General features: G+C 39.9%; 4 protein-coding genes, 1 non-coding gene and 4 pseudogenes across 13 annotated transcripts; 3 read left to right on the plus strand and 6 right to left on the minus strand.

Moving 5' to 3' along the window:
• Nucleotides 1-357: 357 nt before the first annotated feature.
• On the plus strand, nt 358-33,974 carry SLC35B4 (solute carrier family 35 member B4). The gene is made up of 10 exons (XM_026010863.2): nt 358-780; nt 5,199-5,312; nt 17,396-17,498; nt 18,846-18,895; nt 21,165-21,246; nt 21,466-21,526; nt 23,247-23,356; nt 24,790-24,865; nt 27,594-27,669; nt 28,522-33,974. Exons 1-10 carry the CDS (start codon nt 704-706, stop codon nt 28,766-28,768), a joined length of 996 nt encoding a protein of 331 aa, XP_025866648.1. The 5' UTR covers nt 358-703; the 3' UTR covers nt 28,769-33,974.
• On the plus strand, nt 24,699-24,770 carry LOC112929012 (U4 spliceosomal RNA; annotated as a pseudogene).
• Nucleotides 33,975-69,835: 35,861 nt separating the features above from the next.
• LRGUK (leucine rich repeats and guanylate kinase domain containing) lies at nt 69,836-179,455 on the minus strand. 4 transcript variants are annotated; one of them, XM_026010862.2, is made up of 20 exons: nt 179,027-179,369; nt 170,976-171,083; nt 168,476-168,557; nt 164,720-164,820; nt 161,393-161,474; nt 151,751-151,875; nt 147,626-147,769; nt 142,040-142,120; nt 140,383-140,469; nt 138,702-138,808; nt 134,868-134,987; nt 128,099-128,195; nt 124,034-124,147; nt 121,451-121,652; nt 120,718-120,813; nt 101,717-101,856; nt 84,494-84,582; nt 82,219-82,341; nt 77,281-77,432; nt 69,836-72,162 (listed from the first exon to the last, which is right to left on the minus strand). In XM_026010862.2, the coding sequence occupies exons 1-20, from the start codon at nt 179,321-179,323 to the stop codon at nt 72,032-72,034; spliced, it is 2,478 nt and encodes an 825-aa protein (XP_025866647.2). In that variant the 5' UTR covers nt 179,324-179,369; the 3' UTR covers nt 69,836-72,031. The 4 variants fall into 4 exon arrangements, with proteins under 4 accessions (XP_025866647.2, XP_072620104.1, XP_072620103.1 ...); XM_072764003.1 differs by lacking the exons at nt 69,836-72,162; nt 77,281-77,432; nt 82,219-82,341; nt 84,494-84,582; nt 101,717-101,856 and adding an exon at nt 109,024-114,740 and having other exon boundaries at nt 179,027-179,455; XM_072764002.1 differs by lacking the exons at nt 69,836-72,162; nt 77,281-77,432; nt 82,219-82,341; nt 84,494-84,582; nt 101,717-101,856 and adding an exon at nt 109,024-114,737.
• Nucleotides 179,456-190,973: 11,518 nt separating this feature from the next.
• On the minus strand, nt 190,974-197,562 carry LOC112928986 (large ribosomal subunit protein eL24-like; annotated as a pseudogene).
• Nucleotides 197,563-217,005: 19,443 nt separating this feature from the next.
• On the minus strand, nt 217,006-971,780 carry EXOC4 (exocyst complex component 4). 6 transcript variants are annotated; one of them, XM_026010859.2, is made up of 19 exons: nt 971,634-971,774; nt 949,318-949,507; nt 938,202-938,396; nt 920,486-920,670; nt 910,223-910,332; nt 893,889-894,132; nt 873,842-874,016; nt 776,133-776,278; nt 771,108-771,196; nt 642,556-642,652; nt 446,856-446,951; nt 443,952-444,171; nt 374,047-374,183; nt 356,357-356,512; nt 330,865-331,043; nt 285,512-285,653; nt 275,242-275,420; nt 273,160-273,319; nt 217,006-218,566 (listed from the first exon to the last, which is right to left on the minus strand). In XM_026010859.2, the coding sequence occupies exons 1-19, from the start codon at nt 971,717-971,719 to the stop codon at nt 218,329-218,331; spliced, it is 3,024 nt and encodes a 1,007-aa protein (XP_025866644.1). In that variant the 5' UTR covers nt 971,720-971,774; the 3' UTR covers nt 217,006-218,328. The 6 variants fall into 6 exon arrangements, 4 of the variants coding, with proteins under 4 accessions (XP_025866644.1, XP_025866645.1, XP_072620107.1 ...); XM_026010860.2 differs by lacking the exon at nt 446,856-446,951 and having other exon boundaries at nt 971,634-971,780; XR_012002627.1 differs by lacking the exon at nt 217,006-218,566 and having other exon boundaries at nt 446,861-446,951; nt 971,634-971,754.
• Nucleotides 240,055-246,170, minus strand: LOC140599686 (small EDRK-rich factor 1 pseudogene; annotated as a pseudogene).
• TRNAQ-CUG (transfer RNA glutamine (anticodon CUG)) lies at nt 457,556-457,628 on the minus strand. Its single transcript has one exon. It is a non-coding gene; the product is annotated as a tRNA-Gln (tRNA).
• Nucleotides 570,133-570,542, plus strand: LOC112928947 (ATP synthase F(0) complex subunit C2, mitochondrial pseudogene; annotated as a pseudogene).
• LOC112928959 (large ribosomal subunit protein eL19-like) lies at nt 622,750-624,757 on the minus strand. The gene has a single exon (XM_072764001.1). The coding sequence runs from the start codon at nt 623,187-623,189 to the stop codon at nt 622,824-622,826; it is 366 nt and encodes a 121-aa protein (XP_072620102.1). The 5' UTR covers nt 623,190-624,757; the 3' UTR covers nt 622,750-622,823.
• Nucleotides 971,781-1,116,686: the final 144,906 nt, after the last annotated feature.

Raw genomic sequence — 1,116,686 nt, forward strand, 5'->3', positions numbered from 1 at the left:
AGCAGCAGCGTGCGCGCCACCCGGGGGCACGCACCACGGTGCTGACTGACTCACAGCCTGCAGTTAAGCCAGGCCCAGGGGTCCAGGTACGCCTCCAGCTGGGGCGAGCCTCGGCCAGGAAGTCGCCCGACGCAGCGGCGCCGTGATGCCATCTATGCCCGAGTCTCAGGCTCTTTCCAAGAAGTAGACGAGCAAGTTCGCAGGCTCCGTGTCTACGCCCGCTCTTGTCAGGAGAGCTGTTTCGGAGGACACCGTCTCCCACAGTCCATCCCAGACCCGCACTTCTGGCGCCGTCAGCGCGACCCGCACAGCACCACCGTCTCCGAGCCTCCAGCGGCCTCTCCGCACCGGAACTTCACTTCCCAGCAAGCCCAGCGGCGTCCTGCCGCGCGGGGCACGACGGGCACCTCGTCGCGCTCCCCTCTCTGGCGGAAGAACCTTGAGGCGGGACCCGACGTGGCCGGACGCAAGGGCGCGCGGCGCCCTGGGACATGTAGTCTGGCCCCGGCCGGGACGCCCCCTCGGATGAATGGGGCCCGGGCGGACTGCGAACTACAGCTCCTCGGCCGGCTGCGTCGGTGGCCGCCGCGGGGGAAAGGGAGCCGGCGGCGGCCCGGCGGGGATGTTCCGTGCGGCGGGGGACGCGGCGGCGCGGCTTCCTGGGGCGGCGGTGTAGGCGGGCGCCTGCTCCCGCGCCCCGGCCATGCGCCCGGCCTTCGCGGTGGGCCTGGTGTTCGCAGGCTGCTGCAGTAACGTCGTCTTCCTGGAGCTCCTGGCCCGGTGAGTGCCCGGCGCGGCGCGTGGCGGGGCCGCTGGGGACCCGGCATCCCCGGAGGGCGACGCGGGGCCCGCCGCCCTCACCGCCTCAGCCGCGCACGGGCGCTGAAGCCTGCGGAGGGTTCCCGGCCGGGCCCCAGGCGGCCGGCGGCTCGTGGCAGCAGCCGGCGTTCCTGCAGCTCTGGCCTGCGTCGCAGGCCGGGCGGGGTCTGGTACTGGCCGAGGAGCAGCTTCCACTCAGGTGGCCGCCGAGGCGTTTGTGCTGTTGGCCTTGGAGATGGCCTGGACCCAGGCGCCCCGCCCGCCACGGCGCGGACCGAGCCCCAGTCCGGAGTCGGGCCCCTCGGCCGCAGACAGGAATTGGGCCTTGCGACGCTGCAGCCCGCGGACCGAGGAGCGCGCGTCCACACCAGAGGGCAGATCGTGACCCTGCGCGGAGGGAAGCGCGGTTAGCTGCGAGGCGGCGCCCGGTGCCCAGTGGCTGCGGGGCTCAGTGCAGGCGCCGCGCAGCGGACAGGCGACGGGGGACCGCACGCGCTCGGCCCGGCCGGGACCGGCAGGTCCTGGTCTGGGCTGAGGACCCCAGACTAGGTGTCTGTGGGGTCATCCCGCGCCCAGGGTCATAGGTCATGTGGATGTGTTTATGGCCCAGGGTGATGTTCCGTGGCCTTCACAGGATCTCTGCCTAACTAACGTTTCGAGCTCTGTAAGAGCGTAAGATTTCAGGCTTATCAGAACAATCTCGTGTACCAAACAGGCCGGGAGTCACAGTCTCTTTACTGAAAGTGAAACAGGCCCCAAGAAGTTAGGTGAGGTGGCAGAGCCGGACCTGGAGTCCAGACACCTATGCCCTCTGCCCCGGCCGCCCACAGAACTTGGGTCAGTCCTCCCGCGCAGCCCGCTAGGACCGTGTTGCCTTCGCGTTACCATCGATTAGTCATTCTGAAGCAGTCAGTTTGCTCAGGGTGTGGGTTGATTTTTGCTCTTACAGAGCTTGAAATCTTATGCAGAAAGTGTTGATGAAGATCCGTCACTTATTTTGGGAGTAGGTGGAGAGAGGTTTAAAAATGGAAAGAAAAAAAAAAAAAGGCATCCCGTTGTCAGTCTGGTACACGTCAAAGGAAGATCACTTCGGAAATGGATTTAAAAATATTAAAAAAGTGGTACGATTGGGGCAGCCATGGAAATGGAGGTCAGAGAATAATGTTATATTATAAATATATATAAATATAATACTTGCGTTGAATATGCCATTAAATTAAATCATGCCACAGGCTGTATAACATCATCATATGCTGGCACCTGAAAGCTCTCCTTACCAAGTGGGGCTCTTGGCTAAATTAGTTGAAAGGTGCAGGTGGTGGCTCCAGCCTCACAGGGTTTTGAAGGATTCCATAAAATCCAGGCGCAAAGCACCTGAAGCACATTGACTTCCTCTTCTAACAACTTCTGTTTCAGTACGGGTGAACCTTGTATTAACGAGCTACTCCTGAAAAGTCGTGGATAAATCTAACGTTATGGAATGTTTTGGTGAAATATAGCAGCTTCTATGTAGAACAGCTGGAAGAATTTATAAATAAATCCTTTTTTTTTTTTTTTTGTAAATCTAGCTTTTTGCATACAGCAATGGGTTTTCATAAAGTGATGGAGGGATGCATTTATTAATTTAGTGACTGGTGTACACCAGACTGAATAGCAGCTTTTTCCTGATTTGCTCGGGCAACTCACAACGTACCTTGTTAAACGATCAATAAAATAAGAGCAGGTTGGACCAGATGGTCTTTAAGGTTCTTTGTAGATTTGGCCTCCTCATAAATTTTGACTTTATCATGGGACATTACAGTGGAAAGCTCGTAAATTTTTGTAGAGCAGGAACTGTGCTCTCATATGGCTTCCTTGGAACCATTATGTGCCCTAATAAGTGCCAACTAGAACACTAAATATAAATGGAAATGGTAGAGTGACTTGCAGGGAGAAGGAAACATTTTTATCCATTTCCCCCCAAATTGGAAAACAGATTTAGGTTTTTCTTTCTGATTTTTATATCTGTAATTGGGACCTATAATAAAAAGCACCACCCAGCCATACAGAACGGACATGAAGTCATGAATGGATTCCTTGATGTCCTTCCTGAAAGAGCTTGGAAACAAGATGCGCACACACCAGCTAACTAGCTAGCCAAGGTAGTGTGTGTCTTACGTCAGGAAAGCAATCTGAAACATTTTCTTTTTCCTATTTTATTTCACAATCAAGTGTATAATGTTAACTCAAGGAAGTTTCCTAAATCTGGAGAACTACAGAAGGCATAAACTTCTTCAAAGTTGCTTGTCTTTCAAGTAAAAATTTGAATTGACAAAGAGAATTCAAAGTAAAAGAAACTTTGCAGTTGATTATAATTGTTAAGAAGTTAAAGTTCAAGGAAACAAGTGATTTAGAGAAAAGGACCCACAAGCTTTTATACTGAAGTTTTAAAATGAATTACTCAAGTTAAAACAAATAGTTCCATTGGTAGCCATACAACAGCGTGTTCCCCAAAAGAGCTCTCTAAAATGACTTTTAAAAAAAATTTAATTATGTGAGTACATTAGGGATATTTTTAAATCCTATGGGAATAGACAAAGTAGAATAGGGTTGTCAAGGGATGAGGGAGGAGGCAATGGAAAGGGACCCGGATGGGTATGGGGTTTCTTTGGGGGATACCCTAAAATGGTAAGCTGCACAACTCTGAAAATACTAAAAACCACTGAATTGTAAACAGTTATATAAGGGAGCCTGCAGACATCACTTATTTGCCCTGTAGCTCTGGGAGACTTACCTGAGTCAGTGCCATGTGACCCTCAGTGTCTTTAGCAGTGCAATGGGCATAATAACTACCTCTGTAAAAATACAAATAAAGGTAAAATTAAAAATTATTATGCCTTTTAAAACATTCTGTGAGAAATACACTTGTAAAGTGAATCATTTTTAGAAATAAATGGTTTCTTTTTATCTTTCACACAATACTAATATTTGAAGTCATATTTCCTTAAAGTGAGGCACCCTTATATTCATTCAGCCGCTTGAGTGAAGGCCAGATACTGCGCCCAAAATGCGGGGCACGAAGATGAATTGGACGTGGTCAGTCCCCCGACCTTCCTTCCCTGTGTGGCCCCAGGTTCTTACTGTTTCATACCCCATGTTTGTCACCCTCATTACGTTGTCATCTCCTTAAGGGTTCAGGGATCATCAGTCACCACAGTGGGAGCTCCCTAGCACCTAACGTTACACTTGGTAGGTTCTCCATAATTGTTCTTCAGTTGAATTGCCTTGATCTATTGGTAAAGAGAAACTGGGTGGGAAGCAAGGAAGCTTGTTGAACCGCATTTGGGCTAAGCCTTGTGATTGGCACTTGACATTTTCTCATTGAATCCTCACTCCAGAATTAAAAATTTATCACCTTTTTATAGGTGAGAAAAAATGGTCAAGATAAATGTCTTTAAAAGGGTTACTATACTTTAATTGAAGACCTTCCAGTGTGCAAGATCCTGATGTTCTAAGTCTTTACCTTTTTGCCCCCCCTGTGGCACACTATCGAGTACTTTCCAGGGACTGGCTTATTTACTCTGCAAGAAACCATCGAGACAGGCACTAATACTGTTCTCATTTTAAAGATAAGTAAACAGGATATAGATAGGGTAATTAACTTCCACTCTCACACTTCCATTCTAGAAAACTGGATCCTGCCTGCCATTGTGTAATTTTAACCACCATGGTTATTATTATTGCTCCTTATCTCGACTTACCCCTGTCAAAGACCTTTGTCTCTAGACACTTTTTTCCTAATCACCCTTCCACAGATACATTTTATATTCTTTCATGTGCTTGATACTTAGAAATACAGCATGCATCTCCCCACCCCAAGAATCAGTTGTTGCCCCCATGGGACCTTATCTAAGTGATGTTCCAGTCACCAACAATGGGTCCATGTCTTCTATTGACACTAGTCTTGGTGGCTCTGGGGCAGGAGGCTTTGTGAACATTCCAGGAGACCTGAGCATATTGTTGTGCTTGGGCTTTGCTGCTGAAGCTGACTAGTAACCTGACTGAAGCCCTTTAGATGAAGTGCATATCCCAGGTACATACGATGAACTTCCCAAGTTGACTAGAAAAGTTGTATCGTAGTTCTGACAACGAGTGTTATTGGCGTGATTCTTACTCCTGGCCTGCTACACCTAGGAAAGAGTGAAATAAGCTTGGATTCTTCTCTGTGAGCTCTGTTGATAGTCTGTGTGTGATCCATGGGATATGAGATCTGAGATAAAGGTCAGTGGGTAATAGAAATCAATATTCCCTGTTACTTCAGATTCTCAGTATAACAAGTCTTGGTGCCCTTTATCTCAACTTTTTGTACCTTATTTGCCTTTTTGATATTTACTACACAGGAAGCATCCAGGATGCGGGAACATTGTGACATTTGCACAGTTTTTATTTATTGCTGTGGAAGGCTTTCTCTTTGAAGCTGATTTGGGAAGGAAGTGGCCAGCGATCCCAATAAGGTATGGCGCATTGAAGTCTCCTTTAGCCGTTTTTTGTTTTTGTTTTTTAAGAAGTTCAGGGCTTTTCTGGTACCTAGATAAAAGGAGTATGAGACATCCTTTTATACGATCTGTGTAAAAGATATTAGTAGAATAATGTAATTCAATTTCTGAATTTAATATGTTGTAAAACCCCAGGGGGCCTATTTTTAGAATAAAATTCCCACCGCAACACAATAATTATGACAGAGACAACAATGTGTATGTGTGTAATACATGGTTGGTTAAAGGCTTAGTGTGACCAGGATGCTTTTTAATAGTTATGTATGCTAGCCTCATGTTGGTAAAGTTATCAAAAGCACTAAGAGTGGTATTATTGTTCCCTTTTAAAAATGAATGGTTTTGGGGAATAAACAAGTGGTGCTTATGCAGCCTTGTGTTACACTAAATGCCACTGAATTGTTCACTTTAAAATGGTTGATTTTATGTTATGTGCATTTCCTCTCAATTAAAAGAAAGTGAATGGCAAGCTAAGGCAAAATTGTTGATTCCAGACCTCTACCCATTAGTCTAAATTTGCATAACTGTACTCAGGGGGCCAAATAGAAAACAAGACAGTTCTTCTAATAAACAGTGTATTGAAAATTCAGCATTCTTGCTGAGAAGAACTTGAAATAAAAGTGTAATGCATCCAACTGTGAGTCTGTAGTAAGATCAGGTCACTTAATCCCTTTGATATGGATATTCCTGGTGTGACCCTATCCAAAGACTGGTTAGGGCTCATAGTGGTTGGTGTTCTTTTGCAACATTCTTGAGTAGCCTGCTATAGAAAATCTGGTTGAATTTTGTTATTAATCTTGGGCTTTTAAATTTCCCAGCGTGATGCTCAGTATTCTGAGTAGGTTTTTCATTAGCTTTAATATCTACGTAAAACTTTCTGCTTCCTAGACCAGCATTTACATCATGGTAGGAGCCTCTTTTTTTTTTTTTTTAATTGCTCTATTGTTTTATTTTCAAATTTTTATTTAAATTTTAGTTAACATACAGTGCAATATTGGTTTCAGGAGTAGATTCAGTGACTCATCACTTACATGCAACACCCAGTGCTCATGACAAGTGCCCTCCTTAATGCCCATCACTCATCTAGCCCATCCTGCAATCACCTCCCTCCATCAGCCCTCGGTTTGTTCTCTATTGTTAAGAGTCTTCCTATGTTTTGCTTCCCTCTCTTCCCCCCCACCCTTTTCCATGTGTTCATCTGTTTTGTTTCTTAAATTCCACATATAAGTGAGATCATGTGGTATTTATTATTTCTCCTACCGACTTATTTTACTTAGTAAAATAAGTGTATTAACACTTAGTGTATTAACACTCTAGCTCCATCTTGCAATCTTGCAAATGGCAAGATTCCATTCTCTTGAATGGCTGAGTAATATTCCATTGCATATATTTATCACATCTTTATCCATTCATAAGTTGATGGACATTTGGGCTCTCTCCATAGTTCAGCTATTGTTGATAATGCTGCTATGAACATTGGGGTGCATGTACCTCTGAAAATCTGTATTTTTGTATCCTTTGGGTAAATACCTTGTAGTACAGTTACTGGATCATAGGGTAGCCGTGTTTTTAGTTTTTGAGGAACCTCCATACTGTTCTCCAGAGTAGTTGTACCAGTTTTCATTCCCATCAACAGTGCAAGAGGATTCCCTTTCTCCACATCCTCACTAACACCTGTTATTTCTTACATTGTTAATTTTAGCCATTCTGACAGGTGTGATGTGGTATCTCATCGTGGTTTTGGTTTGTATTTCCCTGATTAAAGATATTGAGCATCTTTTCATGTGTCTGTTAGCCACCTGGATATCTTCTTTAGAAAAGTATTTATTCGTGTCTTCTGTCCATTTCTTAACTGGATTGTTTGGGTCTTTTTGTGCATTGAGTTTGATAAGTTCTTTATAGATCTTGGATACTAACCCTTTGTCAGATATGTCACTTGCAAATATCTTCTCCCATTCTGTAGGTTGCCTTTTAGTTTTGTTGACTGTTTCCTTTGTTGTGCAGAAGCTTTTTATCTTGAGGAATTACCAATAGTTCATTTTTGCTTTTGTTTCCTTTGCCTCTGGTGACAAGTCTAGTAAGAAATTGCTGTGGTCAAGGTCAAAGAGGTTGGCTGCTGCCTATTTTCTCCTTTATATTTTGATGGTTTCCTGTTTTACATTTAGGTCTTTCATCCACTTTAAATTTATTTTTGTGTATGGTGTAAGAAAGTGGTTCAATCTCATTCTTCTTCATGCTGCTCTCCAGTTTTCTCAACACCATTTGTTGAAGAGACTCTTTTTTTTCCATTGGCTGTTCTTTCCTGCTTTTTGAGTATTAATTGACCACATAGTTGTGAGTCCATTTCTTGATTCTCTATTCTGCTCCAATGATCTATGTGTCCCTGATAGCCAAAGCAGTCCTGAAAGAGAAGAACAAAACTGAAGGCATCACGATTTCAGGTTTCAAGCTATATTACAAAGCTGTGGTCATCAAGACAGTATGGCACTGGCACAGAACAAGGACACCCCCCACACACATTTTTGATTCCTCTGAGCCTTTTCCCCCTCTTCCCACTGTCTCCATTCAGGTTGCCACTAGGACAATTCAGGAATCCATTCACTCTCAACCATTAACTTGAATAAGGTGTCCTAGCTGCCTGGCTTCTTGCCTCCCATGCCACCCCTCCATCCCTGTGTTTTGACTTCCTACTGTTCTATTGTGACATCCCCCTCTCACAAGCACTCAGGGTGTCACCAGTAGGTTCAGAGAGGAGCCCAGCTCCCTAACCTGCCCTTTGAGGCTCCCCGGGATCTTGCCCCAAAACTTCTACTTCCATGTGTGTCCCATGGTGCTGGCTATTTTATTTTCTATCTGTGAAGTTGCAGTCAAAATCTTGACATCATGGAAATGCCATTCATCCCGAGGAACAATTTCTAGGCCATTCTATGTAGGCGCAATGTGGAATAGTTGGAATTCATTATTCTATAAGGCCTTCATGAACTCTATCTCCGAATGGCATTGTTTTAAGAAAATTTGGCAAGAAACCTTGTAGTATTTTAGAAGCTGTGAAATAGCTGTTCTTGGTGTTAAAAAAATGTCAACTGAGTAAATTTGAAGATCTAAGTGGTTTTAGTAGATGATTCATGAATCAGGCAGTATCCATCTACCAAGAATAGAGGACCTCTACCTCAGCTAAAGAAGGGAAAGGATCTTCAAGGCAGAGAGCATTAAAAAAAAAGAAGAAAGGAATTTATTAGCAAGATATGCATTGTTTAGGTGAAGTCACCTCGAAAGGAGAGCAGAAGGGGGTCTATCAGAAAATTCCTCAGTGTTGACCAGGAGATTCTATGTTGGCTGGTTAAAGGTGACATTGGGTAGGGGGAGGAATAAAGTCTTGGTTTAATGAGGTGGGTTGTTAACCTAAGTAACACAATTTGGGGCCTGTGGTTTTCTTTTGAGCACTACCCCCTTTCAGTCAGACTCTCAGCTCCACTGAGAGATGTGATAAACATGTAAGGCCTTAGCACCACTCTCCAGTTACTGCCCTGAAGTTAAGTTTCTGTTGTTCCTTTGTGTGATATCCATAGATTGTAACCTTTTTCTTTAACCTCTGTAGTATTCACAGGTCACAACTTCAGTTTACCACTCCTTAAATTGGTTATTTTGTTCCTTAGATGTTCCAGTTTTAGGGAGATTGTTTGCTTGATGGTTAGCGCCTACATATATTTCAGGGTTGTGAAAGAATACAATGCACCAGAGAGATTATTATCATTACCATAAGTGGGATAAATCCCAGTATTTGGAGTGCACTTTAGAACCATTGTCCCCAAGACCCAGACCAATCAAAATCAAACGAGTCCAAGACTGTGAAGAGTCACCTTTTTAAGCCCAGTGACTTGTTCTGTGATCCTACCTGAGTTTCAGCGTCCCCATGTGTCCTGTCCAGGCACACCAGGTGGTATTGGCCACAGCACAGGCACCTCCTTTGTCAGCTAATAGATAATAGCTGTTCTGTTATCTGGGAAATAGGGACCTGTCAAAAGGAGTGAATTCTGAATCATGAATGTCTTCTGGTAGGCCCCCTCCCCTTTTCTTAAAAAAAAGATCTATTTATTTTAGAGGGGGCACACAGAGGGAGAGAATCTCAAGCAGACTCCCCACTGAATGTGGAGCCTGATGCAGGGCTCATTCTCACCATCCTGAGATCATGACCTGAGCTGAAATCAAGAGTTGGGCACCCAACTGGCTGAGCCACCAGGCACCCTGATAGGCGCTTTCTAACTCAACAATGTAAATTTAGGGAAGTCGACCAATGAAGTGTCTTATTTTATCTGTGAAAAGTAGGGGGGGGGCACAGTTAGATTTTTTTCTATTTTGAAATAAAGGGTTGTTTAAATTTCAGAGGTTGCTGTGTTATAAGGACATTGAGACAACAAAATCTGGCAGTGAGGGGCTATTTTTGCGGAAGCAGAATGGACTTTATCCACATGTGCCACAGTCTTACAAATACAATATGAAGGCTTGGTGTTATTTTTTTGACAGTGTTTTCCATGTAATTTACACATCAAATGAGCCTAATTCATTTAACAAGTCCTTTGGAATATTTGGGTCAAAAAACTTCACTTATGATTTGGTTGAGGAAGTTACTAAAAAAATTTTTTTTTAAGATTTGATGTATTTAGTTGAGAGAGACAGTGAGAGCGCAGGGGAGAGGGGCAGAGGAAGTGGGAGAAGCAGACTCCCCATTGAGCAGGAAGCCTATTGTGGGGCTGGATCCCAGGACCCTGGGATCATGACCTGAGCCGAAGGCAGACGCTTCACTGACTGAGCCACCCAGGAGTCCCAGTCAAAAATAGTTTTTAAAAAGGTTTTAAAGTTCTTACCTAAATAGGATCACAGATTACCACAAAATCTAATACTTAAAAAGTCAAAGAGATTTTTACAGTCTTAGCCAAATGAGACCAAAAGCCTAAGAAAATCTTGTCCTTTTAATAGAGATAAAACCAAATTCTACTTTTCCACTAGCTTACTTTTGATATTAAAACTCATTTTTAAAAATAAATTTATTTTAATCGTAACCAGTTTGACCACACATGAAACTTCTTGTTTAAAGATTATTTTTCCACAAACCTACTACTTTTTTCCCCCTCTGCATCCCAGTTTTGTTCTATGTTTTTTCCCTTTAAACAACCAACCTCATTTTAGAACAAAATTACTTTTTTTCCCCTTAACAAAAAGTGTATTGAAAGAGGACTTTGGCTGCCTCCATTTTGACCTCAGACATTCTAGTCGGGTTCTTCTTTCCAGCTTGTCTCTTGGCTCAGGCTGAAGACCATGAGGGCAAAGCATCCTGTGATGGGAACAGAAGCTACCCCTTCGAGTAGTAGGAACTGCCCTGGGCTAGCAAGGTCCTGTCCATGACCGACCTGAAGACAGTGGTTAATTTGACTTTCACTGTCTATGTGTACATATCGTGTACATTACATTTTGCTCCACATTTTCTTAAATATAAATCTGGAAGTATTTTTGGCACTTTAGACACATTTTCTCCACATTTTCTTAAATATAAACCTGGAAGTATTTTTGGCACTTTAGACACAGTCTCTCAGATGTTAGTCCCCTATCTTCTGGATGTTGGCCTCACTGAAATAAATTCCTTGTTTCACCACCACTCTTTTTTCTTCCTTCAGATTTTGTGAGCAGCCAATGGCCAAACCTGGTCTGTTTAGGACCCCTGGAGCCAGGTGTTCTTGGGCTTCTGTGCCTTGGCTAAACTAGCTCCATTTCTCACTGCTTTGTCTCCTAAAAACACATCCTACTTTCCTGCCATACAGGGATGTTTTCCTTATTATTTCTACTAGCTTTAATTACATATTAATTAAAATTCTTCGTTTTTAAGATTTTATGTATTTATTCATAAGAGATAGAGAGAAAGAGAGAGAGACAGAGACACAGGCAGAGGGAGAAGCAGACACTCCTTGCAGGGACCCTGATGCAGAACTCGATCCCAGGACCCTGGGATCACAACCTGAGCCGAAGGCAGATGTTCAACCACTGAGCCACCCAGACGCCCTCTATTAATTAGAATTCTTAATCCTGAGAAACCTTAATTTCTATGAAAACTAAGAAGTAAGCTATTGGGGGGCTGTCAGTGTTACCAGCATTTTTTTGAACTTGAATTTTATGAATACATTTCAAAAATTTTAAAAGCACATCCCTTTTAAAATTTCCCAGTGGAGTATTAACATATCCAAATATTTTAGTTTCTCTGTCATAAGAAACCAAAAGTAGATAAATTTAGTTTAATAATTAACGGTTTAGTATTTTGTCTTTTTTGGAAATTATCTAGATTTGTTGTCAGTCTTTGCTTTACTTCCAGTAGTTAACATACAGCATTATATTAGTTTTACATGTATGATATAGTGATTCAGCACTTGGATACATCACCCTGTGCTCATCGTGACAGGTGCACTCCTTATTCCCTGTCACCTAAGTCACTCATCCCTCCACCCCCACCCCTCTGGTAACCATTAGTTTGTTCTCTATAGTGAAGAGTCTGTTTCTTAGTTTTTCTCTTTCTCCCCTTGGTTATTTATGTTTTTTTTTTTTTAATTCCACATATGAATGAAATCATGTGGTATATCCATTCTCTGACTTACTTAGCATTATACTCTAGCTCTATCCATGTCATTGTAAATGGCAAGATGTCATTCTTTTTATGGCTGAAAAATATTCTGATATATATAGATACCACATCTTCTTTATCCATTCATCAGTTGATGGACACTTGGGCTGCTTCCATATCTTGGCTATGGTAGATAATGCTGCTATAAACATAGGGGTGCATGTATCTCTTTGAATTAGTGCTTTTGTATTCTTTGGGTAAATACCCAGTAGTGTGATTACTGGATCATAGAGTAGTTCTTTTTTTAACTTTTTGAGGAACTTCCATACTGTTTGCCACAGTGACTGCACCAGTTTGCATTCCCCAACAGTACATGAGGGTTCCTTTTTCTCTATATGCTCACCAACACTTGTTGTTTCTTGTGTTGTTGATTTTTAGGCATTCTGACAGGTGTGAGGTGATACCTCATTGCAGTTTTGATTTGCATTTCCCTGATGATCAGTGATGTTGAGCATTTTTTCATTGTCTGTTGGCCATTTTTATGTTGTCTTTGGAGAAATGTTCATGTCCTCTGCCCATTTTTAATTGGATTATTTGTTTTTTGAGTGTTGAGTTTTATAAGTTGTTTATGTGTTTGGATGCTCTTTATCAGATATGTCATTAACTAGTGTGAGAAGAATAAATGTTAACTCTCCTTTAAATGTTCCTGTGAAGCCATCTGGTTCTGGACTTTTGTTTGTTGGGAGTTTTTAAATTATTAATATTGATCTGTTTATTGATAGTATTGATAGTTTTTGTAATTTATGGGTTTCTGGGAATTTATCCATTTCTTTTACGTTGTCCAGTTTGTTGGCATACAGTTTTTCATAATATTCTTTTATAATTGTATTTCTGTAGTGTTTGTCGTTTTTCCTCTCCCATTTGTGATTTTACTTATTTGGTTCCTTTCTCTTTTCTTTTTGATAAGTCTGGCTAGAGAGTTATCAATTTTATTGTTTCAAAGAACCAGCTCCTGGTTTCGATTTGTTCTATTGTCTTTTTAATTTCTACATCATTTATTTCTGCTCTAATCTTTATTACTTCTTCTGCTCGCTTTAAGCTTCATTTGTTCTTTTTTTAGCTCCTTTAGGTGTAATATTATGTTGAGATTTTTCTTGCTTCTTGAGGTAGGCCTGTATTGCTATAAACTTCCCTCTTAGAACTGCTTTTGTTACACACCATTTTAAACCATTGTGTTTTCATTTTCATTTGTTTTTGTGTGCTTTTTAATTTCTTATTTTCTGATTGATTCCATTCGTTGTTTAGTGGCATGTTATTTAACCCCCATGTATTTGTGACATTTCCAGATTTTTCTTGTAGCTGGCTTTTAGTACCATAGCATTGGATTCTTTTCGAATAGTCTTTTAATTTGTTGAGGCTTGCGTTGTGGCCTTGATATGTGATCTTTTCTGAAGAATGTCTGTGTGTACTTGAAAAGAATATGTATTCTGTGTTTTAGGATGGAATGGTCTGGATATATCCATTAAATCCATCTGTTCCAGTGTGTCTTTGAAGGCCATTGTTTCCTTGTTGATTTTCTGTTTAAACTATTGATATAAGTAAGGTGTTAAAGTCCCCTGCTATTACTGTATTATTATGAATTAGTTCCTTTATGTTATCAACTGTTTTATGTATTTGGGTGCTCCCATGTTGGTTGCATAAGTATGTATAATTATTATTTCTTCTTGTTAGATTCTATTATTACTATTTTTAGTATTATTTACTATTATTACTATTTGTCCCTATTATTACTATTATTATTATTACTATTATTACTATTTACTGTCTTTGTCTCGTTATAGTTTTTATTTATTTTTACAGTGTTTGTTTTAGTTTGTCTGATATAAGTATTAATATTCCAGCTTTCTTTTGACATTCATTTGCATAAATGTTTCTCCATCCCTTCACTTCAATCTGTGCATATCTTTAAGTCTAAAATGAATCTCTTGTAGACAGCATATAGATGGGTCTTGTTTTTCTTATCCATATTGTCACCCTATATCTTTTGAGTGGAGTGTTTAGTCCATTTAAATTCAAAGTGATTATTTATAGATACATATTTATTGCCATTTTATTACTTGTTTTCTGATTGTTTCTGAAGACTTTCGCTGATCCTTGTCTTTCATGGTTTGCTGGTTTTCTTTAGTGATATATTTAGATTTCTTTCTCTTTATTGTTTGCATATTTATTACTGGATTTTGATTTGTGGTTACCATTAGGTTTGTATGTATATATAACATTTTCTGCATATAGCCATCCATATTAAGTTGATGGTTGTTTAAATTTAAACTTATTCTTTACCCCTCACTTCCCCACATTTTAGGTATACAGTGTCATGTATTACATCTTTTTATTTTGTGAGTACCTTGACTGATATTTTACAGAAATACTCGTTTTTACTGCTCTTGTGTTTTGTACCTTCATATTGTCATTTTTGGTCTTTCCTTTCCACTCAGAGTCCCCATTAATTAATATTTCTTGCAGGGTTGATTTAATGGTCACAGACTCCATTAGTTTTTGTTCATCTGAGAAACTCTTTCTCTCCTTCTATTCTGAGTGATAGCCTTGCTGGATAGAGTATTCTTGGCTGCAGATTTTTCCCATTCAGCACTTTGAATGTATCATGCCACTTTTTTCTGGCTTGCAAAGTTTCTGCTGAAAAATCCCTTGATAGCCTTATAGGGGTTTCCCTTATATGTAACTGTCTTCTTTCATCTTGCTGCTTTAAAATTTTTTTTATCACTGTGTTTTGCCATTTTAATACAATATATATTGGTGTGGATCTTCTTTTGTTGATTTTGTTGGGGATTTCCCATGCTTCCTGGATATGGCATGTCTGTTTTCTTCCTCTAGTTAGGGAACTTTTCAGTTATTATCTCTGCAAATAAATTTTCTTTATTTGCCCTCTTTTCTTTCTCTTTTTGTAGGACACCTGTAATGCAAATGTTACAGTGTTTTATGGAGTCACTGAGTTCCCTAAGTCTGTTCTCATTTTGGATAATTCATTTCTCTGTTTTGTTCATCTTGATTACATTCCATTACTCTATCCTCTAGGTCATTAATTCATTCCTTTGCTTCCACCCTGCTATTTATTGTATCAGGCATGTTTCTCGTTTCATTTATTGAGCCCTTTATTTCTGTTATGTTGTTATCTCTGTATTAAGGGTCTCATTCGTGTCTTCCACTCTTTTCTCAAGCCTGATGAGTATCTTTGTGATCATTACTTTAAATTCTGTATCAGGCATGTTATTTTTGTTTCACTTAGATCTCTGTCCATGGCCTTTTTCTATTCTGTCATTTGGGACAGATTCCTCTTGTCTTCCCATTTTGTGTAAGTCTCTACACCTGTTTCTCTGTGTTAGGAAAGGCAGCTACATCTCTTCTTGAGGATAATGGCTTTATGAAGAAGAGGTCCTGTAGTGCCCTGCAGTGTAGTGTCCCCTCTTTTACCCTGCCACTTCAAGGAGTGTCTCTAATGTGTACAGCATGTGGTCTGTTGTTGTGTCTTGGCCACTTTATCCTTCAGGCCAGTTGTCTACAGAGGCTTTCTTTGCCTCTTGTGGGCAGTGTTTGGTGTCTGGCCGGAATGTGCTGCATTTTAGCTAGTTGTGCACTGGTCTGCTCATGAAATGAGACCTTTCATCACTGCCACTGGAACCAAGGCCCTGCAGAACTCCCAGGTACACTTCAAGTCACTGGTGCCACACACTGTATTTCCCCAGGCTGTTTGCCCTACCTTCTCTCCAAGAGTGGCCCCAGTGCCTCAAGGCTCTATCTGAACGAAACTCACTGACCTCTAGACCTCCAGGCTTTAAGCTCTACTGACTGCAAGAACTCACGAAATTCAGCCCCTCTCACTTTCCAAGCCAATCACTGTGGGGATTTGTTTTCTCTGTTGCTCCACCTGTGTTAGTCTGTCTCTTGCTCTTCTCTGCAACAACAGCTCCAGGAGTCATTTCTCTCTCAAACTGTGTATCTGCACTTCCTACCTTCCTTGATGTGGCCTCTTCTCCACCTTTAGTTGGAGTTTGTTCTGCTAGTCTTTGGGTCAATTTCTGGGGTATTTAGGTTGATTTGATAGTTATCTGGTATGAAGTCAGCCTAGGGTCTTTCTACTTCTAGACATAATCTAGATATCTAATGAATTTAACTTAATTCATCATTTAACCTAACTCAGCAAAACTTTAAGGTTTTAGGTAACCAAAAAGAAATTGAGAAAACTATTAAGTAGACATAAATATTGTTGAAAGTTTATTTATGAACTTTTATTTATCTATTTAACTTACTTGTCTTTAATAACTATGTTTAGATGACCTATAAAAACTAAATTAAACATTAGATGAAGTCAGCCATTATCCTAAGCTATTAATTTTTGTTGACAGATCTTATAAAGGACAACAAGAACTTATTTGAAGGCTAGTAAACTGAACTAGAATAACAGTTACATATTTAGTGTTGGTAACTCTAAAGACATGTCTGTTTTAATTAAGCCATCAACCTTAAACTAGCATTTATATTGAATATTTTTTCAAACCATGTGAACTTGAAAAGTGGGTTAGTTTCTTTCTTTTTGAGAATTGCAGAATGCTTAATCCTTACAAGTGCCTGCCTTCAAACCAACTAAATAGAGCTTTTACAAATTAATTTTAGCAGAACCCCCCAGAAGTAGAAAACACCACAGAGCTACACCACGTAAATGTAGATAGACATGAACATACAGACAGAGAGCCTTTATAGCTTCAGGGTTTTTTTGTTGTTGTTGTTTTTGTTTTTTGGTTGGTTTTTTTTTTTTTTTTATAGCTTCAGGTTTTAAATTACTGCCAGGAAATAGGTTAGGTACAGGATTTACGGTAATAATGATAAAAGTTAAATATCTGTTATTTTTCTGGTAGGTGGAATAAGGCTATCAGTTTAGATGGCTAAAGCTTTGTTTAGTATTTGTGAAGACACTTAAGATTTGAATTTCTTCTTGGCAAGTCAAGTTCTAAATGACCTCTCCCCCTTGTGTTTTATCTTGATAAGAATTACCACTCTGAAATTTGTATTTTAAAGGGAGAGACTAGAAAGGATTTCCTAGAGAAGACCAGTAGAATATTGAATATACATCTGAAAGCCACAGGGAAAGAACACAAGTTTCTCCTAGAAGGACTCTTATTCCCTTAAAGTCAGAATTTTTATACTTATAAGTTTTTTGAGATAGGGGAGTTTGTTAGTCTGGCTTTGGATGTATTTTTATGTGTGCTTGATATTGACTTCACATTATAGTAGTATTAGAATCTTTTAATCTGTAGGGACTAAAACAAAAATACCTTTCTAACCAAAAATGACTATTCCTTCTAAACTTGATTTTCTTGAAATAGTAGACTTTGTGTGATATGCTGTGATCTCTGCATTTTAGGTACTATGCCGTGATGGTAACCATGTTCTTCACTGTCAGCGTGGTGAACAACTATGCCCTGAATCTCAACATTGCCATGCCCCTGCATATGATATTTAGATCTGTAAGTGCTGCTGGCTCACATGCATATGTTCCTCTAGGAAATGAAGCTAAGTGGGTAGATTGAATACTTGACAAAAGTAGAAAGAAAATAAAGTGTGAGTAAAGGTTGGCTTTCATCTGCACAGTAATGAGGAAAGTGGACAGTTGACTTTTATCCCTCTGAGGTCTTATGGGTGAGCAATAAAAGCTGAAATTTCCCTGGGAAACAGATTTTACATTTAATTTCCTTCATCTGATTGATTTTATAGTCAGGCTTGCTATGAATGTTATTTAACTTATTTCTCATTACTTTTGGTTTCTATCCTAAAATTACACTTACTTCTAGTACATAAAATAAACACTTCCCTTTTCTGATGCCTTTTTTTTTTTTTAAAGCAAGAGACTTTTGAGAGGGGAAATTCTTTTAAGGTTTATTTATTTTAGAGAGGGTTGGGTGCCTGTACTCAAGTGCTGCAAGGGGCAGAGGGAGAGACTCTCAAGGAGACTCCCCACTCAGTATAGAGCCTGATGCAGGGCTTAATCTCACCACCCTGAGATCATGACCTGAGCCAAAACCAAGAGTCGGATGCTTAACCAACTGAGTCACCCAGGTGCCCTAAATAAAGGGAAATTCTTGAACGTAAAGTTTGTCCCAGAGCAGCAGAGGTTTCTTCTTCCTCTAACGTTTGGTGGGAGATCTGCAAATGTGTATAAATAAATAAGAACAGAGCACTCTGTGAAGAGCGGGAAAAACTTCAAGGGGGAATGTAGTTAGGATTGCAGAAGAATGCAAATTGGTGACCGTTGGAATTACAATATTTCTGTGTAGTTTGAGATTTCTGTGAGACTAAAGGTGCTATCCCCAAAGGAACTTTTCAGAGCTAATTATAATTACAAAAATGACTTTCAAAGTACCAAGCACATAATAGACTTTCAATAAACTCTTGCTGATTGAGCGACACCTTTCCAGAGAAGAGAAAGATCCCTGCATGCCTTCTTTCATTAATTAAGACCAGGGATGAGGAAAAGCTTAATGAAAAAAAGCTTAGTAAAAGCTCTTGTAAATCTGATGGAAAATTAAACAAAATTAAATCTACAGTATAATTTGTTTCTGCTAGCCTTAATTTCGGCTCTGGCCAATATTTAGAGAATTGACCATTTTTATTCTCGTTATCTTCAGAAGGTTTATTTTACATAACATTTGTATGGTTTATACTTTTTGCCATCATAAGAATAAGTGAAGCTTACTAATTATTCATCCTAACCTCCTTTCTGGCTCTTTTTCTTGCTTGTGCATGTTCATATTTACCTTGAATTGTTTTCTTTCTCTGGTGCACTAAACCTCTATTACTGTTGTCTCCTTTTACAGGGTTCTCTAATTGCCAACATGATCCTAGGAATTATCATTTTGAAGAAGAGGTAAACAGTACACTTTCATATTTTATGTACAAGAAGGATATCCAGAGCCCTGTCCATTAGCTGGATTCCTTTTCTCGTAGAGGTGATAAGTTTGCTTGTGATCATCTAGCTTGTTTCTTAGTGTTCTCTGTGGCAGTGTTGTGTATCTTGAGGCAGTGGGCCAGGTAAGGAGCCCCACCTGTGGCTTTGGAGCAGCATTTTCTCTGTAGAACTAAATAGCTCTTGTCATCATGAATCTTTAATACTGTAGTAACCTATGAAGCCAGTTGATCTAGAACTTCACTCTCCCATATGGTCTCCACTAGCTACATGGGATTATTTACACTTAAATTTAAGTTATTTCAAATAAAATAGTTTCTCACATTTTAAGTGCTTAGTAGTGACATGTGGCTAATGGCGACCATGTTGGAGAACCCAGATACAGAACATTTTCAGCTTCACGGAAGTTCTTGGACAGTGCTATCCTAGAAGGAGTTTATCAGCACAATGTGATGAAATAATGATAATCATCCATATTAGGAAGAAAATTCCTAATAAAGACCCAAATGGCCAACGAGATGGAACAAGAAGTTTTCAGGACTGTTCCAGGTGGCTGTCACCAGTGGGGGTGTCTAGGATATGGTTGGGAAATACCAGAAGTATCTGGGATACTTTCTCAAAGTATGGATCTTCCACCTTCTTTCTGAGCCTTACCCCTTACTCCCAGGGAGGAGAGGAACTGGGGAGAGTCAGCACATTGTCTGGAACACTTCACAGGGAAAGTTCACCGTCAATGTTAAGATCACAGCTGCACAAGCTCACGCCAGCTTTTCTGTGTATTCAGTATCTAGCCCCAGTGTTGGAACTCTAGACCAACTTAAAAAGTGCTGTGAATTAAGAGTGTGGGAACCTAGAGTTTTTAAGTAATAAGAGCTGTGTCATCAGAAGGACAGTTGTCCCTCCTGCTTAGGCTCATGAACCCATTATCTTCCGAGGCTTATGCATTCGCCAAATGAGTACAACTGCATTCGGGTTTGTCACGTTGAAGTGACTGCTACATTTCTTGGTGGTATAGAATTCATGTTGGGACAGACCTGCTGTCCTTCCAACCTTTAATTTTGTGCATAATAGGGATACAGAAGATCATATTATGAAAAGAATGTATTCTCCTGATAGTGCTCTGAAATGTCAGGGGCCTTTGTTAAACATCCATTTCCCTGAAGAACTTGTTTTGGGTCTGACCCCTTGAGTCTACCCACATAAGCCTGTGTGACTCTCCTTAGTGCGTATCACCCAGAGAGCAGGGATTTCCCTAAGGTAACTATGTAATATCATGAATTAGTAAGTTGCTGTCTCCTTTTGCGTATTTTGAGTAGAGCCCCTTTGGTCCATAGTGGGTTCCTCATTCCAGGATATGAAGACCAACTTTTTACTTACCTTAGCCTGCCCTTCATTAATTCTTAGGCCTGAATCATTTCCTGCCTTGCCCCTCTCTCCTCTGGTGTCCTGCTCTTGGCCCCGGATCTGCCGCTAGCCAGTTCTGTTGGCCCCTTATGAGGTGATGTGACCAGAACCATACAAAGTACTTGACAGGAAATCTCGGGAGGTTCATCCTATCCATTTAATTCCTTTTCATTCTTGCCCGAGGCCTTTCACTTTTATCAGCAAGAGCACAGGAGGGATGTTAATGCGGTTGTTTTAGTTCATATGAAACGCCACTGTTCTTACCGCCAGCAGTCCTTTTAGTGTAATATTTCTCCCTTTATCCAACTTATGTGCCAGCATTTAAAAACAACATTGATGTCATTTAGAGATGTTACAAAAAAAAAAAAAAAATCCTCTCTTGAAAATGGACAGTTGAATGATTTCTTGAGCATTGAATCCTGCTCCGAGCATTGAATCCTGCTCCTTGTCCCTGATGCTCCATTCTTCCTCTTGCGTGGCGTGTCTCTCAGGTTTGCGGCCTTAAAGAGGAAGAGCAACAGGTGCCAGTGAAGACCTGTCTGGCTTTCACTGGAACTCTTGAGCAGAATGGAATGTCATGTCTGCTCTATGTCTTTTTTTATTATTTTCTGGTGAAACAGTCTGTCGGTCCACAGACTATTTAGGCAACACTGAGAAGGGGTGTTCAGTCCTCAGTCAGCATCCTGATTCTTTCACACACACATGTGATTCCATTGGCTATATTGTGGGGATTTGTACTCTTACCCAACATCCAACTGTGAATGTCATGTGGATATTCGTATCTGTGCATTTGTTTTCCTAAGGTGGTCTGTTCTTGTTTTTGCAGATACAGCATATTCAAATATACCTCTATTGCCCTCGTGTCTGTGGGGATATTTATTTGCACTTTCATGTCAGCCAAGCAGGTGGTAAGAATCACTTCACAGATCCTTTATGTTCACTGCTTGCCATGGGGGCCCCAGTACTTTTTATTGATGCGATACATGCACATGCTTATGCAATAGAAGGATTCGGGTCTCTGCAAGAGAAAAGTGGAGGTCAGTGGGGAACACAGAGGGTTCCTTTGTACCCAAGCACTTTGTGTGAAGTTTTGGCCTCTGTACCTGGTGTTTTTTCTTATTTCCTAGACTTCCGAGTCCAGCTCAAGTGAGAATGATGGATTCCAGGCATTTCTAAGGTGGCTACTAGGCAAGTACAGTAATTACACTAAAGCTAATAGCCTCTGCAGTCCTGTTTGCTGAGTTTTCTCCTGAGGGACAAGTTTCTTGGCAAGAAGCGTTGGCTCAACAGATTATGCCACCGAAGAGAGAGGCACCTGGGATCATCTAGCTTTGAACTTTGGTGTTGAACATGAAAAGAAGACAATGTCCATGTTTGGGGTAGTGTGTATGACAACACGGGGCCACGGTTTCCTTGGCTGCCACTGGTCTAGAAGGAAACGTACATGTCCGCTTGCCCGTCACTCTCCCTGGGAGTGAGTGCTTCGAGTGTCATCCATTTCTTCATGATCTGTCTGCTGAGGTGCGGCAGTAAATTTCCAGGGGACTCATTTCTAAGTCTTAGATTCATTTTCTTTATAAGCTAGCTGTTCCATAATGAGTGTTCCCAAACCCGCCTAATCATCAGGATCTCCTAGGGAATTTTTAAAAATAAGAGTATCTCTTTGTGGAATTAATTAGACAACTCCTATAGAGCTTTGACCTCATGTTGTAGGATGTGGAACTCTTTTCAAGTGCAGTTGGTGGCAGCAGTACCAGATTAAGATGAAGTGGATGAGAAATAGTACAAAAACTCCATTCTCCCTGTTGCTTGGCTTGGAAACTATCCCTTTAGGTTGCTCTTCTTCTTCTTTTTCTTCAGATTGTATTTATTTATTCATATTGGGGGGTGTGGTGCGCAGAAGGAGAAGGAGAGGGAGAAGCAGGCTCCCCACAGAGCAGGGAGCCAAACACAGGGCTTGATCCCAGGACCCAGGATCACGACCTGAGCCGAAGGCAGAAGCTTACCCGACTGAGCCACCCAGACGCTCCTAGGTTGCTCTTCTTAACGTAGATCTGTATGAGCTGTTAGAAAACACTCTATCCAATAAGAAAAATTTGCAGAGGATATGAACATACAATTCACAGGGAAAAATTAATGTCTGATCATTGTATGTTCAAACTCAGTAGTCTTAGAATCTGAGAAATGCAAATTGAAACTAAAATGCAGTACCTTTTTATTTTCGGTCCATTTTTTAAGGCAAGAGAGTAAATGATTATTTTCATTGCTGAGGGTGCAGAAAGAGAACCATTTTTGTATGAATTGTTTATGGTAGAAATTGACACAGCCTTTCTGGAAAAATTTATGTTTTGGGTTTTAAAAATGTCTGTACCTTTTGACTCGGTAATTCATTTAGCAAAGTTTATCCTAAGGAAATCATCAACATTTTGTTTAAAGATTTATGTCCAAGGATGTACATTGATTTTAATGGCGAAATAATTGGAAGTAATCTAATTCTCATGTTGTAAGACATTTAATATGGTCCCTCCACGTGATAGAGTCATGGAGCCATTAATTCATACCTTTGAAAAAATTTTGATGAATGACTTGAAGGAAAATCCAAGAAAAAGATTCTGAAGAAAGCAAGAGATACAACTGTGTATTCATTATGATCCTATTTTAGAGTAAAAAATACATACATAAATGTGTATATATATATAGAGAGAGAGAGAGAGAGCAAACTATTATGGACTGGGTAGTTAGTATACTGTGGTTGAACTTCATTTCTTTTAAAAATGTTGTGTATGTTCTATAACTATCTCGTAATATATGTAGAACAGTCAGTGTTCTTTAGGAAAACATCTGGAAATGAGCAAATCTAGTATCCTGTAGCCTAATTTCTTTTTTTTTTTTTTTTTTTTTTTTTAAGGGATTGGGGCACTGACTTTTGCACTTCTGATGTCAGCAAGGATGGGTATTTTCCAAGAGACCCTATACAAACAATTCGGGAAGCACTCCAAGGAGGCTTTGTTTTATAACGTAAGCAATTTCTTAAACCTGGGGAAGATAGAAAGTACTGAATTGTAGTGTGTTATTTCAAATGAAATATGCATTTTTCTGATGTAGTTAAAGGACCAAGTATTTTTAATAGGCTACTACTTGTATTCTGAGCCACGATTCTCTACGTGAGATGATCATGATCAGTCAGCATGAAGCTAGCATGTCTGCTAACCAGGAACAATCCCTGGGAATGAGGACCTTTACCCCCAGTGTTCCTGTAGATAAAGTCAAGTTAAAACTACCATGGGAACTTAGATTAAGAAAATAAGTTCCAAAAACGGCATGCTGAGGGGGATGCTGGCAGGCTGGCAGGCAGGCATTTGAGGGAGAGGGGAAGAGGGGTGAGAGAAGTCCCTCCGGGGAGCGCTGCATATGATGGAGAGTTTCATTAGCTAATGCTGTGCACTTCCGCCTCTTTTTTGGAAGCTGCTGAGCTAGAGCCACCTCCTCTAACTCCTCCTCCTCCAACCTCTCTCCTATGGGGAGAACGTCCAACCTAGGAGCGCTAAAGTTGCAGAAAATCAGTCTGAGATATTTAATTGGAGCTGGAGTATGTGGCTGGGCATTAAAAAAAATAAGGAACAGTCTGTGTGGTTCACATCTTTCTTTTAGGACAGTACCTGGCACAAAATGGCTGCCCCGTACTGTTAGCTATGATTCCATACCGTGGTGGTGCCGGGTTGTTGTCACACCCGTTTACCTGTGCTTCTGTGTTGTTTCCCCTTCATCCTCTTTTGATTCTTGTCTTCATTTTCCCTTGACCTCATATTGTCCTCAAATCTCATTTTTCCACAAGTTACCTGAATGCCCTGAGATCTGCCTTTGCTTTCTTCATAAATTGTATTTATTTTTAAATTTTTTCCAAGAACAGAAGTGTTTTTACTTTTTTTAAAATTTAAATTCAGTTAGCCAACATATAGTACATTGTTAGTTTCAGATGTAGATTTAAATAATTCATCAGTTGCCTATAATTTTTAAGTCCTAATATTTGCTATTTTCAAAAGGAGCAAAACGTAGGAAATCCTGTGGGCCAAATGACTAAGTTTAAATTTCCCTTTTGTTGCGGGAAGGATGCTGGTTCCTTTTATTTGTTTAGTGTGTGATGATCATCTGACTCCACTTCTGAAGGGCAAAAACTGTGGCATGTGGCCGATGGCACACTGAAAAAGCCATGTGGTCCAAAGCACCGGATACATTTAACCTAACGAGTCTAAATTGCTTTTCTTGATACTGCTTGTCAAACAACTTGTGAAACTGTAAGTCATTGTAAAGCCACTCTACATATTCTGTGAAGTAAGTGTCTGTATTTAAATTTACATGGAGCTTTGCGCAGTGGCAGTATCGTAGCCAATGAGGTTTATCCGAGCCGCAATTATTGCTAATTAAATTTACAGGAATCTTTTTTCTCATAGCATGCCCTTCCACTTCCTGGCTTCATCTTCCTGGCGTCTGATATTTATGACCATGCAGTTCTATTCAATAAGTCAGGTGAGTGTGGGGTCATCCAGTAGAATTACCTGACAGATTCTGAGGCCAACTCTCAGCCTTGCTATTGACTTAACCACCACTTTTGTCATGATCTTACCCAAATCCCTGCCCTGTTGGAAGCCATCCTCAATCCACCTCCCAGTAAGATAGTGCTGTTAGTCAGCAGTTGCAGCCACGAAAGCTCTATACAGGTGCTTTCTCAGTTATTTGCAAGTGATGTCAAAGTATCTTCAGATTTTGTCTTCTGCTTTGGAATTTGTTTTTGCATTTGCATGTGGAATGTTTGATGTTTGAGAATGAAAAAAAAAATAGCAATAACACTCTGCAGAGATGGGACCGTGAGAAACTGGGCAGCAGTCCAGCTCTTTCTGCTGCCGCTATACCTCTTGTGCTGGTAAAGACAGACCTGCTCGCACACCCAAGTCCTAGCTCCCTTGGAGTAGAGGGGAACAAAAACACGAGGGGGCTTTTTTCTGAGGTACAGGATAAGTAGGCAGCAGGAATAAGCAAAATTTGCTTAGATGTCTACAGGGTAAGTTAGCTCTTGTTATAAAGTGGCTTTTTAATAAACTAGCTATAAATTGCCAATTAACTGGAAAGGAATTACTTATGTGATTATCTACTAAAAGACATACAGTTTATACAGACAGAGGAACACACAGGAACAAATAAACATTTGTAAAAATAAGGCTTTCCATTGCTCATGCCTAAAATGGTAAGTATATTTTGTAGAATGGCAGTGTGTGCCCTATAAACAGGTTTGCCATCCGAACCTGCGTTGTGAAGTTGTGAATGCTTTCTGTTTGAGTTTGCAGTGTTGCCTGTCCCATTCGCCCACAAAAAAAGTGTATCAGAAAGTTTCTATGTCTCTGAATTAATCATTTCTGACTTGTTTTTTAAAGATAAAATTGACACATAGCCATTTTTGACACAATGATTTTTTTAAGGTCTCTTGTGAGTCTCCACATAGTGTCAGGCTACTGAAATAAACATTATCAGATCCCTTGGGATTGATTTTGATATAGTTACTAGAATGCTGCTTCTGAAAGTCACAGGTATGGGTCTTTATATAAAATATTTCTTAGATTCTTTCAATTTCGGGACACTGGGGTGGCTCAGCAGTTTAGCACCTGCCTTTGGCCCAGGACATGATCCCGGAGTTCCAAGATCGAGTCCCACATCAGGCTCCTGGCCTGGGGCCTGCTTCTCCCTCTGCCTGTGTCTCTGCCTCTCTCTCTCTCTCTCTCTCTCTCTCTCTCTCTGTCTCTCATGAATGAATAAATAAAATCATTAAAAAAAAAAAAAAAGAATCTTTCAACTTCTTCAAAATCATCCCTTAATTAAGAATATGCTTTTTCTTCTCTTCCTTGCCTTGAGGTTATCTCAGATGAACGTATTATCCTTGAATTTGTTAAGAGAATTGAATATCCATCTAAATATTCTGAGTCCTACAGCTTGGCTATTCCCCAGCCAATTAATTCAGTGGATCTCTGAAGTTACTAAACAGTAATAATACTTGTTAACTTTCTTTTCATTTCAGTATGTCCTAAGTGTTTTAAAGATAACAGAAAACCAGATTATGGGAATTTCCCACAAATCCAGACAGTTATATTACATTTATGTATATGGCTTTTTCTTTTTTTGCCAGAGAAAGTAGCTATACTGTATATAGTTCAACCCCCCAAACAACCTGGGAATTTTTAAAAAACTGATCCTTTAAGGATCACTATGTCCTTACTCTTTGATCTTGAATATTTTATTTCCTCCCAAATATTTACTGTGTAAGCATCATTATATAAAACATAAGAATATATTTAAAGGAAGAAAAGTTAGAGTTCCATTGCCTTAGATGGCTGCTAATTTCATTTTGACCAGTTTCTTCCCAGACTGTTTCATATATTCCAACATAGTTGTCATCTTCGTGCAGATAAGATTTTATACTTGATTTTTCACTTTCCTTCTTTTTTATGTGACTGCATATAATCTTGATGATTCTTTTTTATTCAAATGTGTCATGCCTCACTTAGTGAAAGTTCCTTTGCTTACAGAGCCATTGCTCTAAGATTAGCCATTGAGATTGATTCAGTTTTTCCTCATTATAAATAGTACTCCAATCAATGGAGGACTTTCTTTTGCTTCTGAATGAGGATTAATTCCTAAGAATGGTTATAAATACTTTTATTGCCCCTTAATATAAGCATTATGAAAGTGATTTAAGAAAAAATGCACACCAATTGATACTACGACCAACTGAGTGGTTGCCAATTTCACTAGCACCTTTCTAGATTAGGATTTTATAAATTTTTAATTGCTGTTTTAATAGCTGTAAAATGGTAGCGTCTTGTTTAGTTTTGCATTCTTTGATTTACTAGTAGGGTTGCATGTATTTCCAAATGGCATTTAGTTACTGGTTGTCTTTACTCTTGTGTTGATTGTGTGTTAAGACCATGTCATGCTTAACTTCTCTGTGCCTCACAGCGTTTCTTTGTAAAATGAGGTCCTATTCAGATATATGGTAGAAAGTTTATTTTACAGTGTAAAGAAATCATAATTTAAGAAACCAATGTAATAACTCTTGAGACCGATGTAGCCTGGATTCAAGACAAGTTTTACTGTGCTGTACAGTCCAGATCTGTTTGCAAAGGAAGTAATGCTGCGATCTCTATTCTGTTCAGTCTCCATTAAGCTGTCAAAAATATATGACGATCTCTCCTCTTAATCTTTGCAGAATTGTATCAAGTCCCAGTCATTGGTGTGACAGTGCCCATCATGTGGTTCTACCTCCTGATGAATGTCATCACTCAGTATCCTTTGCAGTCCTCTGCCATATGGTCTGCTCTGTGTTATTTTGACATAGGAATGTTTATTCTTCTAATGGTGCCGTGATAGGAGTTTCATTTCTGCCTTGATCTGTTCTGGACTACCGGAGACAGAGGTGCCCATCCAGTTAGTGCCTTCGTGGAGGGCCAAAGAAATGTTAGTGGTGCAGTAGGCCAGGAAGTCACTGGCCACCATAAGGAACTTGCTCTGGGTGGAGGGGTAGAAATCACTGGATAATTAAGTATTAGTAGATGAAATGAATGCTCTGTGATTTCAGCTGGGGTTTTTCAGTAGCCCAGGATACGTCATAAGCCACCACAAAATTCTGCAAGAAATTTCAAACTAATTAAAACCTAATTTTTTAAATTAAGGTTCTTTTGAACAACCTTGAGTACGTTATAAAAGTCATTAAGGCTTTGAAACAATGAAACAGGTTGAGATTGGTCTCATTCCTCTGACATCACCTAATAGATTTGCTCACAGAGCTCCTTTTTGGATGAGTAGGTGAGGCCCAGGTCCTATAAGGTGGGTTTGCTGACCTGTATTGAAAGTGTTTCCCACCGTCCTTCACTATCGGGGAGGGGACCCTCACTGTACACGGTGTGAAGAATTCAGAACAAGAACGGTGGGAGGTCTGCAGGCAGTTTCAAGTTAGGATCCACACACGAATGGTAGGACGTTCACCTGCTGGATGTTCTGCTAAGGAAGAACCTCAGAGTAGCCATAACGCACCCCCATGTTTTCTGGTTCTTATAATATGAACATTTAAACCAAGAGCGATTCCAGAATGTTCTCTCGATAGTCTACAGAAAACCACCTTAACCCCACTACCCCAGGTATGTGTGCATCCGGGGCGTCTTCATTCTCACCACAGAATGCGCCTCCCTTACTGTCACCCTTGTTGTGACTCTCCGCAAGTTTGTCAGCCTCATCTTTTCCATCTTGTACTTCCAGAACCCTTTCACTGTGTGGCACTGGCTGGGTACCTTGTTTGTCTTCATTGGGACCCTCATGTACACAGAAGTGTGGAACAACCTAGGGACCACCAAAAGCCAGCTGCAGAAGAAGGACAAGAAGAACTGAGGTCTGCCTGGAGCAGAGACCAGTATGCTAATGTGCCAGGGCTGGTGAAGGTCTGGCCACCATTTCACTTTTGTTAATGCTGAAGTATTGAACCAGCCATGTTCCAGAGAATCCTCAGAAGGAGGGACTTCTCAGATTTTTTTAAGGCTGCACAGGCCAACGTTCGCGGACTCCAAATGGAAACCCCTCAACCACGAAATAGAAACAAGAATAGTTCTCTACTGTTGAACAGCCAGTCTGTTACTTATTTTGTTTACCAAAATATTTAGTACCGTTACTTGTTTATTGAATCCTCAGTCCCCACAGCTACTAGTTTTCTATCCGTGGTCTCAGACAGGTTTTTCTCTTGTTGACATTCTGACAATTCTCTGCCATACGGTCATTCTCATCCCATACCCACCACCCTTTTTCTTGTCACTCTTCCCCTCCCCCACCACCTCTGCAGCACTGGAGCCAGTCAGATGCTCCAGGCATCATCACCAGGAAGCAACTATGAGGGGCCCTGTGACATTGGGACTGGAAAGGAAGCGGCTGTCCCTGTGAGCTGAGCCCTGGTGACACTGGAGCAAGACTGGTGGTCGTCCTTTCCCACATCTTGCTTCCCTCCCCCCACCCCATGTGCAAGCCTTTTTGCTTTCTGTGCTTAGACCATCAGCATATCTGTATGGCACAGAGTTAATAAGAAAGAAAGGCTGTGTATGAATCAGGCAGGACGTTTTTCCCCTCAGTCTTCTATACAAAGCCCTTTAGCCCACAGTTGAAATGGTGATGCCAGGATGGCTGGGAGCAGCTGGCCCTCGTCGGCACCCAGGGCACCACAGCTCCCCTCTGGGCCCAGCCAGGCCCTCACGGGGCTGGTTTCAAGTGGGTGCATTCAGTGTTTGAAAGGCTTCTTAACCAGAGAGATTGAGCACTGCCTATCAGTGTGAGAGCTTCGTGGCCAGTCAGGCTAAGGAGTAGAGACTCTCATATACGATGGATGTGGGTGTGATGTATCAATCAGGTCCAGTCACAACTAAAATGAAAAGTTGTGTGTTTTCGTTTTTTTTTTTTTTCCTATAAGGTATCTTAGTGTTCTTGATGGGTATTTACAGGTGGTTGGGAAGTCATTTGTTTTACTCTGTGAGGAAGCGTGATGCCCCTGTAGGCTGATCATTTCAGAGGTGTGGTTTTCTTCCTGGGATAATTTTGAGAAAGAGGAACAGTGTCAATATGGTGTGTGTAGGTACTGAAAACTTGCATAGTTTGTGTGTGTGCATGCACGTTTATGCGTTTGTGTAGTTTTTGCGATAATATTAGAGGAGAAAATAGCATGAGAGTCTACTCTTTTATTTCCTCATTCTTCACTCAGCCCCGAACCTTCATTAAACTTGCACAAGTCCATGGTCTTCTCTCTTTTGCACACGTGAAAAAAGCCTTCCTCCCCCCCCCCCCCTTTGGATATAGATTGTATTCTTAAATTGTGATGCGGCTCTCGAGATCACCTTGGCTCACTCTGTGGTATGGCCTGTTTCCTCTTCTGCCTGCAGCTGTTCCCTGAATGGGTCTGAGATAAGTGTCCAAGAACCATTGGGTCACTCAGGGAAAGGAACTTAAGCTGCCTCATTATTTGTTCCATAAAATGTAGATACTGTTTCTCCATCTAAGTCACAGGGTTTTCAGACAGTGTTGTTCTGGACATGGACAAATTTCTAGTGCTGATAATTGGTCTGTCCTAAAAAATGCCAAATTTGGTATGAACCCATTCATGGAATCAAAAGGTATTTTCTTTGGAATATGTAGAGTTCCTCTGACTGATGGTGCTATGATAAGCATGAATTAAATATCCTCTTAAAAACAAAATAAAACTACTTTGTAAAAATCACTTGATAGAAGAACCCGTCCCTAGGGGCTATTAGATTTCTGTGTATCTGGAGTCTTCGCAGGCTGGAGCTTTACATAACTTAGTGTCCTCCTTTTTATGTTGATGAACATTTTTAGTAACTGAGATGTGTTAATGTACACAGCATTTAACTGGGTCTATTAGGTTTTAGATTCTGGATTTAGAAAGTACCTGTTCCTCTCAGGCTGAATACTGCTGCTGGTTTTATTAATAAGAGATTACATATGGACAGATTATGGCATTTACACTAAGAAATATAAGAACAGAATGTCTGAAATGCCTTGTGAGTTGATTTTCTCTCTAGTGGCCAGATGTAAGGAAATATGTCTAATGGACACTAATACTTTCATTAGCAACTTCTTTTTTTGACAGTTTGTTTCCATAGGATAACTGATTTTTCAATCAAGGTTGAGATTAATTTCAACTTGTATTAAAGAGGCAAATAAACCATTTTGAAGAGGACCAGACCCACGCAGCTGCAGAAGAAATGTCTATTAAAATGCTTCTCCTCTTTCTCTGGGTCGACTATGTAATAACTTTGTACCCCAGAGATAGTTTGCAAAAGGGATTGATGTTTAAGACATCCAAAACTCTGCCCTTAGACTGAAGATCATAGCAGATGACACTAGCCAGAAACTGTCCTGTGTGCGTGTACATGTGTACACATATCTGTGCACCCACTTAACAGCTTGTCCAGCACCATAAAGTAACAGGAGAAGATGGTGGATATTTGAATTATATTAATGTAATACCTAGTTAGCTTTTACCACAATTCTGTCATCACATTATGTTCTCTTTTGTTTTTGTATTGCTTTATCTTTTATCCCTTTTATTTTCCTTTTCATCTAAACCAATCAGTAACGTACTTGGTAGGTGTCTGTCGAGCTTTAGACACAATCTAGTTTTTCCCCCCTTCTTCCTTTCCAGTTACCCAAAATGAAATGCTACATACAGTACCTTATTCTGAGAAGATTACCTGACATTTTTAAAGGATCCTAATAACTTGGGGTCATTTCTCGAGCAGCTTTCCTCTTTCCTGCCCTATTTTGTTTTCCTCCTGAGCCCCACCTCCATTGTCCTCACTGCAGTCTCTGTTCATCTGTGCACTTCTCCACTGAAAACTTGCATAGTTCTCTGTGCCTGTCATCTTGCGTCTGTTTATGCCTCTATTCTCTGGGGCCTCTCGGCTGTTTTTGTGGATTTTTACAAGGTATTTTGTTAGACATTGTTACAGGCACTGATACTTGGAGTGCGAGAAGATGTGGCCCATATGTGAATATATGTATAGATAAGTATAAACATGAGGGTTAATGTAAAAATGTTTATTTTGTTACCTGAAACTGGAACTGAGAATCTTAACCACCATGCCCTTCTATATTTGGAAAATAATGTTCTTGTTTGCTCTTTTCACCCCATGTTGAGCTCACTTTGTTCAACAGTGCCAAATGCCTATGGAGAAGGGAGGTGGAAAACCTCAGGAATTATTCAGAGCCAGTGAATTAGTTGTGGGCTGGGAGATGTGCTCATGGGTGGACCACTTGGCATGTTAGAGTGAAGGAGAGGAAGAAATTTTCCTCTGTTCAAGATTCTTCCAGTTGGACTACGAATTAAAATTTACATGAGACAGATTAACAGGAGAAAAAAAAAAAATCGAAGTTTGAGTTTGTGCACCCAAAACCTAAACAAAGGACTAGAGCAGGCATTTTTAAAATCTACATTTTAGACAATAAATCTGTTAGGCATTGACAGGATAAAGAAGATGGATGTTTGGGAGTTTTAGTAAGGAATTCAGGCTGTAGTAATAGATTAGTAAAAATATAGCCAGATTTGTTTCTGTAGCTTTCTTGGCTTTAAATAAAGACATCTTTTTAGTTCTTAGTGCAGGGGGAGCATACCTTTCAAATGGGAGTTTGGTTTTCTGTTCTTAGAAGGACAGAGGAGACTCTGAGTATCCTTGTATCTGCTGCTTCCCACATAGCTTCAATTCAAAATACCGAGTATGCCACTGTGGTACATTATGGGTAGTCTGCTCTTGGCTCCTGCAGTTCCCTCCTCTGCAACTTCCCTGGAAGTTTCACACATTAAAAGTTGATAGATTGTTCCATTTCAATGAACCTGCTTGGTCCTGACAATAGCTATGTCAGTTTCGTTAAACTCATTATAGGAGGTGGCTATGTGTTCTCAAAGTTAGTCCATTGATTCAAATCAGGTAATGAGTAAGAGAGAGGCGTTTCTGATGGGAGCCAGCCAAGTGGATTTCTGGATAGCAGGCAGTGGCAATCTGATGTATTTTCTTGGTTTGTAATTTTGAGTTTTTTGGTGAACTTTTTGAGTAGCCCATAGAGCAACAGGCATGGAGATTGTCTACATATGAGCTGTTCGGATTTCTCTGAAGTTGTTTATGTGTAGTTTGCAGGGCTTCAAGAAAAAGGACAGTTTTTTAAATCAAGTTATTCCAAGTAAAAAAAGATTGGGGGGGGGGGGTGTTCTTTGAGGAAGTTGTAGCCAGACACTGGAGAAAACAAGAAATCAAGATCTTGTCCAGTTCATAATGAAATGTATGAGAATATAGTATTCAAAAAGGTATGTTACTGAAATAGCTTTTCTCTTTATAATCACACTAACTTTTACCAAAGATAGCCCAATTAAGACTAATTGGTTTGCAAAATAAGTCTAGTGTTTAAAAATTTGACCTGATTATTTACACAAGTGCAGTAAGAATAGTAAGTGATCCTATAGGCCCTTTTTTAATGACTTTCTAGACTGAACTTTTAACAGCCTCTCAAGGTGAGAAGCCAAACAAAAAATACTTGCTCAGACTTCCCCTGTAACAGCTGTAGGTTTGGTTAATTCTTTCTCAAGGCCCCAAAAGTGTCCCGAAGTTCTTGGACCTGCCAGGAAATGACCCTCCCTCTTCACCTGGTAAATCTGCTGGGAACCCTGTAAGCAAGGTATCAGGCTGTTTTTCCAGGGGGCACAGGGGGCTTTATTGGCTCTGTATAGTCAACCTTATTTCCTTAAGCTGTCTGGTGGTGTCTGAGTTTGTGCAGGTCTCCCTCAAATATGACATTCTAGTCAAAGCCTTGGTAATCAGTGTTTCCAGTTGTGTCCTATTACTCTTATTGAACTTATGCAAATGAGTATATTATGGAAATATAAGAATATTGAAGGGATTAGGTAGAGAAGATAAATGTTTTGTTCACAAAGATATGTTTTATCAAATTGCTGTAAGTTATAGTTATCTTAAGAAAAAATTTCTTTAAAGCTGGAAAAAAAATCAGTGTTTAACAAAAAGTCATAAAAATTACAATCATCCTCAATTCATTAAGTTCCATGTTATTCTTACTTTGCTTAAATCTAATTCTTTCATTAGTTCTGGAAATTCTTACTGAGTTCAGTTGCGTGATCTTAATTATTATCAGAGACACGTGTACTCAGATTTCTTTCCATGAATCTCAATGCAGACAAAACATTTGCAGGAGGGTTTGTAAAAGCATCTGAGTATAACTGTCTGGAAACAACAAAAGACAAAAGTGGCCATGGTTAGAAATCTGATTAGAGTTCATGACCATGCACTTGACAAGGAAATTTGGTTATTTCTGTGACACACAGCACTTTAAGATAACATACTAGGATATACCTGATTTCTAAGAGTTTCATAGAGTTCTTAATACCACTCCTACATAAATATAATCTGAGAGGGTTTCAGTATCAGTTGACAGAGCTTCCCATGTAACTTAAGCCTAACTAGCGTAATCTTTTTATAAGGAGACCAAATATTTTGAAAATTTCTATTAGATTGTGATGAAAGGACTTTTTAGAATTTGATTTTGGAAAGTTTGTCAATAAATATCAAAAGGCTTGAACATTTTATTAAATAGGATTCCTAATCATTATGAAATATTTAACCAAAGTGACAATAAGATATTAAAGGCAAATACCAAAGGTTACATCATTGTGAGCAAAACTTGGCTCTTTTAATATTGAAGACTCAGTTTTCCTGAATGATCAAAGATCTGATGAAGACATAGAATCTTAGATTATTGGTTTGCTTTTCATAAATTATAAACAAAATTATGTAATATTAAAACTTAAATTCTGATCTTAGCCATTACTGACCATATATTAAATTTTTTTCTATGAACCTACAACTTTCTTTTTTACATTCATTCAGGTCTTGTTCTAAGTTTTCCCTCAAAATGTCTTTCTAGTCTTCATACCTTTCTTTTATTGAAAACATTTTCTTATGTACAGAGTTGTTTCCTTTATTTGGGGGTAGCTTTAACCCATTTGATTTGAATTCTTAACACTTAAAAACTTCACTTACAGGATAGTTAAGTTTTAACTTTAGTATTGGTTTATCTTAACACTGGTTGGCTCAGTGGCTGAGTATCTGCCTTTGGCTCAGATCGTGATCCCAGAGTCCTGGGTTCAAGTCCCACATCACGCTCCTGCTTCTCCCTCTACCCATGTCTCTGCCTCTCTCTCTGTGGGTCTTTTATGAGTGAATAAATAAAATCTTAAAAAAAAAAAAAACTTCACTTCACTTACTATATAGCTTTCACTAGAAATTGAAGTTTGTGAAGTAGAATCTTGATCTTCTCTCTGGACACAGTGAATCTATAGCTATATAGATATATATACTATATCTATAGTTCCTCCTTAAGAACTGAGGGCTGACTGGACAACTTCTGCACAACAGAGGATGGAGGGACCACGTACAGAATGGTGAGAGAGAGATGGTGACAACTGGAAACCCCGACACTATAAACTGCAATGGGGAGGGATAGAATTGGACTGTGAGCCGATTTATCTACCCTGGGATGCAGCTAATATCTAGTTGCTATTTTAAGCCATGGCTTTTTAAAGAAATAGCTCTCTACCAAGCAGTAGGAGTCCTGCTAGAACACTCTCTGGGGTCACAGAGGCTACAACATGCCACTGTTTACACTCTTCCTCCACCTTGATGGTAATGCAGATACAGATAGCATCCTGGCTGGCCTGCTGTATCACCAAGGTGACACAGGCAAAGCATCCTGGTATGCTCCAGATGACTTGCCTGGGCACCCCCTACACATATTGCTGTGGGACTTTCTGCACAGGCCTCTTGTGGCTTCAGCTGTCCTGCAAGAGTGCTTTCTCAGAGCCCTGGGATTCCCAGTTTACCCACCTGCTACAGCTCCAGTCAGCCCAAACAGCTAGGCACACAGTCCATACCAGATATCCTTACACAAGGATTTCTTCAAGTTTAGAAAGGAAGTCGCTGTCCCATCTACTTCATAGAAATAAACACAAACTAAATGAACGTGCTCTAAACAAAAGCACAAAACTTCAGAAAAAGAACTAAATAAAATCTACCCAATAAAGAGTTCAAAGAAATGATTAGAAAAATGCTTATTGGAATAGACACAAGAGTAGATGAACTCAGAACTTCAACAAAGAGAAAATACAAAAAAGCAGCCATCAGAGTGGAAGAATACAGTAACGTGAAAAATACACTAGAATCAACAGCAAATTAGAGGTTGCAGAAGAGTGGATCAGTGATCTGAAAGACCAGCTAATGGAAAGCACCCAACGTGAAGAGGGAAAAAAAATTAATGAGGATAGCTTAAGGGATCTTTGGGACAACATCAGGCTTACTGACATTTACATTAGAGAGTTCCCAGAAGGGGATGGGGGGGGGGGGCAGAAAACTTACCTAACCTGGGGAAGGAAACAAATATCCAAGTCCAGGAGGCCTAGAGAGCCACAAACAAGATGAACCAAAGGAGGTCCACAACAAGACACATAATTAAAATGTCAAAGATTAAAGAGAGAATCTTAAAAGGAACCAGTAAGAAGCAACTAGTTGTGTATGAAGAAACTCCCATAAGGCTGTTTTTTCAGCAGAAATTGTGCAAGCCAGAAAGGAGAGACATGACACATTCGAAGTGCTCAAAAGAAAAAAAACCTATAACTAAGAGTACTCTACCCAGCAAGACTGTCATTCAGGATTGAAGGAGAGAGAGAAGGAATTTCCCAAACCAAAGGTAAAGGAGTTTATTACCACTACACTGGCCTTATAAGAAATGTTAAAGGGAATTCTTTACGTGGAAAAGAAAAGATCATAATTAGAAGAAAATTAGGAAAAAAAATTTCACAAGTAAAAGCAAATATACAGTAAAAATAGTGTATCAATCACAAAGCTGAGATGAAGATTAAAAGACAAAAGTAGTAAAAGCAATTTTATCTGATAGTTACATTGTATTTAAGTAGGGACTCACAAAATAAAAAGATACAAAATATATATACATAAAATATGGAGGGGGTGTAAAACAAGTTCTTTTAGAATGTGGACTTTTTTTTTTTTAAGATTTCTATTTATTTATTCATGAGAGACACAGGGGGAGAGAGACAGACAGACACAGGCAGAAGGAGAAGCAGGCTCCATGCAGGGAAGCCTGATGTGGGACTCGATCCTGGGTCTCCAGGATCACGCCCTGAGCCAAAGGAGGACACTCAACCACTGAGCGACTTAAGCAACAATCAACGATACAGACTGTGTACTTAGGATGTTATATATGAGCCTCATAGTAATCACAAACCAGAAATCTATAATATGCAAAAAAATAAAAAAGGAAGCCAAGTATAACACTAAAGAAAGTCATCAATTATAAGAACTACAAAATGGCACTAAGTACATATTGTTAGCAATTACCTTAAACTCTCCAATCAAGACCTATAGGATTCTCTCAAATAAATGAATAAAATCTTTTAAAAATAAATAGATAAAAAATAGATGATAGATAGATAGATAGATAGATAGATAGATAGATAGATAGATAAAAGGGGGTACCTGAGTAGCTCAGTCTATTAAGCATCTGCCTTCAGTTCAGGTCATGGTCTTGGAGTGCTGGAATCAATCCTGCATCAGGCTCTGTGCTCAGCAGAGTCCGCTTGTCACTCTCCTTCCTCTCTGCTCCTCCCTCTACTTGTGTTCTCTCTCTCTCTCAAATGAATAAAATCTTAAAAAAAAAAAAAAAAAAACAGACATAGGGTGACAGAATGAATAAAAGGGCCAGATCCATCTGTATGCTGCTTATGAGAGACATACTTCAGACTATTTACAGAGTAAAGTGAATGGGGTAGATAGATCATCCAGACAGGAAATAAGGAAACCGTGGCCTTAAATGACCCACTAGACCAGATGGACTTTATACATACATACAGAACATTCCATCTAGAAACAACAGAATATACCTTCTTTTTAAGTACACGTAAAACATTCTCCAGAATGGATCACATGTTAGGCCACCAAACAAGTCTCAATAAATTTAAGGAGATTGAAATCCTATCAAGCATCTTTTCTGACCACAACAGTATGAAACTAGAAATTACAAGGATGGAAAAAAACAAGCACATGGAACCTAAACATGTTACTAACCAGTGGGTCAATGAATAAATAAAAAATGAAATGAAAAAATGGAGACAAATGAAAATGAAAACCTAACAGTCCAAAATCTTTGGGACACAATAAAACACTTCTAAGAGGGAAATGTATAGCATTAGAGGCCTACCTCAAGAAACAAAAATTCCAAATAATCTAACAACATATAAAGGAATTAGAAAAAGAATATTAACAAAGCCCAAAGTTAGTAGAATGAAGGAAATAATAAAAGTGGAAATAAGTGAAACAGTAAAAAAAATAAAAAAGATCAAGGAAACCAAGAGCTGGTTCTTTGAAAAGCTAAACATAATTGATAAGCAAAAAAAGGACTGAAATTAAAATCAAAAGAAGTAACAACTGACATCACAACATTACAAAGGATTATAAGAGGGTACAAAAAATATATGCCAACAAATTGGGCAATCTGTATAAATTCCTAGATGTATACAATCTTCCAAAAAATGAATCAGGAAGAAATAAAAAAATCTGAACAGGCCAGTTACTGGTAGTGAAACTGAATGAGTAATCAAAAAAATCCTCAAAAGCCTGCTTCTCCCTCTGCCTCCCTCTGTGTCTCTCATGAATAAATAAATTAAATCTTTAAAAAAAAGAAAAGTCTAGGAACTGATGTCTTCACAGATGAATTCTGTCAAACATTTAAAGAAGAGTTAAGAGACCTGGGTGGCTCAGTCGTTTAAGCTCCAGTTCTTGGTTTCCACTTAAGTCATGATCTTGGGGTCCTCGGGTCAAGCCCTGCATCAGGCTCTCTGCTCAGCAGGGAGTCTCCTCTCCCTCTCACACTGCCTCACTGCCATTTGCATACTCTATAAAATAAACAAATCCTAAAAATAAGTAAATAGGGGTTAATCTTGTTTTGTCAAACTATTCTTAAAAATAGGAAGGAAATCTCACCAATTCATTTTAAAGGCCAGCAATCACCTTCATAACAAAATCAAAGACGCTACAACTATAGGCGAATGTCTCTGATAAACACAGATTGAAAAATCCTTAATAAAATATTAAACTGAATCCAACAATACATTAAAAGAGTCATTATCATATGGGATTTACTCTAGGGATGCAAGTATGGTTCAATATTTGCAAATCAATCAATGTGTTACATCACATCAACAAAATGAAGGATGGGGCACCTCGGTAGCCCAGTTGGTTAAGTGTCTGACTCTTAATTTTGGCTCACGTCATGATCTTGGGGTCCTGGGATTGAGCACTGTGTTGAGGGTTCCATGCTTAGTGGGGAATCTGTTGGGGATTCTCTGCCTTCCTCTGCCCATCCCATTGCTTACATTCTCTCTAATCTTTTTTTTCTTTAATAAAGGATAAAAACCATATGACCATCTCAAGAGATGCAGAAAAAGCATTTGACAAGATTTAACAAAGTGGGTTTAGAGGAAATCTATCTCAGCATAACAAAGGCTATTATGACAAACATAACTGACATAGTCAATGAGGAAAAGCTTTCAGCTAACAGGTTTTCCTCTAAAACCTGAGACAAGACAAGAATGTCAGTCTGCTCTAGCCACTTTTATTCAACATAATACTGGAAGTCCTAGCCACAGCAATCAGACAAGAAAAAGGCATTAAAAGCATCCAGATTGGTAAGGAAGAAGTAAAACTTTCAGTATTTGGAGAAGACTATATATATAGAAACCCTAAAGATTCCACCAAAAAACCCATTAGAACTGATAAATGAATTCATTTATGTCTCAGGATATAAAACCAATATACAGGAATCTTTCATTTCTGTACACTAATAAATAGCAAAAAGAGAAAGAAAACAATCCTACCTATAATTGTACCAAAAGGAATAAAATACCTCGACTAGTACTCTAAAACTATAGAATATTAAAAAAAAATGAAAGATGACACAAAAAATGGAAAGATATTCCATGCTCATAAAATGGAAGAACTAATATTGTTAAAACGTCCATACTACCCAAAGCAGTATATAGATTTAATGCAATCCTCATCAAAATATCAATAACATTTTTCACAGAACTGGAACAAATAACAGTTAAATTTGTATGGAACCACACAAAACACACAAAACCCCAAATAACCACAGCAATCTTGAGAAAGAACAAACCTGGTGGTATCACAATCCCAAACTCAAGATACACTACAAAGATGGAGTAATCAAAACAATATGCTACCGACACAAAAGTAGACACAGATCATTGGAACAGAATAGAGAGCCCAGAAATAAACCCATGCATATGTGGTCAATTAAAACAGAGGAGGCAAGGATATACAATGGGGAAGTGACAGTGTCTTCAGTAACGGTGTTGGGAAGACTGGACAGGTATATACAAAAGAATGAAACTGGACAACATCCTTACACCATACACAAAAATAAACTCAAAATGGTTTGGAGCCTTAATTATGAGACCCAAAGCAGTAAAACTCCTTAAAATATTAAGACAGGGGATCCCTGGGTGGCGCAGCAGTTTGGCGCCTGCCTTTGGCCCAGGGCGCGATCCTGGAGACCCGGGATCAAGTCCCACGTCGGGCTCCCGGTGCGTGGAGCCTGCTTCTCCCTCCGCCTGTGTCTCTGCCTCTCTCTCTCTCTCTCTCTCTCTGTGTGTGTGTGTGACTATCATAAATAAATAAAAATTTAAAAAAAATTAAGACAGTAATCTCTTAGATGTTGGCCTTAACAACATTTTTCTAGATCTGACTCCCCAGGCAGGGGAAACAAAAACAAAATTAAAATTAATTTTTATTTATCAAAATAAAAAGCTTCAAAAGCTTCTGTATAGTGAAGGAAACCATCAATAAAACAAAAAGTTCAACCTACTGAATAGGAGAAGATATTTGCAAATGATATACCTGATAAGGGATGAATATCAAAAATATATAAAGAGCTCATTATACAACTCTACATACACACACACACACACACACACACACACACACACGCCAAAAAAATCCAATGTAAAAATGGGCAGAGGACTTGAACGGTTTTTTCCAAAGAAGACATTCAGGTGGCCAACAGATACGTGAAAAGATGCACAACCTCACTAATCAAAGAAAATGCAAAACTGAAATGAGATATCACCTTAGACCTGCTAGAATGCTAAAATTAAGAGACAAAAAGTGTTAGGATGTGGGGAAAAGGGAACTCTCATGCATTGTTGGTGGGAATGTAAATTGGTGCAGCCACAGCAGAAAACAGTATGGACCTTCCTCAAGGTTTGGTAATTCCTTTTTATGATGACACAAAAGACACAAAGGAGAAGAGTGACAATCTCTTGGAGGAAATAAATCCGTAAAACCAAGAGTAGCAAGCCCAAGGAACCAGTTCCACAATATTTTCTCCTAATCTAAATTTAGAGAAATTAAGGTTGTCACCACTCTCACTCCATTGGACTCTGTAGACAGAGATTCTGGGAGCTGGTGTGGTAAGAAATCTCACCTTCTACCAGCTATCTGTCCGATGTCCCAAGATCTCAAAGCTGCAGAACTTTCACGGCAAATATCCAGTGGAAGTGTAACCTGCCAACTAGGCCAATTGAAGATGAGGAAGATATTTTTCTTCTTTCCAAGGTTCTTCTGGCTGGACTACAAAATCTATAGGAGAAAATTAACAGGAGAAACTAACATCTTATTTTGTGCACACAGACCCAATAATGAAACTGAGATGTAAATAAATGAGCAAGGTGGGGAGTTTCTGTGCATTTTAGACAGAGACAGTAAATCTGTGAGAAATTGACAGCATAAAGAAAATGGATATTTGGGAGTTTTATTAGGGAATTCTAAGTGGAATTTGGGCTGAGGTAGTAGATTAGTAAAGGAAAAGTAACAAAGTTTGTTTCCATAGCTTTCTTGGCTTCAAAATCCTTTTCTCTGGTAATGAGGATATCTTTTTAGCTCTTAGTACAGAGAGAGTACCTTTCATATGGGAGATTTATTTTATGCTTCAGGAGGACAGGAGAGGGTCTGAGTGTCCTTGGACCTATGGTTCCCCAAGTAGCTTCAATTCAAAATAATGACTATGCCATTGTGCTACGTTATGGGCGGCCTGCCCTTGGCTCCTGCAGAGGAACGTGGCAAAGACCTGGGCAAATGCACAGATACACATTGAAAAGATCTCTATCATATAGGTTTGAAATCAAGATCCTACATTATTGTAGTTTGTTTCTCTTCAACCTGGAGTAAAAAGAATCATGAGTAATTCTGCCCTTTGAGGAACAAAGCATTTTGGTCTCAATAGCTTTATTCTGAAAAGTAGATCTCACCTGTGTGTTCATTCTTAGGTTGCAGCAACTGTCAATGTAGATAAAATCCATTAACACCTTATTATTGATCGATGTTTCAACATGAGTATGAACAATATTTGTAAGTAAAAAGTGGTCATAAGTGTTAGGATATGTTCATTATGTACCAAGCTAGGGTGGAGACTGTATTGTGCTCTCTTTCCAGCAGCTTCCTGCCAATAGACACTGCAGAGAAAGGAGGCACCGGGGACCAGTCTTACTCGGTGCTGTAGTGCCAGCCCCAGCCCCAGCCCCAGCCCAGTGTCTGACTTGCATTAATGGAACAAGTGAACTTTTTCCCAGATTTCTTACTCCATCAAGTTCTGAGAAACTTTTTATTGGTTCCTGATACCTGTTCCCGCTCTCCATTAGCTGTTTGGCAAGGAAACAATAAAAGGAAACATTTCTGAGACTCATTTACAAGACTTCTAACATTTCTGAGAAGGAATGGAGGACACACGCAAGAGATTGCTCTCTGGTTGCCAGTGGTGTTGCGGGGGGAAGAGCATTCTGGATTTAGCACCTTGTGTCTTTTGATGCTTGGTGCAGGAAGATGCCTCTCAGGGTAGCATTAAAGACTCTCCAGTTTTTGAAGTAGGCTGCCCAGGGTGAAGAGCTGGTTGGCTGATGCCTGGAGTTCATTGTCTGTCTATTCTCAGTACCATTTTGAGACACCTCCTCTGAGATTTACCTACTTAAAATGCTAGCCATTCTACCAAATAATCCTCAGTTTGAATCAAGGAAGGCAGGCTGCAAGTGCACCAGAGGTTGGCGGGGTTGGGGTGGGGGGAAGCTTGGTCTCCATTTAAAAGAAGACCCATACCTTTTAAGAAAAAAATGTAATAATTTGTTAGCTTCTTGAATTATTTATATCTTTTGACATGTGAGAAGATGCCCGTGAACCAAGGGGAGAAGCAGTGGTTGTTCCTCAGCACAATGAAAACGTCTATGCATCACTTGCAAGCACAGATCATTTCTGTGCTAGTTGTTCTCATCTAGAGAATGGCCTCATCCTCCAATAAAAGGGATGATTTATAAAGTGGGACTTCTGAACAAATTCTGTGGAGGAGAGGTGGGAAGGGACAGGGGGAGTTTGATTTTTCCAGCCTCTTTGCTCTTCCTTCAGTATCATACTTTAAGAACAGAGACTGGGGGAGGAGAAGGCTGCAGAGCAGTAGGGTGTGTAGTAGGCCAGCTTAAAGACATGAGTTCATATTCAGATTTCAAGCTTATAAATACCAACACTGATTTCCAGCCTTCTGAGTTATCTGAGCAGAAAGTTCAGGAGGAAAGGGAAATTTTGTAATAAACTGTTTTTGCCAAACCGAATGGGTCTTTTTACCATGATTTCTTATGAAGAGTAATTTTCTACCTTCTGAAACAACTTATCAGACACCTGGTTTTTATCTTGAATCTGTACATTGTTTCTTAATAAAAGTGATAAATTTCTTGCAGGTGTTTCCCATCACCATTACCTTTCAAGTGCTCGTGTACTGTTTCAAAAGCTCTCCAATTTTCTCCTTGGATAGTGGCGGTAGTGCCTTTCACTACAAACATCGTAAGCAACCTGTCTTCCTAATGCCTAGCAGCTGGATCAGTCGTAACCCACTTCTCAGGCTACACACAAGTCTGTTTCTACTTTAGAAGTTTAAGGAAGATCCGTCTACTTTTGGAGGTTTTAGAGGCTCAGGCAGTAAGTTGCTATAGCCAATCTCTCAAATCTTCTTTAATAAAAACATGTTGATTTTTTTGGTAATACTGCAATGGCCAGTTCTCTTTATCTCCAGTCTGTTGCTTTTACATAAATCTTAATATGAAAGCATCTTTCCAAGCAGTCGGCTACACCTAATCTATGTTTAATGTTATCCAGTAGCCCGTAGATCCAGGACACCGAAAGAAAAAAACAAATGGGAGATTTTGTATTTAAATATAGGATAAGTAAAATTCATCTCTTTAAAAAATCACAGCACAACTGTATTGGAAGGATGAGGCTTGATGTTCCCAACTGGCCCTGAGCCTATGCTGGACCAGCCTTGGCTGCTTCTGAAGCCCCTTCACACTCAAGTCATACAGGAACAGAGGACGCGGAATTCTACAATGTGAACTGCAAGCCTCCAAAACGTAGAGAACCCTCCAGGAGACTACATCATGGTTTAGTTCAATGCCTTAGCAAATTTTCTATCTCCCCCGTGGAGCAGTCTTCTCCAGGGCAGCTTGTGACTCCAGCGTATGGAAGTGTAATTGCAGATAACACAGCAGTGTCTCAGCCTGAGATTTCTCTCATTAATAAGGGCTCGAGCATATAGGTGGAAGACAGAAAAGATCCAATTTCTTTGTCCCTGGCTTCTATTCGTCATTCAAGCAACCATCAAAGATAAGCACAGATCAATGAATTAAGTGTGATTGATGTCAAAACTTCTTCAAAGAAAAAGAAAGCACATCTGGCCATGCAAGTACTTGTTGAGAGTTTTTCAGTGATGTTCTTTATCTGCAAATTAACTTAATAAAATCATCCCATCATTAAAATTAAGTTATGTTCATGTCTGATTTTTTCTTAATCAGCATGTCAAAAATTTAGCATCTGGCTTCATTATTGCACGTGACTCTGGTACACAGATGCATTCTGAAGCTAAGGGAGCTTCTGGTGAAAATTATTAGAGTTTTATTATTTCCCATAATAGCTTCAAATGAAGTTTACTGCATGAACATATTCCTTTCATGAAGGCCAAGCATCAATTTCCTGGAGTCTTTAACGTGGTTACTAGAATGGATTTCATCCCAGCAATTAAATGAGGTGACATGGTACTAATAGTAAACCTATATTTACCATGTATGAGGCACTGTGCTCCACCTAATCCTCATGAAAAGTCATTGAAGTTAGAAAATTATCTTAGTTTCACAGGCCAGGAAACTGAGGCACAGAGGAACTAATGGCCCAGTTAATCATAAGCAATGGAGCTGGTATTTGAACCCATGTAGACTGATTCCAGAATCTACAGTCTTAATCACAGTGTTGTGCCAGCACTAAAATCTCAGAGGCCGTTTGGTGTAGATCTCTATATGCTAAAAGTCAGTGATTAGTCTTGAATTGTTTTTTTTCGCCATGATGTTAACATGCATCTCTGAATTCACAACTTACTTTCTACCTTTTCTCTGAGAACTTATGATCTGTTCTGTAATGCAAGCAAGAATATAAAACCCAGGAAGTTAATAGCAAAACAGCACCCTGAAACGGGGCTGGTTCTTAAATGTTCACACATCCAAATGTACCTAGTATTCCTGGTATCTGAATCCATGGCTTAACCCATGGCTTCTGGGTTAATCAAGAAGATCAAATACGCAAGATGGAAACTTAGGTAATTAAATCACAAAGCCTTTATCAACAATTTGCTTAAGTAGCTGTAATTTACAGAATGTTTAATGTATGCATTAACCATTCTTCTAGTTTCTCCAAGGCCCATCTCAGAAAGCATTTAAATTATGTTATCTCATCTACCTGGATACATGCCATCCCTGAATTATACGTTGATCATAAACCTTCAACCATTATACAAGGATCATTACAAGAGTTTTCATTTTCAATGATTCACTATCTGGCACAAATGGAGTTTAATGCACCATCCATTATCCACTGGATTGTCCAATATCCCTCTTTCACACAAGAATCAATGTTACAGTATTGCTCAAATTTTGATTCTAGAAAATATTGGTCTCTGTAGATATGTTTGCATATGTAATTGTATCAGAAAATGAAAACCTGTCATCCCTTTTATACAAGTGTTATCAGGATTAGGCTTAACTGTGTGTAATGGAGACCCAGACCACCGTAACCTAATCTAATGGCTTATTTTTCACAGGAGGTAGGCCACTAGTGGGACTAGTTCAGCCACTCGAGGAAGTCCTCAAGGAAAGCAGCTAGAAGCCATTATACAATGACACATCTGCAAAAGCCCTCTTGTCTGCCTGCTGTTACCAGAGGATCGATTATATTCCTCTCACTTCTGCCTCCCATGTCACACCAAGTACATGTTGTTCGAGGAAACTGTCCCCCATTACTGCTGGTGAATATTCTGGGGAATGTACATTGCAAGACTCCCAAACCCCCTGCCACAGGGGAGAGATTAGAATTATAGGGGCAGGCCAGCATAGTCGGGCCCGAGGCTGGACTATTAAATAATATCTAACGTCCAAACAGTGGAGTGAAGCAGCATGCTTCTGCCTAATGTGATAGGTCACCTCATCCAAACACGCCACCCTTTTCAGTCACAATTCCCTTTGCTATCCTGTAACCTGAAACCAAAAATTAAGCCAACTGTCATATGTCTTACGGAAAATGCAAAGGGGTAGGGATCTGTCACTGCTAATAAAATTAATTTGCTAATGTCAATACACTAATCCATTCATAACAGTGCATTGTAGCAGTTGTCTGTGAGGCCATAGTTGGTGTTAACAACTTTCTTAGTTGGCCTTCCATGCCGTGTTCCCTCTGCCCTCTGTCTGCCCCTCAGCTCCTCAAGGGGCTTTGCCTCGTGGAATGACCCCAACCTTCGATCCTCAAGTGCCTGGCACCTTTCCTACCTGTACCGGTGGTGCCGCCTTCCATGAACTTGAGCCTCTGGACATGTAAGGACCAGGACGGGTTCCAAATTCCCCCTCACAGTGACCACGACCCTCTCCTTTGCCTGTGGCCCCAGGGATGGAAGGAGCCAACAAGGACCAGGCGGCGGTCTCACCTTCTTCCTCCCCCAAAAACATTTGACACATCCCTTGGTAAAAGCATTCCTTCCTTGGGATCTCAGGCTTCTAGGCCAGCAGCCCATACAGGGAACAAGAAACATTTTGCAGGTGGGTTTGGTGAAGGGTGAGGGTATGAATCCACTTCCCTGTCTATCCCAGTTCTTGGCCCTGTGTTTTCTCTCTGGGGGCGGAAAGGGACCAGGTACAGGCATCTGGTTCAAGCAGATAGGGCATCTTGCAGGACAGCAGGATTTCATTGCTCAAGCACTCCAACATCTCGAGACCAAACCAAGCAAACGCTGGTGTGTCGATTTACCTAGAACCTTCTCTTCTGGCTACCACATGGGTGGCCCGTCTCAGGTGTTGGTTACCGGTCTAGGCCAACTTGAGTGACACAGAGTTGGCCTGGCTTCATCCGTCTCTGGCATCTTCCTCCAACACTGCTTAAACACATGCAAATGAACACACACATTTGCAGCGTTTCTGGTGTGAATCCTGAAAGCAACATTTTCTCTCTTTTTCTCCTGAAGGCTCCCTGGCCCCCGGCCCCCACCCGCTTTCTTTGGCGGGCGCATCTTAAATGTGTTAAATCTAGGAAAAGATGTCATCAAAGGGAGAGAAACAGGTGGGGAAGAAAGAGATGAAAACACTCTTTGACAGTTCACTTCTGTTTTGCAGCTGTGAGGAGAGCCGCAGATTTGAATCGCATTACCTCCCTCACCAAGCTAATTAATTCTCCTTTTAAAACAAAACAAAGCAACGTCTCCTTCCTTCAATCAGTGTCAACAGCCAATTACAATCTTTCATCACCCAGTGTAATAACACAAATGTTATCAAGGAAGAAAACAGTTGGACTGACAAGATTAGCAATTCACTCCTTCTTTCTTAATCTTGTAATCACCCGGGATGCAGCAGTTTACAATAATATACACCCAAGTTTGCCAGTAAATTACCCCATAAAGGCCACGTGTAAATTCCCCATCATGTCATGTCTACTTTTGGCACAGAAGCACGTGTCTTCCTGTAGGAGACAGGGGATAAATTAAGATCAACCCCTTAGAGAGCTTTTCCCTCATCCATTAACCACTGCAGAAGGCTGTTAATTATGTAAAGAGGGGCATGGTGGGTAGAATACATAACCATGGATGGCATTTGGGGGCGACAGAAAACGCTGGCAGCTGACAGTGACAGAAGGTATTTTGCCAGTGAGACGATCAGCACTTTGCTGTCACGTGCTAGAAGACAAAAGGCTTCTTGCCTTGTTGGGATCAAATGTTGGTTGATAGGACTTGGGTTTCTTCCCTGACATCTTTTTTGGGAAGCCTGACTTGGTTATCAGGGCCTAAAAACCACACTCCTTGCAACTCTAGCAGTTGTGAGTGTAATGGTGTGAATGCTAAACTGCAACGGGATTGTGAAAGCACGGTCACGTAGAACTGCTAGCAAGAAAACGGTCGCAAAGAACTGATCCCCAGCCCCCATCTGATTGGGCTGGCGGGGGTCTCGTTCTCCATTGGGGTGCTGGCTCCCACATCTCCCTGGAGTAGAACAAAGACCCCAGGAGCTTCTATGATATCTAGAAAGAGGATGAGAGGTTCTGATATCTGTTTGCCCTTGGGTGTTGGGGTTTCCAAAGCCTGGTGACCCTGCAGCTCCAATCCTGCTCTGGAAATACTGTCTTGGTTTCCCCTTGGCTATGTTGCTCTCAGTGTTTCCGTGGCCCAAATGCCCAGCTTCCCTCAGGTGGGGGGTGCAGGGCCTGGACAGGCAACTAGAACCACATAAAAGTCTTCAAGGAAGGAGAACAATGGGAAGGCAGAGGCAAGTGTAGAGCTTGCTTTGCCTACCTTGGGTGGAGAAGGGATGGGGGCTTGGTGAGAGGCTTCTGTGTGCCTGTACTATCCTAGCTTCCCAGAGGACTCACACCTACCACCACTTGGGTCAGAACAGGGTATAGCTGGTGCCCATGCTGGCCTGGAGGCCCCTCGGCTTCGGCTGCTGCACCTATACTTGACTCTGGCCCCTGAAGGAGGATTTCTCCTTCCTGCATAGCTATGGGCACTTTAGATCTTTTCTGAGATCTATCCCACTTCTTTCGGAGCACCTTCCCCCGCCCCCCATTGAGGACACTTCCTGCTTTCCCGAAGTCCTCCTCATTGGTGCCAGGAGGACCTGTGATCTAAAACTGAAAAGCCCAGGAAGGCACTTGAAGAAGCAGACCCCACAACTAACCAGCACCGAGAGTGTCACACTTTCCACACAGGATCAGATCTTAGCGACGTGAAAGAAAATATCAACACAGAGTCGGTGCTGCTGAGAGAGTGATTCCAAATGGAGCCAGGAGGCCATCGAGGAAGCAGAGCTGATGCACATCCCCACCTGAAAGAAAAGATAAACTTGAAAATATAGGTCATTGCCAAGCATCTTGGAGCACCAGTGGCAATGCTGCCGTGTGAAGAAATGAACTTCTTTCTTCTTAGAACACAGACTTTTTGCTTAGTGGTAGCCCTTAGCAACCAACCACGTGCAGGTGAGAATAGCTTCAGCTTGTCAACACCAATCACAATTCTTGACAAACAACTTACGTGGCTTTACAGGGAGCCTCCTCTTTGCCTTTGTAAGCCCGCCTCTTTTCTCCTTGCTTTGGAATAGATTTTTCATTCCTGCTCCTCAGTCTCTCCCAAACTGCAGTTCTCAGGCCCCAAACAAAAGCCTTTCTTTGGTGGTTTGCCTTCCAGTCTTGCTGCATTTCTTGTTCAACAGCAATCAACTGGGTAATGTGATGAGATCAGAATATTTCTTAATGACAACATACAGCCCAAAACTCCAAATCATCCTTAAGTAGCCAAAATGCAATCACCATAGATAATTTATGGAAGCCATGGCAGGCTCAGCACGCTTAGTGCCTCGTGTTTGATGACCTCCCACCAGAAGTGAATGGAAATACCTGTATTTCAAATCAAAGATGCACAAACTCTGCATGTTGAGTTCCTTTCACACAACTAAGTCATAAATTCTGCAAAAACACTTTGTCGTGGCAGCCTGCAGGCATTCGAGGGCTGGTGCCTCTGAGCCTCTGCCATTTCCAGGCCCCAGAATGCCTGTGGTGGATGAGGCTGGCATGGCCCGCCAACCACCTGTCTGCAAACAGAAATATATGATGATAAAAGAAATTTTAGAATACATGACCGATGACAAGTTATTGATCATGGGCTAAAAGGATTAAGTATTTATACTGTTTCTAAGGGCATTTTCTAATGAATTGTTGAGTACCACAAGTCCCAAGTGCAGTGCTAAACTATAGCAATACCAAGCTAAAATACTTGGTACTAATTTTAAGGTGTTTGCAGTCTAATGCAGTAGCCATACGTACTGGTGATTCCCACCCCGCAAAGACAGCTACTGAAAACTACTGGTATATTTCTTTCCGGTTTTCTCTATGTCTGCATATCATATACCAAAATTAGGATCATGCTGAATAATTCGGTTCCGGGTTCTGTGTTATTTACTTAACAGTGTTTTGTATGTGTTTTTTATGTGCTTTGAAAACGTGATTTTTAATGACATCATGACATTATTATTTGTATGTCCCATAACTATTTGAACAAATTCATTATTGTTGAACATTTCATGTTTATGCTTCCAAAGTTATTTATCAGTAGTGACTGCATAAACATCCTTGTATATAAATCTGCCTGCATTGATCAGACCTCTTTCTTAGAATGCATGCCTCAAAACAGATTTATTGGTCCACAGCCTCTGAACAGTTTTAGATTCTTAAAGATATATGGCCAAATTTTTGTGGGTCTATACATCATATAATTCATTAAGCAAGTATTTTATTTTAAGCAAGTATTTTCTAAAGAAGCTACTATGTGCCAGGTATGGTGCTCCAGCACAAGGAATACATTGGGGAGCAAAATCAACAGAGTCTCTCTCCTTAGAGAATTTATAAACCACTGAAATAGAGTTAGATATAAGCTGAGAACTGAAAGCAAGAATATTTGTAGAATTAATGTTATATTTCATGCAGAATTAAGAGCTTTGGAGAAGGAAAAACAGAACAAAATGAAAATTTTGACTCTCAGAATACCATTTAGGCAAATAATTCTGATGTTATTAAAATTCGCTAAGCATTATAGCAGCTGTCAAGTTGCACATAAATTATGCAATTACCCATAAATTATGTGTTCAGTCAGCTAAGGTTATGGAGGAATATTAGAAATTGGTTTAATTCCAAATGGTACTCAGTGGGAAAAATAAAAAAATAATTACTGTATGTTCACAATTTGAAAGTGAAAATAACTCACATGTCAAATGAGTTGTCTATTTTTCCAAAAAGTTTGCTAGGAAAGACTGCTGGAGCAGCTAGGAAAGGGAAAATTTAAGAGGAAGAGTCTACTGGGAATTTCTATACAATGTGATGGGCTGAGCTGACATGGATAGATCCCCCTCTTATTTCAAACCCACAGATATTTTGGGGGAAGTAACAAGGAAGGGAGGAAGAAAAAGTAGGGTACAAACAAGGAGAACATATTTGTAACATATATAGCTGATAATTGATTAATATCAGCATTTATAAAGAAAACTCTTATTTTTTTTTAAGAATTATTTATTTATTTATGATAGACATAGAGTGAGAGAGAGAGAGAGGCAGAGTGTGTCACAGGCAGAGAGAGAAGCAGGCTCCATGCCGGGAGCCCGACATGGGACTCGATCCCGGGACTCCAGAATCGCGCCCTGGGCCAAAGGCAGGTGCTAAACTGCTGAGCCACCCCAGGGATCCCCAAAGAAAACTCTTAAAATCAGTAAGGAAAAGACAACTGTAAAGAACAGATGACATGAGCAGTAATTCATGAATAAAAAAACACCCAATGGCCGGCCCCTATATATGAAAGGATGCTCAATCTCACCCCTAATTAGGGTAATGCATCCTAAAAGCAGAGTGATAGATCATATTACATTCATCAGACTGACACTGAAAAGTCAGAAAATAGCAAGTGTGGACAAGGAGTATATCAACAGAAACTACAAATTGGTACAGCTGACTTGGAAGATAATTTGGCATGATCTTTTAAAGCTGAAAATGTGTCTATATTGGGACCAGAAATCACTCCTGGGTCTACCTATAGAGATACAGAATGCCTTTCCTTGGCTTTACTATTCCTTTTGTTTCTTTTATTTGGCTTTCTGAATCATATACTGATTGAGCTTTTAAGAACTTACCCCAATTAGAAGCACATGGAGTTTAGGTAAAATTATTGGCCCAAGCAAAATCTTTATTTAGCAGAACTCATGGTTAGATCAAGAATTTTGCCACAACTTCTAAGTACTGCAATTTCAGGAAATATTAGAGATTTTATATATGTATTTATTTGAGAGAGAGCGAGAGAAGGGAGAGAGCAAAGGGAGAGGGACAAGCGGACTCCATGCTGAGGCTGGGGCCCAATGTGGGGATTGATCCCATGACCCGGACGTCATGACCTGAGCAGGAACCAAGAGTTGGGACACTCAACTGACTGAGCCACCCAGGTGCCCCTCAGGAAATATGAGATTGGATCTCTACACCTAATCTCAAAAATACAGTAAATATAAAACTTAAATATTCCACAATGGCAATTGAAGATATTTTTGACTGCATTTGGTAGGAATTACTCTGTCTTATAGGAGGTAGGGAATTAGAGGTGTGCATTAGGATAATAGGATTTTCAAGAGAACCTTATAAACTAGGGTGAAAATTAGATTTGGGACTTTAGTGTCTAGGATTCTAATTTAACATGATGTGGAATTCACCTCATCAAATTGCTAAACTAAATCTCTCATGCGAACAACTGCTTGGGTTAATTAAAAAAATCCGGAGCTTTTCACATGTTAATAAATAAGAAAAGATGTAAAACTGCAGACCTTTCTCCTCTTAAATGCAAGCAAGTGGTACCTGACCTTAGCTGAGCCATTGTGATTTGATGGAGGCATTCTAATTAGTGGATCAAATTGCTCTCATTTTTCATAGTCCTTGTTCAACAAAACTTGCTGCATATGCTTTTTGAAAATGCAGTGATACCATAGACTCTGTCTGGTGCTGGGCTGATTGTTATACTGCAGAGGTGTTCTTTATATGTCAACTTCATCATCTTTGCAAACAACTTCATTACCAACGTAATTTGGGATTGGCGTGCTTTCATTAATCTGCAACTTTAGGTTTTGATGCATGACCACTTTTCAGAAAAGTCTGACAACAAAACCATACAATACCTATGCATTTGGAGACCAAAGCAGCGTATATCATATATTCAACTATGCAGTGTCTTACCAACGCTGTTATAAGAAATTGCTAAGGTGTAATGGGGTATGGGAGAAGAGGATGTAGACTCTTTGATTCATATCATCCAGAGAATTTTATACTGCTGACTATGCCAACTGTTGAGGAGGAATAATTTCCTCTTCCCTTCAAGGTCCTTCTAGCTGGACTAAGAATCCGATTGACATGAGATAGATTAAGAGGAGACAAATAAGATTTAATTCTTAAATCCAGGGAATCCACACAGACATGAGATTCCAGAGGCTGTCAGGCTGAATGAGGCGTATAGGTCATCCTGAACTAAGGAGAAGGGGCAGGGATCTGGGACTTTAAAGGCAGGGAATGCAATCCATACACAGGAAGATGAAAAAGAATAAATGTTTGGTAAACACACATTTGCTGGGCCGCTCAGGGACAATGGGACACAGAGGACTTTGACTACAGAGGCCCTGTCTGCCACACCTAGTTCATATCATAATGTACTTATCTATAGTGATAGCTCTCTTCCTGGAGCAGATCCTTTATCTAAATTATTTTTAGGGGATCCCTGGGTGGCGCAGCAGTTTGGCGCCTGCCTTTGGCCCAGGGCGCGATCCTGGAGACCCAGGATCGAATCCCACGTCAGGCTCCCGGTGCATGGAGCCTGCTTCTCCCTCTGCCTGTGTCTCTGCCTCTCTCTCGCTCTCTGTGTGACTATCATAAATAAAAAAAAAATAAATAAAAAATTAAAAAAAAATATTTTTAGGCAGTTGAGGGAGAGGCAAGGAGCTTTTCCTGAATCTGCTGGGCTTTAATTGCTTTTAACTCAAAAATAATCTTCGTGCCAAAGTGGCCCATCTCGGGTTGGCCTTCCCTTGGCCCCTACAGGATCCAGGTTATTCTCTGGGTGACCTCACACTACTTCTCCCCCAAACAAGGATTCTGCTTGGCCCCTGCACTGTGAGAAGGTGCCGTGACCATAGAATTGTTGTGATTCACTGGCTTCCCATCATGCCCTGGCTTTCATTTTTTTCCCATTCTCTTTTAGTTTTTGGTTTGTTTTACTAAGAAAATAAATATTATGTATATATAAATATATTATAAGTATACATAGATATGTATATTATGTACAGTGATATATACTGATTGAATGGGTTTTTCTAGATCTATTTTTTTTGCCTCATTTTCTACTTATATTCTTACCCTGTTTTACAACTTATTTAATCTTTGGATACTTTGTCTTTTAAGATTTATCATTACATGTCTTAATGTAGCACTTTAAAAGCACTCATTTTGAAATTTTATTTCAAAATTGTTATTTGGGGCACCTGGGTGGCTCATTCAGTTAAGCATCTGCCTTTGGCTCAGGTCATGATCCCAGGGTCCTGGGATCAATTCCCAAGTCAGGCTCCCTGCTCAACGGGGGGTCTACTTCTCCCTCTTCCTCTGCCCCTCCCTCTATTCATGCTCTCTCTCTCTTGCTCACTCTTCCTCAAATCAATAAAATTTAAAAAAAAAATAAAAAAAATATTCTTTTGGCATACCTTGGTGGCTCAGTTAAGCATCTCACTCTTGGTTTCAGCTCTGGTCATGAGATTGAGCCCTGCATCAGGGCTTAGGATTCTTTCCCTCTCCCTCTGCCCCTTCCACTCACACATGTGTACTCACTTTCTCTAAGATAAATAAATAAAATCTTTAAAAATTATTTTTTTAATATCTCAAATGCTTTTCATTTAACAAGTCCAATGTGGAAATTTGTCCACTATGGTATTTCTTATTTACTCTTCTTTTCTATTTGAGTTCTTATTTATTCTTGATTTCCTGGTTTTGAAATTCTGATCCTTAAATTTTTAAGTATCTCACTAATTCAATTTTATATGTCTATATTTAAATTTTTACTCATATTGTATGAATAGGAATGGAAAAACTGACCCCACATGACATGCAAGCAGAGTGATCATATAAATTAGTATCTATACTAGGATGCTTTTGAAAATGAAAGTGTGTCCCACTTATAACTTTGCTGAGACAACCAACAGGTATAAAGTGAGACAGCCCCAAGCTAACTGGGGCTGATCACTTAACCCACAAAAACCAATGTTTAGGTCTTCCCTAATCCCAGCGCTCCCAGACACCCTAAAATAGACTAGTATTTCTGGTTTTCCATAATAGATCCTTCATGTCTTCTAAAAATGTCTTGCCAAAAATACTTATAAAAGTAAAAATAGCTTATGTTTGTAGAGCATTTACCATTTGACAGACACTCTATGTGGACAATTCTGAACGGAACAGGGTGCAAACTTCCCCTGAAGGCAGATGTAGCCTCTTTCCACACTGAGATGGTATAGCCATTCAGTCTTCCCTTCCCATGCAAGTTTTTTTGTGTGCTCAAACACAGTAGTAACTGATGTCCATCCAGTTAGATTTGGGGCCAGTCTTGCCAACAATGTGCTATCACATAAGATGGAAAGGTCAGAGGAAGGGTCTACTGGCAGTGAATTCTCAATAGTCCTGGCTGACTTGGCAAAAAAAAATACATAACCACAAGGAAGTGGTATTGGAGGGGACCTGGGAAGCCTGTCCTCTTGCTTTCTACCTTCCTCTAATCACATATTCTTATGTTTATTGTGGTTAACTTAACTCTTCTCCCTTATTGAAAAAAAGGAGTTTCCAGGTACGTGCAATTCCTTCATTATGAGGAACCTGGAAAGGGTTGATAACACAAGAGTTAGCCCTAGCAGGGCTTTTTCATAAAATGAGAGAGCCCTATTTCTGCCGAACACCTTCTCCAACAGAATCCTAACTGGACAGCTGTGGCTCTCTTAGATTGTCACAAATGTGGAGGGATCCATTCTACCTCCCCAAACAAACCTTGCCTGCCTCTGAGGAAAAACTGGTTTCTTACAATAATTATCACTACCACATTTTATTGAATCCGAGATATTATAAATTGTAATATATAGCATTTTATTTTCCACCAAGAAAGAAAAATAATGCTGCTGATTCAACTATGGCATGCCATCAATTTTAAAATGTGCCTTGATTTAAAGATGTTAAAATGCAAAAAATGTGCCTCCTAGAATCAATATTTTTTTCCTTCAATTTCCCACCACCTGATTATTAATTTTCTTCTAAGACCCACCACAGAGGACTGGGGACTTGAGGCTGGAGACTGCAGGCTATTGTACAACCTAATTCATTACATCCCTTCACCTTGCCCCCATGCCACTCCCAGCTCTGTGAAGTGACATCTCCATCAGTCCCTCAGTGACTAAGCCTAGCAGTTGAAGAAACAGAGTTGAGTAAATTGCCTAAGGTCAGATGGCTTCACAGGTGAATTTAAACATTTAAAACATTTAAAGAAGGGTTAATATCTTTTCTTTTCGAATTATTCCAAACAATAGAAAAGGAAGGAAAATTTCCAAATTCATTCTATGAGGCCAGCATTACTCGGATATCAAAACCAGACAAAGATTGCACAAAGAAAGAAAACTACAGGCTGCTATCTCTGATGAATGTAGATACAAAAATCCTCAACAAAATATTAGTAAATTGACTCCAACAATACATTAAAAAAATCATTCACCATACTCAAGTGGGATTTATTCCGGGGTTGCAATGTGATTCAATATTCACAAATGAATTAGCACAATACATCACATTAACAACAACAACAAAAAAGGATAAAAAACACATACAATCATCTCAGTAGATGCAGAAAAAAAACCCGAACACTTGACAAATTATAACATCTATTCATGACAAAAACTCTCAACAAAGTAGGTTAGAGGAAACATATCTCAGATAATAAAGGCCACATATGAAAAACCCACAGCTAACATCATACGTGGTGGAAAAACTGAGAGCTTTTCCCCTAAGGTCAGGAACAAGAATGTCCACTCTCACCACTTTTATTCAGCATAGCACTGGAAGCCCTCACCACAGCAATTAGATAACAAAAAGAAATAGAAGTCCTCTAAATTGGTAAGGAAGAAGTAAACCTTTCACTTCTAGTGGATGACATGACACTATATATAAAACGCCCTAAGAACTTTACCAAAAAAACTACTAGAATAAATGAATTCAATAAAATAGTAGAATACAAAATTAATATACATAAATCTATTGCTTTTCTATACAGTAATAATGAAATAGCAGAAATTAAGAAAACAATCTCAATTACAATTGAACCAAAAATAATAAAATACTTAAGAATAAACTTAACCAAGGAAGTGAAACACTTGTACTCCAAAAACTAGAAAACACTGATGAAAGAAATGGAAGATGATACAGACAAATGGATATTCCATATTCATGAATTATAAGAATACTGTTAAAATGTCCATACTACCCAAAGCAATATACAGATTTAATGCAATCCTTACCAAAATACCAACATTTTTTTCACAGAGTTAGAACAAATAATAGTAAAAGTTCTATGGAGCCACAGAAGACACCAAATAGCCAAAGCAATCTTGAGAAAGGAGAAGAAAGGTGGAGGTATCATAACCTCAAATTTCAAGATATCCTACAAATCTGTAATAATCAAAAACAGAATGGTACACATAGATTAATGGAACAGAATAAAAAGCCTACAAATAAACCTATTCTTTTTTAGGTCAATTAATCTATGACCATTGAGGCAAGAAAATGCAATGGGGGAAAAGACAGTTTCTTCAACAAAAGGTGTTGGGAAAAGTGGACAGCTACATGCAAAAAGCATGAAACTGGACCGCTTTCCTACACCATAAACAAAAATAAACTCAAAATGGATTAAAGATCTAAGCATGAGACCCGAAACCATAAAACTTCTATAAGGAAACATAAGCAGTGATCTCTTTGGCATTAGCCAAAGAAACATATTTCCATATATGTCTCCTTAGGAAAGAGAAACCAAAAAAAAATTACATTACCAAGACTACACCAAAATAAAAAGATTTCGTACAGTGAAGGAATCTATCAACTCTATAAAAAGGCAACTTACTGAATGGAAGAAGATATTTGCAAATGATATATCTGACGAGGGAATAAATATCCAAAGTATATAAAGAATTTATAAAACTCAACACCAAAAAAACCAATCTGCTTAAAAATGAGCGGAGGACCTGCATAGACATTTTCTCAAAGAAGACATATGGATAGTCAACAGACACATGAGAGAATGCTTGACATTACTAATCATTAGGGAAATGCAAACCAAAATTGCAATGACATATCACTTTACACTTGCCAGAAAGGCTAGAATCAAGAAAAGAAGAAATAATAACCATTGGTGAGGATGTGGAGAAAACGGAACACTTGCTCACTCTTTGTGGGAATGCAAATTGGTGCAGCCTCTGTGGAAAGCAATATGCAGGTTCCCCAAAAAGTTAAAAATAGAATCACCATATGATCTAGTAATTCCACTACTGAGTATTTACTCAAAGAAAATGAAAACACTAAATCAAAAAGATAATCCAATCATGAAATGAGCAAAAGACATGAACAGAAATCTCACAGAGGAAGACATACACGTGGCCAACAAGCACATGAGAAAATGCTCCGCATCACTTGCCATCAGGGAAATACAAATCAAAACCACAATGAGATACCACCTCACACCAGTGAGAATGGGGAAAATTAACAAGGCAGGAAACCACAAATGTTGGAGAGGATGCGGAGAAAAGGGAACCCTCTTGCACTGTTGGTGGGAATGTGAACTGGTGCAGCCCCTCTGGAAAACTGTGTGGAGGTTCCTCAAAGAGTTACAAATAGACCTGCCCTACGACCCAGCAACTGCACTGCTGAGGATTTACCCCAAAGATACAAATGCAGTGAAACGCCGGGACACCTGCACCCCAATGTTTATAGCAGCAATGTCCACAGTAGCCAAACTGTGGAAGGAGCCTCGGTGTCCATCAAAAGATGATTGGATAAAGAAGATGTGGTTTATGTATACAATGGAATATTCCTCAGCCATTAGAAACGACAAATACCCACCATTTGCTTCAACATGGTTGGACCTGGAGGGTATTATGCTGAGTGAAATAAGCCAATTGGAGAAGGACAAACATTATATGGTCTCATTCATTTGGACAAACATTATATGGTCTCATTCATTTGGGGAGTATAAAAATTAGTGAAAGGGAATAAAGGGAAAGGAGAGAAAATGAGTGAAAATATCAGTGAGGGTGACAAAACATGAGAGACACCTAACTCTGGGAAATGAACAAGGGGTAGTGGAAGGGGAGGTTGGCGGGGGGTTGGGATGACTGGGTGATGGGCACTGAGTGGGGCACTTGACGGGATGAGCACTGGGTGTTATGCTACATGTTGGCAAATTGAGCTCCAATAAAAAAAATTTAAATAAAATAATATAAATCAAAAAGATACATGACCCCTAGGTTGACTGCAGCATTATTTACAACAGACAAAATATGGAGGCAGTGCAGGTGTATATCTGCAGATGAATGGATAAAGAAAATGTGATATGTATACGTAATGAAATTAAGTTTGTCATAAAAAAAATGAGATCTTGCAATTTTGCAATAACATGGATGGATCTAGAGGATATCATGCTAAGTGACGTAAGTTAGTCAGACAAACACTATATGATTTCCCTCAAATGTGGAATTTAAGAAACAAATGAACAAAGAAAAAAAGAGACAAACAATCAAAACAGACTCAAATACAAAGAACAAACTGGTGGTTGCCAGAGTGGAACTGGGTGAAGGGATGGTAAAATAGATAAAGCAGATTAAGAGTGCACTTATCATGATGAGCACTGAGAAATGTATAGAATTGTTGAATGATATTGTACACCTGAAACTGATATAACACTGTATGTTAATTATAATTTGGTAAAAATATTGCCTAAGGTCAGACTTCTAGCAAATGGCTGGTTCAGATCGAACTCAGGAATTCCAACCACAGTCTCACATCGCTATGCTATAGTGCCTTCCTACGTATTTAGACGAAGCCTCTAAAAAAATTGCTTTTGTTTGAGGAGGAGGTTGGCATGCAGGGATTGTGATTTTGTACTACGTAGTCAGTGCTGGAGGACATCACAAGGAATGGTGGGGTCAAACTCAAGACTATTTAATGCCTGTAAGGTAGAGAGGATTGTGGCCCACATTTACACAGTGCCCCCTTTGGGAGAATAGGAACAAAAGGTCTCTGAAGTCTCCACTGTACAGAAAAGCTATCCTGTTCCTGGGCGACCATTTGACTTCATCTTATGATCACTGTGAATCTTGAAACTGTGGAACTGATCACACTTCCTTCACTACTGTGACTAATGAGGAAGCTTACTTTCGTGACCCCCCCTCTACTAATTAGGGCTCACACATGATATATTAAACAGTGTTTTTTCTCTTTGCCCTAAGATCCTTACTTTTTCAGGTTCTGTCCAATTGAATTGCATGGACCATAATATCATGTCCTCAAACCTTTTTGGAAGGCAGTGGAATATAATACAGATATACATCTTCATGAGCTCTTGGAAATTTAATGCTTTCTAGAAATTGAAATGTGGGTGTCCAGGTTAACATGGTTGCACACAAGCAGCTAACTATCCTAGCTTCCCATTCAATAAATCCTGAAGGATGCCCCTCTTATAAAATCCAAACAAAACAACAATAATAAAAGTCACTGGCACTAGGAATAAAATCTAAAGGTAAGCCCATATGCCAAGTCCTGTTCTTATCAACTGAACACAGCCTCTCAGGGAGAGCAGAAAGAAAAGAACAGAAAATATATCTTGGGAATAGAATAAATGTTAGAAAAACATTAGCAAGTTGAGTCACCTATCACCTCTCATTTCTTCTGCTGGAGTCCAGAAGTCAAGAAGATTCCTCCATTACTATGCAGAACTATTTCTGAAATTGTCTCCTCCCCTCACTTTCCCTTGTGCCTGTATATTAAGAATGTGACAAAGGGGAGATCATCATATATAACAATTAGTAATAAATACTGAAACTACTGAAAAGTCCCGAGAGAAACGGAAGAACCAAAATATTTAACACAAGGCCAAAGCAGCGCTTTAAGATTTGTTTGACAAAAAGAGGGGTAAGTTTCTAAAAAATGAGTCCTAATTAAATTTATAATTATGGAGATGGGAAAGGATGGGGGGAGGAGAGTAAAAATATTTTAAACTCCATGATACTCATCAAAACAGGCAAAAATATCAAATCACTACAAATGAAAAGAGCAAAATATGTAGCAAATGACAGAAACCAATAAGTGAAACAGCCAAGAAAAATCCAAACTCGCCATAAAACATAAAACAAAGTCATATAAGTAGGACTGAACTCATCTGTATTAAAAAGAAATAATTTTGCTTCATGACCAAAGAGGCAAAGACTCTGAATGAGTTAAAGAACATCCAACTTTGTTTCTTAACAACAGTCAGACCAAAATCAAATTACACAGAAAAAATGGAAGAGAATAAAATGTACCAGGCAAACAAAAATAAGAAGTAGGACTGATATTATCAAAGGAAAGTTCAAAGCAAAAAAGATTCAGTGAAACAAAATGGGTCCTTGTATATGGAAACAAGCCAAGATCCATAATTATATAATAGTCCTGAGCATCTATGAGTTGCTTAACATAACCTCAAAATTTACGTAGCAAATAACTTTTTGGTAGATAAGAAGAGACAGAAATACAACTACAGTGACATATTAAATTACTCATATCATCTGTGACAGAGCAAGTTGATAAAGAGGATATATCGAGGTAGTTTTAATGATGTAATTAGTACCATTGAATTAATAAATGTAGCGAAACTTTATATCATATGCTTTCTTTTCAATTCCATTGATGATTTTTTTAATTGAGCACATGCCAGGGCATAAAGAACATGAATAAAGTTTATAAAATATATAAATATATATAAAAATATATAAAAAATATATATAAAAAAATATATATATATATAAAAATATATAAAATATAAAAACAACATAAAATGTATTTTCATTCCTTCTTTATTCATTTATTCAAAATGATTGTCAAGCCAATAAAACCCCAAACTGTGATGATAGACCCTTTAGAATTGCATCGTTCCATACAAGAACCACTAGATACATATGGCTATTTGCATCTAAATTAACTAAAAGTAAAATTAAAAATTCAGTTCCTTAGCCACATTTTAGTCTATGACCACATCTTAATCACATTTTAATCAATATGGAGCTTGTGGCTGCCATATTGGACAATGTAGATACTCCTATGCATTCCTGTCATCACAGAAAGCTCCACCAGACAATGCGACTTTAAGAAAACAGAGTTTATGATAACAAATGGGGACCAAATAGTTAATACCTAATAGATCTCTCACAAGTATATAAGAGAAAACACTAGCATTCCAGGATAAAAACGTAATAAAGACATGAACTAATAATTCATAAGAAGGAAATGTTAACCAAAAATACACATATAAAATAAAAATTGTTAAACATAACATCATTTTGCAACTTTCAAATTAGTAGTGATAAAAAATTATAATACACTTTACACTAATTAGGGTGTGGTGGAAGAGTCATTCATAAGTGATGAAGATAAGTAATAACTTTTGACAAATCACTCTAGAAAGCTCCCATTCATTAGTCATTTTAGAAAGCCTCATTCTAGAGAGCCCCACTCTAGAAGCAGTGGTTCTGACACCTGGCTATACACTGGAATCATCCTGGGGACTTTTAAAAAATACAAGGCCTGAGCCCTCATACCCACAGATCTTTATTTAGCTGGCTTGAGATGGAGCCCGAGCATGGGTATTTTTCAAGCTTATAGAGTCTGATGTGCAGATTGGGCTAAGAACCATTATTCCAGAGTTATAGAGGTATAACTTCAGGGCCTGGGGTACAGCAGAAACCTCATCTGAGTGTGGGGCTTTAAGAACAGGGACACTTAGGCCTACAGTTTGGCTTTCCATATAGAGCTGTACCACGTAGCCGGTCCACTGAGTTCCCAATGTACCCATGTGGTGGGAACTCACCAGGGAAAGAAGACTGGGTGGAGGTCAAGGCAGAGAGGGACTGAGACAGTCCTCTGGCCCCAGAATGACACAAGGGAGAAATTGGCTTTTTATATGCTTTCATGAAAAAAAAAAAAAGTTTTTGTGTAAAAAAAGAGGGTTGGCCTGCCTGGAGTGGCCAGAATGATGGGGATGCAGCCACAGCTATCGTCAGAGACCCTGGAGAGTAGGCAAGACCAAGGTTTTCATATTAACGCAGCACACAGATGCCTTTCCAGACCCCCTGCCTCCCACCATGTCTTGAAACTCTGCAACGCTCTGGAAGTTGGATGCAATCTCAGGTGAAAAAGCAGGAGATGGAATCAATTCAGATTGTCCTGAATTGACTAAGAATAAGAAAGTTTCTTTCACTTTGGATCTGAGCTTAAAATTAAGAGTTTATGACCTGAGTTACCATTCATTATCTAGAGTACTTATCACAAGAATCCCAAGCAGGCACTCTTATTGCAATCCTGGTTTTATAGATAGTAATGCTTTGATTCAGATAGAAAATAATTTACATTTCTAACATTTTTTGCTTTATAGACTTTAATGTTATATGACTCAATTCATAAGGGCTCATGACTGTTATGTCTTAGTAATGAGATGCACCTGGTTTAATGTAAAGGGTGTTTTATGTATCATTCAATGATGTCTGTCCTGACTTCTTACTTTGATTATAATATTATATATCCAGCTTGTGTTTTTTATTTGTGTGATGTTACTTTTGATGCTTCTATAAGCATTTCTTTTATGTACCACTAATTGTTTTATAGTCAGCAGGTAATCCAGGAAGGAGGGAGGGAAGAGGGAGAAGAAACAGAAACCCAATCACTGTGAGGGTTTTTGTTTTTGTTTTTTCTAACATCTCAATATAACTGAATAGAAAAAAAACTAAAAAGAAAATAAATGATTTGAATAATATAATTCATATGATTAATACATACCTCATTTTTTGGTACCGTACAAAGAAAACCCCTTATTTTCTATATTCATTCATGGTAAAATTCATAGTAAACCAGAAATTAAATGATACTATTTTTTTCCCCAAAGAAGTTTAGGGATGCCTGGGTGGCTCAGTGGTTGAGCATCTGCCTTCAGCTCAGGTCCTGACGCTGGGATCCTGGGATCAAGTTTCGCATTGGGCTCCCCATAGGGAGCCTGCTTCTCCTCTGTCTGTGTCTCTGCCTCTCTCTGTGTGTCTCCCATGAATAAATGAATAAAATCTTTTAAAAAAAGGAAGTTTTTCTGCCAAAAATCTTTTTTAAAATTTCTTTTTATTGGAGTTCAACTTGCTAGCATATAGCATAAAACCTAGTGCTCATCTCATCAAGTGCCCCCCTCAGTGCCCATCACCCAGTCACCCCCACCCACCGCCCATCTCCCTTTCTACCACCCCTTGTTCATTTCCCAGAGTTAGGAGTCTCTCATGTTCTGTCTCCCTTTCTGATATTTCCCACTCATTTTTTCTCCTTTCTCCTTTATTCCCTTTCACTATTTTTTATATTCCCCAAATGAATGAGACCATATAATGTTTGTTCTTCTCCGATTCACTTATTTCACTCAGCATAATACCCTCCAGGTCCATCCACGTTGAAGCAAATGGTGGGTATTTGTCGTTTCTAATGGCTGAGTAATATTCCATTGTATACATAGACCACATCTTCTTTATCCATTCATCTTTCCATGGGCACCGAGGCTCCTTCCACAGTTTGGCTATTGTGGACATTGCTGCTATAAACATTGGGGTGCAGGTGTTCCAGTGTTTCACTGCATCTGTATCTTTGGGGTAAATCCCCAGCAGTGCAATTGGCTGGGTCGTAGTCGGCCAAAAATCTATAGCAAATCTTACATATAAGAGCAAATCAGAAGTGAGATTAGAACACTTGACAATCAATTTCTTCTATTCAACACTGTTTTGGAGGTTCTCTCTAGGGCAGTTTTATTTATTTATTTATTTATTTATTTATTTATTTTACTTTTTATTATTTTTTTCCAGGACAGTTTTTTTAAAAGAAAAAAACAGGGAAAAGAAAAGAGAGAACAATAATAGGAATAGTAAGGGGGAAGATGTCATTTTGGGGGGCCCCTGGGTGGCTCAGTGGTTGAGCATCTGCCTTTGGCTCAGGGTGTGATCCCAGGGTCTTGGAATGGAGTATGCATCAGGCTCCGCAGGGAGCCTGTTTCTCCCTCTGCCTATGTCTCCACCTTTCTCTCTGTGTCTCTCATGAATAAATAAATAAAATATTTTTAAATGTCATTTTTGATGTTATTATCTGGATGGAAATCCTGAAATAATCTATACATATATTGTTAGAATAAGTACCCATGATTTCTATATACCAGTCACTGAAAATATAATCAGAGAATATTCCATTTACAATAACCAAAAAAAAAAAGGTACCTAGGAATAAATCTCAATCTCACTAATGATACATATGTTCTTTATGGAGAAAATTATATGACTTAAATTAAAGAAAAACCCACACAAATGCAACATGTTTATGCAACAGAAATATCCAATATTATAAAGGAGCAAACTTCCTTAAGAGAATTTTAAAGAATATGGAAGTACACAACTTGTCCTATCATGTTTAAGTCTTACTACAAATATATAGTAAATAAAATAGTGAGTTAGAGTAGAGGGCCCAGAAAGAAACATTTATGAAAATTTATGAAAGAAATGTATTTACAGATTAGAGAGAGAGAAAAAAAAAAAAGGATGGAACAATTGGGGGGAAAAAATTCAATCCTACCTCATGTCGTACACAAAAATCCATTCCAGGGAAAGTATAGACCTAACTGGAAAAGCAAAATTAGAACACAAAAGGAATTTAGAAGAGTATCTAGGAGATTATATTTATGACTACAAGATGGGGGAAGGAATCCACAAGACGTATAAATAAAAGTCACCAACCATAAAAAAAAAACACTGACAAATTTAGCCACATCAAAAACTTTAATTCATTCAAAGATACCATTTTTAAAAAGTGAAAAGACAAGACACAGCCTTGGAAAAGACCTGCAATACACATAGGTAACAAAGAATTAATAATCAGAATTCTGAAATAAATAAATAAATCCTAAAAATTGATAAGAAAAATACAGTCATCCAAAATAAAAGCAGGCAAAACATATGGATAGGCAATTCACAGAAGAGGAGCCATAAGTGGCCAGTAAACTTACAAAAGATGTTCAATGTTACTAATAATTGGAGAAATTCAAATTAAATACAAAAGTGAGTTTATATTAACAGCCATTGGATTAACAGTTAAAAAGATTATCAATTCCAATCCCCCAATGCAGGAAAATGGGAATGCTCTTAGATGCTGGTGAAGGCATAGTAGAGTAATTAATGTGGGAATATCTGGTAAAATTAAAAATTTGCATGCCGTAGCATAGCAATTCAACTCCTAGACAAGAATGCTTTTTGTTTTGTTTTGTTTTGTTTTAATGTTTTCAGCTGCATCCTTTGTAATAGGATAAAAAAAAAGAAGCAAATTTGGCATGCATCAACAGGGAAGTGGATAAACTATGGTATGGTACTACTGTGGGATATTATGGAACAATGAAAAAATTAAAATGAAAACAACATGATTTACATGGATGAATTCCACACACATAAGATGGAGAACAAAGTTAATCTCTGTATATATACAGTATACCCTGAAGTTTAAAATCATGGTGAACAAAAACATACATTGTTTAGGATAGATACATATACATACAAAAGTCTTTATCAAGTTGAGGAAAGCCTCTCCTGTTCCTAGATTATTATCATGGGAAGGTGTTGGATTTTGTCAAATACCTTTTCTGCATCAATCGATGTGATGATCAAGGTTTCTTGTTTGGCCTGCTGTTGGAGTGGATTACTTTGGCTGCTTTCAACCACTGAACCGAGCTTGAGTTCCTGGGATAAACCCCACTTGGTCAGGTTGTGTAATTCTTTTTATGTATTGCTGAATTTTATTTGTTAATATTTTGTCAAGGATTTTTGCATCTATTCATAAGTGATATTAGTTTGCAGTTTTCTTTCTTTTACTGGCTGTCTGACTTGGTATCAATCAGGGTAATATTAGCTTCATAAAATAAGTTGGAAGCCTTCCTTTTCTTTCTCTTTTCTGGAAGAGACTCTATAGAACTGGTATGAATTCTTCGGTAAAATCCTAGTGGGATTCTTCAGTGAAAGCATCTAGGCCTAGAGATTTCTTTTTCAAACTTCAATTATTATTTTGTTTTTTTTTCAATTATTATTTTGATTCAATTTAATTCTTCAATTTCTTTTAGATATTTATGGGGTTATTCAAATAATTTGTCCCATAGTGCATGAGCTGTGTTTTATTTTGAGGAATTGGTCCATTTCCTGTAGGTTGTCAAATTTGTGTCTGTAGAGTTGTTTGTAGTATTCTCTTACTGCCTTTTGAGGTCTGAAAAGTCTGTGGTCTCATCCCATTTCATGCCCAATATTGATAATTTATGTCTTCTCTTTTTTCTTTCTCAGTTTTTCAAGAGAGGGGTTGGCAATTTTACTGATCTTCAAAGAACCAGCTTTTGTGTTTTGTAAATTTTTCTCTATTGTTTTTGTTTTCATTTTCAATGATTTCTGCTCTTACCTTCATTATTTCCTCCTGCTTACTTTGGGTTTATTTTGCTCTTTTCCTAGATTCCTGAGGTAGGAGCTTCTTGATTTAAAAATCCTCTGCTTTTCTAATGTATGCATTTAGTGTTATACATTTTCCTTTCAGCACCAGCTTAGCTGCATCACACAAATTTTGATACGGTGTTTTCTCATTTTCATTTAGTTTGATGTATTTTTATATTTCCTTGAGAGTTTCTCATAGACCCATGGGTTATATAGGAGTGTGCCATTTGTTTCCAGATGTTTGGAATTTTTCTCTTATCTTCCTGTTATTCTAGTTTGATTCTGTTGTGGTCAGGCGCTGCATGATTTCAATTCTTTAAATTTGTTGAGGTTTCTCTCATTGTTATATAATATACCTCTGTCTTTTGTCAAAAATTTTGCACTGAAAAAAAAAATTTTGCACTGAAGCCTACTTTATCTGATACTAATATCATCACTCTTGCTTCCTTTTGATTAATCTTTGCATGATATATTCAAAAACGTTTCCATCCTTTTACTTTCAACCGCCCTATCTTGTTAAATTTCAAGTGAGTTTCTTATAGATAGTATCTAATTGGGTCATGTTTTAAAATCTACTCTGCCAACCTCTGCCTTTAATGGGTGTATTTAGACCATTTATTCCAATGTTAATTGATATATAAGGCCTTAAGGCTGCTTTTGGTTTTTTGTTTTGTTCTCTGTTCTCAATTTTCTTTTTCCTGCCTTCTCATGTGCCACTGAAATGTTTTTAAAATTCCATTTTTATTTATCTACCTATTTATTCAAGTGCTTCTTGAATGTACCTCACAAAGTAGCTTTGTTAGTGGTGTTCTAGGTATTACATTATTCATGTGACTTATCACAGTCTACCACTGTTAACATTTTAACAATTCAAGAGAAATGTAAGTTTACCTCACTCTAAGTCCCTTTACTCTTGCTTATAATATAATTTCCTTAATTATCCATACCTTCTACACATATTGAGAATATTAGATATTATCATTTTTCCCCAACTGTCAAACCAAGTTTAGAAAACTCAAGATGAGAAGGTGCTTCTAGTGTATTTACCCATGTTTTTACTTTATTGTTCCTTTTTTTCCTTCTTGTTTCCAAATTTTCTTCTTTTATCATTTTGAGTCTGTTTTAAGAATTTTCTCTAGCCATTCCTTTAGGATAATAGATCTCCTGGCAACATGGTCTCTTCGTTTTCCTTTCACTTGAGAATGTCTTGATTTCCCCTTCATTCCTGAAGGGTATTTTCATTGAATACAGAATTCTAGAATAACAGGCTTTTTTTCTTTTAGCACTAGAAAATGTTGATCTACTTCCATGGTTTCTGGTGGTACCATGATTTCTGATGAGAAATCCACTCTCATAATTATTTCCCTATAATTAAGATATATTCTCTCTCATTGCTTTAAGATATTTTTCTTTGTTTTTAGTTTTCAAAAGTTTGATTATGAAGTGTCTTGTTGCAAATTTATCTGTGTTCATCCTGTCTGGGTTTCATCATCTTCTTGAATTTGTAGATTTTTGGCTTTTGCTGAATTTTTGGCCATTATTTGTTTGAATACTTTTTCAGCCCCATACTCTTTTTTGCTCTCCTGGATTGCTAATGACATAAGCATTAGATCTTTTCATATAGTCCCACATGTTCCTGAAGCTCATTTTATCTTTCAGTCTATTTTCTTTCTCTTGTTCAGACTGGGTAATTTTAATTACTCTATCTTCAAGTTCACTGACTTTCCCCTCCTCTGTCCTATTTTACTGCTGAGTCCATCCAATGAGCTACTGTCTTGTTCAGATATAAAATTTTCATTTTTTTCTTCTTTATGTCTTCTATTTACTTGCTAAGATTTTCTTTCTTTCTTTCTTTCTTTTTTTTTTTTTTGGCTGAGATTGTCTGCCTTTTTCATTTTTTTTCCAGTCATGTTTATAATTGCTTCTTGAAGCAGTTACATGATAGCTATTTCAAAATCTGTCCAATCACTCCAATATCTGTTTCACCTTGGCATTGGCATATGTTGTCTTTCTCATTAAATTTGAAGTTTTTCTGATTCTTGATGAGTTTTGTTTTTCTTGTATTTTAACTATATCTTGGACATTTTGGATATTATGTTACGAGAATCTGGATCTTATTTAAATTTTCTGTTCCCCACATGACCTCCACTGACACTGCAAGAAGATAGGTCAGTGGTGAAAGTCCTGGATCTCCACAAGACCTTCTCCAACACTACCCTGATGGGAAGTGGAATGGAAGCAATACACATAGGTAACAATCGAGTAGGGAATGGAAGTCCAGGTCCCTATAAGCTTTCAATGATACTGTGTATGTAGGGGGCGGTTTCACTGATATTGGGTAGCGTTGCAGCTCCTGGCTCCTGGCTCTCCACAAGAACTTCTCTGACACTATCCCAGCAGGGAGAACAACAGGAACCTCCTTATAGCCAGAAAAGCCTCTGTTGACAGGGTAGGGCCACAGTTTTATCCATAGTGTTTGACTAAAGTAGGCTGTTATTGTCTAAAAGTTTTCTGTCTTACAAAGCTATCCCTTTTCGAGTCCTTTAGCCAAAGAGAGTAGCTTTTTGCTGTAGCTTTTGTGGTCTCTACCATTAATGTTTTGGGGTTGTAGTTTCTCTGGCCCCCAGTTCGGGATATTTGAGCCAAAAAAGATACCCAGGGAACTCATTGCTCTGTTGTTGCTTGGGTCCCGAGGTCCCCAGCTAGCCTGCCTTCTTCCTTCCACCTCTCAATCTTCTTATGTTTGTTTTAGATACAATTTCTAGGATTTGACTGTACTTAGTGGAAGAAATAGGGAAAAGTGCATCTCCTCCATGTTGTCTGAAGTTGGAACTATTACTTGTATATCTTCTAGTGTTTCTGAAATGTTTCATAATAACTTCTTAAAAGATTAGATGATGCTAGTGAGTGTTAAAGTATTTCACTCTCTGCCTCCTCACTGCTTTAGAGAGGACTAACTCCCTTTTCTCGCTCAGCTTTGTCCTTTCCTTCAAGTGCCCCCTTCCATGCCTCCCACCAACCCCAAGAAAAGAACTTTAAGTAGCTTCTGTTGATAATAGGGCTGGGTGGCAGACAGAAGCCAACAGCAAATCATGTTACATTCAAATTTAAGCATGGGAAAAAGGGTTATTAAAGGGGGTTTTAATATTTTTAAAAGGGAAGTCATTAGAGGGTTTTGATATTTTAAATATTTAACAATTAGTACAGTTCTATGTGAAGGCTCCTGTTCCCATGAATCATCATGCCCAGAAGATTCAGAGATGAGACCATCTACCAATCCAAAGAAATGTGTTGTTTCAATGTTTTTTTAAGAACCAGGATAGTCTTACTGGCCCATATCGGCCAAATACCAGCCTTATCTATAACTACCCAATGTTTTCTTCTGCCAAAAATAGGTAGTGAAGCTATTAAGATGAAGAAAGTTGTTTAGAAATATTTCTAATGACAAGCAGTACATAATCAGAGTCAGGAAATGGTGAACTAAAAGAAATAGCTGATAATTCTTATTCCTTCATATGGCTCAACAAGTCAAGAACAATGAAAAAATACATTAATTCCCTTTGAGAGATGCAGTCAATATTCTGTTGGTCACGAGTTAAATGGAACTCTACAATCCTTTCATTATCAGAAGACCAAATATTTCAATCCCCTAGAGTACACACTAATGTTATAAATGGACACACTGGAATTTCCAAAGCAGAATCCCAGTTGGATATATCCAAAAATCACTATGCACACAGCAATGCAGAGGTCTTGGGAGAGTTTGCCATCTGATATTTCAAGAGCAGGAAGCAGCTGGAAAAATCATTAAGAACTACAAAAAAAATTACATTTCTAAAAGCTAAGAGTAATTTACATTTTAAAAAGACACTTCGAGAATCACAAAAGAAATTGAGAGAATTAAGGCATAGAGAATGTTCTTTTGTAGGTAGTTGATTGAGTGGAAAACAAGACCTAGGGCCAGATAAGACAAAGGGATTCACATGGTCAGGACAAGTTTTGTGTGTTAAGACCAAATGTCAACTACTGGTTTACTTGTGGCCCTGAGGGATCGGAGGGAGGGTGAGTTTGGTGTTGAAACCTGGGTGGCTGATGACCGAGATGGTGTGTCTTCTGTGTTGGACAGTCCCTTTGTCACATGGATGTGACAGTTTACATAGCTCTGTAAAACATTAAGAAGAAAAAGACAGTACATAGAGTTAACATCTTGGTACACAAGAGATTTGTTTACAAAGAAAATAATTGCAATGTTGTAAGCCAGAATATTGTTTAGAATTAATTTATAACAAACTAAAGGAAACAAAAGACAACCAAACAAGAAAAATAGGGGAAGAGTTTCAGAATACATCAAGTGCAGGGTTGGATGAGCCTTAGGTTGTATAGACTTGCCCAATGATCAGAAGATTGCAAACCCAAGTAATTCCCATGCTACTTTTCTATTCTGTTTATATCTTCTGTACAATGCCTGGCACCATATTCCTTTACAACCATCCCTAACCACTAGATTTAGCACACACACACACACACACACACACACACACCCATATATATCCTAAAGTACTTCCTAGAAAAGCCTCATCCACTGTGTTCTAAGGTTGCTCTGTTTGCCAAGGATGAAGATACCAAGAATGGACCGTGGAGCTAGGCTCCATTGGGGACTGTGGGAAGCGTAATAAACTTGAAAGATAGAGACTAAAGATAAAGCACAGTGGCCACAGAGGGAGATGAATTCTCCCTGGAGAGAAGCAGTGTAGTAGGGATTGAGAAAGTGAGGCAGAGGATTCTATAGAGAGTGAGAAAAATGGAGTGACCTATACCAAAGATTAAGCAGATTCCACCCATTGGGAACACAAAAGCCATCCAAATCACTGAAGGGAAGATGGACCTTTCTAAGGTATATTCAGAACAAGAAAGGCTCACTCCCTGAAATGATATGTTAACAAAAGGAGGGAGAGAGAGGGAGGGAGGGATGGAGGAATGGAGAGAGAGAGAGAAAGAGAGAGAGAGAGAGAGAGAGAGAGAGAGAGAGAGAGAGAAGAAAAGGAAAAGTTTCTTCTTGTTTGCTGCTGCAGTTTCTTTTTTCTTCCCCTGACCATGGAGATGTTTTTTAAATTGGAAAGGGTAACAAAAACATTTTAAGACAAGTAAAGTCCTGAAGAAGAGAGAATATAGTAGAAGTAGGCTCCCCTAAATCAGTTTAAGTTTCCACGCCCAGGTTAGGTTGTATCCCAGGGTGCTGGAATCACTATAGCAGTGCTTTCACAGTTTGGTCTTGGAGAATTCATTGACAATAAGAGAAGTACTGGAGACAAATAATATTGCTATTTTTAACATGGGAACAAGGATTTACAAACCAGTACACTTGACTTAAATCTTAGCAAATTCAAGTTTGTGAAAGAAATATTTATAAAGCACCATACTGAATGATAAGTGTTAGAAGGGGTTTACAAAGAAAAAATCATCGCAAATTAACTTAATTTCCTTTTATTTGGGCAGAGGTCAACAAATTTATAGCCCATAGGCCAAATCTGGTCTGTAATATGTTTCAGTAAATAAAATGATTGGAACCCAGGCTATGAACATTAATTTACATATTGCCTGTCATACCACAATGGGAGAATTGGATCATTGCAAAAGGATCTGGCCCTTTACAGAAAACTTTCTGACCTGTGAGTTAGAAAACACCACTGATGTAGTTTTGTCTTGATTTCTGCAAAGCACGTATAAAGGTTTCTTACATGAAGACATTAGAGAGATGTGAGTAGGAATCACATGGGAAGTAGACTGTCCCTGGAAGCGAGTCTCCAAAGACTTGTCACAGGACATTACTCCTGGCCAAGTCCTGGATCCTATTGTTGACAGTGACTATGACAAAGGCAAAGCTAGCAGGCTTGCTGGTTTTTATAGAAACTTATAAAATTGTCAATCTGGAAGACAGATCAACACCCAAAATGATCTCATTGAACTAGAAAGTGGGGCTGAAACCAAAATAATAAAAAGACAAAAATAAAAGTTGCAAGAATGAAAAAGTCAAGTGCATATATGTTAGATGACAGAAACCTGGTTCAGCTGTTCATGTGAAAAAGACAGGAGTGCTAGCCTGACCCAGAGCCAGTTGTGTGATGAATTGCTAAGAAAACCACCCCTGAGAGACACAGGTAAGATGGTGGACTAGGGAGCTCCAGGCCTGTGTTCCCCTAGGAAACACTGAACAGGGAGTCCAACTGGAACAACTTCGTAGGAGTGCTGCAAGTCAGTGAAAGAGCTGTAGCAACCAAGCGAATGCCCAATCGAGAAAAAGCCCCCTTAGGGATGCCTGGATGGCTCAGTTGGTTAGGTGTCTGCCTTGGACTCAGGTCATGATCCCAGGGTCCTGGGATTGAGCCCCACTTTGGGCTCCTTGCTCCAGGGGGAGCCTGCTTCTCCCTCTCCCTTGGCCTACTGCTCCTCCTGCTTGTGTTCTCTCTGTCTGTCAAATAAATAATCTTAAAAAAATAAAAACAGTAGGAAATTTCAAGTTTTTCCCCCCCACTCACCTTTGCCAACCCAGAGACAGTCGAACAATGTTCTAACCTGCCTGGGGGCTGCCTGATTGGTCTCTGTGTCACCAAACTCAGATGGCCAGAAGTGGCACAGCTGGGATCCCACACAGGTGACACTGCAGGAAGCAGGGGGCAGGGAAAATCCAGATCCACGCTCACCCAAGGCAAGAAATTACTGACTGAAGAGTACAAAAGAATGTCTTCAAAAGACCCCAAGAGACAGGTATCTGGGGTAAGACTATTAGGGAAATGAAGATTTTATTATATTTTTTTATAAATTTTATTTATTTATTCATGAGAGACACAGAGAGAAGGCAGAGACACAGGCAGAGGGAGAAGCAAGCTCCATGCAAGGAGCCAGATGTGGGACTTGATCCGGGGACTCCAGGATCATGCCCCGGGCTAAAGGCAGATGCCCAACCCCTGAGCCACCCAGGCAACCTGGAAATGAAGATTTTAAAAAGCGGCTGTGTATTCTGGGGAACTGGAAAAAAGCAGACACACAGGTCCAGGAAAAGAACCTGCCCAGAAAAGGACCAGAAAGACCTTAGGCCTTCACACAGGACTGATCCTGGGTTCAGGACAAGCCCTGCATCCAGTACGGTGTGCACACTTGGAGAGGGGGCTGCTTTTTCAAATGCACTATTTTCAACAAAACATCACGTGACACATAAAGAAACAGGAAAACATGGCCCATTCAAGGGAACAAAATAAATCTTCAGAAACCACCCCTGCAGAAAACTACTGTCATCTTCTGCTTATGTGGGTACAAATGTGTAGCCATAATATCCAGTAGATATCTAGCGCTTGACTTCTTTCTTATACCATAGCCCATCCTGTTGGCTCTGTATTATTATACCATATTTTATGTTACAATATAAATATATATTACATATATTATACAGATATTATGTTATAATATACATATATGTTATAGTAATATATGGTGATATTGCTGTATTATGATAGGACAGATATTATTCTCAAGGCTCAGACAGTATCTGATTTGCCCAACACTATGTAGCCAGACACAGTAGAAATGGAGGTAGAACCAGGCCTTCTGATTTTTTTTTAAGATCTTATTTATTTATTTGACACAGAGAAAGAGAGAGAGAGAGCACAAGCAGTGGGAGCAGCAGGCAGAAGGAGAGGGAGAAGCAGACTCCCTACTGAGGAGGGAGCCTGATGTAGGGCTTGATCCCAGGACCCTGGGATCATGACTTGAGCCGAAGGCATACACTTAACCAACTGAGCCACCCAGGAGCCCCCAGGTCTTCTGATTTCTAATCCAGTGTTGTCTTCATGGGTAACAGACCCACTTCCCCTCTGGTCAGATTGTTTGGAACATAGTTTTTGCGTGGATCTGGATTTTCACTAGCCCTGCCCCCTGCTTCCTGCAGTGTCACCTGTGTGGGATCCCAGCTGTGCCACCTCTGGCCATCTGAGTTTGGTGACACAGAGACCAATCAGGCAGCCCCTAAGTATCTCATTTAAGGGCAGGGACAAGAGGCTAGAAAATAAGATGGGAAAGGTCTGGGAACACTGTCCTAAGGGTCAGCAGAACCACGATGGGCCTTGGTGACATATTTGGTCCAGGGCTCCTGGAGTTTTGCCCTCAGGCCCCAGAGTGGCAGGTCACAGTCTTTAAGGGGTTCCTAGAACACTTCCCACAACCTGTGAGATGACAATAAAGTGTCTCCTTCAGAAATGGGGATGACTTCCTGGGGCTATGGTCTTAGGGCTCTCATCCTTATGGTTTGTGTCTACCCTCACAAGTAAAATGCTTGAGAAGACCTTATCTCAGCCAGCTGTCCTAACCAAAGTGCAGCTGCACAGAGGGTCCTCCACCCTTGAGTTGGTTAGAAGCTGCCTGCTGTAGGAACCCTGCCTCTGGACATCCTTTTGTCCCAGGCAAACTAACAAGTCTTTATTCTCTTTCTGGCTCCTCTGGTCGCCTGAGCAAGCAGGAGCTCCTCACGTCTCTTCGGGACCCAGGCAGACCTTTACCACCTCTCCAGGCTACAAATGGCGGCCCCCTACCAGCCTCAGGTCCTACAGAATCCGCTAATTTACTCATTGCTCTCTCTGTTGCTCACAGAGCCCCACCTTCTATCCCAACACTGGTTACTTTCTCTCTCTCTCACTTCACCTCTACCCCTTCGGTCTCTTCAACATTGGTCAAGGTCTTTACTCGCTGTCATTTGTGAACACCAAATGCCCATCTTGTTGGTACTGGACACATGCATTCATTCACATGTGTGTTGAGGACCAAGAGGCGTGAAGGGGGTGACGTGGGTAGGCTAGGCCAGATCCTTTAAATATAAACCCAACGGGATTCTGACAGAATCCAAGAGCAGAGTCCCAGAGCAGGAGACAGGCCAGCAATCTGAAACCTTCCAGCTTCTCTTCACCGTCACTGAATGGAGCCTGTCATCAAAGACCTCCTGCAGCAAGCACAGGCCCATGATCCCAAGAAGACCCCTGCGGGCCGACCTGCTGGGCGGGCCGAACAGTGGCCCATTCTAAGTGGCCTAAGTAAGTGGCCCTACACACATTCCCGACCTTTCTGAACCTTGTTTCTCATCTCTAAACACTTTTGGGAGACCAAAAAAGAACCCCACCTTACCTCAGAGGAGAGATTCTGACTGAAAGCGCTCATTTAATTCAAACAATCAGTGGGAGATAGAATTATAATATTAATACTTTTATATGAGAACCGTATGTAAAATGATTCATACCTGTTAGGGTCTGCTCAGCCTCACTCTCACTCACTCCTGAGCCTGGGTGGGAATAAATACTGCCCTCCGGAGGCTGAAAAGACATTTCTTTTGACCATGGATAAGAATGAAATATTGTAGAAAAGCTCTTGACGATGCAGGAATCCTTGCCACTGAAAAATGAAAAGAGATGAAAAGCTACCAGGGGGCATCCAATCTACGCCTCGGACTTCTTCGGGTCACCTTTACGGAGCCATGTTAGTGTCTGTGTACGTCTCTGTTGAGCCAGAGTGTTCAGTGGTACCTGCACCGGGCTTATTAAAAGCCGTACATATTAGCATAAGGCTCTCCTCTAATCGACAAATCCTAACTGAACACCTCCTAAGAGCAAAGCGTCGTGATGGATGCCGGAGTGTCTACCAACGGGGCAAGGCGCAGATACTAATTCCTGGGACTTTAGAATCAAGTGCAGTTTACATATTGCAGCTCCTGCTATTTCAAAGACGGAGGTAATAAGAGTGAATTAAGGGGCCTGATCTGGGAATACCTAATGCTAGCTATGCAGACTAGTGATCTTGATCCCCTTTTTAGGGTAAGGTTGGGGTGCGATTAGGGTGCCTGACATCCCTGTGTTTGGGCCAGTCCACTTCTGGCCACAGGTGACTCTGCTCTGGGGTTCACCTGCTCCTAGGCTTCCTCCCAGGAAGGCAGCTCCACAGATGGGAGAAGGGAGGCGCATCCTGCAGAGCACTGTGAAGTAATGGAGCTTTGTGGCTTTAGTTCACAGTGAGATTAAACATTATTTCTTAATTTTTAAGTTTATCCATGTGTTAATTGGCTTTTCTCCTGTTGTTTGTAAACTGCCTTTCCTCACTTATCTTTGGAGGATGTGTCTTTCTGTTTGCTGTATCAATTTGTGTGAATTCTTTATATATTGAATGTTAAGTCTTTCGTTATTTTTTAAATCACTTGCTGTTTTTCCTTTTACATTTGTTTTGGACCTAGAGAAACTTAAAATGTTTATATATGTAGTCAAAATGTACTCACCTTCCCCTTTATGATTCTTATTTCTCCGAAAACATGTTGTTAACATTTCAAGCAACTTACTACAGCTGACCCTTGCATAATGTGAGGGTTGGGGGTGCTGACCCTCCCTGCAGTCCAAAATCCACATGTGACCTTTGACTTCACAAGAACTTAACTACTCACAGCTTATTGTTGACGGGAAACCTTACCGATACCATCAACAGTTGATTAATACATATCTTGTATGTTATATGTATTACCTACCGTATTCTTGCTCTTACAATAAAGGAACATAGGGTAAAGGTTATTAACAAAATCATAAGGAAGAGAAAATATATTTATAGTACAGTAGTACACTGTACTGCAAATAATCCATATATACATGAACCCGTGCAGTTCCAACCTGTGTCGTTCAAGGGTCAACTGTATATATGTACAATTAAAACTAAGTTATATTATATATAAGGGCTTAAAATAAAAAGCAGAAGTCCAAGCGCTACCTCGCCCAACACCACTTTTACTCTCCTGAGAGCCAATCATTTTTAACCATGTCTGTTTTCAGATATTCTGACAATAATCTTATTTTGTAAATAATACGTGACTGACTTGTATTGATTTATCAATTGTAAATTTAACTTCAGTAGATGTAGGTTTCTGCTATAATCAGAAAGGATTCAGCTCACTTAGTAACACACCCCTGATTTCCTTCTCCTCCAAGAGCTCTTTTGCTATTTTCCATTCTTCCATCTGCTAGATCTACATTTTCATGGATCGTATTTCCAACCTCCATTTCTTGATTCATCAACAACAGATGATTATATTGACCTTCTATCTCTACCTCCTCAGCTTTGTCATTTGAGCTCTACTTTTCCCTGCCAATGTTGATTATAGTACGTTTTGTCATCATAGTTTTGTCTTTTCATGATTTAGCCACAGATTAATTTTAAGTGTTGAAAATTAACAGGTGATTATTTACTGCAGAGCCTGTACTTGGCCGCAACTATGCTTTCTTTTCTATAGTTCCAATGTGATGACTACTATCTCAGCAAAGAAGGACATTCTAGGATCAAATGCCAAATTCAGGTTGACCTCCACTTGTTCACACTCCACATTTAACTTAAGTTCATATCTGACAGTAGCAAAGGCTGATGCAAATTGTGTCTATTCAGGATAAGGCTTGTCATTTAATGAGAGTGTCTCTGTCTACCAGGATGATATTATGACTGTAGCAGAGATGAAAAGGGTAGAAGTAAGTTTTAATGAGGTGTCCCCAGGAGTTCAAGGCCCTATTACCAGGAAACACAGTCCCATTAGCTATCTGGGCTTGTCCTTGACCCAGAAGGAAATGTAGTGGGTGATGTAGGCATACTGAGGGGACATGTCCAATGTGAGGACACTCCTGCGGTCTGTATTATGTTTGATTAGCAAGCAGGGGCTGCAGTGCTTGGGTAGTAGTCCATGACTGGAATCCAAAATCAGCTCTCCTGGAAAGCTCCCACACTGGGCATGGACACCTGCCTTCTGCTCAACCTATCAACTATAGCTAGGGCTAGATGGCGCCAACATTCCCAGGCAGAAATGGTCCAGGATGGAGCAATCTCTCTGCAGCTAGGGTTCTGCTCAGAAGTTTTGAGTACTTATAGGGGAGCCTGGGTGGCTCCACGGACTAAGCATCTGCCTTTGGTTCAGGTAGTGATCCTGGGGTCCAGGGAGCCCCGTGTCAGGATCCCTGCTCAGTGAGGCATCTGCTTGTCCCTCTTCATCTCCCTCTGCTCCTCCTCTTGCTTGTGCTCTCTCTCTCTCTAAATGAATAAATAAAATCTTTGAAGAAAGGAAAAGAAGGAAAAATGTCACTGAATTTTTAATACATATGATATTAGTTTATTAGGGCTGGTGTAATAAAGTACTGTGAACTCAGTGACTGAAATTTAATGTCTCACCGTCCTAGAATCTAAAAGTCTGATATCAAGGTGTCGGTAGGGTGGGTTCCTTCTGAGACTGTGATGGAGAATCTATTCTAAGCCTCTCCTCTACCTTCTGCTGGTTAGCTGACAGTTTGGTATTCCTTGGCTTCTACATCACCCCAAGCCCTCTTCTGGTGTGTGTGTGTGTCTGTGTTTAAATTTCCCCTTTTTAGCGTACACCAATCATATTGGCTTAGAGGTCTACCTTACTACCTTACTCCAATATGATCTTATATTAACTAATTACATCTGCAACAACCTTATTTCCAAATAAGGTCACACTCTGAGGGGATAGGACTCCAGCATGTGAATTTGGTGGGGCTAGGATGGGGGACACAACTCAACCCATAACACATGTTTTGGTCTCTTATTTTGGGAAAGAGTAGGTCTTCATTTAAAACGCACACCAAAAAAAAGGGAGGGGGGATCACAAAGCAAAGTCTGTCTTTCAACAACTTCTTTTCCTATCAAAGAAAGTATTAAATGAAAATGCTTTGAAAGACAGATGTAAAGAAGTAGTGGAGTTGAAAGGCATATGTATATTACACCAGTGAATGGTCAGACTTGACCGTAGGTCTGACCCACCCTTTTCACCATAAGAAGAGATGATCTATAAGCCCAGTGCAGTGTGTTAAGCATTCCTTTTCTCTCTCTGTTATAGTCTGAATGTGTCCATCCCTCTTCCTTCAATTGATATTGAAGACTGCCAAACCCACACAACCCTTTCTATTTTTTTTAAAGAAAGTGTTTTTTTTAATTTTTGAAAATTTTTTTTTAAATTTTTATTTATTTATGATAGTCACAGAGAGAGAGAGAGAGGCAGAGACACAGGCAGAGGGAGAAGCAGGCTCCATGCCGGGAGCCTGACATGGGATTCGATCCCGGGTCTCCAGGATCACGCCCTGGGCCAAAGGCAGGCGCTAAACCACTGCACCACCCAGGGATCCCTACACAACCCTTTCTAAAGAATTCTCTACTTGGTTCTCTGTCACTGGTCAGGCCACAGATAATCAGATAAATAATGGGTGCTTGATATAGGTGCAACCAATCCATAGACCAGCCTATTTCCTTATATGAGTATTCTGGCCACAAATCTCTATTCAAGAGTGCCGCCCCTACTGGATGGTGATTGACCCAACTATCCAGAGGTTTCCTTGGGAAGTTTGGATTCAAGACCTATGAAAAGATGGTCAATTGCAGAAGTAGATACAGCTAAAGCAGAAACAGAATGTAGTAGAATGCTGCAAAGGCCAAGCACTAAAATCAGTGGTGGAGTGTCAGTTGTGGTCTATATGAGGTCTTCAACTCAACACATACTCAGCTTTTGTCTTTGTTTTGTTTTGTTTCTTTCATACTCAGCTTTTGAAACACATGTTGAAATATTAAGCACAGGAAACCTGAAATGCCTTTTTTATATATTAAACAATGGCTAGTAAACATTTAAAAACACAGCACTATACTAATCAGAGATGTTGACTGCAAATTACAAATACCAACTCTGGCTAATTTTAATATTTAAAAGCAAATTATTGAAAAGCTATTGATAGACTAACAGAAAACTGAATAATCAGACCTAAAAACTGGTCAGGAATCAAGGTAAGCTAGGTGACAAGAACACAGCCAAGTCTCAATGTGGGAAGAGATTGGTAGATCATTGCTGCTTGTATTCCACAATGGATTCTTGACCTTCTACTACCAGTGTCTTGAAAGACCTCTAACTGCCCTTGTATCTTTGTGTCACTCCCTCAAGATTCAAAAATCCCAGAGAGAAGCTTTTAATTGTATGAATTCAAGACATGTGCCCATGTCCTCCCTACAGGGCCAGGACGTACTCTCCCTTCAAATTCCATGGTGGAAGGTGGGGCCCTGCTTCCCAGTTTTAGGATTTTTCTGAAGCTTAGGGAGAAGTGTTATAACCTTAACTAATTAACAGAAAATAACTGATTTTATCCAACAAAACTCAACTCACCTCTTCTCAGAATATGGTCCAATGGGAGTTTTAAAATAATCTTCACTAAGCTCAAAACTTTTCTGTAGTTCTAAAGATGTAAAATAATGTAGACCATTGATAATAGGTGCTGGCACTGGACCCCTGAAATCAGAAAAAATCCGAGGAATGTTGTAATGATACCAAGCATACACACATGTAATACCTGACCGATAAATCACATAAATGCAAAAGCTAATAAAATCTATTTGGAATAATGTAATATATCCACTCAAACATTTGCTCCAGAACTTGTCTTAAAACACTAGCATTATTACATTCTAATTTGTAGATTAAGTGAATTTGTATTGTTTCGAATCTTCCTTTTTTAAAATTTTTTTTTTATTGGAGTTCAATTTGCCAACGTATGGCATAACACCCAGTGCTCATCCCACCAAGTGCCCCCCTCAGTGCCCGTCACCCAGTTGAATCTTCCTTATCCATTAAGTCACTAATAGAGGCAAATTATCTTCTTAGCAATTGGTATGTATTCTATTATAAACCCTAGTCCATTTGTTATGTGAGGTCCAGCAATGTATCAACGGCTATAAAAACTGAAATAGATATTTTCGAAGTTTGTATCTAATCCAGTGCTTTGAAATGATACCAGAATAAAATATTTCTAAAAATTCTAGTATTATACTCTCAACTGAATTCTAGTGTAAAATATTCTTTTTTCATCTCTACTAGCCTGTTTCCCCAGAGTGGTTTGGAAGAATCATTAACTGTTTTTAGAGAAAAAATCCTGTTGCTATTCACCTCAGACTTGCTAAATAGAGTTGCTGTGTGCAAAGTAGCCCAATTGCATATAAATGCATGCAAATTCCAAGCATCTATGTGTCCTAGTATGACCCATTTGGAGCTTATATTTAAAACTGCTTCGTTTCTCTGTCCCCAGTGTTTTAATAAGCATGGCCCTGCTGCTGGTTGGAGGTCACCCAGACCCCAGCTCTGCTGCTCTGGAAAACACTGCCTATGTCCTGGTCATTACCCTCCTGGTCCTTCAAAACTCCGTGTATACCACACAACCTATCTTTTGAATCAGACTATCCAAAGATAGCCTATCAACATGGAGAGAATTCATCACACTTTTTGGATGTGTAACAAATAGACAAAACTTGGTTTCATTTATATTGGTTGAAGATTTTCAACAGACAGCTTAAAATTATAGACAATACAGAGAACTGAAATTGAAAAAAAATTTAAATGGCTTCTTTATTTTGTTCCTTGAATCACTGCATTCTAAAAAGCTTTTTTAAAATGCTATAATTAAGGTCTTGTCATGTTCTTACTAACTTTCTGAAAACAAGGCCTTCATGTTATTCTCAAATTTTCTAAAATGGGACACAGGAAAAGAATTCATAGTATCAAAGCCTGTAACATGAATGAGAAAATGCAAACATTCTATTTTGTAAATATTGAGTAAATATTAAGGCCTAAATGTACCTCTTGATATGTAATAATTAACAGTACAGTAATTATTGTAGCCACTAACATCATGAAACCTTTGCTATCTAGAAGGGACTAAGTAGAACTTTTCATATTAAGAACTGAGAATTCATAGATTAATAAAGATACAAGCATTCTCACCCTCATAGAATTTACAGTTTAATATGGAAAGGAGGTGTTAAACAAATGACTTCACAAATAATTAATTACTATTGTTTTTAGAGTCATGACAGCCAAGAGCAAGATATTCAACAGGATATAATTAACCTTCAGTCATGAACAGCCTTGGTGAAGGCTGATTTTTATATATATAAAGTATATATTCAAATTCCGCCAGAAATACTATTCTTTATAGTCTTCAAAGAATGCCAAAAAAAGCCATCAGTTTCTAATAGCTATGAACATATTACGTCTTTTTAAAATATATATAAATGAAAGGAAAATACAACTTCTAGAACTGGGTTTACTACTGAATCACTGGATCTACTTTAGTACAAAGGCCTGTTTACCTTGATGATTTAGGAATCATATGATATCTTTGGATACTAGAGAATCGATCTAAAAATGCCCAGATCTAGGGATCCCTGGGTGGCGCAGCGGTTTAGCGCCTGCCTTTGGCCCAGGGCGCGATCCTGGAGACCCAGAATCGAGTCCCACGTCGGGCTCCCGGTGCATGGAGCCTGCTTCTCCCTCTGCCTATGTCTCTGCCTCTCTCTCTCTGTGACTATCATAAATAAATAAAAATTAAAAAAATAATAATAAAAAAAATAAAAATGCCCAGATCTAAATAAATGTGATAAATTGCTACCTTTGAAATAGGAGGGTATGGTGAGGAGGTATCTTTCCCATCAGGGCCTGCCGGGCTGTCTCATATTGTCTCTCCAGAGAATCTCTTTCCTAGGCAAGAAATATGATCAGAAAATTATATTGATATCAAAAATATGTCATGCAGTGAAAGTAGCTATAATCATTAACTTCTTACTAGAGATTGCCAAATATGTGGAAAGAAAAAGGGTCTAAAAAACCACTGGTATTGGTTTAGTGGAAAGAAAAAAAACTTGATAAATGAAATATTTTTATGAAGACCACAATTTAATATATCAACTTTATTTGACATCTAAATAATAATGTGGTGATTCCTTATTAATGTTTATATATTTTTTCTTTCCAATGGGATTATCTCTCAAGGATATATATTACTATCTCTTTAGTCTTCCCAGATCTTTGCACGCAGACTACTTCGACTTCGCACGCAGTAGTCAACTGATTGACGATATCCAACAATGTTTCAGTATGACCCTGAAATATCTCCTACATTTCACCAGCACATCACCATCACTATATACTTAGTAAACATTTGATGGGGATACAAAGACATAAAAGACACAATTGCTGCCTTCAAAAGGTTTATAATCTGGTGGCAAAAGGGACTTTAAAAAGATGGAGGGAAAAAACGAGATAGCACATGCTGTTTTATAAACAGTACAATGTGTGTCTATACACAGATTATATAATGGAGTGTGATCTGTTCAGTAACTATCCAAGTGCCGGATTTCCTCATTTTAAGCAAAGCTGACATATAAAATTCTTAATTTACAGAAAAGATAAATCAGCAAGTGCTTATATGTCCTACATAATAGACTCATTTAAAACGGGATTTATAATAACAGTTATTTAAACAGCAATATTTGCTTACGGTAACTGAATCTGAACTAAACTTGCTCTGACTTTAATGTCACCACCAGGCTCCTCTATAAGTTGATATTTGTTTAAATCACATAAGAGATGACAACAAATAGGTATGCCAGTGAAAGAATCCACGCCAAAGCTATGGTTGCAAGCCCACAACTTACAGCTAACCACTTGTTTTAGCCTTGGGGCTAGCATAGTTACAAGTGGTTCCATGTTTTGGGGGAGGTTTTCAAGAATCATTTTTTAAGGGTTAAGTTAATGTGCTTCTAAAAACATTTTTGTGTTACAGAAACTAATCTGCAGGAGTGGCTCTGCTCTGTGGTGATGCCAAGGTTGATGCAGTGAGCTCCTCTGGGAAACAAGTTGCATCCCCAAGACCAGAAGTCCCTTTGGTCACTCCTATGTTCCCCTGCACACAGCACAACACACTTGAGCACACAGTGGGAGTTCAATATATATCTTTAATGTACAACAGTATAAATCTGGGGAAGTAGTATAAAGTGTGAATAATGTCTACCATTCTTTATGATCTGGAATAGAATTTGTTGCACACAGTTGCTAGCTTGAGAAATTCAGGGTCAAGCTTTTGAAATTTTTAGACACCATGACACATGAGAGCTAAGATGTAAACTCACCGAACACAGGCTCTCAGTTGTCTATTTAGTCACCAAGACCATTTAATTGTTTCCCTGACCATTAGCTCTGTGATTCTGTCTAAGCAGGATAAGGAGAATATATCTGTCAGGCTGGAGGGATGGGGTCTGTCATGGGACAAGAAAGGAAGAAAGAAATTCTACTTAAATTTCACCATTTTAAACTATCTGTTTACATAACTCCATAAATACACCTAAATTTGTTCATATTACTACAAAAGTACTATATATTGACAAATTCTGCTGTCCTATCCACTCTCAGGTTAATTTGTCATTATTCTTCCTCAAATACCCTATCACAGTACATATATTTTCTATTGTGATTTTACTTTACACCATCTTAATTTTTTTTTCCATACTGATCTTTCAATTATATCATGGCTGGGAAGATGAAAATAATAGTGGAATCATAGTCTGGATCTTTCAGAATTCCCACACAAAAATAATTAGAACAAGCAAAGAGCAAAATAAAAAAACATATCAAAACACTTACAAGAAGACTAGGTGAAGAAATATCCCCTCAAACTCCAAAATACAGGTGATAATAGTGACACCACCACATGGCACCAGTGTCTATTCAAGAGAAAGCCAAAGGGAGCAACAGAGGGCTAAAACACCTGTGAACAGGAGTACCTCAAAATGGTTAAAAAGTATTCACTGGTAAGAAAAGCAGCACAATTGGGCACCACAGCTGAAATACAGTGGGGCTTGTTTCCACCCTGACAGTGGCTTAGCATAAGGGGTCCCCGGTAAGTTCTAGAGGAACTGGGTCAACCATGACTTCTTAAAACTGACACACTGTGGCTTTCTCCTGACATGGCCTCACTCTAAAGAAAAGTTGATGGGAGTGAAATAAAAATCAACTACGACAGAGGTCAATAGAGATGAAGAGAGAGTCTAGACAAAGTGGTGGAGGGGAATCAGAGCCACGAAACCCCTAAGAGAAAATTGCTGCATATTTTTACACAATTTGAAAGAATGATGCTTCCTTATAGAAGTTTGATAAAACCAATTTCACATAAAAATGAGAAATTTCCTAGTAAAATCCCAGAGCTAATATTTTTAAAAAGAGAAAAAGGAGATTAACACCTCTACATACAATGAAAGTATGCTCATAAAACAGATACAATTTGTAATCTACAATTTCATAATTAACTAAAAGACATTAAGGAAATTGAATAAAACATTAAGGAACAAGTAAATTATTACATGTTATTTTATGGTATTAAGAGAGACAGCACATGAGCTGGGGGAGGGGCAGAGGGAGAGGGAGAGAATCTTAAGCAGGCTCCACACCCAGCACAGAGCCCTACACAGGGTTCACTCTCACGATCCTGAGATCATGACCTGAGCTGTAATCAAGAGTCAGGTATTTAACCAACTGAGCCACTCAGGTGCCCTAATAAATTGAAATTTTAAAAACTCCTAAGTGAGGTGAAGGAACTCAGGAAAGAATTAGAAATATAAGGGAAAAAATAGTCACTTCAGAAATGAAAACTGAACCAGAAGGGATAGAAGAGTTAATAAAAACAACAACAAATAATGCCCAGAGGAAGAGAAAGTGAAGGAGGAAATTTTAACTCAAAAAGAAATAAAGAAAGAAGTAACAAGATTCAAGGGAAAATGACAAATATTTAAGAAAGACAAAGAAGATCAACATGCAAATAGTAAAGAGTCCTTGATAAAGAAGCCCGAACAAACAGGACGAGTGGCAAAATCTACAATTTGAGTCTTGAGTATCCCTGACTGTCACCAGCAGGCAAAAACTCAGGAAATGCTGCCCCCAGAGCCCTTCCTGTATCTAGCAGACAATGTGCCTAGACACCAAAACTACTAGACATTGGCCGGAGGCCTAATGATGAGTATGCAGGTACTTGAGAACTAAGACAAAATGAGAGTTAAAAGAGAGCAAGCAGAAGACTATGTGCTGAGAGTGTAGCCATAACACAACCACAAATGATCGGATCTGAGGTAGGTGGAGAACATGCACAAACCAGATTTTTAACTGTCTTTGGTCTTTGTATGGGGCTCTAGTCATATTGGTATCACTATTCTGAGGCTCTTCTATATGTCTCAGAAAAGGATAAACATGTAAGAAATTTAGTGACATTATAGTTTTATCACCTCCCATGTCTCTCAGAATCATCAGGATGCTCAGTGTGAAGGAAAGATATGTAATAGAGAAAATGAGTAAAAATCCTCAAGTCTTGAATCTAAATTGGAAATATTAACTTGAACTCATGAAATATTTTATCTATCTACAGAAAAGGCCTGAACAATGACTACCCCAATAGTGATGAGCACTCCTAGCAACCACATGCCCTTGCATGCCCTTGCACTACCATCTCCCACTTAAAGAAACCAGGGCTTCTTGGAGAAAAGATGTGTTGCAGATCTGGGGCAGGTAATGCACAAAAGAGCATGGAAGATCTTGTCCTAACAGAGAGCAAGACGGGAAGAGAGCAAATAGACATGGGTCATGGTAAAGGACAGAGGAACCAACCTGAACAAGGTCTCCCTGGCCGACAGTAGGATAATTCTAGTTTCAATAAGGATACAAAGTGCAGTGGGTAGATACCATTCAATATGTACAATCAAGAACATAATGATCATAAATGATATTTAAAAATTAATTGGTCACCTTCAGAGAATAAGAGGAATCCATTATTTTGTAAAAACACTTAGCTGATCCTTTTTTTTAAAAAAGATTTTATATATTTATTCATGAGATACAGAGAGAGGGTGGGGCAGAGACACAGGCAGAGGGAGAAGCAGGTTCCATGCAGGCAGCCCAATGTGGGACTCGATCCTGGGTCTCCAGGATCAGGTCCTGGGCTGAAGGCAGAGCTAAACCACTGAGCCACCCGAGCTGCCCTAGACAGCTGATCCTATATGATCTGTGCCACTTGGTAACCAGGTGGTTCGAGGAGCATCTCTTTGTAGTATTATTCCAGCTAATAAATCTGGTGAATGCCATGCCCTGAAAAATCCATCTGAGCAGAAGCAAGCACTTTTCTTTTGGAGTCAAAATAGACACTGCTAATCAGTATGATATTGGGCAAGCTCCCTAAGCCAAGCTTCCTCACAGTATTGAAAGGAAGTGGTGCCTAGTAGATATAGGGACCCACTATTTTGTCACCACAGATCCACCTTTCCACTGGTCTTCACACATTCAGGTACTTCATGGGATTGGACTAATCTAATTTGCCACACACATAAATTTGCTAAATTGGCTTTGAATGAATCGGTCATTCAGCAATTGTTGTGGAGATTCAGCTTTCAGTAAACTGGCCTCCTCCAGGAGTGAGGGTATCCCCTAAGGAGATCAGAAGACCTGGCTGAAGAAATAGATACCAATGAAGTTCAAGTGAAGGTTCAAAATCAAGCTTCTGAGCACTGGGTGTCATTCTATATGTTGGCAAATTGAACACCAATAAAAAATAAATTTATAATAAAAACAACAACAAAAAAAATCAAGCTTCTTCTGGAAGGCAAAAATCTAGTCACAGTTCCAGAGCAGGAAATCTTCACTAAGCTGTCATAGCCTTCACGTATGCCTCCCAGAAGTGCAAATGGGGGTTGCCATCAGTAAGGGAAACTAAATGGCTGACAAAACTTGTGAACTCCAAGTTCTGTAATCAATAGTATATGTGTCGTGTAAATAAAAACTTTCACTGGATAGTGTTTGCCATATATTTTTTGCAGTGGTAAGAAAAGAGCTCTGCATTTTTTTAATCAAACCTTAAAAGAAAATTGCATTTAAGAAGTAAGGCTGATCAAAATTATATTTACAGTTCTCCAGGAATTTTTCAGAGATGCTCAAATTAATATGCTCTGGGAGTCACTCAGAAAAGTAAGTACATTTGAGAAGAAAGGAAGAGGAATGAATGAGAGGAAAGGAAGGGAAGAGAGGGAAGGATTTGGGGAAGGAAAGGGGAGGGAAGGGGAGCCTTCTGAGAGCAAAAGCTCCTCCCAGGATTGCTAAACTAGCAATGACAGAATGAACTCATCTTCCAGAAAACTGTCACACAGACTATGGACACTACTTTCACACACGGCCACACTTACCTTAGCTCATTATTTCTGTCTCCCCAGATTTACATTCAGGGAGATAGGAAGCTAAGTCTCAGCACTTCACAAGCTCTCACCCTAATGTGGTCTACTGGTATGGTCCGGATTTCTTACTCTCTTTCAATCCTTCATAATGATCAGTTGGACCTCTGTCTGGTTTTGGTTTCAGCATCACTCCTGGACTAAACCCTTATTGAATGCCCTTGATTTTTCAAGCTGCAGGAAATGCTACCAACCCCAGAGAGGCTGAGTAACTCACTGAGGTCTGTCCAGCCAATGAACAAATGGTACTTACCCCACTATACCAGGTATCCTCCTAAACCCCCAAAGGCCAACATACCTTGTGTCCTTTTCAACATTTACCACCTTCTTCCTGCTCCCGAGATAAGCACTCTCTTGACTTTTATGGTAACCACTTCTATACTTTTTCATGTAAACATGGATCCCTAGGTACTATGGTTTAGTATTGCTGATTTTTAAATTATATATTAATAGAATCATATAGTGTGCATTAAAGAGGCCACATGATGGGATGAGCACTGGGTGTTTTACACAGCTGATAAATTACTGAGAACTATATCTGAGGGCACCCAGGTGGTTCAGTGAGTTTAGCATCTGCCTTTGACTCAGGTCATGATCCAGAGGTCCTGGGATCAAGCCCCGCATCAGGCTCCCAGGTCAGTGGGGAGTCTGCTTCTCCCTGAGAGTCTGCCCCTTTCTCTGATCATGGTCTCTCTCTCAAATAAATAAAATCTTAAAAAAAAAAAAAAGAACTACATCTGAAACTAATGATGTACTATATGTAGGCTAATTGAATTTAAATTTTAAAAAATTATATAATGTGTATTCTAGTTTATGTGCTGTTGAAATGAGCACATATAATGTGTATTCTTTAGAGTCAAGAACACTTTAACAGGATGTTTGAGAGATACAACCATTGAGTGAAGTCTGTTCCTTTCCATTACTGTACTTCATTCATTCATTCACTACATGAATATTCAAATTTTACTTGGCCAATCTACTGCTAGTGGACGCTTGAGTTTCCTGTTTAGGACTAATATATACAAGGCTACTACAAACAATATTGCACATATCTTTTGGTGCAGATGGCCACATATTTCCATTGGAATCCCACTGCTGAGGCATAGGGTATATGTATGCTCGACTTTAGTGGATGATGCCCATCTATTTTCTAAAGTGTACAAACTGAATCTCCTACCAGTGGTCTTCTAAGAATTTCAAGTATTCCACATCTTAACACCTCATAATTTGAACTTCTAGTGTATAAATAGTAGTATTTCACTGTGGCTATAATTTCTATTTCCTGATAATGAGGTTGAGTATATCTCCACATGATTATTGGCCATCTAGATATTATCCTTTGTAAAGAGGTTCTTCCATAAGTTATTTTTTCTTGATATTATCCTTTGTAAAGAAGTTTTTCTGTTATTTTTCTCTTAATACTTTATAAAAGTTCTTTATATATTCTAAATAACAACATTTTGTTAGTTATATTTATTGCAGATATCACCCCCCTCTCTCTGGTTTGTCTTTTTTCCTCTTTAATACTGTTTTTTTTAATTGACATAAATTGCTAATTTTAATGTTCCTCAACGTTTGAAACTTTTCCTTTGTAATTTGTGCTTTTTGTATTGTATTTAAGGAATCTGTACCTGCCTCAAAGTCATAAAAACCTTACATTATCTTCTAGAAGTATTACTGCTTTGTCTTTCACATTTATACAGATGATCCACCTTAAATTTTGTAATTGCACCTTGACATATATGTATAGTTAGAAACTATGCACAAGGAAAGGTTGGAATGTTTGAATAGAGGGTAAGACAGAAAGACTCATGCATACATGGAGTTTGGGGTGAATTTGAGCAGAGAGGAAGAACATCATCTTCAACATCTGTGGGAAGGAGTTTCAGAGAAAAAGAACCCCAAAAAGCCTAGACAATGGGAATTTCCACCTATTACTATTAGATGGTGTTTCTAAAAGTGAGTATGAATATATTAAATCTACAGTGAAGACACCGAAAGAGCACAAAATGTTTACTTTTGGGGGGATACAATTTAATACAGGTTTTTGACAGAGGAAGTTGCAATTACTTTCTTCAGCCCACTAAAAGTTCTCAAAAATACATGGAAATTTATGTCGGGGAAAGTAAAATGAGCAAAATAACATCTCCCAAGGGTTGCAGTGAAAGGTACATGAGATAAATTTACACGAAAGCCCTTTCCAAATTACAAATGTGTGTAAAGGCTATTTATGTTCTCTAGCATTAACAAGGTAACACCTCTCTACAGCTTCTGCTGTCCTGTGGCTCATTTTGCATTGTTAACAGCTACGCAAAAGGTTAAGAACCTAAAATCTAATAACTACTTAGAATTTAAAAATAGTGTTGAGTTCATCATCTTTGAAGGAAAATGAGGCATTAAAAATAACCTTAACGCATTCACCCCATATATACGACAGCAGCAATTTAGTATTTTGCACATATTTCTGTTTAACGTGGCTGTTGTTTGTTGAGGGATGTGATCTGCTTCTCTATGAAACTATCATCCCGTTGTATCTCCACTAGCACTGATGGGCAAAGATACCAGGACGTCGAGGCTACACCGAGTTTGAGCTTTGTTACTATCGTGGATCAGGTACTGCTAACCCTCCCACTGGGGACACAGGCAATGGTCTACATCAGGCTATGGATGCCCTGGGCTGCGGGGATGAACAGTTTCTCAGGGAGGTGACCACAGATAAGCGGTGACCTGGGTCAAAGTTCACGAGACTACTTTGATCACAAATGGTAATACCTGTGCCCCTTTCCCATCTACCACCAAGTTGGCTCCTTCTACTATCACACTGCCTTATCCTTCCCTCTCTAGTTTCACCAAAGTGTTTGTTAGTTTTATACTGAAATGTTGGTCATGATTTATAGCAAGAACACATTGTACACATTGTGTGTGTATGTGGTTTTTTTTCTCCCATCTCTGTTCCTCTCATCCCCTGTTCTCTTAACTTCTACCTGAATGCCCTTAACCAGACAAAAGCTGTATTTTATTAAACCTGAAGTTTTTTTCTTTTTTTTTTTTAATATTTTATTTATTCATGGGAGACAGAGAGAGGCAGTGCCATTGGCAGAGGGAGAAGCAGGCTTCCTGCGGGGAGCCTGATGCGGGCCTTTATCTCAGGATACCGGGATCATGGCCTGAGCCAAAGGGAGAGGCTCAGCTGCCAAGCCACTCTGGTGCCCCGAGCCTGAAGTTTTTCTAATTTGAAGAAGATTTGTCATGTTTAAATAAATCACGAAACCCAACTAACTGGCAGAGCAGTGTGGCAAGTCAATGGTATGTATTTCTCATTGGTGTTTGTGAGGCTGTGTGTCAGGACAGCAGAACTGGGATGCGAGGGGTTCTGGTTGTTAGGACACAGACTTCATGGTAAAGGATAAATGTGGCTGAGGATTTGTTCTGGAGTTTACACTGTGGATATGCTATATCCTGGGGACATAAAGAAGAACCTATATTTGCAAGTCTAAGCCCCAACAAGCATAAAGCCATACTATCTAAGGACAGGATGACAAGTATAGAGAGAAAGGCGTAAATTGACCCGAAAAGATCTGGATTTTCCAGCCTAGAAAGAAAGAGGCTGAGAGGCTCCTCATGGAGAAGGAGCCCCTTCAGGGTCGGTACTAGGCAAAGGTACTGGTAGCAGAGGATATGGAGAGTGCCAGCGCCCCTGGCTCAGAATGAAACTCAAGCTCTTAGACTAGGGACATCTCCATGGTAACCATGGTGGTCTGGAGGCCACGACCTCTTCCCCAATTTTCCAGGATGGTATAAAACTTGGGTTCTTGAACTTGATCCAAAAGATGGGAGTGATCCCAATTCCTTTTTTTTTTTGAAATATATAATTTTTATTGGAGTTCGATGTGCCAACATATACCATAACACCCAGTGCTCATCCCGCCAAGTGCCCCCCTCAGTGCCCGTCACCCAGTCACCCCAGCCCCCCCGGCTCACCTCCCTTTCCACTCCGCTTGTTCGTTTCCCAGAGTTAGGAGTCTCTCATGTTCCATCACCCTCACTGATATTTCCACTCATTTTCTTTCCTTTCCCCTTTATTCCCTTTCACTATTTTTTATATTCCCCAAATGAATGAGACCATATAATGTTTGTCCTTCTCCGACTGACTTACTTCACTCAGCATAATACCCTCCAGTTCCATCCACGTTGAAGCAAATGGTGGGTATTTGTCATTTCTAATGGCTGAGGAATATTCCATTGTATACATAGACCACATCTTCTTTATCCATTCATCTTTCGATGGACGCAGAGGCTCCTTCCACAGTTTGACTATTGTGGACATTGCTGCTATAAACATCGGGGTGCAGGTGTCCCGGCATTTCACTGCATCTGAATCTTTGGGGTAAATCCCCAGCAGTGCAATTGCTGGGTCGTAGGGCAGGTCTATTTTTAATTCTTTGAGGAACCTCCATACAGTTTTCCAGAGTGGCTGCACCAGTTCACATTCCCACCAACAGTGCAAGAGGGATCCTCTCCAACATCTGTTGTTTCCTGTCTTGTTAATTTTCCCCATTCTCACTGGTGTGAGGTGGTATCTCATTGTGGTTTTGATTTGTATTGCCCTGATGGCCGGTGATGTGGAGCATTTTCTCATGTGCTTGTTGGCCATGTCTATGTCTTCCTCTGTGAGATTTCTCTTCATGTCTTTTGCCCATATCATGATTAGATTGTTTATTTGCTGTTGAGTTTAATAAATTCTTTATAGATCTTGGATACTAGCCCTTTATCTGATAGGTCATTTGCAACTATCTTCTACCATATGTAGGTTATCTTTTAGTTTTGTGGACTGTTTATTTTGCTGTGCAGAAGCTTTTAATCTTAAGTCCCAATAATTCATTTTTGCTTTTGTTTCCCTTGCCTTCATAGATGTATCATGCAACAAGTTGCTGTGGCCAACTTCAAAAAGGGTGTTGTCTGTGTTCTCCTCTAGGATTTTGATGGATTCTTGTCTCACATTTAGATCTTTCACCCATTTTGAGTTGATCTTTGTGTATGGTGAAAGAGAGTGGTCTAGTTTCATTCTTCTGCACATGGCTGTCCGATTTTCCCAGCACCATTTATTGAAGAAACTGTCCTTCATCCAATGGATAGTCTTTCCTCCTTTGTCGAAGATTAGTTGACCATAGAGTTGAGGGCCCATTTCTGGATTCTCTATTCTGTTATATTGATCTATGTGTCTGTTTTTGTGCCAGTACCACACTGTCTTGATGATCAAAGCTTTGTAGTACAGCCTGAAATCCGGCATTGTGATGCCCCCGGCTCTGGTTTTCTTTTTCAATATTCCCCTGGCTATTTGGGGTCTTTTCTGATTCCACACAAATCTTAAGCTGATTTTTTCCAACTCTCTGAAGAAAGTCCATGGTATTTTGATAGGGATTGCATTAAATGTGTAAATTGCCCTGGGTAGCATTGACATTTTCACATTAATTCTGCCAATCCATGAGCATGGAATATTTTTCCATCTCTTTGTGTCTTCCTCAATTTCTTTCAGAAATGGTTTGTAGTTTTAAGAGTATAGAACCATTACCTCTTTGGTTAGGTTTAACTTATCCTTTTGGGTGCAATTGTAAATGGGATTGACTCCTTAATTTCTCTTTCTTCACTCTCATTGTTAGTGTATAGAAATGCGACTGACTTCTGGGCATTGATTTTGTTTTTTTTTTTTTTTTTTTTTTTTTTTTTTTTTTTTTTTTTTTTTTTTTTAATTTTTTTATTTATTTATGATAGTCACAGAAAGAGAGAGAGAGAGAGGCAGAGACACAGGCAGAGGGAGAAGCAGGCTCCATGCACCGGGAGCCCGATGTGGGATTCGATCCCGGGTCTCCAGGATCGCGCCCTGGGCCAAAGGCAGGCGCCAAACCGCTGCGCCACCCAGGGATCCCCTGGGCATTGATTTTGTATCCTGCCACACTGCCAAATTGCTGTATGAGTTCTAGCAATCTTGGGGTGGAGTCTTTTGGGTTTTCTATGTAGAGTATCATGTCATCGGTGAAGAGGGAGAGTTTGATTTCTTCTTTGCCAATTTGAATGCCTTTTATTTCTTTTTGTTGCCTGATTGCTGAGGCTAGGACTTCCAGTACTATGTTGAATAGAGGTGGTAAGAGTGGACATCCCTGTCTTGTTCCTGATCTTAGGGGAAAGGCTCCCAGTGCTTCCCCATTGAGAAGGATATTTGCTGTGGGCTTTTCATAGATGGCTTTTAAGGTGCTGAAGAATATTCCCTCTATCCCCACACTCTGAAGAGTTTTGATCAGGAATGGATGCTGTATTTTGTCAAATGCTTTCTCTGCATCTATTGAGAGGATCATATGGTTCTTGTTTTTCTCTTGTTGATGACCTATCACATTGATTGTTTTACGAGTGCTGAACCAGCCTTCCATCCCAGGGATAAATCCCACTTGGTCATGATGAATAATCTTCTTAATGTATTGTTGGATCCTACTGGCTAGTATCTTGTTGAGAATTTTTGCATCCATGTTCATCAGGGATATTGGCCTATAATTCTCCTTTTTGGTGGGGTCTTTGTCTGGTTTTGGAATTAAGGTGATGCTGGCCTCATAGAACGAGTTTGGAAGTATTCCATCCCTTTTTATCTTTTGGAACAGCTTTAGTAAAATAGATATTGTTACTTCTTTAAACATTTAATAGAATTCCCCTGGGAAGCCATCTGGCCCTGGACTTTTGTGTCTTGGGAGTTTTTGATGACTGCTTCCATTTCCTCCCTGGTTATTGGCCTGTTCAGGTTTTCTATTTCTTCCTGTTCCAGTTTTGGTAGTTTATGGTTTTCCAGAAATGTGTCCATTTCTTCTAGATTGCCTAATTTATTAGTGTATAGCTGCTCATAATACGTTTTTAAAATCGTTTGTATTTCCTTGGTATTGGTGGTGATCTCTCCTTTTTCATTCATGTTTTGATTAATTAGAGTCTTGTCTCCTTTGTTTTTAAAAAGGCTTGCTAATGGTTTATCTATCTTATTCTTTCAAAGAACCAACTCCTGGTTTTGTTTATCTGTTCCACAGTTCTTCTGGTCTCTATTTCATTGAGTTCTGCTCGAATCTTTATTAACTCTCTTTTTCTGCTTGGTGTAGGTTTTATTTGCTCTTCTTTCTCCAGTTCCTTTAGGTGCAAGGATAGCTTGTGTATTTGCGATTTTCCAATTTTTTGAGGGATGCTTGTATTGTGATATATCTCCCTCTCAGGACTGCTTTTGCTGTATCCCAAAGATTTTGAATGGTTGTATCTTCATTCTCATTAGTTTCCATGAATCCTTTTAATTCTTCTCTAATTTCCTGACCCTTTCATCTTTTAGCAGGATGCTCTTGAACCTCCACGTGTTTGTGGTCCTTCCAAACTTCTTGTTGTGATTAAGTTCGAATTTCAAGGCATTATGGTCTGAGAATATGCAGGGGACTCTCCCAATCTTTTGGTATCGGTTCAGACCCGATTTGTGACCCAGTATGTGGTCTATTCTGGAGAAAGTTCCATGTGCACTTGAGAAGAATGTGTATTCAGTTGCATTTGGATGTAAAGTTCTGTAGATATCTGTGAAATCCATCTGGTCCAGTGTATCATTTAAAGCTCTTGTTTCTTTGTAGATATTGTGCTTAGAAGATGTGTCATTTGCAGAAAGTGCCATGTTGAAGTCTCCTACTATTAGTGTATTATTATCTAAGTATGTCTTTGGTTATTGATATTTTTGGCAGTTCCCACATTAAGGGCATAAGTATTCATGATTGTTAGGTCCTCTTGTTGGATAGATCCTTTAAGTATGATATAGTATCCCTCTACATCTCTTACTACAGTCTTTAATTTATCTTATAGGAGAATGGCTACCTCCGCTTTCTTTTGAGGACCATTTGAATGGTAAATGGTTCTCCAAACTTTCATTTTCAGGCTGTAGGTCTAAGATGAGTCTCTTGTAGACAGCAAATAGTTGGGTCTTGTTTTTCATCCAGTCTGAAACCCTGCGTCTTTTGATGGGATCATTAAGCCCATTCATGTTCAGAGTTACTATTGAAAGATATGAATTTAGTGTCATCATGATACCTATTCAGTCCCAGTTTTTGTGGATTATTTCTTTGGACTACCTCTTTCTTTTACAGTCCCCCTTAAAATTTCTTGCAGAGCTGGTTTGGTGGTCACATATTCTCAGTTCCTGCCTATCTTGGAAGCTCTTTATCTCTCCTTCTTTTCTGAATGATAGCCTTGCTGGATAGAGTATTCTTGGCTGCATGTTCTTCTCATTTAGGACCCTGAATATATCCTGCCAGCCCTTTCTGGCCTGCCAGGTCTCTGTGGAGAGGTCTGCTGTTAATCTAATACTTCTTCCGATAAAGGTTAGGGATGTCTTGTCTCTTGATGCTTTAAGGATTTTATCTTTGGAATTTGTAAGTTTCACTATTAGATGTTGAGGTGTTGAACGATTTTTATTAATTTTAGGGGGGGATCTATCTCCTGGATCTGAATGCCTGTTTCCCTTTCCAAATTAGGGAAATTCTCAGGTATGATTTGTTCAAATATGGTTTCTGGTCCTCTGTCCCTTTTGGCGCCCTCTGAACCACAATTAAACCTAGATTTTTCCTTCTGAGGCTGTCATTTATTTCCCTTAACCTTTCATCATGGTCTTTTTTCTCTTTTTTCGTCAGCTTCCTTCCTTGACATCAACTTGTCTTTTATGTCACTCACTCTTTCTTCCACGTCATTAACCTTCATCGTTAGGACCTCTAGTTTGGATCACATGTCATTTAATTGATTTTTATTTTCGACCTGATTAGATCTAAATTCTGCAGTCATGAAGTCTCTTGAATCCTTTATGCTTTTTTCCAGAGCCACCAGTAGCTTTATAATTGTGCTTCTGTGTTGGCTTTCTGACATCAAATTGTAATCCAAATTCTGTAACTCTGTGACAGAGAGGACTGTTTCTGATTCTTTCTTTTGTGATGAGTTCTTCTTTCTAGTCATTTTGCTCAGTGCAGAGGGGCTAGAAACGAATTGTACTGGAAAAAGGAAGAAAAGAAGAAGAAAAACAACAGCAACAACAACAACAAAAAAAAAAAAAAAAAAAAAAAACAAGGAGAGATATCCTCTGGTTCTATATACTGTAAATAAATCCCTTGACTTCCCCTGGAGCTTTCCAGTGCTGCTCAGCCAAGAACTTGCTCTTCCCCTGTCCTTTCAGCTGGTCTTCTGGGGGAGGGGCCTGCTGTGCTGATTCTCAGGTTTGAGCACCTGGGGGAGCTGCCCGTCCCCTGCCTGGTGCACCGGTCAGCCGGAGCTGTTTATCCTGTGAGGCCCCTGTTCCCTGGCAGCCCCGCCCCTCCCAGGCACAGGGTGACACCAGGAGGAAGTACAGCCCCAGTGGTGGCAGCCAGCTCTGCAGCCCTAGAGTCAGCCCCCGCAGTAACCACGGAGCTCTCTGTCTGCAGGGCCTGGAGGCTCCGGGGCGGGGCCGCTGATCTGCTCAGCTCGGGGCAGGAGCATCCTCGCTGTCCTGGGCCCTCCTGGCCTCTGCCTGTCCCGGGGGAGGCCGGATCCTGGGCCATGTCCCGGCACCCTGGGGTCCCGGCCACAGCTCCCGAAAGCAGCAGGTGCAGCCCCCTCTGCCCGGAGCAGCCGCCTGAGTTGCTCCCGAGGCCCTGCCAGGGAACTCGGCTGGCGGTGTGTGGGGCGCTCTCCCCTGGGGGCCCCTCCTCTGTTAGTGACCCTAGGAACCTGGAGACTCCACTGCCCCTCCTGCGCTTCTGCCCGGTTTCCCTGTGAGCGCCTTTCCGTCCGGGAAGAATCCGGAGCAGATTCTTAAAGTTCCTGCTTCTCCGGGGCTGGGCTTTCTTGTCCTGAGGCTCCTGCCACCCAGCTTTAGCCTGGCTCCTCACGGGGCTCCTCCTCCCTTGATTCTTTTTTATTTTTTCCACCTTTCTACTTGTTAGAAGCAAAAATCCTTCTCTCTGTAGCGTTCCAGCTGTTCTCTCTTTAAATCTCAGGTCGGATGCATAGGTTTTCAGGCTTATATGAAAGTTATCTAGGTAAGTTGGTGGGGACAGGTGACTTGGGGACCCTACTCTTCCACCATCTTGCCCCACCCCTATTCCAATTCCTAATGACTGACTTCCCATGGATCCTGGTGGATGGGAACAAGTCCAGAATTAATTTATTTTGGATGAATCAATATGATGTTACCTGCACCTAAGTATTGTGGCACAAATTCATATTATTTACATGTTTAGGGTGCACCCACCCACTGCTCCTCCTAAGAAACCCTAATCTGTACCTGTGCTCTTTGCCCTTCCACAGGTGACTGGACAAGCAGTCTCATGTGGACTCTGTAGAATGGCTTGAAAAGTACAGCTGGGACAACTGGGTTCTCTGGGCCTCCCACAATATGAATGATGGAAAGAAGTTGTCAGGAATTGTAAGCATAGAGCCAAGAGGCCATGGAGAGCTGGGGCCAGCATGAACGAGAGGGAGTTCAAGCTACAAGGGAGAGGAGCCGGCCTGAGTGGAGGAGGCTGGCCAGGAGGGAGGGTGCAACAGAACATTCTAGAAACAGGAGCAGAGATGACAGGCACTTGCTGCCTCTGGAAGGCAGAGAAACCCTAGCACCTTACTGGTTAATCCTAGAGCTGGTCCTGTGAGGTCTGTACTTCAGCCCTGTTCATGATGCACTGGGAACCCACTCGTTACATTTTTTTATTTGGAGCTACCTCTTACTCAGGCTGGCTTGAACGGGCATCTGTTCCTTGCCCCTTGAATACTGACATCCTATGACTTCCTCCAAGCAGACTGCAAAGTGAGGCCTGGATATACCACAGCCTGAGACTTTTCATCTGAAGTAACTAGTCTGATTCTTCCCACCACAGCCTATATGACGTGATGAATGATTTGCTCACAACAGCCTAGCCGTAAGGAAACACAAACTACGAGCTGATCACTGAAAGGCAAGTCCCATCGAATCTGGAGCAACTGCAGTTGCCGTTGAGTTAGGCCTCTTCACATTCCCAGATCATCCTATGAAACCATCACAAAGGGAAAATGAACACGCCCTAATCTGCATGCAGTGATCCCTCTGTAGTCAGCACTCATGCACATATGGTTTTTCTGATTTTTCTGAGCGGCCCAAGAACTGAATTGGGACAAAATTGTATGATTGCCTTAAATGCTGCAAAATCATTAAAAAGGGGCCTCTGAGTGAACTTGCTTTGAAGGCTCAGCGCAAGAACACTCAAAATTTTACCCCACAAGAAAACAAGTTTTCTGTTGGAATACATATTTTATCATGTTAATTCTATCAAAGAAGTGCTTTTCTATTCTTGCTAAATAAAAGGGCTGTCAGAGTATTGACAAAAGGTAGGGAAAGGGACCCACAAAAGCTACACTGAATACTCTTTGTAGAACCCATGTCTATCCCTACAGGTGTAGAAAGAGGCAAAAAATTTGTCTTCAGCTGATACCAGAGTTGAGTTTTGGCGAAAGTTAGTCTGAAAATACCAAATCCCCTTTTGGGCTGATCTACCCCTCCCACCCCTCCTTACCACTGGGGTTTTTTTGGCTGCAAGTTTGGCCCATAATTTCACAAAGTAGTTTCTGTCTGTAGACTCCAGCAAATCACACAAAGTCCAAGTGGTGAGCTTCCTAGAAGGCTCTTCAGATTTCAGCTGAGGTATCTTAATATCTGGTAGGGAAGAAACCAAAGTTTACAGGTAAAAGGCATGAAAAGGGGTAGGGGAAACTTTGTGAAGTGAGGGAAATGCTTTGTGTCTGGACTGTCCCAAACACAGCAAAATGAATAAAGTGTGTGCGTTTCAACTTGAGAGTAAGAGAATTAAAATATGTCTTAGGAAACAAGGTAATAATTATTATTGATTATAGGAAAGTCAGGCGATAGCACCTAGTAGAAATGTCCTGGGAGTACACTTGGTGCTCACCAGTATAGCCTTAGAAAGGGAACCGAAGTAAACCTTGGCACACACAGTACATAAATGAAAAGCCACACTGATAATTAAATTCCATTTGATAAAACTCCCCTAAAAGGCTAGAAAGAAAATAAAATATGCAATGCAGAGAATAAACTTAAAAAAAATAATGGAAAGGATGATGAGGTCACTGTTTAACAGAATTTATTCATAAATAATGCTGAAAGTTTCCTTTAAAACATTAGACTGTCCAGAGACCTGGAATATAAAGAATAAAAGTTTCTATTACTGCTCACCCATAGGGATCCCTGGTGTAAGTGCTTTTGGACATATAGGAGTGTCAACATTTTTAGGAATATTGCTCTAAAGATGCTAAATTTCAAAATTTTTTAAATGCTAAAATAAATTATTTCCACATGTCCCACCAATCAATATGGCTGACTGAGCAGACATGGGAAGCTCCCTCCACCCAAAGACAAGAAAACACTTGGTAATATAGGACAGAAATTTATTTTGCATCATACATAGCAAAGCTGAGAAACCAAGAAAGAAAAATTTCCAGGTGCTGGAAGTGAAGGTTCCAAGTCGGAAGAGTGGGAACTGATACCAAGAAGTCAGAGTGCTTTTGGGGCTGAGGCTTCTGTACAGAGAGAGGGCAGCGCCTAGGTTCTTGATGCAGAAGACCTGGGCTCCTTGATGAGGTGAGGAGCTGCAGAGGGGGGGTCTGGAAGTCTCAGCACTCAGACCCAGGACTGTGCCTGGACCACAGGTGTCACCTGGACGAGGGCAGAGACACTTGTGGGAAGGCAGGCCTCAGATGCTGTGTTGTGTGCTGGTATGGAACCTCAACTCCAACCCCGCCTGCCTGCAACACCCGACTGCATGGCAATCCTAGGCCAATAAGGTAAGGAAAGTGCTGTTGTAGACAACTGAAAGTATTTAATCATGTTGGGAAGTCTAAAGCTCCACAACCCAGCACCTGCCTTGAGAGAGACAGAGAGAGAGAGAATCAGAAGATGCAGCAAATGAGGGAATCCACATCCAAGGAATTCCAGGCAATAGTCCAAACTAAGGAACACTGAGGTAACTACGGTTATAACAACAGTCCTAGTGATAACAAGGGATGATCTTGTGTGGAGACCTTCTCTGTTAAATCTTCCTGATGGAAAAGCCATTAGATCCATATTTGTTGAGTACCTCCTGTGAGTCAGCTAGTGAGCTGGACGTTGGGGACACAGCAGCAGATTAAAAAGTCCTGAGCTGTGGGAATTACATTCTAATGTTGGGGAGAGACAACACTCAGATGATGGCAGGTGGCAGTAAGTACAACGAAGCAACGGGAAGCCAAATAAGGGGACAGAGTGAGAGAGGGTGTGATGGTCAGAGAAGTCCTCTCTAAGGGGGTGACATCTGGACAGACATCTAAAACCACAAGAGAAGCATTTAAATATCTGGGACAAAGGCATTATTGTGCAGAAAGAGGGGCTTCATATAAGGACCCAGGAACATACCTAACATAACTGAATTACATAAAGAATTGACATGGCTGATGCAAGGGGTGGAATGATATGGAGAGGATAGATCCTGTGCTCATTTAAAAGAGAGAGAGAAACAGAACACCTGTCCTCTTGATGGGACTCTAAGAACCAAGAGCATTGGGAAAAAGACCAGATGAATTTGAGAAAAGTTAAAACAGTAAAGAAATAGAAGCTATATTTATTGAGAGAATTTCCACAAAATTTCCAATATTATATATAAATACAAAAGCATACTCAAAGTACAGTATATGTGTCAGGGTTCCTTCTTCTACCTTTCTGAGATATAAGCAATCTGTCTTAGGTCTTACGTCATGGTGTGAACAATTCCAGTTCAATCTGATGATACAAGAGGACTATAATTCCAACAATTTAATGTCTTTATGGTTTCTCAAAAATATATTTTGGGTAAAGATAATGTGTTTCCATTACTATTAAATTACCTTGCAATGCCACTACTTCAATGACTTGGACTCCAATAATGAGGATTTCATACAGTTCTTAAGACAGTTTCTAATGTTTTAATATATCAATAGACAAAGTATTTTGCTTCTCAATTAAAAATATATAATTATCATTGTTATAATACCCTGCAACAAAAGTTTCTTAACATAATATTATTCAAAGTATCTAAATTAAAGTCAACCTTAAGGCAACATTAAAATATATGTATAAATCACAGTCCACAAAAACAACAAAGTTCTTCAGTATAAAGGGCTGGTTAAATTTATTTAAACACCTACCATGAAGCACAAATGAATTTAAATATGCATGACATATTTTAAAATTATTTTATAGATTAGTATCATTATTAAATGCCAGAAAATATAAATGAATTACCTGGATCAAGTGGAAGTATATCTCAAATTAATTCTAAGTAGCTCAGACCTTTTTTTATTTAGACTCCTATCCCTTTGCAGTCAAGAGAGTTAGAATAATTCACATTAAACATTTTAAAAGCAGCAGCAGATAATCCAACCTAAATAACAAATGCAGTAGGAGCCAGGTACCCAAGAATAAAACATTTTGAGTATATATTTAATATCATACCATCACACAGACTAAACGAGGCCTTTTCCTACATAAAGAGAGGAAACACAAAATGTTGATCTGACATTACTGGTACACAGCCACATGGCCATGTCAATAACTTGTAATAAAATTAGAATTTGGGAATCAGACTGAATATTTTGAGAAACAAAACCCCTACTTTAATAACCAATTTTTCTACATTAATAAGCCTATTTATATAGCAAAGCAACTAAGTCATTTTCCTATTCAAAAATATGAGACTACTTCAAAGCAAAAAACAAAACAAAACAAAACAAAAAAACAAAAATATGAGACTAAACACTTGTAAATATATACAGTTTTTGACATTTAAATAAAACCCTGGGGGAAAATGAAGAATTTGTCGCTCTTTGAAAAAAAAAGCTAGAATTTGTCTCTTTTTCAAGACAATCAAAAATGTATGACTTGGAAACAGGTTTTAATTTTCAACAGAAGTTCTCAGATAACCGATGGTTTCAGAATCATTCATTTCCCCCACCCCCACTCAAATGGGGTTTAAAAAAACAACAACACATGTTTATTCAGGTAACTGTTTTTGTTTTTTAACTGGCAAGAATAAGTTATCCCTCAATGATTAAATACATACATAATACATAGGTACTTGTAAAACCACTATAAAGGAGTCTCAATACTGAAGCTGTAACTATAAAAAAGGCCCAAACCAAATTAATGCACAACAATCTGTGATACACTGTTTATTTTTAACGAGATTTACATAATTTTAATGGAAAATTAAAGGAAAACTCAGTTAATTTGGACGTATTATCACAAAACTAAAGGTTCTGAAAAAAGCTATATTTTTCTAGGGCAGAATTAAATCTCAAAAGTCTTATCTGTGCTTCCAAGGAAGGAATAAAAGCAAAAAACACACAATCGCATAGTATCCATAATTTTCCATAGCAAAATAAGCTTTTATATGTGGAAAGCTAACAAGTCCAAGGAAATAGAGTAATAATGTCCATATATATATATATTTTTTTTTTGAATACATTGATTAAACTGTTCAAGCAGTAAAGTGCTCTATTCTTGAGTTTCCAGTCAAAGAAATAATCAGCTACTTAGAGAACAGATTCTATTATGAGGACAAAGCATGTGAATGTGTATTCTCACACAGAATGAGGTACAAAAGAGAAATATTTCTTTCCATTGAACTTCACACTGAAACCTGCTTGGTACAGCTGAACGAACGGGCTCAATACTTGGGCCCTGTATTTAGAATGTCCTAATTAGAACATATATAAGAGGGGTGCCTGGCTGGCTCAGTCAGTGGAGGAGGCGACTCTAGATCTCAGGGTTGAGAGTTCCAGCCCAATGCTGGGTATAGAGCTTACTTACAAATAAAAACATAAACTTAAAAATAAAATCAAATAAAACATATAACACTAGAACCCTGAATCTCTGGGGTTTTTTTAAGCGTATGAATTTATGACGAAGTAGTTAATTGATGCTTTGAAGGAGTTAAGATATAGGACAGGCAAATTTCAAGACTGGAAACTTGACATATAAGATCTGCATACATATAGCATTTGGGCAAGAGGAAGGAGGAGGAGGAGATCGCAAAGAAACCTTCGGGGAGCCTGCATAGACAGGAAATCCTTCTTCTTTAAATATGTTTTATAATGAGGCTGGTGATGAGACTTCCACCCAAGCCTAAACTCTCACCTCTGGCAAGCGTGAGGTGCTCCCTAAACACTTGTCCTTCAAGAACAGCCTTTTCAAAGATGTTATTTCATTGGTCAATTCCTCTAGGAAAGACTTTTTTTTTTTGGGGGGGGGGGGGTCTTTCTCACTTTACTTTCCTTTGCGAAAACCGAGGGTCTTTAGATTAGGTAAGCTTGTAATGTCAGTCTTGGTCTTATCTCACCACAAAAGGAAAACAGAATGCCCACTATCTGGTAATTGAGTTCCCAGTTAAATCACTTGATAGTATTTACTATCTAACCAATCTGAAACATAGGATAGAAATGGTTTTATCAATAAGGAACTAACAATACTAGATAGCATTTAATGAGCATGTACTATGTGCCAGGTGCCATGACAAGCCTTTTATGCGTGGATCTGCAAGTAGAATTCATTATGACCCTAGGGCTGGTGTTTCCCCAACTCACTTCTCCAAGCTGCGATGCTGCATGTGAATGCCCGCAAAACAATCTCTTGATCTCAGCAACATTTTGCTCAACTTCAATTTCTTTCCAATATTATTCTAATTCTGCCTAAGCTCCTTAATTCGACCAAGGTTGTTGAAGTTTTTAAAAGGATTGTCAGAGAAGACCATCCTGTTTGCCAAGTATTTCTAATTTGAAGTGTTAAATCCCATTAATGATAAAATGCTATTTTTAAGATTTTTTTGCTTACATGTTCAGACTAACACTCATATACACACTATGTGCTAGACATTGCCCTTCAATTTATTAACTCATTTACTTCTCACAATAATCTTGAGGTAGGAACTGTTATTGTTTCTACATGAGAACCCTGTAACTTGCCCAAGGTCACACAGCTAGACAGTACTAGTGCTGGAATTCCCTATGGTTATTTTGACCATTGGTGTTATTTTAAATAATTTCTAAGGTTACAAACTTAAAAAAAAAGGCCCCCAGCTTTTGCTAATCTTGCCGTCACTCTTGCTTGCACCTTGAAGATGAAAGATTTGGTGGTCTAACATTATTTATCGATCATCAATACAAAGAAACAGCTCAGCTCTTCTTATTCTCTTCTCTGAATGCCTGGTCAAGAAAGTGATTTCTAGAAGTAGGTCTTTCAAACTGAAGTAATTAATTAAATTCATTTATGAACATATTGTCCTAGATACTATATAAATAGTGCAATTATCTAAATAGAATTTGGAGGATCTTTTACGCCAACAAGATGATTTCAGGGTTGTCATGGAGCAAAAGGAAAGGCAGTCAGCTAAGTACTTAGTGCTGAAAACACGACTGATGAAGATATTTTTTGAAGTTTTTTTTTTTTTTTTTTTAGCTTTTCATAAGAACATATTTGTATGCATATGATTTGGACATATCTTCTCTGGAGCCCTTGAATTGACAGTGAGCGTAACTGCCAATACATTGCACCCTTGCTATTGTCCCAGAAAAGAATTCAGCATAAGTCATGTCAACCCATCCCGTCTCACGTGAAGCAACTAGAGCAGGGAAGCATCTTGTCAATAGGCCTCTAGGAACAGCACCATACCAAAGCTCCAGAGAGCTCAGGCAGAGTTTTTCTTAAAGATTTATTATTTATTTATTATTATTAATTTATGATAGACAGGGGGGGTGGAGAGAGAGAGAGAGAGAGAGAGAGAGAGAGAGAGAATGGCAGAGACAGAAGCAGGCTCCATGCAGGGAGCATGGCGTGGGACTCGATCCCGGGACTCCAGGATCACGCCCTGGGCCAAAGGCAGGCGCTAAACCGCTGAGCCACCCAGGGATCCCCTCAGGCAGGGTTTTTCAAACTGCAGGTTGCAAACTAAATTGTGGAATCCATTTAGTAGGCTATGACCAGCATTTTTTAAAATAAGGATTAAGCAGAACAGAAAACATCAGGCTGTATCATCACTGCAGTGAGTTTGTTTCATACTTGTGTCTCCTGTGGGTGTCTGTGTGTAGGTCATGATTTTGTAAAATATATTCTAGTTACAGGTTTGGGGTCTGAAAGCTTGGAAGCTACTGTTCTGAGTCCTAACTGGGTGTGATTTTCTAGTACTAAGCTCTATTTTCAATAAACTACAGTTCTGGATTCTTCATACCCAGCCAGGAGAGTCAGTTGTCACAAATGGATCATAAAAGGAACCTTAAGTTTTATCCAGTCCAACTAATCACCCACCATATGGAGGCTTCCTGTAAGATTCCCTACACAGAGCCTCTAAGTTCTCAAGAAAGCCTGTTTGTTCCTCTGTACAGGACTTCTAACTTTTAGAAAGTTCCTCATTATGCCAAATTGAAATAGAACATAAGGTTGCTCTTTCACAAGACAGATTTTCATATGTGTGAATGTGGTTCCATGTAACCTTTTCTGAATAAACACAGGTTCGCTGTAGAAAATTTGGAAAATACTAAAAAGCATAAATGAGAAAATAAAAATGATCCATAATCCAACCACCCAGAACAAACAACTGAAATAATGGGCTATATACACCTCCTAAACCTACTTCCTCCCTAATTGTAACAAATATTTTCCTCTTCTCTATATTCTTCTACAAAATGATTATAATGGCAACATCACATCCTACATATAGCTATACCATAACTTTTTTTCCATAACTTATTTTTTTTTTGTTTTTTTTCCATAACTTATTTTTATAATCCCATTGGGTGGCTGTATTATTTCCAGATTTTATTATAAAGGCATTAATAGCAACATCCTTCTAAATCGATCACTTCCTTGTGATAAGTCTTAGAGTTACTAAATTAAAGATGGGCAAAATTTAAAGGCTCTGACAGATACTGTCAAACTGTCCCCTCAAAAGTTGTGCCAACTTACTCAATGGCGACACAGAAAGTGTGCTTACCCTTAACCTCACCAAGAATAGACATTAATCTACTTTCCATCTTTGCCAATTTGGTACCCCCTAAATCTAATCTATTTTAATTTACAGAGGTAGTGAAAGGTAACTGTTTTTTAACATCTATTTTGGCCATTTTTCTCTCCTCATTTGTGAATAACCTGACCATGTCCTTTGTCCAATTCTCTTTTGAGGCTTGAAAATAACTGATGTTGTTCCTTAAATATCTGAAGAAGGTTTTTATTCCTGTTTACTTCAAGACTAGGTGCCAGACTTCCCTTAAAAAGCTAAAGGATCATATTAGCTAATGGACTAAAGTCTGAAATGTTTTTTGCTTTCCCGTAAAGATCACTTTGCTGAGGAATACAGCAAATGGAAGTCATATGAACTCTGTCAACATAGATGGAAAATGATAATTCTCATACAACTAAAAAGCACAAATTTCCATTATGCTGAGAACATAATAGCAGTAAAATCCTCCCACCACAGAATGGTCAGTGATCGTCACTACTCCCTTCTTTGGACTACAAACAAAATGCTGCCCAGCTGCACTGAACCCAGGACATTTTATGTCCTATCAAAACACAAACCTTATGACATCATGAACCCCTGGGAAGGGAGCCAGGGCTTCAGCTAAGTAAGACAAAGGGAAATTTGGCTTTTCACTTCCGTTTAGAACCCTAATAAAAAAGCAACAGTAATGGCTTAAGGAGCCTCAGGACCCATTGCTCAAGGAGGAAACCCAAGTATTTTTTTTTTTTTGAAAGTTCTCACCTGCGCTCATTGTGCCTCTGAAATGCTCCATTCACAGCTCATAAAATGAGGGGCAGTTATCCTTATTTTCTCCCTTTCCCATCTGTCCTTCCCCCCGCCCCCCCAAATCCAATCCAGATACCTCCTGAATCTGTCCATTCCTGCCACGGTGTCTCATTTCAGGCCCTTACCATCTTGTTAGGACTATTGCAACAGCTTCCCAGCCATCCTTCTGACCCCCTATATGGACTACCTTAAATTTATCCTCCATACCAACTCTAGACATTACCTCTAAGATAAAAATTTAACTCTTCAATGGCTTTCCATTGTTAGAAAATCAAGTTTCGAAATTCATTATTAGCATAGCACAAGCTGCCCTTTGGATCTAGAGATACCTACAGCTCTCCTAACATTTGGATCCTTAGGAAAAAAATCCTGTGCCTGCTCTTACTGCCATGCTTAGGCCTACACTGTTCCCTCTTCTGCGAAACCTTCACTCTCTCCTGTCATTCTAATTTTGCGACCCTGAGAACTCGGCTGAAAGAGGACCTCCTCTTGGAAGCATTGGCTGATCCAATTCTGCCATCCCAGGCTGCATTTGGTGTCCTTTCTTGGTATCCTGATGATATTCCAGAAAAGTTACTAAGTGGGTTTGCTTATTTGACATTGAACCTAGCCCTGTGTGCTATGGGGCTTCCAGCTGCCCCAATCACATGGTGGTGTAATGAAGTCTCTTGTCTATCTCTTTCAGTAAAAGAGCTCCTTGAAGCGTACTCGTCATCTTGCTATGTACATCTAACAACTAGCACAGTGTCTGGCATATAGGAGATGCTCGATCAATGCTGGTTGGATGATTGAACTCAACAGAAGTTATATGTTAAAAAAAAATCACCTTATCACTATGATCTTTGACAAACCAGATAATTCAAAGGGTAATTATTAGTATAACACAGGCTCTTCATGTTACAAAAGGACTGCATCTTGGATTTATAAAATGTCAATTTCCTGACCTTGAAATAATATTTGCCATACATTTAATTTTGTCAACACGTACCTTTTGTATATGGTAAGATCCATTTATATAGGCACTGAGTCCTCAAATTTTTGGTATTTTTTAAATACAGGATGCCAAACACAGCTTCAGATGCTGCTTTTCACACAGCAAGCAATCAATAAATACCTGGTTTTAAGAGTCAAATATTGGGTTGGCTGCTTTGCTCAGAATTAGCTGCCTTCTGGGAATGTAGCCTCCATATACTTGAGGAGGAGGCCCAGTGGTTAATGTGTATGTGACCCCATCTCTGGCCTGAGTAGATTAGTTTAAGAGTGAGCACCTGACCTAATCAATACCTTTCCCTGAAAATTTTTTTTAATTTTAGGATTAAGGAACATGTAAATTAATCCCTTTCTGGCGGTGGGAGCTGCCAGATGTAAAACCAGATATAAAACTTGAGAGATATTGGTAGCCATATTTGCTGCCATGGGTAGAAACTTGTATATAATCCACCTAAATCAAAGAGAAAGAGCCATCATGGAGAAAGAAAAACAATGAGAGTCCAGTTGATGACAGAAAATACTGGAGATGATGAGTGTCTGCATTATGTTCAGTAACTGGTCTCCAATCTGAGGCTGTGCTGCAACTGTGCCCTCCCCAGAGTTTGGTGGTGTGAGATATTCCACTCCTTTCTTGCAGATTCCCGTAAGCTGGCCCAGGTTAGACTCCTGTCACTTGCCAGCAAGAGAATTCTTATCTATAAAGGAAAAGGATCTGTAAAGGAAAACTGACTCCCCTGGACCCTTTCCCCAACAACTCTTTCAACTGATTCAACCAGGTGGTTTGGCATAACAAAGGCATGGGCATGAGGTTCCTATTCAGGGACGGAAGGAAGGTATTCATTTTGAAATACATTTCAAGCAAAAGTTGCAGGTAACATGTGCCGACGCAAATCTACAAATTGGAAGCATGCTTCAGTCACCGTGTCCTGTGTGCAAACAACTGTGTCCTCTGCCCACAAATGAACCGTGGGGTGGGAATCTTTATGGGGGTGACCAAGGCCCAGAAACCGCTAAGGCTTCCTTTCCTCAGGGTTCTCCTTCTGGCTCCCTCAATGCCAGTGGTATGCGAGAATTTTCTCATTTAGAAGTGAACCTTCCTAATGAGTTAAGCAAAAACGACGGCAACATGACAGAGCCTCAGCCAGAGTTCGAATGCATACAAGTCTAGACACAGAGGCGCCCTGCTGACACCAGGCTTTAGGACCGTCTCTGGAGATGGCCGCAGGGGCACTGCGTGCGGTGTAGCCCACTCTAGGGGCTGCTCCTCTAGGCCACAGCGCCAAGCCACGACAGAGGCGCTGAGGTGCACAGGCTGGCTGCCTTCTAAGGATCCAATGGCTGGAGAGGGCTGTTGTCCACCTGCCTAGGTTTCCTGGGGGGCAGAAGGGAGCTGCTATATAGACTCCTGGTGCCCTGGCCATAGCTTTCCTTGCCGTGACAGCGCTGCCTCCAATGGGGCACAGCCGTTAAAGACCCAGGGGCTCCAGGATGGCTTAAACCTTGGTGCTCTGACTGCCCCGAGCTCGCCGTCTTCCTTTCCAGTCGGCCTGCTCCTCAGCAGACACCTGAGTCTGGGGCGTGGCGACAGAGCTCTTGTCCTTTGCTGCTCCCCCATGTTTCCAGTCGTGTTTGTCTTTGGCAGGCTGCCTGGAAGCACTGTCCCTTCGGCCAGAGCTCTCTGTGGTCTGGCGGGTCCCTCTATGGGCTGGTGTCTGTCTGACAGGCGGCTGGGTGGAGGCCTGCTCTGGGGACCCCGAAGCAGCCTGCCTCTTCTGAAACCTTCCCCTTCTATGAGCCTCTTCTTTCCTGCTCGGATGTTCCCTGGGAGCAGAATCGTCTGGTTTTGACTCTGCAGAGGACACCTCACTCTGGAGAGGTCTCCTGGGCAGGCGCTGACCCTCCTGAGTTGGTTGGTCACCACTGAGGGTAGCTTTATTTTCCTGAGGCACTCCTCCAGAATGCTCTCTCTTCAAGGGTGGTCCTGTTCGGGTCACGGCTACCTTCTGAACCAGGTCATCTGGGGGGACGTTGGCACGGGCCTTTTTTCTGGAATAAGGTACCTTCTCCCGTTTCTCTACGTGTAATAGGGGATCCTCAGGCAATGGTTCGGCCTGGGGGAGTTCAAAGATTTCTGGCATTTGGACTTTTCTTCTCTGGCTCCCCTGAGGGCTCTGAGGCAGGCTGGGGTGAGGGTGGTCGGGTACCTTTGGGGAAGTCAGCTTCCTCTGGGATTCTGGCTGCAAGGCTGTCTGACGGCCTCTAGGCAGTGCCTTTTTCAGATGCCCTGGCCTTTCAGTGGTCTCTCTTTGAATAGGGAGTTTTTTTCCCCTAGCTCCTATCTGCTGCGCTGGCTCCCGGTTTTGGGGTAAAGACTGCACATCTGAAATCTTCTTGCTGGAGGAGTGGCCTGCTTTGGGCGCTTGCCTTTCCTTTGCGGGCCTCGAATAATGGTGAGCCCTGGGGTTCTGGGGCAGCTGCTGTTCTGAGAAGGGGGTGGGAATCTGTGGAAGCCTAACCACCTGAGCCTCCTCTTCCCAGGGCAGATCAGGGGCAGCCTGTGGCGTGTGCTCCTGGACAGGGGTGCTGATAAGAGGGAGTTTCACCTCCCTGACCTTTCCTTCCTGGACTTGTTGAGTGCTGTGGTCCAGATGGGGGCTCTGATTTTGTGGTGGTTTGGACTGGGGAGGGCTGATGGGAGGAAATTTACTGAAGTCTCCTTCCTGAGCTGGTGGAGGCCTAGGGGAGGGAGTCATGGTTTGATCTGAGGCTGTTCCTAAAGCTTCCTCCCTGCTGGGTGAGAGGAGTTTGGGTGTGGGCCTCCGACTCTGGAGTGGAGCAAGGACCTGCGGCTGAGGCAACCTGGTGGGAGCCAGCCAGCTTCTGGGAAGCAAGGTCATTGGGTTGTCCCTGTGCTGGGTCTGTTTGAGGTCTGCTGAATCCTGAGGATGTGGCAATTCTGGGTAAGGAGTGCTAACCCGGACATATTCTGCTTTTGGGGTTCCTTCCGCTAGAGGTTGTTGAGAATCTTCTGGAGATGGTCCTGCTGTTTTGGCCCCATTCGGGTGGGAAGGGTCTCTTGGAGGCTCATAACGGGTACTGTTGGGTGGCAGAGCTACTGATTCAGTTTCCTTATCCTGGGTTCTCCGGGGACTGGGGGAGGTTGGGCCAGACCCCTGTAGGGCTTCAGATGGCAGAGGGTCAGTGGAGGTTACCTTGGCCTCCCCTGATTCCTCATCTTGGTCCGGCTGAGGGCTGTGAGCTGGAGATGGGTCAGGGTGCTGAGAAGGCTCTTGGGAAGGAGTGATGTTAGGCTGCCCTATCTTACCTGCTTTCGCTTCAGATGTCATGGACTCATTTTCGGGGACATTTGTCATTATTATTTTTGAAGAAAGATCTGATTGTTGAACATCCTTTTCCTTCTGGTTTGGGGATAAGTCCTGAGCCTGCTGGGAAACACCAAGTGCTGATGAGCTGGGCTGCAGAGGAGGCTCAGCACTGACATGGCTACTGGGAGAACATTCTTCTTGATGGGTTGCTCCCTGAGTCAGCTCTTGGTTCTGGAAGGGGGCTAGGTTCTGGTTTTCAGGGACCTGTGTTTGAATCTGCATTCCAGAGAGACGTTCTGTTATCTGGCCATCTGCTTGCAGTTTTGCCAAGCGCCTTGGGGATGGGACCAGGTGTGCTGGCACCCCGGAGGTGGTCTTCTTGCTAGAAGGAGCTCCTGCTTTAATATAAAAAGAAGTTAGCTAAAAACCTCTTAACACACACTATGTAACTAAGGAACTTTAGAAATGACAAAAAAATACCTTTTCCTTTTCTGATGCACATAGGCCCTTGAAAAGAATAAAATTACACAGAGAGAAGAACTATAACCATCTCTTCCCCTTGGGGATCCTAGGTGTCTAGAATTCTCTTATTTCATAGAACTTAGAATAATTTTAGCCAACTGAAATCATGAGCTTCGGTAAATAAAAATAGATAGGCTTACTCACAGAACCAAAATTTTATGTCCAGGTCTGCAAGTGGCAAGAATTTTTAAGCAAATGAAATTTAAAATTTCCACAGCTTAGAAGTCAGTGCTGCTTTTGATGGTAGAAACTAGAGGGTATACATCTAAGCCAGGGCAAGTCCCATTTGTTTCCTTGTTTAATAGCAGTCCCCTTCAAGAAACTGGAACCAGGAAGGTACAGGAAACTCAACAGGCAGTAAGTCAGTACTGAATGGAAGGAGGCAAAGAATGGATCCCACAGAAGCATGCAGTGTCATGGCTTAGAGGAGCCGCTCCTGAGGTTCTGCCCTCCCAGCTGCTGCCCTACCTCCAGGGCCAGTCTTTTCCCTCCAAGTCTACCTGGGTTTCAGCAATGGCTCTCAGAGGCCACTAGCACATTAATGTCGTGGGGTGGGGAAGGGGACGTTTCCTTCGATCACCATGGGAGCAAGTTCTCAGTGTGATTCTGGTCTCATGAACCAACCATGGACACAATCAGCTCAGCAGGCACTTGTTTATGACAGAAGCCCATATATATATTCTGGTGGTCCATATAACATCTTAACCCAGTCTTCAGGACATGGCTCTGAAATGCTGTGGTCAGAGAGGGCACAGCAGTGTGGAACAGCCTTGAAGAAAATAGTCTCAGCTCACTTTGAGGTGACTGTAAGCTGAGTCAGACCTCTCAGATGACCCAAGGTTGGTCCAACCCCAGAAGCAAACCAGGCTCCTGACTACTGTCCCTTCTCCCTCACAAAGCAGGATGAGCGCGGACTACTCTGTGTCTTCACTGAACCTCCTGGTCTGGACCTCCAGTTGAACCAGATGTCTCTGGGGATGGTGTTGGGGAAAAGCAGAGACAAGGAAAAGCTGGCCTCTTGGTGAGGTTTCCGAGGGGATGGCTCTGCTTATCATTCCTATAGCCCTAGTTCATGACCGCTATAGATTAAATACGAATTTAGTCAAGCAACAAATTAAAATATAAGAACAGTAAAAATGAAAAATTAAAATTAAAATTTAAAAAAAGAACAGTAAAAATGTCTAGAATAGGCCAATTCATAGAGACAAAAAGTGGATGAGTAGTTACTGGGGACTAAAGAGGAGTTACTGCCTAATGGGAATCGAGTTTCAGTGAGGCAGGGCTGATAACTTTTGGAGACAGGTAGTAGTGATGGTTACACAACACTGTGAATGTAGCGAATGCCATTACATTGTACACTTAAAATAGCTAAGATGGCTAATTCTGTGTGTGGTTTTTTTTTAATCACAAAAAAGGGAATTTAAAAAACAGAAGGGCATAAGAACAGTGAGACCCAATCCTGAAGGCTCTTCCTAGTTGTTAAACCCCCTGGTTTCCTAGGATCAGATATACAAGGATGTTTTCCCCACTTTTACAATTCAACAATTCACATCATTTGGCAAATGATATACTGCCCTTTATTAGAGATAAAGGCACTGTTTGGGGACCAGTAAATTGCTCAGTTTCCCTCCCCTCCCCCTCCCCCCCTTTGACTCATCACCATCATCATTTTCCTTTCCCATCAGTCAGAATTCTAAATAATGATTCACAAATATAATTTTGTTCTATTATCTCTATAGCAGGGACTCAGGGTGGTAGTTGGATTAGCTTTTTAAAAGCTTACTGGGAGCACCAAATAAGTATTCCGGAAATAGGTTGTACACAGACACATGGAGGATAAAAACCATCCCTTACACTGAGTTGTGAATAGAGCTTTTTCTTATTTTACAAAAGCCGTATTGTTTACTCAGGGTTTTGTTTTTTGTTTTGTTTTTGTTTTTGTTTTAGTTTTCAGGCTTTAGAAATGAATATCATCTGCATTGCTATAGGGAAAAAATAATAAGATCTGTACCATGGTTGATAAACATTTTTAATTAATGGTACATCTTAGTACCTCAAGGTTTTATAATCACTCTGTAATTCAAGTTACTATTTTGTATGTGCATTTAACGTAAAGTCACTTAGTCTCTCCTCTGGTAAACGTTCCCATTTCTGGGTCTAGGCTGATGGGGTTGCTACACTTATAACCTATAGATTTCAAGGTTACTTTGTTCTACTTTCATCATTAAGAGTAGAAATTAAAATTGCATTCTTAGTTACAAATTGGCAACATAAAATTACTAAAGATAAAGCTATGTATTATCACTTCAAATATCTAGGAATACTTTTCAGTTGGCATTGATACAGGATTCCTGCTTGCATTAAAACAATGCCACTGGCCACCAGATTTCTGTTTGTACTGGAGCCTACCTTATAGGCAGTCTAATTAACTGGGGGAAAAAAACCTCAGCAAATTCTAATTCCAGAATGGTCCATAATATTATATGTAGTTGGCTTTGCTTTTTAGAAATGGAAGTTCAAAGTGGTTTCTCTAATCAAATCAATGATTATTGATAAAATTTAGGATGCAAGACTAAGGCTTCCTAATTTCGGTCCAATTTTCTAATTGCTTACACTGCCTTTCATAGAATCTTATAAATTTTTAATTTCTTACCTTTGATAGTTCAGTTATATATTAAAAATATTCCACTATGCTAAAATTATTGATCTAGGGGGTCCCATTTATGTAAGTAATGGAAGTCTTCACGTAAACAGATCTGAACTACAGTACTTAAAATCAGAGTGGAAGCAAAAATATAAGAGCCAGCCAGGCCTGGGGCGGTGACCCCACTGGGACTCTGGTCCCTTCTGGGGGAATCATGATGCTCATTTTGAGGTGACTATGGTTGGGCCCTGCTCTCCTGTGAACATCTGACCTGCCCTCCTTGGCATATACTTTACAGCCCTGAAACTCCAAGAGGCCACTGGCTCTACTCTTAAGCCACCAGAGATCCTTTAAAAGCTTTATTAGTAAGGACTATGCTCATTAGAATTTTTAAATACTCACTTGAATAATGTCTGGCCTCCACAAAGCCACTTTATGTGCAAGTTTATCCTTAAATGATCAACCAAAAACAGTAACGTCCTTCATGGATTAACTATTTAAATAAAATGAGGTGTTTGGCTTCTTAAGAAAACACATTATCTCCCAAAACACTAAACCTGCCAGGAAAATGGGGGTCTATTGAGGCCAGTGAATTGATGTATTAATTATAAGCCCTCCCATCTACTTCTTAAAGCTGAGGCTCATATTAATCAATAACTAGATGGCCCCATTTCAGTTATTAAACATATCTGAGAGGGATAACATTTTAACAAATTGTATAATTCATACTTTCCATGAAATCAGACAGGCCTAACCTAATTGGTCCAAATAAATGAAGTTTTATTACACCCTTTAAAACAGGAGTCTCTTTTCCTACGCACACATTATCTGGTCTATTAACCCGCTAAATGGCAACTACACCCAATAGTCAGCATCCTGGTGGTTGCAGGATACAGAGGGCTGGAGCCCTGCTGGCTGTACAGGCTGAGTCCTGCTCAAGTGCTGCAGCTCAGAGGTGCCCTCAGTGCTATGGACTGACAAACATGCTTCTCCCCAAGACTCAGAACTTCTCAGGCTCAGGGGACTGGCTGTGCTCATCGAAATCCACAAGGGGCTGATTTAAAAGCCAGAACATCAACTTATTAATTTACAACGGGAGATGGGCCTGGCTCAGGGAGCAAGGCAGGGTGCTCTCACGTAGGAAACAGCCCCCAACGGGACAGGTCCACCCCGGGGACCAAATTAAAGATCAGAAGTTGCTGGGTTAGCGAAGCTGGAGAGCAAAGAGAGTCAGATTTCCTCAAGAGAAACTTCCATCTAGCTACCAAAGCCTTGTAGATACATGGTGCACCCTGCCGGGCACAGCTTTCTAAAGAGCTGATGCCTGATGCGGAAGATTGGAGCAGTGCTGGATAAACACATGGGCACGCTCCTAACTGAATGTCCTCCTTCTGTAGACCAGGCACGGTCCTCCACTGCTCTACGAATGCCTATTTTGTACACAGGGCACACTTTCCTCCGGGGACTCTCCAGCCAGCAAGTCATACCCTGGCCCCCTATTGCCTAGACAACATACAGAGGACAGCCTCGCTCTGTTATCTGTTGTTACAGGTTCACACTGACCTCCTTCCAGAATTCCAAGGGTACCTGATCTGAAAAAAAAAATGTGTAAAATTGCAAAAGATTGGACTCTAGCAAAATCATGGCCTGGCCTGCTTCCGCCTGGTGGAGATACAACCTGGCCAGCAAATTCCAATTCGGCCAAGAGTCACAAAGGCTAAAGCACAGGAGCACACAGCAAGCCAGGGTCTCACGTTAACATTTTACAATGTGTGATTCGTGAATGCAGTTCAGCCCACTGGGGAGGACCTTCTCTCTCTTTATCAGGGTGGTAAAAATGCACGTAACAAAGTTGCCCATCTTAACCACTTTAAAGTGTACCGTTCAGTAGTGTTACGTATATTCACACAGTTGTGCAACCAATCCCATGAACTCTTTCCATCGTAATTGTGAACTATAGTTGTGAAGCAACAGCACTCTGTCCCTCTGCTTCCCCAGCCCCTGGCAACCATTCCATTTTTCTGTCCTTATGGATTTGACTACTTGAGGTACCTCCTAAAAGTGGCATCAGACTATATTTGTGTTTTTGTGACCAGCTTATTTCACTGTGCAGAATGTTCTCAAGGGTCATCCACACTGTAGCCTGTGTTCAGAATCCCTTTCCTTTTTAGGACTGAAAAATATTCCATTGTATTTATAAAGCACATTTAGTTTATTCATTTGTCTGTCAATGAACATTTGGTAGCCTCTCAGCTACCGTGAACAATGCTGCACTCACTGGTGTGCAAGTTTCTGTGGAAGTCCCTGCCTTCAGTTCTTGTAGGTATATACCCTGATGAGGAATTGCTAGATCACACAGTAATTCTATTTTTAATTTTGGGGGGAACCATTAGATTATTTTCCACCGGAGCTATACCATTTTGCCTTCCCAATTTCTCCACATCCTTGCCAACACTTCTTTTCTCTTGTTTTTTTTTTCATAGCAGCCATCTCCATGGGCATGCAGTGGATTAGAGAGAAACTTCAATCCATCTCAAAACACTCATGTACCAAATTTCTAAGTTAGGGTTTTAGAATTCCTAGGTTCCAAGGAGATGGCATAGACACTGCTCTATGGCCTGTGCTATTTGCTGCACATGCTCCATGAGGCATTAACTCTCCATTATTGGAGGGCATTGCCTCCACTCCATCTAGCAAGACAGTCATTTGAAGCTCAGAACAGTGAAGCAGCTTGCCCAAGGGAGCAGGAGGGCCACAGCCAGGCTCACATCCTCTGACTGCACTCTTCTACTATAACCTCTAGTAGTACAACATTTTGAGGACAGTAGCAAGGCAAAGGAGAAAAAAAGCCTATTGGGTTGAAACAACACTAATACCAACCACCCAGCAGAACACCACCTCAGCTCCCCATCAGAGCCAGACTTCCGGAAGGCTGAGTTATGAACTGGAAGGCTGACCCTTATTTACCATAAACCTTAAGGAGGTACTGGCCATGTGTCCCTGAAGGACAGTCCTCTAAGTTCCACTATGGCCACCAAAACAAGGAGAGAGACAGATCCTGAGGGCTGCTTTGCACAGCTTTTGTGGGAACAACCACACCAGGAAGTAGAGGGGTTAGTGAGTTAGAACCAGTGTGAGGCTGGGGGATGAGTAACCCAGATAGCAATTCACAGATTTGGTTTCCTGACACGAAAGGAATGGGGTAGTACCTGCAGTTGGAGCCAAATTCTTGGATGTTTCCTCAGATAATCCAAGGTATTCTCTGATAAGTTGACTCAGCTTTTGGTAGGCAACTTCCAGATCATCTACAGTAGGTGAGAGAAGGTACTTTAAGGCAACAGAATCACATCAAAATATAGTCAATTTGCAACTATTGGTGGTAACGAGTTTTTAAGCCACATCTAATTTTGTGACTATTGTGGTAGGTAGGCAGAATTCTAAGACCCTAGTGACACTTCACCCTCATATCACTGCCTCCTTTCAGTGTGGGCAGAACCTGTGAATGTGAGGGGCTACTACTCCTATGATTATGTCAGGTTAAAGGGCAAAACGGATTTTTGAAATGTAATGAAGGTTACTCATCAGTTGAGTTTGGGCCAGTCAGAAGGGGGACCACCCAGGTGGGTCAACACTTAACCACATGAGCCCTATTAAAGAGAGAGTTTTCTGGTAGCAGATGAGGAATGCAGAGACTTGGAGCACAAGGAGAATCTGATGTGCCAACGGCGGCTTGAAGACAGAGGGGCCCCAGGAACAGGACCTGGGAGCCGTCTCAAGGATGGAGGGCAACCCCTGGCAGACAGCCAACAAAAGAAGCAGGAACCCCAGTTCTACAACCATAAGAAACTGCAGTCAGCCAATAGTTAAGAATGTACGTTAGACTAGATTTTTCCCCTAGTGACCTTATTCTTCAAAAATAAAACTTTGCTGAAAGTTACTGACCTGCATTGATGATTGCATCAAAATATCCTGGAAATTTCTGATTGATTTTAATATAAAGGTCCACTCTGGAGACAGCAAATTCAATCTCTACACGACTGAATAATCCTTTCCTCCGCAAATATCCCTCATATTTTTCCTTGTCCATGGGTACCACCAGGATATATCGAGGTTCAAAATAGGAACATTTCAAACTTCTTACACCCTATTTGTTTAAAGAAAAGATAATAGATTGGAAACAGATACAATTTAGAAATCATGTTGCAGACATCTGACAACATAGGTGTAATAAGTAGTCTTGTATTAAAAGATTTATTTGTATAATAAGCTATTATTTCCCTCTAAATATCTCAAAGTTGGATCACTTCCCTTTGTCAAATATTGTTATTGGAAATAAAAGAACTACCTGGATGTCATCTAACTAATCACTCTAATAAACATGACAGTTAAAAAAGAAAATTGCTAAGGGTGCCTGGGCAGCTCAATCAGTTAGGTGTCTGACTCTTGATTTGGTTCAGGTTATGATCTCAGGGTCATGAGATTAAGCCCTATGTTGAGCTTCAAGCTGGGCTTGGGGTCTGCTTGAGATTCTCTTATCTCCCTCTGCCCCTCCCCCATTTCATGTTCTATAAAAATAAGTAAATAAATAAAATTTTACAAAATTGCTAGATACAAACAGGTACACTCATTGTAGTGTTGCATCTTTAGTACTGCAAAGTAACTTTTTTTTTTTTTCCAGACTTCATTTTTAAGTAATCTCTAAACCCAACATAGGGCTTGAATTCACAACTCCTAAGATCAGGAGTCTTACACTTTACAGACTGAGAGAGCCAGGTGCCCCAACGAAAAGTAATTTCAAGTCTGCGTTTCAAAGAGCACCCTTGGAAGCTCCAGGAGATAAAGATATTACTACAGATAAAAGGTTCTCCCTGTTGCCCCTTTGTCATCTCCCCGGGACCCTTCCTATTCCTAAACCAGCAACCTGGTTGGGCTGGTTCCTACTATATCTCCCATCTTCTACCCAGAACAAGGGACACCCAAGCTCCTGCTGCCAGGAGCTCACAGGGTTGAATGGGTGGTCTGTGGATCAGAAGGGCTGAGCCATGACCGACCTCGTTTCTCCAGCTCCTGTAGGCTAGAACAAAGCCTGCGAGCTCCCGGAGCACCAGTTTCCTCATGGGTGAAATGTAAGACCCCTTCCAAATGAACTCTAAAGTTCCTTCCACCTTGATTCCATCATCAGGAGTTTAACTCAATGGTTAAAATCCATGTTTTAAACATTCGGGGTGCAGAGGGGAGAGGCTCTTTAAAAAAAAATAATTTCTAAAAGTGCCAATGACTAGAGCCATTTGGAAAAATGCTTTCGCTTGAGAGAATCAGGGACATAAAACCAGGTTTATAGGTTGGAAACAAGTAGAAGAAAGTTCTCTGAGAGGAGAAAGGAAGCAGGAGCCAGCACTCACAGAACCAGTGGACTGGAGAAAGGTAAGCATACGGAGCTGGAGAGTTTCTTGTCTGAGGAAGATAGTTTTGGGAAAAGGCCTCGGTTATTTTTGTTTGTTTTTTGCTTATTAGCATAGAAACACAGACAATCTCTTTGAATATGTAAAAGCAATCAATTGTGGAAAGATGAGAGCTGCAGGACTTTGAAGTTAGAAAAACTAAAGAACTGGAAGAAACACGACCAGTTTCACGGAATTGAGGCAACACACCAATCCATGTGGTCAAAAAGAATCACAGTCTCCTGCTCTGCCCAGTTAGAAAAGAAACGGGTTTTAAAGAAGTTTCAGAGTCGATAGTAAAGGAATATCAGACCAGCCCCAGATTTTGGGTTCTCTAAGTCTGATCCAACGGAATCATTTTTCAAACTTCTGACTACAAAACTGTTAGACCGCGCAAAGCTACCTTAAAAAGACAATCCGTTGTCTTTAGAGATTTCATGTACTTAGTAAACCTATGAATTTTTAAAATAAATAAGTGGGATGGTCATGGTTTTACTTTGGATCTGGACTTGAGAGTAACTTCTATATATTCTGATTACTGAAGACCACTGGGGAAGATAAGATATGGGGGCAGAGAGGAAATCTCCTGAAATCAGCAAGTCTACACTGCTCAGAGCAGGAAAGGACTGCAGCCAGTGAGCCAAGTAGAGTCAATGACAGCACAGCCCCCTTGTCTCCCATGAAGAATCAGAGACCACCACCAACTGCACAGAACTACCAGGCCAGCCCTGAGGGGCCAGTGCACATGGCTCCATGGCCCTGCAGAGAAGGATCTTTACCCGTGTCACTTTATATAAACAGAGACCAGGCCCAAAAAGCAAAGCGATAATTTGGTGAGGGAATTAACTTAGAAAATAAGTCCTGAGTGGCATTTTTATTCACAGGATACACGCCATGCCTTGTGTCATGAGTCTTGTCATTTCATTGTTCATGTCTGGCCTCCCCCATAGGAAGTATAAGCTCCTGCTGTGCCTGGCAGTGTGGTACCTGCACATCGTAGCCCCCTCCTCCACCCCAAATATAGATATACAGACTCATGTTCACACACATTAAAAATAAACCAATGGAATGGAAAAACACTTACTTCTATTTCCATGTGAATACAGCTTGCTAAACCATCTCTTGCGATACCTTCAATGGTGTCCCTATTTAACCCGTAGTTGTGACGACCATAAGTGAATGTTAGAATGAACTTCCCCTGAAATTTGAGAAGTACAGAGATTTTCATATCACAGCTGCCACAGTGAAATTTAATATAAAGTTATGTGATGTCTTACTTTCACGTACGTGCCTCCATGAAACTTACATACGTGAGCAATTGCGTGGACAGTGGGGTTACGAGACTTACTATCAAAATACAGTAGAGAAATCTGATCAGAATTCTCAGGTGGCAAAAAAAAAAAAAATAGTTTTTAGAGATGCCGTAATTGGCTGACAAAACACGTGGGGAGAGAGTGAAGGTACTGAAGCTCGTGGTAGAATGGGTCATTCTGCTTACCCACCTGCTTCCTTGCCAACCCCGCACCATAAACTGCATCACTGAGAAACATAACAGATAGCTCGCCCTTTACCTCAGCCACGTGGGCTATGCTGGCATAGCAGGTACCCCAGGAAAAAGCTCCCATTCCCCAAAGCCCTGCATTCCCAGATAAGCCAGGAGGCCATGAATTACACGGACATCCTAAAACGTTTCTATCCTGAGATAAGCCATGAAAAACAGACCCAATTCTGGGGGTTTTTTTCCCTTATAAAACAGAGCTTTTTGTTGAAACTGTGCCAAATGTTTCTCAACAAAATTGGTGTGTTCCCTGTCGTCATTTGAGGTATAAATGCTGCCTTCAATCTACATTCTGGAAGCCCAGTTCCTCCCAAAGCTGTTTTCCCTTTCAAAATAGTCCAAGTAAAATTGTGCCTCTCAAACTGTCCAGGTGTTCTCTTTGGAGGTATTTGTTAAACCACTAAGTCTAGTCTAAACTGGAAAGCTGGGGATCCCTGGGTGGCTCAGCGGTTTAGCGCCTGCCTTTGGCCCACGGCGCAATCCTGGAGTCTTGGGATCGAGTTCAACGTCGGGCTCCCAGCATGGAGCCTGCCTCTCCCTCTGCCTGTGTCTCTGCCTCTCTATGTCTATCATAAATAAAATCTTTTAAAAAAAACTGGAAAGCTGATGACAAAAGAAGGAATAAAAAAATATGGAAGATCTTGGTGACTGCGGCCCCTCATGTACAGGATTTTAAAAGAAATGATGACCACTTGCAAGGCTGAATCCCATTGATTGAATCCCATCAAATGGTGCCATCATCACTAAGGATAGTAGCAGTTGGGAGCCCTTGACGCTACATGCGACTCCTGGCTCCAGATGTCCTGGAGACTTGCAGGTGGGGGACAGGCTATCTGTCAAGGTGGTGTTGCAAGCCCGAGACACAGCATCTCTTGGGGGAGGGGGGTCTCTAGTGAATGTGTCTGCTATGAACGAGGAGGAAAATCCACACACCTCATAATCCAAAGAAGTTTATATTGTGTATTCTAAAAGTTAAAAACCCAACAGTAAATATCCTTAATGTTTTATTCCCTCAATGTGATACCTTTTTTGTTCTTTGGAGCAAACACTAGGACATCTTTTCTTTTTACAGATATATTGCATCTAGATAGATACTGAAGGTATGTATTTATCTGTCAGGTATGTATTTATCTTGTTTACTGTGATTCATCCTGTTTTCGAAATTTTTTTTTTTTTTTTGAAAAGGTAGGGAGGAGCAGAGGGAGAGGGAGAGAATCTTAAGAATCAACACAGGGCTCTATCTCACAATCAATCCTGAGATCATGACTTGAGCCAAAATCAAGAGTCCGATGCTTAACTGACTGAGCCAACCCTTGCGCCCCTCATGTGCACTCCTGAATCACATTTCAGACATATGAGTTTCTTGTGTGTACAAGGGCCTCCCTCTGTGGATCCCAAAAATATTTTCTGGAAGAATGCAGAGTTGGGAGGACTCTGGCGGTGTACTTTTATATATAAAACAGGCCCTGTTAAATTTTTTTAAAGAATTGAAATTAAGTGTTCCTCCAGCTTCTGGCTGGTGATTCTCCTCTCATACCTTCCTGCTTGCAGATTTCTTAATAAACAGCAATAATCACATTTCTGAAGCCTCCAGATCTGTGATCTTATTTCAACAAGAGAGGAAGAATATCTGCAGAGAAATGACTGCATTTATGCCCTGAAAAAAGGTTCACATATCAGTAAGCATGTGGTGGGTGACAATCCACGTGTTGGTGATGAAGGGATGGAGGAGTGGCTGGGTCTGACTGTCCACCAGAGGTGTCTGGGGCTGCGCCACGCCAAGGTTGTCTGTCAAGGGGTGAGGCAGGCTATCTGGGTGGGTGTTCTGGGGAGAGAGGCTGTGTGCACAGCAGGCTGAGTGCACTGGTGTGACTGGTGAAGCTGACAAGGTGTCCTGAGTTTGTAACCTCTAGGTTTGCCTCTTCATGAATCAGTCACAAGCTCAATCTCAGAAGCAAAATTCAAGTTGAAGAAAATGACATTATATTGAAGTAATATATGTTAACAGAAGCAGTAAAAAACGAGTACTGCTCAACCACATAAGGATTTTGTAGAAATAGAAAGAGTCAAACTGTAAAACCAAATATGGTATATAACTACAGCTATCTTGTAGACTAGGAATTGAACCAACTTTGTTACGACCAGTACGATGAGGTATGGAACGTCAGGGGAGCATATGGGGTACTGAGAACAGATGAAATGAACCAAGAAAAAAAAGTCTAAGGCTCTAACAAGAGAAATAACATGAATTTCAGGAACTAGCTGTCTTTCAAACCAAAGAGTCCTGAAGGAATCCTTACTAAAATCCAGATAACGCTTTCTATCTCTATTAAGGCTTTTAAAAATATAAAATCCCAAAGTACTCTTGACACACTATAGTGAGCTACCAAAATACAGCCCTAGGAGAGATTATAAAGAATCTCCAAGATGTTCTTTTGAGAAGATTGGAGGGGAACGGCCTAGGGGTTACAGGACTTTCTCACTTGAGTTTTTCTGTGAATTCAAGAGAAAGCATGCACTATGTGTAAAGTTGGCCATTTGAAATTAAAGTCCTAGAAACTTCAGATCCCATGCTTAACTGTACCATAGTTTTGTGCATTGAAGTATAATGTGAGAGGTTAAGGCTGTCTATGTGTCCAAGACGGGCCAAGTGACTAGGACACACCACGATAAAAGGGTGCTTAGGGCCACAACAGTTAGAAAGCACCAGTGATAAGGCACCTGGGTGGCTCCACCAGTTAAGCATCCAGCTCTTGGTTTCAGCTCAGGTCATGATCTCAGGGTCCTGGGATCAAGCCCTGCTTCAGGCTTGCCTTCAGCACACAGTCTGCTTGTCCCTTGCCCTCTGCTCCTCTCCCTGCTCCTTCTCTCTCATAAATAAATAAAATCCTACAAGAAGAAGAAAGAAGAAAGAAGAAGAAGAGGAAGAAGAAGAAGGAAGAAGGAAGAAGGAAGAAGAATGAAGAAGAAGGAAGAAGAATAAAGAAGAAGGAAGAATAAAGAAGAAGAAGAAGAAGAAGAAGAAGAAGAAGAAGAAGAAAAAGAAGAAGAAAGAAGAAGAAAGAAGAAGAAGAAAGAAGAAAGAAGAAGAAAGAAGAAGAAGAAAGAAGAAGAAGAAGAAGAAGAAAGGAAGAAGGAAGAAGGAAGAAGAAAGAAGAAGAAGAAGAAGAAGAAGAAGAAGAAGAAGAAAGGAAGAAGGAAGAAGAAGAAGAAAGCATCATTAATAGCAAACAGGATAGAAAACTCCAACATTAAGGGATGCTCAATTCACAAGCTTCACACATCAGATCAAGTCTGACTAATAACAGCAGCAGGTGATAAACGCAGACCATGAGAACTCTTCATAATGTTCTTACTTCTAGTTTTTTAAAGCGTCTACTCATTCAGCTTTATTGAAAATTTACAATATTCTTTCCAAGATCGTAAAATACAGCAGCCTGTCAACAAGGATGTATATATGGTTTATGAAAGAAACCAAGAACACTTCTCTCATAACAAGCGGAAATATTTCTCTCTTTTTATCACTAGCTGCTAACATTGCTACCAGAGGACACGTATTTCTTGTGCAATACCAATAAAGAACGTTCTTACCATGTTTAGCATTTCATCAAAAACTTCCTGAGAGATAAAGTGATAATCGACTCGATCCCCTTCTCCAAAGTAAGGTGGTCTTGTGGTGTGACAGGCCCTGAAAGCAGAGTAGATAACTGGGCTACTGCCAGCAGCTTGACATTCAAAACAGAAAAGTTTTTTTTTTGGTAAAAGTAGGTTTTAAAAAGTCGAAATTGACCCACGAATCATGAATGTTGAAGTAACGTGGTTGTGAAAGCACTGTGGTTTCGAAGTGCTAGACTCCATCCAGCTGCTGTACTCTAGGGATGATACAAATGCCGGACTATCCAGTCTTGACTCATTATGGTTGATCACCTCTGAACCACATCCTCTGCTGTCATGCACCACCACTTGGGTTCCTCACTCATGCAATCCTACCCGACAGTCTTGGTGTCCTCTCTGCTCTGCGGGCACTTCTCCACGGCCTTCCTCATCCCTCACCTGGCCAGCCCACCTGTCTCCAAGGACTCGTGGTAAGTGCCCTCTCCCGCACCTGCCCCTGCCCCAAAGCCTGTCTTGACACGCTATGGCTGGTCATGTACCTCCTCTTTACATGTCCACACGTGGAGCCTGCCACCCCGATTGCATCCCAGTTCCTTGGGAGGCCTGGGAACAGAAGCCAGAAATGGAGCTCTCAGCTCAACCAGAGAGGCCCTTGCTGATCACGGTCTGTGACGCATCCCCTCCCTGTCCCCAGACCCCCCACTTCCTCTCTGTCGCCAAAACTGCCTTCCTTTATCCACATATCTGCTTTTTCCCTGTCTTTCCCCAGCAGGATGTCTGACTCATGAGGAGAGGACTTGATCTTGTTCATCTTACTTGCTACTGCTTTCCCCACACCTGGCCCATAGCAGGCAGTCGCTAGTTATCTGTAACATGAACGAGTAAATGAAACTCGGGAGGTGGGTAACAGGCATGATGAACTCCATTTGGCAGAGAACAACCAAAATGGCTAGTCTAAGGCCACAGAGCAGGCCAGTGTGGGTCTCAGAGCTAGATAATGGCGTCCCCGACTAGCCTACAACTCCTGATTTCATACCATTCTGCCTCCCTGGTGTTAAGTTCTGGGAATGCAAACTGATCTTTATATTATCCTGTGATTTTATTTTATTTTTAAAGATTTTATTTATTTGAGAGAGAGCACACGCAGAGGGAGAGGGAGAAGCAGGCTCCCCACTAAGCAGGGAGCCTGATGCAGGGCCCACCCAATCCCAGGACTCTGGGATCATAACCCAAGCCGAAGGCAGATGCTTAACCGACTGACCCACTCAGGCGTCCCAGTATCATCCTCTGGTTTTAAAGGACATAGAGAAGAGCTAGATATTTGACATGTGGTTTCATTACTGTTTCCACTTTACAGATGATGAAATTGAGGCAACAGCAATTAAGTAAGGTGACTAAGTAGCAAGGCCAGGATGACTCTGTGTCCATCCCTTTTACTATCATGCTAAAACCATAAGTCACAACCTCAAAAGCCTCTTTGTTACCAAGTCCGAGTCCAGTTCTTACAATTTATACTGCTGTTCCCCTTCCGTTATGAACAAGAATTAACTAGACTAGTAAATTTTAAGGTCTTAACATTATATTTAAATTATAGACCCAGGAAAGAGAGTATATCCTAAGAAAAGACTGTCAAAACACCGTGACATTTGTGTCATTGTGTGAATACACTGGCATTTCTTCACACACCTTGGCAGGGCCCTGGGACCCTCTGTCTACTGGTATCCCTGACAGTTGGGAGATAAATCAGTGACTTGGCACCCTGTGCTGTCCACCCTTATCATAGCCTTGAAGTGCTGTGTTGGATTTGCATTTTCCAACAAAGGAATTGAGCGGCAGGAATTTTTTCAGAATTTCTAAAAGGAAGACAAAGCAAAGAAATAATCGGAAGCTTCTGAGCAGGTAAATAAAGAGACGGCTTTACTGATGTGGAGAATGCGGATGACAGAGCCTGTTCCACTGCAGAACCTTCCATTAAGAAGGACCTACGATGACCTGTGGGTTTTTGAATCCTGTCATCCAATTTTCACATGTAGAAATGTTCCCTGTGAAGCGTGCTGCCCCAATGTGAACATCTTGAAAAGGAAATACTACCTAACGGAAGCAGTGTTTTACTCAACTTAGAGGAAAAAAATGGTGCCAAATTTTAGACAAAGACATTCGTTTGGGCCATCACCTTCAGTTTCCTTTTTCTCCCTGGTCTCAATACGATTCCATTTGTACTTCAGATTTCCATGAGTTTATTATTTACTAATGAATTTGCTAGTTAAGTCATGGTGAATTAGTTAAGTCACGGTTTGCAGTGGGAGCCACGCCAAAAGAGCTTTAATGTCAGAGCACAACGCTGGTCCTGAGGAGAGGTCTAAAAGTGAGTTCAGACATTCACAAGGCCTGCTCATGGGTCAGGGGTCATGGTTCTAAAGAACCAACCCTGTGGAGAAGAGGAGATGATCAGAGGCAAAGGAACCCACAAGGTCAGACCAAATCATGAAATGGAAAACTATCAGGGGAAACATAATAGGAAGAAAAGACGTCTGGGACGAGCTAGCCGTTGGATGAGTAGAAAGTTCTTCAGTTTGATTCAGAAGCATTCAGTTTTACAGTCTCAGCTCTGGACCAGGTTGTCTCAGGAAACAACAAACTTCTTGTTACTGCAGACATTTAGGCAGAGGTTTGGCTGCAAGCACATCTAAATTCAAGCACATGCTATCACACGGTACTATGGGTATGTGAACTCTTTCAAGTTCAAAGGCTCTCCACAGAAGCTCGGGTCTTCTAGGACATTCAATAGGAAAATTAAATTGGTCCTAACCTTCAATGCAAATTATATGCCAACTAACTGCTGGGCATTTAAAAGAGATCGTCAACACCTAAGAATTCCAGCACTGGTCTTCCAGGAGGAAGGTGCCTGTTGTTCTCTCTGCCTAGAAGGTGCTCCTGCTTGAGTTCTGCATCCCACTTGCTGTCCACTTCTTCTCTCCTGGAGGCTCTTCACTTCCCTCCTCCTGACACCCATCAAACTAGCCTATTAGCCAGCGTTTACCTGCCTGCGCCCCACCTCAGCTCTCAGGATGGGACCCACATCTGCTTGTTCTCCAGTTTACCGCTGGAACAGGACCCAGGGCCGGTGCTCCATAAACACTGATTAGGTGAATAAATGAACCATTCTGCTGGCTTGTCACATCTGTATAAACAGACGCTGGATTAGACTGTGTTAAGGTAGCTGTAGCTCATATACCTCATTTAGCTAAACAGCTGTGGTCTTTTACTTTACTACCATACCAAGAGTAAAGAGATTTGGTAGTCAACATCATGAAAAAAGTTATAAAAATAGGGACTGCTGTAAAATAGAGATCGAAGAAAGAAGAATAAAGTTTTTCTTTCATAACTATTCAGATCGCTTTCAAGGCCTCAAATCTGGACGATGAACAGGTGTTCTGGCCCTGTTGTATGTTTCTCTCAGTATTCATTACTCTTCCGGGGAGCCACTGATTTGTGTGGTCATATTAAGGTCGGAAATAGATTTTGAAGGCAGTAAATTCATATCTCCATGTATGACTAATACAGGTAAAGAAAGAACAACCAACCTATTTCTAAAACCAAGAACAAAAAATCAAAATCTAAAACAAGAACAAAAATCTCTCAGCCATTCCAAGACCTGTCACACCACTGTGTCATGCTTTTAATGGATATACAACTCAGTGTGCGGGAATTTCATTGAATGTCTCAGTCATGGGTCAATGTATTCAAAAAGGAAGACAGAGGGGCACCTGGGTGGCTCAGTCAGTTAAGTGGTTAACCTTCAGCTCAGGTCATGATCCCAGGGTCCTGGGATCAAGTCCCACATCATGGTCCTTGCTCAGTGGAGAGTCTGCTTCTTCCTCTCCCTCTGTACCTCTCCCAGCTCATTCTCTCAAATAAATAAGTAACATCTTTAAAAAAATGTTTAAAAAGACAGAATACCAGAAGATGGAAAAGATTCAAGCAAATGGCAGAGAAAGTGCCTTTGTAAATACTTGTATGTTTCATGATGAAACTGTTTTCATGCCTTTTTCCCCATTTAATTTTAAAAAATCAAAAAAATTATGTTGGATAAAGAATTTTAAAAATCTAAATGAGAGCAATGACTTGCCTCTGAGGATGTGCTTTGGTTTTATCATTTGTTTTAATTAGAAAGTTGCTGTTGACAAAGTAGTACTATCTTACTTCCTCCACGGATGGAATTACTAGCTACCTAATACCTTCTTTTTAATCCAATGCTATGACCTTTGATCCACGCCTTGATGGAATTTTTAGATGTGCCACTGAGCCAGCCCTGATCTCGGCCTTTGTGAGGATGCAGGTAATGCGGGACCAGGCTTCTGAGCCTGTGAGGGAGGCGGGTGAGTGTGTACTTGGTAGCAAGGTAGTTAGGAGAATCTTTCCACACTCGCCAGTAATTCCATCCAGAGGAGAAAGATGGCAGCAGTAGTAGTAACGTTGTAGGCATGAAGTTAGTTTTAAGATTTTGTTTTACTGTCTTGTTCATGACATTAACTGAAGGTCTGAGGTCCCCACTAGATTACAAATTTCATGAAGGTTGGGCAGTCCAGGTGGCTCAGTGGTTTACCGCTGTCTTCAGCCCAGGGCCTGATCCTGGGGACCCAGGATCGAGACCCACGTCGGGCTCCTGGCATGGAGCCTGCTTCTCCCTCTGCCTGTGTCTCTGCCTCTCTGCCTCTGCCGCTCTCTCTCTCTCATAAATATATAAAATCTTAAAATAGGGATCCCTGGGTGGTGCAGCGGTTTGGTGCCTGCCTTTGGCCCAGGGAGCGATCCTGGGGACCTGGGATCAAATCCCATGTCGGGCTCCCGGTGCATGGAGCCTGCTTCTCCCTCTGCCTATGTCTCTGCCTCTCTCTCTCACTGTGTGCCTATCATAAATTAAAAAATAAATAAATAAATAAATAAAAATTTAAAATCTTAAAATAAATAAAATAAATTTCATGAAGGCAAGGACATTATCAATCTTGTTCCCGCTATATCTTTGGGGCTTAGCACATGGGAGGAACTCAATAAATGTTTATTGAAAGAATTGGTAAATGAATGAATTCATCCATCTCTCCATATTTCCACCATGGCAGTTGGGGAAAACCACCTATGCTTCTTATCACAGTAATTTCCCAAGGAATGCTGCATATCATACCCTTTATTCATTCATCCTATTCGCTCACTCTGTCACTTGGTTAACAGGTATTTCTCATGTAGGTATAAAGTGCCTGGTCATCTACTGAACACTGAGAAGTGAACAGTGGGCAAAGCTGACATTGCTACATCCCTTCCTTGGGCTTACAGAAGAATAGGGAAAATTAGTATCAAATAAACCAAGCACAAGCATGGTAGATAAACATTCTAATAGGGGGAAGACAGGATAATAAAATTGATAATTGGAAGGCCCATCCAGGTGAGAACAGAGAGGATGATTGGATCACAATCTTGGTGATGAGTTAATAAACACCTCCAAGAGCACATCTGACCCAGCATGCCTCCATAACATGTAGCACAAACACATACGAAGGACCTGGCTCCCAACCTTTACAAATTAATTGAAAGGAATTCTGATCACAGAGAGTCTTGGTTCCCGGCATTCTGGTTTGCTGAAAGGTTCCAGGTTCACATACTGACACAGTAGCCAGGACACACCTTTCTGCCCTATGTTGACCTTCCGTTCATTGTGTTTTACTTATCTTTTAAAACAGGTTCAGAACCCCTATACAGGTATAATGGCACTCTAGACTTTTTTATTCCAATGCTAAGTTTTAATTTATTTTTGTTACTCCAGGGTGCTTAAAATATATTAGGGAATAAATCATTCTATATAGTCGAATCCTAGAGTTGTTCAAATGAGGGATGTAATTTTAGATATCTAAATAAATGGACCTGTTTAAAAATAGTATTTACATTGTTTGAACATGTATAGCTTAAGGGGAGGAAAGGCATTAGAAAATAATTTGCATTTATTTTTCTTGCTGTCCAAAATATCTTCATAGTCACCTCCTCCGGTCACCAACTAACATTAGTAATATAGAAATAATTGCTTTGCCATAGGTAAAAAACTAAGAGGAAACCAGTTTAAAAGACCACAGTGGTGACTCTAAATATGACTCCCAGAAACCTTTAAGAAGTCTGTAAATCCAGCTGAAGATTTTTTTTTTTGATTGGTCCCAATTTTTTTGATATTCTCCTCTATTTTAACTGGACCATCAGGGAATCACACAGCAAAACCTTTGCTCCAGAAAACTGGAATGTACCGAATGCTGACCCGAGGGAAAGGAAAGGAATGGAAAAACATTTGCTGTCATTTCTTTCCTTTCTCCTGAAATACGCCTCAAAAGAGGATGCCCCGCATGGATATGAGGAATCAGAGCTGCAGTCAGTGTGAGTTCCAGCAAAGGTGAGAAGAGGCGGCCACGGGGACACTGAACAGCCCACCCCACATCACAGCACATCCCATGTCCCAATGCCACCATGCTTCACAAAAAACACTTGGATTTTTCAAAACTTGGAGAGTGATTTCAGCTGTCAGTGAATTAAGGCAAACATTTGGAGGATGACAGCACAACAAAATGCAGTGTCTATCACAGTGCAATAAACAGCAGAGAAGCTGATGAGCTTTCTCTGTACATTTCTGAGCTTGCTTAAAATTAAGAGCCAAAAGGAGCAATAGTGCCAACATTTTACAGACTTACTGGCCAACACACAAACTTACCCATATCTGAAGTATGTGCTAAACTGTCTGCAGAGGCGGTGAGCAAGTTCTCGTTTGCCACAGGCTTCAGGACCAGCTAGCACCAACATGGGGTAAGGGGCATCTAGACGAGGAAGCGTGCTGGAACACAGAGCAGCCAGTGACGGGCCGGCTGTGGTCACACACACACACACACACACACACACACACACACACACACACACACGGCACCAGGTGTACATCACACATGGTCACACATAAGTCAGTGACGGAGCACCTGCTACATGCAGGTGCTGGAATCTGTGCAAGGGAAGTAATGGGGCAGCAGAAGAGCTGAGGGGTATGCACTGGAAAGCTAGTACATGAACAAAAATCTGTACATCAATATTCATAATAGCTGGATTTGTAATAGCCCCCAAATGGAACTGGCTCAGAAGTCTTTCAAGAGATGAATGGTTACACTAATGGTGGTGTATCTGTACAAGGAATACTACTCAGCAATAAAAAGGAATGTGAACTACCGATATATCCAACAACTTGGATGAATCTCCAGGGAATAAGGCTAAGTCAAAAAAAAAAAAGCCAATGATTCCATTTGTATAATATTCTTGAAATGACAACATTATAGAGACGGAGAACAGACCACTGGTTGCCAGCGTTTAGGGGAGTTGAAGAGGAAAGAGGTGGCTGTGGCTCTAAAGGGGAAGCGCAGGGATCCTTGTGACAAAACTCTTCTGTGGTGGTGCTTGTATGATCTACACATATGATAAAATTGTATAGAACTTAAGTGCACACACGAGTACATGCAAAACTGGTGAAATCTGACCAGGTAGGTGGATTGTACCAATGTCAATTTCCTGGATTTTATATTCTATTATAATTAGGCAAGATATGGACCATCTAAAATTTCTCTGTATAATCTCTTACAACTGCATGTGAATCTATGATTATCTCAAAGTAAATTTTTTTTAATGATTAAAGAAGAAAAAAAATTAAAAGTGACAAATACTGAATATAGGCAAAGGAGATCTTCCTGAAAAAGGAAACCAAAGCAAAGGAACAAATATTACACTGTAATTCAAGAATTTTCCTGAAATAAAAAAAATAGAACCATACGTTGAAAGAGTAAACAGCATACTTGAGCATATTAGCCCAGAATGGCTAATATTAAGACACAGTCTAGTAAAATGACCAGACTCTAAAGAAAAAAAAAAACTGTTTAGCTAGAAAAAGAGAACACATGACTTATAAGGGAAAGAAAATTGTCTATCAGGTTTTGAGAGATGTTTTGCACAGCCTCCCCCCCCCCACAAAAAAGAGTAGCATCTTTTATATGATCAAGGAAAAAGTGTGAGCCATGGATTTTAAATATAGTAAAAGTGGCTTTCAAGTATAAAGGACAGAGAATATTGTCAACATGCAAGAAAGAGTTCAAGGGGTATTGATCCTCTAGCCCATCCTAAGGAGTCTACTGGAGACCAAGCTTCACACCCACTTAACTCAAGAGACATTAATATAAGGGCTATTGGTGAGCCATAAATATGCAGTTATCCATAGAACTACGACCAAATGACAGCAAAGGAGGAAGTACAGTGTGTGATGGATATACGTTCTGACAATAGAAATATGGTGCGCTATTTTTAAAGTGGGTGATTGACACCTCCATAAAATACATACAATAGGCAGATTCACAGGGATAAAAAGTAGATGCGAGGTCTCTAGGGATAGGGAGTAGCAGGCAGTGGGCAGTTGCAGTTGGGGGAGGGGGGATGAAAAATTCTAGAAACAGGTGGTGGTGATGGCGGCACAACAGCGTGAATATAACTAACGCCACTCAACTGTACACTCTGAAATGGTTAAAATGGCAAATTTTATGTTATACGTACACTTAACCACAATAAAAAATGGAGGTGATGGGAAGAACATAGGCAAAATATGATTTCACTGTTTTCAGGAATCATGTTGGTAGGAGTATTAGCACTGATACCATTGTGTTACAATATGGGATTTTAAAAAAAATAATTATGGGATATTCTAAATTCATCTTCCTCTGTGTCTTCGATGTGGGAAGGAGGATACAGAAGTAATAGAAGGATTACTAAAAGCTCCACTATCATCTTTAAATTGAACGGTAAATATCAATATGAATTCAGGAGATATTTTATCATCTATCTACAAATAGATGCAGATAGATCTATCTAGATATAGGCTAGATATAAGCATATTGAATAGATGTATATAGAGACTTATAGATAGATAAATAGGATAGATGGAATAGGCCAATGGGTGGATAGAAGGGGGGTGCGTGGATGGATGGATGACAGGAAGGAAATGCATTCCTAGCTGTGTCTACTAAAAAGCCTAACAACAATGACCAACTAGGTAGCAATGATTCTCTCTAGCACATATTGTGACTGGGAGATACCTCTTCTCACTAAAACAAACCAGGGCTTCTAGGAGAAGTGGTTGATTCCAGAGTTTGGACAGGGCTTGTCCAAGATGAGCCTAGAGAACCTTGCCATACAAGAGAGCAAGAAAGCGGTCAATGACTGCGGTACAATTTTAGTACTGTAGCCTCACCCAGTTGCGCCAGAGGAAGGGACAGTGACTCCCCAATTACGCAGCATAAAAGTCTCAAGGTCAAGAGTTAGGGTTTCCTACTGGCCCAGACCAGGAAGAACAATAGCAGGCCTGCCCCTGTCTCTGTGAGTTTCTCCCAAGCACCTCTCCATTCTGAAGCATCTGGAGCTCCTTGGCCATTTTGCTTTTGTCTACTCGATAGCTACACATGATGAAGAAATACGTGTTTTTCAGACAATGCTGTAAATTTCTTTGATACATATTTTTATATAAATGTACCCTAAAGTACGAAACAACTAGCAATCTCATAAACTTGGAAAGAAATACAATGAGGACATAAATGCCCTTCTTTTAAATCAAACGTGCTTTTCCAGATGTATGCAAATAAATGATAAATGATTTCACCTCAAGGGCTTCCATAAATATATAAAACTGTCAATGTCTGTATTATTAAATTACATGTAAAAAATCATGTCCTGGATGCAAAATAAAACATATGCTCTCTATGGGAAACCAACCATGTGAAGTACAGAAGCAAATATCACATAAAGAAGAGGAGCCATTTATAACGAAGAGATTTTAAAAGTATTTTTAAAATGCCTTTGGGTATTGATAGAATTTCTGCAATATACTTATAGCATAAATGGCCATCTGCTCCAACAGATTGTTTAAAAAGAAACAGAGAAACTATGGTAAATCTGTCCTTGAACTTTGAGGTGAGAGACTCTGTTCACGTACTCAACTAAGCTGGGTGACTCATAGGCTCAGTGCAATCAGCATAAAGACTATTTCATGTCTTCCTTGGGCTAGTTGGGCTTCCTTCCGTGGACTCTCTCATGATCTGCATTCGTGGATGCTCTTTGGCAGGGCTATCTAGCACTCACTCCTAGCTAAGGAAAAATTTACAGCGGACAGAAATCATCACAGTTCTCTGCTAATGAGGCAGAGGTCTGTGGTTGTGTCTTACAGCAGGAAAGTTGACCTATTTTTAAATGTTCTGTTTCACTGTCCTATGTCACAGGCTAGCTACCATTCAAGGGGCTGGATGAAAAAGGGAAGATGAATCCACTCACCTCAATGCCTGGGAAAACACCAGTGATGAAACCCAAGCTCAAGCATGTGATGATAATCGCTAAAAGTGAGATAGCCGAATAAAAACCCTTCCCCCAGAGAAGGCAAGAGAGGGGTGAGTCACAGAGCAGAGGCTAGGGAAGATGAGGAAGTTGTCCTGGGCCTGCCCTCCTGAGTTCTACCCTGGGGATCCCTCACGAATACCTGTCAAAGATCCTCTGTGGCTGCATCACACTGTTGGCGACATGGGTCAGGTGATCCTGGGCTGCGACCACTTCTGGGGGAGGGTCGTATCTATTCACTGCTGCAACCTTTTCCAGAATTAGAAATACAAGAGGGAAAACATGGTTCATTTCTTAAGAGAAGACAAGTCTTAGGTTTTCTGTCGTGCAACTTTCTGGACGTGCAACCAGGTCTGGAAAGTAATTTCAGACCTTTTGTACTCAGTCTTTATGTCTACTCTAACTTTCCTAAAACCCAAATAATGATTATTATCTGAAAATATGAAAAAAATTATCTGAAAATGTGGAGCTGGAGTCTCTGGGTCCCCTACTTCTTTATGCTCCCTGGTTTGGGAGGAAAGAAGCAAAAACAAAACCTCTCAAGCCCAAGATTACTTATAATATAGTAAACATTCCCACTTTTGGTATGAGAGGAAGGGATAAAATACATAGTTCCAGATTCTGGGTCATTGATATGGAGGGATATGTTCCTCATCCCATCTCACCAGGAACTCTCCCAATGATATCAGATGCTATCCAAACCTCCTCATTTTTCAGCAGAGTTTCCTGTGTTTAAAGAGAGGAGTCTTTCCCCCATCATGTACACTTCTCTATCCACATGTCCTTGTCACCCCTCTACATACGTTATCTTTGTGTACCACACCTTTACTCAATGTGGGATTTTTATTTTTTTAAGATTTTATTTATTTATTCATGAGAGACACAGAGTGAGAGGCAGAGACATAGGCAGAGGGAGAAGAAGGCTCCCTACAGGGGATGCAGGACTCAATCCCAAGACCCGGGATCATGTCCTGAGCCGAAGGCAGATGCTCAACCATTGAGCCACCCAGGCATCCCTAGTGCAGGCTTTTGAATTGCATTCCCTGTGCAAAATGCTAAAGATAAAGAGAAATAGAGAAATCTAGCAAGTGTCTCTGAGTTGGAGAGTAATAACACACTAGCATCTGCAACTATTTTTAACTGCAATTTCAGACAGGCATGTGTGAAATGGAATATCTGCCCCTCTACGTGCTTATCCCTATTTTCATGCTCATCTCAAATTTGCATTTAGTGTATGAAATCCCTTGTTAGTGGAGATTCCAGCTGTCACCAGTCACTAAACGCAAGAGAAAGCATCGCCAAAGGTACAGTGGCAGAGGGGAAGATGATAGCACTTAAGGTCCAGTTACTCTGGAACGATGTGTCGGTGGGGGGGGTGGGGTGGGTCATGACTTTAAAGAGCACAATTAAGGATTTAAAATACTGAGATAATTATTTGAGTGCCTTCTGATTATATGTACAGTGACATGATAATAAATGTCATTATTAAATGAATATTTAGAGCAACACATAGAGAATCACACTCCCTCCAAAGATGACAGTCATCCAAGCTAAAAGACTGCCATCGTGCTGCTGCCTGCACACACGGAGTGCAGCTTCTGTCCCCGTGGCCGGTCTGTTCGCTGCACAAGGGCAGTGCCTTTGCTGCGTGGGTGCTGATGCTCAGCTTTTCAGGGGGTTAAACCACAGACTAAGGGAACACTCCCTAAACAAACAGTTCATTCACATATTGTCACGTGTGCCACTTATGGGGTACATTGGTCGTGCAGCAGAGCCTTTGAGCACATTAGTTCGCAAACACATGGAATACACAATTTACATACCTTTTCTTCCACTTTGATCTTCTTCTGATCTAATTCTGTTAATCGTAGGAGCATAAAAATCACGAAGAACCAATATTCAGCTTTTTCCTATTTAAAATATCAAGAGGAATATTCAATTGCCTTCCTTTCCCACAGGAACAAGCACCAGCATGCCACTCTCACGGGCAGGTGTTTCGGCTTCTACCCTGTTCACTCACGGACACACCCTCAAGGTGTCTACAGCTTCACACTTACCAGTCCCCTTATATAAACTCAAATGCAGGCTGTGCCTTGTAGCTTCCAAAGCTCTTCAAACATGGGAGCATGTTAATCTCCTTGTGACATAAGCAGAACAGGTATGATTATCTCCATTTCTAAAGAGCAACTAAGCCTCAGAGTGGTGAAGCATTTCCCCTAAGATTCCACAGCCAGGGATTCAAATCCTATTTTCTAACTCCAAAGAGTTTCATTATTGCAAATAATGAACATTATGACTACTCTGTCATTTGTTTGGTATTATTTTGTATTAGTTTGAATTAACTTGTACCGTTTTGAATATCTTACACTAATAAATAACATTCATTTATAGAACAAATTCCTCATTACTCCCAACCATCTGCTATGTTAGGATTATCTGGCTTTTATAAATATAATTAAAGTGTTGTATTAAGAAGCTACATCTTTAAGAGAAAGGTATTAGTGGATGATGCATTTCATAGATAAGAATGTACATGAAATGAACATCCAAAGGTATCTTTTTTTGTCCTTCCATGTGCGAGTTGGGGTTGTTTATAATGCGTGTGAAAGGGTTTTTGTAGTGCTTATGCACACACGCAAGCTCTCAAACTGGGGATCGATGGCCATTTTGTAAGCCCTGCTCCTTTCTTTACCAGAGATGCCTTTAAGCTGCCTGCCACTGTTTTTATACCAAGGATTGGACTTATTTTTTAATCTGATTTCTCATTTTTGCTTTTTTTTTTTTTTTTTTGGCTTGCCCAGTCCTGTTCATCAAGATACACACACAAAAAAGAGGTATTCAGGAGATATATTTAAATTCAAGGGTCTCTGGAAAGGTAAGTGAAGGGTATAGGTATAGGTAGCAAAGTGGAATGAAGGACAAATGGAAAAAGAGGCAGGGACAGAGGCCAGAAGAAAGGGTCTATCAACTGCGGGGAAAAGAGAGCCTTGAAAAATGGAGCGGATTTTTGAACACCAGAGGTGAAAACTCCTTGGGAAATACAGTATTTCTTTCTATGATCATTTTCCAACACCGCAATTTCACAACTAGATCCAGACAAATTACTTTAGGTATCTGATCTTAGACTTTCTCTCCCCTATTATGAAACAGGAACCAGAGTCTGTCTACATTGCCAGCATCGTGCATTCTAGAAGGTAAAAGGCCATTCATTGCTCCAGCGTCAGCAGCTCTGCCGTGAGGTCTTTACCACCATCCAGGATGGGGCAGAGATGAGCACACCCTCCAGGGAACCCCAGGTTCCTCTCTCACTTGTGGCTCTGCACAGCTGCTACTTTGCCTAAACCTCCTAATTGTTTCCTCAGAGATGGAGAATGAAGGTAAACACAATTTATTCACATTCCTGATGCTCCTTATCCAAAGTACTTCCTGAACAAGAATTCCAAGGATGTTCTCACCCCTCTCCCCACATAAATCTCTCACCTGAATTGGATTTCTTAGAAAATTGAGAACCCGAAGGAGAGGTAGATTTTCAATGTATTCTATTTCACCCAGCTCAGCAATCTGTTTAATCAAAGAAACAAAATATTGTCAATAAACCGTACAGCAAAAAATATAAAACACTGTAAGAGGAGTGAGGATGGATCTTCTAACTTCAACTTATTTTAGAAGTTGCTGTGTTAAATATCTAGCCTCCTAAGGAGTATTCCCAATGCAGAACAAGGGAATTGCCACATGCTCCCTCACTAAATGTGAACACACATGGCCACATTTTCTTTTTTCCTCTCTGGCTAAAGAACAGTGAGCTGTTCCTCAGCTCAGCCATCCTTATTTTAAGGCAGAAGTAACTTTGTATGCAGAATCAGAGAAACAGTACAAAAAATGCACCTGAGGACTCCCTGGTTCTCCTCCCCCCTAATCCTTCCTACCCCTGCTGCTCCCAGTCTCCCTCCCCTACCCCAACGCTGCCTCAGCTGGCCTGGCTATCTGTGGCTGGTGAAGATTTCTTACTACTAGGGTGGTGGAAGGGGAGGAGGGCGGGGGGTGGGGGGGAATGGGTGACGGACACTGAGGCGGACACTTGACGGGATGAGCACTGGGTGTTTTTCTGTATATTGGTAAATTGAACACCAATAAAAATTAATTTATAAAAAAAAAGATTTCTTACTACATGTAGCTCTACTGTTTTTTCAATAGGAGACAATTATTTTAAGGAAAGATAAAAACAAATTATACAACACATTTCTTGACACGGGTATTCGACTTAATATTTTTGTTTAGACTCCCACTTATGTCTTATACTCTTCTCTGTGTATGTTATGTTTCACAACTTTAAAAAGTGAGGGGACAAGAGGTTGCTTGGCAGCTCCTTAATTTGCCCAAGGATAGAGCTTGGGTTGCAGAATGAATTTCCCACTAAAGACAAACCGTTATACTTTAATTTCCTGTCATTAGCATAACTACAATTTTATTTCAAATGTGGATATTGGACTTTCACAAAAAAAATCAAAAATAACTTTTTCACTATATTTCTCAAGTCATTCCTGTGTGCATTGTGAAAGCACTCCAAAGGCAGTCACTGATAACTCCTGAGTTATCCAAACACAAAGTACAGCTAAATTAAACCACTCCTAGAGCTAAATCAGAAGAACATATGCACTATGTTCAAGGGATGCCATTTTCAAAGACATAATATAAAAGGTAAACTCTGAGTCACCACATCAAACCTGCATTAGTTCTATATGTTTATTAATAAGCATTAATCTACCTATAGCAATGCTGTTCTATCAGATACAGCTCTTTTAACACAATGACTAGATCCATTTGAATGGCATTTTGGTCTTCCACAAGATAAAAGGATTCTTTAAAAAAACATTACATCATCCAGGAAGATGCAAAAGTAAACTTGGTTCACACTTCTTGGTCAGAACTTTTGAACAACAGATCGATTTTCCTCTAGCACACAGCTCTTGTGCTTGGACTCGACACAAACGTGAGGAGGTGTGTTTTCCTGCAGTGAGCATGTCTTACTGAGTCCTGGAGAGATCATTGTTTCTAAATTCCTAAAACTCCCATCATTATGTGATTAGAGTCATAGTAGAGTTCCATAATAGGAACACTATGCCTTCAGGTGACATCTCTGGTAACTGACAATGGGAAGATGTTGAAATGTCGCAGACAACATGAATAGCATAATTGTGGGTGACAAAATCATGACTAAAATGTCAGCTGGGGTCATCTGGTCTTTTGAGAGTCAAATGAGAGGGATCCAACTCCCCCCCACCCTCCCAGTCCTTCCAGAGGTAGTAAGAGGTTGTTAAGGGCAGAGCAAAGCAAGTATGGGGTAGCCCCACTTCAACATCCCACGCCTGAATAATTAGCCATGTTCAGCAGATACTGGCTGTCCTGCCTGTGCCCTCCTCCTCCCCACCCCCCAAAGACCTCACTCCACAGCAGACTCACCCTCATGTCCTCTTCTCAAATGCCAAGACCCAAGGTTGTGTGCATCACAGACCATTACAGTAGTGTAGGGGTACAGCACCCCCAAATGGCTTAAAGTGAAACATGGCCAGAAAGGTTCTACTCTTTAAGATTTTATTTACTTATTCATGAAAAACAGAGAGAGAGGCAGAGACACAGGTAGAGGGAGAAACAGGCTCCTCGCAGGAAAGCCCAATGCGGGACTTGATCCTAGGACCGGATCCTGTCCTGAGCCAAAGGCAGACGCTCAACCGCTGAGCCACCCAAGAGCCCCAAAAGGTTTGATTCTTAAAAGGAACTTCAGCCGTCTGCTGTGGAGAATGTCACACTGGCACAGCTGATCCCCAGATTCCAGATGCCCCTCTTCCCAAACCTCCTCTGCCCTGTGGGTTACTCCTAACCCCTAGCAGCCTGTCTACTCCAAATCCCTGGGGAGAGCAGTTTAGCTGACTCTCATTTTGCCATTTCCTCCTAGGCTATGCTCTCCAAGCCCCAGCATCCATACCTAAAGCAGCCTGTGAAGGCTTTTTCTTTGACTAATTGATGGACTGATTGATTTGTGAAATAATGATGCTAAAAGAAGTAAAACACCCTTCTCTAAGTAACTCTCCAATGGAAGTCTTGCTTGTGAAGAAAGGACTGAGGTTATAATAGAGTTAATATTTGGAGGATAAGTTTTAAATGCTCGAAATGACATCAACTCTAACAAGGACTATAAAGAGTGCTGGGCCTCCCCCAAATCACCAGCTGATGGTCAACATTTGCAAAGGAACTTAAGAGAGATGTTGGAACAATCGTGTGAGGGTACAGACATGTGGCAGCAGCAAAAACCAAGTAAATAATACTGATGAAAGTGCTACTGATAAAATATCAAATTAATCGTAGGAGCAAACAGCTACATTATATTTCTGTTGCATAATAAATTTTCCATCCCTGACATGGTATTCTCAGGAGTACTGAAGAAATCCCTGAGGAAATCTTTGGAAGGCACAAAGAATATTTCAAAGTACTGTTGGTTACTCCCCAACCTGCCCAGTGGGAAGCCTGGGAATTATGTTATTGTTATGGACTCAGCTGTTCCCAAAGGATTCCCTACTCTGGGACACATGGCCACTTTTTCTTCAACAGAGTCTCTCTAACATTTGAAAATTATAAATCTCCTTTACTCGCTGAATGATACCCCCTACCTTCCCCCCCACCCTTAAATGTTTTCAAATGTAACTTGCAATGTCTCTTGAAATGGAAGAGAACAATATACGTATTCACAAGGTCCTTCTAGAGCAGCGCTATCCAATATGGTAGTTACTAACCGCACATGGCTACCTAACACCTGGAGTATAACTAGGAGGACCTGAAATGTACGTATATACAAGCTATACACCACAAATGTCAAAAATTTAACATGGGAAAGCGGTTATAAATCGCCTCCATCAATGATTTTAGTAGATTACATGTTGACATGATCATATTTTAGATGTATTGGGCTAAATTAATTCCGTTTCTTTTTACTTTTTTATTGTGGCTACTAGGAAATTTAAAATTGCATATGTGGCTGACATTTACAGCTTGCATTATATTTCTATCAGAAAGCACTCTTCTGGAACATTACGCTGTCTGCTTTTCTGAAGGAGGGGTCATTAGCATTTCTTTACTGTATTATCCTTCAGCGTTGAGAACACTGAGTCTAGAGGCAAACCATTCTATATTTGCATCCTGGCTGTGCTGTTTGCTAGATGCAGAACTCTGGGCATGTTACCTAACCTCTCTGTGCCCAGTTTCTTCATCTGTAAAATATGACAATAATAGGGTATACCTACATGAATATTAAATGAGATGATAGATGTGAAGTGCTTAGAACAATGCCTGTGCACAAGTACTCAACAAATATCTCTAGATGGTCTTATGACTCTAATTATTACTATTATTACCATTAAGCATTATTCCTGCCCCTGAATTCTGAGATGCATTCACTTGGGATTCAGTGTATGCATTCCATCTTTTCAACATTCCCTGGATATATATGAGAACCATTTTCAGGGAAATTTCATGAAAACAGGACAAAACAGGGATTGTACTGATGTCATAAGACATGTGGCACAGTGAACAAAAGTTAAATGAACTTTAGAAGTTGACAAAATATACAAATCCAGTAAAAATAAAGATGAATGGTTTTGTCTGTGATTAAATATCTACTTTTCCCAGACCTCAAGATGGCCTTTGATTGACGTTTAGACTAAAGGTGACACAAGTTCATTGGAGAAAGAGTCATCAGACATGACTGACAAGTAACCATCACACCTGAACAGAGACACGTCTCCACAGCATCACATCTCACTCCAGCTAAGATCATGGTCTCTTCCAGGGCCAAAGTTTGCATTTTCAAGAAGAAATAGTCAACTTCCTTATGAAGTCTCCAAAAAATGTGATAAAGTACTCAGTAAGAATAAAATTGTTTCGGGGTCCCCGGGTGGCTCAGCGGTTTAGTGCCTGCCTGCCTTTGGCCCAGGGAGTGATCCTGGAGTCCCAGGATCGAGTCCCACATCGGGCTCCCGGCACGGAGCCTGCTTCTCCCTCCTCCTGTGTCTCTGCCTCTCTCTCTCTATATATATATGTCTATCATGAATAAATAAATAAATCTTAAAAAATTTAAAAAAAGAATAAAATTGTTTCATAGACATTATTTCTTAAGTAGTCAGATATACCATGATTATGAGCACAAATGCCTCACTGAAAATAAAGTATAATTAAGAGTGAATGCCAACTTATATAATTTGTGAAACAAAGGGTATATTAATCCAGCTGTGGAAATCTGAGTCAGTCCAATTCCCAAGTCCTACAGATTAGGAACATACACTATTGTTACTGATAGAATATAGAAATTCACTCCCCATGCCTCTTCTTTTTAAATGACAGGCATGGACCAACACCAGCCTGAGGCTTTTCCCATGTCTCTAATCTCCCTGCTCTGACATTTCAAGACATTCCCAATATCACCTGTCTACAAAAAATTTTAGATGAACACATCACTTCTGAAAGTCATGTCTGCTTGGTTGCAGTTTAAACCCGTAAAAGAATTAATTAGGAATCACCAGATTTTCAAAAATTAAGAATGCTGTTTATTACAAGCAAATGAATGAAATACTCCTCCTTCAACTACTGCTTCAGGAGATCTTCTAGAATAACATTTGTAAAGTACATCAAGACTGTTATCAAAAGTTTGTCTGTGTTATTGCACCTGACTTCAGGATACAAAAAAATTTTTTTGCCCCGTAGTGCCTCTCCTCCTGGAATTGTAAGTTGAACACAATGCTAGTATCTGTTTCCACTGTGAAGTGGACATTGTTACAGAGAACACACCAGAGCCTTTCTCACTGTTAACCAAATAATGCGTGAATATATGATCTGTGTTGAAATCCCTGTAGTTTTACCTGTCGATACTGTCTGTCCTGTTGGAGAATACATTCTGGATGTTTAAAAAGAAATAGAATAACATTTCTAAGCCAGTATTACAAGTGACAGCCCTTGAGAACCAATAATGGGTCCTCTCATGTAGACACTGAAACCAGGACAGATAAAGTGAGATATTACCTTATTATCCTCCAGGTTGATCACTTCCAGGAAGTCATGGTTCTCTAAGCCCTGGAGGCTACTGATCTGATTATGGGACAGATCCACGATCTGCAGGGCTTTTAGATCCTCCAAACCTGTGATCTTCTCAATCTGGTTATTGCTCTAAAATAGGTAAAATACATCATGTCTTAAAAGCTTCTAGTAGGAAAAAGCGTAAGGCCAAGCTTTCATTCTGGATGCTGCCCAAATCTCCTAAAATCAGCAAGCCATTCTTGTGTCCCTGCTCCTACTCATTTCCACACTTAACCTCTGTAAACACTTACACATACACCACAGAAAGAAATCACAGTTTTAATGCTGGAAGATTCAGAATATTTTCATAGAAGTTAATGCAAGACAAATGTTCAAATAAGTAGGACAGACAAAAGCTAGGTAATGTAAGCTTTTAACATTGTTTACCTAAAGCCTGATGATGGCATAACTCCATGTTTATCTTTAGAAACAAAATTTAATGCAACTCTTTCATCACCATCATGTTAAACCACTGGAATAGTATGATTCCCACATACCCTTGGTTTTCAGAAATATTCTGAACATAATCACTTCGTATCCTGAGGGCTGTGGTAGTCCAATTCATGGCTTGAGCTATTCATGTTCTTGTGCAGGTCCCTCTTCTGGAACCTAGGACAGACCTACAACTTGCCTTAAACAAAAGAATATGGCAGAAACGTGCCAGTTCCAAGTCTAAGAATTTAGAAGGCCTGGCAGCTTCTCCTCTTATGTCCTGGAGCCCAGAGCTACCATGTAAGGACTCTAGCTACTCTGTTGGGAGAGGATTTGTGAGAGGTCACGTGGAGAAGAAGAGGTCACATGGAGAGGGGCCCTGACACTAGAAAGAGTGGAAAAATCCAGCCATTCAGCCTCCCCACTGAGTGCAGCCCCCAGCCAATCTGTGAACCAAATGAGGCAAGAGCAGCAGAAGAACCATCCTGCTGAACCCAGCCCAGACTGCAGAACTGCTACCTAATAAAATGGTTAGCAAGTAAACTTTCTCCACGCCTCTACGCTTTGGGTGGCTTGTCATTCGACCATAGGTAACTAAACCAGGTTCCTCAATAATTCACACATAAGCATCTTCTCAGACAAGAAGCATAAAGCAAAGATCCAGAGATCCTCTTTCCCAACCCCCATGGACTCAAAACAAGAAATTATAGTGGCAACAATGTTCTGCATTTTCTTGGGCATCTTCCAACATACAATTCCTTAGATTCCTTAGCCTTGAAGTGTAAGAACATGCCACAGTAAAATTATACCTTTAGTTTAAGTTGGGAATCATAAATACAATTTTGAGGTTTTAATTAATGACATAAAATGCCCATCTTTAAACTTTTAATACTTTTAATAAGCCCATAACTGAAAAATTAAATTACAATCTACAATATTTTTCCTGATATATGTTTCCTGGTACATTTTAATAGCAAGAGCTCATTTTCATCCTATCTTTCATAAGATTTCACTTCAATAATGAGCAAGATTTGTAGTCATTAGTTTAATTCTGTAGCACTTTAAAATATATTAATAGAATGTTGATAATCTACAAAGCTGGGTGATAATACATGGAGACTCATTAAACTATTCCCTTTTAAAAAATATATGTTTGAACAATTCCATAATCAGAAGGGAAAAATACTCATAACCCCCATTTGCCTAAGTTAAGTCAAATTTCCTACTATTCAGAGCTCAAAAAAGTTCTAGAAAGTGCAACAGAAAAGAAAAAACTACACTAAAGTTAACATAATATCCATACTAATTTAACTTATTGAAATAAGATCTCAATATCCTATTTAAAATATGCCCACATATAAAATTTATATACAATACAGTTCTTCCCAAAGGACTTTGAAGTGCTAGAACTGTGGAAGGTAGACTATAATAAATCTTTACAGTGTCTCTGATGGCTTTCAAAGTGGTAGATGCATAAGAGTAGAGTGAGGCATAGAAACATTTAATTAGCTAGCCTACGGTCATAAAGGAAAGCAGAATGGGGAAATATTCCAAATCGCAGAATTTGAGTTGAAAGTCATCTAGTCAAACCCTTTATCCAATGCTAAAAAAAGGATATATTACCCCTCAAAGTGGACATCCAGCTTCAGCATGAAGAATTCTTTTTGCTTCTTTCTCTTTTTTGTAAAATCGTGATTAGCAGGGAAAAGGGGGCCTTTAGAGAGAAGCTACTCTCTTAAACATGTGAAACGGGAAATACTCATCTCCCCAGTATGGGAAGGGAGAAATAAATGGATATTACTAAAACAAAATGAATTGTAAAGGGTGGAATGCATTGTCCTTACTTGCTCAAAGAAGTGGTTGAGAGAACAGCTCATGAATGAGCCACATCCTCCCCCTCACATTTATTGTAAAAGCTGATGGTAGAGAATTAACTGATTTGTAGAACGAATTGTTTTTTTCTCTAAAACAAAAAATGTGAAATGAACTATTTGCAGTAGCAAAGCAGTTGGTTTTCTAATTCCACAAATTCAAACATAAAAGCATTAACTCTTGAAACAAATGTGTATCTTTTTACCTTATATGTTTCATTAACATTTGAAAAAGAAACTCTTACTATTATCAAAAATTTTAAGGGAAATGAATGATGGCATGGTCTGATATTTTCTGATTCATCGTGGGTGATGGGGCAGGGACTGGGAACAATCCCCCTAATCTATTTGTAGAAAAAAAGTCTTTTATGCTTGTTATAAAAGCCGCCTGAGATGGAACTGCCTATATGGATAATTTGTTTAGTTATTGAAACAAACTCTTAGTATAAAAGTGCAATGTGTTCCTCTTAATCATGAGTTCAATTTTTCTCCCTACTAAGCACACCCCCATATCTCTTCCCACATACCATGCTCCACTTAAAGTTAATGGGAATGCCAATACAAAGAGAGATGTAAAGAGAAGGGTAAGGTCCTAACGAGGTATAAACTGAGTAGTACATACTGCCGATACTCCTTTAAATGACTGTAATTTTTAAAATATGACTTTTATACTTTTCAAATTTGCCAACCAACTTATCAAATTCATTTTCTTTTATGCCTTGTTAACCTGCCTCGGTGGGCAGAAAACATGAAACCTCAGGAAAACTATTAGACCTTTCCACACCTCCGGTCTGTCCTCAGTACTGGAAATAGTACTCTGCCCTCACCTAACTCGCTGTAAGGGCTGAAGTCTCTTGAAAAGGCACATCAAGTTCCAAGCTCAAGGAAAGAGAAATTAATACTAGCCAACCTTCAGCTATCTGCCGTTACATAAGGTGGGAAGAGTATATTGTAAATGTCCTAAATCTGCAGATAACCCAATGTGTCATTTCAAATTGCAGTTCAACACTCTCCTATGGGATAGTTCACATAAGAAATTAATAAACTACCAGCCTCATGGCTTGAAATCCTCCCTGCCCACCTTGTGACAGATATAAGAAATAGCAAAGTCATCCACGGGTAAGATGTAGGAGAGAAGAAGAAAAGAAGAAGAATCCTGAATAATCTACAAACTGTATTATCAGCTCCCAAATCAGTGAGTTATACTGTTATTTCAAAAGCACTGTATATATCTTTGGAACTATTATAATTCTGCCGATTTTTAAATAAATTACCTGCATTTTTATTCATAGTCACAGAGCACATCATACAGCTTAAGAAGAGTCCTCTCTCTATGGGAAAAATTTTAATAATTTCAAGTTTCTGATTGGAATTGTTCCTTTATTCTCAGCATCAATTCTGATTTTCTAGAATGGGAAACTAGCATATATGAATATAAAAGGGCTGTGAAAATTCAGTGCCCAGAGAACATCTTGTGGTTCGAGAATAAAGAGTTAACAGCAATAAATATTATCTTTTAAAAAATTGAATTTAGACGCCAAATTAGAAAATCATTTATTACTGCATGAAATATATTGATCCAACACACACACACACACACACACACACACACACACACACACAGCTTGAGAGCAAACAAAATGTGAGACCATAACTTTCATGAAGGAATCAGCACTCTTCATGAACTTGAAAAAAAATCCTAATTACCATTTACTTGCTAAACATTAACTAGTAGTTTCTATCAAAAATAACTTTTGGTTAGACTCACCAGACAAAGAATTTTGATGGGTAGTATGCCTAAGCCGTTAATCGTCGTGATCTTGTTCTTGGCCAGACTCAGGTGTGTCAGGCCACTACACAATTCTAGCCCACTGATCTCCTCTATTTCATTGTCTGTGCACCAGGACTATGTTTAAGGAAAATGTCATTAGAAACATTTTGAAGAAAAAAAAATCAGTATCAGACAATTAGAAAAATCAGACAACAGCATTAATAAAGCAGTAATACATGCCCAACACAGGATGAACACTAGATCTTGAAATGCAATTTTTCGTTATAGAAGTTAATACTGGCACTGCTTAATATTTTTTTTTTAAAGACACAGCTTTTGAGTATGCTCAGTGTCATTTGCATTGATATGTGACTCATTTAATCAGTGAGGAAAAACATTTCAGGGTGCCTCGAAGCTGCCTCCTTGGCAGTATTTTTCCTTGGTTCCTTAACGATCTCCATGAGAAACTCATACATTTTCCCACAAGCAGGACTTCTGAATACAGGGTCACTGTGCAGGAAATGGCACCAAATTTTATCATTGTCATAACCAGGGGGACAGCTTGGGAGATGTCATCTGTGGCGAATGGGTGGTAAAGAACCAATACCCTGATAGAGGGAGGAATGGCCTTTTCTGTCTATATTGGCTTCTCTTCTCCCTTTAAAATAAATGAGGCCTAAACTCTGTCTTCATTTTCTTGTGCTGAATTTCTAGTCATTTTAAATTTTAACTTCTGTGTTCCAACTTTATAGTCACCTAAAATTGCAGTTCCCAACTTAACCAATTCCATTCCCCTCTCTCTGGTCTCCATTTCTTTGGCAAACTTCGGGGTTTAATATCATTTGCCCACCACAGTGCAGTTTCCCCTCCCAAGTAGATGAAGACACCACAGTTCTCTCGGCCACTTGTAATCTTCAGGGCACCCAATCAATCAGCAAGGTTGACTTTTTTTTTGGGGGGGGGGGGGTTCTAAAACACTAATCATTCCCTTCCTTTCAGTTCACTCTGCTGCCAATTTAATTCAGCTTTAGTATCAATGGGTACCTCTAACATCCATTTCTTCCTGCCTCAAATCATCTAACACACTGTAGTCAGGTTAATTTTTTCAAAATATTGATGGGACATGTTTCAATCAAAAAATTCTCACAGGACGAATTCCAAATTCTTCACTGACTTGAAGCAAAGCCTGTTTCTCTAGTTTCATCTCCATTATAACCCAGTGAGAATTCCCCAATTCCTCCAGGTCAGTCTTCTCAGCAGTTCTGGAATGTACCCACAACTTGCTTACTTAGCAGTGCATCATTTTTTCCTATTGTTTTCCTACCTTTCCTAAACCCTGCTCATTCTCCAGGACTTAATTTCAAATTCCACTTCTTTAACGTACATTAAACCAACTTAAGTATTCTTTTTGAAAGATAACCTCATACTTTTATTTCTGTTGCTCTTCATCATGTAAGGATGTACAAATGATAGGCTGGGAGAACATATTTGCAACATACATGGTAGATGAAGGATTATTATCTAGAACACATAAAAAACAATTATCTAATTGAGAGAAAAGATAAAGGCAGAACTATCCAATAGAAAATGAGAAAAAAAATACATGGAGAAAATTCTCCAAAGAGCAAATCCAAGTGGTTAATGAACATACAAAAGGACTCTGCTTCACCTATAATCAGGAGAATGCAAATCAAGATGCCACTCTTCATCTAACAGTTTAACATTGTGAAGGTTCTGAAGAAGAAATTGTTTCATATTACTGAGGCTTCATTATGTTGGAGCCACTTTGGAAGCAACTTGACAGTGCTGTGATTGTGAATTTGTCACAGCAACTTCAATTTTTTTTTAAAGATTTTTTATTTATTTATTCATGAGAGACACACAAAGAGAGAGAGAGGCAAAAACACAGGCAGAGGAAGAAGCAGGCTCCATGCAGGGAGCCCCACGGTGGAACTCAATCCCAGGTCTCCAGGATCACGCCCTGGGCTGAAGGCGGCGCTAAACCGCTGAGCCACCCGGGCTGCCCAGCAACTTCAATTCTTGATTCCACTCTGGACTGACCATTTCTTCCTCGAAGCCTTTTCTGGTCAACTTCCAACCCCCTACCTATCTCCTTTCATTAATCATAGAACCAAAGAACTTTTTTAAAGGGAAAGGAAAGATCATCATGTATCACAAAAAACATGTATTATGCCTCGTAATTCTTTGTAGTTCTCCTAACTCTACTAATTACTCATTATGTGACTTCACTTCTCTCTGCTCAGATTTCTCATCAGTAAAGAAGTGAGAATAACAACAAGCTGCCATGAAAACCAAAGTTTGATTATAGAAAAAAAAATCATCAGAATGAAGTTCACAAACCATAAAGTACCTCACAATTATAAGGCAAGTATCATTATAAGCACATTATAAGCACATGAGGGCAAGGAATCACATCTTCCACTTGTTGGCCAACAGCACAAAAATGGAAGATCAAAGGCCAGCATCTATTCTGAAAAGATGTAGGCCAGAGAAAGAGGTAAATTAGGAAACTAGAAGCAATGAGGGGGAAATATTGCCGAATGAAACAGAAATTCCTAATTTTTCTTCACTGGTTCCAGATTTGATCCTCAGGCTGAAGTATAGTTTCATTTGTCATCAAATATGCACTTTCAAATCTACTTTCATAAAGCTTTCTACCAGAATAGCTCTATAAAGAAACATCTATGCTCACAGACACCATCCTCTTTCTGCTTCTGTTTCCTTTGGCCTGTTTAAATAATCATTCTAGGATGAGAATGAAGACCAGATCCTTGCAGATACGGATTGTAACAAAGGATGCGAAATGTGGGAAACAGAGATTAAACTCTCACACCACTACATATGAAATAAAACGTCCTTAGAGTAGTGATCTTTGGCAAGAAAAATTAGGCAAGGAAAACTTCAAATGGCTATCTGTCTCAATTTAGCAGAGGAAGCAATAGTCTTTAGGTCCTATGTCAGGGCACTAGTGTCTGGTAGTTCTGCTCCAAGCAAAATGAAGATACTCTACCAACTGAAATGAAGATACTCTACGGGGAAGAGTAAAATAAGTGCCTGTGAGGAGCAGAGTCAGGAAGCATTCCCATGGGAAGGAGGTAAGGGTCAGAAAATAAGATAGGAATCCTGAAACTATCAAGAAATAGAGGGAATTGAAAAGGAAAGTTTGTTTATTGTGTATACCATAATTTTTCAAGATATCAGAGGCTAACCCCAGTTCTCTTAGTACATCCAGCTTATTCATTAGCTTTGACTAATACAGCAAGTCCTGTTTTATGAAATTAGCACTGCAAGGGCCCAAAGAAGGAAGAACACAGATTCCTCACTGCAGTGGTAGTCCTGGCTTTTGCAGCTACCTCTGCTGTCACTCACAGCACTGGGGCAAAAGCCTGAGGAACTGACTGTGCACCTGTTGCGAAATAAGTTCATTTCAGAAAAATTGTCTATTTTCCAACTCTTCACTCCCCTTTAAATTTCAAGGAATTTCAACCGCTATTAATTAATCAGGTTCTTGAATGAAGAGTACTTTTCACAGTGGCCGAAATGTTTGTCCCTCTCCCCTGGCCAACCTCCATTCACCCCCAGACACATCATCTGTGACCACCAGCAGTGATGATGGTCAATATGCAAGACTGGTCCATACAGAGCCCTGAGTTCGCAGCCCACTTTCAGTTATACCTTTGACTCCCTAATCCCTCATTTTCTTATTTCAAGAACCTGCACAATATGTTACTTGTCCTTCCTCTGAACATTCTTCTTTTGTATTCTTTCATATAGGTCTGGGGACATTCCAGTAAGAACAACTAGAATCCGATAAGTCACCAAGCCATTTCAGTGAATTAGTGCATTACTGGGTTAACCCTCTTAGGTATGTTTTGATTTTCAACGGCCACTAATCAGAAGAAAGAGACTCAAAGAACTCAAAATCATCATACTGCATTCCAGTTCTAAAGTCTTTCATTTCTGTGAATAAATCTTTTAGAGTGGGATTTTAGATGCTCAGAAACTGAGTGAAGGAACCCAGAGGCACATAAGCATAACTTTACAGTGAGGGAAAAGCCCCACAACATATTTTTACATTTTGGTGATGCTGTCAGCTGTTTGCAGAGCTTGACATGAATTATTCACTAGTTCAGTATTCGCTCTTATTCATTTGTCTACAAACATAAAGTATGGTTTGGGTGTATAGAAAAACAGTTACTGAGAAATACACAGGAAATCCATCACCATTTTCTTAGTAGAGAGAACCCCAATGATAGCTTTAATCAAAACCAATCCTGAAAGATCTGTATCACCTTACCAGTGAAAAATGTTCTTCACTATAGTAGTGAATCTCCGAGAAATGAAACACACATATGCTTTAAATGGCTAGGTGATAAAAGGAGTGAATTGCAGCACGGGGAGAACAATGGAATTTAGAGGACTAATCTCAGTTCAACCACTGACCAAATTATCTTGGACAAGTCACTGAGCCTCGCTGAGTCTTACGCTCCTCCTTCCATAAAAGAATAGTTATTAGTAGTCGACAATCTCTAAAGTCCAATCTGGATTTTAAAAGCCTCTGAATCACTTTTTAAAAACCCCATGATTTTATAATCATGAAACAAGTTCCAATGAGCAATCTGTCACTATTTATAGGTAAACAATACACAGCATCCCTTCTTAAGAAATACATTTACTTATCCTTGACAAAGTTCACCAGCTTGCGATTTAGGATGATTATCAATTAATCATCAGTTATCCACATATGGAATGACAAAATAGCGTAAGATAAACCAAAAAGTTGGTTATCTTACAGTAACCAATCCACGTCAAGGCACTGATATAATCTATAATCACAATGTCAAGCATTTTCAGGTGGATTGACTTATTTTTATTTTAAATAAGTGCCTTTTGATACTAATAATTACCACTTTATTTAACTATATTTTAAATAAAAGTGCACTTGTTCCCCTCAAATAGAAAAGACATGTTACACCCACTAAAAGAGCTTGAACAAATATAAAAAGCATAAAAAAGGTAACAACCAAACTCCTAAAAAGGCCACACAAAACGACATCAGATCAGGAAAGCATGTCCTGCAAGGTACAACATGGCAGACTGGCCAGCATAAAACAGAATCTTCAGGTACACACCTCACACCAGCAATATCATCATCACCTGGGAACTTGTTAAAAATGCGAACTCTCAGGTACCTCCCCAGACTTACTCCACCAGAAGTTCTGAGGGTGGAAGCTGCCAAGAGGGGTTTTAACAAAGCCTTCCAGGGGATTCTGACACAGCTCGAGTCTGAAGCTTGGTAAAGAACTGTTTTTAAAGAAATCAATAATTTTCAGATTTAGAACGTTTTCAATGAATGCAGGGACAGCATTTGCCCATACGTGGCCTGCTTGTATTTTTTTTTTTTTTAATCTAATGAACACTCTTGAAATGACCCCCGCCTCCAGCCCAAGCAGAACATGAGCAGTAACTTACATCTACCTCTGCACGTCTCTCCTGTGCATCCCAATGCCTCTCTCTGGGAGATCACCACTATGCTGAATTGTCTTCTACTTCTACCCTTTTCCCTTTGGCTTTATAACAAAATTACATTTAATTTTATGAAGATGCATCCCTACTGCTGCATGGAGAGATCTTTCATCCATTTTCACCACTTATGCTATTATAACATAATTTGTGCTTTCTCTTATCAATGAGCACATGGACTATTTCAATATTTTTACTACAACAAGCAGTGTTCCTATGAGCATTCTTATACAAGCCTCCAGATACATGTATGCTAAACTTCCCATATGAAGGAATGAAAGTGCTAGGGCCACAGGAAATTTGGATGTTCAACCTTGCAAGAGTATAAAGTTGCTCTCCAAAGTGGTTGAATTGATTTCATGCCCAAAGGAAGAAAAAAGGAGATCCTCTTGACCTACATATTCTTCAACACTTGGCATTTTTAGATTTCTTGTATTTTATCAATCGGATAGATATAATATAGTATCTCATGTGGTCTTGGGTGTTTCTCAGAATACAAATGAGGCTGACATCTAGTCATACGTACATTAGCCTTATCAGACTCATTTTCTATAAAACTCTTTTTATACATCTTCTCCCATCTTCCTGAGAACATGGGATATACTTCTCTTTAGTGAGGTCTTTAATGCTCTTTGATAAAGTTTTATTAGATTTCTCTCATAGGCCTTATTCATGATTAATAAGATTTTTTATTGCTCTTATAAATGGGGTCTCTGTTTTAAGTGGTGCTAATTGCTTATGATGTAGAAAAACGCAATAGATTTGTTTATTGAAGTCATATCCAACTACTTTGTTAAACTCTCAAAACTATTTCTAGTAGTTTATTGCAACTTATTTTTGATATTCTCTATGGACAATCATATTGTTTGCAAAAAATGACTTTTGTCGGGGGATCTCTGGGTGGCTCAGCGGTTTGGCGCCTGCCTTCGGCCCAGGGCGTGATCTTGGAGTCCCGGGATCGAGTCCCGCTTCAGGCTCCCTGTGTGGAGCCTGCTTCTCCCTCTGCCTCTTTGCCTCTCATGAATAAATAAATAAAATATTTTTTAAATGACTTTTATCTTCTCTTTCCATCTTCATTCTTTCAATTTTTTTTCTCTTGCTTTATAGTGCTAAAACTTCCAAAACAATGATGGATACAAGAGGCAATTGTAGAGATCTCGATCATGTTCCCAATTTTAAAGAATGCTTAGAGCATGTCCCCAGTTAGGATAAAGTCTGCTTCAAATATTTTTATAGACATTATCAAGTTGCAGAAATCCCCTATTTACTAGCTTATTAACTTTATTATAAATTATATTTTATTTTTATCTATTGAGTTTCTAGACCTACAGCTCATATATTTCCCTTAATCTGTTAACATAATGACTTGGATTGGCTCCCTAATATTAAACTATCCTTACATTCATGAGGTAGGCAAACTTGGTCATGGGGTATTTTTTTTAAAACACTCTCAGATTCCATTTGCCAATATTTGTTTAGGATTTTTATACCTAGATCACGAGTGAAAGGAGTGTTATTGTCTCTTATTGTTCCTTGTCTGCTTTTCGATAGCAATGTAATCTCATTAGAATGGATAGTGAATATGCCTTCTACTCCTAATCTTTGAAAGAATTTGTTCATTACTGGAAGATCTGTTCTTAACAGCTTGGATATGGTGGGGTTTTTTTAATATGAGGATTTTAATTTAATTAACTTTAATTTATATGAACTGTTTTTATAATTACAGGACTACTCAGGGTTTCAATTTCCAAGTTAGCATTTTGGTGTATATTTATCTAGGAATTTATCCATTTCATCTAAGTTTTCAAATGTACTGGCATAAAAAAAGTTGTTTAAAAATTCTATTACAAAGCTTTGCAGTCTTTTCAAAAATCTAATCTAATAACATAACTATACACAATATGTATGACACGCTTGAACAGAACAAAAGAAGCATATTCAGTACTGTTTAAAAACCAGCCTACTATCTTCTCAAAATGGTAAGCTAAGAAGTTTATTTCATTAATAGTTTATGAAGGGTAGCTTGTTTGGGCAACTTTCATTTGCATTTTAAAAAACACGGGCGAGGAACAATGCCATGTTACATTTTAATTATGTGTCAATTTTCCCAATTTCAATTGGTTCTGATGTAATAATCATAGCTTTTTATACTTTGGAGATAATATTGAGTTGCTACACCTAAAGTCAGGTTAAAAAAAAAAAAAAAACAACTACCACCACCACCTAATTCCTTTCTTCATGATATCTGACATTTACAGAGTCATAACAGATCTTTACATGGGAAAATAAATTCACATAGAAATGAAGTCTTCCATAAAGAAATGCTCTAAACTGCACCCTCTGTTTTGAGTCCAAAATACTGTTGAGTGGTTGTCTCTGGCAGTTCCATGCCGCATATACAAGAGTAGTTTTCAGGACCCCTGGGTGGCTCAAGTGGTTCAGCATCTGCCTTCAGCTCGGGTCATGATCCCAGGGTCCTAGGATCGAATCCTGCATCAGGCTCCACACAGGGAGCCTGCTTTTCCCTCTGCTTCTGCCTCTATCTCTGCTTCTGTGTCTCTCATGAATAAATAAAATCTTAAAGAAAAAAAAAGTTTTCTGGAAGACAGAGCCTAGACTGCCACATGACTGCCTTCCTTCAGGGTACACTCTGAAGATTAGATAGAGCTCTGGACACTCTCTCCCTTCTGGCTAGTAGTTTTGGGGGCAGCTGACTTCTTGGCCAGTGCCTCTCAAGCTTTAACCTGTACTCCTCTTTCATCACCTGGGGTCTTGTTAGAAATGCAGGTTTCCATTTCAAAGGTCTGAGGTAGTGTCCCAGAGCCCGCGTTTCTAAGAAGTTCCAGGCAATGTCGATATCGATACCATTAATCTTCCTTGAGCAGGGTTCTTCCCTGTGGCCTGAGTGGATTTCTGAGCCAGGTGGCTTCTGGGCGGTCAGCCTCTACCCCCTTGCAAATTCAGTATGTAGGACTGTCAAGCATAAGTGAAAGTTCAGTGGACAAGTGCTGCTAATGAGAACTACTTTCAGTTTGCAGTCGAAACACGTTCATTTTGACCATTTTCTCATTAGCCTACATTTAGGAGAACTTGCTCGCTTCAAGGGCACCCTCTAAATGTGCACTAACTGTAAATTTTCACACACGGGTCCTAAAGAGCGTGGCACTAAGTTCTAAGTTTTCCATCATACGTGAAAAAAGTTTTTTTTCCAATAAAATAGGTCTTCAAGAAAATATACCTTCTGTTCTCCCCATATCTCAGCCTCATTACAAATGCAGTGTTCTAACTGCTGCCCCGTCCCTGGAGTGAGGCACCCAAGAGCAATCAATGCATTCCCCACTATGCCCTGAAAAAAAAAAAAAAAATCCTCAGGTGTGTAAAAAGATACTGAGAAAGAGAAGACGCTGCTCCCTCATCACCCAGAAAACATCAGTCTCTGGTGTAAAGAGAGTCAAGCTCATTAAAGTCACAGATCCCCGATTAACCCTTTCAGCTCTCGAAGCTGGAGTGTGCCTACTTCAAAGTAGAAGCTCTGTTTGCATGGGAGCCTGACTCATGCAATGGATATGTTCCTAAAGATGGTTGTTCATAAGTTGTTGGTTTTGCTTTTTTAAAAAAACAATGAAAGTATATCTTAAAGACACCAGAGAAACTTGCTCTTTAAAGCAAACTTACTGTAAGTTCTTTTGTAAAATTAAAAAAAAAATTACTTCTCTTCCTTTTGGTCATATCTGGATTTCCAGATACTGAATTTATATAAAATAGAACACAAGTTTACATAAATTTGAAGAAAACCGTCAATTAACACAGAACGTATCTGGTTCCGGAGTTAAAAATAAGCCTATATTCATCAGAAGAATGACTGTCTAATGTAGCTTTTCAGGTGTAAGATACTCTTGGCAAGCTCTGACGTACAATCTTACTCCTTGATAAATAAAATATCTTTCTTCATTTTGTGAATAGCAGTTCTTAATCATTCAAATGAGTCACATATCTCCAGTAAATTGCTTATCTGGTACCACTCCATATCATCCAAGCACACATTTATTAATGGGCCTATTATCCAAATTTCCCCTTTAATCATTCAAAGGATACTGTCCAAAATTAGTTTAGTGAGAGCCTGGTATGCCGACAAATCACGCATTTCAGAAATTTGATTGTAGGAAAAATCCACCTTCTGTTGAGAAAAAGGGAACAAGATGTCAAAGTTTATTTTTTGTTCACTTAACGACAGTAATTCATCGCACAAGGAGGTCTTTCTGGATGTGCGGTTAGAATTCATGACTGAAAATATGCCAAGGCTAACACAGCTACCATATCTGTTCGTTTTCTGCCTGGACCCTTGTGTGTTCAGTCTGAGGGGTACCAGGGAGGAGACTCCTGCCCTGCAGCTGCTGCGAACATCCCTACCACCTAGGCTTTCCGTGCTGCCCCTCTCTCCATTTCCAGCAACCACTCCAGACCTTCTTCACCTTCCTTCAGGATTTACCTCAATTCGGCTCTTACCACCACTTCTTTCATTTCCTCTCCTGCCCGGTAAGTGCATTCACCTAGTTTACGCGCCCGGTCTTTTCTCTGCCTTTTCTACTCTCTCTCAATATATTCTCCTGTGTCACCTTCCGAGTGCCAGAAAAATCTTTCTTATTCATCCCTCAGGCTACATCTCAACCACTTAACACCCTTTCTCAAGATGGGCTATATTAGGAAAGCATTTTCAGCAACATCAGTTGTTCCCATTCAAAAATAGGAGACGAAAGAAAACGTGAAATAACTTTGTTTAAATATTCACCCATGAGCAAAAGATGAACAAAAAGGATTTTTAAAAAACTTTTTTAAAAACTGCATTGATAACTCACCTAGGCACATGTAATAGTTTTTTGGAAAACTATCAAATAATTATCTAATGAGCACTAGTCTAATTTTCTTGTGCCCTTTAAAAGAGTGATTTCACTCCCAGAAATGTACTGAGAATATTTTATCAATGTATTACATACTAAAAACTCTAAATACCGAATACTAAAAAACATGTTGGAAACTCAAGTGGCAAGAGAAGAAAACGGATTAAGGCGGTCACAATACAGCAACAGGACCACAATATCAGTAAAACACATGTGTGTGAACCCCATGAAGAAATAGTCAAGTGCAAACAAAATATCACGAGTATAAAAGGACCAAACAGTTGGAATACAAAATTTGATGCAGTATATAAACTGCAGCTGTGTCAAATGCAGACCACAGCTGAAACAAGACGTCAGCTTAGCATGATGGAATAAAGTATTATATTTGCTCTTGTCTTCTACGTGATAATGATGGACTAGCAGTAAACATAATGATCTAGGTGTAACTATAATTGACACTTTTTCATCAACACTTCTCATGCTTGCACCTCTCGTGTCTGCTCCTGTCCAACTGTACCCTCCCCTGGGCACCTGTGATACCAGCTTTGTTGAGAGGCCCCAAAGTGTTCTGACCGAGCTCTGACTCCCCCCGAGGTTTCCACTGGACCTGAAGTCTTGCAGGAAGTCCCATCCATCAAATGAACCTGCTGAACCTGCTGTACCTATTAAGAGCAAGAGTATTCTGGGAAATAGAATGTGTGAGAACAAGCCCCTGTGCTTTAGGAAATGTACATCTTCTGTGGCTGGTGGTACCAAGCTCAAAGAGGAGTGACTAGGAAGCAGAGCTTTTCAAGAGGGTGGGATGCCTGGTTTACTGGGAAGAGACACAGGCTCTGGGTGGCCGACTTTGGGTTCTCAGCCCTGCTCTTAGCAAAGATGAAATACGTTATTTGCCCTTTCTGTACCCTGGAGTCGTCATGTGTGAAATGAGACCATCCCAGCTGCCTCCCAACTTTAATGGGAGGATGAAATAAGACAACACACTGAATACACAGGTAGCCTGGGTCACCACTCCCAGGCTCACGCAGAGCTCACACAAGCTTGGAACACATCAGCAGGGTGGTCTGGCACTTTGCAGGGACTTCTCTACAGTCCCCGATATATTTGCTCTTAACTTGCTGGCAGCTCAGAACCTTAAAGACAGGGCACCTGGTAAGTTTTTGTGCATTGGGGAAGTCTTCTTGGAGGAGCAGGACGGGAGGGTGAATGGAAGAAATTCCAAGGAAGTTTTTCCCAGGGAAGGGGTCACACAGTTGCCAGAACTCATTTCCCTGGGGCTCAGAACAAAGCAGAAGGGGATGGCAACTTGGGGAGAAATGAAACAGCTATGCAAATACAATTCCTGATAACCTGGAGACCAGGTGGCCCCACACACAGTACAAATAGGCACCTCATGTGGCTTATTTGGACAAAGTAATGTCACCTTGGCAATAAGTATAATTTCAAAGAGGGGAAAAGAAAGCACTACTGATAAAAATGGGGTGAACAGAAGAAAAATGAAGAGCATTTTGCTGGCAGTATGGCTGATGTCAGATTCTTCATTTCAAAGAAACTCTCATATTTGTGCAAGCCCCAGTAGAATACTTGGGATCTAAGTTAGTTTGTAAATAAAACAAAATAGATAATCAAAAGCAATAAGTGACCTCCAATCCTAAAAATATTTAATAAAATACATTAGTCCACTAAAACACTAATCCCAAGCTCATAGCAATGTCTTCCAAATTTGTCAGCACATTAGAGCCACTTGGGGGTCTTTTAAAAATTCCATGCCCAGGCCTCACCTTGGACCACTGAATCAGACACTCTCGGCAATGAGATTCAGACATGAGTAGTTTTTAAAAGTCCCCAGGTGATTGCAATGTGCAGAAGAGTCTGGGAACCACGAACCTATAACCTCTCTGCTTCAGTGTGGCCAATGGACCACCAGCAGTGGCATTACCTGGGAGGCTGTTAGAAACCAGTCTCAGGCCTGACTTCAGACCTGCTGGGTCAGAATCCCTAGTTTCACAAGAACCCCAGGTGATGTGTATCCACATTAAATAAAGCATGAGACACAATCTAGAGCCAGCTGCTCCATCAACTACTGTTCAGAGTTTAATCCTGTGTTTCAGAGAAGCAAGATCTGAAATCATTGTCGGAAAAAGAAAAGGTTGGATAAATAAAAAGGGCAAAATTTGAGTGCCCAAAGAAATCTTTACACGTTTTCCAGGTATACAATTGTTGTATTATACAAAAAATATACAAATAATGACTAGTAGTTAGCTGTGGGAGAGAGACAGAAGTTAGTTCTTTAGCCTGAACACTATGTTTAGCAAAGCCTCCTACAAAGATTATCTGCAGATGGACCATCTCCCTTTTTCATAAATAAGTGATACCCAAACCCCTTTATATTTCATTCCAGACATTTATACTATTTACGCCTGTATCTTAGGCTGCCCAAATTCTCAATCTGAGCGCTGTTCTGCTTGTTAACATACTTTGCAGGCCAGTTCACATGAGTGACAAATGTATTGATCAAGTCTACCTTGAGATTCTTGGGTGGCTTGAAATTGAAGAACGTCGTCAGCTTATTGTGCGAAGCATTAAGTTCTAGAAGGTAAGGCATATAACTCACACAAGACAAATCTGGAGGGAAGAGAAACAAATACAAAATAAGGTAAGCCAACATCATCAAAATTAGACTAGGTCATTAGAAACAGCTTACGTTACATCAGGGCATTGTCTCAGTACACCAGTTGCAAGCACTTCTGAATTATTCGAAGTGAAATGAATAAAAATGAGAATGCATGAAACACACTGAGTGTAGAAAAACTCCCCAGAAGCTCCTAATCTGACCTTCTTCCCCAGGACCTCCCCTCTTCTCCCAACTCTTCAAGTGACTGGTGTTCCCTCCACGTCCCAGCTCCCTCTCCCATGAGCTACCAGCCCGAATGCATCAGAAAGAACCAGCCTTGGAGGAAGGGACGAGAAACGAAAGCTGGCGATGATGCCCTTGATAATTAGCCCTTGAGTGACTGAAGTTTGTTATAAATTAAACGTTGCCTCAGTTGCACTTGATCCTAAATCTCATTAATTATTTGAAGTGATTTAAATTATTGCTATTATTTTCCTTTGGCTCTGGGCTGGTTCCAAAGTATGGCTAAGTTTTGCACTTTACCCCAAGCAAATATTCTGAACCTGGAATATGAAGTGAAAGGTGACAGGGCTCTAATGACAGTATGGATAAAGCAAAAAAAAAAAAAAAATGGTGTAGTACTGTGTTGCCTTTCTCTGCCCCTTTACGGCAGAGGCACAGGGGCAGCAGGATCAATTAGACTCCGGGAGAATCACCGGAAGACGATTTACGGCCCTGTTTCTAGCAGGAACTCCTGCCTCCACCTGCAAACAGTAATAATAATAATCATACTGTCTCCCTCTCTTTCCATTCCAGGTCATGGAACCAGCTATTACGCCCCCCCCCCCCCCCCAGAGGAAGGCTAGTGGGAGAAGGGAGCCACCACAGCCAAAGAACCAAGGGGACCACTTCAACCTGTCGCTAGGTAGCAGATGCACCCCAGCCTCGGAGAAGGGAGCCAGGCCAGCATCTGGGCTCCTGTCCTGGCACCATGAGCCACCTCCCTCAGCCCAGCTCCTGCCCCTACATCTTTCTTTCTCAAGATTACACCAAATTCTACATCATTTCTCTGGTCTAGATCACACCCTTCTTTAGCTTGTCTTTATAGAATTGTTCTAGGACAGACAATGCACTGGGACAGGAACGCTTTGGTGGGAATTAATGAGCAAATCAAGGAAGGCTGCCCAGAAAAGGAAACCTAAGGAGAAACTGTCATTACAGTCTTGCCTATTCATCCTTTCTGAGCTCAGCTCCATGTCTCTATCAGTCAGTCAACTCTATTAGCATCCACTGACCCCCATACCTCATTGGAGCTCACCTTTCTGTGGGCAGGTAAGTGCTGGACCATGGAGCTGTCTTAAAAGCAGAAGCAGCTGCTAGCAGGGACATAGAGCTAAGGAAATGGCAAGTACAGCCCAACTTTGTAGATGACCAATCCTTTCAACTCAGTGGGACAGCACAAAATGCATGGTCTAGGGTGCTGGGCTTCCACCTCCTGCAGGCCCTTGATCCCTACTTGGTGCAGTGACCTCCGTGTCCACCAGATGGCAGGAGCTCCTTGTGACTACAAGGGTGGTTCTCAAAGTGTGGTCCAGGATAGGGAACATCTGCTTCCCAGGGGAACTAATTAGAAATGCGAATTCTCTGGTCCCACCCCAGAGCTACAGAATCAGAACCTGAGGGTGGGGCAAGCCAGCTGTGTTTTCACAGGACCCCCAGGTGATTCTGATGCAAGTTGAAATCTGGTCAACATCAGAACATTAATAAAGTTGTTCTCATGAAAAGAAAAATAACTGTGCCTTACACCGCTAGGTTCTTACACCCAGTAGGTTCTCAAGCACTCAATGAGCTAAGAAAATGAGCCCAAAAAGATTAAAGATGACAGATCTGAGGAAGAAAGCTCCATTTGCAACTGTGGAGTTCCAGCTCAAGTTAGCAGGGCGTGAAGCCACCACCTCTCTTTGCTCTTCTCCAGTACTAAGCATTGTTGCAGCCTCCCATCTCATTGCAATTCCTTTTCCCAGGAAGGAAACCAACTTGGGAGTGGTGAGGTGCAGGGCAGCTCCTGCCAGTAACACTACAACACTCTTTCTGATGATGGGATATTTGAGATTTGCTTTAAAATAACCCTGGGGTGTGGGTGGTGGTGCTGGGGTGACTCATTTTTTTAAGTGTCTGCCTTCATCTTGAGTCATGATCCCAGGGTCCTCGGATTGAGCCCCCAGTCAGGCTCTCTGCTTAGCAAGGAGTCTACTTCTCCCTCTGCCTCTGCCACCCCCCACTCCTGCTAGTGCTCCCTCCCCCCACCTCTCTCTCTCTCACTCTCTCTCTCTCTCTCTCTCTCAAATAAATAAATCTTTAAAATAACCCTGGAGGAGACAGAACATAAAGACTCCTAACTCTGGGAAAAGACTAGGGGTGCTGGAAGGGGAGGAGGGCGGGGGGTGGGGGTGAATGGGTGACGGGCACTGAGGGGGGCACTTGACAGGATGAGCACTGGGTGTTATTCTGTATGTTGGTAAATTGAATACCAATAAAAAATAAATTTATTATTAAAAAAATAAAATAAAATAAAATAACCCTGAAGAAGGTGGCCAGGGAGTATAGGTGAAACCAGATGGGCTATGGGCTGATAAATATTGAAACTGAATCTTCATTACACTAGTTTCTCATGCATATGTTTGTTATTTTCCATTTTAAAAAGATGTATAAAACTGGAAAAAAATAACTCACAAACAGCATTAGAGGAATAAACTATGCTGGAATATTTCTTGGTCACTGAGAAACAAATCTGGTTTTTAATTATCGCTCCTAGGAGGGGAAGAAATCAGAAACAAGCCACAGAAAACCGTCTCAGCAACATTTAACCATCATAAAAAAAGAGTAAAGAACCAAGTGAATCAAACCAAGTGGATCAAACCAAGAGGATCAAATCAGCAAAGAAAGCAGGTTGGAAATAACAACTGCTGACTTACCTCCAAGTCTAAAGAAAAGAAATTGGACACCTTAACTTTAAATAAGATCAGAAAATTAGGAACAGGAACCAAGTTTCGAAGAAAATGTGACTAATTTCATTAAATATGAGCAAGATGTCACAACAGATAAGCTGCAGAGAACTACAAATGGTGGAGTTCAAAGAATCACTACATGTATAGACAGTGGAAGAGAGGAAAAAACAAATGTGTGAATCCCTGGCACTCAAGGAAGAAGCAGCCGGCCAGAATTAAAATGTAGACACAAAATAAAGAATCCATTCATTAAAGGAGAAAGGGGGGGCGGGGACAGGTCTAATTCATCTGTACTGAATAAACTAATAGCGGGAAAGACAAGGGAATCATCAAATATTCAGGAAGAATTAAAGAAGTAATGAGCCATCTCTTACAAGGAAAAAACAAAGCAAACATTTCACGGGATACTCTTCATCACTGAGTACATTTTAACCATAGTGTAATGTTGCGTGTTTGCTGACCGGTATCTCTCCCTTTACTCAACACTTGTGGTGACATTTTTTTTTTTTTGTACATGCAAAATAGAGCATCAATATGTAAATGGATCTGCAATAGCACTTATATCAAGTTTTGTAGTATTAATATATTACATACTGCAAAGCTCAAATTTCAAAAGAACTGAATGATCCATCAAACTACTAGAATGAAAATTACATACCTTCAATTTTATTGACTGAAAGATCCAACTTCTGTAGGTGAACATATTCACAGAGAATGCTAATGTCAATTAAGTCACAATTCTGAGAAAATAAAAGGTAAAAAGATTTAATGTTGCTTTAAGAGGTTAGTACTCAGCTGTCTCCGGACACCTACAAATAATAGTGGACAGAAAGAAATCCAGAATTTCTGGAGATGCAGTAAGGATAGTATAGTATACTTATAGTATACCATACTTACAATAAAAGCATAGTAGTTATAGCAAAAGTATACTTACTTACGGTAAAAATTGAATAGTTAAGTGAGAGAATTAGATCTGAAGCCTACTACTAACAGGATCTCAAAGCAGATGACAAACCCATCTTAAAAGTGCATTTGTCTGAAGAAGAAAATTAGCTTGGAAAATTAGTAATATTAGCAAGAACAAATACAACATGAAAAGGCAAATTAAACCAGTGTCTTGTAGACCTTTAGAGTGGAGTTTTATTATTAAAGAGAAAAAAGAAAAACCCCACATAATAGCAGTGAGGCCAAAGCCTTTCTCTAATAGAAAAGGCAGATGCCTAGAATTTAAATGAAACACAAAGAGATCTCACGCGTCATCAGATCATTAATGACTCTGTCACCTACACTTTCACACAGTCCTATTCAAAGCTCCTTCACAGTGATCTCATCTGATCAAATAAAACTGAGATCTGTAGGGCAGACTGTTCCCAATTTGGAGATGAGGAATATGAGGGACAGAGAAGGATGTAAATGATCTAAAATCACACAGCAAATTAGCAACAGACAAGCAGATCCAAGTCTCCTGAATCCTTCTCCAAGATTCTTTCTATGAAATCTTGCCTCTAGAGAACTTTAGGATGTGTTGGAGGGGAATTTGGTCCCTTAGGACAGATTCTTATCACTGGTTTATGTTGCAATGTCAGAATCAGAAAAAGCCAGCCAAGGAAGTACCATGATAAGTTCTCAAATATAATGATAAAAATGTTTAATGAAGGCCACAAGAATAGTGTGATAATTATGAAAGAATATCTATCACGTACAAGGCATTGTGCATGATGAGAAATACAACATAATGATGGGGGAGAGCTGTACTGTGCCCTTAAGAAACTAATGATTTTGGTAGGAAAGAGGGTATGTACTTAAGTAATAAAAGGTAAAAAAAAAAAAATAATAAATAAATAACATGTAACATAAAAGAGTGAAAAAAAAATCAGGCAACCCTAAGAAAGTCTATTCAGTAATACAGGTTATAAAGGCAAAGTAATTCAACATGTAAGAGCTCAAATGCAAGGAGGTCAGGGGCAAAGTGAGTTAAACGTCAGTACACCTAGCTGAAATAAGATTTAAAGGATTTTTTTTTTTTTGGCAGATCAATTTAAGGCATAGCACTACATACATAAGTAGAATATTGATTGAAGTGGATTTGTGTGGGGATGTACTAGATGCTGGAATTATCTACCATTCCAATGCCTAACATAGGGCAATGCACACAGGATGCTCCCAAAATGTACTGCTTAAATGGCTGAGTCACCCATAAAATGTTAAAAAGTGACAATGGGAAAAGATTACAGCCTTAATAATGCTGTCCTCAAAGGATATGCCATGAAACCAGAACAGGTGAAAAGAGCTTAACATTTCTTGGATAGTTGGCTAGTTCAAATCCAAGATGGAACAAGATTATGAGTTGTATATGCTTTGCTTCCTGTGAATTATATAAACTTTAGTCAAATTACAGTACACAAGCAAAATTTCAGTGTGTTCTTACCTATGTATCTGCATTTACTGTGTGGATCTCCAAGGAATATTTAATACTTTACAATATAAGGAAGCAAAAAAAGAGTTAAATTATTTTTCTCAGACTATAGAGAAACAAAAGGAAGAAAGAATCTGAAATACAATGAGTACTTTGCTCTTACAGCTCCTCTTAGGATAAAAGTGAAGCCAAGATTATGTGTTAGTATTGATATATTGAAAATTGATGAATAACAGCATGTTTTTTCTTTTTTCTTTAATAATGGGTATCTTTTGGAAAGTGAACAATGGCCCAAAGCTACTTATTTCTTGACATACTTGGTGGAGGGGGGCAGGGGGGAGTCAATACCAATGTACTTTTTTCCCTTGGATTTAGATATTAACTTTAGTCCTGGCACTGATCAGAGAGAAAATTCTTAAAGAATTCTTAAAGACTCTGGGTTTCACAGAGTCAAATTCAACTTCTGGAAAGAAAGCATTGATTACTATAATATAGACTACTTAAGATGAAAGAAACAGACTGAAGGGAATGAAAACAAAGGAATTCGGAGGCTGATGACTGGCCTGTCCAGGTCTCTTTGATGCCTCGCATTATGTAAATAACACTCATCACCAGTCTCCATCGAATGAAAGACTCTGAGATCTGGGGCCACCACAAAAGTAGGAATACCAGAAAAAATAGATATGGTCCAACCAGCATCAAGATGGAGCTAGTCAGCTCATGGTGATCTTGTCATACTCACTGATAAAACGAGATTGAGGTAGACCTGCTCAGTCCCAGAGCCTGAGCGCCCCAACTGATGAAGGGCATTGGCCACAACCTCCTCTCTCAGGACCCCATCAAATTCCTCCTGCAAAAAAAAAAAAAAGAAAAAACAACAGAGAGGTGGACAAAGGACTTCTATTAGAAGAAAAACAGTCCAGGGGTGCCTGGGTGGCTCAGTTGGTTAAGTGTTGACTCTTGATTTTGGCTCCGGTCATGATCTCGGGATTGTGAGCTCAAGCCCCACATCAGGATCCACACTCAGCGGGGAGGGAGTCTCCTTGAGATTCTCTCTCCCTCTTTCTGCCCCTCCCTCTACTCATGCTCACATGCACATGCTCTCTCTCAAATAAATAAATAAATCTCTTTTAAAAAATAACAGTCTACCTCACAGCACTAACTTACATACTCAGGGGCTGAGCCCTTCAGAATTTTTCAGCCCTAAGGAAAATACTGTGTTGAGGACCCAAACATAGGACATATAATGAAATATCCATCAAATCAGTGATTTTATTGCCACTGAATTTTCAGGTGGTCACTTGTATCAGCTATTCATAGTGAAGCCAACACAATGGTAAGGGACACATCACCATTAGTGGTGATAGCTACATTGACTGAGTGCGTCTCTGTCCTAAGCACTGAGAGCTCTCAATGATCAACTCACTGAATCCTCCTGACAATCCTGAGGTAGGTACTGTCCATTCCATTTTATAGATGAAGAAACTAGGCTTACAGGGGTTAACTCTCCTGAAACCACATAGCCACTATATGATAGAGCCAGAATACAAACTTCAATCTGTCTGACTCCAGGGCAATTCTAACCACTCTTAGACTACTGGCCTCCACCCCAAAGGATGGTTATATCCAAATTAAGGCAATTACTTCGCTACATGTGTTATTCTTGTGGGGGAGGATGGGAGGGGGGGCAGGTTCTCAGTTTGCTTTGTGTTGACTAATTCTACTGGATTCATACAATTTACAAGATTTATTAAAAGGGCCACAGTCACTGCCATAAGGAGGTTAGCCCTTGGTCTGTAGGGCACTCTGAGCCAGGAATGAGTCAACATGCCCTTTCCCCAGAAATAACCAACAGAAGAGACAGCAGGTAGGTCGGTGTTATGTCTGTATTGCCTTTAACTCTAGAATGACCAACACATTACCAAAAACATTGGTTGAGGACACAAAATCCAGTAGTCCCAGCAGTCCCACCAATGTAACTAACCATGACTAACATGTGGACAATGATGGCAAAATATTCTTTCCAGTTCTTTATTAATTCAGGAGCTAACAATGCTGCTCAGGCTACTGGTACTGAGGCTGTAAGTATATAGGTTTGTGCTACTAGAAAGAGTTTCTCTGTGCTATGCCTCCTGCCCCTGCCCCTCATCATTTCTACCCGCCCAGGGAAGCAAATCTCACTCATATGGAGATAGTGCACAGGCTGTGGGGCTGCACAGACCTGTTTTTTTCCACCCCCCACCCCCCACACACCTGGTTTAAACCCTAGATCTACCTTTTTGAGTTAACGACTTTGGGGAGATAAAGTTTTCTCTGAGCCTCATATTCCTCATCTGTAAATAGGAAATATTCTTATTATCTTATTAATATTATCTTCTCTTAATGATTTAGGGAGAATGAAAACAAAAGGTATATTAAAGTTCTTAGTCCTTGTCTAAAACTATAGCAAATGTAAAGCCAATAAATGACAGTTGTTTCCACTAATTGATGAAGTTGGAAATTCCACACCTTAAGGTTTCATTCTTCCATACACGACAACCTATTTACAAATGGAGGAAAGACACTCACTTTAAGTGCCAACTTCTTGTATAAGGCCTGGGAAGGATCAGAGGTGCAAATGCCTCCTTCCCTCCAAAACTTTCCATCTAAACCTCTGAAGTTTACTTCACCCACCCCCTCTATTTCCTGGATATGAGAAGATGTTGCACCCCTGACCAACAGTAGGTAAATGTCGGTGTTTCAGCACAGCCACTGATACAGAGACGGGCCACCCAGTCGGCACTTTCCCAGATCCCCAAGGTAAGACTCTCCATGATGACCCCCTCTCACCTCCGCTGAAATTCTAGCCACTTATCAGTATCATGCTTTTCTCTTCTGATCTTCGGTCATTTTCAAACCTTCACAAGCCCTACTTGATCTTGGGTGGCTTCAGAGCCTAAGGACGCCAGTCAATTCCCCTACCACTCCCAACCACATGCACATAGACATGTTTCTTTCTCAACTACAGACACTCGAAGTTGATCTCTACTCAGCTTCAGCCACTGGCTCCCATGGCCTTGCCCTGGACCGAGTCATCATGCTCAACTGTTCCACCTTAGAAACCTCAGAACCTAGTATTCTCTGTGATCCTACAACCTTTCCAACAACTATCGACCTTATTCTGTGATGACAACAAAATCCCCAGTCTATTCATCCTTCCCTTTCTCAGAGTCTGTCTCCTCCCACTTCCTTCCCTACTTGGGATCCCCTGAGCCATTTTAATGTCTACTTCATCCCCTGACTCAAACGACCAACAGACACCCAAACCTGAATCAAGTTCACCAACAACCACTGCGCTGAGGCAGGGATTGTGTCATGCTAACCAGTCATTTGGGATAAAAATCTTTATAGCATGCCAGGCACATGCCAGCCAGTATGTGAGGGCTCGGTGGACAGAATCATGAATAAGACATGGTGCCTGTCCTTAAAAGATTTACAATTCAATCTGGGAGACAGACAAGTACACAAGCAATTTCAGTAGTTTGATAAATACTGTAAAACAAGTAGCAGGGTGCTTTGACTATAAGCAGGGCATCCATTTTATGCCAGTTCTAGAGGGGATTAGGAGGTTAGCAAAGGCTTGCTGGGGGGGAAAGAAACCAAGCTGAAACCCAAGTAACTGCATTACTCTGGCAAAGGAGAAGGGCAGGAAAAGAGGACCAAGAAGCGCACTGCAGGCGAAAGGGCAACGTGTACAAAATTCCAAAGGCAAAGGTGAGCATAGCCCACCGGGGAAAGCAGACTTATAACTGCTGAAGCATGAAGTCAGAGAGGGGATCCGAAGCCTGGTGTGTGATAGGTGCTCAAACACGGCTGAAAGAATTCAAACTGCTCCTGCCCTTGAGCTACTGATGGGCTGGGGGAGGCCCCACCACCACCCACGCTAGTACCTTTCCAGAGTCAACTCTGAGCTGGGCCTGGTGGTGTTCCAGGGCCTCGTTCTGTACCACCTTTCAGTGCCCCCCTCTTGGCTACCACATCCTCATCGTCTCCTCCAGCCTCCAACTCCTTCATCCTCACTCCATCCTCCTCACTCTCAGCAGATGCTTTGCTCCTGCACTTCCAAGGCAAAGCAGAAGCCATCAGACATTCACCTCCTCAGCCTTCTGCACCTGTCTGTCCTCATTGCCCTTCAATCGGGTCTCCGAGGCAGACTGCTTCTTTTCCAGGCTCAGGGCCCCTGCTCGGGGACCATCCCTCCTGCCCTCTTCGCCTGGGATTTCAACCAGTCCCTCCCCGCCGTCATCCTGCACCCCCCCAGTGCCCCAGCTGTGCAGGGCCATGGGTCTCTTCATTTCCTCAGTCCCACGTGTTCCTTCAGCTACAGCTAGTTGCCCTGGAGAACCAAGCTACTGCAGAGTTGCTTTTCCATCCTTTAGTGCCCCCTTGCTCACCTCCCATCCACTCTTCAGCCGCTTCAATTAGGCTTCCGTTAGGCTCCTGCCTTGCCACTTCACAAAACCGCACGGGCCAAGGTCTCCAATCACCCTCACCCAGGCAAAGTGAATGAGCACTTTGTAGGCCCCTTCCCACTTAACCCACCGGCAGCACAATTCATTTCCACATGCTTTTTTTTTTTTTTTTTTGTATTTTTTTATTATTTTTTTAATAAATTTATTTTTTATTGGTTTTCAATTTACCAACATACAGAATAACACCCAGTGCTCATCCCGTCAAGTGCCCCCCTCAGTGCCCATCACCCATTCACCCCCACCCCCCACCCGCCTCCCCTTCCACCACCCCTAGTTCATTTCCCAGAGTTAGGAGTCTTTATGTTCTGTCTCCCTTTCTGATATTTCCCACACATTTATTCTCCCTTCCCTTATATTCCCTTTCACTATTATTTATATTCCCCAAATGAATGAGAACATACACTGTTTGTCCTTCTCCGATTGACTTACTTCACTCAGCATAATACCCTCCTTTGAACTCAGCCACAGTAACTTCTTGCAAGATACATCCACGAAGGCAAAAGAAACAAAAGCAAAAATGAACTATTGGGACTTCATCAAGATAAGAAGCTTTTGCACAGCAAAGGATACAGTCAACAAAACTCAAAGACAACCTACAGAATGGGAGAAGATATTTGCAAGTGACGTATCAGATAAAGGGCTAGTTTCCAAGATCTATAAAGAACTTATTAAACTCAACAGCAAAGAAACAAACAATCCAATCATGAAATGGGCAAAAGACATTTCCACATTCTTGAGACGCCTCCTTGCCTTGGCTTCCCATCACACAGCCCTCCTTTCTTCGCCCTCCTACCGTTCCTTTCCATTCTATGCTCGCTCTCTTTCCTCTTCATCTGCTGTACCCCCTGGGTTCTTACCTTGGCCCCCCCCTCTTCTCTTCCTGGATGATCCCAGGTCTCCTGCCCTGACTACCCACCCCCGCCGCCCCCACTGATTTCCAGAGTCATGTGACTCCTATATCTGACCCTTTCCTGAGCAGCCACATGTGTTTTCTATTGTGGTGAATGGCCTTAATATGCCCCTAGGCCATGCCACAGACCTAGCAGTCATCCCAGACTTCCAATGTTTAATTAGTAAGTGTCCTACCTTAAATATTTTAAATGTCTTTGTCTTTGGTTTTCTTTCCATTCCCACTTCCACTGCCTTAATCCAGACTCATCTCTCCTCCACAGACATTGCTAGATAGTCTTCTCATTGATCTGTCTCCAGCCTTACCATCCTCTAATCCAACTCCAGTTGGCCACCAAGGCAGTTTCCCACTGCTTAGAGACCCAAGTCCACAGTCTGTAAAACAGTGTAAAACCTTCCACAATCTGACCCCCACCTCAGCTGCTTTTTTTGCTCTCACCTATATGTCATCAGTAGGAACAGCTGCTGTATGCCTGCACACACACACCCCCTCTCCACTCAGACAAGGGTCTGCTTCCCTTGAAATCTTCCATGATCCCTGCAATCCAGCTGTCATCTGCACACCTGTGTGTATAATGCTTTAGATGCTGAACAGCTGTGGTTTACTCACATCCTCATCTGACCTTGAATGCAGGGAACATCTATAACCACAATGACGTTCTCATCTTCTGCCATTACTATTATGCATTGCCTCTATAACTTTTGGGAACCTACTCTGTATCAGACACAATATCAAGAACTTTAAGACTTTCTTATCCAATTTGATGTTTATAACTATCCCACGAGTAGGCATTATTACCCAGATTAAGTTACTGGCAAAGTAGTTTCCTGCACCAGACACATGTCATTGGCCCAGACGCTTCTGCTGTATGTAGTCAGTGGTTCCTACATAGCAATCAGCCAATGAATGTTTGTTCAAAGTCAGCTACATTAATCAAGTCACTTAATGAGCTAGTTAACAGATAAAAAAACATGTGTGTTATTACTGCTTGTATCAGTAAGAGTAAAAACAATATATTATGCTGTGTTTTATATATAGGTTCTCATCTAATTCTCACAACTCTCCTATGAGATAGGTATCATTAGAATTCTCAGATGAGACACAGAAGTGAAAGAACTTGTTCAAAATCTCAAAACTAAAGACAATACTAATGGAAGACCAGTTGTACTACCTTCCCTAAGTTTCTCAGGAGCTTCTGAAACTAATTACATTATAGGCACTCAATACCCACTGTTATGTTAACCATCATAGCATTAGAAGCCTTCACCAGGCTAGGAGATGGACAATAAATCTCTGGACATGAAAGTCTAAAACTTCCCTATTAGAAGTTTTCAGCTTATTCAGCATATTAAAACCATTTAGATTACCATAAAAAGCTAAAATAGGATGTAAAAACACAAAATAAATATTTAGAATGTAAGTGGAAGAAAAAATAAACTTTTCCACACATAGCCTACAACCAGTTCAAGACAACTCCCCCAATGGTTTGTTAATGGTATACTGAAGACAGACTAATACCAGCACTAATGAAGCCCATAGCCCAAGAGCATGTGTTAATTAGAATAATAAAGTAAACCGGTGCTTCATCTGTGAATTCCTTTGGGGCGGAAGCTGGTAGAAACCATACAAACATCTCAAAGTTGTAAAAACACTGCTACGGTTTTGTATTTGTTAAGGGTAGTGAAGTAAACCAACAAACCACAAACAACATAATAATTTTCTATCGTCCACTTTAAGAGAAACGAATGTGTAAGTAGCCCACATAGAAGGAAGTAGAAAATAAGTAAAGTCAAGATAGGAGCTAAGGGTGGAAAAATGGGCCAGGGATGCCTGGGTGGCTCAGTGGTTGAGCATCTGCCTTCCGCTCAGGGCTGATCCTCACATGGAGCCTCCTTCTCCCTCTGCCTATGTCTCTGCCTCTCTCTGGGTCTCTCATGAATAAATAAATAAATTTTTTTAAATGGGACAAATATTGAAATTGGACAAAAGGATGTTATGAAAGAAGAGAACCTAAGGAGAAAAAAGAGTGTAGGTGGTTAATGGGGTGAATACGAAGAAAGAGGACAAATGAGGAACAGAGTTTGTGAAAGAGAAAAGGAATAAGAAAAAAAAAAAAGTTTGGCCTCAAAGAGAAGAGTGGACTAGGAAAATGCTCCAAGATGTAGAGTGGGGAAGCCAGAATATCACAGAAAGGGGGGTGGGGGGTGTACCGGAAACATTCTATTTCTCGGTATTCTATCTACTTGAGAAAAGAGTTGGCAGCACTTTATACTATGAAGGAAGAGGAAACGGGACAGAAACCCTAAAGAAAAACTATATTGATTCGGAGTTTCCTGGCAGCCAAGTCAAAGAGGAAAACCCAACAGTTTAGTGAAAGGAAGCAAGTCAATTTATGTTTTCGAAGGAAAGCAAACAATATATTAGAAGCCAAGGGAAGCAAGTGGTGGAAAGGGACCAGGAAAAAAGCCTTCTCCAAACCAAAAAACAAACAGACCAGGCAGTGGTGTACAAAAGTAAGAGGCTCAAGATGAGTGTAGGATAGAAGCAGAAGTGGGTGATGTTTAGAAGAGGTGCTGCAGAAAAGAGAATTTATAGTTAATGTGAAGGCAAAGCCACACCTCAGGCAGTACAGGCGGGGAAGTAAGAAACCTTCACCTGCGCAAGCAGCCCCACGGTGAGGGGCTGCAGGGGTGAGGCATCGCACACCCCGCGGAAGGAGTACCTTAGACTTGTTAGTCACTTGGTCTGAGTCAGCCTTCATCGGATTACCTCCGGGGAGTCGTCACCACCCCACCCCACCCCCACCCCCAGGAAGGAGGAAGGGGCCCGACGCGGGGGGCACTTCGCAGTCGCGCAGAAGCACGGCTGTGGGAAGCCAAGGAGGACAAACGTTACTCGTCCTCATTCAGTGGGGAGTATAAAAAATAGTGCAAGGGAATAAAGGGGAAAGGAGGAACAACGAGTGGGAAATACCAGAAAGGGAGACGGAACACGGAAGACTCCTGACTCTGGGAAGGAACTCGGGGTGGTGGGAGGGGAGGAGGGCGGGGGGTGGGGGTGATGGGTGACGGGCACTGGGGGGCACTTGACGGGATGAGCACTGGGGGTTATGCTGTATGTTGGCAAATCGAACTCCGATTCAAAAAAAAAAAAAAGAATACAAACAAACAAACAAAAGCAAGCCAAGGCTCTGACTCCCGTAGGAAGCGGTGGAAACTTTCACAGGGACGCTCTGTAACTTGACCGCAAGGCGCCAGGGTGCCGGGGACCGACGAGGGGGCCACCGGCGGCCCGCCCGGCCCGGGGGCTGCGGCGGGGCGGGGCGGGGCGGGCCGCAGGGGGAGCGGCGCACCGGGCCGGGGCAAGGCACACCTCCAAATTCAGCATCTCGGACTCGGAGGACTCCTCGGACTCCGCCTCGCCCTCGCAGTCGTCCCCGTATTCCTCTCCGCCCGCGTCCGACTCCCGAGAGCGGTGAATGAGCTGCTGGAGCAGGTAGGAGGAGGCTTTGTGGAAAGTACCTTCCGGCCTCTGCCCCATGGGAAAGGAAGACCTGCAAGACCGACGCTCTTTTTCTGAGCGCAGCAGCGTGGACTGGCCTCCGGCCCGTGCGCTGCTCTGCCGAGAGGAAGGCACCGGCCGCTGGGGATCGCTCCCGGCGGCCGCCATCTTGTTTGTCGCGGTTGCCCAGGAGACGCGCCCGGGGAGGCGCCGCAGGGGCTTGTGGGCCGCAGCCCCGCCCGGCCCGCGGCCCGGTCGCTGTGGGCGGGGCCGCTGGCTCCGGACTGGGTCTCCCTCCCGACCCGCCGGCTCGGGCTGCTCCCCGCGCCCCGTTCAGTCGTTGGATCGCCGGCTTTCTGGTCACTCGTTTTTCTTTTTCATTTTCACGTCTCGCCTTCGCACCCCGTTCCTCGGCCTCCGGCGGCCTCCTCCGCCCGCGGCCACCGCGAGCCCCGACCCCTGCAGCCCGCGCGGGGGCGCCGCGGGGCGGGGCGGGGCTGGCGAGGGCTGCGCGTCTCGGGCCCCCGCGGCCCTCGGCCCTGGGCTGCTGGACGCTGTAAGCCCGGCGGCCGCGGTGTGGGGAGGCAGCGTCGTGCGCCAGCGGGATCGAAGGCGCGGCTCCCGGCCTTATTATTTCAGTGCGGATGATAAAGAGAGGCTGCCAGGCGCGGACTGAGGGCTCGTTTGCGATTATGTCACATTTCCCCCCCCTGAAATGATAAGCCAAGTCCTTGGGGAGAAAAACAGGCCGTGGTCGAGCAATCCAAGCCGAGAAAAGCCGATCGTCAGGTTGACACCGCCCCCGAAAGCCTCCGAAAAGCTATTAGCATCCCATACATCATTGTACTAGTCAAGTGACCTGCATTGGTAATTATTTTTATCTTGTTGCATAGGTTCTCTGTGCAGTTTCATAAAATACTCTTGCAAGATTGCAAAGCATGATTTTATGCTGGTGTGATTTTATGTGACCCAAATCCCATAGCCCTGAGCTCCACAAAGTAGGCTATGGGAAAAGCAGAATGAAAATTATAGTCACTATCATTGCCATAGTGACGACAATAGAGATCCTTGCAGGGAAGTCGCCCTCATCCTCCTGGCCTTACAGGGCCTTACAGGGCCTTTTCTCCATGCTTCAGTGATAGCAGTTGCAAATACGAAATGATCCTGTCAATGGCTGTCAGGGGAGAAGAAGAAAGAACCCTCATGGACACCATCCATTGACTATTATCTTTTTCAGTGCTTGAGGGACCGTTAAAACTGACATAAAGCTTTCAGCATTACCTTCCTTCATTATCTTGCTAGTCATAAATGTAAAGGCCACAATGAAAATACCTCTTTTTGCTTGGCTCATCTTGCTACTTGCTTATGTCTTTTTCCAGTGGGTAGAGACTCCTCCAAGGGGTTTTTCCTCATCGTCACCCCCAAAGGATCTGGGTCTTGCTAACGGACATAGGGAAGAAGGGGGCACAAAGTATAAAAATGGAAACCCAGTGTGGTTTTGGTTTCTTAAAATAATAAGTGTTTCTAGCAAAGCAGGGTTTGCCAATGTCAATCTATTGAAGACAGTGTCTTAAGACAAAGTTAGGACCTGTCAGTAATTTTCAAAAAGTTAAAAGCATGATTCTCATACAAAAATGGAATAAAACACTGGAATAAAACAAAAATTAATAAAACATTAATCAACTCATTAATTAATGAGAGAACCAGTAAGATGTTAATGGGGTATTTATAGTCTAAAGAAAGGCATTGGGAAATAAGTTCACTCAGTTAAAGGAAAAAAACTGGTTAAAACCCTATAGGACATTAAATAAACTATAGCCTCTAGAGTTATGTATTTCTTTTTTATTTTAAGATTTATTTATTTATTAGAAAGAGCACATGCAGCAGAGGCGGAAGGAAAGGGAGACAAGAATACTGCCTGCTGAGAGTGGAGCCAGACACAGGCTCAGTCTCACCACCCTGAGACCATGGCCTGAACCAAAATCCAGTCTGATGCTTAACCAACTGAGCCATCCAGGTGCCACTGGACCTATGTATTTCTAAATGCTTTCTTTTCACCTTCACATTTGCCCTTTGTCTAACCCCATTTGACAGATGAGGTCACTGAGGCCCAGAGAAGTTAAATAACTGGCCCAAATTCAAAGGGTGATGCTGAAATCCAAACCCAGAGTGACCAGTTCCACAGTCTGCCTTCAACTACTGTTTTTGCAGATGGAAAATGTGAGTCAAGATAAAGGTGTACACGAGGTCCCAGGAAAGAAAAACATGTATCAATTCATATTAAGTATAAATAAGGGAATTCACTCAGAGAATGACCCTTTCATATTAGAATCATAGCATGTCAGAACTAGAAAGAACTTAAAAGCCTATCTTAGCGAATTTTCCCTTTTACAGGAGAAGAAACTGATGGTCCACCAGAGACAATCACTTGCCCCAGATCACCCAACTTGTTAGCGGCTGAGCAGAGATTAAGAGTTTCAGCCTCTCCTTGCTCAGTCTTTGCTCTTTTTACCCTTACTCTTGACTTTTTGTGTGGAACAGGGGTTTCCCCCAATCTGGAGCCAGCATGCTAATGTAATTGACCATGGAAAGAAAATGGTTAAGCATCTCCCTTCAGCTCAGGTCATGATCTCCAGGTCTCTAGGATCCAGCCCTATATCTGGCTCCAGCTCAGTGGGGAGTCTGCTTCTCCCTTTGCCTCTTATCCTCTCCCTGCTTATGCTTTGCTTCCCCAACCCCAATCTCAAATGCATAAATAGAAAATCTTAAAAAAAAAAAAAAAAGAGGCAGGGACCAACCCTGTATTTCTCATAATTGGGGGGAGTACCTTCCTAGGAGTGTAGGATTCTCTGGGCAAAGCAAGGAATGTGTGCCTCCATCCCCTTCATGTACCTATATCCCAATTGTGTGCAAGGAAAAATAGTGGGACAGTGCTTCTTAGGTATGTTGAAACAGCAGCACCTTGAATTTGTGGTATTTTTTAATGGAATATTTAAATTTTTACAAAATATGAAATGGGAGAACAGATAGGCCATAGAAGGCACCATAATAACAATGAAAACATAACCACTACTAGTGTTTATGGGTACTTACTAATGTGCCAGGCACCCTTATAAGTGATTTACATATATCAATTCATTTCATCCCTCTAAGCACCCTACAAAATAGAGATTAAAATCATCCTCATATTACAGGTGAGTAATATAGGCATAGAGAGGTTATAACCCACTAAACGTACTTTGTCACATAGTGGCAAAGCTGAGACTCAAACAGAGAGAGCTTGGTTTCCCAGCCCACATCCTTGATCAAATCACTGTACTTCATGGGACGCCTGGCTGGCTCAGTGGGAAGAGCATGTGACTCTTGATCTCAGTGTTGGGAATTCAAGCCCCATGTTGGGTGTAGAGATTACTCAAGTAAATAAATTTTAAAAAGAAAAGAAAATTTCCACTCAACTACTTTAGTAAAAGTTCATGAGGAGGGATGGTACAGACTGGACTTTTTATTCCCCTCCTCCCCTCAAGTTCCTATGTTGAAATGTAATCCCCAGTGTGATGGTATAAGGAGGTGGGGCCTCTCAGAACTGATTAGGTCCTGAGGCTGGAGTTCTCAGGAATGGGATTACAAGAAGCCAGAGAGCTAGCTCCCTCTTTCTGCCGAGTGAGGATACAGGGGAAGGGGAGAGTTTGCAAGCTGGCAGGTCTTCACCAGAACCTGAACCTGGCACCATGATCTTGTACTTCCAGCCGCCTCCAGAACTAGGAGAAGTAAATTTCTCTTGTCTGTAAATCACCTAGTTTACAGTACTCTGTTATAGCAGCCCAAACTAAGACAGTGGAGACCCTTAAAGTTGAGATAATTTAATGCATTAACATTGTACCTTTTTTGTTTTGTTAGCCCTTTCTATGAAGAAGAGATGATTCTTCATAAGGAAGTTCATTATCTAATAACAGGCTAGTGGGACTATAGGCCTTAAGCAAATAATTATAAAATTAAACATTTAATTTCAATGGCCATAAAGGCTAAAGAGGGAAAATACAGGAGTCATGAGAACCTAACCTGGGGTCTTGACACAATATGGTGTGGAAGGATCCTTCACAATGTTAAGACAGACACTCTGAGCCTCACAATTAGGTTGGGGAAAAATAGTACAAAAATGAGGGACTTCATTGTTATCTTTGCAGAAATGAACTACATCCAGATTATGGTGGGAGAAATTCATTGGGCTGGTAGGACCTGATAAAATCTAGGCAGGACTTGACTGAGTCAAATAATATGTGTTCCAAGTAGATATCAAAGGGGTTTTGGGGGGTGCCTCCCAAATAGGTACTCCCTATCAAATACTGGCATGGAGATCAAAAATAAAGACTACAATCTAGGAGGAGGTGATCTCAAAAGCTCCCGGGCAGAGGCAGAAAAATCAAGCCAATGAAAAGATGTTTGAAAAGGAACTGCAAGCATCAGGTCATGAGTAAAATCTGAACAGAGGACCCAGGAAAGGATCATTTCTAGTTCTAATTCATATCTGAATTTCTAGTTCAGATAACCTTTGAAGACAGAACGGTGGATTTCATCAGGATGGTCACAATCACTTAAGATCAAAATGAGTAAAATGTTAAAATGATGACCAAAGGGACAGTATGCAATCTTTTGGAAGAAGCCATGAGGACTTGAGAATGTTATACTAGGACATTCAAAAGAAGATCAAAGAAGACCAAGAGGTTGGGACGCCTGGGTGGCTCAGCCACTTAAGCGCGGAGCGTCTGCCCTTGGCTCAAGGTGTGATCCTGGGGTTCTGGGATCGAGTCCTACATCGGACTCCCTGGGGGGAGCCTGCTTCTCCCTCTGCTTATGTCTCTGCATCTCTCTCTGGGTCTCTCATGAATAAATAATTTTTTTAAAAAAGAGTGTCCAGGAGGAATTCAGAAAGAAATCATGTCAGGGGGGAGTAGAAAGGAGAGAGGGTTTGAGGGACATCTCAATGGCAGTGAATAATCAAACAGAAGGAAGAGCAAAGAAGACAGGTAATGAACTATATGAGAAATCCCACCACAAGCCCTATACTTCGAAAATCACAATATTCTTCATGTAGTAAAGAACCAGCTTGAAAGAGTGGTGCTCTATGGAAGAGCAGGCTCTGGGGGAGAGCACAGGAAACAGCCAGGTAACCAATGCCACTGATCTCACAACCCGTGTAAGAGGGGCCTGTGTCAGGCACTAAGTACAGGAAAGGTAACTGTCAAGGGATTTGCATGATAGTTGGGCAACAGGATAGAGAGATTTTAAAAAAGGAATTAAAAGTACAGTCCCTGGAGGGTATTATGCTGAGTGAACTAAGTCAATCAGAAAAGGACAAACATTATATGGTCTCATTCATTTGAGGAATATAAAAATTAGTGAAAGGGTATAAAGGCAACAGCTCTACCTGCCCATGAGTCCTGTCCCCATGCTTTAATAAAACCACCATTTTGCACCAAAAACAAAAACAAAAACAAAAAACAAAAAACAAAAAAAAAAAGAAAGAAAGGGAATAAAGAGAAAGGAGAGAAAATGAGAAAATGAGTGAAAATATCAGTGAGGGTGACAAACATGAGAGACACACCTAACTCTGGGAAATGAACAAGGGGTAGTGAATGGGGAGGTGGGCGGGGGGTGGGGGTGACTGGATGATGGGCACTGAGGGGGACACTTGGTGGGATGAGCACTGGGTGTTATGCTATATGTTGGCAAATGGAACTCCAATAAAAAAATTTTTTTAAAAAATAAACCCATGACAGTAAACAAACAAACAAAAAAAAGTACAGTCCTCCCTGACAGATGTGGAGGTAATGTTTCGGGTCCTCAGGAAGGGACCCAGTTGGAGGCAGGTAAAGGTCACGACTTCCCTTTGCCACTGTGGGCAGAGGCTCACTCCTCCCGGCCATCAAGCAGTCCAGTCCATGGGAGGTGTAGGTTGAGATAAATTCTGTGTCCCCAGAGAGGGCTGCTCAGAAGCTTCACCGATGACTTAGGAGGTGAAATGAGGCCTTCAAGGATGAAAGAGACACGGGAAGAGGAGAGTGGGGAGTCGAGCAATGGGAAGTAGCCTCAACTGAGGCAAGGAGGCTGGCCTGGATGTATTTCAGGAAGAGGCTCTGAGAAGTAATGGATATGGAAATAAAACCTGCTCACCCAAAGTGGGGAGGAAGGGAGGGTGCCACCTTCCTTGAAGAAGAGGGTGTGCATGAAGGAGCCGGTGAAAGGCCCTCGTGTCAAAATATCTCAGAATCTAGGGGATGACAGTAAAGAAAAAGAGAGAAGAGATGGGCCTCGTAGGAGATTCTGACAGCCGGGAGGAGAAGGCAGGAGCCTAAGTCTTGGTTTCACAGCCACATTCAAAGGCCATTACCCGCAGTGCTGCTTTCCCACGAGAGTAGCCAGGGGCGCTGTTGGTCCCCGCGTTCTGTATGTTTCAGGCGCTGTACTCGATCAGCATCAGCGCCTCGGGGCCAAACTTCCTCCGTTACCCTTCTCCACAGAGGGTCTCCCACTCTCCACCTCACTTCCTTGCAAATGTGCCTTGCACATAAGCTTTATAAAAAGTGCTTTATAAACATGTATTGACTACTCAAAAGCTTAGCTTTGTGGTGATTATACCGCAGGCCGCTGCTGCTTCATTCCTCCTGGGTGGAAAGACATCTGCGCAGATGAGTGTTCAGAATTAAATTAACAGGATGCCTGTCCCAGAAAAGAGTACCTGGACTCTGAGGCTGCCAAAGAAATCAAAAGACACAAACCAGAATTCCTGGATTCAAAGGATCTAATAAGGGAGTCCTTTAGAGTTAGACCTGGGATCTAACCCAGGCCAGACCTAATGCCTACCTCCCAAGGTTACAGGGAGAATTAAATTAGGGGAACGTGAAATTGAGGGCTTCCGTGTGGTAGATGGCAAATACAGCCTTGGATCCTTCTTGTCCCTCCTCACCCCTTGCAATGGGACCTTAGCCCCTCCCCTTAAGAGGCGGAGCCTAATTCTCCACTCTGAGTCTGGGTTTGGCCAGGAGACTTGCTTTGGTCCACAGAACAGTAGCAAATGTGACAACAGCAGAGACCCAAAAGTGCTTGGGTGTTGGGCTATTTTTTCTTGCTGCTCCTAGGAATGCCGTAATCATCCTGGAAAGAAGCCAGGACCAGCCTTCGGGATGATGAGAGGTGGGTCTAGTTCCCTGGGGCTTTGGCCAGCTGCCTCCCATTCCCAGAGAGGTCAGTAAAGCCAGCCTAGCTCATCCAACACCAGTCAACCTGCCAACTGACCCAAGATTTCTGAGGAAACCCAGCAAAAACCAGATGAGCAAACACCAGACCAGAAGAACTGTTCAGTCAACCCAAAGAATCATGAGCTAAATAAATGGTTGTTTTAAGCCACTAAGATCTGGGATGGTCTGAAGGGCAGCACAAGTGAATTTCTACAAATAGTACCTGGATTGCTACAGTCCCACCGAACTGGTTAGTAACACATTGACGTTAGCATCTTTATCTTCTGACTTTCATTCAAGTGATTATTTTCATATTGGCCTTTGCCACTGTCAGTATTAGCTTCCACCATAAATCAATCTTTGCTGCTATCAAGGCCAAAAAAAAAAAAGCTCCAAACCTTTCCAATAATGCAGATATATTAGGGTTTTCCAAAGAAATAGAACCAATAGGAGATCTATGTGAAATAAGAATTGACTCACATGATTATGGAGGCTAGAAATCCCAAGATCTGAAGTTGGCAAGCTGGAGTCCTGAGGGAGCCAATGGTATAAATTTCAGGCCAAGAGGAGAGGAAGACAGATGACTCAGCTCAACAGTCAGACAAGCAGAGTTCCCGCTTTCTCGACCTTCTTTTTCTATTCTTCAATTTTGATTGTAGGAGACCCTCCCCCCCTTTATTAGGGAGGGCAGCTGGCTTTACTCGGTCTTCTATTGATTCAAATGTTAATCGTACTCAGAAACACTCTCACAAATAAATGCATCCACAGTAACGTTTGACCAAATATTTGGGCACCTCGTGGCCCATCAGGTTGGCACATAAAATTAACCATCACAGGAGGTAACACTTATGAGTGGTTTTTAAGTAAGGGACAGAAACAAAGTCCTCTGGGATCTGTGAAAGGGAAAGAACAAATCTCCCATCTTTTCCCATCATTGTACCCGTGGCCCTGTCCTGCCAAGTGAGCTTCGTGGATGCCCTGAACATGATCCTCCATTTCGTGCACCACTGCCTGGTGGAGCACGCTTGAGTTCCTTAGGTCTGTGATGATGCAAGCCACTAAGAGTATTAAGAAGTCCAGGGCGTATGTAGAAATAATAGTAAGAATAATGATGTTAAAAAATGGAAAAGCCACACTTACATGAGAAATACAAGAGGTAGCTCTAGAATTCTATTCCTTTCAAATGAAACATTACATATTCCAAAATGGAGAAAGGATGATAAAGAGAGAAATCATACCTGGAGTCAGGTCACAGGGCCTTTTCGGACTCATGTGACGCTGGCCACCTCCATATCTGGAGAACAAAAATCAATAACCATCAGAAGACTAGGACGGAATCCTGACCTTTGGCCTCTCTTCCCTTAGATACCCAGGTGAGCAAATCTGTGTTTGGATTATTTATCTGCTTTGTCAACAGTCTTGCAGATACAAAAAGCTCTGAATATGCATAAGTATTTTCATTATAAATAAATAGAGGCTTAGGGTATTTTCCAAAGTTCATTAATTATTGAGGTCCCCTCAAGCAGCTCTTGCTCTGTCATGTTATGATTTTTGTTCCTGACCAAATCAAGTTACTAAAGAGTCTGTCTTGATTGTGAATTCATTCAGGAAGTGATTTATGGCTTTTATAAAATTCTTTGATATAAAAATAATGTTGGAAAAACTTGATTTTTTAACAATTTAGGTGCTGGGTTCTCCATACTACACTTTTTATTTTTAAAAAAATGTGGCAAAGTACACATAAAATTCACCATTATAACCATTTATATGTGTATATACAGTTTAGTGACATTAGGTATATTCACAGTCACCACCATCCATCCTCAGAACTCTTTTTACTGTGCAAAACTGACTCTGTATCCATCAAACAATAACTCCCCATTTGCCCTTCACCCCAGCCCCTGGAAATTACCATTTTATCTTCTGTCTCTATGACTTTGACTGGTCCAAGTACTTCATATAAGTAGAATAATAGAATATATGACTTTTGGTGACCAGTTTATCTTAGTTAGCATAATGTCCTTGAAGTTTATCCATGTTGTAGCTTGTGTAAAATTTTTCTTAAGTCTGAATAACTTTCCATGTACATGCCACGTTGTGCTTATCCATTTATCTGTCAGTGGACTTTTGGGCTTCTTCCATCTTTTGGCTATTATGAATAATGCTGCTCTGAACATGGATGTGTGTAGACTCTGCTTTCATTTCTTTTGCATATACGCTTAGAAGTGGAATTACTGGATCAGATGATAATTTTTTTTTTAATTTTTAAGGGTTTTATTTTATAGAGAGAGTGAAAGAGAGAAGGAGCAAAGGGAGTGGCAGAGGGAGAGGGAGAAGCAGACTTCCTGCTGGGCAGGGAGCCCAACATGGGGCTCCATCCTGGGACTCCAGCATCATGACCTGAGCCAAAGGCAGGTGCTTAACCAATTGAGCCACCCAGGCACCCTTCTATTTTTAAATTTTTAATGAACTGCCATACTGTTTTCCATAGCAGCTGCATCATTTTACCTTCCTACTAACAGTGCACAAGGGCACCAATTTCTCCACATCCTTACTAACTCTTGCTACTTTTTGGCTTTTGTTTGTTTTGCTTTGGTTTTGGAGAGTAGTCATCCCAATAGGTGTGAACTTGTATCTCCTTGTGGTTTGGGTTTGCATTTCTCTAATGATTAGTGACGTTGAGCATCTTTTCATGTGTTTATTGGCCACTTGTAGATCTTCTTTGAGCAATATCTATCAGTTCTTTCCCTATTTTTAAATCGAGTTGCTTGGGTTTTGTTGTTGAGTTGTAGAAGTTCTTTATATATTCTGGATACTAATCTTTCACCAGATATATGATCTACAAATATTTTACTCATTCCATGGGTTGCATTTTCACTCTGTTGATTGTGTTCTTTGATGCACAGAAGTTTTAAATTTTTTACTTAGTCCAATTTATCTATTTGTACTTTTGTTGCCTGTGCCTTTGGTACCACATCTGAGAAATGACTGTCATAGCAAATGTCTTGAAGTTTTTCTCCTATGTTTTCTTCTGACAGTTTTATAGCTTTTCCTCTTATGTTTAGGTCTTTGATCCATTTTGAGTTAACTTCTCTATATGGTGTAAAGCAAGGTCCAACTTTATTCTTTTGCTTATGGACATCCAGTTTCCTCAACATTATTTGTTGAAAATATACTACTACTTTTTTTAACCTCTAAAATTATCAAAAGAAACAAGGATTGTCTCTTTAGGCAGAGAGTATTACCACTGTACAAGATGGGACTAATTATAGGGCAGGCATTACCAACCACATGACCAATAATACTAATTTAATAATTTATAAGGCATAGGCACTGGGTAGTCTCCATTTTTCCCCTGCCCTCTCCGTTCCCTTCAAGTCTCCATAGCCCTGGAGGGGTTGATCCCTTCAGAGGACATCATCTGGCTTCCTTGCCTTGCCTTTTGTCTTTTAATTGGTTTTGGCCAATGGGGGGACAGGTGAGAGAATAGTCAGAGTTTCCTCTATACCCCCTCATGCCTCTGAAACTATTGCTCCTTGTCTGGAGGCCCCCTTTCATAACTTCAGGTCTTTTCAGGCTCTGGAATATTGTTTGCTTCTTTTGATCCTTCAGTTCCTGCTTCAGCTAGGCCCTGGGTATCTCAACATCCTTTGGTGATTTCCTTAACTCCACTCACACCTCTGTAAAAAGTCTCTTTATTAATTCTCTTCAGAACCCTAACCAAGTGGACCTAATATTTCCTGCTGAGTTCCTCACTGATATGAATGGTAAGTGAATATGAAGACAGAATACAGCCTTTGTTTTGTTTTTTTTTTTTTACAAAAGATTTATTTATTTGAGAGAGACCATGTATGTACACAGAGGGAAGGGGGCAGAAGGAGGAGAGTCTTAAGCAGAGCCTGAGCCTGCACTAGGTGCAGAGCCTGACCAGGGCTTGATCTCAAGATCCTAAGATCATGACCTGAGATGAAACCAATAGTCAGTCACTCAAACAACTGTGCCACCCAGGCACTCCAAAGATAGCCTTTCTTAAGGAACTAGTGAAGCTACTTAGTCTAGTGAGATATTCACCATGGTATTTACATCCTGTTTAGAAGTTGAAGGTTGAGGGGTGGGTTTTTTTGAGGAATTTTTCCTTTTTTTTTTTTTTTTTGGTTGCCAAGGAATTAGGAAAGAAGGGAAGGGAGATTCTGAAGCTTTCTTTTTTGTTTTTAAAGCCAAGATTTCAGGGATCCCTGGGTGGCTCAGCGGTTTAGCACCTACTTTTGGCCCAGGGCATGATCCTGGAGTCCCAGGATCAAGTCCCATGTCGGGCTCCCTGCATGGAACCTGCTTCTCTCTCTGCCTGTGTCCCGCCACCCCCCACCCCGTGTGTCTCTCATGAATAAATCAATAAATCAATAAATCATAAATAAATAAATAAAGCCAAGATTTCAAAGGGAAAACAATTTTAAAAACTAACACCCCTGCCGAGTACTAAAGATAGCTATTATAAGCAGACTAGTAGGATTTTTATTTTATTTTATTATTTTATTTTATTTTAGTTAGAATCAGATGTTTATTTAAAAATCTGATCCACTAACTTAGCGTTTTCCACCAACTCAGGTTGTGGAAACCTTCACAGGCTTCACAATCTTTTGCTTAGGCAGCAGCCATTGCTGTCTTTTTAGACGCTTGCTTAGCCTTTTTGCTTCCTTGGCAGCCCTGATGGCCTGTTCTCACTGTGCCTTCCTAACTTCAGGTTTCTGATTCCTCTTGGCCATTATATCGGCACGAGATGGGCCAGGGGTGGCCCTCTGGACTTTGCACGGCGGGTTCTTTTCTTTTGAATTTCTTCCGACTGTCCCTTTCTGTGCTTTCTCTGTAGAGGACAGTCCAGTTTATCTGCCGAGGGTTCCTCTTGGAAAGGAAGGCCGACTCGCATTTTGTGTTAAGAAACTGGAAAACCTTCCTGTCCGTCCTGGCGTAGGGCCTGCCGTGTCCGGGGTAAATCTTGCACCCACTGAAACTGCACAGCTCGACCTTCGTGGCTGCGGAGGCCGGGAAGAAGGAAAGATGGTGAAGAGGACGGATTTTATACTACTAGCAAATTAGAGCAGCCAAAAGGGTTTCTCCAGTCTCCCCAAACCCAGTCGGAAAGTTAAGCGTTGTTTTTCTACCACTCAGCTATGAAGATGCATTTACAATTTGGGCATAAGAGGTAAACCCAGGGCTGGATTACAGTAAACAGTAATTTCTATCAGAAGTTAATGAGAGAGCTGGCTTGAATCTGGAAGTACCCAAGTATTCTATTTCTTTTCATCTTGATCCTTCAGTCACATCTTAAAGGAATTACCTCCTCCCTTGGCTCATTTCTCTTCTATGCATTTGAACCTAACTAAAGGGCAAACTCAATCCACACCCAGCCCTGCCTCGCTAATCTGTGTCTGGAAGGGACCTCTGTCATGTAGCTGGACATGAATTGAATCATTCTGTAAACTACACCCAGAATGTTGTACCCTAGGGGTGAATCCTGGGAAACCTCCTAGCTACCCCTATTGCTGATTCAATCCATAAGAAAATGCTTCTGTGCTTATAAATATCCCCAACCACCTCCTGTCAGCAAGTTTCAGAATAGCAGGCTTATATTGCAGAAGGAAATAATCTAGTACTCTACTTGTGGGATATTGTGTAAACCCAACCTCTTCTGATGATGACAGTCATCATAATTCATAAGGTTACATGGCTAATTCCTAATCCTCTGCCATCTCAAAAATTACCCTTAACATTTAAAAGAAGTAAATGAATATGGATCACAGTTGAAAATATAGAGAGATCTTCTCCATGTCCAATCGGCTCATACTTATTCCCGGACTAGGAGGTCGAGTTGTAGAAGTTCCGAAGAGAGGTTCCGAATTTGATTCACATCTCCCCATTCAACCATTTCTCAAAGAAACTGCCAAGTCTTCTTAGATAAATCCTCAACAATATTTTATATTTTCATTATGCTTGTTTTTAAAAATGAAAGTAAAAAGACAAAGTATTTTTCACCCTGGCAATAAACCTGCACAGGCAGAGAATTAGATGTCAGAATCTTTAGTAGCAGCCACATTATTTAGCTGATGAATTAATAGGAATTTGTGGAAGAGGAGGCAGGATTTAAAGTCGAAGCAGAATAACAATTAGGTCTTAGTGTCGTTAAAATTCTACTTTCAGCTGCTACTAATTTTCTTTCTGACCACAAAAGACATTAGTTTTTCTGAGTAAGGAGGAAAAAGATCTATATTGTTTTACAACACTACCCACTGAAGAGGCTGCCACTGTAGGAAGAGGTTGCCATTTAAACTGGATAGACAGAAATAGATGAACAGAAGGGGTGAAGATTGGGGGAAAAAAGAATGCACTGGGGTGCATGTGAGGATCTTGAAGGCATGAACAAATTCAGTGGTAGGAAAACAGACAAGGAAATGTAAGAAGAAATAGCAGAGGCCAGCATCTGAATATCAGCTGTCCATTATTTGAGAGGAAGATCAGGTGTTTTGAAAGGGAAAGTTGGGGGTGTCATGCAAGGCCAAAGACAAGTCAACGTAACTCCAAATGACAGTGCAGTTTTTGGTTTTAAGACTTTAGCAAATTTTCATCACTGAGATACTAGTTGGTACTTGGAACTCACTTGGGGGGCAGCACTTAGATTCACAGCACTGATTATGTTTTACCACCCTCTCCCAAACAAATGTTGGTCTACTACCAGCATCACCAGGAGTATCCACCCACTTGATTCCTGGTTAGAAATAATTAATGTGGAACCTGAATGCATATCACCATGAAGCAGGTCCATTTGTGTTTTGAGAGCTAAAGAGCACCAGCCTTTTACTTATATGGTAAACTATAGAATCTGAGCTGTGGACTGTTGAGACTATGATTCTGAGCCCAATCATTCAAAAAAGGAATCATAAAAGGTGAGGAAACATTACAGCATGAGGAATATGTAGAAATCCAAAACAAGATTGCCAAACCTCAAGACTGGAAAGCAAATCTGATAAACACATAGCCTCTGGAGAAGAGCAGCACAATAAAAATAAAAATAAAAAAATAAAAAAATAAAAGTTGGTTTCTTAAATTTTGAGCTATTCTTACGGGAACAGAGGAACAAGAATTCCATCTCAAGGAGCAGCAATTAAAAAGAGCTGCCAAGAGAGGTTGAGATAAGAAAGGAATGACACAGCAGGAAGATGGCAGCCCTTATAAACTGAAATGTGGGTCAGAGCCTCAGCCCTTCTTAGCCTTCCTAATGGCTCCTCCGAGGGCAGTTCTGTTAACTTCACAGCCATCCCTTAAAGATGAAAATGAACATCCCATGACCTCATCACAGCACTAAAAGGGGTCACATTTTAGTTAGGAAATGGCAGTCTCTCTTTACAATTTACATACTAAACAGAAGCTTCTAGATTCCCGGAATTTCCCTTAGGGAGACAAAATAAATAAGGAAAGGCGCCTGTGATAACCCAGGGTCTAGTTGGAGAAGCTGAACTAAGTACAGATGATTCATAAAGATGGGTGGCTTTTGTAATACAATGTGAGAGATGCTAATGATGGAACAAGGACCAAGTGGTAAGGGAAGGCAGGAGGCTGTGGCTAACAGAGCCCATTAGGAACCCATCCTTTCTCCCCATCGTGGACTAGGGTACAAGTGCAATATCGAGTCCTAGTGAGGAGAGAAAGGGCATGCCAATGTTTTCTCTTTTGTTTGGATCCTTTAATTTGCTAGACTGGCTCTCGGTGCCTCCCATCCTCAATATTTATGAAAAAATACCTTATTGTACTTATTTTCTCAGAAGACTCTGTGGAATTGTAAAGTATTTCATAGGTTTCCCCTGAAAACAAATCTAGGATGTCAACTCCCCAGCAACTGAATAAGCAGCTGGCCTACCCAGCATTGCTACCATTTCTAATACAGATGTAGAGATTTCATGAGAAAGGTACCTGGTAAATGGCAGGCACTATTCTAAGTTTTTTTTTTTTTTTTTAATACTTTCTTAATATTCACAACAGTAGGAACTATTATCCCATTTTGCAAACCAGAAGACAAGAGTTAGGGGGTTAGGTGACTTGACTTGCCTAAGAGTACATGAGCCAATAGGTAAGTAGCCCAGCAAAAAATATAAACCCAGGTCTTCTTGATGTGGGAAACAGGCAAAAGAATAATTAAATTTCCTTACAACTTGCAGCCCATTCACAAGCCCTTACAACAGGCAGAGTGACATCCCTCTTGGAACTCAGCTGCCTTGGTGTTAATACTTTGCTAAGGGCCAAAGGCAATTTTAGCCCAATCTGCAGGATCCTGTGAATCTACTTCAACATATAAAGATTCCTTTGGAAACTTCCTTTATCTCTACCCATCCCACCCCCTCCTAGATACAGGTTGGCAATCATCCCCCAAGCATATGTCCCACAATATACATCTGAAGGGTCTCATGACTGAGTTTTTACTTAACACTAATAAATGACCTTTTCCTAACAATAGCTAGTCCCCTGGAAACCTTGTTTCCAGAATACCTGGGAGATTTACACTATTCCTAGCTCCCTCCCAACTTGAAAGTATATAATGGGCCACTCCTCAAGACCCCAGTGCAGCTCTTTCTGCCCACACGTCCTGCCCCGTGCTTCTAAAACACCACCTTTTTGACTAAAGACGTCTCAAGAATTCCTTTTTGGCCGTTGGCTCTGAACCCTCACGACTTTCCTACATCAAGCTGATCCCAGAGCCTATTTGCTCTTTCTTTTTTTTTTTCTTTTTTTAAAAAAGATTTTATTTATTTATTCATAGACACAGAGAGAGAGAGAGAGGCAGAGACACAGGCAGAGGGAGAAGCAGGCTCCACGCAGGGAGCCCGATGTGGGACTGGATCCGGGTCTCCAGGATCACACCCCAGGCTGCAGGCGGTGCCAAACTGCTGCGCCACTGGGGCTGCCCCTATTTGCTCTTTCTACTGCATTCTGCACATCCCACAGAAACCTGAAATATAACCCAGTACGAAAGAAATCTCTTAGAAGAAAAAACTAAGGCTTCACTAGTTTAACAAGTAGAGTTAAAACACTGGGTCATGAAAATACACAAGCTGGAGCACATCACTAACATCTTTAGACCTAACATCTACTACCCCCCAACCTCCACTCCATTCCTCCATCCTCACAGCCCCTGGACCTCCTCAGGAAGTCTACCTACAAGCAGACAGGTGCTCTTCCTGAGGCCTGGCCCCATCCGGAGAAGGCCCTGCTGATTGATTGCTTTCAATCAAGCAGAGTGCCCCATTCCTTGCTGGCGATTGGCATAGTGTGTTCGCAGGAAGCTCATCTGGCCAATGGTATGTGCCACTGAAGGAGTTGCTGGGAGTGGGTTCCCACTTAGGAAAAAACCCCACAGTTTCAGAGGCAGAGATGGTCTCTTCTTGCATGGTTTGGGGACACTCCCACATAAGCCTCTTGGAACTGGGTCAGCATAAAATCGTCAGCCTTTGTACTCAGTGGGATGGGGTCAGAGGGAGCCTGGTTTCTGAAAAATAGCTGTCTTCTGCCTAGCTCAGGGGCCATCTTAGGCCTTTCATCACTTGCCTTGATCGTGGGAACCATTCTTGGATGTTTCCAATGGTTAACTGGTTATTTGAGTTAGTTTGCCTTTTTTTTGGGTAGAATCTGGAGCAGTTAATCACCTCATATTAATTGCTTTTGTAATTTAGAGAGTCTTCTCTGTGAAATGCAGAGCAATTTCACAGAAGCCATAGGAAACTTCTTTCCCCTCATTCCCTTATAAGATCAAACAGGTATCTGTCAACAAAGGGCAGTCTTCCCTGTCAGAGCTCTTTAATGTGATAATGAGATAATGCAGGTCTCTGATTTCTCCTGGGCTTCTCAAGGGTCTGCAGACTTGCACCCCCCGCCTGCACCTCTTCTCCCACTTCATCCGCCTCAGCAGCCTCCTCCCACCTCTCTCTTAAATGCAAATGAATTTCTCCACACCCTCCCTGTTCTTTACACTCTTAACCCTTTCTACCTTATAACTGTATGCTTACAGGGCACCCCGGATCTTTATCCTTACATTCAGTTCAACAAATGCTTATGGAGTGCCTCTGGGAGCGAAGCGCTGTGATAAACCAAGCGCCAGAAAGACCTGAGTGAAGTCCCTGCTCTCAGTTAGTGGGGAGGGCCAAGGCTGCGTAAAGTAAGCACAAAGTACAAAGCGGGCTCCCCTGTGTGACCGGCTGATGCAGAAAGGGCAGGTGGAACGGGGTGTAAGCAGACGGGAGGGACCGGGCAAAAGAAGGCTGGTCAGTCTCTCCAGCCCCACATCCAGTTTGCAGATCAAGCTATGGGACTGATTACAGAGGAAAGATGCTTCCAGGGCATCTTCCACTTCAGCCTTTCTGTGATCTTTCTTGCTCTGCCCATTAACCCTTTCTGTGCATCTCTACCTTTTCTCTCAAATGAGGAGCTCTCTTCAACTACTTTAAACGACATACTATTCTGATTACCATTACCTGCAGCTCCCCTTGTCTCCTAAGTTGGCTATTTCCTGGGACCTCCTAAGGCTGAGCAGTGAGGCCTAGTCAGCTCCAAGATGTCAAGAAAGGCCTCGTTGTTCAGCCCATGGGGACAAGAGTTCAGTAGGAGAGATGGCCAAGGCTTTCCAGGGTACCAGGTAGCTGGCTTAACCTCCTTCTATGGATAATATTCTCTGCCCAGCTTCACTGCTGTGCTCAGAGGGACAGGATGAAGGGAGGTTGGTAGGGTGGGTTCAATGACCCACATGCCTTGATCAGGATGGGAGAGTCTTGGCACATCACATGGGCTGCATCTGGGCAACACGTTCACTGCTAAAGCCAAGGAAATCCACTTAGTACCACTATTTATAGGGTTGGCCTCTGTTCTTGTGTTGCTCAGAACCTAAGGGACCATTAATACTGAAAATGAAGGCTTCTTACTGGTTGCACGTAACTAGCTGTTACTGGTAGCACATATGTGAGAGGGTACAGAGCTTCTTTTATCTCCAGTTTTCTCACTGAAGGCTAGGAGTAATGAACATACTGCCTGGGTTCCATGTGAGAATTTCACAGACTAATGTAGATGTAGCCCCTTACGCAGTGTGCTGCACAGAGGCAGCCCTTCGTGGAGGTAGTTCTCATCCATCCCCACCATGTCCCTTTCCTAAACGTTTCCTTGAGATTCTACTTGGGCCTTAGTACAAAATAATATTTGGAAACTGAGTCCTGTGGCCAACCTTTAAACAAGAGAAAGTGCCATATAATTTTGAAGATATTTCTAGCAAATTCATGGCCCTCAAATTTCCAAGTAAGGAAAAATCATCTCTTTTGAAAATGATGTTGGAACCCCTTAGCTGATGTGGATGACTAGCTTAGCAAGGGCGAAGTCCCCCGGGGTTCAGGTCACAGTGCGACCCTGTGGCCACATGTGGCTGCAGAACCCTTGAAACGCGCCTGGTGTAAACTGAGATGTACTGAGAGCATAAACAGACGTTGGATTTTGAATCCTTCATGCCACAAAATCCCTAAAATGCCTCAAAAAATTAGATACTAATTGTATGCTGACAAGGTAATATTTTGGACATCACGGGTTAAATATTTTATCAAAATAGATTTGATTACAATGAACTTCACCTGTTTCTTTTTAAAAGATTTTATTTATTTATTCATGAGAGAGAGAGAGAGAGAGAAGAGAGAGAGGCAGAGACACAGGCAGAGGGAGAAGCAGGCCCCATGCAGGGAGCTTAACATGGGACTCGATCCTGGGACCCCAGGATCACACCTTGGGCTGAAGGCAGGTGCCAAACCACTGAGCCAGCTGGGAATCCCTTTACTTTTTTTTTTTTTTTTAATGTAGCTGTCAGCAGTTATGTAATTGGGGCTCACATTCTGTGTTTACTGGATGGTGATGAGGTAGTAAGTAGTTTTGGCGACAAGCCACGGTGTGAGGTCTTCATCACTTTTATTTGGCTGAATAAGTCTTGGTGATGAGATTGTAGGGGATATTAGTCACTTTTACCTGGCTTAATAACTTCTCAAGCGTAGAAAGAGTTAAGCATGGTCAGTATTCTACTAGCTCTTCACTGCTGAACTTCACCACAGCTTGAAAAGGAAGTACTTTCTCTCATTCTGTTGCAAAAAGCATCCAAGGTCTTCTTTCCAGATGCTGCTGCTTTTGTCTCTCTCTCCCGATGCATCAATTAAGAATACTTTGATGACCAGAGCTTCCTCCGTCAGAGAGCTCCATGCTCACCAGCTAATTAACTCTCCAAAGAAAGCTGAGCGCTTTGCTTTCTTGCTCCCTCGGTGTCTCCACTTCCATTTCCTGCGAAGCAGGGAGACCACTCTTCTGGGGCTGCAGGGCCTCGGGCTTGCCTTTGTGCTTTTGTTTTTCCAGGTGGGAGAGACTTTCCCTGACAGTATATTTATTTCATTACCTCATCCACCCACCCGGAGACATGACTTGGCTAAAAGCATTGTTCAAGCTGTTTTGCCACTGACCGTATCTTTTCTTGGTTAATAGTACTTAAAACAACAACACTCCCCCACACACAAAAAAAACCAAACAACCACATTCGAATAGATTAGAACCATCTTTTTTTTTTTTTTTAATTTTTATTTCTTTATTTGAGGGAGTGAGAGAAAGAGAACAAGTGGGAGGAGGGAGAGAAGGCGAGGGAGAAGTGGACTCCCTGCCGACTCAATCCCAGGACCCTGGGATCATGGAGCTGAAGGCAGATGCTTACCCAACTGAACCACCCAGGTGCCCTAGAACAATCTTTAACTGTATTGCCACACTGGCTTTTTCCTTTCCCCATTTCATTTCCTGGACACCAGAACTGCTTTTACAGTTGGCTTCAAATTTTCAGTTCCCACGTCAAGGTGAATGATTTCGTATTTTCTCTCAAGTTCATTCTCTTCTAAGTTCAACTGCCTGCTGGACTTCTCTACTTAGGCACCCCACGGATGACCCTTGAAGTCGATGTGTACAAAGGAACTCCTCAACTCCCTCCACCTGGGCCTCCCCTCCTTACCACACCTGTCAGTGGCACCACGGTCTTCTCAGCCACCAGGCTCAAGACAGTGACAACATGCGTGTGTAGCTCACTTCCTCTCTCCGCCTTCAACTTCACTCACCAACATTTGCCAGGTTGGCCTACAGTTTTATCTCTTGTCTTCATCCCCTCCTTGTTCTGTTGCCACCTTCCTGGCTTCTTCCTCAGCTGCCTGCAGCAGCTCGATGGATCCAAGCACAGCTTCCCATAGACATCTGACCGAGTCACTTCCCAGAATATAACCAGGTTCCCCTGTCCTACACACCAAAGTCAGATACCTCAAAACACTTCCAGTTAGAGTGGATGTAGGTGATCACAAAACAACCAAGAAGCAACCTCCCCCAGATTAAAAAAAAAAAATTCCCGCCGTTCAGAGCTCTGTATTGTCTGTCCCCTAAATACCTTCCCATGTCTCCTCTTCAGATTCTTGGTTCCATCAAAACTGAACCACTGAATGCTCCTGAGATGTGAGCCCAGTTCTTAAGAAGCTGGCGCTCTTCCATTCGCCCAACCCTCTCTCTTCCCTTGCCTAAAAATATAGTCCTACAGATCCCTCTTAGTTTGCTAGGGCTGCCACAACAAAGCGCCACACACTGAGGGCTTTGAACAACATCAGTGTATCGCCTCACAGTCCTGGAGGCCAGTGAGAAACCAAGGTGTCAGCAGGACCGCGCTCCCCCTAAAGGCTCTAGGGAAGGATCTGCTTCAGGCCTCTCTGATAGCTACTAGTAGTTCCTTGGCTTGTGGCAGCATAATTCCAGTCTTCATATGGAATCTCCGAGTGTGTGTGTGTGTGTGTGTGTGTGTGTGTATGTATGTATGTCTAAATTTCCCTTTTTTATAAGGACATCATTCACACTGATCAGGGCTCACCCTACTCCCATCTGACTTTATCTGATCTAATCACATCTACAATGACCCTCTTTTCAAATAAGGTCACATTCTGTGGTAGGAGGGCTAGGACTTCAACAACTGAATTCTGAGGGAACACAGTTCAACCCATAGCACCATCCTTATAGCCAAGCATGAATGTTACCTCCTTCTGGAAACATCCCAGACCCAGTCTCCATCTCCCCACCCTAACCATGATAAAGCCACTACCCCTCCTTTACCACCTCTGGCCTAAGCAAATCCTTCGAGTCCTTCGATCCTTTTCTGTGTTTTATGACCCAAGCACCAGCTTTGCATCTGGTTTGGGCATTGAGTTGTCACCAGGCTGCTTTTTGAAAGGAACGTTGACCCCGCCTACAGCAACTCTAACTTGTACACCCATCCCTCATCTGGGAAGATGGGGGACGAAAAGCATAAATGCTTCAGTAGGCTCTCCTTGACCCCGGGAACCTGCTGTGTGGGATGAGGGGATGTCCCTGTGGCAATTCCGTGCCAGGACAGTTGCCCCCGGAACAGGTGCTGGAGTTCTGAAGACACCTCTGTGGACTCCTTCACCTCCATCTGCTCGAGGCTGTGCCTCCAATTGCTGCCATGGAAAGAAATGAGGGTGCCTTAAGCCATCCATACCCCTGCCAGCAGCTCTCCCTTCCAGAGCAGTTAATCTGCTATTTAAGATGCACATCTTGATTTCTTGTTGCAGCCTGCTCAGCCACATTTGGAGGTTTTGATTAGGAGATAGCACCCTGTGTGTAAGAATTGGGTCGGGTCACACCATTTAATAAAGCTATCATGACTGATGGGAGCATTACACACAAAAGGGAACAGGAGTCATTCAGCTGTACTCCTTGTGGCATGAAATCACGCAGCCTCCACTTGGGTAGGGACCTTTTTGATGTCACAGGGTGAGGGATTAAGTCATAATTATGTAGATCTAAATTACCTTCCAGCAAACCCACTGGTGGTTCTTCATTAACATCGCAGCAGGCTTTAATTCCAGCATAAGACTGATCACCCTTCAGCTGCCCGACATCCAGCCTGCAGAATATGTTTGGAATTAAGCAGGGACTTTGGTGAAAAGAACATCAGGTGCCATTTCTCTACTTTGTCTTAGACTTGATTTTGATTAATAAGTGCCTGTCCTCCTTCCATGATGTTCCTTGGATGCATACTTGCCGGTTCCACATGGGTGACTTCACTACTCAAAGCTCGTGGCACTGAAATCTGAGAGCCTCGTAGTGGTACCTTGGATATCACTGATCACCTGACTTTTCACCAGAAGGCAGCACAACTCCAAGTCAGATTTCTTCCAACATCTTTTACCACTAAGGTGTCCCATGGATACAAACAGGAACCTTTTCCAGGCCCACACTGGATTTAGAGACACGACATCTTAGTGTCTTTTCCAGAAGCATTGAGATAATGAGGAGGAGAGAGGCTTGGGAATAAAAGGAAGCTGCTAGGAACTTGGATGCTTCCAGCCACATCAGGTTGTGGAGGTAGATCCCTGGTCAACATGCAGGATGCCTTATGATTGGTGAGCTGGCTCTTGTCTTGGGTCTCCCAGAAACTTGTCTCAGTAAGGATGTGTATAAGCCACAACCATCTCCTCCATCTTCCACTGGGGCAAACCAGGGGAGCTGCCTCCTAATGTCAGGACTGCAAGACAGTTCCTGCAAGCAGCAGTGAGATCTACTTCTCTCCATTTAGGAGGGAGATAGGCTTTCTCATACTCATCTTCTGGGACTTCCCCCCCCCCCCCCATCTGTAGAAGGGAATGTTCTTCAGTTAAATCAGGAAACATTTAGCCTCTGACAAGAGCTAGAGAACATGACATAGAGAACATAGAGAACATGACAGGGTTGGGAGGGATAATCCACGCCAGTGATTCTCCAACCTAGAATTAGCTAGCAGGCTAAGAAAAAAAAAAGGAAGACGCGGCCAGATCTCACAAGAGGGGTAGGTCTCATAAGACATCAACATCTCCAGTGATGGGGAGTGGGACTTTTTTTTTTTCCTTAAACTGCCACGAAGCTTAATTTTCATTCCAGCAACTCTCCTAATTCTTCTGTGTGGTTTCTGGCCTCTGTTATTTTTATCTTAGCTTGTTTATGGATGTGTCATAATTCTAGACTATTTCAACTTCTTTTTGGAAAACAGATGGTCATGGTAGTAGTGGGTGTCAAATATAAGTAAATTTGAGAACAGAGGTCATCTGAAAATATCCTGTACCCACTAGAGAAGGAAACCACACTCATCATCTAGGATAAATGGCCAATTGATCTCTGGTTGAAAAATTTAAATGACAGCAGCGGACCACTTTAAAATGTGACTTATTCTACTCTAGGCTGCTCTCATTGTATAAAGCTCCTCCTCGCATTGAAGCAAAATTAGCTCCTGGTAACATTTTTGTATTGATCTGAATTCTTTCCTTTGATTATTTTAAAGGATTCTGCTTCCCAGCATTTATTAGTTACTATTGCCACATAACAAATTATCCCCAAACTTAACTGCTTAAGCAACAGACACAGAGGGCGGGAGACACACAGTTTCTAAGGCTCAGAAATCCAAGAGCAAATTACCTGGATGATTCAGCTCCGGGGCTGGTGGAGCTACCGTCATCTGAAGGCTTGGCTTGAGCTGGAGGACTGGCTTCCCAGGTGACCCAACCACATGGTTGTTGGTGACACGTCTCAGTTCCTTGCCATGTGGCTCTCTCCATAGGGCTGCTCAAGCATCCTCATGACAAAGCAGCTGGCTTCCCCCAGAGCACGTAATCCAAGAGAGCAAGGAGTAGCATCAATGTTTCGTACCTAATAGGGTGACCACCATCACTTCTGCCATAGGCTACTTGGTTGAATTCAGTTGCTAACTGCAGCCCAACTCAAGAGATGGAGAATTAAGCTCCACCTCTTTAAAACAAGTAATCTCTATTTGGTATTTCTCTATTTGGTGAAACAGTATTCTTATGCTTCCATTTAATTCTTTAGATAGGGCTTCCTTTAGTTCTTTAAACATATTTATAATAGCTGGTTGAAAGTCTGTATAACAGTTGGCCCAACATGGAGGCTTCCTCAGGGACAATTCGTATTGACTGTTTCCTTTGCTGGGTATGGGCCATCTTTTCCTGTTTCTTTGTGTGTCTCATAATTTTTTTTTGTTGAAAATTAGACATTAAAAAATGTTGAGATATGTTACATACCAAACATGATAATCACACTTTAAACCGTACAACACAATGGATTTTAGTATATTCACAAGGTTGTATGACCATCACCACTATCTGATCCCAGAACATTCTCATCACCCCAAAAAGGAATTCCACACTTATTGAAAACTGGCCATTTGAAATAATATAATGTTCTGTAAATCAGATACCTTTCTCCACCAGGATTATTGTTACTGTTTTTGGTTTGTTTGTTTGTTTTAGAGAGAGAAAGAGAGAACACATGTGAGCCCGGGGGTTGGGGGAGAGAGAGGGAGAGAGAGACTCTTAAGCAGGCTCTGTGCCCAGTGCAGAACCCTACTCGGGGCTCGATCTCATTACCCTGAGATCATGACCTGAGCCGAAATCAAGAGTTAGACTCAACTGACTGAGCCACCCAGGTGCCCCAATGTTGCTATTTTGTTATTGTTTGTTTAGTAATTTTCTTGGACAAATTGTGTTGATATGTGTTCCCTGTCATGTTGACCACTAAAGTCTGTATTCAGTTAACTTAATGGTTAGATAATGACTGAAGAGAAATTTCCATGAATGCCTTGAACCAATTAGTCTCCAGCCTTTCCCAAGAGACAGTGTGTGTGTGTGTGTGTGTGTGTGTGTGTGTGTGTGCGTGCGTGCGCGCGTGCAGATGAGCTGGGGCACACTTCCAGTGCTGCTGATGTATACAAGTTCCTGCTTGTTTAGGTTCTCAAAACCAGCCAGTGGTGAGAAGTTGCAACATTAGGTCCCTTTTACACCTTTCCTGAGGGTGCTCACAGTCCTGCACAGGTGTGTGGCCTTCCAGATCCTGTGATAATGTTGGAGCTTTGCAGAGCCCCCTCTGAACACCTGATTTCTGAGATTTTCCTCTTAAATTTTTGGCCAGGCTCTTGTTGGCCCTAACTGGTATCCAATCAATCGATGGTTGATTCTCACAGCTGCCATGATTCTGAAGCTGCTGGTTTTCATGACTGCTGAGCCAGCATGAGGGGATAGTGCAAGTAAAAAAATGCCACATTTGCTATTCTTATGGAGACTTAGCAGTTTTTCTAGAATAAGTGCTTCTTGGGTTGTGGGAAGCCTTTGGTTAATTTCCAGCATTTGGAAAAGTTGATTTTGACCATTTTTACAAGTAGTCTTACTGCTTTACAAAAGAACAGATTTTCAGAAATTCTTATCCCACCATTCTGGAAGACTCCCAAGTCCACCTCTTGGAGGGAAGAGTACCAGGGAATTTGTGGACATATTTTAAAACACCACACAGCATCTATAGAACTCAAATCCAGAGTCTTACCTGCCAACCTGGCACAGAGGGGCCATTAGCAGTTATGAGACGTGGCAGCAGAATTAAAGGATGGCGAAGCCTGTCTTTTCCATGAATATGTTTTTTTAAGAGCTGAACCAGGTGCTTTCCCAGGGTAGCTTATCCTCTCTTTGACCTCTCGGAAAACCTGTTCCCTCTGTACCTACCTGCCAGCCTTAAAAGGTGGGGAGTTATCTACATTCAAAGAAGTTTGCTGGAGGCTCTCCTGATATAAAGATAACCCAATGGCAGCCCAGGTATCAACCTGTGATAAGACAATCTGCCAGCCTTTTGGGACTTTCTCTTGGATCAGCTTTCCTGGTGACGTCACTCATCGTGACTTCTTGCCTGGATGGTACCCTACCAAATTGGCAGCTGAATTCTCACTTTTGGCAGTTTTTATGTAGTCCATGGTATCTTGATAAGCAATTTTACTACTGTCTTTTATGCTGTCTTTAACCCTGGTAAGAGTCAAATCTCTCTGCTATTGGACAAATAAGGATGTACCCAGGGCTTCCATCGCAGTATTTTCGAATTATAACTTAGGTCTGTGCAATTGGCTCATAAGTAACCGCCTTCTTCACAGTGGCCATGTGTATATGGTGTTCAGTGTAATAACTATTCAGCAGAAACTCCACCCCATTGGCTGAGTCATATTTCTAGAAATGAACAGCTGAGAGACTAGGCTGTTTCTCTCTCTTTCACAGTGAAGGGCCTTCCCAGGAGAGCCAGGAGAGCAGTCTGCCAGAGCCAGACACCCTTGGTTTCCATCACATCTTGGTATCAGGGTGACCTCACAGGGGTTCTCTTTTGCTTGTTATAATAAGCCTAATTTTCTGCGGAGAAAGAGGCTGAGAGATTTTCACGTTGCAATACACTTACAGGAAGCAACTGGCCCACATAGTAGAAGGACAGAAATAGAGTAACTAGAACATATGTCCTAGACCTTGCCCTCTTGGCGATCGTGAATTAAGAAGTGTGACAGATTAAAGATGGGTGAAAATTCTTTGATATTCCTCTTACTGAGAAGTGGCTTCTATTACTGGCCTATTACCTTGTGACCTTTAGAGTATGGCCAAAGTGATGCAAACCTAGTTTTAGGGCTAGCTTCTGTCTTGGTGTCTTAGCGTCCTAAGCCAGCATGAATAAGTCCAGCTACTCTGCTGGAGAGCCCATATGCTGAGGCCCTGAGAAAATACAGGGAAGGAAAAGGACCCTCAGAACCATTTGTGCCAATGTGTCAGTCATGTGAGTAAAGCCACCTCGAATGCTCCACACTAGCCTAGCTGCCAACCCAATACCACTGAGTGACCCTGGTGGATGCCACATGGAGTGGAAGAATTGCCCAGCTAATCTCTGCTCAAATTCTGGATTCAAAGACTCATGAGACATAATAAAAATGATCAGTTTAAGCGATGAGGTTGGGTTAGTGTTCGACAGCAGTATGTAACAGGAATGGGGAGTCAGTGCCCTTCCAGAATATGCCTTAGGCTGAGCGAAGGACCAGACCTAGACACTGATTTGTCTGCAGCTGCATCTAGATGGGGCTCTCCAGACCTTCTCAGGGTGTCAGGACTCAAGGGCCTGTCCTGTGCAGCACTGGATGGGGTATTCCAGAAAGTTCCTACCAATTTCTAGTTCCTTCTACAGAATGTCTGCTTCCTGCCCCCTCAGTAATGCGAGCCTTTATCAACTGTGGTAGTCATGGTAATCTCATGAATAATGCCATCTGTTTGTATGACTGCACTTTGCTCACCTGGGTGTCTGAACAAAGCAGGCACACAATAAAGGTTTTGTTGAATGAATAAAAGGCTTGGAAGGCTGCAAAGTCTATTCCTCCAACCCAAAGTCCTCTCTTGTTTACTCTTTTTTTCCCTAGATGTCCCACACTTGCTTCAAATTTATCCACTGGCTCCTTCACCTTCAACCCTGCTTCTCCTCTCCTCTCACTGACTGGCACTTCACCCCCTCAGTGAAGCTAAACAGAAACGTGGGAACCTTCCTTTGCTACTTTATCGCGCCCTCCTCCCTCTTCCCAGCCAACCAATGACTGCGTCCCGCAATTCTATTCAGTCTTCACCCCATGTCCATTCTAAAAATATTTCTTATCATCTACTATGTTCTAGGGACTAGCCTAGGTGTTGGAAATCTAGAGAAAAGATATAAATATCCCGGCCCTCCTAAAATGTATATTTTAGATGGCAAAGGAAAAAAAACAAATTAACAACTAAACTCTATGGGATGTCAGATAGTGATCAATGCTGTGGGGGAAAATTCAGCAGAGAAGGGTGGCAGGGTATGGGAGAGGGGCTGCTGGGTTTAACAGGCAGTCAATGAAGGACGCACTTAGGTGAAATCCAAGCAGAGAGCCATCTTCTTTAATGCCTTCTGAAACTATCCACTCCTGTCTACACAGCCACTGCCTTAGTTCAAGCCACCACCATCTTCCTCCTGGATTATTACTAGTCTCCCTGCCATCCACCTTCCTATTTATTGTCCATCTTCCTCCAGGGTGGTATTTCTCAAGTCAAAACCTGATCCCGCTCTTAAAATTCCTTAGTGGCTACCCTAAACCCCTTGAGGTTAAAAACCAACATTTCACACACATCTCCTACAAGCCTCCAGGACCTCCAACGCTTTGTCCTCCAAGCACCCCTTGATAGGGGGAGCTACTTTCAGTTCTTCGCTAAACGTGGCACGGAACTTTTAAAAACCTTAAGCTCTTTTCTCATCCCACAAAGAAAATACCAGGACCCTTTTTGTGGTTGTCGCGGTGGATTTGTTTTTGTTTGGATTTGAGGTGCATTTCAGAGTCTGGTTCCCTTTAACAGAGCCATTTATTCAGGAAGGGTCGGTTTTGGGGCAGGATGAAACTTTCTAATCAGTTAGGGAAGAGCTAATCATGCAAATGAGGGATGTTTGTAGCTTAACTAAGTCAGGGGCTGCAGCTTTACATTACTCCTCAGCTAAGGGCTGGTGGCATGGCCCTGGATATCCATAGCGGAAGGCAGGTGGTGTGAGAGGGGCACGAAGCTCTGTATCCTTGAAAAGGGAGCCAGTTTGCAGCAGCAACAGGGGGTAGGTTTGGAGGTTCTGTGTACCAGTTCATAGGGTCTCTGGTCCAGACTTCGTGATTGTGGGTGAGCGGAGTGGGGTGTTCAGGGGGGTCAGAGAGGCACCACGCACGTACCTGGAGCCAGACCTGGCTTTGCTTTGGGGAGTCCCTAGTCAGTGCCTTTGTGCTTGGAGGCAGGCAGGGACTAGACCCTGGGTCCTGCCTCAAATTCAAGTCGTGGGGGTGGCCCACTCACTGCAAAGCCATCATCCACACCTAGGAGGACAATTAATACATTCCTCACGTGCGGCATTAGAGGAAGGGACACTCTATCTGAAGGGTGGGATGTTAATGACAGGCGGGACAGCCCAGGCAGGAGAGGAACTGGACGTGGCTGATGCAACGTGTTCAAGACATGCACGTGGCTGCCAAGACTTTGCAGCCTTGTCCACCTTTTCATGAATGAATTTTAAAGTAAATAAACTCAGTACCTACAGCTATGTAACCGGATTCCAGGGCCCCGATCCCCCGTAATTAACACAGAACTCTGTCTACAGATCTGACTGGAAGGGGAGTCTGATCCTGTTGTTGCATTTTCCTCGGAATGAATGTTCCAATAACAGTGGTGGCCAGGGAGGAGGGACAGAGGGTGAGGTCCTCACTGAACTTCCAGAGCATGTTGAAAGATGACTGTTATCTCAGCTAATAATGTTGCTAATAAATGTTGTGTGTGGTCTGCTTCCTTTGTCATGACCTGCTAGCTAAGTTGTGGGGAAGAGGCATATTTTTCTTCCCTACTTTTTTTTTTTTTTTAAGATTTTATTCATTTATTCATGAGAGACACACAGAGTGGAAGAGACACAGAGGAAGGAGCAGGCTCCCTGCAGGGGCCCGATGCGGAACTCGATCCCAGGACCCCAGGATCAGGCCCTGAGTCACCCGGGCATCCCTGCTCCTCACTTCTGATGGTTGAGGCTACTGATGTTTGTTTACTGAAAGAACCTGGTACATATGAATGTCACATTGGCTTAGATCCGCGCGATGGTCTGAATGTTTGTGTTCCCCCAAAATTTCTTTAAAAATTTTTTTTCTTATTTTTTATTGGAGTTCGATTTGCCAACATATAGCATAGCGCCCAGTGTTCATCCCATCAAGTGCCCCCCTCAGTGCCCGTCACCCAGTCACCCCAAACCCCCGTCCACCTCCCTTTCCACTACCCCTTGTTCGTTTTCCCGAGTTAGGAGTCTCTCATGTTTTGTCACCCTCACTGATATTTTCACTCATTTTCTCTCCTTTCCCCTTTATTCCCTTTCACTATTTTTTATATTCCCCAAATGAATGACACCGTATAATGTTTGTCCTTCTCCGATTGACTTATTTCACTCAGCATAATACCCTCCAGTTCCATCCACGTTGAAGCAAATGGTGGGTATTTGTCGTTTCTAATTGCTGAGTAATATTCCATTGTATACATAGACCACATCTTCTTTATCCATCATCTTTCGATGGACACCGAGGCTCCTTCCACAGTTTGGCTATTGTGGACATTGCTGCTAGAAACATCGGGGTGCAGGTGTCCTGCTGTTTCACTGCATCTGTATCTTTGTCCTCCAAAATTTCTATGTTAAAAATCCTAATCCCCTGTGTGAGGGTATTGGGAGGTGGGGCCTTTGGGAGGCACTTAGGTCATGAAGGTGGAGCTCCCACGAATGGGGTTAGTGTCCTTAGGAAAGAGACTCTAGAGACCTCCCTGGTCCCTTCTACCCTGTGAGGACCCAGTGAGAGACACAGCGATGAACCTGAGAGAGAGTCTCTTCCTATACTCCAAACCTGCCAGTGCATGGATCCTGGACTTCTAGGAACTGTAGGAAATATATTTCCATTGCTTATAACCTACTTAGTTTTCTGGTATTTTCTTAGAGCAGCCAGAATGGACTGAGACAGCAGTCAACAGAGGGGTGGGATGCAGAGCAAATTACACCCACACTTTTACTTCCCTTCTGAGCTCTGAGTAGGGTCAGGGCAGGATGCAACCATCTCAGGGGCCAGGACCTGTGCCTGACTAACTGGATCTAGGAAACATGGAAATAAAAATTCAAATGAGCGATAATAGTTAATAAACCTGCAAAACTTAAGAATTTCTATAACCCCTGTGAACACTCTTTAATGCTATGTCGCAGGTGAGTGAATTGTAGCTCTTCCAGGACCCAAAGACCCAGAATTTTGTGCTTTATTAGTATCTTGAAATTAGCCGGGGTAACAGCATTTCAGCGTTGTGTTTCCTCCTTTTAAAATGGCAGCTTCAGATCTTCTTCAAAACCATTAACATTTACTTCCATTGGGACACCAGAGAAATGCAAGGAACCCTGAGCTACTGAAGAAGAGGTTAGAAGACAGAAAATAGATTTTTTTCTGCCAGTCTTTTTCATGTTTTTGTGAGTGGGCCTGGGTTATCAGAGGATAAAAACTCAATTCTAGGGACTGGTATTGAATGGCGCTATGATGGAAAACTTCCAAATAAAAGGGGCTGGTCCAGGGAGATGATTAGACCTCAGGGAAAAATCAGGAGCGAGATGTGTGGCCTCTTGGTCAGGCATTCTGAAGCTTTAAAACAGTTCATCATAATGCTCTGTTTTTCTCTGTAGGTAGTGGGTATATGCAGAAGCTTCCCTATGAACAGAAATCCTGAACCAAGGGCCTGTGTACGTGGCCCACTAATACTCGGGGTATCAGCAGCTCGGAGGAGGCAGAAACATTAAAAGACATAAAGTGGGGGGCTCCAGGTCACTCCTTGGGTGAACGACACATCCCTGGTGCTTCTATCTCTGGCACAAATGTGCTGATGGAGCACTCGATGCTGGCTAAGCAGCATCTCTTCTCCCTTGAGCCTCTAAATGTGGCTTCTATTCCCATCACTCCATTCAAACAGTTCTCTTTTTAAAAAGGATGAAATTTAATAAATAAGTAAATAAATAAATAAATAGGATGAAATTATTAGCATCAAAGTCCCTGGGGCACCTGGGTGGCTCAGTAGGTTGAGCATCTGCCTTAGGCTCAGGTCATGATCTCAGGGTCCTGGGAGCCAGTCCCTGCATCCAGCTCCTTGCTCAGCAGGGAGTCTCCTCTCTCTCTCTCCCTCTGAAACCTCCCCATCACTTATTCTCTCTCTCTTGCTCAAGTAAATAAAATCTTAAAAAAAAAAAAGTAAACTGAAAAAGAAAATGGCCTTTGCTCCTTCTGCTCCCCTCTTGGTCAGCCTCTTTGTAGTGCCTATTAGGCAGGCAAGGTTTGGCTACGGGAACAAACAAGCCCTGAATTTCAATGGCTTACAATAAAAATTCGTGTCGTTCTCACATCACACGTCCACATGGCACGTCAGCTGGGGCGTCTGCTCAGCAGTGTCCTCCTCCTGGGACCCAAGTACCCTGAAGGGCTGCTGTCTGAGGCTGGAATGTTGCTGGATGTTGTGGCGGGTGGGAGCTCTGGAGGGCTGCACGCGGTAATGGGATGTTTTGGGAAATGTCACACTTCTACCCACAACTCACTGGCCGCCTAATCACATCGTTCCACCCAAACACAAAGGAGGCAGGAAACATGATCCTGCTATATTCCTGGAGGAGGAGAGCATGAAGTCAGGTGTGTTGCCCTGTTCTTTCCATGTGCACACGTCACGTCTTTGCAGGTGGGCCCCAACACTCTACTTGGTGGCTTCGCAGTATGGGGCACATGGGGGCTCCCAGATGCAGGGTCCCTGGGATTGGCGGTGAAGGGCTCTGGATCCTGGTCCCGCCTCAGTCACCAAGTGTCCCCACTCTCCCATTGGAGCTTCTTGCTTGACCCTTCAGAAAAGTGAAATGGTGAGGACAAAACGCTCTCTGAAGTTTGATCCAGCTCTTAGGAATCCTCAACAGGTGTGTTACTGAGAGACTGATGCCATTGCTCCACCCCAAATTGGAATAAAAGGAGCATTCCCTCCCTCGGCCACCTTAACGGGAAGATTATCTGGGGACTGGCTCCTGAAGCCCAGGCTCCCTTTACCCCCCAGGTGTGTGGTTAATAAACATCCTGTTTCAGGGCAGAAGAGAAGAAGGGCGTGGGTGGCTCAGTGGTTGAGCATCTGCCTTTGGCTCAGGGTGTGATCCCGGGATCCTGAGATTGAGTCCAGCCCTGGACTCATTGTGGGAGCCCGCTTTTCCCTCTGCCTGTGTCTCTCTCTTGTGAATAAAATAAAATCTTTAAAAAAAGAAGAAGAAAGGGAGTGGATGGGAGAGAGCATTCGGGACACTCCCTTAAGCAGGCTACTGACTTGAAAGGTCCAGGCCCTGCCCATGGTTGGCAGGAAAACGGACTGTGGATCTGGAGCCAAGCGGGGAGAACTGTCCCACCTGCAGTGTTACCTCCAATGCTGGGAGGGGGCAGGTTGTGGATTCCGTGCAGCTCGGACCCACATGGCTCACTGTGGCCCCAGCCAGCGGGACCTCGGTGGGGGGCGGGGAATTACTGCGGGGTGTGCCTGCGGAGACTGGGCACAGGGGCTTGAAGGTGAGCACGCACACGGATGATGATCCTACCTTCACCCCCATTCTCCTGATGTGCTCCCCCCGCAGGGGCACGCTGACACAACCCAAAGGAAGGGAAGCCTCATCCCTACCCTCCCTCTGGGAAACCACAAAGTTACTGCAGTTAAGGTTTTTTTTTTTTCAGTTAAGGTTTTTGCTGAGAGTGGTTAAGTGGGAGCTCAGAGCTAGATTTTATGTATTTATTTATAAGATGTTTTATTTATTTATTCATGAGAGACACACAGAGAGAGGCAGAGACACAGGCAGAGAGAGAAGCAGGCTCCATGCAGGGAGCCCCATGCGGGACTCGATCCCAGGACCTGGGGATCATGCCCTGAGCCAAAGGCACTAAACTGTTGAGCCACTCAAGCACTAGATTTGATTTAGAGGGAAGAAAAAGACATTTTTCTCACCTCAGATTCCTAGATCAGCTTACGAACTTATTTTAGAAATGACCACCCTATCTGACATCACTCTGCAGAGGCAGGAAGGGGCACTGCACACTCAAACCCCAGGCAGAAGGCCAATGGGTCTGTGAAGGCCTGGTCCCTAAAAGGCACGGGAGCCTTCAGAGTTTGATGAGATGCGCACAATACACTGCAGGCAGTGAGTGCGAATCCGCTAACAGCTCAAAGGGAAGCCGACCCTGGAGGGCAACTGTCCTGGGCTGGGGACAGGCTCAACCAAAGGACAGGCTCCTAACCACTGCTGTCTGGTGGCTTTAGGCTTCCAAGCACAACAAAGCAGCCTCCCGGGCCCCGCCCCGCAGATCCCAGGCCTTTCTGACACTGAGTCCCCACAAAGGGGCAGCCCACTTACGCCACATCCACAGAGCAGGTTTTCTAGATCTTGGGTTAACAGCTCCTCAAAGAAACAGATAAGATATTATTATTAGAATCTGAGTATTTATGATGCTTATGTAATATTTATTATATGCCAGGCACTGAACACCTCTCTTACTTTATACAGCAACCCTTTATACAGGGTTGCTGTATAAAGGGATAGGAGTTATGGTTATCATCATTATTATCATTATTATCCCATTTCACAGATGAGGAAGCTGAAGCTTAGGGCATTTATTTTTTTTTTTTTTATTTTTTATTTTTTTTTAGCTTAGGGCATTTCATAGCTTATACAACAGCAAACCACTGATATGTAAGGCTGGGATGACGTTCTGAGCCAAGGTACATAGAGGATTCTTTTTATTTTTTTAAGATTTTATTTAAATTCAAGTTAGTTAACAGATGGTGTATTATTGGTTCTAGGGGTAGAATTTAGTGATTCATCAGTTGCATATATACCCAGTGCTCCTCACACCAAGTGCCCTCCTTAATGCCCAGCACCCAGTTACTCCATCCCCCCACTCAAGGCACAGAGGATTTAAAAACCTGAGCATTTAGTCCCCCGCCTCAGGGCTCCAGCCTTTGGTCCAGGTATGTATGGGTCATCTTCAGCCTCCAGCTGGCTGGGCCCAGCCCCTGGGCCGAGGGTTCTTGTGTCCAAGAATCTTGCAGGTATATTGGTATATTGGTCACAGGGACCTGAGGAGCAGCAGTGGACAGTGGGAAGGACAGTCTTAAATTCAGTCTGGGAATGGTTCCCTCTGGGGGCTGTAGGAGAGGATGTGGAATGTCACTTGGAGCTCTAATGAAACATGTGAGGGTCTCCCCTTTGCCCCAAGGAATGAGAAGAGGAGTGCCAAGCGCGCACTCTGGCATGGGCACTGTCCGTGCCGCGTCTCACTGTGAGCCTTGGTTCCCTCTGCAAAGTAGGGATGATAAGAGTAACAGTCTCATTGGATTTTTTTTGAGGGTTAAATGGAATGATGTGGTAAAGCATTTAGCATAGCATCTGACACATATGAGGGGTTCAGTAAGTGATATCTAAAATAACATAATAGCAATCATAAAAATAATTGCAAAAAACAAAAACAAACAAACAAAAAAACAGGTGCTGTTTTCCCGATCGCTCAACAGTAAATAACCTTGTGAAAGAAAGCTTGGCCTGATAGGTAAGTAAGTTTAGGATGGACAGATTGCCAGTTTTTCTCCACTGACACTATGTATTGCAAAGTCATCAGGCATCTGAGGCCACATTTCTAAAAGGGATTGAATATAATAGGAGCTGCGCTCACCTGACAGCTCCTAACCTCATTTTTTTTCATTTGCAAGAAAAAAAATATATATATTGCATGAAAATATATACAGAAGCTGTATATACATTTAAAAAAAACATATGCAACTTTAACAGGTCACCGCATCCCCAGGCTCCCAGGGGTTCCTGCTCCAGGTGTGCCAATGTCCCGGCAATATTTTAAATTACACACCCAAGCCTTTGGCGGGGATCTTGGAGCAACCCCTCACAATGGGCACATTTCCGCAACCTCACACCTAGCCCCATTAGCAGAGTCTTCTCAAGTGTTCACCTCTGCGTTCACTTTTAAAGCAATCTCCAGCTTGGTGGCAGTGGCTTGTGCATCTCATTACGCTCCTGATAATTAGCCGTATCTCATTACAGCCCAGCCCCCATTGGAGAAGGATCAGTTGTTTTCAGGTGGAAACCAGTGGTGGGCCTCTTACGGCACCTCTTCGAAATTCCAGGCCCGCTCTGCCTCCGCCAAATTAGGACAAGCTCTTCCAGCTGCATACACTTCATTACAGCGTCCATTTCAGAAAAAGACTCTGCTGCATTTCACATCTGGCCACATGCTTATTAATGATGTACTTCTTATAACAACTATGCCTAATTAGGACAGAGCCGAGACCTTTGCTGAGCCAAGTCTCTCTTTGTTTTCTTCTTGATACCTCATTACCCTCCTTCCAAATTACGCCCAATTTGTTTTCCATCCCTGCCCCATTAAGACAATTGCTCTCAGGTGTGTGTATTTCGGCACAAACCTCTGCTTTTTCAGGCACAATCTTGCTGATTGGGACACTCCTTGTTTTCACATGGTATCCTGCTCAGGGGACAGCTACTTTGCCGGGCTTCTCACTATGTTTGCCTCCAGTGGAGTCGAGCCCAGCTACAGCTTTGTCCAGGCCTCTACTATCCTTTTTTTTTTTTTTTTTAACTGTGGCATTTCTGTACCCCGGTGCTGGGAGGCAGCCAACAGCTATGCTCTGGGGTAAGAATCCAGAACACGATGACCTCAGGACATTCATGGAACCTGTGAGGCTGGCATCCATGTGTTCCATCAACAAATAGTAAAGGGTCAATGAACTTCCAGGCTCTGGCTAGCCAAGAGGGGCACACAGTCCCGAGCTTCCAGAGGGCAAGGCTCAGAAGAAAACAGCAGAGGGTCAGACTAAAGATGTCAGTCTTCAATCCTAGGAGATGTCTTGCTAAATGAAAGGGTGGTCTTGGTGGATTGAGTGGCAAATATAAACTCTGGGGAGGGCAAGATCAGAGTAGAAGTTGTGTCACCTGAGCTCTGTAACAGGCCATTACATCTCTTGACTGAATGAATGCAGGGACGCTAAGATTTTCATGGATAGGACTTGACTGGAAGATCATTGGGTTTGGTGGCCAATTCCACTTGGCTATATTTGAGAGTTTCACCCCAAGCTATTGGAAACATAAATTAATGATGGTCAGGCTGAGGAAATATTCAGGCAAGAATGAGGTTCTGGTCAGGGGCTGGGGTTTCTGTGAAGGAAGTTCCTCCATCTGCATCCATTCGACCATCCATTACTGAACAGGAGACTGGCTGTCCCCGACCTGTTAAAAAAATGAGTGATGTGCCATCCTACAGAGAAATCTACGCCTTGAATGTCTTGGAAAAAGAGGCACAGATCACTTTTTGTCTGTACAAAACTCACATTTTTCAATCCTCTCATTATTGTAGCCAAAGCTGGGATGCTACTTTTCTAAATGCTCCCCTGCAGCAGCCCATCTGCCACTTCTGCTGGTTCTCAGTGTTTTGGCATTCTCCTCACTCCAAACCCATGTCCCTTTCCACATCCAATAAAACCTGTCTTAAGCACTCACCAATTCCACCCCTGGTTCTTCTGGCATCCATGTGACCACCCCAGGGTTCTTTACCTGGCGTGGAAGGAAGGAGGAGGAAAGGTACAGGAGCTATGTTGAGAAGCCATGGCCACTAAGAGGAGGCCTCCAAACCAAAGGGGTCGGCTCTAAGTTCCCTCATCCCTCTTCTCCCACGCCCCACTTCTTGGGTAGACAACTTTCCCATAATGTTGTTAGTTCCATGGTTCTCTCCTACATGGATTCAACTTCTTTCTGACCGGGCCTCTGAAGCACACAGATTTACAGTATTCCTTCCAGAACTGTCTGGAAAACCATCTTCCGGCTGACTGCTGAACTCCCACTGTCAGTCCTGATTTCTAACTCAGCCGTGAGTGTACATCCGTTAGGGTTGTGGTTAGAGGCCAGTGGCCATAGTGTCTTCAAGGTAGATAAAGTGGTGCCCTCTCTCACTGTCTAGTCTCTGCCCCTAGGCTTAGCAGTATTTGGCCCACATTAGGCCCTCAGGGAATGTTTATTGAATAAAGCATACAAGAAAAACAACACACAACATTTCAGCTTCTCAAAACATTCTTTAATTTTCTGCTTTTGCCACCAAGACAAGAGCTATACCAACAGGTGCACAATTTTGGACCATCACGATGTGAGGCATGGCCGTGTATGGTCAAAGTCCTTCCTACTGTCCTCTCCATGTGTTTCCAAGGTGTGTCCCGGTCAGTGCATTGCTTTCTCCTGTGACATATCAACCATGGGTAGCAGGAGTGCTTGGAGACTTGGGGGCAGTGGCAGGGTCCAGCGTGCCAGGAGAGGTGAGCACCCAAACTACCCAGGAATACTTTAGAAACAGACTCAGCTGGTGGGTTGAGGTTGAATGTCACGCTGTCCCACCTTCCATGCACTCAGCTGAGTGGACCGGGGCTACTTTCTATGGTGAGAAAGACCTAGGGGCTGACACCCAGAGCAAGTAAGCATCTAAGAATCACTCACACCCAAACAATGTTTAACTGAGAATGAAAGCTCTCCACCTATTATTTTCTCTTGGAAAGTAGAGGCTAAAAAAAAAAAAAAAAAAAAAAATCACGAAGAGGGTGGATTGCCTTTCATTCTTCCACTTCTGTGATTCAAAGGCTCTTTGTTTTGATGCAGCGAAGTAAAGACGAAAAGGCAATACATCGACTATAACCTGTGTATAAGCTACTGCATACAAAACTCTCCCAGGGACTGAGATAAAAGCACTTTTCCCCCAAGCTCAGAAGACATCCTGTTTTGGTTAGGGAAACCTGTTGCAACCTACAGCCAGCTGAGAAGCCACTGATTTCACCTTGGCAAGAGACATAGAAAGCAATGCACATCCGCTCATCTCGCCGAATTGTAAACTGACAGGGTCAAGAGAGTAAAAATCTCCTGTTTGCATAAGAGGACCCTACGAAGTGTTCTAGGAGGGGACTACAATTTAGGGAATGGTCTGCTTTCCAACGATTGCTGGGCAGTAGTAATTTGTGCATTCATTTTTTTCAGAGTCCAATCTGATACAACCTTCCTCCCATCCCACCCAGGGAACTCAACCCTTTGGAGCCAACTGCGCTCGAGCAGACGTTAAATCAAAACATTCTGTACTGCGGACTCCCTTTAGAGATTATATGAAAAGCCCAAATGAAAGAGACCCCCCCCCCCAAAAAAAAGAAAGAAAATAAAAAAAAAAAGAGAAAATCCTCATGCTTTCTCTCCACTAAAGCATCAGGGTAGAGAAAAGCAAGTCTGCTCCAAATATACCAAATAACATGGCAGAGAAAGCAGGAGGTATGACTAAGTAACCAAACTTGGTGGCTCCCCCCCCCCCCCACCTCCCACCCCCATCTCCAGCAGTGCGCTCGATTAAACCGTGGTTATTTTCTTATCCTTGGTGGCTTGCTTGATGGCAGCCTGCTCGCAGATGATCTCCTTGAGCCGCTGCAGCCTCATGTTCTGGGTGGTCTGGTCTCCCACCCCAGTCTGACTGCGGTGCAGCAAGGTCAGGGCGTGGATGTATTCTAGCTCCGTGTACTTCACGCCCTGGTCCACCACCAGGTTCAGGAGCTCGTCGGCTGTGTTGTACAGCATCTCATAATACTGCCTGAGGAAGCAAGAGGGGACACTGTTCACCATCTCCACTGTCAGCCGTTTAGATGGTTTTAGGTAGAATGAATAACCTGGTGATAAATCCTTATTCAGTAAGCATCTATTGATCGCCAGACTTGTTCTGGGCCCTACAAATATAATGGGGAGCAAGACAAGAACCATCTCTATTTTCTTGGAGCTCACTGGAGCTTGCTTCATGAGAATAGGTCTAAATGGAGACTCAGGAGACCTCAAATCTTTTAGGATCTCAGTTTGAGATTTGCCCTAAGGTTACATTTACCTAGGAAGATCCAAAGAAAAAGAAGTAGGAACAGAGCCAAGAGGGAGGGAAATAATCATCTGGCAGGCACCGTGAAAGCTGTTTTTGTCTTATTCAGTCCCTCATTGGTTCACTTATTCATTGGAGGCTCTTTGAAATGTCTGGTTTTCTCCTCCAAAGGTGGGATAATAATAGTACCTATCTCCTAGGGTTATGGGAAGAATTAATTCATCCACATAAGCACTTGGAATAGGGCCTGACAAACACACATGCTCCATAAATATTAGCTGTTATTATCAGAAATAATAATAATAATGTATTAATAGTAAGTAATGTAATGATAGTAATGGAAGTATACAATGATGAGCAAGACATGGCCTCTCTCCTCAAATAGCTCCAAGACAAGTTGGAAAGATAATGAAAAGTAGAGAAATAATGGTTGCATTTTTATTGACAAAGTTCATTTCCATGTATTGTATCATGTAACCCTCACTATACCTAGGGAGCTATTATTCACTTTTTTCAGATAAGGAAACTGAAGCATAGCCAAGTTACAGGATTTGTCCAGTGTCCCAAAGAAATGAGGGGCTGTGGCAGGATATGCACCCAAGTTTCTGACTCTCGGTCCAATGCTCCTTCTTCATGGAAACAGACAAAAACACGCTCCAAGTGACATGAGGAAGGATAAATATTATAGATTTATAGCAGAGGAAGGAGAAATCCCACCATTCTGAGGGAAGGGTGTAGAATCAAGGAAGACTTCGTATGGGGTATGATATTGTCAGGCAGGGCTTCCAGGCAGGGAATCTAGATTAAGGGAAAAGAGAGGAGCAGAAGTGAGACTCCTTCTGGGAAGAGGAATCTGGTTAGCCTGGGCAGTGTGGCTGAACAGCAGAGTTGTGGGAAAAGGTAGCTGAAGCTAGAAGGTGGACTGTTTGACATCAGGCTAGTTAAATTAATAAAGAACTTTGACTTCATCAAGTCAGTAGAGGACCTCTCTCCTTCACCTCCCAAGGTTCTATCGAGAGCACAAACACCATGCAAGTTGTGCTTCTGGAAGATTAAGGTGACAGGTACATAGAATGGTTTGGGAGGGGATTAGCTATAATGCTAGCAAAAAGTTGTGGACTTGAGATCCATTCGGCTGCAAGGCCATTGGCCTAGGTGGAGAGAAGAGTAGTACCAGTAAAAGAAACATGCATTACACTGAGTCTTCAGTGCAGAGAGAAGATGGGGAAGGCAGGAGTCAAGAAAGGAGAATACAGCCACCTGCCCTTCTTGAAACCAACATTATGCCACCACTATCCCTTCACTGAGTCTACACTGAGGCTCAGACTTGCACATTTACTACAAATTACCCAAGAGGTAAAGTTCAGGGCAGGCTCTGGGCCCCACGATGCCATCACAGTTGGTTAGACAAAGAACAGAGAAGCCTTTCCAGACACAGTTTACTTCCTTCTCTCTTCTGGGCAGGAAAGGCAGCTTTGCCTCAGTGAAGGGAGGCAGACCAAGGCAAAAGGCCCAAAGCAACTCCAGAAATGAAGGGATCTTGCAGATCTATCAGGATCATTGGACTTGAGTCTTGAATTTGTTTCTTGTTCATCAGGAATATCTTGAAGAAAAGAATACCCTCTGGGAGAAGTAAGCTATCCTTATACTGAGGAATATATTCTGGGAGCTCATAATTTCAAGGATATTTTATATCAATTGTTGCTACAATGGGAATATGTTCAGGGAGGGTGTTGGTGTCTTTTCACATGGCTAGCTCCTTTTCCTGCTCTGCTAAACCTCCTTTTCTAATTAACATACCCTTTAAAAAAAATACACTTTCACAAATATTTCCTAAATAGAGGCAGGAATAATAAGTGCTCATCTTCTGTGGGCAAAAGTTTATGAGTGACTGCAGGCAGCAAATGGTTCAATATTCTTGTGCAGAGGGTCCTCGTGGGGTTACTTTTCTGTAAATGAGTGTTCACTTTAACCTGGAACCACATATTTAGAAATCACTGGTCAAAGGTAACCTTGAATGTAGACAGAGGTACTTCTAATAGAAGAGGCAAATCAACTCCAACTTGCAGACTTTTGGGAGGCCAGTATCAGATATGGTCAGGAACCTTGCTGAAGCTTCACATTCAGCTTAAAACCCATGAGAACTACCTATACTACACGATAAATCTGTTGTAACTTAAAAATACAATTTGCAAGAAAAACTTGATGCTGTAGGAAGATGCATCATATTTATCCTATGGCTTCGCATGTCTCTTGACATACTGTGGCTTCCTGAGAACAGCCCCTGTTTTGAGAAATGAGGCCCTGCATCATCTAATTTGCGTTCCCTCTGATGCACAGGGGAGGGAGAGGGCTGCCCATTTAGGAAATGACCTAAGAACACATTTTAAAACTTGGTCAAGAAGAACACATGTTTGGATCTAGACTTCTCAAGTGGAATGATAGAGAGGTTGGGGCTTATGATTCTTTCAGACCTAGAAGGTACATGACGGCTGTGGTTCTTGACTGGTGGTTCTCCAACTAGAAAGTGCTTGGAGGGCTTATGCAGATTCCTCAGGATTCACCTCAGCTATTGTGATTCCCAAAGGTCCAGAACCAGCTGGGACTCTGACCCAGAGTCTCTCTGGTGTGGGAAGAGTTACAGAACCATTCCCATCTCCTTGAGCCAAGGACCTAAACACATTAGGGAGGGAGACAGAAGCAGTAAGTGGGTGGTGATGCTTTTCACTGAGATTAAACCAAAAGAATTGGGTTTCTTTGTATTATGCTGTTGATATTTTCATCATTTATCTTAAGAAGTAACATTGAGCCCATTTAGCCACATGAAATTGGATTTCTTTTGAAAAATCTGATGAATTGTTTCCAGGGATACTGGCTGGTTTTCAACAGGGACCACTGTTCCATGCTGGGAGCAAACAAGAAAACAAAGATGCCTGGATTTCTAGTCCTAGATCCTCCGGTATGATAAGTGATAAAGGGCGCACCTCTTAAGTCCTTAACGTTTCAATATCCTCTGTGCAATGAAGACCCTTATAAATCCCAGAATGACACTCTGAAGTGGACTCAGAGACAGAAAGAGTCCTCAAGAGCCTCGGATGAACAGTGTCCCAGAATTGTAAAGCTGAGTTATTAAACAAAATCGACAGGTAACTGATGGTGTATTTTCTGTAGTTAGGGGAAAAAATTACCCATAACCACAATGATATATTAGGTCATAAGGAAACATAAATATTTAAAGATGGAATGAAATTCATTCATCTTGCAGAATAGTACCCAGCAGCAAAGACTACACTAAATCAGCCTAGCAACAGTTGTAACTGGAGGTAGAGAAAGGGTGCTACAAGGTGCCCCAAGGAGAAAATACAAAAATACCCCAAACTACAATTAGAATGGGCTTCTATGATAAACACAGACACGCTGAAATGAAATCATGTAACCCAATTGGAATAAATAATTTACCAGCACTTATTGAGGCTCCAGGAAAATGAAAGCTTGATCTTTATCATCAAGCATTACAATAGCAGCCATGGCTTCCAGGCATCACGTTTTGTATTAGACAGCATTTAGCTGCTGGGATGGGATCAGTGAACACACATTTGATTTAGGCCTTTTGTGGCTCATGACTTGTACAGCAAGCCCCTAACGTGTGGGGACCAACTGCCAGACGTGGACCAAATACCTATTCTGGAACCCAGAGTTCCAGAAGGTCGTCCTGATGGGTGGAGCATTCCACAAGGAGGTGGTTTCCTCCCGTGGTTTCTCTCTCTTTGCTGTGTACCTCTGGGCAGCAGTTCCCAAAGTGGCCTGCGTGGAGAGGGAGGCAGGTGGGGACAGGAGAACGGTGGGGTGATGTCACACAGATTGGTCTCCTGCACCCAGTCCAGAATATGACAGCATCCATACTCTGTTCTGGTGTGAGATGGATTATTTTCTCTTACCTTCTTCATGCTTCCCTTTTCAATGGGCTGTTCTTCCCTTGCTTTTTTCCTTCTTAGCTTTATTTTAATGGTACCAAACCACAACTCTTGGTCCCCATTGATTGTGTTGGCAAATATTTACCCAAGTGAGGTCATGTAGGGCATGTTGCTTAATTGGGCAGATCTTTGAAGGTTTTTTTTTTTTTTTCATTTAAAAATTTTAAAACGAAGTTTGTTTTATCTTTCTCTGATTGGGAAATTAATATACATGTCATATAGACTATATGGACTAAACACAAAGATTAAGCAGAAAAGAAAGATTACTCCAATAATTCCATGATAAAGACAAACTGCATTTTCACATTTCCTTCTAGTTTTTGTTTTGCATATGTAATGTTCTGCCAATTTCTCTATTACAGTTGAAATATTTAGGTTGACAGACTATTGAACATTTGTTTTCAATTTTAAACATTTTTTTTTCCTGAGGATAGATTTCTAAAGCAGATTTAGTCAAAGTATAGTGTTTAGGACTTTGGCAATGCTGCTATCTAAAAAAGCTGCATCAATTTATCTTCCTACCAACAACATATGATAGCACCTACCTCCTCATGTTTTTTTTTTTTTTTAACATACATGAAGCTTAAACATTTTTTTACCTACTTACTGGTTTTTAATGTACATAGGTCTATACATACATATAAGTAAGTTGTTGATACTTTTGTATATTTTGAGTATGAGTGCTTTTCTTATTTAAGAGCTCTTCAGAAATTTCCATAAGCAACAAACCAGGACCATCCTAGTCTCTCATCCCTGGTTCTACCTCCCACTCTGCCATACTCATCGTAAACGTTATCACTGCGTCTCTGAAAGCTATTGCAAATAGTTTCAGCTCTCTCCTCTGTAAATTGAGGAAAGAAAGCCCCAATAAAACCAGCTATTCCCACACAGCAACTGTCATTCTTGGACCCGCAGGCAGTCCAGAAAGTCTGGGGGTGGGGGTAGAAAGAAGGTGCTAACTGGGGGCTGTCCACAGTCCCTGGGGAAGGTTTTGCCATCTGCCTCCCTTTACAGAGTGGGGTCCACAGTCCTAAATCCTTGAACAAAAACTGTATTTTCCATGGCTACATAGCTATATCTCATGCTGGGTGTTAGAATCTGTCCTGATTGAGATGCTATTAATAATAATGTCTAAATTTTAGGTACCCTGGCAATTCACCCCTTTGAAGTAGTTACTGTAATCATCCACACTGCACAGATGAGCAAGCTGAACTATCTGGCTAAGGCCTCAAAATCAAGGACTTTGAACCCTGTACTCACTCCAAAGCCACATAATACAAACAGAATGGAGGCTGTAAAAAGCCAAAGTACTAATTGCAAAGAAAAATTGTGTAGCAAATTTTAGTCATGACTCAGGTAATATGGACAAAATAAAATTCACTAATTCAACTCTCTGCCTTCCATTGTAACGGCACAAGCCAGTATTTCGGCAACTCAAAATTCATTTACACACTTTGTAGTTATATTTGAACAACACTGGATTTAATCTGGGAATTCAGCACTCTAAAACAAATAATGAAGTCACGTTGTCAAGTCAGCATTCAAAAGTTACAGAAGGGAGTTTTGGCTTTGTCACCTATTTCTCACTTTTTTTCCCAAAAGTTGGCTGCCCTTCTGATGGATTATTCCTTGAGGAAGAGGGATAATTAAGTAATGTCATTGTGAAGCCTTTCTCGTCTAGTCCTTCCTGAGATAATGACAGTAATAACGTCAACAAGAGAATTAGGCTCTGAAGTGGACTTCTTAAATTTAAGTTTTGAAGGACGAAAATTTTACCTGAATATAACTTAGTATTGACAGTAGCCCCCCACATTCTTTTTAGCCAACAGTTGCAGCATTTTGAGAACTTAAAAAAAAAAAAAAAACCCAGTAGTAGATGGGTCACTAAACTGCTGGGTAAAACATTCAATTCCGGTTTTCTCTTTTCACTCAATAGCATACATGGTAATAAAAAGAGAAAAGAAAGGAACTGAATAATCTATAAACTAGATAATCATCCCATAAATAATTAAGAGGTAGTTACAGGAGAAAGACTTAGAGAAGTAAATATTCAAGAGATCAAGTAAGCTCAGATTCTGGTTAAGTCTTTCACTCTCCGCTAACCAGTTGTGTGACCTTGGGCAAAGGCTGTTGGTTCTTTGGACTTCTGCTCCCCATACAGAAAACAAAGAGGTTAGAGCAGATGCAATTTAAGCATTTCTGAATTTTAAAACCTTTAGAGCATCCTCTGCTTGCTCCTTTAAAACTATGGGTTTCCATCAGAATTAGCTGCTGGTTTCTCCCGAACCCTGGTAGGTGAGATGCAGCTGTGATTGATTTGGAAATGTTCTGAACAAGTGTAAACTTAGCTCAGATGTGTACTTTCCAGACCAATAATAAAATGGATGGCAATCCTGTGTGTCAGAAGAATAAATTAGTTTATTAAAAAATATAACATAATCGCTCTCATTTATCTTCCCCTTCAAAGAGCTTAGAGTTCATTATAGACATGATTGAAAATTCTAATTGGAAATAGTGAAAGTTATTTCCATTTCAGGAATAAGGAAACTCAGGGAGAGAAGAGCTAAATACTTTTCGGGGAGTTAGTGGCATAATCAGATTTATGTTCCACAGGGATAGTTTTTAACATTCCTTGCAACAGATTGTGTGCAGGTTTTTGTTCTGAGCAGGGCATTCCAGAAGAGAAAGTATGGTCTTTAGAAAAGACAGTGTAGAAATTCCCTCAATTGGTGGCAGTAGGAAATCATTCAAGAGGTAGTGAGAGCCTGAGATCTGCTGCGCAGGCCTGATGGGTCGTCTCCCTACATTTTCTCCATAGAGAGTGGCACACACATCACTGCCTTCTCAACAGCACTGTGCTTAAACCCCAGGTACCCGTTGGCCTCGTTCTGATAATCGGCACACTACAGTAGTACAGGGGGGTGTCTCTCCCAAGGAGATATTAAAAGCTAAAGTTGGTTGTGTTCCTCTTTCTCGGGTATGTATCCTGATATTTTTGATGGTGGCTGCCAGAGCCTTGCTTTATTTCTCTCCAGAAAACACAACCACTCCAAACAAAGGGATTCCTCGGAGATCATCACTTTTGAGAGGATGACCCTCTCCCAGGCTCACTGAAGGCCCTGAAATGGGAAGAAAATTTCTTCCTGGCCCCTTAACTAGAAATTCTGCTCCCCCACCTTCGTAACACCTTCTAAATTTGTACTATCTGTGGCTGAAATTTCCTCCGCAACAACTTAAGGATTCATATGTCACTCCCTGCTCCATCAGATAATTTTTTAAATTAAGTTTTCTGCAGCAGAACTAGAGGAAGATCTGCATTTTAAATTTAGTACAATTAAAACTGTGTCTCTTTGGTCTGGCACTGCCTTCGGTCAAACCCCATTTGTATGAATAATTATTCAGTCCATTAAGAAGTCTGTTCAACTCCTTCTCCCATTTTGAAGGTTTTAATAAATATTGATCAGGCACATTTCTGTTTGCACTTGCCAAAGCAATTCTGATGGATTCATCTTCTGATGTTATCAAATAATGAAATATGAAAGAGTGAATAGAATTACCCTCTTGTTCTGTGATTTTTTATTTAGGTCCTTCATTTTACTTTCATAATTGTGTTTGTCTCATACTCCTGTAAATGCTCTTTTGATTATCAAAAGGTGAATCCAGGTTAAGGAGAGTTAGGCTGTGCTGAATATCACTTCAGAGAGTTTTTTTTTCTTCAATGAAAAACAAAAGATTTATCGAATATCATAGGTTGAAGGAAGGAGATAGTATCATGTACTTTGGTGGTCTCAAAGCCACGTATTGTTTACCAATTAGCACAAGGCCCTCACACTGTATATTATCTATATTTCCCAGATTAGCAATCTGGGAAAGGGCTGCTGTCATATGCAGAACAAAAATGAATCAGAGGCCCTATGGCTTTTTAGTTTTATGCATTTATCACCTTTTCAATAAATAATGCAAAGGATTTCTTCAAAGGAAAAGGTAGTATCCTTATCGCTAGTACTTAGGAAGCTCTAATAACATCTTAAAAGTTAATACAGTAATGCCCCCTTATTCACAGTCTCGCTATCTGCGGTTTCAGTTACCCACGGTCAACCTTGGCCCAGCCCAGGAGCAGATAACTCTCCTCTTGACATATCATTAATAGCAGCCTCATGCTACGTCACGTGCCTACATCATTCACCCCACTTCATCTCATCACACAGGCATTTCATCATCTCACATCATCACAAGAAGGATGAGGACAAGATACCCTGAGAGAGACCACATAACTTTCATTACAGTGGCTTGTTATAATTGTTCTATTTATTGTCGGTTACTCTTGTGGATCTCTTACTGGGCCTAATTTACAAATTAGGCTTTGCCTTAGGTATTATGTATAGGGGAAGGATAGTATATATTGGGTTGAGCACTACCTGTGGTTTTAGGCATCCATGGTCAGGTTCTGGAAGTTATTCGTTGGACATAAGTGTGTGTGTGTGGGGGGGGGGGGGGGAGGTGCTGTTATATAGCAGACAAACATACAGAGGTATAGTCCTTGCCTTCAGGAAGCTTCTTTTATCTACTCTTTAAAAAATACGATCCAGAGCCAGATCAAAGGAATCTAAGACACTAGGTAAATACTCTGACATAAGACAACTCTGGGTTTGCCAGCCAGCCTGCCCATTTTGCTCCTCTCTCTCGGTACGTGGGAAAGAAGAGTTGGAGGGTACTAGACAAGGGACAGAAGCCAAGGATTCTGCTCCAGTTAGTTATGAAATGGAGAAGTGAAGGAGGAACTGGTATTGGGTTTCCATAAGGAGATCCTTCTCTAGCTGTAAGTGTTTGCGGGGAGAAAGGTCAGTGAGGACAGGCATGGACTACATGGCTTTGATGGAAGAAATTGCCATTAGAATATTAAGCCAATGAAGCCCAGCAGCTGCCAGTTCATTCTGTTCTTTAGCCATTGACTCTGCCCCTAGTCAGCTACCTCACAGGTGCAGGGTGTTTAGACAAGGTCTGGGTGAGGCTGATGGAAAGCTTGCTGCAAGCCATTATCACTGCCTGGAGTCTAGATGCAAGAACAGCTATTGAGCCAACAGTTGGCTAAATTACTCGAACCCTAATGATTTTTTGTCCTACTTAGGGATGTAGCACACTTCTCCATATTGCTTCAGGGGATTTCTCTGCTGAGACAAAACCAAAACAAAACAGCACCCAACCCCATCTTTTAGGACCAAAGGGCCAGAAAAAAAGGGGGGGTTGGCAGAGGAACAAAAAAAATCAGCAGGTTATTTGAAAAGCATGAGCATATGCAAATCAGCAGGTCCCAATGGCAAATACTCCAGGGCATATTTACTAAACCCTCAGGTTATTTACAGAAGCGAGAAATCCTAAATAAACCAAAGCTACAAAATGGGCCACCTGAGATTCAAGGACATGTGACTCAGAATGGATGTCAATTAGAAAAATGATAGACTAAATCAGAAAGAACTAATGGAAATATGTATAATATCCAGCAGGGTTTAATTAAGAACCCAAATACTCTGACAAATGTGATGGATAGCTTTGGGTAGCAATGTGAGGTTGGTGGATGAAGAGACCACTGTGGCCGATCTATATTTGGATGTCAGTGAACCATTTTATACAGTGCCTCTAAAAAAATATAACCTGCAAAATGAATTTATTTTGAATGGCTACCCCTGATAGAACACAGGCTGAAAAACAAAGGGTAATGATAAAGGCAAATCAACAAATTCCGAGAGAAAGCATCTAGTGAATGCTGAGGACACGGCTTATAACTGATCTCACTTAATACCTTAATTAATGTGCAAGCACACATAGAGTGGCGCAAAGGGCAAACGTTGTGAAGTGGGGAAGGGCCGGGAACAGCAACAAAGAAAGAGAAATAATGTAAAGGACTCCAGAGAATTCAGAGTTATGGGCAGAAAACAATGAAATGAGATACGTGTTGGAAAAACCCAAGTGGATTTCTCTGGAAGAAATTCTACCCTTCTGTATTTCAACGTAGCAAGAAACCTTAGATCGGCACTGGTGAAAATGGTCCATGAGGGTGTGTACAGTGGGGTTGGGGTAGGGCAGGGGCTAAGGGCATGGAACCAGAGAATATTCTTACTACATGTAATATATATATATATATATATATATATATATATATATATATATATATATTAGTTATAGGGCAAGGAGGTGATGGTAAGCCCTCCTTTGCTGTGCCTCATAGTTCTATATTGCTTTACACCCTAAGTCAGTTGAAAGAAAATCAGAAAAGAGCATCAAATGGGATTAAAGGGACAGAAGGCTGGAGAAAAATAGGGGATTAAGAAGAAATTCAGTCCGGTGTTGGCTCCCATGTCAGCTTACCAATGAGTGAGGTTTTCTCTGACCACCTTCTAGAAAATGGTACCTGCCCCACTCATCAAAGCTTTGTTCTTTTAACTGAGCTTCACTTCTGTTTAGCGTTGATCTTCATCTAGACATAAATATATAGTCAAACTGTTTTCTGGGGACAGTTGTATCTTCGTATTATACATATCTTAAAAATGTACACATAAAGTTAGAGACATCACATGTTATACTGGTTAAGATCATGGATTCAGGAGCCAGGGTTCGAATCCTAGTTCTGTCTCTTACTATTTGTATGCTCTTAGGTGATTTGCTAATCTCTCCATGACTTACTTTCTTCATCTGAGAAAGGAAACAGTGATATGGAGTTGTACAAGGACCAAACAACGAAGAACAGTGGCTGCGATGGACTAAGTGTTGGTTAAGAATTTACTACATAAATGTCTGCCACCCCCTCTTGGAACACAGGGGCTGTGACAGGGTTGGATCTGTCTCACTCCTTGTTAGTCCCTGGCCTGAGAACAAGACATCTAGTGGGTGCAGAACCAATGAAAAGGAAGAATGAACGACAGAGCCAACAGTCTGTAACCTCCTTAAGTGATAGAGGACAGAGGGAAAAAGCAGTCTGTGAATCCCCAACACTGAGGGGGTATAACTATGAATAAAACAGGTGCTCCAGGTAAAAGGCAGAGGGGTCTTCCCCCCAGCTCTGGGAGGAAGGAGATGTGGAGCACCTCCCTGAGGGACAATAGGTTGCAAGTAAAAAAGGGGAGGCCAGAGGGGAGAGGCCCATTTCTGGTTAATGACAGGCCATCCTCCATCTTTTCTGTCATCCTCTGGTGCAATAATTAGGCACGAGCCCCACAACTTTTATCTGCCGCATGTGCCCTTGGACATTTCTTGGTCTCCCTGAACTTCAGGTTCTGCATTTATACACGGGGCAGATAATGTAACATCACAGGTGAAGGTGAGGATTACGTCCAATGACGTGGTAGGACACCTGCTGCGTGAAAACAGTAGCAGTAATAGCTACCCTGCCTGAATACCTACTACTTGCTCTGGACTGGCCCTGTCCAGGTTATGTCTTCAGACCTTCAGGATTGTATGAGGTACCATATTCGTCTCACTGAAATGGTTTTTTGCTAATCCGCTCCTTGTGCCTCAGAAGAAGGATTTCTTTTCTTTCTTTTTCTAAGATTAACCATATGCCTTGGATCCCAACGCCATTAGGACCCTGCTAGGATTCTGTTTTATTTTGAACTCCTGTCTCTAGTATCTACCCCCTTCCTTTCTTCATGTCTGTGTTCAAGCATCCTCATGTTTCTCCTATTTTGAAAAAACAAACACAACAACAACAACAAACCAACAAATGCAAACAACAAACCGCAAGGCGTTCATGTAATCCTCTGTCCACTCTCTCATCTTGTTTTTTTTCTCCTTTTCACTGCTAAGTTTCTGGAACAAATCATTTGTATTCACTGTCTCCCTTTCTAAAAACCTCCATTTTGTCTGAAACGACATTTTAAAAAGTCACCAATGACATCTTGGTCAGTAAACACAAAGGCTTTTACTTAGTCCTGTTTCCCTTGATTGTTTTCCATTCTGAACTCAATTCTCTGTGGACCAAGTTACTAGGTCCCTTTCCAGCTCCCTCAGACTCTTCCATTTCTTTCTTGGCTCCTCTTCTGTCTGCTACAGGCATTGCTCACGGGCAGGCCTTCTCTCTGCTTCCAAAAGTCTTATCTGTGCATGAGATGTTCTTTCTCAAGATCTGGTCTCTTGACAGGTCAAAGCTTCATTTTCATGGGTTTCCAGACATTTGTACTTGATGCCCTTATCAGGTGCCTAACTTCCAAAGTTTACAAAGCCTCAAAATATCCTTGTCACTTTTTTTTTTCCTTAAAGATTTCATTTACTTATTCATGAGAGATGCAGAGAGAGAGGCAGAGACACAGGCAGAGATAGAAGCAGGCTCCTCGCAGGGAGCCTGATACAAGACTCCATCCTGGGACCCGGGATCATGCCCTGAGCCAAAGGCAGATGCTCAATCACTGGGCCACCCAGGCATCCCTGTCCTTGTCACTTTTGACTCTTGTCTGATCATCACCAGGCCTGTCAGTGTAACATCTTTTATGTTCCCTGCTTATTTCCAAGTCTCATTACTACAGATCTGAGTCTCTTCTCAATAGGTTATGACAACTAATCTCCTACTGGAATCTCTCATACCCACTCACTCCTCCCAGACTAATCTTTTCTGGTTCCAACCAGATCAGTTTACTATTCTGTATTTTAAGACAAACAAACAACCCCAAACAGAAAAACTTGCGTGTTCCCTGGTGTCAATAGGATCAAGTCTCCAAACTTGTAACACTGACATCCAAGGTGGCCCCTATTCCACCTTTTCTCCCATTTTCCCTCTGCATCAACCTTCTAGTTAAGCCAAGCTGAGCTAACCAATGTCCCTAGAAGATACTTTCTACTTTTTGGCACTGGACTTGTATCAGAACCTAAGTAACCCTCAGGATTGATGAAATCTCTATCCTCTGTGAAGCTATCCTGAACAACCTCTTCCTTCTTGGTTACTGCATGGGTCACCCACTCAATATATGACATTCAGACCAGTCTCTACTTTGGAAAGAGGTTATTAAGGTTCTTTACAAACTGGTGATACAATAATAATAATAATAAAAAAAACTAGGATCTAACAGGAGGATAGTACCTACCACATAGAGTGTTAGGAGGATTTATTGAGCTAATACCTGTGAAGGGCTTAAAACAGTGCCTGTACCTAATATACAGGCGTTTGTTAAATAAGCAAAATAAAAGGTAAAAAAAGCACATAGTGCAAAGTCTTTTTTCCACTCCTCTCCAGCCATCCACCCGTTTGCTTTCCCAGAGACAATCACTGTTACTAGTTTCCTGGGCATCCTTCCAAATACATTTTAGACATACACACGCATAGTTTTGTGTGTGCATGTTCATGAGTGTGTGTGTGCACGCACGTGCACATATATTTCAAGAGAAATGGTGTTTACATGCTCTTCTGCACTTGGCTTTTCCCACTTAACGATATATCTTGGAGATGGTTCCACTTCAGTACCTATCGACCTGCCTCATTCTTCTTAATGGCTGCAGAGGATTCAATTGTTTGGATGTACAATAATATGTATTTACTATCTTCTCCCAGGATGCAGGCTTCCTGATGACAAAGACTATGTCTTAAGATTCTCTGAAGCTTCCTCAGTGCTTATATGGTGCCTTTCAAAACCATTCTTTGTTTATTTGCTCAACAAACATTTAAGCATCAATTACGCATGAGGCAGTATATAATAGGATCTGGGCCTGCAGAAGGGAGTGAGACTGTGCTCCCTGGAGAGGACAGTAGCTGTGTGATTACAGCAGTGTGACAGTGGCTGTAGTAAAGGTACACACGAGCCTCCCTAAGGTCACAGATGGGGGGAGCTGTACACTTCTTAGAGCAGCCGATGAAGTCTGGAGGCGACATTGGCGCTGAGGCAATGGAACATGAGGGCTGGGCAGGAAAGTAGGAAGAACAGGGTACCCCACGATCATCTATTATTACCAGGATTTTAAAAATTTATTCACTTAAAAGAGTGATTTATGTGAGAGAGAGCATGTGTACACATGTGTAGGGACAGGGGCTGAAGGAGAGAGCCCTGAAGCAGGCTCCCCGCTGACTGTGGAGTCCCACGTGGGGCTCGATCCCATGACCCATGAGTTCTCTACTTGAGCTGAAACCAGGAGTCAGCTTAACCAACTGAGCCACCCAGGTGCCCCTATTAGTAGGATTTAATAAAAAATGGCATTTTAATACTCCTCAAGTAGAAAGGTTAATTATTTCAGAAAAATTACTTTCTCTTTGATGAGAGATGCACAAACTCACTACAATATCATTATTTTTCTCATTGTTCTAAAGATGAGGACAGTTTGCTTCCGTTTTCACCCTGGGGGAACCAGCGCTGGGGCTGATGAGACGGCATCTGAAGATAGAGGGTTTGAGAAACAAGTCAGAGGAGATGACAACCAGGTTTTAGAAAGACCTCTCTGGCTGCAAGGCATAGGCTGGCCACTCTGAGAAGCAAGGGAGCCTTCCAACAGTTCAAATGAACCCAGCTTTTCCCTGGTCTGCTCAATTTCTCCTGGTCAGACCGTGTCAGTCTTCTGGGTGACCTTGCCACGTCCCCAAGCGTGTAGCTGGACAACATCAACCTCAAAGAGAGAAACGGATGCCAACATCTCAGCAGAAAAACACACGCTGCTGTCAGGTCTCGTGCCTGCCCTTCAGGTCAACACTGGCATGGACCCACTATGACACACTCAGCTGGACTTGATGGAGAAGAGGCAGAGAGGGAAAGGCAGGTGGCAGCAGGAACAGGATGCCAGGAGGGACACCTTTCACCAGAAGGTACCTGCTATCCCTACTCCTCTACCAGGCTGTTGTAAGACGAGGCAGGGAGGACTAAGATGTCTATCATCATATATAAAATTAGGAGTATGGCCATCATCTTAATCTCTTGACAACCAGACACAATAGGCTTGATGACCTTAGCCTTGCAGAGAAAGACAGAATCTGAGAAAGAGGTCACAAGTCTTCAGGTACAGACACTGTATTCCAAGGTGGTTGGTGGGAGTCTCTCCTGCAGCTCTGGGGTTTCTGGGAGCACTGGTACCTGAGGGCTTCATATTGCATGGCAAGATTTTACACCAGATTCTCCATTTACAATCAGGGTGTGAGTCTGGGGAGGATGTCTGGAGGGAGAGGGGGTATAATAGTATATAATTAACCACAGGGAAATTCATTCTCAGAGTCTGTGGAGAAAATCTGGCATTGAGGGGCAGAAAGAGCAATTTTTTTAGACTGGTCCTTTCCATATAAAAAGACTAATGCGAAACTGTTCAACAATGCAGTTCCCCTAAGTCTATAAATAAAGAAAAGGGTGTTTGATGGGGAAAATATATATAGCATTTGCATTCTTTTTGCAGGAAGAAAAAAGTATCAGATTTGAAAAACCTCCCAGAAAGGGCATCTTAGGAGAGGAAGGTCTTTGAGTGTGGTTAATACCTCTATTTAAATGCTAATGCTAACCTATAGCTCCGGACCACACAAAAACTAAAGTTTTTCAAAGACCGTAAAGTGAATTTAAAATGAAAACTTAATTTCCTGAATAAAAGTTTTTTTTTTTTACTTCCGCAGAGAAGCCAATAACGTGGAATTGCACAAGAGTAAGACCCTGCTGGTCAGGATATAAACCAGGTGGCAACAGGGCGCGCCAGGGTAGGGGCAGGGACAGAGGGGCTGCCTCTGTCACAAATCGGGTTTCCACTCGCTTGAAAGACTGCCCTTAGGAGTTCAGGGTTCACCAACGATTGTCCCTGATGGAGGGCGCTGCCTTTCCCCTCTGCCCTGCACCTGCCCATGCGGAGGGAGTGCTGGTGTCTGCAAGGAGGGCTGGCGCCCCAGACAAGGAGGAAGCACAAGGTCGCGGGTGGAGGGTGGTCCACGGGGCCCAGCCAAGCCAGTGGGACACAGACTGCACAGCTCAGGGCTGCTAGGAGGTTCAGAGCTGCTTTATTTCCCATGGAACCAACAGTAAGGAAGGAACGCAGTGACCAAGGCCCAGAGGTGGCGGGCACACATCTGTTCTGCCCTCCGCCTGCAAGGCCACATGCTACGTGTGCACGCAGGGACAGCAGCCCGACTACTCAGACGAAGTACCTGGGGGTGGGGGTAATGACCAGGAAGGGGATGCACAAGGAGGCTTCTGGGCCGATTCTAACGGTCTGCATTTTTATCTGGGTGACGGTCATATGGTTGTGGCCAGGCTGTACAGTTACGGCTTGTCACTTACTGTCTTCATGTTACATCTCAATAAAAGCATAGTCCCTTCTTCCCCCAGCCAGCTAAAACACATAAAAGAGAAGGAGAGCAGGTGATAAGCCAGGTGTTGGGGGGGGGGGGGTGAGGGTACCTGGGTACGTACTTTTAACTCAGCCTTGCATCCTAACACGATGACCGGTGCTGATTTTATGAACTCTGAAAACATTACGTGAGCTAGAAGAAGCTAGGACCACATGTTATATGATTCTGTTTAAATGGTGTATCCAGATTAGGTAAATCCACCGAGACAGGAAGCAGATGAGTGGCTGCCAGGGCTGGGAGTCAGGAAACGAGGAGAGCGAGGAGTGCTGCTAATGGATACACGGCTTCCTTTTGGGGTGATGAAAATACTCTCAAATCATCTAGTGATGACGGCTGCACAACCCTAGACTCCACAGAAAAAAACCCATGAACCGCACACTTTAAAAGGGTTAATGTTTATGGCATGTAAATTACATCTCCAGCTGCTATAAAAATGCTAATTTTATGAACTGCAACCGGGGCTTCTTTAACTATACAGACAGACGATGTACACCCACAGCCAGTGGTGTTGTGTTGTGAGGATCGACCCATTAATCAAGACATTTGCTGCAGTTCAATGTTCGCCCAGGACATTTGCAGAAAAGATTCTGTCAGCTGACAGATACAGAAACATTTTCACCAGCTCCCATTTCCACCAAGCTCCCCTGAAATGTACTGAAGCCATTTTCTCAGGGCTTCGTAATTTTTGCTGTGACCCCCCCCCAAACAACATCTTCACACTGAATATCTTTGAACTCCCTCTATTCGTGCATGCCAGTCTCAAGAAAAATTTATGACAACTAATAATGAATAACGACTCCTAGAAAAATAGGTTAGAACTGGGAACAATTTTATGCACATGATTATGGACATAAGAGAACTATAACTGAGCTGAAGGTTCACAATTGATTATATTAATGCTTTATTAAGGGGAACAATTATTATTTACTTATTTAATGCTATGGGCCAGATGCTTTCTCAGTCTACTGGATTTCATCCTCACGGCCAGAGCTCACAAAGGCCTAAGGTCACCTGGCTGGTTCACAATAGCCTGACTGAATTCCGCCTGCATGATAATACACGACCTTGGCTTACCTCCCCCAGATCATTCCAGAAAACTCTGAGATGGGACATGAAGTAACAGTTTACACCCAGGAGCAAGACTGGGGAGACAGAAATGTTCATTCATAATGAAAGCCCCACTGAGGTCACATTTGTGACAGCCCTGTGTAAACTGTAAAGTGCTACATGAATACCTGTATGTGGCAAAACATATTATTTAGTATTTTTGCTTGGATATTGGATGGGGAAAAGCTTGAAGCTGAGGTGCAGACAACTCCTCACTGTGTGACTGCTGTACTGACTTATGCTTAGTTAAAGCAGAATAGGAGACTTCTTGCCATCATCTGCTCTACACGGCTGCCCTTCAGGTCTGTATTCATGGTAATGAGTGACTTTTCAAGGTTGAGTTGAGGCTGCAGGAGAGAGGAAGGTGCAGGGCAGGATGGCCTGTGATCCCAGCGGGTACAGGTTTTGCAAGAAAAAAATATGCTGATCCTCAAAAGGGGGAAGTGGCAAGTTATTCAAAAGACAGCAAAAATAGTGCGGAAACCTGAACCCAGTGTTCCACAAATACTGATGGGGGCTGCAGGAAAGAGTGAAGGGCTGTATTCTACCCCTTTCACATCTGCTACCTTCAGAATCAGTGTCTCCTAACTCCAGTGCTTTCAAAAATGGAATGAACTTCCACATGTGGCTCTGTCAGCAAGCAGGATGAGGCCAATGGGTTCTTCTCCCGTGGCCCCTGGAAAATGCTGCTCTGCGTGATACCAGGATCAGCAGAGGAAACTCAAAGAGAGAAAGATGGCCCAGGGGATCACCTGGGGTTACCCATGAGTCAGGAGAGTTCTGAGCAAGCCCACTCTGCCCAGACCTCAAGTTGCTGATCTAGTCAGTAGACCATGCTCCAGCACTATGAGGCCAGTGCTGCTCAGCAAGGTTATCCCAAATACCCTGCCTCAAATTAGCATTACTGCATCAACTGCAGACACTAAGCAGGAAAAAAGAATGGGGAAGAAACCAGTAAGCCTTGGGTCTGTCCCTTCTACAGTGAGACTGTTTGGGCCAGTTTCCTGCCTCCTCTCTCACTTCCTTCTCAACAGTCTGAATTTGGGGGCCTAAAGCACCTGGGTGGCTCAGTGGTTGAGCATCTGCCTTCATCTCAGGGCATGACCCCAGGGGTCCTGGGATCGAGTCCTGCATCAGCACCCCCCCCCACCCGTGGGGGAGCCAGCTTCTCCCTCTGCTTATGTCTCTGCCACTCTCTGTGTGTCTCTCATAAACAAATAAAATCTTTTAAAAAATAAAAAAGTAAATTTGGGGGCCCAGGGAAGAATACACCTGCGCCCCCAAACTTCCTACCTGTTATAGTTCAAAACCCAAGGATGGGACAGAATGAGGCCATGCTGGGAGATGTTACCTGCTACTTACAGGCCACAATGGAACTGCTATGCCTGGAGGACCCTGATGTACCCAACCAGGCAGGTGGTGGTGTCCCTCCCAATGCAGGCTTATACTTCTGCTTTACTGGGGAGCATTTCTAGTGTTTTTGAAGAGAAACATTTCAAGTGAGGTGGTGAAACAAACACTGGTTTGTGACCTAAATGTTTTTTGCAAATGTTTTCTCAGGCTGGGGGTGTGCATGTTTACAAACCATTTGGGCAGCACACCTGAAGTGATGTTTCAGAAATAACTTGCTTGGGGGGGAAATCGCAATGCTATCAAGTGCAGCCAGGATGTCATCAAGAAAATGCCCCGTGTCCCTTTATATTCCATGTGACAGTGTAGACATGTGGTGACATCTCACGTGCATCTATTGCAGTTCTTGCCCTGTCACTCACTAGCTAACCAGTGATCATGACCACAGCCCTTAATTCCACGGTACCTCAGTTTCCACATCTGGAAGCATACATGGGTTAGACCATCTGAACACCATCCCAGCCCACGAAGGAGACTGAAGTGATTATTTCCATTTTCCAAGAAAAGACACTGACGCTTTGGAGAGATGAGCCCCCAGGTCAAATAGCTCATCAGTGGGAGAGCTTCCCATCCACAAAGCCCTAACTTTTCTATCACACCACACAGGCTCGTGACCATTTTTCTGGCTTCCTGGGTGCCTCTGTGCCAAACCACGGTGTACCTGGTCATAGATGGCCCACATTTGTTATTTGTCCTCTCACTTTCATTTCTTCCCCACCATGTATTTGTGTCACTCAGTCTGTGCTGGAGAAAAAAATGCTTTTGACAAGAGCATTGAGCGCCCTGGGAATGCAGTCGATGCAGCTTTATTTCAGCACATATTCAGTTGAAAGTAATAGTGGCTTCATTGTAGTAAAAGAGCTTTATTGTGCTTTGTAATGAAGACACAAAGCACTTAGTTGAAATCACAGTCTTTTAAACTCATCTGCTTTATGCTCTACCATAGAGATGCAGATACAAGGGAATTCAAAGGGAATTCTACAAAACGATTCCCTCAAAGTAGCCATAGCTCTGAGTGGGAACCTCGGCTTTGCCTAGGCACTACCTCTCGGGTCAGTTTCTCATCTTTTCTCTTTTCCTCACCATGTTTACGGCAGGCATTCTCTGATCCTTCTCGATGCTTATTCTACTTGTGAGGACTGACAGACTTCCCCCCCAGAGCTCCATTACACATTACATGATCTCAATCAGGGTTTACAAATCCTGTCCTACCTACCTCTATGCACGCCACACACACACACACACACACACACACACGCGTGCACACCAGCATACAAGGCTGCTGGCTCAGTGGGAGGAAAGGGAAATGAGGATTTTCAAGCCTTTAAATAAAGATTATAACTGTTGTTGGGCTGTACAAAGATACAGAGTAATTAAAAAGCTCTTCAAAGAATGGAGTAAGTACATTAAATCCAGTTAAATAATTTTTCAGAAACACTGCAAGATACACTTCTTGCTGTTTCATTCTCTTACAATGAACTGAAGGAAGAATATCTCATTCTCCAAATGGAACTTTATGGAGTTTCAGTAAGCCCCCTCAGCACTTATCTGAATCTTTAATTAGTTCTATAATATACTGATGATATCAAGCCTAATTAAATTTATATAGATAAGGCGCAATGAAATTCTAACCAAGTGAGCTGGAAAGCATATATTAAATAGTAAATTTAATGGTTCAAGCTGATAACTACAATTTTCTATCAAAAAATTAAATTCAATTTACATGTTGTATTCAAATTGATTTTGAGTGTGCAAATTATTGGAAAAATCTCTTGACTATATCAGTAAAATTGCTAATCCAGTCTGTTTAAATATCAGTTATTAATGTCTGCATTTGCAAATAAGCCACACACATTTGCATTTTTACTGCACATAGTAAAAAATTATCTAAACCTTATGCCATTTTATTAAGAATACTAAGTGATTTTTCTTTTAGCTTCATACATAAATTAAAGAGCCAAAGAAATGACTATTGGGTCTAAAGAAGAGAGAGTCAGCAATTCAATACATAGCAAAGTAGAGATGATACATATATATTTTGCTGACTAAAGCAGTTTTTTTTTTTTTTTTTTTTTTTTTTTTTAAGAAGAAAATAAAAACAAAAGCAGAAACCCAACAAACCCTTGGATTACGGTCTAACTTAATCTGTAATGATTGTTGTGCTGTGAGCCCCTAGCAGGAAGCAGTTGACACATTCAAATGGAGTAGTCAGAAGAATTTCATGAAAGGGCCGTGAACAAAGTGGGGGAGGTTAAGGGAACCACCAAGGAAAGGTAGACGTTGAAGAATTGGTCACAAGAAAAAGCCCTGAGCCCAGTGAGCCCAGTGAGGGGTGAGGTGGGAGGCTGTTGCCAGAACCCAGCGAAATTGTGGGCAGCTTTTTTTTTTTTTTTTCACATGCAGAGTTAGTGTTTTATTATTTGAAGAATGGTTATGAAACATTACACTAAGTCAGGCTGAAAGGTAAAGTCTAAAATAGTTTTGTAAGGATATAACATATGATTGTTCGCTCCACAAAATTTTGACCTTAGAGCCTATGATACACCTAGTTGGCAGTAGCACCCAGGTTTTTCCATAGTCATCATTTTTCTCTTGTCTGCATAGACTTCTTCTCATTAGCTGCCTTCTGCTTTTGTTGCATTATCTCAGAGTCCCTCTGCTTTCTCTGAGAGGTGGTCAAGCTATCTTCTTTTCTTTTTCCCTTGCTAATTTCCTGGGATTTCTTCATGTTTTTCTGGCGGGCGAGTTCTCGCTGGTTTCCTCGGGCCATGCCGACGGCGGCCCCGCCGGGGAGAGAGCTCCGCGCGAGAGCAACCGCCTTTTTTTTTTTTTTTTTTCTTTGGGAACAGCAATTATGATGGGGAAACCCTTCCTTATTTAGAATCAACTGGAATGGAACCATACACAAGTATCTGATGCCATAATCACAGAGAGAGGTGGACATACACACATTTGGTGGTGTTTGCCATCAGTTTTGGGAGAAGGGAAACACATGGTTGTGTTTATCAGAGAGAAAGGTACACACCAGATGATCACACTTCAGCCAAGAAATATGCTTGGGAAGCAATATTAAATATTCACTTGATTAGTCAAAGACAAGGCCCAACTATCTTGCAAGACGATCAATAATAGTGCCATTCTTGGTTTTCAGGGGTGACTGGCTACCATTTAGAATCATCGGCATTAAATATGCATCTTTTTCTTTGCTGACATACAAGAATATTGAAGATGTTATGAATATTATTAATTGAGCTTCAGTGACCTCAGTATTAGCTGCATATTTGTAAAACTTTGTGCATTGATTACTTGGGAACAGCCATTATCTGCTTTCCCTAAAACATACCCTTATCACTCTTGAATTCCACTGGTTAGAAAGCCATCTTTGAAATGAACAAGTATTTTTTAAACATCTATTATATGTCATGTGCTTGCATTATGGAAGATACAAATAATATGGCAATAAGTAAGAGAACAGAAAAATGAGCGTCAAGCAGAGTAGTCGAGCATTCTAGAAAAGGGGTGGTAGGGCGATGCATTTTGGAGAGTGGGAAGTTCAAGTAAGAACAGTCAGAACAAAGGCATGGAGTCACATGTAAGAAGCACTGTGAGATCAGTGGGAATAGAAGTTTCTGGAATAAACAATGAGAAGAAGCTGGCCAGTTCAGAAAGGACAGTTAATTGGATCATTTTTATCCAAGCGTATAGAGTTTGGGCTGGATAATCTACAATAAAGTTGCTCTAAGGATTGAGCAACAAATTAATTTAAGAGAAACAGTATCACAAAGGATGGCTGATACTGGAAAGGTATAAATACCAGCTGAAGGATTGTTGCTTTATTCCAAATGTGGGAGGGCAGTGATGGTGGAAATAGTACAACATCAGAGGAACCTAGAACCTTCTGGAGGAAGGGAGAGTCAACAAGTCTTTGTGTTTAACTGGATACAAGTGGTTGACAAGACTGATGAATGAGGGTGTCAGAAACTTCTGTAACATAAAATCTACAGTTAAGAAACTAAAGTTCAGATTTGGCAGACCTTGAATCTGTTTTATGGAGAACCAAACTCAGGGTGAATGAACCTGTTAGTCTGTTACTAATATTTGAAAACTTGGAGGAAGAGTTGCTTGGACCTGATAAAGATTATAAAAGGGAGTTGGGAGCTAGTGATTATCCAGATTTCCCTCCTGAATGGAGAATGCTCTTAGGTTTAGAAGTGGGAACTTGTTTTATGAGAGAATAAGGTGGACTCTTTCCAAATGTAAACTTTTCTACAAAGTGAAAGCTTGTGTATTATGACATTGTCCTCCCCGTTCCCCCACCCCCACGGCTGTTCCTTCTGTTGGGGAAGCCCGGCCCAACCAGTCTGAAGAGCTGGGGACTGGTGGTCAGTTCTGAATGGGGAACTAGAATGGAGGGCCGCAAAGAGGGAATCACTTAGGCCTGGCAAGATTATTATCATTTCGGCATTAGTGTGATTGCCTATTCTCATCGTTAGCTTTTGTTAATGTACCAAGGGCAAGAGGGCTAATACAGAGGGTCAAAGAAAAGGGACGGGGAACCTCACAGCACCTTTTGCAAATTGAGTAAAACCATGACTGCCTTGCCAGCAAAAAATGAAATCGACATAAACACAGATTTCGCATAAACAATTTTAGGGTTTATGGATCGACCGGACCCCCTGAAGCTCCATTATGCACTCCGTGTTAGAAATACATGGTTTAGACTCTAAATATCACACACCCACACTGCCCCCCCAATATACATATAAATATCTGTGTCTTTGTATGGAGAGACTCATCTTTTCTACATGAACACATACCACACTTACAGGTGTGTGCGTGCACATCTACCTACTAATAAAGCTGCACATAGCTCTCTTTCACCCACTTGTGATTCTGATTAGTCAGGATCTCTCTTCAGATCAGACAGAAAGCAGGAGAGTGGGGCAATTTAAGGTGGGCAGGTCTTTCCACGTTGCAGGCAGGAAATGAAAGAAGTAACCTCCGTATCACCAGAAGTAGGAACTCAGGTTCTGAGATTTACTGGTACAGACACACACACATGCATATCTGTCCACAGGCCCTTTGAGCGCTTTGAGACTGCTGGGGTCAGCAGATGTTCACCTTCATTCCCAGGGCCCTCACCCAGAGCCAGTCAAATCTGAGGAGGGTGCTGGTTCACACTTATAGCCCAGGGAGCTTCCAAGAGCCCCTCATTATTTCTGAAGCTAAGGTACAGAGATTGGAAGCGTCCCATGGTGTGCCTGCCCCACGTGGTCCAGACCTCCCACTACCACCTGAAAAGATGAGGGTAGGGGGCCACGGAGGACAGCCATGGGGCATAAGGTAAGAAACAGGGAAAAAAGTCCAAGAGCGGTGTGAATATACTAAAAGGAAGAGATAGGAAGAACTAAGGAATCAGAAAGAAGTAGAAGAGGATAAAATAACATTTTGCAGGTGATTTCTCAAAAGAGATGAATTTACCCACCCAATTCAGCTCAGCCTTCTAAGACAATCTAGAAGACACATAAGACAAATGAGAGAGGCCAACAACTTCTAAACAGCTGACTACATGCAGTGGCTCTCAAAGAGCATAAATATAAGTATAGATGCCTAGAGTATCGACACAGCAGTTGGGAAAAATATTTTTATTCTGGCAACATGTTATATGCCCTGGAATTAATAAAGGCTTGAGTCTTTTTATGTGTTCCCTCGATCACCTTGGGGGAGTCTCAGGCTGCTCCATCTGGGGCTGCATGTTGAAACCCGAAATCTGATGTGCAAAAGTGCAGCAATGCCCATCCGCCTGGTGCAGGTGCCTCTCAGCTGGATGAGTTCAGACAGGGCCCGGCTGCCAGCTAAGCCCATTCTTACACAATCAACACGCGATTCTTGAGCCTCTTGCCTCCCAGACCTGCCTCAGAAAGATGTGACGTCTATCCCACTGCACGGTCCGCAGAGGGTGAAAGAGGCCGATACTGCACCAGATTTTGTTCCTGTGTTGACTTTTTTAAAAGGAAATAGTAGAAAAACAAGCTACTATATTGGTGCCCTGTGCTTCAGAGTGCTAGGCATTTGGAAAAGATCTCCCTACAGAGGGTTCAGAGTCAGGATGCTAAACAGTGAGATGCTGAGGACGATGATGCTATAACTGGAATACTGGCATGAGAAATATGTGCTTTTTCAAGAACTTCTGGGCCACAGTTGGGGGACTATAATAAGTTGGAAAAAGTCACGGGAAGTCTTTAGTTCGTCGTGTCATGGCATTCCGCTCAATGAACTGTTTGAACCTCAGAGCAACCGCTCTGAGGCCATTCAGAGAAGAAATGCAGGGAGGAAGCTGGCATGACGATGTCTCCACTCGGGACTAAGCCCATGAGGAGGAACGGGGACAACTCATTTCTGAATCGTGCCTAAAACACTCTTGGCAAAGGGTATGAAGCCATGGATGCTGCAGCCATGGGAAGACTTCTATCTCACTGGCTTGGTGAAGGATGGGAAGGGTGCAAAGCCTAACACCGGGCCCTCATCTTGATTGATGGGGGTTGGAACTAATTGAGATGATACATTTGAACTTCTCTGAGTCTGTCTTGCTAAGGAAATTCAATTATTATGACCTTATTAAGGTCATAAGTCAATTATTATTGAATTAAAATCCTATAACGTATTTTATCCATCATCTCATGCTTTTTGATTATCTGAGCCTGATTTCTTCTTATAATTCAAAGTGTTTCAGTGAAGAAATAAAGTGACCGTGGTCTCCTTCTGTGAAGGATCCATTCTACTGAAATCCCCTTCAATGGAGCTCCCTAGGATTCAGCTCAGGGCACTGTGGGGGCGGCTCTGCAGTCTTTGACTGAGAAAACTTGGTCAAAAGCATGGATATCTTCACCCTTTGGTCTTTACCCTTGCTGCTTTTCATCTCTCCTCTTGTTACTATATTCATGCTTCAAATGAGAATCAAATTCTTCTCCCTTGCCTAATTTGACTCACTTTTTCCAAAACACTAGGTGACTATCAAACACATAAAACTCGGGGAACCAAGTGCTACACATCCCTCTTGCATGTTATTATAGGAAGAGTCAGCAATTACCCATCCTCCTTGTATTTATACTATTTGAAGTTTTGGGGGGATCCCGGGGTGGCGCAGCGGTTTGGCGCCTGCCTTTGACCCAGGGCGCGATCCTGGAGACCCGGGATCAAGTCCCACGTCGGGCTCCCGGTGCATGGGGCCTGCTTCTCCCTCTGCCTGTGTCTCTGCCTCTCTCTCTCTCTCTCTCTCTGTGTGACTATCATAAATAAATTTTTTAAAAAATTAAAAAAAAACTATTTGCAGTTTTGTTTAAGCCTTAAAACCACCCTACAGTGTAAGCAAACGACTTCCATTTTCAGAGCTAACTACAGCATTGAAAGGTCTGGAAACTACTCCAGGTTATGCAGCTTCTAGTAAGTGGTAGGGCTGGGATCGAAACCTGGGCTTTGCATTTTGTTTCCACTTTGCCAAGTTGCAAAACATGGAAGTTTTGAGAAGAGGCACAAGATCCTTCTCTCTCTATAGAATCTGTATGCTGTTGTAAAACTATAGATTACCTAAAGGCATGAAGGATCTTTTAGGACCTGTAAAATTTACAAAGCTATTTAATCAAAGAAAAACTTGACTTAGCAGCTCTGAGGATCTTGATTTGATACATAAGTCAGAAAGAAGGGATCTGTATTTCTAGATCTCAGGGGAGGATTACTGAACAAGGCCACCAGACAGTCACGGTGGTCTTTCTCCCTCTGAATTATGTCTGTAATTGAACTACAGAGACAACAACTTTTCCTTGGTGGGTCTACTGCTATGAAATCTTATCAAGTAAGAGAGAGATGAGGTACCAGTTGTCACACCTAAGTCTTAGGTTAATGCTGGAATACAAGTTGCCATTTCCAGGGACCTTCCAACCAAGTGAAGTCAGCTGAAGAGCTGTTAAGGCAGCCGTCCACTTCTATTGCTAATCATTGGTTTAGAGGAGGGTATGTGATATTGTTTGGGCCAAAAAAAAAAAAAAAAAAAACCCATGAGAGGAGGTCTACAGCAATGTTTCCTTGAGACAAAACCAGGGGATCCCTGGGTGGCACAGCGGTTTGGCGCTTGCCTTTGGCCCAGGGCGCGATCCTGGAGACCCGGGATCGAATCCCACATCGGGCTCCCGGTGCATGGAGCCTGCTTCTCCCTCTGCCTGTGTCTCTGCCTCTCTCTCTGTGACTATCATAAATAAATAAAAAAATTAAAAAAAAAAAAAAGAGACAAAACCAAAGCACAAGGAGAGAAACTGTCTTTTCCCGCTGGATGTTTTTGTGATGCTTGTCAGTGTAGGAAGCAGCCTGGGACCACTGAGGGGACTGTGGGGCATGAAGCTAATAGACTTTGAGGAAGGAACAGCAGAGAGCGGGCAAAATAAAATGCATATATACAATGGAGTATTATTCAACCACAAAAAGGAATAAGGTCCCACCATTTGCAATGACATGGATGGAGCTAGAGAGGTTAATGCTAAGTGAAATATGTCAGCCAAAGATGAATACCATATGATTTCACTCACATGTGGAATTTAAGAAACAAAGCAAATGAACAAAGAGAAAAAAAAAGTTGGAGACAAACCAAGAAACAGACTCTTAGCTATAGAGAACAAACTGATGGTTCCCAGAAGGGTGGGGGATAGGGGGATGTGTGACATAGGTGATGGGGACTAAGGAGGGCATTAATCATGATGAGCACTGAGTCATGAAACGCTGCCCTCTATAATTTAAGTAATTAACTACCTAGACCACTATATTGACTTCCACTAATCTCTTGCTTGCCCTCGCTTTTTAAGAGGAAGCCATTAATGACCCCTCCTTTTTTTTTTTTAAATGACCCTTTTGTAAACTTTTCTTACTCCCTCTCTGGTCCACAAGCCACCTTCTATTGGGCCCCTTTTCCTTCCACTGGCTTCCATTTTCTCTCTCAGCTACATTTTAGTTTTGCCTGGGCTGTCCTACAAACACAACTGGGTCCCTCCTGCTTTGCTGCATGACGAATGGTGAAAACAGAGAGCATTTACACCAGTGTCCATACCATGCTGCTCCACGCCAGACCTGGTACTGTGAGGAGCACATTCCCCTCAGTCATAAGCACTGAGCCTCCTCGAGAGCAGGCTTCTGGAAGTCTGCTTTGATTTCGGACCATGAATCTCTTGTAGTTTTCCCTCCCCCTAAAAATTTCAGATTGGTTTTTCTTTTTTTCTTGCATCCTTTAGATTTATCATAGCTTAAGGTTTTATTTTTATTTATTTATTTATTTTTAATTCTTATTCATACTATCCATCTTCTTGAGGCTTTCCCTTCCCAGAGCCCTTTTCCAGAGGGTATTGTATCCTATCACCACAAACTGGACTGGTTCTTCTCCATGCCAGCTTCAGGGCTGCCCTTTCACTGAGTGGGATCAGATGTTTTTTAGACATTATGTTTTCTAATGTTTTGGTTTATTTACTTGTTTTGCTTGAATACATCCTCAGTTCCCCAGGAAGAAGAGCATGAGAAATAAACTTTCTGAATCCTTATAATTCTAAAAATGTCTTCATCTTGCCCTCAGTATGGCTGATACACCCCCTGGACATACGTTTCTAGGTTGAAATCATACTTCCTGGGAGCTGGGAAGCAGGTATCACTTCATTACTTCCTAGTACTAAGTGCTATTGATCACAAGCCTGATGCCACTGACTTGTTTCTCTACCTCTCTCACTGAAGCTAAAAGCTAAAAGAACTTTACTTTGGGCATTCTGATAATTCACAAGGCTGTCTTTAGGTCAGGCTGTTTTTTTCATGCACTGCACTGGGCCCCCAGTAGACTCTTCTACTGTGAAGACATGTGCCCTTAGTTTTAGAAAAGTGTTTCTACCAATTTGGCAGTCCTTTCCCTTGCCTTTCATTTTCTAGTCTCTTTTCCTATGACTCCAATTAGTCGGATGCTAGCCCTTTAAAGACAGGTTGGCTTGTGTTCCTAAAAAGCCTCTCCTCTTGGTGGGAGTGAGTGTGAAGTAGGTAATGCTGAAAGTGCTAACAGGTAAATTTGTTTCTCTTTAGGATTAGCAGGTGGGGTGCCAACTGTCAGGTGGGAAGCCTCTTTCTCTGATGACACTTGAAGTGGGTTTGTTCTGAAGCTGCAACAGCCATACCAGATGCCCCAGCTGTCCCTAAATATTTCTGAAGGTGGCTCTTTGAGGAAAAAAATTCCAGATGCTGGCATTTTGAAAGGCTGAATAAAACAGTGCTGTTATGACATTTTCACATTAATAAAATTGTCATTAACCCCTCTTTTCCGTTTCTCTTGGCATTCCGATTTTTGACTGTTGATTATAAACCTGCAACTTCTCCAAAGCACTCATTGCATATTCTAGCCAGAGGTTTTCCCCACCAGTTTATCCATTAACTGTATCCCATCTTCTTTCCAGCTTCCAGATGTCTGCTGGCTACTTTTGTTCCCCTCCTATTCTTTCTCAGCTATGGATTTATTTCTCTCTGGAAATACAGTTGTGAGGCCTGCCATCGCGAGTCCTATATATTATTTAAACCTCACAAGCTTTGAAAAATATTGGACATGATGCAAAATGTTTTAACGTAACTTTTAACGCATGGCACGGAAATTCGGTGTATGGTCAGGGAGAGCATAGTATTGCTGATTGTGAGCACCTAAGCAGGCACAGGGCAAGAAGCAAGTGGACCAAGCTGTCCATTGTGCTTGGAGAAGTTTCAAATTATCATCAACTCCAGAGACGAGTAAAGAAGAGAGATGCTGTGCTCTAACTTGTGGACCCTTAAAGATATAGGGCTCTTGGAGTCCCCAGGTCCAGTCTCATTGAGAGGCCCAGCTGCTTCTACAGGTAGCAAGGTGACTATCACCCTCCCTTCACCAGCAAAGCCACCCAGCTCAGGGCTGGGCTGGTCCCAGCTGGTGTCATCGCTATGAGGGTGGTAATGAGCAGTGGCAGTAAAGGGTGTCAGATGGCTCAGAGCCTGGGGTGGTGAGCAGCTTCTGCACCTTGATGTGGCATGGAGAGGTGCCAATCAGTCCCATTAGCAGCAGGAAGACAGTGGCAGAGGCAACAGCTTGTTTGTGATGGCGATGACAGCAGCAATAGTGACGACAGGCTGGCAGCTGCCACCGATACCAGAGTGGCAGCCACTGGACAATGACAGCAGCTACAACTGCAGGAGAAAATGGTGATAGGCTTAGGGCAACACGCATCTACCACGTTAATATAATATATTGAAAATCACTCAGAATACTGCTTTCTGGGTAATGTGGTTTTAAGAAAAGATGCTCCTTAAAGATGCCTATGACAAGGAGGCCTCCTCTGAGCACCAAGGTCAGAGAACCTTCTAAAGAGACTTTGTCACCATCTCTGTATCACTGATTCTGCATTTCAGCTTGCGAGGGGTTCATTTGTTTCTAAAAGAGCTAGTATTTCTAGAAGGGCTGTACTTTTTGTTGTCATCAGGTGGCAATAACGAGTCATCATTTATAATCCCAGAAGGTGTGGATTACTGGGGAGATCAGACACTTAGAATTTTAAATCATGACTTTGTAACTAAACTCACTGTCTACTTATTAAAACAACAAGCCAAACTGAGAAATTTGGGAGCAAGTGAAAACTCAGAAGAGGAAAAAAAAAATATTTCTTGCAAATACAAAAACAATAGAATTCCTTACATTTCTTTAGCTATTCTTGACTTGATATATCTATAATGGAGTCTTAGATTCTTTCTCTTTCATTAGATGCATCTACTTTAACTTTGGGATTGCTTTTTCTTGAGCAGCCTTCTGCAGCATGGCTCCTTTCCTGTAATAAGAAAGTCTTCCTCCAGCTGGGATGGAAGTGTTTGTCAGATTTCCAACTAGTAATACCCATCGCTAGCCTCCCAAGCGCAATTTTCTCTTTGTCTAGCTGGAAGTTCTGTGGTCCTAATTAGCTCCACAATCAACTCCTAATAATGATTTTTAAAAATCATCAGGAGCACTAAAAGTGTCCCCTTACTTCCAGAGGCAGTGTCTGTCCTCAACCACAGACAGTGATTCCCTTTTGGGGGCAGGAGAAGGAGAAGAGGGAAGGAGGGAGAGAGGGAGAATGAGAGAGGGGATAGAGGGCAGAGAGGGAGAGAGACAAGCTCCCTATCATTCTTTACCACTATTCTCAGTTTTAGGTCTTATTCGGTTTTTAAAAACAGCTTTATTGGGGTATAATTCACATACCATATAATTCACCTACTTCAAGTGTACAATTCAATGGCTTTTATCACCTTACAGATAATGTGCAACCATCACCATAGCCGAATTTAGAACACTTTCATCACCTCAAAAAGAAACCCTGTACCTTTTGGCTACCACGCCCCCCATACCCCCTGCTTGCCACCCAGCCCTGGGCAACTACTAATCTACTTTCTGTTTCTATGGATTTCTCTATTCTGGACTTTTATATGAATGGAATTATATAGTATATGATCTTTTGTGAATGTCTTTTTCCACTGAGCATAATGTTTGCAAGATTCACTCATGCACTGCAATCTTTTTTAGCCAAATAATAATCCACTGTGTGGATATACCACATTTGTTTATCCCTTCATCCAGTGATGGACATATGGATTGCTTCCACCTTTTGGTTATTATCCATAATAATGCTATTTATGTACAGGTTTCTGCGTGGACATGTTTTCATTTCTTTTGGGTATAGAACCAGGAGTGAATCTTATGAGGTTTTAATGTCCTTTCATATATTAATCCTCTCCGTTTTAATTGTTATCCCACTGTATTGTTCTCATTACTGAGCCCACCCTGCTACGTCATGTACAGGCACAAACTGGATCTTCATCTTTGAAGTTCCAGTAATGGTTAGCTGTCAAGTATGTTCAGTAAATGCGATGTATGAATGGATGACCCCTTGCCAGTCTGTCATAACCACTTAGAGCAACCGATTTCTTTAGGAAATGCTTTAGATATTGAAATCGTTTAAATTATATGCTTTTGTGCTTAAATGTGGCTCTACTCATTAAGGAAATCAGTGGTAAGAAGCTCCCAATGGTACATGGTTCCAAAGATGTGTAAGAGCCTAAAAAAAGGCTGTTTTAAAAGGTCCACCAAGGTGCTAATGTGAAATGTAAGCTTAATGGATACAAAGGAAATATCAAGCCACATATTTGGGGTGAGACTGTTATTCCTGACATAAGAAAATATGTTCTTACCATTGGATGATCATGCCTCGGTCTAGACAAGGAACACCCATTGGATGATCATGCCTTGGTCTAGGTAAGGAACACCCATTGGATGATCATGCCTCGGTCTAGACAAGGATCACCCATTGGATGATCATGCTTTGGTCTAGACAAGGAACACCCACTGGATGATCATGCCTTGGTCTAGACAGGTCTTCTGCTTCCTATGATCAAACTAAGAAAACCATCCAAGTAGGCGGCCTGTACTGGGGTTCGGCTTCCTCCTGTTCCCTCCTGATGGCTTAGAAAAACCACTTTGGGGTTTAGGAATCCTCTCATGTCTACTCACTATTTAGTATAGTATTTATATTTATGGCAAGGTAGCTGAGAATATTCTTTCAAGGCAGATGGCAGCTGTCTAAATCTGAATAGATTCCTTTCAGGGAGGAAGTAAGAATCTGTTTTTTTGTGAGTGACCCCAACACTAAACTTTTGCTCTCCTTCAAGCTGGTTACAGGTATACAGATTCTCCCTGTCTACCCAGCACTTTAAGGGTGTTTCTCTAAGTCATCGTCATGAACTTGGGCGCAGGAAAAGAACTCGTATGAACATTTTTCTGTGGGAAAATGTTAATCAGAAGCAGCAGATTAGTACCAGAGTTAGCACTCAACAAGGCAGTGTCAACATTCCGATTCCAATCCTGGGCAATTGCACTGTGTCTACTGGTACGGGAGTCCAGCCACCCACCACATTGGTGCTGCCCTAAGAAATCCCGGTTCTCCTACTAAGGATCTGACTTCCTGCGCCTTTGCAACAGGAGAAGTCTCCCCCTCCAGTCTCTCCCTCTCACATAATCACAGCTCTTATATTTTGTTTTGACTTAGAGTTTAGTAGAATTCAGATAGTAATTGTGTTATCATTTCTACTTTAATTTGCTTAAGAAAAAAAAGATTCAAATTGATGTGGGCAGAGCAGATATTTATAGCTAAGAGAGAACATGGCAATACCAATATCAAAAGCTAATAAAACTAATAGTCTTCCTATATTTACTTAATAAGGTTAGGAGTATGTGCAGATAGTGAACAGAAGGCATAATTATTATCACAGAGTAATTTCTGTTTATAAAGAAGTGTCTAGCAGCAATATTCTTCTAGTCTTGGAGAAAGCAAACATTATGGAGGCCGGGGTTAACAAGACACCCCTAGAGTTGTGAAAGAAACTGGGGGGAGAGGTTTAAACCAGTCAAAGAAGATGATGTTCCTTTTCCTGAGATTGCCTGCCACTGCCCTAGGACAGCACTGTGTGTCGGGGCGGGGGGTGGGGGTGGGGGTGGGGGGTGGTGGTGGTGGGGGAGATGTGAACCCTGTGAAAGACAACATCAGCCTATGGGAGGTACTGAGTCTTGGGGATGGGGAGGGGGAGTCCTGACCAAGGAGACGGAAAATCTGAGTTCTAGTCCTACCAGGATCATTCCTTGGCCAGTGACTCCAATCTCCCTGAGCCAGTTTCCAGCCTGCTGAAGGGGACAAATGACACCATCTTAAAGTCCTAGATAATGAAGACTTTCAAGGTTTCTGCAAAGACTATATGATGTAAGTAATCTGAGAGCCAATGGAAAGACTCCTCTGAATCAAATTTTTAACTCAATTCTGCCTTTTGCTTTCTTTTGCCAGTCTCAAGGAGACTATAGTAAGTTTTTGCTCTTTCTCTCCTCATACTGCCTCCCATCCCCACTCACTGGGTTTCAGGGAGGGCATGAGGAGGGAGCTGGCCTTGTTTTCTTTTCCTCCTCAGTGTGCCAGAGAGAGGTTCAACTAATTCACATTGGTGGAAACCTTCAGCTTCACAGGAGGATCATAAATACAGAAATGCAGATTACTACTATTTCTGATAACTCAGCACCTACTGTTAATCAAAGTGACAGAGGGCAAGTGAATATATATTTTTTTAAGTCTTCTTTTTTGAGATTCCTAACTCTGGGAAATGAACAAGGGGTGGTGAAAAGGGAGGTGGGCGGGGGGTGGGGGTGACTGGGTGACAGGCACTGAAGGGGGCACTGGATGGGATGAGCACTGGGGGTTATGCTATATGTTGGCAAATTGAACACCAATAAAAATTTAAAAAAATAAATAAATGTCTTCTCTTTTAACCCTTTGATAACAGTCACCTTGGAACTTTATTTTTGTAGGAGCCCCTCTAACCCTTGAGATATCCGTTCATCATACTCAGGGTTACAAAACAATTCTTCCTTGGATCCAACTAAATTGGAAACTACAAGCTACATTAGTAACCGAGCTCATGATTTCTTAAAGGTACAGTTTAAGGAGGGCAGCTGCACCCAAAAATTAGACTTTGGGAAGTTCTCTCTCTTTAATTGCTTTTGGTTCTGGACAAAGTGACCTTTTCTGTGTCTGTAATATCCTCCTCCTCCTAAATTTATCTCACCTCTTTCAAAGTACAGCTCAAAACTGCATTTTTTCTCTATTCCAATCCACTCTGAATAGTGTCCTACAGCACTTCCATCTAGCTCTTTCCATAAAATTATTTTTAAGTGTCTATCTCTTTTTGGCACATAATAAACTTGGTACTTCACTGCCTCTGCTACTGATTTATTATATTTTATTCATTCAGCACACTGTTATTGGGTGTAGGTGTTACATTGCGTTTTTGTTTTTCCAGGCTCCATCCCACTTCTTTTGGTAACAGAAGCTTTCCTTTTTTCTGGAACACTTGCTATGAGGTCAGAGTTGGACCCATCAACTCTTCACAACAGGTGAGGATACATGATGTGGACTGTTCAATCAGAACGCCCCTTCTCCCTGGCTATAGCAATTGGCTCAGAGATGGAGAGGGCCATCAGAGTCTCTCCATGAGATTTGCTGTATAAATTTTGGAAAGGAGAAGGTTTCTTTCCCTAAGATTTCCTGCTACAAGTATGATGTTAGCTTGAGGCTACTATTTTTGCCACATGGGGAGATAAGCTATATAATAATAAAGCCAAGCAAGAGCTTGAGAAGAAAGAAAAAAAAGCAAGAGCTTGATTGGAAAAAAAAAAAAGGCTGAGTCCTGTTCATATGGTTTGAATCCTTGGATAAAACTATGTCTCAAATCAGTCATCCCTTGGAATATCCCAGTGTCATGATTCAATAAATTCTCTTTTTTGGCATAAGGTCGTTTGGATTTGGTTTCTGTTCCTTGCAACTGAAATAATCTTGACAAATACCTTGGATGCCTACTGTACCAGGCGCGGAGCATCTAATCTGCAGCCTCAAGTTCAGATATAGTGGTAGCTAAATCCCAAAGATAACCCCTAATGAACCATGCTTCCATTATTCATGCCTTTATGTAGTCCTCTCCTACACTAAATGTGGGCTAGCCCAGTGACTTGCTTTAACTAACAGAATGTGGTAGAAATGATACTGTGCCAGTCCTGTGTCCAAGCCTTTAGAAAGGCCTGGCAGCTTCTACTTGCATGCATTTGGGAGCCCTAAGTCATCATGTACAATATATGACTCTCCTGATGGAGAAACCACATGCAAGAATTGTGTGGAAGGTAGAATCTCTGAGACTAAAGGAAGAGAAAAAGAGAGGAACCTAGCCATCTGAACAACCCAGCTGAGCCGAGGCTTCCAGCTGTCCCCACTGGTCACCTAAGACAAGACATCTTGGATGTTTCAGGTCCAGCTGCCATCATATTATGGCCACGTGAGACACCACCAGACAATCTAGCAGACCCGTACGGGTGAGCCCCAGTCAATCTGCTAAATCAATAGAACTAATGTCATGGTTGTTGTACTGGTACTAAAATTGGGGATGATTCATTAAACAGCAATAGATACTGGAAACATATGCACAGAACTGATAATTACATTTTCACAGCTATGGGAGCCAAGCCTCAAGGCATACAAACCAGGTGATTTTCCTTTCTCCTTAAAATATTAAAATTTCTTGATGGATATTTAGGTATACTAAAGAATTAGCCGAGATAAAGAGATACGACATAACGTTATATAAAAACTTCAATATTGATAAGTAATAATCAAATTAAAGTTGAAATGAAAACTTTAATAGTAATGAGTAATAATGTAAAACCAAGCTTTGTTGAGGACGGAAAGAATTAAAGGCTAAAACTTACTCAATTCACTAGGTTTTACCATGTAGGTATATAATAATCAAGGTTGTAAGTTGCAAAGAAGGACTTATTGAAGGGACACTGGGTAATTCATAGGGGAGCCAGGAGGACAGGAGAATCAGACTGGAGAAGTGAGCAGGAATAAACAAAGGCAGCAGTTGACATCATGGCCAGAATCACCCTAGAATCACTCTGCACAGACAGCCTCATGAAGACACCACCACTGCTGCTAAACACAGAACATGTTTTGCTCGCTGGCTATGCCATGGCCACTCTGTTGTCACTACCCCAGGTAACTGGAAGGTGCCACCGCTGCTGATGCCACCTCCTATGATTCTCCATTACCCCTGAACTCGGAGTCCCTAGCTCCTTGATTAATCTGGAGGAGGTGCATCTGATTGGCCTGCTATAGGCTGGGTCCCCATACAGGAAGTAAGCCCTGACATTGTGTTATTCATACAGGAAGTAAGCCCTGACATTGTGTTATTATGATGGTGGATGGGCTCTGTCTCCCTCCAAGGCCATGTTGTGGGGGAATTCTCTACACACCGAAGGAGATTTGGAAGCTAAGTGGTCAAACAATGACAAATGTCAATCATAAATCACTCCTTTTATTTTTTTTTTTTAATGACTAGGTTTGGGGTGCTTGAGTGTGGCTTAGTCCGTTGGGCATCTGACTCTTGATTTCGGCTTGGGTCGTGAGATTGAGCCCTGAGTTGGGCTCTGTGCCTGCTTGGAATTCTCATGTCTCTCTCTCCCTGTGCTCCTCCCCTCCCACTTTTGCTCTCTCTAGCTAAATAAATAAGTAAAATCTTTAAAATGACTGGGTTTTCTATTCATACAAAAACACCTATCTTTTGCTTTCCCCTGCTTTCTGAATATTTAAAATTCACTAAAAAACCACAGTAGCTTCTTAAACGCTCTTTAAGGACAATTTCATTTCATTAGTCATTGTATTACCACCATATGTAGGTGTTCTGATACTTGGGGAATTAGGGTTTATGCTTGGCAGTGACCGCCCTCTCCCTGTGCTGTCTGGTCCAGCCTTCCTCCCTGACCTGGACACTCTCTAAGACCTCTGTGTACCAGCTCCCAGGGGCCCTACACCCCTTCCTGCTTTGGTTGAGCCTAACAATAACTGTGATCATTCCCAGACAGGCATTAGGTGCTGTGCCAAAATCTTTTCTGATAATCTTTTTGGCCTCCTTTTGTTTATTCCTGCAGACCTACAAAACATCTTTCAATTTCTTGCAGGGAAGATAAAAAATTGTTACCCCTCCTTGAAGCCCTTTTAACAAGGAACACCCCATCATCACCATTTAATAGAGTCTATAAAAATCACTGAGGCTGTGGTATATCTTCTTGAAATACTAATGCATTACATTGTCATGAGCTGTATAGAACAATAGCTAAAATGCAGATAGATCCGGCTTTGAATCATGGTTCTGTCAGTTGCTAGTTGTGTAGAACCTGGGTTACTTAATCTTTCAGACTCAATTTTCCCGTTTGTAGAATGAAAATGCTAATACCTAAGCACACTAGGTTATTATAAGGATTAAAAATAAGATAATGTGTGTACATCACATACATAGAGTACCTTGCACAAAGTATGTGCTCAATACATAGCGGTTATTGGTAATAATGTTAAAAACAGTAGAATAAAAAAAAATTAAAGCTATTTATTGTTACTACCTTGTCTTACCTCTATGTGGAAAACTGAAACACTATGACAGAATTACAGCGGTATAAAAACTCCACTGTGCAGGATGGGAAGAAATTAAGGGGTTATAGTTGTAATCAGAGATTCTGACTTAAATTGCCATCAGTTTTTAAAATAAAGAGTAAACATAATGACATAATGCTAAAACTACACTAAATGCATTAGTGTTGTTTGATGATGGATGGGATCTTCCAGTCTCAGGGGCAAACGTCACGAACACCAATTATCACTGCAGTGAAAAAGCTCAGAAGTCCCCAGTTAGTATGATTTTCCATACAGAAGAATTATCTAATAGACAACCAATTAATAAATGAGATAAATAATAAGACACCCCACTCTTACTGCCCTTCTATTTGATTCTAAATATAAATGACAGATTGAAGAGAGAGATTAATATTGGAAAGGGAAAAACTTACTGTTCTAAGTAAGGGACAGCTTGATCCAGGAGATTAAGCAAGCCTTTGAAGTTAGGATTTATGACAGCTCACTGATCAGGAATGGACAAGACATTAGAACACAAAATCTTAATATTCATATTATAGGAGTTAAAAGGAAATATGAGCATGTATAGTTCACATTTTTAGGGGTGAGCCAGCCTTGGGGCTAACGGCAAGATACCTACCTGTGATAATATATCATGCTGGCTAGCATAGGGTCCTCACTACTCCATCTGCTTGGGTAAGGATCTCTTTTAAGATAGCTGTCAAAGGATATTTCTCTCTTATTCTGCAGGTGAGCTAACAAAGGGGTCAGTGTCATCCAAGCAGATCCATGCAGGTCCTATTGGGAAAAAAAAAAAAAAAAAAGGACCCCAGGAAAGGAGCTGCAGATTTGATTGGAAATTTTTCTTCCTTCCTTTCTTTCTTTTAATTTAAAAAAGGGAAAAGTGCTATTAGAGGCTCTTTGGCTTCGGGGCCCGTAATTTAAACATATGCTATTGGTGAGAAGAAACCTCAGAATGCCTGAGAGCACATTCTTTCCTTCTACACCACAAACAGTAAATATTTAAGGCTCATTAGAGAAACTGGCAAATAGCTAATAGCCAATAGCTACAAAACTTAACTAAGGCAATCAGCTCTCTGGCAGACATATGCTTCCCTTGTTCAAATGTTAGTTATGTGTCATTATCATTTCAATACTTTCATCCCCGGAGAACTAGGAAACCAAGAAAAGAAAAAGGCAAAATTTCTGAAAACTGAAAAATAAAAATGCTCCTATGCTATATAATTAAAGTTAACAAAAGAAACAGACCCACTGCCACGTACATGGAGCAGAGAGAAGCTGAAACTTCAGATGACTGATTTATCACAGCAAGTAATTACTTTCTGTTTTTCACAAACATTTGAAACCTATTATTACTTTCACAGCAGCACACATCAACAGAAGACTGTCACCTAAGGGAGAAATGGGGGAACTGGGCTGTAATTAATTTCTGGCCGAACCTATCCATGAAGACTTTAATGTTGTCAATAAAGTGCTCCAGCCACTAAAAGCCCCCAACTTCTCCCCTCCCTCTTTGGTGGTCCTCAGCGCCCCCAAAATGTTCATCAGAGTCTTTGTGGAAGAGAATGCTGCAAGGAGAAGGAGATGGGGTGCAACTGCCTGTGGCAGAGGGGAGGTCATGGCTCTACTCCTTCCCCTGACCCAGGTATTGAGAGAGAGAGAGAGAAAGATGGGTTGGTCACTCCTGAGCTGGCCTCTCCTACCCCCCCCCCCCCCCCCCCGCCCAATTTGTTCTTGCTCCTCATTAGGCTCCATCTGCAATTGACCAAAATAGGAGGTGGGCAGTTCTTTGGCAGAATTTAAACATGTAGATGCCAGGCAGTGGAAATCATTACGGCAGCAACTGAAGCCTAGATCTTTAAAGGTTAGAACACAAAGATTAAGAGTGCCTCCAGGAAAAAGTGAAATGGCTGATCTGAATAAAACCTTTCCATCAACCAGAAAACCACAGCGCGGCAAAGGAGATGAAGAGCTACAGCAGATGTGACATTTATATTTTTGAGCACCTACATGTTTATTTTTTGAATTACCATTCAGAGCCTTATAGGACCTTTATAGGTCAGGCAAAAGCAGTAGCCAGCTTCTGTCTGTCTTACCCTCCAGGAGGTGTGGTGTGCAAATGCCACAACAGCAAGCTTGACTGGAAGAAACCGGCCTCTGCAACTCATGCCTTCATTCATTCATATACACAAATGTGTTCATTTGTCCGTTCAGTCACCAAATATTAAAAGTGCAGGTACTGTGTATCTCAGAAATCTTTATGGTACCTTTATGGAATTAGATTGAAGTTCATTTGTTACCTTTCAAAAACCTTCCTGTAATAGTCTTATCTGAGAGCTGGTAGTCAAGGTGGCGCTCTGGACCTCTGAGCCCCATCTCTAGCTCTACCTCGTGCAAACTCTGGGTGAGTCATATCTACATTTGATCTTCTACTTGGAGCCTTAGTTTTATCTTTTATTTATTTAGTTATTTATTTTTAAGATTTATTTACTTGATGTACAGAGAGAAAAAGAGAGCGCACAAGCAAGGAGAGCTGCAGGCAGAGGGAGAGGGGGAAGGAGACTCCCCGCCGAGCAGGGAGCCCAGGATCATGACCCAAGCCAAAGGCAGATGCTCAACCGGCTGAGCCACCCAGGTGTTTCCAGAGCCTTATTTTTAGACAAGGAAACTTCAGCTAAGAGAGCTGAAGGGACTTGCCCAAGTTTATACCATAATCATGGACTGAATCTGTTTATTGGCCACTTTCTAGATCAGTCAAGTACTGGTTAGTTCATCCCAAAACTTCCAAGAACACAGCCTGACCCTGCCTCAAAACAGTCCTCATTGTTGTTGTCACAGTCCTCATCGCTGTCATCATCATCATTATGGTGACTGCCCTGAGGGGTAATGTTAATGACTCCACTTAATCCAGAACTGGGCTTTCAGGCAGGTTTTACTTTCACTGCCTAGAGTGGGAGGAAGAAGGATTATGGGGACTAAAGGAGAATAAGGGGCTAAGAGAGAAACAGCCTAATGTGAGTCTCAAAGGACATGAGGGTAGGCCAGTATTTTCTCTAAGAGCGTCCAAGAACCATCTGCATGAGGCTCGTCTGGGCACTTGTTTGTTTTTTTCATTTTTAAAAAAGATTTTATTTATTCATGAGAGACATAGACGGAGAGACAGAGACATAGGCAGAGGGAGAAGCAGGCCCCACGCAGGGAGCCCGACGTGGGATTCCATCCCAGGACCCCAGGATCAAACCCTGAGTCAAAGGCAGATGCCCAACCACTAAGCCACCCAGGTGTCTCCTGGGCACTTGTAAAGTAAGCTTAGATTTTTGCTCCCTACCTGCCCCCCACCCCACCTTCTAGATCTGAATTTTTAGGGATGGAGTCAAAGAATTCCATTTTTTAAAAAAGTCCCATATCAAATTCTTATACCATCTAGCCTTTGAGAACCACTTGGTTACTGTGCTTGGTGTTTTAAGAATACACATGTATGTACCTGGGATCAATGATAGAGTTTACCTGTGATATGATCATGTGCTAGTTCTAATTTATGGTATGGTTCTCAGAGAGTATTCTTTTTCTTTTCTTTTCTTTTCTTTTCTTTTCTTTTCTTTTCTTTTCTTTTCTTTCTTTCTTTCTTTCTTTCTTTTTTTAAGATTTACTTATTTGAGAGAGAGAGAGAGAGAGAGAGAGAGAGACATTGCAAGCACATGCGTGGGGAGAGAGGGAAAGATCTCAAGAGGACTGCCCGCTGAGCATGGAACCTGATGGGATGTGGGGCTCCATCTCACTACCCGGAGATTGTGACCTCAGCTGAAATCAAGAGTCAGATGCTTAACAACCGACTGAGCCCCCCAGGCGCCCCACGAGAGAGTGTTTTTGAATGTCAAATGTTATTGCTCCAGGACAATTGCTTGGAAGAGGTACAGAAGACCAACAATGCAGTGCACTACCGAGTACCAAGTACCGAATGGCTGGGCAAAACCAGCCCTACTTCACACATTCCAGGGCAGGAGGGGTCTGCAGAGGCCTCTACAGTGACACTGCTAATGAAAGCTAATTAAAAGTGCCAGAGATCAGAGCTTGATGGAAATCAAGTGGGAAAGACAACCAGAAAAAATAAAGGAAAAGAAAACATTTGAGAGCTAGGAGCCTAATTGAAAAAGGAAATCATATTTTAATTAAAGCAAACAGAGACCCAATATTTACCAAATGAGAACCCTGATTCCATATGGCTAAGAACATACATGGGCTTTGGTGTTGGACTGACCTAAGTTTGAATCCTAACTCTTATCATTATTATGTAAACTGAGAATTTGCTTAGCCTCTTTAAGCCTTAGTTTTTTCATCTAGAAAATGAGGTCATAATAGTTACATAGAGAGTTTCAGGGAGGATTTAGTTAACCAGCAGAGGTAAAGCACTTCTTATGGTTCATGTCATGTACTGAGTTTAATTATATAATAGTAATAATAATGGGTCTTAAAACAGCACTGCAAGAAAGTAATTTAGGCCTCTGGGTAGTTTACAGTAAAGGTGGTTGTTTTCTAGAAGCTATCCTTGTTTCAGTGAAAATGGTGTGAAGTCTAAAGTCTGTAAGGCTAGGCACATGTTTACTTCTTGGTAACTGTTCCTATATTTAGCTAAGGATGCTCTCTGATAATTATGTGTAAATTCATATGTATCAAACACTTTGAAACGCAAATCATATTCACCAACATCTTAGATTGCTGTTACAGAGCAGCAGAGGGGAAAAAAAAACCCCACCCAGAAACCAAAAACAAAACACAATTACGGTAACTAGTCATAAGAATTGTCTAATGGGAAAGGTGCGGGGGAAGAAGTCTGGCCTTGGTATGGTTTGTATGGGGTCATAGCTTGGCTTTTATAGCTATAGCAAATGTGCCTGTTTCCTACATTTAAGCACCAAAATTAAACAGTATATTTTCATTTACAAAACAAGAAAGGTCAGCTTCCATTTTCCAGTTATTCAGTAAGAATTCTAATAAAGTCAGTAAATGATCATTCTTGGGCTTGAGTCAAGAACAAGCTTCATATCTTTTCAGTACATGTCTTTATAGCACAATCATTTCCTGGCAGAAAAATGGCCTCGTTGGGTGAATTAATTTAATTTCCTAACCATGACAACTACAAAGGTAGTGCAGGGTATATAAATAGCACAACTGGATGAGAGATTTTGGGCAAGTCACTTCTGATTTCCATTCCCTGGGATCTTTATTGGAAATAATACTGTCTGTCATCTATGCTAATCTCTGAATCATTCCAATTCCAGCACATGTGCTACAAAGGGAGGACTACAACTATCTGCCAATAATCTTGAGGAACCCTAAATTATATATAGACATTATATATGTACAGGGTATGTTGACATTAATTGAGCATAATCAAAAGAACTCTCAAAGCCTCGTACATAAGATATGACCAATCAAACATCAATACGGGCAGGCATTATTTTTGAGAGCTTTATAAATACTCATTTTGGGGGGTACTCTCTGGGGGATAAAGAGTCCTCATTAAACAATTAATTAGAGATCGGTTAATTGCCAGAAGGTATGGAACCTACTATAAGTGTAATAAACACAGAAAAAGTAGATCAAGTAGAAAGAAGGATGGTCAGAAATAGTGTAGCAAAGTCAAATTAAGGTTTAATTTGGGAGATGAAATATTATTTAAATCTACTTATACCAATTTTAAAGAAAAATTTTTTAGGCAACAAGCCATACAAATTTTTGTTTTATTATTACATTTTATTAATAAGTACATTTCCTTCTCCCAGGGAGCAAAAGCTATTTATCCCATCATATTTCCCAATTTACTCTGGCCCCTAGGAAAGTCAGGGCTAGCTTTGTACCACTGTTGAATTCCAGAAATATAACAGAAATTTAGGGGGCACTACTATTAAAAGAATTTTGGTAGCAGACTGATCTCTCCTATAAAATTAGTCAAAAATCCCCATGATAAATAATCTTGAGTCAAAAATCTGGAGTTTTACAGGTAGAAGTTTGAAAAGGGATAGGTTATCCCAGAATTGGAGAAGTGGATAAGACCAAGGACAGACTAAAGGTAGGAAAAAACATAAGCAGAGAAAAGACCGTGAAAAATATATGCCTATGTATCTTTTCAGAAACAGAATTGCTCTCTGGCAATCAAATAACATTTTATCTAATAGGTAAGGGCATTTCATATTTTCAGCCAGGCCACCCCCAAAGCTTCCTTCAGAGGCAGTATCCACTGCTGATTCATGTGAGTGATGGGGATTTAGGGAACCACAGATACGCATCCGTCTGGATGTCTGTGGGTATTTCCAGTAGATGGCAGCATGTCATTGCTAATTCCTGTCAGCCTATACCCTGGTCAGTCCAAAAGGGAAAACCCACACCTTTTCTGCAGAAAACCAAAGAGCTGTTCCTTGTCCAAGAGGTTTGTGGGATGAAGTTAGCCTCAACAGCGGCCTTGGAAGGAATTCAATATTCTCGGCCATGCCAGGGATCATTCTGGGCCTTAGACACAATACAAGGTCAAGGATAAAGCACGGGGTTGAATTGATACACATTCAGTTTCTAGGCTTGGCTTTGTCATTCACTCTGTCACCTAAATAGTTTGCCTCAGAGAGGAGTTAGAGAGGTTCAAATGGGAAGATGCTTTAATTTACTGGGAAGATCAATTTATGGGGAAAGGACCATTTCTGGGCAGGCAGCACGTTCATGGCCTGTCCTTTTCTGCTCTTGTGCTGCAACACCATCCCCTTCCTGTCTTCTTCAGAGGCTCCTTTTCCTTCTCATGTCCTAACACATTGGTATTCCTCAGGGCATGGTCCTCCGTTTACAGTGCTCATTTCCTCGATGGTTTCACACCATAATCTGAGGCTGATGACTCCCCACGTCTGTTTGTTCAATACAGCTCCTTCCACCCCCAGCTTCTAGCTCAAGTGTCTAGTTGCATGTGAGACATCATCACAGGCAGCTGACATTTCTCACGTCCACTGGTGACCTCCATCAAACCTCCCTCTCCCTCCTCCTGGAGGCTTTTTTTTTTTTTTTTAATATATACCTAATTGGCTTTATTCAATGATTTCTGCATTGGGCAACTGCCCATCTAGCAGATAGAAGGGTACTCCTAGGACCCACTTAGCTACCTATGTCAGAAGGTACCTTGATTCCTTTTTCTTTATTCTCATGGTTCCATCACTGTCTAAATCCTGCCAATTTTAGCTCCCACCCACTTCTCAACTGTGTCCTCCATCTCCCTCCACACGGACCTCGTTCAGGCCCTACTCTCTCTTGTCAATCACCTTCCACTTGGTTTGCAGGGCCTGCAGTTTTATTGTCCTCCTCTCCACATCCTCCCCTAGCGGCTCAAGGGATCTACTTAGAATACAGGCCTGACCGTCTAGCTCTTCCCCTGAATCCATTTACCCTACAGGATCGAGTCTGAACACCTTAACATCCCCCCATCCCCGCCAAGAATTTATGGAATGCCTACTACAGGCCAGGTCCAGGGCTAGAGAAGTGAACAAGAGTCCTTGTCTTAGGCAGCTCACATTCTACTTTCCACAAACAGGTAAGGAGCGAATGAACAAGAATAGGTAAGATGGTGATATGCGCTAAGAAAAAAATGCATCGGGGTAAGTAAGGAAAACAAGGCGTCCAGGGGGGAGAGGGAGACATGCTTTCAAACTTTCGAGACGAGGCCTGTGAGGAGGGGGCAAGTGTGGTGAGCTCACCGGAGGCTAGCTCTGCTCTCCTCTTGCCTCATCTTCTACTACTTCCTTCCTCAAGCATCTGCTCCACTCGCCCTGAACTGCCTTTTCTGTTCAAAATGGCTCTCCCTTCCCCGCAGGATAACTCTGCTTAAGAGTTATCAAGCATATCAAGCATCACCTCCTCCAAAAACTCTGCCTTGATCTTCTACCTCCCTGATAGATTGGGGGAAACTCAAAAAGTTAGATATTTCCAACAAATCTCCCTCCTCCACCCCACCCAATCAATGTAAGCAGAAAACATGGGCTACTCATTTCCTGTGATGGGAAGCTTTAAGCTTTAAAGTTCAACCTCTTTTTTTTTTTTTTTAAGATTTTATTTATTCATGAAAGACAGAGATAGAGAGAGAGAGAGAGAGAGAGAGAGAGAGGCACGGGCAGCACAGGGAGAAGCAGGCTCCATGCAGGGAGCCCAATGCAGGACTCGATCCCGGGACTCCAGGATCACACCCTGGGCCAAAGGCAGGCACTAAACCGCTGAGCCACCCACGGATCCCTCAAACCTCTTTTTTTTTTTTTTTTAAACAGTTTTATTGAGATACAATTCACTCAAAGTGTACATTTTATACATCCTTTGTATACTCATAGGGTTCTGCAACCATGAGCACCATCTATTTTTGGACATTTTCATTACTCCAAAGGAAACCCATGTTCCCATTTTCTCCCAACCCTCCAGCTCTAAGTAGCCACCACTCGATTGTCTGTCTCTCTATAACTTTGCCGACTTTGGACATTTCATATGAATGGAATCATACTGTATGTTCTTTTGTGACCGGTTTCTTTCATTTAATGCAATGTTCTCAAGGTTCATCCATTTGTTATTATGTATCGGTACTTTTCTTGTGATACCTGGAAAATACCCATTGTGTGGGTTTATCACATTTTATCTAGTGCTTGATGGGTATCTGGGTTGCTTCCACTTTTTGGCCGTCACGACAATTTGTGCACAGATTGTTTTGTAGATGCATGTTTTCATTTCTCTTGAGTAACACCTAGAAGAGGCACTGTCGGGTCATATGGCAAGTCTATGGTAAGTTTTAAGTTTTGAGGACCTGATGAATGTCTTCCAAAGCTGCTATGCCTTTTTACATTCCTACCAGCAATGTATGAGGATCTGAGTTTCTCCACATCCACTCCAATACTTGCTGGGGTTGGATTGTCTGCCTTTTTGATTGGTGGGTGTAAAGTGATTATCTCATTGTGGCTTTGACTTGCATTTCCCTAATAACATCTTTTCATGTGTATATCAAGCATCTTTTCATATGTGTATGAGCCTTCTCTATATCTTCTTTAGAGAAATGGCTACACAAATCCTTTGCATATTTTTTAGTAGTTTTTCCCAATAGTTTTAGACTTACAGAAGAATCGAGAAGATAACACAAAGATTTCCCATATAACTTACACCCGGTCTCCCTATTATTAACATCTTATATTAGTATATTTATCACAACTAATGAGTCAATATTGATTCTTAACTGAAGTCCACAGTTGATTGACATTTTCTTAGTTTTTACATAATGTTCTTTTTCTGTTCCAGGATCCCATCCAGGACACTGCATTACATGTAGCTGTCATGCCTTCTTATTTTATTTTATTTATTTATTTATTTATTTATTTATTTATTTATTTATTATTTGTAAGAGAACATGAGCAGGGGGAGGGGCAGAGGGAGAGGAACAAGCAGACTCCCCAATGAGCAGGGAGCCTGATATTGGCCTCAATCCTAGGACCCAAAGGTCATGACCTGAGGAAGGCAGATGCTTAACCAACTGAGCCATTCAGGCATCCTGTCATGCCTTCTTAGTCTTCTTTTGGCTATAAACATTTTTCTCAGATTGCCCTTGTTTTTCATGACCTTGACAGTTTCAAGCAGTATTGGCCAGGTATTTCTATGAATTCTGGATACAAGTCCCTTATCAGATATATGATATGCAAATATTTTCTCTCATTCTTTCAGTTGTCTCTTCACTTTCTTGATTCAATCTCTTATTGAGCTAAGCAAATACGGTGTGTTGTACTTCTCCATATAAACCTGTGTCCTGAGGAGGCATTTCAGGCAAGGTTGATTTCTTCTTTGGTTCAGATTCCAAATGGTTGCTTCTTTACCAGTGATTTTTCTGTTGGCTTCTGTGATGATGTTCCTCTGTATGTGTATTATACACAGGGGATATAGGGCTTTGCTGGTTAAGTAAGTTTATATAGAACAGCTCCAAAGGTAAACGAGAGTTGTTGGAAGGGAGTCTAGGGCTGTAGAAGGGAGATGTGGGGCATGTAGGAGCAGAGACTGACCTCTATTAAAAATAAAACCACTCGGTGTCCAATACGGTGTCACAGCTCCTCTTCATTGTGGGAAACATATAATGAATATATATGCTAGGAAGAGCAGGGCTTTCTTAGTGACTAATATGTAAAGAGAAGTTTCTAATTTGGTCTTCTATACATCAACCCAGAAATACTCTAATTGCATTTTTGTTTGCCATAAATGCATCAGACCCTACCACAGAAGTGAGGAGGGAGAAGCCTGTTCCCAGAGCTTGTTTCTGCAGTAGGCGTAGAGAAGCTTGAGTGCAAACCAAAGCATTTCACTCCTCTTATCAGGGCCCAATCCTCTGTCCTGAGCTAATTTAACCTACTGGCACCACTAGACACAGAAGAAGACACTCTCCTCTTAACACATTTTCTTCTGGGACACAGACCTCTCTCCTGCTATCTTCCTGCCCCTTCTCAGGTTCCCTGGCTGGTCTGTCTTGTGCACTCCAACATCTCAATGGTGGACTGCCTACCCAAGGCTCAGTTCTTGGATGGCCTTTTTTCTCTGCTTGTGTTCTCAATACGATCTCATCTCTCATTCCATCTTACGGCTTTAAATCCTATCTATATGCTGATGATTCCCAAACCCCTATTTCCAGCCCAGACATCTTTCCTAAATTCAGATTTGTATATTCAGCTCTCCATGATTTCTATTCGGTTGTCTGATGTGCATTTTAAACTCAGTATTTCCAAAGCCAAACTCTTGATAGCCCCTTCCTAGCTGTCCTGTTCCCACCTCCCAAACTCAGCCTGTCTTTCCCGTTGTCTGGCTCATCTTTTCAAGTAAATCAAAACTCCATCCTTTGAATTGCTCAGAACAAAAACCTTGCAGCCACTGGCTGACTTCCAATCCCTCAGCAAATCTTGTCAGCTCAATTTTTAAACTATATCCTAATCTGACCACTTCTCATCTTCTGTGCTGCCACCATCTTGGTTTGATTCACCACCATCTTTCACCCAGGTTATTGCAGTAGTTTCCTGACAGCTCCTTCTGCTTTTGCCCTTGTCTGCAACCTCCCCTCCCGAAATGTCTATTTACAACACAGCAGCCAGGAGGGTTTCTTTCACAGTGTAAGTTACATTATGGCGGTCTTCTGTTCCAAACCATCTGATAGCTTCCTACCTTATTCAAAGTGAAAGCCAATGTTATTGCAACAGTCTTCAAGATCTCAGCTTCTTTTTTTTTTTTTTTTAAAGATTTTATTTATTCATGAGAGGCAGAGACACAGACAGAGGGAGAAGCAGGCTCCATGCAGGGAGCCCGATGTGGGACTCGATCCCAGGACTCCAAGATCATGTCCTAGGCCAAAGGCAGGCACCAAACCACTGAGCCACCCAGGGATCCCCAAGATCTCAGCTTCTTAGAATAAACCTGTGACGCAATCTCGGACTTTTTCCTTTGCTCATTCACTTTAGCCATACATTCTGGCCTTTCTGCTATTCTTTAAATGCCAAGCATACTTCTCCCTTTGGTTCTTTCCTCCTACATGTCTTTTCCTCATATGCTCTTCCCCGAGATAATCACATGGCTTTGCTCTCAGTTCTCCTTTAGGTCTTTCCTCAAATGTTACACATCATTAAGGGCTTCTGTGACCACTCTAAAATTGTGGGTTACCTTTATTAGACCCTGGAATATTCTCTTCCCCCTTTCCATGCCTCATTTTTCACCATAGCATATATCATCATCTGAGATACTTTACATTTTGCTTTTAGTCTTAATTGCCTGAATTACAATAATGTAAATTCAGTGCCCAGCCAGACTTCTCCCGTGACACAGTGCCTGGACTTCTGGGTTCTTTCAGAGACTCAGTTCTGGAGAAGTGCATGGCAGCTCAGGGTAAGATGATTTCTGATGAAAGGAACTAAAAAGGCACACTCATAAATCCCTTCCATTTTCTAGTTAATCTGCAGTCATTTTTCCAGGACAAAGTATTGCCTTGAGTCTGAAAACGCACACTGGGGTCAAAAGGGTCAAAACCAAAGCAGAGATCATTATCATAGGGGACAGAGTTTCTCTGTAATTCTGGTGATTATACAGGTTCTGCTGATCCTTTGCTTACCCGAGATTTATCCTCCTACTGGAGAGAGAGTAAAGGTGTGTAGAAAAAGGGATGGACAGCAGTGCTACAAGTAGAAGAATCAACAGAAATGGAATCACTCCAGATTCCTCTTTATTACATAAAGGGTGTTTGAATTTTCCACTGGCCAGGGAGGCTCTGGAGGTGAAAAACCACAAGAGCCTTGCAACTTTTTAAGTAAGTTTTAAGACACATGGCAACTAGTGATTAATTACTGTGTTAGAAGATAACATTCCTATAGAGATTTGCTGGAAATACAGATGCTGTCCATGCTTGATTAGACACTGCTTACGGAACGCTGAGGCTCGCTGCTGCAGTCTGTTATTTCTGGCTATTTTGGTATAGCTGTTATATTTATTTTACACAGCTTCAAATTCAGTGGAATTGATGGAACCCATTTCACGAAACCTGTCCCTACCAAAAACAGGAACAGAAAAAAAATAAGGCTATAAAGTGTGTCTATGTGTGTTTGTATGTAGGGGAGTAACAGCAAATGAGGGAGAAAGAGACAATGAATGGCAGGGATATATGGTTCCTTTCGTCAAGTGCTTTCTGCTCTAGAAGGATGCTGTTCTTTAGAGGCGTGTAAGAAAACTGACCCGTGTAAGCTAATTAAAGAACTTTTCAGGGCATTAAAGACAGACTAAACTTTGTCATTATCCAAGCCTTTCACCAACAGCAAAAGAAGCCTTGGTTGGATACCTATCCACTCCTCCAGTATACATGATGAGCACCTACTCTGACCCAGGCACTAAGTAAACAGACAGAAAGAGTTTTGGTCTCTTGGGACATACAAATCTAATAAGGAGAGGTCTTCTCAGGGGCATCTGGGTGGCTCAGTTGGTTAAGTACCTGACTCTTGGTTTCTGCTAAGGTCATGATCTCAGGGTTGTGAGATCGAGCCCCATGTCAGGCTGCCCACTCAGTGGGGAGTCTGCTTGGGATTCTCTCTCCCTCTGTCCTTCCGTGCCACATGCTCTCTCTCTCTCTCAAATAAATATATAAATCTCAAAAAAAAAAAAAAAAAAAAAAAAAGGAGAGGTCTTCTGAACCAAGATTGGAAGGATAGCATCATCCAATACTACATATTTAAGCTGCCTATATTTCCTTTCATAATCCATTAAGAGTAAAGACAATAGTTGTAGTACCTCTCCAAAGGGGTCACATTTCAGCCCATACCCACTTCCTTGGACATCATTCACAAATCCAACTATAAGAGGCATGGCTCAGTTGCCATTCAATTCCTGAAGAAACACTGCTGGCACACAGCCCGCTGATGCCAACCTCAAGACTGCCCAGTCAGTATTTCATTATTCAGATGCTGCTTTTTTTAGTACATGTTCAGGCCCCATACTGTCTGCCAAAAACCGTTAATTTACTTATTTCAGCTAAATAAAAAAAAATCATTTAAAAAAGGATGATTGAATTTAAGAATTATATTCCTCAGAGAATTAGTAATGCTCTTCTGTATCCCTCGGGCCTCCATGTTCTTAACTTCCCCTTGTCAATGTTATTATGAATAGACTAATTCAATAATGAGATCATTCCCCATAAGAGCAACCAAATAAATGCAGTATTCAGTCACACCTGGTTTCCTTAATCTGTGCAAAGAAGGCCTTCTACCAAATTTAGCCTAAAGTAGGGAATTTAATGAACACACCCACCCATATACCCACACAAAGGAAGAACAAGACCGGGAAGAAGGACAGAGAAGCAGAGGAACAGGGTAGCCATGGAACAAATGGAGGGCTAGATTGGAGAAGAAAAGTTAAAAAAGGAAGATCTATGGTTATCTTCTTTCAAAACAAAGACCCTAACATATAGATCTTGATAACTGTCAAAGTAATGCAATATTTCATCATTTCCTAAAATGTCTTTTTTTTTTTTAATTAATTTTTATTGGTGTTCAATTTACCAACATACAGAAAAACACCCAGTGCTCATCCCGTCAAGTGTCCACCTCAGTGCCCATCACCCATTCCCCTCCAACACCCGCCCTCCTCCCCTTCCACCACCCCTAGTTCGTTTCCCCGAGTTAGGAGTCTTTATATTCTGTTTCCCTTCCTGATATTTCCCAACATTTCTTTTCCCTTCCTTTATATTCCCTTTCACTATTATCCTAAAATGTCTTAAAATGGTTTCAAATTTTCTGGAACTTCTTGAGGAATCAAAAAATCGAATGAAATGATCTGAGAGTACAAATGTTGGGCAGGAGAATTCTAGACTATTGAAAACGAATGACTTCCTAGCCATTAAGGGGTTTACAAAATAATTCACCAAGGTACAAACAGGAATAAAGCACTAGGATACCATAATCATCATCGATCCTCTTCAAAACTGTTTTTGCTTTCCTCAAAGTACCAAAGGTCTGATGATTTAAGTAAAGTATAAATAGTGTTGAGACCACATGAAGAGAGGATAAAACAAGCTCTCAAATTGGAAAAGTGTATTATAAAGAAGCATTAAAAATTGAGATCAGCAAACCCAGGACAGGGAAAGTAAGAGTGCTGTTTGAAAGAAGAGCCTTCAAGGACATGAAGGGTGAGCATGGTTCATGATGAGTAACCACTGTCCCCACTGAAAACAAGAAGAGAAGAAGGGTTTCAAATGGGAAAGAGAAAAGAGATGAGGAAAAGACTCATATAAACATACATTTTACACATGTTATTTATGAGGGAAAAAAATCCTAATGTTTACAAGTGTGCAAATGATTAAATAATGGCTAATTTATATCGTGGAATATTTGTTCAGGTATCAAAAGTAATACAGTGGACCCTTGAACCACGTGGCAAGGTAGGGGTGCCAACCTCCATGAATCACAAATCTGTGTATAACTTTTGACTCTCCCAAAACTTAACTACTAATAGCCTACTGTTGACCAGATAGATGCCTTACCAATAACATAAACCATTGATTTCTAAAGAATTTATTTATTTATTTGAGAGAGAGAGAGAGAGAGAGAGAGAGAGAGAGAAAGAGATGATATGAGAGATGAGAAAGAGAGAGAACATGAGTAGAGGCAGAGGAAGAAGCAGGCTCCCTGCTAGGAGCCTGATGCGGGACTCGATTCCAGGACCCCGAGGCCATGACCTGAGCTGACGGCCGACAGATGCTTGACCAATTGAGCCATCCAGGTGCCCCATGAACAGTGTTAACCCATATTTTGTATGTTATATGTATTATATACTGTATTCTCACAACAAAGTAAGCTAGAGGAAAGAAAATGCTATTAAGAAGATAAGGAAGAGAAAATACATTAATAGTAATGTACAAAAAAAAAATCTGCATATAAGTGGACCTGCACAGTTCAAACCCATGTTGTTCAAGGATCAACTGTACTTTGAAGACTATTAGTGGCTTTGGGAAAAATAATGTTTTCAAAGAATATTACTGATATGGGAAAATACAATTAAACAAATATAAAATTACATTAACATAGTTCCAATTTTGTACAAAGAGAAATTATATGCATGCATAGTATGATAATTCACTTGTATCCATGGCACAGGCACAGAGCCAGGAGAAATTGTACCGACTGTCATAGTCTCTAGATGAAAGGCTTATAAGTAACATTTATTTATTTTTTTTGTATTTTATGTTACATATCTTAGGCAATGAGCAAATATTGCTTTTATAAGAAAGTACTGAAGTTTTGTAGTAAGAGGAACTTAGGTTAGAGCACAGGAAAAACTCTGCCCCAGGGAGGTTAAACATCCAATAGAATTCTACAGAGGGACGCCTGGGTGGCTCAGTGGCTGAGCATCTGCCTTTGGCTCAGGTTGTGATCCCGGGGTGCTGGGATCAGGTCCTGCATCAGGCTCCCACAGGGATCCTATTTCTCCCTCTGCCTAGGTCTCTACCTCTCTCTCTGTGTCTCTTGTGAGTAAATAAAATCTTTAAAAAAATTTAAAATTCAAAAAATAAAAATAAAAATAAATAAATAAAATAAAATAAAATAAAAATTACCTTCTTTAAGACTCAAGAACATCTCACTGGTTCATTTTTTTTTAAACTAACTTTATAAGTACTAAGAATCTATTTTTCCAAGTAATTTTTTTTTTAAAGATTTTATTTATTTATTCATAGAGACATACACACAGAGAGGGGCAGAGGCACAGGCAGAGGGAGAAGCAGGCTCCATGCAGGGAGCCCGACATGGGACTCGATCCAGGGTCCCTAGGATCAAACCCCGGGCTGCAGGCGGTGCTAAACCGCTGTGCCACTGGGGCTGCCCTTTCCAAGTAATTTTTATAGGCAATGGGATCTTGGCTTTGGTATGAGGGACTGAGCCTGATCTTTCCTCCTACCTTGCAAAGTCCAGGTCGGCCTCCCGCGACATGGTGATGTTGGTCAGATTCTGCTGAAGGACAAAGATGTTCCTACACATCTTCTTGATGCCGGACTCACTGATGCGCCTGAAGTACTGGGCACCATTAATGAGGATGCAGGAGATCAGGTGACCCAGTCCTGAAGGGCCAGCGCAGATCAGTGGGGGGAAAAGAGGAGACGGTTAGTACCACCTTGCATGAACTTATACACCGATCTGGAAGGGTTTCTCTCTTCAAATTCTCCACAAACTTAAATGACCAAAGGATGTCTATCCCTGAGGATTGTTGCACCCACTGATCTTACAATAGTTTCAGAGTATACAATGTCCTAGTAGTCACAAATGGAGAGGCTCGATTCAACATAACCACTGCTCCAGCCCTGCCATGTTATACCTCAAGCTACCAGGCCAAGGGCTTAGAAAATATGCCAGGTTGTTGTTTTTTTTTTTTTTTTCCAGGTTGTTATAAACAACCGAAGAGCATGGAAACTTTCTTTTTCTGTAAGGAGGTTCTGGAAGCAGAGAAGAACATGTGAAAATACAATGATCCATTTGGTTTTCCCTTCCTCCCACAAAATGTAAGTACATGTATATAATAAATTATAATAATAATAATTAAAAATAAAACCCAGTAGAAGTTGTCTGCTTTAAATGATCACTATGCACTAGCAACTTCAAATAATATCTGTGATAAAATACTCCTTTCTGCCATGCCAAAGAAGCCTGAGACTCTGTTACCCCCATTCCCCACTCCTTGGCAAATTCAGTATTATGCCTTTTGAATTTAGAAAGTAGTATCACAGATAAATACCTAGAGGTTTTTACACAGAAAGTCTTCAATGCATTATTTCTTCCCCTCTATTCTAAGTCAGAATGTTACACCCATATTTCAAGAAGAGAACTGCTACTCATCAGAATGAGAGGTTAAGAAATGTCTGGGCAAATGAGAAGGTAAGTCTAGGAACTGTGAATGTTGATACTACAGGGCTTGGAAGAGCCACAGTCAAGAGTAAGGAGGCAACTGTAGTGAGCGAGGAGTGACTTCTCAGGGGGGCAACGGAGCTGCCAGCTCCAGAGGACTGCTTCCAGATTCTCAGTGCCATGGGGAGAATAGTTTACCTTTTAATCACCAATTCTTTTTGGCTGAAGTCTTTTAGGGATAGTTCCTTTCAGAACGCATCTTTATGGCATCATTTAGTGGGAAAATAGGATTTCTTATTTTTTGGTCTGCATTTTGGGGGACGTAACTGATTCTTAAAGCAAGCAATTGCCAAGCATTTCTTTCTTATCCCCAGGTTCTATAATCTTTTGCACAAAGAAACTTCTTAATTGTTTTAAAATAACATTGGCTTAATTCTGAGAGACACCATAGGTACCTTTGGCACCCAGGCCTACATATAAACAAACCAGAAGAAGAAGGAAGGGAATATAGTTTGAAGTCCTAAAAGACCTTCCCATGGGAGGAATTTGGCATGAAAAATGATTTGGCTGGCATCACATATTTCAAAATGTTGAAGCTGAATGCCATTACATGGAACTTGCTTTCATACTCTTCCTTGCCTGCCTGCCCCAAGGCATTTATGGATATGGACTTCCTAAAATCTCTGCTGATCAGAGGTTTCTGTTCTTTTCAGACAATAGCCTGTTCTTTGAGAGAAAACTTTCATTTCTGCTGATAATTTTAGTCAATGAGAGCTCTTTTAGAATCTTCTCATTTTATGTGTGCTTCTTTTTCTTTTATGAGCTCCTCCTGAACTAACTCATGGTCCACTCTATGTGTTTACACAACTCTCATGAGTGGTATGTCAGGGAGGCAGCCAGGCTGCCATCTGCCTTATGTTGGATTAAATCTTCCCAACCAGGAGCAGATGGCAGCCATATTGTTGTCTACCTAGCTATACAGAGAGAGACCAGATATTGCAGCTTTAATTCAAAAAGGAAAAACCAAACCAAACCCAAACCCAAACAACTACAAGTTTTGAATTTCAATAGTATAGAAAAAACAAAAAGACCTTCACCCTTCCTTCCTCCTCAAATCCTAGGGACAGAGGCAGGGTCTGACCTTCAAATATATATTGGAACTTGTGCTGCTGAAGGCTGGCACTCATGGCCTCTTCAATGGCACTGATGTCTTTGTTGAGCTTGACCACCAGAGGGTCATAATCCATACTTTCCACATTAGCAACGATGGCATAGTTCCCCTCCTTTGCAAGGGGGATGAGATAGTGGAAACAGTGAACCCTAAAAAAGGCAAAGATGGAGAGAGCAGTTAGCAATATATTTTCCTGATGAAAACAATAATTTTTTGGGACAGAATACTCAAATATTTAAGGCAGCAGTGGCCCTGTAAATATTTATGCACTCCTCTGCTTGTTCACTAGAAAGCCATCTAACGAATAAGTGAGTGATCTGGAGCCAGTCAGTTTCTGTGATCCTCACTTGCTTATTAATCCAAACATTGGGCTGAGCAGTAAATGAGCTCTAAAACTCCTTTCAAAGACTGGGTTATATGCATAATGTGAAAAGCATTCTATCTTTTAAAAGATATTGCTGTAGCAAAACTGAGAGGCACAGGTCACAGAGCTCTAAAGAGTTGGCCTTGGAATGATACTACTTTGGTTTCAATTCCCAATTCCAACATTTACTAGCTGTGTGACTTCAGGCGCATCACTTCCTTTATGTCTTGGTTTCCTTATCTGTGCACCTGGGATGACAACAACACTTACCTCATAAGGTGCTCTGAGGAGCTACTAAGTACCAAGCATATGGCATAGGCCTGGCATAGAGCAAGTGCACTGGAAGTGTTGGCTATCATCAGTCTTATTACAATTAGCCTGTTACTTAAGCAAAACACTAAAATAAATTTACTTATTTATTTAAGAATAAAATTGTGTTCGCACTTGGGAACGTGAGACATGATTTTGTGCCCTAAAAGACTCCACAGCCTCCTGGGGCAGACCAAAACATCCCAACCAAACAGGGGCACTTGGGTGGCTCAGTAGTTGAGCATCTGCCTTTGGCTCAGGCTGTGATCCTGGGGTCCTGGGACTGAGTGCCACATCAGGCTCCCTACAGGGAGCCTGCTTCTCCCTCTGCCTATGTCTCTGCCTTTCTCTGTATCTCTCATGAATAAATTAATACAATCTTTAAAAAAGAAAACCCAACCAAACAGCAACAAAAAACAACCCAATACAAAAACCCCAAAGAAGGCCTCTTCTTTTCAGAAGTGTCTCAATCTGAAGCACATGTGTCAGTGTGCCATGGACATCTGCCCTGGGGTGTCAGGGAAGGGTTTGCAACAGGAGGTGATACCTAAATAAACAAGATGATCTGAATGAGCTTGAGGAAGGAGGGCACTCCTATGTTGGCATGGCCTGAGTCATTCTTTTTTTTTTTTTTTAAGATTTTATTTATTTATTCATGAGAGACACACAGAGAGGCAGGGCAGAGACACAGGCAGAGGGAGAAGCAGGCTCCATGCAGGGAGCCCGATGTGGGACTTGATCCCGGGTCTCCAGGATCACATGCCAGGCTGCAGGCGGCGCCAAGCCGCTGCGACACTGGGGCTGCCCAGCCTGAGTCATTCTGACCATGCACATTTCCTAGGTTCTCTTTGGTAGTTATTGGTAACTGCCAAGAAGTCTGAGATGGGTAAGGACTGGCTACTCTGTGACTTTTGTGTTAAGCAGTAACAAAAGCAAGTTTCAGTCCAAATAATTCTACCTCACAGGCTTTTTAAAAAAAAAAAAAAAAAAGAAAAGAAAACAAAATCCTCCATCCATTGGCAGGCATACTTCAAACAGACTGTACTCTAAGCCCAGTGAAGTCGGAATTATTGTTTTGGGTGCGCTGTTTGATCGTGCCATGGGAGGCTTACTAGAGGTAGACGTGAACACCCTCAGAGTGAAAACGCTGTTACCCTCATGGTCTGCATCAGGTGACAGGAAATGTTCCAGACAAATGACTGCAAAAGCTTTGGGCATTATTCCTAATGATGGAGCTTTAGGCTTGACTGTCATCTTTCCTTTTTTTAAGTAAGGTTTATTGAGAAATAATTTGTAAACAGTAAAACTCACCCTTTTCAGTGTCTAGTTCTATGAGCTTTGACAAATGCACACAGTTGTAACATCACAACTATAATCAAGTTATAGAACGATATCATCATGCCCAGAATTCCCTTGAGCCCCTCTGCCGTCAAGCCCTACCCAGACCCCAAGGATCTGGCCACCACTGATCTCTTTACGCTCCCTAGAGTTTTGTCTTGTCCGGAGTGCCATATAAATGGAATCATATAGTATGTAGCTTTGGGAGTTCTGCTTCTTTCTCTCTGCTTAAAGCATTTGTGATTTGTTCATGTTGTGTTTGTTCCTTGTTACTGATGAGCACATTCCCACTGCACGGAAATACTACAGTTTACCTAGTTACCAGGTAATATCTGGGGTGTTTCTCGTTTTGGGTGATTATAAATAAAGCTGCTTTGTGTACAGGTTTCTGTGTAAATATAAATTTTCATTTGTCATAGGTAAATGCTGGAAGTGAAACTGCTGGGTCATGTAGTAAGTATTATTTTAACTTTATAAGAAACAGCCAAATTGTTTTCCAAAGGAGCTATGCCATTTTGTTTTCCTACCAGCAATGATGCACCAGAGCTTACTGATTTTTTTTTAAAGGTTGTGTTTATTCATTTTTAGAGACAGAAAGAGCAAGGGGAGGGCAGAGGGGGAGGGAGAGGGACAAGCAGACTCCAAGCTGAGTGTGGAGCCCCGTGCAGGGCTCGAGCTCATGATCCTGAGATCACGGAACCAAAGCCAAGAGTTAGATACTTAACTGACTGAGTCACACAGGTGCCCAAAAATTGTAAGACATTTTAAGAACACATTGTGATTTGATTTGATAGACATACATCTTGTTGAAGGATTCCCCCAATCTATTCCCCCAATCTATTCCCCCAATTCATGTCTGGCACATATTTATCCTTAAAAAAAAAAGAAAGAGAACATTTAAGTTCTACACTTTTAGCATCTTAGCAAATTTCAATTATATGATATTGTGTTATCAACTAAAGTCACCATGTTTTACATTAGATTCTGAGGCCTTATTCAAATCTTATACTAAAAATTTGTACCTTTACTAACCTCTATTTCTCCAACCCCAGCCACTACTTTTCTGCTCTATGTTTCTATGATTTTGACTTCTTTTTTTGATTCTGCATATAAGTGATATCATGCAGTATTTGTTTTTCTTTGTTAGAAATTTCACTTCAGCTAAAGCCTTTGGGTGTTTGTTGGGTTAAAAAATTATTTTTACTTATTCTAACAGATATATAGTTGTATCTCACCGTGGTTTTAATTTTCATTTTCTTGATGACTACTGACGGTGGGCATATATTCATGTGCTTATCCACCATCCATATACTTTTGGGTTCATAATTCTTGCCCAATATCCTTTTTTTTAAAGATTTTATTTATTTATTCATGAGAGACATACTGAGAGAGGCAGAGACAGAGGCAGAGGGAGAAGCAGGCTCCCCTTAGGGAGCCCAATGCAGGACTCGATTCCAGGACCCCAGGATTATGCCCTGAGCTGAAGGCAGATGCTCAACCACTGAGCCACCCAGGTGCACCTTGCCCAATATTTTTATTGGTTGTTTGTTTTCTTCAGTTTTGAGAGTTCTTTATATATTCTGGATACAAGTCCCTTATTAGATATGCATTTTGGGAATATTTTCTCCTACTCCTTGGCTTGCCTTTTCATCTTAACAATGTCTTTTAAAGAACGGTTTTTAATTTTGATGAACTTCATAATTTTTTTCCTTTATGGATGGTGTTTTTGGGTCATACATAAGTCATCTTGGCCCAAATAAACTCACAAACATTTTTTGTCCTAAGTTTTCTCTTAGAAGTTTTATGGTTTTAGGTTTTATATTTAGACCAATGACCCACTTTTAAAAATCTTTTAGAGATTTATTTATTTGAGAGAGCATCCACAAGCAGGCAGTGGGGAGGGGTAAAGGGAGAGGGAGAAGCAGACTCCTCCTGAGCAGAGAGCCAACGTGAGACTCAATTCAGTACCCTGAGATCATGATCAGAGTTGAAGGCAGATGCTTAACTGACTGAGCCACCCAGGTGCCCTGATCCATTTTGAGCTGTATTGTATAGGATGTGCTATATTCTTACAACTTGCTTATGCAGGGGAATCTTAAGATCTTGACTACCAGCTCATTTTCATTATGGGTGATCATCTAACAGCTGCATCAATTAATGACTAATTTCCTTTCTCCAAAAAAAATTCATACTGGCATTCCTGTGCTAATTGGCAAGGTGTATAGTGTTAATCCAGACACCAGTAACTGCGCTGGTTGCAGCCCCCTCTGAAATGTGACCTTTCTGATATCGTGAAAGCTGACCAGTCCTGGGGTGGGATTCACGACTAGGGAGACTGATTGCTACTGCGGTTGAAATTTAAACTGAGTAGCTCTTAGCCGAAAATAAAATCAAGCCATCAGTGCTAAAGTATTTTTATAGTAAATTACAGATGACATAACTCCAGATAATGGGAAAACCATTATAAAGCATGAGGCCAAAAGCATGAGGCCTTTGAATGGCATGAAAGAAGGCCAGTTTTCGGGAATGACAAGGGGTTCCTTTTAGTACACACAGATCACATGTGAAGACGGAGGCACGAGGTGAGCTTGGGGAGATGGGTAGGAGCCAGGTGATTATCAGCTTTGGGGGCCATCTATGGACTGTGGACTTTATTTGAGAAGCATAGGGAGCCTTAGGAGGATTTTAAGAGGTGAAATGATATAATCAGATATGAGCTCTGGCAAGATCACTTGAGCACAGTGTACAGGGTAGAATGATGGTGAAGAAGGGAAGCCGCTGACAGTACAGAGACGACTTTGGACATTCTCAGGAATTAGAGGTGAGAGCTTATGAGATCCTGAAGTGAGTGGTGCCGGAGAGAAATAAGACTGCTTGGAGGTACCCTCTTCCTCTCCCAAAATGGCAAGAGATGAAAAAGAAACTAAACTAGTCACTGGCAAATGTCAAATTCAAAAAGTGTTTTCTTTACTTCGGGTTCTGACATGTTGTTGCTGACCTTAACACGACTTTGGCATTAAGGATCTCTGCAAATATTGCTGATTACACAGCAGGATGGGTGATTTTCAGAAAGTACATGCACACTTTGGATCCCAACAGTGGCAGGCGGCTGCTGTTGAGCCCACTTAGAGCCCTCCTGATGGTGAGAAAAATCAGCTGATAAAGGCGACATTCCTGGCATCTTGGGCTCAAATGGCAACTTAATTTTCCTCTCCTAAACTTCAAATAGGAAATAAAAAAAAAAAACCTCAACAATTTTTAATGGTCGCACCACGTCTTTCATCTTTTGGGGGTGTTGTTTGCCTTATGCTTCAAACTGCAGAAAGGGGTGCTTGTTGGTTAAATGTGACCTACAGTGACACAGGTAAAATGTCCAATGCTCTTTGGATTGGTCCTTCAACAGAGAACCTACTGGATTTGAGAACACTTTCTGGTTTGAACTTGAACGACGCTACAGAAAAATATGCGCTATGGATATAAAGATATTTTGGTGAATAAGACAAATTTTCGGCATCTGAAGTTGTCTGGACTTCTTGCCAGCATTTCCCACTATTTTTTTCCCCATTAATTTCTTTGTCTATTCTATCTGTTCTCTCCTATTCCAGTGGCTTCTGGGGTAAAAGTACCAGACACAGTACTAACCAGCCACTTCTTCATTGCAGCAGCTCCTGAATGACAGGGCCTAAGTCCTAATTCTCTTTTATGGCAGGATGGGAACAAAACAACCACTAGGAGATTATAGTGACAAGGAAGATGCTGGCCACGCAGCCTCCGTACTTCTGAGATACATGTAGCAGATGACTGGGTGAAATCTGAGTCTCCAAATCATTTTCTTTCTTTTTTTTTTTTTTAATTCATTTTCTTTAAAGAACAACAGGTTTTGTTTGGACAAGAAGCGCTTACTTTGGGTTTCATTTCAAACCAGCTAATTCTCAAGAAGCATTCAAGTTTTTATCGGGCACCTATTATGTAGCAGGACTGATCCAGGGTCTGGGGCCATAAGAATAAAAGTGGTACGCCTGATTCCTGCCTTCTAGGGGACAACAGTCTCTTCCACTGTAAACCACTGGGATAGCAGAGGTGCTTGGCACTCTCCTTATTTTAGCGTTACCTTAATTTAGCGTTACCTTATTTAGCGTTACACATACACCAAATGTGTATGGTACATTTACCAATGTACCATATGGTACATTGTACCATAGTACAATGTACTGACCTGCCAGTGAAATGCCTTACTCGTTTTATCGTATTAACTGTATAAACACACATGCACACAAATGCTTGTTACTGAGACAAGGAAAGAATGAAGTATGTCAATATGTATTACCTGAGCCATCCATGGGGCTCTCTGCCTAGTTTTATCTACCATACTTTATTTAAAAAATTTTTTTAAGGTTTCCCATTGCTCTGTTTTTTAAAAAATTTATTTATATTCAATTAAAAAACATATACTGTATTACTGGTTTCAGAGGTAGAGGTTAGTGATTCATCATTTTTTTAAAAAAAATTTATTTATTTATTCATGAGAGACACAGGCAGAGGGAGAAAGCAGGCTCCATACGGGGAGCCCGATGTGGGACTCGATCCCAGGACCCTGGGATCACACCCTGAACCAAAGGCAGATGCTCAACCGCTGAGCCACTCAGGCGTCCCTGATTCATCAGTCTTATATAACACCCAGTGCTCACTGTATCTCCACCATACTTTAAAAGGAACAAAGACAATGAGCAGCATATTCATAAGAAAGCAACCTGAATGTTGAAACCATGTTATATGAGAAGGTGAGGGAATTTAATTTAGAAACAATAAACATGTTTAGTGCTTTTCGTAAAAGTCAAGGGAAGAAAATTCTGTGTCAGGGACTGTAAAACTCGGTGCTTTTTGTTATTCATTCTTACAATGACCTTTATCTGTTTTTAAATGATTGCTGAAAGAGATATAGCAATGGGTGTTATCGTACTGAATGGTTTCTTGTAAAGTTAATAAATAATGACCAAAGTGTGTGCAGCATTAAGAATAGTACTGTCATGACGTACAAATATTAAAAGGGCAGAATACAGGTTAAGGATCTAAAAGACTTACTCTGACGTGTTGAAAATCTCCCACTCGGAATGAACTACACTCCGAGAGGCTAATTCTGGATGTGGAACACATTATGTTCTCAACACAATCAATAGCATGAATTCTAGGAGTTGTGATAGTAATTAATTCGATGTTCCCTTGCTTTTCTGTGCAACCCAAGTAATGGAGGCATTAGAATGTTTCTGATTTTTGTTTTTGTTTCTGCCTATTGCATGGATCTATTCATAGAAACCACCTGATTTATTTTATTGTCAGCTTGTAAATAAATATAAAACAAATCTAAAAATTATTGTAAAACAAGTCAGAAAACATAGTGGAAGAGCCTTTCTTTTTGGACAGCTGCATGTGAGAAATATCAGAAATGATGCTGTGTAATAAAACACTTCAAATCTGCAATGCTGCTTCCCTGACTCCGCTCATAAAGTGCTCACAAGCAATTAAGAAGTAACTCATTGGACAAGATAATGAAGAATGAAAAAAGCACGCGGCATACAAAAGAAACGACACCCACAAAACATGATCAATTATGCTTTGCCTGAGCACACCTGAAAGACATCCAAGTTCTAACTGGAGTCCAGACACATGAACTAAAATCCTATTTATGTTTTTAAAACCTTAATCTAGTAAAGACTCCAAATGAAAAAACAAAATGCTACATGAACTTTAATAATGTCTCATGGTAATACAGATGTATTACTATACAGTTTCCGATCTAGAATTTTCTGATCCTCCAGTTGCAAATGTCTGTATCCGCCAGCTGTCTATTTGATGTTGCTACATAGAGGTCTAGTAAGCATCTCACACTGAAATCTCCAAGATGGAAGTCTTGATGTCCACCACCATGCCCCCATTCTTCTCCTCCCTCAGACTTTCTCACCCCAGTTAACAGCCCTGGAACCCACATAGTTACCCTGGCCCCAAAGCTGGTGTGGTTTGCCTTGGGTCCTTTCTTTCACTGCCACTGGCCCCTGCACCGAATCCAACTGATTGACACATCTCATCAGCTCTACCTTCGAAATATATCTCAAATCAACCTTTCTCACACCTCTACGTCTGCCACCCTGGTGCTCGGACCTGGTCTCAACAGTCACTATGCTTCCATTCATATTTCCTCCTACAATCCCTTTTCCAAACAAAAGCTAAAGTGCCCTTTAAAAAATGAAAAGTAAATGAATGAATGAATGAATCTCTCTCCCTTGCTTAAAATCTTTCTGTCTTCTCCAGGCACTTAGAATGAAATCTCAACTTTCTTTTCTGTTCTTTTTTTAAATTATTTACTTATTTATTCATGAAAGATACAGAGAGAAAGGCAGAGACATAGGCAGAGGGAGAAGCAGGCTCCAGGCAGGGAGCCTGATATGGGACTTGATCCTGAGACCGCCGATCACGCCCTGAGCCAGGGGCAGGTGCTCAACCGCTGAGCCACCCAGGCATCCCTGAAATCTCAACTTTTACTTGGTCTGAGGGTCACTCTAATCGGCCAGGCTTCATGACCACACATGGTCAGGCCCTAGCATGCCTCTTTATGTAACCTTCTACTCCTCTTCCCGTCCTTATTCACAGGGCTAGAGTGACACTCCTCTCCATTCCTCAACCCTGCCAAGCTCGACTGTCTTGGGACCTTGGGGTGTTGCCCTCTCTGTCAGAAATTCTTTGTACAGATGGTTCCTTCCTGTTACCATGTCATATTTCCTTTGGCCATACTACTTGAAAGCCAAAAAAGCCAATACTCCTTCATAGTCGACCCCAGCTACTCTCTCCAATGTCCAGAATGATAGGACTAACCACATGTGGCTGTGAAGCACTTGAAATGTGACCAGTCTGAATTTCAATGTGCTGTAAGTGTAAAATATGCAAATTTGAAAGGCTTAGTACAGAAAAAAAATGAAGCTCATCAATAATTTTTACATGAGTTACATGCTGAAATGATAGTATTTTGGATATACTGGGTTAGAAAAAATATAATTTATTATATTATCTACTTTTTCAGATGACTATTAGAAAATTTTAATTATGTGGTTTGAACATATAGCTCACTTTTATAGTTCTATTGGATAGCACTGCTTGATTTCATTATGCTATTTTATTTTGTTAGTTGTACTTATGTGAAATTATCTTTTTTGTTCATTCATTGCCTGTTTCCCCCCCTTAGAATGTAGTTCCATAAGAGCAGGGCCCTTGAGTGATTTTTTCATTGCTGTATCCCAATTCCTAGAACACTGCCTAGCACAGAGAGGACACTCAGTAAATGTCTATTGAATGAACAAATGATTGAAAACTTCCCAGTCTTTTCTTTCTACCATTTCCATAGATGTGATAAGAGAGGCCACCAAAGCATTAGCTTGTTCCACACCGCAGGGGAAAAAACAAGAGTCCAAAAATACAGAGTCTTTGAAACTACTGTCCTGAATTATTATTTAATGTAATTTCTTTTTGGGTTGTAAGTTCTTGAAGGAAGGGGTCATAGCTCTTGCATCTGTATACTCCTTCACTAATCAGCAGAGTACATTAGTAAAAATATCAGTGACAATAAAATCACCATAATCATAAAGTTACCACATTTTGAGCATTTATTTTGTGGCAAGCATTGTACTAATTATTATTTCATTTACAAAGTCTGTAAGTTAGGAATTACTGTTTTACTTTTACAATAAGAAAACAAGGTTACTGGGGTGCCTGAGTGGCTCAGTCAGCTAAGCGTCTGCCTTTGGCTCAGGTTATGATCCCGGGTCCTGGGATCGAGTCCCATGTCGGGCTCTCTGCTTAGCGGGGAGCCTGCTCCTGCCACTCCCCTCTGCTTATGCTCTTTTTCTCTCTCTCAAATGAATAAATGAAATCTTAAAAAAAAAAAAAAAAAAAGAAAGCAGGATTGGTAAAGGTGATTAACTGACTTAAGATGGCTTAGTAGCTGGTAGAGACATTCAAATCCAGATCATTCTGATGTCACAGGCCAGGCAAACTCTGTATCACCATATTTCTGATACAGCACATGATTCCAAACTTTCACGGTGATTAACACTAAAAATCACAGTCAGTATAAAAAAAGGGCATCAATGATAAGTTATGGTGACACTTTCTAGAAAGAAGCAAGTGATATATGACCCATGATGCATTTAAACTGCAGTCTTGCGCTTGGCTGTGTCATACCTGACTTCCAGATGTAGGACCAGCAAGCAGCGGTCAGCCATATCCTGGAAGGATTTGGCAAGCTCACTCAGAGTCTGCATGATCTGCTCTGACACTGGAGGAAGATCCATGTTCATATGGCTCTCTTGAGCAGGAGACAACACTGAAAGAAGGAGAAGAAAATATCAGTCACTGCACCAGATACCTATAGATCTGCTTGAAATGACATCTTACTCTGTTGCTCATCATGTTTTTGCCAATTTGGCTAATGCTGGTGTTGGCAGCATTAGATGTCCAAGACATGATAGACTATTTCTGTACTTGATTCAACACTGATTGCCTTCAATCAATGCATAGGTTAATAGAACAGAATCTCAGAGATGGAAAGTGGCCTTAGTAGTCATCTGGCCCAACCACGTGGTCTAGGCTTGTGTCACTTGTACAACTTCAAGTGGCTGCTGTGCTTCTGGTTGCATATTCACACAAATGTTTGTGAAAGAGAACTTGATAATATTTAAGGCAATCTACTCCATCTCTGAAAGACGTGGCCATCTACATTTAGCTGTATCTGTTGCCATTAATTTCTAATCATTGGCTCTGATTCTACCAACTTCACATTCATTCTCACATGTGTTAGCACTTCAGGTATTAAAGATACCATGTCTTTTGGCTTCCTTGAAGTCTTCCTTTTCCCAGGCTAGTTATCCCCAGTTTTTCAGCTATTCTTCATATAGTCAGAGTGAATTATTTTACAATTCTCATAATTTGCCAACAAAAATATTCCAATTGTTCTAGATCTCCCTTGAAATGTAGCTCTCAGGACCAAACATAATAAATAATACAGAGTAGGTGTGTCCTGTCCGGACAGAATTATCAGCTCCCTTGTTCTAGATGCTATGCTGCTTGCACAGAAGCCTGAAATCTTGGGGTGGGGTGGAGTAGGAAGTGTGCCATATTCTACTTTAACTCATAGAGAGATTATAGTCAGCTAAAAGCCCCAAAAGGTCTTTTTGGAAAATTTGATAAAACTACTTTCTGTATCTCTATCAAGTAATTGATAAAAATATTTAAGGAACTTAGACATTTTCTTCGGGAAGATACTGAACAGCAAAAGTGTGAACTATATTTATGTCTAGGCCTCTGTTGCATATCCAGTTCCCCATAATTTCTCAAAGATCACCAACAATTAGTTTGGCAATTTCATTCAAAAGTTCTTTTGCTACTCTACAGTTTCCAAGACTGGCTTTGAATCCTGTCTCCACTACTTACTTACATGACCAAGAGTGAAATACTTAAATTATGTCTTAGTTTCTCACTGTAAAACAGAGTACTATTACCTACAACATGTGGTTTTGAGGAGCATTAAATGGGTTAATGTGGCTAAAACACACAGAAAAATAGCATATCAACCTCGTTTAATATTAATACAAATAACAAGCAATTATTATTATTCTTTGGCGTGTGATTTGTCCAGGTTATGAGTCTTAAGCTTAATTATAGTGACAAGGTACTTAAAAGATAATTCCATCTTGAAATTCCATTATCAGTATTTTTTGCTTTTCCACCTGAGAATTCTTCTGTCAGAGGATGCAGCATCTTTTGGAGGGAGGGCACTTAGGGGATATGAGATCTGGCAAAGCATCACTAACTCGGGAGGAGGTCACCATACAGGGCAGAGAGTCACGTGTGGCTGTGGCAGGTTCTATAGTCACAGGCCTTTCAGAGCTGCATCTGTTTCTGGACTTTGCTAAGCCCAGAGAACAGCCCAGAAAGACAGTCCAGCCTCATAAGGCCAAGTTCCTCCTCTGGGAAACCAGACTTTAATAAATTAAGATATTTTGGCAAAGATTAAATGAAAACCAAACAAATTCGGGCCAAGGGAACTGATCCATAAGAAAGAATAAAATGTAATGACGTAGATTTAAGATTACCACCAGCTTTGGCATTATTCAGGATGCTCAGTAACCTGCCCCCTCTCTAAGGGTAACATTGCCCAAGTTGGATGATTACAAGGCGAGATCACTGCCTTCATAATGTTTTCACTTGGCAGGCTGGATGAAAGCAACTTTTTTTTTTTTTTAAAGATTTTATTTATTTATTCATGAGAATACACAGAGAGGAGAGAGAGAGAGAGAGAGAGAGGCAGAGACACAGGCAGAGGGAGAAGCAAGCAGGCTCCACGCAGGGAGCCCGACGTGGGACCCGATCCCGGGACTCCAGGATCACGCCCTGGGCTGAAGGCAGCGCTAAACCACAGAGCCACGGGGGCTGCCCGAAAGCAACTCTTAAGTACCACCATTCTAATACTTGAAAGCATGTTAGGGCTTTTGAGTACCTGGACTCTGCTGTTGAATGACCCTAACTGGGGTTTGAGAGCTCTTTATGTGCCAATGATACCGGGCAGAAATCAGAGCCCGAAGAGATCAGGCTCATGGCTTCAGGTCAAAAGTTATACCAATCTCCTAAACTCTATCAAAGACATTCTGGACAAATTCTACCATGAAAGTTAAAAAAAAAAATCCAAGCAGTTAATTAATGGAAGACAAACAGTCAAGGTAAAACTTGGAATGAGTGAGGCAAAAGTAGCTTAGAAAAGCAACACACACACACACAAAAAAAAAAAAAAGAAAAAAAAGAAAAGCAACACATTGTATATTTTGCTAGACTGCAATCTACAACAAAAACATTTTAGTAAAGCACTATGAAAAATCATGCCCAGAGTTCTACGGAGAAGCCGGCCTGTCAATTCCTAAGGGCTTATTGAGATTTACAAAGTTTTCTTAACAAGAAGGAAAATACTGAGCAAAAAAATGGTAAGCGTGGCAAACAAATACAACACAAAACAGTGAACTCCTAAATGTCAAATGAAAATCTACAAAAAAAGAACTGCTGACAGAATTGGCTTGGGATGCAGTGGAGGTAGGAGGTTACTGGACACACCCATGCACACACATCCTGTTAGAGGCTCCGTGGTTGTATACTTTAGGGATTGCGCTTCATATCCGCAAAGCCCACATCCAATGGACTTTAAAAATAATTAGCACTTGATCATTTTATTAAGACACACACTTCGAGTTATTTTGCTAATACTAGGGGATGGGTCACATCAGATCATTCATAATATCCCGTTGCTCTTAGAACCACTGCATAGGGATCCCTGGGTGGCGCAGTGGTTTGGCGCCTGCCTTTGGCCCAGGGCGCGATCCTGGAGACCCGGGATCGAGTCCCACGTCGGGCTCCCGGTGCATGGAGCCTGCTTCTCCCTCTGCCTGTGTCTCTGCCTCTCTCTCTCTCTCTGTGTGACTATCATAAATAAATAAAAAATTAAAAAAAAAAAAGAACCACTGCATAAAAGCAGGTGTTTTTGAGACTCTAGTTGTGTCACTGTAACGGTGGCTTTCTGTACGGACTGGTCAGTGAGGATGCTGAAGCTTGCTCTCCAGGGCAGACACTGCCTGTTAGGTGAACCCACACTTACTTCCAATTCTTCCTTGCTCGCTCTGGCTCAGACTCCAGAAAGCTAAATGTTTGTATTTCCAGCCTTGCTTGTAGCTAGAGAACCCCCACGTTTCACCATCTGCCCAATGACCTTTATTTTTTTTCCCAATGACCTTTTAAGTAGATTCTTCGGCAGCAACTTGATCTAACTCTGGCTAATTTGGCAACTCATCTTTTGACAGGGAAACGAAAGTATGGATTGTTACCACTGAAATGTTCTGGATTTGAATCTCGAAAATGCCTTCAGTGCCCCTTGGCTATCCTTCACTAGTGCTTCTCTAGCTCCTTTTCCTTTTCTCAGGAACTTTCCCCAAGTCATGCAACTCTACTTCCTACTCTCTTGTCCCTCCTCTCTTAAGGACCTCAGATTCTCATTAAGGCTTCAAAGGACTTGTCACCACTTGCTTTCTCTGTGGTCTTGCCTTCTATTTACTCTCCCACACACCATAATCCTTCTGCCTTCACGTCCTGATTACATCATTATTCTGATCATCACCCATGATATACTAACCGCCAAATCCACTGGGTGCGTTACAGTACTAACCTCAGAAAGGCTCTGTGCTATGTTCAACATGACTGGCCATTTCCCTTTTAAAATTCTGTTTTCTTTCGGCTTAGATGGCAACTTACTCCTCTGGGTGTCCTTCTACCTCTCTGCCATTGTCTTCATCATTTCCTTCCCTGGATCCTCTTTCTTTAGCCCACCCCAAAGTGCCGGTGTTTACAGGATTATTTCCTCTATCGATTTCCCTTATTTGTCATTCTATATGTTCTCTCTGAGTGAGCTCATCCATTTTCATGGGTTTTGCTATTATCTGGGGACTGAGAACTCCTAAACTTCATTTGATCAACTGTGTGCAAGCTAGCCTTACCTGTACACCCCACAGGCATCTCAAATGCAGTGTGTTCACAACTAAACCCATTATCTATCTTCAGCATCTGCTCTTTATCCCGAATTCCCTGTGCATCAGTGGTGTAGCAATCTAGGAATCTCAGCTGCAGACTTGAGAGTAATTTCTGAGCCTCTCCCTCACTCTCCCCAGCAAAGACTAATTTCTGCCAATTTCATTTCCTAAATGCCTCCTAATATGTTTTATCTTTTCTGTATCCACTGCGACTTTCTAGGTTTGGCCCTACTCTCTTCCATGCAAGAATAAGCCTCCTGTCTTGCCCCTACCTTAATTCAATCCTCCATACTTAGCTCATTAAATGAGTTAGAGAAGGAGAGTAATTTTTCTAGAACACAGATGAGACTTTGTTAATTTTTTGTAATAATAACATCAGTGTTTCCTGCTGCTTATATGCTGAAGTCCAAGGTCCTTACCAAGGCCTGATTGCTCCTTCGCAAAACCATGATTTTTGGTTTCTAACACTTTGGTTTTTCTCGGTTTTTCACCATTTTCTCTTTCCTTTCTGACCTCGGCCCCTTGCCTTCCTGGCCCTTTAATCTGACACCTTTTTAAAGCAGGTTCCCTAAACATATCCTGCTCTTTCAGAATTCTTTACCTTGGATGGTTCTTAATACTCTTTCTACACTGTTTATACTTTCTGATTCAGAAACCATTGTCTGATTCTCCAGCCAGGGTCATTGACTTCTCTGGGGTTTTTTGTTTTGTTTTGTTTTTCCACATAATTCTCAGTAGTTACCATATTCCATTGACATTATCTGTTTATCAGTATGTCTTCCTACAGGGCACAGATTATCTATATATCTATCTATATCTGTTGGAGGCATTACAGGAGCTCAATCAATGCTTTTTTTTTTTTTTTTAATGAACAGAACAAATGATTTAATTGACCAATATGACAGGACAAATCATTCACATAGTAACAGATTGGTGAAAATCAGGGAAGAGAAGGCACAACTTGTCATCTAACAATTATTAACTCTTTCCTCAGTTTCTTGAGCATATTCTGGGGATAGAGTGGAGATATGGAAGTAGTTCACGGTAGCTGGTTTCTTGGGCTATTCAGGAATCCTGCAGAAGTACAGTCTAAAAGGAATTCTGGTCAATCCCTACAGCCCAAGCACTTTCCTTATAAATTGTGTTGCCTTAAGAAGTCACTTTAACTTCATGAGTCCACCTTGTGGCAGCCAAGCCTTGAGGGTCCTCTCTTTTTACTGACATAAAATCCCTCGCATATCAAATAACCAGTAACTATCAAGGAAAGCCAACATACTGTCATGGAGAAGCAATCAGCCTAGGACATTAGGGTGTCTCAAGTGGTTCCACATCCTAATATTAACCAGACTGAAATGTATTTAAGTCTTAAAATTAGTCAAAATTGGACTCATTCAGACCCAGAAGAGCATCTGTTTTCAAGGGTGCAGCTGCCACACTTTCAATGGTAACTTACTGTGACTTCTTTAATTGATTCATCTGAGGATGTCCTTGTGCATCTGCAATATTATCTAAAATTGTTACAATATCAGCTTAGACTGACTGGTATCAGCTGTCATCAACATGATACATTGAAAAGAGAAAGCTGGTTACCATGGAAGAAAAAGAAAGGTTAACTCTGTGAATTCAAATATCTTCGAAGATGGAAAGAAGACAATGAAGAAAGATCCCATGAGATTTTTCTCACTTGAAAATTTTAGATCAAATTTTGGTACAACCATTATTTCTGACTCTTCTTGCTATCTGTACAGAGAAATGACAGACACCACATGATGATGTCTGCTTGAACCTGGAATAAATTTATCTAATTTCCAATCTTCAGTTTTCCTATATAGAAAATTGTGGTAATAGCATCCTTCTAACTCTCAGAGCAGTGTGTTAGTAGGTTCTGTAAATAATTCTGAGATCCTTTGACGTTGTTACCTGGCTGACATTTTTAAAAAATAAAAATAGGAATGCTGACTAGGCCTATGACATTAATAACTCAAGGGGCTTGTAGAGTCAAAGTGGGCTGTGACAGGAGACCCTCCACCTAACCCTTCCCTCTCCTTACATGCCTGAGGGATGTGCTACTATCAAGCCCAACACTGAGGATTTAAGGGTGTCAAACACTCTAATGCTGCGGTTCCAAGTTGGAACTTCGACGCCAGCTAGCTCTGTCCTTGGTCTTCTCAATGTCTCTGTTCCGCCATCCCTACCTTTTATTAATGCCCTTGAATTTTTTGCAAACCTATACAAGCTAACCACCCCGGCCCCAGTACTTTGTACATAGTAGTCACTTTATAAGTGTCCATTAAAAAAAATCACTTATCTATTTATGAAACTGACTGGTTTCTGGAAGCAGAGGTTATCTTCATATGCTCAAGGCTCTACTGTCTTTCTAGCATCAAATTTGAATTTTTTAAGAAGAATTTAATTTATTTGACAGAGGGAGAGAGAGAGAGCATGCACGCACATGCATGCACAAGTAGGCAGAGTGGCAGGCAGAAGGAGAGGGAGAGGCAGACTCCCCTGCTGAATGGGGAGCCCAACGTGGGTCTTGATTCCAGGGCCCTAGAATCATTACCTGAGCCAAAGGCAGACGCTTAACTGACTGAGCCACCCAGGTTCCCCGAATTTGAATTTTCTTAAGACAGAGATGTCCTTTCCTTCTGATCTAAGTCAATTACTCCAAACTAATGTTTTATGGTGACTCTTTTTGATCATTCTTTCTTTTACCGGAAACATATTTTTTAACCCCTCACTATTCTCTGCCAGCAGTCTTACCTTTTGGCACCGTTAGCAAGTCATTTATTTTGTCACTCCTTCCCATCTGCCAAACAATCCTGAATCTAGTGAAGTTCTGTTGCTACATTTCTATATAAGGACTGGCCTCATACAAGAAACATGCTTGGTAGGTTCTGTTCATTTTGCTTTCTATTTCAGAAGCAGTGGTTCTTCTGTCCTTAAATGTTACCTAGTTCTTTTCAGTCCAGATTTCCCTAGAAATTTTTGGTTTGAACTAGTAAAATCAATTGGTTTTGAAAACCAGAATGCTGACTCAGATTGTTCTTTGACCTATAGAATTACAATGGCAAAGAATGCGGGGATATGGGGGACATTATTCGGATGAGACCTTGTACAGGCATAGGTATAGCCAGCTCTGGAAACAGAGCCTACTCTATGAGGTCTAACACCCAACCAATGCATCCTTTTATAGCTGTTAGCCATGTGGCAAGAATGCCAAGCCTTCTCACCACTGCTTCTGGAAGGAAGCTAGCTCTCTTTTGTCTACTTTTATAGGAAGAAGGACAAATGGAAGAGATTTTTTCTTTTTAAATGGGGTGGTTAAAAATGGAAGAAATACATTACCAGGAAGGACAAAAGAAATTAAAAATGGAATAACTGGAGTACAAAGTGAACGTGTCTTATTTATGTTTGCTTTTTTAGGGCCTAATTACTAATTGATAATATATTTATGTCAAAAAAAAATGTTCCCAGTCGGTATAGGAGGCAAAGACCTACTTTCTTTTCTGTGCTGCCATTTGTTTCTTAAATGAGCACGTGTTACACCTTTTCCCGTCAGTCATGGACTTATGGGCAACATAACTTTGCGTTCTTTGGAACATCTCCTTCTCACCTGTCTCTCTCCCCTCCTAAATGTCTTATATCACCCTAGCTGCAGGTGGTAACGCTTTGGGAAGAAAAGTATGCTTGTCCCACTCACTGTCCAGCCCAATGACACAGATGTTCAATAACATTAACAATGTGTTATTTATTATACGGCAATAAATAAATAAAGACCAAAGATTAAACTTTTATAAAGAACTCAGTTTTAAGAGTGCTTAAGAGTGATTTTCATTGCTGTGAACGCAGGCTCTTTCCTGCTGCTTCCCAGAGGAATAGAATTTATCCTCTCACTTTTTATTACCTTTAGAGCACAGTTCTTAACAACTGTCAGCCTCCTGTTCCTCACATGTCTTCTCAGAGAGTTGTTGTGAGGACCAAATGGGGAGCATAGCCTCTCTCACAGTGCCTGCCACAAAGCTAGGGCCATCCTTTGAACTCCAGTAACACTAGGCCTCCTTCTTCCTTTTCCAGTCTTAGCACAGCTCACCTCATGCTGCAGAGAATCCCTGGTAGCTTGTGAGATCCGTGAGAACAAAAGCCATAACTTACTCTTCCAGGCATCTCTCCCAGCCTAGCTCTTCCTTACACTCAGCGGTAATGCCTGTTGCATTTAATCTGCAGGTTTGGGACAAATCACAGAATTTTGTGTCTTTTTCTTTTCATTTTATCACCACAGTGCCTTTAACCTAATGTCTTCCAAATAGCTTATTAGCTTGGAACATTATTCCGTTGCAGGGTAAGAAACTGAACGCCCAGAAAGGCAATGAGTGAAACGGAAGAATTATTCCAAATATTGACCCATACAGGGAAAACAAGGGAGATCCGTGTAAGGCTCATTGTCAAGGGCAAAACAAAAATAAGAACCAAGATAAAAAAAAAAAAAAAGGACAGTTGTTCCCTTAGGCTATCACAGGATAAGAGGCCAATTCTAAGCCAACAGGATAAACTACACACTGCAGTTTTGTCGAGGGAAGATCACATCCAGTTACTCACGAAATAGTGCTTGATGGTAACAAGCCTGAGCAAGCCCCAGGACCTCCAAGGCCGTTAGCTGTAGATTTGACTTCCAGACAATGCAAACCAGCACAGACACCCTGGTTTTTACACCTTTTGAGTGACAGTCCAGACCTCAGTCCCCTTTGGTCCTGGGGGGAAGTATTAAGATTGATTTTTCCTTTATTCCAAATAATCCTCCCTGAGGCCTGGTAAAAACCTAATCATCTACTAAAAAGGCGTGTGGTGTGGCCAATTCAGCTCCTGCCAGATATGAAAGAGAAATGGAGGAAAAGCTAATGAACAGCTCCTGTCCTTGTGCTGAAAGGCACTATTGTGGGACTCTATTAGATTTCCGTAGACTTTGTAAGTCTTTTGTGTTTCTGTAAAACCCTGCATCAAAAAGCATCTTAAGGTGTTAACAAATACTTAGCCAGATATTTTATGTGAATAAGCGACACAGATTTAAGTTTCAAAAGAATTTCAGAGGCGAAAATATTATGTGGCAAAGAGATAACATTTATTCATGTGTCAACAGGATCCCTCCAGCTTCAGCATTTGTAAATCTTCCAAAGAGCCTTTGGGATGGCTCGTTCACTGTGTAAATTAGAAACATTAGGTCCATTTACAAATGGTGAATCTGAACCAAACAGAAATAAAGCACCCTTCCCAACAGGACATAGCAAACAAGTGCCCCACATGGAGGCAGAGCTGAAGGAGTTAACCTATAAGACCTCTATGGGGTCTCTCTTGCGTGTGACTTGTTTCATGACTTTCCTCTCCGGGCAGCTGCATCATTCATAAATTTGGACTTGACCTGACCTAGAGTCGGCACAACTCTCACTTTTATCTCTATATCACTTAGAAAGGGAGGATCATCATACCTACCTCACAGGAGTCTGATGATTCAGTGAGAAATAACACAAAGGCTTAGAACTTGTTTAACACACAAGTTCTTACCACAAGGCAATTACTATTAGCATTCCAACAACTACTACTACTATTATGTATTCAATAATAATGTACTGAATGAATAAATAGCAAAACCCCAGGATCCCTCTCCTCAATCTACAGCTTTAAGTAAGTTTTGGAACAATGAGACTAGCTTTAGACAGTGAACGTGTTTTGCAGAACAAAACAGGTAGAATCCTAGAAGCACTGGCTACTCTGCTCCTACCGCTCTGATGACAAGACATAGATGGTGGACTTCTCTGACCCTGCCACCAAGCACACAGACCATCACCAACACCTGCTGTGTAGCCGGTGATGGCTCCCTCTGAAGCAGGTTGGAAATAAGAGATACAGAGAGAATCAACCTGCTTACACACAGCGCAGGATTTGCAGGTGTAAATCTTGCCAGGAGAAATTTGTACCTGGTGAGGACAAGTGTGGCCACTTCTCCAGTATGCAGTAAAGAGAACAGTTAACTCAGTACCTCCCCTTTCATTTCGCTCAGGTCAGATACTGCCTCTTCAGGCTAGTGCCACACACATATGGACTAATGCCTTGTAAAGGTTAATAATATACAGCCGTACTTCTGTCTTTATACGTTAGTAACACATGAATGCTGTTCTTATACTCATTCTAGCTTTGCCATAAATCCCTAGAATAATTAACCATGCATCCAGAATCAACTGTTCTAAACATCAAAAGTTTCATAATCTGTTTTTATGTCATTTAAGGGTAAGCTAGGTAGAGTAGCAGTCATTTACCTACCAAGTGATTGTATAATTGGAGGATACATATTACCTCACTTGAAATCTAAGTAACTTTCTTTCTCTAAGTGAAAGGACATGGGTGTTCTCACAATAACTATGAATCCCATTTTTCTACTGTTATAGAACAACATTTCTCTTGGATTTAACAAGTGCAGGCTCAGAAAATGGTGGTTAAATTCTGACTTGACCACGTAATAACTGAATAACCTTGGGCAAAACTGCAAGGACCTTGAACTGGAGTGATAAGAGCTTTAGCCTCAAAGGGTCATTGTAGGCTCTGTATAGGGAATAACAAAAAAGTGTCTAGAACAACGCAAGGCACATAGTAAGTGCTCAGTAAATCTCAGTTACTATTGCTGGACCCTTGCTAGGAACCCCAGAAGACGAGAACTCCTACACTCATCTTCTTACTCATTAAAACATCTTGCAACACCAGAGAGCTGTGGGCTTAGTTGTTCAGGCGTCTAACAGATGGAAAGAAACCAATGTAGTAAGACATTTACATGTGTAAACTCCTGACGTTCTGCCCTTAAAATAAGGGATCACAGAAGGAAGAGAACATTACAGAATTCTGGCAATGTTCAAAGCAGGGGAGGGAAATGGGAAAAGGAGGGACTCTAAGTGGCAGGTTTATTTATTTATTTATTTATTTATTTATTTATTTATTTATTTTCAGTCAAACTTAGTTTTATTTACCAAGTAGACATGCTTGGCATAAGGAAGGAAATGTACATAAAAAATAATCAAGAATTGATGGTTAGCATATAAGCTCCCCCCCCCCCCCGCCCAATTTAGGATAAAGACACCACTACATTTATTGGAGAAAAGATGATCTTTTTTTTTTTTTAATAAATTAATTTTTATTGGTGTTCAATTTACCAACATACAGAGTAACACCCAGTGCTCATCCCGTCAAGTGTCCCCCTCAGTGCCCGTCACCCATTCCCCCCCACCCCCCGCCCTCCTCCCCTTCTACCACCCCTAGTTCGTTTCCCAGAGTTAGGAGTCTTTATGTTCTGTCTCCCTTCCTGATATTTCCCACACATTTCTTCTCCCTTCCCTTATATTCCCTTTCACTATTATTTATATTCCCCAAATGAATGAGAACATACACTGTTTTAAATTTCACCTTCTTGGGACAGCCTGGGTGGCTCAGCGGTTTAGCACCGCCTTCAGCCCAGGACATGATCCTGGAGCCCCGGGATTGAGTCCCACGTCCGGCTCCCTGCATGGAGCCTACTTCTTCTCTCTGCCTGTCTGTGTCTCTTATGAATAAATAAATAAAATCTTTAAAAAAAATAAATTTTACCTTCTCATCTACAAAGCTAGGAGAATGACAGTCTTCAGCTTTGTCAATTCAATAAAAGAGGTGGCATTTCCGGCAGGCACAAGGAAGTGGAGTTTGGTGGGAAAGCAAGGAATGACACTCAGAAGCAGCTCGAGAGGAGATACAGTAGTGTTCCTCACATTATTTTGAGGGAAGGATGACAGGGATCTTCCTTTTCAAGGAAAGGATCTGTAGGGCGTGGCTCTGGAGCAAAGTGAACTCAGGTATTATCTTAGGAGTTCAGAGGATGGCCAACAAAGCTTGGATATTGTGTTTTTGAAAGATCAGGTCTCCACCTTACTCACACAGGGCTTGGAAGGTCAAATCTGTATTCTGCATCAGCATTTCCATCAGGGTCACAGATGATTCCTCGACCCGGGACCAAGCCATGATAAGGAGGGGGGGAGAAGACACGCAGATGGGCGTGTATCCATGTGGTAGCAGGCAGCGATTGGGGAGCCGTACAGCCAGGTGGGCAGTGACCAGGGAGCCATACAGCCAGGCGGATAGTGATCGGGGAGCCGTACAGCCACGGGGGCAGCAATGATTGGGGATCTGTAAAGCCACATGGGCAGTGATCGGGGAGCTGTACAGCCAGGTGGGCAGTGATTGGGGAGCTGTACAGCCAGGCAGGCAGCAATGATTAGGGATCTGTAGAGCCACGTGGGCAGTGATCAGGGATCTATTTGTACAGCCACACGGCCAGTGATCCGGGAGCCATACAGCAAAGGGGGCAGCAGTGATCGGGGAGCCTAGAGCCCTAACATATGACCTGGAATGGTCAAAACTGTTATTTTCACCAAAAGAGCCAGAAGCTGTTATAAATTATTTCAATAAGAACATAAAGACCCTGACAGTTCAGCTCTCCTATCGAGGCTTAAAGCAGCTGAACCAGGCTCCTTTTGGAAAGATGTATTTTATATTTACTACCATGGGGAGAACTGTCGTTTCATTTTTCCTGGGGAATATGTTCCCCTCGATATTACCCTGGATCACATTTATTGTAGAAAGTGAGATGAGGAAACACGTGTGCTCTGGTCCATTGTCAACTCGGCCTCAGCCCCAGCCCTTTTCTGGAAGCTTAGGAACTGTATTTTCCAACTCCTTGCCAACAGGGTTTTGGGTTTAGAACCTGCCAGCAAGAGGCATTCCCAAAAGATGTGGAAGGCAGAGAGGGGGACGGCGTGATCCTCCTCGTGCAGTGGCAGAATGATGCTCAGACAGATGGCAAGTAAGAGAACTGCAGCTGCTTCCAGGGGAGCTCCCGGGACAGCTGCTTCTTACGGCAGTGGGAGAAAGTTCTGGTGCCTTCTACGTTCCCATTTCCGGCAAGCCGGCAGCAACTTTCCTTGCTCTTCCTTCCAACTGTTTCCTAAGCTTTTCAAGCCACTTTACAAACACCTATTTCCTTGTATTAAATTTCCTCTTGCTTGAAATACCTAAAATGGTTTCTGTTTTCCCGACAGAGTCCAGATGAAGAAACACAACCTTCTACTTATGAGATATTCCTGAGGGCATCTGGAGCCGGACGGAGTGCGAGGAAGAGTCCCTAAGAATCCCTCGGCTCCCTTTTCATGGAAGCTTGTACCCTCTAAGGCCGGGATGTTCAGAACTGGCTCAGTAGAGCCACGAGTCTCCCCATCTCCAGTCTCTCAGTTTCCCCCAGCTCGCTTAATCGGAAAAGCTCCACTTTTTTTGTTACCTATTAAAATTTGGCAGTAAAAATCTGCTGGAAAGGTCATTCATAAACCATTGCCCTTGAAGAGGAAGGAATCTGGTCACAAGCAAACCATTTCCCATTGTACTCCAGCTTCCAGATACTAGCCAAAGTAGGGATAAAAGCCAAATGTCTAAATTACAGCATAGCTCCTAAAGACTGAGGATGAATGGCAAGAATGTCTATATAAATCTTTACTTGGAAACAAGTGACCAGCTTTCTCTTTATTTTAGCCACATTAATTCAAGTATCTTTTTTTTTTTTAAATGTGTTTACTGAGTACTGACCAATTTGTAAATTGCTCTCATTTTGAGGAACACATGCCAAGATTCCCTAGCAAAGCAGATTCAACCTTTCCTTTGGACAATGTTTCACGGAACCAATGAACTGTCCAATTTTCCAGGAAAGCCTACTATGGGCTTCTCTACTATTTCCCAACGAGATCCCAGGTTAAAGATGTAGACTTTCACAAATCTGACTTCTTAGTGAGGTCATTCAATTTGGAACTGCTTTTAACAATTACATAAAAATACTTCAGCTTAACACTGATTTTTTTTTTTTTGAGAGAGAGAGAGAGAGAGAGAGAGAGAGAGAGAAAGAGGGTGTGCATGCACATGTGTGTGCACATAGGGGAGGGGAGGGGGCAGAGGGAGATAGGGAGAATCTTAAGCAGGCTCCACATCCAGCATGGAGCCCGACTTGGGGCTGTATCTCACCACCCTGAGATTGTGACCTGAGCCCAAATCAAGAGTCCAATGCTTAACCAATTGTGCCACCCAGGCATCCCAATACTGAATTTGTCTTCCAAATCAACTCCACATGTGTGAGCACACTAAGCATGTAACAATCTCTGGGCTCCACGATTTGGATCACTGGCCCTTTCAAGTCATGAAATTTATAGGGAACCACCTAATAATCCCTTTGTTCTTAGGCTCAGCCATCACGACATTCAGTTTTAAAAAGTGGGTGACTCATCAATTTTCACATCTTTCTCTGCTGGACTAAATAGAATTTTCTTTTTAAAGATTTTATTTATTTATTTATTTATGACAGGGCATAGAGAGACATAGAGAGAGAGAGAGAGAGAGAGGCAGAGACATAGGCAGAGGGAGAAGCAGGCTCCCCACAAGGAGCCTGATGCGTAACTCGATCCCAGGACCCTAGGATCACATTCTGTGCCCAAGGCAGGCGCACAACCACTGAGTCACCGAGGTGCCCCAAATTTTATTTTCAGGGAAACAATTAAGATGACACTGGTAAATGTTGGTTTGATAAGATACAAGAGGTAAACTGAAAATACATTCACATTCATCTGGAAATTAAACATACACATTGAGATTACAGCAAAACTTGGGTCTCTATCTACTAATTTTATAGATGTATGCATAGTGTCCCTGTTCCATCCACTATACATCCTGATCAGTGTAGTTGGGCACCAAGGATACTATTCTTTTCCTCTTATGAACCCACAGTGGCTCCTGCCTCTCCCCACATTCCTTTCTGGGTGCTAACAATCATGTTGGTGCTTGGGATCATGGCCAAACTTTCATCCAAAGTTTCTCTAGAAACTGAAGAATCTCTTCAGCTTTCACTGTCTTGAGAAAGGAATATATGCTGTGATGTGGTGTTTAGTCATCTTTCACATGTTCTACATTTTCTCAAATTCAGCATATTTCCTGAATACCCTAAGATAATCTATTTGAATTCTACTTGAAAAAAGCCACAGGCCATCTGATGCTTTCCTCGCACTTGTTTCTTACTATGACTTGTCTTCTATCCTTTCATCTGAAAAACACTCTCTTTTCCAACTAAAACAGAAACAGAAGAAGAGTAGAGTGGTCCTTCCTTCTTTATCATTCTGCCAATTGTGAGCCCATTTACTTTTCTTTCTGTGTCTAAATATGGCTAAATTGTATTGTCTTCAGTATCTCTCACAACCATTGAGATTCTGGGTGTTTGCTGCCCTGACACTTTACCTAAGGCTCACCTTACACTTTCTGTGCTGAGGATGCACTCATTCTTTCATTCGTGGGTCCTTCCACGTGTGCTCACAAGAGAGCTCTTTGGATGAGAGACCGCAGTGTGGAGATTACAAGTCCAGACTGGAAGCAAACTGGGTTAAGTTCAAATTCTGCCTCCACCACTGACTACTAAGTAGCTCTGTGTCCTTGGGTAAGTTATTTTACTTCTCTGTGCCTCAGTCTCCCAGTAAACAAAAATAGAGATAATCATGGCATCTAATTCATGGGGAGATTGCTAAGATGAAATGAGAGGGAGGGTGTGTATTTATTTAATAATATGCCTTAGCATAGAGTGTGTCTGATATTATTTCTTGTTGAAATTATTTAGCCTTTTATGGTGCATATTTTATGTTGTATCCTCTCCCCAAAATATGAACTATATTATCTTTGATAGGTTCAACCATGGGATCACAGCAATAGTTTTTCTAAATGTCTCAAAATTTAACTTTCTGAAAATGATACATCCTGCCATGCCTGGTGTTTACTTTGCTGTGCAAACTCCAATCAATATGATATGGTAACATTATCCAAAGGCCATTATGATTTTCGCTTTCCCTCTGAATTCTTCCCTTTGGTCAGAATTAAGCATAGAATATTGAGTCTCAGCATTTTTTTCCCCTCTTGGGAAGAAAAGTCATTCAAAAAACAACTCGAGAACTTAATTCTCATCCTATTTTAGCTGAATTAGACTTCTGGAAACTACCTGAAACCTCCTGTCACTGCCACCACCATGTCCGTGTAGTCATTATATCAAGAAAGCAACATTCAGGGCCTATATTTCACTGAGAGGTCGGTAGTGTGCTTTCATAATAGTATCAATTGCTTCTATTGAACTCACAATAAACATACAGGAATGGCAATAGAGTTTTAATTTCCTTCAGTGCTACAAACGTTCCATTTTGCACGCTTCCATCATTTTAGGTGAAAGCACTGTATATACAACAAAGATGTTGGTAAGTAATTGCAAAATCAGTAGTAAAGTCAATTCTCAACAAAACTTGTACAGGAAAAAAAAAACAAACTTGTACAGGATCCTGTATTTTATTTAGTTTTTCAGGGTCCCGTATTTTAATTTCAGTTATTGGCATCATACTTTTTCTACATTAAACCACTCACAAGAACTATTACTAAGTCGAGTTACTTTAGAGGCATTCAAGTGCTTACTGCCCAGGGTGGGCATTACCTCTGGATCCTTCTTGCTTATTTATCTTGTACTTATTATAACAGGTTTATACTTCCATATGCTAACCCATAAGCAGAATTCCTATTTCACTCCATCCCCCAACTTGGGACAAATGCAGAGTAGGAAATAAATGACATTCAAATGAGTCCATTTTGCAACTTCTAGACTAATATCTAAGGTTAGATTTGTATATTAGAGATCAAATACCACTAATTGCCTCTATATTGAAAGTAATTGCTATGAACCAGTCGATTGAATCTATCTCCCAAGAGGATATTTTTACAATTCCGTTGAACTACACAATTTGGAGGGTTTCCTTTATTGCCTGTATTTATGTTTGAGCTGTACTACACATCTGTGATGTGCAGGTACCGTTTCATTTTATTGAGTGTCACTTCAGCATATGGCTCTACTGGCAGAGCTAATTCTTTATCGCAGCACAGGGCTTGGCACAGTCACAGTCCACCAGGTGCCCAGACAAGGACTCTGGAAAGGCCTTGGATGTCTGTATCCTGTACTTCCTATATTGAACTAGCAATGACCATCTACTGATCACTCTACCTTAATATCCCTGAATCCACCCCCACTCTCTCCACCTTGTGCAGCCCTCTACTATTCATCACCCACGTTAGTGTAGCAGGTTTCTAACTAATCTGTTTGCCTCAAGAATTATTCCTCTCCAATTTATCCTCTTATGATCTTGCTGAAGAAATCACTCCAAAACACCATTTGATCACGTTTCTCTTATGTCTAAAAATCTTTTGATAGTTTAGCCTTACCTTTCACGGAACATCTCCACTGGTCCTTGTCCATAACTCTAGCTTCATTGCTTGCTGCTCCCCAAAGTGAACCTTAGGTTCCAGCCCACTGAACACATGAATTACCCTGAACTCCCCTTCTTTTCTTCTTCTTCATAGGCTTTTCTCCTCCTCTCTCCTTTCCTTTTTGGTTTTTCCTCCATAAAGTGCCCTTCTATCCTCTCTTTGCCTGGTGAATTACTATTCTTTCAGAGCCAGATCAGCTGCCCCCTTCTCCAGAAAGGCTTCTCTGATACTTGTATTCTCCTTAAAACATGCTTCCTGTATCCTCACTGTATGTTATGGTTCCTCCATAGTCACCCAATCACAATATGGTGTAATTACTTTCAGGCCTAGCTTTTCCATGACCTATAAACCTCCCGCAGGCAAAAGGTGGGTCTTGTTTACTCATGTTCCTAAGGCCTAGCATATAGCTGGTACTTGTGTCATCCATTAAGCCGAGTTGATCCACAAATATTTACTGAATGAGTATCTTCTCTGATGGCCCCCTGAGACAGCGCTTCACTGGTCTAGTTTAATTTCTCTTGGATAAATTCAACAGAACACATGATTTATGAATTCCTCTCTATGCCTATAACCAGGGTGGCTCTCCAGCTGATTGACCATGTGTCTTTTTGTCTCTTCAGTAGCGGATGTCTACTAGAGAAGATGGATGGAGAGAGAAGCAGCTGGCCAAGCTGGAGAATAAAACAGGACAGTCAGAGGACAAAGGCAAAGACAGAGAGGATACCCAAACTGACTTTCCTCATACCACTTTCAGCATTTCCTTACCCTCTGCAACACAAAGAATCCGTAACACAGGAAAGCACCCCCAAAATTCCTTAATATAGTGAAAATCTCTAGGTTTCTGCATTTGCAGTGTTCGTCTGAGTTGTTTTATTTAAACACAAAGACATGAAAATAATGCTCCCTCCGCACATCCTACCACAGTATGCTTTCCAAGATGCTTTGAACTTACTGAAGCAATTCTGGTATTCCAAAGTTTGTTAAAATGTCATATCTGTTTTTATTAGCTAAGGAAGTAACTTAAATGATGAGGAAGAGAAGGAAAGGACTTTCTAATCCAGGAACTAGGAAAGCATGCTCAAGAATCGCCAAAAAACAGATTTTTAGGAAGAAACAAATAAATCGCCTCACATGAACAGCTGGTAAAAACTGCCATATGAGAAAGTAGAAATCACCATAAGAGTGGACAGATGAATCATCTACAGTGAAGAGTGCTGCAAGAAAATAAAACTCAGAATATGAGAAGGAAAAAGTCAGAGAAGTCAAGGAACATTTCCTCTCAGGTTAATGAAAAGTCATGTGGCTCCCAGATCAATGTCCCGGCTCTGCCACTGGCCAAACCTAGATCATACTTCCATGCTTCAGTTTTTCCATCTGTAAAATGGGAATAAAGAAGCCAGCTTTATTATTATTATTTATTTCATAGATTATCTGTATTTATTTAGAGAAGTCTGGACCATGGCTGTGGGGATTAACACCTACAGTAGGAGTCCCAGATGTATCGTGCGAGAGGGTTTCTGCCGGGGACGCAACAGGAATTGGGAAGGGAAGTAAACACAAAATGGAAAGAATGACTTCTTGGGTAACTCTGGCATGCTCATTTTGGTCAAGAGAGGAGGGATTAAAAAAAAAAATGAGGAGGGATACCCAACGAAGCTCGGAAGGGCATGTCAACCCATCTGAGATGCACTGGGATAAGCAGGCCTGACTACATCTCCCCATCAGCTCAGTAAACACTAATGATGAAGAGACTGCAGACTGCCACTGGTGATAAAGAGCCAGATAAACACTCTATTAGTTTTTCATTTCGTGAATTAATGTCCTTCATGGAGTATGTACACTAACCAGTAATGAATTGGCTCCTTAGAATGCCTGGGGTACTCCTCTCTGCCTCTGCAAGAAGGCATAAATTTCACATGGAAATCAGCACTTTTAAGGAGGCAATAACTCCTTTAAAAGAAGTTTGTTTTCAATTAGTTTCTACACACACCCTGCTTTAAGAAAATCTGCCTCTTTTCAACCAATCTTCCATCCTTCCCCATAAAGATGAAAGAAAAAAGAGGCAAAAACAGTCTTCCATAAGATTTTATAGATAAATGGATCACTCTGATTTATCTAAGAGCCCACATAAAAGCCAGGAATATTTAAGAAAACCAACCACTCTGAAGCCCTATTAGTCTTCCATAACAATAAAGAAAAATCAATCTCCTACTAGTCAACTCTTGCACATTAAGCCTGATGATTAGGTTTCTTCCATTCACCAAAGCCCTGTGAACCTTATCTACCCCTGCAGAATTAGAAAGTCAGGCCCGGGCCTCTGAGACACATAATCGTATTTCATTTCCCTGGGTTGAAAACCACTATAGTTCACTAAGGACTAAGCAGTGAGGGCTGGAGGGTCTCTTTTCAGTCTTCGATCAGCCTCTCTGTGAGTTTGACTAGAAGGCACTTCTTTAAAAAAGACAGATCTGGGGAAGGCCCTTGGAACCCTTGGTGGCGGGTGTGTGCTCTGTGGGTGACAATCCTGATCTGGTAAAGCCAATACTCCTACAACAAATCTGAGTAAAAGTCTGAGAGAAAAGTATAGTTGTTTCTTCAACTGAGCTGGCTTTCTTTTTAATATAAAAAGTTAATTTCAGGGAGATTGCACACTGACATAAACAACTAGATGAAGAGCCAGGAGGTCTGAGTTCCATGACGGGTTCTTCAGCTGATTTTCCAAAGAGGGCTTTGCATTTATTTTCTTCTCTGAGATTTATATACTGCTTGTTTTCCTAGGAACTTCAAGTTCCTTGTCATATATTACCTTATTACTAGTCTTAGAGATTTTAATTAAAAAGATGTATTACATACATAATAAAAACCTCCTAAAATATATACTGCTAAACTCACGTTTGTAACATTCATCCCTTGAAAGTCGAACCTACCGCTTTGTGGTTTTCTCTGTAATCTTCAATATTTCCTAGATAACTGTGTTCAAGCAGAAATCCCTGCATCGATTAGACCGGGCATCTGTATTCATGTCCTATATAGATAATGGCCCCAAATAACCTTGTATCTTCTTTTTTTTTTTTTTAAGACTTTATTTATTCATTCACGAGAGACACAGAAGCAGAGTCACAGGCAGAGGGAGAAGCAGACTCCCTGAGGGGAGCCCGATGCGGGGCTCGATCCCAGGACCCCGGGATCACTCCCTGAGCCAAAGGCAGACACTCAACCACTAAGCCACCCAGGCATCCCCTACCTTCCTACCTTGTATCTTCTGTTCATCAGTGAACTGACTTGCCTAACCCATTCCTCGCAGAGGGCAGTTTGAATGAGTAAAGTGACAGAATGAATGAAGGGACACAAAACATTTCTGGCTTGGTGTCAATGTCATCCTCCTCCTTCCCTTCAGAGATGTTCTCATCTTTCTTTTTTGATGATGCTTTAGTATCATGGATTCCTCTCTAATAATTTAAGTATAAAACCAGTCTTTTCCTTAAATCCTTGACCGTAATCATCCCATAGTTTGGTGCCCATAACGTTTATTATTCATCCTTTTTTTCTTCCCTTCACCCCATGCCTTACTTATCAGACAGCCCTCCTGAGCTCTGGCATTTCTTTTGCCCCTGGACTGTCTCTAGCCTGAAAAGAAGTTCTTAAAGGCTCAAAATTCCTGTGTTCTCCTATGGAACGTATTTTGTAGTTTACTGTATTGCAACAGTGCTTAAGTGAGGCTGATAGTTTTTCTTGTGGCCCAATTAGCATTGACAAAACACTTAGACCATACTCTAAGATGTCCTCTCAAACTAAAAGGCATTCACAGAGTTGGTTTTTTTTAAAAAAATTTCTGAGCTTTTCAAAGTGCTGAGCCTTTTAAATATGGGAGTCAGTCCCTCACACACACACACAAAGGGGAGCCCTTGCCAACCTTTCTGCGATAGCTGAGGCATAGTGAGCACAACTGCAGGGGGTGGCTAGCGGGGGCCACAGGCTGCTGTGTGTCTCCCCCCGGGAGCCCTCCTTGTTTTTCTAATGCCTGCCACCCTACGCATCTCAAAACCATCCCTACATGGACAGCATGTGAAAACATATTGAAATCCTCCTCAGATCACAATACATCTGTTCTAAGAGACTGGATGAGAGATGCCAGGGGAACATTAACTCAGAATTTCCTAACTCAAGTGCAATTAAAATCTCAGCCACAGTGAAGAATTAATGTAGCCCTTTGCATTTTAAATACATATTTTAATTAAATGACACCCATCTGCAGAATATGAGACTGCATTTTTATTGAGGATTTCAAATGATATAATCTGTTCCTATGAAGCATAAATGGCTTGGTTCATGTTTCCAGAAACCTCAGAAGAATTATATAGATCTGGCATAAGCACATGTGGTGACACTCAATTTTGCTTAAATTTAAATCTGTTTAACTTGCATGATAAGTGTTGTTTGTGTGGTAAGATTCAGATTGTGTATAAAAGTGACAGAAAAATAAGCGCACAGCCTTTTAACGTCTTGGATCGTTTGTGTGGCACGTCTGTTCCAGGGACCGCCGGAGTCAGGGACAGTGCAGCCCGGACCCGGCTGGACCTTTGCAGCCACCCTGACAAGCTTTTAACTCATTTTGCCTAAAGAGAAGCTTCCTCTAAGGTGAAAGATGCTAATGGGCCTAAGGACTAGAAAACAGACAGCTACCTGGCAGCCCCGCAATTCAGGTGTGAGACAGAAATGATGCTGGGTCAGTGTCAACTTCTAGGAAGCCAAACTAGCTGTTTCATGGGTATTTCTACATTAAGTATGTTCTTTAAGAGAAAGTCCTTGAGAGGCCAGGATGGAAGCAGATTCTGGGTCTGTTGCGGCACCCCTCTGATGTGTGTTCCTGGAGTCAGGCATTTGGCTCTTAGTCTTCTGGTCTACAAACTGGTTGGTGTTGAGTCAACCAGTCAACCTGCCAGCTATTGCTGCAGGTGAGAGTCAGGGCTGGGACTCACACCATCCTAAGCTCAGGTCCTGGCTTTGCCACTGACTACTTGCAAGAGTTTACAGAAGTTGCTCGATCTTTTGAACCTGACTTTTGTCAACTAGAAATTGAGTTCATGATGCTTATGCTATTAGCTTCCTAGTGCTGCACTGACAAAGTACTACAGATGCAGTAGTTTAAAACAATGCAAATTTACTATCTTCCAGTTTTGGAGATTAGAAGCCAGGCATGGGTCTCACAGGGTTAAAACTGAGGTGTCAGAGGCTGTGGGGTGAATTCATTTCCTGGTCAGTGCTAGCTCCTAGAGGCTGTCCACCTTCTGTGGCTTGTGGCCTCTTCTTCCATCTTTATGCCAGCAATGGAGGGGTGAGTCCTCACAGGGTCTCATTCTTACTGCTCATGTCTCCTCTTCCACTTTTAAGGACCCTGTGGTGACACTGGGCCCATCTGGATTATCCGGGATAATTTCCCTACAGCAAATTGAGTTGAGAAGCAAGTTTAATTCCCTTTTTGCTGAACATACTTGTAGGTTCTAGGGATTGACACATCAGCATCTTTTGGGGGCCACATCCTGCCTACCACACTTGCCCTCACAGCATTATAAGAATTAGAGATAATGTTCTAAAACTCCTTGTATAGTGTCATGTGTATAGTAAGTTCTCAGTAAATGGCAGTGTTCATTACTGGGCTGACTAGTGACTAAGGTCCTGTCAATCTTGGAATTTCTGTTATCTTTTCAGATGGTGAAATGTTTTGCTAACAGCTTTATGCTTTGCTCATGAAGAAGTAGGTTCCACGTTCTGATCATACATCTATAAACATTTTTGTCTTTTAATGTCCAGAATATTATAACAGCATAGTATCTGACTTTCTAGTTAATCTGTTGGTAGAAATTTAAGGCAAGTTAAATCTTCTAGTGTGATTATTATACTCCTAGGGAGATTTGCCTCAAAAACTCTGTCTGATAGCTTGTGGAAATATCTTAAGACTGAATTGCTTATATTATTACTTATGGGGGTATAATGTCGTATCTTCAAATAATAAACACACTTGAATTATTTTACCAGTTTTTCTCATGTGTATGTTCATGCATGCACATATAATAAAAGGTTTACCATTTCATTATAACTAAGACTTAATAAATTATCACGATTGTACTATTTCATATGGAAGTAGCTGAGAAATAGAATCCAGTTTCATCTACTCTGTATTAGGCATCCCGTTGGTTGTCGCTGATAGTTCTTAAGAAACCAGAAAACATCTTGATTGAGACAGTGTGTCCATAAGCAAGGCAAAATATAGGGAGGCCACCTGAGATCTAATTAAATATTAGATAGCATCTCATCCAAACACAAGCAAATAAGTTATTCTGGTATGATTTGGGTTTGGTGGTCCATACTAGCAATGAGGGCAGACACCAGTTACTCTTGTCATCAGTTTCACAGGAGAAACTGTGAAAGTCCAGATTCCAACTGACGTTTGGAAAGGCCATTTTTCTCTAATTCCTGGATCTCAAGAAGACTGGAACTTTGGGGACAAAGGGCTCTTCCTGGACTGGGTCTACCTCACGTTTTCATACAGGCCTACAAATTATTCATTACAATTGATCATAAACTTAAAAGTGAAGACACAGGGAGGACTTCTACTCTTGTAATCACTTTTTAGTTCACTTTTTAAAAGATTATTTACTTACTTATTTAAGAGAGAGAGCGTGTACACAAGCTGGTGGAGGGGCAGAGGGAGGGAGAGGGAGAAGCAGACTCCCCCCCGAGAAGGGAGTCTGATGCGGGCCTCGATCCCAGGGTCCTGGTATCATGACCTGAGTTGAAGGCAGACACTTAACTGACTGAGCCACCCAGTTTGCCTCTAGTTTACTTTTTAATTGTAATCGAAGCTAGAGATGCCCATAAAGACTAATTTTTATAAGCTTTTTCATGAGGCAACCCTTTCAACTCTTTTAGTTCATTTCCTCTTCTAGAGGAGGAGTTCTTACTCCTCTAGAGTTAAGAAACCTGTTCACTTTGCTGCTCCTTGATTTTCCACTTCTTGGTGTTTGTTGCCCTCCCACTAGCAAGATGAGGGCTTTGCTCCCTCCACATATGTACACCCCTCCCACAGCTTTCTTGCTATCATTGTGTCTTAACTTTGGCAAGATCTGTATGTCATGGTTATGTTATTCTAAGTGCCACTGACATCTAAGGCTGTGAAGTGTTCCCTAGTTTTCCCTCCTTGTGCCACAGGGTTGTTTCCTCTGGTGCTAATAATGGCCTTGTTACTTACTCGTTTGCTTAGTTTTTTATGTCCTCAGGGATCATTCAACCCTGAACACTTCCTTCATCAAACAATTTCTTCCCTCCACAAATCCAAACACACTGGGCGTTCTATCAACACCATCTTCCTGATCAGACTCTCCTGAGACCCTCTGGATGTCTCCTCTCTGGGCCAGTTACTCCCTATGCCTGTGGCAAACTGCCCTCCTCGGCATTTCCTGTCATTACCATTTTGGGCTTCTTTCTCCCTGTTATAATTTCCATTTCTTCTCACCACGCCTTCCTATTTTTATGTAAACTCTTAAAGTTTGGAAGATTCTGAAGAAGGCTGAATGGAAAATATGGTTTTTTTTGAGATCTTAGATATGCCTGAAATGTTTTTGTTTTTCTCTCACAGTGAACTGACAGTTTGGTTAAGTATAGGATTCTAGGTTGGAAATGATTTTTCTTAGAGCCTAAAAGATATTTTTCTATTGTCTTCTGGCTTCCAGTGTTGCTTCTGAGGAGCTATTGCTTTTCTGCTCCTTCATTAATTTTTATAACTGTCCTCCTTCTTTTCTTTCCTGTACAGTGTAGGGTTTTCTTGTTATTCTGAAGCTTCTGAAATTTTGTGATGACTGCTTTGGTAGGAGGAATCTAGCTTTGTTTTCATCCAATTTGAAAATCAATGAAGGTTTTTGTTTGTTTTTGCTTTTATTTTGTTTTGTTTGCTTTAGGAGGTTTTCTTCATTTTTCTTTGATGTTTCTCTTTATTTCTCTCCTCTTTCTGTGGTCCTATTATTCAGTTGGACATAATGGGACGTTCCTTCTGGTTAAGGACTGTAATTTTCACTTACTTTTATTTCATGAGTTCTTTTGTGTTCTCTGAATGTCCCTTTCATATAGGATACTACTTTTGTCATGGATGCAGTATCTTCTCTTCCTTCTTCTTCCAGGATACTAACTGTAGGGGTGTTTTCAAGTGCTTTTTTCCTCCGGACAATCCTTGTTTCCTCTAAGTTATGTAATCTGGTTTCCTCAAATGTCTACTGTAACTGGCTATCTGATCATATTTAAGTGGGACTGACCAGAGTTTTGTTAACTGTAGAGATGGAACTTGTAAACTGCAGCCATCATGGTAGGTGATCTTGTTGGTCTGCTTCATTAAGGAACTACAGATGTCAGGGTCTTTGGTTTCTTTTTTTTCTTGCACTGCTCAGATTCTTCAAAGACTTTCTAATCCAGTCTCTTGTTTGAAGTTATATACCTGGCTGCCAGCCAATTGGGGAAAGAAGGTGTGTCTTAACAGTCAGTAATGTGAACTGTGAGTTAGCTGCCCTAATTTCAGATGGTAGCCTCACATTCAACTATGACTTATGTCCCGCAGTCCAAGGAATCTCTATTTTACCATTTTTGGAAAACAAACCTCAAGCACTCTGTTATGATTTGATAAGAGCAGTTGCCACACCTATGTGAAATAGGGATGGGAGTCTGAGAGTGAATAATCTCACAAACTGCTTTCAACAAGTCTTCTTGTTTTTAGCCCCATCTTCATTCCCTCTTTCAGAGGTAGTTAGCTATGCCAATTATTATTATTTTTTTAAGGTAAGTTGTATAACGTTTTGGTGTACTCACTACTTGTTCAGAAATTAGCTTTCTTGAGTTTTCCGTTCTGTTGTCTTTGTTCCTGTGGACTTAGACCTTTAAAATTCTCCTTTGCTTTGTTTCAGTGGGGTTAATGGAGGAAGTACAGATAATTGTGTATGTTCATCCATCACCTTTTTTTTAAAATTATTTAAGGTTTATACGAAGTGACAGCTATTAACTTTATCATTATATTACCATGTAGTTGGACCTGGGATGTATTTTACTCTAAATGGCTTTCTTCCTCTTCCCCCAATCTATAGATCCATCACATTTGCTGAATATCCCTCCTAAATTCTATGCCAGTGTGTTCTCCGTGGCAAACTACGTGCCTGAGTATATCAAAGCAATATTTTATGTAAGAAATAGATAAGGCTTCAGGCATTGCACTTGATTAGTTATCCTTCCTAACTCAATGTCTTCAGAAGAAATTGTTAGAACAACATAAAAGATGGAGGTGGCAGTTTTTATTGATTCTTCACAGCTTCTAATTCCATGGACATAAACAATTCAGAGCTAAGTCTATGAGTTGAGTTCAACACCAATTTCCAGTTACTGGTATCAAGTTTATAAGGTGCTCTGGTTAGAGTAGAAGGTGGAAAGCTGAGAATTCTGCTGGCTCAGGATCCCTCTAAACTGTCTGGAAACCACTGCTCTGTGGCAAAAATTGAGGAGCCTATATCAACAATTAGTCTATTGGGGTGAACCAAGAATAGTTTCTTGAGGAGGATTTTGACTTGGCCTATAGCTTTTTTTTTAGCCCAACTCCAGACAAGTTTTCTTTGCTGGCTTTTATAAATGTTTACTGGGTCTATACCACAATATTGCCCTAGTGAGAGAGCCTATTCTTGTTTATACTACAGCATTAACTAAAGGCATATCACATTATTTTAGATGTACTCTCATGGTAAGTGAACATTAGAAATAAAAACTAGGGACCTATTGGGATTGTAAGGGTAGTTGGTAGAGAGGAAAGTTCTTAGATTGCTAACACAGGGGTTTGTCTTCTTGGGAGTCTTCCAGATAGAAATACATATTTTGCACTGGAATAATAGTATTAATGGAGGTTAAGGTCAATCTGCTTGTCCATTTATGCTAACTAAAACAATCCACATTTCTTGCAGCTTCTTCTATGTACCGGTACCATATTAGTTGGTACAAACAGGAAAGAGACCAAGTCCATACTTTCAAAATGCTTATAGTCTGGCTGGCAAGGCAGAGATAGAAATAGATAAATGACACAATACAGTGTATAAAATGCTAGAGATAGTGGTATTACAGAGCTTGGACTTAATTCAGTCTGAAAGGGTCCAAAAAAGTTTTTTGGAAGTGTGATGCTTAAGCTGAATTTTAAAAGAGGCATGGGTGAAGGAGAATGGGAAAAAGGTAGGAGAGTGAGTATTAGGGTCAGAGGAGAGAGCTTGAATAAAGATAAGGGGCTAAAAAGTGGCATGACAGGAAAACTAAGAACAGTTCAGTGTCCATAAAATCAGAGCTAGAGATTTTGAAGAAACCATCTAGGTCATGTTAAGGATCTTGGACCTTGCCCACGGGATGATAAGAAGCCACTGCAGCAAGCTGTGTGGTCAGACGGGCATTTAGATAGATCACTCCTATATAGCAGTTGTATCATAGGAGGAGAAGAATGGAAGCAGGCCAACTGGTAGCAGGCTACTGAGATGATGCTGGTGAGCAACAATGAAGGTATAAAGTAGAGCAATGACAGCGTAGGGATGAAGAAGAAATGACAGATGTCGAAATATTCAGGAAGTAAAAATCAGCAGATTTTCATAGTAACTATCAAAAATAGGCAATATTATTGTATCTGATTTAGAGATGATCAAGTTGAAAACTCAAAGAAATTAAAAATCATGTTGCATATCCCATAACCAGAAATAACAATGTTTCTATGAAGGAAATTCATTCAGAGTTTTAAAAAAGAGCTCCTGGATCGCAACACATTCATCAGTTGGTGAGTGAATGTTTGTGACAAAACAGGTACTGAAGGAAAGATAAAGGAAAGGGAAGACAAGTCAAAGTAGAAGGTCAGAAGGAACATTTTCAGTAAGCAAAATCCACATATAGCAAGGGATAAAATAGGTATGTAATTAAATATATTTCTTTAAAGAAGGACATTAGAGGCTAAAAATACTGTGAAAATCCAAAGGTAATTGTACTGTTTAATCTAAGGAGAAGTTCTTTTTTTTTTTTTAAGGAGAAGTTCTTAATGGAGATAAATAGATGGCTGGAAGGGAACCTTCCTATGCTCTGTAAGATAATTGTTACTATCAGTGCTTGAAATGAGAGGAAGAAAGAATGGGATTGAAAATACCTGCAGATATAAGAAAGGGGGCTGGGTCATTTGTAGACACAGATTTACCAGCTGGTTCAGCAAACAGAGATGTAGCAGATTTCAGGCTCTCCCTGCAAGCACTTTGCTAATTTAATTTAATTTGATGAAATATTTACTGAGTACCCGCTATGCTCAAGGAGTTATGCCTGAACTGGTTCTATTATTGATACTGATAATTGTATTGGCCTTGTCAACATCTGTACCAGCATGAAGAACTCACTGGGTCCTGTGCAGCACACCCAGGTTGGCTGTGGTTTCTACCCAGTGCTTTGGTTTACAATCAGAGCCGATGTGGAGCATTGATGAGGGAAAGCAGCCTTAGTGCAGGCTGTTTTGGCAGTGGTGCTGGGTTGTTAACTAATTCACATAACTAATTCAGTGTGGAAAGTAGGAAATTAAGTGAATTGCAACATGGGTAATTGACCCCTAATGAATTCAAGCTAAATAGCTATTTTCACTATTCTTGTTTCTCTGTATATAACTAGGATGTATTTTTCAACCGTTTACATGTTTCAAATGGCTCTGCTGAAGCTAACAGAAGCTCTGTGATAATGAAGACTTTTTGTTGTTTCATGGTGTATGTGAAACCTTAAGTGATCCTTGGTAAAAGCCTGGTATACAAAGAAAATCAGAGAATAATCAATTAACCAAGTAGTGGATGCAGAAAATACCACATTAGCGTATTAGCACTTAAGAATCCTTATAAATCAAAAGACCAGAATGGCTTGAATGCCTCAGACTCTTGTAGACCAAGTAATACCTGGCTATCAGAATCTTACTGAAGACTAAAGGCTATAATTAATAAAAATTGAGTAAAGTACGAGAGATATTTCAAATTAATACATATATATTTATTTTTATTTACTTTTCTTTTTTATATTTATTTATTTTTAAAATTCCTCTCTTTATGGCATTAATGAAGTGTCAGCATCCTGTACATCTTCCTAGGGATATTCTAGCCTACTCAGATATTGAACAATTTATAGTTTTTCTTTCCTCTCCTTTTTCTTTCTTTTTTTTCTTTCTTTTTTCTTTTCTTTCTTTCTTTCTTTCTTTCTTTCTTTCTTTCTTTCTTTCTTTCTTCTTTCTTTCTTTCAAGATTTTATTTATTTATTCATGAGAGACACACAGAGAGGCAGAGACACAGGCAGAGGGAGAAGCAATCTCCATGCAGGGAGTACCTGATGTGGTACTCGATCCCGGGACACCTGAGATCACATCCTATGCCAAAGGCAGGCACTCAACCACCGAGCCACCTATGTCCCCCTAGTTTTTCTGCTTTTAAAAAAATAAAAGTTTATAAGACGTCTAACTGAAAAAAAAAATTCATATGAACAATCAACTCAATGAGGCATGTCATGAGTTAATCCCCAGTAAGAAAGAGAATGCAGGTGAACACAGATAGGTGTTGTGAAACAGCATCAACACAGATAGGTGTTGATGCCAAAAGGGCTCTGGGTTTGGATGGTCTGTCATCTTTTGTTAGTTTTTACTGAAACCACCATGCAGCAGCTTCTTCATTTCTCTGTCTCCTGACACATTCAAGTACACGTTCACAGAGAAAGTCAATAAATGAGAGCTGAGGTTTAACCTAAGTTTCGCTCACTGTGAGGCTAAATAAACACCCCCTTTTGCCCTATGCCTGACTTCCACGGCCATGTGGCTTTTGGGAGGCTGTGAAATATAAGTGCTCCAAGTCTCATTTCAAAATGCAAAAATGCAAAATGCACCAAAGATCGCTTGACAGTGAAATTAAATTCAAGCAGAACGGCCCAGCTAACAACAGGTTGGACAGGAGAAGGGGAAACCAGCTGGACACAGACCTGGGCATTTGTCCTGGAGTACCACCATGGGCAAGTGTTGGCAGCTGAATGAAAGAGTCAGAAAGAAAATATCCTCAGGATGACTAAGAAGCTCTGAAGATGAGAAGCAGCAGAAGGGGGAAAAAAACAAAAACAAAAACAAAAACAAAACCAATAAACCCACCACTGATCCAGAAAGGACTGTTTGCTAGGCACCGTGTCTGGTGCTGTGCATCCATTAATTGACCTGATCCTATGAGAAATTCATAATACAGACAATGTCATGGATGATATTAAAAGTGCCTTGTCCAAGGTTAAGCTCATGCTTGTCTGTTGAGTTATGCTGGTGCTGAGGAACAGAAATGAGTAGATGTAGGTCTTGCCTCAATATTCCATAGGTAGGGCTGGGTCAAGAGAGAGAAAATCTGGGCACAGCGTTGAAGAGCAGCACCACTCCCACTTGTCTGTGGGTGGAGTTTCCGGCCACTGGTGGTGCGTGTGGCAGCCATCTGTCCGCCAATGACCCATGCTCTGCGTCCTGGAGCGAGGCAGAGACAGCAGCATATGCAACAGTCTTTTGTGGGGGCGTTTTTCTAGCACACTTCCAAGATTTCTGTGAAAAGCCCTAAGGCTGCTGGCTTGAGAAATATGGTAATTGGATTGTGGTACCATTAAACAAATAACACGAAGGAGTTCTCCTCACACCCCCTCTTGTAGAAGCAGAAAAGACAAGTTCTGAACATCTTCTCTCTCTGGGTAAAGTTTGAGCAAATATTTTTCCCATGAAGCTGACCCCTAAAGGATGGCCTTCATAGTTCCTGTATGAAGAGAGATTCTGATGCTATTTCTGTTTTGATGCTTGCAAAAGTAATGAATATTTTGGTAAGAATTTCTCTCTGTACTTTATCAGTAGCCTAATAGCACTATTTGAAGACTGTACTGTGAAAAAAGTCTTCTTGTCACAGCTCTTGAGTGAAATTCTACACTGCCCTAAAAATTGCACAAGAGGCTCTCTTGGAAGAAATGGACGGGTCCTCACTAGACCTACAGAGTTTCCAACAAAGGACAAGAACCTGTGACCCCTTTACTCTGACTCTTTGTTCAGCCTGCTTCACCTAAATCTCCCAGGGATTCCTCACTGTGAAGAGAATACACTTAGTCTTCGTCAGAAAATAGCCCTCTTATAGGACAGTGTCCAAGAGAGACCCAGAGTAAAAGGTAGACACATCTAAGACTATGTGTTACAAATCAGTTGCAAAGCTTGGGAAAAATATATGCTTTTTAAAAAAACAATTCACTAAGAACCACAAAGAACTGAATTTTTTCAGACTTAGAATGTTCAGATTCTCAATAATGAGCCATATAGAGAAAGCGATATTGTTTGAATTTGCATTTCTCCCCCCGGTATTAGGCTAATGACTTTATCATTTTCCTTCCATGAAGTTTCTCATATAAAGACAATCTTTATATACAGAGACCCACTTACTTACTCTATCACCACCTTTACTGAGGTTCTATAATATAATAATTCTGATAATACCTCGGCTTGTCTCCTAACAACATCAAGCTTCGTAATACCTCATCTTTGCCATACGCTGTGTGTTTTAGAAGAATGAGGCTCTGAAGAGATACAGAATACACACATACTGGAAAATAAAAAGCATAAAAAAGGAGGAAACCCTCAACTGCAATTAAAATGCAGTAGTCCTCCACGACATGTCCCAATGCTAGTTAATACAGACATTTCCAATAACTTTAATCTTTAAGTGGTGATTGTCCAAAAAAAAAAAAAAAAAGAAAAGAAAAGAAAGAAAGAAATCAAGTTTGCGTTTCTTAAAAGACAAGAGGGAAGAAAATGACTTGTCATATCTGACTGGTTCAGAAATATAAAATCCAATTCTGAAGAAGTAGAGATAAGAAGAGTGCGGTGGAAGTGCCATCAGCTTAGCAAACACTAAATAATGAACAATGCGGAGACTGTCCAGCATGATAAAATACTCTATTAGAGGGACTGTTTTTAAATGAGTGATAATTGTGGCACATCCACAGTGAAAGGTTATTGAATTTTTATCTGTAGCAAGAAGCTTTTGACAGACTTGCTGAAAAGTCACCTACAAATAGTACCTTCTTTAGATGAATTTGACCAAAAGGGTTTTCCAGCATGTGACATCTTTCTGACATTTACAGGATTTTTGTTTCCTTGAAGAATCTGATCAGATATTCTTGGTTTCTAGAAAGACACTTAGGTTTTTCATCAGCCTTAGAGACAAGTCCTCATTATTCTTCCTTTCATAAAAATTGGATTAAGTTGTTAGTTAAGGACTGTAGTCAAATCCACCCAGGATTCAATGACCAGAGCTCAAAGATGTTAGTATACAGAATTAACTGCTGTTGGTAAACAACAATGTGCCTTGGAGACCTACACCTAATATGTACCTATATCTCCCATGAAGAAGGTCTTTTACATTTTTATTGTATGATTTATAATACTAGATATAAATTTATAGTACTCAACTTAGGACAATAAAGTAAAAGAGAACCTTTGCCTAAATACACGACTACAAAATTTGGTTCCAAAATAGATCCTTGTTGTAGATGGGGGCAGGGAGGGGGTATAGCTTTTAAGCTTCAGCTTCTTAAAAAGGGTGGAATGCCAAGATCACTTACCCTCATGCCGTTTGTTGTTATTATTATTTTATTTTTAAATTTAAGTAGGCTCCAGACCCAGTGTGGAGCCCAATGTGGGTCTTGAACTCATGACCTTGAAATCAAGACCAGAGCTGAGATCAAGAGTCGGATGCTCAATCCACTGAGCCACCCAGGTACCCTGACCCCTGATCACTTGATGCCATTCATACCAGGGACGCAACATCACATTCACCTTGCTGTAATTCAGCAGACAGCTGAAGATGAGCATTACCCTTGTGAGGAAACAGAGGCACACTGGTTTGGTGTTCTGAGGCGTACTGGTAACAGGTGCTTGTGTTGTTTTGCTAGATAGTGTGGTCTGCATTCTGACAAACAGATTGTAGTCTAGATTTCGTCACTCTCCCTTTTGACCTTGAGTAAATGGTCAAATTTCTGTTTCCTGATCATGCTTTGTAAAACTGAGACAATAAAGGCTGGCCTGACAACTACAGCTTGAGGCAGGGATAAGGGATTAAGAATTAATGATCACAAAGGACCTTGAAAGTATGAAATGCAATCTAAATGCTGAGTCCATTATCATCACTATGACGCCCCTTTGGGACCACTGCATGCACACATGATTCACATGTAGTGCCCCACTGCTATGCTTTACTGGGGCTGGCAGCCTGGAAAGGGTGCTTATGAACTATTGATTAATAAGTAAGCCGTCTGTGGAAGCATATCCAGTTTACATTTAGAACATTTTTCTAAATTCAATCTCCACAGATGGTGATTTCTTCCATTAAATTTGGGCTAGCCTCCATCCCCTTCATTTTTTCCCTGTCAGGATTCGTCTCTCCCACCTGCTGCGCTTTGTGGCATACCTACAGTTGGGTTCAAGGGTGAAGAAATGAAAAGACACACTCTTGCTAGTGAAGAGTTCATTAAGTCATGGTTAGTGGGCTTATCTCAAGTTTTAAAGCGCCCAACTATCTCAGGGCTTCTCTAGATAAGAGCTGAGATTTAACAGTGCAATCAGCACTGTCAGGCACAATCTCTCCCTCTCGATTCTCCTTATAAGAGGCTTTTGTATTTGGCAGCCAAATCAGTCCCCTTCGATTTTTTTGCTCAAGTCTTACTGCCCTAATAGCCATACCTCCTCACCTCAGCTTGGTGTCAACTCAGGTAATCCTGCATTGGTATTATTCTCCTCAGTCTGACTCCTCAGCATGACATGTTAGAGCCCTCTCTTGTTGTTGTCCTCATTGTTTTAAAGATTTGATTTACTTATTCATGAGAGACCGAGAGGGAGAGAGGCAGAGACACAGGCAGAGGGAGACGCAGGCTCCATGCAGGGAGCCTGATGTGGGACTTGATCCCAGGTCTCTAGGATCACACCCTGGGCTAAAGGAGGTGCTAAACCGCTGAGCCACCCGGGCTGCCCCCTCTCTTGTTTTCCAACCTCTTCCAGCCTCCCCCATTTCCCAGAGATTTTCAATTTTCTTTCTTCTTCTGGTTGCCATTTTTTGGTTTTGTTTGAAGATATAATTGTTTGGCTGGAAGCTCCCAGCCACCATCCTTAAGTATCCATGATATTACCATATTTTAATAAAATATTTCCCTTATGGATACAAATGTTGGCATTTTCAAAGGAACAGCCACATAATTCGTTATGGACAGACACTTAGAGCTCCCTAATTACACTGAAATGCCCATAGCACTAGCCTTCTGTCGCTTCACAATCGATAGTCACCTCTTTGCTGAGGGAGGTGGGGTACTGCTTTCTAATCAGTTCTCAGGACAGGACAATGAACCCTACAGATGACCAGCTGATTGACAAGAAGGGAATTGTTTTTGGTTCTGTCTTTACATAATAACTGAGCCCTCTTTTCATAGTTTTGAAGAACAAAAAGGGTATCTTTTTGAGATTCAACTTTGGCTTCTCAGATGGGCGGTTGTAGACAGAGGTGACTTTTACATGCAGGTCTATTCTCAGAGACATTCCCATGACCTCTGAAACACTGGGGAACTCTGTGGGGGGAGAGCCAGGATTTACCAGAAATGATTCAGAAGCACAGATGTTGGAGTTTTAAAGCAACCACAAGACTTGAGATCAAAGAGAAGCCTTGAAAGGGGCGGGGAGGAAGGTCAAGACTCAGCACTGAGGGAGGGGAGCAATGAGTGAGAGCTCTAGTGAAAAAGTTGAAATTAGGAACCCCGGGAACCCCATACTGAGTCCCTATACCATGTAGCACCCACTGCTAAGAACTCCCAAGTTCATCATCTCATTTAATGGTTTTAGGAACCAAATGACTTTGTATCATTGTTTCTATTTAACAGGTAAAGAAACTTATTTCACTCAGGAAGGCTAAATCATTTCCCTATAGTGATTCAGTACCTTGCCTCACATGTCCCCAAGTGCACCTGACTTTAAAGTCATGTATGTGTTACATGCTTTCTTGCCCAGGACAAGTATGGTAAAGAGTCCATGAATTAAAAGAACATCACAGATAGTCAGGAAGAGGCAAAAATGGCCCCAGTTTAGGAGGGCACTCAATGAGAGGAAAGGGAAAAAACAGAGTAGATGTGTTTAAGAAGAGGACTGATCATTGTGTACCAGTATTTAAAACACACTAGAAGTAAAGCAATATGGGTCAGCCTGAAGCTGGGATGATAATCAGCAGTAATGGTGCATAGTGCATCAATGTGGAGAAAGAGCTAGAGGGTTCCAGATGGTCTTCCTTAGGAAATGAGAGAACCACCAGCATCTCCACTGTTAGTAACAACAGAGTTTCAAAAGAGTCCTAGGAATCAGGTGAATACCCTAAGCAAAGGGACTTTCCATGCAAATTCCTTCTTAAGATGAATTTCAATCAGTTTATAAATAACACAGTACAATTAAGACTGAAAATGAACAAAATGGAATCATCATAACATTATCATTTGGTGTTTTTTACTCCTACAAAACATATGATTAGTTGTGAAATTGGGTACAACATGGATACATACTTGGACATTATTTTTAAAAGTGATAAAAGCTCATACAAATGTAAAAGTAGCGTCAATTAAAGAAGATCTAAATAAATTCAGAGTTGGACATTGGACAGGAAACTCATGAAGAAGATGTAAGACATTGTGGTAATTTAATTTTCTCAGTAAAAAGCATGATCATGAGGGGTGCTTGGTGGCTCAGTTGGTCAAGCATCCAACTCTTGATTTTGGCTCAGGTCATGATCTCACAGTTGTGGGATAGAGCCCCATATCTGGCTCCATGCTTAGTGTGGAGTCTGCTTGAGATTCTCTCTCTCCTTCTTCTGTCTCTTTCCCCACTCACCTGTATTTTCTCTCTCAAAAATCAATAAATAAAATCTTAGAAAAAGAAAAAAAAAAAAGCATGATCATGAAATTAACCAAGGCAGTGAATGTGGAAGGTATCACCAACAGAGGAAGAAGGATGGCAAAAGTAAAGACACAGAAGGAGAGTAAAGAAGATGACAACTAATAACACCAAAAACCGATGATGGCCTAGAAAGCCTAAGCTCATGAAGATGATTAGAGAAACTAAATATGTAGAGTTGGGCTAAGCAATGCCTGACGACGAACTGTCTGATAACAGTCTACAAATATTTGAAACTTGTAAATACTGTAGGCAAGAGAGGAATTACCATGCGTGGAGTTTTAATTAAAAATAATCAGATGAAATTATGACAGAGAAAACTCTGACTTAATAGTTTGACAAATGCAAAGCTGAAACAGGACAGTATCCCATGAGATCTTGGCTAGGGACATTTTTATTCACATTTGTGTCAAGGCAGAAAAACATACAGCTGTAGGTGTGTGCATGGAGGGGTCTGAATTTTATCTTTCATTTACAAGGAAGTCAGGAAAAGCCCAGGACAGTGAGCGCTAGCATGGGAGAATTCATATTCCATCTTCTAGAAAATGTTAAATTATAGTAGGCAATGCATAAAGGCTTCCTGGTATGCCACAAAACCACGTATATGAGAGATGGGAGTATACAGACAACTGGACCTTTCCCATCCTTACTTTCAGTGATACAACTGACTTGTAAACACTTTCCCATTCATTCAGTTGGTTTGGCAATTGCAGCCTTTTGAATTAAGGGAGACAAGGATTCCTCTGCCCTTCTCATTTGGCTGGCTGTAGGAGGGTAAGGGGAATGTTTTTATTTTTAACCAAATGTGAGACATGGTTTGACTAATTAAACACTGCGAAGCAGAAGTGGGTTGTTGTCCTGACTCCGGCATGGACTCAAGGTATACCATTTTGTGTCTGGTGTTCTTGTCCAGAAAATGGAAGTCATGTTAATACCAAGCTTTTGAGAAGAGAACTGGCAAAATAACTATAAAGAATTTCCCTAATATAAGAGGAAGAGAAATTAAAGAAGACACTGTGTGTGTGTGTGTGGGGGGGGGTGCCTCTGAATCAGTGGTTCTCCGTCTTGGCTATTTGTTGAATCACCTGGGGAGATGATAAAAAGCACAGTGGTCTGAGCCTCTCTCCCAGAGGGTCTGAGCAAAAGCTCCATAGGTGATTCTAATATTGGAACAATTAAATGGAAACCTCTGACAGTGGGGCCCAGCATCAGAATTATAAAAGCTGATTACAATTGACAGGTAGCCAACTTTGAGAACTGCTCCTTAACATTTCCCAGGAAGCAAGTCTCATTCATACACAGGTTTTAAGTCAACACTACACATTGGAACTTAATGAAAATGGGTGAAAATGAGACTTTTTAGTAAAGAAGATTCAGGGAACTCTTTTAATATCAGCATGGCTTTGTCTGAAATATGATTGTGCACATTTAACTAAGGAGTGTTTAGCACATATGGCAACTAAGAAGTAGCTGTAAGCACTAATCAAGTGGCTCAGCGTAGAAAAAACAGCTCCTCCAACAGAGACTTTCAGAACCATAAGATTACATAATCTATATCAACTGCATAATTGTTTAAGGTAGGTAGACAACTATTTTTTTTTAAGCAGCCATTCAACTTGTCCAAACATTGGGCTTATAACAGATGCATTCATCATGTTAAAAAATAGTCACTAGAAAGATAAACACACAAAGCAATTTGTAGTGGAAAAGTGGAAAGTTGCTCCAGAATTCAGAAAGAACTGTCTGGAGAGGACTACATGAATTGGAGGCATACAAACCAATCCCAGAACATCATCAGTGATAAGTCACATTGATAGGAGTTATTCTTGAAACGATTTGATGAGAATAGCACTTTATCTCTCTGGTTTGCCTTCCCCAAACCCATAAGCCCAGTCTAATCATGAGAAGAGATTAGGCCAACCTGTATTGAAGGACATCCTGCAAAATACCCAACCAGTTTTTCTCCAAACTGTCAAGGTCATCAAAAACGAAGAAAAGTCTAAGAAGCTGTCACAGTCTAGATGAACTTAAAGAGACAGAATGACTGAATATATTATGATATCCTAGGTGGGATCCTGGAACAGAAAAAGGACATTAGGTAAATCTAAGAAAATTCTAATAAAGACATTAGTTTATAGTAATGTATCAATAATGGCTCATTAGTTGTGATGAATGTACCATACTAATGTAAGATGTTAACAGTAGGGGGGAACTGGGTGTGATATATATGGAAAGTCTGTACCATCTTTTCAACTTTACTCTGAATCTACAACTATTTCAAAATAAAAATTCAAATAAAAGAATCAATCCCTGGACCCCTACAATAGACACATGAACATTTGAAAATGAACTGAGGTGTGGAACTCTATTAGTAACTAGAGTTTTGGGAACTGGGAGGAAGGTGCACAGTGATTGGAGAGGCATCAATATCACAGCCAAATTCAAAACAAGCAAAAAAGAAAACCATGGTCATTTTATATTGCTTGACTTGAAAATTTCTAAAAATGATTAAACAAATCAAATAATCAACAAAATTGCAACAGAAATCGTCTGATGGTGTGCAAATTTGCCAATTACATGAAATTACATTCCTGCAAGAGTAAAACATCTGTCCTGTCCTGTGCCTGACTGTGTTGGGAGAATGAAAGATTCTGAATAAATTACATAAATATAGCATAGGACAGTGTTTCCCAGAAGTAGTCCAATGGAAGCAAAGTCCTGTTAAGATGCTCTATGGAGAGAGAATTCACTGCTAAGTTTGGGAAACACTGCATTGCTGTTAATGTGGCTAGTATGACCGTAGAGCTGAATTTTTAGTCTCATTTAGTTTAAATTTAAATAGCCACACAGGGGTAGTGGCTACTGTATAGGACAGTGCAGTATCTAGAATATATTACATAACATGGGTACTACAGGCACAGTTTCTGAGTTTGCAAATACTTGTAGAACAAAAATAGTGACAAATTTGAGAAATGTTCTATTACAACTATGATGAAATTAAAAAGGGACATGTGCAATAATTCTGTAAATTTAATGAATAGAAATTCTGGTTTTACACTAGCAATGATGATCAGAAATGATCACAGGTTAAATGTTGGCATTAAAGTGCTCGCACCAAAAAAATATGATGACTCACCCTGGGTGGCTTAATAGCAATATGTCATGAATGGCCCTACTAGCACTGCCAGTACTTAATCTTGGTCCTGGGCAAGAAAGTGATGTAGTGGAGAGAAAATTAAACTGGGAATTTGAAGGCTTGCTTCCATTCCAGTTCAGGCATCGACATACAGAATGACCATTATGAAGCTTTAATTTCCTCATGTGCAAAATAAATGAGTTGGACCAAATGATTTCTAAGATCCCTAGCACTAATCCCACTTTAAGAAAGAAGTATAATTTGTGCATGGATATTCATCACAGCATTATTCATAATAGCCAAGAGGTGGAAGCCACCCAAATATCCACTGATAGATAAATCGATTAAAAAAAAAGGTGGTATATACATACAATGCAATATTATTCAGCCATAAAAAAAGCAGGAAATTCTGTCACATGGGCCACACTACAACATGGATGAACCTTGAAGACATTACACTAAGTGAAATAAGCAAGTCACTAGTAGATAAATACTGTATGATTCCACATATATAAGGGGGTATCTAAGGCCAAACTGATAGAAACAGGAAGTAGAATGTGGTTACCCAGAGCTGGGAAGGAGGGGGAAATGGAGAATGGTTCAATGGGTATAGAGTTTCATCTGTGCAAGATGAAAAAGTTCTAGAGATCTGCACAATAATATATTCAATACTGCTGCACTGTACACTTAAAAATGGTTAAGAAGGGGGCACCTGGGTGGCTCAGTTGGTTAAGTGTCTCTCGGTTTTGGCTCAAGTCACGACCTCTCTTTCTTTCTCTCTCTCTCTCACTCTCTCTCTTTCAAATACATACATACATACATACTTAAAAATGGTTACAATGGCATATTTAATATTACGTGGGTTTTTTTTTACAATAAAAAAAGTGGATAAAAAATTGTAAAACTAACACTGTGATTCCCAAACCAATTCAAGGAACCAATATTATGACATCTACTCACCCTGGAGGTTAAAGGGCTATTTTAACCCTCTGGTTTCTCAGACTGGAAAAGACTAGGGTATGACGTTTTATTGCTTATCATCTGTGCACATGGGCTCAGCAAGAACTTCAGTCATGGGAACCACAAGCAGAGGCGGATAGCCTGGGTCAAAGGAACCTATAGAAGTGCCCCACTTTCACAAACAGCCAAGCTCACCATCCAAAAGAGTGTGCGTGGACCTGCTCTGGGCTCCAAATTCTGCCACATTTGGTTGCCCTTAATTCAGAGACTGAGACTGTCAGGCCAGAAGTCTTTACTCTCTAGAGATGGGCAGGTAGGGGTTGTGGAAGTATTTTCAGATACATCCAGTATTTTATGGAGAAAATATTCAACAGTTAATTTCTGAAGAACAGGACAGAAGAAAGGGGGGTAGACTGAAGGAAGGCATTTTAGGAAAAAAAAAAAAAAAAAAAGAAAGAAAAAATGACCTCCCAGATAGTAAGGTTACTTAAAGAGCAGAATATGTAATTAAGGAAGTTTTAGAATCTCTAATCCTGGAGTCGTTTTTTGTTGTTGTTGTTGTTTGTTTGTTTTTTTACAGAATCACAGGTTAAATGACAGGTTAAATCACAGGTTTGTTTTTTTACAGAATCCAAGACAGAGAGGAGGCCCCCTGAGGAAGCAATGTAGACAAAATAAGCCCTTGAGCCCCTCAGGTTCTCTGGAGTCTATTTTTAAAAGCCACACATCTCTAAAACAAAAGAATACAATATAAAGGAAAACCATTAATGTTCAAATTGAATACACTCCAACGATTTTTATGTAGGTCACACTTGCTGACAATTTTCTTAACCATAACAGTTAATCTCAGAGTCTTTGTTTAGGATCCTTACACACAGCAGAGAGTACAAAGGACAGATGTTATCTGGAGTCTGTACTACAAGGCTGAAACTGTGATCAATGGGGGAAAAATGTGTATAAACCTAGACCCTGAATGCCCAATGCGAAATATGATCCTGTTCGACTTCTCTGTACTGAAAACATGTCCTGAACATCAAGGGATTCTAGAAGAGGGAGCAGGAGACAGAGACTGAGTTGCAGGTGGGGAGAAAAGCAGAGTCAGAGAACAAGGCTTATACAAAGAGAATCAGAGAAACCCATGAGAGACTGTTGAGCCGGGTCAATTCACGACTTTTCTGGAACTGTTTCTGGAGCTCTTGGCAAAAATGCTCTTTTTGTCTGGGATCAAATAATCCCGGGGTTGCTGGTGGCCAATGATGTTGCCATATAGAAAGTGCTTGCCTGAGATGGAAAGCAACAAAGAGAAACTACCAAGAGACAGAGGAAAGGAGAAAGAAGGGTGGGGTGGGGGGCAGAGAGAAAGAGAATGAGAGTGTGCAGGAGAGCATGCACAGGTGTGTGAGCATGTCTGGGACATGAGGCTACCTTGTCAACCTGGATCCAGCCACACCTGAAGTCTTTGATTTACTAGTTTTATGAGTCAATGCATTATTTTTCCTTCAATTAGTCTGTTTCTTTCAATGGAAAGAATCCTATGAAGAGTAAGTATAAGAAAGATAAGAGTGATGGGGGATACCAAGAGAAGGAACCAAGGAATGTTCTAGGACAAAAGTAAGAGCGGTGCCTTTGACGTAGTCAGAACCTATCTGAGGTGAGAAGACCCTTTCAAGTGTGAAGAGACAGAGTGACATTTAAGCAAACACTAAAAGAGACAGAAAAATTATCTTTGAAGAAATGTCAGCTTTCACCTCTTGGACAAATGGACAACCACGTCCTGGCACTAAAATGCAGTACTCTCTTCTGTATGATGTGAGATGTTTTGGGTGGACAACAGTCCTGTTGTAATATCTGGAGAGATACTCTACTATGAAAATAATTTTCTGAAAAATTCTTCCACTCCATCAACTTCAATATACCAAAGCCTGGTATTCACCAAATAGTTAACAGAATATGGAGCCAGAAACCAACCTGAAATCTTCTCTTCTGGATTTCTTCCTATAGGACTGAGTACCCATGACTGCTAGATAAAAGGCTGGAATTTTCTTCACGTTATCTAGCTTCTAGATTTGGAAACACTTTTGTTGAGGCAATCATTTGGTTCACTTTTCATAAAGAATAATAAAGACCTATCCCTTCTTCCCTTTCTAGAGTCACACTGAACATGGAGCAATCAAAGTAACCCATTATCAGAGAATTCTCTGCTTTGCTCAGCTCATAAACATCAATGGGCATCTCTCCTGGGAATTCAAAGAACAGATGAGTGTGGGTGAGCCAGGCTTGTTGTTAGCAGAATAAACCAGGTTCGCTAAATGCTTTGTTTTAGCAAAGACAACATAAGTAGTGATTACAGCTCACTTGGGTTTTATAATGATCATCAAAATGCTGACAGTCACTTAAATCACTCACTGGGTGGAATAATCACCCTGAAAGGAACTGAGAGAGAGTACAGCTTGTATTATAAAATGGAAGTGAACACAGGCGACAAAGTATTAATGGGTGTGGTAGACGAGGTCTTTGTCAGAATAACAGATGATTAAAGACAAGAATTAGATATCAAGTGAACTGGGTACTCTCAGTGACATGAACACAACAGGTAAATTGTGCAATTACAAAGTGGAGCATAACTTAGAGAACATCCTTCTCCTTTTGAAAACAGCCAATGCCAGGCTAGCTGTGTGAATCACTCAGGGGCTTGCTGTGAGGTTATGGACTATTTTGCCTTGCAAAAACCCTTTTAAGATGGACAGAGTAGAAATCTAGAATGCTGAGCCACTGGAAATAGGGATTGCTTATTAACACTGCTGGCCCACCAAACAAGAGGGCCTCTTCCAGACATCACTGGTAAACTGACTAAACTGCCCCCTAGCAGCCCTACAATTGTCAAGGTCAAAGGAAACCAGGAAAGAAGTATGTGTTCCCTTTTCAGAACTGTTTGTTTGGCAATTAGCAAAAGGGAAATTAGCTCTGACTTTTATTTTTGGTGGAGCGGGGTGGGGCTGGGAGATAAACTGGATGGTTGAGCTTACCGCTTGTGACGGGTTGCCTGATGCAGGATAAGAAAGTTGAGGGCCTTTCAAGAATACCTCCTTTCGCAGATCTGCTCAGACCCAACCCTGTGCCCAAACTATCCCATTCTTACAGATGCCGAGAATATATATGTGTCATTGTAGCCACAGGTAAAAAGTAATGTTAAATAATAAGCACGAAAATAAAAGTATAAATTAAAAGTAGTATTTCAAGATTTCTAGAATCAGAGCATATAATCTCGCTCATGCTTCCTCCATTCTCCCTACCCACCACTGAGCTCCAGGATAGCTAAGCTATATCACCAGCATGAGGCTCCTGAAGCAGTGGGCGTTCAAGGGACTCCGAGACTCCAGGAGCCCGTATTTCAGGGGACAATTTACCCCTGTGAGCTTCATCCACACCTCTTCCACCTTGAGGCTGGAAACCCTGCTTAACCATATCACGACTTTTCAGAAGACAATGACAATAAATAACTTACTCTGAGGTTCACGATCCAAACAATGCTGGCCTTTTCCTTCTAATTATGGCCTAACAGTTAACTCTAATATTAAGTTTAAAGCTGATTTTGGTTCTTTCATGGTACTGCTGTTATTTTACTTTTTCCTGTTGTTTATTTATGCATTTGAATCTGTCAGTGCCTTTATTCCTTCTTCCCATTGTTTTTTTTCTTTGCTTCTTTTTTTTTTTAATCTTTGCTTCTATTTTAATGACCTAACACATACTTCTGAACTAATGCTTTGAAATGTGCCCTAAAGTATGTATTTATCTTATAGCTAGTGTATAAAGTGGCCATGTCCTAAGTTTTCAAATTATTTTTCTCAGAGTCATTGGTCCTCAATTGGAAAAAAGTTCCCTGGTTTTAATTCATATCCTAGCTCTTTCTTGCCTTGAATTCTGTAAGTCATCTTCAGCCATCCCTTTTCGGGAATCACTGTTTTTCTCATGGTCTCTATTTCCTGGATCCTTCGTTACTTCTATCATTCTCTTGTTAGACACTTTTCATTAGCTTTATAGTGGTTAAAATGTAAACATCAGCTGCGTGCTCAGCTCTGAGACTCAGTTTATACCCTTGAGAAGTTGTAAGGAGGACAAAGGTATTGCTCTCTGTTCTTGAGACACAGTGGTGTGTTCTCACATGATTTACTGTTTTGAAGGTTTAACATGAAGCTGTGTGAACGTGAACCTTCTTTGGCCTTCCACACCCTACACAGGGAAGCTGAGATTACTTCTTATAGCAGAATCACAAAATATGAGAGGTGCTTCCCAAGCAGAACTCTTGCACAGATCTAACACAGGATCTTCTGACAACCTGGATGTTTCCTCATATGGGACAGGTATATGCGCCCGCCTTTCAAATGTGACTACTCAGTCTAGTTCCTCTGCTGTCCCCACAACCGCCGCCGTAACAGACACTTACTCTGAGATGTAGAAAGATTGGAGAAGGCTGACTTTGTCCGACCTGCTAGCCACTCCAGGCTTTCGTGCATGTTGGCCAATGCTTTGAGGTCACTGACATCACGGAGGATGTCTTGTGGAGGGATTAATTTGTCACCCAGGTTCCCGATAAGAACTTCTGACTCCTTGCCAAAGGCTGCCCTGAGAAACAAATCAGAAACATATTTCACATTCAGCATGGAAAAGAGAGGGGTGGGCAAAACTTTTTTTTAGGCACGTCTAGCACAGTGGTTGTTATTTGTCAGTGTTTCATAGCATGCCATCTTTCCTAGGTTTAATGTTGTGAGAAAGCTATCATTTACTTGCTTAAAATCACTTCAGTAGGAGAAAGATTGTTCTTTTTTTTTTAAGATTTTATTTATTCATGAGAGAGAGAGAGAGAGAGAGAGGCAGAGACAGAAGCAGGCTCCCTGTAGGGAGCCCGTTGTCGGACTCGATCCTGGGACTCCAGGATCATGCCCTGGGCCAAAGGCAGGCGCTCAATTGCTGAGCCACCCAGGTGTCCCAGAAAAAGATCGTTCTTAGAAGAATGGGGTTGCCCTGATGCTCATACCTTCAATAGGAACCAGCACAGGCCTCACCTAGACAGTGATGGTCCCTGGGGATGGCTTTGGTGCTTGTTCTCCTGTGGGCTTTTTCTTGCCTCTTCTGCTATGGACGTTAACCAATACAGCATAGAGCATTAAAAACATACATGATTTGAAGGTTATTATAATAAAACCACCAGGTTAATCAGCCAGAAAATGTTTTAAAATGTTCAAAAGCAAAGAAGGTCCAGCCTCTTTAAGAGAGATTAGAGTTGAGATGGATGACAGGCCTCATTTGCTCACTATTTACTGGTTGTAAAAGGGACCCAAAGCAAATAAACTCCAAGGCACCAAGGTATGTACTATTCGAAAAGAGAGACCAATTAAAAATCAGTGCTGGATCCTTTTACTGACTAGAAAAATACAGTCAGGTGGTCTTCACACAAAGCCCAGCATGTTCATAATGTTTCTGGGAGGGGGAGACTGAAAAGTTGAGTCCTGTGAGGTCACAGAAGGAGGGAGTCAGAAGGGCCCTTGGAGACAATCCAGTGCTGCTGCCACCGCCCGGATGCAGGAGTGGAGGCTCGGATGGGAATTCACTGTGTCCACGTGACATACAAGTGGCGGAGCCGGGGCTCTAATTTCCCCAGCACCCGTTCTTTCACGAAGACAGAGGGCTGAAATGACAGATGAGGGACGATGCTAGGGAGAGAAATCCTGTCTTTTATGGAAAGTTCCACGTAGGTGGGGAAGCAGAGCCGCCGCTGGTGAAGGTTGCAACAGGCACCTAGAGAGTTTTCTGTCAGTCCCAAGGCTTTCTAAAACCTCCAACACCTTAAGCAAGCCGAAGCAAAGGCTTTATTTAAGTAGAAGAAACCAAATTAAGTTTCAAGCCAGCCGGGATGAGAAACAGCTGACATGGAGCCAGAACGATGCTTAATTGACGCATCGGCAGGTAGTGCCCGGCGCTGTAGCAGCCGCTCCACGTTCAGAGAAACAACTGCTGTGAATTAAAAGCTGGTTAAAGAATGTTTATGCTACCAGTAGTGACTCACCATTAGGCTTCTTACTTCAAGAGAGGGTTATATATATATTTTTTAAAGTAAAAGTCGTAATTGATCGACTGAGTTGGATAAGCTGAGGTCACGGAGGCAATGGAAATCCAGGACGGGAACCAGGAGTGTGTACCCACTTTACTTAGGGGACTTGTAAAAGGTCTTGGGGTGGGACCCACGCGGTGTGCATCTCTAACTAGTTTCAGGCTATTGTCTGGGAAGCATGCTTTCTTTGAGTCCTAAGATTTAGAGCACAGGCTTCAAAGTCACACAAACCTGGCACCGAATCCCGACTCTGCCGTCTACTGTGTGATGTTGGGTTCACTTCTCTGAGCATCGTTAGCTAGGGGTGATGGTGCTGACCTCAGATGAAGTCATGCAGAAATAGGAGGGGGACTTTATAGACCTTTACTGGGAAAATTTCAGTAATTCCAAAAGTAGAGAGAAGGGTACAACAATCCCCCGCGGGGGAGTCTTCTTTCATCTATCCTGATCCACTTCCCAACCCCCTTGGAGGATTTTGAAACAATCATTCTGGTGATGTGAAGTGCATGACCCAGTGCATGGAACTTGGTGAAAGCTAACAGGCTGTAGCTATTACTGTTCTACGGTCTGTTGAGATGGCTGGTTTATTTGATGTCGACCCAGGGTAATGCTATGATGAATGAACTGAAATAGATGAGTCATCAGAAGTAAGTAAATTAGGGCTAGTTTTACAAATGGAACCTTGTAACATCACAGCAAATGTCACTGTGTCTGAGTCCACTCTTCCCAGAATCTTCAAGAGGTCAATCACTGTGATACAAACCACTAGTCACCTGGCCAGTATCCATTACCCCATTGCCTTCTTAGTCAGAGGATGCTGGGATTATGGGGGTCATCAGTCCTGTGTTCAACCTCAAAACAAAAGCAAACAAAAAAAACCCCACTCAGTTTCATAGCCCTTTTTGCAGATGTGGTGGTCAATGAGACATAAACTGAAATCAGCGGCTTTTTTTTTTTTTTTAAGATTTTTATTTAATTTCACAGAGAGGAGGGAGAGGAAGGGAAGAGGAGAGAGGGAGAGTGTGTGCTCACTCAAGAGCATGAGCATGAGGGGGAGGGAGGGGTAGAGGGAGGAAGGGAGCCCATCCCTGGACCCTGGGATCATGACCTGAGTGGAAGACAACGCTTCACAGACTGAGCCACCCAGTCGCCCCAGTTAGTAGGCTTCCAAGAAAACTCCTTTAAGCAGTCTTAGCTGGCAGGGACCTCTCTTGCCCTCTCCCTTTCTGGAATGCAGTCACAGAAGCTGCAGTAGTGCTTTCCAAACATCAAGTGACCTTGAGCATGAAAATAATGCTGAGAATAATGGAGCCAAAGACAGGAGGACATGGGTGCACTAGGCCACCATGGAGCTGCAGTGCAGCCCCAGACAGTGCACTTCTGGGCTTTGTGTTACAGGAGGGATGATGAAACTCTATTTGTTTCACTGCTCCCAGGCCCTAAATGCAATTCCTAACTGACACGATTATCTAATTAGCATAAATGATGTCACCCTCAGAAACTTTCTCTGCATTCAGACATCCCTAAAAATCAAGTTACTGGGAAACACAAACAATGAGTCCTCCTCCCTGATCTGAGCCCAGCAGACAGTGTCTCCTCTGTGGCTGTCACTCAGGCAAGTTGTAAATATTTAGTTTTCTTAATCTGTCCTTATCTATCAACTCTCCCAGCCCCTTAATCATCTTTGATAGATATAACACAAAAAATGCCTCTGAGCTGGGTGGTTAAAAAGCAACAGGGGAGGCTAACGGCTTTGAAAAACAAGCTCAGAGGCATTTTTATGCATGTAGGTGTAACCCTGGGTGGGATGTGACAATCAAGACAAATGTATTTATGTAGGAGTCTAATCTGTTCGTGTGGGGATCTTTGGGCCTTGGGCATGTCTGCCGTGCGCTTCCAGCACTGGATGCCTATACCATTTCCCTTTGGCTCACTCAGATTCGCTTAACCTCCTCCGACGGGAGAGCAACAGACTGAGAAAAATACAAACCACCTCATGTTGAATACATAGCAGACATCTCATTTGACAGGAATCCATAATCACCGCCTAACAACGCACAGAAACCATGACACGGGGAATCGATGACTGACAGCTATAACCATTTCACACACACACAAAATCATTCCTTCGAGGATTTGTGTGTGTCAAAGAGCGTAGTGGATGGTTTTTATGTGGTACAGTAACCTTAAGGGGATGGCTTTTGCTGCTCAACTAGAGATCTTTTTCTAAACCCTTTAATTCCTTAAATAAATTATGGTATATCCATACTATGGAAAACTATGCAGTCATTAGAAATTATAGAGTAAAAACACTGGATATCGTAGAAAAATGTTTGCTAAATGGCTTATTGGTAGCCACGATCCCCGCTGAGTAAAATAAGCTGTTCTCAAGCTGTACATACTGTGGATATTAAAAAAATTAAATTATTATATGTCTGTATGAACTAAAAAACTGGATAGCTAAGTACCAAAATGTTAACTGTGTAGCTGGGTCATACTTTGTGCTTCCCTGTGTTCTGCATGTTTTCTCTAAATAGCATGTGGACCCTCTAACTAAAAACAAAACTTGGAAACCCTACCACAAATGAGGGAACTTTTGAAGGGACACAAGAATTTTAGCAGGGATAGGCACCTGGGTGGCTCAGTGGTTGAACCTCTGGCCCAGGGAGTGATCCTGAGGTCCCGGGATCAAGTCCCGCATCAGGTTCCCTGCATGGAGCCTGCATCTCCCTCTGCCTGTGTCTCTGCCTCTCTCTCTCTCTCTCTCTCTGTCTCATTAATAAATAAATAAAATCTTTAAAAAAACAAAATAATTTTAGCAGGGAATATTAGAGGACGTGGATATTACGGTGACTTAGCCAAACTGGGAGGCAGAGAGTGGCTGGCTGGCCTGAGAGCTGGTTTGGACAGAGGATCCAGGCTTCCCCAAGAGGCGTCTGAGGGTCCACTATGGAGGGTCCTGCTGCCAGGACGACTGCTACCCAGCTTCTGGACCAATACTGTTTCCTCTTTTTAGATCTCAACTTCTAAGAACTCTTCATCTTTTGCTGAGCCCACTAATGAAGGAAGACGTGACATGCGTTTGAGGGAAACAGGCAGCAGAACAATCACTGTCTTGAGAAGGTGGAGTAACAGAAATTCAGAAGTAACAGGCACTCGTTCATGGCCCACAGGGAACAGGAATCAGAGCTCAGAGCTTGTGCATTCTGGGGACGGAGGCCCCTGTGAGGAACCAGGCTCATCAGCAGTAGGCCGACATACTCACGTAGGTGCCTATGAAGCTACAGTAGTGTCAAACCTGTGAAGCTTCATTTTAGCACACAATTATAATCTTTAAAGAGCTTGATCTGACAGGAATTCATTTAAGAGATTTTTGTCAAGAGTATAAAACCTGTTTAATTTAATTTTACCCCACAATTATAATCTTTAAGGAGGTCTATCTGACAAGAATTCATTTAAGAGAATTTTACCAAAGATGCTGAAAATTGTCTCCATTTGGTCTTTAAATAGTTCTGTTAGTGGCTGAAATTTTAGAAAGGCCCCTCCACCCCCCAAAAAGAATTCTGCATTTTCAGCAGACTGAATGCACTGATGAAAGAAACATCACAAATAGCTTCAAAATGATTGATCTGCAGATCTGGGCCTTATTTGGTCACGTGACATGGACACTCAGACTCACTGCTTGCTCTCCCTGCCAATTCCCCCACAACGCCCAGTCTTCCATCGTGGCTTCCTACTGCTGATCCCTGCTATGTGAGAATTGCCTACCAGCCCTGGGGGCAGAGCCTCTCCACTCTCTTTCATCTCTGATCCAGGTCAAGCAGGGAAGAAGAGCAAGAACTGGCTCATAGAGCTAAACAGACTCAGACATCTTATCCAGGCTGTAGCAGCCACTTGAAGGATGGAACTGCTTTCCCTGCCTGAAACATGCCTACTAGCCCCACTGTTAGACATCCTCAAGGTCTTACTCATGCTCATGATATCCTACTCCACAATGTCTTTGGCCAAGAAACTTATTTTACCGCAAAAGAAGTATAAGGCATAGCTGATGTTCCTGGAATTTCCTTCTTGTTGCATACCCAGTACCCCCCTCCACCCAAGGAGCTGGCCTGACAGAGGTCAAAGGGAAGGATTCAGCTAGGGGTCAAAAGGAACAAAAGCAGGAAAGGTCCCTCCTCTCGTGATTAGAAACACTTATGGAAGGATGCCTGGGTGGCTCAGTGGTTGAGCATCTACCTTTGGCTCAGGGCATGACCCTGGGATTCTGAGATTGAGTCCTACATCAGGGTCCCTGCAGGGAGCCTTCTTCTCCCTCTGCCTAGGTCTCTGCATCTCTCTCTGGGTCTCTCATGAATAAATAAAATCTTTAAAAAAGAAAAGAAAAGAAAGAAAAGAAAAGAAAAGAAAAGAAAAGAAAAGAAAAGAAAAGAAAAGAAAAGAAAAGAAAAGAAAACACTGAGGTTCTCCTCTTGCCCTCTCCCCCAATTTTGGGCTAGGTGGGTTTTCAGGTATTCAGGAAGGACTGTTTTCCAGAAGACAGAACCACGACTGCATTAAAACTGGTAGCAGAGACCGTCTTCTGGGCTTGTCACCACTGAACCAACAGCAGAGGGAGCTTACTGTGATGCCAGTGGGGAAGTGTGTAGCTTCTGCACCGCAATGGCAGGCAGGCCGACGTCAGATTCCCTGGGACCCATCTTTGTGTTTCCATGTCCATAGTGAAATTAAGGGAAAACCCAGGCCAACCTAATAAAGACAGGACTGCTAAGAAGTCAGCCCTTTCAGGAACAAAGGCTTATTAGTTCAAGACATACGGGGGCGGGTGAGCTCTGATGAGCTGAGGTGTGGGCAGAGGGCAAGAGCACTGTGGGATGGGTGGGTACAGGAAGGAAGGAAGAAGTAGCACCTGCTGCCTGTGAGCGTATCTACTCATATACCAATCAATGGTTTCTTTTTGTTTTCCACTTTCCCTACTACTTCTTATCTGTAATAAAATATACGTAACATAAAACTGACCGTTTTAGCCATTTTTAAATATACGGTTCCGTGACATTAAGTATATTCACGATATATGACCACCATCACTATCCCTTTCCAGAGTTTTCCATCATCCCAAACGTAACTCTATGCCCATTAAACCAACTTTCCATTCTGTCTTTCCCCCTGCAAACTATTATTCTAGTTTGTGTTTAGGAATTTGCCTATTCTAGACATTTCAGTGAAGTGGAATCATACAATATGTGTCCTGCATCAGGCTCATTAGCATGTTTTCAAGGTTCACCCATGGTGTAATATCAGAGTCTCATTCCCTTTTTAAGGTGGAATGATATTTTAGTGTTATGTACATACCACATACTGTTTATCCATTAATTGGCTGATGGGCATTTAGGCTGTTTCTACCTTTCGGCTGTTGTCAATAATACTTCCACGCAATGTAGGTAGGTGTACAAGTATCTACGTCTCTGTTTTCAATTCTTTTGGGTACAGAGAAGTGGAATTGCTGGGTAATATGGTAACTCTTGTGTTTAGCTTTCTAAGGAACTCCCAAACTGTTTTCCACTGTGACTATACCATTTTACATTCCTACCAGCAATGCACAGGCGTTCCATTTATTCTATATCCTTGCCAAAGTTTGGTATTTTCTGGTTTAAAAATTTTTAATTGATTTTTTAATAACAGCCACCTTAATGGGTTTGAGGTGATATCTACCTCATTATCTTATATGAGGAGCTCGTAGTGATCAACTTGCCAATTTTTGTTTTCTCCTTTTTTTTTTTTTTTTTAAAGGGAAGGAGAGAGAGGTGGGAGGAGAGGCTGGAGGAAAGGGATAGAGATCTTAAGCAGGCTCAATACCTAGTGCGGAGCCCAATGTGGGGCTTAATTTCACAACCCTCAGATCACGACCTGAGCCAAAATCAAGAATTGGATGCTTAAACCAACTGAGCCACCCGAACTTTCCAATTTTATTCAGAGGTCACCAGATATGAGGCGCCACATCTGATTCGACCATGGAGGGAGGACACTGGAAATTTTAGGCTTGAGATGAATACCATGAGTGATGAGCAAAACTCTCCCTTACTGGGAAGAGGGGGAGGGAATGCCTTTATATGATGAATAGCACCTGGTATTAAGCAGAAGTAGGACGTTCTAAAATATAGGCATATGGGTGAGAATGGAATCAGAGTAACAAAAAGGATAAGATGCTAAAAGTCCTAGGCCTGGCTGCCCTAAGACCTATTCCTCATTTTTCCCTTTGTCTGATCTCTACCTAGGAGGGCAGGGAGGGAAGGGGAACTGACCCCTACAGGCTGTTTTCTAGGTTCCCAGTTGGGTACTAATGAAGGCAGGCCCTGGGTGGGGGACACTGAAAGGCAACGAGAAAGGAGAAGGCAGGGCATTTACCCCCTGCCCTCTCTGCCTTCCGGGTGATGTCTCTAGCAACAGATGCATCTCCTTCTTGGCTCCAGGACCTACCATGCTGTGTTCTAATAAATTCCTCTGTCCTTTGGCAGTCCAGCTAAAGGGAGGTAATGGCTTCTTGCTGTTGCTAATCTATGGGTTATCTTAATGTTCTTGTTTGATACATCCTCATTAAAATGTATAACCAATTCCCTACATTAAATTCTCTCGGAGGTAAACAGCTGACGTCATTTCTATTTTCCACGTTAGCCTTGACTTACATGTTAGACCTAATGATGACATCTGGCCATATTCAATGCTGTTGGGGATTGAGTCAATTATTTGGCATGGGAATTAATTAGCTCTGCTGGATAGGCAGAGAAAGTGAGACATGTTAGGGTGACCTGTAGAGATCACTTAGCCAGTATCTGTCAGAGCCTAAACTGACGAAGGTTATAAAAAGGTCTGGTCACCTACCTAGATTCCTAATAATACTGACTGATTCTATCGAGATGTGACAATGACACATCCATTTATCACGTCTGCTTTTTACAACTGCTCAATCTTCAACCCTTTCAAAACTTAATTTGTCTGTGTCAAAAATAATGGGGGCAATACCATTCTGATGGGTCCTTTAATCAGGTTTTCAAAAACTGTTTTTCTAAAATGATCTTGGGTAAACCCTCATAAATAAGAATAAAATAGCCCAGCTATCTTGATTACAATATTATTTCTTTCTTCCTAGAAACTGCTAAAACTCATCACTAAGTCTATCCTTCACTGGTTTTCATGCGTGTGCATTTCATCGCACACTCTTATGTGAATAGCTATTTTTCACGTTTAATAAGCAATTGGTCCTCTATAGAAATTTATCTCCATCAATAATCACAATCAAGGATATTTCATTTGCTTTCTTTGCCCACTGTTCCTCCACCATGCAAAACCTTGCAGTGCTCTGGCTTGGCTAGATGACACTGAACAGACTGCAATTCTGTGCAGAGACAGCCTGGAATGAGTCAGGGTGTTCCCTGCGATCAAGGTGAATATATAAAATATCAGCAACCTCTCTACTTCTGGGTCCTGCTTGGGGCTTAGAACAATATTAATTTATTGTTATTTTTTTCCTAGTTGCTATGAAATTGTAGTTACTGGGTTTCAACTCACAGATGACAGCCAGAAAAATTAATCATGACCATCATGGGGGTGGCAGGTTTGACCACTGGCTCTTTCTCTTGCTATATAAAATTAGCTTGCTTACTGCGACAGGTACAAAACACTGGACTCAAGGATTTATGATATTCTGGTACCAAGAGGGATCTTGGTATTTAGTCTTCACTCTGGCTATATATTAAAAGCTGAACTAGAAAAGCATAAACAAAATTCCCCATGCCAAACTCCATCTGCAAAAATTCTGATTTAATTGGTCATGGGTGGGGCTTAGGCATGGGCATTTTTAAAAATAATGGCTTTATCGGGATCTATTTCTTATGTCATAAAATTTACCCATTGAATATGAGCAGTTCAATAGTTTTCTGTATAATCACAGTTAAGTGATCATACAATTTAGAACATTTTCATTACCTCAAAAAATAAACCCTGTACCATTAGACTTCATCCTTATCCCCCAACTCCAGCCCTCCAGCCCTAAGTAAGTGCTAATCTACTTTCTGCCTCTACAGATTTCTCTAATTTGGACATTCATCTATGATTCCTCCTCATATAAATGGAGTCACACAATATGTGATCTTTTGTGATAGGTTTCTTTCACTTAACATCCTTGCTTTCAAGGTTCATCCATGTTCAAGCCTATATTATTACCAAATACTGTTCCATACAATGGAACATAACCACATTTTGTTTACCCATTCATCAGTTGATGAACATTAGGGTTGGTTTCCATTTCTAGGCTATTGTGAGTATCCCTGCTATGAACTCTTACGTTCATAAATCTTTGTGTGGGCACGTGTTTTCATTTCTCTTGGGTATATATACCTAGTTTCAACTCAACTGGTGGGTGACAGGGTAACTATCCTTAACCTTTCAATTGCCATATTGTTTTCTAAAACTACTGGACCACTTTCCACTAGCATATATGGATTTCAATTTCTCCACATCCTTGCCAACTCGTGCTATTATCTTTTTTAAAATTACAGTCATCTTAGTAGACATGTAGAAGTATATATCGCCTTTTTTTTGAAGAGCATGTGTGCATAGGCAGTAAGGGAAGGGCAGAGGGAGAAGAGAGAAAGAATCTTAAGTAGGTTCCATGCCCAGCATGGAGCCAGATGTGGGGCTTGATCTCACGACCCATGAGATCTGAGCCAAAATCAAGAGTCAGACGCTTAACTGACTGAGCTACCCAGGTGCCCCAAAGAAATATGTATCTCCTTGTGGTTCTGATTTGCATTTCCTTAATGGCTAATGATATTGAGCACCTTTTCATGTATTTATTGACCATTTTATGTCTTCTTTAGAGAAATGTCATTTCTGATCCTTTGTTCATTTTTTAATTGGGTTATTTGTCTTTTGGTTATTGAGTCATCCATTCTTTACCAGATATATACTAGAGATGCATGCCATTACCCAGTCTGTGTCCTAGATCCACTAAAGCCACTAGAATGATTTCCTAGTCCACTAATATGCCACAACCCAGAGTTTGGAAAATATGGTGTTAAAGTCTGCCTGGCTCTGTGAATGTCTTCCTTGACTGGGCCTCCCAAAGACGGGGAACACTGATGAAGCATTTTACAGAAAAACTAAAGCACACAGAGGAAGATGTGCTCATTCTCACACTGTAGCAAAGGTGGGAACAGAGCCAGTTTCTGTTCTTAGTTTACTAATCAGGGCCGCAGCCGCCACTGTCCCTCACAAGTTACAATAGCTTTAGGGTTTCACTTTGCCTGGGGATTCTATAGCCCTCAGTCATATGCCTGAAGGCATAAGAAAACTGCTTCTTATCAAGGAATTGGGCTTTCTTGAGCAGTCCACTCAGGTAGTGCTAAACGGGGAGTGGGGGCATGGGGGGGGGCATACACACACCTGTCAAATATCAGAGTAGAGTCTCTTAATAACAACAGGCACTTTCCTGCTTTTTAAATCCAAGTCTCATCACAGAAGTCCTTAAAAGTGGAGAATGTTCCCTAGCTGTGGTCAGGGAGAGAGATGTGATAATGGGAGGTCAGAGGGATGCTATGTTGCTACCTTTGAAGATGGAGGAAGGAGACCAAGAAATGAGGACAGGCTCTAAAAGCTGGAAAAGGTGGGGCACCTGAGTGGCTCAGTGGTTCAGCATCTGCTTTTGGCTCAGGTCGTGATCCCAGAGTCCTGGGATCAAATCCTGTATTGGGCTCCTCATGGGGAGCCTGCTTCTCCATCTGCCTGTGTCTCTGCCTCTCTCTTTGTGTCTCTCATGAATAAATAAAATCTAAAAAGAAAAAAGGTTGGAAAAGGCCAGGAGGTGGATTTTCCCTTAAAACTTCCAGAAAGGAACATGGCCCTGCCGACACCTTGATTGTAGCACATTTAGACACATGTTAGGCTTCTAACCTAGAGAACTGTAAGAAAATGAGTCTGTGTTGTTTTAAGACACTAAGTCTATGGTAATCTGTTATGATTATATCTCTGTGTGTGGATAGGAGAATGCCCTTGATCTTGGGAGATACATGCTCACATGTTTAAGAGTGAAAGGTCACAATGTCAGTGCCTACTTTTGATGGTTTGGCAAGAGACAAGTACGTGCATTTATTTGGCGGGAACCCACTCAGAGTGGGTATGGCAAGATGTTAATGGCCAGGAAATCTAAGTCAAGGTAAACATGCATTCACTGGACTGTTATTTCAACTTTTCTGTGAATTTATAATTAAAAAAAAAAAGTTTAAGTTCAGGAAAAAAAGAAAAAAAAAGAAGCGGGGAATGTTGTGCTTTTCAAAATCACTGCCCAAAACCGTTCCTAGAACAGCAGTGTCCCAGGAATCACTTCCTCACTGGATCCCTTGACAGCACTTCTTAAATTTCTTCCCAGAGCACTGACTTTCTGAGAAGGAAGGTTTCGTACCAAGTAGAACATCACGTGTATGATAAGACTTTAATGCACCAAATTAAAAACTTGAACAATATTATGAAAGCAATCAGACGTCTCACAACCTGTTTTTGCTATTCTCATTTTATACTTTTTAAATCCAGAGAGAGAAAATTCAGAATGACAGCCAGTTGTGTTCTGATATGTTTAATCCACACAGGCCTCAATGCATAATTTCTTCTGCCAGTCCATCTTTCTGTCTTTATATAAGAATTCTGGAATAGTTGACATATTGTATTCTTATGGGTGAGCACAGAAAAACTCTTGTGCTCATATAATTTCCCTCTTGAAAAAGAGGGTTTAGAGCCACCAAGGTGATGGCAGGGCAAAGGCATCCTTCTGCTGAAGGCAGTTTACCTCTGTGCAGGTTCCCTAAGAGATACACAAAAGGATCACCTTTTGCATCATGAAGCCCATGGAGGCTGGGATGGTCACAAAACACAAGGGTTCAAATAGTGAGTCAACAATTAGAGGCCAAGATTCTAATCACAGGTCAATATAAGTGACTGCGTGAGAAGTCCAAGTGTATGATGGGAGATTCACTATGGAAAAACACAACACAACACGACAAACCTCTGTTTCTATTTGATTGAGAACTGCATAAATCGTATGAGAAATGATTCTTTAAATTTTTTCTGTAATTACAGTTTTGTCATTTTTCTTCTCCAGCAGCATCTTCTTTTGTCTGTATTACTAACAATATAATCTATACATTGAACAGTTAGCTTTTTGATTTCTGGCTAATTTCCAATCACTAATGTAAAATTACAGCTCAGACTGTGAGTAAACAGATAAGTATTTTCACCCTGCTATGGACTGAAATGTATTCCCCAGTCCTGAAATTCATGGGGTGAGTCCCTAAACCCCAAAGTGATGGTATTTAGAGATGGGATCTTTGGGAGGTAATTAAGTTATAGAAGTGGAGCCCTCATGATGGCTTAATACCCTTATATGATTAGACATGAGAGAGATCTCTCTTTCTCTCTCTGACATGTGAGGATATAGCAAGAAAATGGGCCTTTGTAAGCCAGGAAGAGAGCTCTTATCAGGAACCAAATTGGCTGACACCTTGATCTTGGACTTCCTACCTTCTAGGACTGTGAGAAATAAATTTCTGTTGTCTAAGGTACCCAGTCTATGGTGTTTTATTATGGCAGCCTGAGCTGACTAATACTACCCTATATTCTAAGACTCCTTCTATTCTATTCTTTCTCTTCTATCACTCCATTACTGTAAGTACTAGGTGAGTACAGATATACATTCATGCAACAAGCATTTACTGAGCAACACTTGTGTGAATCATGCTAGGTCTGGCATTCAATGCCCAAATTCTAGATCAATGATATTAGATTCAAGTACTCTGGTCATTAACCCTATGCCTTTGATATCAAGTGTCAAATCCTAATTTGACTAGGAACTGGATTTCAAAAGCCTTTCAGGCACTCTGTGCTTTTGGGGCAACGTTTTTCTGGAAAACAACAGTCATTGAAGACTAAATTTTCTTGTAAGATCAACTTAATAATTAAAGGTTGGGATTTGGGGACATAAAATAAATGATGAATGTTTGCAAAAAATATGCCATAAATGTAAAACATACTGAAACCAGAACTCTGGGGCAGCCCGGGTGGCTCAGCGGTTTAGTGCCACCTTCAGCCCAGGGCCTTATCCTGCAGACCTGGGATTGAGTCCCACATTGGGCTCCCTGCATGGAGCCTGCTTCTCCCTCTGCTTGTCTCTCTGCTTCTCTCTCCCTCTCTGTATCTCTCATGAATAAATAAATAAAATCTTTAAAAAATAATAATAATAAAACCAGAACTCTGAGTAGTAGCTAAAAATAGTACAAAATGGACAGAATACACTAGGTATATTGATTACAAAAGGTCTCCAGCTACTCTAAAATGTAAATACACAACATAAATATACAACCCTAGTGGACATGAAACATGACCTAATGTAATGTATATACACACACACTCCAGCCTATAAATTCTAGAAATAAAGATTGTCATTTACAGAGGAGGGACAGAGGTGCAGAGGAGCGAGGGAAGCTGGCTAAAGACACAGATTTAGGGGCAGGGTGAAGCAGAAGCCCAAAGTTCAGTCTCAGGGTTTTCTCTTCATTTTGTACTACCTTTTTGGAACCAAGTAGATGAGTACACTGATGTACTAGTGGGCAAGGAGAGTGAAGAATTCCATGGATATTGATACTGGGTTGGGGCCCAGGGTGGCTCAGTCTGTTAAGCATCTGACTCTTGGTTTTGGCTCAGGTTGTGATCTCAGGGTCATGGGACAGAGCTCCGTGTTGGGTTTTAAGCTCAGCAGACAGTCTGCTTGAGATTCTTTCTTTCTCTTTCTCTCTCCTTCTGACCCTCCTCTGCTCTCACACATGCCTGTGGTCTCTTTCTCTCTCTCTCTCTAATAAACAAATCTTAAAAAAAATATAAATTGATACTAGGTTAAAACAAGCAAAGAGCTAATTGTGAACAGCACATTACTTTCAGGCTGATGGCATCTGCTCAGAGTTCTGATTTCGAATCCACATAGGGCAGCCTGGGTGGCTCAGCGGTTTAGCACCTGCCTTCAGCCCAGGGTGTGGTCCTGGAGTCCTGTGATCAAGTCACATGGGGCTCCCTGCATGGAGTCTGCTCTCCCTCTGCCTGTGTCTCTGCCTCTCTCTGTGTGTCTCTCTTGAATAAATAAAATCTTAAAAGAAATATCCATATGGAATAAAATTGCACTAAAGTGCTCTGATAGTGTGGAACATGCTTACTTTAGCCAAGCGACTCAAATAAGCCTGGTTACTAAGTTTTCTTTGTAGGATGTTGTCAAGCAACACTGGATATAAACAGTAAGGGCCAAGCCTTTTCTGCATGTGCTAGAACTTCTGAGGTATGCAGGGTTCTTTTTTTTTTTTTTGCCATAAGCCACTGTGAGTTATGCATTTATACAAATAGCAATAGTTTTCTATAAAGAATATTTATTAAGCTTCAATACAGGCTATCAAATGAAGGATTAAGCAACCAATAATTTGAACATATACTTTGGTTTTTCAACTACCAAGAATGATTGTAGATTTAAAAGTCAAAATTCATGTATCATTGAGCCTCCTCACCTGAGTGTGCCAGCTCATTGATCATTCTGGTTATTTATCAAATTATCATACAATTTCCTTCTGAATAATCTAAATCTACTCAGAGCAGAGACACTAAATAACTAATCTCAAAGGGGATCCCTGGGTGGCTCAGTGGTTTAGCGCCTGCTTTCAGCCCAGGGCGTGCTCCTGGATGAGTCCCACGTCAGGCTCCCTGCAAGGAGCCTGCTTCTCCCTCTGTCAGTGTCTCTGCCTCTCTCTCTATGACTCTCATGAACAAAGAAATAAAATCTTTTAAACAAAAACCAACTAATCTCAAGCAAAGGCAATGACTCCCAAGCTAAGCAACTAAATGGCTGTCTTCAAAGTAGCTTTCTTAGAAGAGAGAAGGGGAAGGAGCTGAGGAATGGATGGGATCCAGGAGTTATAGGAGGAAGACAAAGACAGAGATGGAGACTTCCAGGGAAAAGTGAGACTATACAGAGAAGAGTAATCCTTTGTGTGAAAATGGCTTAAGATTTTTTTTGTTTTCAGGGATAAAAAAATGTTAGAAAGACAGGGTATTTGTAGAGAAGTAGTGAATTGGCAGTGAACAGTAACAGGGTTTGAGGATTTGGGGAATTTTTTTAGGCAAACAAAATTAAAACCTAAGTAAGACTTACTCATGGTTAAACAACTTCTAAGGCTAAGCAGTGATCCCCTCTCCCATCCCTACCCATCCTTAGTCTTGTACTCCTGAAAAAAGCACCTACAGCTTATAAAAACAAACTATTGTTGTTCCTAATTCTCCCAATGGTTACATCCACCTCTCTATAGAATCTGTGGAAATTGCTACTCATTGACGTTTTAATTTTAGACATTTTAATTTTAGACATTTTAATTTTAGACATTTTGATTGTGACCATCCTTGTTCTTTCCTCCCAATTATACCCAATTCCCCTTCCTAATGTAGTCATATTATTATTCTTAGTTTATCTACTGGTCTTCTATATTTTTATACATGTCTTTACCTGTAGCAGGACTCCCCACACTATACACTGCTTATTTAACTACCCTCTCTGCCCAGAGATTATGAGTTCCTAAGGCAGGAGGGCAGCAGGGAGGGGTGCAGAGCAGGAGAGTTTTGTGGGGGGAAATGCTGGAGGAGCTGATACCTGAGCTGTATGTTCCAAGCACATCAGAACAGGGGGTACAGGAGGCAGGGGTGGGATGAGAAAAGGGTATTCCAGGCAGAGGAATAGGCATGGCAAACACACAGAGAGGAAGGAAAGAATATGGCAGATGGAGAGCCTGAAAAAGTTCAACAGACACCGGTGAGAAGGTGAGCGCCTCTCCATCCCCTGGCAGGGACATCAGCCTGCAGCAGACAGCAGCCATCAGCAGAGACAGAGCTGGGAAAAGGCAACAGCAGGCACGGGCCTTTTCGGTGGTGGTTTTGGACTATCTCCTTGCTGGCTGGGTCTTAGGAACACATGTTCCCGCTCCTACCCATTCGAGGTACCAGGTATCCCTCCCACCACAATGTCATGGAACATCATTCTCAGCCTCTTTCTGAAGGGCTGGGTGGGACTAAGTTGGGGAGATTATTATCTTTTCTTTTAGTAAGATTCCAAATGAGAGAAAGAGGAATGGTGTTAAATGAAGTAAAATCTAAACTTAAAAAGTTAGATAATCCCATGATCTGAAAATCTACAAAAAACACAATGTAGAAAACACTCTATTAGGGACTTTTTAATAATACTAATAAATAATTATAATCCTCAAGTAACTGTCTAAATAGATGACCATTTATGCAATATATGGGGGAGATTTAAAGTTTTTTTCCATTTGCTGCTAATCTTATGCTAACAAGAGTGATATCATTTTAATATAATAACATAGTGCCTAATGCAATCGTCTTGAACATTAATTGATATGTTTTGTAGCTGAGTCTCCAGTTAATTACCTGTCTTTTTTGTTTAGTTTTCATTTTTTTAAACATTTTTATTTATGATAGTCACAGAGAGAGAGAGAGAGAGAGAGAGAGAGAGAGGCAGAGACACAGGCAGAGGGAGAAGCAGGCTCCATGCACCGGGAGCCCAACGTGGGATTCGATCCCGGGCAGGCGCCAAACTGCTGCGCCACCCAGGGATCCAGATTGAAGCCTGCTTCTCATCTAGTCTTGCCTGCCACTGCCCTACATCCATCTATGACCTTCATCTTGTTGCATTGATGGAAAAAACATTTTAGCAATGCATTTCTACTCTTATACTTACTTAATATATTCATATTTTCTGATTCATCTTTCCTATTATAATTATATTTTTAAAGTCATATTAAGTCTGTAGAAATAATGGGATATATGTCTCCATTCTAATGAACATTTTGTTCAAGCTAGCTGATTTTTCCTGCACTGAATCTTTTACTCATTCCTTCAAATTCATGTAAAGATTCTTCAATAGCTGTAATTATTGGGAACCTTTTTTTTTTTTTTTAAGTAGGCTCCACACCCAGTGCGGAGCCCAGTGACAGGCTTGAACTCAAGACCCTGAGATCAAGTCCTAAGCCGAGGTCAAGAGCTGGATACTTAATAACTGAGCCACCCAGGCCCCCCCATTAATAGGAAGCTTTTAACAGTTGTTGCTTATATTGTTTTGAGACTTTTTAGGTTTTTAAGTGGAATTTTTATGAAAATTATTTCTGCTGTACTTTATTCATACCATGTTTCATTTAAACATATTCCTAAGCCTACTCGATTTCTGCCTGTCTACTCTGAGCTGGTTGAAGAACCCAAATAGGTGTAAAGACCTACCAAAGGCAAAACCAAAATAAAACAGACTAATTAATTGCTGTGCTGAGGACTAGAACCTGGGCCTCTGGGCTTCCAAAAGGAAAAACTTCTACATGTGCAACTTTTAGAGAGGCCACTGAAGGCATTTTCTTCCAGTTAAGACACCGGCTCACCACTCTTTACATTTTATTCTTTTCATTTGAAGAGTGTGTGATTCTTCCTATTTTTAAATTCAGTTTCATTCATCCAACATTTACTGAGGATCTAAGATGTACTATTAGGGTTTCATAGAAGGAAGATGAATGTGCAAACCTTTCTGCTTTCATTCTCTTTTTTTCATTAACCATTTAATATAGAACTCATACCAAATAAAATCTCAGGAATGGCCTTGCTCTTTGAAAATAATATTTTTGCTGTTCTTTAATCACACTGAGTTCCTAATTTCATAAGACAACAAAATGCAGCCTTAATAAACACAGCACTCACTTGATTCTCCAGATAAAATGAAAAGTTATCTTCTAAAAAACTCAGTAACTAAAAATAGCTAAAATATCCTTACTCTCTCTTTCCTATTCATGTCTGCATTACACTCCATCTGAAACCTACACAATTTCTTTTATATCATTTTTATATTTCCATCCTCTTTGTGTCATCTTTCTTTCTTCAACAGTGATTCTTTTTCTTTGATAGCCAAACATAAAACTCAGAGAATTCGTAACAATGTAATATAATGAATACTAATACTTTCAAGCTGAATTTAGAGTAAAAGCACCTATATGATAAGTGATTAGAAAAGCAGCCAAGATTATAATGATCAATAAAAATGAAGGAATAACTCAAAAGTCCAAAACTGTAAATTTCTGATCTATTTTTAGGCTGGTGGATCCTGGTGGGGTAGTTCTTAGAGCTAGACCACCTGGGGTCAAATTTTAGCTGTCACTTAGTAACTCTGTGAATCTGGGGAAATTACTTAATTTTGTCACCCCTCTGTTTTCTCATCTGCTGAATGGGAAAAAATGCTCCTGAAAACTCATAATGTTGCCGTACAGTGCCAGACACCGTCAGCTCTGATTGTTGTAACTGTTGTAATAGATTGTATGATTTTTTTTTTATCATTCATCTTTCTGCCTGCTATACTTAGACTAATTTGAAGGCTTTATATATTTTTTGACTTCTATCACATGAAAATTCTGGTCCTGGTCTCACCAATCATATCCCTCTACTTGAGAATTTTCAAACCTGGCTCTAGAGAAAGGATTCCTATTTTTTGAAATCCTTGGTCACTGACTGAAATGGGGGTCACAGATTTTTGGGGATGCTCTTTCGAATACAGATGGCCTTGCAACTACTAGACAATCCCTCCCCACCCTGTTACTTGTCCCAACACCTTACCTCTTCTGTTAATTACATCTCCAGAAAGTGGGACTACTTTTATCAGTGGATATTCATTGATCTCAAAAGAATAAATATATACATATATATGACAGGTGCAAAGACAATGGGCCAGAGAGCCTGCTTTCAGCTTCTTGGGGAACCAAACGATATTTGCTATTTTCCCTTTTTCTATTAAAGCCCTGGCTTGACCTATTTTTTTCCCCCTCTATTCAAAGTTAAGCTTGGAAACAACACATTTTATTTTTGGGTTAAAAAACAAGAATAGAAAAGGGCCTCATTTAGTAATGAAGGGAACATAACCTTTATTCAATGCAAAGGGCACTGGATTCTATATTCATCCCTGCGCCAATAGCCCTCTGAGCTTTAAAAACTAATTATAGGAGGGGAGTGTGATTTTTCAGTCTCTTTGGCTCCTGCCATGCTCCATGGAACTCTAACGTGCTCAATAAAGGCTCTGTCAACTCTACCACCTTGGAATATCAATAAAGGGTGTTCTCTCCTACTCATCTTTGCTTTCAATGTCTAATCAGGATAGAGAATGTGAAAGATTAAGAGGAAAGAATCACAACCCAAACAAAACAGACTAAAAAAATTATTTTTCTATTCTTAAAGTAAATATAATTTGTTTTCTTTTTTGTTTTGTTTTCAATCTTTTTTTTTTTTTTTACATTTTAAATTCAATTTGCCAACAATAATTTGTTTTCAAATTGTGTCTACATGCAGAAGCATGGATGAATCCCTTGGGCATAATGCTCAGCAAAATAAACCTAATTCTATGATTAATCATATAAGATTTGGGCACATTTAAATCTGATATATGGTGATAAAAGTCAGAATAGTGGTTACCTTGAGGGCAGGTGTCCAAGTGCTGGGGGGATTCTGTATTTTGATCCGGGAGGTGATTCCATGGGCATAATCATACATAACATTTGACAGAGTTATATACCTAAGGTTACACTTGCCCTCATGTATACTATAATTCACCAAACATTTTTAAAAACATATATAAAGTTGTTTTGCCTTCAAATTTAAGATAGAAGGTGATACTACTCAGTGAGCAAAGCAGGAATAAGAAAGGGCCCTCATCCACCTTTACTGTATCAGAAGCATGAGGTGGTACATGGACATGTAGCTCTTTGGATCAACATTCTCTTTTTTGGAATAGGGCTAGAAGCCCATCCTTTTGAGCTACTGAGATACTAATAAAACTAACTGAAAATCTCTTTGCAAGCATAGAAGACAATTAAGGAGTTAGATAATAATAAGCCGAGGAAACAGGAAGATTTACATTCATTTAACATAACCTGAGAAGTTGGGAAAAGTAATTTATCCTCTAGAAATTGGTTCTAATAAAACTATTCAGGTTACAGATATGATTTAGTGGACATACTTAAAGAGAAGGTGTGGGAATATGCTTATCCAGATCTCTTAAATTCTGACAGCAGGAAAACGTGATGGTAATACTAAGAATGAATGGAGTCCATGGCCTGACTTCTGTCCTAAGGTCAGTTTGATTATTTTTACTTGAGGCTACAATTAATCAATGTCTCAATCATTCTTTATCTCCCTTGATAGATAAAAATCCTGAGGCTACTCTCTGCTATTATTGCCATGGCAATGTGATCTAAATTTAGGGGAACTGTAAAGAATAGGGATAGGAAATAAATATATAAGAGTTTATAATTTATTTCAGATGCTAGGGAAAAATATATTCGGCACAAAAAAGGTTCTTAAGAAAACTATCTCTATGATTTTGGTATAAGTAAGGATTTCTAAAATATCTATCTATCTATCTATCTCTAACAAAGAAGTTGCATCCTGATACATAAAGAATGCCTACAATTCAGTAGGGAAAAGACAGACAATGTAATTGAAAATTTGGCAACAGATATGACCAAATATAAGACAGCATATTCAAGTGGCCAGTAAATATGTAAAAGTACATTAACAGGCGCTCAACTTCATTGGTCATGAGAGAAATGCATATTAAGCCACAGTGAGAGACCTCTACAAATCTACCAGGTGGCTAAAATTTAAAAAAAAAAAAAGGGAAATATTAAGTAGAGGCGAGATATTGAGCAACTGGAACTCTCATACACTACTATGGGTGTAAAATCTTACCACCACTTTGGAAAATTGTTTGGCAGGTATGTACCCAAACTGAACATATGCATATCCTATGACTCAGCAATTCTACTCATAGAATATAACCAATTGGAATATATACATATGGCTACCAGAATACATGCAGTACAATATGCACAGCAGCACTATTTGCAATAGTTCCATCCTAGAAGCTACCCAGGTTCCTATCAGCAGAATTAATATATTTACATTCATTAATTCTACTGCTGATAGGAATACATATACATACACACACACACACATACACACACACACACAATTAAAAAAAAAGACTTGTGCATTCAAACAATGTAATACACTATATACTATAGAGTAATAAGGACCTATACCCAACAATATGGAAGAAGCTCACCAACATAAGACAAGTGAAACCAGTCATAAAAGAATACATAAGTGCATGATTCAATTTATATAAAATCAAAAAACAGATTCAATTAATCTATGTGTTTAGAAGTCAGATAAGGGTAACTTGGAGACGCAAGTAGTGACTAGCAGGAAGCATGAAAAAGGCTCCTTGTTGCTATGCTTTGTTTCTTGATCTGGGTATAGGTTATACAATAAAAAAAGCAGGGAAATTTACCAAGCTGTGCCTTTGATATGTGCTCATATATAATATAAATTCAATAAAAAATAACTATAGGTAAAGTAAACAGAGAAATGGAAACTCTAAGAAGGAATCACAAGGAAATGCTGGATATCAAACACACCACAATGGAAATGAAGAGTACCTTTGACGGGCTTATCAATACACTGAGCATAACCAAGGAAAGAATCAGTGAGCTGGAAGAAATGTCAATAGAAACTTTCAAGATTGAAATCCAAAGAGAAAAAAGAATGAAAAGACAGGACAGAATGTCTAAGAACTGTGGAACAATTAAGAAAGGTATAATATGTGGACAGAGAAAAAGGAACAGAAAAAATATTTGAAGAAATAATGACTGTGGATTTCCCCAAACCACTGGCAGACATCAAATCACAGACATAGAAAGCTCAGAGAATGCCAAGCATGAAATACACACACACACAAACACACACACACACACACACACACACACTCACCCCTAAGCATATAATATTCAAGTGGCACAAAATCAAAAACAAAGAATAAAATCTTGAAAGAAGCCCGAGGTCAAAAAAATTACCTTATCTACTGAAGAACCAAGATAAAAGCTGCATTAGACTTCTCTTCAAAAACCATGGAAGCAGGAATAATGAAGTGAAATATTTACAGTGTTAAAAGAAAAAAAAATCACCAACCTAGAATTTTGTACCCTGCAAAATTATTTTTCAAAAATGAAGGAGAAGTAAAGACTTTTTTTGTCAAACAAAAATTGAGGGAATCTGGGAGCTTCCCTCTACTTGCTAGGTGGGGTGCCACTCAAATTATGAATCACGTAATAAAACCAATTAAAAAAATTGGGGGAATTTGTCACTAGTGGACCTGGCTTACAGAAAATGTTAAAAGAAGTTCCTTAGGGCAAAAAAAAAAAAAAAAAGTTCCTTAGGGCAAAGGAGTATTATTTAGTTCAGAAACTTTGATCTACACTAGGTAAGGAAGAGTATTAGAGAAGGAATAAATGAAGGAAAATAGAACTTATTTCTCTTATTCTTACTTGGTCCATCAGATAACAATTTGTTCAAAAGAATAATAGCAACAATGTACACAATGATTATAGTCTGTGGATGAATGAAATAAAGAATGACAGCAATGTTATAAGGGATAGAAGGGAGGAATCAGGGATACTTTGTTATAAGGTACTTGAATTATCTGTTTTAGTAGTCAGGTGTTATTTGAAAGTAGACTTGAATTAATTATAAATGTATATAGCAAACTAGAGAAACCACTAAAAAAAATGGTAAAAGTGTAATTTATATGCTAAGAGAGAGAAAAAAGTGGAATCACATAAAATAATTAAAATCAGAAAGTAGATGAAGGAAAAAGTGCAGGAAGCTGGATTTCATTGAAATGTAAAACTTCTGTTTGACAGAAGAAGCTGTGAAGAGAATAACAAGATAAGGCACAGACTGGAAGAAAATCTTTGTAAAACACATATCAGATAAAGGACAGTATCCAAAACATACAAAGAACTCTTCAAACTCAACAATAAGGAAATACAACCCAATTTAAAAATGAGCCGTATCTCAACAAAAATATATATACAAATACCAAATAAGCATATGAAAAGATGTTCAAAATCATATGTCATTCGGGAAATACAAGTTAAAACAATGAATCGAAGACTCACATCTGCACAAAAATCTGTACATGAGTGATTATAGCTCCTTTGTTTATAATTGCCAAAACTTGGAAGCAGTCAAAATGTCCTTCAACTGCTAAAGGGACAAAGTATAGTACATCCATACAATGTAATATTACTCAGGGATTAAAAAAATAGGCCACAAAAAGACATGGAGGAATCTTAAATTCATATTGCTAAGCACAAGAGGCCAATCTGAAAAGACTACACTTGATTCCAACTCTATTATATTCTGGAAAAGGCAAAACTATGGAGATGGTAAAAAAAAAAAAAATCATACAAAAAAAAATCAGCAGTTGGCAGGGCTTGTGGAAAGGAAGGCAGGAATAGCATGGGGAATAGGACAGTGCAACTATGATTCTGAATGATACTAATGGTAGATACACCCATTTTATATTTGTCAAGACCCATAAATGTACAACACAAAGAGCAAACCCTAATGTAAATTACAGACTTTAGTTGATAATAATGTATCAGCATTAGCTCATGAATTGTAACACATGTACCATTTTACATTAATGTAAGATGTTAAAAACAGAGGAAATTGAAGGTGGTGGGGAAGGGTGTAGAAGGGAACACTATACCCTTTGCTCAATACTTTTTGTAAACTGAAACTGCTTCCCCCTCAAATGAAGTCTATTAATCTAAAAAGTGAACCCTCAATCTAGTTAAATTACAGGTGTGAAGTTTTGGGTCTTGTGATTTGGAGAAGGTTTTAAATGGCTCTATAACAAATTTTCATAATAAAAGGTTGATAAATGTGTGGCACTACTATTCATGTATGAATACAGTTAACTTAGCAATAAAAACCTGCTAATCTATAGTTGCAATCCACATTCTGAGAAAAAGATGAGCCCGCGGTTCTATGATGAATAAAAAGTAAAATATTAGCCATTACTTCCCTTTATTCCTTTTCTGGTCTTTGCTCTTTTAAAGTGCTTTTATTTTATTTTTACTATTTATTTATTCACTTGGATAGGCAAAAACAATAAGAATAAACCTAATTTTAATGTGACAAAGCCATACTTCAATTTTTTTTTTTTTTACTTTACACAGCTCTAAAGTGACAGAGGTGGAAATATTTCACTGTGGCAAGCCAGTCATGCGGCCACACCGTCACGGTTAATAAATAATTTAAATTGCACAAAAGTAAATGTGGAGTGATAAAGCTGAGGCCTTACTTTTCTCAAAATAAAGAGGAAATAATTAGAGATAACATAATGTATATGAATAAACAAGAAGTTCATTTATATATGCAGAAGTTCTATGAACTGAAGAGCATGCGAAGAACAATTTTAACATACTCTGTATGGGCAAGAACTTTACATCGTTAAGTCTCACATCACCAAGGTATGGCACATAAGGTCAATATAGCTTTGCTGAATAAATAAATGCACCAATGAGTAAATTACAAGCTTCCCCTTAGAGGGAAAAATGACCTACAAATTAAAAGATATTTTAACTTGATTCAACAATTCTCCAAATTTGATTCACATCAATCCCTTCTAAAATTTTGAGTACAAGGCATATTTACACGGGCAATGAGGTATGTTAGGACAGAAACAGACTTTACTAAGTTCAATTCATTGCCACTTGATATTTAGAATTGCCCCCAAACTTCAAGAAAGAATTAGCTAAACTGATGTTTTTGCTCCCAGTGCTTAATACAACATAGAAAATAAATCTTTTACCTTATGAAATCTTCTTCCTCTTCTCTCTTTGGCCTCAGCTGTTTGGGTTGAGCCATGTTAATCCAGTTTGGTAGAGATTTCAAGAGTCTGCTGATATCATCATCTTTTGCCCAAGATGCACTGATGACAAGTTTCTCCTCTGACTGCACAATGCCCCTGAACACAATCAGTGGAAAAGAGACACTTGAGTACATTGCCTGGTATGCAGTTAGTACTTTTCATCTACCTTTGCTGTAGGAAAAAAAGAAGAAGAAGAAAAAAAAGATACCACAGCCATCTCTCTTATTAACATAATCCATTATCTGAGTTGGAGTCATGACATCCATTAACAGGTCACATTACTGGGAAACCATCTCTAAATTTCATTTTTATTGTCTTCGCTGTTGAGTAATGGGGAAAGGTAAGGATAATACTGATTTACTGCCCTTATCATAGTTAGTCCCTAAGTATAAATAAAAACATATGGTAAGTTTTGGGGGAGATCTTTCAAGACGGATGCTGAACAAATAAGAAGTGGGGTAACCACATAGAATTAAAGAATGTTATTAAGTCAGGATCCCTGGGTGGCTCAGTGGATGACTGTCTGCCTTTGGCTCAGGGTGTGATCCTGGGGTCCTGGGATCCAGTCCCACATTAGGATCCCCACAGGGAGTCTGTTTCTCCCTCTGCCTATGTCTCTGCCTCTCTCTCTGGGTCTCTCATGAATAAATAAAATCTTAAAAAAAAAAGAATGTTATTAAGTAACAACATAAATGGTATGGGAAAGGTGACCAAGTGTTATAAAAGGTTGTTCTCTGACTTCTTGGTTTAAACCACCAATTAGGGGATCCCTGGGTGGCGCAGCAGTTTGACGCCTGCCTTTGGCCCAGGGCGTGATCCTGGAGACCCAGGATCGAATCCCATGTCGGGTTCCCGGTGCATGGAGCCTGCTTCTCTCTCTGCCTGTGTCTCTGCCTCTCTCCCTCTCTCTCTGTGTGACTATCATAAAAAAAGAAAATTAAAAAAAACAAACAAACCACCAATTAGTTCTACTTGAAGGTACTTTTTGAACTGTGGACACTCCTCTATTCAAAGTAAATCTACCATCATAGAGGAACCTTTTGCCCCTGATGTCAGGCAGAAAAAGTCTTTGATTATTGCTCTCTCCAGAGGGCTTTGACTATCGACCTAGAGTGACAGGCTTCAAGTCCTTTAATAGAGCCCATGGGTTAGTTATTAACACTGCACTTACCAGAAAATCCTTGTAAATTCATCTTAAATGTTCAATTTCAACTTAATTAAAAAAACTTCTTCTGTTCAACATTTGTCACTATAACTAATTTCAATGGTCTAAAAATCATCAGCAACTCGAGATAACAGGAATAACATTTATTTACAAAGGGAGTGCTAATTAGCTGGCTACCCCTCTGAAGTTCGCCCAGACTCCAGGAGATTTCCCCCTCTTGCAGGCAGAAATTTATGTTAGTGTAAGAATCATAAGTGGGGGGACATTATGCACTTCTTAATATATAATATATGTATGGTGTGCATGCATGATCAAGCCTCCTTAACTAACAGACAACTCAATGTTTGCCAACAAAAGAAGCTGGAAAGCCTAAAAACTTTGCCTCAAGGCAATCTCACTCAAGGTAATAAGATTTCATGTTGTAGGGAGCAGTATTACTCTGGTTCTCTGAAAATAAGCTAGAATAACTAAAAGAACCACAGCTGGGGGCGCCTGGGTGGCTCAGTGGTTGAGCATCTGCCTTTGGCTCAGGTCATGATCCTGGGGTCCCAGGATCGAGTCCCGCATCAGGCTCCCCGTGGGGCGCCTCCTTCTCCCTCTGCCTGTGTCTGCCTCTCTCTCTGGGTGTCTTATGAATAAATAAAATCTTAAAGAAAAAAAAAAAAAGAACCACAGCTGATTCCTAGAATTCTTCTACTCACTATAAGCAAAAGTTTTCTAACTGTAACCATGGTCAGCAATACAGAAATAGATCACAGGACCTTTCCTTTTACACGTTTGGGGGGCGGGGGTAGGGTTGCTGGGCACTGTCTCTCATTTATGATGCTGCGTGCCAGGTGGGCCCTCAATGTTTTTTGGTGTTCCTTTTACCTGTCTCTGGTCAGCTTCCCCTACCATTCCCTCAGTGCTATTTTTTTAAGCCTTTGCCCTTTATCTCCTCATTGTTTATCCCCTACATTCTTCCTGACACAGAATCTGACACAGAAAGGAGGATTCTTAATGACATACTCTCAAACATTTCACCTCTATCCGCCACAGAAATATTTTCAAATCTGTTTCTTCCTCATTTACTTCCAGTTAATCCCTTTATCTAGGCTCTTGGGGATCCTCCCTACTGTCCCCCAAATCCCCTTTTCCTTTTCCCTATCTAGGATCTCTCTCAATATATTTCCCAACCCCCTATTCTTTTTTTTTTTTTTTTAAGAATGAATGAATCAGCCTCTTCCTTCATCTAGCATTTCTCAGTGAAGCTCCTCCCTACCTGTCACAGACACTGTCACTCCAATGAGTGGCCTTCACTCACTGATTGCTCTTCCTTATCTCTCTCACTCATTGTTTTCAATTTATGAATTCTCTTTCTCCAGGATCTACTCTGGGATTTAACCCATCTAATACTTTTTGAAATGTTTTCAATTATTGTATTTTTCCTTTCCAGATTTTTCTCTTTAGTTTTTCTAAGAAATCCACTGCCCTCCCTCCTCTAAAATGATCTGCCCTTGTATTAATGGATTCTATTCTTTATTTTTTTTGAGTATTTTATTTTATTTTTTAAGATTTTATTTATTTATTCATGAAAGACACACAGAGAGAGGCAGTGACAGGCAGAGGGAGCAGGCTCCCTACGGAGAGCCCGAGGTGGGACTCAATCCCAGGATCCCGGGATCATGACCTGAGCCAAAGGTAGACTCTTAACCACTAGGCCACCCAGGTGCCCTATTTTTGAGTATTTTAAAAAGCAGCAATTTTAAAGTTCTTACACGTGGCTTTACATCTTTTGGTAGTTCTTTGGATGTCAAATGTCCTGTGAGTTGCATTTTCCTTCTTTTCTCATGTGATCAGCTATTGGCCTGCAAGCTCCACCTCAGTGGGAATCTCACATTTGCTCTGAGTTTTAGAGATGTCACTATAGGCGATTTGCATTTGCCTCTTCTGGATCCTACAGGTTTCACTAGTTCCAAGTAAGGTTTTAAGACCCCCCCCCTTTTTTTTTAACTTAAAACATTCTTTCCCAACATGGGAAGGGCAAATTGAGGTCCTTACTTGCACCTGTGTAATTCTGATTTCTTCTAGAGGTCACTTTTCTACTCTCCAAGTTGGGTGGCTCATTCTCAAGTCTAGAGTTTTCCTGGTTCCACCCACAGGAAAAATCCCTTGCATAATTTTTGCACAGATAAAACTCCCTGCCATGCAGGTGTTAAGATGCCAGCCACTACTTGGGTCTGAATTCAGCCATGATCTGAATGTCTGTGTCTGTTGAAAACTCACATGTTGGAATCCTACTACTGATGTTACAGTGTTAAGAAGTGAGGCCTTTAGGAAGAGACTAGGTCATAAGGGTAGAGCCCTCATGAGTGGGATTAGTGCCCTTATAAAGAAATCCCACAGAGCTCCCTAGCCTCTTTTACCATGTGATAAAGCAATAAGATGTCTCTGACCTAGAAGAGAGCCACACCTGACCCTTCTGGCACACTAGTCTTGAACTTCCACCCTCCCAAACTGTGAGATATAAATTACTGTTTTTCAGAAGCCATCCTATCTGTACCATTTTTGTTACAGCAGCCCAAAGACAACTGCTCTATGAAGTCCTGATACTTTTGTGGGCCACTCAACTTCAATATCTGCTTACTGCTATGGCTTTTAGATCCTCTTTTATTTGGGGCATATGGAGAACTGCTTTTCTTCCTTTCGAAATTGGCTACATACTTTTAAAATTTTCTTGAAGTTTTAGATATATTAATTTAAGACTTTATTTGAGATAGAGAGCATGAGTGTGTTGGGGGGTGCGTGGGGGGGTGGAGCAGTGGGAGAAGGAGAAGAAGACTTTCGGCCAAGCAGGGAGCTCGACGCCAGGCTGATCCCAGGACTCCAAGATCATGACCTGAGGCAAAGGCAGATGTTTAACCAACTGAGCCACCCAGGTGCCCTTAAAGTAATATATTTTTAACTGGACTTTATGTGTTAGGAGTAGGAAAAGAGTTTCCTAAATCAATCAACTCCACATTTTTTACTGAAGTCAAAATTCAGTCTTAAATAAATCGCAATCAGGGTTTTTAGAAGCACCATTCCTGCGAAACTGCTCCACTGACCCATGGGTATTTGTTATTCTTCACACTCTTTGATTATTCCAAAGCACCTGATACTTTTGGTTATTCCCTCTCTGAAATATTAGTTCTTGGGTTCCCACTTCACCATTTGTTTTTGGTTTTACTCCTGTTACCCTAACATCTTTCTTAGACAAACTGATGGCTCATTTCCTCTGTCCATTCTCTAATTATCCACCTTTCCCTCTCCCAGTAAACATCTAGCATTCCCGTTTTGGTCAACAGTCCAACCATCCATCCTGTTACTCAAGTTAAGAACACAGAGTCATCCTGTCAACATCCTGTCAATTCCTCCTCCTCCAGTATTTTACAAATCTGTCATTTTCCTATGTAGGTCTACTGCCATTAACCTTTATTTAGACCCTCACTATTTTTTAACTTGGATTTCACAGTAACTGGGCATCTTGCTTGGAACTTCTATACCATCAGTCCAATATACCACCTTAGTTGGAAGTTATTTTCCTAAAACTGTTCAAATACAGTCATGTTGTTCTCCTTAGAAATCTATTGATTCCCAATTCTAAGACCAAGTCCAAACTTAGCAAGGTATGAATGAACATCCATATTTTCAGCTTCATCTCCTGCTATTGCTTTCCTCCTCTATGTTCACTATTCCCTGCCAAATCCCCACCTGTGTTGGCTAAACAACGTATTATAATGAGTAATCTAGAGTTTTTTCAATGGTGGGGGAAAGCACTGTTTCTTTCTTCTCTGTATTATCTATGCCTGGAAAGTCTTTTCCTCATCCTCGTTTGATTCTATTGGTTAAGCTTTACTTTGATTCCTCCTTTGGGATAGCCAAGCCTTCTCTTCTATGTCTCATTACCCTTATGTCAGAGATTTCCAACCTTGATTATATGTTGGGGTCGTATGTGGAGCTTTTAAAAAAATAGATGCTGAGTCCACACCCAAGACTAAGTAAATCAATCACTGAGGGTGGAACCCAGGCATCAGAATTCTCACAAGTTTCCTATGTGATTCCACTGTGCATTCCAAGGTAAGAACCACCACCTTACATACACCTCTGTGCCCCCTGGTCCTACTGCACTTCTTTACAAGTTGGGATCCCATATTGGACAGTGAGTTCTCTGAGGTACAGTGAATTTTTCTTTGGTTTTTGTGTCCCCAGTGTCTAGTACAATACCTGGTACTTGGAAAATATAGAAGAACTAAATTGGAGCGAAAAATAAGCTCTCTTCAGTTTTAGGAGTCTAGGTAACTTATTAAACTAAAACCATCTTAGTGGTTTAAGTGGTTTTCTTTTACTTGTTTTCTATACTAAATGATTTAGGTGAGCTATCAAGTTATTTGATATTTTAATCAACTTAGAGATCACTCTGCCAGACTCTCACATACCTCTCTGAATTCAATACAAATCAGAATCATGAATACAAGTGGGTATCCCTCTAAAAAATTCAACATGAAGAGTTCTGATTCACAAAACAAATTATGGAGTGATTATTGACACAACTTCCCTCTTCTACGCCACTTGTTTCTTAGTGGCATGTTCTTACAAAGCCTCCTCAAAGTCTCAGGTTCTCTGTGAAGAATTTGTTAACTATGTCAGTCTACAATAATCTCTCCCTTTGGAGAGCAAATGAACAAAAACCCTCCTTTTGTAGTGATCACCTATACTTTGCAATTAGAATTTTGTCCTATACATACTGGGTTTGGTAAACTATCACCCCTGAGTCAAGTCTGCCCTGTCAGCTGAGTTGGTATGTCCTATATAAGCTATGAACATGGCTAACATTTTAAAATGCTTTTTTAAAAAAGTCAAAAGAAGAATATTTTGTGAGATGTGATAATTATATACAATTTAAATTTTAGTATCCGTATCTAGAAAGAACTCTGGCTGGGTGGTTCAGTTCCTTTTAGACCCATACTACAGGTGAAATTCTGCTCCATAGAGTTACAACCTGACTTAGTTTTCCAGCATCTAAATCTTTGAGCCCATGAATGCTGCTCTAGGGTTCAGGAAATAGGTTGGATGTATAGATGTGAGATGGTATGGTACATTTGGGGAATCTAAAATTTTTCATTTTAGCACTAGGTGCGATGAAACAAAATAGCTTAGGGAAATACCACTTTAAAAGGCCCCACATTGTTCACTTACATATATTTTTTAACAACTGGCTTAATTCAATAATCAATATTTGGTTACTGGCTTCACAAATATTCACAGATCCTATTTTATTAAAAAACAGTGAACTAAGATACTACCCATACCCTGCCCTCAACAAATTATTAATTCACACTGGAATGAAGATCAATCCTAAATGCCATTCCAAGTATGCTAATTTCAAATACTGGCATTGATTAGCAATGTACAATCACCCTAAAGGGAATCTTTCATTCAAATGGCAAAGTTTCCGTCCTAACCAATTGCATTTATTAGTTTATCATTTTGTGATAAGCTAGATTGTGTGGCCTATAAAATTCTAGGACATATCCAAATACCCTCCAAAAAAGAAGAGCTAAATTTCCAACAATTATTCCACAAGTGGAGTAGGGTTAATCACCACTACCAGAACCATAATCTACTAATTAATTCACAGCTCAGTGGGCCACAGACAGAGCCATCTGTGTAACTATTTGTACCTGTTCCCAAGAGGAAGAGAAAAATAGGTATACCTCTTGGAACAGGTGATAAGGATGCCATGAGAAGGGCCTACCCTCTAGACACAGTTGAGTGAATTTCATTCAGAAAACATCTGCTGGTGTTGACTGGCTCTGATGTGCATTGCTTCCTCTCTGGAGCAGTTGAGGATTGCAAGTGTGCCTCATCCCTGGACACAGCTGGGGTATGGAGTTTTTCATTAGGTAAATAACCAGGGGCAGGTGGGACTAATTGGATTCAACTGTTTGGTGACAGCCAGGGCATGATGTTTACCTTCCCAGGCTGAATCTTCCAGATACTTAAAAAACTAGGAGCCAAGCTAGACAGATGAATTCTGGACAAGGATGGTTCAAATTAAGCTGCTGTAGTGGATGTTGTACTATGAATGATTTGGACTTGCAGCAGGCCAAACTGTAGGGCAGTGTCCACTGACACGGGGATAATGACAATGGGAGAGTCGCAGAAGTAAGAGGTAATGCTACACCACTCACCGTAACAAATCAAACACAAAAACAAAACCCAAAAATCCTTTAAGATAAGACAGAGCAGTATAAGCAGGAAAAGAGCAGAGAAATACTAGGCTATTTTTGTATCACACTCAATGCTGGTCAGAGGGCCTCATGATGGTACGGATTTCTACTGAAGAATGACAACTTTAGAAACATCTGATTACTCTGGGGATGGCTCAAGGGAAACAATTTAAGAGGACCAGTGGGAAATGATTTGAAATTTGAGAGTTTATAGAAAGTAACTCTTGGACATAATTTAATAACCTTTAAATAGACAAGTTCTCATTTGAAGGGTTGTAACTGATACTTAAAACAAAAAAAAACCCAAGAAGAATTATATTGTAACGGAGGATCAGGAATTAATATGAAATTTGTCTTAGCTGTCAATGTTTAGATTTTTATCATAAGCAAATTTAAGACCTTTATGGAAAGACATCAGACCAGGTTAACTGCCTGTTTCAACCCTAACTGCATGTCTTCTTACAACATTTAGAATAAAACTCAAATTCTCTGGCCTTGAGATCCTTTGGTCAGTGGTCCTTAATTCTGGTGCACATTCAAGCATTTTAAAAATTTATCAAATTCTGGTGCACATTCTAAAGTGGGGCTCAGCATGGCTAACTTTAAGCTCTCATATGATTCTAATCTGTAGCCAGGAATAAGCCAAATGATCTGACTACTGCACCTGTCCAGCCTTGCTCAATATTCACTTCTCCCTTCTTCTTTCTCCCTCTCTTCCAGTTACACTACATAAAGCACTTAAGCTTTGAGCCCTTTTGCCATCTTCATACTTCTCCCTCCTTTGCCTGGAATGCTCTTCCACGTATCACCATGTGGTTCCTTTTCAACCTTCAGAATTCAGCTCAAACAACAGATCCTCTCTGAGTTCTTTCCTCTCTGCTTGCATCTTTCTTTCTTTTTTAAGAAAGATTATCCTTATTTCTGAGAAATTTATTATTTGTTACTTGATTATATTCTGTGTCCTTCAGTAGACTGTAAAATCCATGAAGGCAGGACCCTGCCTAGTTTATTCGCTTCTATGCTCTTAGATCTAGAATAACGCTGGCTTCAGAAGTGCTTCATAAATAACTGTGGAATAAATAAAGTAACGGGTCAATGAGCGATAGTAGTGAAGCACAAAGCACCAGGGAAATAACAGATGTTATACAGAAATGTTTCTTTTGCCATCTTATTAGTGAATGACATTATCAATAAATTAAAAATAAACAATAAGCACCAGCAGCAGTAACCATCACCTGACAGCATTTACTATGGACTAGGCCTTGTTCTCAACACTGTACACGTATTAACTCTTGCAATCCTGCTAATAATCCTGTGTGCTAGGCATGGTGATTCTTCCCATCTTATAGATGAGATACTAAGGCCTGCTTAGGATCAAGTGGCCTGAGGAGGACAGAGCCGGAAGTGAGCCTATACCAACTGCTCTGGAGTCTGTGCTCCTATTAGAACGTCTCTGAACCATTTGCAACATTTCTCAGGTTCCCTGTTTCCTCTTTAATTCCACTGCCTCTTCTCTGGGCTTTAGAGCTAGACACACCTGGCTTAGAGCGTACCTACAACCCGCCCCGTGCCCTGTGCCCTTATCCGGGTTCTGGATCTTTCTGAACCTCCATTTTCTTATTGGTGAGGTCACAGGAAGTCTTGTCTTCAGGAAGGTCGTGGCTGACAGGACGAATTAATGACTGACAGTCCTTTGCACAGTGGCTGAGTGCTTTCTAGTCCAGGCTGTTAGTACTTTGTCACAAGCTACCGCAAGAGACTCTTATCTGATCGTGGTTGGCTAAGTTGCATGGGAGAAATGAAGACTGGCTGCTTGCTATGGAATCTGAGGGACACCTGGCTGCATGGGCAGCATCTCCAAAGGCAGAGGGAAGTTACTCATTTGATCAGTAAACATGTGGCAAGGGCCTCTGTACACACATTGTGCTAAAAGTTGGATATAACTATGTGTGAGGGGATCCCTGGGTGGCGCAGCGGTTTGGCGCCTGCCTTTGGCCCAGGGCGCAATCCTGGAGACCCGGGATCGAGTCCCACGTCGGGCTCCCGGTGCATGGAGTCTGCTTCTCCCTCTGCCTGTGTCTCTGCCTCTCTCTCTCTCACTGTGTGCCTATCATAAATAAATAAAAATTTAAAAACAAAACAAAACAAAAACTATGTGTGAGAAGACCTATGAATTTCCTCCTAGATTTTCAAAGTTTAGATCAGCAACACCCACAAGAATCACTTTTGGGACATTTTAAACTACTCTTGCCCAGGACCAAACGCTCAGGGGGCCAATATGGGAAATCCAGTATGGATGCTTTGAAGTCTCCCCAAATAAGTCCAATGTGAATCCACGGTTGAAAAACAATGTCTTTAAGAGAGAAAGCCATGTAAACCACTAATTGATCAGATAGTTCGTGCATATGAAAAAAAATTTAAATTGTGATATGATGGGATGACAGAATAGAGTTATGCAAAATAAATTACGGGAGCAAATAAAAGCTCTCATTCACTAAGTGCTCTCATGAACCAGACAATGTACATATTTTATAAGTGTTCTTTCGTATCTTGTCAGTATTTAATAAAAATGAATGTATCAGTGCCATGTAAGCCAAGGGGTAACGGATAGAACATAGTTCAAGAGGCAACCAGAAGCCAAGCTGGCATGGAGCTTACAGAGTTTCTGTGGCCTTTTTCTGATGCTTTTTTTTTTTTTTTAAGATTTTATTTATTTATTTATTTATTTATTTGAGAGAGATCATGCACACATAAGTGGGGGGAGGGGCAGAGGGTGAGAGAACCTTAAGCAGACTCTGCACCGAGCACAGAGTCCAAAGGGGTGGGAGAGAGGGAGGGGGCTTGATCTCAGGACCCCGAGATCACGACCTGAGCTGAAACCAAGAGTTGGATGCTCAACCAAATGCACCATCAAGGTGTCCCTTCTTAGCTCTTCTGAGATTCAAAATTAGTTTAGGGGCACCCGGGTGGCACAGCTGGTTGACTGTCTGACTCGATTTGACTCAGGTTGTGATCTCAGGGTCCTGGGATCCAGCCCTGTGTCAGGCTCCATACTGAATGGGGAGTCTGCTTAAGATTCTCTCTCTCCTGGGGATTCCCGGAGGTTTAGCATCTGCCTTTTCGGCCCAGGGCATGATCCTGGAGACCGAGGATCGAGTCCCACATCAGGCTCCCTGCATGGAACCTGCTTCTCCGCTTGTGTCTCTGCCTCTCTCTCTCTCTGTGTCTCTCATGAATAAATAAATAAAATCTTTAAAAAAAAAAAACAAAAAAGATTCTCTCCCTCCTCCCTCTGCCTTTCCCCCCACTTGCTCTTTCTCAAATAAATAAATCTAAGAAAAAAAGGTAGTTTAGGTTTTAGGTTTTCCAACTTTCCTCTTTAATTCCATTGCCTCTTTGGGCTTTAGAGCCAGACAGACTTAGCTTCTGGCTCATGCACTCCCACTCCCAACCCCCGTGACTTTAACTGGGTTATGAACTTGGCAAGGAAAGCTTGACCAGGCTCTCATTCCTGCAGGACCCTAGCCCCTGGCTACACAGGAAACCTTTAAGTTTCAAGACCCATCACAGGCCCTGGTCCCTTGTTTCTGTTATTTAACACAATGGGGCCAGGATCATGGAGAAGGTAGGTCATCCTTCCTACCAAAACCTATGATGGTATTACTTCACTTAATATAGGAAATTTTCAGAACTCCTTTTTCTGCCCATTCCTTACCAATTTTGATTTCTCAGCCTCTCCCCGACACATCACATCCACCCATGCCTCCCACCCCATTGCTTGCTCATCCTGTTCAGTCCATTAGGAATTTCCTTATTCATTCAGCAAACATACTGAGGGCCAATGAGTTGCCCAGCCTGGGGCCAGACCTGGTTTCTACCACCAGGGATTGAAAGTGTATCCCCACATCATTCTTTCTTCCTGCTCTGGCTGGCATGAGTTCTCAGTCCTCTGTAAACCCTGAGGGTGGTTATATTTTCTCTAATAAAAACATGCTTGTGTTTTCTATCATCTGCAAAGACTAGAAGATGTTTTATTTGTATTTTCCACCAGGCCCACCCAATGCAGAAAGGCCAATGATAATAATAATAATAAACTGATGCTGAATTGGAACAGGCAGAAACTTTAAAAAAAACTGATTTCCAATCTTTTAATAACTATTTGGGGGCACCTAAGCTGCTGGTTAGTACCCCAGGACAAAGAGGGGGAGCAGGAGGCGAGAAGCACTCAGAGTGGAAGTAGCAGACTAATGGACCAAGTGTCTGATTGCTAATGCAGCGCCAGGGAGAATCCACAGCTGAGTTTTCCTCTGAGCCCCAAGGGGTGTGACTAATTAAGGAAAAGACTTCTAGTCCTCATTACCCTTTTAGGAAACCTCTCTTTATCCAAAGCATGTAACATGACATCATTGGACAGCACGGTCTTTCTCTCCAGCGTGAGGTGCTCACAGAAAGGGGAGATGTTGCTGACCTTCCCTCAGATCTCTCCACTCCCAGGGGATGCTCAGGGTCTCATGGTAAACTTAGAAAACAAGCCAGCTCTCAGCAGAGGGCATTGTGGGCTTGTGGATTCGATCACTGCTGTAAGAGATATCTGCTGAGAAATAATCTGATCGCGATGTTTCCCTGCTCCCTTCCTCCTTCCCCAGTGTTATATCATTTTGGATCATTTGAATTGTATATGGCTTTCTATTTAAGTCAGTCATTTGCTGGCAGCAGAACTAGAACATTTCCTGTTTTTTCCTCTCACTGTAATCAGGATTTGGCTGTCCAAATTAGGACTGCCCTAATTACTCCTCAGCAGGTGCCAATCCGGGGGAGGGCACTAAATGGGAAGAGAGGAAGTGAGGACGCTTTGCCATCTTCAGAGTCATACAATAAGAAAACACTTTCTCTCTGGCTGGAAAAACCGGATTAAGTAATAGGCAACAGGCACCATGGGGTTATATATGGATGGGTGTGTGTGTGTGTGTGTGTGTGTGTGTGTGTGTGTGTGTGTGCGCGCGCACACATGCGCGGGAAGGAGAGTATGTGTTGTTTTATAGCAGCCATATAAACGATTTTCTATTTTTTCCCCTTCAAAACTTCACAGAATTACTTTCCCCATCCGTGAGATAATTCATCCCTGGCCTATAATTCAGCAACTGTGGTGGATCACTACAGATATTACTTTGTGTCTCAAATGAAATGATCTGATAATGGGCACCAGTCAGTGGACACCCTTCCAGACAATTTGGCCAGGAGGGATACCACAGTGGTACAGACTCCTGGGGGACCAAAAGCAACAGCCATGTTCCAAGGGAAAGTAATATAGTGGGAATACAGTTGTACTTTCTGGACCAAATGGCAAAACACGAAAGACAAAGAAATAATTCAGTCCCTAGAAGGACAGCCCACAGCAAACAAAACTATCCAGGTTCCTGCCCAAAGCCTGTTACTCCACTTGTGGTGTTACACCCCACTCCAACTCACTGGCCAAAACCAGAATTTTAGCCATTTGCCCCTCTCCTTCCTACGTCAAGCATCTTCCCTTTCTCTTAAATGATGCTCTTCAAATACAAACATGCCATCTCTTCTTTTTAAAATGAGCTGTCAAATGACAAAACACCCTTCGTGTGACCTCAACTCTCCAGCTAGCACCACCTCATCTCTCTGTTCCCCTTGGCAGCTAAACTCACTGTAGGGGTTTCACCTATACTTACAGGTCCCCCCCCCTCAGGTTCCTTCTTAAGCCCAGGCCCATCAGGGTTTTGCTCTTACTGGGCTGCAGAAGCCACTGTCGTCACTCCGTCACTGCTTGGTCCGTGTGCGGACCCAACACTGATCGCCCCTCCACCCCCTACTTGGTTTCAGGGACCCCACGCTCTACATTTGCCTCCTCCTTCACTGACTGCTGCTTCTCAGTGGCCTTTGCTGGTTTCTTCTCTTGCAAACTTCTTCAAGTCCCCAGTCCTCTTCTCTGCCATGTTTACCCTTACCCCTGGGGTTGGGGGGGTGTCATCTTGTCCATGGTTTTAAATACCATCTATATATAGTGTTTCTATGTCTATGGCCAGACCCCTCTCCGTTGGGTGCCTGTTCCCTCTCTCCATGGGGATGCCTCAGAGACACCCCAAATTTAAATCCTTCATCTCAATTGTTGGCAGCTCCATCTCTTCATCATTCAAATAAAAAAAAAAATCCTAGGCATCATCATGGACACCTTTCTTTCTCTCCCACTCTCTAACTAATCAGGTAGGGAATTCTGCAGGCTGGCCCTTCCAAATATATCCAGAATTCACCAGTCCTCGCCATCTCTGCTGCTTACCACCCAGTATGAGCAGTGTTCATCTCCCACCCGGATTGCCACAACAGCCCTCACCTGTACTCCCTGCTTCCACCCTCATTCCCTTCCAGTTCACTCTCAATGCTGGTGTCTTATAATGCGAGTCACATCATGCTGCCCCTACGCACAATTCCTGCAGTGCCTCCCCATTTCCCTCAGAGTAGAGGTCAGTGTCCTTACAGTGGCGTACAAGGCCCCGCATGGCCTGGCCCTCTGTTCATTTTTGGGCATCTTCCCAACACCCTCTTTACTCACTTTACCCCAACCCCTGGCCCCCCTGCTGAGGCTCCTGAAAAGTGTGATGCCGAGTCCTGACTTAGGGCCTTTGCCTTTTGCCAGGGCACTCTTTCCAGATATTTTAGCTCCCAAAATTTCTTTGAGCCTCTTCTCAAACCTCAACTTGAGCGGGCCCTCTGGAGCACCCTATTTAAAATGGCAGGCTCCTTCTCCTACACTCCAGTTTCTATTTGTCCTATTCCATTCCCCCTCTGCACTCCCCCACCCAGGACTATCTTAAAATTCTTGGTATTTATGCATTCTATTTATTGTCTGTCTCCTCTCTTCCACCTCCAACAGAACATAAACCCCCATAAGAGCAGTATCTTAGGGATCCCTGGGTGGCACAGCGGTTTAGCGCCTGCCTTTGGCCCAGGGCGCGATCCTGGAGACCCGGGATCGAATCCCACGTCGGGCTCCCGGTGCATGGAGCCTGCTTCTCCCTCTGCCTATGTCTCTGCCTCTCTCTCTCTCTCTCTCTCTCTCTCTCTCTGTGACTATCATAAATAAATAAAAATTTTAAAAAAAAGAGCAGTATCTTATCTTTTGGTTCACTGCCGTATCTATAAACTCTTATGTAAATACTCAATAAATATTTGTTGAATGAATGAAATTCTAGAAAACAATATATTGTTTTAAGGATGGAATAACCAACTGTGTCAACAGTTACTGCAATTGAATAATATTCTGACAGGTTTAATACATTTAGGAAAGGACCTTGGGGCACAGAAAGAATTCAAAGCAGAGAATCACAGAACCATTCATGATAATCTTAGAGGTATCCTGGCAAACAGTGAAAAATGAGAGCAAGGATGTTCATGGAAGAAAAGAAAGTCAATGCCAAAAATGGGTGAGTTTGGAGCTCTAGGCAAAATTCTAGGACATGGTTTGTGAACAATTAGGAAGTGTTCCTCACTGAGAGCCAGAAAGACCTCACGACGCACAAGTCACATGCCTTTGTTCCTATCCTAACTTGGGAGGAGCTCAGTGACTTGATGGAAGAAATGGTAAATTTGGCTCGAGATCAAGAGTCTGGGTTTCAAAGGGTAATTGGTAAGTTGTCCGAGATAAGAGTTCTTACCAAAGGTTCGGCAGAGTCAGGAGCAGGGGTTCCTGAAAGTGGAAGGATACCTAGTATCGTGGAAATGAGAGGACATGTACCTGTACATGCTCATCCTGGGGTGGCCTGAGGGAGGGGGAGTTGGCATTATAAAGATTAGGACTAGCAGAACACCAGCAAGAAATCTAACATGTCTCCTATGGGGGCAGATGATAAAATACAGGAGGTGCTATCATCAACAGTGGTGAGGGTGATCTTTGTCATCAGAATCGCAGATAATCATTTTGGGGAGAAGCTTACTATTGTGCTAAAAACAATTCTGAAAGACTAATATTTTCAAAATAACCCTATGACAGAAGATCTATTATTATCCCTTTTTGCAGATGAGAAAATTAAGGCACGAGAAGGTTGAGTAACTGTTCAAGGTCATAAAACCAATAGGTGGCAAAGTTGGCATGCAAATGTAGGCTTCAGAGGTACTGCTCTTGGGGTACCTTCTGGATTCTCATTTAGAAAACCCCCACGAACTCCTCAAATACTCAGTAATATACACATGAGAGTCTCAAAGGAGGTCTTGAGAGGTATGGCCCCCCAAATTCTCAACATAGCCCTGTCCTGTTGAACATTTCTTTTCAAATGACATACATAAAGAAATGAAAAGATTGCTTATAAAATCAAGAATGACAAGGACTTTGGGGAAGAGCTAAGATTTTTCTGATGACAGAATGAGAATTCAAAAATATTTCAAAAGACTGAAATGATCAGCTAAAAATAACATTAATGGGTAAATGTGAGATCTGGAATTCAAGTTAAAAAAAATTCTCTACAAATAAGCATAGGAAAAGATAAGGCTAATTTCAACTGGTACTTCTTCGTATATCTCCTTACATCCCTACAGCCAACCAGTGGCCACGTCCTACATATTTGTCTCCTAGAGTCTCTGGGTCTGTCCCTTCCCCACTACCTCCCTGGCCTCTCCTTCAATTCAGGAAATTGCTGCCTCTCCCCCACTGCCCCTTTTGTCTTTCCAGTCCATCTCACACAAAGCTCAGGTGTGGGCCTGGTACTCTCCATTCATGCACCCTCAGTGGGTTCCCACTACCTAATCTGACAAGGCCAAGTATCTCGAGCCTGGCATTCAAAATCCTCCATTTTGGCTCAGCCTTCCTTTCCCAAACCCAAACATCCATCATTTATTTTCTTTTCATACCCCTCCCACCTCGACGCTGCTCTGGTTCCTTCCTTCAGCTCCTGTAGCCTGAATCTGCCTCAGTCTTCACAAGGCCTACTTCCTACCCTTCCCCGAGTCGCTCCTGTGCTTAAGTTGTTTCTCCCCCGCACAGCATGTCTACCTGTCTTATCATATTTTCTTTCACAAGTTAACACTGTGGACATACATGTCTTTGTCTCTGATTTCCCTTTCTATCCTCTACCAAGAAGGCAAACTCATTGACAGTATCCTCTGTGACTGACTGACTTCTTTATCCACACACACTCACAGTTGTCTTGGATCTGGGAAATGCTCAATAAATCCCCGACAAACGCACTCATGGAATATAACAAGCAGCACCGTGTCTAGCACTGGGTCCTACACAAGGAAGGTAATAGTTTTGCTGAACTACAAGGCCACTATGCTGGTGTTTCTACTGCGTCCCTGCAATGTCCTTCCTTCTGTCCGCCTCCCTACATCCCATCTGTTGTCATAACACCCGGCACACATCTCACCTGTGAATTCTGACTCCAGGCTCCCCTTCTGGTTTTCTCTCATCTTTCATTCCTTCTGCTCTTTTGTCCCATATCGCACAGTACATGTACTGATGATGGACTGTGCTTTCCTACCTCTCCTTAATTACATACATTGCATAAAATTTAGTATTTTATCATATATTCTTTTCTTCCCTAATTGTATCAGGTCTTGTCAACCAGACCATAATTTGTTCCTATTATTAGCTTCTTACCAGGAGTGCTACGATCTTTTCCACAGCTCAGTGAGATTTCTGAGCCCAGAGAAAAGAAATTAGAGGGAAAACTAAAGGTTTTCAAGCTCATAACAATGGTTTTTCATTTCTGCTGATGCTGGAAACACGTGTAGCTGTCCTGTCACGACAATAGGAAGGTTATGGATTAATAAGCATCAGGATAAATACATTTTAAGAACTAAAAAGAAATCCTATTCTAGATTATTAAGGGATATGAAGAGTTTGAAAGTGCCTTACTTTAAAGATCTTTTAGGATTACAAGGTGGACTAACCATGATCTGGCATTTCCTCAAAGTAAGACGAATCTCACAATTTTAGATTTTCATGAAAATCAAGGCTGACACCTTGTCTATGCCACACAATAGCAGTCCTGAGGGGCTCTGTCCCTCTGTCCCTCACATTCCCTCCATAGGTTCACACCTATTACACACGTATTCAGGAGACTAGGTGGCAGGTGCTCTCATCAGGCCCCTTGACTAAAGCAAAACTGGTTCTTTTCTAAAATGGTGGAAAAGGTAGGCTCTGAAAGCGGGATCGCCAAGCAGGGCAGCTGTCAGGTTCCCAACCCAAGCTGTACCTGCAGGCGGTGGTGCAGGTGTCCTTGTACTCCTGGAGCTTCACACACACCATGTTGAGGAACTGATCCGAGTATGCACTCAGGTCATGCATCAAGTTCATGAGGTCTTGCACTGTCTTCTCCACAATGATCGTGCTCTGCAAGAGGACACAGAAATTCATGCGTTGTGTTTTTGTTTGTTTGTTTTAATTCAAGTCATGTGTAGGACAAGGAAGGACAACTGAAAGGACGCAATCATTTAAGATGTGAGCTTTCCTGGGAGGATGCAACACTTTCAAACATTGATTAAAAACAGCCAAGTAAGTATCTTACATAATGCTGGTCTTCCAAAGACCTGAGAAAGTACTCTCTGCGGAAGGACATGGGACAGGGATTTGCAGATTGGCTCCACAGAATTATCAGCATCCACAACATCGGGCTACGGCTTTTAAGGAAGATGATGTACATTCAGTTGGAGACTGCTTTATCGTCTCTGGGGCTCTACCTTGAGGTTAGGGACCTACAAAAGGCAGCACAAAGAAAAGGTACCCTGTGATCTGTTTTGAAAGTTTCAAAACTATCAACCTATTCTGAACAACAGCTAACATTTGTATTGAGCCTTACAGCTTGTGGAATGTTTTCACATACACAGCAGATGCTATCTTATTTGAGACTCACATTAATCATGGTAATCATGAATGCTTACTGGGTTCTTGCAAGTGCCAAGTCCAGGGCTAGGCACTCTACATACTTCAGCTCATCTAATCCTCTCAGTGTGCCTACCAGGTGATTCCCCAGTCACCCCCAATTTAAAGATGAAGAAATGGGTTGAGAAGAGCAAGGGAGCCGAGTAAGGGCTGCAGGCTTCACTCTTTTAACTACAGCACTCTGCCTTGGAGCTAGCCTAGAGTTCCTCTACCTATAGGCCCCATCATTTTCTCCTTAGATCAGAGCAGTTCCTGTTGTTGCTGCTGCCGCAGAAGCTCTATCCACAGAGACTCAGACATATTTTAAAAACGGAATTAGAGAAAGATCCTGGGGAAACAATAACAAGCCCATCTTGCAGCTAGAGACTGACAGTACTGTGCAGCAGATCAGGGTTCTATCTGTGGAGAGGCATACTCAATCAACTCTAAATCTTAGATTAAGAAAAGACTGAGTTGTTTAAACCATGAGTTCCTGTCTCTTTTAAAAGGAGCAGAATTACACTGGAGTAAATATTAATCACACGCCCAGCATCTTGGGAATCCTTTGATCAATAACTGCTTTGTCGAAGATATACTTATTTACATAGAATTACATAAGCTGTGTAGGCTTGTCCATAAAATTAAAAATTAAAAATATATTTTTTTCTACTCTGACAGTGACCTGGGGTGAAAAAAAAAAAACAAAGGCCTTTTATTCTGCTTAAATGCAGACTATGGGGGTACAGGATCTTGGTTAATTGTTTTTCTTCTAAAAAGAAAAACAGGGACACCTGGGTGGCTCAGGTTGTGATCCTGGGGTTCTGGGATCGAGTCCTGAATCAGGTTCCCTGCGAGGAGCCTGCTTCTCCCTCTGCCTGTGTCTCTGTGTCTCTTATGAATAAATAAATACAACCTTAAAAAAAGAAAAAGGATAAAAGTGTACAGCTTTTCTCAACACAATGGAGGATCAGGTGAGTCAGGAGTTCATGCATGGGTGCTTATTCAAGATGATCTGGCTGTGGAGGTTTTTATCTTCCTTCCTGTTCTCCCACCACCTGCCCTGTCCCGAAGTAAAATAATCAGACGGTGAAAAGGAAGGAACAGTTATACTCCATAAGGTAAACCTCACAGGAAACCAAATTACAGTCTCTATGGAATCCCAAGTTCAACCTCCTTTTCTGTATCGATTTTATTTTATTTTATTTTTTTTTATTTTATTTTTTTTTATTTATGATAGTCACAGAGAGAGAGAGAGAGAGAGAGGCAGAGACACAGGCAGAGGGAGAAGCAGGCTCCATGCACCGGGAGCCCGACGTGGGATTCGATCCTGGGTCTCCAGGATCGCGCCCTGGGCCAAAGGCAGGCGCCAAACCGCTGCGCCACCCAGGGATCCCTCTGTATCGATTTTAAGAATAAAGCACTGCAGCTTCCCCTAATCCATAATCCCACTCCTCTGTATTTGTGTGTGAGTGACAGGAATTGATTCTGCTCAGCTCCATGTCCCCACGCTGCTCGGAAGAATCTAAAATCCTCATCCTGATTCAGAACACAGGATATCCTGTAACATGCAGACGGCAATTAATACGGGAGAGTGGAGTTCAGCCACCGTAACAAAGCCCCCCTTAAAGTCTAAGACACTGTAGGGTAGAGGAGCTCAGGGAGATTGCTTAGGTTTATGGAGAGAAAAGGGCCTGGTCCTTTCTATTGCTTAATTACCTCTAGGCAGGTTTGGGTAACCTCTTCCTTTCTTATGACTCCATGTAGTCTTCTAATAACCAAGGATAATTTGGTGGCTCCTCCACTGGCCTTCATCACTCTGGGATTCAATTGGTGTGCTGGTGCTTTGACACAGAGGAAAAGATGTCTAAAGGGTCTCGGGTGTGTTTGCTCTTCCTGGTTATATTATCAACTTCTCAAAAGCAAGACTGACATTCCTCATTTCCTTTGTCCATCCCCCAACCTTCCCCTCCCCCACTGGTTTACGACGTCTCAGGACCTTCAGGACAGTGCTCTGACTGGAAGAAACGATATTAATAATGTCAGCACACACAGATAAACCTCTCCGAATGCCACATATGTGAGGGATGCTAGACATGGGCATCTTTGCATTCTGCAATCTCGCTGGGTGGGTACAGTGTGGTCTGTATTTATTCCTGTGACAGTCGGAGAAGAAGGGGAAAATGTAAGCACATGGGAACATTCCCCAGAGATAAAGGTTTTGGGGTAAATAGGAAGTACCTACAGGGAATGATTAGAATGCCATAGGTTAATTCTAATGATCGTGCTCAACAAAAAGCCTATGTGATGCTATATGATTACATACAATTTTCCAGCTATTTGGTTGGTTTACCTTGTCATGGAAGCACTCTGGATAATCAATCACTACATTCTCTTCAAGGAAAATGACACTGTAGTTTGCCAAATGATGGGTATTTTTACAGGGGAAAAAAGTTCTCATTTTTCAAGAATTTATTACAATTTCCAATTCAGTGGCTCTGACAGATAAATGTTGAAAATATCAAACTTCTAACAAGGTCAATTCTGTTTTTATTTATTTGATCTCTTTGGCATCTCAAATGATGTATTGACTTGTTATTAACTTTGGGATTTGCCAATGTTGAATATAATGACTTTATAATAAGTAAAACCCTGATTACATTCATTATAATTTCTACTAAACATATCACAAATGATTGATATTTGTTTAGAAACAACTCAATTCTCATTTCTTGCAACTTATTACCAGGTAATAAAGTCTGGGCATGACATGAAAAATGAGAAAAGGAAAAAAAATATCCCAAGATAGCAGATGTAATAAAAAAGCCATTGCTATGAAAAATAACTAAAGTTTCTTATACACCAGAGGACTAACATAGAAAGAGGGTGAATAAGGACCAGCTCTTGGGTTCTGCACGTTAAAAGAATTTAATGAATGAATGAAGATGATTGGACCTTTAAGACCTTGTCCATTGTATGCCAAAATGGGGCTCTGTAGCATGATACTAATACGAATGTTACAGAAAATTGACTCTAAGTTCAAGTAATTTGGAAAATGTGGAGTTAAAGAAAATTGAAGTGGCTTCTTCACTGGAGGATTTTGGAAACTTTTACTATGCTAATGTTGCCGCAAATCTTAGAGAGACAAATGTGGTATTCAATCTTCCCCTAATTATTTAAGTAAAGCAAACATTTTTCATAGCACAGCACAGATCTGTTCACATTTTCTAGAATGATGTTTCGGGAACATGGTTTAGGAATGAGTCTCCCCAGTTCTCTGGTCATACTGATGACCAGTGACATGCTTGAAGACTCATACAGAGTCCAGCTGAGAACGAGGTGAGAAGCTGAGCCTCTTCCTCCTCAGTCCATGCTCCTTTCTACATGTCCAGCCTTTTAAGCTCTGGCCCCTGTCCACCTCTCTAGACTTCTCTCCAGCTCCACTGAGCATGCTATCCATATGTTCCAACCACACTAAACTATGAGTTATTCCTTGACTGCATCAAGCTACTTCCTGTCTCTGTGTCTTTGAGCTTCCTAATCTCTGCGCCTGGAATGCCCATCCTAGCACATGTCTGTCATCCTTAAAAAGTCAGCTCAAAGGCTACCTGCTCTGATTTAAATGCCCCTCCTCTGTCCTACTAGAACACCCCAGGCACAATTTAGCCCAAGCCCTAAATGGAGTGAGGCACCCACTGGTTCACTTGACTGTCCGCTAGACTATCGATTCCTTTGATCGGTGACATACCTTCATATCTCTACTAGCAAAGTATCTGGCATATTGTAGGTGTTCAACAAATGTTTATTCATGAAAATGCATAGCACATTCAGAACAGTGAAAAGATAGATTTATAGTAGAATTATGATGCAAAATAGTGATCCAAAAGCCTGACATGTGAGGAATCAGTCCACGGCCTCTTTATTACTATATAACTGTATCTTAACCCCCACAGTCCTAACAACTAAACATTAATTGTGAATAAAGATTTTTAATTTTTCTACAAAAACATTCTGAATTTCATCTGACTGTATCACCTTCTGTAATGGTAACCCATTATACACACACAACCAAATGTGCTAATTTTAAAGTTTTAAGAAATACAAATAAATTCACAGTTCAGGAAAAACAAAAACAAAAAACTTCAGTTTAGAGAATGCAGTTTCTGTTATGTGTGTTCTTTTTGTCCCTGGTGCAGGGATGGTTCAGAGATGCCACAAAGAACCTAAGGTCCTTGAGAACTACTTTAGAAAGCATTTGAGAGAAAACAGTAAATTCACACGCACCCTCACACTACCACACACACACCAGCAATTGTGGAGGGAGGGGGCTTCACAAACATGAGATAATGCTTCTGTTTCTTGGGACATAATCCACCTCTAGGTCAGTAAAGCTTGTCATACCATATTGTCCTTCCAATCATTATCAGCTCCATGTTACAGCTCCCTGTAAACAATAATAGCTATAGTAATGACAGTAATGCTAGAAGCCAAAAGGAAGTCTGCTTTTCATTTTTTAATCTATATTTTGACTTGTATGATATTTTACATATTCTGAATGGGACTCTCCTTTTTTTTTTTTTTTTTAAAGATTTTATTTATTTATTCATGAGAGACAGAGAAAGAGAGGCAGAGACACAGGCAGAAAGAGAAGCAGGGTCCATGCAGGGAGTCCATTGTGGGACTGGATCCCACGACTCCAGTATCACGTGCCAGGCCAAAGGCTGGAGCTCAATGGCTGAGCCACCCAGATGTCCCTGGGCCTATCCTTTAATAAGTTATCTGGTAAAAATCTATGCATCCAGGGAGCTGGTACCTGAGAAAATGCCATTCTACTCTCTTTGCCATCATCTGCTGCCTCAGCAGCAGCAGAAGGATCTGTTAGAAACTTGTCTTCTACAGATATGAGTGCTTTTGTCCATCAAAAGACATGAACATAAGGACTCATGGCAGTTTTATTTATAATAGCAAAAAAAGGGGGGGACATTTGTCATGTGCATCGGTTGAAAAGGCAGATATTGTGTGGTATATTCACACAATGGAATGCTACAGAGCAATCAAAAAGGATGGGCCACAATTACCAGTGACAACATGGATGGACCTCACGGGCCACGCACTAAGTAAAGCATTCAAACACAAAAGAGACAACTGCACAATTGTTATTACTGTAGTTCAAAAACAAGCAGAGATCGTCTCTGTTGGGAGAAGTCGGAATAGTGGCTGCCTTTGGAGGGGGTGGGTCCTGACTGAGAAGGTGAGAACCTTCCAGGTGTTGGAAGCATCTTGATTGGGCAGCTGTTCCATGAATAAACACATACATAAAAATTCTTCACCCTTACAATTCGAGCACTTAACATTTTATGAGTTTCATGGCAAAAAACATTTAAGGTGGTATCTGATTATGTCTCTCACCAACTTAAAGCTCTTGCATGCATGAGGCCTCACATTCTTCAGATAACCTGCAAGGCCCCTCATGACAGGGCTTTTGTCTACGCCTCAGCTTCATGGGCTACCATTTCCTCTTGTCTCTCTGAGATCCGGCTCCATGGGGCTTCTTCAGTTCTTCATTTCCATTTTAGAGACCGGCACTTGCCTGCAAAGTTCTGTCCCCTGTCTTCCTTTCTTAGAGTACTTTTCCTTCTCTTTCAGATCTCAGCTAAAACCACCTCTCTAAAAAAAAAAAAAAAACCCAGAAACCAACCAAACAAACAAAAACCCAGAACTCTTCCCAACCCCCATTAGGTCTTCCTGTTAAAAAAACCTAGAATATCTCTTCCCTGCCTCTTTAGTTCTATTTCTCTGGAGAACTGAGATGAATATACCTTTGCTAGGGTAGGAGGAGATCCTGACTGGGAGGGACATCCAGTTGGTGGTTACGTATGTGCATGTTAGATGTCAATTATAAATAATTCCGTCCAACCATTATACAAATGAATAGGTACCCCTTCAACAACCTGTCTCAGAGTACCATCTTTAAGTGCATATTCTCCTAAGTGGTTTTCATTCACAGCTTATGTTTAAAATATGAAGATGTAGCAATGTTATTGGCGATACCCCAACAGACCACCAGATGATAACTGTTGGGAAGGATCAGAAGTTGTCTGGGGATAGGGCAAGGAATTTAATTAATTAAAGAGATACATATTTGTTAGTAAATATTTTCTGTTAGCCAAATATTGGGCTAACTGCAGGAGAAAAAAGCCATATAAGACAAGGTTCCCGAACTACAGAGATCTTAAATATTAGTAGGAGGAGACCAAGGCGTTCACAAAGACAATAAAGTCTCAATATACAGATGCCCAGGTGTTATCCTGGGCATCTGTATATTGTACAGCAGAGGCAGAGAAAAGGAAAGTTAAGTGCACTGGGGTGGGGGTTGGGGAGTGGTGGGAAAGAGGAAGTTATCATTGAATTGATTACTGAAAGATCAATAGTGACTTAGAGATTGACAAAAATGGGGGGAAAGTACTTCAGGTAGAGCGGCATGAATGTGAAATAGTATGGGATTCAGGGAACTATAAGTGGTTCTTCATGGCTATGGTGAAGGGTGTGTGTGTGTGTAGATTGGGAAGGCTGTGACCGAAGTCAGAGCTAGGTCCTTGTATAACAAATATATACTTAGTACCTAAATATTTTGAATATTCCTCTTTATTCTCTCCAGCAAGAGAATACAAATCAATCCTGTCTGATATTACCAATCATTAGATGATCCACTCCAAGTGTAGGAAGATAATTTCAAAGGTTCTACTCTTGGGAAAAGATAAACTTATATAACCAACAGGGAAATACATTCTGAAGCTCCTTTTGGCAAGCTGAAGAGAATTATTGCTTATAAATAATAAATAAATAATAAAAAAATAAGCAATTTTTTCTTTGTTTAGACAAAGAAAATAGGAAGTCAAATTTTGGGCAACCAGCAATACTCTCTCTCTTTAGAATTCATGTAAGTGATTATAAAATTTATCTGCCAGTTAATAACTTAGAAAATGTATACAATGTAAACTTCTAATAATATTTTCTTAACATTTTGGCTAGAAGATCACTTATGGTTGAATAAAATCTGTGCCTAACATATCTTATAAGCACAGCTGGCTCTTTATGAAGTTTATTTAGGGGCTTGTGATTTCATATTCAAAACAAAACAATGTAGCAGGAAAGGGGAAAGAAATATACAGAGGTTGAGCTTAATTAGACTGTGAGATCCCAGGGGCTATCTTTGTTTTCTTACATGCTTCAAATCAATATGACTATGCCCAGGTTATCGATTCCCCTTGATATGTAATGGAACCCAGGGAGTGGAAATATATCAACGAAGAGGTGAACATTGGCACCTATAAGAGATATCCTCAACTCCAGCTCCCCAACACACACATGTGCACACTTCACAAGCACCTTAAGGTTGCTATTCAGCCGAATACACAGTACTACACAAGACACAGACGTAGAACAACACGAGCAGCTATAGTATTTCTTTTGTGCTGAGCCATGCTTTTGATATAAAGCATGGTTTGTTTGTTTGTTTGTTTGTTTGTTTTCCAGGGGGAGCTGGTGATCTAGTTGGGATCATTTAGAATAAGAAATAAGTGATATAGGGGCACCTGGGTGGCTCAGTGGTTGAGCATCTGCTTTCGGCTCAGGGCATGATTCTGGGATCCTGGGATCGAGTCCTGCATTGGGCTCCCTGCATGGAGCCTGCTTCTCCCTCTGCCTGTGTCTCTGCCTCTCTTTCTCTCTCTGTGTCTCTAATGAATAAATAAATAAAATCTTTTTTTTTTAAAGAAAGAAACAAGTGATATTCCAGGAGAAGATGCCAGATGCCAGTTAAGTGCACTGACACTGTAGGGGCATAACAGTGAAAAGGTGGGATATGGGGGGTGGGTGAGGTTCAGGATACAGGAGGAGGAAGAAGCAAGGCATTTCAGACCAGGGAAAAGCTGGTCTTGTGTAGCAAACAGGACACAAGTGTGCCTGGAGGGGGAGATTCCTGTTGAGGAATGTGAGGGTCAAGGGTTGACTGGCCTGGGGAGCCCACCTGTGGAAGGCCTGAATGGCAGGCTGGCGTTTCCTCTTGTGGAGACAGAAGCAGGGCAGTGCATGAGGTGGGGTGGGGGGTGGGGCTCAGAATCCCAATATTTCTAGAGCTGAAAGCAACCCTTTTGTTATCTACAGTCCAATTCTCTGGCTTTACAAAAGAAAACCAAAACAAATATTAAAGGGCCTGTCAAAGGTATACAGCTAGCTTGCTTATGACACTTCAAAATTCAGAATCCAGGTCTCTGAACATCCTCTGGCCAAAGCTGATGATCAGACCACTGAATGGAGTAAATTATTATAATTGATGATTTTTATTGAAAAACATGAAAAATCAATGTAGAGAGAAAGTCAGAAAAAAACTCGTTTGTCACCATCTGAGGTGACTGCTGAATCAAGTTCTTGTTTGAAAACTGATAAAGAGAAAGAATTATGCATTTACAGTCTTTCCAGTAGGAATGAGATCTATTTCAGGGTTACCAGACAGGAAAAAGCTCTACTTTAATGAAGAATGCCAACTGGGCAATATAGAGGAAATAACAAATAGAAAATCATTTTGTTGCCTCTAATAACACAATTGATTTGGGTAAGGATTATCAATTGGTATTAAAACAAATAGATGAAAGTTGACAGGGAAAATGATCCGTTTTGTAGTGGCAAAGATACACCACACATTACTTTCTGGTCACCCAAGGAGAACCATAACTGTGCTACAGAGGGACCAGATGGCCACAACTCTCATCTGGGGGTCAACCTTCATGTCGCTAACGTTAGGAAGCCAGCTCTCATAGGTCTGCGGATGCGATGGAATGTGATATCTAACATCATCTATCAGATCTTCTTACTAACACCTTTAACATCAATCTAATCACTCTTTTCTAACATCAAGGGAGAGGAAATAGGATGCTATCAGACAAATAAAGATGGGATATTGTAGAGCACATGTGGCTGGGTCTGTTCAACACATTGGTGTTGGACAAAAAACAATCACTGTTCTAGATTAAAAGAGACTTAAGCCGCATCACAATTACAGCCCTAGATGGAATCCTACTTTGGACAAACTAGTTGTAAAGAACATTTTGCCAAAATGTAGGAAATTTCAAATTTCTAGATATTAGAAGATATTAAGAACCTCCTGCTCGTGCTCATACCCGTGACGACGTGACTGTGATAATGAAGAAAATAAAGTATTCTGGTGCAAAACAGCTTGAAGCCTTCCTTCGAACATAAGAAAACCAGATAAAACATGTGAAGCACTAGTTCTCAGATGGTGCAGAAGGAAAGTCAATGAGGTGAGCCCTGCAAATGTTCCAGCTGGAGTTTCCATCCACAGTGCAGGAAACAGGGGACCCGCACGGAGCCTGGGAGTCGTTCTGAGTGGAGGAGACAGCATCTTGAGCTTTGGAAGGTGAAGGCAAGTAGGGCTTTGTGGGGTGAAATACTGCAGGGGAGGGAGCTGTACTGAAAGCAAGGGAGAGGGAAAGATCAAGATCTTTCTGGAGGTCTTTGTAAGAGTCCCCTCAAATCTTTGGCTGAGCACTGATCTGTGCTTGTGGGACAGACATTACTAATGCTGGTGAAAGAACCAGACCTCACACAGGGCCAGGAATGGTTCCCATTAGCCAGGGTGGAAGAGCCACTTCATAGATAGGGCATCTGGTAGAGTTCTCACAAATGTATGGCACCTCGGGTGGTGGGGTCAATTAGCCTCTGTCGAAAGATTGCCCTGGACATGTCTGACAAAGCCTAGAAGCAAACCTCGAAGCGATCAATGTAATTCTATCACTAACATGTGCCTTAAAACAAAGTTCAAAAATGTTTAAAGCACCACAACAAAATCCAGCACCCAACAATGTAAAAAAAAAAAACAAACAAAATCACCATGTCCAGCATTCAACAAAAGGTTACCTGGCATGCAAGGACATGGAAAAATACATAAGGAAAAGGAAAATCAGTTAAGAAAAAACATTCCCAGAAATGCTGCAGATAATAGAATTAATAGACAAGGAGGTTAGAACAACCATGATAAATATGCTCCTATGCTCAAAAACATAAAGCAAAACGTGAATGTGACAAGAGAAATGGAAGACATAGCAATAGAAACTATCCAAAATAAAACACAGAGAAAAAAACAACAGTGATGCAACAGAGCCCGTGAAATGTCCATGGGATGGTATCAAGCAACCTAATACACGTAACTAAAGTTGCCAAAGGAGATGGAGGACGGAAAAAATATAATGGCTAAAACCTTTCCACTTTTGATGAAAATTATTTGCCCACAGATCCAAGCAGCTCAGCAAACCTCAAACAGAAGATGACAAGGACTATAGTAAGACACATTATCACAAATTGTTGAAAACCAGTGAGATTAATAGAAAAATTGTAAAAATATCAAGAAAGAAGGAAATGAAGTCTGAAATGAAAAATGAAGAATTCAGGCCTTTTGGTTCCAATTTTAAGGTTCTCTTTAGCACCCCTCACTCAGCCTGGCCCTGGGGATGCTGGCGTGAGATGGATATGGAGTAGACTGGATGAGAGACGTAGGGTATCACAGCACGGAGGCTGCCGGCAGTAGTGGAGGGTGGCTTGGCCAGTGGTGATAGGTGGAGAAGAGGATCCAAGAAAGAAAAGAAGAAGAGGGATGAAGACAAAAAAAGTGAGGAAAACAAAGGATACCAAAAGCCAAGAAAGAAGAGTTTCAAGGAAGAGGGGTAGTGTCAGGGCATCTGATCTTTATGAACAAACTGACCACTCACAAAATCCCCCAGAGGTGACGGGAAATCCTCTAGTGTTAGACTGACTCCAGGTAACAGTGTGCCCTGGAGTTTCATTTTTCAGTTGTGTATTTCTAAATATTGTCTTTCTGCTTAAAGTTTAGGCCCATTCCATGCTCTACTGTCTAGTTATATACACACTTAAAAAAAAAAATCCTTCATTCTTTTCCTTAACCCGACAGATGCAAATTGCTTTTTTTTTTTTTTAAAAAAAAAAGGTAATTTATACAGAGAAAAAAAATGATAACAAGAGGCAGCCTAAAAGTAAAAAGGTATGAAAAAGAACAAATATAGATGAATTTACAGGACTCATCTATTCAAAGGTAACCAAATTTTAGCCCCTAGTTGACCTGATTGATGAAGGACCCTTGTTTCCTTTCTCTTATTTTGGATATGGCTGTAAATATAAATAGCATTTATATAATATAAATGTGACTGTGAGAACAAGCTACCTACCTGTCTATCCATCTGTCAATCTATCCAGTATTTACTGAACACCTACTAGATGCCAAGGCACTACCACTATGCCACATTCTAGGAATACAGCAATTAAAAAGAAATGTGCCATATACAGGTCTAAGAGCTTCATAGGTATTATCTCATTTGACTCCTTACAGATTCTATTCAACTATCTATAAGATGGGTATTATCACCCCCATTTTATAGTTGAAAAAACTGAAGTACTAAGAGATCGGAGCCATCCAAGGACATGCAACTAGAAGACTAGCTTCAGCCAGGAGGTGAACTCAGGCAGCCTGAACATTGGCTGCTCCCAGTAAAAGCAGAAACAGTGAGTGATGAATTAATTTTCTCAGTCACTCTACACCAGCCAGGTGCAGCCTGGTCCAGGGGAATAAGGACAGAATATGGAAGAACGTCACCGTGACCTTCAGATGACAGTTTCCGGGGTGCAGCTGGTGAAACCAGAACCAGATTTCCAGGAAGCTGTGAAGGCAGCGGGTGGTGAGGGGACAGAGACACTGATTTGAGACATCTGTCAGTGAAGGGAAGGTGTGAAGTAACCCAGCAAGCAGACAGGAGAGTCAGGATGGGAAATGAAGACTGAACCCTCCTGCTGGTCATGAGGCTGCTCTGTATGACCAGCCTTCTGCAGACACAGGCCACTCCAAAGCCAGCTGTACAGCAAGAGACTCTTCAGTGACAGTTCTGAGGCAGCAAGGGCTCTAGGCTCTTATCTCTTCATAACTTGCCTGATACCTGGACTATGGACCTAATATTGCCATACAAGCTCAGGCCAATCATCCAAAGTTATCTTTCTGAAATTATGTTCCTGCATGATTTTCCATGCCCTGCTGACAACATCACCATAGCAATTTCTAACACCCTTCTTCCTGAGAACTCAGAGTGCTTTGCAAATATCTCAATCAATATCCCAACAGATTGCGAGAAAGTAGAGCAGTCATTATCATCCCTATTTTTTTTTTAGTAAGTCTAACACTTAAGGCAGCTTCAAGGAACAAGTATAACACTTAGAAAGACGTTTTTAAAGAACTCCAGAACATCAAGCTGCCACCAAAGGTGGTTTTAAGTGTTTGCATTTCTTTCTAGTTCTCAAAATCTCATTCCTCTTGGACTAGTTTCTGTCGTGTCACAAAGCATCTGTACTCACAGAAACCCTTCTCTTGATGTAGTAGTCGTATTCAAGAGGTTTATGTGATTATTTGGTCCTTTTGCAGATTTAGCCACTCCATTTAGTGCAGCAAACAGGCAAACCTGGAGATTAACAGAGCAGGACCTTTGCATTTCTTCTTTTTGCTGGTAAAGGCAAGGTCTTTGTAGCAGGAGGCTCAGTGACCCCCAGTGGGGCACACGATTCATTAGGGAAGAGTTCCAAATATATAAATCAACGTGTCAGAGGAGAAAGTCTGGCCGGACCCAGTGGGAGATTATACCACACACAGTTGTCCCGCTCTGTGCTGGCTCACCTGTCTTTGGTGGCTCAATCCATATAACAATCAATTATGCTGTCAAGTTTCCCTGCACATTGTTTCAGCCTCAGTTACTCACGTACCTCAGAGGTGAGATCTGCAGCCCTCTTAGGAGAAGTATGAGCAGGGAGCTTGGCTTCCAGGAAAATAGAACATATGGAACTGTTTGGGGAAGACAGCATTCGAGCAAGCGTGCAAGCAGGCACCCACAAGGGACAATTTGTTCAAGGGTAGAGATACAACTCAGATATGCCTCACACTGGGAGAGACAATAAAATTTGTGAAGAACTATTGCATTTTTAAAAGTAGGTCTTGTTTCTGACAAAACTGGCTGTCGCAGACCCAGCATTCCCACCCATTAACTAGGAATAAAGGTAACTGCTCCATATGATCTCTGCCTGCTGCACAAAACACTAGGTGCCACGGGGCAAAAGTCAAATGACTAGTACCCAAGAAACCTGGACTCTGAATATGGTTTTAACACTAACTTTGAGATATCGAACAAGTTGTTCTCCCTTTTTTCACTTGCAAGGACTGTAATACTCTTTGTGAACCATGTGACATCTCCAGCCTGCCCATACACTTGGCCTTTACTTAATTTTCCAGAGTTTGGAGAGGAGTCATTTGCATTTATCCTTCTTAGATTTTCATTATCAAAACACATTTATTTATGAAGAGAGAGACCTACAAGAGATTAGAAATTACTACAATAGATCCTGATGAACTTAACTCAACAGCAGCCTGCCCAAGTTCGTGTGAAAGGAACCATAACAGAACCACCCACATGAGAAAGGGAACCCTCTTGCACTCTTGGTGGGAATGTGAACTGGTGCAGCCACTCTGGAAAACTGTGTGGAGGTTCCTCAAAGAGTTAAAAATAGACCTTCCCTACGACCCAGCAATTGCCCTGCTGGGGATTTACCCCAGATACAGATGCAGTGAAATGCCGGGACACCTGCACCCCAATGTTTATTGCAGCAATGTCCACAATAGCCAAACTGTGGAAGGAGCCTGGGTGTCCATCGAAAGATGAATGGATAAAGAAGATGTGGTTTATGTATACAATGGAATATTACTCAGCAATTAGAAACGACAAATACCCACCATTTGCTTCAACGTGGATGGAACTGGAGGGTATTATGCTGAGTGAAATAAGTCAATCGGAGGACAAACATTATATGGTCTCATTCATTTGGGGAATATAAAAAATAGTGAAATAGTGAAATAGTGAAATAGTGAAAGGGGAAAGGAGAAGAAATAAGTGGGAAATATCAGAAAGGGAGACAGAACATGGAAGACTCCTAACTGTAGGAAACGAACTAGGGGTGGTAGAAGGGGAGGTGGGCAAGGAGGGGAGGGTGACTGGGTGATGGGCACTGAGGTGGGCACTTGACGGGATGAGCACTGGGTATTACTCTATATGTTGACAAATCAAACACAAATAAAAAATAAACTTATAAAAAAAAAAAAAAACCACCCACATGGTGCCCAGGGAAGCAGCTTTGCTCCTGAATTCGGTTAGTGGTTAAAAATCAGAATATTGAAGCTTTGATGTGTTTCCTTCTAAGACAAATCTTTTCACGCAACAAACACCCACGCCACTGTAAAGGATACAGCCAACACATGTAGAATAATTTCCAGACTTTAGGATTTCACCAACCAGGAAAAATAAATGAACCAACACAGATCCAACTTTGTATTTTGCCAAGTGATGATGCTTAAAATAAGACAAAACAAAAACAGATCACTTACAATACCACTGTTTTTATCAAAGTATGATGAGAGCATGGATATTTTAACAAGAAAATGGAAGAAAATATCAGAAAAAAAAGTCATCCTCAAGAAAGTAAACTGGGAAAGACACACACACACACACACACACACACACACACACACACACAGTGGAGCTCCACTCCACTGACCTTAGTCTTCCCATTTTTTGTGCATCCCATGTTAGAATGGCTGGCCCAGGTTGGCCTGGACTACTGTGCTGGAGAGGGGTTAGGTGTCACTAGCAGAGTACCTGCTTTCCAGATCACTATGCCTAATGAGACACAAGTGCCAAAGGACAATGTCCAATTGTTGTGATGGTGTTCAACCTTAGGGTGGGGAGGTGGGGGTGCAGGGTTTTGATTTTAAGTGAGAAGTCCTCATTCTACCAAACCGGGGCTTCGCATTTATTCTAGAGTCTCTTACTAGACCAGGAAGGAGGACATGAGACAGGCTCACATCTTTTTAAAAGCAGGAGAAACTGAGTACACAAATATTCAGTTGTCACAATGTTATCTTTGGATTTTAAGTATAAATTTGTTTAAAACATAAAATTAATACAAAACTCTCAAGTATGAAATAGAATAATAAAATTGTTCATAGTCTCTTCCTGTGGGTAACTTAGAAGGCACTTTAAGAGCAGGCAGATACAATTTGGAAAAGAAAACTCTAATGATTCATAAAATTACCACAGTTCCCATGTAACTGAAAACAATAGAGCCTACTGCAAACTAGAGACAGAGCATTCAATTCATTTTAATGGCTTCTCATTTTTTTTCCTTTAAACTCTCTGCTCCTTTTATCACTAAGATTTTTTTTTTTAAATGAAAAGTAGAATGTCCCCACTGCCCATTTTCTTCTTGTATTGTTTCCCCTTTGTTCTAAAAATGAGGGTAAAATTAAGTGCTTAGATCACTAGAGATTTCCAGATGGTCAGACAAATGAATCCTGAGGCTCCTGGGCTTGCGTTTTTCACAGACACGGACATCCCTCACTCGGTCTCCATGGCTCTTGCTCAATACAAATCTGATTTAGCCTAAGTACCTTCAGTGTGTGACAACCAGATTTCTGCCTAGAATAAGGATCCAAATTGGCTTAATTGCTTCAAACAAAATGGAATTTTCTCTGTATTTCTAAACTATTCCTTTATTTTCTTGGCATATGTTATTTGCAATAAAATAGAAAAAGCTTATGTTACATATATTCGAATCTTTGCAGATTATTCCAGAATGTGACCATGTTTCTTATATTATTTCCCTTCCTGCACTCGGTCTTCCTCTGGTTTATTTTGTTAACCCTTTCCCTGGTTGCCTAGAGCTACTGTTGCTGTGTCACCACCCCAAGGCCAGGCCTCCTATTCCTTATTTTCCCGCATTTATTTTGCTCTTTAAGAAGGGAGAACTTCAACTCTCTACCACACAATAAGTCTGCAGGTCGGAGCTGGATAACAGCTAGAAGTGTAGATTTTATTAAGTAAGTATGCATATGTTGTCTACTGTCTGCCACACATTATTCCAGGTGCTTTCAAATTGTTAACTCATTTATTTATGAGGTAGATACAGTGATCTCTACTTGACAGATGATAAAACTGAGGCATGCAAAGCTCAATAACAAGCCTGAGGTAACACAGTATAGTGAATGGTGCAGTCTGAGGAGAAGCCAGTCGGTCTGGCTCCAGAGTCCTTGCTTTTAAGAAGAATAAGGAGAAGGAAAAAGGAGAAGGGAGAGGGGAAGGAGCAAACAGAGGGGCAAAGAGAGAACTAATAACTGATTCACTGAGGATGAGAATGATGGAGGGAAGGGCAACCTAGGAGTAGCCATGGTTCTACTGTAAACATAGGGGTCTGGCGTTCATGAGGGCTCTGGGCAAAGAAACGTAAAGCAGGCATGGCCACACTGGACGAAGAGTTTTGTCACCTTGAAGATCAATGTGGCTGAAGATCATTAGTGACTGTAATATTGGCAGCAGAAGAGGATACCATGACTGGCAATGTGTTGGGAAATGTCTCACCACTAACTCTCCAGGGAGATGAGGGAGTCCAGATTTCTAGTCTTCACTGGTTTCCATGTGTGCACGCTCCCACCATGGCCAATTTCACTCTCAATGTGATGCCACTGAACTTAGAGCTGGAAGAGATGCCCAGGAGCACCCATGATAAAAGAGTATTTCTGGCATTACCTCAACAGATGCAAAAACCCACGAGCACCGATAACAGTAAAATGTGGTAAAATAATCAAGAAGTGACGAGTTTGTGTATTTATTCCCTTTGTTTTTAGTACTTTAGAACTTACTTTTTAATAATGGCTGTGCTTAATCCTGGCTCACAAAATTCTGAAAAATTTCCCAACCAGCTCTCCGTTGCCTGTAGGAGCCACCAGCCACAAACCACTGAGTGTGACTAACTGAACACATCTACTTTCAGATAAATGGATGGACAGGGGTCTGAAGATTTGGACCTCATAGATTCACCACAATGAGGAGATAAATGCAGGAAGAGAGAGACAAACAAAAGTGACAAAGCTTATGAAAAGCCAGAATATCCACTTTAATCTGATGAATGAAGAAAAAGGTCAAGCATGAAAAAGGGAATTTGAGAAGGTCAGTTCAGAGAAGGCCTGAATCTGTGTTCTCTAAGATGCTAGAGACCATGAGTGGCGAACCAAAGAACCGTGCAGAATCCTCCCACCCACCCTCCTGCTCCCAAAGTGAGGTCTTGCATCTTTGTTTTCTGCTCTATGCAGACTCTTTATATCTGGATGTGGACAGAGTTCAAGCTGGAGCCAGAGGACATTTCGTGAATGGGTGAGCTTTAGGTGAACATTAATGATAAACTGTGCAAAAAGAACATAAGATCAGGAATTTAACAAATACTGTTTGTAGTAGACACATCTAGATATGGCACAGAGAAAAATGTGCCAGGAAAGGTGTGAAACAGAGAAGAAAAGATCAACTATCACAGGGAACTGGCAATTCCTCCAAAGATTTATTTCATTCAGCAAGGTTTCCCCTGAGTCAAGTGCAATCATATTCAGTAAATGTATTTTTCACTAAATGAATTTCCATTATATCTGTTCCATGAGGTAACTGTCTTTGAGATTCTTGTCACTTGAACATAAAGGGACACTGTGTGTCTATGACTGAGAACTATTTTTTATGGAAAACTTTCTTTTTCTTGGTTGCTCAAGATTCTAGCAATATGTGAGAATTCGTGAGCTCAATGAAGTAACGCACATACTTAATGACCTCCAGCTCTTCATATAACCTTATGAGGTACAGCGTGACACAGAATTCTTATGTGTATGGGACTTACCGAATACTTGTTGAATTCAAAGATTAGTGCAAGATTCATCTCATTACTCCAAACTGCCAAATACTGGGCTATTTTGCTAATTGACACCTGAACATATAATTATAACTGGCAACCCTACATAGCAGACTACCTTAGGTCAAAAAATCAGCTAGCTTCCAGATCCCAAGTGCCAGAGAGCAGATTGAACTGGAACTTAGTTAATGTGGTAGTAGTTCTCACTTTTATAATTTCAAAGAGGAAGCACAGCTGCAAGCCTCAGGATGGCTTTGGTAAAGCCAATACTGAGACTGAGGTCCTTTGGGTTTTATCAAATACTGTGTTTCGGCTCCCCAGGTCCCCCCTTACTTGAGCAGTAAGGATTTCCTGCCATAAAATGCTGGTTGATGTAGTACAACTTGGATAAAGAAAAGTATAATGTCTAGTGAATAAGCTTTCTCATCTTTTTTTCCAGAACATTCACTAAGTGAATATTCTTGAGTATCTGCCACAAGGCCAAGACTATGCTAAGGAGATGTGAAAATAGAAGTGGGGGGTGGGGGGGGCACCTAAGCTCCATCAAATACCTTCTGTTTGCCAGGGATTATGCTGAGCAATGCCACACTTGTCATCACATAACTCATTTTATAGAGAAGATAAGGAGCTTCAGAAAGGCTAAAGTCCCTGTCCAAGATAACACGGTAGGTTGTGGGGTCCAGAGCTTCCCTCAGACTGATCCTGCTCCAAACCCGTGCTCTTTCCACTATTCCCCTTGGCAACTTAAATCCCAAATTCTCAGGCTAGGCCTGGTGTTAGGAGCCTACAGTGTAGTTTCAGTCTTCTTGGAGAGGATATAAGAGATCTACACAAAGAAATGCAGCATGAGTTATATAGTGCTTTTCATCGTGGCCTGAGATGTTCTCAAAGGTTCTACAGACAAGCTACAATCTGAGTTGGGCCTTCAGGGAAGGTGGGTAGAAAAGATGGGCCTTAGTGGCATGAGGAGGTAAAAAAGAAAGGGGGCAAGTATTCCACACTCCTCCAGTTACCTGACAGGAGAGGCAGGGCAGGGCCTCCTGAGTAAAGACACAGGGAGCAGGGTGTGAATGATGTACCCAGGGGAGAATTCACTTCTGGGTAAGGAAAACAGATTTAGCAAACATGTCTATTCTCTCTTGCTCCTCAAATCTCTGAAGTGACAGTAAAAAGATTATTTTTGTCCAAGACATAAACCTCTAAGGAGTAAGAAGAACAGGAGGGGAGAAAATAGAAGTAATACAACTCTGGAAGCTAGAAAGCCCCTGGATTGGTAAATGCCTCTAATAGACCTAAGAAAGTGCAATCCTATGTCAGAAAGTGGAAAGATGAGAAGCAAACCAATCTCTTCTATGAATTCCCGACAGCCCTGCGTACATCTAGATGCAGGGGCAAAAGGGAAGAAGCAGTTACTATAAGGATTAGTTGAAAGTCTACTTTGGAAATTGTCAATTTCTCAGATCTTTTCCTCAGGTGGAAACCAGCGTGGTCTCTCCTCTACCCTGGTAAAAATCTGAAGGTTATTCTCTGAAAGAGTAAAAGAGGATCTCTGGACTAGGAGACAGGATAAATAATTTAAAACGAGGGGAAAAAACAACAACGGAGAATTAAATGAATTTATGCATATCGGAGGCCAAGAACCCCCCAACCCTCTCTCCCATCCTCTTCCCATTTGGTTTCCTGGAGGCTGGTGGAGAGGCCTTCAATCTCCAGAGAGCAGACCAGAAAAGACTTCTCTGTGGACTCTGGTTCAAGAATGATCTAAAGGTACTGTCACTGGAGGTTTCCCAAACAAATGGCCCAATCTAATCTTAATGGTGCTATGACCCCAGCCCAAGCCAGGAAATGGGATCAGAAAAATAAATAAAAGCTAAAGAGCTCTTGCCCTTAATATCGGAGAAAGAGGATCTCTTAGAACCAAGCTCCATCTAGAATTATTAAAAAAGACAGTGTAAAGCATTGTAATTTGCCTATAGGAGCAAATTCTTACTTTTTACCTTCTGTGTTCCTGGCAATTATTTGATTATCAAATTGATGAAATAACCTCAAATTCATGCTGGTTTAAATGAGAAGGCCATTAGCACACACGTTTTAAAGACCCCTTGGAATCATACAGTGAGATAACTCACGGAGTGCAGTGCCTGCATTATCATTGCCCTTTAATCAAGTTAATCAATACACATTTGCCCAGGGTTCTAGTGAGAGGACCTGGTCTCTTTCAATATGCATACCTACCTCTGTGGCTTCTAAAAATTAGTCTTTGGGAGGTTTAAGTAAGTGATTAGAGTTTTCCACTATTACCCTACAGGTCATATCATGTATCACATTTAAGTGGATGTGGCAGGATAATTTTCAGAGACACTAAATTGTGGTCTCCGACAGTAACTGCAGGGGGGCAGGTGGAAGAGGGGGAGATGACTCAAAGAGATTCCTCTCCTTCTCTGCTCCCAGTTGCAACAAAAGAACCAAATCTTTGGTTCCCTGGGAAAGGATTAAGAGCTTCCTTTTGCTTCAGGGAACTCCCCAAAAGAAAATCTACCAGCCAGGTCTCTGGAAAGAAGAAGCTGGACCTCCTGAGGGAGAAGGGGCAGGAGGTCTGCATGCTTCAAAAGGATTATGACAGTGATGGTGAGGATAGCAACACCAAGCCTCTCCTGAGAGCTGACTACTGTGTTAGGAAGTGTGCATAGGAAAATGCCAATTAGAAATTTACACATTGATTTACTTAATCCTTGTGACAGTAATCCTCATGACAGCCCTGTGAAGAAGGGACTATTACTGCTATTTTGTTTCAGAGATAGAGACGCAGAGAGAGAGAGAGAGAGAGAGAGAGAGAGAGAACAAGAGCAAACATGAGAGGAGGGGCAAAAAGAGAATCCTAAGCAGATCCCTCCTCCCCTGATCCCTGCCCCACTGTGAGCTTGGAGCCTGACATGGGGCTTGATCTCAGGACCCAGAGATCATGACCTGAGCCGAAATCAAGAGTCATTTAATGACTGAACCACCCAGGTGCCCCTGTTATTGCCATTTTACATGCATAACAATCCTTCAACTATGCACTTTCATTTTTCAGACCAGGATTCCTCAAATAAAATCCTAATCCTTAAAAAAATAAAAAAAAGAGGAGGAGGGGCAAGATGGAGGAAGAGTAGGGTCCCCAAGTCACCTGTCCCCACCAACTTACCTAGATAACCTTCAAATCATCCTGAAAATCTACTAATTCGGCCTGAGATTTAAAGAGAGACCAGCTGGAATGCTACAGTGAGAAGAGTTCGCGCTTCTATCAAGGTAGGAAGACTGGAAAAAAGAATTAAAGACACAAAAGGCCTCCAAGGGAGAGGGGCCCCGCGAAGAGCCGGGCTGAGGCCGGGGCGAGTGTCCCCAGGATAGGAGAGCCCCGTCCCGGAGGAGCAGGAGCTGCACCAACCTTCCTGGGCGGAAAGGGGCCCGCAGGGAGTTAGAGCAGGACCCAGGGGGGCGGGGATGCCCTCGGGCCCCCGGGGACACTAACAGGCACCTGCCCCCAGGGAGATGCGCCGAGCTCCCTAAGGGCTGCAGCGCGCACGGCGGGGCCTGGAGCAGCTCGGAGGGGCTCAGGCGGTGGCTGCACGGAGGGGGCTGCGGGCGGGAGCGCGAATCCAACAGCGCAGGCCCCGGAGCACAGGGCGCCGGGACACAGCCCAGGATCCGGCCTCCCCCGGGACAGGCAGAGGCCAGGAGGGCCCAGGACAGAGAGGATGCTCCTGCCCCAAGCTGAGCAGATCAGCGGCCCCGCCCCGGAGCCTCCAGGCCCTGCAGACCGAGAGCTCTGGAGCTACTGCAGGGGCTGACTCCAGGGCTGCAGAGCTGGCCCCGCTACTGCGGTTGTTCCTCCTGGGGCCTCACGGGGTGAACAGCCCCCACTGAGCCCTGCACCAGGCAGGGGCAGAGCAGCTCCCCCAAGTGCTAACACCTGAAAATCAGCACAGCAGGCCCCTCCCCCAGAAGACCAGCTAGACGGACCATTTCCAGGGGAAGTCAAGGGACTTAAAGTATACAGAATCAGAAGATACTCCCCCGTGGTTTTTTTTGTTTTCTTTTTGATTTCTGTTTGCTTCCCCAACGCCTTTTTTTCCTTTCTTTCTTTCTCTTTCTCTTCTCTTTATTTTCTTCCTTTTTTCGTTTTTCTTTTTCTCTTTTCCTTCCTTCTTTCTCTCCTCTCTTTTTCTCCTTTTCCCAATACAACTTGCTTTTGGCCACTCTGCACTGAGCAAAATGACTAGAAGGAAAACCTCACCTCAAAAGAAAGAATCAGAATCAGTCCTCTCTCCCACAGAGTTACAAAATCTGGATTACAATTCAGTGTCAGAAAGCCAATTCAGAAGCACTATTATACAGCTACTGGTGGCTCTAGAAAAAAGCATAAAGGACTCAAGAGACTTCATGCCTGCAGAATTTAGAACTAATCAGGCAGAAATTAAAAATCAATTGAATGAGATGCCATCCAAACTAGAAGTCCTAACGACAAGGGTTAACGAGGTGGAAGAACGAGTGAGTGACACAGAAGACAAGTTGATGTCAAAGAGGGAAACTGAGGAAAAAAGAGACAAACAATGAAAAGACCGTGAAGATAGATTAAGGGAAATAAATGACAGCCTGAGGAAGAAAAACCTACGTTTAATTGGGGTTCCCGAGGGCGCCGAAAGGGACAGAGGTCCAAAATATGCATTTGAACGGATCCTAGCTGAAAACTTTCCCAATCTGGGAAGGGAAACAGGCATTCAGATCCAGGATATAGAGAGATCCCCCCCTAAAATCAATAAAAACTGTTCAACACCTCGACATTTAATAGTGAAGCTTGCAAATTCCAAAGATAAAGAGAAGATCCTTAAAGCAGCAAGAGACAAAAAAATCCCTGACTTTTATGGGGAGGAGTATTAGGGTAACAGCGGACCTCTCCACAGAGACCTGGCAGGCCAGAAAGGGCTGGCAGGATATATTCAGGGTCCTAAATGAGAAGAACATGCAACCAAGAATACTTTATCCAGCAAGGCTCTCATTCAAAATGGAAGGAGAGATAAAGAGCTTCCAAGACAGGCAGGAACTGAAAGAATATGTAACCTCCAAACCAGCTCTGCAAGAAATTTTAAGGGGGACTCTTAAAATTCCCCTTTAAGAAGAAGTTCAGTGGAACAATCAACAAAAACAAGGACTGAATAGATATCATGATGACACTAAACTCATATCTGTCAATAGTAACTCTGAACGTAAACGGGCTTAATGACCCCATCAAAAGGCGCAGGGTTTCAGACTGGATAAAAAACCAGAACCCATCTATTTGCTGTCTACAAGAGACTCATTTTAGACAGAAGGACACCTACAACCTGAAAATAAAAGGTTGGAGAACCATTTACCATTCATATGGTCCTCAAAAGAAAGCAGGGGTTGCCATCCTTATATCAGATAAATGAAAATTTACCCCGAAGACTATAGTGAGAGATGAAGAGCCCACACTATCTCATACTCAAAGGATCTATCCAACAAGAGGACTTAACAATCCTCAATATATATGCCCCGAATGCGGGAGCTGCCAAATATATCAATCAATTAATAACCACAGGGAAGAAATACTTTGATAATAATACACTTATACTTGGTGACTTCAATCTAGCTCTTTTTATACTAGATGGGTCTTCTAAGCACAACATCTCCAAAGAAACGAGAGCTTTAAATGATACACTGGACCAGATGGATTTCACAGATATCTACAGAACTTTACATCCAAACTCAACTGAATACACATTCTTCTCAAGTGCACATGGAACTTTCTCCAGAATAGACCACATACTGGGTCACAAATCGGGTCTGAACCGATACCAAAAGGTTGGAATCATCCCCTGCATATTCTCCGACCATAATGCCTTGAAATTAGAACTAAATCACAACAAGCAGTTTGGAAGGACCTCAAACACGTGGAGGTTAAGGACCATCCTGCTAAAAGATGAAAGGGTCAACCAGGAAATTAAGGAAGAATTCAAAAGACTCATGGAAATTAATGAGAATGAAGATACAACCATTCAAAATCTTTGGGATGCAGCAAAAGCAGTCCTAAGGGGGAAAGACATCGCAATACAAGCATCCATTCAAAAACTGGAAAGAACTCAAATACAGAAGCTCACCTTACACATAAAGGAGCTGGAGAAAAAACAGCAAATAGATCGAACACCCAGCAGAAGAAGAGAGTTAATAAAGATTCGAGCAGAACTCAACGAAATCGAGACCAGAAGAACTGTGGAACAGATCAATATAACCAGGAGTTGGTTCTTTGAAAGAATTAATAAGATAGATAAACTGTTAGTCAGCCTTATTAAAAAGAAGAGAGAGAAGATTCAAATTAATAAAATCATGAATGAGAAAGGAGAGATCACTACCAACACCAAGGAAATACAAACGATTTTAAAAACATATTATGAACAGCTCTATGCCAATAAATTAGGCAATCTAGAAGAAATGGACGCATTCCTAGAAAGCCACAAACTACCAAAACTGGAGCAGGAAGAAACAGAAAACCGGAACAGGCCAATAACCAGGGGGGAAATTGAAGCAGTCATCAAAAACCTCCCAAGACACAAGAGTCCAGGGCCAGATGGCTTCCCAGGGGAATTCTATCAAACGTTTAAAGAAGAAATCATACCTATTCTACTAAAGCTGTTTGGAAAGATAGAAAGAGATGGAGTACTTCCAAATTTGTTCTATGAGGCCAGCATCACCTTAATTCCAAAACCAAAGACCCCACCAAAAAAGAGAATTACAGACCAATATCCCGATGAACATGGATGCAAAAATTCTCAACAAGAAACTAGCCAATAGGATCCAACAGTACATTAAGAAAATTATTCACCATGACCAAGTAAGATTTATCCCCGGGACACAAGGCTGGTTCAACACTCGTAAAACAATCAATGTGATTCATCACATCAGCAAGAGAAAAACCAAGAACCATATGATCCTCTCATTAGATGCAGAGAAAGCATTTGAGAAAATACAGCATCCATTCCTGATCAAACCTCTTCAGAGTGTAGGGATAGAGGGAACATTCCTCAACATTTTAAAAGCCATCTATGAAAAGCCCACAGCAAATATCATTCTCAATGGGGAAGCACTGGGAGCCTTTCCCCTAAGATCAGGAACAAGACAGGGATGTCCACTCTCACCACTGCTATTCAACATAGTACTGGAAGTCCTCACCTCAGCAATCAGACAACAAAAAGACATTAAAGGGCATTCAAATTGGCAAAGAAGAAGTCAAACTCTCCCTCTTCGCGGATGACATGATACTCTACATAGAAAACCCAAAAGCCTCCACCCCAAGATTGTTAGAACTCATACAGCAATTTTGTAGTGTGGGAGGATACAAAATCAATGCCCAGAAATCAGTGGCATTTCTATACACTAACAATGAGACTGAAGAAAGAGAAATTAAGGAGTCAATCCCATTTACAATTGCACCCAAAAGCATAAGATACCTAGGAATAAACCTAACCAAAGAGGTAAAGGATCTATACCCTAAAAACTACAGAACACTTCTGAAAGAAATTGAGGAAGACACAAAGAGATGGAAAAATATTCCATGCTCATGGATTGGCAGAATTAATATTGTGAAAATGTCAATGTTACCCAGGGCAATTTACACATTTAATGCAATCCCTATCAAAATACCATGGACTTTCTTTAGAGAGTTAGAACAAATTATTTTAAGATTTGTGTGGAATCAGAAAAGACCCCGAGTAGCCAGGGGAATTTTAAAAAAGAAAACCATATCTGGGGGCATCACAATGCCAGATTTCAGGTTGCACTACAAAGCTGTGGTCATCAAGACAGTGTGGTACTGGCACAAAAACAGACACATAGATCAATGGAACAGAATAGAGAACCCAGAAGTGGACCCTGAAATGTATGGTCAACTAATATTCGATAAAGGAGGAAAGACTATCCACTGGAAGAAAGACAGTCTCTTCAATAAATGATGCTGGGAAAATTGGACATCCACATGCAGAAGAATGAAACTAGACCACTCTCTTTCACCATACACAAAGATAAACTCAAAATGGATGAAAGATCTAAATGTGAGACAAGAGTCCATCAAAATCCTAGAGGAGAACACAGGCAACACCTTTTTTGAACTCGGCCACAGTAACTTCCACGAAGTTACATCCACGTGGAAGATACATCCACGAAGGCAAAAGAAACAAAAGCAAAAATTAACTATTGGGACTTCATCCAGATAAGAAGCTTTTGCACAGCAAAGGATACAGTCAACAAAACTCAAAGACAACCTACAGAATGGGAGAAGATATTTGCAAATGACGTATCAGATAAAGGGCTAGTATCCAAGATCTATAAAGAACTTATTAAACTCAGCAGCAAAGAAACAAACAATCCAATCATGAAATGAGCAAAAGACATGAAGAGAAATCTCACAGAGGAAGACGTAGACATGGCCAACACGCACATGAGAAAATGCTCTGCATCACTTGCCATCAGGGAAATACAAATCAAAACCACAATGAGATACCACCTCACACCAGTGAGAATGGGGAAAATTAACAAGGCAGGAAACCACAAATGTTGGAGAGGATGCGGAGAAAAGGGAACCCTCTTGCACTGTTGGTGGGAATGTGAACTGGTGCAGCCACTCTGGAAAAGTGTGTGGAGGTTCCTCAAAGAGTTAAAAATAGACCTGCCCTACGACCCAGCAATTGCACTGCTGGGGATTTACCCCAAAGATACAGATGCAATGAAACATCGGGACACCTGCACCCAGATGTTTATAGCAGCAATGTCCACAATAGCCAAAATGTGGAAGGAGCTTCGGTGTCCATCGAAAGATGATGGATAAAGAAGATGTGGTCTATGTATACAATGGAATATTCCTCAGCCATTAGAAATGACAAATACCCACCATTTGCTTCAACGTGGATGGAACTGGAGGGTATTATGCTGAGTGAAATGAGTCAATCGGAGAAGGACAAACATTATATGTTCTCATTCATTTGGGGAACATAAATAATAGTGAAAGGGAATATAAGGGAAGGGAGAAGAAATGTGTGGGAAATATCAGAAAGGGAGACAGAACATGAGAGACTCCTAATGAACTAGGGGGTGGTGGAAGGGGAGGAGGGCGGGGGTGGGGGTGAATGGGTGACGGGCACTGGGGGGGGGCACTTGACAGGATGAGCACTGGGTGTTGTTCTGTATGTTGGTAAATTGAACACCAATAAAAAAATAAATTTATTAATAAAAATAAAAATAAAAAAATAATAAAAATAAATAAAAATTAATAAAATCCCAATCCTAACAGGTAGTTGACCTATTTCAAAACAATATTTAATAAAATTCCAAATACAACCAAACATGTTATATAATTTCTTACACTCTCATCTCTGGTGAGTTTTCTAAAACATATTCAAATATGGAAAAACATAAAAGAAAGACACATTCACCTAACATAAATTCACTCAAAATAGTTCACATACTTAAATGTAAATGCAAAGCTATAAAAATCCTATTAAAAACACAGGGGAAAATCTACTTAAGTTTTGGTCTGTGATTTAGATACAACATCAAAAGCTTAAATCCTGATAGAAATAATAATGTGGAGTTCATGAGATTTTGCCACTTACAATAACACGGATGAACCTAAAGGTTATTATGCTAAATTAAGTCAGAGAAAGACAAATACCATAGGATTTCACTCATACATGGAATCTAAAAAGTAAAATACACAAAAAGCAGAAATAGACCCATAAACACAGACAACTGGTGGTTGCCACAGGGGAGGGAAGTTGGAAGATGGGCAAAATGGGTGAAGGGGAGGTAACATACAGGCTTGCAGTTATGGAATGGATAAGTCATGGGGATAAAAGGCAAAGCATAGGGAATATGGTCAAGGATACCATAATAGCACCGTATGGTGACAGATAGGAGGTACATTTGTGGGGAGCACAGCATGATGTGTAGACGTGTCAAATTACTTTGTTGTACACATGAAAGTAACGTAACCCTGTGGCAACTATGCTCCAACTAAATGTTAGTGAGTAAATAAGTAAGTGCACACTTCCCTGTCTATTGGAGTGGAATCCATACATCTTACTGTAACATCATAACAACTCATTACAAATGAATGATTCGCCATTATTAACATTAACCTTTCTGCTTAGCAACAAACCATTGCCCTTAAAGGCTATCACGGCAGGTAGAGGAGTTTGCATCCCACTTAAATGGCTCCAAACCAGCATGTCATTTATTATTTTATAGTTTTTCTTTTTTATAGATCTTTTTTATTTGAGAAAGACAGCAAAGAGAGAGAGAGAGAGAGAAAGAAAGAGAGGGAGAGATCATGAGCAAGGGAGGGGGAGAGGGAGAAGCAGACTTCCCCCTCAGCAGGGAGCCAGATGTAGGACTCGATCCCAGGACCCTGGGATCATGACCTGAGCCAAAGGCAGACGCTTAACCAACTAAGCCACCCAGGCATCCCTATACAGTTTTTCTTAGAGATTAGCAGCTATTAAACCTCAATGCTTTGAATAAAAAGTAGCAGTAGACTCTTACTGTTGTCAGTTTCTGCAGTTGCCAATTTGCTGCTTAAAATATTGTGAACAAGAAAATCAGATACACTTTTCTAGAATAGGCTTTGTTAAGGGTCTGTGCGTAAAGCAATATGGACTCTGGGACCTAGGTTTATCAGGACCACTATTTATAAAACTCAGATGGTATCAATTTTGCTTGAACTAATTAACTTTTTGCACTTATTTTCTAAATCATGTACTGAGAGGCAGTAAAATCAAAGGACATGTCTATCCTCTCCAACAACCAGGTATCCAAAAGCCAGGTTCATCTCACTATGAATATTTTGATGAAGGAGAGAGGATTTGTGATATAGATGTTTTTCAATATCCTTGTGTTAAAATTTAAATTTCTTGAAAGCAAAGCTCGGTCTTACTCATTTCTTTGTATCTCAGAGCACCTAGAATTGTGCCCTATATATAGTTAGCTATCGATGACTATTTCTTGAAATAACCATTGCCTTATGAAAGAGGTGACAGTTGGAGCTAGTAATATTTAGATATTTGAAGATGGGTGGAAAGACATCTCAGTAGAGAAAAGTAAAGGAATAAGAACATAGAAAAATGCTCTCAGCCTGTCAAGAGAACAGGGAACAGCTGAGCTTAGCTGAGGTGCCTGAATTATTCCTAGTAATACATAGAGAAAAAAACATGTGCATGAGGACACCATGTATGGCTTGCATATAATGCATTTAGGTAGATGATGAGATCATATGGATGCAGAGGCTCTTTTAAAAGTTTAAAGTGCTTGGATATTAGTACTCTTTAAGACCTAAAAAAAATTTTTTTTGAGAGAGAAAAAACGTGTGTGCAAAGAGTGGGGAGGGAAGTGGTGGGGAGGAGAGAGAGAGAATCTTAAGTAGGCTCCATGCCCAGCAAGGAACCCGATGCAGGACTTGACCTCATGACCCTGAGATCATGATTTGAGCAGAAATCAAGAGTCTGATGCTCGATGGATTAGAGCCATCCAGGTGCACCCCTCAGGACCTAAAGAATTTAAATTTCATGCCTAAAACTTGGAAATAAAGAGGAAAAAGAGAAACAACATCCATTAAGCACTTATGTGCCTTGAATGTATTCTAGATACTTTACTATTTGATCTGCAGTTCACCAACATTTGTCTGAAATATTTTCCTTAGTACGAAACCAAACTATTAGACATTAAGATATTTGCTCAAAGTCACACGGCTGCTTTATGGGGTGTGTGTGTTGGGGGTGGGGGTGGGGGTGGGGGTGGAGTTTTGCTCTTCATTTGTTTTGCATGATTTCCTCTTCCGTTTCACAAATGGCCAAGCACCTCCCCAGAGATCATGGTAAGTGGCACTTTTGAGGAATGAGGAATTGCTGGCTCCTTTCCTTTCTTCCTCAGAACATGCAGTTTGATGGTGTCTCCTGCTCTGTTAGCTCGACTGCAGTGTGCAGAAGCACTGTGGAGAATGAGGCTTGGTGAGGGGACGTGAGCTGGCCACCATGAGCCAGTCTGCGTGACCAGCTGTTCCCCGGCACGCGATGCTGAGGCCTATTTCTGACTCACACACTTTACAGCTTAGAGTTCTTAGAGTTCTTAGAGTTTACAGCTTGGGCTCCTCTCAAGGACATATGGGTACTGGCCTGAAGGCTTTGGAATTTTTCAAAGGGGAAAACGTATCCACGGAGGGGCTGGCCTTCAGAATGGTATCTAAAAAAGCCAGCAGAGTAGCTTGGCCTACATGAAACCGTCAGTCTCTGACCTCTAAAACGAGCCATTTTAGAACTTCATGGAAGCATTCAAGACCTGTTGTAAGGAATTTCTGGCCCACTTGTGGCTCTGCTTTCTAGATGATAACTACAAAATTTGTTGCAAATTTCCTGTATCTTTAAAAAGCTTTAGCATACAAGACAATGACAATGACACTCCAGAGCGCTCAGGGCAATATTCACCCTGGGCTTTATTTTATCTTCAGAATCCGATACACTGGGCACACACAAAACCCCCTTGCTTTCTCAACTCTTAAAGCTCAGAGACAAACCTCATATGTTAGGTCATTTGTTCTGTCTCTAGAAGGATTTTATGACTTTGCTTTCTCAAAAAAAGCAACCAAACTGTCCTAACTGATCAAGGATGACATGAAAGCAGCTCTCTGGTCCTTGTCTTCAATCTGATTTCCTTCCAACGCTAATGACTGTGAGCCACTACCCTGTGAAGAAACCCATTTAGGTTTCCTAATGCCAGCTGCAAGGAGGAAATTAGGGTAACGCAGTTTCAGCGTGGGCACCCGGATCCGAGAGCCACTCATCCATTAACCAAACAGCAGCACTTGCACACCCAGCGGGAACCAGGAGCTCCCTGCTGAGAAACAGAAATTAACTTTGCGAGGAGATAATTTGTCTTTAGATGGTTGTCATATTCCGAAAAGCTCTCTCAGGATGAGGTGGTGGGAAGAGAGGAAGAGAAGCTCCTGGACAATATTGCCAAATATAAAACAAAAGCTTCTTGGGGAGCCAGGTGGCCCTGAAGATTGATGTTCTGCTGCACTGCCTCTGGGACACGTGCGTGAAATGTAGCAGGAGCTGTGGGGCCACCGGCTTCCAATGGCTGCTTGGGAAAACGAAGACTGCACAAACAACAGTTGTAGACTTAGCTCAATCACAAAGGATCCATGGGACAGGTGGACTGAGGTATCTGGAAAGCCAGTTGGTGCTGATGGGTGGGGTTTGGAAGGTTTTGGGGAGAAGAGTCCAGTGGACAGAGAGGGTACCAAAGAAGGCAGGCAGCACAGGGACCTGCTGGAGTGGAAGGCTGTCACGAAACAAGCAATTAGAACTTGAAATGCACCCTGGGACTGGGCAGCAAGCTGCAACAGGATGCCATTTGCTGTTCTGGACAGATGAAGCAGAAGAGATGCCTAAGAAGGTGACACCGTTTTGATTTGTCTGAAAATAGTTTAATACTACAGGGTCTGGATTAACTGCCGTGGGGGCAGAAGCACAGGAAGACTCTGGGGTTTGTGAACCAAACAGAACACCATTTAATTTCAGAATCAACGTTTCCTGAACACCTGCAAAATGCCAAATCAAGGAGTTTCCAAGATGTTTTCTGCAAGGCACTGGGAGTGTCTTCATCAGAGCCATCTGGCAAATAAAAGATGTCCGTTTGGTCTTGGGGGATTAGAAGGCAAGCATCCAGGTAGATCAAGTGGTGGTATTCCTTTTTAAAATGTTCTACTTCTCCATTGCATTTCTGGCTTTAGATTAAGAACCTACTGAGCAAGGAAGTTGAATCAAGAGGCCTGCAATGCAGGAGGAAAGCAGCATTGTGGGTTTTGTACAAGCTACCTGAACTGCCCTCCCAGTTCCAACTGAGGATCATCTTTACAAATGAAAATGACACCTATGGGGCACTACAGTATAATAGGAATGGCAGATTAAAAAAAAAATCATGTATGTATTTATTCAACAGCCTATGTGTCAGATACTCCACTAGGAGATGGACATGCAGGGAGAATATACAGCCTTTCTATCCTCAAGTAACTCACTCACTTGTGGGTGACAGAGAAGAAAATAAGCGATCACTAAAGAGGTGGTGTCACACGTTAGTAAGTGGCAATGCCAGCAATAAGGCCTGGGCAGTGTGTCCCAGGTGCTGAACCGACCCCAGTTGCTACAGACCATACACATATTTTCCCACTTACAACAGCACAGAACCTGCATTCATAATGTATTCTTTTATGCATTACTTATATAATCCCCATACTGGAGCTCTAAGGGTCAAATTAGTATTACAGTTGATCCTTCCTTAAACAGCATGAATTTCAATGGTATGGATCCACTTATGTGAATTTTTAAGAATACAGTACAGTATACCATAAATGTATTTTTCTCTTCCATATGATTTTCTTAATATTTTCTTTTCTCTAGCTTCCATATTGTAAGAATACATTATAAGATATACAGTACACATGAAATACGTTAATCAGCTGTTTATGTTACAGGTAAGCCTTCTGGTCAACACTAGTTATGTTTTGGGAGAGTCAAAATTTTATGTGGATTTGCTGCGCATCGGGTAGGTTAGTGCCCGTAACCTCCAAGGGAAGTCGGCTTCCTGTGGAAGGCCATGCAGCTAGTGACTAGCAGGGTTTGGATCCATCCCCACATCTAATTTCAAAGGCCTTGCTTTTTGTTGCTGTTAGGATTTCATTTATTTATTTCTTTGGGAGAGAGAGGGTGGGAACACACACAGGGGGAAGAACAGAGGAACAGGTACATGCAGACTCTGTGCTGAGTGTGGAGCTCGAGGTGGGGCTCAATCTTATGACCCTGAGATCATGACCTGAGCCGAAATCAAGACTCAGATGCTTAACTGATGGAACTGAAATCAAGACTCAGATGCTTAACCCAGGGCCCCCAAAGGCCATGCTTTTTTAACTATTCAGGTTCAGCTTCTTAAAATCAATATTCACATAGGGTTTCACATAAGAGCACTTTGCTCTTATGTGTTCCAGGCCATTTAATCTTCCAGACAAGGCTGTAAGGTAAATATCTCAGGTTACAGGTAAGGAAATTGAGGCTCAGTGATGTTAAGGGATAGTATCCATCTACATGGCTGAAAAGTGGTAAAGGTAAAGGTTTACAACAAAGTGCCAGATTCTATTTTTTTAAATTAATTTTTATTGGTGTTCAATTTACCAACATACAGAAAAACACCCAGTGCTCATCCCGTCAAGTGTCCACCTCAGTGCCCGTCACCCATTCCCCTCCAACACCCGCCCTCCTCCCCTTCCACCACCCCTAGTTCGTTTCCCCGAGTTAGGAGTCTTTATGTTCTGTCTCCCTTCCTGATATTTCCCAACATTTCTTTTCCCTTCCTTTATATTCCCTTTCACTATTATTCATATTCCCCAAATGAATGAGAACATACACGGTTTGTCCTTCTCCGATTGACTCATTTCACTCAGCATAATACCCTCCAGTTCCATCCACGTTGAAGCAAATGGTGGGTATTTGTCGTTTCTAATGGCTGAGTAATATTCCATTGTATACATAAACCACATCTTCTTTATCCATTCATCTTTCGATGGACACCGAGGTTCCCTCCACAGTTTGGCTATTGTGGCCATTGCTGATAGAAACATCGGGGTGCAGGTGTCCCGATGTTTCATTGCATCTGAATCTTTTGGGTAAATCCCCAACAGTGCAATTGCTGGGTCGTAGGGCAGGTCTATTTTTAACTCTTTGAGGAACCTCCACACACTTTTCCAGAGTGGCTGCACCAGTTCACATTCCCACCAACAGTGTAAGAGGGTTCCCTTTTCTCCGCATCCTCTCCAACATTTGTGGTTTCCTGCCTTGTTAATTTTCCCCATTCTCACTGGTGTGAGGTGGTATCTCATTGTGGTTTTGATTTGTATTTCCCTGATGGCAAGTGATGCAGAGCATTTTCTCATGTGCGTGTTGGCCATGTCCATGTCTTCCTCTGTGAGATTTCTCTTCATGTCTTTTGCCCATTTCATGATTGGATTGTTTGCTTCTTTGGTGTTGAGTTTAATAAGTTCTTTATAGATCTTGGAAACTAGCCCTTTATCTGATATGTCATTTGCAAATATCTTCTCCCATTCTGTAGGTTGTCTTTTAGTTTTGTTGACTGTATCCTTTGCTGTGCAAAAGCTTCTTATCTGGATGAAGTCCCAATAGTTCATTTTTGCTTTTGTTTCTTTTGCCTTTGTGGATGTATCTTGCAAGAAGTTACTGTGGCCAAGCTCAAAAAGGGTGTTGCCTGTGTTCTCTTCTATGATTTTGATGGACTCTTGTCTCACATTTAGATCTCTCATCCATTTTGAGTTTATCTTTGTGTATGGTGAAAGAGAGTGGTCCAGTTTCATTCTTCTGCATGTGGATGTCCAATTTTCCCAGCACCATTTATTGAAGAGACTGTCTTTCTTCCAATGGATAGTCTTTTCTCCTTTATCGAATATTAGTTGACCAAAAAGTTCAGGGTCCACTTCTGGGTTCTCTAGTCTGTTCCATTGATCTATGTGTCTGTTTTTGTGCCAGTACCACACTGTCTTGATGACCACAGCTTTGTAGTGCAACCTGAAATCTGGCATTGTGATGCCCCCAGATATGGTTTTCTTTTTTAAAATTCCCCTGGCTATTCGGGGTCTTTTCTGATTCCACACAAATCTTAAAATAATTTGTTCTAACTCTCTGAAGATAGTCCATGGTATTTTGATAGGGATTGCATTAAACGTGTAAATTGCCCTGGGTAACATTGACATTTTTACAATATTAATTCTGCCAATCCATGAGCATGGAATATTTTTCCATCTCTTTGTGTCTTCCTCAACTACTTTCAGAAGTGTTCTGTAGTTTTTAGGGTATAGATCCTTTACCTCTTTGGTTAGGTTTATTCCTAGGTATCTTATGCTTTTGGGTGCAATTGTAAATGGGATTGACTCCTTAATTTCTCTTTCTCATTCAGTCTCATTTCTATACACTAGTATAGAAATGCCATTGATTTCTGGGCATTGATTTTGTATCCTGCCACGCTACCAAATTGCTGTATGAGTTCTAGCAATCTTGGGGTGGAGGCTTTTGGGTTTTCTATGTAGAGTATCATGTCATCGGCGAAGAGGGAGAGTTTGACTTCTTCTTTGCCAATTTGAATGCCTTTAATGTCTTTTTGTTGTCTGATTGCTGAGGTGAGGACTTCCAGTACTATGTTGAATAGCAGTGGTGAGAGTGGACATCCCTGTCTTGTTCCTGATCTTAGGGGAAAGGCTCCCAGTGCTTCCCCATTGAGAATGATATTTGCTGTGGGCTTTTCGTAAATGGCTTTTAAGATGTCGAGGAAAGTTCCCTCTATCCCAACACTCTGAAGGGTTTTGATCAGGAATGGATGCTGTATTTTGTCAAATGCTTTCTCTGCATCTAATGAGAGTATCATATGGTTCTTGGTTTTTCTCTTGCTGATATGATGAATCATATTGATGGTTTTACGAGTGTTGAACCAGCCTTGTGTCCCAGGGATAAATCCTACTTGCTCATGGTGAATAATTTTCTTAATGTGTTGTTGGATCCTATTGGCTAGTATCTTGTTGAGAATTTTTGCATCCATGTTCATCAGGGATATTGGTCTGTAATTCTCCTTTTTGGTGGGGTCTTTGTCTGGTTTCGGAATTAAGGTGATGCTGGCCTCATAGAACGAATTTGGAAGTACTCCATCTCTTTCTATCTTTCCAAACAGCTTTAGTAGAATAGTTATGATTTCTTCTTTAAACGTTTGATATAATTCCCCTGGGAAGCCATCTGGCCCTGGACTCTTGTGTCTTGGGAGGTTTTTGATGACTGCTTCAATTTCCTCCCTGGTTATTGGCCTGTTCAGGTTTTCTATTTCTTCCTGCTCCAGTTTTGGTAGTTTGTGGCTTTCCAGGAATGCGTCCATTTCTTCTAGATTGCCTAATTTATTGGCGTACAGCTGTTCATAATATGTTTTTAAAATCGTTTGTATTTCCTTGGTGTTGGTAGTGATCTCTCCTTTCTCATTCATGATTTTATTAATTTGAGTCTTCTCTCTCTTATTTTTAATAAGGTTGGCTAATGGTTTATCTATCTTATTAATTCTTTCAAAGAACCAACTCCTGGTTATGTTGATCTGTTCCACAGTTCTTTTGGTCTCGATATCATTTAGTTCTGCTCGAATTTTAATTAACTGTCTTCTTCTCCTGGGGGTGGGGTCTATTTGTTGCTTTTTCTCTAGTTCCTTTATGTGTAAGGTGAGCTTTTGAATTTGAGTTCTTTCCAGTTTTTGAATGGATGCTTGTATTGCGATGTATTTCCCCCTCAGGACTGCTTTTGCTGCATCCCAAAGATTTTGAACGGTTGTATCCTCATTCTCATTAGTTTCCATGAATCTTTTTAATTCTTCCTTAATTTCCTGGTTGACCTTTTCATCTTTTAGCAGGATGGTCCTTAACCTCCACGTGTTTGTGGTCCTTCCAAACTTCTTGTTGTGATTGAGTTCTAATTTCAAGGCATTATGGTCGGAGAATATACAGGAGACTATCCCGATCTTTTGGTATCGGTTCAGACCCGATTTGTGACCCAGTATGTGGTCTATTCTGGAGAAAGTTCCATGTGCACTTGAGAAGAATGTGTATTCAGTTGAGTTGGATGTAAAGTTCTGTAGATATCTGTGAAATCCATCTGGTCCAGTGTATCATTTAAAGCTCTCGTTTCTTTGGAGATGTTGTGCTTAGAAGACCCATCTAGTATAAAAAGAGCTAGATTGAAGTCACCAAGTATAAGTGTATTATTATCAAAGTATTTCTTCCCTGTGGTTATTAATTGATTGATATATTTGGCAGCTCCCGCATTCGGGGCATATATATTGAGGATTGTTAAGTCCTCTTGTTGGATAGATCCTTTGAGTATGAGATAGTGTCCCTCTTCATCTCTCACTATAGTCTTCGGGGTAAATTTTAATTTATCTGATATAAGGATGGCAACCCCTGCTTTCTTTTGAGGACCATGTGAATGGTAAATGGTTCTCCAACCTTTTATTTTCAGGTTGTAGGTGTCCTTCTGTCTAAAATGAGTCTCTTGTAGACAGCAAATAGATGGGTCCTGCTTTTTTATCCAGTCTGAAACCCTGCGCCTTTTGATGGGGTCATTAAGCCCGTTCACGTTCAGAGTTACTACTGATTGATATGAGTTTAGTGTCATCATATCTATTCAGTCCTTGTTTTTGTTGATTGTTCCACTGAACTTCTTCTTAAAGGGGAATTTTAAGAGTCCCCCTTAAAATTTCTTGCAGAGCTGGTTTGGAGGTTACATATTCTTTCAGTTCCTGCCTGTCTTGGAAGCTCTTTATCTCTCCTTCCATTTTGAATGAAAGCCTTGCTGGATAAAGTATTCTTGGTTGCATGTTTTTTTCATTTAGGAGCCTGAATATATCCTGCCAGCCCTTTCTGGCCTGCCAGGTCTCTGTGGAGAGGTCTGCTGTTACCCTAATATTCCTTCCCATAAAAGTCAGGAACTTTTTTTCTCTTGCTGCTTTAAGGATCTTCTCCTTATCTTTGGAATTTGCAAGCTTCACTATCAAATGTCGAGGTGTTGAACGGTTTTTGTTGATTTTAGGGGGAGATCTCTCTATTTCCTGGATCTGAATGCCTGTTTCCCTTCCCAGATTGGGAAAGTTTTCAGCTAGGATTTGTTCAAATACGTATTCTGGCCCTATGTCCCTTTCGGCGCCCTCGGGAACCCCAATTAAATGTAGGTTTTTCTTCCTCAGGCTGTCATTTATTTCCCTTAATCTATCCTCATGGTCTTTTAATTGCCTGTCTCTTTTTTCCTCAGTTTCCCTCTTTGCCATCAACTTGTCTTCTATGTCACTCACTCGTTCTTCCACCTCGTTAAGCCCCGTCGTTAGGACTTCTAGCTTGGATTGCATCTCATTTAATTGATTTTTAATTTCTGCCTGATTGGATCTAAATTCTGCAGTCATGAAGTCTCTTGAGTCCTTTATGGTTTTTTCTAGAGCCACCAATAGCTGTATAATAGTGCTTCTGAATTGGCTTTCTGACATTGAATTGTAATCCAGATTTTGTAACTCTGTGGGAGAGAGGGCTGTTCCTGATTCTTTTTTTTTGAGGTGAGGTTTTCCTTCTAGTCATTTTGCTCAGTGCAGAGTGGCCAAAAACAAGTTGTATTGGGAAAAGGAGAAAAAGAGAGAGAAGGAAAGAAAGGAGAAAAAGAAAAAAGAGAAATAAGAAAAAAAAGGGGGGGGGAAGAGAAGAAAAAGAGAAAGAAAAAGAAAGGAGAAAAAAGAAAAAAAAGGGGGGGTGGGGTGGGGGAAGCAATCAGAAATCAAGAAGAAAGAAAGAAAAAAAAAGCACAAAACAAAACAAAAACAAAAAAACAAACAAACAAACAAAAAAACCACGGGGGAGTATCTTCCGATTCTGTATACTTTAAGTCCCTTGTCTTCCCTTGAAACTGGTCCGTCTCCTTGGTCTTCTGGGGGAGGGGCCTGCTGTGCTGATTCTCAGGTGTGAGCACTTGGGGGAGCTGCTCTGCCCCTGCCTGGTGCAGGGCTCAGTGGGTGTTGTTTACCCCGTGAGGCCCCGGGAGGAAGCCACAGTGGCGGGGGCAGCTCTGGGACCCTGGAGTCAGCTCCCGCAGTAGCTCCGGGGCTCTCCGTCTGCAGGGCCTGGAGGCTCCGGGCGGGGCCGCTGATCTGCTCAGTTCCAGGCAGGAGCGTCCTCGCTGTCCTGGGCCCTCCCGGCCTCTGCCTGTCCCGGGGGAGGCCGGATCCTGGGCTGTGTCCTGGCGCCCTGTGCTCCGGGGCCTGCGCTGGTGGATTAGCGCTCCCGCTCCGCAGCGCCCTCCGCGGAGCCGCCGCCCGAGCCCCTCCGAGCTTCTCCGGGTCCCGCCGTGCGCGCTGCAGCCCTTAGGGAGCTCGGCGCATCTCCCGGGGCGCAGTTCCTCTGTTACTGCCCCAGGGAGCCCGAGGGCGTCCCCGCCTTTCTGGGGATCCTGCTCCAATTCCCCGGGAGGCCTTTCCACCCGGGAAGGTTGGTGCAGCTCCTGCTCCTCCGGGACGGGGCTCTCCTGTCCTGGGGACACTCGCCCCGGCCTCAGCCCGGCTCCTCGCGGGGCCCCTCCCCCTTGGAGGCCTTTTGTGTCTTTTTCCCCGTCTTCCTACCTTGATGGAAGCGCGAACTCTTCTCACTGTAGTGTTCCAGCTGGTTTCTCTTTCAAAGTGCCAGATTCTAAATCGAAGCTTGTTCCACAGGAGTGTACATGTATAATGATCGTCACCAACACTCTCGAGCATGAAGGAGAATGCAGGGTTAACTAGCTTGACTTGCAGATGAAACAGAAGCTGACTTGATGCCTACTTTCCTATCACTAGTTGTGTCTACCCTCTCCTCAAAGAAAAAGGTAGATGTTAATCATTCTATGTTGTGTACTACTATTACATCACCATTTGGGCACTTGACACAGAATTAATTTGGAGATCTGAAGGCTCAACTATGCCTCTCAAGGCCCTATATTCAAAGCCACCCATCTCCAAATGCAATTGTGCTGGTATCTTGAGAACAGAGATAAAGGAGCAATCCTGCCCGTCCAGCAAGTGGAAGACATATGGACAAGGGTGTTCTATCTTCTTTCACATCTTATTGTAAAGGAGAAATCTTTCTACTGTAGCACAGAACAATTAATAGTCACAGGTGAAACTAAGTTGGTGTTCTGCTTCAGATTACTCGATCATTCCAGGAAGGCTGGTGGTTTGAGAGGGGTTGAGAAAGGAGTAGAAGATGGCAAAATTACTCTCTACGAATAATGCCTGGGCAAAGCTGTACTCGAGAAGCAATTGTCCAGTTCTTTTGGGGGTGAAAAATAGCTGATTTGTCAGTACTCTAGAAAATGGAGGGGAGACATCCATAATACCATGGTCAGCTGGAGGGGAGCACTGTTATCTACTTCCTGCAAATATGAAAGGCATGAAGCCATTAGTGACTCACAAGAAATAGGGGTCATATACCACACATGTCTCCAGCTGATGATCTAGATCACAGGGCTCCTTCTTTCTTTAATTAATGCCAAAAGACAAGTTCTTTTTTTTTTTTTTTAATTGGTTTCTAGGGAGTAAAGGGAAGAGGTAGTGGGGAGGATTCTCCCCAAAAGAAGTGGCTGAGAGGGAGTATTTGTAGATAGAGATGGGGTGAGATTAAGAGACTCAAAAGTTTAAAGTGCTTCAGGGCCCCATACAGTCTCTCAATTTTGCTGATGGCTGCACTTGTGTTTTAAAAATAAAATATCTGCTGAGTGGATTAAAAGAGTGAATTGAATTCCCGAGGCTCCGATTACCTTTTCCTTTGCCAGTTTTTATCAGCAACGATCAGTAAGACTGTCAGACCTGATGTAAACTTCTTCCCTCTTGCCCCTTTCTAGCTTCAGAGCATATGAAGTACAGGATTAATTTTCTTTCTTTTTTGAACAGTTGAGCCCAGGAGGAGAATGTGCTGGAAAAACACCCAGGAACCAGGATACCAATAAGAGAGGGCATGCACGTCTGAGAGGATGCTGTCTTCAGAGCCTTCGGGGCACTTCCCTCCCTCTATCTCCAGGGCTGCCCACAAGCCCCATGTCTCACAGCTCCACCCCTGGCTCACCATGAGAAATAGGAAGCCAGACGGTCAGTGTCTGGAGAGGCAAATGTAAAATGACACTGGTAGTCTGTCATCATCATGAATCTTCTCCCCAGAGCCAAATGGGATGGACTGTTTCACACACTCCTCTCCCAGGAGCACTGCCTCTCTCCCATGATGCTGCTGCCTACAGCTCCGGGGGAGGGCTGTCTTCTGTAAGTGGCCCATCTTGTGGGTTCAATACTCTACCTCCAGAAGGCAAACGTAAATACACTGTACCCACCAGGGCTGTGAACTGCCAGGACCTGCTAATGAGCGCCCCTGTGCTCACAGATGGGCCAGGGAAAGCACACCCTGGAGGGGAGCTCTCTAGGGGGAGAAAGAGCAGAGCCTGGAGGAGGAAACTGTACATTCGGCTGTACAGACGCTTTTTGGCCAACATTGACCACAGGATTCTTTGGAGGTTAAACCCAACCTGAAGCAGGAAGGGTCTCTAGAACAGGATCTCTGTGCCCCCAGAGACAAATATGATCATGAGCACATGGTAAGGGCTCAATAAACACTTGGTAAACTGGAATAAATTGGTTCAAGATGTCTTGAGTGGCAGTATTTGGGAATGGTTTGCTGGGCCTCCAGGGTGTCTAAGTCTCATTTTAAGCAACTCAGATGTTAAGGCAAAGGAAGATTTTCTTTGCCCGTAAAACAACCGTGATGATTACCAAAACAACAGAGGAGACCTCGCCAATAACAAGGTTAAGAAGGAGTGGATGGCAACAGAACCTGGCCAGCTCTAGGAAGCAAGTGCTCCTGCCAGTGACAAAGTGCATAGTTAGCTTTGTGTCACGCTAAAGCATGGCACTCTTTCCAAGAAGCCTGAACCCACCTTGATTGCCTAACACACAGCCGAACTGCATTTAACCTCAGGCTAGAGTCGTTTCTTGGATTATGAACATTAGGAGCAAAAAGACAGTTAAATTGACTAAATCTAGCTTCTAGGAACTTAGCCCATTTCAGATCTCCTAGGCCTACGAGGGATACTTCAGAGCCAAGATACCTGTCTTGTATTTATTTATTGTTATGTTTTTGTGCTTTTAACAAATTATTAACCCCTAGGTCACTGTGGTAGGGCTCAATAAATATAAACACATTTTGTGTGAATTCGTGTGAAGCAAGGATGTTAAGTGATGGGAGATGTTGCTACTTCTTTCTCTTAGAGACAATGTTTTTATCAAAGATAACTCTGTGAGTTCTGCTTACTCTCTCATCTCCATCCGACTGAAGTGAGGAAAATGCTGTGATTATTTTTTAATATGGGAGATAATGCATTTGAATTAATTAAATTTCAGTCATCTTTTGGGTTATGAGCATTTAAAAAAGCAAATGTGATCTAAGAGCTACCCTGCATTCAGGTATGCTAAATTCTCTTTTCTGACAGAGGCATCTATATGCCTTCATTTATCTTGAGGGCTATCCTTACAGTGAAAATATGGGGTGGACGATAGCTCATGGACTCAGGTACTAGTAGCCAGTTGGAAGGGTTGTTTACTGGAATCTTTAAACCTGAAGGGACATTCACAACAGACTATGGTCTTCGGAAATAACCTGTAAAACAATTTCATTGACAATTCTGAATAAAGACATGTAAGTTTTAATAAATTTTAAAAACCCGGAAAACTGAGACAACTGCTATTAGTACTGATAATAAAGTCAGGGTTTCATGTTATCCTGATAAGCAGGAAACCAAAGTTATGGAATTTAAGAGTGACGAAAGTTTTCTCCTTTGATTCCAAACTACTGGCTTTGGTCAAGAGCATTAAAAAAAAAAAAAAAAAAAAAAGGCTGGGGAATTTTGATTTATCAAAAATCAAAAGGATTTAGAATTTGATCAGGTTTAGAAAAATAACAGCAATAGCCAAAAATTCTGGCCTGAGTTAACAGCAGTAGAATATCCTATCAAGTGTAGATCCCCTGTACCCTCAATGGAGATCAAATAAACTGGAATTATCCCTTAGAAGTTCTTTTCACCCTCTGCTTCTCTTGGTATGCTATGCTCCACATGCAGACCTTCTTCCCTGTGATACCACTACCCACAGAGGTTCACTCTTGGTTCCACTCTATCCTTCAAGAACAGTTCAAGCATCACCTCCTCAGAGTCCTTCTCTCATCACTAACCTAAAACAAGCCACTTGCTTTCTAAACACTTTCTGGCACAACAGGCATTCCTGCTTTGTAGCCTTCATAACATTTTTGACTACCTGAGATCATCTTCTTTATTTATTAATTTTCTGGTTTCTTTTTTTCTGCTGCTAGACCATAAGTTCCATGAAAACTCTGACCCTACTTCATGTTGTTGGCCGTATTCCCACTGTCTAGGATGGTGCCCAAAGTATATTAGGGGCTCCACAAGTATTTGTTGAATGAAAAGTTAAACATTTGTGCTTGGCAGACCACAGCTGACTGTAGTCAGTTTTAGGTATTTCATTTGGAGAAGGACAATATAAATTATCCAGAGGAGAGTAATTAGGATGAAAAACTTCCTCATATGAGGAAGAGATGAATAAACTGATAATGTTCCATTTAAAGAAGAGAAGGAATTAAAAAAAAAAAGAAAAGAAGAGAAGGTTACCAGAAAACATGATAATTACCTTGAAGACATGGAAGCAAACTTGTTTTGCTAATATTCCAGGTGGCAAAACTAGAAGTAATGGCTAAGGTACAAAGAAACAGATTTTGGGTTCAATCATAAGGAAGAACTTTGTTTAAGAAGGAAAAAAAAAAAAAAAAGAACAGGAGTCTAGCAATAGAGTGGACTGCCTTGGGAGTGCCAAGTTTCCTGCTAAGGTACGTATTCAGCAAAGGCTGGCTCACCATCTGGTGGAGGTGATGCACAATGGATTCTGACAGGTGGGGGGAGTGGGGAGGTGACCTAGGTAGCCTTTAATTCAATTCTAAACATTACATGATTCTGTATATCTGTTCATATACGAGTGTGAGAGTTCTCAAACATCAGGTCCTTGAGATACAAAATCTGGGAACAAATTCATTGGGAAGCAGTGTATACTGTGTCCACTTCTGGAATGTGCTACTGCAAAAAAAAAAACGTGTTTAATGTTCAAGTAATTTTTTCCCAGACCCATTTTTACCTTCAAACTGGCTCTTACACAGTACCATTAACCTCCTACTGAGCTGGGTCCTGTGGAACACACTTCGGGAAACATTAGCCTATACCACAGGAAGAATATTCTTTTTTCTTAAAACGTCTTAAGTGCAAAGATGCTAGAATTTCTAATTCTGGTCAGTGACAAAGCTACAGGATGAAAGTATGGGACTTATGCAGGACCCAGAAAAAAATTGAACAATTTTTGCAATTTTACAAAGACAAGTAATCTGCATATTACAGGAATTGGTAGTGTTTTGTTGGTTTAGAAGAACACAAACAGATCAAAGAAATTGACATTCTATTGAAAAATAGTTCCTAAACATATTTATATTATGAGTTGTTTCTTTGAACACTATGCCCATGAATAACTCACATATCCTTAGTTGCAAGATATTGAAAACATTAATATTTCATATGCTAAAGTGCTGAGAGATAAACATTCATAGAAAGTATATTGTCAAAGCTGACCAAAACCAAGAAAATAAAATGTAGTCTTTAGGGAAAGAAACTCTCATCTTTTGTTTCTTGGTGTATTAATTTGGAGAGAATGCAAAAGGCTGAAATGATTCAGGCAGTCACCAAATACTTGAATATCTCCTATATGCTAGGCATTAGAGATACAAGAGTGAGTAAATCAAGACATTGTGCATGCTTTCAGGAGGCTCATTATTTAGGAAAGGAGGCAAACAATTAAATTAACCATTATAATATATTGTAATAAGACTAGTGATGTGCTGGGGCTGGCCCCTATTAGCTCATAAGAGTGAACTGTTCCAAAACAACGAGACCTTCACTGAAAGGTTAAAACTACCAAACAAAATTTTTGTACCCAGGTATTCTTGGCTTTTTAAAAGGCTCTCCCATATCAAAAAAATATATTTACTTCTCCCTAAATATATTTTCATTCAAAAATATGGGCAGCCCGGGTGGTTCAGTGGTTTAGCGCCGCCTTCGGCCCAGGGCCTAATCCTGGAGTCCCGGGACCAAGTCCCACATCGGGCTCCCCGCATGGAGCCTGCTTCTCCCTGTGGAACACACACTCCGTGTCTCTGACTCTCTCTCTCTCTCTCTGTGTCTCTCATGAAAAAATAAATAACATCTTTAAAAAAAGGAAAAAAATAAAAATATGTATTAAAAAATATCATATTTAAGACATTAAGAGGTCAAGAAAATGCCATGTATGCTTTTTTTTTAAAAAAGATGTTATTTATTTATTCATGAGAGACCCAGAGAGAGAGGCAGAGACACAGGCAGAGGGAGAAGCAGGCTCCCTGCAGGATCCTGATGTGGGACTCGACTCCAGGACCCAGTGATCACAACCTAAGCCAAAGTCATATGCTCAGCCACTGAGCCACCCAGGTGCCCACCATGTATGCTTTTGAAGACAGTGATCAGACTAATTAGAAACTATGTTATACAGAATGCATCATTCTACATAAGATACAATTATCTTCAAGTGCTGTCCCTTATGAAACATGTCTACAAGCCAGCCTCACTGGTGTTAAAAAATATGGAAACCAGGAACATTTCAGCATGATGTCCCTTGAGAATATCAAACACTTCCTCTCAGGTTTAAAATTTTCACTTGAGAACATCTGGATGGAAATTAGACTCTCCATAATACTGACCCCACCAGTGACTGCCAGGCTTGCTGGAAAAGGTATCACACCACATGAGTATCATCTCCCTTCTCCTGCATCACTTTCCTGAAGCTGTGTACTCTGGCAAAAAGGGCCATTTCTGATTTCTTCTCTTTGCTATGTGATATGTTGTTAGGATTTCAAATTAGAATCATATGCGTATGAACCTTCCAGGAACAGCCTATCTCCCAGGTGTGGGGCTCTCTGAGTTCCAAGACACTCTGATATCGTTGTGGGAAATTAGAAGTGAATCCTGTTTACAGAGTACTTCATAGTGAGTAAGTCTTATTCACCTATATTCTCCTGTTTAACTTTCTATGGGAGGCATGACAAGTGCTATTGCTATAAATTTTATGAATAAATACATAAGTGATGAGACCCATTTAAGACCACATTGTGATGATATGGGTTTTAAAGTCCATGTGAAAATCCAGCGGTCTTATTACCACTATACCAGTGGTAATACCACTATACAGTAAATATATTTTTTAATATACCAGTCAGTGGTCTCAACTATGGTCTGTGGGCCAGATCTGCCTGCTACCTGTTTTTGTAAATCAAGTTTATTGGAAGAGTCGTGTGTGATTTATGTACCTTCCCATTACAAAGGAAGGTGGAGCTGAATAGTTGCAAAAGAGATCATGTGACCTTGTGACCTGCAAAGGCTAAAAATATTTACCATCTGGTCCTTTACAGGGGAAGTTTGCTGACCCCGCACCACAGTTGAGTGATCCTAAATTTCTATCACCAACAGCAGAGACTCTTTCAGTTTAATACAAGTGGAGCAATCTACAGATCCTGGGTACTGAGAAGGGGTTCGCTAGGCCCCGACTACCGGCAGGGATGTATGCTACCCACATGAAACCACACCTCAGCTCAGGGTGGGCACGAGGCTGTGCTTATAAGGTATTTGACTAACATCGGGTTGACAGCCTATGATTTCTCTTACTGCATACTGAGGTTTATGAGAAGCTGCAGGAAACAAACTAAGCAGAAAACCAGAACTGAAGACTTTAAAGATGAAATGAAAGCCTAAGGTAATGAAGCAAGCAGCTGACAAAGCTGGAAATGGATTTTCAGCTTGCTTCTCATATTGTCCTTCCTCCAATTTTCTTTCACCTTATCCCCTATTTCTTTGCTTGATTGAAGCCCAACTAAGGAGATATAAAATAAGTGTCATGTCTTACTATTTTTTGCTATAAATTCAAAATCTCCCCAGTGTGCGTGTGCGCATGTGTGTGCGCATGTGTACATGTGTGCATGCCTGCACAGCCTGCGTGTCCGTGGGAGGGAGTGAGGAGTTGAGAGGAGTCATCATAGAATTCATTGCAAAGTCTCTTGGTTTATTATGGTGAACAAACACCTGCATTTTATGTTCTTTTAAATCCTCTAAGACTGACAAGTTTAGCCAGTCAACCAGAGACACTTCATTTCCCCCTGAAAAACAAGAGTGCACCATCGGCACTCTGACACCACTGTGACAGAGACCAGATTGTTGTGACTTCTGTTGATGACATGACTCTAAAATGAAGCTTTAATCTGTTAAAGTAAGGAGAGCCTCCTTTAACTCACTGCATGGCAACAAGAAGTGGAGCGTTTTGTTTCAACCAAGCTTCCAACTGGTATTGAGACAGATGTGACTTGCTAGGCGAGAGGGAAATGGCATGGCTGGGGCATGTGGTAGGAGTTGCATGCTAGAGAGCTGCCATACATGAAGTGCTTCTGTCAGGGAGAAAGCCCACCAAGCCCCACGAAAGGGTTTTTGGACTTTTTGGGAGAACCAGATTCCAGATGGTTCCGGAGAAGTCTAACCCCCAGATATCCCAGTCCGTACAGTGGGCAGAGGCTCTGTTACTAACCCTGCTGTCTCCGCTAGTTGGCCACACTCAACACATTTCAACTGAACGGAACATTCCATTACCTCTCCTAAGATGGCCCAGGACACAAGATGTACCTGGATGCTGCAACTGCACTCCTGCACTAGGAAAAAAACATAAAGCATGTGTCTACCTAGTCAGAGTGAGCCTCCATATCATCCTTCCAGATAGATAACAGTTTATTCATATACTCAATTTCATATAAAGAGAACACATGTAGCATTAGAAACCAAAGTTCCCATGATAAAGAGGCTTCTCATACATACCAATCTTAATTTCAACACCTAAGTTTTCACTTTCAGGTTTGAGTTAAAGAAAGGCCCTTTTATATAAAAAACAAAGCCCAAAAAAATCCATACAAGAAAGATCAAAATCACAACCAAAGTAGAAAATTTAGTGTGGTTTTAATGTAAAACGCAGATATTTTCAAGAGGTAGTGTAGATCTTCTTTTTAGTCAGGGACAGCCTTATGAAGGAGATTTTAGGTTTGGTTATAAAAATGGGGTGGAATCTGAGGGAAAGGACAAAGCAATGTTGTTTCTCGTAGGGAAGCATGGCAGAGAGGAAAGGCCAAGGACAGGGAAAGAGGGGTGAGCAGGAAGGACCGCTTATGTCAAACTGGTAAGAATAAAATGTGTAGTGGAGTAGACACTCAGTGAAACTAACTTGGGTAAAAAAATAAAACAGGTAATGTATAGTTTGAGGTGACTGCTGGAATTAATGAGTGGGAAGGTGGGCAACTGAGCAATTTTCTTGATAGGATTATGGGGGAAGTGGTGGTGACTTATATTCAACTGAAGAAGTAGGTATGACTAATAACCTCTAGGTAGAGAAAGAATGAATCTGACAGGAGCAAGAGCTACAGAAGAAAAGGCCTCACCCGGTATGGATACACCATTCCTCGTCTCAACAAATGCCATCTTTCTAGTCGACAAATTAAAATTTTGGGTCCATCATAGATGCTGGCTTTTCCTACTCAACTGAAGCTGTAGTCATGGGATTCTATGGCCTGATCCCTTTCATGGCCACTCTTCCATTTCCCATCACCCATTTCAGTTTTTATCTTAAAAAAAAAAAATCTCTTTTATTGTGAAATATAACCCATGTATTTTACAGTAACATCTATATTAAAAGGTTTATGACAATGTACACTCCTGTTACATGAAGCAAACGCCCAGTGGAACCACCAACATGGTAAAGAAATACAACTCACTGGTATTCCAAGTACTCTTCGCCCTGGAGGAAGCCTTCCCTCTTCTCATCTGTGGTAACTTTTTAAAGAATCATTTTTCTGCTCTTTGTGTATCATTTTACCACTTGGATATGTGTCCCTCAACTACCCAGTATAATTTTGCTTCTTATGAATGGAATCATATTTTACATATTCTTTTGTGTCTTGTTTTTGAATGTTATTTTGTTAGATTCATCCAGACCACGTACAATGTGCGGGTCATTCATTTCCACTGCTGTATGGAATCCCATCCTATGTACGCAGATGATGTATCTATGTTCCTTAATGTGCTATGCTATTTCATGCCTCTATACTGTGTTCATGTCTTTTCTTCTGAATATGCCTCACCCTTTTGGACTCAGCTGAAGTATCCATCCTTTGTTAAATCTTTCTTGAATGACCACTCCCCGCTCCTGAACTCCCAAAGTGCCAAGTACAAATGGGGACAGATCACGGCAGGCCTAACACCGGTTTGCTAATATGTCTGCCAATCTCTTGTCAACAATAACCTTGACAGCAGGCCTCAGGTCTTTTTCATCTCTGTAGCTCCGTGTCTTACACCATGCTGTGTTTTGAGTACACACAGTGTACATGCTGGCTAAATACACGCAAGGAGACTTAGATAACTTTCAGGTTTAATGCTTAAGCCCTCAAAGAAATAAAGTACATATGACCTATATAAACAGATTTAAAAGTGGAAACTGCCATGCTGGCCTGAGGTTCGGAAGTTTGGATTTCAATTTTCCCATATAGTACTTGTCGCTGTAAGATTTGGATACTGGCACAAGTGTTCCACGGCTGATATTCTAAAGCTTAATACTCTTAAATGATGGCCCTGTTTGGTCTTTATTCTTTGTTGATTACTGACTCATATGCCCATTTCTCAGCTACCGGCAGAGGCAAATACTAAACAACCTTGCCAAGGAAAATAGGGTGAAAATGATTTTATTAAGAGTGTACATTCTTCACCGGAGCACAATCTTCAAAGCAATATGCTGCACTGTCATTATCTCATTACAGTAATTTCAACACTTGCTCCTGTTAACTTATTAAAAAACATTTAAAATCATTTTCTTCATTGCAGGCACAACAAACTCTCTCATTACCCAAATATGGATCGGTGCCAAATGATATGGCAAGGGATGTGATAAAGGAAGTGCACACACACAGGAAAAGAGTCAGGGTTCATAGAGAGACGTGCCTAGAACAATATATAACTGTAAACCACTGCTTGCCAAACAGGAAGTGGGTTTTCAAATTGTTGTCACATTATGCCACAACAGCACTAAAGCATGAAGCTTCTCACCCTCTTTCAAGGCCTATAGAAAGAAAGGATTATCTTGTTTTTTGGCCTAAGCGGTTTGTTGTTGTTTTTTTTGCATACTATCTTGGTAGAGCAATTTTAACTTCTACCCAATTCATATATGTGCCTAACACTGTAGAACAATCTCTTGTAAACATTTGGATGAAAACCCTAAACTTTTTTTTAAGTTTAAAAAAATACATGTAGCATTTCAAAGACACTGCCTAAAGCAGGTCTTGGCAAACTATGGCCTGCAAGCCACATCCAGCTGCTGCATGTTTTTTTTGGTAAGTAAAGTTTTATTGGAACACTGCCATGCTTGTTCATTGACACATTGTCCATGGTTGTTTTTATAGTACAATGGCCCAACTGTTCAAATACAGACCATATGGCTCGCATGGCCTCATGGAAATATTTGCTCTCTGGCCCTTTACAGAAAAAAGTCTGTTGGTCCATGGTGTACAGCCTTCTAGTCCAAGTATGGCTCACAGACCAGCAGCGTCAGCATTAGTTGAGGGCTGGTTTAAAAGGTAGAAACTCAAGACATCACCAGACTGACCGAATCAGAATATGCATTTTAAAAGGACCCTCTCTGGTGATTAACATGAATTTTAAAATTTTAGAAGCACTGGTCTAAGGAACACAGTATAGATAAATAAAATGAAGATAAATAAAATGGTACAAAAGAGGAGGGCCTAATACTAGACTGACAATATTTTATTACTGGACCATAGAGGAGAGGGTTGCTTGCAAAGATTTTCACAAAGATGAAGAGGGGGAAAAAAGAGGGAGACTGAAAATTAGGAGCAGCATTAAGATTGTATATGAAGGGGAGAGATTTCTAGCATCCATTTACACCTCTACAGAGGATGGGACATGCACAAACTGCTTTACCTCAGATGGCTAGAGGGTTTGTTCTGCTTTGTTAAAAGAACCATTAACTGGCGAAAGTAGGGCTAGGCTGGGTATCACTCTCCCCAGTGCAAAAACAAGTAAATAAGAAACAAATTTGCCAATTTCAACCAAGTCCATTTGGTTGTCATATTCATTTCCTTTTTAAATACTCCATTTTCCCTGTGTAACAGGAAAATTGTTTCTCCAATAAGGCAAATGGGTTATGATTTGCTCCCTGAAATAAACATGTAAAACCCACTTTAAATCTCTATTTTATTATGTGTTATTTGTGTTCCATTTGTAACAGGCTATATGCTGTCATTTTGGGTTTGCTTTATCTGACAGTGTAAGGATTGGACAGAGACGAATACCATTTCCGCTCAGAGCTACAAAGCCTGATCTATCATTACGTTTATATATCATATCTTTACATTTTCTAAGTTCCTGGGTTGGCAAGTTTCACTATCTCCAAACTAGGTACCTCCAAAAAGAAAAATAACAATATTTAAAGAAATACAAGAACCATTTTGTGACCTTCCTTCCAACCAACGGATGTCACAATTCAGCCTTGCAAAAAACACACATTAGAATCCAAATTCTCACTAGAAAAATGGCTTCATGAGATGGAAAAGGGATGTCAGGCAGTAATTGGAGAGGAAAAGTTATTGCTCCTTTGATAACAACTTGCAGTTGCTTAGAGATTGCCACCTTCTGCTCCCAAACACACCCGGCTTCAGGCAAGCTGGACTTCCCAGTAGAAATATATTCAAAAAATGTAATCCTTTGTTTAAGAACTTTCAGGCTGGACCATCTCTGATTTCAGAGGTGACAACCTGACTTCTGTCACAGGAAATTTATACTTTTGACCACTCTCCCACACTTCGAATTAGATCGGACAAACAGGGAAGGGGGCTGACACTTGATGGTCTTCTTTCAGAACATTAGGGACTATGACAACTGGAAGGACCTCCTGAAGAGAACCAGGATCCTCTGTTTGGAAATGAGAAGCGCAGGCCTGGAGAGGCAAGTGCCCTGTCCAAAGCTGTGTCACAAGTGGGTAGCAGATCACCAAGATATGTGATCCTGGAGGCCACTTTTTTTTCTTTTAAATTTTGCGCTTAATGCTCAGTCCAGCGCCTGGTACACAGGAGGCATTCAGAACTTGTTTATTCAGCTGCATAGAGATGCCTGAATTCCAGCCCAAAGTCTCTTCCATTGTACCATGCTTGTTCATGTTTAACAATGGATTAATCTCTCTTTTATCTTCCAAAAGAATCAGAAGTCATATTTCAAATTATGCTTTTACACAGGTATAATTAAATCTTTAAAAGGTGGGATGGCAAAGAAATTAGAGGTTAGAGCATAGCAGACATTTTACAACCTGCAAGATGCCAACAGCAGGCAGCCTACCCTACTCCGCCCCCCTTCCCCCACAGTATAACGGCAATTATATTCCAGGGTGAATAATATAATTATCTAAATGAAACCAGGAAGAGAGAGAGAAAAAAAAGGATGCAACATAAATGGATTAACTGCTCAAGGACTTATGGCTGGGGGAGGGAGGAGGATGGATCTAGGCTGACAATTTCATAAAGTAGCCATCAATTATTTAAATCACTGTGACTTTTCAGACAGTATTCTGGACAGCATGGGAAAAAACATTCTAAAATTTTGAAAACCATAAATTAGGAAAGAGATGCTTGTTATTTGGTTTTGGAGTGAAACGTGCTCTGCCTGTAAAGAAAGGAGCAAAATGTAAAAGCAAAGTCTCCCTCAACAGGAAGGGGGGCAAGATGTTACTTTTCTGGAAGTTCAGCAGAACAAAATAGTTTCCTTCTAGTACAAGCGGCAGTGCTGCTGAAATCCAATGTAAATAAGTCGCTCATCACAAGAGAGGAGCAGGTTTTAAACAATATGGCAGGTAGAACACAGAGAGAACCAGGTCAGCATAAGAGGGGCCCAGATTATACTACTGGAGGTGTCATTCATCAGATACATCATGTTAGACAAGACACTTAACTCGCTAAGCTTGATTTCAGTCACAGAGCTGGATTAAAATTTTAGCTCTAGAATTTCTAGAGCTCTTTGGGAGCCTAGTCTTTCTGTGATAGAAAATACCAACATTTGCTGGGGAAAATGTCTCCTATACTACACACACTCTTTTTCTAAGCAGAGTGAGGACATACACAGAATATTTGTCTCATGTATGAGAAGTCTGGTTACAACATTCCTTGTCTGGGAAGTCTTATGTCTATTATATAAGTAAAGCAGCATGTGCCTGTATGTTCAGGACCCAAAAGGAGTAAGGAAATAGACTAATATAAACCTAAAATGCGTGCCATTACTTGAAGCATTTGCATTTGCTAAGCTAGCTCTACACAACAATTGATTATTTCTAGCCAGGTACAAGGCCTGCAGTTGGGTTAGTACTCAGGAGGTCAATCTGGTCAGTAGTTTCATGAGCCAATTAGCTTGGTTTTCCCTAGATATAGTTAGTTGGGAAAAAGTAGAAATAGCTTTCGATCCACTCACTTATGATTTTCTCTGTAAAACTACTCCATAAAAAAGCAGACATTATAAATATATAACTAGTCACATAAATATTTAACTAATGCATTTTAGACAAATATATGAACTACAGCAAGATTTTTTAAAAATATAGTTACCCAGGGATTAATTAAAAATACTCACCAACTAAACTGTAACATTTTAAATTACAACTTAGCTCTGAATTCTTTTGTTTTTCACTTAAAGAAAAATCTTTAATTTTCTCTTATTTATGTTCTGTACATCAAAAAGTTTCTGATCACTGGCAGCTTACAAATTTCTTGTCATGCTGGGTGTTGGAGAAAGTCCTCTCTGCACTTAAAATTTGGTCCCTCTATCTATACTCCTTCCCCCTCTTTTAATTCCTCTGAAAACAAAGAGGACTTTGCTAACCAGATCAAGCCTCTGAGCTCATGCCATATTTTACTAATATCAGGTCATCCTGTACATTCAAGGATGTACATGGACCACCTCTTGTCCATTCCACCTCCCAGGCTGTAAAGACATTTTTCTTCTCGATCTACTTCACCACTGACTGGTGAATACAAATCAGGCTCCAACTGGCCCAAGTGATCCTGCCATCCAACATTCAAAGGGTGCAAAGCAGAAAACAAGAGGTCCCTTAACAGACCTCTGGCATCTCTTCCTGAATGTTTAACACAAAAGCTCTTCTTGAAAGATACAAGCTTAGTCCTTGATAAAGCAAGGATTCGTTCCCATGTGTCTAGTTCCTTTGGGTTTAGCTCCTTCTATAAGAAATTCCTGGAGGAAAAAAAAAAAAAAAAAAAAGAAATTCCTGGAGGAGGAACCCCAAATCCCAGAATAAATTTACTCATCGTTAGCAATGAATGACTTGGTAAAACAATTTTATTTCTTCTTTTGGCCTATGAATTCCATGTTTGTAGGGAGCGAAAAATCTCTAGTCTTTTTTTTCCCCCTTCTAATAGGCAAGAGCTGTTTTTCACCTTTACATGGATTCTCTCCTATTATTTGAGCTGGAAGATGACAAATGATAAGTTCTGAGGGTGTCTGTCACCAGTGAATTCCTAGGACTCTCTTAGCAGACAGAAAATGTTTGTACCACTGGACTCAAGGTCTTTACTGTGGCTGTAGCAGCAGGGCTTCAGAAAGCTGGTTTTACTGGGTGGGGTAGGGTGGGGGTGGGGGGTTGGAGGGTGAGTGTTTTTCTTGGAAAGGAATGTTAAGTATTCTTTAAAAAATAGAACCTAACAGTAAGTTTTAAAATAGCACTTAAGAGTAAATTTAAGTATTTCTACTTTTGCCTTTTTTTTATATTCAAGGTTACTTATCATGCTCACACTTCCCTTACAGCACTTATTACCATGATGTATTTGCTTATTTATAAGTCTGTCCTCACCACTGTCATCACCCCATTCATCCTCACAACTTCTAGAAACAACTGAAAACAATATCCAACTAATTTGAAAACTTATGCTCACACCAAAACCTACAGGTGGATGTCTACAGCAGTTTTATTCATCACCATCCTAAATGGAAGCAACCAAGATGTGAATGGATAAATAAACTAGTATATCCATTCCACATGCCACACCTATAATCCGTACCATGGAATACTGTTCAGTAATGAAAAAAAAAAAAAAAAAAAAAAGAGCTGTCAAACCATGAAAAGCCATGAATGAATTCTATGCATATTGCTGACTAAAGAATCCAGTCTGAGAAAAGCTAACTACTGCATGATTCCAATTATATGAATTCTGGAAAAAGGCAAAACTGTAGTGACCATAAAAAGATTAGTGACTGCCAGAGATGTGGGGAAAGGCGAGATGGGTTGAAAAGACGAAGTACAGGGATTTTTTGGGGAAGGGAGAGGGGTGGTAAAAGCCATTTTGTATGATGCTATAATGGCAGATATATGACATTATATAGTTGTCGAAACCCATAAAACTTTAAGGCACGGAGAATCAATCTTAACATATGCAAATTTTTAAAAAATCATTTAGAAGGTTAAGAGATCCCAGGATGGAGCACAGCATGTGATGAAACCATCTAACTGTATTACAAGTACATAAAACAATTTTGAAAGGAGTAGGAGAAAAAGGTGCTGGCCCAAGCAATTTAGAAATTAGTACACAGAATTAAAGACAAAAGAAATTGTACAGAAGAACTATGCACTAGTTGATAAAGTGGCTTCCCACATGGGCATGCGTTAATAATTCTGATACTGCTATATATACAGTTGCAGGGCTAAACAGCCAAGCAAATAGTGGATAGTGGGAGCCAGGTTTTTCACTTTTGGAGAAGGAGGTTACAGATAAATAAAGGAAGAAGAGGAAGCTAGAATGACTCATATAGTAACTCATTAGAGTTGGGAGACATTAGTATGAAATTTTTAGCTTAATATGTAAATACACATAGGGGCGCCTGGGTGCTCAGTAGGCTGAACATCCAACTCTTGGTTTTGGCTTAGGTTGTGAACTCGGAGTTGTGGGATCAAGCCCTGCTCTGCGCTCAGAGGGAAGTCAGCTTGAGATTCTTTCTCCCTCTCCCACTGCCCTTCCCCACTCCCCCTCTCTTTAAAGTAAATAAATAAATCCGTAGAAATATGGATGGGTAGGAGTACATACAAGGGTTAGTATAAATGCATATATTTCTTTTCTCTACCAGCTTAGAGGACCTAGAAGTAAGGACGCTCAAGTAGCAACAATCATACCAAGTCCCCAGATTTTGATTGCCAATACTATTCTCCACTAACAGGAACTGAAGCTCCTTGGGAAAATTGCTGCTTCTAGGACTGAGGTAGAAAATATACAGATGGACCTTGGAGTACCTTGTAGTGTCAGAAAACAAGGAATGCAAAAAAAAAAAAAAAAAAAAAAAGACAAAGACAGGGACACAGGTGCCAACTGAAAGAACTTTCAACGGCCAAAGCTGGAATAATCTGAGCAAGAAAAATAAAGTAGTATTGCATGATAAACCCGCTGTCTCCAACAAAAATCCATGAGTCCATACTGACACAAATAAGTGATCAAATAAATATAAAAATAAGAGAGAAGAGATAAATGTCTCATGCAGAAGTATTCCAAATAATTTATGCAAGTTACTCTACCCTCAAGGAAGTGGAGCATAACTCCCTCCACCCTGAGTGTGTGGGCTGCACAGTGACTTCCCTCCAGAGTAAACTATGGAAAGGAGGTAGAAAAAGTAACTTTCTAGTGGATAAACCTGACAACCACTGCCTCAGCCAGGTGCTCTGTGGTCTTCCTCCCCAAACATACCATCTCATCAAACCACAGGAAAAACCTTCAGACAACCCCGCATTGCCGGACTTTCTACAACACACTTACCCACTGTCAAGGCCATTAGAAAAAGGCTAAGTTTGGGAAATTGCTACAACCAAGAGGAACCTAAGAAGTTAAGATGGCTAAACGTAATGTGGTGTCCTGGACGGGATCCTGGAACAGAAGAAAGAATTCAGGTAAAAACCAAGGCAATCTGAGTAATTATGGACATTAATAAGAATGTATCAATATTGGTCGCTTAAATGTAACAAATGCACTTAGACTATTAGAAGATGCTAAAACAGAGGAAACAAGGTATAGAGTGTAGGACAACTCTTTGTACTAGCTCTGCAACTTTCTGTAAACCTCAAACCTTTTGAAATGAAAAGCTTATTAAAAAAAAAAAACACAAGTATTTAACACTACCTTCCTTGGCAAACAACACATGCTTGCTTCTACAGTGTGTCCCTACCAGTGTAAGCCAGAGGCCTCCTTTCAACGTTAGTTTTTGGTGATTTCCATTTTGTTCATTCACCAAATGAACACCTACTATGTGTCAGAGATTCCTTTTGGCTAGAAAGCAAAACTCTCCAGAGGATGGAAGAAAAGGATACTTCTTGATTCTGAGAGGCAAGAAATGAATGGACAGGTCAGCCCTCTCTATACAAGCAGGCTGTTCATTTGGGTAAAAGCCTTGAGAGCCATGGGCAAACACAGCATGCAAGGTCACCGGAGCACTTCTGTGAGCACCTGATAGGCAGCCTTGACCTTGGAGTGACCACGGGGAGAACAAATTAAAACATGCTTTGTAGAATAAAAAGGGAGAAGCAATTAAGCTCCTGTGGCTGAAATGGGGCAAGGAGAAGTCGGACGTGTCCAACGAAGAGAGGTACAGAAAGCCTTTCATTTAAGTGCAGTGTCTGAATTTGACTTTGTAGCGATTTGCAAGTGAATATACTCAGGGTATCCTGGGCTCCAAAGATAGGACCATCCATCATGGGAATAGCTGAAACTATGGAAGTCAGAGATGCAGATAAAAATGAGGAAGAAAAAGAAAGGGAAACCAGAAGCCTAGATGGATTTTTTTTTTCCTTCTCAAAAGACTATTTCCAATGTGCACAATCCAAAAAGGACATAATGAAACAGATAACCTGTTAATGAGCTAGCTGCATATTGCCTTTTCCCCAAAAGTAGGACTTTAACTGACAGAGCTCCTGTGTGTCTAAAAAGCTAATAAACGAAAAATATACAGCTTAATTTTTAAACACATAGGAACACGTTGCAACCAAAGGCTGCTCCTGTGGACAGAGGCAATGAAGAACCCCATCCAGTCACAGCTTATGAGGGCTCCAAGAAAATCCTGAGTACAATGCTTGTCCCAGAAAGTCAGCCCATTTGGCCAATTATGACAAGCAATCAAAAAGAATGGCTTCAAATGTTGAGCTGAACAAAATGTGGGGGCAGCCAGGAGGTCACTACCCGAAGCTTTGGTCTGGAGAGCAACACTCACAGGAAACTCTCTGTCTTCCCTTCTGAGCTGGGGGCTCCGGGATCCCCACCTCGGATGGCCTCTCTGAGCCCATCTGAGAACTGCTGAAGCCTACTCTCCCTTATAAGCTCATCCATCTGTCAGGCAAGATCCAATCTGACAAGAGCCAACGAGCCCCTTCACTAGAACCTTTCAGGACTGTACCTCTTCCTACTCTAAAAGTAAACTCTCCTGCTCAGAGTTGAAGGCCTTAAGAGTTTTGTGCCCCCTGTTGCCCTGATTTCTCACTCCCCATTCATCCCTTTGCTCAAGTGGTCTCGCTTCACCATCTCACAAATGTGCCATTATGCCTACATTCCTGGTTTGGGTTACTTTCTCCTCTGCTGCCTCCATTTCTACATGGCCTGTGGTGCCCTGTTCAGGCTCTACAGCTTGCCTACAGTCTCTCAAATTCTCTGGCTCTCAGTGTTATCAACGCCCAGACTGCAAACCCTCTGGAGCACTGCGTTCAGCACTAGTTACCAGCTCTCCTCCACTGCTGCCAGGTCGGGAGGCAGGAGCAATTTGGGTTCCCTAACTAAGCTAGAAGCTCCTGTGAAATGGGATCCCCACGCTGCCTTTTCTAGCAGTGGCATCAGGCAGATGTTTAACCAAGATTTATCACTTAATGTTATCTGGAATTTCAACAGTAGAAATTACTCAGCTGCATGTGCTCTATCACTCGTCATGGTCCATGTGTCAGATTTTTTTTTACCAGCCCATCTTACAGTGTCCAAAGGAACATATAAATACCTGCAAGTTTATGGGTAGGACAGGATCCTTGAAAAGCCAAAGCAAGAAGAACGGCTTTATTTGAACAGTTACTCTTGAAGGGCCAATTAGCCTTCAGACTAAGATAACTCTGCTTTCTTCCTCCTCATTTTCTCCCTAGAACATCTCCAAGTCGGAGCTGCAACATCAGGCAGGGCAAAAATTACTTAGGGTGAGAACCTCACCAATTCCCCAAGAGCAGCCGTTCCCCATTTACACTCGTCTGGCTCCTACCAGCAATCTGGCCAGATCAGCAATCCCGCTGCTCCCAGGAATGATAACTCTCATCTGCTTGGGCTGTTGCGCCAGCCTTTTCTCTCTTGGTATCTTTTGATGGGACGTTCTTCCTCTCCTCTAGCATTTAAGGAAAAGAAATAAATCTGAAGATGCCTTTGTTAGCAAGTAAAGTCAAACATACATTGGGCAAAGGCAGCTCTCCGCGGATCTCAGCGACAGAGTGTTAATGTAGTTTGGTCCCTGTCAGCAGACCTGTCATAAGCCATTGCCTTCCCTTGGGCTCATCCACCAGGAGGGGGCTGAGGCAGGATCAACGCAGACGGCAGCCCATGAATGTCGCAAACACCTCAAATGCACCCTGTTTCGTAGAGCAATCCAAGTGACATCTGAGAGGCCATTCCGTGGGCCTAGCCTGACTTAGAAAATACATTCAGAGTTACCGTTTAAAACCCGGGGCTTATCCCTATATTGATGTCACTCTGAAATGGCCTCGTGCTCAGAGAAGTTTCTTAGTACCAAGCAAAGCTGGTAAATAAGTGTCACTAACTATAATTACTTTCTCATTCAGCAGTCTCTTGTGACTTCTCCAACGGCACAGATAAAGCCTTCCAGCTTGGTTTTTTTTTTTTTTTCACACTGACCTCATAACCCAGATACATGATATTCTTGAAAAGTTGCATCTAAATTAAAAGCTGTTCCAAACACACTATGAGGGATGATGGATTGTTGAAGAAAAACATTTGTAACTATAACTGACTTGAAAAAACAAACTTTGAAATCATTAATAATTCTTATGCCAAGTATAGGGCTGGTTGCAAAGATTTTCTACACACATACAAAGAAAAATCTTCATTTTCAGCCCCTCTGGCCGCGACGTGTGTGTGCCTGTTCTCCCTCTCTATTTTCCCCTCTCTCCTTGCTTTGCAGAAAGCTATTTATAGAGGTCTAGTGAAGGAGGAGCTTTCTAAGATAGCCATCTCATTCACAGATAAGGCAATAAAGATATTTGTAAAAATTCAAGTTGACCATATGACATACCTGTTGTCTGCATATAAGAATCACCTCTTGTTTGCTCACTTCACTCTTTTCCATCAATAGTTATGAGGACAAATTCCCTTGTGGTAGCATATCAATAAAAGCAATACTTATAGATTAATCACAAGCATCGGCTGGTCCATTTCCTATTCCATTACACTATTTCAAGGAAGCCTTTAGGTATGGAGAACTGTTAGAATTTGAACAAAGAAATGACTTTCCCACTTAATTTACTTCTATGTTCAGATTTTTCTAAGGTATTAAAAACCTGTGAATGACACCATGGTAAAGTACTTAGGAATGACTGGGAATTCACTTCTGGGATGGGTGAAGAATTAAAATGACCAGGTTTTGTTATGCTATGAAATAAATGTGGCATAAAGTGTTAACTGTAGAATCTGGATGGTTGAGTATGTGGTTTGGTTTTTTTTCCCCCCACCTTTTTAGGAATTTAAAATATTCATGGTAAACTGTGGAAAAACTATTGCCAGGTTCTTATAATTGGTTGTCTAACCATGTATAAAACACGCTGTTGATAAAAACTCGTGAGGCTTTCCTTCTCACAGGAAACATTTTTCATTCCTATAGGTTTTTTCTTAACATCATTCCCTTTCATGCTGACAGACTTTCCTGAATGCAATGATCAGTATGTGTGTAGACCAATAATGGTTAAGTTATGAAGCAACAACTCAATATGTAAAGCAGTTCCCAGAGCCCTGCGAAATACATGAGCCCATGTGGACTTCCCACCTTAGTATTATGAGGCAGCTTGAGCATCATTCCCATTTTATAGATGAGGGAAGGGAGGGGTGCCAGGGAAGAGAAGTGGCTTGGCTTGTTCAAGGTCACTGAACTGACAAGGAGACTAGATCCACATTTTAGATGCTTTTCCCACATGCCATGATAAAATTTACATGAGTTATTTTCCCAAATGACTAAGAAGCATCACAACAAAAATTCCACAGAAATAACATATATTAAACTAGTAATAGAATTGATACTACAAAAATAACACAAAGACAATCTGAAGATACAAATGAATATTGTAAGATCACTTAAGTCCCCATTAGTAATGAAAGCTTTAATTTGCTCAGCTCTCTCTCCGAAGTGAACAGGTGAATATTGAAAGTCACAGAGACAACATAAACAACCAAAGACAAGAATAAAGGCATCTTTTACTCCATCTTCCTGCCTAAAGCCTGAAGTGGCTACTAACCAGTGCTTGGTTATTTGAGGCCTCCACTTGTCATAAAGGGACCAAATAATATTGCTAGTGAATAAACCGTTAAGAGTAAAATCTGAAGAAAATCAAAACTACAAAACTGCGGTAAATTAGTTAATTCTTTCAGTCTAGACAGACACTGACAAATCAGATCAGACCCGAAGGCAGTTTGGGTCTAAGGCTTATTTTAGCACAGTGGGACCATTAGTACCACCCCTCAGAGTGTACAGGGGGGAAAAAATCAATTGATCAGCTCTCTTTTCAACTTAATGATTTTCATGATGACTTCCAGCAGACCTTAAATGGGACTAATCTATTTACGCTAATAAAAGCTGAAGCTTTTCTGTACCAGAGAGTAGATGGCAATCGGGATGCAAATACCACTCAGAAGCAACATTCTTCATATTAACATAATTTGATATGATGAAGACACTATGCTCTTGCTTCTGGCTACACTTCCTTGGGAAACTAGCAAGAGGTTACTGGCAGTACCCTGGCTTTGGGCATCAGCAGAATTATTTCTAGCGAATCATTATACTATAGGCAGCTGTGTCTAGCATCCTTTGGTGAGACTCACTTGGAGCTCCAGCAATCACTCAGCCGACCACCAACTTTCTTTTGGAACCTTGTTGACACCAGAATCTGGACCATCCTGCTCCCTTGCCTGAATAGCAGTGCCTCTACACTGCTTCCTATCAGAAGGTTTTCAAGGAAAATGCAGCAAATTAAATACACTGCATTCTGTATAATTTGCTTCCAATGATCAGCTATAGTGGGTTGAACAGTGTCCCTCCCCCCAATTCTACACACAACCTCAGACTGTGATGTTACTTGAAAATAGGCTCTTTGCAGATGTAATTACAGTAAAGACGGAGGAGGGATCAGGCTGGATAAGGGTGGGCCGAAATCCAGTGAGACTTCTAAGATCCAGAAAAGGCCATATAGAAACACAGGGAAGAAGGTCATAGCAGGGTATAGGCAGAGATCAGAGTTATGCTGCCAGGAGCCAAGAAATGCCAGGACCACCAGAAGCTGGAAGAGGCAAGGGAGGGTCTTCCTCTAGACCCTCCAGAGGGAATGTGGCCCCTGGCTTCCAGAACTGTGACCAAATATGTTTCTGTTGTTTAAAGCCACCAAGTTTTGGTAATTTGTTATGGTTGTCGCCCTAGGAAATGGAGACCCTCACCTTAATGACACTGCACGCTACTGCTGCTGCTGACAGACCCCAGGGAAAAGAGAAAGAGGTCAAACACTATCACCACTTGTTGTCACACTAGGGTGGGGGGAGGCAGGGAAACAGAGGATACTAGGTGGGGGCTGGAGCCCGAAGGACAGGAGCAGGTCAACACAAATTAGTCACAAGAGGAAATGCACGGGTTCTGACATCGAGGCTGCTGGCAGGCGTGAAGCATCAGCAGAAGTCCAAAGTCTGTAAAGGCAAGAGTGAAGGGGCAAGCGGGTGACACGTGCCCCAGCAGTCAATGCTCAAATCCACACACGTGTGACAGGGGACGGAAGAAGATGCATTTTACGAACATTACTCCATCTAATCATTAGGAATAATTCCTGTGTTCCTGGGACACCTATTTTATTACTCCTGTTTTACAGGGGAGGAAAAATGGGTACAGAAAATTAACAGTTTGGTCTTGGCCACCAAGTTACCCACTGAAATGGCTGTGATGTTAAATCCGTTGGTATCTGATTCCAAGGCTTATGTATCAAAGTTGGTTCAAAGTATCTAAAATACCTGTGTGCCATAAGCCTGCGAATTACATAATGTCTCAACTGTACTTTTTCATACACTTCCTCTCAGGGCAATGACTGATTCGATGGAGTAGAAAGATCCAGACCAGTGGCACTAATTCTGGACACATGCTGGGATCGCCCGAGCATCTTACAAAAAACACTGATGCCCAGGTCACATTCCTGATCAACTGCATCGAACCTCTGGGATGGGATCCGGGCAGCTGCTATTTTCAGAAAGCCCCTGGGTGGTTCTGATGGGTACCGCTGCTGAGAACCACTGGCCTATGCACACAGGTCAGAGTGGGCATGCAGTAGGCTGGGGGGGACGGCTGTGTTGTTAGCTGGCAGCTCTCACTGCTTCACATCTCACAAGCATTCTGACAAATACCAGGGCAGTGATGCAAATGAAAAAGTGCTTTAAATCTTTCAAGAATGCCTCCATTGCTACTTGCACAGCTTATGCTTTTTTTCTTCAATGATGTGGGAATTCGAGCCTAAGCATGAAGAAAGCTGCCTCTTCCTCTCATCCCTGCATGAGCCAGAAAATGAGGGCTCATCCTGTGTTTGGAAAGAATTCTGTAAAATTCAGCAATGTGCTAGACTAGGAAGCAGCTTCTGCTGCCACTGCAAATATTGTTTTTACAATTTCTGGGCTCATATGAAACAAAGCTGGATAGGTTTTTTTTTGTTTTGTTTTGTTTTGTTTTGTTTTGTTTTTTTTTTTTTTGTTTTTTTTTTTGTTTTGTTTTTTTAAAGGTGACTACTCTTGTTCACTGCAATGCTAAGAGCCCATAGCGTTAGATCCCATTTACTAACCTCCAGCTGGGTATGGTGGTGGTGCGCTATATTGCAATACTCTTAAAACTTCAATCTCTATCAAAATTACTGGAGTGGGAGGTGGGCAGGAGCTGTTTAGAACAAAGGATTCTTGTAGGAACTTGCATTTCTCACCTGCTTGGGTGATGCTGACACTAACTTGCAGACCATGCTTCCGGTTGCACTGATACAAAGTAGTGCTTCACAAACTCTGAATGTGCATGGAGATCACACACTGATACAGCATAAATGCAGGTCCTGACTCAGAGGCCTGCTGTTCTCTTCCACGGGCCACTCTCTATGTACCAAGGATATAGCATAGTCCATTGGGGGTGGGGGAGAAAACTTCACTCGTCCCTCTGTTCACACGGTTGGATGCCCATTCAGCAGTTTGACAGGTAAAAGACAAAACCTTTGAGCATTAGTCTCCTAACGCCTTTTTTTGGATGGAGACACAAAAAAGAAGTGAATTAAATGACATCCTCCCAAAACCCAGTGGCTGTTTCCTCATGTCTGGGCATGAAAACTTTGTAGACTCCTATAGGTGTCTAAAGTACTGAAAGGCTATCCACGCAAACGGACTTTTTCCAAGCTCCATGCCCAGAATGCCAGATGCTCATTTCTCTCCTCCTAAGAGATTTCTTTAATTTGAATCAGCATGCTTTGCCTTGCAACAGGTGGAAGCCATTTTGAAAAAAATAAAGAAAGAAAGAAGAAAACAGGGATTGCACCAGAGGAATCAGGCAATAAGGCCATGAGGTATGTTCAATCCTGCGTTCATGTACATACAGCACCAGAGGAGTGAGAACTGTAACATTTTAATTCAAGCATTACCAGCAATCTTAAACCTACAACCATGGATCCTGGATGGGGGGGAGCATGCACACATGTATCCATGTACTAAGGAAGCCATTATTAATTCATTCACTTTCAGTCATTTAGCCATTCATCCATTTATTAAATATTAAGTATATCCTCCATAGTAGACACTGTTCTAGGAGCTGAGGATTTAGGAGAGAACCCCCTGTGAAAAATATTCAAGCTATTCCATCTATTGGAAGTGCTTTGGGCACCAAGGTGGGAGATGATTGGTTCTGTGTTCTACCTCTTTCTCTCTGAGGCAACATAAAGGAGTAAGAAATTTAGGGCAGTGTGTCCCTAACTATGGTGAGAGCCCAGCCCAGGCCTGTCCACCCCTCCTATGTGTTGTAGATTGATACTTTTATAAAATACAACAGAAATTGATTAATAAATAAATTTTTAAACCACAAAGATTTACAAAGCACAAATCCTTCTTTTTTGATTATTAGTTTCAATAGGCAATGTCAAATTCCTTTAAAAGGAGGGAGGGCATCTAAACGCTTACTCTCAAATTCTGTACATCTCACAGCAGACTGGTAACAAATAGCTTGCAGACAGGCATACTCCTCAGGCTACATTTTGAGAAGTCATTTAGACACTGGACTCCAGGGTTAGGTTGCCTGGGTTTGAATTATAGTTCCAGTACTTGCTAGCTATGTGACTGTGGGCAAGTTATTTAATTTCACTATTTCTCAGTTTCCTCCCTGTAATAGGAACGCCACCCTCATTAAGCTGTTGCCAATACATGTAAAACACAAGTCAGCACATATAAAATAATCAGAATCGTGTCTGGCTCATATTAAATGCTATTAAAAGTGTTAGCTGCTATCATTACTACTACCTACTACTATGAATACAATTGATACTGTAATTACTATCAATCCTATGCTATTGTTTTGGGCCAATACTCGCACAGTTGTTTCACCTATTAAGATGGTGTTTGTCATCTCCTCCTCCAATGTACTTCCTTCCTTCCCTTCTATGAATTCTGTGTCCAGACAGTGAAATTATGGATTCAAAAACACGTTATCACCCATGGAAATGCCCCTTATAACAGACTGTCTCTACTGCCCGATGCCATTTCAGGGAGGTAAGGACAAAGCATTCTGGGGTTCTCTGCATCTGCACATCATCAAACAAATGAAAGCAGCACTGAGACAGTTGTCCTTCTACTCCCCCCTGGAGAATTCAGTTGTGCTGATGCTGTGTGACACTGGGTGCTGCCTCAGGGCAAAGCTACAACCCTTTCTTCTCTGACCAAATAAATGACAGTCCAGCAGAGGGAATGGTTTCAAAGGACATTTTTATACTTCAAGTAACTATTTAACCCACTTGCATCTTTTACACATATATGTATTTCTCCAAACTCCCTTATTAACAGTTGTTTTGGACTCTCAGCAAAAATTTTTGAGAATTATTTATTTTCTCTTCAGATTACTCACCTACAATTAGCCTAATAAAAATGTTAAGGTGATGAAAAGAAAGTGTTAGGGTGACATTAAAGAAACCCTGAAACTTGACCATGAAAAATTATGTTTGAAAACAATTTATGATGATTATAAAGCCAGAGAATGTCTCAAAATGTGAAAGGAAAATAACCATCTCATTTATTTTTTTACATCTCATTATTCTGAGAATATTAAACAAATGTATTGATATGGTCTAAAATTTGCATTCTCAGAAAATAAAATTTTTATGAAGGAAGGGCAACAAAATAAGTAAGAAAGCAGGTGTTTTTGGTTGTGACAACAAATTTGGAGATGAAAAAGTTGAAGGACCTTAGTTTAAAGATTTAGTCACATAGAATTCTATCTTGACTCAGATAAAGACGAGGCAGGTGAACTTGGAGTTCTCATCTAGCCTCAGAATGGAGTAATCAGTTTAAAAAACAAGCTGGTGATGAGGCTGGGAGCAGTTTAATAAGACAGCAGTAGGCTGCCCCTAGATGTCATTTAGCTGGCAAGGTGTGGCCCTGACATGGCCCAGATTATAGTCAACTAGTTATGAGTTTTAATGTGTTTTTGCTTCTCAAGCTGAAAATCATAACGTAAAATACACCAGCATCTTTAGTACGCAGATATGCTCTATAGTACATCGTTGCCTTTGTTTTCTTTGGAATTCACTAAGCATATTACACATATTCACTAAGCATATTAAAGTTGCTCTGTACTGCTAGCAGGGAGCATGACACAGCAGGGACATAAATACTGGAAGGTTTTCTGAATGAGAGGAAGTTAATTATACGGTCTGACAAAAGCTAGACACAAACAAGGTTTTGTCACTTTCTATTTCTCATCGTCCCACACCGACTCTGTGGTTATTTCAGACTCTCAAAACTTACCCACTGTGTCTACCCATCCATCCATCTATCCATTTGTTCAATAAATTATTTATCAAACTACTTTTTGCTACCTGGTACTGCACTATGCTTTTGCAACTTACTATTCTTCTATTGGGAAAAGACATAAAGCTAGAGAATTGATGAACTAATAAGTATGGTGGTTGTGTTTAAGATGAAAATAGAACTAAAGAGTTAAAATAGTGACTAACTGGAGAGATTCCTTTGGGATCCTGAGAAAAAAGAGAATTCCATGCAGATGATTCAGATGAGGAAACATTAACAAAGAGGTGGAATTACAGAGGTATGGACAGTACTGAAAGAAGCAACAAGGGATGGGGAGGTGCCCAGGGACTAGTCATAACAGAAAGCTGTCATCAAAGGGCAAGGGGCAGAAATGACATTACCAGAATCCAGTAGGAGCTGGGGCTAGGGAGCAGGTGTCACCTGGCAGGACCTCTGGCTCTAGAGGGATGCACCCAGAGCCAGGCCAATAATCCAAAGTGGAGAGGAAGGAGATAAGAAACAGCCCTAATCTCTCTTCTCTCACCTCTTCTAATTTGCTTCTAAGGCTTCTCATTGGCAGAACCAGATAGTAAATCACCTGGAAAGGGAGCTTTGATGATACAGTCCAGGGACTTCAGCTTCAGTGTTGGGACTAGACTGGGGGTTGGAGGGAGGGAAGAGTGTAGAATAATAAGAGAAGGGGATGTACTTAGGTAGGACAGTCAGGAAAAGCTGCCCTGTGGAGGTGACATCTCAACAGGGACTCTGAGATAAAGTCCCAGCCATGCAAAGAGCCCGTGGAAGGGTAATTCATGGGAGGGACAAGTAAACCAATGGCTCGGCCATTCTCGCTTCCTTGCATCCCATACTCTATAGATCCTGTACAGGGAACAGATCTCACACAGGCCCAGATGATCCAAATGAATGCTTTCCCAGGTATGATGTTCTTATTATGTAAGCTCTGGGAGAAGCCTCTATTCTGGTCTCTCAATACCACAGAAGAGTTTGCTCCTAAAAAATATGCTCATGGATGCCTGGGTGGCTCAGCAGTTGAGTGTCTGCCTTTAGCTCAGAGTGTGATCCCAGGTTCCTGGGATTGAGTCCCACATCAGGCTCCCCGCAGGGAGCCTGCTCTTCCCGCTGCCTGTGTCTCTGCCTCTCTCTCTGTGTCTCTCATGAATAAATAAATCTTAAGAAAAAAAAAAATAGAATGCTCATAACTAGAACACTTGCCTAAGAAAGTAGTCTAGCATTGGTATTAACTCAAAAACCAAGGAACACACAAAAAAAGGCAGTAAGTGCAAGCCACTAAAGTAACTATAACTCCTTTCGGTTTACATAAGTTTTTTTCGAAGAGCTCAGGTCTTCCACACTTGAGATATCCTTATCTTGTGCAACTTATATAAAAATATGCTATTGTACCCACCATTTTCTCAAATGAAGAAATACTATAAAGATACAAAAACATTGTAATAATAGTTAATGTACATATGTGTAATAATAGTTAATGTACATGTATAATTTAAATTCATGCTAATGTTCCTTTGGTTTTATACTTACATCTAAGACATTGGCTAAAATGGATATAAAATAAATTTACCTCAAGCCTATAAATCCAAATAACTACTAACAAATTACTTCATTTCTGTTGCCTAGACACCATTTCCTTATATAGTCAAAGTAAAATCTTTAATATTAACAAGATCTTGAATTAAATGATCTGACTTTTAAAGGCCAGTTTGCTGGTGGGTTCAAATTTGCTGTGAGCTAGCGTACTTCTTTATGTTAAGTCTGCCGTAAAATGGCACAAGGGTTTCCTTGTTGGTAGTTGAGGTTTGGCACAGTAATTTTCTTCCCTGAAGTCCTTCCTACTCCTGGTACATACAGCAGGGGAAAAGGAACCCCTTTCAGGACAAGTTCCAGGCAAATAAGGAGGAGGTGCCTGCATGTTAATAGACTCACCATCTTCCCTATGCAAAGCCAATCACCTTTCCTTAAAGATCTGAAGGAATTTCCATTATCTCTACATTAGTTCTAAATTTCCCTAGTGCCGGTTTAATTTATTTCCTCTTGTTTTGTCTCTGGTGAATATAGAAACAGATGGTAATTTTTCTTCTCTTCTTTTTCTAATTTGTGCTTCTTGCCAAGTCCATGAAAACTGCTGATAAAAATAATACAAAGTATATTATTACCTGCAGAAGAGGCCGCTGCACCCCCATCACCTTCATGGTGTCTGCATTAGCTAGGATCTTCAAGGGGTCAGATGTTTTGGTGACTCCTTCAATCTCCTTGTTGATTTCTGCCAAGACTTGATTGAGGAAGATGTTCTTGATGTACACAGTGAGAAAGTCTCGAAGAGGGCACTGTTTGGCTGGGCCAAGTCCTAGGGCATGCTCAATCTCCTGGATAAATCTGGAGGACAGCAGAAGAAAATGGTTGTCAAATACACCAGAAAAATAGTCCTGAAAATATCACAAAACACATATGGGTATTTCTAGGCTTTGGCCTCTTGTTCTATGAAGAGGTGAGGGGAAATTCGCAGCATTCTTAACAAGAACAGGTCATCACTTTATCATTTGTCTACTATTTGCTTTTATTTTTCTAAGTTATTTCACTAAATGAATAAAAATAGGACAAAATAGAAAATACCACTTCTACACTAGGGGGGAAAAAAGGGAGACATCAAAAGATATTTGTATTAATTCAAGAAGGAAATAAGAATATAAGAAACAAAGGAAGGCATGATGAACAGAAAACAAATTATAATGCAAATTTAAAAGCACACCCACAAATACTGCATATTTCACTGAGGCCTTAATAACTGTAGTCAGAAATGTGTTTTAAAAAGGGAGATTTGCATTTCCCTGATGATTAGTGATGTCAAGTTATCTTTTCAGATGGCTGTTGGTCATCTGTATGTTTTTGTAATGTTTATTCAGGTCCTCTGCCCATTTGATACGATTGTTTTTTTGGTGCTGGGTTGTTTAAGTTCTTTATATACTTTGGATACTATCCCTCTATTGGATATGTCATTTGCAAACACCTTCTCCCATTCAGTAGGTTGTTTGTTGTTGTTTTCCTAATAGTTTCCTTTGTTCTGCAGAAGCTTCTTATTTTGATATAATCCCAATAGTTTATTTTTGCTTTTGTTCCCTTGCCGCAGGAAGCATATCTAGAAAAAAGTTGCTACAGCTGATGTCAGAGAAATTACTGCCTGTGCTTTCTTTTAGGATTTTATGGTTTCAGGTCTCCTGTTTAGGTCTTTAATTCATTTTGAGTTTATTTTTGTGTATGGTGTTAGAAAATAGGCCAGTTTCATTCTTTTACATGAAACTACAATGAGATACACCTCACACCCGTTAGAATGGCTAAAATTAAGAAAAAAAGAAACAAATGTTGTCAAGGATGTGAGGAAAAATGAACACTTGTGCACTAGTGGTGGGAATGTAAATTGTACAGCTACTCTGGACAACAGTGTGCACTTTCCTCACAAAATTCAAAATAGAAATACCATATGATCAATCACCCCCTTCCCCCCTGGTATTTACCCAAGGAAAATGAAAACACTAACTCAGAAAGATATATGCACCCCTATGTTTACTGCAGCATTCTTATAATAGTCAAGACATGGAAGCAACCTAAGTGTCCATCAATAGATGAAAGGGTAAAGAAAATGTGGCACATAGATACAATGGAATTTCTATAACAGATTTTATTTACTTCTTGAAGAGAGAGGCAGAATGAGCAGAGGGGGATAAGCAGAGGGAGAGGAAGAGGAAGGCTTTCTGCTGAGTAGGCTCGATCCCAGGACCCCAGGATCATGACCTGAGCTGAAGGCAGATGCTTAACTGACTGAACCACCCAGGTGCCCCTATATATACAATGGAGTATTACACAGCCATTATAGATGAATGAGATTGTGACATAGGAGGCAACATGCATGGACCTAGAAAGTGAAATAAGTCAGACTGAGAAAGACAAATACCATATGATCCACTCATAAATGTAATCTAAAAAATATGAATGAATAAACAGCAGAATCAGAACTATAAATACAGAGAACAGACTGATGGTTGCTGCGAGGGGGACATTTGGGGGAGTAAGTAAGTGAGGCGGGGAGGCAAATACAGGCCTCCAGTGATGGAATGAGCAAGTCACATAAGGAATACAGTCAGTGATATTGTAATAGTGATGTAATGGAAAAGGTGGCAGCTACACTTGTGGTGAGTGCCGTTATAATGTATAAACTTGTCAAATCACTAAGTTGTACACCTGAACCTAATGTAACATCATGTGTTGACTATATTCAAATTAAAAAGAAAAAGGGCAGGGGGAGAGAGAGAATAAATGATACTCTTTTAATTCATGATGACTGTACGTGGGGAGGGAAGGAATGGAAAGAGGAAGGGAGGTAGGGACAAAGGAGAACTTCAACCTTATTTGTCATGATCTGTTTCCTTTACTGCGAACACTTAAAGCATAGACAGCAGAATGTGAGTAACTTTCCACGCTCACAGGTGAGTATGAACATATTTGTTATGTTATTCTATGCACTTTTTTTATTCTGGAAGTTCCTGCTTTGCATGGTTTGGATATGCACAAATTTAAGTCCCTACCACTCAGTTAATAAAACCAGTCCCCCAAAAACAAGATTTAAGTTCCAGTTAACTTGTATACTAACTGTGACTAATGGCGTAAAATGAAAACTCTGCTGCTACCTCCTCAATCCAGAAATCCCTATGTAAATAACTGATGTTCACCATGCTCAATGGATCAATCATGTCACTTCTTTCCAAGTCTATCAGTGGTTGATAATGGCCTATTTGTTATTCAGGTCATGTTCAGGCAGCAAAGTGTGTAGTTGTGTTGTCTTCTTGTCTCCTAGTGAAAAACCCATGAGGCATTTTATAAAAATGGATAATTAAAAGAGGGAATTGACCAAAAAAGGATAGAACTATAGCAAAAACAAACAGTGACAATACTCGGGGTGAAATTGAGTAGAATGTAAGTAGATTTACAGAAGAAACAGCTAGGAATGTTGACACTGCCCCCATTTCAGGGGCAAACACAACCTGAGAGAAGGTGAACTTATTCACCTCACCAAGCAAAGTCTTTGTGATGAAAGGGATGAAGGCATCGCAGAGGAAGTGAGGTGGCCCAAACTGCACACATCTTGAAGATATTTCATGAAACTGAAAAGCAAAGAATAAAATGCTGGCAGATTCAGACTTATCCCAAGTAAGACATTCCACCAACACCTAGAAAAGATGCTCAGTGTATCATAAAGTACACAATGAAAAGAAGGCACAAGCACTGTTCAAACTACTTTAAGACTTTAACAAAACACTTCATTTCTTAATGTTTCTAATGTCAGAGAGTGCTAAACATGTATTGGTTTTCTTATTTTTTCTTTTTTGGATACATTTATAAATGACAGCAAGGGAGTTTTTCATGTTTTGGCAAAAACTTGCTCAAGTCGAGAAACAACTGTGATTTTCCCCATTAAGATTGCTTTGCATGGTGATTTTTTACAGCTCCACAATGCTATGCAAACAAGGACTGTGTTATATTTTAGATTTTCTTCGAAAAAAATGTAGAAGGGAAATCAAATCAAATCGAATCAAGTAAAGACAAAAACTGAATGATTAACTGGAAAGATATATTTGCAACTTCTATCACAGATGAGTTAGAAAAAAAACCAAACAATTTAGTAGAAAAAAATGATCAAAGGACAAGAAAAGAAAATCTATAGTAAAAGGAAAACAATGGCCATTAAGCATGAGAAAAAAATTCTTAATTTTGTTCATAATGAACACAATGAAAAGTAAACTACACTGAGATGCCATTTTTTTTTTTACATCCATGCACTGACCAAATTCCAAAAGTCTGAAAACATACTCTTTTGGCATAAGTGTGGGAAGAGGCATTCTCATGCATTTTTGATGGGAATGAAAAGCAGTACAACTCTTCTGAAGGGCAAGTTGGCATCATCATTCAAAATTACAAATGCATTTTCTTTTGACCCAGAAATCCCACTTGTGGGAAATACTTCTGACAGCTATAAGTAAATATGATTACATAGAGCAGTGTAGCATTGTTTTCACAGCAAAAGACAAAACAACTAAAAAAAATTCATCATTTACGGATGAATCAAATAAACAAATAAACATGTATCTACACATTCGAATACTGTGCATAACCTCAACCCCGCAATGTGGACGCTCTCAATACACTAACGTGTAAAGATCTCCAAGATAAATTGTTCAGTGAGAAATGCAAGCTGCAGATCAATATTTAGTAGTACTCATTACACTGACCTTTCTGTAAAAATTATATATCCTCATTTGTTTGTTTTCTTATAAAGACACCGTAGGAAGACTCACAAAATAACTAACCAAAGGAAGTACCTGTAGGAGGAAGGGATGGAGTGGGGTCTGGAAGTGAAGCGGAAATCAGACTCTTCCATTATAACTTTTAATAATCATTTGACTTTTTTAAAAGATCATATTGGCCTTTTTTAACAATTTATGAATCAGCATCCTAGCTAGCAAACAGAAAAGAGCTCTTGTAACCATTGAATTTTTAAAGACTGAATGGATCAGCTACTCAAAATTAAATTAGAAAATATTTAAAAATTACCTACACATACGAAAGAATGTGTTTCATAAAATGCTTTCTAATTGGACCACATTTAAAGTTTGGTGCATAATGTTCTTTAAGTGTAGCTGTTTGACCTAATAAAGAGTTTCCTTTACTCAATAAATAAATACATCATGGTTAATCTTGCGTATTACCAGCTTAACATTCCATTAACCTTTGGGTCTAGGGGGGTATGTGTGTATGCGTGTGCGCACGCGTGCACATGGCAGGGTAGAAGGAAGGGAGGGCTTATACATATAGGATTATCACAATGATAAAGTAAGCCAAAGAATGTAGGAAAGAAAACAGACATTGAAAAGCCATGAGAAACACTAATGAGGCTTCTTTTTTTTTTTTTTAAGATTTATTTATTTATTTATGAGAGAGAGAGAGAGAGAGAGATAGGCATAGACACAGGCAGAGGGAAAAGCAGGCTCCATGCCGGGAGCCTGATGTAGGACTCAAACCCGGGACTCCAGGATCACGCCCTGGGCGGAAGGCAGGTGCTCAACCCTGAGCCACACAGGCCTCCCGAAAACCACTGTTTTTAATTTGCTTATGAGTAACCACACCAAAGACCTTTTCATTTCATAATTTTCTAATATTATGGGACTCAATCATCAGAATCCCTCCTTATGCTTTTCAATGGGACTCAGAAAAAGAGTCTTCTGATAAATACTTCCTACATTTTCAAAACCTTTATCATTTGTTAGAAACAAATTCTTACAAGTTAACCTGCTCCTAAACAGTGGCAGAAGGTCTAAATTACCCACATTTCTTCTTTCCTAGTTCTTTATTTGCCTTTGGGGTCCTCCAAATATGAAACAGCTCTGAGCAGCACTGATGGAGGGGCAGGGCTCCCATCGCTTTCTGCCGAATGATTTCTTTCCAACATGAATCTCTAAATCCCTACAGCAGGCACATCAGTCTAGAAGGACACATCCAGGTTGATGCTGTCATCTCTTCCTCAAGGGGACCCATTCAACATGTGTCCAAATCGGCTTCCAGGGCAGTGCGGGCCCTCACCGTGCAGAAAGCATGAAACGTGTACAAGAGAATGAAAAAAGAAAAAATGCAGCTGTCTGATCAGTCCGTTTTTACTCTCATCAAACAGGGGAAGCAAATACATGAAATGAGCAAACTGCCCTTTCCTGGGCAGGAAGGACACAGGAGAGAAAGTCTCCTATGCAGCCAGAAGGGAAAGGAGACTCAGGGTCGCTGGCGAGAGGAGGGAACCAGAGGGGCCCCAACAGAACACTGAGAACAGGTTTCCCTGAGGTTGAATCCCCAACATACACTGCGGGGCACGTTATTTAGCCTCTCTGGATCAAAGAAAATTGTTCTGCTGATTCAAGGAGGAACGTGAAAGTTAAGCACCCAGTACAGAAGGTAGCACCTAGTAACTGATGGTTAACTGGTCACTACTATTTTTGTGGCTACCACAAAAATACCACTACTATTTTTGTGGCTATCAGTACATGAACCCTGATAAGATGGGCACAAGGAGGCAAGAGCAATATATTTTCTGATTTTTTTTTTAACCTTGCCCCTTCACCTTCCCATGCCTGCCCATAATTGGCAATTTGGACCACAAAATAAATACTTTGACTATTTTAGGAACAGACTGATGTGGGAATGACCAAAGCCCCATGTGGCCAGAGGTCAAGTATAAATTGTTCCTCCTGTATCCTCAGAGCCTAGTGGTACTTACTCTATGGCTAGCACATAGTAGGCTCTCAGAAGAAATTTTGTGAAGGGAGTACTGAATACAACAAGCATTTCCTTTAACTTCAACCTGGAGTTCCTGAAACGAAGGTGCAACCTCTGTGACAATGCCTTCCTCCCAAGAATCTGGACTAGAAGTCCAAATAAAATATTAAAACAAGGAAGAAAAGTCTCCACCCCCCAGGTATTAACAGTTGCCTCTTACTGAAGGAAGGTTCTCAAGTTCTTCACCACATTCCCAGCATTGTTTCTTTTACTTTCTACCAAAACAGTTACTGACACAACTTTACATTCTGCTCTTTTGCAGAGTATTATAAACTCATTCCATCACACTAATAAATACAACATTATTAAACCAAACATCTATTAGGGAATGTGAATGCTACCCTCTGGTTTTATTATAGATAATCCTACAGTGAACATCTTCATTCTGCCTTTTTTTTTTTTTTTAAAGATTTTATTTATTTTATCATGAGAGACACACACAGAGAGAGGCAGAGACACAGGCAGAGAGAGAAGCAGGCTCCTTGCAGGAAGCCCCACGTGGGACTCGATCCTTGGACTCCAGGATCATGCCCTGGGCTGAAGGCAGGCGCTAAAGCACTGAGCTACCCAGGGATCCCCATTTTGGTTTTGTTGAATTACCACCACAAGTTATTGGGAGAAGCTCCTTATCATTTTTCATGGGCAACTCGACATTTTATTTCCCCTAGATTCTCCACAATGTATTGCATGGCTCCTTTTACCTAGTAAGTACTTTAAAATTGGTCTGTTGAATGGGAGACAGAAGAGAGAGTCAAGGGTGTAGAGGCAAATCATCAAAAAGCTCAGTTTTTCCAACAATGCTCCTAATCAGCTCTATGGAAGTAAAAAAGCACTGAATTTTTAACAGCAAAAAGAATCTCATTAGGAAAGAAAACACTTCACTTCAAAGTTAAGATGGAACACAGATGGAACCCTGTCAAAAGGGTATTATCTAATCTGGTGAAGTGCCTTCACACTAGGGACTCCCATCCTGTAAATGATGAGAAGGCAAACACAAAGCCCAGGTACAGCTATGTACATGGAAAGGAGGAGAAGGAGACTAAAAAAAAAAAGTAGCTACAGAATGCCACATGCAGAGCATCTAGTAACAGGATTTTGAGGAACCTTATTCAGATCAGTCTCCTAAACCGAAGGCTGTAAAGTAGGATAAATCAAAAAACAAATGCAAGTAGGCAACAGATTCTAATGGCACTTGAATGTCTTTAAGTATGGATCTCATTTCCAAAATTCTAATATTGCCCCTTGTAAATATTTAAACAAAGGTTTTCTTTTCAAAACACTGTCAACTACGGGGCCTCCTAAAATATGGCCATAGGCAGTACCTATATTTTAAACTTGCTCTTTCTTATAGCAACTGTGTGCATACATGAGCACATACTACCTATACATGAAGTAGTATTCTCAAATTTTTTATCTTGGTTTGATTTCTGTCCAGGAAAATCATAAACTAATTAAAATCTCACTCAAGCTTCCCAAGCTCCATGGTTGATCCAGCCTCCCTGCCACAAATTGTTTCATTGCAAAGCTCCATTTCTTCCATTTTATCTCAGCCCAGAATTATGGCTGCTACCAGCTGGAAATACTGTTGAACATGGAAGGCCTATATTATATCTTAGAAGTTGCAATGGGAGTAATGATATTTATTCATTTGAATAAAAGTAGTTACTCAGAGTAAATATGTATTCCTACCATTCACGCTCTAGTGAGTTTTTTAAGTTTTACGGCCAATATTATTAGCAATGGGACAAGCTGATATGTACCTCCTAATAAGATAGAGAATGGTACAGCATCACTTCTCTGATATTGTCAAAAACGTATAACTTAAACACAGTCATGAGGAAACATCATTTTTCCATAAAACCAAAACACAAAATCAGACATACATATTTCAGAAAATTCATATTTGCCTGGCTTTTGGGGCACAAGAAATTCAGTCATGTTTATCCCATGAACAGTATGTCAGCTTATTGCTAATCACAATATAATGTATACATTTATATATAAATAAATATAATACATAATACATTTATATATAATGTATACAGTTAATGTATACATTTGTATATAATCTATATCATACAATATATTAATTCTTTTCACTTTGATATATGATCACATATGGTTTTGGTATTTTAGGCTGCATAATGCACATAAAATATTCGTCTGAAAGGCTGAAGATTTTTCTCATGATCCCATGTAATGGAACCAGCAGAAATGTGTAGAGGGATTTATCCCTCTGACCACCTCAATCTCTCCGCATTATCATAATATTCTACTAATGTACCTTCCAATATAGATGCTCTGCAGAGATGTACCATGCTTACCTTCACCAAGAATCTCTGAATCTCTTTCACTAAAAAATAGCTTTAAAGCCATTTAAAAAAAATCTGAGCCATCTTCTTCATTTTAGTCCAAAGTTTCTATGTGAAAAGTTGCATGATATTTACAGGCCTGAAGAAGGTCTGCTTAGATGCTCACGCATACTTAACCATGCTCACTGTGTGGTACTCTACTGTCACATTTAATATTTGCACATTTAATAATACCACATGACACAGATATTTATAAATGTGTACATTAAAAACTTAGCAATCAATAGTGATGCACGGTTCATGTGAGAGACATGGAATGAGATGCTTGTGCTTTTAAAAGCCAGGATTCTGAATCTGAATTTTCTGAAATCTGCACCTTTGATTTTGTGCTTTGGTTTTCCGGCACAAATGCAAACAACAGCAGTAACAACAACCCTATAGCATGGATAACACAGGCATTAGAAAGACAACATAAAATTATGGTCCCCCCCCAATCCACGAAATAGAAATAATCTTCAGACACACAGAGAACGGAACATTGAACACAAAGGCAGAACTTCCCTGCAGAAATATGGGCCCATGGAAAATGATGCCAAGGAGTAGTGATAACAGAGTCCTGTGTGCTGATGACACTTCTCCACACTGTCTTCTAAGAGAAATAGTAGATTTTTATGAGAGCACAGTATACTCAAAATCCCTGCCATGCTTGATTTGTATACAAGATAGCAATCAATAATCCATAATAAAATCCATTCCTAGGCATGAGCCTATCCTTGTACAAAGAACTGTAACCAGTTAGGGATCCCTGGATGGCTCAGCGGTTTAGTGCCTGCCTTCAGCATGGTCCTGGAGTCCTGGGATCGAGTCCCACATCAGGCTCCCTGTGTGGAGCCTGCTTCTCCCTCTGCCTGTGTCTCTGCATCTCTCTCTGTGTCTCTCATGAATAAATAAATAAAACCTTTAAAAAAAAAACTGTAACCAGTTAGATGGAGTACTAAGGTAAATGGGCCTTCAGAATCAAACCTGAGTTGAAGCCACACAAAAGGCCAGAAACTGCTCAGTAGGCACAGAGTCTGCCTGGCAAGCATGGCTCCTTTAAGACAGATTCCTCTAGGCATTCACTTATTCTCAGATGTGACATTTAAGGCATAGAGCAAACTAAAACAACTTGGGGAAAAGAAAGAGAGAGAGGGAGAAAAAAAAAGAAAGAGAGAGAGAAAGAAAAAGGAAGAAAGAATGAAAGAAAGAAAAAGGAAAGAAAGAAAGAAAAAGAGAAAGAAAGGGGAAGAAAGGGAGAAAGCAAAAAGCAAGCTCACAGGAATTGACTGGAGATATAGTCAACTTACTTGGATTATCTGACTCAAAAAAAGATCATTTAGAAATGATTTACAAGGGACTCACTCAGAAATAGCAGCAACAGGCATATTTCAGACCATAAATCAGTGGAACATGAAAACTGAAGAAAAATCCATAAAGGTTAATGCACTTTGGAGTGCATTTGCCTCTTAATTCATAGGAGTAAGTCATCGGCACATCGGGAAGAGGCTCCCCCAACACTGTGTAATGGTTCATGCTGAGTGTAACTACTATCTGTGCCTTTTGTATATAAAGATTTTCTGGGTAAAAGTGCAAAATAAGCTCATCATTGCTGAGCCCAATCATGTCCTCAGCCCATACCCCTAGGAGACAATTTGCTGAACTAATGAAATAAAAAGGGATTTGGGTGCTCTTATTTGTAATGAGTAAAATTCATGCCTAGCACTAGAGGGAAAAAAAGAGGTAAAAATCATTAAGTAAAGGGAGAAAAGAATATTATCTACAAAATTTGAACTCTGCAAGCTTGTAAACAAATATAACTTAAAAAAAAATCTTACCACGAGTACACTGCAAGTGATTTGTGCCTGCATTTAAGTGTTCCCTCCAGACTGAAAAGCACTTTAGGTAAAATGAAGTAAGCTTCTTTAAAATGACAGCTGTTTAAATTTTTTAAGCATATAATTTGAAAATTGAAGCAATCCAAACTCTAACCCTTAATATCAAGCAATCTTCTTTTTTAATGAAAAAAAAAAAAAGCATATAAATAAATAAATAAAGGCCACTGATTTAAAACTCCAAGGCAAAATGATAACCCTGCTTTTCCAATAGGCCTGGAATTCTTTTTTTTTTTTAATCCCTTCCACTTATTTATAGTTAAGAAACCTCTCTCTCTCTCTCTCTCTCTCTCTCTCTCTCTCTCTCTCTTTTTACAAAAGATAAGGCTGTTTGAAAAATTTTCAAGAAAAATAGCAACTTATTACAAAATGTCTATCATGTCATCTGGGAGCTTACATGTAATGTTTAAACATTTTATATTTTAGGGGTTCCGCGTCAGTTTGGCCTTAGATATTCTAATGTAAGACACAGGGAGCTGGCCAATCTTCCATAAAGCAGCTCTATTAAGAATTGCTTACATCTGGGCAGTCCTGGTGGCTCAGCCCAGGGTGTGATCCTGAAGACCTGGGATCGAGTCCCACATCAGTTTCCCTGCATGGAGCCTGCTTCTCCCTCTGTGTCTCTGCCTCTCTCTCTCTCTCTCTCTGTGTCTCTCATGAATAAATAAATAAAATTTTTTAAAAAATTCAGCTCTTACCGTGTCCTGATTGAAGAGCTTTATATGGATTCTTTTATGTAATTCTCACAATAACTCGATGAGGGATGAGGTCTGCACTATTGCTGTCTGCATTTTATGTACAATGAAACCGAGCAAGTGAAAAAATATTAGTTGATAGTTACATTGTGCTTATAATATGCCCAAAATGTTTGAAGCAACCACCCCATGCTTTGCTTCACTTTTTCCTTAAAACACGCCAAAGAATACTTTTATAAATGCTATTTGGAAGAAGAAATGAAGGCTTAGAAAGATTAAGTACCTTCCCAAGGTACTAACAGCTACTAAGCAATGGAGCAAAGATTTGATCTTGGGAGGTTTGGCTAGACTTCACCACCACTCTAGACAGTGGACTCTTCTAACACTGCTGCCTCCCAAATGTTCACCCTTAGGGGAAGGACTCGGAAGGGGGCTGGTAGGGGGAGGACAATCAACATTAGTCCATGTGAAAAGCCCTAGAGTTTGCTGACACAGTGGAAGCTTGCATGGAATGAGAGAACTTTCACATTGCTAAATACAAATATCTGGATATACATACCGGAGACTGCATTATTTCTCTCGGGATACAGTAAGTTTTATTTCCAGCTCTGACTTCTTCCCCTAAGACCCTGATCTGTATTGGTAATCTGTTAGCTTTTTCAACTGGATGTCCTTTGACAATTCAAATTATCTCAAAAATGGAAGTCTTCATAGCTGCCCTCCCACTATTATTATTTCATTTCTCTCCCTCTAGATTCTCTATTTTTGTACCATCCTTGTTCCAGTTACCAGGGCTCAAACACAATCATTTTCACTACTTCCTCTCTTATCTTCAGCCTTGCTGCTCATGAAAGTAGCTTCCAGACTTAGAGGCATTCTCTTTATGCATCCTCTTAGTTCATGCATTTATTCATGGGTTCGTTTCTTCATTCATTTAAGCAAGTACTTGTGGAGTGCCTACCTTATGCCATGTACTGTTCCAGGTTCTGGAGCATCCATGGTGAGAGAATCATGCCCCAGGGACTATCACTGACAGCTATGATAGGAATGGCGCCACTTCAACTCGTTTCGTGCCAGTGCCTGGACGGACATTCCCGTTTCCATTTGTTAACATCCAGCACCATAATCCAGGCTTTTATTAAATCAAATGATGTAGGGGTGCCTGAGTGGCTCAGTGGTTAGGCATCTGCCTTTGGCTCAGGGTATGATCCTGGGGTCCTGGGGTTGAGTCCTGTATTGGGCTCCCTGTGAGGAGCCTGCTTCTATCTCTGCCTATGTCTCTGCCTCTCTCTGTGTATCTCTCATGAATAAATACATAAAATCTTAAAACAAAAATCAGATGATGTAGATGGATGGACAGAACTTAATGTAAGGTGATATCTTTTCCAGGCCTTCCTAAAACAATTTCCCAGTTGCTGTTTCTCCTAATTCTTATGTTACACCCATATAGTAGGGGTTTTTACCCTTATTTTACAAATGAGGAAAGTGAAGCTCAAAATGGTCAACTAATTCAGACCCCAAGGCATTACCAAGCAAAGAATTGGCATAACAAAGTTTGGACCAGGTCTCCTGAATTCTAAAGCCTGAGCTTAAAAAAAAAATTACTGGAATTGATTTTCTTAATCTTTTGTGAGAACAACAGTAGTATATGAGCATTGCAGATAATTATGGGGAAAAAAGAGAATAAGCAAAAACAAGAAAATAAAAAGTTCGTATTTCCACCATTCAAAAAAAAAAAAAACAAAACAAAACCATATAACAACTTTAGTCTCTTCCTCCTCCAATTTCTCTAATGTACAGTTGTTATATTAGTCTCACCAAGGCACAGATTAAGTAATTGCAGCTTCCTCAGGGCATCCTATGTGCTCTTGCCTCCAGGTCTTTGCACCTGCCAGCGCACCTGCTAGGATACTCCCCTCCAGACCCTTTCCCCAGCAGTCCCTGGTCCTTCAGTCACTAGCTTACATACAACTTCTTCCAGGAGGCCTTGTCCTGTGAGTCTAGGTGGACAAAATGCTCTTTGCACTTTGCGCCCATAATACTGTGGAGTCCACAAAATATTCCTGTTGACATGTCTGTATTCCCTGCTAGTTTCTAGACATCCTGAGGATAGGGAATGTGTCTTTTTTATTGTAGTCAGCATTTGGTACCCAGCAGGTATCAAGAGATAAGTCTAGTATATCTCACTGCTACTCACCAGCAAATTTGACTTTCTGTGTACTCCTTGCATTAAAAAAAAAAAAAAAAATCCCATGCCTTTTCTCATCATGTCTATATGGTCTACTTCTAGGGTATCCATTTTCCAAACTGTGGTATATATAAGCTAGAGTAGAGGCTTGAGAAGCTCCCATTTTCACTACAGCCTTCCTTCAAGGGCCAATTCAAAGCTTGCTCACTCATAAAGTTTTCCTGAATCTCTTTATTTATTATTTTTGTAAAGTAACCTCTACGCCCAGTGTGGGGCTTGAACTCACAATCCTGAGATTCAGAGTCACATGCTCTACCAACTGAACCAACCAGGTCCTCCCCTGCCTCTGATCTCTTTCAGCTACTTTACTAATTTGAAATAGTTTACTTCATTACATACTGCTAGTGCCTTTCTCCCTATTTATTTTCTCTCTCCTTTTAGAATTAAGCTCCTTCAGAGTACAAATGTACTTTAGGACATCTTTGAATCATACGTGAACCACTTAACACTGTCAAGTACTGTGGACACAGTTAATGTTTTAAGAAATGGTAATATTATGTTTCTATTACTACTTACTTGGGCTTGTCTTGAAAGGCTAGTGCTTTCCCCCTCCCCGCTAAGATTTTATTTTGAGAGAGAGAGAGAGAGAGAGCACGCGAGAGCGCGAGCAAGTAGGGGGAGGGGCAGAGGGCAAGGAAGAGAGACATTCTCTTTTTTTTTTAAAATAAATTAATTTTTTATTGGCAATTCAATTGAACATACAGAAAAACATACAGAAAAACACCCAGTGCTCATCCCGTCAAGTGCCCCCCTCAGGGCCCGTCACCCATTCACCCCCACCTTCCACCCTCCTCCCCTTCCATCACCCCTAGTTCGTTTCCCAGAGTTAGGAGTCTTTATGTTCTGTCTCCCTTCCTGATATTTCCCACACATTTCTTCTCCCTTCCCTTATATTCCCTTTCACTATTGTTTATATTCCCCAAATGAATGAGAACATACACTGTCCTTCTCCGATTGACTTACTTCACTCAGCATAATACCCTCCAGTTCCATCCACGTCGAAGCAAATGGTGGGTATTTGTTATTTCTAATGGCTGAGTAATATTCCATTGTATACATAAACCACATCTTCATTCTCAAGCAAGACTCTATGCTGAGCCTGGAATCCAAAGCAGGGCTGGATTCGACGACTCTGACATCAAGACCTTAGCTGAAATCAAGAGTCGGATCCTTAACCAACTGAGCCACCCAGGTGTCCCTAAAGGCCAGTGCTTCTTAAAAGGATTACAGTGCATAGATTATTATAAGGTTATGTGTTGGGGAATAAATATGGCTGGCCAAAAAAAGGTGAAAAAAAAAAAACAAAAGAATAGAGACAAAGTGAAAGAAAAAAAAAAGATCGTGAAGATAAATGATGTACACATTATGTTAAACTGTCATTTTTAAAGGCATTTTAAGGCAAACCATTGGCAAATCAACACCTGCTCACATTCCTGGTAACATGGAATTTAGTGTATCTGGCCTAATTTAGTGCATACTGCTTGGACATAAATGACCGAAGTCAGAGACTGAAATTTCATGTGTCAAAAACACAAAATGTGAGCCTGCTGGGATACAATTACACTCTAAGTTTGCTAGGAGAGACAGGCTGGCCACTTGGTTCTCTCCTTCACTGTTTCTGAAAAGGATGATTTCATTACATTTAATAAATGAATGCTCTGGAAAACTCAGTTTGAATTATCTCTAATGAACCTATTTGGCAGCTAAGCTTGTTCCTGAACTTAGCTTATGATGATTTCTTATCCCACTCTTGCGTTTATTATCACTTGATTAACTGCCACCCTGAAAGCAAAGTGCTCTAAGAAAATGTACCTGGAAAATAGAGAATGATCTCGTAGTCAACGATTTGGATATCTATGAGTTATAGACACCTCTTGTTCCCTAAGCTTTTCTACTTTTATCTGCTTTGTTCATGTATTTGATTATTTCAAATATGGTCTTCTCATTGGTTCCTTTCTCTGCATCCACACTTTCCCAGACCGGCATCTATAATGATCTTGCAACAGTATGTAAATTATTATCCATAATGGCTCAAAGTCTTCCTCAAATTTACCTCCTACAAAGCTCTTTCCTATTCGGAAGACGTCTTCTGCTTTCTGGAGTCTCCTCTTGGCCATCTATTGTCCTATCACACTCATGAGGGGGTTTCAACATCACACAATGGGTTGTTAACACTGATTGCTTTTAAGCCATCTCAGCTGCCATTCTATTATGGTCCTACTTTCCTTTCTAGGGCCTCAGACACATGTCCTTCTTTATAGTTAATTTCATAAATAGGTCCACTTACAAGATAGGATTTAAAGACTATAATTCCTACCACTCTGTTTCATTCAAGTTTTTAAATCCTCTGCAAGGCTAAATCAGCATTAAAAATTCTGCTAACACGGCAGCCTGGGTGGCTCAGTGGTTTAGCGCCGCCTTCAGCCCAGGGCCTGATCCTGGAGACACAGGATCACGTCCCACGTCAGGTTCCCTGCATGGAGTCTGCTACTCCCTCTGCCTGTGTCTCTGCCTCTCTCTCTCCCTGTGTCTCTCATGAATAAATAAATAAAATCTTCAAAAAAAAATTCTGCTAACAAATCCGAGCAGCAGAAAAGTATATAGATAATTACATTTGTACATGGAATAATACAGAAAAAAAATAGTCTCCGGTCTAGCTGATTACCTGTAGGGAAATATCTATCAATCACACAGGCATTAAAATGATGAATACACAACAATTCCAAAGAAAAACTAGACCTTATTGAAGAATTTTGATTACAACATAACTGATATTCCTCTGGATTCTGTTGACGACAAATACCTAAAACACATAGAAGACCAAACAACTGTCCACCAGTCAGTGTCTGCAATCCAGTTACTCTGCTCAGTGAGTTTACACTCTTGCTGTCTGTTGCTACTAATTATAGCTGAATACGCACAAGATAGCAAAAGCCTATGGAAGTACTTCAAACATAAAAAAAGAAAAATCCAATGCAATCCTGGTTTCACCCGAGAAGTGTTTCCTATTTTCAAAACAATGGGTAAAAAAAAGGTAAGGAATATATGCTTCATCACAGCACACATCGGAAGTACATCTTAAGGGAAAAACATTATTTCAAAAAACTATTTGGTCTCGTAAAACCTACGAAAAAATGTCTAGCTCATCAGACTGATGGCTAGTTTTTTCTGACAGTTTATTTTCAATATGGTAGTATACATAAAATTGTCCATTTTTATGAGGTCAACAATGAAAGGTTATGGCCACAGGCATGAGAGCCACAGGCACAAGAGTTAGTTTTGTATTTAGCAACTATATATTCAGGTTGTTACTATGTACCTTCATACTTATTAATAATATCTTTAAATGTTTTTATATCATTTTCCCCATATGCATATTTTGTTTGATCACACCTCTTGCACAGGAGGTATTTGTTGATAAAATCCTTAAAAAAGTGTGTGTGTGTGTGGGGGTGACACTTGGGTGGCTCAGCGGTTGAGCATTTGCCTTTGGCTCAGGTTGTGATCCCGGGGTCCCAGGATTGAGTCCAACATTGGGGTCCCCCTGAGGAGCCTGCTTCTCCCTCTGCCTATGTCTCTGCCTCTTTCTGTGTCTCTCATGAATAAATAAATAAAATCTAAAAGAAAGAAAAGAAAAGAATGAAAGAAAGAAAGAAAGAAAGAAAGAAAGAAAGAAAGAAAGAAAGAAAAAGTTCAGAAGAAAGCAAAATAAATGGTCACAGATACAACGATCACAGAAAATTTCCCAATGTGCTCATTTCCAAAGATGGAAAGGCCTATTTTTCATAACTAAGTTTTAGATATTTTGGTTAAAAAACATCGGGAAAGTCCAATGCATACGACCGTGTTGAAAAAATGAGGAGGCAAAAATGCATGCATGAAAAGGAGTGACATGACATCCCCTCCTTACTGGTGCATCTGCTTCTACAAGAAGGATCACAGGGTGTGTTACGACAGGACACCAATGTCATACACAGGTCTAGGTAGCTGGGAGGGATCTGGAATTTTCTAAGACTCAAGCAGAACATTGGGCCAAGCACAAAATCCACATCTTTTGTCTCTAGTTCGACATTCTATTCTTCAATGACAAAAGTGAAAGAATAATTAGACTATGTGGGTTTCCCTTTAACCTGGTTGGCCATTTCTTCTAACAGCACAATTACCCTACTAATGAGATTACACTCGGTTTAACTAGAGGATTATTTCACAGCAAAACCCTGCTGACTCCTGTTCCCAGAGGCCCCATTTTCCTATAGATGCGCCCATCTAAATTTGTTTTTCTTCATGAAAGCCAGACGTAAAAGCTAGGCCTGCACAGTTGTGAAAACACAAGGGCTTTTGTTTATATTGAAAAAAAGCCTCATTTAGTTCATCTGAATCTCTCTAATACCCAGTGAAATATTTATTAATGAGTATCAGCACTGCAAACCAGAAAGTCTTATTTGCATTAATTTAAACCATAAATAGTTGAAAGTAGATTTCATTCCTGAAGTCATGGATTCAGGAAAAAAAAAAAAACCCTGAATTGTGGGTTGAATTAAAGGAGACCATTAGCAAAGTAAAATGTATGAGACATTGAGGGTGGCAGATATTTTTCCCATCCTTGGGCTACATGGATCATTTCTCAATATATAATTTATTACCCTGCTTCTAGTCACTTCAGTGGAGGTGACAGATGGGGCAGTGATTTTTTTTTTTCTAATTTCTGTCTGTTAGGGTTGTAGGGAATATATCTGTGCTAATCATCAGGTTGGATCAAAAATTAGTTGAGTACATCTGGGTATCCATTCATTCACTCACCCAACAAACCTTTAGTGTGCTAACTGTACATCAGGCACCACTAGATGATAAGACTAAAAAAATGGACAAAACATACTGCTTGGTCTTAAAGGGTACTTGGGCTAAAGTAATGCTGGATCCAAACCACAATCCACACTCTCTTAGTTAGTGGTCATGAAATAACATTAGAAAATTGCAATCAGCATCGAGAGACAGGGAGGTAGACAGGGACCGAATAGGATAGAACTATCAGATGTATTGCATATATTAGTGGCAAAGATTGATTTGTGTAATTGTTATATGTATGTATATATGTGTGTGTATATATATGTGTGTGTGTATATATATATATATGTATGTATGTATATATATGTCCGTGTGTATGTATGTATCTATTTGATTTTTAAAAAATATATACATGCAGAATGTGCTGGATCATGGTATCAAATATAATTTTTACTGAGAAAAGAGTATACAAGTGATGGATCCTAAAAGAAAAGAATTAAACTCTACACAGGCTGACAGCACTAATGGTATAGACTGTTTGGTAATTTGTTTACAAACTGTATCCGGCGACATGACTTCAATTCTTTGAGGGTAGGATACTGGTCAGCTGTGTCAGTGTCTCCCCGCCACCCCATTCCTAGCATGGTACACTGGTGGAAGTGCAATGTAAGTCTCCTTGCATAAAGTGGGAAATTGAGGCAGCTTTGAAATTGGTCATAATGTAAACCAGCTACCTGAGGGCTATGTTTCACTGAGCACATGTGAGAAAAATATATATCCACTTCCTGCTGGCCAGTGTTTATGGTCATTTTATACTTTCATCTTCTTTATCCATGACAATTCGAGCTAACTTCACTTGTGCAGGCTCTAAGCAACGCAAATTCCAAGTCTCTACCTTTAGGAAGTATGGAGAAATTACAATGAATATTGCTGCTAAGACAAATCGTGCCTCTTATTGGCTGGGTATACGCTGGTGTAGGGGGAGGGAAGTAGGCCTACTGATTATTCATAAAGAACGAATATAACACACTCAAGCAACAAGAGAACATCAGCATGAGGAGGCGCTAGTAAATAATGCCTAGCTCACAGCTAACAAGAAGAAAATCACTGCCAAATACAGTCCATGCTTCTCATCTCAGTGCTCCCTTTGGAAACAAGCACAGGAGTAAACAGCATGGTTAAGAAAGTGATAATGCATGAAAAGTCACCCTGGCCCCACATGCCAAGTCTTCCTCCTCTTCCCTCACTGTGTGACGGTATCTGGTGCATATCTGCCACGCAGGTCGTGGCTCTTGGCCAATTGTCAGGCAGCAATTCTTGTTTTCATCTGAAGAAAGATGGGCTTGATCAACTTTGACCACCAGGCCAAGCCATGCTATTTCCCAAGGTAATTTATGTAAGTTTCACTACTGGAAAGGAACAAAAGCCTATGATGCTCTTAGAATTTGTGTATCTTGCTCTCTGACTACTCATGCTTGCCACTTCATAGTGCTGTTATCAGAGAACAGAAGACACCTGCCTGTTAGGTCTACTCTGGGAAAGTTTAATCAGATGTCAATATTGTTCAGTTATTTGGGTCACCTTAAATCTGGAAAGCAAGGATCAGAGGATGTTGGTGAAATGTTTTCATGAACAAACTTGTTTTGAATATTGTTCCAGGTCTGTCAGAACTTTGGAAACAAAAGATAGAAACCTGTACCATCAGCGGATTGAAAAATTCAGGGCAGGAATATTGTTTCATACTATGATTACTACTTAATACTGTCTTCTGAGGAAAATAAAAGGGATGTTATTAAAACAGATCAACACAACTTTTATTCTTGGAGTGGTGACTTTTTTGTTCATGGCATCAAAAAGACAATCAAAGGGATTCTTTCAGGTCTTGTGAGGCAGCAGGAAGAGTCCCTTCCTCTTGGGTCAATTCCCTAGGAGGGGCTGTCATGAAAATGCAGAAGGAATGGTAATCACTGGAAACTGGGTCATGGAAGGATATATTTATGTTCAAATGTCCAAGTTATGTATCTAAATTCGATTTTAAGAGAACCCCAAAGGGACAAAAACAAAATAACAATGATCATAGTGTGGCAAATTTGTCTTCAGAATGAGTCCCTTTCATATCCATTACTTAATGCCCACCACCATCTTCCCAGTGCTGCACTGGGACTGTTACCTGGGGAGGTAACGTGTTTGTATATTTAGAGAGGGCGGAAAGAATATAGAATGCATGGATGGATGATAAAGCACATTGCAAAAAGCTATAGCTAGCCAATTTGCCAATCGATTTCTTGATACTTAATCCGTTCCTTTGGATGTGCATTATTCCCTTTAAATTACTTTAATGAGATCAAGAGAGGTGAAATGTCAATAATCATCTCCAAACAATCCCATCTCTATGACTGGTCTAAACCCTCTTCTAGATTAATCTGTCTCTGGACTGGTCTTTTCCATTCCCACCTGTCATTTCACCACCAGATTCATCTACACCAAACATCTCTTCTGCAGTGATAATTCCATTTCTCAAAAACCTACAATGGCTTCTAATTTCATCACATGAATCTAAAATTCCCTTTCCCATGATTTGGCCCCATTACTTTTCCATACCTCTGAAGGATGCTCATTTGGCTTCTTGTATCATAAGAATGCAAAATTATTCCTGCCCTGGACCATTCCGTTCGTTTTTTCCACTTTTTCAGAACATACCTCATTTCGGCAAAGTTTCAGAATGCCCATATTTTATATATGTATATATGAAATCAGTGATTCATGGGCTGAGAGAGAGAGGGCAACATAAATACAGCAAGGCATCCAGCCTGCCATTCTACTTGACGAGAATGTGTCCCACGGTAAGCAGGCCAGGGAGAGAGATGCAGATCCAAGTCCCTCCATCAGACTCACCTCCTGGCTACCCTTTGTGGTGTCAGCATCTGGTCACTCTGAGTGGGACTATGTAACCTGGTACTTTAAAATAACCTGGTATTTAGTGCAATATAATGCCTATTATTCACAGGGCAAATACTTCTTTTAAAATATACGTAGGGAGGAAACCTTGAGGGAAAATGTAGCTGCACTGTATTCACCACAATGAGAGAAGGTGGCTCACTTCCCACTTGCTAAGTGATTTTCACAGGTAGTCCCAATGATACTCAGTTTTCACCGTAGGTACAGGAGTAGGTTCTAACACCCATACATGATCAGAGCTCTATAATACAGCCTACTGAAATTCCACCTGTCTTTGAAAAGCTTGGCTTCCGGCCTCTTGTCCCTAGCCCACTTTAGCCTCCCTACCTTTCCTAGCTTTCATAGTCCATGGAACACAATTATGTGTTTCTACTTTCTCTTTCACTGTCCTCTGTTATTTCTCATGGTATCATCTCTTGCCAACCAAATTTTCATTTCTCTGAGTACAGAGCCTGTGCCTTTTTTTTTTTTAAGATTTTATTTACTTATTCATGAGAGACACAGAGAGATAGAGAGAGGAGACAGAGAGAGAGAGGGGCAGAGACACAGGCAGAGGGAAAAGCAGGACCCATGCAGGGAGCCCAATGTGGAACTTGATCCCAGGTCTCCAGGATCAGGCCCTGGGCTGAAGGCGGCGCTAAACCACCAAGCCACCTGGGCTGCCGGAACCTGTGCTTTTATTATGGTTTTTCTATTTCCCATGGTTCCTAGCACAATGGGCCACTCAAATTTTAAGAGCTCCTTGACGTGATCTTCTGGACAATGTGGCATATGGAAGAGGAGACACGGTCTCTCTCAGGTTAGAAAGTCCTGGGTTGGAATCTCCGGGATCTCAGATACTGAACTATAGGATTTTGCTGACCCCCAGGCCTGTAATCTCCAAAACAGGGCTAATACTTCCCTTCGAGGGTTACTATAAGGTTGGCAGTGATGTTGTTCCTACACTAATGCCTTCTATTCATCTCATGTCTATAAGCCAAGTGCAGGAATATGGCACTTATACTCACAAATACTCATTATGTGGTAGTGATACTCCTAACAAGCAATTCATTTGTTCACTTATTTGCAAATGTGCCAGCCAAATAAATGACAGAGTGTCTGTATCATAATTGTTCTGTCACAGCCAAGTCTCTTTCAGTAGGAAATCCATTGGAAATTTTCACACCCCACTTTACAACAATGGAGGTCTGCAGAGCTCATCTGGAGCTTACTAGCAATATCTTAGGTCTGCGTATCATTTGGAATTTCCAACAGCCATTCAAACGCATTGTTGGACTTTCCCAACTGGCAAATATGAAATGCTGGGGACCATTCTCAGGCAAAGGAACCTGGTGATGCTGACAGAAATACGTCAATTGTGCGCTGGGTCTCTGGGTGTGCCAGTGCCCCGGCCTGGGCTGCTCTTGCTCCAGTCATGCGACTCATCCTATCCCTTCCACCAGGTCTCTGCACACATGTATGCGATCCCATCCATCTTCCGAAGACGTTTGAGGAGGCCCTGACAATGAAAATAGCTCTCCAATCATTATCTCCTTTCATTGCTTCTTCCTCTTTGTAGAACTTATAACCTAGCGCCATATTTACTAGCTTGTTTTCCACATTTAAGCCCATGAGGGCCAGGCCATAAGCTGGCTCACAGCTGTACACCTAGAACCCACAAAAGTGCCTAACATGTGGCAGGGGCCCTAGAGATACTTGGTGAATAAACGTGAACTTGGTGGATCCCTGTCAGCTTCCCTCTGTGGACTCCAAGGATTGGAAACTCCAGGAGGTTACAATCTTCACTGAACCAATTAGTAATAAATGGAAGTAATGTCTGTCTTTACAACTTTCCCCCCATCACCTTCATCCCAGGTCACATTTAACCCATCCAATGTACCCCCTGACTTCCAGGGATGCCAAGCCGTGACACTGGAATTAGTGAAAGGAAAAAAAAAAGTGCTTATGCAACACAGCCTCAGACCTTGTCCCATTCCTTTGATGCCTCATTAAGACTATCATTTAATGATCACACCTGAAAAATAAGAAACAGGTATGAGTCTAATGATATTACTTGGGTAGAATAGCTTAAATTATTTTTTGAATTACCACCAGTAGCACATTCTTGCCTGTTCAAATCCTGCAGCTCTCAATCTGGCCCCCTGTAAAAAGTAACATATGCTCACAATAAATCTTTAAAATGGCTCTATTAATAGAGTGGCTGCAGTGACAGTTTTATAAATGGGCCCCATCTTTATGCAAACTGTGTTTTATTAGATTGCATTATAATGATTTGTAATAAGAATACAGAGATGGATTCCGAGAGAAGGAACTCCAAACGTTCCTAAGCCGGTCAGGGGTTTCAGAGCCCATGAATTCTGTGTGGCAGACTGTGCATTCCGGGAACAACAGACATCATCAGATTAGTTTTTGCTACAGTTGTACGCTTCTCCGCCTGCTTTTTCCAATCAGATAATAACAGTCTAATAACTGGCTTTGTGTCTGTCAATCCAATTACTTCCTATTTGGGATGTGCTGACACTCCATTAAATCGGCAGACAGATGGCAGAGTCTTTCATTACCCTCCGACTGAATAATTAGCTTCCTGGGCACATAACTAAAGAAGGAGCCCATCTATAAAGTCAGGTGTCTTCCAAATAGAACCAAAGACACAGATCACTAAAAATAATCTTGTTAGCCTAATGTTATGTCAATGCCATGCTTGTAATAGGCAAAGCCATCTAGTTCTCCTTCCGTCAACTCAGAAGCCTTTCCGGGCAGTCTTATTCAGGAGGAGTGGCCCTCGGGCTTCATTTGCACAGGTCCTCTCCCCCATAAATCTGATTGGTAGCTGCTCCAGGAAAAACACAATTGGGGATCCCTGGGTGGCGCAGCGGTTTGGCGCCTGCCTTTGGCCCAGGGCGCGATCCTGGAGACCCGGGATCGAATCCCACATCAGGCTCCCGGTGCATGGAGCCTGCTTCTCCCTCTGCCTGTGTCTCTGCCTATCTCTCTCTCTGTGACTATCATAAAAAAAAAAAAAAAAAACAAAAAAAAAAAACAATCTGGGAACCAAAACATGTCTCCTTGGGGAAGTGAAACTGTTCTTTCATCTGACCTGACCTCACTGAGAAATTAAAGGCACACAACACTCACAAAAATAAACTGCCTGTAGAGAAGGTTACATAGCATTTAACCAGAAACTTTTAAGACTAGAGGACTAGATGCCTACAATAAATTAAAACACAATCATAAGAATCTTAATGAAGTTATCTTACAACTGTACAATTAAGGAAAGAGAATTTAAGAGAAGGCACTATCGTGTCTTCCGTATTTCCTGCTCTATTTACCATGATGATGTGCCTTTAACAGGTGTTCCATTGACTCTCTGTGCATCAATTTGGAAATGCCTTTACAGAAGTTTTTAATATCATGATGCCAATTGTTAAAGGGAGAAACTGTGATATAGTTGGTGAAATCTGTGCCCCCAAATGTAATGAGAGTTTACTTCTAAGAAACCACATGGGTGACAAGAGATCCTTTTCTACTTCTCTGCCCCACTTTAGCAGCTTTGTCATAAATGTCTCAACTGTAGTAGGAGATTTAGCATTTCATGCTTTCAATGGGCTAGAATCTCAGATGAAAAGGTTAATTAATATGGAGACAGCATGGAGCCACGAAATGAATATGGCCTGAGAAGGCAAAGACCTAGATTCCAACCTGGCTGCCCGTGGGCCTCAGTTTACTCACTAGATGGGCTTCACAGATCGTTTGGTTACAGCCCTCACATTTCATGATTTACTATGGGGTGCTGGCTTGAAAAAACAAAACGAAACAAAACAAATGGGGCCCATTAACCATTGTTCTCTCTTTTCTTTTTTTTTCTTAATTTTTATTTATTTATGATAGTCACACAGAAAGAGAGAGAGAGAGAGAGAGAGAGAGAGAGGCAGAGACACAGGCAGAGGGAGAAGCAGGCTCCATGCACCAGGAGCCCGACATGGGATTCGATCCTGGGTCTCTAGGATCGCGCCCTGGGCCAAAGGCAGGCGCTAAACCGCTGCGCCACCCAGGGATCCCTGTTCTCTCTTTTCTAAGTGTCTTTGTTCCTTACTTATTGAGGGTACAAGTTATAATTCAACCCTAGTTATATGTGAACTTGGTTAAAACTTGATTCTTTTGACTGTACAGTCTCTTGATTCAACAATTAAAGCACTTGCAGGGAGTAGTTGCTTTGAAAACCAGAGTGATTAACTGGGAGATGCTCAGTCAATGGAGCCAGAGAATGCTGCTCCAGATGAAGAACAAGTGATCAGTGGCAGTGGTCTGGGGCACATTCAGGCTTATTACCCACCGCCTGGACAGCTTCCAAGGAAACTGATATAATAATGAAGGGAACTCTTGGGCCAAAAGAATGGAAACTTGAATGACTCTCAGGTGCTATGAGAAGAGATGGGGTAGCCCAGTAACTGAAGTTCAAAATCGGAAAAACTTGATTTAATTTTGAGATTTTACAATCACTAAAAATTAAGGAAGAATTCCAAAGCAGAAGAGGTAGGCTCTATTACCAGGCTTGCTAAGGAGACCAGGCAGTAGCTGTACCATTAGCACAGATGACAAGGTGCTAGGCTGCCAGTGGCTTTTTGACTTAAAATGGGAGGAAGACACACAGTCCATGACTTGTCTGGATGGCAAAGATGAAAATACTGCTCTAATTACTGACGTCATCTGAACGTGCATGATGTTGGATTTCTACAGACTCATTATTCCAACAAAGAGCCCACACATTAGAGGCCCTCAAGAATAAGTCAAAGTCAATTATAGACACTGGAAAACAGAAAGAAAAAAAAAAAAACACTCAGTAGCCAAGGGTGGGCCAGATAAGGAGAAGAAACTGGTTTCCCATGCTTAAGGACCTCAAATCTAATTTCTCAACCAGTCTCCTGCTAGATCAGGAGAGCCAAGAGAGGCAACTATGTATAAAATGCAAAGGGGAGATTTTCACAGTGGTTAGGAGGGCTGAGCTGTACAAATCCTTTTGCAGTTGGGTGTTTGCAACTCCCCGTTCAAGAGTTACCCAAGGTACCTGAGAAATCCGGGGATGATCACTCGAGTACTACTGCCTCTGTTAGAGTCTCTTTAAATCACTAGAATTAAAATAATCAATGAAGATGGTGAAAGGGGGGAGCAGGCTTCCCCCACAAGCTCCTCTTTAAGGATTTCCAAGCCCCACTTTCATGAAACACCTTCATTTGTCAATTGAACGTGTTGTGGTTGCTTTCCTAGTTATTGAAGTATTTTCACAGGTCAAGAAGATTAAGGGTGGGATAAGTTGGGGGGGGGGGGGAGAATGCCTTCAAAAAGGGAAATGAATGTTCACCTTCTCCTTTCTTACACTGGCGCTGCTGATGCTCCAAAGTCAACAAGAACACACAAAATCCATTCACACCACCTGAAGTTGAGTTCCTTATGGTACCTCCTCTTGAAGAACTAAATATGCATACTATTTGTAGACACTTTTTTTCAGGACATCAAAATCGTCTCAGTTTTTACAGTTCCATTTCCATTTCAGAATAAAAATGCATATTCTACAATAGCTCCATTTACGGCTTCATCATAGCACAGTAATTTAGAATTTTGTTCCTGTGAACAATTTTCTTCTACAGCATTTTTTTTATCATTTTCCATATTTTTAAAAAATGAAAATGCCTTAGTTGTAAATAATCACTTTCAATGGACAATGTGTAAAGTATCTTTTGGGGGGGTTTTAAACAACGAAATATTATGGGCTGTTTAATTCTGATCTGAGTGGAAGCAAATGTGAAAGTGCTCAAGAGAACATCCCAAACCATAAGAGAAACAAAAGGAACGGCAACGCAGTCCCTAAACCAGTGTCCTCATCCTGGGCTCCATGAATCACCCAATTCTATGCGTACACCTCCATGGGTCTGCGCATCCCAGGATTTCTCACGGTCCCCGGGTGTCATCGGATCCTCAAAGGTAGTGATACAGCCTCCACCCCCGCAAAATACCCTAAACCACACAAATTTCCCTAAATAACATCTGCACGTGAAAAAACAACGTTCACTTCAGTTTCTGTACGTCATACATAATAAAAGTAAGGAGGCAACTATAGAGGCTAAGTTTTATGTGGAGCCACAGATGTTTGATTTTTAAAGCTCAGATAACATCTTTATTTCACAAAGATTAAAAATATACAGAAACATGATCTGTTTTAGATAATAAAGTTTGTAGTGGGAACACCGAACCAATAGCTCTAGATCCTAATCCATATCCTGCCACTGCCCTGTTGCTCAGGCTGGAGCAAGCTAATTAACTTCTCTGGCCCCTAGTTCAGAACTGTTGAAAGCAGTTTACACATCTAGAACTTACTTTACTAATTTGCTCTCACTGAGATTTTGTTTTGAAATATTTTTACTAACTCGACTACATTTCTTAAAGAATCAATTTCTCCTTTTAAAAATCAGTTCAAGTTTATGTAACTGTCAAGAGAACATCTAGTCATTTCTTCTTCCTATTTGTCCAACTAGCAAACCAATAAATATTAAGTCCTTAGCCATTTGTGAGGCTATATACAGGGAACCAAAAAGCATGACTGAATTAGGCAGACCCAGCCTGACAGTGGGTTCCATATCTTGACCTGATAGAACTCCAGCCAGAATACAAATAAACCTATTTGTAATTTTGTGACCAGATCATATGTGCATCCATACTCTCCAGTCTATCAAAAACGAATTGTGAAGCTTATCACCAACTTCACAAATTCTAGGAAGTGGGAATCCTGGACTATCAGCTGCTAAATGAGATCAGCTGTCAGATTTCTTCTAGTTCGAAAACATTAGGATCTCACCTCTACAAGTGGAGAAGACGGATCCACAATTCAATACAAGTCCCTGATACCCAGCCCTAATAAAAATACTTCAATGATTACAACACTCCCACAACTCCCCAATCTACATAAATGTCTTCTTTCACTAAAACCTAATTATGTCTATAACTAAAGTAGATATTTATACTGATAATTCAATTTCTGTAATGTACCTCTTCCTCCATGCTTCAGAGAGTTGAGTTTAAATGCCTTTTTTGATTACTAATTATTTTCTAAGTGAGTTTAATGCTTGTGAAAGCTATTGGGACCATACGCCTGAGGATGAATGTTCTGACAAGCAGGTTCCACAAAGCCCTCAGTGGTGTACGACGTGAACCTCTACCCGCAAATCTCACTCTAGAAAGGCTTGTTCTGTGAAGCTGAAGAATGTTTCAGTTGTGAGATCTTCCCTTCTGTTACTGGCAAGTTGTAAATGTTAAAGAAAAGGATAACCTAGCTGCAGTAATAGCAGATGCATTATATGAAGAACGTGCCTAACCATTTATTTCAGGTGGAATGTGTGTTGCCACTTGTGAAATAAAAATTATGTGGAATAGGGCTAATATGTGAACTTGTGATGAAAGCAAATAGCTTCCGTGTATTTTCTACCAGTCATGTTTAAGTTCTTTTGCTTTGGTGCAATTTGAAGTTTTGTAGTTATCACCCCCATAGTTCCAGGAAATTGAGTCATGGTTTTGAATCATTTGCCTCAGCCCACTCAGTGCTTAGCAACATGTAAGTGCCCCCAGTGGGGTGGGCAAAGACTCATTAGCAGCTTAAAGCTTTAGGACTATTAAGCGCTCGCAGGTAAAGACATCTCTCAGATTTTTCCAGTGAAAATCAATTCATCAAATTCCTTTCCTTGTCTACATTCTATTGCATGCTCTGCTGCTCCTAAAAAAGCTGGTCTCTCTTCCAGCTGGGGTGATTGCAGTTCACTCAGCAACCACTGATTCATTGTCCATACTGCGGACTGTAAAGTAGGCTGACTGTCATTTCCACTGGGAAGATCAGGTTGTGTTGGTTATGTGCTCATTATTTACCAGGCTGGAGGCAGCTTCTGACTCCCTTAGGAGTTGCCTAACATCAGTGGCGTCAGGTTCGTTACATGAGAATCATATATTTCTTCTAATTATGTGGTCAAGGGGCTGGCGATCTTGCTCTCCAGGAAAAAAATGGCAAGTCCTTGGACATTTTACACTAGGTGATCAATACAATGGCTACACCTAAGAGGAAGAGTTAGGAACTAAATCAGTATAATATCGCTGGGATGGTTGAAACACACAACGAACACACAGAGTCATTCATTATGTTAAACAACAGTGTGTTCTTAGAGAATGAAATGTAAAGGACAAAGTCTTTTTCTGTCATCCCTCACCATCGACAACATAGTAACATTTTGCCTTTGAAATAAAGAAGACTTAGACTGATTAGCAAACCTGCAATTGTTATAATGGTACCACAGTCTTGTAAGCAGCCCAAATAACTAAGGTATGGAGTTTCACAATTTGACCAAAGCTATATATCTAGGTCAGCACTAGGCCTAGAAACTACGACTTACAAATTCCATTTTGATCTTATTTCCAGTACACTTCATTGTTTTGTTTTATCATCAAATGGTAATTTTATATCGTTAGTGTAGTAGACTATAAAATTACATTAGAAAGCTTCCTGGAAGTTACCAATTGAATAAGTTAAGTGCGGCCAAAGGAAATAAGTGCCAGTGAGTGTGTGGTGGGGGGGAAGGTGGTGGTGAAGAGGCACAGAACTGAATAAAGGGGCAGCAAAATACAAGGTAGCACAAAATGGAGAGTTCCTGTATAGCCTTGAGTCAGAGGAAAATTCTTAAGTTTTCCAGAACTTTTCGGATACAGAATTTCCTTCCTTCCTTCTTTCCTTCCTTCCTTCCTTCCTTCCTTCCTTCCTTCCTTCCTTCCTTCCTTCCTTCCTTCCTTCCTTCTTATATTCTAGCTTCATTAAGATATGATTCACATACAATTCACCCATTGAAAGTGATTTTTAATGCAGTCACTGAGTTGTGTAGCCATCACCATGATCCACTTTAGGACATTTTCATCACCCCTCAAAAGAAACTTTATACCCATTAGCAGTGACTCCATTTCCCCCACAACTCCATCCCACCTTTGGCCCTAGGGCACCAATAATCTACTTGCTACTTCTACACATTTGTCAGTTCTGATCTTTTTCATATGGATGGAATCATACAATAGGTGGCCTTCGTGACTGGCTTCTTTCACTCAGTGTAACATGTTCAGGGTTCATCATGTTATGGCATGTACGTGTGCTTTATCCCCTTTTATGGAAGAGTAACAAGTCACTGCATGGATTTACCACATTTTATTTATCCATTCATCAGCTGGCAGACGACCTTTCCTTTTGAAATGCTAAAATCCCTCAAGTCTCTTCCTTAATTTACAATCCACTGCTATTACTACTTTTATTTTTCATCCACAATCACTGATAGTGTTTTTTTTCCTCTGAGGAAACCAACATCATCCAAATATGAATGGAAAACCAGCTTAAAGATAACTGAAAGGTCATGGATTAGTAGGAATGATAATCACATTAATGTAAACCGTTAGTGAATACTAAAAGAAAGCAGCGTGGATCTTAGGAACCAGGTGATGTGTTAGGAAGACACAGGGATGTAGTTACAACAGCATCACCACAGTGTAGTGACTCAGCAGAGATGGTGGCTTTCCTTTTGCCTTCCTTGTGACTTCTCACTACTTCACTAGAATAAGGCAATGCCACTGCCAGAGTTAACCACCTGCCAGTTCCATGTCTTACACATCTCTGAACCTCCCCAAAAGCCTAGAATAGCAGGTGGCTGAACTACAGTTAACAAATACTTATTAAATAATCATATATTCCAGCTTCAGGGTTCCCTGTCCTTGCACTGGGATCTCACAGCAGACTTTGTAAGGGACCAGCAATTTGAGGTCATTGCTGAGTATGAATATATTTAATTTTTGGAATTGTACTTAAAATTAGTGAATTGGTTAATACGGAATAAACATCTGAACACAACTGCTAATCAGTTTACAGGAATTTGTTGAGGATCCACTGTGTGGAAGGCCCTGCTCTAGACACTGGTGACCTAACAGACAAAGCTGCTTAAAATGTGGCTTATGTTCTAGTTAGGGGCGACGGACATGAAACAGACATGTATCCAGCAGTGACAGATGCTATGAAGCAAAATAAGGGAGACTGGGAAATGGAAGTGCAGCATGGTTGGTCTTCAGAAGGAAAAGGAAAAGCCAGGAAAAAGCCTCTGGAGAAGGTGACATTTGACCAAAGACCAGAATAAAGTCAAGAGTGATACGGATTTTTGGAGCAACAGTGTTCCAACATGGGGGAACAGCAACTGTGAAGTTTCTGAGGAAGAATAAAATTTTAGCATTCAGAAAACATCCATGAAGCCAGTGTGGGTGAAGCAGGAGGGTGGGGAGAGACAACACCCGATAAATCACTGGGGGGCGGGGTGGGGAGCAGGTCATGAAAATTTTATATACCATGGTAAAGAATCTGAATTTACCCTGATTGTCATGATCTACTCTGTGTTTTAATGGGATCACTTGGACTGCCATGTGGACAACAGAGTAAATGACTAAAGCAGTAAGAGCTTCAGAGAATAGGCTACAGCAACAGTGCCAAAGAGAGATTATGGTGGCCTGGGCCAGGGCGGGAGCAGTGTGGATGGTGCCAAGTAGTTAGATTCTCTATACAAGTCTGAAGGAGGCACACACAAGATTTGTCAAAGACCTATCATGTGCACGGTATAAAAGAAAGAGGTGGCAAGCATGACATGGAGAGTTTTGGTCTGAGCAAACAGATGCATTGACTGAGATGAACAAGACAACAGGAAGAACAGGTTTTAAAAGAAATCAAGAGTTTTCTTTTGGACAAATTTAGAGGAAGACGTGAATTAGACAGCTAAATGGAGAGATCAACTGAGCAGTTGAATAGATGAGTCTAGAGCTGAGAGGAGAGATTGGCAGTACAGATAAAAATTTTGAAAATATTAGTGCACAGTTGGTACTTCAAAGTCATAAGATCAGGAAGTGCATCTCCTAGAAAAGAAGAGGGGTCTAAAGATTGAATCCAAAAAATAAAAAATAAAAAAAATAAAGATTGAATCCTAAATCTCTTAATTTAGAAATAGAAAAGACAAGGAGATGCCAGCAAAGGAGAAGCCACAGCAGCAGGGTGAATCAACCAAGAACTTAGTAATTCTAGTGTTCTGAATATATATGAACTTTATTCCCTTTCCTCTTGGCAATTCCCTAGAATATGTCGCGTAATGGTTAAGAAGATGAGCGTTAGGAAGGAGTATCTAGGTTATGTTCCTACTACCTGCCTGAAACAAGGTGTTAACCTCCATGAGCCTGTCGCTTTATCTATAAAACAATACCACTTTCATGTGGAGAGATTAAATGACACAACCCATAGAAAGTGCTGCTCAATGTGGTATATGACAGAAAATGCTCAATAAATGTTACTTATCATCATGGTTATTCAGGAATCCTTCCTCTTTTCTGTCTAAAGTACTTTCTGTCTATACTGGATCATTTAGGATTTATTTACAACCCTGAAGTATAATAGTAACTACGTCCGTATTTGTATCTTATGTTATCAACTCGAGTGGAATTTCTTCTCTGTCTGCCTGATGTGTAGAAGGGGAAATTTAAATTTAACTTAATAGGTTGCATACTGTATGTTCCCTGAAGATGCAGAAGCCCAAGTGTTCTGAGAGCCAGGACAATGACTTTATCACTGCTGGAGCTCAGGCAGCCTTCTGTTGGATCTTTGGGAGGCAGGGAAAGGAAGTGGCAAACTACTGAATAAAGGTCAGCAAAATATAAAATAACACAGAGTGTAGACCTTCTATGTGGTCTTAAGCCTTTTCTAGACCTAGGGTTCCAAACTTCTCAGGTACTAAATACACTTTGAAAACTTTCGCTGCATTTCTAGAATGTGTGCTCATCTAGAAAGCTTTCTGATATCTTTTTGATGAACTAAAAGGAAGCCCCTGGGACCTTACCAACATGGACACTTTTTGGATGGCCTACCCAGTCTCCTCAGAAAGAATCCATAAAGAAAGAAGGTTTTTTGGCTGCATGGCCCTGTCTTTGCACTACTTGGCCAAACTGGGAGCCCTGGTCATGTAATAGGAGCATTACAGAATATTCACAGATTCTTCCTGCTGACGTTCCCAGAGCTGCCCTGGTTTCGTTCCTTCCAAAGGTCTGGATTCTTGAGACACTCTATTATCTTTCCAAATTTTCCTTTTGTGTGTATGTGTGTACTGGTTTCTTTTACTTACAAAAAACCCCAAACAAACCAACCAAAAAAAAAAAAAAACTTCTTCACTGATTTATCTAGCATATTGGACAGAATCTGAGCTTTGAAGCAGACTTTTTTTTTTTTTTTTTAAGTGTTTCTAAAATAAAACCAAGAACACAGAACACAGGCCTGTTTTTTTCCTCTGTCTCTTCCTCGGCCTCTTGGTTTGGTGCCTGGAGAAACTGGCATTCTCAGGTGCTGGGGATGGGAGGAGCCAGCTAGTTTTAAGAAAGTAAATACACGCTTAGGGAAGAAGGAAGGAAATAAATGGGGTAGCTTTTGCTCAAGTCACCTGGGTTCCTCCCTCTGCTACCATTCTACCCTACTATTACTCAGTAAACAAGAGACCAAAGTCCTCAACCATGATACAATGTCCTAAACCAGATACATAGGCGAAGGAATAAAATCTAGTGGGAAAATATCATTTCTGTAGAAGGGCCGAAGAAAACAGTTTATGAAAAAGCTAAGACTTGATCAAGTGCTGGCATTGTTTTTTGTATCTCACAACAGATCACCAGAAAAAAAGTATGAGCTGGTTTTAAGTCACAACACTCTGACACCCAGTTCGTAAATATTTTCCACACCCACAACCAATTCTCTGAAACTCTCATCACCAACGAGATGTCTGATGACTCCATTCAGTTCTGATACTAACTACCTGGAGGGTTAGCGTGAGACACTACAAGTCAAAGACTGCGGCCCACAAGACTGCCTCCACTTCAAACACCAATCATGAGCCCTGGGCCTCTCTGACATCTGACTGACTAGCTATAAATCAGGGTTCCCACAACTTCATCCTCAGGTTTGATCATCTGCTAGGATAGCTCACAAAACTCAGGGAAAATAGTTAGCTTAAGATCACCAGCTTGTTATAAAGAAACAAAGGAACAGCCAAATGAAGGGTACATCAAGTGAGGGCCAGAAAGGTCCCAGGCACAGGAGCTTCTGTTCCAGTAGAGTCCAGGTAATCACTTTTCTGACAGGTGGATGCCTTCGCCAATCTGGAGAGGCTCTTGGATCCTGCTGTGTAGGGGGTTTTATGGAAGTCTCATTATGTAGGCATGACTGATTATATCACTGGCCATGGGTGATTGATTAAATTCATTTCCAGTGTCTCTCCCCTCCTAGGAGTCTGGGGGTTGGGGGGCCGGGGGTGAAAGTTTCAATCTACTCCTGCCTTGGTCTTTCTGGTGACCAGCCCCCACCCTGAAGCTACCCAGGGGTACCCAGTCACTAGTCATCTCATTAGTCACTCTATCACTGCACAGATTCCAAGTGTTTCAGGAGCTGTGTGGCAGGAACCAGGGACAAAGGTCCAAATAAATATTTCCTATTGTACTGCAACAAGTAATAATACTTTAATTCTAAAAATTGTGTTCTTATCCAAGGATGCACAGACATCATAGTCTTAAGGTATCATTTCCATAGTGGTGGTACTTTGGGGCTGGTCAATAAAGGTTCTTTCCATGGATCCCCTTTTGTTATACGCAGCGAGATGGCAGACGGCTAACTAGGTCTGGAAATAGGGTAACTGGTGATTTAATTTAGCGAAGTTAGTTGCTCCTTTGGGAACTAAACTCATGGCATTGGCCTCAGTGAATCTGTGCTCCAATTAACAACGATACACTATTCCAGGGTCATGGAGTAGCTGCTAGCTGCCTGGGTTAGCACAGTGGTTCAGAGGAAAAACCAGCAGCTCAGCAGTTAACCGCATTTGGGAAAGAAAAAAAGAAACATTAAAAAAAAAAATGCCTTCTTTTTTTAAAAGTTAGCCTGATTGCAGCTGTGATTCTTGAACAGCTTGTTCTGAACCACATGGCCTTACCAGCCTCCCAATCTTCCCACTATGTTCCATGCTCAACTGGCTTTCAACAGCTTTCCCGGAGCAACTCTTCAGCATACTAAACTTGGGATTCTTTAACACCAAGTAACACTTTTCTCTCTTTAATGGGATAATTTAGCCTTCTGACTTTCACAGCAGATGCATTTAAGACTTAGTGATGTCATTTAATTACAGACTCTGAAGAAATCTGAAAGCATCATTATAACTAGCCTGTGCTGTCAGCCCTCTGATGGAGCCCACCAGCAATGCCATGTACAAGAACAGATTCCAGGCAGGAAGAATGAAGAGAGAAAGGCACACAGGTCAAGGCCTGTGCTCCATCACCTGAATATTGATGTCCCACCTTCTCCATCTATCATCCACTTAAATGCAGATAAAACCCAGAAAGGTAAAGACCGAGGATCCAAATTAGCAGGCAAATGAATGATCAGGTCAATATACCTACAGAACAATCATTAAGGTGTATTTTCTCAGTTAGAGTGATCAAATTAAGATATCAAAGGTACATTTTTCTGTCCTCTTAATGGCCTCTTGAAGTCTTAACCACTGGAGTTCAATAGCTACTATGTGCCATTACAAGCACTTGCACATGACCTCTTTGCCTAGTCAGGGAAAGATGATGAAGATTAAGAGAAAAAAATATGGGCATAGGAGAGCTTACGTGTTAATCAAACAAGAAAGTGCTTTAAGGAAAAAGATTAAAAGGCATAATTTAAAATTTTATTGATTTGAATTATTAACATAATAATTATTAATATTACCATTGAAAATGGAAAGATAGATAAAATGAATGTTTTAAGCTGATGATTACTATTCTTTAAGAACCGAAGAATGGGGGTGTGAAGAATTTATCACATTTGTAAGTTGTGCCGAAAAAGCAAATCAAAACAATGAAAAAACAAATATGCATTTCATCTACTGTGTAAAAAAATTTCCCTTAGTACTCACTGCTATCAACTATGGGTCAGAACAATTAAATTGTATAGAAGAGTTTAGCAAAATGTCAAAGCATCCACAATCACAGATCTGTATTACCTCCTATTACTGAGAACATGTATTACTGGTACATCCTAAGCAAAAGAACTAAGTTATTTTTGTTTGTCAAAATCTGAACTTCCTCCCTTGCAAATAATTGACAGTTTTTAGAACTGCCTATAAGCGATGATCCCATCCACTAACTTTCCACACAGTTCAATGAATGCATACTTTATTACCCTACTTAAATGCAAGAGTTCAAGAGCACAAACATGGATGAGCAATTTGGTGTGGTGAAATGAGATGAACATTCTGGCCTTATGCCACTAGGAATCATATAAAATTCACTGTTCGTAAAAGCAGCTATGTCCCAGGGGACCTGCAAGTAGGATGGCAGCTGGGGCCACGGCTTGATATGATGTCACACATAGCAGTGCTTCACCTGCAAGCATCAAAGGCCACCTGGCTATATAATCATGATCCACTCTTCCAACAATCAACCATAGACAAGCCCTGGTCTCTAGATATTTCCAGCCAGAGCTGGTCTTGGTAGCCTATACAGCCATGGAGACCGAAGGATGCCATGAAAACATGGATTCTCTAAGTCCCCTACCGCTGGGAAGTAGTAAAGTTTTACAAGGGATACAATGGCTCATATCCATAGTAGAGGATATGAGTTACAGAAGGTTCTTTACAAAGTCATTTAATGAATACTATGAACCACATAAATTACTATGTATACTTTATTACTAACCTTCATCATCCTCCCATGAGATACATGTCCCTATTTTAAAGATGAAGCACAGATGTATAGAACTTGTCCACTGTCACGAGGGAGATAAAAATGGCATAGCTGTGCTTCTAATTCTATGTATACTGACACTTGAGTCTTTCCACTCTGTCACCGTGCCTTACAATGGCTTGAGCCATTGACCAGGGAAGATCAACTAACATGTAGCCTTAAAAGCAGAAGTCATGTCTGTGGAGACTTACCTTTCTGTAGACTTACCTCTACAAAACACTGCCATTCTTTGACATCATGCCCCTTTCCCTATCTGCACAGTATGACTATGGTTATGTACCCGGGTAGTGGCAACATTTAGTGTAAGGGTAGTCATTCCTGGTATTCATTTAACCAGATTTTATCCACAAAAGAAAGTGTTTCAAGAGACCCATTAAAAGTGTGATTTGCCCCAGACTTCACTTCTGGTATAGATGATGCCATGAAGATGGTTCCCACGTTGGGATCATTTTTCTGCCCTGATTCGAGACTTATCCTTTCACAGCTTTCGGCCTGCCTGATCTGAGTCTCATCTGTTCAAGTAGATTATTGCAAAAGAGACTCCTTGCCTAGTGAGATCAATATGCAGGGAGCATCAGATAATGTCTAATTGAATTTTGCATCACTTTGATTAATGTTAATGCCCTCAAGGCCCCAAGGATGGGTGCATTCTTGTGATTTGAAATAATCCAACAATTTTATAAAACCAAGAAGGGATATTTGCTTATTTGTAAGCCCAGAGGCCCAGGTATCTATCTAGTTTGTATCCCAGAATGATTTCATGCCCTCAGAGGTTACATTTATTTTAATAAACCTAGGTATGTATAAATATAACATTTCCTAATGCAGCATTTTGACAAATGAGTAGCAATGTCTGCACTGATGACCTTCTCTGAGCTAAGGAAGCTAACATGTTCTCAACAAAGGCTTAAAATACACTGAACATAAACAATATTGTAACCCTTGGCAGCTCCTTGATACTGACACAACTTGGTTGAATTCCTCCCCAAAGACAAATTAGTAGAAAGACTCATACACATTAGGATCACAAAGAAATGATTTTTTGAAAAAATGAGAAGCCATAAGGGAATGATTAAAATTAGAAGAAGTACATTCCGACATGACAAAAGTTTTTTTTGTGTGTTGTCACTCTTGCAGTGGCACGTCTGGAAGAATATTATTTGTGTTCTGTAGCTGGCTAAACTAAAAATAAGTTAGACAATTTCCCCCAAAGGAATAATAGCTGTGAATCAGTCAAGAACACAATTGGGAGCTGAGGGCCTGAGCCCCTACCTCTCCTCTGATCACAGTGAGTTAGTGTGGAGCCCTTATGGGAGAATGTGCAAAAGGCCCAACACAAGGCACATTCTCTGGAAACATCTCAAGCTCTCCCACACACTTCACGTACAGGGATGGCTGGGCTTCAATTACCGGGAAAACCTCATACATTGGTTTTAGGATCAGTGGATTTTAGAATTAGAAAGGGTCTCTGTAGTCACTGACATTCCACCTCCTGAATTTTGCAGATAAAGAAACAAACCCAAAAAGACTAAGTTAAGATGCTAAAGAAAACACAGTGGCAGACCCGGGCATCAAAACTCAGGTCTACCAACTCCTAACCCACTGTTCTGTTATCATCACTGCTGTGTGGACAAATCATCTTTAGGCTTCAGAACCGACAGAAAGCCAGTTTATTTTTACAGTGAATCCATGAACCCCAAAAAGTCTAGCTTAATCGAATTTGACGACCTCTGTAGGCTACCAACAAATGATCCAGATCACCTAAAACAGCCTTCTCCACAGCCTGTTTTGAATTTTACATTTAGAGAGGTTTTTTCTTTTTGTTTTTGTTTATTTTTTTCTTCTTTAGACTTTCTATTTCCCCTAGGAAGACATTCTAGCTAACAGTTGTCATTTGCTCTTGAACCAAACAAAGTGTTGGAAGGAACATAGGAAGAATATTCCATTTTCATCAGTGTTGCTAATGCACTGGCCAGCATCTCATTCTTCCAAAGACTAATAAAAAACCATGTGGAGTCACCATGAAGCAGGCCTATTATAACCAGAGCAACTTCTAGCAGATCAAGTCATCACTCTGCATTTTAGAGGGCAAATTTTAGTAATTCTTAGTTTCAAAAAACACCAACATGCTAACAGGGACTATGGCAGCCATAGAAGTTCTCCATTTAGATCTCCCTTTAAAAGCCCGTGCTGTGGGGAACTAAGGTGATTGCCAGTCTAGAGGCACCACACCTTTGAAACTCCTCAGTGGTCATTCGGGCCACACTTTGTGGGGTTGCTCCAGCCAACAACGGAACATGGCAGGCATACTTTAACTGGGCCACTGCAGTCCAGTGTGGGATTCATTATGACACTCTGATGCTCCAAAATGAAAAAAAGACACTGTTCCTTGAGAATTATTCACAACAATTCTGGTAGATTCCTGGTAAATCTGGGACACTTGCTAGGTCCAAGCAAGATGCTGTCTCTATTAACATAAAAGGGCAGTTTAAAAATATATATACACATAGGAAAAAAACCTGTTTATTTTTTTTTTTATTTATTTATTTTTTAAAAACCTGTTTAATGACAAGCTCTTAAAACCAGTTTTTGAGCTCCCAAACCCATTACATCCCTGAGGCTGCTAAATCATTAATGCTTCCCTCTCCTACATTTACACAGTATAGTTTTTTTTTTTTTTTTTTAGATTCTTAAAAAGCGGGGATCCCTGGGTGGCGCAGGGGTTTAGCGCCTGCCTTTGGCCCAGGGCGCGATCCTGGAGACCCGGGATCGAATCCCACGTCGGGCTCCCAGTGCATGGAGCCTGCTTCTCCCTCTGCCTATGTCTCTGCCTCTCTCTCTCTCTCTCTGTGTGACTATCATAAATAAAAATTAAAAAAAAAAAAAGATTCTTAAAAAGCAATTATAGGAAGGAGAAATTATTTCAAATACGAAGAAAATGAAGAATTTGGGAGGGAAGGCTGTTAACTGTGAATGTTAAGGCAGTTAATGTACTGCTTGATGACTAGAAATAAGAACATTGCTAGTTTGCTAGTACTGCTAGTAATTGCTAGTAAAAAAAAACATCAGTGACCATTAGTTCTGTGCTAATATCACTTGTCAGAAGAAAAGCTATCCCTTCGGCATCCAATGCCTGGTCTTCCAACCTGCCAGAACACATTGCTCTGTTCCCCGGTAAATCATCAGATAAATCCTCTGACCTGGACATCAAGAAATCACGAACTGAAATTTCTCCAATGATCCAAAGGCCTACTGAGTTCTGAAACATTTCAAGGAACATAGTTGCTAAGTTATTTGTTCCTTCTCTTTTACCCCTCACTCTTTGCTTTATGTAGTATCATAAATCCATGCTTCCCATCTAGCAATACAGCAAAAATAAGAGTTAGTAGTACTGAGAAAGCCATTAAAAAAAAAAAAAAACCCTCATTTTATAGACAGGGAAATAAAATGCACAGTATTTAAACCTCTTACTTATACAATGAAGATGGCAAGTAGATATAATTTTACAGTATTTAAAAGCAAACCTTGTGACCTACCCAAACAAAATTATCTTTCTAATGCAACTTTGCAATGGAAATTTCAACTCCAAAGGTAATTTTGCCTCCAAGTACTTGCTGATATATGAATTACATTTACAAAGATGAATCAATAGAATTTGTTTGATAGCTTCATCATCACCCTCCATCATATCAAATCTTCTAAGGCAGCAGGAAAGATCATAAGGATGTTTGAATTGCCTACTTGAAGATACAGAGGAGGCCAAATCCTATCATACCTATTACAGAATAGAGCCTGACCATGAAAACTTAATTAACACTGTAACAATTTACTTAAAAGTCTCTGACAGAGCCCAAGTGAGGCGAAATCAGAAGGGAAATGCTGTTAGCATTTTAGAAGAATTAAACTGAAAGAAAAAAAAAAATGACACGGCAGGGGCCACATTACAGACTAATAAGGGATTTGATAAGGCAATTATTGCTTGGGCAATGTTTCTGCTATGTGATGGAATTAAGGGGACACAGCTCTGAAACTCCAGTTAGATTATGACTTTCCAAATGAATAGTGGTGGGAAGACAGTAAGAGGTCCACAACCTTCTTACTTTCTCCAAACTCTAAAAATAGTGAAGTTGTAAATGAGATAATATCTCAGACCAAGCCCTTTTTAAAGTTAATAAGGGAATCGTGAGGAGCTTGTTTTACGTATTTTTTTCCCCTCATTAATTACCCCTCTTAAGTCAGAAACAAGAGATAGAACAGGATAAAAGGCAGCTTGGGTTAGAACTCATTCTCCACACTTACTACCCTTTGTCTTAATCACAGTAGAGTACCTACAATTCTCATCAATGCCTACAACTCTCATCAGTCAAGAATACTTTTATAAGTCTTTCAGGGATACTTCTATTTCTTTTTAAATGAAGGATAAAACAAAGGGTAATGTTAGTAGATACCTAGGCTGCAAAAGTGTGGAAGAGGTGGAGTTCCAGGGAGAAGAGAAAATCACTTGGTTAAGGTATGGCACTACGACAATTTTTATGATGAACCAAGATAACAGAAGGTGTTACATATGACATGTACTAGTCACATGCTAGAGACTAAGAACTTCATATATATTAGCATGCTTAATCCTTATAATAACCCTTTCAAGTAGGTACTGTTATTGTCATCCTCCTATACCAGATGAGGAAACTGAAGACAGGTTTAGTGACTTTCTCAAGATCATACAACTAAAAAATAACTAGACCAGGATGTGAACCTAGACAGGATGGTTTCCAAAGTGCACTCTTAACCACATGCCACCATCTCTCATCTACACTGCTCAACTGCTTCTTACTGTAATTCCAAAGCAGGCCATCCCTGATTGTGTCAACAATACCACCTTGATCTTTAGAATGACATTTACTAAGAATGTAAAAGCATTTTTCAGCTCTAGAGTAGCAACTTCTCACATGTCCCTCTACAGAAGGTATTTTTACTATATTCTGGGGTTCAAAAAGAGATCCTCAGGTTGTATGGCTCAGACCTAAATACAGAATCCAGTAGTGAGGTTCTCTGATAATACCTTCTGCAGATATATCTGTGAAAGCAAAGTCAATTGACAAAAAACAAACAAACAAACAAAAAACCCCAACTACATATGTATTCTCAACAGAACAAGCAGAGGCCTAGAAGAAAGAACAAAGTGTGTGTGGTTTTTAATCTTAGGAGAAATTTTGATAAATACTAAGTTCAAAGAATTCTCCTTGATAGGGAACAAGAATCATTTAAAATCCTAGTAAAAACATTTGAAGTCTATAATTTTAGCAGACTAAATATAAAGAAATCAATAAGAAAATATAATTATAAAATAATGTCTCAAAATTAAATTAATTATCTTGGCCCTTAAGTGGTCCTATATTGACAATAAAATTAGAGCTTGTACTCTTTTTTGTTTTCAATATAGTTCCTTTCCAGAAGGCTAAAAGGGCCGTCTTGTTTTTGTTTTTTTTTTTCTTAAAGATTTTATTTATTTATTCATGAGAGACAGAGAGAGAGAGGCAGAGACACAGGCAGAGGGAGAAGCAGGCTCCATGCAGGGAGCCCGACATGGGATTCAATCCTGGGACTCCAGGACCATGCCCTGGGCCAAACTGCTGAGCCATCCAGGGATCCCCAAGGGCCGTCTTGTTAAAGACAACTTTGTTTCATATTTTTATTTATTTTTTAAAGATTTTATTTATTTATTCATTCATGAGATACACAGAGAGAGAGAGGCAGAGACATAGGCAGAGGGAGAAGCAGGCTTCCTGTAGGGAATCTGATGTGGGACTCGATCCCAGGACCCCGGGATCATGCCCTGAGCCAAAGGCTGAAGCTCAACCATTGAGCCACCCAGGTGCCCCTGTTTTATATTTTTAGTAAGGTAGTGAACTAAACATAAGTATTCTGACATTAAAAGCAATTAAGAGGACATCAGTAAAGCAGGGAACAAGTTTGTGGCCTGCAACTTGCAATAAAGAAATAGAGAAAATCATACTTTGTTAAGAACACCCATCTGAAGACCCAAAGCAATGGGCTTCTGAACTTAATCCAAATTATCTGCCGTGTGAACAGGCTTCTTCTGGGCCAAATGTTAGTGCTTGAACATTTGATAACTCTTAAAAAATATTTCAAGAATTTAAGAAGATACAAATCAAATGTGATTTATATTTGTCATAATTTATGCATGATCTTAAAAATTAGAGACCAGGATAAATGAGTCCTGTCCACATTCACAATGGAACTCAACTCCTCACTCATATTTTCTAGGCCATTATTCGCAAAGAGGTCAATGAGCCTTCTCTGGTGGTCCCTTTTTTCCACATAAAGACATTGGGCTTGGGGTAGCACATGCCTATGTGTCTGCAACAAGAGACAAGATATTCAATGAGCTCCTGAGAGATGAGGGAATAAATTCATATAGGACTAAAACTGGTACAAATCAAGTCAGTGCAGTTAGCATTGGAAAAGAAGAGTGACCTGTAAGAAGGATACTGCACCGTTGCTTTATTGAGCAATGATGTAAAGACATCACCATTCGTATTCCTTGCACTAGAGAGTGAAATTAGAAAACATACTGTAGAATCAGTAAACGGTCAGAGAACCAAAGAAACCAAAAGCTCAATTTCTTCAAGTGACTAACCTATTCCTTAAAATCATACTTGCAGTTTGAAATATCTACTTCTTGAGCTTTATAGCCTGGCCAGAATAAATCTCTACTTTATTTTGCCTTATTTCTTTAAGAGTGCTTTAAAAAAAAAATTAAGAGAGAAAGAGAGAGTGCACGTGTGTGCACACAAGTGCAGCAGAAGGGGCAGAGGGAGAGGGAGAGAATCTTATGCTGATTCCGTGCTGAGCAAAGAGCCCCATGTGGAGCTTAATCTCACGACCCTGAGATGATGACCTGAGCTGAAATCAAGGGTTGGACACTCAATTGACTGAGCTACCTAGGCATCCCAAGAGTGCTTTTTATCCACAGAATACCCATAAATGTCTTAAAAAAAACTAAAGTCCATGGAGACTATAAGCAAGGAGAAGATGTATTTCCTTCAAGGGAACTGATGATGTGGTTTTCTTCTAGCATTAAGTCTAATTTTATACTTCCTAGGAATCTTTTCTCTGAAGTGCCAGGAATGCTAAACTTGAGTTGCTCTTTTAGCAAAGACACTTCAACATCCCAAATGGTCCACAGCAGTGACTTACCTGTATTGAGGGTCCTATACAAAAACTACCATCTCCCATGTCTACAGACTTAGGACACTCAACAGAAAAATAAATGAACAAGTTTGTGGAATGACAGGTGCCTCATAGGAGATATGGACAGGGAAAAAGATCTCATATTTTCTTGGCTGTTTTGATGCCTTAACTGTGTTATAGTCCTCCCTGCTGTATTAGATCCACAGAAAAGTACGGGGAGATAACATTAGTGTAGCTGTGCATATATTCATCCAGGTTCATCTGCTGAATGTTTCATAGAGAAAATTAGTCTTCCTGTCCAACTTTATTAAAGATGATAAACAAAGACAGGAGTGCCAGGACAGTGCTACAGTGTGTGCACAGATTAAGAAAGCCATGTGTGTGCAGATCACATTGTGGGTCTGTCTACATGACTACATCACTGAATGGCCTCACGAGTGGCTTGAGGTCATTTTGCCATGGTGTAGGCTAAGAATGATCAATGTATACTCTTCCAATTTACATGAAAGCCTCACACAAGGAGGTTGCAGAGGAAATTGATTTCTCTTCCTTTTCCCCCAAAGGTAGGCATATTGCAGATTAAAGAGACAGACTCTGGCACATGGTACTACATAGTAAAGGGTTGAGAAGAAAAATGGAATTCCTCACTTGGGACATGACAAACTAAGGGAAAGAACCATGTAAGAGATTGTCTACCTTGTTCAAAAATTGCCACAATTACGACTCTGTGAAGAGTTAAATCCTCTTAAGACCTGCAGACCTGGAACCCTGACATGAAGGCAATTGCACCACTTTATTCCATGTGTCTGAGTCACCATAGGAGGTGAAAGACTTCGGTTTGGTTAACTATATTTTCATCATTATGCATTATTTATTCAATTAATGGGGGAGGGGCCAGTTGAGTGGAGTATTAGAATCTTCAGGGAAAAATTATTACAAACTTTGAATTGACATTGTGAGGCAGCCACAAGCCTCAGTCATTCTTGAAATTGGTCCCGGGAAGAGCTTCATACAGCCCATTTAACGCACCTAAAAACATACAATTCAGTAAACCCAATGGAAATATGAACTCAGGACTAATGTCTATAAGTTAAGGACCATATACTATAATATGCACAAATAGAGCAAGAAGTTAGGCTTGAACTAAGTGGATTTATAAAATTTCTTTTTTATAAGAAATCAAGTTTAAATGCCTTCAAGTTACTAGGCTTAATATCCACGGACAATGTGCCACTGACATCAGTAATGACCTGAGTTAAACAGCAAAGATAGGGATCCCTGAGTGGCGCAGCGGTTTAGCGCCTGCCTTTGGCTCAGAGCGCGATCCTGGAACCCGGGATCGAATCCCACATCGGGCTCCAGGCAGCAGGAGCCCGCTTCTCCCTCTGCCTATGTCTCTGCCTCTCTCTCTCTCTCCTGTGTGTGTGACTATCATTAAAAAATAAATAAATAAATAAATAAATAAACAGCAAAGATAAAGAATAGTAATAAGCTCAACTGGAGCTAACATTCACCGAACGCTTACTATGTGCTGCACTCTAAGCTAACTGTATGTATGTTATTTCATTATCTTTGTCTTCTTTTTTCAATGTCTTTATTCGATGTCATTCAACTTCCTACTGGAACATCTTGAAACCTTTACAAACTTTAGGAGTCCACAGCTGGTAGGGAGGCTGTGTTCATTTAGAAAGCAAGTGAACCATTACAGTAACAATATGGAATTGACTAAGCATACGCTTTCTGCTCATGCCTGAGAATAAGTTAAGGTTATCAGTCTGGATCTTCAGGGATGCTGATGGCCTGCACTCCTGTACCCTTTCCAACTCTGCCCTGCGGCTGGTTAGCTCACTGGATAGAGAATCCTACAATGAAGTCCAGAATATGACTCAATCAGCTTTCTGATAACAGTTTATGTCGCACAAAGAATAAATCGCTCAGCATCACACATAGTAACCTTAATCCCAGCCACGTGTTTTGAAAATACATCTTTAATTGTAAGAGGGTGGGGCTTCATATAAACTCAGCCCTATTATTAGGATGATGGGTGAGGGGAGCTTAAAAATCACCACAACGGGGGAGCCCAGGTGGCTCAGCAGTTTAGCTCCACCTTCAGCCCAGGGCATGATCCTGGAGACCTGGGATTGAGTCCCACGTCAGGCTCCCTGCATGGAGCCTGCTTCTCTGTCTGCCTGTGTCTCTGCCTCTCTTTCTCTCTGTCTCTCATAAATAAATAAACAAAAATCTTAAAACAAAACAAAACACCACAACCACAACACAAAACAAATCTTAGACATGTTCCCTACTGGTAGTTCACAGCATACCTATGTTCACAGACACCGGCTATCTATTTGAGTCCATCCAGGTTGGAAGGGCTGAAGATGCTGTGGTGGTGGAGGTGGGGTGTGGGGGAGCAAATAGCAGGGGCAGTAGCTTTGTGTGTGTCTGAGTACAGAAGAGCAAGGAAAGGAAAGCCAGTACCCCCAAGAATTTATCTGATTAGCTTGCTGCTGACATTTCCACTTTCAAAATGTAAAAGTTAATTAGAACCCACAAGAAAGTATCCAGAGATTTTAGCTACTGTGGAAGGTTTGTATTTGGGGATATGATCTGCTCTGATAAGACTGCATCTCCCAGGCAGTCAGCTAGGGAACTCAAAAAGCAAAAATCAAAGAAAACCTAGCGATTGTATCAAGGCTCTGCTCCAAACCTACTTATTGCATTAGATTTCCTGGGGGGGGGGGGGGGGGTTAGGGGGAGGGACTATATGCTGACAGGAGGATAGAAGTAGGACAGGAACAGGAATCTATACTTTTAAGAAAATCTCTAGCGAGTTCCCACTTTGCTATGCTTGGAAACCATCACCCTAGAGACATTATTATGAGAACTTGGGAGCTGAGAAAGATTGGATTTCTCCACATGACTTGCCATGGTTCTAAACAGGAAACAGAAGCTGAGTGGATCACCTGTTAAAGAGTTTAGTTTTCAACCAGAAAGCTCCAGTGAGCCTTCTTATGCCCCTCAGTGGGTGTTGATGAGGGCTCGGTATGCACTGGGCAAAGATGCCATGTGATAAAAGCAAACAGAGGGCAGGGGTCCTGGGTGATGCAGTCGGTTGAGTGACCAACTCTTGGCTTCAGCTCGGGTCAAGATCTCAGGTTCATGGGACCGAGCCTCGCATTGGGCTCCAGGCTGGGCGGGGACTCAATGATTCGGATTCTTTGTTTCCCTCTCCCTCTGCCCCTCCCATGCGTGCTCTCTCCCTCCCCCTAAAATAAATAAATCTAAAAAACCAAAACAAAACAAAACCCAAGCAGAGGGCAACAGAAGACTGCCCAGGGTTCTACAGCGTTCTAAGCATGTAGACCTGGGATTGAGTCCCACTCAATCCGAAATTGTCCCAAAGAATCCGAATATTGTTACTGTAATGGTTCACTTGCTTTCTAAAGCAATGTAATGTCTATGGAATAGCTTCCCCATTTACACTCACTGCAACCCTACGAGGAAAGTATTATTTCTATGCCCATTTTACAGATGGGAAAACTCAAGGCGGGAAAAGTCTTAATGATTTGCACAAAGCCACTCAGACAATAAAGTGGGAAGCAAGGATCTAGAGGGAAAGGAGGCAAAGCCCAAAGTCAGGACAAGGGGCTCTAGCTCAGCCTTAATCTAGCACTCTGGTCCTCAAATGTCTTTGCACATATCGGGCACCTGGGTGGCTCAGTGGTTGAGCCTTTGCCTTCTGCTCAGGTCGTGATCCCAGGGTCCTGGGATCGAGTTCTGCATTGAACTCCCCACAGGGAGCCTGCTTCTCCCTCTGCCTGTGTCTCTGCTTCATTCTTTCTCATAAATAAAGAAATAAAATCTTCCAAAAAAAAAAAAAGTCTTTGCACATAAAGGGATTGAATTATACCACTCATAATTTAATAATTTTAACAATTTATGATTGTAAGCTATCACAAGGAGGGTTTCTGCTTAGTTCCCTTCATGTTACACTTTACTGCCATGTGATAATGATGTTCACCAAAAGGGGGCATTGAAATTTTAGGTTAGATGCTACTGCATGAGTTATCCAAATTTAAGGTTTGTATGTATGAGAATAAATAATTTTAATCAATGCACTGCAGTTTCTGCTTTAGGAAAAATTGTGGTGGGAGCAGAGTTGGGGGTTTGAGTTCAACAGCGTGAAGGATTGTGTTCAAATGCATAAGGTGCAACGGTAAGTGGCATCTTCCATGAGACCAGGTGTTAGAGGCTGCTGTGTAAGATGTTCCGAAATATTGCCAGGGCTGCAGTAACAACTCTGTCTGGGAAATGCATGCCCGGCATAGCTGGGATGCAGAGCACATACCAAGTAGGAAACATAAATGTGCAGAACGGCTGCATAATTGTTGAACTCGTGCCTCATATATTCATAGTTAATTTTGGCAAACGATTTCAGTTACGGGAAGGGGGAAGATGGGGAGGGGGTGACTTCTCCTGTCCTTCAACTTCCCAGAAATGTATTAGAAATGACAGCCTATGATTGCTGCAGACAGTATCTAATTAACTGTCATTATAAAACACATGTCAGAGCCTGGGGCCTATGAGGGATCTGATGTCTAATTTCTCTCCAGAATAATAAGAGTCTCCTTTGAAACAAGCTGGTGAATGAATTTTGTTGTCTTATTAATCAACTGATTTCAATCTGACCCCCTATTTCCCCTCCCATACCTTACTCTTTCCTGTCACAGCCCCCTCCCCTAACTACTTTGGGACTTGTATCTTAGACAAGTGATGGATTGAAAACAGCGTCCTGTCATCTTCTGCCGAGGCAATCTCAATAAAGAGCTACTGTAGAAATATGATATGGAAATGGGAGCTGTTTGTAAAACCTATTAACTCAATAATGAAACAATTATTCCTAAACAACCATGAAAATTACTTACAAGCCTTATTTTCTCTCATTTGCCCTACCATGGATTGCAATTCTATTTCCATTCCTATTAATTAGAACAAAGAATTTAATCCTTTTCTCCTTCTATTATGCAAAAACAAGCATGGTTATTAGGGAACTATCTAGTTTCCAATTAATTTTATTTAGGGATGAGTTGCAGAGACAGAATCATTACTGATGTCTCCTAACTAGGGAGTTAAGACAAAATGCGGCCTGAGTCAACACAGAAAGTAAGTAATTTCCCTCAGTTCCCTTTCCATTCACAGGATTACTCATCAGCTTCCCCCCAAACAGATCCATGACAGTTTGCAACTATGCAAGAAACATTTGCAAATGAGGCTGAACGAAGCAAGAAAAAGAGACTGTCAGTTGACTGAAGTTGTGTTAGGATGCTGCATATAATACATCCATGTAACTCCCACTCAGCCTCTCCAGGAGTGGTCTAATGCACATCCACATAGGGTTTTCTGGGACTGGAGGCCACATTCTGTACTCGGTTAAGTCTGTGTTACTGATAATGACTAAAGCCATGTTTTTCAACCCAAGTATCATAACCAATACAGGATGTACTGACATACAGTGGAATAGGACAGAACAGAAAATATCAGATATTACAACATATGGTATACCTGTATATAGTATACCGTATGTTGTAATATCTGCTTCTACACATCTCTACATACTTGCACACTGTGGGTCACAGCAACATTTCTGAAAATCCTTGGTCTAAGACGAAGGAATGGTCAACAAAGATTCATTAAACACACATATGACCCCAAAGCAAACAGAATTAGCATACTGCTTGTCAGCTACTTAATGTACCTCACACTCTACCCATTAGACCTGCTGCCATCTTTCCTCTGTGAGAAGTAATAAGACAGTGTGAGAATGATCCTACTGCCAAAGGTCTAAAGATAACCCTATGACTGACTGGTAAAGTCAGCTGCAACCTCTGTTGAAGAATTAGCTGAGATCTGGGATGCTGGTAAATGTTGAGAAAAGCTCCATTATGTGCATTATGGAAATGTAAAGTAAGTCATAATATTTTATCTAAGTGATCAGGGCAGATAATTACATTCAATTTTTAAAATAGTATGATCTTGACTCCACAGTCAGAAGTAGTCATTAATTATGACATATTCAAGAGCCTATAAAATCCAGTAATCTGTGCATACATGAAATGATATTTACATATGCCCATGAGAATACGGATAAACAATTACCACATTGAAAATCACATTCTGGGTTTTCCTACATTAGCTCTGCTTGGAATACCTTGTCCAGTTTTATGCGGCCCGGGCTTTAGACAGTAAAACTGGCCCACAGGTTTAAGGAAGCTGATGGACTTTGTGAACTCGGTAGCCATACACAGGGTCAGCTCAGGACAAAACTGTTCATTTGTCTATACATCTATTTATGGATCCAGCTAGTATTTACCGAATGATAACTACATATCAGGCATAGTGCTATTACTGGGGAGATGTACATAAAAGCATGTTTTTCTTCCCCAAAACCGTACCATCTAGTAAGAGGAAAACACACGAGTGCATTCAACTAGAGATTGGGTGACAAATATATTCAGCATCCAGTAGGAAGAGAAGGAAGGAGAAACCAGTTCTCAGGAAAGGCTCATCAGAGGAGAGCAGATACTGAAGCTGGACAATGGCCGGAGGAGGAGAGGACATGAAACATTCGGGGATGAGACGGGGACAGATGCAAAGCAGAGCAAAATGAAAGAAGAACCTGCAGATGCAGGGCCAGATCTTCATGAAGAGTTCAGACTACAGACCCAGGAAGGGAGGAAGGGCTGTAGGTTAAGGTTAACAACGTAATTGGCCAGGTGTTTTACAAACACCACTCTGAGGAGAAAGGCAATACTCAAGAAGTCCATTTATAAGTTACTGACTCTAAATCACTCAATTTAGGGGTTTATCTCCTCAAAATTACACAGTCTAGCTTTCTCAACACTTAATTATTTAATACCCTCATGCTGCTTCATCCTAAGCGCCTTAGCTTCCCACCTAGACTTCATTCTTTTAAAAGTGCCTTTTTAAAAGGAAAAAAAAGTGTGCCTCAAGATCTCCCCTCATTTCCTTTATGCTGGGGTAAAATATATTTGATTGGGGTAAAAATATTTATTTCCAACGCCCACTACACTTTTATATAATTGAAGCACTATATAAGATATCCATAAGTAAGATGCCTACTTTGTAGATGAAAGAAATTTAAATTTGGTGCATGGGTGGTATTTCTCATCCCTGACACCCAGCCTAAATGTCAACCACTCCAGGCAGTATACCCTCAATCTCTTGGCTTAGAAGTATTTCTATCCCTCTTTGAACTGCCACAGTACTTTATTTAAACTTCTTAATGTATGTGTTACAGCTCCTTTCAATCCCATGTCTCTTCTACAGTGTTATTAGGTCCTTAAGGAAGCACTAACAGAGAACAGGCTTTTGAGGAAGGCAAATCTTAGTAGGAACTTCAATTCAGCCCTAGGTAGCTGTGTAAACTTGGGTAAGTAACTTCTCTGAGCCTCAAATTCCTCACCTATAGAATATATTTAACTACCAACCACCTTTCAAGGTTGTTTGGAAGGTTAACTGAAGTACCTGGGACAGTGCTTGGTACACAGTTTGGGCTTAGAAATCGCTACTTTGGTCTCCTCTTCTCCTGACAAAGGATCACACATATCTTTATCTCTTAGAATTGCCTACAGAGAAGGGAAACACATTGAAGATATGCAACAGATAATTGATGGTTGAGTAGATAAAGAGTGAAAACAATAAATCCCCAGGAGCAGAGTTCAGTTCCAGTAGTAGACTCAAGGGAGAAAGACTTTTGGACATGGAAGTGTCCATGGAACCCCTCACATGAAGTCATGAAGACGACAGTCTCATGACTTTAAGGAAGCCCTCCTGTTAGGTATGCAAAGAGTCAGTCATGTAATTTTGTCAATTTCTTGGGAGCAGTAAAATATGTTGCTGATTAGATGTAGAGTCACTCTGAATTATTATGGTACAACTGCCTCCTGGAGTTGATTTATGAATTCCAGGCATTTCATTGCTCCCACCCCAACTACCACTGTGGTTCTGAAAGCTGCCAAAAGCAACTTTTATACCTTTGGCTGAGACTTGGTTCTTTAGAGTCAGGCAGTTTCCCACAGGGGCCAGGCATGATGCTTTTATACATAAAAGGTGCTAATCATTTAGGATTTTCACCAGTAATTAATCAAAATAAGACCTCTTGTTTACAAGTTGCTAGAGAAGATACATTTGGGCTGTCTTCTTTAGCAATACAGACAGGCCACAGGACAGAATTTTCTATTAGGATACAACAAAGAAAAATTTTAAAAGAACTGCTTCCCATAATACCTTCTAAATATAATGATATACTATTCCATAAAAGGCAGAGTAAAATATGTCAATGGAAAGAAGACAAGCATTATTTTTGAGATATGAAGTTATTGGGCTCCTGTGTTCTTCTACAGTTTGGAAGTTTCATTCAAGATCCTCCTCCTACCATCAAGCTTCCATGCCTCCCCTAAAAATACTAAAGTTGCAATTGATATATTTTATCACCAAATTGCTTGAATCATAGTTAAATTCTTAAAACATGTATAATTTTACAAAGAGAACTTTTAAAAATAAAAGTTCTTGGGGTGTCTGGGTGGCTCAGCTGGTTAAAGTGTCTAACTCTTGGTATCAGCTCAGGTTTTGATCTCAGGGTCATGAGTTCAAGTCCGAAACTGGGCTCCATGCTGGGCGCAGAGCCTACTTTACTTAAAAAAAAAAAAAAAAAAAAAAAGTTCTAACTGCGGCTTTACTTACAGTTTATTCTTGCTTTTAACCCTAGTCCTAGATTAGAATCCCCCTTATAACTCATCCTGAATTCATTTCTTCAAATCAAATTCATGTGGAAGCTTGTCAGTGGCAGCAAAACTTATTTCATGGCAGCTTAAATAAAAATCCATTCAATTATTCTCAAGTTGTGCTGGAAAAACATTCCATGGCTATTCTTTAATTCATGCTGTTGGAGACAATGTCCAATAGGCTTTGGCTGGTAGGGTTCTCTCCTTTGTTTACGCGGGATAGAGCAGACTTATAGGCTACAGATATGCTGAGAATAGTTTAAATTGCCTTTAACATGTTACCCCAATCAGCCATTGCCTTTACAAATTATTTTGGAAAAAAGAGCTCTCTCTCTCTCTCTTGTCCGCTCTGAGTCTTTTTTTTTAGAGGAGTCTACACTAGTGGTGGGTACTACCTCAGCTACCTGAATGGCTCTCACAGAACATGCTTGCCTGAACGTGACAGGCGACCTCTTGGTATGCTCTTCCTCTCTCGGTCTCTACATTATCTGATCCTAGCACCAGCATTCGCCCCCTCACGCGAGAGGGAAACACATGGACAAGAATGTTCCATTCCTTGTACACTTCCCTTTTTTTTTTTCTCCACTGACTGCTCCTCTTTGATCACTTCAGCTGTATTTTTTCCATCTAACCTGAAATACCAGTCACCTACTTGTATTTTTTTACTTCGTATGCCCACGTTCAAGATTACTATGGTAGTAGCTTCAAGTCATCTTATATACCAATGATTAAAGATTCATGACTAGTGTTTCAGACACAAAAATTCAACTACATGCTGTGCATCGCCACAAGCATGACATAGAAGAAGCTCTGGTTCAAAATGTACAGCTTGACCACTAGCCCCTTTCTCGATCCAAACCCTTGCTCTCCCTACTGTATTCCATATACTCTGGCTAATGGCATTCCTATTTGCCCAGTTTAAGTGTCATAGCCTCTGATATGATATTTTCTTTTCTGTGTTACTGTAACTTGCTCTTTATTATTTTTCCATAGCACGTGTTGCAATATTTTGAAATGATCCACTTACAGATCTGACTTCTTTACTGGTCCGTGGCTCCCTAAGAAGAGGGGCCTTGGGGATCCCTGGGTGGCGCAGCGGTTTGGCGCCTGCCTTTGGCCCAGGGCGCAATCCTGGAGACCCGGGATCGAATCCCATGTCAGGCTCCCGGTGCATGGAGCCTGCTTCTCCCTCTGCCTGAATCTCTGCCTCTCTCTCTCTCTCTGTGTGACTATCATAAATAAATAAAAATTAAAAAAAAAAAAAAAGAAGAGGGGCCTTGCCTTTTTCCTATTGTACAGTTCAGTGCCTGGTAAATGGCAGTCACTCAAAAAACGTTTGTTGAGGGATCCCTGGGTGGCGCAGCGGTTTGGCGCCTGCCTTTGGCCCAGGGCGCAATCCTGGAGACCCGGGATCGAATCCCATGTCAGGCTCCCGGTGCATGGAGCCTGCTTCTCCCTCTGCCTGTGTCTCTGCCTGCGTCTCTGCCTGTGTCTCTGGCTCTGTCTCTCCTTCTATCTCTCAAGAATAAATAAATTAAAAAAAAAAAAAAAAACGTTTGTTGGATTCAACTGAACATCTACCATAAGTTCTGGCATCAGATTTTAGGGAATTCATTAGTATTAACATGTAGCTAATAGACATTACCTTCCTGTGAGCCTAGTACAAATTTCCAATGGTAACAAGGAATACTTCTCAAAAAACACTGCAGTATCTCCATTTTGCCAATTACAGTTCACTAGCCAACCTTAGTAATAGTTTAACTGGATGCTTTACATATGTCATTTGATTTTTCTTTGGTAGCCCTATAGGCAGACATGTCTGATAGCCCCATTCTATAATTAAAGATCCCAATTCTCAGGTAATTGGCAATCTAACTGAAAAGGCATGTTTTAAACCCATTTCTGTCTGGAGCCAAAGCTCTTGAGAAAAGAAAATTTCTGATGTGAATTAGGGAGAGTAAACGAAGAATAAATCTCCCCCAAATTTAAGTTGATATTTTAAAGAAAGAAATTAATTTTAAACTAAATGAAGGTTAAAGAGAAGAATCACGAACAGATGCAAGGATACATGCAAATGAAAGGGGACAGTTATGTAAATAAAAGTTCCCAGCTCATCAAAGGGTTAAGTGGGAAAAATTTTTTTAAATATCTAGTGTCTGACAAAGAGTGGGAGGAAGGGGAAACCTACAGAGGAAGGGGGAAATGTTTGAAACAAAGAAGGTGAAAAGAAGGAAAGAAAAAAACCAACTCTGTTGGATCTTATTTTCACTCTAATCTGCAAGCTTGAGAAAACCTCTAAATATATTAGGTATCACGAGTGATTATAATCAAGTTACCTGGGCATCTGACATTAAACAAATGCTTCAGAGAAGATGTTAGAAGGTAAACTGCACTTTTTGGACCTTTAAGAATCATTGTGAAGTACTAATTCTCTCCCTCTCTCTTCTAGAATAGGTGATATAGAGTTTCAGAATGACAGAGAAGGTTTTCCTTAATAGGTAAAAATAATCCTTTGTGTGGATAGCATCAGTTGGTGGTTAGGTATAATGTCGACCATTAGATTCTATACTTCATGATTCCCAGTTATAGTCTGGAATGAAAATAACTTAAATTTTAGCCAGTCCAAATTTCATTGAGTTAGATAAATATTTTCCAACTACCATTCTAATAAAATGTCACTATTATTATTTTAGAAAGGATATTACATTGGAGTTTAATTTAAATAGCAAGTGAGTTGCTTTCCTTTAAAGAATTACACTGTTTCCTGTGTTAAGCAAATAATAATTAACACAAGTACATACAGTTATAATTAGCAGGGAATTTAATTAAACAAATATGCCAACATAACCAGATGCATGACAAAGTAATTGTAATATGCTTTGCCAATGTATTCTTTCCCACTTCACAGTTCTTACATAGTAATTATAAAGCTATCTCTCTTTTTTATAAGCACAGAAGTTCTAAATACGAACCTCCTAAAAGCAAGTAATAGAAAGCAAATAGAAGAAATCTTACTGAAAAGGAAGCATCGATAATGCAATTATTTCACTCACAACTCCTAGTAAAAGCCCAATTGAATTTGATTCTTTAACTCTTCCTGAAATTCATCAGATTTCATTCTACTTCAGTTTTATGGGGTTGGATCCCTAAGCTGGAGAGAAAACTTTATATGAATATATATATATATATATTCACAGTTTTCTTTTAAAGCCTGAATGCCACTTTGCATCCCAAAGGAGTCTCAAAAGAGAATTGGGAAATAAATTACAAAAGGAGGAGGAACTATAATTCACAGGTAAAGCTTAAGTATATATACTTATTTAACACTGAGGAAATAATGATAGGTTAATCCGATAGTTTCCTTTTTTTTTTTCTTTTTTTCCGATAGTTTCCTTATAGGAAAGATTATAATACAGAGGAAGGTGAATAATGCAATCAAAAGAAAAATTGTATTAGGTCATTTCTAGAAAAGCTCCAAGGACAAACTTTATTACAATGCTATACTATACAGAGCTTAAAATACATTCCTTATTTTTTATTTTTAAGTAATGTCTACACCCAACATGAGGCTCGAACTTCCAACCCTGAGATCAAGAGTTGCATGCTCCACCAACTGAGCCAGCCAGGTGCTCCAAAATACAGTCTCTTCTTCTATTTGTCCTATACTTACAAATAACATAATGCTTTTAGTGATTAAGAAACAAATGACCTATTCATGGTTTAAAAAAAAAAAAAAAAAAGCACATCTACAGACATACATACAACTTCTAATTCCCGAGTCTACCATAGCCAGAAGTACGCCATTAACCTTGGGTTTTCAAAATGAGAACCAGCCATTTTTAAATCCTATCTGCACTGCAAAACTATTCAACTTTTAACTGTTTACCTAGCACAGGTTACATGTAAATCAGTGATAAATTCAATCACTAAAAGGCAGGTGGGTTATGACTCTAGCTGCTAGAGATCATTTCCATTTAAATATTAAGACCTGAAAAAAATAAGTATTAAGACCTGAAATCAAAGGAAAAAAACAGGGATTCTGATTAGATACAACACCCAGTCAAATGAAAGTATGAACTCTCCTGAAGCAACACAGGATATGCTCATTATAGGAAACTAAAACAAAAGCTTATGTTCACAAATAATATAAGATAAAGATAGCAGACAACAGCCTAAAAGGTCCACCTACCTTTGTTAGGACTTCATAGGTTATCAATAGTTTCCACACATTTTAGCTTATCTGATGGTCACAACTATAGATCTTTAGTGATTATCTGTATTTAAGTATGCAGGAATTGAGACCTGGAGAGGATAAATGTCCTACCCAAGACCACCTACCTAATAATGGTATAACCAGGATCAAAACCAGGTCTTTGAATTATGAATTTACTCTCTTTCCTACCACCTTGTAGATGTCACACAAAGAAGAAAGGTCTATATGTATGTATAATAGATCGCAACATTCTTCAGATTAGCAAAAGCTTGATCAATATTAAGCAACTCCTTAGCTAATAGAAAGTAACCTACCAAGCTATTCAATACACTTGAAACTTCTTTCATTATTTCAAATATTCCCCAAAAGAACACTGAATGTCAACTATACATATCTGAGATACAAAGTTACTTTCCTGACTTTGTCACAGGAAATCAGTCCTCTAAGACTAGGAAGCTTTTGAACTGAGAGCCTCAAACGAAACAAATTCCCGTGGCATGTCTGCCTCGGTAAAACGCCAAACTCTTGGGCCAAATCTTCTTAGCCGAGAGCGTGTTGGAGCTCTCTGAAGAGGGGGGTCAATGGATTTGTCCCCAACTTAGAGACACCATGATGAAATAGCCAAGAATCTTCTTGCATCAGAAGAGAAAAGGGGTCTTCATATCTTCACTGCACAAATTAACTTCTTAAATCACCTCTTCTCTTTTTTAATGGCAGGAGTATTGGAGGATCAGAAGTATAATTTCTTTCTTCAATTGTGACCTTCTGGAGAAGTCTTTGAGAAAGGATGCCAATCTTAGGTAAAAAACACCCTGACATCTACTTAACGTTTGAAAACTATGTAGGAAATGTGGGATGCAGAAAGATGAGCAGAAGTGAAAGTTGGGAGGTAAAAGAAAATAAACATTTATTAAGTTGAATCATCTGTTTGTGGGATCCCTGGGTGGCGCAGCGGTTTGGCGCCTGCCTTTGGCCCAGGGCGCAATCCTGGAGACTCAGGATCGAATCCCACGTCAGGCTCCCGGTGCATGGAGCCTGCTTCTCCCTCTGCCTGTGTCTCTGCCTCTCTCTCTCTCACTGTGTGCCTATCATAAATAAATAAAATTAAAAAAAAAAAAAAAAAAGAATCATCTGTTTGTTTGGCACTCTGCTCATTCACGTAGCCACAATCCCTCATTTAATCTTCACATGTAACCTATAAGGGAACCAGTGCTTTCATCGTTATACATAAGAGATGTGGGCAAAAGTCACAAGGTTAAGAAATCCTACTGAAGGTATGGGGTGCCTGGGTGGCTCAGTCAGTGAAGCATCTGACTGAGGCTCTGGTAGTGTTCCAGAGTCCTGGGATTAAGCTCTCCCCCACCCACGTCGCATCCATCTCCCTGCTAGTGGGGAGCCTGCTTCTCCCTCTCCCTCTCGCTGCTGCTCCCCCCACCCTACTTGTGTCTGCTCTCTGTCAAGTCAATAAATAAAATCTTTTCTAAAAAAAAAAAAATCCTACTGATTCACAGTTATGTTTCTTAGTATTTTTACTTTTTTATGGCTACAAAAATCAAAAGAAAACTATGAAACTTTGAAGTCCTTCTGAGACGTCCCATAGTTGGTAAATTCTGGGACTGTGAGGGTCACTAAAAGCAGAAATGTCTGCCATCAATCTGTCAAACTGATTTCAGAGAACTCTATTTCCTCCACAGTCCTTTCCCCAAGATTTATTCCTAATAAAAGGATTCTAATTTCCCTCTCTTAAGTGTTTGGTGTTGCGATGGTGTTTTTTTTTTTCTTTATCGTTGTTATTTTGCTGAACACTCAGATAACTCTTCCTTTTTGGAAAACATTAAAATGCAAGCTGCCCTGTATAAAAGCAACAGCAGCTGCTCCCATTTATTAAGCACTATTCTAAAACTTGTATGTTGATGCATTTAATCCTTCCAACAACCCCACGACGTCATCTTACAGATGAGCAAATGGGCAGCAAGAGGTTAAGGAATATGCCTTCCGTCCCTAGTAAGTTAAGGGAGCCAGCAGTCTAATTCCCTCTCTTTTAGGATTCCAAAACTGTGCTCTCTACTCCTTAATTCATTTAATACACCAACCAACCTAACTGAACATTTTGCTTGTTGCCAGGTCCTGTGCTGGGTAAAGGGATGCAGAGATGAAAGGCAAGATATCGAGTCCTTAGGGCAGACACATAAGAAGACAATGAACAAACCATACTCCAAACTTTCACGTGCTAGAGCTGGATGACTTACAAAGAGACAACCATTTATACTTGGTGCTCAGTCCTGTTTTAAAATAAACCTAGTTACACTCGTAAGTTTCTGTGAAGTCCCCAGATTAGCAGCACCAACTCCACCTGGAAACTTGTTAGACATGGTTCTAGGTGTCCTTTGGCTTGGAAGATAACCTGACTTTATAAATTGATGTCCAGAAAGCAATTTTTAAAAATGTCCTCCCACATTATAAAAGCAATACATGTTACTCACATAACAATGAAAAATGGAAAAATGAAATGGAAATAACCATTGTCAATGTTCTGATGCATTTTCTTATTAGAGAAAAAATAGTTAACATCACATTGTATATACCATCTGGATACTACTTCATTCCCTTCTTATATCCTAGACACTTTTCCATATCATTAAAGACACTTGGTAAATATCATTTTAGTTATATAACAGAACAGCTTATGATGAAGCACAATACCATTCCCCTATTGCTAGTTTGTTTCTCATTTCCTGCTGTTAAAAACAAGCTGCCGCTAACATATTTGTGCAAAAATATTTAGTCACATATAAGTGCACTACCTGGATATAAATATCTATAAGTTAAAACACTATTTAAATATTTCCATACTTAGCAGTTGTATTGTTAAATGATTCTTCTGGTAGAATGTAAGACTATTCATTGGTTTACCATTTGACAAAGGTAAGGAAATGGCTTAAAGTTCAGGTTTTTTTTTCCCTAATAATGTTTAATATTCACCAGCCATTTATGAATTTTTTTTGCACAGATAGGCTCTCATTTGTTGATTTTAAGCCATATGAAGTTGCCCTTCTTTTTTTTTAAATTTTTATTTATTTATTATAGTCACAGAGAGAGAGAGAGAGAGAGAGAGAGAGAGAGAGGCAGAGACACAGGGAGAGGGAGAAGCAGGCTCCATGCACCAGGAGCCCGACATGGGATTCGATCCCGGGTCTCCAGGATCGCGCCCTGGGCCAAAGACAGGCGCCAAACCGCTGCACCACCCAGGGATCCCTGAAGTTGCCCTTCTACAGGTAATGTTGAGAGTCTTCAATTTCATATTGTTCAAATCCAATAGGTTAACTTTCAGGATTTGAAATTTTATCACTTAAATTGAAAATCTTATCACTGTATCTGAGGACACAGGACATATATACATGAAAACAAGAAAAAAAATTTTCTCGATGATTTTGGTATCATCTTGGGTCCCTCTCAGAGCTCTGCCTCCTTCTACAACCGAGTATCCATTGGGATTATAAAATTTATAATTTATAAAATTTATAATACCACCTTAATGTCTTCCCTTAATAGCATGCCAGTTTCTAAAGTAAAAGGAAGGGGGGAGGGAGGGCTATCAAATCACTGGAAATCTGTCTGTCCCCTTCCAATCTCAGAATCTGGTGTCGTCCAGAACAAGTCTCCCTTCATCTTAACCTATCTACCTGATGCTACCTCATACATGCGCTCTTTCTTTCCTGTTCCAAAGATGTAGACAGAGAAGTCCAAGGCATGAGAGAGATGAACTCAAGGAGACAGTGAAGAGGATTCACATCTCTTCATGTGCCTTTTGCTCATTGCTTTTTTTTCTTTTGAGAGAGATAGAGAAGGGAAGCAGGGAGGGGCAGAGGGAGAAGAGAGAGTCTTAAGCAGGCTTCAATTATCTTATGTACCAAGTGTTCCCAATATGGGGCTCAGTCTCATAACCCTGAGATCATGACCTGAGCCGAAATCAAGAGTCGAATGCTTAACGGATGGAGCCGGATCAAGAGTCAAATGCCTCAGGTGTCCCTTTTGCTCACTGCCTCTTGGTAAGCCACTTCAGTTAAGTTTCATGTGAGGAGAGAGAAGAAAAACTTAACAGGAACCTAAACTGTCCACTGGGGTCAGTCTCCTCATCAGAGGTAAAAATCACTGTGCTCAGGGAGAAGTATCTGCTTCTTGATTAGTAGTGCTAGTACATTATAAAGGGAGGTAGTTAGAAGTGAACCAAGTCCTACAGAGAATACACTTAGCAGCTATTATCTCAATCAACAAAGTTGATATCACAAGAAAAAGAAGTCAAATACCAGTCAAGCAATAGGGTAGGGTGGGAAGAGCAGTCCTCTTCATCTTTTCGGCAATCTAGGGTCTAGCCCTCACTCTTTCACTGAGACTAGGTATGGTATGGGACTTTTGCTGAGTTGAGAGCCAATATGTATGTATCAGTTCACACTTCCATTAAAAAGCAAGTAAACAAAAAGATAGTTTAGAAGTACTCTAAAGTCTCTTTCCAGTCCTCAATTACCATGAAGACATTGACAATTGGATAATACTACAGCCAGCCTCTTTTTCTCTCAACTCTGGCAATAGTACATTTTGTCAAGGGAGTTTCATAGCAAATCTTTCAAAGTAGGCCCTTAAGCACCCTTAAACTCTCACATATGCTAGAAAATACAAGAGGTTTTTTTATGAGTTTCATGAGTCTATTTCACATGCTTTAGAAGAAATAGTATTATCCAAGCTAATTAATTCATTTCATCTGTGTGGCTTTATGCACTTGTTGGGATTTTTCCAAAAATGCTCCTTGGGGTATCTTCTGCTTACATTGTTTTTTTCAAAATTTCAGAGGTAAACATCAACAGAAAATGCTAATCTTCCTTTAAGACTTCTTAATTAGGGGAGGCTGAAGCCCCAGTAGATTTATTGTTAATAAAACTAAAAGACAACCTACAGAATGGGAGACGATATTTGCAAATGACGTTATCAGATAAAGGGCTAGTATCCAAGATCTATAAAGAACTTAGGAAACTCACAGCAAAGAAACAAACAATCCAATCATGAAATGGGCAAAAAACATGAACAGAAATTTCACAGAGGAAGACATACACATGACCAACAAGCACATGAGAAAATGCTCCGCATCACTGGCCATCAAGGAAATACAAATTAAAACCACAATGAGATACCACCTCACACCACCAATGGGAAAATTAACAAGGCAGGAAACAACAAATGTTGGAGAGGATGTGGAGAAAGGGGAACCCTCCTGCACTGCTGGTGGGAATGTGAACTGGTGCAGCCACTCTGGAAAACTGTGTGGAGGTTCCTCAAAGGGTTAAATATAGATCTGCCCTACGACCCAGCAATTGCACTGCTGGGGATTTACCCCAAAAATACAGATGCCATGAAATGGCAGGACACCTGCACCCCAATGTTTATAGCAGCAATGTCCATAATAGCAAATCGTGAAGAAGTCTCGGTGTCCATCGAAAGATGAATGGATAAAGAAGATGTGGTCTATGTATACAATGGAATATTCCTCAGCCATTAGAAATGACAAATACCCACCATTTGCTTCGACGTGGATGGAACTGGAGGGTATTCTGCTGAGTGAAGTAAGTCAATCGGAGAAGGACAAACATTATATGGTCTCATTCATTTGGGGAATATAAAAAATACTGAAAGGGAATAAAGGGGAAAGGAGAAAAAATGAGTGGGAAAAATCAGAGAGGGAGACAGAACATAAGAGACACCCAACACTGGGAAACAAACAAGGGGTGGTGGAAAGGGAATGGGCGGGGGTTGGGGTGACTGGGTGACAGGCACTGAGGGGCACTTGATGGGATGAGCACTGGGTGTTATGCTATATGTTGGCAAATTGAACTCCAATAAAAAAAAGTATATATAAAAAGATTTGTTGTTAATACTAAATTCTTAATTTATTGGTTTGGTTTTGCTCTCTCTCTGATCATTGATAGGCTAACACATGCAAATTTTGGTGTGGGGTTGTGAATTGGCTGTCTTGTTTTCACCATCAAATTGTAAAGGCAAAAAAAAAAATTGTAAAGGCAGGTAATTACAGGTCAAAAAATGATAATGGAAAATCCAAGAAATGACACATACATGTTTATTCTGTTATAATTCTCCTGTATCAACTATTGCTTGCAAATAAGGAGACCATTTCCAAGGCCATGTAAATATTTTTTTGTTACAGAGAACTTTCTGATGTCTAGAAAAAAGACTTCTTTTAAATTAGCCTAATAAGACATTAGACATGCTATGTTAATTCTAACTTCTTTCTTTCAGAGAGAAGATTCTGTGGTAGAGCAGAGATGATAGAGGAATGAAAGCCAGGAGACCTAGCTAGCTACCTGGCTTTGCTACCAGTCAAGGTCTTTCCTAAATGAGGCCTAGGTTGGCACAAGGTCCAACTGTCTGGGCAGAAGTGAGGTCACTGGGACAGCAAAGACAAAGCACAGGTGTGGGTATAACATGAGGTAGAGAGGCCAGGGGAGTGGAGACTCATCCTGGAAGACACTGGATTCTGAGATTCAAGGGGACAGGTTTCCAATGATTGGATAGCCCTCCCTCCGGTCTTCACCCTCACTCTAGGAACTGACATCCTGCTACGGGAAAATATTACAACAGTGTATGCCCTTCCTTACGCTATCTCGTCACTAAAGCAGTCTTTTGAAAAAATTTCTTAAGAGTATTACACATCCTTAAACATAGTTACCATTCAAAAACACGACACCAAAATGCTACTCTCTTCACTAAAAAACACCAGCCAAGAAACAGCAAGGCTTCCTGAATGCCTCTGTTATAGCAATGTGACTCAATACCACTTGCTGTGCCCGTGGGGTCCCAAAGGGTCTCACTACATGGAACTGAACATCACAACAGGATGAGTAAAAACAGAGGTTATCTCCTGGTGATTTTTCCTCTAAGGGATTTGATTCGTCCTCCTGTTTCCATCTTTTGTCAGACTGGTGCTGACTTGGAGGCAATGATTAATTTTAACCGTACTCTGCTTCTCATTTTTTCTCTACTTCTTGTGTCTTCTTTTCTTATGGTAGAAGCTACCTCTAGACCAAATTGGAAAGCAGGTGAAGTATACCACCACCCTCGCACTTTACTTTTCTTCTACTGGACTCCTTCTTGAACTCTGGCCACATACCCAACTCCCCCCCAACCCCAACATTTAAGGACTGCCACCCTTTCTTTCTCCTCACTCTTTTCTCTCCTTGTCCATCAGGACTCTGACTCAGCAAGGTGCTTCTCTCAGCGTGCTGGCATGGAGAAGAGGGGTCGATAACAAAGTGACTATAGGCCGTACATATCTGCTAACTTTATGTGTGGTACTATACAGTGGTGGTAACAAGAGAATAAAGACAATAGTGAATCACCCTTTACATTTGAACTTATTTCCGGTTACTTCACTGATGAGTTTATTTAATGCAAAGTCAGTGTCACTATTAATTATATCAGTAATCCCTTGGACTTTGATAAATATTTTATCATGGTAATATAGCAAAGAATTAAAACAAGAAGATCTGAATTATTGTCTTGTTTTTAAAAATATAATTCCCATTGTTTTTATGTCACTTCATCTGTCTCATTTTTCTACCTGGAAATTAGCAATAATATAGAATGCCAGGTAGTATGTTTCCTTTTGGAAAGGACTCTGAAGACAAAAAAAAAAAAAAAAGAGAGAAAGCCTGATGGCCAGGATATTCTCAATATTTTAATTAACCTGTGTGTTCTTAATAACAATTAATCTGAAAATAAAAAGGGGGAAAAATGTTAAATGAGGAAGGTCACAAGACTGTTGTGTTTTACAAGGTAAAACACACAATGCCACTTTAGATCCATGCCTGGGATATAGTAAATATGCACTGAAGCTTAGATATTATTTTATTACATCATCAATTTGTTATTACTAGTCATCATCATTGATTAGCTTCTCTCAGATCCATGAGAATTTTAAAAGATGATTGCTCAGAGAAATAATATCTTAATCTAATATTCCAAGAAAAAAAAAGAATCATGTGTTCATATAAATTTGGTAAGTACTGGGATAAATAAAAGTAAATGATTTTTTTTCCTATTATGGGAGTTTTTAGAATCTTTACTATCTTAAGGAGTAATTACTAAAAAAGGGAATTAGTTGTAGTATTTTCCAATTTTATTCTTATTTACTTGTTGAAACTATTTCCCCTGGCTAGAACATTGTTTAATATTTTGCAAAATAGAATTCTACAAAACCAATTCAGGACAAAGTGGCTTAACCTAGTCGATTTTAATGGTATAGTTTCAGGCACTGTTTTAAGCTGGAGGGAGGGAATCTTTGGCATAGGGATTGATCCCTGAATCTCACAGGATTTCACCATATTGAAACCACCTTGCCTATCCAGTTGCCCCTGGCCCTTCCCCATATTCTTCTCCAGCTTCCAGAAATGCCTCAGAAATTCAACATTTCTTCCTTAAGTACTTCAAACTGCCAAAGCATGTTAATTCTTGATTTTTCCTTAAGAACAACAGGATCTTTGTACTCTCTATAACCTAAATATTGAAAAGGTCCAATGAATTGCAGAAAAAAATACTATATATTTTAGTTATGTTATTAAACTTCAAAGTAAGAATCCTTTGGATAGCCAGGCAGGAATAACTAGTGCTACTTTATACATACAGGTGTGTACCTGACACACAGACACCCACACACACTTTCAATGTAACTGTATACTGTATTTCAGTTCTACTTATTAAAAAATCTATATACATACACAAAATAGGGGTGAAAAAGAAGCATATGTGTTCTTCTCCAATTATCTCACTGCATTTGTATATATTTCACTACGAAAACTCCCTTAACCTAAGTGTACCTGCTGGTTTGCATGTCTGTCTCCCCTAGACAGTAGGATATGCCCCTTGGGGACAGAATCCTGGTCTTTTCATCTGGCATGGTGCCTGAGAAATCACAGGCACCCAATAAATGTCCATTTAATTCAATGAATAAATTATGCATCGATTTAATTATTTTATACTAGCTTCTTGACTGTCCTCCTGGGTCAGTCATATGCATTTTAAAGATGTTTCCTAAATAGTTCATCAGTTGAGAATTTCCTGACTGAACAGAGAATAAAAGCAATCATAAAAGTAATCCTTCCTTAACCTCTCCAGATAAGAAAGCAGGATCTGGATCCAGTAGACCTGAGGTCCAATCCCTGCTTCACAACTTATTTGCTGTGTCAACTCATGCAAGCTGTTTATATATATATATTTTTAAGACTCTGTCTCCTTGTCCGTTTGAAAATGGGGATGATAATAGTACTATATTAGTCAGGGTTCTCTGGAGAAACAGAACCAATAGGATATGATAACTCTGAGAAGAATCCATTATCTTGTTAGCGCAGTAAGAAGAAGTCACTCTTAGTGATGACTTCACAGTCTCTCAGGAAAAGAGCTGTCTGCCAATATTCTTCTCTCCTATCTCAGCTAGGGCATTTCCAAAGCTGAAGCATCCTCTTGATACTCCTTTACACATCTAAATCACAAAGCAAACAGCAGTTACATCTTAACAAATGAGATGCTTTGTATTTCTTTCTAAATTTTTTTCCTCCTATTTTCTTTAACTCAGCAGAAAAACCTTGAGCAATTTAACTAGAGCCATAAAATGTGACTTATGTTCAATGGCTTACATTCAACATTACATCATTTCCCCATTATAGTCACATTTTAAAGTATGAGCCACTACCTTCATATGTAGGAAGAGGGTCGTGGGAGAAAGTGTTCTCATCTGTATAAAGGCAGGATATTGGTATCTGCTTATCCACTTACAAACAGAAAACAAAATCTCAACCAACCAATTGCACAGACAGATTTAGCAATAACATACAACGAAGCTAGGGAACATATTTAGTCCCTTAATACCTATTTTAAGAAGGATTTACTTATTATATATATATTATATACGTATATGTACATATATATATAGAGACAGTGTGTGTGTGTGTGTGTGTGTGTGTGCGCGCGCACGGGCACATGCACTCACAGGCTGAGGGGGCAGGGGCAGGGGAGAAAATCCCAAGTAGATTCCTTGCTGAGCACGGAGCCTGATGCAGGACTTGATCCCATGCCCTGACCCCAAAGTCTGTGACCTGAGTTGAAACCAAGAGTCAGTACTCAACTGACTGAGCCACCAGGAGCCCCTTAAGTACATATTTTTAAAGCACAGCCAAACAATCGTGATTGTGCCCATTTCCCTCCTTTCCTCCTGGAAGCACGAGTCTAGCACTTCCATGGAGCTCCAAGAGTCATGATCTTTGACTACAGTCACAGTGACTGTTCTAAATCAAATAATCACACGCAAATACTTAAAGTTCATTAAACCTAACTTTACAGTGTGTGTGGTACATGCCTTTTTAGAATTTCTTCCCATTTTCTTCTTTCTTGGTTGCACAAATTAGAGAAAAAAGTAATATCATTTTTCCCACCTTTTCAAAAAAGAAATACTTTCTGAATCCTCTGTCATTTCCATAATCTTTCTTTCCAGTGCTTAGAGCAAAAGATTCTTGGTCCCCAGATGGTCTTGTGTGAAACATTTTTTGTGTTTGTGCATAGTGGTATTTTTAAGTGGAGAGGGTCCAAAGCTTTTGCCACATTCTCAATGGGGTGTAGGAGAAAAAAAAAAAAAAGCAAAGAACTACCAATGCCATCAAGGTTTACTACATTAAAGCAGAGTCTCAGATTGGCTACACTGTAGAAGGACTTTAGAGTCTTATAGATAAGATAATAAAGCTCAATACTTTCATTCTAGAGGTGGAACAATGGAAGTTCAGAAAGGTCCAGTGAATTTGAAAAAACTTTTTTTTTCCAAAAAGTGACATTATCAACAGGAAAACAAAGTGTCGGTGGAGGTTTCCTTAGCTATTTAAACATCCCCAGCCTTTCCCTTAATCTGTGACACAGGTACTTAAAGAACACAAACAAGAAGGGTGAGCAAGATCGTAATTTGGGGTGATTTATTGCCTGTAATGGGGTAATACTGTTTTTATAATGAAAATGATAATTATGGAAATTATATGGAAATATGAAAAAATATGATGTGTAAGAGGAAAAGCAGAATACAAATTAGTACATGTGGTATTGTATGAATATATATGCAGGAAGAAAATAACTGGAGGCTATGAACTAAAAAAAAGAGGCTGTTATGTTGTAACAGAATGATAGTTTTTTTCTTCATCCACTGATTTCACTGGCATCGACACTGTTTTCTCGATGATTTCATGGGGAAGGGAGCTGCCATGCAGACTGGAGAAATAAGCTTGGAGGACGAAGAGGCACCATAGGGAAGGGAAGGGAAGATACTTACAGCAAATGTTCCACCTTGAGTCATGACATGAAGAAATTACAGACGGGGACATCTGAGGGAGGACCCAAGTTCAGCGCTGGTGGACACTCAGTTGTGAGGGGAAGAGAGAAGGCATAGACTGCGCCTGTTGGCACAGAACCTAACCCATCTTAAGCATTCAGCAAATGGAATTTAGTGTTGTTCTTACTATACTGTAACACCTTAAAAAAAATTCTACACAGGGGCAGCCCCGGTGGCGCAGTGGTTTAGCACCGCCTACAGCCCGGAGTGTGATCCTGGAGACCTGGGATCGAGTCCCACGTCGGGCTCCCTGCATGGAGCCTGCTTCTCCCTCTGCCTGTGTCTCTGCCTCTCTCTCTCTCTCTCTCTGAATAAATAAAGAAGTAAATAAAATATTTTAAAAAATTTCTACACAAAAGGCTACTGATTGCTCCCTATGCCCCCCCAATGTTGTGAGGAACATTCTACAGCATCTAGTGGGCTGGTGGTAACAAAGCTGGAAATGGAGGATTTGTTAGCACCTGTTTTCTGGTGGTCTTTGGTCTGATTCTCAGCTGTGGAATTATATTTGAAGTAGGCTATGTTTCTTGAGGAAGGCGTATGGGAGAAATGCAGGGTTGGCCTTTCTGCCAAGATTTTCTTTTTCTATAGGAAAGTAATCATTATCAATAAACATTTACTAATCACCAACTAAAATACTCTGTTTATAAATCTCAGGGAGAATGTGAACTCCTCTGTTATTCGCAAGGACATGAGTGAAGAGAACAAGAAATCAATTTGGTTTCTCTAAGCAGCTTTAGACCTGATCTTAGAAACCACATATAGTGGTTAGTAGTCTTAGACCTTTGAGGTCTAAGAAAGAGAGGAAAGTAGTCAAATTTAATATTTATTAACTTGTAATTCATTACTAATTAGGCATAGGATGTCTTATCATATTTGTTGGCATTAAAGTAAAATCCAGTTGGATTTTAGAGTGTTACTATGTATCTTTCATAGTACATGGCCTCATGTAACCAATCAATACTGTACAGTCATGACGGTTGGACAATTTACGGCCGTGAAGAACTACAGTAGTTTGGAGTAGTATCACTCCATCCTCCTTCCTCTGACTGTTCCTTAAGTGAGAGTGTCCTCTAAGGTATCACCCTTACTGAATAAACTCCCTAGCCCATTTCAATTATCGTCATGGCTTCAACTACCACCCAAATACCATCAACCCCTTATATTTACCCCCGAACCACATGACCCACATGAGCTCCTGAGAGGTATTCCTAACCCATGCATTCCTCCTCGTCAGGACCAAATGCCCTAAGTTCAAACCTAAACTTACCATCTTTGCCCTGAAGCCTGCTCCTGCTCTCCCAGTCTCGATTTCAGAGGAAGGCCCTGTCACACACCCAGCTAACTGCCCAGGGCAGACCCAGAGGGGCTGTCCTGGCCTCCTGCCTCTCCTTCACCTCCAGCAGACTATCCAAGACCTGTCAATTCTGCTGACGAGACCCCTCCACTCCAGACTTATCAAACAATCTTAGTTCAAGACCTCATCATTTCTCAGCCCAAATGTCATAATAAACTGTTCTCACTGCCTCTGATTTTGCCCAGTTCAAATTATTCTCTACATCACTGACACACTCCTGTGGGAATTGGTGCCACGGAGATTTAGTGACTTAGTGTATGTGAAGGGCATAGACACTATCTGGCACATTGTTGTTAGGAATGCTATCATTTCCTCCTCATCCTCCACCCTCTTGTTTACATTCCAGCCATCCTTTGACTTTAATTCCTTCAGTGGTCCCCAATTCAGAAAGTCTGAACTGACCAGCCCTCCATATAACGGGACCCCAGGCTCCAGCCATAGCCGGTCTCTCCAGCCTCATGTTCATCACCCCTCCACGTACTCAGCACTCGAGGTTCAGAGTGACTCCTAGTTCTGCAAGTGTGTGAGCATCTTTCCAACATTATGATACTTGCATGTTCAGTTTCTCAGGTTAGGATGTGATTTCTTCCTGGTTCACCTGAAGAAATCTTTGCCATACTCTAAGATTTACCATGAATAATTGCTATGGTGTGAATGCTGTGTGCCCCGCCCCCGATTCGTATATTGAAATCCCAGTCCCCAAAGGTGATGGTATTAGTAGGTGGGGCCTTTGGGGGGGGGGGGGTGATCAGGTCATGAAAGTGAAGCTATCAAAAGTGGGCTTAGTGCTCTTGTGAAAAAGATCCCACAGAGTTCTTTCACCCCTCTCCCCCTTGGGGGCTGAGGATACAGCAAGAAGTCCACAACCCAGAAAAGAGCACTCACCCACACATGCTGGCACCCTGATCTAGGATCTCTGCCCTCCAGAACTGTGAGAAATCAATTTCTGCTTTTTATAAGCTGCCCAGTCTGATATTTTCTTATTGCAACTTGAATGGACTAAGAGAATGTGTGCAGTGGTCATAGAGGCTTTCTAGACCTCCCATGTAGAGGCCCTTTAATTCCTCCCAAGCATCTCTGCAGCACTAATGACATCTCACGGTACCCTTGAGACAGTAACATCTCATTTCTAGATCTTTTGGTCATTGTTTAGGTGGAATCTAAAATTATCCCTGAATGTTCATTAGTATGTTTCCTTACTTAAAAACATCAAGTATCTTCATGTATCATATTCTTGGGTGCGCCGGTGATAAAACAGTATTCTCTAGCCTGTGCTTCAATGAGATCAGTTAAGATGGGAGATTTTTAAAAATAAATACGTCATACAATGAAGACTACAGAATTGGTCTTGGGAGAGAATAGTTATTTCAGCTTCTTGGTGTCCACATTTCTAACAGATGAAAGACTGCTATATTTATAAATTTAGTCTGAAAAGATTCAGAACACACAAATAAAGCACATTCTAAAGAGATGAAGCTCTTTGATCTATGAAAGAGAGGGTCAACACAGTGGAGGAAAACATCAAGAGTATTCCACAGGATAAAAGGAATGGTGTCGGGGTAGCAGGAGAGACCACATCACAGAGAAAGGAAGCAGGCTTCTCCTAGGCATGGTAACATGAACAAAGCAGGGCCAGATGCAGGCAGTGATGTGGGAGAGTGTCTGACAGAGCCAGCAGAGTTCAAAGGTTGAGACAAATTGGAAAACTCAGACTCTGGTGAAAGACTTGCAAAATTTGCTAAGGGCGGCAAAGCATGGTCTATTGTAGCTCATCTTCCATGATGATATCCCATTGACTTAACATTTATCTGTTGAGCAAAGCTGTCCATGACTCCTCTCATCTCCTTCTCCCTGCTAGAAACCAATCAAATGAAACTTTGATGGCTACAGACGGAATGTCTCTGTCCCCCTAAAATTCATATATTAAAACCTAATTCCCAATGTGATGGTATTTGGAAGTGGGCTTTGGGGAGGTGATTAGGTCATAAGGGTACAGCCCTTATGAATGGATTAGTGCTCTCATAAAAGAGACCCCAGGAAGCTACCTTCTGTCATGTGAAGATTTAATAAGAAAGCCATCTACGAACCAGGAAGGAGGATCTCACCAGGCACTGAATCTGCTGATGCTTTGATCTTGGACTTCCCAGCCTCCAGAACTGTGAGAAATAAATGTCTGTTGTTTCAGCCATTTAATCTACAATATTTTGTTATAGCAGCCCAAGTGAACTAAAATAGCTTCTCCTTGTTTCTCCCTACTAATGCTCCTATGGCATTCTGGACTTACTCTTCTTTGCTCTTAAACAGTGATCATACTTGTTACTACTTGTCTTAATGTCCACTTTTCTCACTATACTGGAGGCATCATAAGAGCACAGACCACATGTCCATCCATCTTGAAGCCAGACTATTGGCACAGACCTGGACACAGAGTAAGAGCTCCACACATATTAAGAGCTCCACACATATTCTGAATGAAAGAATAAAAGGCATACACTAACAAATGAACAAATGAGAAAACAAACATCCCAGCAGGATGGGTGCCATTAGTCCCATTCTGTGATGAGAATATCCCCACTCTGCAAAGGTAGCTGACTGGACCAAACTCTCAGAGACAGTGAGCAGCAAAGCCAGTCATGAACCCAGAACTACTCAGACCCTACCACCCATGCTCTTTCCTCTTAATTCCATAGCTTCCCTTCGATCGTAATGCAAAAAAGAGAAAACAGTGGGAAAAATGAAATGCCTAAGTATTGTAGAGATACAAGTGAGTTCCCAGGAAAAGGAAGACTAACTAGAAAAAGAGATTTTTAGATGCTGGTCCTAAAGTAAAATAAATCAGACATCTATAATAGAGTAGCTCTTCCAAATGAAAGGAATGGTATCTAAGAGGGTAGTTTCAGGGGCTCCTGCAACAAACTAAAATAGAAAATTAGATGTATTTCACACTTATGTTTTAAGACAACATGCAAAAACCAGTATGACAAAAAGAGCTGTCCATGAAATGGTGGTTCTGAGGGAAACGAAGAACAAAGCCTAACAAGCATTCAAACCAAGATGCTGCTATATATGAAGTTTACTCACTTATGTTACCCACCTAACTTTTCCTTTCCTGCCTCAATTCAGCCCATGAAAACCAATTATACTTGAATGAAATGGAAACCAAGCAGTTTCTCAGAAGACGCAACACCCTCTTACATGCTGACAAATCAAATTTGGGGGAGGCAAGGCAGTAAGGAAATTTCAAACTATTTTAGGCAGTGTGTTTTCTTGGGTCTTTCCCTTACTAACCCTTCCCACCCCAGATATTTGACTAATTGGAACTCTAGATTTCAAGCTGAAGTCTTGAGCTATAATTTGTTACATCTGCTTTAAAATGTGACTGGAATCTCAAATGATTTAATTGTAACATTTGGGACTGGTGAACACTAGTGTAATTACAAATAACTACCAGAGAAATGCTAATAAATGTCATTTTGTTGGAAAAGGAGAAAGACAGGATCCAACTTTATGCAAGCAATTAAAGGTGCTTTTGTGACCATCAAATACCCTGGCCTTCCAAATATTTGATGTTCTTCAATGAAACAAGAAACCCAAGAGATTCAGGGATCCCTGGATGGCTCAGCGGTTTAGTGCCTGCCTTCGACCCAGGGTGTGGTCCTGGAGTCCCAGGATCGAGTCCCATGTCGGGCTCCCTGCATGGAGCCTGCTTCTCCCTCTGCCTGTGTCTCTGCCTTTCTCTCTCTCTCTCTCATCTCTCATGAATAAATAAATAAAATCTTAAAAAAAAAAAAAAAAGAAACCCAAGAGATTCAATAAATTAAACCAGTCAGGAGATAAATTCCTTTCTCTGTGATGGTCCTCCTCCATGGTAATCCACATGTGTGGGTATAAAATACAAACGGCTTCTCCAAGGAGATTGACTCTTGCATTTCAAAAATCTTCGCATTTCCCAAAAATTGGTTTTCTTAAGTTTTTCCATTGAAAAGACCCAGTCCATAATTTTCTCACACATCAGCTACTCATCTCTCATGTCCCACACTCTTACTTTAAAACTGGGTTCTCCAGGTTTTTGTTTTTGTTTTTAACAACAGAAATTTATTTTTCCTTCGTTCTGGAGACTAGAAGATCCAAGATCAAGGTCCATCAGGGTGTATTCCTAGTGAGTCCATCAGGATGTATTCTTAGTGAGAGCTCTCTTCCTGGCTTGCAGATGGCTGCCTTCTCCCTGTGTCCTCACACACAGTAGAGAGATGGGGAGGTGGAGAAGCAGAGAGGGAGAGGAAGAGAGAGTACTCTGCTCTCTCTTTCTTTTCTTTTTAAAGATTTATTTATTTATTCATGAGAGACACAGAGAGAGAGGGAGAGACACAGGCAGAGGGAGAAGCAGGCTCCATGCAGGGAGCCCAACGTGTGACTCGATCTTGGGTCTCCAGGATCACACCCTGGGCTGAAGGCAGCGCTAAACTGCTGAGCCACCTGGGCTGCCCCTGGGTTCCCCGGTTTTTTCTGCTTTCTATATATATTCATTCCCGAAGAAACCAGTGATCTACCAATGGTGCTCTGAATCTCCATCCAGGGAAGCACATATAAAGCCAAAATGGCCTAAAACTTCCTGAGAAACTGGTGCTCAATGGACACATTGAAAAAAGCATTTTAAGCCAAAGATTCTTAAGATTTTGATTGACTGAGAGAGAGAGGGAAAGAGAGCATGAGCTCTGAGAGGGGCAGCGGGAGAGGGAGAGACAGAATCCTCAAGCAGACTCCTTTATGAGCATGGAGCTCAATGTGTGGCTTGATCCCAGGATCCCAAGATCATGACTTGAGCCAAAATCAAGAGTTGGACACTTAACTGACTGAGCCACCCAGGAACCCCAAGCCAACAATTCTTAAATATATTGGCATCTAAATATACTTGAAATACAAATTTCCATTAACATTGATAATGATGGCTCACTATTAAGAGCATATAGAATCCATACTCTTGTGGACAATGGGAGGCAGATGAAGCACAGAAACACCAGCCTATGTGATTGGAGTCCCCATATAATTGTATATACCTCCTTTCTCTGCAGATGAGTAGAAAAATCCCAACTTTAGGCCTTGTAGAGCTTTCCTTCACTTCAGATATATTTTAGAGATCCCATTTTGGTCTCAGAGGCCTACCTGTTTGGTTCTGACGGCAACAAAATCCAGTGGCCGAGAAAAAGACAACTAACCTTTAGGAAGGCTAACAAAAGAGGGCAAAAGTATTCCACAAGTGGCTAGGATTCTTTGTCTTTTACTGAACCTCAAGGTGGTATAAAAAGGGGAGCAAATTAGTGAGGAAAAAGGATTACATTGATTTGATGTTAAAATACTAGTTCACCCTGGGTCCTGCTCAGTGCTTAAACTAAGGAATTTGAGACATAATACTATCCCTTTGAAGTGTGATCAGATCAGAACTACTTATGGCATAGATTGAACAAAACTCAAAACAATTAATTTACATTTTTAGAATTCTTCAATATGATTAATACATAAAGCCTTTGAATATAGGCTCCCATCCATCAGGATCCAGAGACAGGGATAAAATTATAAAGTAGGTCATCGGGGGGAAATCTCTGTCCTTTTCATCACCCCTTCAGACTTTACTGAGCTCAATGATGTAGCTTTACTAATAATTTAGTACTAATACTAATTTAGCTTTACTAAGTAAATTTAGCTAAATTTACTAATTTAGCTTTACTAAGCTTTTACTGAGCTTTACTGATAGACATCAGCTAGGGCAGGGATTCCTAAACGAAAGAAGAGCATGACACTAGACTCTTCTGATTTTAATTCCCAAGTAATGAAGATCCCTCTAATTACTACCACAATGAATCATCTTTACTGATTTATAAGGATAGAAGTATTTCATATTGATGAGAAGAGAGATCATACCTAAAGTCAGCTGTCCTGGTCAGGTTGTCCTTTAGCTTTCCAGCAAAAACTATTGGAGCTTCCTTGTGCAGAAAATGGCTAACAGAGCAAGCCCAAAGCTGCTATCTTAGGAAGGGCTTGCCAACAGAGCTGGCCATTGGTTAGCTTGTTTTAGGAAAGTGTTTTCACCTTTCTCTAAGTGATAAAGGTGGCTTACTAGGCCTGCATTGTTTGTACAGTAAACAATGTGGTTTATGCTCAACACTTGGCTTTCCTTCTTGGAGTCTGAAATTTTTGTATGTGTAAGGCAGAGGATGCCTATGTGACCAAATGCCCCATCTCTGACTTTGGGTGCTGAATCTCTCAGACATATTGCTACTTTTTTGTTATGGGGAGAAGGGTGTGCTCTGTGTGACCTTCTCCATCCCTCATAGGAGGGAGAGAGCATAGGGAATGAATTCCTAGAGACCTCACCTGTGTTTTTTTTCTCTTAAGGGCTAAATGTATACCTTAGTTACTATATCACTATAATAAATCTTAGCCATGGGTGCAACTATATGCTGAGTCCTTCTAGTGATCTCCAAACATAGGAGTGACCTGGGGGACCCCTCAATGAAACTATGAAATGACTTCCCAGACTAGGCCTTTCCATTAGGAACTTCCCAATCAAGTGATTTCTCTCATCACAGGGGCTCATTCATTGGTAGGCTTCACATTCTGTCTCTTGAAGCTTGTCCTAGTTTATAAATAAAGTATATTCATGAAGAAGAGTTACTGCAGACCTCTAGGATAGATCTGAGGTCTTCCTTCAAAACAATGTAATTTTCAAACAAGTAAACTTCTATAGAATATATCCTCAGGTTGATTGACTAATCCAAAGTATTATTTTGGGCAGTAGACATCTAAGGCCAGGTAGAAAGAGTTCAAGAACTAATTAGTAGAAAGTATTTTGTCTATTTCCTTGTTTTTAAAATATTTTGTATAAAGTAACCCCTATACCCAAGGGTGGGCCCTGAACTCAAGACCCTGAGATCAAGAGTGGCATGTTCGGGATCCCTGGGTGGCGCAGCAGTTTGGCGCCGGCCTTTGGCCCAGGGCACGATCCTGGAGACCCCAGATCGAATCCCACATCAGGTTCCCAGTGCATGGAGCCTGCCTTCTCCCTCTGCCTGTGTCTCTGCCTCTCTCTCTCTCTCTCTCTCTCTCTGTGACTATCATAAATAAATAAAAATTAAAAAAAAAAAAAAAAAGAGTGGCATGTTCTACGGACTGAGCTAGCCAGGTGCCCCCTAGTAAGAAGTATTTTGGAGTAACACAAGCTTTGTAGTGACTCAACTCATACTACACCAGCAGTGCCCAGATTTGCAAATAATGGGGTTGGTTTAGCACAAAAAGAAGGTTTAAGGGAAATACCCCTAGGAAGAGAAAAGTTACTGGTCTCCTAGCCTCTGAGTATAGATTTTCCTTTTTCTTTCTTTCTTTCTTTCTTTCTTTCTTTCTTTCTTTCTTTCTTTCTTTTTCTTTTTTTCTTTTCTTTTCTTTTCTTTTCTTTCTTTCCTTTCTTCTTTCTTTCTTTCTTTTTCTTTCTTTCTTCTTCTTTTTTTATTTTTAAAGCATTTATTTATTTATTCATGAGAGACACACAGGAAAAGGCAGAGACACAGGAAGAGGGAGAAGCAGGCTCCACACAGGGAGCCTGATGTGGGACTCAGTCCTGGGACCCCAGGATCACAACCTGAGCCGAAGGCAGACACTCAACCACTGAGCCACCCAGGCGTCCCTAGATTCTTCTTTTTCAATATGAGAACAGGAAGCAAAAAGTTAAATGAGTGATTCTAAATCTAAAACACTAAAATTTCAGGCAGCCCGGGTGGCCCAGTGCCATCTTCAGTCCAGGGCGTGATCCTGGAGTCCTGGGTTCGAGTTCCATGTCAAGCTCCCTGCATGAAGCCTGCTTCTCCCTCTGTCTGTGTCTCTGCCTCTCTCTCTGTGTGTCTCTCATGAATAAATAAATAAAATCTTTAAAAAAATTTTTTTAAATAAATAAAAGACTAAAATTTCAATCAAAATATAGATGTTACAATTATGAGGTGATGGCTGATAGGCAAGAAAATAATAAATATTCTCCCTTGTTGCTGGTTTTTCTTGCTGAGTCATACAGATTTTATTTTAGATACTGCCTCAGAAGAGGAATAGTTATGTTGCATTGTGGATGGGGAGGAGTCAGAGAGGCTAACTTAGGCTGCATGATTAGTGAGGGAACAAATAGCTCAAATCACCTTTATTTTTGAGCAGAGCAATTTATTTTATTTTTTTTTAATTTTTATTATTATTTATGATAGTCACAGAGAGAGAGAGAGAGAGAGAGGCAGAGACACAGGCAGAGGGAGAAGCAGGCTCCATGCACCGGGAGCCCGATGTGGGATTCGATCCCGGGTCTCCAGGATCGCGCCCTGGGCCAAAGGCAGGCACCAAACCGCTGCGCCACCCAGGGATCCCGAGCAGAGCAATTTAATACACAAAGATCAAAAGACATCATTACCATTTTACCAACAGACATTTTATTGTATATGAATTTTGAAACCAATTCACAAATTATTAAACATATTAAATATCTTGCCTTTCATCTTCAAACTATAGAAAATTTTATACTGACAATCAGAATAGACCAGGGGAAATTCTTTAAAGAAAAGCTGGATTAAATGATCTTTGAAAGAAATATGTAAGGAGGGCATAAGGAAAACATGAAGAATTTGCCACTGAAATTTGCAATTGAAACATGAGGCTTTTGCATTTTCCGGGGACAAACATCATCTCTTTTATATCAGTATATTATGCATGGTGGTCTTCCAGGGAAGGGAGGAAAAACTGCATCAAGATAAAGTGAAGCAAGTCAACAGAGAACTACCATTTAGAAATGAGGAGGCTCTCTCTGCAACTTTTTATATCTCAGATTATCCTCAATCAATGTCCTGGTTTAGGGTAAAAGTTAGCAGGATTGGGACACCTGGGTGGCTCAGTGGTTGAGGGTCTGCCTTTGGCTGAGGTGGTGATCCTGGGATCAAGTCCTGCATTGGGCTCACCGCAAGGAGCCTGCGTCTCTCTTTGACTATGTCTCTGCCTCTCTGAGTCTCTCAGGAATAAATAAATAAAATCTTAAAAAAAAAAAAAAAAGCAGATGTTACTTACCATTTATTCTTTCTACTTGGTATATAGTCTTTATTCTGTATAGCTGTTTTTATTGTAGACTGGGCTACTTTCTATAGTAAATGCTCTGGGTGTTCATTCCAACGCATTCCAATATTATATAAACATAAAAAATAATAGGTCTTAATATACGGCAATAACAAGATTTCAGAAAACGGAAGCACTAGCAAGTTGGAATTGGCCTGACTTAAGGACTCAATGAAAGGAAGTCTCAGACCTTCTGAGTGACAAAATGCTATAGCATGATTCACTCCACACATCTAGTTTATGTCACCGCTAGCATGGATCTAAAGCTGTAGATGCTTTTCTAAGTGCCGCTTGAAACAACATACCTTTTGCCTTGACATCCCTGAGTCCTAATTCCCCTGGTGTGGCTGTACTAGGGTAACCTTCTGAACCTCGGACTCTCTCAACTTCTCTCCTTCTCTTCAGCCCTTGGCTTTGGCGCTCTCCAAAGTGCTTCAGTGAGCTTCTCTTTAGAAAAGAGAAAGTTCTGGGCTGACTTATAAGTACCATGACAGATGTGCTGCTGTCAGTCTAGCAGCTGAATGAGGAATTGTGGGAAGGATGGGCTGCATCTCTGCAACTTTGAAATTTTTTAGCAACAGATGAAAAGGTTTCTGCATTCTGTTTGAATTCTCTCTGTATGAACCTGTGTGTACAGTTACAGTCCTCTTTTGCTGAAATTTTTTTCAAAAACGAACACTGACTTACAGCTACCAGAGAACTTTATGAATCTCAACACTGAATGTAAGGCCTACACTTTTACTGGAAAGGAAAATATCTGGCACAGAAGCAAGGACCTCCCCTCACTGCCACATGTGCAAGTAATGCAGTCTTAGGCAGAGATGCACATGGTTCAGTGGGGCAAAAATATTCTCACCAGTGATCCTGACATTGAGAAAATGAACGCTGAATATACCACTGGAGGGATCCACGTCTAAATTAGTTCTGGGTACAATATTTTGAATTTAAAAACTGGAATATTTCTTCATTTATAGTAAGTCTTTACAGTAATACTTAACTAGCAGAACAACTGAAGCTCTCTATGTAACTCGGAACTGGCAATTATCCTAACTATAAAAGAAGAGCTTTAGTATGTTTAAAACAAAACAGTGGAAAATCAACGCATGTAGGATTTTTCTAGGTGGATTAAAAGCTAAAGAAAAAAACCCCAAAATAAATAAAGACTGTGAGTTGGGGGATGCCTGGGTGGCTTGGCAGTTGAGAGTTTGCCTTTGGCCCAGGGTATGATCCCAGGGTCTCAGGATCGAGTCCCACATTGGGCTCCTCGCATGGAGTCTGCTTCTCCCTCAGCCTGTGTCTCTGCCTTTCTCTCTGTGTGTCTCTCATGAATACATAAATGAAATCTTAAAAAAAAAAAAAAAAAGACTGAGAGTTGGAACGGCCACTGCAAGAAAAACAAGGCAACATGTAATGTGAGAAACATTTTATTAGTATTTGCTACCTTACCATGGATTGTAGAGCAATGGGATACCTTTAGGAAGGCTGAGATAATGTTTTTAAAATAGCTTTTCCTAAACTATAATAACAGAAAATTCCTATTAGCATAATTGAAAAACATGGAACAGTAATAAATAAATACATTCATTCAACAAACATTTATTGAAGGGATGCCCTGTGGTAGGTACTTGACACAAGATATACAATGGTTAAAAAAAAAACCACCATGAAAAGAGAAAAAAGAAAAAAAAAAAAACACCATGTGTTCTTTCTCAGAAAACTTCCATTCTAGAGGGAGAGACAATCAAAAATCCAGTAAACAGATCAATAAAACAACTGTGTACTGTGGTAAGTACCTCAAATTTACCACCCCCAAAAAACCCCCTAAAAACCAATTACTAAGAATTAATAGGAAGCAATGGTTCTAAAACAAACCACAGTGAGTAGTTTGATCTATTTATCACAGTCCTTTTAAGAATACTTAAGTGCTTGTTTTTATAGCTGTAATCCTATGTCATCTTATACATAGTATCTTTCATTTAAAGTTCTCTCCTGAACATTTTCTTTTTTTTTTTTTTTCTCCTGAACATTTTCTATGTTGTAATACCTAACTAACGAATATTAGTGTAATAACAGTTTTCATTGTTAAATATGCTAACCCTAACACAGCACTGTGTGTAAGATACTTTCTATGTCAGCTCATTTAATCTTTGCACCAAGCCTATAAGATAGGTACTTCTATTATCCTCATTTTATAGATTATAAAAAAAAATCTATAAGTTTAAGGAAAAAGTTTAAGTAACTTATTGAAGATTAAGTAGTTAATTTAAAGCACTGCTAAGATTCAAACCAGGTGGTTGGACTTGCATTGAAGCTCTTGCCACAAAACTATCTTAATGATTGCATAATATTTCATCACTCTTACCTGGTACTTGGTACACAAACTTTTTATAGAATAAAAATGAAAACAAAGACAAAACATATGGAGTGACATGGAAGCAACAAAAACTTTTTTTCTTTTTTAAAGCAGAGAAGCAGGGAAAAAAAAGCTTCCTTTGCAATTTCTAAATAAAATGGGTTTAGGGAGAAGAGGAAAAATGAGCTTTCATAAATTATCCCCTTGGCAAATTTCTAAACATATCTAATCCAGAAGTGATTATGCATTTAGAATAACTTTTTTTAAGTAAAGGAACAAATGCTTATTATGTACTATTTTCACCATGAAAGCATCAGTTATAACCTTCCAAACATTTAGGATCATGGGCAATGAGCGGCGAAGAAATTGAACCACCAGATGTGTCCAGGCTTGGCTGTGTTTGCGATGTGCTGGCCTCAGCTGATCTAAAGGGTACATGGAATCTTCTGAGGGCCTTGACACAATCTCACAAAAAATGCCAGACTCAAATCACCAATCAGAAGTGGTTTTACTTGCTGGAAATTCTACATATAGAAGGGATTCCCATGTGCAAGCCAAACCATTGGGGGAATAATAGAAAACAGTTTGTAACATTTAACAATAAAGAACCTAACTCTCATCTAAAGCTCTAGTTCCACCTGTGCCTCTTCATCTCACTTCCCAATGCCTTTGGGTGTGTGTTTTATTCAGTACTTCCTAGCTCCACACCGTAGCATCACTATCATCAGTCAGATTTGAGTTCATGGAGTAAAGACCAGGCTACAAACATCTCCTATTCCCCTAGAAAGTCTTCTTATTAAGCTTCAAGTAAAGCTTAAAATGAAATAAAAGAGTTAAGAGCTTGTGCTTTGAAATCAGACTGTCCTGGAATCAAATCTTAATCCCATTAGTCATTTCTGTTCTACAAACTTGGAGGGTGGGGGCAGAGAGTTTACTATTTCCTGTATCTAGGTCTTCCATAATGCTTCATACATAGAAGGTGTTCAATAAACAACAGCTTCATATTATATTCCAACATATCTAAATTTTCTGTGTATATTTAACAAGATCTAATTCTTCTCTAATTTTTTTTTCCCTCTAGGAAATATGTACCTGGCAGATGTTTAACAGCTACATATCAGCAGTGAATGAAATGATGTTGGTACATAATTTGGTTGTAAAGTTTATAAAGTGCTTGGAGCTGACAGAAATAGTGCAAACGAAGACTGTAAATGGACATAAAACATGAAATATCTCTCTCACCAACCTAGCTTTTCTCCCTAGATTTATCTCTCCCAAACTAGGGAGTCCTCTGTTGGTTTTTTTCCCCCCTTCCCCTAAGAGGAAGACATACCAACCTCATTTGCAGCAAGCAGCAACAGGATGACTCTGATTTATTTAGGACTCCAGCACCAGGGCATAGAAATGTCAAAGTGCCTCAAAATCAAAGATGAGGCTAGTTCACTTATGGAGGCCCAACAGGTGGACAGTAATCCCTGTCAATTATGGCCACCAAGAACGAGGCTCAAAGTATGGTCTACACTGGCAGCCATGAGATTCTGAGTTATTTCATGGTTTATTGCAAGGATGACATCTAATTTCCAAAAAGATCCTGTGTCTGGGGAAAAATTCACCCTCTGTCTTCCTCTGGAGCTTTGGTACATGACATGTCACAGAGCTTTTGAGTGGGCTTCGGCTGGTGGTGCAAAAACAGGGCATAGACCAGGTACCAACAATGGCCCAGCTGCTAAGGGGGACACTGAAATCAATGCCTATTCTTCCCATGCCATCGTGCAAAGCCCCTTTGACTGCTCTAAAACAAACACAGCTTAATTTTATTTCCTGCCTGGCTTTGTATAATTTTGACATGTCCTCAGTCAAACACGACCCACTCCTTCAATCAGGCCCTATTTTTCTGGAGATGAGAAAACAAGAGGAAGCTAAAGTAATTATTGAAAACTCATAAGCAGCAGCTTTAGCCTAATTACCTTGACTTTCCTTTTTAATTTTTCCATCGATTGTCTCTTGTTAATATACAAGTATTGACAGAGCTGGTGGAGCCTGGTGCTCCTCTGATAAGAACAGATGCTGTTGGGAAGTGCAGTGTAATTAGGAGGCCCAATATTCTGCTCATCCTTTTCAGAAGCACACACATACGGCACAGACTTTGGTTTGAGACCCTCTTAGGAATCAACAGCAGCATCACAAGGCAAGAATCTTTGTGAAAGGCCTTTGCTGTGTGCGATGCCTTTGCCACCAGGGGGCAGCTGGATAAAGAAAAACAACCTCTTTTTCTTTGTTTCCTCTTTTGATGTTAAAATATGTTTCACCTATTTTCAGCACAGATTGTGTTAAAAGTCCCAGGTCAACCACTACCGGGGGATGAGCAACCCAGGAAATCAAGGTGACATCTTTTTGAGCCACGTATTCCCTTTTAAATGTTGTTGTATTTAAAGTTTCAATTTGAAAGTAACTAAGCAATATTGGGTGAATGGCCCTGAATACTAATTCATCATTGACAAATGCTCTTAACAGTTCCTGATTCCTTTGTCAGGTAGAAAAGTGAAGTTTGCTTGCTGTAAAATATAAAATTCGTTTAAAAAAATAATTACTTCTAGGGGACTTTCAATTTTTCAATTTCTTATATATCTACATTTTCTAACCATTAATAATAGTAATAGGTTGAGAGTCTTAAATTGCTATCAAGGTGCACCTCACTGTAAGCAGACGCAATTTAGTAGTGTTCTGTGGAAATCAGTTTTCTAGGAGCCAAGAAAACCTTGGCAAACCTGGGTGTCATGCTGCCTTCTGTTTTATGTTATCTTTTAGAGCAACTCTAAGAGAAAATCAAGCAGGAGCAGTTACCAAGGCTAAACGTAATCACAAATACCTGGAAGTAGGAGTTCTCAAAGAATAAACTCTGGTTGCAAATCCTATTACATATTCCAGAAAGAAAAAAGCATTCTTAAGGACTGGCAATAGTCATAAAAAACGAGTTGGCGGTGCAAACTCCAAGATGAACAGAGGATAGGATAGGAGAAGGAAGCCAATGGATATGAAGGGGAAAAAATGAATGCAAGAATCATTAGGCAATAGAAGAGGTTAAAGACTAGTATTTAGCAGAAATGGTACACCGAGCAATGGAAGCAAAAGTAGCAGAAATAGTTTAGAACCTATATAATGTGTTATAATGACAACAAAGGTAAATCAACTAAAAAGTCACAAGTCTGCAGACTTTGGGGAGCAGTTGGTGAAAGGGCAAATGGATTTCTGTTAAAATAACTTTATCAGTCCCTGAGGGCATCATTGTAATCAGCTAGTAACAGACATAAATATATCATCAATCCAGATCAGCAAATGGCAAGCAATTCATTGGAAGGTACAGAGAAATAGTCATACTGTAATCTATACAAAAGGACATAACTATACAAGTACATAATCTGTGTGTAAAAAGACAAAGATGGGAAGAGAGACAGAGACACCTGCTGAGAAGCAACTATAGGAGACAAAGGGAAAGGGAGTCAAAAAAGAAAAAGATAGGCTAATCTTCCAGAAATTGAACATCTTACCGACATTCTAGAGGTGACACAATGAGAAGACCTAAGAATCTGTTGTCATACAACATGGATTGAGATCCTAGCTCTGCTATTACTATGTATGTAACTGTTACAACCTGGATTATTTCAGCTATAAATAATAGAAAACTGACTAAAGGTCATAAAAGATTTCACTGTAAGAAACAGAAACCACTGGAGTTATTTTTAGCAAAAAGAGACTTAATGTTGGCATCTGATTACTAACTGCTTAGTTAATAAGTGTGTAATATGAAATAAAACCACACATTAAGTCATAAAAAAAAAAGAGACTCTCTCGATTTGGTGTTTACTGTATCATATTAAAAGCTGGTGGTGACGTAGTCTATGTATACAATGGAATATTACCCAGCCATCAGAAGAGACGAATACCCACCATTTGCTTCAGTGTGGATGGACCTGGAGGGTATTATGCTGAGTGAAATAAGTCAGTCGGAGAAGGACAATCATCTTATGACTTCACTCATATGGGGAATATAAGAAATAGTGAAAGGGACCATAAGGGAAAGGAGGGGAACTGAGTGGGAAAAATTAGACAGGGATACAAACCATGAGAGACTCCTAACTCTAGGAAACAAAGGGTTGTGGAATGGGCGGAGGGTAAGGGAATGGGGTAACTGGGTAATGGGCACTGAGGAGGGCACTTGATGGGATGAGCACTGGGTGTTATGCTATATGTTGGCGAATTGAATTTAAATTTTAAAAATGCAATAAATAAATAATTAATTTTAAAAAAGGAAAAAAGAAAAAGGAAATAAAAGGCTAATGGAGCTGTTCAGAGTTATGTTTCTAGGAATTATTCCAAAATAACACTAAAGAACTGACTTACCAGAGGAACCATGACACCTGTCGCTAACAGGAAAAGCAAGTGATTTGGCTACAATGACCTCTGGGTAGTCCTGAAACTAGTCAATGACTTTTAATATTGTTATAAAAATACCAACACTTCCATACTGGCTCCCAGAAAACAGCCTTCACCTCAGTTCCCCCTTACACATATCACACAAATGAATCTTGTAGGAAGAATCTAATTTATTACCTAAATTCTGCTGCAAGGGACACCAGGATATGTGGTCAGGGAAGGCAATGAGCTTCGAATGTTATCTGAGTGCCAAACCACCAGATTCACAAGTAGCTTAAACAACCATGATAGACAGTAGCATCCTTGACAAGAAATCCAAAGGCAAGGCAGCTTCAGAACTGGTTAATTCAGTGACACTTCCATATCATCTAGGACTCAGGGTGTCTCCATTTTTCTATTGTATTATCATCAGAAGGTTGTCCATTTTTGTTTGCAAAACGGCTGCCACGGCACCAGGTAACTCAAGGACCTTTGACACTGTTGACAGAAACAAAAAGGCCTATTTCTTTGCATTATCTTTCAGTCAGAGAAAACCTTACCCCAAAAGCAGACCTTCTCCAGACCAGAATTTTTTTATTTGTGGCCTAGATCATCCTTGGGAAAAGAAACAGCACTAGCATGACTAGTCTAGACTAATCATGCTGTGCCCTATGGGCAGGAGAAAGGATCCTTCCCAGAGCACATTGCCATGGAGAGAGTGTCACTAGAATAAAACTACTATTTGACAGCTAGGAAGATGAGGAGGTGGGTACAGGATGGTAGGAAATAAACAGACTAGTAAGCAGGTTGCTTGAAACCCACTCTCAGTTCTTACTCAATTCTAACATGAGGATGGTAACATCTCCCTACTCAGCTAACAGGGGCATCATGCATGGTAACCTATGCCTGTGATCTCACTGGACCATCATTCCTGGAAGATCGTGTGAAGTGACATATAAAGACTTGGGCAAACAATGTGAGAGATGATCATTATTACTGTAAGGAGGAATGAGGAAGGAAACTTTAGTTCTCACAAAGTACCACCCTCTCTAAATAGTGTTAATTGAAAGGGCAAATAATTGTCTTAAGAGAAAGCAATTTGCTGAGATGTGTGTTTCTGAAGCATTTTATATTGTCATTATGGACAAGAAGGCTAGAATCTATCCAAAGAAAGATGACAAATAATCCATGAAGCTTCCCAACACTTGGAATGTCTCCAGGGAACTTTTTTGTTGTTTGTAACAGACACTATCTTGAGCAGTGTCACTGTTGATGAAACAACTGCATTTATGATGCATGTTAACCACCACTCCAGCAGGGCTTACTATTAATGCACCTGCTAATACCCATGCAGGATCTTACATGTAAAATTTGCAGATAATTGCAAATTTCACAGCCCTGGGTTTTCAAAGCATCCTATGCTTACCTGTTGCTTTCATGGCATAAGCTAATGCATATCAATTCCTCCTGCCAAGTTCAAACTTTTTTTGTACACTCAGTGGGATTCCATTTCATATAGGTAATGTGAAAGCAAGGATGACTGCCTATTAATATGCCTGTAGCATCTTTCTGCTTGCCAAAGTTATTTCACTGAATCAAATTACATTATAATACGAAATGTTATTATAGAATTGATCTCATAAATTGCTATTGAAACTGTTCAAAGGAATTTTCCCTAATATTCTCATTTATTTACTCTCAATTTCACCACATTAGAATCCTATACCTTCAAATACATTGAGCCATTATATAGGACTCTCAGCTCCACAGTAACATTACTGATGCAATTATACAAAATGCCTATACTTGGAATTGTCATTCAGATATTATGAAAAGGTTGGGAAAAGCTTCAACTTGGAGAATAGTACCCTTTTAAAATGATAAAGAGTTATACAGAAGGCTAAGTTGTTATTAGGGTAGCTTTGTAATGTGTGCACTTGGCCAAGCTAAACTACATTTCCTTAACTTATCTTTCTTGGGTGTTTCCAGTTACGATGGGCTACAAAAGACTTTCTTGCTTGGAGATTTGAAGGATGGAAGTGAACAAGTAACTGCTGTGTTCTACAGATTCAAGAGGTTAGGGTCTTAATATTGTTGCTGGTTCAACTCCTTGGCCTGGGTCTGCTCTATATTCCCCTGATCCTTCTGTAGCTTCTTAGACTCCTATGCCAGGCATGTTTTAGCTCAGTGATGAGAGGGCCAACTCCTTCTGTAGGGCACTCATATCATCAGGATTGGAGACAGTGAGAAGTGATGCAAATTCCAGTCATTCTCATGGGTTCTAGCTTGTGCTTGGTCATCCTCACTTGCTATCCCTCCCTCAGGTCTATGTGAGCTGTGAGGAAGACATGTTTTTAGATTATATACGCACAAACCTTCACATGCTTCTGCTTTTCTAACTGAACACCAGATTTTTTAAGACTGACTTATTTATTTATTTATTTATTTATTTATTTATTTATTTATTTGAGAGAGAGAGCATGGTGGTGGAGGGGTGCACAGAGGGAGAGAGAGAATCCCAAGTAGACCTCCTGTTGAGCACAGAGCACAGGGCTTGATCCTACGACTCCAAGATCATGATCTGAGCTGAAACCAAGAGTTGGACACTCAACTGACTGAGCCACCCAAGGAGCCCCTGAACACTAGTTTTTAATACCATAATTAATTTGTTGGAATATTATTCCATGGCATACTGCCCATAAAAATCTTTATTTCTTTTTAAGATTTTTATTTATGAGAGACAGAGACAGAGACAGACAGAGACAGAGACAGAGACAGAGACAGAGGCAGAGAGAGCAGCAGGCTCCATGCAGGGAGCTGAATGTGGGACTCGATCCCCAGTATCCAGGATCACGCCCTGGGCTGAAGGCAGTGCTAAAACATTGACTCATCAGGCTGCCAAAAGTCTTTATTTTTAAGAGAATAGACTAAAAGGAAGTTTTTAAAGTTCCTACAGTCCAGTAATTGACAGATGTGTGAATCAAGAAATAGATAGCTTCTTTAAAGAGGCAGAAGTGTGTAGGCACACTTAAGAGAGATTTCTATTTGAAAAGGTTCAAAACTAAGTTTTAGCATTAAAAGCTAAACTTCAGGGATCCCTGGGTGACGCAGCAGTTTAGCGCCTGCCTTTGGCCCAGGGTGTGATCCTGGAGACCCGGGATCGAATCCCACGTCGGGCTCCCGGTGCATGGAGCCTGCTTCTCCCTCTGCCTGTGTCTCTGCCTCTCTTTCTCTCTGTGTATCTCTGAAGAATAAATAAATAAAATCTTAAAAAAAAAAAAAAGGCTAAACTTCAATTACTTGCTAAATTCTGCTTTCAAAACTTATTCTCCAGTCATTTTAGAAAACTTTGCCATTGCTGTAGTTGAAATTTTGACTTTTCAAAACACACGTATTAGAGAAAATTATAAAATGAAAGTAACCAAGAGAATATTAAAAATGCAGATCTCTATATACAGGGATGGTAATCACTGCATCTATCGGGGAAAAGGTTAAGAACAGGAGTCTTCTAAAAATATTAATTGTTTTTATGGTAAATACAGATGTATATAGTTCTGCAATAAAAGTACACTGAAAGCGGGGTGCCTGGGTGGTGCAGTTAGTCGAGCACCTGACTCTTGATTTCAACTCAGATCATGATTTCAGGGTGGTGAGACTGAACCCCATGATGGGCTCTACGCTCAGTCTGCTTGAGAATCTCTCCCCCTCTCTCCCTCCCTCCCTGACTCACACTCTCTTTCTCAGTTAAATAAATCTTAAAAGAAAAGAAAAGAAAAGAAAGAAAGAAAAAGTCAGTCAGTCCAGGGAAAATATGAGCTTGTTTTATGAGTTTTAGATGTAACGTTTTACCTCAGTAACATCTGAATATCTCTCTTGTACTAATGAGGAAACTAAGATGAGACAGAAATAACTTTCCTAGGATTACTAACAGGAAAGTGGTAGGACAAGCCATTGGACTCACTCTTGTATTCCTACTCTCATGCTCCAACTTTTAAAATTTATACAAGATGTTTAGAAACTGAAATACTGCTTATTATATTCAATTACCCAATATATAATGCCTCTGTCTTATCTCAGTGCCCCCACTCATATTTCCTAACCAAATAATCCAGGTATAAACCGGTTTTCTTAGATCGGAATGCAAGATACACCTGGGGTCATGTCTGTAACTTCTTCATGATGCTTCTAGATACTTCAGAATAATAGTCATGGTTTTTGTGAATCAATGGTTTATGGGATTTAAATGCCAACTGGTATAAGCCTCTTAATGCCATATACCTTATCTTTTATTCCCTAGCATTGTTTCAACTGTATACAATTCTTTACAAATGGAAGAAACTCAATAAAGTCCTATTAATTTTAATAGTCAATTGGCTTTTTAATCTGGCAACATGAAGCTGAAAACAGATACACAACCAGATTTTTTTTCACTGACAAGATCTACAAAAATGATATGTAGACTCATTCACCAAATGGCTTAACTCTACAACAAAGGGAGGGTCTATCCTGAAGCGTAAAGTCCATTTCAGAACAAATCTGAGAAAGTATTATAAACAAGGGAGCCTGAGTGGCTCAGTCAATTAATCATTCAACTCTTGGTCTCAGCTAAGGTCTTGATCTCAGGGTCATGAGCTCAAGCCCTGCACTGGGCATGAAGCCTATTAAAAAAAAAAAAGTATTTTAAACAATAGGTAGAAGATGTATAGAACTTGTTATTCAAGGAAGCAATGCAGATTAAAAATAATAAAGACTGTAAAAGAGCTCTGATAAATTAAAAGTACACATTAATTGTAAAAAAAAGATAAGGTAGGTTGATGTCATGAAGTTCAATGCTGTCCTTTCACAAAATGTCTTTTGCTGCCCTGTTAGAAGAAGAATAGTCCTACACTATGGTGGGTATTCTTAAAAGGCTGTAGAGGGAGGAATATTAGATTTCAGGCCATCACACATAATTTGCATTTATATTACACTTTATAGTTTAGATTGCACTTTCGGATCTCAGGCTTTGTTTCAGTCTCCATTTGGGCCAGCTAGCTTCATTCTCCTCCACAGCAACTTTCAAAACAAGCAATCTATTTTATTTTTAGTTTTTAAAGATTTTATTTATTTACGAGAGAGAGAGAGAGAAAGAGAGAGAGAGAGAAGACACAGGCAGAGGGAGAAGCAGGTTCCATGCAGGGAGCCCAATATGGGACTCAATTCCCGGCCTCCAGGATCACGCCCCAGACTGAAGGCAGCGCTAAACCGCTGAGCCACGCAGGCTGCCCTAAGCAATCTATTTTATTAGAAGTTCTACACATATAAAGGAAAACTAGAGCACATTCATTTTCAGTTACTGGGGAAGAATTAAGGAGTGGAAGTAACAACACAATTTGGAGTTGGAAGGGAGCTTACAGACATGCTAGTTGATATGGTAGCCCATCTGCAGCATCCTTGGACACAGCAGTAGCAATATCTTCAAATCAGAAGAAGCTAATTGTTAAGACAGTTCCTAATGATCACTATTTGCAAAAAAAGACTATGTTAACTCACTATAACATACACCTGAGACTAATAGGATATTATATGTCAATAATACTTCAAAAAAAAAAAAAAAGATAACTTCCTAATTAAAAAAAAAAAGAATTTAAGTCAGGTTCTTTGAAAATGTTCTCAAAACACCAAAAATACATTTCCAAAATTGTCTATGCAAACAGGTCATGATGACTGAAACAGCTCAGCTTTTGCAGACATGCAGAGTCTGCTAGTTAATCTCTAAAGAAGGCTTTGTGGCAGGAAGCTCAAATAGCAAGAAGTTATCAGTTTGTCATTCCATTATCCACACCTTCAAGTATAAAACTCATTCTGCTAAAAGAATTCTTGTCTTTTACAATGTTGCACTAAGCGCTATGTTGCTTCCCGGCAATGCTAACCACAAAGGTAATGATGCTGTACATTTAATTTTTCCAGCCTTCATGTGTCTGCCAGCATTATAAATGAGTCATTAACAGTCTCAAATAGATTGACATTGTTGTTTGCTACTGCTGAGAAATCTCATTTCTTTCAAGACAGCAGGAGACAATTTGGTTTTAATAATTGAGGGGCACCAGAAAGCATACAAAGTTAAAAGTTAAAAGAATCTGAAAGAATACTGGTCTAACTTTCTAGGATATTTATTTTGTCACTGAACTCAAAAGCAAAATGGTATATTTCATGAGAAGGTCCAGGCAGGGAACACAGACTAGCCCACAGGAAACATGAGAGTTGTCTAAGGAAAGAGTGAAAAACCTCATCTTTACCTAGCATACTGGAAGGAAAGCACAATTTGTCAGACAGGTCCTAATGTCCCATGCATCACAATCAGCCACAAGCCAGCCTTCTAATATACAAACACCCTTGTCTAATGATATCCAAGCAACCAGAAACCTGAAGCTACTTCGCTCCACACGGACTTTCGAAGTCCAGCTGTATGAGAAGGATCTACACAGTCTAGAACTTTTATGCCAAAAATTCCTTTCTCAGGGATTCAGAAAGAAGAAAGAAAAAAGAAGGAGGAGGAGGCGGAGGGGGACGGGTAGAGGGAGGGGGAGGAAGAGGAAGAAGAGGAGGTGGAGGAGGAGGAGGAGGAGGAAAAAGAAGCAGCAGCAGCAGCTTCATAGAATAGAACATTTATACAAGAAAAGGAATGTCAGGGAAAAAAAGTTTAGAGGCGAGGGAACAGCTAATAGCCCACTTTAGCCGAAGCATAGATTCTTATGGAAGGGTAAGGGGGATAAATTAAAAATGCTGGCAGGGACCTACTGTCAGGTGCCTAGAATTTCATGATAATTGTATTCAATTCAAGTCAATAAGGACCCACAGAAGATTTGAAAGAGCAGAGAAAATAATGGAACTGTGATGAAAAATTAATGTAACAGCACTGTATAGGACACAGTAAAGACCACCAAGTGGCTAGTGGCTACTGTCATTGTTCACATGCAGCTAGAGGAAGATTAATGACTGTGGAAAGATTAGAATAGCAAGCTAAGGAGCAATTCCTAGAATGGAATCTAAAGGATTTAAATAATAACTAGTAGTGACAAACAGGAAGATAAAACTGAAGATAAATATGATGCTTATGGCACAGGCGGCTGAAAAAACAGAAGCTAGGAAAAAAAGAAAAAAGAAAAAGAAATTCCAGCAAGATAGTAAGTTCTTCTTTGGACATAAGGATCAATGGTATATGGAGATAAAGATGTCCAGAAGGCAGTTTACTATGAGAATTCTGGATTTTGGTACAAGAGTACAGGGTGATATTACATAAATATAAGGATAAGGCAAAGACATAAGACCAGTAACCTAGATTATATCAACCAGAAAACCTACCTAAGTTAATAATTTGGGCAGAAGCAATATTTTAGAAACAGGAAGGAGGAAGTAGAGGCAAAACAGGACAGACAAAATGAGCAGTCAGAAAGGCAGGAGACAAATGGGAGTGTCACTGTTCCAACCATGAATTTATGAGCTGGAAGAAAAGGTTTTCACCTATTTTGAAAGAATCAGTAAGTCAAGGAGGATACTTACTTTGGAGAAAACCTATTGGATTTAACAATTAGAAGGTTATTACAATCATCATTTGGAACAGTGGTCCTCAACCCCGCCAGCGCATCGGAATCTTCTGGGAAGAATTTTTTAACTATCAATGGAGATACTTATCACTGACCAATTAAATTAGACTTTGTCCTAGTGGCACCCAGCCATATGTAGTTTTTGAAAGCTGCCCAAATGACAGAATGCAGGCAGAGTTGAGAACCACTGTCCTAGACAGAATGATGGAAGCAACAATGTAAACAAAGAAGAAGGAAGAAGAGGAAGAAGGAGGAGGTTAGTGTTAGTGGGTGTTAGTCTACTCCATGGATACATTTGGTATAAAAAAGAGGTCAGTGTCTTGAGTAGATCTCTGGTCAGAGGAGGTTTTCCAAAGGACAAGGAGAGAATGAGCATGTTTGTAGGTAGAAAGAAATGAGATGTGGAGAAAGTATCTTCCGGGAATGAAGAGATGACTGAGGGTCAGAAGGGAGTAATGGAACAAGATTCTGGAAAATTTGGGAGAGGATACAATCAAAGGCACCAAAGAGGAGCTGAGCTTGATATGGTTGAAGAGGATTTGCTCTTTAGGAGAAAGAACACAGGAAGAGAAACTTCTGAGGTAGAGTCTCACGGGGGTACACTAAGGGAATCCTCTTTAGATGATTTCACTAGGCAAATAAATAAATGAAGATTTGGGCTTGCAAGAAATGGAGAAGGACTTCACATCTGAAAAGGTAGACAATCTAGGATCCCATTTAACTGGGACAAGTAAATGATCTTGTGTAACTCATCAGACTTCTCAGGAGAACCGGGAAGATGACTAGAGTAGCAAAGAGGACTCAGAGAAACTTTCAAATTGTCTGGTGGAGGTTTGTTTATAAATGATACGGCTGAAGATCAGAAGTCAGGTAACACCAGAAGGATCCACACAGCCTGGAGCTTTCGTGGCATAGGCCTCCCTTCCAAGGGATTCAGAAGAAACTACCAAGACTGCCTGAACCCATTTCAACTCATATCTGCGTTATGTCTGAAGAAAGCTAAGTTCTGATAGAAGTCTTAAGTTAGGAATGGTTTTAAAACTGTACTAAAATTTACTTTAAGCTTCAAGAAGTACTGACAATGAACTGTTGAGTCATAATCTGCCAAGTCCCTACAATTTCACCAAGTTGCATGAAATCAATAGAGGAAAAATTAGGATGTCAAGAAATTCTTGGATTTATGGAAAATGTAACAGAAACTAGGAAAAAAAAAAACTCTAAATAAAACTTTTCCAGTAAATGGAATGTAACAGAAACAATCAGAAATTGCTTTAAAGTTTCAACCTCATACTCATGTTGCAAAAAAAAAAAAAAAAAAAAAAAAAGTGAATTTTCATGAGTAAGTGAACTTTGAAGATTGCATTTACATTCTGCTGGGTCCTGTTTAAAACAAAAATGGAAAACCAATTTATGACCCATCACCATCTCCCTGCTTAATGTGATAATGACTGCACAGGCTTAAGAGGTTTAATTTTAAATTCTTTCTAGTACTTGGGATGTTCTCATCAATAAGTTTTTAAGTGTCACCAACTCTTACCCTGGGCTGCTAAGAGATGCTGTCCCAGGAATACTATGAAGCTCTCCTGTGGATAACAATAAACCTACCTGTACAAATTTGATCTGCCAAAGGCGCTATTGTCTAGTGCTCAGTAAATGGTTTGTATAAAAATCCATATATTGAGTTGAGCAAAAATGAAATAAAGTCTGAGCAGTGACAGAATGTCAATTACAGAGTTGGTAAAATAGCCCCTTTAAAAAGTTGTTAACTTCGGCACGTTTGTGATTCTAAGAATTTTATTTAAATATTATATTTCTCTGTCACAAAACCACATTTTGAGAAATAGCACAAACTACTGGGTGAAGAGGAGAAAAAGTAATTCTTTTAGGTGATCATCTTCTTGGGACTTCATTAAAAATAAGATTTGCAATTTTAAATTGCATCTGCAAGACATGTTTGGAAGAGAGGTCAAACAACAATACTTCTCTTATTTATCTAAATAACAACAGCTTACGTCTCTGTTATCTGCATAGTATCCTGAAGAATTAGAAGTGAAGGGCAGTCTCAAAAGATCACTCCAACATATCTACAAAGATGTGGTGGGTTCCAAATACCGAAAAGGACTTCATCACAGACATAAAAATTAAAGTCAAGAGGCACCTGATCTGGCTCAGTGGGAGAAGCAGTAAGACTCTTGATCTCAAGGTCATGAGTTCAAGCCCCACATGGGGTGTAGAGATTACTTAAATAAAACTTTTAAAAAATTTGAAATTTAGGAATAGTAATAACTAAAGAATGACAGGTTTGTCAAACATAATGATAAAACCTCAGTGTGGGATGTTTATATTTGGCAAGGAAAGGCAGTAAGAGGAAAAACAACCCAGATGCATGGCTTAGTAACATACAAATTAACATTTCAAATGAATTCTGATTTTCAAAATACATTGGCATAAGTAACTCCTTGGTTCCTTACAACATCCCCATGAGCACTTTTAAAATACCCATTCTAGAGCTAAAGCGACTGAGGTGCAGGGAAATTAAGTAACTATCCCAGAAGCAACCATCTAGATTCAATGTTGGGGCCAGGATTCCAAGTAAGGTCTCATCATGACAAATGCCATGCTAGCCCACTGTACTGGTGAGTGAGTGAGTAAGTGACTGTTTTATTTGACTGCACAAATTACTATGTCTCTCTTCATCTTCTCTCTCTGCTGTTTTGCAAATTAAGTGGCCCCAGCAGTGAGTATGATTTTCCCCCCATCTTTTCTCAGCAGTAAGCAGAGTGTCTTCAGTTAGCACCTACTACTTTACCAAGAGTCCAAGGATAAAGGGCATTCTTTGATCCATGTTCCACATAAAAGAAGTCGAAAGCAGTAAGAAGGGCAATGGGGTGTCATTGCGTAATGGACAGGTTTTCATTTTGGGAAGAGGAACAAGTTCTGGAGACAGGTGATGGTTGCATAACACAGTGAATAGACTTAACATCCTGGAACTGTACACTTAAGAATGGTTAAAATGGCCAATCTGATGTTAGATGCATTTTATCATGATAATAGAAAGCAATACACTTTTTTTTTTTAATCACACTAAAACTTCAAAATTTTGCTGTGAGAAAGACAAATTACCACAGGGTAAAATCTACTGTTTTTGATTATCTATGTTAAATACTCTGCTGTTCTATTTAAATGTGACCCATATTTTAAGTAAAATCTAAAGTAGAAAAAAACCTAAATCCCATTTTCCATTTGAACAACTAGATTCACTTTGTAATGATTATCAAGTGAGTCTTGTAAAGTCAAATGAAATCTAAGAGAGAAGAGTAGAATATTTAATCTTACTAAAAGCTTATGTCTCTTATAGCATTAAACGTGAAATGACTGAAGCTCCCCAAAATAGCATATATCTATTAATGTGAGTTAATCCATACAAAACAGAAAAAATAAAGCTCATAATTCTAAATTGTTTAATATTCAATACTGGTATTTTTCAACACTTTCTGAAAATGCTCTGGATTGTCAGCTCCATGAGCATAAAGACTTGTCTTATTCTTTGCTGTATGTTCAGAATTTAACAAAGGACAGAAGGAGGGGAGGGAAGGCAGAGAGGGGAGAAAAGGAAGACAAATGGTTTTATAAACACATCCAAACAAGCATCCAGAAAACTTGGGATCTGCCAAACCTGAAATAGTTGGTAGTTGAACAAGCTGACTTGATTATATCAAAAAGCTATTTTCCTAGAGCCATGCTCAGTAGATATGGCAGCACCATTAATAATATTTTGCCAATCTATCATCTGTTTGAAAGGAATAATGGGAATTTAGAACATTTCAGTAAAGGTTCATCATAGGCAATTAATCCTACGACTCTATACTTGCAGATCCTGCTGACTAACCTCTAGGATTTCCCCTGTAAGGTCAGGTAGAAATTTCCCCTGTTGTCCAGGTAGAGAATATAATTTCAAATCCATTTAACAAAATTCCCATTATTGTCACTGATAATTATTGCCTTTTTTCCAATCATCTCATTTGTACTCCATAGGTCAGAAAGAAGGTCAGTGAAAATCTCAGCTGCCTTTGAGATCTATAGAGTGATTTCTTTTTTCCTTTTTTGTTTTTAAAATCTTCCTTGCTTTGTGGTTGTTGGAAATAACAGCAGTAGTAGAATAACAGAAAGTCAAAGCCATGCTCTTACATGGGCAAAATATACGTCATTTATTTCTTTCTATTCCTTTTAGCTAAATCTAAGAAAAGCAATCACAGTTGCCAATGATTATTCATCTGAATGCTACAGTATTTAATTTCTAGAGGTCAATTACTTTCTGTCTTGCTCTGGGAGGTTTCCAGATTAAGATTTAATTAGTCTTATTCCTCTAACCAAGAGACTAAGCTATTTTAGACCTAGAAAAGGAAGTTTACTTAGTGTTCTGTGGTAAGGGGAGAATCTAGCTCCTGAATTCATAGGAGTGTTTAGAAAAGGAGAATAATAAATTTGATCTTAACTATTTCAATTCTTAAAAAAAAAACCTTAAAAATATGACTATAAGCTTAGAAAAACTTATGAAATCTAATATTACATAAAAACTCTTAACTGAAAATAAGATAACATCAGGAAAGCTTGAGAAAAATCTTACATGCTCCAAGGACCCAAGAAGATCTCTTGCTGGTAAGCACTCTCTTCCAGTTATGCCAAATATTATTTTAATAGGGAGCACAGTGAGGTGAGTCCTTTCCATTACCCTAGTGAACTGATAGTACTGCCTCCCTCTACTAAGTAAGGATTTATCTGGCAGTATCTTTTATGTATTTCTCCCTTTCGCCATTCCTGCAAATTGTAGTCTGCAAGATTTGTACTGTAGGCCAACATGAGTCCAAGTCCATTGATTGGTGATGAATAAGCGAGTAGTAGTGCTATACAACTATTGTACAAACGCTAGTGCAATTACGGTCTTATCAAAAATATAAGATTTTTTTTTAATGGCGTAAGGATATTTTTACTCAACAGAGATTAACCAAGTCAACTGTTGATCATTCCCACATTTCTTTTTTTTTTTTTTTAATTTATTTATTTATGATAGTCACAGAGAGAGAGAGAGAGAGAGAGGCAGAGACACAGGCAGAGGGAGAAGCAGGCTCCGTGCACCGGGAGCCTGACGTGGGATTCGATCCCGGGTCTCCAGGATCGCGCCCTGGGCCAAAGGCAGGGGCTAAACCGCTGCGCCACCCAGGGATCCCCCATTCCCACATTTCTTCTTGCAGTGTGCCCACATTTATATTTAGCAAATAAGGGATTTTGTGGGGGTTTTTGTATTTGTTGTCTGTAACTTTTCTGGAAACTAATTCTAAAGAAAAACAAAGGGAGAAAATTCATCTATCACCATTATCTCAGAATCTACAGGGTTTATGCAACAGAACCATGTTCTTGTCATCCATAAAGTAAAAGGACTATTTTGTGAAAGAAAGATCAGACTAATTCCTTAAAAACCCAAAGGCAAGAGCTAGAGTGGACAGGTAAAAGGCTGCAAGGGACAGAGCGTTTTTGCACCAGAAGAAGGCTTTCTGATGGGCAATTTCACTGAACAATGAAATAAATTTCCTCAAAAGGTGGAGAGTTTTATAAGGTCTAAATATTGGAATGGATAAAATTCAAGATATAAATAACTATAGAAAAGACCATACGTTGGATTGGAGGATGGTTGGATTAGAAAACCCTAAATGTTCTTAGTAAAATGATCCATACATGGGAGTCATTTTTCTCTTGTTGTTTGCTAACAAATAAGTGGGTTAAGAGCCCAAGAAGACTTTACAGAATAGAAAAAAGTTTACATCATGTTATAGGGGAACATTATGTAGATTACAAATAGCTAGAAGGCAATGAGGTAGTAATTGTTACTTGTCTTAACAACAAGACAAATTACCAGCATAGATCACCATTTTCCAAAGGAAGGACAGAAAATCCAGCCTAAATCTGACAAGGGAAGGTACTCTTCGGTTGATTCAATATAGTCAAAAGGGTTTGAGACATTTTCTAACTCCCAATGTTATCTACAGTACTGAAATGAAAGGCTGTCTTCAGTAAATACTATGCGACAACATCAGTGGAAGTCTCGGTAAAAATTTCCCCAGTACACTCTGTCACAGAACCAGGGCTTTCAAGACAACTCTGTAGCAAATAGTTATTTTCAGGAAAGAACAGCTATGCTTCTTGCTGCTGAAAATCCCCAAAGCCACTAAGGAGAGGTCTGGCTCTCCATGTAACTCTCCCTTCCTCCACCTGATGCACCACCATAAATTTTTAATATGTTTTAAGGTCTAATGAAAAAGTTATAAATATTGACTTTAGCTGCAGCTCCTTCTCACCCAGAGATGCTCAGCTGATTAACAAGAAAAGTGGCATTTTGGGGCAAAGGAAGAATCAGGGAGTCATGTGCTTTTATCAAGTTAATAAACTGTCAAGTGGCAATTATTTAAAAGAACTTCAACAAAGATCGTAAAATGAAAAAAAAAAAAAGAAAGAAATTCACCTATAATTAACTTCAGGCATAAAAGTTAATGCTTAATCTTTCTAATGTAAATAATTTAAGAGGAGGTATGTGTGAGAGAAAGTGATAAACACTTTATGAGATAAAAACAACAATCTCTTTATGACTTTTCTTTGCACAAACTTGTTCAATAAATTATTTACACTGAAAAGATGCTGCTTTGATCTGACACACAGTAAATTCAAAAAATGCATACAATAAATATGACTATCTCAACTAATTGTCCCCAAACCTTTTTTTTTTGTCCCCAAACCTTATTTGTCTTAATTTACAGGTAAAGAAATGGAGCCTCCAGAGCTTTAAGTCACTTAGTGAAGTCACAAGCCAGTAATGGCAGAGCTGGCATTTAAAAACAGTAAAGACAGGTTTCTTTTATACCATCCTCCATGCTTATAATCACTCCACTCTAGGGCCATCCTCCTGCTTACAGGGAGTCCAAAATATCATGAGGGAATTAAAATGAACAACTGGAATCAGATGTAAAGCTGGGGGGGGGGTGTAGAATCATGACAAGAATTTAAGAATGGGTGACAAGGAGAGACGGTGGGAGAGGGAAGTGAGGAAGTATTAGCAGAGAAGAGAGCATCTGAATTGGCCCCTAATAGACTGTTAAGATATAAATAGGTAAGGATGGACAGAATGGCATTTCAACTATCAATGGATTTGAAGAGGATGTGTAAATAAAAACATGTCAAATTGCCGGGCTTCTTGGAGACTTGTGAAGACGTGCTGCGGTTGGGCTCATAGCCCTAAGACTATGTCAAGTCTTGGTCAAGGACCTGGACTTTATTTTGTAGGCAAAGGAGATTCATTAAAAGCTTCTGAACAGGGAATTTAGATGTTATGTCTCAACAGAAGTCCGAATAGAGTAGTGGGTGCCCAGTGATTCACTGACTCCACTATATACATACACATGCCCACTATGTTTCAGGAGCATTTGGTAAGTACTGATGAATGTCTCTGACACACTGCCATTTGGTTGCTATAACATCACTTTCCGGGTGGCTCTGGATCTTTCCTTACATTCTCCTTGGCTGTGTGGTTTCCTTACCTATTTTACCTCTACACACTAGAGGATGCCAGGGGTTAGCACTCAGACCTTTCCTCTTCCCCAGCAGACTCTCACTCTAGGAGATCTTATTCATCCTGTGGGTTTAATGCCATACATTTCAATGACTATCAACTGCATCTCTGTAACAGTCTAGACTTCTCTCAACTCTAAGCTCCCCCTGGATGCCAACTGGACAGATGAAACTTAACAAGGCCAAAATCAAACTGGGTCTCTCCTTCCAGGCTCTTATCAGGTCTTCTCCATCTTAGTAGCTGGTAACTCTATTTTACAAATGGAGAGGACAAGCCCCTTCAAGGCACTGCTTTAGTCTTCTCTTTCATATTCCATATGCAAGCTCCTGTCAACGTGACCTTTAAAGCACCTCCTGGTCCAAGTCACAGACCCCCGTCATCCACATCAGAGGTCAAATCTGACCAACCAATAAAGAATTTCTGAAACACAACCATTTTATTTTATTTTTTTTAAGATTTTATTTATTTATTCATGAGAGAGACAGACAGAGAGAGAGAGAGAGAGAGAGAGAGAGAGAGGCAGAGAGACACAGACAGAGGAGAAGCAGGCTCCATGCAGGAAGCCCGATGTGGGACTCGATCCCAGGACCCCAGGATCACGCCCTGGGCTGAAGGCAAGCGCCAAACCGCTGAGCCACCCAGGGATCCCCAACATGACCATTTTAGTTCATCTACATATTGTCTGTCCTGCTTTCATGCTACAATGGCACTCTTGAGTAGTGGTAAGGAACACCATGTGACCTGCAAAGCCTAAACTTTTACTATCTGGCACATTACAAAAAAAAAAAAAAAATGCTAACTCTCGGTTTGGATTATTACACTCAATTTCAAAGTCTTCTCCTTGCTTCTATCACTCTACCTCCCTACATAACATTCCCCACAGAACGTAACATTCCCTACTATTCTGTCCAATATGCTAGTCACTGGGCACATGCTGCTATTCAAATTATAATCCTATTAAATTAAAAAAAAATCAGTTCCTTAGGTGCATTAGCCCCAGTTCAAGTGTGCAGTAGCCACAAGTGGTCAGTGGCTACCTTACTGGACGCTGCAGGTTTTAGAACATTTCCATCATCACATAAAGTTCAGTTGCTCAGCACTGCTTTAAAATCTACGATCATCTCCCTCCACTTCTTGAAAACTTCCATTAACTTTCTTTTTTATTCAACATCAATGTCTTTGCTAAGGCCTATTATATGACTATTTCTTATCCCCAGTCCCCCATAAACTTCTCTGGCCTCATTTCCTTTCACCTCTCATTATTTGTTGTGTTCTAATCTTATGGGTCCTCCCACAGAGCCCTCAGAACAGTAAGCGAACACTCCAAATACTAAGGGTTTCAGGCACTGCATTTGCTATTCCTTCTACCTAAACATCTGTCTCTAGATATCTGTATGAATCATTTCCTTACTTCCTTTGGTCTCTGCTCAGATAACAACTTCATAGAGAACACTTTCCTCCCTGGCTCATCATTCACTTTACCTGTCTTCTTGGTACTTGTCACCAACTGAACTATAATTGCATCTATATTTTATTATTCACTAATAAAATAGATATGACATTCTTAATATTTGTGTTTTCCCACCAGAGTATAAGCTCCAAGAAGCAGGAATTTTGTCGGCTTTGTTCTCTGACATATCTCCAGAACTTTACATCAGGTACACAGTAGGACCTCAATAAATATTTGCTGAATGAATGAATAAGAATACCTTGCAGAAGAGGCTCCAGAAGGATTAAGATGGAGGAGGTTCTGTTTTAAAGTCTGCCTTGCTAACCTATCTTCCAGATGTGGGTTTAAAATTTTGTCTTTTACTCCCACCAAAGCCCAGTCTGACTGAGATCTTCCAGTTGACTTTGGAGTTACTGATACAGTAAAAGTTTCTCAACAGATCCAGTTGAGTCCTTTTGTGTCTCACCTTATTCAACAAGATAGGGTATAAGACTGGAAATCTCAGCTTGGAGAATCCAGCCCAAAACTATATTTACCAGCCCAAGGGCAAACTTGCCATTGCCAGATCTGCCGGCCTGGGGTTATTCATTAATCTTGATAATGGGATTCTGGAGTCACATAATTTAGAGTGACATGACTAGCAATCACATGTAAGATTTTTTGTTTGAGGCACCTAGATGGCTCAGTTGGCTCTGCCTTCCACTCAGGTCATGATCCCAGGGTCCTGGATCGAGTCCCAGGTCGGGCTTCCTGGTCAGCAGGGAGTCCGCTTTTCCCTCTGCCCCTCCCTGATGCTTGTGCTCTCTCTCTCTCTTTTGCTCTCTCTAAAAAATAAATAAAACATATATTTTTAAAAGATTTTTTGTTTTATATAACTCAGGGCTTCACTTTAAATTTTGAGAAGTCATTATGGAAAAAAGTTAAACTTCCTTAGTAACTCAGGATATTACTCATGATCAGGTCAAGAGGTATTGTCATACTGCTGCCCCAAGAGAGACAATATTTATCTCTTAAACAGTGCTCGGTTTCTCCACACCAAAGACTCCACTGAGGATTTAATGAAGGAAAAACAATGGAGGTAGAAGGGTTAACACAACAGCTCAAGGTTGGAGGAGGCTCCAGGAAGTCAGCTGGTGCCAGCTGCAGCCAGACAGACTTTCATACAGATCACCTGACCTCTCCTCTGCCCTTCTAAACACTTTTTATTTTTCCAAACCAGCTCCTAATGGGCAACAGAGGAATAGCACAAATATATGCACCCATCTGACAACTTTCATTTGGCAAATTTGTAATGTATGAATTCCAAAGCAGGTAAATAATTACTAATGTAAGTGGAAAAGTAACATTTAACTTATAAACAATACCCATAAAGAAAGGAATTTTTGTCCTCTGAGGTATACAAATAAGAGCAAATCCATGAGATGATCACTGACCTAGGAAAAGGTTAAGAGCAGCTTAAATAATAAATGCAGAAGTAGAATTCAGACTGACATAAATTTATTTTTCTTGCTATTGCAACCATATGGCAATAATCCAATCTGAGAAGCTAAATTTATGTGGTAAGGACATAACTCAAAGCCGGCTTGTTTAAAAATTCAACAATTTAGGGCAGTTTGGAGTAGTGATATTATACACCACTTTGCATTTTGAATGGCAGGGAAATTTTACATTGATTTTCATGGAGGATGCTTAAATGAACACTAGTAAAAATTAATGGATTATTCTCTCTTTCCCGATGACCTTTAAAATGCCCAGAATTCAAGCTGAAGTACCTAACAGTTATCACTCCTGCTTTACTGCACCACTTACATTATACCAAAGGCCTAAAGTTTCTATAATCTTTCCAAATTGGCTACTGATAGAGCCACGTAATTGCCCAAAGCAGAGTTTAACAATAGCCAGTTTGCCTTTCCTTGTGAAAAGGATACATTTCTTCTTTAACATTTCTCAAAATGTTCTCAAAAATCAGATTTTTTTTTCTACAGAAGAAAAAAATCTTTAAAGAAATCTTTAACTTTCAAAATCAAAGTGCCTTATCAATAGATTTCCAATGTTTCACTGCAATGAAACAATAGTTTTAAGACACATCCCAAATGTGTGGTATAGGTAAGGTCTGTTTAGCAAGAATTTTTTTTTTTCCTGAGAGAGAGAGAGAGAGAGAGGGAGAGAGAGAGAGAGAGACTGTGGGCTAGCATGAGTCAGGGGTCACGGTAGAGGGAGAGGGAGAGAGAGATTCTCAAGCAAGGCCTCAACTCACAACCCTGAGATCACGGCATGAGCCGAGATCACGAGTTGGATGCTTAACTGATGCAACCACCTAGGCAGCCTTGTTTAGCAAGAAATTTTAAAGTTACATTTTCTATCTTGAGGTCTGACCCCTTCTTGCTATCAGAAGGCAGGCATGCCAGTCCTTACATGCCGTTGCCAAGAGCCTCAGATGTCTAACTTTATCTTTGTACCCTCCTTCAAAATCAGGAAGTTCAAAGTCAACTCTGTCAAGAGTTGTGATGAGTTTTGCCCTACTTGTAAGCTAACAAGTTAGTCTGCCACAGTTTTAAGAATGCTGGCAGGGAAAACAAAAAAACAAAACAAAAAACCCAAACCAAAAAACAACCAGCCCTCTGGATCAGAGACAAACGACATTTTACCACGTGTAGCAACAGCAGCAGCCAGAGCACCATCATTTCCTTGCTCTGGTTCCTTGTGCCTACTTCCCACAGAGCCCCATGATGAGGGTCAGGTAATGAATGACAGAGTGGGTCCAGGACAAGAGGGGACTCCTGGGGTCAGGAAACCTAATCCTTTATTATGAGCGGTAAGCAAACCTGCCCAGTCTTTGCTATCACAAGACATCATTTTTATGATACTGAATGGCAAATAAACTTGTCCTTGGTTCTAGAGAGACTTTTTCTTGGTTCAGCTGTTCGCTGAACAACCACCATTGAGAAGACTATCCACAACAAAAGTCCACCGTGTCCTGCTTTTCTGTTCACAAGACACAGAGAACCCCAAGAAAGCCATGGAAAATTGTCTCCCAACAAACATCTTCTGACCATGTATGTAACTGCCCAGGGGTTACATGTGAAACAGATACTTGACTCACTAGTAGGTCACGAAAAGACCTGGTGTTTCTGGTTGACTGCAAAGTCTAAAACTGTATCTTATACTCAGCATTGTGTTACATCTGCATTTTTATTTCCCTGAATCTTATAGTGACCTATGTCTACTGTGATAAAATACAGTCTGTGACATGGTAACAATATTAGGAATAGGAACGATACCTCTTGACTGACAAACATATATATATATATATATATATATATATATATATATATATATATTTTTTTTTTTTTTGCCACATCACACTGCCTCCATATGAAATGAGATTCTCTATATTATTAATGGTTCCAATTATCAGTTTTGACTCCTGGTTCTTTCCCTAAGGGTACTCTATGAACCCCAAATAGGTAACACTCAGAATGTATGCTTGATGATGTTTCAAAGTAATTTTCTTTATAATAAGCTCCTAAGAGTATGGAAGATACTAAACTGCAAGGTGATGGCACACTGATAAATGGACAAAATGTGTTTTCCTTAATCTTAATGAAAAAAAAAAGGAAATGAAAAGCCACATTTTCTCATCTTCACCCAAAACCAAGGACAGTCCATTAATTTAGTAACAAAAAGAAGGAGGTCTTGAATTTCAAGTTCTCCATTTCTCCCTTAATTGGATGTAGATAATAAATGTAATGACAAGTCTACCAGAGGCAAAAGGAATAGAGCAAAATGACATTGTAAAATGAAACTTGGTTCCATATTTACTATAGAAAAACTGAAGGGTCCTATTTAATACTAAGAAGTTCTATTTTAGCTCCAAGTTATTTCTCCCTGAAATTATCAGATAAATTTAAACCCTGAGTAACACTCCTCTATTTTGGAGGTGGCTCATTTCAAATGGCAGTCAAGTTTCAATCTCAAGTTATCTATCACCTTGCTGGAATGTTAACTTTTCCACATCTCCAAGTGGTCTATGTTCTGCTTATCTACCATGGAAACATTACTGTTTGCTAAACACCACAGCTGGGCTGCCATAAGTATCAGCAAGTTAAAACAAAATATTGTGCTGTCCCTCTTAAAAGTTATGGGTCTTTTCTTCTCTACTTTAACTGAGGAACTGAGGAAGGACAAATTGTCAGAAATTTCTAGAAATTGTACAGCCTGAGGTATCCAAGTAACTATTTCTTTTTGTTTTACATGAATAAGAAAATACCTTCAAAATCAGATTCTAAGGTTGACTGGTTTGCTTGTGAAAGTTGTGAAAATGAAACCTCACTTGAAATGAAGCTTTGAGGGGCACTCTCACACGCTAACACTTGATTTCACTGTAGGCCTCAATAGGCATACACTTCCCTTGCATTCTCCAATGAGAGAAACCTTACATTACTACCCCAGCAAAAGAAAGAAACATTTCCTCCAATCCAGCCAATGAGAAGCCATCCATTCCTGGCCTCCTCCAGTGGACTCTTTGTCAGGGCAACCCGTTCCCAACTGTCCCCTTTCCTTTATGTAAGCTCCTCTCCTTTGTTCTCCAGACTTGTCTATGGCTGTCACAGTTTGCTTATCTCTAATTGTAATTCCTCTCCTATTCCTGAATAAAACAAGTTTGCTGGTAAATTAACTGACTTTAATTTTCAAGGTTCCCAAAAATGGTGTTTCCTTATTGGTGGTTGTGCCTTGAATTTTCACAGGCAACACTCATGAAATAAAAACCCTCAGATTTAATTATAATTCAGAAATATTTTTAATTATGTTTTAACTATTATTTAGTAGAAAATAGTGCTATACACATTTTTACAGATAAGGAAACTAAAGCTAAGAGATCTTAGCCTCTCCCAAGGCTGAGAACACAGTCCTTTACCAGTAATGTACTCACTTAAAATCCCTTGTTTAACCTTATTTCAGGGACAGATTCACCTAGTCAAGAAATACTGAAAGACTACTCTAGGCATAAGCAAGGAACTAAGGATACACTGCGTAAAGAGGCACAATCTTTGCCCTGAGAGGCCACAGTCCAGTGGGGGTAATGGTGGGAGATACATCAGACAACCACACATAATCAAGTATAATCCAGTGGGGGAAAGGCCATTCATTTTGGATTGCTTCGGAACCCATCAACTCATTCATCCATCTATCATTTCTTGATTAGTCTCTATCATGCTAGGCAGGGTTGAAAAACAAAATGCTAAACAAGATATTTTAAACTTTTTAAAAACTCTGACTTCATTCATTCATTCATTCATTCATTCGAGATAGTACATGCACAAGCAGGGGGTAGAGGGACAGACAGAGAGGGAGAGGGAGAGAGAGAAAGGGAGGAGCTCCCTGAAGTAGGCTCCATCTCATGACCCTGAGATCATGAACTGAGCCGAAATCAAGAGTCAGATGAATGCTTAGCCAATGGAGCCACTCAGGCTCATATTTTATTAAATATAAAAATGTTTATTTCTTGAAAAGGGATAGCACTATTTCTAAGTTTCTGTCAATTCAATTTAATGAGAAATCACCAAAATCCACTTTAGAGAAATGCCATATACATACATATATGTAATATACATATAATATATATAATACATATATTATATATATAGTTTTACAGTATTTTTGTTAGCCTACCTTATTAAAAATAATTTTTAACTGTTTTTACAATGCAGCCTCAAGCTGTGCATACAACGAAGAGTAACAGCAGATGGACAAAGGTCTGAAAGCATACTGCAGCTAAGATTATAACTAACTAGATGAGGGTTAATGGTAAACTGAATGGAAGTCAAAGTTCAAGCAACTCAAATCCACAGCTTCCTGGAAAATAAATTATTTTTAGCCTACAAGGTCTTCCTGCTTTCAGTTTCTTTACCTTTTAATATACCTGGAATGCCTACTACCACATTATTTTTCAGAAAAATTCCTCTACCTGTCATATTTTGACAAGAAAATCTTCAATGGTTCCAAACTGACTGAAGGATGACTCTTTAGTCTTACATTAAGCGCCCACCACAAATCCAGTCCTATTTTCCCCAAAATGAGTCCTTACCCTGAACAAACTGGTCCACTCACTGTCCCTAGAACACACCTGCTCTCACACAAACATTCTCACTATTCCCTTTCCTGAAGAATCATTATCATTCCTTTATGGCTAATGTTCACTGAATATTTACTAGGTGCCGCCGTCTGTTTTATTTAAATCCTCACTACTGGGCAGCCCAGGTGGCTCAGCGGTTTAGCACCGACTTTGGCCCAGGGCATGATCCTGGAGACCTGGAATCAAGTCCCACGTCAGGCTCCCTGCATGGAGCCTGTTTCTCCCTCTGCCTGTGTCTCTGCCTCTCTCTCTCTGTGTGTCTCTCATGAATAAATTTTTAAAAATCTAAAAATAAATAAATAAATAAATAAATAAATAAATAAATGAAATCCTCACTACAATCCTATGAAGAATCAGTTATTATTATTCTAATTTCACATTTCAGAATACTGAGGCTTAGAGAGGTGTAAAGTCTACAGTCACAGAGCCAGTAAGTGGGCAAGCAAGAATTTGAATTAAGGTCTCTAATTCCAGGGCCCAAACTCTTGAACACTAGTGCAATAAGCAGGATTATCTGTTTATTGTCGTGAAGCCAGTCTTTGAGATCTGGATGGAATCGAATGGACAAAACCATCATCTATGGTGTCTTTTGGCATACACCTTATCCACTCTTTCAAGGTTGAGCTAAAAATCCCATTTTTTTCTATGAAAAAGTTTCTGATTCTCCTTATTGAAGTGGGATCCTTGAGCCTCTAAACCATAGCATCTGAACAAAGCACATCTTTGATATATATCACCATTAGTTAAGGCATCTTATCTACCAATATGCATGTAGATTCCATTGAAATTTTAATTTTCCCAAACGTGGGGGAGAAACCCTATATATTTAGCACCTTTAACAGACTGAGGGGCAACCCTGAACACACAGCATTTGATATATATATATTTTTTGGCTGTATGTGTATAAGAATGTATGCATATTTTGTTCCTCAGAGGGCCACATTTCATCCACCATTCCATACATATCAGCACCTAGTATATGCTAAGCCCTGTGTTGGGCCCTGGGTTTACAATAACACTGTTCTGACACAAGGAGCTCCTAACATAACAAAAAGATGGATTTATAAGTGGTATATTATAATAAAATCATACAGAACTACAGAAGGGAATGGGGAGAAGACCATGGAGAGCTTCCCCATGGTGTGGGGAGAAAGGGGGGTTCCCATGGACAGAACACTCACAGTCTTCTTAGGCCTTGATGAATGAACCAGACTAAAAGGGAGAGAACTTCTACAACTGAATGAGAGAAATACAACAACTCTATAGTTATTAAATGAATAGTGCTAATTTAAAAGGAGATGATTCCTATCACTTGTAAAATTATAAAGCTCACTTAATTTTCAGTTCTTTTACCAGTATCGACCTTGAGTTACACAGAAAGGGGCAATTTTACTGATTTCATTCTTTGGCATTAGCCGCCTGAAAGGGTAAGAAAGAGTAGTGAACCTTTCAGAAATTCTAACAATTCATCTCATCTGAGCCTCTTTCTCTTGTGTTTTTTTTCCCCCCCTTTTTCTTTTTTTCTTTTCTTTCTTCCTTTCTTTCTTTTTTTTAACAGCCAAATCTAAATCTCTGGAAAGTATCAAATAGAATTATTTGCTATCAAACCTAAAACAAGTCACCCAACTTAAAATGAACTAAAAAATAATTTATTGTTTCTTTATTTATATCTGAGTCTAAGGAACACAGAGGTTGTGTGATATATTGCCAAATGAAGAAATCTACTTTTAAATAACATTTTCTAGAACTAATATTTTTTCAAAAACTAATTACACAGAAATATTCTAGGAGAAAGCTTCAATCAGGGGATATTTTAATATTCTGCAGCGGGAGATCAGATCTATATTAAAAATCATTTTAAGTCTTCCAGTCTAACAGGCAAGGCCAGATGTGCAAAACTGTATACTTCTACAGTGATCAGGGAGGATTTCTCTCACAGATCCTTCCAAAGATGTGCTCTCTTCTCTCAAAATTCTCTAAGACCACGTTTATAAATAGGTTGTGTTCACACAAAAGCTGCTCCCATACACAGGTGTTCCAATTCTCTAACAAGCCCTTGCAACCACTTGTTCAATTCCTTCTTTCTGCCATATTGAGAGTAGAGTGCAGTGCCAAGTTTTTCATGGCTCTGTCCCCAGCACTTAGTAGTGCTCTGCCAACAGGAAGATTTCAATAACTATTTGCTGAATGAATGAATGAATGAATGGAATGCTTGTAGAAAGGTATATTTAATAACTATCAATGTTAGGACACACCTCTCAAGGTAGTATTCTAACACATAGTCTTTGAGAACTTATCATGTTTTTAAGAAAAAAAATCTTGATTGGGATTTGATATGCTTTCTATGTAACTCAAGGCAAAACTAAATGCTTTAATGACTGTGCATCACCTAGAAATGGTGCTTCCAATTTCAACAGAAATAATATGGCTATTTGACATTAACTGTCCTATGAAGAAATATGCTTTCTAGACTAAGAGTTGCTATGAGAAGTTACCTGCATAGTTTCATGTGTTTGTACCACAAATACCCAATCTGCCCCAAATAAAATAATTAAAGGCTCTGGCACCCTAAGACCCTCCCTTTTGCATTCTGCCCCAATGACCCTAATAATGAAAAGAAGACAGGCAAGCAAGCAATGTCTGGTAAAACAACACACAAGATGCAAAAAGTAAGAAGAATCTTTGAATTCATCGCAGTTAATTAGGTCAGACAGTCCCTAAGAAGCAACATAGGAATTAAAAGAAAAATATAGAAGAGCAGGAATAGGTCAAAGAAAAGATTAAGTCCCCAAATGCACCTAAACTATGGGGGCCTTTATGTTTAAGTCTAACTTTTCCTTTTAATCCTTAACCTGGGATCTCTCTCATTTGTTGAATCTCAATCTTACCACCCCACTTACCCCACTCCCCCTCAATCACTGGAAAACATTAAAGATTTTCATGGCTACTTTAGGGTCAGCAGGGAAAGGAGTCACAGACCAGATCCATTTTTGTAATCTACACTCAGGTGAAGAAAGACCATTTCCAGTTGGGTGCATTCAGGGGTGGCAACAAGAAACAGGAGGACAATTTAGACCCCTGAAGTCCCCAAATACCTGGCTTGGCATTCCAAAGCCAAGAACGCTCAGTGTGAAGTTATCCATAATTGCTATCCTCTGCCTTCTAGCTTTCCTCTATTTACACAACCTGGCAAGAAACTGTCGCTCTTTTGTGAAGATTATGATGATTTTGAGAGAAGACAACACAAACATGGAGAAAACACATTAATGCAATCAGATTTATACCAAAAAAATTGGAGATCCACAGACACAATCTACTCCATGACAAGGAAGAGAAAACCGAGGCCCAGACACAGGATGTCTTTCTCTATAACTCCTACAGTGACAGAGTAGAAGTTAACATCCAGTACTATTCTTTGTAGTCCAGTAGTATTTTTACATTCTGACAGCAAATATGATATGAATGGTAAAGAGAGTGAGAGTTGCATTCCAAAGATGAGGAACTCTAATCCTGGTTGAGCCTTAGACAAGTCACTTCACCACTAACTAGATCCTTCATTTCCACTCTGTTGAGATGGCAATGATGTTTGCTAACTTACAGGATGGTTTTCTAAAGTGATACCATATACATGAATGTACAATAGACTATGGAATACCACCATCCGAGGTGATCTATCCACCAGTATGCTTTCAGCAGCACCAGTAAGACAGTCTATTTTCTCATACAGTAAGTCCCAAAGGTGGTGAGGGCTGCAGGCACAGTAAAATCAAGGCTCTTGTTCCAGTTGTCTTTGATTCTCTTGGCTCTTCACTCCTCCATAGTCAGCTTGGTTATCTTCCTTTAAACCTGCCAAGCACAGAAAACCTTTCCTCCAATTCTGGAATAAAAATCCTTTCAGTTTGATTGGGCCGGAAAATAATTTGGACTTCCACCTTCTTCTTTAGTAGCTGAGTTTCCTAAGAACACCTAAAGGAGCACAGCATTAGAAGTATTCAAGGGCTAGTATAACGGCCCTGATTATAGGCAGGCAGAGCCCAAGCCAGCAGAGTCTGTGTTCCTCAAATTGCAGGGGGTCTTATCAATATCTAGTTGAGTCTATTTTCCCTATAAACACCCTTGAATCACTGAATACCATGTGCTTCTTTGAGCCACTCAAAAGTGATCACATGTATCTTATCTGTAGATTTCAGTTTGTGCCTCCTTCTTCAAAAATCCATGAAACTCTCTACTTTGAGTTTCACTAAATCCATTTCTCTCTCATTTCAGCCTGAACATTGCAATCCAGCTCTACAGGTAGCAAATTGAAATGTTTAGTGGCCCATTGCAGACAGATTGAATCTGAAAAGAATACGGCAATAAGAAAGAAGCAAGGCATCAATATCATATAGTAAAGCTCTTGCCAACGACAGTGATGATGTAGGTGAACGACTGAGCATTTGTTAAATTTCTCCCATTGTGAAAGTAACCTATTATTTTCCTGGTTGTGCAATGAAATGCCTCAATCACCAAAAGAACAAGTCAGTAAAAAATGACACAGCTTATTTTCTACCACTGTTGTTCTCTGGGGATGGCATGGCACCCACTGGATTCCACTTTACGAATAGTGTGCTTATTTATTTATCCCTGTCTGCTGTTCATTCTGTAAAATGTTTGATATGCTGGTGGTGACGCCTTTTCCTTTTTTTCTTTCTTCTTCTTCTTTGCTTTTTGTTGTTGAGAAAATTAAGCCTGACATTGTTTAATTTTAAGGCTAACATGACACAGTTACCTGATTTAGGACTACTTATACAAAAGAAAATAAAAGGCATTTGGCAATAGCGTCAAAGCAAAACCAAGAAGAAGAAAAAAAGAAATGAATAGCAGTTGCCTTCTTTGTCTGCACAGTAAAAATAGTTGAAGGTAAACAACAGGTCTGAGAGTAGCATTTCATATCTGCAAATACCGATTTATGTCCCAACTGGTTTCCATGTCCCCTTCGTCTCAGCACTGAGAAATCCCTCATATACAACATGAGCCACAGCAACTACACTGACTCAAGGTTGTGAACAAGAGGAAAGACACAGGTAGGCGCCTGCAAGATCAGATGCAGAGGTGATGAGCCTATTCCCAAGGTCTATACCTACCTGAGATATGAGCCACCTGTGTGTTTTCTGCTGCTCTTCTTCCCAAGCGCCAGGGACTGAATGCTATGTCCCCCTAAAACTCATGGTGACAACCCAATGTGATGGTGTTTAGAGGCTGGGACCTCAGGAAGTTACTAGGTCTTGATGGCAGAGCCCTAGTCAATGAGTGCCATCATGAGTCATGAGAGAGATGATCTCTTTTGGCAATGTGAAGATACAGCAAGAGAGAGGGCACCTGCAAACAGGAAACAGGTCCTCACCAGCCACAGATCCGCTGGTGCCTTGATCTCAGACTTCTAGTCTCCAGAACTGTGAGAAGTAAATTGCTGTTATCTGCTACCCAGTCTATGGTATTTTCGTTACTGCATCCTCAACTGACTAAAATACCACACACTGTATCCTCTGTGCCTCACTACTCCTCCATGCATTGTTTTATTAAATTCACAAGGTCTTCCATGGCTGATATAAATGTGTCAACATTCATAGGCAAAGTACTAGGAATCTAAAAGTAAATGTTCCTATTCACCTGCCATATGGTGCTAAGAAAACAATGGTGACCAATTTAAGTACAGCATGATAAGATGTTTGTATCAGTAAAAACAACAATCCTAGTAACAGTCCTTAATACATGTAGCATTTACCATGGGCTAGGTACTGGCCTAAGTGCTTCACTCACAGATTCTATCAAGTGAGTTCTATTGCTATCCCCATTTTACAGATGAGAAAATAGACATAAATCCCGTGCCCAAGGTTTCACAGCTAGGTAGACAGTGGCACCAAGGCCATCAGGCTATAAGAGCCGCAGATTCTCCACCATGACACTAGGATTTCACATCTCTCTGCAAAGGGAACAGAAAATGAATGATGGTAGTGATGACTCCACCGCAGGAAATCTTAAAAACAATGCTAAGTTCACCTAGGCAATGAAGAGATGTCATCTCCCAGCAACTAGTCTGGGATTTGGCCAAACACATACTAAACATGATTATGGCCCCTTCCCTGGGGCCGGATGAAGTCAAAACCTTAGTGTGATAAGAAACAAGAGGATGATACCACTTGGCAGGTGCCAACTCTAACCTGCTAGGACAGAGCCCAGCGACAAGCTGCTGCTGATCATCAGTTTGCAAAATGTTTCACTGTAGCTGATCAGGATGTGGGAAATTGTCTTGCCTCCCTTTTATCTATTTTTTTCTCCCTTGATGTCACCTTCCGAATTCTGTCCCTTCACAAAATCTATGTGTTTCTCTGGCACCCCCGCCAAAAGTCAACCTTGGCAGACAGTGCCTGATTATAATTGGTTGTCCTTTGCTATTACACAGACTACACTATTAAAGAGGCAATTGCTTATCAGAATCACATTCTGAAGATAAGCGCCCATTAAGAGTCTTCCTGTTGTTATTGAGGGGAAGTAGTCATTTGTGCTACCAATTCAGACTAAACATATCACATGTAATTTCCTTTGAAGACATAGCTAAGCCCCGTACTACAAAATGACTGCTTGGAAAAAAAGCAAGTGAGTGATGAGCAAACCTAAGGGCTCTATTATTACTAATGCTGACATTTGGCAAAGTATGCTCATAAAAAGGGTGAACTGGGAGATGGTATAGTAGTGGAAATATGGGGTAAACGGGTCAGACAGAACAAGGTTTAGTTACCATCCCTGGTGCTTACTGGCTGTGTAATATTAGGCAACCTCCTGAGACTCAATTTCTTCATCTTTAAATTGGAAATATGATAATGGCAGAGGCTGTCGTCGGACTTTGAAAGAGTATCAAACCCAGCATGATGCCTGCAATGAAATAGAAACTTCTCTCCCACCAGAATTTAAGCTTCTTTCTTGTCTTTGTTCTCTAGAAGTTAATAAATGCTCAATAAATATTCAATCAGTAAAAGAATAAAAACACTGGTTGCCTTTTTCCATGAAACAGTGTCAATTAAAGTCAGGTCCTCTTTTTTTGTTATCTTTTATTAGGGCTCAAGTAAGCTACCTAATCCTTTCAGTCAATATGTCCCTACCTAGCCAACCAGAATATTTGTTCTTTGTCAAACTCAGTATCAACAACTCAATTATTTATTTATTTTTTAAATGATTTTATTTATTTATTCATGAGAGACACACAGAGAGGGAGAGGCAGAGAAACAGGCAGAGGGAGAAGCAGGCTCCACACAGGGAGCCCGACGTGGGACTCGATCCCGTGTCTCCAGGATCATGCCCTGGGCTGAAGGTGGCACTAAACCGTTGAGCCACCCAGGGATTCCCTCAACAACTCAATTAGAGCTTGTGATGATACAAACCTCAAAATCATCATTTGTCTTAGTTTCCAAGTCACTTACGAAGAACTCCTTTTCCTGTACTGACCATATATTCTACTTTTTTGTGTTCTTTTTCATGTGATTCTTATAAATCAGGAGATTCTGCTGCATTCTGATAGAAGAACTAAGGGGTCTCTAAGTCAGAAGCAGGATTTACCATGCCGACAGCTGGGTGGCCTTATCCCCAAACTTCTCTGAGTCTGAGGGTTTTCATTAGGTTCTATCTTGAGTATTTCAAAAAGGCACTTTATAAATAATATGAACTATAAAGCACCATGCAAATTTCAAGTATCATTTATATTATTCCATTATCTAAGTAATTGTCCACTGTCCCTTAAGATAGCCAGAATTTCAGAATTTCAAAATGTCAAGTCCTTATACCTGCCAGAAATAAAAATGGTAACATAGCTTTCAGGAATAAGCATTTGAGAGTTGAGGGGAAAAAAATGAACAGATTTCTATAATGTTCTATAATGTTCTATAATGTTCTATAATGTTAAAATAGAAGGCTGTTAAATTAATTGGTATTTCACGGTCAACTTTATTTTGTTTCCTTTTAACAATGGAGTTTTTGTGGGGTCATTTTATTAACTAATCAGTGGTGTAAGTTATCATTTGATCAGTAAAAGCTTCAACTTAAATCTTCAAAGCACCTGATAATTAATTATATGCTAAATGAGTCTCCTGGCTTCAATTTTATGTTGGTTTAAAAAAGAAACAGGAAGAAGGAGGCCAGTGAGTATGTACCCACAAAATAGTGTAAGAACACACTTGAGTTAGCAAAGCAGCGATGGACTTGGTGTTTGTGTCCCTGAGAATTCATAGGTTGAAGCTCTAAACTCCAGTGTACTGGTATTTGGAGGTGGGGATCCTTGGGTGGTAATTAGTTTAGATAAGGTCATGGAGGTGGAGTCTCCTGAGGGACTTAGGGCTTTTATGAAGAGAGACAGACATCAGTGCTTCCTCTCTCTACCCTTTGATGGCAAGAAGGTGGCCATCCGTAGGTGAAGAAGAGGGAACTCACCAGAACCCGAGGAGACTGGCACCATGGTGACCTTGGACTGCCAGTCTCCACCAGGTGAGAAATAAATTAGCTGATGGGATGCCTGGGTGGCTCAGCGGTTAAAGCATCTGCCTTTGGCTCAGGTTGTGATCCTGGAGTTGCGGGATCCAGTCCCACATGGGGCTCCCTGCAGGGAGCCTGCTTCTCCCTCTGCCTGTGTCTCTACCTCTCCCTCTGTGTCTCTCATGAATAAATAAATAAAAATTTTAAAAGAAAGAAAGAAAGAAAAGAAAGAAAAGAAAGAAAAGAAAGAAAAAGAAAGAAAGAAAGAAAGAAAGAAAGAAAGAAAGAAAGAAAGAAAGAAAGAAAGAAAAAGAAATTTGCTGCTTATGCAGCCCGTTCTAGGGACTAGGATACGCCCTTCACATTCATATTAATCGGGCCTGAGCATCTGTAGTTGCAGAAACTTCCATTTGCAATCTCTTCTGAGAAGCAAACTACTCAAGTAAGGGCACCTCCCCTCAGAGCAGCTCTGGTCCCTGCCCCCCACAATAGGAATGTTAATGTAGGCTTCCCATCTCTGCAGGTCTCCAGAAGTGTGAAGCCTGCAGGCTTTTCTTTCCCCAATCAGAGAAGGAATCCGCAAGGACTGTAAATTTCTGTGGTCCTTATCCTATTCTGAATTTGAAAAAATGTGGTTTCTGTCAGCAAACAAGAAGAAATAATTCAGGCAACTCTCTTGGCAGACAGTCTTTGTGTCCACGTATATTTAGAAAGCTGTCTTTTCTTTGCTTTTTTTTTCTCCCTACCGTGTGTGTGTGTGTGTGTGTAGCAGTGACTACTGGAGAAGCTGTTGAATGATCTGATTTCATCCTAACGTCATTATTCTTGAAGTCACCAACCTCCTTGCTGCTCACACTGCATGTACACACTGATGACAACCCCGTGCTGTCCAATACAGTAGCCACAAGCCACAGGCAGTTGTTAGAACTTCCCAGGTGGCCAAACTGAGATGTGTTCTAAGTATAAAATACACACTGGGTTCCTAGTATTAAGTATAAAAATCAGAATATAAAATATCTTACAATTTTTATATTAATTATGAGTTGGGAGTTGTGTAAAATTAATAAAAGGAAATCTCATTTAGAATGGAGGCCAGCAGGGGGTGCACTCATGCCCTACCATTTATTACACATGGACCCAACAGGAAGAGAAGCACCTTGGGCAAAGAAATTTCTTAACTCTCAGCAGGAAGAAGACAGGCTTTCCTCTTCCCTAGGAACATCCTAGCCAATGAGACACAATCACAACTCAGCCAACAAAAAACAACTATACTTGGAACTCCCAGTTTACTTCAATAAGCTTTTTGTTTATAACAGCCTTACCGAAGCCCGCCTCCTACCCTATTTTCTCTACAAGAGTATACTTCTCCTTTGTTGTCTAGAATTGCCTATGGTTTGTTACAGCTTGCTTGTCCCTGACTGCAACTCTCTGCTATTCCCAAATACATTCATTTTTTGCTGGTAAAATAACTGGCAGTTTTATTTTTTAAGATGAACAAAATGATATTTTGGATGTAGTGGATGAAATAAAATATACTATTAAATTTATTTCAAACTTAATCTTTTTTAATGTGACTCCTATGTCTTTGGGGGAGTGTTGATCTGTACACTTATTAGTCAATAAAAAGCTATGTCCAATGTTGACCTAGGAGCTTGTATATGTGTATAAATATAAATACAAATATACTCATGTGTGTGTCTATCACCACTGCAGTAAGCATTTGTTTTGTTTCTGTTTTTAAAGATTTTATTTATTTATTCATGAGAGACACAGAGAGAGAAAGGCAGAGACACAGGCAGAGGGAGAAGCAGGCTCCACGCAGGGAGCCCCATGTGGGACTGGATCCCCGGACTCCAGGATCATGCCCTGGGCTGAATGAAGGCGGTGCTAAACCACTGAGGCACCAGGGCTGCCCTGCAGTAGGCATTTGTAACTGATAAAACTACATTTGTAAATTCTTTTTTTTTTTTTAAGACTTTTTTTATTTAGGAGAAAGAGAGAGAGAGGCAGAGACACAGGCAGAGGGAGAAGGAGAAGCAGGCTCCTTGCAGGGGGCCCAATGCAGGACTCGGATCCTGGGTCTCCAGGATCAGGCCCTGGGTTGAAGGCAGCGCTAAACCGCTGAGCCACCAGGGCTGCCCCATTTGTAAATTCTTAACAAAGCAGAAGGAAGGTACCATGCTGGGAACAGTTTAACTACATTTGTTCATCATAATAATTGAATTATATTAAGGCAAATGGAACTAACAAAAAGGTATACACATGTATAATTTTTCACACACACAAATCTGCATGCATACATACACATGGTGGTCATACAAATGATAATTCAAACTAGTTGGGAGGGAAGTCCATTCACACATTAGCAGAAAGGCCAGGTGAATACTACACGTTTATTTTTAAAAAAGCTTTCATCATTTCTAAAGTCCTATAAATGCAGCGGAGCTTCTAGCTAAAAGTGCTATCTAGTAGAAAATATAATACACAAATAAATCACATGTGTAATTGGCATAGCAAAGCCCTGGTGGAAACAAGTTCTTCAATGGTACCTAAAAATTTGATTGTTAGCTTTTGATCTGGTTGATCTTGTTTAATCGTGTTAATGTTCAAGTTCATTAAAAATTTTAAGGTAATATGCTTTAACCTATCTCCAATTCAGATTATCCTGTCACAGACTGTGAATTATGCAATCCTATTATATTCTGCACTGATCTTTTTGAGGGTAAGAGCTATTCAAATAATGAAAGACTTCTAAAGTCTAGGGATACATTTTAATTTTAATTACTCAGAAAAATTCAATTTGGAAAATTATGACTTTCTAGGTGTTTTTAACCCTTTCGTGGAATATCACATGCAGGTTTAGATGCTGTTTATTTTCATTGACATACATCTCCACATTTGTATTCTCAAATTGTCTTCTTATCTGGTCCTTTCTGTTTTTTTTCCCCCCAACCAGGTAAGAATATGCTATAATTGCTCTTTTTAATAAACAGATGATAATGTCAGCATCCCAATAAGAGTCTTTCCAAAATACTTGCCAACGGATGTTAAGATATGTTCCTCAGAGCTGCTGCCACTGTTAAAAATATTCTACTTCAGAAACTGCCTTTAAAAAACGAAACAGTGATACATCTTTGATTATTAAAGATTTTCTTGGACCATTTAACATCATTTAAACCTCAGTCTAATGAATGAAGAAGTAAAACAAATTAGGTAATAATTTGATTTTACAAAAGTATATGTGTGTATATACATACACATAAAATACATTTAAGTATATATATAAATATATAGTAATATATAAAGCAATTATACTTAATTTTTGGGTCCCTAAATTTGCTCTAAGGTAATTCCAAAGAATATTTAAAAAAAAAACACTGTTCAGAAGAGAAGGAAAAATAAAGTAAGAGAAGGAAAAATAAAAACAGAGGGAAGCAAACCATAAGACTCTTAACTATAGGAAGCAAACTGAGGGCTGCTGGAGGGAAGGGGGTGGGGGGGCAGGGTAACTGGGTGATGGGCATTAAAGAGGGCATTTGATGGAATGAGCACTGGGTATTATAGAAAACTAATGAATCACAAAATTCTACCCCTGAAACTAATACTACACTATGTGTTAACTAAATTGAATTTAAATTAAAAATAAAATAAAAACCAAAAACTCAAGGCGAAAGGGAGGAGGGACTATTTGGAGCACTGGTGGCATTTTTTATATCAAAAAAAATTAAAGCATTTTTACAGATAAATTCAACTAGATGATCAAATCTGTAATATTTACTGAAAGAAAAAAAAATTAGTCCTTCTATGATAATTCTAACACATCAACTAAAAAATCAGTTGCAAAGACATGTTTAGTTTTACTTTCTTCTACATTCCTAGCTTAGAATCATAGAATTATAGTCATAGTCAACTTCATTTTAAGAAAATGTAGAGAGAGCTATCCAAAGTCATCAAGCTAGAAAATGGTGGAGTCTCCCATCAGGTGTTAGGCTCCTACCATGCTAATTCCCCTTCCTTTTAAAATTAAAATAGGCCTGGTATTCTCATTCTCAAATTCACTGTGTTTATTTTGTATGGATGTTCTTTTCCAGACTACATTTAACCAAATTAAGCTACTTAGTCTCTTGAGGAAACTATAAAAACTCAATTGGCCCTTCCACCATCACGAATTCCACGTTGTGATGGCAGTAATACTCCCTTCTACTGATTATCTTGGACACTAATGGGTTCTTTCTCTTTACAACTAGTACTGTGGATTCTCTCTCTAAATCCAGTCTCTATTTGCTTTCAGAGGTGCCCTTCTGAAATTACAACTTCCTTTAACTACCCTCTTGTAATTAAACTTTAATTCATATGAAGCCTAGGATCTGAAATTGATCAAGTTAAATTCTCTGAAAACAGATCCTACTATGTTAGTATTTAACAGCAGAAAAGAATTCATTTCTTTCCCTTTATTAACAAATAAATAAATTATAACAGAAGACTGGTCCCTGCAATGTTCCTTGGACCCCACTGGATAACTAAGTCTCCATATAAAAAACAATCACCAAGCCAACTGGACTTCAGGCAATAAAATATAAATTGAGTAATATAAGTGAATGGGTATCGTATTGTCCATTGTTATTTGTTACAACATTATCTGACATACACATCTTGACTAGGACCAATTAGTGAAACAATGGACTACAGCTCAAAATCGGGAATTCCAAGGTTGAGTATTTGACCATGTGTCTCCCCAGATATCCTCTTTATCAATGAATAAATGGAAACAATTTCCTGCACTTTTGGAATCTGTCAAAACTCATAGAGTGAATCAGAGACAAATGCAGGAAAAGAGTCCACAACCAATATCTTTATTTTGTTCACACACAAAGTCAAGATGACTTTGGTATAAAGAACTTGAATCAACATCATACAGAATTCATTTAGTACAGCTTCTCTAAATTGTATCTTTAAAAAAAAAAAAAAAGAAGTCTCCCTAAGAGAAGAGTAAATTTAAAAAGTGGACACCTAACTTTGGAAAATACTGCATGCTGTATCAATCTTTCTGGCACTCTGCACTTCAGCACATTACAGTTCAGAAAAATCGTGCAGTAAAAAGAAAAACCCTATTAAATGTTACTTAACCAAGGGTTTTATTTCCCCCTTCCCACCAAATGCTATCTTTTTCCCTTACTGGCCATAACTGCAGTTACATTTCCTGGGGCCCTAGTGCCTTGTGCAACAGAGTTTGGCAAATGCTGGTTTACTGAAAAGTATATAGGATTGAAAGACAAATGAACATAGTGTCAGACTAAATTTAGAGAACCTTCTATATGATGTTAGCAAGCTTTTTAGCTACACTGGGCCTCAGTTTTCCTAAAAATAGAGTCATAGTATGTAACTCACAACTAGTAATGCACAATCAATTGCTCTAGTACATTTTCCACTGCAACGGCAAAGAAAAAACTTTCTTTATTAAGCCAAAATCAAGCATTTAGAGGATGTGCAACATTTTAGACTGTGCCAGAGCTCCTAGAGACCATCCTTCTATGAAGGAGCTCCCCTTAGTAGAGAAGACACACACTTGGATAAATCACTATAGGAAATAATTCAGCCTATTCATTGATTCAGCATAGAAAGGGTCAGACAAATCAAATTCTACAGAGAAGACCTGAGGGATGATCATCACTTTGCTTGAGGGGCTAAGGTGAAGGGTGCCCCAAAGACACAGAAGAGTTTGAGTATGAAACTTTCCACAGGCTAAGTAAGTGTAAATATATCCCTATGTAAATATAGTTCACAATAGCCTCTTTAAGGTGTGTGTGGTGTAATTTCACCCTTGCATACATTTATAAAAGGTGAATGTTGATACTAATTAGCAGTAACAGTACTTTTCAAAAGGAAGCTCAAGGGGAATGCCTGGGTGGCTCAGTGGTTGAGCATCTGCCTTTGGCTCAGGTCATGATCCCAGGATCCTGGGACTGAGTCCCCATTCGGCCTCCCCACAGGGAGTCTGCTTCTCCCTCTGCCTGTGTCTCTGCCTCTCTGTTTCTTTCATAAGTAAATAAATAAAATCTTAAAAAAAAAAAAAGCAACTTCAAGGTTTGTTGCAAGGTTAGAAATTCTATATGCATGGCATCAAACGGGTAAAGCACTTGCCTGCTCTTAATGACCAATTTATTATCGAGACCCTATTTTTATTTTCCATTTTATAGACACACGACACCCGCAAATAAATTAACCATCAGCGTCCAAACTTTAATGTCCTATGTGAAATCTAAATACATGGCCTCAAAAAACAGCAAGAGAGAAAAATAATAGTCAATGTACTTGAAGGAAATAAGAAAGCCAGACATGAGATCCTGGTACAGAGTAACATGCCTGCTAAACGTTAATAGCTATTTTCAGATGCTTAAGAGATATATAATGTATAGTGCTAAAAAATACAGTTGTACAATATCCTCATGCATCTTCCTTAAGATTAACGGTCTCAACTCAAAAAATGAAATCACTACTTAAAACTATACGCAACGAATTAAAAAAAAATAGCCTAAGGCTTCTTTACATGGAAAGGCACTGATCCACAGAGTACAGGAAAAAAATAAAATCAAAGTTTTCTTTGTTCTTAAAACTGAACACATATGTGGTTATTAAGCACAGCACATTTTTAAAACAACGGATTTCTATTTCTACAGTACACTGGGATAAATTAGGGGGAAAAAATGTGGGCTCCTGAGTTACACAGCTGCAGGTTTTCGACCATACTGTAGCACTAACTAGATGTGTGACCTCATGTAAGATTTTATAACCTCCAATGTTTTATGGAAAAAGAAAATGAGAATGAATAATAGTATTTACTCCACAGAACTGTAAAAGTCAAATAAAACAATCTATGTTAAAGTGCCTTCTTCTTCTTTGAGCATTAAAATTAGCCATCATCTCCCTTTTTTACTTCTGGTTTGCTTTAAAAAAAAAAAAAAAAGATTTCATTTATTTATTTATTTGAGACAGCAAGCAAAAGAGCACCTTGCTCTAGCTTGAGGCAGGGAAGGAGCAGAAGGCCTGGGACAGACAGACTCCCCAATGAGCACAGAGCTGGATGCTGGAGGCAGTCTTGGGATCCTGAGATCATGACCTCAGCTGAAACTGAGAGTCAAGACTTTTAACTGCCTGTGCCACACAGTTTGCTTCTCTGAAAGAGAACAAAGATAATGAAAAACAGAAGCAAAGACTAGGACAAAAGATAAGTAAGAAGACTAACTACTCTAGGTAAAGACCATCTCTTTATCTATCATTCAGCCCTAAGGGAACATCAGAACTGCCCTGGGGGCTTTCAAACTCTAGCCTGCCAGGTCCCAGGCTTTAACCTATAGCATGTGAATGACCAGGGATGGGACCCAGAAATATGGTCTGTTCTTAAGATTCTCTAGGTTCTGATTCTGATGCAGCCAATTCCAGACTAGTGCTTAGAATAAATTTCCTCAAACAGTAAACACACAAAGTTGGTGCTTAATAAATCTTTATTAAATGAATACATTGTGTGTGACTGACGGAGCCATTTGTGGCATCCTTTATTATTTTTTTAAAAAGATTTTATTTATTTATTTATTTATGAGAGAGAGAGAGACAGAGACAGAGACACAGGCAGAGGGAGAAGCAGGCTCCACGCAGGGAGCCCAACGCGGGATCCCGGGTCTCCAGGATCACATCCTGGGCCAAAGGCAGCGCTAAACCGCTGAGCTACCCGGGTTTCCCAAATACTATTGGGCCAGAGAGAGGCAAGGTTGGGTGTGAAAAAGACACAATTCTATTCCTTCTGGTTGCAAGAGAGAAGTGAAAATAATATTCAAACTCTTGAAATAAGCCATGGGTTTCTCACCTTCTAAGCATTTATGGTGGTTCTCAAAATAGAATGCAAATCAGGATCATCTGTAAGGATCTGCAAAAATGCAAACTGCTGGGCCTGACCTTTAGTGTTTCTGATCTCATAGGTCTGGGCAGGACAGAATTTGCATTTCTAACAACCTCCTAGGGGATGAGATGATGGTGGTGTTGAGGTCACCCTGTGAAAACCCTTTACCTTTGCTTTATTGCCTTGAACAACCCTACACAATCTGGTCACGCCCACTGAAACTTTCCTCAAAAATCATCTTTTCGCTAAAGCCTTCCCTGAGACCCTCTCTGTGCTTTCCTATCCTACTTCTCCCTTCTTCTAACACAACCCCCCCTTTTATTTATTTATTTAGTTCGTTAGTTATTTTTAAGATTTCATTTATTTATTCATGAGACACACAGAGAGAGAAATGCAGAGACACAGGTAGAGGGAGAAGCAGGCTCCACCCAGGGAAGCCCGATGTGGGACTTGACCCCAGGACTCCAGGACCCCGCCCTGGGCCAAAGGCAGGCACTAAACCACTGAGCCACCCAGGGATCCCCCAACCTCCCCCTTTTAATAACCCTTCGTTTTTAGGGGCTACTGACACTGAGTTGAGCATGGCTGTCTCTCTTTTTATCCTCAGTGTGTGGACACAGACAGCATGACACACATTTTTACTGATTTAAATGCATCTGACTGTATTGACAGCAAGCTCTGGCCTCTGATGCCTGGCTTTGAAGCACGACTCAATGACTTCCTCACCATGTAATGAGGGGCATGTTACTTAAAGTCTCTGAACCTCAATTTCCCCCTCCAAAACAACAAAGATATCAACAGGGCACATCACATGGGGTTGTTTGTGCAAAGTAAAACGTGTGCGTTGAAGGTGGTTAGCATGGGGTCCGACACGCAGCAAACGCTTAACACGAGATTAATTCGGTGGCAATGTTATTAAGAAATACTGATTTCTAAGAGAGGGATAAGTTGCTGCTGGAAAACTCTTGAAGAAAACAGATCTTTACAGCTTCCTTTTGCTCTTTCCGCATATCCCCCCAGCCCCTCTGTCTTCTCTGAACAGGGAGCAGCTCTCCCGCCAGGGCCCCTTGTCCCCTGACATGTAGGCCTGTGTAAAGTTAGTCTCCACCCCCTTCTTGGTCAGGAGCACCTCTCAGCTGCTGAGCCCATCACTGTCTGCAGTGGTGCTAAAACCACCCGAGACAACAGATCAGAGCCTCAGCATCTTGGCAGCCCTTGATCTCACTTATTCCTACACACAATTTCCGTCCCAGTGCCATTTCAAGGGACAGTGACACAGCAGCCAAGTTCACTGGGGCTGGGGTTGCCACGGTAAAGGGGGCTGGCTCTGGGGCTGGAATTGGGACTGTGTTTGGGAGCCTCATCATTGGTTAGGCTGGCAAAGCCTCTCAGAAGACTGTTCTCCTACTCCATTCTGGGCCTTGCCCGCCCGGGGGCCAAGGGCCTCTTTTGTCTGACGGTGGCCTTTCTCATCCTCTTCGCCTTGTGACAGAGCCAGTCCACTTTCCATAGGTCTTCCTCTCATGTCTCATCTGCCCTATAATCTCCCCAGGCAGCCCGGGGAAAGTGGTTGGCTCAGGGTTTGACAGAGGAAGACAAATAAATACTATGTTGGTAAGAAAACAAAAAAAGAGGATCTTTAATAAAGTTTTGCTGTGAGGGCAGCCCTGGTGGCGCAGCGGTTTAGCGCTGCCTGCAGCCCAGGGTGTGATCCTGGGGACCTGGGATCGAGTCCCACGTTGGGATTCCTGCATGGAGCCTGCTTCTCCTTTACCCGTGTCTCTGCCTCTCTCTCGCTCTCTCTGAATGAATAAATAAATAAATCTTTAAAAAAATAAAGAAAAATAAAGTTTTGCTGTGAAATGAATTTTAATAAGTGATTTTTCTCTTCTTTAAGAAAACTGGGAGTAAAAGTCTTTATTACTTCATAGCTCTCAAGACTGGACTGGTGTGTGAGGACTGGGCCACAGGACTGCTCAGTTTCCCTTACCATAGTGTGCTAGAGTCACGAGATGGGAACGGAGCTAGGTGAACAGTCAGGAAGGGAGCTCAATATGGTCAGGGAAGGATTTTCAGTATGGTCACAAACACTCACCTCACTATTAGAATTCTCTACCAAGATATAGCTGGAGGTGTGGGCTGTTTTACTTAGAGACCAAAAGGGAGTTTCAAAACTGGATTTCTTAACCATTTGACCTACAGCAATACATGTGGGGATGAGAAAGACTGGACTGCATATGGAAGAAACTATGAAGACGGATGGCAATAAAGAGCAATGTAACAAGAACAGTAATAAAAAAGTATTATGACAAAAATATGTAAGCAAAGAGGGTTTTTCCACAATTTCAGACTGTACACAGAATATTGCAAATGCCCGACTGGTAGAGGAGATATCATTATTCAATTCCAGAAGAACTGGCATTCCTCGGTTTCCAAGTACTCAGAGTATAATATAAATGTCAAAACTTTCACCCGGGAAACAATGAACCATCTTCTGACGAAGAAAAATGGGCCTGGACCATGGGGCTATGTCTTCTGAAATGTTTAAAATGACAGACAAGTTAAATTACGTTTGAAGGTTTTATTTTTCTAAGGCAGACAAACGACATTTTTACTAATACTGAAAGATAATTTACTTGTTTAAAATATATATATATTTAGGCCATATTCTTCTAGTTCCAGAGCTTCCCATACTGCTTATAGCAGAGAATACTAATGACTAATAAAATTGGGCACCATTTCTTATCTGTCCCAAAGGAACAATAATCATCACTATACTGTCATTTCAAATGTAAAGTAAAATCACTAATCCACTGGGACTCAAAGTAGAAAGCTGCAAGTATTGTTTTATTGCTGCCACTTTTTTCAAGACCTATTTTCATTTTGTGGAAGACTTGATTCTAGTTAATTAAAGGTTATGTTGATCAAAGGAAAAATGCATGTAGATATATACACACCATATATAATGCCTGTTCTATATATTTGTGTGCCTATGCAAAGAGTTCTATGCAAAGGCTTCCCAAAAAGGCCAGCTCTTTCAGAGTTAATCATGCTAATAAAATTTACTACCTTCTTGGCTTTGGTGAAGATCCCTATAAAATTACACAATGACCTCAGCACATTTCTATTTGCATTATAGGGTGTCTCCATCATGATTCTGACTCTGAGTTCAATGGTATGTAAAGTGATGCTAAATAATACTACTCTAGACCAACTATCTTAAGAGTGCTTCAAGGCAAATATGTCCTCTAAGCCTACTTTAAAAATAAATTTTAGGGGATCCCTGGGTGGCGCAGCGGTTTGGCGCCTGCCTTTGGCCCAGGGCACGATCCTGGAGACCCGGGATCGAATCCCACATCGGGCTCCCGGTGCATGGAGCCTGCTTCTTCCTCCGCCTGTGTCTCTGCCTCTCTCTCTCTCTCTGTGACTATCATAAATAAATAAAAATAAAATAAAATAAAAAAATAAAATAAAAATAAAAATAAAAATAAATTTTACATATGTCTGTATACACACACAGTTTCCTAGATCCAAACACTAGTATGTTAAGATTTAACATAAATACTTATGTTAATAAATATCCTTATCCAATAGGTTTTTTTTTCCTCTTTAAGGCACATTTCCTGGCAACTGATTAATAACCAGGTAAGCTAAAATAATGAACAAGTCCTTGAATTTATTTTAAGGCCAGACTGAAGAATTCAACTAGCCTGCAGAAAAGTTAGGACTTGTATCAATAACTGGGTCATGAAATATGGAGGACAAAGGAGCTAAGAGACACTAGAGAGGGGCAAATACCATCATAGAAATTCAGACTCAAAATATATGCAACACAGATGTCTGGGTGGCTCAGTGGTTGAGCATCTGTCTTTGGCTCAGGGTTTGATCCTGGGTCAGGGGATCAAGTCCCGCAGGGGCTCCTTGTGGGGAGCCTGTTTCTCCCTCTGCCTATTTCTCTGCCTCTCTTTCTCTCTCTGTGTGTCTCTCATAAATAAAGAAATAAAATCTTTTTTTTATTAAAATTTTTTTTAATTTTTATTTATTTATGATAGTCACAGAGAGAGAGAGAGAGAGAGGGGCAGAGACACAGGCAGAGGGAGAAGCAGGCTCCATGCACTGGGAGCCTGACGTGGGATTCGATCCTGGGTCTCCAGGATCGCGCCCTGGGCCAAAGGCAGGCGCCAAACCGCTGTGCCACCCAGGGATCCCAAGAAATAAAATCTTAAAAAAAAAAAAAATACACACACACACACACACACACACACACACACATGAAACAATAAGGATGCTGGAGAAAGCCAAACATTAAACTTAGTACCAAATACTAAACTTAGTACCAATTCTTTGCCTACAGATTTATCAAAACTGTGCTAGCCCTGTCAAGTCTCAGTTTGTGCTAGCTGGTTAGACGGAAATCCTACTCTGCTGGCTGTACATAGCTGGATATAAAGAGGAGACACAGTGACCTCCACCATCAGTGAGTACAGCTACTCCACATATGGTCCCTGTGGATGAGGTCAGACTAGAGACTTTGTTCTACAGGATGATTCCATCCTACCCACTGTAGCTAAGTGGATCAAGGGTAGGTGTCTTACCCAATGACAGCCAATTCAATGGCGGGCTAGAAGCCAAGATCATATTCTTACTCAGAAAAAGCTAAAAATTAAAATGAGGTGAAGAAAAAAGCAAATGAAACATTATGATGTATAAATCCAATTTTTAAAAGGACTCAAATTGTGAGAACAAAAAACTATAAGGAGGGCAAAGCAGGCATGAAGGTTAGCTGAATCATTTACTGGAAGATGAATATTTGTGGGCCAGTTATCACCACATTCTGTTTCCTCCTATCTCAGCTTTGTATTGTGTACTTCCAATCTGCGATTCTCTTGCATTTTTTAAATAACTCCCAGCTACATCACACACATGCTGTAACGCTCGCAATAATCTAAATGAGTCTCTATTAGCAAAGAAAAGATCCAACTAAAAGACTGAGCAAAAGTTTTGCCAAGGGATTTGAAAATCAAGTTAAATCTCCAAGGAAGCTGTTATCTGTGTAACTCATTCTTCTCCATTTGACCAAACTGCCATTCGAAAGAATAAAAATGGCCGTAATGGCCTCACAACCACCATTCTTAACAACTTAATGATTGAAAATGACTTCACTTCCCATCTGTCTTTCTCTAGTCTTGCCCCACCCCATATGCATCCCATCTCTTTCCCTTTCATACTTACTTATAAAGACTTCATTTATAGTTGACAAATCACAGTGATTGCCAGGTGTTTGAGAAATGAAAAACAGTCATCTTCATCAAAAGATGACAGATATGCAGAAGAACAGAAGATTTTTAAGAATATAAGGATTTTTCAGTGGCATCACTGATGACATAGAAGTTCAAATTCCACTTTGTTCATTATCAAACAACATATGCCATTCATAAACAATCCCTAGACTTCAACCATAAGGGTCTATATCTCCTATTTTACCTCCTCCTCTCCATCCACTTCATCAATTCCCCCCTTGCCAAGGTTCAAAAATCTCCCAATCTGGTAGAACTGACTTCATGCCAGATCTGCTTTGATCTTTCTCCTATGTGTTTAACTATTCACTTAACCCCAAAAGGGGTAAATAGGATTCAATTAATCTCTATCCTCCAAATCTTTTCAGATTAAGTATGTATTTCCTTCAAGGAGAAGTCATACAGCTTCCTAGTCATCCTATTCATTGAATCTTCCTATTCCTGTTCAAAATTATATTATGAAATACTCAAATGTTTAAGTACAAAGAATAATGAGCATCCATGCAGCAACTATCCAGTTAAAAAAATAAAACATTAGAGTTAAAGCCTTGAGTGCAGTCCTCTCCAATCACATTCTTTTTCTACTAGAGTGACTTTTAATGTTTATCATTCTGAACTAGGTCTTTATCTTTTATACATGTAAGGACTACTACAGGATAGAGACATATGTACAGTTTCTCTTATTTTTAAACTTTGTATGAATGCCATCATACTATATTTTTTTTCAAACATGCTGTTTGGGAGATTGGTTCATGTTGAGGTACACAGTTCCTATTCAATTATTTTTTACTGTTGGATAGTCTGGGTAGCTTTTCATTGTTGTAATGTATCACACTGTATTTATCAATCCTTCTATTGATTAACAGAACATTTCCAGCTTCTAACTATACTTAACAATGCAAGTTGTACTTTATTGCTAATTCATCTATCTCTTTTCCTCTTTGCTTGCTTTTAATGTATTAGCTTTGACTTTGGTCTTCTTTTTTTTTTTAATTTTACTTATTCATTCATGAGAGAGAGAGAGAGAGAGAGAGAGAGAGAGGCAGAGGGAGAAGTAGGCTTCATGCAGGGAGCCCGACATGGGACTCGATCCAGGGTCTCCAAGACCATGCCCTTGGCTGAAGGTGGTGCTAAATCGCTGAGCCACCTGGGCTGCCCTGACTTCGGTCTTCTATAGTTGTATTTTGCTGCATTACAATATGGGTCTCTTATCTTCCCTGCTTGGAATTCATTATGCTTGTGGGATGCAAGGATTCATGACATTTATCAATTTTGGAAATTTCTCAATTTCTATGTCCTTAGATATTGTCTCTTCCCCCATTCTTTCCATTATCTTCTTTTGAAATTTCATTTATGTGTATGTGGTAACCTTTTGTGTTATCTCCAAAACTTATTGATAACTGCCATTCTGTGGGTTAAGAATTCTTTCTTTCTTATTTCAGAAAGAGAGAGCGTGCATGAGCAGGAGGGGCAAAGAGAGAGGGAGATAGACTCTCAAGTAGACTCCTTGTTGAGCACAGAGCTGGGCATGAGGCTCAATCTCATGACCCTGGGACCACGAACTCAGTCAAAACTAAGAGTTGGACATTTAACTGACTGTGCCAGGCTGGTGTCCCTATGGGCCAAGAATTCTAATAGGGCAGAGTAGGGATGGACTGACTGTTCCATAATGTCTGGGACCTCAGATGGGAACACAAAACAAGTAGGAGTGACCTGAAGATCTAGGACTGGACCCTCAGTCTGGTTCGATATTTCTGAAAACATTGTAGCCTCGTAGTAATTGGATTTCTTTAATGTCACCTCAGGGTTCCCAGAACAATCAGCCCAGCAAAAAAGGTAGAAGCCGTATAGCCTTTTACGACTTAGCCTCAGAAATTACATAATGTTATTTATACCATATACTTGGATCAGTCACAAAACTGCCCGGTTTCAACGGCATGGACTCTATCTCAAGATAGGAAGAGCATCAGAGAACTGGTGGTCCTTTGTCAAAGTGGCCCTGCAACCTACATATTTTAACTTCTCTTTCACACTTTCTATATTTTTTGTCTTTATGCAGTGTATTTTAATTATTTCTTCATATTTGTTTAGTAGTTTGCTAATTCTCCTGTGTCTAATCTGAAGTTTAAACCATGACCTAAATTTTTAATGCAAAGATTAAAATTTTCACCCCTAGAAGTCTTTTTTTATCAAGACTGCCTCAACATGTTTTTGATAGCATCTCATTCTTTTACGTTTTTGATGCAAATTTCATTTTTTAAATGTTTGAAACATAGCCATTTCATAATCTGTAACTAGCAACCCCATTTCTCAAATTATTGGGAATGAACTCAACTGCGTTTTGTTTCTGCTTGACGCCAGCTCATGGTTACATATCCCCCTGTGCATTCTGTAATTTCAGGTTGTGAACTCATGTGTTAGGCAATTTTATCCATAGGAAGAACCAAGGCCTAAATTTATGGCATATTCTTCTAGAGAATAATTGTTTGCTTTGCCAGGACAAATTTCCTTGTCATCTATCCTTGCTGATAAGTGCATTTGATTTCTATTCTACTCTTTTACTACAGTTAACAACCCTTCAAAAAGTCTATACTTCACAGGGTGGTTTTAATTCTAAAATCCCCCTCTTGTACAGGCCCAAGGTCCTGTCTCCAGTAGTGATGCAGCTGTTAAAACCCAAACCTCTTGGTTACTGAAACTGACAAATGCCCCTGAGCAGCTGCGGTATCAGTATCCGCTTACTGCTCTGGTTTTTTGTTTTCTCTTTATTTTCATCCCCAGGAGACCTCTTACTAACAAGGTCAGCAATACATTTAAAAGGAAGTTTATTACATTACATCCAGCATTTCTAACTACTTTGTACTGGGAAAATTTCCAGGTCTTTTAGCTCTCAACCTTGCCAGAAATCCAAGGCCCTTCCTTTTATTTTTATGTGGCCATTTCCAATATTTCTTCTTCCCCATTTCCTTTAACCCAAGCCCCACAAATGTCTTATATCACGCAAAGTCGTTTCTACTTCATCAAATGCAATCCTTAAAAAGTTGATGTGGTAATGTGGTATTTTTCCAATTACCAATTCTTAAAAGTTGAAATCAACTATTAATGTGGTAATTTTGTACTAAAATTCTTCGGTTTTCTAAGTATATCAAGTTTGCAATAGTACAGTGTAACCATTACTTCTTCATCTTTTGAAAAGTTATGAGTGCACTAAAACCCAAAGAATAAAGCTTTCTGTCATTTTAAGCACATTTTCAATTAATTAATTCTAATTTAGCAAATTATCATGAAGGATTAATGCTTTATCTTTCCTTTGTAAAACACTACATTGTAGTTTACTTGCAGTCTTGCAAAGTCAGAAGGATAAAAGGACATCTAGAGGCATCTTTTCTGAACTATGACCAGTCTCACACAGGTTCATCATATGTGTGCTAAGTAGCATCTGTTAAAGATTGTTAAAGCAGAGGTGTTGCAACTAATTGGATTAACCACACTTGTTATATTGGCAGAATTATACATCTTTAAAATAACAAATGTGATTTTGTGACTTTCTAAACTGATCTAGGACAGCTTACTAAATACATATAAAGAAACCTGGGAGCACACTGTGATCATCAGCTTAACACGCCATGTTTTATTTTTAAAAAGGTGGGGGGCGGCCCGGGTGGCTCAGCGGTTTGGCACCACCTTCGGCCCAGGGCGTGAGCCTGGAGTCCCAGGATCGAGTCCCACGTCGGGCTCCCTGCGTGGAGCCTGCTTCTCCATCTGCCTGTGTCTCTGCCTCTCTCTCTCTCTGTCTCTGTGTCTCTCATAAAAAAAATAAAATCTTAAAAAAAAAAAAAAGGTGGGTTGAATTTCTGTTTTTCAGGTGTTTTAGATCTTTATAATTTGGTTGTATAGATTTATAGGTAAAATATTCACCAGCTTTTCATATTTTGGTACTAATATATATTACCTGATTTTCTTTTCTCATATGAGTGATGTGTCATAAAAGGGACAGCTATTTTAACAAAAGTCACAAAATTGCTTTTCTTGATTCAAGAATGCCTAAGATTCTCATGAGTGCCCCCAAAACTCGGCAAGAGAGACAGTGTGCTGTGCAGAGACCATAAAGCTGTACTAGAGGCAGAGCTTTCAAATGAGGATACTACTGGAAATTATTCTAACCTTAAACAATATTTAATGATCAGTGAAAGAATAATTATCACCACGTGGGTATGTTCGATTCAAAAGCTACAGATATTAGTTATAATGGCTCAGATGAGCAAATTATAAGCTATTCAGTCTTGTATTGCCAGCCATTTGACAGTTTAATATATATGTTAGATACTGAGCCCTCAGAGATGAGCCAACTATGGGACCCAGGAAATTTAACAAAAATCCTCTACCCCTGGACAAGCAGACCAGAACTAACTCCATTTTGTGCTACACCCGCCACCTCCTGCATGACCCCCACATGACCTGCTTATTGCTTAAGGCGCTGCCCCACCCTCATCAAACTGCTGGGCACACCCTTACCGGAAATCGGCTCATAACAATGTAACCCCGCCTTGTGCCCGCCAGAACTGTGCACCAATTCCGACCAGAGTGATAGGCCAGTTCAAATGGTCACTATAGGGTAAACTGTGATTCAACTGGCCACCTGCGTGTGGACCGACATGACTGTGCAACTTTCTATATGTGTTGCAATCCCCTTGGCCACTGGCCCCTATAAAGCTGCTACGCCTCTTAGCCTTGGGGTCCAAGTCCCTACTCCGCTGTGTCGGGTGCACTTGGACCCAAGCTCGAGCTTGTAAATAAACCCTCATGTGTTTGCATTGGTGTCGGCTCCTTGGTGGTTTCTCGGATTCACGATCTTGGGCACAACACCAACAGTGCATACTGAAATCGGCACATTGTGAGTTAAATTAACAAGTCAGATGTAGAATAAGCTGCAAACTGGATACCGATCAATTATGCCCCAAGCAGAGCAATCAAGGAGTGCTATCTTTGAAAGTAAGCCTGTTGACCTGAAAGAATGAGAAACAACACTCACAGTGATTTTACTCCTTCTAATCTGTCTGCTAACACTAACAAAATGTGTCAGCTGGAATGAGCCATGTAATATCAACACACAGGGAAGGAGAAGCATGGCCCCACAAAAAAAGACCGGAGTAAAAGGAGAAGAGAGATGATATTCAAGAGTCACAGTGCTCGGAAAATCAAGGTGGAAGGGCAGTCTTTTAATCACGAGGCCCCCCCTTTCCTAGAATGACAAAGTCTTTGAAAGATCAGGACACCAACTTGTTTAAGTAAAAGCATTTCATGGTGTCTGGCAGAGAAGGGAAATCCATACATCCCTCTGCCACGTGTGGACCAACTCCTTTCCTTCCAAAACACAGATCTGGTGCTGGAGAACAGAATATGCTCTGGGACCCAGCAGGTGTAGCTTTGAGTCATTCTGACCCAGAGCCTCAGCCCCTATGAGGTGGTAAAAGGGTCTGATGGTAAACACTACTTAGCATCTGGTACGGAACTAGCAGGCAATGAAATCATAATGCGTGCACAAGAAAGGTGGCCTATGAAATTGCTCAGGGTATGCTTCTCTTCCATAAAGCGGGGTGTTTTTTTCAGTAAATGTTATGGTATGAACCTGCTATACGAATTCTCAGGAATGGGGCAAAATGGTTGGTTGGTGGTTTGTTACCATTTGGGCTTTACCTCTGTCTCAAGTTTCTCATCTTAAAAGGAGAATAATAACCACAACTATCGCATAGGTTACAAGTTTTAAGTGTAAGGATTAAATAAACTAATGTATGTAAAGTGTTATAAAACTGTGCTAGATTCATAATGTTCCATAACTATTCTAGTAGCATGGCTGTTATCATGCTTAACAGGCTCACTTGTTTTCCTGACTTCTGTATCATTTGTCCAATTTGCAGATATTTATGTTTTTCATGAGCTTTCATTTCAGCCATTTTGATATAACATTCTTCCTCTAGAATAAATGAAAAGTATTTGTTCTATATTTTTAAATTTTTATTTCTTTAAGATTTATTTATTCACTTATTAGAGAAAGAGAGAGAGAGAGAAGAGGTACAGAGGGAGAAAGAATCTTAAGCAGACTCTGCACTGAGCATAGAACCTGAAGAAGGGCTCCATCTCAGGTCCCTGAGATCATAACCTGATCCAAAACCAAGAGTCGGACACTTAACCGACTGCACCACCCAGGAGCCCCACAGTGTGAATATTTTCAAATGAACATCAAATAAAGGGAAAGTGTTAAGAGCTGATCTGCCAGAAGGAAAAACAGCCCAATGAAATGTGTAATGGATTTGTGCTAAAATGGTAAGAGATATTAAGTCAATATTTTATACAGTAGCAAAATTTCATTAATCAAATTTTAAATTACATAGATTATATAGATTCTCTTCATTAAACACAATGGATGTATTTTTTAATGGATGTATTTTGAATGAAGTTATACACCTGTATGATTCTTCACAAGTACTAAATATCTTTCTTTTATTTTTAACAATTTATCTTGAAAAAGTTGTACACTTACAGAAGAGTTGCAAGGAGAGTACAGAGAGTTCTGTATACCTTTCAACCCACTCTCCCTTATTTAACCATGGTGTCACTGGTAAAACTAAGTTAACATTGGTACAATACTCCACTACAGACTATATTCTGATTTCCCAAGTTTTTCCACTAATGTCCTTTCTCTGTTTCAGTATCTAATCCTTGATGCCACAATGAATTTAGATGTCATGTCTTAGGCTCCTTCAGTCTATGTCAGTCTTCTGACAATTCCTCAGTCTTTGTCTTTCATGATTTCAAAACTTCTCAAGAGTACTCACCAGTTATTTTGTTCCTTTGATGTTTTCTCAGGGCTTAGACTGTGGTTATGGATTTTTGGGGAGAAATACCACAGATGTGAAGTGCCTTTCTCATCTTATCACATCAGGGGATATATAACATCAATAGGCCTTATTACTGGTGATGTAAACTTTGATCACATGCAAGGTGGTGTCTATCAGGTTTTTCCACTGTAAAGTTACTCTTTTTGCCTTTCCAGAAGTTTATCATAATGTCCAGCCCATACTCTAGGGCAGGAGAATCAGGTTTTGGAGGGAGAGGCATCAAGGCAGCTGTGGATTTATGTTAAAATCTCCAGGATAATTAATAAACACTTTGGGAGAGATACTTTGAAGTTTATACAAATATCCTGGTTCTGTAATTGAGATGTTTTCAAAAGCCATTTTTTACTTCTACCATTTCCTTTGACCTTCCTAAAAATCCTTTACTTAGTGAATAAATAAACTGAAAATGATGGACACAGCTCACTATAATTAAAGTCTAAAGCAGACTCCCAACTTCATGCTATAATCATAAATCCACATGGCAGTGCTAATTTTGATGCTCAAACCAGCACTGAACGATTTTACTGTCCAAACAGCAATGGGGCATAAATAGGCATGTATACTCATTAGGATTAACTCACCCTACTAAAGACAAAATTCAAGTAACAGAAAATAAGGAAGATGGGTAAGCCAGGAGACAATCAAGTGTTTGATGCTTGAGCTCTGTATGCACATCATTGCCACTCCCCCTCTAAACCAAGGGTATTATTTAATGATCTCAGAATGACTATTTGGCTCTTTTCCCATAAAATAAACTGGACTCTGGACTACCTAATCATTTCTTTTTTTTATTATTATTATTTATTTATGATAGTCACAGAGAGAGAGAGAGAGAGGCAGAGACACAGGCAGAGGGAGAAGCAGGCTCCATGCACCAGGAGCCTGACGTGGGATTCGATCCCGGGTCTCCAGGATCGTGCCCTGGGCCAAAGGCAGGCGCCAAACCGCTGCGCCACCCAGGGATCCCTCATTTCTTTATTGATGTCTGAAACCCAATGGGAACTATAGTTTAGGCATAAGTCTAAAATACAGTTTAGGGGAATCCCTGGGTGGCTCAGTGGTTTAGCACCTGCCTTCGGCCCAGGGCGTATTCCTGAGGTCCCGGAATCGAGTCCCACATTGGGTTCCTTGCATGGAGCCGTTTCTCCCTCTGCCTGTGTCTTTGCCTCTCTCTCTCTGTCTTTCATGAATAAATAGATAAAATATTTAAAATATAAAATAAAATAAATAAAATAAAATAAAATAAAATAGTTTGAGGGGTGCCTGGGTGGCTCAGTCAATTAACCATCTGCCTTCAGCTCAGGTCATGATCCCAGGGTCCTGGGACTGAGCCACATGTGGGTCTTTCTGCTCTGTGGTGATCCTGCTTCTTCCTTTCCCTCTGCCTGCTGCACTGGTTACCTGTGTTCTCTTTCTAATAAATAAAATCTTAAAAAATATATATAGTTGAGATAAACCTAGTTTCTAACTTTAAATCATACTTCATTCTTTGTTAAAAATTTCAGTGATTATTTTTAGCTAATACCAGCCAGTTATATCTGAAAGTTCAAACATTTAAATTAAAAAAAAAAAAGCCTAGATGGAGTATTTTGTATGCTTGCAGATAATACTTATAAAGCACTTCCACATACATTTCCTCATACAATCCTTTGAAGACATTATCAGATAAACAGAAAAAATGACCTTATTTCTATTTTACAGATGAGACTTCTAAGGTTTTAAGTAGTTTACCTATGATCAACTACCCAATAACTGGTAGGGTCAGGACTGGAAACTAGAAAATACATTATGCTGTATAGCTATATTTGACCTAAACTGGTGGATATTTACTCTTTTTTATTTATATCTGAATTTGCCTCAGCATACTTAGGATATATCAGATCATTTCTTTCCAAAAAAATGCATTCTTGGATACTACATTGGAGCTACTGGCACTTTTTCAAATCACATTTTTTTCACAGCACAGAACATATGCTCATCTGATGAAAACATTAAAAATACAAAAAAGTTAAAAACTAGAAAGGAAAAAATAAAACTCAGGGACAACTATGTTCATTATCTGTTATACTACCTCCCAGAGGTATCTGACACAGGATCACAGTGTGTCTACAATTTCTTTTTTTTTCTTTTTTTTTTTTTATTTATTTAGGATAGTCCCACACACAGAGAGAGAGGCAGAGACATAGGCAGAGAGAGAAGCAGGCTCCATGCACCGGGAGCCCGACGTGGGATTCGATCCTGGGTCTCCAGGATCGCGCCCTGGGCTAAACCACTGCGCCACCCAGGGATCCCTACAATTTCATATTCACTTGAAACACATACTTCTCTCTACTAACAGAAGTCTCCAGGCACAAAATTTTAAACATACCATTAATAATAACAGCAAACAAACAAACAAAAAAATAATAATAACAGCAAACAGCTCTATGATGTTTGATGCCAGTCACTATTCTAAGTACTTCACACATATGAATTCATTTAGTCTTCATCTTTGGACTATGAGGTGGGTACTATTATCTCTATTTTTCAGAGGAAGAAACTGACCTCATGGCCATATAATGGTACATCATCTGAAAATACCATAATTTACTTAGCCTTCCCACTATTTCTTGATTATGAGACTGTTTACAATTTCTAAAGCTGTAATTGCCATGGGTAATGCTAAGTTCTAAGTCTACATGTATTTTTAACATAAATGTGTATTCATTTGGCTAAAACTGTGGATTAGGTAATGTAAGAGGTGAAACACAGTCTTTATTAGCCATTGTTGGAGTTAAGTAGTACCAAAAGGTGACAGAAAGCAAGGCTGACTTTCTATTTTCAAATGTCTTGAATGGTCTATAACGCTGACTGCTAAGTCTCATGGCTAGGAACTCGGTGAATCATATTTTTGCCTGAGGAACAGTCATTATAGGTAACGTCACCTTCCCCCTATGACCATAATACTTAGTGGTATGGCTTAGGATATTGTGACGGGGCAAAGGAAAAATACTCATGTATGGTCAGTCAATCAACAGTCAGCTGGATCAGAAAACATTACCTGGGTTAACAATTTTGGTCTGGCAGACCATACTGCCTTTCAATTTTAAAACAAAATAAAAACATTCCAAAAGTCCTTCCAAAAAAAAAAAAAAAAGCAAAAGTCCTTCCAAAATGTTTCTCTAGACTGCAATGGGAAGACTGAGGTCCAAAACTGAATGTGAGTGGAAGCCCAGGGACTGGGGATACTTGCTTCCATACTACCACACTGGAATTGTTTGTAAAATAAGTAGGTGTCCTGTTTTGTTATAAATACAGACTTTTCTAACTACGAATATGGAGCAAAGGCTTCTTTTTAAATTAAAAAACAGGAGATCCCTGGGTGGCCCAGCAGGTTTAGCACCTGCCTTTGGCTCAGGTCGTGATCCTGGAGTCCCAGCATCAAGTCCTGCATTGGGCTCCCTGCATAGAGCCTGCTTCTCCTCTGCCTGTGTCTCTGCGTGTCTCTGCATGTCTCTCTGTGTCTCTGCGTGTGTGTGTGTGTCTTTCTCTCTGTGTGTCTTTCATGAATAAATAAATAAAATCTTTTAAAAAAAATTCTCCTTCGAAGCAAGCTTCCATCATTCAAAAAGATATCTGAGGTGAAATGCCCTTTACCTGCTTTATTTACATGAGATACACAACAGAAAGAGACTTTATGCTCTCTACCATCTAATTTCTCTAAGCTACAGCCATTGATTCTTTGTAAGTTTATTTATTCAAAACAACAGCACAAACAATTCTTTTTTCTTGGGTCAGCAGCTTACTGAATTAACATCAATCATCAAAGGAGACGGGGCTGAAAGGAAGATGGAAGCCCATTTTCTCAGAGATTGATTTTTTTTAAGCCAAAACACACAGGCATAAGCAGGAGGCTATTTACCATCCAAAAGGTTCAACCTGAAAGTCACAGCCAAAAACGGAGTACTCACAGTACAGATCGGTTCCCTTGAAATCTTAAAGAAGTTGGGTTTTGTTTTATTTTGTTTTTCTCAACACTTAAATTTATTTTTTGATGGCCTGGAGAGTTTGATTACTTCACTATATAAAGCCCACCTGAATAGCTTAAAACAAGGGGAGGGCAGATTCCAAAGGGGAGAGAAGTAGATCAATGTTGGTGTTTATTATAATGATTTTCTAATGGCTTTCTCTACTCTCTTTACTTACTTTGATGTATTTAAAGTGGGAAAAGTTCATCAAAGACCTCTGTGATTAGAGTCTTAAATGTATTTAAACAACTACTTTTGGCATGTTTGAAAGGTGATTTGCTTCATAGGTCCTAGCAAAATTATTCTTTGAAAACCCTGATCTGCTTCTTGCTCAGAATTCAGCTCATTTTTCCTTGCAAGGTGAGGGTGGAGGGTTCTTGCCTGAAAATGAAGTCAGAAGGGTCAGTATTCCCGAGACTGCTCTAAGAACTGCAAAAAGTAATTGGTTTATATCCATTATACATCCTGTCGTGTTAGGGTAATGTGTTTCCTTCCTATAGCTTTTCTGGAGATTTACGTAAGGTGAGGAATGCATTAGACCCAGCATATATAAACTACTAGACTCTAGTTCAGTAGAATGTGCTATATTCTTTATTTCAGATATTTTTTTTTTTTTTTTTTTTTTTTTTTTTATTTCAGATATTTTTAAATGTTCGCGATGTTGTTAAATCAACTTTAGGAGAAAATGTTAGATTTTCATTTTAGGGGACAAGTAAATGGAGGAAGACCAAAAAGAAAACAAAAACAACAACAACAAAAAACAACAGAAAAAAAAGTCCCATAACCCTGAGTTGGCTGGCAGGACGACCGGTGTTATTGCTATTTTCTCTCAAATTGAGACAAAATTTATTTCAGTTAAGACTTTGATATCAAAGCCATCAATCACCTCTTGTCTGAGAAGGAAGCAAGAACATCTACTTGTTCCCCAGATGTAAAACAAAAAATTTTAGCCTCTAATTCACAGGGATTGCTGAGGAATAAAGGTTGTTCTTTAAAAGGAAGAAATAAATCATTAAATAAAACCAATAAAAACCATGAGACTTTCACCTTAAAAAAAACCACCCACTACTTAACAATGAGATATTGTGATCTGTTAACTATTCTAAACTTTCATTTCTATTTTCTTCCATACCTAGATCACATGCAAATTAGCAAACTACTGTTGTCTGCTGTATCTTACCACCTCTGGCCATTTCTGAGTAACCTTCTAGATCCAACATTCCACAGAATGTTGTGCACTGAGAAAATACAAAATCTAGGAGAAAAAAAAAAAAGGCCTATCATAAATAATAACTGGCCATGTCAACAATCATAAAGCATTATAGTTCATACAATGTTTCTACCATTCCATGAAGAGAAGATTGGATTCAAGCAAAGCTGAGGAAAAAATAAAAACACAAAACAACTCCCCAGGGCCAGCTCTTGGGCACAATGCAACGGCTTCAGTAGGAGCTCCTAACATATCAGGTGCAAAGTTCTGCTCTGAGTGGCTCTGTGATGGACATCCTCAGTGAGAACACATCTCAGAGCCTTCAGAGCACCGACAGAGGGATGATAACTGACCACTACCAGTTAGGAGATGGAGAAATTAAAGACAATACTATCAATAAAAATGCTTTGAAAGAAGGTAAGTTAAAAAGCATGATTTGGAATAAAGATGGCAAAAGGTAAAATGAAAAGAAAAAGGTCTTTGTAAAATTCTGAAAATAAAATTTCCTCAAATTTTTGAAATGGTGCATTCATGTTGATTTCTCTCCAAATGAACAATTTACGGAAGAGAAGCATCAGACTTACAGGATACCAGGTGAAAATACGTCCTGCTTTTCCAACTTTGGGAGTGTTGATGAAAACACTCCAAGGCAAGGGCCTAATTGATTAGAATATGACGAGCCTGAACTAAACAGAAGTCCTGAGACCAGTTTGAACAGATAAAGAATAACAAAAGAAATATAAAAATAAAATACCTAATTGAAAGAAGTGACTGACTGAGATCTACCAGGCAGGAAGAAAGAGCACAGCAGTCATTAGAGCTGGTGTGGTGACACAAATGTGGGAATTTAAATGGGGAAATAAAAGGAGGAGGACACCAGGTGTGTGATTAAATTTGTGACCTCCAAAAAAATAAATAAATAAAATAGTTTCAAAATAAACATAACCTTGAGAAATCAGTTACTTTAATAAAGGGGTCAGCATGAGGGAAACAGTTGGGAGTAAATTGCATTAAATTATTTCCCTTTGAGTGAACACACAGTGTAATAAGCTGTGAAGAGCGTAATTCTGTACTTACATTGTGTTTTGCAAGCAAAGTGGGAAATTGAGAATTACTGAACCTTGCTGAAGTTCTTATCCAAATGAGTGTTTCAATTAGTTAACTAAGATTTCCCTATGCTTTAGAACTGGAGTTAGTTTACAAAATAAAGCAGTGTATCTATGGTGCTGCAAAATGGCCCTGCAAATTTGTTATATGTGCGATTAAATCTAACCAAAGAAAGCTTCTAAAAAAGAAACCAACAACAAAGAAAGCTTCTTGTATTTATAACACACAGCATTATTTAGATAAGATCTTTTATATATGTGTGTATATATATAAATATATATATATATACACACTAAAATATATTTATATCATTTTCATACCATACAGTTCATCTTTTTTAAAAGGTTACTCTGAACCTGGAGAAAGTAGAACCTATTGAAAACGGTCAATGAAAGTTTAAGAGTACAATTACAGTGATGACCGAATACTGCTGAACACATTACGGGACTTGAAATAAACATTCTAATCGACTAAGTGATGCAGGCTCTGTAAAACACACCTATGGACCAGTGAAGGAAACTTAAACAAAATGTCTAAAATATTTTAGTAATCAACAACAACAAACCAGAGCATTCTATCCTGTTGCTATTTAGCAGGGAAGGGAAGGATTTAAGAGAGACTGCTTTTCTGGGTTGCTTTGCAGTGGGGAAAAAACAAAGGAGCTTTCATTTACCTTTTTAACTGTCAAGGTGTTGAAGACAGTTCTTCGCACATAGTGAACATTTTAAAAATTATTTGCTAAATTAGAGACTGAAGGAAGCTGGAATGCAGGAAGAAAGCAAAAGCCAAAGTAAAAAAAAAAAAAAAAAGAAAAAGAAGAAAAAAAGAAAAAAAAAAAAAAAACCAAACAGGAAAACAAACTTGAAAATACAAACCTAGAATTCCAGATAGAAGCTTTGGAATTTTATTATGGTTAACTCCAATGATGTTCATTGTTTTTATTTGCTTTTAATGCCTGCAGTTCATTTAACAAATGAGAAATTCTGCTACATATCCCTTGTGGGGAGACCAGGATGGCTCTGACAAAGATGGAAGTGTCTAAATATGAAATCATGAATCAGATCAAGCACAGTAAATCACCTGGAGAGGGCCATTTGACCTGTGGATTTGGTAGAAGGTTTGTGCAATGGTAAAAACAAGGGGATTCATCACTGGTTCCTAGAAACAGCAATATGTCTTAACTGTAACAAAGATGTCAACAAGAATATTTTCATTCTTTTTTCTAGAACTTAAAAATGAGAGACAAGAGAAACAGTGAGTTATCAAACCAGTTAGTTTCCCGCACAGGAAACAGGAGGTTAAAGAAGGCAGAATAATATTCTACAAGGATCACAAAGATTTCATCAGTATAAACGAGTATGTCAGAATAAAGGAGGCAAGAATGTGGAGGCTTGGAGATTGATCACTTCGTTCTCATTTTTTCTCCACACCCCACCCCCGTCTCAATCACACACACACACACACACACACTCACACTGTATTTGTGTATCCCCAAAATGATAACCGTATATGACTTTTTGAAAACTTTTCTGTAATATATGTGATAAAGAACTTCCTACTGAAAATAAAATCTTTTCACTAACAAAAATTATCAGGAAAATAGTTTAGGAGTATACATATTTGGCTCTTCCACAGAGTATCCTATTAATTAATATATTTACTTAATGAAACAGAGAAAAGAGTGCCCTGGGAGGAAAAAGGAGAGGGTGGTGGCTAATAAAATCCTTTACAGGAAATTCATGAATCCCAGAAAGCATAGTGCTCTCCTTTCTCCTTTACATAGTCAGATCTCATCTTGAATATTACATTCACTCCTGGTTCCTATATATGAAAAGGACAATACAAGAGAAGAACCAAAGAAAAGCAATCAAACTACTCAGAAAACAACTGTTGACGAACAAGGGTCACTTGGTCTGCACAAAAGGCAAATGTGACTAATTTATTCAATGGCTGTCATAAAGGGATTTATTTATTTTTTTAAAAATGTTTTATTTATTTATTCATGAGAGAAACAGAAAGAGAGAGAGAGAGGCAAAGACACAGCCAGAGTGAGAAGCAGGCTCCATGCAGGGAACCTGACATGGGACTTGATCCCAGGATTCCAGGATCACGCCTTGGGCTGAAGGCAGGCGCCAAACCGCTGAGCCACCCAGGGATCCCCTCATGAAGGGATTCAGTTCTACTTTACAGTGTTCTCCAAAATCAGCACACACAGTCTTTCACTCATTCAGAAAATAAAAAATAAAAACTTTTTTTAAAAGATTTATTTTTAAAGATTTATTTATTTATTTGTTTGTTTATTTATGATAGGCAGAGAGAGAGAGAGAGAGAGAGAGAGAGAGGCAGAGACACAGGAGGAGGGAGAAGCAGGCTCCATGCTGGGAGCCCAAAACGGGTCTCTATCCCGGGACTCCAGGATTGCGCCCTGGGCCAAAGGCAGGAGCTAAACCGCTGAGCCACCAAGGGATCCCCAAGTGAACGCGTTCTAAATGTACCATGCTGTGCTAGATAAGGTGGCATATACAAAGGTAATCAGACAAGAATCCTGTTCTTATAGACTATGTAGTCTAGAAAGGAAATTAAGATATCAAGTTAGAGACTGAGTGCCACCTAGCATGTGGAACAGAGCATGGTCTCTAATGAGCACTCAGTAAACGTTTGTCTGAATGAGTGAATGACTGCAATGCTTTACCCCACTGATCCTGCAACTCTCTGCCTGCCTGAGTTACATCAGCTGATATGGCTGCCTCAAGCTGTTCATCAAAGCTGTGGGCTCAAAAAGTAGTCAACCTTCCCAAATAGAGATGAGCCTTTTTTTTTTTTTTTTAAAGACACTTATTTGAGAGAGAGAGTGAGAGAGCACAACCAGGAGAGGCAAGAAGGGGGAATATCAAGCAGACTCCATACTGAGTGTGAGCCTGATGTAGGGCTCAATCCATGAACCTGGGATCACCACCGAAGCGAAAGCCAAGAGTCAGATGCTTACCCGACTGCACTACCAAGGTGCCCCGAGACAAGCTATTCTTTATTCATGATGTAAATATGGATAATACACAAGGCAGAAACGATCATCTGCCAGAGTAGAGACCCAAAAAGTACTAAGTGAATTTAGAATCTGAAGAAATTAAAAGTAAAAATTATAAGAAGATAGATTTCATCTCAGTCTAATAATTAAAGGTGTCCAACCAAGAAGCAAGTACTAAACTCCCAGCTCCACAAATCAAAATTGTGCCTCTGAAGCCTCTCACCAGAGGATTACTTTACACTGTTCCTGACTCTATCATCTGGATATACAGTCTGGGGCTATTCACTGTGCGGGGCCATCAGGAATACAGTTTGCTCTAAACCATAGAGTCTGCAAAGTAGATGATTTGTCCACAGCAAAAGCAGATAACTAGTAAATTAGCCTTCAAAACCTTTCAGACTAAAGCCAACTCTTACCTGATCAAGAACCACAGCTTTACAAGCAGCCTATATAGAGTATTTCTGTAATATATTCCCTGGTTTATATGAATAAACTGGGGTTTTCTGAGGTGGTATCACATATTCTTAAATAGAATGATGAAGACAAAAAGTCCTCAGAGTTGGTCACTATTACATACACACATATACTGGCCTAGTTGTTACTAAATAAATCTTATCTACAGAAACATTGGGTTGTATGAACAGATCAATAGGAGTTCTCTTGAGTATCATATGATAAACAATGAAATTATGACTTTAGCAAATGCCTTTGAGTGAAATGAGAAAATCCTTGGATACTTATTTTTTTTAAATGTTAAATTTATAGTTGATGCCTCCATTTGATGATGATTATGCTTATCATTTGCTCGTAGCAAAACACAATCACCAAATCATCATCTAGGACTCTATTACCATAAAAGTAAACCTCAGTATATCCTCCTATCATGTATCTATTTCTAAAAAACAAAGAACAAAAACAAAAAAATTCTCTTGATTTTAAAGACTGAAAGATAAAAATGCAATATAAAAGAAACACTAAGTTATTTTGTGTTTATTGAGGTACATAAAACTCTACTTTGCAATGCCTAACTTCATTCAGCACTCTTTCTTTAAAGATGTGTTGAGTGATTTAATTTCAAAGAAAAGCCCTAGCAATGCATCATGTGGCAAGGGCCAGGGAGAATCAAAATGGAGGCACAATGTAACTGGTAGTAAATGCCTCAAGCTAACAGTACAATGAGAGCCTTGATTGTATAAGCATTTTCATGAACTTGTAATTTAAAGCAGAACTATCACACTGGCAACCTATAAACCAAAACCAGAGTGCTGACATATGTGATAGGAGACCATGTTATTTAATTTTAAAAAATTAGATGACAATCAAATGCATGAGGATTTTACACAGTAATCAAAGGCATCTGACTTTTTGCTTGTTTTTCAAATTTAGACAATCTGGCACCACTGGGATTATCTTCTAAATGACAGTGATTAGCTGAACCTGACATAGGCTAGCCCCTCCAGTTTGGCTAAGTCTCCATTTACGCCAAAGTCACTCATTTAGGTTATCAGTCAAGCTCCTCCAGGCATGTACATTTATGATGTGACCTTTTACTTCAGGGAACAAATGTCTAATGAAAGAAAATAAAAGCAAGGATAATACAAAGATAACCTGAATAATCTCAATATAATCAAGTACACATACACAGAATTTTAAACATTCATGAAAGTTAAATCTTTCTAAACATTTTTTTTTTAAAGATTTTATGTATTTATTCATGAGAGACACAGAGAGAGAGACAGAGAGAGAGGCAGAGACATAGGCAGAGAGAGAAGCAGGCTCCATGCAGGGAGCTCAATGTGAAACGATCCTGGGACTCAAGGATCACTCACTGGGCCGAAGACAGGCCCTCAACGGCTGAGCCACCCAGGTGTCCCTCTTTCTGGATTTCAATTATGAAACAGAATGGCCCTACTGACCAATGACCACAGTGAGATATTTCATCTATTCATTTCATTGTAGATATTTCATTTATGGATAGTTGACAGGTCATCTTGAAAAGCTCCAAAATGATAAACTGATAATGAAGGAACTGTGAAACAGTGTCTCCCTCTGCACACTCCCCACCTCCACCACTGAAAAATCCAAAGATTTTCCATGGGTGAAGATGGTAGAAAATACTAACCAAACATGTATTTATCACAAGAAATCAGGTGTTGTATAGTTTTAAGAACCCCTTACTTTGAATTGCTAATTTGGAGTTGATATAATCTTCCTAAATGTTGCTAATATGACTGAGTCTTTTCCTTCCTCCAGCCTCATTACATTCAGACACTGGTACTAAGCCTAATGTTAAGCATTGTAATTCTGCCTTTATTAGATTCAGGTATATAAATGGCATCCCAGTGAGCGTGGTGAATTTTGATCATTATTTCTCCACTCAAGTTGTGTTCATCTTCCTGCTGAGAGGATGATCACGGAGTTTTACCACAAGCCCAAGGGACCCATTATTTATTATATTACATTTTATGGTGTGGAGTAAATAAATAGCATTAAAGTGCTAAATTCATTCACAGAGATGAACTGTATTCATAAACTGGAGAAATTCTTTAAATCAAGCCTATATTGCTAATGGGCTCTTCATAAAAATGCAGAAAACATTCATTGTAATATGGCAGCAATAAAAGGAGGCAGCTGGGTTAACATGCAAAAATATTAGAAGGCCAACATTTTAGGCAAGGCACACAAATGGCATATAACCAAATCATGAGGTTAAACACACAAACCTCACTTACTAATCTGTCATTTTCATGTAAATGGACTGTAAAATTCACACCTTAAATATAATTATTGTAACAGCAAAATTCAAGATAAACTAAGTGTATTAATGTGTGAAGAATTCAGCCACCCCAAGCCCTCTTAAGGTGTGCCTTAATTAACTGTGCATTTTGTCTTAATCAGCTTGTCTTACATTAAAAGGCCATTCAGTCAGGAATATGTGTACATCTGTCTTTTGTATTATGTATAATCCACTCCCATTTCCATCTCTAATTTCTAGGGTCTCCCACAATTGTTTTTGGTATGGCTTTTGACTATAAAAGATTTGCCAGCCACCAATCCTAAGGGGTTTTCTTTGCCCATCCATCATGTGACTTTTAATCATTTAAGGCAACCTATAATCCTGCATTTTTTCCTTGGCAGATATAAACTCAGTAGTGCTAGAGAGTGACACAAATTCCTTGCGGCCCTTGGACTTCACTACAGAAAGTCACTGTGGGTCTCAAGCATCTGGCCCCAAACTACCCTAGCATCTGTTCCTCCTTATAGTGTGCTGTGCCAGCACTACCCACCTGACTATTTTTAACAATAGGAATGATAATGAATTTTCTGTGTCAATTACAACACTCACTGAGTATTTTAAGGTGGTACAATACAGAAATAAAGAAAAAGGAAAATGAGCATTAACAAAGTATCATGGTAATTATTTTAAATCACACTTTAGAGGATAAACATAGAAACTATAATCAACATATAAAAGGGGGCAGGGAGAAAGGCATGCCTGTTGTGTCTTTGTTTTTGAGACTGCTCTCTCAGCTAATCAGTGATCATTAGAAGCACTGTATCACATACAGAATGGACGCTAAGGCAGAGCCAGGTGAAGAGAAAGAATCAGAAGCCTGGGGACAAGGAAGAAATTCCAAATGAAGGCATATGAGGGAAGAGCAACACAAGACAACAATGTGTGCGGTTAGACTAAGTAACAATCTGAGTCCCCGGCACACATAAGAACAATGAATGGAACTTTTCAAAATGGGAATAAATGAAGAAGAGAACAAGGAAAAAAAAATACAAAGGAGAATTGGCAAAAGAGACAACGTTGACAGTCAACACAGAATCCAGAAGAACTAACAGGGAATCTGGCAAAAATGAAAAAAGAAAAAAATTTAGATCTAGGTATCACATTAACCAACTTAAAAAGCCATTACCAGTGTTTCAGCGACTTGGGGTAAAATTACTTGCTTCTTCCCAGCCATCCCCAGCAACTACTTCATTTGATCCTGTGGCTGTGCTAACAGGCCAAATGCACAGCTTTCAATTTCCCTACCAGGGATTTCCTTTAAAAAGGAGTCCTTTAAGGAATCACCACCTGAAAGGCAGAGTAAGGAAGAGGGAAAGTCTAGGGCAGATAATCATTCTTTCACTTCACCTCTGAGATAAGAAATGCTGATGCTGTCTCCATACCAGCTTCTCCAAAATCATGTCCTGTGAGGACTAGTGAGGGCGTGTGTGATGGTGGTCGGTTCTGGTGGGTCAGGAGTAATAAGCACAGTTTGGGATTTCCAGAAGGTACTTCTGAAATTTCAGTGACATTAAACACAGGAGCAAGTTCCTGAAAATGAGTTTGTAAAAGCTGACTGGGTGATCCAGTCATTTGTTCCATATTCTTCATTTTCCAAATACTTACAAAGCAACAACTATTTGGTAGGCTGGAGGACAGCCATCTTTAAAGACATAAGCCCTTCAGTGATTCACTGTATAACGAGGCTGATGGATAGCCTAGCAGCATCTGACAGTCTCTCCTGACATCTCTCCTAAAAACTTGCTCTACCCTTGGTTTCCTAAAAACTGCCTTCTCTTGGTCTTTTGCTTCCTCACTGTTCCTTTTTGAACATCTCTTGCCCAGAGCTCTGCATTCTCCTAACCTGCACATTGGATGTCCTGGGCCTCAGAAAACTTTTCTTTACCTGTGCTCTCTCTCAAGTGGAGTTTATCCTGTTCTAGGGCCTTTCGCAGCACTGGAATGTTGGTGACTTTCAAATTTATATCTATGGTCTTCCATGCTGACCAGTACAGTAGCTCTGAACACATGTGACAGTTTTAATTAAACTCATTAAAATTAAGAAAAATAAGAAATCAGTCCCTTAGTGCACTAGTCACATCTGAAGTGCTTAATAGCCACATGGCTATCATACTGGATAGTGAAGTTCTAAAACATGGAAAAGTTCCACTGGACAATGTTGCTTTAGTTCTCACTCCCAAACTATAAGTCTTGCATTTAACTAGCTACTCAATGTATAAACTTGGCTAATCTAACAGGCATCTCAAATTTCCATTTCTAAAACCGAACTCAGCATCTTACTTTCTGACTAGCTCTTCCTGTAGTCTTCATCCTCTTTGGAAATCCCATCTTCATTCTTGTTACTCAGGCCAAAAACCTCTGAGATCTGCTTGACTCCTCTTTTACTCACACCTCTATTCAACTATTGGCCAGTCTTCCCAGTATACCCCAACTGTGACCCCCTCACCTCTGCTGTGGCCAACCTAGCTCAGGTCATCATTTCTAACCCAAATTATTGCAATGGCTTTCTACTCTCTGCTACTACTTCTGTCCCCCCTGTAATATATTCTTCATATGGCAGCCAAAGCAATCCTTAAAAAAGTTGTATCAGATTACGACATTCCTTTTACCAAAACTCTCCAAGAGTTTCCCACCTCACTCAGGATAAAATCCCAAATGCTTACCTCCATCTAAAAGATAATGGGGATTAAGGAGTGTACTTGGGATGAACACTGGGTACTGTATAGAAGTGCTAAATCACTATGCTGTATACCTGAAACTAATATTACACTATATGTTAACTGGAAATTAAATAAAAACATAAAAACTCTTTCTGCTGCCTACAATGCTTCTCTCCTAGGTAAATCATGGTTTGCTCCCTAATTTCATTCAAGTCTTTGCTTGAACACTTTTTCTGAGCACCCAATATAAAACAGCATCTTACCCAGTTCCTTCCTACCCTGCTTTTATTTTCTCTCATAGTATTTACCATATCCCAGGTATTTTATTGTCTGAATCCCCACTAGAAAATAAAATCCATAGAATATAAAATCTCCCATTAGAATATAAAATACTTTGGATTTTTTTTTCATTGCTTGACACATAATAGAAGCTAAATAAATATTTGCTAAATATAAATAAAAAATTGTATCATTGTGGTAAATGCCCTAATAAAAGAATGTATAAGAATGTTCTCCAGATCCAGCAACTCAGTCAACCAGGTGGGATAATCCACAAATATAGAGACTCAGGTACCAATGGACATCAGGAGAGCTTCCCACTAATAATAACAAGTGACAGCTAGGGAGAAAGAGGCAGAATTTGGGAATCTAGGAAGGAAAGAAGCAAGTTCTGAGAGCTCCCACTCCTGACATAGAAGCAAGTCTTTCAGGCTGTCCCCATCACTGAGCAGCTCAACAAACATCTTCCAAACAGACTGGACTGCTGTTTCTCTGTCTGCTTACTAGCAATATGCCAAAAGCACACAGTCAGAAATGAAATCAATTAACATGAACCAGACATTCACTGGGCATGGGCCTTTCCCCTGTGTCATCTGAGTTGACACCAAGAAAACTACCAGCTAGTTATTATTTGCTCCATTTTACCAGTGAGGAAATAAGTTCAGAGGATTCAAGAACATGCTCAAGGTCACAAATCTGGCCAGGCTAGAATTTTAACCTAAGCATGACTCCAAAGACTCTGAAGCCGATTGTAACACAGTAAGCCAAACAGGTATTGAGGACGGCATCCAACTTAGTGATGTAGACCCCAACCTATGAATCGATTAAGACATCATGGCAAAACACCCACTCATGTAAGTTACTTGCATCAATGCTCACCACAGAAACCAACTGTGAATCTGTACTACCAAAAGCTGAGACAACGAATTACCGGAAAATCTATCAAAATTTCATCAGAAACCTCAGTCTTAAAAATAAAATGACTTCCTAACTGTGCACTCCCCTCATCTCATAGCTACAAAACCAAATTAGGCAAAGGAAATAACTGTATGAAAAGAAAATGTTTTGATATAAAAATATAAGAGAAACAAAAATCCTTTGGAGTCCTTTTAGATGTTCCTCAGAAACGAGGTTCTCTCTGAATAACCTTTGAGAAGCTTTAAGTGAATCAAAAAGCCTCTCTTCTCAGAATATTCTGAAGGGTTTTTGTGTGTCAATCTGTCTACCCTGCCCCTCTTTCCAACCATCCTCTCTTACTCTCAATCATACACAATTACATTTTACTGTACCTAGAAGGTTCAGGGTAAAGGAACATAGCAGCTTCTTGTACGATCAGGCTATTTAACAAATATGGTTCTTCACTGTGATGTATGAATATCTCCTAAAATCCAATTTTTCATAGAAAGCTTTCCCAGGATTTGTCACCGTAGCACAAATTCTGATTCATCGGGCAAGCACTAGAGATTCCCTTCAATCAGACACCCCCACATGCATACAGATGCCCCAGCTTAGTCATGAGGTTAGCACTGGTTTTCTCTCCCCCCACTTCACAATGACTCTCCTGGCACTGATGCAAGAATCCAGCTCTGCACTCAGGCAGCCTCATTACCTACATGCCTGAGCTGGGAGGCCAGAGGTCTCCTCTTTTTTTACCACTGCTAGAAGCATCCTAGTCCATCTCCTTGCACCACTGCAGGTTCTGCAAGCACCAAAAACAATTTGTTTTGCTCATCTCTCCCTCCAGACATGGCCTCCTTGAGGAAGGGAGCATCTGTTTTGATATACAGATAATGCCAACGAAGAAGAGAAAGATGAATGCCATCTTATCAAAAGAAAGGGAATTCACCCAATATGCTTCAGTAACTAGCAAGGGAAAGAAGATGGAGTAGGGTAAAAAGAGAGAGGCAAAAAGGGGAGAACAATTCGGTTGTGCCTATGAAGACGGATCCCATATACTCCCCTCCATGCCCAGACCTTGTTACCACGCTTTCCCTTCCCAGAACTACCATCTCATTCCAGCCACATCTTGCTTCTCACACCACTGACCCCTGGAAACTCTGCCCCTCACCACCTACCTCTCTCAAGTAAGAAACCTCTGCTCTGGTCTTTGGTAATCACAAGTAGGGCATGTAGAGGGTAACATGCTTAGTCTCTAAACAAAGAAGATTGGACTGGATGATTTCTAAGGCCCCTTTTATTTACCACGTCCTGAATTGCATATGAGCTTCTGACCCTGCTGCCAGGTTTCAGGAGGAAGAGATGTGTTCCCAGAATCTCAAGCCAATTCTAAATCCATTCCCACGACACATGCTCATACATTAGTTAAATTTGAGAAAGCTACAGTAAGATACTAGAGATATGTTGTGGATAACACTGTTTGGCAGAGGTTTGCACTAAATGAGAAAATGCATTGAGTTCCAAACAACTAATAAATGAACCACACATATGCACTATAATCTATTCACAAGTATGAAACTATCCTGTTATGATGCTACTGGATACCCTGTTGCAGAAAAGCTTCAGAAAACAGGCAGTTTGGCAAATGACCGTGAACATGACTGAAAGATGCCCATGGACTATTATACAATGCATGTATACATTTTTATTTGACTTACATGCATTTCTGGAACACATTCATGAGAAAAGCAAGGCCTTCTTATAACTTATTTTCCATTCATAAATTTAATGGCTTTTATTCCCCTGCCTAGATTTATTGCACTTTCTTTGACATTAAAAAAACAAAACAAAACAAAAAAAAAAACTTACCATTCAAAATATAACCTACATAGGGCTTCTGTAGTGCATCAGATTTTAACAGTGAATCATTATACTCATTTGCGGAGCATGGAGGAGGGAAACTCCCCAGTGCCTAAGACACAGGTTTATTTAGGTAAAGAACCCAAACATTATAATGGAATAGATAGCAGGTAAGCAAACACAAAGTAAACAAGGAATAGATATTTTGTGGGAAAAGGGCAAAAAGCATTTCTTCAGTTATCTGATTATAAACTGCTACTATTTATGTAGCAGTTTGTACTAAATACACTGGTTCTTAGAAGTTCCAAGTATTTGAGGTAGAAAGTTTCTAATCATATATCATCTGAGACAAAGTATGGTGTCAGGAGACTTGGATTATCTTAGGCTCTGCTTCTACTTCTATTATCCTAGGTAAATCACAAAGCTTATCTATACCTCTCAAGTTGAATATAGGGGCTAGACTAGGTGATTGCTCATCTTTTCATAGTCTCGTTAATACAAATCTATAGGTTGAGCATAAGTTTGAGTGATGGGTTTCTCTTTCATAGGTTGCTACTCAGTGGTGGGGAAAAGCCAGCTTCAGATAATGATGAGATTAAATCCTTAATGGCTGTCCTGGCAAAGCTGGGTTGTCTGCCCATGATCATCATTTCTTCCAAGTGTGTTCTCAAGAACACTAACTCCAAAATCTACTTCTTGAATAACACGTTCATCGTTCAAGTAACCTTAAAAAAAGTTACATACACTATTTGCCTCTGGAAAGTCACAGTGAACTTTGTGTATCAGAGGCTCTGAGAAGTTCTGCAATAAAGAGTTGCTTATTTTAATATCAGGCAAACAAAAAAATGTATGACAGTTTTTGTGGTACTAAAAAGAATTTACTAAAAAAGAGCTTCTTGGGAATGAGAACTGTATCTTAATTCACCTCTGGCCATGGCCCCGAGCACAGTATCTGAGGTATAACAGTATTCACATTTTTTGAATAACTGGGTGACTGAACCTGGAAAAGCCTAGAACCTGGAAGAAAGGCTGATGTTCTTCTAACAGCTCAGGAAGCTCAAGTGAACAGTAAAATGTATTAGGAAAATGCAAATGTAAAAGTAAAGCATACAATAACAAAACAATAGTTTTCCAAGATGCCAAAAGAGTAAATTCAAGCCAGTACCTTCCATGGAATATTTTCCTTGAGAAGCAAGGAGGAAAACTAGAAACAAAATATACTTTGTGGGGCTTATGAAAATATTATATTCCACAGAAGCTCAATCAACATTAGCTGATGTTTCCCAGCAGTGTCCAAAAGTTATTTATTTACCCACTCAGATTCTCAATGCCTCAATTTCCCTGCCTATAAAACAAACAAATATTTACTGTAAAATAAAAGAGCAATCCATACTCTCTGAGGAGCTGGGAGGCTTACTTTCTGTTACAAGAGTATTTGGAAAAAGGCAGATGATAGATGGAGTATCAATCATCATCATCATCACAACTGCTATTGCAGTGAAGAGGTTAGAAAGGCAGCAGGCCAGGACACCTGGGTGGCTCAGTGGTTGAGTGTCTGCCTTCAGTCAGGGGCATGATCTTGGAGACCCGGGATCGAGTCCCACATCAGGCTCGCCACATGGAGCCCGCTTCTCCCTCCCCCTGTGTCTCTGCCTCTCTCTCTCTCTCTGTCTCTCATGAATAAATAAATAAAATCTTAAAAAAAAAGGAAACTTATATTTTAAAAAAAAAGAAGAAGAAAGGAAGAAAGAAAGAAAAGAAGAAAAGAAAGGCAGCAGGCCAACTCTCCCGGCTCCTGTGTTCTCTGTCACGGGAGATGTGTCCCTTTTATACCACCACACACTGCGCAGTTTCTTAGGGTATGGAGGAAAAGATGAGAATTGATTGCTAAGGCAATAAAAGTGAAGATAGCTAAGGTCCAGTGACCTGCATTAATAAAGATTTCCTCTTATAAACTATGGTAAATATTTCTGCCCACAAAGTATTTACAAATTAAATTATTTACTAGGAAGAGCCAAGATAGAATAGAATAGTTAAGAACAAAACAAAACACAATATGGTACAGGTCGGGGCTTTGAAGAGTTGGGAGAGGGAAAAAAAAAAATGTTTGATTAGCATCTTGGCTGTGTACCACAGGTTCCTAATCCATCAGTTTGTAAATTACTTGAGCACAGGGGCTGTGGCAATCACTCTTACATCCCTCGTGACTGGAATAGTGTCTGGAATACATTACATAGTAAGGTGAGGTTGAAGGAATGGATGCAGGAACACCCATACCTCAGTGTTTCATCAAGTAATAATGAAAACATAACTGGCTACGTAAAGGCTGATGCTAATGGTTCAGTCATTTGTAAAAGGCTATAAAAGAAAATTTTAAATGTTTTTACCCTCACAGCATAAGCTTTAGAAATAGGAAAAGAGGGGGGAAAACATCCCCCAGCATCTGTATACTCTACGTAATGTCCACCCACTTAATGTATGACACAGCTATCAATCTGTACACCAGTCACTCCAATCCATTCTGGAGAAAAATCATTGCTTCCACCATAATACACTAAAACAAATTTATAAATGTTAATAAAATTTTTAAAAGGTCAGGTCACAACTTCCTGTAACACATGTTAGGGGGAACCTAAAACATCTCAGTATCAGGTCATTGGCAGGACAGCTATGACATTAAAGAATGGAGAAAATGGAATTTTTTCTCTTTTAAAATTAGTTAGCCAGCACATCCGTCTATTTCCCCCTAGCTGTCTGGTATGCAGCAAGCACTGTAACAGGGGAAATTTATTGAAACAAACCATTAAATCAATATGGCAGAGCACTCCACTTTATAAGGGGCTATAAAAGTCATGCATGTGGGAAAGCTGAAGGAAACAAACTGACACTGAAAATAAGAACAAAAATATTTTTAAAAAAGTAAATTGACTCCTAGAATTTATAAATTTAATAGATCAGGGGGCAAAATCAGGGTCCTGAAATGTGCCTTATGATCCTTTCTTCCTAGGCTAAAATTAGAGCTAGCTCTCTTATTCAAGAAACTAGCATGAAAATGACAAACAAAAGTGAGGGTTCTGGCTGAATTATCAGAAATTACTTTGGAAGAAGGTAATAAAACTGGATTTACAGAAAAGAGTCATACCACGGTTTTATTTAGTAACAAATGGAGATGCTATTCTTTTGTAGATCATCCATGGAGATTCAGAGGGCAGGGAAATACATTGTCAAATAATCCTGCTGTAGAGTAAAATGTGTCCTGAATATCTGAGAAGCAAATGGTGAAAATACAGTATGTGTAGGTCATACTGACATTGTGATTAAAAATAATACACATACATATATGAAATATATATATAAAAGATACATTTATAATGTAAAACCTGGGGTTTCCAAGAGTTGGCCATACATACATATATAACCCAATTATAAATTTAAAGAATATACTAGCAAGATTGCTTTTGGAATACTTAGAAACACCTTAGTCCTACAATTGAAAGGAGTCATAGAGATCAACTGGTCTAATCTCCACAATGGCATCATTAACTTAAATGTTTACAGTAGTTATAAAACATTTATACATAGGTATTTGATCCTTGAAACAGTCACATGCAATACAAGAAGTTAACTGATTGACCCAAAACTACTCAGCTGACCATGTGAAAGTCAAAAGGGTTCAGAAGGATGTCTAAGGTCAACAAGCTCTTTGCTTAAATTCAGAATGGGAAAGGAATCCACAGAAAATAAAATCAATCACTATAATAAAGGCATAAGAGCCTATAAGTAAAAATAACAAGCAACTAAAAAAATCACTTTTACAACCTGCATGACAACGTATATGCCACAGAAAAGGAAACAAATGAACCACACCAGCTTGCTACTGAAGATAAAGAGCGCTGCATTTCTATTTAATACAGCAGAGTCCCCATCACTGTACAATGACAACAGCGTAAGCATCTTCTACAGTCAAAATGCATGTGCTTCCAAAAAGGAAAAAGGAAAAACAAAAATCCCATGAAAACCACCTCGAGCCTGGCCTGCAGGCTGTTTCTTTGCATTTTTGTATGTGATTCGATTTTGGGTTTTTTTCATTACTATTATCAAAAAGAAGGAAAAATCTCCACCTTGCATGGCAGCAGAGCCTCCAGAGACCCATTTTGTCACAGGCCATTAGTGTTCATCATTACACAGCTTAATGCAGTTGTCTGTTCCCTTTAGTGAACTCTGCATAGATTTATCTTCAGCTAATGCAGCAGAGGCTAAGGGAAACTACAAAGGTCTCTGAGTTTGTTTGCCTTTATGGGATAGCATTTTGAAATTGTTCTGGGCCAAAGGACTCCACAGAGTTGGAGAAGGTAATATGTGCTTCTTCCCTCTACACTGGCTGTCTAACAGGCAATGTTTACTCACAGGAAAAAAGATGTGGGCACTCAGAGGCACCTCTGTTCAGAAGCAGAGAACTCTTTTCTTGGCACTGTTGCTCAGAAATCAAGAAAAAATTTGTATTCACAAACACACACACACACACACACACACACACACATATGTAACTGAACTCTGTAACTGTATTTGAGGCTCTGAAACTTTATTCATTCATTCAACAAATATGAATTGAGGGCTTACTCTGTTGAACACTGTTCTAAGTGACAGGGAAACAATAGGGAACCAAGCAGGCAAAATCCCTACCCTGATGGAACTTGCGTTCTCAGTGGGGAATGTGGGGGAGTGGGGGAGACAGTCTAGAAAGACAGGTACAAGGTTAAATAGGCAAATGGTGACAATGGAAATGCGGTGAGGGGCAGACAACTTACAATTCTAAATTTGACAGCCAATAAAATCCTTAAAAAGCAAAAACAAAAATGACTGGGTAGCTCAGTGGTTGAATGTCTGCTTTTGGCTCAGGTCATGATCCTGGGGTCCTGGGATTGAGTCCCACATTAGGTTCCCCACAGGAAGCCTGCTTCTCCCTCTGCCTATGTCTCTGCCTGTGTTTCTCATGAATAAGTAAATAAATAAAATCTTTAAAATAGATAGATAGATAGATTGGAGCAAAGTGATCTATAGAGAGGCCTGCAGACAACACACTCCACAACACCCAGTAGGGGCAGATCATGCAGGGCCTTTGAAGCCACCGTAAAGAATTGTGGCTTGTCCTCTGCATGAATTGTTATCGCAGAGTTCTGGACCCCCAAGTTTAGATGGCGTAACTTATATTTAAACAGAATTGCTAGGGCTAAAAGGGAAGAGAGCCTGAGACAGTCAGGAGCAGAATTCCAACAACCAGGCCAAAGGTGACAGTGGCACAGACAAGGATTTTAATTATGAAGGTGGTAGCAATGGTTATAGATTCTGGGGACTATTTTTGGAAAAGTCCAAAGGATGTGCTGAGAGATTATTTCTGGGGGGTGTGAGAAGAGCAGGCTCCTAGGCTTTGGGTCTGAATAATTGGCTCCTACTGCATTCTACTCAAAAGTGCCATTTCCTACCCAAGGGCAGCAGTTGGTGAACAGATGGTACGGAATACTGCGATCTTGTTTTGGGACATTTTAAATTGGAGACTCCTATGTGACATAGAAGCCGAAGTATGGGGCAGCCTGGGTGGCCCTAGCGCCACCTTCAGCCCAGGGCGTGATCCTGGAGACCCGGGTTCGAGTCCCACATCAGGCTCCCTGCATGGAGCCTGCTTCTCCCTATGCCTGTGTCTCTGCCTCTCTCTCTGTCTCTCTCTCTCTCTCTGTCATGAGTAAATAAATAAAATCTTAAAAAAAAAAAGAAGAAGAAGAAGAAGAAGCCGAAGTTTGAGGTAAGCCAAGAAACAGAGGCTTTCCGGCTGTCCAGGCTAGAGATGCGAATCTGGGAGTCACGGGCTCAAGATCGGTTTGAGAGTCCTAAGATTGGCTGAGATCACCAGGAAAGTGAGGGTGGCCGAGAACAGAACCCCGGGTGCTCCAGGCTGAGAGGTCAGGGAGGTGAGGGGGACACTCACGAGGAGGGAAGCGAGCAGAAGCTGGGAGGAAGAGGTGGACAGAGGCTGCACCCAATACTGTAGTTTTAGTGGTGTGTCGAAGGAGCCAGTGACAAGAACAGGGATGCTCAGTGCTGACCAGCAGGAAGAGCAGAGACCAGGAGACAATGTACAGGAAGAGAAAATGGGGGTTCCATCTGTTCTCTGCCATTCCTTCCTTTGTTTCAACTTCTCCATTGAAGGAAAAACAAGAAGAAATTAGCCTTATCCCTTATGCATGCTGTATTTATGAAAACTGACCATGCCTGTAACATATTTGGAGATCTTAGTAAAAAGCACAGGGAATCTCGCTCCCACCAGAGCCCAGGAAGACCCCAATCACATCACCTGCTGCCATTGGCCTACTGCTGCTCTGACTGCATCTTTTCCAGGCAAGACCAAGACATTCTGACCTGCTGCTGCTGTTCTCAGTATGCAAGACGCTCTGCTGCTTCACCCCCTTTGTTTTCTATATGGGTTTACTAATATATTTTGAAGGCAAAAAGGACTGGGACAGAAAGGGAGTGCCATAGAGTTCTCATTTGTTAAACACTCTGCAGAAAACTCTTATCTTCAATTAAGTAGTGCTCTTGAACGTGACATCCAAGGATCATGATTGAGTAAACAAGTCCAAAGCTGCAAAAATGAGCAACATATTAAGGTATGATTAAATACTGCGCTCAAAATTGCTCTACTCGAAGCTCCCAGAGACACATAATCGCTCTAATAATTTCTCTTCTTGATTTTTCTGCAGCTTTTAATAATTCTCTCCTTCTATAAAGCCTCTTGCATCATTTCCATAACTGGCTTTACTTCTGTGTCCTCTGCTGTCTCATCACTTCCCTCGTCCTCTTTATAGGGAGTGTTCCAAGATTAAACTGACCTCGGCTTTTAACTCAATTCAAGGCTTAAAAATCCCCTCTATGCACAAACTACAGGGATTAAGAGCTTGGATTTAAACATCATCAAGATTTGCACTGAAACCTCACTGTAACAATTACTAGTTGTGTGACCTATGGCAAACCATAAAAATCTTTCCTGTGCCAGTTTCCTCATCTGCAAAATGTGGATATGCAAACTACCTGCTTTATGGCGCTCTGTGAAGGTTTAATGAACTAATCCACATAAGGCTCAACATCAAGACTGGCACATATTAAGCATGCAAAAAATGTTGAATATTATGATGATTCTCAAATATAAATTTCTAGCTCCGGCTTCTCTTTATTTCAAGTGCACTTTCTACTGCCTACTTAGAATTAGTCATTTGAATCCCTCAAACTCTCTGTGAACCAAAGACAAAATAATTTAGGATATGTAGATTAAAGAAAATCTACTGTTAAATCATTAGTAAGTTAATTACAGCAAATCATTCAATAAATGTTAGCCTAAAGAGAGCTATGAATAAAATGGTATTTCAGTATTGGAAACCTAACTTGAAATAAAGACAGTGTCTAGAAAGTATTTAGCCTATGCCTCCTACAATGCTGTTCTGTTCCATCTTCTTTGCTGCATCAGCTCAAGATTCATTGTCACAATTTTTACTAATAAAATATGTTTATTTAATCAATCATCCTCTCCCAAGACAAAAGTTACAGGTCTAGAAAACATCTTAGGGAACTTTAGAATACCATGATTCTGAGGCATTTTCCTCTTAAAGCAAAACAAAAACAAAAACACAACCTTCTACTGTTAATGTATGCTCAATAACAAATCATTTCCATTTAAATCTTTTTTCCTGGGGTTCCTGGGTGGGTCAGTCAAGTGGCCAACTCTTGATTTTGGCTCAGGTCAAGATCTCAGGGTCATGGAATCAAGGCCCGCATCAGGCTCTGCACTCAGCAGGGAGTCTGTTTGGGATTCTCTCTCTTCCTCTCCCTCTGCCCCTACCCACTTGTTCATTCTCTCTCTCTCTCTCTCTCTCTCTCAAATAAATAAATAAATAAATAAATAAATAAATAAATAAATAAATAAAATATTTTAAAAATATTTTATCTTATTACCCTAAGAGTCGTTAGGTAGTTCTAACAGAGGACACTGCGCACCCACCCACAGTTGTCCTGTTGTCACCTGGGAAAAGCACTCCAAACTCCTGCTGGATACATAGCTCACTGCTTATTTTTAACAGGAGACTCTATTTGTTGTCACACCTAAATTGGCCAATAATCTTTTCTGAAATATAGATTCTCACTGCCATCAAACTTCTTTTATTTCACAAATATATAGCCCCTTATCATAAACACTTGATAAAATATAACTGCAGGGCCAGTAAAACGTGTATTTTACCGTTTCTGTATGCACTTCCTATATACTTTATAGCTATAGACTTTTTACTTTTGCCCAGAAGGAGGGGATGGGATGTCACTAGAGCTCAGGGTTTACAGGTGGTCACTAAAATGCACAGAATCCCTCCTATATTGCTCCATGACCACACACAGTAAGATGTATATATGGTTCATGGTGATTTTGTGTTTCTTTCCCTCCAATGGCAGTTTGGTTTTTTTATTCAGGTAGACTTGACATACAATATTGTATTAGTTTCAGATGTACAACATCGTGATTTCACAATTATACACATTTATGCTGTGCTCACCACAGTAAGTGCAGTCACCATCTGTCACCACACAAAGTTAGTATCATTGACTATATTCTCTATGCTATACTTTTCATCCCCATGACTTATTTTATAACCGGATGCTTCCATCTCTCAAAGTGGGAAATGCCAGCACCTTACTCTTGGAATACAGAGCTGTTCTGCTTGTGTGAGGCAAGACGGGCCGGGGAGAGTATTCAAGTATAGTGTGCTTACCCTCATCACCCCTCTCTTTCAGCTATCCCAACTGCCTATCCCTTTCCCTGAAAATGCCCTGGCTGGTTTGAATGGTGTGCTAGCTGGCAAACTTAAAGACAGACAAATAGGGGATCCCTGGGTGGTGCAGCGGTTTGGCACCTGCCTTTGGCCCAGGGCGCGATCCTGGAGACCCGGGATCGAATCCCACGTCGGGCTTCCGGTGCATGGAGCCTGCTTCTCCCTCTGCCTGTGTCTCTGCCCCTCTCTCTCTCTCTCTTTCTCTCTCTCTCTCTCTCTCTCTCTCTGTGACTATCATAAATAAATTAAAAAAAAAAAAGACAAATAGGAGTTCAAATTTTAAATTCACCATATGGTACTGTGTTCAATGACCTTGAGCAAAGCATTTTCTTTCTTTCTCGATTCCTGATTTTTAAGTTAAATGATAGTTCTGAAAATTAAGGCAAGACATGAAAAGCTGGTGGTATACAACAAGTACTAATAAATAGCAGTTCCCAAGCACAGCCCAGTGCATCTACCCTTTTCATTAAACCCTGCACTCCATTTTAATGAAGTGTTTGTTGGGTATCCCCATGGAATTGAAGTAGCATTGGGTGTCTCCATGAAGTCATCAGAAAGAAAAAAGTTAAGAGAAGAATGGAGGGGGAGGAAAACACAAAATTGCACTCAAAGGTTTAATATTCTTCAGATTGGAGGCTTTTAAAAATTTGCAGGGTTGCACCAGGTACATTCAGTGGGGAACATATGTTTTTCCATGGCTTATAGAGATCAACATAAAACAAAACCAACAGGCATTCAAGTGCTCCCAGCCTGTTATCAAGAGGTCTTTCACATAATGCAGCAGAAATGCTACCTCAGGGGGACAGGCATCTTTACCAGTATTCTTTCTCCTCTTCCATTTATTCTTTTAAAAAATTACTGCAGTCAACACAGGCAAGCAGCTGTCTCTCTACATCTCAGCATTACCTAGCTCCCAGCAGTAGTTTTCACATACTCACCTCTGCTTGGAAAATACTCAATAAAGAAATGAGTGGAAACAAATTAGTCATTCTGCAGTCTATTGATTAAGCCCCATTAAATCAGGGTCACATTGGGTGCGCTTTGGGGGGAGAGAAGCAATCAAATTGAGGGCTGCAAAAAAAAAATTAATGAAAACACACTCAGAAGTTTCAGTCCTTTTTACCTTGTTATTAACATTCAGGCTGTGAGTCCTGAGCATATGGCCCAAGGGCCCTAACGAACCCTACGACCAGGAAAGGGGAAGTGTGTTATTAAGGAATTACACTGAAGGTTGATGGCAGATGGGTGCTCACTTCTGCTTCTTGAATTTTACAGAAATGCATGCTGGTAAAAGAAGATGCCTAGAGTGGAACATGGTTTAGGCACATCCTACTTCTCTCTGGAAAAATCCATGTCCTTGAAGGGCTGCTAAAAAAGTAAATTGCTGTTTCTCCATCTGGAAGAAAGCGAGGAGGATTTTTCAGGAGGATTTTTCTGGATCCCAAGCCATAGAAAGCTTATGTAATAGCAAGAACAGGAATGTGGCCGCTGGCCTTTTCTGAAGCGTAGCACCACATGAGAAGTCAGTGAGACCACGTGATCCCAACAGGCTGCCATTTATAGGAATCACCTGGAGAATTTGTTTAAAATGCTGGGCATTTTGTGCTCTGGGCATATGCTGTGCCCAGAGTTCTGAATCAGCAGGTCCAAAGTAAAGAGTAAGGATCCACATTTTTAAAAAGTTCCTTTGCTGATTTTGATACAGGTTGTTCTTGGAACACATTTTTACAAACACTATAAAAGTGTAAGATAGAACCAAAATAAGTAATAATTTTGACTGGTGGCAGGCAGGAGGGATAGGGGGAAGGACAAAGAGATTCAAGCAACAAAACCAGGCTTCTCTCCTTGGAAGCAGGCTAGATGACAAGCCCCTTTGAGCATCCTCAGTACAAATTCACTTTGGTAATAAATGAGTCAGTGTTCTTGAGTTGTATAAGAGTTACCATTAATTGAGTACCTACATAATCCTCAATGATTCTATGAAATGGATACTACTACTATAGCCTCATGAGAAAATTAAAGAAACCAAGACGAAACAACCTGCCCAATGTAACACAATCAAGGAATTGTGGAGCTAAGTCTACCTTACACAATAGTCCTATCCACTATGGGTAGATAATGGCAAATGACTGGAAGGCATTTCTCCTAAGAGGAGACACCACAGCTACCTCTGTCCTGGAGAAACTAGCCCAAATAATGGCATTTTCTCCTATTTATCTTAACCACAAAAACCATTTCCCTGAATTCCTGGACACAGGATCTCTTTACCTGGACACAGGACAGATTAAAGTAATTTTTAACCTGCTAGAGTTCTGTAAGACTCTTGAAATATACTGGGAGGGGAGAGGCCCATCAACACTTGGTTGTACTTTCAAGGAAGAGCAAGGGCTTAATGACCAAACAAGTTCATACCAACACAATCTGGTGCTGGTAATACAGAATCACTGACCTTGACAGTCAAGGTCTTAGACTCACATTAAGTATTCATGGATGTATGTTGGGATGGGGGGATCTCTCTGTCTCTCTCCCTTCTTCTCTTCCTCCCACCCCTATCCCTTACTGCCTTTGCGTATGACATATTCTCTGATAGGAAAGTTCCCCCCTAATCTTGAGCGTAACTCATCCTGCAGGTCTTAGTGGAGGCATTGCTTATGTTATTATAAGGACATCAGTGACCCTTACAGGCTGTCTCTACTGTATTCTCTCACTCTTTGTGGCACTTAACTGATTTCTTTGGGAATGCTTATCCAACTCCCACACCCCCACTCACCCTAGCCTCTAAACACACAAGGGCTGGGAGTGTTATTCATGTCTGTTTTACTCCCTATTGCCTTGTATAGGACCAAACACAAGTCTCCCTGTAGCAATAAGAAGTGGCTAAAAGCAATGACTTGATTTCTTTTGAAAGCACAGACCAATGCAAACCATTAAAAGAATAATAAAATAAGACCCACATCTCTTGGCTCCAAATTTTTCCATGTCACCTCAGTAACTGATTCAATTATCTTCCAAAACTGATTCCCACTCAACCAAGCAGGATCCACACTGATTTGTAAAATAGTATTGCAACTCTGGTTAGATGAGAAACTGAAAAAATACACTTTTCCAAAATAATATGCTCAGTAAATTGAAGATCATTTCTACTTAAACTATGGTTTATAACTAAAAGTATAATAATTCTTTCTAGCGAAAGTATATTTTCAAATTTGGAACATCACTGAAATTTAATTCTGTCAAAGCAGTTGGGATAGATTAACAGAACTTCCAATGATGTTTAAGATCCATGCTAAAACACATGTTCTTACTTAATAAAACTCTATTCTCAGTAACAAAATCCTAAGAACTTAATAGCTATAATGTTGGTCTCTTGGGGCATCTGGGTGGCTCAGATGGTTAAGCGCCTGCTTTTGACTTGGGTCATGATCTCCAGGTCCTGGGACTGAGCCCCACATTGGGCTCCCTGCTCAGTGGGGTATCTGTTTCTCTCTTTCCCTCTGTCCTTCCCACCCTGGGTGCGTGCTCTCTCTCTCTCTCTTTCTCTCTCTCTCTCAAATGAATAAGTAAAAAATCTTAAAAAAAAATGGAGGTCTCTTTTTGGTGGTGAATGTTAATTACGAACAAAAATAGACTAATATTGATTTTCTTGTACTGGACTTAAGTTAAAAAGTGAGAAGTTATCAGCAACAATCATGCAGGTGGCATGACTTTTTTCTTTTTGTTTTTACATTTTAAATCATGCTTCAGTTCCCAAAGAAATACTATTTGATCTTACTACACTGAGAACAATCACATACACACACAAAAAAAAACCCCACAAATACTATCTGCCACTTCTGATGACCTCTCTGCCTGTCTTCTTATCTTCACAAGACATGTTAGATTAGATGAATGTGGATTTTTCCTAAGTGTCATTTATTCTTTGAAATGCTCTTCTGAATTCTTCTCACATCAAATCCCCAAATCAGATATTCTTCTCTGCCCCCAGGAATTAATTCTTAGACCTGAATGTCAAAAATAAAATACAGGCAGGTGCGCCTAGGTGATTCAGTCGGTTGAGTGTCTGCCTTCGGCTCAGGTCATGATCCCTGGGCTCTGGGATCGAGCACCGCATCAGGCTCCCTGCTCAGTGGGGAGCCTGCTTCCCGTTGCGCCCACCCACCTACTGCCTACAACTCACCCTGCTTGTGTTCCTTCTGTAAAATAAATAAAATCTTTAAAAAAATACAGACAAATATCATACAAAATATTAAAAGAAGTCACTATAAACCTGTACTATATCATTGCACAGAACTGCAGTTGATGTTAATTTACTGGACCACATCCTATATCGAGAGTCAGGCTAGGCTCAATTCGTTCTAATCACTGCAACCCTTATTATTTGGGGGGTTGTTTCTGCTAAAGATGGAAACATTTTCATGCAAGTAGCTGCCTACCTCTTTATTCTGCTAGGGTTCACCACAGCACTCATTTGATTTGTTTAATGTAAATGTGTCTGTGATGGGTAATTTTATCTATATTCTGCTACAACTTCACTTACAGCATTATTCTAATTAATGGGTCATTCATCATTTTACTAGAGCTGTTTTATATCAGAGGAGAGCTACTGTTACCTTCATAGTAGTTTCAGAATTTGAAAATCATTCTCACTTCCTCAGTCACATACTTTGGATATTGTTACAAGACAAAATTCATTTTCCATTTCTTCCCATCACTGGCAGAAGAGAAATGACAGTTTTGCCATTAAAGCTTAAAATTTAGGGATCCCTGGGTGGCTCAGCAGTTTAGTGCCTGCCTTCAGCCCAGGGCGTGATCCCAGAGACCCGGGATTGAGTCCTGTGTCAGGTACTCTGCAAGGAGCCGGCTTCTCTCTGCCTGTGTCTCTGCCTCTCTCTCCCTGTGTCTCTCATAAATAAAATTTAAATTAAAAAAAAAAAAGCTTAAAATTTAGCCCTTAAGAACTTATTAAGTGTAAGCAATCTTTCCCGAACTCCCCCTATACTACAAACACTATGGTGGAGGCAATATATCCCGTTACTTTACTGTGAATGAGCCCTGAGAAATGGGAAAAAGAAAGACAGACAACTGCTTAGGCCAGGACTGAGGTAAGAGGGCAGGGACAGATATTACACACACGCACATGCCTCCCCCAAAATGCTAAGCCCCCAAATGCTAAGACCTCTTCGATCGTCTAAAAATGGCAATCCATTTAACTATCTATTTTCAATTTCTATGACAACCTCTACAAACATCAATTATTGAGACGTTGCTGTTTCAAGTACAAGTTTAAGTAATCTATGTACATTGGCTCATCTTCTAACAATCCCAACAAAGTCCATGGTATTATTCCTATATTACAGATGAAGAAATTGAGACTTCTGGAAGTTCAGTGACTAAAACGGGAATGGAGTCTAGACTGGTTTGACTCCAACACCTGAATGTCGATTGCATTTCTTCAGGGCTAAACAACTTCTCTCAGAGCTCTCAGCAACCTAATGAACTTAAGGCACTGCTTTAAATTCCTACTAAGGCATATTCTTTCATGCAGAATTGATTTTTATAAACCCTTATTCACACATGCATAGAATCAGTCCTGGAATGACATGGATGGCCCAGTGCACTAGCTGATTTCTTATTAAGGAAAGACTCCATATATTAGAAACCCTGTTTTATGAGTCCCAAAGGGGGAAAAATACATAAAACCTAGGAGGAAACTCATTTCTTCCCATGACTGTCTGTATCTTTCCTGACAAGTTTTCTTTGTTATAATTAGACTTCCTCATCTCCTATTCCTCGAGCCCCGGATTCTCTGCTGTCCTGGACACTCTCACACCATGCAATTATAAGAACAAAGTGCTATGGACAGAGAACACATCATTTTCACATATTTCTACTGTTTCCACTTCAATTTCTGCTGTGCAGTTCAGAAACAAAAGTTGTTTGAAAAGTGACGAGAATGCTCATAAAGTCAGGCTTCCTCTTTCTTATCTGTCCAGAGAGAAGAAAATGGAGTTTTACAGGGAAGAAAATGCAGGCTATACAGGGAAAAGTATTTGCTAAGCTTTGGAGAGTTTACAAGAAGAGGATGTTTGCAGAGCTGAAGACCCAGAGAAAATAAAAAGATTAGAGAAGGTATTTACCCTGTTAACCTGCCAGAAAGAAGTCAATGTTCTAAAAGGTAAATGTACTGCTATTGAAGGGGTTCAGAACAAGTCTTGTGCTCCAAAATGCACCATTTGGGCATGTGGACTATTTTGAGCTGAAGGCAGTCAACACCCAACAGATTCAAGAAAAACTTTTATCCCTCCCTTAATTTATTTAACTAAAAAAAAAATTTAGATAGGAGGTTTTGACCAGAAACAGAGCTAATTACCAAGAGCTAACTTTTTACCTATCTATATAGCACGACAAACATCTAATTACCAAACATCTGCTCTTATCAACCTGTGAATAATCTCCTCCTTCCCCTTTGAAACTCCTAACCCCTTCCTTAGCTCAGAATGGCATATAAGCTTCAACTGCCCAGCTTTCCCTTGGGTCTCATTCATGTAGGGTCCCATATGTATGTAATTCAATTTTTCTCCAGTAATCGGTCTTATGTTAATTTAATAGACCAGCTAAGTAGTCTGGAAGGGTAGAAGGAGATTTTTTTCCTCCTCAATATCATGTGTGTGAGGAAAGGCAAAATAGTGCAAAATAGTACAGTACAGTTTTGTATACCCTTTAAAAATTACTCTGAGACACTCTTTTATAAATAAAAAGGTGTCTTGATACAGTAAGTATTTTCAGCTGTAATACGCAAACACATTGAGAACTATTTCACAATAGTAAAGTGCAAAGGTTTGCCTTGACCTTTAGGGGGGAAAAAACTTCTGAAAGTGGAATTATGGTTTTGGATTCCAAGCCAAATCAATGAAACAGAAAATAATATCTATGTACAAATATAAAAATTATTAAGACTAATAATGTTCTCCTTCCCCTCTGAAGTTTCAATGGAATGCACCCATCAAAATCCCATCAAAATCTACCGGAAAAAGCTACATATGGAAGCAAATATATAAGTTTAAGGTCTCAAAATCCTTGAAGGACACATTCTCACTTAGCGAGTGCTAATGTTGCTCTCTTCCTACAATTTTCCCTAATTAGAAAACCGTAAAGTCATGAAGAGAAATCTCACAGAGGAAGACATGGACATGGCCAACACGCACATGAGAAAATGCTCTGCATCACTTGCCATCAGGGAAATACAAATCAAAACCACAATGAGATACCACCTCACACCAGTGAGAATGGGGAAAATTAACAAGGCAGGAAACAACAAATGTTGGAGAGGATGCGGAGAAAAGGGAACCCTCTTACACTGTTGGTGGGAATGTGAACTGGTGCAGCCACTCTGGAAAACTGTGTGGAGGTTCCTCAAAGAGTTAAAAATAGACCTGCCCTACGACCCAGCAATTGCACTGTTGGGGATTTACCCCAAAGATTCAGATGCAATGAAACATCGGGACACCTGCACCCCAATGTTTCTATCAGCAATGGCCACAATAGCCAAACTGTGGAAGGAGCCTCGGTGTCCATCGAAAGATGAATGGATAAAGAAGATGTGGTTTATGTATACAATGGAATATTACTCAGCAATTAGAAACGACAAATACCCAACATTTGCTTCAACGTGGATGGAACTGGAGGGTATTATGCTGAGTGAAATAAGTCAATCGGAGAAGGACAAGCAGTGTATGTTCTCATTCATTTGGGGAATATAAATAATAGTGAAAGGGAATATAAAGGAAGGGAGAAGAAATGTTGGGAAATATCAGGAAGGGAGACAGAACATAAAGACTCCTAACTCGGGGAAACGAACTAGGGGTGGTGGAAGGGGAGGAGGGTGGGTGTTGGAGGGGAATGGGTGACGGGCACTGAGGTGGACACTTGACGGGATGAGCACTGGGTGTTTTTCTGTATGTTGGTAAATTGAACACCAATAAAAATTAATTAAAAAAAAAAAAAGAAAACCGTAAAGTATTGTCATTGCCATTGTTATTTGTAGTTTTGAATTCCTATAATTTCTGGTTCTAGAGATTTTTACTGTTTCTCTTCTTTTCTACCAGGAAAAGGCAGTATTAACATTTATGTCCAAAAAGGGTCTATTTTAATAGTGTCTGGCCTATAAATTTTTAGAATATTGCTACAAAAGCATTAAAGCTATTTTCATTTTTATATCTCTATGTAAAAAAGGAGCATTGTGAACCAGAGTTTTGAGAATGGAAAAAGTCAAAATTCCCCAATAAAACAGTAAAAACAGCCAATTGTTTTGAGGCTGACAAAACAAGGTGGCCACACAAGGCCCTTGACCTTGGGGCTGCTATCCATCCTCAGCTGCCCTGCTGTATCCAATTCTCTCTTACTAGGTTGGTCTTTTCTGTGAACCTAGACTCATTCTTTCCCCCACTGTTCTTCTTTCTGGATCGATGTCACTCTTTTCTTTCTCCTTTACTTGGCTTCCTTTAGCCATTCACCACTCCTTCCTTTTGCTCCATTCTGTCTGTTAAAGTGGCTTAAATGGAACCGAAATGTTTTAAACATTTTTATGCTTAATAAATAAAGCACTAAAATCTCTATGTTATGTTAAATTAAATATCTTATATTTCTCTAAGAACAAAAAAGAAAGGAGAAGGAAAACTTTTTACCAGTATGTGGCCTTCAATTTATTTTTGGATAATTAAGAGGAAAAATGCTCTCCCCCAACTCCTACTTACCTTCATTGAAAAGACTATACTTCTGGGGCAACTGGGTAGTTCAGCAGCTGAGCTTTGAGCTGAGCCCTTTGGCTCAGGGCATGATCCTGGGTCTGGGGATTGAGTCCCATGTCAGGCTCCCTGTGAGGAGCCTGCTTCTCCCTCTGCCTGTTTCTTTGCCTCTCTCTCTGTGTCTCTCATGAATAAATAAATAAAATCTTAAGAAAAGAAAGAAAAGAAAAGAAAAGAAAAGAAAAGAAAAGAAAAGAAAAGAAAAGAAAAGAAAAAGAAAAGAGAAAAGAAAAGAAAAGAAAAAAAGAAAAAGAAAAGAAAAGAAAAAAGAAAAGAAAGAAAAGAAAAGAAAAGAAAAGAAAAGAAAAGAAAAGAAAAGAAAAGAAAAGAAAAAGGAAAAGAAAAGAAAAGAGAAAAGAAAAGAAAAGAAAAAAAGAAAAAAGAAAAGAAAAGAAAAAAGAAGAGAAAAGAAAAGAAAGGAAAGGAAAGGAAAATAAAAGACTGGACTTCTAAGGCTATTTGTGATAGTAATCATAATTCACATTTTTCACAGATCAATTTTTAAAAAATACATCCTTATATCATAAGTACTTCCATGTTGGTAGCTTTTCATCTATAGTGAGAATATTTACTGTAGGTATCACAGGAAAAATGGCAGTTATAAGCTATCAACATCATAGCCAAATTACCTGGAAAAGGAAATCAACCAGCTTTTCTGTTTATCTCTAAGCTACTAATGAGAATCAATTTACCAAGTACTACCTGCCTACTAGAATTCTGGAGTTACACAGTGAGGTCCTTGTGTGCAATTCTGATATCAGAAAGAAGTCCTCAGAGTAAATATTTAAAATCATCCTATTCAATGAACAAGCAATCTGTATCTTCATATTATGGTTTAATGCTATGAGGCTAATTCATACCATAAGTGATCCAAAGCCTATTTCTACAAGAGTCAACAATCCTTTTCTTATGATAATGCAATAATTTTTCAGACTAATGAGTCATGATGTTTTTCTGAAAATGTTCAATTCAAAATAAATATAGAATCGGTAGTGCTAAAAGATTATAGGTGTGGTTTTTTTTTTTTCATTTTGTTTTGATTTTTAATTTTTGGAAGATGTATCATCCTTTTCCTCTAGATTTATTCAAGTTTGAATGAAAAGTTCCTGCTTCAGTTCAGAGCTTTGATCTTCTTGGCTATGATGTCTTCCTTGGCCTAGACTCTAATGAGACTAAGTCTATGCATGCTGTCAATCTTCTACATCAAATGCTGGGAGTGAGGAGAAAGCAACTTTTTATTACAGAACTCTGAGGCCCCTCTTTGGGGAGAAAAAGGAAGAAATGTAGTATAATACTTCTTTCAGTTTTTCTTCTTTCTCGCAGGGGGAGAATATATACTTTGGACATATTCAAAGAACGTTTTACAGTTATAATAATTAAATCAGTAAAGAAATTCCTTTCTCCCTTTTTTTCTTCCTTTAGGGACCTATAAGAAATGTCTACTACAGAAATGAAACTGATTAATCTCAATACTAAGAAATTTTTATTTATAAGCCAAGATGAACTTTTTTGTAATATAGGATAAAATAACCAGGAAAATAAGAATGTATCTGCTGGCTTTTCTCTCTCTTTGAATTTCTTCCCCTACAGTTATTTTACAGATTAGAGTTAATCCCCCCAAACAGCGAATATCCAGCAGGATAGGTTACTGATTACATCTTACGATGAGAATACTACTCCCAATTTGGGCTTCAACACTTTGAGAAGCAGTCAGAATTCTTAGTATAAAGTCTTAACATATGGTTCATTTCCCTGTTCTAGGGCATAATTACTATAGTAAAGGACCTTGAAATGGCCACTCCATTAGTTTTAAGTGGTACTAATTAGGATTTATAATTTAGATTCTATGTAATACACAGAATCAAACACTGACTGTGTGAAGTTTTGGCTCTCCCTATAAGAAAACACCAATTTGAAAATTAAAAATAAGATTAGGTAGTCCTAAAGGGCACAATTTTCATTCTAGAAAGGAAATAAGCAACCTCAAGTTCCTGCCAGTGGGAGGAACAACTGGGTTTAAAGCCCCATTTCACAAATTAAATTCTGGCTGCATTTTTTAACACCAAGACTTTTTTTTTTCCTTCACAGTGCCAAAAGTACATTCCAGAGCCAATGTTCTCAAGTGAAAACATACAGTATTTAGACAAGCAGTAATTCGCTAGTAATGTTTCCACATAATCATTTCATGCACGACTGCTAATCATGCCATGTGAGAGAAACCTCTAAACAAGGGAACATATATATGGCCATAAAATTAAATTATCAAACTTACAAAGGAAAAATGGTCAAATAAAACACTGTTCTAAGCTCATTCAGAGTATTAATAAATTCTGTTTTGGACAGCTTTAGGTATTTATGAAAGGGTACAAATCTAGAACATTACCTAGTCTTAGAAATATAAACACTTTTTTTCTCTTATTACTGAAATACATAACTAAGGAAGTGGTTCCCCAAGTAGTGATGTAATATTTAATAGGTCCCCATTCTGTCACTTATCATGACTTCCAAGGACTAAGCTCTTTAAGAATTTTTGAGATTCATTCCAACAGTGCTACCACCAGCCACACTCTCCCTCTTAGTACCTTCACAAGCTACTGACGGGCAGCAAGAGAGAGACCTCTGAACTACACCAGAGCTTCCAAGTGCATTCTCTTGCCTAGAAGCAAGGCACGACATTCAACTCAATTCCATTTTTCTCCTCTTGCTCAAAAGGAATGACAGAGACAGTGGTGATTGAAAGCATTAGTGGGTTTACACAGAGGAAAGCCAAGAGAAATACTTGGTACAGGCACATCATGTCTTCCCTTCTTCAGAAACACAAATGAGCATGGAAGAAGTCAAAATTATATATAATCTTTAGTGGTAAAAAAAGTAGTAATGCTTCACACATGCAGGGTCTGGCAGAGTATGGTACGGAGGCAGTTTATGAAAAGCTTAGCTATCAAATTAATTCCAGTTGGCTGGGATATAAACCCTGTCATATATATTGAGAACTAGATGAAACATAACTAACTGTAATGATAAAAAGCGATGAAAGTGCTGCTGGAAAAATAATCACTAAGCTTCAGGTTTGTTTAATGATTTTGTCAATATGTGGAAAAGAGGAATTCCATGGAACCAGAAGAAATCTCAGGGGGATTCTGCAAACATTAGGAAGAAATTATGCGGAGGGTTTGCAATGCTAGTACTTTAAAAAGGGAAGGGTGGATTTTCTTTTATAATAATAAGCTCAAAAAATGCTAACCTAAATTTCAAAGCTTAAAATGATTTTTCCTTCATGAGTTGTAGGCTGAGAGCACTCTACTAAAGATTCACTGTAATCCATGGTAGAGAAGAAATCATTTCTCTTTCTTCCTAATATTTAAGGTACTTGATGGAAACGCACAGGTATTAAGAGAAATGAGCTAAAAAAAAAAAAAAAAAACTGTAAACATGTCCATTGTTTTCCTTTTATAAATTGCTCCTGGCATGGTTTCCCTACAACATCAGTTTTTAACTGCTCCTCAAACAAAATATTTAATCAGCGGTCTCACATTGTTTTTACAAAAGCATAACCACTAAAAGAACAAATAAGTGAATTTTAAAAATTAATGAAGCTTCTGAATCAAACTGCTAATCATTTACTCAGTCTACCCAAATAAATACATAGATATGTCCATTCTTCTTCACAAAAGAGTTAGGTTTAACAAATGGCCCAGGTTCCGTTAGAATGGTTTTCCTTCTCCTTTTTGGGGCCTCTACTATATCATCCTGCTCTAAATAAAAGACAAGGAATATATCATATACAGGAAGATATGTGTTTAAGGCCAATTCATAAATGCCATAAAGACTAAACATTTGAAAACATTATACTTACATTATCTCATTGAAAAAAAAGGACCCGCAATATAGTGAAATGCAGTTTTTGCATTGAATGCATTGGAAAAAAAAGGACCCGCAAAATATAGTGAAATGCAGTTTTTCAGATGATAATGCCAAGAGAGGATGTTTATAAAGACATTCCTGCAGGTAACATCATTCTTGAAAGTTTTTGTTTTACATCACACCAAGACCCAAAGCTAATATAGGAATCACAGTGTTCTATTTTAGAAAGTCAAGAGCCATCTCTTTCTTGAAAGGGAGACATTTCTTATCTGTGTAGAGAAATTTACCTTTAAATAAATTAAATTACATTTTGGATGTATTTTGAAAATTTACCTTGGGTAAATTTATATAATAAAAGTCCTTACGTTATACAAGTATGACTAAATTAACCAGTTAAATTCATAAAGTTTTCTTCTAACTCAGACCAACTATTTTTAGATAATTATCTTTTAGAAGTAAGACTAAGAGAAGAGAACAGTGATTATGGTTAGACCACCATGAGAAAGCACTTTGAGGTTCTCATCTTGACCTGGCCTGTGATGTCTCTGGGACCCAGAACTGATCAGATTGTCTTTCATCTAAAAATTTTTAAAGAGAAAAATGATTTATTCTAATCCAGCAGAGGAATGATGTTTATGAACTGCTTTTGGAGTGTCCTACTGAAATGCTATTCCTGACTCCAACAGCCCTGTTAGAGACACCATGAAAGAGACCTGGAATTTGAGAAAGAACCTTGTATTTTCAGGGTTGAATGGAAAGTAGAAGGTAAGAGTGAAGGCTCTGGAGTATTTCTGCCTGGGCTCGAATCCCAGCCCCTCCACTTACAATAGTGTGGTCTTAGTCAATCCACTTCAATTCTCTATGCCTCAGTGAGGTTCCTCAGCTATAGGATGGGGAAAATAACAATACCTCCTACATAAAGTTGCAGCGAAGACTGAATTAGATAGTGGATGCTAAGCATTAAAAAACATAGCTTGGTATATTGCTAGTAGGGTTCAGAAATTTTAGTTTTACTATGATTTACTTGAGTTGGCAGAGACTTTTACAACATATAAACAGACTGTAAAAGTGAGACTCAGAAGGTACACTTAAGACAATTCTATCCTGCATTAGCCCAACATTCCTGGGATTCAGGATGTTGCATAACTATTACTTCTGCTCGTGTATATAATCGAAAACACAAGAATTCAAGGTGTATGCTCATTACAGTTTCTCCGTACAAACAGGAAACAATATTAATGTTGTAGAAATTCACCGCTTGCATGGCATCAAACTTTGGGTACCAAATTGGATGTGAGCAATGCAGGTGCCATCTCTAGGACTGCCTCTGAAACCTAGCTCGTTAAGGCTCTGGTGATCATTTTCCTGGAGTTTGCTGCAATAATGAGTCTAGACAGCCCGGATCCATTAAAGATCATGCCTGCTGTCTTCATGCATTCCCTCCAGTAATTCAATCATGTTTATTTGGGAGAGACTCTGAGTTTTCTTAGGGACATTCAAATACCCAGTTTCTCGAGGTATGCTAATATTTAAATTAAAGAGGGGATTCCTGATTGCATTAGAAATGCATCCATCTTCCCCTTCTTGTCTTTGCAGAGGGCATGCCACAGGCTTTGTCACAACCAAATGCGAATTTCTCCTAGGATGGAAGTGCAAATTTTATTTTGAAGAGCAACATGCTTCATGCTCTGTAGTTATTCATCATCCACCAAATAAAATAATATCTGAAATATGTGTAGCACACAAATGTTTTTTCCCTCAACTCCCAGGAAAATACACATGTGGATGTATCCCAAGAGTGGGCTTTCTGTAGAAGCGCTAAAGCCAATGACAAAATTCCTCTAACATTTACATCTGTAATGATTTTTCTTCTAGAGAGAAGAGGAAATATGGGGAAATTAGATTTTTGACAGCCTTTGTGATGTTTAGAAAGGTAGAAATATGTTTGCAAACTTCAAACCTGAGCGACTTGTTTTAGCGCCTTTTCTGACAAGGCAACATTAAGCAAATGTCTCAGAGGAGGTTTCTCTAGTGTGTGTGTGTCTGGGCTCAAGGAGGAGAGGAGAGGTAGGGTTTCATGTGCTGTCATGGGAAATTAACAGTCTTTTTTTTTTTTTGGCATATAAAGGTTTGTTTTATTGAATAACTGATCTGATTCATGCTGAGGCCACTATGTACAGACAAGAGAGACGGAGTTTTATTTCTTGGTCTCTTCCTCCTTGGACAGAGTCTTGATGATTTCCTCCTTCTTGGCCTGGAGCCGCTCTTCACGGCGCTTGCGGGCCTCCTTGGTCTTAGATCTGCGGGCCTCAGCCTGGTCAGCCAGAAGCTTCTTGCGAGCCTTATCTGCCTTCAGCTTGTGGATGTGTTCCATGAGAATCCGCTTGTTCTTGAACACGTTACCCTTCACTTTCAGGTACAGGCTATGATACATGTGGCAGTCAATCTTCCTAGATTCACGGTATCTTCTGAGCAGCCTGCGTAGAATTCTCATCCTCCTCATCCACGTTACCTTCTCAGGCATTCGAGCATTGGCAGTACCTTTTCTCTTACCAATGCCCATATGCCTGCCCTTCCGGCGGGCCAGAGTGTTTTTCCGGCACCGAGCTCGGGAATGGACAGTCACAGGCTTCCAGATTATCAGCCCATCTTTGATCAGTTTTCGTATCTGCTGACGGGAGTTTGCATTGGCGATTTCATTGGTCTCATTGGGGTCCAACCAGACCTTCTTTTTAAGGTGGTCTACAGACTATCATTTTTAATCAGACACAGGTAGCCCATCCGCTAACATAAGCATTCAAGAGAGCAAAATAAGCCACTTTCTAGTAAGAATCACATCCACTTAAGTAACTGTACCATAAAACATATTTGGAGATTTATCTTCATCATTTATTGCTTTGGGATACCAAAAGTAATCCCGAGAAGGAAGACTATGTACAAATCTGTTTAGGCAGTAATGACCCTGAGGCACACGGGGAGCATAAAACCAGAACCATGTATTGTGTATGGTCACCAAACAACTGGTGATCTATCCTCATTATCACGGTTCTGATGGGGAGAACTGTAAGTCATCGCTGTCCATGGAAAGTTTACAGTATTCTCCTGGACATTTATAAGAACTCTCCACAGGGGCACCTAGGTGGTTCAGTGGTTGAGCGTCTGCTTTTGGCTCAGATCGTGGGCCCGGGGTCCTGGGATCGAGTCCCACATCAGGCTCCCTACGTGGAGCCTGCTTCTCCCTCTGCCTGTGTCTCTGCCTCTGTGTCTCAAGAATAAATAAAATATTTTTTTCTAAAAAAAGTTTACAGTATTAATTTACTCACCTAACATTTACGGAGAACCTAGTGTATGCTAGACATCAGCAAAGTTCTGGCTATGCAAATCCAATCAAAAAATGATCACTAACATCTTATGAAGAAGAAACATGAGAATCGAGAATACCCCTTGTTAAATCAGCAAGGGTACAGAGGAAAGGGGTAAGAGAAAGGGTACAGAGAAGGGGTAAGAGACATGTCTGACAGGTATCCCAAAAAAGATGCTGCTGAGGGATGAGTAGAAAGTCACCAGGTAAAGGAAAAGGAAAGGCCACCAGGTAGAGAGAAAACCTAGCCAAAGGAAGACAGGTGGGACAGAGAATTAAGGTTTGCACAACTTCAAAGAGCTTAGGATGGCAAAAAGAGACTATAGGAAGTATGTAAGAAAATGAAGGAAATGAGTTTTACAAGACAGTTCTCCTATCCTGTTTTTCTCACCCACTTACTGACCAGAAAGAATCTGAGGGCCTAGATGTGGGAAGAGCCACAAAATGAAGGTGACCTGGACCCCCTCATCACCTTGTAGTACATCCCATGAAGAACCTTGGGCAGGCTCTCTTCATGCCTGGGTTCCAATCCAACATTGTGCAGAATGCAAGGATTTAGAGTCAGAAGCCACAGGTGTATGTCCTGCCTCCAATACCATGTTGTCTCGAAGAAGGAACTGAATGTTCGAGCCTTCAAACTATTTCTCAGGGTTGTGATGCTGACGGAATAAGACAATGTACTTGGAAGTTGCTATTTTAATGTTAGCTAGTTAATGCTATTATATAATTGATGTAACTCAAGTAAATGCATAATCATAGTAATAAAGTTATTATTTATGTTCTAGTAGATCATGGCTTTGCATGCTGGCCTCTCCCTTTATTTTTTTTTTTTAAATTTTTATTTATTTATGATAGTCACACAGAGAGAGAGAGAGAGGCAGAGACACAGGCAGAGGGAGAAGCAGGCTCCATGCACCGGGAGCCCGACATGGGATTCGATCCCGGGTCTCCAGGATCGCGCCCTGGGCCAAAGGCAGGCGCCAAACTGCTGCGCCACCCAGGGATCCCTGGCCTCTCCCTTTAGACCTTTATAATTATAAAATAAATATGGTGTCATTCCAATAAATTCAGAAAATACAGGAAAGGATAACAAAGAAGATAATCCCACATTTATTTCTATGTAAATGCATACTCATAAACAAAGATATATATGTATATACTTTGATCAAAATGTGGTCATGCTATACTTCTGTTTTGCAACCAGTTCTTTACTCTTTAACGTATCTTTCTAAGCTTTTTTTTTAAATATTATTTATTCATGAGAGATGGGGGGGGGGGTGCAGAGACACAGGCAGAGGGAGAAGCAGGCTCCCTGCAGGGAGCCCGAGATGGGACTCAATTCTGGGACTCTAGTATCATGCCCTGGGTGGAAGGCAGGTGCTACACCGCAGAGCCACCCAGGGATCCCTGTGTCCTTCTATGTTAATAAAAATACACCGACTATACAATTTGCAGTGGCTAGACAATATTGTATGCACAGAACATAATTTATGCAACCAATATCCCCTAGACAGACAGCCCAATAGATGAATATAGATCTTAGCTAAACATTCCCTGTGATCTGTTCTCTTCAGGTTTTTAATCCTTCTCTTCACCCCATTCTCCCACCCACATACCTCTGTTATCCTTTTGCTTTGTTTCTTCGCCAACACTTGTATTTGATCTTGAGGATTTTCCGACAGTCCTCAATTCTGCATCATCTGACTCAATATCATGCTAAGTTTCACTTTGTTGTACAATTGTTCAGTGACTTAACCTATAAACTCTCATCTTCACTACAAAGGCCGTTAGCACATCTGGCTCACACCTTTCATCCAGGAATCCCATACTTGTCCTTCACAAATACTGTCTCCTCACACCCATCTCCAACTTCCAAGTAAATACCTTGAGTTTGAATATAATCCAATTTGTTTCTCATCCCTAATCTTCTACCTTCTTGAAAGTCATCACTATTAATTGTGGATGTTTTCTCCTAATAGGGACATTATTTTCCTATTATAAGATTTTCACTGAGGGTATATTTTTAAATTTTTATTTATATTTATATTACATATATTATATTATTTATATTTATATATATTTATCTTTATTTAGAGCATGAGTGGAGGGAGGAACAGAGGGGGAGCAGACTCCCTGCTGAGCTCCATGTAGGGCTTGATTTCTTGGCCCCAAGATCATAACCTGAGCTGGTTCAAGAGTCAGTTGCCAGGGGGACCCCTGGGTGGCTCAGCAGTTTAGAGCCTGCCTTTGGCCCAGGGCGCAATCCTGGAGTCCCGGGATCGAGTCCCGCGTCGGACTCCCAACATGGAGTCTGCTTCTCCCTCTGCCTGTGTCTCTGCCTCTCTCTGCCTCTCTATCATAAATAAATAAGTAAGTAAATAAATAAATCTTAAAAAAATAAAAAATTTTTAAAAATAGAGTCAGTTGCCTAACCGAGTCATTCTGGTGCCCCAAGCATTTGACATTCTTATCGACAGTGCACAGGGTCCACCTTCTCCACATCCTCACCATTGCTTGTTATTTTCTTTTTTTTTTTGGCCATCCTAACAGGTGTGAGGTGTTGTTTCATTGTGGCTTTCATTTACCTCTCCCTGTCCCATTTACCTATCCCTAATGCTGTTTTTTTTTTTTTTAATGTAATTTTTAAAAGATTCTAGTATAGCGACCATGCAGTGTTATATTAGTTTCAGGTGTACAAAATATATATATATATTATTTATTTGGGGGTGGGTAGTAGAGGGAGAGGGACAAGTCCCCTGACATGGGACTTGATCTTAAAATCCCGGTATCTCAACCTGAGCTGAAATCAAGAGTCCAACCAACATTCAACCGACTGAGCCACCCAGGTGCCCCTCTTTTCATGTGAGACATAATTACGAAGTAGAACTGATGAGAAGAGTGACTCTGGATGTGTAAGGGCAGGGGGAATAAAGGCTTCCTAGGTGGACTCCTGAACTTCTGTGGTCTGGATCACTGGAGAGCTGGTGGCATCATCTCTCAGGACAGGGCACAGAGGAGGTGAAGAGGCAGATGCAGAGCAGGACACCAGGATGTAGGTATGTGCAGAGGAGTAGACGCTGAGAATGGAAGATTTAGGCAATGAGACTAATAGTTCAGTTTTAAAACTGACCCTGTGTCCTGGACCTTTTGAGAGAATTCCAGTTTGGAGATAATATAAAGTAACAGCTGAAACTACTGAATGGGTAAAGATAATGGCGGAGTAAGCAGAAAACAGTTAAAGACAGACTCTGACAAGGACTTGTATTGAGGGAGGAGGCGGAGAGAACAGAACCTTAACAGGCCTGAGAATGAATGGTCTCAAGGAAAACGAGAGGCCAGAGATGGTGATGACAGAGAAGGGAGGGGAAAGTCCAAATATAAAAGCATGATCAGCTGCCTAGAGGGCTGACGGAACTCGATAACCTAAGATGAAAAATACCCTTCATATATGACAATTAGATCAGAGTTGACTGGTCAGTAGGATACCGAGTGAAGGGGAGGTGAGGGAAATGAAGAGCAAGAATATACCTCAGCAGATTAGTAGGAAGGAAAAGAGGAATTGAAGTGGTAGGTAGGGACGGAGGGGTGGAGGGCAAATATGCAAGTTTAAGAAAAGGGATTTTATAAAGGGCAGAGACTGAGCATATCTGTGGGTCCCAGGAAAAGAATCAACAGATCAGAAAAGACTGAAGATCCAGAAGAGACCAGATTGAACAAAAAAGAACAAGATCGCAGAGGGGATGGAGTGGAATAGGACTGATTAGAGGAGGAACAGCCTCTGAAAACAAGAAGAACACACAGAGATGTGCTTCTCCAACAAATGAGTTTCTGAAGGTACATGAGGGAAATTGAGGAAATTTAATACTGGTGGAAAAATGGGATATTTTTGGTCATGGATTTTTTTTCTTTTTTCTCAAATTGCCACAATATCTAATTAGGAACAAAAACTCCATAAAGACAAGGACAATGTGTGGCACATGGTAAGCACCTGAATATTTGTTTAAAAAAATGAATAAATGGATGAAAAATAATTAACAGAAAAACATGGCCAAATTGAAGAATTTTTCCTCAAAATTCAGGGTTTTTTTTTTTTTAAGTAGGAGTTGCATCTTGAAAAATCAACGTCAATCAAAAGCATGTAAAAAAAAGAAAATGTAAAGAAGTAAGGCAGAAGGACTTCCAACTTTCAGTGAAAGATGTTGGTTCTCTTTACCCTTCAGGGAAATCCTCATTTCAATTTTCTTGAAAGCTTCAAAATAAGAAAAAATTGGAGATTCACTCAGTTGCATTTCGGAGCACTGATGCACCTTTATCAAACCTGCTCAGGATTTGTAATTTCATTTCAAAGAACGGATATAGTGGTCTCTTTTTATACAACTTTCTTTGCTTTTCTTATTTCCACTCCTATATATTTTTTTAAGATTTTATTTATTTATTCATGAGAGACACACAGAGAGAGGCAGAGACACAGGCAGAGGGAGGAGCAGGCTCCCCGCTGGGTGCCCAGTGTGGGACTTGATCCCAGGACCCCAGCATCACGACCTGCGCCAGAGGCAGACACTCAACCACTGAGCCACCCAAGTGTGCCTCCACTTCTATACTTAAAATTTTCTTTGACCATATTGCACATAGATTTTTGCAAAAAGCGAAAGTAAAATATGCAAACAACATATCGATGGCTTAGCTGGTGCTAACACCCTGCTGGTCTGTGGCTGGTATGGCACTGCTGCCAACAGGGGGTTGCAGTAACCACCAGAAAAGGCTGCAGTTATAGGAAAACCCAGAACACAAAGTGGCTATGACACATGTGACCACAGAGAATATAAATATTCCATAACCATGGCCGACATGAAGGCAGTGAATGAATATAATTTAACAACAGGTCGAAGATAGTATAAAGAGTTAAAAATACAAATGTTTTAATTTGCAAGGATTAAAATGCAAGATTCTAAAGACTTACTGAAAGAATTATGCCCATCAAGTTTATCTTGTGCTTTTAAAACTGGCCCACCCACTTACCTATAATACATCTGCTCATTTACTCAAAACATTTTTACTCCCTTCTTATTATGGATCAGAACCACATGATTTACAACCAATACCTACTAACTAAAATTGCTAGTGCCTCTAATCTAGCCCATGACTACTCACTGCTTCTTGTGATACTCCCACATCCCATTGGTTCTTGGTTAATCCTTCATATCACACTTCTCCCTTCCTACTGGCTGAATTTGTTATTTCCAAACACTAGCCTACATATTAATGTTGGCCTAAGAAGGTTGATTTAAGTGGCCAGTTATCATTCTTTGAAAAGGATGGTTCTTAATTTCAGGGTACTATCTTTTTTCTTTGGGGTGGGGGGGGTGGGTAGACTCCACACCCAGCATGTAGCCCAGCTTGGGGCTTTAGCTCATGACCCTGAGATCAAGACCTGAGCTGCGATCAAAAGTTGGATGTTTAACCAACTGAGCCATCCAGATGCCCCAGGGTAGTTTTACTTTTCCTGGTGTTCTAATTCATTCTCTTTAACAAAACTGGCAACCTATGATAGTTGTCAATTATTTTTTCATTGATTTGAAAATCTCAAAGTCTAAGAAATACCAAGTTAATTAATTTTAGCTGCCCCAGCTTTTACTTCCAAGGCTGTAGGACAGTCTATATTCATCATCTAGATAATCTGACTCTGGGCACCCTGGCTCACTGCCTGGCTGGACCACAGAAGAGCCCCCCAGGATCTCTTACTTGCCTGAGAGGTTCCTTGGTCCCCCAAGATAGGAAATTAAAAGAGTTCTTAAAAAGTTGTTTTGAAGAAATTTAAATTATAAGCAGTATTTAAGATCCTAATGAGTTTTCATTTATTCTAAAATAATGATTGAATACTGTGTTCTTACAACAGCAGATTTCAGTGGTATATTGATACAAGGGATAATATATAAGAACCAACTAGTGGTTGTTACTACCCATGTAGGTGACTAGCACAGACATAATGTTTCCCAAAAGCCACCAGACACCAAAGAGGACATATTGTATGATTCCATTTATATGAAGTTCAAGCATAGGCAAAACCAATCTATGAACAATGACAGAAATTCTACTGATGGTACTTTCTCACCTATTCATGATGTGGTGGCTCACAGGATTAGGCTTTGGAGAGTGCACCTTGATTTTAAAAATAGTAACCACAAAATAATTACGGTTCTTCCACAACTGCAAAAACTACTTGAGGACACTGAAAACTCCAGTACCTATTCCACTGCAAAACAGAAAGATCCAGCACTTCCAAGTTCAAAACCATCCGTCTTGCCAAAAACTGAAATTAAGGTCATTAAAAACCAGAACTTCTCTTCTGATATTTGCACTTGTATTCCTTGTATCTGGCTGTTCTTGCTTCTTTCACTTGAATCAAAGACCTTTTCTTTCTCATTTATGAAATAACAAAGTTTCAAGATAATATTGTTGCTTAGTAGTTTGAGGTTTCTTTTTGTTTGTTTTTAACTACAAAAAGAAGAAAAAAGGGATTTTTTCCCCATGAAATGGAAAATATTTCACTTGTGATACTGTATATTTTAAAAACCATAGTAGGGGAGCACGTGGGTGGTTCAGTGGTTGAGCATCTGCCTTTGGCTCAGGGCGTGATCCCAGGGTCCTGGGATCGATACCGCATTGGGCTCTCCCTGCAGGGAGCCTGCTTCTCCCTTTGCCTATGTCTCTGCTTCTCCCTCTGCATCTCTCATGAATAAATTAAATCCTTTTAAAAATTAAATAAATAAATAAATAACCATAGTAGGCAATATTAATGAGTAAATGTTCAAATGACAATTAATAAAAAGTAAAAAAAGATAAAAATGACCAAGAAGATCCCTTGGTGTGTATACAGAAGCCTTTCAAACAAAGTAAACAAGAAAGAAAAGAAAGAAAAGAAAAAAAAAAACAAAGAAAAGAAAAAACAAAGTAAAATAAAGCAGAAATAAGATAACAAAATCAGTGTGTGTGTGTGTGTGTGTGTGTGTGTGTGTGTGTGTGTGAGAAAGAGAGTTTTCTGAGTGGCAAGCAAGGGGAACAGCAAAATAAATTTTCCAAATCATATAGAAAAACAATGTATAGCCAACACCCATAGGAACAGAAGTTATATTTAAGAGACCAGGTTTTTCCTGTAGGTATTCATACATTATTTTTGATACCAAATTACATTATCAATTTAGGTTTCAAAATCAGATGTAAATGAGCCTGTGGCTGGACATAAGCTATTTCAATGAATGCTGAATAGGCATATTTTGGCTATTGCAGTCCAAGACAAATACATGTTCAGAATACATAAAACACAGTACACAAATTATACAAATACTACCCACTGAAAAAAAAATCTTCTCTACTGTCTTTCATATATAAGCTAATGTTAATTAATAATTATACAATTTAACTCATAGGAAAAAACTGAACCCAAAACATCAGCATATTTAGGCCAAAATCAGTGGCAGACATGATGACTTTAGGTTTATTTGAAAATATAGTTTCAGTCCCAGATTAGCTCACAGCAGAGGAAAGCCAGCTTTCTTTTTGCCTTACACATCACTAAGAGTTAACTTATATTCACATGACCAATTACTGGCACAGGAAAAAAAATTAAAAATACAAACAGAAGAGAGATAAAAAGGACTGAGGAGAGAAGGAACTCTCTAGTTAGAAAGGGTGGAGTTCCTCTAACAAGTGCTCTACATAAAGCCACAACAGAATTCCCCTCTTTCCCTGTGTTAGAAAAAAAGAAAGTCAAAGCTAAAAAGATGCAGAAGTCTACTAGAAGTCTTTGGCTTACCGGCTTACCCAATGACCACCATCAACATTAAACTGAAGCATGAAAAAGTAACCCAAATGAGCAAGACTGGAAGAAATCCATTCATACCGAGCTCTGAAGTTGCACAGTATATTAGAAATCACAGTATATTTAATCATATATCTAAAGAGGGTAGACTCGACAACTCAGTGTGTAGTTAACTGCATTTCCAAGAAGGATGCTGCCTTCGAAGGGAAGCTTTCTCCCTTTGCCTAATTCATTAGAAAATTCTCATTTCATAGAGTAGAATCTCTTTAACATTCAACCAACCAACTAGTTCTAATCCAGATTTGTGAAACAAGAAACAAAATGATTTTATCTCTTTTCAGTGATAGACATTTACATATTTGAAAAGAGGTGTCAAATATTCTGTTTTTCTTCTGTTTTTCACTGAACTTGCCACTTTTTTTCTCATAGGTAACAGCCTGTCATTTCCTCCTAAGTGGACTGCCATGCCTGCTTCTCTTAGTGTTTTCATTGAAACGTGCTTGATATTTGGGTTGGAGCTTTGATCATCCCTCCAATGCAATTGGTAACACAAAATTTCCAGTTAATCACAATCACTGTTCAGCCCTATACCATATATAACACAGTTTGAAAATACAAAAAGGAAAAGCTCTGAAAAATAAATTTTAATCTCTGAAAGTTAATTTGAGGATTAAAAGCATTTAATATTTGTCACATACATTCAAAAGCAGTTTCCCAGATGTGGGGTTTGAAATCTAAATGTGCCACTACTCAGTCCTTCACAGACCTTCACGGGTCAGACAGTCTGAAAACATCGCACTATTTTTCATAGTTCTGAGGACAAGGGGGAAAAAGGTATGTTTCATAAAAATGCAATAGGGTAGCCACATTTCCTCCCATGCATGAATAATGTATGATCCACAATGTTATTTGCTAGACTGTCTAATCACTAGCATCTTTCAAAATGCCTATATAAGCTTTAGCTCATTAAGAACAAACATGTATCTGTATAAAAATATCACATACCTGTGAACACTCAGAATAATATTCTGCCAAATACCAATACACACATCAAACTGACACGGGTATCCTACTTTTGAGCATTTCTCAAAAATAAAAATGTTGGGAAAAGAAATACAGAATAATTATTTCAGCTTGTGACACTCATGCTTACTCTAAATAATCAAGCTTAAATCCCTCTTTCAAAACATACCACACACACACATATATATACATATATGTATGTATGTGTGTGTGTGTGTGCGCGTGTGTATATATATATGTGTGTGTGTGTGTGTGTGTGTGTGTGTATATATATATATATATATATATAAAATCAAGGAATGATCCAGGGACTGTTGCACACTTTCTAAATAAAAGTGAAAAAAAAAAGTGGCAGAAACAAGAGGCTAAATAAAAAAGCTTTTAAAGCAAGGCTTCTTCTATTAGAAGCAGTTTTATTATTTTGAAAGGGGCTTCTATGATTCATGAAAGAGTGATAAAGCAAAAGTACTTCATACAACTATAAGCTTTCAATGTAGTAATAAGAGAAAGACAAGGTGAAAGGACAAAGTATCTAGGTTTCCTATAAATAACTGCTAAAAACAAACTATGAAGCTAAGGTACAAGAGTAGTTCTTTAGGATCAATGCTGTAAGAAGAAAGGAAATAAAAAGTTCACCTTTATATTTCTGTATTTCATCCTCTAACAAATACTTTTTAGTAACAACAGAAGTAAAAAGAAATCAAAATATAAACAAAAACCAAAATAAAACCCCCCACACCCACTATTATACCACTTCTAGGTATGAAAGACTGCCTATTTCAATATCATTACTAAAATGAATTTCCTTTATATTTTTATTGGTATCTGATGAAAAGGAAAAAAAAAACATTCATTTCAAATCAACAGACATTTGCTAAGCACCCTTCTAAGTGACTCATTAATTCTTTAAACAGATATTTGTTGTATGCACCATTCATATAGAAGGTACATTTGAACTGCTATCTTCCCTTCATTGTGGAAGTAATGTTAGAAAAGGAGGTGAGAAAAAAAAAAGGAGGTGACCATGAAGGGAAATCAAGGTGTTACAGAATGCAGATTTGGAGTTCTGAAGACCTAAAATGGTCTTACCAACTTCATTCACTTATGAGCAACAGTTAGTGCCAAAAAGTGGAAAAGATGTTATGTGCTAGGCCAGGTTTAGATTAATATGTACAAAATTCATAAGGAGTTTACTGAATGCCCTGAGTTATTTTCTGTAAGAAAAAGATGAGGTTTGTTGGCAAAGTTTATCACAAAAACCCCACAGGCCTTCTGCAAAGTGGCCCACCAAACCATACTACTTCTTTAGAAGAAAACAATCTAGATGTTCAACCACAACTGCTCTGTAGAAACTCTCAGCTATCCAGAACGTCACACGGTATAAATCCATAATGACATGTTAATAACCTTATGGCATAGTTAACACTTGCTCTGTGTCTCTGGATAGTATTATCAAAGTGTTAACTATGCCATAAGGTTATTAACATGTTAAAGATTTCTTTTCCATTTCAGGAGACACAAGTGTCAGGAGGGACAGAGATTTTCACTATACCAAACAGAGTTGTGCTAATGACTTCACCCTTGAAAACAGGGCTTCCCAAGCACCCCACATCCAATAAGATGGTTTCAGAAAATGGCTTTTGCTGGTAGTCTTTCAGGCTCTCTCTAAGCCTTTAGAACCATTGGAAGTTTCAGATCTAGTCCCAAAAGCTTCTTATAAACCCAAATATAATGCCCTCTTTGTCATCTGGGCAAAAAAAAGAGAAGTTTCTCTACCTTGACTATCCTGAGTACAGAGCTTCTTGCTTATCTGCCCCATGGCGTGCTGAGCGCCAGCAACACACACCCTTCAAGTCCATCCCATCACTGTTCCTGCAACATTTCATCTTCTTTTCCATATGCCATTTCCTCTGCCCAGGTCATTCGGCCCCAGATATTCACACAGCATCCTCCAGCACTTTGTTTTCCACTCTAACCAAATATTATCTTCTCAGAAAGGTCTACCAACTGCACCCTAACTAAAATAATGGCCTTGCCTCCACCAGCAACTATGCAAATTCCTAACTTTTGTCCATTGTTCTTCCTAAAACTGTCACCACCTACTACTGTTGTCTGTGTGTACTGGTTGACTTTTTTACCGTCTGGTTTTTTTCCACCAGACTAAATTCCCCAAGGGTAGATAAAGACTTAGATGGAGGGGAGTCGACACCAAGTAAGTGCTCAATAAATTTTATTAAATGGATGAGCAAATGGATTTTTATTACACTTAATTATAACAATGAATTTTATATGCCTCTGATCTACCAGTATTGTCAATGTGAGAAGTACAATAATTAATAAAACAAAAATATAAAATGCAAGTGTTAATCACAATTTGTCATTTACTTTGGACTATCATTTTTAGAAACATAACCTACTACATTCATGGCCTAATCAATTTTGGTGCCTTTCATTGTTTGAGGTTTGATTCTGACCACTTCCTAACCTCCTAACTTCAAGCCCTGCTTAACAATTACAGTGATTTCACAGCCAGGTCCTGACGACCCCTTAGCCAATTCCCTATACCGCTGCTAAATGGCAGATACTACACCTGACAAGATTAACTTTTAGAAGCTACTCTTCTCTGTAATCAGAGACAAACACAATTACATATTACGATTACTTCTAATTATTCTAAGCAGTTCTACTGCTGTTTGCCTTAAGAAAGGCACACAGCTAACTGCAGAAATTCTGACCATTACCATAGTCAAGTTGCCAATAAGTTTTATCTCCCTAACTAATCTAAATGCCAACCTATTCCTTACTGACCAATGAATATTTCATTTTCTGTTCTACTCAGAAAGCCTTTAATTGCTGTCTGATTTTAATGAAGTGCGGCTGATAATAAAGTGAAAAATGCTCAAAGACCAGATATTCAATATTCGAGTTGTGTTCAACGGAGGAAGCATCAGTGTAACATTTTTGTAACTTTAAATACCATCATCATCTACTATGTCTCCAGCCTCTTACCTCCATTAAGTCATCCTGACTGCAAACATCTGTTCTTCAATTGTCTCATAAGAAATGTACTTCATATATACAAAGTGATCATTACTCTAAAGAGCCAAATGTCTTTTAAAAGCTAGTTGAAGCAAAATAAGCAAAAGAAACATACTGTCATTTGGACTTTTACATTTTAAAATGTCAGGCCTTTGGAGTCCTTAAATATTACTAAAGCATTTCCCAGTCATACAATCACAAACTGGAAAGGCAGAAAGCAAAATCCAGACCTACCGATTTTTTTTTTTTTTTAAATTTATGATAGTCACACAGAATGAGAGAGAGAGAGGCAGAGACACAGGGAGAGGGAGAAGCAGGCTCCATGCACCGGGAGCCCCACATGGGATTCGATCCCGGGTCTCCAGGATCGTGCCCTGGGCCAAAGGCAGGCGCCAAACCGCTGCGCCACCCAGGGATCCCTCGATTTTGTTATTTTATAGGTAGGAAAAACTAAGACACACAGGGATTTGGCCAATACCAAAAACTAAAATGTGGTCACCCGTACCCACTCTCCCAGCCTACATTCAGTGGTCTCTCTATATATATCATGAAATACACAAATCCACTTCCCATCTAAACAATGGCTGGCTCCAGTGCTAAAAGAATGAATAAATAAATCACTTAATAAATTAATTTCCCAAGTTTGTTCTAATTGCAAAATTTAATGTACATTTTCAGCAACAGATAATTAAGGTTAAATGAGGTCATAAAAGTGGGACCGTAATCCAGTAAAGCTGGTGTCCCTATAAGAAGAGGAAGCAGCTCCATCAGGACACAGTGAGAAGGTTTGCTTGGATTCAGGTGTCTGTATTCCTGGCCTTCCTAGCTCTCAAGACTAGGGATTTTGGGGGATTTCTGGGTGGCTTAGCGGTTGAGCGTCTGCCTTTGACTCAGATCCCGGGGTCCTGGGATCAAGTCCCACATTGGGCTCCCTGCATGCAGCCTGCTTCTCCCTCTGCCTATATCTCTGCCTCTCTCTGTGTGTGTCTTTAATTTAAAAAAAAAAAAGACTAGGAATTTTTGTTTCTCGCTGATGGGCTACATGAAATCCCACTACTTCTCTTTGATGATTCTATGTTTGAAACCGAAAGCCTCCAGTTTTAAGACAGTTGAGTGCAACAGAGTCAAATACATAAACTTTGTTTCTTTCTTTAAGATTATTTATTTATTTATTTATTCATGAGAGACAGAGAGAGAGAGGCAGAGACAAAAGCAAAGGAAGAAGCAGGCTCCATACAGGGAGCCGGACGCGGAACTCGATCCCAGGACTCCAGGATCATGCCCTGGGCCGAAGGCAGGCGCTAAACCGCAGAGCCACCCAGGGATCCCCAATAAACTTTGTTTTCAAGCAACACTCCCAACCAACTTGCCTTATTGGCCCAGAATGGATACAATCACAAATGCACGGAATGAATGAATGAATGAATGAATGAATGAATAAATAAATAAATAAATAAATAAATAAATAAATGATTTAAAAAGCTTGAGAATGTCTTCGAAATACTTTAGTTATATGCTGAATTTAGATCTGTAAAGGAATAATTTTTGTTGCCATTCAGATTTTCCTATTTGAAGGAACTGCAGTAACAATCTAAGGAACCATATATTCTCTGTGGGGGGTCTTTAGAGAATAAGTAATAGTGATAAATGAAAAAACAAAGGGAGAAATAAATTCTCCCACCCTCCCCACAAAATCCCACAAATAGCAGCCACAAGGTAATTTCAGATTTCCAGAAATGGCTACATTATTCATTAATTACAACTAAAAAGTGCTACTCTGTCAAACTGTGATTGATACCTCAACAAAATGCATTTTGTTGATAAAGTTTACCATGATGTAACCATTCAAAAATAATTTGTGTAAAAAAAGAAATCCAAATGCGTGTCTCATCTAGACAAAAGAAAGTCTGTCATTCAAATATCACCATTCTCATATTTTGTTTCTCAAATTGAAGGCCTATAAAACAATTTATTAGATGACTCCATCCATTCCTCTTGACTGTTTCCAGAAAAAGCTAAAAGGCAGCAACTATGTCAGTGGGGGAGAACAAGTTACTAGGCCTATCTATTTTGGTGAAAGTATCAGAATCTACCTACATATAAGGAGAAACCTCTTCATTTCAATATGTTTTGTTCATTTAGAACCAGTGGTAGCAAAATTGATTAGATAAGCTCTTACCATCAAGACCTTAAATTAAGGCTCTAGTTTTACACAACATCTTTTGAGGTTAAGCGTTAGAGCAAGCAAGATAATACTAGAAACTTCCTTTTTCTAAAACATCATTCTCTGAGACAATTTTTTTATTTCTTACCCAGAAAGAGAAAATAGTAAGGAAAAGCATTAAATAAACAAGTCAAGGGACCAGCAGAGTTAACAGGTAGCAAACAGACTGTAAGTCCATATACTTGTCTCTGACACCCTGTGAGATTTCTTACTGAAGAAACTGCAGTCCTTAGGAGAAAAGTATGAAAATAAACTTGCAAGGTTGCCAGATCTAGGACCTTGTACAATGATTTTACAGGAGGGCAGTAAAAATGATGGCAAAGAATAAATAAAACAACATAACAGGAATCTACTGTGCAGTGTTCTTGAACAGGGTGGTTCTGAGTTTTCAGGACGGCAAACTTTCATGCAGCTAAAAGAATGTACTGCCAATGAAATAGAAATGATGAAAAGAACATCTTTAATAAATGAAGTATACACAAGCCATCTGCAGTGTTTCAGGAAGACAGAAGAATCCAAGTACCACCAGACATAAAGGAAAAGTACTGAAGGGAAATAAATGCCCTACACGCTTGAAAAGGTTTCACCCTTCTAACGAAAAAGATCTCCATTCACTGAGTCAGATAGTGTAAGAAAACAATGACAGTGTTTAAGGGGGGATCAAAGCCAACTTGTGGTAAGCTCCTTCTGAACTAGAGTCTGGGGAATTAGGAGGGGGAACCGATGAGTCCTCGTGTCCAAAAAGAAGCACACAATCAAGCGAAGTGCTAGGTGAAAGGCTACGTGATTGCTCACTACTGTCTGTGTGCAGGAAAGGCTCAGCCGTCCACCTACTAGGTGCAAAAGATCCCACTCAGCTCCGTCCTCACCAGTCAGTGGTGTTAATGGGCATCTGTTTTTGCTGCCTATGCAGCTACCAAGGGAGTACCTTTAGGCAAGGATTTGATGTCACTTTTTCATTTCCCCAGGACCTGGCATAGAATCAGAATCCAGTAAATAATCAGTGAGTAAAACTGAACAGAGGAACCTGGCTCTGAACCTAATTTGTTGCAATTTTCACTTAAAATTTCAAATCCTGTGCTTTACTTCCCCATCTTTCCATTCTTCCATGCTAACTCTCCCACTAGATTATACTATCTTCTACATAATAATATGCTAAGTCACCTTCACTTTGAGCTAGCACAGAAATAAAATGAGTGGCATACCAAAGGATGGAAAATATATGCACAGATACTGTATTTAAATAATCCCATAAAAATAAGAGTGATTATTTCTAAAGAAGAGTCCATCATACTAGACTTAGAGAAGTGAAAACATGCATCCTAAGTGTCCGATACCCATTTGTTGATCACAAATAAGTGAATGACTACAGGAGAAATGTGGAAATTTAAAGAGTAAAAATGAAATGCACTAGTATGATAACGCACACTGACTCTCCTCATTACCAAAACTTCCAAACTTTAGAAGAAATAATAAATCCGATAATCACCAAATGCTGAAGTGTAAAAATTAGAATAAGAAAAAAAAACCAACTATAATATCTTAATCATCTGAAACTCCATAAGCCCATTATGGAGATTCAGCTGAGACTTCATAATGGGCTTGAGAAGCAAGGCTATAATTTGAGCCAAAGGCTAAAGTCTATATAATGATCACCTGCTTAGAAAGGAATTAACTTACCTTGCAGACCACATAATATTCTTGTGATTTCCATGAAGAGTTACACAGTGAATGAATGTAAACCGTATCATGCAACAAAACTTTCACCTGTACTAATCAGTAATAACATTCTGAATGAAAGTAGAGACAAACCAAGTTGAGTAAAACTAATAGTATTATCAAGCCTTAAAGCACCTCTCTTGTAAAGTAGGATAAATGCTAAAAAATAATTGTTAAGAACTGCAATATGGGCAGCCCCAGTGGCACAGCGGTTTGGTGCTGCCTGCAGCCTGGGATGTGGTCCTGGGGACCTGGGATCCAGTCCCAAGTCAGCGGTTTGGTGCTGCCTGCAGACTGGGATGTGGTCCTGGGGACCTGGGATCCGGTCCCACGTCAGGCTCCCTGAGTGGAGCCTGCTTCTCCCTCTACCTGTGTTTCTGCCTCTCTCTCTCTGTCTCTCATGAATAAATAAATAAAATCTTTAAAAAAACAAAACAAAACTGCAATACATTGAACTCTATCCGTACTTAAGCAAATAATGCATTTTATTAACTGTGAAATAAGGATAGTTTTTCTTCCCCATTCTCCTAACTTCACATTTAGAAAAGGCAAAAAAAAAAAAAAAAAAAGTTTAAAGGGAAAAAATCTTTTTTTTTTTTTAAGATTTTATTTATTTATTCATGAGAGACAGAGACATAGGCAGAGGGAGAAGCAGTCTCCATGCAGGGAGCCCGATGTGGGACTCGATCCCAGAACTCCAGGATCACGCCCTGGGCCAAGGCAGATGCTCCACTGCTGAGCCACCCAGGCATCCCGGGAAAAAATCTCTTGCAAAGTGGTGACTGACACTACAGCCAAAAAAACATCCAAAGGTCTTCTTTGATGCTTTGGAACTAATGTAAGCATAAGGATTACATTTATCCATGCCATAGTGTAATTCAGCAGTAAATTATGGCATTAAATCCAGGTTAGGAGATGCCTATAATGATTAAAGTATTTTCCTAACAATTAGCAACTCTAAGTAGAAATCAATTTAATTGAAAATGAGAGTGAATACTAAACCAATTACCAAAGTCAGGTGTAATAAAGATGAGCATTGTTACTTAATCTAGAAATTCTAGATGTTGTAATTTATGCATTTATATAGAAAAACAACTGAATTTATAGAGTAATAGTCCTAATTCTCTTAATTACATGATTCTTAAATTCCATGATATACTTCCTGCAAATGTTTGCTAAAACAGATTTTTGAAAAATTAATAATTCTTTAAAAATCTCTGTCATTGCATGAAAGGATTTTTTGTTGTTATTTAATTTACATATTTGTGTTTCTGCATTTAAAACTAATTGGGTGAAGTGTTCCAATACAATTTTTAAAACTGGTTGCCTAAGTAAGAGATCTGAATTGAACTAGTTCTAATGGATTTTAACTTAGTAAGTCTTCGTTAATGAAAAGGTAGGATACTTCCCATATAAAACTGCCTATGTTTCAGAAAAAGCATATACAATATTTATCTGGACAATTCAGGAGCACTTGCTTGATTGTTATTTCAAATGCCTCAAACATTATAGAAGTCATGTGAGAAAGTTTAATGTGATTATCTGAGGCACCTATCTTTTACTGAACCCAAGAGTTTCTGATTCATTGTATGAAAAAAAGCAAAAATATACACTGGTTTATTACAGAGAAAAACATACAATTAATATTATATTGGATATCTATGTTCAAAGAGTACCCTATTTTACTGGTGGTCAACAACACCATAAAATTCACCATTTTAATCTTTTTTAGGTATACAGCACAGTAATGTTAACTATACACACATGGTTGAGTAATCAGGTCTCTGGAAATTTTTCATCTTGCAAATCCAAAATTTCAGATCCACTGAATAATAATTCCCTTTTCCTCTCTTCCCCAAAAGTTCCTTTTTAAAAGTACTTAAAACTTAGAAGCTTTTAAAAAGGAAGTATCACAGATTTTTATTTAATAATCATCATTCCACAATAAACTGAGTGATATAAAAGATCTCATTCTAGTCAGCATTGAGATGTCCTTTATATATAAAATCCTATATATGGCTGCTAGAATGTCTTTCAGTTTCAGAAGTCATATTTGTTCAAAGACTTGCCAATCCTCTAAGGATATCTGAGTCATTAATGTAAATTAGTGAGACAGATCATGGGTTAGCCATTTTTTCCTGAAAAGGGCCAAAGTGTAAATATTGCAGGCTTTGTAGGCCATATGGTTCCTCTTGCAAATATTCAACTCTGCAACACTGTAGCACAGAGCAGCTATGGATAACACATAAATAAATGAGCATGACAGTGTCAATAAAAATTTATTGAAAAAAAAAAAAGGAAGAAAAACACATGACAGACTGGATTTCTCCTATGGGCCATAAGTTGCTACTCCCTGAAATAAAGAAGGGAATAGAGAGACAATGACAAGAGAAGGAGAGGGGCAGAGACAGGGAATAGGAAACAAAGAAAATTATAAGAAAGTATTTATGGAGCATTACTCCAGAGAACAAATAGGTACTAAACAATACATTAAAAAACATGTTCCAAAATAAATAAATAAATAAATAAAAATAAAAAAATAAAAAATAAAAAAAAAAACATGTTCCATTTTCTAGGGCTTTACGATCCAAGTTTGTCTATAAAACAAATAATATCAACTCCACTGTTTTATTTTGTTTGTTTGTTTGTTTATGGCTTGTTTCAACGTTGACCTACTGGCATTCAGTACATTAGCATAAACAATGAAAATACTGACTTCCGTAAGTACATAGGATTTGACTTACCTTAGCAATGGATGGAATATGACAGTAATATTTCTGGCTCCAGGTTTGCAGACAAATTTGGTTCCTCCACCTTCAATTAAGTTGTCATCAGGACCGCCTTTCAGGAAAAAGAAGAAAATTTAGCTTACTAGGACTTTTACAAAAAAATAAATCAAGGCTATTGAAATGAATGTTATACTATCATAAGAAGGACCATCTTTGAAAACAGTTGTCTTCAAATCTATAAAATTATTTTGAAAGACTGCATCCAGTCTCTTCACTGCATAAACTATAGAGCAGCATTTTCACTCTGGATTGAGAACATGGAAGCTCAGTAAAAACAAATGGAGTTTTTAAAGAAATATTGTAGGGTAAAACCTAGTTAAATGGTTAGATCTGCAATGACCAGTGTCTATCTTAGTACAGCACGTGAAACTTTCCCAAAGAGAAAGTACCACTCAAGGTCGTCCAGGGCTATAAAGGTTGGAGCAGAGATCCATATAAACCTAACTGATCACACACTTCATCAAATCTGAGACCCCACAAATTTTAAGATATGCTACTATAACACTCAATTTTTAAAACAATTCTGCAAATGAAACTATACAATGCTTCTTTATTACTTAGAAGAGTTTTTTTCTCATTGAAAAGCTCCTTATGGTTGAAATACATATAAGTAGATTATATAATTCTAAGTAAATATTTAAGATTGTTAAGGCTTTTAAAATAAATAGGTGTTTACCATAAATCTCTCGCATTTAATACAGAAATATAAGAAAAATAAATTAAGGTGTTCTTACAACTACATCATTTTCAGAATGCAGCTTTTCTTAATGACTCAGAGTTGCTAATATGCTTGTTTTATAAATGCTGTCACTAAGTGGGTTTCCTAAAGGAGTAAATCCAGTATTTTATTCCAGCTGCTAATACCAATTCTGCAAGGTTTAACGTTGATATGTACTTGATGTTATCAGAAGGTTTAAAGAGAAGGTCTATATCAGCTGAAACTCATACTCTTTCCTCAAACAGTCCTTAAGAGATCATCAATTGAAACATTGAAGGCTCATGGCATGAAGAATATCCATTCAGTTTACACATACTGAGGCAAAAACAACTCATTCTGACTGTCTTCTGGTCTACAGCCACAATGATGCCATTGACCTAAGATATCATCCTAATTTCAGAGGGTCATGAAAAAATGTGTATCTTAGGATGTTGGGAGAAATGCTCCCCCTTCCACACACTACTCATGTTACCTACCAATGAATGAAAATTTGTAATCCCTGCCTCCCTCTTTTATCCATTCTAGGGGAAGTGAAGTAACTCCCTTGGTGAAATTGAGAAGACAAAGCCGAGCATGCATGTCTCAGCAACCTCTTTATTGCACTTTAGAAACCAGAATGTCTGTAGGTGGTAAGTGTTGTCTCACAAAGTTGAAAAATAAAGGTCTTGCTTTGTCAGAGAAGGATGAAGTGGTGAGTAAATGTTTCTAATTTTGATGTTCAGTTAGCAAACTCATTTGGTTCTCAAAGTAGACTACACCTTCCAGTCTAGCGTCTGTCAGTATAAAGGTTGGTATTTCATCTTCCATCTACCTTATGTTATTTCTTAATAGTTTCTGAAATCTGACAAAAAGATGCCATTTTGTAGGCTTCCCTTCAAAATCCTAAAAATCTACTCTTAAAATTTCTTTTTTCTGGGATCCCTGGGTGGCGCACCAGTTTAGCGCCTGCCTTTGGCCCAGGGCACGATCCTGGAGACCCGGGATCGAATCCCACGTCGGGCTCCTGGGGCATGGAGCCTGCTTCTCCCTCTGCCTATGTCTCTGCCTCTCACTCTCTCTCTCTCTGTGACTATCATAAATTTAAAAAAAAAATTTTTTTCTTAGTTAAATATTTTCTTTCTAATTAGAGTTCTTTGCATGATACCAAGCACAACTAAATCTCATTTGGGTTTATTATCTATCTTAATGGTCTCTGAGGTAACTTGGAGATTGACTGATAAAAACATGTAAAGCCTCAGAAATCCATACCCCTGGATCATCAAGACTTCCCAGAATGTAGGTCAGAATGTAGGCAAGTCCCATTTGGATTAGTTGTTTCCACCAACTAATCACAGCACAGCTTTTCTTAAGGAAAACAGAAAATGTAATGGTATGTACAGCTCCTGATTCAAAACCATGAGCTATTTTTTCTCATTTGAAAAAAGAAATCCATCTTGTTTTACTATATTTGCACCAGAGATATCAGTGTTCTGCTAAGTCAGTGATTTTGCAAAAGGAGAGCATCAAGACTATCATAAACACTACTCCTTTGACAAAACCCTCCTCTAAAGGTCACATGGTATGGTTACAAACACAAAGAACAGAATAAATATATCTTATCAATACTTCTCAAAGATCATCAGATGAAGTCAGTATTGAATTATCCAAAAACGTGTATATGCGTAGCAAATAAACAGGTTATATTCTGCACTCCAGGCACAACATAAATAACTTCCCATGAAGTAAATCTACACAACAATATAATGAATTCATTTACTGAATATATAAGCATTTCTTTTAAAGACAAATGTGAGTTAGACTACAAGGATCTCCAATGATTTCTAAAAATTTTTAGGTTTTATGATCTTAGGTACTCAATACTTATATAGAGACCAGATTAACCTAGCTCCAGGCGAACTAGTACCTTCATGCAACACCAAATGCACTAAATGTGCATGCACTGCCATGTCCTGGTTCACACCAGGCTTTCATTTAGTGGCCTGTGCCCCCTCCTACCATTCCTTTAGGCACCACATCCAGCCTTCAACTGTCGGATGGCCCTCTCCCAATTGTCCACAATTCCATTAGCAATGACTTTACATAAAATAACCTATATAACCTTAACACAGATCACCTGTATTGTCATTTGTTTTCTAATGCTTACATAACATTTTCCTGACTGGAATGGAACTTCCTGGAAAGTAGTTATAAAAACATCTGCTGAATGAAGAAATAGAGACCCACCTTACCAGAATGTTATTGGACTTAGATGAGAAAGTATGTGTGCAAATCCTTTGTAAACTGTCAAAAACCTAACATAAGCAAGCCTCTCTGTCCCCAGAGTCTTACAGGGAACAGGTGTGCTTAATAAACATTTGTTGATGACAATCAGAGAACACAGATAACAAAAGATATAATACCAAAAATAAGGCCCACAGGCCACTAGAAATGTCGGTGAGAGGAAGATTTGGCTGTGAAAATGAAGGATGATGGCTAGCATTCAGCTGTAAACTAAATAATAGTTGCAACTGTTCCCTGTTAGCTGCAGAAAGATCATTACTGCTTTACAGAATAGAGTTAACTAAATAAAAAGTAAACTTTGGGCAGGACTAACTCACCCCCCAGCCAAAATTCCACCTACAGGAACTTCATCTATGCTTCCAGGCCCACTGCAAACCCTATCTACCCTGCATTTGATGTGATTTCCTCTTTCCTACAAGCCCAAACCCAACCTACTAAATTACCAAAAACAACACCAACCCAGTAAAAATATTCTTGAAAATACAAAGGTAAAGAACCAGAAGTAAAGACTGTGGCCCAAGATCTTATGGTCTGAGTGTCTAATCCTCTGAGATGTAGTCTAGCATTTCAATATTCTGAGTGAGAAACAAAACTGGCCTCTCTTTGCATGCCTTCCCATAATCAGGTAATCTGGAAGTCGCTGTCATCAACGTTCTAAGGGAACATATTCAATCCCGAGAAAAGCACAAAAGTGCCAGAACACCTCCTTCCCCTTCATTCATTATGCTTACAGTCTAATCCTAGCTGTCAGAGGCCGGGTGATAGGCACCAGAGAAAATGCTGAATGATGATGGATGGTTGCAAAGAAAAGGAAACTGACAGTAGTATTACAAGTAGAATATATCTTGTGCAGAAAGGAGAGGAAATGCTCTACTCATATTTCAGTTTCAAACAATGAGGACAATGGTATGACAGGCTCTTGCAGACAACTGGCAGGAGGCACCAAGGCCACCCAGTGACTGCTGGCATGACAGCATCTTAGGGCTCGCAGTCAAGGCCTTTCTTTTAGAATTCATTTACATAGAAGTAATTAGCTCCTAGGCTTATTTATTCCTTGATTCTTCCCAACTGGAATTTGAAGTCATTTATAATGAATATAGTCATTTTAATAAAACAGAAAAAGAAAACCCCAGCCTAAGACACGGAAACAAATGTCCTCACTGACAGAATTATGGTACAGTGGGAAAACTCACTAAGATCCGTGTCACATCCCAGATGTGCTACTTAATACTCTAAGTGCAACAGAATTATTTAAATTTTCTGAGCCTTAGCTTTCCATTTATAAAATACATATTGAAATTAACTGTTTCAAAGACTTGTGGTGATAACGTACTCCTGGGGATTCAGTATGGTTTTGACACCTAGTATATCTCAAATAAATGGTCTACTTTTCTCATTAGAATTACCAAGCAGTTATGGATCTAGTTGATCACATACACACATACACACAAAACATCCCTGGAACATAAACTAAAAAATAAAAGATCCAATTTAAAAAAATATTATTCTTCCTACTTTAGGCAGCACTGTATGAATCAATAGCATTAAAAGGACCAATTAGAATTATGTCTGTCTTACTTGGGGAGGGCATTGTTATTGCAGTGAAAGATTAGAAAATTGCTGAGAACACTTACGGCATGACAGAATAAAATTTATCTTTCTCTGCTCTTAATTTTTCAGTTAAAAATAACCAATATTGGGATGTCTGGGTGGCTCAGCAGTTGAGCATCTATCTTTGGCTCAGGCCATGATCCTGGAGTCCCGGGATTGAGTCCCACCTCAGGCTCCTGGCGTGGAGCCTGCTTCTCCCTTTGCTTGTGTCTCTGCCTCTCCGTGTCTCTCATGAATAAATAAATAAAATCTTAAAAAAAAAAAAAAAAACAATGTTGAACATATAGATACAAAGATTATGGACTGTCTGTGCCAAGTGCTTAGAGGAAACCAGTGGAGTCTGATGGTCAATTGAGTTGAGCCATAGAAGGCAGCCTTATCTGACATGTTTAATATGGCCTGGATTTCAAGTTGGCCTTTTCCACACTGAAAAAGAACCACAGTGAAGATGATTTCTTTTTCTTTTTTACAGCAAATACTTTGCTTCATAAATATTTATTTATTTATTTATTTATTTATTTATTTATTTATTTATGATAGTCACACACACACACACAGAGAGAGAGAGAGAGAGAGAGAGAGAGAGAGAGGCAGAGACATAGGCAGAGGGAGAAGCACCGGGAGCCTGACATGGGATTCGATCCCGGGTCTCCAGGATAGCGCCCTGGGCCAAAGGCAGGCGCTAAACCGCTGTGCCACCCAGGGTTCCCTGCTTCATAAACTTTCAAAAGATTATGAAAATGCATTCTGATTGCAACAATATACGGGGTCTTTAATTGGCTCTAAGAGCCTGCTAAATGGTCTAAGAATTCCCTGAATTCATAGCAGTCCCTTAGTTCTTTTAGATTAAGTTCTTTGCCAAGTACCCATTCAAAAGCACAGACTAGGGGTGCCTGGGTGCCTCAGTCGTTTGGGTGTCTGCCTTTGGCTCAGGTCATGATCCGGAGTCCTGGGTCCTGGGATCAAGCCCCACATGGGGCTCCTTGCTCAGCATGGAGTCTGCTTCTCCCTCTCCCTCTGCCCCTCCCCACTGTGTTTTCTCTCTCTCTTTATCTCACACATACACACACACACTCTCTCTCTCTCTCTCAAGTAAATAAATAAAATCTTAAAAAAAAAATCAACAGACTCAAAAGCACAGATTATCATTAGGACTTCATGCTGTCACTGCTGCTGCTGCCACCAATGCCCAACTTGTGACTAGGGACTATCTATGATCTTGGGGTCTGGTACTAGATTAGGAAGAAAAGAGAAGTACAATACTTATTCTTACCCTTGAATAACTTACTATTACAGTCAAGTCAAGCAATCAGTATTGCTGGTAAATTATTGTCAGACCTGGGAAGGAAATCTTGGCAATAAATACCTTGAAGGAAAGAATCGTCTTTTGGACTCAATTTGAACCAAGTCTATAATTATTAACAACAGTACAATTTTGTACAAGGATGGATCTCCTGTGCTTAGAATGGTTTCTGGGACATGATAAGCAGTAAGTATTTATGGAATGAATATATGAATAAAAAACAAACAAAAAAATTATAATGCCTCTTTTAGATCAAGTGAATTCTAAGTATGAACCACCTAGGAACAAACAGCAGTTGTGTTTTGCATAAAGTATGCTAAGTAAGTAATGCATGTTTCAGCAAAATGCTGAAAAATTATAATAAGATATTATTTGTAGAAAACAATCTCTCAAGTAGAAACAAATTAGTTATCCCCACCATTAGAGGAGTAAATGCCTTGTCTATAATTCTCTGCTCAATTATATTTCGTTCCTGGGTAGCTCTAACGTTGTACTGTGTAGATAATTAAAACAGGTGTCAAGTATTACACAGAGTATGCAGGAAGAAGGTCAAGAGCTGGAAAGGGGATTCACGCTTATTAAACATTCACCAGGAAACCGGTACTGTGCTGGACCCGTAACATAAAATATCTCACTTAATCCTAGTAATAGCCTATAATATTATTACCCAACACAGAGATGAAGAAATGGAGGCTCATGGGGGTGAGGGAAGAAGTACAGAGTCTTGCTCAAAATCAAAATCACACATGGTAGGTTCAGTATTTAAACTATTTTTTCCCAACTATATGTACACTACAATGCACTTAATATCACTTCATGCTCTGAGAAACTCATGAGTTGAAAAAAATAATACACATGACGGGTGATATAGGAAAATTCTGAAACAGGGAGCAGTAAACCCTGATTTTATGGTGGTTTGACACATAAAATGTATTTTCTATGGAATCTACACTAAATACATCAGTTGGGTTATCCAAATCAATGCACAAGAAGCCTTTTTGATCAAAAATGTGAGTGAAGCCTGACAAAAACAACATTTTGTAGATAAAACCTACATAAACAATGGTTTGGTAGATAAAACCATATAAACAATGATTCTGGGGGCAGGGGGAACGACACTTAATGGTCCAACTGAGGCCAGAAAGAACACTTTCCTCTCTAAATATAGTCCCAGCAGCAAGGACCAGAATGAACTTTACATTTCCCCATCTCTCCTGACTAGCTAGTACAGAGTATAATGACCCCTTCAACTCCAAACTACTGGTTAGGGTTCTTTGGAGACCCAGAAACAGGCAGGTAGGTAGACAAGAAAGGGTCCAGCCCTTCAGGGAGGAAACTTTGGGGAGTTTACCTGTATCCATACCCAAAATACTGATAGAAGCCATTTATTTTTCTGCTTCCCCTTTTTAAAAAAAATTCCAATAGCTCTCCCTTGCTTTGTTTTTTCACTGTAACATCTGATGAAGGATTTCTTGATAATCCTTCCCTACTGTTGAGTGCACAGGTGAGGTGAAATTACTACAATTTGTAGCAGCACCATATTATTATGGAATATTCTAGAGCAGAAATAAGAGTAGAGAAGAGAAACTCTGAGAGTTAGAGTTGAGGATTTACCAGCTGGTTATAGCAAAAGAACAAAGAGAAAAGGAGTCAAAGGTTCTGACAAAAAAGAAAGTCAGATGATTGACCACACATGGGTCAACGCTTGGTAAGAAATAAATGAGACTTGGAAAAGACTAGATTGATGATAAGCAATGCAAGCTGACACATGGGGTTTTCTCTCAGATCAGAATCTTTATGGGGGAAGTCAGAGTGAGAGAAGATTGAAGAGGAATGAAGGTTGGTAGTTAGGGACAGGCTAAAATTGTATCTTTTCTCGCTTTCCTTGTGATCATCCCAGGAAGCCCTCCCCTGAGTTAAAAATGAAGTGGTCAGGGGCAGTAGGTTTGATGTTTGCTGGTAAGGAATCAGAGAGCAGCAAAGTTTGGAGGTGGGGTAAGAATGAGAAATGAAAGAAATAAAGGAAAGTCGAAGGACCTCAGCTCCTTTTGGCCTGTCTCTAGTGTCACTTGCAGGTATAAAACATAATGTACAGAAAGAGGTCTAAACTAGAGACTGCCTAATGATTGGTTATTATGAGACAAACAGTCCATGTTGTGAAGTATAAGGAGCAGTACAGCAGATGAATGTCCAAGATCTTATGTCTGCTGGAATTTCAGTGTGAGCAGACTGCTAGGAAGCAAATCCCTCACCTGAGTTTTGCTTCAAGTAAGACCTTCTCTCCCAGATGTTTGGTTAAAGACCATGAAATAGGGATCCCTGGGTGGCACAGCGGTTTAGCGCCTGCCTTTGGCCCAGGGCGCGATCCTGGAGACCCGGGATCGAATCCCACGTCGGGCTCCCGGTGCATGGAGCCTGCTTCTCCCTCTGCCTGTGTCTCTGCCTCTCTCTCTCTGTGTGTGTGACTATAATAAATAAATAAAAAATTTAAAAAAAAGACCATGAAATAATTATTTTTTGGTCACATAACAGTGTTGTTTTTATCATGAAATAATTATTATAAAGAAATAAAAGTTATGGGCAGCCCCGGTGGCTCAGTGGTTTAGAGCCTGCCTTTGGCCTGGGACATGATCCTGGAGTTCCAGGATCGGGTGCCGCGTCAGGTTCCCTTCATGGAGCCTGCTTCTCCCTCTGCCTGTGTCTCTGCCTCTCTCTCTCTCTCTCTCTCTATCTCAAGAATAAATAAATAAAATCTTTTTAAAAAAGAGAAATAAAAGTTACATTCTTTTGTTGTTCAAAAATTGAATACATTCTAGCTCCCAAATAACAAATGAATTTTATATTAATTCTTTGGGGGTGGTATCTTGTATTACAAAACAAGGAAAAAAAAAACCTTAATTATCTTCTTTTTTTTTTTTTTTTAAAGATTTGTTTATTTATTTATGACAGACGGGGGGTGGGGCAGAGACACAGGCAGAGGGAGAAGCAGGCTCCATGCCGGGAGCCTGAGGTGGGACTCGATCCCGGGACCCCAGGATCCTACCCTGGACCAAAGGCAGGGGCTAAACCGCTGAGCCACCCAGGGATCCCCCCTTAATTATCTTCCTAACAATAAATTCAATGATGTTTTGCAAGATAGAGTGACGAGGAACCAAACAAACAAAAAAAACCCAACAAATTTTAGGGTTAATAATAGCTCACTCTAAGCCATCAGTAAAACATGTTCACCTGGAGCTCTTCCATGAGCATAAGTCAAAGGCAGCTCTATTAGTAACAGTACTGACTGTTTCTCTAATGGAGTCTGAAATGGCATGCTCTACAAAGAGCACAATGTAAGATATGAACCAATTACCAAAGGATCCACAGTCACTGCATGCATATTTTTAAATGGTTGATCAATAAGGCATAAGGGAACTTTGACCATTTCTGAGAAGCATTCCTATCTTAGTGACATTATCCTCCAACTCACTTTAAGGCTACATAAGGAGACTGCACTGATTCTTCTTCCACTGTTTAACTGATTCCCTAGTTTTAATTATCTTGAATCTACTAAATAGATTTTAGTGGCTAGTCGGCTATATCTAGCTCAAGGGTTCTGGTGTGTGTAAGGTGGAGTCCCCTCCCTTATCATGTGTGTGATTTCTTTCACTGAGCGCGTTCTCAAAGCTCATAAATGTCATGGCATTTATCAGTACTTTATTTCTTTTTAAGGCTGATTAATATTCCAATGTAGGTATATACCACAGTTATACATTGTATAACTCCAATGTATGTATATACACCACAGTTATACCAACTGATGAATGTTTGGGTATTTTCACTTTGGGCTATTATGAACAATGCTACTGCAAACACCCATGCATAAGTTCTGCATGGACATATGTTTCCAATCCTCTTCAATATATACCTAGATTTGAATTGCTGGATCATATAGTAACTCTATGTTTAACATTTTGAGGACCTGGCAGGCTGTTTTCCAGTCTATTCTAATGTTTACTATTGTTATTATCTTTAATAAACTAATTATTTAGAAGAAACTGGTAGCCGGGGGGTGGGGGGGGGTGTTAATGTGTGATGAGCAGCACACAGAGAAGTATGAGTAGTTTGTTCTCCAAAAAAACCTTTCCCACCAGCCAGAGATCTCTCCCTGCCTCTTCTAGAGGTGGCCCTGTCTGTCTTGAAAGATCACCGAGGAAGCATTACTAGTGTAACAAGTGATGGCAGGACAGAAGCCTCTGGAAATTGGTACAACTGGGAAACGCTCTGTGCTATCTGTACTGTTTCAACTAAGTGTCTGTGCTGGTTCATCAACCATGATTAAAACCGACAATGAGTATTCTCTCCTCACTCACGTTTCAGATTGCCGAAGATTTTACTGTTTGCTCGGTAGTTCTTGTGAAAATAAAGCCAAGAGTGAAATGAAGGATGACAGAATGCAGTGACGTTCTCTAATCAGATGAGCCCATCTCAGTGCTGACCTAACATGTATGTTTGACTAGTCAGGAGTCTTCCGATGATGTCTTGCCGGCTGAGTGGTGGATTTATGGTGCAGATAAGCATCAAGCTGAAAACAGACTGAGCCCATCAATCTTATTTTGGCTGTTAAATGGTCTATGATGGAGCCCAGGCCACTGGAAATGACGAATGCATACATATACCGGTTCATATAGAAGAAATGGTGTCGTTAAATGCTCTCATTGTCTCCATCCTCAGAGATGTGCTTAAACCTAAGGATGCTAAATCTAAGGTAGAAAGAAATTATTTTGGAGGGCTTGTTGTGACAGGCAGAAAGTATAATAACCCCAAATGGCCAAAAGAAATAAGACAGATAAAGGTCTCCTTAAAGACAAATTTTGAGTCAAAATACAAGTTGCAAAACACGGTAGCATTTAGCTTACTGACAAAGATAATGAGTGCTGGCATCCAAACAGAAACAGCATTATTTCATCGCTCATTGGAAGCATCTGGATGACTAAGGCACAGGTGGCTTTAAATAACTTTACCAGCAAACCCGTAGCCACTCTTCAGGTTTAATCAGCAACAGTCAACTTTCCAGCCACTCTAGGCGACAACTCTTGGAATATTCTCATAGAATTAAAATTGGGTCTTCCAAGCCAGCTAAGCATGAGCCATGACAGGATCAACACTCAAAATCACAGCTGGCAGGGGATTTTTTTTTTCTGCTTCTATATAAATAGAGCATAACATAGGATTGTGCATACCCTATGTTCAGCAAAAAACTGATTTAAAAAATAGCATTTTAATCTATCCAGACAGTCCTTCCCTGCAGCTCTCCAATGTCCAATACATTGTTTCTTGACCCAAACCAAACCAAAAACGTAGTGAATTTTTCCAATCTTATTTCCTCCACATTTATCTGGCATGCTTATACCTTGCACTTCTCCAAAAATTTTTTTCCGTTTCATCACTCATGATTGTTAAAAAGCAAATAACCTTCAAAGTTAACATTATATATACTACTTAACCCTATGATTCCAGTTCTTGGCATTTCCCACCCATCCCCAATAAGAAACACAATCATGAGTGACCTTAAGATTCAGCAACAAGAATGTTTATCATAGAACAGTGTCTTAAACTTTTAAAAAGTCACTTAAAATGCAAAAGAACAGAGAATTGATTATAAAGCTACACACATATCAACATATACGTGATACAAACATGTATGTAGGTATGCATGTATGATTGGAATATGATACAGCCATTAAAATATATAAACATTGCAAGATGGCAAGAAAAAGACTTAACAGGCAGGAGTCATTATGGCAAAGAGTTATTAATTAATATTATTAGATAAGCCAATAGTATGTGTCTCATAATTGCAATACGGAATGTCTTTGCTGATTTGATTCTTTTGTCTTCTATCCCTGCTGAAGTTTGTTCCTGATCCTTTTTTCTATATGTATCCTTTATCATATGTATCCTTCATCATATGTATCTGTGTATGTACTTGTGGGTATATGTACATTATATAAATTTATATTCCTTATAAATTTATCTGTAACAATTCTTGAAGACTGGTTTAAAGGTAGGTATCATCAGAAAACATTTGCAATAGCTTCTGCTAGAGAACACCTAAGAGAACTACCAACCTGGAACCCATTTTAAACTAAAATTTCCCTTTAAAAATTTCTCACATGAACCAGAGGATGTTTATTTCAGCAACAAACCTGGTTTTTCTAGGGATTTTTCCTGCCTTCAGCCTATGCCAAGGTGACCAATTTTCTTTCAGTCCCTTACAGGAGGTGGGAAGATTATGGGGGACTGTATTTCTAGATGATCTATGTACTCTATATGGATTTGGGGGTAACTTTCTATTAGACTCCCAGGTTGGGTAGATTCTGGGCTTTGTTCCTATACTGCACCTTACAAGTTCATTTTAGTTTGGCAAGTATCTTCAAGGTAAAAACTGTTTTGGAAGTACATTCCTCCATATCTCTCTGCAGTCCTTTTTTTTTTTTTTTTTTTTTTTTGCTTCCAGTAATTCTTTCTTTTCAGCTCATCATTGCAATTTAATACATTTTTAAGTATTTCACCCAACACTTTAAATGTTTTCACGGGAAGATCAACAAAGATTCCAGTTCATACTGCTAAGAAAGAGAAGTCTCCACACAAAGTACTCTTTACAGAACAGTCTAAAAACGATTTCCCCTCTGAATTCAATTATTCCAGTGAAAGCATCTTTAGATTGTATTCAGATATCCCTAATACTGTTTATTGTTTGTTTTTAATCAATTTTCATACTTATCCTAAGATAATCATTAGAAATGCAAAAAAATAAACAGAATAAAAATAACATAGCATTTGCCTTAAATGTTATCAGTTCACTTGATATAGCAAAATAAACGATCTACAATGTAAAATGTAATTTGATACAGATTATAATCAAATGTTAAGAAATGAAGTTTTCTTTCTAACTTTGATATCAAGTCATTTTGTTGCAACAGGAAAGTTGCTTAACCTCTCTGAGACTTCTACTCTATTCTTACCAATAATATAAAGAACCAGATAGTGTATTCTTGAGAAGCCTTTCCATATATGAACTTTTATTTCCTAGCTCATAAGATGTCCTTTGGAATATATTCTACTCATTGGTTTTATTTACATTTTTTGATACTGTAGAACATAATATAGTAGCACTTTTATCAAGTAGAACTTTATGCCAATTATTATAATCATTGAGGTACCATATGCAATAATTCTAATGGGATTTTAAATGGGAATGAACTGTATTTTTGCTTTGGGATATTAGTTATGCTTCAGGAAAAAATAATTAGTATCATTTGGGGCTGACATTTTTACACCATCTAATTATGATTATCGATGCTCTCTTTCTTTTATGGGAAGCATCTCAGATCCTGCCTTGATTATCACAAGAATTCCCTAATGCTGAGAAATAAAACAGGCGAAATTCATGGCATGCTTGCAATTCTTAACCTAAAATGTTTCTGATTCACCCCAAACCAGGTATTAGAACTTTATATAAATCACTATAATCAATGGTTTTCAAAATAGCAATTCTGACAGAAATATATTTAATAAAAACACTTTAATTCAATCTAATAAGTAGGAACTCGGCACCTTGGTGCTTTGAGTGGACTCATGATGATATAAACCTAACAGACATAGTCCATGACTTCAAGAAGTTTGTTTTGATTGCAGTATAAAAAAGCACAAACCAGAAGTTAGAGACAAAGATATTATAAAATAGAGCAAAAGAATTAAAATACATCATTCCAAAAAGATAAAAGTACTACTCTTCAGTTCGAAAAACAACTTACATAAGCATAATACTACTCACAGAAGACATGTGAAGTTACAGTTGTTTGGTAAAGAAAATAGGACATTGATCCTCTATCAAGTAGCCTGATTTTAATAATACAAGAAAACAGACTGACAAAAGTAACCTGTAATAAAGAATGCCTAATATAGGCATAATTGGTATTACTGGTATCAGATCAATACTCCATTGGGCTGAGAAAAAACAGTGATTCAATCACATAACAAAGGATCTACTTAACATCTTCTAAATACATCATATAAAATTCTTGCTACAACTTTCTTCCTGGAAAAGTACATTTCTTTTGTATTTCTTCAAGGATCTGTGAACTTGCTTTTAAAACATTGTTTTTCAAAAGACTAAAATATAAATAAGGCTTTTATTAAAATAAAATGCACAAAAGAATGACTTGCCAATTTAGCTGAAGAAGGACCAGAGACAGGCAGAGGTTACCCACAAAAAGGCTCTGAAGATATAGACAGTGCAACTTAGACCTATAAAGTAATGGTCGATGGACACAGCCTCAGTGTAAACATTTTTTTAAATCTAAACAATCAATTACCACTCCAGCGATAGAGAACTAAGGGGAAATAGAACAAAAAGTCAAGAGGCAGGTTAAATTCAAATACATTCAACAAATATTCATTAGGTGCCAACCATGTATATAGGTTCTGCATGAGATCCTGGCAGTAGTAACAGCAACATCAACCTCTGATTGCTCATGTCTGCAACTCTAGACTCAACATCACTCTTTTCTTGTTCATGCCTCTTATCACATCCACCAGCAAATCCTATCAGTTCAACTTTCAAAACCCAGAGTCCAAGTATTTCTCAGGACCCTAACTGCAAACTACTTTCTAAGCCACCACCATGTCTCTCCTCATTTCTGGTCTTTTAACTGGTCTCCTTGCCACCTTTCAGGGGATTCTCAAGATAGAAGACAGAGAAAGCCTGCTAAAATACAAGTAAGAATGATCCAGTTACTCCTCTATCTAGAATGCTCCGCTTCTTACCTCATTTGGAGGAAAATCAAAGCTCCTTGCAATGACCTACAACAGCCCATTCAATCCTATCCTGTAAATTTCTGAGTTCATCTCCTACTTCTCCTTCCCTGTCTCACTCTGTCCAGTTACATGAGCCTGTGCACTCTTCTGTGAACACACCATACATGCGCCTGTTTTGGGGGGCCTCTATTCCTCCTATTCCCTCCACTTGTCAATATTCTTTCCCCAGTCTATGTGGCTTCCTCCCTTATCTCCTTCAAGTCCTCACTCAACTTGCGTCCTTCCCCGGCATGCCAAACAAGAGTACAATAAGATAGAAATAAAATCATTTAAATAATAAGTTTAGTCAGTAGCAACTATATATTTCTATATACTGGCAACTCTAAGTCTATAAAAAACTAAGTTTCTGAAGTCTGGCCAGGATGATATAATTCTAAAGAAGACACTACACAGAGAATATGTACTGAAACAACATGCATAGCCACAAAACACTAAAACCACATGAATAAATAAATGAGCCAGCTTTTTGCTCCTACCACTGTATTCTGGGTGTCTTCCCAAGTCATTAAATATTATGTAAGAATATAATTATTAAAGATTGCATAATACTGTAGCAACCCATCAAAGATTCACCATTCAACAATATTAGCAAGGCTGCTGCATGCCAGGCAGTAGGGGAAAAGTAGTCAAAAGGACACAACCCATGCCCATCCAGAATTGACATTTTATTGAAATAAGATATGAAGCTATCACAGAAATACATAATGACAAAAGACAGTTTGTCTTTTGTGTTTGGAGTTTGGAACAGACTGGCAGGAGAGACCATGATACCTCTGTAAATATTTAACAATAATCTCTATAGTATCTACTAGGGACTAATTTACTCCAAAGACAGAGAAAACTTCTCTGAGGGAATGATACTAACACAGAGCCTGAAGGATAAGAAGGAAGTGGTCTGTCAAGAGTAGAGGCAGGAATGTTCTAGGCAAAGGGAAGAGCATGTGTGAAGATCCTGAGGTAGTAAAGAGCGAGGCACATTGGAGGCACCAAAAAAAGATCAGCGTTGGAAGGCTAGTGAGGAAGAAGAGTCAACTGGCAGAGCATTAGGCAAAGTCAGGTCACAAAGGGCCTGGGAGGTCACGCTGGGGGAAATAGACTTTTTTTTTAATCCTAAATATAACAGGAAGCTTTTAAATATCTGGAGCAGGGGAGTGATAGGATTTAATGCAAATATATGAAGATCATGTTTTAAAGACCCAGAGTGATCTCTAACACAACACTTTCCTTCCTTTTTATGCCAACATAAAGTCTTGCTTCAAAATGCCTCATGTATCTTCTCCAAAGCAGTCTCTGGACTGCCTCCTTCAATTCTCTTTGCCAAGCAGCTCACAGAGTCCGTAGCTTCTAGGACCACTATCAACCAGGCTAAAGGGTAGTGCAACCCCTGGCCACTATGCCCAAAGCCTATCCATATCACTCATTCCTAGGTCATTGGCCAATCAATCTCCTTGGATAGTAACTAACCACTCCTAGCCCATCATCATCATTCATTCTGAATTTCCTTGCTCCTTCCTGATTCAGATCCTACTTGTCTCCAATCTCCAAAATTCCTCACTATTTATTATCCCCTGGCTTTCTGCCATGAACATCATTTCTCCACCTGCCTCTAAAGTACTGGTTACTTCCTCTCGCATAGGCAGGAGAACTGAAAATCTAGAGTGTCTAGTATCCCAAAGCAGCTTCCAGACCACTGTACCTCCAGCACTTGAATAATATATATATTTTTTAAGTTCTGATGCTTTTGGGCCCATCCCATTGTGCTGTGTCATTCTATCTTTTGCCACCACTTACTAACTTTGGCACCTGATTCCACAATCCAGTATCTAGCATGATGACCTCAACATTCATGCTTATGGCCCAAACATAGAAGCCTCTAAGGGCTTTGACATTCTCATTACCAATGACCTCCTTCATTCTACCTTGCCCCTGTGGTCAACACAGATATAAACTAACCAGTATACAGTCTCTAGCCATCAGTCTTCTAAGCATTTCAAACAGAGTTCCCTTAATCTAAAGCTAATATCTAAGAGTCCTAGAATAATGAATGAAAATTCAGCCCCAGTCAAAAAACCAAAGGGAATTGATAGCACACATGAAACTCTGACATAAATTCAGTATTATTTAATGAGGCATGACAATAAACTAGTAAAACTAATTCCTTACACCAAATTTGTTTTTTCAAGATTTATTATCCTATTGTTTATGAAACTAAGTTCTAAATTTTTATTTTTTTAAAGATTTTATTTATTAAAAAAAGATTTATTAAAAAAAGATTTTATTTATTCGTGAGAGAGACAGAGAGAGAGAGAGAGAGAGAGAGTGAGAGAGTGAGAGAGAGAGGCAGAGACACAGAGGAAGAAGCAGGCTCCACGCAGGGAGCCCGACGTGGGACTCAATCCTGGGACTCCAGGATCATGCCCTCGGCTGAAGGCAGGTGCTAAACCGCTGAGCCATCCGGGCTGCCCAAAGTTCTAAATATTAAAACTTAAAAAGAATGAAAAAATTTATTAAGAGGCTATTAAGATACATACCATATGTGTTTGAAAGACAGAGATCTGCTTAGCTCTAAAATCTGTAAGATGTTTATTACATATTCATATAACACAGTCAGTTGATTCAACCTAAAGAAAGGTATCTTTGTCCAAGGACATCTCAATAAAAGCCTTATCTCTCCAGAAAGGAAATATTAAAGTCAAATCTTTTCTTTATTGAAGATTCTACCTCCAAATAATTTTCCGATGAATAATCTTCAGAGACGCAGATAATACAGCAATGGTTCTTCACCTTTGGGGAGGTCACAGAAGCCTTTCAGAACCTGATCTAAACTATGGATCTTCTCAGAAAAATGTACCTATGCACGAAGACAAAATTTTACAAATAATTCCGGGAGTATACAGACAGCCTTCAGATGGGCAACTCCAGGTTTAACAGAATTACTAGAGTTTCTAAAGTCAGAAAGATCTGGATTCAAATTCCAACTCCACTGCTTCTGTGTCTCTCCCTGGCCAAGGCATTTAGAATTTTCCAACCTCTATCTACTTGTCCATAAAAAGAATACTACTCTTCTGTGCCCTAAAAAATTATAAGCAAATGAAAGTATGTGTGTGAAAGTTTTCATAAAATTTTTGTGAAGCACAATATAAATGATTATTATAACATGGAAATGGCTGTGTTTTGTTAATCCCCACAAGAAAGAAGCTCTAACAGTCAAATCCTCAGAGGACAGCAGAGTCAAGTCATCGTTTCATTCTCAGTCATAAAAATCAACAGGGTGGAAGCAATGAGAAATGTTTAGGTTGGAGTTAAATTAAAGGAGTTAAATTGCATTTTGTGGTATTAGGATGAACAGGTTGGGACTTTCAAAAAGGCAGATTTGGCTTTATAAAAGGGCATATTTACCAGGTATTGGAAGAACATGAAAAAGCAACAACTATTTTAGGAGACCATTTCTTCCTTGTAAGTGAAAGTCTTTGTTTTTTTGTAAGACAAGATGGTTACCCATTTGTCGTGGTACCTTAGAAAAGGTTTAAAGCAATGACTGAAAAGAAGCAATCCCAACAGTGAGATTCTGGCATTTCACAAAAAATGTCCCGGGATTAAACCCATAAATATAATTAAGTCAAAGACCATCACCAAGGATTTTGCAACAGTCAACTTCCCTCAGGAATTCACTATTATATTCTGTCACAGTTATGTAGGATCATAAAAAAGGAATTAAACTTATAACTAGTTATGTCTACTCATACAAGAATAAAAGGGAATACTACACACGTTGAAGAGCAAATGATCACAAAGCAATGTGAACACTTTTTTTTTTTTAAGGCTAATAGTACAAAACAAAGCATCATTTGGCTCTCATTGTACAGGTAAAGTGTTTTTTTTTCAAAGATTTTATTTATTTATTCATGAGAGACACAGAGAGAGCTCTAAGAGAACTCCCAGAGAGAGGGAAAGAGAGGTAGAGACACAGGCAGAGGGAGAAGCAGGCTCCATGCAGGGAGCCCGAAGTGGGACTCAATTCCAGGTCTCCAGAATCAGGCCCTGGACTGAAGGTGGCGCTAAACCGCTGAGCCACCAGGGCTGCCCACAGGTAAAGTTTTCAATGGATTATATCCAGTGCTGTGCTGGTAAATGTTTAATCACCAGTTTGGGGAGGGGAGCAGAAAGCCCTGATTTCTGTGAGGTAACTACTCCCATCAAGGCCAATTTTAACCTACCGACATGGCATCACTGAACACAGAGTAGGCTGGAAAAGTTCAGGGTCGAGATTTCCAGCAAGCCACTGTGAGAAGTGTACAACTATCCTTATGATTCTTACCATATAATTTTACTGCGACCCTACTGCCTCCCCACAAAACAAAACAAAACAAAACAAAACAAAACAAAACAAAATGTAAAATAACGATATCTCTTCTTTACATACAGGATTTTTCCATTTTGGTTGTAATTATGTTTTACACATATAAATTTGTATTTATGTTTCAGTGTGAGAGCTGCAGTTTATAGGAAAATATTACCCCATTAATATTTCTCCTCAGCTGATTTCTACATACCCCCTGTGCTTATCACATGGAAGGAGAACAGAGTAATTGCTACAGTCCTATTATGAGTTAGTAATATCAGAAAATTTTTAGCTTCCAACTCATGGTAGGCACAGTACACGTGTAACTGGAATGTGCTAGATTCAAAAAAGCCAAAAATAATAATTTAGCATAGATATCCAAATCAAAATCTTGAATTGCAAGTTTAAGTTCAACTATAAGCTCAATTTAAGTACATAAAATAATATGAAGGAGTTCCGTATTTTTATATTGGACTTCATATTACAAAAATGACTTCTTTTCTCTACCACCTCCTTTTAGTGGATGAGCCCTAAATAGACGCAAAATATACAGTTAGAGTTCCCAACATTTTCACGGGGCTCAGGACAGTATTATACAATTGTCAGAACTATGTACATCTAAGAAAGTATTCTTAGCATTTAAAGGTGCATATTCAAAAAAAATTTAAAAAATAAAGGTGCATATTCAGGTATGCAGGAATAGGATGACATCATGTCTAGAAATCGCTTCAACATACTTCAGCAAAGAATGAAAAAGAAAAAGAAAATAGGAGATGAAGCAAATAAAATTTTAATTCCTAAATGTGGATGATAAGTATACATAGGGTACACACACAATTTCTCCAATTTTTGTTTGTTTGAAATTCTTCCTCTACCCCCCAAAATAAACAAAGCTTCCAGAAATACACTACTTATATTTAACACAGAAAATATTTATTAATTTCCCATGCCTCTACTAGAGACGTTGGTAAACATCTCCTAAATCCTGTTTCAGCATGTCTGAATACTACAAACATATTTATTATTAACGCTTGAAGGATAACAACACAACTACTAGGCACATAACTGTAGATAGTACTCTCCAATTCCAAAATAGTTATATAAAGCCATAAGACCATCCTAGGGTTCTTTGACCTTGCAGAGGTATCACTCACAGCATTCATAATATTAATTGTTCTCCTGTTAAAGGAAAGTCCCTCAAGGTAAACACTCACTATTACTCATTTTCAATTTATTTTGCTGAGTACTGGCCTGGCAAATAGCACACATGCAGTAAGCCATAGTTCAGGTAAACTAGAAGGCTTGACAGCATGGCACTCAATGTAGATCAGAAGCATTGATTTTAACAAGAAATGCTTAGTGGGTGGCATTCAATACTCTCAAAAGTATCTAACTAAAGAAATAATCTGACTTAACATATGCTTATAGGACTCCGGCAAATCATAAGGCAGGCTGGAAGGAAAACATCACAGTTGGGTATAAGTTGGTCACAGGTTTCTTTTTCTTTTTCTTTTTTTTAAGATTTTATTTATTTATTCATGAGAGACACAGAGAGAGAGACAGAGACACAGACAGAGGGAGAAGCAGGACCCATGCAGGGAACCCAATGTGGGACTCTCGCTCCCAGGTCTCCAGAATCACGCCCGGGGCTGAAGGTGGCGCTAAACCACTGAGCCACCTGGGCTGCCCTGGTCACAGGTTTCTTATAACTGGAGAAAAGTTTCACATTCTAGGCCCAGGACAAATGACTGCCCTGCCAAACAGCTCTCATGCACCTTATACTTTAATACTTTATTTCATCTTTATTTTTATTGCATTTTGAAACCTTTACCTGTATTTTTCTCTTTCTCCCCAGGGTCTGCAACCATCTTGAAGGTAGAGTTTGTCTCCTACTTAAGTATAATGCCTAGAGCTCTAACATACGGTTCAACTGATGAACAGAATAGATATAAAACTCTGAGAAGGTATGAACTTCCCACAAACTTTTAAATGAGGTAATCAAAGAAATTGTTAACCTAGGTATCTTTTAGGAATATAAGAGAAGATGTTCACTAGATTCATCCTCTTGATTTTTCCAAGAGAAAATAAATTTCCATTTCTGTTCTCCATTCATCCAAACGAAAAATAGTCCCAAATTCAGATTAAATTGTTCTATATTAAAGATCTAGGGCAGCCCCGGTGGCGCAGCAGTTTGGCGCCGCCTGCAGCCCGGGGTGTGATCCTGGAGACGCGGGATGGAGTCCCACATCGGGCTCCCTGCATGGAGCCTGCTTCTCCCTCTGCCTGTGTCTCTGCCTCTCTCTCGCTCTCTGAATGAATAAATAAATAAATCTTTTTAAAAATAAATAAAGATCTAGAATGTAGCTTAAAACAAAATCCAAGGAAAATTCTGCTATAAAACTTTGGACATCCTCAAGTTGAAGCATATTCTATTAAAAATGACTTATTAAAAAAAAATCAAAGAAAAATTTTCTTCCTCCACTTATAACCATAAAAAGTCAATAAAAGATTTAAAATTACTTAATGATATCAATTTTTGCTTGCTTTTTCTCCCCCACATCTTCACAGCCATGCCTGTTTTACTTCCCAAAATCTATTATTGTACCTGAGATGTATTCAGTTGTCCACAATGGTCCACCTTATATCTGTCTGTGAACAAGAAATGATCATATAGCATACATTCCAAGCTTAAAGCAGGCTCACAAGCGCTAATGCAAATTTGTCCATTATAATAATTTGCATTTCTACTGTTAAGTGCTTCTGATGAGAAGCCTATAAAGTGATTATAGTCTTCTGATCTTTTTAAAGCACAATAGAGAAGGAAATATTAGAGTGATCACAGAATGCTTGTGGTAATACAATTTCTGATCTCTTTCATGTACAACTCCACAGAGATCTTGAAGGCTCTTCTTGGCACACTATAATTATTTATTTACTCAATTTCTGAGCCTGATACCATGCTATGGATTTCAATATTGTCATGCATATGATGCTTAGGTACAATGTCCTTCTAATGCTGCCTTATCTGTTTTTACTCCCAATATTATCTTGTCTACTATCCAACACCATATGCATTGAAATAAGTTGTTCTTCAATGTTTCAAAACCTGATTTATTAGTTGTTCACATTCCATCTGCCTCTGAAAACTGCCATGTTTTACTTTCACTGGCTGCACAAAAGGTTGTGGCTCGATTTCCCTTCACTTTTTCATCTGATCAGCATATCTGATACGTGTGTTAAGTTCTCCGTTCAACTATATAAACCACTTAAAATTCATGGTGTTTTTGTTTTTTTTTTTTTTAAGATCAGGTCAGTACAGCAGGAGCTTGACTAATGAATTTGTCATCTTCCATATTTACTAATGTTTCAGAAACCTGGCTTCAAAAACCTGTCCTTGCTATTGTAAAACGCAATGAGGCTGGGCTGAAACAAACGCTTGCCCAAACTGGGAAAAACTATCATTAGCAAACATATATGGATGATCTACGGCTAGGAAAAAGACAAAACATTCCTAGGGTCTCAAAATAACTACAATAAGGAATAATAACAGATGGGATTATCTGAGGGGGTGGGACTTCTTAAGGAGAAGAGAAAATGGTCTGGAGGAGGCAAGGGAGACACCTATCACGTGTCTGTATGAGGCAGAGAGAGCCACTATTTACAACAGCAGCAGGGGAAACAGGCTCTTGAAGTGCTAATAGGTTTTAGTTCTAATTGCTCTTGGAACAAGGTTAAAGAACAGTCAATAAAGATGTTTGGGAGATAAGAGATCTATAATGATGAAGCAGGTAAATTCAGACAGAGGACCCAGTGGGAAATGGAGATGTAGCAGGCAGTATCGGGGACCAGGGGCCTCACAGTGTCGGCTAAGTGGGGAACTGTGGGCTCTGTATGGTAACTAATGTGGCTGAGATACAAGGCATGAGGATACGGAACAGACTGTAGATATGAGCCTGTAAGAGTTATGGGGGAATGAGGGCCATGAAATTGCTTAAGAATATACATAGTTCAAGAACCCTCATGCTCACTTTGGATGGTGACTTGGAAGCTACCCTCTTAAAATGGTCTTAATGAACAATGCTCACACTCATCCTTCCCACTGGACTTAGCATCAACTGACAAAACCAACCAACAGTTCCCCTCTCTCTTTTAAAAAAAAAAAAAGATTTTATTTACTTATTTATGAGACACACACAGAGAGGCAGAGACACAGGCAGAGGGAGAAGCAGGCTCCATGCAGGGAGCCCACCTACTGACTCTTATTACACTATGGATGAACTTAGAAAACACGATGCTAAGTAACTGAAACCAGACCCAAAAGGTCACAGATAAGTTCATTTATATGGGAACCCTGGGTGGCGCAGCGGTTTAGCGCCTGCCTTTGGCCCAGGGTGCGATCCTGGAGACCCAGGATCGAGTCCCACGTCGGGCTCCCGGTGCATGGAGCCTGCTTCTCTCTCTGCCTGTGTCTCTGCCTCTCTCTCTCTGTGTGTGACTATCATAAATAAAAAATAATAATAATTAAAAAAATTTTAGGGATCCCTGGGTGGCGCAGCGGTTTGGCGCCTGCCTTTGGCCCAGGGCGCGATCCTGGAGACCCGGGATCGAGTCCCACATCAGGCTCCCGGTGCATGGAGCCTGCTTCTCCCTCTGCCTGTGTCTCTGCCCCTCTCTCTGTGTGTGTGTGTGTGTGTTACTATCATAAATAAATAAATTAATTAAAAAAAAATTTTTTTTTAAAAGTTCATTTATATGAAATGTCCAGAATAGGCAAATCAATAGACTGAAAATAGATTAGTGGTTGCCAGAGGCTGGGGAAGGAGGAATGAGAGTGGCTGTCAGACACAGATTTATTTTGGGGGTGATAAAAATCTTCTGGAATTAGATAGGGGAGATTGTCATATAACTCCGTGAACACACTTAAAATCAATGAACTGTACACTATAAGATGGTGAACATTGTGGTATGTGAATTTTATCCCAATCACATTTAAAATTAAAATAATAAAAGATCATAAAACTTTGTTTGCCCTTGTATCTCAATCATCTTTAACAACATCTGACAACAGTGGCTACCCAAAACCTATTTGCTGAACAACAGATAAATTACCCTCCAAAGTTCATACATACATACACACATGCATACTACTGTGTATATATTCTATGGTTCCCACTTCTTCATACATTATTACCTAATGACGGATGAAAGAGGAGGAGAGATAAGACCAAAAGTCCATTATTCTATCTTGAAATTAGCCCTAAAAATTAAAATAAATAGGAAAAAAAGCTGAATAAGAAGTACCAAGTGTGTTCAGAACTCTCTGTGGAGGTAAGTCGAGGTATTTGCATAACACTGCATTTAAGCTATAAAATGAAATTTGTAATTTAAATTGTGGTAGAGCACAAAGGGTAAATTCTAAATAAACCCATAAATAGGTATTATAAAGCATTTCTGTACAGTACAGTGGCAGAAAATAAAAAGTCTAAGATACAGTGCCCTACCCTCAAGGAATTTATAACCTACATGAGTAGAAAATAAATACCCGAGACCTAAAATTTCCAAAAATTAAAAGATGAGTAAGTATGGGCTACACATAGTGACATCCTTCCCCCAAAAGTACATACAGGGTGGATGAGGGAAAAGAGTAACTATGTAAGAGGAAGAACTGGACAAACCCGACCTCAGCCAGATGATCAAGATTAATATCAACAGAAATAAATCATCTTGAGAACATGTGCCTTTGATATGAAGTGTTGTGTACTATATTTGCCCTCTGCGGTCTTCCTCTTCAAAAATACCTAACTCCAGGCTAATTATAAAAGACACTAACTACCGACTACAGAACATTCTACAAAATTCCTAAGTGGTACTCTTGAAATTTTTCAGGGTCATCATATAAATTCTAACCAAGAATATCCTAAGGAGATACGACTGCTAAATATAATAATGAAGTCTCCTGAATACAATCATAGAACGGAAAAAGGTAAAACTAAGAAAATCGGGGGGGGGGGCATAGCTAATAATAGCATATCACATTGATTCATTAATTTTAATAATAAGTCATATTGATATGAGACTGTAATAAGACAGGAAACTAGATCTGAACTAATGTGAAATCCTGCACTATCTTTGCAAATTTAGAAATCTAAATCTATTTTAAAATAAAAAATGTATTGGGACCCCTGGGTGCTTGCTTTCAGTCCAGGGAGTGATCCTGAAGTCCTGGATGAGTTCCACCTCGGGCTCCCTGCATGGAGCCTGCTTCTCTCTCTACCTGTATCTCTGTCTCTCTGTGTCTCTCATGAAGAAATAAATAAAATATTTTTTTAAGTATTAAGCCACCTGTTTATTTAAAAAAAAATAGACCAGCAAGTAAAAGAATATAATTATGTATGATTTTAACTTGGTAGCACCTGAAAAAAAAATCTATCTAATATTCTTAATATTTTTAATCTGGCAGTTTTTCTTTCTATGTGAAAGAGAACTTTTCATTAACTGGGGTGGAGGTAGAGATTCAACAACTGTTTTCGTTTAGATGACCCTAACTTCACAGTATATCTTAAAACCTACAGAACCATAAACCTTTCACATACATACACACACACTTTGTTTTCAACACCATAAAAAAGCAGCTGATTTTTCCCTCCTCATTGGCAGGCAAAGAAATCCCTCCTCAAAGCACAGGTTTCCCAAGTGTGTTGCCGCCTGGGGAGCTCATGCCAAGGCAAGAACACACACTATCAAGAAGAAAGGCCCAGCTGAAGCTGAAATATCCGGTTGCCTAGATTTCACCCTGCCTCACCATATTCCTCAGCCTGTTCATCCATAATCTCTTTTGGATGGATTTCTCTTCTTTCTCATCATGGTAGTGTTGTTTTGTCTGAAATCCATTCACAAATGAATTGGACTTTGAAATATTCCCATTCTAGTTCTGCAGTCACATCAGAAACCCTAGACCCCATGTTAATTTTGTTACTGCTTTTAGTTCTCACATTTCAATGGAAAAATCACTCTTCCCTCGAGAATGCCACTGCAATTGGCAAGGAAGCACAAGGGGCTGCCACACAACTCAATCGCCAATAACAAGCGGGGAAACTCAACCCTCAGCAGACATTAGTAATCATGGGAGAACAGCCAGTACTTTAATCACAATTCTTTCGAAAACAGCCAGGGATTTCGAAATGTTGTTATTCTAGGATATGACCCTAATACAGTGCTTAATCAAAGCCACTGCCAGTACAAGAATAACCTGCAGACTTTAATAAAAACCAATTTCATAAAAGTCAGTGTGTCAGCATCATGCTGGACCCAATTTAGGAAAAGTCTAAAAAGTTTACATACATACACATTCTATAGATAAAGTTGGATACCATACAGCCGTTCCCTATTCAGAAGCATGTGTTTATACAAACACATACACATGCACGCAAAATTCACACAGATGCTGCCATTTAGACATGTGGTCACACAATTATGGTCAACAAAAGTCCTAGAAAATGTGAACCTGTCTAACTGGTGACCAGCTGGGTGGGCAGGTGCAGGATCTGGATTGGATTGCTCCTGTATCCCAGAGAGGATCTGGAGGCTTTCTTCAAAATAGAAATTTGGGATGAAGTGTTTTTGGTGCCAAGCCTCTTCTAGCAATAGACACAAGTCCCAGATGTTCAGGAAACCATGAAGCTTAACTCTGCCATTGGTTCTATGTTTGGACCATGTCCTGGCGAAATGGCAATGGCCATGGTCATACCTTAAGATTAAGCAGCTGCCACAACTGTTCGTGTAGCTGAAGAGGGCACAGTCAAGCTGTTCCCTGTCCTCAAGTAGAAGGAAAGAAAAGCAGAAAACTGCGAGGCCAACATCTCTGCTATACTCTGATTTACAGAGCTTTCCTCTCCTAAATAGGAGAACTGAGGAAAGTGACAGGGGGCAGAGGGGCACGGAGACCGAGGCCATTTTAAAATGTTTTATATATTTAAAAAGATGACTTCCATCAGGGAATATATATAATATGTAATGGTGGGATAAACAATTCAGAATGATTTACAGCTTATGAGAATTGAAGGGGATGAGTTCGCTCTTATTTCTTTAAAAATATATATGTCCGTATATATGTGTGTACATATATACACATACATACATAGACACATACATACATAACTCCAAACATTTCAACAGACTGCTTTTTGGCCCCAAATATTTCCACCAGATCTTTCTGCTTATAAAAGAAATTCCTCTGAATACAAATAATGTGACTATAAATAAATAATAGTCATGAGTGAATATCCCAGGCCAATGACCCCAATTAACATCAAATAACTAAAAAGCCAATCAGTTTTTTTATCCTGTAAAACACCACCTCAATCACACAGAGGTCTACGCAAAGAAAAAGAGAAAAGAATATGCCAAATAAACTATTTCTTAATTGTTGTTGTTTTAAAGTAGCATATACACAAGAGAGACAGTGGGAAAGGGAGTCTGCATCTGTCACATTTCCATGCACTGCTGCCAGGACAATCTTTAAGACATTATCCCCAGGATAGGTGAGTCACGGCAAACCTCCTTTCAAATGTCTATCGACAATATTTAATTGTGTGCTTTCCTGGCATAATTTGTATGCAGTTGATGCTTCTATAGAAGCTAATAAAGAGGCTATTTCTCAAATAGCCTATCTGACTAGACAAAGGTGTAAAATATTAAGAAAATAAGCCAACAATGCTTTAAGCTAGAACTCTTCACTGGTTAGAAACACAGATGCATATCTGTCCCACAATAGTCTGTAGGGGAACAAAGGGAGAAGATAGAAAAGTCGTAAAGTCTCGTATTTCTTCTGAATAAGACAATTTTGTTGTTTTTGATTCTAGAATTATGAGTTCTTTGAACATGAGAGAGATCCATATATATAAGTGAAAATGCTAAAATACTTTCTAAATGATTTTCTAATTGTCTGCCTTTTTGGAAACTGCACAACACTGATTCTCCCCATTAGTGCAAATAATAGAGGGTGCTCCACACCTAGCTGAGCTGGCAAGGGGGAAACTATGCAACCCTCCTTTCACTGAAGAAGAAAACATGTCTACATCAATAATAACACCTTATGATAGATAATACAGCTACTGAACATCCAAATTGCTTTTGCAATTATACTCTCATCTGAGCCTCCCAGTACTGACGTAAATAAATAGGTGCTACTAAAACAACTGATGAGGAAAAAAAATCAAGATATCAAAAGGTAAGCACCTTGCCTAAGAGCTAGACAGTGGGTTAGTACTTCCAAACAAATGAAAATGTTAAGGCAATGTGAGGAGCATTCAAATATCTCAAAAGTCAAAGGATTTGTCTAGCGTCCCACTACTTGCTTTATAATTAACTTCCAGTGTGATATTTAGGGGAAATAATGTCAAGTTGGACATGAATCTGTACTTTGTAGAACAAGAACCTTACCACTTCCCTCCAACTATCTCATCATTGATACTATAATAAATGAAATGATAAAAGGCAGGCTTTGGACACAAAACATTCCAACAACTTCAAGAAAGACTTACTCTGTGCTCACCAATCTCAGAAACAACCAATGTTCAGGATGAGTTTGTAGCAGATGTGGAAGTTAATGTCAGAAAGGCTAATTTGGTATCTGGCACCAAAGCCACAACAATATACCATATGCAGTGAAGTACAGCACAAGAGGATTACACAGCATGGTCATCTTCTGTCAAACAGCCATTAGACAGCAAGTCTTACCTGAGGTAAGGGAAGGCTAAAGGGACCTGAGGTAAGGGAAGGCCAAAGGGGAGCATCAGAAAGGGGCAGGACAATGTCGAAGAACAAGACTGGAACAAGAAAAGAAAGAACATAGTAGAACAGAGGTGAAGAGAACAGAATATAGTAGCATCCAGCAAAAACAACTGACAGAAAGATAAAACACAGCTCTCTCTACTCATCATGGAATTTCTGCTTCCTCCAAAAGCAGGAAATGTTAGCAAACCTCTTCATTTGCACATGGGGTCATGTCCTCAATTGAGAGTTGAGGCTTTCCAACGATGCTGACCAATGTGAATATGTGAGGCACATGTCATTTAGAATTTTCCAGTAGCCACATTAAAGAAGTAAAAGAAAACCGGTATATTAATTTCATTACTATTTTAACTTAACCCCTAAACATCCAAAATATTTAAACATGTAAACACATTTAAAAATGGAGGTATCGGGGATCCCTGGGTGGCGCAGCGGTTTGGCGCCTGCCTTTGACCCAGGGCGCGATCCTGGAGACCCCGGATCCAATCCCACATCGGGTTCCCGGTGCATGGAGCCTGCTTCTCCCTCTGCCTGTGCCTCTGTCTGTCTGTCTCTGTCTCTCTCTCTGACTATCATAAATAAATAAAAATTAAAAAAAAAAATGGAGGTATCTTTTACCTTTTTTTATACTGCCTTTGAAATCCAGTTTGAATTTTATACTTAGAGCACAACTCAATCCAGATGTTAAATTTTCACCAAAAAAACCTGACCTGTATTAGGCTTCATAAAATTTCCAACTGGAAAAGTAGATTTCACACACTCACGCTGTTCCAGATATAATGAAAAGTTTTCAGTAACTGAATTGGTCCAGTTTTTTATTTAAATTAATTAAAATGAAATAAAATTTAAATTTTTGCTCTTCAGTTGCATTAGCCACATTTCAAGAGCTCAAGAGCCTTATGTTACTTATGCTACTATGCTGGACAGCACAACCATATACAGTAAGTTCTATAGTCTCCAGAACATCAGGTATCATTTTGCCCGTATTGGCAAAGCTTTCCAAAGGACAAATGGAGGTGAACAAAGCCCAAATACTAAATAATGGATCATCTGTTCAATAAAAGTGCTTAGACTAGAAGGGTGTGGCAAAGACTTAGTTGTAGCCAATAATCACTCTGCCATACTAATAGCTCTACTGATTTTTCAGTTAAGCATCCAGAAATTCAGACTATTTCCGGCCCTCTCTCATAGTAAGGTGTGGCTCTATGACAAAGTTTGGCCAATGGGAAATAAGCAGAAGTGTTGTGTTGTAGCTTCTTAGAATACCCTTAAAAAACAGCTAGAACAAGCCCTTTGTCCCTTTTCTATTTTGTCTCTTTTTCATTCAGTGTTTGCAACAGCCACCATCTTGGACTATGGTTCTGTCATAGAATGAGTTGGAAATCATTCCATGACCATGAATTGAAGGAACTCAATCATTCAAAGAGTCTGTGGAACAAGACCATCATACATACCTGTACTACCTAATTCTGACTTCTAAGTAAGGGAGGAAAATATCTACTTTGTAGAAAAACACGATCTTGTAGAAGCCATTGTTACTTTAGGTCTTCACGACTTACAACAGAACCTAAGCCACATTGACAGAGTGGGTATTCTAGTGGACATCAATTCACCGAACTTGGTCTATATGATGTGACTGGTTAAAAGGATTTTCCACATATGTTGAAGAAGATAAAACTGATAATCTGGCTGGCTCCAAATTCACATCCCCATCCCCTCCCCCTCAGTTTCTGCCTTTCAAAAGAATTCTGATTTTTTTTTCCTGTACAGCAGCATGCTATATGAAGGCTGACCCCAGTGCCCTTAAGAGTCTGGACTAGATTTAGACAAGGGTCTGTAATTCAGGCCAGTGAGACATGGCATCTTCTGAGAAAGGCCCTCTTGCTTTATACCGGAAATTCAAAAAAGAGGTGGGCCTTTGTTGCCTCCAGAATTTTTATGTGGATGTGACAGCCATGAAAGCTAAAGTTCTTGCGTGACTGGCACCATCTTGGTGCCAATGTGAAGATGAAGTCTACGCTTGGAAAAGGGAAACTCCATGAGAAGAGCAGAGAAACAAAGCAGGAGGCCCTCTGCACTACCCTACTGTAGGAGATTCTTGCTGAGCTGACTTGGAAGCCAATTTATTAAGGGGAAGAAGTGTCATGTCATTCTATTACTAATAGTCAAAGGCATATAAAATAACAATTTCTCCACAAAAGCATCTCATTTTTTCCAAGCTCCAAAACAAGCAAAAACATGAAATTATAAACAACAACAAAAAATACACCACTGAGTTAGGGGAACAAAGGTATCGATGATGAAGGATGGAATTTAATAGCAGGAAAATCTGATTTTAAATAGTTCTCCTATTCATTTTGCAGATATGAACAATAGAATGTATATTTTCCCTATCTTTAAAAAAAAAGGTAAAAAAATAGAAAAAATACACCAAAGGTAATGTTATCTATTTTTGTCTTTTCTCCCAAACAAGGTAGCACATTAGGAAATTAAAAAAAGACAGCCAGAAATCTCACAAAACTTTTCATATACCCATGGTACAATTTCTCTTTGCAATGTAAAATAAAAGAGCCAAAGAGCATTTCTCCTATTGAAGTTAAAGGACAAGAAAGAGATCCAGATTCGGTCAAGGATAAGAATGCTCAACAAATGGAGTAGCTACACTGTGGGATAAGAAAAAGACACAGACCAGGGGTATGGGGGGGAAAATGGACAACACATGAAGAAAACTAGGGGGTGAGAGCAAAGCTGGCACAAGGCAAAGGATGGAGTGGAAGAAGTGGCCAGGGCCACTTGGAAGCCAGCTGTCATTAGCTACGACAAAGACAGAAATGCCAGAATCTGGGTTTTGACTCCTTAGGAGCCACAGAAGACAGAGAGGTCTGATGGGAAGGAACACGGGCAATCCCCAAATGCAGGACTCTCCATCAATTCCTTAGAAAAAAATCCAAGAGTCGAGAAGTTTGGTGAGAAAACACAGGAAGTGGGAGATGCAGGAGGAATTAATTGTTGGTGTTAGGCATGCTTTAAGAGTAGAAAGAACAAAGTTCAAAAAACAAGGTTCAGGGGCACCTCAGTGGTTGAGTGTCTTCCTTTGGCTCAGGTCGTGATCCTGGGGTCCTGGGATCGAGTCCCACATTGGGGTCCCTGCGGGGAGCCTGCTTCTCCCTCTGCCTGTGTCTCTGCCTCTCTCTGTTTGTCTCTCATGAATAAGTAAATAAAATCTTTAAAACAAAAAAAAAAAGTTCAGGGCAGCCCTGGTGGCGCAGCGGTTTAGCACCACCTGCAGCCTGGGGCGTGATCCTGGAGACCCTGGATCAAGTCCCATGTCAGGCTCTCTGCATGGAGCCTGCTTCTCCTTCTGCCTGTGTCTCTGCCTCTCATCCTTTCTCTGTGTCTCTATGAATAAATAAATAAAATCTTTAAAAAAAAAAAAAAAAAGTTCAGTATTTGCTAGAAGAAAGAGAGAAATGTCTTCAAATGGAAAAGTTTTCTCATTCTTTTCCTACACTATCACTTATAACCAGCTTTTATATTCTTCCCCTTTAGATTTTTACCATCTGTCTCACTTACCTACAAAGCCTCACATACTTTTCCCCTTTTGGTCTAAAGAAAGCAGCCTTTAACCTGAATCAAACTGGTTCCCCTTTAAGGTTTCTGGCAACTGTTAGATTCTAAAATCCCTCTCTGAGTTTAGAAAGGGATAGTATTTCCTCCATGACACCAAGAATAGTCAATAGAAATACCTCTGGTTTGAGGATAGTCTCTTCATTACTATGCCCCATTTTTACTCATTGGAAGAATATTACTTATTTTTATCTAACATACCACTAGGCGTCACAGGATATTTTTTTTGGAATGCATTTTAAAATATTATTGTTTTACTATGTCTTTATATAACCACATAAAATGTGCATTCTGATAGGAAATTAGAATGCATTTATTCTTGCTTTAATATTTAATAATTAACTTTAATATTTAATAATTGGAAGGTTTCTTTTTGTTTGCTTAATAAATTCTTTTGTATATTGTTTTTAAGATACATATTTTACTACATTTGCTGAAATATGCTTGCTCATCTATTATAGAAACACACTGTTACAAGCATTTTGGAAAAGTGAGGTGGAGGAGTTGTGACAACTGAATGTAACAACAACGACGACATAGGATTATCCTTTAAAGCTAATCCTTCAATATGTGGAAAATACAGAACTGAAAAATCTAAAACCAGGAGGGACCTTCATAATTCAAGAGCTTCTATCCATAAAGATATACTATGATTACTGACTATACAGATATGACAACTGGACTTCATCAGCTATTCTCAACCCAGAATCCCAAAGACAAACTGACTGCCACCTCTCCCCCTTTTTTTTTCTGACTGCCCTTTTAAATTACATACACATTGCTAATTCAAGGAGCAAGAGGGCCTATGGCTTAAAGATTTCTAGCTGGATTATCTCCAGGTCTGAAGGTTATGCCTGCTAGGTAAGGATTAACAAAGTTAATTTCAGATAGTGAACTGGAGCTATCAACACTAATGACTCTACAACCAGAGCAATAAAGCAGCATCTCCAATCTTGTCTAGACAAATCTCTCTTTGCCAGGATGTTATTCATTCTGTTTCACTTGTAGAAACAAAACAAAACAGCACCACAATACGTACCCAACCACAGATGTGGTGACTCTTCACAGTATTCTCTCCTGTGTTTCTTATCAAATGAAGCCTGAGAAGAATTAGTAACACCAAAATAAAGAGTCTTCTGACTTTTTTGAAAATTTAAGCCTTTGATTAATATCTATCAAAATTTAAGCCCTTTGAATCTATCAATTTGGTTGTGGATGGATCTTTTAAGGGCTCTCCAGCTAATCCCAGGTGTGACCATTCCCGTGTGCAATATAGTAGTCAAAAGGAATCCTTTCCAAAGGCGTCTAAGGTTGCAAGGAACTCAAATCCAGACTTTGCCATACTTTTGTTTGGCAAAGAATAATCACAGATTGGTGAATTTTAGAGTTCTGAATGGGAAAAATTACAAAAACTGGTCAGTCTCAACAGAGTCAAATTACATCCTCAGGAACATGGCGCACAGCACTGGCCCACGTCTGCATATCTGTATCTACCTCGCTGCCACTGCATGAGGCAAAAACAAACCAATTCTCAAACCTACATTCATTCAATCTCCCAAACCAAGTGTTACCTTTTGTAATCCAGTGAGCTGCCCATTCTATCCAGGAGGGTGTAAATCTAAGAGAAATCATTTCTGCAGACTAAGTGTTTAATAAGCCCCTTAGCAAATTCACATCAGCAACTGAGTTCCAGAATGTGTATTTTTTAACCAAATATATACAGTGTTAAAAAGAAGAAAAATAGGCAGTGTTGCTAGGAAATAAGATGATTGTATCTATCTATCTATCTATCTATCTATCTATCTATCTATCTCCCTCTCTATATATCTATATACAGAATGTATCCATTCATGATGTACCCATAAATTAAAATTGAATTACATCAAAACAGCTGAAAAGGGAGCAAAAAAGTACTACACCTTCATTACTTTTTTTATTGGACATTTATATAAAATAGAAGATAATGGCAAAAGTCAATCTTTGTTACTATTTTGTTTAATGGCTAATAAATTATTTTCCTCCCCAACAGAAAACAATAAATAAGTACACCAAAAATACTAAAACAAATGGCAGATCATTTGCTTTTAGGATGCTATTTAATATTTTCAAAGGGTGAAGTGGGGAGGGCCACGTGAAGAAGGAAACAGAAAAGGAAATCATTCATTTTGTATACATGGTATTTAATTTCTTTTCTGGATAGAGTGGAGGATCTGGGTCTCATGAATCTCAATGTTGCCACATAGCTCAGTTCCTAATAATTGGTCTATTACACTATAGTTGGATTTATTTGAACAATTAAATGACTTGTCCAAAACAGAAGGCATTCCTGCCTTCCATTTAGATAAAATATACAAATTCCCTGAGGGGTTGAATATGGGGCAGGAATATAAAGAAGTGTGTCTAACAATGGTAAAAATGTCAGGAAACAGAAAATGTCAAATCCCCAAGGGAAAAACAAACTCAAACTTTGGTTAGAGTTCAGGTACCACTTTTTTGTGTGATGAAATTATAGTCCACAGTCTCCCCTAAGGGAACAAAATGCTCGAACTAATCAAAGTGTAGTGTTTGCTGGGTTTTCTTTTTTCAAAGTTCAAAACAGAAGCAATAGCAACAACCTAGCTTTCATGTCATTCTTGGCAGGAAATTTACCTCTTCTCGGGATAACTTTTCTTTGGAAAAAAACGGAACCAGAAATAAGAGTTGCACATTCTGAGTTCCTCTCTCTGATTCCAATTTCCTGCCTGGTATGCTGGAAGCTCAAGCAATCCGGAGGACAAATTTAACGGTTAGTTACATATTCAAGCCATCGTGTGATTTTGCTGATGGGTTCAAACAATGATGTGTAAAACTTGGGCATCTTACTTGGTGATTTCTGTTCCATCTGAAAGGCAAATGTCTTTGTAAAAGACAAAAGGATCTGAATAAAATTGGCCGCGGGCTCCCCATCCTTCCAAGGCCAGTCAAATTCAGTTTGTGTGTGAGCACTGGAGTTGCACTTAGTTCTGAGCTTCGAGGCCCAGTTGTCCCTATGAAATTCAAAGGCACCGCCATCTTCATTCAGTCTCCAAAGAACAATTAACAACTCCTACTGGAGGCAACTGGTCTGTATTCTTCTGGTTTTGAATTTGCAATCATAAGTGCCTGGCCCCAATAAAAATTAGAAGAAACAAGTATTAGATACTTAACTTTCCTGGAATTCCACCAACCTCTTCTCAGCTTTGAGGGCCTGGCCTTTTCCACTATTTCCAGTTATATTTTGATATTCTATCCATTCCTTGTCAGGATGATGTATTTCCACTGTGGCGTTAAGTGGGGTGAGGAAAACAAAAAGCTGATACAAATCATCCCTCAGCATGAGGAGCCCATAATGGAGCTGAGGTCAAAGCTGAACATACATCTAGACAACAGCATGTCACGGACTAAGTACTAAGAGTTTGTCACGTGTGTTTCACAAATCCTAACGAAGAAAACTCAGAGAGGCGTTCTCCATCTACCCCATTGAAAATGTCAACCTTCCCTCATGCCTCCTTTCCTGCTATAATTTTCTTCCTTAGCCCTTATCATTATTACAACATTATTTAAGATTTTTTATCCTGCCTATCATCCTATCTCTTCTATGTTCCATGATGGCAGGGATTTTTGTCCACTTTGTTCAGTGCTACATTCCTGCTGCTCAGAGCACTGTCAGGGCAGCTATTCATTGCATGAATGAATGAATGAAATGAGTAGGACACCTCAAAGGGACAGGGATCAGAAATATTAACTACCATGGTTCAATTTCGCTTTTCTCTAAATTAATTTATCTATCCATGAGCCTCTTTCACAAATAAGGGATCTGAAATTGAGTCAAGTTGTTCAAAGTGACACAGATAATAGGTAGCTGATGAGGATTTGCACAAAACTGTTTATACAGCACCACACTGCCTCCTATTCAAAGAGGAAATGAGACCTGAATCTTTCAGTTGGATCTGTGTGTGAGGAAGAGTGAAGGTAATGGAAACGGCCTAAGAAAACACAGACATGAAAACTTGCAAAGATCCAATACAGCAGAATGGCAAACCTCTAACATTTATGTGGAGATTTATGTAAAGAAAAAGAAATTAGATGTAGACTCTGGAGGGCCTTGGTTACCAGGACCTGTACTTTTACAAAGGAACACTTTCAAAGTTTTTTTTTTCTTCTACAGTATAAGTTTTCTTCGTCATTAGAGAGCTTCTATAGAATTCTTGTATATTAAGTCAATAAAAAGTTTGAGAGAAACTTCTGAAGAGGATAGATTAATAGAAGATGACAACAGACTAAAACCAAAGGCCTAAAAACAATAGCACAAGTGGAAAAGATAAGAAATGACAGGTTTGAAACATCCTGTAAAAGAAAAAAATGAAAGAAGTTGGTGACAAATTAGGGAAAGGTAATGGCCAGAGAGGACTTTAAGTTTTGGACTCTAAGTACATTGTGAATGCTGCTATCTTGAGAGAACAGGGAAATTTAAGAAGAATGGGGTATTAAGGGGAGATGATGGCTATGACTGTAGGTCAATGTGCTCTACTCCATACCCCCACCCCGGCCCTTTACATGGGAGGCCCTGAGATTCTGTTCTCCAATTCTCTGCTCCTCTGCTGCCTCCCTGAAAGATTGAAGGCACCATTATGGTATCAACTCCTACCTGAATGCTAATAAAACCCTGCTAAGAGTGCCCTGACCTCTCTCCCAAACTCCAGATTTCACCTGAATATCTCAGACATTTCAATTTCAATGATCCAAACACCACATCTCTACAACTTGGGCTTCTTCCACCAAAACTGGACCCTCTAACCACCCAAGTCCCCGTGCCAGTAGTCATCTCAACACTCCTTCCTGGCCTTCCTACCTTTTTCTTCCCCCACCCAATCAATCAGTCAGAGGGAGTGAAGGAGTTTCAATTTTACTTTACTTCTTCCTGCACTGCTTGAATCTCTACATAACTTAAAATCTATAAACAGAAAATAAGCAGTGTTGGTGGGGCTGTGGAGAAATTGGAACCCATGAGCACTACCAGTAGGAATGGAAAGTGGAAAACAGTATGGCAATTCCATTAAAAAAACAAAACAAAACAAGAATTACCATATGATACAATAATTCCACTTCTGGGTTTAAAAGGAAATCAAAGCAGGATCTCCAAGAGATAACTACATATCCATATTCACAGGAGCAGTATCTACAACATCCATATATTATTACTTATATAGCCAAAAGCAGAAGGCAACTCCAATGTTGATTAGATGAATGGATGAACAAAATACAGTATTGCATACAATGTAATATCATGAAGCCTTAAAAAAGAAGAAAGTTCTTTCCCTCTAAAAAAAACAAGGGGGGGGAGCACCTGGGTGGCTCAACTGGATAAGTGTCTGACTCTTGATTTGGGCTCATCAGGTCATGATCAGGGTTGTGAGATTGAGCCCCATGTCAGGCTTTGCAGTGGGCATGGAGTCTGCTTAAGATTCTCTCACTCCCTCTCCCTCCGCTCCTCCTCGCCCCCCATCCTTCCCCCAAAGGAAGAGAGGTTCTGATGCCTGCTACAACAGGAACAAACCCTGGGGGAATTATGTCAAGTGAAATATACCAGTCACAAAAAGACAAATACTATGATTTCACTTACAGGAGGTAACTAGACTAGTCAAATCATAGAGAGAGAAACTAGAGTGGTGATTGCCGGGAACGAGAGGCGGGGGAAATGGGGTGCTATGTTTAAATAGGTATGGCATTTCAGTTTGGGAGGATGAAAGATTTCTGGGGATGGATGGTGCTGAATGCTGCACATTGATTAAGGTGGTAAATCTTATGTGTGTGTTACCACAATTAAAAATAACCAAAAATTTAAAAGTCAATGAAGCAACTAAAAAACCCCTAACTAGGGCAGCCCCAGTGGCCCAGCGGTTTAGCGCTGCCTTCAGCCCAGGGTGTGATCCTGGAGACGGGGGATTGAGTCCCATGTCGGGCTCCCTGCATGGAGCCTGCTTCTCCCTCTGCCTGTGTCTCTGCCTCTCTTTCTCTCTGTGTCTCTCATGAATGAATCAATAAATAAAATCTTAGGAAAAAAAAAAAGAACCCCTAACTACCTAATAAAGGTAAACAGTGTGTTCAAACAAACCAACAAGTGTATGCGGGCAACAAAAGATAATCATACCATGTCTGTACCCATTTCTTATCAAAAGAAATGATGCACTGCAAGGATAAACAAATCGTTTACTCCTTTCAGGTACTACATTTTCATTTCCAAGACAAAAAGCCAATAGATTATACTTTATGTTAAAGTATTCCTTCACTGCTCATCAACTGTAAATGAAACTCTTTATGGATGACTAGAGACCTAAAACTCAAGTATCAGTATACCATTAATATTTTAATTAAACCATGAATATTCACAGGCATTTATTTCTTTAAAGAACAAGGTAAGATAACTGAATTATTCTAATATGCAAATTTCAGCCCTGACAAGACATCTTCCCTTCATCTACATTACAAAAACCAATGCATTTTGGGCCCATTCATTATTTATGTAATCCCAGAGTTTTTCAGGTTAACAAGAGCTACTGAGCAACAGTAACATTTTCTCAGATGGGGGCAGAGAACTGTGGTGTTCCAAAGCCATTTTGCCCCAGCCATCAGAGAGAGTTGTATTTTATCTTCTCATGATTCCAAACTAATTTCAAAACCACCCCCAACACCTGTTCTTCTCTGCAAGCCCAAGAGAACTAGGAAAATGCAATGCTATTAGAGATTTGTTTCTTGGGATCCCTGGGTGGCGCAGCGGTTTGGCGCCTGCCTCTGGCCCAGGGTGCGATCCTGGAGACCGGGGATCGAATCCCACGTCGGGCTCCCGGTGCATGGAGCCTGCTTCTCCCTCTGTCTGTGTCTCTGCCTCTCTTTCTATCTCTCTGTGACTATCATAAATAAAATAAAATAAAATTTAAAAAAAAGAGAGATTTGTTTCTCAAAAAAAAAAAAAAAGATTTGTTTCTCTGCTTTTTCTTTCAATGCCCTGGGACACTCTACCTCTTAACACTGCAAAAAATTTTAAGAACTTTGATAGCTTTGCCAACTGTTTTATAAAACTAATTGTGCATTCCTTCAATTTCCAATTATAAATAAATTTATGCAAGTTGATTGACAGTCCCCCAAAGTGAAGCAGCACTTTTTGATGCAATGGCACAAATAACCTATTGAGTCAAGGAGCTATGCACAATATGTCACTACATTAGATTATATTTTAAATCATGTTAGTACTGCAGGTGAGTCATGGTGGTAGGAGATATAAGAGTTAAAGATTCTATGAGAAATGCTAATTCTCATTGATTTTGAGATACAAAAATATATCCTAAGTTAAAGGCCTTGTAACTTGAAAACAAGAGGCTGAAACTTTAATTGCTTAATAAACAGTCAGCAATCTGGGAACCACACTCAAGCTTCTGTAGCATCAAGTAAGGTAAAAAGATTCCTTTCCATGGACTAAGGATGGACAAGAGGCAAGTGTCCTGAGCAGGAACAAGGAGATGTAGGTTCTCTCTCTGGACTCTGTGACTTAATTTGTTGTGCAATCTCTGTTCAGACAACTGTTCTGGGGCCACAGTTATCCCTTCTATAAAACACACTATACATTTCCCAAGAGATCTTCTCACTTTATAATAATCACTGGAATCAATGTGGGAGCAGTTATTTAGGACGAATTATTACCAGGAAGAGAATGGAAAATGTTTACGATGGTGGTCCAGGAATTTATAAGGTGGCAGTTTCATAGCTCAAAATTTTTTCACGGAGAAAAAATACTATTAAATTGAAGGGGAAAGAAGACACATGCAGGTTTGTTACTTCATCATATATTTGCTAGCTTCCTAAATGAAGTCTGACGATTGCAGTGAGTAAATATTTGAAGGCAAGTGGAGGTTACATATTTTGCTTTTCTAATCCAAAATATTATCCCAATTTTAACAAAGGTGCATCCCAGCTCCACCATTTGCATAATTTATTCTTTTTTATTATATGTATCTTTAAACTACGTTGGAAAGGAGACTGCCAAGTCCAGCTCCTGTGCCTACAGGTAGGAACATCTTCTTCCACTTATCAAGAAATGAAAATATATATTCAAACTGAGCATATGCTCTTCTCTCTCCCTCATGCAGCACTCACATGCATACAATGAATAACAGAATTAGAAAAAAAAAAACCATACAAATTAATTTAAACTTAGCATCTTTTTATAAGCAGAGGAATAAATAACCATAATCACCATCACAGGAATTAGGTATTATAAGATTGGTATAAAATTCCAATGCTTTCACAAATGCCAAATTAATAATTATCAAAATCATGGATATTGGGAGCCCCAGTGGTTCAGCGGTTTAGCGCTGCCTTCAGCCCAGGGTGTGATCCTGGAGACCTGGAATCAAGTCCCATGTCAGGCTCCTGCATGGAGCCTGCTTCTCCCTCTGCCTGTGTCTCTGTCTCTCTATCTCTCTGTGTCTCTCATGAATAAATAAATAAAATCTTTAAAAAAAATCATGGATACTTTAAAGGTCATTCTATAATCTGTCATCACTGAAGTTAAACAGATAAATTAATTTCCCCTATATCTCAAGGACTTCTATCAAAACTTGCTGCATTATACAAGGGTTACAAGGGTGCAAAGGCCCCATGGTTATCTCTACAACAGCACACTGTAGCCCAATACCTTGTCTCTGAGAGAAACAAATGGTACCTTGAGATCCCATTTCTCACTTCTGGATTATTTTTCTACTGAGACTGCATGAGATCACCTCTAGCGTTATCTGGATGGTGACTGTTACCCCCTTAAGAAACCATCTTTATAGATCTGGGATTATTGGGGTCCCCTCCTTTGCTCATTTTGACTTTGCTGGCTGCTACCAAATTGACCAATGTGAGAGAATGTTTTAAATAATTCAAGCTCAACTAACAGATGCCCCCTATAAATGGGTTAAATAAGTTTTTTAAACATTCATAGTAATATACTACATAATGGTAATTTGTGACGGAGACTGTGGATTAAAATGAAAGAGACAAGCCAACCAATCACTTTTCTTAAGGTGTGATCTGCCAATTATCTCAACCAACACAGATCCTAATATTATCATTCTAGGCCATATGTGTAATTCTCAGGCAAAAAATAAATCTTTTAACAAGTCTGTAAGAGCTGTTGGCACCCATTCATGCCAGCCTGCACTAACATCTTGAGAATTTTGTCTATTCCAAAAAAATATATAATGAGAAGGGAGTGGAAGAGGTAGGAGAGAACCTACCATAAACGTGATTTAGTTATAGGTTCAAAAAAGATGTAAAGTGCCAAGCAATTCTTTTTAAATCTGCTGATAGATAATAACAAAAATGCTGGCAGTGTTCACCACTCGTGAGCTGAAGAAGTATGTGGAGGTCCAGAACACTTCCAATATTCACTGTGCCCATCTGTCAGCAACACAGTCACCGAACAGAACGAGCAATTACCAAAGCCCTTTTCAGATATAATCTGTCAACCATATCTAGTTCTCCTGACAAAAGAAATCAGAACTGAGGAATGCAAAAACAGACTGGCCTTATGGGACCAAGAAGAGGTTCATTTAAGATGAACCTGGAGGTGAAGAAAGGAAACAGGAAAATTAGAGGACTGTTAAGAGCACTCACTAGAATATATTTGAATTGAACACTGGGCATCAAAGAAGCATGAAAGGAGAGAGGCACTGCTATGATAGAAGCCCATTTTGCTCTACTGCACTTACTATAACTTTAAATTCAAGAAATTGTCTACTCATTCCCAGAACTGGTTCTTTCCAGACAGTGAACATACCGGACTGACCCCTCTACAGCCATCTCCTTTCCAGACTCTACCACCAAAACAGAATTTTTCAACAGAGGAAACTGTTTCAATTCTTCAAAAATGTATTAAATCTTCTCAACATCTAAAGCAGTACTGCAGGTGCTATGGCTCTGCAATTTTCTTTTAAAGTGGGGAGAGCTCTTCCAAAGTTAATGCTGCACTACAACCAGCAGTTCCCCTGTCTACTTTGTGATCATGTCCACAGTTTACACGAAACTAACGTGCCCTGAAGAGTACAGTGTACAGAACGGATCAGAATTAAGAGAGAAAACATGAGGTGTATATTAACTTGGTGTAAGGGGATTAAGACTTGAACACGGTGGTAGCAGTGAGATTAGGAGCTACAGGAGGTAAATCTAAAAGAGGAAATGACAAAATGTGAAAGTTCTGGGGGTTGAAAGAAATGTGGTACCTCAAAAAGCACATGTGATGGATACATACTGACTTCCTTTAGGGGGGAGAATCTTTTTTAGCTGAGAATTAAGCACATCTCTTTCAACAGATCTGCATAATCAAATATAATTATTTAATTATTGGTGAGCATGTCACTGATAGAGATAATATAAGAGTATGCTTAGTTTCATGAATAGTATCTATTTCAAGAATAGTATCATCTGGGGATCCCTGGGTGGCTCAGCGGTTTAGCACCTGCCTTTGGCCCAAGGTGCGATCCTGGAGTCCCAGGATCGAGTCCCACGTCGGGCCTCCAGCATGGAGCCTACTTCTCCCTCCTCCTGTGTCTCTGCCTCTCTCTCTCTCTCTCTCTCTCTCTCTCTCTCTGTCATAAATCAATAAATAAATCTTTTTTAAAAAAGAATAGTATCATCTTTAGTACAATATTCCTTCCAAAAGGTTGAAAAGATGTCTACCATACTTGGTACTAAAATTGGGTCAATCAGCAAATATTTTTATTCAATGTCTATTAAGTCTAACAGATTTATCATCACTACTGAAGATAAAGGACAATAATTTAACTCTTAAGAGGTTCCAAATCTTCACCAAATAGCATCTCTGCAGGTGACATCTTTCCAGATGCATTTGGGTACAAAGGGCAGAGGCAAAGCTGTAATGAAAAAAAGATGAAGAAAAGGAGAGCACCAGCATGAGATCAAAGTACAACAATATTAACAGGAGTGAGGATATTTACATTTCAGAGAAGCAATGGCTGTGCTGACCATGAACTTCATCTTTCATCCACGTGAAGAACACACACTGCAGGATAGAGGCAGCATCCAGGTGGCAGATCAGCGGCCCTTTAGAAAAACTGACTGATGGATGTGCACACAGAGGCCTGACCTTAACTGTTCTTTAGAAAAGATGTCTACCATACTTGGTACTAAAATTGGGTCAATCAGCAAATATTTTTATTCAATGTCTATTAAGTGAGAGATACAACAAGGTAATTTTAAAAATAACCACTCTCAAGAAGCTTACAATCTGGTATAAAAGCTTATAATCTAGATTCATTCTAAGCCCTCCCTAAATACTTAAAGAAGCGTGTATGTGTTGGTAATGGTAAATGATACATATTTATATAGATCTTACATACATATATGTTATATGTATAATTATATATAGGACTACATGGAATTATATATGTATACACACACATACCCCTTGGTTCCACGCAAGAGCCAGAGCTACTTCTAAATACTATACACTTTCTACTCATTCCTGTCAGATGTTGATTATAAATTACAATGTAATTACCCAAACTATTAGTAAGAATCCAACTTAGTAGAAATCTTACCTACTAATCAACGATATTGAGATGGACTTAAAGAGCACAAAATGTTTTACATATACTAAATAATAACGGGAAATAATTATAACCAAAAGTACTTTTAATCTTTACAAGGCTGAAGAATCTCTCTGCACAGCAGAAATATCTTTGCTTTGTGCTTAACATAGAACATGCAACCCTTACAGCTTGCATTAAAATCCCAGGTTGGAAATTAAAAGCTCTAAGTCCATGAACTTCTGCAGGACTATGTACTTTGGGGTGCATTACCACAAGCTTCCTAGGTCCTGGACTCCTCCCCAGTGTCAGAGCTGCCGCTTGGGATTCCTCAGCTGGACCCAAGTAGAAGAGGAGAGGTGAAAACCTGCCAGAGGCTGAGGAGATTAAGGTACTATCTGTACTATCACTAAATCTGGTTCTTCCTCCATTCTTAGAAGTGACTCTAGGATCTCTCTGGATTGGTGCCCAGAATACCTGGGCTCCTACTTGTCTACATGAATAACTCATTAATTCCTCTCCCTAGTTTTGTCACTCTGTAAAAATGGGGTTCCTTTCAGCTCTAATATTCTTTGTGAAGTGAGATGTATCATATGCATCACAGACTAACTAGTATTGGCTTTTTTTTTTTAATTAATCAGAAACATCAAAGTCAACCTGTCAAGATCTGACTGTTCACGTATCATCACAGCTATATAGGACCACACTCTTTTGTTTCAGAATTGGTATAGTTTCAGATTATCTATATATATATAGTAAGTGCTTTATCATATGGTCATATCCTCAAATGTTATCTTAGAATCTGGCTAGAGCTTCCTGGTAAGTGGAAGATATCTAATTGAAAAATTCAAAAATAGATTCTTTCCCAGTTTCCTTCTTCCCTCCAGCACTCTGAGGCTTCTGTGCTGCTCCTGTTTCAGGCTACCCAAGGTCACTGTTCCACAGTAGACCCCTCTCTCTTTTTACCTCAACATCTCCATCACTACTTGCCCATCTTATAAATCAAGCTGCTCAATCCTATCATATCTTAAAAAAATTTTTAAAAAGCAGCCTTCCTTTGTTCTCTCCTTTTTACACCAAAATTCTAGAAGTTGTTGTTCACAGTCACCATTCCCAGCTCCTCAGCTCCCATTCATTCCCTAAACAGATTTCTGCTCTCAGCAGTTACCTACAGAGCTCACCCCAAGAGCATCAGGGACATATTTCCAGCCCTTTCCTGCTAGAAAAAAACACAAATCAAAACAAAAAAACCCACCCTAAAACCAGAAACAAAACAAAACAAAAAACAGAACAAATCTCCCCATTTTCATAATGGGGAAATGAGTTTATTAAACTGTAAAGTTTCTAGCAGTTATGAGTAGGAGACTGAGTCATAAGCCTTAAGTCATTATAGATCACCTTCAAATACCAGTATTCTTGGATTACTAATCAGCAATCAAGATCCTGCTCTTTTAGAGAAACAACATTTAGAGATGTCCCAAAAGCTTCCAGAATCCCAGAATCCCAGGAGCTCTTCAAATCAGTAACCTGTCTTCCCTAAAATTTATTATTTTATTTTGCTAATGTGATTTTGTTATATCAGAAGGAATTCCTTTTATATATCTTTTTGAATGTACTTCCTGTATTCTTCCATTACCTTTCAAATGCTAGAAATCTTTCATATACACAATCAAATTTTGCTTGTGTTGTTCAAAGTAAAATGATTATCCAAGCAATTGATTGTTCATTATTCTTGATTTATTGCTATTTTATAATGCGTAAGCTTTTTAAAGTTTTTTCCTAAGCTTATTGATTTTTCAAGTTCCAGTCTTCTTTTCCAGGCAGGTTCACGTTTTAGACTGCTCAAGTATTCAGTACTATGATTCCGATGTACTATTTACACTGCTACAAATTTGGAGAAATTTAGACAGCATTCTAAACAAGAGTTTAACCTGGAATGATGCAGAAACAAAAGAAAATAGATTGGAATGTTGCGTTAAAGTACCTCCAAGCACAAACAAGTAAGACCGTTCAAATAACTGCCGGGTTTCTTTAACATCTGCTGACACTTAAAATTCTTCCTTTGTAAACAATACTGCCTTTTCCTTTCTTTTTTCTTTAAAGATTTTTTTTTTTATTCATTTATGAAAGACAGAGAGAGAGAGAGAGAGAGAGACAGGCAGAGGCACAGGCAGAGGGAGAAGAAGGCTCCATGTAGGAGCCTGATGTGGGACTCGATCCTGGGACTCCAGGATCACACCCTGAGCCAAAGGCAGGCGCTAAACCGCTGAGCCACCCAGGGATCCCCAATACTGCCTTTTCCATTGGATTCTCTCACCATCTTCCAGTTGATTTCCACCTGCTGACTCAGGAAAACATGAAATCTCTACATCTACTTTCTCAGTGAATTCTAATTTTCATTAATCTTCCTTTTAGAGGATTCATTTTTATTAATAATTTCCACTCTCGGGGATCCCTGGGTGGCTCAGTGGTTTGGTGTCTGCCTTTGGCCAAGGGCGCGATCCTGGAGTCCTGGGATCGAGTCCCTCGTCGGGCTCCCGGCATGGAGCTTGCTTCTCCCTCTACCTGCGTCTCTGCCTCTCTCTTTCTCTATCATAAATAAATTTAAAAAAAATCTTTAAAAAAAATAATTTCCACTCTCACTAGTTCCCTTCTGTCTGATGATATCTGGTCCACATGGGCCACTAAAGTGGCTTATCTAGTCAACCACTCTCACACTTGTCTGTCCTGTGAACCACTCTGTGACTGAGAGCCACACAAGCAATCATGGAATCATCACTTTAACATTATTCCTTAATTGTTTATGGATTTAAGTTGTATGTTTCACAAACCTATAAAGTTACATAAAGGCAGAGTTCTTAAGCAATTCTAAAGTCCAGTGGCTAAAAAGGAAAGACCACCCAGGATGCACAATAGGACAATGATTGGAAAGCATGGAAATACCAATACTTAAATTAGCATCTCTAGTCAGTTTCAAAATAAACTGTTGCTTACACCATTAGTTATCATGGTCTTATGTATTTTAAATGCCTATATAAAGGTGGCAAAACTTAATGCCTTAGCATAGTAAGTGTGTGTGTACCTATATACTTATATACACATACATATGAAATATAATCCACATATACTTTGGGGGGGTTCTCCAGTATTGGGTCTTTTTCACTGTTTACTCTCTTAAAACATTGGGCTAATGCACATTTAACTGTAAAATTATGTATCTCTATTCTGCTTTAAAAACAATTCTCTTTCATTTCCAATGGAAAATAACTACCTGCTGGTACCTGACACCAAATTTCATTTACTATTCTGTAAGTTATGCATTCCATCTTATATTCAAAACTTAAGCTGTTCTTTTTTTTATTATTTTTTTTCTGTCTCTGATCATTTCTGTCCTTTAGACTGTTCTAGCAGCTCTGTTGTCCACTTCATTCAGACTCTGCAGAGTGATTAAAAGTCTCTGCTTACTTTCAACTGTTCCAAGTATTGTACATTTCCCTACTTCATTCAGACTCTGCAGAGTGATTAAAAGTCTCTGCTTACTTTCAACTGTTCCAAGTATTGTACATTTCCCCACATGATTAAGCTTCTTTTCCTTTATCTTCTTTACCTCCCAATTTATTCTGCCACCTTTCTAGTTACCTGAGCTCTTTTTAATTAATATTTGGGCCTTAAAAAAAAAACCTTAATTATTATTAGTTCTTACTCAAAGGAGTTCCAAAATCATAAAGTTGGTATGTTACTATTCTTATACTATCATCTTCTCCTCCATCTTGAAAACTGGCTCTCAAATTTGTTTCCCCAGTTCTTTTTTTTCCTAGCTACAAAATATATCACTAGGGATGGCAGGCTTATAACTTAGTATCATATCATCAGTTAATCTATTCATACCACACATTCAACATCCTTATAACTCAGACTGGAACTGTTGTAAATCAATCTTTCAATCAGCATCTTATAAAACAAAATTTTTTAAGACATTGATTGGTTCAAAAATTATTATGGGTCTGCATATTTCTTTACTATGAGTAAAGAAAAGATCAATACAGATCTTTCCTGTCTCACATATAGAAAGAATCAATCACTCTTTTCTTTGCATTCCCAAACATCTCTACCATTGTACTTATTATGCTTGTGTTATTATTTGTATAATTTGTTTTGGAAATCCACCCATGTTTCTTTCTTTTAATTTTTTTAAAGATTTTATTTATTTATTCATGAGAGACAGAGAGACAGAGACAGAGAGGCACAGGCACAGGCAGAGGGAGAAGCAGGCTCCATGCTGGGAGCCCAACATGGGACTCAATCCCAGGTCTCCAGGATCACATCCTGGGCCGAAGGCAACACTAAACCTCTGAGCCACCCAGGCTGCCCCATCGACCAAAGTTTCTTTTCTTTCTTTTTTGTTTTTTTATTAAAAGATTTTATTTATTTTTTCATGAGAGAGAGGCAGAGACACAGGCAGAGGGAGAAGCAGGCTCCATGCAGGGAGCCCAATGCGGGACTCGATTCCAGGACTCCAGGATCATGCCCTGGGCCGAAGGCAAGTGCTAAACTGCTGAGCCACCCAGGTGTCCCATCCACCAAAGTTTCTTGCACATAAATGATACTCAATAAAAATCAGTTGAATCAGTGAGGTCACAAACAAAGCAAATCAAAGCAGAAGTCAAACGATTTCCTCACAATTTATATTTGGATAATTTCCAAATGGACTAAAAATTTTAATGTAAGAAATTAAAGTATAAAGGTAATAGAAGAAATAATGAGAAAATTCCTCATATTATAACCTCAGCCAGTGTAAATCTTTTGTAACTATGCCACAAGGAATCCATACAAGAAAATCTTATTATACTTAAAGTAGAAATCAAACATTTCTGATAGCAAAAACTATGGTAAGGAAAGTCAAAAGATAAACAGGAAAAAAAATGAAAATTCATATCTCAAAGTGCGCAATTACCTGTTAAAGAATTCCTACAAACCAACAAAAAAGAGGAAAAAATGACCCAATTCAAAATTACTCAAAATAATATAAATAGGTCACCAAAAAGGAAATAAAGTTGTTAAATATATAATAAAAGTTGAATCCCAAAAGAAAAATACAAATTCAAACTATAACAAAACACTGGTTTTTGTTACACATCTGAATGGCAATGAGTCAACAGCCAGGTAATATAATGTGTTGATAAGAATGCAAAGAATCAGTTTTAAACATAGTTTGGTGAAAGTATAAACTGGCACTACCACTATAGTGGGCAGTATAGCAGTGTCATCAAAATCACCAATGTCTGTAGACTCTACCTCCAGGAATTTATCTTTCATATCTATTAATATACATGCCAGGGCAGCCCTGGTGGCTCAGCAGTTTAGCGCTACTGGTAGTAGAGCCGGTAACTGAGTTTAAATATGCATCTTTAATCAATGCATATTGATCATGCATCATGAATAAATTATATTTCCTGATTTTAAAAACCCACAAAGTTTAAATATGTATCTTTAATCAATGCATACTGATCATGCATCATGAATTAATGAATTAATGATGTTTCTTGGTTAAAAAAAAAACAAACTTAATTTAGAGGATCTATTTACAATGGGTTAAGAATTTACTCACCAGAGAAAAAATTTGAGTTTTATTAAATCCTAATCCTACTGAAGCACTTAATACACGCTAAGCCATTATGGGTATATACTCATATCTACTATGTTCCCAACCACCTTAGAAGGTGGGTACCATTATTATTTCCACTATACAGATGAAAACACTGAGGCTTGGCTGAGTTAAATACCATCCAACTCTAAAACTCATGAAATAACCACTCTCTTACACTGCCTCTTGTGTGCCTCCAGTTTCTGGTTTCCAACTTACAGAAAGACTACAGATAAAAGTACAGATGAGTTTCAAGTCTGGCCCTTGGCCCTCTCACTCCAAACCCAAAATATCATTCCTGGCATTAGAAGACTAAATCTAAAATTCATGAAAATGTGGCTAAATTAAAATCATGCTTAAAAAAAAAAAAACCGAAATCTATTACCTTCACACTTCGTTTAGGCCAATGCATTTACATACTTTCATGAGTCATAGTGAACTCATGTACTTTCAAAAAATTGTATTGCATACCTATAACCTCCCACTGAACTGTCCCTATTAGCCTGGTATCTCTGACATCCTTTGAACTTGCAGAGAACTTGAGCTACATCCTGTGCTATAGTTATTTGAAAAGAAAGGTTATCACAGTCCTTAGTTCCATACGCTGCCAATACTGAGAGGTTCTCAAAGTGTGGCCCTGAAATGCCAGCACAAGCAGCTACTCAGAATGAACTGACAGGCAAATACCCAGGCTCACCCAAACTAGAGTTGCCAGGTTCAGCAAAAACAAAGCAAAAAGCAGGATGCCTAGTTAAGCTGAAATTTCAGATAAACAATGGACTTCTTTTATGGGGTAAATACAGTATCCCTCCCTATCTAAGGTTTCATTTTGCCTAGTTTAGTCACCACAGTCAACTGTGGCCCAAAAATATTAAATGGAAAATTCCAAAAATAAACAATTCCTCCATTTTAAATTGTTCTGAGTAGCCTGATAAAACCTCACATGATCCCGCTCCATCCAGCCCCAGATGTTAATCATCCCTTTGTCCAGCATATCTGTACTACATATGTTGCCAGTCTGTCAACCATGTATCATCAGTATGTATGCGCAGGAAAAAAAACACTAGACCTAGGGTTCCATATTATCCACAGTCTCAGCCACCCAGTGGGGTCTTAGATTAGGTGCAGGGAACAACTGTATGTTCCAAATTCTGCATGAAACATCATACTTTAGAAATTAGTTGCTTTTTATCTGCAAGTTAAATTTAACATGTCACTCTACACCAGAATCAAAAGCCAGTCAAAAACCCTTAAGGTGCATCCCAGCAATCAGCTGTAACAGGTCCTTTAACAGGTCAAGGTTGTGTGATGTATGCTTAAAGTTTGAGAACCACTGGCTTAGACTCAGCTCCCTCCCTCAGCCTCCCAGCCTTCTAACCTAGTCTGTGTTAAGTTAAATCATTTGAGTAACACTATAATAGCCAGCATATGTATTGAACACTCTCTATGGAGACGCCTGAGTGGCTCAGTGGTTGGGCATCTGCCTTCGGCTCAGGGTGTGATCCCGGGATCCGGGATCGAGTCCCACATCGGGCTCCTTGTGAGGAGCCTGCTCCTCCCTCTGCCTGTGTCTCTGCCTCTGTGTGTGTGTGTGTGTGTGTGTGTGTCTCTCATGAATAAATTTAGGGAAGGGGAGGGAAGGGGAGGGAAGGGGAGGGAAGGGGAGGGAAGGGAAGGGAAGGGAAGGGAAGGGAAGGGAAGGGAAGGGAAGGGGGAAGGGAAGGGAAGGGAAGGGAAGGGAAGGGAAGGGAAGGGAAGGGGGAAGGGGGAAGGGGGAAGGGGGAAGGGAAGGGAAGGGAAGGGAAGGGAAGGGAAGAAAACACTCTCTATGTGCCAGTACTCTCCATGGATTTTCTCTATGAATCACATAAACAACTCCACTGAGGAAACAATTATTATTAACTATTATTATTTCATAGATAAAAAAAACTCAGAATAAAAAAGGTTAAGTCCAGCATCCAGCATGCTGGACTACCAACCTGCAAGGCATGCTCAATCCCTGGGATTAGCTTCCCTTTGACTCCTAATTAGCTATGATTCCCAAACCATTTTGCTATGGTAATGAATGGGCAAAGTCTTTACCAAGGCCACTGAGATTCTAATTCAAACTAAAAAGGGGACCCAAAACCACTAATCACCAAGTTAGAGGTTTCTAATGCAATTGCCTGGTCACCAGCTTAGAACCCTGGGTTATCTATCTATAGTTGGAGGGGTAAAGCTTGAGTCTACCTTAAACTCCTTCAATGCTACAAATTCAGACAGCTGGACATGGTCTTAGCTCAACCTGCAGTTCTAGAACAATCTGTAGCTATGCCTGAGATTAGGACATAATCAATTTATATTGGTTTCCTTTCTGTCCTCATATGTCAAAGGCCTTACATATTATAAACCTTTAAAAAAATACTAAGCGACTAGTGAAAATCTTAGCCTGTATCCTACTGGTCAGTCACCTAAATTTCAGCATTTTGACTGGTTCTAATCTTCAAAATTGATCATGAGAAGTTGGTTTAGTAAGACAAGCTAAAAGTATGACAAAAAGTAACTAAACCATCTAATTTAGCTTCTTAATTGGAGAAAGAGGGCAAAAAGGTAAAAACTTGATTTGATCTGCAACTGAGTAGGCAAAATATGAGAATTCATATCAAGCAAATCATCTTTCCATAAAGCTCAATATGACTCATACCCATGTCAACAAAAATAGATTCTCAAGACCTTCATATTTTTCTCTAGAGTAACTCCATTCTACAAAATCATGCCCAAGTGGGTAACTCAGCAAGAAAACTCAGATGGACAAAGTAGCTGGTGTCAGAGAGTGGTCTCAACATGTAATGAATTCAATTCCTGGCAACTGTGCCTAAACAAATTGCTATCATCATCCAATTTTGAATTCATGTTGAAAGTGCAGGCAAGTATATTTGAATCACTGTTTTACGGCCCTATTTTGCAAGCTTTTCATCTAGTATTGGGCTTGTCTCATTTGTTCCAACTCATGCAACTTAGTTTTACCAAATCCATTTCCATGAAAACATAGATAGGAACCATGTATCAGACACCTCCCACTCCAACACACAGAACTGGGCTACAGCTGGTACAGATTCAATTCAACTAGTAACAGGTGTTTGGAGGAAATGCTCCAACAGAGAAGTGCACTTGTGTTTAGGTTCTTAAAAATAAATGGAGCATCTTCATTTTTCTATACAAGCGAACCCATCTAACCCAGGCAACAGGAGATAAGAGGAAATCAAGTGACCTATAACAACAGGGAAGTAATGGAGAAATAAAGCTGGAAACCTCCCAGCTAACAGCAGCTGCAGGGCAATGAAACTCCATGCTTACAGATGTTCCTGAGAGAGCTAATTTGCCCAATTTTGATTAACTTTTTAAAAATGTACACTTCAGACTTCAGAAAAAAGCCCATTTAATTCTGGAAACTTTAGTAACTAAGAAACATGGTGACCCTTTCTTCTAACACCTCAGTCCCTTTCAATTTTGCAGGTCAATAGAAAATAGCCATTAAAAATGACCACTCATGGCAGTGTGTGACAACCCACCAGTACAAATCAAACAAATGATATTTAACACTCAACATCCCAAATGCTGATCACAAATAGTCCTCCTTGGCCATATATAGCCATCTGAATTGTTCTGTTTTGTTTTGTTTTTTTCCTTTTTCAAGTGGCACTGAAATGACCAGAAAAACTTCATCTTCTTTTCATGACTTTGAGTCACCAGCCTATCCCTGCAGACCAGTACATTCCTGATGAGTCTTTCTATTATTAAAATTAATGAGTACTCTGTTTGGCCACAGGGAGGCTAGCAACAGAGAAATTTGATGACTAACTCAGGAATTAAAATTAAAGCTCTTATTAAGAGGCACAAGGATTACGAAGGACATATTAAGATCCTTTTATTTTAGATTTCAGAAGTAACAAGGCCCCAGTATGATACATGAGCCCCATAATGCATTAGTTGTATCATTAGACACTACAATGATTCAGTGTCCTCAATCCTTCTTTCAATTTGTTGCCTTGGTACAAAACAAGAATATTTCAGCTCTGCTTATCTGAAACTAATTGCAATTTTCCAGCTCTTCACACACTTGTGAGAACAGCTATGGTTAGACTAAAGCTAATATTTTTCCTAGGTAGGAAAGAACTCTATTTGTCAGGGGTATGCCATGACCACAGAAGCGGTAAGACCTAATAACAATGACAAGTCTGGAAGTGCCAGATAAATGAGATTTCAGAGAACCACAAGAACCAGAAACACAGGGCTGCAATTTCAGGAGGTGGAGGAACGTAGTAAAGCAGAACCCAAGAGTCAGAGAAGCACCAGGAGTCTAATGCAGAGGTCAGGCATGGCCTAGTGAAACCTGGCTGTCTTTTCTATCATGGTAACAGAGACCAACCCCTGGGCCTGCATGGCCTGGACCAGGCAAGCAGAACTGAGAGCAAGAGCACCCTTCCCAGAAGTTCAACTATTCTTTAACAGTAAAAAGCAAATGAACAAACCCAAACAGAGTCACCACTCCAACTAATGAGGAATGGCTAAGGCAATCCAGTCTTAATGAGTCAAAGAATGGCATTTAAAGCTGATGACAACCAAGTGTACATTATTTCTAGGGTTTCTAGGACTCTGTTCTGCATTGTACAGGTGGTAGCCAAGTAGAGAGAATGGCTTCTTAGAAACACTGGAGGGGGGGAAAAACTGAGGACTTAATTAAGACGTATTGGGACATACTGGCTTAAGAAGATGTAGAGGAACCTAATCACCTTTGGCACAGAACTGGATTTGTACTGTTTAAAATATTTCCAGTGGTGATTTTTACCTTATGTGCAAAGACAGGCAGTATTGACTGGCTATCCACAACTGATCCAATCTCACTCACCATGATGAGACTAAAATGCCAAATATGGCTTTGATCAACCTTATCTGCTAGAGGAGTGGTCAAGTGATCAGACATAAGCCAAGGTGGTCTGAAAAAGCTTTTCTTTTTCTGGCAACACGGGGATAAACTGACACATCCCATCCCTTACTCTCTTGCCTCAAACATGAATATAATGACTGCACTGGAGTAGCCATCTTATGACTACCACAGAAAAGCCAAAAGAACTATACAGACTAAGCTCTGACTCCATTGAGTCATTGAACCAACTGCCTATCTTCAGACTTTTTCAGTAAATAATATAAACTCCTATTATCACTGGGTTTCCTGTTACTTACAATTGAATGCATTCCCAAACGATACAAGTACCATTTTGTTGTATCCTAAAATTCAACCCATCATGTACCCCAAAGCAATGTGTTATCTCTGAGTGGCAGGATTACAGGAAATTTTTTCTTCTTTTACTCACATGTGTTCTCTAAATTATTATTATTATTCCATAAAGTTTTATTTGGCTAAAGAGAAATCACAAACGAATACTCATTTGACACTGATATGGCTATTTAAGATAGTTTAACATAAAAGATACATCGAAAAAAATGGAAAGTTATATACCGTGATTCTAGAAGGTAAGCTCAGAAAAAGCCCATTCTCAGCTTATAAACCTATAAATTCAATATATTCTCATCCCCCCCCCCCAAAAATGTGTAACAGAACTTGACATGCTACTTGTAAAATTCATCTGGAAGAGCAAATACCAGCCAGTAATATTAAAAAAATAATTAGAAAGTACTTGTCCTACTGGTTTCTGAAGACAAGAGAATTGAACTGGGACAGAGGTAAATAGCTAAATTATAACTTCTAGAGAACCCAGAACCATACCCATGTATGTAAGGTAGTAAGGTAGGTGGGCATCTAAGAAGTATTAGCCTTTTACTGGTCACTGCACTTTTATCCATGTGGTTCTGGTTGGGGCTGCCTATGTTCTTACATGACTTCATTTCTAGGACACAGTCAAGGGCAGATGACTCAGACTGAAATTTTTAGACCAAAGAGCAAGACTCAGTCTCTTTCTGGTAGATGAAAAGCTCAGGAGCCATTTATACAAAGATAGTCTATAGTAAGAAGAATGAAACCAATATGGTACAGATAAGATGATGAGAAATGGAGACAAAGAGAAAGAGAATGAAAACTTGATGGCATCCGAGTCCCTGGTCAAAGTTGTTATCTCAGGGAAGGTTTAAGACAGAGAAGCTGTAGAGGAAGAAAAAGACAAAATTAATGGCACAAAATCTTAAAATTTGCATAATGATAGATACTACAAATAAGGTTTAAAAAAGAAAAAGAGCAACAAACTGGGAGAAAATAATTTTTCCATATTTAACAATAAAACATTTCCAGAAATCAGTAAGAAGTAGAGAAAAATGGTCAAAGGATGAGAAATTTGACAATTTGGAAAGAAGAAAATAGAAATACATACCAAATGCAATCCAAAGTTGGGGGTAAGTGGTCGAACTGCTTGAAATCGGATAAGCAATTTACATAATTACTGTGTAGTATCATAGATTTCTTTTCATATGCCCTCCCATCTTAAAATAGTAATGAGCACTAATGTGGTCAGTCTTATGGTATCCAAGGAGGCTTCTCTTAGAGGCCACCAGTTATCATTCTCCATCTGGGCAACTGAGAGCTTAATAGATGATTTAAAGAAGTATCAGCAGCATTAACTCTGAAACATCTTAAATGATCAGGATTCCATTAAATACAATTTACATCTTTTCTCTCTTTAGTGAATACTTCTATGTGTATGGAGACTTTCAGAAAAACAGAAAATATTAATTCCTTTAAAAAAAACTGAAAAAGGAAGAGGAAAGAGATTTAAAGAATATGTATAAACATTTGTTTGTAGTTTCTGAAATTATTGTTCTAACATTAAAAGCAGGGAGGTGTTAGCTTAAATACATTTTTCCCATTAAAATAGTTAATGTCTACACATCCATCCAAAAATGCCTGAGGTATTTTATGAACTTGAAACAATTAGTCATATATTTAACTGAAGAAATTGATTATTATGAAGTTATAGCTAATAAATGAATATAAAATATGTAATAACTCTTAATTTCAAGTTATACCTGAACAAGCCACAATTCTAACACTGTTATTAGGTTTCCCTTTTACAAATTTCCTGGGAATCACATTTATAACAGATTCCAGGACAAAAATGTTTTTACTAAAAAAAGAAAGAAGAGAACCAAAATGTCTGCTAACATTTCCTTTCAGGAAGCGTCTCACTGTGGGTGTTTTAACAGGCATATTCTGGCTTTGATCAAGGAATAAAAAGCAGATGAATTAACAAACATATGACACAGGTCAGAAACAACGCATGAGGGGAAAACAGTTATCATACTAATTCTCCATGCTTGTGCTCTTTTAAGTACAATGAAAAATGGACTGCTGGATTTGGGCAGTTAGTATCAGGAGAATTTTCTTTACTATTTAGAGCTCCGTAAGAATCATGCATGTTTTATGCACCACACACCTGTATCTCAACATCCGGACAGGTTCTAAGGGTATGAATCTAGTAACTATGTACTCAAAATGAAATTCTAATTTTTTCAAAGCTCATGAAAAATGAAGGCTTTGATTTTAAAACTAAATCATTAACACTAGGCTCATGAAATCCATTGGTCATTTATAGAATGCATGTGGCATGTATCAATTAACTGGTAGAGAATCAATATGCAACTTCAGGTTTTTGTTTGTTTTCTTGAGAAGGAAGAGAGGAGGCCAGGTGGTATTTAAGAATATGATACCTACAACAGTCTAATAAGCAAAATGGGTTGAATAAAAGCTGTATTATTTATGTGGAAGGGATGGACATCTCCTGGTCAAATACCCCAGTTAACTGCTCTAGGTCAGCTGCTGCTTTCTGAAGAGCTCAATGACCAACATGATGCTGACATGAAAAGCACACAAGTCTCCAAAGAAAGCCCACCCTCTACCTAACAACGCAATTTCTCTCTCTGACTTAACTTCACTCACGCTCACTCACTGCTGAAACACAGGGGAGCAGAAAGGGTCAATGAAAAACCTGGGGAGGAAACCCAATCCAGTCTTTGGATATGGGAAAGGTACCCTTGCTTGCTTGACTTCTTCTCATTTCACTTCTGCTTCACTTCAGATTACCTGGAAACAAAGTCCTTAGCCCTCTGCTCTTTTTTTTTTTTTTAGCCCTCTGCTCTTGAATCCACCATTTCAGCATTTCATTCATCATTTCCACCAATTCCCACCAAAACCACTCCATTAGTGTCATTTTTTTAAAGATTTTATTTATTTATTCGAAAGAGAGAAAGAGCATGAGAGAAGAGGGAGAAGCAGACTCCCCACTGGGCAGGGAGCCCCATGTGGGGTGGGGGGAGAAGGGGTGTGCTCAATCCCAGAACCCCAAGACCATGACCTGAGCCGAAGGCAGATGCTTAACCCATTGAGCTGCCCAGGTGCCCCTCCATTAATGTCTTCTTTTCTTCATATCCAGCCCCAGAATTCTTTCCAAAGTGGTTAATTCTCTTAAGACTCCTTCTGTAGGTCTCAGACATCTAGGCAGAAATGCTTATCTGAAACACCAAAATTCATCCTTATCCTGGAGCTTTTTATTTTTTTAAAAATCTGATGCAGTATATTCTATTAAATGTGAAGTGGGGAACCTGACTACTTTTTCTCTCTGGCCAGTGTGGGGGTCGTGAATCTGGCAGTGATGCAGGAACTGAAGATGGAGGGGAACATGAAGTTACTGGACACTAAAATCAAGCTCATCCTAACAAAATGAGGTGGGTAAAGTAGGGCAAGAAATCTCCTCTCAAAATAAGAAGAATTAACTCTGGATTCCTATGGAAATTCTATTTAGGATAAGAATCAGCAACAGGAAACAGCCAGAAGGGACTATTTGTACTGAAATACAAGCCATTAACTTGAGCCCAGCTAACAGCAAATGACTGCAGTGGCAACTGCTGGTTGCAGATAATTAGTTTAGAACCTATTTTAACATGAATATTTTATCATGCAGCACAAAAACTCGTTATGGAGAAGAATAAGAGAGCCAGGACGTCTGAAGGCTCTGGAGAGGTGATCTGTCAGCCCCCAATAAAGAGCCTTCTAGGAGAAAGCAGGTTTAGTGATTCAGCAAGAATGGATTTCATTAAAATTACGGCAATCCATTAGGAGCATATCTGGTGACACAGAGTACAGGCACCAGGCTACACAGCAACAATGTCACTATGGGCAGCAGTTTACAGGGAATCAGTGGAAAAATCACCCCAAGTGGTCACAATTTTCTTGGGGATGCACTCATCCTATTTCTGTCACAAACAACCTAACACTCCTGGTCAACTCTACTGTAAAAGCATAACTACCCTATGTGCTCATGTATAAAAGGTGAAACATTCAACATTTTGTAAATTTTAAAAAAAAACTGCATTTTTGCCTGCTATGGAGAAGTGTCATGCTGTTATTGTCACTTTGAAAACAGTTGCGTATTGCGTGTATGTTACCACAGCTAGCAGCCATCGGTGACAGTCTAATGTGTGTTATCTATTTATTCTCAGAATTACCCTATGAGGTAGGTACCACCCTTGTCTTATTTTGTAGATGACCAAAACAGCTAAGCGATGCTAAAGGCAATTGTCTAAACTCATGCAGCTCAAGGAGCAAAGACAAAATTTAAATGTAAATCCAGAGGTCTGATTCTGGAGTCTGGGTTATTTCTGCATGTATTTGAAGGAACCCGAGGGCTTCTGAATATAAACGTGGTTCATAGAAAAACAAAGTTACTGCCTTTAAATTTTATTTAAAAAATAAAATTAAAATAGGAGCGTTTAGGTTTTACTTTAAAAAAAAAAAAAGCAACTATTGTAAAGAAATAAATGTACCTAAAAAAATTATTATAGGTTATCTTTGAGGATGAGACATGAAAAGTCTTACCTGGGAAAAGAGTTAATATATAGCTTATGTACTATATTCTCAACCACTACATACCCAGTGACCAGCAAAGAAAAAAGGTATTTTAATTATTGCTTCTTTTTCGATCTATCTAGATGCCTTATGCTCTACACAGAATAGCCAAATTTCCACAGCTCCCTAGCCTGATGGGGCACTCAGTAAATATCTGTTCATTGTTATTTAGATAAATAACTTGCCCAGGCCATTCTGTGTTATAGGAATTAATCCAGACCCCAGGGGCATTACAGGCTACATTCATTTTTCCAATAACTTCTAATCTACTGCTTGCCCAAATATTTTCCATCCATAGCAATGTCTTGGAGGTTTCTACATATTTTCTGACACACTGCTACACCAAAAGGGAACTAGAAGATGAAGAATCTTCTGCTTGTTAACCTATCTTTTTTTAATTGAAGTATAATTAACATACAGTGTTACATTACTTCCAGGTGTAAAATACAATGATTCCACAATTCTATACATTTTTCAGTGTTCATCAAGATAAGTGTACTCTTAATCCTCCTTTATTCACCCCTTTCCACCACCACATCCTCTCTGGCAACCACCAGTTTGTCCCCGTTAATCCACCTTTTGATTTCACAAACATTTACTGCATGTAAATTGGAAGGCACAGGGTGATTTCTTTTTTTTTTTAAGATTTTATTTCTTTATTCATGAGAGACACGGAGACACAGAGAGAGAGAGAGAGAGAGAATGAGAGAGGCAGAGACACAGGTAGAGGGAGAAGCAGGCTCCATGCAGGGAGCCCGACATGGGACTCGATCCTGGGTCTCTAGGATCACACCTGGGGCTGAAGGCACGCTAAACCACTAAGCCACTGGGGCTGCCCATGCACAGGGTGATTAACAGAAAAAAATTAGTAAGCTAGGATTCTTGCCCATAAGGATCTCACAGTCAAATTTGGAAGACAAATGTATAAATAAAAAAAAATTGTAAGGCAATGTGATGGTTGTCAATATATGAGGAACTACTGAAACAGGTAAGAGAAGACATTGAAGTCTAAGAGGCCAGGCAGGGCTCTACTGATGAAAAGTGATACAAAGAATGCTAGCCTGTAGCATGACAGGCAGGCCTGGGACAGAGCAGGCTCATGTAGAGTAATGAAGACAAAAATGACAATGGAGACCAAGCCTAAAACCTGAAATGCACTCTGAGAGTAATAAAATTACCATGGATCAGAATCCTAGAGAAAAGTCTATTTGGCTGTATTATGAAGCACAGAACAGACAGAGGGGCAGAGACACCACCCTGGTGCTGGAAGAAGGTTGAAGGACAGAAGCAATGAGCTTCTCACCCTAGATCAATTTATTTTGAAATACACCAAAATGATAATAATTCTATTTTCAGTGTAGCTAGCTTAGAAACTTAGAATTTAAACATATTTCAAGGGCAACCCTGTCCAGACCCCTCTCACTTTTAAGAGCTTTCTCTGTTTCTCTGCTTAATAAACCTCCATTGCTTTGCTTACCTACCTACCTACTTACATAAAATAAATATTTCAAGATTCTTTTTACTCAAGACTTATTAGCAATAAAGACTTCACTGAAAGCTAACGTTTAAAGTTTGATTAACAGTAATATAGTCTATTATGTTTACAGCTTTCAGGAAAAGGCCTGGGTTGCATTCCTATAGATATTAACACTAACATGGGATAAAGCATGACTTAAGCTGATACTCAGATATATAAATTTATAAAACAGATAAACAAGTGTTCCAATACACAACTGAATTTTCACTTTCAAGACAGCTTACCTCTCAACACATTTGCTAAGGAATTTACATTCTAAGATTTAAAATTTGTATTATATATATTTAATAAAATATTTATAGATCCACATAAAAATCTACTTATTAGGTAAAGCTTAAGCACCATAGAATAGACATGAGTGGGGGCAGAAGGTGGTGGTGGTGACATGCTACATTTGAGTTAAAAACCTACCAGAGGGGGAAAAAAAAAAAAAAAAAAAAAACCACCTACCAGGGGCAGCCCGGGTTTGGCTCAGCGGTTTAGCGCTGCCTTCAGCCCAGGGCCTGATCTTGGAGACCCAGGATCGAGTCCCACATCAGGCTTCCTGCTTAGAGCCTGCTTCTCCCTCTGCCTGTTGTCTCTGCCTCTCTCTCTCTCTCTGCCTCATTCTCTCTCTCTCTCATTCTCTCTCTCTCTTTCTCTCTGTGTCTTTCATGAATAAATAAGTAAAATCTTTATATATATATAAAAAAAAAATCTACCAGAGCTTTAAATTTCCCAGCAGCAAAACAAACCCTGCGATCACCTCTCACCACATTTGGGAACATAGAAAATCAAACTGGGCCCTAATGACTTCCCCAGGCTGTCACTCCTTATTGCTGGTTCCCATGACCTACTCCATTTCTATAAAGGAAAATTTGAGTCTGGTAAAGTAAGGAAGATACTTAAGGGCAGAAAATCGTATTTGAGATGGACTTTGCAAGATAGATTGTATTGAGTGGATACAAATTAAGTTTTGCTTTTTTTTTTTTACAAATTAAGTTTAGAAGGGACAAAGGATTCTAGGGAGAACTCATAGCACATGTAAAGCCCCCAGAGGTGGCAAGGATTAAGAGCCAGAATAATAAAGAGTTCAGGGAGTGGATTGAGAGGAAGAAGTTTAAGACATAATGAAGTCTTGAGAAGGAAAGCAACATATTTGGAATATTATTTGAACACTACTCAATATATTCCATAAAAAACAGAGATAAGGGGATCCCTGGGTGGCTCAGTGTTTTAGCGCCTGCTAAGGGCATGGCCCGGGGTGTGGTCCTGGAGTCCTGGGATCAAGTCTCTCCTTGCGCTCCCTGCATGGGGCCTGCTTCTCCCTCTGCCTATGTTTCTGCCTCTCTCTCTCTCTCTCTCTCTCTCTCTGGGTCTTTCATGAATAAATAAATAAAATCTTAAAAAAAAAAAAAAAAACAGAGATAATGAATTTCTTTAGTAGAAGACAGATGTAATCTACTACATGTGAGGTAGCAAAAGGCCTGAATTAATTGGGGCAGTAGCAATGAGAAAAAAATAAATTAGACACACTGTGATTTAATAATATATTTTAAATGTACATCATTTTTTATAAAACATTTCATATCTATTATCATATTTGATTCTCATAATAATCCTGTAAAGTAGGGCATATAATACTGGCCCTACCTGAACAATGAAGAATCAGTGCCTGAGACGTGCCCAAAGCCACCAGCCCACCAGTAAATGGCAAGGGTAGTATCAAAGTTCAGTGCACATCAACTCAAGGATCCTTCAACTGTACAAAAATAGCAAACAGATCAGACATGAGGAAGGGTGGTTCTCTTCCTTCCTTTGTTATCTCAAACATATCTTGTTCAAAGATTTATTAATTTTTGAAAAAGGGAAATATGACATATGTGCCTTGATTTCATAAATGCTTAAATATGGAAAAATATGTTTTATTATCAGAAAATATGGTGTTTAGCACTTTGCACCAGACACTGCCAGCTGCTATAAATACCATGGTGGATACATTTATGTGGTCTGAGTGGGCTGTGTTGATTAGATGCATACAATCGGTTCCATCACTAGTCCCAACTGGAGATATCCCTACCTCCAAGCCCATTTCAAGTCACTACTGAGTATCAGCAATAACTATTCAATTTGCCATATGCTCCTGGGGGTGGCTGTGATAGAAAAGAGTAATTCCTAGTGTATCTTGGCTTTTGAAATAACTTCAAATATCAATAATTATGCCTCAATTTCCCAAACACCTGGGTATCAATAAAATACACCCAGTTAAAAGTCTCAGATGTGTCTTAAACTATACAAAAGAAGTACCTTTTTTGTTTTTACATGACAACAGTAACACAGACATCTTCAAAGATTTCTGCCCTATTAAAACACCTGCTTTGAAGAGAAGCTAAAACATTTCAGATGCAATGTAAAATAATGCCAGCTGACATATAAACCAATAACTCTGTCTGGAGCTTAGAGGAACATTTTTATGAGGTCTGAAAACCAGGTTCAATGGAGTAATTTTTTTTTCTGAAATCAAAGATTCTTAATGATATAAAACAACTGCAATATCATGAAGTCAGAATGCAACTAGTTTTATTACTTTTTACATTCAATCAAAATGCCAAATGCCATTCATAATACCATTATTCCTGAACCATGAAAACATGCTTAAATTCATTATTATTATGTTTAAACATGTCCAAAATGATCCAACTCTATCTTCTCATAAAGACTCAATAAATAAAAAAATTAATATCCCTCTCCACTCCACAAGTCAGAAATGGATACACTGCTCCCCGCTGTTAATGAGATAATAGAAACACTACTGCTATAGCACTAATGCACTCCGTTAATGAATTATTCTTTTTTCTTGGTAATTATTATAATAATAGTAACTCATCCCCAACTTCAGCATTTTAATACGAGCATATTATTTCCATCTCCATATTTAGTTTGCTTACCTCTTGGAAAAATTTAAATGAATGAAAATCAGCTAGATTACAGGTGGTAAGGACCCCAAAAGAAACACCATATGGAGATCCATATGCTTTGGCACTTTATCAGCATGTGACAAAATCCTGGACTATATCTTCAGAATAACTGACATCCTCTCTGTATCAATTCTCTGTACTGGTGCTCTAGAACATTCACATTTTCAACCTTATGCTAACATATCCTACGTCTAACTACTAAATACAGTAAATCAAAATGCACAGCAGTTACTTTCCTCCTTCCAAAAAAGTAAACAGAGCAATTTCAAAACAACTAAAATTACAAAAACAGTATCTCCCTATACTCTAGCCCAGAAAAAAAAATAAATCACAAGATGAAACTTTCTTTCGGAAGAAAAGCCTGGATTTAAAAAAAAAATCAAATGTCAAAGCAGTGAGTAGCTACAGCAGTGCAGTTTATGGCAGCTGTGTATCAGAAAGAAAGCATGCAGAATGGAAGTATTTCTCATCTAATAAGGGTCACACAGCAACTGACTTATGTATTAGGAACCATGCTTGGCATCACAATTTTCATTATAAGATTATCAGAAACCACCTATCTGAGGGGTAATTTATCAGTCATGGTTCAACCAGAGAAACAGTACCAGTAGGAGATAATGGTGAAGAGACTAGAAGGAAGTCATTGGAGGCTGCCTGGCAACTCTGAAACCCACAGGGCAGTCTCTCAAAGAAGGCCAGGTGCTACCTCTCAGGCTCGAACTGAAGTTGCTGTCCACAGACAGAATTTCTTCTTCAAACAAGTGGCATCTCTGCTTTTAAGGCCTTTGGCTGGTGCAATCAGGCCCACCCATAGTAAGGATCTCCCCACACTTCAAGTCAGCTGATTCTGGACTTTAATCACAGCCCCAAAATAACCTTCATAGTAATAAACACTTCAGAGTGTTTTATTGAATTAACTGAGAACTATAGCCTAATCAGGTTGGCACCTCAAAAAGACCATCACAGGTGATAATTCTGAAGCTAGCACCATTTTCTCATTTGTAGGGTTAAGGACAGTGGACAACCTTCATGCAGTTCTATCTCACCTAAATTTGAATGCTTTCTGCTTTTTTAATCCATTAAAAATTGATCCTACAATATAAAAGGCCTTGTATTAATGATGCTGCTGGTACTAATAATGGGCGAGGCCATTACTGTTTAACAAAGCTGATGTCATTAAATACTAGAACTTGCTCAGAGATAGGGGTTTTACAGTCTTAATCAAGAAGCTCTGATTTTTTAAAAACCTTTATTATTTAAATTCACGCAGGAAAAATAACTATTATTGTAAATGACAACCAGAGCTGTATAACAAAAGAAGTCTAAACAGAGTGTGGTTCTGAATACAGTACATTCTGCTATGGAAGGGTTGGGCTGTAGTAGATATCTTTCTCTAAAGAGTATACCCACTGTGTATCTGACATTCTGCTTGATACTGGCATCAGAGTAGTACACAAGGGAGATGTGGTACTTGCCCTCAAAGAGTTTATTTGGCCAATGGAACTCATTTACTACATATCTTCTCTTCCCTAGCACTGTAGGGTTAATACCTTAATGAAAGTGACCCGAGTTTCATAACAAAAACCATGGCTTCCATTCAAATACAGAGCTTCTTACAACATACTCCACAAAAATTTTGATTTGTAAGAAAAAAATCAGTTGAGAAACAAAATTCATTGGTTTCTTACCTCTTATGGTTAATGTAAAGTACTAGGCATATATATACACATTTCAAATATAAACCTGTCAGGGAAAAGAAATGACAGAGAGAAACGGGTTTTAATAAACAATGTACCGTATGATACTTTCAAAGTCCCACCAGTGGGCAGAAGAGATTAGACTATTATGTAATGGAAATGGCAGAATGAAAATTGCGCTCCAGTATTCCACCTGCCAAAGCTTCTTGTGTTGTCCTAGGTTAAAATAAATGAATAAATAGAAATAGAGTAATATTCTTGGACATGTTGTGCCCAAGATTGCGAATCCGAGAAACCACCAAGGAGCCAACACCGATGCAAACACACGAGGGTTTATTTACAAGCTCGAGCTTGGGTCCAGGTATACCCGACACAGTGGAGCAGGGACTTGGACCCCGAGACTAAGAGGCTTAGCAATGTTATAGGGGCCAGTGGCCAATGGGATACGCAGAAAGTTGCACAGTCATGCTGGTCCACTTGCAGGTGGCGATTGAGTTGCATTTTATCCTAAAGTATCCATTTGAACTGGCCTATCACTGAGCCGGATTTCCGGTTAGGGTGTGCCCTGGATTTGACTAGGGTGGGGCAGTGCCCTAAGCAATAAGCAGGTCGACCTATCACTGAGCCAATTTCCGATTAAGGTGTGCCCTGGTCCTGACTAGGGTGGGGCAGTGCTCTAAGCAGGTCCGCGCAAGGCGGGTACAGTACAAAATGGAGTCAGTCCTGCTCTGCTTGGCCAGGGGTAGGGGATTTTTGTTAAATTTTCTGGGTCCCACAGACAGATTAAAGCACAACACAAAAGGAGACTCGTAAGTGACTAAATGTCAACACAGAAAATGTTCTTAGTATCAAACAAAGGTTCTGTTCTTTGCTCAGTTCTTTGGTCAGTCTTTTACTTTTTGACAACATAAGTGAAAAATAGAACAAAAGGCCTATCAAGTTCATGCATGAGACTGGGAAGACAATACAAACAATTAGGATTCCAGGAGATCATGACAATCTAGAGCTATCAATGCATCCAAGAACGATGAAAGAAAAATTTAAAATAATAAAGATTAAGTTCTACATTAAAGCAGAAAAATCAGCCATGTAAGAATACAAAAGTATCTAGAAAAGGCAAAGTTAAAACAACAGGAAAGGTGCCAGAGGCTGGGGGTAAGGAAAGAGAATAACTATAAAGGGGCACAAGGGAACTTTTGGGGGTGAAGAAAATGTTCTAGCTATCAGCTGTGGTGATGGTTACATGACTGTATACATTTGTCAAAACTCATCAAACTGTGCACCTGGAAGAGTGAATTTCGCTTTATGTGAATGAAATCTCAATAAACTTGATCTTAAAATTAAAGTGGACAAATCTGCTTTAAAATGGCACGAATAAAGAAGGCTTAAAAGTCAGGATCAATCAATAAAGTGTGTTATAAGATACATCTAGAGTAATATTAGATTAATTAAGAGATGTACAGTTTCTAAAGCAAGAAAAGTAAATCAGCCAGTTCTCCTCCAGACAGGTCAAATCATGTCTGTAATGAGCATCCATTTTCTATGAGTGATTTGAACCAATTGAAATGATCAAGAATATCCATTGCTGGCCCCCTCATGAATCTCCAGGGTGGTCATGGGAGACTGAGATGAGCCTGTTCTCTGAAACTAGTTGGGACCCAACTAGGACCAGTGTGCTTAAGATGTAGACTGGAAAACCAACAGAAGTAATGCAGAGTAAATTCAACTATTAGGAGAATAGTCAAACTAGGCAGCTTTGGGATCCCTGGGTGGCGCAGCGGTTTGGCGCCTGCCTTTGGCCCAGGGCGCGATCCTGGAGACCCGGGATCGAATCCCACATCGGGCTCCCGGTGCATGGAGCCTGCTTCTCCCTCTGCCTGTGTCTCTGCCTCTCTCTCTCTCTCTCTCTCTCTCTCTCTCTGACTATCATAAATAAATAATAATTAAAAAAAAAAACTAGGCAGCTTTTTAAATCCTTTAGCATCAAAAACAGTTCTAGTGAGTCATGTAAAGGAATGTGAACTGGCAAACTGTAGCAAATATGGAAAGACAAGAAAACTATTTGGATATAAAATCTAAATGTTTTCATGAACATAAGAACGTGAAGATATCAGAGAAAGGAAAGTTGAATCAAGTTATGATATTCAATAGGAAAGAACAAAGAACCTAATGGCCCTCTGATATCAAGGGCTGTTCTAGGTATTTCATACAGGTTTAATCCTCAGAATGAAGCACTGACATGGGCACTGTTACAAAAATCATCTTTAGAAAAGAGGACATTAAAAAAAAAAAAAAGAGGACATTGAAGCTCAGAGAGGTCTGACAATTAGTTCAACTTCTAAAAACTGGGAGAGCTAGAATTCTTACTTGGATGTGACTCAAAAGCCCATACAGTGTCCACTGAACGCCAATGTGATTCCTAGTGGTAGGATTTAGTTATCTGGAAAATTAACTTTTGAGAGATACTTCATTCCTTAATGATACTAACAAATGAGGCATTACTATACTTTTTCTCCATAAAGCAAGAGTCTTGAACCTAACAAGTTGGAGGGGTAAAATATCTCCTTCAGGAGTATTTGGCAGAGAAAATGACAACCAAGCAAGAAAAAAAAATTGTTTAATCTTTTTATCCCTTGCAAATTTTCAACCACCAAGCATATCCAAAGATCCCCCCAGCTTTCAAAACAACCAAACAAATGGAATTAGCAAAATAATCAGAACAAAAGGTAAAGACTTAACCTCCCACTCCTTCAAGCCTTCTCTATTATTTGTAGATTTCCTTCCTTCTTTTTTCCTGGTCAGCATGCTTCACAGAGATACAGCAGCTGAGGCCTGGGGACCAGGAAAAAAGATGGAAGGAAATCTACAAAAGGAAGATAACAATGTTTTCTTCTCAGCCAATCAATCCAACACATCAATATCCTGTTGCTTTAGAAACAACACATAAAAGGTTACTACTTTAATTCCCTTGATTTGGTTAAACCTCAAATTTGACAAAATACCATCTAACAAACTTATTAGCATGGTCTTGGAGAACAAGAATAGAGAAAAGGGGAAAAACATGACAGTGCTGAGGTTCTGAATTTCATTTAAGATGCAGAAGAAAAAGGCATTAGACACTGTGAGGTGACCTAATTTAATTTGTTCTAGGAGTTGATAAAAATGGGTTCTGAAGTCCTTGATCCTGACTGACAAAGAAAAGACAATTTCAAAACAAAGATATCAGAACCACATGGAGAAGTAAGGTAAATCAGTTTCCTACTGGGAAAACAAATGAATGGCTGTAAGTTACTATAAAAGTCACTTTACCAGCAGGAATTATACTCGATTTCAATTTAACTTGATCTTTAAATGATTAGAGGACTAGAAGGAAGACAGATAAAACATTAGTCCTCCACACGCTGAGATGATCAAGATTTAAAAATTTATTTTAGATCTGAAAAAAAAAAATCAAAGCACGATACCTGGTAAAAATTCATCTTAAACATGTATTTTTCAGTCTATTTGAGTATAATTTTCAAGTTAGGTTGCAAGCAGAGTTGATGGGGAATCTTTTGTTCTCTTCAGGAAATATATGCTGAGATCTTAACACTTCCACTTTCCCAAAGCACCATTATTTGGTGCTAAAAGCCCAGCAAGAAATACATGTATATAATGATAATCAAAATGTAGCCCCTAGCCTTTACTATTTAACTTCATTGAAAAAGGTATAATTCAAAATTTTCTAAGTAATGCTATTTCTTGGAGAAATAAGATAAACTTAATTTCATTTCTAGGCTAACTAAAGACTGAGGGCCCATTTATCATTTTTAAAACCTAGCCAGCAGATGAGTTTCTGTCACTCACGGCACTGTCAAGATGACTCAGTATGATTGCAAAGTCGATTTTTATGGCCATATTTGAACAAATAATAAATGTTCCCATGGAGGCTTCAGTTTGAAGATCTCTAAGAATTTGACTGATATGTAGGATAAACGACGAGCGCACTTCCACCAGGAGGTTCATTTTATAATCTCATAGTACTATTCTCTAAAGAAAATCTAGGAGGAGCCACTAAAATTATTAAAGCCTGTATAGAAAAAAGGTTAAAGGAACTGCGATTATTGTAGCTGAAGAAAAGATAGCATAAGGATAACCTAATAATAGTTATTAAATATATGAAAACTTATTGTCTGAAAGATGGGTCAAGCTGAGCAACTCAAGCAAAAATAGAATTAAAGAATCAGGTAAAATGAAGAAAGGAACTTATCCACGGTATAACCATTAGATATATATATATTTTTTTAAATTATATTTATTTATTCATGAGAGACACAGAGAGAGAGACAGAGACATAGGCAGAGGGAGAAGCAGGCTCCATGCAGGGAGCCTGACATGGGATTCAATCCCGGGACTCCAGCATCACACCCTGAGCTAAAGGCAGGTGCTAAACCACTGAGCCACCCAGGGATCCCCTAGATATATATTTTTAAAATATTTATTTATCTGAGAGAGGGAGAATGCACACATACACAAATGGGGTAAGGGACAGAGGGAGAGAACCGCACAGCAAGGTCTCACTGAGGGGGAGCCTCATATGGGACTGGATCTCACAACCCTGAGATCATGACCTGAGTTGAAACCAAGAGTCAGGGCAGCCCCAGTGGCTCAGCAATTTAGCCACACCTTCGGCCTGGGGCGTGATCCTGGAGGCCTGGGACCAAGTCCCACATCTTGCTCCCTGCATGGAGCCTGCTTCTCCCTCTGCCTGTGTCTCTGCCTCTCTGTGTGTCTCTCACGAATAAATAAATAAAATCTTTTAAAAAAAAAAGAAAAGAACCAAGAGTCAGACATTAATGCACTAAGCCACTCGGTGCCCCTAAATACTGAGAGTACAAAAATACTCCTCTGAAACTCAACACTAGGAAATATCAACTGAACAACATACTGAAACTCCTAAGAAATAATGAAATAAATATAAATAGTAAATTAAATAGAAACATACAAATCTGTCTTAGGGAAAAATCTTAGGCTATAAAGAGATTATATTGGGATACTCAATCTACATGCAAAAAGAGTTTTGGGAGAGTTCTAAAAAACCTGATTGCCTTCTTAAATCATTACGGAAGGGAACTAAATATCAAAAACCACACTGCAAAGCCAACAAAGAGTTTAGGGACAAATCTAAAAAGGTAAAGTTTCCAAAAACGCACAAGCTATTACACTTCTGATCTAATGAAAATGAGCAAAAAATTATTTTGACAACTGTGGTCATCTTATAGTTCTCAACTGACGTATCTCCAGTCTAAATACACTTATTAATATTTTTAATCTCTAATTTTAATTCTGAATCCATCAGTTTGAAAAGAACAACTCACATTTTCCTTAATACAAAGAGAAATAAAACTGGTACTGATAGGCAAATATAAAGTTAATGCCATTCACTAAATCACTTTGAAACCATTTCAAACCACTTTTGTAAATACCTTTAAGTAGGCATTCTCTCACTCTAGTCAAGAAGACAAAAGATAACAAGTGTAAGCAAGTATGTGGAAATGAGAGAACACCTGTACACCACTGGTGGTAATGTAGATTAGTATAGATACTATGTAAAACGATATAGAGGTTCCTCAAAAAATTAAAAATAGAATTGTCATATGATCCAAAAATTCCACTTCTAGGTATATATCTAAAGAAAATGAAAACAGGATATCCAAGAGATACCTGTATTCCCATATTTATTATAGCATTATTCATAATAGCTGAAATATGGGAACACCTGTGTGTCCACCAATGGATGAATGATGATGTGGTGTGTGTATATATATATATATATATATATATATATATATATAGTGTATATATAGAGTATATATAGCGTGTACACACACACACACACACACACACACACAATGAAATGTTATTCAACCGGGAGAGTGAAGGCCATTCTGCCATTTATGACAACACAACTGGACAGTAAGGGCATTATGCTAAGTGAGATAAGTCAGTCAGAAAAAACAAATACTATACAATATCATTTATATGTAGAATCTGAAAAGGCTGAACTTGTGATTAGAATGGTGGTCATCAAGGGTTGAGGAGTTGGGAAAATTGGAACAAGGGTACAAACTTGCCCACCAGTAGATAACTCCTGGAGACCTTATGCACAACTTGGTGGTCACAATCAACAATACTGTATTATAGACTTCAGAGGTGCTAAAAGACTAGATATTAGCTATTTTCACCATAATAAATGAAATTATAATTATGTGATAGCGGTATTAGCTAATACCATGATGGCAATCACATGACAATATATAAATATATCAAATCAACATGTTATATACACTTTAAACTTACTGTTGTATGTCAACTATATTACAAAAAGGAAAAAAATGGGCATTTTCTAAGTGACATATTATTTCAAAATAATTTCTTTTTGTTTAATTTTTTTATTTATTTATGATAGTCACACACACAGAGAGAGAGAGACAGAGACAGAAACAGAGACACAGGCAGAGGGAGAAGCAGGCTCCATGCACCGGGAGCCCGACGTGGGATTCGATCCCGGGTCTCCAGGATCGCGCCCTGGGCCAAAGGCAGGCGCCAAACCGCTGCGCCTCCCAGGGATCCCCAAAATAATTTTTAAAGTAAGTTTATAAAATGGAGTTACACTGTATACTTAAAAAAAAAAAAAAAGATAGGATCAAGAATCAAAAGTGCACAACCACCAGAAGAGAGAATTAAGCCTCTGCCTTCATCACTGGAAAGGTAACTCCTCACATAATGCAAATATAGTGCCATGACAAAACTTCTTTTCCCTCATATTACTGCCTACTTTATCACACTGCTCAAATATCCACCAAGTAAAGACCACAGAGAAGTCCACAGATAAGATTTTTCTTTAAAATACAAATATTCCTGTGTTGATGATTCACACCTAAAAGCACCATGCATTGTTATTCCCAAGTGTTAATGGCCAACATCCTTCAAAAGTATTCAGAGATGCCACCCAGAAGTGCCTAAGAATGGAGTAGGTAACATTCAAACACAGAAAATTAATCCAGGTGCCCTCTGGCATAGATTTTCAGAGATGGCATACCTAACATGTGCTTCCTGGGTAGTGTTCAAATTCTCAAATTGTTTGAAAAAAATGGGGAGGGTCATTTCCAATAAAAAAATAAAAGTAAATAAAGATGATGATTAGCCTAATTAAACTTAATTATTTCATAGAGACATAAAAAATTCACAAGATGGACCACGAATTTCTGTATTGTTACCTATTGTAATGTGAAATCTCTCATGGTCCTAATTGTTTTTGTTTTTAAGATTTATTTATTTATTTATGAGAAACACACACAGAGAGAGAGGCAGAGACACAGGCAGAAAGAGAAGCAGGCTCCATGCAGGGAGCCTGACGTGGGACTCTATCCCTGGTCTCCAGGATCACACCCTAGGATGCAGGCTGCACTAAACCGCTGCGCCACCGGGGCTGCCCTCATGGTCCTAATTGTATTAAAAATACAATTGTGGGCAGCCCTGGTGACTCAGCGGTTTAGCGCTGCCTTAAGCCCAGGGCATGATCCTGGAGACCCGGGATGGAGTCCCACATCAGGCTCCCTGCATGGAGCTTGCTTCTCCCTCTGCCTGTGTCTCTACCTCTCTGTCTCTCTCTCTCTCTACTCTCTGTGTCTCTCATGAATAAATAAATAAAATCTTTTTTAAAAAATACAATTGTTAGTAGTGTCAGAAAAAGAAAAATAACTGGCAATAAGTGCTTTGATTCATTACGTAAAAATACCCCACATATCAAGGGATTCCGAATTTCAAAACAAAATAGGTTTTTAAGAAGTTTTTTGATGGGAAGTGAACAGTGAATAACTCAAAGTATTTCTGCAAGAAAGCCCTTCTCTGCTTTACCAAAGGAAGCTATTAGCTGTGCAAGTGAAACTGGAAAAGTCTATCAGGTCAATACATTGTTCCATAACATACAAATTGATAACTGCGGGCAGGAATCCTTCAGAATAAGAGATCCACAGCTTTTGAAACAAGGAAGAAATGGCAATTCACCAGAAATACATACACACACACACACACACACACACACACAATGAGCTATGCATTTAGCAAATGAAAGCCACAGATTTGGAAATTATGTGTGTAAATTTGAAAGTAAATATAAAGGCAACTTAGCAATTTAGCAATTGGTTATAAAAATGAAGCCATGCATGGAAAGCTTATTAATGTTCTTTTAACAGTTTTCTGAGGTCATAGGAACTATGATGGGGGTAGTCAGTTGGGGTTATACTGGGTTTTAATATGCTTTCCATTCCTGGCACCAAGTAGCATATATTCCCAAGAAATTTCCATTAGGGGCTCACTGACAAATGGGGCAGAAACAGTATTCTTGGGCTGGAGTTTGAAGAAAAAGAAATCCAGCGGCAACATTTAGATGGTATGTGGTTTATCACAGATTACATAATGACAAAAAGTGGCCATCAGGAATAAAATTGCAGCTCCTGTAAGCAACTGCATTAGTAAGGCAGGTGGTACATAAGTGATAACAAGGAATGGCAACAGTTATAACAAAAAATGCCTCATATTTATCTAATGCCTTCCTTTGAAAGTACTCAAAAGTACCAACAGGAAATAGCTAACCATTCCTGCCAGGTTTTGGAGGTTGCTAGTGGTGATTTTTTTCACGTATCTGAATTACAGAATGCTTATAAAAGCATCATAAAGCAAGAAGGGATTCTGAGAGAGAATATCTACAGTGAACCCATTACCTCTGGAGCAGATGTGCCCCTAGAGCAAGCCTTACAATTTTCTGGGAGAAAAATCTACAAATTCTCAGATTGAGGGATTCCTAAGTTTCATGGAGCAACGAACTTCTTCCAGAAGGACAACTAAAAATTCAGGAGATATCCTTGATGGAACTAGGAAAGTTTTCATGCTTATGAAAACGTATTATAATTTCCTCTCCTCTATTTGAAAACTGTGAAGTCGTCACAGAAAAAAAGAAAAAAACCTCCAAATTATTAAATCATTACAACCTACACAGATATTATAGTTAGCTTTGAGAAGGAACCTATGCCTGAGACAAATGGCTTTTCTTGTTCCTGATTGACAGGTACTAAAAATAGCCTGTCTTCACTTACATCATCAAGAAATGAAGGCAACTGAGATCCAGAACTCTGTGAAGTCGGTCTTGCCAAAGAAAGCTGGTTCCTGAGTTTATAATTTGAGTTCATTTTAAAGTTCACACGTTGGCAATCATGCAAAATGGAAAAATACAGCCCAAGAGGTATAGTGAAGGACAAATGAGATACAGGAGAGAGAGCTATTTGCATCAGACTGTAGCTTACGACAATAAAGAAAAAAAAATCATACCTAATCAAAGCATCACAGTGCTTGAAGTAGAACAGAAGGAAGAATGACACTCTTCCCATCTCTGGGCAGTGGTAGGATACGCTGCCACCATCTCTTGTCCCACCCTTTGTAATTCTAAAATGATGAAGTGTGTTTCAGTGTAAATCTAAAATTGTTCTTTCTAGATGTAACAGGGTGAAACGGAGTCTTAATGCATAGCACAGGCACAAGGTACCAGGGTAAAAGATAAAGACAATTAAGTACACGTTTCTGAAATAGAGGACAACAGAGCAGTATCAGTTTTAAAATCTGCAGCATAAAGAAAAGTAAAAGAGGGACACCTGGGTGGCTCAGTGGTTTAGTGTCTACCTTCAGCTCAGGGCATGATTCCAGGGTCCAGGGATCGAGTTCCACATTGGGCTCCCCACAGGGAGCCTGCTTCTCCCTCCACCTGTGTCTCTCATGAATAAATAAAATCTTAAAAAAAAAAAAAAAAGAATAAAGGAAAGAAAGCCATAGGCATGCAGCAATTACACTGAAACAGGTATGCCAATGTGACCCTTTCCTCATACATGCATTATATACCCCTAACGAGGTTTTACGCTCCTTGAGAGCATGGACATAATTTTATTTTTTTTTAAATTTTTTTATTTATTTATGATAGTCAGAGAGAGAGAGAGAGAGAGAGGCAGAGACACAGGCAGAGGGAGAAGCAGACTCCATGCACCGGGAGCCCGACATGGGATTCGATCCCGGGTCTCCAGGATCGCGCCCTGGGCCAAAGGCAAGCGCCAAACCGCTGCGCCACCCAGGGATCCCGCATGGACATAATTTTAAATATATATATTATAAATTCAATCCTAGAAGAAAAAGGAAAAGGACAACAGGTAAAAGATTTTAAGAAGGGGAAGGAGATCTTTGTTAAGCTATGGATGAAAACTGTTTAACAGTAAATGAAGGTTACCAACCCGACTCCAGCTGAACATTCTGATAAAAATGGTGGTACTCCCATCAAGGATGGACCATCCATTCTGGAAAAGCAGCAACAGGAATTCAGAGAATTCCCAGTCTGTGGTAAGTAAAAAAATGCCCTGACTTTCCAGCTCATGTACCACAGTACAAAAGGAAGTGAATTTGGATTCGAAAAATCTCGATTTGAGGCTTAGGTCTGCCACTTACTAGTTACCCAAATTCTGCAACCAGTTATCTCATTTATTAAAATAAAAATACTCTTACATAGCTCTCAATCACAATAAATAATGTGAACTTGTGGTTGCTGCTACCCAAAAAAGGAAACATTTATAAAAGAAAACAAAATGAACCAAAAGTATGGGCTATTGTGATCTATACATAAAACTGTTTACAAGTGCATCTTCAATACAGTTCATAATTACCCTTGACTACTGATACATCTTACATGTGGACTATATTTCCACAGATGCTTTGACTTAGAAATAAACTGAAGAGTGCTATACCACCATTATTTTGGTGGAAGACAATCTTAAAATTCACATGTTGGACTACTTTCAGAGGAATGTGGAGAAAAATCCAACATGGTGTTCTGCTAGATTTGCCTGCTAAGTGTGCAGCCCATGACCATGGTAGCTGATTCACGCAGGAACAAAGAATTTGACTGATAGAGACTCTTTCTACTTGGCCAAATGAATAAAATAGAGTATAGGTGATACTCCATTTCCATAGGTGGCATAGACTTAAAAAGATAAAGTGCGGTCCAATAAGTAAATAGGCGGCAACATAAATGGCATAAAAGAAAAGCATTTGATTTCCTGACGCTTTCAGGATATAGCACATTTCACATAAACCAACAAGGCAGCCACTGCTAATATTTGCCCTCATATATCCAGTCCCTCCTTCCCAGCATATGGATGACTGAAACACATCACTTTCCTGAGTGTTCCTTACAGCTAGTTCTGGCCAATGAAATATAAGAGGAAGTGAGTGTGGGCAGCTGCCAGAGAGAGGAGCACATGCCACTCTGCCCGTCTACTTGCTGCTGACTGCTATGTACATAATATGGCAACAGTTCAAGGATCCATCTTGGACAAAGAGATCTTAGGAATGGAGCACACACGTGACAAAACATTAAGAAGAAAGAGCCTGGGTCCCTGAGGACATCTGGATCACATACCAGAACTTGACTACCAGACTTTAATGTGGGAAAATAACAAAATTCCATCTTGTTTCACCACCACTGAGTCTCTGTTGTTTACAACTACACCTACCCCACAGCCAAGTTCAAGATGTTTAACAGTAACTCTCGCAACCAGATCGGGAGAGTTTGAAAATGAATCAACAAGAGGAAAGAAACAACCTCAGATAAAACAGGCAACAGGGGAGACAATAGGTGTGACTGGGCAAAGTAGAATGAGGAAGACTGGACCCAGGAATATTTTTGCTGAAGAGTGAAGTCTGGTTAGAAACAACATTGATGAGCCTATTTGTCTAATTGCTAATGACCACAGCATGGTCAAAGTAATCTTCCAAGTAGGGAAGTGTGATCTCTTAGAATCACTAAAACTTTGGGGTTGTGAACAGAATGAGAAAGACAAAGTGACTGGGAGAGAAAGAAGGAGGGAAATGTAGTTAATCTAAGTAGCGAATACAGTAGCCATTTCTTTTTTTGTTGCCCTACTTAATCCTCATAGTAACCCAACGAATCCCTACTATTACAGATCAGGGTAATGTGGCTGGAAACTGCTCAGTAACTCAACCCATAAGGGGAGGACTAATTCAGGGCTTTGTCTCAAAAGCCCATACTCTTCCCATTACAGGATGCTGCTGCCTCAAAGGAAAACTTCCCAGGCTCTAAATAGAAGCAAAGTAAAACATCCAGTCTGGCATAACAGACAAGAGTAATAAATGTGATAGCACTCTATTAATCTGAGCCATCAGAAAAGAAAGAGATAATGCGATAGTAAAAGAACTCTGGGAAGAAAATAAGTATGTTCATTCAGTTTAGAACAGCAGCATACTGTATGCTGGAAATACTTGACCAGGTACCCACTAGTCTTAGAAGAAAGGAAATGACAACAGGCTTCAAAGATATAATTCCAGGGTGAGAGTCGACAATAGAATATAAAAATCATTAAGGCAAATGTTTTAATCAGATAAAAGAATTGATACTACCTTTAAAAAAAAAAAAAAAAAGATTTATTTACTTATTCCTGAGAGACACAGAGAGAGGCAGAGACCCAGGCAGAGGGAAAAGCAGGCCCCATGCAGGGAGCCCAATGTGGGACACAATCCCGGGTCTCCAGGACCATATCCTGGGCCAAAGGCAGTGCTAAACTGCTGAGCCACCCAGGGATCCCCCAGAATTGATACTACCTTAAAACCAGGCACAAAACTGGTTTCCATAAAATAGTACCAAAGTCCTGATCTCCGTGCTGTCCTCATTAGTTTGAATGCAAATCCTATAATCCTCCCAGAAAATGTTGGTGTAGACTTTGGTAACATCCTTGCTTTCCCCAGTGTTCAGTTATCCTAAGTGAAGTCAGGATTCTCAATGGCTATGGTCATTCAGATATGACTATAAGCATCAAGGCAGGAGGAATTTTTAAAAAACAGAAACCCCTGTCATCATTTTCTGGCATCATATTAACAAATCACAAAAGCAAGACAGCTGCTATGTGGTAAAAGGCAAAATCACCAGACCTGGAGTCAGAAAGACTTGTATGCAAGGCCCAGCTTTTATGTATGGATAGTGTGACTCTAGATGAGTCTCTTACCTACTCAGAACTTCATCAGCAAAGTCAGAATGATACTCAGCTCCCAAAATAAAAATACCATATCAAAGGTCAGGTACACTAAGACACTGGGTTTTACAGTGAACACTCAAAGTACAGTGTTTGAGTTTAACTGATGCACCAAAAAGTTGTTTGTGAAAAAAAAAAAAAAAAAAAAGTTGTTTGTGAAAAATAAAATGTACTTGTTTCATGCGCTTGAGCAGAAATATTACATAATATGACCTCATTTCATCTCCATATAAGGACAACCACGTCTTTGTCACTATTGTGCCTCACTAGCCTGAGAACCCAAATGTGCGTTAACACATCTGCAGAAGCATCACTGAGAAGTAAGTGACCACATGGGGTAATGTCAGCTCTGAATGTGAAATCTATCCCATGTGCCCCATAGTCTTTCAGTTTCTGTCCCCAAAGATAGTGTATTTTCAATCAAGCAGTTCTTCACCTGGGTACAAGTGACTCAGTGTGACTAAGGACGAAGATGCTGTTTATTGTCTTGAAATCACAAGAAAAGCTATCTTCAAAATCTATCCTTTCCTTCCTTCGTTTGAGTCAACCAGACTGACTTTGAACACTCATGTTATACTATTCCATGTATGTGTATGTAAACATATATACATGTTAATGTAATTCAATAGTACTAGCTTAAACTAAAGAGAAAACATTTCTCAGCCCTTGATTAAGGCCTGCATTAAACCATCAGACCCCATCACAAGCCTTGCTGATGAGTAGCTATTTGGACACACACAGAGCTGTGATTTCCATCCACTTTACTAATCAGCAAGTTCAGATTTGCTGCTAATGTGACATTGATGAACAGGAATGATGCTAATGTGACAGTGATGAACAGAAATGACAGCTCAGGGTTGATTAAAATTAGCAGAGGTTCTTCAGCCCAGGACCAAAATGGAAGGGCCCTGAAAACAACTACAGCCAAACAGGCATCTCTAAAAGAGAAAGGAAACACCAAAAACATGTGTTTACTGATTACACATAAATTGGAGCAAATATACACCACAATGTGACACCCTTTAAAATGCAGGTGATCATTATTCAAATCCTGCACTAAATCAAAAATGGCAAATAAACGTGAATACACAGAAGCCAAGTGCCGAGCAAAACGCAATGTCAAAAGGTAGAGGATATGATTCAATGATGAAAACACTGGGCATGCTGGAATCACAAAGCAAGTGCTTATACGAGCTGAAATAAAATTCTCCGATCTACGATCATGTAGGAAGAGCGTTCTCATCTGCCATGTGGACTTCTTGCATTTGTCACTATGAGAGACTTGGAGTTAGAGATATTACCCCCAGGCTTCAGTACACTCACCTCACCCTTTTATCTCCTCTCTCCTCTCCATCTACTCCCACGCCATCGTGACCAAGTTGGTATATTAATACGTGGGGAAACAAAAGAATCACTGAATCAGGCTGGTTAAGAGTTGAAATGTACTCCTGCCAAAACAAAAGAAGCTAGTAACATATGTCTCCTTTTCTAACATAGTGTTCTTACTCCGTCCACCAACGTTTCTAGCAGCATAATCCAGTTTTGAAAAACCAAAAACCAGGGGTACCTGGGTGGCTCTGTGGTTGAGCATCTGCCTTTAGCTCAGGTTGTGATCCTGGGGTCCTGGATCGAGTTCTGCAACAGGCTCCCTACAGAGAGCCTGCTTCTCCCTCTGCCTATGTCTCTGCCTCTCTCGGTGTGTCTCTCATGAATAAATAAATAAATGAATTTCAAAAATCAAACAAAAACAAAATCTACACAGAAATGGCATAGATGGCCATGCATCAGCCATACCACTGCCATAGCTTGTCAAGAAGGTGACCATACACAATACAGAGGGTACCGGCTACCTTCAGGACCAGGGTAAATAGAATATACATGTGATTGGTTTGTTTGTTGTTTTTTTTTTTTTTTTTTAAAGTAAAAGTCCATTCATACATGCTGCCACTGTTAAATTCTAAATAAAGTACCAGATTCTCATGTTGACAGTACTGAATTTAATTCTCAAAGACAGAGTTACTCAAAACATCAGCTGTACTAGTGAATTATTTTAAAAGAGTTGGTATCCAAATGCTACAGTGTCCTGCCACAGGTTCTCATACTAGCATTGAATATCAGGATTTTAATATATTCATATACATGAGGTACTAGAAGAAGTAAGTATATTATGTACCAAAAATATTGGTCATGGAATTCTAGCAAATTTTAATTCAGGTTCTATATAATGCCAATATTGCTATCAACTGAAATATTCTACTGGTAAACACTAAACAGAAATAGTTAAGTGGCCTTCTAAGAATCTAAAAATCTATAGATAGACCAGGCACATTTTACAAGCTTTACTGAAAGGAGGTAACAAAGGAGATCAAAGAATAAGATACACTGCTCAGAGCTTCTGTAATCAGATATTGAAAGTCAATCAACACAGGCAAATCTTCAATTACTGTATTCCCAGTGGCAATCATTGACAGGGCTGTTTCTGGGTCATACTCCATCCATGTAATTTTCACCCTGAAATCTCAGAAAACAGACTATTTTCAAAGAGAATCTCTTGTTCCGAACTCTAACATCTATAGTAAGCTAACTCTCTTTTTAGTAAATAATCTTTCCTCATGCATAATTGTCTAAATTATCCTTTATTAGAATTCCTTCGCAAAAGTAAATTTACTGAAATTATCTGAATTACCTTATTGCTTCTAAATAATTATAGGAGCCTCTGAACAAATTTATATGGGAGTAAATAATTCATTTTGTGTGTGTGTGTGTATGTACTCAAGTTCAAAATCTAACATGGTTTCCAAACTTAAGAACAAATGCAGCCAATTTATGACTGGCCACACCAAACTTTTAGTCACTTCTAAAAGAAAAAGGTAGTAGGGGATCGCTGGGTGGCTCAGCGGTTTAGCGCCTGCCTGCCTTTGGCCCAGGGTGCAGTCCTGGGGTCCCGGGATCGAGTCCTGAGTCGGGCTCCTGGCATGGAGCCTGCTTCTCCCTCTGCCTGTGTCTCTGCCTCTCTCTCTCTCTCTCTCTCTCTCTCTCTCTCTATCGTGAATAAATAAATTTTAAAAAAAGAAAAAAAAGGTTGCAAAAGCAGGGTTTCTTGTAGGTCAATGGTTTCTTTTAGCATTGCCCTTTGTGACATTAACTTACCACCACAGCACCACATATGAAAAGCACTCAGGTAAATAAATTACTTAAGTATAACCTCTTGGTTACTCTGCCCCTCTCTGATTACACAGAGGGAGGATGCAATTGATAATCATCTCCTAAGGGATTATTCACTTAAGCAATTTATTCTACTCTTCTTATTCTGAGCTCATCCCTTGCATCTGTCTAAAATACTTAATTTGGATCAGCCATATGCTGATGATGAACATGGTTAATGAGTCAAGTTCAGGCTAATGGAGAAAGAAAAAGTTCAATTTTTGGAAAGAAGTAGGCTCCCCAAAATTATAAACAGTGCATACTAGGTACCTGTAGTTCCACTAGGCCTCTATATCCCAAAACTGATTTCTAAAAACTATCCAACAGAAAATTAATTTTTTAAAAAAATCACATTATTTTTGGACAGATCCACTGCAAAGAAGAATGCAACAGCATTCTCAACTCCACGAAGGATTTATGTTCCTAAGGACTACTAGAATGTTCACATAAAAAGAATTTTTTCATGTGTTTTTTTTCTTATTGTGTTTGACAGACCTGCTCCCAAGCCTTCCCTGGGTCTCCATGGAGTGGCGGTGCCCCAGGCCCTGACTGTACATAGCCAAGTCTTTCTTGGTTTTATCACAGTGTTCCTTCTTCTCCCTCCAGTTTTTCATTTACTTGTCAACATTTTACAAATGAATATAAATTCAGTTAATGAAGCAGGAGTTAGAAGCCAAGTGGACTACACTCTAAGTCTAAAATGCTAAACATGAAATAGCTAATTATATCAAGACTATTTTAAAAAGCATGGATACTTTCCAACATGGATGGTTAGATTCCATACAACACTGAAGGCACCTTCTGTGGGTCGGGAGTTAACCTAGGGAAGACCACATTCATTTATCTACAGTCAACAAAATAAAGATGCCTTCTCAAACAAAGAAAATATCAGCTATACTTTAAAAGCTATGAATAATATTGGGTACTATACTAATTTTAATTACAATCTTTTCCTCACTAGAAATGTTACTTTGTTCTTTTCCTACAGTGCTGTTTTGCTACAGAAAATATGTACATTAAGAAGTATGTGGATTTATACATATACCAAGAGATGTCTATTACTCCATCCATGTTTAATATTCAATCTGTACTAGGTCCTGCCTCCCCTGAATCTTGTCATGATGTCTCACAGAGCTTTAACCAGGGAAAAGAAGGGTTAGGGTAAGCCCCTCCACCATGCTCAAGGTTATGCAATTAATATGCCAAAGCACCTGACATCATGTTCGTTCTTCACATATGCCTTGGAATGGAAAGTAAACTGACACATCCTTCACTTCCTTTTACCTTTGACAAAGCTGCCTATGTACAAAACCCCTAGCCTTTCTCTGTGACCGTTTCTGACTTCTTTTAATTCTCAAAACCCCCAGTTCCTTCCATTTATACCCAGGCTAGAGTGACTTAGAATCATGAGACCAACTTTCTTGGATTAATCAAAAGTATACAGAGTAAATTTACCCATACTTTAACTCTTCTTTATGAAATTTGTTTGAGGAGGGATAAATGTACCTCTGCTTTTTTTTTTTTTTAAGAATCATTTATTTATTCATGAGAGACACAGAGAGAGAGAGAGAAAGGCAGAGACACAGGCAGAAGGAGAAGCAGGCTCCATGCAGGGAGCCCAATGTGGGACTCAATCCCAGGACTCCAGGATCGCGCTCCAGGCCAAAGGCAGGTGCTAAACCGCTGAGCCATCTAGGGATCCCATGTATCTCTATTTAAAAGATATTTTTATTTAGCTGATGGGAAAGGAAAAGGCCAGGTGTTCAAATAATTTAGGTCTTTTCTAGGCTACGGTATCACACCATTCTCGTGTTTTAACTGCCACTTTTTGGCAGTGTAGCATAGAGATTGAGTGTGAGCTCTGAAATCTGATAGCAGCTCTTGCCCGAACTTATTCTTGCAGGCTGTGTGAGCTTGGGCATATTACTCAACTCTGAATGCCATTTTCCACATGTATTCCTACACTTCCTAGAGAGTTAAATGAAATAATGCATGTATGTGGTTAACACATTGTTCTCTCCCAATAAATGTTAGTGAGGAGATTGAAATGTTTCTCTCTCCAATTACAAAGGAGACTCCAGACTGCTATTCTTGATCATGCCCGCTTATTTCATTTGCAAAGATGGAGTAATTCGCCAAATTGAAAAATGATGACCTAGATTTGCCTCTGAAATCTCCAGATAAAAGTGGTATTTTAAACACGATTTCTCTAATTGTCTTTTTGTTCTGAATAATCATGCCTCATAAGCAATGATTGCCACATGAAAAATGAACATGGACATGTAACTCATCGAAAGGTAACACAATAGGGATTAGAATCTGAAAGACACAGGTTGGAATCCCTGCTCCACAATCTACTGTGTTATTTGTTCTTTCCGATGTTCAGTGCCCCATCTACAAAATGGGAAAATACTTACACCCCGCAGATTTATTACCACCATCAAATGAATATGAGTGAAACACCTGGCATAAATAAGGACTCAAATATAAGCTCCTTTCCTCAGTAAACATGATAAACTTAAATTAAACCCCTTCTCCAGCAAAGTTGCTTCTTATTCCAGAAGCAAGGGAACAGAGGTATCTGGAAGATAGGGATTGACTTGTGGAAATCTGTTCTTAATACTGTTCTAGTTATATAAACAAGTGATATGTACAAATTACACTGGGGCTTTACTTTTTGAAATAAAAAGCACACCATACACCATAAACATAATAAGAAGGAGAAGAGGATAACAGGGGAACAGCTGGTATAAACTGTGCACCTCATTCAAAGAGGCAATGGGGCCAATAGAGTTTTTCAATAAAAGCAAAGAGAACACTAGGTGGTAACGAAATGGATACTTCAGATCTTGGAAAGCAAAACATGTTCACTACTCTTTGGGATGCCAGGGGAGGCTTGGATAACATCTCCTGTCTTAATGAGCTATCCTCCATTCCCAGCTGTTCAGAACAATGACAGAGTTCAGTACAGCAGAGAATCCACATACAAAAACTCCTACAGCCAGAGGTGCAGGGCAAATGCTAAATCATACATCTGTTGGTGTTTGGATGTATAAATGAACAGAGATTTAAAACAAACAAACAAAACAAAAACCTACCTTGCACATCCAGGATCTTTCATATCCAGATGAGATCGGGCATGTTTAGGGTGATATGGCCAAAGGATCTTTCTTATCCAATAACTGTCAAACCTATGTATATTTTCTAATCCCTTTTCCTTTTGTTCAAAGGTTTTGGCTTTGAACACTTTTTTATAAAAATTAATCCTCTTCATTTTTTAGAATAGTTTTAGGTTTACAGAAAATTGAATAGTGCAGAGAGTACCCGTATGTGCTCTCATTCTGAGCACTTTTAGCACTCATTTAAAATATTGAACAGTAATACAGAATTTGAATAAGCCAATAAATTCAGTGACCAAAGAAGAGAATTTTAAATCTGAGTCCCTATTTAGGTTTGCATAAACCAAATGACAGTAACAACAATCTGAATACGATACAATGATCAGCCACCAAAAAAAATCTCAACCAAACAAAAATGTGTAGCTGGTGGTTATCTAGGGTATCACTAAAGTCAAACTCAAACTCATAGTAACTGATGGAACATTAAAGTATGTTTGTAACAATCAGAATTCACACAGCCTATTAATGGCATTAAGCTCCATATCTGCTAAGACCAAAAGAAAACATTTCATAATGGATCAATCTCCAATCTAAAGAACTATGACTGTTCCTGAGATCAAGGCTCACAGCCCTATGTTCATTAGACAGCCTCTTTTAACTATGGAATCGTGCCCTTTTGTTTTTAGTAAGATGAGATAATCTAGTGGGTCATGAAGACACATTAAGCAAAAGATTAACAGGTAAGTCATCACTACTGCTAGGAAATAATAATAATAATAAAGTGGATCATACAGTGCAGAGGTTCTCAAGGTGTGATACCTTACCTGTTAGAAATGCAAATTCTTATGTCCCAGTCCTGGCCTAAGAATGCATCAGAAATTGAGGGGGGAGGGAGTGGTACCAGTCTGTATTTTAAGAAGCCCTGCAGATGATTCTGATGCAAATCAAGTTCAACAATGGTTGAACATATTCAGGGATGTCTGACCATGAAAAATAAGTGGAAATAACAGTAAATATGTCCCAAACCATTTTTTTTGTTGTTAAAAATAGGAAAGAATTTTTATTATTTTTAGAACAATGCTGCATTTCATTTGGGGATTTTGAAAACTGTTTTGTAGGGTTTCCTACAGTGGTCTACTGAATAGAATACTTTCAACTGTTGCTATTTTTCTCAACTGGGTGCAATTCACATTTCTCATTGCATCACAAAATGAAATGAACCCTTTTGTTTCATCCATATACAATTTTCCCCTTCTCTACAATTTGAAAGCAATTCTAACCTGGATTTTTGACTACATTTTTTTTTTCTTTAGTTTTACAGTGACTCTCCAGCTTTCCCAAACTACACTCCACCACACTGCCTACATCTCATTCCTCTGCCTAAGGCTCAGGGTATAATACAACAGACACACCCCAGGAATACCCTAGGTTCAGACAAATCAGGCAAAGGTCTCTGTAGCTCAAGCCCTTAACCAACATAAAAACAAACAAAAAAACCCCACAACTACACTATGACTTAAATACATAGACATTTATGAATATATATGTATATTTCAAACCAACTACAGATGCAAGAAAAATCCAACTAACAGAAGTGGTATCATGGGTAATGTCCTTATAATTTTGCTACCTTTTCTACTGTCACCTAAATCTATTTCCCACTAAGTTTCTGCAGTAAAATTAGTTATATTCTATGTGCCAATCCTCTCTGATGTGCCAAAAGAAGTGAAATGATTTTGTGAATTGATTTGCAAAACTAGATAGTCATGACATATTTGTTTGCTGCAGGAAGCTTTATCCTGGGAAAATTCTCTCCTGAGAAACAGAATACAGGATCAATGGGAAAACTTTTATAGAATCTTAAGATCATGTATTTTTAAAAAAAGAATTCTCCTCAAATCAATTTGGTCTTTCTTCTTAGACCATTGAATAACTGGTTTACTTTCAAATTACTGATCCTATATCATATATTCCTAACCAGACATCAGTTTGGATAAAGGAGGAGTGGTCAACATTTATAAATGGGATTAACTTATTTTAGCAAATTGGAAAGAAAAAGCTTGGATATTTCTGTCAAACTGATTTATGCTTTGGTCTACACCATCCCAAATAAATAAGAATTTCTCAACAGCTTGGGTAACAATATTGTATTGGCCTCTCAAGTAAAGAAAGAGCCAATTATTGGGGAAAGGAAAATAATGCACCAAACATACGTCTCTCCTGGCAGAAGACACTAAAGACACTGAAGCCTTAGCAGCATTATAAGACTCATCTGCTAAGGTTTAAGAAAGTTGGTCCTTCAGTAACAAAGGCAAATAACTTTCTTTCTAACTCAGGAATATTAATGTAGGAAAAACACTGATAGGAAAGAAGCAGGAATCCCTTTAGGAAAAGGCTTCTTAATCTGGGATCCATGGATAGAATTCAAGGAGTACATGACCTGGGATGGGAAAAAATTTATCTTTATACTACTACTGCTAATGGAAATTGAGCATTCCCTTCCATTAAGATCACAGGCAACAACAATAGCATTAACATACCTGCAACTTTGTCACCAACAGAAATCAACAATATTTTCATGTCCTATTACAGTTGTTTCAAGTGTCTCAAAATTGTGCTCAGAACTGCTTTGAAAATATAATATCATCAGACTTGCCACTAAATCTTGTTACTTATAACTATTTCAATATAGTTGGTTCCTTTTTTACACCTGTGTATTTTTAATCCATTTAACATTATTCTGAGAAGTCAAAGTGTTCATGATTCAAAAACTGTTAAGAACCCTACTTTAGAAAGAAAGAAGTAGAATGGAGAAAAGGAAATACTCCCAAACAGTCCCAGAATCTAGCATAGACCTCACTGTAAAGCATTTTCTACAAAAAATATAAGCACATTGTTCTCTTCTGAAATCCACAAACATATCAAGAAGTAACACCAGCTTACTATTCTTACTTGGAAACTACAATAAAACCTTTAGAAGTTTCAGATGTCTTATTTGGTCTCAACAGGAATAATTTTCAGCCATCAGTTTGACCTTGGAAAGATTAACGGAACAGCAGTGAGTATTCTCGGAAAAGGAAAAGGCAGCTCAGAGATAACTTAGCAAACACATCGTCAGGAGCCACATTTTCCTCAGTCCAAAATACTAACTAAGGTACCATTGAAAGGACACTATGAGGCACACCAAGAACCAACAGCCCTTGCAAGCATCAAAGCAGCAACTAGCAAATAACCTGTGGTGGATAATTCAAATGGCTAAATGTCACACTTACAAGATGGAATAGGTCAAAAGCTCTCTGTATAGAAAAGATTTCAAATGCCCTGACAACAGAATACCTTTGTGAAATTCCAGACAGGAGATGGAAACAATCACAAACCAATATCTGTAATTATCAGAAAGGCTTTGATGGTTCAATCTATGTACATAGTGCGTATTCCTGAAATAATTGTTTATAAGTCAGATACTTTCAATGTGCTAAGAAAGAATGCATTATTGAAAGGACTCTTACAGTAAGGTTTGAGTTGTCTGGACCATGCTTTGAAAAAACATGTCCATAAACTATGATCTCAACATTACACAGATGTACCCAAACTAATTAAATATATATAAATCCTCATGGAATTTAATATGTAGTGTCTGCTTGAACAGAGGTATCTACTACCTAACTAGTCATCTGACATTTATGCTATGAGACTCTAAACTTACACTTTTCTTTCAGGCATGATCTTTTTATATCCTAAGCTATCACAAAAGTGGATAGTCTCAAGCAATCAATACATGAGAAGCTGTGCCATCGTATAGTTATTAGCTGGAAATGTAACTAAGGGTAAATAACAATTACCACTATAATGCCACTCTAGATACATTCCTTTGTGGTATCAGGGAAAAGCAAACACAAAGTGGAGAGTAAAACACTAGTAGGCTATTTGATTTGATTCAGGAGGGAAATGTTGCAGTGCCCTTCAGATGGGACAGTTTCTGAAAAGAGTTCGAAACAAAACAGTTGGCCTTGGCTTTCAGATGGCCATGTCACAGACCCTTGGGCAGATAGGCTTCAATTTCATTCTCGTCGCCCCTACAATGAAACAATTTAAAATCATGTGTGTACAAGGATCTTACAAAGGGATATTTCTGAGACAGATTTCATGCATTTAAAATGCTCTGCAGCTGAAAAGAAACACTTTTTCCTTCTCTGAACAAAGAATTTTCTATTTTCCATACAACTGTGCTATAAGCCATCTCAATTCTTTAAAACTCTGAACACACAATTATGATTCCGTTGAAAACAAAGATAGTGCCTCTATAATTGTGCCCAATGAGCCCAAAATATTAAACTTTTATTTTCAAGTATGGCTTTCATCACTCCCTTCTCTAATGTGGTATATATGATAATATATTATTTGTTATTCAGAAGAGGAAGAGTTCCATACAAAATGAGTGACTTCAATTGCCTTATAAATAAAACATGGATAAATGTCTTGGCAAAATAAATTAAAGGAGCATTTGTATTTGATCACTTCATCACATTACTGTCTTTATCTACAAGCAAAAGAAGCTGTTGTTGCCTATTTCCTGAAATTCATTACGTGTAAAGTCCATAATGGAGAAAAATTGCCACTAAGTTATGGCTGAAACTAAACAAATCATACATATTATGCACCTCAGAGACTCAAAACACATTAACGGCACAAAACTCAGAAAAGATAATGGTGGCCCACACCTGTAGTTTAGGAGTTTGCATGTTTGTTTTGGAAGGGCTTTTGCTAGCTTGGTGATTTTTAAAAATTAACACATTACTCAAGGTTGATATTAAACTCTATTGTCGCTTTTAAAATTTATTAAAATGGATGAAGAGGGCAAACATTAGTCTTGATGAAATATCTTTGCTGACTTTGATTTAATGAATCAAAGATAAACTACTTAAATCCATTTTTAAGGAAAGCTGAATCCATACCATTGTTTTCATATTCTTAAAGTTGCAAATACATATGAAACAGAACTGAAATAAATCAAAAACCATTCAAAGTATTTATTACTGTGGGGGCATAGTTCTAGGTTATCTTTCATTTTTCTCCCATTATGAATTAAAATGCATTGGGGTGGATACAAATTTCAAAACCTACAGAAATAAGGCAACATATTATTATTTAACAAAAAGTATTTTTAAACAGAGATGGCTAAAATTATTTTCAGTGAGAAAATCATGGAAGAAAAAAACCTTTTTTCTCACGGGTTATGGCAGAGTGATTTAACAACCTAAAATCTTAATTACAGCCATCATTTAAGATTAGGTAAAATGAAAATCATCCAATTTCTAAGGATTTTAACTTTTCAAAAAGTGTTTCCCATAGTGTAAACAACTCTAGAAGAATATTAAAGTAACGATGGTAAGGATATTCAACGCAGTAAAAGTTAAAACCTGATAACATACAAATGTCACTCCGCAAATTTATAAACACTGTCGTTTCTACTAGCCAATATTAAATTGGCTCAGGTACCATCCAAATCATGTAATTTGCATATAAAACTCCAAAGGGTCAATATTCCACGTAACATCCTCTTATTTTTCTTTACATCCCCAACAGTAGTCATTCTGCATGGGAAGCTTACTTCTCATCATGCTGGCATTATCTGAAACACATACATGATTGATTCTTAAGGCCAAGGGGCAAGAGGCATAAATGGAACTCAGAAACTCCCCTTTCTCATTGAGCTTGTTGTGGTGAGGCAAAGAGGGCATGTCACAGGAAAAGAGGAAGGTGAGAGACAGAGAGAGAGAGAGAGAGAGAGAGAGAGAAAGGTAAAGAAAGGAGATAAGACCAGAGGCATGAAGGTAGGGTTTTAGGAACTAAAAGAGAGAAAAATTAGCAAGGGCAGCAAAAAGACCTCCCACCATTTATATAAACTAATAACCTACAATATGACTCTAACAGCCATTCTTTTTTTTTTTTTTGGAATATATATTTCATCTTTTCAAATATTTTACACCATAAGTCTATAGTTATATAATAATTTGAGCATTTTTCTGCCCTTTACTCAAATGGGTATCATCAACTGAAATCCATTTGTAAGCATTTCACACCTCAGTAAAGCAAGGGTCCTAAATCTAATTCCATCATAGTCAGACATTATGGAGTTCCTTCTATGGGCTAGATTTTGTGCTTGTCCCAAAAAAATGCAAAAATGAATACAGTACTCCCACTGAGACAGGCAGAAAAAGAATAATTTTTTAAAAAAACACTGGAGTCAGTACATTAAGGAGACATGCACAGGTCTGATGGTGCACCCAAAAGAAACTTCTAAAAAAAAAAGGTGGTTTGCCAGAGGGAAGGGGACCCAGGAGACAGGTAAAATGGAGTGGGAAGATACAGGCTTCCAGGTATGGAATGAATAAGTCATGGGATAAAAGGTGCAATCTAGGGAAAATAGTCAATGGTATTTAATAGTGTTGTATGGTGATAGACGGCAGCTACACTTGTGAGGAGCAAAGTGTAAATGCAGAGTTTTAAGTCACTATGTAGTATACTCAAAAATGTTTGTCAACTATACTTCAATTTTTATTTATTTTTTTCAATGAATTTTTTTTTATTGAAGTTAGATTTGCCAACATATACTTCAATTTTTATTTTATTTTAAAGTTTGGTATTTTTAAAATGCTCCCCAGGTGATTCTTTTTTTTTTTTTTTAAGACTTTATTTATTTATTCATGAGACACACAGAGAGAGACACAGGCAGAGGGAGAAGCAAGCTCCATGCAAGGAGCCCGATATGGGACTCAATTCCTGATCCCGGGATTGAGCCAAGGGCAGACACTCAACCACTGAGCCACCCAGGCATCCCTATACTTCAATTTTTAAAAAAGAGGCTTGTATCTGTTAAGGACTTCAGTCTTTCTGCCATATTTGCTGCAATATGATTCAATTTATTTTTTACTTTTTAATTTTATGTTTTGATTATGAAGTTTTTATATTTTTTTAAAGATTTGTTTATTTATTTATTCATAGAGACACAGAGAGAGAATGAGGCAGAGACACAGGCAGAGGGAAAAGCAGGCTCCATGCAGAAAGCCTGACATGGGACTCGATCCCGGGTCTCCAGGATCACGCCCTGGGAGGCAGGCAGCGCTAAACTGCGGTGTCACCGGGGCTGCCCTCAAGTTTTTATATTTTTATGTAGCAATATTAAATTATCCTTTCCTTCAGTTTTTTAAAGTCTTTACATACGCAAACACTTAATATTTACTTTTACTTTCTAATTTTTTATGTTTTGCTACTACTCTTCCAACCATCTGTAATCAGTTTTGTCTGATATTTCACAAATTAGATTTTTTCTAAATTATTCTAATACTGTTCAATGACCATATATCCATTCTATACTGGGTTATCATACACAGTAAGTTTTTATTTTTTTAAAAGATTTTATTTATTTATTCATGAGAGACACAGAGAGAGAGAGAGAAGCAGAGACACAGGCAGAGGGAGAACCAAGCTCCATGCAGGGAGCCCAACATGGGACTTGATCCAAGGTCTCCAGGATCACGCCCTGGTCCGAGGAGCAAGTGCCAAACCGCTGAGCCAACCAGGTGTCCCCAAGTAAGTTTTTAAATAAAATAAGCAGTCTATTCATTCTCATGGTCTAGTGGTCTGTTTTCGATTAGAACTTCACCTTAAGAGCATCCCAGGTGGCTCAGTGGTTTAGCACCGCCTTCAGCCCCATGTCAGACTCCCTGCATAGAGCCTGCTTCTCCCTCTGCCTGTGTCTCTGCCTCTCTCTCCTCTCTGTGTTTCAAATAAATAAATAAATAAATAAATAAATAAATAAATAAATAAATAAATAAATATAAATAAATAAATAAAACCTTAAAAAAAAAAAAAGAACTTCACCTTAAAACTGCTTCCTCATGCCGCAGATTGGCTAACATGACTTCCTATGCCTAACCTGTCTCAACTACCCACAATTCACATTTGGATGTTACTCAGTTTGTAGTCAACTTCTATCCAACTTTTTTTGGTTGTTTATTTTCTATGAAGAAGTCTCTATGGATTCCCCTCTGGCTTGGCTTTTCTGTCTTCTGATTATTTTTTCAGAAACTTCTCTCACAGTTCCAAAGGTAAACACAAGACTGTTTTTATGTATTTATTTACATATTTGTACTATATAATTTTCATAAATATTGTAACTATTTCTTATTAATTTAAATGTTTATGAGGGTATTAATATCTAATATTTCCTAAAATGTTGATGAAATACGCACTTATCCAGCCCCACGCCGGGTATAAAGAGTACTTAAGAAATATGCACTTACCTACAATTTCTTTATTGTGAAGCATTTGGGTAGTTGTCACTATTTTACTGCTGTAGTGTGTAAATATATACATATATACACATTTGTATATATATACAATATATATACATAAAAATATATATTTATATATGTATATAAAATATATATATACATATATTTTAAAATTTTTTATTTATTTATTCATGACAGAGAGAGAGAGAGAGCCAGGTCCTTGTCTCATGAAGTCGAAGAATGAATCTCATGGACAAAGGAGAGTGAAAAAAGTGGTAGAAGTTTATTAAGCAAGGATACAGAAAAAGCTCTCAGGAGTGACAGGGGTCCTGACAGGGTTGCCAATGGGGGTTGTAGGGTTGGTTGTTTATTGAAAGTCAACCAGAGAACCTAAATCCTTTTAACATATTTATGATAGCACCCCTGAGTAAGGACTAGTGTTAACATCTTTAATGGTCCATTTTCCCTTTTAGGGTCCCATAATTCCCTGTTGGTCACAAGTTGCTGCATAATATGACTCTACCTCTGACACCTAGAACAGAATGGTCTGGTTTGTTTATCTCTGGTTTCCTTTCATCTCCACATTTTTGGGATTTTTGCGAGCCTAATTCCGTGGCCCCCTATCTCTTCTTACCTACCCTCCCTGTCCCTTACTTAATAATACATAACATAAAATTTGCCATTTAACCATTCTTATTTATTTATTTAAAGTAGGCTCCACAGTCAGCATAGAGCCTAACATGGGGCTTAAAACTAGGATCATGAGATCAAGACCTGAGCCTGTAGTTCATGAGCTCAAGAGTTGGAGACTTAAGCCACTGAGCCCCACAGTCGACCCTAACAATTTTTAAGTGTACAGTTTAGTGACATTAAAGTACATTCACACTTGTTATGCAACTGCTACCGCCATCTACCTCCAGAACTTTGTCATCTCAATGTATGGAACTCCTATAACTGTGTGAAGCCCTCATTTCGTCATTCTTGTCAAATATCAATTTCTTTATGGTTATAGTGTATCTCGTATTCCTTAGTTCGTAAGAAGGATATGTATGTAAGGATATGTGACTAGATATATGCATTTGGGGTAGAAAGAACAGACCTACGTGGATATCTGTGCAAATTGTAGTTAGTGAATGACCCATGTCATAAATGGGCAGGTTCAAGCATTAGGAGAACAAAGGGTAAACAACTCACCTTGAAGATAATGACCTGAAGCAAAAATATCTTAAATGATTATTTTCTACTGTGAATGGTTCAAATTCTGTAAAAAAAATAAACACATAGTTCTGAAATAAAACATAGTTCCCATATCTTCCAATCTTTCAACTTCTTGGTACATACATAAGCAGAATGAAGCTTGTGTCCACACAGAATCTTACACATGAATGTTTATGCCCTATTCATAGCCACCAAAAAGTGAAAATAACACCAATGTGGAAATAACCCCAAAAGTGAAAATAACCCAAATGTCCACCAACTAGTGAGCAGATAAATAAAATGGCTACATAATGGAATATTGTTCAGCAAGGTAAAGACACGAAGAGCAATACTTGCTTTAATACGGATGAACCATGTGGATGAATAGAAGTAGGAAAAAAAGTCACAAAATGCGACATATTATATGATTCCATTTATATGAAATGTCCTGAAAAGAAAAATCTATAGAGAAGGAAAGTAGATTAGTAACTGCTGAGATCAGGGGAAAATGGGAGGAAATGAGGAATATTGTACAGGACTTCTTTTGGGGGTGATGAAAATGTCCTAATATTGATTGTGGTGATGGTTATACAACTCTGAATATCCTAAAAACCAATACACTATATAGTTTAAATGGATGAATTGTATGGTTTGTGAATTTCAATAAAGCTAGATTTACTTTTTTAACTTTAAGTAAAAAAAAAAAAAAAGCAATAAACAACAACAACAACAAAAAAAAAAACCACTGCCCCAAATTTTCTAGTGTTCATACAATTGCAGAGATAGTCATATGACCCAAACCAGAGACTGTATTTCCAACAATGATGCATCAAATTCCTTCCAGTTTTCTACGGGCGCCTGGGTAGCTCAATTAAGTGTCTGACTCTTGGTTTTGGCTCAGGCCATGATCTCATGGTACATCAGACTCCACACTCAACAGAGAGTCTGCTTGGGATTCTCTCCCTCTGCCCCTTATGTCCATGGTCCCCACCTCCCTCTCAAATAAATAAATGTTTTTAAAATGTTCCTTCCAGTACTTTTAAAGCACTGCCATTGAGCCACAATTCAATTCAAAGATGTAGTGATGAGAGATCAATTAACATCAAAGACAGATTGATGAAATCACAGTTACTGACAACATTTGCTTCAAGGCATGTTTTCATTACCTTTCACTACCATGTTTTCATTACCTTATAAATTGTAAGAAGACATGTGTTGGCAAGTTCTTTAAGAAAGTGACTGTACTGGAACATTTGCTTTTGCTACAGTAAAAAACTGAGCTGATGACAAATAAATGTCATTGGAAACTTCAGTGTCCATGTTACTGGTGGATTGACCTTCAAGGTCATTAGATGGAAACATTTATATCCCACATGAAGAAAGTATGCTCTGTAGTTCTTGCAATACACTGTACTGTGCATCAATATTAACTACTTGCAAAAAAAAAAAAATTAGTTCACTTCTTTATTACTCTCACAGTATAATAATTCAAATTAACAATAGTATAAAGTCATATCACCAAAAAATAAGCAACTAATAATCAAAGTCGACTACCTTGTAAAGACATGTACAATAAAACAATATGTTCTAAAAATTTTCTTTTGACATATTGTAAGAACAAGGGTTTAATACTTGGCTTAGCAACCTGAACCTATGATAAATAATACGTAATAAACTGGTAGTGGAAACAAAAAGTTCAGACTATCCTTCTTCATCTAATGCATGAGAGAAAAATTTTCTTATATGCAGAGAATTTAGTGTAACAAACCAAATACTGGATCAAAAATAATCCATATCTCCATAGAACCCCAATTTTCTCATTTAAGTGCCTAGTACCAAGCACCCTTAAGTCTAAGCTCTGAGAGTTTCACTGTTATTTAACCAAATCAAAAACTCTAACATATTTTTGGTTACACGCTTTTGTATTTTTATTATTCTCCTTTTAACGACTTTGATGCTTCTTGCTGCTTCTATGAACAGTCTCTAAATCTGGATTAGGTAGCTTCTCATCAATAATTTACATACTGAAGATGTTATCTGACGCTGTACAGAGTACCTCTTTGTCAAATTTTCTGAAACATTCATTCCAGAGGTAGATTTATTAGAAATTACCCAGAGGAATTTCTATTTGTCATAAATACAGAGATGTTCGTAAGAGTTGAATATTAGAGCAAAATTAATCAAACTGAGTTGCTTAATAGTAACAAAATGTTATCACTATCATTAATACATGAAAATCACCCAGAACAATGTCTGGATAGAACACTCAAAAAATGTTAGGTATCACACTACATACATTAACAAGCATGATGTAGGGCCCTGAACCAGCCACAATTGTGCTAGAAAAATACCACTCAGTGGAACAACCAATTTTGTCCTCTGCCCAATTACCCTCCAGCAATTTGGACAGCAGACACAGCACACATACATTCAGCAATTTCCTGACTCTAGATAATAATAAAGAATTGAAAACAAAAAAGGCCTCTCAGGGGACAAGGTGGATGTCAAAAATTTCATAAGCCTTACTACTCACCTCAGGTCTATTTACTTTTACTTTACACGGAGCAACACATTCTTATATCTAATTTCTATGTCTAAAAGACAGAATGAAAACAAGATTACTAGAAGAAAGCTAAAAGCACAAGAAAATGCCTGAAAATAAGGAAACAAAGACATAAGAAATAAATAAAAAGTATGGGGATCCCTGGGTGGCACAGCGGTTTGGCGCCTGCCTTTGGCCCAGGGCGCGATCCTGGAGACCCGGGATCGAATCCCACGTCGGGCTCCCGGTGCATGGAGCCTGCTTCTCCCTCTGCCTATGTCTCTGCCCCTCTCTCTCTCTCTCTCCCCGCCCCCCCGGGTGTGACTATCATAAATAAATAAAAATTTTAAAAAAAAGAAATAAAAAAAAAAAGAAATAAATAAAAAGTAAAAAGTAGAACCCAGAGAGCAAAAAGGATGCTAGATGATCTGAATCATGGACAAATGGACCTAAACTTTAGTATAGTGTACTGTTTCAAGTTCATAACAATGACTCCCAAGTTATCAATGAAAAGTTGTATTCTGTTTAAAATATTCTTTTTAAGAGAATAAGGAATATGTAAAATATCTCTAAGTTTTTTTGTTTTTTTTTTTTTTTTTTTCAAAAAATGGGTAAACCTTTAAAAACTAAAAATAGGGCAGCCCGGGTGGCTCAGCAGTTTAGCACCGCCTTCAGTCCAGGGTGTGATCCTGGAGACCCAGGATCAAGTCCCATGTCGGGCTCCCTGCATGGAGCCTGCTTTTCCCTCTGCCTGTCTCTGCCGCTTGCTCTCTCTCTTTGTGTCTCTCATGAATAAATAAATAAAATCTTTTTAAAAAAAATTTAAAAAAAATAACACCAGACATAGGGCTAAAATTTTCAGATACTTTATCTTCAATTCTAGGTGTTTCCCTAAATAAAATACATATTTGCACACTGCCATTTAGAACTATAAAATATGGTTCTGACCCACCAAACCCTATGAACCAAAACATCACCACTTGTGCATTACCAGAAGATCCTAACACAGTTACTACAGCTTCTGCTGTGATCTGTACCACTTTGTTCATAACGAACCTAACAAAGTATCATGACAATACTAATTAGTCATTTGCAAACCTGGGGGCCCCATTATCACCACCCACTGTGCATTACTGAAAATCACTGTAATGGTGTGATTTGTATTTAATGCACACTCTTAAAACACTTTTATTGCTTATATGTCTCCAGCGTTTCAATTTCTCAGTAGACGATCTCTTAGAATATTTCATTTCATCCCCACGGCAACTCCACAGAAGACTGTATCATCACCTTTTTTAGAGACAAGGAAATCACATTGTTCAGAGATGAGCAGTTAGGTAATTTACCTTGGGTAACTAGACTCCAGGCATAGGAACTAAGGCTCAAAGCCAGGTGTGTCAAAGCCTTGGGGAGGAATGTTCACAGCAGCATTATTCCAAACAGACAAAAAACAAAAAACAAAAAACAAAAACAAAAAAACTATGAAAACCATCCAAATGACTGTCAAGCCAAATGAATGGAGAAGCAAAAGGTGGTACTTACATGTAAGGCTAATGTATAAAGACAGAAAGTAGATCGGTGATCGTCTGAGGCTGGGGTGGGGTGGGAACTCACTGTGAATGGCTCAAGGGATCACACTGGGCTGTCAAATTCGTGCTAAAACTGGATTGTGGTAATGTTCAAACAACTCGGGAAAATTCACTAAAAATCACTGAATTGTACCCTTAAAATGAGTGAAGTGTTATTTTAATGATGCCTCAATAGGGTGGTCAAAAGTAAAACAGATGTATTTGACTCCAAACCATGCTATTTCACAAGGAAAGAAAGAATAAAAGGTATAGGATGAAATGGATGAAGCCCTAAGTGTGAAATCATTTTTTTAAGGTTTATTTATTTGGGGTTGGGAGGCAGTGGATAAGTGCAAGCAAGAAGGGCCCGGTGAGAGAAAAGCTCAAGTAGACTCCACAACAAGCAGGGAGCCCAATGCTAAGATTGATCTCAGGACCCTGACATCACAACCTGAGTCACAAACAAGAGTTGGATGCTTAACCCATTGCGCCACCCAGGTGCCCCATGTGTCGGATAATTTTTAATGAACTTACAGGGGCAGTGATGAACATCTCAAAGATTTGGAAGATATGTCCTTCTTTAAAAAAAGAGTAAATATAATCTTCAATATTAACAATTTAAAGGTCTGCTTATAGGTAACAGAAAACATACACAAACTGCTTTCAAGACAAAGGCTTATTTCTCTCTCCAATCTGCAAGTACACAGGCCAGGGCTGGAATGCTAACTCCGCATTCATCAGGGACAGGGGCTCCTCCTTGCTCTGCAACATTACTGTTTGGCTTCCAATCTGAAGACAGCCTCACAGCCATAGTTGGCTGTTGAAATGTCAGCCATCACACCCAAATTCCAGGCCAAGAGAAGGAGGACAAGAGAGCTATAAAAGGTCACCTTCCAGCTGAGTCAGGCCTTGAAAGAATTTTCTCAAAGCCCTATCTCCAGCCACTTCAGGTCACCTTTAACTGCTAAGGACGCTGGAACATTTATTTACTTAAAGCTGGGAACAGGGCAGCCCAGGTGGCTCAGCGGCTTAGCGCCGCCTTCAGCCCAGGGCGTGATCCTGGAGAACAGGGATCGAGTCCCACGTCAGGCTCTCTGCATGGAGCCTGCTTCTCTCTGCCTGTGTCTCTGCCTCTGTGTGTGTGTGTGTGTGTGTGTGTGTGTGTGTGTGTGTGTGTTTCATGAATAAATAAAATATTAAAAAAAAAAAAGCTGGGAACATTACACCTAGATATAATCAGAGGTGAAATAAAAAAGAAAAGTGGCTCAGTGGTTGAGGCTGAGCATCTGCCTTTGGCTCAAGTCGTGATCCTGGGGTCCTGGGATAGAGCATTGCATTGGGCTCCCCGCAGGAAGCCTGCATCTCCCTCTACCTATGTCTCCGCTTCTCTTTCTGTGTCTCTCATGAATAAATTTTTAAAATCTTAAAAAAAAAATTTAAGTCTCAAGTTTCTATTGGGATACCAGTTTGGAAACTAGTCCTTCATCCTTCTAACATCCTAAACATTCTTCTCTCCAGTCTGTAACTGATGCATAAAAAACAAATGAAGGAGACTTGAACCAACACACCCAATTACAGAGGCTGGCAATTGTTAATTTGTTACTACAGGTTTTATGTCATTTTATAGGAATGTGTCTTTTCAAATTGCTCTAAGCCCAGGGGAAAAGGTATGAGGTTGATGATCTCTTAATGCACATGCATAATTCTATTAGGTTTGATCTCCAAGGGAAATAAGGTAATTCCTAAGTGCTATAGTGTAAAAGAGGCAACAGACACAGCTGGTCAGACACAACAGGACTAACCTGACCCAGCATCACCATTCTTCATTTTATTGCACCATTTAGAGCAGTGGTTCTCAAAGTGTGTTCCTGGATCAGCAGTATCAAGCATCATGTAAAAAACATGTCAGAAATGCCAATTCTCAGACCCGACCCTAGACCTAGTAAATCAGAAACTCAGGAAATGGAGTCCAGCCATCTATGTTTTCACAATACCCTCCAAGTATTCTCATGTGCTCTGAAGTTAGAAAACAATGTCTTGGGATATACATCATATTTCACATCTTCCACTGAAAAGGTTTTCAAGGACAAATAAGAAATGTCATTATACATTCAACTATGTGATTTACAGTCATAAATTAACTGTATATTTGTTAATTTTTTATTTTTACAGGAGAGGACTTATAATGCCCTAATTTATAATTTATACCTCATCACTGACTGCTGGTAATGGAAAAAAGAAAAGTCAGCTAGTCATGCTAAAATTCTTGAGCCATACTCAGCTATAGTCCTCAGTCAGGAAGTAATAATTTGTAGAGGTCTTAAGGAATAGAACACAAAAAGAATACCACACATTCTATAGAAATACCACATGGTGGACCATGTATTGCTAGACAAGGTAACTATGCCCTGTATGCATGACAAATGCGTTTTATCTTCACAGCACATCTCAACAGACCGAGATGCTAATTTCTGGGTCTGCAGTGGTGCAACCGTCAGCAAGTTACTAAAACCCCTGTTTCTCCTTCCTAAAAATTACAGCAGATACCTGTTCACAATCTATCTGGAAGAGATACTAAGATGATTATAGTATATAAAGCAGACTATTTTTAGAAGAAAAATTACAGTCAAGTTTCTACTTAGTAACTAAAGATTTAAAACATTAATTTAAAGATAATAAAATTTTGGAATTTTATGTTGATAGGAAAATTTTTAGACTGCTAAGTAAGACTAATTAACCATAGAAGCATAAATTAATTTCTAGGCTATCTACTCTGTTCCATTGATCTATGTGTCTGTTTCTGTGCCACTTCCATACTATTTTGATCACTACAGCTTGGTGGTACATCTTGAAATCTGGAATTGTAAAGGCTCCAGCTTTGTTGTTCTTTCTCAAGATTGCTTTGGCTATATCCAGGGATTTTTGTGATTGCATACAAATTTTACTATTATTTTTTCTAGCTCAGTGAAAAATGTTACTGGTATGTTGATAGGAATTGCATTGAATCTGTTGATTGCTTTGGGTAATATGGACATTTTAATAATATTAATTCTCCTAATCCATGAGCATGGGATTTCTTTGTGTCATCTTCAAATTCTTAATGTTTTGGGACACCTGGGTGGCTCAGTGGTTGAGTGTCTGCCTTCAGCTCAGGGCATGATCCTGGAGTCCTGGGATTGAGTCCCGTTCCCTGCATGGAGCCTGCTTCTCCCTCTGCCTGTGTCTCTCTGCCTCTCTGTGTCTCTCATGAATAAATAAACAAAATCTTTAAAAAAATTCTTAATGTTTTATAGCTTTCAAAATACAGGTCTTTTATCTCCTTGGTTAAGTTTACTCCTAGGTATTGTATTGTTTATAGTACAATTGTAAATGAAATTGTTTCTTAATTTTTCTTACTGCTACTTCATTACCAAAGAAGAAAAGAATATATAATGGGCAAAAGACCATTTCTTCAATGGAACCCACTGGACAGCTACATGCAAACAAATGAAAATAGACCTCTTCCTTACACCATACACAAAAATAAACTCAAAAAGAATTAAAGACCTAAATGCAAAACCTGAAATTATAAAACTCCTAGAAGAGAATATAGGCAGTAATTTCTTTGACATTGGCCAGAGCAACATTTTTCTAGAAATATCTCTTAAGGCAAGACAAATAAGAGCAAAAATAAGCTACTAAGACTACATCTAAATAAAAAGCTTCCACACAATGAAGAAAACCACCAAAAAAGGCAACCTATCAAATGGGAAGAAATATTTGTAAATGATATATCGAATAAGGAGTTAATATTCAAAATATTTAAAGAACTTATGCAACTCAACACCAAAAAAAGCAAGCAATCAGACTGAAAAATGGGCAGAGAACCTGAATAGACACGGTGCAAAAAACACATATAGATGGCCAATAAACACATGAAAGATGCTCAGTATCACTCATCACCAGGGAAATGTAAATCAAAACCACAGTAAGATATTGCTTTTCACCTGCCAGAATGGCTAAAATTAAAAAGACAAGAAATATAACAAGTGGTAGTGAGGACATGGAGAAAAAGAAATCCTCGTACATTGCTAATGGGAATGAAAAATTGGTATAGCCATGATAGAAAACAATATGGAGGTTCCTCAAAAAATTAAAAATGGAAACAGACTACTAAGGAAGCTGACTTGCTCTTTGGACTAACTGAGGATATTAATTTTTCTCTAATTTTTAAGGTGAGAAACAAAATTTGTAAGAACTCTGAGAGGCTGGAGGATATTACCCAAGGAAAACTGCAATTTCTACTTAAGAAACTTTAAAACGTCTATCCATCCATCTGAAATAAATCACACCAAAAACACTGCTAGTTTAATGGCTTTAAAATTACTTTTAGAAAAATATTATCCCACATCCCACTCAAATTAAATCTGATCAAAGGGTCAGACTGGGGAGGGGAAAAAAGTAACAATACATTTACATCAAGAACATATAAGAATATCTAAAAATCATTAAAAAGACTAACAAAAATACACAACCCCATAAAAAGTAGCAAAGGGGTAAATGATTAAATGGTTTTAGAATGTAATTCAATGAAAAAACTACAAAGGTCAAATAAATGCAAAAAAGATGCTAAACTGGCTAAATCAGGTATGCACTCAAAAAAATTTTTTTTCTGAGAGAGAGAGAAAGAGCACACATGTGCACAAGTAGTATGGGGGAGGGACAGAGGGAAAGAGAAGAGAGAATCTTGAGCAGGCTCCATGCCCAGCATGGCACCCCACTTGGAGCTCCACCTCAGGACCCTGAGATCATGATGTGAGTCAAAATCAAGTTGGACACTTTAACTGAGTAACCCAGGCACTCCTCCGCTCGAAGTTCTTTAAAAAAAATGGATAATATCCAACAGTGTCAAGGATATAAAGAAATGGATGCTTTCACAGATTTTTGGAAAGAGTGTAAAATGGTAAAATATTTTTGAAATGTAATTTGATAATCTAGTTAAATTCAAATTTTTGTATTCCAGTTTTGAACACGCTTATCCTCTTAACCAAGAATTCCTCTTCTAGACACTTATTTTAAGGGAGTATTCACAAATGTTCATGAAAATGTTCAGGGCAACATTTCTGAAAGAGCGACATTTGGAAAATCTGTGTATGTGAAATCATGTATAAGTGCATAGAACAGGAACTGGAAGGATGCACACCAGATTCCTTACAATGGATAGTCTGGGCAGAGGAACAAAAAAAGAGTGAGACGTTGAAAATTTTTATTTAACTTTCAAAAAATTCATCAAACACGAACAATAATTTCATGTATAAAAGTAAAAAAAACATAGGATTATGCAGAACACTTGAAAGAAAAAAATCCTATACATTTATATACTTACAGTGATCATAGCATAACATGTAGAGTTGTCCAATCACTATGTTGTACACCTGTAACTATTGTAACATTGTGTGCCACCCTACTTCAATTAAAAAAAAAATCTTATGTAAATCCCATCATATCAAGCAGAACAATAAACTTCAGCCTCCCTGATTGAAGCTTCCAGAGGAGGACTAGGAATCTTGACTGGTCCATTTCTTTAACCTTTTTAGGGCTGTAACAATTCTAGAGGATAAGTTCAGTTTTCAAACCACCAGATAATACGAACTCAGAAGATGCTTCCTAGTCCCACAGGAGAATATAATGTTTTTGATGCATTTAGTATCACTGAAATCCATCCAAATTTCAGTCACATACATGAGAGTACACCTGGATTTTAGACCACTGCCATGGAGTTTGGCCTTCAACTTAAATCAATCATACATCAATATTAAGAAATGTATCTTCCTAGCCATTTATATATTCTAGGACAAGCCGTCAGCAAACTGCCAAACAGAATACAACTACCAAATAAGCCATCTGCTATGGAAAAAAAGAGTAATTTTGAAAATATTTCTTCAGCATGTCTTCCATTTTAAAGAAACTCTAGTTAAGGAAGACCATTTCAAAGTATCTGTACATTCACTGAACACACAAGAAAGGGATTGTTCATTCATTCATCCTGTACTAAATGCCTCTTAGGGACAATGCACAATGAGAAAGCAGGAGATCTCAGCAGTGGTTAATGGCAATTACGTTGAACACAACCACAAAATCATAGTAATTTAAGACTCCCAGAGAGAAATGTGGTTAGTCATCCAAGCAACTACTCATTTATAACTTTTTTTAATGTTATTTAAGAGAAACCAGCTATAGAACATCAAGATTTTGTCCTTATACCATCAAGCTTTTGTTATTATACTATCAAGCAATTAGAAAGAAATCTGAAAACATTCATGTGATTTGCAATACTACTTAATGCTTAAAGGAATCAGAGGAAGTCTGGAGTCCTCTCAAGAACCTGGGAGGTCTTGCAGTCACCTGGGCCTCAAAGAAGGTTCATATAAGAGATGGAGAGAAATCCTCGGTGTTTTATTTAAAAAATTTTCATGGCTCTAGTTCATTTCATGTCATCAGAACAAGTTATTTCCATTGGGACAAGATGCCATTAGCTAGTCACACATTGTTTTTCACTAACCATTTTCATCAACCATTTCACTGGCCATTTTGCACAAAAGCTGCAGAAGTCCTACAATTCTAACTCAGGAACTTGTATGTAGTCAAGAGCAATTTATTACACCACTTAAAAAAATCTTGGTTGGTGATGTTTGCAAAAGATAGGTTTAATATTTTTAGATATGCTTTATATATACTGGGCTCACAAAGGTATAGTTATCAAAAGCAAACATCAATAATGCTTTTTGGGAACTACTGAGGTTTTTAAAAAGCTGAAGGTAGAAGACTTTAACACTTAAACATCTTAACTTCCACTTGCCTGCCCTCTCCCTAACTCACTGAAGATACTCAAGTTTTGTGAGGATTGAGGTGGTCAACCAAGGCTTAGTCTTAAGCCTCTCTCGGCATTTATCTTGACTTTAAAAGATAGTGATCCCAGGGTTTCTATCAATGATTCCAGGGTTTCTATCCACCACACAGATGATGGATGGATTTCAACTCCTGACCTGAATCTCTCCCAAGTCCGGGCTTGAGACTCCAAGGTGTCAACCTTTCATTCCACTGGCCTCCACTGATCATTACTCATAAAAGTCAGATTTCTTAAATTACATTGATCAAGATCCTAAAAAAAGGGGGGGGGGGCTCCTTTGTTCCTATACTATTTCAGCTAGAATAAGACATCCTTATCAAATCAAGTATTTTAATGAGAAATGGGATTAAAGAATAGAAGGCTTCGGGCATTCAATAACAATGTAATTTTCCAAGTACAAAATTCAATAAGAATTAAATATTTACCTGAATACTTAATAGTTAAATATCTGTATCTACACAGAAAGATATAATCATATAAACACACGAGTCAACCACAATCAAAGATTGACTATGTTCTACTTAAAAGTAGAAGCTATCTTTTCCAAACATCGCCAGCAAAGATTTTTCAATCTTAGCCTATGCCCAAGTCCATCATCCACCATGATATAAACTGAGCACACAGCAAAGCAAACAAAGCAGAAATGTTGCCAGTAGAACAGCTGACACACTTACCCCACCACTGGGAATTTCAGATTGGAATAAAGTTATTAACAATTGTGAGCCTCTTAAAGCAAATCAAGTTCCTTAATTAATTATTTGATGAATTGAACTATATATCAAACTGTAGTTTTTAAAAAACCTAACATTAAAGGAAGGGGAAAAAAAACCCTAGAATATGCTTGGTTTTTCCACTCCACTAAACAATAATCCTTGCTTTCCTTTAAAAGATTCATATTTAATTAGAATGCTTCTGATTAATTTTCCCAGTTTCGATAAATTCAATTATTTGTCTTTGACACTGAAATAAATATTTGAATATAGGTATGTCCATGCTTACTACAAAAGGGTATCATTTCACGTGCTTTTGTTGGAGTGGTTTTATTGTTTTCTTCTATAGATAGTAATGGTTTCACAGTTAGGAACTGTATTTATATACATAGTTGTGAATCTATGTTTACATGTAATAACATTACTCTATTATCACTATTGCTAATAATAGCAATATTACTATTATTGATATTATTTTCTATTTCGAAAACTAGGCACCTTCTTTCCCTTTCTGCAACAAACCTAAATACAATGCTGGAGTTAGCCTCCTGAAGGCCGTCCATGTACCATCCTTGTACCCCCCACCCCCGCCATGCATTATGAATCCTTAATTCATCAGCTTTAGCTTCCTATGTTGTATATCTGAAAATGTAGAAACATTTTCCAACAAAGAAAACACCTATAAACATAACCCTATAAATGCTTTTAGCAGATATATTTTGGATACCCAACAAGCATATAATCGTCAACATCTAAAAACATGAAGACCAGCATTTGAGGCTGATGGCTACAAATCTAACAGGATCAACTCTCCAGCCCGATTGGCAGTTTTTCCTCCTCCTTGCCCCAAGATGAAACTGCAGCCAATTTTCGTCCAGCCGGTGATAGAAACTCTTCACCAACAAAGGAAAGGAGATTAAGCAAAACTGACAAATAAAGCTAAGAATCCACAGTGGGACTGCAAGAATGATCGACGAGATCAATGACTCTTGTTCCTAAATCAGAGATACTTTCAAGACAAAAATGCAAAGACAGAAATCACTGATTATATAGAGTCACCATAGGTCTCTTCCATTCATGCTTAGCATAGTCCAAAAACTGCTTATAAATCTGTTCTTTAAAATAACTCCCAAGATTCCAACAAAAGTTCCTACCCTTTAGATAAATAGAGGAGATCCAGGCTGGCAGAGCATTAGAAAAGCCAGATTCACAATCCCACTGCCACTGTAGGCCTAGGTAGGGTCATCACCTGCATTCCATCTTAGTACTGGATTCAAACAATTTCCCTGCTGTCAATAAGCAGGCAGTCCATAAATGTAAATATTGGCAGCTTTAGAGGTGCAGAGCACCACTGTGAGTGCAAAATAACAGGGCAGTGAAGAGCATGCCCGGAGTACTAACAAGAGAACTCCCAAGTACTAACAAGGTCCCTTTACCTAAAAATCTTAGAATCTAATGGGTAAAGAAAAAAAAAAAAAGATAAAAGTCTCACCCTAGCAGAATAAGCCAACATGAAAGATACATGCTTCTCTCTTTCCCAATCCAAATTAGATGTCTAAATTAAAAAAAGAAGGGATGAAAAATATTTTCCAGAACAAATGAATTTTCATTATGTTGCATTTCCTTGGGGAGCACCAATTATGCTGATGCCAGAATACACTGCTTTAAAGGAGGTCTGGGGTTCATTGCTTCTTATCTCAGGCACCTAAGCTTGACAAAGGTCACTTATCATTAAGTGGTAATCTATGTCTTGAGATAACTTACTACCTAGATTATGTCCAATTGATTTAATATAATTAAAAACACCCCCCAATAAAGCAACAGAATAAATAGACTCCCAAAATAGCAAACCACCATTTAGGAAAAAAAAAAAGGTTCCTTTGCTAATGAAAGAAATGTTGGCTTCTCTCCAAAGCATATAAACACTTTAAATATTTGTTCGGCAATTGAATACATAAACAAAATTTATTGGAGAAAAATTGAATAATAAGTAATAATGCAGGAACAAAAAATATCACCATGCTTCTAAAACATATTCCAAGCAAACATTTACAACAGATACTTTGCATAGCAAATAAGGCCACTAAAGAATCAGGCATTTCAGATTCTTGCATTTTCAGACTTCTTGTTTTCTCTTCTCTGAATTTCCTACTGCCTTAATGGCAATCTCAGAATTAAAATCAAAAGATAAATTTTCTTTTTTACATATAAATTTCACACTCCCCCACCCCCGGTTCGCTGTCAAGTGTCTGACCCTGGTTTGATAATCTCATTTCCTGAGAATCAAAAAGCTGGAAATTTAAGCTTCCTAGAGTGTTAATTGCAGCCCTGCTCCATTGCTAATCAAAAAATTGGATGTTTTGCATGAAAATGCTTCTCTAATTAATTCTCAGTCATAAATCGCCCTGGTTTTAATAACCCCTCCTTGATTGGATAGCCTTTGAAGAGACAGTGCAGCTAATCCGCTAAACTAGAAAAAACACACGCAGAGGAAATAATAAGTGGGCTTACAAGGTATGAACTAGATGATTGCATTAATACTGTCAAACTAAAAAATGTGAGTCTCCTTTCTGGGCTTTTCATGCCTCACCCTGCACCCCAGTAAAATAAACCATGAAACTAGGAATCATGAACAAAGTCAACTGTCACAGAGGCCATGCATCAAAAGTCAAATCTTTTCACCCTCCTTCCATAAAACAGCTATTCCTATCATTTTTTTTTAAAAGAGGCTTCCCTTGGCATTTTTCCCCCTAAAAACTGGAGATCCAACAATGTCCACTTGTCACATTGTCTATTTTAATAAGACAGGGTTTCTGCTTCCCTCCTTCCCTCTGCTCTTGACTGACAATATATTATCATACATATCTCTAAGAGGTGCTGAACTGGATTTTCATTATCCAAAATGTCAAGATTCGTTTTTGTCATCACAGAACACAGCTGGTCTACACCAGCAGCCCTTTGATTAATTCAAATGGAACAAGTCACCTATACATAACTTCATTTTCCCCACACTGGGTCTTGCATTCTGCAATTTTAATTTACAGCTTGTCAGTATGAGATACCATTTGCTGCCATGGTGGCACTCAAAGAAAAAAAGCAAGTCCTTAATTAGCAGCACTTTGCATTAATCCTGTGATTACTAATAAGGCAACACTTGGGGATTTTTAGCTTCAGAGCAAGGCTTACTTAGAATTTACTCACTACTGTTTAATAATATTGTACACACTTTCAGAAGATCCTAGAACAATACAGATGCACAATAATGAATATATTTAACAAACTGTATTTTTAACATATAAATGAATATAAATGTGGCTTTCCACTTGACTTGTAAAATAGTTATGTCTACTTTCTCTAAATTCATGAAGGTAGATATAAAAAAAGTTATGCTAAAAGAAAGGACAGAGTAACAGGCCTGGACTAATTATTACAACAAGAGAAAATGGACTTAAAGTTAATTCTGACTTGGATATAGAATGCTCAAATCCATAGGTTTCTTCTACCATCAATGTGATTAAAAAATTGACGAGATACCACTGTACACCCACTAGAATGTCTGAAATTAGAAAGACCGGGAATACCAAGTGTTGGTATATACTGCTGGTGGAAATATAAAACTTTAAAAAACTAGCAGTGTCTTAAAAAGTTAAACATATAGCTACCACAGGACCTGCAACTCCACTCCTAAGTATTCCCAAGAGAATTGAAAATTTATGTGCCATACCAAGACTTACTGGTATACAAATGTTTAGAGCATCATTATTCACAATAACCAAAACCTGGAAATGACCCAAACATACATCAACAGCCGGAAGGATAAACAATGTGGTATATTATATCTGTACAGTAGTATATCCATACAACACAGTCCCAATGAACAATAAAAAAGGAACAGATTACTGATAGATGCAGTAATATGGGTAGATGTCAAACTCATTATTTCATTATTTCATCTCATTTCCTGAGAATCAAAGAAGCCACGTCACAAAACTGTATACTGCAGGAGTCTATTTATATAAAATTTAGAGATTGCAAGCTAAACTGTTGGGACAAATCATTTCAGTAGCTAACTAAGTCTCAGAATAGAGAAATCGTCCGAAAAAGGGCAGAAGGAAACTCTCCTTCTGAACCTGGGTGATGAAAATGCTCAGTATCGTGACAGGTAAACACACCTATCAAAACTCAACAAATTGTTCATTTCAAATGAATATGGCTTATTGTACATAAATTATCTCAATAAGAGAGGGAAAATGCACAAGCTATTTCAAATGCATGTTATATTGCAAACCCTATATAATAAATTCTGCAATATCAATTGTTCAGCTCTATCATTTATCAGTTGTGGGCCTTTGGTCAAGTTACTTAACCTCTATGAGCCATAGTTTTCTTAACCATAAAAAATTACAAAATAAGGCCTCCTTCACAAAATGAATACAAGAGTCAAGTGATAATTTATATGTACTCCAAAAAAAATGACATCTCAGTAACTTTACTCTCTTCTCTCAAATATTAGTTTCCCTCTACCGCCTTCCTAACTTTTTCCTTCCTTCTTCAAATATTGCTAGCATATTAGAAGAAGGTCTAAACTTAAAAAGACCTAACTTCTATCTAGTTCACCATTTGGTTAATGTGCAATATTGAACTTCTTTTCATTTGCAAAAAGCATTAATATTGATTGGGTGCTTACCAAAGATGCCAGACACTGAACAAGGAACTTGAGATGTAAGGTAAGCTCAACTGACACGATCCCTGCCAGCTTGGAACTTAGGATAAATACTGAACACCCATTTTGCACAAACAATAAGGAAATATTGAGTAATTATAAGCATGCCATGTGCTAGAAATCAGGGAGCTAACCTAATAGTCGGGCAGGGTGGGGAGGGATTTAAAAAAACAAAACAAAAAAAGTTTCCTCAAGGAAGTAATAGTTTAGAGAATAAAAGAAGACACTCCATGTAAAATTTTTTAGAATGCTGATTGACAAATGGTAAGTACTTAATAAGCATTATTTAAAAATCATACAAAGCAGAGAAGTACTTAAAGTTGACAACTAGTTATCAAGAAGAAAGAGAAGATGGGGTAAGCCAATTCCAGATAGAGGGAGCAGCACCTAAGGAGGCCTGAATGAGCATGGCATGACCTGAGAAGCCCAATGTGACTGTGGTCCAAAAGGAGGCCACAAAGAGTGTACGTGCAAGTGGTGCCCAAATGAGGTACAACATTATTAGGCATATTAAGGACATGGCACTTGGTACTAAGAGATTTTTTTAAAAATCACTGACTACTTTTAAATCACTCTGGTTGGGATCCCTGGGTGGCACAGCGGTTTAGCGCCTGCCTTTGGCCCAGGGCGCGATCCTGGAGACCCGGGATCGAGTCCCACATCGGGCTCTTGGTGCATGGAGCCTGCTTCTCCCTCAGCCTGTGTCTCTGCCTCTCTCTCTCTCTGTGTGTGTGACTATCATAAATAAAAGAAAAAAAATAAAAATAAATAAATAAATCACTCTGGTTCCAGCATAATGAATAGTTTGGAAGGATTCAAGGTAGAGTCAGGACCAAAAGATGGTTAGAACCTGGGTGGAGGCAAGTCACCTTTAAAAAATAGTGGGTGGGTTTGTAATAGCAGATGGGTTAGGAAGCAATATCAGTAGGATTCTGGGAATAAATTAATTGCGTACAGCAAAGGAGGAAGACAAGGGTGGCTTCCAGGTTTAGCAACTGATAAGTCAATAATGCCATCTAATGAAATCCAATACACTGAAAGAAGAGCGAGTTTTGGGGTGGTGGAGGGAGTGGAGAGTGTGTGTTTGATTTGGACATGTTCAGGATCAGGTGCTCAAGAGACAGACAACCCAGAGAGGTAAGAGAATCTGTACTGCTTTGCCTCAGAAAGCTATCATGATGGCAATGATTTTGTATTGGTGTATATATAAGTTATTATAAATATTTTTAAACTGATATTTCCTACTGTAAAGTCTACAGAAATATAGAAAACTATTAGACCTTCATCCTTTCTCAAAGTCCATCTTGGCTTCCACATCAAAATCACAGAGAACTTGAAAGGAAGGAAGAAAGACTGACAGCTAGAATAAATTTGGTCTTCTCCTTGCTTAACGTAAGAACTATTCTATCAAGTTCTACCTGTTAGTTTGTGGAAATATTTGAGAGTCTCAGAGGGAAAATCATGGAGTATCAAGACTGGGTCATATATTAGTATGTTATTGACATGTAACAAGTCACCACCTTTAGCAGCTTAAAATGATATAAATTTACCTCACAATTTCTGTGTGTCAGAAGTCCCGGCATGGGATCACTGCTTCCTAAGCCCAGGGTCTCACTAAAATCTAAAATCAAAGTGTCAACCAGGGCTGCAACCTTATCCCAAGCTCAAATTCCTCTTCCTAGCTCATTCAGGCTGTTGCCAGAATTCAGTTCCTTTGGTTGTAGGACTGAGGTCCTTGTTTCCTGGCTGGCTGTTGGACAGGAGTTCCTCTTGGCTTCCAGAAACCACCCTCAGGTACCTACCACATAGTACACTCTTCTCTCAAGAATATTTTCCTAGAGGCCAGCATCTGCTATTGCATCTTGTCCCTCTTAAGGACTCACGTGTCTATGTCAGGCCCACCAAGGATAATCTCCCTTTTGAATAACTTAAAGACCATCATTAGGGACTTTAATCACATCTGGAAAATCCCATGACAATGGGATTAACCTAATATAACCTAATCATGGCAGTGATACTCCATCATATTCACACACAGGAGGAGGAATTATAAAGGTTGTGGGTGATTGGGATCACTTTAGAGTTCTGCCTACCACCAGCAGGAATATCAGTAAAATACATATAATAAAGACATAATTCAAAATAGAAAGCCATTGACCAAAAAATGGCAAAGAGGAAAGAGAGGAGATACCTTTATATACCACCTCAAAAGCTCTAACAAATTAATAAGTGATTTATTGCAAGAAAGGCCACCTAAGAATTCTGGGTAATAATGCATATACACAATCAGACCTTCCGAGGAAGAACACAAACAATAAGGTCATTCCTCTATAAAAAGCTATACTATAAATCAGTGAATTGGGATATAGCCTGTAAACTAAATAATTGTATCCAGAAACTCCTGTCAGACTGAGGGGAGGAGAAAGGCAGCATAATTAGGGAAAGCTCAGAGATTCTTTTTAAAAATGAAAACAACAGGGATGCCTGGGTTGCTTAGTGGTTAAGCATCTGTCTTAGGCTCAGGTCATGATCCCGGGGTCCTTGGCTCAAGTCCCATAACAGGCTCCCATGGGGAGCCTGATTCTCCCTCTGCCTATGTCTCTGCCTCTCTCTATGTGTCTCTCATGAATAAATAAAATCTTTTTTAAAAAATATGAAAACAATAGGGGCGTCTGGTGGTGCAGTTGGTTAAGCATCTGACTCTTGGTTTTGGCTTGGGTCGTGATCTCAGGGTTGTGAGATGGATCCCCACATTAGGGTCTGTGCTCAGTGCAGAGTCTATTTGAGATTCTCTCTACCTCTCAGCCTTTTGTTCGTGTACTGTCTCTTTCTCTCTCTAAATTAAACAAATCTTAAAAAAACAAACAAAAAACTGTAAGGTAGACTACACATCCACCAGAACGGCAAAAACTTAAGAGGCTGATAAAATCACATTTTAGTGAGAATGTAGAACTGAAATTCTGTAGCAATTTCTTATTAATTTCTATAATTGAAGAATGCCTATTAGTATCTTCTAAAGCTAAACATATAACTATCTCATGATCCAGCAATTCCACTCCTAGGTATATCCCTAAAAGAAATGAGTGTTTATGTACAAAATTGTTTACAGCAGATTTGTCATAGCCTCAAAGTAGAAATGATTAATATCTATTAACAGGAGAATGAATAAATTATCCCATATCATACAACAAAACAGATAGCAAGAAAAACTGATATGTACAATAACATGAATGAATCTCGTGGGCATCATGTTGAGCAAAAACAGTTAGATACACAAGATGTTATATGATTCTATTTATACAGATTTAAAGAATAGGCAAAACTAAGTGATAGTATTATGAATCAGAAGAGTGGTTACCTTGAGGAAGTGGTACTGACTAGGAAGTGGCAGGAGAAAGCCTTCAAGGGGCTAGTTACATGGGTGTGTGTGTAAATATATATATATATATATATATATATATATATATATATATATATATATATACATTCAAAAAAATTAGCTCTATTTTTAAGGTAAGTGCACTTTATATACTTTATCATAGGTATATTCTACTTCAAGAAAAGGGAAATAATAAAATAGAATAATAAAATTAGGTAGAAAAAAGGAAGAGCAGAAAGGATTCAGTTCATTAGTAAAGACAATTTCTGTTTATGTCATATATTCTAAACGTAATTGAGACAGCTACAAATTTTAAAGTGTCAACAAACAATTATGACTAAAATCTCAACAAACACCATCTAAAACTGAGCTAATTATTCTCCTTGGGCATTATATTTGCCCAAAAATGTCCTAGAAGTGAAGGTATAAAAGGAACCATACAATCACTTAGGTAACAAAGGATGTCAATTTCTCAGGAAATAAGTCCAAATTCTGTATGTCCTGAGGAAACTATAACCATTGAGTTCATCAAAATAAACAGTTTAAAATAATCAGAGACAACCACTGAATTTAGATGCTAAATAACTCTTATGGCACAAGATCTTCTCTTGAGAAATTTTTAAAAAATGATTCAGTAAGGAATTCAAGGGGTCAGGATCATGGATTCCCAGTAAGAGTCACAGAATCTAGAAAATGGAGATAATCATGGATGAGTGGTGTATCCCATCAACAGCCTCGCTTTTATCCATCCTCCTCCTGCAACCACGCTGTGGGGAACAATGTTCATAAACAATTCACCGCTTACCTTCCCAGCCAAGTCAAAAATGTCCCTTGCAGATTAGCTGCCCTCTTTTTTAACTAGTTTGTCACACACGTTTTATTGTTTTTAAGAATTTATGTTGTTTTCAAAAGATCATTTCCCTTTATGATACTAAACTCTGATCTCTGCTAGTTCTAGGATTCTTTAGGTTAAGAGTTGTTAGCCCTCAGACTCCAATCTTTAGGAAGAGACCAAGTTCTAAGAATCAAGAACCTAGAGCTTTGGACTAAGGGTTGCAGAAATCATTTAACTTCTCCCTATAACTGAGAAAATCAGTTAAGTGACTTGCACAAAATTACAAAGCAAGCTGTTAAGCAAGATGAATTGTAGCTTGATTTCAGTAATAGAAATACAGGTCCATCTAGGAATTAAAAATAAAGAATTCATATTCTTCAGAGAGTTTAAAATGAGCATTCAAATTAATAGATCAACCAAAGCCTAAAAAGGAGAAAGTAGTATTTGCAATTTAAGAGGAGGAAGAGGAGGAGGAGGAGGAGGAGAAGGAGGAGGAAGAGGAGGAGGAAAAGAAGGAGGAGGAAGGAAGGAAGATAACCCTGATTCCAACACCAGACTTTGGAAAAGGAATGGTGATAGGTAATCAAACTGCTGAATGCCTTAAATATGAGGGAGTCGATGATAGATTAGACTAGATGTGGTTACATTAGACTGGATAGATTTAAACAAAACTAAAAGAGAAATATGAAAATATATGTTAAAAAAAAAAGGTGGTATCTTCACTCCTAACACTCCATAAAAACTACTCTCTTCTTGCATTTCCTATCTTAACAAATAACATCATTACCTACCCAAGTCACCAGATTGGAAAACAGAATCGGCCAAAATCCTTATCTTTCTTCAAACTCCACACAGAAGGAGTCATCATGCCCACCGCATTCTTCCTTGAAATTGGCTTTTGGATCTACTCCCCTTCTCTACACTCTCTACTGTTATCTCCAAAAAGACTGGCATGCTCTATAAGCTCTCACCTGAAATAACAATACAAGTTACCTTACTATACTCAATTCATCCTCCACAGGGTCCCCAGAATACTTTTTTCTAGAATGCATATTTGATTATGTCACTCTTCTACTTTAAACCCTTGGTGGGTTCCTTATCACCCAGAGGATAAAAACTATTGCTTCTTGCTGTTATACCAGGTCCTCTGAGACCTGCTTGCCTGTCTCCCTTTTCCAAACCCCATCTCTCCCAATATTCTCTGCTTCAAGTCCTAAATACCTACTATCCCATGAAGCTCTCATACATGGGGGTGTTGTTTCCATCTTCTCCCTACTCTCAGGGAGTGCCCTTCTCCAGGGGAAGTCTGGTTAACTCTCCTTTCCAATTACAGTACAAAGATTCCTCCTTTGGGGATCCCTGGGTGGCGCAGCGGTTTGGCGCCTGCCTTTGGCCCAGGGCGCGATCCTGGAGACCCGGGATCGAATCCCACATCGGGCTCCCGGTGCATGGAGCCTGCTTCTCCCTCTGCCTGTGTCTCTGCCTCTCTCTCTCTCTCTGTGACTATCATAAATAAATAAAAATTTAAAAAAAAAATTTAAAAACAAAGATTCCTCCTTTGTACACCATCTATGACTCCCCCTGGCAACGTTCAGTGTTTTCTCTTTCATACTCCCTATGGTACTCATAGTATTCATTAAAACTGTATTTGTTTCCAAGTCTTGTCTTCCATGGCACCTAGAACTCTCCTATATGCAGATGTTCCAGAAGCAGGCCTAGAGTACAGGTAATTTAGAAATGTTGACTATACATTGTCACCTCTAATACATCAACTGATACAACAACCCTAAGAAATAGGCAAGGTAAGTGTTGGTAACTTCATGATACAGATGAGCCACCCAGGGCTCCGAAAGGTAACGTGACTTGCCTGGTAAAAGCAAGATGAGTAATAGATACTCCTTCCATTAAACCACCATGCTCCCCAAGCTACTCAAAGCACAAACAGCTGCACCAATATTCCACATATGAACATCACTAACCAACTGAACAGGGATATGTAAATTAGTTAACTGGTGCTGAAATCAGACGTTAATGTGCAAACAAACAGGGACTTATTTGAGCTAAGTGGGCATGAATATGCAAATGAACTGGCTGCAATTCAGTAGATGTCATCACAATTCTAGGAATGAACATCCTATATTATGACTATTACAATATTCATGTAGCATTCATACATACTATCATATATTACTGTAATATGGGCTTTTTGAGTTTAAATTGTGGTAAAGCCAAAAGTAACTTGATGCATATTTTCATCCACACAATTACAAGCGGGAAATCAGATGTGAGCACACAGAACTCTGCAATCTCCATATATAACCAAGCTGCCATTCTCAGTCCAAGATGAACAAGGTACTCTGGAATTAGGTTAGGCTGGTCCTTCATGATCCAACCCCTGCCAAGATCTCCAGCCAAATCTACCTTGCACAGTCTAAGACACTACAATACTTGCATTTACAACAGTTGTTTTTCCTACAGAAGTTTTAATAAAGGGGCATAACTATAGCATTTGAAAACCCCTCAGAAAACCCAATACATTGTTATGCTCAGTTTTTACTCAGGTATTATATGACTTTAATTTCCTATCATGGGATCCCTGGGTGGCGCAGCGGTTTGGTGCCTGCCTTTGGCCCAGGGCGCGATCCTGGAGACCCAAGATCGAATCCCACGTCGGGCTCCCGGTGCATGGAGCCTGCTTCTCCCTCTGCCTATGTCTCTGCCTCTCTCTCTCTGTGTGTGTGTGACTATCATAAAAAAAAAAAAAAATTTCCTATCATCACCAATTCTATCAATTCTTATCACCTATCATCACCAGTTCTATCATTTCTTAACCTCTTAATTGTTATTACCAACAATGACCCAAGCCACTCTCAACAGCTTTGGTGTCCCTTCTATTATCTCTGGTTCCTGAAAGTAACAAATTATAATCAGTAAAGTCTGTACACAGAAACTGATTTCCTGGGGCACCCAGGTAGCTTAGTGGTAGATGGTCTGCCTTTGGCTCAGGCTCCTGGGATCAAGTCCCACATCGGGCTCCCTGCAAGGAGCCTGCTCCTCCCTCTGCCTAGGTCTCTGCCTCTCTCTCTGTTTCTCTCATGAATAAATAAATAAAATCTTTTTTAAAAAGAAGGAAGGGAGGGAAGGAGGGAGAAAGGAAGGAAGGAAAAGATTTCCTTAATAGAAAAAGTTAGGGGTGCCTGGGTGGCACAGTCAGTTGAGCATCTGACTCTTGGTTTTGGCTCAGGTCATTATCTCAGGATCCTGGGATGGAGCCCAGTGTCAGGTTCCATGCTCAGTACAGTCTGCTTGAGACTCTCTCTCCTTTCCCTCTGCCCCCGCAATGCATTCCCTCTAAAATAAATAGATCTTAAAAAAAAAAAATGCCTGTATCCTTCTAACTCATGTCATGAAACGAGAAAAGATTACATGCGCACACTTCCATACATTCATCTCTGCCATGCCCACTGCCTGAAATGCCCACACCTTCTTTATCTGCAAAGCCTCTCTTCATCTTCTATGAGTAGCTAGAAACTTACTTAGGAAAGCATTCCTGCCATCCCAGCACTGTATACACACCTCAGTTACACATCTACACAATTCCATCATACTGCGGGTCACAGTGCCGTGATCACACAGTTTGCACGTTGAATTCATCAGGATATAAGCAAGGTTGCAAGTAGCAGAGAACTAAAATACCACTGACTTAAACAAGACGGTTTATTCCTCCCTCATTGAGAAGTTTGGGATGGCACAGTGGCTCTAGTCATGAGAAGTCTGGTGGCTGCACAGTATCCAACTCAAGCTGCTTTTATCTACCACCTCATCCGCAAGGCCTGACAGCTCCCCACATGTCATTCATGCTGTGTGTGAGAACACACTCACACATACACTGGGCTGGGAGAAAAGGGACAGCCAGTTCCTTTCCTTTGAATATAAGACCTGAAGCTCTACACATGACTTTCACGCACATTTTACTGGCTCGAATTAAATGGTTGCTGCATGGAAAGCTGAGAAATGTTTGTATTTTGGATGGCCATGTATCTGGCTAAAAATTAGGGGCTATATTCACATGGAGGAGAGAGAACAAATGCCAGGGCACAAGTGCTGGTCTCTGGGACATGGTCATGGCCCCTCTGCTCTTTTGCTCTTCAAAGGCAAAACTTAGTTCTGTTCATTATTGTATCCTCAAGGCCCTGTCCAGGACAAGTAAATGTAATAAGTCTCTACACATTCAATAAATACACTGAAAGTCCTAGAAAACACAGGACACAAAGGAGAACAGCTGCTGACCTCACCTGACACTGGTTTCTGATGTGGTGGACAAGGCTGAGGGAGAAAAGGGGGCAGGGAAGTTGGCAGGGAGCACTTATACTCCTGAAGTATTTTAGGGTTGGTCTGAATTCAGAAGTAACTCATACCCATATGACCTGGCAATGCTGGACCTGGCATTGCAATGGAATGGTGCAGGCCAAGAACTAATAAAAGACTTTCCTGCAGGAGCATTACATTACATATATGGCTAGGTCTCAGGAGACTTAAGAGGCCTTTTAAAAATTGTTATATTTGTACTTTTTACGAAATGTATAATATATGAATGTACAGGACATTTAGTACAGTTTTAAAACTACAACAGCATCTCCATCACTTAGCTTAAGAAATAGAACAGTACTATTATCTTTGAAGCTCCATGTGCTTCTCTCTGATTATACCCTCTTCTATCCTTTCCCAAGCTGATCTCTTTCTTGAGTTTTATGTCCATGCTCCCTACCTTACCTTCTTCACATTTCATCACATTAAGATATATGCCTAATGATATTTCGATTCTGCTTTTGACCTTCATACAGATGGAATTTGACTATCTATAATCTTCTGTGATTGATTTTGAGAGCCAAGTTAATGCACAGTACAATTCATTCATTTTCGTTGCTATATAGTATTCTACTGCATGTCTATGTCACGATTTAGAAATCTATTCTCCTATCTATGGCGTCTGAGTTGTTTCCAGGCTTTTGTTATTCAAACAATTCTACTACGAACTCAAGCGTCAACAGGTTTTGCCTTTCACATTTCAGTTCTCAATGCACTCAAAATTTATTTTCCTAAATGATATGAGTTTCAAATTCAACATCTTTATTTGTTTGTTTATAGTTAATCAATTGTCTGACCACCCATTACTGACTAGTCTGTCCCATTCCTACAAATCTATAATGTCATCTATCTCCTTATCAATTTTCCTCTGGATACAGCTCTGCTTCTGGGAGTCTTCAGTTTTATAATGGCACCTCAGGTGATCCATAGACGAGAGGAGCAGATGGAGGGGGTCTGGGCACATGGGGCTCTGAGTCCCAGACCCCACTTAATTAAACCAACTCCACCTCAGTCTGCTTTCTATACTCAACTCTGAAATAAAACATACAGAAAACAGGCTCTAGGACTAAAATAATAAGTCTGAAAAGTACTAGGTTATGAATTCCAAAGCACTTTCTACCATCAAAGCCTACTGTTTTATTTTCTAGGCCTCATACTATATGCACATGTATGTCAATTTTTTCTGAATTTTGATAACAGATCACTTCACAGAAGGTCATCTCTAACTATTAATGTTCCTAGAAGGACTCAATCTTCATTCTGAAAATGTAAAACTATCTTATGAACTCTGTTTTTTTGGGACAATGATCAAGTTGCTCTTTGGCATTCTCATCTCATTACTTTCCCCATGACAGACTATAAATGTTCCTGATTTTCTCTATTTTCTAAAATACCTCAATCAGAATTAATTGCACCATATAAACTACTAAATTTGGCAAAAATATAATTTCCTGCAGTCCTAAGGAAAAATCTAAGGAAATAAGCAAAGCTGTTATATTAATTTAAAAAATTAATGTAGGCCAAATGATAAAAAAACATGACAGAAAACAACTTTAAAATTTTTCTTTTTTTTTTTTTTTATTTTTTTTTATTTTTTTTTAATTTTTCTGATACATGTTACAAATTTGTTATTCCTTCATATTTTCTCTTTATATAAAAAGAGAAATGCATAAGTGTCACTTTTTAACCTAAAATATACACCTCACTTACCAGTATTCAGTCTTTTCCCATATCTATATGGATGAATGAATAAATGGGTAGCAAAAAGTTTTCTTAAAAATAAGGTTTTATGTCATCAACTAGTTCTGCATGATGACCAATGATCATTTCTCAAGAGTGAGGTTCCCAGGCTCTACTAAGGCTTTGTGATGGCTGTTTTGCACTCTCAAGGTCCACTGTCCCATGACCTCCGGTCCCTCCACATGGCTCAGATACCAATGGTTTGTCCAATGGGTACAGAGGACTATCTCTGAACTAGAATTCCTCAGAAAATAAACTCACATCATAAATTAAATCCAAAAGCAAAGAACATTTTTTTTAAGATTTTATTTATTAATTTGAGAGAGACAGACAGAGGGCATGAGAGTGAGCCAGAGCATGAGCAGTAAGGAGGGGCAGGAGAGGGAAAAGCAGACTCTGTGCTGAGCAGGGAGTCTGATGCAGGGCTTGATCCCAGGACCCAGTGATCATGACTTTAGCTGAAGGCAGATGGCTTAATTGACTAAGTCACCCAGGCATCCCTGGCATCCTTTAAGAAAGAACATTCTTAAAATAAATATCTACATTGCAAAGGTTATGGCAAAGAGGTGATACATTTGGTAATAATCTCAGCATAAGAATACTTCTATTTCCTAAATAATCTGAACTAATGCATTAGTCTGTTCATGACCTGAGGAAAATATATTACTTACTACCTCTTAGGAACATATAAAGAAAATAGCATTTATAAAAATTCTATTATAACTTCATTATAAGACAAATCTTCCATGTGAGGAAGTTAAGAACAGTCTTTTAAAAAAATCAAGAATATAAATATATAAAAGGAAAGGGAATCAATTTTTATACACTATTTTAGAACCTAAAACAGAAAAGAGAACTACTAAAAGATCAAGGTTATTTTGAAATAATTATATGCAATTTTAAGAAGAAAAAATGTATTTTTTCACATCCCCTGCATATTGCTACATAGTTATTAGCAAAGTCATTACCCAAAATTTAAGACTACAAAGAATTTTCTAATCATATTTCAAGATATAAAGCTTTACAAGTGCTTCTTATATTTAAGGCTATGGAACAAACGTGTGGTATGAGTGTAAAATCGCTATACCTCACTCCAGCCAAAATATCCCTGAAAATGTGTGCATAAATGAAATCTTGCTTTAAATGCTCCATTATAGAATAGCTTGCTATTTGAGAGACTCCTATTATAAATCCTTTTGTAAAAAAGGAAAATCAACTCATGGCTAATGTATTTCAAATATCACTCTACCTTAAGGCGAGGTACTTCCAAACAGATTAATTACATACGATATTATTAAGTATTCACAACCCCCCAGTCACCAACAACCCATTAGAGAGAAAAACTCAGAAAATTCAGGTCAGGTCAGTATAGGAGCCCAGTTTTCCCTGATGCCAATACTCCCTTATTTACCATGTAAAGCAAATCCTCTTAGAGAAGTCAATTCTCAAGTGGTTGGAGCCTTAGAGAATGTTTTAATGTCAGGGCTATAGAAATGCTACTCATTAGACTAATGGGAATAAAAACAGCACTCTAAAGGTAATATTATTGAGTACAAACAGAAGTACTAAGTAGCCCCCAAGACAGAAAAGAAACTGTAATCAAAACTGACTATACATTTCTACTTGGATCAATGACAATTAATATACTCTACACATTCGTGAGTTTTATTAACCTAAAAACGAATGAAGATGACAAATCGCAGGACTCCTAACTCTGTTTATTAAACCTCCCACTAGGTTTTCTCAAATAAGTAGGACTCTACCTACAAATACGGAGACAAGGGGGAGAGAGGCCTCCTCTCCTCCATCCTATTCTTTTTTGAGTGTTTACTTCAAGCCAAGCATTGTCCCAGGCATTGGAATGCACTAATGAATGAGACTTGCATTTTGGGATTCAGAGGCAATTGTAGAATATCACCAAGTGAGAAAGACATGCAGAAATTAAGAATTAGGTGGGAAAAAAAGAATACGTGATAAAGTATGATAGGATGATGAGGAGGAGGGGGCAGGATGCTGGAAGAGGTCAGGAAACAGTAATTCAGGAGACCTGTCTGGAAGTCATCTGCACGGAGGCACTAAGCCAAACTCAGTATGGGCTGAGACATCAGGGACAGTCTCCAGAGTGAGCACAAGACCGGTCCCACAACCAACCCTGAGACCCTCCAATACGTGCAGGCAAAACAATGCATGGCTGGCTGAAACATCAAGTAAGGTAAATACAGGGAAGCGAACACTCAATCTGCCAAGATGAGGGGCGGTGGGGAGGTCACTGGTGACCTTGAGAGCAGCCAACTCAGGGGAGCACTCAGGCTGGAGCAGCAGAGAAAACAAGAGATAAAGAAGTGGGTGAAGTTCTCCCAATTCCAGAGAGAAATTTAACTTAAATTTCTTTAAGCGCCATTTTACTTTAAATCAATTACTGCTATTCTAATTTTTCTGGAGCTTTAAAATTGAATTTTATAGTCTCAATATCCCCCTAATGTAGTCAAAATTGCTAAAAGCTCCATTTTGCAAATGAGAAAACTGAGGCACAGTGGGATTGATTAACCTAAGAGCTTATTTTGGTCATGAGCAGCAGTTTTTGATTTTTTTTTTTTAAATCCTCACAAGATAATATGTTCATCAGTTATCTTATTCTCCCGAAGAATCTGAGAAGCTATATTCAAGCTAAATGTTCATTAATATGACTGTCTCTCTAATCTGTAACTTGGCTATCTAAGCAGCACAATGAAGTAGTGGAGAGAAACAGGAAGTCTCTGATTAATGGAGACACACAAGTTAGATTTCCACCTGTTATCTTGTACACTTTGAAACAACACTCCCACCTCCTCGGCCCAACTGCCAACAGCAGACAATATAATGAACCATCTGTACTAGAACAGAGCCAACTGAGATGGGTTGATGATACCAAAGAAATCACATTCCCCTTTGTGTTGTTGGGTTGAGTAACATTTTTAATTGCATGATAAATTGAAAATGTTGGTAAAAACTCAACTTTTATAAAATTTAGGCTTTGTAACGTTAGTTTGATGGTCTTTCTGGTGGATGTTCTTTGCCGCAGAAGGAAGTGTTGACCCTCTGAACCAAACCACTGGGAAGCAAAGCCTGCGGCTACGTGGTGATGAAAGAAGAGACAAAAATCTTCCGCAGGTCTCTTAGGATTTGACTGAACTTTTCAATTATACCTTTTCAAGGATAAACTCAAATGTAGATCTCACTGTGGTCCTTGGACAAGTAGGATTAATAGAATAACTGAAAAGGGCAGGCCTTTTCTTAATGGAAAATAGGTGTGATTTTCCCCTTTTCCTGCTGAAACGTTAAAGCATTCATCAGAGACACTTTTGCTCCTCAATGAAACACCACCAAACTTTTACAAAAACTCATCGGCTGAACTATTCTCTCACCATGCCTGTGATCTGTCAGCTCAGCTAAATTAAATTATATTTTAATGATTATTATGAACACAATATGTTTGCTGACCACTTTCTTCTCTGCAACCGGAGATAAATTCTCCTATTTTGCTGAACACTGCTAAGTAAAATATACTATTGCATATGGTTCCATATTTCAATTAACTTTCTGAAAAAATGAGAAAGTTCCTAGTTAGATAGATTCTTCAATTACCCACCCTCATGGAATAAACTTCCTCTATAACATAGCTGGATTTAAAAATGTTTTTCAATTATATACAGCAGTACTGTCCTAGGCCAGACAGCTCAGTGGTAACATTTCTACTAAATGAAGCTACGTATGACTGCAGGACAAAAACAGATCTACACACAACATCTACTTCTCCCTAAACTTAAAAACTAATATAACCAGTGAAGCTGATACTAGTTCTCAGTGGCCCCACCTCCCTTTGGGGCCCTTCTTAACTCTCCATCCCACGATGGACATCAGCTGTCCTCATTTGTTCTGTTGCTGAGTGAGCCAGTATTATTGAATATTTACCATACCAGGTACTGTGCTAAAGATAGGAAATAAAATTGTATTTCTCTCATGAACTTATAGTTTTGTGGCAGACTCAAACAAGTGAGCATTAATCCATAGAACAGTGTGAAAAGTGCTCAGAAAGGGAATGTTAAGGATATGGTAGGAGGACACAGTCGGTGGGGGTGGGGGGGGGAAATAATCTGAGAAGAAGGGGGGTGGTGGACAGTCATCAGAGTAAGTGACAACTAAACTGAAGTTGGAAAGTGGCAAAATTAGAGAGGGAGACAAACCATGAGAGACTCCTAACTCTGGGAAACCAAGGGTCACAGAACGGGAGGTGGATGGGTGGATGGGGTGACTGGGTGATGGACACTGAGGACCCTTGATGGAATGAGCACTGGGGGTGTTATACCATATGTTGGCAAATTGAATTAAAAAAAAATTTTAATAGTTAAAAAAAAAAAAAAAGAAAGCAGAGTAGGATTTAGCCAAAGAGAATGAGTATAAAAACTGAAGTGGGATCCCTGGGTGGCGCAGCGGTTTGGCGCCTGCCTTTGGCCCAGGGCGCGATCCTGGAGACCCGGGATCGAATCCCACATCGGGCTCCCGGTGCATGGAGCCTGCTTCTCCCTCTGCCTGTGTCTCTGCCTCTCTCTCTCTGTGACTATCATAAATAAATAAAAATTAAAAAAACAAAAAAAACAAAAAAACTGAAGTGATGGGACCAGCAACAACAACAGGGCAGGAGGAAGAGAAGATACATTTCTGACATGGTCAGCACTTCTCTAAACACTGCCCATAGCTTAACTCAACATAGCTCCTGAGGTGGGTACTGTTATCTCTGTTCCCATTTAGGGGCAAGGAAACAGAGGCACAGAGGTTAGGAAACTAGTAAATGGGGAGAGCTAGGTTGTAAGTGTAGGCAATCTGAGCCCAGAACTCTCCCCTCTTCATTGTGTTTCCCCACTGCCTTGCCATCTGGTGGACCACCGGGGTGGGGGGTGGGGGGGGTGGCGGAAAAGCCACCCTGCATGGCTGAGAACGCAGAGCACTCGCTATCCTCACTAACAAAAAAAAAAAGAAAAGAGTCTACCATCAGTCATCTGTCTTGGTTGACTAATTATGCTTGAATCTGAATGAATGACAGGTTGCACTGCTGTCCCATTAATTATGTCATCTACCTCTTCATCTCTAAGTGTCAAACACAAGGCTTCCTTGTAGGGATGTTGATACAAAGGGAGGCTGTGTGTGGGTAGGGACAGGGGGTATGCTGGAAGTCTCTGCTCTACACTCAACTTTGCTGGGAGCCGAAAACTGCTTTAAAAAATTAAGTTTATTAATGAATAAAAAGTGAAAGGATCTAAAACAGAAAGAAAAAAAGAAAGGCTTGCTTTGTCCCCATGAAAGGAATTTCACATACTACAAAGTGGAGAGAAATGGTTGGAGATAAATTTAAAGTTTCTTTAAGTCAACTCTGCAATTAAAATAAGGACACTGAGTACAGAAGGTGGCTCTGGCTCTAAACGCTCAGTGACAGCCCCTGTGTGGCAGTTTAGTCATGATCAGTCCTACAGGATCATGTGTTCTGTTACCATCATTTCCAGAAAAGCTTCTGGGTCTGGCCTCTCCTCCCGGGATGAATCTATCCGCTAGAGCCTGGGTCACCTTCTGCCTTCACTCCCTGACTTATTTCTATCCTAACTACCCTTTGCACCCATGCACCTCAGGACTCCAAGATGCATACTTCATGTTTCCAACAATGCCGAGCAACACTATTATTAAATAAAATGTTGGCAGGCTAATTTCCTTTTCCTGACATCCTCAAACATATTTCTAGGCTTTTAGTTCTGGTGACTAACCTTATACGTGAGCTGTGGAATTATTACTGTGGTATGGGCATGGGACAGCACAGTAGCACCTTTGGAAAAATGTATAGGCATTTAGATTAATAGTGAAGGCAGAGGTAGAAATGGCTAGGTGGTGGCCCTTAAATCCAGAAAAGCTGGTAACTTCATAGTAATAGTTTGATGTAGAAACATGATGAATCTTAAAAACTAAATATTTAATTGTGTAGGCCATTCACTGTAAAATATTTCAAGTGCCTCTACTGCATCCCCAAACATGGAAGGGTTCTTTGGCATCCTTCATGCAGGAAGCCCATAGTTTTAAAATACTTTAAATCATCACTCCCTTCTCTCAACGGCTCGAGCATTTTAATGCATACCATCTACTTAGCTGTTAGCACTGACTTCCCGATACTATTACTGATACTCATGCCTTACTCTCATAGCTGGATCTTAAGGCTTTATCTTTTCTTTTCTTCTACTAACCTCCATCCCCTCCGGTGCCTAGGATGACAGACACTTAGCAGGACTTCATAAATCTTTCTTAATTGATTGCATTTATCATGATTAGCATCCTTCTTGTCACAGATGGAAATGTTATTGGATTTTTAATTTAATTAAATTTGCTTACAATTTATTTTCTCAAGTATTTGCTTCTACAGATTACAACTCTTTAGTAACCATGTGTGAATATCAAAAATCCTGTATATCAAAGCCAGCTTGATTACAATATCCTACCTAGAGACACTGTTCCTCCTTTTAAATAATGACAGAGGCTGCATTTACCCTTTCCCCAATCCTAGGTACTCTTGCTACATTCCAGAAGGCATGGAAAGCAGTAACTAAGTCTAACAGTGACAGCTACAGAAGACTAGCATTCTCCTAGACTATGACTGGACTCGTGTGCCATGATTAAGCACGAAGTGCCTATTTTTACATTGAGTTCTCTCTTGAATGGTAGCAGGTCTACAAATCCTGCGGTCATAGCAATAGTTTTAGCTGCTTGGCAGCAGACATTGGTACGTAAGAGAAGAAAAAGATTATCAAATCTTTAAATCTTTGCTATGTTGAAAGAATCCTGTGAATGAAGGCCACAAATTCATAGGTGCCAAACACTTCAGATCTTCTTCCAGAAACTAATTTTTCCAGAGAAGTTCAATCACCTACCTTGAAGTTCTCCACTGCGACTGTAGAGCTCTCGTCTCTGCTCTCGCAAATAGGCACTCATGCTGATGGCATGGGAGGAGGATTCGAACCTGTAACCAAATACAGGGTAAAGAAAGAGGCAGTAACCAAATAGGCAGTGTCCAGCCATGGATTCCAAAAAACTATTCTACTATAATCTGTGTGGTGCAGCCCAGGGTTCCACGACCCAAACATTCTGGCTACTCTGTGACAGGGCCAAAGCAGGCTGCCACAGACCTTGGTTTATGAACAACATTTCCTGGCTAACGCTCCTCCACAATGGCATTTGGATCATTTGCTCCTTCTTCATTTCAACTGATATAACTCTCATCTGTCACACTTTCTTCTTTGCCAGGATTCCTACGCACACGCAATAAGGGATTCCCATAAAGTCATCCTAATTGTGCTACTACCCAGCTCACAAGGCACAAGAGACTGCCAGCTGCCTCCATGGAAATACTGGCTGCACAGAGCAGACATCTTGCTTCTCAAACTCCCTTGGTTAGAGAATCAGTACAAAAGGCACGCTAGCAATGCTGCTGAATACACCAACGAAGCAAGGCTTCTGCAGTCTCTCCTTAAGAGTCCTCAGAACCAACAGAGTTTCTAAATGGTTTCTGATCTGCCCACCTACAACATGAAATACTCTCAAAACTATCAGGGGACAAAGTGTGTGTTCACACCACCCCAGGAATCACTTCAGAGGTCAGCAACATGGAGGAAAGGCACGTGATACAGAACAGGTTTCTAAAGGCAAAACAATGACTCAAGAATAAAAAAACAAAAGAAAAAAAATCAGTCTTAAGAGAAACCTCCATTCCACGGGGCATTCAGCTTCTCTGCTCCCTCTTCAAACAGCTGTGTGCTCAGGAAAAGTGGTTCCTCTCTGGCCCAAGACTACCAGCAGAGATGACCCCTGACTGTTTAAGGGGGAGAAAACAGGTAGAATGAAGACTGTGTCAAAAGTAAACTCTCTGACGCGTTAAGAAATTTCATTTCAGAGCTGTATTTTCAAAGACAGAGGAACAGGCTGACAGGAGGAATCCTCCAAAGAATGATTGCCACTAAGTGGTAAACAGCAACATCACGGAAGAGCAACAGTGATAATGGCATAGGTTTCTGGCAACAAAAAAGGAATGCCACCACTCTCTTAATTATGCCTTCTTTATCCATTCTTTGACAAGGAAGATGAATGTCTGTCCGAGGGAAACACTTGGGTTGCTTGATCCTCTCTCTGCACCCTGCCAAGAACTGAGAGAGCCCTCACAGCCAGGAGGAAGGCAAAGTGTATAGTCCTTCAAAAGTGCCACCTGCCAGTCAAGTACAGGAAAGAAGCCGCTGACCTCCAAAAAGCATGCTGACAGCTATTGATCAGAAATGGCAAGGGAAAAAGAAATAAACTCTTGAGCAAAGAATAGAGAGGCACACATTAGACAATACGAGAGAACTTAAAACACACTGAATTAACCTTTCTAGGGGCAATTAAGAAGAGTAATAAAGTCCTTCACAGATGTCATAAAAACAGATTACAGCTCACTCAAATCTTAATCCTTTATGACCTGATGTATTTTTGCTACTCAGGAACCCTCTGTATGTTTGCCACAACTCGTAGATTGCTATAATTTTATGGTAAAAGAGGCACTAGAGATGATACTGTCTCACCTCCTTATTTTATAGCCAAAGGACAGAGGCTCACTACAACAGGAGACCTACTCTGGCTCGCATGGTTCATTAACAGCAGGACCAAGACTAGAAGCAGGCAAATCTGTAAGAGTAGTCTAATTCTGCGTGGGTGGTGAGTTTTTATTACTATGCAATACTGACAAATGTTTAACAATTACTTAAGTTCACTTATTCAGTCCTAATCATTTATATGTTTTTCAATACCACAATTTCAGGACTGGCTAAATGTGTTAAAATGTCTATGTGGTCTGAGGCTGAAAGTTAAGGGTGATGGTTGAGAGCATGAAATCTCAACACGCTGAAACCTGCTTTCTGCGATACACCTAGATTTACAACAGTGAGTTGAGGTAGGAAGAGAGAGAGAAAGAGAAAGCGTGCCACACAGCAAGCGGGAGAGCAAAGCAGAGGCCTAAGGATTAGGCAGCATCTGAGGCCATCCTAGTTGATCCCTTTCTTCCTTCCACTATCTTCCCTGTTTGCTGGCAGAGCCCCCATTCCATGGGGCATTCGGCTTCTCTGTTCCCTCTTCAAACAGCTGTGTGCTCAGGAAAAGTGGTTCCTCTCCAGCCCAAGACTACCAGCAGAGATGACCCCTGACTGTTTGAGACAATCACCGTGGTCTGCCAGGGACTACTTTAGGAATGAACGTTAAGACCCAATCCTAAAACCTGATGCAAACTTGCAGAGGGCCTCTGTCACTGACGGAAAAGATGAATAAATAGATAACAATTATTAATTTCAGAAAGATCTGAAACAGAACAGCCACTTTGTAAGAGAGTGTGGCAGTGTCTTACAAAGCTAAACATAATCTTACCATAGGATCCAGGAATCAATCTCTTAAGTATTTACCCAAATGAACAGAAACCTTACATTTACACAAACACCTGCACATTTACTGCAGCTTTATTCACAATGGCCAGAAATTGGAAGCAACCAAGCTGTCTTTCAACAGCTGAATGGAAAAAACCAAGGTACATATACACAATGGAATATTATTTAGCAATACAAAGAGATGAGCTATCAAGCCACAAAAAGACATGTGGAATCTTAAATGCATATTGCTAAGTGAAAGAAGCTTGTCTGAAAAGAAGCTACATACTGTATGATTCCAACCATAAGACATTCTGGAAAAGATAAACTATAGAGAGTGATTATCAGGAGTTCAGGGGGTAGAGAAAAGAGGGAAGAATAGGTGGAAAACAGGATGTTAGGGGCAGCAAAAATATTCTGTATGATAACGTGATAGGGCATTTATCAAGACCCAAAGAATGTACCACACACGTAGCGAACCCTGAGGTAAACAATGGACTTTAGTTAATAATGATGTATCAGTATCAGTCCATCAGTTGTAACAAACGTACCACATAACAAGGAATACAAGATGTTAACAAAAGTGGAAATTCTGAGGAAGAAGGACATAAGGGGACTCTGGCCTGTCTCCTTGATTTTTCTGTAAACTGAAAAGTGGCATAAAAAAATAGTCTATTAGGGACACCTGGGCCGCTCAGTGACCAAACATCTGCTTTCACCTCAGGGTGTGATCCTAGGGTCCTGGGATCAAGTCCTGCATTGGGCTCCCAACATGGAGCCTGCTTCTCCCTCTGCCTATGTGTCTGCCTCTCTCTCTCTCTCTCTGTGTCTTTCATGAATAAACAAATAAATCTTCAAAAAAATAGTCTATTAATTTCAAGAAAACGAAAAGTTGCAGGAAGAATCATACCCCTTCCTCAGCATCACCATTATCCTAGAGTGGGACCAAATGGCAGGGAAATGAAAGGGTTGGGTCCCTGAGGATCCCACACTGTTGAATTACGGACTCTTCCATGTTCCTCCTTCCCATGTGAGGTAAGAACCTTCAGCTGTGTGGGATCCTGTGTTACCTGTAGACTAAAGCATCTTAACTAACAGTGCGTCTATCCTCTGCACAAAATGGTAAGACATAAGAAAGCATTCAATGCACAGAAGGCATTTTATTACAATGCAGGCACATTCACTCCCCTCTTCTTTACACCACAAGATGAATGCACTGCTGAAATTTTCCATAACGATTAAGAACTCTATGAATCTATGATAGAAACAAATCTCAAAGGTGAATCAATAAGAGACACTGGAGCTTCAACTATTCAAAAATAATGAATTCAAAATACAGAAATAATACTTCTGTAGTCCCTTTCTATGCTTAGATTTACAGGTACAACTTCTTAACCCATTATTTCCCAACTCCTCAGAAGAACACACAGACCTGCCAAGATTGAAATCCTGCTTCTACCAATTCCTAGCTATGTGAATTTACCTAAACTGCTTAACCTCACTCATATCTCAAGTTTTTATGTGCAAAAAAGGATTAAGAATAAAACCCCAACCCAGGGGATCCCTGGGTGGTGCAGCGGTTTGGCCCCTGCCTTTGGCCCAGGGCGTGATCCTGGAGACCTGGGATCAAATCCCACATCGGGCATCCGGTGCATGGAGCCTGCTTCTCCCTCTGCCTGTGTCTCTGCCTCTCTCTCTCTCTCTCTCTCTGACTATCATAAATAAATAAAAATTAAAAAAAAAACCCAACCCATAAAATGTAAAGAGTAAAAGAGATAATCCATGAAAATGGCATCATGCTTTTGCTATTACTTAGCAAGGATTCGGTGTTAGCCACTACTCCTGCTGCCGAAATTTGACATAATCTGAATTAAATTATGTTTGGGATTATTTTGAGATACTCATTTCCCACAGTCTTACTGTGCTTTTACCACAGTAAGCACTCAAGTGGTAGCTATTGCTGTTGTTACGATTAATGAAAATAATATCAACTATTAGCTGTTACTAAATGACATACACTAAGAACATGGACTGGTGGCATCAACTAGGATTGTAATTAGAAAAAAAGAATTCCTGGACTGTTGCTGTATTAAACCAAATAAAATCCAATGCTACTTAGCTAAGGAAATTTGTGTAAACTTTAAAGTTATTTTTTGGCACTTCAGTTGTTTTTTTTTTTTTTTTCCCAAAAGCTGACATATTTCATTTCATATAAAAGTCCCCAGAAACAACTGGCAAGATTCATTCCCTTCATTTTATATAAAATGCCACGGAAATAAATTCCAAAAATTTTTATTAGAAATCCTAGATAGTCCACTAACCATATTCCAAAATAGCCATTTCCCCTTATAAAACAAATGTATATAAAATTTTAAAAATGTATTTACTTCCTATAAATTATTTCAAATTAGCTTTAACTGGGTGATGTACTGGCTGCCAATAAAATAGAAAGCCATCCTACTTGGATCAAACACTTCTTGACACCTGCTATCTTACCATTGGGGAGGTACTTACTTAAAAAGAGAATTTTTTGGCCTTTGAGGTTTCTTCTTGGCAAAAAAGGCTGCAAAATCTCGTCCAGTGCTGGCATAACTTAGTTGAGCTGATGGTTCAGAGGCCGTACGAGTATTTTTCATATCCAAGTACTCAGTCAACAGCATCTGTACAATCAGATAAACAGTTTAATACACACATTTATGATGTGCTACTAAGAAAAGCAATTTAAAGTGATGAAACCTAATTTTAAAAACTCATCCTTGACATTCAGAAGTATATTAACCTAGCTATTTATATTTCTAGTTGCAGATCTGAGAAAAGATTCATTAGAGCCAGAAAGTCATCTATTTGCTATCTATTCCTAAAACTGAGAGTAGGATGTGTTGGGCATTTGAATATGGGGATAATGGGGGACATTTTTAGTAACGGTCCGCTATGTGCCAGGTACTGTGCCAAGTGAGTTAATCAATATTTATAATCCTCGTAATTGCAAAGGCCATAATATTTACTGAGGGCTTATTATGTTATAGGCAAGAGGCTAAATTAGATGTATTTATTTATTTAAAGCACAACATTTGATCAAGTGAATTCTCAGACTGCAGATAAGGAAGCGGCTTAAGGGTTGCAGAATGAACCCTGGGGACTCACTCTGGAGCCCATGTCATACCCCTCACTCTATAGCAAAGGGGATTAAGTAACTCTAACAAACTTGCTAAAGGAGGCGAAGAGGTGCTTACCTACAAATAATTTCTAGGGCCACTACTCATCTTGATAGCTTCAAAGCAAGAAAACCAGCAGCTTTTGAAATCACTACAGCCAATGGGTAATGCCTACAAAATCACCCCACTTTACAGTCTCAGAGGGTGGAGCTTGGTCTAGAATCAGTTGTTGTATTTTTCTTTCTTAAGATTTATTTACTTATTCATTCATTCATTCATTCATTCATTTTATTTACTTAGGGGGAGAGACAAAGAGCAAGCATGGGAGCAGGGGTTGGGGCAGAGGGAGAGGGAGAGAATCTCAGGCAGACTCCCAGCTGAATGTGAAGCCCAACGCAGGGCTTGATTTCATGACCCTGAGATCACGACCTAAGCCAAATCAAAAGTCAGATGCTTACCTGACTGAGCTACCCAGGTGCCCCCAGCTGTTGAATTTCTAAGACAACTACTCTAAAAAGTTCCTACTGTTGTGAAAGAAAGCAGCAGATCTGCAAGAGAAATCACCACAGTTCCTAAGAATATCTAACATGGGATTAAAGTATATCAATTCATTTTTGTAATCACTTGCCACATTTAAAATTTTAAGATAACCAACTGTTATAGCACATGTAAGCAAGCATTTCTACCCATGACTGAAATAAAAGCTTTGTAGAGACTCAGGTTCCAATAAGTATTCCTTCCTGTCCTCAAGGTGTGTAATTCATTCATTCGCTAATTCATTCAATAAATATTTGAGGACCATACTAAACGTCATCAGAAAGCATTTATGAAGCACTCTGTGAGCATGACGTTATCCCAATTAAAGACAATTATGTCTGTTATGAGCACCATATGCATTACTAAATATTTATCAAACATCAGACATCTTTGGGGATCCCTGGGTGGCGCAGTGGTTTGCCACCTGCCTTTGGCCCAGGGCGTGATCCTGGAGACTCGGGATCGAATCCCACGTCAGGCTCTTGGTGCATGGAGCCTGCTTCTCCCTCTGCCTGTGTCTCTGCGCCTCTCTCTCTCTCTCTCTCTCTCTCTCTCTGTGACTATCATAAATAAATATTTTAAAAAAACATCAGACATGATTTTTTTTTAAAAAAAGATTTTATTTATTTATTCATGAGAGACAGAGAGAGAGAGAGAGAGAGAGAGAGAGAGAGGGAGACAGGCAGAGACAGGCAGAGACTGGCAGATGGAGAAGCAGGCTCCATGCAAGGAGCCCAACACGGGACTTGATCCCATGTCTCCAGCATCACATCCTGGGCCAAAGGCAGCACTAAACTGCTGAGCCACCGGGGCTGCCCTTGAAAATGATCTTAACTCGATCCTCCAATCTATGAAAATAGAGTTACTACCTATATTTTAGAGATGAAGAAACAGAGATTTAGAGGTATTAAGAAACTAGCCTGTATGCATTGGATTAATGGGAAATCTCTGTATCTTCCCCCCCTCAATTTTGCTGTGAAACTGTGTATGTGGTGTTATGAAAAAAAGAAGAAAAAAAGAGAAAAAGAAACTAGCCTAAGGTCTTATAATTACAGAACAAAAGATCAGGATTTAAATTGCCTGGTGTAGATGACTCCATAGCCTGGCTCATTCCACAACAATCTACTCTTACTGAAAGCATAAAAACTGCCAACAAGAATGGCGATGGGAAGCAGTAAATAGACTTAATTTTCTGTACAAAGGAGATTTCACTGGGAAACTATAAAACATGTTAACAGATCGGTCAGTTTTTTTATATGTTTACGAGGCTACTAGAATATTATGCAGCACAGTTATAAAGTAATATATTGACAAATACCATCTCTGTTAATACATCATCCAAACTGCCCAAGAGTCAAGGAGAATATTAAATTGGGTCTTGACTTTAGTAACAATTCAACTGAAGGACTTGATGACTTTGTAGATTTGGCACTCAATTACTTGGCAGATCTGGCACTGATGCTAATAAGGTTTGTGGGAATTTGTGATCAAAAGAAGGCTACAAACCAGAACAGAATTTTAAATTGATATGACACAGCAAAACACCTGCAAAGGTACTTATTTCACTCAAGTGTTGGTTTTAACACCAATCACTATGCCAGAAATATACCAAAGCATGAAGATACACCAAACCAGTAATTCTTTTGAGGTACTTCTTGTCCTAGAACTCAACGGTTGGCCTTGTACAATAAAATACTGACTGACCACGGCCTACCTGACGAGCATCCTTCAAACTCAGGAATTTTCAACATCATTGTTCTTTTTCTCCATGTCAGTAAAGTCCTCTTAAATATCACCCCTCACTTTATGATCTATACCTTTTACTTTGTTATCTATTCTTATACACTGGCTTCTCCCCTTATTTCGACAAACACATACTATTTCTACCTTCTTTTTTTTTTTTAAAGATTTCATTTATTTGTTCATGATAGACAGAGAGAGAGAGAGAGAGAGAGAGAGAGAGGCAGAGACACAAGCGGAAGGAGAAGCAGGCTCCATGTTAGGAGCCTGATGCGTGACTCGATCCCGGGACTCCAGGATCACGCCTTGGGCCAAAGGCAGGTGCTGAACTGCTGAGCCACCCAAGGATCCCCTATTTCTACCTTCTTAAACAAAATCTTGCTTTGGTCCTGATTCTCTATAATCTTTTCTTTCCCTCTTGTCCTTAGGTTCCAAACTCACAAAGCAGCCATCACACGTATTTCTGCTACCATGATGTAGTTTAGTTCCAATCTCTCTCCCATGCTCCAGTCCCACGATGTGACGGCACACTTGACATACTCAGACATTTCTCTGCTAAAAATCAACCCTAAATTCTAAGACCTAAATCCTTTTCCCATAAAATGGTTAATTCTTTCTGTCTTCTTTCTGTGCATAGTTTCTTATTCTCACTGGCCTCTAGGTTTAAAATTTCAGAACGATTTTTTGGTACATTCTCTCACCTTTGTACCCAGGCTGGAGTAAGTGCCCTGGGGCATTTGGAACACTTTCTCAACTCCCTAGTAGTTTGCCCCTACGCATCCATCTGACAGCTATCAACTCAGTTCAACTCATTCAGTTTCTCTTATTGTCTGCCCCTCCTCTCTTCTCCTTCTGGGCCCTCCCATACACCACGCAAACAGAGTAGTTTTCCTAAAACACCGTTGTCAACACCATCTTAAGGCTAGTTATTTTGTCATCTACAGCGATCTGACCTCGGTATCTACTCCCAATCATAGCTTAGTCTCCTCAATATGAGCCCAGCACTCAATCAGAATCAACTACTTGACTCTCCCCTCTATATACACACATGCCTGGGCCCTCTCATTTTTGGAATGCCTAACTTAGACTACCCTCTTTCCTCGATACCCTTCCCAAAAACAGATTCAACGTCTTCTCTCCAATGACTCCTTGCCAGGACACTCTAGGTCAGCTGTCCCCTTTCTGAGCTCCAACAGTACCCATATGACACCTCATTCAATAAGTGTTCATCAAAAACTTTGTGATACTATGACTTATCATTTAAGAAAAAGACACCTGACTACCCCAACTTTTATAGTTCTTTATTTCCAGCACAGGGCCATGAAACATGCCAGAAAATCATACACACACACACACACACACACACACACACAAATTGTTCAGAGTGAATTTTACAAAATGTAGTAAGAAACCTTGATTCATGTTTTTAATACACATTAGAAACAGTCTCCAAAACAGAATGGAGCCCTGTAAATAACTCCTCAATACAAAAATCTACAAGTAAAATTAAAAAGGGATAGATATAAGGGCAGCCCGGGTGGCTCAGCAGTTTAGTGCCACCTTCGGCCCAGGGACTGATCCTGGAGACCCAGGATCGAGTCCCACGTCAGGCTCCCTGCATGGAGCCTGCTTCTCCCTCTGCCTGTGTCTCTGCCTCTGTGTGTGTGTGTGTGTGTGTGTGTGTGTGTGTGTCTCATGAATAAATAAAATCGTCAAAAAATAAAAAGGGATAGATATGATTTTAGCCACAGGCTTTGCCATGTTTGTTTCTTTCACTGATTTTGCCTCTTTTCCCTAATATCATTTACCACCAGCTGGAAAATACTGTATTAAAACAGGTAAAGTTTTATTTTACACCAAATTGGAAAAAGTGCTTTTTAAATATCTCAAAGAATGAAAAAAGCTCCTTTTTCTAAGATGCTTTAAATTTATTTGAATTAGACTACATCTTCTACTACCAAATCTTGATACAAACATCAGACACTGTTATTAAAATACAACCATGTAATTTTTTGGCTATTCCACATCATTGTAGATAATGTACTGCATCTTCTAAATTGTACATAAACATCCTAAACCATTACCTTTGAGTTCAAATTTACATTTTTATTAAAGGAAATAAGCCACACAGGTTGTTTTTTGCTTGGGGAAAATCACCCAAGACTGGAGTTCTGGATTGAAGAGACCTTACATATGATAGCAAACATATCCTGCCCATAGAAAATTTACAGAAGGTTATCCCATGTTCTTGCTGACTCTAAATTCCTTCGTATCTTTTTTCTTTTTAGGTACAGAGAATTGCTATTTCTTCTTGATCAAGTATTCCAAAAATAAAAGTCAAAGTTGATGGGTATTTTTTTTAGTTGAACTTCAAAGGCACTAATTTGTAAAACCAAAGACAAGAATTATAAAAACATGGCTGCATAGCACCAGAACATCTATACACCCCAGTGGTACCAGAGGATCTTTATGTCCCAGTGATACTATGATCCACTATATATTTTGAGTACTTGGTATGTTGGGTGGTTCTGTGGTAGAAGCCAAGAAATAAAATGCTTTAAGGAACATATAAATTGAGGTAGTCAGGCATCTCTTCTGCTATAATATTTGATTAGCAGTTGCTAAGATGCTAGTCAGAAAACTCACACAAAGCAGGGCCAAGATTTTGAGATTTAGAACCTGCCTAGCATTGGCAACATCATTCTGAATGAATCCCTCATTTACCATTCAACCCTCTTTATTTAAAATATTGCTGTGGCTGCTTATGTCATACACTCAGAGTTTCCTAAATATATATATGGAATTTACCAGCTTACAGTGAACATATCTCCTGTCTTCAGCTTCTATATTAATCTAAGTAGAAATATCCAGATCATTCTAGGTACTTAATATGGTGAATCCCTTTCAATAGCTTCCCAGCTTATAAAATCCTTACTTCATCTAAAAATTGTTCCCCAACTATGCAGTGGACTCTGGTAGCCATACCTATAACCCTAGAACTCCACCCTCTCGGTCAGAGCCTATTCCACCACGGAGACGGCCAACCCCCAATTAGGCCATCAGGTACTCTTTCCCAGGATGCGTTAGTGGGATACAGTCTCTGCCGATCAATGGCGGTGAAGAGATGTAAGTTCTTTAGGGCAACCATCTTGTACCATGTGGATGAAAAAACAAAGAAAGCTAATCTGCAGAGAGAGAATTTTAAAAATGAACTAGATGACCAGATAGAAACAGGAGACCCACGGAAGAGAGATTTAAAGGTTGCCACGTAAGATTCCCATAATTTACAGGTCTCAAGTCCAGTTGCTAATAATGTCTTAAAATTTCTACTCTTTGGTTCCACAATATATCCTTTTGGCTTTTAATATATTTTCTTCATTTTTTTCTTATGATAGCTTGAATCGGTTTTTGTTTCTTCACCAAGATACCTATAGATAAATAAATATACACTAATATGCATCTAGTGACATTTATATCACAAATACTGTATTTTGCACAGCACTGATATCTCATGATCATAAGAGTAGCAGTTTATACAGATTTCAGTCTGTACAACTAAGAAACCAATTCTCCTCACTACTAACTTCAAATGTTCCATGACTTCACAGCAAAGCCATACTGTACTGTCCCATGTGATGAATCTGAAAATTAGATTGCTTATGACAGGAGCAATAGTAAGGTGAAAAAAAAACCACTATGAGTTCCCAGCATGAATGAAGACTCTACTTCTCCTGAGCAATATCTTGAATGTGACTATATTAAATATCATAATTTTTAATAATTTACTTTTCAAATGCAGATGTCCAGGAGTTTTCATTCCAGGTACAGCTAAGTAGCTTCCATTGGATTAACCCTTATACTGATAATATTTATAAAAGCTAAAAATTCAGACTAAAAAAAAAAAATTGAAGGCTATTGGAGAGAAACCAAATTAGGCAGAAACTGGTAGAGAAGATCCCTGAAAGAAGCAAAGCACACTATCTGAGGTCCTCTGGCTTCTTCCAAAAGGGAACTTCCTACTTTCCATGGAACAAGGGTAGAACCCAAGCAGAAACTATAGTCTTAGTGGATGGACGAGAAAAGGCTAGGTCCAGGGATACCAGAACATCCAAAATCTGAGAAGAGAAATCCAAAGAAGGGAGAGGAGCAAGATCAGTGTAATATGCCCTTCGAACTATTACCTTGATGCCAGAAAATATTAAAAGCAGAAAACGAAGTAATATTTTCAAGATTAAGATCATTTAAAATTACTAAAAACTACCAGATCTCCCCCATGTAATGTTAATGACAAAAGAAAACAGAAAAAATTATTTTTTCAAAGTAGCACTTTCATTTCCCCATTGTATAAGGACTAAAATATTCTGCAGTAAGGAAACTAAAAGAAAAAATAAACAGTCGTTTTGAAAATGGAATGGCTGCCTGCTTAATTATACTCATTAACAACGGCAACTGTGTAATTAAAACAGCTATTAGTATGATCTTGTGAATAGTTCTTTAGTATTTAAAGTAAAACAAACCAAAAAATTCAATGAGCACACTTGTATTTTCTGGTCTTGAACCAAATATCTGATCAGGAAAACATAGATCATGTTTAGCTCCCCACCAACCCCAACAGATGTGTTCTTAACCAAAAAAAAAAAAAAAAAAAAAACCAAAAAAAAACCAGTTAATAGCTTCCAAAAAAGTTTTCATTATTTAATTAAACATATTTATTTAAAACCTAAAATATGCAAAGTATTGTGCTGGATATAAAAACAAGACTCAAAAACAAATCCTTCCTTACCACCAAAAGGAATGAATTTTACTATAGATGTAAGTACAAATGTTAAAGTGTTAAGATTTTTTTTAAAGAGTTAAAAGCCAAATCAATCAATCAATTCCTTCCCCTCAAATGCTTATCTAGTGATAGACACACATATGAATGACTACAATAGAAGGAAAAGTGGTAAGTATCAGGACAAAGAAGGCACTATGAGGACTTATCAAAGGACCAAACTAATCCTAACTGTAACAGTGAAACAAGGTTTCAAGACGTGGGACATGTAAGACATAATCTTAAAATGTGTAAAAGGCTGAAAGCCACAAGAGAAGAAGGAACAGATGAAATTGAGAAATGGTGGTGGGGAAATTCAGAGTATCTTTAGTAAAGAGCAAATAGTCCAGGTAAGAGCAAAATGAAGACTGAGAGTAGACCTGGAAAGTTGGTAAATGGACAAACGTCCTAGGACCTTTTAACATCAGGCTCACATATGATAGAAGACAATACAAGACACAGACAGAAGGTTTTGAATAGTTAAGTAAAGTGGTGATAAATCTACTTTACATAAATTAATCTAGCAGCATATGAAATAAAAAATTAGAAGGGAGTGGGATTGGGGGCAAAATGAATGATTAAGAAAATAACACAGAAAGAGAAAATCCACTAAAATAGTTTTTAAAAAGAAAAAGAAAAGAAAAAAGCAAAAGCAAAAGCAAAAGCAAAAAGCAAAAGCAAAGAGAGGGGATCTTCGGTAGTGTAGTCAGTTAAGCATCTGACGCTTCCTTTCCGCTCAGGTCATGATCTCAGGGTACTTAGATCAAGCCCAAGTCTGCTGAAGTTTTTCTCTCCCTCTCCCTCTGCCTCTCCCTCTGCTTGCTCTCTCTTTCCAATAAATACACCTTTAAAAAAAAAAAGAAAAAAGAGGCTACCTGAAGTAGTGCGACTGAGATTGTACAATTAGGAATACCTCTGAGGGTCAATGAAGAGGGGGAAAAATGAACAAAATTTAAGGGCAGCCCAGGTGGCTCAGCGGTTTGGCACCATCTTCGGCCCAGGTCGTGATCCTGGAGACCCGGAATCAAGTCCCACGTTGGGCTCCCTGCATGGAGCCTGCCCTCTGCCTGTGTCTCTACGCCTCTCTCTTTCTCTCTTGCTCCGTCTCTCATGAATAAATAAATAAAATCTTTAAAAAAGCTTTTAACCAGTTATTCGGCAAAGGAAAGAGGTAGAGAAATAAAGATGCTCATCTGAGGAAGGAAAATCCTATGGTTCAATGAATAATAACTAGGAATTCAGGAAGAGTCTGTTTCATATAGACAATAAATTTGGTTTGAAATATACTCCCTTGTGAAGCATAGGATTATTCACATTCATATGTACCCTCAAATGCATAATTATGAAAGGGGAAATAATGTTGATGAAATTTCTGTGATTTACACATTAATTAACTTGCATTAGGACTATTAAGTATATTTCTATATGGTCTCTGTAGGACACTTTGAAGGACATGTACCCTTGAATATTTGTAATGCAATTTTATTCCATAGTATTTTGTTGAGGTATAGTATCTGTACCATGAAATTCACCCATTGTAGTGTGGGGTTTATTGACTTTTAAGTAAATGTATGTAGTGTAATCAGCATCACAATCATTCTAGAACCTTCTGACACCTCAAATTCCCCTTATGATGTTAACTGCAGCCTTTACATTGAGCTTTTTGTCAGGTTGAGAAAGTTCCTTTCTAGGCCTTGTTGGCCAAAGGTTTTTGTTTTTTAATCATCATTGGGTGTCAAGTGCTTTCCTGTGTCTACTAGGATGATTAAGAGGGTGTGACCCCTTACTCTATTAATAATTGTATATTACACTGATTTTTAAAATAAATTCCGCTTAATCACGGTGCCTAGTACAGTTTTATGTTGACAGATCCAATATACTAGTATTTTCTTCTAGAATTTTCCATCTATGTTCACGAGGGATACTGCTCCATACTCTCCTGTGAGACCTTTCCCTTTTTATCAGGCTAATACTAGCCTGATACTAGAATGATACTAGCTGATACTAGCCTCACAGAATGTGTTGGAAAATGTTCCTTCATATCTCTAGGTTCTAAATGAGTTTGCAGAGGATTGGTATTATTTCTTCTTTAAATGTTTGACAGCACATGGGTGTGGCTTTTGTATCCCCTTCACCCATTTGCCCAGTCCCCCAGCCCTGCTCCCTTTGGCAACCATCACTTTGTTCTCACCAATGGGTGTTTCTGTTTTTGGTTTTTAGGAAAAATTTTAATTACTAATTTGTTAGAGGACAATTCAGATTTCCTACTTCTTGAATCAGTTTTGGTATTTTGTGTCATTCTAAGATTTCTCCATTTCATTTAAGTTGTCTAAATTGTTGGCATAAAGTTGTTCATAATATTCCTATATAAACTTTTTAAATTTCTTCAAGGTGTGTGGTAATGCCTCTTCTTTCAGCCCTAATTTTGGTTATCTTTTTAAATCTTGCTGTTTAATTGATCAGTCTAGCTAAAGATTTATCAGTTTTGATCTTCTCAAAGAATCCACTTTCAGGTTTCATTACTTTTTTTCAATTGTTCTTCTGATTTTTATTTCATTGATGTTCCCTTTAAACTTTATCATTTCCTACCTCTGCTTGCTTTGGGTTCTTTTTCTTTCTTTTTCTTTTTCTTTTTTTTGTTTTTTGGCTCCTAGGGTGCAAAGTGACATGGTTGATTCTAGGTCTTTTTCCTTTCACCCCTGGTTTATTTGGAGGTTAACTTTTATTTCCAAATATTAGAGAAGATTCCAATTTTCCTCCTGTTGTTTAATGCTGTTGTGGCCAGAGAACATCTTACTTCATGATCCAATCTGTGGTCAAACACGTCACTGTGCAGTAATCTCTGTCCCCGTGGTACGGAGCAGTTTACCTTATATATCAGTTTCCTGTAAGACACTTAATCCTGTTGTTCAAGTCTTATGCTGTCTGTCCAGCTGTTCTATTAGTTTCTGAAAAAAAGCACTAAAATCTCTGACTTTAAAAGCCACTGATTTTTCCACTTCTTTCAACTTTGGTTCTTCCTCCTTATATTTCAGACCCTATATTATTTTGATGGTTATTTTTAACTCACTCATAGAAAACAGAAGACAAAAGAAACTATGTTGGGGGAGGACACGAATGTGGTCTCAACACCCCAAAGTACGTTTCTATCTCAATACATTCTCTGCCCACTTCATTCAAACATATTTTAAAGTTCATTCTACTTCTATCACTTTTTCCCAAACTTGACTACCAAGCTCAATGATGTTCTTAACACCATTACAAAGTGAAACTTCAGATACTGGTTCAGCCTTATTCTGTATGAAGACAGGGATGTTTCATCACACTATGTTAATGACTACCTTTTATCATTATAGGGCCTTTCTCAGTCTCCTCAATTTCAAAGATGTTTCAATTCAACAGTCTTGCTCCTTTACCATCTCCATGATCAGTCTCCAACTCTAAACCCTCCATCCACTCTGACCACAATATTGTATTTTCTCCCAACTAATACATACCGTTTTCTTCTTATTTTAGGCTCAAATTTGGGAAAGACTGGTCTGCATGTTAGAATAACCTCAAGAACTACTTTAAGATAAAGATTAATGTGCCCCACCTTAGAAATGCAAAACGAGAGGGTGATATGAAAATGCAGGAAATTTATGTTTGAAATTGGCTCTAGGGATGCCTTGGTGGCTCAGCAGTTGAGTGTCTGCCTTTGGCTCAGGGCATGATCCCGGAGTCCAGGAATCAAGTCCCGCATCGGGTTTCCTGTGTGGAACCTGCTTCTGTCTCTGCCTCTCTCTCTCTCTCTCTCTGTATCTCTCATGAATAAATAAATAAAATCTTAAAAAAAAAAAAAAAAAAACGAAAAGAAAAGACATCGGCTCTACAACTCACTAGCTATAGGACCTTCACAGGTTACTTCATCTCACTAAGCCTTGTTTCCCTCATCTGTGAACTAATAACAGAATCTACATCCTAGAATTAATGAGAATGAAAAAGAAAAAAACACATAAAATACTTAGCACATTACAGGCCATAATTATCTCTGGGGATGAGGCTCCAAAGATGGGCTGTTGTCTTTTTTTTTTTTTTTAAGATTTTATTTATTTATTCATGAGACACACACGAGAGAGAGAGAGAGAGAGAGAGAGAGAGAGAAAGAGGCAGGCAGAGACACAGGCAGAGGGAGAAGCAGGCTCCACGCAGGGGAGCCGGACGTGGGACTTGATCCTGAGACTCCAGGGCCATGCCCTGGGCCAAAGGCAGATGCCAAATCACTGAGCCATCCAGGGATCCCCCTCTTGTCTTTTTAATGCATCCGAAGAGCCATGTAACTAAGACATTATCTCCCTCTGCCTTAGAACCTTGGTTTTCTCAACTGTAAAACAGAAGTAATAGTATCACCTGCCCCAAGGAACTATCATCAGGATTAAATGAGTTAATGCTATCAATCACTTAGAACATCACCTGGAGCACATCAAACACTTTACCTGCATTATTAAATAAAACAAAATTATCTCTACATCCTCATCATCTTCCCACTGCTATCTTCTCTTTTCTCCCCCCCCCCCTTCTCTCTATAATAAAACCTCACTGGCTAAGTCTAGGTTTCTGCTAATATTCATTCTCTAAACTTATGGAACACTCTCTGTGATTTCAGTGAGTCCCACTACCATGCTGTCCAATCCAACTGTTGGAATGCTGAATATCCTTGCTCTTGGTTCTTGTTCTCTTCCATTTTAATTACTTCTACATTTCAGACGATTCTAGTATCTCCCTCCACCAGCATACTTTCTCCCAAGTTCCAGAGATGCATTGCCATTGCTTGCAAGAGTGTCGGTCTCGTTTCCTCACCCTTTTTATAATTAGGAGATGAAAACAGCACAGCAGACATGAACAGATTGCCGAGGCATGGGGTCAGCAACATCCTGACCAAAAACAGGCTTTATCACCACCATTCTTCAAAAAGCGGGTGGGAGGAAAGAAAGAAAAGCTCCTTTAGTTCCCTTCTTGGTTAATACCATTATCACTTTACTAATCTCCCAGCATCAAAACCTATCCTCTGCTTTGACTCCTCTCAGGCTGGCTGCCCAAATCACCTGCCAAGTCCTACAGATTTTATACTATGCATCTCATGTCCATTTCCTCTTCTAAATATTTTCATCCCTACACTCATCATTTTAAATCTGGTCCTCATTATCTTTTTCATCAAGTATTACAGTAGTCTCCCAAATGGTCATTCTGCCTCAAAGGCCTCATGACCATCTATCCTACAGCAAATGCAGAGCCCAATGCCATCATTCTTCTTCACAAACCCTTCAATAGCTTCCCCCTTGCCTGTAAAATAGATCCTATCAAGAAAGTGAATTTAAGTACAGCCTGATTTATTTTATTTTATTATTATTTTTTACCTTGATTTATTTTAATGAACTACAGGTGCTCTATTCGGATATACTCAGAGAGGATGTCAACCCCAGATATAAGGAAGAAGAGGTAGGTAAACATCTCTGAAGTTTTATCTTCTCGTGGAGGAGTAATCTCCACCCTCTTCTTTCAAAGTTCCTTCTTCAGCAGTCTTTTAATGTTACTTACCCTTAGTCTTAAGATGACAGCTACCTGCCTCTATCTTCACTTTAGAGGTACATGTGTGAAATATGCTGGTGGGTAGGACAGACCTTTCTGCCTGGAGGTCAATAACCCAGAGGCAAACTGACATCCAAATTGAGACTATCAGACAACCAGTGAGTTCATCTCCAAAATATACTGGCTCTTTTTCTGTTTTTCATATACTCACCATACTTGTTTTAAGATCAACACTGGACAATGATAATTTATATCCCACAGAGGGAAAAATATGTGAAAACCATAAATGTTTCTGATGATCTAGCTCCTATTTTACCATTATATATGTATATGTGTGTGTGTGTATATATTCATATTGACACATATATTTAGATATTCTGAGAAAATAAACATGAGAGGGCATGCTGTATGGACCTGTCATAGGTCTCCTGGTAACCTTCTGAGAGGTTACCATCTATCTTGACTGTTAACTAGGATATCACTCTCATTAAAGCCCATGCAGCTGTCTGTATCACTCAAGGATTTTATCTTATAGCTATCTGCCTTCTCTCCTGCCTCCAAGTTCAGGCCATGCCTTTCCTTTGTATCTGTTAACATCTAGCAGAGTGTCTTGAAAAAGTAGGTACTCTCTAGTAGGTCACCTAAATTCAAAGTAAGATGCTCTAAAGGGCAGCTATATATTGATGTTTTACATTCGCAGATGAGCTCCTTGGAGTAGAACTACAGCACCCATGGTGAAACTTCAGGCTTTCTGAGGTATGTTAATTGACTCACATCACAGGAATACCATTTATTAAATTTCTGCTCCAATGACATAAGTGCTACCCTAATGACCTGAAAGAGTTAATGCATCTTGGAAAAGACCCAAATTGCTCTCTGGAGATAGTTTATTCAATTAAGTGGCTCCGACTTAGAATTTTCAATTAGCAGTTCAGTTACTACAGGCTCCTTCATATTGGTTATCTGTAACCTGTGAACACTGACACACCTATAAGAAACAATGTCTGCTTATAGTTCATTCAAAATCAAATCTTTAGGAATAACAAGTGCAGATTCAGACTCCATTAACATTTATTTTTTGCCTACTGAGTGCGAGAAACTGTGCTAAGTACCTGAGGATCTGAGGGGAATATTCTAAAGCGTGGGGTATAACGGGCTCAGAGGAAATGAGTATACAAAGCATGAGGATATGAAGACAAATAAAACGGTTCCTTCTTTAAATAATCTACATAGATCTCAACTGAAGGCTTTCATCTAAGGCTTTCAGAATCTGGTTTCAGGCTATCTAATCACATCTTACACTCTTCTTATGAATCATGTATATAGTAAATTCAATAAGGTACTCAATGTTGTGAATACGTGCATATTATCCTTATCTCGAATGATATTCCCAAATGCCTAATCCTCACCTTCCTTCAAGGACCAGTTCAGCTTCTATCAAATACACAAAGCCTTCTCTGACCAATCTCTCTTAAATCATCCTTTACATTGCTGCAGTATCCACAGATGGCTACTTGGACTTGGTAATCATATACTGCTGCTTACTGAACTTGTCCAGAATTTATCCCTTAAACTCCCAATGTGATTTGATGAGAAGGCACTTTGTCTAATATTCCCTTGTATTACCATAAATTCACATCACACTGAAATGCCTTGACTAAAACCCTCCATAGCCAAGGAACAACTTAATATCACTCATTTCTAGATTTTGTCAACTCCTGTATCTATAAGATTCTGGGGCACCTGGGTAGCTCAGTGGTTGAGCGTCTGCCTTTGGCTCAGGTTGTGATCCTGGGTCCTGGGATTGAGTCCTGCATCAGTGTCCACAGGGAACCTGCTTCTCCCTCTGCCTCTTTGTCTGTGTCTCTCATGAATAAATAAATAAAATATTTTTTAAAAAAAGATTCTGTCTCTGATATAAGCAAAAATCTTCTATCCGAAGGTGACGAAATACATAGATATCCCTTTAGGCAAAACACTAACCTGATGACATGTACCTGTCAACAGCTTGGTTAAACAAAAAAATACTACCACTTTATCCGTTTTGTTTTGAGGAGAAAAAAATTGCCACATCTATAACAAAATCTGTAATTTTTATACATTATTTCTACTGAAAATGTTCTAGGTTAATACAAAACATGGGATTAAATGACTTCATTTTTCTACTCTACTTGAGGTTAGCACCTAATCTGAAAGGTTAACCAAATTAATTACAATGCTGGTTTAAGCTTATCGTAAATATAAAAAGTCAAGGGTTCAAAAATAGAGACCTACTTTATTGATATTTATGGCATTAACTTTAATTCTTTTAGACTGAATTTCTTATTTAAGTTTACTTTTTCCCAAGTAGTTGTTCTATTTTGATCTTTTATTTGAAAGTAAAATACACTCATGAAAGTTTCAAACTATATAGAAACATGTAAAGATTCTAGTCTTCTTTAACAGTACTGTTATATGCAATATATTTCATTGATTTACCTTTGGTGATAGTTCATTTCATTATTTTCTCTTATCTTTCCTCTCAATGATAACAAGCACAGTATTCTGCACAAACAAAAGACCTAAGAAATGCATCGTGTCCATCCAGAGAACCCAATTCTATCAGCAAGTGAAATAAAACTTGCCAGATTGGCAGCATACGGTCCAATAAGATCCTTTCGGCTCTCAATTAGTTAGCCCCTATTTTCCATATCACAGCACATCTCAATTTGTAAACTATACTACACCTGCGTGCTCCAACACATTTAACTCCTCCTTTCTGCCCTTAGGATCTAAGGGCCATGTCTGAACAGCTGATACCAAAGAGTTTAGAAAATGAGTTGCATACCACAATCATTTCTCTCTGTAAAATCTACATCTGTTCATTTTAACTCTCAGAAAGAAGACCACACCCAGCAGAGGGATGCAATAAAATGCAGAGCGGTAGGATGGTTAACCTGACTCCTTACCACTTGGGAGTGAATGTTTGCAAATATGACTTGGGAACATCAGAGGGAGGGAGAAATTGAGCCTAATCTTCCTGGTTATGAAAACTGCCACAGCTGCACCTAACAATTCTTGGCCCTATTCTCACTGGGTAACAAGCTTATATCATAAAAGCAAGTCATCGAAAAGAAAAAGACAGCATGCTGTTTAAATACCAACCATGTTAACTCGGAAGCAATACAGTACAATTCATGTACCTCGTGTTCTCTGCTAATTGCTTAAGACATCCTGCCATGGAGGAGACAGCAACAGTAGCCAGGACCTAGTCTTCTTTAAATGCCAGCTCTTAATAACAAACTCCAAAAAGGTCTTAATTGCATTTACCAGGAGCTCATGAACTTTAAAAGTTGTTAATCAGATTTCCATGTAAATGGAATGACGATTAAAGGTTAAGTGTAGGTTTCTGAAATTTCAGAAGTTGAGAATATATTGCCCTTCATAGGGAAAAAAAACTATCAGCCTTGACAGGAACCAAACATCTTAATTAAACATGCAGAAGTACCATGCTTATTTTTATGTGAAGTTCTATTTTCAAATGTCAAAGTTAATCATGCACTCGACTAAAAATGTGCACTATTCACTCTGCCAGAGAAGAAATACCTTAGTATTCTTTTCTGAGACAACATCTGCAGGTCTCTAAAACTCCAAAAACTTCCCTCATGTCCCCTCAGGCCTGATCCCTGCCTACACGAAAGCCTGAGTTTCACAGTGAAATGCCTTCCACACAGAGATCTTAATTGCTCTCCATCTGAGGAGTAATCTAAAGCCACAAGTTTTCAATCAAGTCAGCTTCATATTTATGTGGCTCAGGAGAAACACGAGATGCTTCCTCCATAAATTTGCTGCACCTGTGTCCCTGGAGGGACATGTTGACAAATGAACATGACATCTCCTCAAACTCCAAGAAAAATTTATGGTTCTTGGAAAGAATATATTTGATCAATTATAGTGTCATCACAGTTGAAAGCAAAACCATGTCTTTGGAGTGCACTTCACAAAATTTGTGAGGGATTGTGTTCTGTGATAGGATAAATGACGATCCCAAACCTTCGAGTCAGGTCTTCCTGCTCTAATACTCAATCTCAGATTCTCCAGCTCAAGAGGAGCTAGGCATAACCACCACTGAGTGTGATAATGACTAAGATGAATAGCTGTGTCGTGCCCTCGACAAAATATCTACAGGGCTCAAAACTGGAAAATATTTGTAGTGTAATATCTAGCTATCAAAAATAAATAATTATTCTTTAAGCTAGGTATCTACTTATGGAAGAAAAAAAAAATCCCTTCTGCAGCCCTACTTTTTCTGCTTTTGTCCTTGATTATACTTCTAATTCTCCCTTCTTATATTCCTTCTAAAAGAGCAGATTTCAGTGTTTGCTCAATACGAGGTACCTACGGGACACTTTAATAGAAAAGCATGGGTTCTTAGCATTACTGCCAGAACTGTAGCTACAACTTCTGTGAGAATTATTTCTAGCAATTGTTGCTAGCATGATCAAATTTGGCCACAGAGCAAACACAAGCTCTTGTGTTTTAAAGAAATCTAGAAGTGAAAAAGTAATACAATATCATCATTAGCTAATTTAAGGTGAAAAAAGAGGCAGGGAAGAATTTTTCAATGGTTCTTTTTGGAAAATGCTTCTGCTGAACTATGAGGTCCTCTGAAGGGCATGCGTGCCTCTCAAAGGCTGACACAACAATGGCATCTACCAATTTTAAGCTACAAGGGGCTCCTTCTTCCTGAGGATAGAGTTTCAATTTTACATTTGATTCAAATCCACCAAGTGTCAGTAAGGCTTTTAATAAGCATTCCGATTGAGAAAATGATCCCACTCAGTATGGCAAGCTCTAAACTGCTGGAAGATAGATGTGCCACACTTGCTTCTTGCTAGTGGCCCTTTACGACCAAGAGCATATGGCAAGGCAGTGGATCAGGAGTTAGAAGATTATGAGACAGCATGTTCTTTCTGTGAGACAGACTTTCTCAGTAGAAAAGTGTTTCATTCTCCTGTTTCCTCAAAGAAACTTACTGGGTATGTGTATGTGTGTGCCATTTGTGTGTGTGTGTGTGTGCATATACAATCAATGCCAACTGAATAAATGGCTTTTATTCACATGAAACCCATAAGCTTGTCCTCACTAGAACCCTGTTCTCCTAAAGCACCCAAAAAGATAATCAGGACAGGGCTTTAATAAGGACAGAACACAAAATTCTTAGGAACTGGTCTTTAAAAACAACCTCTTATCAACCATTACCACCACAATATCCAGCACAGGGTTCTAATGAGACTGACCTATCCAATGTCTCACAAAAGTAAACACCCTCATTCCATTATCTGTATCTTTATTCAGAGTTTTACTAATTTGAAAAACTGTCTCATTTCATTCTGCTACAAATTCAATCACCTCCCAAGAGCCAGCACAAGTGTCAGCTTTACATTATAGTTTCTATTCATTTAACAAGCATTTATTGAACACTAGACACTGTGTTACGTCCTACACATACAGAGATGCAGGAGACCTTGTTCTCCCTAAAGGAGGTTGAAGGATTGCTCAATGGTCTTCCATTCCTTTGAACCACATCATTTAGTTTCTCTTCTAGCTGATACAAATAATGCTACAAATAAAATTAACCTTTAAAACATTACAAACATCACAACAAAGGTGTACATTCAAAAGTAGCACTCATACAGATATTTTAGCTACGGACATGGCTCTTATCTTGGTTCTCCAGATCCGCTGGCCTATTTCTATCATTTCCTTTACTGGTTTAAACAGTATTTATAAGTGCTTTCTGTATGGTAGGCATCAACCTAATACCTTAATTTGTCACTGAGATGCTATGTGGAATGACACAGTTCTCCAAATCACATCGAGTGTCCTTTACCCTTAGCACTATGAAAATGGTGATGGCTGGAGCCCAAAAGAAGGCCCTGAGAAGCTGGGAAGGCTACCCAGGCTACATCTACCATCAGGTACAAGGTTATCTGCACCATTCTGAGCAGCTTGCAGAGCTCAATCCATGATGTCTCCTGACTTTTCTCATATGTGAGACATGGATTAGATAATCTAGAATCTAGTTTTCTCTTATCACCCAATCTACCAGAGTAGCCCCATCTGAAGTTTCTCTCCCTCCTCAAGGTGTTCATATGATCAAATCAATGTAAACTAAGACGGTGTGCTCCATAAAAGCCAACAGAGCTTATCATTCCTGATAGTGATGTACTTTCATGCAGTGACGATAACAATAATTAGTGCCCATTTTGTTAGCCTTGGTACAGCTATTCTTTCTTCTGGACCCACAATGCCACTACCTAAACATTTTCTAGCCACACATTGACCCCTCAGAATCTGGTGACCCATATGAATACAGTGATTCTAGGATTCGGTTACAGTAACTTGCAAGCAGAAATCAGAATCTTAATGACAATGTATACACTGGGATACAGTTGCTTTCATTTCCTTTGCACTTACTTTCAACTGGAAAACATGTATTTACCTTTAAATAATAGCTTCCATGGATAAAGAATACACCTAGATTGAATGTAAAATGTAGCATAGCAACCAAAGACATTTCAGTTTAGTGCAACATGGAAGGAAACAGCTACCATAAATAATTTCTCGTATATTCTCAGGGAGTGAAGCTATTATAGCCAATAATCCTTAAATTAATAAGTAACATAGTTAAATAACAAAATTAAGTTTTTGTTATTTAAATACAAATTTATGATTTGGGACACGATGGACAGGGGAATGTTGCATGGAATTCTGTTTCTTTTGCTGCCTGAAACATTGCTAGGACCATAGATAGATCATTCCATTTTCAAGTCAAAACAGCAGGAAGTTAAAAAAAAATAGCAGGAAGTTAAAACCCATAAATCTACAGAATGCCAATTATGCATATTATATATGTGGTTTTTAAAGTTGCAGTCAGCATTTTTCCATCCACATAATCACTAGCTGAGTCTTCTCCATCGATATGGTTTCATATATATATCTACTCTGAAACAGCTTTCAAACAAACCTAGATTTCTCATAATAAAAAGGTTCTACAGGGCAGCCCAGGTGGCTCTGCGGTTTGGCGCCACCTTCAGCCCAGGGCCTGATCCTATAGACCCAGGATTGCATCCCATGCCAGGCTCCCTGCATGGAGCCTGCTTCTCCCTCTGCCACATGTGTCTCTGCCTCTCTCTCCCTGTGTCTCTCATGAATAAATTAATAAAATCTTAAAAAAAAAAAAAAGGTCCTACAGGTAACAACTTCAGAAAATAAAGACTATCAGGGTGCCTGGGTGGCTCAGTCAGTTAAGCTTCTGCCTTCAGCTCAGGTCATGATCCTGAGGTCCTGGGATTGAGCTCCCCCAGTTGGGCTCCCTGCTCAGTGGGGAATCTGCTTCTCCCTCTCCCTCTGTGTGCTTGCTCTCTCTCTCTCAAATAAATCTTTTTAAAAAATAGAAAATAAAGACTTGTTTCTCGTGTGTCAGTTATGATACTTCAAAAAAAAAAAATCAATGGACCCTAGATGATGGTATTCTTGAAGCTTTGTCACAAATGGGTTGAAAGTTGACAAGATAATCGTTTTATTAAATAATCATCATATATTGCCACCTTAGAAATATCTTCCATTTCTAGTGGAGAAAAAGTTCTGTTTTGTGACCTTCAGCCTAACGATGAACCAAAGCAAATCCTCTTAAGGAATGAAAGTAGTGCTGGATAAATAGTTAAAATATAGTATAAAATATATATAAAATATAATACAAAACATAAAAGCAGAGTTATTCTAGTATGGCAAAAATTTCCTTCTAGAAATGAATTCAAGAAAACACCTCCTAATCTATTAGAAACTGAATATTGAGAATGTTTTTAGTCCAGTATGTGTGAATAGGGGTAAAAATGTAATAGCACCTGTCTCTAGTTTTCTTTAAGATTGACATTTAAAAGCGGCCTGAACCACACAATTTAGAACTTAATCATATATTGTCTTGAAATGTCAGCGCTGTAAAAAATAATATTAGTTTGATCTCTACTAGGAAGCAATCTAAGAACAAGCACCATCTTATACTTTTTTTTATCTCCTGCATTATAGAGGTTGCTCAATTCCAATGACATGAATAAGGCACTTTTTATGTAAAAAGAATATCAACCTGCTTCCAAAATAAAGTTGTGCGTTTAACATAGAACATATAACTCTTAATCATGTGTGTTACACGTTACCAAGAAAACTTCCTAAAGCAAGGAATACCTTGTTTGCTAAAACAGATTAATTAACTGAGAGGATGCCTTTAGTAAAGAATACTCTCTTTAATACATGTTTAGATGTTTATTAACTTACATGTTTATATGATTAATTTCCCTTAGAAAAATCTTATTAAAATAAATACAACAGAAAAAAATTAAGAGATTCTCTGGATGCTTTATAAGTAGCTCAAAAGTTAATCACTAATTTTGGAGAAATGACTTTTTAATTAATGGAAAATGTGATGTTTGAAATTTTCAATACAGACTTTCAACTTTAAGAGTATTAAAAATCTGTATGGTATTACCTAAGAGATAATACCTCTGAGAAAAGGAAATGATTTCATTTGAGGATACCCTGACAGCAATAGAAAGCAAATACAATCTCCAACAGAAGTAAGCATTAGTGTTCCACGCTATCAATTATCACCAAGAATTTTCACTATGGAACTTTCAATTACATTCCACAGAATCTGGTCAACCGAAGTTATTATTATCTTATTATCACTGAGCCTTATTGTAGGAAGAAGAAGAACTATATTTCTGCCTTCATATAAAATGTTTCTAGAACTCTGCTGTATTATTTACAATTCACAGTGATTTTTATATTCTCACAGCCTACTACAGATTTTTCTTAGTGATTTATGTTAGGCTCTTTTAAAGCCTTGTTCCTATTTAGGGTTTACTCTCCTCCCAGAAAAGGTAACAATCCATTCCATGTATGTGTGTCATGAAAAACTTACAGACTGGCAGAGGATGGACAAACATAGACTCTATATAATGGAAAGGAGACTGATGAACAGCTGCGATGCCCTTATAAGATACTTTTCACATGGAAGAAAAATATATGTGAACTGCAGAATTCAACCAACCCCCAAAGACAGAATTTTAAAGGGACATATATTTCAAATGTCCGTATATTGCTCATTTGCTCAGAGTAAACACAAAGGCGAGGAGTTCACACATGTAACAGTTTGCTGGCTATTCTGTCATTATTGCTAAGAACATGTTTCCACGGTGTACATTTGTTAAACTGTCAGCTGCTGTCAATAATCCATGATGGTGGAGAGTCAAAACCACGTAGTTAAAAATAACTTTCAGAAGAAAAAAAAAAACAACAACAACTATTGTCTATACCCACGAGCCCTAGCCATTTTGGACGTGTGAGACAAGCAGAGAGCTGGAGGCTGGGTAAGGTACGGAGGTGGTGGCGGTTGCTATGGCTGTCAAGATGTCCCTTGATGCTACTGTACATTCTATGCCTGTGCTGTGGTTCTGTCCTGCCTCTTTGGTCACCAGCTTTCTCCTAAGACACAACATTTACTGCTTCTTATCACTGTAAATCGCCCTTTCTTTCTTCGAACCCAGGGTACATACTTCCTCACATTTTACCATATCTAAAATAGTTGTGACTCATCTAAAGATAATTATTGGGGGTCCTGGAATTGAGTTCCACATTGGGCTCCCCACAGGGAGCCTACTCTTCCCTCTGCCTATGTCTCTACCTCTCTCTCTGCGTCTCTCATGAATAAGTGAATAACATCTTCAAAATCAATCAATAATAAAAATAATTATCAACAGTTGCTTTATACAACAGATGTACGCATTTTACTTTTCCTTTTTCTTTCTAATCTTATATTTCTTAGTATCTTAGTATTAAGGACTCTGCTGGAAGGTCTATTTCTAATGGAAGCTGTATCTTCTTCCCTCCTCTCTGCTCTCCCCTCCTCTTTTTTTGTCTCCAGTTGTTCTTCAGGTAATTCTTTCATGGGGCACCCTGGGTTGGTCAACAAATCACTGGACTAATTATCAGAACCTCACCTCTTCTCAGTAGGAGAACGACTTAAAAGCAACACAGCAATGTGAATATAATTAACACTACAGAATTGTACACTTTACAATGGTTAAGATGGTACATTTTTTGCCATGTGTCTTTTTAAAGATTATAATAAAAAAAAAAAGTAAAAGCAAGGCACAAGGTCTCTCTGGAGTCATCCTGTTGTACAGTTAGGTCTTCTCAACTCAAAACCGTTGACCTCTTTTCATTGCATCAATTAGCTTTGGGCAAAGCACATCTACCCTCGTGACACACTGTTAACTGGCATCATGCTGGAGACCCTACTGAAGAAACATCAGTATTGGGGGTCCATTCCATCCCTAACATAGCAGTTCAAAGCCCTCAATAAAAGCCTGTAATTCCTTCTGTCTCAAGGTTTTTAAATAAAATACATCTGGGGAAGAGGGAGACTATGCAAATCAGAAAAAAAAAAAGAAAAAATTTTCAATACTATGAGTCTATCAAATGAAGAAAGAAAAATACATCTGGTCAAGAATGCAAGAAAGAAAATTATTATGTAAAATGTTAGCAAATTACCTGAGTTAATAAACATTTCTATTAATCTGTGTTGAACACATATATTTATAGTCTCATTTGAAGGTAATGAAAATAAAATTACAAGACAATCTTGACCTAAGGTGCAAGTCAATATAAAACCTGTAAGTACAAATGAGAAACAAACATCAGATTTTCAAGTTAAAATGTTGAGTTGGTATCAGACTCTAGTACTCCACACAGTATCCCCTTTATGCCCACTAAAATCTCCAAAAGTGCAAAAGAAGACCAAAAGAAAAAAAACAACTCATGATGCTAAAGCCCTGGCGCACACACAACAATTGCCAAATTTTTAAAAGAACTTGAACTAAACGCAAGGCTGATAGAATGGGGTTAAAACTTCTACCTTTTTGGTTTACACTTAATGGTTTAACTGTTGCAGGCTTGGAAATAAAGTTAGCCTGCTTGCCCGGAAGTAGGTACAGTACTCTCCAAAGCAAACAAAATTGAGCAACATTAGCTATGACACAGATGCTGACTTGAGGTAGCTAGCCCTCCTGCCATCACCTCACACAAGCACTTCTTGTCTTACATACATTAGAAATAGCACTTCATCGGAAACAATTTGCTAGCAAGTAGGAGAGGCCTAGCATGGGGTTCTGCCAAATAAAATCCTCTATGTAAAAGACTATAGATGAGGACAAAAATAATCATGGAAAATGCATTTGTTTATTTTAATATGCCATTTCTTCTCTATGTAGCAGGGAGTCAAGCAGAAATGAAGGTTGAAGATGCCATCTCAAGGAAATAGATTTGCATCAAATAAAAACCAGGAACTAAGCTGGCAGATGTACATATGACACTGATTTTAGCAGTGAAACCCAGAGAATAATTTCAATAGAACCCAAATGTTTCAGTAATAAGCTGAAAAGCAGTCTTCATATTCCAACAGTCAGCAAACACTGAGTCTAGGAGGATTTTTCTCTCATTAGAGAATGAGTAAATGGGAAAAAGAAAAAGTGAGCAAAGAGGAATTTCAAGAAACTACAAACGAGAAAATTCAATAAATTCTGGCATCTTCGGTAGCATACAAGAACACATGGCCTCTTGTAACAATAAAAGAAATCTGTGAAAACAGGCTGAAAGGAAAAGACACCAGGATAAGATTAAAAAACAGACAAAGGAAAGATAAGGATTGCAAGGAAAGTAGAAATGCTGCAATAAAAGAGAAACCTACATGAAGAACAACAGGTTAATCATTTACATTCCATAAAGTTAAGTCAGAGGTGCAAAAAACAAATTTGAGAAGTATTCCCAGATGTAGATGGAAACAACATGATTGAAAAGACTGAGAAGAGATGATGGCTATCAAGGTTTCAGAACAAGGATTCAACTTAAGAATTTTAGAAATAAGACTTTTTTTAAAACATTATGTTTTATATGTACACACACACACACACCGTGAAGTATATTTTCTCACATTGGGGGAAAATATCATGTATAAAACAAAAGAATCTACCACATTTGCGGAGGTGGGGCGGGGGTAACAATGAAATGACCCTCATCTAGTTTGATCTCATTTGGGATATAAATGAAAAAAAAAAAAAAGGCAGAATAAAGAATTTCTAAAAAGAACAAAAATGAGAATAGCCTTATACTATATGATAGAAGACTATGGAACACTGTCTATAGATTTTTAAGAGATCCCTGGGTGGCGCAGCGGTTTGGCGCCTACCTTTGGCCCAGGGTGCGATCCTGGAGACCCGGGATCGAATCCCACGTCGGGCTCCTGGTGCATGGAGCCTGCTTCTCCCTCTGCCTGTGTCTCTGCCTCTCTCTCTCTCTCTGTGTGACTATCATAAATAAATAAAAATTAAAAAAAAAAGATTTTTAAGAGAAAAGAGAGTACCGAAAAAATTGATACATGTATATATCTATATATGTATCATATATATATGTGTGTGTATGCCTGTGTGTGTGTGTGTGTGTGTGTGTGTGTATATATATCACTTGAGACACATCAGAGAATAAAGAACCAGTGTTCTTGGGAGTATATTGGTTTCTCGGGGCTGTGCTAATGAAGTACCATAAACAGCGTGGCTTAAAACAACAGAAATTATTCTTACAGATCTGAAGAAATCAAGTATCAAATCAAAGTGTTGGCAAGACCATAGCTCTGAGTCACCTCCTAGTTTCTGGGGATGACTTGTAGATACGTCACTTCAATCTCTGCCTTCAAGATCACATGGCATCCTCCCTTTTTTCTCTATACCCAAATTTTCCTCCTAAAAGGATATTAATCTTCATATTAGGGCCCACTCTGATACAGTATGACTGCATTTTAACCAGATTACATCTGTGAAGATCTTATTTCCAAATAAGGTCACATTCACAGGTACCAGCAGCAGACTTGAAGCTATCTTTTTGGGGTACACAATTCTACCCACTGTATTGTGGAGGGAGGGGGGGTTCAGGTACTCTAGGCTACTAAAAATGAGTAGAAATTAGGAATGAAAACAAGGAAGTCATGACACAAAGGACTGGTGGGTTTTCCCAGGCTTAACGTTAATCACAGAACTGGACTGAATGTACTGAACCACACTAAGCATCGTGGGCACACAACATTCCCCCAGTTTGTGCCTTCCCTCTTCTGCCCTTCACCTAGAATCACTTATTTTGACTCACATTCAAAATATTTCAATTAGACACTTGAAACAATAGCAGTTTTACTCTTTCTACCACTAATAATGGCTCAACTATATTAAGTACATTTGGGACAATATTCCAGGAGAATTACTAAATAGAAAGCATATTGTTCTTTCTAAAAAAGAATTGCTACACAGAGCAATGTAAGTATGGTCTTTTTTTTTTTTTTTTTTTTTACCTAGAAACTTGAGAAATAATTTCACATCTTTGAAACTCATACTGAATTACTTGAGTCCTTAGATTTTTTTTAATGAACTCTTCTCTCCCCTAGGTCCTATGACTACAACTGCATTATATACCCTTAAAAATAATTAGCATGTGAACTCAACTATGCTTTTAAAAAATCAAAAGTAAATAAATATAAATTGAAGTTAAAAATTGTCCCTGGGATATAGAATTCTGGGTGATTTTTAAACTTTATATACATTCTCTTTCTAAACATGTCTATAATGAACACACAACTACATCTATAAGCAGAGTAAAAGGACTTATTTATTTTTTTAATAAATTTATTTTTTATTGGTGTTCAATTTACCAACATACAGAATAACACCCAGTGCTCATCCCATCAAGTGCCCCTCTCAGTGCCCATCACCCATTCACCCCCACCCCCCGCCCTCCTCCCCTTCCACCACCTCTAGTTCGTTTCCCAGAGTTAGGAGTCTTTATGTTCTGTCTCCCTTTCTGATATTTCCCATACATTTCTTCTCCCTTCCCTTATATTCCCTTTCACTATTATTTATATTCCCCAAATGAATGAGAACATATAATGTTTGAAAAGGACTTATTTAAATAAGCAGAAAGAATTTTACATTCCCAATATGATGACAATTTTATGATTTTTACTGAAACCAAAAGTTAGAGAAGGAAATTCACTAAAATGTAAACAACATTTATTTCTAGATGCTGGGAACATGGAAAAATTAACTTTTTCTGTATTTCCCAAATTTCCTGTAATGAGTATGTCTTATTCTTGTAACAGGAAACAATTATATAAGAAGAAAATGGGGGAGGAGACTTGCCTGGTGGACTCTGCAGGAAGAAGAGACTAAATCCACTTTCCTTTCCCATCTGTAAGATCTCTATACTCTGGTTGAGGGAAAAGCAAGTACAAGTCTCTGATGGCCTAACACAATGTGTAATAGCAAGGAATCAATGTTGATATTTTCATGCCTCAATATGCCTTAGAAAATTATATATCATCTAGAACATAATAGCGTAGAGCCAAAATACATCTGAATATAAAAAATGATGAAATGTTTAGTTGACTTGGCCAGACTCAATTAAAAATGGGAACAGAAGCTGCCAAAGCAAACCAAAAGCTCTTTTTCTCCTGTAGTCCTGGACTCATGGTTAAAAATCCAATGTTAAATCTGCCAAAATGTTCCTGGGACTCCAAAAAGCTAAATAAATTTATGTAAACGTAAAGGCATTCTCAGGAGGACAGGTGGAAAGCATCATAAACATGTAACTTTAGGAAATTATATGGGGCACCTGAGTGGTGCAGTGGGCCAAGTGTCCAAGTCTTGATTTTGGCTCAGGTCCTGGTTTCATGAGTTGTGGGAAGGATGGATCCCCATGTTAGGTTCTATGCTCAGCATGGAGTCTGCTTGAGTTTCTCTTTCCCTTTGCCTCTGCCACTCCCCCTCCACCAATTCTCTGCCTCTCAAATAAATAAATAGGAAGGAAGTTAGTTACATAGTAATACTATTGAGTCTGGGTTCTAGGGTGATTTTCATTGCCAGAACCTGAGGTTTACGTCTTCACAGTTTATCACTCTTTATTCTCAAAATAGTCCCAAATCAAGAATATCATCACTGCTTATCTAGGAAAAAATAGGGGTGGTCCTTATTCCTCTCAGCTCCTACTGGGTTCAGAGATCTAGTGCATGGCTTCTGAAATCATCTGTGAGGATCGATCAGTTTTGATACTATTGTAAAACACAAACAGTATAACTTTAAAAACACTAAGATAAAAATCAAAGATCCCAGTTCATTTTTATTGTTCAGACATAAAATCACTCTGTCCAACCACTAAGAGTTTCTAAATGCTTAATCTCATTTCTATACTTATTTTGTCAAGGATAAGTAACACAATGCTGTCAGTCTAGGACCATGGCTTGAGTAGCACTAGTCTGGTCAAGCGAGAACCAAGCAGGTATGCACTAGCTAACAGTGAACAAACTGGAGAGGAAGCCACCTGCATTTTACAGATAAACCTGAATTAAAGGCTGAGAGTAACCATTCAAAATACCACCAAAGCACCAGAGAGAATTTGACAGCATAAAAGAATAGCACAAATACAAAAGCGTATCTCCGATCCTAAAAACTGGACAAAGTCCCCTTTTAAAGAAGAAAACCGTGTTACTGAGGGGGTTTGGTTGCCATTGTATTGGGCTGAGGGCAGAAAAGGGTTGGTCCAGCTTTGCTCATCTCCTGTACAGGCACAGAGAATGCTGATGCCAGAAAAAGAATGTGTGATGCATTCACACAACCAAAGAGGGAAAGCTGATACAGTGAGAGGAAGGGGCTGTGCCTGAGATTTTACGGGTAAAGAAAAGAGAGGCCTTCCTTACCAATGTCATTAGAAAGCCATCGCCTGGAGAGTGTAAAAATAGGTATCGCTGTCCAGGCCTCTAGGGCAAGGCCTGAGCACAGTGAGTTGGTTTCCGTCCCCACAACGCTTCTAATATGCAACCCAGGCTGAGAAGCACAGATGTAGCGGACAGAGCCCCAGCACTGGAATTAAACCCTTGGGTTCTGAGACGGCCCCTAACAGTTTTTGGCTGTGTTGCCCTGTACAGGTCCCCTTATAGTCCGGGGACTTACTCCGCACAATTGAAAGGGCAAGGGTACACATGACACTTTCCTACCTCATGGGGGTTTTGGGAGCTCGGAAGTGTGTTAACTGTAAAGCACTCTACACGTGTTGCAGCAATCCTTTTGAAATACAATATTTACTAAGAGAGGGATTTCAGGGACTCTTAATCAATCTGAAGATCAGAAACCTATGACTGCATATGCACACTTGAGTAGATTCTATAATGAGTTTAAGAAAATTTCAAATTGGGGATCCCTGGGTGGCGCAGCGGTTTGGCGCCTGCCTTTGGCCCAGGGTGCGATCCTGGAGACCCGGGATCGAGTCCCATGTCAGGCTCCCGGTGCATGGAGCCTGCTTCTCCCTCTGCCTGTGTCTCTGCCTCTCTCTCTCTCTCTCTCTCTCTGTGACTATCATAAATAAATTAAAAAAATTATTTAAAAAAATTATAAAAAAAAAAGAAAAGAAAATTTCAAATTGTCAGAATGTAAGTTGGAAACTTTGAGAAATGCTGCCTTTTAGAATCAAGTATATGGCAGGAGAAACCTGGGTATCAGTATACGTGATTCAGAAATGTGAAAGAAAATATGTATATATATGTACACAGGAAATCATATCCATGTCCTCAAAGTTGTGCCTAGTTTTTAAAAGTTTCTTCTATTTAAAATAAGATGTTTATATGCAGTTAATCTCTAGGCAAATAGACATGATTAAAAAATCTCCAAAACATGTGAGCTCAAGATTCCAGCCAGTCCTGTGACTTTAAAATACAATCTATCTGCTAAGACCTCTCAATCTATCAGCCCAGACCTCTCCCGTGAACACCCAGAGCATACAGCTCCGTATCTAATGTCTGACAACTGCCACAACTTAATATGGCCAAATAAAGCCCCACTTCTCTTCCTTTCCCCAATCTTAATGTGGCTCAACTTAAATGTCATCTCCTCAATGAGAGCTTGCTGACCACCCTGGCCTGAAGAGAACACCTCCAGAATAAATCACTCCCTGCAGTGTTTCATCAGGAAGAAAATTATCACATGGATGTATGAATTTACTATCTCCATCTCCAGGATTCTGTTATTCACTGCTGTAGTCCCAACAGGTAAAACTGTATCTGGTACAGAATCAGTCCTCAATAAATACTACTCTCCAACTAACCTTGTTTGTGTCCAAATAGAGGCATTTAGTCTCCAGGCACTTGCCACTTACTACTTTGATCCTTTCTTTTTTGGTCCATTATGCTAACTCTCATCCAGAATTTCCCTTGTACCTTTGGAGGAAAAATTCCTTTGGTCATCAGCTTGACTATAATTTGGCTTTTCCCAAAGACAACACTCAGATTGAACCATTGGCCAACCACAGTCAATGAGTGAGCTTACACTCTACTCTGACGCAGATCTGGTTCTGTCTCTTTTTGACCAGGACACCAGTACACTCAAGTGTCCTGGGAACAAGAGGATAGGAAGTGATCAGAATTCCCAGAACCACATAGTTTCTGAGGTCTATCATTTGTCCCGGGGCCTGGCAAAATGATCAAAATAAAAGAAATACTCCATCACAAGCATCCTGTATCCTCCAGCTGCAAATACTTCTTGTACAGTTCGACCTTTCTGTGCACAGAAGCTAACACCTCACTTAACTACCACCTTCCACTTCGAGGGGCCATTTCCTAGCTGACCTTTCTGGGCATGTAACTCAGAGAGACAAGGATGAAGCCCCAGGGCCCACAGTAGTATGCTTGGTTCTGGCCCCTCATTCCAGCCAGGAGGTGGGAGAACTCATACCACTCATATAGGCCACTCATACCACCCACCAACACCCCCAGGGAGCTAGCCAACAGACATGCAACTGAGTCTGCTGAGCAGCAGAGACAAACACTCATCCAGGGTATATGCTGCATTCTGCACCTAGAACCATAGCAAGGGTCATTGAGAAGTTTTCTCTTTTTTTTTTTTTAAGATTTTTAAAATTTATTTATTCATGAGAGACCCACAGAGAGAGAGAGAGGCAGAGACACAGGCAGAGGGAGAAGCAGGCTCCATGCCGGGAGCCTGATGTGAGACTCGATCCCGGGACTCCAGGATCATGCCCTGGCCGAAGGCAGGCGCTAAACCGCTAAGCCACCCAGGGATCCCCAGAAAGTTTTTGATATTTGTGTTTACACCACCAAAATCAAGACAAGATTCAGGTGCAACTATTATGTACTTCACAGACCAAATCCTTATCTACAGGCTTTTCTGATTCCATCCAAGCCTGACAAGTTACTCTCTGGTCAGGAAAGGAGAGTCGAGCTCACATTAAGCATGGGCCTCTCCCGCTAGAATTCCCTGCAAGCTCATCCTTCTGTATCGACCACTACTTGCATTTCCTACACCATGTCTAGCCTGGACAAATGCATGAGCCCTAGAAGATTTTCTGAGGATGACTGCCTTGGCACCGCCCCAACAAAGAAATGAATGGCTTTCAAACTCCATGCCTCCTTCCACAGCAGCTACAGCTCTTTGCTCTACCACTTGCACAACGCCCCTCCCCTTATCCCTACAGACATGCACTTCCTATTTTAGATTACATCATTATTACACTCCTCTCTGATCAATGGTGCTCGCCCTTATCTTTCACTGGTCAACTTTATCCACCTTCACTACCAGCTTCCTATTGGACTGCCATCATGTCAAACTCGGATGGGTTTAAAATCACTTATCTTCTCTTTATTACAAACAGTACCGCCATTCTTTTAGTTACACAAAGCTTGGTCAGCTTTGATTTATTCCTTTCCTCAATATCCAGCCAATCTTCAAGTCCCTCAAATTCCTGTATTTGTATTTACAGGAATGTAAATACTGAATGTATTTATTCCCACGCCCTCTATATTTCACTTCATTCACTAATCCTTCCTCATAAACCTCTCCTAGATTCTCTCCTTTAGCTTTATAAATAGGTTCCAATCCCATCTTTCTAAAACTCCCCTGTGTCCCCCCACCATCATCACTAAACTGAGGAAATCCCTATTTCCATAGCATTTCAGCACTGTTCCAGCACTTAGCATAACATGTTGTCACAATTTATGTGACTGGCTGCCCACTAGTGAGGGCTCTTTAACACAGAGGTTGCAGGTTTTCAACTTCAATCTCCACAGTATAATAAATTTCAATAAATGTTTACTAAGTGAATAAATTCTCCTTATAAATCCTCGCTAATAACTGTCTCTTTCTACTCTCATGGTCCTTACAAAAGGGTCTTTTTAATTGGCCTTGACTCTTTATCTCCTCCAGTTCATCATGAAAACTACAGCCAACACATCCTTCCTACGACAGTAATTTCATAACAACAATTCCAGAGTTTAAAAAAAAAAAACATACCCAAGACACATACACAAAAACCAAGACAACAAAAAGTCTCCAATGGTTCCTACTGCTTATGGCAGGCCTAGTCAGCAGGCGTTGATCCAAAAGTAATAGATCCAAAAGACCCATGTGGGCAGAATCCCTCACAGCTTTCTAACATGGCTCATAGGAGAAGAACTCAGCCAGCAGAGCTGCATTCTCCTCCACTCTGCTCCAGGCCTCTCCTCTCAAACATACCCATTAGTAAGCACCCTGTGTTTGCACACAAGCACACACATATCCAAACATAGGCTCAGTGGTTTTAGTCAGAATTAGCCCCACTGTACCATTCACAAGCCCCATCCCTTACAGGATGGACTAGAGCTTTATAGGGAATGATAAGGATCTCTTTAAGATGTTAGAAATGCTTGGTCCATAAAACATAAAACTGAACTTCTTTCGCTGGGACTTCTACGGCCAGCCCCAACCTACCTGGCCGAAGTTCTCACTCATGCATGTCTTAGATGTACAGCTTCTGTGTCAGCTTCTGCAATATGGTTCCTCCCCTGACACGCTGCTCATCCTCTCCTGTCTCTACCTTTTCTGGCATTGCTGCCCCTCTGTAGTACCACTTCCATCCTGAAGCATTTTCCAACCACTCCATAATTTCTCCTTTCCTTTAACTCCTCTGGTACTTGGAGTCCACATCACTGGTTTGGCACTTACCACTCTAAGCTGTTAAAGTTACAACTTTTGAAATCGAAGATCTTAACCAAAATCTCCCAGTAGTATAATAAATTATATATAAACATATATGTTTATATATATAAAACATATATGTTTATATGTATATAAAACACCTCCAGTCAAACCACAAACACTGATGACCAAATGCAGCATAAGAAGTTAATCCTAGAGCCAAACGTGCCTGAAAGGAAGAGGGACTTGAATGGGCAGCCAGGAGTAGAGATAAAGGTGGGAAGAATAACAAAGTGAGAGCCTTCATAAAGGTACAGAGTTGATTCTGGTACTTTTCTCTGCATCCCTTAATATGTCACTCAGGAACAGTAAGACTTGGTAAAAGCATGACAAGAATATAAGATAGCCCTTGTAGCTTCCAGGAACTACAATTACCTTTTTTTAAGTTTAAAAGGTAGTTGGTGTTACCCATGCAAGAACTGGCTTGGGAATAGTTAAAGTGTGGTGCTTGGGGCGGGGGGTATAAGAGAGGGTTGCCAGCAAGTGATTATTCAATTGAATCACTAAATTTTTTTTTAATGCTTTTAAATGAACACATTTAATTATTAAGAAAAAAATAAATAAAGAGGTTGCAACTCATGGGAAGCATTGTGCTAACCCAAGTTTGGTTTCTTTGAGCTGTCTGAACTGAGTGATAGACACAAGTTTCCCACTGACTTACAGTCACTCTGATTATTTTATTATTAGAAATCTCTATATATTCCACAAATTGACAGTGAGGCAGATCCAGTGGAAACACAGAAGGGTCACCTGAGCTAGGACACTAACCGTCTCCCACTACATCTTTGTTTTTGTGTTACAAACTTTATGTCTCTTAACAAGTTGCAATTCTTTTACAAGGGCCAGACCAGAGGTATACCTTCTTAGGTCCCAGATAATCATATGTCAGCATCATTACTGTCATAAACACACATGCACACACATATGCACATTCAGAAGTCAAAACAATCCAGGAATCCAACTCTCCTGAAACAATTATCCTTTTATGTTCCATAAGCTTGTCAAGAAAAATACTGAAGAACTGGCCCAGTGTTACATGTAAATAATAGGAAATCAAAAAAGTTTTCAGATGAGGAAGATACGAAGTAAACAATTCAATATACCATAAACATAAAAGGTCAGGGACAAAGTCACTTTTGCTCATGATGACAATTCTGAGGGCCCAACACAGTGCCTTGCAGATAGCGGGCATTTCATAAATTAATTTGCAAATGAATGTTCTGAGATGAAAATCTGGCTGTTGTATTTAAGGTAAAGGAAGCAGCAAAGAATCACCAGTAAGCCAGTGGACCACTTCATCAAAACCTCTTGGATGCCTCCTAAAAATGCAGATATCTAGGCTCTTCACAGGCCAAATGTATTAGAATTTCTGGGCTTAGAACCCAAGAATCTCGACTTTCAACAAGTATTCCATGGTGATTCTCCTGGCCATCAAAGCCTGAGACCCCAGGTGTATGAGAAAACAATGACCTGTACTAGAAGCAAGGGAAGGAAGGAACTTCACAGAAATCAAAATTTAGAGGTTTTTCTTTTTTTTTTTTAAATTCATGATAGACAGAGACAGAGAGAGAGGGGCAGAGAGAGAAGCAGGCTCCATGCCGGGAGCCTGACGCAGGACTCGATCCTGGGACTCCAAGACCGCGCCCTGGGCCAAAGGCAGGCGCCAAACCGCTGAGCCACCCAGGGATCCCCTGAATCAAAATTTAAATCTAAAGAACACAGGGAATTATAGAAGATACAGAACCTGGGCTATGTGGGGGTGGGGTAGGGGTGGGAGGACACAAGGAAAAGTTGGTTATAAACTAATGCTAAGAGCCATTTAAATATAAATGTACAAACATTAAAGAATCAGCTTTGAGGAGTCCTGGGATGAAGGATTAATTTCATTAGTGTGCAAGAGGCCAGGAGTACCATAAGAGACATCATTAAGATAATTAAATAATTAACACACACAGGACTAAAATTCCTCTTGGGGAAAATGATAATGAACAAGAAACACCTAATGTAGTTTCATAAATGACTCTTCAAATATCCAAGAGACAAAGACAGATCTGAACTAAATATGGAGGAAAGTGTAAAGTATCTTGATACAGTCAGCTAAAACTTATAAAAGAGAGTCAGAGGCAGCAAATTAATTCATGCTACTCAAATAAGTCACTCATGAGAAGATGAGCTTTTAAAATTACCAAGGGGAGGAAAGATGGAGAAAAGAAAAATGCTGCTAAAAATGGAGTGGGGGATGGAATTAATGAAGACTGAACCGGCCCAGAAACTGAACTAATTCCTTTTAATATGTCTTTGACAAGAAAAATGAAGAAGACATATTTGTATAATTAGAGAGAATGAAGATTTTGCAGAAATAGCAGCTGACAAAAAGCAGATGGGGAAACACTTGACAAAAACTGAACTCAGACCAATCAGCAGGCCTGGATGATGGGAGCTAAGCCTCCTAGGGAATTCACTCACATCCTTGAGGAGTCATTTATAATCATTACAGAGATCACAGAAAAAAAAGGGGGGGGGGGGACAGAAGATTTGAAGGGAAAAAAATTAGACAACAAAATATCCTATGAATCTTAAAATGGTTACAAAGAAAGATTATGGAAAATGTTAGTGGTAAAAACCAGTGACACTTTCTCCCATGCAGACTGTGGGCTCCACAAGGCCAGAGACATTCTTCACTGTGTTACACTAGCACCAGGTTTAGAGCAACCAGCAAATGATCACCAGGTAGCTGAGTGCATATAAAGGCAATAAGCTAGAAAGTGAATGGTACCAAACTTTTCCCTTTCTTCTAAGCAGAAAACTGCACCATAGAGGGGGTTATAGCCCGTTTTTTCCTCTCGTGTAGGAAATAATATAGTAGGAAAAGGTAGACTGCATGAACATCTGGTAGCCAATTAAATCATAAACCATAATCAGAATAAAACTATAAACACTCTAGGAATACAAATAGAGTAAATTTGAGAAACTATAAAATAAAAGCAAAAGAAATACAATATACACTATAAATCTGAGCAAATATTCTCAGTACTTTCTTTATAAAGAAACCATCTAAAATATTTGGAGAATATACTAACCTTAAAGAGAAGCCAGAAGTAAACAGAAATTCTAAAATCTACATTTACTATGATCATTATAATTCAATGAATCATGAAAGTATCTCATACACACATTCCAACAACCCCCATGGAACGTCAAACACCCAAATGTTTTTTTTTCAATTAATTTATCCTCAATTCATAAACAGGGAAGACAGGCAAATTTATATAAAGGCATATGCTTTCAGGAGGTTGAAACTAAGCTAATGGGGAAAGATCTCAAACAGTTGTGAACAGAAGCAAAAAGACTAACTGCTACCTTCCCCACCAGCTAAATAAAAAAGAAAAGAGGGGAGACTCCATCTTTGGGCATCTCTATCTGTAGCACAGAATGCATTCCATGCTATATTAATAACTACACACTGATTAAGACAAATTGAAAGCCACTGAGCTTATATACAGAAAAGGTATACAACACTTTAGAAGGCTGTTTACATCCCAGGTCAGTCCTACTTTTCTGATCAGGTCCTATATGAACTTAGTAAAAAAGGATTAAGCTAGTAGACTACCCCTCAAGATATGAGTGATGTTAGGCTTTTGTTTTTGACCACATTGCCTTCTCTCAGGAAAAAGGAAATGAAGGGGAATAGGAAAGGGTATTGGCCCTGATTACTAAGAAAGGGAGTTTCATCACCAATGAGTCTTTATGCCAGATGAAGAACAAAGAAGAAAACAGACCCAAAGGTACTATCACTTATAAGGATAACAACAGCTCTGGCCTACAGAGGATAAAGAGTCAAATTCAAGACCTCATTCAGAGGGCCAAGTTCCGGGTGTCTGGATGAGCAGGCACAGACATTCCAACTGAGAGAGGAAGAGGGAGAAAATGAAGGCCAGACTATTCTAGGTTTGACCCATGTCACATCCAATTTGTTTGGATGCCAAGAAAAAAAAATCTTTCAAAAACAATCAAGCTAATGCAGAGCACTGATCTCTTGAAATGAGTGGTAAGAATAAATTCTATCTCCTTAAACAAAGCAGAACAAAACAAATGCCAAAAAAGCGCTGCTTAAGAAAATTCAAACACCCTTATTCTACCCTGAGAAATAAAAGATTGACAAGAACAAACTACGAGATTGTTTCTATATGTTCACTGTTGTGAGTAATGCTGAAACCAAAGTGTCCATCAACAAATGAATGGACACAGCAAATATCACTCTCAATGGGGAAACACTGGGAGCCTTTCCCCTAAGATCAGGAACAAGACAGGGATGTCCACTCTCACCACTGCTATTCAACATAGTACTGGAAGTCCTAGCCTCAGCAATCAGGCAACAAAAAGAAATAAAAGGCATTCAAATTGGCAAAGATGAAGTCAAACTCTCCCCCTTCGCAGATGACATGATACTCTACATAGAAAACCCAAAAGACTCCACCCCAAGATTGCTAGAACTCATACAGCAATTTGGCAGCATGGCAGGATACAAATTCAATGCCCATAAGTCAGTGGCATTTCTATACACCAACAATGAGACTGAAGAAAGAAAAATTAAGGAGTCAATCCCATTTACAATTGCACCCAAAAGCATAAGATACCTAGGAATAAACCTAACCAAAGAGGTAAAGGATCTATACCCTAAAAACTACAGAACACTTCTGAAAATTGAGGAAGACACAAAGAGATGGAAAAATATTCCATGTTCATGGATTGGAAGAATTAATATTGTGAAAATGTCAATGCTACCCAGGGCAATTTACATGTTTAATGCAATCCCTATCAAAATACCATGGACTTTCTTCAGAGAGTTGGAACAAATTATCTTAAGATTTGTGTAGAATCAGAAAAGACCCCGAATAGCCAGGGGAATTTTTAAAAAGAAAACCATATCTGGGGGCATCACAATGCCAGATTTCAGGTTGTACTACAAAGCTGTGGTCATCAAGACAGTGTGGTACTGGCACAAAAACAGACACATAGGTCAATGGAACAGAATAGAGAACCCAGAAGTGGACCTTCAACTTTATGGTCAACTAATATTCGACAAAGCAGGAAAGACTATCCACTGGAAGAAAGACAGTCTCTTCAATAAATGGTGCTGGGAAAATTGGACAGCCAGATGCAAAAGAATGAATCTAGACCACTCTCTTTCACCAAACACAAAGATAAACTCAAAATGGATGAAAGATCTAAATGTGAGACAAGATTCCATCAAAATCCTAGAGGAGAACACAGGCAACACCCTTTTTGAACTCGGCCACAGTAACTTCTTGCAAGATACATCCATGAAGGCAAGAGAAACAAAAGCAAAAATGAACTGTTGAGACTTCATCAAGATAAGAAGCTTTTGCACAGCAAAAGAAACAGTCAACAAAACCAAAAGACAACCTACAGAATGGGAGAAGATATTTGCAAATGACCTATCAGATAAAGGGCTAGTATCCAAGATCTATAAAGAACTTATTAAACTCAACACCAAAGAAACAATCCAATCACGAAATGGGCAAAAGACATGAAGAGAAATCTCACAGAGGAAGACATGGACATGGCCAACAAGCACATGAGAAAATGCTCTGCATCACTTGTCATCAGGGAAATACAAATCAAAACCACAATGAGATACCACCTCATACCAGTGAGAATGGGGAAAATTAACAAGGCAGGAAACCACAAATGTTGGAGAGGATGCGGAGAAAAGGGAACCCTCTTACACTGTTGGTGGGAATGTGAACTGGTGCAGCCACTCTGGAAAACTGTGTGGAGGTTCCTCAAAGAGTTAAAAATAGATCTGCCCTTCGACCCAGCAATTGCACTGTTGGGGATTTACCCCAAAGATACAGATGCAATGAAGCGCCGGGACACCTGCACCCCGATGTTTCTAGCAGCAATGGCCACAATAGCCAAACTGTGGAAGGAGCCTCGGTGTCCATCGGAAGATGAATGGATAAAGAAAATGTGGTCTATGTATACAATGGAATATTACTCAGCCATTAGAAACGACAAATACCCACCATTTGCTTCAACGTGGATGGACCTGGAGGGTATTATGCTGAGTGAAATAAGTGAATCGGAGAGGGACAAACATTATATGGTCTCATTTATTTGGGGAATATAAAAAATAGTGAAAGGGAAAGGGAAAAAATGAGTGGGAAATATCACAGAGGGAGACGGAACATGAGAGACTCCTAACTCTGGGAAACAAACAAGGGGTGGTGGAAAGGGAGGTAGGCGGGGGGTGGGGGGTGGCTGGGTGGCGGGCACTGAGGGGGGCACTTGATGGGATGAGCATTGGGTGTTAGGCAACATGTTGGCAAATTGAACTCCAATAAAAATAATTTAAAAAAAATGAATGGACAATAAAGACATGGGATGTGTAAATACACACACACACACACACACACACACACACACACCACAGTAGAATAATATTCAGCCATAAGGAAAAGGAAATCCTGCCATTTGCCACACCTGAATGGACTCTGAGGGCATTATGTTAAGTAAATACATGGAATCTTATATGTGCTATCTTTAAAGAAAAAAAACAGTCAAACTCATAAAAAGGTGAGTACAAAAGTGGTTCCAAAAGGCCAGAGGGGATGAAGGAAATAAGAAGAGGTTGAAAAAAGGGACTGAACTTCTAGCCATAGACTAAGTCAAAAGATCTAATATTAAAAAATAAATAAATAATAGCAAATTGGGGGGAAAAAAATCTAACCATGAACTTGACTCAAAGGAAAAAATAATTTAAGCGCTTCAGTGTCAAAAGAAGCAAGTTTATTTATTCACTTATTCATTCAACATAATCCAGGTAAGACAAGAAGCAATGGCAGAAACTTTTATTTATAGAGATACTTCTGGAAATTATCAAATTTCTAAAATTTTGGAAGCATTTTTTCCAAAAATGGATATGCACGGAACATCTAAAACTTGAGTGACAGAAACACAGATGCATGTGACTAGGAGAGAACATTCTACAATAAATGTGTTTTTAGTGTCATTTGATCACCACTGTTGGCACAGTAATCCCTAATTTATCTGGTAATGTGGACCGCTCAGAACTTAACAGGAAAGAGAGACATCGCTATAGGCAAAATTTACTTATATTACAAAATCCATGCTTAGGAGCTCAAACACTTGATGCCAATGAGTGTTCTCTTGATTATGTATTCTACATGCAATTCTAGCAACCTTGGCTCCTGTCTTCCAGGCTTATGCCATGGTAGTTAGGCAGTTTAGAAGGCAAGAGGAGCTTGTCTGAAACAGACATAATAAATGTCTAGATAGGATTACCTACCACCACATGGCAAGGGAAGAAAAGATAGATGGCCTGAAAAGTAGACAAATGAGACAGAAAGAAATGTAAGTCTGGGGCTGGTTTGAAATGCAGGCAATACTATGCAGGCCCCTGGAGGTGACGGGGACCTCTGACTGCCACAACACACTCAATAAAGGGTACTGTGCAGAGTGCAAACAAAGCATCAGTAACCAGGCTCAAAATGATGTCCCTTCAAATCATCAAGATAAGTCTCAACGTGCTCAGGATTTTGTGGCAGAGAGACGTGAAAGACTTCAGCACACGTAACCCCAAAATAAGCCCTTTCGGCATATTTTGAGTTAAAGCCACTTGAAAAACAGCAAATACAAGAAAAACATTCTGACCTTCCTTCTTTTTATTAAGAGCAAGAGATGAAATTCCGATATAAAAGATGTCCTCTCTAGACCAGAAGGAAAGGAACATTCTTTTTTCTTTTTTAGATTTATTTATTTATTTACTTATGAGAGAGAGAGAGGAGAGACATAGGAGGAGGGAGAGCAGACTCCATGCCCGGAGCCCGATGCAGGACTCGGTCCGGGACTCCAGGATCGCGCCCTGGGCCAAAGGCAGGCGCTAAACCCCTGAGCCACCCAGGGATCCCCAGAAAGGAACATTCTTATCATCAAAGAGAAGCTGGGCGTGAAAGAACTGTATACAAATAGGTCTTAATACAATCATTCTCATTTACCTTTAGCCTCCTCACATAGCTCAGTCACCTGTTCATGGTTGCCTTTTTGTTCAACCTAATACAACAAAGCAAGTAGGTTTTGCCATGTCTTTGAGCCTTTCTTTAATGAAGGAAGCTGCGTCACATAAAACTTACATGAAATAAACTTATATGCCTTTCTCTTCTTAGTCATCTTTGCCAATTTTCAAACCCAACCAGGAACCGTAAGAAGGAAAACTTTTTCCACTCGTACAGATCTAATGAGAAATATAGTTTATCAACTTTTCTACTTAAAATTGTTAGGTTACAACCTTTGATACTGAAAGGAATGAGGTTTTACTTTCTAAAATATTAAGCTGCATTGAAAATCAGATTTCTTGACAGTGTGAAAGAAATTAGACATTACCAATCTTCTTTCTAGAGAAAATATGATACAATAGTTAAGAGTTTACTTACAATAAAGCAATCAGTCTCCATCAGAACTAAGATTACCATTTAAGAAAAAAAGCAGTAAGGATAAAGCTTTAATTACAAAAACAAAGAGCCATATGGATTTGGCTATTATGACAGTACAATCCTGAGGTCTATGAAATGCAACTCATTTCAGTCCTGGCACTTATAAACCTTAAAAAATGGTTAAATAAGCTCAAAATATCTTTGAAGCATCAATGGTATACTGGGTTTCTGATTATTTCTGCCATGAATTAAAAGTTAATAGATATTGCAGGCAGTTTTTCTGCATTCCTTAATCGGCAAACCCCCCAAACTCTAGGAAATAAAAGCAGCCGCCCCTACTATAGCTTTGCAGTCTCGAGGGACAGCAAAATGACATGGTGGGGGAGCTTTGAAGTTTGTTAATAATAGAAAGAGAAATATACCATGAATGCCAGAGGGGGGAGCTCAGAGCAAAGGGAAAAATCATGTTTATAATGGGCAAGAAAGAGAAATTCTGAAAACCTTCTGAGCTTTCACACAATATCCTTTTTTCTCTTTTTTCAGTGTTCTCTTTTGAACGATGGGTTCCAATACCCTTTGAAATAAACAATCTACCCCCCCCCATCCCCTACCACCATTTTTTCCTAGGTTGAAGGAAAAATAAATAAAAGTACTGCCGACTGTAACCAGCTTAAACAATGGGCAGGTGTCTGAAACCTCTGCTTGGGAAGTCTCTGGCACACAGCCTCCCCTCCTCTAATCAGTTTTGTCTGCAAATGAACCTACAGAGAAGGATTGGCATCTAATGATGCTGGAGGCACAGTGAAGGAATTAGCCCAAGACAATCATTATTTTAAAGAGGTGTTTGGCTTCCTCCACATTCCTTTATATGTTTACTTCTAAAGACAAAATGGAATTTTAATAGGCTCTTTCCATAATTAAAGAGACTATCTTTGTGTATTCACTGCCCTTTTCACCACTTAGGAAATGCAATGACTTTACCTAAGAAAGGCCATTATCTTCTCCTAGAAACAACTTCCAAGTACAGACTGGTTTGCAGAGATAGCCAAGGTCAACCAAGCACCCTTCTTCCAGCTCTGAATTCTTAGCACTCCTTTTAACTGGGCTCTCAATCCTGAACAATTCTGTCAGTGACCTGAGACACAAAATTGGCATTAAAATAGGTATAATCAAACAATAAAGTTTTTGATTCTATAGGGAAAGGTAAGGCTCCCAAATGTGTATATAAAGGAAATCTTTATTTTAAAAAACAGTATCCAGGGATCCCTGGATGGCTCAGCGGTTTGGCACCTGCCTTCGGCCCACAGCATGATCCTGGAGTCCCAAGATCGAGTCCCACATGGGGCTCCCTGCATGGAGTCTGCTTCTCCCTCTGCCTGTGTCTCTGCCCCTCTCTGGGTCTCTCATGAATAAATAAGTAAAATCTTTAAAAAAAGAAAAGAAAAGAAAAGAAAAAAACAGTATCTCTTTGTATCTATTAGCTACTGCCACAATAATACTGAGGAATAAACCACATTAAAAACTCAATAATGTTCAACAATGAGCATTTTTTTTCTTGGACACATATATCCTGGTTATCCAAATGCACAAGCGCATTTCAAGCCTTTGCTAGTGGCATTATCTGCTAATGTCATTGGTCATGATAGGTGACCTGTCCGAGCCTAGTATCAATGGAAGGAGGAAGTACACTCTCACAGAGACACGGGTCAGGGGTTGGGGATGACTATTTGCTCAACAATCTACCACATCCTCAGATACAGTCTGCTAGAGTTTTTTGTTGTTGTTTATCCACGCCTGGCATCCTGCTGTTAATGGAATACAAAGGTCTCCTCACTACATCATCTTAGTGAAAGAGATCTAGCTTTATAACCATGCCATTTAGAAGAATACTAGAAAACAAGAACAGAGGGGGGAAAAAACCTTTGGAATTGGATTATATTGTACTTCTGAGTATAAATGGACATAATTAGGCATTTTATGAGCACGTCAGTAATCTACTGACTAATGAATTGTCTACCTTACATCAGCATCAACAATCTTTTATACAGTATTAGCTTTACACAGAAATAGCCTTTTTAGGCAGCAAACTTAAAAAGAACAGAGAAGATCAAAAAGATCACGCCAAGGTTTCCAAGTTGGGTAATGCAACCAATAGGGATGGCATTGACAGAAATTGGAAAAGAGTGGAAAGCACTTAAAGGACTTACAGAAATGACTAACAAATCTCTACAGTAAAAAGCATTATAAGATAATTTTAAAAGGCTCTGATTATCCATATACAGTTTAAGAGTTACCTGGTCAATCACATAAACAGTTAAATCCTACTGGGAACAAAACGTGGGATGGAGGCAGATGTGTGTATGTGTTGAATGTACATATGTATGCACACATACACAGATACATAACAAAACTTGATTAGGACAGGCCAATGAACCCCAGGTTCAGGTTCCACTGACAATTTACTGAATGCCTACTATGCATCCCATACAGTATCCCACAAGAGCCACACTGTGAGGAATTACTATTATCTATGTTTTATAAATGAGTAAAGTGAGCCTTGAAGGTCTGTGGTTTAAACAAGATTACTCAGGGTGCCTGCATGGCTCAGTCAGTTCAGTGTCTGCCTTCAGTTTGGGTCATGATCCCAGGATCCAGGGATTGAGCCTGAGCCCTGTGTCAGGCTCCCTGCTCAACAACAGGAAGTCTGCTTCTCTCTCTCCCTCTGCCGCTCCCCACACTCATGCTTTCTTTCTCTCATTCTCATTCTTTCACAAACAAATAAATAATCTTTAAATTTAAAAAAATGAAATAAACAAGGTTACTCAACAAGTTAGTCCCAGAGCCTGAATCTGAATGCAAATCTTCTAAATAAAAGCTTGCCTTCCCTCCTCTATCAACCCAGGTTAATCCCCCCAAATGCCTTTATTTCTTACCTTAGCCAAAAGGCAGATTCTTTTATATTTTTCCAATCTCAATTCCAAACATTACATGAATGAAGTAAACCAGAAACACAATTATTACCTTAACAGATGTATAACGCTCCCTAGGAGATGTCCTACAGATATCAACAAATACAACCAGAGTTCAGGAATCTGTTAAAGCTCTTACTCTAATACCAGATATCAATCAGCTGGTGATAAGTTACAAAAAAGAGGAAAATCTTGATACTTTCAAGCAACATCTTCATATTCTGCTTCCTGGAATAAGTTTTAACTGAAGTAATTGAACTGTTTCCTATAAAGCCTTATAAAATAGACTTTGTCAAAAGAAAGTGAAATATATACTCTTTGTATTCAAAGGCTCTAGATTTCTACCTACAGTCTATAGTTTTTACACAGTGATTCTCGACTTCATTAAGGGTCCAGTCTATAAACCTATCCTTCATGGCACACAACTCCACTTAACATGCAAATGTGGTTCCAAGAACATTGCCTCAGATACAGGGTAATCTATGCTTACTTACACTATGCTACATTTAATTTATACATATATTACTCCGGAATAGCAGAGTAAGGAGGAAAGACTGATAAAATGGATTCCTCCATCCACAAGGGTGATTAGGAAAGAAAGAATACTAGTAAATAGACAGAAAACCTCCATTAACTGGTCTCACTTTCAGATAATTAGTTGTGAATCTTTTAAGGCAAGTGACTCACAAGGGAGGGTACAAATTTATTGTCTTCTACAATCTAATAATCTTGGCAGCTATGAAAGTTATCTATTTATTGATGGGCAACTGTAATTTATCTTCCCTAGGTAAAATGCAGTTATTTAAATGTTTTTCTCCTTTCATGAATGCTGGCCTCAGCAGTAAACATGTAAATGACTTCACAAGAACAAAAACACTCATTAAATGTCAATAAAGCCCAAAGTAAAGCTATAAACTGTCAGAAAATGTTGTAAGAGGTCAGTGAGGTCAGAGTTGCACCACCAAGCTCAGGAGGAGTGAATTCAAGATAACTATGATGATAAGAGTCGGGCAGGGAAATCAGGACCAGGATTCCAGCGGTTGCTCTGCCATTAAGTCTCTGTGTAACCTTTAGAAAGTCACCTGATTTCTTTGGGCATAATTTTTGTTATTAAAAAAAGAGAGGAGCTGGATTATATTCATTTATTCAGAAACTTATTTATTTACTGAGCACCTACTATTTCATAGCACTGATCTAGGTGGATCCATTAGAAACCCTTCAGCTCTAAAATCATATGACCATTCAAAGCTTCAGGTCATAATTCATTTGTATACATCAATTTCTGAAAGGCAGGAAACAAATGGTAAATTTTTAACAGTATGTCAGTTAAATTTCAAATAATATGCCCAATATTGTGGAAATATAAAATGGTGCAGCCAATTTGGCAGATTGGCAGTTCCTCAAAAAGTTACCATATGACCTCAAAATTCCATTCCTAGATATACTCAAATTCTAAAGGCATCTTCACACAAAAAACTTACACATGAATGTTCACAGTATTCATAATAGCCAAAAATGAAAATAATCCAGAGATCCATCAAGTTACAAATGGATAAAGCAAATGTCTGCATGAAGAAATATTATCAGATAATAAAAAGGAATGGTGTACTGATACATGCTATAAAATGGATAACCTTAGGGATCCCTTGGTGGCGCAGCGGTTTAGCGCCTGCCTTTGGCCCAGGGCGCGATCCTGGAGATCCGGGATCGAATCCCACGTCTGGCTCCCGGCGCATGGAGCCTGCTTCTCCCTCTGCCTGTGTCTCTGCCTCTCTCTCTCTCTCTCTCTGTGACTATCATAAATAAATAAAAAAAATTAAAAAATAAATAAATAAAATGGATAACCTTAAAGACATGATATTAAGTGAAAGAAGCTAGTTAAAAAAAGATTATATATTGTACAATTCCACTTACATGAAATGCTCCAAATAGGTTAATCCATAGGGAGAAAGTAAACGGATAGTTGCCAAAAGGCTGAAGAGGGAACTGCTAATGATGAGTTACTGCCAATGACCAGTTTCCTTTTTGGTGTGATGAACATGTTCTGGGATTAGATAGTGATGAGAGATATACAACCTTGTGAATATAATACTAAAAACTATTCAATTGAACACTTCAAAATGATGAATTTTATGGTATGTGGATTGTAGCTCAATTTTCTTAATCTTGAAAAATAAAACAATTACGGAAAATATTGGTCCCAATATGTAATAAAATCAAAGTGGCGTACTGAAATACAAAGTAGATGATTTGCTAGTGAAATATTTATAATATTATATTGTAAAGATTAAGATTTCAAAGTAAGTTTTACAGTTGGCTCATTATTTTAGGTCCACGGCAAACACTGTTAAAGTCAATTAAAAGATATGAAAAGCCATGTTTCTATCAGTTCTCTCCCTAATATTCTAAGACTTCATTGTTCCAGTACGCTTGCACCTAAATCAATATACTCCCTATTTCTCCTTCCTCATTGTTCTTCTAACCCATATTATTAATTACCTCAATCCCTATTCTCAAATCGTATCTCCCTGGTTAATACTTTCCCTGCCTCTCTAGCCTTTCTAAGCCATCAATATTTGTACCATCCCCCTTTAATCAGTTTTAACTTAGTAACAAATTAGTATTCTTAGATATATACATTCATGAGGTATCTTTTGATTAGTGCAAAAGAGCAAGAGATTAAACACAAGAGTGCAAAAAAAGTGATGATACTCACTGTAAACAATTTTACCAAAATAAACCTTAAGTTAATACACATATTAACTCAAATATGATATGACCCAAATCAGAACTAAATATACACAAGAAACACCAGTAAATGCGGTGGAATAAACAAGTGGAGTAACAAGAAGACACACTGATAGAGAACGCAGCTAAAGAAACCTGGAAATTGTTAGAGAAGTCACAAGCCGTGATAATTAGATCTGCCTACTGACCTGTAAATTCCTGCAAATTCTACAGCAGCAAATTCCGAACATAAAGTTTGTACATACTTAGCCAAACCCATAGAAGCTCCAGGGATTTTTACAAGAACTCTATGAGGGCCTGCATAATAAACATAATAAAATAGGAGCACAGAGTGATCTCCATCTGTTCTGAGATTGTTGCTTCCTCCTGGTTACTCTACAGCATGTGCTCCAGTTCATGGCACATGTTTTTGACTGTGGAATGACAAATGGCATTTAGGCGTCAAGGATGAACAAAGTCAAGGGTGAAAGAAGCGTTTGTAATCCTCTGAGAAGCCCAAGAGGGAAAGAACTCCTTAGAGCTCATTCTGGTTGGGGCTGACCAGAAACTTACTCGTGCTAGAGAAATTTACATTCTACTACACAACACTACAGACAGGACAGCTGTTCCTCACATCAGACCAACTGAGTAAAATTGGAAAATTTTAAATCAGGACATTCTCTATGCTGAGGTTTAATAATCTGTAGACATATAAATCACTGTCAAGTATGATCCAGCAATTCTGAGAGCTGAATTTTAAGCTTCCATTAGGCTGGAGCACTTTTACCATGATCCTATCAGTCATAAGTTGAGAAGTTAAATAGCCTATTTCTCAAACTCTTGAAAGCATCACAGACTGAAAGCAAATAATTTGCAAACACAAGATAGTTATGTCTCTCATCCTTTTCTGTAATGAAAAAAAAAATTGATTTTATCCTCAAAATCTACCAATTGATTTTTCTCCTCCCTTTAATCAGGATTATTAAAAAGTAGTATAATTGCAGTATGTAGGAATTTCCATCTGAAAGGGGCAACAGCAGAACTGTGGATCCCCAAGATGTGTGTGTGTATACTGCCCTCACTCCCACACTCCAGAAACACAGTAAGAAAATTTCTGGCCATCAGCCTTCTGATTTTTAATCTCTACCATGGCAATCCATGGAAGGGGTATCAAAGGCAAAATGTTAACTTACAGACTCAGTGGTTCAACCTTTCCTATGCTACCCCCATGCTCTCTAGCACCCCAATGCACATGAAACCACTAGATGGCAAAATTAGGTTGGAGAGTAATAGATACAAACTAATCCAAGATACAAAATGCTGTTTTCCTTTTGGAGTTGATGTTAAAATTCCTCCTCTACCAAAAATTAAAGCAAAAGTCTATTCTGATTCTTCTTCCTGTTTTGTGAACAAATGATTAATGACAGACCTTGGCATGCCTTAAGATAATAGTTTCCAAATTATGTCAAAGTTGTTGATGAAAACATACCGAGGGGTGAGCAAAATGTCTAAGATTTAGCATATAGAGAGCAAACAAAACGGTAACCTAGTGGAGGTGTGTATCACCCTATTTGAGAAGAGCATTCAGTGTATTAGCTTGGCCTGGAAAGTTGGACAGAAAAACAATTAATCCTTACCCTACCCAAAATGATGCCTAGCTTATGAAGCATCTCATATATAATCTATATTAATGACCCACACGAATTGATAATTTTGAAATAAAAGAACTCATCTAATCATTCCTAAGGTACCTCAAAGAACATACACATTCAGAAAGATGGGAAGTGTTAGCAGGACACAGAGGTTTCTTTAGAGTTATCTTTTCAAAATGAACCCAATCACTCATTAGCAGAAAAGGCAGAGACCCACACCATGAACCACACTGTCAACATAAACTGTTCAATTCCCTGTGTTGCCTTAAAAGAGGAAACATCTGAAGTTCACCAGGAAGTTGACATCAAAAGGTGTTCATGAAAACAATCAAGAGAAAATCAATCTGGGCTGAACTACTCGAATGATAATATTCAATAAGAGCTTCTGTATGACATAATGATGCTGATGATGGCATTTGTTTAAGGCATAAATAAATAAATAAATAAATAAATAAAAGCTCCACATGCAATTAACAATTCTTGGGCAGCCCCAGTGGCCCAGTGAGGGCCACTTTCAGCCCAGGGTGTGATCTTGGAGACCCGGGATCGAGTTCCACATCAGCCTCCCTGCATGGAGCCTGCTTCTCCCTCTGCCTGTGTCTCTGCTTCTCTCTCTGTGTATTATGTCATGAATAAATAAATAAAATCTTTAAAAACACACACACACACACACACAAAAACAAAAAAAAAAACAATTCTTTCTTCACCATGTATACACAAATACTGTCTTTAGAGCTGCCCTTGGCAAAGCAAGGATAGCAAGACAAAGCAACAGTTTTCACAATTTCAATAAAGTATTTCTGAAACAAAGGCAAAGGAACCAAGTATTTATCATTTTCCACAGGAAAATTAGCAGAAAATTGAGTCATGTAAATAAACTCACCATAAACATCCAACAGATACTATTATTATCCCACACTTCATGAGCAACAGTTATTTGCATGTAATTAATTTGCTTATTTCTGGTGCCTCAGACAATATAATATGTTTATCAGCTTGGTTTCTCAACAATAAGTGTTTAACTCTTCCTTTTATATTTATAAGAAAATATTTATCTTGCTCTTTCCTTGACAGATTCAGAACCATCTGCAGGCATAAGACAAAGAGCTGCTTCAGAGGCGATTGTAGACATAACCCCAACTGGGGCATGACGTCACCAACTTTAAGGTGAACAGAGAATTAGCTGAGGTTGAATTCAGCAGCACCTCTTCTATCCAGGCAAGTATGTTGACCAGTAATACAATCTGTACCAAAGGTATCGTTGCCAGAGACAGAGAAAACCTGTCATGGGTGGAGTGGAGGCTACCAAGCACTAAACCCAATTTCTAAGTCCCATGCCCCCTTGAAAGGGCAATCCTGTGCCAACATATCCCCCCACCCCCCGTCTCCTGCAGCTTTGGTGGCTGTGCAGCTCACTGTCTCAGAGCCCCGCTCTACAGATCTGTAACTGCAATTCAGGGAGCACACCCTCGCCCCTAGAGAGCACCCGGACAATATCTTATCCCTCTCCTGAACTCTGGCCTTAGGAAAAGAGCATGGTTTCCTCCACCACAGTTGCTGTCACCATTGACTTAGTTTGTGGCTGTGAGGATTCCCCCAATCTTGTCTACCCACTGGCCAATCTAGACAAAGCTTTGTCTGCAGAGAATTTTGGTAGTCATTTGCCAAGTCATGGGTTAAAGATGAAAATGTCCCCCATATTGAGCCCTCTCACTTACCCTTCTTTTCTTGATTTAAAGTTAGATTCTGACAGAATAGAAGAAATAAAGAGTCAACTGATCACATGTTTTATGGATTTACCAAGCATATTCATAGCAATCTCATATCAAATACACAATATCCTAAAAGACCAAAATTGATGTTATATATACATTTTTCTGGCATACTTTTGTATGAGTGATACTTGTAGAATACAGGGGTATGTGAATAAAATAACAAATATGCACCCTGTGTACAGGGTACACAGCGACAAGGAGGTAATTACATGGTTCTCATTTTACATGAGCTTAAAATGTAACAGAGAAGAACCTGACAAACGTGTAACATACACACACACAGACACCACACACACACACACACACACACACACACACACACTCACACACACACGGTTCCTAAATGAGCAAAGTGTTAAGATGAGATAAAGAACGCTATGGGAAAACATGACCCTAAAGAAGGCAAGAAGAAAGGTGGGATATCTAAGCCTGAAACTCATGATGTACTACTATACTTTGGCTAATTGAATTAAAAAAAAAAAAAAAGAAAAGAATATCCAAGCCAGTATTAATTTTACCTTTGGTTTCACACCTCTGTATTATGAAGTCACCAGAACAATTCTAGAATCAATCTCTAGGATTTCTCACTTCAAAGAAATTATTTAGCTCATCCTTAGGTTACTCCATTAATTCTATCACTTACCCTAATGGTATTTTCAAAATAAGACTAATTAGTTCCTTTCTTCTTTAAAAATAAATAAAAGCCTTTCCCAGAATTTCTTTAGTAAGATAAAGCTTCACATACATCTGTAAAATTCTAACTACAGATTTTTTTCTATTATTAAAAATAATGAGTGATTCCCTGGATGGCTCAGTGGTTAAGCATCTGCCTTCAGCCCAGGGCGTGGTCCTGGAGTCCTGGGATCAAATCTGACATCAGGCTCCCTGCATGGAGCCTGCTTCTCTCTCTGCCTGTGTCTCTGCCTCTCTCTCTCTCTCTTTCTCTCTCTGTCTCTCATGAATAAATAAATACAATCTTTAAAAAGAAAAATTCTAAAAAGAATGAGATTCCTAGGGTTTTTTTTTAATTTATTTATTTATGATAGTCACAGAGAGAGAGAGAGAGAGAGAGAGAGAGAGAGGCAGAGACACAGGCAGAGGGAGAAGCAGGTTCCATGCACCGGGAGCCCGACGTGGGATTCGATCCCGGGTCTCCAGGATCGCACCCTGGGCCAAAGGCAGGCACTAAACCGCTGTGCCACCCAGGGATCCCATTTTTTGTTTTGTTTTGTTTTTTGTTTTTAATTGCTCCATGAATCCCCAAGTGATTTCACCAATGCCCATTTCAATCAACTCTAAGTTGAATGTCATTCTGAACTGGGTCATTTTGAAAAGCCATATGAGCCAGTAAAACATATAACCTACATAACCTCCACATTAAGAAAATGTAGTTCTAAAATCAATCCTACGCAGTTTGCCTACAACTTTCCTGGCTTTCATCTCATATCAGCACCCATCATGTCAGGCAAGCTACAGAAAACACGCAACTCTCATATTAAGTGCTCTTTTTACTATGCAATGAAAGCTACATAAGCACCCTTTTCATTTCCTAACATGAGCTATAGGAACACAGAACCCATATTAACTATCCTTTTTGGTGTACAATGCAAGCTAGAAGTAGCCTTTATATATACAATGCTAGTTTATGGAAAACACAGAATTCTAAGAGCAACCTTAAACAGAGAAATGTTCAAATCGCCCTCAGCTAAGGGTGACCTGGTCATCTCAGGAGAGCAAACAGCTTCCCTGAGCAAATTTTTAAAAAAGCATTTCAGATCAGAGCTTCTGTTTTGTCTCGTTTCCAGTTTTGCCTACATCACTGTAATTCCCTCCACCTATTTTGATCAAGAAAGGTTTATGTGGCCATTCCGCCAGGCCTGCTTGTAGTATTCAGAGGCAAGAGGCAAAAATGATAGGTTCAAAAGCATCAGTCGGGACCTTAGCACCAAGTCAGGGACAAAAGGGCTGCGGGGTCAGGGCGAAATTCTTAAATGGCTTTAAGTAATGCTATTGAGCAAAAGATAAAGATTACTTCATAGGAGCTACACATAGTACTTACTTTTTTTCTTCTGCCTAATATTATAGGTGGTCATTTACATGTCCATCTCCTTTAGTAAATTAAAAATTGCCTGAGGGCAAGGATATTTCTTTATTTCATATTTCTAAAATATCTTGAAAAAAATAATCAATGAGGAATATAATTGGCCTTTAGAAACAAATTATGTAGGAAAAGAAAAAGAAGTGGTTAGGGGATTAAAAAGAAATTTTAAGTACCATACTCATTGGCCTTCACTTCAGCCCTCTAGTTGAAAGTAAAGAAAATTTAAAATAGCTTAAATAAAAAATGGAATTTATTATAAGAGTTTAGAGGTCTATTATACAACTCAAAGGCAAAAATGTAGCCAGAATCAAGAAAAGCGGGAAATGGAAAATAGATAAGATCCCTCAGAGTGAGTCCTCTCTCTCCATTATTCTGATTCTTTCTGCAGGTCTAATTTCCCTCTACCCTCTGTGACAAGCCTTCTCATTTACTCCACATAACAGAAGAGAGCTGAACTAAAGCTTCCTTGACTTCTAGTCTCCTCATATTAGATCAGCAAGGCCTGAACTGTCTCTTTTTTAAGATTTTATTTATTTATTTATTTATTTATTTATGAGAGCAAGAGAGCACGCACATGTGCATATATGCATGCATGCATGAGCAGGAGGAGAATTAGAGGGAGAGAGAGAATCTTAAGCAGTCTCCTCACCGAGCACAGAGTCCCATGTGGGGCTCAATCTCACAACCCTGAGATCATGAACCAAGTCAAAATCAAGAGTCAATGATGCTCAACCAACTGAGCCATCCAAGCACCCGTGAACTGTCATCTTTTGGTTTCAAATTCAAATTCCAAGATGGGGAATCTGTGTGGCCCTGTTTGGTTCAGTCTTCGATTCCTGCTCTGACAGACTATGGCCCGATAGGCACGATCAAGGCACAATCATGACTTTTACGTGCCTGTTTCTATTGGAAGAGAGTAGCACTATGCATGCTACAACATGTACATGTTGTAGTAGTAGTAGTATCAGGCATGTACAACAAAAGAGGTCCACTGCAACCATTATATAAGGCTTTACAGTTTGCCAACAACTTACACATTCATTAATTCACTCAATTCACACTACAGCCCTGTAAGAAAGGAATGCTAGCACTCACAAGAAAGCAGGAGCTGAAGATACAGTCCAAGGACCTCCCCAGAGTTTCTCTGCAACCAGGACAGGGATGAAAATCCACACGCAGTAGTTCCCATCAAATCCCACGACCAAATGGAACAGTGAAAGGGAAAAGAACCCTTTATCAAAAAGTCAAAGTTAGGAACTCACAAACTGGGAGAAGCATCCAATAGCATCACAGAAGTAGAAAACACAACACTTAACGGAAGGTGGGCAGCGGGGTTGTTAGTGCGGACAACAGAAGAAGATACAACAAATTCTCTGAGGTGAATAAGCCTTCACATACAAATCACTTTCAAGTCATTAAAACAGTTTATCTGACTAAGGCAAACCCAGAGAGTTTTCTTCTTCCTCCATGAAACTCTTTTGGCATCTACCATCTATAACACTGCTTCGACCAGACAATCACCTGGGGAATATAGTTAAATTGTAGATGCTGATTTGATAAGTGCCACAGACAGACTTAAGATGGTCCTCATGATCTCTGCTTTCTGGTAGCCACAGTTTTGTGTAAATCCCTCCCCGTCGGGCCTGGAGAGGAACTTGTGATTTGCAGAATATATAGCAAAGAGGGCTGGATGTCACATTACGTTTATAAGACTTTGTCTTGCTAGGAAACTCTCTCTCTCCCCACTACCTGTCTCCCCCACCTCCACCCCCAGTTAGTCAGTCTCCATTTAGCTGGCTTGGAAGAAGCAAGCTGCCAGGAATCCTGGGGCAGCAAGGAAATGAATTTGGACAATGACTAAGGAAGTCTAGATGCAAATTCTTTAGTCAAACCTCAGAGGTAGGTGGAAGCACCAGGCCGGCAGCCCAGTAAAAGAGCACGGTGAAGAGGAACCAGCTAAGGGACCCAGATGCCTGACCCATAGAAACTGAGATAACAAATGTGTTCTGTTTTAAATCAGTAAGTTTGTGGTAATTTGTAAGTCAACCATAAAAACTAAGAGAGTAGGTCTAGATTGGGGCCTGAGATCTGAGATTTCCACTTGAACAGCATCTACTCATCCGACACCAACAATGGCTGCCTTCTGCTCGGGCCCACCTATCAAGTTGCTCTCATCCCCAGTGGACTACAATCTCTTTATAATACAGCATTATACTCCATGGCTCCCAGGACAGTATTCGATAAATACCTCTGAGTGTTGGCTCTCTTCGTGTCATTGTGACCTTCCTGGTCTCTCACTTCATTGAGACTTTGTTTTATCCTTTTAAATCAGCTTCACATCAAAACACCAGAGGCAGGTGGTAAATGTCTTTATTGCTGGTTCTCAAAATTTACTTAATTCTCTCAGTGATGAGTGCTAAGTTAGAGAGTGGGAGAACTTCAAACTTGTGTCTGCAAAGAAGCCCTTAAACTGTTCCCTGCCCTGAGCTTCCTTTCCTTCCTTGACATTTTCCCAGTCTTACTGACCATACATCAGCTCATTGGCCCCCGTACTGTCATTTCATAATCACCAACATTCTCACTAGATGATTCATCTGATGTCCCACAAATTGAAACCACCTTGTTATTTTCTTGAAATCATTTCTCCCCTCTATCCTCTGCTCCTCCCTGTACCTCCCTTTAACTCTACCCAGACACCCCGCTACTTGAAATAACACTGATATTCAGAGGAGTCGGCTGTACTACATTCCTTGAATTCACTCATACCAAAAAGATCATATTGAACCACTTAATCACTTCTAAACACAGCCAACGATGACCTTTCCTAACAATGAAAATATCAGTTGTCCTTACAACTTACAATATTTTCCCATAAATGACCATTTATTTTCTTTTTTAATTTAAATTCTAAAAGCTTATCATGTATGAGGGCTTTATCTAATCCTATATCCTACATAAGAGTTGCTATAAAGCAGCTGGCCAGTCAATTACAAGGGCCCCTCAGTCCCAGAGTGTATTTACCAGTACCACCATGCTCAAATCACCTATAGCTGACAATATTTACAATAATCCAAAAAGTAGCTATAGGTAATGGTATACATAATGATCCTAAACAGGTTAAAAATATATATAGAATCCAGGGAGTGACACTACAGCAGATCCTCAGGAGGTAGGTCATGCCTTTAATAAAAGTTTTTACCAGAGATTTTGTTAGGGTCCCTTGAGGGCTGCAGCCCCTACTCTCGTCCCAAGAGAATCCATATACTGACCAATTTTTTCTCATCAGCATACCCACAACCTATGCACATTTCAGACATTCTTCTTAGTAATTCCTAACACATTGTTTTCTATGAACACTGTGACTTAAATTGCACAGTATCTTAGCAATATGACATGGAACCAACACACAACCTCAACAAGCCAAAGACCTACCTGGTCAACCTTATGACACAAGCTATTTTTCCTTTCCTTTCACATACAGATGAAGCAAGAGATACTACAGTAATCAATGCTAAATTTCTGGGCACTAATAGGCCATTTTCTTACTCCGTCAACCTTGTGATCATAAAACCTTTTAACACCCTAAGTCTTAAAAAGGTTTTTAGTTGACATGCAGTCAGACCTTCCATCTTCACATCCCAGCCCCTCTTTGAATCCTTCCCCTGCCCAGAGGGAGACTCTCTATCTCTTGAAACACTGTATTCCAATATTAGAAAGCTCTATTATTGGTAGGTTCCTTCACTGAGCAGAAATAGATCTTACTTCCAGTTACTTAGCCTGAGTTCTGTCCTCTCATAAAGTAGAATTAAAAGAATTACTTACTCATATGGGAACTGTTCAAACATTTAAAAGGAAATTGCCATGTCTCTACCAAATCTTTCCTTTGCAGCCCTGTGAATCTCTTTCTTTCTAATGCACATTCTGTGTGCCTTTCTACAATCCCAGTTTCCAAAGCATAAAAATCACATATTCACATAGACCTCATCATTCCCACTATCTAAATTCAAGTGAACTCTCAGTGTTGCCAGACAGTGCAATTCAGTCATCTGCCTTTTACTTCTTCACTCATACAGAAATATCATCAATGCTCTTCATTCTCTGTAATAAACCTACACTGCCACCTCCAACACCGCAGGACCTTCTCCACACACAGGGCACTAGCCACATATCCCATCATCCTTCTCTACTCCAACACTGGCTTACCCTGCCTCCTCCATTCCTCCTTTACAAAATCTAGCCCTGCCATCCTTTCTGTGTCTTCTGGAATTGTTTTCCTCAATTATATCCTCTCAAATATCTGGGAAGGGAGGGGCTCTAAGGGAATACACCAACATTTACTGACTCTGAGTAGGGTATTTTGCACACACTTTGTACACATTATATCATTCAATCGTTCCAACTTATTTTTAAATTTTTTAAAAAAAAACCTTATTCATTTATTCATGAGAGACACACAGAGAGAGAGAGGCAGAGACACAGGCAGAGGGAGAAGCAGGCTCCATGCAGGGAGCCCAACGTGGGACTCGATACTGGGTCTCTAGGATCATGCCCTGAGCCGACGATGGCGGTGCTAAATCGCTAAGCCACCCGGGCTGCCCAATCATTCCAACTTTTTGATGGCTTTCCCACAAGGTCTCTCCATGCTGAATAAAGTTGTTCCTTTTAAAATTAAGATATATTATTTATCCACCTACTAAATGCAAAGTACTGTGCTTGGCAGGGGTAAAAGATGAATAAATCACCCATTACTCCTTCGTTCAAAGGATCTTACGAGCTGGAAAGTGAAATAGCCATATATGCAAATAATATAATGTTTTTAACAAGGGAAGAAGGAGAGAAGATATGAATAAAGAAGTAAGTCACTCTCGTGTTTCTAAATCTGAACACTGTTGCTGTGGTGCCACTTAGAAATTCCAACCTGCTCATGATGATGGTCAAGTACAATACCAAGTTCAATGCACAAGGCTGTATCAACAGCTTTGATCTATCTTTCCTTTTAAGCTATTGCCCTATTTCCTTTCTTCAATTCACTGACCTTTTAAATGTGCATTACTCTGATTTTCTCACACACCATATACTGCTTGCCTCCAATTAAATCTGAACCTCATTTCTAAAAAATCACAACTCTATCCTTGGAGGATATTAATGAGCTGATTACTAAATTAAAAACTTTTGCTTTTTATTTAACAAGACCACATTCTCTCTCTCTCTCTCTCTCTCTCTCTCCAACAGGTGACAATGCTGACAACACTAACTTGTATTTGTACTAAGAAATGATTCAATTTGCACCTGTGAGCCAAAGTTATTTCTCACATCTCACCAAAATGGAAGCATGCACCAAAGCATTTCTGACATTTTTTTTTCTTAATCCTCCTACAAAAAATTTTCTACTCACATCAACAATCTTTTTTTTTTTTTTAGGTAGCTGCCTCTCTCTCTCTCTCTCTCTCTCTCTCTCTCTCTCAATCTCTCTCTATACACACACACGCATACACACATACACGAATACAGATTTTTTTATACGCATATACACACAAAAGTAGAAAACAATGTAAAAGACAATTATGTATCTACCACCATGATTTAACAAATGCTAGTATTTTGCCTTACCTATGTCATGCCTTTATTTTTTAAGAAGTAAAATGATACAAATACAGCTAAAGACCCACTCTCTCATCTCTTCCCATTTTAATACTTTAAACATACATATATAATGAGAAACAGTACATACTATTGTTCTATATGCTTTAAATACATATTTTTATTCATACACACAAACTTATGAAAAAATGACCAACGTCATTAGTCATCAGGGAAACTCAAATGAAAACCACAACGAGATAACCACTTCACACCCACTATAATGTTTAAAATAAAAAAGATGGTCAAGGAAGAACTAAAACCACCATATGCTGCTGGTGATATTGTAAAAGGACACAGCTACTTTAGAAACAGTTGGGTGGTTCCAACATTGTTGAATTCTATATACATAGTTATCATATAATCCAGCAATTCCACTCTAATGTATATACCCAAGAAAAATGAAAACACATGTGCACACAAAAACTTGTACACAAATGTTCATTTTCACATTATGCAGAAAGGGGAAATAACCCAAATGTCTACCAATTGATGGATGAACAAATAAAACATGGTATATCCATACAATGGAAATTTATCTGGCAATAATAAATGAAGGACTTACACATGCTACATCACGTGTCAACACTGACAACATGATCTACCTGAAAGCAACTAGTCACAAAGGAACACATATGGTATAATTTCATTACAGAAAATGTCCAGAATAGCCAATATAGGAAGACAGAAAGTAGATTAATGGTTGCCCAGGGCTGAAGAGGTTGAGAGACTTGGGGATGGGGTACAGCAGCAAAGAGTTTCTTCTGGGAATAATGAAAATGTTCTAAAATTGACTGAGGTGATAGATGCACAACTTTCAATATTCTGAAATCCACTGAATTATATACTTTGAATAGGTGAACTGTGTGATATATGAATTATATCTCAATAAAGCTGGATTTTTTCATACATATAATACATGGTACACATTATAACTATATTATATTACGTATATCTTATTATATTACATATATATTACAAGCTCTTTCTCAGTACTATGTTTCTGAGATTCATCCATGTGGGTAACTAGTTTATTTTAACTGCTCCAGCGCATGCGGGGGCGGGGGGGACCACACTGCATTTATCAGCACCCCTACTTTTTTTTTTCTATTTGAAGTAGTGCAAGCAAGAACATCCTTGTTCATGTTCCTTTTATATGTGTGACAATTCTCTAGGCTAACACCTAAAACGAGAATGGCTGATTTGCAGAATGTGCACATCTTCAACTGCACCAGATATTTCCAGATTGCCTGCTAAAAATATTAGAGAATTCACTCCCATCAGTTATATGCAAGAGTTTCTGTCTCTTCTCATCCTTGCCAACACTTGGTGTTAGCAAGGTGATTAGGTTTTTGCCAATCAATAGGTGTAAAATGGAATCTCACTGGGGTTTTACTTTTCATTTCGCTGATGACTAGTGATGCTGAGCATCTTTCATCATAATTGGCCATTCAGTCTTCTTCCTCTGTGAAATGCCTCATCATATCCTTTGACTGTTTTCTACTGAGTAGTTTGTTTTTTTTCTTACTGATTTGTATGACTTCTTCTGAACTCTGGATACTTACCTTTAATCATTTAGAAAAGTGCAAGTATGTGCTCCCAGTCTGTGATCTGCCTTTTCAATTTCTTTTTAATGCCTTTTGTTATATTGAAGATTTTTATGTTAATGTATTCCAAAATGTCAGTCTTTTCTTCTAGGACTTATAATTTTTATGTCTTAAGGAATTCTTCCCATCACAATGTCATGGAAAATTTCATTGTGTGTTCTCTTATGAAAGTTTTGGAGTTTTGCTTTCCACATTTAGACCTATAAGTCATCTGGAACTTAGTTTTTTGTGTGGTGTTAAGTGTAGATTTGATTTTATTTTTTCCAGATAGAGAGCTCTACATCCATTTATTATTATTTATCAAATCTATCCTTACCCCACTAATAAATAATTCCTATATTACTTCAAACCTGTATTAGCTATTTTATAATCACCAAGATAATTAATTCAAGCTGAATCAAAACTGGATGCATGAATTATCTGGTAAAACGTTAAGAAAGAAGGATAAACAAATGGTCTCTAAGTATCACTCTATAGGTTGCTTATTATAAAGGGGACCTGTTTCCTTACAATGAAAAGAGTTAGAGGAAATATTTTAATCGAGTGATCAAACCCAGCATCACCAATAACAGAACAAAGCGATATGCATTTCCTAACAGAATGGAAAGCACATAATACCTCCTATGTAGTATTAGTGTCAAACTTTGCCAAACTGAATCTAATAAGGAGGAATGAATTAGACAAATTCAGATGTAGGAGATTCTTACAAGACAACTGGTCTGGACTCTTCCAACTTATCAGAAACAAAAAAAGTGAAAGGACTATTCCAGATTAAGAAAATTAAATAGGCAGGACAAACAAAAATATAACATAAAATCCTTACATGGATCCTAAGTTACTCCTAAAAGACTGAGCGTAAAAAGTATTTTTGAATAATAGGAAAAACAGGAATAGGGACTGCATAGTAAATAATATGTATCAATATCATGTGTAATAACAGTACTGAATTTAGCCACCTAAAAGAATACTCTAATTGTAAGAAGATATGGGCTAAAACATTTAATCATTAATTATTAATAATAATTAATTATTAAAGTTTATTATACTTTCCTTCAGTATATTTCAGAGTTTAAATTTTTCAAAAAGAAAAGGCTGGGGGTAAAAGTTATACTGCCTCTCATAACATCTATTTTGGCCTACTACTGCCTTTTGCAATTTTATCTTTTTTTTTTTTTTTAAAGATTTTATTTATTTATGAGAGACACACACAGAGAGAGAAAGAGACAGTCAGAGAGACAGGCAGAGGAAGAAGCAGGCTCCATGCAGGGAGCCCGACGTGGGACTCGATCCCAGGTCTTGAAGGATCACGCCCTGGGCCGAAGGCAGGCGCCAAACCCTGAGCCACCCAGGCTGCCCCTGCAATTTTATCTTTGACGACCACTGTCATTTTGATATTGACCTAAAATAAGTATCTTTTTCCCAATATAGCTTCCCTTTCTAACCTTCCAATTTCTTTTTTTTTTTTTTAAGATTTTATTTATCTATTCATTAGAGAGAGAGAGAGAGAGAGGCAGAGACACAGGCAGAGGTAGAAGCAGGCTCCATGCAGGGAGCCCAATGCAGGACTTGATCCCGGGACTCCAGGATCATGCCCTGGGCCGAAGGCAGGTGCTAAACCGCCAACCCACCCAGGGATCCCTCTAACTTTCCAATTTCTATCAAGTTGCTTTGGTTTCACCTTCTCTATTAGACTCAAAATTTTGTGCTCAACTTGTAGGGTAACACAAGGTTATTAATAAAAAGTATAATAATTATTTATTGAGACCAATTTGCCTGAGATTAAAATTTAAAAATTCTTTTACCTAAATAGACCAGTAAGTAGAGAAATAATGCATAACTCTGAAGAACTCACCTGATAAATCTGTAACAGACAAGGTAAATCAAAGGAGGATTTCAAAGAATGCTGATCCAAAGACATTTCTTCATCACAGAGATTAAACACAGGGTTGTTCCAACACCAGACCTCTTAGAACAAGAAGCCAATCAACTGACAAGACATCTTGGAGTCACAGCATAGAGCTGATAAGGTATCAGGATCTTCTGTTAACCCACAGTTCTGGGATGTATCATCAATATGCAAAGCAAACTTCCAAATCTGCCAGAGGAAGTGCTGATGCACCCAGCCATCTCTGCAGGCACCCAACCATCTGTGCATGTATCCAGCATTGGAGGTTATTCCTGGATCCTGTGAACTCTCAGGGCTGTAAGTTTGCCTTGACTTCGTGAGAATTTGACCACTGCTGGCCCAGTGCAGAATCTTTCATCAACTTACTTCTAATGAGCATTTATTGAGTGCCCATTATATGCCATAAGCACTATTCCAGGTGCCAAGAAATCAAACATGAATTCACCACAGGTGCTGGGCCCAGGGAGGTCACAATGAAAATGGCTATACAAACATGAAAGCCCCTCCACATGCTAAGTCGGAGGAATAAACGTATACACTATGCAGATCAGGCAGTTAATAATTCTTTTTAAGGATTGGTTTATCTGAACAGGAACACAGAAGGCTGACTAGAAATTCACTAGGCAGACCACAGAGGCAAGGCACACAAGCAGGAGGAAATAGCATGTCCACAAGCAAAGAAGCCTGAAGAGCATGAAATTTTCTGGCCTTCCACATGCACTGCGGGAACACAAAGGTTAGGAGATGAGAGGAGAGCATCACATCATGATAGAGGAAAAATTCTTAGCTGCTACACTAAGAAGTGTGTAAAAAGGCAAAACTGAAAGGGTTTAAGCAAGAGACACAATGTGACAGTAGAGGTGCAGAAGGTGTGTGTGTGTGCACACACAGAAGGTGTGTGTGTGTGCACATTACTGTCCACACACGTGTGGTCAGTAATGACACTGTGATTAATAAATGTATTTAAAGGAAATAGCACTTACTAAACAAACACTATGAACCTGACATTATCTCATTTAATCCCCTCAACAGCCTTCTTTTTTTTTTTTTTTTTTTTTTTTTTAGATTTTTATTTATTTATTCGTGAGAGAGAGAGAGAGAGAGAGGCAGAGACACAGGCAGAGGGAGAAACAGGCTCCATGCAGGGAGCCTGACATGGGACTCAATCCTGGGTCTTCGGGATCAGGCCCTGGGCTGAAGCAGTGCTAAACTGCTGAGCCACCCGGGGTGCCCCCCTCAACAGCCTTCTGATATACATATTAATTCCCTCATTTTTACAGACCAGAAATATAAGGCAAAAAGAGGCTAAGTACTTCCCAAGGCCATTTCTCTCTCCTATTTCATTAGTACCTATGGACTCTTGCTTCATTCCCTCTGTGTGATCCATATGGATGCCAGATTAAGCATCCTAATACACTGCTTTAGCGTGTTACTTCTCTGCTCAAAAAAAATCTCAATGGCCCCTTATTACCTATAGGTAAATATCTAAATTCCATAATTTAGATATCTTCTACAATCTATCTTCCACAATCCCAAACTGGAGTCCTCAGAAAATAGCCTCTGAGACAGAGTTTAGCATGCAGGATGTTTATTTAAGAGTGTTTTTGGGATCAACACCCACAGCTTCTTTTCAGAAGAAAAGCAGGATGGAGAGAAATTTCAAGCCACAACAAAGACCCAACAAGAGCATCAGCTGATGCTATGGGGAGCAGGGAGCTAGAATGGCCCATTGGAGCTGTGTGAGATGGCCTCATTTTCATGCTCCTTCATTGATCGACATGAATAAACCCAAGATTCGGCACCTTGGGTAGTCTATAAAAGACTGACAGCCCAGAGTCCTGGCTACCAAAATCTCTGATCCAACGGACGATGTAAATATGGATGGTCTCCTATTTAAAATTCTTGGAAGATTCCACTGTCTTTCCAACAAAGTCTAAACTCCTTAAGCGTGGCCCACAAGTACCCACGAGACTGATAAAAAGCCACTTGCAAGGCACCTAGGTGGCTCAGCCGGTTACACATTTGACTCTTGGTTTTGGCTCAGGTCATGGGCTCAGAGTTGTGGGAACCACCAACCAACCAACCAACCCCATGTCGGTTCCGGGCTCAGCATGGAGCTGGCTTGAGATTCTCTCCCTTTCATTTTCCCCTTCTGCCCCTCTCCCCACTCACATGTGCACATGTGCACTCTCTCTAAAATAAATAAATAAAATTAAATTAAAAAAAACAAAACAAAACAAAACAAAACAAAACTAGGCCATGCACAATATCCCAGAGCCAGCCAAGATGGCTAAACTGAAATCAAGCAGCAGTCTGACATTTTTTAATGTCTAAGATCTCACCAATACAATGTCAATGCAAGGGTATGGAAGGGGATTCAAGCTAGGGAGAACTGAAGAAAGACCATCTACAGCAACATTTTCTTAAGGGCAGTTTTACCTTTTACTAAGTCCCCATAAAACATGACTATTAAATGAACGAAGAATGCTTCCCTAATAAGTCCTTTAGATTTAAGCACTGAACAAAATAACAAGGAATCTGGTTCTGAAATAACCAAATTACCAGTTTCAACATGACCTCCATTGAAGCCTATAAATCAGAAGAAAATTCAACGAGCTGTACAAAAGGAAAATCACTGGACTCAACAGAAGGAATCATTATAACACGGGCCTTCGGTAGATGGAGCTCTCCCCTCTGAATTGGTGCTGAACCACATGGAGCAGGGAAATCTGAAGAGCTAGAAATACAGTCATTCAGGAAAAGGTTCTGAACATTTGCAGTGATTAAAATGCCAATCACCCTTCTCCTAAGAGCACTGGCATTAACCCTGGTATACCAGCCACATTTCAACTCTGAGTAATGTTATTATTAAACATGAACTGAGCACCAACAATGCCTTCAGCACCTGTAAGAAAGACTGAGCACTTGCCTAGTAGTTTGCCATCAACCACTGTTTTGAGAAAGCCAGTAGGATGACTATACACCACTCCTGGATTTTATTTTCTTGGTGAGAGGTGGGGGAAGGTGGGAGTGCGGAAATGAGCCTCAAAGTTTATCTCTCTCCTTAAATTTTAATATGATTCGATGGTTTATTTATGGGAAAATGTTCTTTATGATTGCTACTTCTTTCTCATGCTTGCTGCAGTCACATGAATTAGGCTTATGACTAGGCTCTGTTTCAATTAACTCAGGATATTTGATTCTACATGTTCACTTGGCATAAACACACAATTGTGAGGTTGCAGAACTGGGCTACCCTTAGATGCTAAAAAAAATTATATATCTGGATGTCATTACTACAAATAAAGATGAAAATACTAAATATCCATATATCTAATCCTCCAAATGCCCCACCACAACATGATACTTTTTATCAGCTCATTATGCCAGCCCACCAAATACTGGCCCAAAAAAAGCTGAATTCTGTATGAAACAGCCCAAGTGTCCATCAATAGATGAATGGATAAAGAACATGTGAGATACACACACACACACACACACACACACACACACACACACACCGGGACTATTATTCAGCCATAAAAATGAATGAAATGTTCCCATTTGCAACAATATGTATGGATCTAGAGAGTATTATGCTAAGTGAAATAAGCCAGTTAGAGAAAGACAAATACTACATGATTTCAGTCATATGTGGAACTTAGGAAACAAAGGGAAAATAGACACACAAACCAAAAAACAGACTCTTAACTATAGTGAGAACAAACTGATGGTTACCAGAGGCAGGGTGGAGGGGACGCATGGGTGAAATAGGTGAATGGGATTAAGAGTACACTTATCTTGAGGACCACTGGTATTACACAGAATTCTCTCTCTTTTTTTTTTTTTTTTCAGGGAAAATGAAGCCGGCTTTATTGGGGAGGGGTAGAAGGTGGTGGTCTACACAGAATTCTCGAATCACTATATTGTATACCTGAAATTAATACACCACCATATGTTAACTATACTGGATTTAAAATTGTTATAGACTTTCTTTTAAAAAAGCTGAATTCTGAAGTACTCAACAGGTATCAATTGGGAAATTCCATATACCCTAGAAATTCTTAACAAGGCTTAAAGTTAGACTGTCCACTCCAGAGCAGAACTAACCTTGACCCAGCGTTCAGGTAACAACTGCCAAAAAGCAATATAATCTTATAAACTAGTTCACTAAAGGACAGGTTATTATTAGTTCATGATCCACCTAAATTAGTGTCCTACCTCCTCTTTTCAAATACCACATTTAGAAGTAAACTACACTAGAGAGGAACAAAACACTTGAAATTCAACATCAAGGGGATAAAAACTGCTTTGTTATGATGATTCATCCCATGACTTTTAAAAAGACAGACAGCAGGTGAGAACATACATTCAAATAATTCAGTATAAATGAGACTGCATGAGTTCCAAATAAACTATCATGTTCCACTTGACATTAGGACACAGCTTTCCCTGAGATGGCCTACTTTTGTGACCTTGAGGATAAGTCTCTCATAATCTGATCATAATTTGTACCTAGAGATGCCTTCCCTGGGCTATTTGATTTTGGGGTTTTTATTCAAACAACTTTCTTGAGAATGTCAATATGTATTTAGATGGAAAGTAAAGACCAAGAAATTGTTCTACTTTTGTGATGCTGAGTCCTGAAAATATTAAATCTACAGATACAAAAATCTGTGATAAGATCTAGTTAGAATTCTGCAAATGTAAGAATGTGCTAAATGTACTTGGCAGAGGTCAGGAAAAGCACAGAAAAAGGGAAATATCTTTATAATACATAAATGACTAAGAATATTTTTATGTAATAAGAATCCTCTAGTTCTAATGACATTTCAGAGCCTACTAAGGACAATGCTATGGTAGGTAAAGAGATTCATTGAGAACCTAGGATCTATAGATGGTAGGAAGATGCTTGAACATCCTTCTATTTGGTTAATGCTTCTATAATCAATTATCTAGGCCCTCTCCTTTGTAACCCAAAATGACTCTACAGATATAAGATAGGATGCAATTTCACTGTTTTTATTTTTCTTTTTTACAAAAGTGGATGAGTTGACACAATCTTTGCCAAGCTCCTTTTGATATAAAAGATGAATATCTTTAAGATAGCTGACCCTAACAATCATTTTTATGTATTTTATAATTTATAAAATGTAGTCAAAAATAGAAAAGCAAATGACCCAAAGATCACTATTATCAGTAATTTTAGGCCTTTAAGATCATAGTTGCATTCTAAACATTAGTAAGATGAGAGATGGTGACACAATTTAAATGGTCTAGGGCTACTGACACTAATGTAGACTTCAAACCAACCTTAGTACCATCTTTTGAAGACTTTAAATGCATTTACTCAAACAGAATGCATGAAAAAAGACAGTAGACAAATGCCCACATGTGCACATTGTGAATGCATGCACAGACAAGGCATTCCTCAGTCTTAACGTTCTTTTGATTACCCTACACAAAATTAATTTCTCTAATAGAATGCTTTTTTCTCAAATACAGTGCTTTCTTTTCTCCCACCTCTGATATCCTGTAATATAGATAAGTCCTGGTAAGGAGACTCTGAGCTACCTTGAAACACACGCCTGACACGTCATTATGATCCCTATGGGTTAACTGTGTGGTGCTCATGGACATAAAGCCATTTCAAAAGTACATTCACTGCGTATTGGCTCAGCAGGCTGGGCTGTCAGGAAGCAGGGAGGGAAAACGAAAATGCAGCAAGGCCCAGATAAAATATAATTTCATTTATTAGCCTAGAAAAGAGATTCCCTGCAAATCTACATGCCTAGTTCCTTATATCTTTATTTGTTAAAGCTAATAATTTGGAATATTCTCTTAAGAATATCATCCACATAAGCTAATTAATAATAATTGAGAATAAGAAAAATGCACAATTATTTTAAAAGTTTAGGTGACTGCAGGTTTCCCTGCAAGTAAGGTCCAGTGATTTCTAGTTCATTCAACCTTCCTCCCTAGCCCAGTAAGCTGATTAACTAACCCAGAGCTACAAAGACCAAAGTACTTTCAACAGGCTAAATGTAACATTCTTCAGAATACCAGATCCCTGGGGTAATTAAAATATATAGAAAAGAAAGAAGGAATTAATTGAAAGATCACAGGTTGCCATATGTCTGAATAAGACTAGTTGTTAGTATGTTCCACAGTAAGAAAAGTTGAGTAGGGGTCAGGACAAGGATAGAAGAAAGTCATGCACACTGCTTTGAGCTAGTGATCTCTGAAGGTAATAACAGAAATCCTCACAGAAACAAAAGCAAATCAACTCTTCTGGCCTTTTCTGGAAATATTTGGAACATCAACAAAGAAATTTAGCCACCAGTACATTCTGCTTCTCATAGCTGGTGAATACTCCACATGATTGCTTTGAGAAGATCAGGGTGGAAGAGGGAAAGCACTGTGCTTGGCTGCAACGTGTAGCACAGACATTACACATGCAACTCTCCTCTCACTTAGGCAGTATGCAGGTTTTGTAAGAGGAATGAATTGGGAGAGTAAACCCAATACAGCCAAAATTCTAGTATTTTTAGACTATCAAAACGGTAGCTTTGTAGTAGGAAAACAAAAGTCAATGAAGTGGCAATAAAGCCTGATCATTCTGTTACTGTATTTTAACTAAACATGTATAAATCTGCTAGTTTATTGTATAATCCCTCATGAGCAAGGCACCGACTATGAGTAAAAATGATGATGATTTATCTATATACTAACCCACAGGGAGGTTTACCTGATTTTGATTACATTTTTATGCAGTCATTCCAGATAGCTCCAGCAAGAGAAAAGTTTATACAAGATGGTCGTAACACAGGCTACCTATGGTCTTATAAAGTGTCAAATATGAGAACATGCAAAAGCAAATGAGAAGAATCATGGATACCTGTTCAGTTATCTTCTCCTAGCCCCACAGTCCCAGAATCCATGGCTAGTGTCAGTACTCTATGAAAATACATAGAATTCATGTATGATGGACTGAAAAGAATGTAAGCAGCAATCTAATATCCCAGTGGAATATAGAGACACTGGTGTCAGACTAATTGAGATTCAAATCTGAGCAATCACATCATGTGGCAATCACATCATGAGACACTGACAGAGCACTGCAAGGTAGGGGAAATAAGATTATCACCAAACTCAGGACAAAAGAAATCCTCAGAGTAGCAGCCAACTCCACCCCAACCACCATCATGACTAGCAGCATCTATGTCATCACCACCACCTCAATCCTCATGAGCAACGCCACCACTTCCACTACCATCACCACCACTGTCATCACCTACATCAGCGTCACCAATACCATTTCTCTCACAACCTTCATCATCATCATCATCATTTTACTGGTTTGGGGGTCACATTTGGATTTAACTTCTAGTTGACTTCAAATAAATTATTTGATAATTTTTAGCCTCAGGTTTCTCCTCTGAGCAAATGAAAATAAGTAATGGTCTTGGTTTGGCATAATTATTGAGAGGACAAAAAAAATTAAGTGAGACCAAGCAGACATTTGTAAATCTAGGTATTCAATACAGACCACTTTTAACCCAAATTCTATTCTCTGTGCTTGCTCTAGTTTCATTTTAAAAAGCATCTTTGCATCAACCAAGGAAAAATGCTCCATAGTTTGGTGATTTTGGCACTATCAACATTCTATTTAAAATGATCTAACTCTAGTAACTTGAAACAATCCTTTTCAGTTAGCTGGAGACTTCATCTTACAAACGTCTTGTTGCAGGCCGCTGTTCTTTCATAGCTTAGTTTCTATATTTTATATTTTAATATAGTAGATATTCCTTTCCTTTAATATTAAGGCACAGTGATTTCAACCTTTATAGTCAATTGCAGACTTGATTATTTGAATTGTTTTTGCTGTTATGAATCTGTTAAAGAGAAAATCATTCTGGGGCCCCTGGGTGGCTCAGTTAAGCATCTCACTCCTAACTTCAGCTCAGGTCATGATCTCAGGGTTTGAGATCAAGCCCCACATCAGGTTCCATGCTCAGAGGGGAGTCTGCTTGAGATTCCCTCCCTCTCCCTCTGTCCCCTCCCCCTACCACCACCACACACACACAATCTTTCTCAAACAAAAAAAAAAAGAGAGAGGGAGAGAGAGAAAATCATTCTGATGCCTATTAAAATGATAAGGAAGACTTCATCCAAGACTATTGCAATAGGGGAAAGAGAGAGCTCAACTCTACATCAGAGACAGCTGTGAATTTATAGATGACAAGCTGACTGAGGGAGACAGTAGACCAAAAAGTACTAGAAGGCAAACACCAAGAATAAGAGAATTCTTGCTAAACACAGGTCAAGGACTTAGATATCAAGGATGAGGATGAGGAATTTGGATCAGTTATCAAGTGATCAAAAGTGATCAAAAGTCAAGGGTTAGGAGATTCTCCCTAAACTGACAGGATTACTGCTAAAACTGAACCCAGTAAGAAGGAACGCAGAAGCCCAAGGCCAAGGCCTAGTCAAGAGGATGGCTAGAAGAACCTTACTGAAGTTTACTCATGGATAGGGTCTTTGTCAAATCCAAGAGTAATCAACCCCTAAATAAGGGCAAACAGTACCCATCCTAATAAAACCATGAGGTTCACTGCATATATATTCTGGGACATTTACACTATCAACAGTAGACCACTTCCTATCACTCTCTGTCCAAGTTCAGGGTTATAATACCACTTTTTATTCATTAAGCATAGTATATTTAATAAACCACACTTACATTCATTTTTATCAATTGATATTGGCAATAAAAATGACTATTGCCTAAATACTTCCTGTATAAAGCAGATATATCTATAAGAACTACATTTTACTTATATGCTAGCATCCCAAAAATATATTCTTTATCTAAAGTTCCTTCTAGCCATAAGAACTTCATGTTTTATATTTTATCAATATAGCAAAGAAATTACAAGAGGCGAATGCAGTCAAAAGAAAATTCAGGGCAGCCCGGGTGGCTCAGGGGTTTAGCGCCACCTTCTGCCCAGGGCATGATCCTGGGGTCCCGGGATCAAGTCCCACGTCGGGCTCCCTGAGTGGAGCCTGCTTCTCCCTCTGCCTGTGTCTCTGCCTCTCTCTCTCTCTCTCTCTGTCTGTCTCTCATGAATAAATGAATATTTTTTTAAAAAAAGAAATTTCAAAAAATACCATCCTTTACGTTTAAATTAAAAATACAATCTTAGAAAACCATTAACAGTGAAACTCTGATTGTAATGCTTTAAAGTAACAGAGATTCAACAGTAATATAGTGGACACAAGTTTGGTTGTATTAATCCACAATGCTCAAGAATTACTACACACTGGAACACACGCAGTAATTTTTTTTAAGTATTTTTCAAATCATGATCTTGAAAATTTGCTGAGGTTCTGTGAAGTATTCCACAGTAGCCCATGAAGAACAGAATGGTTTAGAAAATAGTATGGCATTTGGAATCAGAGCCTATCCTGAATTTCAGTTTACTTTCTCCTGGGCTGCCATGTGACTTTGTGTAAATTACTCTCTGTCTTAGTTTCTTCATCTGTCATGTAGGAATAAAAGGAGATGAGGTACATGAAAGAGCTTTGCAAGCAGTAAATCACTATGTAAATACTAACTACACTGTGAATACCAAAGCAGACTCACGCTTGAGATGTTTTTGTAAATTATGGACATATTTTCTCTAAGATCATATATATCTTGTAGGCAACTCCAGCATCTTGCCCATAGTGGACTCAAATATTTGCTAAGCGTGCCAGATGGACAGGTAGATTGGTGGATAGAATTTCATTCTCTTGCTAGCCCTAAATTATAATCCCATTACCATTTTCTGGTGGTACATTTGCCCTGGAAAACAAACAAAAAGCACATTTGGAAAACAAGAAGTTATAATATCAATATCTGTTGGTAATGCTTACACTATTTGACCACAATCTGAACAAAGAAACCACACAAAAGGGAAAAATAACAAAATAACCTTATTTTTAAATAATTTCCACAACGTCTTTATCTCTAATTAAATATTTATTATTGGTCTTATGATGATTATTCCAGATCTTTTCCTTCCTCATTCATATTTAATATGGATCTTTACCTATATACCAACATAAATTACAAATTTTGTCTTATTGAAGTTTGTTCTACATGCACCATTAAAACTTTACTAGTAAATCAATGTGGTATGATTTTAATATAAGGTTTCCATAGCCTCAAAAGTATTGTAAATTCTGCCTCAGGCAAAAGAGAGATAATATAACATTTTCTTCATTGAGTATCTTATTCAATAAATATGTCTACGTATCAGGCACTAAGAATACAGCTGTGAGTCTTTTTCACAAAAAGTACAGGAGAACCTGGATATCCACATGCAAAACCATAAAGTTGGACCCTTACCTAACATCATATATAAAAATAAAAATACATTAAAGGTCTAAATATATGACCTAAATATGTAAAACCCTTAGAAGAAAACACAGGGCAAGAGTTTCATGCCACTGAATTTAGCAGTAATGTCCTGAGCATGACACCAAAAGCCAAAGGCAGCCAAAGAGTAGGTAGATAAATTGACTTCTTGAAAATTTTAAAATTATATGCATCAAAAGACAGTATCAACAGGGTAAAAAGGCAACCCACAAAACAGGAGAAAATATCTGCAAATCATGTATTGGTAACGGGTTTAAATCCTGAATATAAAGTACTAAAACTTAACAAAAAAAAAAACTACCTGATTAAAAAATGGGCAATGGACTTAATAGACATTTCTCTAAAGAAAATCTATAAATAGCCAAGAAGCACATAAGAAGATGCTCAACAACAACAACAACCCAACAACAACAACAAAAAAGATGCTCAACATCACTAATCATTAGGGAAATGCAAATCAAAACTATAATGAGATACCATCTCATGGTCAGTAAAATGACTACTATTTAAAAAAAAACAAATTCATTCATTCATTTGGGGAGTATAAATAATAGTGAAAGGGAATAGAAGGGAAGGTAGAAGAAATGGGTAGGAAATATCAGAAAGGGAGACAGAACATGAAGACTCCTAACTCTGGGAAACGAACTAGGGGTGGTGGAAGGGGAGGAGGGCGGGGGGTGGCGGTGAATGGGTGATAGGCACTGAGGGGGGCACTTGACGGGATGAGCACTGGGTGTTATTCTGGATGTTGGCAAATTGAACACCAATAAAAAATAAATTTATTATTAAAAAAAAACAAAAAAGCAAACAAACAGTAACAAAAAATAACAAGTGTTGGTAACGATGTGGAGCAACTGAAACCCTTGCACACTGTTTTTAAGAATGTACAGTGGCACAGCTGTTAACAAAAAATTGGAAATAAAATTATTGGGACGCCTAGGTGGCACAGCAGTTGGGCGCCTGCTTTCGGCTTGGGTCATGATCCCGGGGTCTGGGATCGAGTCTCGCACTGGGCTCCCTGCAAAGCGCCTGCTTCTCCCTCTGCCTATGTTTCTGCCTCTCTCTCTCAGTCTGTGTCTCTCATGAATAAATACATAAATCTTAAAAAAAAAAAAAAAGATAAAATAAAATAACCACATGATTCAACAATTCCACTCCTGGGTATTTACTCAGAAGAAATGAGAGCAGAGTCATGAAGAAATATTTGTGTACTTGAGTTCCTAGCAGTATTATTCATAACAGCTAAAACACAGAAGTAACCCCAGTGTCCACTGACAAATCACAGACAAAATGTGATGTATACACATGATGGAATATTATATAATATTTTAAGATGATAAATGTTAGGTGTATTTTACCACAATTTTAAAAATGGGGGGAGGGAGGAATACAGCTGTGCACAGGACCCAGTCACTGCCCTGAGAAAGTTCCAAGCTGAGCTGAGAACAGGAAATACAGGACACAAACTTCTAGGGCAGCAAAGTACAGTGGGCATTAGGGAAGTTCCACATGGAGGTGCCTAATCCTCCTTGGCGGTTCAGTAACTGACTTCCAGAAAACCTGACATCAAAGTTCAGAAAGAAGTGAATGATAAATGAGAGTTACCCAGGGAAGGAAAGGTGAGAAAAGGTATCTTAGACAAAGGGTACAATAAGTGTAAAAAAAAAGTTTGGAGGCAAGGAAGAATAGGACCACACCAAGGAACAACTGACCCTTGAACATCGTTTTGAATGTGTGGATTTTCTTTCCCCCAATAACCACAGGACAGTACTATAAATGTATTTTCCTTATGATTTTCTTAATATTTTCTTTTCTCTATCTTACTTTATTGGAAGAATACAGTATATATGTAACATACAAAATATGTATTAACTGGATGTTTAAAGCTGTCAGTAAGGCTTCTAGTCAACACTAGGCTATTAGCAGCAATGTTCTGAGGGAATCTAAAGTTTTACACAGCCTTCAGACTATACGTCAACCTCTCTCACCCCCACGTCATTCAAGGGTCACCTGTAAAGTGAGATGTAAAATTGCCAAGGCCAGACTCAAGAAAGGTCTTATAGGGATGTCTGGATGGCTCAGCAGTTGAGCGTCTGCCTTTGGCTCTGAGCATGATCCCGAGTCCAGGGATCAAGTCCCGCATCAGGCTCCCTGTGAGGGACCTGCTTCTCCTTCTGTCTGTGTCTATGCCTCTCTGTCTTTCTCATGAATAAATAAATAAAATCTTTAAAAGAAGAAAAAGAAAAGAAAAGGAAAGGCCTTATATGCCACGTCAAGTTTGGACATAACCTTCAGAGTTTAAATATTAAGGAGGGATTCATCATTTACAAAGATGATTGGCTGCAATGTGAAGAGTAATAAGAACTGGGTTAGAAGTTTAGTTAACAAGTAATACAATGACCTGGGAGGAGAGAAAGATGCCCTTAACTATAGAGCTGTAGCCTTGGGGTTGAGGGATGGGAATAAGAAGACTTTAGAGATGGAAAGGGTGGAACGGTTAGACTTTGGTGCGTTATGGGGATGGTTTTGACTTGGAGCATCTGCAAGCGTGTAACATTCCAAAGTCACAAAGGTGGAAAACAGCTGGCTTAACACTCAGCATGGAGTTAAACAGAAAGGCAGGACCAATAAATAATGCTAGCATCATTCTAGCAGCCAAACATAGGCCAAATTCTCTTCTGCTAACGACAACAACCCACCAAGAAGTTCAGAACTTGCTTTCTGGGTCAAATATGTTGCTCAGCCAGGAATTTTTCCACAAATAAGGTAGACTCATAGCAATTAGGGGGAAAGGCTACTAAAGGACAAGAGGAGAGATTACAGCACTTTAAATACGCCAAACATCTCCGGACCTCTCAAGGTGAGAAATGCTAACATTTCTCACCTATGGGTGTGTGTATGGGTGTGTGTGGGTGGGTGTGTGGGTGTGTGTGTGTGTGTGTGTGTGTTCTGGCCTACAATCAAAGACACTTCTCCCCTTGTTCCAGTAAATATTACTCTTGCTATTCCAAGTGTGGTCCAAGTGGTTTTGGCATCACCTGAGAGATTGCCGGAAATACAATCTAGCCCTGCCCACAACTACTGAATCAAAGTCTGCATGTTAAGAACAAGTGATTCATATTCGTGCTGAAGTTTGAGAAGCACTGAATCAGGGGACCAGTCCACAACTCACCTCCCTAAAACTCAAATGAACGTGCCAGCATTGCTGTCCCCGTAGCTGTTTGAAGCAGTAACTCAACAACAGCCTTCAAATTCTGCAACGTACAGAGCATTACACACTGGTACTTACTGTCAATTAGCACAAATCAAAAAGTAAAGTACTTTAAGTTTTCCTGCATTCAGTACACCACAATGCTTAGGGGAAACTAATATAATTATGACTTGTTCTTATTTAAATACTTTCCAGAGAAAAAATTCATTTCCACTTATTTAGTACAGCAATACATAACTCACATATCTATAAGTCATCCTGGATTTTCTGGTTTCCCATAGGGCTTTGCAAAGACCTTAATTATAGACTAGTCGGGGAGAACTATTTCATTAGCTAATTTTCTGCGCCCACCTCCTTTTGTCAGGTGAAAATGTGTAACCACGGTGCTTAGTGAAGGCACAGTTAATGTGTTTTGGATAGTGATTTGCCTTAAAAGGGGTAATTAGTATTCTAGTTTGAAAATAAACACCATATCTATTAAAAGTACTGCATTCAGGAATAGATTAAAAAGTTGAAAAAGCTAAACTTACATCAAAATTTGGACCGAAAAAAAAAAAAAGTCAGGCAAATGTCGTTGTATATATTATTTAATACATTTGGTTATTTTAAAAAATCTTCATTGGAAAGACTGATAATTTATCCTCTAATTATTAAGGAATATAAAACTGTCCGTGTTACAAAAGACCAAATTTTAGGACAATTAAGATCACTGGGACATTAACGGACTGAATATTACAGAAGACGGTTCCCTAAATTTAGATTAGTATTAATACGAAAGCTACTAAAAGAGGCTCAATCTTTTCAGAACGCCCAATAAAGAGACGTGTGCACGATAGCATCAAGGAACCGTACTGTAACAAGTGGGGACAGTAATCAGGGTTCTTAGGCACACCCAGAATAATATGAAAAATCATGGCAAGTCTTCCAGGTGGCAGAAAAAACAAAAGACATTTTTATAACTTCACTTCTTCCAGCACTTGTTTTTTAGTTTCAGAACCTGACATCAACTACGACCCTATGGCTACAGATAGCTCCGAGGTCCTGCATCTTTTCACTTTCCCTGTCCTGTTGTCACCAGATGCATATGCTTCACTCCCTGCAGCTGTTCTTTTTCTCTATCACAATTTATTTTCCAAAGTACCCACTCATCTACCAAACTATATATGCCACCCGTCTCAATATTCATCCTTCCATTATCTAGTTTATTAACCTACCGTGTACAAAACAGGAGAACAAGACTTCTCAGAAGGGTGATGGAAGGAAAGGAGGGCCCAAGACAAACTTTAGACAGTTGTTATGGCCAACAGCACTAAACTGGGACAAAATGGTCAAAAGTAATTCCTCAAAGAAATCTGACTTTGGTTGCTAAAATGATGGAATGAGAAAGAAAAAAATGATAAACCCTAAATTAGATTCAATGACCTGACATTAACACAATGCTGTAAAAAAGAAAAGCAAAAATTCCTAAGAAGAACATGAAGGAAAGAGCACTGTAACACACCATCATCAGTCACAGGGTGACTCCTGCATAACTGGTTATCTACAAATATTAGGAAGTCACTTATTAAATGGTTGCCCCCAAATTAACCAGTGCGCATCAAACCTGGTATAGAGATGTGTCCACAGTAGGGGATTAATAAATATCTACCAGCTAACTACTCTCATCACCTGTTAACTGTTCTATTGGATTATATGTAAAATATGAAGAAAATCTTAAGTTTCTATTGTCTAGACGAGGGTCTTCAAGTATCTGGATTCACATATTTTAGGAGCCAGCCTAATCGAGGTCTCATCATCTCAAATCAGATTGACCCCAGTGGCCTTCTAACCAGTTTTCCTGCCTCCAGTCTCTTCAGTTCTCTCCAGGCTACTTGGATGTCTTTACGCCACCAGCCTCTGCATCCACAGCCCCAGCTGACTTGAGTATAAACCAAAAGGTAAATAGAAGCACTGAGCACCATGCCTAAACATAGTATGCATTAAGTGTCAATATACTATGAGACCTTGGTGGGCATTCAAAAGCCTCAAAACTCTGGCCTCTACATACTTCACAGATTTGAATGACGACTAGTCCTTTACAGGGCTTCTCTCCTCCCAAGTGGGATACTACCTATCACCATAACATGCCACATGTTAAACACCTCATTTCTCCCTCCTGGGACTATATGCTGCTCCTACTCTCTTTTCACCTTCTCCTAACGCAATCCTACTCTTCTCGTGCAAGCTCTCCATCCACCACCAGGGGCACCCAGCTCTATTCTCAAGTCCACGTGAAGCTCTCCTACAAAGGTCCCAACGTCACTCCTGTGAGGTCCAATGCTGCATTTTGCCTACAGCACCTGTGAGGTGTGCATCTCTTTCTGTGAATATGAGGTACTACTATAAACTGGTGAGATAAAATTTCTGAAATGCATAAAGACAACTTTTTCATAACTGAAACATCTCAGCATGAAATGCATTATGCCCATAATTCCAGCTATAGAGATTTATCTCTCGTCTATAAGACAGAATCTTGTCTTCAAATGAACTTAATGAACAAGTGAAGGGAGAGCTTCAGAGATCTTGCTAGTGTGTTATTTCTTGACCTGGGTGTCGATTTCTTGGGTATGTTTAGTTTGTTAAAATGTGTGAAAAATACACTCTTATGGTGTGTACACATTCTTGTCTGTATAAGCAAGGCAAGATAAACACACAGAAGAAACGTGGAGAAGGGGAGAGGGAGGGAAGAGAAAAACCTAAGATCCACAATCTTACAAAGGAAAACTTCATTCTCACATACTAGCCTGGCAGCCATCATGGTAGTTCCAGGCACCTACTTACCTTTCAGAGTATTAAAAATGTTTCCCTTTAGAGGCTCAAACGCTATTAATCACTTTCACCCTTTTAACAAGGTATGGTTTGGCTGAAATAAAAATAATAACTATAAAATATCAACATTTCACAGGATAATACCAACATAATTTACAAAAATGCCAGGAGGAACAGCTAATTTACATGAATAAAGCACTCTGGAAGTGCAAATGGTATACAAATTCTAAACGATGATGATAATGATGGTTGAGTTATCAATATTTTAACCTTTATAAATGTAATTAAAAAATAAGCACTTAAATACCATTTTACATTCTCTAATCAGTTTAGAGGTACTAATTAAGCCACAGGTCATCCTCAGAAATATACGTAAATAATTCCATTTAGAGAAAATGGAAGCCAGGTCACCAACATAGGCTCACATTGAAAGAACTAAAGATATCCAGTTCTCTTTGGTGTTCACAACTTCAACTGAGAATGTGGAACATACTGACATAAACCAAGGAGGACAAGAAAAACTCAATGTTCTTGTTCTGTTTTTGGCCTCTGCTGTAAACTTTGCTTAAAGAAACATACGCTCGCTGGGGGATGTCTGGGGAGAGAATTTAAGTAAAATGATGCCCCACCCTGCCATGGCTACACCAGAAGCTCAATACAGTCGAACAAAGCAAATGGAGAGAGCAAGTGGGAAATACAGAAAAGGGTTTATAAGCGAGTGTACAAAGCCACTAAGGTCCTGAATTGAAAGGAACTGCTTCAACTAGGAAAATGCTGAATCAGTCCTATTTCATCACAGAGCCAGGTATGCACCCTTCTCCTTATCCCTACATTGGAATCTACTGAAAACGGCATGCAAGCTTAAGTATGAACTCAAGTGAGGAGATATGAAAATATGAAATTAATCTTAACCTCGGAGGTTGTAGCCCATTATGGCCTCCTGTGATATTTAGGTCCCTCTGCTGGAAGATTCTCAAGATTCTGTGTAGTTCTGGCCAAGAGGGTCTGTCTAGTAGTCTCTATATGTTTTTTTTTTCTGACTGCAACAAGCATATGAAGCTTAATATATGAGCAAGATATAATAAAAAAGGGGGAGCAGACAAAGTCACAAAAGCTTATATAAATTTTGAAAAACCAACGGAGACAATACATCACAGTGGTTAAGTGTCTAACTGGAATTAGACAAAGCGGAGTGTGATTCTCGACCTCACCACTTAATAGTGGGGCAAGTCACCAGACTTCTATTTAAGAAGTTTGACTTGTCACCTAAAGCTAAGAATAATGGCATTATCAATGTGGGGATTAAATGGAATAATGTGGGCAGCCCAGGTAGCTCAGCAGTTTGGCGCCGCCTTCAGCCCGGGGTGTGATCCTGGAGACCTGGGATCGAGTCCCACATCGGGCTCCCTGTGTGGAGCCTGCTTCTCCCTCTATGTCTCTCTGCCTCTCTCTCTTTCTCTCATGAATAAATAAATAATATTTTTTTAAAAATAAAAAAATAAAAAAAATAAATGGAATAATGTATGTGAAGTATTAAGCATAGTGACATGTGGTAAATGCTCAGTAAATGTCAGCTGCAATTTTTAGATGTTTTAATTATTAATGGAGAGACCAGAGAGAACAAGAGAATGGTATATCTGCACTAGGAGAATGGCAAATACAACTGCTCAGAGGTAACAGAAGGAATTATGAATACTGAAAGATAAATGAATTAACAGAGGGCAGGCTTGACAATAATAGGAAAAGATAGCAAGATAAGAACCAAAATATTAATTCTTTACAAAATTATTGAGTGCCTGCTCTGAGATGTTATAGTATTAGTTTACAGATTAAAAAAAAAAAAAAACAAAGAAGTCATCCTCACTGCAAACAGATCAAGAGCTATTAATTCAGCTGCAGAGCCTATAACTTTAGGTGACAGGTAGGGGGGGAAAAACAACAGCAGAGAATATGTACAGGGTTAGATAAAATGGCAAACCTGGCTCTGTTTGTGATAGATCTTGGATGGTTCAAAGGCCGTTATGAATCAAGGCTTGAGATGGATAAAGCCTTGATGGTTGTGACAAACAGCAAAGCTGCAAGTCAAAGAAATACTTAATTGTTTTTAAGATTTCATTTATTTATTCATGAGGGACACAGTGAGAGAGAGGCAGAGACACCGGGACAGGGAGAAGCAGGCTCCATGCAGGGAGCCCGACAAGGGACTCGATCCCAGGTATCCAGGATCACACCCTGGGCTGAAGGCAGCGCTAAACCGCTGAGCCACTGGGGCTGCCCCTCAAAGAAATGTATTTGCAAATAGACTCCCAGATAAAATGCACATGAAAGTGAACTTCGGCATCTTGGTTAGTTTGTATTTTTTTGCTCTTGGAAAGGTTGATAACAAAGTTTCAGTCCTGCAACACTCATATCAATCACGCCACTATGCTAATTTTCCCAGTCTGAAGTGAAAGCCTTGCTATAAAAGACATGGTATACTATCCAGGGAAGTCAATCATCCAAGGAATCAAGACTCCCCAGAGAAAGCATGTTGTTCAGTAAGAGATTAGGGTAACTACATGAATATAAGAAAATAAAGGCAGAGATGTGCTAGAACAGAGTTCTAAGTTTACACCCTGGGCTCCTCTCAGCACCCAACTTGTTATGGAACCTCCTGGGAGCCTCCTTAACATTAGTTGTGAAAAGTCACTATAGGGGCTCCTGGGTGACTCAGTCGATTAAGCGTCCAACTCTGGATTCGATCCAGGGTCATTCAGATGAAGCCCCATAGGCTCATCACGGAGTCTACTTGTCCCTCTCCCTCTGCTCCTCCCCATCGCACATGTGCTCTTGCTCTCTCACTCTCTCTAAAATAAATATATAAGATCTTTGTGGGGGAAAAAAATTACTACAATAGTCACTTAAACCATTCTTTTTAGAATCTCCCTATTCAAAAGTGGTAAAGACGATAAATGTTGACATCAGACTAGGACTCAAAGCCTGGCTCTACTGCTTACCATCATGAGGACACAGTCCTCACGTGAGCATGGAAATAATACCTCCAAGCTCTCTGAAATGTTATGACAATTGAAAAAAAGAATACATTTAAGGCTTGGCCTGAGTCACAGTCATTAGCTTAAATGAGTATGAGAGCTGAAGTTTCTTTTTTTTTTTTTTTTTAAGATTTTATTTATTTACTCATGAGAGACAGAAAGAAAGAGAGAGAGAGAGAGAGAGGCAGAGACACAGGCAGAGGGAGAAGCAGGTTCCATGCAGGGATCCTGGGACTCCAGGATCACGCCCTGAGCCAAAGGCAGATGCTTTAACCACTGAGCCACCCAGGTGTCCTGAGTGCTGCAGTTTCTTGAAGAAACACCAGTATTTCCTTTTTACATCCTACTGTCTAATTCCATGGTTCTCCTGCACATCAGAATAACCAGGAGGGCTTGTTAAAACACAGATCACAAACCCCATCCTCCCAGAATTTCTCAGTGTTTCTGAGCCAGAGCTCTAGAATCTGTACTTCTAACGAGGCTGGCAAGTGATGCTGTTGATGCTGGTCTGGGGACCACACTATAACCACTGGTCCATCTAACATCATTCCTAATGCCCCTGTCCACTGTGAGAACTTTTCATGCTAAACACAAAGAAACTGACCTCTTCCAGAAGGAGTCAGAAAAGGCTAACATCAAAAAAAAAAAAAAAAAAATTGTTGGCCATGTACCTATGTAATAATGAAAAGACAGCACTGGCTGAGCTAACCAGCCCCTAAAGAGAAAGTTAGGGGTGCCCCCCATAACCCATAATCCCTGGTACTCTTTTTTATAATATATTAGCACAGGTTTATCCTGTACAAATACCAAGCAATTCATGCCTGGTTAAATCCCCACAGACATGTAGGCAGAATGCACAGATGGCTTCTTCCTTTCTAAATACTGTATGTATATTTTTTTTTTCTTTCCTTTCACTTGAGCAGTAAAACTCACTGCCTTCAGACTCTCATGGGGCCTAAATATGAATAATCTCAGTGCATTCAGAAGCACCACAGTTCTGGGGTCCTGTACACTTGCTCTTCCGATACCATGAACTGCTCATACCTGGCTGGAACCCAGCTGGTCATGAATGGAGATAGAAGAGATAGAAAAAAAACTCAAGAGCATTATAGATCTAGAAGATGAGGGTTCTCTCAAGCTCTTCTGGTTGCCTCCAGGTTTTGATTTTCCAGAAAAGAGCTCTACTCTCCAAGGTGTACACATTTGTACCCTTCTAGTCCTCTGATTAATGACCTCAGAAGATGAACAACTGCTGACACATACTAAAATGGAGCTTCTACATAGGTAGAGGAAAATTAAAAGACTATTTTCTATTAAAAATTCAAACTTCCTTTGAACACTTTAAGTGCCCCTACTTTGCTTTAGGAATTTCACCTTTATCCTTCCACAAGTAAATGGATTTATCATCATCTCCAATTGCTACCAGGCTTAAAAAAAAAAAAAAAAAAGCAAAAGTACTGCTATCTGACCAGCAACAATATAAAGACTTGGTGACCATGGCAAATTATACTAATTACCACAGACTAGCTGGACATCTTCAAATTGAGGCTCTCTGAAGTAATTTACTATGATAAACTGACTGAATTACAGCAATTTTAATTTCATATTCTTGTAGTCCCTTCCTCCCCTCCTTTCCCCGGTAACTTTGCTTGTCTTTAAAAAGGCCATTTTGAGGCACTTTGGGTAGGATATTTTTTTATGCTAGATTTGTAGCATTCTCATGAAGCTTGAAATTAAAATTTCTTTTTCCTACCAATTTAGTCCCTTCCCACTTGGCAAACATCTTTTTTGATTCTTGCATCTCTAATGGAGCTGAAAATTAATACTTTTTTGCTTAATTCTTTATTTATGCAAAAGAATCATCAGTGATGTTTTAGTATGATTCTTTCTGCATAGTAGGGACTTGTAATAAAAACCTTACATTTCTATAGCACCTCATCTCTGAGAAGACCATAGAACACTTCAAAAACTACTCAGAGGGAACATCTCCACACCACTCACTTACAGCTGCCCCTCAGGTGAAATGCATGCTCTGACTAAATGGCATTTACTCAGAAGAATTACAGAATACAAGCCTAATGATTCCAAAAAAAAAAACTTAACACTTAAAGAAGGTAATTACACACAAAAGTGTCACTGAAAGAAGTGAATTTGATTTACAGCAAGTGTAGTTCATTTATAGCAAGGTATGCAGGAAAACTTTAATAAGGATAAAAAATGGAAATAAAAAAATCAAAATGTAAAATCTTTCCCCCCCAAAGAACTAAGGACAGTTTCGGATAGTCTCATTTTGACTTAACCTATTATCAAATTTGTCACCATTCTTCCACATGTGTTGTCACACTCATACTAAAAATGAGTGAGCCCGGGTTAGCTAGGAATGATGCTGTGATCATCTCCATTATTAACAGTTTTTCTTGCCAACATTATTCACGCCCCTTATCTGGAAGCCTGAGTTAATCTGCCTGGCCAAGAGAAAGCCTGGAAATGATTTAACTACCATCCAGTTTAAGAGAAAGGTGATGAAATGGTCTCCTGGGAACATATCAGATATTCAGTTTTATGATTCCTCTGCTACATGATTTTTAAATCTACCAAGTTCATCCCATTTACAAGGCATTTAAAATTCAATCTTAAATCAATCAATATCTATTAGGTATCAACCACTCATTCATTCATTCAAGAAATATTAGGGACATACTGCACCTAAGAAGCTGTGCCAAATTCCGGGGCAGGGGAGGGGGGAAACAACGATTAATAAACAATGTCCCTTCTCTCCAAAGAGTTGAAAAGGAATTAAAAACTGCAAATGCAAAAGCACAGCAAGAAATTTAAAGACATGTAAGAAATGGTCCTCCAGAGGACTTCTAACTGCCTGAGAAGGAAAGATGTGGATTCGATGGAGGAAAAAAAATAACTATGAGATATGGCAAATGAATAGTAAAAACAAGAAGTGCAATAAGCTCTGGAAAGGAAATCACAGGTAGCTTCATGGATAAGATAGAGCACAACAGAGAAGGTACTCAGGCAGGGGGGGCAAAGATGGTGGGAAAGATGTACAGTATAAAGGAAAATACTGGTGTGAGAAAGAACAGAGTCCAAATTCAAGGACAGAGACACTAATTTAATCAGAGTATTTCTATAGGAAAGGGGTAAAACTAAGTATGGAAGAGCAGGCTCATCCCAATTGTTGGAGGCATCTGAATGCCAAGCTAAGAAAATAATCTCATTCAGCAAACCAGATTATTACAGGGAAGGAGACCAATTATAATGACCTAATATTTAGTTTGCACTTTCAATTTACTTCTTTGATTATGCAACTATGCTGTTCCAGACAAAGCCTGGTACATCCATCAACACCACAGCACGGGGAGTCAAGCTGTTCTTCACGAGTCCTTTCCCATGCAAGAACTTAAAATAATCACATTTCTATGGGATGTAGGAAGAATCTGTGGCCATCTAGCCTGCTAATATCCTTTTTTTTGCAGTAAAATCCTAGGGGAACCGGTGGGAGCAGAGTTGAACTGGCATTGCTGCCTACCACTCTTCTATTCCCAAAGCACCCCAGTGTAGCCAGCTGACAACCCTAACAGATAATTAGGTATCTGTGAAGAATACTGTGATACCATCAAACCAGCCCACTCACCAAGTTTATCTGCCTTCAGTGAGGGATCCCAGTGACCCTACACCTGTGCTACATCCCAAACAGAGGAGTAGTTCCAAAAAGCCAGGTCAACCTCGGGGCAGTGAATCTCCAAGGTACCCTATGTCAAAGAGCGGAACATCTAAAATGCACCTGGGTATAGAAAAACAAGAGATGGTATTTCTAATCACAGTGGGTGAACAGATCATCAGCAAGGTCCCAGGATCAGAGAAGAAATGAGGAAGCCTGCAGGGATATTCAGTCTATTTCCCTGGTGATACACATTCAATTCTGTCAGGACCAAATGCCCGAGGAAATCCAGCCCCATTTTCCTAGGGGACTATCCTGTAGCCCAATAGTTCTCCCCGTGGAAGGATTTCCTGACGTTCAGTTTACAGTTTGCATTTCTTATTTCTCTCTGCCATGCTCACCTCCACTGTGGTGGAAAGTAAATAATCCCTTTATTTCTTATTTGAATCTTTAAAGATAGTGAAGTCTCACCTTCACCGTCCCCAAGTTTACCTTCTGCATTTCTATTTCCAATCAGAAGGACCTGAGCTACATGATCAGTTATTATTTTGTCTTTCCTCTTCCCAGAATAGCAGGCACAGCCACCTTTACCACTCCTTTGATAAATGCACAAGTGACAATAAACAAGGACTTAATTTTGCTTTGCAGCTATGTGTGAAATAGCTTGAGTCACCCTGCAATGTGCTCTGTACTGAAGCTGCGCCAACTCCTGAGGACTCTAACTTTGCTGCGAGTGACTAACTTAAGAATGACGGCATCTCTTCAGGAGCATCTGATCCCCAAAAAGGTTAACGTCTATTTGCTTCCGTGCTCATTCCTAAACGTGCCAGTTCTTCCAACCAGCATTGGAGCTTGCCTCCTCCCAAGTCCTCAGTCGCTACAGATGCTTGACCCATTTGTCGAGTGCCCGGGTGCAGGAGTGTCCAACATGGCATCGGGGACGCCGTCCCACCCAAGCCAGAGAAACGGGATGACGAGCCCTGGCTCCACCAAAAATACTCCTGGCCTTTCTCATTGCCATATCACGTTGCTAACACATATCTAACATGCTGTCATTCATCACCCCCGTGAGACTGGCTACTTCGTGCTGAGCTCTTGTCACCTGCTGCACAGTGTTTGGTGGCAGCCCGTCTTCCTGAGACAGAAACACAGTCGAAGTGGTGAACTGTGTTATGTACTGTTCACTTTGTATTGTTAAAAACCTTTGAAACTTCTAGGTAGCTGAACCAAAAAGGTTCATACCCCTTACCAGCAGGACAGCTCTTTGGCAAAAGCAACGAATACTGCCGGGAAGCCCAGCACTACTTTAAATAAATAAATAAATAAATAAATAAATAAATAAATAAATAAATAAATAAATAAATAAATAAGGAGCTTCGAAGCCTTTAAAATTTGATATATAATCTTATTTGGGATTAAAAAATGTAAGTGATTTTTAAGGAAATTCCCCTGTGAAGGGCCCATTATCTTTTTCAGGGCCTCCCTGTCTTGCCGACAGAGACTTGACAGCAAATATTGACTCTGTCCATCCCTCTAGAGATAGGCAATGCATGCATAAAAGATAGATGGGTGAATATGATGCTCTTAAAGGGTTTAAAACAGACCTCTGAATAACGCATTTTCTTAAGAGACTTTAAGTTGGAAAGGACTTCTTTAGGGCAATATGTCATTGTTGTGCCTTCCCATCAACCACATTCCCTGGATTTCTGATGGATGGAAGACAGAAGACATGGGAGAGGATACAGAGAAACGCTTGGTGCCCAAACCTCACTACCCAGTCCTCGGTCGTTGTCAGCCAGGCTGCCAAATACAGACATCTCGAGGGAAAGAAATATCAAGTCACCTCAACTCCAAAGTCTTTCCCTTACAGCTGGCCAAAGATACTTGTGGCCCTGCTCACTCTGCTGCTTCACATCCCTCTAGGCTCACCTCTGGACCTGTGAACACAAGCCCTTACCCCCTCTCCAAGCTGTGTGTCCACACCCGTGAGGGACTTGCCAGCTCCTGAGAGCCAGCCCCGCTGGCCTGAACAGCAGGCCGTCGTCCTGTCACCCGCACGCAATGAAAACATATGTAAGCGAAAGGCAACGTGTGGCATCACTGAAAGAAATGCCAGTGTCTAGTGATCGCGTGATATGCCCCCGGTGGCAACTGCAGAATGCTAAGTGAGCCCATGAACTGCACACGCAACTCCTCACTTCACTTCTACATACGAGTTTCCAAGCTCATCTACTTTTCAGCTTTAGTTGTTATCCTCAGGCTGAGAGATGAGCCCTACACTTCTACTTCCTGCCCTCATCTCTCCCCTGGCTACCCGTACTCACTCTCTAGTTACCTAGAGTAACACAATTCCAAAGGGATACTCTGACAATACCTCACAGGTAACAGGCACAAAAGCACCATCTTCCTGATCCTAATCCCCAACCACCCAGGTCAGAGTTGACATTAGAAGGTTTTGGAAAATTCACTCTTCCTTCAAAATCTCTTTAATCTCGGGACGCCTGGGTGGCTCGGCGGTTAAGCACCTGACTTCAGCTCAGGGCGTGATCCCGGGGTCCTGGGATCAAGTCCCACATCGGGCTCCCTGCAAGGAGCCTGCTTCTCCCTCTGCCTATGTCTCTGCCTCTCTCTGTGTGTCTCTCATGAATAAATAAATAAAATATTTTTTAAAAACAAACAAAATCTCTTTAATCTCTGTCCTCTTGCTTTTCAGCAGCCCTGCCCTCACCTGGCCTTTCCCTCCTACAACTGATTAAGCCTGACTTCTAACCAGGATCTCTCTATCCATTTCCTTCTCCACCAACCCATTTTGTACACTGCTTCCAGATAAATCAACCTAAAAATATTAATTTCACCATTTTATTTTTCTATCAGAAAAGCATAATCTCTATCACCAGTTAGGAAGTAATTATGCTCCCCCAAAATTAACCTAAATCTGATGAAGCTTCTAGACCCAAGTTACAAGACAATAAAAAATCACAAGTGATACCATGGAAAAGCTATCAACAGAAGCTAGAATGTGGAAAATTCTATAGGGCAATGATCTAGTTTCTTCAATAAATAAATTTCAAGGGGTAAAAATAAAAATGAGAGATTTATAGATGGAGTTTTAAGAAACTTACCAATCACACTGCAATATTTAACCTTATTTGGATTCTGATTCAAACAAACTACAAAGAATATAGAATTATAGCATTTGAGACAGCCAAAACATGAATAGTGACTGGATATTTTGGTTGTAAGAAAATTATGTTTTTAGGTATTGTTATTTTTTTTAAAGGAGTCTTTATCTTTCAGAATTCATATTCCAACATAGATGAAACAGAGTCATCTCTAGGAGTTTTCAGAAAATAATAAAAGACAGGGAAATGAGCAGTGGTAGAAATAAAATAATATTGGGGTGCCTGGGCAGCTCGGTCAGTTAAGCATCTGACTCGATTTCAACTCAGGTTATGATCCTGGGGTTGTGAGATCCAGTTGCAGGTCAGGCTTGTGCTCAGCAGGGGGTCTGCTTGAGATTCTCGCTCTCCTTCTCCCTCTGCCTCTCCCCCCATCGTACTTGTCTGCTTTCAAATAAAGCTTTAAAAAATAATGATAAAACAATATTACCATGAACTGATTAACTCCTGACATGGGTCAAATTAGATGATGGGGGTTCATTGCACATTTCTATGTATTTCTGAACATGGTTGAAATTTTCCACAATAACAAAACAAAAAAACCAGAATAGCAGCTCACTGCCAAAATGAACAAGTCCAAACTGCCCAATCTCTTATTTAATCTCCCTGTCACCCAAAATTATTCAATCTAGCTTTGGTAACACTTTCCAAATAACCAACTAACCACCAAAACCTTCCATTCTCCCCAGGTCTCTAACGTACTAGTTGCATTATGCATTCAACCCTAACCAAAATGAAATGGGCCAAGTCTCACCTTGACCATGAACTCCACTACCTGAACCCATTCTGACCTCCTCCTTCTCTGGTCTTCTCTAGCACTGGTGTTCACAAAGAAAATTTTCTCATGGGGTCATGAACTGCTCTGTAATTGTCCTTGTCAATGTTTCTGTCTTAACTCCCTGCAAGGTTATACTTTCTTAAATTCCTTTTAATGAATATGTTTAAAAATAAAGAAATATCTTTTTCCCCCTCAGTTAAAAAACAAAATTTTTCCATTAACATAAATTTAGAAAATTCATACAAGTAAAAAATGGGAGGAGGGAGAGGCTACATAGAAAATCCCCATTTTTAATAAAGACAGGAATAAACCTTCCAATAAAATTACTTCTGATCCAAAAAACAGTCTTTTTTTTAATTTTTTTTTTTTTTTCAAAAAACAGTCTTGGATGAAATCATGTATTTGTCCAATTCTCAACTGTTCAAATCAAAAATAGGAATTACCTGCTGTCCTTGAGCTGCTAACTCTAAATAAAGTTGTCCAAAATCTGTGAATGGAGATCAGTGACAGCACAATCATGCAGTTTTTCTTTTCCCTTTCAAGTGTGTGTGTGTACTAAAGCATTTTCCACCATCTTTATGGAGTTTCAGCATCTTATCATTTGCTACCTGTCATGGAATGCAGACATTCCTAAACAGGGGACAGTGACCTTTTGAATTTAAAATAAATTCACTTTTTGTAAACCTCTCTTACTCCTTAAGATTGTCTTTAACAGCTTTGGTTTTAATGTGACCAAACCTCTGACACTTGGTAATCCTGGCTTTCAACTTGGAGCATGCATTAGAATCAACTGGAATCCTACCAAAAACAGGCTCTCCAGAGGTGGGGTGCAAAGGGAATCCTCACCACTTACTATACGGCCTCCTGGTTTCTAGCAAGGACCCCCACCCTCGGCCCAGGTGTGCCACACCTTCACAAGCACACCGTCTTCATAGGGACCCTTACAGCATCAGTAGCAGCAGAAGCCTGATGGGCACATGACTTGTAATGCTCCATCCTCTAAAATCTCAGACAAAACCAGATAGAGAAATAAGCTTTGGGAGTAGTAGGCTGCCATTTCTACCACTGTTTCCTCCAGATCAAGATCTAATCTGACCCAGGCAGACTCTGCCTGGGTAAAAGGAATTTAAGGAGAGCAGATTTCCCCCCCAGATCTACCTTATTTTGAAGTATTTGCTGCTGAGCTACTATTTTAGAGTTTGACCCAATGTACTAAGATGTCCATGACATTTGCCTCAGGTTTCCCTGGGCATTAGGCACCTTAGCACTTGCCACACTTGTACCAGGAGCCAGAGGGATCTCCTTGGCTACCCATCAGTTCTGGCTTTAAGCATTAGTAGTAGTGAACATGAAACAATACAGGGTAAGCCCTGATACTATGGAAACTGGCTTCAATTTAGAGGAAGATTTTTAATGTAACTTTCTAAAGTAAACTCAGTTTTGTTCATCAAGCAGCATACTACCCATTGACAAGACACAATAAAAATTCCAGGAGCAAGCACCTTTCTGGAGATGCAATGGCATGGATGATGGTGATTTTAATACGCCACCCACAATACAGACTATCAAAAAGTTTTAAAGCCTGAGAAACGAAGAAAAACTTTCTGCAAGGATAATCTGACAAGTTATCTGGCTTGGAATATTGGGGGGAAAAAATGGTTTTACTTCAAGATCTGGAATCCTCAGCTAACAAAATATCAAATGAAACCAAACCTAAGAACAACCTAGTTTCAGACCTGGATTCAAAACAGAAATTGCATTTGTCTCCTTGAAAAACTCCTCCAGGTCATGGATCAGTACCAATAAGATTTGTGGATTTTCTTACCTAACAGCAAACTTCAAAGTTCTCTCAGCATGAGGTCAATTTTATCACTATTTAAATATTTATGTGGCAGTTAACAAAAGTAAAATGATTTTACATTATGCCTGTGTTGATCTCAAGAAAAAGAGATCAAGGCACTAAAAAGTGAAGTAACTTCTTCGGGGTGCCACTGTCAGTGGTAAACACTGTAATTAGAGCGCACTGCCTCCACCTATAGGACACAAACGCAACTACAGAGTGCACGAAGGGGTTAGCGTTTCAGCCAATAACAGCTAAAGGGGCAGTTTGTTTTGCAAGGAGATATGAAAGAGGAGATTATTTTTTTATTTTTTACTTTTTTAAGAATCCTAACACCTGTTCAAAGTGATTCTCTTATTTCCTGTTGGGCAGAATTCCACAAGAAAGAGAATATTTTGTTTCTAGCGCACCTCAGTCTTACGCACTTTAAAATGTGCAGCCAACAGTATGACAGACATGTCACCAAGTAGGTGACATTTTGGAAGGTGCTGCTGCTGCTCAGAAGGGCAAAAACATGTATTTCTATTATCACGGTTTCAAAAAGAGTGTAAAACTGAAAAAGGGAGTGCAGCGGTGTGTGGTCATGGGGCTGACACCAGGAGAAAACTCTGACACCCTGTTACTAGCATGACTGCAGCCTTGTCTCCTCACAAAGCTGTCTCCAGACACAAACATGCTGAGACAAACAAGCCTTTCAACTGCAGGACGGATTCTGTCTGCCAGGGAGAGCCCAGGTTCCAGTGGAGAGAAGCTGCTGAAGTCTTTAGAAGATCAAAAATTATTTTCTTTTCCAAGATTTAATAAACAAAGAGCATTTCCGTTTTTCTTTTTTATTTATTTATTTTTGCATTTCAGTTTTTCAGCAAGAAACATCTTCCATTCAAAGAAACACTGAAATTCAAACTCTACATATGGAGATCCATTCACGTTGTATACCATCACCTCCACTCAAGCTGGCTCATGCTTAACTTCAGGCATCTCCTGTTCTTCTCCTTATTTCATTCTCCAGAATGGATTTTAACCCACAGAGCAAGCCACCAACAAGTATGTGAAAACTAAACTGGCCTAAACATAAAACTCTACATGGAATTTAACCAAGGGTCTTTTTTTAAACCATTCATGTCAGTTTAGGAAAAAAAGCACTCTCCCGTGTTACTACTCCTACCAAATCTCTAACAGTGAATTTAGTGGAGAAACATACATGCCTTGCAGGCTCCTCCTCACTTCACCAGTGAGCTCTCCATTTTGGGTTCATCTTTATTTCCTAATACCTCGTACGCAGCTAGGGCCAACAACTTAATAGTAAACCGGAGTTAAAATATCTGTCACAATGGAAAGCAGATTCCTGAGTTGACTGCATGGTGTCATAGATTTTCCAAGACTCCCAAAAGATTTACAAATCCTTCTCGCCTTTGTAATTCTTTACCATGCCCCATGAAAGCCTGTCTTGTTTATTTCACTATTAGACAATACTCAATACCATCCACAGACCCTCCCTGCATTAGTCTCTAACCACTCTGCTCAGTCTTTTTCAGTGCCAGCACACCAATCCTACTTTATCTCATCATACCCTGATCAAAATCTCCAGTAGTCCAATATTACTGGAAACAAAGGTCCCCAAACTTCAGCACGCATAGAAATCACCTGAAGCACCTGTTGAAACACAGACCATATGGACATATCCCTAGAGTTTACGATTTGGTTAAGTATATGGTAGAGATAAAAATCCGCACTTTTAATATGTTCTCAGGTAACACTGGCCCCAAGTGATGGTTTCTAATTTGAGGATCCTAAATGAATACAACAAAAGCACCTTAGGAACTAAAACCAAAACAAACAAAAAACCCTGAAACTACAGACAGAATCCAGTCCTTAACCACAGGAGTTCTCATTCAGGACGTCTAGAATGGGGCTAGGAATTAATCCCTGGGTAAAATCAAATGCATACCCAGCTTCAGAAACCATCAGTCTGAACATCGGTCACAAACGCCTTACATGGCATCAAAGGCTCTCCACGAGCTGTGCCCAAACCTACCGAAGCCAAACCATCACTTCAACATGTTTCGACACAATTATATGACACACTGTGCCAACTGTCTTCTTATATTTAGTGACATTAGTTCATCTGTGCACCTGCCACTGCGTACTCAGTTTACGGATGGGTATAGAATCTAATATTACTTAGTAATCTGTGACGGAAAGAACTGTTTGAAGGAACTAGAAAATACAGAGAAATAAAAACAGTGTAAAAGGTGCAGAATACATCTCATTGTCTAGTAACAATTCAAACTATTTAGATGAACTTCTTATGCAAAAGTGCTTCATTCTCAAATCTGTGGGTTAATAAAGATGAGTAGAATGGATAGTTAAGAAGCAATGAGAGATTAATTCACATCATGACTAAGGTCATTCTTCCAACAACATGTCTCAGAAAACAAAAGAGGGGGGCAGCAAAGTAGGTAAGAGGAAGAGAAAAATGGACTCAAAGAAGCAAAGAACATGGTGAGACCTTGATCTCCAAACAACTAGACACAATAAATGAAACGAAAATGATATTTCTATGTTAGACACCTTACCTTGTATTATTAGGTCAGATTCAGTTTTATATTCTTTAACTGTCAAATAGCTTCCACCAATGATACATGAACACACTAACATCAAACAATAACAGTATTCCAAGCGCACAATTTGAGCACCATCAGTTTGCTGAGACCTGTAACACACAACTGAGACCTCTCTCCTGTCCTCAACACATCTTGGGGATGAAAGCAGTGGGGAATAGCAAGCAACTGCTTAATGGACACAAAGTTTCTCTTTAGAGTGTTGAAAATATTCTAATATTACATCGTGGTGATGGTTGTACAACTCCATTAATTTACCAAAAAACCACTGAAATCTATACTTTAAAGGCACGAATCTTACGCCATGTAGATTATATCTCAAAAGAGCTGTTTAAACAACTCATATTGTAATATGAAGGGTAAGATCCCCAAATCACTTATTTGAAACCATACATGTGAAAGGTACAAGTCAGTTAATAATAAAGCCACAAACACACATTTTAAATCATGTTTACATGTCAGGATGTTCACGTCTCATCGAGTTTACAGTTCATTAGTATATTATAAACATTTTCAATATGAGTTGGTGGGTTTTGTTTTCAAAAGTGTGGGAATTGTATATGTTGGACAAATTTAAAGTAAGTAGAGCTAAGTAAGGCATATCTAACTTTGTTCATTATCATAATTAATTCTTCATTATAATATTATAAATATGATAATATCATAAATAGACTTAAAAGTTGTTTTCAACTTACTACATTAGTCTAAGTTGGTCAAATATCAGAGATCAGAAGAACTGGTAAAGTATTTAAGAACTTTGCAAAACTAGGTTTAGATATTCCATAAATACTTTCCAGGGCTTGATATAGTCAATTATGAAATGCTGTTCAGTACTATAATACAAATAATTCCATATGTTAATACTTCATATTCTAATAGTGTCCAACATGTTTGCATAATACAAATTGCTAATATTTTTTTAATATTCTATTCATATATTTTTAGTCTATCTGTATCTATCTACCTACCTACCTAATTTATTTGAGACAGAGAGTATACAAGTAGGGACAGGGAGAAAGGGTAGAGAGAGGGAGAGAATCTCAAGCAGGCTCCATGCCCAGTGGAGAGCCCAACATGGGGCTTGATCTAACACCCTGAGATCATGCCCTGATCCAAAATCAAGAGTCTGACACTTAACCAACTGAGCCACCCAGGCACCCCAATCTGTATCTTTATATATAAAGAGCATCTCTTAAACCCCAAGCGACAAACTCAACAAGACAGGGGTATATTCTTCAAAATACCACTGAGAAGTTAGTGGACATTATAATTATTGGTTTCTTTTAGGCACTGTGTCTTTTTCCCTCTGGCTATCTTTAAGAAGTTTTACTTCAGTTTTTCAGCAACCTGATGATGATGTGTCTATGTATTGGTTTTTTTTGTGTTAATGTTGCTTAGGATTTATTGATCTTCTTGGACCTGTGGGTTTCTGTTTTTCAAAAAATTTAGAAACTTTTGGTTATGATTTCTTCTGTTAATTTTTTGCCCAAGTAACTCTCTCCCTTCTCTCCCATACCTTCAACGACAAAATGTTAAACTGCAGGATACTGCTGCATTATAGACAATATGGCTTTGTTCATTTTTCTTTGCAGTCAAGCTTTCTCCCTGTGCTTCATTTTGCATCGTTCTGATTGACTCATCTTCAAGTTCTCTGATCTTTTCTTCCATAGCAGGTAATCTGAAGCTAATGCCACCTGGTGAATTTTTCATTTCAGATACTAATTTTTATCAATTTTCTTAAATCTCAAAGTTGCAGTTTTCTGTTTTTTCACAAACATAACTGTATGCTTGACACTGTGGATGGTTCACTACTGAAAATGTGGATTGTCTTACTTTAGAGTGAGTTTTGCTCTGGTTGGCAGCTTATGTACAGGTGGACCAGGCTGATGCTGTAGAGACCTGGTTATGCAAGATCTAGAGTAACCCCTACCCTAAAGCCAGAACAGTCCTCTTCCTACAACATAACCTTTCTGAGGCCACATCTGAAAGTACAGGGTACTCAGCAAGTTCACCTTACTCTGGCCACTTCAACTGACTTCCAAGCATCTGGCAACATCTGGAACTGCTGTTCAACATAGTCAGTCCCACAGTGGCTGTTTTCTGCCAAGCCTTGCAGTGTATCTGCATAACTTTATATTTGACCAAAGGCTCCAAGGCATTCTTTTTCAGATTGATGAGGCACCTCCTCTGTGCAATTCCCTCTTCTCCACCTCCACCATCCTAACCCACAGATTCCAGCTGCCTCCATATCCTCAGACTCTCATCATCTCTGCTTCCACTGCTTAGGGAGCCTGCTGCTATCTGCCTAGATTTCATTTCCCTGTGCCATGGTGTGGCAGGTGTCTCCGAGGAGGAAGCTGGAATGAATGCACTCTCTACTCTCAACTGAATGTGCTGACTGCCTGAATCTAAACGGTTTTAGATTGCTTACAACAGGAGGCAACTTTATCATGGCTAGAACCAAAAGTCCCTCATTCTATTTTTGAAATGGCTCAGGAATCCCTGGGTGGCTCAGCGGTTGAGTGCCTGCCTTTGGCCCAGGGCGTGATACTGGAGTCCCACGATCAAGTCCCACATCAGGCTCCCTGCATGGAGCCTGTTTCTCCCTCTGCCTGTGTCTCTGCCTCTCTCTCTCTCTCTGTTTCTCATGAATAAATAAAATCTTTAAAAAAAGATGTTAAAAAAAAAGAAAAAGAAATGGCTTTAAAATCTATTATCTTATTTCATCCTTAAAACAAACATGGGACGTCTTGGTGGGAAAAGTACATATTTTCATGATATATCAAGATATAAAACATTAAAGAACCAGTTTCTACACAATAAGAATATTTTTATTCAAAATACAAATATTCATCAAGCACCTATTATGGACACACAGCAATAGACAAAGTGGTAAAAGGAACTCCGGGAATGTAAATGCAACCTACATTCTTTTCAATGAGTCATCAATAAAACACCTACTAGATTGCACCAAAAGAGAAAAAAAAAAAAAGCCTAATGAATAAGTAACCAAGAATCCACCATTCACTCCAATAGGAGCATACCTATACTCTTGAAAATGACTACAATTTACATTCATGATTTATTTTTTCCTGCAAATACTATTTGCCATGCAAGTAATTTTATTCCTACACAGTTATATTTTTCAATTTCCTACATATACTTAATTTTTTTCATATTAGTAGGTACTATCTAACCAAGTCACTTCTATTTAGCTAGGCCAAATTTGCTTCCACTAACTGTTAAGCGTACTTCCAATCCTCATCTGGCCAAATCAAATATATTTTCCTAGCACATGGAGAGAAAATATAATAAAATTTCTAAATACCATCTCTGCAGCATCATACCAAACAGTAATATCATTTCTCTGATCTCCAACAAATCAAAGTGATACATTTATACTTTACAGTTATTTTCATCTCTCAAAACAAGCTCTTGACCTGTCATTTACCCCAATATATGCAAGAGATGACTGTAGGAAAATGGTCATAATACTAAGCTACATATGTTTATAAAATACTGTTTAAAAACATCTTAATATTGATTACCTTAATGTATTACCATTTCCAGTGAAGCCAAGTACATTACAACAGAAAGCCAAACACTGTACATCCTTGATTGCTACCAATTGAGAATCTCCTAATTTTAAAGCCTGCTAAAAAAAAGTTAAAGGGTCTTTTGAAGATGATAGAAGTTGATGACATCGGCAGCCTCACCTTTAAATAGCAACACTGCTTTCTCACTGTTTATGAGTAAGGGAACATTTTTGGTGGCAGTTTTTCATTCCAATCTGTTATTTCAAACTAAGATGGCACCTTCTGTAAAAGTACCTTACCTGCAGAACATCTTGGATCTTCACCCACACGTCTGCCATATCATACAGCTTGACATCTTCCTGCTGAGTCAATGGAGCTACCACAGTGTCTTGCAGGTACCCCAGGACCACAGAGTGTGCAGTGGCTACAGCGTTAAACTTGTCAAACAGCAACTCCAGCAGTTCTAGAAGTAACCTGATGAAAAATCAGATAACATTTACATCCTACACGCACACATGTGAAGAGGGCTTTACACTGGCCCTCACGGAAACCAGCAACTGCGGAAACAGCACATCAGATTTCCACAGACTGATTTCCAACAGTTTTATGATCGAAGCAACTTGTGAAATCTAAGCCTTAGTCTCCTCTACTATAAAAGATGATGTAAGAACTTAAAAACCAGTTGTAATGTCTCTAAATCATCAGTAGCTGCTGTTTCCTTTTTATCATATTTCATCGATCACCACACTACTACTTTGTATTCATATACAGTTTCTCTGAGAAATTCAGGCAGTTTTTCAGACAACAGTTCTGATGCTACACAGAACATGCTATTTCCCAGCAATAAATTGGGCACTTTGGTAAGGATACTAATCCTTTTAGTCATGGAAGGCTGTGCCTACCATTCAGATGTATGGACTAAGTTGTGTGAAAAAAAAAAATACACACCTGCCAAGCAATCAACTTTCACCACAGGGTGCTGCTCAGGCATCTGCATTATCTCATCTTTCATAGTGAGAGATGCTGGACACATATTATTACATCAATTTTATATACTCAAGGACACAAAATGAGGTTGCAAGGCAGCTGAGCCTAGAACAAAAGTTGATTTCCATGTTGGTGCATTTAGCCACGTATCTCTTGCTATAGTTCTAAAATGTAGATGTGTATTTAGAGATAGCTCGAAGCTTTATGTCAGGAATACCACGTAATTCTTCTATCACTGAGCCTTACAGCTTCACTGATCACCTCGGCTTGAATCATTCTTTCCTCCCTTGAACTTGTATTTTATCCCACTTGTAAGGTAATTATATGTGGCTCATATGTGACTTAATAAGTGTGGGTATTTATATAGAGACATTTTACCTTCTTTCTTCATTATTAGTCTTTTGGTGTGGGAAACGGCTTTATACATCCATGTATACTTAGGAGCATTTAAAACTGTGATAAGCAAGTATTTCCTGAGTTTAATGTATACCATGAACAAGTCTGGAAAATTCTGGAATGTGACCTTTATTGTATATTGTGGGCTCTCAGTTCAGAGTTCCTAAGGAGACTTACAAACCAACCTGAAAAGTAGAAAAGGAAAGCAAAAGAGCTTGTCAGCAATGTCAATTAACAAAATTTTATTACCATAAATAAGAGGTTATAAACTACAATTTCATCAAAATGTATAGCCTATTAGCTATTCCTATGGCTACTTTACTACCCAATTACTATAATTAATGTGCCAGTATGGCAGCCAATAACTATCTTATGATAAAACCCTAATGTCTGTTTGACATTTTAATTTAGATGAGACAGAATCAATAAAAATTTATGTAGTACTCTCAGTTTAGAACACACATAATCCAGAAATTAAACATTGTATTTGTAAATAGGTGCCATTCTAATGTTTGGAATGATGGGTTTTTTTTTTTGTTTGTTTTGTTTTTTGTTTTTTACTCTTTTAAAGGTCAAATCATATTTATACTCACATATACCTGAAACAATTCTTTCTCATCTGTGTTGCTGGAGGAATTCTCAAATATTAGCAAAAGGTACAAAGGAAGATGTGTCTAACCTAACAGCCAAAGTAGTTTATTTAGCATAGGGAAATGATCTATATAAAACTGGTATCTGGCATCATACAGAGCAAATTCCTGATTAAGTGAAGGTCCTACTTTTCAAATAATGATTTAAGTACGTAAGCCTTACAGATCCCAAGTATCAATCCACAGGTCACTGTGCATTTTTCAATGATAGAAAGCAAAATAAGAGTAGGAACATATATCAACTTTAAACACAAGTAAATTCATTTGGTGTTTGGTACTCAATAGGAAAATCTCATTTTCTGTCATGATGGCAATTACATTGCCAAATGTCCTTACTTGACAAAATTAAAAATAACCTTATGCTATTCCTAACAGTTCTTAAAACTGAGGTGCACTGCTCAGACATCCAGAAGCCTGAGGCGCACTGCAGTCCAACTTCCCTCAATGGCATGAAGTTCCAGGTACCGGTCTACAAACCAACAATGAAGCAGAAAACACTGGAAAAGTAGTGGCTGCTCTGAATGGAAGAGTGCTGCTGTCTGGTCACCTCCAGTGCCACCAAGCACCATGACTTTACACCTTGACTAGCACTCAAGCACAAGAGCAATTCAGCAACTCAGGACAGTGCTCTATTTATTAAAAGAGACGCAGCAGGGGACTGAGGTTTCAGATGAGATTTGTGGTATCTATTAATATCATGGAAACAGCAAATCGTTTGATAAAATGCTAACACAGTGCCAGCCTCTCTCAGTCCTGGTCGATCAAGGCCAAGGTAGACCTGTCGTAGTATGACCATCATAGCCATAAGACAGGGAAGAAAGAAGGGAGGAGACAGGCCAGAAGGAGAGAGAGTCTACTTGCAGCTCTACCTGCATTTGAAACGTCAACCCATTTCAAAGAGAGGGACATTCGCTCCTGCTTTACACAGCACAAACAGGGCAATATTAATAAAACCCACAGTTCTTATAGCACAATTAAAGAATTTTATGCCACAGTTGATACCAACAAGTGAGTGAAAAGACAACCCACAAAATGGGTGAAAATATTTGAAAATCATTGATCTGATGAAAGATTTGTATCTAGCTTATCTAAAGATTTTTTATAACTCATAATAAAAAAGATGAATAACCAAACTCTAAAATGGATAAAGGTTTTGATTATATTTCTCCAAAGAAGATATCCGAATAACCAATAGGCAAATAAAAGACATCCAACCTCACTGACTATCAGAGAAATTCAAGTCAAAACCACAAGATACCATTTCAGCCCATTGGGATAGCTATATCCAAATCGGCAAGTGATAAAAAGTGTTGTTGAGGATGTAGAGAGAAAATGGAACTCTCAATACAGTACTGGTGGGAACGTAAAATGGTACAGCTGCTCTGGAAACCAATCTGGCAGTTCCCCAAAACATGAAACATACAGTTCAGGAATTCCATTCCTAGGTATATCCACAAGAGAAATGAAAACATACATGTGCATGGAAACCTGTACACAGATGCTCACAGCAGCATTATTCCTAGGAGTAAAATATTCTAATAGTAAAGTTGTAAAAATGGACATAATCCAAATGTCCATCAACTCATACTCATAAATGGACAAAAAAATATTGTATATTTTGTATAACACATTATTTTTTGGCTATCAAAAGGAATGAAGTGCTGGAACACATGACAACATGGGTGAATCTTGAAAATGTGCCAAGTAAGAAAGTCACAGAAGACTACATATTTTATGATCCTATTTATATAAAGTACCCAGAATAGGCAAATTAGAGAGAAAGAAAATATATTCATAGCTACTTAGTGGTAGAACTGACTACTAATGCATATGGGGTTTATTTTGTTTGGGTGGGGGGACTAGACTGTTCTGGAACTGGAGAGTGGTGGTTGCACAACCTGTGCATACACTAAAAGCCAGAGTTGGACACTTACAATGGATGAACTGTCTTGTATGTGAATTATATCTCAATCTGCCTATTTTATTTTTTTAAAAAGGTTTTATTTATTTATTCATGAGAGACACAGAGAGAGGCAGAGACACAACACAGGCAGAGGGAGAAGTAGGCTCCATGCAGGGAGCCCAACATGGGACCCAATTCCGGAACCCAGGATCACACCCTGGGCTGAAGGTGGCTAAACCGCTCAGCTAAACCGCTGAGCCACCTGGGCTGCCCCAATCTGTCTATTTTAAAAAGAAACCCATCAGCTATGGCATTGAGTAAGGACAGCAGGGCCGAACATCTCCCCTGTGTGAAAAGAAACTATATAAAACGTGAAAAAGGAAACCGATGTCTCAAAAAGCAAAGTATTATGAAAGCAGATTCCTTTGGACTCTTACTACAGGAGGACATTAGCTTTTCTCTTTTGGTTTACTTGCTGTAAAGTTTGTTCTTTTTTTTTTTTTAATTTTTTTTTTTTTATTTATTTATGATAGTCACAGAGAGAGAGAGAGAGAGAGAGAGAGGCAGAGACACAGGCGGAGGGAGAAGCAGGCTCCATGCACCGGGAGCCTGATGTGGGATTCGATCCCGGTTCTCCAGGATCGCGCCCTGGGCCAAAGGCAGGCGCCAAACCGCTGCGCCACCCAGGGATCCCTGTAAAGTTTGTTCTTCTCACTAACATAAGTAACCTGTAAGAAATCAAAAGATTCACGTTATTTCCCAGCATCGATAATTCCTGAATTTTTTAATGAAAGAAATCTAGATTCTCCAAAGTATTAATTAATACCTACTCTAGAGTTCTCAGTGAACTGCTGGAAGAAGCACAGCAGAACATGGATTGGACCAGAGAGAGGGAAGAGAGTTCTACGCCCCACCCCCCTTCCGGGTTTCTAGCTTAAGCAACTCTGAAGATGATGGTTATCTTTTCCAAGAGTGAGAGCATTCAAGTCAAGATAGAGATTTGGAAGGAGAGATGTTGGGTTTAGATCTGGTTATGTTCAAGGTGTTACGTATTTAAGCACTTGGATATGCAAATCTGGAGCTCAGGGGAGAGCCCAACACTGGAAATTTTTTAAAGTGATAAATATTTGAGAGGATGAGATCACTCGGGGGTAATATGCAGTTAGTAAGGCAAGCAAGGTCCACAGCCAATACTTCCCAAAATAGTAGCATTGAAAAGATGGTTAGGAAGTAGCTAGGAAGGAAGGATGAAGCCAGGAAAGAAAATTGGGGAAGATAAAGGAGAAGAGGATATCCACTGTCAAGGCTACACTGAGGTCAGAGAAGGTAAAGACAGAGAATCATACAACTCACAGGTCCCATGATCTTGACAAGAGGATTGCAGAGGGGCGCTGGAAGCTGACCCCCACAGCAGTGGGATGAGGAGTGAATGGCTAATATGGAAAAAGAAACCAAAGTCAAAACACATGCTCTGCAAACACCATTCCTCACCAGCATATGCAGTCCTTAAAAAAGAAAAAGTAAAACGACTCTCTCCTGAAGCATCAAAGGATAAGAGAGATTGGGAATCACTCACAGAAATAGGACATAAATCCACACTAGTCTGGCCCAATTTAAAGCCACCAAAAGCAACTGAAACAGGATGAATATTCATAGCCACTCTCCAACTGCCCACACAGCTCTAGATGCAGGAAACAAGTGTTTGCCTTCAGCTGCAGACACGCTCGGGGTCACCCAAACACACAAAACCCCGCTAAAATTATCCCCCCGCTCCCACCACCCAGTTTAAATAAATAAAAGAAAGAAAATATCCCACTGTGGTTGGCTCAGTTGCTTACATCATTTCAGGCTCAAGGTCTTCACCACTGATCTAGAAGACAAGAGCAGCAGAATCGTGAAGTAGAAGTAAGAGACGTGACAAGAAAAGGCCTCTCACACGAAGAAGCCTTAAGAACCTCAGAGACTAAAATTTCAACTATTGCCATCTCCACCCTTCGGGGAAAAAGCACACAGATTCTCTCACCCGCACCATAGAGGTTACTTCTATAGCCACAAAATATTATGTACTAACAGCAATACAACGTGAAAGTTGGCACAAAGGGAAGTACTAGCCCTGGGATAGCAAGACAGTCTAAATGGCATGGCCGTGATGCCAGCATTCTGCTGCGTGCCCCCGGGGCCCCGAAGATATCACGAGGACGTTCCAGATCATAGGTTCCTCAAACACAAACTTCTGTCACAATGTCCTGATCACAGGTGGTGAGAATCACATGCAAAAATGGATGTAAAAGTATACAAGAAAAGCAAACCTGAATTGTTTTCTGTACCTGTAAGAGTTACCATCTGAAAGGGTGTGTGGGAAAGAGTCACAGGAGATGCTCCAGATGTCTCCATGGCTCAGCCCCATCTGTCATTCCTACAGTTTGGTTAGTAAAGCCCCTCCGTTGGTCAAATACACCAGCATCATTTCTGGAAAACTCCCACTTTAATTTAGTTGGATTTGGGGTCTGTCACTGCTAACTGATGGAGGCCTAACTGACAGAGTAAGAGCCAATTCCTTCATTCCTCTGGGATTCTACACTCCCTCCAAAAAAAACCCAGAAGCTCACTGTGGCCCCTTTGAGTGGTGATAAGCATGCATGGCCTCCTGGGCCAGAAAGTAAGGATAGGGTGTGTGGTTTATGCCTCCTTGTAACCACATGTCTCCCCCAACACAAGGCCCAATGCCTAGAATGGAGGAAACTGTCAAATTCTGTGTGTGCCTGAGTTCATAAGACAATGAATGAGCAATGCAGGGTGACTGCAATATTAGAAGTCTAGGATCAGAGACACTGACCTGGGGTCCTCAGCACAGGGCTGGTGGCTCAAGCTGTCAGAATGAAGGAGAGGGCTCTAAAATGGTAGGGCTGACATAGGAGGAGGAAGAGGACATGGACTCCAACAAAGACCACTGCGCCAAACAGCAGCCACATTGAGTACAAGCCAGGCCCTGTGTGAGGTGCTTTACTTGGATTATCTCATTTAAATCTTTGAGGAAGGTATGGCTTTTAACCCCATATCATAGACAAGGAAACTACAACTATAATGTAGATAAGGTTCAAACAAAGGCCCCAATTTTAGAGGATGTTCCCTTTAAGGGGTATTAGGAAAAAAGGAAGTCGTTTTTTTTAAAAAGAGGCTGGGAGGAGCCTGGGTGGCTCAGTTGATTAAGCTTCTAACTCTTGGTTTCAGCTCAGGTGATGATCTCAGGGTAGGGAGGTTGAGCTCTGTGCTTGGCAGGAAGTCTGCCTCAGAGTCTCCTTCTCCCTCTGCCCCTCCCCCTGCTCTCATGTGCTCCTCTTTCTCAAATAAATAAATAAATCTTTAGAAAAAAGGAAAAGAAAAAGGTAGGTAGGTAGGAGGAAGGGAGACCAAAGACATATCAGTATAGTCCAATGCCAAGGAAACCAAGGCTGGAAAAATTTTCAATAGAACTTTCTATACTGACTCTACCTTCACACTGTAAACGAGTTTTTATCCCTGGTATTCTACTAAAACAATTCTTGCAAAAGTCTCCAACAGTCATCTTCTTCCATCTAGAAGACACTCTTTGGCCCTTATTTAAATAAGTACGGGCACTTGTTTCTACTGACTATTCAATCCTCCTTGGAACACTGCCACTGGTCCCACTGGTCCACAACCCTAAACTCTTCAGCTTTCCTTCTACCTCTCTGGTGGCTCCTCAGGAACCTCTTCCTCAGCCCATTCCTGGAATGCTGTGAATTCTCTTCCCAATCCTCCTACTCTCTCTGGTGAGCTCACTCAGCAGTCTTCAACATTCTACCCACAAATGACTCCTACATGTATTCTCTGGCCGGACCACTCTCCTGAGCTCTGGACCTCAAACCTCACAGGACTTAAACAGAACTCATCCTATCGCTCCCCAAACCTACTCCTCCATGGTCCCTACAGCAGTGAATGGTACCACTTGTCCCAGCAAATCACCTCCACTTCCCTTCCGTACTCAAGTCCAATCAATCAGTCACCATGTTCCTCTACTTCTACCTCTTTACTATCTTGCAGATGGACTGCTTCCCCCCATTGCCTGGTTACTCTGCTAATTCAGGCCATATTACCCACTAAAACAGCCCTCCACTGGTCTGCTTTCCTCCAGTCCTTGCCTCTACCTCTCTAGACCATATACTCATTAAGGGTAAGGAACTGTGTCCAACTTATCACTCTATTCCAGTATTTGTCATAATGTTCAGCATATGATGATAGCCAATAAATACTAGTTGAAAGAATGAAAAAATGAGCCACCTGGGTAGCTCAATGGTTCAGCATCTGCCTTTGGCTCAGGTCATGATGCCAAGGTCCTGGGATCGAGTCCTGCATTGGGCTCCCCTTGAAGAGTCTGCTTCTCCCTCTGCCTATGTCTCTGCCTCTCTCTCTCATAAATAAATAAAATCTTTAAAAAAAAAAAAAAAAGAAAAGAAAAAGAAAAATTGAGCTCCAGCAGATGGGAGAGATATAAGTCTGGTTATTGATAATAAGGTGAAAAAATCTGTTACATATTATAATCTCCTGGTTTTAGAAGCCCATAATAAAAACATATTTCACAGATAACTATCCTCTCAAACACATAACCTTATCAACCTTAACATGAAAATCAAAAGTATAGTTCAAGCTGAAAGATACAAGCACTTAGAGCTAACTTTAATAATACTGTAGTAAAATCTACTTGGTGTGGAAAAAAAAAAAACCAACCATGGAAGGGTCAAATTGAAGAATCTGTTCTTTAAACATACATCCAATTACCTAGCAAGTTTTGAAAACAGCCCTTGTATAAATTAAATGTTACTTATTTTCCAGATCTTCTACTAACTTCCCACTTGGAGCTCCCCAATCTGTCTCATCTTCAAGAAACAGAAGAAAATGTTGAGGAACAGGTACAAGGTTGGACAAGGAGTGTATATGGTATAAAGTTGTATCATCAAGCTGTGAAAAATGTTCAATATTTAAGGTGAGATATGACTATCTGAATCTAAATTTAACATCCAGGGAACCCTGAATTAGTCATTTGGCTGGAGAACCCAGGTTTGCAGCCAAGAAACTGCCTTAGTTGGTCACGAGGCAAAGACACACACACAAAGTAGAAAATCAGTTCCGTTCTACTACTTATCTGCTGAGACTTTAATATCAGGGTTCTCCATTTCCCCACTGACAGATAATGGCAAAAACCACAGACTATGCTCTAAGAGATAAGAAAACACCAAACTCTGAGCTTGGGTCTTACATGAAAAATTAAAGGAAATCAATCATCAATTATTTCCTATCAAAGTGGTCTTAGCTTTACATGTCTCTACCTCACATACATGGTTTCATATTAAGCCTGGCTGAGCTAGTATTTTTCATTTCAAACAGGACAGAGATTCCATTTAATCTTCAGGGTTATCTAACACCTACTTTTCAAGGGGGGCAGAGATAAGTTTTGCCACTTATTAATAACAATCTTCATGTAAAAAGAAGTTACTATTTGAGGAATGCTGACTAATTCTCCATCTGCATGATGAAAAGAACAGGAAAAAACTATTAGCAATGTAGAAAGAAACAGAGCAAAAATAAAAAGCTCACTGAAACGGGCGCTGGGTGACTTTCTTCCTGTGTCGCTTCCCAACTTGCCAAGTCAGCCTCTCATGCTCAGTTCCTGAATGCTGGGTACATGACCCAGTGAGTTTTTAATTCTAATGGATGGTAAACTAGTGACTAAAATTAGAAAACAGACCCAGGCCTTCTTCCTTTTAAAGTATTAGTATCATTCTTTCAAATGTCTTTCCCAGGATAACCTCAACAGAAGGTGTTGGGAATACTAGAAGCCACATGCAGAAGAGTGAAGCCGGATCACGATCTCACACCATACACAAAAGTCAACTCTTAATGGGTAAAGGACTTGAATGTAGACCTGAAACCACAAAACTCTTAGAAGAAAACAGAGGTAAGATCCTCGATATCAGACTTGGCAATAATTTTTTGGAGTTGACACCAAAAGTAAAGGCAGCAAAAGCAAAACCAACAAGTGAGGCTGCATCAAATTAAAAAGCTTCAGCACAGCAAAGGAAACCATCAATAAAATGAGAAGCAACCCACAAAATGGAACAAAATGTTTGTAAATGACAGGGGTGCCCGGGTGGCTCAGTCAGTTAAGTGTCTGACTTCAGCTCAGGTCCTGATCTTGGGGTCCTGGGATCAAACCCCATGTCAGGATCCCCACTCAGCTTCCCCCTCTCCCTTTGCCTCTACACCTTTCTACTCGCTCATGCACTTGGGCATTCTCTGTCTCAAACAAAATCTTAAAAAAATATATGTATTTGTAAATGATACATTTGATAAAGAGTTAATATGTAAAATATATAAAGAACTCACACAATTCAGGAATAACAAAAAGGCACATACACACAATCTAATTTAAAAACTAGGCAGAGGGATCCCTGGGTGGCGCAGCAGTTTAGCGCCTGCCTTTGGCCCAGAGCGCGATCCTGGAGACCCTGGATCGAATCCCACGTCGGGCTCCCAGTGCATGGAGCCTGCTTCTCCCTCTGCCTATGTCTCTGCCTCTTTCTCTCTCTCTCTCTCTCTCTGTGTGACTATCATAAATAAATAAAAATTTAAAAAAAAAACTACAAAAAATAAAAAAATAAAATAAATAAAAAAATAAAAACTAGGCAGAGAACTAAAGAAGACATTTTTCCACAGAAGATATACAAATGGCCAAAAGGTACAGAAAATGGTGCTCAGCATCACTCATTATCAGGGAAATGCAAATCAAAACCAAAATGAGATACAACCTCACACCTGTTAGAGCGCCTATCACCGAATGACAAAAAACAAGTGTTGGTAAGGACATGGAGAGAAGGGAATCCTTGTGCTCTGGTTGGCTGGCAATGTTAATTGGTACAGCCCCTATGAAAAATAGTTGGGGGGGGGTCCCTCAATAAATTAAAAATGCAACTACCATATGATCTAGCAATCCCACATCTGGGTATATATTCCAAAATAAATGAAAACAGGACCTCAAAAAGATTCTGAGCTCTCCTGTTCATTGCTCATAAGAGCTAAAATAGGAAAACAAGTGCCCATCAGTGGAAGAATGGATAAAGAAAATGTGGTATATATGCACGTGTATATATATATATATATACACATGTACACACACACACACACGTATATCAACGTACCATGGAATACAATTTAGCCACAAGAAAGAGGGACATCTTGTCATTTGTGACAACACAGATGAAACCTAAGGGTATCAGGGTAGGTGAAATAAGTCAAGCAAATACTATATGTTCTCACACACATGGAATCTAAAAAAGCCAAACTCAAAGAAACAGACTAGAATGGTCGTTGCCAGGGGCTGGAGGTGGAGAAAATGCAGAGCTGGTCAAACAAAACAAACCTTCAGTTATAAGACAAATAAGCCTGGGTAATGTTTAGCATGATGACTACAGTTAATACCATATTATAGACTTGAAGGCAGCTAAGAGTAGATCTTAAGTTCTCACCACAACAAAGAGATGGTAATTAATTGATGTGGTGCAGTTATTAGCTAATGCTACAGACAGTAATCATTTTTGCAATATATAAGAGCATCCAATCAACATGTTCTACACCTTAAACTTGTGCAATGCTGTATGTCAATTATACCTCACCAAAGCTAGGGGGGGAAATGCCTCTCCCCCATCCCAAAATAATATTTCATCATAGTGGAACATTAGAAAAATTATCCATAAATCCACTTCTCAGAGATAACTAAAGATGTTAGATATGTATTTTTAGTACAAGAATGTGCTGGGTCTCTAGGGAAACTGCTTAGGTATCTAAGTCATCAGTTTAATTCTCAGGTGAGCTAATTAAGATTTATTTACTCTGTGGCTGCTGATCACATTTCTTAACATGTCCAGCTATCTCTGAGAGGCCTGTCATTGATCACAATGTGGAGAGTCTAAGTAAAAGAATGGATATGTCAGTGCAAATACTGTCCTTCTCCAGTGGAAAAACAAAACCAGGCCCAGGCCCAGGCCAGGAGTTAGGAGTGTCATTTTTACGTAAGACAGAAAGCAAAGTTACATGATGGAAAGAGACTACTTCTACTCTTGATTCCACCACCACCAAGCATTGTGAACTGTCAAATTATCTTGGCTTTCACATTTCCCTGAGTACACCTGGGGTTTATAATAATGCCCGTACCTGTGACGAGGCCAAAAGTGAGGCTCCGCCAGGTGAGGTACCAGATGACAAACTGCTTTGCAGAGCCTAAATGCTACAAAAGTAGAAAACTCTGTGATGTCTGTATTCACAAACATTGACATGCATGAGAATTACCTAAGGAATAGACTCCTGTAGGCCCTGCACCCAGAGATTCCAATTTAATCACCCCTCCATTTCTAACTTTCAAATGGCTGATCTTTATACCCGGCTACTGTAAGTATGCAGAGATTTTTTTGAAACTCACTTCCTCTTATTATAAAATTACCTTCTTAGCATCTTTTTCTTACTCATTCATTAAACTTCTTGGGCATTTACTATGTGCCCAGCCCTCGATCAGTCTGCAAACACAAAGTTAAGCCCCCTTTTACAAACTCACAGTCCAGTCTGATTAGAGACTGTGATAATGGAATGGGAGAGGAGTTAGAAGAGCCTCTATGGTATGAAATACAGTCTAAGATACACATGGCGATGCTTTAATCCCATCTAACACAACCCTAAACATCAGGAGGGGAAGCCTGTCATTTGACACAAGTTTGTTATTTGTGTGTTTTTACAATAAAACTAATGTCAGTTTGAATGTAGAATACTTTCTAGGTCTAACACCAAGATTTGCACAGAAAAAAAAGACCTAAGATAGCTCCCACTATCTGCAAAATTGAGAAGGGAACCCGATGCAGCATGAAGGCTCACACTTGAATGTTATCAATAACCTATGAAACAGATTTTATCTGCCATTCCCTTAACTCGTATGATCTATGATCTCTAATTCAAACCTGCGATACCATGCAAAATAAAAGAATTCAAAAGCAGGTTTTGTTGTGTGAGTGATGTGTTTTTAACTCTGACAAATATAAGTGAAGATTTATACACTGTAATATTTAGACCTGTCCTGTTTAGCCAAACACCCTTTCTCAGAAGACTCTAACCCAAGAACAATACAGAATCAGAAAGACAGCTGTCCAATTTCACGTTTACAAGCGAGTAAAGAAGATTACTAACATTACTACTTCACTGGATGTGTTATGAAGCTCTTGCCAATTAATTTATTGATTCTTACTAGGACATCCATAGATTTGGAACCTGTACTACCCTCCATGGTAATAAATTTTATGTTTTAGTTAACAACTGGTATATTAAATCCCACATGTGAAGAATCAACTCCTTTCATTTGTTCTAAAAATACTACAATAAAGCTGCAGGGGATATGTTCTAGTTGAAAGTAGTGGAATTTCTTCTGTATGTCGTTGGTTCATCCTATTCGTACCCTTCAGTATTTAACAGTTGAGTGTATTTAAAGCATGTTCTCACTGATATGTGTAATCAAAAGTAGAGATTTAATCAAATGATATCATAATCACTGAAGTTAAATTTACTTGCTTCCCACTTGCTTTGATTTGAATTAACTACTCATCTAAATTACATCAAGGCCCTCCCTGATTCCAAGCATGTCCAGGTGCTACATGCAGTGCTTGGGAATGGCTACAAGAAGCCACAAGGACAACTGCTTGACCTTGCTTCAAAGCTGCTCTTAAGTGACTTTTGGTCAAATAAAATAACCAATCTCACAAAATCCTACATTTCAGAGACTTAGGAGAAGGAAAACTAATAGAAAAAGAAAAAAATGAAAGGAAATGCTACTTATTTGAAAAAGACACACATCCCTGAGTCCAGCCACAGGTCTTAAAAAAAAAAAAAAAGGAAGTGTTTCATTTATTTGTCTTTTCATAAACACTGCATTTGTACTACTTGGGGACTGAGCCTTTAGACTGACTCATAGAACCACTTTGTAAGAATGCCCTATTTTATCAATATGCCCTATTCCAAGTTCTGGACTCTGAGTTTTAAAAATTTCCTTAAAGCTTATTTTTTTCAACTTTTATAGCAGTAATTCAATGATTTCTACAAACCTACCAGCCTTCACTGACTGACAAATCAGGAGAAAAAAAAGTTTTATGAAATGAGACAAATACCAACCTTGAAAAAAAAAAAATGACTATATAGTAAGTGATTCAGCATTAGAATGATTCAGCAAGCATTCAGCTAACACTGACAATAAACTATGAGGTAGATACATAGGAGGCAGAAATGAAAGGGGCATACAGCCCGCTGTAATACAGTTCAGTGCTACATCTGTTTAAAAGTGGTGTGGCCACTCCTTGAGATTCTAGATATATCAAAGACATAAATATTAAAAATGAGACTATATAAATCCTTGAAAAAAGTTGAGAAATTTTATTTACAGTCTAAGAGTAGAAAAGACCTAAGTATGACACAAAACTCAGAAGCTATGAAAGAAAGCTTGATAAATATAGCTTCATAACAACAAAAACTATAATCATAATATATGCCAGACATCATAAACAAAGTCTCCCATCCAAGTACTAATCAGGCCCAACCCTGCTTAGCTTCTGAAGATCAGATGAGATCAAGAGCAAAGTATTTAGGATAGTAGGATCGTAGATCATAAACAAAGTCAAAAGAGAAAAAATGAGAGGAAATTATTAAATAAATCCCAAGGAATTAATTTTCTTAATAAAGAGTTCCTATAAAGCAATTTTTAAAACCCCAAATATACCAGGAAAGTAGATAGTTCACTGAAAAGGAAATAAACATTATCTGAACCCTGTATTATTGAAAATTTCGAATTTTAAAAAGGACAAGAATAGGATAATAAACCATACCTATTACCCTGCTTCAGTATAATTTATGGCTAACATTATTTTATCTATATCTCTACCCACTCTCAATCCAGATTATTTTGAAGTTATACCCAGGAATCATAACAAATTATGTTCTTACACAAAAGCTTAACCTTACTCATATTAATGAAAGAAAAGAATGCAAATCAAAACCACCATGGTAATACCATTCTCACCTATTAGACTGGCAAAGATAAAAACGTTTGCTAATACAATCTGTTGGCAAGGGAACATAGAAGCCCTCAAACATTAGTGATGACATGAAAACTTGGTACTAGAAAAAGCACAATGGGCAATACTTATCAAAATCTTATCAAGCACAGAGGTCAGCACAAACTGTAAATGGTCTGTTGAGAACCTAGAAGCTTTCCTCTTGCAGTTAGCTTGACTAACTGCATGGCAAGAAGCGCAACTGGTAGGTGTTATCCGATGAACAGAGATTGATAACAACTATTACAAAATGTAGCAGCTGCCTCACTTTATAAAAACACTAACACAAGAAACACATCAATGCTCACTTACCCCGGCCCAATCAAGTGTCAGTGATTGATTATATGCTCTCATGGCACACTTTGTTTTTCCTCTATAGTACTTAACACAATTTGTAGTAATATACATATTGAAAAGTTCTTTGATTAATGCCTGTCTTCCCCTCTAGACTTTAAACTCTGTAAGGACAGGAACTATGTCTTATTTGTGTTTCAGCCCAGTATCTGGTCCATGGTAGATATTCAGTGTATGTGGAATCCATTCTTCCATTCAACAAATATTCACTAGCGGTCAGGTGGGCAGTATGCCACATTCTGGAGATAGGGTGCCGAGGAAGGCAAACTCATTCTCTCTCAGGGCTTCTGTTCTAGGAGCAGTTAGAGGATAACCAAACATACACAGACACAGATCATAGAAGGTAATCTAATGGTCATGATCCTGTTGGTCTCCAAACAGGTATATTTTTCCATACTGATACCCCCAACTGGCATTTAACTTTCAATTATTTCTTCTGTTTGAAATAACTTCAGGGGGATCCCTGGGTGGCGCAGCGGTTTGGTGCCTGCCTTTGGCCCAGGGCGCGATCCTGGAGACCCGGGATCGAGTCCCACATCGGGCTCCCGGTGCATGGAGCCTGCTTCTCCCTCTGCCTGTGTCTCTGCCTCTCTCTCTCTCTCTCTGTGACTATCATAAATTAATTAATTAATTAATTAATTAAAAAAAAGAAATAACTTCAGTACTTTAATTCTTAAACAATGAATCTACTTTTCACCAGAACTTAGTAATAGTTACAAAATAAAGAAAGAAAAATTTACATTATCCAAACACAACTACATTTAACATCAAAGCATATTTCTCTCCTTTGTTTCCCACAAATCTTTAATATCCCGGTGAGCACAGAACATGTAATGTTCCCTGCTTTTTAGAGCAGACATTTAATCTCCCTTTGTTCCTAACAAAGATGAAGGAACATGGCAAAATGATCTCTTTCCAAAAGGAAAAGAGGTTTCCATAGCAGTCATGGCTTCATCGCATTCAATCTGGTCTGCCCTCTCCAAGACCTGCAGTTCTACCAAAGCAGAGTCACTCTCTAGCACCTCCTCTTGCAATGATTTGCTACCTCCACATTTAAACAGGCCCATTTTCAAATAGATGGAAGAGGTGCCTCACACATGCCAATCACTATCTTTTCTCCCATTGCTCTCTCTTCCATATTCTTGACATTGCACCTTGAAAGGATTTTCTTTCTTTTGCCTCTTCCTCATGCTTTTCCTATTTGTTGATTATTACAGAACTTCTTCTTCCAGCTTCTTGGACACAAAAATGGTATGAAATGCTCATGAGCTAGATTTTGGGAAAGAATCAGTAATTAGGCAGCAGCAGATGAAGAAATTGGTAATGAGCTGCCCAGACTGCAGACCACATTAGCCATCTGAAATTGAAGACACTGCCTGTCTTTCTGAGGAAATTATGGGTAGCAGGAGGTTCTGGGAGATTAGCAAAGCACATGCTGCTCTAATGTTTATACCGAGTTGGCAACAATATTTGAATATTTTTAATAGTAAGCAGAGGTTTATAGACACTTCATAGATTATGAATGAACAGCAAGACTATCTCTCCTATAAATAGACAACTGATAGTTGGGAGAGAGGTGGGGGAAGATAAAAAAAAATAAGTGGGTCACCAAAGTAATTTTTAAAAACTGGCTACAGAAGTATTCTGGCTCTGCAGGAAGTGAAGTATGACAATTCACTAGCCTGGTTCCTTCTTTTCTAGCAAAATAGCACACCACATTAATTCTCTTTACATAAAGACAAATGAAACAGTCCTGCAATGCATCACAACCAGAATATATTTAATAAGATTATGCTGAACAATGAAACTTTTAAGGAAAGTTACAGTACTGGTATCTTGCCTCAGAGCAGTATGTATATGCTAATGATTTAGAAGAGGTTATTTCACTGGGGGGTGAGGGAAAGAAGGTACATTTGGGGGGGAAAAAAGAATTTATGGTTCTTTTTGCCTACACTCCAACTTTAAGAAAAACAGATTCTTGTACTTTATCATAAGATTCCATGAATGATAAATAATATAAAGTATTGTGACTTGACTTCTTTCTAAAATAAATGCCAGTAACATATCCCAGTACAGTTTGATGAACACAAAATACTATATAAGCTTCAAGGGATAATCTGACAATATCCCTTCTAAAATTTTCAGCCTCTAGAAGCAACAATGCCAATCACTCTTGAATGACACTTCCAAGGTCATTAATTTGTGAGTTTTAAAGCATTTTAAAGCTTTCAAGCACAGAGCCACCACAGCCTAGTTCAAAATTATCAGTCATTTGGAATCCCAGCCCAAGACTTTAATCTTTGATCTTCAAGAAGAGTGGTTCACTCTAAGTATTTGCTTTCTCTGGTCTATTTTATCTCATAATAGTCTGGGCCCAATTTTTCAGATTCATACATGTTATAAAATGGGATCATGCCATACACCTGAAACCAAGATAGTTTGTTCACTTGCCAGTATGCAACACATCCTGCCTATAAAAGCTCTAACTACCACCAACAACAAAAAGGCTTAAAGGGGGGTTTGGGGGGGAACCCTTCTGCTAACTCATTCCTCATAGAGAAACATTTATTATTTCCTCGGGCACTATGCTGAATTTCTACTTCTACAGCTGTAATTTCCACTTGTGAATTGTGGAAAGGGCTTAGGGAATGGAAGAGGAAGGGGTCAAAATTCTATGAAAGACACATTGCTTTTAAGGGTACTGTAATGAGATTTGCAGAAAAGTTATTGATCCGTGCCCTTTCGTTTTATTTCCAATATACACTACAGTCACGTTATTTCCCTATGAAAGTTCAGTGTATTCATCTAGGGACTTGCAGCAACAGGGCAAATAGCAAGCCAGAATTTTGGAGTATTCATTAGTAAGGAGGCAAAAGGTCTTCACGGAAATCCAGGCACCAGGCAAAGAAAGAAGAAAAGCAAAGTTCAATTTAGAACCATTCCCCAGCCTCTCTAGATGACAATGTGAGTGATCAAAGAACATGGAAGTTCAAGAAGGAAGCAAAAATAAAAAAATAAAAAGTGTGTGTTCATATATACTTATGCATGTAATAGTTCTTCCTGGTGCTACTTTACTAAATTCTAATCACATGACCTCATCTAGTGCAAGCAACCCTCTAAGACATGGGTTATCTTCTTCAGATTACAGCGCTGGCATTCAAAATCAGGTCTGCTTAACTCCAAAACATCAAAATACATTCTTTGAAATGGTCTATGGCAGGAGATGGGTGGAAGATGGTTTCTTCACCAACAGCATTTTTTTTAAGACTTATTTATTTGAGAGAGAGAGAGGAGGGGGAGAGGGAGAGAACCCTCAAGCAGAATCCCCAATCAGTGTGGTCTGATGTGGAGCTCAATCCTATGACCCATGAGATCATGACCTGAGTCTGATGCGGGGCTTGATCCCGTGACCCATGAGATCTTGACCTGAGTCTGATGCGGGGCTCAATCCCATGACCCATGAGATCATGACCTGAGTGGAAACCAAGAGCCACCCACGTGTTCCCATACCAATTGCATTTTTTAAAGAAGTTTTTAAGGGAATTTATTTTTGACGAGTTTTTTTTTTACAAGTTTTAAAGTATAATCAAAATCAATGTTATTTAGATATATCAAAATATAGAAAATGTAAATAGAACACATTAATTTTCCCAAAATATTTGAAGTCTGGGGAATTCTAAGCAAGCTATGATTTCTCCTTAAATTTATTATTTGCTCTTTAAAAAAGTATTTCTTTAAGTCCTAAGTACAAACAGTAGAGTTTCCTTAACAACAGTTCCATGAGATTATGATCCCTTCTATATACTATCTGGCACCTCCCAGGAACTTACATTCTTGGAGCAACTGAGAAGACCTTCTCCACTTTGCCCTTTGTCCTCACACAAAGTTGTAGTTTCCAGTGGTTTTTCCCTACCTCACACTGTAACAAATTCCTGCCCTGGTATACATGGAGGGGGACAGAAGCAGAGAAGAGGGGCAGGGAACAGAACCTGTGTAGAGTATATCTTGGATTTTCTAGAAAAGCCTCCATTTCAAATATCTTGTCCCATGGTCAAGTGATATCAGTCTATTATGCCCTGAACTCTGGTTTGGAGACATGATCTCTCAGTGTATGAGTCAAGACAGAGTTAGGACTATAGAACAATTTTAGGTTCCCCTTATGAAACAAGAATTATGAAATCCAAATCCTATTAGCTATCTTAAATAGATAGAGGAACTCCTGAAACGACCTATCTTTTTGGTAAATATCACCACACATTAAAGAAGCAAGCACAGGACAGAGAAAGACTATATACTGCATTCAACTCCAAGGCCAGTCACTTTTTCTGTCACCTTGAACTAATTACTAGTTTCTGAGCCCCAGTTTCCTGGACTGTAAAATGTAGATACTAGATAAGTAGCTCATAAAGTCGTAGTGAGAATTAAATAATATATGCAAATGACTTGAGTACTGCTTAGTATTTAATATTCAATCACTACATTTTTCATTTTTTTCATCTGAGTATGAACAATACTCTTTAAAGCTTCTTTTTTTTTTTTAATTTTTATTTATTTATGATAGTCACACACACACAGAGAGAGAGGCAGAGACATAGGCAGAGGGAGAAGCAGGCTCCACGCACCGGGAGCCCGACGTGGGATTCGATCCCAGGTCTCCAGGATCGCGCCCTGGGCCAAAGGCAGGCGCTAAACCGCTGTGCCACCCAGGGATCCCCGCTTTAAAGCTTCTTAACTACATCAAAAACCAGCTGAATGATGCCTATTCAGCCATTTTCATCAATCTGAGTTTGTATCAGCTCTAGCAGCCCAAGTCAAAGAAATAACATCAACGAAAGTTGTTCACCTAACCCCCATCCTAAAAATGTAGAGTTCTCAGAACAACACATCACATGCCAGTTACCTTGGCTGGTTCTCCACAGTGAGGCTCTCTCCCCTCTGATAGCCACTGTCTGCCACCTGGGTGGTAGACCTCTTCACAATCTGCTGCAACTCCTGCTCCAAGCGCTCTTTGATAGCCTTCACTGTCTCTGGAATCTTCTTCAGTTTGGCCAGTCCTTTGATGAGAATGCCCATAAAAAGGGTGCTATTCTCCTCTGGATCCAATTCCAAATCCTCCTTGATGTCCTGCAGGTTTATCTCCCTTGCTGTAAGAAAAAGAAAAAAGTTCCATTACAAGATTCAAAAAACAGAACAAGTTGAATAAATGAGATCACAGCTTTGATTACGTCTTAAAGGAGCAAGAGATTTTTCAATTAAATTTTTAATTAAATTATATTCACATAGTAACAAAGAATCACAAAATAAGTTATATTCCGTGAATCATACCCATCAGTTATAATAAGAGGTGGAAGCCATTAAAAACAAGCAAATGTCCACAGAAAGTTTCCCACAGACTGCCACTTCTACGATGAGCCAGTCAGTTCATGACATTTATTAAGCATTTGCTGCTTATAAAATGCCATACTTGAGTGCTACAGAAGAATTCTAAAGAGCCTGACCACAGTCTCAAAACTCTTATTTGGTAGTTAGAAAAGAAAGTAACTTGATAAAAAGAGGTAAGTTAAATAAGGTAAATCAGTTAAAACAAATGGCTAGAGATATAGAAAAATGAAGAATGATATGTGCAAGTGAGACAATACTCTGAGGGAAAGAGTAATGAAGAGTTTTCATAAATACAAAAGAACCACCTTCTATTTTTCTTTAAACACAGATCTACTATAATACTGTCTACAGAAAACAGGTCTTGCTAATCCATGTTAGTTTTCTGAGAAATAATTTTATGTGTCAAAAGTCTCTGCAGATCTGTTAACTATAGCTTTCATCAAAACCACCTGGTTTGGGAATAAAAGAGGACAGACTAGCACAGCGGTTCCTACCGCCCAGTGAGGAGCTGGGGAAAAGGAGGGATAGGGATCTGAGATCTCTGCTATCTATTGACCACCACATGCCTTCCCCTCAGACTAATGCACACACACAGAGGTATGTACCCCAAAATACTCAAAATAATTCTCTCATTTTAAAAATGATTAAGAACGAGTAAAGCAAAAGTGAGTAAAAGCTGGAAAATGAACCCTACATAGTTAAAGCCTTCCCCATCTTCCCTCTTCTCTATTCTTCAAAATAACTGGCAGGTTTTTAAAATATGTGATATCCTGAAAGAGAATGCATGCCATTCTACTTAGTAGACTCAAGCTCAGTGATACTATGAGTTCACTCCAGGGTTTTCAGCGCCACTCCAATCTATTTATTAGGGAAGAATGAAAGTATCTCATGATGGAGTAAATCCTTGTAACCACTGCATAAAGTCTCCCAAACCCCTACTTCACATGATATGCAGGCCATTTTCCTCATACCCTTTTCTTTTTGTTCCCAACTCACAAAATGTACTTAAATCTGAGCCCAAAGAAGTTAAGGACATGCAGGACATAATTACTTCAATGAGCTCGATCTTCACTGAAAAAGTCCCCTACGTACTTATCCATGAGGCAGAAAACCATGTGGAGACACAGAAGCATATCAAGAATGACCAAATTCCTAGGATTTTCTTTGCAACATAGAGGATATTTGATGATGTGGTATTTAATTTAATAAATTTTAATACTAATCAAGTGGGAGTAGAAGCAAGGTGGCTTAAGCCTCTGAAGATGACAATTCTGATGGCAAATTTAAAAAAAAAAAAAAAGGCTTTGATATTTCCAAATGTGACATTCCAAGAATAGACATTTTAGTTACTGGTTTTGTTTTTATACATTAAGAACTAGATACCTCAGACCACAGAATTCCTGCATCCTGCAAAACCAATCCCAGCAGTGAGAAGAGAGAAATACTTAGCAGCCAAGGAGTCTCTAAATTCAGCATGTTAGAGAGGGAAAATGAAGCACAACTATAAGCAGAGCTTCAGGCAGGGAAAAAAGTAATAGAAACTTAGCTGAGAGAAAATCATCTTCACGAAAGAGCACATATGAGTCACCAACAGACACAAGCCAAGGGCCACCTGCATGTTGCAACCACCTGCTACAGGAGCTACTGGTGATGAGATAAATGTACTTTAAATCAATGAGGCCCTAAGATGGTGTGGCATATAGCTACTTACATGTGTACTAATATGATAGATGAGCTATTAAAAAAATAACAAGCAAAGTATAATAAAATGCCACAACCCCAAATGGCACATTTGTTTAGAACCTTATCTTTCTGTTTGTCTCCTGAAATCACCTAGAGCATAAACACTGAACAGATCCAATATTAATTGATTTATATTATCTATTTCACTTACACCAGCTGAAAATTAAAAGGCAATTTAAAAGGATAATATGATCAACCACGAAGACTAGCCCAATAATCACAAAAACCCTATGAGGTCAGATAGAATTATTGGTGCTTTATGGAAAAAGTCTTGTACGAAAAGAATGCAGCTGGGTCTCACACCTGAACTAGAACAAAACATACATACTTCCCAATGACGAAACACCAAATCCTTCCCTTGTATCTATAGTGATATAATATGTACTCACTGTGTAGGTTTTAGAACACTTTATAATTAGAAATACTGTACTCTCTTACCCAGTTCTCTCTGACCTTTTTTGCTCTGAAGATGCTTATCAAGCAAGGATTTCTTGAACCTGGTTTTGAAGACCCTCACTGGCAGGACTGTGCTAAATATTGACTTTCTTGTTCTTATTCATTACTATTACTAAAATCCTACTGGCTCCAATTGTTCCTTATTACACGCATAGACAGACAGGGAAGGAAGCAGAGAGAGATGGATGTGTAGATATACATGCCTAAGTCGTGTCTGTGGTTTCAGGCTAAGTATGGATTCATGAAGGTTTAACAAGACACTTTGGGACTCATGAAATGATTAACTAGATGGTATCTCCAGTCTTTTCAAGCTCCAAAATTCCATGATTCTACTACCTTAGAACAAACCTATACATCTCTGGTTCCATGGCCTATAGGTAATTATGTGCACCTAGATTACAGATAGCCCATTTAAAAAAAATGACAGATGAAGTGAATAATCCATTTAATCAGCTAAGTGTTCTATAAAAGAAAACTAACTTTTGTTTCCCAGTGAGTACAGGAAGCAATGTAGACTAGTCCATAACTGCTTTCTTTTCTTGGTACATCTGGTAAGAAAATATTAGTAACACATGCCATGGTTATATACACACATCATCAAATTTGCACAAGAACCCTGGTGATACATTTTAACTTTGTACTGAATAAGCTTTACTATTTAACTTAACATTTATGCATGTTCATGAAATTTTAAGAGATAATGGTAGTGTTTCCCACAGAAACTCCTGGTAAACATCATGCTTTATACTATGCATGGAAACTAAAGAAGGTAAATATGATGTATATGATTTGGACCTATATATATGACTTCATTTACATGCTATATTCAAGAACATTATGTCTATATAACAGGAGAACTGTGTCATGTTGAACAGAATCCAATATGGTAAGGAGACTTCAAAAAAATTACGAAGCCTAATTAGCCCAATAAAGTATCAAGAGAATTACATATCCACAGTGCTGCCCCCAAAGATGGGAATCCGTCCTCAGAAGAGTGATGATACTGGCAAGTAGAAAATAAGAAGTTACCACTTAATAATTCTGTGTTTCTGGCCAAAATGGCACTGTAAATTCTCAAGATAACCCAATCTCAAAACACAGTTATACACAAAATATGAACTAAGAAGTTATAAAGAAATAGTCTGGTTCAAAATGGAGAGTAACACTTCTGTAGACTAGGAATAGAAAAAATAAGTGAGGCCAGAGTCTGTGTCCAACAACCTCTGTGTGGAGAAGCAGGCAGGCAAGGTCTGGCCCATGGGTGTTACAGAGAGGTCACCTGCACCACTGGCCAGATGAGCTGATAAAATCCTCCATCAAGGGCTATGAGCACACGACCAAATCAAGCTCTAGACCAACGAGGTAGGCTTCTGGCCCTATCAAAATCCTTATCTTCATGTCCCAGTGGAGATAACTGGTCAACTCTGTATCTTAAATACCATTCGTTTCACCGATGAAAAATTACTTCTAACATCTTTTATTCTAATTAATGCACCCACTGGTACAGATGGAGACAGCAGCATCTGATGCACTGGTTGCCCCTGGAGTATAGAATCTTGATTAGGGTCTTTCAAATGTTAACTAACTACCCCTGAAGTGTGGATTCCTTGATTAAGGTACTTCAAAAATGTTAACTAAGCACCCTTAAGGTGCAGATTAAATTACTTTAAAGGAAACTACAGACAATATAACACCCCACTCCTGAAAGGAGGCTGCCAAAAGCTACTGCTAAATGCTACTTGGAGCTATCATTTACATGAAGCTAGGGGTTTTTTTCCTTCCTCAGCATAGTAACAGTTTCAACTCAGAGGTAGAGATGAACCCCACATTGCAGTGAGATAGATTTGAAAGCACAATGAATATGCACTGGTCCTTCCATAAGAGAAAGTGGGTCATGGGGAAAATGATGGTATGTTTCAGGGGGAAGATGGAGTGCAAGGTAGACTAATACGATAAAAACAAACAAAACTGACACATGTTCAGTTTCCCTTGGGACAACACTTGACATAAGTTCTCTCTTTTGGAGCCAGGAATATGCATCTCTGAAGGTCAACGAGTAGCCACCAGCAGAGAAGTGGTTACTAAAAATTTTAAGAGGGATATAGAATAAGAAAAGACCCATGGAACCCATAAAGAAATCGACAGTTTATATCAATATTCAATAATGTGTTAGGCCTTGTAAGTTCAATTGCTCAAAGAGACAGTACGATCCTGTAAAAAGAGCAAGAGCTGAGCATCATACGACTTTAAATTTGATTATCAACTCTACTACATTCTCATTGTGTAAATCTCTCACAAGTCATTAAATCTTGCTGGACCTCAATTTTTCCATCTGTAAAATGGAAATAATATTATCTACACAACTGTGTATATTAAATGAGGTAATGTGACATCAAAGCCCAAAAACAAACACCCAATAAAGTAAAAAAAAAAAAAAAAAAAAAAAGTACTTTTAGGACTTCTAGCTTTAGGAACTCCTGGATTGCTGGAGACAATAGTAGTTGCTTAGGTGCCCATTTCTCCTTATTTCCTCCAAAACAACATAGAACAACCAGAAAAACAAACAAAACTCCTACAAATCATACCCTCCGGATAGCCTGAAAGACAGAAATTGCCCCAAATTCACAACTGTAAGTAAAAATTAAAAGAACACCAAATCCCAGCACACAATCTCTCAGGTTCCTGTCCCACCCCTACTCTGACACAAGGCTTTGTTACAAGCAATAGCAGGCTATTGAAGAAACTATGAAAAGACATGGGGGTTGGTGACTGATCCAAAACTATCTCTAAAAAAGACTACGTCCACCCTAAAGTTCAAAATACTCAAAAAGTATCCAAAAAAAGAGGAGATCATGGACTACAGAGAAGAAAGTTTAAAATCAGACAACTTGCAGTATTTGAGACCTCCAGCTTCTATGGGAGAAATAAGACAAAAGAAAGAGAGAAAGACCCTTTAGCTACTGGATGGTGAAGGGAGAAAGAAGCATTAAGGGAAAATTCAGGATCCCACAAGAGTTAAAATTCTGAGAACAACCTTCTCTTACCATCAAATCAATTAATACACTCAAGGATTAGGATTTTGCTATGCTGACAGAAGAGGGAGCCAATGAGTTAGGAATTCTATAAAATACCCCAAATCCATAAAAGAAAAAAAATGAACAAATTTGCATAAAGGTATACAGAAACATCCAACACACATTAACACAAGAAAACTCCCTTGGTGCAACCACCAAGAAGCACAAGGAAATTAGATGACAACACTCCAGATGGTAGGAATATATTCAAACAAGAATTTGGGGATACAAAAAGCCACATTAAGTCAGAAATCCTAAAGCTAAGAACAGACACAGACCAATAAAAGAAAGGTATAATAAGAAAATGGACTAAACTCAGGAGAGATATGGAAGAAAAAGGCTATTATTTCAGATAGGAAGAATAAATTATAAAGTGTCCAAGAGAAAACAGACTCAAATGAGTATCTCATTAAGGGTACTAAGGAAATTCAAGGAACCAACAGAGAATAAAAGGGATATAAAGAAAGAAATACAAAGACCGAAGAGAAAGTAGTAGAAATGGAAGACAGGAAAAGAAAAAAGTAACATATTAGAAGAAAAACAAATAACAGAACAGACTACTTAAAATTATAAAGCAAAAAAAAAAAAAAAAAAGAAATATTGAATCTACAATATGAAAGAGCCCACTGGGCATCTGGGAAAATTAACCACAAAAAAAAAAAAAAAATTCCAGGGTATATATCCCACTAAAACTGTTAAGTTCCTAAGTTAAAAAGTCCTCAAGGTCTACAGGATCACAACTTACAAGGGCAAACAATGCACACTGGTGCAGCTACTCTGGAGAGCAGTATGGAGGTTCCTCCAAAACTTAAAAATAGAGGTAACCCATGACCCAGCAATTGCACTACTAGGTATTTATCCAAATGATATAGAAATAGTGATTTGAAGTGGCACACACATCCAATGTTTACAGCAAAAATGCCCACAACTGCCAAACCCATGGGAAAAGCCCAGATGTTCATCAGCAGATGAATGGATAAAAAAACACAGGAGATATATATATAGATATATATAGATATAAATAGATGATATAAAATGGAATATTATTCAGCCATCAAAAAGAATGATTCTTGCCATTTGCAATGACATGAATAGAACTAGAGGGCATTATGCTAAGTGAAACAAGTCAGTCAGAAAAAGACAAATTCCCTATGATTTCACTCATATGTGGAATTTATGAAACCAAACAGATGAACATAGAAGAAACGAAGGAAAAATAAGATGAAATCAGAGAGAGAGACAAACCATAAGAGACTCTTAACTATAGGAAACAAACTGTAGGCTGTGAGAGGGGAAATGGGTGGTGAGTGGGCTAAACGGGTGATGTGCATTAAGGAGGGCATTTGATGTAATGAGCACTTTTTTTTATGTGTTATATGAAATGAGACAATATTTTTAAATGATAATGTAAACATTAAATATCAATGACTATGGGGCACATTTAAAATGATGAGAAAAAAAAATCCTGAAATTGAACACTTTTATCCATAAAAATGAAAGAATTAAAATACATGACCTCAAATGTCTAGATCAGGAGAAAAAATAAACAAGAAAGCACAAAAAAGAAAATAAAAGCAGAAAATGAGGTAAAGAACAGAAAAATAGCCCTAATCAATAATTAAAATACTGGTTATTTCTTAAAAATTAAAAACAGAAACAAAAAAACAAAACAAAAAACAAAAAAAACCTAAGACAATAGCTAAACCACCAGCTACTGTGATCAAGAAAAGAGAGTTAGTGAAAGAAAAAGAAAAAAAGGGGAAATTGTAAAATCATTAGAAAATACTTCATAGATTTTTGTATAAATAAAATTGAAAACTAAACAAAATCAATAATTTCCTAGGAAAAGACAGATTATTAAAACTGATTCTAGAGACCCTAGAATGCTTAAAGAGAACAATTTATGGAAAAAAATAGAAAATATTAATAAAGAACAAAAATATTTTAAAATATCAGATCCAACTGTTTTCACAGGGAAATTCCCTAACCTTCAAACATCAGAGAACCCTAATGTTCCATCAATTGTTCTAGAGCACTGAGAATGAAGACAAACTTCCCAACTCCTTTTATGAAGCAAATTATTATACTGAAGCCTTAATCTGATGTGACTTAGTATCATTTATAAACATCGATGCAAAAATTCTAAGTAAAATATTAGCAAACAGAATTCACCACCACATTGAGAAAGTAACACACCATCATCAAGAGACATTTATTCTAGGGAGTGAAAAATCAGTTCAATATTGGGAAGTCCATTAACATAGCACAGTAAGAGAATTAAAGATAAAATAGGAAAAAAAGTGGATAAATGACAATTCACAAAAAAATTAAAATGGGCTTTAAAAATAAGGAAAATTGTTCAAACTGACTAATAAGAGAAATGCAAATTAAACAATATTGTGATACCATGTGATATGCTCTCAAATGGGCATAAATGAAAAAGTATACCACCACATTATTTGGGAAGGCTGTGGGGAAAACAAGCAGTCTCACATACTCATGGTACAATGCAAACTGTTACAGCTCTTCTAGAGAATTTGGCAATACCAAAAAAAAAAAAAAAAAATACATATGGCCTTCTCTTTTGATTGTGCTATCCCTCTGCTAGCTGCTTACCCTAAGGATACACCTTCAAAAACAATGAAAATACATATGCACAATGTTATTCATCACATCACTACTTATAAAGACAAAATACTGTAAACCCCTATACCCACACATGAGAGTGATTGAACTATGATAAATCAACATAATGGAGAACTATTCAAGCATTAAAAATAATAATAATAAAACAATCTATATAAACTGAAGTGGAGTGATTTCCAGGACAAGTGAAAACAGGAAAATATAAGAGAGTATCTAACATAAAATTCCCCTTCATGGAAAAGAGGTATAAAATAGACACACAGATACTTATTTTTTAAAAAGAAATGCAGGAAGAATAAACCAGAAACTAATGAAATTGATTAACTATATGGGGTGGGTGGAAAAGCAGAAAAATGATTAGCATCCACTTAACTCTCTTACACAGTAATAGAGAAAAGAAATGGCCTAATAAAAACCTGGCAAACAACAATTTACAAGAGACCCAAATGGCTCATATACATGGAAAAATTCTCTACACCACTAGAAACCTCAGAGATGCAAACTAAAATAACAAACTAAAAAAATACAAACACGAAGCCCGTCGGATTTGTGAAAATCCATTTGCAAAAATTAAAAGTCTAACAACGCCAAATTTAAGGGCAGTAAATGGAGAAACAAAAGCTCATGCACAGTTGAGAGAAATCTACATTGGTACAATCACTTTTAAAAAGCTATCTGGCATGGGCATCTGGGTGGCTCAGTCAGTTCATCATCTGACTCTTGATTTTGGCTTAAGTAAGGGTTATGAGTCCCCAATTGATGGATTCTACTTAAGATTCTCTACCCCTCCCCCAACTCTCTCGCTAAAAAAACAAATAAATAAAAAATAAGCAAAGATAGATAGCTAGCTAGTTTGGCAAGTGAAGTTCAAAATGCCCATTCCTATACATACAGAACATACACGGTACCCCAAGAGTAAGGCTTCCTCACTTTGGGGCATCATGGCACATATGGAAAATAATAGTACTTATCCAGCACAACTAGGATAAATGGAGGTGGCTGCATGTTGCTAAGGAGAACTTGCCTAGAGATTTCAACTGGCCCAAGATCCAAATGGCTACACCAAAGGCTGAAGGGTTCAGTATCTCAGATTTATCTACAACCCATTCCCAAGAGATCAGTGGCAGGGAAACTGTCCTACAGAAATATGTACAACAATACTCATTGTTATAAGGTTCCTAATAATGAAAAATTGCAAACTTGTAACTTGTCTACCTATAGAATGGATAAATTGCAATTGCATAATAAAATACTATAAGGGATCCCTGGGTGGCGCAGCGGTTTAGCGCCTGCCTTTGGCCCAGGGCGCGATCCTGGAGACCCGGGATCGAGTCCCACATCAGGCTCCCGGTGCCTGGAGCCTGCTTCTCCCTCTGCCTGTGTCTCTGCCTCTCTCTCTCTCTGTGACTATCATAAATAAATAAAAAATTTTAAAAAAAATACTATAAGTAGTTAAAACAAATAAACTAGAGCTACATTGTAACATAAGAAAATGCAAAGATTACAATGTTGAGTTTAAGGGTGGCTCAGCAGTTGAGCGTCTGCCTTCGGCTCAGGGCATGATCTCTGTCCTGGGGATTGAGTCCCACATTGGGCTCCCTGGGAGGAACCTGCTTCTCCCTCTGTGTCTCTGCCTCTCTCTCTGTGTCTCTCATGAATAAATAAATAAATCTTTAAAAATAAATAAATAAAAATAAAACCTAAGCAGTAGAATGATACATATGATATAATTAACTACTTAAATTATATCATTAAAATCAAGTAAATATTGGGCAGCCCCGGTGGCTCAGCAGTTTAGCGCCACCTTTGGCCCAGGGTGGGGTTCTGGAGACCCAGGATCGGGTCCCACATCGGGTTCCCTCTGTGGAGCCTGCTTCTCCCTCTGCCTGTGTCTCTGCCTCTCTCTCTCTCTCTCTCTCTCTCTCTCTCTCTATGTCTCTCATGTATAAATAAATAAAATCTTTGAAAAAAAAATAAAAGATTTAAAATCAAGTAAATATGTAAACTAGGCTATACAATTTATATAAACTCTAAAATAATATACTTTATATAAACATACACAATATTATAACATTTCCATACAAATACATATGTGAATATATAAAGTATGTGATGTTTCTATATTTACAAATATACAACATATATATACACACACACAGTAAAAGTATGAAAACATACTGGGGAAAGATAGGAACATTTTCAAAATAGTAGTGACCTCTAGGGTAAAAGAGAAAGGAAAGGAATTGAGAAAAAAATTAATACATTCATTGGGAGCTTCAATTATACCTGCAAAATTTTTTTTAAAGAATCTGAATCAAAGGGCAGCCCAGGTGGCTCAGTGGTTTAGCACCGCCTTCAGTCCAGGGCCTGATCCTGGGGACCTGGGATCGAGTCCCATGTCAGGCTCCCTGCATGGAGCCTGCTTCTCCCTCTGCCTGTGTCTCTGCCTCTCTCTCTGTCTCTCATGAATATATAAAATCTTTAAAAAAAAAAAAAAAAAAGAGAGAGTCAAATATGGAAAAATATTAAGATTTATTAATTGGTAGTTAATACATGATGATTGCTACATTCACATCCAATGTGTGAATATAATATTCATAGTTAATAAATAGATGTATTTTAATTAACAAACTCTGGCCTTGCTTTATTTTTACATTTACAGGTATCTGAACTATTAATTCTATTTTGCCTCCTTTGTATATAGTCCTCTGTTCTACTTATGATTAATCATAGAAATCAACCAAGATATTTAATAGCAAATGAAGGATACTTTAGGAACAACTGATTTAAAATTCCAAGGGAGGGATCCCTGGGTGGCGCAGCGGTTTGGCGCCTGCCTTTGGCCCAGGGCGCGATCCTGGAGACCCGGGATCGAATCCCACGTCAGGCTCCCGGTGCGTGGAGCCTGCTTCTCCCTCTGCCTGTGTCTCTGCCTCTCTCTCTCTCTGTGTGTGACTATCATAAATAAATAAAAATTAAAAAAAAAAATTAAAAAAAAAAATTTAAAATTCCAAGGGAGGTCCCAACCTCAGGACAGAAGTAACTCACAAGGCATCATATTGTTTTAGAGAACTTTCACTATTCTAGACATGTGAGTTACAAGAAGAAAAAATTCATCTCCTTTTACGTTAGGATTCATAGCTCTCACTCCATGTAGAAAGAATTTATATATCAAATCCTAAATTTTTTAGAAAAATACCAAGTCCCAGAACAAGACTTTATGAAATAAAATGTACATTAAAAAAGCAGCAAAAGAAAAAAATCATTTAATTTGTGCTCTCTTTAGGTTTTATTGCTTAACCTATGCTAGTACCAAAAAGAAAAGAAGTAAGAAGTCCAGTTTCATTATAGTTATAGTCACAGCAATCCCAGCAGGAGCATGCATAAAATGAATAAAGAAGCCACAAATGAAATGCCTGTGTACCCCGGGAGTAATTGCTCAGTCAAAATGTTCCAAAGGCAGTTTGCCAAATAAAAGGACACAATGGGAATCCAAAAGCTTAAACCAACATTTTACTACAAGTATTGGCTTTTTTCCACACTTCTCCCATCCTTTTACCTAAGTTATAGTTGAATTACTACATCTAAATTAGACATTAGTTTCCTGTACATTACAAAATACTGTGACTGATGAGAAATAGGAGAAAGGCTTGCAAAATACATCTCTTACTTATTTAGAGTGAGAACAGCATGAGGCCAGCTTCCAACAATTACCATCTGGTGAACCTGGACCAATCACTCAACCTCTGTGGATGGAATATATATATAAAGTGAGTTTTAAAAATAATACCTGATTAACTAGAGTGTATAAGCAAGCTTTCATATATTTACTACACCAGCTGCTTATGCATATTTGTGCCTATTTTTAATATATTACATTTGCATATTTTTTGCTTATTAGCAGCTTCTTTTATTGATTTATAGGGGTTCTTTATATATTCTGGATGCTTAACCTCTGTTGGATAAATGCCAATCTTTCCATGTATATGGACTGACTCTTCTGTAAATTGTCCATCATTTGTACAGTTCTTTAAAATGACATTTCTTCTCTTCACTAATGTTCAGGAAAGCTAAATGGAAGCTAATCATTTTTCTCTTAGTGCGTTTCTTGCTTCTGCCAATCTGTGCCTTGATTTTACATTTTGTAATTAATATTTTTTAATTGGATGATGCATACACATCCACAGTTCTCTACTTTTATAACTTAAGTATTTAACAGACTGAAATATGATAGCTATAAAAATAATCATCATAATGACAACAGTACCTGCCATAACTACCTCATAGGACCACTGCCATCAGTTGAATGATGGAATATGTTTTGCAAACTATAACATGTAACTATATACTATAATAGAAACTATAATAGAAAATCTCACAGAAAAGTCACTCACAACTCTACCTGTAAAGATGTTTGAAAAATGACTCCTTTGCAAACAATCAAAATTCTTATTTAATAATAATCTGAAAGTCCTCAGGAATCACCTCCAACCTTAATTTATGGCACCCCAATGACAGATCTGTTCTATCCAGGGATTCCCTACTGGAACCTCCTCTATAAAAATGTCAGTTCTAATGGATTACATCCTCCATCCTACTATTTCACAAGATGAGAGGGGAGTTTTAAAAGCCTATGTTAAATTCCCTTCTGAAAATGACTATTACATATAAGGCTGACTTGCAAGGCACATCACAAATACACTCTTAGGACTTACTGTTCATTAAGAATAAGAAAATATCTGCCCTTTATAGTGTATTTATTTCATCAGCCTCACACTTGTATGTGTACTTAGTAACATTTTATGCAGTTCTCTACATAATTTACATCTTCCTCATTTATACAAGCCCCTTTCTTTAATCACGTGACCCAGATTAACATAGTCCTTACAACTGGAACCGCAAGGATTTAAAAAGATTTCACATATAATTTCAAGAAGGTCAAAATTTTACATATTGGCTCCTCAAGATAAAGCAAGTCAGAAAATAACCATTGCAGAATGGGATATCCCAAAAGATATCCATGTTCTAATCCCCAGAATCTGTGAATAGGTCCCATGGCAATGGAGACTTCACAGATGTGATTAAGGTTAAAGACTTTGAGCTGGGCAAAGTGTCCTGAATTATCCAGGTGGAATCAATCTAATCACAGGAGTCCTTAAAAGAGGGAAGAGGCAGCAGAAGGGTGGGTCAGAGATGTGACACATTGTCCCCAGTTTTGAAGACAGAGGAAAAGGGCAACAAGTCTTGCGGCAGCTTCTAGGAGCTGGGAAAGGCAGGGAAATGGACTCTCCTGTAGAGCCTCCAGAAGGAACACAGCCATGCCAACACCTTGATTTAAGCCCAGTGAAACCCACACTGGACTTCTAACCTACGAATCTCTAAGATGATAAATTTATGTTGTCGTAATTTGTCGTGGCAACCAGAAAAACCTAATACTCAGAGCATATCAAGCTTTTTTGCAGGAAAACAAACTGGTTAGAAGAGCATATTCTGGGAGGACCCAGCTCCTTACTGGAAATCACAGCCCTACTGGCTTGCCAACTGTGTCAATTTAAACCAATTATTCACACCCTAGGCCCCGGTTTTCTCATCTGTTAGAATGGAGCTGTTAGAATAGTATCTACCTACAAAGATTGTTAAAGGACTGACCTCATTCATGCAAGGCACCTCAAATGTTGTTTTACATAGAGTAGGGCACTAAACTCATCTTTAAGTACTCCTAGTACGCATTTCAATTGGTAATATCTCAACCACCTGCTCTTTTGTTCACCCACAGAAAAATCAGAAGATCAACAGTCTTAAACAGTCAAAGAAAGGAGCCTTTCTAAAGAGAAAGGTTTGTGGCATATGTACAAGCAGTCCCCATAATGGTCCCAGCTCTGCTGACCCACAATGCAGCTCTTCAGGAGTCATCCCACTAATGATGGAACAGACTGCTAGAGAGCAAGTCTCACCGTGAACTCCGCTAAGTGAGAAACGCTAACTACAGGGCCTGACAGAAAAGTGCCCATCAAAGAGTAGGCTGTCTTATTAAAAATAATAGATGTAGCAAAATTAGTTTCTACTGAAATTTGCCATAATTAGCATTTTGTCAACTTACTTGGTACTTCAGTGCTTTTCATTTGCAGAATGCCTACCCTATCATTTCTTCATAACCAGTTCAAATTTTTATTTCACTTGGCCATCGACTTGGCAACATTTATTTAAATTGATATAACCAGACTAAGCAATGATGGTTCACACTATAAAAATACGAAGATATAACAACTGATAATTTTTCCTCAAGGAAGAGGTAAATTACAAATCAAAGGTATAAATATATATATGGGTTTTACAATTCCATTTTCTACAAAGCTTGAAGCAGTGCCAAAACTCAAAGAATAGCAACACTATGTCAGCAAGAGGGAGAAAACAAAACTTTTCAGCTCCAGGGAGAGGCTTGAGTACAAACCTTGTAAAGTGTCATAATAAATAAATGTAAGTATTCTGAGGGGTTTAAAAAAAAAATCGGTAAGTAGACTAACAGTAAAATTATAAAACAACTTCTACACTTTTCTTACAGTAAAAGCAATAAATTTCAAGATTCCCAGCCTAAATAACCCTAAAACTTAATAAAATGATATTTTAAAAGGTAATTAAATACGCCCCAGCAACAACAATATACAGTTAGGTTCTCAAAAGAAACACTCTCAATTAGTCACACAAAATGTATTGATTGACTCCAAAATGATTTTTCTACCTTTCCATCTTTTCATTATTTCAAGCTCTACAGGACTACAGAACTAGAAAGAACTATAAGAGCTAATTTATACCTGCAAAGCCAACAATAATCGACATTACTCATTCTTTAGAAGGTACTGATGACTTTAGCTATGACATGAAAGCACCTGTGGGATATCTCACAAAAAAATCCCATCTCCTTCTCAACCCAGAACTGCAACAGTTGAAGGTTCTTCGCAGAGGCCCAGAGACAATATGGGCCAAGCTCAGATGAACCCTCCAACAGGGCAGGTCTGAACCATTCCAGAAATCCCCTAAATCAAATCCCCTATATTCAAAGCATATCCTCCTTCTCCAACTTTAAATACAGGCCAAAATGGCTCTTATTCAACAGAATAGTGTGTAGCCCAAGAAGAAACATGGCTAGTTTGTGGATATAACCTCAAAGTACATTATGCGTGTGTGCATGCACCTAGTGCACCCATATGCATTCACATATTGATGTGGGCAAGGCACTGTAAGATACAAGGTATCAGGATAAAAGACAAAGGATACAGAACACACACACAGAAGCTCTCAAGGACCAGAAAGAAATGTAAGGAGGAGTAGCTGGGTGACAGCTGACAGAAATAACAGAGGTATAGGGAAAAAAACAAAACAAAACCAACTCCGTGCATAAAAAAAATTCAAATTCCACTACAGGGGATCCCTGGGTGGCTCAGTGGTTTAGCGCCTGCCTTTGGCCCGGGGCGCGATCCTGGAGTCCCGGGATTGAGTCCCACATCGGGCTCCCGGCATGGAGCCTGCTTCTCCCTCCTCCTGTGTCTCTGCCTCTCTCTCTCTCTATGTCTATCATGAATGAATGAATGAATGAATCTTTAAACAAAACAAAACAAATTCCACTACCAAAAAAGATACAGTGCTAGTCAAATAAAGCATAAGGGCATCTGGATTCAGGAGACAGGCCAGATTCCGAGGCCAGTTTTCAAAGCTGATAATGCAACAGGCCCAACCAATCATTTCCTATCTTATTCTGAGGGTGGCAAAGAGCTCATCAGAGGCTCTAAGTCACTAACCCAGGACCTCCTGGCCCTGATCCCCACCCTCACCCCACCCTCCATCCCCCACCCCGGGGCCACCAGAGTTCCCCAGGTCTTTGCCTAGGAACTGCAGCATTATGAAAAGGTGAGTGGCTAAAGAATTAAATACTTACCACTTGAGCTTCCAGGAGTAGAATACTGAGAGGTATCAAGGAATTTTCGAGGAGTAGGAAGGTTTGTAACATCAATCAGAGGAACAGGAGAAGCATCTTTTATAAGGGAGCTGAAAGGGAAAGGGAGATGGTTGCTACTTTCTCTCTAAAACCAACTGAAGTCCCACTCCATACTCAACCCTTCTCATTTTTATTTTGTCACAAGCCCTCTGTCCACTTTGACTTCTAGTGTCTGTCAAGTTATTTCCAGTAGTGATTGTTACAGAGATGGGTATAAAGATATATCCAAAGGGTTTCAAGTATTCAAGTTTTTGTCTTTTTATTGCAATGCTAGGTCTAAAAATGTCAGCATGATCATCTGGATAACTACCTTATCACCAAATTATGCTATGAAATTTCAACACCCTCCTTTGTTCCGATATTAAAATTAAATTCACAGCAAAAAAGATCAAATGTCACCATATCATGATAACTGAATGAAGGTTTAAGCAGTTAGGCCTTGTCTAAAACACTTCTGTTAAAAAAAAAAAAAAAAAGATAAAACACTTCTGTTTTTCAAGCTGGAGTTTTTGATATATTCTGGGAGTTCGCTAAACTTAGTTTTCTTTAAGAGGTTCATAAATTTCAGAAAGTTGAGAATCACAACAATAAAAGATGATTTAAGGAACTCAAACAGGTTAATTCAGTACTTGATTACTCATTTCACCTTTCCCAAAAAGGCCTAGTACCTCATCTTAATGATTAACTTTAGCATCTCCAGAATAAACACATTAATTTTAAATGACAAAAAGACTATAAAAAACAATTAAATTTTCACGTTAATTCGCATTTATAGCCATCTGCTAAGTGAAACAAGCAGGCAATTCCAAGGCAAGTAAAAACTATGCTCTACTCTCAAGAAACTGAATCATCTACAGGGTACCTGGCTGGCTCAATGGGAAGAACATGTGACTCCTGATCCTGGGTCATGAGTTCGAGCCTCACTTTGGGTGTGGAGATGGCTAAAAAAATTAATAAACAAACTTGAAAGAAGGAGAATAAAGAAAGAAGTTGAATCATCTAATCACATTGCATCTACAACAGAAAAGCTTCTCTAAGTGCCAAGAGTAGACAGGTCAAAGCAGTAGTTCTCACCTCTTTCCAGACCCATCAAATCATCCGCAGCAGTGGCGGACTACAGAAGTGATTCTCACAGTGGGTTGTAAAGGGAGAATGGGCAAAGTGGAGGGCGCAGGGACAAGACTCCACCTTAAGGAATGATTTCTCCAAATGGGAAAGACGCTCACCGTTCGAAAATCTGCGCCCACACATCCCACGGTGATCTATCCCCATCTCCCTCCCATCACTCCTTTAGGATCCAAAGTGCTAGGTATGTGTGTATTTTTAATCTAATAAACGTATGCATGTTCTTTCAGAAAACTGATTAACAGACTTCATGTTAAAGAGCAAAAATCATCATTTAAAGTTTTTTGTTTTTTTTTTAATCAAGTGCTAATAATATCTGTTACTGACCCAGGCCTTGAGGTTAACAGATAGTTATCAAGTTTCCCCTTCCCTCTTACTACAAGGAAGAAGGAATCATGATTCAGACAAGTCTTCAGGGCTCAGTGCTGAGGATTCAAGGACAACTACTATACGAGCAAAACCAAACTTAGCCCTATTTCCAACTGTTGGAATCACTCGTAGACTCATGGGAAACCTCAAGTATAAGATATAAAAGTAACAAAAGTAACACCTGGAATTAAACTGACATAGTTCTCATAAACCTTCTCCTCCAATATAAGACTGGTTAGTTCCTATTTACCTAAATCTTAAGAAACAGAGCCTTCAAATCCACTGATTCACCACAATAGTTTGTCTTATAAAATCAGTTAGATCATAGATTTATCTAGTCATCTTTTGCCTACTGACCACTGCTCTCATCTCCATTTTTCCCTCAACTACCTCACCTCATCCTCTGCCCTGCATTTTACTCACAACTGCAAAACTAGGTTCACACACCTCTCTAGCCAGGATACACAAACCCAGAGACAGAGGATAACAACTGATGTTTATAGTGCTGCTACTCAGTATTAAGAAAAAGTTCATTTCAATTCTAAATGATAGGAAAAATATATAATACATTTCATAAATATTTCCATAACAAGAATGGACAAGTTATTTTTAAAGAATTGGTAAATGAAGGTATCAAGTAACAGGAAAGTTCAGGTGTATGGCTGTAATACTGCCTGCCATGCCTATAGATGAAGTAGTACAGTTAGTACATATTTGTGTGCAGTGATATGTGTATTTTTATGAATATAATACACACTTCTATAAACACAGATATGCACAAGCTTCACTTTAGATTAAAACCTACAATTATTTTCTCAATTTTAACCTAAAAATATGTTTCAATTAAATACAGGGTGATAAATGTCTTGCCATTTTAACTTTGAAAAACATAACTTACTGATTTTATTATCAGAGCCAGAAGGGCCCTTAAACTCCATCAATAAACTTTTAGAAAGTCAATTTACTGCGAAACTATTTTCATAGACTCATCTCTCTAAAATTTTCCCCTGGGCTTCAATTTTCTCTTTTGTGAACACTAACCCAAAGGCAAGTAACTCTGGAAATTACTTTTGGTTTTTCTCTTATTCCTTTATGAAAGGACTTAGTCTCAAGAATTCAAGAGGAAGTGGGCACACCCACTCATTTAGTTACTACAGACCCGAAGCTCAAGAGGAAGGTAGGTGCTATTACAGAAGACAATATTTAAAGAGTGTGCACCTCCATTTCTATTTCTGAAGAAATAAAGCTGAGCAACTAGGAGTACTTCCAAAGGATTCTGAGTGTCTCTAAGAAAATATTTTTGAAAGTAAAAAATAAAATCAAAATTAGACTATTCTTCTCAAGTTCATAATTAATTTGAGTGCTCTGAACTGCTTTATTTTGAAAGACACACTGGTACAAGTTATTTTTCTCTTTAAACATATATGATTATGAATTTTTATTTTAAATCCATTTAGAGTCATTCACAGCTAAGTTGTAAAGGACAGCTGACGTACATAAAATCCTTTCCAGCATAAGATAGTGCCCCCAAATTACTAATTGCTTATTGTGATTGAATGTTTGCTATTTACTAACCACAGGATGGCAGACAGGAAAACTATAAAGCAAATTATGCCAGAAACAATCCCTACGACCAAAACCCTAAGGACTTCTTGGTCATTAACTATCCATCTAGTAAGGATCTACTTCTATGTGTTTGACTTCAACAGCCATGAAAAGTTTGGGTTTTGTCGGGGTTTTTTATGAAGGGTTAGAAGTACTAGCAGCTTATTAAACATTTACTTTTTAATTAGAACTCATTTCTGTTCCTTCACTTAATAATATGTCCAAAATTCACAGGGCAGCTCCCTTGGCCGATTTTATTGTCAAACTAAAACTTGACAGAAGTGAGTTGAACTTTAAGTTGTAAATCTAGTAATGAATAGATTCACCTCTATAACCCCAACAGCTGGCACAGTACCTGGCAAAGAGCAAGTGTTCGTAAAAGTTTGCTAAATCAAACTGAGCTAAGAAATAGCTGTCAAAGATAAAATGCCCTTAGTAAGAAAATTTAACTGAATAATGAAACAGGAATGGCTGGATAAGTAATTCTCTGTAGTTCTGAGATCTGCCTGAACATACAGAAAGAATAATGAATGATTCAGAGGGTATAAAAGTCAAAAACAGTCATGGTCTCAAATGACAGATCAAGAGCAAAGACATGTAATACGAAATAAAGCGAAACTAAAATCTAGGCAAAGAGGGAAAAAGAAGAGAAAAAGAACTGAAAGATAAAAAGAAAACTGACAAGAAAAAACTTTAGAAGACAAAATAGGAATAAATAACACAATGGAGTCAAGCATGCTCTTTACATCCCCACAGACAAATATGGACTCCAAAATCTACAGGGCTGAAATTTTCTCCTCCATGAGCCAGAGAGCATCCAAGGAAACAAGGTCAAATCAAGGGTAAACCCAGGATGCATGAAATAAAAGGATTAACTTAAAATAATTTTTATTGATTTTATCAGCCTATAAAGGCATTTTAAGTTTTTAAAAATATATATTAAGAAAATAAAAATAATCTAATATGTAGTGCCTTCCAACACATTTAAAAGAAAAGAGTCTGTCTGCCCGTCCATCCCTGCCCCCTCTATACATACACATGCTCATACACACAAAATGAGCACACTTTTTCAACATTATTTGAATCATCCTCTATAGAATTTTAAATCCTAGGTATGTATGTATGTATGTATGTATGTATGTATTTATTTGAGAGAGAGGTATGTATTTATTTATTTGAGAGAGAGACAGATAGTGATACAGATAGTGAGAAAAAGCAGAGTAGGAAGGAGAGGGAGAAGCAAACTCCCCGCTGAGCAGGGAGCCAGGCTCCTGGCTTGGTCCCAGGACCCTGAGATCATGACCTGAGCAGAAGGCAGATGCTTACCCAACTGAACCACCCAGGCACCCCTAAATCCTTTGTTTTCATTTCAGCAGTAAACATTTTGCCATTTCATTAAAAATATTCTAAGTGTCTGGGTGGCACACTCAGTTAAGTGACCAACTCTTGGTTTCCACTCCGGTCATGATGTCAGGGTTGTGAGATCGAGCCCCGCATCTGGCTCTAAGCTCAGCACAGAGACTGCCAAGGCTTTCTCTCCATCTCTCTTTCTGCCCCTCCCACCTCCCTTTCTCCCTAAAATAAATAATTAAATATTTTTTTTAATTAAATATTTTATAAAAAATATAAGATAAAAATAATCTCCAAAAGCATCATCAATAATTGTATTACTATTAAAGTAATAACACATGCTCATGATGAATCCATTCCCAGTTGTGAGGGTATGACAAGTACTTACAAGTAATTCCTTATATCAGTGTCAGCATTATCTTTCCTGGAATTTTCTAGAAACACACATTCATGTCTGCATATAAAGGATACATATTTAAATACATATCCTCTCAATTCTTACACAAATAGGTTCATCCTATACATATGGTTTTTCAATTGGCTTTTTTTGGACCCAAGAATATATCTTAGAAATCTTTTCCTATCAGCTCAAAGAGATCTGTCTCGTTCATTAAGAATTACATGGATATGCTACATAATTCATTTAACTATATGCCTCTTGATAAACATCTAAGTTGTGTATTTGTTGTTATCAACAACATTCCAATGAATATCCTATTACATATATTTTTATGATATGCTATTATATTTGTAGGATATGGGCCTACAAAGCCTCTTCCACATACTTTCTCTTAACTTTTTCTAACACTAGTAAAATTTTATCATATGATTTTTAAATTGAGTTAGGATTTTTTGTATATAATAACAGGTTAGCATCTACATTTACTTTCTTTAGCCAAATGTCTAAACACCAATTTCTAGATAGCTTTCATTCCTTCCACTTACTTGGATTATTGTTAAAAAAATATTAAAGTCCCATATATCCTGCATTTGTTTCTAAATTGTTTTGCTGTACCTATCTGATTTTCTTTTTTTTCCAATCCAATTTTCTTTGCATACCTGTACTATTTTGATTAGTTTTAAAATATATTTTAGTATTATATAAGAAAGGTCTTATTATCTCCCTTTAATTTTTTCTTAATAATTCTTACTCATCGATTCTTCTATGTGAACTACAGATCTGACAATTTCAAAAAACCCAACTGGGCTTTAACTAGAACTGGTATCTTTGAGTTAAGAACATGGAAGGTCTCCTCATTGATGCAGGTCTTGTTTCATATCCTCCAAATACCATTTTTATTATTTTTCCATCGTGTTCTCTCTTATTACATCTACTAGTTGTCTGTTTCTACTTCAAAAATATCTGTTCTTGGGGCACCTGGGTAGTTCAGTCGGTTAAACGTCTGCCTTCAGCTCAGGTCATGATCTCAGGGTCCTGGGATGGAGCCCCACATTGGGCTCCCTGCTCAATGGGCAGCCTGCTTCTCCCTCTGCCTCAGCCCCTCCCCCACTCATGCTTTATCTCTCAAATAAATAAAAACCATTTTTTAAAATTTGTTCTTTATACATAGGTGCCTTCATGTGATTTTTTTTGTTCTCTCCCACAGTAGAAATTTGTTGTTGAGTGTTTGTGTTTGTCTTTGGATACCAACAAATGGAACAGTTTTTGTGTTTGGAAAGACCTTCCATTGTCTGGGTCAAAGCAAAGAAGAAGGGACACCCAGGTGGCTCAGCAGTTTAGCACCTGCCTTAGGCCCAGGGCGTGATCCTGGAGTCCTGGAATCGAGTCCCACATCGGGCTCCCTGAATAAGCCTGCTTCTTTCTCTGCCTATGTCTCTGCCTCTCTCTCTGTGCCTCTCATAAATAAATAAAATCTAAAAAAAAAAAAAAGCAAAGAAGAGAGCCCAACTTCCTACTGTAAAAGTTAAAGGAGGCCAGACATGTCTCAGATGCTTCCACCAAGGACTCTGAATCTTGAGGGAATAAGGACAGATGCAAAGACATTTAGAGGTCACTGGCCTGAAAGTGAAAAATCCAGCAACCACAGGCATGGTGACAGAAGGGCAACAACCCAATCAGACCCTTCCCTAAGGCTTGTCGATGATGTGTGCTCAGCTGCTTCAGCTCCCCTGGTCCCTCCTGACTTTAGAGCCTGATTTTACAGTCTTCCTTCCCTTAAATTCTATGACCTACCTTACCACTTCCCACTTAATTCCTTTCCTTATTTATCAGGATTGACTTCTGCTACTTGCAAGCTAAAACACTGGCTAATAGATAATCCTTTGTACTAGATAATATTTTATTTGCTTCTCTTCTAATGATTTTCAACATAGAAATCTTTAAATATATATATCTAGCTTAATAAACACGAAATTAAACATTTTTCCCATTATTCAAATCCAGAACTTCTGATTCATCTTATACAAGAATTAGCATTCCTTTTTATGTCCTGCCTGTCCAAAGTTCTGAGTCTCAAACTTAATATGGAGATATGAATCCCCTTTATTATGGAGTATCCTTTGACCACATAGACCTTTTTCAAAAATAGCTTCAGCTTTATTTTTGATCTTGCCAAAATACATCAGTTATTTAAATGCCAATTTACATATTTAATGCCGTGTGGTCCTTACAGTAGTTTCAAACTACCTACAACTTTATTGTTCTCAAGTTGCTGATTGTGGTTTGTATCATATTTGAATATTTTTCAAATACTCAAAAAAACCCTACTTCTTTCTGATGTTAATTTGTATCTGAGGATGTCTGTCTGCTACCCATGTTTATCCCTGTCCATTTGGCTGGGTATATAGAAACCTTTGGTCCCAACTCTTTTCCATTCAACACTCTGTAGACTCTGTTCCACGATCTTCTGGCATTTCATGTTCAGCAAATCCTGGTGATCCTGGGTTTTGCTCCTATTTATCAGGCCTAGGTTTAACTGTATAAAATTGAAGACTCAAAAGAGCAGTGGCCTGAGTACCTGAATATAATAAAAATTTTCCTTCCTCTCATCCATTTAGGGATATATAGGAGGAGCCACGCCATCAAAGAGTTTAAGATATGCCTTCCATACTCAAGATCACCTAGTATTCAAGATGGTTTGATGGTACCAATCCATGTCCCTGACAGGAATTAAAAGAAGAAAGTGAAGGGTAAAAGAGCGAGCATACCAGTTTGGCTGGAACCTTTAATGAATTTTCCTATGAGCCCAGATTCAAAAGCTTGCAAGCAAAAGTCTCACCTTAGGCTATGCAGGAGGATGAGTAATATAGCCTGTTAGTTCCTATGAACAAAATAAGGGTTGTCATTAAAAATGAAGAAGGAACAACTAGGCATCAGGTGGTCAAATAACCGTCTCTGTCTCAGGAGATAATTTTTCTTCCTAGTCCTTACAGAAATTTTTCAAAATTCATAAAGATTTCCTGATCCCATCTAAGAATAAGTCTTTTTATTAATTTTAACTTAAATACTTTTGATTTTCAGACCAAGGTCTTCTGGATTGGGGTTTGTGTTGGTTTCTTTTTTTTTTTTTTTTTAAAGTAGGCTTCTTTATTTACACTGTAATTATTGCCTCTATTTCTCTCTGTATTCATTTGCTAGGGCTGCCATAATAAGGTACCCCAGACTGAGTGGCTTAAACAACATAAATTTATTTTCTCACAGTTCCGGAGACCAGAAGTCAAGATCAAAGTGTTGAAAACGTTGGTTTCTTCTGAGGACTCTTTCCTTATGTTGCATTACATCTTCACAAGATCTTCCCTCTGGGCAAGTCTTATCCAAATTTCCTCTTAGACAGACACTGGAGTAGGGTCCACTCCAATGACCTCATCTTAACTTCTTTCCTCTTAAAAGACTCTATTTCCAAACCTATTCACAGTCTGAGGTACTAGCAGTTAGAACTTTCATACCCCAATTTTAGGGAGGCAAAATTCAGCCCCAAACACTATCATGTTATTTTTGTTCTCCAGAATAACTAAAATCACTGTTCTCCAACTTTCACATCTACTATCTTTCTATCACCTTCTGTTTTTCCTCTTCATGATGAGGAAACTTTTCCTTCCCTATCACCGATACAACTCTTTAATGGTTTAAGCAAAGATTGAATTTCTCTACTTTATTTCATTGATTCTTATATTTTGCTCATGTTTTCATTAGTTCTTTTTGCATCTCTACCAATTCCATTCTTACAGCTCTCCCTTAACTTTTCATAGAAACCATATGCTTGTGCATACAACCACAAGATCTCAGTTATGTTCAACAATTCAGCATGTATTTTGGTGGTTGGCTGATCCAGGCCAGGAGGCTAAACTGATCTTAGTTCAGTTCCAGGGGGTCCTCATCCTCCTCTGGACCTAACACCATCTGGCCAATGGCAAAGGCACAAGAGGGCATGCTCTCTGCCACAGGCACATTTTGGGCCTCTCCTTGTTCACATGTTAACAAGTAAGCAAAAGCAAGCCTCCCTTCCCTCTCCCTAAAAAACCACAAAACAAATCAAAGATCAGGAAGTATTCTCCTCCCACTACAGCGGAAGAAAGAGTAATCATTCTGAATAATCTATTATATCATCTTGCATCTTCTGAAGAACTCAAGCATCTTAAATTTTCCTGTTTTGATTTATAAAATTGTTTTCTCAAATAAATGCTCTTTTCTGAGACTTCAAGGTAATGCTTATTTTTCCCTTATGTTATAGAGTATCTTCATAGGACCCAGAGTAGTTTTGATTGTTGTTTTTTTTTAATCCCTACATGGGAATAAATCTATTCAGACCTGCTATTTACCACCACACACTATGGAAGGAATTTCCTTAGCACTGGCCCAACACTACTCTACACTAAGGAATTAACATACTATCCAGATCCAGTGTTGAAGTTAAGTCTCCAGTACCTAACCCTCAGCTCAATTTGTGTGCCCGGCAGAAGATTTTCTAGTGCCCATCTGTAGAAATGAGATAGAAACTTCTCTTTCTGTCAGGGTCTCGGACTAAATTGAAGCATCACGCACAAAGTTGGCAATTTTTGTCTGAACAGGATAGAATTTCAAAGACTTCATTCCCAGCATGCATTGCTTCCAGTGCTCCTTTTGGCCACAGCTGGATGAAAAAATATGAGCACGTGCATTTCAGCAGATACTGCTAAACTGCCCTCTGAAAAGATCTTACAGCTATTTTAAAGGAATGTTGGAAAGACATGCACAGCTATCTGATACATGTTAGTAATGTCAGTATTCTACTGTCTTAACTGTCTTTAAGATCTTGTCTTACTTCCTACCAGGTCTAGACTAACCTAACGAATTTCTTGAGTCCACACACTAGTTCTTAAGTATAGGTCTACGCTAAGATCGGCCCAGGGATAAAAGAAAAGTGTTCTCTTTGAAGCTCTCCAGAACTATTCCAGAAAGAAGATTGTCTAAAGATGAACACAACCCCAAGTAATAGTCTTTTAACTTCAGTTCATGCACTTATGTTTCTACATTACACTGACTGTACTACACAATTTAAGGATCTTTTTTCTCTTCCTTCTGAGATACACCAGAGCATCTCTGATCCAGTATAAAGGCCCCACAGCAAATGTTTCTTATCTTTACATTAAAGGATCATAATAAACGCAATGAAGGAATGAAGGTGGGGGAGAGGAAGTGGAGAAGAGGGAGAGATGTGGAGGAGGAGGAGGAGACAATAGGACTGTAGGAAACAAATAACATTCCTTCAAATTCACCACCACAAGACACGGTAGCCAAGAGCCTCTTTAACCAACCTCACTCTCCCTTTCTCCTTGTTACGCTGCACGACTCGGCTAGTGGATTTGATGTACAGGTGCCGGTGCAATTCATCTATGAGAACCAAATGGAGGTTCATCTTCTTGCTATGAAGCTCCAACCTAAGGTCACTCAATCCCTCCACCTGGAGCAGGGGGCCCTCCAAGGACTCGACTGCTGACACCTGAAGGGGAGGGGAAAAAATGATTAAGTAGGACAACTATAAAACCTCTCAATATTAGAAAAATGAGACTATTTTTATTTGAGACTTTCTTTTATGAGACTATGAGACTTTATTTTGTAAAACAAGATGACCACATTTTTAAAAGATATGGTATAAAAAAGAGAGTTTACCAGAACCTTATCAACATACATCACACTTTGAAGAGTATCAGGTGGGGAGGCCTAGTTCTGCCTTTGAAGGGTCTAACATCTAAGTGAAATAACAAAGAACATAATAAACATGAAGACATCTAAAGTGCTGCAAAGCTGTACATGTTATTTATTTCCACATGCATTGCCTGTTACCAGACACAAGTTAAATGACCTTCCCAATTAAATTATACCATTCATCCATTCATATTCTCACAAGAAGTCCACTTACTAATGATTTAAATAAACTTTTAATCAAATTTAGCTTTTTAAGACTAAGACTAAATAAAAGGACACTACATACATTTTTAAATAATTCTCAAGGTGATCATGAGTCAGAGTTTGGTCAGCCTAAATCTGTATGTGTGTCTACCTATAGTGAGATATGTATCTCTCTTGCTTTTTCTCATACACACATACACACAGGGCAACACCCATTTTACATAATGTTACAAGGAGAAAACAGCAGTCATCACCTCTCTCCTTGGCTGATCCATTTCAATAGAAAAAAATGGGACATGAGTGGTAAATAGGAGATAAACTACGGAGAGGGAAATACTCCTAGTATTAAGTATGATTTGGGAGATCTTAAGACAAAAAAAGACTGGATGAATAAAAATGGCATGGGAAGGCCTACAACAAATGAATAAAAGGAATTCAGAGAGGGAAAAACCCACTTTGAAACCAAAGCAGTTAACCGCAAAGGAAAAAAACAAAACAAAACTATGTTAATTACATGATCCCATTTATTCATGTATGTAAGATTATGTTTTACTTTAAGAAATATATAGATATAGATATATATACACACATATATTTTAAAGATTTTATTTATTTATACACAGAGAGAGAGAGAGAGAGAGGCAGAGACACAGGCAGAAGGAGAAGCCATCTCCATGCAGGGAGCACGATGTGGGACTCGATCCTGAGTCTCCAGGATCACGCCCCAGGCCGAAGGCGGCGCTAAACCCTTGAGCCACTGTGGCTGCCCCAGATATATATTTTTTTAAATATATATATACATATATATTTTTTTAAGTAGATTCCACATGCAGTGTGGAGCCCAACATGGGGCTTGAACTCACAACCCTGAGATCAACACCTGAGCTGAGATCAAGAGTCAGATGCTAAACTGACTGACCCACCCAGGCACCCCAAAATCTAGATTTTCTTAAAAGAAAGTAACAAAGTGAAGAGTATACTCTAGGTACTATTCCTTAGGAGAAAAATAAAAGCAAGAAAGAAATACAAAGGATGCAATAATAATAGTAATAGTAGCAGTAGTAGTAATAGAAAAGAGAGGACACAAGCTGAACTCAGAGGGAAAAGAGCCCCATGAAGCTTCGCAAAGGGATTCCTATGCTATGACCATTCCCTGCTTAGGTTATACTTGTAAATATTCCTAAAAGGTACAAATAAAGGCAGTAACTAATAATACTTCAGGGTAAAAATAATAAATATAATTAGGGATATAAACATGCTCCTAAAAAGTATGGCATTTATATAAAAGTAATAGATAATAAAAGCCATGAAACATACCAATGTTCCGAAGTGTTGATCACAGCCCTACACCAATATACACAGTCATTTGGGAGCAGGTGGACAGCAAATACAGAAAGCCTGGGAGCCACCAAATACAAACTGGCCTGAGATGGGGAGGGAAATGCAATGGCTTACCCACAAAACACATCACTTGTTACAAGATGTGCTATAATAAAATGTCAGTAGCAAGTAAGTTTCCCTAAGTTAACCAAGAAAGAATCAAAGCATGAAAAAGTGACAAGCTCTGGGCCAGCCTTGCCCCCTTGCAGCCCGCATTTTCATGCTGACTTGCAACTGCCCCTGGGACAAGGGCCCCTGGGCCTCATGTGAGCTGCCAATGATTCCAAATGGAAAAGCAGCGTAACAAAATGACCACCGTGTCCCCGAGGAGGAAAAACAACAACAAATTCATTTACACTTATGCTCTAAAATGGATTTTAACTCGGGTCTCTAACAGAGAAAGGGGATGCATTAACCTTTAGTGACATCGAGTTCCAGAAAATGAAAAATAATTTGGTAAGCCACTGGCCCATCATGGAGCCTTATCCCTTAAGGTAATTAAATCCAGCTGAGATATTTAAGCTGAAAAACCACCCACTGCACATCCATACTCAATTTGTTTGTAGGAATTTGCATGAAGATTTTTTAACCCAAACAGTTCATGTTCCAAATATAAAATTATAGCATAATGTCAACTTTCAAAGCCACTTAAATTTTTTTTTTTAATATTGGTAAACCACTTACCACAGTGCCTGGCACATAATGAGTGCTCAATGACATTAGATTTTTACCAGAATCTATTTATTCTGTGGATAAAGAAACCTCAAAAGGTGTTACTAACATTGCTAATGCTATATCTTCAGTAAAGTGTTGTTTGTTCATAGTATCATTATAAACCTTTGAATGACAATCTTTCTGAATATGTTTTCCTAACCCAAAATCAAAGTATAATTAATATATATATCTGAGTAGTCTTAGAATTTCAAAGGCTTGAAAACCTTACCACAGAGAAGATAGCATAGTCTTATATTTATCTGAAAATACAGTGTTCTAATTTTCTGGCCCTCACTTATTGAAAGCTATAATTATGAAAGCAGGCAAGGTAACTGTCCTTCCCTATTCTAATCTTACTAAGTGGTACTAAAACTAAGTTTAAGAAAATAGTTGTCAGAAGAAGGAATACAAATGGCCAACAGACACATGAAAAAATGCTCAACACCACTCAGCTTCAGGGAAACAAAAATCAAAACCACAATGAGATACCACCTCACACCAGTCAGAAAGGTTCAAATTAACAACTCAGGAAATAACAGATGTTGGTAAGAATGGAGAATGGAGAAAGGGGAACCCTCTCCTCCCCTGTTAGTGGGAATGCAAGCTGGTGCAGAGGTGCTAGAAAACAGTATGGAGGAGGTTCCTCAGAAAGTTAAAAATAAGAGCTAACCCATGACCTGGCAACTGCACTACTTGGTATTTATCCAAAGGATACAAAAACAGTGATTCAAAGGGGTACCTGCACCCCAATGTTTATAGCAGCAATGTCCACAATAGCCAAACTATGGGAAGAGCCCAGATGTCCATCGACAGATGAATACATAAAGGTGTGGTATAGATATACATTGGAATATTACTCAGTCATCAAAAGAATGAACTCCTGCCATTTGTAATGATATGGATGGAACTAGAAGGTATTATGCTAAGTGAAATAAGTCAGAGAAAGATTAATACCATATAATTGCACTCACGTCGAATTTAAGAAACAAAACAGATGAACACAGGGGAAAGGAAGGAAAAATAAAATAAGATAAAAACAGAGAGGGAAGCTGGGGCACCTGGTTGGCTCAGTTGGTTAAACATCTGCCTTCGGCTCAAGCTGTGATCTCAGGGTCCTAGGACCGAGCCCCACATCGAGCCCCCTGCTCAGTGGGGAGCCTGCTTCTCTCTCTCCTCCCCACTCTTGCTCTCTGTCGCTATCTCTGTCTCTCTCTCTCTCTCAAATAAATACATAAAATCTTAAAAAAAAAAAAAAAAGAAGAAGAAGAAAACCGAGAGAGGAAAACCATAAGAGACTCTGAACTATAGGAAACACACTGAGGGTGGTTGGAGGGGAGAGGTTGGGAGGATGGTGTAATGCGGGATGCAAGACATTAAGGAGGGCACATGATGTAATGAGCGCTGGGTGTCATATGCAACTGATGAAACACTAAATCCTACCCCTGAAACTAGTAATACCCTATGTTAACTAAATTGAATTTAAATAATTTTTAAGTGGTACCAACATGTTACAACATGGACAGAACTTTAAAATATTATGCGAAGTGAAATACACCAGACACAAAGGATAAACATTATATGATTCCACTTATATGATGTGCCTAGAACAGGCAAATTCAGAGAGACAGGAAGTAGAATCATGGTTTCTGGAATATGGGGGGAGGGAGTAAAAGGAGAGTTATTGTTTATTAGGTACAGAGTTGCAGTTTGGAAAGACGAAAAAGTTCAGAAGATGTATGGTAGTGACGGTGGCACAACATAAATGTAGTTAATGCCACTGCATGTTTAAAGAATGTTGAAAGTGGGGTTCCTAGCTGGCTCAGTCAGTGAAGCACACCACTCTTGATATTGGGGTTGTGAGTTCCAGCCCCACACTGGCCATGGAGATGACTTGGAAAAAATAAAATAAAATCTTTAAAAAAATAAAAGTTGTCAGTGCAACACTTTTATCTCTAGGACATCAGTTTATAGAAACCTGTCACTTACGTGGTTTCAAGCAGCTTATACCATAAAGCTTACACATAAGGAAAACTTGGTGAGGCAGAAAACAAACCAACCAACCACCAGTGATGGTCACATTGTTGGGGGAGGGGAGAGGACCTGGTTTCCAGGCATTTACTAACATTTACGCTTTATTAGAAATCATTAAATATCCTTGGAGCGTCTGGCTGGCTCAGTCAGTAGCACATACAACTCTTGATCTCCGAGTTCTAAGTTCAAGCCCCATGTTGCGTATAGATTACTTAAAGTCTTAAAAAAAAATCATTAAATATCCACCTACATTTAGATATATATAACTAATGGTAAAAGTGCAACTGAAGAGTTGTGTTTTTTTAATGGGGTCATTTTACAAATCATTTCACTGTTTCCCAAATTTAACGTCTACAGAGTACTTCTTAAATACCACTGATGAAACATTAACAAGAATTCAAGAGATGCAGTTGCAGTAGACAGCAACAAAATGATCTCAGAGGGGAGTTGTTATGAGAAATTATTAAAATTGGGTTTTTAAGTGCACATACTGCACTTATATTGTTACAGAATAAGACATACCAGATCAAAAATCAATACACAACATACAGTACAGAGGTTCACTGGTAAATGCTGTCTATACCTCTATCACAGATGGAGTAACAAACACTCATGCCCTGAATGATCTCTAGTATGACAGTCTAGAATTTGCAGAGAGGCCACACCGTCTTTTTAAGGTAGATTAGTATATAATGAGCCAATTAAATGATCTGGAAGTTTTCCTATACATATTTTCTTTTTTTTTTTTAAGTATTTTATCTATTTATTCATGAGAGACACAGAGAGAGGCAGAGACACGGACAGAGGGAGAAGCAGGTTCCCTGTGGGGAGCCTGACACAGGACTTGATTCTAGGATCACGACCTGAGCCAAAGGCAGATGCTGAACCACTGAGCCACCGAGGTCCCCTCCTATACATATTTTCAAAAATACAATTAGGGGATTGGGGGAGATACTACAAGCAGGGAATGTTTTCATACAACTCTTATTACTACCCAATTGAACATTAGTATTCTACTCACCACAACTGGAAACCGCCTAGATAACAGAACTCTGTTCTGGACTTGAAAAACATTTCCTTTAGGATTATGAAAATAAGCAAGTATTTACAAAATGTTTTAACACAGGATACTGAACAGGGAAGCATGTTTTCCTACTAGAAACCTATCCACTGAAGAAAACAAAAATCCCAAAAATGTTTCATAACTAAGTATGTGAAAGGTACAGTTAAAATGCACATAATTGGGCAGCCTGAGAGGCTCAGCGGTTTAGCGCCACCTTCAGCCCAGGGCCTGATCGAGATCCCATGTCGGGCTCCCTGCATGGAACCTGCTTCTCCCTCTGCCTGTGTCTCGGCCTCTCTCTGTGTCACTCATGAATAAATAAAATCAAATAAATAAATAAATAAATAAATAAATAAATAAATAAATAAATAAATAAATTGCATATAATCAACAATTGTCTGGTACTTCAAAAAAGTTTAAATTGAGAAAGAAGTTTACAACAAAGGCCATCTTTGTAATTATGAACTACAGTGCTCTTAAATTTTCTTTCCCAAATGTCTATTTCTCAATTTTATTCTAATTTAAAGTAGGAAATTATTATTTTATCATTAAGTGTTTGTCTTCTGCTAATCTCACTCAAGTTGATTAGGTAAAATGATCTAGTTTTGTGCTTTACCATAAACCAATGGACATGTTTTGGAGGAACACCCAAGTGGGCCATTCTGGACAGCTGTTTCATTGAAGAGATACTGGAAAAGAAACTACTGATCTATTATTATTATTATTATTATTATTATTATTATTATTTTAGTTGGGGGAGGGGAAAGACACAATGGTAACTGACATTAGTAACTGTTTCTAACTAAACTATCTGTTAGCTAAGATAAATGCTTATGTTGGCAATCATGTTCCCCTAAAGAAAGCAAATGTATTGCCACTGTGAGATCCAAAACAAGTATTTCCTTCAGGACTCCAATAATTACATGGTTCCAAAATGTTTTATCACTTTTCCATAGGTCTGTATGTTTCCCTTAAGGAAGCATCTGAAAATGTTGCCTTGGCTGAAATTAAGCTATTCCAGAGAATGGATACCTTCTCCCTTCCCATATGTACGTAAGAAGACACAAGTTAAACTTCTGGAACAGTCTCAACTAAGAATACCAGAAATCTCTGGCTATGAACACAAGAGCAGCAAGCCTCAGAATCTGACATTTACCTAGTACCCAGGCCTGTGGCTAGTTGCCACCAGAGCCCCTTGAAGTGCTAGAAGGCAAACTCACGTGGCTTCAGGCTGCCCCTCAAGACAGCACTCCACCCAAAAGTCTCTACAGTCAGGCTCAGGGAGTCCTAGATGGACACAGGAAGTCTCCCTCTGAAGGCAGAACATGCCATACCCATCTTTACACAAGCAGTGAAGATGTTTATCACCAAGAATCCCAGATCAGTCACTTACCAAACATTTCCATTTTGCTACACCACAGTGCGCAAAGGAGAAATCTGGCTATTAGACAGGAACATTTAAAAAATCAAAGACCGAAAAAACCAACAACTAACACTCCCAAAAACAAAAATACAGTATCTTTCATGCCTTAGTTTGAAATTTGTACCATAGGAACCTATTCTTATAAGTCAAAAATGACCCAATACTGGCTGTTTCATATGGTTTAATCTAATAGTTTTAGGAGGTCTAAAAGCTTTGATGCATCTAGGACATCACAGCATTATTGGTAGAACACTGTGGCCTTTGTAAGAAAATCCTGTGTATTAATCGCTTCTCGGCCTTTTGGCTAAGATCAAGTGAAAATCCTGTGTATTTAATTGCATCACAGATCTAGAAAAAATTTAATGAGTTATTTTATATGACATAAAACCACAAACATGTGACCCCAAAGAATTTAGTGGATCAAAATCCTGTTGAATATAAACTTAAAGCAACTGCTCCTCAACCTGTGTTTATGACATGACACCAGCCAGCAAAGGGGACATATGTAGAGGGACAGTTTAGACTGCTCTTGGTACAAAACAGCTGGGGTAGGGGGAGGAGAGGGAATGGGGAGGCAGAGTGTGGGCCATACAAAGCAGAATGAGGAAATCTACTCAAGGCCCAGGGCTAGAGTGGAGGCTTAGAAGAGTCTTCCCGCACCTCTAGGAGAAACAGAATGCCTGATCCCAGCTTTCCTGGAGAAAATCTGGTTCCCCATGGTTCTGTTTTGCCACTGACCGCAGGCCCCCAGGCTACTGACAGCTTGGACCTGACGACAGACTTCCCAGGAAAGCGGCATCATGGGGCAAGGCCTGGAGTGGGAACACTTTTTTCCACCCTAACTCCTCCTCAGCCTGCAGCCAATCCACAGTGAGCAAACCAGGCAATCAAAAATGCCCACTCTTAAAGTCCGTTTGCTAACAGAATATTGATCAGCCCCATTCAGGTGCCCCTTCTCCCTCTGGAAACCCAATACCTATAATGCAGACTCAGCATGCTCTCGCCATTAAAAACAGGATGCTGTCTACTTCCATTCTCCTTTCATTACTGCCAGGATTATTACATGTTTTTATTTAATAAAACTTCATCAGTTCAAATGAAGGGTTGTTATTAGTTGCGCTAACAGCCAAATGATAATGCTCCAGAGAGATATCAGTGCTTGTTGGTGCATTAGCAAAGAGAGGAGAAGGGCTGAGGTCAAGCACGTGTCAACGTAAATGAGGCGATATTAGGTAGTAAAGGCTTAATGCAATAGACTGCCCGGGAACTAATGGAATTTACAGGATAAAGCAAATGAGATGAAGTTATTGATAAGTGAATAAATGGAGAAGGGCCCGCAAGATAAAGTGCTGTCAAAGAAAAGCCCTTTAACTTGTGAATTTCTTCTTTAAAGTATCTTCAAATCTATCTTAGAAAACAAAACTTGTGAGAGATCAAAAGCGACTTCGAGTTTCGTAAAAGAAGAACCCACCACTGCTGTGAAACACAGGCTTGCTTGCAAAAACATACCATTTGACTAAGCTAGTCTTAAGTCTCCTTTGGGGCTTCTGTCTCTTTTTGGTTTTTTCCTAAACATCAGGGCATTATACCACAAATAATTCCCATAATTTAAGCAAAAATCTTTGGGTTTTTTTTCTCTTACAAAGTAGAGGTGACCAGGTCTGTGATATACAATCAGTCCAAGCCTCACAGAATGACAGTATCTGAGAAATGAAATGCTGTATTTTCCATTGTAAGAGATCCTCAAAGGCTGAGTACTGGGGTCCCACTCCAATTTCACAGATTTTTTTTTAAAGGCCCAAAAATGTGTTTCTTAACCTTTTCCTTTCAAATTATAAAAAATACATGATCAAGAAAACCTGAAAACCACAAAATCACAAAGGAAAAAGACAGGACACCTGGGTGGCTCAGCAGTTGAGTATCTGCCTTTGGCTCAGAGCGTGATCCCGGGGTCCTGGGATCGAGTCCCACATTGGGCTCCCTGCATGGAGCCTGCTTCTTCCTCTGCCTATGTCTCTGCCTCTCTCTGTGTCTCTCATGAATCAATAAATAAAATATTTTTAAAAATAAAAAAAGGAAAAAGATGGTCCACATTTTCACTAATCAGGTAAAATACATTTTAACCTGATTCCTTCCAACTGTTCTACCACATAAAGTTTTTTAAAAGTATTGTTATTTTTAAATATGCTTTTTCCATTTGGCCATATATTGGAAACATCTGCCCATTACCCAATATATTTTTATTGTGCATATGACTCCATAAAATGAATATTCCACAAATGACTTAAACCATTTCCCCATACTAAGTAATTGCTATTCTTTTATTTTTACATATCTTCCTATGATAAAAAATATATATATATACAAGGATAAGTATCACATAATTAAAATTCTTAACTCCTTCCTTATTCTAGAAGTAGAATTCCAAGTCCAAAGTTATGCACGTATTTAGGGCTTCTAATACATAATGCTAAATTAAGAGGCTTATTTGTTCTAAACGGACTTATAACGTATCAGTTCACAATTACTTCCTGATGAAATTAAACTATACCTCACACCTTAAAAGACAGTTAAGAATTCTAATTGCTTATCACACATACACACACACACACACACACACACACACAAATACACAAATCCTTCATTGTTCCTAATCTTATGGTCCCTCCAATTCTCAATTCCCAACAATGTTCCATAAAAACAGCATTAAATCCTAGGTTTCTACTCCAAAATACAAGAGAAGAGGTTACTAGGAAAGATACTCTCATTTGACAGGTGTCCTAAAATCACTTACTTCCTTACTTGTTATCATGTTACTTGTTACTCTGGGACAAGAAACAGTTACAGCCTTGGCAAAGGAGGTCTATGAGAGTCACAGCAGACTCACACTTGAATCAAGACAATTTCGCCCACTCTCTAAAACCCCCAAATCCATTAGAAATGCTCAGCACCTACACAGCTCTTTACTAACAGCAACTATTAAAATCCCACAAAGGAATGTGAGAGGAATATGGCTTTTTGCATTTTCAGGGCTAGCAACGACAAGTAATTAGTACTCGGATGAATCGCAGAGAAAAGACTCCAACAAGCTCCTCCTATCTGGTCAAGCCAAGTAAAAGCTACTGATCTGCCTTCTCAGACCATTGTCAGGTTGACACAGAGGGCTCCCATCAACAACATGAATCTTCACCTGCAACAATTTATACATACATAGGGTCCCCATCTGGCCACAGGTTGACCCATCAGAAACCTGTTCAAGTCCACATGTGAGGCTGAAACCCACAATATGAGAGAGAAGGTCAGCAAAGGGCTTGTGTGTTATTCTTGGCTGAGTTTATTCCTCCTACAGACTAAAGTGTATCAATGTACATGTACACACAGATAATCTGATTTAAATGACATGTATGCATTAATTATGGTAGCTCCAGGAGAGAAAGGCTGCTCAGTATAAATGAGTCCCAGATGACTACTTTTCCTCCTACCTAGCACTATGTGATAGTAATGATGATGCTTACTTACACTTCTTAAGATTTGTATATTGCCTTATGTTTTACAAAGCACTGTAAACCTACAAAATTTCATTTTTATTCTCACAGCCATTCTGTAAACTAGACAGAGGATCCACAGAAGTAGTATCGACAGAAGAGGATACTACAAAACAGGCAGAGACAGTGATTTGTCTAAGCTCACACAACCTGTGAGATGTTGAGTCAGGACTAGAATTAAGGAACGTCTGGCTTCTAAATCCATTTTGTTTGCACTACACCATAATGTACCTAACTACCACTTGTCAATAAGTCCATTTATGCCCTCATTTCAACCCATGAAATTCCAGTGAGAAGTCAGATAAGAAACCACAGTAAGAATGCAGGAATTAGAGCACCAGGAGAACAGTCCTGAAGAACTCGAGTCAGCTCGAGCCTGGAAAGCATCTCATTTAACCATTCAACAACACTGCTACTGACCAAATCATCAGGCTATGATACCAGAGTAAGAGCCACATACTCCTCAGCTCTATCCAAAATCTGCAAGAGAGGATGGCAAGAAAGCAACTTCAAACTACAACATTTCTACATAAATGTATCAATCACCGTGTGATCTGTCTTATGCAAATATGAGGTTTCTAACTCCTTAGAGCTGGTGTTAAATTAAGTCAAGGACAATTAGTTTTACTCTATTGCACTGCATAGTAGGCTATACTCCAAATCTATGGCTCCGAATTTATCCATACATTGGAACCACCTGGAGAACTTCAAGTCAGTGTCCTAAGGCCAGAGATTTCAATGTCATCAGTGTAAGGTGTGACCTGGGCTTTATAATTCCTGAATGAGTCCCTGATGCGCAGTTTGGGAATCACTGCGCTAAAGCCTAGCCAGCCAGCTGAAAATTGCTGAACCTTATGAGGTTTAGTGCAATCTAACCGAATTTCTATTTAATAAAACAGGCAAAGACGAGCAGACAAAAAGAGCAAACTAAAAGGGAAGGAAAGCTAATACTATACCTGGTGCCTATCAGTGTGGCTTTTAGAAACCCTAGCCTTCAAATCAAATATATATAAAAAGGGCATTGAGCACCACCAAAAACAGTTTGTGTTTTTACTCTCTAGGAGAAAAATGAAGCTGCCACACTAAGCCTACTCATTCAATTTTAGACAAATACCAAGGGTTCTTATTTCATGACCTTGTTTTCAGCTCTTCCTAAACCTTTTTGAAAAGTTTGGATGTAGGGCAGCCCCGGTGGCCCAGCAGTTTAGCGCCACCATCAGCTGGGAGTGTGATCCTGGAGACCCAGGATCGAGTCCCGCATCGGGCTCCCTTCATGGTGCCTGCTTCTCCCTCTTCCTGTGTCTCTGCCTCTCTCTCTCCGTGTCTGTCAAGAATAAATAAATAAAATCTTTAAAAAAAAAAAAATTTGGATGTAGGTGTCTGAGGGAATGAAGAGCTTCTCAAATACAGCTTGAAGCAGCTACAGAGGACCAGCTTATTTAAATAGCAAACCATATTACCCCACTTCAGCCCAAATATCCCTGGTCCCCATTTCTTGCCATGCTCATCATGACACAAGACACTACTTGTTCATTCATCTTTCCTTATTAGCATGTAGGCTCCTTTAAGGTTAAGGCCACACCGAGATACATATATCAACAACGCATGTGATTAACAATGTCATCATCCCGTTCTTTATAAGTCTATCAAAACATGTGCCTGATTCTTTCCTGTTATTAGTATAGAATATTGGCATTGGTCTTTCAAATCAATATTCTACACTAGAAACAGATGGGTTTAATGGTGGCTATTTTATTATTGATCACAGATATATTTTTTATCACGTGTAGAGAAATCTATATGGAATATTGAAACATTTTTGCAGTCACTTACCACTTTCAAGTTAAGTCCAATAAGTTCACTAGAATGTTCCAGCTCTTGCTATTTATAGAGCTTTCACTTCAATACCATTTCCATAGTCATAATGAGAAAAAACAGTCCTGTGAGATCTTAGAAACTCTCAGACCAGATGAAAGGGATGCACACTTTGGCCCCCTTTTTCTTTCTTGTACATTAATCATTTGATAGTGGATGCATGATCACCCCTGCCCTGCCCATAGTCTGAGGAAAAAATTCGTCTATTTGCTAATGACACAGTTTTAATGGCAGCAAAAGGAACAATCTCACTGCTCCACTGGTCCTGCCACCTAAGCCCTGCCAGAAAGAATAGCTTAACCTCAACTACTTTAGAACACTAAAATCGACATTATTGATAAGGACCCTCCAATAGTGAACTGGCTTATATCTAATTACAATACTAGCAGAAAGATAGATTTAGTTCCCTAAGAGTAGATTTTGCAACTGATCCCAGATAGTTTACCAACGAATTGCATTGCTTATAATTAGACAGTAGGTACCCTATGAACATAAAGTAGGTCAAAAAAGGTGATGGAGGCAGAATCTGAAATGTTGTCCATGTCCAATCTGAAATGTACGGCAAAGAACTTTGGGGTCCTGATCACCCTTTTGAGCAAGTGTTAGGTCAGACTAGGCTTATTTGGGGGGAACAATTTTATCTCTGCCTGCAGGACCTCTTTTGTATAAAGTGTGGGGTAGTCTTTCATTTGGATAGATGTCCATTTGAGGCAAAAAGGAATCAATAATGCTTAACCTAGCCAGCTCTACTTCAACTCTATCAGCTCAAAACAAGTCCATCTCTGACCAGCTTCTGAAATTATAACATGGGAGCAATCACCATATCCTTCTCATAGCAACAGTTACGTCATTATAAACACATTTCTAAGCACTTACTGTGTATACTGTGTGTAGACTACATAAATAGCTTAGCATCTCACTTAATTCCCTTCAACAACCCTTGGGAATGTATGTAATTCTCCGCTCCAACTTTCAGCAAAGTCAAATTAAATAATCAGCCCCATGTCATCCAGCTAGTGAAAGTCAGAGTGGGATTTAAGCACGGGTCCGTGTGACCCACACTAAGAGTCATGCTGACATGCACAACCTTGATCGTTATCTAACAAATACAAAGGATCTTGTGAGCTGAAAACACTACAAATATACTTTTATTATAGGAGCTTAGAAAACTCTGCAATTAAGAAGCTGCTTTACTCCCTCTATGCCATATGTGGCCACATTTTCCCAGTGTAAGTGATGTCATTCCACCATACCATTCTCTCAAAGCACTCTGGGATTCTCTGGGAAGAATGCAACTACATAAATAATAGTTATTATTATAATAATCCTTATCTCACTATATAGCTATGACTTTTTAAAAATATATAAGTAAATGATTAAGAGACATTCAAAATCCCTACAGTCTCAGAAAGACTTAGAAGTGAAAAAATTTAGCAGCTGGCCCCGTGACTGTCAGCCTAAAGTGCTTCACAACTGCTTGCACCTGCTTAGTTTCCACTGATTGAACACAGTTATGAATGGACTTCTATGGGTTGATAAATCAGAACTTATGTAAGTGGTTTTCAAAGCTCATCTGTGCAGCTTTAGTCTGATGCAGACTGCCACATAAATTTTTCTTTAAAAAAGTTCATAAAAATATTAACTATCATAAAATACCTTCCTGGTTAGCTCATGCCACTGGGAAGAAGCGGCTATTCTTATATTAACAATTCTTCCCCGAATTAATCAGTCATTGTACATTAGAACCAGCAGCTGGAGTGTTTTGGGTGATAATGAAACCTGTAACAAGGCATCTTCAGCCGTCTTTTCAAGACAATAAGGGAATTAAAATTTCAATTTAAATGCAGAGGTTTGAAACACGCTTCACTGGCAAAATTACTTCAATTAATGTGAGTGGAATACAAAGGACAGACTGCAGAAATGTGATGCAGCAACCAGAAATTATGTCATTAATGTGCTTGCATCAACCCAGCACAATGACTGCAAAGGTCTAATTTAAACCATACATATCACAAAGCTACAGGCTACAATATTAATCAAGTCTCTGATTTCAATGTGATGGATACAGGCTTCTTGTTGGACCACTTTTAGCTTTTCATAAGCTAACAACAGCTGTTTACCTTGAAGAAGGAAACAAAAGGCCATGCCTACTTGCAGACATTCCCTGTCATGACAATTTAATTATTTTATGCAATACTCAGGTTACATATCAAAAGAAATAAGTAATCCCATCTAGAAGCCAAGTCTATAGCTATCAGACCAGCGTGAGGGTAACGCAGGAATTGTAGGAGCTGACAAGAGCCACGGGTCACCACTGATTTATTTACTCTGGATTTATGAACCTGAGTAGGGATTAAATTACTAGCCATCTGCACCTGCCTTACATGGAAATGCAAAAATCTTTTGATAAACAAATCCAAGGAAATCAGAGAGTTTTGAAAGACTCAGGTTTTTGTTTTTACTTTCCTCTGATGTCTTTCAGCAAAGATTTTTCATTTGGACCCTTGAGATGCTTTAAGTAGATTTTACTTCTAATAGCACATAACCATGGGGAAAGGAAATGTGATTACTTTTTCATAGGAAGTCTAATGAAAGAGCAATTGTAGACCTTACGATTCACTCATATACAAAAGGCCAAACTGGAGGAAGTTTCCAACATTTTAAGCACACCTTAAATCCTACCTTCATGCAATTACTGCATATTAGGATATGCCAATTCCTCAGATCATGCAAAGCAACTTGCTCATCTGGAAAATGGGGAGCACATCAGAAACCTCTTTCTCAAAAGGTTACTGCAAGAATTAAATATGTTAGCAAATGTAACAGACTTAGTAACAGAACATAATGAAAACGCAATACATATTAGCTGTTATTATAATTACTGTTTGTTCATTTAAATATTGCAAAAAAAAATTGCAAAAAACAAAAAAAGGTTGGAAACTAGAGAAACTTGCCATAAAAACAAACACTGAAACCAGAGAAAAATCAGACCAGAGCCCCTAGAAAGGAAATATCCTATTCTGTTTAGTGTTATTAAGGCTTTCCCATGGCTACCCATTTGGCTAATGACCCTGACTAGACGAGGCACACTATGCTAAGTATGGGGCAGACAAAAATAAATAAGATCTAGCCCTTGCCCTCAATGACCTACCATACAAACAACAGTAGCTGTATTGTAAGTACACATAGCTTATGAAAACAAACAAACAAATAAAAAAAGCATCTACTCTGGGTAATTTATTAAGACAATAAAAAAATACTTTTTTTTTTTTTTGAGAAAAGAAAAGCATTTAATCACCTGGGACATTCAGAGAGCTAATGAAATTTGAGCCAAGTCTTCAAAAATAAATCATCATTTTCCAGGCAGACAGGGTTGGGATTAGGTTCAGGGAAATATGATCAATTCAACAACATCTATCACATCCCTACATCAGCAACAAATAACTAGAAGTTATTATTAATAAAGAGCTACCTGCTTTAAAAAATATGATAGCCAGAAATAAAAAGAAATAAAACATATTTAATACCTCTAAGCAATACATTACTAAGCATTATTACATAGAACATAAATGAAGACATCAATAAATGAGACTTGTTCACTGAAAGACTCAATATTACAAAAATGAAATTCTTATATTGAATCAATCTCCTGACACTTTTTAAGGAATGTGACAAGCTGATACCAAAATTCACATGGAAGAGTAATGGGCCAAGAATAGCACAGGTAATTCTGAAAAGCAAGGTGAGGGAATGTCTCGATCTGCTATTATCAAGATATATCATAAAATAATAGAAATTAATACAGCACAGTTTGGGTGCAGATATAGACAAGACCAATTGAACAAAACAAAGAGCTCAGGGACAGACCCATGCATACATGAAAACTTGGTATGTGACCAACATAGCATTAGAAGTCAGGAGATAAATTCAGCAAATGGTCTGAGCCATGTGGCTATTTATATAGAAGATAAAATTAGATTCCTAGTTCATACCATATATGGAAACAGATTCCAAACGATTAAAGAACACATAGATATTCTGTATGACATTGGGATAGAAAAAAAAATTTCCTGAAATAAAAACTGGATATGGTGTGCCTGGATGGCTCAGTCAGTTAAGCATCCAACTCAATTTTGGCTTAGGTCATGATCTCAGGGTTGTGGGATCGAGCCCCCAGATGGACTCTGCACTGGGCGTGGAGTCTGTTTAAGATTCTCTCTCTCTCTACCCCATGCCCCCCACACCACTCATGCTCACTTATTCTCAAAAAAAAAAAAAAAAAAAAAAAAATTTAAAAACTGAAAATAAAATGGTTACTGTGAAAAAAAATTGGAGAAAGGAAAAACAAAGAAATTTTATGACATTAAATTTTAATACTTCTTTGTAACAAAAGGCTTCATAAACAAAGTAAGAAGATATATTACCAACTAGGAGAAGATATTTCAAATACATCTGACAAAAGATTAGGATCCAGAATATACAAACAACAACAAATAGGGAAAAAAAGGAACTTCCAGGAAAGGTAGCTCATATACTCACTTCTTTCTAGAGGTAACTGCTCTCCCTTCCCACCCCACTCCCCAGACCCCCACACCCCACATACACATAATTTTAGTTAGAAATGACAATCATAGTACTCAAGTTGGCACAAACCTAGACCTTACCCCCTTATTTTTTATTTAAAATTTTTCCTCTGAAAGCTGTAAATATGTAGGCCACAGCCCACACCTCTTCTTCTCTCCCAGACACCCAAACCCAAAATCTGTGTCTCTCATGAATAAATAAAATCTTTAAAACAAAAACAAAAAAAAACCCACCTCTTCTTACCATGCCAACATAATTTAGGTACTAGTTTCTTATCATTACATGACTTGCCATTCTTCCGAAGGCAGATAATACATGAAAAATCGCCTACCATTTCAAACACTGGAATTGGGAAGAGAACCAGTCAGGCTTCACCTGCAAAGGCTTGTGAATCCCGAGAGGACAGTTTATAATGTGCTACATGAAAGACAGCATTCAGGGAACAAGAGTAGGGCCTTTCCCATCCTAGCAGAAAGAACCATTAGCGCCGCAGGCTCTTTTCTCACCAGCATGTCGGTGGCACTGAGATAGTGCTTGCTGACCATGCACTGTTCCAGTTTTTGAGGCACTTGCTTGATGTTCTCAATTTCATCCAGCAGATTCAGGACATGCTTATGCTCAATTCCTTCAATCCACAACTTCCGAAGCTCATCCCTTTTGCAATGCAACAGCATCTTGCATGAAAGCAGATTCTCTTTCACCTACAATGAAACAGATTCGACCTGATGTCAGTCCAAAGTCTTGCCATCCTAAACTTATCATCTAATTAGTAGTCTTCATTAGTGTCACTAGAAGTAAACAGTTCCTAATTCCCCCTTCACTCACTTCTCATAGTGAGTCGGCTTGCAAAATTCTAATCCTGGTTCTGACATGGACTCACTTGGATAGGTCTGTCTCTACCTCAGTGTATATGTGCTCTCCCTTGAAATGAGAAAACTACTCCCAACCTACCTTTGGGTGAATCTAAAACAGTTACTTAGGACATAGAGCACTCTGAAAATATGTTAAAGTATCTACCCACTGATCTTAAAATATCTAAAAGAGAATCCCTCATAGAGTCCATACTATTAATCCTTCCCTGTTCTCTGCATGTTTCCCATTCAGCTGATAGGTCACTTGGACCATCCTACATCTATAACTTGGTTGAAGTTCAGAGCCAAGGAACTGTGCATTCATATCAACTAACATGAAAATAAGCCCATGTTCCAGAAAAGGGCACACATCCAGAGATAATCTCAAAATAAAAGGAATTAGGACATACCAAGGATTTTTAGATATTAAATAAGACAATCTCAAACATTCTCATAGTTTAGTGACCAGTATGGCACAGCCCGACAAAAAGAGGAGGAACAGGCAGGGGTACTCACAATGTACATTTTCATATTCATAATTAAGACTTTCCAATTTTTGTGACATGAAATAAAAAGAATCATGACCTTTCACAATTCACAGAGCTACTTTCATATACTTTTGACATTCCTTACATGTATTGTTATTTAAATTAGAATTTCGTATTTGTTTACAGTTTTGTTTTATTAATTTTTTTAGAGTTGGGGGGGTGTAGGGAGGAGAAGGAGAGCAAGAATCTCCATGCCCAGCACAGAGCCCAAAGGGGGACTCGATCTCATTACCCTGAAATCCTGACATGAGCCAAACTAAGCCACCCAGGCACAACTCCCCACCACCTTTTTTCTTTCTTTCTTTTTTTTTTTTTTTTTAATTTTTATTTATTTATGATAGTCACAGAGAGAGAGAGAGAGAGGCAGAGACACAGGCGGAGGAAGAAGCAGGCTCCATGCACCGGGAGCCTGATGTGGGATTCGATCCCGGGTCTCCAGGATCGCGCCCTGGGCCAAAGGCAGGCGCCAAACCGCTGCGCCACCCAGGGATCCCACCTTTTTTCTTTCTTAAGAGAAAGAAAGAGTAGTTGTTTTGTTTTTTGTTTTTTGTTTTAGGTAAAATTTATGAATACATGTTAGATGTACTATTAGATGTATTTTAGCAAATCCAAGACACCTGTATAATTCAAACCATCAACTATAGAACATATACATCACCCTAGAAAGCTTACCACGTTTTTGGTCATTGAAAATCCATCTTCAACAAGATTTGCTGAGGAGGTGCACACACTCATGAACATTATACTTCTGGTGATTATAAAACTACATCTCAACATTTTTCTAACACACATGGAAAATATGAAGATAGAATGCTAAGATCAGAATGTTTTTTGAGAAAGCATCTACTCTATTCCTATAACTTTAGGACAATACCTAATCCTAATTCTAAGAAACTCCAATGTAAAAAGAATCCTAAATAAGGAGATTTTGTAATCTCTCTCAATAAGCACAGAATGATCATTAGCTTTCAGGGGAGACATAGACCCCTTTGAAAATCTACTGAAGATGGTCCTAATTGCCTCCACTCCTTCCTGCAGTCCCAAAGTGATTTAAAAAAAAAATCTGCTATGCATAAAGCACCTAGAAAAGAGAACAGAGAAGAGGGAATGGCACTTTTGAAGTTGGCAAGAAGTTGGAACATGGGTAATTTAGCAGAGGAGAGCAATCTGAAAACCTCAGCATGGAGTGGGGTACCTCCATTGACAAAGAGGTACCAAGAACATGGAAAGTGGGAAAACAGGGCTAACTCCTTCCATATTTTGAGCCCTGGATCCTCATCACACCACCCAGATGGAAAAATCCTCCCCCCACCCCCCGCCCTGCCTCAACTACTGGCCACATAGAATGTGTATGACCTGGAGATCAGAAAAGATCTGGGATGAGGGGAGGGCGTGAGGCACTGGACAACAAATCAAAAATGAGACCCAAGTGGGCCTATGGAACAGTAAATTCCTCAGCCCCCTCCAGAGCCTCGGCCTCCTGCTAGGGTTGCTTCTAAATACACTCAGCTTGATTTCTAGCTCCAACACAGGAAGCGTAGGGCTTTCCCTGGGAAAGGTGACCAGGCAAACAGACCTAGAGTTAGTGACATCTGAAGTTTCACAAAGGAGACTGCTAGGTCCCTGCCACTCATCACTAGACGAGGCCCATAACATGCTCTGAGCTTCCAATCAGCTCTGTATTGCCTCACTCTTCCACCAGACAGCCAAAGAAAGCCTGGAATATGCAAAGTCAGGCACCAAAACAAACAAAAAGAAAAAAGAGTTGGGGGGCAGAGGGGGTGGGGCAGGACAAAAACTATGCAGGAAACAGAAATTTTTAAAACTACAATGAATATCCCTTAGGAAAAATAGGAGGAGGCACTAACATTGATGAAACAAGAATAGGATGCTATAAAAAAAAAAGGAGAATCAAAACAACGCTTGGAAATTAAAACATGATAGAAAAAAATCCAATATAAAGGTTAGAGGGTACCCTTGAGAAAATCTCCAGAGAATAAAACAAACAAAAAAAAAAAAAAAAACAAGAGATAAAAGATAAAAAGAAAATGAGGGGGATTGATCCAAGAAGTTCACTATCTGCCAAATAGAGGAGTTCTAGGGGAGGGAAAATGAGACAAATGAAGTGGGAAAAAATATCAACAAAATAATAAAAGAAAATGTCCCAGGAGACATGTGTTTTTAGATTGAAAAAGCACACCAAGTGTTCAAGAAAATGGAGTGGGGAAAGACCCAAGCCGGGGCACATTATCCTGACACGTAAGGACACGGGATAAAGAGACAATCTTAAAAGCTTTCACGGGGGTTGGGGGTGGGGGTGTAGGAAGGAACAGAATCCATACAAAGAACTGTGAATCAGAATGCATCAGGCTTTTCCCAATAGGAGCACTAAAAGCTACAAGACAAAGGAATAATATAGCTTCAAAGTCCTAAGAGAGAATCCTTTCCCCGAAAAACTATCAATCAAGTGTGAGGGAAGAATAAAGACATATTCAGACATACAAGCTCTCAAAAAAATAAATAAATAAGCCTTCTATGCACCATATCTCAGCAAGCTAGTGAAGAACGTGCTCCATCAACACAAGAGAAAATCAGAAGACAGAAAACACAAGATCCAGGAAAGGGGAAAACCAAGGCAGAAAACTTCTGCCTTTCTGCAGAAGAAAGGCAACAGGAATATTCAATCATTAATCGCAAGGAAAACAGCAACAACAAAATTGCTCAAGCGCACACAGTATGCTGGATGGCTGACAGGTAAATATTTATGTAGTTTTAATAAAATAAGCACCATCTATTTAACCAAAAACTAGGATACAAGCAGAGAGAGAGAGAGAGAGAGGATGAGGGAGGAAGATGGGGTGAGATACGGCAAAGAGTGAGAGAGGGACCTATATCCTCATCTTCCATAGCTGCAAGCTCATATACCATGTCTAAAATAGAAAAATCAAGAATAGTGTAAGCATTTTACTATGAGTAAAAGTCAGTGCCTTTAAAGTTTTGCAATTTAGACTAGGGAAGGATGAGATCAGGAAGTAGTGGTTTTTATTATCACTTATGGTTTTTTGACTTTTTAAATTTTTAATTGGAAGTATAATTGACACATAGTATTGGTTTCAGGTATACGGCACTGATAGAAAAGCCATATAGATTATAAAATGCTCACCATGATTAAGTGTAGTTATCACTGTCACCATACAAACTTAATTACAATATTACTGACCATATTCCCCATGTTCTACTCTTCATCCCTACAACTTATTTTGGAAGTGTGTATCTCTTAATGCCCTTTATCGGACTTTTTAAACATATTTCTCAAGGATATTCCTAGATCCTCTTGGGAACTCTTGGTCTCTGGGCTAGAACTCCAGCTATTATATCCATTCTCTCTCAAATCTTAGTTAAAATCTGTTAGAATTTGATTTCTAATGTTCTACTCTTCTCGCCTTGGTTCTGTAATTCTCAGATTTTTCTTTTGTTTCACGGTTACTAAGGAAATTGTTAAAAAATAAATGCTATGTCACGCAACACCCAGCTAGGCTCTCAATCAAAAGAAGGGGGGATAAACTTACTGAGAGTCAGGAAAGCTTGGCAAACTCCTTTTGATTGGAAAAAGAAAGGCAATTATGCCATTTCACACTAGGATATATACAATATAGTCAGCTCACTTCTCATTCTTGCTTACTGCATGGAGGCAAACTGAAAAGGAAGATAGAATTTGTGTCCATGTTGAGGGGTAGGGAAGATGATATTAGGCTGTGTGGAAAATGAACATCACCAAAATTATTCCCTGAACTAAGTTATTAGCCAAAGCTGCAGACATAAGGAGCTACAAGAACTTTTAATATTAGATTGCCCTGAGGCTTCGGCTCTTTGATGAGAAAGTCAGTTATGAAGAAATGTTATTTTAAAACTTGGGTGGTGGGGGGTGGGGAATACTACTCAGCAATAAAAGAAAAGAAATCTAAAGAATCTCAGAAATATTTTGCTGAACAAATGAAACCAGATACAAAGAAGTACAGACTAAAGTTCTGGAACATACAAAAATAAAAAATAATCAATAGCGAGGGGATTCAAATCAGTAGTCGTTTGGAGCAGGACATGGAGAGGGGTAGGGGACAAGAAGGGGAACATGGAATTTTGACTCCAAGGAAGGAGGGAACTCTCTGGGGTGGATGGGAATACTTTAAAGGATGTGTACATTTGCCAAAACTCATTGAACAGTACCCTAAAATGCTGCATTTTACTGAATGTAAATTATAGTTCAATGAATGCTTTTTATACAGGGAAGAGAGAAACAGCATGATATCCATCAATGAATAGCAATAACTAAAATGTGAGAATGGGACCAAGTTATGCCTAAACTGCTATTTCTCGATGTGGTGACAATATTTTAATTCTATTCTACTGAATTTATCAGGATCATTAAGATTGAAAACTAATGTTACTGTTTCTTCCTGAAATAAATCTATAGTCAAACAATTCAAGTCAAGACATTGAAACCCAAGTACAGAAGTCCTTCTTCAAACTCAAGTTTCCTTTGCTTCTTTAGACTTTGAGTAACTTCACAGTTTGCTCCTGATAACCTGTTTATAGCCACAACAAGAATTTGTTTCAATATACAAGAACCTCCAGCCACTCTAGTTAGAGCGTATCAGAAAAAGAGAAAATAAGGGGTGCCTGGGTGGCTCAGCGGGTTAAGCGTCTGCCTTCAGCTCAGCTCATGATCTTAGGGTCCCAGGATCGAGCCCCGAGTTGGGCTCCCTCCCTGAGTCTGCTTCTTCCTCTCCCTCTGCCCCTTCCCCTGCTTGTGCACTCTCATGCACGCTCTCTCTTAAATAAATAAAATCTTTAAAAAATCTTAAAAAAGAGAGAAAGAGAAAATTAGGGTAACAAGCCCCACAAGGGTTATTGTGAATGAGTAGGTGAGATGATACAGAAAGCAGAGAAACAGCTATCTGCAGCCCTGCCCTGGGGAAGATAAAGAGAAGAAAACTACTTAGGGCCTCTGAGTAACAACGTGGGTGCATCTGTGAAAAGAGGAACAGAGATATATATGTAAGAGGCTGATGGATACAGGCCTCATGTCATCAAAGTCAATGCTTTTCTGATTTTGGTCAAGGATAATGGGAGGAGGGAATGCCTTTGGGTGTGCATATTATCTGTAATACAGCACAACAAATATGCAAGTGCCCCACTGAAACTACAGGCTAGAAATATTCTATAAAGTTCCCCATAAGCAAAAGATGGTAAATGAAAAATAATGTAACAGTTGATGTTACTCTTAATTCTCAAAGTACAAAACTTATTTTCTCCTCTGTAGTTAAAAATCTACATATAAACAGGTTCATGGATATTCTCCTAACATGTGTCCAACCCAATTTTTTCCATTGTGTTACAGAAAGTGCCTGGAAGCAGTGACGTGCAGAAACACTACTCACTGTTCTGTTTTAAAGCCCCAGAGGGCACTTGGGTGGCTCAGTGGTTGAGCTTCTGCCTTTGACTCAGGTTGTGATCGTGGGTCCTGGGATCAAGTTCTGCATCAGGCTCCTTGCAGGAAGCCTGTTTCCCCCTCTGCATCTCTCATGAATAAATAAATAAAATCTTTAAATAAAAAATAAACTCCTTTAGAACTACAGATCACTTTTAAATTACCCCAAACTTGTATGCTTTTGTTCCTTCCGGTGTTTTTGTTTCTTTGTTTTCTTTAGCTGCCATTCTAAGGTCTTAAATTCTCTGAGAGTCTCCACTGAACCTTTCCAAGGGCAATACTTTAAATTGCAGAGTCTGGATCTTGTACACAAATACAGATAGTGTTAAACTTAATGGAAACATTACCTCATAGTTCTTGTGACAGCATTCATGCACTCCACTGCCTAGACTTTAAATTATGCCATCTCATTATTGCCCACTGTTTAGCATGTCCCTTTCTAGGCTTTTCTTCCTTTATCATAGAAGCAGCCAGGATTTTTCCATCTTACCTATGAGCTGTAAATAATTTCCTACCACAACCATGTGACTTTTTTTTTTTTTTTGTATGAAGGTTACTCTTTGTTCTCATTCTGCCTCTCAAGGTATGCTTTCATATAAAAGCCACAAAATGATTTTAAATGTTAAGTAATGAATGTTGCACTACTCAATGATTAAGCCCTTAACAACTTCATTTGAATAATCACATATAGTTATTTCTAATTACAGGCAAGAAAAATGAGTTAAGAGCTTGATCTAGTACCAACAGGGCAGCTGAAATTGGGGTGATATGTAAAGTGTGCACATTCACAAAAGAGACAAGTATCTATCTTCTCTTCAGCCTACCAGCTCCTGTGATAAACATTAGACAGATATTTAGTATCTTTAAAGAAATCTGATGTCCTGTCATCCACCCTCTAAAGCACAGAGCAAACACTCAAATTCAAAGACAAACAAGTATCACCTATGCTGCTCAAGTCCCCAGGTGTGCCCATTCATAGGCATCTATTTTGGCTGCTACTGTAATAGTCATTATTATGAGATACTGTCAGAACCTATGGATTCTGAGGTTTTCTAGTACAGTGACCTGTCATTTTGACTGCTATCAATATGTATTCAACAGTACAGGATAGCCTAAATAATTTTGATTATCCACATTACTTGACCTGATCAATCATACATACTCTTTATTTACATGTTTGGTTTTTTTTTTCTTGAACTTAGAAAAAAATTCCCAGTAGACTTGACTCTCTGGGAAAAGAGTCAACTCTATCTGCCATCTCATTATCCACAAAGACTTAGATTCTGCCAATATAAAGCATATATGAAACTATTATCATAATGGGAAATATCAGTAGTTCTGTGTTCTCAAGCTTTCAAAGCATGAATATGAACACCTTTACCTGCCTTAGTCCTCACTAAAATCTACTCTGTATAGCAGCTAGCGTAGCCTTTTAAAAATGTTGTATCATGCCATTCTCACATTCAAAAGCTTCTTACAGTGGATTCTCACCATACTCAAGAGTTATGAACCAAGTCCTTATAGTCACCAAAACCCCACATGACCTGACGTACTCTCTACACCTCACCCACCTGCTGTCTCTCCAGCCACTCACCTCTCTCTCCATCCCATTTTGCTCCAGCGCCATTGGCATCCTGGCTGCTTCCCCCAAATCCCTATTATGTCCTTGCTTCAGGACCTTTCTGCTCCAGCCATTCCTTCTTCCCAAGGTGCTTCTCCTGACTCGCCCTTACTGCCTTCCGATGTTGGCTCAAGTGTAACCCCAGTCAAGCCTTCCCTCACTGATGCATTTAAACAGCAACTCAAATCCTCCCTTCCTTGCTTTTGGTTTTCAAAGTACCGCCTGTCTTACCCCATTGTACCACATTTTACTAATTTATAGTGTGTCTCCCTCAACTAGAATGTCAACCGGGATGTAAAGTCCAGGAGGCCAGGAATTTGTCTTATTCACTTCTATACCCCAGAGCCTAGAGCAATGCTCAGCACCAAACAGACACTTCACACAGGGACTAAATACATGTAGTTAAATATCACCTACTTTGTTTTCCTGTCTCCTCCCACGGTATGTGAGTTCCATAAGGACAGGGATAGATGTCTGCCATGGGTATAACCCCAGCAATTAGAACAGAACACGGCACACAATTAGGACTCCACAGATATTTGTTGAATGAATCATCACTACGTTCTTTTGGCAAGAGCAGAAAGAAAGTTTCAACTCACATCTGCACATTCTCACTATCTTGCTGGATATGAAATAAAATAATGTAGCCTCAAGATGATTCTATCATCCCCATTTTTACTTTAAAAAGATACATAAACTAAACACACCTATATTTTGTATATAATCCAAAGCACAATTAAAATCCAAAAATGGGGATGCCTGGGTGGCTCAGTGGTTTGGCGTCTGCCTTTGGCTCAGGGCATGATCTCACAGTCCCTGGATCAAAACCCACAGGCTCCCTACATGGAAAATGCTTCTCCCTCTGTCTCTGCCTCTCTTTCTCTCTCTCTGTCTCTCATGAATAAATAAATAAAATCTTCTTTAAAAAGAAAAAAATCCAAAAATGACAGGGAAAGATCAGTAAGAAAACATCAGTGTTTCCTTGGTGATAAGAAATAAACTTTCACAGTACAAAACTGTCAAAATATACAACAAAAACAAACTCACTTTCATTCCCCCCCCCAACATTTTTTTCTCCCATTTAGTAATTATTAGAGGCTTTTATGAAAGGAGCTCTGGCCCTTTCTCTTCCCAATATTGAGCTAATTCATAATAGAATTATGTGACATTTTACTGTAAATGCCTAATGTACTTTTCTGTCTGATGTAATAAACACAAAGTTTTCTTTCTGTTTTCTTTTGCTCAAAATTCCAGCGTACTTAAAAATGAGGGCAGTGAACAGACTGTAGTAAGCCAAAAATGAAATAATCAAGAGGAGACTCTTTTTCAATACCAGCCAACACTGTCTGGGCAAAGAGGCTATTGACTCCAAGCGATAGGGAGTCAAGGCAGAAACCACCACAGCTTTCCCCTGACATTAGGACAAAGTCCTTTCAGCCAAGCAGACTAATCAGAAAACAGGAATACCAAACCTTCACCCTTACTGTGATTAACCAGGGTAAAGCCAGAAGGTTTTACTGACTCCTCTTGAGCTTTAGTATATTCAGTCAAAATGGACTACAGCTTACTTTAAACTGATCTATAGTTTTACCTCATTTCACAGATAAATCCACAGGACGAACTCACCATTTATAAAGGCTAAGAATTACCATATTCCTTTTGAAAATGCCCAGTTAATTTTACAATGTAAAAAGGTCATCAAATTCCTTCAAAAAAGGTTAAGAGCTTGCTGATTCTCAAATGGTACTCTTAGAGGCTGGAACTCACATATCAACAGCATTTTTAGAAGAATGACTTATATATCAGCTTAGAAAATCACAATAAGATCCAGAAGACAGCCCAGAGCATATGTAAGCAGTTACTGCCAGGCAGGTGCAGGGAATTCACCAACCAACCAACAGCACAGACGGCGCATTTCGAATGGTTCACGCAGCCCTGTGGCCACAGTGCTGCTGGAGGTGCAGCTGCAGAGCTTTAAGGAGGGGACCAGGCATGAGGCTTGGCATCTCTGACCCCAATAGCACACAAGGGGCAAGTATTATGTCGGGGTTCCACAAGATAGCTCATTTTAAGAAGGGAGACTACTGCCTAAAAGGTATCTGAAAACCAGCAGCAAGGACCTTAGAGTTATGGAGACCAACATTCAAATCCTACATCTGCTGAGGGAGAAATGGTCATGCCTAGCCAAGATGCAGTGCTAAATGGTGGCAATTACTATTAGCAGAGTGGTACTAAAAGGGATTAAAGGAGTGATCCTCAAAACACACAGCCAGTGACCACAGGACTGTGCTTTGAAGGTCAGTTCATCCCTTGGCCAAAAGTAAAAATACACCTTATGAGCCCACTTTGTCCTTTAGACAGTAAAGACATGGTAGCCAGGAACCAAGAGCATTTCAAGGACCTGCTATGTAAGGAGGTGGGCAGGGATAGAAAGATGTTAAGAAACAGAAAGAGGGAGAGGAAGAAAGAAAGAATGAACAAGAAATTGCTGCAAAATACATGGAAAATGACAAAACAGAAGTTATTACATGCTTATTACAACTAAGGAAGGATTTTCAAGAATTTCAGTAACATAAATACATGTCTCAATCACCTGTAAGTTAGGTTTTCTTGTCCAAATCACAGCTAGAATGCCTAATGACTACACAGAAGTCACAACCAACTTCAAATGAGGGGACATAAAGCTGAAACTTCAAAAAAATGTTTCAACTGCTACAGCAATACACACATGCACACACATACACAATGTGGAACAGGAACATATTAAATACACTGAATACACAGAAATGGGAGCCTCTAATAGTAAGAGGCTCTAGAGTCTTAGAACAGCTCCCCTTTCCAGTGTCCTCATGTTGGGTCCATGTTCCCCAGGTCCTTTCCCATTGCAACAAGTAGCAGCAGAAGCCAAGGATAAGTCACAGGAGGAGGCGAGCCTCGGATACCCTCCGTGATCCTCCTGAGCCAGGCTTTCCAGACACTTGCAAAATTCCCAGAAAGTGTCATTATACGTCACTCGCTAATAAGGCCAGTCACCACTATCGTAGCACCTATACACGCTACAAGCCTGGGGCCTGACGGTAGGTACAACAATCACAAGAGGAAAAGAAGGCCCACCTGCTTGATTTTATTTCGAGAGTTGGTGATACGCTCGGTGATGCTCTGGTACGTGCGAATGGCTGTCGTCAACTCTGTGTAGTGCTGCACGATCAACTCATCCAGGTCACGGTCACACTTCTCATAGGCTTCTTCAAGACGCCCTTTCTCATTTTCTCGGTCTTCCACATCATCACTGGTAGACAGAGTTCTGGTGAAGATAGAGACTGCATCAAGCTCAATGAAATTTAAAAGCAAAAAAGTAAAAGGAATTAAAACGCAAGCACACACACCTCACGAATTCAGTAGGAAATGAAACAAGTCACTCAGAAAATACAAAACCACCTTCCTAGTAAATTCCAAGAGCCCATCTAAGTGGATTTGTTGGCTGCCCATCCAAAGAGCCCTGCCATCCAGCTTTCCTTGGCGTACCGATTTTAATCAGAGAGCAGGTGCCACTACTCTGCCAGAGTCGGGACAGATCCCAAATTGCCTAAGTGAATTCCAGTCTCCATTATTGGTGACAAGTCTGGCCAATGAGACCTAAGGACTTCTAGGAGTAATTTTCTTGCAAAATTAACAGGAAGCAAGACCCTTCTCCTGACACTGGATATTGTTAAACAAAGCTAAGATACTCAAATATTTCACCCATCTTCCAATCATGGAAGGGAAAATCAAGAGAAATGCCAGGCTACTGCACTGATATCATTGGGCCACGAAAGCAGCCGACCCTAGGGCTGCTTTCCCTCAGGACTTCTCGTTAGGGGACACAGGAAGTATCCACTGTGTAAGTCACCCTCAACCAGTCTTTTATATAAAGCTAAAAGTACACTACCAATAAAATTACTTATACACTGAGGAACTACATTCCAAATAGCTCATTTAAATGAACTAAATTTGGTACAGAGCCCCCAGTGGCCTGGAAATAAGGTCACATCAGTACTAAAATACGTTACAACAGCAATAATATAAGCTATACTATAAGACAATCCTTACTTTTACCATTCTTCCAACAGCATTAACAAGACTGATATGAGTCAACAACAACCAGGGAATGAGACAGATACACTTATTAAAAATCTTTCAATAACTTAGTTTGATACATGGGCCACAGATCTTTGCTTCTTTTATTATCTTTTTGGGGTAATTTCTTTCTTTCTTTTTTTTTTTTTAGTGTTATAATCAGTAATAAAGAAACCTTTTTCTCTTATCTCTTGGCTGCAGTAATTTAGAGTTTCATTAAATTCCCTCAGATTTGTCAGCTTATATACATTCAGCATAGCTTATTTCATTTATCTTTAATTTAGGGAGGGGGTAGTTTAGGCTTTTGATGATGGATGCAATCAATTATAAGTTCATCATTAAAACTGCTTTCAGAGATGGTCTATCAGTGAATCAATCACATATCTACTTCCATATATTCACAAGCAAAATACCATACAATGGTTTTTCCCCCACTGTCATTTACAGCAAGAGATCTTAATTCATGAGCCACGTAATATATAAACCTTCCTTCTCAATTTAGAGGGAGATTCAGCAGGCCACTCTTTGAAATCAATCTAACCTCTAAGAAGAATTTTGTAAATTTGTTACGGATGCCAAGAGACCAGTTCTGGCAGGAAGTGGTAGGAAAGGGGATGGAGGAAACAAGACAAGAAATAAAATGAAGGAAAATGCAAAGCCTCTAAGGGTTGTGGGGTGCACTCAGGAAAGCAAACCACTAGGAACCCCAAGACTTGGAAGTAGGCCTTTATCATGCCACATCCTGTGTCTTCCTCTGTCAACTGGCGATCCTACATCAGACTACCTAGCTCCAAAATTACTTTCAGGTAGAGAATAGTGCACAAATATTTGGCTAATAAAATAAATCAGAATGGATAACCTAGGAGAAATATGGTTTCAAAGACAGAGCTACCAATATCACTTGCAATATTTGGGTACAGGGAGCTAAGTGTGCCTTCCTATTGTTTCTATGCTACATAACTTTGCTCTTTAAATTTGAAACCTTCCAGGCTGTTAATCTAAAGAAAAGCACAATCAGAAAATGCCTTCGATTTATCAACTGTCCCAAAGGGAAGAGTTCCTTGGTATTTACCTCTGATTTCCCCTTCTAACAGCAAGCAGCCACGGATTTGTCAAAGCTACACTGGATCAGTTTGCCCATCTTTACAATGCTTTGATTTCCTCTCCACCCCCATTTGTGGAAGGAAACATGCCAAACATTTCACATTGTTTACATTAACTAGGAGAATTACCATTAAAGAAAATGTCAGGCCCAGAGAGGACACCTTCTCGGGCATCAGCTGTCACTGTAACACATTACCACCGCATTAGGAGTTATTTACGAAATAGAAAGGGCTACTAAAATGAAGATTAGAAAGTAAATTGGGTCTACAGGGGTTTTTAGCTCCTGTTTTCATTTTTAGGGAAAATATTTGTATAAGGATAGAGCCTGTGCCAGGTTTGAGCTCCTTTAATTTCATTCTCTTAATGTAAACTGGGCTGAATGATGGTTTGCCTTTAGTTGGAAATAGAGAATAAAACCACCAAATTTTTGTTATTAGAGAAAAGAAAGGCAATAAGGTTAATAATAGCCACAGATGCTGCCAGCAGCGCTGTACACTTACAGAACGTATGCTGAATCCTCCTGACAGCCCTTAGGAGTGGTATTATTCTCCTCCCTTAATGTTCTGAATCCTGGCTCCACCACTTAGTACCTGTATGAACTTGGTCATGGCATCTCATTTTGCTCATCTGCAAAATGCAGAGACTAAAGATATAGTACTTACAGAGCCACTGGTGAGAATTGAGGGAGATCCAACAAGGCCTGGGGGATCATTAGCACATAACAAATGGCGATGGAGGTGGCTGGCTATCACTGTCACCAGTAGTAGCAATAAGAGCAGCAAGGGCAATAGCAGTGTTCCACGATGTCATGCAAAGGACATCCTTTGGAGACAAAGGTTCAAATTCTATCACTCCCAAAACACTAGAGCATTTGGCGCTGGGCATGAGATTTAACCTCTCTGGCTCACTTACTCCTCTGTAATGTCAAGAACTGCAGAGAGTCTGAGATTTTATCCTACTCACAAGCTAACAAGTTATCCTGACTGAGTTTCACAGATGCTGCTTACAAGACACAAAACAAAGGACTTTTACTCACAGCACAGCATGTAGCAGGAGCACCAACGTATCTGCAGCAGGCCCCCACCCGGGCTTCATAGCAACTGGACCCAACTTTGTGCCTGTACATGCCGTGAGTGACTAGAGAGGAACCTGAATGTAGGAAACTCCATCTTTTATACTGGTCGGTACACATGCCTGCCATTCTTCTACACGGAGAGAATATATCTATCTTCCAAGCATCCAAACACATCCTTGGCAAGCCAATCTGAACCAAAGGGCATGCAGTGCTTTGCTTATAGGAACTTCAGAAACAACCCTCCCGAGGAGAATGGCCCCCCAAAATAATGAACTGGAATCCCCGGGGTTCCTTCAGAGACTGCATGGTGTCAAGCAATAATAGACATTATCTCCAACCTCTGTTTTCTTTTCTGCAAAATAAGACCAGAAACATGCAATGTCTCCTACAATAAGTATCTGCACAATGAATGAACGATACCCCATGAAAGCAGACTAGAAGTCTAAGGAGAAAGTTTTCATGCCTGCTGCCGAAAGGCAGCAAATTTCAATATGGAACTATCTTATGTTAAGCCAGTCACTTGACCTGAACTGAGGGCAGGATAGAAAAAAACATGAGTTCACCTTGCCAGCCAGGTCAGGAACCTCTCCCCAGCCTTCTAATAAACCTCTGGGAGATGGAAAGCTCACTAGTTCACAAAGCCATTCACTGCAATTCTGAACAGCTCTCCTTGTTACAAAGCCTTTCATGAAAATAAAATCAGGCTCTTTAACATTTCTACCCATTGATCCAAGTTCCACCTTTTTTCAGTTACATAGGTCTATTCCCTCTTCCGTACAATTTCTCTTTCAACAGTAAAGGGCTCTCAGTACTTCCTTCTCAGGTTAAACATCTAACTGCTTCAACCGTTTCTCCCACAACATGCCTTCCATGCGGCCCACCATCCTCGTGGACTTCCTCTGAAGTCCTGTCCAAAACAGCTAACACTCACACAGAACTTACCGTATGCCAGACGTTAGTCTAAAGGGTTTATGTACAATAATTCGTTTATTCCTGACCTCCATTAGAGGTAGGTACCATTATCACCCCCCTTTTCACAAACAGGAAGCAGAGTTGTGTATTGGAGGCATAGAACTTTTAAGTAGCAGAGCCAGGCCTCCAATCTGAGCAGCCTGGCCCTTCAGAGCTTCCCCATCCTGCTTCTCAAGATGTAGTACAAGGACTCAACACAACATACTCCTAATACAGTCTGGACAGTCCAAACAGGAAGAAGTTTTAATATCCTATATAACACAGGCACTATATTTTTTTATAATTGGCCTAAAACCACATCACATTTTTTTGTAAATATTGAGTCCATAATTCTGACAGTTATGACAGATGAGTACCAGCTTTCACTCATCTACTTGGGAAGTGTTCAAACTAAATACAGAAATGTACATGCATCCTTGTGTCTTACATTTGAGAAAGGGAAGATGAAAGTGAAGCACAGAGTATCAGTTAGTGTCCATCATATGCCAGAGAATGTGCTAGCTATTTTGTACACATGATCTAAGATAATACTCAAAAAGTCTGGCAAGGTGGTATCACCACCCTTCTTACGGGTGAGGAATCAGAGGAATAAAGAGGTAAGGAAACTTGCACCCACACACACAGCTAACTGGGAACTGGACTTGAAGCTAAGTACACCTGACTTCAAAGCCCATGCCTTCTCCACTATGCATGTTAGAAACTCCTACCTCTTTTGCCTTCAGCATCTTCATGCTCACATGTGAAGAGAAGAGTAGATGGCTAGAGATGTAGACAGTACTAAAAAAGCTAAATCCTCTAACAGTCTTGAGTCTGGACAAGAAGCATGAGCTTGAAGACATGAGCAGAGGAGAAAGATTTGAAGTTGCCACCCCAAGATGCATTCGTTATTGAATCACTTATATATTTCCCCCAATCTCTACCTGAAAACCATTAAGATTTACAAACTATTGTCAAGTTCACAGAAAAACATAAAAGCATACACTAAATTCTAGTTAAGCCAGACACAGAGACATTTCTGGATCACCAAGATTTTTTCACTAAGACAGCTCTGGCATTTTGCATGATCAATTACATCGCTAACCAAGGAATTTATTTACCCAATGGGCTGAAAGGACTACGGTACACATGCTACCTCTAACAGCACCTAGTAGGAACACATGCTCTACGATTCTAGTGAACTCATAGCCATCAGCGCCAGGCGAGCCTTACAAACAAGCATTTAACCCAACATATGTAACTGCAGATCTAAAACTGAATTTGTCAGTTTCCTTTTTTTATACCAGCTTTTGTATTTCAGTCTAGCCAGTCAAGTGTTTTGAAATGAAAATAACTGGTCACCATCACTGACTCCTTCTATGGAGCAATTTTGCCTTCACCATGGACTTAATAGAGTCATGAAGTCCAGACAGAGAAAGCACACAAAAGTCGATAGTACTCTTAAAAAAGTAAGATCAAATAAAAGAAAAAGCACACCTATGAAAATAAGGTTAGTCACCCAAAGGTAACCCATCACTCGAGAAATAACAACCTTCAGCCAAAGACAAAATGAAAGGATGCAAAGAGAACACAAATCTAAAACTGCCAATTTGGTATATATCATAACTTTCTGACTCCTCTCATCATACACGTCAACCGTGAGGCATTTGCAACTTCCAAGCTCTTTAACCTTGGGCCAGTCACTTAGCTTATGTGTGTGTTTCTTTCCTTGCCAAACAGAGGACAGTAAGTGCCTGCCTCACCAGGTGGTTGTGATTGGCAAAGTACGTGAAAGTGCTTCTTAAAATATAAAGTACCCCTGATGTGTGTGGGCTGATACATTGTTAGGAACCAAATAAATCATCTGTGAATCACAACACTGTTAGCCCAAGCCTTCCCTATTCGAAAGTTCCTGAAGGTATTTATTCACAAACTGAGGTCAGACCTTTTCTTTATATTCTTACAGTGCCTGGCACATTAAAAGTGCTTAGGGAAGCTAAATAATGAGCAGCAGCAAGATGCAGGCTCTGAAGAGGTCACAAAGGACAGTTCCTGCCTTAAGAAACAATTGCTACTAAATTATCTCACACAAAGAAGTGCCTGTCCAAAAACCTCTAGGAAAGAACAAACAATAGTTACCTCAACCCTATTCAGTTCATTTAGTCATTCAACAAAGTTATTAAACACCTTGCACTTGGCAGGCAAGTTCTAAGCAGCTAGACATAGAGCTGGGAATAAAAGCAATCCCTCCCTCAGAAAGCTTACATCTAAGTGAGGAAGCAGGAAATGCAAGAGAAATCTACAACACATGCAGGCCAGGAAGAAACAAGTATGGAAAAGACAGAGGCCAGGCTGGAGAAGGGGAAGTATTTAACACAAGGAAGCCAGAGAAAACCTCCCTGATAAAGACAGCATTTGAACAAAGCTTTCTAGGAAATGAGGGGGAGAGAGGTGGCACTGTCTGGACAAGCAGATTTCGGAAAGAACAGAAGATGCACAGGCTCTGAAGCAGGGTATGTTTGGCCTGTTGAAGGTACAAGGAATGGCAAAGAAGTCAATGTGGCTTAGGAGAAGCAAAGAAGGGGACAGTGATAGATCAGGTAGGAAGCTGGAAGCCAAATCAGGTACAGCTTTCTGGACTTTTACTTTAAAAGCATTCTTTGATGCCACCGGGGGGTTAGCACCCAGATAAAGAGTAACAACTTTCGGGGTGCCTGGAGGGCTCAATGGGAAAAGGAGGCAACTCTTGATTTTGGGATAGTGAGTTTGACCCCACGATGGGTGTAGAGAAATAAAAGAAAAATAAATAGGGGTGCCTGGGTGTCTTAGTCAATCAAGCATCTGCCTTCATTCAGCTCAGGTCATGATCTCAGGGTCCTGGGATAGATAGAGCCCTTCATCGGTCTGTCTGCTCAGTGGGGAGTCTGCTTCTCCTTCTCCCTCTGCCTGCCACTCTGCCTACTTGTGAATGCTCTCTCACTCTGTCCAATCAATAAATTAAAAATCTTAAAAAAGAAAAGAATGACAGCTCTCAACCAGTTTTTAATAATGAATACTGAAATGCAAATATTCAACAATATTTCAAGTTTCATTTTACATCTATCCAACCTCTTTCCAAAAAAGATCAGAGATCATTTGTACAAGAATATAGATAATACAAATGAGAAAGTGAAACTAGTTAAGGTGATATGGGATAAAATGATGCCATACAAATGTAGGACACAGGTATGCAGGGCATGTGGAAAAACACAGTTGACAAGAAATAAGCCCTCAATCTAACTCTGAGGTTCCTAGTCATGCAAAAAGGGAAATGTAGCCAATTAAATCACTCTCATTATCAACAAGATGGATTCCAGTTCCTTCACTGAGGAAGCAAACTTTAAGCTACTCCTAAACTCTAAAAGAAATCTTTAACTTAAAACAATAAGGAAGACAATATGCAATATAGTAAACGAGGTCCTCAACCACCTTCTGAAAACAATAAATTTTGCATATTCATTTCTTGTAAGTTCCTTCCAGAAGAGAACTTTAAAATGCAACTCAGACTGAGAGATTGTGACTCTGAACATAGTCCAAGCATGAAGCTTTTCCAATGATACATTTTCATCTCAGGATGGAATTTGGGGAATTTATAGGATGAAATGAATCAAATCATGTTTCATTAACTTCTTCCTCTCAGCAAGCCCTTTGATAGTTCAAGCTGACCACAGAGCGAGCAGTCCTTTGAAGAGCATCAATAGTACAAGTATTTGGTATCAGAGGGTTACCAGGGGACTGTTAAATACTATAAGCCAGAAAAGCATGTAGAAAGGTTGGCAACCAATTGTGGAAAAATTAACAACCTGCCCAGGGCTCTAGCCTGAGCCTCAAGATCACCCATAATAATGATAGACTGTCACCCTGGAAGGATTTTGGGGGTATTTTAACAAAGTGATAACTCTCCAGAATACCACCTGTTATAGACTAAATTGAGACACATCCTCCTACCACTACCAAATTTATATAGAAGTACTAACCCCCAATGTGACTCTTTGGAGATTAGGGTCTCAAAGGAAGGTTATAATGGGTGATGCCTCAATGACATAGAATTGGTGTCCTTATAAGCAGAGAAAGAGACACACAACAGCCCTCTCTCTTTATATACTCACAGAAGAAAAGCCATTTGAGGACACAGCAAGAAGGTGGCCATCGACAAGCCAAGAAGAGAGGCCTTCCCAGAAACCAACCTGACTGGTACCTTGATCTTGGACTTCTAGACTCCAGAACTGTGAGAAAATAGATTTCTGTTTAAGCCACCCAGTCTGTGGTGTTCTGTTACGGCAGCTAGAGCCGACTTATACACCACCCCATAAAACACAAGCAGTATTATTTTGCTTGGCTAAAATCTCAAGGCAGATGTTATTGGTCATGCCCCTTAGCCAATAGCAACCCAGATTCTCAACAAAACCTCAAGAATTAACTGCTTAATACAGCTTCAGATAACTAAACTAATTAACCTGCTATAAGAAATATTTAATGCAACACACCTGAATTTTGGTGACACCTGCAGAACAATTAGCATTAAGTCATGCTATCTGAAAACAGTTAATACTCTTAATTCTCTACTAAGAGCATTCCTTGTTGGTATCCAGTGACCCCTCTTCCAGGAATAATAAAGATTAACAAAACAATTAGTGTAAATCCCTTCAAACAATTCAGAAAAACTAATTACAAGTAAGGTCCCACAAAAATCACTTATCAGGAAGCTACAGCTATTCAAAGCACAATCTACACTAGGAATCAAATCTCAGTGACACCCTTTCTAGGAAATACTTAGAATAGGCCTCTTACAGAATCCAGAGGTCCTCCAGCCCCTGCACTTTTTTCAGGTACCTGAACACCTCAACCAGTACCACCTTCTGTGTTAGGGCAAATCTAATGAATTTGTTTAGTCACATAACGGAAAGAGCACCAGACAAAGGGTCCTCTTTATTTACAAAACCTTCTAATATGTTATCAGAAGGCAAAAATTGAGTATTTTTAAACCCAAATACACAAGGGTTAGTTTCAGACCCTCATTCCAAATAGGAAAAAAAAAAAACCTATTAGCTTAGTGAGCTCTCCAGAACATTCATTTTTGTTACTTACCCCATTACAGAAACAAAAAGTCTAAAGCAGACAAGATTCTTGAATACGTGAACCCCATTTTCTTTAATAAACTGTTCTTAGGTTAGACTATTAGATCTGCTTAGCCTTTATTTCAAAGCATAAGAGTAAGATTTTCCTTTCATTTAAAGCATGAAACAGCCAACCTAAATGCCTGACATGGGCACCTGGGTGGTTCAGTGGTTGAGCATCTGCCTTTGGCTCAGGTCATGATCCCGGGGTCCTGGGATCAAGTCCTGCATCAGGCTTCTCACAGGGAGCCTGCTTCTCCCTCTGCCTATGTCTCTGCCCCTCTCTCTGTGTCTCTCATGAATAAATAAATCTTTTTTTAAAAAAAGAAAAGAAAGAAATGCATGACAGTAACATGGCAGCACAGAAACTAAAGACAGTTCTAGGGGCACCTGGGTGGCTCAGTCAGGCATCTGCCTTCATTTCAGGTCATGATCCCAGGGTCCTGGGATGGAGCCCCATGTCAAGTTCCCTGCTCAGCGGGGAGTCTCCCCCACACACACACCCCTCATGCGCACATGCGCATACACAGGCTCTCACTCAAACAAATTTAAAAAATAAAAAAGACACTTCTAGGTATGAGTAGAGAATAAATTCAAACAAAAGGGGAGGAAAAGATATCACCAAGAATATAAATACTAAGAAATTGAGAAGGTCTTGAAAGCCTATTCTACTAAGCAGAGCACTTTGTATATGATGATTCATCTACAATACTTCCAATGAATTAAAAAAATATGAGAACCTCATAATTCTGAGTTTGCGTGGAAAAAAATCACATTAAATGTTTGAGATGTGTATCGCTATATAATCACATAAGATATGGCTTCACTCAAAGCATAACCAAATCTACATTACACTTTTTAATCCGATTTTATTATATTCAATTATACACTGCAACTTCTTGTTTCTTAATTATGTCTTATTAGATCCCACAAAATACAAGATAATCCCATCCCAATTGATAACAATTCATGATGACAAGTCCTTCTGAAAAACTTTTCTGATGCATAAAAACAACATCCCTTAATTCACTACAAAGATTCACTTAATATCAAGTGACAGTAAACAATTTCTGCTTTAAAGTCAATTGAAAATTCACTGGTGTCTTGCTTCAGACAGTACTTAGGGCTAATTACTCAACCCAATACATGCAGTTTTTCAGTATTTCAATTAACTAAATCATACAAAATACTTCTGGGGACCAAAAGCTCTAAGTCTTACAACCAACAGAGAAGGCCATTGTCTGAAATTAGGTAAAATCAGCCTCACTACAGCATAAAACTGAGTCCGGGATTGACAGAGTCAATTTAAAAATCTACCCCCTACCTTTACTTAAGGGAGGTTACCTCTTTTCCCACTACCATTTAGAGCTTCACATCCCCCTTAAAGCCTTCTCCACAGTGAGCTTATTTTTCATCTCCAGGGGAATGTTTTAGTACTACAACACTATTATGGCATTTGGTCTTTTTTTTTTTTTTAGATTTTATTTATTTATTCATGAGAGAGAGAGAGAAAGAGAGGCAGAGACACAGGCAGAGGGAGAAGCAAGCTCCATGCAGGGAGCCCGATGTGTGACTAGATCCTGGGTCTCCAGGATCACACCCTGGGCTGAAGGCAACACTAAACCACTGAGCCACCCGGGCTGCCTGGCATTTGGTCATTTTAAAGGCGTAGACTACTTTCTAATATGGAGCTTCCAGTGAGTTCCTCAGAAATCCTATTTTAGAGGACAACAGTAGGTGTTGCATGGTATTAGGCTATCTTGGAAATTCTGGACTACACAAATTGAAACAAGTTTCTTAACTGCAGACATCCAGGAGACTTTAATACATTTGTGTGCCAGGTGTTCTAGGAGGGAGGGCAGAAGCTGGGTGGGCAAGACATGAAGATTATGTAGTAATTCTCTACCCTCTCCCCAGTCCATAAACACACACATACATTTTCATGGAAATTTTTAAACACATACAAAAACAGACTCCTCAAATAACCCAGCTTCAACAAATATCAACACATCCCAGTCTTGTTTCATCTATACCCTAACTTCAACCCTCAACCCGTTGTTTTGAAGCAAATTCTAGACATATTTCTATCAGTATATAGTTCACCATATATCTCAAAATAGTCTTATTTCCAGTATAATCTACATAGCATTATTTCGGTTCCAGGTGTCCAATATAGTGATTCAACAATTCTATACATGACTCAGTGCTCATCACAATTACATGTACTCTTAATCCCCTTCACCATTTTCACCCATCCCCACCCGCCCACCCCTCTTGGCTCTGGCAACCACCTGTTTCTTCTCTATAGTTAAAAGTCCGTTTTGTTGTCTTTTTCTTTATTCATTTGTTTTGTTACTTAAATTGTAAAAAATAGCCAGGATACCACTGTCTCAGCTTTAAAAAGTTAATGCTCATTGGTTTATTTCTCCAACTAAAATATGTCCAAATGACTACTCAAATACCCTGGTAATTCTGTTAAACTGCTCCAAAGTATTCTGCTCAGGTAGGTCAGATGGTGAATGAGAGTCTGCATTTTTTTTTTTTTTTTAAGATTCTACATTTCCTGCAAGCTCTCAAGTGGTATTTTGGGTATAGAATGATGTTTCCCATAATATTTAGCACAATGACAGGCACCAAATTTTAAATGGAAAACACTTTTTGCATTATACACCACTTTATTTTTTGCTAAGGCTTTATAAAAATCTTTGAAACAATAAAAGATCTCCTAAGAAACTTAAAATATTAAGTTTTCCTACCATGTCAAACAGTACACGAGAACTTTCCTGTTAAATGGTGAGTTCCCATTGTTTTTCTTTTTTTTATTTAAAGATTTTATTTATTTATTCATGATAGAGAGACAGAGAGAGAGAGAGAGAGTCAGAGACACAGGCAGAGGGAGAAGCAGGCTTCATGCCAGGAGCCTGACGTGGGACTCAATCCCAAGACTCCAGGATCACACCCTGGGGAGAAGGCAGGCGCTGAATCCCTGAGCCACCCAGGGATGCCCCCCCCTATTGTTTTTCAAGGCAAAATTCCCAAACATATAAAGGACTGGCTACTAAAAAGACCAGAACTCATTTCATGGCTTGGAAGCAGTTAAAAACGTAAGGCCCAGCAGAGTACAAGACCAGAGGGAGCAAAGCTCACAATTGCAAACTGAAAAAAAGCAAGCACAGACTGGAAACCTCCAAGTGCAGGCAAAAACAAAATGCAAAACAAAACCACCACCAACAAAAACAATCCACATGCTGTGCTACCCAAAGAAAACCAATTACCAGCTATATGAGAGCTGAGGCTACAGTGAACAGTACTATCACAGGAGAACAAACTTTTTTTTTTTTAAATAAATAGTTTTCTTTAAATAAATAGACGCAAAATAGTTCCAAAGTACTTCTAGGACTTCTGAAAGGAAAGTCCCTGGAAAAATACTATCTGAAGTGGAAGTTATTGAACGGTTTAATTAAATATTCTGCAAAATACTGCAAAATCAGAAAGGCCATTAGGACCAAGATACCTAGTTCACTCTCATGCCAGAACTTTATACCCATCTGATTACTTTATTCTTCCTCTCTGTGAATATGCAACTGATGAAATCTGACCAATGAAAATTAATCTTTAAAGATATTTTTCAAAATATGAAGCACTGACAGACTTCTGCTTCTGACCTAGGTGAAATAACTAGGACTAGATTTACCCCTAGCATCTGAAAGTAACAACCACCAAAGACAACGATTTCAAAACCTTCAACATTAAGTCAGTTAGAGTTTGCAGGGCAGGTGGAGAAGAAAAAGTACAGCCCACTCTGGAGATCTGTTAGAAGTGCTCCCTTAAAGCTTCAGCTCCCTATCGTCAGCCCATGCCTGAGAGAAAACCATTCAAGGTCAGGAAAAGAACCACCAATGAGGAGTGGGCATGATTATCTGAAATCACACACAGCCAGAGGAGAAAAATCTCCTGATTCGCAGAGCACTTGGGTGGAGCACACAAAAGGATTTTGCCATAGTAGTGAGACAAAACTAGCCCTAGACCAAATGATGCTGTGCCCCCAAGCAAAATTTAAAATAAGACCTGAGAGAACCATGATTTCCAAGTTACTTAACCAAATCCTAGAACAAAATTCAGGCACATTTACAGGAAAACAAAGACATGCACTATCAGTACCCAATAAGGTAAAAATCACAGTATCTAGTATCCAAAATGTATGTAAGGCATGTAAAAAAGGAGGAGCGGATATTAATCAACTAAAACTAACCCAAAAATGTCATGAGACAAAATTAGTAAATACGAACATTAAAATTATTATAATACGGGGATCCCTGGGTGGCGCAGCGGTTTGGCGCCTGCCTTTGGCCCAGGGCACGATCCTGGAGACCCGGGATCGAATCCCCCGTCGGGCTCCCAGTGCATAGAGCCTGCTTCTCCCTCTGCCTATGTCTCTGCCTCTCTCTCTCTCTCTCTCTCTGTGACTATCATAAATAAATTTTAAAAATAAAAAAAAATTATTATAATACTTGTATTTCGTTAAGAAGCTACAAGAAAGACTGAATGTGCAAAGAGAGCTATTAAAGATTTTTTCTTAAAAGACCCAGGTCAAACTTCTAGAGCTCGAAACCACAATCTAATCTAAATTACAGTACATAGGATTAACAACAGATTGGAGATTGCAGAAAAGATTAATGAATTTGAAGACACAGTAATGATAGACCAGAGGGGAAAACACTAACATTCAATGAGGTTTGGGACTTGAAGTGCCTAAAATACTTAAATCTGACCAACAATATGTAAGACTTACACATTGAAACCTATTAAAAAATTGCTAAGAGAAATTAAAGAATTAAATGAAGACATACACCTGTTCAGGGATAAAAAGACTCAATATGACCAAGATGTCAATTCTCCCATATTAATCTGTATACTCAACACAATCTCAACCAAACTCCCAGCAGGTTTTACTGTAGAAATTAACTAGCTAATTCAAAAATTGTTATGAGAAAAAAATAAAAGGTAAATAAAATTGATGTGGAAATGGGCAGCGCGGGTGGCTCAGCAGTTTAGCACTGCCTTCAGCCCTGGGTCTGATCCTGGAGACCTGGGATCGAGTCCCACAACAGGCTCCCTGCATGGAGCCTGCTTCTCCCTCTGCCTGTGTCTCTGCCTCTCTCTCTCTCTCTCTCTCTCTCTCTCTGTCTCTCATGAATAAATAAAATCTTTAAAATAAATAAATAAATGAATGGTGTTGGAACAACAGGAAACTCTTGCATTAAAAAAATGAACTGGAAAAAAAAGGACAAGGATGCTGTGTTTGTCTTACACAGGTTAAGTGGTTACAAAGGTAAAAATTCATCAAGCCATATATTTAATATATGTGCACTTTACTATATGCATGTATTCCTTAAAAAAGGAGACAAGTCAGCATATAAGTTAGCGACAGAGGGACGCCAGGCTGGCTCAGTCAGAGAGCATGTAACTCTTGATCTTGGGATTGTGAGTTCGACCCCCACATTGAGGGTAGAGACACTTAAAAATGAGTTAGCACATAGAGTAAGATCCTATATTTATTTTTTAAATAATATTTGTTTGAAATTTAAAAAATCCTATCTATCCATCCAACATTTCCACATACACACACACACACACCGCAATGTCTAGAATTAGGTTCATCTAATATCAATGACAGTAACTTACAAAGCATAAAGTATAGAATAATTTTCATCTCCACATCTTCCTGAATTTCCATTGTTTGAATTCTTTATGGTGAATGTGTATTGTTTTTATAACAATACAGTTATGTTTCTAAAACTAGAAGCAAAGTTATTAATAGTGTTTTAATTCTGAGTAAAGAGAATATGAGTATTTTCTTCTCTGTAATTTTCTATATTTTTCAATTCCCCTACTTAAAAAATATTTATATAAATCCAAAGACTATACAGCAACATGAAAAAATTTCGTTATGCTAAAAAAGTGTTGTTTGTTTTAATTACAACCTTTAAATTTCTGTATGTACCTAGACAAGATCCACACAAAAACCTTACAAAGGAAAATAGATAATATTTGGGAAAGGAGATTGTTGGACTTCTTTTTTATGACTTTTTTTTTTTTTTACAAGTTTTTCTGATACAGAAAGGGGAAGTTGCAAATACAAGTGTGCACAGGAAGAGAACAAAATGCATGGAATGTTGCTGAAGATCCCACATATATCCAACAATACAGAAGAGAGAACTATCTTTTCCATAAATGATGCTGGAACAACTGAACACCCACCCACAAAAAAAAAAAAAAGGAATCTAGGCACAGATCTTATAGCCTTTGTAAAAATTAATTCAAAGTGGACAGTGATCCTAAGTACAACACAAAATATGAAACTCCAAGCACTTAACATTGGAGAGAATTTAGATGATCTTGGCAGGGTACAGACTTCTTAGATAACAACGCCAAAGACATGACTAAAGACAGAAATCACTGATGAGCATTATGTGAGCATGATGATCACTTCATTAACATTAGAAACTCCTGCTCTGGGAAAGACTCTGTCAAGAGAATGAGAAGACAAGCCACAGACTGGGAGTAAATATTTGCAAAGTGCATATATCCACATGCATCTGGATACTCACTGCAATTTATTTTTAACAGAAGATCAAAAAAAAGAAAAAAGAAAGAAGAAATTAAGTGTTTGTTATAAAAGGTGTGGGAGGGAAAAAAAAAAGGTGTGGGAGAAGGACCACCAATTAAATAGATTATGGTGTATCCATAGACAGAATACCACATAGCCATTAAAAAGACAGATGGATCAGTATGTGCGGTTAGAAAAGATCTCCAAAATAAAGAAAAGCAAAGTAACAAAGAGCTAAAACCATAGATCAGATGACCCCATTTGTTTAAAGAATATAGAATATAGAATCTTAATGAATATTCCTTAAGTGTATATAAATTCATAAGCAGCATATATTAAGTATTAAAAAATATTCTTGTTTAAAAATTATCATTCACACTTACTTATAAATATAGGCTTCTATTTCTCTCAAGGAACGAAAGGACACTTAACAGAGGTATTTCAGGAAGGAGATAAATAGGGTGAAAACTCTTCATTTTTTATTTTGTTCCTCTGGAAATATTTGAATTTTCTAAATATGTAACTAAATTTTTTAAAATATATATGTGATTTTTTCACATATATACAATTTTTCAATGGCAAAAAGGCTTATGTAGGCAAAGACATCATAGGCCTTTCAATTTGCTGGTTCATAAACTTTCTGTCTTTAACTTAATAAACATTTTATACTTTATGGCTGTTTATATTTTATGTTTTACATGCACACATAAGCATACATATATTTAAATCTAGCTTCTGTGGCTGACTCTCAAATTATCAATAATTACCATCTTAATTTAGCTACACAAGGTTTCTTGATTACAAAGTGAACATTCTGACAACTGGAATCAAACATTCAAGCCAAACTAGGAAGGATATTTGTAACAGAAAATTAACATCATATCATGGTTGCTATCTAGTGAGCATTACAATCAAACTTCTAACCAGAGAAGCAGCAGATCCTAAAAAGGAAGAAATGAATATTCGTGTGCATTCTCCATGCCAAACCATATTAGCCCCTTTATACACTCTTTAATTTTCCCCAAAACCATAGATCATATTATTATCCCATTTAACAAATGAGGAACTAGACACAGTGGTCTCAAGTAACCGGTCCAAGGTAACTCTAACATGGGTAATACAATCCAGTGAGTGCTACTAACTATACCCAACTCCCACCAAGCACTGTGACTACACCTATCTGCTCTAAGTAGTGGCTTGAAAAAACCTGACCCTATCACCCAACATTAAACCTATCCACCTCAAAGCCTTCAGGAAATCTCAATGCTAAAAATTACACATGAGGTCAGAAGCTAAGACATGTGTTCCCAAGATCTTAATTCATGTTTAGCAGGGGCAAAAAAGGGAGGGGGGGATTATTTTGCCCCTTCTATCCACATATGCTGTCAGAAGTCCCAGGACTTGGAGAAAAAAAAGTGTTTAGTGTCCAGACAGCCTCGCAGTAATTTTCAAACAGCACCTGAATTCCTTGTGCCAAGATGCCTCAGGGTACAAAGAGAGCTAGCTGGAAACCCGAAACACCATAATGAGGCTCAGATGGTCTCAGATAAAGAGAAGAGGTAGTCCTGGAAACAACACTGACCACCCAACACAACTTCAGGGACTCTGCTCCAAACACAGTGACCACGTTCCTTTCTGCCACAAACTGTGTCATGGAACTCAAAGCTGTTTGTTCAAAGCCCTGATCAAAGCCTGGACCCCTTCAACAAAGCTCGCTTTGAATTAAATATGGGGCTGACCAAAACACTCTCTGTGGAGGAAGGGAATTTAACAGGTGTCTACAATAAAGGATTTTTCTAAGTTTTTGAAATTCCAACTTCTGTGAAGACATGAAAGTTGATGAAAACCTTCAACTGATGAGCCTTCAACTGCCTTCAGACCTCCTTGACATCTGTAACCAGAGTCTGTCTACAAAAGCTCTGCTCTGAGGTTTCAATAAGGTCGCCTCAAGTCACCGCCAAAGTTTGTCTTCCCAATTAAATGGTCTATTAAAGGCCAACTTATAAAGAGAAGAGAGTCAACATTTAATTGGAAAGCAAATCACCTAACAGTAAGTGGTAGACACATTTCCCAATTAAAAATCTGACAAGAACACACAAAAATAAAACAGCATCTCCAAAATGCCATCTTGCTTATTCCCCATTTAGAAGGGCTGCCTGCTCCGATTTCACACCAAACTAAAGGTTAGGAGGGGGGAAAAAATCAATAGAAAGGTGGGAAAATGCTGTGTGTGGGCACATGTGTTAAAACTGTCCAAATTTACATCAGCAGGTGATCACAACTCTGTCCACCCAATTAGTTCCATTTTAAAGGGCCAGTGGCAAGACTTGAAACCAAAAGCTGCAGTTAGCAGTGGCCTCCGACAGACTCGGTCCCAAGCGCTGTCCCTCTCCTCATCAAAGCCCCACTTCCCAGCCTGAGGACCTCTTCTGCAATACCTGGGGAGCCCACCCTTTGAAACATCTGACTGTCCTAAAATATTTTTACTCAATAATTTTTAAACGGTTAAGAACTTCATTTATGAGTCTCAAGATACGTAAATACCCATTGACCAAATGTAACATTTTCACAACTATACTATCCTTCTTGAAACTCTTTTGATTTTTTTTTTAAAGATTTTTTTATTTATTCAGAAAGAGAGAGAGGCAGAGTCACAGGCAGAGGGAGAAGCAGGCTCCATGCAGGGAGCCTGATGTGGGACTCGATCCCGGGTCTCCAGAATAACACCATGGGCTGCAGGCGGCGCTAAACTGCTGCGCCACCGGGGCTGTCCTCTTTTGATTTTTAAATGCTTTAAAGTGATGGACAATCACACTAGCAAAATACTTATTATTTAACTATTTGGTGGAACAGCTGGAACTAGTGATGAGATTTGGCTGGTCCCCATGTCTATACCTACTGTGTCCTTTGAACCCTTATCCACCTGTTGTTTTCTTATCCAGTGTTAAAAGATAACTAACAATAAATACTGTCTCCAGTCCTAGAAATAGCTTTAAATATAGGTGTGTTATGCCTACATGATGAGGTATAGAAATGACTTTTTCTTTCTTTTTTTTAAAGATTTTATTTATTTATTCATGATAGAGAGAGAGAGAGAGAGAGAGAGAGAGAGGCAGAGAGAGAAGCAGGCTCCATGCAGGGAGCCCGATGTGGGACTTGATCCCTGAACTCCAGGATCACCCCCTGGGCCAAAGGCAGGCGCTAAACCACTGAGCCACCCAGGGATTCCCTAGAAATGACTTTTTCTAAAAAAATATGTATTTGAGAGAGAGAGAGAGAACATGCGCACACGCATGCAGAGGGGCGGAGCATAAGGGAGAAGAAGTAGGGAATCTCAAGTAGACTGCCCACTGAGCACATATCCTCAACCTTGAGATCACAACCTGAGCCATAACCAAGAATTGGACACTTGGCCAACTGAGCCACTCACATATACCTAGAAATGGCTTTTTTAACGTATCTGAGCAGAAGAACCAAAGGGGAGTTTTTAATATTCACTATTCAAAAAAGAAAACAACAGCTCAGTGATATAAAAAGATAAAGCTAAGCTAATAAAACTTTTCAAAGGGCCATCGCTGACAAGTCATTTATTTGGTGACAAAATGACAGGTCCAAGGAAACCTAAAGGAGAACTGGCATGTATCAGATATATCTTCAAGGAGGCTCAGATGTTACAAATATGAGCCTAAAATGGGTTCAGGAAAGCTTTGGTCTTTGAGAATATGAAGAGGTCAAGGAGAAGACAAGGTAATCCAAATTTTACAGGAATTAAGAATTATGAATACAATGTTGCAAGGATAGCACAAGGAATACAAACTGAACAGATAAACAAAGCAGCAACTTCAGAGTGACAGACCAATTTACCAACAAGAAATATACATTTCCCATTCTTTTTTCCTCAGTTTTAGAGGATGCAACAGACATATAACACCATAGGTGTTTAAGGTATACAACACGGTTTAATAAACCATATATTGCAAAATAATTACAATAAAGTTAGATGCATCCACCTCACAGTAACATTTTTTTCTTGTAATGAGAACCTTTAAGATCTACTCTCTTGGCAACTCCATTCCCCATTCTATTCTCCCCTGAAGTACTCTCCCCTGCTTCTCTCCCCACCCAAACATCAAATACTACCAGCCTCCTCTCATTAACAGCCACTGTTTGTGAAATTTAAACCATTGCATATGTTCAAGAGCACATCAGGGAGGAAACAACAAGGAAAGAGAGCTAGCAACACTCTCAGGTCAACCCCACAATTTTCCTGTGACTCAAAGAAATATTGATATATAAACATTAACACTCAAAAACCAACAACAACCAGTCTTAAATAAGGCCATATGTAACCACAAACTCTAATCCTTACTAAACTTGCCCAGGATGTTAGATCTGGACACTCCATTACAGTGTGCTAGTTAACAGATGTAATAAGGTGTTACTCAAATGATCTGTGGTGGTCGAGGATAGGGAAGAAAAATGAAAAAGATTAATACACAACAGAATTCAGCCTAAAAAATGTGTAGGCCTAAATCATGGTGATAATGTGAAGGTAAGAGAGATGGGCATAAGAGATGAATGAATAACCACAAAATCATATTCCACACTTTCCAGCAAGAGAGGCCCCCTGAGAACAAAGGAATAGTCAACCAAGGGCAAATTTGAATCAGCATCAGTAAAAGAAAAAAGCTTTACTTTGGTTTTTATGCTTTCTTCAAACGTACGGCATTTAGAATAACTATAATTGGCATTTAAGAAAACTGATACACGGCAGAAAAGAAATGGGCAAAGCCTATAGAATCCTAAGTGCACCGTGGAAATGGTACATTGACATCCAGCTGTTATGTTCCTTAACCCCTACTCCACTCACCACTCCTCCTGGATTCCCAGTATTCTGTTCGTCTGTTTCTAGTCTCACGTCATAGTTTTGACTTCCATCTTTTAGCCCTCAAGCAAATTCTACTCTCATGGGTAACATCATGTCTGATTTGTCGTTGCAAAACTCAGGGCATTCACTTATTTGTTCAACAAAAATTTATTATGTATGAAGCCCCAGGCACCATAGGACACACTGGCACTAAATACACAGTTTAAATGAATGTTGGCTATAATGCAGAAAAAATAAAAAGTTCAAAAAAGAATCCAAATAAACTCATGTACTATAATTTCACGGAGGATTAAGATGGGACACTAACAATATTCCAGTTGTAGTATCATGACCCATCTACCTCACCCATAGTGTCACAGCGAGAATGTGAGTCCACAATAGACCAGCCTTCCCTTTCCAAGGCCTACCAAGTTCATTAGGCATCTCCATACAGAGAATTATCATCTTACTTCTTTAAAAAGAACAAACCAACCCCAAAACACCTCGTAATAATGGTTTCATCATCTTAAATTAGAGGCCCCCAAATAATACCATTCATAGGTGGGTCTTTATCAGTCCACGAGTGGTAGGCTTGAGCTGTTCATACCTTCAAACCCTTAGTGACTGCCAGGCACCGCGAGGCTGGGTTTGAAAAAGCTCATCAGGACAGTGGAGGAGCCCTCCTGGAAGTCAACCAGAAGTCTGGCATGAGGGGGTGGGGGGTGACGAGGAGGGGCTTTTGCTTTATGAAAAGTCATCTGAGTTGGAATTCAAATGTCAACGATGTAAAAACGTGTCATAATACATTTTATTCAGGTGGTTGTGATCGCTGCCTGGATCATCCTTCATGGTGTTTGAAAGGCCTCTCCCGTCCTTAACCTAGCTCCCATTCTGAAAAAGGAGCCCCTGGAAAGGTCCACCGCTCCCATTCCCACTCCCACCGTACACATCCTGGGGAAATCACGTGCATAGAGGACAATTAGAAATTTGTTTCGTCTGGAAGGAACAGCCCGGGTCAGGGAGGCAGAACCAAAATCGAAAAGGGATGCACCAAGGGGTGGCCTGCCGCCCCGCAGCCCTCCACGAGCTCACTCCGGGCTCTGCTGGGCTCTGCGGCTGGAGGCTGTGGCCATCCACAGGTGGTGGGAGGTGTCCCGAGTGAGGACTCCCTCGGCGACTCGTGACGGGAGTCCCCGGGCTGCAGGAAGCTAGGCGCCCTCCTCCTCCCGGAGCGCTGCAGGCAATCGGGGATGCACGGAGTGACTCGGAGCACCCCGGGCTTTCTCCACAAGCCCCGAACGGCGAGCTTCTGCGGCCCAGGGGCCCCAGCGGAAGCCTCAGGTCCTCCAGGAACGACGGCGAGGCGGGGCTCCTCCCTCCAGCCCAACCCCAGGAAAAAAGCGGCAACGGTGGGGGCCCCGGAGAGGGGCTGGGGGAGGCGAGGGGGAGGGGTCGGCAGGGTGGAACCCAGGGGCCCCTTCTCCCTTCCAAAGCGGAGGTCGAGCCGCTGCCCGCTGCCCCCTGGCCCCTGACCCTGCCTCCTGCCTCCCTCACCTGATCACAGAGATGAGCAGCCCCGAGGGGTCTTTGCTTTTGCTGACTGTGCTTCTGTACTTCCCACCAGCTGCTTCTGCCGCCATCTTGGTACCGGGCGGAGGTGGAGAACCAGCGGGCCCGCGGCGGGCAGCGAGCGGGCGCTCTGGGAGGGACGCGCTGGCGAGCCCGCCAATGGAAGAAGAGAAGCCCCCGGACGCGGACCTGAGCAGCCCAATCGCTGCGGTAGGGAGGCGGGACGAGGCGGCAGGGGCGGGCCGCTCGCGCCCTGAGCACTCTGGGAACTGGAGTTTTCGGCTGTGGCTCCTGGGCGCGCAGGAGATCTGCCCCGGGAGCCGCTTGAAGTCTCTCGGGGACTGTCCGTCTGGTTTGTGTTCACTATGACCTAGTGCGCTGTTTTTTGTTTTGGGGGGAGTTTTTTTCCCAGTTTCGTTGTTTTTAGAATTTTATCAGATTTTTCATCAAATTGTCTTCCAATGCCGAAACGTGTATATAGGGGTGTGTACACTTACATGGGGGGGGGGGGGGGGGGCATGAGCAGGATTTTACGTTACACACAAGTGGTTTAAAAAAAATTTGACACTTCGTCGGGGTTTCATACATAGCAAAGCGATCAAAAAGATCTTGCGATCTCTTGAAAGTCAGCCCTTGACACACGCAAAAAAAATTTTTTTAATAAATAAAAACGGTTCAATAAACTGCAAAAATAAGGCACAGAAATGCTTTTCTTTAGAGATAAAAGCTTATTCTCGAAAACTAAATGTTATTACATTAGCTTTATGTGTGAATTCCGTTATCTTCCAGTGTGACTGTATTTCCAGGTGATCCTAAAAATATATACTTGCAAGAGCACACAAACAAGATATTGACAAAAAGACGAAAAAACAAACAAAAAGGACCAAATTGCAGATTTTTTTTCTTCCCAAGCTAAATAAAACATGCATAGTAATAATGTACTTGTGCTTTGCTAATATTTTCACTGGTAGGCCTTTATATTTCTTTCATTTGACTCTTGGTTCAGTCATTAATTCAGAAGATGAAATTTTAAAAAACAAAGGTTACCCTGTGTATGAAACGCATACATCAAGGAACAGGAAGAAAAATAAATATGAAACGAGAGAAGGATACTGCTTAGTAGCTGAAGAGATTTAAAAAAACTTCAGAGATGAAGAGAAAGCAAATTCCGAGGCTCTGGGTCGTGGAGCAACAAACAGAACACATCAACTACTTCTATCAAAACAGCATAGAAGTATTAAATAAATTGAGGACTACCCATATGAGGATATAACATATACTCATTGGAAATCATAATTTGAATGGCTCTTAATGAAAGTGAGATTTTCATGCTCTAAGTACAAAAAGCAGGTTAAATAAGTTAGAGAGAGAGAGAAGTAACTGGCCCTAGTGGCTAAGAATGCAAGCAGTAGGGAAAAAACCATGATCATTGCAGTGATACAGAAAAAGCTTTTGACAAAATCCAGTATGCTTTTCACAATGAAACACTCAGAAAACTAGAAATGGAACTTCTTCAACATGATAAAGAATATTTATTAAAAACACACAGGTGACATCATATTCAATGGTGAAACACTGAAAGCTTTCCAGCTGTAATCAGGCACAAGACAAGGATACCCACTTTCACCACTTCTATTCAACATAGTAGTGGAAATTCTAGCCAGAGCAATTAGGCAGAAAAAGAATAAAAAGCATCTAAACTGGAAAGGAAAAAGTGAAAGTATCTCTGTTTGTAGACAATATGATTTTACATATGGAAATCCTGAAGAATTTCTTTTCATGATTAGAGCCAATAAATTAACCCAGCAGAGAGAGTTGCAGGATGCAATATCAAGACAAATCAGTAGCAACAAACTATCCAAAAGAAACAAAATGGGGCATCTGAGTGACTCAGTCAGTTAAGCATCTACCTTTGGCTCAGGTCATGATCCCAGGGTCTTGGGATCGAGCCTGCATCAGGGTCCCTAGGGAGTCTGCTTCTCTCTCTCTCTCTCTCTCTCTCTCTCTCTCTCTTTCTCTCTCTCTCTCTCTCTCTCTCCTTCTGCCCTTCTCTCTGCTCATTTGTTCTCTCTCTCTCTCCCAAAAAATAAATATTTTTAAAAAGAAATTTAACAAAACGATTCCATTTACAATAGCATCAAAAAGAATAAAGTACTTAGGAATAAATTTAACCAAGGAAGTGAAAGACTTCTACACTAAAAGCTACAAAGCATTGTATATAATAAGTTAACTAAACAAATGGAAAGACATACTGTGTCCATGAATTAAAAGACAATATGATTAAGATATCAATGCTCCCTAAAGCTATCTACAAACTCAATGCAATTCCTATGAAAATTCCAATGGCCTTTTTTTCCCAAATTGGAAAAACTTTTCCTAAAATTCGCATGGAGGGAAGCCCCAGTGGCGCAGCGCCGCCTGCAGCCCGGGGTGTGATCCTGGAGACCCAGGATCGAGTCCCACATCGGGCTTCCTGCATGGAGCCTGCTTCTCCCTCTGCCTGTGTCTCTGCCTCTCTCTTTGCTCTCTCTGAATGAATGAATAAATAAATAAATCTTTAAAAAAATAAAAAATAAAATTCACATGGAATTGTGAAGAGCCCCAAATACCCAAAGCGATCTTTAAAAATAAATTTGGAGAACTGAGTCTTCCTAATTTCAAAAGATATTAAAAAACTAGAGTAATCAAAAGTGTGGCATTTACACAAACACATAGATAAATAGAATATTATGGAAAGTCCAAAATGAACTCATATATCCATGATCAATTGATTTTCTACAAGGGTCCCAATATCATTCAACAGAAAAAGAAAAGTCTCTTCAACAATGATTCAGGGGAAACTGGATATAAACATGCAAAAGAATGAAGTTGGATCCTATCTTAGTCCACTCAAGCCGCTATAATGTAATACCACAGACTGAGTAGCTTATAAACAACAGTAATTTATTTCTTGAAGTTCTGGAGGCTTGGAGGCCAAGACTAAGACACCAGCATACTCACATTCCAGTAAAGACCCTGTTCCTGGTTCATGGCCAGCGCCTTCACACTGCGCCCTCAGTGGTGGAAGGGACTAGAGACTTCTGTGAAGTATCTTTTATAGGAACACTAATCCCTAATCACTTCCAAAAGATCCTATCTCCTAATTCTATCGCCTTTACGGATTAGGATTCAACAAATGAATTCGCAGGTCAAAGAGAATACATTCAGACCCCACAGCATATAACAATATTTAACTCAAAATGGATCAAAGACCTAGACAGAGAAAATTCTTAGAAGAAAAAAATGGGGTAAATCACTATGACCTTAGGTTTGGCAATGGATTCTCCTATATCACACCAAATCGTGAACAGCAAAAGGAAAGATAGATGACTTGGATTTCACCAAAATTAGAAGCGTTTGTGCATCAAAGGACACAATCAAGAAAGTAAAAGAGACCCCACAGAGTGTGAGAAAATATACGCAAATCGTATATCCGATACGAGTCTTATATCCAGCATATGGAAAGAATTCTTACAACTCAACCACAAAAGACAAAAACTTCAATTAAAAACTGGGCAATGGACTTGAATAGACCTTCTTCCAAGGGAAATATACAAATGGCCAACAAACACATGAAAAGATGCTACATAACATTAGCCATCAGGGAAATACAAATTAAAATCACGTGAGATACCACTTCACACCCACTAGCATGGCTATAATTTTAAATAACAGGAAAAAAATGTTGGCAAGAGTGTGAAGAAACTGGAACCCTTGTACATCTGCTGGTAAAATAGTGCAGCCAATGTGGAAAACAGTTTGGTGGTTCCTCAAAAGTTAAAATTACCACATGACCCAGCAAATTGACCTATAGGTATACCTCCAAGAGAATTGAAAACAAGTGCTCAAAAAAATCTAGTACACAAATGTTCATAGCAGCACTGTTCGCAATGGCCAAAAGGTAGAAACAACCCAAATATCTATTAATGGATAAATGTGGTATAGTATATGGTTTATGATTGAGGTATAAACAAAATGTGACATATCCGTACAAGTGAATGAAATACTGACACATGCTACAAAATTGATGAACGTTGAAAACGTTATAAGTGAAAGAAGCGAGACACAAAAGGCTGCATGATGTATGTTTCTATTTATATGAAATATCCAAAATAGGCAATTTCACACAGGCAGAAAGCAAATTTCAGGGCCAAGGGCAGGATACCCCAATGGGCCACTTGGGCATAAATATTATTTTTGAGTTAAAAGGCAATCAAATCCCTGAAGATTCAGGAAAATCTCTTTACCTCCCCCTCAACTGCCTAAAAAGAATTTAAATAGAGGACCTGCTCCAGGTCCGTAGATAACCACATTGCAATCTGAACTAAGTATTAGGTATGGTAGATGGGAAGAAACCCAGCAAGGCCTGTTGGATCAAAGTCTTCCATGTGCTATCGTTTCTGAGTGCCCAAGAAAACATTTGTTTATCAAATACATAGTCTTGTTCATCTTCCTATAAATTACATTCCTTCCCTTGGAAGCTCCACACCCCATCCCCTCCTCCTTAGTTCAGGATGACATATATACCTCATTCTACCTGACTGCCTTTGGAATCTCATGTTTGTGTGGATTCCCCATACATACGACACTAAATTTTATTTTCTTCCGTTAACCTGTGTTATATCAATTTGATTTTTAGTCCAGCTAGAAGGACCTTGAAGGGCAGAGGAAATTCTTCTTCCCCAACATAGATTAGTGATTCCCTGGGACTCGGGGGAGGTGGGAATGAAGAATGACTGCTTTGTAGACAGAGGATTTCCTTTTGGGACGATGGGAATGTTCTGGAACGGGATAGTGATGATTGTTCCACAATTTAATGAATGTATTAAAAGCCACTGACAGATATACTTTAAAATGGTTAAAATAATAAATGTTATGTGTGTTTGACCACAATAAAAAAATAAAAATAAAAATGTAGGTTGTGCAGTAGGACTACCTAGACTCAATCCCAGCTCTTCACTTACTGGCTAGGTTACCTCAGGCAAGTTACTTAACCTTTCTTTGCCTCAGTTTCCTTACTTGTAAAGCAGGTGACATAAGGAAGTCCCTTAGAGAGAGGAATAGTGAGACTGTGTGAGATATGCGTGTTCAGCATTTGGCAAATATCAGCAATTACTACTAAAGTAAGATACTAGTTTTATTCAAATATATCTGTGTTATCATGAAGTCGTTTTGAGGAGCAAGAATACAGCTATTTTTTCCCATTTTTTAACACTTTTCTGTGTTTTCCAAATTTTCTATGAATAGGTTGCCTTTCCAAACAGAAATGAACAAAAGACCTTTTTTAAAAAGCAAGAATTGGATAAGCACCAAAATGATGGCTACTTTTATCACCAACTGGAAAAGCAATTATGTGATCATGAATACACAAACCCCAATTAAACCTTAATTCAATGAACTGCTTTAGCTTCTCTATTCCACTTCCTTTATATCCCCCTTCCAGAGATCTTACCCATTGCACCTTTCACACTGCCTCTGTTCTAGGTGACCTAAACTAAGCCCAAACTTGCACTAAACTATGAACAATGAAAAAAAAATCAAGGGAATACTTTAGTGGGTCTGCCTATTTGTAACCTTTAGCCTTCAACCACAGATTCCCCAACTCACCAGGCTACTTGGAACCAGATGAAATGTACAAAGATCTAAGGGACTGATTATAGACTTTGCTGTTTCTATAGGAGGGCTAACCTGCTGTACAAGGAAGTAAACGAAAAGGAAATGACTATAAATCACAGCATCTACTCAATGTCCAAAGAATAAAAGCATACGGGCTGCAGATGTTTCAATGGGATATAAGCAAGGAGAGCTAGAATGGCTATAGAAGTCTTCATGGAATAGGTGGGTTATAATTAAGCCAGACCTCCTCCGCCAAAAAAAAATAAATAAATAAAGAGAATAGAAACTAAAATACTAGAAGAGGAAGGAAAGAACCTTCTAGACAGGTGGAGGTGCAAAGTATAAACATGCATCCTGCGTTAAAATAATAATTTGAATAGAATAAGGGATTCATGGAAAAGAAATGGTGTCATAGGGGAAGAGATACATGGAGATCCATTCAGAAAAGACCTTGAACCCCATGGCCAGGCATTGGGTATGTTTATGCAGTGAGGGTGAAAAGCAGTGTATGTTCAGGTCTTGTTTTATGTTGTCTATTATATTGTAAACTGGGCAGACTGTTTCTTATTATTACATTTGTAAATATACCCAGAGGCTCTTAAAACCATGGAAACATCCAATTAAATTAAAATGCTTTGACCTCTTTGGATGAGAGGCTCTATATAAATCCAAGGTATTGATATTCTTATTATTGTGGATAAATGAAATATGTGAGTAAGGCTGTCTCCGCAGCAGATTAATAAAAGAATGCCAGGCCGGGGTGTCTGCAGGACGCCCAGCACAGACCATTAGTTTATTTTTTTTTTTTTTAATTTTTTTTCAGACCAGTAGTTTAAAAAAGAGTGTCTCATAACACCAGCCACGTGGGCAGAACTCTGGAAAGAGAGCTATTTTACGTCCTCTTCAATGTTTCCTGCTTACAAGAGTCAGTTCATCTAAGATATAAAAAATGTGCATTAGGAATGGCTGAGGAAATCAAGGCACAGCCTATAGATTAAAACCAAAGGAAAAAAGTTAATGATGCTTTCATCATGGAAAAAACAATGGTTTTATTCAAGATCTCAACTTACCAACTTTTCCAATTACTTCATTTTACATAAATCTTATGAAAATATTAGTTTGAGATACACGCACTGTCTTCTATTTGGAAGGAAACATTGTAAGTAGATCACAATAGGCTGTACAATGTCCCACCTATTGATTTTGTTTGCCATGTTCTTGGTGCCTAGTTGCAGTCTATGTTGTCTGACTGCAGAAGTGTGGTTTAATCTTCACATTGCATTTGAGTTTCTGAGCATTTTAGGAGGTTGGCCTGGAATAGTATTTTCAATAATAAAGTACAATTTTGTTATACGGAGAGTGTCCTTTGTTTCAGTGGGACACAAACCTGACTGTTGGTCGCTAAGCCAGCAACTGTACCCCAGCTTCTCTCCCAGATTCCAACATCCAAGTGTGTAAAATGTTCCAGGAACCATGCATAGTCAAATACCCTCTGGGACCTTCCACCCAGATTTGCAACTAGACCTCCAACTGAACCCACCTCTCCTACCCCCTTTTGTCCCTACTTGCTTCTTCCCATGTGTTTCCTGTTTCAACAAATGGCTCAAAAATCTGTTGGGTGAAAAGACAACCTATGTAAAGGGACAAAGTATTTGCAAATGATATAGCTGATAAGAGTCTAGTATCCAGAAAATAAAGAACTCTTATAATTCAGGGATAAAAAGACAAATAATCCAATCTTTTAAATGAGCAAAGGATCCAAATAGACATTTCTCCAAAGAAGATATACAAACAGCCAACAAGCACATGAAAAGATGCTAAACATCACTGGTCATTAAGGAGACACAAACCCAAATCACAGTGAGATACTACTTTGCACCCACTAGAATGGTTATAGTCTTTTGAAAAGGAAAATAACAACTGTTGGCAAGTATATGGAGAAATGGAAACCTATGCATCACCTGTGAGAATATAAAATGGTGCAGCTGCATTGGAAAATAGTTTGGTGGTTCCTCAAAAGGTTAGACCTAAAATTACCATATGACCCAGCAATTCTCAGTGTGGGTATATGCACAAAAGAATTGAAAATAGGTTTTCAAATAAAAATTTGTATGCAAATGTTTATAACAGTACTATTCATAATATCCAAAGGTGAAAAGAACACTAAGGCTCACCAAAGGATAGGGGGAGAAACAAAATGTGGTATATCCATACATTGGATTATTATTCAGCCATAAAAAGGAACACAGCATTGATCAATACTACAACATGGACGAATCTCCAAAACGTTATGCTGAGTGAAAGAAGCCAGACACAAAAGGTCCCACATGTGTGATTCCTTTTCTATGAAATATCCAGAAAAGATAAATCCAAAGAGAGAGAAAATAGATTAGTGGTTATCAGAGGCTTCGGGGAAGTGAACATAGAGAGTGACAGCTTTATGGGTGCAGGATTTCCTTTGGAGGTGATGGAAATGTCCTGGACCTGGATCATATTGCAGACCATTGCAAATATGGTAAATGCCACTGAATTGTACACTATTACATATATAATAGCTATATATATATATATACACACACATATATATATCACAATATATAAATTATATATAAATTTATAATATATGTTTTGTCATTTTATAATAATATAAAGTTTTAACAGATAATGAAAGAGAGAAAAAGGAAGTGAGACTAAGCAAATTCTATCAATTTGACCTACACGATGGTCCTTAATTCCATCCCCTTCTTGGCATCCCCTTCTCAGTGCCTTAATCAGGACATCATCCACTCTCCTTTAAAACTCTCATTAGTGTCCCATGTGTGACTCCTTTCTCTGACATTGCCCTTGTTCCGATCCACCCATCACACTAGTAGAAATCTGCCAGTTCAAATATGTTGTACATGGTGTTTGTGGCCTTGGCCGACTTGGAGCTGTTCTGTAAGGTTTGCTTATCAGCGAATGATTTAGGGATCCAACTTCACAGCACTTTGTGCATTCTAGATGTTCAAAGCTTTTTCTTATGCATCATGTCTGATCTATCACTGTATTAGTGGAAACTGAGACTTTACATACTTTTTATGTGTTGTAATATTTCTTCACATGAATCTCTCCTATACCCTACCCCAATACGAGGAATCTGATCTTTTTACTCCTGCATTAGGAACCTCCAAGGACTCTCATTGCCCACAGCACTGTTTTACAAACTGTTTACTTGAGAACCAGCTCCAAAAGATCTTTCCAGCTCCCTTATTGATTACGCCCCATTATATCTTACTCTCTAGCCATGTCCCAAATATGCCAGGTATTCTTATATTTTCCTTTGTTCTACATGCTTTTGCTCAGTCTACAATGTCTCTGAGCCCCAGATCCCCTATCTGTGAAAACATGACTACCTAGCTTCAGGCTTGTCAAGAAACTCGGAGATAATAAGATATGTATGTAGGAAACTCAACATATGGTTACTTTTAAGAAAAAAAAAAATCTTTTCCATTTACCTGGTTAAAATTCTGCTTCCCTTTAAAGCCAAAGGTCAGTAATTCACCTAAGCACTCACGTGCCACACACATATGCACACACCACAACTCCCTTAATTCTCTGTTAGCAGCAGTTACAGTAAAATAATATGGTTGTTATAGAGGTTGTGTTGCTTTCCTTTAGCCTTGTTCATTTGTAAATTTGAGTGCAAAAACAGTGTTGTGTTCATTTTCATACCCCTATTGCCTTCCACAGAGCAGAGTCTTAGTATTTGTTGAATGGAAACATCCTCTATACTCCTTTAATATATAATGGGTTAAGACCAAATCTTCCAAATCTTTAATACTTTAAAGAAAGTTAACCAGAGAGGCTAGTAAACATCACCACAGTCATCACACTGACAAGCGATTTAAACACAATATTTCAAAAAAAAAAAAAAAAAAAAAAACACAATATTTCCTTCAACAATTTATTTTTTTATTTTTAAAAGATTTTATTTATTTATTCATGAGAGAGACAGAGACATAGGCAGAGGGAGAGGCAGGCTCCCCATGGGGAGCCCGAGGTGGGACTTGGTCCCAGAACCCCCAGCCAAAAGGAGATGCTCAACCACTAAGCCACGTAGGTATCCCTCCTTCAGCAATTTAAAAAAAGATTTTACTGTTTAGTTGAATTAATTAAAATTTAAGTTGCCTTTGGGGAACAATCACAAAAATAGAAATCATTTTTGATAGATTTATAGATTATAATTTCATTTTATTATATATAAAATCATGAGGAATATTAAAATAGAATCAGCGACATCATTTCCTATCTGTAATTTTTCATACTGTCTGGATCAAAATCCTGTAATGTGTTGTCTCCACTTTGCACATACATAAGTGAAACAGTAGACAATACAAAGATCCATATATTTGTTTTGTAAAACTGCTTGTAGGTGTTTATTATGGAATGAAACAAATATTCAAAATGCAAAAGCTTCTGAATTTTTGTTTAAATAATTATTTGATAATATTTTTGTTCTTAGTTGGCTCATTGGTGGTTAAAATAAACAAAAGATACTTGTACCAGAAAATTAAGCAATGAAGTTGTCTATTCCAAGATTTCAAGGATTAATGACTCCAGAAGTTCAATCACCCTGAAGTCACACCTCCATTGCGATGGGATCAACAGCAAGACTATCATTTATCTTCAGCTGTTCTAAGAGAATCTTTAACCATCTACTGAGAAAATTTGTTATGACAATGCCCTAGGATATCTGGAGACTGACTGGGAAGGCATTGCAGGGGAACTGATTCACAAATAGGATCAATTATTCTGCATAGATTGAACATCTATTGAACAGAGATTGTCAAGTTGAATTGGCTCAGCTGAGGGATGAAAACAGCTACCTACTGGGTAACTTGATTAGCTCTCCAAAACTAACTTTCCTCTGTTAGTCCTCTTTCATAAAAACCCTTGTGAAAAAAGCCATTGTATGTGTGGAGGGAGTGAGAACATAATAAGACTTATTTACATCATATAGATATGTATTTTTTCCCCAACAGATATACGAGTACATGTGTACAAAGAAAAATGCAAAAGATACTCATAGCTGCATGATTCATAATAACCCAAAATTGGGCAATACAAGGAAACGCCCAACAGTGGAATGTAGAATCAGTGCAATAGTTATACAACAGGATACTCCAGAGCAGTGAAAAAGAAGCCAATTTCAACGACATACAACATGAATGAATCTCAAAAACATAATGTGGAATAAGCAAAGACAGACACAAAATAATGCATACTGTATAGTTTCACCTATACAAAGTTCAAAAACAGGCAAAATAAACATAAACAGTCACCTTCTAGGTAAAAGGCACAGGGTAGCAACTAGAGGAGAGAGGTGCTGTAGTGTTCTGTTTCTTGATAAGGTGGCGATTACATAAATATTGAACTTCATTTTTATTTTATTTCTCATATTCTATTTTATTAACTTTAGTGATAACAATGTATTATTATTATTTTTTTATAACAATGTATTATTAAAGGAGCTGTTTGCTTTTCTGAATGTGACCACATATACTGAACTTCTAACTATATTTACATATGTTTTATATCCTTGTAATATAAGAAGCTGATAATATAACCATCTGGGTTGGGGCACCTGGGTGGCACAGTCAATTAAGCATCCAACTCTTGGTTTCAGCTCAGGTCATGATCTCAGGGTCATGATATGAAGCCCCCACTACCGGTTCTGCGCTCAGCATGGAGTCTGCTTGGGTTTCTCTCTGTCTCTCCCTCTGCCCCTCCTCCACCTCAAAATAAGTAAATAAATCTTAAAAAAAAAATACATGAAATCATCTGGGTTGACTCTTGGGAAGGAACTGGGTAGCTGGAGGGTAGGGATGTATTTTAAAGTGTTTAACCTATATTAATGTATTATCTCTTCAAACAATAATAATTTAGATAAATTATTCCAAGCTTTATCCTATATACAGAGTTCTGGCAGAATTTAATTGTTCTGAGATTCTGGCTTTTACTTCCTTTGGTTTACATATGTCATCAATATCTTGCATTGCAGAGTTCACACTGGTGTCCTGCTAAGGTGATAACAATCCCTTGACTATTAGTATCTATTTGAGAAATACAGTGGCATTTCGTTCTTCCCATTTCCTATTCTTCCTATCCTCCAGCATCCTATGTCCACGTTCCATTTTAGCCTCCAAAACTCTTTCCTAAGATTTCATTGGCAATTCTGATGCAAGTTTTCAGGATTCCTGCACACCGTTCATTCACTTTTATACATTCTTAAACTTTTCAAAGTTTAATTAAATAATTGCTCAAAATCTCATCAAATTCTTTAATTATGTAAATAATTGCTCAGAAGCACCACTTTTATAAACACTTGTGTGCACTAAGTAAACGCAAAATAGATGACATTTGTTTAACTTTACAGGTTTGTGAAATTTTCACACTTAATTTCAAAAATATTAAGTAAATAAATGCTCAGCTATGCACACAATTCTTAAGAAACAGTCATTACCACCTGCTACCTGTTCAGTGCCAACATTTGTAAATTAATAAAATATGGTTTTCACCTGAGCACCAAATGTTGCATTCTTTGGCTGGAGTTATCATGTAGAAAATGTACTCTTCTTCAGGGAAATATAAACAAGATTTTTATATATAATACATGCATGTAATGAAAAGCAAAGTGCAAAGAATTATGGGAAAGGGCAACAAGGGGACTTACCACCTTAAATAGTAAAAATTGCTAAATCCTAAGCCTACTGAGTGGACTTGACAAAATAGCAGACGTTCTAAAATAATTTTTAACAATAATCTCAGTTAACAGATGGGAAAACTAAAATAGACACAGTGATTTGGAATGTGTCTATTCAAGGCTTTCATTCTTCTAATCCAGGAGAGATATTTTTAAAATTAAGAATGTTATGACACAGGGACTGATCAAGTAGAACAGATGTCTCAGCCGTGGTCCTGGAGGTCATCTGTGGTGCCAGGAATTAAGACTTTAGTTGCTGCCCTCTGAGAGGTGTGAGGAAGGGAGGACGTCACAGGGACTCCCGGCAATGGCTACACCCCAACAATACAAATAACATAACATTGTGTATGCTGGTGCTCATCAGAAGACCAGCCCTGTTCTAATCCCAGGAACAATCCTGATCTTTCCAATAACAAATGCCATATATACATGGTAGGCTAGGTTCTAGAGTTTCTAAAAATGTTATTCCTAGTTCCTCTATAATCTTTCTAGGTAGAAATAATTTTTTAAAAAAGATCTATTTTTTATTTGACAGAGAGAGCACACACAGGAGGAGCAGCAGGCAGAGGCAGATGGAGAAGCAGGCTCCCTGCTGAGCAGGAAGCAGACAGGACTCAGTCCCAGAACCCCGGATCGTGACCTGAGCACGAAGGCAGACACTTAACCAACTGAACCACCTAGGCGTCCCTCTAGTTAGAAATAATTATTCCAGATTCTATCAAGAGGAACCATGAGATAGACAAATGATTTTCAATTTCCACATTCATTCAAAGTGACTTTTTTGGATATAAGAACAAAATGCAATCCATGAACCTTAATGGGATCCGAGATTTTCAAAAAGCAGTAAACCAATTATAGCAGACGTTCTTGAGATGGTTCTTGAATTTTAAATATAGACTGTATATTATCCTTTTTTCTTAGGTGTTGTGATAGTATTATGTTTATATAGGAAAATGTTCTTGTTTTTAGGAAATGTGTTTTGTAATATTTATGGATGAAAAAATCATGGTTTCTGTGCTGTATTTCCAAATGGTTTAGAAAAAAATATTTATGAGTGTAAATAGATAAAGCAAATGTGGCCAGATGTTAGCAATTGGTAAGAATACAGTTTTTCATTCAACTTCTCTGTAGGTTTGAATGTTTTAAAAATACAATATTGAGGCATAAAAGGAAAAGTATAAAATGTGTATATGGCCAAGGCATATTTGTTGGGTACTTAATACATACACAGCAATGAATCAGACATGGACCAACAGAAGAAAATGTGAAAATAGTGCTCACCTTGTAGTAACACACCAGCAGTTTGGGAAATAACACAAACAGGTTGGTGCCTATGATCTGATGTTACTATATGGTTTTAGAAACAAAGTGTTTCAAGAATAACACCTTTGGTCAATGGTGTCGGAAGAGGATGTTTAATGGTGTTATTTAGAAAGTACCATGGTGTAGCTCAGAGAAGGATCTTCAGCTGCCAAACAGGAAGTGATACTTCCTGCCAAAGGGGGATGCACCAGTTCTATGATCCATCACCACCAGACAGGGAACACAGAATGTGCCAAAGCAAAAGCAGAGGCCAAAGAGACTCAAGTGTGTGCTGCACTCTGAGTGGAATAAGAGATGCTTTAGCACCATGCACCCATTTTTGTTAACAAGGCAGTCATGCAAGCAGCAAGTAATTTGTATAATACGTGGCGGAGAGGCAAACCTTCCATAGAAAATATGGAATAAGGATCAGTCCTTAGAGGTGATGCTGTGACAACATGGAACACATAAAAGGGGGGCACCTGGGTGGACAAGTCAGTTAAGCATCTGTCTGCCTTCAGTTCAGGTCATGATCTCAGGATCCTGGGATCGAGCCCAGCATCCGGATCCCTGTTCAGTGGGGAGCCTGCTTCTTTCCCTCATTCTCCCTCTGTTCTCTCTCTCTCTCAAATAAATAAATAAAATCTCAAAAAGAAAAAAGAAAGAACACGTAAAAGAGGGCACAAACGAAACCAGAACCATTCTCTTCAACACTTCGGTTAATCGTTTTTGCCAGAGTGTTAGAAGCTATGCTTTAGAGCATATTTAATGTAGGTGCCTAGAGAAAAATAAGCAATTTTCCTTCCAGAGAGTGTGCTCAGCCTTTCTCAACAAATCTTTTCTGCCACTTTCATCAAGTTCAAAGACAAGAAATTTGTCTAAGTATTCCTATATTCAGATACCTGGACCCAACAAACCCCATACCATTAAGTCTGGATCCCCTGTCCTATATAGGCTGAAGCTAAGTGGCCTTCTGCACAATCTGATTTCCACAGTTTTATTTCTGTCCAGTATGTTACACTAACATGGAAGGTGCCAAGAGTAGAGGTCTTAGAAGATTGGGAGCTGGGAATCGGAGTAGGAGAAACAAAACAGAGAGGAGCAAACATTAGCAGGAAACCCAGAAGGTAATGTGAGGTTATGCAGGAAGGAAGGGTTTGCTGAATAAGGATTAGGAGTCACACAGGAATGAGTGACTGTGGGAAGTAAATCCCCTCAACGCACATGCTCACATCTTCACAGACATGCATGCACACTCACACACACATGGTTTTCAAAAACTCTGCAGGCTGTGAACATTTGCCTCTCCCCGGAAGATCAGAATTGTTCTTCCTACAATAGGAAGTGCTCCCAGGCTGAACTCCCCTTCACAGCCATCAACCCCACCTCCTCTATCCTTCTCTATCACTAAAAAGAAAAAAAACATAAGCATCAGCCTGCAGCGAATTCTAAAAGGCCTTTGGCATATCACATTGGTTTTGCATCAAATTTATTGCTGAATTTCACTGGCTTCTCCTGATCTGGTTTATTGCTGATTTTAATCTTGTTTGCTTTAGGCTTCTGAGTCCCACTGCAAAATGCCTAATACACTCTTTGTAGCTAGACACTGTATAAATAAAATGTATTATATTCCCATTATAACCACACTAGATCATCCACATTATGTAGCACCCATAGGTGGCCTACATTTTTAATTATTTCCCTCCCAAAACTCTAAATTACTACAATGAATTTAGAAACGCCTCTACTTCTCATCAGAGCAAGTAATTGAATACTCCATTATGATAATAAACCATTTTTCGTTGTAAGTGCTCATTCCCAGAGGGCTTTGCTCTGTGCAGTAAGGCTGCAGGCAGGGGCTCTGGAAGGACAATGTGTACTCAGATAACAATGTTTGTTATTTTGCCTTAGATCTTAAACCACATTCACTAACAAACTGTCCCAGTATTCTGTTGCAAAATGTATCAGGGGAGCTCCACTTTCTGGGTAGAAAAGCAATTCCTGACACAAGGAGGCCACCCTTCTCATGGAAAATGTTATGGCTTGTTTTTAGGTAGAAAGAGGGGAAGTCCAAGCGGCCTTCCTGCAGGTATGTTTCTCAAGGGCCTCCAGCTGAAAATAATTGCTATGCTAGGGTAGCATTTTTTGGGGTGGTGTGTCCTGAACTCCTCCAGTTGGATGAGTGGATAGCCAACACCATGATGACTTTAGAGAGCTGAAAAGGAATTTTGTGGAACAGATTGATCTCCCCTATCAAGCCACAGGGGTGAAAAAAATCACTTATCAGTCCTTGGCTTCACATCAGAAACTCTTGAAAGTAACAAAAAAAAAAAAAAAAAATACTGATGAAGGGGCAGAGGATGATTAGCATTTGGTCAGCTCTTCTTTCAAAAGCCCACAAGGATTCCTGATTCCCTGACAACACATTCCTCCCCTTGCTGTTACAGCCCTCTGCTAAATGGCCCCAGACTGCTTTTCCCACCTGAACTCTTGATGACTTCCACATTCATCTTAGCTCTGCTCATCGAGCTGCTGCAAAAGTTTATTCTAGCTAGAAATAATTCATCTCAAGGCATCTTGTCTAGGGTGGGGCGTGGTGGGGCTCTTTACCTAATCTGGGTGTGGCAACCTTTGACAGCAAATGCTACTAAAGCCAGTTGACTTCCTCTGTCTATCCCTGGCAATACCTAAAGGGTTTTCAAAACAGAAGGGTTAACTCTCCGCATGACAGTGGGAGATTTATATACAATAATAACTAACAGTTGATCTTCAGCATAAACCCAGCTATAATTGATATACAATGTCCTTCTTTTGCACTTCCTATCCTTTTACACTAAAGGGCAATGTGTGCTGTATACTCAGCACAAAGGGAAGAACCTGTTCCCTGGTGAGTGGGGGGTGGAAGGGGAGGCTTCTGAGGGAGTGCCCCAAGGCAAACACAGAGCTTCTTTCTGAATCTGGTCCTTTGCACCATGCAGCCATTGTTGTGAAAGCACACCAGTGACCGGCAAATAATAGGTAGAACATTTGGCAGATAAGCCTGTCTTCCACAGAAAATCATACAGATTCAAGACTTAAAGTCAATTCTTCCACAGGAAAATGCAAAGGGGCAGGAGGGACCTTCTGCAATGCTAGTTCTGTTATTTCTTGATCCGGGTGATAGCTACCTAGTGGTGCTCATTTTGTGGAAATTCATGCAGCTGCATACTTATGAGTTGTGTACTTTTCTATATGTGAGTTATACTTCAATTAAAAAGCTCATTAAAGTATTAAAGAAAATTGAATATATTAAGTGTATGCAGTAGTTGAAATTTTAAAGGAATTTTAATTAACTATGTAAATGGCTAAATATTAATCAGCCAGTTAAAAATTTATCGTTCAGAATTTGCTAATTCTATAAAAACAGAAGATTTATAAACCGAATTTTAAAACTCAGGGAAAGTATCATTCATCCATAAAAAGATAAATGGTACAATGTGGATGAACCTCCAAAACAGGCTGAGAGAAGCCAGACACAAGGTGGCAGATTGTAGGATTCCATTTACATAAAAGGTCCAGAATAGAGAAATCCACAGAGAGAATGCAGACTGGTGGTTGCCAGGGTCTGGGGGTGGGGAAATGAGAAAAGACTGCTTAATAGTAATCTACGTAATCTGAGCTTAATTAGATTAGGTTTGCCAGATTTAACAAATAAAAATACAGGACATTCCAATTAAATTTGAATTGCAGATAACACATTTTTATTTGTTTTTAAGAACACATTTTTAAAAGTCTAAGTATATGCCATACATTGTTTGGCATATACTTAGACTTAAAAAAATTATTATTTCACCTGAAATCCAATTTAACTGAGTATCCTGTATTTTATTTATTTTTAAGATTTTGTTTATTTGAGAGAGAGAGAGAGAGAGAACAAGCAGGGTGAGGGGCAGAGGGAAAAGCAAACTCCCTACTGAGGAGAGAGTCCAATGAGGGCTCCATCCCAGGACCCTGGGATCATGACCTGAGTCAAAGGCAGATACTTAACCAACTGAGCCACCCAGGTGCCCCAGCATCCTGTATTATCTGACAATCCTAAATTAGGGGTGTGTGTGTATTAAGAAGGAAGAGACACTGAGGCTCAGGGAAAACTTGGTGCTTGTCCAGTTTGCACGGTCTTACATGGTGAAACAGAGTCTCTGTTCATTTTGCCCCAAGGTCCTGTAAAAAAAGGTGAAACTGTGGCCTAAAAAATGTGCTTTTCTTGATTCCTGTCTTGCCTGATCCTGCTGTCCTGCCTCTGTCTTTTCTGCTTTATGGCCAAACAGATTTCTAATTAACCTCTTCTGTCCCTTATATCAGCAATCATCCTCATGGTTTGTCTCTCCAATGAACCTGTCCCTTTCTCCCTGTTTTCTTATCCTGACCCCAAGTTTTAATTCTATTTAAGAGTCTTCTCAAAACAATTCGAAGGTAAATGAGGACTGTCAACTTCCCTCAACCTGGACTGGGCATAGGTAGGGAGGCAGCAAAAGGCAAAGCAAAGGAGAAGAAAAAAAACCCATCTTTCCCCCTTTTGGCTCTGCAGCCTGGAATGTGGGACTGGCTGTGTCCATGTATATTTACCTTAGAAACAAGCTTTGTGTAAATGGGGTGAGCCACTTGACCTCAGGTTTTTCCACCATAAACACAACCTCAGCCAAAGATGGCAGGTAGGAGAAAAGGGTGTGAGAGTACTTTAGAAAATGCTGGGGAAGTTATTTTATTTATCTTAATTTATTTGAGAGTTATGGGAGCTTTTTCAGTACGTGTTATCTCCTCCTGGGATAGATACCACATCTCAAACAGGCTTCAATCCCTTTTAAAAGAAACATTGTCAATATAGTCCCTCCACCTGTACCCTAATCCCAACAGCTCTTCAGAGGTGTTATGAACAGGGATAAAGAAGTTTACCTGAGGCGGGGCCAAGTGCCACCTCCATCATAAATCACCAGCACCTGACAGTTGCCCTGGGTTAAGCCCCTGGGTTGGTTGGAGAGAGCCAGTGATGGTCAGAGAGAAGCAGGCTCTTTAAAGCCACACTGGAGTCTCTAAGGAATGTCAATGCTTCAGATGCCTGAAAGGAAACGTTCTGGAGCTAAACACCAGGAAACATCTATCAAAACAAAAGGAAGTGACAAATTACTGTATAATATGCAGGAAAATATAAATTTGAATGATCATCTCTTAAGACTTTTTTGGGAGGGGGAGAATAACACATTTATAGATGTTATGGAGGAGGAGGGGTGACTGCTTTATTCTTCTATTAAATCTTCCCAGAAAAGGAAACTTTAGAGACTCAAAAGATGCTTGCAAATCATACAGTTGCTCTCTTTATCTATTCTCTGACTTTTGCTCTCCACAGACATCACAACCCTGATATCACATCCATCACCCATGTTGGGTCTTGGCTGCAAGGTTTTGGTTTTGTTGTTTCTTAAACATTCTTCTTGTGGTCTCATCTTTGCAGCTCCACAGAGAATGGCTAAGTGTTTTCTAGCCATTGTATTCTTATATCCCTTGCATTTAATGTAGTGCTGTAAATCCAGGTTGCAGGGATTCCCTTCCTCTCACAAAAGGGGATGTGCCTCTCAGGAGTCCCTGTTGGAGGCCTTATGTGGCTATTCAACACCATTTGTCAGCCTTTTTGCCAGCCAAGAACTAGAACCATGGGTCTCTAAAGGGAGAAGGCAAGGGAGACATATGATATTCCAGGGATTGGGTAAAATGGTCCATTGGTATATGAGGGAAAATAACAAAACATCTATTTATTTCTCTCTCTCAAAAAAGAAAGAAAGAAAGAAAGAAAGAAAGAAAGAAAGAAAGAAAGAAAGAAAGAAAGAAAAAGAAAAGGAGGAGCGTTGTGGCTGAGCGTCTACCTTCAGCTCAGGTCGTGACCCTGGGGTCCTGGGATCGAGTCCCACATCAGGCTCCTCCCTGCATGGAGCCTGCTTGTGTGTCTGCCTCTGCCTGTGTCTCTGCCTCTCTCTGTGTCTCTCACGAATAAAATCTTAAGAAAAAAAAAAAAAAGGAAAGGAAAAGAAGGGAGTAAACTTTAAAACTTATTCTATAGATTGACCCTGCCATCCTCACTTGGTCCATTCAGGCATTTGTCACCAGTGATCTGCCAAGTGAGCTGGCAAGAGTGGGGATTCTACAGTGAGTTGCGATCGACTATGAGCCCCATGTTCATTCACTGTATTTGATGCGATTGCGAAATGGTGTAATTTGCATGCATACAGTTACATGATCTTACAGATTATCTTGTGTGGGTTTCATCCACTAAATGAAGAAGTAGCTTTAAAATATTCCTACAGAGGGCAGCCCCAGGGGTGCAGCGGTTTAGCACTGCCTGCAGCCCAGGGTGTGATCCTGGAGACCTGGGATCGAGTCCCACGTCAGGCTCCCTGCATGGAGCCTGCTTCTCCTCTGCCTATGTCTCTGCCTCTCTCTCTCTCGCTCTGTGTCTCTCATGAATAAATAAAATAAAATCTTTAAAAAACAAAATAAAATATTCCTACAGAGACACCATGAATTGAATTGAATTTTAATAATGCCAGCGCAAAGGACAACAAGAAATTGGCAAAGCTGACATATGGCCTTCTCCTGGCATACCCTCTATGTCTACAACCTTGCAGGTGAAAACTGTGATGATATAACAGGGCCAATGCATTTGCTAAGTAAGTTTGTTTCCATTGAAAATAGAATGTTTTATATCAAATAAATGTAATAAAATCTATTTTTATTTTTTTAAAGATTTTTATTTATTTATGGGATAGAGGGACAGAAAGGCAGAGACACAGGCAGAGGGAGAAGCAGGCTCCATGCAGGGAGCCTGATGTGGGACTCGATCCCGGGTCTCCAGGATCAGGCCCTGAGCTGAAGGTGGCGCCAAACCGCTGACCCACCCGGGCTGCCCAAAATCTATTTTTAAATGCTGTTTAATCTCCCTTAATTTTATAACATATTAGTGGAGTAGGGCATGCTATTTTTTATTATAAACTCAAAGAATTGGGGATCCCTGGGTGGCGCAGCGGTTTGGCGCCTGCCTTTGGCCCAGGGCGCGATCCTGGAGACCCGGGATCGAATCCCATGTCGGGCTCCCGGTGCATGGAGCCTGCTTCTCTCTCTGCCTCTCTCTCTCTCTCTCTCTCTCTCTCTCTCTGTGACTATCATAAATAAATAAAAATTAAAAAAAAATTTTAAAAAAATAAACTCAAAGAATTGCTCCTCTTGGCATACACAACCACAGAAGCTTGGCAACCACCAGATGAAAGTCAGTGGTGTGCTGGAACTGGCTTATATGGGCTCATAAGAGCTGACTGTTAAAATGATAGGAATTTCTCAAGCCATACATTAAACATTGATATTATTAAAAATTAGTTTTATAAACTTACAAGTATATAAATTTTGTTAAAAACAAAGGTAGTAATTGTTTGAACTTTTCATTTCCTAATTATTTTACTGTCTGTTCTTGAGGTTATTGACATCTATTTTATCTGTGTGGTGGTGTATCAGTTACCTATTGCCGCATAACAAATTACCCCCAAATTGAGCAGCTCAAAATAGCAATATGTATTAGCTCACGAAGGTTCTAAATCAAGAATCTGAGAGCAGCTTAGCTGGGTAGTTCTGGCTCAGGGTTTCTCATGAGACTGCAGTCAAGATGTCTCGAGGCTTGCCCGAGGCGGGAGGGTTTGCTTCCAAACAAATGTTAACCAACATGGGCCATTGGCTGGAGGCCTAAGTCCCTTCCTGCATGGCGTCTCTATCAGGCTGCTTACAGCATGGCAGTTAGCCCCTAAGTGAATGATGAGACAAAGAAAGAGAGAGAGAGAGAGAGAGAGCACAAAGCTGTAATGTTTTTTATAGTGGGGAGTAACTTACCATCACTTCGGCCGCATTGTATTGGTTACACAAACCAATGCGGGAACGATGTGGGAATAAATACTAGGTGTGAATACCAAGAGGCTAATCTTACAGGCTGGCTAGCACAGGTGGAAATATGATATAATGATGTGCTACTGTGTATGTTTTTCTAACTCTGCATTCAGTGACATCACAGATTGTTTGACATTGACTGTGGTAGAAGTATTTATACCACAATAATCAACACATCTACATGTCAAGTGGTTTTGTTGTGGCTTCTTTATGGGTTATTTTGTTTGGTTGGTTTGCAAGGAGATCCAGTTAAATGCTTACTAACACATTCCTGATTAGAACACACACTGTGCTATCTATGCTAAGTTTGGCGAGTAGTGGGGGAGGGGACAGGTAACACATAGGTAGGAGTATGTGGCATGGAGAATTAGCTGGAAGTTATCTGGGACCATATGAGGGTTAAAGAACCAGGGTAGAGGTAGCAATCCAAGATGGAGGTGGCAGGAGGTGGGATCAAGTGAGGGGCTGGTCTCTCAGTGGTTTGGAAGGAGGGCAGAGTGGCCTGCAGGTCACTGCGTGCTCATTATAAATGTCTAGGACAAGGAAAGACTAGACAAATACTTACAAAATATGATGTGGTGTGCATCCAAGATCTCTACTCCCTAGGGGGTGACAGACTGCATCTGAATTTTGACCTTTAGCTCATATCAATGCCCTAATCTGAGACTAAAACAGTAGTCACTGAAAAAGCAAGAATTTGAAGCAATGGTTAAAGAAACCAGCAGAGAAGCATGGTAGAAGAATAAGAATCAATGGGAATGGTCTTCTGGATAATAAAACTCTCTTGATCAAGAGTGAGCAAGGTAATGATATTAGTCATGAGAGTTGAATCTGTCTTATGAGAAGAGATTTCAATCTCTATTCATACTAGATCATGAATGTAGGCTTGTTTCATCATCAATTTAACCATCCAAAATTTGATTCAATAAGTACTTCTTTAAGGCCTACTGTGCACCACAGGATGGGCTGAGGTCTTGGAAACAGAGGTTGGGTTCCTAGGTAAGAGAACTATATTCAAGTATCTACTCTAGATGATATTACAGACTTTTGGTCTGGTTTAAACACTTTAAGGGACCTCCAATTCTTTTTCTAATAAAAAATAAGGATTTTGGAATTTAAGATTTGTGGTTTTTTTAACTGCAGTAAAATAGACATAACATAAAATGTATCACTTTAATAATTTTTTAAGAGTTTACAATGAGGTGCCATTAAGTACATTCATGATGTACAACCATTGCCACTATTTTCAGGAGTTTTTTATCATCTCAGACAGAAATCTGCACCAATTAAACAATAACTCCCCAAGGGATGTTGGAAATTTTAGTATTTTTTTAAAAACTTTTTTTGTTTAAGATTTTATTTATTTATTAATGAGAGACATAGAGAGAGAGAGGCAGAGACACAGGCTAAGGGAGAAGCAGTCTCCCTGCCATAGTCTGATGTGGAACTCGTCCCAGGATCCCAGGATCCCAACCTGAGTTAAAGGCAGACACTCAACCACTGAGCCACCTAGGCACCCCTGAACTTTCAGTATTTTGATTACTTTTTTTTTCTTTTTCTTAACACCATCCAAGTCTGGACATTATGCATTAAATATGGAAGCATAAAAGCAATAGCCAGTGTTAGTGAGCATGACATGGATTGAAATGTTTTAAACCCAAATAAAACAAGGCTTTTACCTACATCATATAGCTGCTGATAAACTAAAACTGAAAATTTGAAGATCAATGAAAAAATGGGTTAGTTGAATAATTACAGAACTGGAGAACAAATGAATGTAACTGGCCCAGAAACAAAGACCAATGCCTTCAAATACACATTTAATGAGGGAATTATGTGGACTGAAATAAGAATCATAACTGTATGTTTTATAACCTGGCCTTTAAACTATGAATGGAACTCTGAATTATTCTACTTAGGCTTGCATATCTCTCACCAGATAATATTTTATGTATATATAAAAACATTATAAGTATATAAACAAAATATGCTAAGTATATATTTTTATTAATTTTTTTGAGAGAGTGTGAAGGGGAAAGGACAGAGGGAGAGAGAGAATCTTAAGCAGGCCCCATGCCCAGAGGGGAATCCAACATAGGGTCTTGATCTCATGACCTGAGCCAAAATCAGGTGTCAGATGATTAACTGGCTGAGCCACCCAGGCACCCCTATTTTTAAAATTAATTTAATAATGTATGTTTTATATATATATTTAATAGAAATATTCTAGAGAATCCAGTAGTCTGCTTCCCCATCCCAACCCCACTCTAGTTTTGACAGCTAGACCTATTTTATGTTCAATCTTAGGAACCATTCCATGGGAGGAAGGTTTGGATAACAGGTGTGCAGGTTAGGAGAATGGGAAAATATACACCTCAATTCGGTATTCTTTAGTTTTGAATTTTGCCAGAAGCAGTGTTTGAGACAAGTATTCAAGCGCAAGTAGTTTCATCTGGAGGGGCAGGGAAGAAGCTCCATAAGGGAGTGGGGAAGTGAGACAGGGATGGGAAGGCAGCCAATAAGATGTGCATTATCAAGCTAACTTCCACCTGAGTGACTGTAGCTTAATCCCATAAGAAGCTCTGGTAAATGTTACAGAACACACACCTGCATCATTCAAGCCAAGGGTTGAAGGAACTGGGTATTGGAGAAGAAAAAGAATTTTCCCTGTACCATTCTGAGTTCTAAGCTGAGACCCCTGTAATAAAAAACAGATTGACAAGAAAAAAAACTAACAGAAGTTCATTAATATATATACCTCATATAGGGATGAAAGATACCCAGGGAAAAATGTATAACTCTCTGAGGTGACTTAGAATTCAGGCTTAAATACCTTGCTAATAGGATCAGGGGAGGATTGATGATTTTTAGAAAAGATGAATGGGCTCTTAGAAGAATATATGGAAGATATGATAGTTTATGACAAAGCTGGTCTGCTATGGTGTTGACTTCTGGTCTCCTCTCCTGTGATAAGAGTCAATCTTCCTTGGTTGATGAAACTCCTGGGGAGGAGATTTATGACAATTGAGTTCCTTTTGGAGGGTGGGTCTTTAGACAGATAAAGGGAGTTCACGGAAAGCTCTCCTTGCATTGCTGTTTCTTAAGTGCTTGCAGCTCAAAACAATCAATATATCAAAATGGTGTATTTTGGGGTGGCATGTCCTGAATGTCCAATTTGCGGGTGGTAGACTCTTCTATTCTCTAGTATTTATACACAAATCCCAGTAGTCATTCATCCCAATGATGAATAAAAAAAAATAGCACAAAATGAAAGGCTGCATTTGAATTCATATAAGAAGTTGGAGAGGGAGGCCGAAGACTGCAGGAACTTGAAACATGATGAGCAGTTAAAATTTTATTCTTGGTACCAAGAATTTTGTTCAAGAATTTACTCTTGAGTGATTGGAAAGTATTTTCATTCAGCATGGTGATGAAAGCATTTCAGCATGGGAGTATTATCTGGCTGAGTTTTTTGTTAAGATTACTCTGGCTGCTCTGAGAAAAATAAATTGTAGGACAGCAAGAGTTGAAACAGAGAAACCAATCAGAAGCTGATGGATGGATGGATTGGTTATCGGAAGTGATTTTAAGTTACTAATTGAGGCAAGAGCTGATGGGGGCTCAGGTTAGGGTGAGGGCAACAGGGATCGAGAGTCGTGGAGTGAGTCAAGATACATTTTGGGGGTAGAATTAACGGCACTGCAAGTAAAGAGTGAGAGAAAGAGGAAAGGAAATGGTGGCTCTCAGGTTTTCGACTTGAACAACTGGGCGGCTGCCAGTGCTTTGCTAATTCTGGAAAGGCTGGGGAGGCGCACGTTTGGCGGTAGAAATCAGGAATTCTGTTTTGAATGTGTTATGCTTGAGATGTCAGTTAGATGCACAAAGGAAGCTGTTAAGTAGGCAGTTGGAGCTACAAGTCTAGATTTTAAAGAATTCTGGCTTGAGATATAAATGTAGGTCTTAATAACATCAACTTAGGTGGCAAACGGAGATAACTTTTAAAGCCAGGAGACCAAACTTCCAGTTTTGAAATAGCTACAAGAAGACATTTCTGCCTGTGTCAGATTATCTTCTGTCTGTCCCTCCAGACTATCCTCCTCCTGTTTCCACCCTGCCTCCTGCCTCGAGGGGACTGATAAGCACATAGGGAGGCACCCATGGTCCCCCTTGCCCTGACTCAAGGTTGAGGGCCACCAATGATGGGGGTGGGGGGTCACCCTCTCTCTACCCCCAGGAGATGAGGAGAAATGATGAAGTTCCTTGGTTGCCTCCTTCAAATGTCATCTCAACCACAGGCCACTACTATCCTCTCAGGATGGCTTCCTTCACTTAACTCTCTCTTTTGGATTCTGGTTTCCTTTTCCTGTTTTCCCCCCTCAGGCTGGGGCAGCAGGTGGCACTCTCCTATCCTCTGTTGCTCCCCTCCATCCAGCTCATACCTTTGCAAATAGTCAAGATTTCTTTCCTGGAGAAGTTAAACCAGAGAGAGTCCAGATTGGAGCAGGAAGTAGAAGCTCTAGGAGGAATATTTCCAAGAAATAAAAATTAGAATGGATCCACTTCCTGACAAGTTTGACTATAAAGAAAATTCTTTGCAGTGGCATTTTACATTTCTCTGTGATTATACAGGAAAGCTTAACTATTCATTCAATGAATATTAAGCAAATGAAGAAATGAGCATATTTTTAACTCCAGGTAAAACAAAAATTTGCACAAGAAAATAATCATAATTATGGCACATCAGTTGGCTCAGCAGTGAACGGTATTTATATATTCATTATACTGAAAACAGATTTAACAGGTTATTATATTGGGAAGAAGGGGAAATACCCATTAACTTAAAATGCACATACCTTATGGCCCAGGAATTCCCCCTAAAATAATTTGTACTGTGCATTTGCACATACTCAAGGATATTAATGACAGTGTTGTTTTAAACAGCAAAAGGTTGAAAACAACCTGAATGACAACAATAGCATTAAATCAATAGTATTCCAAAAATAGAATAACATTAAACCATCCAGAAGAATAAGGCAGTACCATATATACTGACACTGAAAAAAAACCTCCAAGGTATACTGTGAAGTGATATAAGCAAGATTCAGAGTATTACACAAACTTTATGTGAAGGTGTGTTTGTACACATCTAGTACACCTCTAGAAGGAAATACAAGACACCAGGATCATTGATTGCCTCTCTGAAGGGAAGGGAACCAGGTGGTCAGGGCTTGGTATGGGAAGGGGGTGGTTTGAGATAGGGAAAGACAGTGATATTTTGTTATAAAAGCCCAGGGACTTTTGGTTGACTCAGTTGGTTAAGTATCTGACTTCAGCACAGGTCGTGATCTCAGGGTCCTGGGATCAGGCATCAGTCTGGCATCAGGCTCCCTGCTGAGTGGGGAGTCTGCTTGTCCCCCCCTCTGCCATCCCACCCCCCCGCATGTGCTCTCTCTGTCCCTCAGATAAATAAACAAAATATTTTTTTAAAAGGCCCCTGGCACTGTGCGATTTTTTAAAAAAAAAAAGTATGCATATAAAAGAGCAGAAACAGGGATGCCTAGATGGCTCATTTGGTTGGGCGTCTGCCTTCAGCTCAGGTCATGATCCCAGAGTCCTGAGATTGAGCCCCACATCAGGCTCCTTGCTGACGAGCAAGCCCACTTCTCCCTTTCCTTCTACCGCTCCCCCCTACTTGTGCTCTCTCACTCATTCTCTATCAAATGAATAAATAAAATCTTTTTTAAAAAACTGAAATGAAATAAAAAAGCAGAATCAGACCCATAAATACAGAGAACAAAATGATGGATGCCAGAGGGGACAGGGATGTAGGGGTGAGCAAAATGGGAGAAGGGGAGTGGGAGGTACAGATTTCTAGTTATGGAATGACTAGGTCATGGGAATGAAAGTACAACACGGGGAATATAGTCAATGGTATCGTAATAGTGTAGGGTGACAGCGCAGCTACGCTTGTGAGCACAGCATAGAGTTGTTAAATCACCTGAAACTGATGCTAACATTGTGGGTTATCTTTATTTCAATAAAGAAGACATTTCAAAAATTATTTATTTTTCAAAAATCACTTTAAGAAAATGAACTCAGAAACAAAAGATTGGTGGTTGTTAGAGGTAGGATGGGGTAGGGGTGGGCAAAAGGTACAAACCTCTAGTTATAAGATAAATAAGTCCTTAGGATGTAATGTACAGCATGGTGACTCTACTTACAATGATGTTATATGTTTGAAAGCTGCTAAGAGGGGGATCCCTGGGTGGCTCAGTGGTTTGGCACCTGCCTTCAGCCCAGGACATGATCCTGGAGTCCCGGGATCGAGTCCCGCATCAGGTTCCCTGCATGGAGCCTGCTTCTCCCTCTGCCTGTGTCTCTGCTTCTCTCTCTGTGTGTGTCTCTCATGAATAAATAAATAAAATCTTAAAAAAAGAAAGAAAGCTGCTAAGAGAGTAGATCTCAAAAGTTCTCCATATAAGAAAAAAAAATTTAATATGTGAGGTGATGGATATTAACTTATTGTGCTGATCATTTTGCAATATATGCACATACCAAATCATTATGTTGAGCACCTAAAACTTATATAATGTTATATGTCAATTATATCTCAATTTCAAAAAAGAAGCAAAAAAGTTAAGAATTAAAATAATTAGAAGTATGCATATGTACAGGTCCCCCCCAAATGAATACTTCAGCAGTCATATGATTTTTTTTGTTTCTTTGTTTTAAAATTTATTTATTTTAGAGAAAGAGTGTGAGCAGCAAGAGGGGCAGAGGGAGAGAAGTAGACTCCCTGTTGAGTGCGGAGCCCTACACTGACCTAGATCCCACCACTCAGAGATCAGGACCTGAGCCAAAATCAAGAGTCGGATGCTTGACCTACTGAGTCACCCAAGGCACTCCTGGCAGTCATGTTTTTTAAATGCTGATTTCAAATCCAGTCAAATTTCTGAACTTCCTTTGTCAACCCTAGTAGTTTTAATTAATTATCTTGAACATTTGAATTAAACCGTAATTTGTAACAAATAAAGGCAGCTATCTTACTTTCCCCCAATATTTGTGACTTATTTCTTTGTCTTCAGGCTTGAAGCTCCAGTACAATGTAGAACAGCTCACTTGACCTAGATACCCTTTATCAGGTTAAAAGTTTTAGTTTTGTAATGTTAATCAGAAATAGGAATTGAATTTGAGATTTTTAAAGCATATACTGATGTTGACCTCCCTATTTGTTAATTTAGAAAATTCCATGAAAAAAGATTTTCTACATTGTAGTATCCTTAAATTCATGGGATTAAATGACACTTGGCTATGATGTGGGTTTGTGAGACTATATACTTATAGATCATTATTTTATAATTATTTAGTATATTTATTTGTATTTAGAGTTATATATATATGTATATATATATATATATATATATATATATATATATATATATATATCCCCAGTTGGGATGCCTTCCATCTTATTCTATTCCTGAAATAATTTATGTAAGAATTATTTGTTTCTTGAAAGTTTGATAGTACCTGTCTATAAATTTTCTGGGACTGAACCTTTAAGGGATAGATCTTTAATTACCTATTTGATTACTTCCATAGTTATTGAATAATTCAGTTTTCTACCTCTTACTTCTCCTTAAGTTAATATGAAGATTTATATTTTTCTGGAATATAATCTAATTAATCTACACTTTCAAACATAATGCTATAAAATGTATATATCTTATGTAATTTTTAAAAACTACTGCTGGACCTTTAGTCTACTTGCTTTCTTTTTTTTTTTTTTATTTATTTATTTATGATAGTCACAGAGAGAGAGAGAGAGGCAGAGACACAGGCGGAGGGAGAAGCAGGCTCCATGCACCGGGAGCCTGATGTGGGATTCGATCCCGGGTCTCCAGGATCGCGCCCTGGGCCAAAGGCAGGCGCCAAACCGCTGCGCCACCCAGGGATCCCTACTTGCTTTCTTTTATCTAAGCTTCATTATTTTTATATTTTCTCATTTATCTTTATAAGAATTGCCAAACTGTTTATTTTGCTATTCTTTTAGAAATAATTCATTCTTGTTTATATTGATCTAGTCTACTATATTTAACTTCTGTTTCATTAATCATTTTTATTTTTGTAACACTTCTTTTTTACTCTTTTGTGCTTTTCAAAAGTTCTTGTAATGAATGACTAGTTCACTTTTTAAAAATCTTATTTTCTAATAAATACTTTTAAGGGTATAAGTTTTCTTGGGCACAACCCACAGATTTTGATATGTGGGGCCACTGTGGCCATTCATCTCTCAATAATTTGTAATTTCAGCATTGATATGTTATTTGTAAACCAAGAATTATTAGAAGTGTGTTTTAAATACCTAAGTTATATTTTAGGGGGACTTGAATTTCTTTTTTTTTTTTTTTAATTTTTATTTATTTATGATAGTCACACAGAGAGAGAGAGAGGCAGAGACATAGGCAGAGGGAGAAGCAGGCTCCATGCACCAAGAGCCTGACGTGGGATTCGATCCTGGGTCTCCAGGATCACGCCCTGGGCCAAAGGCAGGCGCCAAACCGCTGCGCCACCCAGGGATCCCTTGAATTTCTTTTTTGATACAAGAAAAGGCACAACAATGTGAATATACTTAATACTACTGAACTGTACACTTAAAAATAGTTAAGATGGTAAATTTTATGGTATGTGTATTTTATCACAATTAAAAAAAATTTAACACAAAAAATAAAAAGGAGAAAGAGAGAGAGAGAGAGACAAGTGGATTTCTGAGTAGGTTCAGTGTAGTCACAAGACAGAGGCAGAGGAAGCAGAGAGATGGCAGCTTCAGAAGGCCTTGGCCCACCCATCCTTGTGGAACTTGAAGATGGAGAAAGGGGCCCTGAACTGAGAAATGCAGCAGCTTGTAGAAGCTAGAAAAGGCAAGAAAACAGATTCTCCTCTAGAGCCTCCAGAAAGTTCTGCCAATACGTGATTTTAACAGTTCATTTAGCCTGAAGTTCATATAAGATATTGCATTATTAGCCCCTTTCTATATTTGATATAAAGCTCATCTAAGCATAGTGATCTGTATGGCCTGGCATATAAGCCATAGTGGGGAGATCTTCCTATAAAATACTCAAAGCCTCTTGTCTTCTTGCCATCCTTTTGCACAGCCATAGTGCAGACAGCACCATCTGAGTTTCTCAGGGAGAAAATGGAGGAGACAAAAGAAAGGCTCCTAGACCTCGGGGATCTCAGCGGTGGGCAAGGGAGTAGAATTTACTAGGTCAGGGCTATCTGCATCATCCTAACTGAGCTCTCTCCAGAATCCACCCTACCCAACCAGGATCGGAACCTGCAACCAGTCCCAGTGAGGCCCAAAGAGTAAAAGCTTGGGAAATATTAACCTAGAACACTATTAAAACTTTCAGCTACAGGGATTAGAAAGGTGGTGGAGAGAAAGGCCACAGCCTACCAGACTCTTTGCCCTCTCAAGGGCTTAAGGGAATTTCATTCCTGGAAATGTGTACAGAGCCTTTGCCACTGTGTCCCATGTGTGTTCAACTTGCTTATCCTTTGAACTTTAGATTGCATTAGAAGAGCTAACATTTGCTTGTGTAGAAGGAGGCTGAGCCTCTTCTCTACCCTTGTCCCTGGCCATTTGAGAAAGGTCTGAGACAGAATGATTCCTTTAATAAATGGATACAGAACTGCAGCTTGCCAACAATATTTTCATCATCTTTTCTTTTACTATTTTTTAAAGATTTTTATTTATTTATTAATGAGAGACAGAGACAGAGAGAGAGAAAGAGAGGCAGAGACACAGGCAGAGGGAGAAGCAGAGGGAGAAGCAGGCTCCACACAGGGAGCCTGACATGGACTCAATCCCAGGTCTCCAGGATCACGGCCTAGGCTGAAGGTGGCACTAAACTGCTGAGCCACCCGGGCTGCCCTTCTTTTACTATTTTTAAAACAAAATTCAAAGTGTTTTTCAGATTTGGTACAACCTCTCTGACTTTTGATTTCCTAAGTTCATGGACTCAGCACAGGACTTTCTGGCCTACAAGGTGAGGAAACTGAGCGGGGGAGTTGGGGAGTGATGGAGTCCAAGTTACTCAAGATTGGAAAGGAGATTTGAAAACCCATGATAGCATCATGAGTTGATGAGAAACTCAATGAGAGAGTTTCCAATTTTGTCTCTCCTTCCCCTCAATGATTCCTCAGAATCTTAGGATAATTATCTCCTAGGCTTCGACTATAGCTCTGCTTCAACTACAAGGCAGAAAATGAAGGTGAAGATGAACTCCCCACATTTAAAGATGAAGCAATACTGTCTCTCCTACCCTGCCTCCCCAAATCATCCAAATAATTTCTGCAGTCTTTGAGGCCTGAAAAAAAAAAAACCTTAAAATCTGCTTTAAATGGTTTCCATTTTTTGGTGTTAAAACACTATTCCAAATGTGAGTTCTGCAGGCAAAAATATTTGCACACAATAATTTTTATTAGGATTTTTACAACGTATAATCTTTACAAATGACTTTCTTCTGCAATCTTCCTCAGAAAGTAGTTTACTTAAGAAGGCAGTTTATGAAACTTGTAAGTTGTTAAAAAGTTACTAAGGAAAATCATTTATGTGCAAAATAAAATATTGATCAAATGGTTATAACTTGAAGTGAGCTCTCACATAAAAGAAAAATAAAACGCAAAGATGTAAAGGCACTCAAGTGAAGAGAGATCTAGAAATAGAATTAATTACCAAGAGGTTTTTTTTGAAAGGCTGAAATACCTTACCTGGTCATAATCTCCTCCCTTTCCTGCTCCATGCAAAGAATCGATAAAAAGATCTAAAACTTAGAAGGAACTACTTCAGCAAAAGCTGTTAGAAAGTGGAGTCACTGAAATGCCTGTTTAAGCTAAAGCAATGGCCAAGAATTGATGGAACTATGAAAACAACATTTCACCTTGAGGCAGTGAGTCTATAGAGCCATGAACACGAGCCATCTGATGCATTATATGACTTAAAAACAGGGATTAAAGAGAAATTTTAAAAAGATATTTTAAAATCAAGTCTTGGGATAAGAAACTATGCTGTGAATGCTAATGTTTAGAGTTCATAAGAAATGCACTGAGTTTTACGTTATAACAGGGATTTTTCCCAAATATTGCCCATAGTTGAGTGTATCTGAAGCAAAGGGCTCTAGAGATGGAATGGAAGTTTCACTGATATACGAGCCTTTTCCGTTCTACCTGAACATACCAGGAGACTACACATTCCCCTTCCTAATTTACAGTTGGGTGTGGCCTCTCGATTGAGTCGGGCCCTGGACTTATTATGGCACTGCAGTAAACACTCCCACATCCTCCATCTACTCACATTCTCAGTTTTCCTTTAGTCCCTGGCTGGAGGCTGCTTTTTCACACAGAGGACTCAAAGTCCCTGGAAGATGACAGACGCATGAAATGTAAGGAGTCGGAGTCCCTGAATCTCTGCCTGGAAAGCTGCCAATCCATTTGGATTGGGCTCTGAGCAAGCAGTGAGCCTTTTCTGGTGTTAACAATCTGAGGCTTGAAGGTTATTTTTTACTACAGATAAGCTACCTTTATTAATACAATGCTTATTAAAATTACAGATTTCGGGCAGCCGGGGTAGCTTAGGGGTTCAGCACTGCCTTCAGCCCAGGACTTGATCCTGGAGACACCGGATTGAGTCCCACGTCGGGCTCCCTGCATGGAGCCTGCTTCTCCCTCTGCCTGTGTCTCTGCCTCTCTCTCTCTTTGTCTCTCATGAAAAAATAAATAAAATCTTTAAAAATAATAATAAACATAATAAAATTACAGATTCCTTGTTCCATTCCAAGACATATTGAATCAGAAATTCCTGGAACAAGATCTAGGACCCTGGAATTCTTAAGTTTTCCAAGAAAGTGTATACACATTGAAGTTTGAGAAGCACTGCTTTAGACTTTGATTCCTTTAAAAGTTATCCATATATGTATATATTATAATATGCATTTTCTTATTTATTTATGTATTCATTCATGAGAGATACACACAGGGAGAGGCAGAGACACAGGCAGAGGGAGAAGCAGGCTCCATGCAGGGAACCTGATGCGGGACTTGATCTCGGGTCTCCAGGATTACACTCTGGGCCAAAGGTGGCGCCAAACCACTGAGTCACCCGTGCTGCCCTATATTTTCTTTCTTAAAATTGTTAAGTTGAACTATGCAAAAGAGTTTTAAATTTGTTCATATACAGAAATGTTTTCGAAACTATTGATGTTGTTAAGTGCCACACACATAGTCTAAATCATATAGATCAAAGTGTTCAATATAGATTGAACAAATATTTATTAAGTACTCATTTTTTTAAAATTTTATTTATTTATGATAGTCACAGAGAGGGGGAGAGAGAGGAAGAGACGCAGGCAGGGGGAGAAGCAGGCTCCGTGCACCGGGGGCCCGATGTGGGATTCGATCCCAGGTCTCCAGGATCGCGCCCTGGGCCAAAGGCAGGGGCCAAACCGCTGTGCCACCCAGGGATCCCCTATTAAGTACTCATTATGTGCCAGGAACTGTCCTGGATGGTGGAGATACATGATCAACAAAATAGTCACATCCCCTGCTCCAGCAGAGCCTCCTAGTGCTACAGATAAGTATTAATACATTGTGATAAGTGGAAATACCTGGTGCTCTGAGACCATAGGAAAAACATTTAACCCAGGTGTGGTGGATTCAGAAAAGACATCTCAACCTAAGCATAAAGGATGAATAGAAATTAGCCTGATGAGAGGGAGGAGGAAGACATTTTTCCAAATAGGCAAACTAAATAGCATGCACTAAGATGAAAAAGTGGGAGAAAGCGTGTGACACGGTGTTAAAGATGGGCATGAAGAGATGTGAGGCTAGGGAACTAAGTATGAGCTGGGTCAGAAGGCAGCAGAAATCAATTTCAGGAACTTGGACATCATCTTGAGGGGAGTGAGGTGCCATTGAAGGGGTTTAAAGGGAAATGCACTTGGGGATCCCTGGGTGGCTCAGCGGTTTAGCGCCTGCCTTTGGGTCCAGGGCGTGATCTTGGAGTCCCAGGATTGAGTCCCAATCGGGCTCCCTGCATGAAGGCTGCTTCTCCCTCTGCCTAGCTCTCTCTCTCTGTCTCTCTCTCTCTCTCTGTGCGTCTCTCATGAATAAATAAGTAAAATCTTTTAAAAATGCACTTTATTAGATTTGCTTATTAAATGATTGCAGTTGTATTGTTCAGAATGGATTGGATGGGCCAAGACTGGAGGAATCCAGTTAATAGACTGGTCTGTATGTGTTACCGAATTCCCAGTAATAAGCTAACTAATTAATTTATTCATTCAACTAATATTTATTGATTCCCCATCCAAGGGGCTTGGGGTACAGTGGTGACAAGGCAGATATGATCTATCTTTATGAACTTTAAAGCTGAGAGAGAGAGGCTTAATATGTGATAAAATGATGATAGTGGCCCAGAGTAGCCATGGTAAGGATGGAAGAAATACTGGTAATTGAGGAAATGTGGGAGTGAAGGGAAGAGAAGCCCAAGATAATGCTCTGGTTTCTGGCATGGTGAATGGTACCACCAGTCATGGAAATAAAGAAGACAAGTGTAAGACTAGGTTTAAAGGAGAGAATGGGTTTAATTTTAGACTTAGACACCACCTGATTTCAACACTTGTAAAGATATGGTAATCGAGACAGTGTGGTATTGGCATAAAGATAGATAAATAGATCAATGACAGATTAGAGAGTTCAGAAATAGATGCATACATATACTGTCAATTGATTTTCAACAAAAACATGAAAGCAATCCAACGGGTAAAGCTAGTTTTTTGAACAAATAATTTTATAACAGTTGAACAACTATATGCAAAAATAATCCTTTGGTCTATAACTTATACCATATAAAAATAAACTCAGAATGAATTTTAGAGCAAACTGTAGCTTCCAAAACTAAAGCTTCTAGAAGAAAATATTGGTGGCCTTAGATAAAGATTTCTTAGATGTGGTACCAAAAACACAAACCATAAAAGAAAAAAATAGATATGTTGGATTTCATCAAAATTAAGAACTTTGAAAGAGAGAACTTCATCAGGAGAACGAAAAACCACAGACTGGGAGAAAATATTTGAAAATTATGTATCTATTAAAGAACTTAGATCCAGAATATATGAAGAATTCTCAAAGTTCAACAATAAGAAACAATTATATTTAAAAATGGATAAAAGAGGGATCCCTGGGTGGCACAGCGGTTTGGCACCTGCCTTTGGCCCAGGGCGCGATCCTGGAGACCCGGGATTGAATCCCACGTCGGGCTCCCGGTGCATGGAGCCTGCTTCTCCCTCTGCCTGTGTCTCTGCCTCTCTCTCTCTCTCTCTGTGACTATCATAAATAAATAAAAAATTTAAAAAAATGGATAAAAGATTTATTAAGTCACTATACCAAAAAAGATAAATAGATGACAATCACAAGAAAAAATGCTCAACATCCTTAGTCATTAGAGAAATACAAATTAAAACTATAACCAAGTGCCACTGCACACCATTGGAATGGCTAAAATTTAAAGAAAAATGAACATATATGTCTGTACAAATCTGCTATGATTTATTTGTAATAGCCCTAAACTTGAATCAACCCAAATGTTCAGTAACAGGTGAATGAATAAACAAATTTTAGTATAGCTAATACAAGGGAATACTACACAGCAACCAAAGGAATTAACTCTTGATATGTGCAATAATATAGATTATTCTCAAAATTACAGAGATAATTGAATAAAGTCATGAAAAAGGATATATGCTGCACAAGTTTATTGAAAATTCTAAGAAAAAAAAAAAAGAAAGAAGAAAATTCTAGAAAAATCCAAATGAATCTATAGTGACAAAAAGCCGATCAGTACTTGTCTAGGGACTGACAGGGAGTGGGGGTGTGAAGGGATTGGAGAGATGGATGATAAGCGAATTCAAGGAAACCTTTGTGGTGATGGATGTATTCATTATCTTGACTGTGGTGGTAGTTTCAAGGATATATATATATATATATCCCTCTTTTTTAAATATATTCCAGGGCATGATCCTGAGGTCCTGGGATTGAGTCCCACATCAGGCTCCCTGAATGGAGCCTGCTTCTCCCTCTGCCTGTGTTTCTGCCTCTTTCTTTCTGTGTCTCTCATGAATAAATAAATAACATCTTTAAAAAGGGGGGGGGGAATATATATATATATATATACATATATATATATATTTATACCCTAGGAGTATAATTTTCTACAGAAGTACTGAATCGGAGGAGCACTGGGTGTTTTTCTGTATGTTGGTAAATTGAACACCAATAAAAATTAATTTAAAAAAAAAAAGAAGTACTGAATCATCTAAACTAGCCAAACCCTATTATATATATATATATATATATATATATAAAGTTTTTCAAGGGTATATATATGTGTAAAAGTTTTAAAGGTTTTCAAATTGTATACTTTAGATATGTGTAGTTTCTTGTCTATCAATTATACCTCAATAAAACTGCTAAAGTACTTAAAAAAAAAAAAAAAACTACGTAAGTGGGCTTCATCCAGTCTGTTAAAGGCCTAATAGGATAAAAGGCTAAGAAAGAATTTTCTCTTTGCCTGTCTTCAGCTTGGGACATCAATCTTCTCTGCCTTCAGACTTGGACTCACACTATAACTCACATCATTGGCTTTCCTGGGTCTCTAGCTTGGGACTACAGCTCTTAGACTTTTCAGCTTCCATAAGTGCAAGAGTAAATTCCTTAAGTAAATGTGTACATATATGTACATGCACATACATATATATGTAAATATATACATAGAGAATTTGATGTGATATAGAGTTCTATAAATTATATGGTTATCTAAATATCATATTCATATATTTTTATATATTACCTGTTAGATTACATGATTTTATATAGATTACAGAATAGAGAATAGGAGATGTGTATACATCTCCCATTATATAGGTATATAGACATTTCCCATTAGTTCTGTTTCCCTGCAGAACGTAGACTGATACAGAAATAGAAAATGTGGACAGTTAGATCCATCAAGGAGTTCTCTACAGCCAGGTAGTAGAATTAGACAGACAACAAGACAAGAGTTGAGAAATGGTAAAGCTGGGAAGATGGAAGAAAGGAGCAGCTTTCTGCTGGGGAAATAGCAGGGCCTGGGGAGTGGACGCATCAAAGAGTAAACTAATAGATACAGAGAGGATAACAAGTGAAGGAAACAGTCATCAAGATGAGAACTTTAACTGAAAACATTTAGAAACAGCCTTCTAGACAATGGCAAGATCCAGGGATGCAGAAGTAGATGGCTGAGAAAAAGAGAAAGTGATGTTTATCCACATTGTGTGAAACAAGGACATGATTGACTAGGGAGCTGAGTCATCACTGTGTTCTTGGTGAGAGGAAGATTTAAAAGAATTCAGGCTGGCTGATATCAGCATCTCCTACTTGCAGGTTTGGCTAGTTTAGATGATTTAGTATTTCTGTAGAAAATTATACTCCTAGGGAGCCTGGGTGGCTCAGTGGTTGAGTGTCTGCCTTTGGCTCAGATTGTGGTCCCGGGTTTGAGTCCCACATTGGCCTCCCTGCAGGGAGCCTGCTTCTCTCTCTCTCTCTCTCTCTCTCTCTCGAGTAAATAAATAAAATCTTAAAAAGAAAATTATACTTCTAAATACATACAATGATCATGGAAAATATCATGCATGCCTGAAGTATTTTGATCAGAAAAACTGTCTTTAGGGACACCTGGGTGGTTCAGTGGTTGAGCATCTGCCTTTGGCCCAGGGCATGTTCCTGGAGTCAGGGGATTGGAGTCCTGCATCAGGCTCCCTGCATGGAGACTGCTTCTCCCTCTGCCTGTGTCTCTGCCTCTCTCTTTCTGTGTCTTTCATGAATAAATAAATAAAATCTTAAAATTAAAAAAAAAACTGTCTTTAATGTTCTAGATGGTCCAGCCCTTTCTTCTCCTTTCATGGTGTTTTCAGCCTTGTAAGCTATAGGACTTAGAAAGTCTTATTTAAAAAGTTTCTTTCCTGTGATTGATCTTTCCTAATCCCTCACCTGGCAGCTCTGCTTTAGCACAGCGACTTGAGTTAGTTATGATTGGATGGGCCTTATGAAATGAGGGCATTGGATTAGATCAGTGAGAGATTCTGGACCTTTTGTTGTTGTTGTTGTTGACCCCTTTGGAAATTTGATGAAAATATGAGTTATTTTTCCAGGAGAATGAACGTTGCACATATCCACACAATTCTGCATTCAATTTAAAGGCAGCTCATAGCTTGTCACTTACTATAACCTGAATTTGATTACCATGAGTATCTTTTCAATTCTGCAATATCATGACTACAGTTATACCACAAAATCAGTTGGCCTGTTGGCAAAAAAAAAAAAAAATTGTTTTTAATTTTATTACAATCCTTTCCCTTAAAGTTGTCCCTGAGATCCCTTTCTGTAATTCGTGAGGTCTAAAGCTACTATCTACATTTCTCTCTGATTGTGGCCTGACATTTCTCTCCTGGTATGACCCTTCCCTGTCAGAGCACCTGAGAGTCATGTTATTCACCCCAACAGATTTTGTTTAAAAAGGATCAGTCTCTTCTCCTGAAACAGCTGAGCCTGACATCCTGTTTGTTGACTGGCAACAGCCCAATCCTGCAGCTGAAGTGGCGGAAAGGACATCAGAGACTCTTATTGTCCTGCCAATTCACTCTGAATGGGGAATACAAGGTGGAGAGACGAGTTTGGCACAGAAGGCAGTGAAGGGAACTGATGGGCTGATGACAGGGTCTCTACTGCACATATTTGTGCTTGTGGTCCCAGGAGTGTTTAGAAATGGCAAACCTAGGAATAGACCATGGAGAGAAATGAGGAAAAGAGGGAGCAAAAAAGTCCTTCCCAAGCAAGCAAGCAAGCAAGCAGCAAACATATACTGTTAAAAAAAGTCTTGTCTGGTGATAGACTTAATTTTGTATTCTTCTTAAATTAAAATCAGTCACCATCATGGTAGCTTTCTCTTTCTGTTAAAAGGTCACTAACAGTTTGTCTAAGACAGCAGTAGGAGATCTGTCTGCTTAGTAGCCAGAGTAAATGCAAATTCTAATCCTTTTTAGAGAATGGGCTCTGTAGATGACATTATTTCTTCTTGCTCTTCCTCTTAGGCAGAAAGTTACCTTTGTTATGTTTCTCTCTCTCTATTCCTTTTCTTCTTCTGTGGCAATTCATTTTCATTCTCTATCAAATTCCAAGAATGGTGATATGAAAAGTATGTACAGTTTATTTGCCTAGTACTTTGATTTTATTGAAGGATTTGCAATTATTCACAGTAAAGACTAAAATACTAAAAACTACTAAATGACTAAGAACCAGAAAGATAAGAACAAGAAACCAGCAAAAGAATAAGAGCCAAGCAATCAATAGATGAGGAGTAGCTGTGCATTAAAAAAAAACACTTCAAGCTAAGCAAAACTACTTTAGTCAACCCCCAAATATAGATCTTGAGTTCCCTGGGAGCCAAGGTAAAAAATAGAGTGATGGAGTAGCCCTTCATTAGCTATTAAATTAAATATACCAGCTTAAAACATTTTTTTCCTATCATTAAATCCTCAAGCAAATTTACTTGTGCAGATATTCAACTAATATGGTGGATTTAAATACCTTCAATTGTATTTGAGATACAGGGACATTTTTATATGGAAAGTTCTCAAATATATTCCTGATAAGTGTCAAGGGGAGGATATTAAGTCATATACTTGTTAAGGTTTTCTCAGAGGTAGCTTAAAGAAGTCTATCATCAAAGTGTTATTTGCTGGTTTTTGACTTGGCATGAAGATAAAACTTAGACTAGAAGAGAATTTAGGCTAAAGGAATACATCTTTAGCTATTCTTCTTAGAAAATTCTTTTCAATTATCAGTTGTCTCAAGTGGGTAATTAACAGAAAGTGAATGGCAGGTAATTTGAGACCTAAAGCATAGATCTTCCACACTTCTGATGGAAGAAGACTCATGTACTATAGGCATTTGATGTGCAGAGCTGAGATTTTATTATGAAACTAAGATGCTTGATTTGTATTCTTCCTAGGTGGAATTTATACCCTGGGTAGTTTTCAGATGCATATGCAAGCAGTGCCAAGATTTTTTTTAGGAAACAGTTTTGGATAACTAAAATATCTCTTGATAACCAAATTAAATAACAAAGTTGTTTAGTCTGAAAACTGGAGCACATCTACCCATGGTAACTATTTAGAATTTGGCACAATTTTAGGCTCTTTTTAAAATAGTCAATGGGATTACTTGCAATGTCAACATCAAAGAAGAGCATGCATACGTTCCTGTTTGCAATGGGAAGACAGAGTGCCTCCAGCTCATCCAAAAGTTGTACCAATATGCTGGTATGTGTTCCACGGAATGGGAAAGGAGTTAGACAGTTGCAACTAAGAGTACAAAAGACCTCTCATTTCTGCTTCTCAAGATTCACCTAAAGTCACTGTTGAAATTAGACCAAGTGGAATCAGATTTACACTATTAATTTCAGTAAGGACAAAAGGGGACATAGTGCAAGCTATAAAAAACATAAGACTCATAGTGTAAGCCTGGTTGTTAAAGCAAGAGGAAATTTGCATTACAGTTTTCCATATTGTTAAAAAAAGAGATTTCTGTTAGAGTCAAAGTCCACTCAAGTATCTTGTCCTATGATTTAGCTTTAGAAAACAAAGAATTCCTTTGCCCTGTATTCAGATTTTTTTTCTCCCTCTTGGAATGTGATTATCTTACAAATTAGTAAATAGCCAGACAGAATGGAGATGCTGAGAAGAATTTATTTATTTATTTATTTTTTGAGAAGAATTTAATAATGACAGACACTTCTTTGAGTTTAGGATTTGGAAAACTAGTCCAACCAATGTTGGCAGCGTGTAGTGAACAGAGGAGAATCATCAATAGAACCAGAGGTCCAAATAAACAATAAACACAACAAAATGTCTAGATTGAAAAATAGACTTTAAGTTAAATTCAGTTACAAGAGACAAAGATGGTTACTATAGAATAATAAAGGGATCAATTCAACAAGATGATATCGCAATGGTAAATATATATGTGCCCAACACCAGAGAACCTGAATGTAGTGAGTAAATATAAACAGATCTGAAGGGAGGAATAGACAACAATACAATAATCTCAGAGGACCTCAGTACCTCAATTTCAGCAATGGAAAGATCATCCAGGTAGAGAGTCAATGAAGAATCATTCAACTAGGGATGCCTGGGTGGCTCAGCAGTTTAGCGCCTGCCTTCAGTCCAGAGCGTGATCCCGGAGACCAAGGATCGAGCCCCACATCAGGCTCCTTGCATGGAGCCTGCTTCTCCCTCTGCCTGTATCTCTGCCTCTCTCTGTCTCTCATGAATAAATAAATAAAATATTAAAAAAGAAAAAAAAAGAAACATTCAACTTGAACTACGCCTTAGACCAAATAGAACTAACAGACATATCCAGAACATTCCACTCAGGAGCAGCAGAATACACATTCTTCTCAAGTGCAAATGTAAGAAGGGTGAAACCATATCCAATATGTTTTCAAACCACCAAGGTTTGAAACTAGAAATCAGTAATAGGAGGAAAACTGGAAATTTCACAAATGTATGGAAACTAAACAGTACTCTCCTGAACAACCAATGGATCAAAGAAGGAGGTAAAAGCAAAACCAAAAAATATCTTGACACAAATAAAAACGGAAACACAACATTCAAAATTTATGAGATGCAGCAAAAACAGTTCTAAGAAGGAAGTTTATTGTGTCAAGCTTCTACATTAAGAAAAAAGAAAGATTTCAAATACACAACCTAACTTTACACCTCACAGAACTGGAAAAAGAAGGACAAACTAAGCTCAAAGAAAAGATCAATGAAACAAATTGCTTGTTTTTGAAAAATAAACACAACTGAAAGTGTTACCTAGACTTGCCAAAAAAAAACAGGATAGTTCAACATCCACAAATCAATAAATATGATATTCCACAGTCACAGAACAAAACCTAAAAAAATCATATGCTCATCTCAATAGATACAGAAAAAGCATTTGACAAAATCCAACATTCTTTCATGATAAAAACTCTCAAGAAACTGGATATAGAAGAAATGTACCTCAACATCATCCTTAATCGGGAAAGGTTAAAGACTTTCCTTATAAAAAAAAAAAAAAAAAAAAAAAAAAAGACTTTCCTTATAATAGGGGCACCTGGGTGGCTCAGTTGGCTAAGCATCTGCCTTCAACTTGGGTCATGATCTCAGGGTCCTGGGATTGAGCCCCTCATTGAGCTCCCTGCTCAGCAAGGAGTCTGCTTCTCCCTCTCCCCATTCATGCTCTCTCTCTCTGTCTCTTTCAAATAAATCTTAAAAAAAAACAAAACACCACTTTCCTTATAATAGAAATAAGATAGGGGAGCCTACTCTCACCACTCCTATTCAGCTTTGTACTGGAAGTCCTAGCCAAGGCATTTAGCTGAGAAAAAGAAATAAAAGACATATAAATTGGAAAGGAAGAAATAAAATTCTCTCTACCTGATGATATGATCTTATATATAGAAAACCCTATAGATTCCACCAAAAAAGTTTTAGAACTAATTAATCAATTTAGAAAGTTGCAGAATATAAAATTGACACATAAAAATCAATGGCATTTCAATATACTAACAATGAACTCTCTGAAAATGAGGTTTAAAAATTTCATTTACAGGGGCAGCTTGGGTGGCAGACTTCTGGTTTCAGCTCAGGTTGTGATCTCAGGGTCATCTCAGGTCATAAACTCTGGGTCATGAGACTGAGCTCTGCATCCATATCCAGCTCCAAAATATTCTTGGATTCTCATTTCCTGTCCCTCTGCTCCTATCCACCCTCTGCTCCCTCTCTAACAACAACAACAACAACAACAACAACAACAAACAAAAAACCTTTAAAAAATCCCATTTACAATAGCATCAAAAATAATAAAATACTAAGGAATAAATTTAACTGAGGTGAAAAATCTGTATGCTGAAACTGTGAGACATTGATGAAAGAATTTTTTTAAAAAATTTTATTTATTTATTTATTTATTTATTTATTTATTTATTTATTTATGATAGAGAGAGAGAGGCAGAGGGAGAAGCAGGCTCCATGCCGGGAGCCCAATGCAGGACTCGATCCTGGGACTCCAGGATTGCGCCTTGGGCCAAAGGCAGGCGCCAAACCACTGAGCAACCCAGGGATCCCCTGATGAAAGAAATTGAAGAATAAATAAATGGAAAGGCATCCCAAGTTCATGGATGAAAAGGATTAGTATTCTTAAAATGTCTGTACTGCCCAAAGCCATCTATGGATTCAAACCAATCCCTATCAAAATTCTAATGGTATTCCTCACAGAAATAGAAAGAACAATCCAAACATTTACAGGGAACTGCAGAAGTACCCTAACAGCCAAAGCAATGCTGACAAAGAACAGAGCTGGAGGCATCACAATTCCTGATTTCTAACTTTATGACACAAATCTAGCAATAAAAAAGCATGATATTGGCATAAAAACAGATACATAAACCAATGAAACAGAAACAAGAATCCAGGGGCACCTGGGTGGTTCACTCGGTTAAGCATCTCCCTTCAGCTCAGGTCATGATCCCAGGGTCCTGGGATCGAATCATGCATCAGGCTCCCTGCTCAGCAGGAAGTCTGCTTCTCCCTCTCCCTCTGCCCTTCCCTCAGCTCATGCTCTGTCTCACTCTCTTGCTCTCTCTCTAAAATAAATAAAATCTTGAAAAAAAATGAATCAAGTGTCCAGAAATTAATCCATGCATATACGATCAACTAATATTTAGCAAGGAGTCAAGAAAAATTCAATGGGGGAAATGATAGTCTCTTCAATAAATTATGCCAGGGAAGAATGAAAAATGAAGAATGAAATTGATCTCCTATGTTTTACCACTCACAAAACTAACTTGAGATGGATTAAAGATTTAAATGTAAAACCTAAAGCTGTGAAACTTCTAGAAGAAAACATAGGGGGGAAAAAAGCTCCTTCACATTGATCTTGGCAACCATTTTGTGGGTATGACAACAAAAGCAAAAATGCACAAGTGGGACTACATCAAACTAAAAGCTCTGCATGGCAAAAGAAACAATTAACAAAATAAAAAGGAAACCTATGGAATGGGAGAAAATGTTTGCAAGCCATCTATCTGATAAGGGATTAATATTCAAATATATAAGGAACACGTACAACTTAACAGCAAAAAAATAAAAAACCCTAACAACCCACTCCAATTTTAAAATGAGTAAAGAACATAAATAGGTATTTTTCCCAAAGAAGACATACAGATGGCAAACAGACACATGAAAAGATGCTTAAATCAGTCATCATCAGGAAATCACAAATCAAAACCATAATGAGATATCACGTCACACCTGTTAGAATGACTATTATCAAAATGACAAGAGATAACAAGTATTGGCAAGGATGGAGAAAAGGGAACCCTTGTGCACTGTTGGTGGGAATGTAAATTGGTACAGTCCCAAAATAAAACAGGAAGGTCCTTAAAAAAATTAAAAACAGAGTTTCTGTATGATTCACCAAGCCCACTTCTGGGTATATATGGGCGGTAAGTAACAGCACTATCCTGAAGCGGTGGCTGCGTGTTTAATGCACCATTATTCACAATAACCAAGACACGGAAGCAATCTGTGTCATCAATAGGTGAAAAAGGAAAATGTGAGAATGTGTATATAATATAATTCAGCCGTAGAAAAGGAAACCCTACCTTTTGTGACAGCATGGATGGAGCTTGAGGTTATTATGCTAAATGAAACCACTCAGGCAGGGAAAGACATACTGTATGACCTTAATTTATTATCTTACTCCCCCCCCCCCCTTTATAGGTATATGGATTCGAAAAAAGCTGAACTCAAAGAAATTCAGAGTAGAGTCGTGGTTGTCAGGAGCTGGGGTGAGGGAAATGGGGAGATGTTGGTCAGAGGGCACAAACTTCCAGCTACAAGATGATGCACTTCTGAAGATCTCACATACAGCATAGTGACTATAATTAACAATACTTTATTACATACTTGAATGCTGTTCAGAGAGTAGATCTTACAAGATGTCACCTGACTGGCTCACATGTGAGCATGTGATTCTTGATCTCAAGGTTGTTGAGTTCGAGCCCCATGATTGGGTGCAGAGATGACTTAAAATTAAAATCTTCAAGAAAGGGATTTACGCACGCACACAGCAAGTAATTATGTGAGGGGATGAAGGTGTTACCTAACCTTATTACAGTAATCATTTCATAATATGTATGGTTTTGGATTGTCTGAACTCCAGAACTGTGAGATAATAAATTGATGTGGTTCTAAGTCACCAAGGCTGTGGCCATTTGTTATAGCAGCAAGAGAATACCAATCCCGTGGGCAACATGGCTGAAATGTATCATCATCACGTGTTGACATAAAAGGCCATCTTAGGCTTGGCAGGCACTGTAGTGGGACAGTTGGGGGAGTGGATTTGGTGTGGTCTCGGCTCCTGCCAGGCAGAGCCAATTCTCCACTCTCACTCGTTAGCTATTAGCATTCAGAAGTGAGGGGCAGTGGGGCCCCTTGGAGAAAATGTATTAGACTCTCTCCCCTTCCCCCTGAGTATGAAAGACAAGGATACAGGTGGTAGACTATTCCTCCAGCCTAAGGCTGGACTGAGGAACGGGACATGTGGGTCCCTGGAGAAGGTACACCACAAAAGAGGAGGAAATGGAAGCTGGAGGCCCCGACCCAGCACAAGTGGTTTGGCTGCCAAGGAAAGTGTTGGCTTGAAGCAGAGCCCATGGACCAAACCTTCTCCTCACCCGGCTTTCCCAGCACTCTGAGACCTCTGTGGTGGAAATGGCTATAAATTCTCAAAGCTGTGCCCCTCTGAGACCCAGGGCTGCCTCTCCTGGCTTTCCATGCGGCCCAGCGGCAGGGGGCACGGAGGGAAACTCCAGGCCGCAGGGGCCCAATCTTGTCGTTGTTGTCGACTGGTTGGCCGGCCTCAAGGATAAATGAATCCTCCCTCTCCTGGCTGCCATCAGCAGGCGAGCCCTGAGGGGGCCTCCCTGGAGAAACCGGGAGGTTCTCAAGGAGGTCTGGGCAAGAGCGACTCAGAGGTCTGGTGACTTGAAGTCTTAAAGAGAATTCAAGCATCTTACATCTTGTCCTAAGCTTGTGGGTCTGGGCCATGCAGGTTAGCTGAGGTGCCTCTTTAGTCCTCCATTTGAACTTAGAACCAAGAAATGACCACGTGTAAGTGACATGCTGGGCCTGGTGTGCCTACCAGGTGGGGATGACCTGGTGTCCATCAACAGCGATGCTTAAAATGACAACGTTTCCTAGAGAGGCTGCTTCTGTCTTACCAAGGAAGATTCACTTGAGCAGACCACCTGTACATGGAAGACAGGGAGGCCCTGTGGCATGAGGAAGGGTAGCAAGGCTGCTGGCAGATAAGGGCTTGTCTCTGAGAAAGGACAGAGAAACAAATCAGCCCTAAAAGGGAAAGGGAAGAGGGTTTCGGGTAGGGCCTCAGGGACTCTCCTGCAAGCTGGGAGGCTGGCTCTGTGCAGGGGCTGTTGCCACCACACCCAATGCCCACTCCCCAGGGATTCAGCCCTTAGTGTCCACTGAGCATTGGGAGTATCAGGGTGGCCTCCAGGGTGAAATCCTGGGCTTTCTGCCAACGGTCACCTGGGAGAGTTTTGTTGTCAGGCAAATAATGGGGAAAGCAAAAGAACTATGACCAGAATTGCACCTTGAGTTTATGGGGCAAAGGGTCATACAATTGACAGAAACGATGCTCTGTTTCCTGAAGCATTTGGCCTTCAGGGAGACCATCTCACCGTTTCCCTCCTGCTCAGACACTGCATGGCCTTGTTGTTTAAAACTACAAACAGGGGGGTCTTAGCAGAAGAGGCTGGGAAATACTTGCATCACCCCTTGCCTGCATCCTTTGCAAACGGTTCTCTAGACAAGCATCGCTGGCTTTGTCTGACACTTGCCAGATTCCTGCATAAATAACCAGTACCTGCATCTCTAGCAGCTGGGAAATAAATAAGATTTAATAGGTTCAGACTGATAAGGTGGTCCAATCTGGCTGACTGTGTTTTGAAACAAGATTAGATACCCTTATAGGAGCTGTGAATGTGTAAATATGTGCTAAACGTAGTGCTGAAAGCCTGGTAGACACAGCTCTGGGCTTCACAGAGGTGTGAGGGGGAAAAGAAGTTTCCTCGGTGCGCAGCTGTAGAACATGTTAACACCCTCTGTCTCTGTGGATGAAATAGTGTCGTTCTGTTAGCTCTCAAGCCTCTCCATGTTCTTCTTTAATATTCCATTTTATTCAGAGAAAATGATGTGTGGTCATTTGTGTGTGTGTGTGTGTGTGTGTGGTCATTTTTAAGAGGGAGCTATCACTGGGAGAGATCAGGTTGGAAAAATTCACTGCTCCAAGCTGTTGGCACTCTGATTAGGGAGCCAAAATGTATGCAGATGAAGACAAAGATGCACTTCGAGGTGGAGGGAGCACTTAGAGCAGGTCGGTAAAGAGACTTGAAAAACATTTTCTCATAAGGGAATGACCACTGCAGAGCCTCCTGCCGGTGACGGACGTGCAGGGTGGCAGGGTGAGAAATCTCTTCCCAGCAGCACGGAGTCCAATCCAGGACTCCGTGTCCAGTTAAGGAAGGTCTGGAACACTGATGGGCATGAAATGAAGTGAACGAAGTAGAACAGGTGGAAGGAGAGGGAGCATAAGGGAATTGGTGATAGAAAAGGCCGACAGGATGAGTAGATCTTCTGTTGAAATGTCTTGCAGCTGCTCACTGATACAATTAACAATTCAAAGCAGCCCTGGATCTCAACTGTCAGTCCCAGAGGGGGTGCTTTACCTGATCCCAATCACCTGGCGAGGTGGGTGCTTTCCAGGTACAGGAGAATGAGTGGCTTGCAGCAGGGACACATGAATCCAAAATTTCGGGAAGCTTCCCCGCATTCCGAAGCTCTCTGGTGGCCCTAGATTTATAGGACCATGGCTGGGCTCATCCTGTGGCCTGATGGTGGAGGCAGAGCCACGGACACTGCACCATACATACCTAGTTGAGGCCACTTAGAACTCAGGTGGTCAAGCCCCATGTTCCAGGAGTGAAGCCGGAGGTGTCTATCAGCAATGGAGCCTTCAGAAACAACATAAGACACTAACAGCGGGTTGGGTAGAGAATATGGACGAGCATGTCTTGGTGCTGGTGACAAATGTGAGATAGGGAAATAATTCTTTGTACAAGTGTAACGTAGTGCCACTGACCCCAGACCCTTCAGATTTTAGCTTCCTTAAAATTCTAGATTCCAACTCAGTGAGAGCTGGATGCTATATTTGGTTGGTTGATGGGCTGAGACCCATCAATTTCAATATCCCTATATTACAGCAAAATCATTTAGAGGCCCCTCTGACTGATGGGCTATTCTTTTTCCCTTCCATCATCACAGCATGTCGACTGTGTGTTTGCCATAATTAACTAACTTAACGTTAATAGCAAACTTCAATGATGTATATCGGCCCTCAAATTCACTAACATCTTAGGAGGACAAAAAAAGACTAATTTTTTTTCTTACTTAGCACAATCCCCTGGGGAAATCAGAAGCTGAGGAAATTTCCAGCGATGAAATTAAAAACTATTCCCTCAGTGGATTAAGTCAAATAATAGGGAACAAGAGTGGCTGTAAGTTAACTGTAGAGGACTTTGGAGCATCATTTCAGAGTTGGCAGTGCTGGAACACAATAGGCCTTCAAAAAATGTTGAAAGATTTTAAAAGAGATGGGAGAGATTGAACAAATGAGAGATGGATAGAAGGAGGTGGGAGAGAAAGCTCGCTAACTCAAGTTTAGTTCTGATTTTTGAGGAAGCCAATGAAAAAAATATATAGATAGATCTGCTGGAGAAGTATTTAATTGCTTCCCAAAACTTTTGACATGTCAACAGTTACACTGACACATAACTTACAATCAAGAGGATGCTATAAAAATATTATAGAGTGGGAGGAATCTCCAATATTGCTTGCAGTTATGATACTGAGCATCCTCTGGAACTGAAATGAGTAAGGTGTATCTGAATCAGGTAAAGATAATACCAATAATGGGGCACCTGAGTGGCACAGTCAGTTGAATGTTGGACTCTTGGTTTCAGCTCAGGTCAGGATCTCAGGGATTGTGAGATCTGGCCCCACATTGGAGTTGCTTGAGACTCTTTCTTCCTTTCCTTATGCCCCCCCCCCAAAATAAATAAATCTTAAAAAAAAAAAAAAAGATGACACCAACAAGGAAAGGTGTCCTCTTGAAACTTTTGGGTTAAAATGAAAAAACAATGGTACTCAATATTCTCAATCTCTTAAAAATATTATATATACACATAAATTTTAATTAAAAGATTCAGATGTGGAAGTGAGCACTCACTTGAGACCCTTTCTAGTGATTAAATTAAAGCTGTCTATAACACTAGAGAAACCATCTTTACAATTTGGAAGCTGAACATTAGCACAATGTTGACAGGCGATTTGTCCTAGTCCATAGTATTTTAGTTTGGGGCTCAGGGTTAGGATCATATCCACCTTCATCAGTCTGCCAAAAATTCTAAGTCAAGGATGTGACCTTAATCCATAGATATTAATCAAAACCCAATTAAATACCAAAGGACTAATGATGACAATCTCAAGTCCCTCTTTTGAATTCATTTGAAGACCACAAAATACATAAAAATGGAAATTGGACCAAAGGAAGAGAAAGGTGGGAAGAAGGAAATCATGAGAAAGGACTTGAGAAGCAATCAAAAGTAAAAGAAATACCAAGAAAAGTCCCAAAGTCTTATGTCCAGAGCCATTTGCCTCTACTCCCTCCGCTGCTCTTTCTGAGCCACATTTTCATTTCTTTTCTTCTTCTTCTTCTTCTTCTTCTTCTTCTTCTTCTTCTTCTTCTTCTTCAGCCACATTTTCCACATAAAACAAACTCCGGCCTCCATGTTGTAGAGACCTGAATATTCCAACTGAGCAGGGAGTGAACACCAGGCTCACTGAACTCAACCTGCTTCCCACACCAATAAGGTACCAGCAGGGGCTTCCAGTTTTCTTTCTCAGCTCCACCTCTCTTGCCAGTTCTAGGGTATATATTGTTAGACCCATTATCTCTCCTTCTATTCTGTACCAGCCAAAGTTCTTTCTCTCTCTTCTCTTTCTTTTTAAGGGTTTATAGTCTATCATGCCTTCCCCTGTTTGTTGTGCATTATAATTTGAGTGTAAGGCAATAAATCAAGATTTTGTTGCTATTGTCATAAGTGACAGAAAACTAACTCCTGACTTCAGCACAAAAACAAATGAATAGGTTCTCATGATGGAAAAATCTAGAACTTCAGGTATTACTGGGTCCACATCAAATCATTATAACTCAGTTTTCTTCTTTCTTATCTTTACTAACATCAAAGAGATGGTCCCCATATGGGAGTTCCCAGCAGCGTCAAGCCTCTATCATCCTTATATTAATATCTAGTAATATCCTCAAGAGCTTATCTTTTCCTAGAATTTCAGTGAAAGGCATGGGTTGCATTGCATCACCTAGCTTGGATTGCATACCCATCATTGAACTGATCGATGTAGTCAGCAAAATGCATTATGCTGACTTGCCACGCTGGGGTCCCATGCCGACTTCCGGACCTGTGGGCACCATCAATTCTACGGAACGACACACACAGGAAGGGTGTTGTGACCAGAGGAATTGCAAAAGCAATCAATGTCCACCACATACCCTTTCTTCTCTTTTTCTTTTCCTGAAAACTTAAGAAGGTCCTTTTGTTTGCTTTTTCAGGAACCACTTCTCCCAGCTTCAGTTCCAATCAGAAAATGAATTTTTCAGTTAGTTATCAACCTAAGCGGTGTGCTTCACATTCTCTGCCCTCCTTTCCCTTCCCTCAGAGCTTTCAAACTAAGTGAAAATATTCCCCTCAGCATTTGCTGCCTACTTTCAAGGCTCTTCTAGCTGACTTGCCTCTGCTCAGGTAATTTCTCTTTTCTGATTACTTCTGCTTTTCTCCAGATCGTGTTCCCTCATCCTACGCCACTCTGTGGCTTGCTTCCCTTACCTGTTTCTACTAGCATCTTTGAGTTTCCAGGCCCAAAGCCCTTTAGCCTGCCAAGCAATGCTGACCCTAACAAACAGTAACACAATTATTTGTCAAACTATTCACCAAAGAGAGGTAGTTTTTAAAAGCTCCACAGAAAATTGGGGGAATGGTGGGTAATTTATGATAATGAACAATGGTAAGGATAGCAAAATTATTTATCGCACATGAGTAAATGTAAGGAATGATTTCACTTTGCATTCCATTTCAGGGGCTAGTAATTTTATAGTATGGCAAGTATCCTAGGAAGTTACAGGGAAAATCCTGAATTTATAGATTGGGCTTTCTTTCCCTCACAAGATGTATAATCCTACATTGTAAACTTCAATGTCTGCAGGAGCCTGGTGGGTTTGACATAAATGGGAACAGAACTGGGTCTCAGGCAGCAGAGAGTGAAGGGTAGAGCTGTGGTGAACCGGAGCACGCATGGCCCTTTGAATGGTCATGCGTAGTTCTTAAGAGCACACATTCAGGTACCAGACAGTCTGAGTTCAAATCCTGGTTCTACCGTCTCTTACCTGTGTGATCATGGCCTAAATATTTGACCTCTTGGTGCCTCCGTTTACCATCTGTAAAATGGGTAAATCATTGGGGTGCCTGGGTGACTCAGTCAGTTAAGCACCTGCCTTCGACTCAGGTTGTGATCTCAGGGTCCTGGGGTAGAGCCCTGTGTCAGGCTCTGTGCTCAGCAGGGAGTCTGCTTGTCCCTCCCTCTCTGTCCCTCCCCCAACTAGTGCTTTCTCTCTTTCTCTCAAATAAATACATAAAATCTTTTTAAAAAATGAGCAAATCCCTGAACCTGCCTTGTAGGATCGTTGTGATTACCAAGTTAATATATATAAAGCATGGGTAGTTGTTCCTAGCACATAATAAGCATTATGTAAATGTTGACAATTATTATTTTCACATCCAACCCATTATTTCCATACGGGAATGTTCTCTATCTTGTGAGATCTTCTGATATTTCAAGACAGGCTGGAAATACAGTTGACCATGGTTAAATTCCCTATGTAAGTTGGATCTACTTGAAAAAATAAAAAAATATTTCAAAATACCAAGAAGGCTGTGTTGGTTAAGAATGCATTCAGTTGTAAGTTACTAAAAACCCAGCTTATAATGGTTTAATCAAACAGCTATATTTTTTTCCACATAAAAAGATGTCTGATGCAATCCCTTTGGAAAACTATTTAGCAGTGCATATGCTATGACCCAGCAACTCCACTCTTGGGTGTGTACTCACCAGAAAGGAGTACATGTGTTTATCATCAGACTGTTTATGGATGTTCATTGATAATAACCCAAAACTGGAGAGTATACAAATGCTTCTCAACAGTAGAATGGATAAATAAATTGTGGTGTATACACACATGAGATACCGTACAGTAATGAAAACCAATGAACCACAACACATACTAATAAGGAAGAGTCTCATAAATATAATATTGAGTGGATGAAATCAAACATAAGATGATACACACCGTACAATTCCAATTATATAAAGTACAAAATCAGGCCAAAGTAATCAATGGAATTAGAAGCAGGAAGAGAGTTGTCTTTGTGGAGGTAAAGGGCGAAAGGTTACGTGGGGGTGATCTGAGTTCTGCAGTTTGTGAGGTTTTGTTGAGCTCTGCATTTATGGTTGGTGTCTTTTTTATACGTATATTACAATGCCATAAAAACACTTTAAAAGAAGAAGAAGAAACATAGAGGTGAATGGTTGCTGGTATTGATTCCAGGACCTAGGCCTTTATTTGTGCTCTACATTCTTAGCCTGTTGGCCTTATTCGTTAAGCCTATTGGCTCATGTGACACTGCACTTTGTGTCTTATGTTTACCTTCATGGCCTGAGAAAGAGACCATGACCCTTTTTTAAATCAGGAAATCAAAAATTATTTCCCAGAAGCCCCCCTCCTCCCCACCCCAGCCCAAAAGCCATTCACTTCCATCACAAAGGCCAAAATTGGGCTCTGTGGTCACTCCTGGTTGAAAGAGAGACCCTCTCTCCCATAGTGAAAGGTGCCAAGGAAGAAGACATTTGGGAAAGACGTTTTTGCAATCAATCAACAGTAATTGCCATACAGGCCAAAGAAGATATATTTGTAAGTTGGATGTCATGGTTGCTACTCTTCTGGATCCCCAAGGAAGAGTGTTTTCCTGTGTGTGTGTTCCTGAGTATAATTTATCATATTGAATTTAAGAGATATTTTTGAAATAAACACGACTAATCACTGACTGATAAATCAGGCCTACCCCAAAATGATAAGTTAGAGAGGAGATTGGGCATGAGGATGATCCAGAGTGATAGGATCCCTTTGGCACATGAATTGTGAGACTTTTTTTTGACTCAGTAACGACTGTAGAATCGCTCTTCTACAAATATCTGTACTAGTCAGATTTTAGACTAGGAGGGCTAATTTGGTGCATAAGTAAAAGCAGGTTTATTCTTAATTTGAACACTGTCTGAACACACCTTCCAAGAATCCTGAGCCCTTGGGAATAGCTAATGAATGTTTTTGTCTCTATGAATTTACCTCTTCTCGATATTTCATGTAAGAAGAATTAAACAATATTTGCCCTTTTGTGTCCAGCTTATTTCACTGAGCATAACGTTTTCAAGGTTCGTCCATGTTTTGGCATGTGTCAGGACTTGGTTTCTTTTCATGGTTGAATGATACTACAGTGCATGGGTGTACCACACGGTGTTTATCCTTTGACCCATCACTGAACATCCGGGTTACTTCTACCTTTTGACTATCATAAATAATGCTGCAGTGAACATTGGTGTGTAAGTATCTGTTTGAGTCCCTGTTTTCAATTCTTCTGGCTATATACCTAGAAGAATTGCTGGGTCATACAGTAATTCTGTGCTTGGCTTTTCAAAGAACCGCCAAACTATTTTCCACAGCTGCTGCACCACTTGACATTCCCATCAGCAACGTAATGAGGGTTCCAATTTCTCCAAGGATATGTTCTTTAACTGAATTTCTCCACTAATGGACACATTCCACATCTATGTGCCCTCGTTTCACATTTCATGTTTCTGAGAAAGAGAGTTCCATTGGCCCAGCTTGGGTTGGATCAGGGGCTTGCCCCCAGATCTGCTGGCAATGCAGGGAAGGAGAGGGATCATGTGATAGAGATGCAGTCAAGTGCTCGGGGGAGATGGGATTGTGTGAGCTGAGCAGTCAGCCCAGGATGTTTGTATACTTGGGCTCCTGTTTTCTAGGATGGGTATAATACTTCTCAATACGATGCACCTGTGTGGATTGACTAAGGTCATGCATAGAAAGTTTTTAGTAATTGCCCAGCACTTAATAAGTACAGGTTAGTAGCAATAGTAGCAGCCGTGGTCTGAGAGTGAGAAAAGGGATGCTTAGTGGGCAAGCATAGCTATCCTTTGTCAAGTGTCAAGTATACCTAGCTTTCCCATTACAAAGGAAACCTGCTCTTGTAGATTTATAAGCCTTGAGTTTATCCAAAGCAATTTTTTGAGCCTATTTCTATTTTCAGTCTATCGCCTTCAGCGGCAACATGTTTCATTTCTTTACTACCTGCTTTGTTCAGGAGTAATTTGTTGTATTTGTCCGGAAGCCCCTCCTCCTTTTGAGCTCCTGAAACAGCCCCCAGGACTCTCACCACAAGGACCTGTTCACATTTCTGACTTCAAGTGAACAGGAGCGTTTGTACAGGTGCCGGGCTTTCTTCTGAGTTGCCTTCCAAATCACGTATTTTCTTTGCATATCTTCACAGACAAGCTTACAGCCTTTTTAGCTTTATTGAAGTGTCAGAGCGAAATCACTTCTTTACAGCGTTCATGCGAGTTGCTGCCTATGAGAAGGACAAAGCTGAGTAGCTGCTTTGTGACCTGCTAGGTGCCACCACCAGCTCTAGGCCTTGTCACCCAGCACAGGCCATCCAAATTCGTGCCGCAATAAAAGGGCAAATTATCTTACCTGCCTTTGGAGTTACACAAGTGAAGATTCATGAATGCAAGAGTCTACTGATTCAGAAGTTAGTGAACACATGCATTTTTTTAGCTTCCTTTTCCTTTTATGATTAGAGGTGCAATTAGGGGCATCTAAAAAGAGAGTTTTCTCTATATAAAACCACAAAGAGCTGACTGTTGCTCTTCCTTGGGCCCCACCAACGGAGTTAATCACATTAATCCAAGCTCTGAGAAATGCTACTGCGATGTGATCCATATGAGACAACTGTGTCTCTTCCCCATACACAGTCACTCCCAATTATCTGCACAAATGCAGGGGTGCGGTGGTGCAGATAATTCAAAACAGCAAACAATCCAAATGCCATTTCTGCTTGGCTTGAGAATACATTATGCAAATTTTGACAGCAAATTTACCTTCTGTATTACATTTTGCTCGGATTTATATTAAAAAATTATTTGCATTCTCTATGAGTGTGTGTGGGGAGGTGAGGGAGGGGGAATAGAAATGGCATTCCCAGGGTTCAAGAGAATCCTAAAACTTGGCATTGAAAGAAGCCTTAGAAATCATAGTGCAGGGATCCCTGGGTGGCGCAGCGGTTTGGCGCCTGCCTTTGGCCCAGGGCGCGATCCTGGAGACCCAGGATCGAATCCCACGTCGGGCTCCCGGTGCATGGAGCCTGCTTCTCCCTCTGCCTGTGTCTCTGCCTCTCTCTATCTCTCTGTGACTATCATAAATAAATAAAAATTTAAAAAAATATATTAAAAAAAAAAAAAGAAATCATAGTGCAAATACTCCTTTTTTTTTTTTTTTCTTTTAGAGAAAGCAGCTGAGGCCCAGAGCAGTAATGTAACCTACGTCAGATCCCAAAGTTGACCGGTGGCAGAGCAGGCTCAGGAGGTAGCTCTCTGGCTTTTTTCATTCCAAGGGGAGAAACACACGGCGTTAAATCAGAAGCCTGACTGGAGTGCTCCAGCTTTTTCAGGACAAACCCAAATACATAAACCCATCTTGCTAATGCTTCCCAAAGGTGAAGCTATCTGCACTCTTGCTCCTGGAGGAACAAAACTTCCAGAACAAGGCCGGATCAGGAGGTTCTGCATCCATGTGGACTAGACAGTTGCTGTTTCCCCAAGGCAGCTAGCTGATAGCCCTGGAGTGCTCTGAGCCTTCTTATCACAGCCTGTCAGGGTTTGAACTGCTTGGCATCAGCTAAGAGCTCTCAAGGAGAGTCTGCTGAGTTCTGTGTGAGTCGGGAGCAGGGAATTGCAGAGAGGCCGCAAACCCTGGAATCAGTGGATTGGGCCTTGGAGAGTTGTTGGGAGGGAGAGTGTGTATAAACACGGTGCCTGGCATCAGGACTCTAGCAACGTATGCCGGCCTGAAGGGTAAGTTGGGACCTGGCCACTAGTGAGTTAAGTTGACCTTGAAATAATAGCTAAAGAGCAAACATGCAACAGATAGGCCAGCCTTCCCCTCTGGCTAACTTTCCTAAGAAGTATAGCATTGAGGTTCAAGATCATCCAGCCAGCGAACATCAGCTCGGGTGCCTGTGGGGAGCGGGGCACCTACAGGGGACAGTAATGAGCTCTGCTGGGGTTGCCCCACTCCACATCAACTTTCAATCCCACTAGCAGGTATGCCAAGGGGCAATAGCAGGTAAAGGCTCTTTGTCACTTGGAGCCAGCTGGCAGTAGTTCCCTAACCTTTCCCGTGGAAGCAGGTGTTCTCAGGACCTTGAGTCCTCCTGGAGCCATTCAGTAAAAGGTGCTAGAGCACCTGGAGATACCCAAAGGCTGACTCAGCATTGGAGGCTGGCTTCAGATGAGAATGGAACCCAAAGGTTGAGGAGATGCTCTTTGCAGGGAAACAGGCAGGTTCACTTTGAGCTTTCAGTCTGGCAAGTTTGACATATCGCTGCCACTTGCATGTCCTGCACTCCCTTATTTTCTGCCGAGAATGAAGACAAACATAAAGTTTGAGTGCAGAATAATGTCTGAAGCTACTTAACAGGTTAAAGTCTTCCCTTTTAATCAGAGATGGGTTTTATTAATGCTTATTCGTTCTTTTTAGGCAAAGCCTTTTTCTCTGCTCATAGCAACATCTGCTTGGAGCTGCTAGGGTTATCAATAATAATGATGTTATAATACAGTTACCAACAATAATACATCATAACAATACAACTTTAGTTTATGGAAGATTAACATTGATAGAATAGTTTGTACAGAATTTCCCATTTAATTCCCACAATAGCCATGTAAAGTAGATAAGAGCATTTTATTATCTCCAGGGCTTCAGGGAGCACAGTAGGATAGAAACTTGAACCCAGGTCTTACAATTTTCTTTTTGCAGGTTCTGTGGCTCTCCCTCCAGATTTCTGGGAGGAAAAATAAGATGGCGTATGATAAGGCAAAGTGAGAGCTATAAGCTGGACCCCAGCGCTCAGCGGAATGCTCTGTGCACAGTGGGCAGAGCAATGCTGCATTGAACACACTGCTCAAGATTATACCTGACATTTGGGTTGGGAACCTTCCATTACTAGCTCATAGAGGACATGCAATAGGCAGTTGCCTACAGAGGGTAATTTGAAGATAATTAGAAAGAATTGGAAATACAAATTCTTAGGCCCTCTCCAGATCTACTGAATTAGAAACTCCAAAGGTAGACACAGCAGTCAGTATTTTAGTAGGCCCTTCAGGTAGCTCTGATGCTCACTTATGTTCAAGAATCACTGGCTGAGACCAGGGGTCAGCAAATTTTTATTTATCTGTGTGTCTGTAAAGGACCAGATAATAAATATTTCAGGCTTTGACAGCCACACAATCTCCGTTGAGATTATTCAACTCTGCCATTGTTGTGAAAACAGCTCTAAAGAATATGTAAATAAATGGATGAGGTTGTGTTCAATCAGAGCTCACTTGGTTAATGACATTAATGCATACCAATGTAAGTCTATCTATAGAATAAATTCCTGTAAGTAAAATTGCTTTTTCAAAGTATAACACACTATTTTATGAAACTTTAAGAAGTCTTCCTTATTTTTATTTTCTGAGGACTCATCTCTAGCCTAAGATACCTAGCTTTTCAGTATTACAAAGACACCTAAGTGGGTTGTTTCTCCTTTTTTTTTTAATGAATTATATTATTTTTAATATTTTATCAGTATATATTTTTATATCTATATATGTTATGTATTTTTATATCAGTATATATTTTAATATCAGTATTTATATCAGTGTCAATACATACTGATATATTTATCAGTATATATTCTTTTTTTATGTTTTATCAGTTAGCTTTGCTGCCTAACCAACTAACTCAAGCCGAGTGACTTAAAAAAGCAACGATTTGTTATTGTTCCTGATTCTACAGTTCAGCTGGATGATTCAGCTCGCCTGGGCCAGGCTTGGCTGATCTTGACTGGGCTTGCTCATGTGTCTGTGGTCAGCCAATGGATTAGCTGGAGGCTTACTCAACTAAGATGGCCTCGCTCACCCATCGGAAGGTTAGCAAGTGATGATGATGATGACTCAGACACATATCTCTCATGGGACCAAATCCAGGCTTATTTATGTGGTAGCTGGGCAGCGCTCTAAGAGATGTAGTGAAAGGCCACAAGAATTGAGGCCCATGCTCAGAACTGGTTCAAAATCACCTCCGCCATGATCTGTTTGTAATACAATTTACAAGGTCAGCCCAAATTCAAATGGGGAAGACCTAGACAAGTCCTCTTGATGAGAGGAGCTGCAAAGGCACATAGCAAAGTAATGTAGATTCAGGGAGGAGAATAATTGTGACTACTTTTGCAACCTACCACAGAGATGCTTTTAATTATCATATCTGGCTTTTAGAAAGTTCTGAAAAAAACTGCATTGATCATCAAGCAAGCATAGAGTCCTGCATGACATTTTGAGCCTCTCTATCCTTGCTGATCCCTCTGGGAAAGAATTATGTTGGCCCTTAGGCCTTATGGGACCCTAATTACCTACCTAGTGCTGTGAGGAAAGGCTCAATGAAGTGGGATTATTTTAGTCTCATCTAATGATCTGTGAAGCTAGAACTATTTTGGAATCATTGTCCATTCCCCTATTCCTTGTCCCTCTCTGTCTCTCCTGCTGAGACCTAATGAATGTGCATACAATAAAATTCACCCTTTTTAATGCAGTTCTGTGAGTTTTGACAAATGCGTATTGTTCAACCCACAGCACAATGAAGATACAGACCTATCCCATCACTTCAAAAAATCCACACCTCCTCTCCCTCCCCTTATCAGCACCTGTAGAGTCAACCCTACACTCTACTCCCAGCTCTGGCAATCTCTGATCTATTTCCTATCTCTATAGTTTTACCTTTTCCAGAATGTCATAGCAATAGAATCCTACATTATGTAATTTTGTGGTTCTGGTTTCTTTCCCTTAGCATAATTCCTTTAAGATTTATCCATTTTGTAGCATGGAGTTTGTTCTCTTGTACTGCTGAATACTATTCTGTGTTTTTTTTTAAATACTCTTCTGGAAATTAATTTAAGACAAGTTCAGAGGTAGGCTCTATTCATGCAAACATGTTCTTTTCTACTCCAAAATTTATAGAATTAGCATAAGAGCAGGAAAGAAGAAGCCCATGCAGGGGAAGAAAAGCTTTTATTTAGCCCTTGACATGCTAGTTACTTTTCATACTTTTCTACTTTGAGTGATTTCTCTCCTTTGAAGTTTTTAGTAAGTGCTTTTTGAAGTTAGGAGTAATTTTAAAGATCACCTACTATTACCCCATTATTATTTAAAAGTAAATGTTTACTTTTTATCAGGTTATCACAGGCAGATAATTTTTAAAAATTGAGGAGCACTGAAAGACATAACTAAAAGTCACAGTCCCAGGCCTCACCATTTCCTGGTTCCCCACAGGCCACTTTTGTTTCTTCCTTCCAGTTTTTACCTTCGCATCTCTAGGTCATGAGCTCATAGCCATGTTTGAGCTACTCTTCTGGTGTTTTCTATTAACTGTTACATCAGATGAAGATTCAGGTTTCTTATGCACTCTTTCCTCTCCCTCCAGACTCATAATGTACTCATATCACAGTTGAAGGTTAAACTGACATTTGTTCTTACATGACATTATTTTGGCTGTGTAAACTTTGTCCACTGGTGCACCTTTCTTAGACTTTTTCCTTTGGTATTAATGACTGCCTAATATTTTTCATTTCCTGTTTTCTTTGTAAATATTTAATTTTTCATCCGACAACCTCCCAATACAATTTTCGAAGGTGACACATTCATCAGATGATCAATCAGTTCCTTCTTTTCCCTGAAACCTTCCATTTCCTTGCTCCAGTGTTGACTGGTTGCTCTCTGGGCTTGGTGCTCTCATTCTAAGAATTCTCTTTATCTTTCTCTCTTGTGTTGGGTCCCCAATGACCTGTTTCACATCTTTTCTTGTGTCTGTTTTAATCCTTTTTGTGGAGTGCACTCTTCCTCTAGTAGTTTCTAAAGAATGATTAAATCAGAGGTAAAGATTTTAAGTCCTTTTCTACCTGAAGATGTCTTTATTTTACCCCCACAGTTGATAGTTTGGCTGGATATAGATAGAATATAATTTTCCTTCAACATTTTAAGGATATTTTCCCACTATTTTCTAATTTCCAATAATGCTTCTGAGAAATCCAATGCTGTTCTGATTCTTGATCTTTTGTATATGATTTTTAACAAAACCTCTAAAAGGCTTAGGCTCTTTATTACTGATGTGTTGAAATTTTACAATGATATACTTTGGTGTGGATCTTTTTCATTCTTTGTAGTGAAATTCTGGAGGCTTTTTCAATCTGGAGATCCATGTCCTACAATTTTCTTGTATCATTTCTTTGATAATTCCCTCCCTATGCCTTCCTTTGTTCTCTCTTTCTGGTATGTCCATTAATCAGATGTTAGGGTCTCTTGGTTTGAGCCTCTAATTTTCTCATTGTTTCTCCTATGATTTAGCTCCTTGTCTTTTTCTTATACGCTCTGACACATTTCTTTTTTTTTTTTTTTAAAGATTTTATTTATTTATTCATGAGAGGCAGAGAGAGAGAGAGGCAGAGACACAGGCAGAGGGAGAAGCAGGCTCCATGCAGGGAGCCCGACCTGGGACTCGATCCCAGGACTCCAGGATCACGCCCTGGGCTAAAGGCGGTGCTAAACCGCTGAACCACCTGGGCTGCCCTCTGACACATTTCTTAAACTCTTTTTTTCTACCTATTTATTGGAAAAAAACATTAAAAATGTTTTGCTGTAATAGTTTTAAGTTTCGAGAGCTCCTTTTCTCTGATCATTCTCTTTATAGTTCCTTCCCCCCACCATGGATTTATTATTTTCATTATTTCTAAGAATATAAATTATATATATTTTTGGAAATAATTTTTTGCTACTTACATTGTCTCTGTTTCTTTGTCATTCCTTTCCACTGTGTGTGTGTTTTAGTATCTTTCATATTGGAAGATTTTCTCAAATGTCAAGAGATCATTGGGTGTCAGTTCATATTTTAGAAGGAGCTATTAAAGAGTTGATTGGAAATTCCATCTGTAGAGCTGAGCTTGTTGGCTTCGTTGTAAATTAGTGTAGTAGTAAGCTGATTGATTTTTATTGGTGGAATTCATATCTGTATTTCTAAGTATTTTCTTTGGGACGTTCAGTAATTCCAGAGAAGAATTCCATAATTTATTTTACATTCTTTGGGTAGAGGGTAGTAGGGAAAGGGGAAGGCCATGGCAGTAAATCTGGTTGCCAGTGTTTTGGAAGCTAAGCATTGCAGAGGAGGTGGGGGTCTTGCTGTTCATCTTACACATAATTTACTTTTTTAAATCTAGTGCTTATTCCCTGCCTTCCACTGGGCTGGTGACCCTGAGTTTGAAGCCACTATGCTTTAATTCCCACTCAGTCCTCGGAATGAGAGAAATACACACATGGCTGCTTAGGATGGGGTGAGGTTCTGAGGGGCTCTCTTGGTTCCTTATATAAATTGATTTTAAACAATCTCCCCGTGTTTAGCCACTTTCCACCTGCATTGTATGGTATTAAGTGTCCTAAGAATCCTATCATTAACCAACTATACAGGCTTTCTCTGTGCTGCTACCTCATTTAAACTCTTGCATTTGTTTTCATATGTTATAGTTTGAGGTTATAAATATTTCCTAATTTCATGCATTATGGAATTTGTGTTTTCTCATATTCCTTGTTGGTTTGGGGTGATTTCTTAGAAGAAAAAGGCTCAGGAAAAGACCACACTGCTCTCTTAAATTGGAAATCTCTAATAGCACATTTTAATTTTGATGCATATTCTCAAATTGCCCTCCACAGAGTTTGCACCAATTTATATACAACAATATAAAAGTGTCTCTTTCCTGTATCATCACCATCTTAATACATTAACTTTTTTAAAAAAAGATTTGATTTTTTTGTTTGTTTGTTTTTGTAGAGAGAGAGTGAGAGCACGGTGAGAGGCAGAGCCACCCAAATGCCCCAATATATTAACTTTTTAATCTTTGTCACTCTTTATGAAAAATGGAGATGGCATAATTTTTACTATATCTTTCATAAAGGGCAATAAGACCTCATTTGTTCTAAATTTAATCATTCAGTAAGTACATGTCCTTGCATATAGGTGTTTGTAGATAAATTACTATAAATTCCTCTTTGGAAAATATCTCAAAGCATTCACTGTTCTGACAGTAGATCGTCAGGAGAATTGTGTTTATATATGAGAAATTGCACATGAGCTGGCTTGTTTGTACATAATAAAGGGCCTGGGGAAGGGGAATCTGAAGAACTCTGGACCCTGCCACATTATTCCCTAGTTCGCTTTCTTAGAGTTCACTCCAGGGATACAAATGCAGGTGATGATAAGGGATGGGGACCCTTATCCTACATTATGCTTTCTTCTCAGGTTCCTGATTTCTGATCTCTTAGTATTACATACTGTGTGTCCTCTGTGCTGTTCAAGGTGGTCGATAATCTCTGACAGTGAACATTTCATAAACTGCACAATAGCCCCACCATTAGATACCAGGCTAAAGGGAAACATTTGGCCCAGAAGTGAATCTGAATCTCTAGCCTGCCATCACTGAGGGTTGTGGAAGAGTTTAGCAGAGAAAGATCTGATAATGAAATTATCTTTCCTCATGTTTAAGAAATGGAAAGGGATTGGATTTTGCATTTGATGGTCAATTCTCCTCCACCAGGGTCCTTGTCTATCTGGAAAGATAAAAGACACTATTGGAAGGTGTATAAGAGGGAGTTGTGACATTTTAACTTAGTCTACAAAATTGTAAAAATATTTTGCCATTATTTGGAAGAACTGCTTCTTTGCCCTTTATTAACCTTTTATGGCAATTAAAAATATTTTTATTTATTTATTCATGAGAGAGAGAGAGGCAGAGACATAGGCAGGGGGAGAAGCAGGCTCCCCGTGCGGAGCCTGACATGGGACGCAATCCCAGGACTCCAGGATCATGACCAGAGCCAAAGGCAGATGCTCAACCACTGAGCCACCCAGGTGCCTCTTTTTATGGCAATTTTTATACCTAATTTCCAATCCCTAGCTTGTATCTGTGGCTAGGTTGAGTAAGTAATCTCAGTTTGGGGAGAGGTTAAGGGAATAAACAAAGAGGGATTCCTATTTAGTGTGGCATATTAGCTACACAAACACCCTGGCACCATCTCTTACTTTTTTTTTTTTTTTTTTTTTGAGCCTTAATGACTATACCTTGTCTTCCAAGGTACTTAAATCTCTCCTCAGAGATTTAAATGGGTTTTTAATGTTCTGAAGAATTTATAAAACAAATAAAAGGCTGATTTCATTTAAAGATGACTTATGGCTATGAATCTACTTCACTACATTTCATTATAAAAAGGAAGAATGGAAGTAAACCTCTTAATTCCTTGACATTAGAGGAGAAAACACAACTACACACTTTGCCAGACTTTTCTAGGTGGAATATAGACAGGGATCTATGCCTTACATTTCAGCAAAGTTTCTAAGCAAAATTTTTAGCTTCTCAAATGAATGCCTAACACCTGTTTGTCTCCAATGCCATACTATATTTCTATTTTATTTAAGAGACACCCAGCAATTCCATCAATAAGGTTTTTTTTTTTTTTGTTGTCACTTGACAAGGGAACAATATGCTGACAGACTAAGCTCACAATAGCTTCTATCAATCAAGCACTTTGGGAAATCAGAAATGACAATGAAGCCCACTGCACTAAATAACCCATGGTGCTGGGAATTAATCAGAAATCTGGTGTTGTTGAAAATAAATGAGTTTTTAATAAATTAGATTTGAGAATTACTTACATGCTGTGGATTATAGGTCTGTGCAGAGGCAGCTTCTGATTCATTGGGAAACCTGCAGGGGGTAACCGCTGCTATAGTAGACACGAAAATACACTCATCCCCCTGGAGAAAAGAAAAAGGAGGTTGGTCGCCCAAAGATGCGCCAACTTCTCCGCTCTGGCCCATTCCCGCACTGGCCAGGCCAGATCTTTACTTGAAGCCCCTGTGTTCTCTGTTCACATTGATACTCAACAAAGAAACATTTTTCCTACTTAGCACTCTTACATGAAACATCTGCTTATCATCTTAGATTTAAATTACCTGGAGTTTTATAGTAAATTATTTCAAATATGTTGACACTCAATTTCATAATTAAATTAGTCAATTTGGTTTAGGAGACATTCAACTAATGATCTGCACTAGGCAGCAAGATCTGGCCCACCATACCCTAACAATCAGTTAGATTTAACTCAAGACAAGACAGCAATTAGTTATGGAGTGCCTACTATGTGCGTGATCCTATGCCATGTATTAAGAATATAAAATTGCCAAAGGACTCTCAAGGATCTTAGAATCTTATGAGGAAGTTGGATATGAATACAAAGCAAGGTGTCCTAAGTGCTCAGCTGAAGTTACAGATTCCCATAGAGTGATAAAGGAGGAACAGGAAATTCTAGGTTGAGTTGTTTGAGAGGACTTCACAGGTATAAGGGCATTTGAAGTGGATGCTGGATAACTAGTCTAATTACAGCAGGGGAGGGAAGGGTTAAGGCAGTCCAAGCAGGTGGAACAGTATGAGCAAACACTAAGATGGGATCTAGCAAGTGCAGGATAAATACAATTAACAATATTGTATTATAAACTTGAAACTTGCTAAGAGCATGAATCTTAAGTGTTTTCACCACACAAACACACACACACACACACAAAAGGAAAGGAAAGAAAATGGTAAACAGGTGATGGATATGTTAATTAGCTTGATTGTATTTATTATTTCACAATGTGTGCATGTATCAAAACACCAAGGCATACACCTTAAATATATAAAATTTTTATTTGTCAGTTATACCTCAATAAAGATGAGAGGGAAAAGAAAGTGCAGATTATATTTGAAAATTGTAATTCATTTGTTCATCCAACAAGCATTGAATGCTGACTCTAGCTTAGCCTCTTTATGATGAAGCTGAAGTATAAGGTTGAGGAAGGACTGTAGCAGAATATAAGGCAAGGCGATGTTTGGGAATAGAGACTGAAGGATCAAGAGTTCATGTAAAACATTTATTTTTATTTTGTTTAATGTCGTTTTCATACATGGGGTTATACTGAGTCTATTTTTCTGTCACTTAATTTTTTTCACTTAATAAGTCCTGGAAATACTCCCATGTCCATATCTGTAAGACCATTTCATTATTTTTTTAATTTATGTACCTGATATAAAAAATGAACTATAATTTATCTAACTATTTTCCCTGACTATTTGGGGAAATAGTTAGATAATATTTAGATGAATGAATTTAGATAATATTTAGATGATGAATATTTAGATTGAGGAAAACTATTAAACATTTTCTTTAATTAAAAGAAGCCAGCTGAGGGCCATTACTATGTTGTAGAACTTTTTTAAAAGGAAGGTATATTAGTGCCAAGGCTGGATCATAACAATCGATCAATTAATCAATAATTTATAGAGGATTCTATCAGAGTCATGCCAGAAAAAAAGAGAGTGCATTCACACTGGGTACCTGAGAAGAGTTTACTAAAGTTTTATGAAGTCTGATAAAGTAATAATGTTTAGTAAAGGCAGTATTTACTAAAGTATAGGCAGGGTTTAGGGAAACTCACAAGGGATGATGTTATACCCCACAGTCGAAAATCAGGAAGCTCTCATCACCTCTAGGCTAGACGAGTAGGGAGGAGGAGAGGTTCCTGGATACTCTACAGAGAAGGGCAGCCAACTCCTCATGACCAGGCAAACAGGAATCCATGGGGATATACATCGTGACCTCATTCTCTTCCTTTTTTTTTTTTTTAATTTTATTTTTTTTTAAATTTATGATAGTCACACACAGAGAGAGAGAGAGAGAGAGAGAGAGAGATGCAGAGACATAGGCAGAGGGAGAAGCAGGCTCCATGCACCGGGAGCCCGATGTGGGATTCGATCCCGGGTCTCCAGGATGGCGCCCTGGGCCAAAGGCAGGCGCCAAACCACTGCGCCACCCAGGGATCCCCTCATTCTCTTCCTGACTCTTACCTTTCATCTGGGTATTCCAGTGGCCAAACCATTTAGCAGCCAGAGAGCAAGATGATGCAGTCCACACAGGTCAGCCCTCTGGGTCATGAAGCAGGACAGAGAAGGATGGAGAGAGAATCTGGAGGTATACCTAGAAAGTCTCTAGTAGAAAGATTAAGAGTTATCAACATTTTCATATTAAAAATTATACAAAGGGGCACCTGGGTGGTGTAGTTGTTAAGCATCCAACTCTTGGTTTTGGCTCAGGTCATGATCTCAGGATCATGAAATCAAGCCCCTTGTCAGGCTCTGCGCTCAGCTCGGTGTTGGCTTGAGTTTCTCTCTCCCTTTCCCTCTGCCCCTCCTACCCCCACTCTCCCTCTCAAACAAATAAGTCTTTTTAAAAATATATTTTTAAAGATTTTATTTATTAATTAGAGAGAGAGAGCACAAGTAGGCAGAGTGGCAGACAGAGAGAGAGAGAGAGAGAGAGGCAGGCTCCCCGGTGAGCAGAGAAAGAGTCCAGTGCCAGACTCAATCCCAGGCCCCTGGGATCATGACCTAAGCCAAAGGCAGATGCTTAACTGATTGAGCCACCTAAGCGCCCCTCTTTTTTAAAAAAAATTATACTAAAAGATGGGGAGTTTTCATTGAGTGTCTTGGAATTAGTACTTGTCAGGAAAAATTAAATATTATTGAGTGTCAGAAATAGAACATCTAGGGCATTCTACAATATCCCTGATTAGTATTCCACAAAAACAGAACTTCCGAATTTTTATTCTTGACTTTTCTTCTGAGTTCCAGACTCCTCAAATTTCAATTGATTGCTGGGCCAACTTCCTTCCTTCCTTCCTTCCTTCCTTCCTTCCTTCCTTCCTTCCTTCCTTCCTTCCTTTTTTTTATCTCTGTAGGAAGTCTGATTGTATTTTATTTTTTGTTTCAAATTTTTATTTAAATTCTAGTTAGTTAACACAGGGAATAATATTGGTTTCAGGAGTAGAATTTAGTGACTTATTACTTACCTACAACACCCAGTGCTCATCACAGTGCCTTCCTTAATCCCCACCACCCATCTAGCCCATCCCCTACCCACCTCTCCCAAGCAACCCTCAGTTTGTTCTCTATAGTTAAGAATCTCTTGCGGCACCTGGGTAGTTCAGTCTGTTGAGAGTCCAACTCTTTATCTTATCTTGGGTCTTGATCTCAGGGTTGTGAGTTCAAGTCCTGCACTGGGCTTTGTGCTGGGCATGCAGCCTTCTTCAGAAAAAAAAAAAAAAAATAGAAAAGAAAAAGAGTCTTTAAATGGTTTACTTCCTTCTCTTTTTTCCCCCTTCTCCTATGTTCATCTGTTTTGTTTCCTAAATTTCACATATGAGTGAGATCATATGATACTTGTCTTTCTCTAACTTGTTTCACTTATGCTCTAGCTCCATCCAGATTGTTGCAAATGGCAAGATTTCATTCTTTTTGGTGGCTGAATAGTATTCTATTGAGTTATACACACCTTCTTTATCCATTCATCAATTAATGGACATTGGGGCTTTTTCCATAATATAGCTATTGTGGATAATGCTGTTATAAACATCCGGATGCATATGTCTCTTTGAATCAGTGTTTTTGTATCCTTTGGGTAAATACCCAGTGGCACAATTGCTGGGTCATAGGGTAGCTCTATTTTTAGCTTTTTTGAGGAAACTCCACACTGTTTTCCAGAGTGGCTGCACCAGCTTGCATTCCCACTAACAGTACAAGAGGGTTGCCCTTTTCCTACATCCTTGCCAATACCTATTGTTCCCTGTGTTGTTAATTTTAGCCATTCTGATAGGTGTGAGGTGGTATCTCATTGTAGTTTTGATTTGTATTTCCCTGATGATGGGTGATATTGAGCATCTTTTCATGCATCTGTTAGCCATCTGGATGTCTTCTTTGGGAAAATGTCTATTCATGTCTTCTGCCCACTTCTTTTTTTTAAAGATTTTGTTTATTTGTTTACTTATTCATGAGAGACACAGAGAGAAAGAGAGACAGAGACACAGTCAGAGAGAGAAACAGGCTCCACATAGGGAGCCTGACGTGGGACTCGATCCCGGGTCTCCAGGATCAGGCCCTGGGCTGAAGGCGGCACTAAACCGCTGAGCCACCCGGGCTGCCCTCTGCTCACTTCTTAACTGGATTATTTGTGTGTTGGTTGTTGAGTTTGATAAGTTCTTTATAAAGTTTGGATACTAACCCTTTATCAGATATGTCATTCACAAATATTTTCTCACCAGGCATCATTTCTATGTCAAACTTAATATGCTTCACTCCTACCTATTCAGACCTGTCCTTGACCCTGGCCTACCTCGACTACTCTCTCTTTCCCTGCCCCTGAATTTCTCAATTTCTAGTACCTAAAATATATATATTAGATACATATGTAACTAAGTTTTTTCCTCCACTACATTGTTAGATTGCTGAACTCAAGACAAGGATGTGGCTCCTTTTTTACCCTCCACATGTCCTTGGAGAGCTTGTCTACCTGTATCTTGGAGAGAAATGGGAACTTTCTCCTACAAAGCAAATCTCTTCCATAGAACTCACCTTAATTTGGATTACCTTAGTGGTTCCCAACCCATTAGATTTTTTAAAGCCATTTCTTCACTATATTGTAAGTTATTTGAGGGCAGGGACCACATTTATTTGTGTTGGTATGCCTCCTGATGTCCCATTTTTTCCTGGAAAGAACTTAACACTCAGTAGGAAACCAATGGCTACTGTTGATGTTTTTGCTCTCAACTGTTAATTGTGTCTGGAGTAAACCATGTCTCAGCTTGGGCCCATCTAAGTTTACCAGGCAAACTACAACATGAGAACTAAGTTTGGAGCTGTAATATTCAAGATGGATTCCTGTTGTGTCAGGGCTCCCCACTGGGAAAATTGTTTTCAGTTCAGCCTGTTTTTAACTGCTCTGTCAGGTGACATGAATATGCAAGGAGAAAAAAGGCCACCGACAGATCACAGGGTGGCTTGGTGATTAGGCATTAACAGACAATCAAGTTTGGACAGACCAAGTCTTTAAATGCCGCAGGTATCAAGAAAATGTGCTAAATCGTTCTGCTTTCATTGAAATGGCTGTTAGACAAGACTGAAAAATACTTGATTATAACTATCCCTTTGTGGGTCTTTTCCACATTCATTTGAAAGAGGTATGGCAGCTCGTAAAGAACAGCAACTTCCTTGCAAGCCAGAGGGCTTAATGAAGAATTAAAGATATTGCAACCTTGTAGCTGAAATAATAGAAAGAAAATTGAATTATTCTTCCCATATTAAATGCATATATTTCTGAGTGTTTCTGCCAAAATGCCTTTGCTAACCCGTGGAGTGAAATACACTTTGTTTTCACATGGGTGCATTAAAAAAGCTGGGGCTCTACTACAACTGCTTAGAAGGGAACAAAAAAAACATCAGGATGAAAAAGCACACTCGACGTATGGTTATATCAGCTCTAAATTGCATCACAGCTGCTTCTGGTACCATTAGACGGAACACTGGGCAATTTATAGAAGTCATTTTTAACAATTTGATTGTTGGTATATATCTGCTGAATTGATTGGTTGCGGAGACAGATCTTTATTTTTGTAATAGCAATAACATCCTTTGCAGATTACTGCTCAATTTATTCCTGATGCTAACATTACCAACCAGCATCTATCAATTTATATTGGAAAAATATGTTCTTATTTCTTAATTATCTGTTTAATTGTAGGGAGACTAGAGTCCCATGATGGCCCTGATTTGCCAGCACTGGGGAGCCTGCCAGAGTCAATGAGAGTCTCTCCGTTTGGCTTCTAGAGAGCTCTGTGCAACCTCATGGTATTAACAACATTTACCCCCATGAATAATAAGGCTCTCGTGCCCTGAATCACAGCCGGCAGCACAGCTTGCTTCTCTGCACCCCAACTGAAGTCTTTGCAAGCCAGCAAATGGCTTCTCTATTGACCTACTTTCCTGCTGCTCTAATCTTGCCAGCTCTCCTCCTGTCAGGAGTCCTGGAGATCACATCCTCCAGGGGTGTTACTTGGGCCTCTCTGGAGAGTGACTGGTGGGAAAGCAGGACAGCCCAAGTTTTGTGGCAGCTCCCTGGACTAAATTACGGGCCTCACTTTTGACCAACAGAATTCAGATTGGTCAAAATGGAAATTGAACACATGTTGCCGGTTTCCTCTTCACCCCAGCCACCATTCCCACTAAATATAAACATATTTCTGTGTAATAAATGTACGTTAGAAAGTAACTGCTATAGTTAAGTCATATTTATATTTGCCCACTTTTTTATTTTGACATTTCCTTTATTTTTTGTTTATTATTTTTATTACAGTAACCTCGATGTAACCAAAAATTTACCATTTCAGCCATGTTAAGTGTGTCATTCAGTGGCATTAAGTACCTTCACATTACTCTGTTTTCATCACCACCATCCACCTCCAAAATGGATAATATTTCTCCATCCCCTGCTTCTGGACCCCAGCCCTTGACAAATCCCAATCTACTTTCTGTCTATAAATTTGATTACTCTAGGTGCCCTGTATAAGTGGAATCCTATCTACTCTCTAGTGTTTGGCTTCTTTTATTTAGCATAATATCATCAAAGTTCACTCATGTAGAATATATCAGAATTTCTCTTGTTTTTAGGGTTGAATAATATTCCATTGTGTGGGTAAATCATATTTTGTTTATTTTTTCATATCCATCAATGGACATTTGGGTTGTTTCTGCCCTTGGGCTATTGTGATTTATTTTTTTTATTATTATCTTTTTTTGTATAGTGGCGTGATTTGATTTATCTTTTGTGTACTTACCTTAGTTTTATTTTCCTTTTTTAAAAGTTTTTTTCTTTTTGGTCACCATGAAGTTTACATAGAACATCTTGCAGTTACAGCATTCTATTTTAAGTTGGTTACTGTGAATAATGCTACCATGAACATGCATGTACACAAATCTGCTTGAGTCCCTGCTTTTAATTCCTTTAGTCTTTGCTTCTTTTTTAGAAGTACTGCTCATCTTCTTCACAATATGACCACATCCCCCTCATCTCCTTGTGACTCATAGTTCCTGCCAAAGCCTTTCATGGTTGCTATCTGAAGGTCACCTCTTCTCATTTTCTGTACCGCCTGCATCCTCTTCTTCAGCCCACAGGCTGTGATTTATTCCCAAACCTCCTTTCCACCATCATTCTGCTATGGAAGAGGCAGAAGCTGAGGGCTTGACTCTCGAAGAGGAATGAATACTGCCATCTCTTCTCACTGCTGCCCACTGGCCAGGGCGGGTCCCAGTCCCAAGCCTTCCACAGCCAGAGGGGTAATTCCTGATTCCTACCTGGATGTGAATGCACCAAATCATTCCTGATTTTGAGACCCTGGCAGGAGAGAAAGGCTGAGCATAAACCCCATGGTGAAAGACCAAAAACCAGAACCGTGATGATGGCCTCAGCAACTTTGAACTCCAAAAACGCTATGGCAGGAAGAGGCAATACTTGTCCCAAGTGGGATCCAAGATCAAGTAAAGACCGTCCTCAGTCCTGTAAGGAGGAAAATTTGGTTAGGGCCAGCAGCCCTCTCGGGGGTTATAATCACTCTTTTCTAAATCACTTCGATGTTTGATTGTTCTTTTCATCACAGTCATCATTATTTATCACTATCATTTCTTGCATGCTTACTACCTACAAAGCACGTAGTAAGAAACTTACTTGAATTTTTTCTCTTCATATATTTTTAAACTCACTGTGACTTGGAGGCAGAATCCTCTGGAACTAGACTTCCAAGTTCTAACCCCACTACCTAATGGCTTGACCTCTCTATCCCTTACTGTCCTCATGCAAGAGGGGACAAGAGCAGTCTGTGTCTTGAAGAGTTGTCAGGATTGAATGAGGTCACCGGTGAAGAGCATTAGAATCATACCTAGCACAGGGTCAGGACTTGCCTGAATTAGTTCTTTCTCCATCTTAAAGACGAAACTAAGGCAGAGCAGGTTAAGAAAGTTGCCTGAGGCCACGCATTCGGGATCTATTGACTCGCAGTATTTCTCAGCTTTGTAGATGCTTACTCTGTTGTCCTCGGAGGAGGAAATAGAAAAAGCTGTATTTCAGTCTTTTATATACATTACAAATATGTACCCACCCCAAGATATATTTTGTGTTAACTGGCCTACCTCTACTTCAAGTTGCGAAGAGAAGATAATACAGAGTTAAATAAAATTCCTGCCTCTAATTTTTACTGACCTAAGGCAAGTAGATATCTAAAAGGCTGATATATTGATATCTCCCATGTACAAACACACACAGAGCGTGGAGATTCCTTATCTCACCCTCTGCTAAATATCTATTCTCAACATTCCCAGTCACTGGAAAGCAGACTATTAATCCTTTCTCCTATCTCACCACCCTCATCACTCTCCACAAATTGGTACACGAAAGATAGTGAGTGGAGATGGCAATTCACAGAGCCGGAAATGATCTCCACAGGTATTCTTTCTGCAGAAAGCTGCCCATTCCCCAAGAGGAAGGACCAGATGAGTCCTGCTCAAGTGCATTTCAAAGTCATCCCAGTGAAATTCTTTTAAAATCTGGATTGTTTCAACATCACCTTTAATAGACTTAACATTTAATTCTCTTGGACTTGACCCGCATCAGAAACAGTTTGACCTTATTCTCCCTGCCATCAAACCTCATTCTGTGGTTGATACCAATTGGCTATTTACAAGTGGGCGTGGCCCATCTGACCACAGGAAGGCAATAGGATGCATGTCTGAATGTGGACAGTTTTTGTGCTTTTTTAAAGATATGTATAAGAGAGAGAGCGGTGGGGAGGGACAGGGTTGAGGCTGAGAGAGTCTCAAGCAGGCTCATGCTGACATGGGCGGGGGTGGAGGGGGTGGGGTGCTCAACCTCAAGACCCTGAGATCATGACCTGAGCCCTCAGCTGAAGCTAAGAGTTAGAGGCTTAACTTACTGTACCACTCAAGTGCCCCTGAACACAGTTTTAAATTGAAACATAATTTTGCCTCAGCTGTGATAAGTCCCTGGACACAGTGGTGAACTTATCTTTGAGAGGCGATGCCAGGTAATACAGACACGATAGAATGTGGGTGCACTCTTCTTAAGAGTTGGTTAACAAAAGACTGGTGGGCACATGTCTAGATTTATGGAAACTTTTCTAGCAGAAAACAGGTGTTAGACTACAGAGTGAAGGGTAAAGTTTCTTTTAATGTCCACATTTTCTGATTCTATAGAAAAGAAGTGGAATGTGTGTACTGGAGAAAAGATTATGCCTAGGTCAGGGGTTGGTAAACGTTTTCTGTAAAGGGAAAAGTAGTAGATAGTTTAGGTTTGCAGACCATGAGGTCTCTGTCACAGGCCCTGCTATTGTAGCAGGAAAGCAGCCACAGACAGGATGTAAGTGAATAGTCATGACTGTGTTCTAATAGAAGTCTGTTTGCAAAAACAGGTTGTGGGCTGACTCAGTCTGTGGGCCATATTTGGTCAGTCCCCGTCCTGGGTTCTATGCCAGGCACTTTTACACATCAACTCAATTGCTCAGACCAGTGAATGTAAGATATAGTCCAGTTATGCTAATGTAGTTAAGTTATATGAACAAAAGTAAAGAGAGGTTTTTCTCATACATCAAGTAAGAAATAGTAAATAAGTCGGCCTCAGACTTCCACAAGAGCATCCAATGCTAGAAGAAAGTAAATGAGAAATATCCTTAGAGTTCTGAGACAAAGACACTGGGACCTGTGAACATTACATGACCCAAAGAGTGTTCATGTAAAAAGCCACAGCAGATTCTTTCACGTATGAAATAACTCAAATAATACAGACCCATGAGCATTTCTGGAAAAACTGCAGATAACAAAATTCTACATTGAGGTTAAATCAAAATAAAGAACTCAAGAATGGACATTCCATGATCAAAGGATTGGCAGAAAGCATTAAATACCTTGGAATAGAGGGCCAAATCTAGAGCCCAAACCAGATATTAAGGAACTATGGGAATTATGTGTACAGAAATTAAAAGGAAAGCCATAAATGTGGACAATATAAAACCAACTATACAGAAAACAGAGATCAGGAGGTGGGCAAAGGGAGTTGGGAGGAATTGAGAGAGTACTGACATCTGAAAGAGAACTATGTGATGTCTCCCTCCGCTGAATAATTTTCACATTCTCATCTTAACTTTGAAGAGTTCTTTTAGAAAATTGTTTCTATGGCAGGTGAAAGAAATAGTCATTTGGAAGATCCATGGTTCTTCTGTTTCACGTCCATCAGAACAAAGCAAAATTAAGTTTAATTATTTTAACTTAAAGTAGCATGTATAGTGTGAGCTCATTTTAAAAAATGTATTTCCATCTATTTCTAGTTCCACATTTGCATTTTATTTTATTTTTAATTTTTTTTCACGTTTGCATTTCAAAAAAGTATCTTGGGTAACAAAAAGGTTTGTGTTGTGTTATTCCAAATAAAGAATAGAATTTTGGGATAGAGGGATTTAAGCTGTTTCTAAATCTCTATTTTTTTTTTTTTTACATTTCTGTTAATTGAATTTACAACCTGAGCAAGTAAAATAATTTTTTTTCAATAAAATGATGGAGTGGTTTTCATGAAGAAAAGAATGAAAAAGAAAAGAGAATCAAACATGTTAGCAGTAGTTAACTTTTGGTAAGGCTACAAAAAAATGGAATATTTCACTTTGTTCATTTACATATTAAAACAATAAAAATTACATGAATTTGTAAAAACATAGGATATATTGTCATAGGAGCCATAGAAAGAGCATTTTCAAGGAAAGAATGGTCAACAAAGCCTATTCTAAAAAGAAGTTAGGTAAGATTAAGACATATATTACCAATAGAAAAGTCACAGTTGACCTTAATGAAAACAATTTCTTTTTTTTTTTTTTTTAATGAAAACAATTTCAAGGGAATGATAGAAACAGAAGCCCGAGAAGTAAGTAAATGTAGAGGGAGCGGGAAGTGAAGAAGTGGAGATTCTGAGTTTAGGTAATTTGTCCCAAAATAAGTCATTCTTCCTCAAGACACCTCTTAGGATAGATGATATTTCCTCTATTCTTATAAGGAAATTGAAGTTTGTGCTCCTTAACCAAGGTCACATGGCTGGTAATTTCTGAGCCAGTGTCCCAACCCAAATCTGTCTGATTCTGGGCCTATTCTCTTTCACTGTACCATGATTTGTATGAAGTTGTGGTTGAAACTTTTGGTTGGAGGATGTGACTATCCTGGCCATACTGAATGCACTAGGGTGGACACTCAGTGGTCATTACCGACTGGACTGGAATAGACCGAAACACAGCCTAAACCTTCCAGGAATTTTTATTAGAACTACAAGATGCAGTTCCTTTTTTTTTTTTTTTTTTTGCCATTTGAACTAAGGACAACTGAAATGGGTCAAGATAGCTATATTTGTCCTCATGCACATAAAGAGGCAGATAAAGTTGATCAAGAGGGACCACAAGATGGAAGAAGGCAGAGATGGAGATGGAGAAGGGGGTGGGGGGAAAGCAGGGAAAGGGAAAGTGAGAGGCTATGTGGTTCTAGAAAAGGAAAGGGACCCAATGAAGTAGAGAGAAGTTGCTTGGACTCATCTGGCTTCTCAGTGCTGGATCTGGCAAAGTCCAGCTGTACTTTTTTGATTGAGCTTGTTGTTTCTGTTACTGCCAACCCATTAATCTTGACTAAGGCAGGAAGATCAGAATTTAGTCACATCAGAGGAAGACTGATGGGGGTGAGGCGTGACCTGACATCGCTGAGGGGTGACCTGACATCACCATTGCTCTGGGCCTGCTACTCACCAGTGGATCATTGTTTAGACTGCTTATCCCTCAGAGCGTTCCAATTCTACTGAATATAAAGAAGTTTCCTGAGGAATATATCCCTGACCCATCTTCCCAGATGCTTTCCTCCCTCTCTGGGCCAAGAGAAGCTCAGAATATGGAACTTTTACAAGAGGATGTAACAGGAACTGTTGTAACCTAAAGGCCAGTTATGAGCTCTTGAAGCCATCCTGAAGTTGCATTGAATCCTCCTTTCTTGAGAGGAACAGGGAGGACTCCCAACCTGCTGTAAGAGCTTGAGCCATACTCCTGTGCTTGTCCATCTTAGAGGGCTGTGGTGTTCCCAAGTTCCCTTGTTGCCCTTAGTGGGGTTTGGAGAACATAAGGTTTCCCATGATGGCCAGGCCCCAGTCCTCCAGGGCTCGCTGAAGCTCTCAACACCTTAGAAAATACAGCTAGAGGAGGACACCATAGAATTCTGGTGTCAAATCTTCACTTATAGTGAAGAGGCAGCATTAGAGTGACTCATGACATTCATTCATTCATTCATTCATTCATTCATTCATCATCGCTCTCCTGTCTCATGTACTTCATCAATGGGTTTAATGGGTGATAATAATAAGATCCTAAGTTGAAACTGCTGTAAGTCGTTTGACATTATTCTGATTCAAGGTGATAGCTGTTGGTCCAGTGGTTGTTTGCTATGGATCCACCAGCATCAATACTTGGAGGTGATCTCCTCACAAGGCACAACCCATTCCACAGTAGATTGGAGGCACCATCCTCTTTCTACACGCCTGGAATAGCTTCATTTGTCAGCTCCCCTCTTGTTAGGACCTGGTGGTTGTGGAGTTTTTCCAGCATGAAAATGATCATTCAGTGTAGTAGATGAACTTCAGCTCTTAGATGGAGTGTGAGGCAGCTGCTCCTCCTTGATGCACTCTATGTCTTCCACTATCGCTTGCTGCGCATGAGATCGCGGCCTCTGAATCACAAGCATCTAATGTCCAAGCCAGTGTGTGTGACTTGGTTGATGCGGACTCAAATGCTGCGATGCCTTACAAAGTGCTTCCTGCCACCCCAGATTGTATTCCCCTCCATCACGGCCAAAGTTGACAGGGTGCAGCATAACAGGATGTGGCAAAGCCAGGGGATGTATAAAGCAATGGTACATGTCCTGCCTGCAAAGCAGCGTGTTCTCAGTGGGAGCAGCACAGCCCAGCCCAAAGCCCTGCTCTCATCCGACCCTGCATCTGTCTCTGGACTGGAGGAAGCTGCCTCGCTGAGGCTCTCAACACCTTAGAAACTACTGTTCAGTTCTAAGTGCATTTTACCCAATTCTATCAGCAATAGATTTCAAAGAATCAGCCTGAAGCCAACCTAAAGCTACCTCAGGGGAGATGGGGCCTGGAATTGCTTATGTGTGGTTAGAAATCAGGCGTGTGTGAAATCTTGGCATTTGCCTTGACTTTTGAAGGCTGTGAGGAGGGCGACTTCCCCATGCAGCTCCTGCTTGTGTTTGCCAGATTCGCATTTCGATCTGAATAGGATCAAGTCAGTGATACCAAAGAGTCTACGCAAGACCATTGTTAGCCTAGAAAGTTGTCTTTTTGTAAATTAGAAAAAGGCACAGCTTTTTCTCCCTGGTATCTGCAAGACTGCTCGTTCTGAAGATAGCTACTCACTCTCTAGAGCCACCCCCGCACTTTGTCACTTGAAAGGATCTCTTACCTGTCTCTTCCTTGCTCCAGTTACCCTTGTTTCTTGCCCATTGGCATTGATTTTTGAACATGTTTATCTCCATGCAGAGCCCTTTTCAGAAAAAAACTTACTTACACAGACAGGGAAGGACATGTTTAAAATTCCAAGCTGTTCCAGAACATCTGCTCCCTGAGTGCAGGACCAAAGCACACCAAATATACGCCCACAACAGTGAAGACAATGTTGTGGGTTCTCCCTGAATACGAGATACTGAATCATGATTAATAAATGAGGTGTTGGAGCTTAACAAAATAGGCTTTCCTAATCATAAAAATGCTGTTGATTAAAGAAAAATTAAAACATATGAAAAAGTATAAAGTAAAAAATTAAAATCACCTATAGTCCTACCCCTCAGACATAATACTATCAATGTTTTGGTACATTTTCTTCCAATTTTTGTTATAGGCAAGCTCAAGCATTGAAAAAAACCTCTTGAGGTTATATATATATGTATATATATATATATACACACACACATATAAAATACATATTACCATGTACAATGTTATACATAATAATTACAAAATATGCAACATGTTATTACATACAAATATAGTATATATAATTTTGTGTCTTTCCTTTTTCCCCTTTAATATAGTATTATTAACATTTCCCCATGATTTACTTTGGATAAATTACTAGCATGGAATTACTAACTCAGATGGACATTTGTAAATCATGCGATGTATATATACGGTCACATCACAAGGATGTTGTCTGGCTTTGAAATCTTAGCAACCTCACAGGCCAGTGAAGAACAGACCCTCATCTTTCCCTGAGAAGGACTCAGGTTCATTACTGGAACTAATCCACACAGTTGAGGTTGAGGGTGCTACTTCCACTTCATTCACCAAGTCATTGGAACAATAAATATTTCCACCCCCAAGCTTCGCTTTCTACCTCTATAACAGGAACTTGAAAATTACCTCTAGGATTCCTGAGGTCTTGTTGAGAGGATCACAAGACAGTCAGGATGGGTTCCCAGACTTCCTCACATATAGCGCTCACCATTCCTGGCTTTTCCCAGAAGCAGGGTGTTTTGTTTTTTTTTTTTTTTTTTTCCATATGTTGGGTTCTTCCAGAGACTGGGGAAGGGGCTCTCAGGTGAGTAGAGGGTTGGGAGTGGAAACGAAGGATGACACACGCAGGGGAAATGTTACAGAAGCCTCCTGCTCTGCTCCACTTCCTAGATTCTCCCTTATTTCCCAAAGAATTTCTCAGGAGACTTTGGAAATAAAATGTAAACTTGTCCTCTGAATCTGTCCAATGTGGTAGCCACCAGCCACATGTGGCTATTTACATTCAAATGAATGAAATGAATTAAAGTGGAATCCAACTAAAAATTTAGTTCCTCAGCCTCACTAGCTGCACAGTTCCAGTGCTCAACAGCACATGTGTCAATAGAGGGCATTTCCACGATCTCAGAAAGCTCTGTGGAGAGTGCTGCTCTCAACTATTCCTAGTGTGAGGAGAATAAATGCTTACCCCTGGGATTCTGAAGCCTTCGCCAGAACTTTCTCAGGGAAGACATTTCTTTGAAGGCTCTTGTCTTTGAAAAGCTCAAGCAAAATTTTTCATTTCTAAAATATAATGCATACACGTTTGCTTTAATGTTAAAACATGATTTTAAATACTGAACATGAATAAAAAGGACAAACCAAAAAGGCGTTAGATTTCTCCTGCACTTTTTCAGGTCACAGTTGGAGGAACGTACCTTTGGGGCATAGGGGGTATCGCTCTCTGCTGCCTGTCACCAGTGCAACCCTCTCACAGATTGCCCCACACACCCACTGCTTCCCCTGTAACGCACAGGGAACATTCAGGATCATTTCAGAAGGACTTTCCCATTTTTTTTTTTGACTTTCCCATTTTTAAACTATACTGTGACAACCTGGCTGGCTGAGTAGGTACAGACCGAACTTGACCAGACGTCAGATTCCTTGTCTGATCACCGAGGTCCTAGCATCCTGTCTGAGGATGCTGTTCTCGGGGAGATCACTTCAAGCTCAGCGCTGAGCTTTGGTCGCCTTAAGCCAGACGTTTTCAAAATCACTTGGAGAGGTTATTAAACATGTAAATTCCCTGATAAACAAGAGACTTGAGGGGCAGTCCCGGTGGTGCAGCAGTTTAGCGCTGCCTGCAGCCTGGGGTGTGATCCTGGAGATCTGGGATTGAGTCCCACGTCGGGCTTCCAGCATGGAGCCTGCTTCTCCCTCTGCCTATGTCTCTGCTTCTCTCTCGCTCTCTTTGAATAAATAAATAAATAAATCTTAAAAAATATCAAGGGACTTGAATAATTATATTACAGATGGTCCCTGAGGAATAATACTGAGCACCTACTGTGTCAGAGATATTAGCAGGCAATGGAAATATAAGGCAAATAATCATTAATTTCTAGAATCTTAAGATTAGAAGCAACCTCCAAAGCATATACAATCCACACCTAAAACTCAAGTGGTATCGGTTATAGTCTGTAGTCTGGCCCTGCTTCCATCCAGTGTATGAGATTGAGGTTTCTCTGTTAATGATTGGGCCGGTATTTTTTTCAAAAGTAGAGCTTTCATTTAGTGAAAGTTGCTTAATTATTTCCAACAAAGAAGATATCCAGAATGATATGAAGAAAAATGGAAATTTGTACAGAACATGGAGAGGGGCTGGTTTGGGATTTATGGCTTCTTTGCTGTTCTCAAGGCTTCCAGGGAATTAGATTGAATGTCTGCATTGTCTCCTGCTCTAGAACACAAAATGTTAAAATGTGTGCTCAGTTTAGCTCCTCATTCTGTAGCTGAGGCTTTATTTCTTCCTTGTGCTCAGGAGAGATGAAAACAGCGAATTCTATCCTTGGGGGATAATGTTGAAAATCTCTATTACTGGATTATGCAGATTTATGACCCCAGCTAACTCTCTGTTCTCTCACCTTCCCCATAGGTGTTGTTTTCCAACTCAATCACTCTTGCTTTTTTCTGGAGCTTCTCCAACTGATCCATGACCATTCTAGGGTAAATGTGATGACAAAATAAGGTCTTAACCAGTGCTAGGGGGTTGGATTCCAACAAAACTGCACCAAGGCCAGTTTCAATTCCAATTTCTACTGGCCCATTGGTTTTTCTCTAACCTGGGGCCTAACACCTGTTGTGTGTGTGTGTATGTTGCTTTGTTTTGCTTTTTTTGTTTCACCCCTGATCAGCCCCTACTGTTAAGATTCCGCATTCGACTGTTGCAGATATATCATATATAGGAATTGTTATTGCAAATATTTGTTTCAATTAATTAGCAATGGCCTTGTGATGAAGCCTGACTGCATTTTTCTATTGTAACCATGTGGTAGCTCTAGCCCCTGGGCGATGCACAGCCCAGCAGCAATCCTTAACGATCCTCTTAATTACACAGTTGGGGTAACCATTCTGTCTAAAAAATCTGCTTTGTAATTACAAAATCACCAGCCCAGCCAGCCGTGTTGACCCATCAATCGCCTGCATTCCGCGGTGTCCTTAAAATGTGTGCTGTCTTCTCTCCAAATGACAGGGAGTCTTCAGAAACTGGTGAGTACGGGGTGCAGCTGCCCCTGTAATAAATGTTTCTGCCTCCTGCCCAGGGCTGCTCCACTGCTGGGCCTCTCCCTTTACCTCCTGCCATCTTTTCCTCTACAAAAGCCACAAAAACACAGAGAATTCATTTCTTTTTTCAAATTCATCTACAAAAAGCTAGTTGCAGTCTGTTAGCATAAGCCTGAAAAAGTTAACATTGGTCCTTTGGGTTCACTGGCTTGGTTCCTTGCATTCAAAAGCTGTTGTTGAAATTGCTACTTAACTTGCTCCCATTAGCTAACCAGGCTTGTAACCTCAGCTCCCTGTGTTATTGTGTCTTACACTGAATCACGATGACCTGTGGGCACATCGGTCTCCTTCAACTACAAGGAGTTCTGGGACACTAACATTGAGCACAGTGACTGGCGCATAGCATGGGCTCAGTGCATCTTTGTGGTTGAGTGTTGGCAATGAAAATGCTGGCAGGTTCTTAAGTTCTCTGCTGTGTCACATCTTTTCATTTCGAAGCCTCCTGCTGGTAAATTTGTCCTGACCTCGGTATACATGAGGAAATCTTGGAGCCTGGGTAGTATACATGTTGTCTATAACCAGTGGCTGGCTAGTGGAGTTCCTTTTTGATATCAGGGAAGTACTGTTTGGCTGTGGGATAAGAGTTCCTGGTGTCCTGGGTATTCTCCACATGCTCTTCCCTTATTTCATCCAGGGAATCACAGCCTCTCCTTATACTGAGAAAATGCTGGAGCTCTGGGTATCTTTTGGGAACTGGTGGCACCTAGACTCATGGGCATGGTAGATGATCTGTGCTCCAGTCACTGCCTGTTCTTCTGGAAACCCTGCCTTCTGAAGCAGTAGAGACTGGCTAAGCGCTTGTCTTCATGTTGAGAGTGACATGATTTGAATTAAAAGGGAAGGTTTGGAACAACAGGAATGCTCATTCATTGCTGGTGGGAATGCAAAATGGTAGTCACTCTAGAAGATAGCTTGGCAGTTTCTTGCAAAGCCAAACAAAATCTTTCCATGTGATCCAGGAATCATGCTCCTGGATATTTACCCAATTGACTTGAAAGTTATATTCACACAAAAACCTGCACATAAATGATTATAGCACCTTTTCTAAAAAAAAAAAAAAAAGATTTTATTTTTAAGTAATCTCTACATCTAACATGAGGCTCAAACTTACAACCCCAAGATCAATAGTTGCATGCTCTACCCACTGAGCCAACCAGGTGCCCTTGTGCAGAGCATCTTTATTCATAATTGCCAAATGTTGAAAGGCACTGAGATGTCCCTCAATAGGTGGGTGGATCAACAAACTATGGTACATCCCTACCATGGAATATTATTCAGTGATAAAAAGAAATCACCTATTAAGCCACAAAAATACATGAAGGAACTTTAAAGCTTCTAAGTGAAAGAAGTCTATCTAAAAGGCCACATATTGTATGATTTCAGTTATATGACATCCTGAAAAAGGCCAAACTATATAGCCAATAAAATGATCTGTGGTTTCTAGGGGTTCAGTTGGAGGAGGAGAGGGATGAATGGGTAAAGGACAGGGGATTTTTCTAAGGCAGTAACATTATTCTGTATGATCCTGTAACCGATACATGTCATTATACACTTCTCAGAATCGAACCCAAAGGACTTGACAATACAAAGAATGAATCTTAGCATACTTAAACTTAAAAAAAATATTTAGGGGGTTGAAGGGTCCCAGGAAAGAATGCAGACTATGATTAGAGGATCTAAATGTATGAAACACTCTCCCTGAAGACAGCAGAGGAAAAGATGCTGACCTAAGTAATTTTGGAAATTAGTCGAGTCTGTAAGACTGAAGATGAAAGACGCTGCACATCATCACTGTATTTATCAAGTTGTTAGCCACAGGGCCATAGGTTAACAACAGTTCTGCTACTGCTATTTGTTTATATTGGAAGCGAACATTCGTGGGTATTGGAATTAGGTAAATGAATGGCAAATGGTGCAAATTTCTCAGTGATGGAGTGGAAATTACACACCAGTTAAGGGAGAAACCTAGATCCGTGTTGCAATGGGTTAGACTTGGAGACATTAGTGTGAATTCATGTTTAGCCTAGTGTAGATACAGATGGTTTCATGTAGAAATATGTATTTTTGTATATGTTCATATATGTGCACATGTACATATGTGTATACGTATGTGTGTATATGCATGTATACACACATATGTACACACCCATGTATTTTTGTTCTGTTAGCTGAGAGGGTCTAAGAAAAACACCAACCCAGCAGCAATGAGCACACTTAATACCTACATCTTCGTTTCTAATATCATTCTCCAAGGAAGGAACCTGAGCCCCTTGAAGAAGTGGCAGATTTTAAAACTAGGGCCAATGTGGCAAAATAAGAAATATGTATTTGGTCTCTTTCCCAATTCTAGGCGTAGAACTCCTAAAACCCTGGGAATTCCTGAGTGAGAGAGTGAGAGGCACAACTTTTATGCTTCATGATAAGCCCCTTTCAACTGTACCTGAGTTTATGCTAATGAAGTGACTCTTGGAGGAGGGGTTGCCAGAGGAATGAATCCTGTGATTAGAGGGTTGGAACTGTCAGCCCTACTTCTACTTCCAGAGAAGGGAAAAGGGCAAGAGACTGAGTTAATCACCAGTGACCAATGATATAATCAATTATGCTTATGTAATGGAATCTTCATAAGAACCCTAAATGAGGGAGTTCAGGGAGAGTCTGGGTTGTTGAACATATCCAAGGTGCTAGGGGGATGGTGTGCCCGCAGATGGCATGGAGACTCCACAGGCCTTCCTCCTTCCTTGCCCTATGCATCTCTTCCATTTGGATGTTCATGAGTTGTATCCTTTATAATAAACCAGTAACAGTAAATGCAGTGTTTCTCTAACTTCTGTGAGCCATCATAGCAAATAATTGAACCTGAGGAAGCTGTTGTGGGACCCTACAATTCATAGCCAAGTCAGACAGAATTGTGGATGCCCCAGGCCCCACTGCTCATGATTGGCACCTGAAGTCAGGGGCAATCTTGTGAGACCGAGCCCGTAAGCCTTGGGGTCTGTGCTAACTCCAGATATTTAGTATCACAATCGCTTAATGGAAGGGAGAGGTCCACACAGTTGGCATCAGAAGTGTTCTGTGGGCGGAGGAGATAGTTTTTCTTTTAGCAAGAAATGCACGGAATAAGCCTTCAGCATCTCGTAGGGCCAGAGACCCTAAGAAGGCAGACACACAAAAATGAAAACAAATTGTTGGGGAGGTGTCAGTCGAGTACAGAAGCCAACTGAAAAGCTCCCAATGGCCAAAGCTGGGATAGTTTGAACAATGAGATGAAGTAGTGTTGGATCATAACCAAAAGCAGAAAATAAATGCCCATGAGTCCAGGTTGGTATAATGGATGATTGAATAAAATAATAAATCCTGGAGAAAAGAGGAATCTACCATGCAGAATTCCAAATAATTTATGTAGATACTCCACCTTCAGGGAGGGGAAGCATAATTCCACAATCCTCGGGTGTCACACCTAGTGAATTCTTTCTGGAGTACATTACGGAGAGGGGGAAAAATAACTGTGTCATGCAGAAAGCTAACAAACACTTCCTCAGCCTGGTGATCAAGGTCAACATCAATAGTTATAAATCATGTTGAAAGTATGTACCCTTGATGTGACATGATAAAAATGGTACTTTACCCCTGTGGTTTTCCTTCCAGTAATCCATAACCCATTCTTATCATGAGAAAGCATCAGACAAGTTCCAATAGAGTAGCATCCTACAAAACACCTGACCGGTATTCCTCAAAACTGTCAAGGGCATCAAAAACAAGGAAAGTCTGAGAAATTGTCACAGCTCAAATGAACCTAAGGAAACATGTTGACTGATGTAATATGGTATCCTGGATGGGATTTGGGGACAGCAGGGGCATTTAAAAAAAAAACCCACGAAGGAGATCTGAAAAAAAAAGCAATGGATTTTAGGTAATAGTAATGCATAAATATTGGTCCATTGACTGTAACAGATGTGCGATGCCAATTTAAGATGCTAAGCATAGGGGAACCCGGATGTAAGTTATATGGAAATTCTTTGTATTATCTCTTAGACTTTTCTAGAACTTGAAAACTGTTCTAAAACATTGATAATTAAAAAGGAGGGACAAGTGTCGCCTGGGTGGCTCAGTGGTTGAGTGTCTGCTTTTGGCTCAGGTCATGACCCCCGGGTCCTGGGATCGAGTCCTGCATCAGGGTCCCCACAGGGAGGCTGCTTCTCCCTCTGCCTGTGTCTCTGCCTCTCTCTCTCTCTGTGTGTCTCTCTCATGAATAAATAAATAAAATCTTTTTAAAAAATTAATAAAAATTAAAAGAGGGGACAAGTTCTATGGTCATCAGGGCTGCCACCTGGTCCCTTTCCCTCCTGCCTCCATGTTCTGGAAGATTCGCAGCTCTTCTGCTTTGTGCTCCTTCACCTTCGGCTAGGATGGCAGGGCAGTGGGAGCTACATCATTTCTCCCTTTGCCCTCCCTGTGCCTCTTGAAGCTGTCTGCTTGAATTGCACCAACTGGGCCCCCTTGCCCTTGACTTGCGGGTTCTACAAAAGGAAGGCACCAGTAGGAGATCAGAAAGTGAAAGGAGAGAGAAGCTGGGATATTTATTCCGGTGGTCCCACTGCATGGCAATGAGCTGGCAGTGACTGTGTCACACTATCTGAGGCCAGGACTCGGCTGGGTGGCCCTCTCAACACGTCTCTCTGTTTCCCTAACCACTCCCTCCTCTTGCTCCTTCGGATCTAGGCTCCTAGGCTCGTTACAGGTGCTGCTACCTAGATATTTTACCAGCAGTCATCAGTTTCTTTTAACCCTGCCCACAGGGTTGTAAATAGCCCCTTCATTAAACTCATCCTTTTTTCCCCAGTTGCATGTACCACCTGGATCCTGCCCTGATCCTACTGACATTCAGGGCTTCACTTAGGAGCTTGATCCACCTCCCTGGCACCCCTCCCCCTGCCAACCTGTAACCCACTTGCTTCTGGAGGTCAGCAAGACAAACTTGCCTCCCACTGGGGCCGTTGCCACAGGCATCCCTGATGTCTTGCTATAAGAACTGCTAGTGGCATCAAAAGTGAGGTCATTAATAAAACTAAAGAAACATGCAATAATGTCATTTTTACAATCTTTTGTCCTCGTTATAAAAGTAATATACTTCTTTGGTGTTGAATTTTTTATGTGTGTATTCATATATTAATATTGTAATTAAAAAGCTATAAAAAGATAAAAATAAGATATATGCCTATTATTAACAATTTGAAAAATATTTTAAAATTTTAAAGGAGCAAATAAAAATGGCCTGCAATGTCAGGGCAAGAAAACGGTCTGTCAAGAGAACCTGAGACTCCTCTAGTAAAATAGTGGCACCATCACTTTTAGCTGCAACCCTGTACAAGTCACTGAGCTCCTCTGGGTCTCATTTCTCACAGCTCTAGAGAAAGGACACTAATACTTTCCTAAGAGTGTCATGGCAAGAATTGGCCATAATACAAGCGTGGCCTTTTGTACAGGGTCTTGTGCAAGTTTGTGTGTGTGGAGACAAGAGCTGGGTTGGACCGTCTGCTAGTCACAAGCTGTTTGGCTCAGGGAAGTTGGCAAACTTCTCTGAGTCTGTAAAACGGGGAGGCAGAAATGATAACTATGTGGTGTTAGGGTGATTCATGGCAAAACAGCTTTCTCAGGACAGTGAAGAGCCCACGGAGAATACCTTGCATTGCAGCTTCTATTTTCATCTCCCTTTGACCCCTCATCTTTAGACCTTCATCATCATCAACCATCACTGCCATTATTTTAGGAAAAGAAATCAGTCCCCACCTGACCCACCAGGTCTGGTCTTACAGAGAAGGTGTTTATTTTATTTATTTATTTTTTAAAAAATAGAAAATAGGTGTTTTTAATTTTTTTAAAGATTTATTTATTTATTCATAAGAGATACAGAGAGAGGCAGAGACACAGGCAGAGGGAGAAGCAGGCTCCCTGCAGGGGACCCTGATGCGGAACTCGATCCTGGGACTCCAGGATCACACCCTGAGCCAAAGGCAGATGCTCAACCGCTGAGCCACTCAGGTGTCCCAAGAAGGTGTTTGCATCTTCGGGGGTGGAGAGCAAATTGGGCCCGTTCACTATCCCCAGAGGCAGGTCTTCAGAGATGTCTTTTAGTTCCAGCCTGTTGACATGCAATAAGGTTAATGCAGAAGCTCATTGGTCAAGGGCTTTGGGGGGAGGTCCTGCTTCTCAGGGGCATGGGGGCCTGGGTCCTCCCCACCCCTACATTCCCAGATTGGTCAAACCTGGTAAGAACAAACAGTAGCAATAACCTTAAATTGGAGAATAATACAACAATAAGTAATGTGGTTTTCTATGGGCCAGGCTCTGTTCTAGATGCTTTGCAAATATTAAATTTGTCATAAACATACTCATTAACAAGTATAATCTTTTGATTATACAGAGGCCTAGTAGTGTTGGACTTGGTTTAAAGCAGCAGGTACACCTGTTCTGTCTCACTCTCCCCTCTCTGTTCTAGGGGACAGTGCGACGATGGTGTCTGTGCATCTAACTATATGCCACTCATTCGTTCATTCTTTCTAGGAAGGTTTACTGCTCAACCTGCTAAGTCAAGGAGACAGCTCATGCTGCCCTTCTGGAGCCTATATCCCAGTGAGAAAAGACAGATAATGAAAAATGAGTTATAAATAATTATTCTAGGGAACCCAGAGTTTCAGGATGAGTAGGTCCATCAGATAATCTTCCTAAAGCCAGTTTTGATAGATGAGAAGATGGCCAAAACCTGAGCACATGGTTTTGGGAAATAGGGTTATATGGGGACACGTCAATGAGAGGAAAACCCAGATGGGGTGATCAGAGGTCTGGGCTGCTCCCCACATCACATCTTTATGGGCTCCGGCCTGGAAACTGCAGGAGCTCTGGCATCTCTAGCTAACCAGGCCGTTCCTAGCCTCCTCACATTGCTGTGGGAGTGCCCGGATGTGACACGTGCCCCTACAATCTCCAAGAAATGAGGGTAGTGCTGAGTCCAGCAGCCAGCCAGGTGGCTTCAAAACCTCTTATCTCTATATCTCCTGCGGGGGTGGGGGGTGGAGGGTAGGGGGGAGTTTGGGGGTTGTTTCAATAAAGGCGGAGAGGAAGCCGGGATGATAAATTTTCTTAGGAAAATCATATTAAAGTTCAATTTGTTAAATCAGCCTGCTGATCTTATCAGCGGTGGGCACTCCTTCTGGCCGCAGAACCAGGAGGTGATGAATTCTGTTAGGCTGGGCCCGCAGATGGTTATCCTCACCCAGGCCGAAATCAATGGAGAAGTCATCTAAGGGATGTTCCCGGGACTTATATGACACCGGTCTGGTCATGTTGCTTGATCAGATTGCAATCATTATTTCCCCCTGCTGTGTGTGTCATTTCAATAACAAAGCTTTCAATGTTGTTGGAATTTTCATCTTCTGGTGAGAGCAGCATCAACACCTGTTACCTAGGTTCTCGTTTTCAACAACAAAATTCAGACTCTTGGCTGTGCCAAAACACTTCCTGGAAATTTTTGGGAACGAGGCTGGAAAAGGAGGTTTTATGCTGTTGGCAAGGAACACAAACCCATGTCATGGAAGTACTTCTCGGAGATCCTTTGGTGCTGGGAAAGCATCCTGGCAGCTGAGGGGCAATTGGAGAAGCAACCACCTTGGGGGAGGCTTTCTGGGCAGATGGGGTAAGGGGCTAAGCCAGCGAATGCCTTAGGAGATGGCCCAGAGCCTGGCATTTACCCCATTTCTCCAGGCACCCAATAGGTGCCGAGCATGTTCTGTGTGCCAAGACCTGTGTGAGGCACAGATCAGCTGCCTGAGCAAGTCCTCCCCTCGCTCAAGGAGCTTGGGATCCAGGGCAGGGCAGGCCGTCTCAGCCCCTGCTCGGTTTTGCTGCAGTCCACAGGCTAAGAAGGGTCTTTATATATTTTTTAAAAAGATTTATTTTATTTTATTTTATTTTATTTTATTTTATTTTATTTTATTATTTATTCATGAGAGACCCAGAGAGGCAGAGACACAGGCAGAGGGAGAAGCAGGCTCCATGCAGGGAGCCCGATGCAGGACTCCATCCTGAGGCTCCAGGATCACGCCCTGAGCTGAAGGCAGATGCTCAACCACTGAGCCACCCAGGGATCCCCCTCTTTTTTTTTGTTTCAATGGTTGCAGGTGGAGAGGCAGGAAATATTTCATGACCGGTGAAAATGATAAGAAACACAACCTACAGGGTCCATAAGTAAAGTTTTATTGGAACACGGCCAAGCTCATATATCTGTATTATGGTCTATGGTAGGTGACTCACTACAGTAGCAGAGCCGAGTACCTGGGACAGAGACCTCATGGCCCGCGAAGCCCAAAATGTTTATTACCCAGCTCTTCATGTATTTATTTATTTGTTTATTTATTTATTTATTTATTTAGGCTCTCTCTCTCTTTTTTTTTTTTTTTTTTTTTTTTTAAGATTTTATTTGTTTATCATGAGAGATCCAGAGACAGAGGCAGAGGGAGAAGCAGGCTCCCTGCAGGGACCCTGATGCGAGACTCGATCCCAAGCCCCCGGGATCATGACCTGAGCTGAAGGCAGACACTCAACCGCTGAGCCACCCAGGCGCCCCTATTCTGGCCCTTCAGAGTTTGCTGACCATGATCAGGGTGCAGGCTGCCTCCTGGCATGATAAGACATACAGGATGGTAAGTCCACTAGGGGCCGCTTACCTTTAGGACCAAGACTCAGCTCGTATCACTTCTGTGTGACAGGTGTGTCCACACAGCTAAACAGAGAGTAGAATGAAGCACGATCCATTTGGTCGGCATGCTACCTCTTACTGCTGACTACTCAGATGTCCCAGCTGGCATCACAGCTCCTGCCGGACCAGGTGCACCCTGGGCTGGAAAGAACACAGTTCTGGAAGTCTGGAAGGCCTGGCCTCCCTGGATTAGTCGGGGTACTCCAGAAAAGCACACTCAGAAATTACGGTCAGCCTAGTATCTGGGCACCCTACAACCCAGTCAAGTTGACATGGAAAATTAACCTTCGCAGTCCTGACGGACCCTGGTCAGGGATGTATCTTGTCAGACTAGGAAGAAACTGCCCTTTCTAACTCATACATTGGTGGTGAGATGAAACTTGGTTCAAGCTTCACAAAAGAGCAGAGGGCCATATAGATGGGACATTATTCCTATTATTTCTATCAGAGGCTCCTTCTGGTTTTTTCTAGAATGCTAGAAGACTTGTCAGAGAGTATTAGTTGCCCAACCAGCTTGCTAAGAGCCCGACCTGTGTACAGTGAGCACTTCGCAGTGGGAGTTTGCCTCTGTGGGTTAGATGGGTTTGTGTGGCCCCAGGATGTGTCTTCTTACCCACTGGCATTTTCCCACCTCTTGGTTCATCAGTCCGCTTCAGAGCACTGGGGAACTGTAAGCATCCATGAAAAAAAACTATATAGGAGGCTCGTGTTTCTGAGAGAAGCAGATAATCCTGTGACCAGGACTTTTTTTTTAATTAAAAAAAATAAAAAATAAAAATGAAGCCGTGGGACCTTCCTGAGCTCCCAGCCTGCTCTGTTTCCTGGAAAAAGGAGGATGTTTGGGTGGCAGATGGTAACCTCTTCACATCTTGCTTTCTTGGGACCATTGGAAAGAGACTTTTCCTATTTCAAAAAGTGGATCTTTGGTTGTATTTGCTGCTTGTGCGATATCTGGGGAGAACAAAATATCCTGCTGCTTTTAAATATATGCAGAGTATCTCACCCTGCTAGAAGACTGTGTTCATCAAAGGGAGAAATAAGCAGGGAAAGAAGAGGGAGGAAAAGGAGGGGAGGTGGGGAGAGAGAAAGAGAGAGAAGTGAGCCATCTCAGGATGCCATCCATACTCTGGGCTGTCAAAGAAGAGGCAGCGCGCAGAGAAATGATAGCAACAGGGGATCATCAACATCTGGAATTCACTGCTCATCACCGCTTGGTTCAGTCTAGGTGGAAATGTTATGATAAAAATATCTTCTGCTTAAATCCGTTTGTTTTCACAACAGCTGAGAGAGGCACCGACTATAACCAATTCTATTCTACAGATATGGGAAGTGAGCACCTAGTGTCCTATGACATCGGGGAAAGTCAGAGAGAATCCAGAAACATCCATTCCCTGGGAACCTCTTTGGCTTAATGCAGTCTGAGTCCCCAGGATCCCATTCTGCCCTTCCTTCGCCAGTTCATCCCTCCACCTCTAATCTTATTTCCTTCTTCAAGGTAATTACGAACAGTAGCTCTGAGATCCTGCCATTTGAAGAAAGAAATTTAAAAAAAAAATGGAATTCTCAAACTCTGGAGTCAATCCCTTTAAGGTTCCTTCTGGTTTTAAACACTGAGAGGCAGAAACATTCCCTATTTTTAAAGAGAAGCAGAGATCAAAGATAGGAGTTAAACCCACAGTTACAGATCTGTCATTTCAAAGATTTTTCCCACCATTGCTGTATTTGGAATTTGCTCAAGTCAATTGCCTCACATGGCTTTCATGATTCCTGTTCCTGAGGATTTGACAATTCAACAGTATGTTTCCCCCAACATAGAAGTCAGCTTGGTACCCTTGTTTCTCCTTTAATAGATAAAGGCCCTATGATAGAGAAATGGCAAATGGCTTTTCTTGTGGTCTTATCAAAGTCAATAGAAGAGTCAGCACTTGAACGTATAGCCCTGACACTCCTACTTAGGCCTACTAACTAATACACACAGTCTAGTCCTGGGCTGACTGGATGGTAAGAAGGGAAGGAGTAACAATAAACTGGGACAACAGGGATGCCTGGGTGGCTCAGTGGTTCAGCGTCTGGCTTGGCTCAGGGCGTGATCCCGGGGTCCTGGGATTGAGTCACAGGGAGCCTGCTTCTCCCTCTGCCTGTGTCTCTGCCTCTCTCTGTGTGTCTCATTTATAAAAAGATAAAATATTAAAAAAATAAACTGGAACAACATACTCACTGGAGGATCTGGGTGGCATATCACAGCATCCATCAGCAATCTTAAGACAGACACTGATAATTCAAGAAAGAAAGAAAGAAAGAAAGAAAGAAAGAAAGAAAGAAAGAAGAAAAGAAAAAGAAAAAAAAAAGAAAAGGAAAGGAAAGGAAAGAAAAGAAAAGAAAAAAGAAAAGAAATTAGATGAAGAAAGAGAACCCAATAGTCAACTGCCTCTAGCCCCTCATGAGTCCTCTGGCAGGAAGCTTGTTACACTCATCCAGCAGGTCTGGAGGATGCAAGACATTAAGCAGAATGATGGAAGCTCAATTCTTGCTGTTCGTGGCTGCACGACCCCTACCTCTGATACAGAGGGGGTGTCCACTAGCAACAGGGAGCCCAGACATGGCTTCAAGTGTTGGTTTCATAAGGAAAGGACTGGGGTCATAGTAAGATGTTGTCCTCTCTGTCTCTAAGGACTCTTTGCTTGCAGAGCTCAGATTGGTTTAACCCCAAGCTGTCCTGAAGTGCAATAAGCAGCAAAGGGCAAATTCAACACAACTTGAATTAAGTCCTAAGAGCTGAGTCCTGCCAGGGCAACCCTCTCCTATGGATTCAACCAGGAGCTCCTGAGTTAGCTGTTCTGAGGGCCTTCCACTCCCAGCAATTAGAGCCTGGATCCCCTCAGCAATGTAACAGATGCTCATAAAACAGAAATGACCCTAAAAATGAGGCTCAGATTCACAGAGGAAGTCTTACCACTCTGGGGAGGGGGTGAGTGGGTATCCTTTTCCAGGTCTGCACCCCAACATTTAAAACTAGGTCTACATGAGGAGACCTGGAGACAGGAATGAAGCTCTGGTCTCTCAGAGCTCCAAGTAGGATGGTCATGATGAAGAAAATCCAAACTGAATCAAGTCTAGGGGTCTGAGCTGCCTTTTTCAGTGATGCCTTTCGAGTTGTAAACACCTAGGGAGCTGAGTATACAGTTGGAACTGAGCCCATCGATAAGCCTGATCTGTCAGGATTATCTTGACTTCAGAAGGTAAGTTCCTATATGTAACCAGGCACAAAACTTGCCCACTCATTCTTTCAACAGACATTTTTGTGGACACGCTCTGGGCTAGCCATTGCATTAGAGACTGCAGATACAGGGGCACCTGGGTGGCTCAGTGGTTGAGCATCTGCCTTTGGCTCAGGCCATGATCCCTAGGTCCTGGGATTGAGTGCCACATCAGGCTCCCACGCCCCCCACAGGGAGCCTGCTTCTCCCTCTGCCTCTCTCTCTCTCTCTCTCTCTCTCTGTGTTTCTCATGAATAAACAAATAAAATCTTAAAAAAAAGAAAAGAAAAGAAAAGAAACTGCAGATACAGAATGGTCAATAGGTAGACCTTTTCCTTAAGGAAATCATAGTGGGATTTACAGTGGTGCTTCCTAGAATCATTATGGCAACTACAGTGTTGGGTGGGGCAAAGCTAGGGTAGAGGAGGAAGGATAATTAGGGACTAGGCTCAAGCCCAAATGACCTTGACTATTGACATGAACTCTAGGGTTTCTGCTGAGGCAGGAGGCCTGCTCTGAACCTCAGACTTTTTTACTAGCACCTTGATATCCTATCTAGCATTTGTAAAAGAAACTCCTACCTCATGTTGGGCTCTAACAAGGATGAATTTCTCTCCATTTTTCTACCTTCAAGCATTTCAGCACCATAGAAATTTCTGCTGACATGCCTTCCGCAGTGGGCTGGACCTCTACATATTTATGCCATCCCAGACTGAGCCTGAATTTGCTATAGACCTGGAACTTGGGCATTGCCTCCCTTCTTCTTTTCTTGCTTCCATTCTTCTTTTCTTTTTGGGACTGAGACCACAAGCTACCATCCCATGAGGACCACCCAGAAAGCAAAATTAATACCTCAATGCCAGCCCTACTTATTTGTAGCTTCTTCCTTTTCATCTTGGCTTACAGCTGAGAACCCAGCATGCCTTCAGGACAGACCCCGATTATTATGATATGGTCCAGATGAAATCTTTCTCCAGGAAGAACTCATTCTCCATGTCATCTGTACCACGCCCCTTCCTGTGTGCTGCCATTGCGGATTCCTTTGTGTGTGCTGAGGAGGATGACAGCCTGAAATCATGCTGCTGCTTTTGGACATTGGGTAGGAGGATGATTCCAAACCCATGTGTGAAATCGAGTTGACCCCTGATGATCAGCCCTGAAGGGCCTCCTCTGATCCCCTCCTGCAGATTAGTTTGGATAAGCTTCAATGCAAGAGTTAAACTGGTGCTTTGGAACAACAGGTCTGGATTCCAACGCCAGCTCTGCCTTCCTCTGTGACTTTGGACTTGTTACTTAAGCTCTCTAAGCCTCAGTTTCTCTATCTGTAAAGCAGTGCTAATACCCTCTCATGGAGGATGATCAGAGGATTTAAAAGAGATGGTATGTGAAAGCATTGGCTCAGTGTTCAGGAAGAGTTCAAAACATGGCAGCTATTACTACTTTCTTTTGTGATGGTTACTTCTTTGGCTCTCCCTAAATGAAATCTCTTAGGTTTTTTTAGTTTTATTTATTTATTCATGAGATACACACAGAGAGAGGCAGAGACATAGGTAGAGGGAGAAGCAGGCTCCTAGGACCCCAAAATCATGACCTGAGCCAAAGGCAGACGCTCAACCACTGAGCTACCCAGATGCCCCCTAAATGAAATCTTAAAAGAGACTCAATCCTATATTTGCCATAATTATGCTAAAACATGACTCAGGAAAACCCAGAAGAAGAGCACAGGAAATTACAGGTGAAACTAAAGAGCAACCTGAAAAAGAGAGAGGAAGCAGGGCTCAAGGTCATGTCCTATCCCTGAAACAAAATGTGCTTTTTGCTTATTTTTTCTTATGTTCATTTCTAGGATCTCTCTTTCTCCTTTTCTTTATGGGTATTTTCAATATACACAGACAGAGAGCATATTCTAATCAACCATCCATGTACTCATCCTCCAGCCTCAGTGATTATTTGCCATCCACATGAAACTTGCTTTCAGTGCCTCAATTTCTTCCATATATAGTAAAGAATGACCAATGCCTATTTCCCTCTTTGCTAACAGGAATGAATTGGGAAGATCATGAGGATCTTTGCCATTCTTCCACTCCCAAAATACTTTCCAGAAAGCCATGAAACACACCAAGTCATCATTTCAATTATGGTAGACTTCCGAACATGTTGAAATTTTCCAATCTGGCATCCCTATCCCCAAACTTGCCCCCAAATCCAAGATGTAACCTTATATTATGTAAAGGCACAAAGCTTGCTTTTCCCCCTAACTTCTGTCATATTATGCAGTATGAAACAATTGAGATTAAAGTGACAAATTAACTGTTAACTGCTAAATATTTAATGTCAAGAAAGCTGTTAAAAACCCATAAAAATTCAGGCGATAAATCTAAATAGTATAGAGGGGAAATGTTGTATTAACTTAGATTTTGCAGCACCTTAATATTGACTTATATTTTAGATGCTTGCCAATTGGAGAACCCACAACACATTTACTGCATAAATTTGTGAACATGTTCCGGTCATCTCATCCATTTTCTCTGTATTGTTTTCTCTTGGCATTCATAGCAACTTCAGTTTGTCACTGCAGAAGGATAAGGGAATTTTACATTTTTTTCTTCTGGCTTTGGCTCTTGCTTAAATTCATGGCTACCTCACTTTTTTTCCCATCATCCTGGAGAAATCAGGATGATTTTTATTTAAAAATGAAAGTGATAGGAAGCAAGGCAGGGAGGTAGAACCCAAGGGTGGAAAGCTCTCACTTTCAACCTCCCAATAAGTCACACTCAGAATCCATATTGCTAGTCTTAATGTATTCTACCAAGTATTTGTGCCAATACTTGCCACAAAACAACTATCCCGAGTACAGAGGGAATTAAGTAATAATGAAGTGAAAATGCCTATGAGTGATAGAATGTTCTTTGGTTTAAAGTGGTAATAAATGAATGTGAATCAAATGAAAGTTTCTGGATCCTTGCTTATGTTTTCTTCCCTACCTAGACCACTTAATTCCTTTCTTCATTGCCTATCTACAGGGATGCCATGTACAGCTACATAGGTTGTGCACTGTGTATCTCCAGGGGCTCCATTCACAAAGACCTCTGCTCTGTACTCTTGACCATCCTGCTTCACCTCTGGGAAGCTTTCCTAACCCCCTCAGTCCTCAGGCTTCTCTCCCTTCAGTGGACACTCAAAGAGACTACCTACCAGAGGTACCTCAGACAGATGACTCTGGCCCCGATCTCATGAGAGGACCATGTGCCCCCCTCCCAAAATAAGAATTCTCACCAGAGGAACTCTGAAGACCTAAACTGGGTGGTCAAGAATGAACCAAAAAGGGAGCTTTAACCTCACAAGGAAAACCCAGTCACCTCAATGACATTAAGCTGCCCACAGAAAACCATAGCAAGTGTTCTTGGGCCAAGGAGACCTCAACCATTGCCACAGGGAAACTAAAATGGGTGTTCAGATGCAACCTGCCATTTCATCTGAAAGGAAATCATGATGGTCGAGCCTGAGGTCAAGCTGAGTATTTCAGAATGCCTCTGCCCGAATTCCCTACCTAAGTGCTGGGACAGAGCTGGACACATGCATTTCTAGCCTCCGGTTCCACCCTCTGAGCCATCAGAAACTGGGCTTAATTGAGCTGCAACTCAATCTCACTTTGCTTTAAATAAGAGCCTGGACTTTTTGTATTAACATCATTCAAACTTCCAGGCCAACTCCTACTGCAGACCATGCCCTACCAATTAGCCAGGTCCTCTGAGCCTGGTCAGTGCACCTCCCCATCGCTGCTTCCCTTCCACTATATAGGGCCATTAGGCAGCCCAGGATAAGGAAGCTGTACTGATAATTTGATATTCATTCCACATTACCTGTGATACGTGTTGAACATAATACTCTATCACTTCAGCCTGGATGAGGACACGGGACGGGTTGCATTAGTCTTTCCATCCCCAGGGACCAGCAGAGTGATGAACACACAGTGGGTATTCAAGAAGTGTTTGCTAATAGTGCCATGCATGTAAAGTGAGCAGTTTTAAATTTCCTAAGGTAATAAAAGGATCATAGGTCTTGTATCATCTATTTTTTATTGTCTTGTGTTGACATGCCTCCAGTTAGTAACCCAAACCTGTTTCCATGGTGAACGTGGCAGGAATATGTGATTATAAGTCTGCTACATTCTCTTCCTTTTGTAAAAGCTATGTGACCATCAGGACTATGGTTTTATCTCCCTTCATAAATTATTTCTAAATATTATCTTGTACCTGACCTGTTATTGCCAATGGCCTCCTAGAGTTGGCTTCTCTTACCATGTAGTTGACTGTTTTGTGGAGAGTTCTTATAAATGTTCCAGGGGAACCAGGACAGGGAATTCCTAAATGTCAGAATGAGGAAAAGAGAGGTAACATTTCTGTGGGGGCTGTCTGATGCCAAGATATACGTATATCACTTCATTTAATCCTCTCAGCCCCATTTCACAAATGAGAAAAACTAAGTCTCAGAGAGGTAAGTAACTACATAAGATAGGGTGGGTCTTAAAAGAAGGACTTCACTCCACTCCAGGTATGTCTGACTCCAGAGCCCATGCTCCTTTTACTACATGTGCTTCAGAACAAGTTGGGCTGGGAAGGTAACTCAATAATGAAGCTATCAAAGGTCAAGGAAATAGATAAGAAAAAGACACCCTATACAGATGAATCATGTGGTGATAAAGAAAGACAAAGGGAGATAACAGAACTGTAATATCTGACATTGGTTTTTATCCAGAAGCAGGGCAAGGATCATATCTGTCCTGGTTACCTTTCACTTAGCACATACCTGGCTCCTAATTTGTGCTTTATTTATTTTTTTAGACTGATTGATTAGATGATTTTGAGAGAGAAAGTGAGCGGGGGAGAGGATAGGGGTAGAGGGAGACAATCTTTCCATTCAGACCCCCACTGAGCAAGGAATCCGACTCCTGGCTCCATACCACAACTCATGAGATCATGACCTGAGCCAAAACCAAGAGTCAGATGCTTAACTGACTGCACCACCCAGGTGCCCCAGTTTGTGCTTTAATTTGTCAAGTTTCTAATCTCTGACATGAGGCTTTGCTCATTTGCAGTTAAATCTCAGCAAGAATAATCACATGCACCTTCATTGGCTTTAGCCACTATGCTTTATAGACTGTTTCATGAATATACAATCAGGGGTGCCTCATAGCTTACCCTAACTCTTTCCTAGGAGGCACTTGAGTAAAGTGGTTTTGAGTTGTTTGACTCAGGTAATCAGGGAGCATCTAGTATGATAGTCAGTAGCTCATGTGGCTATTTAATTTCAAATTAAGTTAAATTAAAAATGTAGTTCCTACATTGCCCTAACCACATTTCGAGCCTTGGTAGCCGCATGTAACTAGTGGCTACCACGTTGGGCAGTGCAGATAGATCACATCCTCATCATCACAGAAAGTTCTATTAGACAGCACTGGGTTAGATCACAGCCCTTGGTGCCAGACAGACTAAGGCTGAATCCTGGTTGCACGATCTTATAGATGTCTAACCATGGGCAAATAATTAATTGACACCTGTAATGAAAATGATAATAGTACCTGTCTTAGCCTAAGTGTCCCAGAAAACAGAATCTAAAACAGAGGCCTGGGGCAGCCCCGGTGGCGCAGTGGTTTGGCGCTGCCTGCAGCCTGGGGTGTGATCCTGGAGACCTGAGATCGAGTCCCATGTCGGGCTCCCTGTGTGGAGCCTGCTTCTCCCTCTGCCTGTGTCTCTGCCTCTCTCTCTCTGTGTCTATGAATAAATAAAAAAAATCTTTAAAAAAATAAAAATAAAACAGAGGCCTATGTTCAAATCCTTTATTGGGGAGTGTCACTGCAGAGAACAGGAGTCAAGGATGGGATGAGGCAGGAACGAAGGAGAGCCTGTACATGGTTTATGTTTGAGTGGACGTCGTCTATAAGCAACTAACTACTGATTCTTCAAGACTATCTGCAAAGCTATATAAAGTATGACTCAGATTCAATTTTCTGGGGGGATAGAAAGGGATGGGAAATGTCCATCTATGGGTTCTTATCCCTTTTGCTTCCTTCCTGGAGTGGGGGTAGTGTGATTCAGCTATTCATCTCTAAACAGTCTAAGTGTTGGTTGCCCTGCCCTTGCCAGATAGTGATGACTCCAATTCCCATTCACCAGTCACTAACAGATGCTCACGTTGAGTACCCTGGGTTCTAGATAAGTGCCCCCGTACTTGAGTTGTAGTTCCTTGTACTAATCAGGTCAATTACCCTTGCTGGTATAACTGTTCCCTTCCTAATGGTCTTGTACTTCAGCATGAGGATTCCTAAATGCTCAGGTGGTAGTGGCAGCTTCAAGTCCAGTAACTAAGTCCTCTGGCACAATTCCTCTGTGTACTCTAGATTTTGGGGAGATAACACTATATATTTTCATTGGACTCAGTCCATGTATTATATCCTGCAGAAAAAAAAACCCCAGCAGGGTGCTACTCCTGAGAGGGAGCCTTTTTGGGGATGGCTCTCAGGAAAGCATTCTCTTAGGCTGGTTGCTTCTGAATAACAGGGTACATGGCCAGAGGATCCTGTCGTCATGTGTCCACTGTTGCTCTCTATTGGCCATAAAAACAACACTTTCTTCCAAGGTAATTTCATGATATATACAATACTTACAGATGAGGCACTCTGTAGCTCAATAATAGTGGCTCTGGTTGGGGGCACCATGGGCTAAAAAGGCAAACACATACCTGGAGTAAATATCAGTTCTGATAAAGGCAAGTTTCTGCTCCCTCTGGGGTGGAAGACTCTGATAGAATCAACTTGCCTCCAATTGTCTGGCTGGTATCCTTGAGGAATGGTTGCTATATCAAGGGCTCAAGGTCAGTCTTTGATGCTGGGTGGCTGAACATTCAGAAATGACATTAGCCTTGGCGAGAGGGGACCTATGCTCTTGGACCCACGCATAGTCTCCATGGCTGCCACCATAGTCATTCTGGTTTTAGAGCCATTGTGCCACCACTGGAGTGCCTAATGAGAGAAGCTGGCTAACTTTCAGAGGATGCATTATCCTGTACACCCATCTGACTATTTAGAGCCTCCTCTGTAGAGGAGGTATCAAGTATCCCCTGTTGGGCATCAATGTGAGACTCAAAGATCTGCCTGCTTTTTTCTTTTTTTTTTTTTTTTTTAATTTTTTTATTTATTTATGATAGGCACACAGTGAGAGAGAGAGAGAGAGAGGCAGAGACACAGGCAGAGGGAGAAGCAGGCTCCATGCACCGGGAGCCTGATGTGGGATTCGATCCCGGGTCTCCAGGATCGCGCCCTGGGCCAAAGGCAGGCGCTAAACCGCTGCGCCACCCAGGGATCCCTGCCTGCTTTTTTCTTATTCCCACAGGTCCATGTAGCTGCACCAGCCACATGTCTTTCCCCCAGATTTATCTGTATCTTCCAACATTGTTCCTTTCAAGTCCCTGGCCCACCAGCCAAAGCATTCACCACAGTCCAGACATCTGTGTTCATCCCTACCTCAGGCTACTTCTCCTTTCATAGAAAATGGAACAATTAAGTACACTGTTTCTCACTGCTCCATCTACTCGGAAAATTTCCCTTTAGCACTGGACTTATAAAAAACAATTTTGGCCAGCACCGATATATAATACCAACCCATCTAGGAATCATATGCAAATTCTTTCTCCTTCTATTAGTTGCCTGTAGGGACACCCTCCTCTCATTCCATAAAGCCATTGTTGCAAGTTGAGGACAGATGCTGGTGCAACAAAGGTAGGTGACTTGGGGACTGGGCCAGTCGATCTTACAATTTGCTTATGCATTCTGGACCTGCTCTGATGGGATCCCAAAGTACTGTTTGGTATGCGTAGTGAACTACCATTGTGCCCAACTGACTTTATGTTTTGGTGGTTCTGGTAATAGTGAGCTTAGGATGGTCAGTTTGGGTTTCATAGAACTTTTGACAATCCAGGTATTAGAGATCTCTCTACTAGAGCCCAGGATACACCAAAAACTATTTCTTTAAAAAAAAAAAAAAAAAGAATTGTCTGATTCAGAAAGGTATGGTCAGCTCCAGGAACTTGCTATAATATTCACATTAGGGCTTGCCAGAAACTTCACACAGTATTATTACCCATAAGGGATCTCTCTAGCACTGTCAGATCTGCTGGGTCATGTGGTCCAAGCAACAGGGCAGTTTGACCCAAAGCCTGGATCTGTTGCTGAATTGTTTTTGTGTTCTGGATCCCACTTGAAAATGGAAGCCTTTCTAGTCACCTGATAAACTGGTTAGAACAGTATTTTCAAGTAAGTGCAAGATGCTTCCAAAATTCAAAAGGCTTATGAAACAATGTCATCACCAACTACATATCTACAGGAAACATAGAGGAACATGCCAAAGGACACCACAGGGATGCCATTAGCAAAATCCAATCTGCAGGAAAAACAACTCAGTTCCTTTAACAAATAAATTGCAAGAAAAAAAAATCCCAGAGAGATAGAAAGGTTGCTGGTAAATTAGAAGCAACTTTAAAAACATATCAGCCAGGGCACCTGGGTGGCTCAGTTGGTTAAGTGTCTGACACTTGACTTTGGATCAGGTCATGATCTCGGGATCATGGAATCAAGCCATGTTGGGTTCTGCACTGAGCAGAGTCTGTTTGAGATTCTCTCCCTCTGCCCCTTTCTCTGCCGGTTGCACACACATGCTCTCTCTCTAAAATAAATGAATAAATCTTACTTGGAGAAATGTCTGTTCATCTCTTCTGCCCATTTCTTGACTGGATTGTTTGTTTTTAGGGTGTTGTGTTTGGTGAGTTCTTTATAGATCTTGGATACTAGCCGTTTATCTGACAAGACATTTGCAAATATCTTCTCCCATTCTGTAGGTTGTCTTCTGGTTTTGTGAACTGTCTCCTTTGCTGTGCAAAAGCTTTTTATCTTGATGAAGTCCCAATAGTTCATTTTTGCTTTTGTTTCCCTTGCCTCTGGAGACATGTCTAGCAAGGAGTTGCTGTGGCCAAGGTTGAAGAGGTTACTGCCTATGTACATGAAAAAAATGCTCCACATCACTCATCATCAGGGAACTACAAATCAAAACCACAATGAGATACCACCTCACACCAGTGAGAATGGCTAAAAATAACAAGTCAGGAAACAACAAATTTTAGTGAGGATGAAGAGAAGAGGGAACCCTTTTGCACTGTTGGTGGGAATGTGAACTGGTGCAGCCACTCTGGAAAACTGTGTGGAGGTTCCTCAAAGAGTTAAAAATAGAACTACCCTACAACCCAGCAATTGGACTGCTGGGGATTTACCCAAAGTATACGAACGTAGTAATCCAAAGAGACACCTGCACCCCAAAGTTCATAGCAGCAATGTCCACAATAGTCAAACCATGGAAAGAGCTCAGATGTCCATTGACAGATGAATGGATAAAGAAGATGTGGTCTATATGTACAATGAAATATTACTCAGCCATCAAAAAATTGAAATCTTACCATTTGCAATGGTGGGGACAGAACTAAAGGGAGTTATCCTAAGTGAAATAAGTCAATCAGAGAAAGACCATTATATGATCTCATTTGTATATGAAATTTAAGAAACAAAATAGAGGATCATAGGGGAAGAGAGGGAAAAGTAAGACAAAATCAGAGATGGAGACAAACCATAAGAGACTTTTAGCTATAGAAAACAAACTAAGGGGCAGCCTGGGTGGCTCAGCGGTTTAGTGCTGCCTTCAGCCCAGACGAGATCCTGGAGACCGGGGATCGAGTCACAGGTCGGACTCCTTGTGTGGAGCCTGCTTCTCCCTCTGCCTGTGTCTCTGCCTCTCTCTTTCTCTCTCTGTGTCACTCATGAATAAATAAATAAAATCTTAAAAAAAAAAAAAGAAAACATACTAAGGGTTGCTGGAGGGGTAGTGGGTAAAGGAATGGGGTAACTGGGTGATGGGCATTAAGAAGTGCATGTGATGTAATAAGCACTGGGTGTTATAAGAAACTGGTGAATAACCGAACCCTCCTCTGAAACTAATGACATGCTCTATGTTAATTAATTGAATTTAAATAAAATAAAAATTTAAAAGATAAAATTAATAAATATTTTAAAAATAAATAAAATAAAAATATATCAACCAATAGCAATGTGTAGGTTTTCTTTGCATTTTTATCCAAACAACCAACTTTAAAAATGTGAAGCAACTGGAAATTTTGAAAATGAATATTTGATGATATTAGGCTATCATGAAGAATTCTTAGTTGTGAAAATAATATTGTAATTATGTTAAAAAGGAGTCTTATTCTTCTAGGAGTATGTATGGAATACTCATGAGTGAAAAGGTATGATCTCTGGGATTTGTTTCAAAATAATAATGAGAGGGGGAAGTGAATGAAGTTATAGATGAAACAAAATTAGGTATGAATTGATCAATGTTGAAGTTAGGTGAAGGATACATGGTGATTTATTATATCATTCAGCCTGGTTTTATATATGTTTGAGAATTTATTGATAAAAGTTAAATTTTTAAGTTTAAAAATGTTAAGTTACTAGCAAATAATCACACTAGAAATGCTTGCAATTTGAGTCAGTAGAAATTATCTCCACAAACTGGCTCACTTGCAAGAGCATCCAGGATACTTGCCATCCCATTCTCCCTAGATCCCATTAGCAAGATGTCAGTGCTCTGGGGGAATGTTGCGACCATCAAGTCCCTACAGACCAGATGGGGGCAGAGAACAGGAAGTTAACATAGCCCTGGGGCAAGACAGGGAATGCACTTCCGTCCTTCTCTTGTAAAATCAAACTGGTTCTGATCCTCCAGCACTGATCTGGATGGGGGAAAGAAGACACCTGCCAGATTAATAGCCACATATGAAGAACTAAAGGTTGTGGTTTGCTTTAGTAAAGATACAACAGCTGGAATGGCAGCTGCTCATTGGGGCTACCACTTGATTAAGGTTTATGGTTATCATCCATCATGATCTACCTTGGATTTTTTGTTTTTGTTTTTCAACATCCAGATCAATGAATTAAGTGGACATATTAGGGAATCCCTACCCCCTGCATCTGTTAAACATCTGATTATAGCACTAATCTTTACAACTTCTGAGATGTACAATTGCTTCCCTATATTGGTCAGAAAGGTGAGGGAGGGGAAAATGTTCTTTCTATCACAGAGGTGTTTATTCTAGAGCTCAGAAAACTAAGAAGAGGATTCTTCTAACTTTTGAGTATATCCATCCCAGCGACATACTTGGGCTTTCTCAGAGCAACCCATGCTGAGCATGAGCATAGCAGCTCTGGGGCAAAGCCAGGGACATGGGTCATGGAATCATGACCTGAGCTGAAGGCAGGCGCTTAACCGACTGAGCCACTCAGGTGCCCCGATTCAGATAATAAAAAGTAGCACACGAGAAGTGCCCTATACCGTCAGATCCATGCAGAAGGATTATCCAGAGGATTACATAAGACAGCCATATAATGTTGCATTGTGTATTACATACTTAAGTACTAAAGATTTCTTAGCTACTGTGTCATCACTGTCATAATCGTTATTATTATTTCCCTGAGGAGTAGACCTTTTATTTAGGGAAAGAGCAAGGTGCAGAAAGCTTAGGTTATTATACCACACCACCTCCCAATATCTCTGGGATCTTCTTAAGGAATTCATCTACTTGCTGGGCCCCATAAAGCATGAAAACATAATTAAAACTATAATAGCAATTGCTATTTTACTTCTTCCACCAAAATCTTTTTGATAATAATGAGTTATATATATTTTTTTCAGTTACCTTCCCTCCCATTATTAATTAATGTTTTACTGAGTAGCTGTGCTGGATACTTCCCATTGCTTGAATTCTCTTTTCAGAGGCCTGTTGTGATTTCATTATGGCACCGGAATTCTGAGCTATCCTTATTCTGAATCTTGCTGACTATATTATCAAGTTCACAAAACTTGCTTTCGTGAAGTGCAATATCCTACTAAGTTTCAAAATAGTCCAGAGCAAAAAAATGAGAAGAATAAAAAAAAATCAATTCAAAAGAAACGAATAAGTGGAAATCAATATATATAAATATATATATAATAGAGAGGAACAATAAAAAGATGAGGTGGTAGTTATAAATCTAAATAAATCAGTAATTGCTTAATAAAAATGAACCAATACTTTAGGTAAAACAGATTTTTCAGGGTGTATTTAAAAGACATGTTATTTACAAAGCATATTATTTACTAAAAAAACATCTAAAACATGAGACTATAGAAAGATTAGGAGTAAAGGATAGAACTTCTGATTCCAGCCAAGATGGAATAACAGATCAAATTTACTCTCCCACCTGAAAAACAAAAGCAGACAAGATATTTGAAACAATGTTTTTCAAGATGCTGCAACTTGGCAAGAATGGTGATCATTAGAAGATGGGAAACAAAGGAGGCATTGCCCCAGCTTAATGTCTTCAGAGTTTCTAGGTCAGTGGTAGGAAAGGAGAACCCGCTCAGGGTTGGTGAACGCCCTGAAATGAGGAAACATAGGTAAGAGTCCAAAGTGACACAGGTGGCCAGATCTTGCAGGAGAGTGCTGGAAAGAAAGAGCTGAAAAGATAGACAACTCTGAAGATCTGCAGAGGGTCCTTGAGGATTCAACAGAGTACTGATCAGTGCATGCATGTGAGGAAACTATCTGAGACGGGAGCGGTGGGGGGAACCATTTGAAGGCTTTCACACAGGGTTGGGAACAGCACCTGTTCCTATCAGTCAGACTAGAAACCTAATTTACAGATAACTGGATCTTTTTTAAAGGGTCTTGCCTCAGTAATGAGTAATAATTAGTCCGGATTAAATACTGTTCTGGTCCTAACCAACAAAACTTAAAGAGCAGAAAGGATCAAATGATTTCCCAGTAACCTAAATATAGCCTAGAATAGAGATAAAAAAAAACTATGTATAGGAATACAAAACTGTTCAGCACCCAGCAAAGTAATATTCGCAATGATTGGCATCCAATTAAGTAGTATCAGATCTGGAAAGAAGCAGGACAATATGACCCAGAAATGGAGCAAAATCTGTTAGTTGAAATTGACTAAGAAATGACAGATATTAGAATTAACAAAGATATTAAGATTGTATTTTCATTTATTTAAAAAGGTATATAGAGGGGCGGCTGGGTGCTTTGTTGTGCCCAAGATTGCGAATCCGAGAAACCACCAAGGAGCAGACACCGATGCAAGTACACGAGGGTTTATTCACAAGCTCGAGCTTGGGTCCAAGTACACCTGACCCAGCGGAGCAGGGACTTGGACCCTGAGGTGGGATCCAGCTGAGTTTTGTGGGCTGGTCTAGGGGACCTCCAGAAGGGGGGGAGGAATTTCTCAAGTTCTGTTTACATTCTGATACGGGGCTTTCAAGGGCATTAAGCTCTGCTCTCATTCTGATATGGAGCTTAACTGAAGTAAGGTAAAGTTCAGCTCTTATTCACAGGGGCCTGAGATGGCTGTACTTGGGCTAACACTGAACTTAAGGTGAAATGGCCTTAATTTTCTCGGTCTCCACATTTCCCCCCTCTCAGAGGAACCTAAGGAAGGACCCAATCATGGGTCCAGGTTGGTCTCAGAGTGAGCCAGGGGGAATGATTAAACCAGGATTCGAACCAGCCTTGTTGCTGTTCTCGTTCCTGTTTACGTCCCAGTGAAGAAGCAACATCCTATGTTTAAGGCAGCACATACCTGCCCCTTGTTGTAAGAAGACTAAGTCTAATCCCCTTCTATTTTGAAGGACAACCTCAGACTAGGGAGTCTTGGAGATGGGAAATAAGTGAGAACGGCGCAGTCTTAGCTTTAGGGGATTGTCCTTGTCCGGTTGGCTTTTCCATTCTGGAACAAAGTCCTTGAGAATGGCATGTGGGTCAGCTGGCCGGACATGGGTGTAGTGGACCCAGGGAGTAATCCGTCGACCTTGAGAGTGGGGGAGTGGTCAGGATCACGATGTAGGGTCCCTTCCAGCCAGGTTGAAGTGTTTGGTGTTGGTATCTCCACACGTACACCCAGTCACCCGGCTGATATTGTTGGGGGCCCGAGGTGGCCCAGTCTCATAGAGGGCCCTCAGTTTAGGCCACACCTGCTCATGGGTTCGTTGTAACATTTGGAAGAAGAAAAGGAGTTGGTGATCATCAAATTCAGCAAGCACCTCAGGTTTTAAATTGGGGATAACAGGTGGAGGAATACTGAACATGATCTCGTAGGGAGTCAGTCCCATCTTATATGGGGAGTTCCTCACCCTATATAGGGTGAAGGGGAGGAGAGTCGCCTAGTCCCTGCCACTCTCCAGGGCTAATTCAGTTAAGGTCTCCTTTAATGTTCTGTTCATCCTCTCTACCTGTCCTGAGCTCTGGGGCCTATATGCACAATGTAATTTCCAATCTGCCCCAAGTACTAGTGCCACTCCCCATGTTACCTTAGAGACGAATCCTGGGCCGTTGTCTGACCCAATCTTAACAGGAAAACCATACCTTGGTATGATGTCTTCCAGCAGTTTCTTGGTCACAGTCTGTGCCGTTTCATGTTTGGTGGGAAATGCTTCTGTCCATCCTGAAAAAGTATCTACAAACACCAGTAAATACCTGTATCCGTATTTTCCAGGTTTTACCTCAGTGAAGTCCACTTCCCAGTAGGCTCCTGGGCGGTCCCCTCAGAGCCAGGTGCCTGGGTTAGATCCATGGGCGGTGGCATGAGTTAACTGGCATGTATGGCAGCTCGCCACAATCTGCTCGATCTTTCCTCAAGAGTCTTTAATAGTGATTTTCCATTTTCTTTGTCCCCATGTGAGTACTCCGATGCACTCTGGATAGGCCTCGCCGTCCTAGTTCCTCTGGCAGGATGATGCTGGAGTCTGCCGCTCTCCACCAGCCACGCAAGCACTGGGTCATAGGCTAGCGTTTGATCCAGTGTAAGTCAGCATCAGTATATTTGGGGGTGTCCGGCAGGGTCGGTGCCCCCAGATCAGGTCTCCATGGTTACGGCTGCTCCTGCGTATCTGATTCCTTCTTGGACGAAACTGCTGCTGTCCCTGTACCAGGTGGCAACCGCGTTCCGCAGTGGCTGGTCCTGGAGATCAGCTTGGATTCTGTCACCTGTGCCAAAATTTCTTGACAGTTATGCAGAGGGGGGGTCCCAGTCTGGGTTAGGGAGTACACGCTACAAGAGGCATGGGGTATTGGCAGACCCTGACAGGGTCTGCCCCCGGCTTTAGTTCTATGTATATGGCCGGTCAGTGCCGGGCCAACCCAATTCCCCCTAGTTTCTGCCCATGCTTGGGGAAATTCCTGCAGCCAATGGTCAACGTCAGTCACTGGGGCCGAGGGTGTTCGATGGACACGGTATTCGTCTTCTAAACTCAGGATAAGCACCTGACTTGGGTGCCCCTCTTAAAAGGATTTTAGGATTTTTGCCCCTTCGGGATGGAAGCGAATTTGTGCCCCCATCTTGGTGAGCAAATCCTGACCTAACAACGGGTAGGGGCACTCAGGGATGACCATGAAGGAGTGGGATACCCAGCCCATGCCGAGATCCCCAGTTCTTTGGGTAGTCCATGAGTACTGTTCGGTGCCTGTGGCCTCTTCTACCCATGAAGTCTTGTTTGCCAATTTCCCTTGGGGTTGTAATAAAACCAAATGTACCCCAGTGTCCACTAGGAATTCAATGGGTTGCCCCTCCACTCTAAGAGTTACCCTGGGCTTGGGGAGGGGTGCCGAACCCTGACTCCCCTAGTCATCCAGGTCCTCTATCTCCAAGATCTTGGCAGGGGCCTTAGATCTTTTGTTAGGGCAGTCTCTCACCCAGCGGCCCTCTTCTTTGCAAAAAGCACATTGGTTTTTGCTCAGTTTAGGGTGCTCCCGACGGGGACCAGGGCTGTCCTCCTAACCTGTCCTGAAGCCAGCTTCTTGAGGTGACTCCGTCTTTCCTGTGGGTCGTCCATGGTTGTGGCCAGCAGCATCTTGGCCAGGTTTCGGGTCTGCTGGTCACTTAGTTTGGTTTGTTGTTCTTCTGGACTTTCTCTATTATTATAGACTCGTTCTGCTACTATCACTAAGTCCTGCAAGCTCTTCTCTCCCAGTCTCTCTACTCTTTGCAATTTCTTTTCGATGTCTGGAGCTGCCTGGTTAACAAAAGCCATGATAATTGCGGCCTTTGTTTCCGGGACTTCTGGGTTCATAGGGGTGTACTCAGGCAAAGCTCCATGATTCTCTCTAACAAGGCCCCCGGACTCTCATCCTTACCCTGCCTCACACCATAGACCCCGGCCAGATCGGTAGGCTTGCCCGGCAGCCTGGAGACCTGCCATTAGAGTCTGGCGGTGGACACTGAGTCTCTCCTTACCTCCCAGGTGGGGCGGGATAAGGGGAAGGCAGCGTTGGCCAGTCTCGCTGCGGGCCCCATGGCGCGGAGGGGAAGGGCGGTGGAGTCGCCGGCCCTGCATTAGGAGGTGGAGCTGCCCGGTGGGTCCCTCTGCGTGTCCCCCCTGCTGGCCCGCGCACAGGGACTCCCTCCTCTGGGGGGGGGCGTCCCTCCTGCAGCCCCCGGTGCCTCCAGTGGACGGGCCGAAGGGGGAGGGGGCGTCTGGTAGGGCGGCGGGAGGATCAGGTCCTCCGGGAGGAATCCTGCAAGATGAGATAAAGGGGCACTTTTGGTCTCCTTCTTGGCTTTCCGCAGGCCTAGAAACTTGGCAAGTCCTGCTTTGGGGGGTAAAAATGGCTTTAGCCAAGGAGGGGGATTCTCCATCATGTCCTGCCAGGCCAGGATGTAGGGCACCTGGTCAGGGTGGCCGACAGGTTTGTCCCTGAAGATCACGGCCTTAACCTGTAAGATAGTAGGTAGGTGGAAAGTTCCTTCTTGGGCCGTCCCACGTCGAAGGTTGGTCATTCGGACACGCAGTAAGTTTGAAATCTCCGTCCCCTTATGTAAGCAGTTATGACAGTTAACAAAGACACAGTAACACAGACAAACACTCCGGTGCAGCCGCAGAGACAAAACAGAAAGTAACCCAAAGGGCTGGCAGTCAGCCCTCCTAACAGGTGAGGACCCCGGCCTCCTTACAGGTGAGGACCCCGGCCTCCTAACAGATGAGGACCCCCGTCCCCCTTACAGACAAGGACCCCATCCCCCGTATGGACGAGGACCCTGTCCCCCTTACGGAGGAGGACCCCGTCCCCTTACAGATGAGGACCCTGTCATCCCAGTGGGGGCAAGGGACGTCTCCTCAAGACCCCCGGTCGACGGCCCTCCAGTGCGTCTGCCTAAGCCAATGCCAACCAATACAGGTTGGAATTCCTATAGGTAAAAATATAGTATAGAGCTCTCAGAAAATATGCGCGCAAAAGGTGGAAAAAGTTGAGTGCACTCACCAGACGTGAAACCCTCCCGATGGATAGGGTCCTGGGGGTCTCTCGGATCCCGGACGAGCCCCCAAATGTTGTACCCAAGATTGCGGATCCGAGAAACCACCGAGGAGCCGACACCGATGCAAGTACATGAGGGTTTATTAACAAGCTGGAGCTTGGGTCCAAGTCCCTGCTCTGCTGTGTTGGGTGTAATTGGACTCCTTGAATGTTAGGTATAAAGATGATCACTTCTTAATGATATGATTACAATTACCAAAAACATATAGTAAACTTTACCTTAATATGTACTTAATATCATCTCAAAATATATTAAGCAAAAATGGACAAAACTGAAATGTCCACAATTTTACCAAGAGATTTGAACACCCTCTCTCAGAAATTCACTTAAAAAGCAGAAAAAATCAGTAAGGATATGGATGATTAGAATAATTAACAATTTAACAAACTTTGCCTAATAGCACCCAGTAGCACAGCACCCAGCATCTTCAGTATGCTGACACTTTTCAAGGACCTGTGGATAATTTACAAAAACTGACCATGTGCTAGGACAGAAAAGAAATCTCTGCATATTTCAGAGTATTGATTCATATAGAACAGTGTTGCAAGCTGCCTTCTCCAGAAGTATGTCCAACTCCTATCAGTGATTGGTTGAAGTCTGCTCCCTGGATTTGAGAGAGGCAGAGAAAGCTCTTCAGGCAAAGTCAGGCAGGACAGGCAGTGCGAAGTTGGATCAAAGATGAAGCTGAAGAGGTAAGGGCAAGGGAATAACCACATCTGCCACACCACAGAAGGGAGGTGAGATGGGGCGTGGGGGGATGAAAAACACATGGATGACCCTTTTGAAAGATATCCCAACTCTTAGCCTCTATTCCCCTTAATAAATTTGCCTTCTCTTACCTTGCCTAGAGCTGGGTGATGAGCCAGTGCTGCTGGCTGGAATGTTTTCACCACCCCTTTTGGCGTGTCCGCTATCTACCTGGTCTAGCAGTACAGTGTAGAATGTCAAGGTATTTTGCACCTATAATCATGAGCTGGGGAGCCTGAGCCCAAATTCTGAGCCAGGAAGAGTCCTATTTTTATATCCTATGATAAATCCTTACAATTCTTTGCCCTTCCCTGTTTTCTCCTGAGGCAATGGGCAAATCTCTACTCCCTGAAACCCAGAATCCAATGAAAACATCTATAGGTTGGCAAATAGGGCATTAATTATAGGACTGGGAGGGGAATAGGAGTTTCAAAATCTTTGGAAAGTAATGGAGCATTAGTGATATTTGAAGCATATGGCACAAGTTCTTTTGTTATTTCTCAAAGGGCGGAAGAAATTTGAGTGAGAAAGGAAGTCTTCTAAACGCTGGAGTTGATTGTAGTCTGTATCCTGTAACATATCCATCTGTGCAGCAGCTCTCTTGCCCCTGGAAGCTCGCGTCCTACGCACAGTCCTCCCACTTCCCCAGTAAACAGTTTAGAGAAACTTTTCATCTCAAGTCCAAAACCAAAAAGTTGGAGAGATCATTTTCACAATCTGTTCAAACATCAACAGACCAGAACTACTTAATCCTCCAGAACTGCTGGGCAAAAACAATGCTGCCACCTCCAACTGAGAGCTCACATCACTTCTATCCAAAGAAAGGTCTCCCTGTCCTAGCTCTCTTGGGGTTGGGTAGTTGATTCTTTCTCTGCAATTTGTTTCTCAGATACATCACTCTATTCCCAATTCCTGCTTCCTTCGGTAAGGGTTCCATATGGCTTATCTGAACTGTAGTCCCCTGGAAGATTTTCTTGCCTCCCACCACTATCTCACCAACACTATGTACCCCATGTTATCTGTAGTCAGGATAAGCCATTTAAAATACCACTTTCGTTACTTCATTGTCTTATTTGGTATCTCACTCTGGTGCATTTTTTTTTTTTTTTAATCTAAGGCCCATCCTGGCTTTCAAAAGGCAGCTCTTTTTTTATCTGTCTGGAATAACCTGTCCCTGATTTTTTTTTTTTTTCTGTCCCTGATTTCTAATGTGTATCCTGTGCCCTCCATTATCTGGTCTATTGCCCCAACTCATGATGCTTTTTCTTGCTCTCACATGCACATGCTCTCACTATTTCCTTCCTATAAACCACGAACATCTAAACATTACTAAATGAGATGATATGTTTAGAAGAATCTACCACTCTAACTGATGTAATCAATCTCCACAAGTTGCTCCCCTCCACACAAAGGGCACTGATTTCTACTTAGGGTGCCTCAGGCAATGTGAAGTCCTCCACCTCAGAGGGATGAGGCAGAAAGGGGAATTGGTTCCTAACTTTAATGAATAGGGGGGCCTCCAAACCAATTAGTCTAAGAGCCCTCACTCCTGTTACTCTTTCATTCGATTGTAATTTTCTTCATTGGCTTTTCATCATTTGACATGACCCATTCATGGACTTGTTGACAGTCTCTGCTTCTCCCCTAGGTTGTGGTCCCCACCAGAACAATGCCCTGTCTATCCTCATCCCCCACTTCATCCCCAGCACCTGTGTCTGGCACATAGCAGGTGCTCAAGAAATAGCGGTTGAGGGGCACCTGGGTGGCTCGGTTGGTCAAGCACCTGTTGCTTGGTTTTGGCTCAGGTCTTGATCTCTGAAGGGGGAGATGAGCTCCCTTGAGGGCTCCCTGCAGAGTAAGGAGTCTGCTTCCCCCTCCCTTTCCCTCTGCCCATCCCCCCTGCTCATGCATGCTCTCTCTCTCTCTCTGAAATAAATAAATCTTAAAAAAAAAAAAGGAAATAGTAGGTGAATGAATGAATGGATGGATGGATGGATGAGTCTATTTCATGAAGCCTTCTCTTATAGGTTGGCTAGCACTGATTACTCACTTTCCTGACTGATAACTCAGTACCTCAGATTTGACCCTTGATTAGATCAAGTATGGCTGCTCACTGAACTTGTCTGCCCTTACTTTTCTCTACACGCAATGTGGGGGCTCAAACCCACAACCTGGAGATCAAGAGTCATGTATTCCACCAAAAGAGCCAGCCAGGCCCACTTGATATACTTTTTGTTACTTCTTGTTGGTAGGAATTTAAGCTTGGTGCTTTAGATCACTGATTTTGGAACAAGATAGAGCTATATTTTAATTCCATTTTTTAGCTGAATGATTTTGAATAAATTCCTCAACCTTTCTGAACTGGAACAAGGGAAAAACAATACTTTTCTCAGATGACTGGTAGAAGGAATCAATGAGAAACTGCATGTAAGGAGTTGGTAGAGAGCTTTGGACATAGTGAACGCTCATTAAATGCCAGATACTTTTAATTTAAAAAAAAATCTATGCAGAATATATAATGTATATTATAATGTAATATATTTTTAAAAGATTTTATTTATTTATTCATGAGAGACACAGAGAGAGAAAGGGGCAGAGACACAGGCAGAGGGAGAAGCAGGCTCCATGCAGGGAGCCTGACGTGGGACTCGATCCCGGGTCTCCAGGATCACACCCTGGGCTGAAGGCGGCGCTAAACCGCTGAGCCACCCCGGCTGCCCTATAATGTAAATATTTTTAAATATGTATTTTTTAAAAGAAGAATATAACGACCATGTATGTGCCCACTACTCAGAATCAACAACTAGTATTTCATCATCTTTTCAGATTTTTTAGAACACATTATAAACACCGATAAGTCCTTGGTACTAAATGCTATTATGACTATGATTATGGTTATCATTTCCACCCAGAAATGCTCCTTGAGGATAATAATCATGTCATATATCTTTTCCATTCCAACTCCTCTAGAACAAATGCTGGTATAGGTACTCTAGGAATACTCATTGAATTAAATTGAGATGAGAGTTTATTCACACTGTAGAAATCTGATTTAAAGAGGATAAGAGGCTTCATGATTGTCAGATCAAGGAAAATCTTCAGTGTTTCTAGATTATGTATAAAAGATTTTATTAGGTTTATCAACCTTGTGACAAAACTGAAGATAAATTCTCTCCCTGTAAGATCTCAGAGAAACACTGCAATTTAAAAAGGAACCAAACAGGGGGATGGGACTCACATTACACTCCACCTAGAAAGCCTTTGAAAGCAGCATCCAGCTAGCTAATAGGAGTCAGAAAGGCTTCCAGCAGGGAAGAGATGATTAAGAAGACACTGGTCTGTTCAAGGCAGTTTCCTTTTGTGAACCAAATGAGAGGTAGCAGGTTTCTAGGTGCTTGGCAGCGCCAAGCCTGGCTGGCAGCACTGAACAAAACCAACACCAGAGCAGGAGTCTGAAGATGCATCCAGGTCTAAGTCAAGCTGTCACCAATTCACTCCATAACACGTTCCCTGGTCTGCTTTGAGCTCGGGCTTCTTGCATTCCTAACGAATTGGTAGGAGCAGTTGAGCTCTTGGGTCCCTGTAAAAGTTCTAAATATTGTGATATTCTCAGTCCCATCTGTTCCTGAATGAGTCTGGCTCCTGCAAGGTTTAATGTCGTATTAGTTATCTATTTCCATGTAACAAGATACCCCAAAACTTTGTAGTTTAAAACAACAAACGTTTATTGTCTCAGCTTCCGAGTTCGAGGATCCCAGGACGACTCCACTGGGTGCCTGGCAGAGGCTGCAGTTAGTTCAAGGCTGGACAGAGGGGTAGTCTGTGTCCAAGCTCATTCACGGGCCCCTTGGCAGGTCTCAGGTCCTCGCTGGCTGGTGGCAGAGACATCAGGTTTTTGCCATGTGGGCTTCTCCATAGAGCTATTCAGAACATGGCCACTGGTTATTCTCTGAGAGAAAGGGAGAGAGAGAGAGAGAGAGGGAAGGAGGGAGAAGGGAGAGAAGAAGGAGAGGTAGGGAGAAGAGAGAACAAAGACAGGGTGTGCCCAGGATGCAAGCCAAGGGCTTTTTCCTAAAATCTCAGAAGTAACATCCTTCACTTCTACCCTATTCTCATTAGAAGTGAGTGAATGAGTTCAGTGTATGTTCAACTGGAGGAGCTTCGCAAGGGCATGTAAGCCATAGCGTGGGGATCCTTGGGGCCGTCTCAGGGGATGCCCACCACAGAAGTAGAAATGGAAGCACAATTACATGGAGATACAGGACCAGGTGGACTTTACCCACTGGGGCCAGTGATGGAGACACAGGTAGGATGACCAATTCATCCAGCTTGCTTGACACTCTTGTTTTTAGCAGAGCTGGTCCTGCGTCCCAGGAAACCCCTCAGTTCCTGGCACGTGGGGACACTGGGTCACCCTGTGGGCATTCTGGCAAGTGCTCGCTCTCCATTCCAGGATGTGCTCCGCCAGTATGGAGGAACTGCTCTCTCTCACACAGTGTTTCTGCGCAGATGGAGCCAATATTACCCCTGGGACAGGGTCTACGCTGAAACGGGCCATGTGTGACTTGCCATAATCGGAGGGATGTTCCTAACTTGGCAGCGTGTGCCTTCCCTGGGAAGACCTTCTTACCGAGTGGTATACAATTTATTGTGTCATGCAGGGCATTGTTGCTAATGCCGCTTTGGCTGGCACTGGGGCTGGTGGATATTGGCATGTTACCCTGCAGCAAGGGCACCATGCCATCGTGACAGATGGATTCGTGTGCTGGCATGTTGTGGAATCAACAGGTCCAACGAGTGCAGAAGTGACAGGCTAGAAAGGCATTTCAGAAAGTCGAACTTAGATGCAGCCCTAGGAGACTTTAAGGATATTGTCAAGGCAGTGCTAGGAGATGAGTTTCCTGAAAATGAAATGAAGCAGACCAATGTCCTTTGAAAAGCTTTGCAAAAGAATTTGTCATCAAAGGAAAGTTCCACCCATCAGTTTTTTTCTCTCTTGGTGGCAGTGAATGCCCATACAGAAGATCATCTCCTTCCCACTAACACAACGAATCAGAGCAAAACAGAGACAGAAAAGGGGAAGAGAGCCTCTGAATCTAACTGAGCTTTCAATTCCCCCTCCGCTTTGCCTATTTAGTTGTGCCTATATGGCTAGACCAGGTGACGAGTTAATAGAAAAATCCTATGGTAAAATCTCCTCTAAGAAACACTTTTGCTAAAAATAATAAGTTATCTCATACATTATTACAATTTTTTGCCTGAGAGTCATCCTCATTCCACTAGAATGTAATTCAATTTACCGTTGTAAGTATTACTCCCTGCATTTTCCTTAGAAATCTTGGGAAATATACTCTCGGTGAAGAGAAATAATAGCAGGCATAGAAAAGGAATGATTTTTAGTTTCAATGCAATGTTTTTCTTAGCAATAAGAAAGGTGGGACAAAGGGCTCATCAGGCAGGCAGTGCCCTAGACTGACATGGATATGCTAATAGTTCCGGTGGCTCTGATATTGGGATTCTCTGAATATCTATCTGTATCAGACTTTCTTTGGGCTGCCGTGGGGAAAGGCGACAGAGATTGCAGTTAGAAATCACTAGAAGTTGGAAGACTGGGAGGGGTATCACAGAATCTCAGCCATGGGGGGATGCAATTTCTCAGGGTCTATTAATTGTTCTCTCTAAGGCTTTCTTATCTACAATCCTACCTTACAGAGGAGGTAGGGAAGGTGTCATGAGCCCCACGTTATCCATGAGGAAAGGGACGAAGAGAATGAGCTCCAACCAGATATGTGAAGCCCTGAGATCCAGAAGTCCTCACTAGGACATGGCCCAACGAGAGCTGGACCATGTACCATTCGGTGCCTGAATTCTCATAACTCAACACTTGACACTCATTAAACAACCTTCTTCACTTTATAGTGTAACAAAGGAAAAGATGCCATTTTCCTTTTTTAAAAAATAGGTTTTAATGTTATTTTAGACAAAACGCATACAACAGAAAAAGCATTTGATTTCAGGTCAGAAAACTTAGGTGTGGGTCTAAAGCCACCATTTAATCATTATTGGGCTTTCTTTCCTTGAGGTATAATGGACATACAACTTTAAATTAGTTTCAGACGTTCAACATAATTATTCAGTATTGACATATATCGCAAGATGATCCCCTCAATACGTCTAGTTAAGATCTGTCACCACACACTGGTCCAATTTTTTTCTTATGATGAGAATTTTTTTTGTATGTGTATATATACATAAAATATAAATTTTATATGTAAATTATATATTATGTTATATTAAAATTTAATAAATAAATTTAAAATTAATATAATATAAAATTTACATATAAATTATATATTTTTTATTTTATTAAGGTTTTAAAAAAATTCCAGTGCAGTTAACATACAGTGTCCTATTAGTTTCAGGTACATGATATAGCGATTCAATAATTCTATACATTACTCAGTGCTCATCATGATAAGTGTACTGTTTAATCCTCATCCTCTATTTCCCACATCCCTCCCCTCCTCCCCTCTGGTAACCAACAGTTTGTTCTCTATAGTTAAGAGTCTGTTTTTTGGTGGGTCTTTCTCTCTTTTTTCCTTGCTCATTTGTTTTCTTTCTTAAATTCCACATATGAGTGAAATCATATGGTATTTGTCTTTCTCTGGCTGATTTATTTCACTTAGCATAATACTCTCTAGATCCATCCACATTGTTGCAAATGGCAAGATATTCTTTTTTTCATGTCCAAATAATATCCCATTGTATTTACATACCATATTTTCTTTATCCATTCATCTATTGATGGACACTTGGGCTTCTTCCATAATTTGGCTCTTATAGATAATGCTGCAATAAACATAGGGGTGTATGTATCCCTCTCAATTAGTGTTTTCATATTCTTTGGGTAAATATCCAGTAGTGCAAATGGGTCATAGGATAGTTCTTTTTTTTTTTAAACTTTCTGAGGAATCTCCATACTGTTTTCCAGAGTGGCTGCACCAGTATGCGTTCTCATCAGCAGTGCATGAGGATCCCTTTCTTATGATGAGAACTTTTGAGATCTATTCTCTTAGGAACCTTCAAATATGCGATACAGTGGTGTTACCTATTGTCACTATGTTGTATATCACAATTGCAGGACTTACTTATTTAACAGCTGGAATTTTATAGCCTCTGACCCCCCACCCCCAGTGTCATTCTAAATCCCTTTCTTTTTAAAGGAAGTTGAGTGCCAAGGAAGTTTTTGGTAAGGATGCAAAGTTAGGAGGCTACGAGTTCCTCTAAATTGTTCCATGGGATATATAAAGCTGGGAGAAGGGAATGCTGAGCTCCAAATAGCTGGAGTATCTGTTCAATGTTCTAAGGAATTTAGAGGAATCTTTATAAAACTTTGTTGACTGAACTGTCCTATAGATCTTTCCTCTGTCTTATCACAAAATCTGTCATGACTTATGCAACTCACTGGTGCTCTTGGAGTTTGAGTTATTATAGATGTGTTTGTTTGTTGCACTCTTTGGGGAAGTGGGGAAGGTGCAGTAAGGTGCTGAGGTGACCCAGTACTGGGGCACTGAACATGAGCACAGGCACTGCCCACACAGAGAAGATCAACCTAGGCCACCATTGTCCACCCTAAAGCAGCTCAGGAGTTTGAGACATTAGACATGGTCAGAAGTGATGCCACAGAGTCACTCAGGAAATAAGGGCTATATTTATTTAATTCACAGATCAGGAGGGGTGAAGAAGACCCCTGGATGGTCTAGCTCAGGAGCAGGAATAAATAGGACAGCATTCTGAAGGTTTGTCCTAGGAACATCTTCCCTTGATTGACCCTAGATAGGGAAGAGCAGGACAACACACCAAGAACAGAGAATAGCATATCAAGAGCCCTTCCAATCCAGGCTATTTTTTCCTATTTTTTCTTCTATTTGCATAAAGGGAAATAAGGAAACTTACCTCTACTCAGTCAATTACTTGTTTGGCCACCTCTGGCCTAGAATCTATGAACTAATGCTTTCACCACCAAAGCTTAAAAACAGCAGATGGTATTAACCTGTGCTTTAAAACCAAGCAAGTCAAACATATTACCAACAGAAGATTGAAATAAGAGTCTCTGCACCAGTCTCTTACTGAGAAAATGAGCTGTTGTAGTGGCTGGCAATTAATCAATTTATTTTATGTGGGATTCAGAGGCACCTATGCTTTCCATAGGCTGGTAGCACATTGAATGTTTTCTGAACAGACAAGCAGTCCTTTGCTACAGCCAAGCTGGACTTAAGGAGGATGTCCAGAAAAGAAAACATGTTGTCGGCATTGGGGTGGGTCCCATCGCTGTCCCTCTCCCCAGAGCCTGATGCTAGCTCTGAGTAGTGGAGAAAAACTGAGCTCCCAATTGCCAAGGAAACATCTGTGTGTACTGCAGCAAAAACCCTGTGCTCATTCCCTCAGCTTTTTGACTCATTGCAGGAATCTCATTATGGACTCATTTCATCTCTCCGGGGAGCAAGCTGATGGAAGACACTGTTAAAATTGTATTTCAGTGTCTTGAACCTATTTAAAGCAGACTGCTGGGAGGTTATTATCCTTCCTGTCGTTAAAAGTGGAAACAAGGCTAACAATAATAATATTTTTATTGAGCACTCAAACCACAAATATTTATTGAATAAGTATTGTGTCTACCTAGCACCGTATCAGGCACTACTAGAGCTTCAAAGCAGCTTGGTATCTCACCCCTGTTTCAGGAAATTTATAACATAGTTGGAAGACAAGCTCTATAAAACATTTTCAGTATGGTTGGGCTGTGGAGTGGAGAGATTCAACCCACAGACACAGAAGATCTGGATTCTAGCTTTGGTCTAACCAATTATTTATTGTGTGGCTTGGAGGGAGCTCTGTGGGCCTCAGTGTTCTTACCGCTAGACTGAGAGGTTTATCCTACATTATGTATTTGCCAAATATTTATTGAACATGTAGGTGTCAGGCATCATACTGGGGTTACAGAAACAAAATAATCCACATTTTAATGCAAGCTGTGGATAAATCAATAAAAAATTGCGATATTCTTTTCAAGGTAATACAACAGAGATGCATTTGTTACGTGTTTTACGCATTCATGTAGCACCTACTGTGAGCTATGTCCTTTTTAGGTGCTTTGGGAAACATCAGTGAACAAAATGGAGAAATGTTTCCTACCATCAGGGGGTTTATATTCTAGCAGGGAGGAGATGGAAAATAAATAATAACAAGTAAAAATAAGTAATTGTCCATCCAAAGGTGGTAAGTATGAGGAAGACAAAATAAAAGTAGGCTTGGTGGGATCAGGATTGAGTGGAGGATGTGTCGTGGAGAGCTGAGAAGGTGATTTTTTTTTTTTTTGAAAAAAGACTTGGAAAAGAAGAAGTTAATCATGCAAATAGCTGGGGAAAGAGTGCTCTAGGCAGAGGGCCCAGCGCAGGTGGTATTCGAGAGGTGGTGAGGAGGCTGCATGGGCTGTACAGGGGGAGCAGAGCAGAGTCCTCGAGGCCAGAGAGATGGAGGAAGGTGAGTGGGGGGAGACTGTGTTGGATCCTCTGAGATCCTGGAAGGATATTGACTCTTAACTCTTCATGAAGGGGGAGCTTCTGGAGGGTTCAGAGTAGAGAAGGATAGTCTTTTAACTTACAGACTGAATGGCAGCAGAACCTGACAATGCCACAACCCCAAGGAGCTGGGACCATAGCTCAAGCGCTGTGGGAGTCTTGTAAGCACTGCAGAGACATTTCCCTACTTGAACTTTATTTTATTTTAAAGATTTTATTTATTTATTCATGAGAGACACACAGAGAGAGCATGAGAGGCAGAGACATAGGTAAAGGGAGGAGAAGCAGGCTCCATGCAGGGAGCTCGATGAGGGACTCGATCCCAGGACCCTGGGATCATGCCCTGGGCTGAAGGCAGACGCTCAACCACTGAGCCACCCAGGCATCCCTCTACTTGAATTTTAGAGGGTTATCTCTGGGAGCTGTGTAGAGGGTGGGCTGGAACCTGAAGCCTGGAGGGATAAAAAGAAGCCTCTTGCCCCCACCCCGGCCCCACCAGCTTTATTGAGATATAACTGACATATAACACTGCATATAAGTTTGAGGTATACCACTCACTGACCCGATATACTTGTATATTGCAAAATGATTACCATTGCAGCTCAGCTAACACCATCGTGTCACGATTACCATTTCTTTTTTGTAGTGAGAACATTTAAGATGTACTTTCTTAGCAAAGTTCAAGTATACATTACAGTATTATTAACTCTGATCACCATGCTGTCCATTAAATCCTCAGAACTTATAAGTAACTGGAAGTTTGGACTCTTTGACTAACATCCCCTCAACTTGCCCCGCTCCCTCCACCTCCCGCCCCCCAACGCCAGCCCTGGTAACCAGCACTCTCTTTTTAAAAGAAGCCTCTTTTAGTGCTTCAGGAGAGAAGCAAGGAAGGCAGAAACAAAGTACTAGAAATGGAGAAAGAAAACCAAATCGGAATATTTTTAGGGCAACAGAATCACAAACACTTTATGACCAATTGAGTTTAGAGAGAAAGAGCAAGGATGGCCACCAGATTCCGGCCTGGGGAACTGGACAGATGGCTGTATCAGTCTCTGGGAGCACATGTACACAGTTCAGGCTCTCCCAGGGCCCGGTGGAGTGGGACAAGGCCTCAGTTTCAGACTTGCTGAAAGTGCAGGGAGCGTGGCCACAGTGATGGAGACGTTCAGTCGGTAGTCGTGATAGACATTACCAGTACTTGTCACCATCAGCCTCTGCTCTCCATCCAGGCTTCACAGCCCCCTCGTGGCAGGGCAGGCCCAAGGGATTTATTCTGTCTGAAAGCAAGCGGTGCCATTTCTGGGCACTATTTGCAGATTCATTCAACAGTTCTTCATTGGGCACCTGCTATGTGCCAGCTAGTGTGCTTGCAGCAGTGAACAAAACAGACTGAGTGCTTGTATATACTAGGGTGCATTGGGGAGTTGAGCTGACAAGACATTTCTTTCACCACATGTTATTTCTGAACCTGGGATGTGCCATATAATTGATGGTATGTCATGTTTAATTGGCAACACTTTTTCTTCTTGGTAGTATATCAAATAATAGTATGTCTTACAATTGATGACATCTTAAATGTGATGAAATATGGGTAGAGGTCATCATAGTCACAAATAATATTAAAAAATGACTATTGATTTAGCCCAAAATTCTGATATACTATGACAAAGTGTCAAGGGGCATGGGAGAGCAGAGGGAGTATAAACGAGCTGAGTTCTCCTCTATCACTGCAGGAAGTCAATAAATAATATTTAAAACAGGAACAGGATATGCACATTCTTAAAATGTTGAGATAAATACTAAGAGAATTAGAAGAATCAAGAGTGACTACCTCCTTGACTGAGGTGGAGCAGGGTCAGTCAGGGGACTGCTGTTTACCAGTAAAAGCCTTTTCATACTTTTTTACTTTTAACCATGTCACGTATTTCTTTGATTAAAATATAAACTAACTAATAACAAACCACTATGCATCTTAAGTTGCGTTGTCCAAAAGCAGAGTTTGATAGGGACTTGGGTGCCTGGGACTTGTTGGGCTCTTGAGGAAAGCTCTGTGATTATACAAGAGCATCAGGACAGGGAGGAGGAAGGAGCCAGGCAAGGAAGTGGACTTAGCTAAAAGTCTCACTTTGGTGGATCCATGGAAAGCTCGGGTTCATAAGTTCTACAGAGCTGTCCCACCTTGAGGCAGGACTGTATCAGTCAGGTCATGGCTGACCCTTAGAAGGGATGTCACTTTTTGGCATCTCAGAGTGAAGATGTTTAGTCAACCTAGAGCATAGGCATAAGTCATCAGCTTAGCCCTTAGGGCCACTGGAGAAGGTCTGCTAGCCTGATGGGGCCTCGGCAGCCTCCACACTAGCACGCCTTAGATCTCAAGGATCTAAGGTTCTTTGGGTTGCAAAGGACAGAAAGTCACTCCCAACTCACCTAAGGGAAAACAAGGCAGGGAACGATTTTATTGACTCCCTTTTTTTCAGACTTTGCTGCATCTAGAGCTCCACATATCTCTCCCTCTCTCAGACGGGCTCTTTGGCTGTGATGCTGCTTCCGAGGTCCCAGGGCCCAAGACTACCACCCAGCAATCTCCATGGAAAGAGGGTTCCTACCGCTCTGGCAGAAAACGGCCAGGGAGGCTGCTGATGGACCTCTGGAGATGTGTCCTTGAACCAGTTGCTGCAGGCCTGTGGTGGGGAGAGGCAGGGCAAGGGGCGAAGGACTCTGGGTTGAGGGGCAGGTGCAGGGCAGCCCATCCCAACCCCAGAGAAGTGGTCTCCCCCGGAAGAGAAGATGTCTACAGCAGAAGGAGCCAAAGGGATGTCAGGTGGACAAAAACCCAGGACCGTCCACGACCACCCCTGTTCTTAGCTTTCCTCGTTCTCCTGGTGGCCAGACCCTTAATTCTCAGAGGGGAGGAGATTCCACTCCCTTCTTCGCTCTCTTCACTCTAGTTTGGATGAAATATCAACTGTCCTAACCTTAGCTACCATCTTTAAGAAGCTCAGGGGCCGATGTAAAATAATATTTGTGACTCCACTTAGTTCATCTCGATTCTGCTTTATGCGCAGGAAGTCGAGGGAGTCGACAGGGCTCGTGTGCAAGGTCTGAAGAGAAAGGAAGTTTTTCTTGACCCAGTGGTAAGACGATAAATTCCGTAGCTATGAGGTCTTGAATCAGGTTGTTATGACTTTTCCAGTCTTCAAGTAGTGTACTCTGCCAACCTGGTTATTCACACGCCTTCCGAGGAGCCCAGGCTTTCAAGAAATAGAGGATGCCATTTCATAAAAGAACATACAGTTCACTTCTTCCATGATGGATGATATTTTCCCCATTCCCATGCCTATTTCTCAGCTCAGAATCCCTAAGCTGCTTTTAGCATAGGAACGTTATCCCTTGTCTCAAAATTAGAGTGTGACTTAAACATGGAACTGGTCAGAAAGCTCCAAACCTACCTCTATCTTGAGTCTGGACCTTATAGGATATATAGGAAAAAGTAAAGATGGAGTCTTTAATAAAGTCCTGAAAATTACACCTTGGGGCAATAGTTAATATCGAAAAATCAAAATGATAGGGAAATACCAAAAAATGTGAGATGACAGATTGTAGCTGAGGAAGGTGGGAAGCCAACCAGGGAGATTTGAACCGTAGGAATAGCAGTGTGGGCCTCTGGACTGCCTGCCTTGGAATCACCGGGGAAATATATTAAAAAGGCAGATGCTGGGGTCCCACCCCAAAAGCTAATGTGAATCACAGTATCTGGGGATGCGGCCAGGTATTTACTCACACAAACTTAAGAAGCATCCCAGGTGATTCTGGTGCACATCAATGCGTAGAGCCGCCACCCCAACCAGAAAGCGACCAGAGGTAGAACTCTGTCTTTGGCACCAATAGTCCCCAACACTTTATTTTTAAAGCTGCTGTGGAGAGCTAAGCTTTTGCAAGGACAGATAAAGGAATTAGCGATGCAATTGCACTGTTATTCTTCATGGTACAATCACTTTGTAGAAAGAGCCAAGAAATGCTCAGCATGAGTTAGGTGTTTTTGAAGAGAATGTACTATTTGATCAGGAAACCCCTACCTCACGTTTCAAAGGACAAAAGCAATGAAAGGATTGAGGGGACTCCAGGACCTATTTCCTTGAAAAGTATGTTTTAAAAGTATCACTGGAGGATTTCGAACCTTCTGCTAGCCAGCATCACAAGATTTGTGTATAAACCGTGTTAAAGTTATTACAGCATCGCTATGACTCAGAGTCGTGCCAAATCACAGACATGTTCATATGGAAGATGCTACCTGTTGCCCCTGGGGTTTTGCTGCTGCGGAAGTGAGCTCCCCGCCGGGAGGCCAGGGGCCAATGCCAGAGGGATGCCCTCCGATCTGAGTCTCTGTCAGCTGTTCTAGAGTGAAGTGCACTTTGCATTTCGTGCAAGTTTGTCACTTCTCATTCAGCCTCATGTCCTTTTGCAACCGGAACCCTTTTGGGATCAATTCCAGAGCTAGTATGAGAAGACAACTCCCGGTCAACTTGTTGTTGTTGTTGTTGTTTAAAGATTTTATTTGTTCATTCATGGGAGACCCAGAGAGAGAGGCAGAGACATGGGCAGAAGGAGAAGCAGGCTCCCTGCAGGGACCCCAATGCAGGACTCGATCCCAGGACGCTGGGATCATGACCTGAGCTGAAGGCAGAGGCTCAAGCACTGAGCCACCTAGGTGTCTCCTCTGGTCAACCTTTTATTTCTGGTGCTGCCCCTTCTGCCCCACCCGGGAGCTTGGCTTCTGCAAGTGGAACAATTTTCACCCGCGAGGGCCACAAGCTGCATGTCCTCTGGAGTGGGCCAGGCACGGCTGAGCTAAGACACAGCACTTTCACGCCTAAAAGCGTGTCTTCCATACTGTCGGCAGCTCACTGGACTAAGGAGAAAACATTCTGGTACAAGAGGGAGTTGAGTGGGATGGCAGTGAATAGACAAGACATCGGGTGCCTTGCCTTTGTTTAGTTAGTAAATTAAATCTGTGAATGGATGCCTTTTATTCTGATGCCACATTTGGTCCACCATGTTAGCAGTAGCTACTTGTAGTTACTGGCTTCTGTTGTTTTTGGAACCAAACCATCAGCTCCATCTCCGTTCCCCTTCCAGGTCCCCTGCTACTCCTCTGGAGTGGCTGTCCCCTGGCTGGCTGGCCGTCCAGATCACGCCTGTAGCTTTCAGAGAAACCTGGTACTTCTCAGCAATCCTATGGAAATATACCCCCATTTTGGGGTATACAACTGAGGATTCATACCCACTGATGATCGTGTGGTTTAAAGGTTTTATTCTTAAAAAAAAAAAAGAAAAGAAAAGAAGAAGAGGCTTCATCCTCATGTTCAAATGAAAGCAATATCATTTGGGTATGGTGCTTTCTTGCAATCTCAGAAAGATGCTAGTCCTGCTTTGATTTCATATTTACCAATCATCCAGGACCCCGTGGGCCATAAGTGTCCAGATGCTTGACACCCAGACCTACCCTGTGTGGGAGACGGAACTACTCATCACTGTCCCTTTCTCCCAAATCTACAAAGGGGCCAAGCATCCCAGAAACAGACCAGGCGCATAGCAGGACATGCCCTTTTATCTTTTCACCTTGAAGTCAAAAAGGAAGTCTCTTACTTCTTTACTGGTTGGCTTATTTGTTTTAGACTTTTAGAAATTACAAAACATGGTTATATTCTTTTCAAATAATATTACAATATGTACAGTGGAAAAGCTAAAGTCGCCCATTCATTATCTCTCATTCTATTCTCCTCCTCGAAAAGAACCAACCTGATAAGTTTATTGTTCTGGACATTGGTTTCTGTTTTTCCAGACATTTAGAGCATATATAATTATATATTTACATGTATATTTATTGATATCTGTGCTTTTTACAAAGCTTCTTGAGTTGGGGAAAGCACTGTTATTTTCTAATTCTTTCTAAACTTCTGATGACAGATGAACAAGTATATGAAAGTTTGTGAAAAAAAGTGGGTAACTCTAAGTGCAAATTGTGCAGGACTTTCTAGAAAGGTTGCTGGGTGGTCACTAACCAAAAGCTTAATACCTGACACGTGAGAATATGTACGTGGTTTTCCAAAAATAATCCTTTTCAAGAAAATTAGATGGATCCTTCTAAAATTCTTCATAAACCGGGATCCCTGGGTGGCGCAGCGGTTTGGCGCCTGCCTTTGGCCCGGGGCGCGATCCTGGAGACCCGGGATCGAATCCCACGTCGGGCTCCCGGTGCATGGAGCCTGCTTCTCCCTCTGCCTATGTCTCTGCTTCTCTCTCTCTCACTGTGTGCCTATCATAAATAAATAAAATTAAAAAAAAATTAAAAATAAAATAAAATAAAATTCTTCATAAACCATCACAGTGTTTCAACTATTCCTGGTAAAGAGGAACAAATATGTAGAAAGATACTAAATTGTCATTAACACTGTCTTATTAGTTGGGACGAGAGGCGGCAAGAGAACATGTTTATTTCGACCCTGTTCTTTCAGGGAAAGTACTTTTTATCCCTACAATATATATCAAAATATGACTTTTCACCTTGTTCTTTATATGTTTTGAACCATCCAAATATTACAGTGACCAAATATTGCCTTTTCATTGTGTCATGAGAGAAGGATCAAAGTATAAATTGCCTGCGGGGGTCCGAAAGCCCACGTAACCCAGAGTTCATCTAGAGCCTGTACAGCCCCCAGGCCTAAGGATTGCTCTGAATTCCCAACTCTGTCACCTCAGGGGGTGCCCAGCCTCCTGCCGCCATTTCCTCCAGGCTGACACCCACCTCGGGCTTTCTCTGCCTCATCTCAGCCCCCATGCAAACTCCAGCATCATTGCAACTTTCCACAGCAACATAGTGTTTAGTGGGTTTGAGGCGGCTTTTCTGAAGCTGTATGATGCACAGAGAAGGGTCAGGTGGCGTTCTTCCATCCCTGACGACACTCTCTCCACCCAGGTCCCAACCCTTATCTCTCTCCTTCACTTCTCTCTCCCCTCTCCATTAGGGAGCAAAAAATTGCCTGTCCTTGTCTTATGCAAAATATGTTTGCAGCCTTCTCTGGAGCCTTGACATCAGCCAATGCTTGCCACTTCCATGTGGTGGAAGTTTTCCAACAAAAGAGGTTTTTCCCTTCCCAATAAATTTGCTACCAGCAGCTAAGAGCGTATATTTTCTTTCATTTTGTTAAATATAGATAGACTGCCAAATCCTAGGTTATGATCAAAAGATTGGATAATAATTTCAAACTTCTATCCCTCTAAGAACTTTTGTTTTGACCAGAACCCCAGAGCGATACCCTCTCTTTACCCGTATTCACCCCAGATGGCTGTCTGGTACCATCCTGGCAGTTACTGAAGGGTGAGCTACTGGAGACACCTGGTGCTGGATGGGAGGAGTCTCTGGGGACTTGGGAAGAGCAGGGAATGTCCCTGTGACCTAGGAAGCCAGCCCATCTAAAAAGTCCATTCTTGAGGTATCACCACCCGACAAGAAACATTTTTTGGGCATAGCATGCCTGATGCTGTCACAAGCAAGCCTGACCATGAGGGTCAGTCAGTGGCCAGGCACTGGGGCTGCCATCACACACAAAGTGCTGAGGGCAGGTGTATTAGGGCACCAGGACAGAATGCAGACCGAAACTCCACTCCTGAGGGAGGCCAGGTTACTCGGCAAGGTAAGTGGTTAGATGTGAGGGCAATGGAAGTCCAGCCTTTCATACTAAGCCAGATCAAGGAGGCAGTAACAGTCACACGGGGGCCACCCAAGGCTTGGGACTGGCTTGGGGACCCAAGGCTTGGGACTGGCCTGGATGAGACTGACTAAGGCTAGTAGTCTTTCCAGGCCCTGGATTCCAGATGTAGAAAAATAATTGTTCCAACAATTGTTGCAACAAAACTACTCTATAACTCAATGGCTCAGAACAATACAATGCTCATTTTGCTTATGGATCTGATTTGGGCAGAGCTCAGTAGGGAGAGCTCATCTCTGCTCACTCAGCAGAAGCTGGGATCATCTGAGGCTTCACTCTCCTGCTCTCTCACACCTCTGGCAGTGATGCTAGCCACAGGTAGTCACCTTAGCTTCTACCATCAGCTGGAACGCACAGCCTCTCCATGTGACCTGCGTTTCCACTTGGTGTGGTGGCTGGGTTGCATGGGTTGGCATCTTGAGGAAGAGAGAGTCAAGCAGAGGCTATATTGCTTTGGATGAGCTAGCCTCAGAAGTCATATAGCGCCCCTTCCACCTCATTCTATTCGTTGAGGTTGTCACAAAGTCCCAACCAGCGTCAAGGGGAGAAGTAGAGTCTATACCCCCTACTTCTAAACAGGGAGTGACAGAGCCCCAGAAAAAAGAGCACTTGGGACTGGAAATAGTGGAAACATCACTGTGGCTATTTTGGGGAAGTTCAATCTGTCATAGTCCTAACACAAAATCAGGGCTGTGACATTGCTACACATCCTCTCCCAGGCAGATGTGCTATATATAGTCCTGGGGCACACTTCAGCCTGAGAGAAGGTGGGGCCTACAGGTGGCAGAGGGTGAGGCCTGGGTCTGAGGACCCCATCCTAGCTCTGAAAGGCTGGGGAAGGAGAAGCAGAGACATGAACTGGATGAGGATGAGGAGAGTTGACAAGCATTCTTCCCTCTGCCGTTCAGAGCTACATTAACCATTAACATTCTGGTAGAAGGCTGGCATCTCTTGCAGGGATTTTGCTTATAATTGAATCACTCTCTCAGAACACACAGGCAGTGGAATCATGAGGATGGTACCAATATGAGATGGATAAGGTTCATCACAGCTCCAGATTAACTATAAATTCCTAATGTGTTTAGGTAAGACACATCTCTACCTCTCAGCAGACAAAAAGGCAAAGACAATGATCCGTGAACGAAAGAAACAGAGATGCTGCCCAAGTGAAATGAGCCTTTATATGTCACCTTCCTTACCTTGTGTTTTTGTAGCTGTACCTTCAGACTTCCAGATTGCTGCCTGAGGTTTACTGATGGTTTCTTTCAGGGATCATTAAAAGTGATTTGTGGGCTGGCAAGGCTTGTATTTTCCGTGCTCGGGATTCAGTTTACAGCGTGTAACTTGGGAAGGGGTATCTGGAGGACTGCTTTCCCAGCCAGGAAATCTCCTGCTCCAGGAAGTCAAAGAGGGCTTCAACAGTCCATTGGTGGTCGATGATGCGGGGCTTGAGCCAGAGGAAGCAGCTCCCCGGGACTCGGGGTGAGGCAGGGGCGAAGGCCGCTTCTCTTCCCTCCTGTCATGCTGCCCTGGTGAATGGGGCCTTGGGAACACAGAGCTTCCAGCAGCCTACATCTGGGGCCCTTGAGAACACAGCTAATGCCCCGTGCAGGAGAGCTCTGCCTCACATGACTAGGCTGCTCAAGAAGCCTTTTGCAAATTTCCCTTTGCTTGCTTCTCAGTGGCCCTCCTGGTCCCCAATTTCTTTTTGGCATGGGTGGGGTGGGGGCTCTATTTACAAGTGAACAGCATCTTTGGACTTTGCAGATGCATGCACTAAGGAAGTTACCGTGGATGAGGATGTGCGTGTCAGGCATCAAGATGTTCCTTCTTAAGACATTACCCCTTCTCTGGGCCAGCACTTCGTCCTGGGATGTACACATCTAGCTTGTCCACCCTGGGAAAACAGGCTTTCCCACAGGCCTTCCCCAAGGGCAGAGCCAGGATGCCCACCTGCCCAGCTGTTTTCTCCTTCTCCCCATGCCCCATAATGTTAGTCAGCAAAAATGCTTTGCATAGCACCTGCTTAGTCTGCAGACTGTCACTAGTCCTAGCGTTTGTGCACGAGACTTGATATTCACTAACAAGAAATAAATCCCATTGCACTGTGTGGAAGGGTCCCGGGTCAAGGTCACACCCAGAGAAAGGGTCCAGTGACAAAAAAGAAAGCAGATCTAATCCATACTGGTCTGAGGGTCAGTTTTCTGTGTCAACATGGTTGGCCTCTAAGTTGGCCAGTTACTCAATGACAGACTAACCGAGATGTTGCTTGGGAGGTATTTTTGTAGATGCGACTAACATCTCAAATCAGTTGACTAGGGGCGCCTGGGTGGCTCAGTCAGTTAAGTGTCTGCCTTCGGCTCAGGTCATGATCCCAGAGTCCTGGGATGGAGCTCCATGTCCATCTGGACTCTCTGCTCAGCAGGTAGCCTGCTTCTCCCTCTCCCTCTGCTTCTGTCTGCCACTCCTCCTGCTTGTGCCCTCTCTCTGTCAAATAAATAATATCTTAAAAAAAATAAAATCAGTTGACTAAATAAAGGATATTATCCTCGATGATGTGGGTGATAATTTCAACCAATTGGTTGAAAGGCCTTAATTGTAAAACTGAGGTTTTCCCAAGGAGGGAGAAATTCTGCTCAAGACCACAGCATCAGCTTCTGCACCAGGGTGTTCAGCTAGCCGGCTTGCCCTACAGATTTCAGGCTTGCCAGCCCCAAGTAAGCTAATTCCTTGAAATATTTATACCTATGAATCATCTATCAGTCATCTATTAATATCATCTATCTCATTTATCTATCATCATCATCATCATCTTCTTCTTCTTCTTCTGTCTATCAAATCTCCTACTATTTCTGTTTCCCTTGAGAACCCTGATTGATACAACTGGCATTTACTGAAAGACAACAAATTGGAGCCAATTCTTAGTCCACAGAAACAGGTGTTGAATTTTCCTGTTTCCCTTGTTCCTGGATCTGAAATCCCTGATATCCTCATGTTCTGCAGCTACCTCCCCAGCACCATCCTCCTGCCTCTGCCCCCACCATAGCCTCATCTGCCCAAGGGTGGAGATAGAGAAAAATGAAAAGGGAACTGCCAACTGGACGAGCCACATGTGTATCTTAAGGGGCAAGAGTGAGGCTGCCTTAGCCATTCTTCATTCTATTAAACATTTCCAAACCACTTTTAAATTTCAATAACTAAAAAACTCTCCTGAAATCTTCATAATGACATATGGAGCTATTTTTATGTTACTCATATAAGTTAGATTAAGTAGATGTTATCCCTTTTAAAAGATAAGAAAACAAAAATTTAGAGAAATTAAAAGTTAGGTCCAGATCCCACTCTAAATATTGATTTACTGATCACAAAGTTGGTGTTAGAACCTAAGAATTCTGACTCCACTGCATAATGACGCCAGGGCTTTATAAACGATATGCATTTGCTTCACATTAATGAGCCATTTAATTAACACACATCAAAGACTAGGGACTCCAGATGGGCTGAATAGAAAGTTAAGTGGGACACAATCCCCACCTTTGGGTACAAGGGAGGAGAGGGGTGCTGTGATACAGATGGGTGCCCCTGGTTTCTCACCACACTCAGGATAAGGGCAGTTTGTGCAGGGGCCTTCCTTGGATGAGATCTCCTGCCTACCTTCCTAGACTTCCTTGTGGAATGTGATTGGCACAGCCTGCCCCAGATCCAGGGGCTGTGATGTGTCAGGAATCCCATATATGAACTCCTACCCTCTAATGCAAGGTCTGCAATGCAGAGTGGCCAGAGGTAGTATGTTCCTACAGAAGCACACACAGGATGTCTCTGCGGTCAGGAGAATTGCTCTGTGTGTCCCCAAGGGGGAGGAAACCAGCCTTGGAAGGAAGTGCAAGGCTACCTCAGAGTGGACTAGGAAAGAGAACTTCCAAACCGCTTTGAACATCAGGGACTCTCCCCACCCAGAACCGTGCTGTCCTTGATTCTCTCCCTATTAGTTTTGTAATTAATCAAAAGATAATTAAAATCAGAGAAAATGGTTTTCAAAAGAAATGAGGAGGGGATAAAAAGCAGGATTCTACAAGGCAAAAAATGGTTTAAAGAAAGAAATGAGACTCAAATGCGATAACAGCAATTATTAAAAACTTGGGAACACATTGAGAGATGGACAATTAAAAATAGATACAAAACAATTTAAAGTTAAAAAATCATAATAGCATTAAACAAAATCAGGATTAACATTATAAGGCAAGATTATCATTAATTATACTTTTTAAAGATTAACAAGCAGAGATAAATAGCATTAAGTTAAAAACAATAATTAGTTAAAATAACATTTTAGAAATGATGGGTGTACCAATAGGAAAATGGACTAAGGACATGAATTCACACATGAAAGAATCCAAATGACAATATGCATATGCAAAAACGTTCAACCTCACTAGTCACAAAATAAATGTAAATTAAAACCATGAGCTATTGATTTTTTTTTATTTATCAAGTTGGTAACGGCTTGAAAAAAAAGATGCTATTCCGTGTAGTCAAGGATACAGAAAACAACCACTTGATGGCTGACAGGTGGAACTGTGAATTGTTTCAGGTACAGAGGTTGGCAAGACACACAAGAACTCTGAAAATATACATACTTTTTTTCCTTTCAATTTTTTATTGTGGTAAAATACATGTAAACTTTATCTTAATCATTTTTAAGTGTACAGTCCAGTGGCTGTACTTAGAGACATTCATATCGTTGTATAACCATCACCTCTATCCATCTCCAGAACTCTTAATCCTGTAAACCTGAAACCCCATATCCATTAAATAATAACTCACGACTTCCTCCCCAACTGCTGTTCCACTTCCTGTCTCTGTGGGTTTGACTACTCTGGAAACCTCCTATAAGTGGAATCATAGTTATTTGTTTCAATATACATACTCTTTTGCCAATGTTTCAATATGCTAGGGTTTCATCCTAGAGGGATAATCACAAATCTCACAATGAGCTATAAGAATCTTTGTCAAGGCATTGTTAACACTTTTTTAAAATTAGCAAGGGGTGGGAGGGTTCCTGGGTGGCTTAGTTGGTCGAGTGTCTGACTCTTGATTTTAGCTCAAGTCATGATCTCATGAATCATGAGATTGAGCCCCATGTTGGGCTCTGTGCACGGTGGGGAGTCTGCTTGGGATTCTCTCCCTCTGCGTTCCCCATGTCCCTGCCCCTCTGGAGCTCTCTCCCTTCCTCCTTCTCTCTCTCTCTAAAGTACATAAAATAAATAAATCTTTAAAATTACGGAGGGAAAGTCCCTTTGGCCTGAGAGTAGGAAACTTGATAAATAAAGATGTATTACAAAAAGAAATACTACACAATCACTAAAAACATTGTAATAAAAGAATATTTAATGACATGGAAATGAGAATCTCAAGATATTAAGAATAACTGCAGCATGCTAAAGAGCAGTGCCTACTATATGATCCCGTTGATTTTGGAGAAAAAAATGTGCATGTATTTTTTACTGTAGTAGCACTAGTAATTTATGGGTAATGGGCATTTATCAGTGATTTAATTTCCAATTCATTGTTTATCTACTTTACTACAGTAAAATCATGTTATTTTTAATTTTTTTTAAATTTTTATTTATTTATGATAGTCACACAGAGAGAGAGAGAGGCAGAGACACAGGCAGAGGGAGAAGCAGGCTCCATGCACCGGGAACCCGACGTGGGATTCGATCCCGGGTCTCCAGGATCACGCCCTGGGCCAAAGGCAGGCGCTAAACCGCTGCGCCACCCAGGGATCCCAAAATCATGTTATTTTTAATAAGTGAAAGTAACTCAAGGAAGATTGAGGAAAATAAGATAAGAGGTTAAAAATAAGAATTCTAAATTAAGAATTTAAAAATAGAGTCTATCTAAGTAATCTAAATATCTAAAACATATAAACAAAGTACAATATTAAGGGCTTGGAATTATAATTAATAAGATATTTTAAATCAGGCAGAATAAAATTAACTGCACCAGAATAACAGGAAGTCACCATTTACTGAAGTCTCAGTGGCACTGTTTGTGCGAGGTGCTTTAAATATATTTAAATACATTAAAAGGGGGTAATAGGGTAAAACATTCCTTTATTTAGATGAATCCACAGATAATAGAAGAACAAAATAGAGACATCTGAGAAGGGCAAGCTTCAGTCCTTCGGGCAGAATCTGGCTGGGACATCCTTTCCTCCTTGAGAAGCTCCTTCCTTACAACCTAGTCTTGGGAACAAAATGACTCTTCCTTTCTGGGAGGCAGCAGGTGTAAAAAAACAATACATTCAGATGGTTTCTCAGATGGTTCAGATGGTTTCCAACCTCCTCTACATCGTTTCTGTCCCTGGTCAGGGCTCCCAGAGATCCACCCAATCCTTGATCCAGTCCCCATCTCCTATCCTAGTGACCAAAAGGACCAAGCAACTCTGTGCCACCCTAAAACTTGGGGGAATTAATGTAACTTGATACGCAGAACATCTTTGGTAATTTATGGATTGGTGTGGTTTTTGTGGTAACTTATAGAAGACAAGGCTCAGATTTGCTCACTCACGTAATTTAAAAGTCTAGGAAGACCTCTGGCTTCAGGTAAGACCTCTGGTTTCAGGTAGGACTCTGGCTCTGTTCTTTCTGGGTTAACTCCATTTTAGGGCAGCTCTCTTTTGGGATCGACAAGGGACACACTCGTTCCCATACAGTGGGATTCCAGTAGCTTCCCTAGAAGGACATTTTTTCCTCCTAGAATCACCAGAGGATCTGCTGACAGGCTTAAGCCAGTGAGGAACTTTATTCCCACCCCTCCCTGGAGCTGAGGGTGGACCTTCTCATTCAAAACTGATGGCTGGGAATGGAAATGAGGGTGTTCTTGAAGAGAAAACCAGCCTATTAATGGCAAGAGAGAAGAGAGGCAAATGTCAGGGAAGAACCACTAAGTGTCCATCCCAGCAATTCTTGGATTTTAGGAATATGGGGATGATTTTATTGTGTAGGTGATTTTGAACTGGCGTTTTAAGGAAGCTTATGATCTGGAGAGTCTTTCTAGATTGAATTCACAGTATGCCGCGTGGTCCAGTGTTCCAAAAAGTACTGGACTACTTAGAAATGGGGCAAAGTTTAGTGAGACGGTAACCACAGGAAGATGGAGAGAATGGCCAGGATCAATCCTGCCTGACTGGTAACCAGGAGACGGAGTGCAGACACATTTTATTTAGAAGTACTTACTCTGGTTCTAGGATCCTGGATGCAGCACAACCAACCCATGTGGATTGCACCCCAAGTGCATTTCAATAGCTTGATGTTTAACAACCAACTTGAGGAAAAAATAAAAGAGCTCTGATTTGTAGTGTTTGCCTTCCATTGTGCAAATACTTCCAAATACTCCCACCCCAGTCAAAACCAAGCTACTGAGGTACTATCGCTAAATATAGAGTTAGGATATCCCTGAATGTAGAATAGCTCTCATGAGTCAGCGGGATCTCACTCCAGCACATCACTGCTTTAAATTCCTCTATTTGGGACTGCCTGGGACATATCTGTTCTACTGTGTTTCCTCTTTTTTCCTGCATTATCCCCATTTCCCACCCCCCCCCCCCCGATTTTCTCAGTTTCACTGGTGAAGACTATAATAGATTCAGAATGCTCTTGTTAATTATGAAGCATTCTGGATCTCCACTTTCCTATAAAGGATTCGCTCATCCCCTAAGACATATTCTATCAAACAAATCTTTCTCTCTCTAAATTTACTTTCAAAAATTTACTTACGTCTTACACGAATCGAGTGCAAAAGTCGTAAGCATCCATCTCAGTGAATTTTTAGAAATCTAGACACCCACTCTGCACACTATAAAGCATTTCCAGCCCCGTCCCAGTCAACCCCACTCAAAAAGGTAACACACACTCTGCTACCTATCACCGTAGATCAATCTTGCCTATTCTTGAACCACCATGTGAGTGGCCTCAGGCGATACATATTCTTCTGCGTCTGGCTTCTTTTGCTCAGTATCATGTCGATGATATTCAGCAATGTTGTTGAATGTAGCAACAATTTATTCTTCTTTGAGGTAGTATAGCATTCCATCGTGCAAATACACTGCAATTTATTTCTCCATTCTCAAGTTGATGGACATTTGGGGCTTTTGTGAATAAAGCTGCAGTGAATATTCCTGTAGGTGTCTTGTGGTAAGCATTCATTTCCGTTGCATATATTCACAGGAGTGGAAATGCTGGGTCATTAGCTAGTGAATGATTAGCAAATGAAATGATGAGGCCTCCCATATTCCCATGGGGAAAGTATACTGGTTCATGCCAGGCCCAAGCTGCCTCTGTGCTGGATGAGCTGTTGCCACCTCAGAGCTGTGCACTGGCCTTCCCCACTTCTGCTTGGTAATCGCATGTGCCATGGTTCCAGGGTCCACTGCAATATCTCAGATGGGGCTTCAGAGCTCTGGCATATGGGGCTCACAAAGGCAGTTTCTCATGATAGAGCAGCATGAGGTGCTGGTAAAGTACAAAATTAAATTACTGGAGATCAGGGTGCTCAGGTGGCTGAGTGGGTTAAGCGTCTGCCTTCGGCTCAGGTCGTGATCTCAGGGTCCTGGGGTCAGGGTCCCTGCTCATGGGGGAGTCTGCTTCTCCTTCTGACACTCCCCCTCCACTCGTTCTCTCTCTCTCTCTCTCTTTCTCTCTTAGCTACAGTCTTTTAAAACAATTTTAAAAAACCCAAATTATAAAATATAAAAAAAAAAAAATCCCGGAGATCTGGGATTTCCCCAGGTTCTGATGAAATGAGCTGTGTGGTACTGGGCAACTCACAGCCTTTCTGGTTGTCAGCTCCTTCATCTATGAAATGAAGAGAAGATTAAATAGTTGCCAAGGTCACCTCCACATGGCAGTCCCATGATTCCTAATAAGTGTTGTATCATCCAGATTCTTGTACTAGAATGAGGGTTGGGATACACTAGGGCTTTGGAACATGTGAGTAAAAGAGCATTTCAGGGGGGTTGAGACGTGCACAAAGTGGCCTCCTTGGTGCTTCTGTGAGCTGGAGCTAAAGTGGAACCAAACAGGGCAACACATTTAGGTGACGACCAGTTATGTGGAATGCATACTTTGGGACACTTCTACACTATTAGCATCAATAAACAGGCATTTCTCTGCCTGTTCAACACTGTAGAAGAAGTGCTCATGTAACCTTGATGCATTTGAAGCATTTGTTATTTGGAAGTAAAGAGGCTAACAGCCTGTGTGTCAGAAATCTCTCAAGATCCATGACAGGTAGATATTGTTAAAGGGTTAGGAGAATGTCCCTGTGCTCTCAAATAAAAATGGTTTGAAAATTCATCAAGGCCAGAGGAGCCATTCGGGAGAGATGACAGATGGAATGTTTGTGCCTGTTTGAGGATCAGAGGAGAAATAAGCCTCTTCTGACCTGGGCTCTATTTGTCAGAGATGATCACTCCAATCAGACACAGAGGAAATCCAAGGACCCTGAGACCCTTGCAGGACTTGAGGGTGGCTGAGACAGGACAGGCTGGGTGGGCCTCTCATTCTCTGGGCAGACTTTCTGCTAGACTCTGGTTTCCCTCCTTCCATGCCCTGATACCAACCCTCTGTATTTCAGCCACTACATTCTGATGGATGTAGGATGAGGAGGAAAGAAATGAGGTGTCAGGGGGAAAAAACATAAAAATAAAAAAATACATCAGAAGAATGTCTAGCAAATAGCCTTTTAGAAACCGGCTATACATTTGCTGAGGCTTTACTCTACGATAATCTTTATGCTAGAGGTACCAGGAAATCTTCTTGGTGAATTGCCAAGTTATGACCCATGTGTAAAATCTATTTTAGCTAGGTGGTGTTAAGCGATGCTTGTTAAGTAGAATGGTCACCAGAGTCCATCCTGTGGATGACAATGGAGCACAGGGTATGCAATTTATTGTGAATGAGATATTAGTAGCAAAGACGACTATTAAGTGGAAGTCAAAGATAGATGGAGCAGTGTCTGAGACATGGGAGCACACTGCCTCATGATTTTACGAGATGCGTGGGCAGTGTAGGGGGCAGTTTTCCATGAATGGTGTTGGGATACATCGTGCTATTTGTGCGTTGCTGTGGACACAGAGAGAGATTGTCATACTGTACTTGTGAATGAATGCCTTGTAATTATTGCTGGCTTGTCTCATGCTATTTTGGGTTTCTAATCTCTTCAAATATGCTGCCCAAAATTCTTATACTCAAAATATGTCACATAAGTACACTCGTGAGTGCACACACACACACACACACACACACAACTACCATTTTAGGGCTTCACTGTTTGTTTTTTAAAGATTTTATTTCTTTATTCATGAGAGAGAATAAGACAGAGAGAGAGGCAGAGACACAGGCAGAGGGAGAAGCAGGCTCCATGCAGCGAGCCTGATGTGGGACTCAATCCTGGGACTCCAGGATCATGCCCTGGGCTGAAGGCAGGTGCTAAACCGCTAAGCCACCCAGGGATCCTAGATTTTATTTATTTATTCATGAGAGAGAAGGAGGCTTCCTGCAGGGTGAGCCTGATACAGGACTCGATCCCAGGATCCTGGGCTCATGACCTGAGCCAAAGGCAGATGCTCAACCGCTGAGCCACCCAGGCATCCCAGCTTCATTGTTTTTATATGATTCTCCAGACAATAATTGGCTGGGAAAGCTTTAAGGCTGATGTCCTGCTCTGGCTTTTTGAATACTTCTTAGTCCATCTTTTCAGATTGTTTTTAAATTGATTGCACCACATAAGAAGCACTTTTCAGGGATTTTAATTGGTTTGCTATAACTATGGCAACTATATGTCCTAGATTTTCTAGGATGATCCTGATTTCAAGGACTGATTTAATTGTCTCTATAAGTACACAAATAATAGTCAGAGCATGTGCTCCAATTTTTAGCTTGGAAAACATGATCATTGTATCTACCTTCTTTCTCAGCGCAGGTCATAGCATCTGAGTGCTGGCCTGTGCAGCTGAAATGCTACTCAGAAATGCTGGGGAAAGGCTATGAGGAAAGCAGAGTCATTAGCGTTTCTGGTTGGGGACCAAGAACAGGTCTCTCTCCTTCCCAAGACCCCATCATGCCAGATCACGTTCTTTCTCTTTTTACCTTCCTTTTCACATGCTTCTTTCTACACCCCCAAGCAGTGTATCAGGGACAGTCAAGCGATGTGTGAAGGCAAGTGGTAGAGGAGGTATCACCAGGATTTTGCTGCTGTGGCTTTTCGTTTAAAGTTGGAATTGAAAAATCAGAGTGTGTAGTGCAAACCTTCTTCCTAACTCAAGACTACTGGAATTTTGTTTGAGTGATTTGGGAGTCTAGGTGTATTTTTGCTCCCCCCCACCCCCGCCAACACCACCCAGGTGATAGGGGAATTAGAGATGATTGGAATCTTGACAGCAAAAGCATTTGTTTCTTTGCTTGCTTTCTTCATTTGCAGCATTAATTCCCAAAGTTTGACCTGGTGGGAAAGTAAGAGGCTGCTCAGGATGAAGGAGTTGGAAGGTGATATTGCTTGATGGCCAAGCGAATAGTTACGAAGAATTAAAGTACTGTTCAGTTTTCTGCTCTGCATCAGTATAAATGGTTGCTGGGCTCATGAGTGAAGACTGAAGAAAATATTTCTTTTTTTAAAAAATTTTTATTTATTTATTCATGAGAATACACAGAGAGGAGAGAGAGAGGCAGAGACACAGGCAGAGGGAGAAGCAGGCTCCATGCAGGGAGCCCGACGTGGGACTCGATCCAAGGTCTCCAGGATCACACCCTGGGCTGCAGGCGGCACTAAACTGCTGAGCCACCGTGGCTGCCCTGAAGAAAATATTTCATTGAAATATTGTTATAGATGTTTAGGTAGGCCTTGTGTGATAATAAAGATTCTTTGTTAAGGCTGTCTGTCCCCCAGAACCTAAGAAACATGGAGCAGCTGGCCTTTAGGAAGACTAGGGGCCTTGAAAGATTCAGCCCCTGTAAAACCCACAATTTGAAGGCCTTTCTGAACCTAGGGAACTCTGGAAGCTTCTGGAGTTGTGTGTCTCCCCCCCTCCCCCCATGCTATTTGTAGGACTAAGCTTTTTCTGGAAGGTCTCATTTATTCTAGTCCCTCTTTTGATCAGCTTGTTTTTCAGTACCTTGAAGCTTCTCCGTTTCTTTTTTTTCCCCTTCCTTTTTCTTTAAAAAGCCTATTTTAGACTTTATTGAATGATAAATACATTTCTATCATTTTGATAGCTATAAATTCTTTTTTTACAGTATAATTCAAATTTTATTACATTTATATCTTCAGACAGAAATAAATAACAATTTTTTACAGTAGTTATCGCTAATGTGGAATTGTGCATTTAAAAAAATTTTTACTGTTAATATCTTCCTTTTTTTACCTTTTTTCTTTTTATAATTTTTAGTAAGTAAAAAAGAAAAATGAAAATATAGTCTTTAGGAGATTAGATACATTTAAACACTCCAGAACCCACCCCCTAAAATTGAAAACACATATTTTACCTACTCTGAAAGTTTGTGTTCTGCCGGTCATTCTTTACTTAAGTTAAAAATGATAAATAATTTAAATTACTAGTAAATGGCAAACAAAATTGCACAGGAGACAGTTTCTTGTGTTTGGGTTTCATTGGGTCTAAGTTTAAGAGGTTGTATTTATTCCTTTTTATTTATTTAAAGTTAAGATACAGTGCAATATTGGTTTCAGGAGTAGAATCCAGTGATTCATTACTTACATGCAAAACCCAGTGCTCATCACAAGTGCCCTCTGAATACCCATCCTCCATCTAGCCCATCCCCCATCCCCTCTCTCCCTCCATCACCTCTTGGTTTGTTCTAGGTCTTCAAGAGTCTCTTTTGGCTTGTTTCCCTCTCTCCTTTTTTTTCTTTTCCCCCTTCCATACGTTCATCTGTTTTGTTTCTTAAATTCCATATGAGTGAGATCATTTATTTGTCTTTCTCTGACTTACTTCACTTAGTATAATACACTATAGCTCCATCCATGTTGTTGCAAATGGCAAGACTTCATTGTTTTTGATGGCTGAGTAATATTCCATTGTCTACGTGTACCACATCTTCTCTATCCATTTCCCAGTTGATGGACATTTGGGCTCTCTTTCTGTATTTTGGCTATTGTATAATGCTGCTGTAAACATTGGGATGCAAGAACCCCTTCAAATCTGTATTTTTATATCCTTTGGGTAAATACCTCATAATACAATTGCTGGGTTGTAGGGTAGCTGTGTTTTCAACCCTATGTTTTTGAGGAAACTCCATACTGTTCTCCATAGTGGCTGCACCTGTTTGCATTCCCACCAACAGTGCAAGAGGGTTCCCCTTTCTCTGCATCCTTGCCAAGACCTGCTGTTTCTTGTGTTGTTAATTAGGTAGCTATAAATTCTTTACTGATATGCAGCTTACATATTTTAAAGTTCATCCATTTGGAGTACACAGTTCAATGAGAGTATATGTAAAGAGTTCTGCAAACATCACCATCACCTAATTTTAGAACATTTTTATCACCTGCCCCTAAAGAAACCTTGTTCCAACCAGAAGTCACTCTCCTCACCCCCTCGTTGTCCCTGGCAAGCCTAATCCACTTTTTTTTCCCATATAAATTTGCTTGTTCTGGATATTTCATTGAAATGGAGTAATACAAGAAGTGGTCTTCTATGTCTGAGTTCTTTCACTTGGCGTAATGTTCTTGATGTTCATCCATACTATAACATATAACAGTATTTCATTCCTTTTAATTGTTGAATAATATTCCATTGCCTGGATATGCTACCTTTTGTTTATCCATTTGTAAGTTCATGAGTATTTGAGTTGTTTTTGCTGCTATTATAAATGAAATTGTCTTCTTAATTTCATTCTGGGTGTGTTAATTGCTAGTATATAGAAATACAGTTGATTTTAGTAAGTTGATCTTGTATCCTGTAACCTTGCTGGATTTTTAAAATTAGCTCTAATCATTTTTTAGTGGATTTCTTGGGATTTTTGTATTTATAAGGTCATGCCATCCAAGAATATAGTTTTCCTTTTTGTCCAATCCAGATACCTTATATTCTTATAGTTTCTGCTCCGACCTCTCTTTAGTTAACCATGATGACATCTCTGACTCAGTATCAAAACTTCTCTCTTTGCTATCTTTTTGTATGCTCTGAATTTTCAAGTTTAAATTTGAGAGAGCAATAGAGAGATAGAGAAAAGGTGTATAGAATCTGAGTGGCTCAAGTGTTAGCTATTATTTTTGGTTAGGTAAAACTTTGCGTTCTAGTTCATAGGTCTCTGGCTAATTAATAATGCTTTTGGATTAGATGATCACCAATAAGCTGTGGCCAGAGAGAAAGGGAGACCACAGGTCCTAGGTAGCTCAAGACATTTTCTTTAGAAGGGACTGTAGGCATGCTTGGCCTTGAAATTGATACAGGTAGGTCAATATTGTTATAGTAGGCATTTTTCCAAGAAAAAGATGTATTTTTTTTTCAATTCAAGGTTTTTGCTTTGTTTTGTTTTTTCTTTCTTTCTTTCTTTCTTTCTTTCTTTCTTTCTTTCTTTCTTCTTTTCGGTAATGTTGTTTGGAATGGATTATTAATTCTAAAGTATTTTTTTAAGGATTTTATTTATTTATTCATGAGAGACACACAGAGAGAGGCAGAGACACAGGCAGAGGGAGAAGCAGGCTCCATGCAGGGAGCCGGATGTGGGACTCGATCCCGGGACTCCTGAGATCATGCCCTGAGCCAAAGGCAGACAGATGCTCAACTGCTGAGCCATCCAGGCATTCCATCATAACTGTATTCAATATAATTAGTGATTCCTTCATATCTCTACTTTCTCCTTAAACTCTTGTAATTAGTTATTTTGGTAATAAT

This window comes from Vulpes vulpes, chromosome 7, assembly GCF_048418805.1.
Source record: "Vulpes vulpes isolate BD-2025 chromosome 7, VulVul3, whole genome shotgun sequence".
NCBI classification, from domain to species: Eukaryota; Metazoa; Chordata; class Mammalia; order Carnivora; family Canidae; genus Vulpes; species Vulpes vulpes.

Excerpts from the sequence above, each read along its gene's own strand:
- SLC35B4 (XM_026010863.2), top strand. The coding sequence starts at position 704 with ATGCGCCCGGCCTTCGCGGTGGGCCTGGTGTTCGCAGGCTGCTGCAGT. Across the intron at positions 21,247-21,465 it reads TCATGTCAGCCAAGCAGGTG|ACTTCCGAGTCCAGCTCAAG; the intron begins GTAAGAATCACT and ends CTTATTTCCTAG. Across the intron at positions 23,357-24,789 it reads AGGAGGCTTTGTTTTATAAC|CATGCCCTTCCACTTCCTGG; the intron begins GTAAGCAATTTC and ends TTTTTCTCATAG.
- LRGUK (XM_072764003.1), bottom strand. The coding sequence starts at position 179,323 with ATGGCGGCCGCCGGGAGCGATCCCCAGCGGCCGGTGCCTTCCTCTCGG. Across the intron at positions 168,558-170,975 it reads ACCTCAATCTCGTTTTATCA|AATTGTGACTTAATTGACAT; the intron begins GTGAGTATGACA and ends TTATTTTCTCAG. Across the intron at positions 124,148-128,098 it reads TTGATGAAATGCTAAACATG|GGGAAGTTCATTCTAACATT; the intron begins GTAAGAACGTTC and ends CTCAAATTTCAG.
- LOC112928959 (XM_072764001.1), bottom strand. The coding sequence starts at position 623,189 with ATGGGCATTGGTAAGAGAAAAGGTACTGCCAATGCTCGAATGCCTGAG.
- EXOC4 (XM_026010859.2), bottom strand. The coding sequence starts at position 971,719 with ATGGCGGCAGAAGCAGCTGGTGGGAAGTACAGAAGCACAGTCAGCAAA. Across the intron at positions 949,508-971,633 it reads CTGCTCATCTCTGTGATCAG|AACTCTGTCTACCAGTGATG; the intron begins GTGAGGGAGGCA and ends TATCTTCACCAG. Across the intron at positions 874,017-893,888 it reads ACTGTGGAGAACCAGCCAAG|GTTACTTCTAGAACTGCTGG; the intron begins GTAACTGGCATG and ends ATTTTTCATCAG.